At 42.4% G+C, this 1,123,825-nt stretch overlaps 4 protein-coding genes across 10 annotated transcripts; 2 read left to right on the top strand and 2 right to left on the bottom strand.

Annotated features, from left to right (window-relative positions):
* Positions 1-55,577: 55,577 nt before the first annotated feature.
* Positions 55,578-127,639, bottom strand: LOC126235957 (transcription factor E2F5-like). The gene is made up of 9 exons (XM_049944929.1): positions 127,412-127,639; positions 126,013-126,122; positions 117,462-117,573; positions 104,401-104,562; positions 84,418-84,546; positions 83,212-83,421; positions 82,669-82,825; positions 64,432-64,485; positions 55,578-56,059 (listed from the first exon to the last, which is right to left on the bottom strand). The coding sequence occupies exons 1-9, from the start codon at positions 127,517-127,519 to the stop codon at positions 55,944-55,946; spliced, it is 1,158 nt and encodes a 385-aa protein (XP_049800886.1). The 5' UTR covers positions 127,520-127,639; the 3' UTR covers positions 55,578-55,943.
* Positions 127,640-224,402: 96,763 nt separating this feature from the next.
* LOC126251580 (solute carrier family 35 member F6) lies at positions 224,403-226,665 on the top strand. Its single transcript, XM_049952115.1, has one exon. It carries the CDS (start codon positions 224,622-224,624, stop codon positions 225,774-225,776), a length of 1,155 nt encoding a protein of 384 aa, XP_049808072.1. The 5' UTR covers positions 224,403-224,621; the 3' UTR covers positions 225,777-226,665.
* A 92,153-nt stretch (positions 226,666-318,818) lies between these two features.
* On the top strand, positions 318,819-332,827 carry LOC126251570 (mpv17-like protein). Of its 2 annotated transcripts, none has more exons than XM_049952102.1 (4): positions 318,819-319,096; positions 319,214-319,526; positions 329,785-329,916; positions 331,943-332,827. In XM_049952102.1, the coding sequence occupies exons 2-4, from the start codon at positions 319,269-319,271 to the stop codon at positions 332,108-332,110; spliced, it is 558 nt and encodes a 185-aa protein (XP_049808059.1). In that variant the 5' UTR covers positions 318,819-319,096; positions 319,214-319,268; the 3' UTR covers positions 332,111-332,827. The 2 variants fall into 2 exon arrangements, with proteins under 2 accessions (XP_049808059.1, XP_049808051.1); XM_049952094.1 differs by having other exon boundaries at positions 318,819-319,170; positions 319,252-319,526.
* An 18,347-nt stretch (positions 332,828-351,174) lies between these two features.
* Positions 351,175-839,176, bottom strand: LOC126251534 (thymocyte selection-associated high mobility group box protein TOX-like). 6 transcript variants are annotated; one of them, XM_049952058.1, is made up of 13 exons: positions 838,834-839,176; positions 594,164-594,212; positions 490,526-490,597; positions 422,257-422,463; positions 403,552-403,658; positions 403,193-403,424; positions 394,430-394,545; positions 387,321-387,456; positions 377,102-377,182; positions 372,147-372,431; positions 370,388-370,468; positions 358,582-358,793; positions 351,175-354,055 (listed from the first exon to the last, which is right to left on the bottom strand). In XM_049952058.1, the coding sequence occupies exons 3-13, from the start codon at positions 490,535-490,537 to the stop codon at positions 353,989-353,991; spliced, it is 1,536 nt and encodes a 511-aa protein (XP_049808015.1). In that variant the 5' UTR covers positions 490,538-490,597; positions 594,164-594,212; positions 838,834-839,176; the 3' UTR covers positions 351,175-353,988. The 6 variants fall into 6 exon arrangements, with proteins under 6 accessions (XP_049808015.1, XP_049808007.1, XP_049808000.1 ...); XM_049952050.1 differs by lacking the exon at positions 838,834-839,176 and adding an exon at positions 628,641-629,053; XM_049952043.1 differs by lacking the exon at positions 594,164-594,212.
* Between the last annotated feature and the right edge of the window lie 284,649 nt (positions 839,177-1,123,825).

The following is a 1,123,825-nucleotide window of genomic DNA, read 5'->3' as shown; positions in this document are numbered from 1 at the left end:
TCTATGCCTACAGATGCTAGAAACATAATTTTGTCTTTCCTTAACTACCTTGTAAGATAAGCCGTAGAGTCAGTATTGCCTTGCATATTCCTGTATTTCTCTGGAACCGAAGTTGGCTTCCACCAGTTTTCCATTCTTCTGTAATAAATGTGTGTTAGTAATTTGCAACTATGACTTACATTTGACAGGATGCTCTCTTACAAGGAGCACATGACAAAGACTGTGGGCAGAATGAGGACAAGAAACAACATCATCCGTAAATTGTGTGGCACCACTTAGGGCTCCACAGAAGATACGCTCTGCACATCGGCAGTTAGGCCTGTCCACTCAGTGGTAGAATACTGCGCTCCAGTATGGATTAATAGCCCGTACACAAACAGAATTGATGTGATACTAAATGGCACCATGCACATCATCAGTGGCACAATAAAATCTACCCCTACTGTATGGCTGCCAACCCTGAGCCAAATAACTCCACCACCAGGGATACGGCGAAAAAATGCTCTCTTCAAATAATACAGTAAGATAATTAATAACCCTTAGCTGCCCATATACAGGGTGTCCCAGCTATCTTGTCCACCCAAAATATCTCTGGAACAATAACAGCTATTGGAAAACGACTTTCACCGGTATCAATATAGGGCTGGGGCCCATGAGTGTACATATTTGGAAACATTCTAAAACGAAAGCATATGTGCTTTTTAACACAAACTTATGTTTTTTTTAAATGGACCTCCTATATTTTTTCTTCAGCAATCCATAGCATGACAAAGCACATACACAATGGCGTTGATTGCATCGCAATATTCCCATTACATCCCGAGATATTAAGACGTGAAGTTGACGCTTGAAACACCCGACATGCGCTGTTACCGCACGTCCTGAGGCTCAGCGTGAACCCCATGCTGCCCGTAATCGCGATGTAATTGACATGCGTAATCACACTTCCATACTTACAAAGAGGTCCGAAACGAATAATACGGTCTGCTGCCATCACTTCTCATAAGCACATGATGGTTTCCCTCTTGCACGTTTTATGTATCTACGTACACAATATGAACCAGTACCGATCGGTGTACACCCGTCAGGTTGTCTTATTTATCCTGGACACCCAAAATAAGGTTTATCTAATGTGTTATATGACCCATTGTGCCTGTCGCGCAGGGCCTGGCTCTGCCTGGTCAAGTGTCCAACATAGTTCCCACTACTGCCACAGTTACCACTTCGCCTTGTTTATGATTTGCGACCCACGCAAACTCCTGTACTCCACCACCCTCTGAGCATCCCATTTGTTGTTGCTTTGGCGTGCAGTACACCGCTTGCCAGTGTAGTCGTGCATCAGAGTAATCTAGTGATGGCACGGAGGTAGTACACATTGTGAATAAACGTTGTGTTGTGGAACTTATACTGTACAGTATAATGTACACACATGAAGATATGGTAGAAATGCTGCTGATCTATGGAGAATGTACGTTGACGGGAAATACGTTATGAGATTGCTTGTTTGTTGATAGTACTGTTAGCGAACATTATGATTATTAAATTAATATGTCTGTTTTCTATCCTACTCTACATACCTGTACTGTACCCTGTTGTAGGTGGACGAAATGCTGTTCAGGCAGAACGACTGTACAGAAGACGATTCCCTGACAAGCCATCGCCTTTGCGCCAGATGTTTGTTCGTCTCACATCTCGTCTACGTGAAACGGGAAGCTTAAATCCAAGACCTCGACATCGTCCTAGAACACGCACAGATGAACATGCTGAAGTTGCTGTGATCGCTACCATAGTTGTGAATCCTCAAATCAGCACACGTCAAATTGAACGTGAAGTTGGTGTGTCGAAATCAAGTGCACAGCGTATTCTTAAACGTCATAAATTTCATCCTTACCATATTCATTTACACCAGGATCTTCATGGAAATGACTTCCGCAATAGGGTAACATTTTGTCGGCGGGCTCAGCAAAAACTTCTGACTAATCCAAATTTTTTTGCAGATGTTCTCTTTACCGACAAGGCATCATTCTCCAACAAAGGAATTGTCAATATGAGGAATATGCATTATTGGTCCGCAGACAATCCAAAATGGCTCCATCAGGTAGAGCATCAACGTCCGTGGAAAGTTAATGTTTGGTGTGGGTTTATTGGAGATACCATTATCGGACCTTTCTTTATAAATGGCATCCAAAATGGCAGACAATACTCCAGATTTATACGACACAATCTTCCTGTTCTCTTGGACACAGTACCTCTGAACCGGAGAATGGTCATGTGGTATCAGCATGACGGATGCCCTGCACATAACGCCCTACGAGCACGACAACTTCTGAACCGTAAGTTCCCTGGTAGGTGGATTGGACGAGGTGGCCCAGTTAGGTGGCCTGCCCGATCTCCGGACCTTACACCGCTGGATTATTTTCTTTGGGGAGCAGTGAAGGATGCTGTTTACCAACATGAACTAACAACACCAGAGGACATGAATCAACACATTATTGATGCTTGTACAGCCATCAAAGAGGAAACAGTAGCACGAAGTAGGGCATCCTTCATCCGCAGAGTGACCCTATGTATGCAAGCCAATGGGCATCACTTTGAACATGAGATGTGAACGCTATGTTTAGTATGTAGTGCTGGTATCACAGTGGAAGTTTCTACAAAGGGCCATTTTACCCAGTGATGTTAGAAACATTTGTTTGCAACAATTTGTCATTTAACGCATTAGATAAACATAACATTGATAATTATGTGATAATAAAACTAATTGGTTAAACATGTTTACATTCATCTTCTATGTCCTACCTGAACTTCCCAAATCAAAACATTTTTACCTAAACAACGGTAAAACTTTTAGTCCACTTGCTCGTTTCACTAAAACCATCAACATGAATTTTACTATTATGAGTGAATGATTAACTGTCACTTGCGCTAGATCTACAGTAAAGTAAAGTTTTAACGTTGAACGGCATTACCTTTTTAGTAATGGATCAACGATAAGCGAAGTTAACTTTGTGACTAACGTTGCGGTACACAGATATGTTACAGAACCGCATCACCCCTAGCCTATGGGATAAATACCTGCTGGAATGTACGACGTTAATGCAGGATGGCAGTAGACCGTATTATTCATTTCGGACCTCTTGATAAGTATGGAAGTGTGATTACGCATGTCAATCACATCGCGACTACGGGCAGCATGGGGTTCACGCCTGAGCCTCAGGACGTGCGCTAACAGTGCATGTCGGGTGTTTCAGGCGTCAACTTCGCTTCTTAATATCTCGGGATGTAATGGGAATATTGCGATGCAATCAACGCTATTGTGTATGTGCTTTGTCATGCTATGGATTGCTGAAGAAAAAATATAGGAGGTCCATTTAAAAAAACATAAGTTTGTGTTAAAAAACACATATGCTTTCGTTTTAGAATGTTTCCAAATATGTACATTCATGGGCCCCAGCCCTACATTGATACCGGTGAAAGTCGTTTTCCAATAGCTGTTATTGTTCCAGAGATATTTTGGGTGGACAAGATAGCTGGGACACCATGTATAATGGTACAACTGATCTGGAGCACAGAAAACTTAAATCGAGAAGATCACCACTACTCACTACTAAAGAGATGACAACCCCCAACTTTGACATCCACAATCTCTGGAAACTACATTGGTGAGAACACTGCCCACCAAAATGCAAAGCTTCATGATAAATGAGAAGCTGCTCAGCTTCAATCAGTCACACAAAGTGTGGACAACTGTAAACTGCATGTGCACTGGCCACACAAGAAGTGCTGACATCCTCTACAAATGGGGAAGGATAGCAATTCCAAATAGCGACTGCACTGCTGAAAAACAAACAATCCAGCACATAGGAGAAGAATGACCAGTTCGAGCTTACAAGGGAACCTTCATTGGCTTCCTAGCTGCAACAGAGGAGGCTATTGATTATATTCAATGTCTGGCTGTCTATTTGTAATTAAATTGTATATAAAATTTGTAAGAATAGCTGTGTATGCCATACAATATATAAATAAATAAAATGACTTATTAAACTGACAGCTAGATAGTTTTCACAACTGTCAGCAACTGCTTTTTCTGGAATTGGAATTGTTACATCCTAAATGGAACAGAGCTGTCATATCTGGCTCTCCCAAGGCAGAATGTCGTCTACTCCTGAGGCATTGTTTCAGCTTAGGTCTTTCAGTGCTTTATATCAAATTCTTCCCACAGTATCATGTTTCCCACATCATCTGCATTTACATATATTTCCTTCAAGTTCATATTTCTTGTACAGCAATCTCAGCTTTCTCATATTTGCTTAGCACTGGTTTTCCATCTGAGGTCTTGATGTTCAAGTAGCCACTTCTCTTTTCTCCTAAGGCTTCTCTAATTTTCCTGTAGGTTGTATTTATCTTTCCACCAGTGAAATATGCTTCTAAATCTGTACATTTGTCTTCCATCCATTTCTACTTAGTCATTTTGTACTTCCAGTCAGTCTTATTTTGTAGACGTTTTTATTCCCTTTTGCCTGCTTTATTTTTATATTTTCTCCTTTCATCATAAAATCTTTGAAAATCATAAAATCTTTAAAATCAAAAACATCTAGTGGGTATGATGAAGTATCAACAAAGTTAATTAAAGAATGTGATTCTGAGTTAAGTAACATATTAAGCTATCTGTGTAACCAGTCATTTATCAGTGGAATATTTCCTGGATGGTTGAAATATGCTGAAGTTAAGCCACTGTTTAAGAAGGGAGATAAAGAAATAGCATCAAATTTCCGTCCAGTTTCACTTTTGCCAGCATTCTAAAAAATTTTAGAGAAAGTAATGTACAATCCGCTTTATAACCATCTTATCTCAAATAACATACTGTCGAAGTCACAATTCGGATTTCTAAAAGGTTTTGATATTGAGAAGGCTATCTATGTGCTTAATTCATTAGACAAAAAATTGCAGGCAACTGGTATATTTTGTGATCTGTCAAAGGTATTTTACTGTGTAAATCACAATATCCTTTTTAGTACATTAGAATATTATAGTGTAACAAGAAATGCTGCAAAATGATTCAAATCTTATATCTCTGGCAGGAAACAAAGGGTGTTATTAGGAAAGAGACATGTATCAAGCTATCAGGCATCATCCAAATGGGAACTAATTACGTGTGGGGTCCCACAAGGTTCCATTTTAGGGCCCTTACTTTTTCTTGTGTATATCAATGACCTTTCATCAGTAACATTACCAGAAACCAAGTTCGTTTTGTTTACCGATGATACAAACATTTCAATAAATAGCAAATCAAGTGTAGTCTTAGAAAGGTCAGCTAATAAAATATTTGTGGACATTAAGCACTGGTTCCTAGCCAATTCTTTGTCACTAAACTTTGAAAAAAACACACTACATACAGTTCAGAACTTGTAAGGGTTGTCTCACGAGTATATGCCTAACATACAATGACAAGCAGATAGAAGAAGTGGACAGTGTTAAATTCTTGGGATTACAGCTTGATAATAAATTCAACTGGGAGGAGCACACCACAGAACTGCTGAAGTGTCTTAACAAATCTCTATTTGCAATGCGAATTGTGTCAGACATAGGCGATATAAAAATGAAAAAGCCGGCATACTGTGCTTACTTTCATTCTATAATGTCATATGGGATTATTTTTTGGGACAATTCATCAAGCCAAGCTAAAGTTTTCCGGGCACAAAAACATGCAGTAAGTAAGAGTGGTGTGAACTCTAGAAAATCATGCAGAAGCCTGTTTAGGGAACTAGGGATACTAACTACTGCTTCCCAATATATTTATTCCTTAATGAAATTTGTCATTAAAAGTATATCACTTTATCAAACCAACAGTTCAATTCATGGAATCAATACTAGAAATAAGAATAATCTTCACAAGGATTTAAAGTCACTTAGTCTTGTACAAAAAGGTGTGTATTGTTCAGGAACACACATTTTCAGTAACTTGCCAGCAGCCATAAAAAGCTTAACAACCAATGAAATTCAGTTTAAGAGAAGCCTAAAGGATTTATTGGTGGCCAACTCCTTCTACTCCATTGATGAATTTCTCAGTAGAAACAATTGATTTGTGTGTATATATAAATATATATAAGCACAATATATCTTCTGCACAATTTCAGTGCAGTAATGTGTTCATTGTAAATAAGTGCTTGTGTGTGTGTGTGTGTGTGTGTGTGTGTGTGTGTGTGTGTGTGTGTGTGTGTGTGTAAGTACAATCTAACTTCTGCACCAGTTCAGTGCAGTAATGTGTTCATTGTAAATAAGTATTTAGTAGTTGTATTACACGTTTATTACCTTATAAATAAATAAAAAACTTTTTTATTTTAAATTCAGTGCATTAGTATTTGTAACATGATTCTTTCATATAGCGTTCATTAACAAATGATGACCATGCCACTTGGGACCTGTGGAATGGTACATTAGCTTATTTGTTTGAGTTGTAAATATTTGTCATGTATTGTTGTTTTTCTGACATGTTCTACATCCTGGCGGACCTCCTCACTACGGATCAATTGGAATGAAAGTAAATCTAATCTAAATTCAATATATCCTATGTTATCCAAGGATTTCTACTAGCCCTTGTCTTTTTACCTATTTGATTCTCTGCTACCTTCATTATTTCATCTTTCAAAGCTACCCACTTGTCTTCCCTGGTGTAGTCAATTGTTGCCCAATGCCCCCTATGAAACTCTCAACAACTTCTTCTGGCTCTTTCAAGTTATCCAGATCCCATTTTCTTAATTTCCTGCCTGTTTGCAATTTCTTGTTTTAATCTAGGGTTCATAAGCAATAAATTGTGGTCAGAGTCCACATCTACTCCTGGAAAAATCTTACAATTTAAAAACTCCCCCCCCCCCTCCCCTCCCCCAAAGACAATATGAATCCTTCTGGAGTCTCCAGGTCTCTCCCACACACCAAGTGTTAGCGATGATTAAATTATGTTCTGTGCAAAATTCTACCAGGTAACTTCCTCTTTCATTCCTTTACCCCAGCCAGTCAATAGTCACCTCCCCCGCCCCCCTACTATCAAATTCCAGTCCCCCATCAGAATTAAATTTTCATCTCCCTTGTATATCTGAATAATTTATTTTACCTCATCATACATTTCTTCAATCTCTTTATCATCCGCAGAACTAGTTGGCATATAAACTTGTGCTACTGTGGTAGGTATGGAATTTGTGACTATCTTGGCTAGGATAATGTGTTTTCTATACTGTTCACAGTAACTTCCTGTTTTCTTATTCATTATTAAACCCACTCTCTACTTACAATCCTGTGTTCACATGGACAGAAGTCGTGTTCCTCCCAACACTGAACTTCATAAATTACCACTATATCAAAATTCAACCTATCTGTTTCCAATGTTAAATTTTCTAACCCACCTACCAAATTAAAGGATCTAACATTCCACACTCTGATCCATAGAACACCAGTTTTGTTTACCCTGATGATGACATTCTCCTGAGTTGCCCCCACCTGTAGGTCCAAATGAGGAACTATTTTACCTGCAGAGTATTTTACCCAAGAGGATGCCATCATCATTTAATGATACAGTAGAGCTGCATGCCAAAGAGAAAAATTACAGCTGGAGTTACCTCTAGGTTCCAGCCATTCACAGCACCAGCACTGCGGGGCTGTTTTGGTCAGTGTTAAAAGGCCAGATCAGTCAATCATCCAGACTGTAGTACCTGCAACTACTGAAAGGCTGCTGCCCCTCTTCAGGAACCACACTTTTGTCTGGCCTCTCAACAGATACCTCTCCAATGTGGTTGTACTTATTGTAGCACTATCTGCATCATTGAGTCGTGCAAGCCACCCAACCGATGGCGAGCTCATGGCAGGGGGATCACAAAAATTTAACAGACAGATGTAGCTACGGGGAAGATAACTGCAAAGAAACCTTAGGTAACAGAAGAAGTACACTAGACACTTGCAGATCTGGCCATTCCTTTCACTATATGTTTGTCGAATTAGGGGAAGTGCCAGATTATTGAGAGTGTCTTGAGTATAGTGTGAACACACAGGGACTATACTTTATTAAATCCAAAGATACATTCATTTTAATAGAAAAATTAGTCCTCGAGTGTGTGCATATACAGTACTATCTTACACTATGAAATACAATCCCCATTTTTAGTTGTTGCAGGGATGATATGCAATGGCAGTGTGCTTTATCACACAATGGCTTTACAAGCATTACATCAGTACTGCACGTTTGTGATTGTTGAATAATGTACTCCAGGAAGATGTCTGCAGCTTCAGCACCAGGAGTGTGAGATATCCTCACATTCTCTCCTCCTGTGTCCTCTTCTTCATCACTTTCTTCATAACTTTTCTGTGAGCTTTTAATTATCTCTTCATCTGTTAAAGTTTGGTCATAAATAGTTGCTCATGCAACACTGTAATCAGCAGCAACGGCTTTCTGCGAAGAACCTCAGCCCAACTTATCTGTAATTTCGAGTTTCTGCTTGAGTTGTAGCATGAGATATTTCCTTTTAGAAGCCGAAGTACTGAACTGTAAAGGTAGCCACAATTTCAAACGTGTAGTGTTATTTAACATTGTAATTAACAGCATTGTTGCACATGAGAATTCATTATTGTATTCATCATTTCTGCTTGAACAACTAGAGGCTGGATATGGGCCGGATTACTGAGAGTCCAGACTACTGAGGGCTATATTAGTGAGAGTTTAGTGTACTTAAGTTTACCAACAGAAGATGGAACTACAAAAATTTTAAGGAAAAGAGATGAATACAGTGATATAGGTCCCTTAGGAATGAAATAAATACAAACAGCAGGGAAGCCAAGTCCGCAGAAAGAATGCGAAGAAACGGCAAAAGACATGGTGCTTGGCAGAACTGTTTCAGCATTAAAAAAAAAAGCTAAACCCCTTTGGTTAAATTAAAAGCAGAGGTGTAAACACTAAGAGTTCAAGAGGAATTCCAGTATTAAATGCAGATGAGATAGCAGGTAGGGGGAAAGGGTACACTGGAAGCTTCTACAAGATAAAGAACTATCTGATGACATGATAGGAAAGGAAATGGGATTCTGTGTTGGTGACGTAGGTGATCCAGTATTGAGAGTAAGAGTTTAACAGAGCTTTGGAAGATTTTCAATCAAGTAAGGCAGGATGTGCACACAACATTCCTTTGGAATTTTTGTACACAACATTCCTTTGGAATTTCTAAACTCATTGGAGGAAGTGGTATGCAAAGAATATTCAAGTTTGTTCATAAAATTTGTAAGTCTGGAGACAGACAGGGCAGATCACACAATTGTCATTACACCTCATGAATCTAAGTTGCTGACAAGAATAATATGCAGAAGAATAAAAAAGAAAATCAAGGATGTGTAAGATGATGGTCAGTTTGACTTTAGGGAAGATAAAGGCACCAGAGGAACAGTTCCATCATTGTACTTGATAATGGAAGCAAAACTTGTAGTATTTGTTAACCTAAAAAAAGCACCTGAAGAAGTAAAATGGAGTGAAATGTTCTAAATTCTCAGGAAAGTAGTTGTCAACTGTAGGAAAAGATGGGTGGGCCTAATAAACAATATGTAGAAGAACCAACAGAGGAAAAATAAGAATGGAAGACCAAGAATAAAGCACTCAGATACAAAAGGATATAAGATGGTGTTGTAATCTTTCGCCTGTATTGTTCAATGGTGCATCAAAGAAAGACTGACAAATGACATTGATATCCTCAGTGAAAGTGAAGAAGTATTACAAAACAGATACAAAGCAGGGCAGCATGAGTGGTCACAGATTTGTTTGACCATGAAGTGTCACAAAGCTGCTGAAAGAACTGAACTGCCAGAAGCTTGAAGATGAATGCAAACTATTCCCTGAAAATCTACTTAAAAGTTTCAAAAGAACTTCAAGTGTTTAATCTAGCAATGTATTACAATCTGCTACGCATCACTCCCTTAGAGGCCCGGAAGATGAGATCGGGCTAATTATAGCATGCACAGTGTTGTGTGTTGGCTCCTGTGGATGTCAGCACCGACACAGACAAAGGAGGAGAGAAGCTGAGATGGCCAGTACCAGGAACCCAAAATCATCTGTACAAAACACTTGAGTATTAAGTGATCACTTTATTTCTAAAAAGAAAGTAAGCAGAACTATGTGCAAATAATTTGACAGTCTATGACTACTTGCAGAAAGCAGGCCAAGTGTCGTCTTCCTATTTCTCTCAAAATCTGTGACCAAACTGGGGCTGACCAGCGATGGGTGGCTGGTTAAATCATCATTGACAGGGGGATGCTGAACTCTGTCTTCTTGGAGTGTGGCACTGCTCACTCTTTCCATTGGCACACCTTCTTGATGCTGTTTTGTGGTGCTGCGCTGGTCAGTGTGCAGCCAATGCTTTAGGACTGCACATGCAGACACATTTAAGCAATTATTCTTCCCACAATTCATAACTGAATGGAAAAGAAGAAAGTCCTAATAACTGATACAATTGGATGCTGTCTCTGACATGCAGTTCATAGTGGTTTGCAAAGCGGACATAAAAAGCAGACTAGCAAATGCAAAGAGGGCATTTGTGGAAAAAAGAAGTTTACTTGTATCACACATTGGCCTTAACGGAGAAAGAAAATTCTGAGAATGTACGTTTGGAGCACAGCATTATATTTAAGTGACTCGTACTGTGGGAAAACTGCTGTAGAAGATAATTGAAATGTTTACGATATTACACTAATGTTGAAAATTAGGTGGACTGAAAGAATAAGAAATTTTCGACAGAATTGTCTGGGATAGGAGTATGTGGAAAACATTGACAAGAAGAAAGGACAGGATGATAGTACAGCATTAAGACATCAAGGAATAACTCCCATGGACTTCAGGGAACTGTAGGAGAAAACAGAGATTGGAATGTATACAACAGTCGTGGTCGTGCAGTAGCGTTCTCGCTTCCCGCGCCTGGGTTCCCGGGTTCGATTCCCGGCGGGGTCAGGGATATTCTCTGCCTCGTGATGACTGGGTGTTGTGTGATGTCCTTAGGTTAGTTAGGTTTAAGTAGTTCTAAGTTCTAGGGGACTGATGACTATAGATGTTAAGTCCCATAGTGCTCAGAGCCTTTTTTTTTGTTGTTGTTGTATACAACAAATATTGTGACGATGTTGGGTGAAAGTGTCACTCTGATATAAGGAGATTAGCACAGGAGGGGAGTTTGTGGTGGGCCGCATAAAATCAGTCAAAAGTCTACTTCCACTCCCCCCCCCCCTCCCCCACCACCACCACCACCACCACAGAAAAAGGTACAAATATATTTGGTTACTTCTCACTCACCCTCACCCCCATCCCATAAAAGGTGTCAGTATTTACATGCACTTAAAAAAATCAATTCTGCAGTATTATTTTGTTTACACGAATAATGCGAAAATTATAAATCACCAGATGTTGGTTTAGTAACAAATGTGACTATCTACCTACTTTCACAGAGAGTTTCTACAGTAAAAAAATTAAAAAGAGACTACAATATACCATAAATAGTTATTTTGTTGTGTAGGATGTGAGCTAGTCACAATATCAAATTCATAATTTTAAATCTCACAGGCACTGTTTTGGCTCAGTTGCACTGTGTTCTGGCACACCACTTAAACTCAAAAGTTTTTCCACTGTAACCACAGGTAACTGTGAAACTCTTTTAAATAGAGTAAAGCCCTAGCACCCCAGAGCAGTCTGAGGACTTTAATATACTGTTAAACCTTAATAGACTGCAGGAAGTCAGCAGTGGTGCAGGATACTTTCTATCACACACTGTACAGCAGCTTGCAGGGTATGTGTGTAGATGTAGAAAATTATCAAAGATGAATTATTGTATAAATGAAATAAAATAGCTTCATACATGTTATCATAATTTTGTCATATCACTCTGAAATTAGAAATATCACATCCTTGGCTTCATACACATTTGGTACTAGCAGAAAAATAACTGGCAGGGTATTTAGTCATTAAGGGACAAGTATGTCTCTTCACATTTAAATTATATAATCGCCCCCCCCCCCCTCCCATGAACCATAGACCTTGCCGTTGGTGGGGACTGCTTGCGTGCCTCAGCGATACAGATAACCATACCGTAGGTGCAACCACAATGGACGGGTATCTGTTGAGAGGCCAGACAAACTTGTGGTTCCTGAAGAGGGGCAGCAGCCTTTTCAATACTTGCAGGGGCAACAGTCTGGATGATTGACTGATCTGACCTTGTAACACTAACCAAAATGGCCTAGCTGTGCTGGTACTGCGAACAGCTGCAACCAAGGGGAATCTACAGCAGTAATTTTTCCCGAGGGCATGCAGCTTTACTGTGTGGTTAAATGATGATGGCATCCTCTAGGCTAAAATATTCCGGAGGTAAAATACTCCCCCATGTCGTTATCAGGAGAAAGAAAACTGGCGTTCTACGGATCAGAGTGTGGAATGTCAGATCCCATAATTGGGCAGGTAGGTTAGAAAATTTAAAAAGGGAAATGGATACGTTAAAGTTAGATATAGTGGGAATTAGTGAAGTTCGGTGGCAGGAGGAACAGGACTTCTGGTCAGGTGACTACAGGGTTATAAACACAAAATCAAATAGGGGTAATACAGGAGTAGGTTTAATAATGAATAAAAAATAGGAGCATGGGTAAGCAACTACGGATAGCATAGTGAACACATTATTGTACCCAAGATAGGCACAAAGCCCACACCTACCACAGCAGTACAAGTTTATATGCTAACTAGCTCCGCAAATGATGAAGAGATTGATGTTATTCAGATAGTGAAGGGAGACGAAAATTTAATAGTCATGGGTGACTGGAACTCGATAGTAGGAAAAGGAAGAGAAAGAAACATAGTAGGTGAATATGGATTGGGGCTAAGAAATGAAAGATGAAGTCGCCTGGTAGAATTTTGCGCAGAGCATAACTTAATCATAGCTAACACTTGGTTCAAGAATCATGAAAGAAGCCTGGAGATACTAGAAGGTATCAGATAGATTCTATAATCGTAAGTCAGAGATTTAGGAACCAGGTTTTAAATTGTAAGACATTTCCAGGGGCAGATGTGGACTCTGACCACAATCTATTGGTTATGAACTGTACATTAAAACTGAATAAACTGCAAAAAGATGGGAATTTAAGGAGATGGGACCTGGATAAACTGACTAAACCAAAGGTTCTACAGATTTTCAGGGAGAGCATAAGGGAACAATTGACAGGAATGGGGGAAAGAAATACAGTAGAAGAAGAATGGATAGCTTTGAGAGATGAAGTAGTGAAGGCAGCAGAGGATCAAGTAGGTAAAAAGATGAGGGCTAGTAGAAATCCTTGGGTAACAGAAGAAATATTGAATTTAATTGATGAAAGGAGGAAATATAAAAATGCAGTAAATGGAACAGGCAAAAAGGAATACAAACATCTCAAAAATGAGATTGACAGGAAGTGCAAAATGGCTAAGCAGGAATGGCTAGAGGACAAATGTAAGGATGTAGAGGCTTATCTCACTAGGGGTAAGATAGAGACTGCCTGCAGGAAAATTATAGAGACCTTTGGAGAAAAGAGAACCACTTGTATGAATATCAAGAGTTCAGATGGAAATCCAGTTCTAACCAAAGAAGAGAAAGCAGAAAGATGGGAGTATATAGAGGGTCTATACAAGGGTGATGTACTTGAGGGCAATATTATGGAAATGGAAGAGGATGTAGATGAAGATGAAATGGGAGATAAGATACTGCGTGAAGAGTTTGACAGAGCACTGAAAGACCTGAGTCGAAACAAGGCCCGGGGAGTAGACAACGTTCCATTAGAACTACTGATGTCCTTGGGAGAGCCAGTCATGACAAAACTCTACCATCTGGTGAGCAAGATGTATGAGACAGGCGAAATACCCACAGACTTCAAGAAGAATATAATAATTCCAATCCCAAAGAAAGCAGGTGTTGACAGATGTGAAAATTACCGAACTATCAGTTTAATAAGTCACAGCTGCAAAATACTAAAGCGAATTCTTTACAGACGAATGGAAAAACTGGTAGAAGCGGACCTCGGGGAAGATCAGTTTGGATTCCGTAGAAATGTTGGAACACGTGAGGCAATACTAACCTTACGACTTATCTTAGAAGAAAGATTAAGAAAAGGCAAACCTACGTTTCTAGCATTTGTAGACTTAGAGAAAGCTTTTGACAACGTTAACTGGAATACTCTCTTTCAAATTCTGAAGGTGGCAGGGGTAAAATACAGGGAGCGAAAGGCTATTTACAATTTGTACAGAAACCAGATGGCAGTTATAAGAGTCGAGGGGCATGAAAGGGAAGCAGTGGTTGGGAAGGGAGTAAGACAGGGTTGTAGCCTATCCTCGATGTTATTCAATCTGTATATTGAGCAAGTGGTAAAGGAAACAAAAGAAAAATTCAGAGTAGGTATTAAAATCCATGGAGAAGAAATAAAAACTTTGAGGTTCACCGATGACATTGTAATTCTGTCAGAGATAGCAAAGGACTTGGAAGAGCAGTTGAACGGAATGAGCAGTGTCTTGAAAGGAGGATATAAGATGAACATCAACAAAATCAAAAGGAGGATAATGGAATGTAGTCTAATTAAATCAGGTGATGCTGAGGGAATTAGATTAGGAAATGAGACACTTAAAGTAGTAAAGGAGTTTTGCTATGTGGGGAGCAAAATAACTGATGATGGTTGAAGTAGAGATGATATAAAATGTAGACGGGCAATGATAAGGAAAGCGTTTCTGAAGAAGAGAAATTTGTTAACATTGAGTATAGATTTAAGTGTCAGGAAGTCGTTTCTGAAAGTATTTGTATGGAGTGTGGCCATGTATGGAAGTGAAACGTGGACAATAAATAGTTTGGATAAGAAGAGAATAGAAGCTTCCAAAATGTGCTGAAGATTAGATGGGTAGATCACATAACTAATGAGGAAGTATTGAATACAATTTGGGAGAAGAGGAGTTTGTGGTACAACTTGACTAGAAGAAGGACATGTTCTGAGGCATCAAGGGATCACTAATTTAGTGTTGAAGGGCAGCATGGAGGGTAAAAATCATAGAGGGAGACCAAGAGATGAATACACTTAGCAGATTCAGATGGATGTAGGTTGCAGTAGGTACTGGGAGAAGAAAAAGCTTCCACAGGATGGAGTAGCATGGAGACCTGCAACAAACCAGTCTCAGGACTGAAGACCACAACAACAACACAATGCCCCCCCTCCCTCCTATAATTCATAGTGCCTCTTCTTACATTTCTCTTCGACAAAGGTTTTTTCTTTAAGTGTTACATTATTCCTAGAGCATGGAAGATGGAAATTTACTCACAGTCATACTGGTGGGCCAGTCCAGTCATATAGATACAACAGTTTTTTTTTTTTTTTTTTTTTTTTAAGAAAACCATAATGCCTGACATGCACAACTTCTGGCCTTCTGCTAGCCCAGCAAGAGCATTTAGAATCTCTAGAACAGTTATAGAAATAATATATGAGAATATTTTGTCTCCTTTTCACACAATGCCAACAGTAATTTTGGTAAGGTGGCCTCTCTTAGTTACCGTTGTAAGCAACTTCCAGTTCATAGTACATTTTTTGTAAAAAGAACTAGTCTATTACTTCACAAAATTTGAGTTAAACTACTGCCTCATGAAGTTTGCTCAGCATAGATTTCATTAGTCTGTAGCTAGTCTATGCTAAAAAAACATTTCATATGCTGCAGAAAGCACACAACCAATTATACTTTGGAAAACAATACACACCATTATCACCTGGCAGATTTGGTGCCCTGTGGCTTTTTTATCAGTAGCAGCTGTAAAGGGAAGATTGACCTTTAATTAACTTGCTCATTCTTTAAGAGAATTAGTCTGAATGACAAAACAACTAACGTACCACTGCTAAACTACTGAAGAATTTCGTTATCAACACTCGTAACTGTCAAAAAGGTTAGTAACTTTCAGCAATGGGCAAATCTTCAAAAAACTCACGTTTGATGTCTTCTGTGCAGTGCATTATTCTCAGCCAGTTGCTGATTTCTTTCTTATGTGGTGATATTTACAATGCTGGGTGACATATCCCATTAATTTGAAATCAAGAAATCCAAGATAAAATACATTTCTGGTTTGAAGAAATGAAGGCAGTTTGTTCATTCCTTGTTGATATATTAATGTTGTGCGTGGAGTTTTCTACCGAGTTGCTGTTTTTGTTTAAGCACAATATTTCGATGAGTGACCCTTCTTCAGGTGCTGTGAGTTTTTCTATTATGTGTAATCACTACCTGGACTCCAAACAGACTGAGCTATTGTTGAGCTTGCACCACTATTTATAGCAGAGTTTGACTCCCTGTGCCCATGATGTCCTTTGATGCTCTTTTACTTTTGCAGAGCTCACAATGATACTGTGTGAAACCCAAGTTCTGTCACTATTTTCCAGTTCTGGTGGATATGGTGACTGGTGAGATCTTAGTAAATTGAGTGCCAGACCCCAAGCCTTGGTTAAATTAAATCCTTTGTCCCTGTTTATCAGCTTTTCTGGTATATTTGTACCCCTACATATCAGCTGACAAAATACCTGAAACACAATCTCAGCAACTATGTGGGGAAGTGTGAACAGCACATTCATAACTTCACTCACGTTGTATACCACCTCAGTCAATTGTAGCTCCAAGATATGGATATTATGGTCAGTTTCGATGTAGTCTCTCTCTTTACAAGAATCCCGTTATCTAATCATGAAAAGTTCAATGATTGTTTCATACAACTCCTTACGCGTGTTCTGGCATCAACTTATTACCTGTTCAACAGAAAATGTCGTGAACAAACTGATGGTGTGGTAGTAGGTAGACGTTATCACCTGTTGTAGTGAAACTGTACATGGAAGACATAGATGCAAAGGTAATAGAATCGGCCAAGTTGAAACCAACCCATTTCCATCGGTAAGTGGACGACACATTTGTGGTCATAGCATGGAGTGGAAAAACTTGTATAATTCCTAGAACAAGATTTTTGCATGACTATTGCTCAAAAAAATAAAAATAAAAAAACAGAACTATTTGTTTTGTAAATAAAAATCGCATTTCTTGCTGCAATTTATTTTATTTCTCCCACCCGTGTTTCGCCTCTTATGTTAAGGCATTAAAGCAAAAGGTGAAATGCATCTGGAAGAAATAATGAAAGCCTTAAAGTGAAAGGCAAAATGTGTCTGGGATAAATAAAATACATTGCAGCAAGAAAAGGCAGTTTTTATTTACAAAACAAATAATTCCTAGAACATTTAAACTCTATCTGTACTAATATGAAATTCATGATGGAACTTGTAAATGAGGGCCAACCACCTTTCCTCAGTGTGTTAATTAAGAGAAGAATGGATGGATCCCAGTGTTACAGTTTATATAGAAAACCTATGCACACTGACCTCTGTCTTCACGCCTCGAGCCATTGCTGTCCATCACAGAGAAATTTGTTGTTAAAGACTCTATTCATAGAGATTAAACACTTTCAGACAGGAGAGTCTGACCAGAGAATTAAGACACCTACAAATAGTGGTCCCAAGGAATGGGTACTCAGATGATCAAATTAAACAAGTGATGTAGTCAGAATCAAGAACACTTGAGAAAGAGGCAGAGACTGAGGAAGAAAAGCCAAAAATATTTATCTACCTTATGCTGGCCCAGATCGGTAGACTTCTTTGGAAAAATACCATCCAGTGCATTTCACCCCGCATCGACTAATATAAAAAATTTTCTTTGTAATGGTAAAAGTCTCTGAAAGCCAGGTATGTATAGCATTCCATGCAAATGTGACATGTATTATGTGGGGCAGACTGTCAGAATAGTCAAGGAGAGATGCAGGAAATACAGCACCAAACCTGACTGCAACAGCGAAGCAAATCATCTGTCACTGAGCACTTCCTTGAATATAATCATGAAACAAATATGATGAAGCCACTATTGTGGTGCAAATGACAAGTTTCTTGGATAATGTAATTAAGGAGTCTGTTAAAATAAAGATCTCAGAAAACAATGGAAATGCCAGGTTGGAAAATCAACAATATAAGGAAAAATATAGATTGTTACTGAATGTAAAGGTGATATGTTGAGTTGCAGACAGGCACAACAAAAGGACTGCTAACACATGTAGCCTGACTGCCATCTCCAATATTCTGGTCTGAGCTGTTGAGGATGGTGGTCATGTGTGCATGAGGTATGTTTACTTTGTGAATCAATGTGCATGTGTGTTTCCTTTTCTGAAGAAGTCTTTGACTGTGTAACTGTCTTTTCGTTGTGACTGTCTGCAACTCCACGTGTCGCCTTTACAGTGAGTAGCAATCTTATCTTTTTCCTTATATTGTAGATGTCAGAAAACCTAACAAACAGGGATGGAAGTTTAAACTGAAACAAGGCCTGGGTTCCCACTCTTAAATTACTAAGGTTTCACTGGCCGCAACATCCTTCAAGGCTGAAAAATGCAGAAAGAATTTGCGTTTCACACAATATCAGTGTGAGCTCTGAAAAACAAAAGAGCATCAAAGGATGTAGTGGACATCAGGAGTCAAACTTAGCTATAAGTAGTGGTGTGCAGGTACTTGTAATGCAGGTACATGTAACAGCAAAACTTGCAGCATCTGAAGAACATGGCTTGGTTGCTCGCCGAAATATTGTGTGTAAATGGAAACAAAAACTAGGCAGAATGTCTAAAAGCACATTAAACAACTGACACTGAAAAAGCTGGGAGATCACATCACCTGTCTCATGCAGACTGGATGACGGACTAGCAAATGGCCAAGTGAGGCTCACGGTCTAGCTCAGTGCCCATACTGAGTTACTTGTACCAAAATATTACAACTGTGAAGCAATAAGGTGGCCAGATTGATCCATTTTACAACAACATACTATAATCTATCACTACAAATTTTTGCAGCTTGTCCTGTAATTAACATAGGCAACCATTTGGTTATTACAAGTCCAGGATTAGGGAACCCAGAACCACTGACCAACACTGTCATAAACACATCAAAATATAGCACACCTGTCTGCCAGTATAGCTTTGGCAGTGACACACATATGTATGTCATGCTGCCCACTACTGTTTTTCTTTAAGGGGACTTCTCCACCATGTGGTAAGAAGAAGCCACTATTCCACTGTCTGAATAGTGTTTTGTTACATACTCTTTGATATTATGATTACTTTCTAGAATTCCTATGCCAGTCTTGGCTCATAAACAAATATCATAAAGTTGTAGGCCTACATGAATTTCTCTTTTGTTTTTATTTAAAAATTGCAGATATTGTAATTAGTACATCCATTCAAAAATTCACACTTCCAAGTGTTTAAAATAGCCTTCCTTGTAATTCGAATAACCAGAGATTTTTTTTCAGTTTGTGTTTCGGGCAACATAAAACCATACTCATTATGCCTCATTTGTCTCTGAAAATGGCAGGCCCACACCAATCAAAGCAAAAAAAAATATATTGTCCTGCACACAGAGAAAAATATTCTAGCCTGAGGCAGAATGTTACACTAACTCAGAATGTAGTTTACTGTGTGTCTTAAATGGTAGTATATGAGACAGGAAAAAAAGAGCTGTGTCAGTCTTTATCTTATGTGCACTGAGATGTCTGTCAACTAGTACTATGTGTGTGTTGTTGAGCTTTCCAGAACAGTACTCAGCAATGAAACAGACAAAGCATAAGGCAGAACAGAATGTGGACATAAAAGAAACCCAGTATTTACTGCATAACTTAGGCAGGATGTTATTTCTAGTTCAGAATTTGGTAGTAACTCTACAAGAGCTCGCTAATATTCAGCACTCTGTCAAAGGATTTGTGTTGTGGTATAGGTGCACTGCCATATGAAGAGGTTAAGTCAATGAACAGTGCTGACATTTTTAACCATTTATGATCTGGAGGAAACTGAGCGGAGTACTGTGTGATAAGAAGGTTAGCTGCAGAATGAAAGGAAAGCTTTACAAATCTGTGGTGAGGCTTGCGATGCTGTATAGCGCAGAAACTTGGCCAATTACAAAAGCCCGAGAGAAAAAGATGGAAGTGACAGAAATGAGAATGTTAAGGTGGATGAGTGGGGTGACACGAAAGGATAAACTAAAGAATGAGTACATCAGGGGAACAGTGAAAGTGGGGCCCATAGGGAAGAAGATCCAAGAAAGTAGGCTAAGATGGTATGGACATGTGCAGAGAAGAAGGGACTACTATGTGGGGAGAAGAATTGAAGACCTAGAAATCGAAGGACCAAGGAGAAGAGGAAGATCGAAACTGAGATGGAAGGACAAGGTTGCAGAGGACCTATGGGAGAAAGGATGGCTCAGAGAAGACACATTGGATGGACATTTATGGAAGAGAAGGATCCAGTAAAGCAACGCCTTCCCCACATGGCGTGGGAAAAGGCTGAGATGATGATGATGATGATGATGATGATGTGTTAATAACCCTCTATTTTTGAATGAACGCAAGTTGTCTCCTTTACATAATTTACGCTCTGAAGCGTAAGTAAACAGGTAAGTTGTGTAAGTGAAAGCCATTTTTAGATGAAGAATATCTGTTTCTACTAACGAGTTAACTATAACTTTGAATTAACAGCAATCCTGTAATTGCTGACACTAAATAAAATAAAAAAAAAAAAAAAAAAAAAAAAGAGAGAGAAAAACATTTTACTCAAGAGCTTTTCTTCTGTGCCTGTTAGCTTACTTTTTAGTTGCTTTGTTCAATTTTTAAATACACAGGTGGCGAACATTACGTTGTAAAACACTCAGGTAAAAATGCTACAGAAATATCAGTCCTCTTCAAATGCAGACAAATATTGACACACATTGACTCTTCTGTTATGATGTATTCTTACAAACACTAATTTAGCAAAGCAAAGAATTACAGAAAATTTTAATTGGTTGAAATTGTTTTTCATCTAGTAGCTATAATAGTGACATATTATGAAATCATAATTTAAAGGAAATTTTTATGGCAGAACCCAATATTTAATTACAATTTACAGTCTCATACCTCATGATGAATACTTTGATTTTAAGGTGTTTATATTAAGACCATAGTTTCTGCCAATGCTTTTAAAGATAAAACATATTTTCTGTGGAATCACACCTTTTAAAAATATGTGATGGCATTCAAATCACCATACAAATTGTTTGATTCTCAGTGCAAGAATTTAATGTGAACAGAAAACTGTACATCGGATTAAAATTAACAACAAATATGAAGTTTGTTAAAACTGCTTTTATGTCTAAAGTGCTGACAATCATATGATTAAATGAGAACTAAACAGAAGTTTTGCGTTTTCATCAGGAGTTACAATACGTAAAAATTCAGTAATTTTCAGAAACTTAGGTGACACTTTCAGTTCTTTTGTGTACAATTCAAACAAATTTTAAGCTTCCAGAATGAGATTTTCACTCTGCAGCGGAGTGTGCGCTGATATGAAACTTCCTGGCAGATTAAAACTGTGTGCCCGACCGAGACTCGAACTCGGGACCTTTGCCTTTCGCGGGCAAGTGCTCTACCAACTGAGCTACCGAAGCACGACTCACGCCCGGTACTCACAGTTTCATATCAGCGCACACTCCGCTGCAGAGTGAAAATCTCATTCTGGAAACATCCCCCAGGCTGTGGCTAAGCCATGTCTCCGCAATATCCTTTCTTTCAGGAGTGCTAGTTCTGCAAGGTTCGCAGGAGAGCTTCTGTAAAGTTTGGAAGGTAGGAGACGAGGTACTGGCAGAAGTAAAGCTGTGAGTACCGGGCGTGAGTCGTGCTTCGGTAGCTCAGTTGGTAGAGCACTTGCCCGCGAAAGGCAAAGGTCCCGAGTTCGAGTCTCGGTCGGGCACACAGTTTTAATCTGCCAGGAAGTTTCATATCAGCGCACACTCCGCTGCAGAGTGAAAATCTCATTCTGGAAACATCCCCCAGGCTGTGGCTAAGCCATGTCTCCGCAATATCCTTTCTTTCAGGAGTGCTAGTTCTGCAAGGTTCGCAGGAGAGCTTCTGTAAAGTTTGGAAGGTAGGAGACGAGGTACTGGCAGAAGTAAAGCTGTGAGTACCGGGCGTGAGTCGTGCTTCGGTAGCTCAGTTGGTAGAGCACTTGCCCGCGAAAGGCAAAGGTCCCGAGTTCGAGTCTCGGTCGGGCACACAGTTTTAATCTGCCAGGAAGTTTCAAATTTTAAGCTGTTAGAAAACACACTGCATGTATAAAATGAGCGGTCAAAGTATTCAGGCATTATATTCAGTCTTAAATGATAGAGAGTGTATTTATGCAAAACCCAGACCCAATAATTACCAGCAGTACCAATAATTACCATCTAGGACTGGAGGACTAAGCAAACGGAACAACTGTATAGAAGTGCTAAAGTAATACAACAAAACAGACATATAAAAATAATAATGGTACATTTCTTCATCCTTTGTATACAAGGGACATCACATATTTTGTTATATTCAGGCATAGGAAATTTAAAATTTGTACTTGAAGTTAACCTCCAGCAAACACTGAATGCTTACATGCCCAACATCATACACAATGTAACTGAAAAGTTGTTAAGGAAGAAAATAAGAATTTTTAACAACAGTTCAAATCATAACTATAGTACACATCCTCATAACACTTGCTGTAAATGGCAGTTCACCTGCACATTAACAATATTGATTTACTACTATATTGTTTTTAAGTTTTGTCTCACACCATATAAGCCATCCTTGAAATGATGGACTGAGGACAAATGTTGCTTCAGAGATGACATCAAAAACTATACTTTAGTATACATCTTTCTTTCCACAGAGGATTATCAGTTGTCACGCACCATCCTGACAGATTAGAAGTGTCTGTTAGGTTGCATAGAACTCCAACTGAATTTCAAAAGCTGAGGTAGGTACTGACAGACGGAAGAGGTGATGTGGGTAATGACACGTCTGAAAAGGCTGTGAAGTAAGATGTTGTATTGTATTGTATTGTATTTTTTATTGGTCCTGTTGTCTAAATAGCAGCTTATGCATAAGACATTGGACAAGTCAAGTTATAAATATACAGGCTGAAAGTCATTACAAGGCATACATATTTAAGGTTACAATAATACACTTTACACGTAAGTATTTATATAACACATTTCACAAATTTAAATATTCTTCAGTGGAGTAAAAGCAGTGATGCTGTAAATATGACTTTAGAGATTTTCCAAATGTATTGACCTCAGTGATAGCTTTTATGTTTTCAGGAAGTTTGTTATAAAGCTTAACTCCCATGTGAAAAGTACCTTTTTGGCACAGTGCTGTGCTGATTTGAGTCATATGTAAGTTTCTGTTTTGTCTGGTAAAGTGCTCATGTATATCACAGTTTTTTTGCAGTCTCCGGTCCTTGCCTATTACATTTAATTTAAAGAACAAAAGGGTTTCCATAATGTATACAAATGGTAATGGAGGAATACCAGATTTCTTAAACAGGGGTTTACAAGAGTCTCTAGGCTTGTACCCAAACAAGATTCTAATGGCCCTTTTTTGTAGTTTAAAAGTGCTGTTAGCTGTTTTAGAGTTTCCCCAGAAGGTGACCCCATATCTAAGACGAGAATGAAAGTACGCATGGTATGCATTTAATACTGTTTTCTCACTACAGCATGATTTTAATGAACAAAGAAGGTAACATGTTTTGCTCAGTTCTGCATTGAGATATCCAATATGCTTGAGGGAATATGGTATAGTTGTAGGTAAACAACTAGAATTCTCTCATATACAGATTTATTCTTACTTAGCGTCTACACAGATACAAGTCCGGAGGCTAACTGCCGTTAGCGTCCAACATCCTGCCCCCAAAGCCAACTCCTTAAAGATAGCACACTTGCGCACAGAACAAATATCGATATTTATGGCGCTCTACGCCACATAGGCCCCCCCGCCCAGTATGGAGTACGTCCCTGTGAATGGGGGGGGGGGGGGGGGGGGTGAGAAGTTAGGAAGGTAACGCACAGTTCTTCTGCGTCAGGCGAAAGCAGTCAACTGGTAGGAGACCCTGGGGTGAAACCCAGTACGTCGACGGAGAAGTCAGCAAGCGACGCCGGCGGCTGAAGACAATGTCCCGTCCTGGAGTGGAGGTGTAGCACTTCGTCAGCCGGCAGACGGAGAATCACCTTGCCAGAAGGCCTAACAAAGGCATGCAAATTGCCACATGCAGCACTTCTGCTCAATTTAAAGCGGCGCACCACACGAGATTCTGCACTTCCTCCCTCAGTATTGTCACACGCGAGTACCACACACACTGTATCGCCATCTACGACAACAGATAATTTATGTATGTCATCAGGGTGCACATGTGTTGTGAATTCTTGGATGGCACCTGTACGAGCAATGGTAGGCAGGCAGGGAGGTGTGGGAAAGCCATGGCAGGGGGAAGCATCTGCTAAGAGGGGGGTGGCAAGTGCACTGGACTGCGCAGGAGACAACCTCGGGCGATCAGCTGACAGACGAGGGAGCGTGACCGAAGGCAACGAGGAGCCAGCGTGGATTGAACGGCGTGACAAAGAGCTGTCACACGAAGATGGTAACACAATGTTAGAATCCGAGTGGTAGGCAGTTCGACTGCGAGGGCTGTGAGGAGTGAAGCCCCGGAAAGATTGGCCACTCGAATTAGATGAACGCGGAGAAGGAGCAGTGCTCGGCAGAGAAGCACGCTGTGGAGAATCAATACCCAAATGCTTGGTGTGGGAAGATGGATGGCCGCTCGAAGCAGGAGTGGGAGAAATAGGGGCAGAATCAGGGAGGTTCACCTGAGGCTCAATGAAAGCTGGTTTCACTCGGTTGAGTAAGACCGTGTTTACAGAGTCTTTTATGAGGAGATCCATGTTATTCTCAAAGCGTTTGACGACCTTGTAAGGACCTGTGTAGGGCGACTGAAGTGGGGCTTTGACTGAGTCGTCTCTGAGAAACACGTACTCACAAGAGTCTAGCGTGCGCGGTACGTACACGCGCGGAGGTGTATGAGCAGTTGGAGGTGGCAGCTGAATTTTGCTGCAGTGCAAGCGCACCCGCTCAAGAAGTGAAGGGAGTTCAGAGAGCCGTGGAAGTGGGGTCGGAGTGACTAATCCTCCAGGCAAAACCAGAGGTTGGCCATACACAAACTCGGCTACGGAACCCCTGAGGTCTTCCTTGAAAGTCGCACGAAGGCCAAGGAGCACGAAGGGCAGTGCCTCTGTCCATAGTGAGTCATGGCAACGCAGGGCAGACTTTAAGGTGCGATGCCATCGCTCGACAAGCCCATTGCTTTGGGGGTGGTATGCAGAAGTATGAATTTTGACTATACCACACATTTTACATAAGTCAGAGAAAACTGAAGACTCGAATTGTCGCCCCTGGTCAGTGGTGAGGTAAAGAGGTGAGCCAAATCTAGAGATCCACGAATCTAAGAATGCTCGACTTACTGTCTTGGAGGTAATGTTCGGAATAGGCACAGCCTCAGCCCACCGAGTCATCCTGTCAATAGCTGTAAACAAGTAACGGAAACCCTCGGAGGGGGGCAAAGGGCCTACAAGGTCGACATGAACATGGTGAAACCGGCCTGGCGGTTGGGCAAAACAGCCAAGGGGTGGAGAAGTGTGCCTGGAAACTTTGTTCTGTTGACACACCATGCATGCCCTTGCCCAAGACTGACAGTCACGGCGCATGTCTCTCCAGACAAACTGTTCAGTTACCAGACGGGTGGAAGCTTTGACACCGGGGTGTGCTCATGTGTGTAGTTTGTCAAAGACCTGGCGTTGAAGGGGCTTAGGAATGAATGGCCGCAATGTACCAGTCGATTCATCACACCACACTAAGTCAGATATGCCAGGGAAAGTAGAGCGTACCGGTTGGAGAGAGGAGCTGTGGTCTGAAATTAACTGTATGGTATCGCGGTCTGCCGATTGCAACCGAGGTAGGTCCGTTAAGTCAATTAGGGTTGTGACAGCACCAACACGCGAGAGAAAATCAGCGACCACATTGTCCGCTCCTCAGATGTAGCGAATGTTATTTGTAAATTGCAAGATGTAATCGATGTGACGAAAGCGTCGTGGGGGCGGATCAGCCGCAGGATTTTTTATGGCAGGAACCAACGGCTTGTGATCAGTGAGCACATAGAAATCTCGTCCCTCAACATCAGTTCTGAAGTGTCTTATGGCCTCGTAAACTGCAAGTAATTCTCTGTCGAATGCTGAGTATTTCTTCTGCGCGTTGTTTAGCTTTTTTGAGAAAAACTGCAGAGGGGTCGTAACATCGTTGTATGTCTGACTCAGTACTGCGCCGATAGCATTGTCACTAGCGTCAGTAGTGATAAACATTGTGGCATCCGCCCGTGAGTGAGCAATAGTGACAGCGGAGGCCAACAGCTGTTTGAGTTCATTAAATGCCTTGTCCATGTCTGGTGTCCATGGTACCTGGCGGGTGCCAGAAGTTTGTGGGCCAGCGAGAGCATCTGTGAGAGGAGCCTGCACCGCAGAAGCGGCTGGCAAATGTGTCCGGTAATAATTAACTGTTCCGAAGAACCTGCGTAATTCCCTATAGGTCTGAGGGTGTAGCATCTCGAGAACAGGCTTGATCTTGTCCTGTGGTGGTGTCAGACCGTCCGATGACACAACATAACTTAGGAATGTGACGGATGACTGGTGCAATTGAGTCTTTTTATTGTTCAGTTCAATACCAGCGGCTGCTAAAATATCCGTCATGACTTGAACACAATCTTCACTCTGTTTTAAAGTAGAAGCAAAAACCAATATGTCGTCCATGTATACGAAACAAAAGTCTAGATGGGATAAAGTTTGATTGATGAAACGCTGCCACGTTTGGGGGGCGTTTTTCAACCCAAACGTCATAAATTTGTATTGGAACAGCCTGAAGGGCTTGGTTATGGCAGTCTTTTCAATGTCCTCTGGAGCCATAGGAATCTGATGAAATGCATGCTTACAGTCCAAAACAGAGAAGTACTTCGCACCTGCGAGCGCATGATTGAAGTCTGCGATGTGTGGGACCGGATATTTATCAATGACGGTGTGGGCATTTAAACGCCTATAGTCTCCGACCATACGCCAAGTACCATCTTTCTTTTGGTCAAACAGGATAGGACTAGCCCAGCAACTGGAAGAAGGTTCAATTATTCCCTTTTGTAACAGATCGTCCAATTGTTCTTTTGCAATTTTCATAAATTCCGGCTTGAGGCGGCGTGGACGTTGCGATATGGGCGGCCCATCGGTTAGACGTAACCGATGAACTGTGCCGTTAGTGACTACTGCAATTCGTGGCACGGCACGACAGTCAGATGTCCGTGAAGCGGAGCAGGCAGTGGCGGACGGGCCAATCTGTGGCGCTGAGGGCACGGAACTACAGGTGTGCCACCCGCTCGTAGGCTGTGTAAAGGCCGCACACGTGTTAACATGGGCGAGGTTGGTACACTGGTTCTTGGTAGCGGGCCATGCCGCTACGAGTGCTGTAGGCACGAGTGGGCGTGGCCGGACAGCAGATGGCTGTAGTTCATTGCCACGAGCTTGGCAAGTTAATTGTCCATTCGGAACGCAAGGAGCATGAGCACTCGGGCATACCCTATCATTGCAAAAGGGGGTGCTGACACAGTTTACAGAGTTCACAACATTGTCGTTAACGTGCGCGGGCACGGGAACACCAGATTGGCACGGACTGACCTTGTCTGTAGCCGATGAGTCGTCTGCTTGTAGTGCCGCGAGGCATTGTTGTGTGGAGGCCAACTCGTGGTGTACGTAGCGGAGATGCAGCAGCATTTCCATACGTTCCATCCGCAACTTTGAAGACTTGGCGCACTCCACTAGCGACTTGTTTGTCCAAGATTGCAGCTCCAAGGATAGGTTTACACACTTCTTAGCACAGCACACATGTTTGGTGTTAGCCGAACTGTCACTCGGCGAAGCGAAAGGAATATGTTTGTTAAGGGCGGGATAAAACACAGTATTTTGCACAAAATCTAGTGACAACTGATATTGCTTGAGGAAATCAATTCTGAGAATAGGTTCTTCAATTGTTGACACTAGAAATGTCCACTCCAGCTTGCACTCGGGCGAAAATTTCACTGTATACAAAGTGGAACCCGAACACTGTAGGGTACACAAGTTCACTGCACGAAGTACTGTTTTGTGTGGTTGCACTTTATTGGTTGCTAGGCGAACCGGCAGCAAAGAGACGTCTGCGCCAGTGTCTACCAGAAAACATACACCTGATCGTAAATCGTGAACATAGACTCGACCACACTTACTGTTATTGTCCGAAACGGAGTGCAACATGGGATGGTGCCCGTTGTTTACATCGCAGGAGGTGGCATCATAGCCTACCTGCGGTTGGAGTTTGGGTAAGAACACGGTGACTGGCATTTGCGAGCTTGCTCCCCGAATCTCGCGTGGAAGAAACAGTAAGATTGGGCGGGCCTGTGCTCCTGTGGGTAGTTGCTAGGTGACGGAGTATGTGCCCCAGAGTCTTCCACAGAGGCCGATGCACTGTCGTTGCGAGGAGTTGAAGGTGCAGGCCGGGCGGCTAGTTTAACAAACTTGTTATTAGCAGCACCAGACAAGGGCGTGGCGTCAGAAAGCGTCTTAGTGCGGTCACGTCCAGAATGCAGTGCACGGAGCTCACGTGGCCTGGCGGAGTATGCTCTGTCGGCGGCGCATAAACGTTCATTTACTGGCCTATCTTCATATGCAGAGATTGCAGTCTGGACAGGCAAAGGCAGCTTTTCAGTCCAGATTTCTGTGAGCGTGTCATCAGGCATAACTTGCTCATCGACGAGAAGACGGATGCACCGCCACAGCTGGGACGGAGACCTGTTTCCAAGACGCTCTTCGTAGATGAGCTGTCGCACATTTTCTCTCCTGGTTTTAGAGACATGCTCCAGCATCGTCTGTTTCGCCAAGCATACTTCCCTGCTAGGGGGGGGTGCTTTGACCAGATCATAAATTAAATTGACGCGGTCATGAAGATGGTTCATGAGGCAGGCGAAGCGTGCGTCGTTGTCCAAAGCACAGACATTGAATGTTTGCTCAACCAGGTTAAACCAGAACTCCAGGTGAGCGGGTTTGAAGTCTGGTAATTTCGGCAGATTTGGCACTGCAGTCACTGCGGAGGTGCGCCTATTGCTTCGGACGGAAGTAGAGCATGCAGAAGATTGCGACTCCGAATTATAGGCGACCCGTAATGCGGGAATCGTGAAATTCACTTGACGCCGGGGGGTGGCTGAGAAGCGGCGGACGCTCTAAATATGTGAGGATCGTAGTCAAAGTGTGCATTCTCATTGACGTGGTAGCTCGGAGAGAAGCCACAAGTGCTTAAGTACGCCGGTGAATGTCCGTTATGCACACAGTATTCACTCGACCGTGGGTGGTGGGGCTGGTTGTAGATGTCGGAGTAATTACTGTCCAGCACAGAATTGTTGACTTGATTAGAAGCAACACAAGGATCCCAAACACGTCCACTAGGATGCACACTCGGTGTGATATTTGCTGTTTGGCGAGCATTGAACACCTGTTGACTAGCCGGCGCGGAAGGATACACACGTGGCGGGAACTGATTCGAGTTTGAATTTACTGCTGGATTTTCCAAAGTAGCAAAACCTTGCTCGACACCACGAACTGTATTGAATTGTGTGTTCGAGACAGGAGTAGGAATATTCCGACCAACACGCTGTGGAGAACACGTGGGAAGGTCCATGCTAACAAAGCCAGAGTCCACGACCGTTGGCGGTTGGAAGATACTGGCGGCACTCGATGAATTCTACTGCATGTTCTGGCTGAAGGATTCTGAAGATTCTTGCAGCGTGTCCACTACGACGGCAGGAGTGCTGGAGAGATGTTACTGGAATCCGGGCGGCGGTGAATGATGAAAGGCCATTGTCTGGAGCTGAACAAAGGCCCTCGCGGTCGCGGAGAAACCCGATGCGGTAGGCGCGTAAATAACCTTCGGGCGGTAACTTGGATGCATATTACACAAAACGGGGTCACCAGTGAGGGAATATGGTATAGTTGTAGGTAAACAACTAGAATTCTCTCATATACAGATTTATTCACACTTAGCGTCTACACAGATACAAGTCCGGAGGCTAACTGCCGTTAGCGTCCAACATCCTGCCCCCAAAGCCCTCTCCTCAAAGATAGCACACTTGCACACAGAACAAATATCGATATTTATGGCGCTCTACACCACATGCTTATTCCATCTGATGTTACTCTGGAGTCAAAGTCCTAAGAATTTGGTTTCAGTATTGTTACCAACTGGTTCGTCATTGATAGAAACTGATGGGATAAACATGTCCTTGTTAGGAACATTGTGGATTTTTAGAGCAATGGTTTTCTTACTGTTTATTACAAGCTGATTACTCTGTGCCCAGCTGCTAAGTTTTTTCGTGACTGTGTTTACTCTCTGCTGTAACAGTTCATCGTCGTCTCCTTTTAGTAGAATCGTGGTGTCATCTGCAAATATGATTGTTTTGTGTGCATCAACATTTAAGCTTAGATCATTTATGTACAGAAGAAACAGAAGGGGTCCCAATACTTACCCTTGGGGTACACCACATTTAATTTGTTTATCATCATATAAGTGATTAGATACAGTTTTTAGTTCAATATTTGTGTGCTTGATGCACACTGCCTGCATACGATTAGTCAGGAAGGAACTGATCCACTTGTTGGACAGACCTCGAATACCATATATTTCTAGCTTTGATAGCAGAATTTTTTGGTCCACCATGTCAAAGGCTTTTGACAAGTCAATAAAGACTCCTATTGTTTCCTGTTTTTTGTCCATCAGGTTTAGGATGGAACTGATGCACTCATAGACAGCAGTTGTTGTTGACCTCTTGTTTCTGAATCCATGTTGTTCATTACATAGGATGCTGTTTTTATTAATAAATTTCATAAGTTTCTCATACATAACTTTTTCCAGTACTTTAGAGATGCAGGAGGAAATTGTGATGGGTCTGTAGTTATTTACATTGTCTTTATCCCCTTTTTTATATACAGGAATAACTTTTGATGTTTTCAACACATCGGGGAAAGTGCCTGCCTGAAGTGAGCAGTTACATAAGTGTGTGAGTACTTCAATTAGTTTTGATGCGCTCTTCTTTAACATTGTTGCAGATATACCATCAGTACCTGCCGATTTGGAATTTTTTAGTCCTTTTATTTCTTTAGCTACTTCATCTTATGAAACAGAACTGATGTACATTGATCCTCTACATGCACTTATTTTATATTCATTTGCCTGGGTGCTCTTAAAGTTTGATTGTAACATATTATCAGCAACACCTGAGAAAAAGTTGTTAAATGTGTTGGCTACTTCTAAGGGGTTTGTTACTTTTTTATTTTTACGTGATAGTGCTATATTTTTGCAAGGTTGTCTGTATTCTCCACATTCTTTTTTTATAACACTCCACATAGCCTTTGATTTATTAGCTGAATTATAAATGATTTCATCATTATGGATTATTTTTGCTGCTTTTAATGCTTTTCTTAATATTTTGGAGTATTTTTTATAGTATGCGCATACTGCAGGTGAGGAATTTTTTGAGTTACATATTTCATGAAGTAGGCCTAGTCTTTTCTTCTGGCATGAAACTCTTATTCCCTTTGTGATCCAGCTGTTTGTTCTAGAGTTCCCCCGTATGGTTAATGTTTTCAGTGGGAATGCAAGTTCAAAGAAATGGGTTAATGTATCAATGAAAGTGTTGAATTTTTCATTTATATCGTTCATTTTGTACACTCCTAGCCATTTTTCTCTCTGTAATAAGTTGTTGAAGTAGTTTACATTATGCTGATTATAACTTCGATATGCTGTTCTGCAAAGACATGTTGTTAATAATACTGCCTTGTACTTTTATGCTTAATATTTGAGCAAGATGATCACTAAAACCTGCATTGAAAAATTTTAGTGAGGTGTTGTGTAAACTCTTCTTGACTAGAAACTGATCAAGAGCTGTTTGGCAAGTTTCTGATACTCGGGTAGCTGCTTTTACTTCAGCTTTTAAATTTTAGGACGTTGCAAGGTTCAAAATGGTCTCCCTATTTCCACTATTCGTGAGGAAGTCAATATTGAAGTCACCACAGATTATCAATTCACAATCCATTTTATTTACTTTATTTAGCAATGACTCCATTTTGTTTAAGAAAAGTTCAAAATTCCCGGATGGTGATCGGTAAACTGTAGCAATAACCAGGTTGAACTGAGTAATTTTTATAGCTGCAATTTCATAATCCTTTTCGACATTTGCCCTAGTTAGGTAAGGTAGTGTAATAAAATCTACATTATCCTTTGTGTAAATTGCTAGCCCACTCTGCTTGCTGTTTTTCCTGCAGTAGTAAGCAGCCAAGACAAATTTGTTTATTTTCGTATTATGGATTAATTCTGGGTTTAGCCAGTGCTCAGAAATGCATAACACTGAGCTATTATTAAGTTCATGTATTAATAGTATGTTAATTTCATCGATCTTATTACGCAGGGGTTGCACATTATGGTGATAAATTTTTAGTTGGAGCGTATTCACGATTTGGTAATTGGGAATCGTATTTACAGCATCACATACCTCTAGTTTAAATTAGGAACGTCAGCAGTGTTGTATTTTCGTTCTTCTTTCTTGTTTATTTTGTTTTCCTCGCTGTTGTTGGAAGGATGTTCAGGAAGCTGATAGATTGTTCTATCCCTTATAAGTCTGTCTTTAATTATTTCACTAACATGATCACAAACAAACCTTTTCCATTCATAGTTCAAATGCATTCCATGCTTCGTGTGCAGATTTCGATGCAGCTTGCTTATATCCAGTACATCGCACTTCGCGTATTGAGAACACAGTTTCCTTAATTTAGTGCTTGTTTTCCGAATTTCTTTGTTTACACACGAACTATAAATCAGATCATGCCTATGAAGAAGGGTGGCAACTACTGTGTTTCTGTATTTATTAGCTTGTAAAAAATTCTGCAGCGTTTCAACGCAAACCTCTGCTTCATTTTTTGCCACATCGTTTGAACCCATTATACAGACGATAAAGTCATTATATTGCATTAATTTCGTCTGAGAGTTAATGTCTGTAACATTTTTACATCCCGCTCCCGGTTTCACTACACTAGTCATTGCTATGTCACGATTTTTCTCACGGAGCATGCTGGATAGATTTCTGCCATGACTTTCTGTTAGCACTAGTACATTACTCTTTTTCACTGATGATCTGTGTTTGTTGTTGACATTATTTGAAAAAACGCTATTCATTTTCAGTTCACTGACTTTTTCAAGTTCACAATCATTTGGAGAGTCGTTATCACTGTCACTTGTTTGCAAAACGTGATATTTGTTTTTTTTTCGAAAATGTGACAGTTTTAGCAGACTTTGTTGTTCTTTTTGTAGTTGGAACACTATTTTTGTACGACACTTTTACCCACTCGGACGATATATTACTTTTGTCTTGCATCACTTCACTTAGTGTTGGCTTCGATCGTAGATCCCGATTTTCTTTCTTGAGTGAGTCAATATCGCTTCTTAAGGAACTGACTATGAATTGTAAGCTAGCAATTCGTTCTTTTAGCGTTGTAATTTCAGTGTTACAATTCTTACGAACTCCCTTTTTAACAGTTTAACTATAAGTATTTCTCAAGTTAGAATCACACACTTCTACACTCGCGGCCATCTTGAATCTGGTGTTCATCCACAAAATGGTTGTGAGGCTCTTTCACAACTGATCGAAATGGAGTAACAAATGTTTTAAGATACATGGCTTGAAATACTTTTTGGCATCAGTTTGTGTCATACATTTTGTAACCAATTTCCTTTTCATTGTGTGCAGTCAGTGTACATCTGCCACATAAGCTGCTTGGCCATTATTTCACTATGGATTGTTATGGTCTGTGTGCTACAGCACTAAATATTACAAGTGGGTTTGGAAAAAATGGACACAAACTAGAGTGTATAAAACGTATATTCATATCCTGACAAGCTTGCCAACTGAACATCAAAATGTAGACAGAGGTCTTTTCAATCACCATTTTCATTATGTTTCATATTTCATCCTACCATATAGGATTTATGAACCTTCCAGGGAAGATAATGCATCAGAGCAGACAACTATAAAAAAAATATGTTGTATAATATAACATTAAAATTTAAAACATAAGAACATCACTGGGGTATATGTTAAGTGACTTTTCTCTGGCAGATAATAATACTGTGTATTTTGTCAAACAAACAATTCAAATCAATCAATGAAAACCAATTACAACACCTTTGTGAGAGAAATGATCTCTTCGTCAATTCCACTCAGTACAGAGGCCCTTTTGGCCAATATCCGTGACTTTTTGGCCTCCATTTCTTTAATTTGCTGGATGATGGACCTTTCCCATGTAGCTCTTTCGACTTCATCTTCTTCGCGTTGCTTCTGCTTTAAAGCCTCACCATACCAATCTCAAGCATTGTGATAGTCCAGAGTCATTCTCTTGTTAACGTCAAACTTGAAGACACCACCAGCTGATTTCAGACCATCACATATTTGATGTATGGCTACCAATGAGTTGGTTTCTTGGTTGACTTGATAATACACTCTCTATTAATGGAAGAACCTTTCTCTGCAAAGGCTTGACCATAGCTCAGAATGAGAACCTTTTGAAGAAAGCTATACAAATACTGACAGATGGTATCATCAACTAATGAGCCTCCCCAAAAGTGATCGATTTTGTCTCAGTACTCCTGTAGTTTGCACAGAGATCCAAAAATACCTCCTTACCAAGAAGTTAGATGAATTATTTCTCAACTTTATCACAGTTCTTAGCACTTATCCAATTCTGTGAAGAGAATTTCTGCAAGTCATTCAACATTCTAGCCTTGCCAGTTGATGAGCTGCTATTTATCACAACTGGATCACATAAGCTTATGTATCTACAAATGCTGTACTTCAAAGGTGACTTTAGAAGGAGGTTTGAGCACATTTTGATCAGAGTGTCCCTACTCTCAGCCCCAAAGGTTAATATATCTTTGGTAGTCATGCTTACTTTTCTGAGCCCAGACTGTACAGCATGACCTAAGTTCATGTCTATTGCAGGAATAACATCAGCTTTATTTTCAATTTTTATGTCACACACTGATTTTGTGGCAGATAATACTTCAGCCTTAACAACTAAGGACATCATATCAGCAAGTAGAGATGACAAACCATTGAACTGCAATGGGCCATGGAGGCCACACATTGAAATTCCCTCAAACAGGATGAGATCTGCCCTGAAACAAAGCTAAAAAAAAAAAAAGACACCTTATCTGGCAGCAGAGGATCTTTGAGGTACTTCAACATTGTTTGCCACCTGTAAGTATCTGTTTTAATCTTTTATTTTGTACACGTAAGTCTTTAGAAAGGAGATGATGTTTACACCCCAGTCGGTGGCATCCTTGTTTTCCAGCCAGCGCACGGAGCAAAATTTTCTAGGAAGGGCGGATTTTCAGGTTTATTAAATCATTTGTAATCAGCTCTTCTTGCAGGTACATTCTTCAACAAATTATAAATCAATCTCAGAAAAGGTACAATGCCCCAGTTAGTCTTTAAGGCTACTGTCTTGAAACTCTGATAAATTGTATGAAGACCACAAGATCCCATATCAATAAAAGTTGATCGACTGTCTTCAGATCAAGACACGAATCCTTCAAGAATACCCAATTGGCATTGTCCAGCCATTGATACCAGAAGTATGTTGGTAAGATTAAGATAACAAGTTTCTATCTTAAAACCATCCAACATATCGGCAGCAGTGGTATGGCTTAAAAATGCAGATGCATTTCAACTTGTTTATTAACACACACAAACAGACCCAGCCTGCAGGCATGTTGGTGAGACTAGATCTGACAGGCAGAGCCTGCACTTTAGTGGTTTTGGCCACTCGCGGAATCTGCTCGTTTGGCCAGCTACTCGCGAGTCACAGACAGCATATTGATGAAATGAAGCTGTGGTGATCAGTCCATGCAACAGCTAACTTGTGCAAGTATTCTGAGGATCAATAATAGTGAGGATAGGTAGCAACTCATGGTAAAGATGATCGCTGAGCCACAGACATGCACTTGGTAAAGACAATCACACTCTCACAATTAAATTTTCGGCCATAGCCTTTGCCAGAAAACGAAAGCACATGCAATTTCACACAATCACTCAGACACAACGCGTGCTCACATGTCCTCCATCTCCAGCCACTGTGTCTACAGTCTCTGAGGATCAGATCCAAACAAACCATTCCTCACCCTTGCCTGCCTCTCGTCAGCAGCTGCTAGGCTAGCGGAAAGAAGTGATGGCAGCACTGAGGAGAGTGGTAGGAAGGGGAGAAGCAGTAGGAATGAGGGAGTAGGAAAGCAGCTGTGCCCAGCCAGCAATAATGCATGACACCTCAGTAAACAAACCATTGCATCTACTGAGGCAAAAATGAAGTTTTTCCAGTGTTTTTTTTTTTTCCTTTCTTTCCAAATTTCCCCACCACATTTGAAATTCCTTGATTTCCAGAACTTGTAGCAACTCTGATCGTTTGGTCTACCCAGATCTGTTTAAGGCAGAATTCACCCTGTTCAGTGGGGATTTTCTTTAACAATTTTCAGCTAATCCTGTTACTGAAAGGCACCTTTGAGAGATTATGAGCGAGTAACTGTAAGGACTTAGCATGTTTATACGGTGTAGTGATGCGAAAATTTTAGTATTAAATACTGGTGAAGGAATAGAGCCTTGTATCATTATAACATGCATTTCAAAGGGTACTTTTCATTGTGGAACACTGCTATGAGAAACAAGAAGTTACAGGGCAACATTTATTGAAATATATGAAGAAAATGTAAATTAATTGCAAACTATGGAATACACACACTTTATTCAACATGTAAATGTCACTACAGATACTCAGATTCAGATTACGACATGTTCGATATGCCTGCCATCGCTGACGATGTGATGCAGACGAATAGCGAAATTCTGCATGACTCACTGAAGCATCGGAACATCAGTGCTGTCGATGATCTCCTGAATGACTGTTTTCAGCTCTCCAATGGTTTTGGGGTTATTGCTGTACACCTTGACTTTAATATAGCCCCACAAAAAGGAGTCACATGTGTTCAGATCTGGATAATATGGCGGCCAATCGAGGCCCACGCCATGCCCGCTGGGTACACCAGAACCAGAATGTGGTCCCCAAAGTGCTCCTCCAGGACATCAAACACTCTCCTGCCTCGGTGGGATCAAGCTCTGTCTTGAATGAACTGCATATTGTTGAAATCAGCGTTACTTTGGATGATGGGAATGAAGTCATCTTCCAAAACCTTTGCGTACCATTTGGTTGTCACCGTGCCATCAAGGAATATCGCACCGTTTATTCCGTGACTGGACATTGCACATCATACAGTCACCCACTGAGGATGAAGAGACTTCTCGATAGCAAAATGCTGATTCTCAGTCCCCCACATGCACCAAATTTGCTTTTTGACAAACCCATCCAAATCAAAGTGGCCTTCGTTACTAAACCAAACCATAGTCACATCAAAGTTCTGTTTATAAATTCCGTGGACAATAGTGCTCGCTAAAAACAACTGCTGTTCCATGGCTCTGGGGCTTAAAGGCTGGTGGGTTTGAATTTTGAATTGGGAGAGGTGCCTTCAACAACAATTTGTCACAGTGTCTCCAGCGTTTCTCGATGTTTTCACCCTTTTTGGAAAATTCACATTGCCAATGCTGTCATCACGAACTTTACCTGTTCTCTCAAACTAGTGAATCAAATTATTAAATTTTAGCACACTTGGACCAGTTGTCTTCAGCTTGAACTTGGTCACAAACTTCCTTTGAGCCGCAGTTGGGCTGTTATTGCTCACATAATAGGCCTTCACAAATGCTATATGCTATATTGTAATATTTTTATGTGCAAATGGCTGACAAGAACAAGGTGTGTGTGCATGCGGATACTAATTCCCATCATGCTCCACGGCCAACCATGCAGTTTGAACGTCCTAACGCAAACCATTCAGAAGTTATGACGATTTTATTTCATATACTTTAATAATTGTCACCCTGTATTTTGTCAGAGCATATTGGTGGAGGACTGTGTGCTGATCTTGAGCTGTGTTCTTATACTGTGCAATGTTTCATAAAAACTGACCAACTCTGTGGCAACAGGCAAAAAGTTTACTATAGATGTGTTCTTGCAAAACAGGGGAAAAATCATGTGCGAGGTCTGACACAAAGAAAATGAGACTGGTAGTCCAGATCTATGTATTCAGCAAATATGTTTAATTAATAGTGGCTACCTTCACAGTAGGACATTTCTGCAGGTCATTTTTCACAGCCCCCCCCCCCCCCCCCACACACACACACACACCACCACCGCCACCACCACCATCAATAATAATGCAGGTGACCACACAACACAACATGGATACAGTGTCACACAAAATATTCTACTCCATTTCTTTCAGTTAACACACTGCACTGTCCTTTAACTTTTAACTACAAAGCAATTATTACTGTGGGTATCTTTAGATAACCCACGCATAAGCACAACAGGACATACTTTCACCTGCAAGGTAACAACTGCTGCGTATATTCAAATATACACATCTATCAATCAAAATGTGAATTTTGTTTGGTCTGCAAAATAATGAGTGGCTACAAATTATTTACAGTGGCAACATACAACATTGTTGCTGATTAAGACAAACCAGTAAGCACTCTCTTGCTTATTGTGTAACTTGAAGCACCCTTCCACTTTCCACCAAGCATTAAGGGAGGCTGACAAATGCCAGTCTTAGTAATTAATTCAAGCTTTCTGTGGTTTAGTTAAATCACCCCAGGTATATTCTAGGTTGGGTCTTCAAATACAGTGGTTAGCACATTGGACTTGCATTCAGGAGGATGACAGTTTAAATCTCCATCCGAACATCAAGATTTCGGCTTTTCATGATTTCCCACAATCACTTAAGGCAAATGCCAGCCAATTTCCTTCCCTAATCTGAGCTTGCGCTCCATCTCTAATAACTTCATTGTCAACAGGACGATAAGCACTTGAGCTTCCTCGAAATACTCCACAGCTGTTTCCTTCCCCCCATTTCCCAAATAAACTAGTGCTTTGTTTCAGTAACAATGCCAATGAGGTTGCCTTAAGTTAGTGAGGGAAATTGTGTAAAGCCAAAATCTCAGTATCCAGGTGGGAATTGAAACTGTTATCCTCTCGAATGCAAGTCCAGTGTGCTAACCATTGCACTGCTTTGCTTGATTTGTATTTAAAGACCTAACCTAGCATACAACTGCAGTGGTTTAACTAAATCACAGAAAACTTCAATTAGGTTGCTAAGACTGGCATTTGAATCAAACAACACAAATATGGCTCTAGTGCCCCAATATGATACCTCTCGTAATGGTGATGGAAAGTGAAGGGTACTTCAAGTTGCGTAGTAAGCAGTCAGTTAAACGTTTCCCTTGTAGTATATTTCTTAAATTTTGTGTGTGTTTTCCTGTTTAGAGGTTCAATCCATCATTTTTGTAAGGGCAGATTCATTCAGTCTGTAGTGCACTGGTTGCTCACTGAACAATCAGTTACATGGATCATTAATGCATTGGCATCTGCTGGTGACTCATCAGGAGGGTAGCAAGATGCATATCTGGGATTCGGTCTGCTTTTATAGTTTACTAGGATTGTGCGGATGCAGGAGAAGCTGGCCACATTTTGTGAACAGCTGAATGCATTTTTGGCTATGGTCAGTCACTTTCAGGCTGCTGCCTCAAGACATAGTAGTGGCAGAGAATCTAGCGTGTCACACAGGACACCTCAGATGTGACTTGCTTGACTTTGCTCCCCAGGCACCTCCTAGGATACCTGACGCGTTGGGACCTGCTCTCACTGCAGGGTGATTGGCAGGTGATAATGTGTTCGCATCATTTGAGGTGGAGGGCCAATGCAGAGACTGGCCGTCTAACCTCGCCCATCCACCTCGTAAGTGGATATGTGGCCCCTGCTTCAGCAGGCACAGATGGGGGAGGGGTTTACTGGTTATTGGGAGCTCCAACATCAGGTGTGTTATGGAGCACCCTAGACAGATGGCATTCAGTGCAGGAAAGAAAGCTAATCTGCACTTGGTGCATCTACTGGGGGCCTCATCTGAGATGTGGAGGCAGCCCTGCCTGCAGCTATCAAGCATGCAGGTTGCAGTCACCTGCAAGTTGTGGCTCATGTCGGCACCAACGACACCTGTTGAATGGGTTCTGAGGCCATCCTCAGTTCATATTGCTGGCTAGCAGAGGTGGGGAAGACTGCTGTCATTGCGTGCAGCGTGTAAGCAGAGCTCACAATTTGCAGCATTGTTCCCACAGTTGATCAAGGTTCTTTGGTTAGCAGGGGAGGGTTTCAACCAAAGGCTTCATTGACTTTGTGATGGCCTTGGCTGCATATTTCTAGAACCACGTTATTGGATGGGGATTTGTACCACTCTCCTTGTTAGGTCGGGGACACACTACATGAAGGAAACAGCTTCTCGGGTAACAGAGTATTTGTGGAATGCACATGAGGGTTTTTTAGGCTAGACAGTAGTTTGAGGTACTTTGATAAACACTCGCCACTCAGTAGGCAGCAAGGGGAGTCTGACTGCATTCAGAGTAAAGACAGTTTGACTGCCAAAATTTTATCAGTGAACTGTTGAAGTATTTGTAACAAAGTTCCCAAATTTTTTTGCCCTCCAGGAAAGCTCTCACATTCAAATTATTCTCGGGACCGAGAGCTGCCTGAGACCCAAAGTGGAAAGCTCTGAGATATTTAATGAGTTGTGAAATATATATTGGAAAGACAGATTAGAGGTCATGGGAGGGGGAGTATTCACTGCAGTTACCAAAAATATTTTCTCTACTGAGGTCGGAGAAGAGTGCGACAGTGAAGTCATCCGATCGCACATAACAGGTGTAGGTGAAACCAAGTTAATTGTTGGATGTTTTAACCGTCCACCTGGTTCTGCTGTGACAATTGCAGACACACTCAAAGAAAGTCTACAGTCAGTAGCATATAAATATCCAGATCGTGCAATACTACTTGGAGGCAACTTTAACTACCAAGTATAGACTGGGATGTCTATGGGTTCATTGTGGGGGGATAGACACTGTCGTGCGAAATGCTTTTGAACACATTTTCTGAACAGTCTTGAGCTGCTTGCTTAGCAGCCCACACATAATGGAAATATCTTGGACCTAGTAGCTACAGATAGGCCAGATATTAGTGACAATGTCAGTATAGAGACAGGGATTCACAATAATGATGTCATTATAGCAAACATGGTCACAAAAGTTAATAAATCAGTCAAGAAGGCTAAGAGGGTGGTGGTACTGCTAGATAGAGTGCAGACAAGCAGTCTTTAGCATCTCACCTAGAGAGTGAACTGACATTACTTAGTTCAAGTAAGATGGATGTGTATGGATTATGGGCAAAGTTCAAGCAGATTATAAATCGTGGTCTAGAGAGTTATGTGCCTAATAAGTTGATGAAGGATGGAAAAGACCAACCATGGTTTAATAATGAAATATGGAAGAGGCTGAGGGAGCAGAAGCTGTTGCCAATCTCAGATCAAAAGAGAACATACAAATGACAATGAGCAAAGGTTAATAGAGATTCATGTGTCTGTGAAAAGGTCTGTACGTGAAGCATACAACTATAAATGTCATACCTTAGCAAAAGATCGGACAAAGAACCCAAGAAAATACTGGTCCTATGTAAAATGCTAAGTGGGTCTAACACTTCAATTGTCCCTTGTTGAATAGTCTGGTAAGGTAGAAAACGAAAGCCAAAGTTTTAAATTTCGCGTTCAAGAAATCGATAACACAGGAGAATCTTACAAACGTACTGTCATTTGACCATTAGACAGATTCCCATATGGACGATATAGTAATAAGAATCCTTGGCATTGAGAGACAACTGAGAGTAAATAAGTCACCAGGTCTGGATGGAATCCCAATTTGATTTTACAAAGAGTACTCTACAGCACTGAACCATCACCTAGTTTGCATTTATGATTAATCTCTTGCCCAATGCAAAGTTCCAAGCAGCTGAAAAAAGCACAGGTGACTTCTGTCTATAAGAAGGGAAAAAAGGAACGGACATGCAAAATTACAGACCAATATCCGTAACATCAGTTTGCTGCAGACTGCTTCAACATATTCTCAGTTTGAATATAATAAATTTTCTTGAGACTGAGAAACTTATGTTCACCAATCTGCATGGCTTTAGAAAGCATCACTCACGCGAAACTCAGCTTGCCTTTTTCTTGTATGACGTACTGCGAACTATGGATGAATGGTGATGGACAGTTCCCATATTTCTACATTTCCAGAAACTATTGGACATGGTGACCCATGGCAGGCTGTTAACAAAAGTACAAATTTATGCAATAAGCTCACAGATATGCGAGTGGCTCGAAGACTTTTTAAGTATAGAACCCAGTATGTTGTCCTGGACAGTGAATGCTCATCAGAGACAAAGGCATCATCAGGAGTGCCTCAGGGAAGTGTGATAGGACTGCTGTCGTTTTATATATACGTAAATGATTTGGCAGACGCAGTGGGCAGCAATCTGTGGTTGTTTGCTGATGATGCTTTGGTGTCGAAGTTGAGTGACTGCAGGTAGATGCAAGATGACTTGGACAATATTTCTAGTTGGTGTGGTTAATGGCAACTAGCTATAAATATGGAAAAAAGTAGGTTAATGTGGATGAGTACGAAAAACAAACCTGTTTTGTTCAGATACAGCATTAGTAGTGTACTGCTTGATAAAGTCATGTCATTTAAATATCTGGGTGTAACATTCCAAAGTGACATGAAATGAAATGACTGTGGTAGGGAAGGTGAATGATTGACTTCAGGCTTTTGGGAGAATTTATCGAAGTGTGGTTCATCTGTAAAGGAGACTGCATATAGGACACTGATGTGACCTATTTTTTAATACTGTTCTAGTGGTTGGGATCCGTACCAGGTGAGATTGAAGGATGTTGGAATATTTCAGAGGCAAGCTGCTAGATTTGTCACTGGCAGGTTCAAACAATACTAAGTGTTGTGGGGATGCTTCGGGAAGTCAAATGAGAATCCCTAGAGGGGAAGCAACATCCTTTTTGAAGCTGAGTGCAGAATGATTCTACTGCTGCCAACATACACTGCACGTAAGGACCACAAAGATAAGATACGAGAAATTAGGACTGATATGGAGGCATAAAGACAGTAGTTTTTCCCTCACTCTATTTGTGAGTGGAACAAGAAAGGAAATACCTAGTAGCAGTAGAGGGTATCCTCCACCACACACCATATGGTGGCTTGCAGAGTTCCTATGTAGATGTAAATCTGAACTCTCCTTCTTTCAATAGTTCTACAACTCTGAAGCTATGAACTGACTTCCCACCATATAATTGATCCTTGTTATCCATTTGGCATTATATAAATTCTGTCTTTCTTTGTTCTTGCACATTTTTCTTTAGTCCCAGTCTAGGCTTGTGTTTGATGCTTACATTCTTTCAACTTTCTCTACTCTTATCTTGTGGCTTCTTCCTACTATTCACACTTACCTTTTGTTTACTGATAGCCTTCAATTTATAAATCTACTGTTTGAATCTTGGCACGTTAGACATTCACACATGGCAACTGTCTTTCACGAGCCATATTCCTCCACCTATACATTTTTCTTTTAATTTATTAAGTTCTGCACACTGAAAAACATTAGGTCAGATGTGCTGTTTAATTACTGCCAGTCCTGCTGCTGCATAAAAGAAAGCTGTTTATTTTTTCTTCATCTAGGCACTTTGAGGCTGTTCTGACATAATGTCAAAGCGATTAATGGTCCATATCAACCTCCATGTGATGCAGCTCTGCTCCACTTCTTAGAACTTCATTTTAACCCCCTTGGTGGGTACTTATTCATTTACATTTTTTTTTTTTCTTTTTGAAGCTCAACAGGTTGCACCCAAGATGGACATCTGTCAATGCTTGTCTTTCCCGTGCGCCATGCTAACAAACTGAATATAGACAAAGCTTTCCACATCATACAGTTGACTACATACGGAACATGAAATGCTGTAATACCAGGTGGTTATAATTAAACTTTCCCTATTTAACATGTTAGAACTCTGAAACTAATTACCATATGAGTACCAAACTTGACAGCATTAATGTCCAGAGTATGGGGTGCATGATTTCCATGCGTCACAGCACCACCATCCTGTTCCAACTACGGCCACCAGGTGCCGTGATCAGTCATTGCAATCCATAGTCTCTCACACCTGACCAGTCACAGTGCACTTATTAACATGTCAAGATGAGCTTGGACAAACAGAGCAAGGCATTACTGGTGAAGCTCTATTATCAAAACAACAGTAATGCTGTAGCTGCACTTTGAGAATATTGCTGGCTGAAAGAATTACGGAAGGGTCCTCTTTCTGCACCTGCTGTGAGGAGAATGAAGAAGTGGTTCGAATCAAATGGAGAACTGGGTGCTGCTCCAGGAAGAGACTGACAACCGGTTACACCACAAGTGGTTGGTGAAATCGCTATTGCTATGGCGAACAACACAGCACGCAATTCCCGATCGTCAGGTAGTGTGTGTGCAGTGTCACAAGTTGAACATCTTGTGGTCCACCGTACGGAAGGTGCTTCATACCATTCTCAAATGTTATCCATACAATATGCATATCATACAGCAGCTTACACCATAAGACACACAATGATGTGTTGACTTCACTCTCCACTTTTTTTAAGTTGCCGAGGGCTGGCCCTGGACCAGCCTATGGACAGAAGCAGCTCATTTTTCTCTGTCAGGTGAGGTGAACATGCAGAATTGCCAAGTGTGGGGATCTTTGCCTCAAGTCACTGTGTATTAAGTTCCTCTGTTTGGTGAACATGTCACTGAATGGTGTGGCTTCACAGCTACGTTCATCACTGGCCCATTCCTTTTCGAACAGGTTGGCGCTCAAGGACCGAAAATGTGTATTGTGACTGGCCAGCATTACTGTGATATGCTTCGCCAGCATGTCATACCCACCCTACAGGAGAGAGACTCATTGTAATAAGGAATTTTCATGCAAGATGGGGCCCTACAAAAACATGGCTCATCTGCTTCTACAAAACACATTTGGAAACAATCGAATTATCAACCAATCATTTCCAAATCACTCACTGTGATTTCTGGTTGTGGAGCTACCTAAAGGACAGGGTTTACCAAAGGAACATTCACACTTGTGCTGATCTGAAGTGACGCATATCAAAAGAGGTAGCCAGCATACCTACGGACATGCTTCGTTCTGCTGTGCACAATGTGATCCTGCGCTTTCGGACTCTTCTGGACAGTGATGGGCTCCGGATTGAGCTCCTTTTGTAGCAGTAATGGTACCAGTATGTAATGGTATGATGTACCGTAGCGGCACATTAAAATTATTTCAATTGAACTGATTCTATATTATTTCTCTTCACCATATCCTTGACATTAATGCTACCACCTTTGATCCTTGTATGGTAATTAGTTTACATGTTATATTGTGTTAAACAGGGAAAGTTTAATTATAACTATCCAGTATATGTGTACATTTAGTCTAATACTGAAGAGACCTACTCACTCATAAAAGTATGGCTTTATCATGTGTCTTTATACACACAATGTTAACAGTGTACTAGATAACATTTACCACAAGTTCCAAGTGCACATAATTAAAACAAATAGTAATGTAGGAATCATCATGACAGGTTACACCTTTAGATGCAGCAGTGGAGTCACACTACCAATTTGTTAATGGTATTTACTCCTGTCATTGCAGTGCTCTAAAAAATGGCACAAAGTGATGAGTTAAATGAGCTAGGCAGTGTGACCAAGTACTTACTCTTCTGCTTTCACCTCAACACCTCATGGTGGTTTGTAGAGTCAAAATGTAGCCGTAGATGGGAATGGTCCAATTCGACATGCTGAACAAACCATGCCCCAAATTTTTTTATACTTGAAAAATACACTGGAAAAAGGACTCCATCACAATAACAGCTGATAAGACACACTGCACACACGTGTGTGTAAAGTAGGTTGAAAACTGACAATTTCATAGCGTGCCAGGTGGCTGGAGAATTGTACACTCCTACCAGAGATGTAGTGGACTGCACATGTACAATGTGAAAGGCACATACCTTTTGACGGTGCATTGGTAAAAATAACACGATTCAGTGTGATCATAATTTGTACAGTGTATTTCAGTTTTTGTTGATAGTTTCTCTGAAACAATTGTCCCCAGTTACTGTTCACTCAAATTTGCCTCTCATTTAATAGTCATAATTACCAGTTCCTTTCATTGTAGCATAAACGTTAACAATGAAGATAAAACTGAAATAATATTCAATGTATTTAATGCTTACCGTTACACAGTGTGCTAACCTGGTTTTACTCTGTAAAATCTGATTGTTAACTGTATAAATGAAAGAGACTTACATGAAATAACATAAAAACCAAAAGAATCAATTATTGACAAAATTAATTGGATAGATGAAAAGTCTACTCACCGAGCAACGGCAGAACATAATGAAACTCTCAAACTCTGTGAAAGACTGATGGGCACAAAATCCCATTACCCCCTTAATATCAACATAAACCCCCCAAACTTGAATAAATAACTCGAACAAAAGTTCTTTAGGAGTTTTCTTGAGATATGAATCACGCAGAACTGCTCGTAAGAGATAATGCACCGTAACTGATTGAAATCTACGAGACTGGGCCCTCCGAATGAAGACTGATATGAACGTTAATGATTTCCGAGCCTTCTTCAACCCATTAAGAAGATTCAAGAAATCATACAGTATAGGAAGTCACAAAACAATGAAGTTTAGATCAAGTAAAAGTGTATAGGAGATGCCATTAATTCATATCTGCCATGAAGACGAAGCTTGCTGATATCCCAACATCTGCCGTGTAACACCCATCAGTCAGATTTCGCAGAACAACTGTGAGTAAACTGCCATTTATAATTAAGACGAGAAAGACAGTGTTGTGCAATCAATTAATACTACAACACATTAATATACAACAATGACAGTACAACTATGAGTGTATCCTTCCTTCTGCAGCTTTATATCTGTCTTTAGGGATCTCAAGTCATATTTTTTGGTTTTAACTAATAATTTTGTTAAGTTTTGTTGGTATTGGTATTAGCTGTGGTGTAGTAGTATTAATACAAGTAGTTGCTTTCTTAGTAGGCAGAGAATTTCAAGACCATTATTGTTAGTTCTTAAATAGTTCTACTGGTGTAACTGAACTTTGGTAACATAGACGTATACTTTTTTTTCAGTAACTGTAAAATTTTACCATGAGTGAAAAGTGTGGGCTCTGTCGTAGGTTTGCGAGTAGTGGGTTACGATGTGGGATTTGTTCAAAGTATTTTCATTGGGGGGGGGGGAGGGGGGGGGGAGAATGCAGTGGGGAAGCTAGTGGTCATTTTAGTGAGATCCTCTCCTGGGAATGCAGAATCTGTAATAGAAATAAGTTGACAGAGGAGCAGGAGCGTAAGATCTGTGCCCTTCAGGTGCAGTTATGATGCGCAAAGGAGGAACTAGATAGGTTGAGGCGGGTGAAGGGTTGGCAAGAAGGCAGCTAGGACGAGGAGGTATTCAGACAGTTTTACTTTGCATATATGCAATAGATATGACCAACTGTCAGAGTTGAGTGGAGAGGAGCCTCGTGTAGCTGTAGATGTAAGGAACTTGCAGCAGTCCTCAGCAATTAGGAGGCCTAGGTTAGTTGCGAAGTCTAGCAGAAAGAAGGTTCTGCTGTTAGGTAGTTCCCACGGTAGAGGTGTGGGCCAGCAGTTGCAGGAAGTGTTGGGGAGTGAGTACCAGGTCACCAGCATTGTGAACCCTAGTGCAGGGTTGGCTCAGGTGACTGAAGGCATAGGAGAGTTATGTAAGAATTTTCTGAAGGAGGATCAGGTAGGAATAGTGGGTGGAGCAGTGAACAGTCTCGATAGGGATGAGGAATATGATGTAGGTGGTGACTTGGTTAAGATAGCTACCCAAACTGGTGACACTAATGTGCATTTCGTGCAACTGTTTCAGCGTCATGATCGGCCTCACCTTAATGCGGCTGTTAGGCATGTTAATGTGGGGCTGGGGAGGGCACTGATGGCAGAGGGCATGGGTCACATCTCAGTGGTTCCAGTTGGGTCTATCAGTAGATCGGGTTTCACCAGGCATGGCCTGCACCTCAATAGGTATGGAAAGGGGATGCTGGCTAATCTTATAGGTGACAGTGTAGTGGGTGGTGGTGGTGTCACTCATGGAAAAATTCCTGTAGTAGTTGGTGTTAGAGCTGCACCTTTTTTAGACTGAAGTCAGCTGATAGGTATACCTGCTTAAAGGAAGTCCCTCTAATTAAGGGTTCACCTTCAGAGGATGTAATGTTTCCAAGTAGAGAAGGAATTAGCATATTTCATCAAAATATAAGAGGTATTAGAGATAAAGTTAGTGAACTGCTTATAGATGTCGACTCTGAAATTATTGGTATATCAGAGCACCACTTAAATAATTTGACAATTCAGAGGCTTTCTTTACCAGGCTACAGATTAGCTTGCTGTTTCTCAAGGAGTTCCTTGCGGGGTGGGGGAGTGGCTCTGTATGTAAAAAACAGTATTCTATTTGAGACCATAGACGTATCATGACACTGCACTGAACAGATATTTGAATGTTGCACAGGGGCAGTTGAATTTAGTGAAATTAAACTTCTAATTGTTGTTGTTTATAGGTCCCCTAACTCTGACTTCAGAGCATTTCTGCTCAAGCTAAGGAGGGTTCTTGATTCACTTTGTAGGAAGTACCAGAAACTAATTATATGTGGTGAGTTCAATATTAATTTTGTATATGATTGTGCAAGAAAAAGGATGTTGGTAGATCTCCTAAATTCATTTGATCTGATGCTGCAAACTGTTTTTTCCAACTAGGGTGCAGGGGAACAGTAGCACAGCCATATACAATATTTTTATTTATTCTTCATTACTAGATGGGCATTCTGTTAGTAAAAGTGTGAATGGCCTTTCAGACCATGATGCACAAATTTTAACACTAAAAGGCTTTTGTACTCAAACCAATGTCATATTTAATTACAAACTATGTAGGAAAGTTAATCCAACAGCAATAGAGAGTTTTTAAAACTTGTCGAGGAACAAGAGTGGCAGGATGTTTATAGTGCCGATAACATAGATGATAAATACAATACACTCCTTAACACATTTCTCATGCTCTTTGAGAGTTGCTTTCCATTAGAATATTGTAAACAAAGTACTAGCAGTAATGGGCAGCCCGGGTGGTTGACTAGTGGGATAAGGATATCATGTAGAACAAAGTGGGAATTCCAGAATGAGATTTTCACTCTGCAGCGGAGTGTGGGAATTATATCAAAATGTTAGAAGTAGTCACAATCGAGCTACAGTAGCCTATTACAAACAGTATTGTAAGGTGCTTAAAAATGTTATTAGGCAAAGAGTATGTGGTATGCAAATCGAATAGCTAATTTACAGGATAAAATTAAAACCATATGGTTAGTTGTGAAGGAAGCTTCTGGTCAGCAGCACAAGGTCAACAATATAAAGTCAGTTTGCAGTAAAAATAATTCTGTTACTAATAAATCAGATATATGTACAGTATTTAACAATCATTTTTTGAGCATTGCTGGCGAATTAAGTAAAAATTTAGTTTCTACAGGAAATCATACAACTTTCCTGGAAAATGCCTTTCTGAGACTGATGTCTGAAATACTCCTCTATGATACAGACAAGAGGTGAGATTGAGTCAATAATTAAATCACTGAAGACTAAGGACTCTCATGGTTATGATAGAGTGTCTAGCAGAATATTAAAGTACTGTGCTGCACGTGTTAGCCCTGTATTTAGCCATATTTGTAATTTTTCCTTTAGAAATTGTCAGTTTCCTGAGCGATTAAACAACTCAGTAGTTAAGCTGCTTTATAAAAAGGGGGAAGGGATGATGTAGATAATTTTAGACCTATTTCTATGCCATCAGTGTTTGCAAAAGTTATTGAAAAGGCTGTGTATGGCTCATGGCTCTGAGCACTATGGGACTTAACTGCTGAGGTCATTAGTCACTGTGTATGTAAGGATAATTGATCATTTTATATCATACGATTTGCTATCAAATGTACAGTTCTGCTTTAGAAGTTGTGTAACAACTGAAAATGCTATATTCTCTTTTCTCAGTGAGGTACTGGATGGGCTAAACAAAAAGTTTCGAATGCTTGGCGTATTTTTTCATTTAACTAAGGCATTTGATTGTGTTGATCACAAAATATTGCTCCAGAAGATGGACCATTATGGAATACGGGGAGTAACTCACAATTGGTTCACCTCTTACTTTAGCAACAGGCAGCAAAAGGTCATTATTCACAATATTGATAAAGGCTGTGATGTGGGATCTGAGTGCGATACTGTCAAGTGGGGGGTGCCCCAGGGATCAGTGTTGGGGCCACTCCTGTTCCTTATTTATATAAATGATATGCCCTCCAGTATTACGGGTAACTCTAAAATACTTCTGTTTGCTGATGACACTAGCTTGGTAATAAAGGATGTTGCGTACAACATTGGCTTGGTTTCAAATAGTGCAATACATGACCTCTGTTCATGGCTTGTAGAAAATAAACTAATGCTAAATCACAGTTAAGACTCATTTTTTACAGTTTCTAACACACAATTCAACAAAATCTGACGTTTTAATTTCACCGAACGGGCAAATGATTAGTGAAACTCAACAGTTCAAATTTCTAGGTGTTCAGATAGATAGTAAGCTGTCGTGGAAAGACATTCAGGATCTTGTTCAAAAACTTAATACTGCCATTTTTACTATTTAAACGGTATCAGAAGTGAGCAATACTTCGACATGAAAATTGGTCTACTTTGCTTATTTTCATTCGTTTATGTTGTAGGATATTTTTGGTTCAGAAACGGGCGGTTAGGGCACCTCTCACCGACCTCTGTTCACGAGTCTGGGTATTTTGACATTGGCCTCTCAATATGTATACTTCTTATTGTCGTTTCTTGTTACCAATATTAGTTTATTCCCAAGAATAAGCAGCTTTCACTTGGTTATTACTCGGCAGAAATCAAACCTGCGTTTGGATCGGACTTCCTTAATTCTAGTGCAAAAAGGTGTGCAGTAAACTGCTGCATCCATTTTCAATAAGCTGCCACTCGAGTTCAAAAATCTTAGCAGTAATCCACGCACTTTCAAATCGAAACTGAAGAGTTTCCTCATTTCTGATAGTGTTTACTGAACACTTTCGCTGCGGCTGACGCTTATAAGCGTCACAACAAGCCATGAGCCATCACTGTCGGATTACTCAGTCTAGTTGCAGGGTCTAAACTCAAAGCGTGTGAACTTTTGTTTTGTGTGGTCAGTTATCGAACGTATGTTGTTCGTAATGGCGGTTATTGAACAGACACCTGGACCTTCCAAAAAAAGTTAAATTGGCAGAAGAACAGTTACTTTGTGTACTAGACGACAGCGATTTTCTGTGCATTGAGGACGAGGCATACCACGGAGTTTGTCATTTAGAGGCTGCAGAAGAACTGCAGAGTGATGATAGCGTGGAAGCACGGCTTTCGAATCTGTTTCGTGACAGTTCCGAATCTGACGATACGGATCAAGACGATTGTGTGGAAATCGGCGACGAAAAAGAGCCCGACCTGACACACGGAGATAATCCAGGTGAGTCCTGGCATAAAGACCCACATAATAAGCAGTATCATTTTAACGCGAGAATGTCTCAAGTGTATTACCCGGGAAGAGATTTATCAATAGGTGAATCAATGAGTCTTTGGAGGGGAAGATTGTCATTTGGACAATACATAAAAAGCAAAAACGTAATAAATATGGCATTAAGATGTACATGCTCAACAATCCAGACGGTTTCATAAATAAGTGTGCTGTGTACACAGGATGAAGTGGAGATATGGGGGAAAAAGTCACGCTGAAAAGGTCGTTTGCATGTTGGTCACCACATTTACTTGGACAATTATTATAACAGGTTTTCTTTAGCTACAACTCTGTTGAACCTAAAAACCCTTTCCACAGGTACTCTGAAATTAAATAGGAAATATACCCCCAAAGACGAAGTATCGGCAAAACTTGGGAGAAAAAAGACAATTGCACGGAATTCTAATGGATTTATGATTGGAAAACTGAAGGATCGAAGAGAGGTTTCCTCCATTTCCACAGAACATCTAAATGTTATGGAGCAAGTTACGAATGCGCGCTAGCAAATAGTCACGAAACCTTTGCCTATTATTAGGTACAATGCGTGTATGTCTGGGACTGATAAACAAGATCAGATGTTATCGTATTATTTACATGAACGAAAGACTATCCGCTGGCCGAAAAAACTATTCCTTCATGTCATTGAGTTGCTAGTTTTCAATTCTCTATATCTGTACAACAAATACTCAGGAAATAAAATGACGTTGTACGATTACAGAATGAACATTATAAAGGGCTACCTTCCACCAATGGACGTTCCACGAAATGTAATCAAGAAACATCACAAACACACGTTGTGCAAAAGCGGGAAGATGCAAGTTATGAGGAAGCGTGTAAGAAGTGCGCGGAACAAGGCAAGCCTACTGATACACCATACGAGTGTACAACCTGCCCAGACAAATGTGGATACTGCTTGAACTGGTGTATAATTTCCCATGAGTAGCACAAACGCGATAATATCGGGGAAATTCTGATTATCAAAGACAACTTCTATTTCTTTTGACATTGCATGGTTTCTTTTTATGACGTGAAAGGTTAGAACTTATTTTCACGAGTACTCAGAAATAAGGTTTTGTGATAAGTCGACTTATTTCTTATTGCGTTGTAAAGCGTTCACTTCACTTCAGTTTTTTGCGAAAGAATTTGTTGTGCTAAATTTGTTTTAATGGCATCGCAATTGAAGTGATGGGGGACACAAGAGAAGCCTCCACGTAGGGTGTGTTTCGCTTACTAATTTCTACACATCAGGGCGTCTACGAAAGTGTAGACAGCTAATTCTCTCATACCAGGAGAAAAACATACTACTAAATTGACGACCTCTATCACAGTCAATCTTAAAAATGCGCATTTGAAGTAAATATATCAAATGAATCTAGTTTCCTTTTTGCTTCTTAAGAATTTGCGTTTTGGAATCCAAATTTTTTTCTGAATACAGTGGATTTGTTGCTTGTTTGAACTGTATTTTTTGTTACATTATCAACAAATTACGAACATTTGAATGACGCCTGTGACCCCTATAGGTGTCAGACAGCAGACTTTAAAACATGATCACAATACAATCGAAGCTGCTTTGAAGTAATACATCTAAGGTGGCATCATTAAGTCAGTACAGAACATGATCCTACAGATCTTGACGTCAGGCTGCAGCTCAGGTGTGCTTAGGAACATCGGCTCCGAGCGGTACCTGCCGCTTCAGTGTTACCAGCCCGCACTGGAGAGTTGCACGCCTGCACCGATGCCGCAGCGAAAGTGTTAAACTTATGGACTGACTTTAAGGTTCATGAACATTTATTTTTATCTGTTATTACTCTTATGTTGTAATTTCATGTACTGACGTGTTCCATGACCTTGGACATTTGCTCCTACGGAACTTGACGTGTAAATAAAAATTAAGGGGGGAAAAAACCCCTTTTGTGGCAAAAATATTTAATTGACCTCACAAAACCTGGAAGAAATAGCAAAGAATGATTTTTTTTTTTTTAAACATTTCATTTGAAACATTTCTTAACCTGTTGCAGACCTTATTTCATTGCTTTTGTTGGTCTTTTGGCCTGGACATAATATGTCTTTCATGACGACAATAGGACTGTTGCTATAATCAGATTCCTCCCAGAACAATCAATGGCACCTTTGATAAAGAGGTTTTTTAAACTGCAGAAAATATTTTTAAGGATACAGAGATTGTATAATTTCTGATAGTTCTGTGTCATTGAGGTTTATCAGGGAAACAGTATTCTTAAATTTGTCATTTCTGCATTGGCACATTTTCCAAAGTGCTCAAGTATGCTCATATGCAGCACAATAAGCAGAGCAATGGCCAAGACAGTTTCTTGTAACTTCAGTTCTGTCTAAATAAAACTTGCAAATTACTGTGACATGTTGGAAAGCATTAATTTTTTTTTCATCAGATGTGCTTGCTGCAAGGAAAATGTTTGTTTTCAGATACCGTATTTACAAGAATCTTGTGCCCACTTTTTTTTTACCACACAAAGTATGCACAAGATTCGATAGTGCATTAGATTTCAGTATGAACTTGAATTGTTCACTGGTATTTCTTACCTTATGTGATCTGAAATAGCAGAACATTTTTTAAACTCTAGCAAGAAAATATGGGTACAGTATCTATGAATTAAAGAAAGGAGGACGTAAATCAGCTACGAGGTTATAGAGCTAAAAGAGCTGGTACGTATTTCCAGATCTGAATTCTGTTCGCGGGTGTCAGAACAATATCCATTACTGCCAGGAGAGGAAATTTTCTTTAGTTAACAGTTCAAATAGAACATGAAGTTTTTGGTTTGTTTTTATTTGTTTGTTAAAATTTAGGTACTGTCAGTACATTACAATGTATTTTTGTACTTCTCAACTATGTTTCATTACTGTTGGCCTACTACAGTACTCCACATTGGGTTTGAATTAGGTAGTCACAAAATGGAAGGCAAGCAGAGAAGATTATCGTATGAAGGTAAGATTTTAATTTTTAAAATTGAGGTGCGCCTTACGTTTGATGGCGCATTAGATTCGCGTTTTGTCATGATAGCTATAGGGAATAAACAGAGAACTATATGTCATTACTAAAAACACACGTTATACAGAAATTATTATAAGAACTGGGCTACTGGAACTGTTATAAAATGATGTATGTGTGAGAAACATTTCAATAAATTACAGTCCTAGTGATGGAAGTCTGCAATTTAACATCCAACACTGACTAAATTTATTTTCCTCTGCTAGTCAGCTACTTAAGAATTACGTACGCCACTTAGCTGTTGATACGAACTGCCTCTTATTCAAAACAATGACACGCGACATTTTCTGTATGGCTTAGGTGCTTCAAATTCACGTGTGTCACTTAGATGTTAGCAATATGCTGCACTATACTCTTGTCAAGGCGTATCGATTGAGACAGGAAGGGCTGTACAAGCTGCTGTCATATGCATTTCTTCATGCGACAAAAATGAATAACTTAAACAATTTTTAAGAAATCTGTTCAGTGTTTCTTAGTAGCTAAAATTTTGATAGTACATTTCTGTAATTGCATTCTTCCTGCATAAAAAAATCTCAGGCTTGGTTTCAAAATATTAGATTGGACCATTTCCTTGTTAGACAACTGGAGAGTTACAAAAATATAAAAGCATGTTTCACATGTTTTAAACCTACCATGCACACCACTCCGTGCCAAAATAATATAGTGAATGATATAACGTCACAAATCACTTTCATTCATGTCACACGACATTCATTCATGTTATGCCTGACAACATACCTGTGTAAAATTAGGGTACAGGGTGTAAAGGTGAGTACTTTTCAGTGGTATGTTGCTTGATAAAGCTTTACTTCAGTGCATTACTTATTAGAAAACTATACTAAAACTTTGTACAATATACACAGGCTGCCACACAGTGCTTTATACATAACATACTTCTGACAAAAGTATATGTCACATAAATATTCACAAAAATTTAAAAACAAACTTTTCATAGCATGATCATTTGAGTGTTCACAAACAGCAAAAATAAAAAATATATTGTACAAGAAGAATACTTTTCTTACAACTGTTTCACACAACAAAGGAATGTATAAATATAAATTTATATTCACAATATGCCACTTAAGCATGGTGACATAACAGTCAATAACAGTTTCATAATGGAGTTGCAACTGCTTGTATGGAGGAACTATTCACATAGAAATCAATGGAACATCAAACAAGTCACAAACTCCTTCTGAATCACTGAGATTGAAGCAGTAGTCCTTATCACTTGGAGGAGGACTCAATCTCACAAAAGGCCCGAAAACTGTAAAATAAACAACTCACATTAGTGAGATGACATTTTTACACAGAAATGTTACATCAATTCTAAGGCTCAAAAAATCTTGTACCTTACTACAATGGATTTAACTTAAGTCTGACGGGACTTAAGACTTTAGCAATAATATTACAGACCTTTAACTGCCATATAAGAATAGTTGGCCACTGCAATATAGCTTTCCTAAAATTTAATAACTATACAATTAAACCATTTGTACTTCATACTCATAAATCCCCTATCGATGTAAATTATACTTCCAGTTTTTGAATGGTACACTTCTGATGAAGTTTTGGTAAAGTACATCTTAATGCTAAAGTAATAACCAGGAAACTATCACAATTACCTTACTCCAACACTACCCACAGATTGCTGCTTAGTTGTATTATCTACATAATTTTGATACTGGTTGTCAATGACAAGGCTCTAGTTCAACAAAATTAAACTTCAGAACAGAAGCAGCCTGTGAGACTGCTGAATTCTTGTTCACATGCTAGAACAGTCTGGCTCAATCCCTATAAGCAAATCCTCATAGAAGCAACTTAAAGAATGTTATTTCTGCATGTTCACTGTACATTGCAAAGCAGTGAGTAAAAAGCCTATCTATCAATGTCACTTTTAGCACTGGTCACTCAGTCACAGTCATAATTTTTCTCTGAATGTACCATCTAAAACCAAACCGATAGGAATGCTGTGGGCACTCAAAGCAACATCTTGTATAAATCTGTTGTTACATCAATAGCGTACTTCTTCCAAACCACAAAGAATCTTAAAACCTTGATCTGGTTCAGATTCATATCATCATCTTAATGATTTAGAACAGGCTAAGCGAATTTTATCAACAATCCGGTGACCTCACAACATTTCATCCCTTCTTTCCCGAGTTCATCCATATCTCAGCAAACAACCTTCCTGGATATCACTCATTCCACTGTTCATTTCTGATCCCCAACGATACCTTCAATTTGGCATCTACTACTACCCATTCCACAAACCCCCTCCAACGGCCACGTTAGCCATGGACACTGTATCTGTAGTCAATGAGAAATGTGCATTCTTTTTTGCACCTCCTTAAACCATATATTCTGCTGTCCAACTTCTCTATGCAGTATATTTCCAGCCACCAATCGCCAGCTCCATATACCAAATCCCTGGGAACCAGATGCACGACTTGTCCCAAGTAGCTGCCACCATCTATTCCAGCCTTGCCACTGATGTTTCCCAAACAGCCAAAGGCAACACGATCTGTAAAGCAGACATCTAACAACTTTCCTGTAAGCACAGCAGGAAATTCTTTACATATTTTACCACAAATAACTTATTCACCAGGACTGCTGGTCACTGTTACATGAACATCAGACCATAGTTTTGTGTAACATGCTTCCCTTCATAATCACTATCACTGCTGAAGTGTCTCCTCTTTATTCATTATGGCAATTATCTTTAAGAAAGCAGTACTAACATTATTGATACGGGCCAAAAAATTCGACAAAAGATATGCTGTTTTCGCAAAATGTCATAAAATTCAGCATTTTCCCATGAAAAATGTAAACCTGAGGATGACAGTTCACCACATTTCCAACTGATAGATACTTTATGCTGAAATTGGATTTTGACTGCCCTTATCCCCCGTTGCTAAGATTCGCATATAATCTTCATGTGACAATTCATTTCCCACATAATGAATTACGGTTCTTGATGTGACATCAAATGAAAATACCGCACTCCTGATGCCACGAGTAATGAGTATGATGGGCAAAAAATGTGGATCTCACGAGGAGCGTGCAAGGGATAAGTCCCTGCAGACGCACTATCCTCTGTGCCCGCGGTGGCTCAGATGGATAGAGCGTCTGCCATGTAAGCAGGAGATCCCGTGTTCGAGTCCCGGTCGGGGCACACATTTTCAACATGTTCCCAATGAAGTGTATCAATGCCTGCTTGCAGCTAGGGTGTCTATTTAATTATCATTTCACTTCTGATGAACTTGCCAGTAACAGTTTTAATCGTCGCCTTTACATTTCCAGACACTTTTGCACAACTAATTGTACCAAAAAATAATTCATTTTTAGAGATAATTGATGTGGTACTCCATCAAACTGTGTACTTACATAACACAAGTATAAATGCAAAAACAGCCAAACACAAGCACTTTAGTTTTTCAAACATGTAAATCAATATAGTGTCTGCTTGATTTGCTTCTATCAGCTGATCAGTGCACAGGATACTTGACACCAAGTAATCATCACAGCTGTCGCATATAACTGACAGCAGAAATTATATCAAGTTGTGTGAGTAATATGGTTGATAGATTTTTATGAAACCATGTTCACTGGTTTTGGGAACTCTGAACCACCTCTGAACCGAACTAAGAACTCTGGCCACAAAACTGATCAATCTGCCATCAGAAACTGAATTAACAAAAATGGTAAAAATAATACTAAAGCAAAATTCAAATAAATATTCTCAGTGATTTGTTTTACCACCAGAAACATGGGTCCTGAGCTGTGACAGGCCTACAGAAGCAAACTGAGCAGGTGCCATGTTGATTTACGTGTTTGTGATGCGAAGGTACCATATTTATACTTCTGACCTACAAAAATATTCTGTTTAATTAATGCATCATCACATTATTAAATGTTTCGAAACGGAATATTTCTGGAAAGATTAGTTGTGAAAAAATATTGGGAAATGTAATGTCAGATAAAACTATTACCTCTATTCTAAATTTAAAGATAATTGTGGGAAAAGGAATTTTTGGTAATGAAACAGGCAAGCTTTTAAAAAAGTGAATTAACAAATATTTCAGGCAAAGGTGAAGGAAACATCAACACACTGGATTGCACCTTCAAGGTAGGCTAACTCCTATAGTCACAGATACCCATTCAAGGCTGTGTTCACAGCCACATATTTCTTTTTAACAGCCATAGGATGATCAATGACAAACTCTTAATGCTGACCTGGCACAGAATATGTTGTGTAGTAATTTCTTCATAATTCAGTGGGAAAGCAACTTTGCCAGCAGGAAATGTAAATGCTGTCAAATGCCTCATGTTGTACACTCATGCTCATAAATTAAGGATAATGCTGATACATGGTGAAACAACACTGGTGGGCAGTTTGCGGTTTAAATAACCTCGGACTATGACCATGCGGTGCATTTGACCTGCGGTCGTCGCACAGTGGCGCTGGCAGCAGTCCACATACGCAGAGGTGTGTTGGTGCATGTCAGAGTACGGTGCAGTGAGGAAGCGTGTAGATGTGCCAATGGTGACTGTGTGTTGAAAATGGCTCAAAGAACACATGTTGATGACATTATGAGGGGTAGAATAATAGGGTGACTTAGAGGCTGGTTAAACACAGCAGGCCGAAGCGTGGGCCCTCCGTGTGCCACAAAGTGTTATCTCAAGAATATGGCAACGATTCCAGCAGACAGGAAACATGTCCAGGCGCTACAGTGTGAGACGTCCGGTGTACGACACCACAAGAAGACCAATATCTCAACATCAGTGCCTGCAGATGGCCACGGAGTACTGCAGGTAGCCTTCCTTGGGACCTCACCGCAGCCACTGGAACAGTTGTCTCCAGACACACAGACTACAGACAACTGAACAGACATGATTTACTCACCTGGAAACCTGCAAGGTGCATTCCACTGACCCCTGGTCACAGGAGAGCCCGTAAAGCCTGGTGTCAAGAACACAGTACATGGTCATTGGAACAGTGATCCCAGATTATGTACAGGGATGAGTCCAGGTATAGTCTGAACAGTGATTCTCGCTGGGTTTTCATCTGGCGTGAACCACGAACCAGATACCAACCCCTTAATGTCCTTGAAAGGGACCTGTATGGAGGTAGTGGTTTGATGGTGTGGGGTGGGATTATGACTGGTGCACTTACACCCCTGCATGTCTTTGACAGATGAACTGTAACAGGTCAGTTGTATCGGGACGTTATTTTGCACCAGTATGTCCGCCTTTTCAGGGGTGCAGTGGGTTCCACCTTCCTTCTAAAGGATGATAATGCATGGCCCCACTGAGCTGCCATCTTGGAGGCATACCTTGGAACGGCCTTCCTGTTCTCCAGACCTAAACCCCATCGAGCACGTCTGGGATGCTCTCGGTAGACGTATCGCTGCACGTCTTCAAACCCCTAGGACACTTCAGGAGCTCCAACGGGCACTGGTGCAAGAATGGGAGGCTATACCCCAGCAGCTGCTCGACCATCTGATCCAGAGTATGCCAACCCATTGTGCAGCCTGTGTACGCATGCATGGTGATCATATCCCATATTGATGTTGGGGTACATGCGCAGGAAACAGTGGCATTTTGTAGCACGTGTTTCGGGATGGTTTTCTCAACTTATCACCAATACCATGGACTTACAGATCTGTGTCGTGTGTGTTCCATATGTGCCTATGCTATTAGCGACAGTTTTGTGTAGTGCCACGTTGTATGGCACCACATTTCTGCAATTATCCTTCATTTATGAGCATGAATGTAGATGGCTGCTTCCACACTATAGTGATGTGTTGACTAATTGGTAGCATAATGTTTCCAGAGATAACAGTTTTGAGTAGAGAATGACCACTGAGATACTTTTTCTTTAATGGTTTATGTTTAATGGGTTCAATATATTTTTTCCTTCAATAATTTAAACCATCAATAACACCAATAAATAAAAATGTAACTGATAGGTATACTTTCAACATAAAAACTGGTCATAAAATAAAACCAATATTTCTTGTTCCCAATTATCAATAGTGACTTGGTGTCTTCACTGTAAACAATATCCCATAGTAGTCACCACCACCACCACCACCACCACCACCACACACAACACTATGTTATGAGAAAGATTATGACTTATTAAGGGAAACCCAACGCCGTAATGTCAAATCATTAAATTACTCTTGGCTTTTTGTAAGATGATGTATGATAGAGTTGCTGATTACCCTGTAACTTATTTATGAACTTACATACCAACTGGGACTGGACATCTTTTGTGTTTGAATACAGTCTTGATATATTCCCAAATAATTTTAGATATTATAAAATTAGGATACACCATACACTTAGTGTAACTAATTTCGTACTAGAAGGGAGAAATCAAAATTACACTGCTTTATACCAGAAAATAAACTTATTTTGATGAGGACACTAATTTGAGGTAATTCACACACTTTCTCACTTTGATCATTTATTTTGTTTCATCACTAAGAATGGCGACATTGTTCAGGTAGTTCCTGCACTTTTTTTATTTGCCGCTAAATCATAATGGTTACAGTTTTGATATAGGAAATTAAATATCACCACAAACAACAGCATTATCAGTTTCTGACGCATGGTTATTTTTCCAATCCAAATGCAACAAAATACAATACATTCAAATAATTTGTTGGAGAGTGAAATTCTATTTCCTTACAATGGCAGCTTAATATGAGAAATGGAGTATGTAGGGTTTCTATCTTTGAGGATGCATCAGAAGGTCTCATATTCACAGCAATTTTCAAAAGTTGAATAGAACTGGCCTTTACAATCAGGATATTTTATATTGACAAACTACCTACTGGCTTCTGTCTCGGGTTCTTCGGCAGACGTTCATCTAATGATTTTTCTGACGTTTCGCCAGCACGAGTGGCTGGCATTGTCAAAGCTTCACCCTCCATTGCTGGTGGTGAACTGCAGCCGAGCTCGCGGGCGCAGACTATATGTACCTGGTGCGCCAACGTCCGAGGGCTTCTCCGCAGTCATTTCCGGTGCGGTTCTCCTCTTGCTACCTGCGACGGTCGTTCGCTGCAGTACGGGAAGCCAGGATCCGTTTACCTTAAGGCTTTCCTCTTTCTTGTTCAAACTGTTCGCGTGTTTTTGTATTTCCACAGCTTCTCTGAACAAGCGAGTGTGATAGTGCTTCTCTACAGCCAGAACTTCCGTGTCGGCGAATTTTATTACGTGGTCGGTCTCATTCAGTGCGTGCTCTGCCACGGCTGATTTCTCCACCTGCCCCAACCTGCAATGTCGCTTATGCTCTTTGGTCCAGGTGTTAATGGATCGTCCAGTCATTCCGACAAACTTTTCCGCATGTGCAAGGAATACGGTATATTCCCGACATTGCAAGTGGGTCTCGGCGAAGGAGAAAAGAGATCCACTGGAAAATAATTGTGGGCCACATATTTGCAACGACGAGTTCTCTAATGAACACCTAATGAGAAAATCATCATGTGCTGTTACACTTTTTGAAAACTATGTTTAACACCAAAACTTCACTAAAAACTTACAGACTTTCCTTATGGTGAGGCTTTTAAACACATGCCAGCAAAAGAACAATTAACAGCCGAGAGGGGAGGGGGGGGGGGGGGAGAGAAAAGAAAATTCACACACAACAACGCTGTAATACTAAAACTGAATACCAGCCGGTCATTTTCAAGGTTTCACTTCAGTCCATCAGTCTTACGTTGTAGCCAACACTGCTTAATAAAATAATATAAACTCACAAACAAATGAGCACTGTCTGGTCATTGTGGCAAGACTTAATTGTAACTGTGCCTCACAGTAGCAGAGTAGCAGTACAGTGATGAGGGTAAGGAAGAGGCATGGGGTGGGGATGGGAGATAGAAGGATGGCATGCAGAAGGGGTAGTGCTGCTTGAGGGCGTGTGAAGGGCTGAGGTGGGGACAGGCTAGTATGTGTTAAAAGAAAATCATAACATATTCAGAAGAAACAGCCAAATATTTGTGACAACAAAGATGTAAGTTTCACAGCTGCCCTGTTAGGATGATGATTAAAAATGGTGGTACCACTGGGGGTCAGGCCAAACTAAAGAGGCATTAGAGATAAAAATCAATGTAAGCAGTTTCTTTTTGTTTATTTCTCATTGTATTATCAAAATATAGACTACCAATAAATGGCGTAAGTTTAGAATAGGTGTAATGGTAATGTTTTAGGCAGATACCCTAAGTCAACGAAAGTAATTTTGAATAGAACATGTTAAAAAATAAAGTTTTCTCAAGGAGCCTCTTAAAAAGAAAGGGGGTTCATCCTATAATCAGGGTCGTCTATACTCGGGTAGATACGGTATTTCCACAGGCTTTCATCATGGCAATTTCACTTAAAGTGCATAACATATTTTGATTCTGCTTATCCTACATGTACCATACCATTCCTTCCCCCCCCCCCCCCCCCCCTCTCTCTCAAATTGTGGACATGTTCATCTCTGCATCACCTTGGCACTTATTTTTTAATTAAGGAGGGGGCCACGTTGAACAACATCATTTATGGTAAGCGTATGAAACTACGAGGCAGCGATTTTGAATAATCAGAACTTGTTCCAATGAAGGCCAAAAAGAACAATTATCAATTCTGATAAATTTCATAACCATATTTTTATAATTTGTAACAACATAGGAAACAACTGTCCTTCACTACTTCGATTACCTGATGGCAATGAAGTGCCACAATCCTACTTGTCAGTTGTATATTGGAGCTACAAGTTTTGCCAGCCCGCAATATCTTTTCCAGTGTAAAATATCAGCACTGTCCCTCTAACACATACTGTCAATGTTTGCCTCACAAGGTCTGATGCTAAAATTACTCACCGACTTTATAAAGAAGGCACAGAAACAGCTTGCCAATCACCATCACGGGATACTAACATCCTTGATTGTATCAAAAGGAAAATTCACTTCAGGAAACTATAATTTAAGGCAAATTACTGACCAGTACTTACCTTCAACAGGAGACACAAATTAAAGTACAAGGAACTGTCCTAGCTTTTTGAACTACTAGTTACTGAATTTGGAGGAAAGACAGATGGGTTGGGGAAGGTTAAAATGGAAGGACTGGTCATTCAGACTGTAGGATAACTGTGTTTTAATTCACAATCCTCTAGAACAGTTCATCATTGATACTAATACTGCCAGTCCTCAATATCTGTATCAAAATAAACTGACAAGAAGCAAGCACGTTAAACAGATCTTTTGCATTATACCTTTTACAAAGCTACTAGGGTCACATGGAAAAGCAAGGAAAACTATTTGTATCTTTCAAAATTATTGGTTCCTTCCTCAGGAAAGTTAGAAAGGAGGGGTTGTCACTCAGATGGTACCTTCACCTATTGTGAGGGTGAAGATAGATTTCTCTCCTCATCCTCTCAACAGGTGGGTCCCTCTCATCCTGAAGTCTGAAAAACAAAGCCATCATTTCTTGCTTTGCAAACCTACCCCTCTCTTTACTCTAATGAAAGCTAAGAAGAGTTTTTTCACTTTCAAATGTGTCTATTAGCTTTACTGGAATTCTGCCTCCTGATGTAAGAACTGGTCAGTCATTGTCAATTATATTGGTTGTGAAGTAAACACGTTTACTTACGTTCTGATGATATCAGATCTTCAAGGAACTCTCCATCAAAACCCATTGGCATATCTGAAACAATGGAATACATTTACAAGCCTGAGAGAGAGAGAGAGAGAGAGAGAGAGAGAGAGAGAGAGAGAGAGAGAGAGAGAGGGGGGGGGGGATTTCTGAGAAAGTAATTTTTTATAAGATACACATATACTTCACAGGGAAAGTTGTGCTAAGTGACACTTTGGTTGTCAGGATCACTTAAAAGAGGTAGCCTCACCAGATATGATATGGGATCTTAGTTCAGCTAACCAAGAAAAGGTTAAGCTGTTCACATTCTGTTTTACTTCCAACAATCACTGTGCAGTCCATTTATGTTCTTGATTCATATAAAAACGATTAAAGATGTCAATGGGTTTTAAAAATGGCAATATTTATCTAACTGAAGAAAAACTCAATAACATGGATATTCATGGTAATAAAAGTCGCATCACTTAATAACAAATTATCCACAGGATGATACCTTTTTAGTTCGTTGTTTCATCTGGAATTATTTTCAGTGCAAAACAATGAAACTACATCCCTTAAAGTATACCACACATAAGGAGATTAGAAGCATAGAGAAGCCAGTTTGTCTGTATAAACAACTTGCTTTATTCACCACACATTGCCAAAGTTTCTCTAATACAAATGGAACAGAAAAACATCGTTTGTTGGATGCTACAAGTTTTAAACATAATCTAATGTAATGTTGAAACCAGAATAACTGTGAAGTCACAAATTTACTTACTAAACCATAATTTAGAATAAATATGTTGTTGGTAGAGTTACCACTAGACCAGCAGGATAGTGGGAAATTCAGAATGGAAAGAAAGATTTCCATATCGTCAAATCTAATGGTAAGGAGAGAGGGAAGATGGGGTAACATCCAACCTTCGGACAATGAATCACAAATATAGATTAATTAAGAATATGGAGGTATGCCAAATTAAATTAAGTAGCAAGAGAAGTAAGTTTATTCAGCTACAGACAAAGGGGCAATTACTGAACAAAGGTATATAGGCAAACAGCAAAATGTGTTTCATGCACTGAGAAGGCAAAAGAGAAACTAAATAAAAGTATTTGGAAATGTCTTCAAAGCATGTGAGAAGACAATGAAAATTTGAGGGTCGAAAAAAATGAGAACAGTATGACATGGAGGAAACAAAACCACGCTGGATGAACACCAGAATTAATCAGTTAAGATTACATTACCATTGTCTAGAGGTTAGTGTCCTAGTTACTGAAGTAGAGGCCCTAACTTTAATTCCTAGTAATGTATTAAATTTTTCTACATGCGAAATATCTGGAACAGGGTCCGCGCATCCTCACACAGCCAAACAACGATCTGCATTATGAAACTGTGCAGATCATAAAATTAAATAAAGGGTTTTCACACCATGCAGGGAGTCCCATAAGTGTTTTCTTCAGTCAAGATGGAAGATGGCACAATAGCTAACAAGACACAGGACATTCTACAAGAATATGGGTATTTCTTTAAATGTTTATATCATTCAAGATATTAATAAGAAACACAGCAGGTTAACAATAACAGTCTGGAAGTAAGACGAAATGAATAAAGCCATTTTGACGTATGAACAATGGAATGGCACTGGAAAATTGTAAGTGTTTAGTGGTAATACTTTAAACTGAAGGAAAAATAACACGAAACAAAAATTCTTTACAGAATCTTTGCAGAGTAAGACATTTCACCAAAATTGGAACAAAGTCTATAACTATGTTATTTCGCAAGAAAGGAGGTATGTCACAAAAAACTACAGACCTATCAGTATTCTCACTGTTATACACAAGATATTCACTAAAACTACCTCCAGCCACATAGGGGGAACTAGAAGGCAGAGGAACAGCAGAATTTAAAAGCTGATATAGCAAGTCAACAATGCCATTGCCACATTTATATCACCACTTGGCTCCATTCTGCCCTCTACCTCATACCATCCATCCTTTGTTGCCGTCGTGTGTTTTATCACCTCTTGTCCAGCCACATATTTCTCTACATTTCTCCACTTTTTCCTTCTTCCTTTTCTTATCTACACATATTACCAACTCAGCCCAGTGTGGTCAAAATTACCCACCTGGCTGCTGCAGTACACATTCCACCTGCATACAGCTATAAGATCATATCCCATGTACCTGCTGCCTCTCCTTGCCCAAACACCCTCTCACTACTTGCCAATCCTTCACCCCAATCGAGATGCAGTGCTGTCACAACATAACAGAGAGAGAGAGAGAGAGAGAGAGAGAGAGAGAGAGAGAGAGAGAGAGAGAGAGGGGGGGGGGGGGGGGGGGGGAGCTTTGTAGAACAAAATTGAAGGAATGAGCTAAAAGCCGGCAGAGTTCCCACTTGTTTATGTGCTGTTCAACATTTCAATGGCTTTACTATTTATCTTTATTTGTTATATTACTTACATTTCATCAGTGCTAATCATTTCCAATGTATCAGCTAACACAGCAACTGCAAAACTAGGCCTGAATATCGCTATACTAAGACTAACATGCTTCCTTAGAAAATTTTATTTTTAATGTGTTCTGATTAATCAATATTACAAACTGTTTTATTGATATACAGTGAAGATCTGGCTAAAAACGTTATCAAACCTCCCATAAACTTACGCCATTTATTGATTGTCCATATTTTGGTAATACAAGGAAGATTAAAATAAACCAAAAGAATTAATATACATTAATTTTTATTTACACTTTTTTTTTTTTTTTTTTTTTTTTTTTTTTGCATACGACATACGTAATCACTTTTTCATCATCTAAAATCCTACTGTCATTTCTTCCTTCATGGCACTCCTCCCATAATACGTCATGTTACCCATTCGTGGCATCATATATGCCAGCATTTTTAAAATCCTTTCACTATAATTCAATTGATATTACGTTCCAAGTAGCAAGGATCTATTGGCCCAGCATGAAGGCTCAGGATTTCTTTGGATTCCCTCCTGGAGTGAAGGAATGGTCTCCTTGAAGCCACTCGCTGCAAAGCAGTCACTGGTGAGCCTTGAAAGGGCTATTCGCAGTTATGAGGTCATAGGTCATGCCACCAGGAATTACCCAGTCTGTGTTGTTCTTTGACACCACAACCTTAACTTTCTAGGTGAGATGTTCCCTGAAAGAATCCACCATAAACATTTTCATCCTATTCAGTAAAGAGAATTTAATGACTCAAAACTTTTATTCTTGGTTATTTATTCATTTTTATTTGTATTATATGCTAGTTTTGTTAAACTAGATGTTCTTTCTCCCATTTTGTTTCCAACAACCTTCAAGCAATCTAAGCATCAGGTCAATATGGCACTGTGGGTCCACCTGGATGCAAACAATTGGCCCATAGTTACTTTGTTTTATGCAGAGACAGACCAACAGAACAGAAAGTTACAATGGAAGCACCAAATCATTTGCCACCCACCCATTTTCTCAATGCCTACAGAAATATCTTGCAGGCAGTTTGTCTTTTGGTATGGTTTTCCTGTGAAGAACAACATGGGGGCAGCTTCCATCTGCCAGCACACACACTATTACTGTTACTCTGGCATTTTCATTGCTGGAACTTCTTAAAGTAACATTTAACATCCTTAACACTATGTTGTTTGGTGACACCATGTTGTTTGGTGACACCACAGTGGTGTCGTGCGCGTAATATCGCTCAGTGGTTGGCGAACCCACAGTGGTATTGTGAGCATAGTATCGCGCAGTGGCCAACGACAGCACTTTAGTATCTTTTGCATTCTGTTGGTGTTTTGTTTGGGTAACAATAGTAACACACGTCAGCAAGTTTTTTGTTTTTATAATTAATTGTGCCCTTTCATCACGGCAGACAAAAGAGACGATACAATTATTTATGATGAATGCATGGACATCTTGTCTGATGTTCTGGATAACTTAACTGACTGGGAAGAAGACATTGGATATCAAAAAATGAAAGTGAAGCAGAAATCATTGGAAGATAGTGAAATAAGCCAAGAAGAATTCAGCAAACGCTACGGTTGCCAACTGATTTGGATGAATCCGATGAAGAAGACCTTGCACAGTGGTCAGACTGATTTACCGAGGACCAATAATAAATTTGAAGGGCTCCAGGTCCAAACGTATTTCCCAAAGATACACAGAGCATTGAGGGTATTGTAGAATTATATATTGGGCACAATCTATATGAATATATTAGCAACAAAATCAACAAGTACTATAGTCAACACTGCAATAGAAGGAAACTGGGACCCAAACTTATAAAATAGTTTGGGCTCGCTATCCTTATGATAATTGTAAAAATGCAAGGATCGATGATTACTGGTCAACGAATCTGTTGATACACACCAACATTTCGCAAAACCATGTCCCACAATCGATTCAGACGAAGATTATCATTTTTACATTTTTCTGACAACAACAATAAACCAAATAAAGCCGACTAGCCTTTCAAAGTACAATTCGTAATTTATTATTTTTCCAAAAAGTTTAAAGAACCTCTTAATCTAAGTCAAAACATCTAAATTGGTGAAGGAATGATACCGTGGCATGGATGATTAAATTTTAAAGTTTACAGTCCGTCGAAAATTACGAAACATGGCATACTCATTCGGATGTTGTGCGATTTGCACACGACTGCTGTATTTGATGTATTTCATACATATACTTTCGTATTACGCAAACATGCAGTACAAATGCCGATGCGAATCAAAGATCTTTCCAAAACGAGTTGTTTTTTGCTGGATTTCGTTTCCTAAAGTGCATTCTTGTGCTGAGTAGCCTTTAGCAAAAACAGTGATGGAACTATTGACACCTTCTTATGAAAAGTGGCATCACATCAATATGGATAATTATCAGAACAGTGTAGAACTCACAGAGAAGTTACTTGAAATGAAAATTCGAGTTTGTGGGACAATACGGCAAAAAAGAGGATTTCCGGAAAAATTAAAGTGTGCAAAAGTCAATGTGTTTGAAGCTTGTCATCAGCGGAAAGGTGAAGTACTTGCACAGGTATGGAGAGCTTAGAAAATTAAAACAATATGAATGATCTCTACAATACATAATGCCACTTTGATTGACACTCAAAGAAAATGTAGAAATACCAATTACTCAATAAAAAACCTGAAAGTGTATTACACTACAACAAATACATTAAAGAAGTGGATCAGGCAGACCAATGTTTGAGTTATTACCCTATACACAGAAAAACTATAAAATGGTCAAAAAAAGGTTTGCATGTACCTCTGTAATTTTGCCTTATTTAATGCATTCTGTACAGGGCAATATAAGAGTCTCTGAGTTCATCATTTTTTATTGAAAGTGTCCAGTTTGTTGATAAAAGATCATTCAGCTGCTTCTCAGCAAAACTTGGAGGTTGCCACTACATCGCATACGTCTCATGATCCAGTTGACAGACTTTCCTGTCACATAAAGCAACACAGACTTATACTTATTTCCTAAATGAATAAACAAAAACGAAGAAACTGCCATGTATGTTCTATATATATACAGGGTGAGTCACCTAACGTTACCGCTGGATATATTTCGTAAACCACATCAAATACTGACGAACTGATTCCACAGACCGAACGTGAGGAGAGGGGCTAGTGTAATTGTTTAATACAAACCATACAAAAATGCACGGAAGTATGTTTTTTAACACAAACCTACGTTTTTTTTAAATGGAACCACGTTAGTTTTGTTAGCACATCTGAACATATAAACAAATACATAATCAGTGCCGTTTGTTGCATTGTAAAATGTTAATTACATCCGGAGATATTGTAACCTAAAGTTGACGCTTGAAACCTCCGACGTTCAGTTGCGTGTTGTAACAAACACGGGCCACGGTCGGCGAGCAGCATCTGCAGGGACATGTTTACGATGACGACCATGTTTACGAGTGTGGCTGTAGTGCACTGTTGTGGTTTGGTCTAGCTGTCGCAGTGTCCGCATGTAGCGCTTGCTGCTATTGTTATTCTGCATTCGTCTCCGCACGCAGACCAACTGTAGTACACCGTGTTACCAGACGTCTGTGATAGTGTAGTGTTGTAGGAACTGTGACCATGGTGTATTCGAACTCTGAAAAGGCGGAGATGATACTCATCTATGGCGAGTGTCAACGAAATGCAGCTGAAGCCCGCAGGGTGTATGCAGAACGGTACCCGGACAGAGAGAATCCAACGTGCCGTACATTGCAAAACTCTACCGCCAACTGTATGCAAAAGGTATGGTCGTAGCACGCAAACGGGTCCATAACAGGCCCGTCACAGGTGACGCGGGTGCAGTTGGTGTGTTAGCTGCTGTTGCCATGAACCCACACATGAGTACACGGGACATTGCGAGAGCCGGTGGACTGAGTCAAAATAGTGTCATGCGCATACTGCATCGTCACCGCTTTCACCAGTTTCATGTGTCGCTACATCAGCAATTACATGGTGATGACTTTAATCATCGAGTGCAATTCTGTCAATGGGCATTAACAGAGAATGCGTTGCAGTTCTACCTGTTTACCGATGAAGCGGGTTTCACAAACCACGGGGCAGTGAATCTACGGAACATGCATTACTGGTCCGTGGACAATCCTCGCTGGCTCAGACAGGTAGAGCGACAGCGACTGTGGACTGTAAGTGTATGGTGAGGAATCATTGGCGACTACCTCATTGGTCCTCACTTCATTGCAGGGGCCCAAACAGCTGCAACATACATCGCGTTTCTACAGAATGATCTGCCAATGTTGCTCGAAGATGTCCCACTGGAAACGCGTCGACATATGTGGTATCAGCATGATGGTGCACCTGCACATCCCGCAATTAACACTAGGCTGACCCTTGCAGGGTGTCTACGTGGACAAGAAAAAAAAAAAAAAAATTCCCGGATTTCCCGGTTAAAAACACAATTTCTCCCGGATGAAATTACGAAGAAGAGACTAAATGCTGTAAACGAACGGTTATACCATTTCTATCGAGAATTGATTTTAAATTTTGTTGTACGAACAGTAATCAGTAGGACTTCTTAATAACGGATTCCAGTACAAGATGAAATTCTCGTTAGTATGCATGCACCCGGTTGCGAGTTAACAGATCTAAATACACATTTTGCCCACTGAGTTACGGGAATGAGCGAGCTCAGGCCGTTCTTCGTGACGTACGCGCCGCGGCCTGTCTTTCTTGTGGGCCTCGATCAGTGCATAATACATATTATGTATTCAACCACTAGCAGCATCATTGTTAAGTAGCACGACCATACAAAGACGAAAGGTTAATTGGTTAAAGTAATGTAAGTACACTATATCTTCACGAAAAGCTGAACTTTCACATATAATATTGGGCATTAACAATGTTTTGCTGCTTTTTCTCGAAGGGCGTGGTTAGGCAGGAACCTAAGAATGCTTCGGAAACTAAACTGCTGTATTTGATGTATTTCATACATATACTTTCGTATTACGCAAACATGCAGTACAAATGCCGATGCGAATCAAAGATCTTTCCAAAACGAGTTGTTTTTTGCTGGATTTCGTTTCCTAAAGTGCTCGAAAGTATAAAACCCCTAAACTTTCAATAAGCCGTTTTCCAATAACACTATTTAGTTTTTATTTCGTGATCATAGCTGCAGCGATTTAGGAGAACCATTACAAAGGGAAGTTTATACTTAGCTGTAGTCGGTGTCATGTTTTCTCGACGAGTGATGCATCAGCTTTTACATTGTTTTTATTCGAAACTCTGAATATACTGTACAACATTTAAACACCCACTGACGTAAGGCTGCAAGCACTCACAACAAGGTCTAGGGATCTTTGAGAGCATTCTGCGTTCTGCCTGACTGGGACTGGAGTGGCAATGAAGGATGGGACAGAATAGGAGTCACCATGGCGTCAGCTGGTCAATGCAAAGCGATCCAGTGACTGGATGAAGTGGGAAGAGAGATCGCTGCGAGCTGAGGAGGCGAGGTGAGATGACCAAGCCAGCAATCTATCACACGAAAGACGAGCCATCGCTTTCAGCAGCTAACATCATTACATGCCTGTTCAAAATCCCAATTCTGTGAAGCGCCGTAATAATACAGCCGCTGTTACCGTGATTAAATACAAATAAAACAATCGCCGTTTATACATTCAATGCCAAAAACTATAACTTGGTATATGTAAAGAGAAAAAAAACGTCTAGACAGTATTACAGGAAAATACTAGCTGGCAAATAAGTGGTAAAGAAAACATTACGTAAGTTGGTCAATAATTAAAGAAGAAAAGTTTGGAGCAAGAGTCTTGAAATACCAGTTTATTGAGCCGAGTAGCACGTTCTTCAGATGATCTTAGACTACCGTGTAGCTAGCACGTTTCGGGTTTTTTTGTGCTCTATCTTTGCAACAAACATTGGCAAATACAGAAGCAGTTACTAGAGCGCACTCCGCAACATCAAAGTTCTCCAGCCATCGGATCACGCAAATCTTCAAGGGCAAACGTTCTGATTCAATGGTCCAAATATACAGAGCTAGTCTGGATTGGAAATCCTTAAATAGGTTTTACAAGGCATGTACAAACTGAATTATCATCCAGAGTGTTTCCTTTACTGTGGACTTGATTAGCAGAAAAATATGGAGAAGGGGCTTGCAAGTACGTCAAAGAACAGCAAGAAAACATAACGTGAAGACAACAATAACAGCTGAACCGGGTTTATTACGTTTCTAGGTACGGAGGGATACATAAAAAGCGACATTATCAATGTACTGGAAGTCAAGTAAAACCATATTTTAAAATTAAGCGGGTAAATCATTCCTCTACAAGTAAATCAACATGTACACTGCTACAGAATCTAGACTTTAAATTAAAATCGGTATATGTACAACAGAAGGTCTACCAAGTCCTAAAGCACTTCGGAAATTTTACACGCAGTAGAGCGCCTCAGCTGTAAAATAACTGGGAGGCCAAGTCGTTCGTAACCGGCAGACTTCATAACTTAGTAATCGTGGATGGGAGACGAGAGCAAGCAGCCGAGAGAGAGAGAGAGAGAGAGAGAGAGAGAGAGAGAGAGAGAGAGAGAGAGAGGAGGAGGAGAAGCGTCATGGTAAGAAATAAGCTAGAACGAAAAGGTGGCGGTGCTTTCAGAACTTTGGTCGATGAGCGCGGGGGCCTTAAATATCTTTCGTCTTTATAATTGAGGTGCTGTTCTGTACATGTAAAATTAGCTAGAAACTTGCAACAGGTTACTGGAGTAAGACTGGTTGATTCGTCTTGTCATTCATAGTTTCTTAAAGGGTCAACAAACGCGGCGCTACTAATAATATCGTAATTAACTCCGATTGTTGCTTGGCAGAGACAGTGTTGTCAAACGTGCCTCATTCGATTTTCAAATCACACAGTCTGTCAGCAGTCAGTGTGCTCGGCTCACCTGCTGAATTCAGTTCTGCGCACGTGTGGGGCAAAATTTTATAAACTGACAAGGTAGGTAACACTCATTGTGTCATATTTCATTATGCATAATAATGAGGCGCAGCCTTATTTACATCCACCGTTGTTCTTTCTCCAATAAAGGTTGCCCACCAACAACCACTGCGACTGCGCCATGTCGATTGGTTTTCAAGATAGCTGGCTGTCAGATCCAGCATTCAAGGACTGGTTGGTGAAAGTACCAACAGACCTTTATAGTGCTAAATGCGGATTATGTCCAGGGACCCTCATTAACATCCGTACTATGGGAAGATCGGCTCTTACAAGTCACATGACAAAATCCAAGAAGCACGTCGCGAAAGCAGCTGCCATGAAAAGCACAGCAAGTTTGTACATATACACCCGACCAGCGGCGATCACTTCAACCCAGCAGACAGATTCTACTTCCACTACCACATCTGCAGATTCAGCTGGGTCAACAACAGTGGCGTTGGGCGCTGGAATTGTTGCGCCTCTGCAGAAGGATTTCACTGCAATGTCAAAACCCGTGGATAAACTGAGAGGAATTGATCGGATGGCAATAAAGGACGAAGTAACAAAGGTGGAAATACTGTGGTGTTTGGAGTGGATCGTTTCACACAAGTCACTGCGTAGTTCTGCGAACGACTTGTTGCTTTTCCCCGCAATGTTCCCCGACAGTGAAGTAGCCAAGAGCATGCGTTTACAAAAGGACAAAATCGGTTATATCGTGCAATATGGACTAGCTCCCTTCTTTGAGTCTGAAATTAAATCTGACCTCGTAAACGCATCAAGGATTGTTGTTTGTTTTGACGAATCCTTGTACAATCTTTTTAAGGATGTCCGTGCCAGAAGAGCTCTGTATATTTCGACAACGGAATCGGAACTATTTTCTTTAAAGTGTTGCACGATCCGATGGCTGGAGAATGTGGAAGTTGCTGAGCGAGCTCTAGTAATGCTTCCGTTTCTGCGAATATTTGTTGGAAAACTGGAAGAAAAAAACAAACCAAAATGTGCTAGCAACAGAGTAGTGAAGGATCACCTCAAGCACAAGCTACTTGGTCCGAAAATTGCCTTTTTCAAGACTCTTGCTGGAGACTTGACACCTTTCCTAAAGGATTTCCAATTCGATTGGCCACTAGCACCGTTCCTCCACTCTGCTTTGACAGAGATAATGGAGACAACGATGACACGATTTGTCCAGCCGACGAAGATCTCGCCGTCAGTTAATTTGAACAAAGAATCCAATCTTTTGGGTGTGAACCACGTCAAGATTGGGTTCACTGTCAAGAATGAATTCAGAAAGTGCAGGTCTCTCACAGCCCTTGAAATCGCTAAGTTCCGGAGCGAATGCAGAAGAGGAATGATCAAGCTTGTGTCAAAGTTGATGGAGAAATCTCCCTTACACTTTAGGTCGACAAAAGCTGTAAGCTGCTTTGATCCCACAATAGTGTGCAGGGAGGCTGGTCCCAAACGATTTCATTCCTTTGTACAGATTTTGGTGGAGAGCAATTGGATGAACGGTGTATGTGCCGATAAAGCAGAAGCGCAATACGCTTCTGTTGTAAAGAAGAACTGCAAAACAAAATTCGAAACATTCAACAAAAAGGAGCAACGGCTGGATGAGTTCTGGATGAAATGTCTCAAGAACCAGAATGCAACGTGCCACGAGCTGCAGTAGGCAATAGAAATCGCGCTCGTAGGTCAAGCAGCTGCGGAGTGAGGATTCTTGGTGAACAAAGAGTGCCTCTTCGAGAATATGAGGAAACAATCTGTAGTGAGCAGAAGACTGGTGTACGACGCCGTCAAGACACATGGCGAAGTCCAAGGAGTGCCTGTAACAAAGTCCCTTATACACTCTGTAAGAAACGAGATCGATATGCTGAAGACCTCAAAAATCGAAACAACGAGTCATCCAGGAAAAAGGATCATCTGACTAAAAGGAAGATTGTTGATGCAGAAATAAGACAGCTTAAAGAGAAGAAGGCAAAACTTGAGGGGACCATTCAAAATGCTCAGATAGAGTGACAATCTATTACAGAATGAATCAATGCTCTCGCACTCAGCTCCAAGTGAGTTATTCTCCAAGGTCAATTCCTAAATTACAGTATTTGTTGTTAAACATGGTACTTCCTTCTAAATTATTTGTTTTATTTGTTGTATTGTCTAATAATAATTAAAATGTTTCTTTAATAAAATGTTTTTAAAACAAATGAATATGATAGCGTTATTTATTTTAAACTCCTAACTCCCTCAGATGTTTAAATATACATTTCAAACAATAGCTTTCATGACTAAAAAATATTTGAAAAATAAACCTAATTTAAGAAATTAAGTATTAAAATAAAGACCGGAGCTAAAATTTAGCACCACGAAAATCCAAAAAGAAGGGACTGTACAAATGCACAAAATATTTTATGGAAAAAATCTCTTATTATTCTAAAACGAAAGACAGTAATTAAAGGTCTTTAACAATGATTAAACCACAAGCTTTTGTATTTAAATAAGAAATAATAAAATGAGAAAAAATGAGGAGTGGAAGAGGTAAAAGACATACTTGTCCTTATTGAAAGCAAATTTTAGAGCGGGGAATATAGTAGCTGCACTTGACACAGGTTTTCGCTCTAAAACTGGACTAATTTCGTACGAGAGCAAGGTACAGATGTCCCGCTACCTGTTGCGTGACTGGTGCTGCCTTCTGTTGTCCATTTATAGGATTAGTAGCGAACGTTAGAGCTATTGGGAGACGAAGATCCAATTCACCGGCAAAAAAGTAGAAAAGAAGCGAACTGGTATTGCTCTACATGCCAGAACACTTCATCTTTTCTATACTACACAGAAGTCGAAGTGCTCTGGCATGAAGAGACTTGTGACATTGCTCAGTAACATATTATTCACTTGTTTTGAAGGTCAATTATACTTTTTGCCATCGATTGCATAATTTTTTATCTATGAAAGAACAACATTAAATATGAAAACTAACTTGAAGCTCGGTCTTTTTTTAACGTGTGTTACACATTAAGTCATATCAAATACAAATGTGCGGTAAATTTTAAATAGTGGCATAAATGACTTATCTTCTGTGCCCGAAATTTTTCAAATGGCTGATCCTCAAGTGTTACCGGTACATTTTGAATGAGAGTTATAACGCCCTGCGATTTAAGAAATTCACTGCACACACTCACACGTAACATACATCATCTTGCGTGGAAATTTACTTTCAAAGTAACGCTTCTCAAGTCACTATTCGTAATATTTTCCAGTGATCTGTTAGAAATGTAAACAATTGCGAAGCAAGCACATTGAATGCACGTTAGTTGTTACGGACGTAGTGCATAATCTTTGACCTAAAGCCTTTGACACTTTTCGGTGTCGGCAAACTGGTCTGTGCATTGTGTAAATTACTCATATTCTACGCAACTAAACTTTTATTTTGGTGTTATTCTCTGATTAATGTTTCATTGCTGCAGTATTATTCAGCAGTAGTGGGCTAAAGTTCTTTGTCAGCGTATCAGATCTTACACCTCAAACCTACAAAAATTTAACTGAAATCTAAAAGAATGAAAAATCCCAGAATTCTAAAAAATTTCCGGGTTTTTCCCGGATCTCCCGGGCCGTATACACCCTGCCTTGACAGGATGTTCGACGGGCGTTTCATAGGACGTGGAGGACGCATGAATTGGCCAGCCCGTTCTCCTGATCTTACACCTCTGGACTTCTTTCTGTGGGGTACGTTAAAGGAGAATGTGTACCGTGATGTGCCTACAACCCCAGAGGATATGAAACAATGTATTGTGGCAGCCTGCGGCGACATTACACCAGATGTACTGCGGCGTGTATAACATTCATTACGCCAGAGATTGCAACTGTGTGCAGCAAATGATGGCCACCACATTGAACATCTATTGGCCTGACATGTCAGGGCACACTCTATTCCACTCCGTAATTGAAAACGGAAACCACGTGTGTACGTGTATCTCACCCCTCATGGTAATGTACATGTGCGTCAGTGAAAATGACCAATAAATAGGTGTTAGCATGTGGACGTAATGTGCTGTTCCACTCTCTTCTGTACCTAAGGTCCATCACCGTTCCCTTTGGATCCCTACGTAATTCGGTGCTCTCCGATACACACGATCGAACAGCGGAGGAGTGGTACTCAAGCGTCATCTTTAGGTTACAATATCTCCGGAGGTAATTAACATTTTACAATTCAACAAATGGCACTGATTACGTATTTGTTTATATGTTCAGATGTGCTAACAAAACTAACAGGGTTCCATTAAAAAAACGTAGGTTTGTGTTAAAAAACATACTTCCGTGCATTTTTTTATGGTTTGTATTAAACAATTACACTAGCCCCTCTCCTCACGTTCGGTCTGTGGAATCGGTTCGTCAGTATTTGATGTGATTTATGAAATACATCCAGCAGTAATGTTAGGTGACTCACCCTAGTGCAAGTCTTGTGGAGTTGCTTTATGTCTTGGAGACTGTTTTGCTGCATATCATATGAAAGAGAAATACCAAGTACCAAAGAATGCAAATAAACAAATATATAAAACAAACAAATTTTGTATTTATTTACGTATGTATATCTTTGAAATTTCATGAAAGTAGGGGAACAGGGCTGTGAACTTATGAGAACTAACAATGAGATTAGTAAAACATAATTTAAAATCTCTCAATGTCACAAATAGCTGGCGATAAGCCAAGTAATCCGAATTAGCGCTGCCAGCGCCAAGTGAATGAATTTGTACGAGACATGCGGACGGCAAAGTGTTAACACAGAAAATAGTAAAAATAAACAGGCATATGATTGGTGATGCCCATATGGCCTAGCAAATAGTATTGCTGTTTTCTTAGAGTGAACATACATGACACTGATATGCACATAGCTTTTCATCAAATGCCATGAGAAGGCTCTAAGGAAGCAGTTTCACTGAATAACTTAAATCCCACCCTCTTCATCAACTTCAAGCACCAGACCATGCTTGCTTTGAATTCTGCAACACATACAGTGCCTTCATTTGAATAATTTATCAAGTATTCTGGAGACTTCATTGTGTTTCTCTTGTATATACTGAAAACCAACTGCTCCAACTAATGAAACCTTCCCTGCTTGGGTCCCCTGAAAGGCTGGTATGTAGAAATGGAATTCTTTAATTTATTCTTAATCTGATGAACATTCACTTCTGCAACACCAAGTTTTCTTCTTACTGCATGGTTCTTTGTGGCCTTTGCTTCATGAATCACCATCAACTTAAACTTATCATAATACTGTCAACATTAACCAATTGTAAACTGAGAAATCTTAGATCCATGTTTATCAACAGAATCACAGCTGTGATTTGCATCCATTATAAACCACTAAAATTTATTGTTTTTTTACAGCCCTGACAATCTAAGCAAATTGAATGATAATTTTGTGTTGTCCTTTCTGTTCCCTACTGCTGAATCCACAGAAATTTATCACTTTGCATTAACAGTGCACTTCATCATTGGCAGCCTTTAAAATCAACAGTGTTGTGAAGCAGTGGCACCTTTAGTCCCAATGTTGAAGCTGGCTGTCCATTTGTGGTGTTATACTTTGAACATTCTATGCAAACAGTTGTAATCAATTTGTCTCCTGTAGACATTTATACTATTGATGTCCCCCTGTAAGGTCAGTTCAATTCAGACTATAATTGGATTCGGGCATACTGCAGTTTAAGTGTGGTAGATGTTCATAAAATACAAAGTATGTGGCATGCATTCCCATGGTTGACAAAAAGACGAAATCTGCTGCTCAGTTACCACTGCCTCCCTTATTCGTCCTAGTACTCGGCCAAGCTAGTGCCTTTCAAAATGCCTGTGCCTGGACTACGTGAGGGAGGTGGTGGGTGGGTGTATGAAACGGGTCTTGCACCTGGGCCGACCACAAGGAACAACCCATAGGGTGCCGACTGGGAATAAAATTGGAATAAGAATGGTCACTGATATTTTATAGGTTGGGTGGGCAATGAAACACTACTCTGGGGGATGTAGACCGGATTTTGGGATGATACCCCTCATTTCAGTGCATCACGCAATGTAGTTGAAGCCCTGGAGGAGGATGTGGTTGAACTTTTCAAGGGTAGGTTGATACTGGGTGATCACAGGAGTACTGGTTAATGGCCAGTTAACCGGTTTACCGGTGTCAGAGGAGCAGATAGCATGGGTACTTACTGGATAGTACACAGTCTGTAAGCAAAGGCTCTGGTAAGTTGCCATAAGATGGTGCCATGTGCGTACCCATGGCAGTACCACAGATTTGTTTGTACATATGGCCTTTGAAGTAATAACATAATTATGGTAACGAGACTAATAAAGAAGAGGTGCAGCAGGGGTGTATTTAGCCAGACTAAGATGAAGTCCCAGGGAAGTTCTGGATTCCAAGTCATATGGAAAAGATGGACAGTGGCTTAAGGGATGGTGAGTGGATGACGACTGAAAACATGCAGCAGAAATATGGATGCGTATACCTGAAGGTCATAATAAATGGGAAAATCTACAGGCAGTCATCATCCTGCAGTGGACATCTATCAGCTGATGAACATTAAAGGAACTCGTGGTAAGGACAATGTTAACCACCCACATTTTGTGGTACTTCATGTAAGCAATGATGGCATTATTGAAAAAGTGACACTTTAATTAACCAGTTGATTAGTGTGAAAACAACAGTATCGGTATTGCTCCCACTGGAGGTTATGCCCCTGCCTCCCTTGACCTATGACATGACCACGACAGTTATAAGAGGACTGGAAGCTTCCTTATGAAACTGTAAGTTGGAGCAACTTGGTATTTTCATATATACAGAGGACATACTGTAAATCAAAGCAGGGACTGTTGGATTCTTAGCTAAGCCCCAAGTTTGTAGCCCACTATTCATCACACAGATACATCGCAACAGTGTTTCAAATTACACCTACACATACATCACTAACTAAAATACAAAATGATTCTGTTGTCCTAAATGCACTGAAATCTCGCTCTGCGACTAACTGATGGTTGAAATTAACTTTCCTAGTCAATTAAAACTGTGTCATTTGTGGACTAACACACAATATCTACCTCCAATCAACTTAATGAGATGCTGCCAATGACAATCCCTAAAAGCTTCTTAGACTGTGATGCAAATCAAACAACAGACAGAATTTTTGAACACCACAGTGTGCTACAGACTTTCACTGCTGGGTACATCAACTAAACCTGCAAAGACACAGCAAATACAAACTCGCTCAGATCACATTCCTAGATACAGCACACCCTTTTTACTATGTACAAAGGTGATTGTTTTGGCTTACATACAACAGATGCTTTATGTTTCCATTAAAAAAGTTTTCATCATGTTACGTGGTTATGTAGAAATGTATGAAAAGAGTAGTAACTTTGTGGCAGGCAGTGATGGTCTTCAGCCTTAACAATCAGAGAATTAAAATGTCTAGATGCATTCCCAACCAAATTACTGGCACACTATAAAATAGTCTCAAGCTGTTGCAGATACAACCTGGAGAGAGTTACTCTCAAGCAGAGTCTGGTCATGAATAACGATGATTGAAAATGGTTTCTTTCACTTTTGAATACAGAAAAATCAGAATAGGGAAGGCCTACAAGAGAAATGCAAAAGTGTATGTATCAGGCATTCTTCAGGACAGACCTACATTTTAATGAATTTGTGGACCGGTGTATTACGATAAAGAAGGCAATCAAGGTTTTTCTTTTACTGGAATTTCTATATTCTTTTGAGAAGCTTATGACATTATACCAGCCTGGTGTTAGTATACTGCCTTCTTAAAGTGGGTTTGTTGTACTGCCTCCACGCCTTGCAAGTTGGACAAACACTTTGCAGATCTAGACACATGGCCACTGCTTTTGTCACAAAAACAAAATGGTACAGCTTTGTTGGGTACTATTATGACATTAAATATTGGTAAATGGAAAGGTCATGTGGCTAGGGCCTCCCATTGGGTAGACCGTTCACCTGGTGCAAGTCTTTCGAGTTAACGCCACTTCGGTGACTTGCGTGTCGATGGGGATGAAATGATAATGATAAGGACAACACAACACTTGGTCCATGAGCAGAGAAAATCTCCAACCCAGCCGGGAATTGAACCCGGGCCGTTAGGCATGAGACACTGTCGTGCTGACCACTCAGCTACAAGGGGCAGACATTTAATATTGGTGGTGAACTAGCACAATCCATTTGTTGCCAGTTTATAACTGCAAATTCTGGTTGTCCTTTCCATTGTTGGATTCTTCAAACCTTTTTAATATGATGGTTCTCAGTCAGTTGTTCTATTTTTGAGTCTTCCCCATCTATGGTCAATACAAAATGTCTAGTTCCATAATGGTATTGCAATGACAATATCAGAGATTGCAAAAGAGGTGTCTTAACTGTTGCCCTTAGCATAAAATCTGAAAATGGTATATAAATAGAATCAGTTTCAATGAAACACAATGTTGGCTTTTGCAGAGTACAAATGTATACTGTCTTACACAATATTCAATCTTAAATCCATGCGACATCCTGTGACACATTAATAATAAAAACAATTCATCATCTGAAATCAACAGTGCAGAGATAAAGCATTAACAGATATGTGTAAGATGGACAGTCTCTAAGAAAATTACTTTCTTTGCAACTACTCTCCCATGACAACGAGGCAAATAGAAAGATAAAAAATAGGGCATGTCGAAAGAGTGTTGAACCACTCAAAGTTTCCCTATATCTACGGGTCTGCAAAAACATTAAATTTACCGTGAAGTAGTATCACTACAATAATGTAATTGAAGCAGTTTTTGAGCCTCACCAGTGCCATCACCAGATACAACATCACTGAGAATGATATCAGGCTCCAACAATTCCATATCCAATTCTACGTCTAGGTCTAGTTTTGGGTGTTTGGGTGGTCGCCCTGGACCTCTACGACGTTTAGGGCTTGATGGTGACTGAGATACTTGTTCCTCCTGTAAATTAGTTATGCATATTTAAATACCACAGATAACTTAATTCTTTGTCTTATGTAACTAAAAAATTAAGTTTACAAACACAAGTTACTTTGAAAAATAAAATTATAGAAAAAGCAAAAGCATTGAGAACTGTCAAGAGCAAGGAGAGGTAGCAATAGAACAAATTTTTGAATATTTCAAATAAACAGAGCCCTGAGTAAGTTATTCAGAATTAAAGGCACAAGGCACATGTATTATTTCAGATGCACAGCAGTTCACATCCCATTCAATATGGTTTATAAAAGACTGTTCAAAGAGACTAAAATGATTGGTTCTATGTAGTTGAACATACATTTGTAAGTCTACGTAGTTATTTATTACACTTTAGAGAAAATTATAATTACCTGTGTAGTGGCTGCCTGCCTAACAGGAACTTTGGCCATTGTTGTTGGCAATGTGCCCTTCTGCGGTGAACTGCGCAATCTTGTTGTACGAGAAGCAAGAGCAGTACCAGCTAATGTTTCTGGTGGTGCTTTCATAGCTGCTTTGTATGCTTCTAACTTTTCACGGGCATCTGTCAATACCTGCTCTTCAGTCATTGTCCCACTGGTGCCCTAATTGTTAAAAATTTAACAAACTCTTGAAACACATCTGACATGAACTAGTGATACAAAAACTTATCTAAGAGCCAATTTGGCAATTCGATACTGGAATGGAAAAATGACAAAAAATATCCTGAGTAAGACTAGAAACAAAAATGAAGTAATTGAAATGTCATAAGGATGATCATTACATAAAACACACAGCCAACTACAAGTTTCAGAAGAAGGGAAATGTTTCAGAGGCAGCTGCCAGTCCTTTCTCATCCAGCATTTTTCAAAATTTTTTAGTTAGCATTTTCCTCGTCCACCTAGTAAGTTATACCATACATGTTTGAAGAAAGAAAAATCTGAGTAATTGTTATAGATACTTTTCAACAAAGTCAAACCAAATGAAAACACAGTTCTATTAAAATCCACAGTATTTTATCAATATGCTGTAAGCTAACAATACTGTATAAATCCTGAGTGTCCAAAGGGTGGGATAGATTAGAATTCTAATTAGTATCACAACAAAAGTGTAAATATGACAATTGACCAAGCATGGAACAGGGCATGGGCATTTACACCCCACTCCCCTCCCCCCTTGCACAACAAAGAAGCCCAAAAACCATTCTCCATATGAAATTGATTGCATGAGCACAACAATCTTTGATTCCACACAGCGTAAAGATACTGCACCCTTACTTTAAAATTCCTGTGCCCCATATTATGCAAATATCCTAATAAAGCTAATAGTTATAGGGACCTCATCCCATTTTAAGTTTTTAAGTAATAAGAAACTACTGTACATGCAATCTTTGTAAACACCAGTAACAAGTAGGCTTTTTCCAATCTCAATTTAATTGAGGACGCTTGTTAGTATAAAAATTTAAATTACTTCTAACATTCCATCCTGGATTTTCCATTAATTCATTAAATTACTTCTAAACTAGTTATACTGACTCAATGAGCTATACTAACAGCTCCTGTTATTACTTGCACGTATATCGTTCACAGCCACAAGGTTACCTGTTCCACATTGTCCATGCTTTCTTCTTTAATGTTCGGCTCCTCAATCTTCCTGTCAACCAGAAGAACCGATATAGGTCCTATAGAAGATTTAAGGTGTATTTGATATACGGGTTTACCAAGTGGATCCTGCAAAAGATTGCAATGTTTCCTCTTTAAATTTCTCTCATTGGGCCATTCCGTGCCAAGTGGTCTAATATTGAGAAATGTTCGTAAATGACCATCATGTATTTTGATGAAATTTTGTATGAACATTCACACATGTTCTCAATGAAAACTGGTAAAATTTCAGTTTCAGAAATTCAATACTTTCGGAGGTACAGTCACTTGTTTAAGACCATAGCACAGCTTTCTATAGTGCGTCCTTGAATTTTCAGCAACTTTGAGATGAGATATCTCTGTAAGTATTTGCATGAAAGAAACAAAACTTGGCCATCTTATACAACTTTTAGCGCTCTTTAAAGTAAAATATTAAGAAAAGGATATCTGAGCAATTTTCATATAGATAATTTGAAGCAAAGTTGGGCAAAAAAATAGCTGTTTAAAAAAAATGCGAACTTTAGTTTTTTATATCTCCAAAAGTAATTGTGGGATGTACATGAAACTTTGCACACCATAACTCACCAATCCAAGGTCTTAGGATATAAAATGTCATTCTCCTATTGCTTTCCATTATTTCACAAATCTAGGATAAAGTTGATTTTTCAAAAAGTGCTAAAATGGGTATTTTTAGTCAAATTTTTCAAAAAGTGATTTCTCCAAACTCTTCTAAACTATGGTCATTAGAAAGAGCATATTCTAAACTATCTAGAAAAGTGGATTTGGTTTTGCAATGCAAGCATATAAGGCCCTAAATAGTAGCATCATCAAAGAGGCGCACTGGAAGTTTGAACACAATTTTTCTGGCACTCAAATTATACCTGAAACCTTTTATTATGCCTAATAAATGTTTATGAATGCCTTGAATAATTGAAATAAAGGGATCTGGTAAATAGGCAATGAGACTGTCAGAAAAACTTGAAAACTACGAGAAGTAGCCCTTCTGCTTTTATTGTGTAAGTGTTCATCTGCATAAAACTCTTCCCATTTGTAGTAAATTTTCTAATCAAATTGCAGAGATTTTAATACCTAGGTGTTGTAACCTGTGAATTTTCATCTTAAAGTTATTAGGGAATCATGTGAAATTGGTTGGTTAAACATCTAAGAGTTTTAATTTTATATTTAATCACACTTAAATGTAGCCTACCATCTTGGTAAATATGTAACCACTAGTTTCACAGAGAAAATTCACAAGATTCACTGTTTATAGAATATATAATGGCAACAATTACTTTAACAATCAGATTGTTTCATTATTGTGGGCCTTGTTTGAACAATCAGTATTTCAGTGGTGTGTTTGCAGCATAGTGGGTGGGTTCTCTCGACAGTGTGGCTTGCTAAGTGATTCGTAAGACCATCAAAGTTTGTAATCTAATTTACAAAAAATTGGTTTTGACTGTGTCTTTTATAGCATGTATCTCTTATCAGATTTTTTTCATTGGTATTATACATTGTGTATAATTTCATTCAGTAGCAATTTGTCTGAAATTTAAGCAGATTATAATTTGCACTTAGAGGCGAAATACATAATTTAGTTACTGATTAGGGATGGATGCAGAAGGGAACAGCATACCTTCCTGCTCAATTGGGCAAGGAGATAGTGGAACAAAGTGTCATTTCACTTTCCTTGCCAAAAAAGCTGCTTTTTGTTTGCTGATTTTAGTGATGAGGAAAACGAGTTGTTGGTCCGACATTCTGAAGCAAAGCTGGACAATACCTCTCAAGTTTGCCTACACCATGAAGCCCTGTTATTGACACAATACGAGAGGTTACAAAAAAAATGCTTCAATCCCTTTGGGAAGGTGAATCATAATGTTAAGGCAGGAATTCGCACTCTTGATACTGAAACAGCTAATAAGGCTTCTTCTATGTTGAAGCAGCAGCTTGTTAATAACATAAAGACAGGTCAGAAAATTTGTCCGGCTTGCAGGACTACCTTAAATAAACACGTGGACTAAGCTTTATCAGCCTCATCATCACATTCTGATGAGGACTTTACACCAAAAGAAGAATTAAATAGTAGCTTATTGTCTATGGGTATTTCACCCCTGAAGAGAACAGTAAGCTACAGAAATAAGCCCCAATATGTGAAGAAAAAAATTCAAAAGGCTCAAAATGTGATTAAAAACAGAATTGTAAATGCAAAAACAGAATTGTAAATGCAATAGGAGTAAACCGACAAATTGAAGATGCTAGTGAAATTAAGCAATGTGGAAACTGTGCCGACTATGCACATTTGCTGACTGAACTGAAAGCCAAGATGAAGAATGCAATTCATAAAGAACAGAGGCAAATTTTAACCGTGGCACCTGTAAGTTGGACAGTCAAACAGCAGCTCAGTTCGGCGTGTCCAAAAGAATGGTGAAGAATGCTCGGAAGCTTAAGGCAGAGAAGGGCATTCTGGCACTTCCCGAAAATAGGCAAAGCAGGAAATTATCAGCAGACATTGCTAGTAGAGTGCGAAATTTTTTTGAAGATGATGAGTATAGTAGGGTGTACCCTGGAAAAGAAGATAGTATTTCAGTTAGATTTTTAGATAGAAAGACATTCATGCAGAAAAGATTGTTACTTTGCAATTTACGGGAAATGTATGTTATCTATAAGAATATAAATGGTCCAGAAATAGGGTTCTCAAAGTTTTGTGAACTTAGACCCAAATGTAACAGTAGGATCAGCTGGAATGCATGGAGTTTGCATCTGTGCAATTCACCAAAATGTTAAGCTTATGCTTAACGGAGCTGGTATACGTGAAAATTATAAGGAGATTCTCAGCAAGGCAGTTTGAACTCTAAACAGTGCATGCTACATCGCTGTGAAAGGTGTCCTGGGCCCGAAGCTATAGCATCTGAAATTGCCAGCTATTTCCTAGGTCATGAGCCACAGGAAGTTATTGTGTTTAAGCAATGGATACATACCGATCGGGCCACACTGGACATGAAGCAAATGGTAGTGGATGAATTTATTGAAGATGTAAAAAATAAAATATGGAGTCTGTCATGCCATCATAACATTGCCAAGCACCAAAGCTTGCATCTTAAAGGCCTTAAATGTCATCTGAAAGACGAAGACCTTGTTGTCCTAATGGATTTTTCAGAAAATTATTCTTTTATCATTCAGGATGCTGTGCAAGGCTTCCACTGGGACAATAGTCAAGCAACAATTCACCCATTTGCTATCTACTTTCGTCAAAATGAGAAAGTAGAATCTTTAAGTTTTTGCATTATCAGTGATTGTTTGCGGCATGACACTATTACAGTTCACGTTTTTATCAAGGAGCTCATCAAAAATATAAAAGCACGGTTTGCACAGATATCCCACATTCATTATTTCACAGATATCCCACATTCATTATTTCAGTGATGGCTCCAGTGCTCAATATAAAAATTTTAAGAATTTCCTAAATTTGTGCTATCATAAGACTGATTTTGGAATGACAACCGAATGAAATTTTTTTGCTACTAGTCACAGGAAATCACCTTGTGATGGGATTGGAGGTACAACAAAGCGATAAGCACCAAGAGCAAGCTTGCAATGGCCACTTAATGGACAAATTCTTACTCTCCTAGATCTGTTTCACTTCTGCTCTGAAAACATTAATGGAATTAAAATTGTTTTCGTCAATTAAAATTGTTTTCGTCAGTAAAGATGAAATTGAAAAAGAAAAAGAAAAAGAAGAAAAAAAAAATGTCACAAGAAGAGAGGTTTAAACTTGGACAAACTGTAGCAGGCACTAGAGAAAATCATCACTTTGTACCTATTGATGAAACAACAATTCAGGTCATCAGAGTTTCAAATGATTGTTCATCTTTTCTAGCTAAAATGGGTCACAGTAATGGAGGAGTCATATTAATGTCTGCTCTCCAGCCAGGACAATATGTTGCATGCATCTATGAAAATGTGTGGTGGATTGTGAATATCTGGTGCTGGGTTCCAGAACACCACATTATTCAGTTATTTCAGCTCCATCAGTAAATTCGTCTGGCCGGCAATACACCATTCCTCTCGATATTCATCAGAAAATTAATGTAGCATATCAAAAATTGAAATAGGTTAGAGGAAATAATCTAAGGAACCCAAGAGTGCCTTCTAATTTTACACAGGGCACTTAAATAATTTTACTATCAGGCTTGGGAACCTGTGTAAAGAAACCCTTATCAGGCTTGGGATCCTGTGGTAAAGAAACCGACCCGTGGCTGTTGTTGCTAAGCTACCGGGCGTGGCCCCTATGGCAATGGGAATGCTGGTTTTCTCAGGTGAAATGAACCTAGCAGTGGTTAAGCCACCATGGACCATAGCAACTCATTTATACACTTCTTTTCCATCAGTAAGCTGGTGTTGTTCATTAAACAGGCAACTAATAGTTCGATGATTATGCAAATAAATTTTATGATTTACATTCATTATTAATAATACTTGTGTGTGTGTGTGTGTGTGTGTGTGTGTGTGTGTGTGTGTGTGTGTGTGTGTGTGTGAGAGAGAGAGAGAGAGAGGGGGGGGGGGAGGTGACAATTAAGAAATAACATTGTTTCTATTTTTATTCTTTTGCTATTCATCAGGACTTCTTATTTCACTTATCCCAGACATTAATAAACATGTATAAGGCAAAATAAAAGATTTCGGGTATAATTTGAGTGCCAGAAAAATTGTGTTCAAACTTCCAGTGCGCCTCTTTGATGATGCTACTTTTTAGGGCCTTATATACTTGCATTGCAAAACCAAATCCACTTTTCTAGATAGATTAGAATATGCTCTTTCTAATGACCATAGTTTAGAAGAGTTTGGAGAAAAACACTTTTTTGAAAAATTTGACTAAAAATACTCATTTTTAGCACTTTTTGAAAAATCATCAACTTTACCCCAGATTTGTGAAATAATGGAAAGCAATAGGAGAATGACATTTTATATTCTAAGATCTAGGGTTGGTGAGTTATGGTGTGCAGAGTTTCATGTACATCCCACAATTACTTTTGGAGATATAAAAAACTAAAGTTCGCATTTTTTTTTAAACAGCTATTTTTTTGCCCAACTTTGCTTGAAATTATCTATATGAAAATTGCTCAGATATCCTTTTCTTAATATTTTACTTTAAAGAGCACTAAAAGTTGTATAAGATGGCCAAGTTTTGTTTCTTTCATGCAAATACTTACAGAGATATCTCATCTCAAAGTTGCCGAAAATTCAAGGACGCACTATAGAGAGCTGTGCTATGGTCTTAAACTAGTGACTGTACCTCCGAAAGTATTGAATTTCTGAAACTGAAATTTTACCAGTGTTCATTGAGAACATGTGTGAATGTTCATACAAAATTTCATCAATATCCAAGAGGGTCATGTGGGAGCCTCTAGACCACTTGGCATGGAATGACCCTATTACATCAAATAAGTTACAATAGAAGAAATGGGTAGGAAAAGGAGAGGGAAAATTCAGAGGAAGTGGTGATTACAAAAGAAATATTGCATTACAGAATACTGAAAAGTCAATGCAGAACACCTGGGCAATTTCATCTCTAGTCATACAGGTCAAGAGTGAATGCGTCACACTACTATTTCAAAGTTTTCTAAAAAAAAAAATTGTGTGTGTGTTGAAGTTCCACATGATACCTCTCCAAAACTACAATATTTCGGTTTTCTGATGATTTCTTGAAACACTACAGACCTAAGTGAGAGTATTTGTGAAAATGTTTTAATGAAAGGGAAAATTGGAAAACTGTAATAAAGAAACCAAATATGATTAATACATATATACTTCTGAGGCTTCTCCCCCCCCCCTTTTTTTTTTGGAAAAATAAAGTATGAAAATTTGTAACTTTCAGCAAACTTCAAAATTATGTTTTAAAAATATGAACAGTCAAAGGATGTCAACTGCCTTGAGAAATGATGAAGTGGAAGGACTGCTAACTGTCAGCTATGATAATTAATGTATGAAATTCTTAAACTGTCAAAATTTATGATTATTTAGAAACCATTTTCTCCAAAAGCCCCACCCTAAACTTTCTAAAAATTTCATGGTATGTTAGTTGATCATTGTACTTCGGGGATGTACAATCCGAGCAGTCAATACTTGCCTGTACAAAACTTGAGAATTTTTTTTACATATATCCAGCTCTATTCTCAAGGTCAAAAAGTCACGGACACTTAAAATATTTAAATTGATTGCCGATATTAAATAAATGTCATCCAAAACTGGTATTTCTGAATCAAAATAATTACTTTACAACATTATAAGGGAGTGGGAAAACAATCCATAATTTTATTAAAAAGCATTTTATAACAAAAATGAGATAGAATACTTATACCCATTTTTCTTTTTATGATATTATTCAAAAAATTATTATTGTCTTCTGTCATGATTTTACTTCATGACTCCATAAATTAAAATTGCCTACAATGTAACAATCAACACTTCACTGTTGAAGAATTCATCTGTTTTTCTCTCTTCTTTATCTGCTTCTCACTGAACTTTTATAGCCAAGCTGAAGTTGCACGCGGATAAGGATGATCCAGCAAGAGCAGTACTTGGGAAATGGGAACTGCACACTGATCTTTTGATGATGGCCATTTGAAAGCATTAGCAGGCCCATGAGGTATCATGGAGGAGACAGTTATATCTCGCAGCTCATGAGAGACACTTATCTGTCCCACGCACAACTGATAGTCACACACACACAAGAAATGAAAAGTCTTCTAATGTAAACTGTGGTCACTGCATTTCATGCACAATAATAGACTGCATTTCAAGGAGAGCCATTCTTGCAATGTGTGTGCTACTTCGGGATGCAACCCAGTAGTGACTTGACTGAATTCCTACCATAGGCTTCATAGCAGACCACTCTTCTCTTTTTTACACGGAATTCCCTTAAGGTATTTTCATTTAGAATTAAGAGTTTCATATTTGTTACCAAGGTTGATATGGTGTGTACAAATCCAGGAGCACCTCTTATACACTGAAGAACCAAAGAAACTGCTACACCTGCCTAATATCGTGTAGGGGCCCCGCAAGCACGCAGAAGTGCTGCAACACGACGTGGCATAAACTCGACTAATGTCTGAAGTAGTGATGGAAGGAATTGATTCTATGAATCCTGTAGCGCTGTCCATAAATCCACAAGAGTACAAGGGGGTGGAGATCTCTTCTGAATAGCGCATGTTGCAAGGCATCCCAGATATGCTCAATAATGTTCATGTTTAGGGAGTTGGGTGGCCAGTGGAAGAGTTTAAACTCAGAAGAGTGTTCTTGGAGCCACTCTAGCAATTCTGGACATGGGGGGTGGGTGGGGAGGGGGGGGGGGGTGCACTGTCCTGATGGAATTGCCCGAGTCCATCATAATGCACAATGGACAAGAATGGGTGCAGGTGATCAAACAGGATGGTTACGTATGTGTCACATGTCAAAATCGTATCTAGAAGCATCAGGGGTCCCACATCACTCCAACTGCACACACCCCACACCTTTACAGAGCCTCCACTAGCTTGAACAGCCCCCTGCTGACATGCAGGATCCATGGATTCATGAGGTTGTCTCCTTACCCGTAAACATCCATCCACTCGATGGTATTTGAAACAAGACTCGTCCGACCAGTCAACATGTTTCCAGTCATCAACAGTCCAATGTCTGTGTTGACAGTTCCAGCGAGGTGTAAAACTTTGTGTCGTGTAGTCATCAAGTGTACACGAGTGCACCTTTGGCTCCGAGAGCCCATACTGATGATGTTTTGTTCAGCAACTTGGGGAAGGGTTGCACTTGTCACGTTGAAAGATTCTCTTCAGTTGTCATTGGTCCCATTCTTTGTAGGATCTTTCTTGGGCCGCAGCGATGTCGGAGATTTGATGTTTTACGGGATTCCTAATATTCACAGCACACTCTTGACTTGATTGTATGGGAAAATCCCCACTTCATAGCTGCCTTAGAGATGCTGTGTCCCACTGCTTGTGCACAGACTTTAATACCACAGTCAAACTCACTCAACTTGATAGCTTGCCATTGTAGCAGCAGTAACCAATCTAACAACTGCGCCAGACACTTGATGTCTTTTACAGGCACTGCCAACCGCAGCACTGTATTCCGCCTGTTTACATTGTATTTCAATATGCATGCCTATACCAGTGTAGCATCAACAGCTTCATGCTGGAGATTAAACCTTTTTGCAAGATGTTTACAGAGAACTGTTACCCCATCACATTCACTTTTTCCATGAACTGTTGCTGAAAATATCCATTTATCTGTCTAATTCCTGTACTACAGTATTGACCAAGCTCAAAGCTGCAAGCAGTTTTTAAAATGAAATGCTGCACCGTCAGTCACATACACGTGCTTAGGAAATGCTTGGCCTCTAGCTGCTATGTCATCAATTATCAATACTGACAGCATAGCGTGCATGTGCACTCTCATGAATGAGATAATCACCGACAACAGCAAAACAGAGCGATGTTCTAAGGAAGTGTGCAACATGTGTGAATATTGATACCTGTGATGTGTGCCAATGGTAACTTTGAATTTTCTTCTGCAAGGCAACAGACCAAAATGAAGAACTGATGTCAGTATTCTGGGATGCAGCCTCTTTTCTTCTGCTATGACCTGTCTCTGAATTCTACAGATATGATGGTGAGCTATTCCTTTCAGGAGCTAATGCCTAACCTCTGTAACAAACTTCTCTGGCTCTAGTGTCTTCTTCACCAACTCTCCACCCTCCCACAATACATAGGTTACATTGTTGTCAGTATCCTGAAGGTGTAATGCTTCTTCAATAGTCATCACTTCAGCACCAGGACACACTGCACACTCCTGCAACCAGCATTTATCTTGTGGCTCTTGACATACACACAAAAGCATCACATCCATCTCCGTGTACTTCTTTCCGTAACACTGCTTATGGCGAAACAAACAAGTTTCAAATTAGTGCAGTAAATACTGTGCACAAGTTCCATCACTGGCTGGCATTTTACCCATTTTGAACGTAAGGAGTACAATTTTGTGAGACCAGTTAATTCGGGTTCTCCTGTTTCTTTAGGAGATGCTTCTCTTATTGATCTCCTATATCTTTTACCTTTTTAACTTTTTCACCACTTTCACTAACACAGATAACATCAGCCTGGTTAGGACTTTGCCTGCTGCAATGTTTGCCATCACTTAGGTAATATTCCAGAGTAACGGTAAGCATACCATCTTGCAACAGATGCCCACAGTAAAATCTGGGCATGCCCAAATACCTTTGTAATTTTTTATTTTACGAGCTTTTGAAATCAAATAATGTAGGTAGTGGGTATGTATTTCTGTATCTGCTGCTTAGAATAGCTGATATCAGTGCCAGGAACTGTACCTTCTCAGTAATGGTGGCTGCTGAGATAGTAGTATTTAGGTTTTGAAACCACACATCACGTTTCGTGCACATATCAATATCTTCAGGTTCAGTACCATGTTCATCTATATTACACAATTCACAAAGTTTTGAAGATATTGCTTGTGTAAAAATTGTTTCAATTTCTTACCTTTTCTTTGCATACTGTTTTCTTCTTGGGCTTCTTACCATTCCTGAACGTTCATGGGGGGATATAGTAGGGGCTACAGCAGAAATGCTAATGTTCAATGCATCAACAACTTCGCACCCAGGAATATGAACATCTGCACTGTCTTCTCCAGTTTCACATTCAGATGATGGTGATCGTTCAGATGGGTTGTCAATAAATTTCTTCTTGTAGTGACTGTAGCAATTCCTGCACAATGGATACTGTTACTTGAAGACCATGATATTTCTGCAATACTTCTGACAGATTTCCAACAACTGAAGTTTTTTTTCACTTTTCTTAAACACCACCTTCTTGCATCTTTTTTATAGTCCACACACCTCACTCTTTGACTACTGTATTTCCTCACTGACGTATCAAACAAAAAGTTCAACCCAAACACAAATCTTGATGCAGAATGGTTTATGTGCAAGTTCTTACTCGTTTGTTACAAACAGAAGAGCACTGGAAACAGTGTTGCCAAATGCATATTTTAAACTAGAAATTCAGTAATGTGAAATATGCAGAACATTGAAAAACTTTTTCCAGTTTACTCAGAAAAATATTGCCCATACACAGAAAAATATCGCCCAGTGTGTTCTGACATGACATATGAATCAAACAATATTTTGTTTAATTCTCAAAACTTTTTGAGTAAATAACTTGTAAAAATGCAATTTTTTTACATTTTTGGTAATGAATATTTACATAATACAGATAGCTGGAGCCGAGAAGATACTGTTTATAATTACAACAGTAGTATCTGGTATATGTTCTGTGACTTCCCAAACTAAAAAAAAAGTGGAAAAATTAACTTAAATTTTTAAGTTAAAGGAAGCCCATAAGTGTGCGGGTGTATACTGAATTTCAACACACTAAGATGGAGCTTTAATGCAAAACATCTGCCAGGTCTCTAGAACGTTTGGTTTATTAGTTATATATTTTTGTTATCTACTGTTTTAAGAGTTATTTACAAAACATGCATTTTTCAAAGGACTGTACCATTTACAGAAATGAAGATAAAACAAAAATACTTTATTTCTGAACACTTATGATATAGAGGTCCAATAGATATTTATTCCAGAGAAATTCATGACCATGAGTTGACATGATCTGTGTTATTTGAGATGAATTCACCCAACTGACATAATGACAGTACCTGTGCCTTATGTTTATTGTCCTGGAAAGTGTGATACCCTTCTGCTAAGTACGATATTACTGCAATCCCTAGTGTCCAATTCCGACAACACAGTGAGAACACTACAATTGTAAAGTGCACATTATGAGATGCAAATCCAACAGAGGTGCAGTAACAAACCATGACACTCTCCAGAAGCGAACCCACTATTTGTGGCTGCCTCTTAGGCCACATGCTATGTCAGTGACAGATGTGGCCAACAACTTCAGACAACAAAACATGAAAACTGGTATAGCTATGGAAGTGGCCTAGGTTGGTGGTGTCCAGCTCGCTGCTTGTCATCCGCTACAACAGGCAACGTCTGAGTTCAAATGTTTTTGAATCTTGTTGCTGCAGCACGAGTGATAGTGACAGCGCCAACTACAGCTAGGAGTCTTCTCTGCAAAGCACTGAAGCGGACTTGGCGGCTGCTATGAAATACTTATCATTCAATTTGGCTGCTATGAAATACTTATCATTCAATTTAAAAACTATCAGCTGAAAAAATTTGATTCTTTCGCAACTTACAGCTTGATATCTTTGTTTGATAAACAACTGAATTTCTTTATGTTATTCGTCACAGTTATTGTGCTGCAGGAAACTGAGTAAATGACTGCACAGAATTTGCAGATGCAAGAAATGCACTGTGTAGACTTTGCATATAGTTCAATTTAGGTCACAAATTTCTGCAAATGGAATGTAGTCAACATATCAAAATTTTACTTAAAGTTGGGAACAGAATGATACCTCTCTCATTTCTCAAGATTTTGGATGGTATATGTGGTGGATGGGTCACACATGGTGTATGGAATTCCATTCCTGTGCATCACAAGTCAGGTGGTCCTAAAAACAGTCAAATTTCATGAATAGTTCATACTGAAACGAGTTTTTTTTTTTTAAAATGGCAGCACACAAAGGGGATGTATTTAGTCATATGATTAAGACTAAATGTTTCGGTCAAACGTCTGAGTGGATCAAAAACAAGACCACACACACGCGGTAATTAAGGAAAACTTAATTTGACATTTGAGAAAAAAAAGTTAAGTATTTTACGAACAGCTACTGCTAGCTATGTAGATGAACTGTCAAACAGTTCACCTCTTCAAGGCCTATCCATTTTGTGAATAGAAAGATCATTAGTTTGAGGTGTAACTGTCAAGAAAAGCTTTCTTCAAATCAAGTACTACATTTAGGACAGTTTGAGAACAGATGACTTTAGAAGGCAAATGATATGTCAATAAAACAATGCTTCCTGAATAATACTTGAAAATGAAACAAATTGACCAAAGGTTTTGTGTAATGGTTTGTCTGATAGGAAAAGCCTCCCAGTGCTGGGATCAACTTTTTGAAATCACCTACATGGTTGTGTAGGTGAAGATCCCAGCTATCACACACAGCAGCCATTTGCCCTGGTGGGCCCCCATTTCTAAGCAACTGACAAGAAAATTTGTTATTTTGCTTGATGCTAAGTAGTGTTACAAAAGTAGTAATACATAGACTGGTTGCTGCTGTAATGGATAGGTCAACATCTTCACATGCAGAAGGTTGTGGGTTTTAATCCCACCATGTGCATTAATTTTGTTATATTTTAAAATCTTTACTGAAATGACTTTGATCATTATTTTTTTTTCATTGACACATTTTAACCACCATATGATTTTTACTTTTTTTTCATTTTTTCTTTGTATCAATTATTTTTACACTCAGAATTTATGTGAACGCAGATTTAATTGTATTATCTATTATAATATTCAATTATTTGAAAATGCTGAACAATTGGTTAAAAAACAAAAGATGAAATAATTATTTATATTGACTGTGCAGTGGTGTGAAAAATGTATTTTTCATTACAACACGTGCACTTTTTGGCATGGTAATCATCATACAAGCACACAGCCTAATTAAATGACATAAGGAATAAAAAGTTATTAAAATTCAAACAAAATAAGGAATAGAAATAATTAATGCAATAACATGGCTGAAAAAACGGGATGATAAAATGGAAGAAATTAAATCAAAATTAATACATATAATCATTCAAATAACATGAACAACAATTTTAAGCAGAACAGGCATCATATGAAGAAAAATGGAAGCAAATGAAGAAGTTGATATGATGATCAAAATGATGTAACATAGGAATAGAAAATTAAAAATACATTTAAACCAATTAAATGAATAAAAACAGTGATCAAAGTCATTTCAATAAAATGATAATTAAATCTAAACACTCACCTGCTGACAGGTGGTGTTGATATACATCTGAGCTCAGATGGATAGTGTGTCTGCCATGTAAGCAGCAGATCCCGGGTTCGAGTGCTGGTCGGGGCACACATTTTCAGCTGTCCCCATTGATGTATATCAACAACACCTGTCAGCAGCTAAGGGTTTCGATTTAATCATCACTTCATTGTAGAGAAGCTGCACAGTCATCAATGGTATCTGTTCTTTCGGGAACATACCATCTCATGCCATCTTCATACATTTCAATAAAGATTTAAAAATAAAATTTAAAGCACCTGCCACGTTTCAAACCCAGACGTGCATGCGATTGCACCATGCAACCAGTCTATCTAATACTACTTCGACGATACAGAGAGTCAAGCAAAATTACAATTCCCTCCCCCAATCAATTCTCGCAAGCAAGGGCCAACTTGAGTGTGTGTGTCTAGGTGTTAGTGTTTTATTAGGAAATTAATGTGTGTTCAATGTTTTATTAGGCATTTAATGTGTCAGAGTACTTTGGCACGACAATCTCAGTAGCTGTCTCAGATTGTTTGCTGACGATGCTGTCATTTACCGTCTTGTAAAGTCATCAAATGACCAAAACGAATTGTAAAATGATTTATGTAAGATATCTGCATGGTGCGAAAAGTGGCAATTGACTCTGAATAAAGAAAATTGTGAAGTTATTCACATGAGTACTAAAAGAAATCTGCTAAATTTCGATTATGCGGTAAGTCACACAAATTTGAAGGCGGTAAATTCAACTAAATACTTAGGGATTACAATTACAAATACCCTAAATTGGAATGATCACATAGGTAATGTTGCGGGTAGAGCAAACCAAAGACTGCGATTCATTGACAGAACACTTAGAAGGTGCAACAGGTCTACTAAAGAGACTGTTTACACCACACTTGTCCGCCCTATTCTGGAGTATTGCTGTGTGGTGTGGGATCCACAACAGATGGACTGACGGATGACATCGAAAAAGTACAAAGAAGGGCAGCTCGTTTTGTATTATTGCGAAGTAGGGGAGATAGTGCCACAGACATGATACGTGAATTGGAGTGGCAATCATTAAAACAAAGGCGTTTTTCATTGAATGGGATCTTCTCGTGAAATTTCAATCACCAGTTTTCTCCTCCGATTGCGAAAACATTTTGTTGGCACCCATCTATATAGGGAGAAATGATCATCACGATAAAATAAGTGAAATCTGGGCTCACACAGAAAAATTTAAGTGCTCGTTTTTCTCGCGTACCGTTCGAGAGCGGAACGGTAGTGAGATAGCTTGAAGGTGGTTCACTGAACCCTCTGACAGGCACTTTATTGTGAATAGCAGAGTAATCATGTAGATGTAGAGGCTGAGACCTTACAATGTATACTTTGCGATGCCATGTAAAGAGTGTAGATACAACTTAGTACATCTAAAAGGTGACGCGACTGTAACTGTGTCAGTTAAAATTAAGAAATTGCCGGGTCCGAACCCGTGACCCAGAAGACTTCAGATTACTAGTCAAAGATACTACCACTGAGCCATATACATCTCCATAATAGCAACAGTCATTCTTCTGTATTTTCGATCATCATTCTACGTACTTATCAGCTGCTGAAAGTTCTGGTCCACATAAGAAAAAACATATCTAATTCAAAGATGATATAGTCGAATGTATACAAGCTCACGCTCATACATTTGAAGAAATTGGCTGGCGATCTTTGTAGCAGATGATATAAAAGATGAAATTCACCATAAAGATTAATCCCTTTGTAATCTTAATACATGTTGCTCCTTTTGCCTTAAGTTTGTAAGTAAAGTTAATTTTGTCGCCTTATTTTGAAGCTACAACATACTGCAGATTAAGGGCACCATTTTTTTTTTAAGAAACTGTCTGGCTCCAGAGATCTCATAGCTGGGGTCAGTTGCTCATATGCACGACACCAGACAATGCAGCCCCATGCTGCTACTTGTATCAGGAATGTTGTGCATCCAGCTGTCACACAGCAACCTTATTTTAATGAAAGAGCTTTGTAATAACTGTGCATGATTTTTACAAGCATTAGCTTTTGTGTGACCAGAGTTTCTAGTGAAAATTAACTGCTGAGTCATCTGTTTTCAGTAGTGTAATTTATTTCTGTTTCAATTGCTTGAAAATTTTTATTACATTAGGGAAAAATGAGAACTTTGTAGAACAGATTTTAGTGTTTGTTTATTCTTCTCCTTTATAATCTAGTGTACATCCTAATTTCAGTAATACAACTGTCAAGTAATTTTCTCTGTTGATGAGGTCCGTTTGTTGTTTCTCAATTACTCTGGACTGCTTTGTAGTTTTGGGATGTTATACATGTTGTTACACAATAAGATCGGATATGGACCGTGCTTCTTGTGTGCAGACACAAGGAGAATTGGCTGCTGTCTATTAGCAGCTGGAAGCTGTGTTGGCCAGTCGACAGGCTTCACACTACTGTTCAAAGCTGTAGTAACACCTGGGCACCAACTATCAGACCTGTGACACCTTCGAAGGCATTGGTGTCCAGTTGCTGTGTCTTCTGATACACCAAATCTGAACAGCCTCTCTCCGCTCTATGAGTTGGTGGTGGGTTCGCATATCTCTGGGTGGAGGATGAAGGTGGGAACTGACTGCATGGCTGGCTCCTTAACCCATAGGAATAGGTATGAGGTGCCACCCAGTTCTGATAACACATCTGAGCCAGCAGGGGATGCCTCTCCTGGTGGGCCAGTGGCCAATTTTCCTGCACAATAAGGACAACTGCAGAGGATGGGTTTGGCTGTCATTGGGAGTTCCAATATAGGCAGGTGATGGAGCCAGTGAGGGAAATAGCAGACAGGTTGTAAAAGAATGCCTTTGTACACTCTTTATGTTAGCTGGGTGGTCTCATAAAAGATGTGGACAAGGTTGTCGGCAGCTATCAAGGATGCTATGTTCAACCAACTGCCATTTGGGTTCTGAACTATACTCAGTTCCTTTCAGCAGATGGCTGATTTCGTGAAGGCAGCTAGCATTGCACAAGGGGGTGCAAGCTAAGCTCACTATTTATACCATCATACCCAACACAGATTGGGTTCCTCTGTTTGCAACACAGTGGAAAGTCTAAAAAATATAGGCTCAAACGATTCTGTGACGATATCTGATACCAGTATATCAACCTGTGTACTCGGGTGGAGTAGCTTGGGTCCAGATCAGTTCTGTTGTGATCATATTGTAATGGTACAGTAGCAAATGTAAAAATGCAGCATTTGTTTGATGCGCTCAATGCTGTGAAAATGACTGTTTTTCACGTTTCTACGATACTTATCTACCTCTGTGGTATAAAACAATGGGCATAGTCCAAATAAAGAGGATTTGGACTTTCATTTTTGCCTTAAAAATTAAATTGCTATGTTTTCTTAATTTAAACAACTTTTATGAACAGTCCTTCATAAAATATTGATAATTATGAATTTATATTTGAAATGGGAACAGGAATTTTGCGTCCAATATGTAATTAGAAACAAGAAGTCATTCATTATTCATAAAAATGATTATGAGTTTTATAATTACAAGATGTAGGTATTCCAAATTGAACGAGGGGGGTGGGGGGGAAGATACTGGAGAGATCTGAACCAATGCACGAGTAAACATTTTGTTTACATCCCATTCCACTACTGACCGCACTACAAACTATGTTGTTTTGTCACTCAACAGCATTGTATACAAGACTGGAAAAACTTCAAAGCCGATTATCTTCGTAAATTTATGAAAAACATTAAGAACAGCCTATTTCTCGGCACTTTTTAACAGTGTTCCACATGCGCGTTTCACTCCGAAACAGCAAGCAGCCTCAGCCATTTTTATACTGTGCATTAACAGCATGACAATCTAGAGCACAACGCTGCAGAGGCTGTGACTGTACACGATTTTTGAAATGAAAACTACGTTGCCAAAGCGTTACTAAGAAAAACGTTGATGACCGTTAATACATTTGAAATCTTAAAAGTTTCATTTAACATAACTTAGTAATAAGATATCTACTACTTCCAAGAGCATAACACCACCAGTGTACATGTGCTACGGCTTCTGACCAATCATCGTGTTTGTGTTTGTTTACATCAGGTTTATTCTTATGATGAATGGATTATAGCTTAGTGGAATCTGTGCGGTGTGTACATTTTTGTGGAATCTGTGTGGTGTGTACATTTATTTATTTATTTATCATTTCTTTTTTTCCAAGGAGTCTGCCCTTGGGATCAATGATGAACTGCAGAAATCCAAGATACACAAATCACATTCTCAGAGAATGCTCATCCCTGCAGATCAGAAGTACATCTCTTGTAGGTTCTGCCACTGTAGTTCATTGAGCATGGTAATAACATTCTTGCAAGGAGCAAACAATCCCGTGACTAAACAAGCTACTCTTTGTTGGATCTTGCCTGTCTTCTACTAAACCAATACACTTCTTTCATAGATGAATTAATTTCCTTCGGATTCTTCCTATGAATCTCAGTATGGTATCCGATTTTCTTACTATTTGTTTTATGTGGTCATGCCAGTTAAGATCGCTCAAAATGTTGCTACCTTCTTATAGACCACTACATCACCTGCAAACAGCCTTACGGAGCTTCTGAAGTTGTCAACTATGTCATTTATTTATATTAAAAACTGCAAATGTCCTATACCACACTTCATTGAGGTGCTCCCGAAATTACCTCTATGTCTATTGATTTCATTGCATTAAGAGTGACGTGTTGAGTTCTTTCAGCAAGGAAGATTTGAATCCAGTTACAAATCTTCTCTGATATTCAGTAAGCTCCTTTTCTTCTCCCCACTAAACGGCAGTGCAGGACTGTGTCAAATGTCTTTCTGAAGACGACAGAGCGTCCACACGAGTGCCGTGGATCTCATGGAGGAACAGAGCAAGCAGAGGGCTGTAGGTTCTCTGTTTGCGGAATTTATATTGATTTTTACAGAGATTTTCACTCTCCAAAAATGTTGTAGTACATGGGAATAAAATAAGATCCACAATTCTGTGATAGACTGACATCACACTATAATTATGAGTGTCTGTCCTTCAATCCTTCTTGAAAACACGAATTACCTGCACATTTTACCAGTTGCTGGGTACCCTTCATTGCTATAGCATCCTACGATGAACTGCTGCTAGAAGGGGAGCACGATTTACGCATAATCTCTGTTTAATCTCACAAGCACCTTATCTGTTCCAGATGCCTTTCCACTATTACAATTGCTCTTCTATTCTGTGAGGGCTTATCTCAATCTCTGCCATTTCGGCATATTTACGATTATTGAATGGACGGACTGTATTATTATTTAGCACATAGAAACAGTTTTGGAACACTACATTCAGTATTTAGGCTCTCTGCCATCTCCTGTTTTGCAGTCAGTATGGTCAGTGACTGACAAAGATGATTCTAATCATTCACAGATTTTATGCAAGACCAAAACCTCTCAAAGCTTTTAATCAGATTGGTTGGCAAAATTTTACTTTCACATTCATTGAAAATTTCTCTTTTTGTTCTCCTTACCCCCATTTTCACTTCTTTCAGCTTTCCTTTGTCATCTAGGTTTCGGCTTCTCTTAAATTTGTGATGAAGCTCTCTTTGTATAAGTAGCAGTTTTCTAACAAGGCTATTAAACCAAAGTGGACAATTCCCATCCCTTAAAGCCTTGCTTGGAACATAATTGTGTAAGTTGCTGACGATGCTTTTGAATTTTATCCATTTTTGTTCCACCTTCATTGTCAGCACTGGATATTTGACGTCGCGTACTCATATACTTAGCAAATTGTATCCAATCCCTCTGCTAAGTAAAAAAAAAAATCCTTTTTTAAGAATCCTTACAAAACCTGCTGTCACTGATTCTATCCAAGCTTTATGATCACAGATTCCCTCTCTACATTAACCGATTCAAAAAGTTCAGGTCTGTTGTTAGGAAATCTAAGGCATTATCCTCACAAACAGAAAATATGAAAACAGTCATGTTATACGCCAACTTTGCTGCAACTTCATGAAACCAGCAAAGAGCAGAGATGACCACCCAATGGCAGAGTACTGCTGAGAATAGCATATTCAACTACAAATGTTGCTTTGCAACCTCTGACAAATGTACCACTCCTCCATACAGCATCTCAATATCTGCTAGTTCCCATTCCACATCCATTTCCACCCTGTCCCTGTGGATTCGATTCTTCCTCCGACTCTTTTCAGTCTATCTTGAGCTATACCACTCCCACACTGCTCTTATCGGTGCTCTCCCTCTTCCAATATTCTACCTTGCCCAACATTCCCAAAAAATATTAGAATAATACTCCACTTTACTGTGTGTCATATGCAGCTTCCCCAGTCTGCAGCTTGGGAAGCTCAATGGTGCCACAGTCATAACCTATGTCCTTATTCCCATTCCCTCCCCCATCCATTACACCCTCACCTCACTTCCTTATGCTCCCCCTTAACTTTCTCTTCTCTCAGACATTCCTCCCAATAACACCTTACCTCAATTACGCTGCGGAATCCAGATAATGTAGTCATATGTGCCAATATATATTTCATCTATTCTCTTACTTTCAAGGCAGGACACAGTCAAAGCTAAGTGGCAATTTCAATCTTGTTCATGAATCCACTGAAGTCTCACTTATATGGTGAGTGGTTATCTTTAAATTATTACTTCCATTAATTGTGTAACGTCAAGAAGTTTCCAGTATGATGTAAAAGTATTACCAACGGATTTCAAGGTATAACAAACAGGCTAAAGAACTGAATCATGCTCTTTCTGCCAAAATATTTCATGGTTAGCATTTCTGTGCCTCTACTGTGAACACCTACATATATGTTGCTAAACAATACATTAACTCCACTACTGCCTTACATGCAAAGAGACAAGTTATTTCTTAATTTCAATGTACAGTTCTGAAACCAATATATGTACCACAAATTGGAAGTACTATATTAAATCACAGTTTACTCACTTTATCATTTCCAGGCGGCACAGCAAGCTCTGATCCATTGGGTGCCTGAATGGCAAGCATTGTGTCGTTGTCAAAACAACTGCAGATGTCAGCATGAGTTACATACGACAGACGACAATTTTCCACATCATCTGTGATGTTCCTAATACTCTGCTGCACCCACTGAAACAATTTAAATGTTTTATTCTAAAAGTTAGTCAACATTCAGTAAATGTTGTCATAAATAATACTCTTTACGATATTGTACCTCCTGATTTCCACATTTCAAAAGTAATACTTATATTGGAATTCTGCCTTATATAAGGAACTATAGCATCATCCATTACATAAAATTTAGATACAAATTATTACAATGTTGCTGTTGGGAAGCCCTCAAATTTGTGCAATGTGGCGTACGCGAAATTAAGACAACTATCCTGGGAATGGGGGCAGGAACATGGAAGGAGGATTGGTTGGTCAGTTTAAAAGAGGGAAGACGGGACCAAACCGCTTGGTTATCGGTCCCAAGTTCCAAATAAAACAATGCCACACGGGGAGAATAAAACAAACGAGACAAACGAGACATACAACACAAAACGGAAAGAAGGGAAAAACCACAAGAATGAAGAAAAGGTAAGAAACACTAATATGAACAAAAGAGGACAAGTAAACAACAGAGACACGCAAGAAACAGTTAAAAGAGAGTAAAATAAGAAAGCAGATTACAGTGGCTGGCCAACCACGAGAATAAAATGACACAGAGGGACAAAGGACATGTGCAAAAACTTAGATCAAATGATAAAACCCACCCTCACGAATAAAACATGGAACTAAAGTTGCTGTTGTGGCACTGTTGCCCAATACCAAAGTTAAAAGCCCGCCACAGAGCGGCTAAAAGTGGGCAGTCCAGCAAGAGATGAACGACCATCATTTGTGGGCCACAGCAACACCGAGATGGGTCCTCGAAACAGAGGAGGTAACCATGCGTTCGCCATTTTGTATGGCCAACGCGGAACCGGCAGAGAACAACTGAATCCCTGCGAGGGGCCCACATGGAAGACTTTCACACATTTGTAGTCTCCTTAATGACACGGAGTTTGCTGTGCGTACTGTTATGCCATTCCCTCTCCCAAAGCCAAAAACCCCTGCGGCGTAACACAGAACGCAGCTCAAGTTCAGAGAATCCCATCTCCATAAGCGTTTCCTACATAGCCTGTTAGGCCAGCCTGTCGGCAATTTCGTTACCTGGGATTCCGACATGACCTGGAGTCCAGACAAACACCACTGAACGACTGGACCATTCCAGGGCCTAGATGGACTACTGGATGGTCGCTACCAAAGGATGACGAGGGTAGCATTGGTTGATAGCTTGAAGGCTACTCAAGGAGTCAGTACACAGAAGAAATGACTCCCCAGGGCATGAACGGATGTGCTCAAGAGCACGAGATACAGCCACAAGCTCTGCAGTGAATACACTGCAGCCACTGGGCAATGAATGCTGTTCAACATGTCCTCCATGGAGATACGCGGAGCTGACATGACCATCAACCATCGAGCCGTTGCTGTAAACCACTTAATGGTCCTGGTATATGGCAAGAATCGACAGGAAGTGGCAGAGGAGAGCCGCAGGTTTAACTGAGTCCTTAGGGCCAAGTGATAGGTCCAGGCAAAGCCGCGGCCTGGTTGTACACCATGGAGGTGTATGTGAATTGATATCAAGTATAGGTGGTAAAGGCAAGTTCTCCAGTTCAGAAAGAAGGGATCTGACACAAACTGCAATTGTAAGCCCTTAACTGGGCCGCTGATGCGGGGAATGAACCGATACGGGTGGGAAAAGTAGACAGTAATTTGGATGCGGAGGAGAACTACGAACGTGTGCAACACAACTGGCAAGCAGTTGTGCATGTCTAACCTTCAATGGAGGGACCCCAGCCTCTACCAGGACACTGGTCACCGGACTCGTCCTAAAAGCTTCTGTCACTAGTCTCGCCACAGTGGTTCGCTGGGTCGAGTAAACCCAACGCTGAGGGTGCCGCCGAACCGTAACCCACTCTCCCATAGTCAAGGCGAGATTGAACAAGGGCTCTGTAGAGCTACAGCGGTGTAGAGCGATCTGCACCCCAACTGGTGTTGCTCAGGCAATGGAGGGCATTGTGGTGCTGCCAGCAGTTCCGCTTAAGCTGATGAAGGTGAGGAAGCCACGTCAATCGGGTTTAAAAAACCAGCACTAAGAATCAATATGCCTCCACTACAGTGAGTGGATCGCCATTAAGGCAAAGTTCTGGTTCTGGATGAACGGTACGACGCCGACAGAAGTGCATTACACATGACTTTGCAGCCGAAAACTGGATACCGTGGGCTAGAGCCCATGACTGCGCCTTGTGGATGGTTCTATGTACGCACCACTCAGCAACACCAGTACTGGAGCAGCAGTCCAAAATTCAGAAGTCATCCGCATACAGTGAAGGTGAGACCGATGGCCCTACAGCTGCTGCTAGACTGTTAATGGTGACTAAAAATAGAGATACACTCAATACAGAGCCCTGCGGGACCCTATTCTCCTGGATATGGCGGGAACTATGGGAGGCACCAACTTGGACACGGAAAGTACCAAGAGACAGGAAATTTTGGATAAAAATCGGGAGCGGGCCATGGAGACCCCACTCGTGTAATGTGGAAAGGATATGCTGTCGCCAGGTCGTGTCATATGCCTTTCGTAAATCAAAAAAGATGGCAACCAGGTGTTGGTATCTGGAAAAGGTTGTTCGGATGGCAGACTCGAGGGACTCAAGATTATCAGTGATAAGAGTGACCCTGGTGGAAACCGCCCTACCATGGAGCCAGTAGATCACGTGACTCCAGGACCCAACCTAACCGCCAACACACCACACGGTCTAGCAACTTACAAAAAACGTTGGTGAGGCTGATGGGCCGTTAGCTATCCAGATCAAGTGGGTTTTTGCCAGGTTAGGGCTCTGGTACGATGGTGCTCTCCCGCCATTGTGATGGAAAGACACCATCGCACCAGATCCGGCTGCAGATGATAAAGAGATGTCACTTGCAGTCGGACGAGAGATGTTTAAGCTGTGTCGGGGCAATGTGCAGGGCACTAAGGAACTCCCATTCTGTAAATGGGGTGTTACGGGGTTCACTGTAGCGTGCAGTGAACGAGAGGACTTTCCACCCATCCGCCGTTTGAGAATGCGAAACGCTGGGGGGTAATAATCCGATGCAGATGCTTGAGCAGATGCTCAGCGAAGTGCTCGGCAATTGTGTTTACGTCGGTAGATAACAAACCATCGATGGTAACGCCAGGGACACCTGTTGGGGTCTGGTACCCAAAAACACATCTGAACTTCATCCAGACTTAAAGTGATGTATGGCACCCAATAGTCAAGACATACCTCTCCCAACACTCCTGTTTCCGCCTTTTGATAAGCTGGCGAACGTGGGCATGGAGCCGTTTAAAGGCTATTAAGTGCTTTAGGGAAGGGTGCTACTTATGTGGCTGTGGAGCGTGCCAACACTCTATAATTGCCTCAGCGACTTCAGGCAACCACCAAGGAACAGACTTTCACTGAGGGCACCCCAAAGATCAAGGGATTGCATTTTCTGCCGCAGAAACGATAGTTGTAATTACCTGCTCACCACCGATGGCACCATGTGGGGGAGATTTAACGGTGACAGCAGATGTGAAGGCTTCCCAGTCTGCCTTGTTAAAAGCCCATTTGGGTAGGTGTCCATGGGCATGACGTCGCAGGAGTAACAGGAAGATGAGGAAATGGTCACTACCACACAGGTCGTCATGTGTTCTCCAGTGGATAGATGCGAGAAGCCCTGAGCTATAAAGTGATAAATCAATGGGCGAGTAATTACCATTAGCCACACTGAAATGTGTGGCGGCCCCAGTATTTAAGAGGCAGAGGTCGAACAGAGACAGTAAAGTTTCGACATCTCTGCCTCGGCCAGTAAGCAAGGTGCCACCCCACAAGGGGTTAAGAGTGTTAAAATCTCCCAAAAGTAGGAAAGGTTTAGGGAGTTGATCAACCAGTGCAGCCAATGCAAGTCAGGGGTACTGCACCATCTGGAGGAAGATATACATTGCAGACAGTTATTTCCTGCGTTATCTGTATCCTGACAGCCACAGCTTCAAGAGGGGTTTAAAGGGCCACAGGCTCACTACACACCAAGTTCAGGACGTAGATGCTAACTCCATCTTACACCATTATATTCGCTATGGTTCTTGTAATATCCCCTGTAGCCACAAAGGGCAGGGGTCCACATTGCTGGGAACCAGGTTTCGTTGAGGGCAACGCAGAGAGCAGGTAACTGTTGTAGCTCAGCCAGGTGGTGGAAAAAACCGCTGTAATTCCACTCGAGGATAATGTGATCGTGAGGCTGGAAAAGCACGAAACATTCAATGAGGCAGTTTACGCCTCAGGGTCACCTGCCGCCACCAACTTTTTTTCCTGAGCAGTCTACATCCATTGTGTCTGGGGATCCGCTGAGATCTAGGTCCTCAGCGGACACCAGAATCTCCACCCCATCCTCAGACACAGAGCTTGTAGGTAGCAGTGGTGTGGGTGCCATCGCAATTCCCTTGGTCTTGGGGGTCATCTTTTTGGGTTCCTCTCACTGCTCCTTGGGTTTCTCTGGCTGGGAGGGCTTCACTAATTCAGTCACCGGGACTGAGGATGATCATGAAGCCCTACGACCAGCTGCTTTTGGGCTTTTCAGCCACCCACTAGCAGAAACCTGGGAAGGGACCCCTTCCTAGTGAGAGGAGCTGAAGAAGACATACACTTCTCCAACTGAGAAGTGGGGACTGGTGTCCCCGTTGGTTGGGGGGGGGGGGGGGGCAGTGCTCCCGAGGCAGGTGGTGCAGGAGCAACAGGGAGGGAAGTGCCCCCACTGGAAGCAGGACAGTACTGCTGGATTGAAGAGTGTCCTGAAGAGACAACTATCACCTGTGCACTTTATGAATTCTGTACTTCTAGTGCCTTAACAACTCTCATATAAAAATCCATTTAGTGAGTGCATTGGAGCTAATGTATGACATGGGTGTTACTGCAGGTGGTCCTATCTTCAGTGGGATGGGATATAACAGTGACAACTAGAACTTTCTGCACAGAGAGGATATGCACAGGACAGGCCTGCACCTCATTTATCTGATGCATGTGGATGTAGGGGTGGCAAAAGACTGGGTTTAGTTACTTCATAGATTGGGCAAGTTGCATGTTGTTGTGACGATAACTGGTTTGTGGGGTGCTCAACTGTGCGGTCATCAGCACCCGTACAAAGTCCCACTTTTTACACAGTCCATTTTCTTTTCACAATCCAATCTAGTCATGCTCACAAATGACGATTATGAAATGATGAGGACAACACAAACATCCAGTACCCGGGCAGAGAAAATCCCCAACTTGGCCGGGAATCAAACCTGAGACTCCATCATCCAGAGGCAGCAAAGCTAGCCCCTAGACCACAAGCTGTGGACACAAGCTGCATGTGTCATATCTGTGCACTATGAATGAAAGTGCAAGTCTGAAAGCCAAAATACACTGCTGAACTTTTTATTGGCACTTCTACCTAATGTTCAGCACCTCTTTTACATGGATTCTCCAGACAGCATGTTTCTTTTCAGCAGTGAAGCAAAGGAAAACAGTTGTCTAGAATAGTTATTAAAACAGATACAATAATAACAATAATAGTAGTGGTACATCAACACATTAGCCTGGATTCTATAACATGTCCTTTGCGTTTGACAGTAACCTGTATATGACAGCTGACTGCACCATGAAAATATTAACAGGATATTTACTCATAAGTAAAAAGAAAGAACTTAATAGGAACAAGACAGACCATAACATGGGTAGTAAACACCTACCAAACCCATACTTGCATTAAATGGATAACATTGAGTCATATGTGGATGAGCATTATTATAGATCAGCACATCTCTTATTGTGCCTGGTGGTCTATCAGTAAAGTGCATGCCTGCAAACTGAAAGGTTGTGGGGTTGAATCCCAGTGCACCACAGATTTTTCAGTCTGCCTTTTAGCCCAATATTCAACTCTCAATGATATGGAGGTTCAAGAGAAATGACATGTGGTCCAGATTCCACCTTAAACTGTAGGTTCCCTTTCCCTAATTTGATAACTGGAGAAGGTTAGGTACATCTAATCCCCCAAAGAGGCAATAACTGGAAAACTGGCACCAAGCCACTGACACAAAAGAAATATATATAGTACAACATTTGCACAGAGTACCTCGTGCTTCTTGTCCTGATCAGCCTAGCACAATTTCCACAAAAAAAAAGTCAGAATTGAACTTTGAACAAGAAGTCAATGAGCAGAATATCCTTCAAGCCATTAACACCATTAATATCTAGTGCACAGACACAGTGCTTGAATTTAGTCTTACATGGAAACCAACGGTACGGCCGCTGACTATTCTGCTTGGTTTGTGAAATAAAATGTGTACCCTGTTTCATCGCCTATGACTGTCCTATCACGAACCAAGCACTGCCATTACGGAACTACTGCAGAAATGTCAGTGCAAGCACCATATATTTGGATGTGTGTTTATGTGTCAGATTCTTGGCATCCATCTGGCATATAACTTCTGGAAAAGATTCTCCATGCAATTCTGGAGTAAATATATATCACAATGTCTGCTGTGTCCCATAATTTTAAAGCAATGATTCTCTATAATATGATGTGTATCTGCTCATTCATGAGCGACAGTTGCCCACTGGGTTTTGCATTATCTAAATTTTGACAAGCTTCAGAAAGCTGCCTAGTTGCTGATGAGAAAGTCCAAATAGTACTATGCTGTGTGTCCAAGAATAATATCACAGTCATAACTTTGTAATTGGCAGGAGGATGAATTAGTGTCACTATAATGGTAATACAATGACAGAAAGCACTAACTGTGCAATTGTATATAAACAGTTTCTTACACAAAGGAAGTTATTTTTTGGTGGTGCGGGAAACTGTTCCTGAGTAACTTAAACAGAGTGGTCAGGTTGTCTCTACTCAATTCCATAGTCTCTTATACGTTGGGTAAAATCAACAAACCTTGGAAAAGAACACCACAGGAAAGATGAAATTCAGATGCACGACATTAAAAATATTCTCACTTGCAGTAACTTATTTTCATACTGGTTTTAATCTATTTTACATACTGCAAAGAGTAATTTAAATCCATACACTCAAGGAAAAACATCTTTCACACACAATGTGGCCAATGATGATTCAACAGCACGGTCATCAGCCCCCTTATGAAGGTTTCAGCATGCCATTCGCTTGGGGCAGAAGGGGGCTAAGGAGGCTGTCCCCACAGGTGGAGGTGTGCTTACAGAACATGAAAGTCCACTCGGCAATTATAAAAAACTACCGTCATGATGCACAAAACTTTTATCCTAAAAACCAATTAATAAAAATTCCAAACTGCCAGGGCAACTCACCCATCCAGAGCACCAACACTTTAGGGATGAGGTGCAGCAGTTCACAATATTTCAAAATCCGTGTTAACACTGGTGTCGGTATCAGTTAGGATCGTGGGCAGATCTCCAGCAAAACTGTGGGTTGCCCTAATGCCTATTTAGTCACATCGAAATGAAAGTGGCACACCACAAACATCACAGAGTGGTAAATCGTACTGCCAGAGGAGGCAACCAAGCATTACTGGGCAATGTTCAATGCACAGTCTGGTGAGCAGCGCTTCCTTCCATTGGTGTGGCTGGCACAAAGTCCACCATACCCGTGTGGTCAATTTGAGTGACCGCAGTTTGTTGTTCGCCACTTCCAACCATTTGGTTTCCCAATGATGCATGCTGCTTCAGCTGTGGCATATCCCAGTATACCAACATGTCCAGGCACCTAGCAAAAGAGCACCTCCTTGCACCAGTGTTGGATCTGCTGTAAGGTGTCATGGATGATATGAATCAACAAGTCCACTGTTTACATTTGGTAGCTCAGCTGTATTGCAATGAGTCTGAGCAGACAAGAAATTTCACACTGTGAAGCCTCTGAACCTACTCCAGTGCTATCATTATGGCATGTAACTCCACATCATACTTTGCAAAGTGCTCGAGAAGGCATACATGGAAAACCCTTTCAGCAAAAATAGTTGCTGCTGCTGTTGCTGCTGATGGCAGGTTGTTGTTGCTGTTGTTGGTTTAAAGGGCTTAAACTAGTTGGTTATCAAGCCCTAAATTTAAACAAAAATTATGTAAAAAGATATGAAACAAGAAAAGGAGAACTGCCAGTTCCAAATGTCAGAAATGTATGTGATACTAACTTTAGCCAGATAGTTAAAAGTGAGATAAAACCCAGGCAGCTAAAACCTGTAGGTGGTCACCGAAGTATACACCATGAGGCGTGACCACAGTAGAACTAAAATGGGGCAAGAAACTAAAAAGGGATAAGAAAATGCAGACTGAATGGACTAGAGAGCTAGTCACCAGAAACAGTTAGATATATAAAATGCATACATAAAAATTTTTAAATGCACAACAGCAGGGAGAAAGTAGCCTGAGGCTACGTAGATGTGTCTAATTTGGATAGTGGTGGAAAACTTAACTAAGCCATCATCAGAATGGTGGGATCAACATTCTTCTTAGTCGTGAAAGAGATCCATCCAAATCATAAGATTGGGTAAATACTTTACGTGGTGCATAATCTGTCCACTGTGATTTTCTGGACATAATATTACAGAAGATTTATTTTTGTACCCATGCAGCACATTCAGTATGGCCCCATGGCCTCAGGTCAATCTGCAGCTCAAGCATCTCTCTCTTCATCCAGAGATACATCCATGGCGACCTCAGTGACAGTGATCTCTTTCCTAATCACTCTCTCTTTCTCAACCAATGGAACATGCACCACACTGGACACTTCAAAAAGCCACTGGTATGCTTTCACCTCCAAAGCAACTTTTGAAACCAGTCAAGATAAGGATATCTAAGGAGGTTCTGAGTGGGAACTATATGAACACAGACAAGAGGTAGCAGCTGGAGGTCCTTGCATAGAGTCAATTGTATACCAGCTGTGCATAGGTTGCCAAGAATTAGTTGCTGGCGGGACACGAGCTTCCTCCAGGAAGCTGTCTACAGAGCTCTTACAAGAGGTTCCGGTTCCCAACCACACACCACTGTGGTGGACCAGATCTAACATGCTCAACACTGGTGGTTCTGCCAACCCACAGGCAACACATCCTTAGTCCAATCAGAATAAAATCAAAGCAGATGTATCAGTGACTTTAAAATGAATTTCTTGCAAGCAGATGCAGAAAGGCCTCTCCTGGGTCAGGAGCTGCATTTCTTCCAAATGCGATTGGCGTCCCAATTGTTGCCCTTGTCCTCCTCCCTCAGCGACGGTGATTTACCCGAGAGATCAGAGGGAATGTAAGACAGTGCCCTACTTTCCAGTTTCTCCATGTGGACATCTATATCCTCAACAGCAAAATCACAATCAAAAAGGGAGAGCACTCACTGATCTGACAGTTTAGTAGCCACTTTCTTCTATTTCAAGCTACTTTTTCCTTACTTATAGGAGCTGTTGGCTGTATAGGTAGAGGAGATGGCTTAGTAGGCCTCTGATCATGTGCAGTGGTATGTGACAACTTCCAAGACCATTGCTGACAGACTTCTGAAAGGATTTGGGGTCAAGTCTGGTGTTTCTTCCATAGGTAGTGCATGTACTTGTACTGTGGAACCTCACATAATGAGCATAATTCGTTCCAGAAGCTTGCTCATAATGCGAAACACTCATTAAGTGGAACAATTTATCCCATATCAATTAATGTAAAATACGATAACATATTCCGGGCAGAAAAAGTACTAAAAGTTTTATCTAATTCATGCCATTTATTAAAATAAATTATAGATATGAGTATTGTGTACTTTATTATTCACAATACATAACTAATTCTTTTTTACCAGGAATCTATCTATAGTTATTTGTTTCTGCTGATGCTTCAACACTTGGCAAAATGCAACAGAGTACTGTCATCAAGTAAATTTTTAATGTGCAAGGCCACTGCTTTATTGGGATGATTTTAAATGTATGATGCAACCGATTCCCAGGTTTTCACCATTTCACTTATTGCGCCAGAAGATTGCTGCTTTTCTGTACTGCTTCTCCTCTTCTGAAGAACTCCTCTGAGGAACTTCCTGCTGTGAAACACACTGCAACTCCGCAAGCTCTTCAGAGGTCATTTACTGGCCGTTATCTTCCACAAGCTCATCAACTTCATTGTTACCCACTTCTAGTCCCATGCATTTGTCCAAAGACCAAATCTCGTTGACTATAGGCTCCACAGGAACTGACTCAAATGCCTCAGAATCACATTTGACAACGCACTCTGGCCAAAGCTTCTTACAAGCAGAAGTTAGAGTTCTCTTGGTGAACCCTTCCCAAGCCCTTTTTGATCATCTTGATGCAGGCAATAATGGTGAAGTGACATTTCCAGAGTGAATTGGTAGCTTCAGTCACCTCAAAGCAAAGCTTCAGTAAACTCAGTTTAGAGCTTCTTAAAGTTAGAAATAATCTGCTGGTCTACAGGCTGGAGAAGTAGAGTGGTGTTGGGAGGCAGAAATCCGATCTTGATGAATTTATGTTCTTTAGTATCCTTTTCCAGAATAGACTAGTCTCTTCACAATTAAAAACCTGTTATGGCAGATAACCCGCAGAATCTACAAGCATCTTGAAGTTGCTGATGAAGTTCTCTGCTGCCTTTGTGTTGGAACTGGCTGCTTTGCTGTGCCTCACAATGCTGTGGATGCCGGTTCTTCCCTTGAACTTCTCAAACCACCCATGGCTTCCGCTGAACACATCTTTGGTCATCTATGATCCAGGTGTCTTCTTACCGAAGTTGGCGAAAATCATACTCGACTTTTCACAAATGATGTTCTCGTTAATAGCATCACCTTCCAATCGCTTTTCATTTATCCATATAAGAAGCAACCTTTTGACAGCTTCCAGAATATGAAACTACTGTTTAGATACTCTTGTCACTCCCTTTGACACATCTCTCCCCTTAATCTTGTCCTTGTTCTTGAGGATAATGCAAATAGTTAACGTAGACCGATTGTCTGTGCATCCTAAATCAGCAACACTCACACCACATTCGCGTTTTTCAATGATTTTATGTTTCATTTGTAAGTAATTTTCTTTCTCTTACGGTCATCATCTTGAGGCTTTATCTTCAGGGACACTTCTATGAAGGTTATTAAAATATGCACACAAAAAACACTGTGAGAACAGAAGATTAGAAAAATGTGTGCTCACAAGTTGCACAAAGATCGTGGCAGAAAGAGCACTAAATCCAGACTGCAGTATATTCTAAAGACATTGCTCATATGTTGCTGCCAACAATGAAAGGTGTTCATATTGTTGAATATTTCCCCCACCACACACTAACAGCTAGTGACACTACACTAAATTGTCGTCACTCATTACATGAAACATCGGTCGTTAAGTGAGTTACTTTTTTTACAGTTCTTTTGCTCGTTATGCAAATTTTGCATTATTGGCAGTGCTCATTAAGTGAGATTCCACTGTACTTTAATCTATAGTCCAGGTTTGTGTGGAAGCAACCAACTTAGCAATTCGCTTCTTAGCTTCACCACAGTGTATACATTTCTTAACTTTCAACTCCAGAATTATCCATTCCTTATTATAAACCCCACACTTCCTGCTTCATACTGGATGAACCTCTGAGCACTTGATACATTTTAGAGGAAATGTACAAGACTTGCCTGGTTGTAAGCAGTGCCTCCACAATTGATTTCCACTCTTAGCCCTACCATTATATGCCTTGGTATGATCAAATGTTTGGCATTTAGAACATCACTTTGGGTTGGGAAAAGACAGATAGAACCTGCAAGAATACATTCAAATAATTCTGGAATATTGAAGGTTAGAATAAATGATGCAGATTTCTTCCAAATGTGTCAACTATCCCAATATTGTTCTGCACCTCTGTGACACTCATGTTTTAAATTCATCTACTTGCTTAGGGTCCATATTCATTACATGGGAGCAGCCTTTATGGAAATTAAAGGAGTTACGCTATTCAGTGACAACACGGTAGTCACCTTAGGTCTTACACCTCAGATGTTTAGGTTCAGGTACATGTTGTGATGGGCCAGTTTCAACTAAAAGTGTACCTTTACGAAGTCATTTAACACTTTGTAAGCACCCAAAAATAAACTTCAACCCATTGCGAATATAGAGAGAGATCTTCTCGGTGACTCCAGAAGCCTTTAGGGAAACAAATATCAACCCAGGCAAAGCCTCTCGTGCCCGAGTATGTCTTGTACAACCAGGCGGCAGGGGTGCGGGGTGGGGAGGGATGGGGGAGGGTGTGGGTTGCCCCAGACAATGCCTGCTAGAGTGTTTTACAACTGTCAATCACCTCATTAGCATATAACAAACCTTGTTATTGAGTTTTTGTTTATAGGTGTGTACCTTCCTTGCGGCCCATGCAGTGAAGCCAATGCCCTTGTTCTCTAAAACTCCCAATGTTCCACTTCCACACCTAATGATCGTCCCTAGAGGACAGGAAGAGTTTGCAGTTGAAAATGCCTGGAAGCACTGGCCAGTCTCCAATTTGGGAAACTAGGGCCACCATGCCCATACCCTACGAGGAAAAAGCAGCTCTCCTTTCCTTATATTGTGGGACACACTTTGTCAGGCCCTTCTGCTGAGGCCTGTCCGGGTTGAGTGATCCTCCCAGCAGCTATGCTGCAACCAGCATAGCCTTCAGCATCATTGAGGCATGCAAACCCACTCACCCAGCACTGGAGGTGCCTATGATAAGCCAGTGTCTCCTGGAAGGGGCAAAGTGGTGAAGTATACACAAAAAAATGTGAGTAAATAAAAGTAATCATTTACAAATTAAAATGTTTTAATTGGATATTGAAATAGTAGCATATGACAAAATGTGAAACAACTAAATACCATCCGGTAGGATGAGCTGTCATCTAACATGTAAAAAATAAACCTTTTTTGTTACCACTTGGCAAAATATCTTTCCTCACATAATCCAATCACAGCCAGTTTCTTTAACGTACCTGCTTGTGTGTGTCAAGCTTCTGTTCATGTTCATCCAGCATTGCAATTTCTTTCTTCAATACTGACAGCCGTTCAGCTGTTTCCTGTGTGTTGCAGCCAGGACCAGCACCCCTATTGATAAAGCAAGCACAACATTTGAACACACATTTGTCTTCATATACAATAATGATAGATAATTACATGTGAAAGTTCATAACACCCAACTGCTGAATTTCAATGTGCAAAGCCACATGGATAACATCGATGAAGTATTGTGGATGTACCGCTAATATGCATTGGCTCAAATGACAGGCTACTGCAGGAAACAAGCACCACTACACTAGCAACCTGCCATGATGCAAGAGAAAACTGAATTCGAAAAATTTCACACTAGTGACACACTATACATCATTACTCGATTTCATCACGAACAGGTTCATAGATACATTATGAAAATGTAATCACAGTGGCCAAAGGTGAGTAAATTGCAATCTAAAAAGCTCGTTTATCTCTCACTACAAGTAAAAGGACAGAAAGTAATTGCACATGCTCTTGGTACGTATTGTGAATTCATCATTGATGGCTGTGTGTGCTATTTGGTTTCCTGTAATACCAAATAGAGTATTACTTGCTTTCCTAAATGGGAAGGACTGGGAATTTTATTAATGGTTAGTGGATGGAGTACTGTGCAGCAGTTCAGTCTGGTGTAGTGAGCAGTTTCTGCGACCAAATAAACAAACCAATGCCTTAACACCAGATGTGCGGCTGGGTCACTTGTGACCTCACTACTTAATTCTTTCGTTTGCCACTCTTTTGCATTATTGCCTAGAGCGCTGAATTTCTGAGAGTTTTTGTGAAACAAGGCAATTAGTGATTATATTTACTTTTACATTTTATGGGGAAACTTTAAAAGAGAAACATGAAGATTCACTTACAACTGAGGACATATCAGTTCTGGCCTCTGCTGCAGCTGCTATAACCATTTCATTTTTCGTGTAGCTTTATGCTTATTGTTTGGTCAACGATCACAAAACTGTCTGCCTAATGACATTGCAGTTTTCCAGCACGGGAGGAGTGGGAGAGCAGTTTGAAACAAATCTGTGTGTGTATGCAAGTACTGCGCAGCCAGTCCTTTGTCTCTTGAAATATGGTTTCAGTAGTGCATTCTAACTGTGTAAATAGTGCTTGCAATATACAAATCTATTATAGCCAAATGTCTACGAACAGAAGAGAACATTATAAATGCACTAAATGATATTTTGGATCACGAATCTGAGGGAGAGCTGCTGGAGTCTTAATCTGAGTAACAATTAACACCGTCTGCAACACCAGATTTTTTTTTAAATCAGAAGATGATGATACTACTCAGGATGTTCTTCACTACTGAATATTGATGAAGGTATGTATGCTTGTGTGTTTGTTTTTGTAATAATTCTTGTTTATGTATGTTTTGTTTTAGGGTGCGAAACAATAGGGCCATATGTGCCCAAGTTAACACTATAGAACAAGACACAGATGAGGTAAAAATAACTATATACCAATCCCAATTGACATAAGAGAAGGCAAATAAGAACAGGGACGTGGAAATTAGGCTACAAGACACCATACAGAAACAAAGGTCCAAAACTAAAAATTAACTGGTCTTCGCCATACTGCTGTGACGGATAAAAAGTAAAACGCAGTCAACAGCCTGCAGGTGTTATTTGGGTCATTCCATGTCAAGTCACCCAGGCCTTGACACCAACCATGTCAGATTTTGACGAAAATTGGTACAATTACTTCTTTTATCAAGTTTTTAGATTTGGCGTTGTTTCAGCAGTCGGAAATCATAACTTAAACGTGTCCTCACAACTAAAAAATTTGTATATTAAAGAAGAATACTCAAGATATCAGTATGAAATTTTGGAATAAGTTTGTGTATTATATCTAAATGTTAAAAAAAATTACCATAAAGATATATTAAAATCTTCCAAATGAAAAAATTTACAAGGTTTTTTATTTATTATTATTTTTTTAGCTAACGGATGTTTAGTTTTACAAAAACTGCAATATCTAGAGTCTCAGACCTGATAGAAAGCTCAAATTTGTTTTAAAATAGTCTTAATTGTATACTCCATTAGATAAAAGAAAAATTATGTTGGCTTTTTAACCTGTTTAATAGTTATCTAATTTTTAAAATATTATTATTATATTTTAAAAGTAAAAAGTACCAAGTGACTTAGACACCGAAAATAAGTTTTTGTCTTCTTGGAGTAACAATGTACGCTTGGATTTTGTTTTGTTACTCCTGTGTTTTGAAGTAAAAAATTATTACAGTGTTAAATAGTGCTTGGATAGTATTTTATTAAGTTTATTCGAACTTTCAGTAAGTACTGTTACTTAGTTTACAGAGATTCTTTTCCAATATCCTATAAAAGTAACCAGAACAGTAATCAGACCAAAAGTGAAATCAGTATGTCAGATATTCAAACCTGTACCATAGGGTTACTTAAAAAATCTGACTGTTTCCAAACAACCTACACACCTTAAAAAAGTTACAACCGGTATCTGAATTGAGTGAGGAAGAAAAAGATTTGATCCACTTACAATCTGGAATTAATCTGTGTGAATTTAAGAATATACGTTCACACCACAGCTACTATTTTTTAAATGTTTTTGAAAAGTATCAAACAACATGTGTAGACCCATTAAAAAACACAAAAAGCCCATCAAAAAATCGTTGAGAAGTGTAGGCTTGGATCTTTCTAAACAATTACTGACAAAAAATATTAGCATAAAACCTGGACAAAAGCTTTGCTCAACATGCTGTAACTTTTGTGAGGGACAATTAAGAGTTGAAGTCAATGAAAGTGAAACAGATGATGAAGTCATGGTTGAATTAGAATCATTGGAATCCAGAAATGAATCCCTCGTACAAACAAACATTGCTCTTGATAATTTAGGTTTAACACCGATAAAGCTTCATGGCTTGTCAGAACAAAGTAAAGGGTCTTATTTTAAAAGGAAGGTTAGCAGTATTGGGGGGGGGGGGGGAGGGGGGGGGAAAGGAAGGCGGTTTCAAAAGCATTAAAATATGATGCACCAAGTTCTGATGATGACGAAGAAGATACAAGTGTGGTTGAGAAAGGATTTTGATGTAATGATTTCTCTTATGAAAGAGAAGATTTCATCTGTTGGGAGGACTAGAAAAATCCAGATTCTGACCTTGACTCCAGATTCTTGGAGTCGAAATAAAGTGACGAAAGAATTTAATGTGAGTGAGTACATGGTGCGACAAGCTAGAAAGCTAAAATCTGAAAAGGGTATTTTGGAAACTCCTGGTACAAAAAAAGGTAAAACTCTTTTTGAAAATACAGTAAGACTTGTAACAGATTTTTATGAAAAGGGTGAAAGTTCCAGAGTGCTACCTGGAACAAAAGACAAAGTAAGTGTTAAAAAAAAAATGTGTACATGCAAAAAAGACTCATTTTGTGTAACTTGAGAGAACTCTATTATTCTTTCAAATGGGAGAATCCCGATGTAGAAGTAGGATTTTCAAAATTTTGTTTCTTGAGACCTAAATGGTGTATCCTTGCTGGTGCTGCAGGCACACACACTGTATGTGTATGCAGTATCCACCAGAATGTTAAACTATTACTGGATGCTGTGAAAATTGAAGAATCTTATGAAGACCTAATTAAGATGCTTGTGTGCAACACGGAAAACCAAAACTGCATGCTACATCATTGCGACAGCTGTCCTGCAAATACTGCACTAACTGAGTACTTAACTGAAAAACTAAGTGAAGATTATGATTTAGAAGAAGAAATTGTAATCAGTCAGTGGGTTAACACAGACAGGGCAGAAATGATCAAACAGTCTATCAGTGTTGAAGACTACATTTCTTTATTGGTTAGGTCATTGGAAAAGCTCACCCCGCACTCTACAGCAAAATCCCAATCAGCAGCCTTTAAAAGATTGAAAGAAGACCCACCACCCAAAACAGCAATTATTGTGATGGATTTCAGTGAAAATTATTCCTTTGTTATACAAAATGAGATCCAAAGTTACCACTGGAATAGAGGTGGTTTGTACTCTACACCCAGTTGGGAGTTTTTCTAAGAAATGAGGAAAACAATATTTTTGTTTCCAACCACTGTTTTATTAGTGATGACCAAGAACATGACACTGGTTTTGTTAACTTTGTACAAAAAGAAATTACAAAGTGGCTGTCATTACATCATACTGACATTGACTCAGTTCACTACTTTACAGATGGTTGTGCTGGGCAGTACGAAAATAGAAAAAGTTTTAAAAATTTGACTGGACACTTGAGAGACTTTAATTTGAAGGCCCAACATTCTTTTTTTGCAACAAGTCATGGGAAGTCAATTTGTGATGGCCTAGGAGGAACTATTAAAAGAAGGAAAGCCAATCTACAGCTTTCAGATGAAGAACAAATAATGACAGCAATCTATGTGTACAAGTTTTGTGAAAAAATATTGAAAACATTCATTTTCACTTTATTGACAAAAAAGAAGCTGATTTGCTACGGTTAAAACTAGAAAAATGTTTTTCAGCAACCCGAACCATTCCTGGAACAAGAAGTTTTCATAACTTCAAACCACTTCCAACAAACAACCTTGAAATTAGAAGGACTACAGATAGTGTAAAACCATCCTTAGTCTTTTCTTTCCATTATTCTTCTGATTGGGTTCGTGTTGAACCATCCATAAATAGCTATGTGGCTGCAAATTATGATGGTAACTGGTACTTTGGACTGGTAAAATCAATATTCAATGATGAGGAAGATGCAGAAATTCTATTTCTACATCCTTGAGGACCAGCTGCATCATTTTATTGGCCTGAAAGAGAAGATTCTTGCATAGTGCATTTGGAGCACAGTCTGTGTAGTACACACACCTCAATCAAGCGGCACTGGAAGAATGTATTACTTCAAAAAAGACTGTATCAAAAGAACTGAAAGCTCTTGGATGAAATGGAAAAACAGTTTGAATCAGCATTAATGTTTATTAAAAAGACAAAATTGCTCAAAAAATTCAATGTTTCAAGCAATCAGTTGGGTTATACATAAGTGCCGTATGTACACTATCTTTGTACATAATTCTAATGTAATCTACTATAATTAATAAACATGTTAAAAAGCCATCATTATTTTTGTTTTATCAAGTAGCCTATATGTTTAAGAGTAAATTAAAACAAATTTGAGCATTCTATCAGGTCTGAGACTCTAGATATTGCAATTCTTATAAAACAAAACACCCAGGGCGGGGGAAATATATATATATATATATATATATCATAGAAAATATTAATATATTTTAATAGTATCATTTTTATCTTCAAATACGTATAATAAATAAACTTGCTGCAAAAATGCATGATGTTATCTAAAAGAGTTTTTAAGATAAGCAATTTTAAAGTTTCGAATACAAATTAAATTTACCATTTCCGAAGGTTCGGAAAATGCAAAACATAAAAACTTTAAAAATTTATTAAAAAAACTATAAGAGATACAGCAAAAAAAATTGTAGGTGTTGTCAGGATGGTATTAGAACCATTTGAGCCAAATTTCATGAAAATCTAAGGAGGTGGGTGTCAAATTTATCTTTTACTGGGTGATTTGATATGGAATGACCCATTTGCTAAAACAATTGATAACAAGACGGCAAACCCAAGTTGGAACGTAAACTGTTAAAAAACGGGCATTCTGTCAGGAAATAGCAGACAGTTAAAACTTGGACGTAATGGGTACAAATTGGTGGGGGAGCGGCACTTATCAAGTGACAATGGCTAAAAAGGCAGTGTTCAATATGCAACCAAGTTAGAATGACCTCCTCCCGCATCGAAGGCAAAGAGCAGGTCATCCAAGCCACTGGGACAGGCTTAATTAGCCGAAGTTTATTCCCATGAAGGGAGGACCAATGGTGATGCCAAAGGGACACCACCTCCTGACAAATGCAACACAGATCATCTGAGGGAATACAGGAACTAGTGGGATGGGGTACGATGACTGGAGCCTTGACAGCAGCCTTGTTTCCTGGCAGACCAACTTGACCAGGGACCCACAGAAACATCACAGTGGCTCCACCAACAGTGAGCAAGCGACAGTTTTGCTGGACCCGCTGCACTAAGGTACAGCGCACATAGACTCCGAAAGGCGCAGAGTGAGACTGAGCAGATGTCATAACTGAAAAGTCTGTGTTGCTGGATGTACTAAGTGGCCTTATACGGGGCAAAGAGCTCGGCTGTAAATATCAAGCAATGTTCCAGAAGCCGATATCAAAAGACGTGGACACCAATGACGAAGGCAAACCTGTCACCATGGTCAGTCCAAGCGCCATCAGTGTACACAAAGGTACTTTTGTAAAATTCCATGCGAAGATCGTGAAACTGAAGGCACTAGAGTGAGGCTGGAGAAGTGTTCTTAGGAAGCAAATCAAGGCCAAGGTTAACATGGGCTGCTCCACGAAGTCAAGGTGGTGAAGGGCTCACATCCACCGGGAAAGTTGCAGGTAGTGTGAAGTTAAGCTGCCAGAGCAAGTGCCGAAAGTGGACTCCAGGAGGTAACAGAGACTCACTGGCGATCAAAGGAATCGCCAAAGAAGGAGGCATAGGATGAGTGGCCATGCATGGCAGACAATCTGCATGCATACCTGCTGAGGAGAAAGTCACCGCAGGACGACAGTGATAGTTCACAAGTAAACTTTACTGTTTACAATATAATTGCTGCGATACAGAAGTAATGTTTTTGTATCACTTTTGTACTTTGTTTCAACACCTGTCTGTCTATCTGAGACATATTCTCACCGTTATACAAACGCATAGGCTAAATCTTTTTGTTATGTTAGAAATAAGCGAGTGGATCAGTACAGGTTCATTATAAACATGGCGATACATTTCTCATAAGAAAACATTACAGGTGACTGCTTAGTACCTGATATGCGAGTGGACCATAGGGTGTCATATGCTACTAAAACTATCTCCTGTTAAATTCTGACAGAGTTCCAGATTGGAGTAAATGAAAAGTTGATGTAATCTTAAAATTTCTTTCGCTTAGTGTGTTCACTGAAATTTTACTTTTGTAAACTGTCTATGTATCATCTTAATAATCTGTTTTCACAAATAAAATTAAAATAAAAGCATAGTGTAGCTCTGTCTGAACACACTGATGCAAGTTCCATATTTATAAAGTGAGTATTCTGCAAGTCTGAATGAGTTGAATGGAATGTGTGTGTTCCGTGTGGGACGTAGCAACCCTCCTCCACACTTCCACATGCTTCTGCCAAACTGTTAATCCTACAGTAATTTGTAACACGTATAGTGTCTTGCACAAGATAAGTGTGAAATTTTCTCCAGATAACGCTTAGTCATACTAGGATTTTACACTAAACACATTTGAAAAATCAACAATGGACACAGAATTACAGCAAATGTCACATTTTGCCTGAAAATTATCCTACATGTTATCCTGCCAAGATCAATTAAAATTTTTATATAACTCAAAGCAGAAGAAGCTGAATATAAATTTATGGTTTAAGGACTTAATTATTTTTTAAAAAATTTTAAGATATAATCACCACCACCACCCCGAGTTATCTATTATCATCAGTTTTGTTTTAACATTTCCCTCTCACATGTGCAGTACATTTGGTTTTTTTTTTTTTTTCTTAAGCAGTTTGTATCATACCTGATCTGTGCATTTAATACAAAATACTCATTCCCCAGAAACCATAATGTCCACTGGCAGTCACTTAAACATGACAAGAAGTTTGCCACATTTAAAATCATCTCGCTTGCAGTCCATGAGGTTCTCACTATTAGGAAAACGTAGAAGGCATAAGGCACACTGGTTAAAGTGCGGTATTGGATCCCCCTCCCCAAACTTGTTGTGGTGACAAGACTGATCAGCAGTAAAGCTCGATGACTAGGTTAGGTCGAATAGTGACAAATTGCTTAGAGGTGGCAAAGCCAATGAATACGAATGCCAAATATAGGTTGTGGTAACAAACTGACTAGTAGCGAAGCCTAATTTTTACATCCATGTCATATTGAGAACTGCAACAGAGATAAAACACACAGCTTTTACTGGCCCATGTGGCTTCCACAGCACTAGTAACTTCAGTTTCAAAACAATAAAGTAGTCACAGAGATGAGAAGAACTTGCTACGAGTACAACAAAACATAACAAACTGATCCATCAAAGTGGCATTCAGCAAACAGTGCAAAGTAATTTAAGTACGCTGCCCACAATCTGTGCTTACCTCAAATTACATCAATTTTCCAAATGGTTGGCAATCATGTGACAGAAATTTTAATATACTCGAAAAGTTAACACTGTGGCAGAAAAAGCATCTGATAGAGCACTAGGACAGTTGCACACACATTTTGAAAATGTTCATACAATAACTACATATTTGGGGAGGAAATGAGGGAATACTGGAAAAATAGGAAACAACAACAAAGGAAGAAGAGGAACTGAAGTTCTTAATAATGTGATCCTAGTTGGTCAATACAATTGTAAAAAATCACCTACATATCTAAGTTATGAAAATAAAAGACAAGTCTTACTTCCACTGAATGCTGTTCTTGCTTTTCTTCTCAATGAGACCAATGCCCTCAAGAACATTTGTGATGTCATATATCCTCCTCTTCTGCCTCACAGCCAATATATCTGCTGCCTAGAATAAACATATGACAAAAATCACACTCCAACAATCTTTTGACTAAATAGGTAGATCATTAAGTCAATAAATAGTGCAACTATGATGTAACAAGATGCTGCTTACGCAAATCTTTTATCTGAAGTACAATGTGTGTAGTCACAGCAACTAGTAAATAGAAGTCTAATTCCTTTGAAGAGTGGCTAGGCAATCAAATGTCAAACAAATCGAAAGTCCTTGAATCTACAGATGGCCCTAGGATTTTTTTCTGTAATTTACTGTTTCTTCCATCTCAACTCATGTATATGGAAAACACCAACCTGTACTTAAGGTTCAAAACCCATGATAAATTCATGTTGATGACTGATTTTCCTTTTGTTACTCTACAAATTTCAACATTTGTCTAAATTAATAAGTGAAATTAGTAGTCTTCTAAACAGATAGCAACTGGTACATATTTATATTATTAGTTAATCAAACAAATGAACATTTGGACTAATGTTTACAATGACTAAACTAGGTTTCAAAAGCTTACACAATGTGTGTGTAAATTACACACACATTTACAGCATAGGGAAATTAGAATATTGTTGGTAATTTGTGAACTTCATGCCCCTAAAAAGGTCTTTGGTATTACAACACACAATCACATCCAAGTAGCAAGCAGGCTACCACACAAAGCAAACTGCAAAATTTCCCTGTTGTGATTGGTGGTGTGTATCACACAGCTATTGATCACAAACACAAAAACTCGAAAGACAGGATACTATACCGTCAACATAGTTGCAAGACTAGAAAATGATTACGGTAAACAGACTGGTTATGTTACTACTGAATCACCACAAGAAAAACAGCTCGTGCACATAGAATTCCGTCAGTTGCTTGCTACTCCTCAATGCAAATCTCAAACATTAGAGGGCAAGTTCCCGTTTCCCTTCTGCCAAAAAACTTATACATACTGAAGTAACATACATACTAGTTTCCCAATAGTGATTACTCAAACAAAACCTTATATACAACGAAACATAAACAGAAAGAGATCTACCCATGTCTCGATCATTAAGAAAGGACAGTATTATACATATTCATGACTCTTATATATATATACATGCCCCAGCTACTGGCGAAAATAAATTAGGTCGGTATTTATCTCTAGGAATTTAAATTGTTAAAATGGAGAAAAAAGAACTCCAGCCCCGGTTTTCGTTCACTGTCAGTTTCACAGTGGGCCACTGTTTACAGGGATAACCTACACACCTCAAACAATTAGGAAGAGCAAGTATATATTACAGTCATCACATACTTACAACTTTCAAATCAAGGACACCATCCCTCGCCTGTTGCAACAGTGAGACGAATCTTGTGGTTAGTAAACCCAATGATTTTTCAAACCTACTTTGTTGTATGTCTGCCATCCCTCACAACCGTTGTCAATATTCAAACAAACGAATATATTTGAACTTCGTACGGATACAAACACAAAACCAAAGACACTAGCATACGTACTGACAGTTATTATCTTTCAAATGGAAGTCGACATTCCTAACTATCCGTGTGGATACGTCAGACCAAAGAGGTAAAACAGTCTATCTCTTTGCAAAACGCAGCGGATAATGAATTTGTCAGATAATATTGCAGCGATAATCTGGGTCCATAATTAGCAAAAAGAGTCAGTTTGATCTAATTCCGATCGCAACAATCTGTCTCGTTTCTGTTACGACCAGCGATTGCAGCGCGCCAAACGGCCAGATCACTTCTGAATACGAAATCGGATGAGTGGTAACACTAGCGTTTATACTGATATGTAACATAGTTTTGCCAGTAGGGAGTGTATAGAGTACCATAAAAACGATAATAATTAAAAAAGTGACACCACATTTGTATTCTTTAGTTTCCCGATTCACTGGGGGACACGAAATAGTGCATTACAGGACAGTTTATTTACGATTCTCTTGAAACGCTCGGACATTTACTGAATAATATCGTTTTCTTTTAACAACAAAACACTGCTACTAAACTCCAGAAGACCTAATCTTTTACAGGAAGATGTCATACATCTAGCCAACAAAGCAGAGTTTTGTTCGCTATACTTACAGCCAAATCAGTGAATGTGGTATATAGGAAACCTGTATGAAAAGTAATACCTTCACTACTTTAAGTATAAAAAAAGCCGCCACAACTGTAGCTGTAGGGAAGACCACACAGAAGTGACAATAAATCGTCAAAAGCAATAAAACTGTTTCCCAACGCAGGAGAAACCAATTGTATGGCTGTTACTAAACGTGAGCACTAACAGCAATAATCTTCAATACATCCATCTTTGAAAAAAAATAATTACATTTACAAAAATACTCATATATTAGGAAGTCGAGTGAATTGTAAAAAGGGGCGAATCATTCGACTCTATAAAAAAAATTTACATGTCAAGGAAATTGTCTATTATAATAAAAACAGACAACAACAGAAACATGTATGCTTCTCATACATGAAATGTGTCTACGTTCTTTTCCTTTCAACGGAATAAGCTGTAAAAATAGAAGTATTCGCAAGTATTTCTTCATGAATGAGTTCTAGCTTACGTCACTGAAGAATAGAATAGAATAGAATATTTATTTACCTTTCAGTATGTTTCCCATACAATTGGCATCATCAGTGTGTTCAATACATTTTTTTAAAATTACAATAATTATTATTGTACATAGTTGTGCCTGTGCAGGGCAAGCAGATATGCATGCTAAAGTAATATTGATAATACAACAATTATTCATTTATAATAGTAATAATAATTCCCGTGGAGGACCGGGAAAAGAATAGGACTCTGGTATGTTCTGCCAGTCGTAAAAGGCGACGAAAAGAGCAAACCACTAATAGGGCTAACCCCCCTTTTAGGGGGTTCAGAACAGAACTAAAGAAGCCTCGGACAAGCGCTGTCATGGTCGGGGACGATGCTTGAACCCTATGCCCCCCTACAATGGTAACGACACTGCTAGCCAACTGGAAAATGATTTAAATCCAAATAGAGGAGTTTTGCAGGATATGCTTCCTGCAACCACCCTAGAAGGAAAACAAAGACAGAGGATGAGATGGTCAGATGAAGTTAACCAACACCTCATGTTATGTTATTACCAAGCAACAAACCTAGGAACCAACACAACTGGATACAGATCACAAGTATACACAACATTTATTACCAGATAACCAGAATTAAAATTTTTAACAGAACAACGACTAACTGATCAGATCCGTGTAATAATCAAAAATAACAGGATACCCCAGTCAGAATTAGAAAACATCAAACAACAAGTACAAAAAATACTGGAACAAAATAATGTGTAATCAGAAGAAGAAGAAGAAAATACAGTAATGGACACCCCAGAGCAAACAAACAAAGAACAGCATGCATCAATTAAACAATAAGAGGAAAACGAAATCTTAATACAGCCACCAGAACAAGCACAAAAAGAACAAGAAGTGACACACATGTTAGATATAGAAGAAAAATTTCAGCTGACATTTATAGAATACAAAGACACAAATATAGACATTAGACCATTCTTGCATAGAGCACCAAATAACCTACAAGTCGAAACAACAATAACAACTATCAACACAATCATACACAACAAAATAAATGAAAATACAACTATGGAAGAGTTACAACTACTCGTTGGTATAGGAGCACTCACTACACTAAATATACGCACTAGGAAGAGATCAGAACCAAACAACACACAGAAGAAACCCACAAAACCAGCATGGCAACACTGGCTACAGATGAGAATAGAAAAACTGAGAAAAACTGAGAAAAAACAGCTAGCACAAATTATAAGAAATGAAATATCAGACAAAAAACGAAAAAGGTTAGGTAAAATCTCACACCAAGAAGCGATAGAGCAATTAGATGAAAAGAAGCAGAAGTTACAAGCATTGGCCAAACGACTTAGAAGATACAAAAAAGTGAAAATAGAAGGAAACAAAACCAAACATTTAACACAAACCAAAAGAAATTTTACCAGACAATAGATAACACACACATTAAAATAGACAATCCACCAAATATAACAGACATTGAACACTTCTGGAGCAACAAATGGTCAAACCCGGTACAACATAACAGACATGCACGGTAGATACAAGGAGAAACAGGCACATACAAAATGATGCCACAAATGCCTGAAGTGTTAATTTTGCAACATGAAGTCACCTGAGCAATTAATTCTACGCACAATTGGAAAGCCCCTGGAAAAGATAAAATAGCAAATTTCTGGCTAAAGAAGTTCACCTCAACACATTCACATCTAACTAAACTATTTAACAGTTACATTGCAGACCCATACACATTCCCTGATACACTTACACAAGGAATAACTTATCTGAAACCTAAAGATCAAGCAGACACAGCAAACCCAACTAAATATCGCCCCATAACATGCCTACCAACAATATACATAATATTAACTTCAGTCATGACACATACAACACAGAACAAAATTATAAGTGAAGAACAAAAAGGCTTTTGCAAAGGAGCACGAGGATGTAAAGAGCAACTGATAATAGATGCAGAGGTGACATATCAAGCTAAAACTAAACAAAGGTCGCTACACTATGCATACATTGATTACCAAAAAGCTTTTGATAGTGTACCCCACTCATGGTTACTACAAATATTGGAAATATACAACGTAGATCCTAAATTGATACAGTTCCTAAACATAGTAATGAAAAATTGGAAAACCACACTTAATATCCAAACAAATTCAAATAATATAACATCACAGCCAATACAGATTAAGCGTGGAATATACCAAGGAGACTCATTAAGTCCTTTCTGGTTCTGCCTTGCTCTGAACCCACTATCCAACATCCTAAATAATACAAATTATGGATACAATATTACTGGAACATACCCACACAAAATCACACATTTGCTATACATTGATGATCTAAAATTACTGGCAGCAACAAAATAACAACTCAATCAATTACTAAAGATAACAGAAGTATTCAGCAATGATATAAATATGGCTTTGGAACAGATAAATGTAAGAAAAATAGCACAGTCAAGGGAAAACACACTAAACAAGAGGATTACATATTGGATAACCACAGCGACTGCATAAAAGCGATGGAAAAAACAGATACCTATAAATTTCTAGGATACAGACAAAAAAATAGGAATAGATAATACAAATATTAAAGAAGAACTAAAAGAAAAATATAGACAAAGACTAACAAAAATACTGAAAACAGAAATGACAGCAAGAAACAAGACAAAAGCTATAAATACTTATGCTATACCAATATTGACCTATTCATTTGGAGTAGTGAAATGGAGTAACACAGAACTGAAGCACTCAATACACTTACATGATCACAATGCCACAAATATAGAATACATCCCATACATTCAGCAACAGAAAGATTCATATTAAGCAGAAAGGAAGGAGGAAGGGGATTTATAGACATAAAAAACCTACATTATGGACAGGTAGACAATTTAAGAAAATTCTTTATAGAACGAGCAGAAACTAGCAAAATACACAATGCAATCACTCATATAAATACATCGGCTACACCATTGCAATTTCGTAACCACTTTTACAAGCCTTTAAATCACATAACATCAACAGATACGAAGAAAGTAAATTGGAAAAAGAAAACACTACATGGCAAGCACCCGTATCATCTAACACAGCCACACATTGATCAAGACGCATCCAACACATGGCTAAGAAAAGGCAATATATACAGTGAGATGGAAGGATTCATGATTGCAATACAGGATCAAACAATAAACACCAGATATTACAGCAAGCATATTATTAAAGATCCCAATACCACAACAGATAAATGCAGACTTGCAAACAACAAATAGAAACAGTAGATCACATCACAAGCGGATGTACAATATTAGCAAATACAGAATACCCCAGAAGACATGACAATGTAGCAAATATAATACATCAACAACTTTCCATACAACATAAACTAATAAAACAACACGTTCCCACATACAAGTATGCACCACAAAATGTACTGGAGAATGATGAATACAAATTATACTGGAACAGAACCATTATAACAGATAAAACAACACCACATAACAAACCTGACATCATACTCGCCAATAAAAGGAAGCAATTAACACAACTAATCGAAATATCCATACCCAATACAACAAATATTTAGAAGAAAACAGGAGAAAAAATTGAAAAATACATCCAACTGGCTGAGGAAGTCAAGGACATGTGGCATCAGGATAAAATTGAGATTATACCAATTATACTATCAACTACAGGAGTCATACCACACAATATTCACCAGTACATCAACGCAATACAGCTACATCCAAACGTATATATAACTACAGAAATCTGTAATTATTGATACATGTTCAATTACCCAAAAGTTCCTAAATGCAATGTAACATATACCATAGAGTTAAAAGGAAGTCACAATTGATCAAGGTCTGCGTCACTTTTCATTTTTAACCAGACATAACGTCTGAGAAAGAAAGGATAGTAATAATAATAATAAATATAACAGTTAAATATACAATAGTATCAAGATATATTTATGGTACATCTTATGTATCCATATACCCTCCGCCACGCACTGTATGGTGGATTGCGGAGTATGTATGTAGATACAGATCTAAAAAGTCTTTGTTGGTACATTACTGTAACAAACATGTAGGTATAATTCATATGGCAGTTTTTTGTTTCATGAAGCATATCTCTTTTGTGTCACTGTTTAGAAACTCATCAAATGAGTAATATGGCGTACATTTGAGCCACACTTCTATTCTTTGCTTAAAGTTATTCATCGGTAGTTCGCTCACAGCCTTTGAGAGTTTGTTATAAAATTTCAAGCTAAGGTGTTTATGTCAGCCTTATGTATGGTAGGTCTATGTTACTATTGTTTCAAGTATTATGAACATGCACTTCAGATCTTAAATTAAAGTTCTTTACGTTCTCTTTAGCATATATTAAACAATTATAAATGTATATACTAGGTACTGTCATTATCTTTAGTTCTTTAAAATGATTTTTTTAACTTTGTCTTGGTGCTAGTCCTAAAATGCACCTGACTGCTTTCTTCTGCCACTTGAAGATGGTACTTGAACCCTCTGAATTACCCCAAAGAAGTACCCCGTATTGCAGTTGTGAATGGAAAAAAGCAAAGTATGTGGAGATTAGTAGATTTTTACTGATAACATGTCTCAGCTTGTGTAATAGAAAGAGAGTTCGAGCAAGTTTGCCACATAGATAATTTGTGTGTCTGTACTACGTAAGTTTTTGATCTGTATGTAAACCTAGTAACTTGACATTTTTTGTATTCTGTTCGAATGGTTTCAGGGTGAAGTAAATTTCTTCAGTTTTCAGTTTTTTATTGATAAAAGGTTGGCTCTGCACCAGTCACTGTTCATTTCAGTTACTACTTTGTTGTATTCTATGACATCTTGCATATTTTCTCCATCTGTTATTAGTGTCATATCATCAGCATACAGTACATCGTTGCATGGCAAATAATTTGAGAAGTCATTGATGTAAACAATTAACAGGAAAGGGCCAAGCACTGAGCCTTGTGGAATTCCTCTCTTTACTTTCATGGGTGTTGACTTCTGATAGTTTGTTTTTACTAATTGTACCCTACTTCTTAAGTATGATTGAAAAAATAGGAATGGTTTATCTACAATAGCATAATGTTCTAGTTTTTTATCATTATTTCATGTGTGACTGAGTCGAAGCCTTTTGTTAAATCTAACAGTGTAGCACAAGTGAGTTTCTTGTTTTCATATCCTTCATATATATTAGTAAGGAGGCATTCAACTGCTTTGGTTTTCGATCATTCAGACTGAAAGCCAAACTGGTGTGATTTGGCTGTTTTTAGGTGTATTCCACTGTAATTCATGGCTCTTGGTAACTTACTAATGCACGGAACGCAAAAATATAACAACTGTTCCATTAATTAAGAAGAAAATAATTAAAAACAAACATTATCCTTATGACATATACGACTGTCTACTTTCTCACCTCTCAGAGTGTTAGTGTCGCTTTAGCTGACAAATGGTAACAACTTTCCCACCAGAGAGGGTCGTGACTGTATTTATTAGACTGGTTGCATGGAGTGCGACGAATGGTTAGTATAGTTAGTGGCATGCTGAGGGTCATCAATTCCAATCTGACCACCAGCAATTATTTATCATTCGTTATTTATCAGGTCTGGAAGGTTCTCGAAATGTCTTATATGTTTGTACATTCTGGAATACACTATGTTTTTAAAAGCGGCTGTACTCTCCTTCCAGGAGTCCAGGCTGGGTGTTGGGATGCATAATAAACGTTCTTTCAGTGCTAATTATTGATGGATTTCACTTTGGATGTGAATTTGAGTGTAATTATGACATGACATCGTTAGTTACTTAGTTAAACAGGTAGTTACATGTTCCATGGAACATTTTGCATGATAAATCGTAATGATCTGGAACAATTCGTTTCAAATTCACATCACAAATTAATCTGTATGTAAGGTTATGTTCTGAACGTTTCAAAAAGTAAGATATACAGATGTGAGTAAGTTAAGTCCTACCCACCACCTTTTACACATTGCATTAACAAAACGTTTTCTATAGAGCAGAAGAAATTGTCGAGGAACAACTTTCTCAGTTTGTTTTCAGATTTTACTTTGCTGTCTGTCAGACATTTTATATCACTGGGTAAGTGATCAAAAAGTTTTGTTGCAGCGTTGTGTACTTCATTTTGTGCCAAAGGCAACCTTAATGTGGAATAACGAATATCATTTTTCCTTCTGCTGCTGTAAATACATGTATGAATGTCATTCTTCCTTTTCAGCTGTAGTGGAGGTACAAATATACTGTGAAGCAGTAGTCAGAATTCCCAACATATGTCTGCAAGATGATTGTTGGTAAGCACCACATATTATTCTTACAACACATGTTTGCGCAATGAAGACTTTCTTTCTTAAGGATGAGTTACCCCAGAACATTATTCCATATGAAATTATTGACTGGAAATAAGTCAACTTACTGATTTGTCTCTCACCAAGATTTACGATGATTTTAAGTACAAATGTGGCTGAACTAAGTTGTTTCATAAGTTCCAAAACGTGTTTTTTTTTTCAATTTAAAATTCATCAATATGGAAACCCAAGAATTTTGAAACTTTCACTCTTATTTATTGTTTCCTGACCATGTGTTACACATATCAACAGTGTAATATCTGTAGATGTGCAGAACCGAATATGTTGAGTCCTAAAATTTACGGTGGAACCATTCGCAGAAAACCAGTCAACAATATGATTTTCAATCTATCCCATCCTACTTCAAGATTAAACAGTGAACAGCCGGATGTTAGTGTACAACTGGCACAATATTTCGGCAAGCGACCAGGTTGCCATCATCAGGTACTCTGATGAACTGACCGCCAGGCTTTCATCTTCTCTCTCCCTCCAGGTGTTCCGAATACAGTCTGCATCCAGGCGTGGAGCGTCCAGCATCTGTTCCGTTTGCGGTCCGCTCGCAGGAGCGCGTGCCGGCGGCGTCTTCTTAATATCTCTGCCTGTTCTTGAAGTCAGTTCGTGGTGGGATGCCTTATTTCTCCTTTTAATCAGTTTCAAAACGGATTCCCAGGCCTTAGTAAGGATGTTACCACTATCTCGATTGATCAGTGCTTCCTGTATTCGAATCTCGATAGATTCTTTAATGTCACGGTCCCAATATTTGGACGTATGTCTCAGAATCTTGGTCTGGTCGTAATTCATTCTGTGTAATTCCGAGAGGCAATGTTCAGCAACAGCCGACTTGTTAGGCTGTTGCAGTCTGGTGTGCCATTGATGTTCTTGGCAATGATCTTCGATAGTAAGCACCATTTGGCCTATGTAAGTCATGCTACATTCGCAGGGGATCTGGTAGATTCTGGATTTCTGTAGTCCTAGATCGTTCATGACATTACCAATCAGTGCCTGTGTCTTAACTGGTGGGTGGAAGACGGTCTTCACTCGATGTTTTTCAAGAATTCGACCTAGTTTTTCCGATAAAGCGCCACAGAACGGAATAAATACTATTCCCCCATCCTGCTGAGGTTCCTCTTCTGTTTCCTTCGGTTGTATAGTCGCTGTGGGACATACAGCTCTCCGAATGTCCTTCTCTGTGTAGCTATTTTTCCGGAAAACCGACCTCAAATGTTGAAGTTCTTGGTTGAGGCTCTTATTGTCAGAGAGGGTACAGGCCTTTTAAGGACGCCATTCCTCTGTGCTGGATGTTGGTAGCAGTTCGCATGTAGGTAAATATCGGTGTGCGTCTTCTTATGGTACACGCTGTGGCCCAATGTGCTGTCTGCTCTTCTTTTAACCAAGATACCCAGGAAGGGGAGCACTCCATCCACCTCGACTTGTGAGGTAAACTTGATGTTCTGGTGTATGGAATTGAGATGTATGAGGAAATCATTCAGCTTGTCTCTATCATGTGTCCATGTGACAAAGGTGTCATCAACATAGCGGAAGAAACAGGTAGGTTTCCACTGCGCTGAATCCAGGGCTTCCTCCTCGAAATGTTATATGAACAAGTTGCCAACGTCTAGCGAAGGTGGACTTCTAATGGCTACTCCTTCCGTATCCACCGTCGAAAAGGAAGTGTGTCGACGTCAGGACATGCCTAAAAAGGTTGGTCGTCTCAGTGTCAAATCTGATCAATAAGATCCAAGGATTCCTGCAAAGGCACCCTCATGAAAAGAGAGACAACATCGAAACTCACAGGGATGTCCGAATCACGAAGTCTCAAGTTGTTAAGACGCCCTGAAAAATCCATTGAGTTGCGAATATGATGTGAAAATTTTCCGGCGTAAGGGCTAAGTATATCCTTCAGGTATTTTGCAATCAAATGTAAAGGTACTCCCTCTTTGTGTGCCTTCGGGAGCCTGTAAAGTCTCGGTTTAACACATGCTCTCTGTCGCAGCTTCTTCACAAAATCGTCTGATAAGCCAGATTCTTTGAGGAGAGCCATAGTCTTCCTCTCCACTCTTTTGGTAGGACCAATGTTGATCTTCCAATATGCGCTGTCTTCTAGTAAGCCCCACACCTATTGTCTGTGGCTGCATCACGCTGCTCTGCATGCTGCGCCTTCTTGTAGCATGAAGAATCTTGAAGTGATGTTTAACAGCGTAATCCCATGGACTGAGTACACAATGTTAACTTTTATTCTCGTTGCACTTCCGCACATCTCATTCCTGCTTGACACCGATGCTACTTTCATTGTAATTGAAAATTTGATTTTGAGGCATCAATTATTATAGTTCAACTAAAGTTTAAACCAGTTGAAACACCGTTAAAAGCCTACTTACCACTGTTCTTATGGAGTTCTCTTGTCATTAACAGTTCACATGAATCACAGTCCTTGCACAGTTCGCTGGGCCGGACGCGGTGGTCTAGCGGTTCTAGGCGCTCAGTCCGGAACCGCGCGGCTGCTACGGTCGCAGGTTCGAATCCTGCCTCGGGCATGGATGTGTGTGGTGTCCTTAGGTTAGTTAGGTTTAACTAGTTCTAAGTTCTAGGGGACTAATGACCTCAGAAGTTGAGTCCCATAGTGCTCAGAGCCATTTGAACCATTTAGTTCGCTGGTCAGTTACAGATCACTGTTCTAGCTAATAAAATCTAGCCTCATAATTCCATAGCACTTCGACTTCAAATATTAGCCCAACCAGGGATGCCAAGTATGCAAAGTTGAAAAAGAGAGGCAGGGAGAGAGAGTGTGCTATACATGCGTATAATAAACCCCTTCCTCGACAATTTCTCTCCTTCATTCCTCCTCTGTGTTATCACACATAGCGTGTCGCTGATCTCATTTGTACTAAGGTTGCAGTACATGCAAGGTGCCTATTTGCTTCCACTGCCCTGAGTCGAATCAAAATTTCTAATTAATGTTCACCAACCTGCAGTCTTCTATAGTTGTTGTCCCCTGCACAGGAAACACCATGTAGGTCGTGAATCCATTATCTTGAGGCTGCAAGAAACTTAGTGAGCAATTGATATTATGTGTATAATTAAATTTCCAATTAATTTGTTTATACGAATGCCACTCGCTTTTTATTGGCTGAACACTAGAAACAGCACAATTACATTCCACTTTAGAGTCACAAATAATTTCCATTCTTCAAAGAAATAATGAACAGAATATTTCTGTAATTACTGTCACACTGTTCTCAGCTATATGTCCATATAACCATACATTGCTAGTAAAGTCTTAACCTTATGCCAACCGCAGCAGACAAAATGTCTGTCCTCCAAGACTGCCGAACAGCTATCACATTTACAAACTAGACACTGAACATGAAGCCTTAACTGATACTGTGACAGACGACATGTCTGTCCTCTGACACTGTTGAACCACCTCTGGTCTTACAGCGGAGACAGATGCAGCAACAGGGAAGTAACTGCATTTGTCATTTGCGACCATAGCGAATTTTATTATATGATCTGTGTGCTTTAATAGTTCAGTTTCTTGTGTTTCTGTATGTAAATTTAATATCTAATAGCCACAGTTGTGGCGTTTTCGTTAGCGTCGGAAAGTAAACCAATTTTGTGACATATTAAAGGTTCCTAATCAGGGGCAAATTATTTAGTTTCACCTGAGTGCTTCGGTAGATAGATTTTTGAATATCAACGTATTACTAGACACAATTCGTGCGTTTTCGTCTGGGTCTACAGTAGAGTTACGCAGCACGTGCCGATAGTCCGTTTATCTGCATAGTTTAGTTTTCCATGGCCTTTAGCATGGGCAGGGACTGCGATTGTTGTGTGCGGATGCGAGTTGAGTTGGTGACACTTCGATCTCAGCTTCAGACTGTGATGGTTTCGGTTACACAGCTTGAGGCTGCAGTGGATGGGCACCACTGTTGTGGGCCAGCCGTGGGGATAAAACGGACGTCCAGCAGGTCAGAGTCCTCCGATCGGTCCTCACCAGTGGCCAACCCAGTTACTGTTCGCACTGAGGCTGACCCCTCACCTGTGGTCGAGTGGGAGGTCGCCCTGGGGCGAAGCAAGTGGCGAAAGACTTCCCAGACGGCCGCACGTAAGGCCTCCCCGGTTTGTCTGACAAACAAGTTCCAGGTGCTGTCTGTGGCTGACACTGTCGCTGAGCCAGATGCTGTCGCCTGTCCTGTTTCAGAGGAAACCAGTCAGACTGCAAGATCCGGGCAATAGCAGAGGGTGGGATTATTGGTAGTTGGCAGCTCCAATGTTAGGTGCGTTATGGGGCCGCTTAGGAACTTGGCTGACAAGAAGCGTAATAAATCCAACTGCAGGTGGTTGCTGCTGCGGTACCAATGATGTGTGTCACTTTGGGTCAGAAGAGATTCTCTCTGGTTTCGAGTGGCTAACAGAAGTGGTAAAGGCTGCCAGTCTTGAGTGCAAGATGAAAGCAGAGCTGACCATTAGCAGCATAGTCTACAGGACCGATTGCGGACCTCTGGTACAGAGACGAGTGGAGGGTCCGAATCAGAGGCTCAGACGGTTCTGCGACCGTGTAGACTGCAGATTCCTTGATTTGCGCCAAAGGGTGATTGGGTTTTCGGGTTCCGCTGAATAGGTCAGGTGTCCACTATACGCAGGAGGTGGCTACGCGGGTAGCAGGGGCTGTGTGGCGTGGACTGGGCGGATTTTTAGGTTGGAGGGTCTCAGGAAAACAAAAGAAGGGTTTCAGTCACAAAGGGTGCAGACAGAACACAGGAAGAACGTAGATACAGGAACCATTGGTATAACAGTTGTAAATTGTCGTAGCTGTGTTGGGAAAGTACCAGAGTTACAAGCGCTAATAGAAAGCACTGATGCTCAAATCGTTATAGGCACTAAAAGCTGTCTAAAGCCGGATATAAGCTCAGCCGAAATTTTTGCGAAGAACCTAACGGTGTTCCGAAAGGCTAAGCTAAACACGGTTGGCAGTGGGGTGTTTGTTGCTGTCAGAAGTAGTTTAACTTGTCACGAAATTGAAGTAGATACTTCCTGTGAGTTAATATTGGCAGAGGTCATTATTGGCAACCGGAGTAAAATAATAATTGGATCCTTTTGCTGACCTCCCAATTCAGGTGATACAGTTGCTGAAAGGTTCAAAGAAAACTTGAGTCTGATTTCAAACACGTACCCGACTCATACGATAATAGTTGGTGGTGACTTTAATTTACCTTCGATATGTTCGCAAAAATACATGTTTAATTCCGGAGGTATGCATAAAATATCATCCGAAATTGTGCTAAACGCATTCTCTGAAAATTACTTAGAGCAATTAGTTCATGAGCCCACGCGAATAGGGAAAACACACTTGACCTCTTAGCAAAAAATAATCCTGAGTTAATAACGAGCATCAAACCCGATTCAGGGATTAGTGAACATAGGGTTGTCGTAGCGAGACTGAATACTGCAATCCCCAAATCCTCGAAAAAAAAAGCGAAAAATATACCTATTCAAAAAAACAGATAAAAATTCACTTGACGCCTTCCTGAGAGACAATCTCCACTCATTCCAAATTAATAATATAAGTGTAGACCAGATGTGGTTTAAATTCAAAAAATAGTATCGGCAGCAATTGAGAGAGGCTCGAAATTTAGCGCGGATATCAATGCGAGATGCCTATAACAGCTTCCACAACGACACTTTGTCTTGAAACTTGGCAGAAAATCCAAAGAGGTTCTGGTCGTACCTGTATGTGAAATATGTTAGCGGCAAGAAACAATAAATGCCTTCTCTGCACGATAGCAATGGAGATACTATCGAAGACAGTGCTACCAAAGCAGAGTTACTAAACACAGCCTTCCGAAATGCCTTCACAAAAGAAGACGAAATAAATATTCCAGAATTCGAATCGAGAACAGCTGCCAACATGAGTAACGTAGTACAGGTAAATATCCTCGGAGTAGTGAAGCAGCTTAAATCACTTAATAAAAGCAAGTTTTCTGGTCCAGACCGTATACCAATTAGGTTCCTTTTGGAGTATGCTGATGCATTAGCTCCATACTTAACAATCATATACAACCGTTCGCTCGACGAAAGATCCGTACCCAAACACTGGAAAGATTGCACAGGCGACACCGATGTTCAAGAAAGGTAGTAGGAGTAATCCACTAAATTACGAGCCCATATCGTTAACGTCGATATGCAGCAGGATTTTAGAACATATATTGTGTTCGAACATTATGAATTACCTCGAAGAAAACGGTCTATTGACACACAACTATCTCTTTATTCACATGAAGTGTTGAGTGCTGTTGACAAGGGATTTCAGATCGATTCCGTATTTCTGGATTTCCAGAAGGTTTTTGACACAGTACCACACAAGCGGCTCGTAGTGAAATTGCGTGCTTATGGAATATCGTCTCAGTTATGTGACTGGATTTGTGATTTCCTGTCAGAGAGGTCACAGTTCGTAGTAATTTACGGAAAGTCATCGAGTAAAACAGAAGTGATTTCAGGCGTTCCCCAAGGTAGTGTTATAGGCCCTTTGCTGTTCCTTATCAATATAAACGATTTGGGGGACAATCTGAGCAGCCGTCTTCGGTTGTTTGCAGATGACGCTGTCGTTTATCGACTAACAAAATCATCAAAAGATCAAAACAAACTGCAAAACGATTTAGAAAAGATATCTGAATGGTGCGAAAAGTGGCAGTTGACCCTAAATAACGAAAAGTGTGAAGTCATCCACATGAGTATTAAAAGGAACTCGTTAAACTTGTCGCGAAATTGAAGTAGATACTTCCTGTGCGTTAATATGGGAAGAGGTCATTATTGGCAACCGGAATAAAATGATAATTGGATCCTTTTACTGACCCAATTCAGATGATACAGTTGCTGATAAATCAGTCTAATCTAAAAACCATAAATTCAACTAAATACCTAGGTATTGCAATTACGGACAACTTAAATTGGAAGGAACACATAGAAAATGTTGTGGGGAAGGCTAACCGTAGACTGCGTTTTATTGGCAGGACACTTAGAAAATGTAACAGACCTACTAAGGAGACTGCTTACACTACGCTTGTCCGTCCTCTTTCAGAACACTGCTGCGCGGTGTGGGATCCTTACCAGATAGGGCTGACGGAATACATCGAAAAAGTTCATAGAAAGGCAGCACGTTTTGTATCATCGAGAAATATGGGAGAGAGTATCACAGAAATGATACAGGATTTGGGCTCGAAGTCGTTAAAAGAAAGGCGTTTTTCGTTGTGACGGAATCTCCTCACGAAATTCCAATCACCAAATTTCTCCTCCGAATGCGAAAATATTTTGTTGACACCAACCTACATAGGAAGGAACGATCACCATAATAAAATAAAGGAAATCAGAGCTCGTACGGAAAGATATAGGTGTTCATTCTTTCCGCGCGCTATACGAGATTGGAATAATGGAGAATTGTGAAGGTGGTTCGATGTACCCTCTGCCAGGCACTTAAATGTGATTTACAGAGTATCCATGTAGTTGTAGATGTAGATGTCATCCAAGTTAGGTGTGATCCGAAGATCGTTGAAGTGCTTCGTCTGCCTTTTCGTTCTGCAGTTGTTTATTACTGTGCTGGTTATTGATTCTTGTGAAATAATGGAATTATAGCACGCTGTTGAGAGATGCTTTAATCTGACGTCAAGTAAATATTTTGTTTAGTTTGTCAATTATTAATACCGAGCGAGGTGGCGCAGTGGTTAGCACATTGGACTCGCATTCGGGAGGACGACGTGTGTTCAATCCCGCGTCCGACCATTCTGATTTATGTTTTTCGTGAATTCCTTAAATCGCTCCAGGCAGATGCCGGGATGGTTCCTTTGAAAGGGCACGGCCGATTTCTTTCCCCGTTCTTCCCCAATACAATCAGACTGATGACCCCGTTGTTTGGTCTCCTCCCCCAAACAACCCAACCCCCAAATATTAATAACTGAAGATTGTCATGCGCAACTTCCGAACGCAGCAGCCAATCGCGGAGAAGTCTCACATTTATGCTGTCTTTCTCACGATACCCACACGGAATAACCCGTCCGTCAGCGGTACCACACAGCACATTACATCATCTTGCCGCTGCTGCCTTCTCAACTGCTCTAAGAAGAGCTTCTTGTACCTGAATAGGATGGCTGCAAAATTAGAAATATTACAACAGCAGTGGTCTAATCTCGAAATCTGGTAAAACTACATTATGAGACAGGTAGTAGAAATCGACCGGATCACTGTGTAGTTCAACTTAGAAATTTTCAAGAATCACAGAATTGGACTTTGCATCAGAGCATCGCTTGTGATTTTTGCGAGGTTATCGAGTTTTTGTAAGCAAAAGTTTGTAATATGGTGCTGAATTTTTATTCAAATGGGGAGATATAGACTTGGTCATATTCACAGTATGGGGATAAAAACTGAAGTTATGCTTCTTGTGATCCTTGAACACCTCGCGAATCAGAATGACCTTATGTTTAAGGATAGCATGGCTTCTACATTATATGAAAACTAGCGATGGCGAAATGATACAATATTATGCATTAAGCTCTCGTCCGTAACTACATTACACACTTAATGCGTTAAGAACTCTACACTCGCTAGGTGTTTTCTAAACAATTTGTGTAAGGGTAGTAGAAGTGATCCACGAAACTACCATCTAGTATCCTTGACATCGATTTGTTTCAGAATCCTATAACACATTCTGAGTTCAAACATAATGAGGTATCTCGAGCACAATGACCTCCTCCATGCCAACCAGCATGGTTTCCGAAAACATCTATCATGTAAAACCCAAGTCGCACTTTTCTCACATGACATACTGAAACCTTTGAATCTAGGCAACCAGATAGGTGCAGTATTTCTTGATTTCCGAAGCGCATTTGAGTCAGTATCACACCTACGCTTATTGTCAAAAGTACAGTCACATTGGGTATCAAGTAAAATTTGTCACTGGATTGAGGACTTTCTGGCAGGGGGGATGCAGCGTGTTATCTTGGAGGGAGAGTCATCGTCTGATGTAGAAGGAACTTTGGGTGTGCACCAGGGAAGTGTGGTGGGATCCTTGCTGTTCATGTTGTATATTAATGACCTTGCAGACAAAATTAATAGTAATACTAGGCTTTATGATGTTGGTGCATTTATCTATAATGAAGTATTATCTGAAAGAAGCTGCATAAATAATCTTGATAAGATTTCAAAGTGGTGCTAAGATTGGTAACTTGATTTAAATGTCCAGAATTGTAAAAATGTGCACTCCAGAAAACGAAAAAACATAGTGTCCTATGAGTATAATATCAGTGAGTCACTGTTGGTATCAGCCGACTCATACAAATACCTGGGTGTAACATTTTGTAGGGATGTGAAATGGGATGATCACACAGGTTCAGTAGTGGGTAAAGCATGTAGTAGTATTCAGTTTATTGGTAGAACACTGGGGAAGTACAATAGTCAACGAAGGAATTGCTAACAAAGCACTCATGTGACCAGTTCTACAATACTGCTCTGGCGTGTGGGACCTGTACCATTTAGGACTAACAGAGGTTATGGAACGTATACAGAGGAGGGTAGCAGGAATGGTCACGGGTTTGTTTAATCCTTGGGAAAGTGTCACAGAGGTACTAAAGGGACTGAAGTGGAAAACTCTTGAAGACAGGCGTAAACTATCCTAAGAAAGTCTATTAACAAAGTTCCAAGAACCAGATTTAGATGATGACTCTAGGAATATACTAAAATAGCCTACATATAGCTCACATAAAAATTATGAGTATAAGATTACAACGATCAGTGCAAGCACAGAAGCACTCAGACAATCATTCTTCTCCTGCTCCATAAGTGAATGGAACACAAAGAAATCCTAATAACTGGTACAATGAGTCATACCCTCAGCCTTGTACCCCATTGGGATTTGCAGAGTATTGATGTAGGTGTAGTAGATGTAATCGAAACTTGACATAATATGATTAAGCTGCTGCTTTTTACAATTAATGAGAATTACATTGGACAGTCTAGCAAATCATACTGTGCCATGTGCATTTAAAAGTTGTGTTACCTCAGCTGTAGGAAAGATACCACAAACCAAATACAATAATCTGCAGACCTCATGGATCAGCTGGAAAGGTGTGATAACCAAATTTTCTTAGGATATTAGCAGTGATTGCATTATCTACCAGTGTCCAAAGGCAGAGATGGTGTACAGTTGCCTGGTTTTTTAAGTAAGTTCTTAAGGTGCTTAACTGCTAGTTGTGAAGAGTAGTTTATAAACACAAGCCAGGCTGCGATGCATTTATCTGTGCAGACTGGTAATGGTGAGATGTCTTGATCTCCGTAGCCAGCTACTTATGAATACCTGCAACGACATAATTCTGTTTCATCCGTTTCAATGTGAGCTGAGACGAATTGACTCCCTAATTGAGCAAACATCTACACCAAGCTATCTTTCTATGAGGTAGATGGCTCAGTTTGACTGCTGCATTTGCTGTAGTCATTTTAATGTTTGCTGGAAAGTCTTTCATGGTGAACAATAACGATGAATAATTTAACACAATATGTCTGGTGTAGCCACCAGAAAAGTAATTGAAACTTTCTGGCAGATTAAAACTGTGTGCCAGACAGAGACTCGGACTCAGAACCTTTGCCTTTCGCAGGCAAGTGCTGTACCGATTGAGCTATCCAAACACGACTCACAACCCAACATCACAGCTTCAATTCTGCCAGCACCTCGTCTTCTACCATTCAAACTTCACAGAAGCTCTCCTGCGGACCTAGCAGAATTAGGACTCCTGGAAGAAAGGATAGTGCAGAGACATGGCCACAGCTTGGTGGATGTTTCCAGAATGACATTGTCACTCTGCAGCGGGATGTTCACTGAGTGTGTTCCAGAAAAATAGATGTTTTGCGCATATTTTTTAGTAACAGTAAAAATTAGTAACGGGCTCTCGCTAATTCTTGGCCCAGTCTGAAATTCCTTTCTTGCAATGAACATTGTTCACATTTCATGTAGAGTAACAGTTCACTGGCTCTTCAGTGATCTGTAGATCGCCAACGCAAATCCACTGTGAAAGAGTCACAAATTTATTGAGAGAAGAGATTCAGCTATCATATTGTTACTTTGCAATCGAAATCAAATCCAAATCCGAAACTATGGTCGCCAGTGATATATAACACTTAGCACTGGAGGTACATATATTATGGACTCTCGTGTACAGACAGAACAGTAGTGTAACCTGGATGGGCAATGCTGATATTTATACAGATATCTAATATACAAGAAGATGCAAACGTAATAAACATCAGAAATTTTGGGGAACCTTTCAGGGCTGATAAATACTAAATTACAAATAATTCTGGGTGGTCATTTTGGAACTAGCAGCTCACAGAACACAAGCAAGTGGTGTTAACCATTAGGCCACACTGCACAGCTCATGGCTTTGCACCCTATCCTGGATGAATAGTGACTCACTGTTTCAGAAGTTGTCAGTGGAACCGATTACAGCACCATGCATCCCTGCAGATCTTGTCGATGGTCCTGTGTATGGCAGTGTTGGTAGATCCTCGCATTCTAGTTGTATTGTCTCGTCCTCTTCACTATGATGAGAGTCAAAGTTTTGCGATTGTCGAGCAGGTCTTCAATTTCCTTGAATGAGATGCCCCCATCATCTCAACTATGTAGTAGGACTTCATTCTGAGGACATGAATGATGTCTATGTGCTTTTGTCTTCTTGATGAAGAGTCATAATCCATGACTTCGTATGTGGTGTCTGACAAGTACTGAAGGATACAATACGGCTCAAAGAATCACTTTACTAACTCTTCCAATGATCCCACTTCCTGCACAGGCATAATATCCCAAGTCTTCCAGGCTGCATCTGAGGGGTTGGTGCTTCTAGTTACAGTGCTCTTGGTCCTTCTCATGGGTGTCTAGGGTCTATATGCAAGGCAGCTGTTTTGCTTCTTCAGTCCTGGTGATTTTTATTTCATGTGGTCATTCTCGGTATCATCTGGCTGCAACAGGAACAGTGTGTTCATTGTCATTTCAACCTCATGACTGTGGAGTAAGGACGATACTAATCCGGTAGTGTCTTACATCACTGTGTTGCATGCGAATGTCAAGACAGATAGTATTGTATCCCAGTCTCTCTGTTCAACATTACTGTATGTTGACAGCATATCTGCCAATCTTTTATTAAATCATTCTGTGAAGCTATTCATCTGTGGATGCAGGGCAGTTGTCTTCCTGTGGATAATGTCATAATGTGAAATTACCTGTAATACTAGTCTTGGCTGGAAACCCTTTCCATAGCAAGATATAATCACTCTGGGTGTTCCATGATTCAAAATGTCTTCTGCAAGAAACATTATAATTTCCAGAGCTTTGGCAATCAATATAGCTCTGGCAATAGTGTAGTGGATGAGGTAGTAAATGCAGACCATTATCCATCGCCTTGGTTGATTTCAGGAACCTCCCCAAGAGGCCGATTCCATTCTGGTGCAATAGCACTGCTACAAGGGTAATTGGTACCAGATGGAATGGAGGTAATTGAGGCAAGTGTTTCTCTCACTAGTATTCATTACAGTGGCTCACACAGTGTCTAAAAGAACGGTAGGGACCTGGTCAGTGGCACTTGTATTTGATTCTGTTTAGAGTCTTCATGAATCCTAGGTGACCAAATGTTGGAGCTACATAAAAAACTTCAGTAGCAGGCTGTAGATGAACTGGGATGACAAGCAACCATGGATCGCAATTCCTCTCCTAGAATGTTCTGCTTATTAACTGGATTTCTCCTTTAGTTGGTTCCTTATTCTTAAAGACTTCTATTTCTCATAAGCGCTATATCTTCTCTCTGTTCAACAGTAATGTCAGTTAATGCAGTGATAACTAAGATTTCGTGCACACTGCTGTGTTCCATTAAAAAGTTCCTTGGAAGGTACACTATGTGATCAAAAGTATCCGGACACCTGGCTGAAAATGTTCGTGGTGCCCTCCATAGGTAATGCTGGAATTCAGTATCGTGTTGGCCCACGCTTAGCCTTGATGACAGCTTCCATTCTTGCAGGCATCGTTCAATCAGGTGCTGGAAGGTATCTTTGGGAATGGCAGCCCATTCTGCAAGGAGTGCTGCACTGAGGAGAGGTATCCATGTCGGTCGATGAAGCCTGGCACGAAGTCGGCGTTCCAAAACATCCCGAAGGCTCAAATGGCTCTGAGCACTATGGGACTCAACTGCTGAGGTCATTAGTCCCCTAGAACTTAGAACTAGTTAAACCTAACTAACCTAAGGACATCACACCCATCCATGCCCGAGGCAGGATTCGAACCTGCGACCGTAGCGGTCTCGCGGTTCCAGACTGCAGCGCCAGAACCGCGCGGCCACTTCGGCCGGCTCCCGAAGGTGTTCTATAGGATTCAGGTCAGGACTCTGTGCAGAATAGATCATCATAGGGATGTTATTGTCGTGTAACCACTCCGCGACAGGCCGTACATTATGAAGAGGCGCTCGATCGTATTGAAAGATGCAGTCGCCATCCCCGAATTTCTCTTCAACAGTGGGAAGCAAGAAAGCGCTTAAAACATCATTGCAGGCCTGTGCTGTGATAGTGATAGGTAAAACAAGGGGTGCAAGCCCCCTTGATGAAAAACACGACCACACCACACCATAACACCACCATCTCCGAATTTTACTGTTGGAACTACACACACTGGCAGATGACGTTCACCGGGCATTCACCATACCCACACTCTACCATCGGATCGCCACATTGTGTACCGTGATTCGTCACTCCACACAACATTTTTCACTGTTCAGTAGTTCAATGTTAACGCTCCTTAGACCAAGCGAGGCGTCGTTTGGCATTTACCGGCGTGATTTGTGGCTGAAGCCTCCTTGGTTTTCCTCTATTTCCTTATCCAGTTGTTCTTTGATTCTATTGTGTAAAATCTTGGAAAAAATCTTGTAGGTACAGCCCAAGAGCGAGATTCCTCTATAGTTGCCTGGATCGCTTTTGTCTCCTTTCTTACAGCTTGGGTTAATTTTAGCTGTGGTCCATTCTTCTGGGAACTTTGCTGTTGCCCAAATTTTCTGAAATAAAATCCAAGTTTTCTCACATTCCACCTAACTGTCGTAGTTCTTGTAGTGGACCCTGATGTAGTTTGTAATTTCTGTGTGATGGTCTGGATAGATGTCTGATATTACACAGTATGACCCTCTTCAACTACCAGCGGTCGCTGTCAGTCAACAGATGAGGTCGGCCTGTACGCTTTTGAGCTGTATGTGTCCGTTCACCTTTCCACTCAGGGGTCGGAAGTAGTGGACCTAGGGATGTTTAGGAGTGTGGAATTCTCGCGTACAGACGTATGACACAAGTGACAGACACCCAATCATCTCACCACGTTCGAAGGACGTGAGTTCTGCAGAGCCCCCTATTCTGTTCTCTGACGGCGTCTAATGATTACTGAGGTCGCTGATATGGAGTACCTGGCAGTAGGTGGCAGCACAATGCTCCTAATATGAAAAACGTATGTTTTTGGGGGTGTCCGGTTACTTTTGATCACATAGAGTAGTTGGCATCTTAGCGTTTGCATCTGCCTTTGTGTACCACTCAGGCACTGTATTCCTGAATCCTCAGTGCTGATCTTCCCACTTGATCCACTGGATCCTTCAGGTTAATCAGCCAGCATAGAAATAGTGGTCTGACACAGAAACCAGTGGTTCACCAAATAAAATCTCAACTTGCTGACAGTCCAGACAACTGTAAGGCGCTCTTTCTCAATTGTAGAGCAGTTCCTCTCGAATTTGGAGAGTACTCTGGAAGCATAAGCTATCAACTTTTCAGCACATTCGTGAATTTGTACTAGAACTGCACCCATTGTATAAACACTAGCAATGGTGTGAAGTTTTGTCTCGACATTCTCACCATCGTGTGTTAGGACTGGAGGAAATGTCAGCATCTCCTTAAGAAGAAGGAAAGATTTTCTCGAAACTCATTCCAGGAAAACTTCACATCTCCCTGCAGTGGTTCTTGCAAGGGGTGTGCCTTGCTACAGAGGTCCTTTATGAATCGCCAGTAGCATAAAGACATTCCAGGAAAACTTCTCACATTACAAATGTGCCGAAGAGTCGAAACATCTGTGACTGCTCTTATTTTCTCTGGATCTAGATGGACTCCATCGCCATTCACTAGGTGCCCCAAGATTTTTGTTTCTTGGACGGCAAACAGCCACTTTCTCAGATCCAGGCAGAGGCTTGCAGTCTGAATACAATTCAACACAGCTGTCAGGTAGCTTGGCTGTCAGGTAGCTTGGCTGTCAGGTAGCTTAGAGGTCCTTCAAATGTCTTTAAAAAAGACAACATCATTCTTTGGAGGTGTCAAAGCAAGTTTCCATGATACGTTCAAAAGTGCCTGGAGCATCACATAGTCCAAACAGTGTAACTTTGAATTCATAGAGACAATCAGGATTTATGAAGGTAGTCTTTTCCCAGTCAGACTCGTCAATCTCGATTTGCTAGTAGCTTGTCTTCTTGTCGATAGTTGAGGAATACTTTGCTCCTTTCAAGCAGTCTATGGTGTCATCAATCCATGGTAATGGGTAGAAATCATTCTTCACGATATCGTTCAGTCATCTTAAATCGCTACAAAAATGCAAGCCTGAAAACTATGGAGCTCTGTTCTTTCACAGTCTATGATTGCTTGTGATGCCTGTAGGAAATTCCATCTGAGAATAACATTATGAATGATAAATTCGAAGTGCTGACTTCTGTCACTGATAGTTAGCCTTGCAATAAACGTTCCTGACGGTTTCTTCCACTAGAACCACAGGAGAGGACCATGGAGTCTCTGAAGCTGCAGTGATTTCAACTTCCAGCATCGTCTCCATTTCCTCCTGGCTTATTCGTCGCTCAGACGGCGACATCATATAAAAGAACTGGTTAATTTGTGGACGATCTCCAGTATTGATATGATTTTTTGGCATGGACTACTTGTTTTGTCTTTTCTCAGTTCCACATTTGGAAGCACCAGAAAACTCGCGCAGAAAGGCTACAATCATCGACATTGTTTTCCCATTAAGCCAGATCATATAAGCAGTTCAGTAGCAGCTTCCTCTTCTGGATACCTCTGGTGGAAGCAGAGCTTAATTGTTTATCAATGGCACTACGTTTCCCTTCTTGTTGGACTGCTTCACTTGACCCTATGCACTTACCTGTCAGGACGAGTTATGGCCACTATTGATAATTAGTGATCCAAAATGCTGCTTGACCACCTACAATGCTTATAACCATCACTGGCATGTAGATTTTGTTCGTGAGCCTGAGTAGGTCTCTACAATCAACAAAAGCTTTACGCTTTAACTGATCATCTAGACTGACAACTGGAACTCACCTTTTAATGATGGCGGGGTAACAGTGTTTTCAATAGCAAACAACTTCCTGGAGCCATCTTTGTTATATGTGCAAGTTGAAATAGTTTCGTCAGTATGGAGCTCTGTTCTTCCACAGTTCATGATTGCTTGTGTTACCCGCAAGATATCCCACATGGAAATAACATTATGACTAAATTCTGATCAAACGAACAAATTCTAGGGGCTATCTTATGTCATTGATAGTTATTCTTGCAATAAATGTCCCTGTCGATTTGATGTATTTCCCATTTGCGACTTTCAGCACAATCACTTTTGTGTAACTGAATCGTTTGCAGTCGATTGGTGTCAATAGAACTGTCATGGTCCAAGCTGTCCACAGTGAAATAATACCTCTGTGTTGTCCTCTGTCCTCCAAATGTCTCCTCTGCTGCAGGGTGTTGCACTTGGCAGTGGAGTTGATTGTACTGCATTGGTCTGGTGCTGGATTGTCGTTTCGTGGTCGTGAAATAAGTCTGTATTTGGCCACTACTTATGAGTAGTGACAGAGATTTGTGCTAAGGATCAATACACATATTCATAAATACTCTCTATTACCTCCTGGCATCTGTGCTCTACATTAATGGCTGCTATATCTTCCTTACTTGGCCTGATAGTCCTGGCTCCCATGACAAGATGTATCTCTTCTCTTACAACCTGGAGTATGAGAGAGGCGAGGTCATGGAGTCTTCAATAACTCCCATAGGGATCAGTCATACCTCTTATGTCCAGATCTTTCTCTGTTGCGTTTCCTTGACGTGCTGGCACCGCTTGAATTCCTCTGTTGATGTGACATCATTCACCAGAAGAGTTTAGTAGATCTCTCCTGTAACCCCTAGACTAGACTGGAGGTGACTGGTCAGTTTTCTTTGTTCAGGTAGGTTAATCAGCACTACATTCGTAAAAATATCGTGTGATACATTTCTTATGTTCTGTTGGCTAGGATACGACTTGCGACTTGTAATTAGGTATAAGTTTCCTTCATTTCCAAATGATGTTGCTGCAGGAGTCCTGTATACAGAGGCAGGATGTTTCAGGTGCAGTGGGTATTGTTCTAATATTATTGTTACCCATCCTTATGTTGCTTCCAGCAGCAGCTGTTGAATTGTAGATTGGCAGAAGGCTAGTCACCTATACTTCAGTTACACACTTACAGCTTGCTGTTCTATCACTATAACGCATCCTTCCCCTGATTGGCTACTGGCTAGACTAGTTGGAACAACTATCAAGTGCTACACTAACAGCGAAATTATCCTCTCCACTTCCAGCCGTTATTTGCTTGTAGATTGGCAGGAGGCTAATCCGCTTTATTTCAGTGATTGCTTGATGTCCTGTTACTACACTCCTGGAAATGGAAAAAAGAACACATTGACACCGGTGTGTCAGACCCACCATACTTGCTCCGGACACTGCGAGAGGGCTGTATAAGCAATGATCACACGCACGGCACAGCGGACACACCAGGAACCGCGGTGTTGGCCGTCGAATGGCGCTAGCTGCGCAGCATTTGTGCACCGCCGCCGTCAGTGTCAGCCAGTTTGCCGTGCATACGGAGCTCCATCGCAGTCTTTAACACTGGTAGCATGCCGCGACAGCGTGTGCGTGAACCGTATGTGCAGTTGACGGACTTTGAGCGAGGGCGTATAGTGGGCATGCGGGAGGCCGGGTGGACGTACCGCCGAATTGCTCAACACGTGGGGCGTGAGGTCTCCACAGTACATCGATGTTGTCGCCAGTGGTCGGCGGAAGGTGCACGTGCCCGTCGACCTGGGACCGGACCGCAGCGACGCACGGATGCACGCCAAGACCGTAGGATCCTACGCAGTGCCGTAGGGGACCGCACCGCCACTTCCCAGCAAATTAGGGACACTGTTGCTCCTGGGGTATCGGCGAGGACCATTCGCAACCGTCTCCATGAAGCTGGGCTACGGTCCCGCACACCGTTAGGCCGTCTTCCGCTCACGCCCCAACATCGTGCAGCCCGCCTCCAGTGGTGTCGCGACAGGCGTGAATGGAGGGACGAATGGAGACGTGTCGTCTTCAGCGATGAGAGTCGCTTCTGCCTTGGTGCCAATGATGGTCGTATGCGTGTTTGGCGCCGTGCAGGTGAGCGCCACAATCAGGACTGCATACGACCGAGGCACACAGGGCCAACACCCGGCATCATGGTGTGGGGAGCGATCTCCTACACTGGCCGTACACCACTGGTGATCGTTGAGGGGGACACTGAATAGTGCACGGTACATCCAAACCGTCATCGAACCCATCGTTCTACCATTCCTAGACTGGCAAGGGAACTTGCTGTTCCAACAGGACAGTGCACGTCCGCATGTATCCCGTGCCACCCAACGTGCTCTAGAAGGTGTAAGTCAACTACCCTGGCCAGCAAGATCTCCGGATCTGTCCCCCATTGAGCATGTTTGGGACTGGATGAAGCGTCATCTCACGCGGTCCGCACGTCCAGCACGAACGCTGGTCCAACTGAGGCGCCAGGTGGAAATGGCATGGCAAGCCGTTCCACAGGACTACATCCAGCATCTCTACGATCGTCTCCATGGGAGAATAGCAGCCTGCATTGCTGCGAAAGGTGGATATACACTGTACTAGTGCCGACATTGTGCATGCTCTGTTGCCTGTGTCTATGTGCCTGTGGTTCTGTCAGTGTGATCATGTGATGTATCTGACCCCAGGAATGTGTCAATAAAGTTTCCCCTTCCTGGGACAATGAATTCACGGTGTTCTTATTTCAATTTCCAGGAGTGTATTATCATCACCCATCCTTCCCATGAAGGTCTATTAGCTAGACTGGCAGGATCGACTCTCCAGTGTTACACTAGTAGCGAAAGCATCCACTACACATCTAGCAGTTATTGAAAGAACTGGATGGCGCTACACTCTAGTGATCGATGAATGACAACTCAAACTGTTTATTTAAGCAATGTTCCACTCTGCATACAAAATAATAAAAACTTATGTCCATCCTACCCAGCAACGCAGCACAGACTGAGTCCTTTTGCCATTGATTTCCAGATATGGGAGGGGAGGGGTGGGGAGGGGAGGGGAGGAGAGGGGAGGGGGGCAAGGCCAACAGCGCCCTCTGGTGATGGTTTTGTAAACTTGGTCATTTGGTCTCCGAACCTCAAAGTGAACACATAAATTTGATATTCCTGGCAATAAATTTGAATTTCCCACCAAAAGTCAATTTCCCACCATTCCCCAGATGTGGGGAAGGGGAGGGGAGGGTGGGTAGGAGAGGGGGAAGGGGGGAAAGGGAACCATATGTGGGCTAGGGAAAACTCATTACACCATGTCCCTGAATTTATGCAACCTTAACAAAGTGGGCGATACTGGCTTTGTCCCACTACTTCTACCACCATCTGCATGCCATGGAGAAACAGGGTGAGCTGAGTTAATGTGATAGGACCGTGTTTTGACCATTTGATGGAAATGAGGAAATGCTGTCGTAGCTTCACCAACTGTGTAGGCCTACATTGTGTAAGGCCAACGCCAATTGAAGCTTCCTCCTGCAACTCGAGGTAGTGGAAAAGACAGAACAGGTAGTTATGGTTGTGCGTCTTATTGGGAAAATAAGGAAGTCTTCACATCATATGGGAACTGGACGAAGGACGAGGATTTTGCTACTGCAATGCAGTGCATTTCCAAACTACATACAGGTACTGCAGTATGAAGAAGATCTGCGTCCCTCTCGTTGCATTCATGCTTGTTACACAAACATTCTCTCTATCCTTGTTATTTTGTACCAATAGAGTAGAACTATGAACTATAAAAGCTCTGCTAACGTCAACCGGTGGAGAACTCAATAAGATATTACTACGTCTCTTTCTTCGAATATATCGAAAACAAATAACGTCTGCGTGCTGACATCGAGAATATGTGGCCGTCCTATTAAATGTACAGATATTGGTCCATTGGCACCGGTGGCCAATGATCAAAGTCACTTGTGCTGACCAACGTGAAGTTTCGTCGCCCATACCGTATGATGACCATATCCCACAGACTGACAACCACAAGAGAGGGTTCCTGTGTTGTTTTTCATAAACAATTTGGTACATTGTTTTTTGCTGTAACACATACAAGCAGGGTATGACTACAGATGTGCACTCCAGCACACAGTTTGTTTTTCCCACCACGACTAAAAGGTCTGTTTAGGTGATAAACCGACATTAACACATTTTGATCCATTGGCTCTCACAGAAAGCTGGACATCGCATTGTGTAAACTATGCTGCTCTCACAAGACACAAGATACCTGAAATGAAAGACAGAGGTGGTATTTGTTATTGAAAATATTGGTGGGAACATCGCCACATATGGAAATTGAAAGAGTCTGTGGAATTGTGGAGCCTTTCCTAACAGCTGTCTGAAGATGATGACCTCTACATTTAATTTCACCTTCCACAGTGACAGGGTAGCAAATGTCTCGTGATCCGTTTTTTGAAGAGACCCTGTGCTTTGATTCCTCATATTAATTGTGCGTATTGCATATAGGTAGCCTATATGATCATTGCTTTGGTGTCCTAGGTGGCAGTCATTCTGTCCTCCATATCTTTGGACACTGCGTCTTTCATTTTTACGAATTACAGTGTATAACCACATGTGGAACAAAAAGGTATTCTGCAGAACTTAAACCCATAGAGCACAGGTAGTACGTATAGTACGTACCATCAGTTGTCAATCCCACCGGTGGAGGAATGGAATTATTTTCATACACCCGGCGAGTACGTAAGTACCCTCGTCCCTCCCCATTTCTGTTGTACACTCCTGGAAATGGAAAAAAGAACACATTGACACCGGTGTGTCAGACCCACCATACTTGCTCCGGCCACTGCGAGAGGGCTGTACAAGCAATGATCACACGCACGGCACAGCGGACACACCAGGAACCGCGGTGTTGGCCGTCGAATGGCGCTAGCTGCGCAGCATTTGTGCACCGCCGCCGTCAGTGTCAGCCACTTTGCCGTGGCATACGGAGCTCCATCGCAGTCTTTAACACTGGTAGCATGCCGCGACAGCGTGGACGTGAACCGTATGTGCAGTTGACGGACTTTGAGCGAGGGCGTATAGTGGGCATGCGAGAGGCCGGGTGGACGTACCGCCGAATTGCTCAACACGTGGGGCGTGAGGTCTCCACAGTACATCGATGTTGTCGCCAGTGGTCGGCGGAAGGTGCACGTGCCCGTCGACCCGGGACCGGACCGCAGCGACGCACGGATGCACGCCAAGACCGTAGGATCCTACGCAGTGCCGTAGGGGACCGCACCGCCACTTCCCAGCAAATTAGGGACACTGTCGCTCCTGGGGTATCGGCGAGGACCATTCGCAACCGTCTCCATGAAGCTGGGCTACGGTCCCGCACACCGTTAGGCCGTCTTCCGCTCACGCCCCAACATCGTGCAGCCCGCCTCCAGTGGTGTCGCGACAGGCGTGAATGGAGGGACGAATGGAGACGTGTCGTCTTTAGCGATGAGAGTCGCTTCTGCCTTGGTGCCAATGATGGTCGTATGCGTGTTTGGCGCCGTGCAGGTGAGCGCCACAATCAGGACTGCATACGACCGAGGCACACAGGGCCAACACCCGGCATCATGGTGTGGGGAGCGATCTCCTACACTGGCCGTACACCACTGGTGATCGTCGAGGGGACACTGAACAGTGCACGGTACATCCAAACCGTCATCGAACCCATCGTTCTACCATTCCTAGACCGGCAAGGGAACTTACTGTTCCAACAGGACAATGCACGTCCGCATGTATCCCGTGCCACCCAACGTGCTCTAGAAGGTGTAAGTCAACTACCCTGGCCAGCAAGATCTCCGGATCTGTCCCCCATTGAGCATGTTTGGGACTGGATGAAGCGTCGTCTCCCGCGGTCTGCACGTCCAGCACGAACGCTGGTCCAACTGAGGCGCCAGGTGGAAATGGCATGGCAAGCCGTTCCACAGGACTACATCCAGCATCTCTACGATCGTCTCCATGGGAGAATAGCAGCCTGCATTGCTGCGAAAGGTGGATATACACTGTACTAGTGCCGACATTGTGCATGCTCTGTTGCCTGTGTCTATGTGCCTGTGGTTCTGTCAGTGTGATCATGTGATGTATCTGACCCCAGGAATGTGTCAATAAAGTTTCCCCTTCCTGGGACAATGAATTCACGGTGTTCTTATTTCAATTTCCAGGAGTGTATTTTCATCAGTTTTACGTACCTTCCATCAATTTTCATAATTTTACCAAGTTTTCCATAATTTCAACGCATGTTACTCAATTACTCTCGACGAGTTGTCACGTCAACAAAATGTCTCATTGTGTCGACCTCGTGATGCTACGAACCAATGACCTTGCAGCATGGTTCTCAGTCTCTGTATCGTTACTAAACAACCCCTCTATTACTTTGCGAGGGTCATATGCGTGTGGAAATAACGAGAAACTTGTTACACAGCCTGCACCACGTCACACAAGTATTGGTTCTTAGTGTAAGAAATACCTATCAGCAGTGAGGAGATGCAAAAGCTATGTTCCTTAGCCGATACACTTTATAAATTCGGTAAGATTTTATTACGATTTGCCGTTTCCCCCTACGTGTATGGAGTCACAAAGTATTCTCGCATTCGAGGGATAAAGTCGGAGATTCAAAGCTCTAGCACTCAGTTCTCTATTTCGAAACGAGCTACCTCTTCGCTGAACCTATCGGCTAAGAACTCTAAGCAAAACTCTGGATAGCCTTTCTCTGTACATCTCGTAAACTGACCAGAAGTGGAAGGGTACTATACCCACTTCATTCGTCGCCTCATAAAGGAACAGAACGAGCTGAGTTCCACGTAATCAATACACTTGGATATTTTGCTTTCGGAAAGTATAACACCTGTTTCAAACTTGTACTGATCGGCGCAAATGATATAAACCGGTATTCTAGTTCCAATATTATAACTGCCTTTCTGCGAAGACTGTTCCGTACCATTCTCAATCACATCACCTGTCCAGTTACACACGATGTCTCTAGACGCTTGCATGCTGAGAAGTTTAGCACTCCTTATTGGTGGAAGGTAGATATAAGCCTGGAACATTTGAGAGTGTTGTGGCCACATAACAGACAGTTAAGAAGAAGAAGCAGAAACGTTTGAGTTATGCATGATGGAGTTCCAGACGGAAGGAGTTTGATATATTTTACATAGCTCTCTTGCGTTATGATTCTGTAGAATTGTTATAGTGTTTGTATTAGCGGGAGAGCGGGGAAATACCGTGCACGTAAGCCATTTTTCAAATATTTCGTATTTTTCGAACTCAATTGCAATGCTGAACACCTTTTTTTGGGCAAGAAATCAATGCCCTACACGCTTATGGCTTCATAATTGCTATATTAAATCGATTTATGTTCCTACAGCCGTTTTACAAAAGTGTTACGTTACACGGAATTACCCCGAGGGGTGGGGTAATACCGCGCAATATATCTTATGATACAGCATAGCACATAAAATGACAAAAACTCTGTAAAAATAAATCAAATTAAGAAATTCGAAATTCAGAATGTATTTAGAACTGAAAAACAAATTTTACAACTTATTAAAGTTTCTAAAGACAGAAAATCCTTTTACTGGTAAAACAAAATATTGGACTATGGTGTCAACTTGTCTCTGAACACATTTATCCCCTGTTTTAATGGCAGTAGTCGCAAATATAGTTTTCAGCTGTGTCACGTGCACTACACTCTGAATGAACCCATCCACTGCAAATCACACATCGAAACCACAGCTCCCTGTTTTTCTCAAACTCGCAAAGAATGCAGAGTCGTCGCCCCTAAAAGTTCCATTCTTGCTCGTAGGCCTAACTAGTTTCTCCGAAAGGGTCAACATCATCCATCTCATCGTCACTACAAAGTTTGTGCACTGGTAGGTCCAAATCATGATCCGATGAAGAATCAAAAGAAAAATTCTGTCGACATTTCTTTGTTTCAAATTTTTGAGGTATTGTCTTTGAAGCAAACTTTCTGAACTTGCTTTTCCCCTTAGGCTTTAGCACTGATTTTCTTTCTCTGTTTATTAATTTTGCTTTTTTGCTCTCTGCTGCTTTTCTTCCAAATATATAGTTCATGAAAATACCAAAAGAAATTACCATATGGGGCAACACCGTTCTCCACGGGGCAATAACGTGCATCGGGCACGGTATAGCCGCAAAACAACATGACTCGCCATTGTAAATTCTAACGCAACAATCACGAAATTTAACGTCTAACATTTGATGTTTAAAAGAAGATCAAGAAATGCGTAATTAAACAGAGCTACTTTAAATATTGTTGCTATTAACATATTTCGCTCACCTCTAGACTTATTATCTTCAGATTTTATAAGAAAACAGTCGAAATCAGTTGAAACCGATTGTCGAAGACGTCTGCGCCGTTGAACGATATAGACCCCTCTGTATCTGATTATAGTTACTTCCGCTATGTGGTAGCACCATGCAGCGCTCTCTGAGAAACTGGATAAAGCGGTGCACGGTATTACCCCGTTGTACGGCATTGCGCCGCTCTCCCCTACATACCAAGAACGAATGACTGTAAAACCTCTAATGCGTAGCAATGGCGCTTGATACGTGAAATTATGTGCCATGCTGCACTAACTCTGTGGACAGAACACATTCTCTTCCATACACACAACATTTGTCAAGCAAATCTACATACAGGGATTATAGTATCTCACAAATCCGTCACCTATTGCAGTTACGAAACTGACGACTCGATTTACGTCCAAGATGTGGCAGAGAAATGGAGTTCTACACACACATCTTCATTCATCTGGAAGGGGGTGTTGAAATAGGTTTTCATCGATGAACATGATTCATCACATATGCATTGTGGTATGGAGAGGTTTTCTGTTAACGATTGCGAGTAGATACCGCCCTAAGTCACACGCAGAACAAGCAACTGTATATGAGACGATCACAAGTTACACACACAACCCCGAGAGAACAGTGGAAAAAATGATTAAATGCGTGATAAATGACCTGCAGCAACATCTCCCTCTCTCTATAATGCATTATCAGTCTACCATTAAATCATACCTCGTTACAACCCCCGTCAACGGATCACTCCATCTACTTTTTTTCATTCTTTAATGTAGATCCATGTCAGTTTAGAGGCAGATGGTTCTTTTTTTCAGGAAAGCATCAAAGACAGCAGTCAACTTGCGTGTGTCACTATTACCTCAATAGACATACAGCAAAATGTTGTTAATAACCATACAGCAGCTGTTCTGTAAAGTATTTGTTAGTTGACGCCACATGGTTGTGATTGGTGGAGAGTACAGAGAAGCTCATTGTAAATACTGACTGTCAGGGTTTAAAACATCTAAACAGTCTTGCACAGGGTCAAACAAACGATATATTCTGTAGATGTACTGTGTATTGTAGTCAGCCCAGCTGGTAATACAACACTCTTTAGATAAGGACGCTTTATAAAAATCTATAAGATGGTTCCCGATAACTTTAAGGTCACATGTGAGCATGTGATGCGACATGTATAAATTTATTCCTCTACATTTGGTGGTCACTCACTTCAGACAATCTATTCCAGGCGCCTACGCGTTTTCCACCAAAAATATTTGTTTCCCTATTTCCTGGTGCTTCCATGTCAACTTTTTCTCGTATTCTTGCTGTCGCATACTCGTTCCCATGTACAAGAACTTTCCTGCACCAAGCAGAAACATGAAAGTTCTCCCTCATACCCCCTCAATTTCTCCCCGCATTTTGGCATGTTCTCCTTCAATTTACACGTATTTTCTACCAATTTTCGTAATTTTATCGATTTTATGCCACTTCTGTCCATGCGATCATGACATGTCTTTTCGCCACGTATTTTAAAGTTGCTTGTAAATGTGGCACAGTTGTCAACACCTAGCGCAAATTCACTATTTTTCTGTATGTATGTGTGCCTGTATCGGTTTCAGTTGGAGGCCCCCAGACAATACTCTGAACCTACCGCTGGTGAATCCACTTTCAAACACCGCCCCGGACATACAGCGAGTGGATTCACCTTCCAACTGTATCCCGGCTGTAACGTGTCGTGGATCCACCTCCGAACTATATCCCAGCCATAACGCGTGGCAAATCCACTTTAGAACACTATCCCGGTCGCAACGCGTGGTGGATCCATCTCCGAACGCTATTCCCGGCCATAAGGAATGGTGGAGCCATCTTCGAACACCATCCCGAGTGTAAAGCTTTGTGGATTCACCGTCGATCTCTATACCTAACGTAACATATGGTGGATCCACCTACGAGCTGTATCATGATCCAGTCCCGAACCTACCCTGTGCCATGGGGGCCCCACGTGAAACCGATACAGGCAAAATATTTTAGGGAAAATATTTAAAAGTACCGAGGAAAATAGATTGAGACAGCTAGTACTCCACTTTTCAGTCAAAGTTTTTTAAACAGGAACATATCCACCTTTTTTGTGCTCCACTAGAATTTTTCCGCTAGTTCCCTTCTTTCCCCTGCAACAGTAGTGGATGTCATTCATATGAAAAGAACTTTATGGGCCAGTAAAATTTTGATAGTTTACGTACATGAAACTGAAATAACACAAAACTAATTTTTCACCTCAGACCACATTTTACGTGCACACAAATTTTGCCTGTGCTTCAGTACTACAATATGGGGTTCCCAGAACTCTTCTGTTGATAACGGAGACACTTAACAATATGTTTCACTTTATAAGCTACGTTTTCGCCGACCACCGAAAAATACGTGCGCATTTTAGTTGAACAAGTAGGATAACTTTCACCTCTGTGTCTCGCAAACGGGTAAAGACATCAAGAAAAGTTACAAAGTTGTTCGAGATCTGGATCATATAAATATCGTAAAAATTTCAGGATTTACTGTGTATAGCCGCCTTGGAATCCGCGGTTCGGTTTTGGTACGAATAAATGGTAATAAAACCCTTTTGGGGGGATTTCTACGAAACCGCCCATGAACTAATAAAGATGTTTGAAAACAAGTAGACGGAACTTCTAGAAAATGGTTCAAATGGCTCTGAGCACTATGGGACTTAACATCTATGGTCATCAGTCCCCTAGAACTTAGAACTACTTAAACCTAACTAACCTAAGGACAGCACACAACACCCAGCCATCACGAGGCAGAGAAAATCCCTGTCCCTGCCGGGAATCGAACCCGGGAACCCGGGCGTGGGAAGCGAGAACGCTACCGCACGACCACGAGATGGGAACTTCTAGACAAATGTGTAGAGAATATACAGTTAAAATTTGGGCAATTTTCTGTGGTTATTTTTCAGATTTCGCCTCAAAGGATTTAACGTGCGTATTTTACCTGTAGAAGTAGGGCAGCTTTGAACATCTATATCTCGGAAACAGGCAGTGGCGTAGCGTGAGGGGAGACTTTGAGACTTATCTCCCCTGTATTCGTGCTTAAAAAAGTTGCAAATTAATTCATAACAAAAATATAAACAACTTTCTACTAAGAGCGCTAAATGTGCGAAGACATCGTAGCCCGCGCCGCCGCACCCTCAATATTGGTGTATCTGCCTGCTTGAGACTCGACTGCTTTAGTGCTTTCAGTCTCTGCCTCCCCTCCCTTACCTGGCTGCGTGCGCCTGAGCTTTCTCGGCTCCCCTCCACATCCCCTCTTCCACGAAGGCCGGTGAGCTGCACTTGCTGGCAGGTATCGAGACTAGTCTCCGCCGCTTCTATGCCGGCTTTTAACACGGAAGTGAACAGTCGCGCGGTTTGTGTTCATAGTCATTCTTGTGTGATTTTAGTGCATATTTTCGTTGTGTCGCCAACATAGTGAGCCAGCAACTGAACCCCTTACAGAATTTTTTTATTAAAAACGCCTTTTTCTACATTAACGTACGAAAAAAAGTGCGAATTGAAGGACAAACGACCTAGTCCTATACTCAGTGTAGTTTTGAAGGCAAACAAAAACTCACTTTTCAGACAGCCTGGTACGAAAAGTATGCTTGGCTGACTGCAAATGCAGTTAATAACAGACTATATTGTTATCTATGTCTTCTGTTAGCTGGTGAAAAGGAATGATGCAATGAGGGTATTTGTACAATAAAGAACTTTGAAAGGAATGCACAAAAGCATAAGATATCGAAACGTCACCTGCAGAACAAAGAATCATTTCAGTTGTTGGGCAAAAGTGGAATTGAGCACGCCCTTTCTGAAGCCGCCCGTCTGACAGCAATAAAATACAACGAACAAGTTACATCCAACAGAAGAGTATTGGCTCGTCTTATTCAGGCAACTGTATTTCTTTGTGAACAGGAACTAGCCTTTCATGGCCATCGAGAAGACGAATCTTCCAGCAACAAAGGTAACTATATGGAATTGTTGGATTTACTAGCTCAAGGAGAGCAGTTAATCCGAGACCGTCTGTCATCATCTTCAACCTTTAAAAGAACACCCCCAGATGTACAGAATGATGTAATAGAAATGATAACTCTGGCAGTTAATGAGAAAATAAAATCTGAAATTCTGAACTGCAATTTCATTTCGATTCAGGCTGATGAAACATTAGACGTGTCATGCAAGAGTCAAATGAGTATAATATTCAGATACTGTATTGCAGACAAAATGGAGGAAAGATTCGTTGGATTTTACGATGTTTCTTGACATAAAACTGTTGAAGGTTTGTCAAACATTATTCATGCAGTACTGAAAGAATCGAATATGGAAGGAAAAGTGGTTAGTCAAACATATGACTGCACTTCAGTAATGGCGGGCAGAGAAAGAGGGCTACAACAATTGGGGAAGCAGTTCTGTCCCTTTGAGATGTTTATTCATTGTTACGCACACCAACTGAATTTGGTACAGTTATATGCCTCCAAAATCATACGACAAGTACGCATGTCTGTAAGTGCACTCGTTTTTCAGCAGATCATCAAAACGAACTGTATTGCTAACTGAGAAAGGATTTGAACTGCCACATGCAGGCAACACTCGCTGGAACTTTCGTTCCAGGGCAGTTTCAACAACATCTAGTCGTTTCTCAGGGCTATATAGTGTTTTTAATTATATATTTAATGATACAGGCTCTCAGTGGGACCTATAATCTTTGAGCTGTGCTGTGGGAATGAGACGACGAATATATGATCCTACGTTTGTTTACTTGCTTTGCTTCTACCGAGGGTGTTTTGTTTATTTTGATCATCTCTTTAATGTTCTTCAGTCAAAATCTGTCAGTATAACTGCTTGCCACGACGGAATAAGAACTGTTTTGAAAAACTTACGACAATTAAGAACGGAAACATTCGTTGATGAATGCATTAAATGCAGCTTGTGTTTGAATGGCAACTTATCATTCTGTGACAGTCAAAAGACATCTCTCAGGGCACTAAAGTGCGCGTCATATATCTTGGCGGCCGAGTTTAGGTTCGTTCTGCGCATCTGACGTCAAAACATACTGTCAGCCAATGAACAGAGAACGACGTTGCCAGATCTCGACTGTAGTACAGAGCACGGACGAGTGTCTTCAGTTTTAGAAACGTTCAGTCATAAATAAAGTAATAGAACAAAAGCAATGTCTTGATAGCAGACTTTGTTTTTTGAAAGTTTGGAAAAACCATTCTTTATGCCAATTGCTTCATTTTCTATTAATTAATTAAACCAAACAAGCAATAAGACTCTTAATTCAGGCGATAGCAAGGAAAGGTGTTTGTATCAATTTCACGAACCGCTTTTTCGCAATAAAGAACAGCGGTAATTGTTTATTTCCTATTGTACTTCGACGAAGTGCGAGTAATTCATAGGCATACCAACAGTGTTTGTCAGAATTTTGCGTGACGTGTTACAGTCCTTATGAAGAAATATTGTAGGACGAGCTGCATTAGCGTGATGGTTAAGGCGTTGGATTAGAAGGCGATAGGTAACGAGTTCAAACCTTGTGCAACGCTAAATATTTTTTTTATTTTAAAACAATATCGAAGTGTCTTACTTCACGAATTTAATCGTTTGAATGCAGTTTTTTGAAATTTCTAGTGCTTTGTCTCTTCATTAACCCTTTCGCTGCTGCAGTCACGTGCTCCCCGCATTCCGCGCTGTGCGCGATTTTGTCATCACTGCACTGCTCGCCTGTGCAGACACATGGTGTTTCCACTGCTTTGACACACTTATCATTCGATTTCACAAAAACTATTTGGCCCAAAAATTAGATTTTTACACATCTTCTTGACTGATACCTTCCCCCCATAAATGACTTAATTTTGTTTCGATGTTCAACCCAGTTATTGTGCAGCATTAAATGTAGTAAACCATTGCACGAAATTTTGAAGAGTTTGCAGAGGTAAAAGTCCATAGCGTATACTTTCCGTATGGTCGATTTTAGTTGTCACAATGTTGAGAATGAAATGTGGACAAGGCACCTAAATTTCAAATAAAATTTACTGTATAACAATATCTCATTTAATTTAAGTACCACATAGGTGTCGTATGTAATATTGAGAAATATTCCGTCTTTCGCGACTGTAATAAAAGTTTTATTTACACCGGGCGCGTTTGGCTTTATTTTAAAGCACTTCAGTCAGTCAAAGGAAGTGGGGGGGGGGGGGGGGGGGGAAGGTATCAGTCAAGAAGATGTGTAAAAATCTAATTTTTGGGCCAAATAGTTGTTGTGGAATCGAATGATAAGTGTGTCAAAGCAGTCGGAAACACCATGTGTCAGCACAGGCGATCAGTGCAGTGACAAAATCGCGCACAGCGCGGAATGCGAGGAGCACGTCTCTGTAGCAGCGAAAGGGTTAATGCGGCCGTGGTGGCTTTACTTCATACACTGCGCGCTCCCCCCTTAAAGGTAAGCTTGCGAACTATACTGTACTATGGCGCTGTTTCTCTTGGCGCGTGCGTCGTGTGCAGCTGGCAACGCAGCAATCTCCCGCGTCTGGGCGGGCATGCGCGAGCCGCCAAGATAAAAGAATTCAACTATAACTTACGAGATACTGGATTTGCAAATTGTTCACATGGAAAGAAGGTTTCAAGTCTTTCCCCAAATTCAGTTTGTTAAACTTTTCAACGAAAACTGTTTCCGACCTATTAAAAAGAATTCCCAAAGTTGAAACTGCTTCAATTATTAGAACAGTACCCTTTTTTCAAACAAGAACAACTTGAAAATGAACTGTGTAACATATAGGCTGTTGAGAAAAAACACTTATCTCCAAGAATCCTCTTAAAGTACATTGTCAACAATGATTTAGACTCCGTTTGTGAAGAAACAACGAAGTTCCTGCGTTTGATTTTGACCCTACCCCGCAACTACAGCAAGCAGTGAAGGAACCATGAGTACTCTTAAACGAGTGAAGAATTATTTAAGGAATTCAATGCCCAACATCCGGCTGTCGTGTTTGAGCACATTAGCAATAGAAAAGACTCTACTTGGAGAGCTATCCAGTGATCAGATCTTTGTAGACCGAGTTATAGACTTATTCGTGGAAAGAAAAGACAGGCGCTTTGCGCTTGTGTACAAGAAAATATAAGTGCTTCTTCTCTTGCTGCTGGAGTACTAGAAATTTTTCATCATTTCTTGAACAAGTTAGTTATTATTATTAGTGGCGGTGATAGTGTTAGTAGTAGTAGTAGTAGTAGTTATTGTTGTTGTCTTATTTGATGCATTTTGTTTCATTTGTTTAAATTATTGTTTATTGTACTATTTTGTCTCTTTATAATAAATGCAGTCTCCCCAACCTTTACAGCCACGCTACGCCACTGGAAACGGGTGAAGATAATTGAATATACAAATGGTCGCTAGCCCAAGAACTATCCAGAACATTGAACCATACCTTTTTTTATCACCAACAGAACCCGAGATGTGAGCCCTGGAAGGAACCCACTTTTTAAAGGCGGCGTTTTAGAATACGAATACAGTATATTATGTAGCTCATGCTGTTGCATGCGTACCGATTGTCGCATTCATCGCGTTGTGCATTTTCAACTTTTATAACTACTTTAAAGTTATTGTCAGGAACGAGACATACATTCACGCACTTGGAACCGTTAGCAATCACATTGTATGCGTTGGCGAATAACAGTACTCTTGGGTGACTTGGAGGTTGTAGCTGTGCTACGGCATAGTCTAATGACATCAAGTCTGAAAGGTCGGGAAGACATCCTTTGGACAATAACTGCTACTGCCACTGTGGTTCAGGCGGGAACATCTGAGTGTGCTCGTCCAGCACTGGATCAGGCACTCGTTGGTGCTGTTACAGAGACAATGCAACTGCATAGTTGAACGACATTCAGGAAGACAGCCTGTGTAGAACGGCTGCCGCTGTCACGTGTGCACCACCTGCGTGTTCTCGTCCGCTACAGTAATAGTAACAAAACTGTAAGTTCAACTACGTGCACACACATAAAAACAATAACAATAATTAGACATGGACTGGCAACATACATACCAATGGCCTTCTTCTTCTCAGCCAATCACCGCTACCGCTGTTTCTGGCGACGCTTCATGGCGGACAGCAAATTATTGTAAGGCTCTCAATCATTTATACCATTTCTGCTACCTGTGACTATTAACATACTCTGATGGTAAATGTTGTACAATTTTTGTTGAGGTTCGTTTACTGGATTTGCAGTTTGACACGTCACTGGCCAGTTACATATTAGTTAACCACTTAATTGGTTTCCAGCTTAAATGAAATGTACTTATTATAGTTAGATAATTATTTTTGTTACTTCTGAGCTGTACTTCACTCATTACTTTTCAAAAAAATTGCTTCAGGCACGGTAATATGATACCCCTACAATTATTGTATACTTGCCACTGGACACTAAACAATTATGTGCATTTCACATTCCATTGTTCTGAAATAATTTGATTCTCAGCTGTAAATGGTGTAGAGAAAGCTTACAGTTTGTGGTATTGGACAGTATAATATTTATGTTACCTGCTTACATTTACAGCTTTTTCTTGACGAGTTTCACTTAGTAACACGCCTTCATTAAGGTGTAACCACACCAGACGGTAGCTTAAAATCACTCACTATGGATAATAGAAAACTAGAGCAGAACTACATGAGCAACTGTTCACGGCATGAAAACTTGGTTTCAGTAAATTTTTGGGTAACATGTGTGATAAAAGTGGTTTTTGAGATGGATAATGACATATAATATTGTCAATACATAGTGACCAAACGTGTTATCAATAAGACTCATCAATTTGGAAATTCGCTTTTGAAATACGTGACTTTGTGATCCATTTAATGTAGAAATGAATTCCAGTTGATATAATTAAACATTTAACAAAAACATTGCAGAAAAAAACTCTTCAGTATTTATGTAGTCAGTTTAGTATATTAGCAACCTTGTAAGTCATCAGTTATGTATCATTAAATGTCAGATTATTCAATCTGCGTGGAACAATTTCAGTTATATGTTGATAAAATATTACATATAACACAGTGTCATATACAGGGTGGCGCACAATAAGTCACCTGATTTGTTTCATGAATAACACATTTGTTATTGACAATCTTTGCAATTTATTGATTTATAAGTAAAGAATACAGGTTGGAAATACAACCTAATGAATCATATATTAAATATGACTTCCAATTTGGTTTATGTCGTCTTCAAGCCGCACATGTACATTTGTGACGACTCTTTGACACAAATCTTCTGGAATGGCGCAGCATAACTCCACAATAATGGCACTAACTTGCAATGCAAATTCGGGTTTTCCGTGGTACACCGTCTCTTTAAGGATCCCCCAAAGGAAGAAGCCACATGGGTTAATGGCCAGGCTGTGGGGCAGCCACATTTCTCCTCCAGCACAACGCTGTGGAAATCTGTTTGACAATACTCTTTCGTGTAGGAAATCAAGCACAACGTTGGCACTATGAGGGCATGCTCCATCCTGCATGAACAGTTGTGTCTGCAGTGGAAGATATGAAGCCATGAGTTGAAAGAACTGGTTTCGCAGCATGTGTAAATAGCGTTCACTGGTTACTGTAGTATCGAAGAATAAAGGACCAATGATAGCATGGCTTGATATCGTGACCCTCACGCACACTTTCCTTCGTGTGTATTATTTGCGGAGCTTCACATGCCCAGAACCAAACGTTCTGTTTGTTCACAACACCGTTAATGTAAAAATAAGCTTCGTCAGAAAACCATGTGTTGTGTAGCACTGCCTCTTGGTCTTGCTCGATTCCCCACCTTGCAAACTGCAGTCTCTACTCCCTATCTCTCGTACTAAGCTTATGCACCACAGTCATCTTGTATGGATACAAGCGAAGATCGGATGGAATAATTCTTTGTACAGATCGGCGTGAAATTCCTAAGTCAGCACTGGCTCTTCTTGTTGATTTACTTGGACTACAAGTCAATGTCACTCGAACTGCCTCAATGTTTTGCAGCGAACGTGCAGTACGTGTATGTGGCCGCTGACACTCCAAGGCAGATCCAGTACCTTCAAAGTTTTGATGTAATCTGCGTATTGTCTGTGGGCTGGGAGCCCACCATGTGCCGAAATAAGCACGAAACGTTCTCTGTGTCAATGTAATGCTGTTCATCGCCACAAACAGTAATACAATCTTCGTCTTTTATGCAACAGTCAACCGTCCTTTGTCTGCCATCATGGCGGACTCACAACAGAAGCAATGAACTCACAGTGACATCTGGCGTAATGTCCATGAACTGCACGAAGCTGAGCGCACAATTTGAAAGCTATTGCTCAAATAGTATACTTGTAGTATCAAAATTCAATCAGGTGATTTTTTGTGCGCTCCTCTCTGCAGCCATGCTCAAGGTAAGCTGATGTCTAATATGAAACTAAAATGAGGAAATTTTTCAGGTACTTCACAGCTCTGGTAGAAAAATCCCCAGGACCAGAAAGGTGCCTGACAACTCAGTGCTAGAAATCAACATGGCTGAGATCATAAACTTTTATGATGGAGTAGTAATGTAAGTCAGGTCGATTACATTTTTAGCTTTTATTGTCCAGTAAGTACTAATTGATGTACTAAAACTTTTTTTTCTTAAGTGGATAGCTTGCCATGTACATCAAATAGTGAAGGCCCTGATATCACAACTGATGTAAGTAAAAAATTCACTTTAGGTAATGCTCATAACCCTCTACACAAATAAGTTTATTCCACCTTGCCAATACAGAGATTAAATCTTAACTTCCCAGCATCATTTTTACTGATAACGGTAGCCATTAATCAAATTAAACTAACTCAAACGGTGCTCTTGCACACTAATGCCATTTTTCATCACAGAATCTGGGTGTGGTGATAGTAAATGATAGTAAATGAGGCCCCTAGTACTCTAGAGGCTTCTAGTGCCTATTCCAGTACACCGAAAAGTGTGAAGAAAAAGAGTGACAGTAGTCCATTACTAAATACAGTACAGAAGAACTTGAATTCAAAATTAAGAGAAAAGGCATCAGATCCATCACCACATGATGCTCTGGGATGCTTCATTATGTAAGAATTGAACAGAATAACAAATTCAACAATTATGAGGGACACAAAACATAAAATAGTGAAAATTATAATGGATGCCCAAATATATACAACACAGTGTCATATAGTTACTGGTTTGTCCTCTCTGCAGCCATGCTCAAAGCAACCTGAATTGTATAAATTTGTATTTATTAGTTTGAAAGTACATTGATATTAAAAAACTGAAGTTCTTCATTGACTTGCACTGTCAAGGGATAAGACCACTCGTATTAAAATATTCACACTATCTGTCCTGGGCTACCTTTGATCCCCTCGCAGTTCTGTTTCTATTCTGTTGGTGTATGCTACTCTACATAGCACCTGCACAATGTCCTTGCTTGACATATATGTCCTGTCTGCTTCGTTAATCATAAAATTATGTAAAATGCAAATTATTAATTCCACTTTTTCTACAACAAGTTTAATAGCTGTCAGTAAAATTCAGAAACAGTTGCCCAGAATACTAATGGCATTTTTAACAACTCTTCTAACCCTTGATAACCTGTAATTGAAAACCTTTTTCTGAGATTCATTACAGTCTTTGTATGACTTCATGACATATGACTGGAGTCTGAACGCATCATCTGCCACAATAACATATGGAACAGATCTGTTGCTGTTTTTGGCACCTTTTCTTCTGGAACTTGCAACCAATTTTCCCTTAGTGCAGAGCTTATTTTACTTCGCTGAAAGACTCCTCCATCACTTACTCGCTCATTGCACCCAATGTCAATAAGAGAAAACCGATACTTAGCATCATCACCTGCTAGTAATACAATGCTATTAAATTTCTTGAAATTATAGTAAAGTGTGCCAGCTGATCTCGGTGCAACAAATGTATGTTTCCCATCCATTGCACCTGTAAATAAAACAAAGATCTTAGCAACATAGATGATTTGTCAATTACATTTAAGTAGACTTGCTTTGCAGACAGTTATAATAAACTACACAAAATGCAAATTCCATGATTAAGTAAGATACCTAAGCAATTTGGAAACTGCCACAGTTCGTCAAACATGTCGACAATCACTTGGCATTCTCTTTCTGTTGTTGGACCCTATGGAACAATCGCAGCAGTGAAAAATGGACGACATTATTTTCACAGTAATGATTGAGGATAATGGTTTTGGTGGGATGTTACGTCAACTACAGGTATAAAGGACACATTTACCTTCAAATATTTATATTTCAGTACATTCCAAATTGCTGTGCATACTTGAATGATAACGTGTGAAATACTTGGCACAGATATTCTGTGCAAGAATGCCAAACTCTTGTAACTTTCCCTTTTGTTAAGAATCTGAGAGTAACAGCAAGCCGGAAAATTTTTTTTTTATTGATTCACACATCATGTTCTTTAGGTCCCATACTGAACGAGTCAAGTCATATATAAGGGGCAGAAGTAATATGTACTGGCTGCTTCTATATACTATACTGGCAACAAAATGTTGACTAGCACTAATCTACTCAGTTATGGTAATTACTTCTAGATTACATATGTATGTTACAATGAAACACCTATTTTGAAAAAGTCAACTACTTAACTACTCAGCTGCTGCTCTATAATACCTCACAGAAACCAGTATAAGCTGTCTATGTACATGCAAAATAAGGTTGCACCTAATACAAACATTACAGTCATGCAGAATTTACATTCTTGGGTCCCAGTACTCTAGCATCTTAGAGTGGCTAATGAGGCATTAGTTTACTTTTATTTAAATATATTGAATTTTCAGTTTTCTGCTGGATGTCCACTTGTAACTTGTTAGATGCTACGACATCAGAATGTAAAACTCCACTCTGAACGCTAGAGAAGTGTACATTTTATATGCAAATTTTTACTTTTAGTATTGTGGCTGTGAATTACTGAGTTCAAAGTAAGTACTATTAGGGAGTTTATACTGACGTTTAAGATTCCCTAGGGCCTTGAAACTTCAGCAAGACGTTCACTTATCAATTTTTTATTATAGTAATCCACCATGCAGGTACAATCTCAGTTGATTATCCATCTAATGCCCAGGAACTTAACATTTGGAGTCTTATAAATTGAATGCCCTATTAAACACTACTTCTGGCACCTATTAAGTCATTTTGGTATGTTTGTAACTGACATAAAGGTTTAGGATGCTGGTTATGAACTAGCTGTAGGCCTTTTTCATTATTCTGCTGGCTGTCTTCAATATCGATACCTTTGGACATTTTATCAGTACAGTAATGCTATCAGCAAACATTACAGTTTTTGAAGTCACACATTCCTCATAAATCGTTTATGTAGACCAAGAACAGGTGTCAGTCAAGCACTAAACCTATCAGCACAGTATATTTGTATTTCCCCACTGTGAATTTATTCTTATTTCCATTTTATTTACTAAAGCAAGCCTCCATTTACCGTTTTTAAGATATGACTGTCAGTACATGGGGGAGACCTCTAATGCCATAATGTTTTACTTTCACTAGCAGAATTTTATGATCTGTACAATCAAAGGCCTTTACAAGATCACAAAAAATGCCTATTAGATTTTTTTATTTAGTTTTACAAGAATTTCGTTTATGAGCTCATATATTGCATTCTCAGCAGAGAAATCTTTACAAAAGCCAAACTGATCTGTTACAAGGTTATTCTGAAGACTTATTTACATTAATGGTTGCAGAATGAATAGCTTTGTATATACAAATTATGTACCAATATTACAATTAGGAGTAATCAGATATTCAAATCAGGAATGCAATGTAAATTATCACTCAAAACCCACTGTATACATCAATGTGCAAAGTTTTCTGTCTGAGGTGATATATGGAAAACTTAACTGCTGCAGCACATGCAGGATGTAAGGCATTTGAATTACAAATGAGTGGGCCAAAATGCAAATCTACCAATGCTAAATTACTGTAATTTTTCTACATAATCAATAAATAATGTAGATAAAAGAACTCTTCAGCAGCTTAATGATATATTGGGAATGGAACATAAACATTCAGTTTGGTCTTAGTAAATGTTCTACAAAGGTTAATATGTGTAACTGGTATCTATTCAAATAACCTTTTTCCGTTATGTTTATGGTGCCACTGATTTTACCCTACTGATGAACGAAACTCAGTTGATATTCTCAGAATCTGAATGACAGATCACTTGCAGTATTCTTGAAGAAATCGGCACAAAGTAAATACAAGCAGTACACATACAACAATTGTAATCCTAACTATATGGTATAGTGCAGTATATATGATCTTACCTTCGACTAGGAGAAATTGATTGCCCCATGACGGTATCTTTGTGATGAATGCTGCCACTGAAGAATGACACCAATTTGTCATAACATAATTTATTCATGCGTACAAAATTGCTGAATTAATTGGGATCCTCTGGTTCCAGTTCGCCCATCAGCATGCTGTAAATACCACTCCCGTCTTCATGTCTTCGCAGTCAATGTCATGCCCAACGAACTCTTTTTCTGCCTCTTCTATCCTTCTTTCACTTTTCCATTGCAGCGATTGCTACAGTCGCTGCAGAGATTCCTATCAGATTCATATCCATTTCTGTGTTTTCAGAACACTAAACAAGTATATAGTTGTGCACAGTTAAATGCATATCATAACTTCACAGAACGCACCGAATGCGTGTTGTGTGAACGCGCCGAATGTAAATGCACCTCCATAAATTAGTTGGTACCTTCAGAATTGAGACACGACAATCAGCAACGAGATACAAACAGCTTCGAAATGCGCGACAGATACGGCTACCAGACTACACAGTAGACAGCACGAACCCGTGCGATTTTGCCGGCCGACGTTGTTAACGAAAACGACCATTCGAAAAAAGTGTATCCGAGTGCTGCCAGGGGCGCTGTAGTAGACACGATCACCGTGAGTAGACGAGTGGCACAAGGAAGTCGTTCGTGTAAAATGGGCTTAACGCTGCGAACTCGCCGCGAGGACGTGGCGAGAGAATTGCGCTCGTCAATTATTGCTGCATCGCAGGGATTTTCGCCGATCATCGCGAAGCAGCGCAGCTGCTGTCAGCCTGCCATAGATGCACATGACTCGGACGGGAAATTGTTCATTGAAAGAGTGAAAAAAATACCCTAAAATGTGAAAGAAATCTCGCAATGAGCATCAGAATAGCATTAAGAAGAAAGTTGTGTGTAAAGTTTTATGCGAGTTTTACTGCGAAACGGGAGAAATGATATAGGTAAGCATTATTATTAAACTATTTTGTGTCTGTATTCTAGAAGCAGCGTTTTTGCTCGCTCGTGGTCATTTAAAGTTAAAATAGCGGTAAGCAACAAACGTATTGTTCCCTGCCGAGACCCCTTTTATCGGAATGTACAAACTTCAGTTAACATTATCAGTTTAAAATAATTGCACACTTTAATAGTGAAATAAATTGAATAGTCTCTCACATTTGGAAATAAATTGGTTGAGCATTGACTGACATTGTTACGACCAGACAGAGATCGTTGTACTTCGCCAGCATTGTCTATAAAGTAATGACCGAAGTAATTTCTTCTGTTCTTAAGTAAACGTCTTCCTTGGGTTTCCGAGCGAGGTGGCGCAGTGTTTAGCACACTGGACTCGCATTCGGTAGGACGACGGTTCAATCCCGCGTCTGACCATCCTGATTTAGGTTTTCCGTGATTTCCCTAAATCACTTCAGGCAAATGCCTGCATGGTTCTTTTGAAGGGCACTGCCGCCTTCCTCCCCCATCTTTCCCTAATCCAATGAAGCCGATGGCTTCGCCGTTCAGGCTCTTCCATCAGATCAACCCAACCTCATTGGGTTGATGGGATGTCTTTGTCCAGGTGACAGGGTATGATTTCCACATCCCCCAGCATTTTTCAGCCACCTTTTTACAGTGAAGTTCGGTATGCACTCTTTGTCCAACGCTTCTCACACAGCTTCACAAACTTTTCTTACTGTTTTACACAGTATTTTCTGGCCTGTTCTGTATCGATAAAGCAGATCATTTAGAGTGCAGCCACTGCCCAGATTACTGAAATGACAGACAGTTGATGTTAAGGCTGCCGTTTTTCTGTTCATTGGGTCAAACGACTGTACATTCATTCGAAAATAAAAAATCAACTTTCAGATCCTATTAAATGTACAAACTCTGTTACGAAAACTTCTTTCAGCAACAGTGAACTAACCACTGAGTGAGTAAAAAACTTGGCTTGCGTTTCTTAATGTATTCATAAACGAAATAAGCAAACACTGCCTATTTCTTCTCCCTACGTACTTAGTGGTTGACTCCCAATTTAATACTATTGCGCTATTATCGCTGCGATGCCGCCATGTTTGCACTGAAACGATTTCTGATGCTGCGATCTCGCTACGAGCTCGCGCAACTGTTACTGGCTCGTGTGCATCAAGCATTAGGCGATTCTGTGATACTTCACACAAGACTTGAGCTGATGAACCAGGAAAGATGCGATGCTAGATTGGTGTCAGTTGTGATGTTGCATAGGAGTTCAAGTAATTGTGTGTCCTGTAGTTGTGTCTTGACCAGCTGAGAGTGTGTTGATCTGTGAGAAATAGACTGCGATGAGGTTGTCTGCGCCGTCAAGATGTTGGACTTCGCTAGAAAATCGTGCAGTATAACCTAGATGTCGAAATCGCTGCAGACAGCTGTCTTTTGATAGACTGCAGACGATGTCCGCTAAGTATAGTTGGTAAGTGTATACGCGACCATGATGGTAAATGGTCTGCCTTCAATATCATATTTGAAATGGCGCACCGCTTCATACACTGTGAACAATTCCCTAATGTATGCCGACCACTGGCACTGAGACTTGGTCAGTTTCTCAGAGAAAAGTTGTAGAGGTTGCTGTACGCCTGCTATCATCTGCCAAAGCACCATGCTGATAAACAGAATCACTTGAGCCGGAAGTTATCGACAGAGGGACAATGTGAAGTAGGTGTGCCAAAGTCGTGGTCTGAGAGAAACTGTCTTTAATCTGGTCAAGTGTTCATTGCATCTGCGGAGTCATTACAAGGTCTCATTTGCTGGATGTATAGTTCCCACCAGAGCGTTTGTTAATGGGGTCTGAATGGCAGTTGCATCAGGCAAGTGCCAACAACAAAAGTTGGCCTTTCTGAGAAATTGGCATAATTCATGGCAGTTTTGTGGCCACACAGCTGGCAGATGAGTTCCATTCATTGTTCAGTAGACTATATAAATCACTGCTAATGGAATTACCTTGAAAGCTTACTCAGGGTTTCTGCAGCTGATACTTGTTGTCATTGATTAAAACATCAAAATGTTTCCATTTGAGGTGTTCCTTATGTTCGTATGGAGAAGAGCGAAAGGCTAAGATATCGTCAAGGTATGTGTAGCAGAAGGCGAACTTGAAGAGAATAGTGTCTATGAATCTCTTCCAATTCAGCACCTGATATTTCAGGCCATAGTGCATGTACATAAATTCATAAAGACTAAATGGAGATTGCTATTTTAGGTATGTCTTCTTTGTCCATAGGAATCTGGAAATAAGCCTCTCTACAAATCTAAAACACTGAACTCAAGGGCAGCCACTAAGATATGAGTGAAATCTCGAACGTTCAGGATCCAATAGCTGTCCAGAATCATACAGGGTTGTTCTGGGTTGTTTGAGGGGGGGGGGGGGAGGAGACCAGACAGCGAGATCATCGGTCTCATTGGATAGCAAAGGATGGGGAAGGAAGTCGTTTATGCCCTTTCAGAGGAACTATCGCGGCATTTGCCTGGAGGGATTTAGGTAAATCCTGGAAAACCTAAATCAGAATGGCCAGACGCGGGGGATTGATCCATCGTCCTCCCGAATGCGAGTCCAGTGTGCTAGCCACTGCACCACCTCACTCGGTAATCATACAGGCATTGAGACCCCAGTGATTGCTGCACAATTTGTACGAGCCATCCTCTTTTGGGACGAGATGGATGGGTGAAGCTCAGGGACTATTGGATTGTCTGAAGATTCCAGCTTGTAATAATTCGTCTGTAGCTGACTTAGTTGCAAGAAGTATAGAAGCTGTCCATCGTGCTTTGTGATGAATTAGGAGGGGGGCGCAGGGGGAGGCCAGCAATGTATTAATCTTATGTACAAATGTGCAGTTCTGTGTCATGCAGCACTTTTTTTTTTGAAACTTCAAATGTGAGTTCTGAGGGGTGGGAGGGGACGGGCACTGTGAGAAAAATTAACTGTTATGAACTTTGTCAGTGATGATATAGCTGTTGCAGGCTCCCTCGATGATGTGTGTGTGTCTGTTCTTGGCGCCTCAGCGCTCATTTGTAGTGCCGATGTTGAAATTATGTGACTGCTAACTTGTGAGTTGTTGCAGGTAAGAACTTGCAGCGTTAAGCTTGTCTGTAGTCAAACAAATTTTGCCATACAGGTCATGATTCTCTTTATGTAAGCTGAGCATCTCTCGACTGAAGTCATCATAATGCTGGGTGATCGGTCGTAATTCCAACTCCAACTCCTGGCAGTCTTGGAGCATCTTTCGGCAGTTATCATGTGGACTGTTGGAGTGAGATGGCTCCAGATCAATATCCATCAAAGACGGTTGTGCATATGGCAGTTATGAGCTGGTGATGCCAGTGGCAGATTATCTACTGCTGTGGTGTAGGAGAGTTCCCCATCCCAAGACGGGCAAAGATGGAAATGTTGGAGGAAATCTGCTGCCAGTAAAGATCCTCTGATGTTGGTGACTAAAACCTGCCATGGGAACATGTCCTTCTCCCTGAGGTCCACAGTTCAAGAGTTTGTGCTGTAAATTGTGATGGAGAAACCATTTACAGCACAAAGTGGGACTGTCGATATAGACGGCACCATCAGTGATTCCTCATGGAGACTGGTGCTCACTTCTGACACTATGTCAGTTAGAAAGTATTGGTTGTTGTAGATCTAGCATGTAGAGTCTTGCACCACCATGCATAACTGAGACGAAACTAGATTGTCCATATGTCTTGTTTGTAAGTGATTTGTATTTGTGCCACTATCTGCGGCACCTGTTGTGGACCACCTGTCTTGTTTGGGTGAAAACAATGTGCCGCACAGTTGCACACTTTGCTGCTGAAGCGTGCATGGAACCAGCATAGGTGCCTGCCCAATCAAGAAATGTTGTCACCCTTAGGCGTGATATTATCGATTGGCCAGAGGTCTCTGCTCTCACAGCAGTTGCATGTGACATCAACCATGACAGCGTCCATGCTTGCTTGGGGTAGATTGGCTGCCTGTGGCTTCATGCTGCAGCGTGATCGCTGATAGGGTTGGAGATGGTAATAGTTGTCCTAGAAATCCATGTATTGTCAGTGTTGCAAGATGGCTAGAAGATCATCAGTCAAATTTAGTTTTCGTTCTGTCATTCTATCGTTGTGCAAAATGCACTCGATGATATCAAATCACATTGCCAGTTGTTCCAGGCAAAAGGGTAGTACTTTCGGGTGGGTTCCAAGTTGAGTAAAAGTTCCACAGAAATTCTGGCATGGATGCAGTGGCATGGAAGGTCAGAGACCAACAGGGCATGAGCTCCCCTGATCCAAACGTAACACTGAAAAAATTACCATTAGAGGTGTTGTCACATGGCCGAGTCAGCAGGGTTCTGCATGATGTCACAGGCGGGCTCAGCATGAATGTACGTGAGTGGCGGAATAAATTTGGATGGCACGTCACGGTGTCTCACTGTGACAGTAGAATAGCCAGTGTCTTGTTTTACAGTCGTTACCAAAATCACCCAGAAAGTCAACAGTCACTGCGCTTTTTCATATACAAATAGCGTCATTGTTGCTACCAGTAGCACAGGCAAGTGTTACTTTCGCATTTCGCAGAAAACATAAATTATAGCTGTCGATTTGTAGCTCTAAACGAAACATGAGGAAAGTCATTCTCTTGCACTTGGATTCACCAGAAGTGCATATGCATGATGGCTCCATTGTTGGTGCATAGGGTATGAAACGAGGTGTGCTGAGCAATCTGTTGTAGGTGTTTATGTTCGTCTAAGGTCACCAAAATGGAGAGGAAACAGATAGGGATACTCGACGCATAATAATTCAGGCAGCAAGTGCAGATAATGTACACTTTATTTGCGAATACCACTGTACACGTGAGTGTGAATGAGCACACAACTGTTGTTAAAAACTAACTGCCAGCCAAAGATATTGCTGTGGATGAGCTCTGTTCTGCTGGCCAAAGAGTTTGTTAAGATAATCGGTGGTTGAGTTGTCACAAGGAAATATGGGTCAAACCCAAACAGCCAAACATAATCAAAGAAATCTTAACAAGCACAACCTCAAAAGTGAAGTTCATGGAAGAAGTCTCCCAGCACTTTGAAATCACGACACGTCTGAGACAAGGTGACTGACTATAACCACTACCATTCAATTGTTCTTGAAAAGATCGTGATAATTTGGAAATCAGAACTTGAAAATGAAGAAATAAGCCCCATCTGCTTAGGAAGAAATTTGGAAGGAATTAAAAACAATTGCCTGGCCTTTCCAGACGACCTCATGATACTCATGGAAAGCCCAGAGGAAATGACCACACTGATCAACCTACTAGGATGAATCACTAGCAGAACAAGGCTGAGGATCTTGACAGGAAAGATCAAATTAATATCGATGACACACATGAACCAAAATTCCTAGAAGCAGAAATAGACCATATAATGACAGTAAAGTAATTCAAGTACTGGGATGAAACCATACAAGAAAACGGACTAGAAAAAGCTGTGATAGGCGAGCAGTTCTCAAGAATGAGGGTAGACATTATGCACTAACTAAAAACTTTTATCACAAAAAGCGCATCTCCTGGAATGCCAAACTAAGACACTACAATACTGTGATCGAAACAGAATGACAGTAATTCAGTGAACGTCTCTCAATGAACTACAAACTAGGGAAGTGAGAGATCCTGGAAGGGAAAATCAAATAAAAAATCATGGATGCAATCCAGACTGAGGCCAGCAGAAACTTCAGAGCAACTCAAAAGTCTGCCAGAATATGAAGAGAATCTCAGTGGTCATTAGCAAAAGGAGAAAACAAATATTTAATTATTTCTGAAATTAGGAGACCATCACAAAATGGATTAAAGAAGCTATGAAAAACCTTGAAAGATCCATCATACTAGAATGAGACATATTTTCAAGCAGAGTATAAAATTCGAGATGGTTCCAACTCGAAATAAGAACTTACTACAAGGATGGGAAAAAATGGAAGATCAAAAGCAACATCCTAGTGACTGTGTGAAGGAGTAAGGGAAACAGGGGAAACTCCAGGTAAAGAGGACAATTTGAAGTTGCGAAGACTTCTGGCATAAGAAGTCACCTCCATTCTGCCATCAGCCTTCTCAAAGAGGGCAGAGGAGCGGACAGACGTTCAGAGCACTGTCTTGTCCTTGGGGTGGGAAACAGCCCATAAAGGCGCAAGAATCAGCAATGATCAACGACATGAGGATGCACAAGACAATGAAAACCACTGCATTAAAAACATATAACGTGTATTCACAGGGCATATGGCCTGTAATTGAAAAAGTGTCATGATGATCTCTCCATTGGCAAAAGATTCCAGAATAATCCCATATTTGGATCTCCAGGAGGGGACTGCCAAGATGTAGGTCACCACGAGAAAAAGATTGAATAATCAGTGAAAGGATAACGTTCTGCGAGTTGGGGCGTGGAATGTCAGAAGCTTGAATGTGGTAGGGAAGCTAGAAAATCTGAAATGGGAAATGCAAATGCTCAATCTAGATATGGTACGGGTCAGTGAACTGAAGTGGAAAGAAGACAAGGGTTTCTGATTAGATGAGTATAGGGTAATATCAACAGCGGCAGAAAATGGTATAATGGGATCGGAATTCGTTATGAATAGGAAGGTGGGGCAGCGAGTATGTTACTCTGAACAGTTCAGTGATAGGGTTGTTCTTCTCAGAATAGATAGCAAACCAACACTGACAACGATAGTTCAGGTATACATTCCCATGTCACAAGCTGAAGATGAAGAGATAGAGAACGTATATGAGGATATTGAAAAGGTAATACAGTACATAAAGGGAGATGAAATTCTAATAGTCATGGGGGACTGGAATGGAGTTGTAGGGGAAGGAGTAGAAGAAAAGGTTACAGAATAACATGGGCTTGGGACAAGGAATGAGAGAGGAGGAAGACTAATTGAGTTCTGTAATAAATTTCGGCTAGTAATAGCGAATACTCTGTTCAGGAATCACAAGAGGAAAAGGCCAGGTGATAACAGGAAGATTTCATTTAGATTACATCATGGTCAGATAGAGATTCCGAAATCAGATACTGGATTGTAAGGAATACCCAGAAGCAGATAGACTCAGATCACAATATAGTAGTGGTGAAGAGTAGGCTGAAGTTTAAGACATTAGTTAGGAAGAATCAATATGCAAAGAAGTGAGATATGGAAGTGGTAAGGAATGACGAGATACTCTTGAAGTTCTCTAAGGGTACAGATACAGCAATAAGGAATAGCTCAGTAGGCAGTACAGTTAAAGAGGAATGGATTCTCTAAAAAGGGCCTTCACAGAAATTGCAAAGAAAAAAAATAGATACAAAGAAGATAACTGCGAGGAAATCGTGGGTAACAGAAGAAATACTTCAGATGATCGATGAAAGGAGAAAGTTCCGGGATACTCAGGAATACAGAAATAAAAGTCTCTGAGGAATGAAATAAATAGGAAGTGCAGGGAAGCTAAGGCGAAATGGCTGCATGAAAAATGTGAAGAAATCGAAAAAGAAAGGGTTGTCGGACATTAAAAGCAAGGGAATTCCGCTGTTAAATATGGAGGAGAGAGCATATAGATGGAAAGAATACACTGAAAGCCTCTATGAAAAGGAAGATTTATCTGATGTGATAGAAGAAAGAACATGAGTCGATTTAGAAGAGACATGGGATTCAGGATTAGAATCAGAATTTAAAAGAACTTTGGAGGACTTAAGATCAAATAAGGCAGAAGGGATACATAACATTCCATCAGAATTTCTAAAATCATTGGGGGAAGTGGCAACAAAACGCCTATTCTCGTTGGTGCATAGAATGTATGAGTCTGGCGACATATCATCTGACTTTTGGAAAAATATCATCCACACAATTCCAAAGACTGCAAGAGCTGACAAGTGCGAGAATTATCGCACAATCAGCTTAACAGCTTATGCGTCCAAGTTGGTGACAAGAATAATATAATGGAAAAGAAAATTGAGGATGTGTTAGATGACGATCAGTTTGGCATTGGAAAGGGTAAAGGCATGAGAGAGGCAATTCTGACACTATAGTTGATAATGAAAGCAATACAAAAAAAAAAAAATCAAGCCACGTTCATAGGATTTGTTGACCCGGAAAAAGCGTTCGATGATGTAAAATGGTGCAAGATGCTCGAAATTCTGAGAAAAACAGAGGTAAACTATAGGGAGGGATGGGTTATATACAATGTGTACAAGAGCCACAAGGGAATAACAAGAGTGGACGACCAAGAACGAAGAGCTCAGATTAAAAAAGCTGTAAGGCAGGGATATAGTCTTTCACCTCTGCTGTTCAATCTGTACATCAAAGAAGCAATGAGGGAAATAAAAGAAAGGTTCTGGAGTGGAATTAAAATTCAAGGTGAAAGGGTATCAATGATACGATTCGCTGATGACATTGCTGTCCTGAGTGAAAGTGAAGAAGAATTACATGATCTGCAAAATGAAATGAACGATCTAATGAGCACAGAATATGGATTGAGAGTAAATCGTAGAAAGACGAAAGTAATGAGAAGTAGCAGAAATGAGAACAGCGAGAAACTTAACATCAGCGTTGATGGTCACAAAGCAGATGAAGTTAGGAATTCTGCTACCTAGGTAGTAAAATAACCAATGATGGGTGAAGCAAGTAAGATATCAAAAGCAGTCTAGCAACGGCATTCCTGGCCAAGAGAAGTCTACTAGTATCAAACATAGGCCATAATTTGAAGTAGAAATTTCTGGGTATGTACGTCTGGAGTACAGCATTGTATGCTAGTGAAACATGGACAGTGGGAAAACCAGAACAGAAGAGAATCGAAGTATTTGAGATGTGCTACAGATGGATATTGAAAATTGGGTGGACTGATAAGGTACGGAATGAGGAGGTATTGTGCAGAATCGGTGAGGAAAGGAATATGTGGAAAACATTGATAAAGAAAAGGGACAGGATGAGAGGACGTCTCTTAAGACATCAGGGAATGACTTCCATGGTAATTTAGGGAAATGTAGTGGGCAAAAATTGTAGAGGAAGACAGAGATTGAAATACATACAGCAAATAATTGAGGGCGCAGGTTGCAAGTGCTACTCTGAGATGAAGAGGTTGGCATAGGAGAGGAATTCGTGGCAGGCTGCATCAAACCAGTCTGACAACTGATGACCTGAAAAAAAGGCAGCAGAGATAGGCAAAAAAGTTTTTTTAGCCCCTGACACGCAGGCTGCCCTGCATTGCCAGATGAGGTACTTGTGTGTGTTGTCCTGCAGTGGCAGCCTGTATGGTAGGGACAAGAAACAGTTTTGAATCTCCTGATGTATGGTCTGCCCTGAACGACAGGCTTTTTGTGGAGGGTGATGTCGACTTGCTTCATTGAACTGTTGTGCAGGGGCTGCAAATGCGGATGATCACAGTTGGGGACATGGTTGAGATGGACTGTGAAGGGAGTGGACAGATCGAGAAGGGAAGGATGAGAAGGACAGGGGGAGAAGGAGCATGAGGGGATGGACAGAAAGTATGGGCAGAGAGACAGTGGGTGAGGAGGAGATGGATTAGACAGTGGGGCAAGGAGGAGGTGGACAGAAAGAGGGGAGGAAAGAATAGATGGGCTGAGAGGAGGGGGAGAAGAAAACTGGCAGGGAGGAGGTGAGGACGAGGTGGGCAGAGAATAGGGTGAGAAGGAGAATGGTAGATAGTGTGTGAGGAGTTGATGGACAGAGAGGAAGGAAGGAGGCAATGGACAAAGAAGGGAGGAAAAGATATATGCATTATATGTGACATTATATAGGCATTAAAGTAGGTGCATTATATATGACATACATATACATATTGTAATATGTAGGCTAAATATTTTACTATATTAAGTTGTCTTGTGCTATATTACAAGTACATAATCTGTACACAATATAATTAAATGAGATCAAATAAAAATCAATCAATCAGTTCAGCAACAATAATGTAGAGTAGTGAGGTATGGGCTTGTGATGCGAAAATTATTCTAAACTGTTACTTCCCAGTGAACAACAGACAAATAAATATTGGTAATTACTGGGACTAGTAAATATGCGAAATCAAACATAGAATCAAGGAATCAAGCTAGAGTGGAAGGCGTAATTGCAACTGCAGTGCAAATGGAATGTAGATGGATAAGATGGAATTCAAAAGTTTTGCAGTAGATTCCAACAGATAAGAGAAATATGGACTGAGAACGTAATGGGAGATGTGTAGATGACGTCACATAGTATGCAAGTGTAATGTGGGTGCATTTGGCTGACTAATATCAAGAAAGTCTTAGAGGAAGCTTTTACCCAACAGGAGATAAAAAATGGCGGATGATAACGACTATCCATGGACTGCAAACTGTTTCTAAGTAGGAAGAAGTCTGATTACTTATGATCTCCACTTTGTAATATGTCATTCGCCTTGATGAGCAATAAATCCACATCCTTTGGTGCAGATGCACATTTACATTCGACCTCCATTGCGAATCTAAACTTAGTGACCATAGAGGATGATGATGTTTGGTTTGTGGGGCGCTCAACTGCCTGTACAAATTCCCAGCCTTTGCTCAGTCCAAACTCGCCACTTCAATGAATGATGATGAACTGATGAGGACAACACAAACATGCAGTCAACTCCGGGCAGATGTAAATTCTTGACCCCGCCGGGAATCGAACCCGGGACCCCGTGCTCGGGAAGCGAGAACACGAGTGCGAGCACAGAGGATATGGATGGGAACTGCAGATAGGTGGCACTAAGTGGCAGTGTGAGTCAGCCGGGGAGCATGCCGAGATACTCGGCGCATTTGCGATAAACACAGTGATTAAAGCAACTGACTATTAAACAAGAAATCCCCCTTTCGAGTCCCGGTCCAATACAAATTTTCACTCATCGCCATAGATTTCACACAAAGTTTGGATGCAGTTGATATCATTAGTTCCTTCCCCTTCCTTTCCTTCCTCCCCCTTCAATTTACATACTTGTTTTAACTGCATAAAACTAATGTTTATCTTTAAATGAAGTTGGTTAAAAGCAAGTATTAAATGTTTGCACCACGTCTAAGTGCAGCAGAGATGTATTAAGGGATAAATTATGTTCTGCAGGTGTAACAGGGTGTAGGGGGCAAGGGATGTGTGGTACAAGCGTGGTAGAAGATAGTTGACCAGATTGTGGTCATGCACTTCCCTCCTGTATAGGTCTGCAAACCAAAGAGCAAGCAGGTGACTCCCCAGTCTGTCTACCCTACTACATCAAGAAAAGCAACTACAGGCTGTTTCACAATGCTACACCTCGCCCCCTCAGTGTGCATTCGGAATCACTTGTGATGTAGTGCCCGGACACAAAGTGCATTAACACTGCATTGAATGCAGATACGAGATACTACTAATACTACTCAAATGATACACATGGACAGAATCTACATAGATCTCTGCACACTGTTCTACAGTGCTAGAGAGGAAATTTATTCTTAATCATCCTGTATGGTAGCTGTAGTGTTCTTCTGAGTAAGGCAACTTCCACCACCACAAGCACTACTCACTTCTCAGTTTACAGGTAGACTATGCCTCCTCAACATTTCTTAAACCATTCTCTTAGGTGAGTAAGCAAAATAACTGCACTGAGCTTGTGTTTGTATACACTGATGAGTCAAAACATTATGACCATCTGCTTGATAGCTTTTCTGCCCGTCTTTGGAAGAAAATACATAACTGATTCTACGTTTCAGAGATGCGACAGTTTGTTGGTAGGTTAGTGGAGGTCTGTAGCGATAGATGTCTAAGCACAAGTCATGTAATTCGCGCAAATAACGGGCCGCTGATTTGCGTACGCCGTGATGGCGCCCGACAGCGACCCATATGGGTTCCATAGGACTTACATCAGGCGAATTTGATCGCCGAGACATCAACATGAGTTCACTAGAATGCTCCTCGAACCACTATAGCACGGTTCAGGCTCCGAGACACGGACAAGTACAATGCTCAAAGATGACATCGCCTTCGGGGAAGATTCAAGTATGAAGGAATGGAGGTGGTCCGCAGCTGCCAACGTCAAATGTAAGCGCAGGAGAATGTCTCCCATAGCATAATACTGCTCCCACCAGCCTGTGTCTGTGGCGTGCTGCACGTTTCGAGATGCCAGTCACCTCGATGACGGCGTTTGTGGAGACGACCATCGATCTAATTTAGTTAAAAAAAACTGAAGAGCCGACACCTTTCCATTGATCGACGACCTAATCCCGATGGTCCCATCTACATTTACATCACACTCCGCAAGCCACTCAATGGTGTGTGGCGGAGGGTATTTTCGGTACCACTATCTGATCCCTCCAACCCTGTTCCACTCGCGAATAGTGCGTGGGAAGAATGATTGTCGGTAAGCCTCTGTATTGGCTCTAATTTCTCTAATTTTCTCCTCTTGGTCAATATGCGAGATGTATGTGGGGGGAAGTAACATGCTGTCCGACTCCTTCTGAAAATTGCTGTCCTGAAATTTCAGTAGTAAATCTCTCCGTGATGCGCAACGCCTCTCTCGTAACGCCTGCCAGTGGAGTTTGTTTTACCGTCTCCGCAACGCTCTCTCGCCAGCTAAACGATCCCCTGACGAGACGCGCCGCTCTTCGTTGGATCTTCTCTATCTCACCTACCAGTTCTACCTGATAGGATCCCAGATAAATGAACAATACTGAAGAATCGGGCGAGAAAGCACCTCATAAGCCACTTCTTTCGTGGATAAGTTACATTTCCTTAAAATTCTTCTGATGAATCTGGTGTCTGTTTTTCCCACTATCTGTTATATATCGTCATTCCACTTAAGATCGCTCTGAATAGTTAGGCCTAGATATTTTACGGCAGACCCTGTCTCTGGCTGTTTGTCATCAATAGTGTAGCTGTACAGTAGTGAATTTCTTTTTCTGTGTATGCGCAATATGTTACTTTTATTTACGTTCAGGGTCGACTGCAAGAGCCTGCACCATTCATTGACTCTCTGCAGATCGTTCTGCAAATTCGTACTATTTTCTAGCGTTGCTACTTTGGTATAAACAACTGTATCGTCTGCGAATAGCCTTAAAGAGTATCCGACGCTTTCTACTAGATCATTTGTATGTATTGTAAACAGCAACGGTCCTATCACACTTCCCTGTGGTACTCCGGATATTACCTTTACATCTGTCGATTTAGTTCCGTTAAGAGCGACGTACTGAGCTCTATCTACAAGAAAGTCTTGAATCCAATCGCAGGTCTACTCCGATACCCCGTAAGCTCATTTTTTTTTTTTTTTCATTAAAGGCAGTGCGGGATGGTGTCAAGTGCCTTACTGAAATCAAGGAACACGGCATCAACCTGAGTCCCGTTGTCCACTGCGCTGTAGATCTCATGGAGGAACAGAGCGAGCTGAGTTTCGCAGTATCTCTATTTGAGGAATCCATGTTCATTTTTATAGAGGAGATGTTCATTTTCCAAAAACGTCATAATTCTTGAACATAAACCATGTTACATAATTCTACAACAGATTGACGTCAACGACATAGGTCTATAATTGTGTGGATCTGTCTTACGGCCTTTCTTAAAAACGGCAATGACCTGCGCTTTTCTCCAGTCGTTCGATACCTATCGTTGCTCAAGCGATCTACGATAAATTACTGCTAGAAGAGGAACAAATTCTTTCGCATAATCTTTATAGAAACTTATAGGTATTTCATCTGGTCCTGAAACCTTTCCGCTACTAAGCGATTGTAGCTGCTTTAAAATTCCGCGATCGGTTATCTCCATATCTGCCTTTTCGATATTCGTACGACGATAGAAACGAGGGACAGTGTTAACGATATTCTGCGGTGAAACAACTTCGGAAGACCGAATTCATTATTTCGGGCTTCTCTCTGTTATCTTCCGTTTCGGTGCCGGTGTGGTCGCTGAGAGAATGAAAATAGACGATTTTGGCCCACTTACGGGTTTTACATATGACCAAAGTCCCTTAGGGTTCTTACTTTCAAAATCATTGAACGCTTCTGTCATTGCTCTCCTTACGCTCATTTTCGCTTCGTTCAGCTTTTGTTTGTCAGCCAGGTTTTTAATTCTCTTGAATCTGAGATGAAGGGCTCTTTGTTTACGAGGCGCTTTTCTAACACGGATGTTAAACTGTGATGGACCTTTACCATCCCTTGAAACCTTGCTCATAACATACTTGTCTTTGAATTTTTTCCATTTGTTCTCCTCATCTTCGTCCTCATCACCGAATATTTATTACTGACTGCTGTGTATTCTGAAATTTGTATCCTGTCACCCTTGCTGAGCAAATATATCTTCCTACCTTTCTTAACATTCCTTGTAGGACCTGTCACAGCCTTATGATCACTGGTACCTTCCTCTACGTTAACTGATTCGATAAATTCTGGTCTATTTGTTGCCAGGAGGTTTAAGACGTTACCCTCACGAGTTGGTTCTCTAACAATCTGCTCAAAGTAATTTTCGCTCAAGACATCCAGAACAATGCCACAAGATTCCCTATCTCTGGCACCAGTTTTGATGGCATAACACTCCTAGTCTATTTCTGGCAAGTTGAAGTCACCCCTTATTACAACGGCATGATCAGAAAAATTACTAATGATACTCAGCAAGTTCTACCTGAAGCGCTCTACAACTTCAGATACTGATCCAGTTGGCCTATAAAAGCATTCGATCACCATTTTTGACCGTTCTTTGATACTCAACGTCTCCCAGATTAATTCATATTCGGAATCCGTGATAACCTCGCTAGATTTAATCGAATTTTTAACTGCAATAAACACCCCGCCACCATTGGCGACTAACCTCTCCTTACGAAAAGCGTTCCAATCCGAACTTAGGATTTCGTTGTCATTGATTACAGCTTTTTGTTCCCAATACTATCTGTGCATTATAACCTTCAGTAAGCGATTCTAATTCTGGGACCTTTCCTTGGATGCTCCTGCAGTTTACCAAAATAATATTAATCTTTTCTATCTCTGATCTGCGAGGACCAAGATTCTCTGAGGTCGCTGTGGCTGATTTAATGGGCTAATCGTCTTTGATCCCAAGGGAAGGGTTCTCTAACCTAAAAAAGCCCCATGTGCATGCCACACGTACTCCGTTGTCCTAGCAGCCGTTTCCTGTGTGCATAGTGTTGTGTCTAGCTCATCCAGCATAGACACAATGAGGTAGCTAGGTGCACGCTAAACTAACGCAGACGGGCTTGAAGTTCTGGAACATGAGACTTATTAATGAATAAGAAGAAAAGTACGTAGATGTTACTTAACTTTTATTCTCTTGTTGGAATACATCTCTCTTGAAAATTAGTACGCTATAAGCACTGATACAAATGGCGCCTTGCTAGGTAGTAGCTATGGACTAAGCTGAAGGCTATTCTATCTGTCTCTCGGCAAATGAGAGGAAAGCTTCGTACGTCTGGTCGCAAGCTATGTCGTCCGTACAACTGGGCGAGGTCTAGTCCGTGTCTTGTGACCTGCCATGTGGTGGCGCTAGGATTGCGATTACACAGTGGCGACACGCGGGTCCGACATGTACTACAGGACCGCGGCCGATTTAAGTTACCACCTAGCAAGTGTGGTGTCTGGCGGTGACACCACACATAGCATGCCTGACCCATTAAGGGGAACCCTACAATTCTGCACCCGATAGCTGAGGTCGAGAAATTCGCATCCGATACCATCGCAGAGTCGTGTAAGCCTCTGGTTTAGACCTCCCACTCTACTCCAAACATGAGGACCGCGATGCTACAAATAGACAGCTTAGCTCTACCCCACGTGCGTTGCTAGTTGCCTTCACCAAATCAGCCAGCGGCAGAAGGGAGCCGAGAATGGCCTCAGAAACCAAGTGGCAGGCGTTATTTGTGCCAATATGTGCCATTACATGTAGCCAGTTGTACCCAGTATACTCTACAGCCGCCAGCAAGGCCTCCTCTACATTATGAATGAGACCTCCTAGCAAACATACTAAATGCACACTGGAATTTTTTCCCGCCTTGCCTGATGTCTCCATGAGGGGCTCCATCATCCGCCTAACATCGGAGCTCCCAATGACTAGCATACCCATCTTCTGCACTTGTCCGGACGGGGCACGAAAATCGACCTCTGGCTCAACAGGAGAGGCATACCGTATTGGCTCGGAGTTATAAACAGCACTGGGTAGCATCTCGTACCTGTTGCTAAGACATAGGGAGCCAGCCACACAGCCTGCTCCCTCTTTTGCCTTCCGCCCAGTGACACGCTAACCCACCACTGTCTGCCACCCACTCTGAAGTGAGGACAGACCGATCAGATGTTGCATATCAGAAGCTGCAGCAACGTCCGGATCACCATGGGATTCCAGTGGCACCAAAGGTGTCGCAGATCTCGTAACTGGCGCCCCAACGTCACCGCAACTTTGAGCATTTGCTAGGAGGTTGTTGACAGTAGCCAACGCAGCAACCAGCTCTCCTTGTATTCGCTCACAACAAGCACACTCCCTAACCGTATCATACTGTGTATAAAATAGATATGTCTCTAATGGCGCTACTGAGTTTGAAATGGAAATGGAAATGAGTGTTTGGCGTCATTGGCCAGAAGGCCCCTGGCAGGGCAAGTCCGGCTGCCTTGGTGCAGGTCTTATTACATTCGACGCCACATTGGGCGACCTGCGCGCTGGATGGGGATGAAATGATGGTGAAGACAACACCCAGTCCCTGAGAGGAGAAAATCTCCGACCCAGCTGGGAATCGAACCCGAGGCCATAGGACGGCAATCCGTCATGCTGAACACTCAGATATTGGGGCGGACAGTTTGAAAATATATCAAAGAAGAATACAGTAACTCTAAAAGTTGCTGTGCAGATTTCTCGCTGTACTCTGAGATCGCAAGTTATTAAACAGAAATAAATTTCTTTACTGAAGTTGATGTGTTTACAGAAATCTTGCAGTGCTCCATGTTCAACAATGTACAATGAATGGTGTGCTCCAAAACATTTGTGAATGCACCAGCATTGTGCTCTTTTTGCAAAGATGATGCAGATCACCATCTATCGTACTTTCCTAGTTTACAGAGCAGAAAAGCCTCCGAACCCCACAGTCTGAGAAGAATCGTAGTCGTCCAACCATTTAGCGCCTAGTGGTATTTTCACTGTCCTTCTGTCTCTTTCCAGTGACGCTCTCGACAGCAGCACATGAACATGCGACCACCTTCGCCGATTTCGAGATACTCGGTCACAGGATCTGCATAATAATGAGCTGCCCTTTGTCGAAGTCTCTTATCTCAATGTATTTCTCCATTTTCAACCCATATTTTCACTAGAGTGATCCCTCATCTGTGTCTGCTCCTCTTACATGCTTTTGTTACCATATCACATGTCCGCAATGCCAGCACGCAACATCCAACGTGGCGGTGGGCAGTGGTCATAATGTTTTGTCTTATCAATGTGGTAGAGCTATTTCCGTATATTAAGTGAGTATTCTCACTTATTTGCAGTTGCTAAAGGAGATATTATACAAAAAACATCTGGAGCAGTCAACTGCCTACCAAACTGAGGAGCCTCTCTGACTGTCTACCACACTGAAGAGCCTGCCCAAAGTGTAACATGCTGTCAGCATACATTCCACCATGGCGATTTCATTGTTTCGACTATCACTGTCTGGAATACTTTACACAGCATGAGGGGTATCAAATGCAACATCTGAAGAGACCCAGAGGCTTAAATTGGCTCCCTCTGCAACAGAAGGTGGTCACCTAGATGTTATAAAACTTCACATATTTTAGCATAAGTTAATCAATGCATTACAGGAGGTTATTATTCTAAACTTGAATGTGGTCAGCCCTATTCCATCAGACATATTCACACCCATCTTGGAAGATACAATGTGGTTGTATGGCAGCTGGCTCCACTCAGTGCAGCCCACTCTTACAAGTGCCAGCAGTTCATTTTCCCACATCACACACTGAAAGCTTTGGATAAAGGCTGTCAGGTAGAAGCAGTATTTCTTGATTTCTTAAAAAAACACTTACTGTCAAAAGTTCGATCATATGGGATGTTAAGCGAAATTTGCGACTGGAATGAGGACTTTTTGTTAGAGAGTATGCACCATATTGTCTAGGATGGAAAGTCATCGTCTCAGATGCAGAGGAGTATTGGGTTAAAGCAGTTATGGCCCCACTCTGCAATGTTGCCACATGTATCCAAGATGGCGGATTTTGGTGGGATGTTTGAATTTTGGCACGCCCCCCCCCCTGCCCTAGAAGAATGGCGGGAAGTTCAAATTCCAGCAGGATAATGCATCACACCCCGGATATCTCTATTAAGCAAAGAAAACCACAGGAAGATAGGTCACATGGGCTACCTCCACTAACATAAGTCACCCGACAACCACTTCCTCCTATGAACTGGCGCTAAGTTTGAATTTTGGCAGTAAACATAGGTCACTTGGGCTTTCACTGCTAATCTAAGAAAATGGCGCGAATGAAAGGACACTTGTACTAACCTCATCACCTGACCGCCACCTCCTCCTAAGGATTCCTGGGAAATGGACTTGGAGGTAAGTCTTTATTTAAACAATTTCATGCAGGTGTGTTCGCCACAAGGCCTGGACTCCAACTAACTTAGTACACATCGCCACCACCGGAGGGCGCCCTCATCTGTGACGGAATCCAAGATGGCGGCATCCAGTGTATTCACCACGAGATCCGGACTCCAGGTGACTTAGTACATATTGCCACCACCAGAGGGCGCTACTGTGACGTCAGATGATGACAGAAGTACCATAATCGAAGATGGCAGCATACATTTTGTTCGCCACGTGACCTAGTACATATCGCCACCACCAGAGGGTGCTACCGTGACGTCAGGTGGTGACGCAAGTACCGTAATCCAAGATGGCGGCATACATTTTGTTCGCCACATGCTCTAGTACACATTGCCACCACTAGAGGGCACTACCATGACGTCAGGTGATGACGCAAGTACCATTATCCAAGATGGAGGCAAACAGTGTATTCACCACATGGTCTGGACCTAGTACCCAGCACCAGCACTAGAGGGCGCTGTCCTGACGTCAGATGATGACATTCTGGAGTGTGGGAAATGGCGGGAACCAATAGGAACCCCTAATCGAGTCACAAGTTCGACGTCAGCCAGTAGGTTGGAAGTATCTCGTGACGTCATTGTAGGAGATATAGGTGAGGCTCAGCAGCTCCGGGGCTTCAGTCTTCTTCAGTCAGTCAGAAGAAGAAGAAGAAGAAGAAGAACCACGAAGCGTCAACAGCAATTGCTCTCCAGCACAGTCATGCAGAACAGGATTAAACGGAAAATTAAGTATCCCATATCACATTATTCTCTCTGGTTACCCTTATTACTATTATTATTATTCAAAATTTTCACGTCTTGGCCCATATCTAATGCTACCTCGTCTTTGTTCAACAAGGTCAAGCACCAACATGCCTAGCTCTGCTGACACATCCAGACCTGTAGCAACCTCGCCTGCCATCTCGTTGAGACCTACAGCAACAGCCTCCAGTGCACCTGGACCAGTAGCAACCACATGGGATCCGGTAGCGCACATAGCCCACTTATTGGATCAGGACAAAGAGTTGCTGCTGTCCATCCCACTCATTGATTTATGTGATGAGGACATGCGATCTGCCCCTGACACATCGAATGCTGTCGCTGGTGGTGTTAAACTACAAGATGGAGGTCAGTACTGGTCGCCAACATATGACCCATCCCAGCAGAATATCCCTGTGGTAGCGCACCCACAGAGTGCAGATACTGTGAATAAGAGGAAGGTGTCGAGTGCACCTACGCTTTTTACCTTCGTGTACAATTTAATTACCAGTGGATCGAAACGTGTGAACATTGCTACAGAAGCGCATCATGTATGGGATTTGCATGTCAGAATGGAGATTGAAAATGTATCCAAATGTGTTAAAGTGCCAATTTCCCAGTTCGACTGGGATTTAATATGCGGTGCAGAGCGCTACATAAATCAACAGACGACTACCGAATATTATCCAACTCATTCTCCCCCAGACATTCGCCTTACTGGTGTGACACTTTCTATTACAACAGTGTATGATGACTGTGCATTATGTGTGAAATCCCTACATTATGAAGTTATACGATCTGGACTCTGCCATACGTCTTGCACTGGACAGACTGAATCGTTGGTGGCCTAACATAGACTCTGCATATAATGATGTTGTAAACTCCCTACATGTGCATAGTATACATGTTGACGATCTTAAGCAACACCTTTGTTCGCACATGAACCCTAAACCCAAAGACAAACAGATCAAATGTCCGTGTGAAAAACCTCAGTACGGTGAGTCATCTATTGGCTTGAGTGAGATACGAGCTGAATTTATTGCTTGCCAAAAAGCTTTATTTGCTAAATACTGTACAGGTGCGAAGAAGAAGAAGATACATACAGATTGTAATGATAGTCCTGAAATACTACACCCCATATATGATTTTTAAATAGCTAATGATATTTAGTCTCAAACAGTGTTTATGTTTTATTTCATACCTCTCTCATTATAATCAATGTATTAAAATTATTGTTTTCCAATGCTATACTAGTTACTGTTTTCTCTGTGTAGTCAATATAGCTCAGTCGGTTAAGAGATGGAACTATAGTGGCTACACATACTATTATTATCCTTTCAAGTGTACTTTTCTATATATAGGTCAAATACTTGTCTGTACCTGGCACAATTAGTATCATAGCAGACTGGGTGAAGCACCCTCGCCACAAGGACTTTGTTGTCGGTGACTGGTCCTGTGAAGATGTAAATGAAGACCTGAAGAAGAAGAACAAGAAGAATGGAATTCTCCTTCCTGATAATATACGATAAATTATTGTAGACCCATCCAATTGTGGGAAGACCAATGTCCTCATGACTCCGCTGACACATGTAGATGGGGTCCGATTTGAACATGTTTGTGTATTCCCAAAAACACTCTTTCAACCCAAGTATCAGCTATTGCAAGAGATATTGCGCGGTGTAGATGGTGCTGCACACACGGCATTCAGTGAAAGTGGTGATATCCCTCTACCTGAAAAAGCAAAGCCAAACTCAGTCTTCATATTTGACGATGTTGCCGTGGAAAACCAAGACCAAATTTGAAAATATTTCTATTTCGGTCGTCACAGGGGCGGTAATGTATTTTATTTAAGTCAAACATATTCCAGAATCCCCAAACAGCTGATTAGGGATAACACAAACCTCATTATAGCCTTCAAAGAAGACAACAAGAATTTAAAACACATTTACCAGACACATGTCGGAACGGATATGTCGTTCAATGACTTTGTAAAGATATGTGCAGATTGCTAGAATCATTCACAGTATGGATTTCTCGTTATTGATAAAACAAGAAAACTGGGCGACGGTAGCTACAGGCAAAACTTTCAAGAGTTTTTGCATATATAGCACAGTAAGAGAGGTTAGTACATCCGTCTACGCTACGCCATGGAAAAATTCGCTCGTATGTCTACCTCTCAACCCGTGAGGATGGGTGTACACAGACAGAACATTCGCCTGTACATGGATGTGAAAATTCAAGCATAAAGCTGCAGGTATGCGCAAGGAACTAGAGGCGTATAATAGACTCTTCTGAAAATGGTGAATGCGTTAAATGAGCTGGTTAATCAAGTCAGTAAGAACTTGCTATTCAGGGGAAAATAGATGTAGACTGCCGTGTTGTTGAGAATGGCGATCAGGATCATAGTAAGAGGGGGAAGAAAATAAGCGGATATATGAAGCATCACGCTGCAGAGATGTCTCATTAGTATACACCGAGATGTCGATGAAGCAGAAAGTGATTCAGGTGCGTAAAGCAGTTCGTGAGAAATTACGGCTGCAAACACTAAGAGAGACCTTTAAGCCGGTTACTGAAACTCTCCGACAGCTCTCAGCGAAAACAAAAATACACGATAACGAGGGTGTTGCCATTGATGAATTCATTATTCGTCACACCGCTGGTCAGATCGATGGAACATTCGGCGTTAGCAGGGGAAGACCGTACATGTTGGGTACGCATCCTATAACTGTAACTGAAGACACAATACAGATTGGTGATAAACGGTTTGAGAGAACACCCGGCTTAATGAATCTTATTTTCCTGAGACCTACCAAAAAACCTATAAATTATTCAGTTACTGGTAGGGAAGCGTACTGTGAAATACTGCACATGACTGGTGTACTCAAGATCACGAAAAGCCTGAGCAACAAGAAATATAAAGCCATTATAAAACCAATACTTGAAGGCGAAAACAAAAACTGCGGCAGCAGCGGTGATGGTATTGACATTGAAGATAAAGCAGTGAGCAATCGAATCCCTCAGCATATACAGGGTGTTTCAAAAAAGGCCGGTATATTTGAAACGGCAATAAAAACTAAACGAGCAACGATAGAAATACACCGTTTGTTGCAATATGCTTGGGACAACAGTACATTTTCAGGCGGACAGACTTTCGAAATTACAGTAGTTACAATTTTCAACAACAGATGGCGCTGCAAGTGATGTGAAAGATACAGAAGACAACGCAGTCTGTGGGTGCGCCATTCTGTACGTCGTCTTTCTGCTGTAAGCGTGTGCTGTTCACAACGTGCAAGTGTGCTGTAGACAACATGGTTTATTCCTTAGAACAGAGGATTGTTCTGGTGTTGGAATTCCACCGCCTAGAACACAGTGTTGTTGCAACAAGACGAAGTTTTCAACGGAGGTTTAATGTAACCAAAGGACCGAAAAGCGATACAATAAAGGATCTGTTTGAAAAATTTCAACGGACTGGGAATGTGACGGATGAACGTGCTGGAAAGGTAGGGCGACCGCGTACGGCAACCACAGAGGGCAACGCGCAGCTAGTGCAGCAGGTGATCCAACAGCGGTCTCGGGTTTCCGTTCGCCGTGTTGCAGCTGCGGTCCAAATGACGCCAACGTCCACGTATCGTCTCATGCGCCAGAGTTTACACCTCTATCCATACAAAATTCAAACGTGGCAACCCCTCAGTGCCGCTACCATTGCTGCACGAGAGACATTCGCTAACGATATAGTGCACAGGATTGATGACGGCGATATGCATGTGGGCAGCATTTGGTTTACTGACGAAGCTTATTTTTACCTGGACGGCTTCGTCAATAAACAGAACTGGCGCATATGGGGAACCGGAAAGCCCCATGTTGCAGTCCCACCGTTCCTGCATCCTCAAAAAGTACTGGTCTGGGCCGCCATTTCTTCCAAAGGAATCATTGGCCCATTTTTCAGATCCGAAACGATTACTGCAGCACGCTATCTGGACATTCTTCGTGAATTTGTGGCGGTACAAACTGCCTTAGACGACACTGCGAACACCTCGTGGTTTATGCAAGATGGTGCCCGGCCACATCGAACGGCCGACGTCTTTAATTTCCTGAATGAATATGTCGATGATCGTGTGATTGCTTTGGGCTATCCGAAACATACAGGAGGCGGCGTGGATTGGCCTCCCTATTCGCCAGACATGAACCCCTGTGGCTTCTTTCTGTGGGGACACTTGAAAGACCAGGTGTACCGCCAGAATCCAGAAACAATTGAACAGCTGAAGCAGTACATCTCATCTGCATGTGAAGCCATTCCGCCAGACACGTTGTCAAAGGTTTCGGGTAATTTCATTCAGAGACTACGCCATATTATTGCTACGCATGGTGGATATGTGGAAAATATCGTACTATAGAGGTTCCCAGACCGCAGCGCCATCTGTTGTTGAAAATTGTAACTACTGTAATTTCGAAAGTTTGTCTGCCTGAAAATGTACTGTTGTCCCAAGCATATTGCAACAAACGGTGTATTTCTATCGCTGCTCGTTTAGTTTTTATTGCCGTTTCAAATATACCGGTCATTTTTGAAACACCCTGTATATTATGACGACCCCAACGAACTAATAGATCGCCTACGGCTGCTCATGGCATCAGCTCATTCGAATGAGGTTTCGATAATCTCGGAGCTTAGAAAGAGAGGTATCATCGAATAAGTATGGAAACGGTAGTTCGAGAACTGCAAAAGCCAGCACGCAAAACATACCCTCCCAGGCATGTTGTGATTAAAGGGTTGGGTGACTTGTGGCAAGCTGACCTTATAGATATGAGGCAATATTCACATGAGAATAATGGTTTCAAATACATTTTAATGGTTATTGATACATACTCCAAATTTGTCTGGGCATCACCTGTCGCCGGCCGGGGTGGCCGAGCGGTTCTAGGCGCTACAGTCTGAAACCGCGCAACTGCTACGGTCGCAGGTTCGCCTGCCTCGGGCATGGATGTTTCTGATGTTCTTAGGTTAGTTAGGTTTAAGTAGTTCTAAGTTCTAGGGGACTGATGACCTCCGAAGTTAAGTCCCACAGTGCTCAGAGCCCCCCCCCCCCCCCCCCAATTACCTGTCAAAACAAAACCATGTCGAAATGTCGCTGATGTTTTTGAACGTTTGCTACAGACAGAAACGAATCGATGCCTAGACAACCTCCAAACCGGTCACGGTGGGTAGTTCTACAATAGGTATTTCAAGACAGTGATGCAGCGGTACGGAATACATCACTACTCGACATTCACTCACCTGAACGCGGGTAACGTGGAGCGCCTGAACCGAACAATAAAAGGTCGAATGCGGATTCGTTTTAATCTTCGCAGCTCATACAAATGGACACACATCCGCCCATAAATAATTGTTCAGTATAATCGAAACAAACATAGCACAATAAAAATGAGACCAATCGATGTTCGTGATAATGGACTCATGGATAAGGTGTACTATCGCATTAAGATGCTGGATCCACGCAAACAGAACTTTAATGTAGATGATTTGGTACGTATCTCAAAACACAAGACGGCATTTGAGAAATCATACCTACCGAACTGGTCAACTGAGAAATTAACAGTTTCAAAGGTGCAACGAACGAATCCTAGAACTTATATATTAAAGGATAGTAAAGGTGAAGAAATTGCAGGCTGCTTCTACACTGAGGAGATGCAGAAAAGCTCAGAACCGGATGTTTTTCTCGTGGAGAGAGTCATAAGACGTCGGGGAAATACAGCACTAGCCAAATGGCTTGGTTTTCCTACTACTCAAAGCAGTTGGATCGATTTGCTATATAATCGGCGTGCATTGTCCCCAACCACCACAGTAGCGTAACATGCGCGCTAGAAGACGCATTAGAGGAGGTGGAATTACACACCCCTGGGTACAACAACGGTGGACCTGGGACAAAGCTTCAGAAACGCTTGGCGCGAGGTGATAAGGGAGTTAATCTGCTCGACGAAGCATGTATGGAACACGACATTGCATACGCTGCAAATAAAGATCTATCAAGTCGTCACATTGCAGATAGGATTTTAGCTGATAATGCTAAGGCGATACAGCGAAGAAAGGATATTGGTATAGGTCAACGCATCACAGCTTTTGCAATTAATAAAATGCGTGGAAAAATCAAGTTGGGTTTAGAAGTGATGAATTTCAAGCGAGCTATGAATGCTGCACGTTGCGCACTAAACAAGGAGAACAAGAACAAGAAGGGTTGTTTGAAGAACTGTATCCTCACAGCGATGTGTGCAGCTAAAAACGTACTGAAGCAGAAAGATGCGGGAAGAAGAAGAAGAGGATCGGTTAAAGCACTTCGAGTTCTACCAGTACCCAAGACATCCGGTGGTTTTATTCCTTTTCTCATCCCAGCCCTCTCCGCGCTCTTGGCGGTAGGTTCCCTCGCCAGTGGTGCTCCAGCTATTGCTCAAACGGTCAAGAACGCGCAAAACTCCCAAGCACAGTTAGTTAAGAGGGGAGACGACGTAACCGCATGATGGAAGCCGCAGCCATTGGAAAAGGACTATACTTGAAATGGTACAGCAAAGAGCTTGGTCTATTCATAAATAAAAAAAGCCCATTAGCAGTCCTACCAGATCGACCACTCACAAATGCAGATCTTCTTAAGTTTGTTAGAGATAAATCAAGATACCATGATTCCGTGGGGTATTTATGCGGGATACATTATCGGAAACTATGTGGAAAACTGGTGAATGCAGTATTATGAATATAGATGTTGCTGGAGGCCCCATCACCCACTGGGTGTCATATGTTAAGAAAGATGCGGATACCGTCTACTATGTCGACTCATTTGGTGACCTGCAGCCACCAGAAGAATTACAACAATACATCACTCACAGAAGACATGTGCTCTACCATTATCGACGCTATCAGGACTTAAATACACACCTCCGTGGACATCTGTGCATAATGTTTCTCTTGACGTTCACAAAGAAGAAGCTCACTACTTAAGGAGGAGGTTTAAACATTCATTCATCAGTTGAGGTTTAGATGCAGCGTCGTAAACTTTGACGTTAAAAGGACGATCATCTGTATTGCATGCAAATTACTTCCCGCCAATTGATTTGAGCGTTGGTCAATAGAGTATTGCATTGATTGGACTGGAGACGTACAACAGCATCCCGAATATCACCGAGACTAACAATAAACTGCATCTGGATATTAATGGTGAAAAAGATATTGTGGAAATAGAACCGGGTGCATACGGTATCGACGATTTAAACAAAGTTTTAAAACAGTCTGGATAAGGTATTGAACTACGTGTAAACATCAATACTCTTAAATCTGAAGTAAGGACTGTAAATGCAACGATTGACTTCAACCAGAAAGGTTCAACAGGGCGCCTGCTGGGTTTCACAGAAGGACAGATTTTGAAGAAGGAGCCAAGTAAATTTTACAAGTCAGATCAGACAGTGGACATACTCCCCATCAGCACAATCTGTGGCGAGTGTAACATTGCAACGAACTCCTATCTCAACGATAGTCTGATTCACACTATTTACAGATTCTTCCCCTCAGTTGCAATAGGGTATAAGATTGTTGAGACCCATTCCAATACAATATACCTTCCAGTGACAGCTCAGACATTGGACTATTTGGAGCTGCGTATTGTTGACCAGAATAATCAACTTGTTGACTTTCGCGATGAGGAAATCATTGTACGATTACGCAATCCACAGCGTGCCACTTTGCTACCGAACAGCAAAGTGATAACACCTGTGAACTATGAGTTTCTTAAATCCGTCGGTCTGTAGCTGTGCAATGACGTCATCACTCAATATAACCAGCCCAGTAGAGTATGACGAGAGAATTATACATCAGGAATACTTCTCTCATAAACCTTACGCTTCAACCACGTTTAACAAAGCGCAGTGAAATCAGGATTGTCATCCAACACCAAGATGCACTCACTCTTCCATGCAAGAGTTTCATATATCTAGAGGGATCTTTCAGGAAAACTGATGGCAGCGATCTAGTGGGATCCAAGCCGACACATAATGCTTTAGCATTCCTGTTCCAAGAGAACCACTATGAACTCAATGGGTCTGAGATCGAGCATACACGTAATGTTGGCATAACATCAACACTTAAAACATACGTCTCGGCATCATCAGCAGATTTGCATAGTTTAGAAAATGCAGGATGGTTCATAGACAATCCAGAGGATAGAACAGTTGAAAAGCACAAGCGATTTACTGTACGCATACCTCTAATAATGCGTATGGGATACTTTGAGGACATGAGACAGATTATTATGAATACTAAACAAGAACTCCTTCTGGTGCGGAGTGCGACGGACAATAACTCATACATTCAAGGAGCTCAAGAGGAGAATATGATCACAATCAGCAAGATAATATGGAAAATGCCTCACATCAATGTATCCGACGAGGAGCATTTGAAGCTTTTAAAAGTCTTGAATTCAGGTACATTTCTGTCACTGACATTTCGCTCGTGCGAGATTTTCGAGTACCCAGTGTTACGGCCGGCGAGCAGACAAACATGGGCTATTAAAACCTCGAGCCAACTAGAGACATCTAGATTCATTACATTTGCGTTTCAGACTAATAGAAGAGGCAATATAGCAAATGATTCCACTATGTTTGATAACTGCAAGTTAACTAATGCCAAAGGCTACCTCAATTCAGAATTCTACCCATATAACAATCTACATCTGCAGTGGAATATAAATGTATACAGTCTAGCGTATGACATGTATGCAAGGTTTCGCCCTTCTTACTATGAAACTGCTGAAGGAGAGGGAGGGGGGTGTCTACTTGGCCCACGTAAGTTCAAAGATCTTTCACCGATCATCATAATAGACTGCTCGAAACAGAATGAGATAATTAAGTCTGAACCTACAGACGTTCGAATTGAATTTGAATCATCGACAAATTTCCCAGAACACACTGCTGCATATGCTTTAGTTCTACATTACCGCGTGATCAACTACTGTCCACTCATAGGTGTTGTGCAGCGAACTGTATAAATGAATTGGTACTGCTCCGCACCTAGAGAGTTTCATTATGACGTGTCACGGTGTGAACATCATTGCGAACGTTCAAGGCTTCTATGATGGAGAGCGTAGACAGTTCGTATTTATAGATATCGCATTTGTAGCGTACACAGAGAATTCTGGAATAATAGAGACATTCTCCGCAAACATTGCATCACCAAGACCTTTCAAGCAAGTGAGGTGCGCTAAGACAAGAAAGAGCGCATAGTGGTTAACACATTTCTACCATGGAATTCACAGGGATGATCCTGGCATACCCTATAAAGATATGGTGATTGTGCTTAAATTATTCGATCACACTGACACCAGCGTCTACATGAAGGGAAAGGACAAGATCTCATGGATGGGTCGAATATTTAAATTTGCTTCTATTCAAGACCTAGAATTCTACAGCTGTCCATCTATCCATTGACTCAAGAACATGTATCAAAAAAGTGCTGTGTGCCTGCTTATGAGAAAGTAAGATTATTTTTAAGTTGGTTCAGAAATAAATAATTTTTTTGTTCAATAACAAAACTTGTATGCTTTTTTTTCTTTTTGACACCTACGTCCCGTGCAAGTAAGTTTATCTATTATACTATCCTCGCCTCCATCTATGCATGCTTCCCACTGAAACTGTCTGTGCCACTTACCACAGCCTTTGTGCACTTTCACCTGGGGGAATAGCGCTACCTATGCTATTATTAGGTGCGTTTTCACATTCCTCGCATCTCACCTGCATGGAAGTCTCTGAAAATGTGTGCTCAAGGTGGTATGTCATGTAGCTGCGAGTGCAATGCGGATGTAACCGCCCATTGTACAGAAATACATTTATGATAGAATCGCAACCCTCGTTGAAATAGTGTTTGAAGCAACAGACCTTATAGACCTGCGCAGTGCATTGCGGATGTAACCGCCCATTGTACATAAAATACATTATCATAAATTCACAACTCTCATTGAAATAGTGTTTAAAGCAGGAGACATAGACATATGCTGCGCAATGTGGATGTTGCTGAATCAAAAGAATGATGATTGAGGGTTAAAATAAAAACATTCTCCATTTTTACAAAAAAATAAGTTAATTTATTACTAAACTCAGATTGAACACTGTTTGTGAAATATAAGTTTACAGATATGTGATTCAGATTTACATTATATCAGTTTATAGATAAGTGATTCACATCTAGAATTTTTTTTTTTAGAAATATCAACATTCTGCTGTTTACAGATACGTCATTCAGTTTTACATTATATCAGTTTACAGATACATGATTCAGATTTACATTATATCAGTTTACAACTAATGTAGAGGTACTACTACAAACTAATTACACTATCTTACAGGCTAAATACTATCACTAGTGAAGTTCCATCCGAAACAGAAAAGAATTTTAGGTAAAGGTGAACATATTTCTTTGAAGTGGGTGACTCTAAACATTTTCCACTGCCATAAGCAAGTGAACATATATTTCTGAAGTGGGTGGCTCTAAACATTTTCCACTACCACAAGCAAGTGAACATATATTTCTGAAGTGGGTAGCTCTAAACATTTTCCACTACCAGGAGCAAGTGAACATATATATAAAGAACTTAAGTGGGTGGAACTCACATACTTAAAACTAGTTCTGACTGGATGGCTAGTGGCAGGTGAAACTTACAAACTAAAATCTAATCTATAATCACTCACACACATGCACATATGAAGTGCAAAAACTTGGTTTTTTCCTTTTTCTTGGCTTATTAGCTACTAATAACGATGAAAAATATTTACATAGAGACTTTTTTTGTTGACAGTTTCATGAGTTTTTAATTTTTTTTGTTTTTATAATTTTTTTCCTTGGCAAATTAATTTGTACTAATGAATTTATATATTTACACAGACATACACTTATTTCCTACGCACAGGCTCTCACACCCATTCTCACACTCAGACATACACAGAAGCATGCAGACTGATACACACCAGACAACACACTCATACATTATTTACACTATGATAAAAGAGCCATACTATTCGATGCATAAACCCCCCATCACACCATTCACATGCTCATTCTCTCTCTCTCTATCTATCAAGTCCCCCACCTCTACTTTCGCTTCAAGTAAATAGTGTGAGTATGGGAGGGTTTCCATCTCCTCCTCACAAATGACTCTTTTATCGTCATGAGGATACAATCTAACTTTAGATTGCATCACAGTGTACACCTCATGACCCAGCGATCGAATCCTGGTGTGCCGAACTATGTGTGGAGGAGCGCCTTGAATGCTGCAACCATAGAGGCACTGCAAATAGTCTTCAACTGTAAGAGCTCAAGATGCAGCACGTCTAACACCCTTTGCCCACCTCTGGGTGCCCCCGTCTATTGTACGAAACACGTACATTTTGGACCTCAATCCCACAAACTCCACAATTGGTAAACAATTCGCCTCGTCTTTCATCAGACTGATAACACTCTTGTTGTTGGAAAAAATACTGTAAGGACTATTGGCCTCATATGAAGTAGTGTCGAATTCTTTACCGTTGCACCTAATTACTTCATATGGATCGCAGTTCGTGATCCAGTAGATAAAGCTGTCTGTATCCATATAAAGCAACTCTGGTTCTACAAAATGAGGTATCGCAAACTCTTAGTGAAAGCAGTACATGTAGAATTAGGAGATATCCAGTACGCACATCCCCAAATAAATAGGCTTCATAAACTCTACTGCAGTCTTCGACGTCTCCAAAGTAACAAAGTTTTCACTGAAGATGGTGGCACACTTAAAATTTGGCCTGGCGATACACTTTTTCACGCCATAACGCCCTTATCATTCGGTTATAATCAAAATATCGCGTTCATTTTCTTACATTCTGCATAGTTTACCCAAAAATGGAATTGTTCATTAATTTATAAAAATCTTTCTCAAAATCATTACCCATGACCGCCCTCTTTTCGGTATTTAGTTCAATATACTCCTTCAATTGCTTGAAGGAGTAGCCCGGGTGATTCTAACAAGCTTCATTCCTAATCTGAGACACTGCTGGAGGTTACAATAATGAATAATATATCTCTGCTTATCTCCAACAGTAGCTAACAGTTTAGGGATGGTGCTTTCTCCCGGAATTTGTTGCGCTGGGCATAACAGCATGTCGCTTGTCTCTCCATGCAGATTATTAGGATATGTGATGTCTGCCTCAAGCACATACCATACATCAGAATCGGCCGCAAGACCCATTATTTGTCCACATAATCCCTTCAATTCATTTTTGGGCATCCATCAATACGCATCAACTGGCAGTGGCTGCATCATGGTGTGCCCGTATAAGTTGTTCACATCTAAGTACATAATGTAACTCGAATCAAGGGATGTGTTAAACCCGACACCCATCCGCAAATTATTTCCTTTGGCATGCCTGTGAATGCATTGACAAAGTCCTCCACGGATCCCTTGCTCAAAAATAGAAGCATTGCAGCATCAGTCAAAAGTTTGATGCTGCGCCCCATTTTTTTGAGCATGGTGTCCCAGGACAACCCAGGTGTCGTGTAATACAAGGCAGGGTCCAGAGAGTACGTGGTCATAAATACACTCTGGAATGCACATCTGCGTCCATGTATAGTCTTCCATATTCTCCCAAATTGAGGATGTTGAATTCCCGCTAGCCATTCACGGCATGCTCAAAATCTTCTGTAGTTATGGCATCGCCTGTGAGAGTACTGGTAAATGTAGATATGTCAGGAAGCCTGGTTTCATTGAGTTTTGCCATAATATCGACATACTCATATGGGAAAACTCCTTTCCTAGTCGCAAATTGGAACTTTTCCTCATCGGGAAATGCAGATTTAGTGATATGCCTATCATTCTGAGGTAAAGTTTCAACGAGTTTCTGGAGTGAAGACTGCATAAAGCCTAAAGAATCAAGAAAGCGGAGCGTAATTTTTCGCGTCATTCGTTTTGAGAAAGAAATGTACTTCTCAACACTTTCAGGGAGGACACTAACCTGATCATTCTTCATACCAAAATTAGCCAAGTGCTCAACGAGAGAATAAGCGTCATACCCACTCAAATTATGAAAAAAGACTGGTATGTGTCTAGGTAACTTACACTTCAAATTGGATGCGTGTGAGCTGCACCGCAGAACTTAACCATAAGATGATAGTGGTCCCTACGAGGAGTTTCCACTTTTCTATCTAAGGTTACCCCAAAAATATGACAGTTAACTGCGTTTTCATAAAATTCGTCATCTTCCATTGATTTGGTCACGGGAATGTTGGTGCAGTAGACCTTATCTACTTCCAATGACAGTTTTTCAAGCTCACAGAGGAGCCAAACCGCAGGATTGTCCCCTGCATAAGACTGGTAGCGGTTAAGTTTAGAATCATATCCACATACAACTTAGAACTCTGCCGCTTAAGGTATGTGCTTTTGTGTGAAGTTTGTATGTGACACTAAGGGTATGCATCACAACGAGTAATAGGAGCAAGCAGGCATTCAAACGTGGCGTACACTGCAAAAGGACATCGCTGCTGATGGTGAGCATTTTGAAATTTAATTAAGTTATTTTCTTCTGTGGGCATAATCATATGTACCGGGTCCTTGGAAGCACAGTCTAATAGATGCATCACTGATAACTCTTCAGATGAAGAATAATTAAGACATCTTAAACAAATATCTTGTTTATGACCATGTTTATTTATTTTGGAGGAAAGGAGTCAGGACATGTCTTTGATCCATACATAGTGATAATTATCACCTTCAGAGAAGAGCAGCATGTTTACATGCAGCTCTCACTCACCTGCAAATTTTGAGAAATGGAGGGGGCTGACTACGGTGTACTTGTCTGCTCATCTGACTTGTCATTATTCTTCTTCTCCAGGCCATAAACGTGAACCAATATTCCGGTATTCTGCACCTCAAACATGTATGTCCTGGATCTTTATGGGGAATCTGTACCATCGAAGTTACAATATGTCTTAAATCACTGACTTTGTAACTGCTTGGACGCTCAGAATGATCCCTTCGATCATACTTTCTCTTGCAAGCCAAGATTGACCATGCAAAACAAGCCTAATCTTTTCTATTTTCAACATTAATGCATGCTTGCTTCTTCGTATTATCCTCAGGGAGTTTAATATAACTGGACCCTCCATTAACTGGATCACAGAAATGTATATGGATGTCGAGGTGTGGTATACAGCTGAGCACTTTAGTTGACCCGCGTACTTCCATCTCGGAAAATCGGGCCATAATGGCTGTCAAAGTGGATTCTCGATACCACTCAGCAATGGATGTGCTCCGAGAAATAACGCCATTATCACCCCATATATAGTGCAGAGTCGTAGTCTCTGCTTCACCTGGATGTTTAGGGTGGTGATTCAACTAGCAGCATAGCACTGCACTGCACTTAATGGCGTTAAATCTCGGATCGTCTAGGACTTTGAGGAGCTCGGTCTCCAAGACAGGGAGGCACACCTCTAAAAACCCGACAGGGTTGTGGTGTCTCCCTCCCAGATTCTCAATCCTCATGAAAGAGATGCGCCCCTCAAAAGCCCTAGCAACTGCTGAGTGTTTTAGGAGTGTCATTTTGCCATTATTCTGATGCACTTCACTATCAATATTAGGGGGGGGGGGAGAGCACTACCACTAGCCACAGGATAATCACTATTACTATTACTACTACAGCTAGGTGTCCAGTCAGTCGAAAATGGTACGTCATCTGTAGGGAGGGGTATACAGATGGGTACACGCACCTTTCGTTGGCGGCAGGGGTGAGCCCGGGGTGTGATGTTCCCATTACCGACCGGTGGGGTGGAAGACCAATGCATCTGTTTGTACCCTCCCCCTCACTTATCGACCTTAATGACAGTGAAAAATTAAACCGTGTGTACCTAATGGGAAATTTGGGAAAGCAATCGTCACCGAAGTTAATCTGTCGGTAAAGAGGGAGGAAAGGGTTACATCTAAATGAAAGGAAGAATGCAAATGAAACTGGTGGAAATTAATTTCGAAAAGGGGTAAAGTTAATAAAGAAAGTAAATGTGCGGCCGTTACGTCAACAATTAACTAGCGGTAATTAGATATTTGAGATTTGGGGGAAATCACGGTCGCCTGTCCTAAGGACAATTACTATAGTAACTGAAAAAGAAAGGTTATTACACATATAATTAGCACTAGAAGCGTGGCAACTGAAGGTTGACACGTGTAGTGTGAAAACTGAAAGTTTGTCAGAAGTAATAAATTTCGCTACACTCTGACTTAATTTAGCAAAAGAATTAATAAATCCGGAAAATCGAAAGTTAATTTAGTGACTGAAGTTAATAGTGAGCTTTCTTTCTGAAGCACATCGAAATCCAGCAGAATACGGTTAGTCTTGGACTACCTCAACAATCATTTCAAAAGCAACTTGACTCTACACAATTTAGAAACAAGAGATTTAACTTTGAACTTGAATTAAATGATTCTGAATAATTAACAATAATAAAATTTAGTACGTACCAAGCTGAGCTGCAGTCACAGGTAAGCTAAAATATGCTAACAAAACTCGCACTCTTAATTTGTGCTTGTGTAATCTAACTATTGTAGCCAGCTATGCTTTAACTGCACTTGGAAACTAAAGTAATGAAATGCAATGATAGTACTTTAATGCTGGCGTCTGAATTTCAACGACACTCGGTTTCATTTCGGAAAAGGAAGGGACCCTGCTTGGTAATGCAATTGGGACAATGAGCAACAAAGGTTCATGCTGAGTTGCTGTAATTTTGCGAGGCAAATGGAACAATTTGAAAAGCTGAGGTCTGCCATACAGTTCTGAAACTTTACGTGCTTTTAGTCTTCCTTGTTGGTTGATTGAAGGTTTGAAGCCGTCGATCGAGGAGGTGGAGACAGTCACTCATTGTCGGCCGTCGCTGTTGCAGAAGCTGGATGTTGGCGGGCCTTCTTCTCGACACGGTCACCAGGCGAAACAGGCTCTTGATGTGCGCCAGCTAATGCTTCCCGTCCGCGACACCATGTCAGAAACTATCATCGCGAGCCGAGCGCAATTACATGCTGCCAAACCCCGAAAGCGCGGCAACTCGCGGGAGCGTCACACAACACACCTGCTCCACTCGCTACTCCAGCCAGACCCCGACTGCCCTGCCCGCGCTCCACGCGGCAGAGTTAACACTACCAAAGATCCTACACACTTTGATTCTTCACACGACCTATCGATGTAATCGTTCGATAGCAGTTTTCCCTAGGCAAGACCCAACGTAAAAATACAAATAATATTTACGAAACAAACCAATTATACACCGACATAAATGCATACATATATATATATATATATATATATATATATATATATATATATATATATATATATATATATACAAATAGTAAAACAATTACAATATATAAAGGCACAGAAATGTCATATATTCAGGTAACAAATTAAGGAAAAAACTTACAGTACAACAGATGGAAATAGGAGAATATGCATTTCCGGCGTTACACGTGCCCCACATTGTCTGAGGATGTTCGTGTAACCTAAACAGACTCAGAAAATGTCCCAAAAAATAAACAGCGGAAATGCATATGCTCAAAACATCATCAAAATTTAGCATTCGTCTAATTAAGCATAAATCAATTTTTTAGACCATAAAAATTGAGTGGAGACAGTCCTAATCTTATTCCACTCTGTCATCTTGCACAAAATAAAACAGGTTGACGACATATTAAAATTCATAGAAAGCATAGAAAATGGTTTAGCTATTCCAAAACCATTAAAATTCGTAACACTATAAGAAATGGAATACTATTTGCAAAATTAATTAGAGTACATGGTCATAAAAACAGGTAGATCAAAATACGCAAATTAATTATTAATTACATAGAATACACATTTTATATAACCTTTTCATAATTATTAACTCGTCATGAGAGTCCACTTAACGCTAAACAAGAAAATAATATACAGTAGATCGACAAAAACATAAATATTGACAGCAGAATTCTTTCACATCAGCTGTCCGGGAAGAAAAACAACTCCGCCTTCCGTACTCGCAAGTACAAAGAATGCCGACAGCGGCACAAGAGCCGACAGCGACCCAAGAGCCGACAGCGGCTCCACCTTGCCAGTATTGTTGCGCCCGCCTGTGCGGCACGCTTGATCTCACTCGCCTGTGTAGCGGCATTTCCAGAACGTCCGTTTCACTGAATTCTTTAGGAAAACTCACTCCCGAGTAATCTCAAGGAGTCCCTTAATACTATCACAGTGGATAACTCAACACTGTCCATCATCACACGCATGTACTAGCCTGAAACTTAAAACAGCGTCTAAGTACATCGGCAATGACTAGTAAAACACACATTCATGAAATCTGACAGCTAGTTACAAAAGCATATTTACATTCCTTAATCTACTGTGACTCAGCTGAAAACTTAAACTAGCAGCTTGGATTTTTCAATTGGTTAAAACGTCTAATCAAAAATTAATTACTTGTTAATTACAAGTTCTTTAATGACCTCTAGGTCAGGCAACAGCATCGCAACATGGCACATCCTTAAATCTTACACTCTATATTACATCTGTACAAATTACCCATTCTGTGGTATTAATCAATCCTAGGTTGGTACAATTTCATGTCTACAATGTCCCGTATACCTAATAGTTTTCCAGAGCTTGGATACTCTAAGCAATAAGCATTTGTGTGAGGTATACCAATGACTTTATATGGTCCATTATAAACAAACTTAAATTTAGAAATTTCATGGTCTATCTCGCTCGATTTCTCGTGAGCTTTTACAAGAACTAAGTCTCCGATTGCAAACTTAGCAAAACGCGCTTTAGCGTCATGACAACGTGTGCGAGCGTCGGCTTTTAGCTTCATTACTTCTCGCAAACGATCTTTTTTCACACCAATACTAATGTCAATCCGTGGAGGGAATTTGATTACCTCTTCCATTTCACTTTCTACACTTTTGTCAATGCCGAGATTCCTCACGTTACGGCAGTTCAAATTCATTCCTACGTCAATAGCATCCGGCCAGTTAACAATGTGTATAGGCTGGTATTGCCTATGCACACCGTCTCCTGCCTCGTCAAAACTAACTACTATTGTTTTACCTTGTGACGTACATGTCAAAGTTTTGCTTTCGCAATTAATCACTGCACGGTACTTTAATAGCCAATCTAACCCGATAATTACTTCCGTAGTCAAGTCTGGCACGACGACAAACTCTTGTTCAAATCGTGCCCCACATATCTCGAAGTGGACAAAAATCTGTTTTGTGACCGGTTTACTGGCCTTCCCAGTAGCACCGATAATTTTCACTCCTGTTACTGGCATAACTACGATGCCAGGTCTGTCTTTCAGTAACTCGAATATTTTCCCAGATACAACACTCAATTCTGCACCGGTGTCAATCAACACGTTTAGTTGTAGGTCGTGCATATTAACAGACACTACTATCTGTCTACACTTGTCCTCGACTGTTTCTTTATTTTCCCACAGTAAATCCTCGTCTATATCCAGGTCATTCCAGAAAAAACCATCCGGCTTTGATCCCAAATCCGGCTTATCTGGCGGCTTTTTCAGCCTCTGTTCACATACAGTTTTAATTTCAACACGTTTGTCCTGAGGCTTAGTCTGTAGCTTCGCCTCCAATACCGAAACCTTTTCCTGTAACTCGTCACCTAGTGAGTGTTGCCCTGCTATCAATTCACTAATTGTCACCTTCGTTGATTCCTCTTTAGCCAGATTGATCTCATCCGCCAATCTACCTGGAGGAATGTGCCCAGTAGTTTCTGCAATTACTTCCGCTAGATCTGCGCAACCCACACTGCTATCGTCTGACCGTATAATGTCAGCTCTAACCTCATACACACTGTAATCTACGTGCTTTTCTACCAATCGTGTCCGGCTATCACTAAAATTTTCGCAGTCTTTCTCCTTAATACTCTCGCAATGTTGAAACTGGAGTTTTGCGTCGGATGGGTCGGCTACTTCTCCCACTATAACTTTCGGTAAAGTCTGCCGGTTAGGGCCAGAACTTTCCGTCACTACTTCAACAGCCAACTCCTGCGGGACGAAACACGACGAATCTTGCTCGTGCTCCCCATTAACATCAACTATTTCTAGTAAAGTCTGCCGGTTAGGGCCAGAACTTCCTATCACTTCACAAATACTATCTTCCTGTGGGACGAAACGCGGCAAATCCTGCCCGCGCTCCCCATAAACGCTTCTCCCATACAGACCCCTATAATCTCTTAGTTCGTCGTATAAGCGACCGAACTGCCTTAACCAGACCTCATCCCTCTCTCCATCCCCTCGCTCGATGACGGACGTTTTATCCGACATCTGATCTTCTCTCAACACTTGCGAATCATTCTTAAACTCAATCTCCAGTTCCGCTGTGGGTATTACAGCTACCACTTTGTAATCGATTTCCGGAACACTACTTAAATTGTTCTCACTGACAGTGAATGTACTTCCTACTGCCGTGTATACAGCTGATTTACTACCTGTGGGCGCACTCCTTTCTCCTAACACTGGCACACTCTCCCGCCGTTGATTATTCCACACGGAATTTTCATAACGACGACACCTGGGTTTTCTACTGTTATTGGGCCGCCAAAATTTCTCCACGCCCGGTCGGCCCCTCACCGGCGCGGCTAATGGTTTCCCTGTCTCGTCCCAGCAGATACGCTCCCCGGATGCTGCTGAGGCGGCTGATCACACACTCTGGCGTTATTACTATTCTGCGAAGCCCGTATCACGCTAGTATGATACTGTTTTCCGTCATTCCTGTTATTATTTGCAGTGTATCGATTGTCATTACGGCCCGAACCACTATTGTTATTGCTGCCAAGATTGCGGTATGCATTATTCCCATAGTTATGATTGTTGTGGTTGCTGTGGTACCCGTTGTTGTTACCACGGCCTCTACCAGTATCGCGATTATTGCGCCAATTGTCCTCGTCCTCAACTCTTTCCAGGAAATGATTGATTGTCCTGTAATTGCTTCCTACGTAGCGTTTTGTATCATCTGGAAGCTTCTTGTAGAGTTCCCAGACTATTTCGGATTCCGTGCGGCGATCACGCAAATATTCCAACTTGCGGATCCAGCCCTCACAAAACTCCTTCATCGAGCCGCGCGAATTCGCATCGAAAGGCCTCGATACGACAAATTCGCGCCAGACACTTTGCTGTTTTTGCTCTGACCAGTATTCAGCCAGAAACAAATTTTTAAACTCGTCAAAGGTCAGGTTCGTAATGTTGAGGTTTAAGCCCCAACGCTTGGCATCACCAGCCAACACATCAATAACCGCATTAATTTTTCTCTCATTAGTCCATGATCTGGGTAAAACTCTTTCACAGTTTTTAATGAAATCCGTCGCGTGTATACCGCCTTTTTTCAAGGGGTCGAACCGCTCCTCTTTCGTCAACAATTCCGAACTATGTGCACAGATTGGCACATAGCTCTGTTTTTATTCAAGTTTCTTTTCTAATTCCGACACTCTCGTAATCACTTGGCAAGTGGTTGTCGCAAGCGTTTCCACTTCCCTCTTTTTCTCTTCGCAGGTATTAGCCTGCTTCCTCACTTTGGTATCTACTTCGGATACTAAAACCTTTAAAGTTTCCACCTTCTGTTGATCGTCTTTTCTCACTAATTGAATTTGTTCCGTCACCTTATTCTCGATGATCGGAGCAACTGCGTCTCCTACACTTTTCTCGATTCTGCTAATTTCGGAATTAAAACGCGTATTTATGCTCGCAATTTCCGCCTGAACGCCTATCATTTCCTGTTTAAGATTACCGATTTCGGTATTAATCACAACAATATCTTCTTTGATTTTATCAACTTTTGTGTTAACAATTCCAACATTGTTGTTAACAACATTAATAGCTTTGTTCTGATTGTCTAGCTTCCTGTCAATTTTTTCAGACTGAGCTTTAATTTCTGCCGATTGAGTTTCTATCTTGCTAGACTGAGCCTTGATTTCGTTAATCAAAACATTCAATAAATCAGTTAAATTCCCGGAAACTACCGGTTTTACTTCCGTAGCGGCTTCCTCTTTAATTGTCCCCCCGTATTCGTCGTCAAGGGATTCCGATTTGATTTTCACTTCCGATTCCGAAACATTTTCTAATGTTTGGAATTCCATTTCTGCTCTTTGTTGCGTCTCGGCGGTCGCGTCTTTCATGCTAGCCGCCTGCCCCTGAACAATGAGTACCGCGGTGCGTGTTTCCCACTGTTCGACCGATTGTTCCGTACCCAAGTCTACCAAATTTAGGTAATTGTTGCCTTCACTCATTTTAATAATTTTCAATGTAAATAACAAATCTCAAATCTAATTAGGATTCCTCAGACTAATATTCTCGCTGACGTATCGACCATTTCGTAACCAGTACTTTGTTACGAGATTTGCACAATGCAAAATTCGTGTCCAGAACAACCTCAAATTTGAAGATTGTCCTGTCACGAGGTCGCCACGTGTAACCTCCTCCTCACTTATCGACCTTAATGACAGTGAAAAATTAAACCGCGTGTACCTAATGGGAAATTTGGGAAAGCAATCGTCACCGAAGTTAATCTGTCGGTAAAGAGGGAGGAAAGGGTTACATCTAAATGAAAGGAAGAATGCAAATGAAACTGGTGGAAATTAATTTTGAAAAGGGGTAAAGTTAATAAAGAAAGTAAATGTGCGGCCGTTACGTCAACAATTAACTAGCGGTAATTAGATATTTGAGATTTGGGGGAAATCACGGTCGCCTGTCCTAAGGACAATTACTATAGTAACTGAAAATGAAAGGTTATTACACATATAATTAGCACTAGAAGCGTGGCAACTGAAGGTTGACACGTGTAGTGTGAAAACTGAAAGTTTGTCAGAAGTAATAAATTTCGCTACACTCTGACTTAATTTAGCAAAAGAATTAATAAATCCGGAAAATCGAAAGTTAATTTAGTGACTGAAGTTAATAGTGAGCTTTCTTTCTGAAGCACATCGAAATCCAGCAGAATACGGTTAGCCTTGGACTACCTCAACAATCATTTCAAAAGCAACTTGACTCTATGCAATTTAGAAACAAGAGATTTAACTTTGAACTTGAATTAAATGATTCTGAATAATTAACAATAGTAAAATTTAATACGTACCAAGCTGAGCTGCAGTCACAGGTAAGCTAAAATATGCTAACAAAACTCGCACTCTTAATTTGTGCTTGTGTAATCTAACTATTGTAGCCAGCTATGCTTTAACTGCACTTGGAAACTAAAGTAATGAAATGCAATGATAGTACTTTAATGCTGGCGTCTGAATTTCAACGACACTCGGTTTCATTTCGGAAAAGGAAGGGACCCTGCTTGGTAATGCAATTGGGACAATGAGCAACAAAGGTTCATGCTGAGTTGCTGTAATTTTGCGAGGCAAATGGAACAATTTGAAAAGCTGAGGTCTGCCATACAGTTCTGAAACTTTACGTGCTTTTAGTCTTCCTTGTTGGTTGATTGAAGGTTTGAAGCCGTCGATCGAGGAGGTGGAGACAGTCACTCATTGTCGGCCGTCGCTGTTGCAGAAGCTGGATGTTGGCGGGCCTTCTTCTCGACACGGTCACCAGGCGAAACAGGCTCTTGATGTGCGCCAGCTAATGCTTCCCGTCCGCGACACCATGTCAGAAACTATCATCGCGAGCCGAGCGCAATTACATGCTGCCAAACCCCGAAAGCGCGGCAACTCGCGGGAGCGTCACACAACACACCTGCTCCACTCGCTACTCCAGCCAGACCCCGACTGCCCTGCCCGCGCTCCACGCGGCAGAGTTAACACTACCAAAGATCCTACACACTTTGATTCTTCACACGACCTATCGATGTAATCGTTCGATAGCAGTTTTCCCTAGGCAAGACCCAGCGTAAAAATACAAATAATATTTACGAAACAAACCAATTATACACCGACATAAATGCATATATATATATATATATATATATATATATATATATATATATATATATATATATATATAGTAAAACAATTACAATATATAAAGGCACAGAAATGTCATATATTCAGGTAACAAATTAAGGAAAAAACTTACAGTACAACAGATGGAAATAGGAGGATATGCATTTCCGGCGTTACATGTTGTTCTTCCACCAGCTGCGTTGCCCATGAGCACCGGAGGGTGTGCGGTGGTGCGGGGGTGGCACTGCGGCTGCTGCTGCTGCTGCCTCTCGCGCAGCTCTGATTGGGGCTACACACAGCCCAGCATGCCTCTGTGGTGTTGTGCTCACGATTCCCGGCCCCACAACCACCGCTCTAGGTATACGGCGCATGTTGTGTGATATACCTGTAACATAAATTTAAAAAATAACTTTAATGATCTAGATTTCAAAGAGTAGTAAATAATAAGGCTAAATAATGCTAATTATTTGCTGTAATGTTAAAGTTAAAAAATATTCACCTTCTCCACTCTGGCTCCATGGCTTGAGCAACTCATTGGCACATTCGATGAGGTCTCCCACCCGCTCAGGAATATTCACCTCCTCCTCTAAAAGGGGCATAATATCGCGCCTTTCAGGTTCTTGTTGTTGTTGTTCTGCAGCGACTGCCATCTCATGGACCCAGTGAGGGAGTTCACCCCCGCCTTGCACGCCATCCTCGGCATACCCCTCCCTATGCATGGAATCATCTAGAAAGAAAAGAAAAGAATATGTGTAAGAAAGCTCAATCTAGACACTTGGAAAACGACTATGTATATTATAGGAAATTATTTTATGTAAGAACTACATTTTTTCAAATTTACTTACATTCGCACTGTGCTTCAGTCCTGTCGACCTCTAGCTATTGGTCTAGGTCTGCTAACATCCTTGGGATGAATTCTAGAAAAATGGAAAAGACTGAGTATAATATCCAGTATGTAAAAAAATTTCTGTAGTGCGCGCACACACACACACACACACACACACACACACACACACACACACACACAATCAGTTAAAGGGTGCAGCAGTCTTTGGTCCAAAAAAAACATATATAGCACACACAAAAACTGTTTAAGGACACAGCTGTCTGGGTAGAATGCGGTCCAAGAACAGATATAACATAGAGACTTTGAACAAATAGACCTTTAACACACACACACAATCTGTTAAAGGATGCAGCAATCTGGGTAGAATGCGGTCCAAAAACGGATATACCATAGAGACAATGAACCAGAGACATTGAACACACAGATGCAGAATCCATTAAAGGGCACAGCATTCTTTATGGAGTGCGGTCCAAAACAGATATAACAAGCATATAATTAGCTAAAGGATGCAGCAGTCTATTGTCTGTGGCTTAAACGGATATTTGAACACTGAAAATGTACTTATCAGGTAATTGATCTTCATCTACTTGGAAGTGCTTGCTGCTGCTGATACTATCGCTGCTGCTGGTGAAGCCTGATTGCTTCATGATGCAACTGAAAATACCGTAAGGTTGAATGCACTGAACCAAGTACAGAAGCAGAGTCATGACGAATTGGGTTGTAGTTTGATTTGTATAGGTTCTACGACGTTGAATCATGCTACTAATGCAGTAGCCAAGAGGCATGCAGCATTCTAGGGGTTGGGGTGGGGGTGCTACGTCATGAATTAATGACATGGGAAAATCTCGAACTTCTCATTTGATCATTGAATATCGAAATGGTACATTCAGTTATGGACTATCATTAAAATTCGATTGGAATTAAGTACTTACGTAATTCATATGTTAGATGCGCGATGTGGGTGCCACATGTGTTCAGTTATATTCACTAGAATATTTCCAGAAGACTATCTGTGGCGCTAGTATGAATGTGTGGGCTAGAGGTTATGAAATCAGGACTCGCGTGTTCACGGGCTATACACGCGCCTCATACCCCGTTATAAGCGTGTGTGAGAGAAAGCATTGGAGCATCTCTCTCACTAAGCGCTTGACAACAGGGTGACGTGTGTTTCAAGAACTGCGAGGGACAGTCTTCAATTACGTAATGGGATCGTGCAGTGGATGTGTCCTAGACCACATGGCGAACAAAATGTATACAGCCATCTTGGATTATGGTACTTGCATCATCACCTGACGTCTTGGTAGCACCTTCTGGCGGTGGCGATAAGTACTGGGCCACGTGGTGAACAAAATGTATGCAGCCATCTTGGATCACGGTACTTGCGTCATCACCTGGCGTCACGGTAGCGCCCTCTGCCGGTGGCAATATATACTAAGTCAGTTGGAGTCCGGATCTCATGGTGAACACACTGAATGTCGCCATCATGGATTATGTCATAGATGAGGGCGCCCTCTGGTGGTGGCGATGTGTACTAAGTCAGTTGGAGTCGGACCCTCGTGGCGAACACGCCTGCATGAAATTTTTTAAATAAAAAATTATCTCCAAGTCCTCATCCCAGGAATCCTTAGGAGGAGACGGCGGTCGGGCGACTGAGGTTAGTGCAAGTGTCCCTTCTTTCACGCCATTTTCTTAGATTAGCACCGAAAGCCCAAGTGACCTTTGTTTACTGTCAAAACCCAAACTTGGCGCCAGTTCATAGGAGGAAGTGCCGGTCGGGTGACATAGGTTAGTGGAGGTAGCCCAAGTGACCTATCTTCCCGAGATTTTCTTTACTTAATAGAGATAAGTGGGTTGTGGTGCATTATCCTGCTGGAATTTGAACTTCCCACAATTTTTCTGGGGGAGGGGGCATGGCACTTCCCAACAAAAATTCAAACTTCCCGCCAAATTCCACCATCTTGAATAACGTCATCGCCGTCATCTTAGATGACGTCATGCACTGTTGCCAAGTCTACACGCCGCCATCTTGGATGACGACTTAGCAGCCATCTTGGATACATCTAGCAACAATGCAGAGTGGCCCCGTACGCAGGTTGCCCCAATACTTAGAGGTAACTCCAGGTGAGCTCCAGGGAGGTGTGTTGGAACCCTTCCTGTTCACATTGTTTATCAGACATGTAGCAGACAATATTAATAGTAACCTCATACTTTTTGCGGATGATGCAGTTATCTATAATGAATTACTATCTGAAAGAAGCTACACAAATACTCAGTCATTTCGAAGAAGTGCGAAGATTGGCAACTTGCTTTAAACGTTCAAAAATTTAAAACTGTGCACTTCACAAAACGAGAATGCATAGTATCCTAAGACTACAGTATCAATGAGTCATTGTTGGAGTCAGCCACCTCATACAAATACCTGGGTGTAACATTTTGTAGGGATATGAAATGGAATGACCACATAGGTTCAGTTGTGGCTAATGCAGGTGGCAGACTTCAGTTTCTTGGTAGAATACAGAGAACTTGCAATCAGTTTACTAAGGAGATTGCTTAAAAATCACTCATCTGATCGATTCTAGAATACTGCTCAAGTGTGTCGGACCTGTACCATGTAGGACTAGCAGCGGATATTGAATTTATCCAAAGAAGGGCAACACTAATGTCACAGGTTTGTTTGATCCATCGGAAAGTGTCACAGAGGTACTGAAGGAACTGAACTGGCAGATTCTTAAAGATAGACATAAACTATCCTGAGAAAGTTTACTAAGAAAGTTTCAAGAACTGGCTTTAAATGATGACTTTAGGAATGCACTACAACCCCTCTACAGTCTGCTCACATAGGGATCATGAGAATGAGATTAGAATAATTACTGCATGCATTCAGAGTCATTCAAACCATAATTCTTCCTGCACTCCATATGTGAACAGAACTGGAACTGGTAAAATAGGATGTACCCACTGGCGGATTTAAAAATTTTGTGCCCCTAGGCACACCATATTATATGCGCCCCCCCAAAAAAACATGTTTTAAATAATAAATATTACCTGATCACTTCACAATTTCCGTTTTGGGCGTCAGCACTGTGAGCTGTTTCCGTGCTCTGCTATTCGTTGTTCTGAAGGGTGCGTCAGCCATCTAGTCAACCTCAATCAAAATATGACATGTTTCCTAACAGTACTTGGTGTACGGCAGTGGATAAAACAAACTTAAAATTGCATTGTGTTAACACATTCTTCCGTCGAAATGGAAATGAGCATACGGCAATGTGGGCCTGGAGTCCCCCAGTAGGGAATTTCGGCCGCCGAGGGCAAGTACTTATTGCATTCGACGCCACATTGAAACTTGCGCGTTGGAGATGGGGATGAAATGATGATGAGGACAACACAACACCCAGTCCCCGAGTGGAGAAAATCTCCTACCCCAGCCGGGAGTCGAACCCGGGCCTCTTGGCATGGCGTTCCGTAGCGCTGTTATTTTTTTTTTTAGAAAGATGTTAAGTTTATTGCTCATAACATTCTACAATAGTACATAATTTTCAACTGGTTTCTAAAAGTAATAAAATATACTAAAATTACTTACACATTCCTTGACATTTTAGAAGAAACCCAAGCCTAGACCTGAATGTGATGTCCGTCATTTGATCGTATGTGTTTTACAAAGATCGGATTGTCTCTCGATTCTCCATGTTCTGAATCGCATCATCGAAAACTGGAGTTCACATGACAGTTCTTCTGAGGAAGTTAGCGTATGTATCATAGTAATTGTTGATGCGAAGTAGCTTGTGATGCTGGTCGGAGATGTCCTGCGCTCCTTTCGTTACTGGACAGTAGGTAGAATACCGCGTGTCCCTTCAACCAGTCGACGGCATTGTTCTTCGAGGCGGGGTATAGTTCTTCTTCCGGGTATAAAAGACACGTTGGCGTTATCAAATGCGGCGGTTTTCTCTGCATAGTTGCTAATTTTTTTTTCTGATTGACAACCATATGTTGTTTGCATTTCCACAGACAAATTGATGTTCATCTGTGTCAATCAGGTTGCAAATGATACAGAAAAGGGAATCAGCCAGATGAATGTAGTCTGGAGTTCGTTGGAAATTTTCTATTCACAAAATAATACCACAATTACCTCACTTTTGCTCAGGTAACGGGGGCGGACTTCTGCCGAAAGACAACAGACATGAACACAAGGAAAATCACTTTTCTTTTATGGTCTAAAAATTCGGCAGAGCGTGTAGGAGACAATGGATTTTTGTTATACATTTACTTTTGATGTGTTCTTTTACACGATACCGTTGAAAATGAAAATAAAAAAGTTGTGTTACGATCTAAAAATTGAAGCGAACGTCTCATACATGCGTTCAGAATTAAAATTAAATTGTCGTTTTACGATCTAATAACTTGAATGTGCAGCAGATAAAACAAACACGTTCGGTATTAATACGTGAATCTGTAGGAAAGCGCAAGATATGACAATGAAATAGAGATTTTTGTGCACAAACTAATAACGAAATAGAGACAAAAAAACACAGAACTGTATTTGCTGTTACATAATTTTACAGACTACTGTGGAAAAATCAAATTTGTTTTATAATCTAATAGTTGTGTAAAGCACTAGGGTCTGTGTAGCTAGATGCTGCATAATAAATATACACAATACCTTTACTCCATGTAAGAGCTGAACAGTTTTGCACTTCAGCTACTGCTCTCAACATAGCTCTTTCTAATGGTGGTAGCAGAGCTTTTACGTATTTATAGACAGAACTGAACTACATTATTTATTAACACTTTTTCATCTGTGCGTACTTTCTCATAACGTATATTTCCACGATAACTGTACATTTCAGCAGACGCCAGGAACACGCATCAGTTGTAATATACCATAGTCATTCGGGTATTGTTCAGTATTGTCGGGCGCCTTCGGTCAGGTCTGCACGTAAACGAGGTTTAGTCCCGCGTTAACATGCAATACGTAGTTTGTAAATCCAATAATGTGCTCTAAGTTATAATAAAAATCACATTATAATCTTAAATTTTTAAAACTAATATGAATAAATAAACAAACTCACCAGTCAGCAAAGTTTGCATCTGGCTTAGACGGCAGAAAATGCGTTGATCATATCTTCATAGTTCAGATGGTTATCAGTTAGGAAAAAGGATAAGGCGTTCAATCTCTCCTCAGACAACGTAGAACGTAGGTACGATATCAGTCTTGTAAGAGCCGACAACGTACGTTCTGCTGAACAATTTGTATGTGCCATACATAGAAATATTCTAAGAGTAATGTCAACATTCTGAACCACGGACTGTAACCCCTCTTTTCGTAAAAATTTACTCATTTCGACTGGTATGTCACTAATCTCTGTAGATTTCCAAAGTACCGCAAAATGTACTCTCTCACTAGGGAAGGAAGGCTCTAAGTCTGTGTCATATAAAACTTTGAGTTTGTTGCACATTCAGCCATTTCGTCAGGTTACTGTTCTTAAATTTACTGACAAGAGTGCTTGTTATTTCTTAATACTGCTCTACTGTGATTGAGCATGTGTCAAACGTATAATGTTTGTTCTTAATCCACTTCATTTAAAGATAAACATTAATTTTATACAGTTAAAACAATATTTTTTTAATAATCTGTCGTTTTTACATTCCATGTGAACCCATTAATAATGAATGGGACGTTTTTTGTAAGAAATTTAATGTAGTCTAATTTTGTATTAAGAAACACTTTTGCTAGTGGCCGTAGTTGTCGGATTATTCAAGAAATACATAAAACAATGACCTTTAAACGCCCCCCTCCCCCACCTCCGCCACCACTCCCTATACTCCCAGACGCTCACACCCCATTGTTCACGGTTTTTATAGGTACTACAAGTGTACTAATGTACACGAATTTGTGACTACACGGATTTTCCCGTAATTTTTCTTTGTTGACTGGACTATATGAGGAGGCGTTCATTATATATTCGCCAACGCGAATCGATATGATTCATGTCAACCGCTTTCTACGTGGCGCGACCAGGGTATGAAAGATTTCGGCGCTTTTCTTTTTCATTCAAACACGATTTCAACTTAATCCAATATCTACAGCTGAATAAAAGGGCGAAGCGTTTTTATTTTCACGCCAAAGTCATGAGATTACAATGTCCAGTTGGTGCCACTGTTACAGCTGATCTGAAGACGCTACGCTTTATCTGTGTTTATGTTACGGTCGATTCCCGTTACATGATAAGGAAGTACAGTGCTCATTGTGAGCGAATGAGTAATACTATTGTCTTGTGACTGTGATGTCAGTGGATGGGACAGGCATAGTGAATCGCTAGCGGAATCATTGTGAATTAAACTCTGAACGAATTACAATGGCCTGGACAAAATATCAAATTGTGCTTGCCGTCGTTCTGGTAGTCACCGGATCCATCAACACACTGACAACAAAGTGGGCTGATCGTATGACAGCGAAGGGCTCGGACGGCGTGGAAAGAAAATTCGATCACCCATTCGTGCAGTCATGTGCCATGTTCCTTGGTGAAATGTTATGTTTATTAGCCTTTGAAATTATTTCTTGCATTTATTATTCAAGAACTGAAAACGTCGAAGAACCGACAATTTTGAGAGGTCGAAGGGATTATAATCCATTTGTTCTTCTTCCACCAGCATTATGTGATATGGTAGCAACGTCAGTGATGTACATAGGACTCAATCTTACGAATGCATCATCCTTTCAGATGCTACGTGGTGCAGTGATAGTATTCGTTGGGATATTCTCCCGCATATTCCTACATCGCATATTGACTATCCGTGAGTGGATTGGAATACTATTTGTTATTCTTGGTTTGGTGGTTGTAAGTTTGTCAGACCTTGGCAGCGACTCGTCAGGTAGCACAGGTGGTACAACAAATGTCATATTAGGTGACGTTTTGATTATTGGTGCCCAGATTATAGCAGCAACACAAATGGTTTTGGAAGAAAAGTTTGTTTCTGGACTTGATATACCACCTATGCAAGCAGTTGGCTGGGAAGGAGTCTTCGGTTTGGTGATAATGGGCTTGCTTCAGATTCCATTTTATTACATTCACGTGCCACCGCCGTTTAGTGACAATGCTAGTTCTAGTTTAGAAGATGTACCAGATGCATTTGCACAGATGGCTGATAACAATCTTATACTTGTTGCTCTGTTAGGCACAGTTGTGAGCATTGCATTTTTCAACTTTGCTGGCATCAGCACAACTAAAGAAATATCTGCAACTACAAGAATGATTTTGGATAGTGTTAGAACACTTGTTATCTGGATTGGTTCAGTATCTTTTCGGTGGCAATCATTCCACTACCTGCAAGTAATTGGTTTCATTATTCTTCTTCTGGGGATGTGTCTTTACAACAACATACTTGTTCCTCAAGCATTTAACAAAATTAAAGCCATGATCTGTAGGAGACAGTCATCAAATGCTGACTTAGAAGATCCTCTTGTTTCTAATCAGCCAGCTGATGCACACGAAACTGGTGCAATCAATTGATACTGACACTGAAATTAATTTCAAATTTATTTCATATTTATGTATATTTATTTGTTTTCATATATATTTTTGTATAATGTTCTGATAGGCTTTACACCAAAGCTATGTCTTTTGTACACCCTGTGATAAATGGCATGCGCGTGTTAGTTGTTAATGTTTAGAAACAAGTTAGTGTTCAGTGACATTACTGAACTGTGAAACTGCAGAGAAGTAAAAGTCTGAAATTAATTGTTACAACTTAAAGTGAAGACCAGTGATGAAATGTGAATATGTGTACCTGGAATTTATTCATTTAAATGTCAAGAAAAAGTTGAGTGTTTTCAACACAGCTGTCTGCCAGCCACAGTGGGGAAAATTATATCAATTAAATTTTATTTGTAGTTTATTTCGTCAGTCCACAGGTTAACTGCTGATGCAGTCACATAGAGCTTTGTCACCAGATATATATATATATATATATATATATATATATATATATATATGACCTTGGTATAGTTCCCAATTTTTAACATCATATGTAAAAGTGCTTTTCTAAATCACGAAAGTAGTTAGCATTTTTGAAAAATCTTAAAACTCTCAAGGAGACAGTTTTATAGTAATACATAATTATTTTCCTGTTATTTATCATTTGTTATGATACTGTTTCATATAGCTGACTTTGTGTAGGATATTATGTTTCCATTGATTTGTTGCATAAGACTCTTGCTAAAACTTTCAGCTGTTCATAAAGTTATTATGTCAACATGGCATTTCCTAATTAGTAATTAACCATGTTTTACTGGTCTATTTTATATTAAAAGAAAACTGTTTGGAGTCATTTGATACTGGCTGCAGGGTTACTCGTGTGTGTGTGTGTGTGTGTGTGTGTGTGTGTGTGTGTGTGTGTGTGGTATTACATGTAATGATCTCCGGAGGAAAAAAAAGAAAGATTATGCTCTTAAGAAGTTCTTGCCGTCTATCCCTGTAGTTAATAATTGTTATATAACTTACTGCAGAGTTGTATGAATAATAATTATGCAAAAATGTTTATCCTTCTAAAGTATGGCTTAAATTTATTCTGCAGTGACAAATAGCTGCTTTTATGTCTATACTGGTCTCATGAAATAAAGTATTTTTTGTAATTGTTGTCTTTAAATCATCCTGTGCCAGGAAAGTGGACTGTAGAGAACCTCCTTCCTTTTATAAAGGTCAAACAGACATTCATAATTTGCCAGTGCATAACAATCGTTCCATCCAGACTACATGGGCAATATCTACAATCTATATTTTTTCTCCTATTAAATTTGAATTGTTTTTAAATGTTTGAAGTGTAAAAATTCAAGAATTTTGCCTACATGGATGTTTCTTTGGGCTTCAGGTGTTAATCATTCTTTAAACCAGATCATTTTAGTGTAATCACGTTGTTTCTGATAAATGTGTATGTTCTGCATAAGTTTGATCTTAGTATTAATAGTTTATTCAACCAAGGATCATTTTCAAATGTTATAGGACTGAACTGATTTAAAAAACCTAAATCATGATGGCCACACAGAACGTGAGCCTCCATCCTCTCAAGACTGAAATTAGCCTCCTAACAAATACAGTATCACATTCGGTTAAGTCTAACATACCATTGTCTTCTCTTTGTATGTTTCAAACAAGGTAGCTTAGTAAAGTGAAAAATAATTGTTGACTGTTCATTTAGTCTGTTCTTTTTACCATATGTGCCCCCCCCCCCGCCCCCCCCCCATACAAACACACTTGCAAATGACTTAAGGACCACAACAGTGCTGCCACAGCTCTGCTAAGTCTTCATGTCTTTTTTCTGCTGTCTGAAAAACTGAGTCAACATCGTCACATGTTGAGCGAGATTCTGAACTCTGAAAAATGACAAAAATCAGATTTGATTGTTATTTTGTGTATTTGGGTCTGTTGATTACGTACTGTACAAATATTGTACTAGTAATACAGTATAAGTCAAGTGAAATAATATAGTGTATATCAACTATGCTGCAATTACTGTACAGCATTCCATGTCATTTGTGATAAGTAACAAGCTGCCTACTTGCATGAATGGCCAGTGAGAAATTGTGGCAAGCCACCAACTTGACCATCCAATTGCCAAACTTGGTGCACACCACACCACAACACAAATGACTCCAACACCTACTTCACTAATTGGGCCATTTGGATACTCCCTTCCAGTACAAGTTTGTCTGAACTATACAGGTGGGAATTGCCCCTCCAATACAACTTTCACTCTTGCAGTCCCCCTGGTCTAAACCTCCACTACTCTGTTCCCACTGCCTGACCTTGCCTTTATCCTTCTGTCTTCTGTCCATACCACTCCTCTTTTGCACAAATTGTGCACTGCATTTTCCCACCACTCTTCCTCTCCTCCCCCATGTGGGCACACTCCCTCTCCTTCATTTTGATCCCTCTCCCTGCTCTCACTCCTCCCTTTCTCCCACTTCATTTTCACTTTTCTCTCCTTTTCCCCCTCCCAGAGCCCCTTATGGCCCTTCCTAGACCTCTTTTTGTTGTATCCTTTGTATTCTTTTCATCATGTTGTGCAGCCATGAAGTCATCTGTGCACGACCTGTCTCTTTCCCACTACGCCCTGCTTGCATCCTCCCCTAGCCCACTCCCACCATCTCCATCAGCTCACATAATTACTTCAAATGATAAAAGATTATCAATAAGTAATCTTACTGTGGCCACGGGGAAAAGCGCTATGGGAATGCTGTTTTCTGTTGGATGTTTGTGTGTTCCACGAATTGCTCTGCAATAGGAGAGTTACTGCCTTTCCCCCATTTTAGAGTATTACATGAATATACAGTACATTGCATACACAGGATGTGTCTTGATAATTGTCCGATGCATTTTCTCTGATGTTTCAGCAGATATTTGCGGTTTTGCTTTTGCAGTATGTAACTGGAATCGGCACAAACAAATACTGCTCGTCAAGTCTTTCATGCAATGCCTAACATCAATGGAAAATATCAGTTTCCCCTCACAAACAAAATTATTTTTAAAGTGGAATTTTACATGCCCATTCAACAGAGTAGTTTCAAATTAGTCTAGTGCAATATTTGTAGTATCTACATGTATTAACTGGGACAGTGAAAAACAAAGAGTAGCCATAACTCCAGCAGTGACAGCACTGCTTTGGTTGCGCTGGCTGCTACCAGTGTGCAGAAGCTCTGCCAAGTTGCTGCTGGTGTACTGATTACTCTTTGTGTTTCACTGTTCCCAGTAATATATATTGCTAAAACGAATAATACACTAGACTAATATGGGACCGCGTTATCAAATACACACACAACATTCCAATTTAAAAATTATTTTGTTTGTAATGGGAAACAGACCGATGCTGTCTGACAATGTTGGGTGTTGTATGAAAGGTGTGATGCTCAAGATTTGTTCGGGCTGACTCCAGCAACACACTGCAAAAACAGAATTGCCGATATCTGCAGAAACACGAGAGAAAATGCACCTGATGACTAAGAGGAGGGGCAGCCGGTATAATATTTTATGTATTTTCTAAGAACCATTGGTTGCTTATAAAATTGAAACCTGCAGTGTAAATAATAAAATTATTGAAAGTGCACTTTTCATCCTAATGACATACATAAATAAATAATTAATTTATGTTCAAATTCAAATACAAAATTTTGTCTGAGAGTCCATATTTTATCCTAATGGCATAAAGAAATTTACATTTTATCATCATAATTTGAATTAAAATACAAAATTTTGTCTTTTAAAAATATGTTTTTAACTAAGTGGTGTCATCTGCTGTTACACTAAAGGGTGCCTTATAACTTTAAGAATTCATTCATCTTATAAAACGTTTGTCCTACAAGCAATGTTTATAATTTCCTTTTGAATACGTGTACAGTATTAATTTCATTTTTCATATTGATGGGAAGCTTATTGTATAATTTTATGTCTGACTCAGTAACTCCCCTGAGTACTTTTGAGATAACTGCAGTGCCTTTGAGGAAATTTTTCACTTGTCCTGTGACTGTCAGAATTTTTATTAAATATTTCCCTGTTGTTGGCTACAAGCCTCATCAGTCATTGTATATATTGACATGTAATAGCAAATATCCTAAGAGACCCCTGCAAGATGTCTGTTAGAGACTCCATATATATTTATCTTGCTGCTCGTTTCTGAAGTTTGAGAGTTTTTGAACTCGTGCAACATTTCCCAGGAAGATTATACCACAGCAGAGTATAGAATGGAAATATGCAAAATGTGACTACAGCATTACTTCTATCTCAACAAAATGAGAAATGGCTCTTAGTCCAAAGCATGTTGAGCTAAGTTTTTTTTACCAGATGATCTATTTTGTTGTTACCATCGTAGCCAACTGTCTATCTGGATACCTATGAATTTCGTACGTGAGCTTTTATAAATTTTGTAATTGTTAATTTCCAGTTCAAGACTGGGAACTTGAAGCTTTTTATTTATTCTCTAAAACTGCATCCTATTAGTTTCTGAAAAATTTGAGGTTACACTATTTGCTGTGAACCATTTGTGTGCTTGGTTAGTGACTGTCAGGACTGTATCCTGTATTGTGGAGTTGGGGGCCATTGACGACAAGACTTGTATCATTAGCAAACATGAATGAGATTTTTTTTAAGTAATCTTATTCATAGTGCATACAATAACAAGCTTGTGTGTATGATTTTCATGTAAGAAATCTAACATTGTTACCATTTGTTATGTGACAGAGATGTTTTAGTTCTCATTTTTAATTAACCACTGCTTTAAGTTCTCAAAGTAATTTTTAATTTTCATTATGCATTATCTAAGATGTGTGCATTTTTACTGCCTTTTTAAAACAAATCTATTTTAGTTTTTCCATCTCCTTGAGCAAATTTTGATGCCTAATAAAAATTCTGTTTAGATTTCGTAGTTTGTATTTCCATGGTAAATGTTAAGTCCAAACTGGCTATTGTTTGACAATAGTGTCTGGAACTATGTGCGACTTAATTACTGATGATACATTACATGTTGGCACCGGCCTTATGTTCTTCAGTTGCTGTTAGATGATTTTTCTGGCTTTTGTCTGCATGAGTGACTGCCACTGTCAAAACTCATCCTGGTGAAACTTAAGAAAAATAGTCAAACATCGGCTAAAGAACTGAACACAGAAACCAGCAAATAATATATCTACATCTAAATCTGTACTCTGTGAACCACTGTGGATTGCATGGCAGACAGTACATCGCACTGTACTCGTTATTAGGGATTCTTCACATTTTAAGCATGGGAAAAATGACTGTTAAATACCTCTGTGTGTGTTTGTAATTAATGTAATCGTATCCTCACAATCCCTATGGGAGTGGTATGGAGTGGGTTGTAGTAGGTTAGCAAGTGTCTATGAAAGCCCCAGTAATTTAATACTTATTTAAGTTTACCCTGATTTTATGCACAGTGTAGTGGTAGATAAACTTAACTGAGGCAGTAAGGATACCCAATTTTCTAAATTTTCCCTTTCAGTGAGCTCTACTACAGCTTTTAGTTATTGTTCTTGTAACCATTTGCTGCAGTTTGTGAAAATTATGTCCATGTTTTGTTGTGTTTTATCCCCAGAAAAGAATCCCATACTATGAATTAAGTGTACATGGAAGTAATATGTGACCACAAGACACTGGCTGTTACACACTGATGATAGGACTAAGGCATAACAGGATGACGGCATTCTCTTTGGTAACTTTTCAGAAGGTGAGGTTGTAGTCCAAGAAACTCTTTCTGTTCCTCACGTTTCGTCCAGGACTGCTGGACATCCTCAGAGGTGCTCCTCTGCTGAGTCGTGCCGACTAACAAGTCGGAAGTCCGAGAGCGACATATATACTGAAGGAAAGGGGGGGGGGGGGGGCGTGGTCGAAGTAACACATGCTGAGCAGAGATAATCCTTGTCAGCGATAAAACTTAACTACCGATTGTTCTCAGAAATAAAATTGTCTAGCTATTCTGCGGGGCCACTACCCATATGTCGCTAAGTTTAATTGCCTCCTCTTTCCTATTAAAATTATCCTGATGCTTATAAATTTCAATGGTTTCTCTACATAGTCGTGTATAATAATTTGAAATTGTAGATCAAATTTCTGTTTCAGAAAACTTCACTTTGTGGTTTCCTGACTGAAGAGCATGCTCTGCTACAGCAGATTTCTCTATTTTTACTGGTCGACAAAGACTTTTGTGCTCTTTAGCCGTGTATTTACACTCCTCTTGGTAGTTCCAACATAAACTTTACCACATGTACACGGAATTTTGTATACACAGATGTCGACAGAGGACGTCATTTATCCTTCATGGATTGGAGTACTTGACTTAGTTTCTTTGTTGGTCTAAAGACTGCTCTGATGTCATGTTTCTGTAAAATCTTACCGGCGTGATCCATTACTTTTTTAATAAAAGGGAGAGAAACTGTATTTTTCTGTCGTTGTGGTTCATCCTTGTCCTTCGGTCTTTCGTTCCTTGGTTGTAACATTCTCTTTACCTCTTCCCCTCAGTAACCATTTTTCTCAAAGGCCTGCTTCAGATGTTTTATTTCAGCATCTATTAGTAGACTTAAGAAAAAGTTCAGAAAGTTACAAACTAATGTAGCAGCTACAGGCAATATAGTTATGCCTGATACTGTTGTTAACAAGTCGGAGAGATTGTTGTCTCAAGACGAGATTTCCGTCCTTGCAGAATGCAGAAGGAGGAAACTCCTGTCACAGCCCCCCCCCCCTTCCCTTCCAAGGTTGTCTCCAGGCCCTTGATGAAGATGATGAAGAAATTGATGAAATGTATGATGGGATAAAAGAAATTATTCAGCTAGTGAAGGGAGACGAAACTTTATAGTCATGGGTGACTGGAATTCAAGAGTAGGAAAAGGGAGAGAAGGAAACAGTATGTGATTATGGATTGGGGGTAAGAAATGAAAGAGGAAGCTGTCTGGTAGAATTTTGCACACAGCATAACTTAATCATAGTTAACACTTGGTTCAAGAATCATAAAAGAAGGTTGTACACATGGAAGAATCCTGGAGATACGAGAAGGTATCAGATAGATTATATAATGGTAAGACAGAGATTTAGGAACCAGGTTTTAAATTGAAGACATTTCCAGGGGCAGATGTGGACTCTGACAAGGTTGCAGTAAGTACTGGGAGATGAAGAAGCTTGCACAGGATAGAGCAGCGTCAAACCAGTCTCAGGACTGAAGACCACAACAACAATTTCACAAAAACAAAAAGAAAAAAGACTGTATTTACCAAAAAACGAATATATTTATCTTCCTTCCACAGATTCTAGTGTAATTGTTTCCAAGAATAAGGAATAGGGGAAAAATTGTGAATCATATTTTAATCTAAAAATTGGTACCAGACTTTTCTCTGGTATAGCTAAGCGTCCACCACTTTGACATGTAGAAGATACTATGATGCTGCAACTCCTTTGGTAGTAATTAATAATGGTGGTAATTAAGAATGGACTATTCTGTCACCCAATCCTGTAAATTATCTGAAACATGGGGCCACAAACACTGGTTAGTACTGAAAGGAATAAAGTTCTTAGAACATCAAGTCTGTGCACATTAACTACATATTAGCAACAACTGTCAATATTTTTTGCACAAATGTAAAGGTAAACATGTAAACAATGACTGAATAGTAGAACTACAAACACAGCCTGTCTGATAACTAAGAAATTTATACACAACAATCTTAAGTGTATTGTGTGCACACAGACCTAATTTATTTTAATGCCACTGTTTGCTGTGTTTACTTTGATCTGTAAGTTCTGCTACGTGATCAATTCATTATCTATACCACAGTATCCAATACGAACAATAACACAATGCTCTAAGCTTCCAGTTTCTCGTGAAAATATCTTACTTACCAACACAAAATCACACTTTCATTGTCATGATTACTCCATAAAATTTTCTTCCAAGAATAAGCAATGACAGATCTTAACATAGTCTAATATACCTGTGTGAACAAAGTAGTATGAACTGCACCTACTAGCATGTCTGAAGTGCTATCTAAAAATGTGTGCCAATACCAAATTGGGTTAATTGCTTTTTTTGCAAGCAGTTACTTTAATGTTAGGCTGCCTAAGAACATCTCTTGCCCAGACACAAATTCACAATGCCACTCAAAACCTCCTCCTGCACACAGTTCTTCTGGAGATGGAGATGGAGGGCTCTACACAGATGACACAGCCATGTACGAGGGTATTTCTAAAAGCAGAAGAAATGCTTGTTTCACCAGACCGTTTTATTTGAGATAATGAAACAAAATTAATTTTACAACATATTTTGACACCTTAGCTAGTTTCTTCATATTTGCTGTTCAAATTTAAACATTTGTCGTCATGCTCCATGAGCTTTCCTATGGCTCCTGTATACTGAGTTGCTGCAGAGTTATTGAAACAGTCACTAATGTCCTCTTTTAGTTTATTGTCATTTTTGTAATGCTTTCCAGCCAAGAAATATTTCAGTTTGAGAAAAATATGGTACTTTCTTGGGCCAGGTCTGTGTTATAAGGCAGATTTTCAAGGACTTCCCTCTTAGACTGCTGAAGCAAATTCTTCATCAACACAGCAGAATGTGGGTAAATGTTATCAATAATAAGCACAATGCCACATGTTGGCAGTCCACACTGTTTGTTTTGAATGGTAGGATGTGATTTCAATCCAAAACACTATGGCCATAACATATTTGGTCTTTAGCATTTGTATGCCTTTCTTTCATTTTGTTATGGATCATGAATGATGCCAATCCACTGACTGGCATTTTGTTTCTAGACTTTTATGCAAAACCTATGTCTTGTCACTAGTAACAATCTAGTTCAAAAACTCCTTGTCATCCTTGTTGTACAAAGCGTGAAAAGTGCAGTCTATTCATCATAATTTTTTTTGACATGTCAAAAAAATCAAGGAATCTACTTAGCACACAATTTTCTATAGCCCAAATCACCACTAACAATTCATAAAAGTTGAGGAAACCGCAAATTCAGCCCTGTCGATTTTTTTCCTCTATCATAGACTTTTGTTCATCAGTCACAACTGAAGGCCAGCCTGATCATTACTCACTGCAAACATACTCCACTTTTAAATATGATGCACCATTTTAGAATTGATGATTCGTCCATCACATTCTACAACCTGTGGTCAACTGCTTGCAAATTACAGTAGGGTGGACTACTTCCTTTGCATTCAGAAACTTTATTACACTACAAGTCTCACACTTGGTGGGATTGTTAATTTTGTTACACATTTCAAAATAGCACAAATAAACAGTAAACGACTTCTTAAACCCATTTTTAGTACCACACTGACGTCAACAATTATGGAGGCCTATGACACAGCCATAGGGGTGAAGGTGAGAATTGCATGGCTCATCAAATCAAAATGTTCTTTGCGTTCAGAATGACCCCTGTATACCAAGAGTATGAATGATTTGCATTTACATAGAAAGACTTCAGAAAGCCTGTGACAGAATGGGCAACAGAGTAGCAGCTGTTCTCTAACGCCACTAAAACACAGGCAGTCACCATCTACAGATAGCCTCTGTACTGTCCACCAAGCTGTAGCTGGTAAGCATGCAAGGCACTTCAGTTGTGTGACACTTGATAGGGGCCTCAGATGGTGCCAACAAACCATCGAGCTGTGAACAAAAGCACTGGATCGATCATGGTCCCTTTCATGCTGCTAAATCTCACGTTGACATTTCACCAAGGATGGGCACCATCCTCTAGGTACCCTACAGTCCTGTACCGGACTGCACAGCGGTAGTGTGGAGTAACACAACTGAGACATGGTTTCACACAGCACTGCTTCATTATGTAGTGGATGTTCCACTTCTGCAGAACAGATTCTGCCAGTCAGTGCATAATTTCTAAGCAAAATCAAGAAAGTAATCACCACAAACTAATATATATCCTAGGTATGACAGTACACAGGCCAATTTAGACGAGGTGGCCAGCCCTATTGCAGGAATAAGTGTGTGGTGTGATACCAAAACTGTTTAAGTGTGGCATTTGTTTCTTGACTGTTTGTTAAATAATTTTTAATCTCATCCACTCGTTCACCCAACCACTCACACACTTGAAAGTCACTCATATAGTTTTACGAACCATGGCATGAGTACAAACAACCAAGAAGTGGATAAAACAAATTTGAGTTAAGGCATAAATGACAGCACGGCCATAAAATGTGTAGTTATTATTTTGTTCATCTTTCTATATTTTAAGTTCATTGATTGTAGGAGAAACCCATCTTGGCAAGAACTACTTCCCAGAGGGACATGCAGAGGGCAAGGTGGAGTGGCTTGGCAGATTTCACCCAAACTTTGCATATAGTCTGTAAGCAATCATGTGCCTTCATTACAGTTAAGAGTAAAATTATTGTATGTGACCACATTAGAGTTTACGTGTTCATCCCAGCTATATTTTGGGTTAATTTGTTTTTGGCATTTATTACTGTCCTGGTATCAACCACATACAATATTTTATTATTTACTTATTGTACACTTATTAGACCCTTTGTGGATCATGTGAAGCTTCTACAGTTCTTCCTGTGGTTTTTCCACAAGACCATTTCTCACTCATCTGTCCACTTTGTACCAGTCTTTTTGGCTCTTGTCTCTGGCTGGACTTCCCACTTGTCTATTTTGCTTCGGTAGATGTTACGGTCTGCAGTGTCCTGAATGGTAAGTTGAGCAGCAGTAAGGTCTCTTCGTACTTGTTCGGACCATATCATACCTTTAAGGTTTTCAGTGGCTGTGAGTATCTGGCGGGTGAGTCTATACTCAGGAAGTCTGTAAATGTGTCCATAGAATTTAAGGTGTCTTTTTCTAATGTCAGCAGCAACATTTGAAATTTCCTCTGTGGTTTTGTTGGTTTGCTGTCTATATCCAGCTTTAGTTTTTCATGGTCCAAGGATTTTCCTAATGATCTTTCATTCTTCTTTTTGTAGTAGCATCTTGTCACGGAGTGACAAGGTTTCTGCTGCTTATAGCATCTCTGGTTTAATGACTGTGCTGTAGTGCCTGATTTTTGCATGCATGGACATGCACTTTTTGTTGTAAAGTTGCTGTGTTCGACCTAGGCTCTCTTTAGTTTCTGTGCTCGAGTTTCTTGAGATTTTCTTTTTAGTCCAGTGGGTTCCAAAATTTCCCCCAGGCATTTAAAATGTGGAACTCTGTTAAACCGTCCATATTTTGTGGTGAGAAGCCCTTAAGGTTTCCGGGTCATCTTTGTAGGACAGGAATTACAGAAAGGAAAGAAATGAATCTTTGAGAATAAAATGTTGTTATTTTGCAATCTACCATTTAATGTTGATTAGCTATGCAGTTCATTAGTACAAATTTTAGCAAAAGACAGGGAGCTGCCATTAATGGCACCATGTACAGGCAGTGGCGAATACATATGGGGAGCATGCGCCACCCCCGCAAGTCAGCCCGCACACTTGAGAGCTAATACCGATAGATAGCCACTTTGCTTGTATTGTTGAAGAGACGAAGGCAGTTATGGAAGAGTTAGACATGGAGACGAGTTTTCCTCGTCTTACAGGCAGACAATGACACGGGGAAAACTACAATCATAATGATGATGCTATGAAATATTGGAAAAGAACCATGTTATAACTGACATGAGAGAACGTTTTGCTGAAGAAAATATTTATCATTTAAAATTCAACTTACTTTTGCCCTCACAACTATTGAAACATGACGGTAATGATCTGGCACATAAACCAAATCACTGCTTAACTGGAACTACTGTTCTTTGAAGAAGAATCACTCTTTGTGGTTAAAAAGAGACTATTGGGACAGATTCTTCAATACAATCAAATGAGCATAAACACCCTTAATGATCGTGATTCTGTTATTCAAGCGTTGTCTATTTGTCATAGATCTGACTATCTTACTTTGCACATGCTGTCCAAACTATTTGCTTGTCTACCTGCATCTGTTGCTACAGTAGGAAGAAGTGTTTCAACATTGTGGCATACAAAGACGTAGCTGAAATGGACAATGAAGGAGGATCAACTTAATGGCGTGGCACTGTTGAACACTCATCATGACATTGATTGTCCCATTGACAATGTAATTAACCAATTTGCCAGAAAGAATAGGCACATAGCATTCATCATTTAAGGAAGAGAACCACAGTCATAACTTTCCTATATCATAAGATAGCATTGTCTTGTATGTGTGTATAATCAGTTTAAATAAAACTTTCTTAAACTTTGCATTTGACTTGATTTTTTTTTATTACGGTAAAAGTAAAGGTAGATCAAGATATGTTCAGTGCCCCCTCCTTGAGGTTTTTCTGTATACAACACTTTGCACAGGTTCTCTCTGCAGTACATCATAATCTAAGATTCTACTAAGAATCTAAATTTTTTAATGTTTTTAACATACACAGAACTGTTTAAGTAAATCTAACATGGGTTCTTTAATAGCAATCACACATCATGTTCTGTAAATATAATCATGAAATCCCTTCCCCTTTATGGATGTGAAACAAATCAAGTTAACACCCATAAACACAGTCACTGCAGACAATTTCTGTAAAGTATACTAACTACAAATTGTGATTAGTGTCAACCTAATCATACTCTGTGAATTACTCATAGTTTACTTTATGTACACATGCTATGAGGAAAACCAAGCTACCTTCCTCTTATGTTGCACAGCTACTGTTTTTATTTGATACAGAGCACTCATGTAACTTTACAGAAAACATCTTCAGCTATGTATATACTAGCAAAATAAAAACCCATTTAATACAAACATGTAAGTTAAGTGGTATTTACATCAGTGAGTGAAAATAATAAGTCACTAATAATGTATACTTTACAACTGTTTTTTGTATGGGAATTTTTTTGATTTCCAGCCTCATCTCTGCCACTAACCTATTACAGACGTTTGCACCGGAATATACATGGTCGAGTCACATTAATTTGACAGGTGGCAGCACTAGCAGTGGAGGGTGTATAAAGCATGCCTGGGGAATGTAGAAAACAGTGCAGTTGTGGTATTACAGAAATAGAGTGATTTATCTGACGTCCAAAAAGACACGATCATTGGCTTTTGGGCCAAGGGTGGAAGCATTTCCAAAACGGCTAGGTATGTAAACTGTTTGCGTGCTGCTGTGGTTGAAGTGTACCGTGCATGCCAAAATGGTACTATCCAAAACCAGCACCAAGGTAACTGTGATGCACCATGGTCTGTAGATGATGGATGAACAACAGCTGCAGAGATGTGTATGGGCAAATAGACGTGCAAACTACCCACATTGTCACCTCAGTGAATGTTCAGTGAACGTTGTTGTGTATGGCCTTCCACAGCAGGCATCTCGTTCACGCACCCAAGCTGACTACAGTTCATTGGCGATGAAGACTGAATTGACATGCCAATACCACAACTGCATGTCCACAGAATGGCAACAGGTGGCCTTTTCAGATGAATCAAGTTTTATGCTCCAGCGGACAGATGGTTGTCAGTGTTTACAGTGTGAAATGTCTGTAGGTAAACACCCTGTAACAATCGCTGGAAAGGTTATGATCTGGAGATAGTTTTCGTGGCATTCCCTGGGTGATTTCATCATTCTGGAAGGCACAATGGATCAAAACAAGTATGCACCTATCATTGGGGACCATGGCCACCCCTACATGCAATTTGTGTTTTCTCAGCACAATGACATCTACCAGCAGGACAAAGCAATTGTCCCACAGCTCACAGTATACATGAAAGGTTCAGAGATTACTAAGATGAGTTTACGGTACTCACCTGGCCACCAAACTCCCCAGATTTAAACCCAATTTAGAATCTGTGGGACCACCTTGACTACACTGTTTGTGCCATGGATCCTCACCTGGAAAACCTAGCACAGCTGGCCATGGCACTGGAGTCAGCATGGCTCTACATTGCTGTCTTACCTTCCAGAACCTCACTGACTCTCTTCCTGCATGCTTTGCAACAATCCACACTTCAAAAGGTAGTTATTCAGGCTTTTGATAAGTGATAGCATTAATGTGACTGGAATGTGTAAAACTCCATTCTGAATCCTAGATAGGGAAATGAAGCCAGTATGGAAATTACTTTTACTTCCAGTATTAAAACTGCAAAATTGCACAGCTCACCCTAAATTCATGCTGGATATTCATCACAAATAAGTTCAATGGACAAAAAATTAGTCACCCCCAGGAGACATCGCACTTATACTGTGTAACACTGCCTCTAATCTTGATAATGGGCTCAAGAGCATCCAAAAAGTTTCTTCAGGTATGCCATATCCTGCCAAAGCCACAAACTGGTGATAACATTTCTCAGGCTCATATTACTCTATGGATCTTTGCTAATATCTTTTATAAAAAAGTTTCGTAAAATCTTTGTTGGTGTACTGGGTTATTGTATCACATCTTTTATTAAAGTTAGTGCATAATTCTGCTTTTATATAAGATTTGTCAAAGAACTTCAGTACTGTAATGTGGGCCTTAGAGCTACCAAACAGCGGGGATGTTGACTGCTACATTTCATGTGCTGTCACAGACTTTCCTTTAGGATTAAGATTGGGTAAGATAGCAGGCCATTTGAAGTGAGTATGGTGGCTGAGTGCTTCTCAAACCAATGAGTGTACACAGTATCGTGGCTCATGTTCATGGTAACCTGATGACAGGGCCAAAGTCACAGTATGAATGAACCACCTCTGGCCTAACCACACCTTCCACACATTGTGGGTTAAATGCTTTTTTGAGCTTTCAGTGCACTCGAGGCTTTCCATCATTTGAGAACAGGCAAAATCGCAACTTGTCAGACTGCTGTACACACTTCCAGTCAGCAACTGTCCAGTTTGTGTAATTTGGCTCATTGAAAGTGCACGGCCTTTTGTGTCACTGTGAGCAGTGACAGTTAGCACGGTACCAAACTCCAAATGCTCACTGCATGCAGTTCCCTTCACAGTATTCATTCAGAAATTGGTCGAAAAGGACCTTTGTTCACTGACAGTGGCAATGATGGTATGGTCTGAAACCAACTGTCAGTGCCAAGGTATGACATCTGTCTCTGATCCCAGTGAGTTAAGATCTTTGCACAACCATTGTTCTTCTGCCGTGTTGCCTGGGTGTGAGTGGTGCAAAATTTCTTGTAAAAACACTGGACAGTCCGTGCTGATACAGGCAACTTCGTTTCCATGTCTCCCAATCAGTTAACATTAACTTTGCTTATGAGAAGGAAAGTTGCTACTCACCATTCATAATATTGTTACATTCCATCTGAGATTTTCCATTGATTGATTAACTTTACTTATTCCACCATATGAGAGACCGTTACACAGATACCATCTCATCACCATGACTTAAATCAGTAGTGGAGGATCCCATGACAACCTGGTACCAGTTCTGCACCACCTACAGTGCTCCAAAATTGTAAATGTGGTCTTTTAAGGGGGTGATTAACATGTTGTTCCTTGAGATTATCCTTAAATATACTGGCAAGTTAGTGTAGGAAATCCTTACAACTCTGTAAAGGCTTCTTCAAGATGTTCAAAGTTATTCTTACTGCATATGTCTGTAGAATAAATTAGTCTTTGAACAGCATGGTGGTACGCATTACAGAGCTTTGGTGTAGATATAATGAAACACAGCATATTGTGCTACTGTCGTATGACTGTGCAGATTGCTATTGTAGGACTACCTCAAATGGTGGGGGGTATGTATTTATGTCAGAGGAGATCTGATCACAATTAGTGTAGATAAACACATTGAATTGGTGACCACTGAAATTACAAAGTTAGGAATCTGTAAAAAGTTAACCTTTTTGTGTGTGTACTGCTCACCTAGTGGTACTGTGGAAACTTTCTTTAATAAATTAAGTGAAGCTCTGGAAATGTCTGTCTCGGTACCTGTGCGACCAGGGTATCAGATTGCTAAGCAAATGGGCCCAGGTTCAATTCCTGATTGGAGCAGAGATTTTCTCCACTCTGTGACCAAGTGTTGAGTTGTCGTTAAATTCTTATCTTCATAATTGACATTACACTCTGAAGTGGCGTATGGGCGCATCCCAAAAGCCAATTAAAAAAAAAAAAGACCGAAGTCCTGGAAAGAGTCTCAGTCCCCAAAACTGACATCATATCACATATAGACATGAATATTAACACAGATGTCGAGGATGACACTAGTAATAGCTTACTGAATATTTTCAACACTTTTGGCATAGCATGTACGGTAACAACTGCTACTAGGGCACCTAAAGTTCAGCATCGGTCTTACACCATGTATTTACAGATATCAACAGGAGATTTTGTAAAGTATTTATAATAGATCTTGGCCTTTCTGAACATTACTGTCAGATGCCCCAGCTCTCAGCTGATGTACTGGTACAACTACAGAGTGGCAAGTTGTTTGGTTATTTTTTCCTGTTTTTTCCTCATAGTATATTTATTAAATTTCATGCATGTTTCTCTATGTAAGAGGTTTAATCTCACATTTTTGTAAGTGTAAATTCATTCAGTCTGTACCAAAATAGTGCTCACTGAACAGCCAGCTACATAGCTCATTAACGCATCAGTGTCCATTGGCAACACATCAAGAGGGTAGCGAGTTGCATACCTAGAATTGTCTGATTTTATGATTCACTTCTTCAGTTAGTGTTGCTAGGATGTGTGATTGCCACGAGTGGAGGCAGGAGAGGCTGGCCGCAGCTGAATGTGCTTTTGGCTGCAGTCAGTCTCTTTCAGGCTGCTGCCTCGAGGTGTAGCGGTGGCCGAGTATCTGGCGCATCGCATGGGACACCTCAGGTGTTGCATGTTTTGCCCACGGGCTCTGCTTCCGGGGCACCTCCTAGTGCATCAGACACAGTGGAGCTACCCTCACAGCAGGGTGAGTGGCAGGTGGTAATGTGTTTGCATCACTCGAGGCAGAGGGCCAGTGTGGAGTGTGGAGACCGGTGGCCTGGCCTCACCCATTCACCCTGCAAGCTGACAGCCCCCCCCCCCCCCCTTCAGCAGTGTATGAGCACGCACACTGGGAGAGGGGTTTACTAGTTTTTGGGATCCGAGCAGCAGGCGATCATTGACCTAATGGTGGCAACTGACATATCACACAAAGACATGAACACATCGCACACAGTGCAACCTGCCAATACTAGCTTACCCTCGCTGTTGCCTCTGAGGTCTCCCACTCCGGTAATAGCACCGGAACCGGACACCCCAGAAGCCACACAAAACACGGAAGACGGACCATGGCAGCAGGTCGGTCCACGCCGCAAACAGACCACTTCTACACCAACAAGTCAATCTCTTCCTGGAAGGTGGTGAGTGGGACGGAGAGTGCGGCGGGAGCAGCCACATTGTCCGCCGCTTGAGCTGCCGCCCTGAGGCGAGTGAAAGGATGGAGCGGCCGGGAGGATCAGACATCTTCCCAGTGTAAACAATTATTTATTGTTGGTAGGAGGGGTCACAGACGGACCCACATGTTTCCACACCATGCTCTGCTGCTTCGATTACAATATGAAATTCAATATCCATGTTTCATCATCATGTGATCCTGAAAATTGTTACCCTCATTGGCATATTCTTACAGATGATTCAGTGAATCGATCATTCTCTTGCCTTTCATCATCCAGTTAAATTGCTTAGGCACCCACCGATATAAAACCTTCCAGTACCCTAAGGACCCACAAGCAACACTGAAACATTCCCATGCAAAATGTCAAGCTCTGGGGAAATGTTCTTGAAGTGCACACACTGATACACTTTCACCTTAGCATCTGACGGGAAATGTTAACTGTCAGTGACGAATGTAGCCCCGCTGATTGCTCATTGTCATGCAAGTCTTCATGGCCTTTTGCATACTAACTGATGTCCACCTCACACTTTGCAAAACAAGACACTTTTGCTCATATGTGGGCTGCATTTTACTGTGGATTTTGAAGGACTTTCATCCCTTGCTCCATAGAAAATGAATCGTATTTCATTGCTCATATGCCATGGACGTGAGAAGGACAACCACCATCTTCAACAATTGACAGGAGGGCCATGCCTTGGAACTACTGGCAATAAGGGTGGGTTGGTCAAAGAAAGGTCCACTGCTGGGAATGGATATTTTGACTTCACATTTACAGCTGTATTTTGGGTAAAAGGATAGAAGCAAATATTTTCTGGTTCACTCTAGTAGATGGATAACTGTGGGTGTTAAAAAGTCCTCCCAGACACTTAAATTTCACAGTCCTTTACAAAATCACTAAAGATTATAATGATTGGGCAGGATGTGATAAATGAGCACTGAGCATACAGAAACGAAAAAGTATGCACTTCAACATAAAGAAGGAACACAATTCTTTCAGTGCAGGTATTTTTCCAAAGTGCTTTAGCATGCACAAGAAAGGTAATGCAGAGAATATTGGAAATTACAGACCACCTTCACTACTATATACATTATTGAAGGTAATTTAATCAGTAATGAAGAATAGACTAATGAGTTACATGAATAAATATACCCTTTTTAATGAAGCACAGTTTGGTTTCTGAACTGGGAGAGATGCGATATTGGCTATTACAGAATTCACAAAAGTGGTACTTGAAGCTCTTGACACGGGCGATTTATCACAGGCATATTCTTAGACTTGTCCAAGGCTTTTGACTGTGTTAACCATAAAATACTACTACACAAGCTAGAAGCAATTTGTGTAAGAGGAACAGCAAGTGAGTGATTTCATCTCACACATCTTCTGCTGAAGGTGTAATGTTTGTGATTGGACAGTATGTAATAAATTAACATTGAACATAAAGAAAACAAACAATATGCTCATCAGCATGAAGCAGGAACACAATTCTGTCACATTAAGCATGGGTGATAAATTTATAAATTTTGTACAAGCACAAGATTTTCAGGGATCAATATTGAATGACCGACAACATGGAATGAACACATAAAGACACTGAAAAAAAGAATGTCATCTGCATATTTTGCTCTTAGGATTTGATCATCTGCTTGCACCAGCCAATGTCTTGTTGTGACATACTATTCTTACATTCACTCAGTCTTAGCTATGGGATTCTTTTCAGGGGATTGAAGGCACTAAAGATGTATACAGTTTCTAAACTGCAGAAAAGGACCTATGAATAATAACTAGAAATAGTAGTTGGGCACACTTTAAATAATTGCTTAAAAACTGGATATCCTTACTGTTCCAAGTGAGTACATCAACAAATCTATTGTGAATATCGAGGAAAACATCACAAAGCATTTCAGTAACAGCTCTATTCTTAATCATGGAACAAGAATCAATCTGGACTTACATTTACCAAAGAAAGACAAATAAACAAGCTCACAACAGTATTGGGTCAAAATATGCCAGACATTCTATTTACAGGTCAACACAATGAGAGGGTTGTAACTACAAAACTGAGTATTTTGACAATCTTAACCACATGCTGGTGCCACAGTTTATTAGCTGTCTGGATTCCTAGATTCTGTGTCTCATCCAATATTTGCCCAGTGATTTAGATGTTGGTACACATTTGTCATTTTTTACTTGTTTGCGGTGTTAAAGTGTACCTCTTATATAATGTACACTACAAAATTAACAATTACTTGAAGTACTCAAAAGCAGAGATTAACATAAATGAAGTAATAACTAAAATGCCTGTGTCGCATAGTAACATATCATAATGTTGTAATCCTATTTACAAGGAAGCCAAACATGAAAGATTGCTTGTATATAATATTAATGTCTCATCATTTATCCACATTCTGAATATCACTCAGCATTATGAGTGCTAATTAGGTTTCATGTACACGTAGAAGGGAAGACATGTTGTAGTAACAAAAGTGTTAGTGTTCAGAGACCAAATGAACAGCATATAATTATTCGTTTTTGTGTTTTTATGGTAACTGGTTCCAATGATATACAAACATAGTAAAATTGCATGTTAGATGTAACATTAGGCACTACATTTGTTAGAACAATGGTCTCAGATTTAGGAGGAATGAGACTAGTGCTCTGTCTGGCCACCCCGGTTTGGGTTTTCCGTGCTGCTTCTTAATCACTTCAGGTGAAAGCCAGGATGATTTCTCCAACAAGACCATGGTCAAACACTATCCTCTCCTCATTAAACATGTGTTCATAGTCATATGTCTGTATACATGACTTTTTCTATATTAAGCTAACGAGTGCTATATCATTGTAAAATCAACCTTGGATGAATAAATTACTAATACTCATTATATTTTTTTAAGCATAGCTGCAGTCTACATAGAAACTTGATAGGACTGGAAAGTAACAGCCAACCAGTTGCATGATAAAAGTTTATTAACCCTTTACCATAGTTTCAACAAATATAAATTTGTCTTCTTCTGAAGGAAAATGGTCCTGTTAAACAAATGACTACAAAATAGTTACAAATGCCAACTAGTGAAGGAACAAGAGTCCATAAACTATTTTACAAAAAGAAAAAAACTGATTTGTGCTGGCTGGTGTGGAGGTGTCTACGCATTTTGTTGGTTAATCCCCACTTAGGGAATGTTTGGTATTCTTAGGCTATTTTGAAGGGGTATCTGATGCACATTAGTTTGCAGGGAAGCATGTATGCATTTGTTGGTTAATCTCCACTCTTACTGGTATGGGATCTAAAGGATAAACATAAGTAAGGTCCATGTATCCCTAACTAAGCCATAATTGATGGAGGCTGTTTTAAATCCAACTATGCCATCTTTGATGGTGGCTGTTTTAAATGTAACAAAAATTTTACCCAAATTATCTTACTGTATGTATTCTTTAGGGATCCTGTACCACAATATTTCTTGGTATTTAGGTACTACTTAGTGAAATTGCTAATGGTCTGTTCGGACAGAGTTTAGTTTATTTAGTCAAATTAAGATATTTTTTGTAATCGTATGTATATAATCTCAAGGTTTTACAGGCAGTGTGTGTCTCTCTCCAGGGTGGTGGGAGGAGGATGGATGGTTGATTTGTGATGGAGAGGATGGACCATCACTAAAAGTCATGCATCCAGGACAAATTTTAAAGGCTGCATGAACAGAGCTGCAGCCATGCCAGCATTTCAACATAAGGGCACTGCTAGTGGGACTGATGCTACACCAGTGCCTCCCAGAGCCAATGTGGAGGCTGCTGTGAATTACAGAGAGATCGTGAAGTGCCACATAGAGAAGAACATTGACCAATACAAGGCAGAGTGGAACAGTCGAGCAGGAAGCATTAGTAGTTACATTGGGATAGCTGTTGGTTGGCTGATGACTGTGAAGCACAACATGTTGTTTGGTGGAAGAAAGTACGGCATACCCAGTGTGGTGTAAATAAAGCAGTCTTTGCTGTGCACTTACTGGAGTGGAGTATGGAAACTGAGGTTAGACTTGAGCTGCATGTGTGCACCTGTTTCTCATGCAGCACTCTGCAGGCCCTGGTGCAAGTTGTAAGTCTGCCTGTGACTTGGGCAGCATCATATTTACAGGAAGCAGAAGCCATAACTATACAGCCAACATATGCAATTGTTGTGTGTGAGTCTGACTGTATTCATTTACACTGCTGTTCAATGCTTACGAGACTGATTTTGAGCGGAGGCTTTGAAGTTGGATTGTAGATTTACATGGCAGTGCTCAGTGATTAAGTTGGTTTTGCCTTACCATAGCATATGTATTAAACTGAATTTAGCTCCAGGTCCCAATGGAATCCCTGTCAGATTCTATACTGAATTTGCAGCTGAGTTAGCCCCTTTTATAACTATAATCTATGGTAGATCCCTCGAACAAAAAAACATGCCCAGTTCTTGGAAAAAGGCTCAGGTCACACCTCTCTACAAGAAGGAGTAGAAGTTGTAACGGAACATATGAAAGGCTTTACTTTAATGAAGTATGCGATCCCTTCCAAATTCAACAAGTTTAATGAGTATTTATGATTATAGAAAAGTTATTGTGTATGTTAACAATGATTGCATAACATGTCTCCATAAACAGTCAACCCATTAAATTATACTGAATAACTGACCCACACAAAAGTTAATATCACTTGATCACTGATATAGCAAATGTCATCATGTAAAAACACTAAGTTCGTCTTAAATAATTAATATGAAGTACGAAAAATAGTGGCCAACTTAGGTATTTTGGATCTCCTTAAATAAAAATCACCCAGTGAAACCTATTTGTTCACTAGGAGCGTTTTCACTCAGTATTCACGTAATCAATCCTGTTTTAGACGAAAACCAATGTAGTTCTTAATAATTCATGTTACTTACTTATTTATGCAAATTAGAGAAGTCAATTGACAAACTTCTAAAAAACGGCCTTTTTGTAACAAAGAATTATTCTGTCAAGTCAACAAATCTGTCTGTCATTTTAATAACATGTTAAATTATGTCACTCGATGCAAATTAATAACTTTTCTGCACAAATTATGATAACAGATGTACATGTGACTTATAAACTATATCTCTTTTTAGTAGTTCTTTGACAATGTTATAAATACAAGCAGCGAGAAGGGTCGAAAACCAGTCGGAGGCAGTCAGGGGCAGTCGGAATGTCACTTTGGTGAAGTGTGTTTCTGTGTTATTGTTTGGCAAAACAAGGCAAAGAACATGTAAAGGAAGTACTACTTTGTGTTGTGTTATGGTCTTTGGTGGACAGTGGAATTAATATGGCCACTAAAGTAATAAATATTTGATGTTTACATACGTGTTGGTTTCGCTCGTTCTTTATCATCAAAAGCACATGAAAAACACGGGACCTCATGTTTTTTAACCCTAGACAACCAGATTTAGAGCCAGCATCAGCATCGAGACAAAGCAGCGATCCAGCAAGCAGCAGCGATTACTACAATACAATACATTGTAATGGCGCCAACCTAACATCAAGTGCTAACAAGCTCCGTAAATTGGAGTGAAATAGTGCGTTTACAGCAATTAGCGATATCAACGACGACCAGGTGGACCATTTACAAAAGTGGGGGCTCGTCCGGGATGTTTAAGTGCATCGATGATAGTAGTGCAGCGATAAATTTCGTAAGTGCTTAGCATTCCAAAAAAAAAAAAAAAAGTTTATTTGTGCAGTGTGTCAACAGTGAAAATATGTCAAAAATAAATAAATAAATTGTGTTTGTGCGACTACGAAAAACTATCATCACACCGCTCGGAAGATTAACGTCTGGATTATGTCAATGGATTTCATCAATCAAGACTTCAGCTTCAATAAAACCGAATATAAGTGAAGAAAGCCAACAAGAACACCGACCACGACATCATAGCATAGACATAAAGCAAGGTATTTTGTTGTTGTTGTCATTTAAAATAATTAATTGTTAACATGTCTCTACCTGAGAGTGATGAGATCGTAGGAAATGTAAAAATTGAACCAGGGGATGGTGAACAATTAAACTTAACAGAGTGGCTAGCACAGTTTGCAACTCAAATAAACTCGCAACTTAAACAATCAAGTGAACAAGTACGTTTGGAACTTAAACAATCAAGTGAACAAGTACGTTTGGATTTTAAACAATCAAGTAAAGAAAACACAGATAGACTGGATAAGTTAAGTTTGGATTTTGATCTATTAAGTACTCATCTCAATGAGAAGTGTGAGGAAATTAAAACTACCCTCAGTAGGGACACTAGAGAACAGTTGATACACTTCAGAAAAGAATTTCAAGTTAAAGTTGAAAGTTTGAATGAAAACATACAAGCTAACACAGACAGCATTGCTGTCATCTACAACAGAGTAGATGCTGAAGCTAAAAGATTAGATCAAAGAATAGACAAAACATCAGAAGACCTTAAACAAGAATACAACCTGTACACCACTAATGTAGATACAAAAGTAGAAAATATGCACACTAAATATTCACAATTGGAAGATGCATTGATGTCCAAACAAACGATTTACAATCAAAATACAATGTATGGGCACATGCAAGTGAAATGCTTTCCTGGTGAAAATCTGCACCCTATTGACTTTATTCACCAATGTAAGGATATGTTTGTTGTAGGAATGTCAGATAACCTAAAAATTAAGTTAGTAAAACGGTTTCTAGAAGGGGAGGCCCTATCCTGGCCAAATGAGAATAATGATTCTTGGAATACTTTTGAAGAGTTTGAAGCTAAATTTATTTGCAAATTTTGGTCACAATCCATACAAGCCAGATTAAAGTCAGAATTTCTAAATGGACCAGTGTATAGAGGGAAAGTAGGGGGAATGCAAAAATTTTGCAGAGATCAACTGAAAAAACTTGCTCATTTAAATAACTCTTTTGATATTATGACACAAATTGATGTTCAAAAAAGAAGATTACCAGAGAGACTGCAGTGGGAATTGGTCCATGGACCAGACGATTCAATGGAAGAGTTCCTGAAATTTGTAGATAGATTAGATAGGGCCTTGGAAAGAGAAAGTAACCAAAGTTTTGGCTCTGGCAACAACCAGTATGGGGGGTGGAACAGGAATGTAAATAGAGATTATTATGGGAGGAGAGACTTTGAAAATTCTGGAAATAATGCTCCAAATAGGGGAGATAGGAGATATGAAAATGATTTCAGAAACAATACACAGGAGGGAGGATGGAGGAGAGATAACAGGAATGATAGAAATAGGTATTGGGGAAGAGAACAAGAGAGAAGGGGGTTTCTTGAAACTAGTGAACAAAATGGTAACTACAAGCAGACAGACCGAGGGAACCAGCCGGGAAACGGTGGACAGTCCCACTAGATGTCCGTAGTTTTGGGGCTAGACAATATTATGACAGGACAACACATAACCGAAACTGGAAAAGGAGAGGATACAATGTAAAGAGTAATTACCATGAAAATACTGAAGTTGTTAGAATGAATAAATTAGAATTTAATAAAAGGTTTTGGGATACTATGAGTAAAAGTGATACAGTTAATAAAAACTGTGTTCAAGCACAGGTAGTTAGTGAAAGTGCAGAAGTTGAAGGTATTGCAGAGTTCCATAGTTGGGCTGAAAAGGATACTGGTGTGAATAACAAGTCAGACACACCACAAGTAGAATCTATTTTGGGGGGTTTATTTGATAAGAAGGGGGATGACGAAGTGATTAATGGAGCCAAAGACTCAATTGCTGAGATTCAGATACATAGGGGGGAAACTGCAGATGGGGTTGTTGTTGAGGAGGAGGAGGAGGAAGAAGTAATAGAGGGACATTTAAATAATGATCCTAAATCAAGTGATGTTATTGATGAGAGTGTGGAGGAAGAAATAAAAGTATTTGTAGAATTGAAAAGTGATGTGGTAAAGGTAAGTGATGTGACAAACATGGGTAATAATGAGGTTAATTTAAGTGAAATGCAGACTAGGGAATGTGTATCTGAGGACAAGCTATTGCCTATTGGGAACTATGAAACGCTAATCTATGAGAATGGTAATAATAATAATATTAAAGAAAATATAAATGGATGGAATGTAAATGTGTGTTTTCAGGAAAAAGGGGAAAATTTTTTAGAAGTTTTGTGGAACAACTATGGAAACTGTATAAACAAAGATGCCTTTTGGAAAGAATTAGCAAAGGTAAGTGCAACCTTGTATCCTACATGGTGGACAAGAATCCGTAGTGGACTTTATAAAAAATGGGGTGAAAACAATAATTTGTTGAGTGGCAACACAGTGTTAAGAGGAACAGATGAAAACAAAGGTTTATGTTTAAATGTCAATGCTTTGCAAACAGAGAGGGATGTGTCTAAGTGTAGGAAAGAGACATTAGACTTAGGAACTAAAGAAATTGAAAATGATGTATTATATGTTAAAGTAAACATTGACATTTGTCCATTTGAAATAAAAGAAAGCCCACATCCTAATGCGTATAGACTTATCTTTCCCAGATCAAGAAGGTTATTTGGATTAAGAAACATCACTGAATTGAAACCATATAAACATGATTAAGCACATTTCCCTGTTTGAATACAGTTACTTACCCATTTTCCGTAAAGCATGTTATCAGCGAAAGATTTTCACTGGGTGTGTCAAATAGCAACTACCACTACAGACCCTGGAAAAGTTCCAGATGTCTGAGACAATGTTTTTATATTTTTATTGTCACTATTGAATATTAAATATTGTGATATCTTCTTTACTTGCAATGGGCAAGAAGGTGACCAACATTTATTACTTTCTTTTTGTATTGTTGAATATGGGACAAACTTGCACCAAATATAAAAGACAATGTAAAAATTGTTGTGCAAGACCCATCATTTTGTTACTATTCTTTTCTTAGGCATAAGATTTGTGTACAATTTTCTACAACCAATCAGATGTTTACCAAGTTTGATGTTTGTGTTATGTTGTGACCAAATTAAGTGTGCAATTTTGGTATTAATATGTTCTTGTACTATCTTGACTATGTGTCTCAATGAGAGACAAGTTTTTAAATATTTTCTTTTTTTTTTAATGCATATTATATTCATACATGTGACTTCTCTAGTGTTTGTGTTTATATATCATGTCCATACTTATAATTATGTTCGTTTTCATTTCCTTTATGTGGCTCAAAATGAGCAGACCATTGCAAAATTTTCCTATGGACATCTGACCTGTCCATCTATGTAATTTATTTATGTTCCTTCTATTATCTTGATTAATCTGTGACTCAATGAGAACTGACTTTGAAATAATTTACATATATTTTTTATATATCTTAAAATCGCATGTGATATGATTGTGTCTGTTTTTGATCATTTTCCATGTGGCTCACTGGGAGCAAAGATTAACATTTTTTTTTACTTTCATATATTACTAAATATTTTTATGATGCTGTCATACTGAGAGTCATAACACAAAGTGCATTTGAAAACAACACAACTAAAATATTTGCAGGAAAAAGTCATTTTGAAACGGTGTAACGGTCGTTGTATACATACACATTATGCATAGTAATTGACACATTTGTCCTAGTCGGCTAATATCATTAACATTCTGTAAATGATATTACCCGAGGGGGGTATTGTAACGGAACATATGAAAGGCTTTACTTTAATGAAGTATGCGATCCCTTCCAAATTCAACAAGTTTAATGAGTATTTATGATTATAGAAAAGTTATTGTGTATGTTAACAATGATTGCATAACATGTCTCCATAAACAGTCAACCCATTAAATTATACTGAATAACTGACCCACACAAAAGCTAATATCACTTGATCACTGATACAGCAAATGTCATCATGTAAAAACACTAAGTTCGTCTTAAATAATTAATATGAAGTATGAAAAATAGTGGCCAACTTAGGTATTTTGGATCTCCTTAAATAAAAATCACCCAGTGAAACCTATTTGTTCACTAGGAGCGTTTTCACTCAGTATTCACGTAATCAATCCTGTTTTAGACGAAAACCAATGTAGTTCTTAATAATTCATGTTACTTACTTATTTATGCAAATTAGAGAAGTCAATTGACAAACTTCTAAAAAACGGCCTTTTTGTAACAAAGAATTATTCTGTCAAGTCAACAAATCTGTCTGTCATTTTAATAACATGTTAAATTATGTCACTCGATGCAAATTAATAACTTTTCTGCACAAATTATGATAACAGATGTACATGTGACTTATAAACTATATCTCTTTTTAGTAGTTCTTTGACAATGTTATAAATACAAGCAGCGAGAAGGGTCGAAAACCAGTCGGAGGCAGTCAGGGGCAGTCGGAATGTCACTTTGGTGAAGTGTGTTTCTGTGTTATTGTTTGGCAAAACAAGGCAAAGAACATGTAAAGGAAGTACTACTTTGTGTTGTGTTATGGTCTTTGGTGGACAGTGGAATTAATATGGCCACTAAAGTAATAAATATTTGATGTTTACATACGTGTTGGTTTCGCTCGTTCTTTATCATCAAAAGCACATGAAAAACACGGGACCTCATGTTTTTTAACCCTAGACAACCAGATTTAGAGCCAGCATCAGCATCGAGACAAAGCAGCGATCCAGCAAGCAGCAGCGATTACTACAATACAATACATTGTAATGGCGCCAACCTAACATCAAGTGCTAACAAGCTCCGTAAATTGGAGTGAAATAGTGCGTTTACAGCAATTAGCGATATCAACGACGACCAGGTGGACCATTTACAAAAGTGGGGGCTCGTCCGGGATGTTTAAGTGCATCGATGATAGTAGTGCAGCGATAAATTTCGTAAGTGCTTAGCATTCCAAAAAAAAAAAAAAAAGTTTATTTGTGCAGTGTGTCAACAGTGAAAATATGTCAAAAATAAATAAATAAATTGTGTTTGTGCGACTACGAAAAACTATCATCACACCGCTCAGAAGATTAACGTCTGGATTATGTCAATGGATTTCATCAATCAAGACTTCAGCTTCAATAAAACCGAATATAAGTGAAGAAAGCCAACAAGAACACCGACCACGACATCATAGCATAGACATAAAGCAAGGTATTTTGTTGTTGTTGTCATTTAAAATAATTAATTGTTAACATGTCTCTACCTGAGAGTGATGAGATCGTAGGAAATGTAAAAATTGAACCAGGGGATGGTGAACAATTAAACTTAACAGAGTGGCTAGCACAGTTTGCAACTCAAATAAACTCGCAACTTAAACAATCAAGTGAACAAGTACGTTTGGAACTTAAACAATCAAGTGAACAAGTACGTTTGGATTTTAAACAATCAAGTAAAGAAAACACAGATAGACTGGATAAGTTAAGTTTGGATTTTGATCTATTAAGTACTCATCTCAATGAGAAGTGTGAGGAAATTAAAACTACCCTCAGTAGGGACACTAGAGAACAGTTGATACACTTCAGAAAAGAATTTCAAGTTAAAGTTGAAAGTTTGAATGAAAACATACAAGCTAACACAGACAGCATTGCTGTCATCTACAACAGAGTAGATGCTGAAGCTAAAAGATTAGATCAAAGAATAGACAAAACATCAGAAGACCTTAAACAAGAATACAACCTGTACACCACTAATGTAGATACAAAAGTAGAAAATATGCACACTAAATATTCACAATTGGAAGATGCATTGATGTCCAAACAAACGATTTACAATCAAAATACAATGTATGGGCACATGCAAGTGAAATGCTTTCCTGGTGAAAATCTGCACCCTATTGACTTTATTCACCAATGTAAGGATATGTTTGTTGTAGGAATGTCAGATAACCTAAAAATTAAGTTAGTAAAACGGTTTCTAGAAGGGGAGGCCCTATCCTGGCCAAATGAGAATAATGATTCTTGGAATACTTTTGAAGAGTTTGAAGCTAAATTTATTTGCAAATTTTGGTCACAATCCATACAAGCCAGATTAAAGTCAGAATTTCTAAATGGACCAGTGTATAGAGGGAAAGTAGGGGGAATGCAAAAATTTTGCAGAGATCAACTGAAAAAACTTGCTCATTTAAATAACTCTTTTGATATTATGACACAAATTGATGTTCAAAAAAGAAGATTACCAGAGAGACTGCAGTGGGAATTGGTCCATGGACCAGACGATTCAATGGAAGAGTTCCTGAAATTTGTAGATAGATTAGATAGGGCCTTGGAAAGAGAAAGTAACCAAAGTTTTGGCTCTGGCAACAACCAGTATGGGGGGTGGAACAGGAATGTAAATAGAGATTATTATGGGAGGAGAGACTTTGAAAATTCTGGAAATAATGCTCCAAATAGGGGAGATAGGAGATATGAAAATGATTTCAGAAACAATACACAGGAGGGAGGATGGAGGAGAGATAACAGGAATGATAGAAATAGGTATTGGGGAAGAGAACAAGAGAGAAGGGGGTTTCTTGAAACTAGTGAACAAAATGGTAACTACAAGCAGACAGACCGAGGGAACCAGCCGGGAAACGGTGGACAGTCCCACTAGATGTCCGTAGTTTTGGGGCTAGACAATATTATGACAGGACAACACATAACCGAAACTGGAAAAGGAGAGGATACAATGTAAAGAGTAATTACCATGAAAATACTGAAGTTGTTAGAATGAATAAATTAGAATTTAATAAAAGGTTTTGGGATACTATGAGTAAAAGTGATACAGTTAATAAAAACTGTGTTCAAGCACAGGTAGTTAGTGAAAGTGCAGAAGTTGAAGGTATTGCAGAGTTCCATAGTTGGGCTGAAAAGGATACTGGTGTGAATAACAAGTCAGACACACCACAAGTAGAATCTATTTTGGGGGGTTTATTTGATAAGAAGGGGGATGACGAAGTGATTAATGGAGCCAAAGACTCAATTGCTGAGATTCAGATACATAGGGGGGAAACTGCAGATGGGGTTGTTGTTGAGGAGGAGGAGGAGGAAGAAGTAATAGAGGGACATTTAAATAATGATCCTAAATCAAGTGATGTTATTGATGAGAGTGTGGAGGAAGAAATAAAAGTATTTGTAGAATTGAAAAGTGATGTGGTAAAGGTAAGTGATGTGACAAACATGGGTAATAATGAGGTTAATTTAAGTGAAATGCAGACTAGGGAATGTGTATCTGAGGACAAGCTATTGCCTATTGGGAACTATGAAACGCTAATCTATGAGAATGGTAATAATAATAATATTAAAGAAAATATAAATGGATGGAATGTAAATGTGTGTTTTCAGGAAAAAGGGGAAAATTTTTTAGAAGTTTTGTGGAACAACTATGGAAACTGTATAAACAAAGATGCCTTTTGGAAAGAATTAGCAAAGGTAAGTGCAACCTTGTATCCTACATGGTGGACAAGAATCCGTAGTGGACTTTATAAAAAATGGGGTGAAAACAATAATTTGTTGAGTGGCAACACAGTGTTAAGAGGAACAGATGAAAACAAAGGTTTATGTTTAAATGTCAATGCTTTGCAAACAGAGAGGGATGTGTCTAAGTGTAGGAAAGAGACATTAGACTTAGGAACTAAAGAAATTGAAAATGATGTATTATATGTTAAAGTAAACATTGACATTTGTCCATTTGAAATAAAAGAAAGCCCACATCCTAATGCGTATAGACTTATCTTTCCCAGATCAAGAAGGTTATTTGGATTAAGAAACATCACTGAATTGAAACCATATAAACATGATTAAGCACATTTCCCTGTTTGAATACAGTTACTTACCCATTTTCCGTAAAGCATGTTATCAGCGAAAGATTTTCACTGGGTGTGTCAAATAGCAACTACCACTACAGACCCTGGAAAAGTTCCAGATGTCTGAGACAATGTTTTTATATTTTTATTGTCACTATTGAATATTAAATATTGTGATATCTTCTTTACTTGCAATGGGCAAGAAGGTGACCAACATTTATTACTTTCTTTTTGTATTGTTGAATATGGGACAAACTTGCACCAAATATAAAAGACAATGTAAAAATTGTTGTGCAAGACCCATCATTTTGTTACTATTCTTTTCTTAGGCATAAGATTTGTGTACAATTTTCTACAACCAATCAGATGTTTACCAAGTTTGATGTTTGTGTTATGTTGTGACCAAATTAAGTGTGCAATTTTGGTATTAATACACTCCTGGAAATTGAAATAAGAACACCGTGAATTCATTGTCCCAGGAAGGGGAAACTTTATTGACACATTCCTGGGGTCAGATACATCACATGATCACACTGACAGAACCACAGGCACATAGACACAGGCAACAGAGCATGCACAATGTCGGCACTAGTACAGTGTATATCCACCTTTCGCAGCAATGCAGGCTGCTATTCTCCCATGGAGACGATCGTAGAGATGCTGGATGTAGTCCTGTGGAACGGCTTGCCATGCCATTTCCACCTGGCGCCTCAGTTGGACCAGCGTTCGTGCTGGACGTGCAGACCGCGTGAGACGACGCTTCATCCAGTCCCAAACATGCTCAATGGGGGACAGATCCGGAGATCTTGCTGGCCAGGGTAGTTGACTTACACCTTCTAGAGCACGTTGGGTGGCACGGGATACATGCGGACGTGCATTGTCCTGTTGGAACAGCAAGTTCCCTTGCCGGTCTAGGAATGGTAGAACGATGGGTTCGATGACGGTTTGGATGTACCGTGCACTATTCAGTGTCCCCTCGACGATCACCAGTGGTGTACGGCCAGTGTAGGAGATCGCTCCCCACACCATGATGCCGGGTGTTGGCCCTGTGTGCCTCGGTCGTATGCAGTCCTGATTGTGGCGCTCACCTGCACGGCGCCAAACACGCATACGACCATCATTGGCACCAAGGCAGAAGCGACTCTCATCGCTGAAGACGACACGTCTCCATTCGTCCCTCCATTCACGCCTGTCGCGACACCACTGGAGTTCGGCTGCACGATGTTGGGGCGTGAGCGGAAGACGGCCTAACGATGTGCGGGACCGTAGCCCAGCTTCATGGAGACGGTTGCGAATGGTCCTCGTCGATACCCCAGGAGCAACAGTGTCCCTAATTTGCTGGGAAGTGGCGGTGCGGTCCCCTACGGCACTGCGTAGGATCCTACGGTCTTGGCGTGTATCCGTGCGTCGCTGCGGTCCGGTCCCAGGTCGACAGGCACGTGCACCTTCCGCCGACCACTGGCGACAACATCGATGTACTGTGGAGACCTCACGCCCCACGTGTTGAGCAATTCGGCGGTACGTCCACCCGGCCTCCCGCATGCCCACTATACGCCCTCGCTCAAAGTCCGTCAACTGCACATACGGTTCACGTCCACGCTGTCGCGGCATGCTACCAGTGTTAAAGACTGCGATGGAGCTCCGTATGCCACGGCAAACTGGCTGACACTGACGGCGGCGGTGCACAAATGCTGCGCAGCTAGCGCCATTCGACGGCCAACACCGCGGTTCCCGGTGTGTCCGCTGTGCCGTGCGTGTGATCATTGCTTGTACAGCCCTCTCGCAGTGTCCGGAGCAAATATGGTGGGTCTGACACACCTGTGTCAATGTGTTCTTTTTTCCATTTCCAGGAGTGTATGTTCTTGTACTATCTTGACTATGTGTCTCAATGAGAGACAAGTTTTTAAATATTTTCTTTTTTTTTTAATGCATATTATATTCATACATGTGACTTCTCTAGTGTTTGTGTTTATATATCATGTCCATACTTATAATTATGTTCGTTTTCATTTCCTTTATGTGGCTCAAAATGAGCAGACCATTGCAAAATTTTCCTATGGACATCTGACCTGTCCATCTATGTAATTTATTTATGTTCCTTCTATTATCTTGATTAATCTGTGACTCAATGAGAACTGACTTTGAAATAATTTACATATATTTTTTATATATCTTAAAATCGCATGTGATATGATTGTGTCTGTTTTTGATCATTTTCCATGTGGCTCACTGGGAGCAAAGATTAACATTTTTTTTTACTTTCATATATTACTAAATATTTTTATGATGCTGTCATACTGAGAGTCATAACACAAAGTGCATTTGAAAACAACACAACTAAAATATTTGCAGGAAAAAGTCATTTTGAAACGGTGTAACGGTCGTTGTATACATACACATTATGCATAGTAATTGACACATTTGTCCTAGTCGGCTAATATCATTAACATTCTGTAAATGATATTACCCGAGGGGGGTATTGTAACGGAACATATGAAAGGCTTTACTTTAATGAAGTATGCGATCCCTTCCAAATTCAACAAGTTTAATGAGTATTTATGATTATAGAAAAGTTATTGTGTATGTTAACAATGATTGCATAACATGTCTCCATAAACAGTCAACCCATTAAATTATACTGAATAACTGACCCACACAAAAGTTAATATCACTTGATCACTGATACAGCAAATGTCATCATGTAAAAACACTAAGTTCGTCTTAAATAATTAATATGAAGTACGAAAAATAGTGGCCAACTTAGGTATTTTGGATCTCCTTAAATAAAAATCACCCAGTGAAACCTATTTGTTCACTAGGAGCGTTTTCACTCAGTATTCACGTAATCAATCCTGTTTTAGACGAAAACCAATGTAGTTCTTAATAATTCATGTTACTTACTTATTTATGCAAATTAGAGAAGTCAATTGACAAACTTCTAAAAAACGGCCTTTTTGTAACAAAGAATTATTCTGTCAAGTCAACAAATCTGTCTGTCATTTTAATAACATGTTAAATTATGTCACTCGATGCAAATTAATAACTTTTCTGCACAAATTATGATAACAGATGTACATGTGACTTATAAACTATATCTCTTTTTAGTAGTTCTTTGACAATGTTATAAATACAAGCAGCGAGAAGGGTCGAAAACCAGTCGGAGGCAGTCAGGGGCAGTCGGAATGTCACTTTGGTGAAGTGTGTTTCTGTGTTATTGTTTGGCAAAACAAGGCAAAGAACATGTAAAGGAAGTACTACTTTGTGTTGTGTTATGGTCTTTGGTGGACAGTGGAATTAATATGGCCACTAAAGTAATAAATATTTGATGTTTACATACGTGTTGGTTTCGCTCGTTCTTTATCATCAAAAGCACATGAAAAACACGGGACCTCATGTTTTTTAACCCTAGACAACCAGATTTAGAGCCAGCATCAGCATCGAGACACAGCAGCGATCCAGCAAGCAGCAGCGATTACTACAATACAATACATTGTAATGGCGCCAACCTAACATCAAGTGCTAACAAGCTCCGTAAATTGGAGTGAAATAGTGCGTTTACAGCAATTAGCGATATCAACGACTTTGGCGGACCATTACAAAGTGATACACAAAACTACTGTCCAGTATCCTTGACAATAATGACGTATCTTGAACAGAATGATCTTCTCAATGCCAACCAGCTTGGATTTCGAAGACATTGATCATGTTAAACCCAGCTCACACTTTTCTCACATGACATACTGAATACTTTGGATCAAGGCAACCAGGTAGACGCAGCATTTCTTGATTTCTGAAAAGCATTTTACTCAGTACCATGCGTACATGTATTGTCAAAAGTGTCAAGTGAAATTTGTGAGTGGATTAAAGACTTTTTGGCAGGGAGGATACAGTATGTTATGTTGCATGGAGAGTCATCATCAGAAGTAGCTTCGGGTGTGCCCCAGGGAAGTGTGTTGGGATCCTTTTTGTTGTTCATATTGTATGTTAATGACCGTGCAGACAATATTAACAGTAAAACCAGACTTTTTGCAGATGATGCAGTTATCTATAATGAAGTGCTATCTGAAAGAAGCTGCATAAATAGTCTTTTAGATCTTGATAAGATTTTAACACAGTGCAGAGATTGGAAAATTGCTCTAAATGTTCAGAAATATAAAATTTTGCACTTCACAATATGAAGTAAAGTGGTATCCTATGACTGTAATATCAGTGAGTCATGTTTGGAATTGAGCAACTCATACAAATACCTGGGTGTAGCAGTTTGTAGGGATATGATATGGAAGATCAAATAGGTTCAGTCGTGGGTAAATCAGGTGGTAGAATTTGGTGTATTGGTAGAATACTGGGGAAGAGCAATCAGTCTACAAAGGAGATTGCTTACAAATCACATGTATGACTGGTTCTGTAATATTGCTCGTAAGTGTGTGGGACCCATACCAGATAGGACTAACAGGGGATATTGAATATATACAGAGAAGGGCAGCACGAATTGTCACAGGCTTGTTTAATCCAGGGGAGAGTGTCACAGAGATACTGTAGGAACTGAATTGGAAGACTCTTAAAGACAGATGTTCACTATCCTGAGAAATTCTGTTAGCAAAGTTTCAAGAACTGACATATTGCTCACATAGAGATCGTGAGGGTGAGATTAGAATAATTACTGCATGTACAGAGGCATCCAAACAAGCATTCTTACCGCATTCCATACGTGAATGGAACAGGAAGAAACCCTAATAACTGATACAGTGACAAGCACCTCACAGTGGTTTTCAGAGTATAGATTTAGATGTAGATATCTCAATAATAGACTGTTTGACATATGTGAGGCACAGTGGCAATTCTGATCAATTTGCAGTGTATAATTCATCAGGGCCTTGGGCTCTATTAGCTGATACTGAACTTCCTGTATATTCTATTTGCCAATTTTGTTTGGTTCTCTGCTTTAATTTGCATTCACTGTAATAATCTAAAATTATTTTCTGCTTTTAATATTTTACATATTACTGTTAACTGTATATTTTGTATAGTGGAAGTCGGTCCAGGTTTCTGCTTTTTATTTTTTTTTATTTTATAGTGTGAATTCACTATCTGATTTTAATATTTTTAATTATTACTGATTGTATTCTTTGTGTTTGCACAATCACCACGAATTTAAATTACTCACTGTTGTCTCTTGCATTTGGCTTCTGATAAGGTAGTGTTATCTTACCAATAAATTTGTGTTGTTGTTTTCAGTATCCAGGTAATTCATACCACGTTAGAAATATTTGAATGAAATTTTGCAAACTTAGATTTTATGTGGCTAGTAAATAAATGGCAAAATGCCAATGTCCACTCGCAGGTCAACCCAGTGCTACCACTTCCAGTACCACCATTACATAATGGATGCTAGAATGAACTTTCACTCAGCAAGCATCTACATTTACATGTACATCGACATTTACATCTACATCTATACTCTGCAAACCACCATAAGCTGCATGGCAGAGTGTACATCCCATTGTACCAGTTACTAGGGTTTCTTCCTGATCCATTCTCATATGGAGCATGGGAACAATGACTGTTTGAATGTCTGTGTGCATGCAGTAATTATTCTAGTCTTATCTTCATGATCCCTATGTGGACGATACATAGGGGGTTGCAGTATATTCCTAGAGTCATCATTTAAAGCTGGTTCTTGAATCTTTGTTGACAGACTTTCTTGAGATAGACATAAACTATCTTCAAGAGTCTGCCAGTTCAGTTTCTTCATTATCTCTGTGACACTTTCCCATGGATCAAACAAACCTCTGACCATTTGTGCTGCCCTTCTCTGTATACATTCAGTATCTTCTTCTGTTGGTCATATTTGGCACAGGTCCCACACACTTGAGCAATATTCTAAAACCAGTTGCATGAGTTATTTGTAAGCAATCTCCTTTGTAGATGATCACACTTTCTCAGTATTCTTCCAGTAACCCAAAGTCTAACATCTGCTTTATCCACAACTGAGCGTATAGTGATCATTCCACTTCATATCCCTACAAAGTGTTACACCCAGGTATTTGTATTAGTTGGCCAATAACAACAGTGACTCATTGATAATACAATCTTATGAAAATGTGCTTTTTCATTTTGTGAAGTGCACAATTTTACATTTTTGAAGATTTAAAGCATGTTGCCAATATTTGCAATACTCTGAAATTTTATGAAGATCTGAATGAATATTTATACAACTTCTTTCAGATAGAACTTCATTATAGATAACTGCATCAAATATACATCATGAACAGCAACACACTTCCCTGGAACACACCTGCAGTTACTTCTACATCTGATGATGACTCTCCATCCAAGATAACACGCTGCATCCTCCCTAACAAATTTCACTTGATACCCCATATGATTGTTCTTTTGACAATAAGCGTGGGTGTGGGACTAAGTCAAATGCTTTCTGGAAGTCAAGAATTACTGCATCTACCTGACTGCCTTGTTCTAAAGCTTTCAGTATGTTATGTGAGGAAAGTTCAAGTTGGGTTTCACTATCAATGTTTTTGGAATCCATGCTGGTTGGCATTGAGGAGGTCATACTGTTCAAAATACCTCATTATGTTTGAGCTCAGAATATGTGCTAAGATTCTACAACAAATCTGTGTCAAGTATACTGGAAGATAGTTCTGTAGAGCACTTCTACTTTAGTTCTGTAGAGCACTTCTACTGCCCTGCATTAATTTGAAATGTTCTGGCAGAACATTTTAAAGTTGCAGAATCTGGAAATTCTGAACTAAAATTGCAATTCTAACTGTATCAGAATACCCGATACTGTCATGCTATGTGTACGTGAAGTAATGTGAACACATAAGCATGCACTGTAATTCTCTAAATTCAATATACTGATGTGATTAGAATAAGTGGAACATAATTATGATAATGTATAATAAAAATGTGATAGTATATAACCACTACCAGAAAATGTGTACAACAAATGTTACAACTCGTTCCTACAAAATTCATACACAGAAACCTGATTGTAATTATTGTTCAGCTACCATTAAATATTGAAATTTAGGGTTCATGTCAAAATCAAATCTGTATTAAAACTTTATTAAGATTTCTAAATCAAAAATATTGTGGAAAGACATCTCATGAAATTTGGCTATGAAAACTATAATATTCTGGCATGTTAATTATTCTGAAAAGATTGTAACAGATTGGAAGTCTAAATTCTGTAACTTGTTTTAGAAAACCAATCCAATTTTAACTGCAGACTTCAAAATTACTGTTTGAAACAATGAACACTTTCATATTTCAATTGTTAAAACATATATAAAGACCAGTGACAACAGTCGTGGTATAGCTAGTATTGTCTCAGATTTTGTTGGGTCAGTGCTACATCATCTTTGCAGTGTAAATGTAGAAGTTAATAAGTACATTTTCATTGCACCCACATCATTTACTAGAAGTAGTTAATCTGATGTGTTGATTGTCACATTACAAAGATCCCAGACTTTCAGTACACCTGGTGTATAATGCAGCGAAGACATACACACCTCAGTTATGAACTTCAAGAAACATTAAGTTGAGTATCCATTTCTGGTAGCTGTGAAAGATGGTTATATTTTAACTTGAAACTTGTACCTTTGGCTTTGATGGGCAAATGCTCATATCGTCTGAGCTATCCAGGTACAATTCTGCCAGTAACTATTTTTCATATTAATGACTTACAATAACAACATAAGATAAGTGAGTAATGGGCTTCAGTGTACAGAAAATTTATATACACTGCCCAGGTGAAAGAAATCCATGCAAAACTAAAAAAATGTATATTTTATACAAATGTAATTATTGTAATTGGCCTACGGTTTGCATCAGGCACGGTGTGCTAAACAGGTAAGTATGGTAAGCTTCCTAAACAGTAGTTAATCAGTTTACATGTCAGCTGCCATAAAATGTTTAAAACTATTTCCATTCCCTTGGTGTTCTACAAATGTATACAACAGAGAAATTAACCCAGAATACGTAGAATACACTTCTACAATTGCAAGCATGTATAATTTTGCTGACACCAGATTTGGATAACTGAGGAATCAAGTAACATGGCATAACTGTGAAGCCCATAGAGATGACAATGTGCCATTCACCTGCAGATTGTCAACTTGCTGTTGAGTGAGAGTCTAGTGCAACCATGAGACAAAGAACGATTGGCAGTAGAGGACATGAAGCTGTGGTCAGTGAAGCAAACAGACCAACTACAGTGTTTCTTACACTAGTAACTGCCGTAGGATAAAATTTCTCTAACATATCTCAGAACTGAGGACTTGTGTTTTACACTCTTGTAGGAGAATCCCCAGTATATGGTACTTTTGGCGTACAAATCTCTGTAAGCCATTTTAACTTGTGGATATATCTCTCTCTCTCTCTCTCTCTCTCTCTCTCTCTCTCTCTCTCTCTGTCTCTCTCCCTCCCTCACTCACTCCCTCCCTCCCTATCCCCTTCCTTCCCTCCCTCACTATCTCCCTCCCTCCCCCCACCCTACATGTACATTTCACAGCCACTGTCGTCTTTGTACACCAAGACCAAACCACAGTGACCAAAGATCTAGGCTTTGAGAGGGAGTGGGGATAGTGATGGTACAGAAGTAACATGGTGTGCAGACAGGGAAGGAAGGCAGAGTAGGAATTGTGGAGGATGCTGTAGTAGTGCTGCCTGTGGGAGTGTGCAGGAATGGAGGGCTATTAGGTACAGCATCAGGAATTTGGTTCAGGGGGAGGGTGGGGGGAGGGAGAGGGAGAGAGAGAGAGAGAGAGAGAGAGAGAGAGAGAGAGAGGGAAAGATTTATGCTGGTGCAGTAGAGGAGAGGGAGGGATAGCAGGCATGTATGAGGCTTGAGAGTGAGCAGGGAAAGTGATAGAGGCAGGTGGTGGTGGGGGGGGATTAAAGAAAGTTGAGACCAGTGGGGATATGGTAATAAAGAACATGGTGTGGGGAGAGCTCCCATGTGTATGATTAATAAAAGTTGGTGTTGGCGGGAGAATACAGACGGCACGGACTGAAATGTATTGAAGTCAAGCACACTTTGTTAGATGGCAGGCTTGGTAAATTGGAGGTTTAGCCATCTCTTGGCCACTTTTTGACAGTGGTCATTCACACAGACAGCCTGCTTGTTTGTGGTTGTGTCCATGCAGAATAGCACTCAGCACTTGCAGCTAAGATGGCAGATCACATGGCTGCCTTCACAGGTGGTCCTACTTGTAGTAGAGTAGGATACCTCTGGCAGGACTGAAGTAGATGTTAGAGGGAGGATGTATAGGACAGGTCATTCATCTAGGACAATACAGGGATACAAACTGTGTAACTAGGGGTTGGAATAGGGACAGGTAAGGATATTGTGTGGATTGAGTGCATGATGAAATAACACTGTGAGATGGGGAGGAAATTTTGACAAGTGCTAGTCGAAACACTGGTGAAAAATGTGTCTCAGTCACTGCAGCCCTGGTTGGTGCTGAGTTGTGAGGAACATTACTTTTGAGTGTGTGGTGAATGATGGTAAATGACTGGCGAGACAATGTGCTGGAGATGGATTTTGCACAAGGTGGGGAGGGTAATGTCAGTCTGTGAAGATCTCAGCAAGAAGCTTGGCATATCTGGAGACAGTTTTACTTGTCACTTCAGATGTAATATTGCAGGTGTCCACTGCATGGAAGGGACTTCATACTGTGGCATGGATAGCTGACATTGAAATGGAGGTATTGTTGGTGGTTGGCATGTTTGATGTGGATGGAAACACTGATGGAGCAATTCTGCTGGTGGAGGCTGACTACGAGAAGGTGGCTTATTGGACCAAGGATGACCAGTTGAAGTGAATGGGTGAGATGTTGTTGAGATTCTGGAGGAATTTGGATAGGGTGTACTGACTCTCTGCCCAGATAGTGAATACATCACCCAGAACCACGTGAGAGGTTTCAGATTCTAGGTGGTTAGGAAGAATTCCTGTAGGTAATACTTGAAGAGGTTGGCATAGGATGGTTGTTATATTAGTGCCCATGGCTGTAGTGCAGATGTGTTTTTTGGTGATGTCTTCAAAGGATGAGTAATTGTGGTTGACGATATAGTGGGTAATGGTGACTAGGAAGAGGTTACAGGTTTGGAGTCAGTTGATCACCGGGAAAGGCAAGGCCGTGGGCTTTGGCGATGTTGGCATAGAGAGAGGGAGGAGGCATCAGGTGATGAGGAAGGCACCAAGTGCTAAAAAGACAGGAACTATGGAGAGTCAGTAGAGAAACTGGATATTGTCTTCCTTGTAGGAGAGCGGATTGGGGGTAATAGCCTGCAGATGTTGTTCCACAAGGGCAGAGATGGAGGCACAGTACCCAGCCACAATAGGATATCCTGGGTGGTTGGGCTTATGTATTTTAGGAAGCATGTAGAAGGTACGACTGTGGGGATGAGGAGGGAGATAGACTCAGGGGAGAGTTTCAAGATGAACCTAGAGATCTTAGGAGGAACTGGAGACACGGTGGATTTCTGGAAAGAGGTCACTGTGATAGAGCTTGTAGGTGGATGTGCATGATGGCTGGCATGCTCCCTCAGCCAAATAACCCCTGCAGTTCACAGCCACAGTAAAGGAACCTTTGTTGGCATATAGGCTTATAAGGTTGGGATCAGTTTTTAGCTGGTGGATTGAGATTTTTCTGAGGTTGTGAAGTTAGTTTTCATGTAGAGGGATTTGGTGAATGGTGATGAAGCAAGATTTGAGGTTCAGAAATTCTGAAAAGTTATCGAGGATGATTCAGGAGGAATGGGGAGGATTCAGGTAGATGGAGGAGGAAACTGAGTAAGGAAGGATTCAATAATGGTTTCACATTAGGCCTAACTGGTAGAGTTGGTGGCAAAAAAGCGTTTTTACTACAGGAATTGGGAGAAGGCGAGAAGGTCTTTAACAAGCCCAGGGTGATTGAATTTTGTTGGGGGGGGGAGGGGGAGGGGAAGAGGCTTTTTGAGGACAGGTTCGTAACTGTGTTACAGGTTTGTTTGGGCTTTAGGTTCTCTTAGCGTGGCAGGAGGGTGTTTTTGAAGGTGTGGTAGGTGCAGTAGGTCCACAAGGTAGCTTTTGCTGGCCATGAGGGGATGTGAATCAGGTTTTGTGAAGAATATTCTCTTTCAAATTCTAAAGATGGCAGGGGTAAAATACAGGGAGCAAAAGGCTATTTACAATTTGTACAGAAACCGGATGGCAGTTATAAGAGTCGAGGGGCATGAAAGGGAAGCAGTGCTTGGGAAGGGAGTGAGACAGGGTTGTAGCCTATCCCCGATGTTATTCAATCTGTATATTGAGAAAGCAGTAAAGGAAACAAAAGAAAAATTCGGAGTAGGTATTAAAGTCCATGGACAAGAAATAAAAAAGTTTGAGGCTCGCCGATGACATTGTAATTCTGTCAGAGACAGCAAAGCACTTGGCAGAGCAGTTGAACAGAATAGATAGTGTCATGAAAGAAGGATATAAGATGAACATCAACAAAAGCAAAACAAGGATAATGGAATGTAGTCAAATTAAGTCAGGTGATGCTGAGGGAATTAGGTTAGCAAAAGGGGCACTTAAAGTAATAAAGGAGTTTTGCTATTTGGGGAGCAAAATAACTGATGATGGTCGAAGTAGAGAGGATATAAAATGTAGACTGGCAATGGCAAAGAAAGTGTTTCTGAAGAAGAGACATTTGTTAACATCGAGTATAGATTTAAGTTTCAGGAAGTCGTTTCTCAAAGTATTTGTATGGAGTGTAGCCATGTATGGAAGTGAAACATGGAAGATAAATAGTTTGGACAAGAAGAGAATAGAAGCTTTTGAAATGTGGTGCTACAGAAGAATGCTGAAGATTAGATGGGTAGAGCACATAACTAATGAGGAGATGTTGAATACAATTGGGGAGAAGAGAAGTTTGTGGCATAACTTGACAAGAAGAAGGGATCGGTTGGTAGGACATGTTCTGAGGCATCAGGGGATCACAAATTTAGCATTGGAGGGCAGTGTGGAGGGCAAAAATCGTAGAGGGAGACCAAAAGATGGATACACTAAGCAGATTCAGAAGGATCAGTAGGTACTGGGAGATGAAGAAGCTTGCACAGGATAGAGTAGCATGGAGAGCTGCATCAAACCAGTCTCAGGAATGAAGACCACAACAACAACAACCTTGCACTGATGATGGATACCAGTAGTCCAAGATGGTAGCATGAGGTCATTTGATTGGACAGTTATTTGAAGTGGTATTGTGAACATTGCTCTTGTTCCCAGAGTGTGCAAGGTTTCATTCTGGAAGATGAGATACAGGAGTTTGGAACTGCTGACGAGGAGGTAGTGCAACAAAGCTTGGGCCTGAGTTAGGGCAGAATGGGTCAGAGGGCAGAATGGGTCAGAGTTAGAGATATCTCTTATCTCTACATTTACTAGCTCTACAACGCTGATTCCTTTGTGGCAGGAAGGGGAATTAATTAGGAACATAGCTACCCAGATTTGAACAATAAATGTTTTGATTTCTTTGGATCAAATTACATCACTTTTTTCAAGACACGAAAAGTAATTTTTCGTGTAACATATAAAAAAAAAGTGTCTGTATTAATTTAAATCAGTTAAACATAGAAATATACACTATGTGATCAAAAGTATCCGAACACCCCCAAAAACATAAGTTTTTCATATTAGTTTCATTGTGTTGCCACCTGCTGCCAGGTACTCTATATCAGCGATCTCAGTAGTCACCATAAGAGAACAGAATGGGGCACTGCACGGAACTTATGGACTTCGAGTGTGGTCAGATGATTGGGTGTCACTTGCATCATACACCTGTATGCAAGATTTCCATCCTCCTAGACATCCCTAGGTCCACTGTTTCCCATGTGATAGTGAAGAGGAAACATGAAGGGACATGTACAGCACAAAAGCATACAGGCCGACCTCGTCTGCTGACTGATAGAGACCGCCGATAATTGAAGAGGGCTGAAATGTGTAATAGACAGACATCTATCCAGACCACACAGGAATTCCAAACTGCATCAGGATCCACTACAAGTACTATGACAGTTAGGCGCGAGGTGATAAAACTTGGATTTCATGGTCGAGCGGGTGCTCATAAGCTACACATCATGCCGGTAAATGCCAAACAATGCCTCGTTTGGTGTAAGGAGCATAAACATTGCACAGCTGAACAATGGAAAAATTTGTGTTGAGTGATGAATCACAGTATACAATGTGGCAATCCGATGGCAGCGTATGTGTATGGCAAATGCTTCGTGAACGTCATCTGCCAGCGTGTGTAGCTCCAATAGTAAAATTCGGAGGCGGTGATGCTATGGTGTGGTCATGTTTTTCGTGGAGGGGCTTGCACCCCTAGTTGTTTTGTGTGGCACTATCACAGCACAGGCCTACATTGATGTTTTAAGCACCTTCTTGCTTCCCACTGTTGAAGAGCAAATTGGGGATGGCGACTGCATGTTTCAACACGTTTGAGAACCTGTTCATAATGCATGGCCTGTGGCAGAGTGGTTACATGACAACAACATCCCTGTAATGGACTGGCCTGCACAGATCCCTGACTTGAATCCTATAGAACACCTTTGGAATGTTTTTGAACGCTGACTTCATGTCAGGCCTCACCGTATGACATAGATACCTCTCCCCAGTCCAGCAATCCATATAGAATGGGCTGCCATTCCCCAAGAAACCTTCCAGCACCTGATTGAACATATACCTGCGAGAGTGGAAGGTGTCATCAAGGCTAAGGGAGAGGCAACACCATACTGAATTCCAGCATTACCGATGGAGGGCACCACTAACTTGTAGGTCATTTTCAGCCAATTGTCCGGATACTTTTGATCACATAGTGTATCTAGAATCTTTATATTGTTTAGTTTGATCTTGCTTAACACATTGTGGTTAAGTTAGTATCATAATATTTTCAAAAATGTAGCACTTGGGGCACAATGAGAAGTTGTGCAGGTGCAAATGGACAGTAGAAAGCAACAGTGTGATTGCAGTGTTTGGCTCAAATCCCCAATATCGCAATTTTTTGTATTACTCAGTGGATTTTCTATCAACATTGATGAGTTTCTGGATAGAAATAACCAACAGTTAAAATCAAGCACTCCACTCTTTATCCATGCATAACAATCAGAAAATCAGACACGTCAAGTGAAAACAAACATAGTTCAAAACATGATCCAAAGCTCACTGAATCTGAAGATAGATCTGTCCTCTTTCTAGAGTCAGTGGCAATCAATGGTCGCCACAGAGACCTCCTCCTCCCCCCCCCCCGCCCCCCCCCCCACCTAGGAGTGCGGAGTGGAAGTGGGTGTTGAATACAGAGGTGTTGTGTGCTACTTGATGGGTGTAGGTTGGTTATGCAAGGTAGCATTGACCACCCATGCCAGGGTTGGTTTGAATGGAAGGCATGGGTGAATCATTTCTCACAGACTCAGGGAGGTGCACGCTGGGTGAATTAGAGAAAGTATAATCTACTATCCAGTAAGGAGGGCGGACTGGTTGCCCCGACCATGTGAACTGGACCGGCACAGCTGGTGACAGTGTCAGAGGAGTGGCGAAGAGTGAGACACATATCTTGAGTATTCCATTGGCGCCGAGTGTCACTGTTATCCCCGCAGCATCCACCTCATCTGGAATGGGGACTGTGTGCATGATATTCATATGTGAAGAGTGTGTGTGTGTGTGTGTGTGTGTGTGTGTGTGTGTGTGTGTGTGTGTGGGCGCGCGTGCTTGGGTGAAGTGCCCCTCACATGAAGGACGAAAAGTCATCCATCTTGGAGCAGTAACAAAAGTCGTTGCTTGGACACTGAGAAGTGTTGACTGAAAACCAAATCTCTTCGATTTTAAGCATAGTGGGCGCTGTAGGAGTAGAGGGGGAAAATATTGTAGCTCAGGAGAAACAGTAGAACGCACTGGGGGAATAGCAGGAGACAGCACTTGCAATGATGTAATGTCAAACACAATGTGTTTTTGAACTGGCAGCATATTATCACACATAGAATCTGAGTGAGGCAAGGGAGGGGGACAGTTTGACCGTCTATGTGTTTCATGACCAATGACTGACAAGATGTATCTGAAACTATCAGACACAGGTAATGACCCAACAAGGTCTAGGTATATGTGTCAGAAACGGCCTCTAGGGACATCAAATTTGCCTAGTTGAGGCTGCGTATGTCTGCTCACTTGCTGCACTGACATGGCGCACAAGCACATGTCCACACATGGCAGTCCTTCTTCATGATTGGCCCCCCAAAGTGTTCCGTGATGAGACATGTATAGTCTTAGTGCCAGGGTGTAAAAGATTATGCAAAACAGCGAAAACCTGACAATGTAAAGCAGCTGGGACAATAGGACAACCAACGCCCATAGACATAGCACACCATAACAGCCTGAATGAGCACCTAGTTGCATAAAACTATCTGTAGGGACGTGAAAGAGTCCTGACGTAGATTCTGCAGCGATATCATTGTCCTGTAAGCAAGCCAGTTTGTCAAAATTAATACGAGATGAAACAGCACTGACACTTGACAGATAATCAGCCACCACATTTTCTGTTCCATGGGTACATTGGATATCTGTCGTGTTCTGACAGGTGAGATCCAGCTGCCAAAACCTGCATGAGGAAGGCTTACTGGTAAGATGCGAATAGTGTCTGCAAGGGGACCATGACCGATAAAAACTGTTACGTTCCTTCCTTCGATGTCTGTGAGGAAACATTTGATGGACTTGTACACAGCAAGACGTTCTCTGTCAAAAGCTGACCACTTACGTCGAGCCAGTTTTTGGAAAAAAAAGACAGAGCAGCTGAGCTGTGCCACCGTGTTGTCAAAGAACCGCACCTATTGCAAAATCACGTAAATCCACCATAATAGTGATGCGAGCATCTGGTGAGGGATTGGGCAAGAGTGACAGCACATTCAAGTGTTGTTTTGAGATCCCCAAAAGCTTTCATCATATCATCAGACCAATGTACCTGGTAATTACCAAAAATTTATTTGCCAGCTAATGCATTTGTAAGGGAGGCTTGGATAGCTGCCACCATCACCAGGTTGCGTCTGCAAAAACTTATGGTCCCCAAAAACCGGCGAATTCGTGAAAAGTCACAGGGAGTGGTAGACCACGAAAGCAGTGGATCCAGTATTTTGAAGGATATACACAGTGTACCCAAGAAAGATAACATGGGTGAGTCAAAGCTGTAATTTATCATGATTAATCTCTACTGCATTACATGCCAGCAAATCCTGTACCGTGGCTAGGTGTTGCTCAGATTCCTCGCCAGAGGAGGAGAAAATGAGAATGTCGTCCAGGTATGTGTTGCAGTAGGAGCAATCACAGAGAAGTGATTCGTTGAAACATTACCAAGTTTAGGACGCATTTTTGAGGCAGTAAGGCATGTCACAAAATTTGTAAAGGTCAAAGGGGGTGATTCAGGCTGTTTGGAATATGTCATTCTGTTCCATAGGCATTTGTAAATATGCATTGCAGCAGACTGAAACACTGAAAATGTGTGTTTCACTAAGTAGTTGGGTGAAGTCCTGAATATGTGGGATAGGATAATTGTCTATTATGGTCTTCACATTAAGGTGACGAGTCACTGCAGATGCACACTCTGCCATTATTCTCCGGAACTAAGTGAATGAGGGAAGACCAATCACTGTCTGATGGTCGAACAATGCCTGCCCACAGAAGTTGGGCAGAGACCGTCAGCCACAGAGCACTCAGATTGGAGATGAATGACAGAAGTGGCAAGACAGGTCGCCAGAGAAGAGCACTCGATGAGACATGTGTCAGTATCATTGGCCGGCTGATGGTGAAGTGGAGCTGAAGAAGTGACTGAGCATGTTATATGCATACCCAAAGTGTGGTACACTGAAGTAGTCGACAGGAGATCAGGCGACAGGCCTAAATGAATCAGGAAATCAATTCCAAGTACTAGATCTTAAACGTCGGCCGCACGGAAGGACCACATGAACAGTTCAAATGGTTCAAATAGCTCTGAGCACTACGGGTCATCAGTCCCCTAGAACTTAGAACTACTTAAACCTAACTAACCTATGGACATCATACACATCCACGCCCGAGGCAGGATTCGAACCTGCGACCGTAGCGGTCGCACAGTTCCAGACTGTAGCGCCTAGAACCACTCGGCCACCCCGGCCGGCACATGGACAGTTCACCGGAGATGAGTTTAATAGGTAACACGACCATGCGTTTGACGTGAAGTGTCGATTTGTTCGCCGCTCAAAGAAAAAGTTTGGTTTGTGTTACATCCACTACAGCGAATGAGAGTGGGACAACACTAATGTCAGCTCCTGTGCTGACAAGGAAATGACGAAGGGAGCATAAATCAAAGATGTAAAGGATTGAACAGAATCCGATGCCCGTAGGTGCCCCTCGTCATCTTCATGATCCGTCACGCCTACTGCAGCCCGCTTAAAGTACCTGGGAATGCACAGAGCAGTTGGCAGTAGTGGGTGGCGTTCCCAAAAGTTGTGCACAACCAGCAGAGTGGATATACGGGGTGGGCGCCGCATGTGAGTCAGTTGTGACCGCTACTCCTCCCATGGCAGCAAGAGAGGGGAGCTTAGGAGGGGCCTATGCTTGCTTGGCTGCAGTCCATGAACTTCGGCGAAAAGCAGCTGATGGTTCATGTTGCTGGCCACTAGGAGCCTGCAGTTCATTATGTTGCTCAAGGTGAACCTGTGCCCAACCTCTACCAACCGACAGAGGAAGTATAGACCCTAGTGTACCGACATCATTAGCAGACATTGCACTGCGTGAGGGAAGTAGGCGGCAATGTCGAATAATGGCGAAGTTTATCCTCACATGATGATGAGGCATGAGGAAGCAACTGTGGTTGTAATTCCTGTGGCAGTGTAAATAACCACAATGACTGGAGTGCAAAGTCCAGCATGACCTTGAAACGTCCCCTTTGAAAAATTATACATGACTGTGCTTAAACTAACACACTATATTTTTAGCGCAACACAATCTGACTTTCAAAAATCCCTACAAAAGAATGGCCCTGACTAACATTAACCTATACCTTTCACAAATCACTTACCTCACCAAAAATCTTCGTTACTCGAACTACTGCAATACAGCGAGCGTCACTACTGCCAGCTGAATAAAAGATTCAAACTACTGAAGGCACTAACTACTGATAGGCATAGTTAGCAAATGAAAGATTTTGATAGAGAACAAACAATGTATTTACCTTAATAGTGTTGAAAAATAATAAATATATAGCAGTTCATGACATCCAGTCTTACAAATTTCAAAACTCCACCATTTCTCTCCCCACATCCACCACTGCTGGCGGCTCACCTCCAACTGCGCAACGCTACGCGCTGTTCGCATCCAGCTGCCCAACACTACAATGGCAGACAACAATGCAAACTAGCCACAGACTGCACACAGCACAGCCAGTGATTTTCATACAGAGCGCTACGTAACGTTGCCAATAAGAAAACATAAACAGCCTACTTACATAGCCCCCACGCTCCCCACAAAAAATTTTATAAATTGTTTTGGGCAGTGGCCAATACAGATTTGAAAAAATTTTTCATACTCATAATAACAAAGAAATCAAATGCACACACTTATTGATACAATGTTGGTCAAAAGCTAAAATTTTCTCACAGTCCATAAAGACAGTCCTGATCATTCATCACAGTAAAATTGCAGTGTTTTTTTTTTTTCTCAAAGTCTGAGCAGTAAAAACAATGCACACGGAAGTAGAGGATTTCCATGCAGTCTTGAAGAAGTAGTGTTGTCCTTCCAACGGAAAGACAGTGCTGACTCTCGACATGCAGACAGGTAATGGGCCACAACAGAGCAAACCCACAGCAGAGTCATTCGACGTTTTGAAGAATATTGGTAGGTAGGTCATCACAGAGCAGACCCACTGTAGTCCTGGTAGAGATTACGGTATTGGTGGGCCACCAGAGGTGCAGACCCACTGCAGTCCTTGTAGAAATAATGGTATTGGTGGGTAATCAAAGATGCAGACCCACTGTAGTCCTTGTAGAGATGGCCAGCAGCCATCTGTTGTGACTGTGCAGGTGCACAATCACCATTGAAGAGTCTTGCGGATAATATAGCAAGTCCATAACCACCACTTGTGCAATCACAAAGGTTTTGGAATTGTCCTTAGAAGTCTTGCAGACAATATAGCAAGTCCATAAACCACCACTTGTGCACTGACAAAGTTTTTGGAATTGTCCTTAGAAGTCTTGCAGACAATATAGCAAGTCCATAAACCACCACTTGTTCACTCACGAAGTTTTTGGAATTGTCCTTAGAACCAGCAATGCTGTTAATCAGTCCCTTGCTGAATTATTAACACATGTGCAAACACTATCAGTCCCTACTTCTCACATATTGTCCATATACTATGACCAACAGAAACATGTGCAGTGAAAAGTAACTTACAAGTTACTTAATTTGATGAACTGGTGTCAATTACAATTTTATAACATAAGAATACAATAACAAAGGTACAAAATACATCATTAAAACATAATAATACAGATAACATTTGTAGTAATACAGGCTTTACAAAATAATAGAAATATACATATACACCAGTGTTACAGGAATTATGAAATAAGTAAATATATAAAATAATGAGAATAGTTTTCGAAACATTAATTTCACACATGAGCATTGAAACAGAACAGAATTAATAATGTCTAAACATCTTTATGAAGAAAATAACATAGTATTTGAAAAATTCTACAACATAAATCTTATTAGCTAAACACATAAAGACAGGAAAAACACAAATATACAAGAGTACACAAACACATAGGGGGATAACACAATGGAAAGGACAGGGTTCGTTTTCAGTGTAACATTTGGGACTGTAGTCCAACCCAAAACTTCATTCCGTAGATCTTTCGTCTTATTTCAACATTTGTTTTCACCAAAACATCCTATCCAAGCATGCTTTCTGTATTTATATGTTCACATATTTCTTACCTCATTATTTATTTTCCATTATATTACATCATTTATTTCCAAGAAAATCCTACCTAAACTTGTTGTCTCTAAACCCTACTTTTTTGTTCATACCCTCTTTCAAAATACTTTTTTGGCCAAACCATATTCTTATAGCTTCTCAATGCATTTTTTCCAATTCATCACAACTCGTTCTCTTATATAGCCTACCCCATCTTAAGCTAACTTAAATCTACTGAGCTCAGATGCTAAACTAAGGGACAAGGCAATGCAGCAGCACAAAACAATTAACACAAACAGCAATGATAAAAAATACAAAAGGCAAAGCAAGCAGCATAAATTAGCAAAGCAAATGCAATATTACAATTAATATAAGGCAATACGCAGCAAACAAGAAAAATAAATTCGTAGTAAAACTGGCTTAACAGAGTAATACAAAGTGAAATTTAGTAGCACTATGCCTGGCAAACAGCAGCAGAAAATGCAATAACTTATATCTAAACATGACAAAGCTCAAGAAGAAAAAAATATTACACTAAAGTAAACAATGCAGACAAGGGAAATGTATATTTACATCGTAATGTCTATGTAATTAAAGTGGTGCACCACAACTTATTCTACAAAATAAATTACCAAGTACTTGAAAAGAAAATTATGAATGCAGTTCCTGTGAAGGTAAATGTCTTTTTGTGCTCCCTCATTTTTTTGAAAAAAATTATTATTTACTCGATCTGTAGACAGAAAATATTTATATTAGTACATCTATAAAATTTTATTTTAACCAATGCTGAAGTGCAGCTAGAAACTAGATATTAAACAAAATGACTTAATAAATGCATAAAGCAAGCCATATGGCATTTCTCTCAACTAGCAAGACAATAGCCATGAAATGTTTCTCATCGTTTCATTAGGCATTTTAGTAAATATCATAAATTAAGAGCTCCACAGTATAATCATATGTTTTCACGTTTGAGCGTGTCGTATTTGTGATGCTTTCTACAAAGGAATGTCAATAGCGAGGATAATGGCCTCCCTTTTTTTCTCCACCTGTGCCTCTGAAAGGCACACACTAATGGCTTTTTTCCAGGCGACTGTCGCCCAGCTGGGTGCCCACGACGCATTACATGCAGGTGGTCACTTAACTTTCTTACCGAAATATTTACAACACCAGTTTGCACTACAGTGGCAGTCTCATATACAAAATTTCACGGGTTGAGAATTTGCGTTGCAAATGTGTAGATACAAAATCTTATGAATATAACAGTGTCCAAAAAATTTTCGCCGGAATTGTGATACATTGACGCATTTACACACATTTCATAACTCTTAAAGTACGATTCTTGGTTTCCAACATCCTTTTTCACAAGTCAGAGTCCCTAACCACTATTCATTACTCCTTACCTTATTACACATATAAATATTCCTCAACACTTCTTCAATATTTCATCATAACAGATACATAGCATAATTTAGCATAATCAAATTCCTCATATAGCATCAGCTTATTGATCATAAACATACCTCAACAGCATAATACACATTGTCATCGTAATAATAACATCCTAAAAACTCAGCCAAATCTCAAAAACGTCGCAGCTTTCTTCAATAATTTCAAAACCTAAAAAAAATTCTCTGCTCATGTCAAAAGTGTCATCTGCCTCAAACGTACTTTAAAAATCATGATCCCATACCAAATACATCATTCAGAGCTCTCATAGTATCACAATGGTTCCGAAAAAATAAGAACATTTCACCAAGTACAGACAAAATACAATTTCATAAGAGTGAAGTTATCCAACTGTGTAATTACGTAAACATCTGTCACTGACTAGTAAAAAAAATGTTTCTATCTCTTTTAAATGATCTGATAGCTGTGTAATTTATGTGTTAGAGAAATATGGTACCAATGTGTAAAGTTGTATAAGCAAATACCATATTAGCTAGGGCTCCTTGTGCTTGCCACACACATGGTACACAAAGTAAGCGTGTACCCCCCTGAGGATTACTGTAATTATACCCTCAGGTGTTACAAATTACAACAATGGAATGAAATGTATCATGGAAAACTTTCTTTGTAATTCAAAAATCTTGAAAAATAAATGGTTTAAGTAGAAAATTAATCACTCAAATGCGTGTCCTGTAGCGCTAAATGTGCGTCTTGCTGTAAGATAATCTCTGTGGAAGTGTCGTAGTTATTGTCCTCCGGAAAGCTACGTTCTGCAGAAGCCAATGTACTTACCTCATGATAAACAAAAGTGAAATGCTTTGCGTATAGATACCATAGTTATTACGTACCTTTCCGTGATCAAGAAAAGTACTATAATGTAACGTATTGTTATGCTACGAAAAAGGCTGTCTCATTGTAGCTATACCACAAAGGTTACTACTAAAACATGTTTTACTTTCCAGAATAATACAGAAAAACTGTGCAGATATAAAACAGATACACCGCAAAAGCAACATTGTAAATCGTCACTCATTAGTAGCGTCGTGATAAAATCGTGTAGCTGTCACATAAACTAACCACTGTGTCATCTGGTATCTCACAGAAAGTACTTTAAATCCAGAATGTATTTTCAAGTAAACCAAAATGTTGCATTAAAATCTCAACAGCAGTACCGGCACATGTTCTAAGTATGTCAGCCTTATAGTCGTTACGTAATCATGCAACTAACAAGCAAGAATGTACACACACAATAACACTGTGTCGTCTGTTCACTATAACAATGCATTCGTAATTACTGTCTAAATAAGTTCTCTTGGTTCTTGATTGGATATTGAACTTCAAACATTGTTGCATATTAACAGATTCTAAGTCTGACAAAGCATACTAGAAATGTGAAGTGAAAAGTTTTATGGCAAAGACAAAGTTAAAAAGCAGATTATCTTCCAATAAACGGTTTTACATGTGAAATGTGGTGCAAGCCTTTACTCTTACTACTATGCAGAGCTCCAGCTTCAACGGAATCATTGTGTGGTATATGTCGGTAAAGAATACTGGAATTTATCTCAAGGTTAGCATCTATGTTATTTTTCTCTGAGCCAGCTGGCGCACGCGGCTGCCTGCTGTGCGAGTCATTGTCTGTCTCTTTGTTGGCGTGCGTCGTTATTGGGATTTGGAGACCTAATTTCTACAAATTCACTCTGTTTGAATCCCGCCAGTTCTGATGCAATTCAGGTCTGTCGTTACGATCATATCGTCTGTCGTCATGTTGGTAGATTCCATAGTTTCTTTCTTGTCGGTCACATGGTGGAGAATTTCTCCCTGAATCGTAACTGCGCGCTGGACCGTTGCGTCTAAAGTTATTCTGTCTCCCTTGATAATTATTTTGGTTCCCAAATTGTCTGTTTCTCTGATTGTCTCTGTCATATTCATTACTACGGAAATGCGAACTTTCTCTGTAACTATTACTCTGCCAGTGGTTGTCATACGGGTGGTGTCTGTTTTGGTCACGATTTGTGTTGTGAGAATAGCCTCGTCGTGTCCGGTTATTATTTCTTTCATCGCGGAATTGCGACGGATGTGACCTGTAATTGTTGTATTCCTGTTTTCGCGTTCCGCGATTGTCAGTGTCAATTTCTAATTCTTGTAAGAGTCCCTGAAAAGCTTCAATGTCGTCTTTGCAACGTCCTGCCGAAATAATATGTCGTAAATGTTCAGGTAATTTGATTACGCAAATGCGGATGAGTTCTGAGGGGCTGTATGGGTTTGACAGGTACTGATTCTTGTGTAACATGTCTTCAAAATATTTCACAAGACTGGAGAATTCAGATTGTTCGAAATGTTTCATCATTATGATGCTATCTTTTACTCGGTCTTGTGTAGCTTGAGACCAATATGCTGAGAGGAAGGCATGATAAAATTCTCCTTCACTGTGACAATCGTGAATGACCGATCGCATTCTTACAGCTGGTTCATTCTCTAAGTAGCCACACATAAATTCTAATCTGTGCTGCAATGACCAGTTGGGAGGAAAACAATGAGAGAATTGATGAAGCCATGCTTGTGGATGAATGTCGTTATCAGAATTCTTAAATGTTTTGAATTTACGTGTAGTAATGAACAGCTTATAGTCAAAATCATCGTGTCGGCGAGTCGCACATCGCTCATTGTTACTTCGTTTCGGCGGTTCCATCTCAAAATCCAATGCGCTTTGCCAATTTCTTTCATAATTTCCGAAGTGTCCTATGTTATTATTTTGTGGTTGTTCCGTATTTCTATGTCCCTCTTCCCGTACTGGAGCGCGCGTGTCCTCTGAAATATGTAATTCTTGTATTACTTGTGCCAACTGACCTTGTACTTCACGGATTTCTCTTTTGTACTGTGTATTGATTTGATTTTTATTTTGTTTGAATTTTCTAATTTGTTCATACTCTTCAGTGTGAGTGAAGGCTACAGGTCTTGTGTCATTCAGATCTTCATCTACCTCTGTAGATAAGTTAGTGATCTGATCTGAAAGTTCGGCTACTTTATCCGTTAGTGAAATTATTTCCTCTGTGTGTTTTTCTGAACCAAGTTTCAGGGTGTCCATTTGTGTTGAAATCGTATCTACTGTGTCCTTTAAGTTTTCCTGAGTTTTTGCAAGCTGCGTAACCGAATCGGTAGATGCAAGTGAATCAATTTTAGCTTGTAAGGTCTCATGATTTTCATGAACAATAGCTTGCAGTTCTTTTATGGCTGCTTCGTGATTCTGTAATGCATTTTCATGTCGCGAAAAAATAGGTTGAAAATGCTCCCAAATCTGTGTTTTTACGTCATTACAGACTTTTTGACATTTCGATTCAATGTTATGTAACTCAGTAGTTAAATCTTCACGTGTTTGTTCAAGTGTGGTGTCTAACTTTTGAAGCTTTTGCTGTGTTTGTCTCTGATTTTGTTCCATTGTGTCTAACTGTTGCTGTGTTTGTCTCTGATTTTGTTCCATTGTGTCTAACTGTTGCTGTGTTTGTCTCTGATTTTGTTCCATTGTGTCTAACTTTTGAAGCTTTTGCTGTGTTTGTCTCTGATTTTGTTCCATTGTGTCTAACTGTTGCTGTGTTTGTCTCTGATTTTGTTCCATTGTGTCTAACTGTTGCTGTGTTTGTCGCTGATTTTGTTCCATTGTGTCTAACTTTTGAAGCTTTTGCTGTGTTTGTCTCTGATTTTGTTCCATTGTGTCTAACTTTTGAAGATTTTGTTCCATTGTGTCTGTGGTGTCACCGCTAGACACCACACTTGCTAGGTGGTAACTTAAATCGGCCGCGGTCCTGTAGTACATGTCGGACCCGCGTGTCGCCACTGTGTAATCGCAAACCTAGCGCCACCACATGGCAGGTCACAAGACACGGACATGACCTCGCCCCAGTTGTACGGACGACATAGCTTGCGACCAGACCTACCAAGTCTTCCTCTCATTTGCCGAGAGACTGATAGAATAGCCTTCAGCTTATTCCATAGCTACTACCTAGCAAGGCGCCATTTGTATCAGTGCTTATAGCTTACTACTATTCAAGAGATGTATTCCAACAAGAGAATAAAGTTAAGTATCTTATTCCAGCTACGTACTTTTCTTCTTATTCATTAATAAGTCTCATGTTCCAGTACTTCGCGCCCGTCTGCGTTAGTTTAGCGTGCACTTTCAGCCACTTCGATCTACAAGGTGTTGGCCCCGCTGCCGACACATCAGTGTCTAACTTTTGAAGATTTTGTTCCATTATGTCTAACTTTTGAAGCTTTTGTCCCATTTGTTGCATTAACTGTAATAACAATGCACTGGTGTCTGAAACATGTTCCTCAGTGCTATTCAGCAATGCATCTGAACCGGCAATATTCGCAGTTTGAAAAGCAGAAAATGTGTCTTTACTTATTTGAGAAAACGGTGAGGACGCAAAACCTGAATCTACAGTATTTGCAAGATTGTGTCCTGTCATTTCGGATTCCTGAGGCAAGCTGTTGCCGACCGATCGATCGATAATGCTTCCCTGTTCACTAATTGTTTCACTGTCTACACCATTGTTTGCAGCCCGCTCCATTTCCCTATGCACAATTACCAAATTACTACTTTGAACATTAGGTAATTCATTACTCGGTGGTGCTAACACACTGCTTTCGTCTTCACTGTCATTTCTCAGTTTACTTTGGAGCTTAGTATTACGTTTTTCACACGCCATTATTGTCACAAAATTTCACATGATAACACAGAAAAGCACAATTTGAAGAGCAAAAATAAGAGAACACATTAACATAGCACTGAAAATAATATCTCGTTAATTGCAAGTGCAGCTGCGAAATACTTGCTGCAAATCTACATGCATGCCACTACTGTTTTACTGTACAACAATGAAAAACTACAACTACGAAGGAAATTCTCTCTATAATTATGCGCTAGCAATAAACAAAATCTACACTAATTACACAAACTACAAGAAAAAATCAGAAGATTCCAGTGAGGTATCCTGGCAGGGTCGCCATATGAAACGTCCCCTTTGAAAAATTATACATGACTGTGCTTAAACTAACACACTATATTTTTTGCACAACGCAATCTGACTTTCAAAAATCCCTACAAAAGAATGGCCCTGACTAACATTAACCTATACCTTTCACAAATCACTTACCTCACCAAAAATCTTCGTTACTCAAACTACTGCAATACAGCGAGCGTCACTACTGCCAGCTAAATAAAAGATTCAAACTGAAGGCACTAACTACTGATAAGCATAGTTAGCAAATGAAAGATTTTGATAGAGAACAAACAATGTATTTACCTTAATAATGTTGAAAAATAATAAATATATAGCAGTTCATGACATCCAGTCTTACAAATTTCAAAACTCCGCCATTTCTCTCCCCACATCCACCACTGCTGGCGGCTCGCCTCCAACTGCGCAACGCTACGTGCTGTTCGCATCCAGCTGCCCAACACTACAATGGCAGACAACAATGCAAACTAGCCACAGACTGCACACAGCACAGCCAGTGATTTTCATACAGAGCGCTACGTAACGTTGCCAATAAGAAAACATAAACAGCCTACTTACAACCTGAGCACGGAGGTGTCGACACAGCTGGGAAAAGGTTCTATCACCTAGACTTTCAGTGTAAATGATGCCATGGATTGCATTTGCTGGTGTACGTGAAGGACGTTTGATGAGGAGTGCATAAGCGGAAATGTATTTATTACGCTCGGGTGAGGTAGCAACAAGTCACTAATAAAATCAGGGTGGTCATGCAAATGGTCCACCAAATGAAAAAAAAATTGTGAGTGCCGTCGCCTACGATTCCATGTATGTCCAACAATTTATCCACCAAGGTAAACCACATCACAGGGTTGTCCATTTGTATTGGCGGCAGCTTCCGAAAACAGCCTGGAGACAGAGCTTGTGGCAGAGTTGGTAGGTCGCGGACTATGTGACGGGAGAGGTAGCATCCACTGGCATCAACTGTGCAGAAATGACAGGCGCGATGTTCTGATGAAGGTCTGGTACTTGTATTGGCGCGACATGATGCCCAGCACTCACAGATCGTGTGGAGATGGGACCTGTATGAATGAATATGATTTTGCCACCGTCATTAGCACGACTATTCATTGATGACTCACTGTCCGTTACAGTGCTCAAACTGCCGCCATTTCGCCCAGATCAACTCAGTACCAGGCTCGCAATTGTTGAGAGCATCCTCGCCACATAAGGTATAGCAGGTGAGAAAATCGTCATGTTATTGTCACCTCGGTGAGCATGCAGATGTGATCAGTAATATTATTCTTTCACTCCCAGCTGATAATAAGTACCTTGCCACGTAATTTGCTCTTCTCCAGCGCCACTCCCAGATACCGCAGCAACAGTTACAAGAAGTTATGTACAACGATGAACGAACAACTGGAGGACAGGATGCTTTCAAGCTCTGGTGCCATTTACATGCACTATACTGTGTTCATCACAAAAACAAACCTAATGTAAACATTACACCATGTATTCTTCCACGTTTGCTTCAATATCATTGGAATTCGTTTCACGTGGATAGGAAGTCAAGCTGTGTCCTGTACAGTCAAGAACGATCAGAAGGATACGTTTCATGGTGTGTTACACGCACATAGAATGAGCGATAAAGTGGGACAACAGCTTTGCCGGCGCATTTAATTTGGGCAGCACTGGCCAGCCGGCTACTCCAACTAACCTGCAGTGATGTGAGCAGTTGCAGTTCAGACATAAAACGAGACGAGCGGAGAAACAATATAGCTTCGAATGTTGTTAATTTTTAAAGAGATCGAAAAATATTCGGCAAAGCACCAGCACTACAGCACGCTTCTTAGGTGACCAGACGGAAAGCATAAAATGCTATCGATCTTACCCAACATAGTATTCTAAATACAAACATAACATAAACAAAGGCTAATTTTTCTGAGCGAGCTATGTACGATGCAAAAGCATACTGCAGGGATTTCATCTTGTTGCTGAATACTGAAGCCACTGAAGATATTAATTAGAGCCAGTCGTTTGGTAATCTCTTAGCTCCTACCTTAACCGAATCCGAGAAATACGTTTCAGTTCTGGAACTGTCATCTGCTACGTTGGTAAAAAGTCGAGATCAACAACAGACACGACGAAACTACGCATTTTCGCGTTTTCTTTTGTGACATGCCGTTCTACATTCTGCCAGGTCTCGGCAGTGACAAGTGAAAAAGCTGGCAGCTTAAGGGTCTTGTTATTTCTCGCGACAAATCCATTAATTGGCTCCAAACCAGTTCTGTTGTGTTCACATTGTAATGGTACAGTGGCAAATGTAAAGATGCAGCGTTTATATAGTGTGCTCAATGCTGTGACAATGATTCTTTTTCATGTTTCTACGACACTCATCACTCTGGTTCGTGTGAGACTACATCTGTGGTATAGAACAATAGACACAGTCCAATTAAAGAATATTTGGTTTTTCATTTTTGTCCTAAAAATTGAACTGTTTACGAAGAAAAAAGTACGACCATTGCATAACTTCAACCAGCTATGAATTACACCAGCTTGTGACAGCCAGAGCGAGAGCACCAGCAGCAGCGAGTACTGTTTGTATAAAGCGTTTATTTTGCATTTTGTTTACGACCTTCCACTAAGGAAGGGATTCTATTTGTGTTTATCTGCTCTGCATAGAAACTAACAGTTCTTGATCGTTAGGAGAGAAATTTATTTTGTACTTATTTGCTGCGCTTAGCTCTTAAATAGTTTTTCTGGGAAAACCTAGCGTAGTTTTCGCGTCTCGTATTTCAGTGAGTGTTCCTTGATTATCAGAGTAGCTCATCAGAAGATTATCTTGGGAATTTGTCACCGTATAGAGTAGGGTAAACATAGTCATGTGTAGGGACTGTGGTTGTTGTGAGCGGACGCAAGGAGAATTGGCCACTCTTCGGGGGCAGGTGGAGGCTCTGTCTGTTAGGCTCATCGAGCTCGAGGCGCAGGCGTCGGCTCGTAGTGGCGTTGGGGCAACTGTGGTGAGACCTATGCCTACTTCGGTGGCCTTGGAATCACATGGAACCCCTGATGTCGCTGCGTCTTCCGGCAGTGAGCATCTTACCGGTCAGCCATCACTCCAGGGTGAATGGCGGACAGTGGTGGGCTCGCGTGTGCCTAGCCGAAAGGCGAAGGTGGGATCTGGCCGCGTGGCAGCTGCCTTACCCCTTTCCAACAGGTACGGGGTGCTTCCTAGTGGTGATGACATCGTTTCCGAGCCACCACAGGATGCCTCGCCTGTTGGGCCAGTGGCCGATTCTCCGGCAAGGTCCCGACAGTCACAGAGGGCGGGCCTATTAGTTATAGGGAGCTCCAACGTTAGGCGGGTTATGGAGCCCCTCAGGAAAATAGCGGGTAGGTCGGGGAAGAATGCCAGTGTGCACTCGGTGTGCTTGCCGGGGGGTCTCGTCCGTAATGTGGAGGAGGCCCTTCCGGCAGCTATTGAACGCACTGGGTGTGACCGGCTGCAGATAGTAGCACATGTCGGAACGAATGACGCCTGCCGCTTGGGTTCTGAGGCCATCCTTGGTTCCTTCCGGCGGCTGGCTGATTTGGTGAAGACAACCAGCATCGCACGCGGAGTGCAAGCTGAGCTTAATATCTGCAGCATAGTGCCCAGAGTCGATCGCGGTCCTCTGGTTTGGAGCCGTGTGGAGGGTCTAAACCAGAGGCTCAGACGACTCTGCGACTATAATGGTTGCAAATTCATCGACCTCCGTTATTGGGTGGAGAACTGTAGGGCCCCCCTAGACAGGTCAGGCGTGCACTACACACCGGAAGCAGCTACTAGGGTAGCAGAGTACGTGTGGCGTGCACACGGGGGTTTTTTAGGTTAGAGGGACCCCCCCTTGGGCGAAACGATAAAATACCTGACGGCTTACCAGAGAGAACATCAGCATCGTTGATAAAGAACGTCTGTCCTCAGAGACCAAAAACAGGAAAAGTTAACGTAATATTGGTAAACTGCAGGAGTATCCAGGGCAAGGTTCCTGAATTAGTATCGCTTATTGAAGGAAATAGTGCGCATATAGTATTAGGAACGGAAAGTTGGTTAAAACCGGAAGTGAACAGTAACGAAATCCTAGACACAGAATGGAATATATACCGCAAGGATAGGATAAACGCCAATGGTGGAGGAGTATTTATAGCAGTAAAGAATTCAATAATATCCAGTGAAGTTATTAGCGAATGCGAATGTGAAATAATCTGGGTTAAGTTAAGTATCAAAGGTGAGTCAGATATGATAGTCGGATGCTTCTATAGACCACCTGCATCAGCAACCGTAGTAGTTGAGCGCCTCAGAGAGAACCTGCAGAACGTCGTGAAGAAGTTTCGTGATCATACTATTGTAATAGGAGGAGACTTCAATCTACCAGGTATAGAATGGGATAGTCACACAATCAGAACTGGAGCCAGGGACAGAGACTCTTGTGACATTATCCTGACTGCCTTGTCCGAGAATTACTTCGAGCAGATAGTTAGAGAACCAACTCGTGAAGCTAACGTTTTAGACCTCATAGCAACAAATAGACCGGAACTTTTCGACTCCGTGAATGTAGAAGAGGGTATCAGTGATCATAAGTCAGTGGTTGCATCAATGACTACAAGTGTAATAAGAAATGCCAAGAAAGGAAGGAAAATATATTTGCTTAACAAGAGTGATAGGGCACAAATCGCAGAATATCTGAGTGACCACCATCAAACGTTCATTTCTGAGGAAGAGGATGTGGAACAAAAATGGAAAAAATTCAGAAACATCGTCCAGTGCGCCTTAGATAAGTTCGTACCGACTAAAGTCCAAAGCGAGGGGAAAGATCCACCGTGGTATAACAATCATGTACGAAAGGTACTACGGAAACAAAGAAAGCTTCATCATAGGTTTAAGAGTAGTCGAATCATAGCTGATAAGGAAAAGCTGAACGAAGCGAAAAAGAGCGTAAAGAGAGCAATGAGAGAAGCATTCAACGAATTCGAACATAAAACATTGGCAAACAATCTAAACAAGAACCCTAAAAAGTTTTGGTCATATGTAAAATCGGTAAGCGGATCTAAATCCCCTATTCAGTCACTCGTTGACCACGATGGCACCGAAACAGAGGACGACCGAAGAAAGGCAGAAATACTGAATTCAGTGTTCCGAAACTGTTTCACTGCGGAAAATCGTAACACGGTCCCTGACTTCAGCCGTCGCACGGACGCCAAAATGGAAAATATTGAAATAAACGATATCGGAATTGAAAAACAACTGCTATCACTTAGTAGCGGAAAAGCATCCGGACCAGACGAGATACCCGTAAGATTCTACAGTGATTATGCTAAAGAACTTGCCCCCTTTCTATCAGCAATTTATCGTAGATCTCTGGAAGAACGTAAAGTACCTAGCGACTGGAAGAAAGCGCAGGTCGTTCCCATTTTCAAGAAGGGTCATAAATCAGATGCGAATAATTATAGGCCTATTTCGCTTACGTCAATCTGTTGTAGAATAATGGAACATGTTTTATGTTCTCGTATTATGACGTTCTTAAATAATACAAATCTCCTTCATCATAACCAACATGGATTCCGCAAACAGAGATCATGTGAAACTCAGCTCGCCCTATTTGTCCAAGAAATTCACAGTGCCGTAGACACTGGCGAGCAGATTGATGCCGTATTCCTGGACTTCAGGAAGGCATTTGATACGGTTCCGCACTTACGTTTAGTGAAAAAAATACGAGCTTACGGAATATCGGACCAGGTTTGTGATTGGATTCAGGATTTCCTAGAAGAAAGAACACAACATGTCATTCTTAACGGTTCAAAATCTGCAGATGTAGAGGTAATTTCGGGAGTACCGCAAGGAAGCGTGATAGGACCTTTATTGTTTACAATATACATAAATGACTTAGTTGACAACATCGGTAGCTCCGTGAGGCTATTTGCAGATGACACGGTTGTCTACAAGAAAGTAGCAACATCAGAAGACTCGTACGTACTCCAGGAAGACCTGCAGAGGATTAATGAATGGTGCGACAGCTGGCAGCTTTCCCTAAACGTAGATAAATGTAATATAATGCGCATACATAGGGGCAGAAATCCATTCCAGTACGATTATGCCATAGGTGGTAAATCATTGGAAGCGGTAACGACCGTAAAATACTTAGGAGTTACTATCCGGAGCGATCTGAAGTGGAATGATCACATAAAACAAATAGTGGGAAAAGCAGGCGCCAGGTTGAGATTCATAGGAAGAATTCTAAGAAAATGTGACTCATCGACGAAAGAAGTAGCTTACAAAACGCTTGTTCGTCCGATTCTTGAGTATTGCTCATCAGTATGGGACCCTTACCAGGTTGGATTAATAGAAGAGATAGACATGATCCAGCGAAAAGCAGCGCGATTCGTCATGGGGACATTTAGTCAGCGCGAGAGCGTTACGGAGATGCTGAACAAGCTCCAGTGGCGGACACTTCAAGAAAGGCGTTACGCAATACGGAGAGGTTTATTATCGAAATTACGAGAGAGCACATTCCGGGAAGAGATGGGCAACATATTACTACCGCCCACATATATCTCGCGTAATGATCACAACGAAAAGATCCGAGAAATTAGAGCAAATACGGAGACTTACAAGCAGTCGTTCTTCCCACGCACAATTCGTGAATGGAACAGGGAAGGGGGGATCAGATAGTGGTACAATAAGTACCCTCCGCCACACACCGTAAGGTGGCTCGCGGAGTATAGATGTAGATGTAGATGTAGAATCAACAACGCTACCGATTCTGCTCTACATCTAGTGCGCATTTGTATCTCAACTGTGTCAAACATAGTGCCACGGAAAAGTGGAAAGCAGATTTTTCCTATAAATTTATGAAAAGCACCAAGAACAACAATTAGAGCACAATAGTAGCCTACAGAGACTGTGACTGTACACGATTTTTGAAATAAAGACTACATAGCTAAAGCACGATTAAGAAAACCGTTGATGGCTATTAACAAATTAGAATATCTTAAAATGTCATTTAAGGTAACTTAGTAATAAGATATCAAATAAATAAATAGGACCTACCTCGAAGAGCGTAGCAACACTAGTGTACGTGTGCTACGGTTTTTAGTCCAGTCATCACGTTTATTTGTTTAAATCAGCTTTATTCTTATGATGAACAGAGTATAGTGGATTTCAAACTGAAGCCAGACCACACACACAGAGTTGTCAGGCTCCCACCTGAAATTTAATTTGTGATGATTTCGCTTGAATATGAATTGCTGAATCACAAGTTGTAAAGTTACTGCCCCTGTCACAATGACAAATGTCCTCTCGTTATGAATGTCTTTCCTGTTTACTTTTGTGGCTACCTGACTATTGAACTCAAGTATTGGTAGCGTTACATAGAGATCACACTTTTTTTTAATGAAAATAGCCTGACCAAGTGCCTAATGAGAATACATGTCTCTTATACAGTGCAAATATTGAAGTTATTTAATTTTAGAATGATAAACGTCACTTTGAAGTAATAGCAGTATAAGTTAAATTACTTTGAATTATTGTTCCTTTTGCACATAACATGCTTCCGTATTAGTGCCTACATAGATCCAGTCTCGTTTAACAATTATGTTCGTTTCTCATTCACACAGAAGCAACCACTGGTATATTGCATTTCCATATTAATTAAACAGGCAATCACTAATCACGGAAGCCTCTTCATGTATGTCCTACTATCAGTGTTTCTCCACTACAATTACTGATTCTCAGACACGACACTGCATCAACCATTAATCTCTTAATTAAGCCCACATGCCTTTCCGCAAAAGGATTGTAATACTCCCTTTTTTCGAATCGACGTAACTCTTTTTAATAACTGATTCCAGTTCCTACCAAATTCTGCACGTTACTTATATGTGGTGCCTCAGCACTTGACTACTTCATATGGGAGCTCAATACCGACGTCCCCACAAACGCCAAGACAATGTTTAGCCATTAGCACTAGGACATTGTCATTATACAGCATGACAGTGCTCCCTCATAGAAGCGGCGTGTTCGAGTCAAAAGTTCCAGAAACCACCGATTAAGTACGGAATACACTATGCCGAACATACAAGACTTCATGCACTACTTTGCTGGCACCTCAGTTTTCAGTAGGCTGCAAGAAGGCGTACCTCCAGATACCAATAACTGCGGAAGACATTCACAAAAATGTGATTATCAAACCTTCCGGTTTATATGAATTTCTGTAAATGACAAACAGGCTCAAACTTGGCAGCAGCTTACTGACAGTGTTTTGTTCGAACTCCATTTTTGCTACGCCTACCAGGACGACATTCTCTTCTCCCCTACAAAAGAAATGTGAAAACTGCATCTTAAACAAGCTCGATGCGCTTTCTGCCAATGGTGTAATAATTAACGATGACAAATGCCAACTTTGGCATCCTTCTTGGGCATATCATCAATGCAGCCAGTATTCGACCTACAGCACAGTGAACTGACCTCATCTGCCAGCCGCCGCAACCACAGGACTTTCACGAGTTACGTCACTTCCTTGGGATGATAAATGTGCATCCTTGCCACCTCGTTCAGTCCGCAGCTCGTGGTCTCGCGGTAGCGTTCTCTCTTCTCGAGCACGGGGTCCCAGGTTCGATGCCTGGCGGGGTCAGGTATTTTCACCTGCCTCGAGATGTGAGTATTGTGTCGTCTTCATCATCATCGTTCATCCCAGTTACGGTCGGATGAAGACAATGGCAAACCACCTCCTCTAGGAGCTAGTCTACTACAGCAGTGCGGGTCTCGCGCATCGTCCCCTACGCTCCGTCAAGGAGTAGGGTCTTCATCATCACCTCCTTCATGCAGCCACCATTTAGGAGCCACTCACACAAGTTCTTGTGGGCAAGAATACTACCAGAAAACATAAGCTAGACTGGACCCCTCACCCACCTCTGAGTAAATAAAAGACTGTTTTCTACAAGCCATGACATCGGCACATCCACTTCCACATCCTCAACTCATGATTACTACTGACGTGAGCAACTACGATACTGGAGTGATTCTGCAACAAGAAGTGGCAGGCATACAGGACTGCTCTGCTTGTTTTGAGTAAACTGATAACTTCACAGAGCAATTGGTTGGCCTATCACCACGAACTACTGGCAGTTTGCGAAGCAGTTCATCATTTCAGTGACGAACTGGAGGGCACACCACGCTTCATCTGTACTGACCATTGAGCTTTAGCGGACTCGATTTGTAATCCTTTGAAGGATATGTGCCCTTCACAATCCCACCACTTCTGTTATATAGCGCATTTCATGACTGACATTAGACCTCTGCAAGGCCTGAAAAATATTGTTGTGTAGTACTTGTCATGCATCAACATCTTCTCTGCACTGATCGACTATGGTTAATTTGCAGAGGCACAGACGCAAGATCAACTACTCAAGGATTTGCTTCACAATGTCACGACTAACTTATGGCTGGAGCTTTGATCAGTTTCAGGTACAGAGAAACGTCTCTTGTGCGACGGTTTTCAAAATCGCACCGTCTCCTTGTACCCAAGTCACTGTGGAAATTCACCTACGAGCAGCTTTACAACTTGTCACACCCTGGCATCTGCCTGACGACACGACCAGTCATGGAATGCTTTGTGCGATCTAATGCAAAAGAGGATTGCAGAGAGTGGATACGTGTGTGCATAGCCTGTCAATGGAGAAAAGTGGATGTCACACACAGCCATCCCTTGGTTCGTTTGTGACATCAAAAGGATGCTTTGAACATGTACACCTCCACCTTGTAGCGCCACTGTCACTCTGATGTCTACTGACACATACTCTCGGTCCCTGACTGTGTCATACGGTGAGTGGAGGCGGTACCTCGTAGAGACGTCACGGCAGAATCGATAGCCAGAGCTTTTGTCGATACTTGGATCTCTCATTTCAGTTGCACGGCCTCTTTAGCCACTGATCAACGTCAGCTGTTTGAATAGATGTTTTTCAATGAATCCCTGCGGCGTTCATCAGTACTTTATCTCCACATACACCAACAAAACAATGGCCTTGTTGAACACTGGCATCATACTTTGAAAGCTGTCCTTGTGTGCCATAGGAGTTAGTGGACTGAGGCTGAGTAGTGTTGGGCGTTCGCACTACGCACAAGGACGACCATGATGACTCTCTGGCAGAGATCATATACGGTAAAGGACTCACTCTGCTAGCCGGCCGCGGTGGTCTAGCGGTTCTAGGCGCGCAGTCCGGAACCGCGCGACTGCTACGGTCGCAGGTTCGAATCCTGCCTCGGGCATGGATGTGTGTGATGTCCTTGGGTTAGTTAGGTTTAAGTAGTTCTAAGTTCTAGGGGACTGATGACCTCAGAAGTTAAGTCCCATAGTGCTCAGAGCCATTTGAACTCACTCTGCTGGCAGACTTCGTGCTCCAGGCACCTTCGATGTTGACTACATAGCTGCTCACCCTCATCAAACATGTCAAACAGCACACTGCACGCCTTCGGTTGCCCTCTCCGTAGCCGCACAGCACTCCGAGAACCTTCATCCACAGGCACTGGCCGAATATGACTTCGTCATGCTTCATGGCAATACGGTTCATACAGTACTCTAGCCACTGTACACAGCCCTCACAAGGTTCTAAAATGTAGGGCCCACATGTTTGACACCCTGCTTCATGTGAAGCCTACGGCAATCAGAAACAACCAGCATAAGCCAATGTGGGCCTTACTGCAACAACACTTTGATCGATCATGCACTACCTGCTTCGATCCACACAGACTTGCCCATGACTACGTATGTGGATGCCATGGCTGCCAATCCCTCCACATCGGACATCTTTGAAGTGTGCCTCAACGTCCAACACTATGTGCCAGCTGATCTATACATCAAACTAGTTGACAGTTTCCTGGTGGGCGAGAGGTAGCATGCCAAATGACAAACAGAACAGATTCATTACCTGTCAATTTGTCATGAAGTTACAACATACCTAATGACTTTCAAAATGGCTCAAATGGCTCTGAGCACTATGGGACTCAACTGCGGAGGTCATTAGTCCCCTAGAACTTAGAACTAGTTAAACCTAACTAACCTAAGGACATCACAAACATCCATGCCCGAGGCAGGATTCGAACCTGCGACCGTAGCGGTCTTGCGGTTCCAGACTGCAGCGCCTTTAACCGCACTGCCACTTCGGCCGGCCCCTAATGACTTTGTCCCAGCCAGTATCACGTCATGCCTATTGTCCGATGGTTTCCTCACTATAACAACTCCAACGCCGCCACTTCACCAGCCTAAGCCTGACGTCAGACATCTACAGTCATTCTCGTTATGTGGCCACTCCTGTCGGCCCCAAACCCCACCTACAAGTCTACCACTTCTCTGCCATGAACACGTGGGAGGTCTTCTTGCAACAATGGATCAAGGCTACTTTCTCCCCCAAGTGCTCTGCACTACCAGGGGTGGGGGCAAGGCAGCTCTGTGGGGATGCCACAAGACTTGTACAACTCTGGGCATCCATTACGTTCTCTCCAATTAAGGTGGGCTCATTTCGCTCTTTGGCTGCCAATCAGTGTACTGTGCTTTTGTATTCACACCTTATGGTACATAAAGAGCGTTGTAACCAACACCATGTCGTTATTAATTCTCATCCTTCTTATCTCATTCTCGGGTGAGATTTCACCAGTGACACAATTCAATTTGTTGTTGGTCTTCTGTGTTTGTGCTGTTTAATGTGAAACATGACCTCTGTAAGGGACAGAACTTGTTTCAAGAAACATCAAAACCGAAGATTACGTAGAGATATTATGATAAAGTTTACAACCATATATGACCGATGCAAAATGATTATGATGTTTCACTTACTACTGTTTGTCTTGCTCTTTCTGAAACTTCGATTAATTATAGAAGTGGTAAATACAAAGAATTGCAGTACACATTCAAATTCGGTCTAGATGAAACAAAACTGATAAGTACGTCTGATACTGTTGCTCTACCCTTCGTTGTGAGGACAAGGTCAGGATGGCGTTAGTTAACATCGCAGCTGAAAATCACTGCAATAAAAGTGTAGTTAAAAGTGGCAATACATGTAAAGATTGCAATAAAAAGATCAAAAAGGAATTGAGTGTAATGATTATCGACGTTGGTTCCATGAGAAATGCTCAAAAGCTTGTATAAAATTTGTAACGATCGACTTTACATGGTCATGCCAAACCTATATCGCAGAAATACATGTACGAGAAGAAATAATGAATGCCATTAGAGACAAAGACGAAGTAATAAAGCTGCTTCAGAATGATATCGATGCTTTAACTTGCAGACACAGGGCAGGCCAACGCAGTCTCGGGGACGACATGGTGCCTCTGATACATTAGCCTCGCGCCCTTCATAAGCAGATTTCTAATATTAAACTAAATTTCAGAACAAAAGTGTTTTTTATACACCCAGAGCTGTACTCATTATTTCCCTGAGCAAACATTAGCTATCAGTTGTTGTGAATTGGTGACAGAGTCACTAAAATCTCAACAAAACTTTGCCACAAACAATGAATCAAATAAGTTCGGCGTTTTTGAACATTATTGTTTGTGCTGATTGCTTCTTCCTGTGCAATGTTTTTCGTGCTGTCTAATATAACTTGGGAGTTTGTGAATGTACATTCAGTTACGACTCATGTGCACGATTATTCTTAATACAATGTGGCTAAAAGGCAAAAAAATTACAATTTTATCAGTGAAACTTCCTGGCAGATTAAAACTGTGTGCCGGACCGAGACTCGAACTCAGGACCTTTGCCTTTCGCGGGCAAGTGCTCTACCAACTGAGCTGCCCAAGCACAACTCACGCCCCCTCCTCACAGCTTTACATCCGCCAGTACCTCGTCTCCTACTTTCCAAACTTCACAGAAGCTCTCCTGCGAACCTTGCAGAACTAGCACTCCTGGAAGAAAGGATATTGCGGAGACATGACTTAGCCACAGCCTGGGGGATGTTTCCAGAATGAAATTTTCACTCTGCAGCGGAGTGTGCGCTGATATGATACTTCCTGGCAGATTAAAACTGTGTGTCGGACCGAGACTCGACCTCGGGACCCTTGCCTCTCGCGGGCATGAGGTAGAGCACAGTTTTAATCTGCCAGGAAGTTTCATATCAGCACACACTCTGCTGCAGAGTGAAAATCTCATTCTGTGATTTTAACAGTGTTGGGAGGAGCAGTATTATTTTGTCGGTTTCAGAGGGAGACCCGTGTTTTCAGTGTGTCACACAGACTTTAATAATGACTTTCCACCTTTCAGTGATGGGGAAGCAGTAAAAAAGCAGTGATGGCGTAACATCTCTGATTGGAGAAAAGCAACATCGCTGCCCCGAGAGGCAAGGAGAGCTAGTACGCTCTGTACGCTTATGTATATGTTGCTCAGTAATGCATAGTGTGAAAATCGTATCTCTGTAGTGTGTCTCTATTCTGCTACCCCATCGTACCTCTATAGTGTGTCACTATTCTGCTACCCCATTTCCCACAGCGATGACCCCAAATTTCCATGTCGCGCCACGATTTTGCTGTTAAGCCGAAAATCTGCAGCGTCGGTTAAGCCATCGAGAATGCTGGCGTTACAAACGGTACAAACTCACTGTTTCTTCACCAATGTCAACAACATCTCTGAACAAGCGTTTGTGAATTCCACGAACATTTCCTGAGCAAAATGGCTAAGTATCCACCAGTACTGCAGTGCCAAGCGACATAGCGACGATGCCTTCATTGTTCGCCACATCTTCGGACCAACCTTGCATCGCCGCTGATGTCAAGCAGCGGACTTTGCCACGACGAGATCTGTATTTACCGAATGACTGCACGATAAACATTCCAGATTTGTGTGTCTGTGATGCAGATGGTTGTTATCTTGCAAACGTCCCCATCTGTTGGCTCAGGGATCTAGACGTGGCTGCACGATCCGTTACAGCCATGCGGATTAGATGCCTGTCATCTCGACTGCTAGTGATACGAGGCCGTTGGGATCCAGCACCCACCGATTCCATATTCTGCTAACAGTCATTGGATCTCGGCCAACGCGAGCAGCAATGTCGCGATACAATAAACCGCAATCGCGATAGGCTACAATCCGACCTGTATCAAAGTCGGAAGCATCACAACAACGTTTCACCAGGCAACGCCGGTCGACTGATGTTTGTGTATGAGAAATCGGTTGGAAACTTCCCTCATGTCAGCACGTTGTAGGTGTCGCCACCGGCGCCAACCTTGTGTGAATGCTCTGAAAAGCTAATCATTTGGATATCACAGCATCTTCTTCCTGTCGGTTCAATTTCGCGTCTATAGCACGTCATTTTCGTGGTGTAGCAATTTTAATGGCCAGTAGGGTAAGTTTCTAAAATGTTTTGAGGTTAATTATAATTGTTAGCAAACTCGAAAACAGACCTAATTTACGATAAATGCAGAACATACGTAGGGCTACTCATCTTTAAGGGAAAACTAGATGTAACACAATATGCTAGTCAGAAAATCTGCTACAGTAACTTAACCACAAACGCCTATTTGCAACAAGTTGCGCGTAGATTTTACGAAAATCAATGGTAGCTTCCGAAAATTCTCAAAAACGCAAGTTGATATACAATGAAGTTCAGGGATGATGTATTCTTTGGCAGAGATGTGAACCACGAACGTTTATTTGCTACGAAATAATTTACGTATCCAAAACACTCGTACCAGTAACTTACGAAAATGTAATTTTGTAAGCGTCCGAAAATTCTCAGTATAATCTATTTCTCACGTAATTGAACGATGAAATAGGCCTACTGTTCTCAAAAATTTTAAAAGGGCACAATTATGTTCAAGCCTACAATTAACGACAATATTACGAGTTTATCGCGGCATGCAGGTATGTTCGAAATTTCAGAGTATATCACAATACAAACGGGTACTGATACAATCAATGAAAGATTACGCAGAAACACGCAAACAGTAAAATATGAGAATCGAGTACTTCAAATTGGGCCACGCGAAACTTTTACACGCGATCTCGCACAAAGGAAAACTCCGAAATCGGTTTTTATACAAAAATAAGCGTGCACTGGAGAGTTGTGTTTATTTATTAGAATGGTCTTTCATGGTTTCGTGCTTAAGTTTGTAAAAGTGCGGTCACTTCATGAACGTACTAGGGGAGAAGATATATTTAATGAGTTCTTGAAATTTGCGAAAGGTAGCAACTTTTCACTCTCTAAACTTGTTGACATCTAAAATTTCTTTCTTATGGTTGTATTGTCCACCAGGACGCTTTACATGCACAGTTTTTGAAGTGCACAGAATTCGAAAGTTGTTAACAAGTGCAATAAGTTACATTCGATCGTTTGCTACATGTCACCGATTCTTCAGAAATATATCAGATTCTGAGCATGGTGACATAAAACTCCATGCAAATGTAAGTTAGCTTAGTAGGGGCAAAGCTATGGAACGATTCTGCATTCTTCCGGATAAGATACGAGAGTTTCTGAGACCATCATGTGGACAATTTCGTCAAGATCCTGTCGGGATACCTTGACTCCTAGACTTAGTTTTCTTGGCAGATAAGCCTGACGCCCCAAAGTTAAGTGAACCAAACCTCCAATCTCAGTGGAAAAATCGTAATATTTCAGCCACAATAAGTATAGCAAATGCTTTGCAGATGAAACTAAAGTTATGAATTGCACATTTAAAAACAAATTCCATGTCGCACTTTGCAACTTTCAATTCAATTATAGAAACTGTAGATGTCGGTAAATGTGATTATTTAACTTGATCTTGAAATCCTAACCGTAGAATTTAGCAACAGGTTTAGCCACTTTCCATTACTTGAACCAGTGATTATATTTATCGACAATCCACTCGTGTCATTTGACGTTACTGAGCTTGGAAGAAGGACAAGTGAGATCTTCAGAAATTGTAATCTTGAGGGATTACAAATAGAAATTTTAAATCGTCAGGGCGATATACTTTTGAAACCAAGTTTTGCAACTTCAACCAGTTCTGGACTTTGAGGGACAGGAATTAGCGTTGCTTTGAAAACTTATTCTTGCTTTAGCTGGACAAATCTTTGCGAGATTATATTTTAATCTATAAACATCGTCAACCATATAAACCGATCCAGCCTGAAAGACTTACATCTACATGATGCATTAAGAACAGTTTGTTACTGCTGCGAACCGTATTTTTCTAAACTTACAGTGGACATGCAGTATCAAACTTCACATTAATTATGTAAGTTGTAAATACAAGCAATTTTAATTAAAATTCTTTGAAATAATCTTACAGAATAACTCATTTGTGGTAGTAGTAGTAACACTACAATAGTGTTACAGCTACTACAGTGGTGCAGATACTATCACACCACTGTATCTGCACCACTGTGCAATTGAGTTAAATGTACCCGAGCACACAAAAAAGTTGGATAGCACTGGACAGATACATTGTTCTCAATGAAAAATACACAGATTTATAAAAGCGATGGCATGGAAAACAGTGCCATCAGGTAAGCAAAAAGATGGCTCTGAGCACTATGGGACTTAACATCTATGGTCATCAGTCCCCTAGAACTTAGAACTACTTAAACCTAACTAACCTAAGGACATCACACAACACCCAGCCATCAGGTAAGCAATTTGAACACTATAAGAACGGACACGTAACAACTACCACCAAACAATGTCCATTGAAAATTCGCTCCTTGCTACGTTAAAGGGTACAGCAACCAAATACCAAATGAAAAAAGTGATAAAAGTCTGTTCATCAAGTAAGGAGATCGACGTAAAAGTGCGGCAGTTCCCGCAAAAATATAACGTAAAATTATTTAGCTACAGCTATGCACGGAACATTTAAAAAATAATGTCAATATATGCTAAGAACAATAAAAATATTTACCGCCAAGTAAAACCTGGGGTTAACTTCAACAAGCTGACTGTAAGCATAAACAAGGTAGACTCCTGTGGCAACGTTGACAGCGCAGTAAACGTGTCACTGCACAAAACACATCGCAGCTATCAGGCGAGGAAAATTAACGGGAACGGAAGGAGAAAGTGGGAAACGACGTGGAACGCGCGTTCCAGTGCAGCAACGAAAAATCGAGTGCACAAATTTCAGCAAGACAAACTATTTACGAGGGTAATCCCAAAAGTAAGATCACCTATTCCCCAGGTTAAAAGAACATTTGGCCGGAAAGCGATTCAGCTCCGACGACGAGGTGAAAGAAGAGTTTCATAACTTTCTGAACAGCATGGCGGCGAGCTGCTATGACATGGGCATACAAAAACTACCACAGAGTCTACAAAAATGCATCGACAGAAATGGTGATTATGTCGAAAAATAGCTAAATGTTCAAGCTGTAAACTGATGTAAACCATTGTAGAAATAAACAGGTCTATGTACTTATAAAAAAAGGAGACCTTACTTTTGGGATTACCCTCGTATTGTGATAAGCAAACTACTACATTTTATTTAACAGAAACAAAAACGGAAATATGAGATCTGAGTACAATTTAGATGCCACTTGGCCAGTGAAAGTTCTCTTTTTATCAATTCCGGTACAGGAACAAACACACATTTAAAGTTTGTAGATTTAAACACGTTTGAAAGTTCAGCGTAAACACTAAAAATTCGTCCATAGCCGAGACTGGAGGTAACGACAAATATACGTAAAGGGTTGACTGTGGCGAGGGGCTCCTACACAAGAAGGAAGATAAAACAGAGTGACAATTTAATGTTACAGTCCGCATAGGTGCTTGGCACTGACACGAAGTAGTACACCATGCAGGGCATTTAGGTGTATCACAGCATGTGGAATCAATGGCACCCAGAAATGGGAAGGCGTATCTCTAAAGCGACTTGGAAAAACTGAAGAGAAAATGGCACACGAACCATAAACCATATAATTTCAACTGGTCTTGGTCGGGAAGCTATGGCACTCGCAACCTATCTGCCCTAAGCAATGTGCAATGGCCACCCACCAGATTTGCCCTCGAACAATCATCGTACAAAGGCCCATGTGTACTCATTGAAAGCCCTGGTCCAGAACGAAAGCACTGGTTCACAAACGGAAGCACTGGTTCACAGATGGTAACACTGGTTCATAAACGATAGCACTGGTCCACAAACGAAAGAAGGAGCATTAGTGCGGATGCTGCTGCAACGATCCTTCATCACTAGCACAAGCTGAAAATTGCCTGCTTTGGAGAGCATTTAGGTGCTACTGCTGCTAAGGGAGTAGGGGAGAGTCGTCTGCTAGGGCAAACAGTGGGAATTTAGGAAAGCACCACACAAATCCCCACCCTTCATCTTGTGAGATGAACGTTAAGATAACAACGCCAAATGCAGCTCTGGGGAGTCGAACGGTAGTGTGGGTGTCACAACAGTGAGCATCAGTGGCAGTGGCATGAGGAGGTGACAGGTGAGATCTGAGGCGCCTCACAGCCAACGTGTTTACAAACGCAAAGTTGACTGTGGGGTGTGGTGGTGCACCGTATGATAGGAAAACACCTGGCTGCTGCCGGTGGCCAGGATGGTGCAGCAGTGATGATGGATTACAGTGCCAACGTGCTGTGCTTGGCAGTGGGTGCCTGTCCAAAACATATGATGGACAACCAGTAGGATGGCGTGCTGGTCTGCATAACTGGTGAGGTGTGACGTGGCTGGGGATGCAACTCGGGAAAGAAGGCGCTGAGAGAAGGAGCAACAGGCACAGGGGAGGTGTCAGGCAGCACGAGGAGCTGTGATGTGGTGCAGTCTCGCTGATTGTGGGCGGAGGGTGTGCAGTTGGACAGTGGTGTACTTACAGCTATGCACTGTGCACTCGACACATGTGATACGGCATGCACTGGACTGTGCACGTGCTGATGAGTACTGTTGTTGCTGTTTGCCCAATGCCCTGGTGAAGTGCTGATGTGGTGGGCAGTATGGCGTCGTCTCCAGAGTGCTGGAGGAGCATTGCCTGTGACTCCAGCTGGTGGCAGCAGTGAGATGTAAGGTTTGGCATCAAGTGCCGTGTGCTTGGTGTTAGGCTTCAAGAGTGAGAAGCAGGAGAGGGAGGGAAAGCGAAGGGGACTGAGGTGGCTGCGTCTGGAACCCACAGATGTCGGTTGTAGCCAGACCATACAGTCTTGAAGCTGGTGCGTGTTAGCTGGGATACAGGTAGTAGTGGGGAGAGGCAGTGGCTCGATAAGTCGCCTGATAGTGCGAGGAGCTGCGGCAGTGCACACCTCCAAGTTGGCCTTTTAGGCTGTACACAAATCTAGGAGGACCAGCTGCACGTAATGGCTGATTTTAAAGTACAATGGGAAACATTCCGCCATTCCTTTGGCTGCAAGATGGTAGCTGGTGGTAAAGTGAACGAGGGTGCTACAAGTATCTGATAGGGCTTCGAATGAACAGGAAGTGATTTGGAGCCAGCAGTACAAAACTATGTGGTGGGGCATCCGAAATGCAAAATCTAGGCATTGATGAAAGCTGCTGCAACCATTTCGGCCGAAATATCTGGAATATTCCAGCCAATGCATAAACTGGTCTGTCATTTTAAGAGATAGCGGCAGTTGTCTGAGTGTGGCAGGGTTCCAAAGTTGTCAATGTGAACGTGGGAGAAGTAGTGCTCAATAGGGAGAAAAGAGGCAATGAGTACATAAACATGATGGCGCACTTTAGCATGCTGGTACGAAATATAGACCTGGGCTCAAGTGCAACAATAGTGTTAGACACCAGATTAGAAAAAAATGTTCCTCAGGGAGGGCAGAGGATGCACGGATGCCGAGATGTGCCAGGCTGTGCAGGTGATCAAAAACTGTTTTGTGGAAGGAGGGGGCAAAGTAGGGACAGGAGTGGTCTTTGAAGTCGTCAGTGTGTATGAGGTTGAAAAGGATTTTTTTTGAATCATCAGTCTTCTGACTGGCTTGATGCAGCCTGCCACAAATTCCTGTTCTGTGCCAACCTCTTCACCTCAGAGTAACACTTGCAACCTATGTCCTCAATTATTTGATGGATATATTCCAGTATCTGTCTTTCTCTACAGTTTTTAACCTCTACAGTTCCGTCTAGCACCATGGAAGTTATTCCCTGACGTCTTAACACATGTCATACCACCCTGTCCATTCTCCTAGTCTGTGTTTTCCATACATTCCTTTCCCTCGCTGACTCTGTGGAGAACCTCCTTATTCCTTGGAATGGATATCACACCAAATGTGCACATTGGTGCCAGGGACCTGGTAGTGCTGGAGTGGGCACAGTGGACTGTGCTTTTTAGACTGGGCTTTTAGGAGAGCCTTGCAATCGAAGGGAGGGCTGAGGAAGCAGGAACAGTTGAGGCAGTCGGCAACAGTGTTACCGACATCTGCTATGTGGCGTGTATCAGTAGAAAACTGAGCCATGTACTCCTGCTGCAGAACATTCAAGGCAAATATGGGTGGCATCTGATCTGGATGTAGTTTCCCTAAAGCAGCTTAATACGCCGTTGAGCAGTAAGGCTGGGCCAGAAGGCAAGAAAGCAGCGCTCACAGTTGAAAACAAGCATAATCTTTTATTTAAATAAAAGTCAACGAGTTCTGACGTCAGTACAATAGCTTTTAAAGACGAGTTAGAAATTAAACAACTTGTCAAGTATTAACGAAGAAATGAGATTAGAAATTGACATCAGCAAAACATCTTTGAAACAATTAAGATACAGAGAAATTTGTCAAACATCAACGGGTATCTGGAGTTAACCAAGCTGTATATTAATAATCAAAACCTTAACATCTATAAAAAATTCAGTTGGCTTTTAAATATGATATCTTAAATGAGTGCAGGAAATTTGATAACAATTAACAGCAGCAATGCGTCGTCACATCCGTTGGTGAAATAAGATCAGCAACAGGAGACGTTACACATATACAATTTAGCCCCGCGACAGGCTGGATAAACCAATGGACACAGTGCGCAGTGTGAACTCGCCACCAATGAGTGTGCTGGTGGATGGTGCAGATCCTGTACAACGTAAACTACAGCAGTCTAAGAATTAACCTTAGAAAACTAGTAACAGTGCACTGATTTACAAAGGGAGGCACATGTTTCATTATGTTACCATTTAAGAGGCAAACATAAATAAATAAAACACAAACACTTGCCCAGTCAGCGAATATGGTAATAGTAACAAAGCACTTAACAGCTGGGTAGCACTCTGATTACAGGAATGAGAAAACCAATCCACTATTTTGGAATGGAAGAAAATTCAAACTTGCTGACGACTAACATGTTTTGCAGCCAAATACTAGCCACTAGCTCTTACTAACGTAAAATCCACTATTTCAGGCAGCTAAAAACCGAATCTAAGATCTCAAACTTGGTTTATCAAGCTGGCCATAACAACTAAAGTGGAAAAGTACATTCTCATTTTGGAAGAATTTACCATAGAAAATCTCAGGGGAGGGGGGGGGGAGGCGGGGGAGGTCAACTAACAACCCCATCAAAATGTATTACAAATACTTAACTAAAATGATTACAGTGAAAAGGCACTCTGATTAAATTAGACTCACCCCACTAAAATGCTTTATAAATGCTTAACTGCAATGATCACAATTAAAAGGCACTCTGAGTAACTTAGGTTTCACTTATTTAAAAGAAAGAACAACACACAGTTCAACCCTCAACATGGCCAACAGTAAGCCAATCAAAATACGACAAATTTAAATTGGCAGTTGTGAGTAACGTAACTTCACTGGCTCTGTAACAAAGACCACACAACATTCATATATTCCATAAAGAGCTGCGATTAACGTCTATAATGAAAAATAGTTGCTTCCTCTAAGGTAAATTTCAGTTCTTTCTGAGGGAACCTCCATAAACAGTAAACGCAGCATACCTTCTGGGAAGAAAAACTAGTCGCATCACGACTTCAGCAAAACAAGGCGCAGAGCCACAGAAAGAGTTTCACCAAAAGTATACAATGAGTTGGTAGTGAAGTGGAACTCAAAATCTCGACACATTTTGCAAATTTCCAGAGTGCCATCGCCACCATAGCCTTCCCAAAACACCGTTTTTGCGGGATGAGGTCCATGCTCCGCAAAAGCCGTTTACTATCGCCTCCAGCCAGTGGAGGTAAAACGGTCTCGTACCGTGCAAGAGCTCAAATTTGACCCGCAAATGCCAACTGCCAATCTTCGTGCCGGTCTTCTCCACCAAAGATCATGCCCCACTACCCTGATCTAGCGACCAATTGATCAATGCAAGAAGGACGGCTCAGCATGAATGAGACAAATCCCTCTCATAAGAAGTGATTAGTGAAGATGGCGCAAGGGCATCCCGCAACCAGGAAGTGAGTAGTAGACCAAACTATGTACCACCCCCATTTGCGTTATTGCTTATTCAAGATGGAGGATCCCAGATGGCGGCGATAGATATGGCAATGTCGCAATGACATCATAAAGGGAAGTTCAAATTTTGGCAGGTAACCCCATCCCTTCCCCCTCCCCCAGAAAAAAACGGGATGTTCAAATTCCAGCAGGACAATGCAACACACCACAGCTACCTCCACTAACCTAACCCCCTTCCTTCCTCCCATCCCCTCACCTCCCCCCCAGGAAATGGTCGGAGAAAAGGTCACTTAGGCTACCTCCACTAACCTCAGTCATCCAACCGCCACCTCTTCCTAGGAATTGGTGAGGAAAGGACTCAGCTTGTGTGGGATAGGATGGATATAAGTAATTATTTTCAGTCTTAATTTAAACAATTAGATGCAGTATCACCATCCAGTGTGTTCACCATGAGGTCTGGAGTCCAACTGACCTAGTACACAGTACTGCCATCAGAGGGCGCTGTTGTCCCTCCCGTGATGTAATCCAAGATGATGGTCCAGAGGGGAAAAATGGTGGGAAAAGGACTAAGCCTGTTCTGGGCTGCTGGAGAGAGGAAGAAGTGTACTTTATTTATTTTGGAACAATTTACTTAGGGATGGATTTGACATAGTATACTTATTACACTGATACAAAACACTCGCTCTGACATGCTTGAGGTCGCAGCAAATAGTCTACAGACTTGCAAACTACTCGTAATTAATGCAGCACACTGATGGTTCAAAAATGGTTCAAATGGCCCTGAGCACTATGGGACTTAACTCCTGAGGTCATCAGTCCCCTAGAACTTAGAACCACTTAAACCTAACTAACATAAGCACATCACACACATCCATGCCCGAGGCAGGATTCGAACCTGCGACCGTAGCGGTCGCGCGGTTCCAGACTGTAGTAGACTGATGTGCAGAGATGCAAACAACTCGTAAATTACCGAAGTCATGCAGTACACAGCATACAAACGTGCAAACTACTCGTAGATCATCGAAATAATGTTTGTGTAATGTTATGCAAACACGCTCACAACGCTTAAACAGCCGAAAATAATGCAGTACACTGATGTGCAGACACGCAAATTTTAAATTGTCAAACTAATGCTCTGCAAACACGCTTGCTAATTGTAAACTGTCGAAATAATGCAATGAACAGCCTACAGAACTGCAAACTACTCGTAACTCATCGACAGAATGCCATACACTTTTGTACACACAGGAAAACAACTCGTAAACTGTCGGAATAATGCAATCAATTTATTTAGGGAGGGATTTCACGTAGGTTATTTATTACATTGGCACAAGACACTAACCCTCGCATGCTTGAGGTCGCAGTAAATGGATTATAGACCTGCAAACTACTCCAAATCACCAAAATAATGAAGTAAACTGATGTGCAGAGACGCAAACAAATTCTAAATAGTCAAAATACTGCTCAGCAAACACGCTTGTTAATCGTCAACTGTCGAAATCATGCACTGCGCAGCCTGCACACCTGTTCGCAAAATAATTCAACAGACGCGAAAACAACTCATAAATTGCCAAAAGGTAATGCATTGTAACGCTATTCTAACATGCTCACAACACCCGAAAATAATGTAGTACACAAACACTCAGTCCACATAAAAAAGCAACATATCAGTGGACTGTTCCAATGTGCGAACGAACTTTGCAGGGCCAGCCGGACCCAAGCCAGCGCCGGAGCAGGAACCATTGCTGCCACCCACAGCAAGCAGGTGAAAGTCTGTCTACAGTTAGAGTTCTTCGAGTGTTATACTGAAGTCATAAGTCTGTGTAACTAAACGCCAAGTCACCCTCTGGACCGCAAGCACGTGTAAACCGTCGCTGGCGCGATCCCTCTCTCCACCTGCGGTCCAGCAAAGACCTAATTGCCGAGCGACTCACCCTCACAGACGCTGCAGAAATCCGTTCCATTGCTTTCCAGAGTAGCACAGGCTGCATTGTTCCTAGCGATCCTAATGGGACATGAGAGTTGCGTCTGGCTGTGCACGCATACACCAGCCAAGTGTGGCTGATGCATCGCCGTGAAATGCTAGCGTAGCTACACAGCATCGCAAGCACATCTAAAAGGTTCTCATTATTATACTGATGTCACATGGGTATGTAAAATAAGAGCCAATTCAACCTCCCGGAAATTGTATAGGGTCCCAGAAATAGTTAACGGTCCCTTCTTGTAGGAAGTTTCGTGATCTCCCTCAAAGCTCGTCTGCATCGAAAATTCCTGTCCTAACAGAATCTGTTTACGAAAAATAGCGCAGAATAACGTCGAATGCATTCCTCTTGGTGGTCCTAACGTGACACTCCGCCCATCTTGTGTTACCCTTCCCGGAAATCGATAAGTCCTGCTTTCAACATACGCAAACATTCTCACCATCATCTAGAGACTCCTATGTCTCAGCACATAGGATGTTTTGTGAATGAATTGAGCATTATGATTGGCTCCTACTGAATTTATCCTTCAAATTACTGATGCCGCCGGTGTGTAAGCACTGTCCACCTTTTCTTTTATTTCTGCAGACGAAATTTTCAGTGCCAAAAACCTATTTTGTACTGATGGCCCTACTGCACAGGCAATTTAACCCTGCAAAATGACCTACAGATCTTCAAATACGGAAAGACTCTTACTCAATTACACTGCTCTGGCAGTGAGGGCGGAAGCTTGAATATAAGAGCGTGAAACCGACCCTCAACCCGACAATACATCACTGCACACCATGTTGATGTAGTAAACATAAAGTTCGTATCCTGCACCATACAAAATCGCCTCTATTACATTATTCATATAGCTGTCAACACTCGTATATGTACCACAAAGACAGATAGCATGAGCACATGCACCATAGGTGTAATCCTCACTACACTAGATATTTCCCGCGAGGTAGAGCAGTCATCCACTCCCAACGTGTGACCAGAGAGCCCTCAGCGGACCGAAGGCACTCTCAGAATTGTTCTACAAATACGGAGTCATCTCCCCTCGGCACAAGAGTGTTAATATCGCTTGCACAATATAATTCTGAAGATATAGGCTGTAAATTATTGCTCTAGAAACCCGAAATTTATAGGAGGTGGAGTGTGCTGTAAACCACTGAGTAACTAGAAACTTATCCCGTTTGCGACGACCTTTACGTGAAAACTCGAAAAAAATAGAGGATACTGATATTTCAACTCGCGAATACCGACGTCAGTGGTATAGCAGATTCCAAATCATCCCTATAATTTACAAAGTCAGCTAAAGTGTGTTTCATGTGTAAAGAACCAGCAAACGTCTTTCATCTTCAACACACAGCACAATCGATGTTCTCTCAACCAAATAAAGATGGGAAATGCGAAGGAGCAGTCCATCAGACAATTTACTTGGGAGGGATAATGGTCCAGTGCAAACACACATCCATATTGAATCTTCTCAAATTTCCACGTGATCATGAAAGCTGTCCAACACACACTACATATTAGTTTGCTGTTCAACGGTCTAGAAGACGCCACAGTTGGTGTGTTATGGTGGCAGCAGTACAACATGACTTATAACATGCAACAACTAGTTTTCTGTGGGAAGCAATGGATCAGAGCACGTTAATGTCTGTTTAGAACTTGATACAGACATCGAAGTCGTGGCAGTGTACAAGGTGTTTTACAGCAGAAAAAACAATATTCCAAACTACGTCACAGGGTCACAGGGAGGGTTTCTTCGACTTATAGCATAGTTTGTGGGATACGGTCATCCTCCTACAATACAGGTGATGCAGCTTTACACTGGTCCATGCAATGGATCAGTAGCTGTATATTTAATAGGATTGTCACATGTACTCGATACTGGCATGCAGGTGGTATTTGTTTTCAATATATGGAAGGAGAGAGATGCGGTAGAAATCTTATCGAGTTCGCTATCGGATGAAGTTAGTGGAGCTTTTATAGTTTGTAATTTTCTCTGTTGGATGGTACAGAATAACGAAGATAGCTGTTGTGGTGATGGACATGAATGGGCCCTGAGGGACGTGGATATGCTTAGGACAGCAGTACTTGTATGTAGTTTGGGGACGCACAACAATGCAGTAGCAAAGTACTCGTCGGCCCCCCCCCCCTTCCCCAGTTCCTGTACTGCCTTTTTTACTACCTCGTGCTGCAGGAGTAGGCTTCTTTTGACGTTGACCTTAAACATCGTACACTGTTGGCAAAACTACGACAACATGTTCCCATTTCCACCAAATGGTCAAAACACGGTCCTATCACACTAACTCAGATCACACTTGTTTCTACACAGGTCGCAGAAGGTGGTAGATACAGCTCTCTCCGGCTTCTGCTCAGTTCCTACTTAAATTCGGATGATAACATTCGCAAACCTGCAGAAATGGTGGCAGCTGCAAGAAGCATAAGGACTACCTAAAATTTTACTATAGCTGACAGGGTCGAAAAACGTGACTCATTTCAAGATATGAGAGTGCCAGAAATATGATTCACTAGTGGCTGTAATCATTAAAGGACACTTTTCCATAGGATCCAATGCAGGTATGCGGTTGAAAGGAAAGATTTGATTCCAAATCCCAGACATCATTTCTATCAGAAAACATAGCACTAGAGATATGTAAAGCTAGTGTACATTTCATATAAATGGCGGATAAGTTTTGTGCTTGGGTCGGGAGTCGAACCCCATTTTGACTAACAGAGGGTCCTAGAAATGTTACTTTGGATTATCGAAGTTAGTACATGTCGTTTACCACTACATTAAAATGTTCAAGGGTCTTTAAATGATTCATTTTATTTTCCTCGTGTTTTCCCCAAGAGGCCCGAAAAAACGGAAATAACGTCCAGATATGCATAACGAAACATAAATTTGAAGAGAATGTTATCAACAAAACGTTGCCATGTTTGGGCTGTATTTGTCAAACTATAAGGCATGAACAAAAATTAGAAGAATGGGAACAGTGTTATTAATCGTTGTTTTGGGTATGTTCTCAGTTTTCAATGGAATTTGCATGAAATCTTTTTTAAAGTTTAGACCACTAAACAATAAATCATCTGCTAAGGTGTGATTAAAAATTTGGTTATTCGGTATAGAAGTAACTGTCAGGTACGGTGCAAGTACTGAGGGCCAAGTACTGTATGTGATGCTGTTCCTCCTTTGAGTGCTGCACGTAAGAATGCATGACATCAAATTCAATTCCTAGGGAAAATATTTTCGTATGCAGACTCTCGTTGCATAGTGAGAGCTTATTATTTTTCACATTTCATAACTCATTGTCGCCTTTTGTGTTTCTGATTCTTTACGCTGACAGTAGTTAAGCAGTTGTAGATGGCCGTCATATGTAAGGACTTAGGGAGCTGCTCTTGGAATAGCCACCTCTGGAACTGCCTATGAATGTGGTGGTGGACTGCCAATGATAGCTAGCAACAAATCTCCCTAACTTGATTGCCTGAGGACACTTCATGTTAGGTTGAGGGAGAGATGAAATCAACACAAAAACCTACAGCCAAGATCAGTTCTCAAACATCTGCAGCTAGAAATTACCATTTTGCAGTTCCAAAAGATATCATTTCAGAGTCATTTGTGGCAAGTAGTTGGTTGGTAGGTGTTGTAAGCTCTCTTTGTTCTTTCTCTCTTGGAGAATGAAAAGCCTGCCTTCTTGAAGAGGTGCCTACATGATGACCATAGGCAAACACCAATATTATTCTAACTGCCCCTTTTATAAGTGACGACTTACGCAGAAAATTATTCCATAATACATTATTGAATGGAAAATGCAAACTATGTCATGAGATTGATTCATTTATTTTCAAGTCTAGCAATTATGAACAGCAAATCTAGCTGAACATAATTGTTTGAGAGGTCAGTATTATGCTTCTTTCAGTTAAACTTTTCATTAGTATGTACACTCAAAAATTTGGAGCATTTTATCCTGTTTACTGGCTCCTGTTCTTGTGCTACATCAATTGTTGACATGTCTCTATTTGTTGTAAGAACTGGTTATAATTATTCCAAAAATTAATGTAGAGTCCATTTTCAGAGAGCTGCTTAATAATTATATGAAAAACATCGTCAACAATCTCCTATGTTGTCTTTCCTCTAATGGGGTTTATTATAACATGAGTATCATCAGTAAAATACACCGTTTCTGACTGTAAAGTGGAAGAAATTGAAGTGGACCTAAAGTTGAACCTCGTGCGACTCCCTTTGTGATTCCTCCCGAATCAAGAAAATTTTTTTCTCCTTTCAACATTGTTTCAATTATTCAACACAAATTTTTTCATTCTGTTTGTTACTTATGATTCAAACATGGCTCCCATCTGTACACAGCAATCACAGTTCCTATCCATTACCGCAGTCACTCCTGTTTGTAGCTCATAAAAATATACAACAAACGAATGGTTTACTCGCCTTCTTAGCAGCAGGAATACCAGATGCTTTGTCACTGATGGTCTATCCGACACTGAGCTACACTAACCAAAACAAACAAAAGCATGTACGATCCGAGGGTCGATAGCAATGGCTGTACAATACACTATACTCTTATTAAAATAAAAGCTTGTGCCTAGATGGCACTCGAACATGCATGAAATTAAACAAATAATCTAGTAACTACACAGGTTTTTGTAAATAAATAAGTCGCTCCTGCTGGAAGTTTGTAAAAATATACAACGGTATACTCGCCTTCTTTGCAGCAGGAACACGAGGTGCTTTGTCACTGACGGTCTATCTGACACTGAGCTACACTAACCAAAACAAACAAAAGCCTGTATGATACAAGAGTCGATAGCAATGGCAGTATGGTATGCTACACTGTTATTAAAATAAAAACTTGTACATAGTAAGCACTCGAAAACGCAAGAAATTACAAAAATAATATAGTAACTACCCAGGTTTCTGTAAATAAAGAAGTTTCTCCTGCTGGAAGATCGTAAAAATATACAATGAACGAATGGTGTACTCTCCTTCTTAGCAGCAGGAACATGTGGTGCTCTGTCACTGACAGTCTATTGGTTTTTCAAACATCAAACACACATTATGTAATTTTATATAACAAAGTGAAACTATGCAGCTTTAATAATTACAATTTTTTAAAATACTGTATATTTATAATTTATTTCTAGAATTAAAGATACAAATTACATTTTTTCCTTCCATAAGATACTGGGAGATTGAATAGTGGCAGTTTTTCATAAGGTAGGCTCTCACAGACTTTCTAAAGCTCTGTAGTTCAGGAAGAGATTTTATGTCTTGGTAAACTATTACACAGTTTTGTTCTTGCATGATATACACCTTTTTGTCATTATGTGGTGTTACAATGATTAACATGTATGTCACTGTCTGACCTGGTACTGTAATCACAGACACTTTTGTTTGAGGAAAAAAGTTTTCTTTTCTCAGTATACTTTTCCTGACGTGCATGACTACTTTCAGTATATAAATTCAGGGAAGTGGTAAGACCTTTAGATCTTTAAAGAAAGGTTTGCATGGTTTTCTACTGCTTACTTGTTTCATTATTACTATAATTGCCTTTTGTTTTCTGAAAACTGTTACAGCCAAGTGTACATTTGCCCAGAAAATGATACCGTACTTCAGTATTGAATGTACACAACCAAAGTATACAGCCCTAACTGTTCCTGCACTAGTATTGTTGTAAAGAATTCTTACTACATAGCTCATTTTTGCCATTTTTGAATTTAGGGATTTGATATGAGTGCTCCATGTAAGATTTTCCTGGATATGAGTCCCACGAAATTTAGTTTCATTGACAGCACTAATGTTTTGGTTATCTATACATATTATGGTTTGTACCGCATTTTTATTTTGATCTTTGTGGAAATTCATCAGCACCGTTTTTTGGGGACTAATTATTAGCCTGTTTCTGGGAAACCATTCAGATATTTCTTTTGTTATATCTTTTGCAGATGCAGTAAAATTTTGTTAATTATTCCCTTCAATCAATAGACTGGTGTCATCTTCGAACAGTACTTGTTCATAATCCCTACTGTATGATGGGAAATCATTCATGTACACTCCTGGAAATGGAAAAAAGAACACATTGACACCGGTGTGTCAGACCCACCATACTTGCTCCGGACACTGCGAGAGGGCTGTACAAGCAATGATCACACGCACGGCACAGCAGACACACCAGGAACTGCGGTGTTGGCCGTCGAATGGCGCTAGCTGCGCAGCATTTGTGCACCGCCGCCATCAGTGTCAGCCAGTTTGCCGTGGCATACGGAGCTCCATCGCAGTCTTTAACACTGGTAGCATGCCGCGACAGCGTGGACGTGAACCGTATGTGCAGTTGACAGACTTTGAGCGAGGGCGTATAGTGGGCATGCGGGAGGCCGGGTGGACGTACCGCCGAATTGCTCAACACGTGGGGCGTGAGGTCTCCACAGTACATCGATGTTGTCGCCAGTGGTCGGCGGAAGGTGCACGTGCCCGTCGACCTGGGACCGGACCGCAGCGACGCACGGATGCACGCCAAGACCGTAGGATCCTACGCAGTGCCGTAGGGGACCGCACCGCCACTTCCCAGCAAATTAGGGACACTGTTGCTCCTGGGGTATCGGCGAGGACCATTCGCAACCGTCTCCATGAAGCTGGGCTACGGTCCCGCACACCGTTAGGCCGTCTTCCGCTCACGCCCCAACATCGTGCAGCCCGCCTCCAGTGGTATCGCGACAGGCGTGAATGGAGGGACGAATGGAGACGTGTCGTCTTCAGCGATGAGAGTCGCTTCTGCCTTGGTGCCAATGATGGTCGTATGCGTGTTTGGCGCCGTGCAGGTGAGCGCCACAATCAGGACTGCATACGACCGAGGCACACAGGGCCAACACCCGGCATCATGGTGTGGGGAGCGATCTCCTACACTGGCCGTACACCACTGGTGATCGTCGAGGGGACACTGAATAGTGCACGGTACATCCAAACCGTCATCGAACCCATCGTTCTACCATTCCTAGACCGGCAAGGGAACTTGCTGTTCCAACAGGACAATGCACGTCCGCATGTATCCCGTGCCACCCAACGTGCTCTAGAAGGTGTAAGTCAACTACCCTGGCCAGCAAGATCTCCGGATCTGTCCCCCATTGAGCATGTTTGGGACTGGATGAAGCGTCGTCTCACGCGGTCTGCACGTCCAGCACGAACGCTGGTCCAACTGAGGCGCCAGGTGGAAATGGCATGGCAAGCCGTTCCACAGGACTACATCCAGCATCTCTACGATCGTCTCCATGGGAGAATAGCAGCCTGCATTGCTGCGAAAGGTGGATATACACTGTACTAGTGCCGACATTGTGCATGCTCTGTTGCCTGTGTCTATGTGCCTGTGGTTCTGTCAGTGTGATCATGTGATGTATCTGACCCCAGGAATGTGTCAATAAAGTTTCCCCTTCCTGGGACAATGAATTCACGGTGTTCTTATTTCAATTTCCAGGAGTGTATTTAAAAAAATGAAAGGGACCTATAATAGAGCCCTGTGGAACACCATGACCTAGTCCACACGGTTCTTCCATGTACTTAATTTCAGTCACCACAGAGTGATATTCCAAATATGATTTAATCCACTGATTTGTCACACCTCTCACAACATACCATTCGAACTACCTCAGGAGCACAGAATGATCAGCCACATCAAAAGCTTTTGTTAGTCCAAGAATAAATCTGAGATATTTCTGTGGTTGCCCTCTGCATTTCAGACATGGTTTATCAGATTAAAATTGGCTGTTTCAGTTGATTGCTGTGGTCTGATACCATGTTGAAATCCAGAAATAACATTATTCTTGTCGAAGAATGTATTTAGTTGTGAAGGGAACAGTTTTTCAATAATTTTCGAAAACCCTGACCGTAGAGACATAGGCCTATAGTTACCCATACATTGCTGACCACCTTTTTTATGTAGGGGTATTACTTTTGACAGTTTCAGTTACTGTGGGAAGACACCACATGATAAGGATGAATTGCGTATGTCTAATAAACGAGAGAGTATTTGTCTTGCTGTTATTTTTATAATATAATCTGGAATATCATCAATACCAGTTGAATAATTTCTCTTCAGGGCATTAACGGTATTTAGGAGCTCTTTGGGCCTATTGATTGAGGACCATGGATATATTATTGATTTCAATAGATGAAATTTCTTTCCATGTTGCATTAGGTGGATTACCAAATTTTTCCTTCACTAGTTTTTCAGCAACAGTTGTATAATAAGAATTCAAGTTGTTTGCAACTGTCCTATGGTCAGTGACATTATTTCCATCGTGTGATATCACAATATTTTTGTGAGTTGTCTTCTTCCATGTAAGATCCTTCACAGCTTTCCACATGGACTTAGTTTTATTGGTTGACTTCATGATATATTTATCATTTTACCTCTTTTATGACACATTTCAAAACTAGCTTTTTTTAAAATAAGTAAGAATTTCTGGACTGCTGTCAGCTTTGGGCTGCCGAAGAAGTTCCAACTTCCTTTTACAAGATACTCTAATGCCTGATGTAATCCAGTTTTTGAATCTATCTGTGCTTCTGGAAATCACTTTCCTTTGCGGAAAAGCTATGTCAAAGTTACACTTGAAAATGTTCAAAAAATTTTCCAATCTTTTCAGTGATAATAGAGGTATCATATACTTCTCTCCATGATTGTTTGCTGATTAGATACTGGAAGCATTCAATGTTTTTCTGAATATAAATCTTTTTATGGATTAAATTTTGTACATTAGTCGAAATGTGATTTACCGGTACAGTTAGTAATTGCGAGAAGTGATCGCTATAGCCGGTATCAAAGTTTTCTGATGTACACTTGTCCATGTTTATACATACCTGATTAAGGAATGTGACACTACTCTTTGTTACATGTGATGGAGAGCTAACAGTCAGACAAAGATTGAAGGATTTTATAATATTTAAGAACTTTTCACTGTGAGAGCTATCAGAAAGCCAATATTAAAATCTCCACACAGTACCACTGTTTTTCCAGTTGTCTTGAGTTTGCCTAAAGCAAGGTCCAGTTTATTTTTTTTTTTTAAACACATATATTGCTAACAGGAGATCTATACACATGTAAAATAATAGTTTTTTCAGACAGTAACTCAACAGCTGAGATTTCAAAGTCTTTTTAGCAACCAAGTTTCCAAACACAGAGACTATAAATCTACATTTTCTTTTACATATATATTAGATCCCCCATGTTTCGATTCCATTCTACGAAAGCAGTATGCAAGATTAAAATACAATATTTTTAAGTATTGAAAATACTCATTTTGTAACCAATACCCACAAAAACATAAACCTGAAACATCTTTCCATTCCCTATCGAGGAGTATATTTATTTCATCAACTTTGTTTGTTACTGACTTACATTCTGGTGTACAGTCTACTCCCCTAAAAAATGTCTTTCACCCTTCGCATCTTTCTTTATGATGTATTTGTCCAAAGTACTTTGGACTGCTTCTATACTATGGCTTTCGTGACTCAAATTAGCTAAATGACAGATTTCTTCAAATAAAAAAATTGTTTTCCACTGTGATTTAAATGAAGGTCATAGATCTGTCTAAAGTGCTAACATTTATTAAGTTCATATACAGAAATTTTTTGCATACTTCATCTCTTTGTTTACTCTTCCTATTAATTTATTTGCACATGACCAAGTAGGTAGGTCATATCTGGTAAGGTCTTATAATAATAATGATGTCGTGTGACAAGGGCCTCCCGTCGGGTAGACCGCTCGCCTGGTGCAAGTCTTTCGATTTGACGCCACTTCGGCGACTTGCGCGTCGATGGGAATGAAATGATGATGAATAGGACAATGGGACCAAACTGGTAAGGTCATCGGTCCCTAAGCTCACGCAATACTTAAGCTAACTTAAACTAATTTATGCTAAGGACAACACACCACCCATGTCCGAGGAGGACTCGAACCTTCGACGGTGTTAGCCGCGCGGACGCCCAAGACCACGCGCACCACTGTTTTTGCCACTTCTGCAATGCCTGCTTCTGGTTCGAGAAAGGTGTGGACACTTGCGTTAGACTGCGTATCTGCCACCTTTTCTGCTATCTGACATCCATGATTATCGGTAAAAATTAAGATTTTTCACTCTTTTTTGCACGCTTGAGGCCAGTCGACTGATTTTTCAATCACATTTCTTTGTTAACGATGTGACACGAGCGAAAAATTTACAGTAGACGGCTGCTGTTGTTTGTAATTGTTATGTGGGCTCATATGTTTTTGAGTGACATTGTTTGTAGAGTCATGTTTGTCATTATAACTGTTTTATGCACTTACTTTTATATTTCCAAGTTTTGTGCTGGTTTCCACAGTAGTTCTTCCTTTGTTTATATCATTGGTAGCCGATATTTGATTGAGGTTCACTCGATGCTCTGTTTGTTGAGTTTTACAATCAAGATGTTGCAGCTGTTTCTCCAATAATTTCACTGTAACATATGGATGTTACTGAATTTACATTTGCCACGGTTCTTTCACGAGATTTTGATCTTAGAATGACTTCGTTTGCGTTTTTTCGTTTAACTTCGCAGCAGCAACATTTTTCACGTTGAACAACGATTTTTTTTTTGCACTGAATACATAAAGACTCACTCTTTCTTTCATGTTTCTCGTGGGACTCGATTATCGTGTACCTATTTTTACCGCGATTTTACTTACTTGGTTTAAGATTAAGCCTATTATTATGCCACTACGCTAACATCTGACGTAAGTAAACACCAATTCTACACCTCCGCTGTCTAACAAATCAGATTAAAATGACAACAGATCCACCTATGGGCAGTTGCTAAACCTGATAAGCGATGGTGGGGGACAGCAAGGAAACAGGATGGTTTTAACTTCTTAACTTATGCGTAAGCTGGCATGACAGTGTGCAAGTTGGGTGTTTCTACATGGAAGTTGTCTTACGTAATGATGGTGGGGGTATGCACGTGTAAGAAATTCATGCCCGTGGAAATCTGGCTTAAATAATTACATCACTCGAAGAGCTGATAGCACGTGAAGAACCCTTTCAAGCTAATAAATAATGCACCTAGCCATCGACTAAACATGGGAGAAGTAGAGTTACATGACACACGACTGTAGGACTTTAAACCACAGGAAAGAAAACGGGGCAAACACTTCTAGAAAAGTCTTGTTATTCGTAATAATATTATCTTACGCAATCGATCAGTGAACACAGCAGTCGATACAGGTTCGATAATAGCTACCAAAGATATGTTAAAGTTGCGAGGTTTATCTTTCGCGCATTCGGTTGTACGCATTCTGCTGAAGGAAAAAAAAAAAAAAAAAAAAGTTTGATGCAATTGATTGCCGAAATATGTGTTTATGTGAAGAATTAAGTGCTACCGCAGCAATAAAGTTATGTTGTGAGTTCAGCGACAGGAAGACAACTGTACCTTTTGGGTATAATGATGTTGGGCATCGTTATAGCATTAGATAATCGATGCAGAAGTAGGCATACCTTACGCAAGTGGCCTTGTAATTTCATATTTTGCAATGGAAGTCAATTTCGGACCATGTGTAGGCCGAAGTACGGTTGAAGAGTACAGCAACGAGTAAGTGCTGGGAAAATGTATTTGTTGAATCAAGCTACATCGTAACAGCGAGCGAAATATTTCATCTTTTCACGGTTCGTAAAAGTCAAATTCGTAAAGTGTTATTTTTTTTCCTAGTTGGTGGCAGAATTCATGAAATCTGCAAATAATTGTAGGCTTTTGGAAGTGCAGCATGAATTCGTTCGTGGGAAAATTATCGACCATCTCTCGGAAGTATCCTCTTCTTCGTGGGATGGCTTCCTATGCTGTCATTTGGCCAGCATCATCATTGTGTCAGCAGACTATATCGGGCAAGGAACACTACGACTACATGCAGGTGCTTCGATATGGCTTGTTCGGAACTTTATTCGTGGCGCCTACCTTACATACTTGGATGAAACTGGCGGCAGAAATGTGGCCAAGCATGACTGTGAAATCTGCTATTGCAAAGGTAGTTTTTTTTATTACCTCAGTATAAAACAGTCCCTTTTGTGCCATTACATAACCAGTACTCACAACTAGGTACTAATGAAGTAGGTGTTTTACATAGTTGGGGATTGTATGTGTGGAAGTTTGTGTTGAAGCCCATGTTGGTAAGAAATATATTATTTGAAGAAGATTAATTCAGTTGTTGGTACCATGTCATAAGACCTACTTCCGGTAGTTACTCAGAGGCCAAAACCTTGAACGTTTCAAAGTTTTATTTGAAAGTGCCTCAGATTTAGGTTAAAGTGTGGTATTATGGCCTGCCCCCACCCCTGAAGTCCTTTTTTGTGATGCTCTGTTGCACAGCCTGAGGTCTAGGTTAGCCAAGAGGATGAAAATTTGGTCACAAGTTGGCAAAGCCAGCAAATGTGAAAACAGAATAGGGCCTATGTGGTTGTGGTGACAAATTGGCTGATGCTGAAGCCTTATATATAAGTATGTCCTCTACTGAAAAATACAAGAGTCCAATATGTAACTTGTACCCAGACTTGTAACTAAACTAAACAATCACAATCTGCAAACATAAATTTTCAGAGGAATGAATTACCCCCATTATGTAAGTATAATTGTGATATTCTGTATTAAATGAGTAAATGCATTGTTGCCCCCCTGAACTGGTATTAGCCTTTAAAAAATCGGGAATCAACTGCGTAAAATCATTGCCTTTATTATTTATTATTATTTCAAATCCCTGTACAAGTATTAGGAAATATATTTTCCGTGATTACCCTAAATTGCTTAAGGCAAATGTTAAGACGGTCCTTTGAAAGAGCCAGTTTTACTTCATACTTAAGCTGAGCTTCCAATCCGTCTCTAATTATCTCATTGTTGACCAGAGGTTAAGCGTTAATGTTCCTTCCTTCATATGAGCAAAAGCCGCTTGGAATAGTGTTAAATTGTGAAAGAAAGATGAAATCAAAGGGAAGGTGTCTTTTAGTGAAGTTTGAAAGGCAGGCTGAACTCCAGTTGCCAGATGAACTTGTAAGCCAGATGATAAAGTATTTGGAAAGGAGAAGGAAGTGCAGTGCTTAAATGTGCAAGAGGGTAGATACTGTAGCTTTGTGTCTGGAGCATGATAGTAATTCCTAGCTGTCATTCCAGAAGAGTCTTTGGCATATTTGCCTGCTACAAGGTCAGTGAGGAGCAATTAGAGCATTTTTATTACCTTTTTTCTAAGAGGTACTTGGTTTACCTATAACAGAACTGTCTTAATTTCCACAACACAACTCAGAAAATTGTTGGTAGCCTGGTGCTGTGACAAATTAGTCTTCTAAAGAAAGTGTCAGTAACTGAGCCTTCAAGACAAATTTTTAATAGACACAAGTGAGTGGAACATGGTGTGGGTTCCTGTTGTCATGTCCTAGATCATGAACCACGGGCAACATATGAGTGGCCAAGTAAGTAGGCCTGACAGTCGGGATACCAGTTACTTTGGAATAAGGCTGGGCATCTCGGACATATTCTGAGTCGTGGTCACCTTTGTGCTCGGACGGCAAAGACTACCAAATCCACCGGTTAGTCCCTCAACTGTTAAGGGGTAAAACTCAATGGGACCGGGGTCAAGTAAGGCTAGCAACCTGCTTCCCTGGTACTTTAAATATGATGCTGGCAACAATCAGAGCAAAATGCCTCGGACCTCTGGGGGTGACGCAGTCCCACCTCTAATTGACAAAACAGGGACTCCTAAGATAAGACTCGGCAAACAAATGGTAACGAGATGGGGGAGCTATTAATATCTATGGGGGCTACTCTGGGAAGAAGGTAGAGCTGGCAGAGGCTACAAATAAGATGGGGTTGGACGTTCTAGCTGTAACTGACATTCAGGTAAGGGGTGAGAAAGAAGAGGAAGTGGGAGAATACAAGGTCTACCCGTCAGGAGTCAAAGCAGGAATAGCAAAATGGGGTGTAGGACTTTACATCAGGAAATAAATGGAACCGAGCGTAGTTGCAATAAGGTATGTAAACGAACGACCTATGTGGATGGATTTGACAGTGTCTAGCAAGAAAATTAGGATAGTGTCAGTATATTCGCATTGTGAAGGGACAGATCAAGATAAGATGGATAGTTTTTATGACGCACTCAGTGATGTTGTTGTTAGAGTAAAGGACAGGGACAGTGTTCTGCTCATGGGTGATTTTAATGGAAATGGAAATCGAACAGAAGGGTATGAAAAGGTTATGGGTAGATTTGGAGAGGATATGGAAGCCAACAGGAACGGGAAACAACTCTTGGATTCTGTGCCAGTATGGGCTTAGTAATCACAAACTCCTTTTTTAGACATAAGAACATTCACCGGTATACTTGGGAAGGCAGGGGAACCAGATCTGTCATTGACTATATAATAACAGATCAGGAATTCAGGAAGGCTGCGAGGGACACATGTGTATTCAGGAGATTCTTCGATGACACTGATCTCTATTTAATCTGCAGTGAAATTGGTATTGTGAGGCCGAAAGTTCAGGTCAGGTCCATATGTAGGAGGATAAGAGTGGAGAAACTTCAGGATAAGGAAATCAGGCACAAGTACATAACAGTGATAGCAGAAAGGTACCAGTTAGTTGAATGTTGCCAATTACAGTCATTGGAAGTGGCTAAAGAATGTCTTGGAACAGTAGTGTGTAAAGATAGGATGAAGCAAACAGCTTGGTGGAATGACACAGTCAAGCCAGCCTGTAAAAGGAAAAAGAAGGCGTATAAAAAATGTCTACATACTAGAACTCAGGTAGACAGAGAAAGTTATGTTGAAGAAAGAAACAAAGCCAAACAGATAATTGCACCATCCAAGAAGAAATCTTGGGAATACTTTGGAAACAGGTTGGAGACTTTGGGTCAAGCTGCTGGAAAATAGTTCTGGAGTGTAATTCGCAGTCTTCGAAAGGGAGATAAGAAGGAAATGATAAGTATTTTAGACAGGTCAGGAAAACTGCTGGTGAATCCTGTTGATGCCTTGGGCAGATGGAGGGAATATTTTGAAGAGTTGCTCAATGTAGGTGAAAATACGACCAGTAATGTTTCAGATTTCGATGTACAATAGGATAGGAATGATGATGGAAATAGGATCACATTTGAGGAAGTGGAGAATGGTCAATAGATTGCAGTGCAATAAAGCGGCTGGGGTGGATGAAATTAAGTCGGAACTCATCAAATACAGTGGAATGTCAGGTCTTAAATGGCTACACAGGATAATTGAAATGGCGTGAGAGTCGGGACAGGTTCCATCAGACTGGACAAAAGCAGTAATCACACCAATCTTTAAACATGGAAACAGAAAAGATTGTAACAAGAATGGTCAATAGATTGCAGTGCAATAAAGCGGCTGGGGTGGATGAAATTAAGTCGGAACTCATCAAATACAGTGGAATGTCAGGTCTTAAATGGCTACACAGGATAATTGAAATGGCGTGAGAGTCGGGACAGGTTCCATCAGACTGGACAAAAGCAGTAATCACACCAATCTTTAAACATGGAAACAGAAAAGATTGTAACAACTACAGAGGTATCTCTTTAATCAGCGTTGTGGGTAAAATCTTCTCAGGCATTGTTGAAAGGACAGTGTGAGTATTAGTTGGGGACAAATTGGATGAAAATCAGTGTGAGTTTAGGCCTCTTAGAGATTGTCAGAACCAGATCTTTAGCTAACGGCAAATAATGGAGAAGTGTTATGAGTGGAACATGGAATTGTATCTATGCTTTATAGATCTAGAAAAGGCATATGACCAGATTCCTAGGAGGAAGTTATTGTCTGTTCTACAAGATTATGGAATAGGAGGCAAACTTTTGCAAGCAATTAAAGGTCTTTACATAGATAGTCAGGCAGCAGTTAGAGTTGACAGTAAATTGAGTTCATGGTTCAGAGTAGTTTCAGGGGTAAGACAAGGCTGCAACCTGTCTCCACTATTGTTTATATTATTAATGGATCATTTGTTGAAAACATTAGACTGACTGGGTGAGATTAAGGTATGTTAACACAAAATAAGCAGTCTCGTGTGTGCGGATGACTTAGTTGTGATGGCAGATTCGATTGAAAGTTTGGAAAGTAATATTTCAGAGCTAGATCAGAAATGTAAGGACTATGGTATGACGATTAGCATCTCCAAAATGAAAGTAATGGCAGTGGGAAAGAGATTTAAACGGATTGAGTGCCAAATAGGAGGAACAAAGTTAGAACAGGTGGACGGTTTAAAGTACTTAGGATGCATATTCTCACAGGATGGCAACACAGTGAAAAACCTGGAAGCGAGGTGTAGCAAAGCTAATGCAGTGAGCGCTCAGCTACGATCTACTCTCTTCTGCAAAAAGGAAGTCAGTACCAAGACTAAGTTATCTGTCCAGTGTTCAATCTTTCGACCAACTTTATTGCATGGGAGCAAAAGCTGGGTGGATTCAGGTTACCTTATCAATAAGGTTGAGGTTACGGATATGAAAGTAGCTAGGATGATTGCAGGTACTAGTAGATGGGAACAATGGTAGGAGGGTGTCCACAATGAGGAAATCAAAGAAAAACTGGGAATGAACTCTATAGATGTAGCAGTCAGGGCGAACAGGCTTAGATGGTGGGGTAATGTTACACGCATGGGAGAAGCAAAGGTTACCCAAGAGACTCATGGGTTCAGCAGTAGAGCGTAGAAGGAGCCGGGGAAGACCAAGGAGAAGGTACCTGGATTCGGTTAAGAATGATTTTGAAGTAATAGGCTTAACATCAGAAAAGGCACCAATGTTAGCACTGAATAGGGGATCATGGAGGAATTTTATAAGGGGGACTATGCTCCAGACTGAACGCTGAAAAGCGTAATCAGTCTTAAATGATGATGGTGATGATGAGACACAAGTGATCACTTTTACTGAATGAACTAGTGGATCAGTCCATATCAAATCAAACCAAGTTTGGTTAATTTTTGGACCTTGTTGTAATAGCATTTTGCTCATAAAATTCTACCCGTGACCAATAAATATGAACTACATATGTTTTAATTGCTGTTACTTTGATTTGTCAGTCCTCCTTTTGGGTTAAGTAACAGGTTTTGGCATTACAGTGATGTTCGATTCCACCCATCTCCTTTGAGCCAGGATATCATCAAGATGGGGGACACCTCTGCTTCATAATATGGCAAGTATAACATCACTGCAGACAAGCATGAATAAAAAGATGTGAGAATGTTTCACTCCTGCAATGAAACAAAACTAACGGGACAACCATGGGAAGTAGGGTTTTAAAATGTTATCCAAAAACATGAAACCCATAGGAATCTTACATTTCACTTGACCTATACAGTTCAAATGAAGTCCTCCCCACCCCATCCCCCCCCCCACCCCAAAAAGAAAGAAAGAAAAAGAAATACACATCCAGCTCCAAAACACTGTATCATAAAATTCCCTTCGCCTATATAGGTCAAAAGAGGACAATGATCCCAAAAGCCAACACACAAATCAAAAATCCAAAACCCCCAGATTTACTTGATTAAAATTAAAATACAAACAAAAAAACTATACACCAAAACAAACAAACCATACATGATGCATTTGCCAGCCACAATCACCGACAAATAGAACTAGGTTCGCCAGACACCCCTTCTATGCCCCTGAAGTGTGCTTACACACACACACACACACACACACAGTGAGAAAGAGAGAGAGCAAGGCAAAATTCTCCAAATAATTGCAACCCACTCAATATGATTCATGAACACAACACTCACAAAGAAAAAGACCAAACAAAAGATAAAACCATTCAAAACCAGTTCTCAAAAAACAAAATAACTCTCAAATATGACAGGATGAATATAATAAAAATAATACATAAGGAAGACAATCTCCCTGATTACCACCATAGATCTCTAACGAGGTCCCCCGTCAGGTAGATCACCAAATATTGTCTCGGTGACACCACCACGCAGTAGGCCCTGGTCGGAGAAACCATCATTCTAGTGAGCTTCATATGCTCACTACACATGACACCTCATGTAGTTAGCAGTCGTTCCAAAATGGTGTAAAAACGCCATCTGTAAACCCCACTCCCCCCCTCCCCCCCCCCCCGGAAAAAAAAATTTACATTTCTATCTATAAAAACACACAACACTAATCATAATTAACACACACTCATGTGCACCACCAAAACAATAAATCGACATAACTCCCTAAATCGACATAACTCCCTGGTGTGACAAGGCAGATTCTTCCAACCACAGCTTCACACAAGCATTACACAAAGTCAAATGATCAAATACTACACATAAAACAAACAACTTGAAAATGAACACCCACCATAAGAGTGTGCCGTGAAATAGCAACACGCCATATACAAACACGACCTGAGTCAAAAGCACAGCAGCATGATGACGTCCGCAGTGGTTACACTCTGGACTCGCATTCGGAAGGACGACGGTTCAATCCCGCGTCTGACCATCCTGATTTAAGTTTTCCGTGATTTCCCTAAATCACTCCAGGCAAATGCCGGGATGGTTCCTCTGAAAGGGCACGGCCGCCTTCCTTCCCAATCCTTCCCTAATCCGATAAGACCGATGACCACGCTGTCTGGTCTCCTTCCCCAAACCAATCAACCAATCATGATGACGTCACACAACACACTTATGTTGTGAGTCAAAGCAGACAGGTGGGATCGAACGCTTCCCTTAATATGGACGTTTCTCATCTTGACTACTGTAGCATTTGAAATGGCCATTGTAGGATGAAACTGATGGTGATCATATCATAAAATGTGATTGTGTGTAACATAATCAGAGCTAAATTATTTGGTTATCAATTACCAAACCCAACAACATGAGTTCACGAGAAAAATTAGATTTCTGTTTATGGCGTGTATTCTGCAGGCTTTGTAAACCTGTGCTAATATTTTTTTTGTTATAACATATACAAGATACAACTCTATCACATTTTCCCTATTTAATGTATTCAGATTGTTTAATCTATTGATGTATCTGCTATCTCTTATTGAACTTATTTTTCTTATAAAATACTTTGTAGTTTGTGTAAAGGTGAACAATATTAATAAAAGTGTAGTCTTGGTGTCTGCAGCTGTTTCAATGCATTCCAATGTAGGTAACAACTTGCATGTTGAATGATGGAAACTGAATAAGGCGATTTATGAATGGTTGTAAGTAGCCAGTCAGAGTGCCCATTCATAGTTTCCTTCGCTTCGCAAATAAAGCTACCTGCTATTTGTTGTAGGAAACTTCATGCAGAATGTAAATACTTTTGGGTTAAAGGAGTTCTCTCACAGAAAAACGAAAGCATTGAGTTGTTGATGGACACAAACAAAAGAAAGAAAACTTTATTTTGTTTTAATAGGTTAAAATTTAACATAGTTGGAGATTTCGGCAAAATTGGATGTAAGACCAACAAGTTGGTTGTTGCAATGACAAACATATATCACGTGCTGAGACTTGTTAACCTCATCAACTTACAAGGTAACTGTCACAGTCCAGTCTAGCCTAGGCCTCATGCTGCACTACAGATCAGTCTGTCAGCACATCTAGTTTTCTTCCATTCATACAGAAAACAAATGTGATCAGTTGGCTACCATATGCTATCACCCATTGACTAAGAACAATGTCAACGAATTACCAACATCAGCATGCAATGCAAGAGATGGGAATGCTGTAAGTGCACTCAAGCCAGTTTGATTTCATGTATACATACTTCTTGTCTACAGTTTAATGTTGTATATAGCCATAAAATATTATGTATACACTTCAGAATCACTTGTGGTATTATGTTTTTTCTTTTCTGAAAGAGAAGGGTTGCTGGAGACTGATGTGCCAGTGGAAATGATACTTTCCAGTTACTACAGTAGCATCTAGTGGAAACTGAAAATATTTAACTGCCCCAAGACTGTCAGTAATATTGAAAGTTTCACAGTGTATTGTGCAGTATGTTGATGAATCTAGTAAAATTAGATTGTATTTCGCAAACAGCTTAAGAGTGTATAGCCTCTGCCCAATATTGTATATCTTTGTCAGTCGGTCTCATATGGTAAACTGTTGATTTTGCATGATGCATTGTGAAGGGAAATGGCTTTGAAATCAGCAGAATACACCTTCATTTAAGAGTTGTTGGAAGCGTATAGGGGTTTTCCAGCCCTATGGTTTATCAAATGAAATGAGTATAGTAACTGGTAAAAGAAAACAGGTCAGTACAAACAATTATCAAAATAGAGAGAAATATACACGGAAGCAGGTAAGCTTTAATTAGTAAAGAAATGAAATTCATTTTGGACAAATTATAGGAAAGTGCTGGAAAGAATTAAGAATGCGTCAATAAGCAGAGCTGCTGCTGAAAAGTTACTTGAGACAACACTTTCATACTTTGATGCCATGAAGGACACACAAATTTTTATCGGAAATTAAATAAAAAATATGTGCATTAGGTTTTAAAATTGGATCCAAATAAGTATTGTGTAGATTTAATGACAATTATAGATGTAACCATTTCCAGTAGTAAATCGAGTGAATATCCATTCTCAGAAAGTTCCAATAATCGCTTGGCTCTCTAATCCTCGAGTCACGTAGTAAATTTTCATGTGCCAATCTTTCTCTCATCTTATATCTTTTCTTCATCCATCTATGCTTCCGCTTTTCCTGGTGAGCACAAAAACAGCCCAAGAGCCAAATAACAGCTAGTGGCTGTATCCTCGCATGTTTTGCACATTCTAGGCTTGACACCAATATTGTGAATATTAATGTGCTGTCTGGAGCCAACCATCAATATATTGCCCAATATTACTGCTAGTCTAGTGTTCGCATTAGTCTTAGTATGACCCCTTCCTCACCTTGAGCAACATAAAAGTTAGCCATAATTTATTAATGACAAATACAGAACTGTAATTTTGTGATGTGATGGTTAAATACTCGGTGAATTCATACATGGCTGAAGTGATAAGAAAAGCTCTTTCAGAAAAATCATTCACGATCTGATACAGGAACTGAATGCTCTTATGTTTGTTATAAGAATAACATCGACACTCCCTGTCACTGAGATGGGAAACTTGTTTACTTTGCACATTTTTATTCAGATATGTTGACCAATAAAACAACCTGTCAGCTTTGACTAGTGATGCTACCAATCAATATGGCAATATCGTAGAATCACACTATTGTACCTACAAAAGTTTTGGGGACCACAACAGGAACACAGGGCTTTTGGGTAGGGATTTTCTTGTTGTTGATACTTTAAAAAAACATCAAAAACTTTGAAATAGCCTACAAAATTCAGAAAACAACGGTTTTCACTGGGATCATAAATATAACTACAGAATGTGCAGTGTGTATACGAAAATACTTTATGGATATAATAGAGGGAAACATTCCACGTGGGAAAAATATATCTAAAAATACAGATGATGTGACTTACCGAACGAAAGTGCTGGCAGGTCGATAGACACACAAACATACACACGAAATTCAAGCTTTCGCAACAAACTGTTGCCTCATCAGGAAAGAGGGAAGGAGAGGGAAAGACGAAAGAATGTGGGTTTTAAGGGAGAGGGTAAGGAGTCATTCCAATCCCGGGAGCGGAAAGACTTACCTTAGGGGGAAAAAAGGACAGGTATACAGTCGCGCGCGCACACACACACACACATGTCCATCCGCACATACACAGACTTTATGGCACATTTATAGGCAGACCACTCGAACACACAACAAACTCTCATTCCACCCTATGTAGACTTATAGCTGTCTCAAGATAAGGGTTACTACAACCTCTATTTAGTGACAGTAGTGGCATCACTGGTCAAAGCAGAACAACTGTATCATCTTTTCACAGTTATGTCCAGTGGTAGCATAGGGTGGGAAAACTACTGTGCATTCACAAGTAATAATTTTAGATCAAAAAAGGGCAATGTTAGTCTGTAATTTATCACAGCCCATTTTTCAAACATCTCTGAATTATCTCTCTGCCATCCCTACAGATATGGTCCCTCATGGTCTTTGTGGCTGACAAAGACCCATTCAAAAGTAACTGCTACATTCATTCATTGTGGGACAAATAGTTTGCACTTGCAACATTCACATCCTGTGCCTGATGTATATCTGTGCGCACACAAGAGCAAGTCATCAGAGTAATAAATTCCCATTATATTCTACTATTTACTCAAGAGCACTGGGTTTGCCCCTAAAGTGAATGGTGCTGGTGAAAGTCATTCTATATACAAACAGCGACACATATTACTGACTTGACACTAAATATCTTGCTTTCTTTTTCACAGGCAGTAGTTGAACAGTTTTCTTATGGACCAGCTGCTTGTATTTGTTTCTTCTATGGTATGAGCCTTCTTGAAGGAAAATCAATGAAAGAAGCTGCATTTGAAGTTCAAACAAAATTTGTTCCAACATACAAGGTAAATTTCCAACAAAATGGTTTCACATTTGAGTTTCTATTGTTACTGATTAAGAGGGATTTTTTTTTCTGCAGATGCCAAAAAGAACACATATTGAAAGACAATGCTACACAGAATGACATGCTTCCTTTTTCTGTGTGCTTCATTTTAGTCTTCCCCTCCCCATATTGGTTACTGCAATTGAAGTACCACGAATTAATCGGCTAAAAGACTTTTAGTGTCAGGTTAGTTTTTCTGAAACAGATGGGAAACATCTGAAATAAATTTATTCAAGATTATTACATCACATACCATATTTGAATAGGAAGTATATCAGTTATGAATAACACATCTTGCACTATCATTAAGACATTACTGAAAACTCATACCATCTGCACTTAGTGTGAGATCCCTAATTTCCATCCTGTTAAAGAATAACTATAGAACGACATTAGGAAGTCATGGGTAGAGTACAAAATACAAACAATGACAGGAGTCATTGTTACAAACCACACCCAGTATAGCTGTGGCTTTAAACAGTATATTATCTCATTGACAAAATTTAACTCATGACTCAGCTTTTGGACAATGTCCTTCCTAGAGGCTTAAACACAGTGATAGCACTGTGCTGCAACCTCTGCTCAGTTGTCATGTGGGGTATGCACTAATCAGCTGGCTGCCACCAAACTGACCTAGAGCAAAGTTCACTTCCCAGACCACAAAATGTTCTACTTTAATGGTTGTTTCACATCCTGTGTCATCTGAATCTTCCCACCATCAAACAGCAAGTTCTCATTTGAGCAAATAAAGGAAACTGTTCTTACAACACACATTTATAGCCCACACCTCCCTGGCTTCCATATCTACTAGCTTCTGCCCTGCACATACTCCACAATTGACTCTAGGTCATTTGATCCATTCACTGTTTTCTCTGCACCTTTCCTTTTCCTCTCTTTAACCATACTTGCTCCTCCTCTATCATACTACTACGTTTGTGTACCACACTCGATTTTGCCTTCTGCAAAAGAGCCCTCACCTGTGCCACTTGCTATACTGTCCCCTTTTTACTTCCCTCCATAGCTATCACTCACACCCCCCTTCATTATTCATCTCACTCAACACAAACCTAGTCTGTTGTGCCTCAGATTTCTCCATGTGACATTAATGAAAGTACACAAAGTAAACAAACATTCTGACAGCAAGATTAGCACACACAGAACAAAACTTACTGAAACTAAGCTTGTTGGATTTCCAATAAAATTTCAATGTGTACAACTACAGAATTGCAAATTTGTCATCTGTATTTAAGTTCTTTGTGGTCTACTGGTAATGGAAGTTTGAATTCTGTAGTGCACTGACTTGAAAGAATGTGCATTTTTTTAATAGTTACTATTTTCAAGAAACTGAACAATAGTTTCAGTGAACTTTTCGGTTACCAGTCCTTAAGCAAAGCAGCCTCAAATAGAGGATGTTGTGCCTCTGGTTGGTGTGATAATTACTGCATCATAAGCAAAGAGAATTATTTATGAATTATAATCATGCAGTGGAACTTATTTCTGTGTAACAGAATTAGCAGTGAACTCAGTGTCAATGTTAATGGAACAGTGGCTGTAATTTTTACTCAGTCACTGAAGTACTGTTTTGAACTAGTCTTTGCTCACCATGAAAACCTCCTCCTTAATAACTACATGTGAAGTAAACATATTACTAATTAAACCACATTATGACATAGAATTTAATGTCATTGAAACATCGTATCGTGTGTTCGGTGAATTGATACATGGTATTTTCTGTGGAAAAGTTTTTTGGAACCTGATTTGGCCCTTACGACAAAATCTGTTAGAAGCTTGGACATTGAATGTTCCTTTTAGTAGACTAATTGGCATGTTTTTCAGCATATGTAGATTAGAGTGCCTTTTCTCTATAGTCATATGTGCATAATTCATTTGTCAGTTTTTTTTATCTCTGTTCAATAAACAAAAAATATATTATAATTGAATTTTCCTCGAGACATTATAGGGAAAAATATATTATGTCATGATTACAGTATGGAGTTCTCATCTGGCCTGTTGCTGCAACCATCAACTATACATTTGTGCCTGAAAGAAACAGAGTTCCTTTCATAAGTTTATGCAGTTTTCTTTGGACCAACTTCTTGGCATTCATGAAAGAATTGGAAGCGAAACGTCTTCTTCAACTGAAAAAACCACTTTAATGTTTTCTAGCCACAACAAAATAGTATTTATAATTATTATCAGCTTGTAATATATATGTGTATGAAACATTCCTGATAAATTTCTCATAAAACAAAAATAACATTGCAAGAGATTGCTGTTATATTGTTTTACCAGATAAAAAATTTCCAAATGGTGACAGGTAATTCTCTTTTTTTAACATCACTTAAAATACAAATAGCTAGTGATAGCTATTGTTTGTTTCTGTATGATGGAATTCATAAGCAGTTACATGTATGTTAGTAAGAAGAAAACTAAAATAGTGTGTATTTATTGGAGAAAAATTTACCTGAAGTTGGCTCTAACAATTTTTGAACTTAGTAAATAATTGCTTAAAACCCTAATTGTTAAATCCAGCAATATGTAGTGGTGACCACAGAATTATGTTCAGATATGTGATATTACTGTATTATTAATTTTATTACCAATTGTGTGTGTGTGTGTGTGTGTTTAATATCATGATTTAGAAATAAATCTGTAGTCACTACCTATATTTTAACAACATGGATTGTTGTCCCTTGGTATCAGTTTCATGTAGCACAGTTAATATGTTGTTTACAACTTGAATGAAGTCATACTGTTCCTTGCAATGCTGATATTGCCTGTTTTGAAGTATTCAAAGAAATCTCATTGAATAAGTGTCACCAGTATTAAAAAAATTTTGACATACATTAGCACAAATACATTTGTTGATTACAGTGACTGTAATTATTATTATTACCCATGGACTGCTATTTCCATCACTTCTACAATTACTGTAAATATATTCCAGTGATAACAGATTTTGCTGACAAATTTTGAGTATATCATAGCGGCACATTGCTGCAATAAGACTATTCATGGTTGCAGCAGGAAGCTCACTTAGGGATGACAACTGGAGAGACACATGTGTAGGGTAATACTTTTACACCTACGGCATTCAGTAAGCCATGTGTCATCTATATTGTGCCAGTAGTTCAACAACTTCGGAAGATCAGTTGTAACTGAGTTCAATTTAGTGACCCAAGGTGGCAGAGGCAGGGAGTGCCACCAGCTTTCTGGAACTATAGGCTTGTATGTGCTTCAGCAGCTTCTGCATTGTACAGTTTTGGAATGCCCTGTATCACAGGTATTTTAACCATCCAGGTAGTGAGAATGGTTTAAAAACTCGGGTGCAAAGAAGGGGTGTATAGCTATTGGGTTATAAGTCTTAAATGGACAACCTATGGGGAACTTGCCACACAACAGTTGTATAAGGCTTGTCCAGATAAGTGGGGCTCTGTCAGGATTAAGCATTATATTTCCAGCTGCTCATGGGAACACCGTGACATCCAATTCAACATGATAAATGGGAGGGCTGTACTGTTTAGGACAGGTAACACCCACTGAACGTGAAAGGGCTTAAGATAAGACAGCCAAGATGGGGTAATGGTTGCACTATGCCAAGCTAAACAGTTTGACAACAGAGGTATTGAATGAGCATCAAATTGTGATTTGAAGTGAACAATGCCCTTAAGTTCTAACAAGGTGTCATATGTGAATACATAATGCATTTGGATGTCAGAAAGAGGAAGAGTGGGAAGATGATGGCATGACAGAAGCCCAAATGTAATGGAGCAGGTAGGTGGTGAGTTAGGTAAGACAGTTGATTTTTTTGTGCATTGTTGCCTGAGTATGCAGCACTTGGCTTCATCTGCTTGAAGTTGAGATAATATCTCTAATGTTGCTCTGCTTAGTGTCAATATATTTTACACATCACCACAGCGTACAATGTACAGACAGCACGAGGATTGTGTGGCCAAGGTGCACATAAAGAGAACTGTTGTTCAGTTATTGTTCTACGTGAACTGCAAAGGGGAAAATGCTATTCTGGAAATCACTAAAGTTTTTATGCATGAAGAGAATACTCAGGAGAAAATTTGCAAAGATAATATCAGATTTTGAAGGCAAGGAAAATAAAAAAACTTACCAATAACACTGTTTGCTTTTAGAATGTATTGGGTTCAGGACATGCCGTAGAAGTGAGGCTTCTAATACATATCACACGTGTATGTTGTGTTTACAAGAAAAAATTTTCAAATTGTGAGGGGAGTGGTGTAATAATAGTAGTCATCTTCATAAATTATGCGTTCCACTCTTTGCCTCTGCCTCTCGACAACAGCCTACAAACAGTTACTGTTATAGTGTATGTTTCCTGTATCTGCTTCCCTATGACCTTATCAACCAAGTGAGTCTAGCCATAGTGCACAACTCCTCCACCTTTTTCTTCTTGGGGGGAGGGGGGGGGGGGGGGTAGTGTCTGCTGTCACATAATCCAAGGTCAACTTGTTGATTGCCTCTCGTTCGGTTAGTTTTGTTCGTTCGGTTAGTTTTGTTCGTTCGGTTAGTTTTATTTGAATGTGAATCAGACCATGTGCTTCAGCACTGGCTTCATGTTATCAGTTTTTCAGTATGCTCTCCATACCTGTCCCACACTGCTCTGTGGAAAATGGAGAGTGATCTACATTTCAGTGACCACTTCCTACTGTGGAAATATCCTCTAGATAGAGCAGTGCTGAAATAAACTCTCTATGATGGTGCACAATAAGGTAAACTGGACACTATAAACAGCTCGTTGTTACAACCAGTCATGGACTCTATTTCTACATTGTATCATGTGTACCAGAACTGATATTTGGTAGCAAATGAGTAATGAGTAATTCACTGCCGCAGGAAACATCATCTCCATGCCACAATTTCTTCCGGAAAACTTTTTCTGTTGGAATCCAATGAAAACGAAATGGAGAGCCTTCTCATTCTGTCCATGAACAAACCACTTTTTAAGTGTCTGATACTCCTTACTGCTATAGTATGTGTGTGTATGTTGCCTGATAGCACTTTTGTCAAAGATGGGGTGGAGAAAGAATTAGATGACAATAGTGTAGAAGTTGTAAATGGAAGCCATGTGGTAGAACAAAATCACTTGCATTGTGAAGCAGCCATGGAGATCACTGATGTTGTACTGTGTGCTGTGCAACAAAACACATTATTTTAGTAGTATGCACTCACTGTGCTATCCATCTTCATAGGTAAGTTAGTGGTGTGTTACACATGAGAACCTGTACAGTAATTTCCCTCTGATGAGTGATGAGTGGTATGCCAAAAGTTTTTAACAAAATCAATTATATGCGAACAAACCTCCACCTCTTAATATTATTTATTGTCCATCATGAGTTTTCAAATGATGAAAAGAAGTGATATGGAATGATCCAAATCTTAACAACAGAACAATGGGTATCGATTAAGGTTTACTCTTTCAGTTGAGCTGTTCTGTAGGGTGGCTCTCCTTGCTCTCTTCACATGGCAACATGTTTTTGCAAAATTCAACTAATATGAGATAATCATTATATATTTCAATGATTAGAATATTTCTTTGTGTAAAATAAAATTTTAATGTGGAGATCAGTATGGAAAAATTTATGAAATGGTGGCATCTGTTACCAGTGTGTACAACTGAAGGGTACTTTTCTGTGAGAAAATGGTCTGCTATGTATTCTTTTTGTCTTTGCTCATCAGAAATGTTCAAACCTAGAAGGCTCCTCTGCTATGAAGTGAGAGATATCCTATCGACACACAATCAAGTGTGCAGTGTGAAATATTTTCAACCTCCCTTTCTAATCAGCAGCCTGTAAGGCAATACAACCCTGACCCAGTTGGTAATGATCAGCAATGCACATAGGTTCAACAGCAAATTAGATAGTCACAGCAGCTTTGTTGGAGATAAGATAGTTGTATAATGCACCATTCAGCAAGTGCAATGAATACCCTGAAACCACCACAGCTAATTATAATGAAGTTAATCAACAGATTGAGCACAGCGCTGGTCTTTTTTTTCCCCTCCTCAAAGCGCTTGACCCAACTTCTTTCGAAATGACACATAGCACATTGATAAAGTTCACTCGCAGAGTAGGGGTAGCATTTTTGACTAGCAATCAAAACATCCTGGATTAGAACCCAGTCACTGCTTAAATTTTGAATGAAAATCATCAGCAATGGTGGCTGATGACTTCCAGCATAAATCTGTGCCCACACCAGCTGTGCCGTACATGAACACACAATGTAGATCAGGGCAGGATGTAGCAATGTGTTCATAGATGGGCAGCAGTGTTCCAGAGAATGCATGCACTAGCAATCAAAATGGAAAACTAGAAATACAATCAAAACTGAGTGCACAAGTAAGAACTATGATGCACTGAAACTGCGCAGAACTTGTTTGTTGTTGCACAGAGCAACTCAGTTTGATATCCATACTGGCCATGCCATGGTACACTGAATCTCTTTCTTTGGCTCTGTGCAGCACGGCCATGTGGGTGCGGCTTAGGAAGTCACCCTCATTCTGCCAGCCGTATCAGAGACGGGGGAGGACCAGACAGAGGTTCAGGGCACTATCTTTCCCTGTTGATAGGAAACTGCCCCTAAAAGACAGAAGAAGAATCAGCATTGATCAACGGCATGAGGATACAGAAGACAGTGGAAAACATTGCATTAAAGACATACAATGTGTTTCCATAGGACATGTGGCCTGTAATTGTAAAAAATGTCATGATGATGTCTTCTTCTGCAAAAGATTCCAGATTAGTCCACTGTTTGGATCTCTGGGAAGGGACTGCCGAGGGGGCGGTGACTATGAGGAAAAGATGGACTAACCAATGGAGAGAGAACATTCTGTGACTTGGAACATGAAATGTCAGAAGTTTGAAAGTAGTAGGAAAGCTAAAAGATCTGAAAAAGGAAATTCAAAGCCTCAATCTAGAATAGTGGGACTCAATGCAGTGAAATGGAGGGAAGATAAGGATTTCTGGTGAGACAGTTATAGGATAATATCAGCAGCAGCTGAAAATTATGTGACTGGAGGAGGACTCTTTAGGAATAGGAAATAGGGGAGAGTGTGAGCTACTGTGAACAGTTCTGTGAAAGGGTTGTTCTCATCAGGTTTGACAACAAACAAATGCCGACAGCAATCATTCAAGTATGCATGTCAATGTCAGAAGCAGAAGATGGAGACAGAGAGAGTGTGCTAACAATGAATAACCTGTCCAAGAATCAAGAGGACGAGGTATACTTGGATAAGACTCAGAGACATGGGAAGATTCTAGGTGGATTACATGAAGGTCACACACAGATTCCAAAACTAGATATTCAATTGTAAGGTGTGCTAAGGTGCCGATATAGTCCAGGTCACTATTTATCAATGATGAACAATAGACTGAATTTTAAGAGTCTGTACTCCATACAGCGAGAGAAGAGCTCTCGACAGTTGAAGTGGCCTTGGCGCACATGCTTTGCATCTCCACAACAGCCAATCAGAACATGAGATTTAGTTTATATTACCATAGAAATGCCCCTGTGTTGCTGTAGTGCTAGGCACCCCCTGCTTTGTCAGTGGTGCCAGTGCTTCGTTCAGGTTTATGAGTGTACATGTGCAGTCCACTTGACGTATATGTGCAAAATGGCTTCACACAGTGCAGTGAAGAGGACTTTTGCAAAAGGAACTAAGCTGAAAACTGCAAGCTTGCAAATTTATAAACAAATTGCATGTTTACTTTGAAAGTGATGATATAGTTAGTAAGGGACTGACAGAGCAGCAGAAGCATTGACCACAGTGAAGAGAGTCACAAATGATGAAGAGGCTACCAGTTAAGCTGGGAGCCCTGTTATTGTGACATCTGGAAAGACAAGGAGGAGATTGTGTTATGTGACCGAAACAGAGAACTTTGAAGAAAATGCAATCAGGCAACTACATACACATGCTAAAGCAAGGAGGAGTACATGGCACTTAAAAAGTTGATGGCATCACTGTTGGATGGTGGTTTGTTCATGGGCAGAATGACAAGTCTCTCCATTGTGTGTGTAAAAAAAAGTGCTGGGGGGGGGGGGGGGGGGGAGAAATTGACTTCCAATGGGAAAAGTTCAAAGGAAGGAAGGTACTAATAGAATGCTGAGACATTGTGGCATGAAGATGTTTTCTGCTTGAGTTGGTAGCAGTGAATCCGGAGAATATAATGTGGGTTGACGAAACATGGATCAACGTGCATTATGCATGATCCATCGTGTGAACAGAGGACACACACCAAGGAACTATGAGTGTGCCAACTGGTAAGGAAGGGTGACTAACTATTGGTCAAGCTGGCGCTCTGAATGGTTTTGTGCCTGGTGCTATGATGATGATTCAGTTTTTTTTTAAAACTGTTGATTACCACGGGGAAATGAATGCAGACACATTTAAAGGGTGGTTAATTTCTCGTTTGGTACCAAATGTCAGTTCTAGTGTTTTTGTAATGGATAATGTGCCATACCATTCTGCTCAATTTAATAAGGCACCAGTGGCTGCTGCAAGGAGAAGCAAAGTAGTCAGCTGTTTGAAAGATAGTAAAAGAGGCTTTGAACAAAAAATGCATTAAGCGTAACTGTTGGATTTGATGAAACTATACAAGCCACAGAAGGCGCAGTATGCAATTGATACATTAGCAGAGAACCATGGCCACGAAGTTGTATGTCTTCCACCATACCACTGCCATTACAATGCCAGCAAACTTGTCTGGGCTCAAATAAAAGCAGATGTCACAGGGCGAAATAAAATCTTTATGTTGTGAGACAAAGGTAAATGAGACTGTCGTACAAGTAACCACAGAAAATTGGAACTTTGTGAACCATGTATGGAAAGAGATTACAAGATCAAACACAGAAGGCATAAGAGAAGAACCCATAATTTCTCTATCAGGCAATGAGAACAGCAACAGTAAAGATACCAAGTCTAAAAGGTGTAAGACAGGGATGCAGCCTGTTCAGTTTCTACATGGAAGAAACAATTATGGAAATAAAAGAAAGGTTTAGGACTGGGATTAACATTCAGGGGCAAAGGATATTGATGATAAGATTAGCTTGTGACATTGCTATCCTCATTGAACGTGTAGAAGATTTACGGGATTCCTGGCCAGGAGAAGTCTACTGGTATCAAATGTAGGTCTTAATTTGAGGAAGAAATTCATGAAAATGTACATTTGGAGGACAGAATTCCATGGTAGTGAATTGTGGACAGTGGGAAAACTGAACAGAAAGGAATTGAAGCATTTGAGGTATAGTGCTTCAGAAGACTGCTGAAAATTAGGTGGGCTGATAAGGAAGGGAAAGAGGACATTATCCTCAAAATTGAGAAAGATGGGAACATATGGAAAACACTGACAAGAAGGGACAGGATGATAGGACGTGTTTAGTTTTCAGGGAATAACCTCCATGACACTAGAGACAGCTGTAGGTGTATAAAACTGTGGGGGAAGGCAGACTGGAATACAACCAACAAATAATTGAGGAGAACATGGGTGCAAATGGCTACTCTGTGATTAAGAGGTTAGCACAGGAGGATGATTCATGGTATGCCCCATCAAACCAGTCAGAAGACAAATTATCACAACACTCCCTCTCACTCACTCACTACCCCCCCCCCCCCCCAAAAAAAAAATGAAGAAAAAGGATGATTTTGCCTCTTTGTCCAAAAGTAGGGGGAACTCTCTCTCTCTTTTTCACACACACACACACACACACACAAATTGTGAAATGATAATTTTCTTCCTGGAGCCGTGATTTCTCTCTGATATGTGGACCTACTTTGAGGATGTACTAAACATGATCATTTGACCTCAGATACACAGTGGTATAAGCATGTCTTGTTTTTCTAGTCATTTTGTTGGGCATTTTCCTAGAGCCCTTCCATTGAAATTTTCAAGTATGAATCAATAGCAGCCCACTTTCAAAGCATTTTGCTTCTCTATCCTAGGATCAACACAAAACAAGCGAATCTCTTAGTGAGCCCTAACTGATTGTACAAAATTATTTGACACTGATAAAACCTTCTGGCATGATTCATATTCAGTAGGTCATTGTCATTTAATAGCGTAGATCTCAACTACAGGCCTATCTCAATCTCATGCTGCTTTTCTAAAGTTTTTGAAAAAATAATGTCCAAAAAAATGATGGACTTCATTGAAAAAAAAAAAAAAAGATTTACTAAGTTTAGCTCAACATGGGTTCAGAAGCAACAAATCTACTGAAACTGCAGTATATTATTGCATAAATACGCTTTTAGAACTGTTAGATAGAAAACAAGCCATAAAAGGCATATTTCTGGATCTGTCAAAGGCTTTTGACACTGTTGACCACAAAATATTACTGGAAAAATTAGAACACTACGGTATCATAGGAATTGCAAACAACTGGATTGCTACATTCCTAACCAATCAGATGCAGAGAGTCAGCATAAAGTATACTAATAGACAAAGCAACTCAATAACTGAAATACTATCAAGTAATAAAACTGTAAAGCAAGGTGTTCCACAGGGCTCAGTATTGGGACCCCTACTTTTCCTCCTTTATATTAATGACTTGAGACTGAATGTTGATGCACACAAAACAATAATATTTGCTGATGACACAACTGTACTCCTCAAAGGGGAGAATACAGAGGCTGTGCAAAAAGCTGTGAACTTGACTACTGATCAACTCAGCAACTGGGCAAAACTCAACAGATTAACTATCAACACCAAAAAGACAGCTTCCATGAACTTCCACACAACACAAAATGCAAATTCCTCTCAGCCATCTGTCACTATAAATAACCAGTCAATAGATACCGACACTGTTTTCAAATTCCTGGGTCTGTGGGTTCAAGATAACCTGAAATGGAATACACATACAGGAAAGGTAAATGCCAGGATCTGTACTGGCTGTTATGCATTGAGTGTACTGAAAACATGTGCTAGCCTGAAAACATTAACTAGTGCATACTACACTTACATACAAGCCCACCTAAAATATGGTGTAATATTCTGGGGAAATGCTCCAACTGCTCTGAGCACATTCTGAATCCAGAAGAGAGCAATGAGGATTATTACTGGGAGCAAACCCAGAGACTCCTACAAACCCATCTTCAGAAAGTTGGAAATCCTTACACTGCCTTGCCTCTACATTCTTGAGACTCTAAAATTCTTCAGAAAACACATAGTGCCAACTGACCCCAGAGTCGTAAAAAATAATAAAATACATGAACACAACACCAGGAAAAACGCAAACCTGCATGTTATACGTACAAACACTCAACTGTGTAAAAAGGGAGTTTTCCACATGGGCCTCCAACTGTTCAACAATCTTCCCACTAGTATTAAGTCCATCGAAGACAACATAAAATTTAGCAAAGCCGTGAAGTCATATTTGTTGTGTCACTGTTTTTACTCTGTAAATGAATACTTAGCACAGTAATCTTGCTGCTTGTGTTAAATTGAAAACATGTAGCAATATAATACATTAGGATACTATAGGCTTACATTAATATATGTTAACAATGTTAAATGATATTTTCCAACATCTGCAACACACTGTGTACCATCAGATCACGTGGAATAAATAAATAAATAAACAGTGAGTGTGTGAAGCACGTAGTGTGAGGATAGTATTATGGATAGGTTTTATAGCACTTTACCTGGGTATAAATGTACAGCAAATTGAGCGGGAAGAGGTCTGTCCAGGATGTGGATATTGGGAGTGTAATGAAGCGGCTCTTGGCATATAAGAATAATATGTTAGTGCGGGCTTCAGTTCACAGTAGGTCTTCAGGAAGGCACAGGTGTGGTAGAGAAGATAGGTGATGTATAATCCAAACCGTAATATTGTAGCTTTCTGAGATTTGTTCCAATGGCACAGGAAATTTGCTTTTGAACCATCGTGATGATGTGATTAGAAGAATTGAAGCCAGTGGTGTAACCGTGTTTTTGTGTAGCAGTTAAATATTTTTACATATATTTTACACAATGCAAATGCTGTGGAGTAAAAAGTGTTTCACCACAAAGTTATAACAGCTGTCAAAAATTCAAGTAATACAGTTTGTCAGAGAGCCGTTAAGTATGGAGATGATATTTGTGTCCTGTAAATCTAAGAAAGATATTTACATTGTGTGATGTGAGAGCTTAGTAGAGACCAATTTCTTAACTACTACTTCCTCTTCTTTTTTTTCTTTTTTTTTTGGGGGGGGGGGGGGGGGGGGGAGCTGGAGAATTGCCAAAACACCGTTTCCACATTGCGTTACATCCATGAATTGTAAATTACATTTTCTGTAATCTTTGTCATATAGATGTTCCGTGCAACTAAAGTTAGTTGTGTTTGGTATTTAAAATTCACTTTCCAAATTGTTGCCCAACATTTACTGGTGCTGTGACGTGGATGGGAAGTTTCAGAATAGTGGGGATGTTAAAGGCACATTGAGTGAGTATGTTCAGATTCTGAACGACTACATGGCTATGCACAAACGTGCCTCCAGGTAAGTCATTCATTGGGGCATTTCTTTTTATTTGTATTCATTGCTGAAATGTACTATGTTACTGCCTGTGTACAAGTAGTTGAAGTAATAGTTGAGTAGAATGTAGGAGGACAATTGGTTTTTTAGCAAGTGTAATGTAACCCTAGTGAGATGGTAAATACTGAAGCTTGGAGTGTACTGACACAGACATGGCATCAAATATTGAAACAGCAGACTGTCTCACCTAGCTAACAAACAAGGAATGTAGTGTTCCAACGTAACTCACTTTGTCAGCCACTAAATGTGTTAAATGACTCCACATAAGAGAGGCAGAACATGTTAGCTGTCATCTGCAGGAGGCTTTAGCTAATCTGAGAACCTTGGATAACACTGTTCAAGACTTATTCGATGACTTAATGTGTGAAGCCAATGTAGCAGTGCGTGAAGAATGTACAGACTCGGCAAAATGAGCGATCCTGAAGGTAAAACCCAATACTGATGGAAGAATTTCAGACATCATGGCCTTCAATATGGTTTTTGGGGGGTTTCTATACAGTCTTGTAACAGCGTATGAGAACCACAGATTAAGCTAAAGCCATTATCCAGTAACCTCAAGCATTGGACTCTCTTCTGGGAAGCTGCCCTGCATGTAACATCTGACTCCCCAGCAGCTGTCAACTTAACATTTATTGAATGTAACAAGCACTTCTGGGCACTATCGGTGCAACATAGAATCTTATGGTCAAGTCTTAGTTCGCCGGCCGCGGTGGTCTAGCGGTTCTAGGCGCTCAGTCCGGAGCCGCGCGACTGGTACGGTTGCAGGTTCGAATCCTGCCTCGGGCATGGATGTGTGTGATGTCCTTAGGTTAGTTAGGTTTAAGTAGTTCTAAGTTCTAGGGGACTGATGACCTGAGATGTTAAGTCCCATAGTGCTCAGAGCCATCAAGTCTTAGTTCCTAAAATACTTTACCAATGGACATGTCAGCACTGGATAATCCATACCAAAAGGGTAACATTCTGAAATTAATGAAATTCTTGTTGGAAGAGGTAGATGGGACACTGATGGCACAAAGCAATCGAGGGGAACTCACAGATTAACTAGCATTGTACTGTTTACGGTAGGCGTCAATGTTCACTCTAAGCTAGGACATACAGGCATACGTCAATATAGTAAGAAGCCTGCTGTGTATTTTGTGAGCAGCATGGATGCTGGCCACAAGATTACAAGGCAGTAAAGAATGTTCATGACCACCTCAAGATTTTGAGATCCAGTAATAGGTGCTTCATCTGTCTTAACCAAGGCCATGCAGCAGAAACTGCAGGAAGAAAGGGAAAGCATTATGTCTCTTTTTGGAAGAAAGGTAATCATAAGTCGGTCTGTATAAATTCATAACATTGTACTTTGTCAGTCACTCCTGCCTTTAGTCGGCCCACATGTCTGTAATAGGGCCTATCGGAGTAAGTAGACTCGTTTGTTGCATTCTAGATGGTGGCAGCCAATCTAGTTTTATCAGCAGATCATTGATTGATAACTTAACACTAGAAGTCATTGAAAATATCCACTATCAATGCATTTGAGTCTTTGTTCACTACATCACAATCTCATTATGAGCTGACCACACTCATGAGTCGACTTAAATTGCTTATGTTGAAGTAGGCAACAAACTCTCTGCATGTAGTTTCATTATCGAATCTGAAAGGACAACACAGAAACTTCGCATGTGTTGCAAGTTCACTGGAACACAGTAGACAACATGTTTTGTACAGATCAACAGCAAGTTATCGATACCATATCTCAGACCGTGGCCACCGAAAGAAGCTTACTCCAAGCATTTGCTAGTTTCTATGATCCTCTGGGCTTAGTAACCCCATTATCCATAATAGGAAAGATATTTATTTCAAGATACTTGGGCTAGGGTGGGATGAACTGCCTCAGTGTCTTGCCACTTGATAGCATACTTGGATCTCAGCTCTTTCAAAACTATCTCACACTTATGTAAAAATATGGATACAAGATTGCAAGACCACATTCACCAATGTCTTCTGTGATGCTTCAGAGAGAGCATATGGCACAGTCTTGTAAATCAGGTCAAGTGCTAATAACACTTTGATTAATGTGTATGGTAGTAAAAGCAGACTAGCACCTATAAAGTAGGTTACATTGCCATGACTGGATTTGTTGGCAGCACTAATAGAAACAAGAATTCTACCGTTGCTACTCCAAGACTACCAACTCAAATATGAGTATGGCAGCTCTTTGGGCAGACTCCATGTTGATTCTTGCTGGGATAAAAGGTAATCCTAACACTTGGAAAAACTTTGTGTGCAACAGAATAATGGAAATTTAAAATTATATCTCGCCATCCCAGTAGAAGCATTGTCCAGATAAGACAATCCTGCAGATCAACTTTCTAGAGGAACCATGCCTCAGACCTTACTTACAATGGACATGTGGTGGCATGGTGCACCTTGCCTATTGTAACAACAGTCTCTGGTCAGATCAACATTTTGCACAAGCCTGTTTTGCCAGGAACCAAAAACATTCACCAGGATTTCTCTTTGCTGAAATGCTGCAGCCATTAAAAGATGATGACAGATTTAGTTCTTACTGGAAACTACTAAGAGTCACAGTCCTAATTTTTCAATTTAAAAGAGTACTGATTAACAAGGTGAATTTTCATGGAGAATTTACTACAGAAGTAATCACAACAGCTTGATTCTATCAGATTAAGATTACACAACAACATTGTTTTTCAAGAAATCCAAGCTCTGAAGAAGAACACACCACTACCCACAGGATCAAAAATAGTGTCCCAACTCATTTTTAGATTAAGATTTTTTACATCTCAGTTTTCATTTACAAAATGCTAAGTTAATCACAGAAAAATGGCACCTGTTATTCTAGATGGAAACCATAATTTCACAATGATTTTAATCGTGCTTACACACATTCACGTGGAATTAGACTTGTATTTTCAGAGCTTCACACCTTCTTTTGGGTATTACGTGCCCACTGCATGATAAAGGAAATTATTGATTGCTGCCTCCCATGTAAAATAGCATGTGGTTTCACTGCTGAAGAAGCTCCACTGCCAGCCAACTGTGTAAGGCCACACAGATCCTTCCATGTAACCCTTTACATGCCAAAGTAGGAAATACCAGCACTAAATGCTGTGATTAGAACCATCCACCTAGAGCTAGTCTGCAGTGCTCAATGGATTGATCCTTATTGGCACTACAAAGATTTACTGGTTGGCACAATGTTCCACACACCAATTACAGTGACAACACTCACATGTTTCACACAGCCAATATAGAAATAATGGAACTGTGGTCAACAGTATTTGCTGATAAAACTGACCAATACTTTGTTCAACAAGGCATAACTTCGAAATTTATAGCTATGTGTGCTGCTTGGTGTGGAGGATCCTAAGAGAGAATGGGTAGCTCAATGAAAGTACATCTCAATAAAGTACTCAGATGGTTGACTATATAGATGAAGAACAACTACAAACATACTTGTAAATATTGAAGTCCCCCTGAACTTAAGACCCATTTCTCAAATTGAGGACAAAGTACTCATTTCAGCAGACTTCCTCACGGGGGAGCGGCTTACAGGGCCTGAGCCATTGACTGCAGCAGACTTGATGAAAGTTTAAATTCTGTCAAAACAGAGCAGATTATTTCTGGAAGTGCCGGAGTAAGGAGTACCTGAAGCTCTTGCATAATATTTACCAAGTTAAATGGGCAAACAGAGCAGTGGTGAGCATCCAAGTTGGTAATGTTGTACTCCTGCAAAAAGTTCTTCCACGGCACCTGTGAAAGAGGACAAGAGTACAGGAGCTGAAAGAAGGCAGAGATGGAATCTCACACATGGCCATCCTTGTGAGTATGGATGGATGCACATCACTAGACATGTCCAGCTCTACATACCTCTGGATGTAGATCTGGATGAGGACATGTAGAATCACTGAAACGATGCTTCCACTTTGCATTATACCTATCAATTGTCAATGACATGTTATATAATCTCTGTGATATAGATGCTCTGTGCAAATTAAGTTACTTGTGTCTGACATTTAAACTTCAGTTTCCCCAACAGGGGGCCGAATTACATTTTTTATGGAAATGAAAATAGAGCAACTGTTAACATTATGGGATAACGGAAATGCCGTGTGGCTAGGGCCACCCGTTGGGTAGACTGTTCGCCTGGTGCAAGTATTTCGAGTTGACGCCTCTTCGTCGACTTGTTTGTTGACTGGGATGAAATGATGATGATAAGAACAACACAACACCCAGTCCCAGAGTGGAGAAAATCTTTGGCCCAGCCAGGAATTGAACCTGAGCTGGTAGGTATAACATTCTGTCGTACTGACCACTCAGCTACCAGTGGTAGATACATTACGGGATGATGAGTATATAGTAGACTTGGCCTTTGTGATTGATACAATGAGTCACCCAACACATTAACTGCCATGCGGCTGGTGGCGGACAATGCAGGTGGCTCTGCTGTGCCAACGTCGGCCTCCTGGTAGTCAATGTGTTGAGTACCCTAAATACGTCACTAAAAGGAAATAGTCTGCAGATAATTAAAATATGTTATAAACTTAATTCATTTGCAGATTAAATTCATCTGTTAGAATGGAAACTCTGTGCAGGAAGCCTGTCATTCCTTGCATCTCCTCCATTACAGGAATTGCCTCCATATTTATCTTTCATGATTTACCAGCTATGCCATAGTGTAAGTTTCGAGTCCTGCATAACACAGAAAAATAAAAGTATTCAACACATTGTTGTCAGTTTAACTACAAAGTACACTTTTGAAAATCCAGTTACCAGTAACTGAATTTATTGTAGGTATTCATGTAATGACACACACAAACAGTTTACAAGATACAGAGAAATGCAGGTGTAACTGCCTGAATGTTTGCATCAACTTTTGGTGTGAACAACTTCCTTCCACCTCAAAAAGAATTTAAATATACATATACGTGTCACAAATTCATTATTACTGAGAGCAGCTTGGGCTCTGACACAAGTATTTCATGAGCTGTAAATATAAATAAATGTTGTATTTCATTAATGTAGTGAAATATTTTTTGCCTTAGTTTGTAATGACCTGTGTTTAGCAACAAAATATTGTTTAAGTATAGTCTCCTTAGTAATCAATATTGTTACAAGCATAACCATGACAGACCATAAGCAAATTCCGTTTGCCCATGGCATCAACGTGCATGCAAAAATGTACAGGCTATCCAGCTGGAACAGCCTGCTGTAGCTATCTAAATGAGTAAGCATGAGTGATGCACAACAATAGATTCCTTCTGCCTTTAACACTCACTTGGAGTCACTGCCTAGAAATTGCCATTGCAAATTTTCCTGATAAGCAAGTGTTTATAGCACCACTGTGTTCACCAGTGGTATAGTGTACTTTTCAGTCAGTATCATCTACCAGTAATTTGCAAAAATATTGCTGTAATACAGTGACAGATGTGGGCTCATACTATCCAATTTCAAAGAAGCAAATGCCCCATAGGTCCAAAAATAGTCATTAATAGACACACACTAAATGAAACTGCAAAAAGTTTCTTAGGGTCAGATTGTATAAAAAGTTAAAATAGTTTCAGTAAACCAATAAAGAAACTCAGTTTGTCAGCATTTTTTTCCTTACAACCATCCTCATTGCTCAGATGCAAAGTTAATTCTTTCAGTCCCAATAATATGAGAAAATATACAATTTTAAAATTAAGTCCTATCATCATAGTATGCAACAAATACAAGAAGAAACTGGCAACGAGTAAACAACAAATTTTTTTAAGGAGGTGGTTTCACTTAGGAACCACTAGGATATACAGTTTTTAACTACCTGACATTTCATATGGTGTGTTTTAAAGCAATTTCACATTTTCCCTACACTTAGTCCCACATCTTGAAACTTCCACGCATTAATATGCCTAAATCAAATTACAGTCGTAAATAACAAGCAAAAATGAACCTAATTTAATAAATTTGTATCTAATTTCAAAATTTATAAAAGTACATTCTGTCAAAACCACTAAAAAATAAATAAATATTAAAAAATCACAATCACATAGCAAAAACTCCACATTGACTGTTGCTTTGAATGATGTAAGTGACTGCTACAATCTACTACATGTGTATAAGTATCCAGTGTACTGCTAAATATCTCTGTCTTTTCAGTGTTTCACATAAAAGACACTGGTACTTCAAAACGACATTAATAAACTGGTGGTTTGAGGCAGAAACTGCCAATGCCAAAGTGTTAAGTGTATTGACTTATTTAGTATATTATATAATTGCATGGTGTCTGTTCTTTTGGACATGTCTGAAAGAACAGACACCACACATTCATATAACTCAGTCACCTCAATAGTCTATGAATTCACCCTCAGTATGAACGCACAATCACATTCGACCTCCTGCGGGGATCTCAGAGTAGTGAGAATGGAGGACATGGACAGGGACTGCAGATAGGTGAGAGTGTGGGTCAGCTGACGGGCGTACTGAAATAGTCTATGTAGCTTCGATAAATGGTGTGTATGGGTGGCACAGTGGTGCAACTACCTAGTAAGTGTCCCAGTCTGGCATACATTTTCATTCTGCACCGCTGATACTGCAGAAAGTCCCAATGTAGCGAATAGTGAGTTTCTTCCCTTTCCTATCCTTTTGTTTCTCCCACATCCTTCACCTTCTTAGTATATCTTCACCTATTGTTGCCTTACTGAAGTATTTTTTGGAGAAGTAGGACTTGAAGTAAATAGCATTTATTCAGCAGAAGCAAGCCATAAAAAATTATATAAAATAGATAATGGCACATATTACAGAAGCCTTTTTAAGGATCTTTGAATTCTTTGACTCACTTTCCAACACATTTACTACTTAACTGTGATCTTCACAATCAAAACATAAGACACAAAAATAACTGTTGTGTAAACTTTGCCTTCTTGTCTAGGCTTCAGAGTGGAGTTATGTATACTGATACAAAGATATTAAACAAACTCTATCTAACATAAAACAAGAAATTGGAAATACCTACCTGTTCAAAAGAAAATTAAAAAACTTATTAAGCACTTTTTCTACAAATTGTATGAATACGTAGATTCATGGATTGAAAATTTATGTTATCTACATGGCAAGTAAATGTTAACAAAGTTTGTGGCAACTAGTAACGTATATAATCCAAGACTCGATCATCTGAGATGTGGACGACCATTTTCTTTGAAAAATCCCAACTTAATCAAATATTTTAAGCTACTAACACAAGGCAAACAGCAACTATTTAATATAAATGAGAAGATAGCAGCTTTTTTTTTTTTTATCAAAATAGCAGCTATCTTCAAAATTTACTTCATTTAAATTCAGCTGGCATACACGCGAATAGGATTAAGCATTATTGTTAATTCATTATAAAGATTAAGTTTATGTGATTTGATTGTGGTATAGCTTTGACCTAATTCAGATCCCTGAACGTTCTTCTAGTTGATGGTACCATGAGTGAATGAAATAAAATGACACCTTTTAGTACCCTTTGCAATTTTTTGTTTGAATCTTGCCTCAGGCATGGATGTGTGTGATCTCCTTAGGTTAGTTAGGTTTAAGTAGTTCTAAGTCTAGGGGACTGATGACCTCAGATGTCAAGTTCCATAGTGCTCAGAGCCATTTGAGCCATTTTTTGAAATTTTTGGGCAGTGTAAATCATATTTGTTTGATTCACTTCACCTGCTGTTGTATACTTCTACTACTACTGTCTGCCTCAAAACTGACTGAGGAATATCAATGAATTGTTATATTATTTGCCATCTACAAACTTTCTTTTCTATGCTTCTAAATTCATACAATATGTGTTCTAATGCATAACACTATCAAATTAACTTGTGAGAGAATTCAACTGCTGTGTAAAAATGTACATTCTGTAAAAACTGCATTTTTTTAAAGTATTCATTCATTATGTGTTTCATTTGACATCTTCTGATGCATATGTTTGGAGTAACCATGCACAATGCAAGTAACAATGAGTTTCCATGTTCTCAGGATTCGACACTTTAGTAGTATGTACCGTTGTTGATCAGAGGTTTGGAGAAAGCTACCTAGTGATGAATGACTAATATATGCAGCTTGAGTGTGACTTTTCTTCCACTTATATTACCTACATCTGGTCACTTGCAGTGGCAAATACAGAATTACACACCTCAAAATTCTGTTCCATACCTATATAATTTTCAATCAAATTCATCTGTCTACAGAAGTACCAGCTTGGATATCCCAATGTACAAGATGAATTTAAACCTAATAAAAATTTCCACAATATTAAAAATTTGTAATGAGATATAACTGTTCATAATACTGGAATTTTAACTTGGGCCTATGTCTTATATACTCCAATTGAGCTGTCTGTGTATAATCCATTGGCTTTCAACTTCATCTTGCCACTGCTTGTATCTTCATTCCAAAATCTGCTGAGGATTTCCGAATTATACAGTACATTAATTTTCATTCAGGCATATGGGGATGGGGGATTTACCCCACAAATATTTTGCTGTTCGCACAGAAGAGTACAGAAATAATATCCCTGTCATCAACACAATGCTGGCATAATTGGAGTGGCACACTGTACTAGTTCTGTAATGACACAAGTGAGCTAAAGATGAGGGAACAAAATTCATTTCTGGCACTACGTGTATGAATGACAACAGGCCAACTTCAATCAGTACAAGTAATACATTATTTAAAACCACAGATAGATTGTTTATTTTTTATTTCTGTATGATTTATAATGCATTTTACAGTTACATCTAGTGGTCTGTGTGCAAGATACCACATCTACATACATGACCTTTACAGTGAAAGTTGCATTAGTTAAAGAAAATAATTTTCAACTTCATTAGGTCCACTATTTGGTCTACAGAAGTCAGAATTTAATATTCACATATACCAAGCTATGATTAAGGCTCGCTTAAAATGAGTGTTCATGATGCAAGGAATCAATGATGAGACTAGATCTAAATTTGCAGGATTTAAAAAATCCTTTGGAAAAATGTGAAGGACAGTTTACTAAATGAAGAAGTAAACTCTAAACTTAAAGCATTTAACACAAGTCTTGTAATTTTGAGGCACAATATTAAGGACTTATAAATACTAAAAATAAAGAAGAACCACTATATAGAAATAATGCATATTTAAATGGTACATAAATCATGTACACATCAATCCAATCGAGCCTTTCATGAGCAACCCAAACTGTGTATTTATTCAGAGATATAAAAAAATCACAAAACAGGTCTTAAAACAACATAGAAAAAGGAGACACAGTCAATAAGCCCAATTATCAACTATAATTTTTGCAACTCAACTTTCTGTACACTTTTTGTAATATAATATACAATTTATGTTTATTTTGTGACAACAGATGTAAAAATGTCTTAAACAAATGTCAACAATATTGCTAAGATGGAAAGCAAATATCACATGAAAGATTAAAACTGAAGTAAATCTCGGAATTGAAAGAGAAACAGTTTCTGTTCACTCTTACAAAGTTTCCAGTCTTATATGATTGCAACTTTGTGTTCCAGCTAACACAGTGTGGGGCATCAACTCCAAATGTTTGTTGCCACAGTGAAGTATTTCTGTTCACTTTGAAAACATACATGCTAGTAACAAAAACATCACAGTATATATCAAAACCAATTCATATCACTTGTATGAATATAAGTTCTCTTCTTTCTCAGCCAACTGTGTGTAGTATTTCAACACTTTTCACACTGAGACACAAATACGCCTTAATTGCAATTGAAATTGTCCTACAAATATTCATGGCATATTTTTTTCAAACATATGGTATTTATTCCACTCATTGGGTTTTACATCCTGCAACTTCTTCAACAATCAGTCTGTCTATTCATTCTCTCTGTCTCACTTCTAAACAAGAATATGCTTCAGATTAAGCACTTCTGCACAGATATCTGAGAATATTTTGTCTGTGAGATGTTATTGCCCCTAGAAACACAATTTATTTCAGATATAAGTTTCAGTTATAACCATTGAGCACTGATGCCAGTTTCCTGTTCTGGTTTCATCTAAAAGTAACTAAAATTTATACAGTGTGTCAATGCTATGACTTCACTGAAAGATATAGAAATCAACTAAACCATCATAATAACAAAACCTTTTGATTAAATCATGGTATGTTACTCTGGAACTCTTCATTTCATTACTTTTAAATTATCTATATAAAAACAAAACTATTATAAAAATACTGAGGAACAAAATAATTGACAAATATTTTTTCTGGTGGCTTAAAAATACAAAGACACATTTTAATATTTTAGATGACTTTTGTACTTATCTCTTCCTGTAGCTTACAACAATTATACTTTTTCATTTGGTACAGATATGCAAACATGAAATAACTGCTTTATATCCCTGATCCACTTTTTCTTTCGTCCAAATAATAAATAAGTACATCAATAACAAATATGCATGTGTTAACACCGATGTCAGATAAATTATATTCATTCCAATATCTGCAACAGTGATGCTATATTCCTGCACATTTTTTACAATCAAAATAGTTTCATTCCAAATGATTGTACATACTACTCTCAGCAAACTTTTGTCCACATTAAGTGTCCACACAAATGTACCTTTTTGCATTACTTTCAAGTACAAGATGCTGTTGCTACTGAGGAAAAGGAAATAATTTTACTTGCTACACTGCAGTTGAAAAGTTTCATTTCACTGCTTTTGGTGTAATATAAAAATAAGCCATCCATTGTTGTCATAATGATTATCACTTGATGCATGTGGCTGAGAAAAACACATACTAATCAAGGAACAGTTTTCATGGTGATTTGTTTCACCAGTCACTCCTATACTATTTATTCTATGTCATATTCAATTATATAATTATCATTATTAATAATATATAGACTCCAGGAAGTAACAGCAACATTCATTATGAGCAGGGATATACTATTTATGTCAGAAGGGCATTACAGGATATTACCACACTTAAGGGAATATTTTCTTAATTCCTAGTCATTTAAAAGAGCTCAAACATGCAACAAATGACAGTTGGCACCATCTGTCAATTAAAGTATACAGTTATTCAAGATATATATACCTTTTTTATTTTAAATTATAATACTCTCTTTCCTCGGAGTTAATGGTGCTAATCTAGAATCCGAAGAGTTTCTTTCCTTTTCCTTCTGTCAACTGTCACACTATCAGCTGATAAGGTACTCTATTCAAATATGGAAACACAAGTGTTCCAGATTACTTCACTTTAAGTATACCAAGTAGATTTATATACATATACACATACAAGTAATCTTCCGTATAACAAGGGCGATATTTTTAATAAACAACATCTGTATATGCTTCCTCCACACTGCACAGCTGAGAGGAATATCCACATTGTCAAGAGACTGTAATACTTTGAGTGGTTACAGTTTTGGATCTTCATTCAACTTTGCTGACTTCCACAATGTTCACTGTCATATATTGTGGTAAGCATTAGCTCATTTACAGTAAAGCACTCTATTTCACTGTAGAGAAACTTTGTGTTTGGCTTTGATTGGATGCCACCCATGAACTGAAAACATCCCTGAAAAGGGAACACAAATATATTTAGTGTGCTGAAAATGATCTTCATACAAATAAGTATTAGTAGGAAAATTAATATAGCATATTTTTACAATACAAATATTAAAACTTTCTTCCTGGTGACGAGCTTACTGAAATTAACAAATAATATTATTGGATGGATAAAAAAATCTACTCACCAACTGGTGGCAGAACACACAAATAGAAAAAGATTATAATTTGCAAGCTTTCAGAGCCAGTGGCTCCTTCCGGCAGAAGGGTTACAGGGGAAGGAAGAGGGGTGAATTAAAAGGACTGGAGAGGTCTAGGAAATGGGGTAGATTTTTACATTTTGGAAAAGTCACCCAGAACCACAGGTCAGGGGCACTGGATGAGATGAGAAGACTGATTCAACCGGTAAGTCTCCCCTGACCCACAGTTCTAGCTGACTCTTCCAAAATCTACCCCTTTTCCTACACCGCTTCAGTACTTTTCCTTCACCCCTCTTCCTTCCCCTTCAAAACTTCTGCCAGGAGAAGGAGCCACTGGCTCTGAAAGCTTGCATAATTATAACATTCTTGTATGTGTATGAACTGCCGCTGCTTGATGAGTAGATCTTTTACCCATACAATTACATTATGTTGTCAAAAATTGATTGTTTTCGTTGAAATAGACAAATGAATCATTCTATTTTAATATCATAAGGACCTGTTGTGCAACTCATCTCAAAAACACACTGACTGAAAAAAATCACAACTCACAAAAAATAATTAATGTAGAATAATAAAATTTTGGAAGTACATTTGGTCTAGGTAAATATTTAGATGATTAACATTGCAGGATCACAGGTTAATGTAAATGCGAGTAAGGTATTGCAAATGTGAAATGATGGTACATTAATAACTGTGTAATCACAAGACTGTTAAATGCAAGCATGCATGCATTGTGTTTTACAGGCGACACATGCCAATTTGTGGAATGGAGTTCCATGCCTTCTGCACTTGGTCAGTCAATACAGGGACAATTAATGCTGTTTATGCCTAATGCTGGAGTGGTCGTCCGGTGATGTCCCATAGGTGCTTGAATAGTGACAGATATGGTGAACAAGCAGGCAAAGGCAACGTGTTGACACACTGCAGAGCATGTTGGGTTACAACAGCAGTGTCTGGGCAAATATTATCTTGTTGGAAAACACCCCTGGTCATACGAAATCGTATCCCAGACTGTAACTCCAGGTGGAGGTCCAGTGTGTCTAGCACACAGACAAGGTTGGTTGCAGGTCATCAACTGACCTCCTTGTAACTAACACAGAGCCATCACTGGCACCGAGGCAGAACCAGCTTTCATCAGAAAACACAACAGACCACCACCCCATCCTTCAATGAGCTCTCACTTGACACCACTGAAGTTGCAAATGGCACTGGTTTGGGGTCAGTGGAATGCACACTGCAGGGTGTCTGGCTTGCAGCTGTCCTTGAGGTAATAGTTAGTTGTGTCACTGTGGTGCCAACTGCTGCTCAGACTACTGCTGCTGCAGGTGCTACACAATGCACCACAGCTGTATGCCGAACATGACAGTCTTTCCTCTCAGTAGTGCCATGTGACTGTGCGGTGCCCTATCTTCTTGCGACATTTTCATGACCAATGCTGCCAGCAATCGTGTATAGTGGTTACATTACTGCCAAGTCTTTCTGCAGTATTGCAGAAGGAACATCTAGCTTCTCATAGCCCTATTACATGACCTCATTCAAACTCAGTGAGGTGCCGATAATGGCATCTTTGTCACCTTAATAGCGTTCTTGACTTACATCAACTCATGACATCCAATCTCAAAGGTAACTAATGTTTATGACAGTTACAGCATGTATTTAAGCAAACCTGATTTGCATTCTGATAGTGATGCTAATAGTGCCACTCTTATGCAACTGGTGCAAAATTTGAAGAGACATCGCATTTCAGATGTAGAAACACGCCTAACACCTTCGTTTATGTCACAGAACTCCTTCTTGGTGTTCCATTTTTTTCTGTCAGTATATTTACAAAATATAATTACTGCTGCTCTAGATATGTATAGTTCTTCAAAAATATGTGGTCTTCTCTTCTCTGTAAAGTAAAATAACAGCCACACCTATGCAGTCATTAAGAATGAGGGGTACACTTCTGAATACACTGGCTCCCCATTTAACTTCAAGCAATAACAAGCAAAATCATAATATTCTCTCATAATGACAACACCCATTTGTTGTATTTGTACTGAAATACATTTTGATTTCAATATAATTATTAAAACAAAGCTTTCCTTTACATTCTTTGGCTACTAGAAACTCAATTCAGGAACAGGGCCCATTGCAGGACATGCCACTGCTCATGTCGGGTTGAATAGTGCTTCTAAATTTGTTGCAGATGAGTTGTGTCAGTGAGTTTTCTCTATGATCCAAACAATAAATTAGTTCTATGTTCCTAATTAATGGAAGGAGTAAATGTAACATCTCACCATACAGTTGAGGCATCCAAGGCCTGAAAGCTTAGAACATTTTAAATCTTATTTATATGGAAACTGACCCTCAATGGCTAGTTATAATTATATAGTGGGTTTTTACCTTTCTCCTTGGATTGTTTTTATCCTACCCAAGATTTTCCATTATCATATTTAGTTCCATGTGTACGACAGATTCCTGCCATCCTTTCCATATTTGTGTCTATGTTATGTGTTAAAAACAAACCCATTTTAGATTATCCATAGACAATGGAAAACATAATCATTTATGGTATAGTTGAGGCATTAAGGAGTACAGGCACACAGACAGGATTTGGATCTTGTAACTAAACTTTTGTACAATGCCCTCCTTCCAAGTTAAAAATGTACAGTCCAAAAAGTTTTGTTAGTTTTATGACTTTCCAGTATTGTATTTTATCATCAATACCACAGCTTCATTACAAGATGTTGGCTCCTTTTCATTTCACAAAAAACCTGCTACATTCCAAGTGGTGATCCATATTACATACTACATAAATGTCTACAGTAAAAACTCCATACAATTTTTTGGAAAATAAGGGCCAACCATGCAATTCCCTCCATCACATAGGGCAAAAGAAAAACCTGACTTTCATATGTCCTTTTAATAACATAAATATTATTTAGCTTTCTTAGCTGATATTGTCCACTGGAAGATATTACCACAAAATTAATTTGTCTCTTTTCATAATATATTCTTGCTGTCACAGTCTGTCTTGTTCTCATTGTCCTTTTAAAGCCCTTAATACAACAGCTGTGTTGACAAATGTATGGAGGCATATTCAAAAAATACTGAACTTCTAGTTATAAAAATACATTCATTAGAAAAGGCTTTATTTGCGCCTCTAGTTTCCATCTAATCTTCTTCATTTTTCCGTGTAATTGCCATTCACTTTTATGCACTTTTGCAAAACTGCAACAGTTTCTTCAACCTATCTAAATAGAAGTTCTTTTCCCAGGAACTGATCCAGCTGATAGTGGTGGTCTTGAGTTACTCACTGTCTTCAAACTGTTGTCCATCTAACTGTTGTTTCTAATGCAAGAAGAGTTAACATTTACTGAGTGAGAAGCTGGGACTACAGTGTAGCTGGTCAGTGTTCTCAATAAAAATGTTAAAACTGATCCTTGGTACAGGCAAGATGTGTTGATGCATATTTTCGGTACCCACCTTGCAATATGTGAGCCTTTCTATGACAACTGTGTAAATAGTGGAGTCTCCAACTTGAACAAATTCATCAGCCAGATCACCAATTATCAATGATCTATCAAATGGCCTCGTTTTGTACACTTGCGTGATTTCATCAGCCTGGATACCATTATCTACCTTTAACTTCACTCATTACTGTAGGTCCATGTAGTACTTGCAACTCCTGATGAGTTTGAGCAGATGTAAATCCTTTTACACACAAAAATTAAAATCATAGCACACGGTTTGCAGCTGACAGTAGTAACCACTTTCAAAGCCACTGTTGTTTGTTTCCACCCATACTCAAACAACTACTGAATTAAAACTATGACTTCTGTGATTTCTTTGTGCACCTTTCATTCTGAGTTGTCAACATTTAAATATTAGCAGATGGCCCTTACTTTTTGAAATGCCTCATACCATGGTAAAATCAAACAATGGAAAATGCAGGATGGAATAATGAAAACATTATGAAAAGGATAGATCACTACTCACTGTACTGTGGAGACACTCAGTTGCAGACGGTCATGACAAAAAGACTGCTGAACAAGTAAGCTTCTGGCCAAAAGGCTTCTTCTGAAATAGATGACACAGACACATGACCACCAACTCCGGCTGCAGAGGCCAGCCACAGACAGTGGTCATGTATACGAGTTGTATTTGCATTAATGTGTGTTGTCTACTTCAGAAGGAGGCCTTTTGGCCAAAAGCTTATTTGTTTAACAGTCTTTTTGTTGTGCCTGTCTGCGACTCAACATCTTGACTATGGTGTGTAGCAATTGACCCTTTTCATAATATTGTCACACTATTGTAAATTTACACTTCTGTTGATTAGGATTTTACATACCTGCAGTGGCTAACAACACACTCATTGCTGCAGTATTCATCCTCCCACTCAGAGTTGCTGATAGCAGGGTTGGGACACCCATGGCGGATGCAGGTGTTGGTGCCAGGGCGCAGCTGTGGTGCACCTACAGCTGGCTGCGGCGCTGGTGCAGGCACCGGAGGAGGACCCGCACCTGGCGGTGGGCTTGAAACAACGTGTTCACTGCGTTGGGGCTGGCATGTGCAAAGAGAAAATCCCAAAATGTTGGTTACTTAGACCCAACCATGGAACTACATTCTTTGTGCTTAGTCCTCATACTGTAGGATTCGCAATCACAACTAACTCAACACTATTTAGAGACAGTGTCTTAACTACCAAATACTAGAATAAGAAAACACTATGGCTGAAAGACACATGAATGATGGGATAAATGGAATTTCTAGCTCTTAGAATGATGTCATGGAAAGTTAAGAATTTGGAAGGTGAAAGTGTAATATATATTCTCATGCTAGAATATTGGGCTGAATTCAAAAGAAAACACAGAATGAAGGGCTGAATTCAAAAGAAAACACAGAATGAAGGGGATAGTTAAAGCATAAAAAAGAACAAGGGAAGTTTAGACCAGCTTCTATATAAGTAACCTGAAAATAGAATGACAAACAGAAGCTGTATAGGAGAATCCTGAAAAGTAAATTAGAATGAAGAAAATAATGTAAATTAGAGCAAAGAATGCACACGACAGTCAGCTTTCACCTTTCTAGTTTGTAAAAATCTGAAATGGGGATGGAGGACCCACAAACCCATGTAATGAAAGAAGTACCCAGGTGCATTCTGTCAGGTACCACACAATCCCTAGCAGCAGTTTGTACATTGTTGCTGGTGGTCTTGGTCGTAGTCATTATTATACAAAATACTGAACCAGATCTGCCGGTTAACAGATAAGATAACTGTGCACCTTCTTAATTTGCTCTCCCTTTGATTACACTGTTTCAATGGTGACAGATTCAGCAGAGACCATTGAACAGGTGTAAAGAACAAAAAGAACAACTACAGGAAAAGTAACAGTGTTAGACAAATGGCATACAAAGTGCAAAGTATGTACAGGAATCAATTGCGTAGGAAAAAATGCCATTCTGGGAAGTTTGGAAATGTTACCAGAGTCTGCTACTGCTTATTTTCTTTCAGCATTTGGTAGTTAAGACTATCTTCTGTCTAGCATAGTGTTAATATTTAGTCTTGGACTATTACAAATTTCACTGACAAAATACAGCTTAAACCCAAACATGCAAAGAGCCGCAGAATGGAATCCCATGTCCTCAACTAATCCAATTTCAAAATGCATAGAATTACAAGATAAACATTTTGGGTCTGAAACTTAAATTTTGAAGTAATGCCCATTGCTAAAAGAAAATTAATTTCAAAAGATATCTACCATCAATTTCCAAAGTTTCTATGTGTCTTTAACTTTTCCACAGTTACTGTGGAATGTGTGAAATGGCATCAATGAATGTATTACCAACAACAGAGAAACCACACCTTTGAAAACTATCTATTTTGGCTATATGGCCAACATGGAAATGATGAGCAGAATGCTCTGAACAAAATAAATGATTACTTTTCTCTCACTAAGTTTTGGTGTGACACCTTCTCTAAGGAGCTAAAACTACTGCAAAGCTTTTGATACAGCAATTTTCGATAGAAAGACATTTGAAATTAAAACACTATCAACAATGTTCCATTTGACATTAATAATTTAACTTTTGAAGATAGTGGAGAATCTTCCTCTAACTAAACATAATTGCCCAGATTCCATAATCACTGGCAACTATTACCAACTGCATTTATATTAAAATACTATTTAACTTTCTATGTGTGCCCAAAATAATTTTTTCATGCCAGTTTTACAGGATCACAATCACTGTTTGTATCTTTAATGTGCAGTCACAGAATGACGACTCAACAATACAGATGAGCAATTTTAGTACAGCTCAGTTCTTACTGCACCTTCATGACAACTCTCCCATGGGTCAAACAAACCTGTGACCATTCATATTGCCCTTTTTTTGCATCCATCCAATATCTCCTCTTAGTCCTGTTTGCTATGGCTCCCACATGCATGAGCATTATTTAGGATGGGTTGTGCAAGTGTACTGCATGCACTCCCCTTTGTAGACTAATTTCATTTCCCCAGTATTTTAACAATGAACCACTTTGCCTAGTACTGTGTCAACCATAGAAGTAGCATAGTCATTAGCAACTGCAGTCTGTTTCACTATGTTTATTTCCCGTTGCATGTTTTCTTGGTTCAACAGTATCTTAGTTACCCTATACAACAGTGACCTGTATGCTGTTTCCTTATGAACTTTTGGGTGACTTAAGGTTGCAGGTATTGTGGTGCTGGTCATTGTATTTTTCCTATAACTTTCAAATGTGCATGTTTTGTTGTGTCTTGTGATATTTATGTACAGAAAGATTGATGCTTTTGTCTCAGATATGTTCCAACACTGTACTAGGTAAAGTGAAGAAATACCCAGACACAAACCGCACCATAGGAAAAAAAGACAAAAACAAATGTATATCCAGCACCCCATATCACAGAAGATTGCAAATATTTTCAAAAACCTTAAAGTAAAATTTGGATTTTCTACATCTAATAAACAACAACAAAAACTATTACATAACAAAACGTGTAATCATAACCAATATTCAGAAAACGGAACATACAAAACAAATTGCCACGAATGCTCCAAGTTCTGATGTTGAGATTTCAACATCAGATATACAGAGCACATCGAAGCCTACAGACACGCATCAGCAATAGCCACACACATACACAACACACGTCACCCATTTGGAAATGGAGAGCAAAAATTAAATCCATAAAACGGATCTTTTAGAAGAAGTGGCAATATATTCACACTATAAAAAAAATGAAGATAAAATATTAAATGAAAAACTGGAAAATCAATCAGTGAACTTATTCCAGTGCTTCTATAGCACACTTAAATAAAAGTAGTGAAACAAAGAAATATGAACCACTGAAAAATATAAAAGCAAATGATGACAAAGATTTTTAAGATGAATCTTAAATGTGTACTGTGTACAGAAAAATATGTGTGATGTTTAATATGTGTAAGTTTCTGCACAAGTTGAGCACAAGGAGAGTTGAAGTAAAAGTTCTTTCAAGTTTTACGGTTAACTCTATATAGATTTCAATCATCAATTGAAACTTGCACTTGTCTTTTATATATTGCAGTAAAGACAGAACAATGCAGCACCTCACGCATGAAAAAATCATGAATAAATGGCAAAGCACACAGAAAATGCACTTGAAGATGTGATTTATTTCACAAAATGCATTGTGCAAAATATAAATAAAAGAAAATCATGACTGGTAGCACAAAAGTTACTTATTAAGAAAAACTACAGCCAGTTTCATGTCTTCTCTTGTCCATGTATGTTTGACACTTACATATGACTAGAATTTCTTCGGGTTTTGTGAAAGATCTTTTTATAATATTCTGCTACAGTAGTCATTAAAGGTCCCATGCATTACCCACTTCACAACCAAATGGATTTCATTCAGTGTTACTTTATCTATCGACTTATCTACAGGCTTATTTTACATCTATGCCAAATGAATTAGTTTACTGAAGGACATTCCATACGCAGACGAATTTTATCAATGCACAATGGGGAACAGGGAATGTTTTTGGACCTGATTAGAGTTCTGAAAGGGAGAAAAAGGCATGGTCTGGAGAGTAAATATCTGTGTAAGAGCAAAGGCAAAGGGTAAAAGACATTTTAATAATGTTATATGTGTATCTTGGCATATGTAATATCTGCTGTATCCTGCTACTAGGAGTGTGAGCGCATCGAGTGTAGTGCCACTGCATGTGTGTGCTTAAATCAACCGCCAGCTGTATTAGTGCGGGACAGCCACTAGAGGTCGCGTGTAGGAACCATACACACGGTATAGTATCTGGTGCGCCACCTACCAGCGACTCGCACATATATACGTACAGAGCAGCACTGACTCACACTCACTATGTTCTTTTAGTTTGTACCACTCACATCAACTGTCCTGTGTATAGCTTATGTTTCACCTTCTGTATGATTCCTTTGTCGTGTTACGTGCGGAGTCACGAGAGGCTTATTTCCGTTATTGTTCAGAAGCTTATAAATACTTGTATTGGTTTTTCGTATTATTTCGTTACTACAAGATTGCAATTGTTTAGTAACCAAATAACATGACCCAAGTAACACAAATATGGCTTTATTCGTAACCTCTGAACAATAATGGAAATAAGCCTCTTGTGACTCCACATGTAACACAACAACAGAATTATACAGAAGGCGAAACATAAGCTATACACAGGACAGGTGATGTGAGCAGTACAAATTAAAAGAACACACCTCAGTAATCGGCACAGTGGAGACCGTGCCGAACGCATGCTTCCTACAGGTGGCTTCTAGTGGCTAGTCCCACACTGATACAGTTTGCGGTTGATTTAAGTACACATGCACAGCAACATTATACTTGGCGGACTCACCTTACATGCGCTAGAAGCAGGATACAGCAATATGCAGTTGTACAATGCTCTTTCAAAAACAATCAGTTTTCAAGCTTCTGTGTACATAATTCTTTTTTCCCTTGCTTTTTTTCTTTACAAAGAACCCATCCCAAAGCCGTTCAAGTGTTCTTTGATCTATACTGTACAGAGTGCTGCTCGTTACCAGTTACAAATAAAAAACGATTTAAATTCCCTATGTAAATTTTCCCCATGTCTTGATCACAGAGAGTGTAAAGGCATGCATGAATCTGGGACTTCATCACATGTTCTAAATCATTTATACCAAGTACCAAGCCCCATCTTAATAATGATCATACTTCTACAATTATCATACTAATAATAATTTTAGTATTACTCTTCACTACGGCACACTCATGAGATTCAGAATATTTTTCTGAGAAATAGATGTAGAGTTCAATGACACAGAAAAACTTTCAGTGTATAGCTCACTGTTGCTTGCTAGCAACAGTGTGCTCAGATTTCCAATTGTGCAACTATATTTCAGTCTGCAGTAATCTGCATCAAAATGAAGCTTCTTGACTGAGTAGATGTCTTCAATTGGTATAGCATACTATCTTTATCATCAGCTGGGTACCAATGTTGAGAGTACTGAGAAGTTCTCAACTATTGACATGAACCTGAATACCAAAAATTGCATTAAAAGTCAATGGTTTCAATAATTAAAACCTGTTTATCATTTTAAGAAGCTGCTTGACAGAAATCCCTTCATGGATACTGACCACAAATAATAGTGCAAAATCACTTTTAGTTTTATCTTCAAGGGAATTCAAAATTAGCATTAAGAGAATACAATGATGTTCAATGAAAACAGATGAAAAGTTACCGAAATTGGATAATTTAGAACTGAGCAGTTTTCAGATGATATTAAATCCAAATGTTCTTTGTAACTGTAATATGTAATACAGAAGTATGTTGTTATAAAAGTTTCTCCAGTTTTCATGCCTATAAATGTCTTTTTGTACTCATCATTGCCCACAGAGTCATATATGTCAGATAAGGACATTTATAAAGGGTGAGTCACCTAACATTACCGCTCGATATATTTCGTAAACCACATCAAATACTGACGAATCGATTCCACAGACCGAACATGAGGAGAGGGGCTAGTGTAATTGGTTAATACAAACCATAAAAAAATGCACGGAAGTATGTTTTTTAACACAAACCTACGTTTTTTTTTAAGTGGAACCCCATTAGTTTTGTTAGCACATCTGAACATATAAACAAATATGTAATCAGTGCTGTTTGTTGCATTGTAAAATGTTAATTACATCCGGAGATATTGTAACCTAAAGTTGACGCTTGAGTACCATTCCTCCGCTGTTCGATCGTGTGTATCGGAGAGCACCGAATTACGTAGGGATCCAAAGGGAAAGGTGATGGACCTTTGGTACAGAAGAGACTGGAACAGCACATTACGTCCACATGCTAACACCTTTTTATTGGTCATTTTCACTGACGCACATGTACATTACCATGAGGGGTGAGGTACACGTACACACGTGGTTTCCGTTTTCAATTACGGAGTGGAATAGAGTGTGTCCCGACATGTCAGGCCAATAGATGTTGAATGTAGTGGCCATCATTTGCTGCACACAATTGCAATCTCTGGCGTAATGAATGTCATACACGCCGCAGTACATCTGGTGTAATGTCGCCGCAGGCTGCCACAATACGTTGTTTCATATCCTCTGGGGTTGTAGGCACATCACGGTACACATTCTCCTTTAACGTACCCCACAGAAAGAAGTCCAGAGGTGTAAGATCATGAGAACGGGCTGGCCAATTTATGCGTCCTCCACGTCCTATGAAACGCCCGTGACCCGTGTTTGTTACAAGCAACTGAATGTCGGAGGTTTCAAGCGTCAACTTTAGGTTACAATATCTCCGGATGTAATTAACATTTTACAATGCAACAAACGGCACTGATTACATATTTGTTTATATGTTCAGCTGTGCTAACAAAACTAACGTGGTTCCATTTAAAAAAATGTAGGTTTGTGTTAAAAAACATACTTCCGTGCATTTTTGTATGGTTTGTATTAAAGAATTACACTAGTCCCTCTCCTCACGTTCGGTCTGTGGAATCGGTTCGTCAGTATTTGATGTGGTTTACGAAATATATCCAGCGGTAACGTTAGGTGACTCACCCTGTATATTATTATGCTATGAGACCAGCAGTGTCTTTCTCTCACAACATAATATGAATGGGGTAAAGTGTAATACACAAAGTTAATTTGTCAGTAGATGGAAAAAGAGATATTTCCCGTGCCGAGAATGTATCTGCACACTGAAGTAAGTTACTGGAAGAATAATCTATTTTCCAAAAATAATATTTTAAAGCTAAATAAATATCTACCAAACAGTTAATCTAGGAAAAGGGCATAGCCTACTTAAAATACTTTCTATTTAGTTGCACCAATTCACATAATACTTGTCACTTCCCTTGTCAATACTAGTTCGAAATAAGAAACATACAGAAGTAATGCCATTAAAGCTTGCTTTTTAAGAAAAGTGGGGATCGTTTCATACTAGATCCCTGGAGATAATCTTGCAGAAAATTTACCCGTTTGCAAGATATTTGCCATGACTCATGAACCCACTGAACTAATAGATTACTTGGCAAAGCAGCTATTTGGAAAATTTTATACAGGTATATGCCCGAAATCAGTTGGTAAGTTTCCCCTCTCACTTTCAGTTTCCAGAAGAGTTTTTTCTATTGTTGGTAAAACTGAGGAGAAATCTAGGAAACTATAGAAGTATTTGTATTGCTCCAACTTTAAAGACGATGGTTAAAGTGCAAGATGTTCAATATTCTGAGAAAAATAGTAGTAAACTATACGGAAAGATGAACAATATGCAATACACACAAGAACCAATAGGGAACAATAATAATGGAAGACCAAAAAGCAAAGTGCTCATATTAAAAAAGTTTAAGACAGGGATACAGTTTTACACTCCTACCGTTCAATCTACACATCAAATAAGCAATGATGAAAATAAGAGAAAGGTTCTGAAGTGGGATTAAAATTTTCACCAACTGCGACATAATCGCGTATACAGTGATCCAATACTGTAAAATGCTTTTTTATTTCAGTCTCTGATCACAATATGAATTCTTTAGACGATGACCGGTTTCAGTCTGTAATGACCATCCTCAGGACATGGTGTAAAAAAGATATGAGGATGGTCATTACAAACTGAAACCGGTCATCGTCTACAGAATTCGTATTGTGATCAGACACTGAAATAAAAACGCATTTGGGATTAAAATTATGCTGAAACAATATCAATGATAAGACTTGGTGATGACATCACTACATTTATGAAAGTGAAGATGAACAACAGGACCTTTGAGTGGAATGAACTGAATATGGACTGAGGGTAAACTGAAAAAATATGTAAATAAAGAGTAATAGCAAAAATGAGATTTGCTTAAACTTCACAAGAAAATTGGAAACCACAAAACACATAAAGTTAAGGAATTCTGCTACCTTCAAGGCAAAATAAAGTACGGTGGATGAAGCAATGACATAAAAAGCAGGATAGCACAGGGAAAGTGGGCAATCCTGGCCAAAGAAAATCTACTAGCATCAAACACAGGCCCCAATCTGAGCAAGAAATTTCTCAGAATATACACTGAAGAACCAAAGAAACTGGTATACCTGCCCAATATCGTGTACGACCCCCACGAGCATACAAGAAGTGCCTCAACCTGGTGTGGTATGGATTTGAATAATGTCTGTAGTAGTGCTCGAGGGAACACACCATAAATCCTGCAGGGCTGTCCATAAATCCATAAGAGTATGAGGGGGTGAAGATCTCTTCTGAACAGCACATTGTAAGGCATCCCAGATATGCTCAATAACGTTCATGTCTGGCAAGTTTGGTGGGCAGTGGAAATGTTTAAACTCAGAAGCGTGTTCCTGGAACCACCCTGTAGCAATTCTGGATGTGTGGGGTGTCATTTTCCTGATGGAATTTCCCAAGTCTGTTGGAATGAAAAATGGACATGAGTGGATGCAGATGATCACACAGGATGCTTACAATGTGTCACCTGTCAGAGTTGTATCTAGATATACCAGGGGTCCCATATCACTCCAACTGCACACGCCCCACACCATTGCAGAGTCTCCACCAGCCTGAACAGTCCCCTGCTGACATGCAGGGTCCATGGACTCACGAAATTGTCTCCATACTCGTACATGTCCATCCGTTCGATACAATTTGAAATGAGACTTATCCCGGCAACACATATCCAGTCATCAACAGTCCTATGTTGGTGTTGACGGGCCCAGGCGAGGCATAAAGCTTTGTGTCATGCAGTCATCAAGGGTACATGAGTGAGCCTTTGGCTCCAAAAACCCATATTGATGATGTTTCATTGAATGGTTCGCATGCTGACAGTTGTTGATAGCCCAGCATTGAAATCTGCAGCAATTTGCAGAAGGATTGCACATATGTCACTTTGAATGATTCTCTTCAGTTGTTGTCAGTCCCGTTCTTGCAGGATCTTTTTCTGGCTGCGGAAATGTTCGGAGATTTGATGTTTTGCCGGATTCCTGACATTCACAGTACACTCATGAAATTGTCGTACGGAAAAATCCCCACTTCACCATTACCTCGGAGACGCTATGTTCCATTGCTCATGCGCTGACTATAACACCACATTTAAATTCACTTAAATCTTGATAACCTGCCATTGTAACAGCAGTAATCAATCCAACAACTGCACTAGACACTTATTGTCTTATATAGGCATTGCTGACCGCAGCGCTGTATTTTGCCTGTTTCCTTATCTCTGTATTTGAATATGCATGCCTATACCAGTTTCTTTGGCGCTTCAGTGTTTGTTTTCAGTACAGTATTGTATGGTAGTGAATCATGGACTGCAGCCAGGGCAAACCAGAACATAAGAATAGTGAGGAATTTGAGATGTGGTGCTGTAGAAGGATGTTAAAAATTAGGTGGACAGGTTAAGATAAGGAATGAGGAAGTTCTCCCAAGAAATACTGAAGAAAAGAACACATAAACAGTGGCATAAAGATGGGATATAGGACTTGTATTAAGATATGATGAAAGTAACTGCAGGGGAAAACAGAGACTGGAATACTTCCAGCAAATAATTGAGGATGTGGAGAGAGGAGAGGAGAGAGAATTTCATGATGGGCCACATCCTTCAAGTCAGAAGACTGACAGTCACTTAGCACAATTTTTGTCTCTCTCAATGACATTGAGAATGTGATGAACCTATGCCAAATTGTGGATTCCACTTTATGCTTTAGGAGCTCTGCAAATATCTGAATGAGATCATTAATAGGTTGTAAAAAGGAATGGCATATCTCCTTCAATAAGACAACACCCGGTACAACACTGTGATGGCCCAATCAGTTTTCTGACTGGTCTGATGTAGCCTGCCATAATTTCCTTTGTTCTTTCAATTTCTTCATCTCAGAGTAGCATTTGGATTTGCTGATATGATACAATTCATTAGTATAAACACGAGCAAATTGCATATTCTTCCATGCAGCTCAGATATTTTAATGGACTGCATTTCCAGTGCAGTGATGTAACAGCAAAACCCTTTGTTCAAATATAGAGTGATCCACACATATTATAAAAATGGATGTACATATGATTCACATATCCTCCTAAACTACTGGACCACATTCAACCAAACTTAGTACACATATCATTTAATGTCTGGAATGAGTCACTGTGGGGGTTAGAGTGACCTACTTATCAAAGAGGTGGGGGTGAAAAAGAACTGTATGTGAACACACAGATCTTACTCATCCAGTACTTGAGAAAGCATTTAGTGATTTGCAGCAAACTTTGCACATAACAACAAACCTTTGTGAAACTTTTTGTGGCTGACATCCATACAAAATACTTGAAGGGAAAAAGTTTATTGCTTACTACATGTTTGCTGGTCACACATTAAAACCATCACTACTAACGGTATTCCTGGCACATTTTGCAGACATTATTCACATACACCACTGAATGCACCAGCAAAATCATATCATTCTACAACACTCTGATCAGGCGATACAACATCATAAACATTGAGCAGCATGAAAACCAAACGGCAGAGCAAAAGTCATTAGAGATGCAGGTGACATATGGGTAAAAATAAGTATGAAGTATATTAAATACATGTGATGTGCACATGTAGGCAAAGTCACAGATAAAAAACTACTACTAAACCCCTTGTTCAATTTCAACCAAGCTTGTTTCACACACTACTTACTATCTGGAAAGAAATACTGTGGGAGGTAAGAATTAGCAATGTTCTACTGAGGTGTGGATGGTAACATGGAAAGAGAATGGGGGGAGGAAGAGATGGACAGACAGATAGGAAGGAGAAGGACATGGACACAGAAGTGAGGAGGAGGAGGAGGAGGAGGAGGAGGAGGAGGAGGACAGAGAGAGAGAGGGAGGGGGAAGGGGACAGAAATAGGAAAGAGGAGGAGGTGGACTGAGAGAGAGTGGAGGAAGAGACTGACAGAGAGAGTGCAGAGGAGGATATAAAGGTAGTTAGGAGGAGATAGATGGGGCCCGAAGAGATGGACTCAAGGGGAGGAAAGAGCAAATGGGCATAAGGATAAGGGGCAGATGGACAGAAAGAGTGGGGAGAAGCAGATGGACAGAGAGAAAGGGCAGAACAGCAGATAGACAAATAGAGAGGCAGGAGGCAACAGGAAGTGGAGTGTGGTAAAGGTGGACAGACAAAGGGGGGGGGGGGGAGAAGGAGATGGATAATAGAGAGGAAGGTGGAGGAGATGGGCAGAGAGTGAGGGGAGGAGAGGAGATGGGATAATAGAATTGGAATATATATATACCTGGGCAATGCAGGATACTCAGCTAGTTTTGCTTGAACCGAGAAAGATTACAAAGGGGCTTCTTATGTTCATATATGTATTTTGACATGTGGAAAAGATAAGGAAAGGTTCACCTTATTCACATTCATGAGAGATTAATACATAAGATGTGTTTCTGGCTCAAGCAGTCAAATTAGTGATTCTTGTAAACAATGATAAATGTGAAAGGGAGATATCATTGATTGAGATGAATAACTGCTTGTTTTGAACCATTCTGGTCTGTGTGATTAATTTTTGACTGGCTGCTTTATCTAGCTAATGCTGGTGACCTCTTTTTATGCAGTTGTGTCATCATCTTGCAACTTCTCATACAATTAACAAAAAGTAGCATTATACTCAGATCTTTACCTGCTGCATGTAACTGCTTTGTGGTACAGGAGCTGGCATATGGGGTTGAGGCATATGACTTCCCACATGACCCATCATGCCCTGTGAAAAGAATATTGAATCATCAGGTACACAATTCCCTTCTTTTGGTGATTTTAGTATATGGACTTTATTTACTTGCACAGACCAAGACAAGATATGAGATATAATTGTTGAGGTGCATTGCTCTACAGATTAAAAGCTCAGATTTTACGTATGTAAAAGCTGCCCTTGCCCCCCTTACAACATATAAAACATCTTTGAAACAACAGACATTCTGGTTATTTCAAAAAGTAATCAGTTCAATGAAAATTTACATGTAAAAACATAGGCCTACTCTGCAAACCACTGCTTGGTGGATGAACCATATGCCACGGTTCCTTCCTGTTCCAGTTGTGTATGGAATGTAGTGTACAGGTGCTGACAGATTGAGTACGGGAGTCCTTTATTTTCAATAAAAGAAAAGGGAAATTTTTTTTAATGTGTGAGCTATGGATGTCAATGGATCTTCACAAAGCCGTGCACAGGCCCTGGGTTGGCGACACATCAGATTTTTCCAGTATGTGCCGCTATCCCACGACTTGTTCACATGCTCGACGAACAAACAACCTTTCTGCTGACAGGGTGATGCTTAGGGAAGCGTCGCTTGCCTAGGCAGAGCTCCTACAGCAGCCAATCAGAAAGGTCCCGGAGAACATGTGTGAGTGCCCACGGCGCCGAGCTGCACGAATGAGGCGTGTGGATCGCTCTCTTTTACTGACAGGCCCCTGACGAGATCAGACGCATTGGCCAGTTGCCTCCGTGCACTTTTCGAGCCCTGGCTCAATCTGTTTGCACCTTAGGGCCGCTAAACTCACATAATGTACCCTGGTTAGGTCATCAGTAAATGTTTTCTCAATAAACGGGAGGCAGTTTGCCGACCGGAGTTGAAAAATTAACACTTGTTCTTTTTTAGACCCCACTTCCATCTCAGCCACATCCTGACATGCATAGTAGGAAAAATGATTGCTTTAATGCCTCAGTGCATACTGCAAGTTAGTCTAATCTCAATTCTGAGGCCTCCAGAGGAGTGATATGTAGGGAGCTGAAGTATTTTTATAGATTCTTCACTCTTGAAACTCCTACATGCTTGACTTTATAAGCAAGTTTTCAAGAAATAACTGACATATATCTTCAAGCGTATGGCAATTCAGATTTTTGAGCATTTTTGTGACACTCTTCATTAATTCAGAAAAACCCGTGGAAATTTGTGCTGCACTTCTGTGAAGACGTTCAATTTCCTCTCTTAGTCCTATATGGTACGGGTTTCATGTGATATTTTTCAACAAGATGAATTAACACCTAAACTGAAGATTCTATCTTTATGTCACCAGTTGAGACAAAGAGGCACCATAATAATCAAATGAGTTAGTAAATCTGATAATAGAACTTTAATAGTTTTTATGGGTAATGAGAGAAATTAAAAGAGAAAAAGGATAGTAATGGTGAAGTCTGGAAATGGCATTTAATTTTTCTCTGTCAATATGCAATAAAGGCAATACATAGTGCTCTCTCATTCCAAAAAGCACACTGGAAAGGTATGGAGGTCAACCTAAGATGCTTAAGTACAATCTGGAGACTTGAAAGTAGCATTTTAACGGGCTGACTTCTGCACAAAGGCTATTATGAACCTAAAGGTTCAACATTAGTAATAATTTTTTTAGCAGCATGTTCTGTGTGAATCATAATAAATATATCATACCTGTTGCTGCTGCTGTTGCGGGGGTGGCTGCTGGGCAGCACTCCTGTCAGGTATCATTGGTCCCAGCATTTGTGACTTTTTGTTCATGCCAGCCATCTGTTGTTGCTGCTGCTGCTGTTGCTGCTGTTGTTGTTGCTGCTGCTGCTGCTGTTGCTGCTGCTGCTGCTGCTGTGGAGGTGGTGCAGACATGGGAGGTGATGGTAATGCAGTAGGTGGCGAGTAACCACTATACCCCCCACCATATCCACCGTACCCTCCATACATATTCTCCGATTCACCAGCTCCCTAAAACAACAAATCAGTCACAATATGCAAATTTATAAATGCTTTGTAATACAAATAAATTCATTAATATGACAAATAATTATTTTACACTTATATCACTTAACAGGAAGGAATACATTTCATGAAAGAATGAATTGTAAAAGTGATTCTTTATGGGCTTGATCATTTTAAGTTATTATAGTTGTGTGCCTATATCTGTGACTATACCTGTCATATCTTAAGTACAAATGTCATTCAAGTGGTTATTACTTTTTTTGATATTTTTTATTTGATTTGACGCTAAGCTAATTCTGATGTCCTACTCAAACCACCAAGACAGATCCAAAGACACTGGATACACTGTTTCTCTGTGCTAAGACATTATATATGATAAAATTAAATCATATTTTAATGTAATTCGGCTGCTTTCCAACACATATCATCTGTCTTCATGTAGCTACTTCCGTGTAAGTTGACAACTACTACCTGCTTTGTGTTACTATCTAATTATTGTGCCACAACCCACAAAAACAGCTAACCTACTCTGGTTATACTTTTATCACACAGGAGCAATCAAAGTTGTTTTTATTAATATTTTACAGAACCTCAAGTTTTACAATGACAAGCTGCAAACTTTTTCTACCATTACAAATCATCACTTCCTTCCTTTGTGGGAATGTACAAACAGCTGTTGCAAAACTCTATGGCAATTAATTATCAACTTGTCCTTTATTAAATTTTATACTTCCTCTTTAAGACTGACTAATGGCTAGAGGACAAACGAAAGGCTGAACAAACATTCATAACAAGGCAGAAGGTAAATGCTGCCAAGATGAAAACTGAAGACTTTTGGAGAAAAGAGAAGTAGCCATACAAATATAAAGTGTGCAGGTGGCGAGGCAGTACTAAATAAAGAAGGGAAAGATGAAAGATGGAAGGAATATGTAGAAGGACTACACAAACAGAAATGAACTTATGGCAACATTGTAGCAAGAGAGGAGAAGGAGGTAGATGGAGATGAGATGGGAGATACAATACTGCAAGAAGAATTTGACAGAATGCTGAAATACCTTAGCTGAACAGGTCCCCTGGAGTAGATGACATTTCTTTAGAATTATTAAGGTGCTTGGTAGAGCCAGCCATGACAAAACTATTCTACTTGGTGTGCATGATATGAGAGACAGCCAAAATACCTTCAGAATGTAATAGTTTCAATTCCACAAAAGGCAGGAATATTACTGAATTATTAGTTTAATAAATAATGATTGCAAAATACAGACACATATTATTTACAAAAGAATGGAAAAACCGATAGAAGCCAACATCATGAAAGGTCAGTTAGGGTTCCAGACAAATGTAGTAACTCATGTGGCTATACTGATCCTACAACTTATCTTAGAAGATAAAGTTATGGAAAAGCAAACCTACATTTATAACATTTGTAAATTTAGAGAACACTTTTGACAATGTTGAGTGGAAAACACTCTTTGAAATTCTGAGATTGTACAGATTAAATACAGGGTGTGAAGGGTTATTTACAATTTGTACAGAAATAAGACAGCTGAAGGAATAAAAGGAATCAGAGGTTGAGAAGAGAGTAACACAAAGTTGTAGCCCCTCTCCTATGCTATTCAATATGTGCATTGAACAAGCAGTAAAGGAAACCAAGGAGAAATTAGAAAGGGAATTAAAGCTCAGGGAGAAGAAATAAAAACATTACCCAGGCTGTGGCTAAGCCATGTCTCCACAATATCCTTTCTTTCAGGAGTGCTAGTTCTGCAAGGTTCGCAGGAGAGCTTCTGTAAAGTTTGGAAGGTAGGAGACGAGGTACTGAAAGAAGTAAAGCTGTGAGTCGTGCTTGGGTAGCTCAGTTGGTAGAGCACTTGCCCGCGAAAGGCAAAGGTCCCGAGTTAGAGTCTCGGTCCGGCACGCAGTTTCAATCTGCCAGGAAGTTTCAAAACTTGGAGGTTTACCAATGGCGTGATTTGGTTAGAAGCAGTAAAGGACTAGGAAGTGCAATTGAATGGAGTGGACAGTGTCTTGAAAAGAGGGTACACGATGAACACCAACAATGGTAAAACAAGAGTACTGGAATGTAGATAATTAAATCAGACAATGCTGAAAGAATTAGATTAGTAAATGAAATGCTAAAAGAAGTAAATGAGTTTTGCTATTTGGGTAGCAAGACAACTGACAATGCCCAAGATAGGGAAGACATAAAATGCAGACTGGCTATAGAAAGAAAAGCATTTCTAAAAAGATGAACTTAAATCTAATATAAATTTTAATGTTATGAAGTATTTTCTGAAGATGTCTGTCTAGAGTGCAGCATTGTATGAAAGTAAACAAGGTTGATAAATAGTCAAGATAAGAAAAGAATAAAAGATTTTGGAAGATGCTGCAGGAGAATGCTGACGATTAAATGGATTGATTGTAGAACTAATGAGGACTAGTTGTAGTCTTCAGTCTGGAAACTGGTTTGATGCAGATCTCCACATTACTGTATCCTGTGCAAGCCTCTTCATCTCTAAGTAACTACTGCAACACACATCCTTTTGAACCTGCTTAGTGTATTAATTTTTTGGTCGCCCTCTGCAATTTTTAACTCCCCCCACTCGCGCCCACCAGATTTCCCTTTTGACACTAAATTGGTGATCCCTTGATGTCTCTGAATGTGTCCTATCAACAGATCCCTTCTTTAATTCAAGTTGTGCCACAAATTTCTTTTCTCCCCAGTTCTATTCCATACCTCCTAATTAGATACATGATCTACCCATTTAATCTTCAACATTTTTCTGTGACACTATATTTCCGAAGCTTTTATGCTCTTCTTGTATCATCTATATTTCACTTCTGTACTAGGCTACACTCCAGACAGAAACCTTCCAAAAAGACTTCCATTGCCAGTCTACATTTTATATCCTCTCTACTTCCGTTGTCATCAGTTATTTTACTGGCCAAATAGTGAAACTCATCTTACTTTTAGTGTCTTGTTTTCTAATGTCATTCCCTCAGTATTACCTGACTTATTCTGACTAAAACTGGGGAAAAAAAGAAACTTACGGCACAACCTGACTAAAAGAAGAAATGGGTTGATAGGACAAAATCGTGGGGCACCAAGAAAACATTATTTTAGTAATGGAAGGAAGTGGGGGCGGGGGTAGGGAGAGTGATAAAAATTGTAAAGGGAGAGCAAGACTTGACTATAGCACGCAGGTTCGAATGACTGTAGGCTGCAGTAGTCATGCCAATACGAAGAGGCCTGCACAAAGCAGATCAGCATAGAGAGGTCCATCAACCAGTCTTTGGACTGAATATGATGATGGGAACAGTGACAATGACGACAACAATGATAACACCACCACCACCACAAACGACAACAACTGATGCCTGTATTTGATTTTGTCAAAAACAAAATTGAAAAATAACCCCTCATTACAACCATGACTTCTCAGTGCATGTGCAACCAAGTTGTGAATGACAACTGTAACGACTTTGTTAATGTAATGAAATAAGCTGGAAGTCTACACACACATGCAATGTATAGCTTCATACTTAACAAAGTATGTACACATAAGTTCTTTGTACAAGCATAAGTGTGCATGTAAACACTGCAAAAGTATTCAGCAAGTAGAAATGATGGACGATGTTAACAGATTTCTGTCTGTATATTTTAGCCTGTCATGCTAGCACAGGCAGCAAAGCATACGTGTATTTGGGGCTTCCACAAATGTCTCAGTGACAAGTGAGAGTGAACCGACATAGTTATATGAAATGATCAGCGGTTCCAGAGAATCATTTGCTGTGGGCAAAGCAAAGGTGTTTGAGTTTAAAGCAACACACAAGTTGCTACAACATACTGAATGCAGTTACTGCCACAACAATGCAAAGAGATGGGATGCATACAAGTGACTGATTAAAAAATTGAGAGAAACACATCTGACAGCACATGGTGCTGCAGTCTGGGAAAGGGGAGGGGGGGAGGGGGGAAGGTACAGGGTACTCAACATTTGGGATCTGTGACAATGGCATGCACATGTAACAACTCTATGGTACGATCATATTTTCAATTTATTAAAGATCTGAGATACTCTATACATTTTATCTTGTAATCGAAATAAAATAGATGTAGAGACATGAAATGGTTATCGGCTTCTTGGGTGATGTAATACTGTCTCCCATATGCATTTTTTAACTACAGAAAAAGTAATGATAGAAGACACTCAGACAGTTATGCCTCTCAACATGATATAATTATTTTAAATTTGCTAAAAAATCTGACAAGAGAATATCCATTTCTTTCAACACATGGTGTTTTCTTTCTTTGTCTCTTCCTTCTTCAGCAGATGAGGGTACTCAAATTGAGCCGACTGCTGTGGTTTCACAACTAGGCACAGAAACTGTTCACACACATTTGCAGTGAAGCAACGGGGAATCTTAGTGTACTTGCGCAATAAACTTACATGCATTTGTGTGTGTAGCTAGGTTAAGAGGACATTTCTGTCATATGTTCCACTGCAGGGCCATAGTACAAAAAACATATCACTACCACTTCTTGGTCACAGTGCAGTGAAATACAATGCCACTGCTTTCTATCCAAAAAGTGTGACTTTAAAGAGGCATAACAAATTAAACTTTGCACCAGTTAAAGACTGTGGAAATCAAAATTTAGTAATTACAAACAGTCTCACCTTTGACACCAAGCTAGCCCGGTATGCTGCTAAGGCCTTAAGGTACTCTTTTTTTGCTGCCTCCGTTTTCTTCTTGTAAACCTGTGAACAATATCACACAATGCTATGTACATGCAGACAATAATTATGGAATACATCACAATTTACAATACACAACTGTAATAACATGATGATACATTTGAGAAACATGTCAAAGGTAATACAACAGGGAGGTGATACTGCCACTTAGTGGATGTTTTGGTTTTCTGATATTGCCTCATGCTGACTTTTACAGCTGATTAATCTCCATGTCATGGAAATACTGATAACAGCAATAATAAGCACTGCTAATTTTGCATATAAACTGTACAAATAACAATTCTGATAGAGGTACGTCCTTCAGTCAGACTATACACTAACTTTAAGAGACAGTTTTTTTTTTTTTTTTTTCGAAAGCTGACAATGTAACTATACTCCTCAAATATTTAGGATCTAGAACATGATCTTTCAGAAGGTAAATGAAATATTGTAACAGTATTATGGAAAGGATAGTTGCAACTAACTATGCAGCGGCAATGCTGAGTCACAGACAGGCACAACAGAAAGACTGTCACGAAGTGTTCTTTCAGCCAATAAGGCCTTTACTGAAAATAGACAAAACGCACACACACACACGCACACACACACACACACACACACACACACACACACACACACACACACACACACACACACACACACACACACACACACACACACACACACACACACACACACACACACACACACACACACACACACACACACACACACACACACACGGCCACAGTCTCTGCCAACTGAAATCAGACTTGAGTTTTTGTTGTGCCTATCTGCGACTCAGCATCTCCGATATATGGTGAGTAGCAACTATCCTTTTCATTCCATTATCAATTTTCTATTGTTTAAACACTGTAATAGGTTACTTTCTTTTGCAGTTTGTGAGATTTTTCTATTAGTATTTTATACTGCTCTCTTAACATATTAATTTTAGTTTTACTAATTTGTGTAATATAGCACCAAGTCATTAAGTTGCAAGGAAATCACTGGTGGTATTGATTGCCATCAACAATTTTGATTTGGTTACATTGCTCCAGTGGTGATAAGTGCATTTTATTTCACAATTTATGATGCTACATTTCAAGTTCTGCTTCTGTTGCTTGGAGGATATTTTTACTTTGAACACATTAGTTACTGAATTTAATTGTCTTGTTGTTGATATTATTATTATTATTATTATACACGTGTAGGCCACTCGTGGACCAGGTGAAGCACCAACTTGAGGTGCAATTTTCTCATGTGCCACACTTCTTTCATCTTATCACTGTTTTTTCTTCCTTTCATTCAGCCAATCTCGAATTTGTTACTTCATGGTTCACTCTCCACTTAAGCACTTTATGCTTGAAAGTTTGTCTGTCATGTATATCTGACTGTTATGCCTGCAGTTTTCCATAATGCTCTCCTCATCTTTTGATTTCTCTTTGAGGTTGTTTCTGTATGTCATTTGCCTGTATCATCTCCCAACGATACTTGAATTTATGAAATCTTTTTAGCTCAACATACTTCTTGATAACTTTCTTTGAGTGAGTTGACACTGTCCTCACATTGAGTTGGTAACATAAATCAGCCACTCTCTGACCATTCTTGCTAATGAATCTGTCCCCTGAGCATTGTTGTATCACTCCTCTGAATGTGAGTTTAAATCACCAAATAAAATTATAACATCCACTTTGGGGATTTTTATCATGGTTTTCTCCAGTTCGGCCTAGTACTTATTGACCCCTTCATCTCTCTTTTTACCTGTTTCACTGTTACACATGGTTGGATTGTTGTGGAAACTTCTTAGCACAACTAAGCCTCACTGTCATCAGTCTGTCATTTCTGTTACTGATCGGAGGAGCCCCTTATTGACTGCAATGGCCATTTCCAGGAGCAGTGTTCATTTGCCTGTTTTCTTGTCTGTTTTGTTCCTAAACAGTCTGTAGTTACTGAAGACTATAATGTTGTCATTTGTTACACTGGTTCCTTAAACAGCCTGTATCTGGATCTTTTGTTTGTCCAGCATCACGCATGTAGTTTCACTGGTCTGATTAGTATACTGGTGTTCAGTGTACCTACATATGTCTTCACTTTGGTGGAAAGTTTGCCAGAGGTCTCCGACTCTCTCTTTTTTTTGTGGTTAACCAAACTCCCCAGAATCCAATAGCCCAGTTGCAGTGCTATGTTGGGGCATCAGTGGATTGGTTACCACCTAGAGTATTGATAGTATTCCTCCCTCAATTTATGTGTACGCTTGGTTTGTTAGTCCAGCTTTTGCTGAGAAAATGGAGCTGGAGTGGTTAGTTCCAGAGCTTTGTTTGAAGCCACACCAACTAGATGAACAGATGCTAACCTTTAGTCGCTCATTATAATGTGCCACATTATTTTATTCTTTCATTCATGAAATGTATTAGTTTACATGAAAAAAATGCTGATGGTTCATCAGAGACCAGAGTGTCATCAGGAGTGCCGCAGTGAAGTGTGATAGAACCAGAACCACTGTTATATTCTGTATACATAAATGATCTGGTGAACAGAGTGGCAGCAATCTGCAGTTGTTTGCTGATGATGCCAGGGTGTACAGGAAGGTGCTGAGGTTGAGCGCCTGTGGTATGATATAAGATAGTTAGACAAAATTTCTAATTGGTGTGATGAATGGCAGTCAGCACTAAATATAGAAAAATGTAAGTTAATGCAAATGAGTAGAAAAAACAAACCCATAAAGTACAGCTGCAGCATTACTAGTGTCATCGTTTAAATATCTTGGTTTAACATTGCAAAGCAGTATGAGAATTTTGAGGAAGTGTGGTTCAACTGTAATAGCTCGGATTAAAGGAAGACATCGAAGAGGCGGACTGCTACATTTGTTACTGGTATGTTCGAACAACGTGAAAGTATTATGGAGATGTTTGGGGAGTGCAGCTGGAAATCCCTGATGTGAAGCTGTTGTTCTTTTAGAGGCACACTACTGGAAAAATTTTAGAAAACTGGCATTTGAAACTGACTGCTGAACATTCTACTGCAGCCAACATATATTTCGCATAATGACCACGAAGATAAGATACAACAAATTAAGGCTCATACAGATGCATATACAGAGTCATTTTTCCCTCGCTCTATTTGCGAGTGGTACAAGATAGGCCACGCACCATACAATGGCTTGCGGAGTATGTATGTAGATACAATAAGTAGTTATTTTCTCTTTAAACAAAGAAGTTTGATATTTTGTTTTTAAATTCGTTGCTACAATGTTTACATCATCGATACTGCGAATCGATGTTTACGTTCTCAAATTTTGATGATCATCGGACTCCCCTAGCCTAAAGTCATTACGACATGAAACGTGCGTTCAACAATGCCAACTACAGTGCTGTTCTACTTTATTATTTGATGGCTCTGTCAGCAGTGAACAGAGACAAAAAACTAATTGCTGGAAGTCTTGAGACTTCAACGGATTCAGACGCACGCAGTGCAGTGCTCAAGTAAAGGTGTGTAAAGTGGACTCGGTGAACAAACATGGTGGAAGCAGGCTTCAAAGCACCGTCTGCTATTTAATAACTGAACGTACTGCACAACAGGACCAATAGTATTGTACAGGCGGGGCAAAACTTTACGAAAAGTACACAACTGCTGAAAACAGCTTGCCGCATGGGATAAATTTGATCCTTTCTATTACACTACGGAAAGCACTGCGTGCATAGTCTGTTGTTTAATGGCTGATCGTCCAAAGCCAAATAAATATAACAGAATTTAATCTTGCGATTATCAGTATTCATTGTGCCATCGAAGTGCAATATAAATGGATAAGACACAGGTCAAGTTATAATCATTTCAGCAGAAAGTAAACAATATCTTAGCACACAAGTTGGTCTCTGCTCATATTACTGTTCATAATTTCCAGTGTACTCTAAGTATCGTGGCTGAAATTCCTTAGAGATTTTCCGAAGGAAAACTTTACTGAGATATTATCAGAGAAATTTTGAGATATTTTACAAATGTTTTATCTACTTCACCGAGATCGTCAATTTTCAGCAAACCCTTCGGACAATGATGTAAGTTTCTCCACAATTATTTTAATCCAGTCTCAATTTTAATGCGGAATAAGTCGTGCAAAGGAGTGTTCACATTTACCCCTAACTTTATCGGGGCCGTTATTTCCTTGCATACCGCACCAGTGAAAACTTCAAACTCTCTCTTACATTGCCATCTGAAAAAAAGGTGAGCTGAGATAGATAACTGTTCCTCATCCCATTGGAAATTTCTCTGTTCGCTATATTTCACATTCCTTCTTTCTCCTACCGCGGCATCCATGAATGTTTGATCTCACCCTTGCACTTTATCGCGGTGCTTTTGTTTTCTTCAAGACGCGGCGGAAGCATTCAACATACATCTATGCACTAGTAGTTCGTGGAAACATCTCGCTCCCTTAAAAAGTAACACTGCTGAAAAACGTGCGCCAAATCTTGTCGAGAATAAATCGGGGCTCTTACTGTAAAATATACGTCAAACAGGCAAATAATGGAAAAGCTGCTTTCTGGATATGTCATTGGCGTGTGTCACGATGACGTTAAGTTTTCTACAGCCCGTCATTCGCTTAGCACTGGATGAGTCACAACACTGCATCCCTTTCTTTCAAGAAAAGAATACTGCTCTTGTGCGACGCAGAGTTGCCATATCGAAGGTACGCGCAGCTGTGTTATGTTACACGATTCGAAAAGGTACCTAGCGTTGGTTTTATTCTCCGCTCGGATTCCTATGCACCACCAGACTTTTGATTTAGTCACCCCTCCTCTTGTTCACGTGTCCGCACCTCTTCACGTCTTTTGTCAAGTCCGCGAAAAAAATTTACAATGAGTGTCTCATTTTTGTTTATATGTCTGTTGTTTGGAAATAGTAGTTGTTGCAATGTGACGTTCTAGATAATCGGACCGGAGTTTGAACCATCCATCATCCCCAATGTCAGCCCATAACCTTACATTATTACGCCATCTCTCTCAGTCTTGTGAAATTCATGTGTGCCGAATAAATTCGATGCGAATCGTTTCACAACGCACAACGAGTGACGTTGTTTTATATATAAGCCTCCTGTATCTGTTCGAAGAATTCCCAGAGGTTTGATACCAGATCTACCTCTGTATTATTTAACATCATGTTCTGCGTTCGTCGATGATTCATTGTCTTGTTTCTGAACATCTTAACTGCTGCAAACGTCCCGCGTCGGGTTCTCTTTCTCCTATACTGAGAAGGGGTTGTTGCTCATAGATGGTAGTATACGCTTCAGCAAAGGTTTTTTTTATGTACTGTTATAGTTGATACATGATCTCCATTTTGCAGTTTATTCTCGAATGTTCTTGTGGAACTGATAAAGCAGTGCAACTTTAAGCAATTAACGATTGTTGTTTATAAGTGCTCTTATCAAAAACGGTTGTGTTTGCCATCGCTGTCAACTGTCAAAATATTGCATGAATTTCTTCTCTCCCAACAATTCCGCCAGACGTTCGTAACTTACGGACATTTTTGGTAAACACTGTGCTTCTTTATTTTATTCAAGGTAAGTACCCTCAGTTATATTAACAGTGGCTTCAATCGCAATGAAATTCTGAACTGCATTCCTACGACGATAAGCTCTTATAGACATTGCGTAAAATTCTGCCATTAGTCTCGAACGACAACGAAACACAAGCCAAAAAGGGGGAAGAGCCCTTCTCACTAAACGAATTCTTGTCTATTAGCCACCCATCGCCACAGAACGTCTGAGGGACGCGCAGAAGACTGGTACTCGTATACATCTAATACTAAAGATCATGTCAGGACGAGGTTATTTGAAGTGGAGCACAAGCTCAGATTGGAGAAAGGACTGCAAAGAAAACTGACCGTGTCCTTTGCAAAAGAACCGTCCTGGCATTTGCTCTGCGCGATTTGGGGGAACTAAGGGGAACCTAAATCTGGATGTTCGGCCGGGTGTACACAGCTTCGACCTCCCATTAATGTGATTACAATTCGCCGCCTCCCGTGGTATGCTGTTAAATGTATCCATATTACAAACGAATTGTATGCGGTCTGCGTACAGTTTCATAACATTTTAAAAAGGAAGCTCTTCCATTATTATTGTTGGATGTGAAAACTGGGCTCTAACTTCTGGCCTAATAGGGTAAACTGAATCATCTGAAATGAGGTTTCTCCGTTATGTAGCAGAATACTCGCCTCTATTATCAAATAATAATTACCTACCCATGGTTTGTGCTCATATTCAGGTTACCCAGTGTAACAAACAGCATTCTGTTGTACCTTTGCGGAATCATGGAAATGTCTACTTTTATTTCGTGTATGAATATTACATTTTAATTACAGTGGGGGCGATATACGCTGTAATATGTGATAAAAAGCGTGCTCTTTCGAGCATTTTTTGGTGAGTGTCAACTTTGAGGGGTCATAGAAGTCAGACCGTAATTAGGAAAAACATTTTCGTTGCATAGTTTCAAGATGCAGCCTTGTTCTATTTGCAGGCGAAATTTCCGTTATTTTCTGGTTAGTCGCTTCACCGCTATGTCAAACAAAACGCTGCCGTTGAGGTTACCGTTGTAGCTATTACGGCGTTGCTAAGCTTTAACTTTTGCTTGTTACACCGTGTGTGCCGTTACTAATGAACACTCCCCGTGTTTGTCAGTTAAGAGTTTGTGAAGCAACTGTGTTATTAGCCGCAACATATGCGAGGGTGTGGTAGAACGTAGTTCTCAAACCAAAGCGCTGCTGCTGTTGTTATGAGCAATAAGCGCTTATTCACCAGGAAGAAGGGCAACTTCGTACTAGTTTTCGAATACAGCATTACCGCTTTCAGTTGCCGTTGCGAGTAGAATGCAATAACATTGGAAATTCGAAGTGAACGCTCGATGTACAAGCAGCTCCGAATAAAAATGAACAATAAGATGTACATTTTAACAGTAAAAGTAAAATCATTTAGCTGGGATAAATTTTGCAGACAGAATTATGTATAAAATACGATATACCTTAATCGCTTTCGCTGTTGACTGAGGTCTCGTTGCCGCTATTGCAGTCGTCTACTTGGATCAGCAATGGTTGGTTGTCTTGCTATGTGGGCTCTTGCTATGTGATGACTCACTGCATTCATCCAGGCACTTTGTGGAACAGTTTCCAGAGTGGAGAGACACTACTGTAAAGTGTCACGTATCCTAAAATATTTGCTCTCCTTTGCTACCTTGTTCTTGATAAGCGCCCAGGGTAAGTTCAATGGCGATGGAATCGCAGTGGCCATAGGAAAGCAACAAAGTCTGAATTCCTTGTCCAGTGAGCGCAATAAACTTCCGAAAGGTATTCTTGTGACCTGGTGTGCGCAGTCGCGCGTGTCCTAGATGTCGTGCTTTAGTAAATTCCTCATACGATGTGGCACTTGATGGAAGCAACACATTATTGCTTTCCATCCATTCAGTAATAGATGGATTTCGTAATACTGAATTTATCATCATATGATATCGAACCTGATCTGTTGGTAATTTTTCGAATACGCCCGTAATTCACTCTGTAGTATCTGGCATTCATCTCAGAATGATAACTGCACCTCCTTGTTGCCATACACGAATCCATCTTCGTTCCCTATGTGGCATCTTAATTTTTTTTTTTTCCCTCCAGAAACGCGTGGTGTTTGAATTCCTCCTTTCCAGCCATTCCACTCTTGAACCCTTGCTCTGTGATAAAGGTATAGATTTCCTGATGCATAAGTCATTTTTCGTTCCTACCATTCAAACTTTCTGGAATAATTTGCACTACGCCAACGCTCATCAGTGTAATAAATAGTCCCCTAGTGTTTGGCAAGTGTCTTATTTCCCTCAAGAACTCGTTTCTTTTTCCTGTAACTCGCATATTTTCCATCCCATGCCAAATCTCCGAATGGAACCCAATGGTCTTTTTCACTCATACCAGGAAAGTCTTTCACTTCAGTCTTTAGCTTTTCCAATTCGGCAGCTACTTTTGGAAACTGCTTTGCCACACAGAAATAGTGGATTTTTTCTTGTGCCTCCGTCTGAAACGTGTTCAATGGAAACTTCTGTCGCCTGTCGGTACTCCTTTTTGGTGCTAACAAGACATGAAGTTTCTCTATATCCTCGCAAAACGCGCTTCATTGTACTTTCACTAATACCGGCACATTACTGGCTGTGATACGGGACTACTTCCATCCTGTTCTTTTTCGGCCTCAAAGTAATCAAGTGCACTGAAAGCCGGTGATAACCATGGAATTCCGACAACTCCGTCAAAGGTGCATGATTTCACCCAAGTGTAAGGCGACTATAAGTTCAATGGATGGACAGGTTGTACGATTGTTTCCTTCTGACGGTAAGCCACGACGTGAACAGTGCAACAGTGAATAACAAACTGTACATACTGTTCACAGTTCCGTAAACATGGCATGCGCGAGCACGCGGCCCATATTGACGCAAAAGTAGGTGATATTAGTGATTTATGTAATGATGATGTGGGGCGCTCAACTGCGCGGTTATCAAAGGCTCTGAGCACTATGGGACTTAACATCTATGGTCATCAGTCCCCTAGAACTTAGAACTACTTAAACATAAATAACCTAAGGACAGCACACAACACCCAGCCATCACGAGGCAGAGAAAATCCCTGACCCCGCCGGGAATCGAACCCGGCAACCCGGGCGTGGGAAGCGAGAACGCTATCGCACGACCACGAGATGCGGACGTAATTTATGTAGACTAATGTACATATAAAAATAACTGTGAAAGGCAACAATACATCCTTCATTTACACTTTTCGTCTTGAAAAAATACATATTACCATTAGGCGAAATGCGGCAATCTACATCCACCATTATTAGGACAAAAGGGCTAATCGGAAAGCAACGAAAATTCTTCTGTAAGTAGAGAGCTGTTCTCTTTAAACTTTGCAAAGGAACTTTTTTTTGCTCCTAATTACGACCCGAGTTCTACGACTCCTCAAAGTTAACTCTCACTAAAAAGCTCGAAAAAGCACACTTTCTCTTAAATATTACCGCATATTTTTCAAATAAAATGAAATATTCATACATCAAAGTAGATATTTCCACGATTACGGCAATGTGCAACACTTCGGTGATCGTCACGCGATGTGAGCAGAATATGAACTCAAAGTCAGGGATGAATCATTATGAAATGGATAACTGATATATAAAAATGTTGATATTAGCTGGGAAATAAATGTGGAGTGAAGTACAGATCCTATTAAGAAAAACAGAATCAACTGGAAGAATCACGTTTAATGCGTAGAAATAATAGAATCAACAACACTGCTTTGCAATATAATCACATACGAAAATAAAATACTGACCGCCCTTTAAAAAGATAGTGACAGTTTGGAGGCAGAATAGGGCAATAGTTCCAATCCACGACGATGCTGATGACTAAAAACGAAGTACACGTATTCTGGTTTAGTCACTTAAAAAAATGACTGAAATGTCGTAAATTTCAATTGGAGAAGCAATGAATTCAGCATGGCTGAAAATGGAGCATGATCTGTACATGAAATCTCGAAAACAGTGGCTATTGCTTCAATTAGGCAGAAAACGCAAATGGTAGTGACTAACAAGGAGTTGTAAATATAAAATGCAAGAGTTAGTGTAAAATGTAGAAATAACCAAAGAAAATTATTCAATGGATCAAGTGATTTATCTAAGATGATTTATTTCAATGTCTCGGTTTTTTCTTCGCTCTTGCAATGTAGCGAAGATCTTCCTTGGACCATCTACCAAGCACGTAACAACAGGTAGTTATGTAGACATACCGTATTGTGTTAAAGATCGGAAATCACTGCTTCAATATTTTTTTATCCTTCCACACCTTTCAATTATATTTGAATAATTTTGTTCTAGTGGCTGTCAACATACTACATCGCGGAATGACCAACGATACCTAATTATATCCCCCACCCATTATTGCTTCCCAACTGTATCCTTAGTAATCTCTCATAACAATTTTATTAAACACGCCGGCGTGCAGTGAAAAATTTTCAGGTGCATGACAGATCGGCAGCCGACGATGTTCCTCCTAGGCCGGTGCCTAGTAATTGATTATTAGTTGCTTCAATAGGGTTACTACGAAAATAAAGCTTACAGGAAAGTAAAATAGCGTGCAGTGCAGCTTGTACTCACGTTCTTATGCTCGGCGTCCAGAGCATCCCACATAGACGCCACAATCTTGGAGACCTCGCCGAAGCTGGCATTCGGGTTCTGTCCCTTGATAGCGGCTTGGGTGTCCCTGAAGAACAGCGCATACGCCGACACAGGCCTGTGAAGAAAACATGGCATCACTCCCGTATACATGCAAGCCGCGAAATATCTCTTCTACATCTACATCTACATTTATACTCCGCAAGCCACCCAACAGTGTGTGGCGGAGGGCACTTTATACGTGCCACTGTCATTACCTCCCTTTCCTGTTCCAGTCGCGTATGGTTCGCGGGAAGAATGACTGTCTGAAAGCCTCCGTGCGCGCTCTAATCACTCTAATTTTACATTCGTGATCTCCTCGGGAGATCAGAAACGCACCCTCTCGAAACCTGGCGAGCAAGCTACACCGCGATGCAGAGCGCCTCTCTTGCAGAGTCTGCCACTTGAGTTTGTTCAACATCTCCGTAACGCTATCACGTTTACCAAATAACCCTGTGACCAAACGCGCCGCTCTTCTTTGGATCTTCTCTATCTCCTCCGTCAACCCGATCTGGTACGGATCCCACACTGATGAGCAATACTCAAGTATAGGTCGAACGAGTGTTTTGTAAGCCACCTCCTTTGTTGATGGACTACATTTTCTAAGCACTCTCCCAATGAATCTCAACCTGGTACCCGCCTTACCAACAATTAATTTTATATGATCATTCCACTTCAAATCGTTCCGCACGCATACTCCCAGATATTTTACAGAAGTAACTGCCACCAGTGTTTTTTCCGCTATCATATAATCATACAATAAAGGATCCTTCTTTCTATGTATTCGCAATACATTACATTTGTCTATGTTAAGGGACAGTTGCCACTCCCTGCACCAAGTGCCTATCCGCTGCAGATCTTCCTGCATTTCGCTACAATTTTCTAATGCTGCAACTTCTCTGTATACTACAGCATCATCCGCGAAAAGCCGCATGGAACTTCCGACACTATCTACTAGGTCATTTATATATATTGTGAAAAGCAATGGTCCCATAACACTCCCCTGTGGCACGCCAGAGGTTACTTTAACGTCTGTAGACGTCTCTCCATTGATAACAACATGCTGTGTTCTGTTTGCTAAAAACTCTTCAATCAAGCCACACAGCTGGTCTGATATTCCGTAGGCTCTTACTTTGTTTATCAGGCGACAGTGCGGAACTGTATCGAACGCCTTCCGGAAGTCAAGAAAAATAGCATCTACCTGGGAGCCTGTATCTAATATTTTCTGGGTCTCATGAACAAATAAAGCGAGTTGGGTCTCACACGATCGCTGTTTCCGGAATCCATGTTGATTCCTACATAGTAGATTCTGGGTTTCCAAAAACGACATGATACTCGAGCAAAAAACATGTTCTAAAATTCTACAACAGATCGACGTCAGAGATATAGGTCTATAGTTTTGCGCATCTGCTCGACGACGCTTCTTGAAGACTGGGACTACCTGTGCACTTTTCCAATCATTTGGAACCTTCCGTTCCTCTAGAGACTTGCGGTACACGGCTGTTAGAAGGGGGGGCAAGTTCTTTCGCGTACTCTGTGTAGAATAGAATTGGTATCCCGTCAGGTCCAGTGGACTTTCCTCTGTTGCGTGATTCCAGTTGCTTTTCTATTCCTTGGACACTTATTTCGATGTCAGCCATTTTTTCGTTTGTGCGAGGATTTAGAGAAGGAACTGCAGTGCGGTCTTCCTCTGTGAAACAGCTTTGGAAAAAGGTGTTTAGTATTTCAGCTTTACGCGTGTCATCCTCTGTTTCAATGCCATCATCATCCCGGAGTGTCTGGATATACTGTTTCGAGCCACTTACTGATTTAACGTAAGACCAGAACTTCCTAGGATTTTCTGTCAAGTCGGTACACAGAATTTTACTTTCGAATTCACTGAACGCTTCACGCATAGCCCTCCTTACGCTAACTTTGACATCGTTTAGCTTCTGTTTGTCTGAAAGGTTTTGGCTGCGTTTAAACTTGGAGTGAAGCTCTCTTTGCTTTCGCAGTAGTTTCCTAACTTTGTTGTTGTACCACGGTGGGTTTTTCCCGTCCCTCACAGTTTTACTCGGCACGTACCTGTCTAAAACGCATTTTACGATTGCCTTGAACTTTTTCCATAAACACTCAACATTGTCAGTGTCGGAACAGATATTTTCGTTTTGATCTGTTAGGTAGTCTGAAATCTGCCTTCTATTACTCTTGCTAAACAGATAAACCTTCCTCCCTTTTTTTATATTCCTATTAACTTCCATATTCAGGGATGCTGCAACGGCCTTATGATCACTGATTCCCTGTTCTGCACATACAGAGTCGAGAAGTTCGGGTCTGTTTGTTATCAGTAGGTCCAAGATGTTATCTCCACGAGTCGGTTCTCTGTTTAATTGCTCGAGGTAATTTTCGGATAGTGCACTCGGTATAATGTCACTCGATGCTCTGTCCCTACCACCCGTCCTAAACATCTGAGTGTCCCAGTCTATATCTGGTAAATTGAAATCTCCACCTTAGACTATAACATGCTGAGAAAATTTATGTGAAATGTAAGCCAAATTTTCTCTCAGTTGCTCTGCCACTAATGCTGCTGAGTTGGGAGGTCGGTAAAAGGAGCCAATTATTAACCTAGCTCGGTTGTTGAGTGTAACCTCCACCCATAATAATTCACAGGAACTATCCACTTCTACTTTACTACAGGATAAACTACTACTAACAGCGACGAACACTCCACCACCAGTTGCATGCAATCTATCCTTTCTAAACACCGTCTGTACCTTTGTAAAAATTTCGGCAGAATTTATCTCTGGCTTCAGCCAGCTTTCTGTACGTATAACGATTTCAGCTTCGGTGCTTTCTATCAGCGCTTGATCTATCTACAACAGAACTGCACTCGGCGCATTACCGAAGGGGACGCCATTCGTGGATATCTTTTTAAGCCTTCGTTTAAAATGTATAAAGGAACCATTTCAAAAATTTTTCAATATGACAGGCTTCTAAGCCTACCGACAGATCCCAACTCGTATTATGTTTCGCACGGTATTCTGTCCTGTCGGTAGCAAAGATTAAACGGTAGCATCTTCTTCGAAGATTTATTATTATTGTTGTTATTATTAGTGCACAGTTTGCCCGAGAGCAGATTAGTGCTTCAGAAGAGTACATTTGGTGCCCTTCTATTATGGACTTGTGTTCTGCCTGGTTCGACAAATGCAAACAAGAAAGAAACACTCTTGAGGATGGGAGTCGTTCCAGGGACCCATTAATGCCCGCTATTGAAGAAAATTTCGATTTAGGGCGATGACTGAAGAGGACGCCCGTTGCATTTCATGGCGCAATCAGCCTGCTTTTGATACTGATTGTGCTGCCGTCTCTTAATAACTTGTATGAGGGCATCGACATCAGGAAACATTCTAGACAGCGAACAGCGCAATCTCTTATCCAGATACAGAAGGCTCGGCATTTGAAGTTTTGCAAACATGTGCTTGATAGGTTGGTTTAATTTTGGCAGGGCTCAAATCACATTCAGAATTCTCTTTGATTTGTGTGGTTTTTACCCGTTTGCCCCAGATGGAAGAGATAGCTTGTGCCTAGCTCATTATTATCGATGATACTTGTCTGTCGTGCCTGTGACGTTCAAATATGATTGGCACGACATTTATTTATTTTTATGTATTTACTTATTTTTTTACACGGGAACCATTTACCGAACAAAAGAATAACTTCTGCTATCGTTATGGCAGCTTCCGTATTTGCGTAGCAAACCATTCTTTGAGGGTCTTCCGCCGTTACTGGTGGATCCAGCTTTGGGAAGCAGCAACACCATCTGGTAGCCGTCGACGGTGCTATAGCCCACCTTCAGTTATACAGCGACACGCATTTCAAACTATTACATTGCAGGAGTTATAGGGGGAGTGCCAATCAACACTGAGGGCAAGGACTGACGGCAACCAATCGTGTCGTCTCTTACCTATACGTACGTACATTCATCCTTAACAACAAGCAGCCAAACGTGTGTTTATAAAAAAGGCACCTGCTTACAAAATGAAGTTTAGCGTTTGATATCCCGTCGACAACGATCTCATCAGAGAAAGGGCTCAGGCTCGAATTGTTCAAGGAAATGTGTCCGTTTTAAGGGAATTATCCCAGTAATTTTGAAAAAAAAACGTAAATTGCGAGGGCTATACGGAGATTTTAAGTGCCATCTTGTCGATTGCAAGTCCAGCCCCTTCCAATGTGGCATCTTGCTCGGTGCACCTACTTGCGGGGTGCTCAAAACACAATGATTCCTGCATCCAGACCTGATTGTATCCAATTTATATGACTGATCTTTTGCATAAAGCACCCGTGGGTATTGTTTTGAGCCTGTGTTAATGCCTTTGTCTACGAAGTGGCGCATACAATTTGAAAGAAATTATTTGGACGAAATGTGAGAGTTCGTTTCCAAAAATATCACACACCACCTTTTACAAGTTATGTATCATTTATGTAACATAACTAGTTTTCATAATAACCACAGATGATCTACCACAGTTGTATTACGCCTCCTGTAACGAATATTGTGACGGCAACTGCCCTTTGTAAACCTCAAATTGGTGCTTCTTCAAATTAACTAGTAGAATGCCCATTTTTCCGGCCCTACTTGGCATCAATGATCAATATCAGTTACCAAATTTTCGAGTGGTATATTTTAATTTGTGGAAGACTGTCCGGAAGTTAGTTATTTTTCTAGCCATCCACTGAATTTTAGCGTGCGCCACATGAGAGGTTAGCAATAAATCACGTGCCTAGAGCAGCAGCGGAAAAAAAAAAGATCTGTTAATTCACTAAGTGGTAAAATTTACACAGTTCATTTTACTTTCGGTTTTTATAAGCAGGAAACCGTTGAGAACGAAACACATACTTGTGATTTTGCAACGTCCATACTACCATCAATTAACGTATGTGTACTTACTCCTGGAACACTCTCCACGACAGGCGAACATCATGCAGCCATTGCAGGCTCAAAAAATTCTCTGGTTCATTAAACTAACAATGTGCGCAGAGATGGAATGAAAAAACTAGTGACTGCCATAGCAAACATGATGAACGACGTTACATTTCATACCTCAGTAAAATACGAAAACGCTGGCGTCAGACGCCATAAATATGAAATAAAAATTATTAACAGTCATATTTCAAAAACTCGAAAGAGGAGCCATCACTTACAGGTCGCTGCGTAGTTGAAAGACTGACGACGTTTATTTATAAGTTTGTGGATAACAAATGGCTTGAAGAGGAAGAAGATATTGGACACTCTCCGCCATTATCGACACGGTGAGTTATTTTCAGGAAGCGGGTACGACGTAATGAATAGGCCGGAGTCCCATCGAAGTTAAATGCCCTGTGATCAATACTGTTCCGTATCTGATGCATGACACACGGACAGGGACACGTCATTCTCGCAGCACGCACTGCTGTGGATTTTTTGATTCCTTACAGGGGTCGCTAGCGTCAATTACATATTGATGCTTCTCGGTGCAAGGCAATATACACAATTGTAGCAACTGTTATTCCATACCATTCTTTACACACACTGTAGCTTAATATAAAACGACGCAGAAACTTCTTGCGTGATGTCAGTTCCTGGCATCTCGAAAACTGCTCTCCAAACGCGCTATGAGTTGATTTCTATGTATGAAAATTGTTTCTTCAACATTTTTTTGTCGAATAACTGCCTATCGAACTGTTGCGAAGTAAAATGAAAGTGAGGTAAATGAAATGAATTTCAACTTCGTCCGAATAAGGGTGTCTTTATTACTGCACACAGCCGGCACCAGCTGTAAAACTTGTTAATAACTATGTCGTCAACATCACTAGCCAAACAAGCTGTATGTAAGAAACTACGTGCATAAGGCGCCTAGCTATCTCAACACTAAAAAAGAAACTTCCAGAGGGGTATGGTCCGGTCGTGGGGAAAGACGATAGAGTGAGTAGCTGAGGTAACAAAATAACGAATTGTGACTGAAAAAAATCTCAAAAAATGGCTCTGAGCACTATGGGACTTAACATCTATGGTCATCAGTCCCCTAGAACTTAGAACTACTTAAACCTAACTAACCTAAGGACATCACACAACACCCAGTCATCACGAGGCAGAGAAAATCCCTGACCCCGCCGAAAAAATCTCAACTCTTAAATCATGCCACCAAGAGACTGTTGCTTTCTTCAAACTATATCGAATTATTCTATTGACAGCTTTCCTTCCAAATAATTTTTTTGCGAAAATCTTATTACTTGCTTAAATGAAGCGAACAAACTAGACAAATATCAAACGCTAGTGAATGATCATATTTGTAAAGGTGAAACAACTGCTAGAACAGCAGAAAGGAGACAAGCAGGAGGCTTATCCATAGCAATACCGTTACGACTTTAAACAAAACTAAACGTAAAGAGAGCCGCGCGGGATTAGCCGAGCGGTCTTAGGCGCTGCAGTCATGGACTGTGCGGCTGGTCCTGGCGGAGGTTCGAGTCCTCCCTCGGGCATGGGTGTGTGTGTTTGTCCTTAGGATAATTTAGGTTAAGTAGTGTGTAAGCTTAGGGACTGATGACCTTAGCAGTTAAGTCCCATAAGATTTCACACATATTGATAAACGTAAAGACAGAATCACTGGCGCGAAGTAATGTGGCGGCAGGGAAAGCAGGTTGATGTACGTTGGCAGTCCAATTTCGTCGAGATTGAAATTGCGCCTAGTTATCAGTTTTTGCTTTTGGTTTTTATGAAGTTGTGTTATCAGGTAAATGTTCGTTACCATTCTGGAAGTTACTGCTGTGTAACTGAACGACTCATGAATCTAAGTTTCATGTGTCAGTCGTCAACGTTTGTCGCTCCACGTTTAGAGCCCAAGTTCACGTAACATTTACTTCCGTATAACAACGGAGGTATTTTTTATACCCCTATTATTTAATTTACCAGTCTTATTACATGTAACTGTCCACAAAGTATAGCAAATCACAGTGCTGGAATATATAAGAATTCTGCAGATATTATGAATGCAGCTAGTCATTTTGCAAAATCATGATCAGTGTTTAATACTTACTTCTGAGGTTCGTTTGGGTCCCTCTTCTTCTTCTTTTTCTGGACCTTGGGCTTCTTCGGGATCTTGGACATGCCATTGTCTGCTGGTTCGGGAGATGGTCGCTTCATTCCAGCCATCTGAAATAGATATCCAACATTTAAGGCAAGCTAAAAAAAAATTGTTGATGAGGTCTCGAACTGGGAGACCTGCTTTAGCGAGCAGTTCTTAATCTGCAGAAATGCGACAGCTTGAGAATTCGACACAGGAAACACAGACTATCACTTGCTACTTTTAATTTCTTCCTCAAAAAGAGGGCATTTCAACAAACTACCAGCAAGCTGTAGGTATTATTCCCTCAGCTAAATTGGAAGCTGTCTAATCCTTTAATGGCAATAATTGTGTAACAGCGCATTCAGTCAGTCAAGCAGCACTTCATCAACACATTAGCCAATGTACAGATTCATAATAAAAGTTTCACAAACTCTTTTTTTTTTTTTTTTTTTTTTTTTGGGCGGGGAGGGGGTGGGGGACAGCGGGGGTGCTTCTCCAGCTGCCTATCTTAGCGTATAGTTCCTGGTGGCTGAATATTATGCTCCAGTTCCCACATCAAAGTTGTAGCAATCCAGTTCATCAACACGTCTCTGGAGTGGTTAGACCGATCCAAACCACCTACAGAGCATGTGGGATACCATGCACCAGCTTCGGTATTTTCGATCGTTGCCTAAGAATCCTATTGCAAAAAAATATTTATATCGATGACTGTCGAAGATGGCTTTAAATAGATGTGTCGTTGGTAATTTTGGTTGAATGATTGAATTTCAATGAAAACGACAACTGCTCACAAGCCAGGCCATTCATTACTTATTCATTTCCCTGGACAGATTTTACAGCTGAATACTAGTGGTGACTTTAATGATAGCGAAAGGCAAATGATTAGATAGAGCGGATGGCTGTTGAAACAATACGCCTCTAAAACTTAAAGTCGCAAAAGTAGCTCAAAATCAAGTGTTCCCAATCGTTTGTATACGATTTTGTCACAATTATTATCGTTTAGATCATTTACAGACGTCAAATACATCATGAGAAACTTTCCTATGAAACGCGGTGATGACTTAGATGACAGCTGAAGCAAATGTAAAGCGCTATGATGGCTTAGATGACAGCTGAAGGAAATGTAATGGAAGTGCAGTAACGTGTGAAATGAACGCTTCATATGTTCGAACATCATGAAACGGCCGCAATCATAAGCATCACTGGGCTGAAAAATTGAATCTTCCCGTTACTGGCTACCATTAGTATTAGAATGCTTAATAACAGGGCTACGTTGGACCGGTCAGAAGCTCTGGCACATTTCAAGAGCTTTGCTTTGAACTTGCCGTATTATTATCGGCATCTGTTTGAAATAGAGTGTGTGTGTACAACATAGCAACGATAATAAAATGTTGAAGACTTCATTATTCCCTACAGTTTTCCTCCTTAACGTGCTGCGAAGCACGCGTATATTTTTTGTCAGTCGTTACCTATCTGTTATTCGCTGCAGATCACGTCAAAGACTATTGGCTTTCATTCTTACTAAATGCCTCTAATATTCCATAAAAGGTGACAAAATGGCTTCAAATGGCTCTGAGCACTATGGGACTCAACTGCTGTGGTCAGAAGTCCCCTAGAACTTAGAACTACTTAAACCTAACTAACCTAAGGACAGCACACAACACCCAGCCATCACGAGGCAGAGAAAATCCCTGACCCCGCCGGGAATCGAACCCGGGAACCCGGGCGTGGGAAGCGAGAACGCTACCGCACGACCACGAGATGCGGGCAAAGGTGACAAAAAAATTACTTCTGCATGCGCTGTAATCATTATAATAAAATGCAAACGGCAACACGACCCGTTGCGCTTGTGATACAACTATTCTAAACGATGATTCGTATAAATACATTCTCTGAAATTATCAATAACCCATAGCAACTAACTACTTAACAATGAAATTTATGAGTTGTCGCATTTCATCTATTAAGTTAGCTTCAGAATACGGCTGCTCAGAATTTGCTAAAATTAATGTTCTGTTCGTTTCAAAACTGGCGCTGAATAACGTGTTGGAACAGGAAAGGAAAGTTCATAGATTAGTACTTACACGTCCTGAAACTAAATATGTACTCACAGAACGATCAGATGAGCGAATTTGATCTTTTATCAAAACTTTTATTCGAAATCATAGAAGAAGACAACCGAGAAAATCTTCTAGTACCGCCATTATCACCGAGAATCGTTTTATTGACCTGCTATAATAATGTTGAGAGCTTCCAAAGATTCTATTAAGTGACGAAGAATTTGCTAGCAGTCCACTGACGAAATTTTGCCACAATTAGTGACAGTATGATAAAAGAATTTCGAGGAAAATGTATGTATACTAGCTTATTACGCTAGTCAGAAATGATGACTAGGTCGTCGTATCATACTGAGAAAGATACTTTCAATTACGGTACGTTTTTATCTTTAGATATTGCAGTGAAACTGATTTTTTGACTACTTCCATCAAACAATTGGTGCGCTTTTTCGATATGGCACTAAATACAAGCGGAAAGATTCATTACTTCTTCTCGTAATCGTTACATACGATGTACACAGACAGAACAGTTTAATGGCGCTGGTAAATACTTGCACGAACTGGCATTGCGAAAGCCTTATGTTAGCCATATTCCAGCAGTTCGTAATGTAAGCCTACAGAATACACCAGGAAATATATATTGTATCTTGTCTCATTGCAATTTTTGGGTCTAGCAATGAGCAATATTAGACTACTTACATGTGCAGTTAAACTGATCAATAAATTTCACTTTAGGGCAATAGCTACTTCCCTGACAAAATAAAACTTCGACCTGACTTCACAACCAGGAGCAGTAAAACGTGTTGCATGTGTAATGAATTACTTCAGAGCTCTTACTTTCATCTAGTTCACTATGTCCATGGGGAAGACTCTTAGTTTTACAACATAAATGCCAACAAAGTTCTGTTACAGTAACTTAAGCTATTAGGATTAAAATAATGTATCTACTCACACTTCAAACACATGAGAATGGCAGTTAATGGAACCAACTGCATGATGTTTATCCTTGCACATAGTGGAGGAAAAAAATGTTTGTAAATAAAGAACTCTTGACTACAACAGTTTTTAAGATTTTAACCAAAGCAAACTATGTTGTTGTTGTTGTTCCTATTGTTGTCTTCAGTCCAAAGACAGGTTTGATGAAGCTGCACAGGCTACTGTCTCCTGCACAAGCACCTTCATTTCTGAATAATTACTGCAACCCACACTTTCTGAACCTGCTTACTGCATTCATCTCTTGGTCTCATTCTACTCCAGTACTAAATTGGTGATGATCTGATGTCTCAGAAAGAGCCCTATCAACTAATCCCTTCTTTTATTCTCTTCTTCCCCATTCTATTCATTACCTTCTCACTGGCTAGATCTTCCCATCTAATCTTCACCATTCTTCTGCAGAACCATATTACAAAAGTTTCTTTTCTTGCCTGAACTGTTTACTATACATGTTTCATTTCCATACAAGACTAGTTAGTTAGTAAGAGTAAGTAAGTGAGTAAGTTAGATGTTCCATACACCATCTGACTGCTTCTTTTTGAGAAATGATATGGAACAAATCAGTTTACAGGATATGTATACATGGTTAGAGGTAACATTGATAAACCCTTTTTTTAGTTCTGCTTATGCAACAACATTTAAAAACAAGTTTTTTTCAGGATACCACATTTTAAATAAAAATTCATCCATGGGATAGGAATTGTCCAGCAGAAATGAGTTTGGGTTAGATTTAAAATTTGCTTTGCTACCTGTCACACATTTTGTTACAGGGCAAATGATCAAAGATTTTTGTTGCTGCCTACTGAACTCCTTTCTGAGCCATTGACAGCTGTATTAATACACAGTAAAGGTCATTTTTCCCTTTAGTGGACCTCACTGTTCTCAAATTGTAATGGATTATTTATGACAAATTTCATTAGCGAAAATACGCAATGTGAAGGCGCAATTAAAATGTTTAGCTCCGTGAAGAGGTAATTACACGACATCTGTGACTGACCACCACATATTATTCTTATTGCCCACTATTGTGTAATCAATACCTTGTTTTCAAGTGATGACTAACCCCAGAAAACTATTCCCTAAAATACTGACTGGACATGAACAAAATATGTCAGAAGGTTAAATTGTTTGGAAAATATCATTTACAGTCTCTTCTTTTACTTTCTCTCTAATGGGATTTAATATAAAGCTCCAGGCCAATACCTTCAAGAAGACTTCCTAGCACTTAAGTCTATATCTCTTCTTCAGAAATGCTGTTCTTGTGATTGACAGTCTACATTTTATATTAGCTCTACTTCGGTAATCATCCATTAATTTACTGCCCAAACAGCAAAGCTCATCTACTACTTTCCCACTTCAAGGCACTGTCTATTCCATTCAACTGCACTGTCAGTCTTTCTGAAATTTTTGTCAGAATTTGATATTAGTAAACCTCAGTTTTTATTTCTTCTCCCTCAACTTTAATTTCTCCTCCATATTTTGCTTTGGTTTCCCTTATTGTTTACTCAGTATACAGAGTTAATAACATCAGGGAAAGGCTACAACCCTGTCTCACACCCTTCTCAATTACTGCTACCCTTCCACACCCCTAGACTTATAATAGCCATCTGGTTTCTGTCAACAGCTTTCCCTAAGCCTACAAGTGCCTTTCCTTAGCTTACATTGTAAGAGAAAGAGTCAGTATTGTCTCACATTTTCGTACATTTCTTCAGGATAAAAATGGATCTTTCCCTGTTGTTCCATTCTCCTATAAAGATTGCGGATCTTTACCTGTTGTTCCATTCTCCTATAAAGATTGCAACTAGGATTTATTAAACTGTTCTCTTTGGAATTTGAATTATTACATTTTTCTTGAAGTCTGATAGCATCTCGGCAGTCTCGTACGTCTTGCATACCAGATGGAATAGTTTCGTCATGGCTGGCGTTCCCAAAGGACACCAATAGTTCTGACATCTATTCCAAGGGCCTAGTTTCAACTTAGGTCTTATACTGCCCTGCAAAATTCATCTCTCATGACATCTTCCCTTTCTATAATATTAACTTCAAGTTCATTTTCCCTGGTACATCCCCTCTAAATACACTTTCCACCTTTCTCTTTTTTGCTTGGTACTGGATTTTCATCCAAGCTCTTAATATTCATACAGCTGCATCTCTTTTCTCCAAAAGCCTCTTAATTTTTGCTGTTGGTGGTATCTGTCTTTCCCTTTGTGATGTATGCTTCTATACCATCACATTTGTCCTGTAGCCATTCCTGCTTAGCCATTTTACACTTCTTGCCAGTCTAATTGTTTAGACATTTGTACTCCCCTTTTTCCTGCTTCATTCCTGCATTTTTATATTTTGTCCTTACATCAATTAAATTCAGCAGCTCCTGTGACATCGAAGTCTTTCTACTATGCCTTTTTTTTTTTTTTTTTTTTTTATCTGCTTGATAGCCTCTGTTAATTAACATTTTGACTACTGCACTTGTAATGATGAATGTTCATCACCAGGGCAGGCCATTGTGTCACACATCAGGCCACTTACAGGCACATGGCATCAGGTGCTAAGACTCTGCTGTGGCAGGCAGCAACTTTGTAGTGGTCAGCATGTTAAAAACTGTGGATAAGCGTAATGTGGGGAACTTTTAACAGTACCACTGGAGAGGGTATGGCAAGCTAATAGAATCTTTATAATAGGCAGGACTGGTCTTCTTATGTGAAACAGAAGAACAAACTGACTACTACAGACCATGTGCTGACTATATGTTTTTGCATTCTACGCTGGATATTGTTACACACAATAAAGTCATTTTGTTGGAGAAGCATGCTTCAAGCAGCAGTATGTCCAGGAGCAGTAACTGATACTGAGGACCTTGATGTAATCCAACCCCCCCCCCCCTCCCAAAAAAAGTACTGTCACATTACAGTTGAGGTGACACGTTTTGAAAATAGTCTTGTTGATTTCATATAATATATGGAGAAGCTATACACTTTCCTTCTCATCTCATCTGGTAAGTCTCACCTGATCCGGAGTTGTGGGCATATTTCCAAATCTCCCAATCTTCTAAATTTCACCTATGCTTTTCATTCACCCATCTTCCTTCTCCTACAACCATTCAGCCAGAAGAACGAGCCACGAAAGCTTGCAAATTTAAATATCTCCATATGTATGTTCTCTTGCAGCCACTTGGTAAGCAGATTTTGTTATCTATCCAATTAGATTATATTTTCAAACACTTATTGTTTTTGTTGATATATTTGTACTAACAATATGGTATTGTAGCAGGTATACCAACACAGAAAACTTTTCAGTACATTGAGAAATAGAAGGGGGAACAAGGCAAACAGTCAATGGTGAATGTTTTATTGTTATTGTAAAGCTTAGGTACTGTAGACTGGAAGATTAAATGGATAGTGCTGAAGTGTTTGTGAATGAGATACCCAACAGCATAGTTACTGCTGCCTAGTTGCTAGATTTCAATTTACAGTCACAGTTTCAGATTGTACTAACAATTCTGCATTACCAATAAGTTTATAAACCTTAACGGGATAAAATTACATTTTTACAGTAATATTTTATTTCATGCTGACATCATCTGCTTCTGTCCTGATACCACATTCTGGGTAACTTACCTTTTTTCACTGTACTGAAAAAACAAGGAAGACATTATTTCTGAAATTTAATGCCATACGACCAACAGGTAGTATTAACTTTACTGTATATTACGGTTGTAGTTTTCTTTACTAACTTTTCTTGTTTCACAACTATTGTAGGTCCTAGAAGGTTCTTATGGAACAGATTGGGAAAGCCACTGTAAAATGTAAGTATAAACAGCATTTTTCTTATTCTGCTTCTGGACTAAATAATTACAGAAACAATATAAGTAAGTGCTTTACAGTCAAGTAAAAGACCTGCTGATGAGATGTCAGTATGCTGTAAAAACCTCAGTTATAGTAGTATAAAAATTGGGGAACATTTTCATCTTATTTGTAACTCAAATACCTGTGCCAGACTTAGATCGATTTAATATCATTGCTATACTGATTGTAACACCAAATAATATAATTAAGGCAGACCTACTGCCTGTGTGTCTTGGATTAGGAAATAGTTGCCATATTTCCCCTGGGAAACTTGCACAACACTACATGTATTGATTCTTTAGCTAGGCTAAAATTGTGGAAACTTTGTTTTAGTCTCAAAGGTATTTGAGATGTGTATGTTCATACAGGGAGTTTTGGTACGTAAGTTGTCTTGAGATTTCCATTGTACTTACTTGTAGTGGTAACATGCTACTGCTCTCTTGCGTACATTGATATCTGTAAGTTCACTGTTTTGATCTGGAATGCTAATATTCCATTTAATTTCTCAACTATAACATTACTTGCAAAATTAATATTTTGTTTTGGAAAGTTTGCTGTACCCATCATCAGAGGTCTGCAATGATACACAACATTCTACTCTGTTACTAACTTCACTCTGTTGCTCATAATTCTATTAACACTGGAAAAAATTTCGCTATGTGGTACGGGCTATGGGTCAGTGACAACGTTGTCATATTCTGTGCTCATTTTCTCTTAAAAGTGAATAATTTCTAAGTTGTTCATCTTTTTTAAACCATCATTCTTACGAGCACTGCACTTCAATGTTGATATATAAACTCCATTAGCTGCTGCATCTTGTGCAGAATCTGACCATAATAACCAATATTAATCAATGTCAATTTTAACAACCATCAGCTGTTTTTTTTTTTTTGACCTAATTTCACAGTTATACAGATATTACATATACAGTAGTGTGGTTTGGAGTCTAATTAAACTGTGTGTCTTCTTAGAACTAGCTGGATGCATCAGTTGAAAGGTCAGATGGAGGCAAGGATATACCATTCCACTAGGACCTTGCCTAGTAAAGCAATGCAGTGTTTGAAAGTTGAGAAGAGCTTTAACTTTATTAATGCAGTGACATGTGTAAGCAGTATCTTACTGATAGAAATTTCAATTAGACACAGATCATTGGTTAAAAATGAGTAAGTGGTTTAAGTACAGCACTTTGTGATCACAAACTAGGAAAATCAGGAATAAATTAACAAGGTTAGGCAGTACCACTGGTTTTTTTTCACTCACACACACACACACACACACACACACACATGAAATTCCTAGGTAAATAATAAAAGGAAAAACAGCTTTATTGAGCAAGCAAACCAAAAAATGCAACATGTAACATATGTAATGTTTAGCTTCTAGAACCACAGGTTCAGTTGTTATTTACGTAGGAGAATAGAAAGGTATACAGAATATGTAGACAAGTGGGAAAGGATGTCGGCAGAACACTTGTAATATATACCAAGAAATTGCCGTAAATGCCATACAGCATACCAAACACATGCCCTAAGTCACAGGAATTAACAGTTTTGCAAGAGTGACTCGAAATGAGATCTGTAATTAACATAGGGAAGACAGTATAGGTTGGGGAAAGCAGGAGTTGTGTAGAAGAATAGCATCAGAAGTTTTGAAAATAAAGTGTAGGTATAAATGATGATAATAGATATGCATTGTCTGTTGTAATTTGTGTATTATTGTGTATGTGCTGTTGAGTACCAAATGCAAGTTTTGAGGGTAACACGAAAAGTGAAACAGAGTTGATATGCCACAACAGAAAATTAGTGAGGTGGTTTGATGGCAGCAGCTGATCATTTACGAACCATTGCGGAGTGTGGGGTGCTGTCATCACTATCCTCGCTGGTTGTTGCATTCTCCTGGCCATGACTAGGGATGGAAGCACTTCCTGGTGCTGGAGGACTACCACCCTGCGGTGACCGACCATAACCCATTCCTGGGTTCAGCAACATTTGCGATTGCTGCTGCTGCTGTTGCATGAGCAGTGGATTTGGGCTTGCCATTGTGTATGTAGGTTGTGGACTGCTGTAAGATGAGCTAAATAACAAAGCAAAAATTACATCATTACGACTCTTTTTATCTGCAGATGTCAAAAATGTTAATGGTGCGGCCTTATAATACATTCCTATTATCAATGTTTTGAAGAAGTGGGACAGTATATTACCTGACACTCATTCCCATAGAATGTTCTGGAGGTCCAGAAAGGTACAGAGGTTGCTGGTACCCTGAAGGATCATTCATGACCATTTCAGGACTCTGACTTGGCAGCATCTAAAAAGACGAGAGAATCACTTCATTAGGAATATTTCAGAACATTTTTAAAATTTTGCGCCAGATCTGAATACAGCTACAAATGGAAACACACACACACACACACACACACACACACACACACACACACACAAATGGCTCTGAGCACTATGGGACTTAACTGCTGAGGTCATCAGGCCTCTACAACTTAGAACTACTTAAACCTAGCTAACCTAAGGACATCACATTCATCCATGCCCGAGGCAGGATTCCAACCTGCGACCGTAGCGGTCGTGCGGTTCCAGACAGTACTGCCTAGAACTGCTCGGCCACTCCGGCCGGCTCACCACACACACACACGAGAAAGAGAGAGAGAGAGAGAGAGAGAGAGAGAGAGAGAGAGGGGGGGGGGGGGGGACGAAGTTATCTTTCAAATTACAAGAAGAATGCTCATTTCAGCTGGTGAGCGACGTGTGAAAATTGGTATAAGTGACCTTGAATTTACCTCTCTCCGTTTAAATCCATGATTCTACGACACTTCAGGTTCGTTTCCCATTAATTTGTCCATATCTGCTATCACAGGCGCATATTTGTGTTTAACCAACAGCAAGATAACTCTTTACTACTTCTGATGAAAAATATACGTAAATAGGAACGAAAAGAAATCTTTGCACACTGATCCTGTCGAAGACGAGCGCGTGCCATTGAAATCTACCAGCGTTCCCGTTACAGCTTTCTATTCCCACTGACAGCGGCTACGGCTCAGTGCACTTGTAAATGCAGTGGGTAGAGACCACGTGCTTTGCCGCGTGATAAGCCGATGCGTCACAGGCCAGCCAATGAGAGTCGTGCGCACGCTTGCGTCATAACAAGCTCTCAGCTTTGAGAAGCAGTCCTTTTTGTAGCTCGCTCTTAGGCGTTTTACAGAATCCAGCGTTTCCTGTAAATCGCAAGCTTCTTGATATTGATCAGAGGAACTAAATGGAAAATAATACTCGCTCTAAGTTTCTTCATTTTGTGACAAAGTTTACGTAGAAGACTTGCGTACACGGAGATGGGAGAGAGTACTTACTTCAGCCAGCTCCGATGTTTTCGCCATCGCGCCCCGGTAGCAACTGGCTGCGTAAGAACTAGGGACAAGAGGAGAGCGCCGAGCGAGCGGGGCAGAAGGGAAGGGGCTCCAGGTATACAGCAGCGAGGGGCTGCCTGCAACAGGCGGCACCTGACACGCGCCATCTGCCGTCATTAGGTGGCCTGGGGGACGGTGTGCCGCAAACTGCCGAGGCGCAGGCCGATGCTCCTGGCTAAAGCTTCGCACGACCCGCAATCCACAGGCTGTTGGCTCTCGCCTTTCGAGAGATCGGCTACATTTTAACATCTTTGTAGAGATATAAGATTTATTAAGCTTTACATCTTTTCCGTGGTGTACCTCAGTAAGGCTGCATTCACAGTGCCTCCTTCAACGGGCGTCAGACGCCGTCGCAAGAGGTCGTCCGACAACATGGGCCAACAGCGTGTACGTGTACGATAATGATTGGAAGTAAATGTGATGAAAAAAACGTACGAGGGTGGTTTGATAAGTCTGGTAAATTTCCATGAACGAATGGAACATTCTTGTTGCACCTCCACGGTTGGTAAGCTAGAATATTCCAAGGATCGTATAAAGAATTCTCAATGTACAGCGTACAGTTCGTTGTTGACAGCCATCTGAATTGGTTAGTGTATCGACTGCGATTGAAAATGGAGGTAACCGAACTTCGTGCTGTTATTAAACATTTCCATTGAAGGGTTGGACAGCCCCATAAATCAAAACAGAATTGGATGAAGTTCACGCGGACCTTGCGCCATCATTGAAGACTATTTACTCTTGGATTAATGAATTTAAACGTGGTTAGACAGGCATCGAAACGAAACGCCCTACGGCCGTCCAATTGAGGTCACCACAAAGGAAACCATTGACCAAATCCATGATGTGGTATTGCAAGGCCGTCGAATAAAAAATCGAGAGATTGCTGAGACTGATTTCATCGCAACTGAGCGAGTGCATAATATCCTGCCCGGAGAATTTGCTATGAAAAACTCTTGAATGAAACCTGGAGCCATCATTACAAACCAGAGCCAAAACAGCAGTCAAAAAAATTGACAAAAAAAGACTCTTGAATGTGCATCGAAGAATGACTGTTTCGTCAGATAGTAAGGTGATGGCCACTATTTTTTGGGATTCCCAAGGAATAATCTTCATAGATTACTTGGTAAAAGGCAGAACTATAACTGGACCCTATTGCGCTTCTGTATTGGGGTCGTTTGAAATTTCCGTAGGCTGAAAGAAGACCAAGGCTGGCACGGAAAAAAGTGCTCTTGACAATGCACCACCACACCCATGAGCGATAACAATGGCGATAGTGCATGAATTGGTTCCTCATCCACCCTACCCACCTGAGTTAAACCCAAGTGACTTCTTTCTGTTCCCTACCTTGAAACTTTGGTAGTCAACTTGTATTTTGTAGAGTTTGACAGAACCTAGTTTTTTGATGGAATGAAAATGATGTAGGATCGCTACACCAAGTGTATATTCCTCAAAGGAGACTATGTCGAAAAGAAAGGAGAGGTGTTTACGGAACATTTTTTCTTGCATATTTACCGGACTTCACACACCACCCTCGGACCTTTGAGCTGATATTTTGTAAAACGCATGTTGTACTGTTTACTAACTGTTGTACTTGTGTACGCGTGTAAACCTGACAAAGTACTGAATAGTACAGAAAATGCATTCTATCTCGGAAACAATGCGAAAGAGAGCATTGTCCATACGAAGTTTATTGCTTCAAATGATCGTTCCTGTCATATCCCCGAATACTGATGATTGTTCCTGGGCCACCCTGTATAAAGGAAACCGCACGCACAGCACTTGTGTGACCCATTCTCGAGTATTGCGACAGTGTTTGGGATCTCCACCGAGTCATTTTAAAGGAAGATATCGAAGCAGTTCAGAGGCGTACGCTAGATTTGTTACTGATAGGTTCGATCCACGTGTGATGGAATTCCTGGAGGGAAGTCGTCGTTCTTTTAGGGTAACACTACTGACAAGGGAAACTCCCCATCGCATCCCCGTCGGATTCCTCGGTAAGAGAGCCTAATACACAGCCCGTCTAAACCTGAATACGGACCAAGCATGAAAACAGGCAGAAGGTGTGCTGTACTGGACTGTGCAAAAAAGCAAAATAGTAACAGCAAGCGGTCCAAGAACAAGAAGTAGTCAGAATATAGAGCAGCCAGGCAGAGAAATGGCATCGTGGTTAAGTAATTACGGTGTTGGACTGCTATGATGGCGAGCCGTGTTCAAATCTCCTACGTGTCTTTTTTTTTTCTTGTTGATCGCTTTATTCAGATTTGTGTCTGTGTGTGTCGTGGTGTTACGTCCGTTTGTAACAGCCAAGTGTAAGGTAGGGACCTATAATGACAGTTGATTCTGTACAACTAACCTGATAGCAGCCGAAAGGAAGTGGCTTTCGAATGAGAATCGCAAACGTTTGATGACAAGGCGACAAGTCAATCGAATCTTCCACCGAAAAACACGTCTGATGCGTTATACACGGCATTATTTCTAGTATGTGTGTCATATGAGAGGAATCTCTTGTCGACGCACCTATCCGATCTGTACGACTAATAAGTGAGTGAGATATGCCTACTTGCCCGATATAGCTGTTCGTATGAATGTGAATATGATCACTCCCAAGGAAATGATGAAAAGCTGCAACAAATGAACGCAAGGGGTTCGCAATCACACGATTTCTCTGTGCTCTTTTAAAACATATGTTTTTAAAGTTTTTGCAGTTGCCTTCTGTTTTGCAAGTCTTGACTCTTGAATACCTTTGTTGTGACATAGTTCACACCCGTTTATTTTTTTGTTTTCAATAGTGTGAGACGTCTATGTGATATCTCGCCTGCTCTCATTGTTCGTCACATTTACTTGCGACGGTAACGTATCCTTACGATATGGCTCATATTCTACAACCACTGTATAGTGTGACAACTGCCAAGACAACAGAAAGAGAACAATGACAGGCCGGGCGGTTCATAATGTTATGTGGGGAAAAAATGTGAATGGCACAAGGGAGTTTCGAACAGGGCTCGCGCGTTTGGCAGCCCAACACCATGACCACTTAACCCACGACACCGATGCTGTTGCACATTGGACTTTATTGCACTTCTTGTTCATGGACCGTTCACTGTTTCTAGTTTGCTTTCTTTTACAGTTCAGTACTTTCACGGGCTATCCACTGGGCCATCTTACCACTAAATCTGAGGGAGGTGCAATGGAAGGTTTCCTTTTGAGAAAGTTTACGAGGACCGATATTTGCGACTGACTGCAAAAGACTGCGCTGCCACCAACGTGCACGTCGTGAAAGGGCAGAAAAGACAAGATAAGAGAAATCAGGGCTTGCATGGCATATATAGGCAGTCGTTTTTTCCTCGCTCCGTTTATGAGTGGAAGTGGTACAGGAATGGGAACGACGGTTGGACAAAAATAAGGAAACTCCGCGAGAAGTGTATGCTTGTACATAAATGCAGATGGTGGCCAAGCCTGCAAGGTTGTATTTGACCACGAACGGCACTTGCGCAATGTCTTCGGTACGTAGCGAATCAGAATTGTGTTCTGCATAGTTGTGAGTGCATTATGTCGCAGGTAAGTGAATTCAAGCATGGGCAATTCGTTGGTGGGCATAAAGTGGGTGCTTCCGTAACCAAGGCAGCTGAAGTGTTTGCTGTTTCAAGAGGCGCCGTATCGAAGATTTATACCGCATATAGCGAAAGCCGGAAAACATCATCTACTAAGTCGCAACACGGAGGAAAATGTGTGTTGAGTTGTGAAAGACAATCAGGGAAGAGGATTGTGGCGAAAAATAACAGGACAACAGCTACAAAGAAAATTCCACAAGCAGGGAATTACAAGGCGAGCTGGGATTCCAAAAACACTCATTAGTGATGTAAATAGCGTAACAGGAAAACGTGGTGTCGCTGCTATAAAACATGGACCGTGGAGCAGCAGAAGAATATTATTTTTATCGGATGAGCCTTGTTTCACACTGTTCCCAGCTTCTGACCGAGTTTACGTCCCAGGAGTGAAACATGGCCGTGGCTCGGTGATGACTCGGGCAGCCATATTATTGTATTATATGGGACGCACTGTTATTCTACAATGTCACATTACTGCGGAGGATTAGGTGACCACACTGATTGATCAGATCTATCCCATGGTACAATTCTGTGTTCCAAGGTGACAGGGCCCCTGTCACAGCGTCCAGGACTGGTTTCGAGAGCACGAGGATGAATTATCGGTATCTCCCCTGGCCACCAGTCACTATATCTCAGTATTACTGAGCCTTTGTCTGGTCTGGAGAGAAGGGTGAGTGATCGCTGATCACTATCCACCTCCGTAATCGTTACCTGAACTTGCCAATATTTTGCACAAAGACTGGTAGCAGATTCCCTTAAAAACCGTACAGGACCTGTATTTACCCATTCCGAGACTACTGGAAGCCGCTTTGAATGCCATCGGGTTACCTACACTGTATTGGGTATGGTAATGTGTTGGTATTTTCATATCTTTGTCCAACCCCTCTATGTGTGTGGACGGATGCTTAATTGTCGTCTTTCTACCTTCAAGTTTAACGTCTCTTGTTATTAATTCCACAAATATTCTCCATGCAATATCTGAGAACAGTAGAAACAGTACAGAAGAATGTATTCCCTTGGTAGCTATGTTAACAAAGAGAACAAGCAGTCTACTTTCCAACGAAGGGACGTCGTTTTGGCATTCGTGTAACCAATTTGGCTTACCCAAATGTAAGATCTTTGTAGTTTTCCTAAATTTCCGGTGAAAATCGTTTGATTTTATGAGTAGGGTAAAAACTTCCCGTTTTTGCATTTAATGAGTAAAGATCGTGATACCTTGAGAAGCCTACTCTACTTCTTTGTGAGATTAAAAGTCGTTATAGTCCTCTTGCGGCACATCATATATTATTCGTACATCTACATCTCGACGTTTCACCATTTCTGCAAACGTGTTGGAAGTAATTTTGTAAACATTGACGGCAGTTTCCGCGTATTAAAATAAAATGCATAGGAACCTAAGATCGAAAATGTCTTCGTATTTTAATGAGTGATGGGAGATCATTTAACAAATTTCTCTAGTTAGAAAATCACAAGAAACGTTCAGACATCCTTGCAATTACTTCTACGTGCATTCGTCGGATCATGGCTGTCGCACATTAGCAAACACGTCCGAACGATGTCGAATTGTGTCGCACAGTTTGGTGTCGATCTTCTACATAAATCAATTGTTTTAGGTGGCCTCATAGGTAAACAAAAGGGCTGATACCGGGGAAAATGCACGCCATGGAACTGGTCCAACACTGTCTATCTATCAGTCATGGTAAATGTCACCCATGCATCTCGAATAGTGAGAGTGAACTGTGTTGCTTATTTGCTGTTGCACTACATGTAGCAAGTCCAGAAGAGTATTAGAAATAAGATCATTTGCAGGCAGTACCTGTAAGATGTGCTGGGAGATTGCATAGATTTATCACACCGTCAACAAAAATTCCAGCTCCCACATTAATCTTCAACTGGTTATGTATACCCTGAACTGTATCCTGAAGATTGTCACCCACTCGTGAAAGTTGTAGGGATACCTGTGCGTATTTAGAAGCAAGCAGTGAAATTTTGAACACTTGATATGAGTTTGTCACAGGAGAAATGTGTAACGTTTTCTTTCTTTAAAACAACTCAAAAACGAAGGCTTATCGAGCACATATTTGCAGCGACATTGTATCTTCTCGTAGTTTGAGGTATAAACCCCCCGCCCAGAAAAGTTTATAATTATCCCGTTTGCCGCCCTCCGTAGTGCCAGGTTCATGTCGTCAAGAAGTTATATTACAATTTATTATCTTAGAACTACGAGCGAGATAAGAATATAAATGAAATATAAAGTCAGATGAGCTAAGTAAATGATAATATCTACAAGATGACAAAAGTTTCATCGCTGGTGTGCTAGTTACGTGGCCAAGTAGCCACGAGCCAAATTAAGTAAATTAAAGAAAGTAATTTCTTGCGGAAATAGTTTGTGCTTCCGCGTTGTTTATGTTTCCGAACTAAAAAGTTGTTTTTTAGCACGTCTTAACTTTAAATAAAAAAACATAGCTTCACCCCTTTAATGTTTCCTACTGTCTGTGTAACTCAAGAGTATACGTTATTTTCTCCACGGAAAAATATTTTTGAATGTTTGGGGAACCAATGTTATAAAGCATTTAGAGTAGAATAGGGTCAGCAAAACTTCTTCAGTAGTTACGAATTACTCTTCGCCGTGTTTGGAGTGCTTCAGTCACTGAAATACGAACTGGCTGTAGGCGTTCGGTACTACTGTTCCCAATAACGTATTCTGCTGAAATGATAGTAACAATAAATTAGTTATCAGTCTGAAGGATGATGTACTTGGCAAGACCAAGCTGGAGATGTAAAGCCCTCACATTCCTCCTAACTGTGAACCATTTCGCTCTGCTGGGAGGGGGGCCAGCAGTTTTAACGCGGCGTTTGTGTGGAACTTAACTTTCTTCAGCAGTAGTAGGCAAGTGGTGTCCTATGCTCAGTGCTTCAGGCAAGCGGATATTCAACGAGAAAGGACGAGGCAATTTCTTATACTATTCGTGGGACATCAGTGACTATGCTCGAAAACACATAAAGTAATAATCTGGTGTCTTCTGCATTCATTGGATCCAAAGGAAATATTCAGGCAGGTTCATACATGGTGTGTGTGTGTGTGTGTGTGTGTGTGTGTGTGTGTGTTTGTAGGGGAGAAGCGAGAGGCTGAGAATTTATTTTACTAGGAGGTCTTATCCCGCAAAATAATACGCAGATGTCTTGAAATTCCCTTGTGAATTGTGGCCGTAAGTGTACAAACAATGCCACAAAATGAATCCGCTTTGTCAAACAGGAATGCGGTTTCAAACCGGTTCTGCCTTTTTTGCGAACTACCTACTCCTATGTTCCGGTCGCACAGCGTGGGAAACAACTGCATGCATGTAAGAGTGGACGATGTGAAGGCGTGACGGGGGAGGGGGGGGGGGGAGACACAGCCAGAGGATAAAATAAGTATGCAGGATCTTCACCGAGTAGTGCAAACGTCACTGGATGAACAAGAGTGGTCATCAGCATTGGAGTTCGTGAGTATCTTCCCCGATTACTGCGGGAGGAGGCAGAGTTGAGGAGTAAGGTAACAACTACAGCACGAAAGTTATTTTCTTGTATCAGTTTTGTGCAGTTTGTGGCACAGAAAGCAGAATCACCACTGCAGTGACAGAAAGCTCCTTACTAACAGACTATTCTCACAGCAGCAATTTTTGCGGCTAGCGGAGATACCGAGAAAACAAGCAAAGGACGACTGCATAGCTGTAACATTTGTGCATAAGATATATAGACGCGTACTGACAAATGTGAGTCAAAATGTGAAAGTTCTGAGCAAGAAAATGCACGGAGTTCAACGTTCTAAGTAAATAAATAATGACAGCAAGAAATGGACGGAAAGTCTATTGTGAAATACGACTAAAACAATTTTACTGAGATTACTTCATATGATGGCCGAAGATAAAGATCAAGGAACAAGTACTGACCAAGGAGTAGGAAAGAAAAGCGATGGAAATCAATTGGATTTCAATTCCGTGTGACAAAGAACTTTCTGAACTAACTGTTGCGAGCAGTTACGAAGAGTTTTACCGAACAAAGGTACGATTGAAACAAAAGTATTTGGGTTTTGTAGATTACGTGCTCGCTAACGCCGAAAATCGGGCATACTAATGTAGTAATTTAACTCATCTGTAGACCACTTTTGCAAGGATATTAATTACGTTATGGTATTATTACTTAAGAAGAACAAAATTAATGTGATTCATGTAAACAGGCATTTACTTACAGGTTTAGTTTGACAAGGATGGTAGTCGGAGTGTACGCAGGACAATGATGTATAATTCCAGAGCGGCGCATATTAGCTCAGTCAACGAAGATCAGAAAAGGTCGAAAACAGGAAAAAATTATGTGGCTGTAAATTTTTGTATAGTAGGAGGGAGTGTCATAAACAACGTACTAAAAATCCCGACCGGTGTGGTGTAAGTATGGGGGTAGTGACGGAGCGTTTGAAAGTCACTTTTTTGTGTTTTTATATAAATAACTCGAAAACTGCGGCTTCTAGCGAAAACATTTCCCAAAGCTAAGTTAAACTGCATTAACTTACCTGCAAAAAAGGTCCTATTCATTATTTCACTAGGATTAACAGTTTCCACGTTACAGGGAGTGGAAAAATCGCAGATTATTAAAAATAGTATTTTAATGGTATATAATTAATCTGTATTGTTAAGTGAAGTGGGTTAAGAACAAGTATTAAAAGTATGCAGCACATCTAAGTGCAGCAGATTGTATTAATAGATTGATAGATGAATTTTGTTCGTAATTCTGCAAACTGAAGACCCACTCCCTCTACCCCACTACGTCACAAGAAGTAGCTACAGGGTATTTCACAAAGTTATACTGAACACAGCTCACCTTATGAACCACTGGCGGCACAATGCGCAGACACTATACGGAATACATATACAGGGTGTTACAAAAAGGTACGGCCAAACTTTCAGGAAACATTCCTCACACACAAATAAAGAAAAGATGTTATGTGGACATGTGTCCGGAAACGCTTAATTTCCATGTTAGAGCTCATTTTAGTTTCGTCAGTATGTACTGTACTTCCTCGATTCTGACGATCAAATTGTAAATTTTCACAATCAACATGTGTGGGCTGACGAGAATCCGCATGCAATTGTGCAATCACGTCATCAACACAGATTTTCTGTGAACGTTGGGGCAGGCATTGTTGGTGATGTCTTGATTGGGCCCCATGTTCATCCACCTACGCTCAATGGAACACGTTATCATGACTTCATACAGGATACTCTACCTGTGCTGCTAGAACATGTGCCTTTACAAGTACGACACAACATGTGGTTCATGCACGATGGAGCTACTGCATATTTCAGTCGAAGTGTTCGTACGCTTCTCAACAACAGATTCGGTGACTGATGGATTGGTAGAGGCGGACCAATTCCATGGCCTCCACGCTCTCCTGACCTCAACCCTCTTGACTTTCATTTACGGGGGCGGGCATTTGAAAGCTCTTGTCTACGCAACCCCAGTACCAAATGTAGAGACTCTTCGTGCTCGTATTGTGGACGGCTGTGATACAATATGCCATTCTCCAGGGCTACATCAGCGCATCAGGGATTCCATGCGACGGAGGGTGGATGCATGTATCCTCGCTAACGGAGGACATTTTGAACATTTCCTGTAACAAAGTGTTTGGAGTCACGCTGGTACGTTCTGTTGCTGTGTGTTTCCATTCCATGATTAATGTGATTTGGAGAGAAGTAATAAAATGAGCTCTAACATGGAAAGTAAGCGTTTCCGGACACATGTCCACATAACATATTTTCTTTCTTTGTGTGTGAGGAATGTTTCCTGAAAGTTTGGCCGTACCTTTTTGTAACACCCTGTATAAGTTACTAATAATATTAAGGCAAGAAATGCCTACGGACAGAATCTACGTAAATCTCTGAACACTGTTTATACTGCTAGAGAGGAAACTGACTGATAGTTGTCCTATGCGGTGGTTGTAGCATTCTTCCGGGGAAAGGCGAGTTCCCGAACAAAGAGCACCACTCGCTTTTTAGTTTACAGACAGACTAAACCTCCCCAGCATTTCCTGTCCAGTTCTTTTATGTGAGTAGAAAAAATAATTTCAATGAGGTCTTGTTTAAATAATGTACCTATTTTGATTTTGCAGTTGTTAAGTGACTTTTATTTAAAACACTTTCCTATAAACAATTTATACGTGTGATGTTGTCAGTGACCTGTTAGTGTTGGTGGAAAAGGAATTGGATTGGTAATGTGGCACCTTGCTTCTGTTTATCGGTTCATTGACAGCCTATTGTAAATCAGTGTAACCGCGTTATAGTCGTCTGGCGGTGAATTAATGAATGACTAGAAAGTTACTGCATTTCTCTCACCATTAATTGCGTTTCTTGCAGACTGATCTCCTACATTAAGGAATTACTGATACATGTAGAGCAGGTTGCGCAGAATGGAGCCGCTAACCTCATAACAGCAGTATATCTTGTGAGGTATCTGTGAAGTGTCGTATGGAATGGGACTGATCAGGTACGAGTCTAGAACAGAAATCTGCTGTAAAGCATTGCTTGACTTAAGTTCAAATACGCTAAGTTTCATAACACCAAGGTGACGTAAATCTTTTGCAGCCAATTAAAGCCTCTGGGACTCTTTAGGTGCCGGTCGGTGTGGACGAGCGGTTCTAGGCGCTACAGTCTGGAACCGCAGGACCGCTACGGTCGCAGGTTCGAATCCTGCCTCGGGCATGGATGTGTGTGCTGTCCTTAGGTTAGTTAGGTTTAAGTAGTTCTAAGTTCTAGGGAACTGATGACCTCAGAAGTTATGTCCCATAGTGCTCAGAGCCATTTGAATCAGAAAATGCGGGTAAACAATAACACTAAATTCCAAGACTTTTTAAACGTATTATAATCCTATCGAGTCGAGTAATTTATTGTAAAATGGAATCAATCTTGATTCTGTGCAATACTTCAACCAGTGGTACTATTATTCCAAGTTTAATGGTTGTAATGTAGAAATCGTTTCTGCAGATTCACTCTAACGTGTTCTCGTTATTGTTTCGTCCTTCTAGTTATTAGTTTCTTCATGTTGTGACATTCGCTATAAAGAAACTCATTTAAAGAGATTTCAAAGAACATTTTTCGGCCTGTCTCTCCTTTTATTAATATTTTTCAAGAGCGTTTCCCCTCTCACACATTGTTTAATATTTCTATTGATTAATTTTACCATTTTTCCGGTTTAAAGAAGTTCAAATATGTACAGTCACCTTTCACAGGATTGAGTTTACTTTTGAAAATTTGTGAAAGCAAGGCCTGCACGTAACATTCTCTTAATATCATGCCCATGGCTCTCCTTGTAGTATATACTTCAGGTGTAAAGCTTGTGAGTAAGTCCTTCAGGTATAAAGCAATGTGTAAACTGGAGAAGAGCTAGTGCCAGTCGCGAAATAACACTGCCAGTGTTTCGAGACTTAGTACTTTGAGGGAGATTTTAAAAAGGTTATGCTACGTGTTTGGATCTTAATAATTGGCAAAGACAAATTTAAAACGTAAACTGAGTCATTCAAACTGATTTTTAATGAAATGGGGGCAATGGCTAGTGTAACTGATAATCAGTAGCGATCATCTTACTCTGAACAAATACGAGCAAAGAACGGATCAAAACGAAGATGGGGAAAAAATGTGGAATGGTTTATTCCAGAATTAAACTTTCACTCTTTTGCGAGGCGTGCGCTATTTTTGAACCTCTGATGCAGATTGAAACTGTGTATCGGACGGGGACACAAATTCATAAGTTCGTCTTTCGCGGGCACTGCTTTTACGCGACTGAGCCATCCGGGCGCAACTCATCATCCGCCCTCGTAATATTTGTTCTGCCTACTAACCATACTTCATGGAAGCACTCCTGCATACACTGATGGACTAGTACTCCTGGAAGAAAGGGTATCGCGCAGGAATACGTTAGCTAAATTTTGCTCATATTAAGCTGCTTTCGTGGTCTTGACAAGTTCTGTTAAGTATACGTTGTAGTCACTGGTACTTGTCACTCTTCACTAAACTTGCTGTTAGCAATAGGCCAGAAATGGACATCTATGCTTCCTGTAGAATAGGCTGCAGGAAGCGCTTCGTGATTCGAAGGGGAGCAGCATCTGTTTTACAGGCCATTTCAGCTACTCTCTGGATGGTTGCTACGGCCTTTGTTCTAAGTCGTTTCGGATGTCGCGCGCATAGTACTGTAACTGGAGACAACCGGCTAAAATTTCATTTCGGATAGAATTACTTAATGGGAGCGAGCAACCGTCTGGAAAAGTGTCGTAAATGGGCCACTCCGTAGTTTCAACACCGGGCCAATACTGCGTTGGAAAATTCATCAGACGACTCGCTTTACTGCAACGATTGATGAATGGTTGAAGCCTGGGTAGGAATGTGTACTCCATTTTACTCGAGTTTGCTGTCATCTGCTAATCACAGCTGTCGTCAACTAGTCAAATTTCAAGCAAGGAATCATTTTCAGAGGCATTATTAGAAAATACTATATTACGATCATTTAGACATGTTAATTATTTCTCCATATATATATTATTCTTATGTAATTGTTAGTTCTGAAACAACACTTTTACTACCCCAAAAAACCTTCGTCTTTTGCATCCTGAGTCCAGTTGTTTCAACTGCTTTTCTGTTACATGTATAAACTGGGAAAAATTGTTGGACCAGCCAAAATATCCACGTCAGCTTTACTTACGAAGTCATTCGTACTCTTTCATGTATGACACAGTGTAGACCCGTAACACTGTTTTTTCAGGATTAGCGATTTTATTTGAAGCTGGGTTTCATCACTATAATGTTTTCATTATTCGTCACTAGATCGTTTTTCTTTCGCTCTAATCGTGAAAATGAAGAGGTGCGAAAATAATTCGTACTATAATCAGCCTCACTGTGTATGGAAAAGTGTTTGTGTAGACGTAGTAGACACGGACATGCGCAAGGCGTAGATCATCCTTCGAAGGTGTCAGCGATAGCTTATAGGTTGCATGACAGAAGCCATATGAGAAAAGTTGATTCAGATTCGGCATGGATATGTCTTAAGTACGGCGATCACAATAGCTGATGTGGATAAGGCGTTATGCACAACACAAAACTGCCATTCTGGAATAAATACACTCATTCAGCTGACATGGCCTCTAGAATTTACATTTGAAGACTAGCTGGAGAAGTATCTCGACCGAGATACGTATCCTCTTACGTGTCAAGCAGGGAGAAATGCCACGTCGTGATGCACGGTAGGAAGAAAAAGGCACAAGTACAGCGCCATCGACCATTCAACGCGGGAAATTACTGAACAGCTGCGTGATGAAACACACTGCGCCTACTCGAAGTTGGCCCGCAAGGAGCGCGGCCCATTGATATTTAAATTAGAGTGTAAAACTGGGATTACGACTGAGGATCAGCTCTATTGGATCCAAGAGGCAGCGGCGCGGTTGTCAGGTCTCTGGCGTGCCCGTTCCCCCACTCACCGTGACAACTGCGCAGCTCCGCCAGATAGATCCCGCCGGCTAACAATGTGAGATGTCTCCCAGAGACTACCTGCGCTGTAAACAAATGTACGTCTCCGGCTTTCGTGCATCACTTCCATTTAGTTGGCCTGTACTTCGTATTTCTTCGAAAGTAAACTGAAGGAACATGTATCTCAAGCAACATCGCTAAAGCAGGCTTGGAGCACCCACTATCTGCTATCTCAGTATGCTCCTTTCTTTGATATTGTAACATATTTCATGGTAATGCCTACCCGCATTACATATTTCTTCGGTTGATCATCCATGGGCAGGTATTAAAGCATCTGATGTTGCATACGGTTTAGAATGGAATCCCGTTACTGGATGTAAAAGCTGAATTTGTTAATGTTATAAAAGAAAGATAATAAAAATGTAAGAACAAAATAATGTTTATGGCAAACTCCGCTAAACGTATCTCTAACAAACTGACTGAATAGTGCAGTGGAGAACGCGGGTGAACCATTGAGGAGCTGAGGATGACAAAACATAAATAATTTCATTATGTCAGGGGAGGTTGCAAAAGGGAAAGAAATAATACCGCTGCAGCGAGAAAAAACATTGTTATGGAAGTCCTTGCATTATGTGTTGATACTGAGTGATAAAAAACACAGGAAAATAATATGTACACAGAAGCTAATGCAGACGCAAAGACAAACAAGAAGATCGAAATATGAGAGGCAAAATTTGATTGAAAGTTATCCTGAAAAAGATATAAAAAGGGGAGAGATTTTGCTAAAAACACCGACATAATGAAATCCTGAGAGAGTATTAAATATCAAGTACAGATATAAAGAATTAGTATAATTTTAATGGAATATACATTCGCGGATACGCAAGTGCTCATTGAGACATACATTATGAGACTATACACTGAAGGGAATGAATGATGTGAATGAGTATTAGCCTCCTTGTTCGATATGATTACATTCCATTCGCCAATGTTGTGACGTGATGTATTACTGTGTTGACCTTAGCTCGTGTACTGGTCGTCTTAGTGAAGGGCGTATGATGAACCAGGCATGACATCTCTGGAAAACTAACTGCGACCGGATCATAAGATTCAACAGCATTGTGCACTTCGTCTAAGTATCTTCTCCCCTCCCCCTCCCCCTGCCATCGTGTCATCGGTGTACCGCGTGTACCTAATGTCATCGGTGTACCGCGTGTACCTAAATTCGAGCACAAATGTCACCAGGAGCTACTGTGGTTGTCAACGTGTGTAAATGACAAAGATCGTTGGCGACTAGCCCAACTTGTAACAACAGATGGATGGGCGGCGGCCATCACTTGCCATTTCAGTGTAAGGGCATCATCTCAGCAGCCATACAGTCTTCTCGTTATGGAGTTCAAAAGCCGTTCACCTACACACAGATTGATATGGCCACAGGACTACTTTCATTGAATGCTCTTATATAGACGAAGATAACAGCGCAGTTTGGTTTCCCCTCTTGGGGAATTATATCGTTTCATGAAATAAAAAACTTGGTAGGCTTACCATGGGTCCTCTCTGGTGTAATGTATACAGTAATTTGCTGACACATTATGCCCACCTGTTTGTTCACCAACAACATCCTGATGGAAGTCCGTATGTTGACACCATCATATGTTCGACTGGTACCAATACAGTTAGTGTCGAACAGGTAAGATATCCTTCGGTTAAAAGTGCACCGTCACATTGGTATGAGTCACTAACTGTCCCCAAAGTATATCAACGTCTTCGCACTAACGACGGCTGCTTCTTTCACACCCCGCGTTCGAGACCTAAGTGTTTCGCGGTAAACAAATGACTATTTTACAAACCACAAACTAAAAAATTTCGGTCGCTTTGCAAACATATGCACTGCATCATTGCTGCTGAAATACAAGTTAGATTTCACAGAAATTCATTTCTCCTGCATAATACACGCGTTGGAGAAGGCAGTATCAAACTAGTGCAAGTAGAATGCAGCCAGAACAATGCTGAAAGTATCAAAAGTTAAACATAACATTTTCTGGTGCGAGGTTGACTGACTTAGTGGACAGAGAAATTACTTCGAAATGGCCGCAACGAATTCTAAACGTCGTTCTCCTGCTATCGTACATTCGCTTGTGGTTTCTTTGCAAACAGATGTAGAGTAGAACTCATAACTCGGTTGTTCAGGATAAATTCAGAGACACAAAAGGGAATATAAGTCCGACCGTCAATCAGTTTGGCGTGGTATGACTTCCACTCTACTGCATTTGAAGCATGTGTTTACTGTTTGGCGTGGCCCTGCCACAATTTAGTAGCGCACTGTTCATCTTCTGGTGCTCAGTAGGCCAAGGAAGGAAGTTTAAGGTTTAAACTTGCGATGACAAAGAGATCATTAGAGATGAAGCACAATCTCGGATCGGACTAAGTTGGCGCAAGAGATACGCTGCAGTTTTTCTGAAGAGATGGTCCTGACATTCGCCTGAAGGGATTTATGCCGACGACAGTAAACTAGAATCAGAAGACTGGAGTAGGAATTTGAACTGTGCTCCACCGCATGTGAGCATTTTACTAACGATTGATATACCTCAGTTGGTTCCACACTCAGTATGTGTAGATTACAACGTACGACTTTATGCACATGCAACTGTACAGGGCTCAGGGATTATGACTTCACTTTCAGTTTGTTATGAAGAGAAATAGACCGCTGTTTTGTTGAAGAAATAATCTTACTAGTGACTAGAATAGATCAGCCTAATGTACAGGGTGTCCAGTTTCAAAACGCTGTAGAAAGAGAACCACTGCTCAGAATGACGTCAAATTTGAACAACATATTACAGACGCTGCGAAAAAATTGATCAATCGATGGCACTGTAAGCATCAGAAGGTGCAAACCAACAGATGCGCGCCACTTTGGGTCCGAGACATCCAATATGACTGTCTCCATGAACAGTCGCGCGCTACTGGTAAAGCTCTTGTACGAGGACGGTGACTGTGCACCAGTTGCCCTGCAGAAGTTCCGTACACTCAAGAGTATGGAAAAAGAGCCTGCAAAAAATTATTGCTTAATTCGAAAAGACAGCTCTTTTGAAGTACAGTGTGGCAGAGGGAGGAAAGCAGTTGATCCGACGTCTGTCGAAGATGTGGCCACAGCACTGCAGGAGGGGTCGAACGGTGGTTGCAGACATGCAGTGCACGAGGAAATACCGGAGCGTTGAACATGCCTTCGAGCACGGTGCGTAAAAACCTACGAAATATCCAGCCTTGCTATCTACACAAATGCACCCATGTTCTTGAGGAGTTGCTTCCAGCTGACTTTCCGGCAAGACAAATTTTTGATCCGGAATTGCCTGCTCGCATGGAAGTGGAAAATGAATGGCCCTGGAACCTTCTGTACACGAATCCCTTTTTCAGTTGCAAGGACATGTCAACACGCCGAATTGCAGAATATGGGCAACGGAAAATCCGAACGCAGATCAACCAGTGCCACTTTAATGTGCAAACTGGACTGTGTGGCGCGGATTGACGGCATCGTTTATCGTAGGGCTGTATTTTTTCGGGGAGATGAGCCCCGCATGTCCTGTTACCTGTACCATCACTGGTAAACGCTATGAGAGTCTTTTGCGCACTAACGTCATTCCAACCCTTCAACAAAGTGGATGTGTGGGTAGGATCATTTGTGTCCGAGATGGCGCTGCAACGCACATTGTAAGCCAGCGAAGCGGCTGCTGCAAAGGCACTCCGAAAATGACAGTATCATCAGTCGTTATTTCCCTACAGCCTCGCCGTTCGTTCGGGTAATTTTGCTGTTTATGCGGTTTTTGGCCCCAGGACAATTAAAAACCGATGTCATTTTGCTTTTTATGCTGTTTTCGGCCTCAGGACAATAGAAAATCGATTTTCCCTTCCGATGTGGTACGACTTTGCCGTGATATGCGACAACTGTTGACTGCCGAACTTGTGCAGTCGCACACATTGAATGGAACAAATGGTGCAATGTGGAACTCAAAACACAGCCGTCGTATAGCGATTCATCTGTCGTTTGTAGTCGATCCCATTAATGCTACGACGCTTACAGCGCCATTTATTGATAAAATTTTCGTTATTTTTTATTTTGTTCTATGACCTTCCCCCCCCCCCCCCCCCCTCGCCCCCTGTGTCAGTAATATGTTGTTCGAATTTGACGTCACTATGAGCAGTGGTTCTCTTTCTACAGCGTTTTGTAACTGGAACTTTAGTTATGGACACCATTTATTTCCAGTGTCTTAAAACTGGGCACAGCAGTATAGTTTCACTGTCTCCAAAACGGAAATTATACGCCTCTGCTTAATACAAAGTACATATCACCACTTGATGCGGCATTGACTTCCCTGTGCCGGGCTGTCGAGACTCACGTGCGGCTGCTGGTAGCTGCTCATGTGGTGCTGTTGTTGCTGCTGCTGCTGCGGCTGTTGTTGCTGTTGTTGCTGCGGCTGCTGCTGCTGCTGTTGTTGCTGCTGTTGCGGAGGCGGCTGCTGTTGCTGCTGCTGGCCGTGCTGCTGGTGTGGGTTGATGGGTGGGATGTCGAACTCCTCGTCCCCGAAGCTCGGAGTGTGAAAAGTCTGAAATCACAACCGTCCAGCTAATGACGATGTAATCCTTTACAAGGTTAAAATCCTACGACCCTAACTAACAACAGCCCAAATATTGCACTCACATATTCCAGTTTATAGATTAATGCCAACAAAGTTTCACTGTCTACAATCATCTTCGCAGACACGCAGTACTATAAAACTAAAAGTGGCCATACTGTGCCGCCCATTAGAAAGACTATCAGCACAGCGGGTACAAACACTGGGAGAGAACAACCGTCAATTCAAAGACTGGTTTGAAGAGCACAAAGCTTTACCTGGTATGACTATACCGGGGCTTGTATTCTTTTGTCTGTGAGCTATCTCGTTCGACTAACATAACACTCAATCGAGAGGTGTCGCGTAACATATTATTAAAAGCCATATCAGTAGTTGTGGTCACTAATGTATGTTAGTGGGATGGCGCTCTACACGTAAACACTTTGTATGAGTGTCGGCGATGGCAGGCATTTTCACCAGACTGTGAGGTAGCGTACAGGGTTGGCGTATCAACCTTTCTGAATGTGTTTCATTGGTAGAGCATGGGACATTACTGGAATAGTCATCTGCTAGGTGGGGAGATGGAGTTCATCTCTCCCCTTGATGGTACTCGAGAGGCGTTAGATCTTTGTCGGCTGTGATTTCAATCTCCCCATTGCTTTTATCTCCAGGAGAATCCATGATAACACAAAAAAACTACAAAAGCGCTCGTCACAGTCACAGTCACTGGACTCGCATTCGGGAGGACGACGGTTCAATCCCGCGTCCGGCCATCCTGATTTAGGTTTTCCGTGATTTCCCTAAATCGCTCCAGGCAAATGCCGGGATGGTTCCTTTGAAAGGGCACGGCCGACTTCCTTCCCCATCCTTCCCTAATCCGATGAGACCGATGACCTCGCTGTCTGGTCTCCTTCCCCAAACAACCCAACCCAACAGTCATCCAAAGGGGTCAGAGACTCGCTTAATAAACTCAGCCAAAGAAATATGAGAAACTCTAAGTTACGTAATATGTCAAATGAAAACCAATGAAAATGGACCACAGATTTAGCTTCGAACGAATAAAGAGATTCTACGTTATTTCCAAGGACATCTGCGACTCGAAAATCTAGCGATATAGAAATATGCAATATGTTAAACGCTTTTAACTTGACAATTAGTGAACATGAGAACAAGTTAGGTCCAGTAAAAGTTCTTGCAAATACAGGAGATATTTTATTTGGTTGGCGAAACGAGAAAATATAAAAATGTAGCAAATAAAGCAGTCAATAGGGAAAAGAGACATCTAAAAAGTGAGACTGACAGAATGACAAAAATGGCAGAGCAGGAACGGCTAGACGAGAAATTCGAATGTTTTGAGGCACGCTTGACAACGAGATGGATGACTACCGCGTATAGGAGCTTTAAAGTGACCTGTGGAGAAAAGATAAGTAGCTGCATGAATATCAAGAGGTCAGATGGCAAACCAGTTCTAAGCAAAGAGGTGATAACTGAAAGGTGGAAGGAATACGTAGAGGGGCTGTGCAAAGCAAATGAAAGGGATGACAATGTAATTAAACATGAAGAGGAAGTAGATAAAGGTGAGATTTGAGATATGATACTACGAAGAATTTGACGGAGAACGCAATCAAGACACTTGGAGTAGACGTCATTTCCTCAGAATTACTGAGATGTGTGAGACGCAGTCAAGAAAAAACTATTCCATTTGGTGTGCATTTGGTGTGCGGAATACCCTCAGGCTTCAAGAAGAACGTTATAATTAATATTACAAAGAGGGCTGGAGCTGACAAGTGTGAATATTACAGAACAATGCTGACCGTGCAGCTTACCGAAGTAGACAGACTGAATAAAGGCAAACACACATACTGTGTATGCGATTCAACGTAGTCGAAACAGAAGTCAGTGACATAATCACTGAAATACGGAGGTACTCGGGATAGGAAAGATTTACAGCCCCCTATTAGATTCCTTGTGTTGCTGTACGCATAGTCTAATTAAAACAAATATACCGATTTGATTATACGAGTAAATTCTCTAACTAACTTACTACAAATGATTGGGATTGGATAAATTTTTTCTAAGGCGCTGCAGTCATGGACTGTGCGGCTGGTCCCGGCGGAAGTTCGAGTCCTCCCTCGGGCATGGGTGTGTGTGTTTGTCCTTAGAATAATTTAGCTTAAGTAGTGTGTAAGCTTAGGGACTGATGACCTTAGCAGTTCAGTCCCATAAGACTTCACACATATTTGAACATTTATTGGATAAATTTGTCACTTGAAAATATGGATGTGAATATTTCATATCTTTTCCATATGACTGGATACTTTGCGAACAAGTACAAGGCGAAAAGTACAAAGGCGGAACAGTGAGAAGAGTAGGTGTAAGGGGGGAATCCTATTACGAATGTCTACAAAGACCTACAGTTTCCACCTAAAACGGGATACAGCCTTTACAGTTTCTTCTCTCCCTCTCCCGTCATATAGGTGAATATAATATCAGACGCCACACCAAATTTGATACGGGTCCGAGACGTACTGAGTCATTAAGCCATACACATATATCGCCACAAGTATCGTAGCGATTTTGTTTTGCATGTTGGTATTCAGGTTGCTACGGATTTATTTTCTGAACTGCTATTTTTTTATTTGTAATTCACTGTTGCTATTTGAGTTTCATATTATCATTTTGTCATTTGTAGATTGTGAGTGGAGCTATGGACGCTAGAAAATGCAATACTAATTGGAGAAATCGGAACGTTTCCGGCATATTTTACTGTTTGAGTTGAATAGGGGGTGACAGCAGGCGGAGGCAGCGAGAAACATTGGTGCCATGTATGAGGTTAATGACGCTGGCCAGAGTACGGCAAGAAAATGGCTTTCTCGTTTTAAGGAGGATCGTTTTCACACTGGTGACTCTCCACGTTCAGGAAGACCTTCAGGCTTTGATGAAGATCGTTTAAACACTTTAATCCGCAATGATCCGCTTCACTGTACTCGAGAACTGGCAAATGTGATGAACTGTGATCATTTCACCATCCTGCGACATTTGCATGCAATGGCGAAAGTTCAATAATCGGGTGTATGGGTTCGGCATGCTCTAAGCCAAAATCACAAGAACCAGAGGATGGCCATACGTACGTCTCTGCTTGCTCATCATCAATTGGCTCTTGAACAACATGGACCATTCCTATCCCGCATCGCTACTGGTGACGGAAAACGGTGTCTTTGTGGTAACATAAGGAAAAGAAGGAATGGCTGACCAGAACAAAGCAGCAACTACCCGAACAGAGATCTGCGCTCATCCCCAAAGGTTAATGTTATGCATCTGGTGGATCAGCGACGGTATGGTGTACTACAGATTGCTTCCCCGAGGTGTAATGTCAATAAGTGATACGTCTTGAGCCGGCCGTTGTGGCCAAGCAGTTCTAGATGCTTCAGTCCGGAACCGCTCGACTGCTACGGTCGCAGGTTCGAATCCTGCCTCGGGCATGGATGTGTGTGATGTCCTTAGGTTAGTTAGGTTTAAGTAGTTCTAAGTCTAGTGAACTGATGACCTCATATGCTAAGTCCCATAGTGCTCAGAGCCATTTTAGCCATTTGATTTGTCTTGCAGACGCAATCGAAGAACAACAATCAGGAAGACTGCGTGAATCTATGCTACTCCACGATAACGCCCTCTCTCATCTGTTAGACTGACAAAAAGAAACACTGTAGGCCCTACAGGAGCTCGGCTGGGAGGTCATTCCGCTCCCATCGTATTCACTTGATCTTGCGCCCCCAGATTTTCACCTTTTCCGCTCTCTATCAAACAACCTTCAACGAACTTCCTTTGTGGATGAAAATGCGTCCCGAACAAGACTCGCCGAGTTCTTCGCTTCAAAAGCGCATGATTTCCACAGTCGTGGAATCGGAAAGTTACATCAGAGTTGGCAGCTTGTTGTAAAGAATGAAGGAGAATATTTATTGACGTCTAAAGTCTCTGTTATGAGTGCCTGTTGCGTTTATTACACTTACGGAAAAACGCTATGAACTTATGCACCAACACTATGCATTGTCTTGTTGCAACTACTAAAAAGAAAAGGGAAAAGCTGTGTAACAACCGGACGTAAATACAGCTGTGAAGTGGCAAGGTAATGATGTTTCTTATGTCACAATGTGAAATGACTTTCAACCTCCCAAGTGATTTAGTTACAGCACTGCGGTATTGCGGTATCCGTCCGGCTACAGAAACATAGCAATTCAACATGGTGTCCTGACCAGGAAAAAAAGCACCGGCAGGGAACAAATTATGTGACTATGGCTTTCGGTGAAATTCAGGTTAAAATGCATAGAAGTCCAGCAATACTCATTTTTTGAACGTTGTAATGTACGACAGCCCCTGCGGAACATGACTTCAGAGATATTTTATATGTGATGTAAAGAAATTAGCAGAAAGCTCTCCTTGACTGACTATAAATATCACTTTTCATATTCTACAACTTGTTGGGTTATGAAACAGGCCCCATTCGCGACACTCGAGGAGACAGTCCCTGGCACATAAATATCTGAATTGCAATTTCTTTTCATCGCAAGCAATTTGCATCAACGTCTCCTCGCTAAATGCGCCTACTATTTATACGCATGCTCAGATAAAACAAGTCGTTAGCTACTGAATAGCCGCCATTCAGTTAATAGCTTGTCCGCGATGACAGCCAGCCAGAGACAAAGATGTGTTGCGGCCTTTTCTCCAGCGCAGCACGGCAGAGGCATTCTGCACGCCGCTACACGCGTCCCCGGCTCGTCAATACGGGGTAAAGCAGAAGCACCGTTAACAAAAGGAGCCCCCTGGCAGCCTAGCAGAAACAGACTCCATGTCGCTCCAAACTACTGAACTTAATTCAACCTAAAGCAGCCAGCAGGCGGGCATTATTCAGATTATCCACTTTCGCTGGTCGCAGAGAAATCCCAGCCATGTTCCGCAGCGAAATAAAATCTTCGCAATTCCGCCAAAATTGGGAACGGAAAAAAGGGCGCCACATAAGATACAATGGTAACACGTGTCATTCTGTTTTATCCTCACTGCTCCTTTTAACATTACGGAAGGCGATAGCCCGGCTTTACGTCCCTTTTTAGGGCCACCTCCCCTCCTTTTCTGGAGGAAAATCTCCCTTAAAACAGAAATAAGAGGGTGGTGCCGGCTCTATAGAAAACGAGAAAAAGTTTATATTGCCCATTCGTCTCGCAATTTCAATACTTCAGCTAACCCCCCCCCCCACCCCCCACCCCCTTTGGGCATCGATCGATTCCTTCCTCAGTACTAATTCACCGAAAGCAGGGCGCACAGAACAGTAAATTACGTATTGAATTGCAAACATTTGCCCTCGTCTAGTTTACGTTTACGAATGTTACTTCCGCTCGTGACTCTAGAACAGCTGAAAAGAAACGATAACGAAACTCGGAAACAGACGTCATTCCGGAAGGCGACATTTAGCTTGTGCCCTCCCACACCATAGCGTTTGCAGCACCTCTTTCTACGAAGCTGTCGAAAAATGAACACACCGGTATTCACGGCTTTTAAATGTATGGTTACTTTTTTGGCCATATTTTGCTAAACGAAATATTTGCAAATTCGGTTGAGAAATTATTACTGTAAAAGCACTTGTGAGAAAGATGTTGCGTTGAAGTGCACAGTCTATCTTTAAAATATGTATCACACATCCGTCGGAGGACTACTGATGTAAAAGTCCGAGGGCACACTGAAGGAGAACATAGTCAGATTGGTAACTTCATTTACCTCGAGCGAGGTGGTTCAGAGCTTGTAAAACAGGACTCTTATTCGGGAGCGACGTGTTTCCGTTCGGCCGTCATAATTTTGACTTTCCGCGGTTTCCCTGCGTCACTTGAGGGGAATTCTTGGGTGATTCCTTAAACATGACCAAAACGGATTTCCCGCCACGTCTTCCTTCAATCAGAGCGCGCGCGTTTGTGTGTGTGTGTGTGTGTGTGTGTGTGTGTGCGCGTCTTTAATAACCCCTACGTCAACAGGATGTTGAAATTTAACCTCTCTACCTTACTTTTCTTTCCCTTTTATTCCAGTTGGTCAGACTTCTCTCACAGCATCATGCGAACCAAGAAAGCCACAGCGTTACTGCTGTGTTTGACATCGGCCCAGGGCATGACGCTAGTCGTATGCAAACATTGCTGGAAACCTTAGCCGTCCTGGCTGTACAGAGACTAGGGGCACTGGAGGCGACAGGGATGGTGCTGACGTCTTTCAAAAAATCACCTCGTCTGCCGCATCAGGAGTGAAGGCGCTCCAGCACGTCACGCCACGTGTCCCTCCTACCGCGATTCCTGTTGTTGATTTTCCTGGCAGAGGAGAGGAAGAGAGCCATTTGTTAATATAGACGCGCAAGTGCTTCTGACTGAAAGTACACAGAGCTTGTCAAGAGCACATTCGAACCACACGTGAATCCATCATGTGGGGACCTCATACAATGGCAGCCCTAGTAGTCTATGCATACACGACGCGAGCTACGTATGCAGCATTTTTATCAACTCGCTGAAGGACATTGAGAGTCAGATGTTTCCGTGGAGCTCCCCAGAATACCAGGAATGCCAACTTCGCCTATCTAGTAACTATGGTCGGCGTGGAGATAGGAGCCGGGATCCAGTTGTAATTCTGTTTCCGTCACCGAGGAGGGATCTTATAGTAACTACCATGCCTCGACCGGCGGTTAATTTTCCAAAAAAACACTCCATTCCACAACGCACTGATACGCCAGTCTACAACGCACTGATTCGACTTAAGAGCAGTATGGAGCGAACTAGAGTGTAGAAAATTTCCTGCCTTTATCTGTTACCTGGCCCAAATTATACGCTCTCCACAAGAGCAACTATGGCTCCCACGAATCAGTTCAACGTACCAGTTAGATACACCTGTTGAGTTTATTATCGAGCTGTTACGTCAAACGAAACGTCCGACTATACTCCTTTAGTTTTATTTTACTTGTGATATATTGCCGTGTTCAAGTCAACCTTTGGACTGAGGAAAGCTTTACACTGATGTGACACAAGTCATGGGGTAGCGATATGCACATATAAAGATAGCGGTAGTGTCGTGTACACAAGGTATAAAAGGGCAGTGCACTGGCGAAGCTGTCATTTGTACCCAGGTGATTTATGCGAAATGGTTTTCCACGTGGTTATGGCCGCACGACAGGATTTAACAGACTTTGAACGCGGAATGATAGTTGGAGCTGGTTGCTTGGGACATTCCACTTCGGAAATAGTTACGAAATTAAATATTCCGAGACCCACAGTATCACGGGTGTGCCAAGAATACCAAATTTCGGGCATTACCTCTCACCACGGACAACGCAGTGGCCGAAGGCCTTCTCTTAACGACCGAGAGCAGCGGCGTTTGCTTCGAGTTGTCAGTGGTAATAGACAAGTAACATTGTGTGAAGTAACTGGGGCGTTCGGCGAACGCATCCCTTTGGACAGTGCGGCAAAATTACAACTGTAAACTCGCCTGGTCAGATGAGTACCTATTTCTGTTGGTAAGAGCTGATGATAGGGTTGACGTGTGGCGCAGACCCCATGAAGTCATGGACCCAAGTTAACAACAAGCCACTGAACCGATCATCAACTGAAAATTGTTATGGTCGGGTGCTTGGAGACCATTTGTAGTGACCTCGTGTTCCCAAACAATGATGAAATTTTTTATGAATGACAATGCGCTATGTCACCGGATCACAATTATTCGCGATTGGTTTGAAGAATATTCTGGACATTTCGAGCGAATGATTTGTTACCCAGATCGCCACATGAATCCCATCGAACATTTCTTGGACATAACCGAGAGATCAGTTCGTGCACAAAATCCTGGACGGCTATGCAGGCAGCGTGACTCAATATTTCTGTAGGGGACTTCCAATTATTTCTTGAGTCCCTGCCACGTCAAGTTGCATGGCTTTTGTCAAAAAAAATGGTTCAAATGGCTCTGAGCACTATGGGACTTAACATCTGTGGTCATCAGTCCCCTAGAACTTATAACTACTTAAACCTAACTAACCTAACCACACACATCCATGCCCGAGGCAGGATTCGAACCTGCGACCGTAGCGGTCACGCGGTTCCAGACTGAAGCGCCTAGAACCGCACGGCCACACCGGCCGGTTGGCTTTTGTCGCCTCAGTGTACATTATATATCGGGAGAATAAATATGTGTAAAACAGCATCGATTCAAAATCTTCCACAAATATTTATATAGTATCAAAATTTCTCTTACTTTACGGGCAAGTGATATACACTTTATTTTGCAAAAGAGGTAAAAAGTTTATTGTAAAGCATGGATAACTACAAGAGAATATACGAGAGTTATTTCATTGTTTGAACGCTGCCACCTTTTTATACCATTTTCTTTGAAAATTATTTCTCCATTCGCTATATTTAATAATATTTTCTCGACATTTCACTGTCTTTAGTGATCACACGATGTGTGTGCTGCCTCCCTCCCACCGCACATTCTTTATGCACGGTTAGCTTCGGTAACTAGCCCAGTCGCTCGCATAAACTTTCTCTACCCGACTTTATGTGCGTAGCTCTACAGACGTCACGCCCAAAAGTGTTTATCTCCATTGTCCGCACTAGGTCACCCGTTTTGTGATTATTTCTTGCAATGGAGTACTTTATCGAATTTAAGAGCAATATACTAAAAATACCAGTCTTAAGGCTATTGTTATTTATTGGTCTGGGACGGAAATTCGTCTTGGATACGTAGACAGATCTGTATTTACGGTGAGAAACATTATTTGCCAGCCCGTCTGAAGCGCAGGCGACCTGCAGCAATGGCTAGGAGAACATCCTTTCGAGTGGCATTAGAGTTTGGAGCAAGCACTAAGCGGGATTATAAGATTGTAGCTGTTCGTGGCACAAATATTTACGGAGGGGACCGGTGAGAGGGCTTGGAGATGATCATTAAAAGTTTTGGCAACAGTCAGTGATGAGTGAGCACCATTATTCCACAGCCCCGCCGACTCCTTTCAGCTGTTACAAACTCTTCGAGTTACGTGCCCGCGGAAGAGCGCCGCCGTGCATCAGCAGACGAGAGAAGCTTCCAGTGGGGGGTGAGGTAGTGAGGGAAACAGGGAGGAGCCCTTATGATGCGCGTGGCTTGGCGGTACGCTTAAGAGGGCGAAGAAGCTTCCCGCTGCCAGGAACAATTAAGCTTGCACAACGCTGAACGTACGAACTTACTATTTCAAAAAAGTCCTCAGCGTTATGTTATTCTTTCTGCCAGACTGCAGTAACAGCACATCTCAGACATTACAGGGATCTCTCCACATCATCTTTTTGTGGTCATGGCGTTCGGTATTTAAACTCCTCCAGGGAAATACAAAGTACTAAGAGTTGTGTACAATACAGGACTGATTTTGTTATAGCTAGTTTAATAAAGCATAAGAATTTCTTAGTTATTTGTTCCTTAGCGTTCTTGTTACCTTACGTAAGTCGTATCAGACGAATTGTTGAGTAAGCTTACGTTGTGTTCAGTTGTGAGGTAGCAGCCACTGTCCAGGCGACAAAAACAAAGCGGTCTTCAACTTGAATGTAAAGCTTTATTGAGACCGATATTACACTGTCAAATTTTCTTTGACGAAGTTTCTTTGTCGCATAAAATTCGATAGTGTAATAAGGAACTTTGTCAAAGTTAGGCCTCGGTCGAATTTTCTTCGATCAAATCTAACTCCTCACCTTAGATTTGATCAAAGAAGGCGTTCGTCCTCTGTTTACTGCATGGATAAATGTAACCATTTGGAGCGCTAGCATCACTGCAGCTGTCCGACATTTAATGTTTATCAACATGGCTTCGAAGTTTACATGCTGCGTCGCATATACAACGAAACTGATAGAAATGTACGAAGCAGATTGGGCACTGTATAACTTGCGGCATCCCGAATACAAAAACAAAACGAATTGAGGCGGGCATTAGCGTGAAATGCTGACAGAATGTACCCCCCGAGAATGTAAAGGAGAAAATCTAGAACGTTTGTAGGAATAAAATTATTTCTTAATGGTTACAGCGTATACTAAACATTTATTTGCCTTCAGATACACATCCTTCAGTGCTTTATAAATAGCTTCACGCGGTTCTGGTATTATTTTCGTCAAAGTACACTGCGTTATTCGAGTGCCACACTGTAAACTAGAATACCTTTCTCCTCTTGCAAGAAATCATGATTTTATGGTAATAAGTCTCTCTTTTGCAGATATAGCATTTGTGAGGTGAGTATTCTGCTTCGTAATATGAGGAGCCACTTTCTGAATCACGTATTGAAACGTACTCTCGTCATTTCTGGAACACATATTGAAACGTACTTTCGTCCTTTCACAAATAATTTTGTTACGGCCTTACGTGCTCTACTTGCAGCTCCCGTAACCGATTTTCTTGGATCCGACTTACACAGATGATTATCGGGTCGCCTTTAATTTCTCACACGCACAAGTAATGGGCAAAGTGAACGTCATATTAAGTCAAAAAGTACTAGCTCCGATTGGGAATGGATCCCTATATACTGACATTCATAGGCTGGCATTTATCGAGTATTTCATGACAATACACGACTTATTCTACAATGAGGAACCTAAGATCGTGAATTAAGGCAGATCATTCAGCTCGCGCTTCACTTACGCTAGCGATGTGTACATGATTCAACGTCAAACCTCGGTGAGAATGGGCCCACGTACAGAAGGAAAATGAAGATTAGGCTTTAACGTCCCGTCAACGATGTTGCAATTAGAGAATGAACATACATCTACATCTACGTGATTACTCTGCTATTCACAGTAAAGTGTCTGGCAGAGGGTTCAATGAACCACCTTCATGCTGTCTCTCTACCGTTCCACTCTCGAACGGCACGCGGGAAAAACGAGCACTTAAATTTATCTGTGCGAGCCCTGATTTCTCTTATTTTATCGATATGATCATTTCTCCCTATGTAGGTGGGTGTCAACAGAATGTTTTCGCAATCGGAGGAGAAAACTGGTGATTGAATAAGTTCGGATTAGGCGAGTAAGGCAAGAGGGAAAGCTTATTAGTGAAGCCATGTTTAGAAGAACAATTAAACGCTTTATAATCTTAGAAAGAAAGCAATAGCATGGTACTGAAGTCCGAATAGTTGCTTATTGCTTAGCTGCTGCACACGAATTGTCGACACGACATTGTTCGCTGTATCAGCAAGATTTATAATAACTGTGGGATGATGGATAGGCAATCTCAACAGCTTTTTCAATGAGAGATGATGCATAGATGATGATGGATACTCTTCAGTGACACAAAATTGCACTGGTTTCAAAATAAAAAAATAATATGTGCTGTTGCAATTGTGTCGACGAAGGAAAACAACTACTAGAAGTAACAGCAACACATAGAAGCGAATTGCTAGATGAAGAGCAAGAACTCAACTTTCACAAAGTTACATATTTTCCAAATAATAGTGTTGTCCTCAGTTCAATAAACAGTTTGAATAAATTGTGTCGCTGTGAATCGTGTGGAGCGACCGACCGCAATTGCCATTCGACCCCCCTCCGTCCGTGTATAAGTAGCCTCACAACAAATGTAGAAAAAGCTTGACAGCCAACCCTAAGATAAATTTCTTTCCCGTTAATGACTAGCAAGCGATGACGCTGCACAATAGAGATTTATTCATGATTAATCTCAGACTCAAAAAGAAAACCATGTCTAAAACAAGATTACAGCGAAGTATAGGAGGAGGAGGAGATTAGTGTTTAACGTCCCGTCGACAACGAGGTCATTAGAGACGGAGCGCAAGCTCGGGTGAGGGAAGGATGGGGAAGGAAATCGGCCGTGCCCTTTCAAAGGAACCATCCCGGCATGTGCCTGAAGCGATTTAGGGAAATCACGGAAAACCTAAATCAGGATGGCCGGAGACGGGATTGAACCGCCGTCCTCCCGAATGCGAGTCCAGTGTGCTAACCACTGCGCCACCTCGCTCAGTAGCGAAAGTATAATAATTGAGGATGTAGTTAATAGGACTATATAAAATATGTGCTGAATAACTGGAAGGAACTACGGAAGGAACTACGAGAAGACTGTTAACAACTCGTTTCCATGAAACTGATTCCGTGTTTAGATACTGTCAAAAATGTACTGCAGAAGGAGGGCGCAGAGAAAAAAAATCTTTTCTGTGATTTGTAGCAGGTTTTTAAGCACGTGATCTTATTCACAAGGATTGTAGTCGTAAGAAACATTTCCTGCCATCAGTTAAACACGTTTTTTTTTCACAGGGTAACTTTCTTTAACTTATATCTTAAGATAAGACGAACGCCAACAAAAATAAAACAAGGGTAATGTAATGTCGAATTCAGTCAGCCGATGGTGTGGGAATTAAATGGTTCAAATGGCTCTGAGCACTATGGGACTTAACTTCTGAGGTCATCAGTCCCCTAGAACTTACAACTACTTAAACCTAACTAACTTAAGGACATCACACACATCCATGCCCGAGGCAGGATTCGAACCTGCGACCGTAGCGGTCGCGCGGTCCAGACTGTAGCTCCTAGAACCACTCGGCCACTCCGGCCGGCCTGTGGTAATTAGATTAGGAGAAGAAACATCAGAACTAGTAGATGGTTTTGCTATGTGTGCAGCAACGCTTCAGATTTGAAGGAACTGACTGCTCTGAACTTGGGTGCGTTTTCCTAAATCCCCGTTATTCTCCAAGTAATGAGTCAAGTTGTTTCTCTGTCAGGACCTAAAGTACTTTTAAGTGAATCTTCTATGTTTTCAAGAAGTGTGAGATGCCACGGAAGTTGTCCAAGCCAGATTTGCCACCATTTTTGTAAAGAGGCTGTATCAGGGCTGATGTACAACCACACGACAGTTGTTCTACTTACCAAATCTTATGTAGGATCTCTTTTACGAGTAACTTTTTGATTTCTTTTTCACCTACATGCCTTTAGAGTTCAACAGTTATTGCGTTTTTGCCTAGTGCTGTGTTGCTCTTTAGGGACTGGATGATGCGCCTGATTTCTCCTGTCATGAGTGGGGATAATTGTGACACACTGAGTGCACAGACTGTTAGTAAACCAACAAGAATGGTAACACGTCAAATGAGTTTTCTGCCAGTTTCATGTATGAGACCTTGCGCCAGGTAAATACTAGGAACTGGCTTTTTACGCTGAAACTAGTTGTGTAACTAAGAAGAGGTCTTAATAAAGATTACAGCCTGTGGAAAAATTTGTCCTTCATTCAGCATCCTAGAGTCTTCTTTAGCGCTTCCGTGCCAGTGCGATTCACTACGATCTCAAGAACAATGACTTGTCCTAAATTCTTCGAGTATAAAATTTTATTTGCTTGCTCCACATCGAATTGTTAAATAATTTATCCTTATTCGTAGGCATCACACAGTCACAGTCATGTATATTAAGTAAAATTTTAACTAATAAATGTCGAGCTGCAGGTACAAAGAATGGATTAAAAACGTAGTTTCAGTGATCCAGCGCATGATGGAGATATTGTAACGCAGCACTGCATGCTTCGTCAGTCACGTTAAGTTTAAACGTTCGTTATTGATTCGTTCTCATCTGTCAGGTACCTGGCGGCCATGGATGGACTTACCTTCCAACTAACGGCGACAACTCTTGGGGTAGTGTACTATTTTATAGCCTGTGAGGATTGTCCTTCAGTGAACACAAGAAAGAGCACTGGACACGCATCACGAGTTATGGATAGCGAGACTCAGTTATTAGGAATGGCAGTGTCTCGAGCAAGCTATTCTGGGTCTGAGACACAACTTTCGTGCTTTGCAACGCAGTGCCTATGTAGCTGCGTAGTGTAATAGTGTTGATACACGTCGCAGAGAAACGACGACAGGCTGCTCCACATCAACAGCCTATGCGAACGTCGCCAAACGACGTTAACAGGTTAATGACCGGTCGGTCTCAATCGAAAGAGGACGTGCGGCGAGGTTTACGGATGGCTCGCTACCCTAACGTCACTAAAGCATGGCAGTTCATTTTATGCCAGCCTTCCAGTTGAAAGTTCCTACCTCCGTTCCTTAACTAACTGATGACATTGAAAGGGGTTAGTACGAGAGCAATACTATCTATAATCTGCAGTAGAGGGGCTGTACCGTTGTGCTGCTGTCCAATATTCTCATCAACTTATGTGTAGTATCGCAATCACTCTATCTACTGTCACTGTTCGAGGGATATGTATATATAGGGATTGCGATACTACACATAGCTTGATGAGAATATTGGACAGCAGCACAACGGTACAGCCCCTCTACTGCAGATTATAGATAGTATTGCTCTCGTACTAACCCCTTTCAATGTCATCAGTTAGTTAAGGAACGGAGGTAGGAACTTTCAACTGGAAGGCTGGCATAAAATGAACTGCCATGCGTTAGTGACGTTGGGGTAGCAAGCCGGCCGTAATCCCGGCCGCACATCCTCTTTCGATATATATATATCGAAAGAGGATGTGCGGCCGGGATTACGGCCGGCTTGCTACCCCAATATATATTAGTTCCGTACAAATTTAAGTATGTTTATGGATAAAAATAATAGTTCCAACCTCGTGTTGTTTCTGACAACTCGTTACATCGTTGAGAGGTGAAGGCTAGGTTAAAACGTCAACTGAAAAGATTCGATCCCGCGACCCTCTTGTTCCTGGCACGCGCTTTACCACTAGATCCCCAGGCCCTACATATATACAGGTAGTTTATTTATAAGTTTTGATGGGTGAGTTCGTGAGTATAATACTATGTGATATGTATGACCTTATCTGTTGACTCTATTAACTTAGAAGCTTAAATTTTTGACGGCACTAAGGAACCGTAGACCTTAGTATGTGACCTATATGTCAGTTCGATACCTGTACACATTCCTGAGGAAAAGGGGTCTTAACAGTCGGACAGACAGACAGACGGACAACTAAGTGATCCTATAAGTCGGTTCTAGGCGCTTCAGTCTGGAATCGCGCGACCACTACGGTCGCAGGTACGAATCCTGCCCCGGGCATGGAGGTGTGTGGTGTCCATATGTTAGTTAGGTTTAAGTATTTCTAAGTTCTAGGGGACTGATGACCTCAGATGTTAAGTCCCATAGTGCTCAGAGCCATTTATTTGATCCTATAAGTCAGGGGTTCCTAAGCTTTTTCTTTGACGGAACACTTTGAGAATCCTGATACTTTGATGGAACATCTTGTTTTATTCGGTGGTTTCTTCAATTTTAAATCATGACTAATAGTACTGAAATCATAATAAAATTAAAAATATGATTAGTATCGTCAAAATCTCGAAAAAAATCGCAATATATTATCAATAGTGTTTCACAGAACACTTACTCACTTTCCCTGGAAAACAAGCGTTCCGCGGAAAACAGTTTGGGAAACCGTGCTGTAAGGTTTCCGCTTTTACCGATTGAGGTACGGAACCTAAAAATGAAATATTTACATTATACCTAAAGAATACATGTCTTCTTAGAAACCGTATGACGCTGCAGTCGTCGTCCCTACCATGGATGTGGTGCAGGCATCTACTGTTCTCTTAAAAATTTCGGTGAGTTACAATTCCAGATGGATAAGCATACGTCTTCTGTAAGATAAAATTGCGTGAGCTCACACATGTACTACAGGATCACGAGGAGATTCTAGACGAACAATAGGTCAAAAGGTACACGATCTAAGATTGACGGACGCTGAAACAATAAGAATTTTTATCTCCGACGTTTGAGCAGGGAGTGTTTGAACCGTGAAAATATGACATGTTTATATCGGAGAGGAAGCCCGAAGCTCCGCTGTGATGCTGTCGAGGGTCAGAGACAGTAAACGAAAGTGGCAGCAGGCCTCTGGAGCGACGGGAAACAGCAAACGTAACGTCTGTTTTGCCATGTCTTTGAAGCATAGAAGACCTGACGCTGTCAGACTGCGGGAAACAGCCTGACAGTTGACAGTGCCCGTCCTCTGAAATGCGATACAGTCTGCTGACGTTTGGCGACCTCCATTTCCTCCACTGATAAAAAACCTGTTGTGTCGGCAGAACACAGATGAGTTTCTATAGGTTTTACAAATGCGGATGCGCACAGACTTTGCTTCTCTGTTACCTCTGCTTACTGACGCACAGTAGGACATTATGCTTACGCTGGGATCAAATGTCAAATAATAAATGCCATAGGAAGAAAGCGACGGAAACAGATAACAATGAGGTTACTGTGAACAATGTTTTTGTATCTGAAAGCGATTGCTTTTTCTTTAGAAAACAATTATAAACTTCCGGTTTTTACGCACATCATTACGTAGCTCGCTCGAAGCTAACTGGAAGAGTGATAGATAACCAAACATCGATAAAAATATCCAGCTTACAGATACTACGTATTATTGCCTGGAACGTTATCTTTCCACCTATTCGATGTTGTTCGTAACAGTGAAGACTCGTTAAGTTCTTCGCTAATGTGCAACTCAATCTTCTGTGGAACATTGATCACGTACTTAGTTTTGTGTTTACATCAAGAGCGGGTTGTCGTATTAAAAACATATTTCCTCGCGACGTGGCACAAATAGTGTACAAGGCAAGTGGGTACTAATTCATTAGGTTCCTATGTTATTCTGAGCAATTAACCTTCAGAAACAGGTTTAGTGCTTGTCTACCAGGGCATCAATAGCGAAAATAGGAAAACAGGCCTTATAAAGATGTTTTCAAAATCTGCTCCTCTGTAAAAATTGAATATAGAATTTAAAAGGTGGTCATTCTGAGCAGAAACGGCTGACCCGACACTGCAGATTCACAAGTATTTTTTACGGTGCTGTAATAAAAACAGTAATAGCTTGTAGACTCGCAACCATCATCAAGATGGTTTGCAACTATCAGACATTCTGATTTGTGCACGCTTCAGTGATTTTTTAAACGTTCGATGACTGAAAACATTTGAGATCTGTTCCACGTAAAAGAAAAAAAAAATCAACGAAAAAGTACAACTGCCTTAAAAGTATGAAAAATGATCACGTAGCCAAGTATTTATTTGAATAGGGAGATACTTATTGATCGCCGGATACAACTTCCATTCCGGTTAGTATATGAGGATCAACAAACATTCTCAAAAGAAAGGTAAAGATATTTATTTTCCCAAAAAACCAAAAGTATCTAATAACAGACACACACTGTAATAACAGAACAGCGAACGAAGTAACCAAAGCGTGAGCAGAGAAAGTAGTGTGGTATGACGTAGCCGGGCGATGTTCGTACTTCATCATGTGAATGGATGGCTCCGTTTCCTTTTGTTAGTAGATGGCATGGCCGAAAATTTATGACCTGACGCTGCGGGCGGAACAGGGTGATTGATTTGACAGCGCTCAGAAAACATTCTAATACGTGTTTCGAGGCTCAGCATTGATTGCAGGTGGGATGACCGCTCAAATGACCACGGAAATTTACAGGCAAAACAGCACTGTGGATCGTGCAATACTCACAATAGGCGAGGAGTGTTTGTCTCGTAGAATAATTCAGTGCTATGGTGAAAAAGAAAGGGAAAAAAACGAGGACACGAACAAATGTGAGAAACATTTACGTCTTTTTGTAAGACTACGAAAATGATTTCATAACTAACGCCACGGTCTACAATCCGCTAAAGTCTCTGCTGTTCCATTTGAACAGGGGTGCCCAACATTTCAGCTTACCTGGACAACACTGGAAGAAGACGAGTATTTTTGGGCTGCTTATAATATACATAACACTATTAACCGCTGAGAGAAAGCGAGGAGAGGGAGAGAGAGAGTGGGAGGGAGGGAGAGAGAGAGAGAAAATAGTGTCGTGTGTGGCTGGAGTTTCAGACTGTAAAAATTCAATTTATCATAACTTTACATAAAGGGAATTTTATGGAATTTTTTGTTTTTTACCGGTCGTGTGATAGACGCTCACATCTCGGCCACATGCGCCCATCGGAGCGCGGATTGGACACCCCTGCATTAAATGATAGGCCTATTTTAGCATTCTCTTCCAATGTTACTCTCCTGGTTTCTCTGAAGACGTTAATTTTCTCCGCATCTACGCTATTCACCTAACTTAAGAAAGTATGTTTCTATATTTAAAACATGCTTAAGAATTAGAAAATATTAATAAATATAAAAACAAGCACCATATGTTTTCCTGCAGTTTAAGACTTTACAGCTCTTACCACACGTAATGATTTCTTGGTACGTATTTTGTTTCTTGGTGCACTTAATGTACAGACTAGTCGTCAAACAACGAAAGAAATAACAATTTCCTTTTCAAGTGTCAACTTATAGGCCACATTTCAACTACTAGCGCATCTGTAAACGAGTGTAATTACTGTCCACATCCACACACTTAACTGCGTGAAGCAATCTCCGCGCATTGCAAATAATTTCACAAATAACGAAGAAAATTACATTTTTTATGTTTTACACTTTGATTCTGGACCTGGACATCGGCCAAATTCTGTGTGCATAATACAGCCTGAAATACTTCGGATCGTAGACCTGGCCGAAAGGGAAGTGGAATACTTGTAAGTACTAGAACGCTGCAGTTTATATTCGAAACAGGTTGCTTACAAAACGCACAAGTGTGTTGGATCCGTGTAAGGCTGAATTAAGACACAGTATGGAGCCACGAATCAGGACGGCGTTTCCCTCGGTGTATTTCACTCGTTGTCATTCTACCATATACATATCAATACACTGATTTTTAAGGTTGTGGTAGTTTTGAGTGTGCTCACTGAAAAATGAATATTTTGTTTTTACTTGTATTTGCGTGCTTTAGAGTACGCTGCGATTTCCAGGTAGATAGCTTTCGTAAAATCACTGTACCTGTAAGACCAATGTAATTATGTGGTCGGAATCACGCTTAAAGAACGCTGGGAACCACCAACAAAAAATAGGTAGTCGGGGGACGTTAAATGCCACAAATATCCACGACAGGACTAAAAGACGAAACCTCCCAGTCACGTCACCCGCCTTCTACGGCACGGCTGATTTGGCTGGCAGCCTATTTTTATTCTGAAACGTATAGCGATTATCGCGGTAGCCTTACTCCTAGTGGGCGGGGTTCAATAATAAGTGAAAGCCAAGAGTGCGAAAACTTCTAAACTGTAAAGAAACTCTTAAAGCGGATCAGGAGAATTTCTTTCTCCGCTATCAGCTTAAGAGTCACGTAACACGACGTTTTCGAATTCTGACCCTGTTGGCCGCAAGCTGGACGGCGGTAAAGCTGCGGAATCTGGAGTGCCGGGCACGTAGGCCGCTGACCAAACGCAGAGACGTGCGGACCAGCAGCGGCTAACAACGGCCTGCAAGGAATGCGCGCCGATTTCACTACATTTACGGACTACAACAGCCCATTGCGGTTGCCGAGACGTCTCGTCAGCAGATGTAACCTCGCTCTTTGCCGTGTACGCGACTGTCATTTTCCTTATGAGTGGAAAAAGGCGTAGAACTACAAGCGGTGAACAACACTTCGTATGGAACAAAGAAATCTCGTTGTGTTAGGAACTGGATAGCGGCGGCGACATAATTAATTCTTCAAAGAACGACAGGACATCTGTCATTTAGAACGGAGGACACCATTGGTGCTTCCCTGAAGAATAGAGAGCTGCGACAGTTGTTTGTGATTAGGACGTAACGGTTCATCGCTTGGTAGCTTATTGAGTAAATCCTGATTGACATCTCTATCATTAACACTTAGAGACAATAGACAGAACCTCTAACGAACAAGGGCTTTTTTGCGTCACAAAATAGGATTTCTCATTGGAAAACTACTTCACTTGTAGCTTTATACCATTGATTCTATACAATGTTCGTCATAATAAATCCGCTGAAATAAACCAGTTTAGCCTAAATAATACACTGCCGTAAAAAAAGCGAAGCACCCAGAAGACAACATGGTCGGATGTCAATGTAACTTCGTTCACGTACGCACAATCAACGAGTATGTGAATGAGTGTAGAGTTGCAGTTCTCTGTAACAAGTAGAACGGTCATCAGAGTGCATTAGTGCTTAGTTTTGTCACCAAATCCGGAAGGGTATATGTTGTTGTTGTGGTCTTCAGTCCTGAGACTGGTTTGATGCAGCTCTCCATGCTACTCTATCCAGTGCAAGCTTCTTCATCTCCCAGTGCCTACTGCAACCTACATCCTTCTGTATCTGTTTAGTGTATTCATCTCATGGTCTCCCTCTACGATTTTTACCCTCCACGCTGCCCTCCAATACTAAACTAGTGATCCCTCGATCTCTCAGAACATGTCCTACCAACCGATCCCTTCTTCTAGTCAAGTTGTGCCATAAACTTCTTTTCTCCCCAATCCTATTCAATACCTCCTCATTAGTTATATGATCTACCCATCTAATCTTCAGCATTAGCACCACATTTCGAAAGCTTCTATTCTCTACTTGTCCAATCTATTTATCGTCCATGTTTCACTTCCATGCATGGCTACACTCCATACAAATACTTTCAGAAACGACTTCCTGACACTTAAATCTATAGTCGATGTTAACAAATTTCTCTTCTTCAGAAACGCTTTCCTTGCCATTGCCAGTCTACATTTTATATCCTCTCTACTTTGATCATCATCATCAGTTATTTTGCTCCCCAAATAGCAGAACTCCTTTACTATTTTAAGTGTCTCATTTCCTAATCTAATTCCCTCAGCATCACCCGACTTAATTCTCAAGACACTGTCCATTCCGTTCAACTGCTCTTCCAAGTCTTTTTCTGTCTCTGACAGAATTACAATGTCATCGGCGAACCTCAAAGTTTTTATTTCTTCTCCATGGATTTTAATACCTACTCCGAATTTTTCTTTTGTTTCCTTTATTGCTTGCTCAATATACAGATTGAATAACATCGGGGAAAAGCTACAACCCTGTCTCATTCCCTTCCCAACCACTGCTTCCCTTTCATGTCCCTCGACTCAAATAACTGCCATCTGGTTTCTGTACAAATTGTAAATAGCCTTTCGCTCCCTGTATTTTACCCGTGCCACCTTCAGAATTTGAAAGAGAGTACTCCAGTCAACATTGTCAAAGGCTTTCTCTAAATCTGCAAATGCTAGAAAAGTAGGTTTGCCTTTAAGGGGCGATAACAGTGTCAGAAGTTGAGTGATCACTGAAGGACACGGAGATGCCGTGTACCTGTGTGAGGCAGCGTAATCAGTACGTGACAGAGTTTGAAAGGAGCCTCATTGTCGCTCTCATTTTAGTCTGCTGGTCGAGCCGAGACAATATCTAGATTTGTGGGGCATTCGGATGTGACAGTGTCCCGATGTTCGATTGCATAGAAACGTGAGGGTGGACATACTCGTCGTCAAGATTTCAGCCGACCGCTTCAGACCACCACAAACGAGGATCGCCGTATTTTGCGTCAAGCACATCTTAGTCCCTTCACGTCTGCGCCTGTCATCCGAAATCAGGTAATGGACTCCCTGCAACATTGTGTCATCCCGCACCATTGTTCGGAGAATAGCAGCAGCTGGTCTTTGGAATTACCGTCCCATATGTAGGCTGGCGTTAATATCGCAGCATAAACGGCTGCGTTGTGCCGTGACCGGGAAGCATACACTCCTGGAAATTGAAATAAGAACACCGTGAATTCATTGTCCCAGGAAGGGGAAACTTTATTGATACATTCCTGGGGTCAGATACATCACATGATCACACTGACAGAACCACACGCACATAGACACAGGCAACAGAGCATGCACAATGTCGGCACTAGTACAGTGTATATCCACCTTTCGCAGCAATGCAGGCTGCTATTCTCCCATGGAGACGATCGTAGAGATGCTGGATGTAGTCCTGTGGAACGGCTTGCCATGCCATTTCCACCTGGCGCCTCAGTTGGACCAGCGTTCGTGCTGGACGTGCAGACCGCGTGAGACGACGCTTCATCCAGTCCCAAACATGCTCAATGGGGGACAGATCCGGAGATCTTGCTGGCCAGGGTAGTTGACTTACACCTTCTAGAGCACGTTGGGTGGCACGGGATACATGCGGACGTGCATTGTCCTGTTGGAACAGCAAGTTCCCTTGCCGGTCTAGGAATGGTAGAACGATGGGTTCGATGACGGTTTGGATGTACCGTGCACTATTCAGTGTCCCCTCGACGATCACCAGTGGTGTACGGCCAGTGTACGAGATCGCTCCCCACACCATGATGCCGGGTGTTGGCCCTGTGTGCCTCGGTCGTATGCAGTCCTGATTGTGGCGCTCACCTGCACGGCGCCAAACACGCATACGACCATCATTGGCACCAAGGCAGAAGCGACTCTCATCGCTGAAGACGACACGTCCCTTCATTCACGCCTGTCGCGACACCACTGGAGGCGGGCTGCACGATGTTGGGGCGTGAGCGGAAGACGGCCTAACGGTGTGCGGGACCGTAGCCCAGCTTCATGGAGACGGTTGCGAATGGTCCTCGCCGATACCCCAGGAGCAACAGTGTCCCTAATTTGCTGGGAAGTGGCGGTGCGGTCCCCTACGGCACTGCGTAGGATCCTACGGTCTTGGCGTGCATCCGTGCGTCGCTGCGGTCCGGTCCCAGGTCGACGGGCACGTGCACCTTCCGCCGACCACTGGCGACAACATCGATGTACTGTGGAGACCTCACGCCCCACGTGTTGAGCAATTCGGCGGTACGTCCACCCGGCCTCCCGCATGCCCACTATACGCCCTCGCTCAAAGTCCGTCAACTGCACATACGGTTCACGTCCACGCTGTCGCGGCATGCTACCAGTGTTAAAGACTGCGATGGAGCTCCGTATGCCACGGCAAACTGGCTGACACTGACGGCGGCGGTGCACAAATGCTGCGCAGCTAGCGCCATTCGACGGCCAACACCGCGGTTCCTGGTGTGTCCGCTGTGCCGTGCGTGTGATCATTGCTTGTACAGCCCTCTCGCAGTGTCCGGAGCAACTATGGTGGGTCTGACACACCAGTGTCAATGTGTTCTTTTTTCCATTTCCAGGAGTGTAGAATGCTGGTGGACGGCATCGCATTGTGTTCAGCGACAAATCTCGGTCCTGCAGTCAGGGTGACCATCGTCGGTGAGTATGGCGGCGAGATGAGGAAATGTCTCATTCTACCAGTGTTCTGTGTTACTCCTGGCGCCGGCCGCGGTGGTCTCGCGGTTCTAGGCGCGCAGTCCGGAACCGTGCGACTGCTACGGTCGCAGGTTCGAATCCTGCCTCGGGCATGGCCGTGTGTGATGTCCTTAGGTTAGTTAGGTTTAAGTAGTTCTAAGTTCTAGGGGACTGATGACCACAGCAGTTGAGTCCCATAGTGCTCAGAGCCATTTGAACCATTTTTTTGTTACTCCTGGCGTCATTGTGTGGTGAGCTATCGGGTTTGACTTCAAGAAATAGCTGGTGGTGATTGTGACTCTGAAGCCGTGACGGTACGTTACGGACATCGTCCGTCCGTAAACGTTATATCTCACGCGTCCTTTATGTTACATCACATGTATCATGGTGCCATTTTTCCAACAACTCAATACTCGTGCAAACATGGCACGTGTCTCCATGAACTGTCTGCTTGATGTTGAGGTACTCCAGTGGCCAGCAAGGTCCCCAGATCTCTGCTCTGTAGAACGTATGTGGGACCAGCTCTGACATCAACTTCGGCCTAGTGCCGGTATCTAGGACATCAAGCACCAGTTGAAACAGGTGTGAGACAGCTTATCTCAGGAGAGGGTACAACGACTTTATGACACCCTCACCAACTGAATCAGTGCATGCATCTAGGCCAGAGGAGGTGCAACGTCAAACTGATAACAGGGCTCATACACCCCAGTTCTTTGTAAATTTGACTCGAGGCAGTGTACAAAGCACTTCGTTGTATTGTCTCTATGCATTACACAGTATCTCCAAAATACAAATAGTTTCATTCGTCATATTCCAAGTTTGAAGCTCGTCGTGACTGTACCACTTTCGCTTTTTTTTTTGTGCTTTTGATTGACACATAACAAATCCTCTACAGTTAAATGACCAAGAAACTTAGTTTAACAACTTCACTTATCCTCCCAGATAAAGTTTCTCCTAATGGTTCTGTGTAAGCTGTTTTTTGGTATCACTTCAGATGTTCTCTCGCCTTCCTTTGCGTCCCTTAACTGTGTTCGTGCCATTCGCACTTCAGCTTGGAAAATCTCTTGCTTGTAAAAGTATGTTGTATATGAGCAGTCGCTCTTCAGTTCACGTTAATAATACGTTATTTTTCGAGGTTGTCGTTGTCAAAAGAAATCACTCACTCATCGTTGAATCACACACGAGTAACTGTAAATATACACTTCACCCCGAAATATTCTTAAAAATATATCCAAAATCGGAACGTGAATGTAGCAAATAAACTGTTTCTCAGTCAGCTGCATCAAGAAAAATCTTTGAAACTTTATTGTGGTCTTGCTCGTATGTTCCCAATTATTACTGCATGCATTACTCACTCGCCCATGCCATTCCATTAAGCCGTGGGACTTCTCATTTTTTATTAACAATTTTTTACATAAAAAATCAAATTCAAACTAAAACATATAATACACTCTTTCTAACACTTACGGAGAAGGTTTCTGAAATCCTAAGTTCTGCACTGGTGTCAGATTACAGAATGAAAGTTCCGGGATTACAAATTCTCATGCCAGAGGAATAGGACCATGTTCTACAAGGCACTGTGAATTCAAATCAAATCCAAGTTTACTTGGAGTCTTGTACTTGTTTTTAATATGATTCACAGATGAGTGCTCTAGAATTGGCCACCGACCCAGAAAAATGATATATTAATTTGTGTATCTTTCTTTTCTTCGCTAAAGAATTTAGATACTTTACAACATTGACTGATATGTAATTTTACTGTGGACCAACCTGTTCGTGAAACACTCATTTCTGGTTATTATAATTACTGTCCTCATGAAATTACGGGCATTCGACTACTCTACGTCAGTTATGTTGTAGGGAGCCAACGACATGATCTCTTGGCTTCAGTTTTGTGCCCTTACAATTTTTCCTACTGAGCTTCAACATAGATCGAATATCTGTTCCCCTTCGTACCATTTCCTCGAGCTGGATAATCTGCAGTAATGGTGCTCAGCATTATGTCTGAAGAACGGCAAATATCTGACTTCGGATGGTCTGCAATTTTATTGTTTTCCAGACTGGGAGCTGAATTTTCTATTTTGTCATGAATGTGTGAACAACCTTCTTTACGTGTAACTGTTCAAATTAGATGAATGGATATGTGAGTATTCGGGGTACTGCTGTGTTTGTATAGTGATTGACAGGTGAAGAATGGAGTTAGTATATGTTGAAACTTAGCGTAATCCACTACGCTGGCATACAAACTGGTGATCAGTGACTGTACTGCACCTCTTTCCCCCTTGATGTACAGAGTCTGACGATGGAAAACTTCCGACAACAGTGTCCTAACCACATACTTCTCGTTCACGAGTCACGGATGTGGTGTCAGAATTGTAGCTGAAACTACAAATCACGGGAGAACGCGATAGCTGCTTCCAAATAACGCCTTTAACTTATCCTGTAAATTATCTTAATAATTTAATACAAAGTTTTAATGTTAGTCCTTCAGCGAGCCGTTCCTATCATTTATTATTGTACTACACATGCAGTAAACACATCGCGCCAGACTTTTATGGTTCCCCGATTTAACTACACTCCATCGGCGAGGATACTGGATAGGTACCGAGTCGCTGAAGCACATACTGTAGCTTAATATTTTCCAGACAACTGATCCTTCGATCCAGTTTTAAAGTCAGCGCTATTCTTGATTCAGAGTTTATTTCTGCGCTGCAGACGAACGTGCATCAAACTCGCTGGGGACCGAGCCAACGAACTCACGAATATCGTCGCGGGAGGATGTGTATAACCGGACTCGTTCCCACACGAAAGCGCACAATAAATACTATTCAGATAGACGTTAATACCGTCTCAATAAAGTCTAACGCAAATCGCACGAATTACGTTTGACATTACGATGTCAGTAACAGCAGCTGGCAGAAGAATGCCTTCACAGCAAATGGCGGCCATAACGCGAACGCTAAACAGAGTGAATATAGAAGCAAGTTTACGACTATAAGGAACATAAACTGGTTTCTGGATAAGGTCTTTAGCAAGTTGGCAACACTGGCGGGAATGTATGTTCGAATTGTATTATGCTCAGAAACGCAGTGTCTGCTTGGCTACCCAGAGCGCGTGTTCCTCCACAGCACAATTACGTCGTAAAATTGTTAACTGCCAGACAGTTTGCGCACCCGAGTCGTAACTACCTGTCGGGGATGTATACGTTCGGATGGCTACACTACAATGTTCATAGTTACTGGCAATTACGAGTGCTGATCACTTATTTGCACATAAAGCCCGACGTTACGTCGGTCTAGGGCATTCTTAACTATACTTTTGCTGCCGGAGGGGACGGGTGAGTGCCCTAGAGCAATCGAGACGAGTGGACCGCTTGCATGTTGCGATCGTTTCGACCTTGACCACTGGAATGGGACACAATCGTACAAATACAATAGTAACGAGAAAAAAATGATACGGTTGGAAGAACTTCCAAATTTGTCAGATTCGGATTGAAGACCGGACTAAGAATAATTATCTGCTTATTCCTATCAGATTACACATTCCCTCCGCAACAATAATGAAAAGGGACTAATTACCTGACGTTTTCAGGTTGCTGTTATGATACGCCATAAGAGCCACTGGCGTGGCCACTGAATTGTGGAAATAAAGTGGAATCTATCATAAAGGTACCCCGTTCAGACATTGGGGAGGGAAAGATTTTTGCTGTCTTAAGATGGCTTGGGATAAGAAGTATCGACATATAGTTGCTGATCACAGGTTGAGTGACCAAGTCTTCAGTTAAATTTCAAAGATCCCCGCATTATGTTACGGTGTGAGAGCACAATACGCTGTTGATGGTGCCCTACCTCTCGGAAGAAGAAATTAAGCTCGACTAAGCCCTTAGCAGTTTTCGAGCAGAGTAAGAAAACAGAGAGAGAACGAACATACGTTATTAATAGAGAAATGAATCAATGCATCAGTTGTCCCGGGCCTGCTGGGTGTACGTCGCCATCCGACGGACGGATCACCGTCAAGAATGTCCCTTACCCTCAACCCATTGGAGCGCTTGGATTATAAGCGAGTGGCGATTATGAAGTGTACGCTGCCGTGTAATACAAAACAGTGAAAAGCCTAGTCTGAATATGCCACACGCTCCCGTTTGTTGGATACTTTGTACACCGAACTTAAGTTTACAGCTCGTAAAGAGAGATTTCAGTTTGCATGTCGAAAACATCAAGGAAGTCGATGGATGTAATAACATAAAATGAGTGAGATATGAACTGTGAGCTGCGGTTTTCTGCGCTGTGACAGTGGACTGAATTGGTATAAATAATACCGAAGAAACACTTTAAGAAAAAGAAAAGGGCAAAGAGCAAGGGCTACAGTTTTACGACGGCGAATGTCCTAACAAGACGGTAAAAGTCGGCTTTCATCGAAAGTGCCTGAGGGAAACATTTCATAGTTACTTTCTCGTTGCAGATGTTGGCAGACGTTATTTCAAAATTCCGCTGTCAAGCACGTGTTTACGGTTTGCGACAGGTAGGAGATTGTATCACGTGGTAACGTTTTACAAACTTGTTTCTTTCCCCTTGATGGCAGACAACGGCATCGAAGAAAAACGCTAACCTGCTTCACCGCTGGCATTACTGACAAAAGCTTGAATAATAAAAGCAAAATATGAGCGCAGATGCATGAGGGCGTAACGGAATAGATTCAGACCTTTATGGTGGCAGTTAATTTAAGTTACAGCACCGGAAAGCGTAAATACAAGCGATAAAGTCCCACGCTGCAGTATGATTTCATGCACACACAAAATGAAACTCCGACGATCGATTCTGGCTCAACATTTCACACTGTGAAGCCTCTCTGTTGCTGCAGGTATAAGCATGCCCGTTTACGTCATCACAAAGGGCGCAAAATGACAAACGGTTAGACGCTTCAATGTGCTTCGTTTAACGGGTTGTGGCAGTCTTATTAAAAACACTTGAAACAGCGTGACGGAAGACAATAGGAAGATGCAACTTTCCACAAACTGCGCCGAACTTCTTCGTTAATGAAGTAAGAAGACATATTTATCTATTCTTTGTGCCTGATCGAATTTTTAGGTACTCGTTTATACTTCATATCGACTGTGGTTCACAGTTTTACACCAAGACAACAACTAAACAGAAATAATATATTGTAATGTTGTTTTGGCGTTTGTGATCCATTGCGCTGCCCTCTTACTTTGCTGCACAGTTTCTTAATGGAAGATATTTCTAAAATATGGCTCAATTCTTTTATTGTTCGTTTCTTTCTTCTCTTTAAATAGAGCTAGCTTTTAAGCACTGTTACTGACTGATATCGCAATTATGTCATTGAAAGTGCTAGAAAATCGAGAGACAGCCGCGCGGGATTAGCCGAGCGGTCTTAGGCGCTGCAGTCATGGTCTCGGCGGAAGTTCGAGTCCTCCCTCGGGCATGGGTGTGTGTGTTTGTCCTTAGGATAATTTAGGTTAATTAGTGTGTAAGCTTAGGGACTGATGACCTTAGCAGTTAAGCCCCATAAGATTTCACACACATTTGAACATTTTTTTTTAAATCAAGAGACAGGCATTTGGCTCACTTGGAACTTAAAACAACTATTATCCAAAACACTAACTAACTCTTGATTAAAGCATCACAACAGTTATTGAGAACGTATTTTCATGCAGATATACCAGTGGCGATTTGTGATAATTTGTAGTGGCTTATCTGGCGGACGCGATCTTCCGCAGATGCTTCCGCCTAATTTTCAATGCGAATCTCAAATATTCGTAAAGCCATCAAATTTTTCAGATTTCGGTGTTGTAGCCACATCAAGCATAAGTGAAAGTCATAGATAATAGATATGGTAAAAAGGTGCAAAAAATTTGAACAACGCGAATATCGTGCGACGAACACCAAGTTCGGTTCAAAGTCTCGTAGAACGTCCGGTAGCCTGTGAAAGCAGTATGCTTCCCAAGAGGCTTTCGAAGATGTTTACAGAAGATCGACTTAAAGCTCATGTCAAAGTTTCCTGTGGCTTTGGTCGAAATTATTCCAAATCCTGTGCTGTGGCGGGACAAGGAAGCACCCGCACTGCACGCTCCTGAAAAATGGCAATATTTCACTTAATGTCTGCCAAAGTGAAGGCATCTTCCACCTGACGGTTTATTTGAACTTCATATTGTTTTACACAAAACACGATGCTATTGTAAGCAGCACACTCCTACCTTCCTCCGACCATTGAACCACCTCCCAGCACTGTTTGATGTGGAACGCCACTCACGGTGCACACGCCCGAAGTACTATCAGAGATGAAAGGCACGATAAATAACAGAAAAAAAATCATAGAACCAAGATTCCCTAAACTTTCGATCGAAAACCTGTTCATCCATATGAGGGATTTTCTGGAGTTTTGATAGACTGATCTTCATTTCACATGGACAAATGTTGCGGGATGGAAAAAAAAATGGAAAAAGTTCCTTTCATTTCTCAGGCTCTTCTCTTTTGTCTGCCACCGTCCGTTGCCATCGTTCATTTGACATGTACATAGGCACATATCAGCATGCAGACTGAGACAGTAGCAACAGCATTCAGTATATGTGGCAACAGAGCTTTCCAAACGGTCTCAGAAGACAAATTTTACGGTCAGGCAGATAAAAACAAACAGTCGCGCAAAGGTGTTTAACGTAGCAAGGACGAACACTAATGTGTAATGTTGTATAGCTGTAAGAAATTACTTGTGAATGGGAAATAAGACTATAACATACAGTCAGAGCAGACGTTATGTCTATTTTCTTGTTACTGTACTCGAGCAGAACACTTCGTGTTTCGTTATTTTTGGCACTGCTAGGACGATATTCTTAGTAGTTGCAACGACAATGCAGCTTCGTCGCTCATCGTCTTATTCAGAAAGACTCTGAATGCAGGTTTATCCAATATAACACAAGTGAGCAAGATCAAAATGTAACAAAGTAAAATACTGCAGTAAATTCGGCTAGGCATTCTTGAGTCGAGTCAGCACAGCGACCTACAACCGTTCATCCGTTTAACAAAACGACAATTTCGTTGCAAAGTGACAAAGTGTTCCAGTCGTAGTAGTGCTCATACACGTTACACAGGCGGTTTAGCTGAATGGAGATTAATGACGGCAATGACATCAGCATCATTGCTCGGTAATTCTCCCGACGCAAGGGTACTGTACAATCCAGGCAGAACATCAGGGGTCCAACGCCGCAACGCTGGGCAGGTCGAAAGAGCGAGGTACGTTCTGCATAGATCATAATTGTGGTGCACAGCACGAAAATGGGAATTACCAGATTACATGAATTTTGCATAGTATCAATTGAAAGGGGGGGGGGCGCTCCATTTCATAGAAAATCTTATTTACTGGCTTGGTTACCGGCTTAGTGTTTAAAATTGTAAACAAGCAAACAAAATTGTGTAGATGAAGTTGTTATTACCCTTTTGCTTTTATCATCGCAAGCAGTGCACACAAAAGAAAAATTTTTACTGGTTTCGCGTTACAGTTCTCACAGATAAAGAGCATTTCTTGCATAGACAGTTCAGGGTTCACTGTATTTTCTGTCAAAGCTGTGGCGCATTTAGTATGACGACGTGTTGGATGCGACTACAGTTACTCCAGGAATATTTGTCTTTAGTAACCTTTGTAAGTATCCTTACAACCAACACAAAAGAGAAATATTTATGGAAAAGTAATTTGTATGGTCCGAATGCATTATGTTCAGTTATCTCTGATTATCTATCTAAAGAGTTCTCTCAGTGCCTTCCCAGAACTGTGATGAAGTCTGTAAACAAAAGTGATGCAGTTTTATATGTGATAAAGGGCAGTAACATTGGCGTTTCTACTGTCTCCACTCAGGAGTGCGTGATATCTTCAACTCATTTTTTAATATTTCCTTTTTATGCGAACGTTGTTCTAGAAAGAAACACCCATCAGCCATTTCAAAGAATGTAACTCACTCTCAGAAGTACTGGCCAGCGTCGGAATATAAATGACGCCCTGTACGTCAAGCGACTTTTTCCTGCAGGGATGGTTGCTCGCACGTTATCCAACAGCAGTGTTAGCCATGCTTACAAAACTATGCACAACATTCGTTGCGATTATACGTTGTATATCTGTCTGAGGAAGACGACACGGTAAAATACAGTCATACGCAATACACAATTCGAGATATAAACGTTCCAGATATATTACCGAGCTCTTAAACAAGAACACTGGCACGAGGCCTAAATCACACGGAAAAAGCACCGAACGTTACAAGAAAAACAACTATAATCTGAAGTTTACGAGACGCGTTGGTCGTCATGATATATCTCGACATCAGAGCGGACCCGACCGGCTGTCACACACACACACACACACACACACACACACACACACACACGCACAAGGTAATCCGGTCTACAATCCGACAATTCCATCCATGCTCGAAAGCCTTCCCTCGCGTTTATTTTATCGTGGGCCGATTCCTCGACACAGAAGCGTAGAAGTAAGGAGTCGGATATTAACTCTCAACAACCACTAGCGTACTGTTTAACTTTTGTTGCTAGTTCTTGCGATTACAACCAGTAATATAATATCTGAAGGTATAACGATACTACTCCATCATATCACTGATTTCGTCCGGCAGCTTATTCCAAATATTAACGAAAACTACCAGTCTGAACCCAAGCCTCGGACATTCAACCGGATGTGTGCGTCATGTTGACGCAATGGGTTGGGGTCGTAATTAGTCGCGATCGGCAAGTGCTACTGATCACTAATAACCGATGATGATAGCAAGATACGACGCTAAAGCACTGTTTCGATGCGCGTTCCTCTTTCGAACTGAACTCTTTCCTTACGTTGTGTCAACTCAGTGTCAGTGGGCGAACGGAGTACGGCAGACGTATTCATAAGCTCCGTCAGAAAATGCGTACGAGACCTGACACAAAACAAAATATGAGACTATAAAGTTGCAAATTTTTGTACTTACCAAATTTGTTCGGTTAGCAGTGGTCGCCTTCAAAGTAGACACATTAGTCTCACTTGTTGAAATATTCCGGGCTATTATGCCGTCGTCTGATAAATTTCTTGTTGAAACCCATGCTTTGGTCCCCATCTGTGGAGGACGTCTTCAAGGGGGATTGTACCTTTGTCAAAGATCCAGTGGACACCCTAGTTCGCTACTGACCTCCTTTTTCCAAAAAGTTACATCCCCCTTGAAGATGTTCTCTGCAGATAAGGAAGAAACTTTGGATTCAACAAGTAATTCATCTGACCGTGGCATAATAGCCTGGAATATTTTAGTATTTATGACATTAATGACCGTGAAAGTTTACACACTTAAGTCTAAATACGTCTGTATTCGTTCCTTCCAATACTCATAACATCTTCTTTCCTAAACAAAACAAAAAAAAGAAGAAAGGAGAATTAAGGTTGCATGTCCCGTCGATGACAAGGTTTTAGAGACAAAGGGCAACAGAAAAGAACGTCTCCTACGTTCTTTTCTAGGGGACCATCCCGACATTTGTCTGAACTGATTTATGAGAACCACGTGAAAGGTAAATCATGATACCCTGCTAGAAATATGAACCCCTTTTCCCCGCCGTTCAGTGCAGCTGAAAATACAGCACTGACTCGTAGAGCACTTTTCCTTTCAGCAGTTAATATTAGTGGAACAGTGTGGCCTGTAATACAACGAACTACCCACAAATTTGAAATTATTAATAGATAGCGACTCGCATAGCTTCGCACGGGTAGCACTAATTGTAAGTATCTACTACCGGACGACTTGTCTGGCGTAGCGGTAATAAATTATATAGACAAATCTTCCTCATGAATTGTTCTATATATTAGTGAAAATCACACCATAATCACTACTGTAGTTTTTGAGATTAATCTTCACATTACAGAGAGAAAAAGGCGGTAACGGACTTAATATGTACAGATCAAGCGGCGGCGTAACACAATAACTACTACGACGTGAAATGGAAACAGCACTATCAAGATACAAACACATTTTGGACGTGCATCTACGTGAAATGGAATTCTGCATCCCGTCAGTTCAAGTGAAGGTAGACAACAACATAAAGAGGACATTTTTGTGAAGGAGAAGAGTGATTGGCGCTATGAATCCCATACTGGTATTAGACTGATAACATCGTACGCTCCTCCTTATCCCTGTCCGTGACTAGGTATTCGAACTATCGATATTCTCTATCCAAGAACTGCATGAGGGATGAAACAGTGCCGTTAGAAATGATCTTTCAGTCTTTCACCTAAAACATTTCTACGCACACTATAACGAGGTAATAAATAACATGCCAGTCGGAAAAAGCCTAATTGCATAAAACTTCCTGCTGACTAGAAAACGGGAAGTTTGTTGTCTTTTTTATTTTTTTAAAAATTGTGACCAACTACCAATAACCCAGAATACACTAACTGTCACAATGGGGATACCCGACGATTGCTTTGTATGCATTCTTATCGCTAGGCTGTGGACTTACTCATTAATAATCGTTAGGGTTGAAACTAAGGCAGCGTACAACATACAACATAGACAACCCGAGAGTTCTGCTCGACGCAATTAGGAGCGTACAATGCTGCCCTCGCCCAAGGCAAATGTCGTGACATTTAACAGTGCCAGTTAATTGCTGTTTCCCGTCCTAAACGAGCTGACTCCGCTACGTTGTATCCTGAGAAAGAAGTCTCAGATTATTTTGTTTCACTGTTTTTTCGGGTTCTTATGGCACCATCGATTTGGTAGGTATTTGTACAATTATACTTTTACAAGGGGATTGCATTTTCTCACGCCTGTGACTAACGCCGCTGTACTGTATAAACAGGGGTTTCTGTTCTTTTATGTCATGTTTTAGACTAACTAATTAAAATATCTTTGCTCAGGAAGCATGGGCTAAGAGACTGGACTCATATTCAGAAGTAGCAGGGTTCAAATTCTTTTCAACGCTCCAGTTTCACGTATTCCGTGATTTCTGTATTAGCACTCGCGGTTGCCGAGAAGACTCTCTTAAACAGATAATGGTCCACTTCTTACCGCGCCCTAGCCCGACTAAGTAAGTGTTTTGTGTCTAATCATCACGTCACATTCTTTGCTCGGATATATATGTTTAATAATGCAATACTCTTGAAGCTTTAAGAGCCTGCTAAAGGTTTCATCGAAGCACTTTCACACAGTTTCTGTGCAGTTCCACTCTCAAATTGCGCGCGGGAAAAATGAAAACTTATATCTTCCAGTGCATGCTCTGATTTCTCTTATTTTATTACGATGGTCACATGTCCCTACGTTGTAGGTGTGCATCAACAAAATATTTACGCATTCGAGCCACTGGGCTCAATATTTGCTACTGCAGCAGTGTTTGTATAGTGATTGGTCTCCCTAACGAGCCTTATTGCTTTGGCACTTATTTAAAGGCTTTTTTTTCTTCTGCTGCCGACTTTCCATGTATTTCTTTATTCCGCCTTACCACTCTTCATTTCTTACATTTAGTGTTCAGTATTTTTAGCACATTTTGTCCCAGTCACTTTCAGATAATCATTTTTATCTTTTCTGCTGCTCACTTTTCATTGCATGAAGATATTTGTTTTGAAAATCTATTAATTAATTCTACGCCATAATTCGATAAGACGTTTTTTCAGGTTTTTCAGCCTGCTCTTCATGCCTTCGTCCTATTTTTGATTTAGTGTACAGTTATTAATGTTTTTGTAACTTGGTGTTTAATGTTTATCTGTGCTACGTCTCAAACAACACACATTTAATAGTTACCAGTGGATTTTTTACTTTCAGGCGGATGAATAATTTGGTATGCAACATTTAATGAACTTTTCTTTCACTTAGTTCCATCCCCTTCAACAGTCAACTTTAACAGCAGATACTGACGAACTGTGCATTTACCTTGTATTTTCGTAATATTCCCCTGTCTTTGTTGATTTTCCACTTTTATTGATACAGTCTGGATTTATTGATGGTATAAATAAATCAGCTGTCTCATAGTTTTCATCGTTATTCCGGAGATACAGCTCGTCTTTACGCCTTGAAGATCAGTTCCTAGGGCTACAAATGGCGTTACTAAACATAATAATTTAATCGTTTCTCATTCCCTTAAAGCCAGTCGTAGACCGAGCGATGTAGCACTGCCCTTAAAGACACTGGTCTCGCATTCCAGATTAGCGAGTTTCAGCTACCTGTCCAATCATCCTGATTTTGGCTTTCATAAATCACTCCAAGTGAATATCGCGATGTTATCTTTGAAAAGGCATGACCGATTTTCCTACCTGTCGTTGTCCTATCCGAGCTTGTACGCCATGTAATGATCTCATCATAGCGGGGACACTACACTCATAATTCTCTTCGTTTGCGAAACTCAGAAGGCTCAAGTACTCCTTCAGTTTTTATTTCTTTTCTTGCGTTAATTACTCCAGTCAGCAGTTCGGAGTTGCCAGACCTGAGTGATCTTTCTTCCCGTTAGCCTGAGGCTAATACATTTATGTTTATCATTACACACAGCGTGTGACTCTTGATCACGCCACAACAAAAAGTATTATGCGATCCAGTACCTTTTTTGAGGGTGCATTCTGTTAAACTAACGAATATACTATACAGAATGCTTGCCACTCAACGCTGTAATAGTTCCTGCCACATACGATCCAATCGCAAGACATGTTCCCTTGTCGTCCGTAGCACAACATTCTTCCTATCCCGTTCAGAGTGTTCAGGGATACGTTTGGACTTAATTTCTGCAAATCAGAGGCCGGCCGGAGTGGCCGTGTGGTTCTAGGCGCTACAGTCTGGAGCCGAGTGACCGCTACGGTCGTAGGTTCGAATCCTGCCTCGGGCATGGATGTGTGTGATGTCCTTAGGTTAGTTAGGTTTAATTAGATCTAAGTTCTGGGCGACTGATGACCTCAGAAGTTAAGTCGCATAGTGCTCAGAGCCATTTGAACCATTTTGCAAATCAGACTATGTCCTCAGTGCGCATAATGGTTCGACTCTCTGAATTTCATGCGCGAGTTTAACATGGGGCAAAGAAGGATGGGCAATTAGCGGAAGAAACAGTTCTGAGAAACCGGGAGAAAGCTTTGCACGATATGCAGAACCAACAGATGCGATGAGACTGCTGCATTCTGTCACGCAACTCGCGTACTAATTGCTGTATAATTGCAGCTCAACCGTATGGCAAGTTCGCAATGCTTGCGAACAGATTACTTGGATCGACTCGCTATCACAGCTAGCTCTGGTTTCCATACTACTATATTACGTACGGTACGCTCGTCTGTTATTTCTGAAGCGTATTTTGCGGTAACGGAACATAGGTAGTTTCGTGGGAACGATGTTTCGAGTTAAACGTCTTCTGTAATCACGTCTCAGCTTAACTTCAAACCGGCGTCCTGTGCTCGAATATAGCGCTTAGCTCTGATACAAAGTGGGCTCGCTGGTGTGTTCCACGATGATCTTAATTCCAACGTACGTAGCAGTTAAACTATTATTCAGGAATCTTGTTATGAGGTAATTTTAAAAGACGTTCGTCGATACTATCGTGATTATGAATTCTGCGACTGTCGCCGCTCTTGTAGGATATTAGAGCGTATACGACGTTTTACAAAGCACCATTCGTCTGTCTAACTCGGGACCTTTGCCATTCGCGGGAAAGTTGGTGGAGCATTTGCCCGCGAAAGGCAAAGATCTCGAGTTCGAGTCTCGGTCCGGCACACAGTTTTAATCTGTCAGGAAGCTTCATCATTCGAATTATTTATCGCATTCACTCAAGAGCAACTGCATTAAGAGACAACTGCCTATTTGGGTGTTGCACACACTGTCACCTTGATAACGGCGACGCATCCTTGATGATGCCGCAATATACCGGAAGCACTGGGGAGGCATTCTGATCCACGACTGCTTAACCGCCGCCAACAACGCATGCATCGGCCACGCACGATCTGGCGGTAATCAAACGCACGGTGTCGCGCGTCTCGTCCATCATGCACAAGATTGTCTCGCCGACAGCCGTACAAGATCTGGCGACACCTATTCACCCGACACACCAAACTAATCCACTCACCGTGGTGACAGAGGTGTTCTCCCCCCGAACACGGTACTTGTGCCTTATCCTGTCCAACTGGTCATGAGTGAATCATCTCTCCTCTAGTACGGTTAGTCTTTCATAATCTTGCAACACATACATCAGAAGGGTATGGTTGTTTCCACTTTGGAATTTGTCAAAAACTACCTAAGGTGTAAATACACGAGGGTAGATCCAAAAGTAATGCCTCCCGTGTCGTAAAAACTTTAGTAACGAACATATAACAGATGAATTAGTACAGGTCACAACCTGAACTTTACGCAGCACTACTTCCGTTCAGCATATTCACCATGCATTTGTACACATTTTCCATAGTTGAATCCACCATCAACGCCGGTTTCGCTTCTTGACCTATGTTCAAATGTGTGTGAAATCTTATGGGACTTAACTGCTAAGGTCATCTCATCAGTCCCTACGCTTACACACTACTTAAACTAAATTATGCTAAGGACAAACACACACACCCATGCCCGAGGGAGGACTCGAACCTCCGCCGGGATTCTTGACCTATGATTTAAGCTGTTTTAACCTCATCCACGAAGAAAGTGTGGACAGTCTGTTATTCTAAACAGAAATAACTCTCGTTGATATTACTTATTACATTTTCTAGTAATTTGTACCTCTTAGATACATACTTAACTTGGAATCTGAAGCATTCGCGGTAAATCAGTTGTGATACACGGATCAAGAGTTTAATCTTTTCTCAAACAGTTATATTTTTAGACGAGAATTAGGTATCGTTAACAGCGAAGCAGTTAACAACGTAGCTCGACTTACCCTGACCTTTAGAAAGAGAACAAAATTGCGTTCTTACATTAAGCGAATAGTAGGAAATGTTTCAAGATTACCGTTACTGCTTTAAAAATACCATTAGAAATAATGGATAGAAAAGACATCGAAGCTTGGAGTGGAGCTAAATCTTACACTGAGGAGTGAAGTTATGGTACCTGACTCGTATTCGGGACAACGGGGTAACCAATCCTTGTTCGGGCAAGGAGTTTTATGTTATCCGTAGGTTTAAACATGGCTGCGCTTCAGCAACTGCGCATGCAGGAGCTTCAGTGGATTAGAAATAACAGCCAACCAGTCGCAAAATACAGGTTTGTTAAATTTGACTATGGTTTTTGAAATCGTATTATTCAAAAGATGTACGTAAAACCGTATTACCTGTAGTCAATGTGGAAGTCATTGACTCTTCTAGTACATGTCATCCACTTAATCACCATTTACAATACACTATATAAAAGTAGTAGTCGTCTACTGTAGGGTTTTGTCTTAAAACTTCATAATTTTTTTTTAAAAATATCATGTATTTGACGCAGGATATAAAAACATACAGTATGCTACTTGAAACATTTGTATGAAACTGATATTGTTTGCCTAAGTTATCTAAGGTGAATACCGGGATTATTCTTTTGTAAAGGACGCGACATATTTGCTTCTCCATTAGTTTGCTGTCTGAGCATGTACTTCGTCTGTGATAACGTCGTCATCTTCCTTTCCCTCTGCGTACGGTCTAATTCGCCCAATATGCTGATATTTCACGTTATTTTTCTGCAGTGAACATACACAGTAAGTATCATATTTCGTACACTGCCTATGCCACTCTTGGTGTAGGGAGTTAATCATTTTTATAAAGATTACAAATTAAAATAGTTTGATGCTCGAATAAGACTAGAATCTTACCGTCGTACACTCGTCCAATTCCCGTTTCAGTGAGCTTGTGATAAAAAAAGAAGTACATTCCCGAAGTTTTTCTTTATAAAAAGTTTCAAAGTAAGCGTTTCGGCCCGTCCTTACTACGCAAAAATGTTTGGGTGGGAAGATGAGCCTGCCCGATGTCTTTTTCTTTCTCAAAAAGCCATGACCCATCCCAGCCTTGTTCGCCATGCCTGCCCTCTTAAATTCTTCCGAAACACCTAACACGCAACTCACTGCACGGCCCCATAAACCGTGAGAACCATCTTACTGCTGTAAAGGAAAGAATTGAAAGGCCCGAGCACAGTGCTTCTTATACTGGGCACTGTACGTCGTGTATTTTCGACAAAGCGATCTCACCGCGAAAACCTTCTTAGTAGGACACTAACAGTGCTATTATTTCGGTTGTATTTGGAGTTATTCTTCTCGTTGTGTGCTGATTTTCCTTTTTTCTTTCGTTCTTCTTCCATTTCCCGAGAAAGATGGCTGTTCACGGCAAATGATTTCGGTTATTCAGATGCTGTCGGCAGGAGTAAGCGCACAAATTGGTATCACGCAGTCACTTTATTTCCGCGGTTGTCATTCTGTGAAAAGAATGTGAATTTGTGCAGTGCAACGCGTTTCAGCAGGCTTTTTGTTTGTATCTTGCTTTGTAAGTCAGTAGTCTTCAGGCAACAGCAGCTGGACATCGAACGCGATGTTTCAACAACGCTTTCTTTTTCGAATCAGTGGCATAAAGTAACTCAATGACAATGTTATCTTTTTACTCCATGCAAACTCAGCTCCTCTGCATTGAGTAAAGTTTTGCGGACTCGCTGTATAGTTTACACGGGCTATACCTATCAGTCATAACAAATATTAGAATGAGTTCATGTTATCCGTTAAAAATCCTATCCAAACGGTAGTTGGAGCCAAGGGTATGTACATAAACCGTAAATGATCATATTCGTGAAATGAGAAAAGTGCCATTTCTTTATACACTGTACGCCGTGATAATCCTTACTGCGGTGCGTTTTTATTTAAGGCATTTCAATAAAATCCTAAAAGCATCAGAACTTTCGTTTGCTTACTTATCGCTGTATTCTGTTAAATATACTGTGTGTTTTTCCGTAGAAATGCAGAGGGCTCCCTTTATGAGCTGCCTCAGTTTGCAAACGGGTAATATTTCTCTTCTGTTTGTTTAAAGAGATTGTAGACGAACAAGTTGTTTTCAGCTAACGGTGTTTATGCATCGGGCATAGACGGCGCTGGTACATTTGGAGCCGTGTATTGCATCTTATTACGGACTGCGCCCGTAAATCATCAACTCCCATTCAAAGTTTAATCTCCAGATCAATATAATATCCAGAGTTTAGATTATATACGGGCCATTTCCCAGCAGCAGAGAGAGATAGAGCGGGAGCGCGTGGGAGTGGGACAGCGGAAAAATACTGGAATACGAGCACGAGAAAGAGAGGGGAAGCGGAACGGAGAATGGAGAATGGACAGAGAGAAACGTCAGCGCCACAGGCTGTTCCGCAAGTTGCACTCGCGCCGTACTGTGCCAAAAGCATGCGCTACAAGGCTACGGTACCACCGCACTACAACGCAGAAGATAACGCACTTCATTTTTGCAACATTTCACGTTGTTGGTCTTAGTAGCTGTTCAAGATGGATCTCGGTCAACACCTCCCGTTCTTTACAATTCAATACGGATGAATCCTCGAAAGTCCCAGAACAGACGTCATAGGTTCTGGTTCTCTCAAATGAGCGCAGATATCGAGACCCATGATATTTATCTATAACATCGTTACCAACTTTCGATCACAGTTTTAATAGTACAGTGGACCGCGATTCGTTCGACGTGACAATGTTCTCTTCTTCAGCTGAAATAATTTATTTTATACTGACTAATGACTGGCTCATACGTTTCTGTTGTGAAATCTGATTTAATTGCATTGCATGGTAACACTGACACTAACTAACTGAGCGGAATAGGAATATCAAAGGCAGCTGCTTCGAATTACACGTAACACATTGGTAATGTTTGCGAAATATCCGTCTGTTATCATCATAAGCAAAGGATATACATGTGAGTCGCTCTAATGTGGATAAATAACATTTACCACAGCAAAGAATAGTGAAAGATGAAAATTTTAAATAAATTTATTAATGACGTTACATTCTGTCGATAACTGTACCGTGTTCCTTCCTTTTTTAAAGAGTAGTTAAAAGTTTCGTACGGTTCTGCTCTGTGCTCTTTGCTTGCTACCTGAAGCTTCACTGGAGCGGGAAGTGTTAAAAGTTTATATAATCTGAAACTTGGCTGGAATTTTGCACCTGTTTTGAACATTAACTGAAATCTTTTCGTAGAGTTTGTTGTTCCAGGAGATCTAGCAACTCTGTTTTTACTTGACCCAAAATTAACAGTAGCTCACCTGGTTGTGTTTCTATTGATAAATGCCAAATTATTTTTCGCTCAAATAGTTTTTTTTAAATCCATGTCAAAGTTATCTATTGTATGTTGTCCTCCACATGTCGGTGTAATAACAACAGTAATTGTAGCGATACTCGTATGTAGTTTGAAAAATGTTATATATTTGCGTAAGGCGATTCTGTAACGAATATGCTATGTTAATGTCAGAATATCTTGACGTTAAGAAGTTTCTCCATTTGAATGAACCCAGTAATCGAGTATTTTACAAGTGATATTGGTGACGAGACAAAACGTTATGGAGATTACGGATGTAGTAATTCTGTGCCGACACCGATAAACAGTACATGCTAAAACCTTCTCAATTGCGTCCTATGCATTGCGTCCCATCCATGTCCGAGTGACAGCTGATCTTTGAACACGAACTTACTTCCTCCCGCCATACGAACTGTTGCAGATGCGTCGGCGGTGCCCTGTCTACAAGTACATGTACATCTACATCAACATGACTACTCTGTAGTATATATATTTAAGTGACTGACAGAGAGTTCATCGACTATTCAGACTATTTCTCTACCGTTCCACTCTCGAACACCGCGCGGGGGAAACGAATACTTAAATCTTTCCGTGCGAGCTCTGATTTCTCTTATTACGATGATAATTTCTCCCTATGGAGGTGGACGCCAACAAAACATTTTCGCATTCGGAGGAGAAAGTTGAGGATTCGTGAAAAGATCTGGCCTCAGCAAGAAACGCCTTCCTTTTAAGGACTGCCACCCTAACTCACGTATCCTATTTGTGACGCACTCCCTAATTTCGCTGCAATAGAAAACGAGTTCCCTTCTTCGGACTTCTTCGGTGTCCTTCGCCAGTCCTATCTGGTAAAGATCCCATACCGCACTGCAGTACTCCAGAAGAGGATGGAAAGCCGTAGTGTAATAGGACAGTTTATCTGTTGCATCTTAGTGTTGTGCCAATAAAACGCAGTATTTGGTTCGCCTCTCCCAAAACATTATCTATGTCTTCGATGCTGTTTAATATTTTCGTAATTGTAATCCCGACGTATTTAGATGAATTGACAGCCTTTTATCGTGTAACCAAAATTTAACGGATTCCTTTTATTACTCATATGGATGACCTCACACTTTTCGTTATTTAGGGTGTAATTACATTTTTTGAAATATACTGGTATCTTATCTAAATCATTTTCCCATTTGTTTTGATCTTTTGATGACTTTACTAGACCGTAAATGACAGCATCATCTGCAAAAAATGTAAGATAGGTTCTCAGATTGTCTCTTGAGTCGTTTACATATATTAAGAACAACAGAGGGCCTATAATACTTCCTTGGGGAACGCCAGATATCACTTATGTTATACTCGACGACTTTCTGTCAATTACTACGAAGAGTGAACTTTTGAAACAGGATTATTTTTATGATTGCTATGCATGCATAATTAAGACTTGTGTAAACAAGGGCATCTGAGACAGCGGACGTGGTTGCCGTTTTGCCTGGCCTTGTGTCGAGACGACAGGACTCAGCTTCGGCCGCCTAGCCCGCTGTTGTCTCTCTCAACCGGCTGTTTTTCCACGGACGCTGCGCGCCATTACACAGGAATGGAATGGCGTCTTTGTTCATTCATAACTCCATACAATTTATGTGCAGTGGTACAAATGAAGACAATACTATAAACTAGTTTTTCATCTCCCTGCAGTGGACCGCGTTGTCTTACGGTTCATGTCTCCTTGCTATAAATGCTCTTCCCGCCCCGCCCATCGTTTTCCTCCCACTAGGGTTCCAGTGGAAGTGGACTGTGTAGACAGCAACTGTTTTCTGTTCATCTCCTCAAACACACCTCCACAACAGTTCTTCGTACAGAGTCCTACGTATTTCCGAATTAAAGTACTTTACCATTAAAATACGCGGCGAGCATCAGTCGTTTAGGCTACCAAGCTACGAACAAAAGGGAATCTTTTAAATACATGAGGCGAAGGTCCACATTATGAACACAGTGCAACAACAAACAATTTCCACGTTGGGTATTCGCGTCGGTTGAATCCAAAGTTTATCGACTGTTAGTCCAAGCCGCCTTAAAGCACAAAGACGAGTGATGTGAATGGTTACACTCTTGTCTGTCCGACGACAGAGAGTAAGAGAAATGCTTCAAATCAATAACACGCAGAATGTCGAAAAAGACTACGCATATCTAGCGAGAACACGCCATGAGAACGCCAAGGGCCAACATTCAGGGTAGGAACTACGAATATTCTGTAGCTCTTTGTGTTTCATTTCCTCAGAGTCCGCAGAAAAGAAGCTAATAACTGCACGCATAGTAGCGCACAAGAAGTCATTCTCCCCACGATTCACATGCGAATGGAACGGCAAGAAACGGTAATGTAGAGTACAGTAAGAAGTACTCTCCACCACACAGCTGGTAGCTATTCCGGGAGTCGCTACGGTCGCAGGCTCGAATCCTGCCTCGGGCATGGATGTGTGTGACGTCCTAAGGTTAGTTGGGTTTACGTAGTTCTAAGTTGTAGAGGACTGATGACCTCAGAAGTTAAGTCCCATAGTGCTCAGAGCCATTTGAACCATTTTTTATTCCGGGAGTATACATGTTGTTGAAGACTAGGAAGAGGCGCCTGGGAAAACACTTTTCTAAAGTCTCTTAGACATTTTTAGCCCACGTCTCAAAATGCTCGTATCGTGAACGACTGGCAGCTCGTTCCTGGTGCCCGCCTGCCTAGCTGGGTGGTAACGTGCTCGCCTCCCATGCAAGCGGGCCCGGGTTCCATTCCCGGCCGGATTGGAGATTTTCTCCGCTCGGTGACTGGGTGTCGCAAGTCGCCCAACGTGGCGTCGACTGAAATAAGAATTGCACTTGGTGACTGAACTTCCCCGGATGGGGCCTCCCGGCCAACGGCGCCATACGCTCATTTAATTTCATTTCTTTCCTGGTAGGTTTAATCATCAAGGTGTTATCCAGACCTATCGTGAAACCCCAGACTGCTAATTTTACCTCCATACGAAAAATGTACTACTCTTCGCCCGGTTTTAAGCCGCAGGCGGTGCCCTGTAAATTTCATGCTTAACGGACGCATTTGATACACTAGAGGAGAAAGTAGGAAATCACCTTCGCATTCCCATATATCCAATCTTTTGCAATTGCCTGGCGTGTCACAGTTGCCCGATAAGAACGCGCTTAATTCAATACGTTGTAAAGTTGTAGTATATGGCGACTATTGTTACATGGCAATTGTGAATAGTACACCGCTTCTAGCAACAGTAAATAGGAGATGCAGTCAACTGGAATGAGACTTCTGTAAAATAGTAAAGTCCGACACGAATATAACTGCAAAACGTAAAAAAAGTGTTTCAACGATGAATTAAAATCACTTGACGGATGTATTAGTACCTTATGTGCCTGCAGAAGGAAAGATGCAGCATATCTACGAAAATAGCCCACATAGTTGTAAACACTCGGCTACCCATAAAACAAGTGCAGGAATAACAGTGTAAGAGGTACGCGGTGAAAGACTCGCAGGAGAGCGCGAGAGAACGCGCGGCACGACTTGCGGGCCTCTGTGTGCATTCCTCTCCTGTATATTACACTCGTTAAGTCATTGAAGCTCTCTCCCCTCTGGACTAAACAAAACTTAGTAATTACACCGTAATCACCAGCAAGATGAAAATAATGCTGTTTGAACCCAAATTACTCTTGTAACATCCTGGCATTAATCAAAGAAGATAAGCCAGCAACAACAGCAGCGCCAGCAGCAGCAGCAGGCACAACTCGAAACACCAGCGAGCGCTGCCGCGCTCCCGGTGCTGATGTACACACAAAGAAATTGATTAAGTCTTGGACGGTGCCTGTTCCCACCAATCAGATCCACTTGCTTGCTGCACGTGACGGAACAAACAGCCGCGCGAGTTGCATGCGGTGTTGGTAACATCTTGCAGTCACGCCAACTTTAGACACTGCCGTCCCAGATAGTGTATGAAGTCTTTCCAGTTTAGCATTTCAGTGTTACAGTATTTAGAAATTTGTCAGAATTATGATAGTATCTCCTTATAAGCTTGAGAGTAACTGTTCTTCCGATACAAATGTAACAAATAACGTGCTAATGTTCTCTAACATATTAAGCATTATACTTACTGTTATTTGCTGCCTACACTACAAGTTAAAAAGAAATAGGCAAATAAGAAGTACTCTCGGACTTATATTTACGAATTACATATGAGAAATGGCATCCATGTTATGTTATCGAGAGATGACACATGTTACCAAAAGCTCAAGGGAATTAATTACCGTATCCCTGCTCAACTGCAGCGATCATTTTTAAGTGGTATCTCAAACAGAAAAACAGCTCTTCTTCGTATACATAACTATGACAGCCAAGAAACAAAGCTTAATGCTGAGAATTGCTATCAGTGGGGGAATTAAACCTGCTGAAACAAGAGCTGTACACAGGCAGAATATTGTTCGTCATTATGAGTACAATGTTGGATATGATAACTCTTATCTCGATGAAGTACAGAAACTACAAGTGACACAAATCCGGCAACTGGAGGAAGACGCCTGATAAAATAAGGGCGTCTCACGGTATTTGTAGGGGGATCTCGAGCTGACAAACGCACTTTCCATATACCGTAAATACGAGGGTTGTCGATCGGTTGCGAAATTAAAACTACTGTGAAAATCCGGTGATGCTTTGCACAGACGTGTTGCGCTGTCTCCCGTCTATAGCGTCACGTCGAACTTTTCTGTTCTTAGTGCACAGTGAGCACGTAACGATGCCAAAGACAGTACTGTCCCCCGCCAAGTGTGAACTCCCTGCTGAGAGGTTTCGCCCGACTTCATGCAGCTCACGTAACGTAACTGTCAAGATTTTCCTTCTTCATGACAATTCTCGGCACAGTTAAAAGTGCAATGAAGAAGCTCATGCAGCATTAAAATGGGAGGTATTTAACCACCCACCATAGAGCCCGGACTTGGCTCACTGTGACTTGCATCTCTTCATTCACATGAACCACTGTCTATGAGGACAGCATTTTGGCACAGACAAGGAGCTGCAGACCAGCGTACGGATTTGGTGGAAAGCACAGGCGGCTGTCTTCCGTGTTGGAAAGTTGGTACCATGTTACAACAAACGTATAAGTCGAAGTGGCGACTACGCAGAGGAGTAACTGTAAGGTGTAGCAAACTGTTGCAAATGAAACATTTTTGATTTTCACTGTGGTTTCCATTTCGCGGCCTATCGGACGTAAACGACCGAGTACACATCTCGTGAAAGTGCTGGTAAGTTCATTGTTTTGAACCTCTTACCCGAGGCTCTACGAATAAAATCTTCCTGCTTCACGATCATGTGGCATCGACGTGTAGTGACCATTAAGAGAAATTATGACGAATAATCTCCTGCGAGCGGAAACTAGTGCAGGCGTTTTTCCATTTTGCGATATTTCGGTAATTGTAGTACAGTTAAATCCGCCGAAAGTTAATCTGTGGAATTCAACAACTGATTACAGCAAATATATGCCGGAATAAGAACTTCAGTTTTTCATGCTATAGCTACGGAACAGAACAACAACTCCAGCAATCATCACGGCACAAGTTCATGGAACATTGCACATAGCAGCAACGGTTGATATCAGTTTTCTTTCGAATATTAGGCGCATAAACGGAGGAAGGGGGTGCTTTTTTTACCGTTCCTTTCCACATTTAGACCAACGGCACTAAAAATTTCTGGAATGTTAGTGAATGTGCGTGCCTACGATCATGCCAAATCACATACATAGTAGAGGATGAAGGTGGCAGGATATTGCTGCGTCGTCAGTGTTTTGAATTGCAGCTATAAAATGAAAATAAAGGAAAAGGAGGATCGGGATTTAACGGCGCGTCGACACGAGGCCATTAGAGATGCTGAAGCTAGTACAGGGCAAGGGTGAGAAAGCGACCGTGTACCTTTCAAGTCGACCATTTCGGTATTTGTCTTAAGTGATTTCGGGGAACCACGGAAAACCAAAATTTGGGTGGCCAGATCGGCCTCATGATCAATTGTAATATTACCTTCGGCAGAATGCTTGGTTGGTGCTTGATGTTCTCACGGAGAAAATTATTATTAGCGTTACTGGCATCTCGTTAAATTCACGTCAAGTTTCACTGTCAGACGCAGAACTATTTTTTCATTTATCAAAGATCGATTTCGTAATCAAAAGTGCTAAAAATGATCCCGGTATTGAGAGAGCAATGGTATATAAATGAGAAGAGCCTGTGTCCATGACTTTGAAAATCTGCATTTGTCTTTCCCGACTCACACATCAAAAAAATGGGTCTGAGCACTATGGGACTTAACACCTATGGTCATCAGTCCCCTAGAACTTAGAACTACTTAAACCTAACTAACCTAAGGACATCACACTCACCCATCACTAAAATGGTACGATGTGTACAAAATAACCCTTTCATATATTTCTCTTCTGAACATAAGACAGCACATCTTTGTAGAAGTACGATCATAACTGAACCACTCTTACACGCCGGCCGAAGTGGCCGTGCGGTTAAAGGCGCTACAGTCTGGAACCGCAAGACCGCTACGGTCGCAGGTTCGAATCCTGCCTCGGGCATGGATGTTTGTGATGTCCTTAGGTTAGTTAGGTTTAACTAGTTCTAAGTTCTAGGGGACTAATGACCTCAGCAGTTGAGTCCCATAGTGCTCAGAGCCATTTGAACCACTCTTACACTACGATAAAATGTATGTTTTCATGGCATCACTGAAAGGAGATACCAGGGAGAGAAACAAGAGATTTAAATTTAACATCGGTGTGGTATGCCCAACAACATTCGAAATCGAAATTATGGATAAGTGATAACAGACTCTTATTTACAAAGGGAAACATCAGCAGAATTCATAACTGATTCCGTGGAGGGAGAGTATTGTTCCCCTCTCGAAACCTCCGAAAATCGGGACTAACTGGTTCAGATAGAGCTTCATGCTTTCAATACATCATTATAACAATGTAGTTTTGAGGTATTACTAGGTATGGACGAGGCAATTAAAAAATAAAGACCATCCTTTCCAAAAAAAATAAATCCTCTTTTCTAAAGAACAAAGCTTAAGCACTCACACGTAGATGGCAAACTTGTACGACAAAAATACTACTTAATATAAAACCGACAGTAATGTCGCAGTTGTTCTCATGCAAATTGGTCCTCTTCTGAAATTCAAGGAATGGCGCGAGGTCTGAACTTTTCATAAGGATGTGAGATAGTAGCCCACCTTGGTGCTTGAGAGATAGAGTCGCTTCGCAAAGGAATTAGAGTCCGGTATTGAGCATCCTGAGGGTTTAAAATATGCCGTTACTGTGTACACCTTTCAAGGGTTTCAACTCCTGTCATAGAGGGTTTTCACTGTTGACCGCCGTTTGTGAGTTGTTTTCTGTTCGAGATGGTACAGACGACTTCAAGTAACGAATTTCAAGCGAACGAGGACAGAGTTTTGCCGCTGTCGCGATGGCAGCACTTGGCTGGCCGGCAACGCGGGCTCCGTACTGCACGTAACGGCAGTGCCGTCAGCAGTGGCAGTGGAGAGGAAACCGGAACAGGGCGTGCTGTGTGTACAGCCTGGGAAAGTGGCACAGAGCTGCGGCTGCCTGTGTCAGCAGATACAAGCCGCGCGGATGAAATACGCGCGCCAGCCAGCGCTGACCGCCCGTGCGACACGCCACTACATCATGCCGCGCGCGGCACGGCGACATGCGGGCTGCGCTTCAAGACTACACAGTTGGACACACTGGCTGGCCAGGCCAGCTTTTTTGAAAATCACTTCTACCTATTGGCATCTTTACAGAAATTCTTACCGAAACTAACATTTCCTTGAATTGCTGCTGCCTTCACTCCCAAGTTCGATCTGATGCAGCTCCCCACGCTAGTCTGCCTTATGCAAGACTCTTCATCCCTTCCAAAGGAGTACATACTACATTTATCTAAATCTAAAAATGGTTCAAATGGCTCTGAGCACTATGGGACTCAACTGCTGTGGTCATAAGTCCCCTAGAACTTAGAACTACTTAAACCTAACTAACCTAAGGACATCACACACATCCATGCCCGAGGCAGGATTCGAACCTGCGACCGTAGCGGTCGTGCGGTTCCAGACTGTAGCGCCTTTAACCGCTCGGCCACTCCGGCCGGCTATCTAAATCTCTTTACAGTAATCATGCCTTGACCTCCCTCTACAGTTCTCACCCTACACAGCCCTCTCCATTATCAAACTGACTAATCATTGATGCCTCAGCATGTTTCTTATATGTCAGTCACTTGATTCAAGTAAAGTTGTGGCATTTTTACCTCCAATCCGATTTCAATTCATTATCCGATCTACCCATCCAAACTTCAAAAATCTTCTGTAGCCATTTCAAAAGCTTCTCTTCTTGTCTCCAATGTTTATCGTCCATGTTTCACTACTGTGCAAGGTTACGCTCTAGACAAATACCTTTTGAAAATACTTCCTAACATTTGCAGTTCGATGCAACTCTCAAAAATTGTCGCCAAAGTCGACTTTCAATTTTTTCGAACATCTTTAATACCCAAAAGTTGGCATGTAAGACCTGCTAGTACCGCGGGACGCAAAGCCCATTCTGTGACAATTTACGGGCCGAGAAGAAAAGAAACAAAATTAGTTCACATCTATTGTTTCACAAATATTCGCTTTATTTAATAAAATGATAGTTGCAACAGCGTAATCTCAAAAGAATTAACTTCTACAAGCCGCCCTTCTCCCTTCTGGTAAGGAATGAAAGATAAGGAAAAATAATTGCAAGAACGAACGGTGAGGGGCGGGACCGCATCAGAACAATGGTATGTACATCCCTGCCCAAAAGATTAACCATTTAAATTTGCAACAATAGCGCTTTTTGTGCGATATGTAATTAGAAACAAAATGTGCATTTTCCATAAAAATGACAAATACATACGTTTTTATTCGCGTATATTTAATGAATTTTATATTAAAGTGACGTAGGTACTGGAACTGAATGAAAAAAATCGAAAAAAATAATGACCGGAACGAGACTCGAACCAGCGACACAGCAATTACCTGTCTCGAGCGCTGCCAGTTTTTTCCATCTTTATGTACTTTTCGTTTTATGGAAATGCTTTTTGAACATGCACGTTTGTTTAAAAATTCCCCGGCCCCCTTATGACAGCCAAATAATCTACCACAGAGACACATTGGCTGTCGAAAAATCGATCTTACTGTGGATTATGTAATAAGTTCGAATAACTTCAAAGACGATTTTCTCGATAATTATTGAGAGCTGCATCGAACTCCTTTGGCATACTGATATTTGAGTTCTGAATTTCGTGTACCAAAATATATAAAAAATTACAAAATTCCGGTTGTTGTGTGATCTTGTTAACTCTTCCATACCCACCATCCGTATCACGATTACTATCTTGGAATGCCTACCTGCTATCCAATTAGACTATATTGCATCGTGTGATCTTAGGAAACCACAAATGAGTCTGCACGTTTCATGTAAGATAGTGTGTACTGGTTTAGTAGGACACGACCGATACGAAAAACTTTGCTGCTGAATAATATAACACCAACGTAGGATTTCTGAGTGTCTGAATCCGAGGTTTGCTGAAACTTGGTATTTGGTAAGTCAGAGTTGTGTGTAGACTATAGAAGTTATTTTGTTTACTTCAGGATAAGCCATATTCGCAAATCATAGAGAGAAGTGCAAAAGTAAACTTCTTCTCAAATAATATACATCTCATCAAAAATTAGTAGGGACCTCAGGAATTACATCAGAGATGAGTGAAAGTTCTGTGATAACAATAGTTCTAGGAGAAGGTCTGTATTGAGTACGACTGCGATCAGAATGGTTATCAGTGGGTGTGAGAAATGAAAGTTGTGAAATCTCGCCGACGTCGTTGCTTTACAGGAGCATCGGTCCTGTTGGGGAGCATCGGCCCTGTTGGGGGCGAAAGGGGAAAGCGGGCATGTTCAGGGAAGCATTCACATGAAGTGATTTTTAGGGAAGCACAGAAACCTGCATCCTGCGTCGTTCCGGGACGGGGAGGTGAACTGGCCTCGGATCGAATTCGCCCGGCGGATTAACGGCGAGGGTCGGTGTGGTACCCAGCCTAAATATAGTTTTTAAGCGGTTTTGCACATTCCACTATATGAATACCAGGCTGGTACCCACGTCCCACCTCAGTTACACGATTCGTGAACGTTTCGATGAACGTTTGCTCACTTCCACATGGCCGGCCGGTGTAGCCGAGCGGTTCGAATCCTGCCTCGGGCGTGGATGTGTGTGATGTCCTTAGGTTAGTTAGGTTTAAGTAGTTCTAAGTTCTAGGGGACTGATGACCTCAGATGTCAAGTCCCATAGTGCTCAGAGCCATTTGAACCACTTCCACATGAATAACACTACAGGCAGACACGGGGTACACACATTATGTCCTGTGGGGTAACAGCGTGGTGACAGGATGGTCATCCGGTCATCCCTTAAATTAGCCATGCCAAATCCGTTACTAACCATGCCTAACCTGCGCCGATGGGAGACAAAGACGCAAGAAAAAGAAGAAGAAGAAGAAAAAGAAGACGACTGAAACCTAAATCGGGACGAGAATTCGAATTTATCACCATAAACATTAAAATCCGATGAATTGATCCCCACTCTACCTCGTCCGGTTGAGAAACTTACTGCAGTAATGAATATTTATTGTATTCGCTGTTCCGTTATATTCGCGCAGGTTTTCGATGGTGGAATCAGATACAGTATTTTTTTCTGAGCATGTGACCTCATTTTTGTTGTTAACGGCGAATTAAAAATAACTTAAACACTTTCATCACCGTAGCGCATGAATTCTTTCCCATTTCTGACATCCAAGCATCGTATGCCGTGTCATGTGATAACTCGAGGGATAGGCCCCCCCCCCAAGTAGTACATTCCAAGTGTTCACCATCGCCTGGAACAGATGTCCAAACGTCAGATTTCATTACACAACACGATGCATCACATACGAAGAATTTTACCAATTTTTTGTTTTCGTATCCCTGTCCCTAAGACCATACAGTCACTGTATGAAGAAAATTCAGGCAATGCATCATTTCAAAGTGCAGTGAACCTGGAGACAGACATTCCAGTTGCGTGTGTTAGTAAGAACGAGGTACTCGAGGTACCGCACAGCGTACTGTTACACGTTCGGGGACACCGAACAGAGTTCCCTGAAGCTTTTAAAGAGAGCTGGTGAGTGACTCTCGTCTCTGATGACAGGAAGCAGACATCTTCTGCTGGCCGCAGAACAATCGTGAGGTCGCTGACTCGTCTAACGAGCAGGTCCGTACCCTTGAGAAACAGGCCGAGGAAGCATCGGCGCATTACAGTCAGTTCAGGCGCTATAAAAACGGAACCGCTGCAATCAAACACGCAGCACCTCAACTATTATTTTGCAGCTCATTTCATGCCAGCGAGACACGTGATTCCCATTTCAACGCAGCAAATGATAGTCCTAGAGACCATTATCCTCTAAGCAAGAAAAAGTGTGCGATTTACACGTAACATTGATGCGAAGTATGGATACACGAAAGAGTACAAATTGTATCTTGAGAAAATAACGAAGTAAGAACATCGGTGTGGTTCGCAGCAGAGGAACATCCCGTGGTTGTGTTTGTAGAGTTGTACACGTTTCATAGGTAAGCAAAGTCTTTACCGTTGCAGTGAATGTCCTAGACATGCGCTCAAACGGCAGTGAACGGTAACGAAGGAGCCACAAGCTCGAATCAGCCAAACGACACTCCAAAGACCATCGAGTGACAGAAGAACGATAGTCCACCACAGAAAAAGAGTGAGAAACATGGTGAACAGTGTGTGGATGGCGAAAACACAAATATGTGAATATAGAACAGTGATAAAAGTCGTAGTGCGACCTCCAGATCAGATGTGAGGAAACGCTGATCAGCAAATCGTAAGTAATTACATTTTTACAAAAAATCGCGAAGTGAACTGTTTGATAATCTATAACTAACAAAACTGTATCGTTATAGATCCCACTGATCATGCCTTAAAACAAGAGAAGGCGAAACGCGTATGGGATAAATAAAGTAACTAGCAGCAGGAAAAGGCAGTTTGATTTGCGAAACAAGTATTTATATGCTTGCTGCGGAGGATGGCCACACAAACAAACTTGTTAATACTAATTTGACTTCTCTTTTTTAAGTGCCTAGAACCTACTCAACTAACTAAAACAAAATCTTTAGGAAGCTTGGCTTACCCAGTCTGCCAGCGATATGTTTTGGTTTAACTATTGACATATATATGCAAAATATTTGACACGTACGTTACGTAACACTTATCCAACATACAAAATTAACTTTAATAGTATTTCTAGTGATCCAGTATGTGTTGAGAATTTGCGTCCAGCTGGATTACATGTATTGCATTAAAAGGTCAATATTTCCCCTCGACTCTTTGTTAAATGGTATTGGTAACAGAACGGAATTTTTCTTCCCGACAAGTAAAATACTGGAATAATCAATCGTCTTAGATAGGGGTCAGCAAATATACATAAACATCGCGAATGCAATGTTAGAGTTTTCGTACCAAGCGAATGTCATGCGCATGGGAATTGGAATTCTACGTTGACAAGTGTCCATGTATTACTGAAATGGCGAACTGAAAATTGTGTTTTTCTTTTCAAGTAAAGGAACCAGGCCGTAAAGAAATAAAACATTACTTTTCCGAAAGGAAAACAAACCACGCTTAGCTTTTGCGCAACTTTTTAGCGGGGAGAAGCGACATTTCATAGCGGTATCTACCAAATTCTCTCTTGATACAAGTTCACGTAAATATCCCATTGTTCAGCACAATATAATATTCATGTTTCTTTGTTCTCGTGGCCGTGTTTAATACAGCGTGTTATCGTGTTTCGTGTTTGCAGATGAAAGTTACAGCGTTTGTTGAGCGTAAAAATGCTTTTGATAATCATACCGGGCCATTTCCTGCCTATTTCATGTTCGTTACGCTGAACGCCTAACCAGCAGGTGTCCACAGCCGCAACGCACGTAACAGAATCGTTACCACGCAACAAATTAACTGCCTTTATACATTTAAAAAGAAAAAAGAAAACACGCGATGGTATTTGGTATCTTCTACATTCTGCAGAAAATACGGGTTCCATGAAGGCAGCATAAGCGATCCGCGGTGAAGCTGGAGATCGATTTCAAAATAGAATTCTTCAAGAGAAAATAAAAATTAAAGACTAAATTAACTGCTATGCATAAAACCAGTAGAGTATAGCTTTTAAATTATGCCAAAGGAATATCCCATAACTGTTTTGGCTTCGACACAGTAAGTGCGGGTGTACAATTGTTAATGAAGTAAATACTTCAACTGTCATCTTACGTGTAAATGGTGCTTGCAGGCCTTCAGTTAGGTATACACAACATGATCATGAAATCAGCAATTTCGAATTTAACATCACGTTATATTCTTAGATACCTAATGGAGGGCATTTAAACGGAAAGTGACAGTAGCTATGTTAGTGTATGTTTACGCTCATCATACAACGAAAACGGGCACAAAAATTTGTATCTGTGTATGGACCGATGTAGATCCTGCGCGAAAACGGTAAACTATTTTCATGTCAATTACAATCACTAAATCTTTGCAAACCATGGAATATTTTAAGCAGTATGCAATGGATACTTAAACTGTAAAATTCCGTCGATGACTGAAGTCTCAGGCATGCCAAATTCGTTTTATAAATTTTCTGTTGGAAACCAAAACACATGTTGCAAAAAGAACGATAGAAACTGTACCAAAATAGAAGGCCTCCCTTTATCTCTCGCACTCTCGCTCCATTTTCCTTAACCAAAGTGCATTAGTTTATATAAACTTACATATTTAGTCAAGTGTATACACTTTGTTACTGTGTACCTCGAAATTAAATAGTTTTGTCGGTCTGCGGAAATAATTTGTGAATTTATTTTAGTCTACATCTTCAGCTCTCTGGCAATGAAAAAAGTTGCAGATGCGCTGGGTACGTTAAGAATCACAGAACTTGGGTTTCTTGACAGGCGGTCACCTGTTATTTGCTTATCTTGAGTGGAAGGAATCATAAGGTCGTTCATAGGCCCTGTTTCTGTTCTGTTTCTGAGTTGCCGTAATTGTTCGCCTATATCATAAATTCGTATAAACATCTAATGGGAACCTTAGCACGAATGCATGAGCAGACTCTGAAATATTTCAAAGGAGTTTACCACAAACAGTGCTGATCCTTTGTGTTACAGAAGGCGAGACTCCAATAATATCGCTGTTGTTGTAGCGGTCCAACCATGATCTTGTTGCAGGAAAGCAACCAACCACAGAGAATTAGCTGAAATTATCCGTCATTTAGGAATTACGAGAAGTTTTTATCTGCGTATTTCACGTTTACATAGTGCCAGATTAGTTAGAATGAACACCAATAATACGAACTTATTATGTATACTTTTAAGAGGAAGTAGGATAAGTGTACTTCCATAGCAGCAATTTTGTTAATAGCCACCGTTTAGCTGATACCCGTGATAACGATCAGACTCCTGCCGCTTAACGCTTGGACCACGAGAGAGGTATATTATTCAGGTATGTGGAAGTCCCTGTTGCACAAAAATGTTCAGATGTGTATGACTTCCTAAGGGACCAAACAGCTGAGGTCATCGGTCCCTAGACTTACACACTACTCAGACCAACTTAATGCTAAGGACAACACTCACACCCACGCCCGAGGGAGGACTCGAACCTTTGGCGGGAGGGGCTTCTGTTGTACAAATCACGCCACAAATGACATGATCGGTACGCACTAATGTCACCCAGTAATCTTTTCCGTTCAGCGAGGTGCGAGGAACTGTTCACGGACTTAAATATGAACTTAGTGATGCACTAGTCGAAACATATTTTATACACTGAAACTTAGAACCATATCTATACGAGTAATTCCTCGCGTAGTTCATTACATATCGCATTTGCACGAGATATTATTTCGAAAGACATTCGCCATGTTCTACTGGCTGAGGAAATATATGAAAGGGAAACGATTTTTGATGGCGATAATAGCTCCTGTAGTCCTAAACGTAAAACCATTTGTGGCTGGCATGCTTACCTTCCTATCGCATAAAAAAAGAATGGTGCTTGATTTCCGATAAAGGGACACAGAAAATATTAGTTGAAGTTTTGATTTTTCGGTAAAAGTTCCGTGGACAGTATGATCAGGAAAGGAAACATTTTACTGATGACAGAAGCTCGTATCTCGAAGGAAGAAAATGCATACCACCCACGTTTTCAAGTTTTGTATTTCGTTGAATGACCCGCAGTGTTAAATTTATGGGGTTGCTCCAATATCGTATATGGTTCACGCCTCGTATAGAGAAAAACTCGCGTCATTCATCTTCGGATTAGTCACAACAAGACAAACATTAGCGTTAGAGACTATTTTAGCCCTCTCGACGCTGGCAGGAAACGACGGACGCATTGCATATCGGGCGTACACAGAGCTGACAAACTCCCATTTATTTTCGATTTGTAGAATAGAACTGCAGCAAGGCCCCTAGGGTAACACAGAGAAAGTGGCTTCCAGAACTGTCAACAACAGCGGACGTCTAATCCCTCGCCACGAAAATCCACTCTCCCGGGCGAGATGGCCGTTCAGCGAAGAAACAATGTGGAAATTACCGAATTAAGGCTTAATCTACATGCTAATGAAGTGGTGTTACAAAGTAATTAATTTTTTGTCAGCAATTAAAAATAGTATTTTAATGAATTTTAATGTGGTGGGGAGCACGCGCACGACGGGAAGTAGAAAACCGATAATTAAGAGAAACCAAGGATTGCCCGTCACACTCCCTAACTTCAGTCAAGCGCTGGCAGGCGATGTAGCATATCTGCCAAGTCATGTGGTGTTGAACCGAAATGCCGTGGCTCCGAAGGGTGAACTGCACAACAGGATCCCTCAAATAGTCAATGAGCACTGCTACGACACAACATTTCATTCCCGTCGTACATGCTTGCAAGATTAAGAGAATTTTGGGATTAACTGCTTTGTCATCTGCATCCACACTAACCTTCGTAAACGATTTTACAACATGTGAAAAGACCACTCTGTGCTATTAATGGTCAATTACTTCTCTAAAGAAGCGAAGGACAGTGTCTGTATGCCTCATGTCTTAACATGTCTTAAATTGTTCTTATCATCCTTAAGAGAAATGAGTTATGGAAACAATGGATCGTTTTACTGGTTCTTTAAGTACAGCATATGCAACAATCTTTCTGCAGAGTACATTTATTTTCTCCAACGATTTCCATATAAATATCTTGCTGATCCCTTCACTGACTAATTACAACTCTAGCAACATGAATTCGAATTCCTCCGACGGCTCAATCCGGCAAGGATCCCAGACACACTAAATTGCTCAGGCGTCTTGTATGGCTCTCCTTTCTACATACGCCTACTTTACCCAGAATTCTTTCAGTAAACGATGGTCTTCAGTTCCCTCTTCTAAAATTAATACTACGTGTTCGTTCCACTATATATCAGTTCGTCACGTTACGCCTAATATTTAGTCCATGTACCTGCATACGAGGCTTTGTCAATGTTTTCTTCGAATCTTATCGGCTTGTTTTCCCCTTCTGCTTACGGAAATTATCCACTTTTTATCTGCACTTAAGATAAGCTGCAAACCACGTGGAGCTCTGAAGTTGCCTTTTGTTACTCAACGGTTATACTTTTCTTCATGTAAACAATATGTGACTGTCCCTCACATAATCATAGAAATCGTTTACATACACACTTGACAAAACAAGTGAAATACCTACAAGACATGGTCAGATGTCAGTGAGATTTCGTACACGTGCACACAATCGGCGACAATGCAAATGACTGAAGTCTAAATTCTGTGTGACGGGTGCATTACTTTTGTTGGTGTTTCCTATCGTTACCGGGTCCAGTAGGGTGTTAAGGGACGACAACAGCGTCAGTTGTTGAGTGATCACTGGAGGGCGCGTAGATGACATGTAATAGTTTGAGGCAGCGTTATCAGCACCTGATAGAGTTTGAGACGGGCCTCATAGTGGGTCGCCATTTGGCCAACTGGTCGACTCGAACAGTATCCAGATTTTTGGGGCATTCGGATGTGACAATGGCCCGAGTGCATGGAAACGTGACGTCAGCCATCCTCGTCAAGGTTTCGGCTGACCACGTCCTACCACCAGAAGAGAGGATAGCCGTGTTTTGCACCGATCAAATCATAGCTCTTCACGTCTGCGCGTGTCACCCGAGAACATGTAATGGAGTGCCTGCAACATTTTGTATCATCCCGCACCACTGGTCAGAGTCTATCGGCAGTTGGACTGGGAAACTACAGTCCCGTGCGTAGTATACCGTTAACACCACAACACCAACGGCTGAGTTTGGATTTGTGCCGTGCCAGGGAAGCAGAGACTGCCGATGAAAGGCGCCGCACTGTACTCAGCAATAAATCGCGATTCTGCACTATCCGGGGTAGCCATCTCGGTGAGTATGGCGACGACATGGGGATAGGTCTCATTTTTCCAGTGTTCTGGAGAGGCAGATTGGTGTTACTCCTGGCGTCATGGAGTAACGACTCATCTGGTGAGACTTCAGGTCATAACTGGCAGTGAGGCAACTCTGACACCACGGCGGGACGTCGCGGAAATCCTACGTCCTCACATATTACCTCTCATGCAACAGTATTGTGACGCCATTTTTCAACAACTTAATTCTCGTCCACACATGGCACGTGCCACTGAACTGTCTGCGTGGGTACTCCCATGGCCAGCAGATCACTCACCGATAGAATATGTACGCAGTTGTGGGCTATGTTGCTTCAGGACAGGATACGGCGCCTTCATGCCACCCTTCCAAATCGAATCAGTGCATGCATCGAGGCGAGATGGAGTGCAACGTCATACTGATAAGTGGACTCATACTGCCAAGTTCTTTGTAAATTTGGCTTGATTTTGTAGTCACTGCAGTAACACCAAATATCTTCTCAAGTTGTGAAGTTTTATTTCGTTTCCTTCTCCCCTTCTGGGTTCTTCGTCTTTTTGTCAGATGGTGTAATTATTTTGATATCACGAGCCGTTCTATCAAATGTTCATCTGTGGGGTACTTCCTGTGTAACAGTGTTTTCTCACGAATACTTGCTCTTCATAATAAAGCACTGGACTCTTTTGGTATGACATTCCTCGGGTCGACCTCTCTTCCACTTGGGTATACCACCAGTTCGCAGTCTGTGTTTCATAGAGCCGAAGAGTTTCACAAGAGGCACAATTTAAAGAATAAAAATCTCCTTACCTGAAAGTAGGGAATGTGTAAAAGCTTAATGTGGGTTTGCAACTGTTATTAAAAGCGACGGATTTAGATGTCAGAGATTTCTTGCACAATATGTGACTTATAAAAAATTGGGAACGATTGCTGTGGACAACAGAGGAACGCTGAGTCTAGGAAAATAAATCTGACACGAATATCGTGTCTTCTGAGACATTAGCTCCCATATAACGAGAGACCTGTCTCATATAGGATGTATCTGGATATTTAAATTCCCCATAACGCAAACATAACAGACTCGCAAAATCTAAGACCAATTTCTTAATCAGCACGAAAATTCCTTTACGCTGAGATACTTTACACATCAGTTCTCAGCCGTTTTAAATGTCGTAAGAATCTGATTTATTTTACTTTGCTAAGATGCCTGACAGTTTTGTGTAAATATTAGTAGACTCAAGTATGGTTGCTACTACATTCATATACTTTCAGTCAAATTTAATGCAAAGGGAAACTCTTTTAACACTAATACAAATTAAAATAGCGTTAGTCTTCTGGCAGCTTAATTCCATCATTCAGTACATGATTCTATTCCGCATTTGTGACCTCATATCCCTTAAATTCATAGGGAAAGGGATGTCTTGAAATAGATTTTAATGGGACGTCAAACAGCTCTTAAGAGTGAACTGATATTGTGGTAGGCTGTCTACATATGCATCATCTTTTACGGGGCCGTGCTGAAAAATTCGGATGCATTACTTTTCAACACGCTCCCATATTTCTGTGAATGCCATCCAAATGTAGATGGACAATAGTACATGTCGTATGTTAGCTGTTACTGTGAAATTCTGACCATAGATCCTCAATACATGGCTTCTCCCCCCCCCCCCCTTTTTATTTGTCCCTTCCGCTACTGATCCGCTATCCACCTTAGATACAGTATCCTGCGTGCTTCTGTGCTTTTGCACATGCATGTTGGTGTCTCTTATTTTGCCATCGTCTTTCTTGCGCTGCACGTGCTTGACGAGTAGCAATACGATCTTCGAATGTTCTATAAGGTTGGGTTTACGAAATCTCACGAAATTGGAAGTTTCCCCCTCCAACATTCGCAGCTAACGATGTGGATGTGTTAAGAACCTTTTCTGATTTTTCTCTCCCTGTTCAGCCACCCCTATCTGGTAAGACCGCCAAAAAGATTTAAAATTTTATTAGCTTCTGTTTTCAGTGAGTAGTTAAAGTTTCTCAATAACCTCCCGTACAGTAGTGTTACTGATTCTGGTTTTCTGCAGAGTATTATGATATCTTCGTCAGTTTCTATACAAGCGATGGCATAAGATGTGGTCTTAGAACTGAACTCACAGTATCTGTTGATATCTAGTCTTGTCGTCAAAGTCATGGGAAACTGGAATTGTCAAGAAAACATCAAAAATCGACTTTTATCTTTGCATCTGTGAGATTTACCTCGTCCTTTATTACTGCTCCACCTCTACAGTTTTTCAGGTCTATTCGTGTAACAAATATGCGGCTGACCGAAGTTTCAACGAAATGTGACACATACTACGTTCTCACATTGCTTCCTAAGACTTAAGTTGTAAATGAATAAGCATCGTCCTTGGATAACGACAGTAAATATTAAACGGTTGAAAGTTATTAGTTTTTCAAAGAAAAGGTACTGTACATTTTTACCTTGTGGCTGAGCAGAGATTTCCATGGGACTTGATTTGGGAATTGCGTTACACACGAAGATTGTAAGTGCGGAGGGATAACTAAGAAACGTATCTGCTGGAAGGTCCAGGTAAGGAAGCCCACACTAAACCTTTAAATTTTTAGAGGAAGAGGCGAGGATGCTAATCCTGTTGCTTTACGGATGCTTCTAGCAGGATGCGAGAATAACAGCCTCGGACGTCACACGACAAGCTGCGAGCCGCTCCCTCAAAGCCAGCTTTTTATTTTTCGGCCCTGCACAAGGCGTCTGTAGGTTGGCCCGGACCAAAGGACAGATCTATTTTTCAGCCGGTTGCGGTGGACTGCAATATGAAATTTTGACGTTACAGAGGGGTCCCCCCTTTTCGGTTTTTTGCCTCCGTCGCTTTGATCTTCCAGGTCGGAGAACTGCGCAAAGAATGCAAACGTCTGCCAAGTGAAGTGTTGTTGATGGCGGGACATTTTCCGCAGAACAAAAAGAGCAGTGGCTAACAGTTGAGTGGAGCGCGGTTTGGGCTGGCGAGCTGAGGTACCACTGCCAATAATTGATTAGCGCCCAGAGCACGCACCACGGGCGACGCAACCTGCCGACTGTTGACGCTGTCACACCATGTGGAAAGCCAATATGGGAAACAAACTGTTTACTGGCGTTTATGCGTTTCACGGGCTCAGTTAGCTGAATCGCTGTGGCGTGTTTTCTTTCGCGGTGCTCTATTTGAGGAGCGGTCCCGCGTGCGTGTAACTCAATGTGCACACTTGCAGCGGAATACACTCCGTTCGGTGAACATCCTATCAAACGTCCCATTACGTATGTGCGAGGACGTCTCGTATCTGGGGCGAGTATATGAAAACAACGGACAACATCACAGTGCTTGTCATAACTGTGCAGCAAAGAAGCTTAATAACTGAGTATTTCGGATCACCAATCCATGTGCCGAAATTCATGAAATGATTAAATCAACTGTATACTCATTTATTATAAAATCTGAGCATTAGATCTGTTTGCAAATAAGTAATGGAAATTTCATATGAATAAAACTGTTTACAAAGCACACCTTAATAGTCGCAAGTTTTAAACGCGTAGGCGGTTTTGTATTGTCTTGCAGTTTGTTTGATCTGTTTGGCTAGCCTCAGATTAGTAACTGGTTAGTTCGATACTTTATATCGGGTTAGTTCTACGACTCTACCTAGCACTATATCGGGTTAGTTCTACGACTCTACCTAGCACTTTTTATGGGTTTCATATTTGATGGCATATACTGAACGTGAAACAAGAGAAGTTTCCCTGTGATTCTAGTATAGGTTCGCCATAACTGGTTGCAAGAATCGGCTCTCCAGAGCGGCCACGCTCAGCGACGCCAGCAATGTAACCTTTAAAGCGATCGCAGCTTTACTTACTGCTTTATATGCGATTAAATATGATGATCGACGCATTATTGCTTGCGATGGATCATAGAAATTTACGTCTAGCGACACTGCTTCACTGTCTGCTTTAGGAAATTTTTATTTTGAAAGTGGTATAATAAGCCCACCTTGCAGGGTCTGTGCTTTCGCAGATTTCTACGAGGATGTAAAATTCGTATTACATCTACTAGAGGACTATCGTGCACAAGAATTAGTTGTAAAATTCGTATTACATCTATTAGAGGACTATCATACACAAAAATTAGTTGTATGACGGAACAGTGACAATATAAATGGGTTTATGTTGTTGTTGTTGTTGTTGTGGTCTTCAGTCCTGAGACTGGTTTGATGCAGCTCTCCATGCTACTCTATCCTGTGCAAGCTTTTTCATCTCCCAGTACCTACTGCAACCTACATCCTTCTGAATCTGCTTAGTGTATTCATCTCTTGGTCTCCCTCTACGATTTTTACCCTCCACGCTGCCCTCCAATACTAAATTGGTGATCCCTTGATGCCTCAGAACATGTCCTACCAACCGATCCCTTCTTCTGGTCAAGTTGTGCCACAAACTTCTCTTCTCCCCAATCCTATTCAATACTTCCTCATTAGTTATGTGATCTACCCATCTAATCTTCAGCATTCTTCTGTAGCACCACATTTCGAAAGCTTCTATTCTCTTCTTGTCCAAACTATTTATCGTCCATGTTTCACTTCCATACATGGCTACACTCCATACAAATACTTTCAGAAATGACTTCCTGACACTTAAATCTACACTCGATGTTAACAAATTTCTCTTCTTCAGAAACGCTTTCCTTGCCATTGCCAGTCTACATTTTATATCCTCTCTACTTCGACCATCATCAGTTATTTTGCTCCCCAAATAGCAAAACTCCTTTACTACTTTAAGTGTCTCATTTCCTAATCTAATTCCCTCAGCATAACCCGACTTCATTAGACTACATTCCATTATCCTTGTTTTGCTTTTGTTGATGTTCATCTTATATCCTCCTTTCAAGACACTGTCCATTCCATTCAACTGCTCTTCCAAGTCCTTTGCTGTCTCTGACAGAATTACAATGTCATCGGCGAACCTCAAAGTTTTTATTTCTTCTCCATGAATTTTAATACCTACTCCGAATTTTTCTTTTGTTTCCTTTACTGCTTGCTCAATATACAGATTGAACAACATCGGGGAGAGGCTACAACCCTGTCTTACTCCCTTCCCAACCACTGCTTCCCTTTCATGCCCCTCGACTCTTATAACTGCCATCTGGTTTCTGTACAAATTGTAAATAGCCTTTCGCTCCCTGTATTTTACCCCTGCCACCTTTAGAATTTGAAAGAGAGTATTCCAGTCAACATTGTCAAAAGCTTTCTCTAAGTCTACAAATGCTAGAAACGTAGGTTTGCCTTTCCTTAATCTTTCTTCTAAGATAAGTCGTAAGGCCAGTATTGCCTCACGTGTTCCAATATTTCTACGGAATCCAAACTGATCTTCCCCGAGGTTGGCTTCTACTAGTGTTTCCATTCGTTTGTAAAGAATTCGTGTTAGTATTTTGCAGCTGTGACTTATTAAACTGATAGTTCGGTAATTTTCACATCTGTCAACACCTGCTTTCTTTGGGATTTGAATTATTATATTCTTCTTGAAGTCTGAGGGGCCGGCCGAAGTGGCCGTGCGGTTAAAGGCGCTGCAGTCTGGAACCGCAAGACCGCTACGGTCGCAGGTTCGAATCCTGCCTCGGGCATGGATGTTTGTGATGTTCTTAGGTTAGTTAGGTTTAACTAGTTCTAAGTTCTAGGGGACTAATGACCTCAGCAGTTGAGTCCCATAGTGCTCAGAGCCATTTGAACCATTTGAAGTCTGAGGGTATTTCGCCTGTTTCATACATCTTGCTCACCAGATGGTAGAGTTTTGTCAGGACTGGCTCTCCCAAGGCCGTCAGTAGTTCCAATGGAATGTTGTCTACTCCGGGGGCCTTGTTTCGACTCAGGTCTTTCAGTGCTCTGTCAAATTCTTCATGCAGTATCATATCTCCCATTTCATCTTCATCTACATCCTCTTCCATTTCCATAATATTGTCCTCAAGAACATCACCCTTGTATAGACCCTCTATATACTCCTTCCACCTTTCTGCTTTCCCTTCTTTGCTTAGAACTGGGTTTCCATCTGAGCTCTTGATATTCATACAAGTCATTCTCTTATCTCCAAAGGTCTCTTTAATTTTCCTGTAGGCAGTATCTATCTTACCCCTAGTGAGATAGGCCTCTACATCCTTACATTTGTCCTCTAGTCATCCCTGCTTAGCCATTTTGCACTTCCTGTCGATCTCATTTTTGAGACGTTTGTATTCATTTTTGCCTGCTTCATTTACTGCATTTTTATATTTTCTCCTTTCATCAATTAAATTCAATATTTCTTCTGTTACCCAAGGATTCCTATTGGCCCTCGTCTTTTTACCTACTTGATCCTCTGCTGCCTTCGCTACTTCATCCCTCAAAGCTACCCATTCTTCTTCTACTGTAGTTCTTTCCCCCATTCCTGTCAATTGTTCCCTTATGCTCTCCCTGAAACTCTCTACAACCTCTGGTTCTGTCAGTTTATCCAGGTCCCATCTCCTTAAATTCCCATCTTTTTGCAGTTTCCTCAGTTTTAATCTTCAGTTCATAACCAATAGATTGTGGTCAGAGTCCACATCTGCCCCTGGAAATGTCTTACAATTTAAAACCTGGTACCTAAATCTCTGTCTTACCATTATATAATCTATCTGATACCTTTTAGTATCTCCAGGGTTCTTCCATGTATACAACCTTCTTTCATGATTCTTAAACCAAGTGTTAGCTATGATTATGTTGTGCTCTGTGCAAAATTCTACCAGGCGGCTTCCTCTTTCATTTCTTAGCCCCAATCCATATTCACCTACTATGTTTCCTTCTCTCCCTTTTCCTACTGACGAATTCCAGTCACCCATGACTATTAAATTTTCGGCTCCCTTCGCAATCTGAATAATTTCTTTTATTTCATCATACATTTCTTCAATTTCTTCGTCATCTGCAGAGCTAGTTGGCATATAAATTTGTAATACTGTAGTAGGTGTGGGCTTCGTATCTATCTTGGCCACAATAATGCGTTCACTATGCTGTTTGTAGTAGCTTACCCGCATTCCTATTTTCCTATTCATTATTAAACCTACTCCTGCATTACCCCTATTTGATTTTGTGTTTATAACCCTGTAGTCACCTGACCACAAGTCTTGTTCCTCCTGCCACCGAACTTCACTAATTCCCACTATATCTAACTTCAACCTATCCATTTCCCTCTTTAAATTTTCTAACGTACCTGCCCGATTAAGGGATCTGACATTCCACGCTCCGATCCATAGAACGCCAGTTTTCTTTCTCCTGATAACGACATCCTCTTGAGTAGTCCCCGCCCGGAGATCCGAATGGGGGACTATTTTACCTCCGGAATATTTTACCCAAGAGGACGCCATCATCATTTAATCATACAGTAAAGCTGCATGCCCTCGGGAAAAATTACGGCTGTAGTTTCCCCTTGCTTTCAGCCGTTCGCAGTACCAGCACAGCAAGGCCGTTTTGGTTATTGTTACAAGGCCAGATCAGTCAATCATCCAGACTGTTGCCCTTGCAACTACTGAAAAGGCTGCTGCCCCTCTTCAGGAACCACACGTTTGTCTGGCCTCTCAACAGATACCCCTCCGTTGTGGTTGCACCTACGGTACGGCTATCTGTATCGCTGAGGCACGTAAGCCTCCCCACCAACGGCAAGGTCCATGGTTCATGGGGGGGGGGGGGGGTTATGTAATCCGGTTTATTGAAAGCAGTGTACAAATTTTTCACTTTGGCGTCTACTAAAAAATTTCGTACGTATTCACATTATGAGAAGCCACATCAGTTAAATATCAAGTTTGGCGAGTGAAACATAGTGGAGGTATGACAAACATGTATGCCACAAGACAGAAGAGATGTAGCATTCCGTTTTGCTAGAGCGCAGATCCCAATCGAATATGATGCTGTTACACAGAAGTGGAACGACCGTAGTACTATCAAAGGAACTGTACTGGCGCACGTCTACTGCTTTGAGTTTAACCTGTGGAGTAAACTGCTGCTGAGAATAACACAAATCAGTTAAAAAAAGGAAGTGAACAGCCCCGAAGACAATCTTAATTCTGGCGAAGTAAAGATTCTACTCAGACATTACTCCTTTAAGGAATGAAGTCTGATATGATATCTAGTGTAACTTAATCGACGATTACTTTATTATTATTCTAACGCTGTTCATTGCAGTCTACTGTCGTATTTATCTTCACAGTGCTAAACTGTTTCATTCATATTCTGAACATCTTCAGATCCACTGCACACTGCTCTGCAAAACTCAAGAACGAAATACATAGCGACGATGTACAAACACATCCTGAAGACGAACTCTGGGCACGTGCAGCGGATGATGACGCAGCTGGTAAGGTCAGTGAGAACTACTGGAAAAGTTTTTACGTCCAAACCTCGTCATATCACAAGGAGAGTAGCACAAAACAAAGTGAAAGAGCGAGAAGGCATAAGAAATGAAGGTAAAGTAGAGACAATAAGAGAATCATTTGAAAAGATTTTTTTTCCAGAAATGATTAACTTCATAATAAAGTATACCAGTGCAGAAGCATTGCGATAGAATTTACCCAAAACACAGACTTGAATTCATGGCATCTATAGGATCACTTATTATTATGAATAAGGAAAATGGCTCTGAGCACTATGGGACTTAACATCTGTGGTCATCAGTCCCCTAGAACTTAGAACTACTTAAACCTAACTAACCTAAGGACATCACACACATCCATGCCCGAGGCAGGATTCGAACCTGCGATCGTAGCGGTCACGCGGTTCCAAACTGAAGCGCCTAGAACCGCACGGCCACACCGGCCGGCCTATGAAGAAGGAGACCAATATTACGACACCTATTCTCGATTATGTTACTTGACAGTGACACATCACACGAACATTACTTTCGTCCTTAAGTTTTGCACACGAGTGTATTTGCAGGACAAGCTGTATTTGTTATATGCTGTGCACAGCCTCCATAAGTCACAAATGCCAGTAATGACCTGTAAAGAAGTTTAGCCACATTTCAGAGCTGATTTATAATAATTATACCAGCTGAATAGTTGAACATTATTTATCTCAAGAAATTGTTTTAATGTCTCCTTTCACTCCGACTGATACTTGTTAAGGTATTAAGCCCCAATATAACTTTACTTCCAATTTCTGGTACAATTACAGTGTAAATGTCAGAGTTTGCTTACCTGGTCCCCCATATAGCCGTTGTGATGAAATCCGTGAGATACGGAAAGAGACAGGTCCAAGTTGTCGTTTCTCTGAAAAAGAAGAAATATATTTTCGTAAGAATGGCAGTACTCTCAGGTCATGTGGACAAATTTAAACGATACCAAACTATAACAGAAATTTTGAACATACTGAAGATACAGGGCATTAGGGGTATCAGTATAGATATTTGCGTTGATGACTGAGGACAGTGTACTGAACAACATTTCATCAGCATTTACTTCATTTGCAGACTAATTATTACAGCTATTATGAGTAGAATGTTTTTCGATTAGTTAGTACCTCCAAGTATGGATGGCGCAAGCAATCCACCAACGTTTATCTTCCCCTGGGCAGTAGGTCAGATACTGAAGTTTGGACACTTGGACGCAAAGTGGATAGTGTATATTGACAGGCGTAGACCACTTCACAGTGCAGTTATGACCATGTAGAAAACATCAACTAATAAATTTTGGGTCATGTTTGCGGGAAAATCGACAGACATAGAGAAAAAGCAACTAACGCGCTGAAGTGGGAATATATTAAGGTACCAGTTGTCGCAATATCTGTATCTATACCCCTAACGCCCAGTGTAAAAGAATTTGATTTTTCATATATTCTACTTTGTCACACAACTGGCTGAATAAAAAGTTCTAACAGGAAGAAGTGCTTTTTAGTGCACAGAAAGAAAATTTTCCTAAACTGCAGTTCTCCTTGCTATACTGTGTGCTTAAAATACAATGTCTCCAACATACCTTTCGTGTACGGCCCTAAGAGGATAAGAAAGGTAACAACTTATAAGGAGGCACTTAACGCCATTTCCTCTATTATTGTTAGTTATGATGATCTGAATCATCCATTCATTAACACCGCAAAATCTAGGTGTATCAAGCAGATTTATAGGCCTGATACGTGTGTACCCAATCTAGCACCAGAATAGTCCGTCCACATTTGATGGGAACGTTTAATACGAAACCAAATGTACAGTAAAAAGAAAATTTTCAGTTTAATACTAAGCTTTCTTTTTAAGCTTGCTTTTCCTTCCATATATTCTGTTACTATTGTGAATGGCTGTGGTTACACACGGATATGTTGCAGTTGTGAAATCGTTCATGATCCAACGCTTTCTGACCGTCGCTAATACCGTTTATTCGATACAGAGAAACCAGACTGTAAAGTGCGGGACACTTTTCAGTACCTTCTCTCTCTCGTCACACTGTGTAACAAGCAATGAGAGCGGTGCTAATAAACCAGTCAATCAAGAGCATGCCTCCGCCATGGATACTGCCAATGAGTGCTATTAAAATTTCCATTTGCCGCATATGTATTATCGCCACAGCAGGCGGCGGAATAACTCGCGAAAGTTGGACAAACCTGGAAATAAACCTTACGCAGAGTTTTAATGGGAGTGTGGGGGTGCTCTTCGGTAACTAGCTGCGGTCCACCAAGATAATTCGGATCGCTCCAAGTCATTATAAGCCGAGCGCAGATAACGCGGGACCGCCTTGTTTTATGTGCGGGCCACTTTACGACTGGCGTGATAACACTGACACTTAACAAGCACAGCCACTGCCGAAACAATTTAACGGGCTGCAACCGGCGTAAAACAAATACCATTACATCCACCCGGCCACAACCCCTTTATGCCTGTCGCAAGTTCGGTAGCGACAACAGGAGATACATTTCTTCTCCGTAATGCACTTAGTGTGTTTCAAGGCGACTCAAGACGTGACACTTTATGGCGGAGTGGCATCGGCGGTATGACTGTTTCAGTAGGTACACCAGGAGATATATGGACATATAATCAACGTTAAACAAGATGGAAGTGAACTCTGTCGACAGATTTGATGGTGTACATTTTTTGAGTGGTTTTATATAAGGTATCCATAGTATCTGGCGAATTATTGTTTATATTGAGCGTTTTTACTTTGGCAGAATTCACACGTGGTGGGTATTTCTTCATATTGGATTATGCACCTCTGTTTCGTTTGACTGCTTGTCACCTTCAACTCAGGTTAATCTAGTAAAAATAAAATGACAGAGAGAGAGAGAGAGAGAGAGAGAGAGAGAGAGAGAGAGAGAGAGAGAGGAGGGGGGGGGGGGGGAGAAGAGGATCAAATATAGGTCAGTTGTCTACGAATTTTGTAATCTGAGATCTCTGGGTTTTCGTGTTTTTAACTGTTGAGGTACCTATTATTTTAACTAACGATGGAAACTAACGATGGAATAACGCTCTGCTGAGTGGCGCTTTACGAGTCCAATGGTGCTTTCACTGGTGTCTCATTATCGAAAAATGAAATGGACCTTAACTTGGTTCAATAACCTGTGATCAAGTGTACGCAGAGTTAGTCATTTATCGAACTTTACCTTGGCGCATGTAGATTCTTAATGACGAGAAACTAACAAATTACCCGTTCCAGCATAAGGCGTGATAGCTAATGCATGGTTCGATCAAATTTAATTTGTTATGGTTCTGTTCGATGTCGTCGATTACCATCGATGGACTACCTGTGCTTGAATGACTTGAGGAATATAGTTCACGAGAGTCCAGTCGACAGACTGACACGTGACACAGTCGCTGCCTATATAGATCCCTTCCTGAGCAACCTGTGCTTTTCTAACGACATTTAGTTGTATAATTTGCTGTGTTTTTGAAGACTGAGTATTTCATCTGCTTTAAAGAAAGATTACATATTTGTCATCCTCTGCCAACATACATGAATTTTTTTCTTGGAGTTTGCCTCATGATTGTAGATCTCTAATACGTTAATTGTAATACTGATGTGTTAGAAGCTGATTAGCAGATAATTAATATTTATTTGTTATGAATCAGTCCTATTTAAAATGGCTTGCGGGACATAATGCATGACTAAAACATCGAATTTTTATTATTTTGGTGTATGGTAATGCATAGCGAATGTTCCCTGAACGAAAATTCATCCCGAATGTACTTTAATAACTTTTAACTCTGTCCGCAGACTTCGCTTCTACCCTCTAGGACGATGCGTACACATTATGGGACGTAAACCCCAGGACTTACATGATAAGGTTTGATATCTTGTGCCTTTTCACTTGAATAAGAATGGGACCTAAATCCCCTAACCAGCCTACGTTTGTCTTTTTCATAGATACGGTGGGCAATAGAACTGTTGAATTCATTTCCAGATTCGCTAGCTTTTTATTTACCTGCCGTTTCGATATTTTGAGATTCTAATTATTTTACTGTTTTAATACAATGTTATCAATTTTAAGAACACAAGGTAGCGGTCGTTATATTTTAACAGTAATAACTGGTAACATTCAACCGTTTTATGCCCCACACACAACGCAACAATGCGTTTCTAAAAACGGTGCTCTCATTATCAGCTCATGATTTAAAACACGAAAAAGTTTACCACCGCATTTTCGACGTGCATAAAGTGAAATGGAATAACAAGTTACTTGAATGTGGCCTCCTATTACATTAATATCGTCGGCTTCTGTCCGTATTCGTCCCATCTCACACCTACCACCCAGCAATCCGTGTGTTCCTGATCAGCTGTGGGCTCCAACAGTGTCGAATTGGCGCTGCTCCAGGTGCTGGGAGTTGTGGCCTGACATGTCCGGAGCGCTTACACAGTCATGTCCGAGGTATTTCTGTGTAAACGCTTACACAGTGACACTTCGGACATGTCAGCACACAACTGCCAGACACCTGGAGAAGCACTAACTTGACACTCTTGGAGCTCAAAGGGATCGGTCTCTTTCTGTTAACATACGGATTTTTATTTCGATTTTGTTACTTCAGTTTCAGGCAATTTTCTCGCCTACTTAAGTCGTTGTCGGTAATCGGTGATATTTTTTTTGTCCACTATGCACACTGAAGTAGTGTCGACATTCATTACAAACTTCATAATTTACGGCCCGAACGTTCTAACTCTGTTTCTCAGCTCTATCCGCCCAATATTACTTAGTGCTCCCAAAAAAACTCAACTACAGATAAAAATTTTCAGTAGACCATTGACACAGACTCATATTATTTCATATACAAATCACTGACTGATGGTTTGTAGACCAAACATGATATGGAGGAGGCGAGAGATAACAATGCTACTCACTCTTAAGAACAGAACCAGTAGGGAATGTGTAATACATGAGAAGCAAGAGAGTTTTGCAGGACGGAAAGAGTGTCGATTCTGTTTCAATGTTTGATTTTACCATCGTACATACAGGTGGATCAGTCGACATGTTTTCCTCACGTATCAGATTTTCCTGTCTTCCTGTAATTGCTTCGGAAAGAGTTCATTACCAGTCGGGAACGGGCTTACCGCAACTTCGCGTAGAACCACTATATTAGAAGAGGATATGAGGCGATAAGTACTACCAAGTCCCTTTTGGTAGAAAGGTGACTGCTTTGCTTTATCAGTGTTTCCTGTCGTATTTTATCGCGCAGATCATTAGGCCGTTGAGGCAAAATACTGCATGTGTGCAAAATGTGAACAACGGCGTCAAGCAGAGGTATATAGTTGCAGAGAGGACGTTGCAAAGAAACAGTATCAAATTTTTAAAGTAATTGCGGCATTAGCATGTATGCATATTTCGCCCTCAGTTTGTTTCCTGCAGTTTTGACTTAACAGATACCTCATGCGCACAACCATAAATTTCTAGCCGAAAAGAAAATAGAGGAGTGCTCAGTTCGCAGTATTGACAGTGGCGTAAGATTCGACTAGGAAGTTACGAATCCTAGTGACGAAAGTAAACTGTATTGCCAAATCTAGCCGGACAAAATGGGGATAATTTGGTGAGCACAGTCTCCGATCTGGTGATCACACAGCGCGTCATCATAGATACGATACTTTGGATGCATACGTTAGCTACTTCTCGAGCAGATGCACTATGCGGTGCCACTGACTTTCTTTCATTCCATGCTCATCGTTGACAACACAAGCATAACTTTAAACTGCACAATCAAACGTTACTGTCGTCTATCTAACAAAATTTTGCTTCTAGTGCATGATTAGATAGGTGAATGAGGATAACGGCAAATCACTATTTCTCGGAGCTTGCTCAACATAACACAGCGGGATTTTCAGATTAACACGAATGCCCAGTGCGTATGGATACTTACATAATAAAGAAGCCTTACTTGTTGCAACTAAAGACCAACTTCGTGTACAAACTCTGTGTGTTTTCGACGGTGCAGCTGTTTCTATATTTTGCTAATTCCTGCATACCCATGGAATAGCTGAATTTGGGTTTAGTGGAAAAAAGGTCCAAAGGTAAAGCCTTGAACCAACTGTCTCTATGACACGTCAGTGCTGACTGTTCTCATGCTGAGGTTCCTCACGAAATGTTCGTTGTTGCCAGCTTCAAAAATGCTTCAAATGGCTCTGAGCACTATGGGACTCAACTTCTGAGGTCATTAGTCCCCTAGAACTTAGAACTACGTAAACCTAACTAACCTAAGGACATCACAAACATCCATGCCCGAGGCAGGATTAGAACCTGCGACCGTAGCGTTGCCAGCTTCAAATCAACATACCACTCTTCAGGTGTGTAGCTGTGTTGTATGAATAATTAACTGTAATGATTAGTTGTGACGTGTTCAACAACCAAGGGCGGCTATCGAGCTTATTCCCCCACTCCCCCTCTTCACCCCTAATTATTCCCTGATTTAATAAAACGTTGCAACCAACTTCCTCTCGATGTCAAACTTCCATTGATAGAAATTTCATCACCACAGTAATTTTAACTAGGTACCTATGGATTGAGCATCACAATTTTGCAGCTTTGATGGCAGAGACACAGTGCAGAAAAGCCACAGTCCTGTAAAGTCTTGGATCTGCAGTTATTATTCTTTATACAATCCAAACTCAGCGATATCACACGAAATGCTCACGCTCTCGTGAAGCTACTACTGACGGTGCTGAACACGGCGTGTCCTTTCTGGTGAAAAACAAGCACATCTTTTGCAGCACTTCCTTCTCCGATTCGGACATACAACGCTGGCGGCAGCAGATTGACGACTCTTGATTTCCGATGCGGCAAGAGTGGCGAAATTCTGGAGATGGACGGGTCGCGGAAACACGGGGAAATATCGCACGGCATTACATCAGTCACGGGCGCTCAGAATCGGCGGAGCGGCAAGGCGAGGCTAGCGTGCTATCCGTTATGACGGTAAATCCCGGCTGACGGCCGACTGACTCACGGCGCGCGGCCCGCCTGTCGCGGCACAGCGAGACGTGCAAATTTATTGGCTGCTGCTCGCGCAGAAGCGCCGCTGCCAGCCGCCCTTCCTCAGCGCGCAGCCTCAGCTGCAGTGCTCCGGCAGAAATCGCCGTCAAACGTGTGGACGCTGTCGCAGAAACGTTGCATTTGCGTTCGGGAACATGTCAGTGTAGTCCAAACCGGTAATGCTAGAACATTTAACACTGGGTTACATGTAAGTGTAAGGTCACGAGAAGTGGATATAGCAGCCGAATATTTTACGTAGTTGTCACACTTCTTGCAATTTTCAGACGCTGTCGGAGCAAATAGATGCCCGATTCCGAAATTACACCACATTAAAAATTCTGCACCCTGTTTGTGTCTCGGTCTCGAGTGGCAATAAAAGGAATAATCATGAACTACAAATTCTGTTTATTTCCTCATTTCATATGCGTATTAATTTTACATTTGGCACACTACATATAAGAAGAAATTTACAAGTGATGATTACCAAAGACTGAGACAGATTTTTTCACAGATGTCTTTTACTCCATTTCAGTGTTCACATGATCTTTTTCAACGTACGCCGTCTTACTTGATTGCAATTTTTACAGCGTGTCTGCCAGTCCTCGAACACATGGTCCAGGCCATTCTTTGTCAAGTCCTTGAGAACTGCCTCACTTCTCCTGAGAACTGCTTCAGAGTTCTCAACTCGAATGCCCCGAAGCTTTGCTTTTAGTGATGCAAGATCGGAGTTATAAGGCCGAGGAGATGCACAGGTAATGTTGAATTAAGCCGTAAACTGCGTGACTTGATTTGCGACGTGAGGCAGAGGCATTGTCATGATGAAGTCGCGTCGTGTAGTAAATCATTCCATACCAGTAAAAAAAAAATGGTCACCATCACTTCCACTGCAGAAGGAACAAGCTTCGCCTTTTTTGGTGTTGGAGAAACTGGCGATTTCCAAACTGTGCTGGCTCGTGTTCCTTCGAGATCAGAGTCACGCAGCCGTGACTCATCACCGGTGATAATCGATTTTAGAAACTCATCCCCTCGAACGCAGCACTTCACGGCTTGTCTCCACTCGCACTGCCTTTTGTTCAGGAGTTAACAGACGTAGCAATAACACGGGTCATATGGAGATGATTATGTATGATCGTAACGACACTGTCATAAGTAATCCTCAACACTTCACCGACGTGACGTAATGTTATCCGCCGATTCTCACGAATAATCATAGCAGCTATGTTGATGTTTACTTAAGTCACAGCAGAAGTCGAACCATCAGGCCTACCTTTCTTAACACGGACAAGTCGGCCTTCCTTGAAGACATTGAACCACCTAAACACCGTTGCACGGGGTAGTGTATCTTCACCACACGCTTGTTGCAGCTTTTCACAAGTATAAGTGGGTGTATGTTTTAAACGAACACAGAATTTTATTGCGCCATACTCCTCCTCTGGCGCCACCTCCACTGTTTGGCATGCAAAATGCAAAGAGCGTCTACGAAATAGACCATTACTACCAACCGATGCGAGAGTGCTATCGCCTTTGGACATTATACATGAAATCTTGTACCTTTTTAAACATTCATGTCACAGACAGGAAACTATCACCGAAGCTACAGGTAAAAACGAGTCTGTCTTTGTGGATCAGCTCTCGTAGATTAGATCTAATACGAAGGGTCGTAGTGTTTCGGTAAAATGCAGTCGTATCTGACGAGAAGGACGCAAATTCGAGCTCCACGCTGTATGTAGTTTACACGTGTCTTAGACCAGCAGTAAGCTCAAGTTTTCACGAGTAAACATGGGCCTAATAAAAGAATGAATTTTGTATAATAATGAATTAATTCGATAGACCTAACCCTTCCTTCTGAATCAAAAATTTTAAAACCGTCCTATCCCAGTCCACAAACGATATTTTGCCCGACTTTGAAGACTAACGTACATAGTGCAACCAGCTCGTAGGGCTATGAAGAACACGGCACTCGAATAGCTTGAATATCTTTCGGCTTTTAGTATCGGTCGCAGTGAGTGCATATTTCCACTTTTATGTTTGTTATTTACCAGTAACTAAAAAATGTAAACAGAGGGCCGGCCGCGGTGGTCTAGCGGTTCTAGGCGCTCAGTCCGGAACCGCGAGACTGTTACGGTCGCAGGTTCGAATCCTGCCTCGGGCATGGATGTGTGTGATGTCCTTAGGTTAGTTAGGTTTAAGTAGTTCTAAGTTCTAGGGGACTGATGACCACAGATGTTAAGTCCCATAGTGCTCAGTGCCATTTGTAAACAGAGCAAACTCAACAAACCAAATAATTCAATTCATATGATAGTGATAACCGCAATTTTTAAATACCTTCAGGGATAGGGCAGTAATTTTCAAAAAGCTTTCTTTTGATTATGTAAAAATCACTGAAAGGATAATGTATATGCCGTCTTCCGGAGTTTGCAAATGATCTTTCTATGCGTACAATAACCTAAAAGGTGTGAATTACGATTACACTAACTTAACGTGGTTTGTTTCGTTTTAAGCGCATTTTTCAAGGCTGTAACTACAGCATTTGAAGTAGACAAAGACTCGACTCTCTTACACGGTGTCAACGCTCGTCGCGAAGCATGAAAACTTGAAACAAAGGAATGGCATTGACCACAAAATATAATTGCCGTCGCATCGTTTCACGAGATTTTTTAACAAAATAAAGTGAACGTGGTTATAGCTACACGGTTATAATGTCATTCTTCATAAAACTACAAAAATGACAAAAATTTCATCAAATGTTACAGCAAAGGAGGATAATTAAAGTATCAACGCCGTTTTGAGCTAAACCGATAAATTCAAATGGCTCTGAGCACTATGGGACTTAACATCTAAGGTCATCAGTCCCCTAGAACTTAGAACTACTTAAACCTAACTAACCTAAGGACAGCACACAACACCCAGTCATCACGAGGCAGAGAAAATCCCTGACCCCGCCGGGAATCGAACCCGGGAACCCGGGCGTGGGAGCTAAACCGATACATGCATCCACTATACAGCACAATGAAGTTCTCTACAATTACTTTAGTTCATAAACAGTGATGTGGATGTAACTGCCCACGGAAGATAAATATAATCGCCAAGCAATTTAAGAATCACATTTAATAAATCTGCAGTTTTAACACATGTATACTCCGAAAAAAATGTTTAAACAGAACAACGTAATATAAAAAGTAGAATCTTCATGTCCATTATGGTTAATCAATCAAACCGAGCTATGTGGCGCTTCTAAAGCCTTCGATATAGGTTTCCTCAGATCGCCTAAGGGCACGCTGGGAGTTTGCTTTGAAAAAGACGTGTCAGAACTCCTTCCCAATCGTTGTCTGTCTGAGCCTGTTCTAAGTCTCTAATTACATCATCATCGACAGTACTTCAAACACTGATTTTTTTACTTATAAAGACTTCTTTCATCGTGTAACGTCTCGTCTCCTCTTTCCCATTTGTCTTGAGAGGATCAGTCGATTTTCAGTTTCCCAGTCGGCTCAGTACTTTTGCAACAACGCCGCACGGAGCAAAGCTTTCTAAACTTTCACCCGCAGGTGCTGCAGCGTCACTGTGGTTGGGGGGGGGGGGGGGGGCTTTCCTTCATAATTAGTATTTCGGTGGTTGCCAGAGCACATTTTTTAGCTCTCTGTCTGCATTTTATATTTGTGGGACTAATTTCTTTACTTCGTGACGACAATATTTTAGTAAAAAAAGTGAACATGAAACGTCGATGTCGAGGAGCACTTCCTTCCAAACTATAAACTATTCGGTTTTATAATAACCTATGTACATGTGTACTTCTTTTCTTGATCAAGATTCTGAAAAATGAGTCTTTCGCCAGTTGAAAGAACATAAATGTAATGCTGAGCACAACTTTCAATTCTGAAGGTATATCTGATTTTAGGAAAAAAATGCTACACGTGTCAGCATTGCGCATTTTGGCGCAGAGAGAAATGCAGCGATGCCGACGCAGAAATAGTAAGTTGTATCAGCGTGTGTCGGATAAATGAATGGCATACTTCGAAAAATAAACAAAATCACGCCTCGTACATACAGTCCACTTTGTGACGCTGGCTGCTGTTAAATGATATCAAAATATAGACTACGCAAAATTACTTTCTGAAACTTTCACATGTTGGTATAACGGTAAGTGATTTCGTTAGTATTCGCTCACGTACAGATCTGTCGCACCTCGTGCAGTCAGGCAATTTTTTTTTTTTTTTTACCCAGTCCCGCACACTTATTATATTTTACTGAAATGCTACGGGGTTTTAGTGAATAGCGCGTCTTGAGCGGCTGACGCGAAACGTCCGTTTGACAATGAGTGCGGCTGCAGCGGAAGAGCGTGTCAGAGCAGCGAGCAGGTAGCTCGCCAGCGGCAGGGGAGGCGCGCTGCGAAACCACGGCACAAGGACAACATTTTCGTTGGCGCAGCATAACACGACGCACGGAGAAGAGAAACAAACGGGCCACCGCCGGCCGTGGGGCGCTAATATCTAAGTGGGATCGTTAGCCGGGCCGAGCACACTTGCGAGTTGTCTCCCAAGTTACTGGCCCGGGATTTGGCCGCACTGCCTCCCCCAGCGATGCCAAGTTTATTTAATGCGCTTTGTAATCTAGATTAGCTGCTAGTCGCGTGGACAGAGGTTTAAAACTGCGACGGGCGGCAGCCAATCCCAGCGGCCAGGAGCGCAATATTGGGGGATTATTGCTATCATCGCGTAAACTTGCTTACCTTTAAGCTTAGGCATCGGCAGCGCGTATTTTATTGGCTGCTGGGAGCTACTGTTGGAGACAGTTTCGATCCCACCAGCAAGACATCACTCTCTCTCTCTCTCTCTCTCTCTCTCTCTCTCTCTCTCTCTCTATCTATCTACTCGTATCTATCTATCTATCTATCTATCTCTTGTGTGTCTGCGTGTTCGTGTGTGTCCATCCATGTGTAAGTTTTATACAACTGGGTACAAGGAATGATATGTTTTCGCTCTATAGATATTTCATAATACATTTGATCTATACAGCGCTTATGGTCCGAATGGTCTCTTTCGAGCTCTTGGCCAACAGGCTCGATTATCATATTGTTGGTTACTTGGTGCTGTTGGAGTATAGGGTTTTGATATGAAGTTGATCATCGATGCTGAACTGTAAAGAAAAGGATGCCAAGAGATCCATCCAACTGAATGAGGCTGATAGAAATACATCACTGTTTACGAAAACTGCAAAAGCCAGAAGGAATCGTCTGAATCACTCAAAATCCGACGATTTGTAGAATAAGAAGTGATTAATATTAACGTCCCCTCTTTTGTGTGACCATACAAGTCAGTGTTATGCCACGTTCAGACGGTACAGAGCCGTCAAACGAAGCGTAAAGGTGCAAGCAAGTGCCGGTATGCCTCGTAGACGTCAAACAGCGCAATATCACCACGTGAGTGAGTTCGAACGGGGCATAATGATTGGTCTCCTGCGACTGGGCCTGTCGTACCGTGACACTACGCATCGTGCACGCCACGCTACTACGACAGCGATGCGTTTGTGGAACCGTTGGATAGAAGAGTGTCCCACGCAGTGGCGAGTATGTACTGGACCACACAAAGTGAGTGTAGCGCGGGATGACTGCCGTATTGACCAAATAGTCGTAATCAACAGAACAGCTTCACACACAGTAATGGCTCGACGCTGGAGCAATGCAACGGATGTGGACTTGTGGTTCGACGCCTTATGATGAGAACTGGACTGGTGGTACGCATGTTATTGCATCAGCTTGTATTGACCACAAGCTACCAACGTCTCAGATGAAATTGCCACGTGAACGGCGTCAGTATCGTGCTGATGGCAAAATGTAGTGTTTGGGGTGATTACTGCTTAAACTTGTCGTTAAGTGATGGCCGCGTAGGTGTTCGAACGCTACCACGATGAATGCATTCCGGCAGACTGCGTTATTGAACAGCATAGCGGGCAAACGCCGACTGTGATGGCTTGGAGGGCCATTGTCTGTAACATGCGATCTTGCCTCCTACAATATGTGATCAGAAGTATCCGGACACATGGCGCCCTCCATCGGTAATGCTGGAATTGAATATGGTGTTGGCCCACCGTTAACCTTGATGACAGCTTCCACTCTCGCAGGCATACGTCAACCAGGTGCTGGACGGTTTCTTGGGGAATGGCAGCCCATTATTCACGGAGTGCTGCACTGAGGAGAGGTATCGATGTCGGTCGGTGAGGCCTGGCATGACGTCGGCGCTCCAAAACATCCCAAAGGTGTTCGTTCTTTGGGATTCAGGTCAGTCCATTACAGGGATGTCATTGTCGTGTAACTACTCCGCCACAGGCCGTGCAATATGAGCAGATGCTCGATCGTGTTGAAAGATGCAATTGCCATCCCCGAATTTCTCTTCAACAGTGGGAAGCAAGAAGGTGCTTAAAACATCACTGTGCTGTCACCTGCTGCCAGGAACTCCATATCAGCGACCTCAGTAGTCATTAGACATCGTGAGAGAGCAGAATGGGGAGCTCCGCGGAACTCACGGACTTCGAACGTGGTCAGGTGAATGCTCATCAATAGTGGGAAGCAAGAAGATGCTTAAAACATCAGTGTAGGCCTGTGCTGTGATAGTGCCACGCAGAACAACAAGGGGTGCAAGCCTCCTCCATGAAAAGCGCGACCGCACCACAATTCCACCGCCTCCGAATTTTACTGTTGGCACTACACACGCTGGCAGATAACGTTCACCGGGCATTCGCCATACTCACACCTTGCAGTCGGATCGCCAAATTGTGTACCGTGATTCGTCACTCCACAAAACGTTTTTCCACTGTTCAATCGTCCAATGTTAACGCTCCTTACACCAAGCGAGGCGTCGTTTGGCATTTAATGACGTGATGTGTGGATTATGAACAGCCGCTCGACCATGAAATCCAAGTTTTCTCACCTCCCGCCTAACTGTCATAACACTTGCAGTGGATCCTGATGCAGATTGGAATTCCCGTGTGATGGTCTGGATAGATGTCTGCCTATTACACTTTGCGACCCTCTTCAACTGTCAGTGGTCTCAAACAGTGGACTTAGGGATGTTTAGCAGTGTGGAAATCCCGCGTACAGACGTATGGCATAAGTGACACCTATCACCTGACCACGTTCGAAGTCCGTGAGTTCCGCAGAGCTCCCCATTCTGCTCTCTCACGATGTCTAATGACTACTGACGTCTCTGATATGGAGTACCTGGCAGTAGGTGGCAGCACAATGCACCAAATGTGAGAAACGTATGTTTTTGGGGGGCGTTCGGATGCTTTTGATCAGATAGTGTACGTATTGAGGGCAGTCTTCTGGACAGCAACCGTTAAATCAAGGAGGTTTTAGAGCCGGCGACACTGCTCTTCCTGCCACGCACATACGGCGAGTTATGTGCAATCTTTCCTGGAAGAATGTTGGGTATCACTGCTCCCCTGGCCTGAAAGCTCGCCTAATATGTCGCCCATCGCACATGTCCGCGACATGGTCGGTCGGCAGCTTGGTCGTTCCGGTCCTCCTGGAACCACTGCCTGTGCTTTGTTACACAGGCCTACAAACCGCTTGGTATTGTGCTCTCCAGCCGCATATCCAGGCCCTCTTTGATTCCACGCCACAACGTATAGAGGATCAGATTGCTGCATGTTGCGAATTCATACAATACTCACGGTCAAAGTGCACTGTACTGCAAGTCGAAGCATTTGTATCTTGAAAAAGTATAAGTTTATGTCTACTGTTGCAGTTTGCCTTCTCACAACCGTTTTTTTTTTTTTTACACCTCCTTCGGCATCAAACGTAACGACTGCGTGCCAGGGGTTGTCATGAGGATGGTACTGTGAACCGAAACCGGTAGCCAAAGGCAAAATAAACAAACTGCGACTGTAGACAAAAACACATAGTTTTCCAGTACTGTACTGATCGCTGTTCCACCGTCAATATGTCGGAATATGTCATTTGTGTGTTGTCTTTAACTTGTGGAATAAATTTCATTGTAACCCATGTCTCGTTCTCGCTGGCGCAATTTTGACAAACTTTATTAATTTTCCACTGGCAGAAGTAAAGCTGTGAGTACCGGGCGTGAGTCGTGCTTCGGTAGCTCAGATGGTAGAGCACTTGCCCGCGAAAGGCAAAGGTTCCGAGTTCGAGTCTCGGTCGGGCACACAGTTCTAATCTGCCATGAAGTTTTATTAATTTTGACAAACTTTATTGTATTACAGATTTTATATAGGCATATGCTCCAAAACAGTCATCCAGTGCCTCATGGAACCATATTACAACGTTCGAAGGAACTTATTTCGCTCACGAAGTTCGTATTATGTTATTCCTTGCACAGAAATAGTTAATACATTAACAGTAGCCATGAAAATGACTATAAGCAGGAATCCTTCGCAAGCTGCATTCTCGGATGGAATGATAAAAATATTCCTCTGCTTCCCACTCTATATTTTGTTGTTAGGCGTACATGTAGATCTGCATAGTCGGGGAAGAGTAGCAGCGTCGTGGAACTCTGGGAGAGTAGCAAAAGGAGCGCTGAAATGAAACGCAGTCTGTCCGCTTTCCCCGGTTGTCTCGCAGGATCAGTGCGGTGCATTTGCTGGTAAGTTGTGAGCGCCGGAGCGAGGTCGGGCTGCAGCAGATTGAGTTACGCCGTGGCGTCGGGGCACGACGCCCGTCGCAAGGACATATCAATATGCAGCTCGCCTAACAAGGGCAGCCCTTTTGTTGCACGCAATAATGGACCGCGTGGCATTACTCAATTGAATGTTGCTTTCAATTCGCGGCGGATATTTTAATCTCAGACGCAGTAAGGCTGGCCACAATAGGCCGCATTAACCGCATAAATCTGCTTCTCTCTTCTTCGTCGCTGTTGCATTGGCACCGACCAAGTGACTGCTTGTTAACTGGGCCGTCGTTTCGAGAGCCCTTCCGTATGTTAGCACTCAAATAAATAACCCACACTGTCCTTGTTAGTTACAGAAATGTCGTACACTGCCTCATCAGCGGCACGTACTCTTATCTGGAAACTAATGCGATAATTCTGAATAACGATACCGAGGCATGTTTAAATTATTACACTTTAACACGGCCCGTCCACAATGAATGCTTTTGTCTACAGTGAACACGTTGCTCACGGTGAAACAGACAAGGGTTGGAAATTTGGAATTTAGAATCTGTGTAAGCGCTAAGAGATTCGGGTTCAGTCCATAATATGGAGAGAAATGGACTCCTGTAAGCCAACAGCATCTGGTGGAAAAGAGGGCAAGTAAATGTCGACGATTTTCACGAGTTTAATTTTTTTAAAGGTATGAAATGTTATTCCTATATATTTTGGTCGACGGTTTTCGGTTGGCGATCTCTAGAAACAGCGTAATCATCATTTATTCCTTTTCTTTCCTTGCTATCACTTGGATTCTTGTAAGATGGGTCTGTCTGTACAATGGGAAAATAAGTCGCAGGGGGTTTCAAATTTTGGTTTTTGCATTTCTCTGGCACACAAGGAAAGTCGTCGGAATGTCTGAATCAGCACCGGTGAGGAGGTATTCGTACCACCCTCTGAATGCAATGAATGAACACTATTGGGGGAAAAGCGTAACATTATGGATAATGGTCAGGTTCCATAGTGGACACGTAACTTGTCCCAAAAAAACACTATTCTAAATTTTCTAGCATTTGCCGCAACCATTTTTATGACTCCAGAATGAGATTTTCACTCTGCAACGGAGTGGAAGGTAGGAGGCGAGGCACTGGCAGAAGTAAAGCTGTGAGGACGGGGCGTGAGTCGTGCTTTGGTAGTTCAGTTGGTAGAGCACTTGCCCGCGAAAGGCAAAGATCCCGAGTTTGAGTCTCGGTCCGGCACACAGTTTTAATCTGCCAGGAAGTTTCATTTTTATAACTGTGTACGAACCTAGCACTTATCTCCCGTTCTCTGTATTTCATTGGCAAACTTTTTTTCGATCTCGTAGGAGACGATAATTGTACAGTATACAACAGCGCTAGCGACCACAATCTTCGTGCGTTGCTGGCGTTCGACACGGGAGCGAAAGCAGAATTTGCTGTGCCTCGGTGGGATGTAAGCCACGTGTCTTCCCACCTGCTCCCTGACGCCCAGCGGCTGAGCCGCCAGGCGCGCTCTTTCCACGGGAGCACAATGTTAAAATTCCCGACAGAGGGGAATACCTCGCAGGAGAGCCGCGGCTGCCTCAATCGTGTGCACACTCACAAGGTTCGCAGAGTGCGTTAAGGTGTATTATTCATCCGGAATAAAGCTGGGAGGAGACGAGCTTCCCTCGGGTTCCGCAACCCCCCCAGCCGCTCCGATGCGATTATCGTGCCCGGAATCATCTCTTATTCAGATCGCAAATCGAACAGCACCCAGTCACCGCTAAGAGCCCATTCTTTTCTTCTATTGTCGCCAGCTCCTTTCTCGAGGATCGTATTTCTTTCACGTGCACTTGGCACAAAAGTACTGACACCGTGGCGGATGTATTTGCATGTCGCGTGGTTTCCTCGTAGTCTGTGTGAGTTTCAACGTCCATCCTATCATCATACAGTCTACCCGATACACAGCTACGTGGTTCTACTCCAAGACAGACGGGCTGCTAATTGTAGGTTATTTCCTACACGCCTTACCAAGTAGAATTAAAGGAGCAGATACACAAGATTCAAAGACGACGAGCGCGCTTCGTCACGGATTTGTTTGTTCAGAACGAGATCGTTACAACAAAAACATTTCCAACGGAAGACGGCTCTACACAGGCGATAGGCCCTCTTATGGTACTACTCTAAAAATTCCGAGAGAACTCTATCCAGTACGAATAAATAAATTACTATCTACAAATTACATCTCGCATAATGACCAAGAGGACAAAATTCGGGCCGGCCTCGGTGACCGAGCGGTTCTAGGCGCTTCAGTTCGGAACCGCGCGACTACTACGGTCGCAGGTTCGAATCCTGCCTCGGGCATGGATGTGTGTGACATCCTTAGCTTAGTTAGTTTTAATTAGTTCTAAGTTCTAGGGGACTAATGACCTGAGATGTTAAGTCCCATAGTGCTCAGAGCCATTTTTGAACAAAATTAGGAAACTTAGGGGCTATACAGAGATGTGTCGACAATCTTTCCTGCCGTGTACAATCTGCGAGTGGAGCAGGAATGTTATTCTCACATCCCCTACCTTGCAGGAAGAAATTGGGGACGTTAGCTGATATACGCTTGTCAAAAATGTTCAAATGTGTGTGAAATCTTATGGGACTTAACTGCTAAGGTCATCAGTCCTTAAGCTTATACACTACTTAACATAAATTATCCTAAGGACAAACACACACCCATGCCCGAGGGAGGACTCGAACCTCCGTCGGGACCAGCCGCACAGTCCATGACTGCAGCGCCCAGACCGCTCGGCTAATCCCGCGCGGCTATACGCTTGTCGTGGAGAATAATAAACAGGTTATTCTCTTAATTACGATATACATTTTGAGTGGCTGTATTTAATGTTGTTCATTAACCACTCTATATTTCGATTCAAGACTTCATCATCAAACATTCGAGGTGATCATCGACATACTGTGCAACCGCAAAAATGTAATTTCATAATCGTTGATCGTTGTCCTGTGACCTTTATTGGCAATATCAAGCCAACCGATGATTCCTGCTTAGTGACCTTGGACTAAGACGTGTCTGAGGAAAGAACGAGACAGACAGCAGTGCTAGCGATCTGGCAACGCTGTTGTGTTCTACTTCTGTAGACCGGTGTCTTCATCCCTACCAGATGCCCATCAGCTCCGCACAGGCATCAATTGATTTTTGAAAGCGACATCAATGAGACTGAGCGTTTGTTGTGTTGTACGAAAATGGGGCAGCGTAATTTAGAACAACCTTATACCATCAAGATTTGTTTGAAACTTGGGGAATCTGCGAGTGTGACCTCTGAAAATTTTAAACAGGCCTATGGGGAACATTCCTTATGAAGAAAACAAGCTTTTCGCTGGTACAAATCAGTTTCGGAAGGCAGAGAACAAGTTGAAAATGAACATCGCTCGAGGAGACCTGCAACTTCAAAAACCGACGAAAATGTCGAATGTGTGGGTGCTCTTGTGAGATTGTTCCTCCAGGACAGATTGTCAAAAAAGCGTTTTACAGAGCCGTCCTTGAAACCCCCCCCCCCCCCCCCATCCCCAGGTAAAGGATGAATCGAGTGTGACAGGACGTTGCAGATAAGCGGATGCTGTATCATGACAACGAATTTTTTACCTCAGAAGGCATTCCTGTTGTTCCACAGCCCCACAATTCACCTTTTTTTCTTCTTTAGAAATTGAAAAGGTCTTAAAATGACGCCATTTTGGGACTCTGGAGGGCACTCAAAAAATGTGACCGACGTGCTAAATGCTCTGCCAGTTGAAGCCTTTCAGCGCTGCACCAAGACTGGGAACAACGACTCCACCAGTGTAAAGCTACCGAAGGGAACTTCTTTGAAGGGTTGTTTGAAAAAAAAATATAAAAACTTTCCTGAAGTTTCCTTCCACGACTGCAAAGGACACTTCCCTGCAGTGCCTCTTCGCTTTGCATCTTCATTACGTTACTGTCTACCTACTCTTCTTTCTATTTGAAACTTCCAAAATTATAGTTCCACGAGTGACAGTCAATCTGCAGTAAGTATTCGAAGTGAACAGTTCGGATCCTTCTGTAAAATCATCACGATGCAGCAGCGATTGTAGATAATAGAGAGGAAATTGTTAAATCCGGCATTTAAGCCTCAAAGGATCTATCATTTATACACCGGCTAACATGAGGTACTTTTTCTCATGTGAGATTGCAGTTAAAAAATACATGTGGTGACAGGAAATTTGTAAAAGGTCATGCTGTCTTCTTTGGAGTGTTGAAGCGCAGTAAACCAATCGTTTCGTTGTATATGACATTCAAACGTAGTTATACCGAATTCAGTACTACAGTGCTTCACAAAGCTTGGGTCAGTATGAGGTGATGTACCCTTACCTCTTTCCTATGTATAATTTAGGTGTCTCACCCGTAACACAGTGTTATTGACTTTCGCGATCTATAGAAAACAAGGAATCCCGTAAACGGGACGGCCAAGAACGACCATGAGCAGTAAACACCCAAGTTCGTCATCGACGGAATGCTAGGCGTAAGTGCCATCCAACATAATAAAGTCTGTTAAAATGCGGCGACGACCTAAACCAGCAGATCCAGTAGAGTCGATGCGAGAAGGACATTGTCGAACAAAACCACAGAATCTGGAAAAACGCATCTATTTCGCGCCGCCTCTGTTCCTTCGCCCTCCTAACGAAAATACATATAAACAGTAATTTAAAATTCGATTTCGCGATCTGCAGATTTCCTAAACAAAACCGGCGGCGGCGGAACGCGCACCAGCGCGGCTCTGCCCGGCGCAGTCTTGCGCCCGATATTTGGGTACATTATTAATTACCGCCGCTTGGGCCGCACAATACCACTCGCACAAAGGGCGGCGATTCAATCGTATGGGGGATATATTATCCCGGCCTGTTTACTTTTAATCTGTATCTGTCCGTATCCCTCGAAGCACCCCCTGTTTTCCTGTTCCACACAGGCACACACACACGGAAAAAGGTTAATTAAAAAAACCGAATAAATCACTCTTGGTGTATACACAAAGGCTACAGCGTGTACAGTTGTGTTCATACGACGTGTGTGATAGCAGCAGGTTGTGTTCACAGTAAAGCCTCCCCCCCCCCCCCCCTTGCAGACTTTTTTGTGACTGGTTGCGGGGCGCTTCTGGTTGGCCGAAAAACGAGAGCATCCCTCACAAACGCGTACCGTAATTCAAAAACTCAGGTCTCGACGTATATTTCTTTTTGCTTTTTTTAATTTTTTTATTTTGCTTCACGCTTCCATAAGTTCAGTATTCATAATTCAATACTGTACGAAACGAAACTGCGATTAGTCAGTGAATATACATATTTAATGTAAACTGTTGGAATGCAAAGCTGGAAATAACGTTAACAGTGCAAAGCACATTCAGTACTACTTGCTCTTAAAGTAAGTGGATATTATGTACATTTGTAGAAATTGTTGATATCTCACGTTAATACTGAATTGTTTGATTTAAGCTCCTTGTTGGTGTTAATTTATTTTACCGGACTAGTTTCGGGCGTTCGCCCATTATCGGCGGTATCTGCACTACAAAAGACACACATTTATTAAAATACATCACGTACTGTGTATTAAGGTTTTGTGCGTATGTGGTTTTTCATATCATTGCTTTATACTTAATGTTTTGTATCCTATGCAAATGACGATATTTCACAACATTCGCACAATAATACGATAACCTGATTTTTATGTATATATTTGCAATCAGCATTACGTATTTTTTAAGAAAATATACTGAGTTCCATTACCAATTGCCGTACAGTCTGTATATTGTTCTTCTCAGCAGACTGAATATATAAGATGTTAAGCCGCTTCTGCGGTAGTTTTCGCACTTGCCGGTCCTTGCTATCTTCGGAATTGTGTGGATGATATTTTACCAAAAGTCTCATGGTGCGTCGCCAGTCTCATGGGTTCCAATTGACTCTAGTTTCTTGTTCTGTCAAGTTATCATATAAGCCCTCCCCCCTCTTACAGGGGAGAGGACTTGTACTCTTTCCACCTATCCGCTCTTTCCTCTGCGTTTAATAGTGGAGTTCCCACTGAACTCTTAACATTACCACTCGTGCTTTTAATTTCACCCAAGGTTGTTTTACCTATAAACTGAGTCAGTTGTTCTGACGATCATTTATTTTTCAATCGTTTCACAGTTTTCCTGCAGCCATTTCGCGTTAGCTACCCCGCACTTTTTATTCATTTCACTCCTACTTTCTTCAGAGTTACCTTGCCTGCACCTGTTCTCAACAAATATCTTGTTTGCCATTTTTAGAGACGTCAGCGCCTCTTCAGCTGAACTGCCTACTGTGAAATCTTTATCGCAATATCCACATCCTTAGTGAACTTCAAACGCAGTTCTGGTCCCGCTATGATTTACAGATGATGGTATCGCTACATTACATGATTTTTCTCGTCTTTTTTTCTTTTTTATGGAAGAAATATTTCTGATGCGAATAATGAAATACTGTCAACTGTGCGAAGGGCCCTTTGGGTAAGGTTCTAGTTCACAATCCAAGATGACAAATATTTGTGCATGCGACAAACGCCTCCCGGCACCGTTGTCAGTGGGGCGCTTTTAGCTCTGCACACTCCTCTCCTGCCGTAGGTGAACCTGTTCAGTAAACAGAAGGGATAATGTTCGCGCCTTCCATAGAAACAGGTGAAGTGAGGCACAGTGGCGTTCAAGCCAAGCTTCGAGTAGATTATTGCCTTACTTTGTATATCTTTAGTTTTCTTGTGTTCCACGTGTCAGCGCTGTAGAAATGTAATTGTTGCGAGTTTTTCCTTAAAACAAGCAATTACCTATCATCCCGTCCCATCGCATTCGGAAGTCACGAGTACCATCACAGCTCTAGTTCGGTTTCACCAGAGTGGCAAACGAATCAAAATATAAATATTTTTGAAAAACTAATTCATTACTCACACAATGAAATCGCATGTGGCGGTAAAATGTCTTGAGCGTAACTTCTCTAAGGTGCTAATGAGGCATAGCAATGCATCTCATCATTGACGTCGAAATACGCAGCTCGAAATGTCGGAAAAAGTAATTTCTACGTTTACACGTTTATTCCATTCCTCTTGAACAGTTTACTAAAGTAGAATATGCATACAATAACTGTTCGTGGAGTACGGATCTGACACATACCTGAAACAGCTTTTTTTCTGAGATTTAATTTCCATGCCGGCCGAGGTGGCCGAGCGGTTCTAGACGCTACAGTCTGGAACCGCGCGACCGCTACGGTCGTAGGTTCGAATCCTGCCCCGGGCATTGATGTGTGTGATGTCCTTAGGTTAGTTAGGTTTAAGTAGTTCTAAATGACTGATGGCCTCAGAAGTTAAGTCCCATAGTGCTCAGAGCCATTTGAACCATTTTTTTTAATTTCAAAAAAAGAAAAAAATGGTTCAAATGGCTCTGAGCACTATGGGACTTAACTTCTGAGGTCATCAGTCCCTTAGAACTTAGAACTACTTAAATCTGACTAACCTAACGACATCACACACATCCATGCCCGAGGCAGGATTCGAACCTGCGACCGTAGCGGTCACGCGGTTCCAGACTGAAGCGCCTAGAACCGCACGGCCACGCTGGCAGGCTTTAATTTCCATACTCTTGAAAATAAATAGATTCAACAATTCCATTTCCCACAGGCAATAAAATCTCTATGAAACTGAGGTAAAATCAGTCTCCGAAAGCTAAAAGTATCTTCTACTAGTTCTTAATTCTCTTACATTTATCTCCTAAATATATATCCACCTCCATCCCCCCCTTACTCCCCTGATACGCACCGACCACCTAACCACATGCCGTTCCCAACAGAACTATAGAAATGAACAACGATTTCTGCAGAGACAGTGAAAGCACCCGTGCGGGCGGTGCACAAGGCGAGGGCGTACCGCTTTCACACGCACGCCAAACAACGGCATTGTGCCGTTCGAGCAAAACGAGATCGAACTGTTTTTAACAAGCTCGGGAAATAGAGAGCGGCAGTCCCCGCTTCATCAAACAGAAGAATAAAGCACTTTCATGTGTGCCCTTCATCAGGCGCGCTGATCACGGCGCTATCGGGGAGCCAATCGCGTTAAATTCCGCGGCTCCCAGATGCCTGCGCCGTCGCTGACGCCCGCTCTTCCCACGTGTGCGCCTGTCGGGGTTGATCTTTTCGGTTCCCGCCCAGCGCTGACGTAAATGACGTAAATGACCCCAGGCTCCTCTCATTACCAATGTCTCGCGTAAAAGTATGTCTCCTAGGACAATTATTTTGAAGCATTGGTTTTCGTAATACGGATTATTTTCGAGTTACAACATTGTTACTATTTTAAAATATGCTTGAGAAAAACAAAGTGTCATTAAACCAGATCACTATCGGTAAAAGTATAGTAAGCTGATTAGTCATCTGCCCACACAGATGGAGATGAATTCAAACTGGGCGGTTAAAAAGGAGGAGTAATCAAGCAGTAGTAAGGATAGAAGTTGAAGCAATGACTGAAAATTTGTACTACAGCCAGCACCTGGACCCAGGTCTCCCGCTTCTTAGGCAGATGTGCCACCCATTACACCACCATAGCACTGTGGCTATCACCTTTTCCCAATGCCCTCCCTGACACAAATCTCAATTCACACCTTCAGCTCATTTTTCCCCTTCTTAAGTGGTCAATATTTCCGAGGTTCTCCGACTCTCCGACACTGGAATAGCACCCCAGCTCCCAACATAATGGGGAAATCCTGCCTGTACCCCAGGCATAAGTGATCTTTTGATTTGATGGAATTATATTTTCCTGGAGACATACGAGTCTCAACTTTATCTTAGATGAGGATATAAGCTAAAGCAATGAGTCTGGGACTTAAACCCGGATTGTGCTGCTTAGGTACAAAGCTGAGGTGCTATTCGAAAGTCGGTGAGCCTCGGCAGTACTGGCAATACTGACGATTTAAGACGGGGAACACTGGTTGAAGGTATGAATTGAAGTTTGTATTAGGACGGGCATTAAGCTAGGGCAGGCCGTACAGCTGTGGTAGCCACAATGCTACAGTGGTTGGCGGTGGCCGTGCGGTTCTGGCGCTGCAGTCCGGAACCGCGGGACTGCTACGGTCGCAGGTTCGAATCCTGCCTCGGGCATGGGTGTGTGTGATGTCCTTAGGTTAGTTAGGTTTAAGTAGTTCTAAGTTCTAGGGGACTTATGACCTAAGATGTTGAGTCCCATAGTGCTCAGAGCCATTTGAACCTTTTTTTTTTTTTTTTTTTTTTTTTTTTTTTTTTTTTTTTTTTACAGTGGTTGGCACATCCGCGTAGTAAGCAGGAGAGTCATTTCAAGTCACAGCTGCGACACAAATTCTACTTCAGTGATTCAGCTTCTATCCTTATCGAAGATAAACTTGAGACTCATGTGTCTCCAAGAAATCGTAATTCTATCACTAATAGTAAACAAAAAAACGAGTTATTACGCATTATATGGTATCTCGCTGAGACTTATCTTCTCTCTATTTCCGATGAGCGTGACTTCTTCTCTTGTTGCCACTAAACTCTAAAAGGTCTGAGTCAAATGGAGTATTTTGCCGTTCTGCAGTCAATCTGTCGGTAGTCAAGTCTAGAACTTCCCACAACCAGGTTCACACATCATATCGGAAACCAGCGTCGGAAAATAACCGGACTTCAGGGCAGGGGCTCTCCGAAGAGTTGCAACGATCAGGAATAAAATTGTCAACGCGCAAGTAACGCCGCCGCGTCATCAGTACAGTAATTGTGGACCCAGAGTCAGCTGTGACTAGGCTTGCCAACTGTCGACCCCAGCTAACTCTGGTTTCTCAATCAGTACCACCACAGTATCCGTGTTATCGAGATCAGTCTTTGCCATGACTGGTATTAAAAACAGTATACTACCAGTCTTCTGCACAAACTGTTATTTCTATTTCTGCAGGGCTCGGCTCATCTCTACTTCATCCTACGTCTAACTTCCCGCTGTAAGTGAAAGTAGAGCAGTAGTGACGCTAGTTCAGTTGAACAGTGAGGAAGGAATAGGCGTTACCTTTCTACTGAAATCAGTCATCTTTCTACTGAAATCAGTCTTGTGAGAAGCCAGTCATATCTTCATGTCTTCCTTTACATTAGCGTTCAGTTCAGAGTAGACGTCTGCGTAATTAAAGGTATAAATTAGCTGGAAACGCAGCATCGGCGAGTCGACGTGAGTCTATATTCTGCTCTTTCCGATTACACTTACATCGCTCGGTGATGTCTACTGGTCAGTGGTTACTTCAGCAACCTAAATTTGCAACTCGCTTGACTGCATCAGTTGACTGTCGTTTGATTTGCATTCTAAAGAAGTCAAATCCTGCGGTGTAAGAACTACAGCCTTGCGAGTTCGTATGTCATTGTGCAGCTTGTCCAGAAAAAATGCGGAACGAAGGAGCAGGACTTGAAACCTGAGGAGTGATGTGACGCATTAGGGCGCTATGGCTCAGTCCTCGCCGGCGCGGGAGGGAGACATCCATTCTCCGTGCGCGGTGAGCAATATACTGTAGAGGCAGAGAGAGGCAGCGCGGCTGCGAGGGGTGGCCCGGCCCATATGCACGCTCCAACCAATAGAGGCGGTACTCGGAGGAAGCGCAATCAATAGCGCGAGACACAGTCGCGAGTAGTCGCTGCGCCAGAAAGACGGCAGCCCGGCCCCTGCCGTGAAATGTCAGCGAGCATCCCAAAGGTCATAACGGCCCGCACGCGTCATCGCCGATCAGCAGGAATGCATCGTGACGCACGACCCGCTGATCGCTTCTGTTCCGTATGAGCGTGGTCACTTCTGGCAAACGGGGCGTGACTGACAAGCTGAAAGCGTCCACTCCGTTTCGCGTGCTTGAACCAGTTGTCAAAGTACTGCACCTACTGCCGTGTTCGTGCACTGTTGGGACAGTACTGATTAAACTACTGCCTGTATAATACTGAATCAGTACACAGCGAAATCTGGAGCTCTCCGGAAGGCAAGAAAGAGTTCATTGTCACTTTTGGGTCCTCTAGAATACGATCTCATTGTAACTAGAGGATGTCGACGTGGGAGAAATTTAAAATTAGGCCACATATAAATGTACTATCCAGAAAAGGACGTAGTTCAGTGGTATTAAACACTGACAAGTGATGGTTAACTGAAGCATGAGACCTCGCTAAATATCGTTCACAGACCGATGAACGATCCGCCACACCACCACAAGATGATTGCCCGTATAGATGGAGGCATTACTGGGGTCGTCAATATCGAAGTGAATTACGCTCTTCTTTACAACATCAGGAGGAGGTTTATTTAGAAGGCAACAATAAATTTAAAATTTAGCTTGTCGCCGAAGTTATCACCGTTAGAGGCAGAGCACTAGCTCAGGCGCTTCAGTCTGGAACCGCGCGACCGCTACGGTCGCAGGTTCGAATCCTGCCTCGGGCATGGATGTGTGTGACGTCCTTAGGTTACTTAGGTTTAAGTAGTTCTAAGTTCTAGCGGACTGATGACCTCAGATGTTAAGTTCCATAGTGCTCAGAGCCATTTTAACCATTTTGAACCACTAGCTCAGTTAGACCAGGATGGGAAGAAAATACGTCGGGGCCTTTTCTGAAGACGAGCATGACGTTCTCCTTAATCTATTTGGAAAAATCACAATCCTGTAACTTTCGAATGCAGCAATAGTAATGTGCTACTTGACAGAGTCGTATTGATTAAATATCTAGGCGTAACGTTGCAAAGCGATATGAAACGGAAAGAACACGGCATGTGGGTAGCCGGATAGGCTAATGCTCGGCTTCGGTTTATTGGGAGAATCGGTCTATTGGGAGAATTTGGGAAAGGTGTTTCATCTATAAAAGAGACGATGTATAGAAAGCTACTGAGACCCATTCTTGAGTACAGGTAGAGTGTTTGGGATCACCACCAGATCGTATCAAAGAAAGACATCCGCGCAATTGTTACAGTAACGCTTCGAGAACTGAAGTGGGAATCCCTGGATGGATGACGACACGCTCTTTTCGCGAGGCATTATTGCAGAAATTCAGGGAATCGTCATTTTTTCCCCCCTCTATTTTCGAGTGGAACAGGAAAGGAAATCACTAATAGTGGTACGAGGTACCCTCCACCATGTACCGTACAGTGGTTTGCGGATTACGTAAGTAGATGTAGATGGTAAACCTGCGTTGGAATGTGTGTTCATGTCATACCCACTTGTGTCACGTTGTGTGGTGAGATGTGTCTAATCAGTGGATAGTATGACTAATCATGCATTTGCTTATACTGATTCAACAACACCGTTCATGTTTAGGCGGTGGATGCTTACGATTTGTAACGACTGTCATCTCCAGGTAGCAAAGGAGATACATTAACCTATTTTCTAAGAATAATCAACTGCCTACAGTCACTACAGTTTCCTAGTTTCTTAACAGTTCATGTATGGTTAAATACGACATTTGGCAATATAATGGCATCCAAAATGGTGGGTAAACGTAGATTTTACGACACATATGTCGCAACCTAAATGACTATTAACATAAAGTTTAAGGACATAGGTGAACCGGTACAAATCATTCTCAGCAGCGTGTTTTAGTAATCAAACATGTCACACCTATATTTCTGTTCAAAGTGAATTTTGAACTTTCCCTACCGTGTCTGCATTCCCGCAGTCTGAAGTTACGGATTTTTATCGCTCTACAGCACAGAACGAATGTTACGAGAGAGTTATTTTTTTGGTTCCCGAATACGGTAATCCTTCTCGCAGAGGTATTACATAAAAGAATGTTCTAACATTCAGTATATCAAGAAGAATAAATTCCGTCAAGCGGCCCAATATCTCTCGAGGCGTGGCAGATTTACGCGACATTTCCGCAGTGCGATTCCGTTAAAAGATGACCGGCCGGCGAAACTTCAGTTAAGCGCTTTTTCCAGAGTCACTTCAGCGAGGGTCGCGTACATATTCTCTTCACAAAAGTAAGGGCTACTACTACATGACGCTTACGGCGACCGCAATCTCGTGCATGACGCGGCAACTCCACACAAAATTCATGCCCTCGTTTCGGCTCAATATATGCAAATGTCAGCAGCTATTTCGCAAGGTGACCTTTTTTTCTGGCATCTTTCATTCCCAAGTCGTGAGAGCAGGTCGAGTTGTTGCAGAACTTCGTTCTTTTCAGCCAGACATCCCATCATGCTGGGAGTGGGACAGAGGGAATCCCAGATGGGAATGTTTGAGAGGGGATTTCCAGTTACGGCATTCGCCTGTTGACCAACGGAGACTGTCCCAGACAAAAATTAAAATTTTGCGTATGTGTATGTACGTATGTACGCACGTATGTCTGTTCTGTGTTGTATGTTGGTTTTATCCGAAACACAGAGTTCTGTATACACGGTGAAACGCAGCGCACTGGTTGATAAAAACTCAATATGTGCGTGCACTGATGGCAGTTTTTTTCAAGCTCCTAGTCTGGGCACGATGATAGCCTGTCGATACTTAATTTTTTATGTGTGCGTGTATACGAGAACTAAGGCATCCTTATTGCAGCGGTTAAGAGTCTACAACGGCCCACGGCCTGAAGAAATTATATGACGTAAATTACATAGAGGCAGTTCTATTTTCACTCGTGTCATCATTTCATTTATGGTGCACTTGACACTGGTACTGTCTCTGAACATCAAACGACTGTATATGCTAACGAGCTATAACAATTTGGCAGTCTACAAGTGTCATGTTCAACTGCACTAATGTCGGCTTCTTTTTCTGATATGCTACGTCAGTACACAATAAAAATATTGATTACAAGGTTTGCTTGTCGAGAGATATTAGTTTGCATATTTCTTATTACATGGCAAAGAACGGAAGGACTACCCTAACGAAGCCTTGTGGTTGCCCCACACACACAAGGAGAGAGGGACAGACAGAGAGAAAGAGAGAGAGGAAGAGAGAGAGAGAGAGAGAGAGAGAGAGAGAGAGAACTTGCTGTAAGAGCAGGTTGAGCACGTTAGGGCACACTACCATTCTATATAAGGGAAATGCCTGTAGAAGTCAATGACCAACTCGACTGCGTCCTCTTCAAATGAACAGCCTCTGAATTCCTCTAAGGCGATTTAGGGAAATCAGGGAAAATTATATCTGGATAGTCGGACGGGAGTTTGAAGCAGGAACAGAGTCCATTGTATTATTACTGCACCATATCGTTCGCTGGATTTCAAAGACAGTGCTCCGCGAGGGTGTTGGTTGGTTGGTTGGTTTGGGGAAGGAGACCAGACAGCGTGGTCATTGGTCTCATCGGATTAGGGAAGGATGGGGAAGGAAGTCGGCCGTGCCCTTTAAGAGGAACCATCCCGGCATTTGCCTGGAGTGATTTAGGGAAATCACGGAAAACCTAAATCAGGATGGCCGGACTCGGGATTGAACCGGCGTCCTCCCGAATGCGAGTCCGCGAGGGTGTCAGCCATATCGTAGAGGAATGTGGTTTGCATACACTGAAGGACAGCTTCAGGGAAATAAATGTAGTGGACTCAGAGTACTGCGACTTGTTTATCGAACTTAGATAGTAATTTATAATCGTTAGAGAATTAACTTGTAACGTTATTGGAGCTTGTTGTTGCATAACGAATAGCCACTTGGTACACATTTTACCTCCCAGGCTGTGCGTTTGACACATTTTAGAGTTCCTCTCAACTAAAACTATAGTTCGACAGTTTTGGTATACCACATAAATGAAGTAGTGAATGGTAGCATTATCGGAAGCATTGGTAGAATTGGCAGGGAAGAAAAGTAAATTAATATATAAGAGAGAAAATGAGAACCGACTTCTCTTTGGATTTTATTGTTTGTTTGTTTTTATTACATATAATTAGAACCACACATTATTCAGTGTTAGTCCATTGTGTATTTTATATCCTTACAGAATATAAATTACATTTCATAAGTAATATAAATTAGATGATGGCGTGATTTTTGCGCCTTTATACGACCAAACCAATTACTTTTGGTGCGAGTAGAGTTTAGATGCGCAAACATAAAAAAATATATACAAGATTGATGTTGTTATTTTGTACTCAATAGAACGTTTTCCATCATGATCAAAGGCAAGAGTTTCCTATCATAGCTGATAAGTGTGAAAGTTGTTTCGCAATAACACACACGTACTCATATAAGCTTGATGAAGTATGAAGCGGTGTTTGATATGTCTTTGCATTTTTTTTTTTTTAATTTCACTTTTTGTCTGAGGAATTTGCGTTTTCTAGCGCTATATGAAAAATCTGTATTTCTTAAAATTTTTACCACAACACCTCTCTGTTTCATGTTACAAATCAGTAACTTTTGAATGAAACCTGAATTAAGCAACGGCAGTTTCAGTTTTGTTGTTAACACTGGTTATTATTAAGTAAGAGACAAGAGGATACGTATGTAGAACAAAAATGTTCAGTAGATTACCTGGTCCTTTATAAATCCTCACTCAGTTTCTAGACAGATCGCTGCGTGCAGCGTTTTAGGAGAGCCATGTGAGACACTGATTGGATACGTAAAGAAAGCTGTCGTTATGAGATAACGCCCGACTCGTATGCAACACAACCAGCGTACAGGTAATGCGGGTACAATCTTAACTCAGCAAAGCTACAAGGAAAACTACCGCAGTCTACTCTTACTTCCGGTAGCCTACGGCAGTTTTCAAAAATGGTTTAAATGGCTCTGAGCACTATGGGACTTAACATCTGAGGTCATCAGTCCCCTAGAACTTAGAACTACTTAAACCTAACTAACCTAAGGACATCACACACATCCATGCCCGAGGCAGGATTCGAACCTGCGACCGTAGCGGTCGCGCGGTTCCAGACAAGCGCCTAGAACCGCTCGGCAACTCCAGCCGGCTACGGCAGTTTTACATCTCTGTGTGGAATACATACTTGTTGCTGATGTAGGTGGCACTGTGCGTGCCGGTGAGAATGAGGAGTAGTGGTTTCTTGCGGGGGGGGGGGGGGGGGGGGGGCGTCGGCTCTACGCCCCACCGGACGGGACGTGGCGCCTGCCCGCGCTCGGGTCAAGCCGGCCGCAAGTGGCCGCCGCCTAGGTCAAGAAGCCGCGTGACACCGCGCGTGCACCCCAGTGCTCTCCGACCGCGCCTCCCAATCTAATTGCCGCCTGCTTGCCTTTCGCTGGCGCCACATCGTGTCGCGTGGCACAAACGCCCACGGACGGCCGATGACGCCGGTCGAGTATTAACCCGAGGTACGAATTAGTTGTCGTGGCACATCGGGGCCCCCAAAGAGGCTGCGGGAAAGCAACAGCGGGGGAGGAGAGCGGGAAAAAGAGGAGCTTCGGTGGCATCTGAATTTCAGATGAAATGTAAACCGCGGTGACGGATCAATAAAACATGAGGGACGGAATAAAGTGTCGTGGAAGGAGACGGACGTGATCAACAAGTACAAGCGCACGCGGCCCGCACGCGCTTAGCGCGCCCGTGCGCGGTGGCGCGTGCCACAGCCGCCGTCAAGGCCGCGGGCCAGCGTTCACTGCGCCAAACTGGCGTCCCTTATTCCTAACTAAGCTGCCTGATCTAAGGTGATACGTTCGATCTCCGGATGCGGACTCTGTCGAATCTCACCGGCAGAACTCCTGTAAATCCTCGTTCAATAAAGGTCTCCGCTCCTCTTCGCATTGTGTGCTGCACACGATATGGTGTAGTGAGTGCCAATGACAGGCTGCAAGGAGAGTAGTCGAATTCATAAACTGCGACTGCAGACGGGATACTTTTGAAGTGTCTTGCAAGTACTCTGGTACGAACATTTTTTATTAGTTTTTTCATGTCATTTATGACGGGCCGGTAGACGTGGCCGAGCGGTTCTAGGCGCTACAGTCTGGAACCGCGCGACCGCTACGGTCACAGGTTCGAATCCTGCCTCGGGCATGGATGTGTGTGATGTCCTTAGGTTAGTTAGGTTTAAGTAGTTCTAAGTTGTAGTGGACTGATGACCTCATATGTTGAGTCCCATAGTGCTCAGAGCTCAGAGCCATTTGAACCATTTATGGCGATACGAATGTAAAGACTACACAACACCCAGTCCCCGAGACTACACAACACCCAGTCCCCGAGCGGACACAAGCTCCGACACGGTCGGGAATCGAACCCAGGCCCCTCCGGTTAGCAATATGCCACGTTGACCATGCAGTTACCAAGGTGGACAAAGGCATGAACTTCATGCGTTTAAATGCGGTCTGCCCAAAGATACGATAGTGTTCTCTGTCGTGGGTGTTAGATAATGATATATTTTCTTTTATTTTGTTAGTCTACGATAGGTTTACCACCATTATGACAGTTGTTCTCAGTTTTTTCTTTTTTCGTTTTGGCTTTTTCCATCATTGCACTTTGTGTGACATGGCGTTCATCTGATCATTTGGCTCCAGTTATTCGTCTCCCATTTCGGAAAGTCCAGAACGTCACTACTGCTATTCTGATGATGCCTTGATTATGCGCGTGTATTTCCTCAAGGTGTTTTTTGCCGTTGATTTATCTTGTTTTCAGTTTCGAGTCAATTATGTTGAAGGTGCGATTCGCCCACCAGGAAACACTCATTTTTCTTACTCGGCCACAAAATAAATTCTGCAACTGCGCAATGTACTCGTATTCTTTTCTGTCTTTTAAGACATCTCTTATTTTGATTTTTAATGTAGTTCTTGTTTTGGTAATTAAGACACAGTAGATTGTGTAAAATCCTCCTCTCTTTTCTTTCTAATCTGCTAATAATAATAATATTTATTCATACTTTGATCATTTTGTACAATTATATGGATTCGTACAGGTAAACAGAACGTTTTCGGCCTCAGTCCCGTGACTTTACGACTGTGACTGCACGTTAAACTTGTAGCGCTTTCGACCACTTGTGCGGATGAATCGATCCCCTTCTGAGGAAAACCATTGTCGGAAACAGGGATGGAGGGGGAGGTTGACTGTATTTTAAATTATTGCACGGACAGTACTGTTCCAGACGAAAATATGCGCGACGAAGAATGTTAATGTCCATTTGAATGTGTAGACAGATTTACTTATGAGACGTTAGCTTTTAACGTGCGCTCAGAGCGCCAATCTGACTGCATCGCGCTTCGCTGTAGAATACGAGTATGTTCACATTCTCTGTGGGCATATACACACCATACATCTGGGGACAACTTACGACACAGAATCTTTCTTTTTTTGTTGTTTTTGTTTGTAAATGGTGATAAGTGCGCACTTTCGCAACTAAAATACCGTTAGAAAAACACTTTTCAAGGTAGCAAGAGGAGAACCGCACCGGAAATGACCGCGGAGAAGCCCTCGGACGTTGGCGCGCCAGGTACATATAGTCTGCGCCCGCGAGCTCGGCTCCAGTTCACCACCGGCAATGGAGGGTGAAGCTTTGACAATGCCAGCCACTCGTGCTGGCGAAACGTCAGAAAAATCATTAGATGAACGTCGGCCGAAGAACCCGAAACAGAAGCCAATAGGCAGTTTGTCACTTTTCAAGTGTTAGTGATGTTGCAGTAACGAGATGTCACACAACTTCACACCAAATTAACATATAATTCTTTTCAACTGCTTCATTTACCTCTTTTTCTTGGGCTCATGCAAAGTAGTTACACACATCACATTTCTCAGAACATACTATGATACATAAATTGTACGGGCATCCATCGCTGCACAGTTTTTCGTCTGGTTAACAGAACAAGCGTCAAGCAAAAGGAACAAGCCGATCTTTCGCCTTCCTGAGTACCATCCACTCCCATTAACACTCACTTCATGGTACTCATAAGCCCAACCAGCAGATCCTTTTACACTTGAAATAATAAGTCTTAGCTTCAGATCTATATTACCAACCGGCTAAAACGGTCATCCAGTCCCTATTGCACATTGCCTATCATGCAGTTTCCAGGGACATCAAAAATTTAACTTTCAGGGTGACCGAATTTAAAAATTTAAAAGGCAATTGTAAGCTACTCATTGAGAGGTAAAGATTTAATACTATAAGTCAGGTATTGAAGTTAGAAACTGTGTATATACATTGAGGCAGCATTAACTGAACGCACTCAAATTACCCAGATTGTATTCATCCAGCGTTTGATAATGAGAACATTTAAGCGTCTTCCAACAAACTTTAAACATGATTTCGAACCTTTTCTAAACTTTTCTCGCTTACTCATTTGTAAAGTAATCGGACGTCTGAAGCTGTTTTGTACATGACAGATCGATTCAGTAAAGAGCCGGGGGTGGGAGGGTTACTGAAAAGATAAATTAAATAAGCCGCCCCGTAAGCAAACAAGAAATTTTCTTCGTTGATTTGCAAGATCCACAATTTGGACTGTGCATTTTTCTGTCCCCTTTTGGGAAACTGCTCGACCAATCATGTGACTTGCTGAGCTACCATTTCCTAAGAAACGTCAGCAGGTTCCGGTTTACGTGGACAGCTTTCTCCTAGCACAGACAAGCTTCGGTAATTTTATCCAAATCACGAAACCAATCGATGCGGCCGCTACATAAGAGAAAGTACACCACACACTTTCTCCTTGTCATGTCAAAACTCCGTTTTCCATCTTGTGGGCCGCTAGTGGTAACACAAGTCAAATACTGATTCGAAATGATATTCATCACTCAAGGGATTACTATTTTCGTCCTGCACGATGGTTCTGAAAGAACTCAATGTATCTCGTCTTCTAGGAAGTGCTATTGTCTTGACCTGTCACTCGTATTGTCGTATTGTGGAGAGATCCTCCTTTAAGAATGTCAGCAGCGTCTCGACATACGACTATGTCCGCTTCTACAACCGCTTGTGTTACTCGCGTTAATCAAGCCCGGACAGAAAGTCTCCCTGCTTTTGTCCGCACATGACCGGCCTGTAGGCCTGTCACGGAAGTCGTTTCGTCCCATCTCATGCGGTGATTTAGTGCACCGTCCCCAGTGGTGATACAAACGCCTACCGGCTGGACACCTTGCGAGAAATTCAATGCCCCGAAGCAGTCACGTACTACGTCTGAATGACAATATCCACACTGGCTGGTAAGCAATATTTCATGGGAGTGTCCCCATGTATCATTTCAACATGACGCGTGCTAGAAAGAAAAAGAAAATATTTACTGTAACTGACTAGACCACATTTGATAAGTTGATCCTCTCCAGCTTGATGCAGACGGCTGTGCATTACTCTTCCTCAGCAAACTGCAAAGTGAAGGAAACAGAGGATAAAATAATTTCGCACTATATGATGCACTTGCCATCAAGACGGTACAGTTTCTCCTGTATTTCATACATCATGTGTTCATATCAGTCACAAGCCTTGAGAGTTGTTACAAAAGTGAGAACTGTAGGACTATAATGTATGCCAAGGAGAACTTAATGTGTAACGCTTCCAGTCATTTATAATCACGCGCCATTAAAGCCCTGGACAGACAGTAGATCTGGGAGATAAGTAAAAACTATAAATATTCAGTCGCTAGCCGGCCGCGGTGGTCTCGCGGTTCTAGGCGCGCAGTCCGGAACCGTGGGACTGCTACGGTCGCAGGTTCGAATCCTGCCTCGGGCATGGATGTGTGTGATGTCCTTAGGTTAGTTAGGTTTAAGTAGTTCTAAGTTCTAGGGGACTGATAACCACAGCAGTTGAGTCCCATAGTGCTCAGAGCCATTTGAACCATTTTTTTTTATTCAGTCGCTAACAAACTGTCAACTGTAAAAACAAATTGCTGCCAAGAAGACAATCCCATGGCTATACTTCGAGTTAGTTTTGTTTTCCCACATAGTATTTCTCCAATCGCAATCATACACATTCGCTATTGCAGCACTTGACTGCTGTAGGCGCATATTGTTTATGTACACAGTTCAAAATAGTGGTCTCCGCTCGAAACGCATCTCCTTTGTTTGCGGATGAAGCTGCTTTATTTTGGACTCATATACATATCAGTCTGAGTTTTTCAATACTCTGGTGTATTGCATTTGTTATTAGTCATGCGATGGAACGCTTCTAACACAATGGAGAAAAACACCTGAAAGACGCAAAGACACTGCCTACTATAGTCTTATCGTCTGTGCGGACTACGATTGAGACACTAGATTCTTCGTAGGAGACCCAACTGGTTCTGGCCTGATGTGGTTTTTTGGTGGGCTGTCAAACGATCTTATCTCCGACACGTTCACTTTGCTAAATGTAGAACCGAAATCCAATTAGTCTGCATAATTGCTGAAACTCACGACAGAACAGCGTATCATCATGGGGGAACATGCCTGTCGAAATATTGAACATTTTCGCGGTGATAATGTGATTTTCGATATAGATCTGGGGTTCCTAGACGGTGATATGCTTACAAATAAATGCACCTGATTGTCGAAGCTCACACGGTATATTACACCGAGAAACATTACCCAAGATACGCACGAAACTTTTCTTATTGTTTTGACAGATGCTGTAAAGGTTATAAACTTCATCAAGACAAGGGCTCTAAACTCACGGCTATGCACGCTAGTGTGTCAAGATATGGGAGGTAAAGTTAAAAGTTTGCTTCTTCGTTTTGAAGTATGATGGCGCTCTCGCGGCAATATTTTTAACCAAATATTTGAACAGGGGTCCCAGGTTTTTATGTTTCTCAATGACAAAACAAGCACATAAATATTTTTTCGTTGACTGTCAGTGGTTATCAAGATTGGTTTATTTAGCTGATAACGATGACAGGCTTTACATTTTGAACATGTGCCAAGGACGAGAATCAGTAACTTCTTAGCAGATAACAATACACCGTCTATCAAGAAGAAGTTGTCTCTTTTTAGTTCACAAGTACTGAACAATACTTTTCTCCCATTTCCCACTCTTACATCATTGTTGGAAGGCAATGAACTAGCTCCCACGGGGGATTTAGTTACAGATATTATTACATATTTAGAGACCCTTAAAAAAGTTGTGAAAAGTTCTTTTCCAAAGATTACGCAAAATACAGCTGCGCAAGAAATTTATTCTCATGAAAAGTACGGGCAAAAGTAATCTCGAAGGAACTTTCGTCGACATGACTATCGACATAGCGCGGAAGATGCTTTCAAAAAGAAAACGCTGCTTCCGGATGGGAACAACAAAAAGAATACACTTCTTTTGTCAGACAAGCTGTCACATTTTTGGAGGTGTTTGTTAATACTTATGTGTAAAAGTGGGTTTTATTAGTTGTTGGACATTAAAAATAAATACAGAAACACACTTTGCATTGAAGGTGACTTGAGAGTTAAGTTGAGCTCCATCGAGCCAGACTTTAAAGCTATAATTAAAGATAAACAGCAGCATGATTCCAATTGAAACATAGTAAATCTTCTTTCATTTGAATCGACATTTGAAAACAGGCTAATCACTGAGTCTGAAGTCTGACTTATCGTCATAGCCGCACGTTCTGACGCGTCTTGACGGCTCGCGCGGCTCCCCCCGTCAGTGGTTCGATTTCTCCCTCGGGAATGGGTGTGTGTCTTGAGCTTAGCGTAAGTTAGTTTAAGTTAGATTAAGTAGTGTGTAAGCTTAGGGACCGATGACCTCAGCAGTTTGGTCCCATAGGAATTCATACCCCGCTACGGTCGCAGGTTCGAATCCTGCCTCGGGCATGGATGTTTGTCATGTCCTTAGGTTAAGTTAGGTTTAACTAGTTCTAAGTTCTAGGGGACTAATGACCTCAGCAGTTGAGTCCCATAGTGCTCAGAGCCATTTTTTGAATTCATACCCATTTGAACTTATCATCAAAGTTTGTCTTGATTTTGAATTTTTCTTTTTGGTCTAATTTGTTACACCAGATATCATAACCGACTTAACTTAATTTGGCAATATTTGCTGCAGATAAGTACAATATGTGAACATGAATGACTCTGCAAGAAAGTGCTTCACCTTATTACTTGTGTGTGTCATATTTCTACAATATGTAGTTGTTCAACGGTACGACGCAAGAAGCATAAGTGTGTTGGCACCTCTGAGCAAGATGGCGAAAAGTAGCCCCCGTACCGTTATTCACCCCTACGGCAGATATAGCTCAACTTTCCGTGCCCCCCCCCCCCCCCCCCCCCTGCTATGCCTCGGATGGGTCAGAGCGCACGCAGACAGCTGTCGTGTCAACGCGGCTGGCACGAACCCGTCACGGTCCGATGTCCGCATCTCTCTGGAGGTCGTCGGCCTAGACGGCTGCTGGACATCGTGCTCCATTACAGAGAAGCTGTCGTTACATCACCCAACAAAAGGTCTGCCATTCCCAGCAGCTCAAATGCTCCTCCACAAGCACGTTTTCTGCTTTACATCTGGCGCTACATTAATTTGGTTTCGTTTTGCAGAGAAAAAAATCATGTTTACGTACATCTTTGGGGTAGCGACAGCCATCGGACAAATAATGAAGCTATTAATTCCCCGTACTACAAACGTGTCTGATCGGACAGTTTCATTTTCAGAATTAAATTAATATGCTTCCTCAAAGATCTCCTATCCTGCAACTAAATTTTGGGATGAACCTGCAGTGCGAAAGTCTGTCAGCAAGCTGTTACTATTGTTCAATAAAGCAGTGTTGCTTCTAGATATCAATAATCCTCCATACAGTAAAACACTCTCCCGCGAAATCCGAAATTTAGTCTGAACGTGCAACTGCTTTGCTTGGAGGTGGCATTCCAGTGTCTACGTCCAGCCTGTCTATCGGCTCACCCAGATTGTAATGAGAGGAGTCATGGCTTAACGTAGACCCGAATTACACCGTTATGTGACATTTTCTACAAAGCATTCTTAGAGTTGGAATCGTCCAAGGCGTCAGAAACAAAAAATCCGTGGCAAGCGAACATCTAGATTTGTAACTTTGAGCTACCAAGTCACACTACTATTGGCATGCTTCCCGCTTTTGACATCGTTCTTGTTTCTGAAAATGCACATAATATGTCTTTCTTATAAGCTACTGGAACACTGAGCCCTTACCAAATATCTTATTTCTGTTACAGTTTTCTTATTTTTGATCTGCACCAACATGTCACTTGCTCTTCTTTTCCGTTTCTAGATTAATCTCACTTTCGAAACTGCTTTCACGTCATGAGTGATATGAAATAGTTATTTGAAATAGTTGTTTATTCCATTAATTATTTAAAAAAATTGATTGGTTGCAGTTTCATGTATTTACATTGAATAAACAGTCACGGGTCCTTAAACATCCGTAATGCATAAACGTAATCATAACTATTTCCACAACTTCAGCTTTATCCGAATTTGCAAACGGCATTCAATTTTAGCTCCGATTTTATCTCTTCTTATTAAACATAAAATGTAAATTATGTTGTGGAACAACACGAAAAAGTGGGAAGCCAGAAGAACAATCACATTATACTTGCTCATCCTAGTTATATAGAGCTTGCTCAGAACGATAACTTCTTAGAAAGAGGGCGAAAAGTCGAATGACTGCACCGGAATGATAATCCTCGGTATGTTTTGAAGGTGACTTTCCACGCTCACTTGTCCACCCTGCGTAATCTTTCTTCACTCATGGTGCACAATATGCCAACTGTTCAAATTCAAGAACGAAGAGAACACAGATTGACGCTATTCACAGACGTATGCTAAGGTAACGTGGCTACAGAACGTGTATCAGATCGTGCAAATAGAAGTTCCATATCCAAAATAATCACAACACACAATCCAGGACACGTACAACAATCGTCATCAACAGATGGCAGTACATTCGGGATAGCGCAAGAGAAAAGTAACAGGTGAACCCAGAGACTTTTATTACTTACCTTACTAACAATTATAATACATCAGATAACATGCCTGATGCGGCAAGCGTCTGTTGCAACCGCTTTTCGGAGTGTAAAAGTAAACAGTTTTCTGAAATCGTGTGGATTTATTTATATTAGAACGGCACAGGCAATTTTTAACTACGACAAATGCCACAGCTCGTCCTAAGGAAGTGTTTTGTACAAATCATCTATGTCTTGATAGTTAAATTCATCTGATGATGGAAGTATAGCCCCCAAAGCACGTTGTGGAAAGATCAATAAATGCGACTGGTTACAGTAATTCGTATACTCAGTTAATATGTGTGCATCTTCGTGATCGTTCACCGCGCAAATATTACTCAAGCTGAGTAAGCGACCTTATCTTCTGATGTAAAAACACCGATCTTCATAGCCCGTTGACGAGTGGCAGAGAATGGCAGCGCACTTGCCAGCAAGCAGGTGCTGCTGCTGCGGTTTCCGGACAACAACGCGTGGGAATATTGCCGGGTTTCTTCCGGTGGACTTTCCATCCGCGTTTTGCCGACAGCGTGGAGCGGAACGAACGCCGAAACAACTGCGGTGCTGCACGCCCGCGGCTTTCTAATCCTTTTGCTGCGTGGCTCAGAGCAATTGTATACTGTGCCCTCCACCTCCGCCATTATCCTGCGGACATGCAGGTATGCTTTATCCAAGTGAATTATATTGCTATTGTTATCGTGGAAAAATGATGGCAGAAACAGACTACATGTGACAAGTATGTCACGATGATGTACGAGTGCCTCTTGGGTTTTCAGTCTGATATCGCTCTTTGGGAAGCAGCTATCTGAGGCACGTGAGAAAGGGATTACTTTGACCACGGGTTTGGTGAAATAATTAACAATCATTCGAGCAAAATGATAGCAACGACTGCATGCTGTTTAATTCAATGTGGTCGAACTGGGATCCGTTTGCAGGGACAAATCTATGTCATATGACTTATACAACGGATGCCTACATTCTATTTTTTTAAAGCAATTTTCGCATCACTTAATGAATTAGACAGCAGCAGCTGCAGCAGCTGCATCAGCTTGCTCGCGTGCTGCCACTCGTCCACTTGCTCAGAAGATCGATGTTTTTACATCAGGAAAAAAGGTCGCATAATCAGCTTGAGTAATATTTGGCCGATGAACCATCAATACGGTGCACACTTATCAATCGATATTACTAATTACCGTAACCAGTCTTATTTATTGATCTTTCCACTAACTAAATAATTTTTTCGCGGACCTTTCGCCTGTGGTGCTCTTCATTAATCACCAACTTTTAAACCGAGTGTTCACTTGGGAAAAATTAACATCGCATCGGAGATGAAGTGGTTAGAGACGGAGTTGACGGAGATTTTTCTGATTTCGACAGGTGAGTCCTTATTTTCAAAAACCTCTGTCTTATGATACGACATATCAGGGATCATTCTTCGCTTCTATCCGTACTGAGACAACATTGTTTGCACTGAGACGTCATGAAAAGTTATTCTCTACTGTGCTTTCTGAGCCATCTGAGTGAGATAGAGTACAGCCTTTTCCGAGTACTTCATGTCATCTTCATGTAGCAGTGATCCACTATCAGTCTTCTAGGAAAAAATTATCAAAAAACTGGTAGTCAATCTTCTTATTTCGATTGAAATGCCTGACTGACAGCTACAGGGATTTTGATAGAAGACGCAAACGTTCTTGACTGTGTACAGGTTAAACAAGGACACATGGAGGCCCTGACTTTTCCTCTGCGAACGTCACATTGGAAAATTTTCCTAGACATTCTGTGTAGTTCCTCAGTTGGAAATTTCCTTGGTGTTTCTGGTGTCTCACTGAGGAGCTATGAGAATTCAGAACCTATAAGAATCAAGCTAATTCTTTAAAAATATAGCTACTTACATTGTGGATGTGCTACAAATAATTTTTATACAAAATTAGCAAAATGGTTCAAATGGCTCTGAGCACTATGGGACTCAACATCTTAGGTCATAAGTCCCCTAGAACTTAGAACTACTTAAACCTAACTAACCTAAGGACATCACACACACCCATGCCCGAGGCAGGATTCGAACCTGCGACCGTAGCAGTCCCGCGGTTCCGGACTGCAGCGCCAGAACCGCTAGACCACCGCGGCCGGCACACAATTAGCACCCAAAAGCGACTGGTTACAGTACGGGGTCAGTAATAACTATTGTATTTATGAAAGTTACAACTAACTCACCTGCGTAACAAGAAGCTAAACTATTCCCAAATGATTCATTCGCCTCAGGATTTAACAGGAGAAATATCATGAAACATCGACATCAATTCACAATTAAGTGCGTAGCAGAGGGTTCATCGAACCACCTTCACGCTTGAAGGTGGTTCCATTCATTGACGGTTCCATTCTCTACCAGCGCGCGGGAAAAACGAGTAAGTAATTCAAACACTGAAGAAAAGAGAGAAGACATTCAAAAGCATCAACGGGTTGAGAATCTAATTTTCAGTATTAGAAGGCATGAGAAGTTAAAACGCCGTATATTTTTAAAATGACTGAATAATATAATATTACATAGGCCACATTCTACGGTTTATGGGACAGCTGTTGACAAATAAAAGCAACAAACACCTGAATGATTCAGTCAAAAATTTATTTCGTTCAGTACACATTTATCGTCTATGACATCTTTAATCAAATCTTTATTTACGAATAGTGCAAAACAAACAGCTTAGACGCTATGAAAACTGTCTGAGAAACGCACCCACAGCGCACAAGTGTATTCGAAATGCGCCGGACAATACGAGGGCAAAAGCGAGAAATGCTGTGAACCACATCTCTTAATGAAGGACTACGGTAAACTGTGACTAGAAAGACATTACGCAACAGCTCTCGTGATAACAATCATATATTATCGCCCAGAGTAAATATTTATTCGGCACACGGGGCAAATGAATCGCCAGTGTCGCTGTGTGCTCGCATAAGCTCGACAAACAGCGCAAGTTAACGTCAGGTGTGCGTCAGTCGCCAGCCAACATTACACAGCCGTACTCCAACATTAACGGATCGCTGTTTAATTTGGACTCTGCCGCGTAACGCACATTAATATTAACGCGCAGCAATATTGCTGAATATGTATGACATCGTTAGGTAGTGAACTTCAGACGCAATTCAGTAAATTAATATCAAACGGCTGAGGCATGCGCGCTTGCGCGGCGACCTGCATTTCACGTTTGTACTAGCTGTTACAAACCTCGGCGAAAAGTTTTGTTGACAAACAGAAACAGGTTAACGGTTGTTTCCAACACGTGTGTCTCTGAGTATTGTGGATACTGAATGAGGCTCAGAAAGTATCCTTGAACAGATAAATTATTCGTTTGACTATAGCTATGAGTGCATGTTTCAGAATTTATGTTCGGTTCCAAGTGAAGCAAGACTAGAAAAAAGGAGCCTCGTGATTACAACTTCATTTACGAATTATAGTATCATGAACAGGTTATTAGAAAGAAATCGTAATTTACAGTACTCCTTGTGACACGCAAGTTCTTTAGAATCTCTCAATATTTATAACATCAGACTGAGTTTAAACGAGCATGCAAGCCCCTTTAAAAGCAGAAAAATGGCTTCTCAGCGAGCAGTAGAGAGATACATGTTGGGGATTACTGGGAGAGATAGGAAAACAAATAAACCGACAGGGAACAAAGTGGAGTGGAAGTCGTAATTAGGACTGTAATGGAAATGAGATTGAGGTGGGAAGGTCATACCAGCCGAATGGATGACTGATGTATCAAGGAAGTACTTTACTGGATTCGAAGATATAAGAAAAACTTGAGAAGACAACCTGATGGAACTTGGGTAGATGATGACAGACAAGGCGGCAGCAAGATGCGTACAGCTGAAAAGTGTAATGCATGTATGATTGTGGACCATGATTTCATCCTACAGTGGGTGTCAAGTGGCCGATGATGATGTCACAGCAGATTGTTACCATGGGTAACATTCAGGTTTATTTCTTTGTATGCAATCCTACTGAAGAAATATGACAAGTACACAGCAGAAACTATATTTAATTAAGCATTCTGACAAAAGGTGGCCGCTTCTCATTTCTGTTACAATTTATGATTTATCATAACTTTCGTCTAATAATACAGTAATTATTTTTTCGGAACGTTTAAGCACACCACCTCACAGTGTTGCTGCAGTATGACTGTGGCTTCACACAAACTTTCAAATTTTCCTGTGAATTAACTAGATACATTTTTAACTTAAATTGAAATAAGTCTGGAAAAGAAGAAAAATAGACAATGACGGCCTGTCCACAGCATAGGTGAATTTCAGCGGACTCCTTGTGTTAGTATAGATGGTTGTAAGTCACCCTGCAGTTCTGGTTTGTAATATGACACTGGTACTGCAAATAAATGAAAAAATAACGAGATAATTCAACATATAATTCTTTTCTTCAGATGTGTCTCGATTTTAACACGCCGAAAAGACTTGTCGCCTTGACATTTGACTACATATTCATGTACCAGAACGTAATACAGTCGTTCTACTGTTGGCAATTAAAGGTGCGTACACAGACGTATAGGGAGTGATACTGTTTACTATCCTAAAACATGTTGGTAGTGATAAAGAAAAGAACGATGATTAGGCTGCAAATTATTGTACTGAATATGAAGAAACACGCTATCAGTTGTAGATCTTAATCCTAAAACGCAGTTTAATAATGACCCTAATTCTGAAGTGGTATAGTAACTAGGAAGCTGACTATAAAAATGAAAACTCTGGAACAGTACGGTACGGGGCCAGTTGTAGGACTAATTCTGAAACTTTTCCATTATATATAAAAAATTTTATGGTGTAGAATAGCCTCCGCTAATAACGTCACTGACGTATTTTGGTCTAGAAAGAGAAAAACACAGGATGCCGAATCAGGGAAAGCAAGAAATAAGCTGCCACGTTTCTACACTGCGTTTAGAAAAGAGACCATGCGGCATTACAAGTGGCAGTAAAGGGGAGTAGAACAAATGTTTTAGAGCGACATGATTTATCTGTAAAGTCGCCTTCGTCCTATGGAGGCAATAACAGTCAAGTTTATTGGTCGTATCGCCTCACGAGAAAGTATACTGTTTAATTAAGGGGATAAAGAAGATTCATAAAGATAATGGAGTGGGTCTTTCGTACGGCAGTCGCGTATTTAATACAAAGTTGACAGTGAATTACAGCGCTTTGTGATAAAGCTTACGGCTTTTTCTCTGCCATTCTTCTGGTTCTGCCAAGTAACGAGTGTCGTGTCCCTAGACTGGAGTGACTAAATTTAATTACTTTGCTGGACGACAGAATATAAAACTTGTATTGCATTAGCAGATGGCAATTCACAACTGATAAACGAAAACGATACAAAAGTAACTTGTAAATAGCGCTTTAAATAACTACCAGTATTTGCAAATCCAATCGCAACCCACTGACAGATACACGAAAAGGATCTTTAAGAATACTTCACTTCGTATCTAAGAATATGCAGCCATACAACTCCCACGCAGCATGTAGTTCTACAGGGGCGGAGGAGTTCCGTCGCAAAGCACTGCCAAGAAGAAAATTTCTGCTGTGTGGTGTTCTCTTCCTACGAAAGATCGATAGTGGGAACTGCGCAAACAGCATAAGTGGATGTCGGTGTATTCGCAGAGTTCACGGAATGCGAGCATGAGGACGAGGAGGAAGCGGGGAAGCGGAGGGGAGGGAGAAGGAAGGCGAGGGGCAGTAGAGTTGAGTGACGGCCAGAAACAGGGAGGGAAAGAGAGTCAAATGCAATATCCGTAGGCTTAGCGCGACATGCAAAACGCGCACGTAAGCCGTCCAGCGCTTCTATTGAATCCATTATCACAGAACAAGAACTTCGCTTTAACTTCTTACTGAACAGAGCAAAGAAAGGGATGCGTTTTACAGGTAACTTACTATGTTAAAGGCTCGAATTTTGTGTATCATTTGTATTCCCAGTCGATGCCAGGTGCGTTTCATACGGAAATACGAAAACAGACACAAAGTGTTAGCGCTCTGCACTATCTTCTTTGGCTGTAGTTAATGAACAAGACATTTCACAACATTTTTAAAGTCGTTACTCGCTGCACAGAGTAGGTAGGGCACTGCAATTATTTCATTTTTTATTATGGAAAAGTCACAAGAAGCGTCGCGTCCAAAGCCGGCATTCACTGCATAGAAGAGACAAATTTGGAACCATTCACTCCCTTTTTCCGGTTTAAGCCGAGGAGGATGAGACCGATAGTCCAGTGCTTCCCCAGGTTTTGCGAGCTACCGTACAATTTGTGACGGCACATAGTGTTCTAAAGTCATTTTTTTACCTTTCCAGTTCGATTCGCGCATCGCACTGAATGTCGGTATCGTACTGGAGAAGTCCAGATTTCTCTAAGTTTTCCGTCACGATCATTACGCGACCTGTAGTGCAATACATTTCTTGACTCGTACTGGAAGGAAGGCTCTTAAAATTTAGAAGGTACGGCTCTCCGTGATGACGTGTCACAATGGATTTCATTGATAAATGCTTTCACGCTCGTGCATTTTCTTAGCAAATATTAGACGAATCGCGTAGCTGTTTTTTGATTCTTTTCTATCTATCAGGGCAATAATGCGAATTCTTTAGGATCGGAGGGTCTAGCCAACATTTTCGATTGAAAATTAAGCACATTATGAACTACGTAGTGAGTCATGTTAAAACGCACATTTTAACGTTGTTTTAACATTCACGGCCTCGTATACATCATGAATGAAATCAGTGTATGTAATCAGTCTTAGAACACACAAGAACAATTTTGTACACAGGTACAGAAATAAAGAAACCAGTCACACTTTTGTACAAATTAAACGAGCGCGGAAGGCTAAAGTTTTCGAACATTGAGTTTTTGCTGTAGAGGACTGTGCCTTTCGAGGCAAATACTAGGCTTCTAAAACATCAAAAAGCTCCTACAATCCCACCCATTTGTTTACGTGATACGCTCATGTCAGTTACATGCACTGTTTACAAGAAAAAAGGTTAAAACAGAGTCTTTGAAAACTTTTAAAACAAGAAACAAACCATATGTCATATATTCGGAAGTGGTATTTTATCTTATAAATTTCTATTGTTCCGACCACCGTGCGTTAAAAGGCGGATACGTTACAATGGCAGTGTCAAACAGTGTGTGTGATATGCTGCATTCATACCGTTCTAACACATGAACTTAAAAAGTCTATCCACAGAAGTAAGTGCGCGTAGCATCTCCGGAGAAAATGGTGATTCTTATAAGCTATTTGAGGACCCTTCCCTATAATTAGTGCTGTCATGCTTATGTGGTAAATGTAGCACAATGTGTACGTTGCATTATAGTTAATAAGCAATTTATATGAATGAAACAGGAACTCACTTGCTCTTCGCCCACCTTAGAAAACCATTTTCCTACGCAGTGTGAATATAAATCGTGAGCAGCACGAGTATGTTTTTATATCATTAACAAGACTGCACTAACAAGACTGCATCACATATTTACTTTTGTCAATCAAATTGAATGTGACCTGATTTGACTTATCATCTTATTTGAGAACGCAACTGTAGATACTGTTTGCTAAGAAGGCGCTCTCAGATAAGGAATTCTGTACAGTATGAGGAACAATATTAAATGCACTGAAAAAAAAGTATTGAAAATAAGTTATTTCTGTTTACCTTTTCGATGCTAAAGTTGCATTGTCGTGCAGTATTTTATTAACTTTAGCAGTTTTTTTTTCTTTTTTTGTAAACTTAAGTGTGTGTAGAACAGAAAAACAATAGAAGCTACTATATGTGTGTAAGACGAGTAGTTCAATAGTTACATTAGTGCTAGACATGAAGTAGTGCATTCTAGCGGAAAATGCAAACTATTGTGTAAGATGACCAATTTTGAAGCTCTTTGCATAACTGGTTGCCCAACGTTAACAATGCAAGACGTAAAATACTGGTAGTTTTAAGTAGATGTAATCATAGCAACACATGAGCGCAAATGATTCACTGTGAATTAGTAATACTGAAACGTGTAACGTTATAAATTCAATAACAGTCTCAGATTAGTCTTTAAAGAGCATCGAGTAACTGTCGATGATAATTAGGATTGAAGATTGCAAATTGAAGAAAAGCATCAATAAAGTCACAGCTACTAAAACAAAAATAACTTATGAACCATAGACAGACTTGGAATTCCTTACAGTAGATCACAGTGACGAAAGATACTGGCCAATTTCGTATGGTCATTTTGAAAACGGAGCACGTTATTGAATCCTTCACTGGAAACATACTGTACAACCAGAAGGCGCACGAGGCTTACTGCAAGCCGGCGCGTGGTAGAGTGTGCGAGCAACCCTGCTGCCCTGTGGTCGTGTGGCTGCCACTGTCAGGAGGAAGGGTGGTGCGTGCATAGGGACTGTGTGTGTGTGTGTGTGTGTGTGTGTGTGTGTGTGAGAGAGAGAGAGAGAGAGAGAGTGAGAGAGAGGGAGGGGGGGGGGGAGGAGGTGCAATGGCAAACGGGAGAGTGAGGGAGGGGCCTGAATACGCTAGTCACCCAAGCAGCTAGCCGTCGTGTCGCAATACGTTACAATCGGGTGCCGCATCAAAAAGCTAATTGCAAAGCAAATGCTGCTGATTACAATAATAGTTTTGTGACTGGCACAATGGGTGTTTGTATGCCGGACGGCAACACTTGATGGTGGTGTAATTAACGACTCAGCTACATGGATGCCCTAAACAAACTGAAAGCCAATTTTAACGCGTGTATTCTTTGTCGAATACCCGCTCTGTTTTCAATACATAATTATTGATTTCTCATAAAGTATGGCCATTATGGAAGTTTTGAAATACGCCCGAATGAGCGGCGCGGGGATGATGCACAGCAGGAATTGATTACCCCTGCGTAATTGTAATCAACAAAACAGGTTCCGAATATTGCGTCGCAGTTAAAATAGTTAATATTTCGGTTTACGAACAAATACCGGCGTACTTCAAAGCGTCGCCATCGCAAAAAAAGATGTAATATCGGAGTTTGACTAACACGCGCGGAAATTAACCTGTTCGAACAAAGCACACTGTTAATGAGTTTTCATCGAAAGCAGCTTCAACAGAGAGAAACGAACTTACTAAAGTCGTGGAAATTTTAATGTCTCTCCGCTACGTCTATTTTTCACTTCGGTTTCACTGCAAGCTGAAAATGGTTGTCGCTCCTGGCCAACCGTGTGTGTGTGTGTGTGTGTGTGTGTGTGTGTGTGTGTGTGTGTATGTCAAAACACAGGAAACAATGTTCATACCAGTCACTTTCCCTGCGTATTCTCTCTGAGTTGCTAAAAGTACTAATTCTTTTTTGTTGTCGGCTGTCTTCGTTTTGGTTTGCACTGCCCTGTTAGTTTCTCTGTTACTTAGTTCTTTCACCTCTGCCAATGACGTTCACGTGAAAGATACTAAGTTACAACATGGTTCGGAATTTATGTTGAAGTAGATGAAGCCAATTCAAAGGTCGGAGGACGGAGATGGCGTACCCGCTCCAGTACAACCGCGCACTGCGTGTTCAGACCAACCTTCGAATTATAGACATTATACTTTACTTAGGTCCGTGCCATATTGTAAAAGAACTTCGTCAAAGAACTTTTATAGAAGACGTTTTATGAAACCTCTGGCGGTGTACACAGGTTCTTTCACGACATCTTTTATGAAAGCTAGTGCGCGGTCCTAGCTCTTAAATACCTTTTACGGTGTAATACGGGTCTCAGGAAATAACTAATCCGCCAACTCAAGAAATCAGTTTCAATGTGGTACGCAAAGATTTTTAGTTGGAAACTACGTACACCTGCACAAGACATTATACAAATTTATTTTATCTATTGCTGTACTGTGGCCGTATGGTGTAGTAGCTACCAAATGCCCTATTGCTGTACTGTGGCCGTATGGTGTAGTAGCTACCAAATGCCAAATAAAGAAAAAAGTTGTATGCACTTGTATGACACGTGGGCTGTGCAAAGAAAAGTTCGTACGTATGCGGGTGCGCGCTTGCGATGCATTAAGAGGCTTGGTACTTCTCACAGCAAGCACATATCTGAATACAAGGGCACGGCAGCAGGTGAACAGGTATCTGATGCCTTCGCTGGGAAACCAGTTCTCCTTTATACGGCACACAAAGCGATATATTCCTCGCCAATGACGTGGCCAATAGTTTAAGGCAAAGCCCTTCCGAGAATGACAGTGACTGTGCAAATAAACTTACACGGGTGGAGCCTCCTCTCTTGTTGGCGCTGGGATGAGACTGCCACGACTGACCAAACCGGTTTACCAACAAAAGGTCACGGAACGATTTTTACCTCCCCCTTCTCCCTCCCTCTCTCTCTCACGCTCTCTCTCTCTGCCCCTCCTCATCTCCTGCCTTCTCCGTTCTCGGCACGGGAACATGTGAGTGGACTTAGCTTCAGCAGACATGGGACCCAGCACTCACCCACTCATTCGTTCGTTGCTACACGAAACGTGCGCGTATGTGTTATCTGCCGTTGTGATACAAGATTAGGGCATGTACAAGATTGTCTTCCGCGAAAAGTTAATGTTAATCAATGCGATGTTGCAAGCAAATAATAAAGAGAACAAATAACTATAGATAAAGAAATTTCAAAAGAGGCTATAACTGGAATGTTCAGTTTTAACATCCGTCTATATACGGAAAGAAGAACAAAATAATTGTATCCTTGCATTTTATCTTTTTTGTTCCGTGTATCTAATGTGTTTCCGTAAATGTAGAAAGTTAGATACAAGCTTGGAACGCTGACCTGCTTTACTTGTCTCTGTACTGAACAATTGTATCGTAAAGTGCGAGAACAAGATTGAGTATTACCGATTTTCAAGAAACGACAGCAGAATATAATTTAAAACTACTTGAATGGATTGATGCGCGCCCAGTCAAAATTCACAGACTTAGATTGAAATGTTGTGTAATGTTCGACGGTTGGGTGATTCTTTCAATGTCGGATAAATAATCAGTTCCAATAGAAACGGGTGTGGCTTCTCTTCATGAGATTTTGCATGAAGATGAAAGTAGAATGCAGTAGGAAATTCACTATCATACTAATAAAATATGAAGCTGAACGTAGCGAGTAACTAATGTAGTATAAACAAGTCGCAGAGATATTTAGACTTGCGTGATAACGGGACAGAATATTTTGCTGAAGTTGGGAGAAATGTTTCCGCATTGTCCACTCTTATCTCGCATAAAAACAAGAAACTTTGACTTGGTTTTCGAACAGAATCAATAAACCAATGTTTGCTGATAGAAATAAATATGTTTCGGAATGACAATGATGGTCTTTCGGAAGTGCATAATTCAGTTTGCTTTTCATATTCTAGTTTGCTTTTCATATTCTATTTAATCATTCATGTGTAACGAGACAAACAATTCTCTAGGAAAAACCAATCACGGACTTGGTACTCAATAATCCTTTATTTATAGTCGTTTCCTATTCATGCTGGCTGCTGCCTAAATATTTTAGAACACAAATGTGGTGAGTTCTGACGGGCAAGTGTTCGGTATTATCAAAATAACTTGTCGTGCGAAGTGCTCACGTTTAAATCTGAAATCAGACACTAGTTCAGTGCGAATGTCAGATGAGACGCTCTCACGAAAAATATTCGTCCTTCAAAACCGTGTCAGCGCGAACATAAACTATGATTTATTCCTGAATAGTATGCGTTATTCACTCTCCGTGCAATTTTATGTTAGTGTGTTACGCTGGCTCGATGTATGTTTCATATTTCGCAGGTCAGTACTACTAACTGGCTGGATCGTAAGTCGGTAGATAAATGCTGTTGTAGTTTCTTTTACGGGTGCGCATTCAGATCAGCAGTAGCTTACGCTTCCAGGGTCGTGACAGTTGTTGCTCTCTTCAGTAACAGGAACTTGGCGAAGACGTTTACAAGGAGTTACTGGCGACTTAGAGCCGGTCCCTCCAACACCTGCGCACACACTCGGATCAAACCTGAACACCTGCGCCAACACGGCACTAAGCTACTCATCAAGAGTCTTCTCACCGTGCAACATCTGCTAGTGCCCAAGATTCATTTCGGATGGTGTCTCTCCTAATGAGATGTACTGAGGACGAATCTTATTCGTGCAACTGTAGACAAGCACAAAACAGTGGAGCACTTCTTATGCTAATCGTCTTACTTCGTTATTCTGAAGCTAATTGATAAATGGATACCAAGTAGATTTCCTATTGTTGCTTATTCAGTTTTGTAAAACAGACGGAAAATTTCGAAATGCGCTTCATTAATAATAACACCCGATGTGTAGGATTTCTTTCAGTCGTTCCCAAGTGCTGCAAAGTTAGACGCGTTACATGTAAATTCTTTTGTACTGTAGCCGAACTTTTCCTTCGAATGCTTCATCTTCCAAATATCTGTTAATTTATGAACACATCTATGTGGTATATCGGAATTTTAGCTCATTCATTACATCTTTATTTTACATTTGCAGTTCTTCGTGTTACATCGTTTATTATTTTTCTTTATTATTGTGTGCGAGTGACATGAAAAGCTCACTGCGTTGTGCCACTCACGCCCAGGTGATACTGTTTGATATTTTATGATTTTTTACACATCAAATTTTTTCATTAGTGAATTTATTACAGACGACAGCTGTCTTTTGTGTGGAGAACGTTTTTATTTCCCATGCGTCCAGTTATCACATGCTGTTTGAGAAAGTCATGCAGCCATAGTCCTCAAACTGGAAAATTTGTAAATTTATGGTAATGTCTTATGGGACCAAACTGCTGACGTCATCGGTCCCTAAGCTTACACACTATTTAATCTAATGTAAACTAACTTACGCTAAGGACGACACACACACCCATGCCCTAGGGAGGACCCGAACCTCCGACGGCGGCAGCCGCGCGGACCGTGGAAAGCGCCCTAAACCGCGCCTCTACCCCGTGCGGCCACAGTCCTCAGGCCGCTTATATTTAAAGTGGTTATGTTATGGTTCAAATGGCTCTGAGCACTATGGGACTTAACATCTTAGGTCATCAGTCCCCTAGAACTTAGAACTACTTAAACCTAACTAACCTAAGGACATCACACACATCCATGCCCGAGGCAGGATTCGAACCTGCGACCGTAGCAATCCCGCGGTTCCGGACTGCAGCGCTAGAACCGCACGACCACCGCGGCGTTATGTTATGGAAGGTTGAGTAAACTGTGCGGAAAATTAGTTAGAAGTCTTTGCAGAGGATCACAGACCTATAAAAAGGTTTTATTTCTAACAAGTGAGTGGAACTCTTGAGTGCTTCTACAGAGTGTCCCAAATTCTTTGGGTCAAAATTATACGGGCTGTATTCTGTGGCCCGCAGCTCGTGGTCGTGCGGTAGCGTTCTCGCTTCCCACGCCCGGGTTCCCGGGTTCGATTCCCGGCGGGGGTCAGGGATTTTCTCTGCCTCGTGGTGACTGGGTGTTGTGTGATGTCCTTAGGTTAGTTAGGTTTAAGTAGTTCTAAGTTCTAGGGGACTGATGACCATAGATGTTAAGTCCCATAGTGCTCAGAGCCATTTGAACCATTGTATTCTGTGGTACGAAACAGTGGTATCAAATGAGTATTTCAGGCGATACGAAGACTTGATTGAGGAACTGCTTATGTTTCATAACAAACAACTACCTGCCACTACCTAGGAAAACAATACAGAATTGTCTCTGACGTGCCACTTCAAGTCACGAATGACAGTCGCAGATGGAGGATTACGCGTTACAGGAACGTACAGACAAGAATTTAACGTATCGCACAGCAGGGTATAGTGCCCTGAAAGCCGAATGGCCAGAGCAAAGTTTCGCAACAATCGTCACTCTATTTGGAAGAAATTTATCCAAGTTCAAGGCACAGAGACTTAGCCAAGATTCTAGACAAATCTTAGGATATGACGTCGTTTAGTGTGGGAGAAAATTCGTGAGGAAGCACACGTCAACTGGCCCGAGAAATGCATACTTTGAAGAAAACAACTGAAGACTGCTAGTGGAGACGCAGTTATCCCTGTTGTAAACACCACCGTACAAGCAACGAGGCCAAATTTTGTTGCCAATGGAATTATGCTGTAATGCATGCAGTGGGATTATAGGCATCACTTTTGTACAGCTGCTAATATCGTAAGTCACTGCTGTCAAGTGTAAGTGTTTGTGTCAATTAGAAACTAAACATTCTATGCAAGAATGATTATTGGAATGCTGCAACCCAAAAAAAGCTATCCATTTTAGAGGAATGAGTTTCTCTGATGCGGGCATTGTCAAGACCGACAACTGTCTGCTCGATGAAAGCGTCAACTCTGACAGATGTCGCATTGGTGGGAAAAAATACTGTTAGCTGCTGACTGAAATTTATTACGTCAACAGTTAGTAAGACTCATCCATTACATATATTACGTTACCACTTCTGTAGCAAATTTATTTCGGTTTTCCGCACCCTATGAACGTCTTGCAGAACCAAGTGCTACCAACAGATTTGGGAGCTTACCGTTGTGATCTCAGTGCATTAAACTGTACTTTAAACGTCTGTAAAGATACATTCTACTCTCGTTCCCCATTTCTTAATTAAGGTGAACTCATTGAAAAAACGGCAAGTATGCCTTTCACAACGACAATACTACTACAATAGAGGAACGTAGTAGGAATGTGTCGCTTATATTTAAAGTAGTTATGTTATGGAATGTTCCCCGCCATATTACTGTACTAACAAAACAGTCTGAGGAAAATACAGAATTATTTTATTCTCTTGTGTCATATCTTCGCAGGCTACGTCGGAAATCCTTGCCTCTGTTGGGGTGTGCTGCGCAACAAATTTTACTCTCGGTTCGTTGTCTAATGCGATTCTCGTCCGTGTCTTCTTTGACTTGAAACAAGCACTAATGAGAGTGAATTTCCATTCCGTCAGAACTTTGGGGTAGTTTACATGCAGCGCCAGCGTACTCGCTGACACAGATCGTTATGTAAAGGATGCGGCCAGGCAGCTGAAGGACTAGGGCTGAGCGCTGACGTCTCACCCCTCCCCCGCCCTCTCCCCCTCCCCACCCCACCCACCCCCGCCGTCCCAACACGGATTTCAGCAATGTAGCTACCGTAAGTAGACTGGAAAACGCCATACGTGTAGAACAAATCTTGTGGAACTAGCTAGGTAGTTCTTCACCGGTTACTTTCACGTTTTTCAGGGAAACTTGCATCACTTATACAAATACATATCATACAAATCAGTCTCTAATGACTTCACACGCAGACAGGATGATAAACTCTAAACTGAATCGAGTACAACAAATGACTGAACATAAAAAAATCTAATGCCCCTTCTTTTTAATACGAATCGAACATAATTAATCACTTAACAACCCTATTGGATCACTATTTTGGGAAACGGTTTTATCTTCTTACTTTCATTTCAGTAGATGATTGAGAGTTCATTCTGGAAATGCAGTTCTTCAGATTTTAAGAAATATGATGAATAAGTTACATGATATGAACTTGACGAATAAAAAACGCTTTCAAAAAACCTAAACAGGAGGAAGACCAAGTTCTTGGAATAGAAATCAGCAGAAGATGGTTTCAAACCAATCAAGATACTGAACGCTTTCTTACCTAACAAAATAAGTGTATGGGAGAAGGGATTTTCTGTATCCGATAGTAAAAAGTGAATTAATTTCTAAGTATGTATGCGCCTAAGTACAAAATTTCCTTGTTACATGCAGTATTATTATTTTAAGATAGTTGTTATTTGTCGTTTCCCTCATTTTAAGATCACTTTGCTAGTTTTAAGACCTATTTCAACTCTTGAAAAGTATTACTCTCCCACAATACGAAATCGCTGTATTCTTTCCTATACTACTTAGCTTCTGCCAATGCTAAACAAAACATGCTTCGAAGACGCGCGCAGTGTTACTTTATGCCGCTTATGGCGTTATCTACGGAACGGACAGCGCTCTCGGACAACGATATGAAGAGAAATTAATAGCCTCTTTCCTTAACATATATACGAATTATGGAGCTCGATTTACTCGGATTGAGTACTGGAAGAGTCAATTCGTTTTGCTAAACTGTTCAAGCCCCACCGCAGCGGCCGGCCGGGGTGACCGAGCGGTTCTAGGCGCTACAGTTTGGAACCGGGCGACCCCTACGATCGCAGGTTCGTATCCTGCCTCGGGCAAGGATGTGTTAGATTTAAGTAGTTCTAAGTTCTAAGGGACTGATGGCCTCAGAAGTTAAGTCCCATAGTGCTCAGAGCCATTTTGAACGCACCGCAGGAAGTAATGTATTACGTTAACAAATTAGAAATAAGGCAATGCTTCGCTACTGCAAGAAGTCAAATTTTAAATAGAAAAAGGAATGAAAATACGTGAAGCGATAATGCACAGTAAATGACGTATAATTCAGGTGCTGCATTAAATAGTTTGTAAAAACACATCAGTTACTGTTCTTCCTATAGATCGTATGAAAATACATAATTTCTGTATTATGAAAGGGATCGTCTGAGTTGGCCTGTCAGAATGCCCAACAGACTGTATTTTCCAGATACGAAAAAGGACAAAGACAGATTCGTATTACAAGTCTGATTAATTAATTACGTCCAATTTACACAAGTGTCTTGTCATTCGAAGCAGACTAAATGAAATAAACAGCCTAATACCGTGTAGCGGAATAATCGAGTTGCCTCTGTATCTGGAATTATGTTCGCTGTAGTGAATACCCTGCTCCCCGTGTCAGCCGGCTTTGAAAAGCCTTTCAAGCTGGGAGAAATTGAAGAGAAGGGTTGGCCGGGCTAAAGCGCGCGTAATCCCCGCCAGGAAATTTGAAGCTCACACGCGCGCACACAGTCAAAATTTCCAATTTGCTAGATTCTGAAAGAGGATAATACAATTCTGTACAATTTCTCTTGGCTTTCTTTCTGCTGGTTTTGTCCCGTTTTAACTGTAAACAACGAAGGCGTGTGGCCGGATAGTGTCGTTCCCATTGTCTCGAGAAAGCATAGATCTGCTGCCTGAGTCGCACTGGCGCGCTAATAGTGAGGAACGTTCTTCATAAAAAGAATCACAGTACCGATCTGTAATTAAAACAGTGTGCAGTAAGTTACGCGACAACGAATTCCTTCGACCACCACCCAGAAGTTATCCGCTGATTTGGCTGAATGTTTTAGTGTAAGAATCCCATTTTTTCAGAGAGTTTAAAGCAAACTAATTTACTGCTTATGTGTCTACTGGAGTGTGATTAAAATGGTTTTATCAGATTATGAAAACTACTCATTATTCCCTCTGTGTATGATGACAATATTAGCCAACATTTTGACAAAATTTCACGAGCAATTCAACAGCCCATTGACAATTATCATACTACTGTATTCTGTAAATACCTGACCAATGCTTACTATTTATTTAGAATAAAAAGAATGCACAGACAACATATTTATGCTACAGCAAATTATAGAAAAACAAAAGGAGTCCAATAAAGAAACACGTATCCTTTTCGTCGATTACGTAAAGGCTTTTAATAAAGTTAATAGACGGCTATTGTGGGAAATTTTAATAAGAAGAGGTATACCAATACACGTTGTGAAAGAATCCAAATAATTTGGGATAATGAAGAAACAACAAAGGTTATTAATTTAGGAGTTCGACAAGGTTGCAGTGGAAGACCTGCAAAAAGATGCAAGGAACAGGTGTAGCTGCAACAAGCTGAGCGATAGCCTAATGCATGACAGAATAATAATAAGAAGAAAGATAAACTCATCAATATTAGATAATGTACAGTAAGAGAAGATACGCGACAAAAAATCTGCGTCACATCTGAGAAGTAAAGGCCGAGCCTTTGCATTTGTAGTTGACCCTTCCCGCATTAGCCGTCTAGCCGCATTTGTTTCGGGTACAGTTTTAACAAAAGTGAAATGAAGTAATATGAAAACATTCAAATTCAGCAAATAACATCTAACTCTTGAGTATACATTATAAATTTTATTTTATTACGGGTCCCAAGTCCATGATCTCATATCGCAACTGATGAGGAGCATCCAGTAAGGGTCCCTGCCTAGGGTTACTTGGTGAAACCTGGTCACCGGCCTCAAAGGCGGAAGAGGAAACTCAGATTCTCAACGGCAGAGAGAGCGGAAAAACTACCTCTGGGATTCGCAATCTTGGTTGTATTTTCTTGTGGCCCTTGGGCTGCTCCCTAGTCCCAAACTAACTTTAATCAATCATGGAAGATTGTGGTGTAAACTATTTTACCCCAGGTGGACAATCCACCGCGCGTCAGTACGTCAGCAGACATTCGGATCCTGGGGAGTCTGTAACTCTGCGCAAAGACAAGTCGGAGTGTCCTGGAACTTCATCCAAATTTCAAAATAAACAACCAACGTACTCAGCAACTTTTAACGTAAACTCATCGTTGAAGACTGGAAAATTAAAACATCTTACAGATACACTAAAGAACCACAACATACTCATGGCTGCCAATCAAGAAACGCGATACATGGATACAGGTACCTTCGACTCCTAATGTTTTAGAATTTACAAAGGGAGGGTGGGACCGAGAGTGATGAAAAATGTACCACATGTTGGAACAGCCTTTATAATCGACAAAAAAAATCTTGAACTCAATAGCTGACTTTGATTTCCCATCGCAAAGAGTCTCAGGTCTTACATTCACAAACACAAACAAAATCTACAGAATCATCAATGCCCAAGTCTCTATAAATGAAGATACCAAGACAAAGAAAAAGCGGAAGCCTTTTGGAATCAACTAGATGACATTATTCAGAAAATTCCGAATAAAAATATCATCATTCTTCTTGGAGACTTTAATGCACAGATTGGTAAAGAGAAACAACATAAGAAAATTATTGGAGATCATCCCGCCCACCAAAGAACAAACAGAAGTGGCACCAGGCTAATAGAACTTTGCCAAGGACGCCACCTAATTCTTAATTCTACAGCTTTCAAAAACTACCACGAAAACAAAAGACATGAACATCCCCAAATCCCGGCCTAGGGGAATTTCAAGTTGATCATGGTGGCAATCAAGAAAATTTGGAGCAAAGAAACATGAATGTTACAGTACTCAGGGGTACAAACTTGGATTCGGACCAACATCTCTCTAAAATTAAGTTCATAGTCATCCCAAAAAGGAAACGCAACATGAAGCAAATCAAGGGTCGAAAGTACAGCGCCGGAAAAGTACTGAAACCAGTTGAATTCACAAAAGCAACAGAAATGATTCAGACCCAACATAAAAATCTGGCAGTCGCTAGAATGTGATGCCCTCATTGAAATAAGAAAACTGGCTTGGCAAAACTGCCAATAACAGGAAAAAGAAGAAAGCAGATTAAATTTTATTTGAATTAGAATACTGTAAGATAAAGGTATAAAAAGGATTAAGAAGACTCATGAAAACAAAACTTTTCTCCAAATTGATGAAGAATTTACTAAAAACGATACAAGAAATTTTTACAGAACTCGTAAACAAAGGTTGTCAAGATACAAAACTCCCACCCTTTAATTTCCAGGTGTAAATGGGACCATTGCTCACAATAACACGGAAAATTGCAAGATACTAGCAGGCTACTTTGAGCAGCTCCTGAATTGTGATCCCATCCTCGAAAAATTAGAATTCATCACAAATAACAGTGAGAAGCCGGATTCACAACCACCAGCGACTGAAGAATTACAAAAGGTAATTACAGAACTAAAAACAACAAAGCGTTCGGAGAAAACCAAACAGTGGCCAAACTATGGAAAAAAGCTGACAAAAATGCAATTACATCCCTTCAATGTGTTTCCGATAAAATATTGAAAGAAGAAGAGATCCCCGCAGAATGGAGACCAGCTCTCATCTACCAATTTCACAAGAAAGGCTTATAGACAGACCCCAACAATTATAGAGGAATATCACTGCTGGATATAACATACAAGGATCTTTCTAAAGTCCTTTTGAACAGAGCAGAGCCGCAATTGGACCCGCAAGTCGGAAAATACCAGGGAGGGTTTTAAAAGGGCAGGTCATGCTCGGAACAAATAATAAACCTCAAAAAGATTATGACATACCAAAAATCAAAGGCAAAGACATATGTAATCTGCTTCATTGATTTAAAAAAAATGTGATTCGATTGACAGATAATCTCTATTAGAAATCCTGGAAGAAATGGGTTTGGATTAGAAAACAATTAATATCATAAAAGAGACCGTTACAAATACTTTTTCGAAAGTTAAATTCATAGATTAACTGTCAGCACGCTTGGAAATAAAACGAAGGTGCGATAGGGGGAAGTGCTCTCACCGTTGCTGTTCAGTTGTGCGCTTGTATTTGCAGATGATACGGCCCTGTTTGCCGAAACAATGGAAGAAGCACAGGAGCAAATCCTTGAATTAAAGAAACAAGCAGCTAAAATAGGTCTTCACATCTCGTTCGAAAAAACTAAGATCATGACAAACAACAAAGACTCACATAAACACCTCAAAGTCCAAGGACAAGAAATTGAAATACACTCCTGGAAATGGAAAAAAGAACACATTGACACCGGTGTGTCAGACCCACCATACTTGCTCCGGACACTGCGAGAGGGCTGTACAAGCAATGATGACACGCACGGCACAGCGGACACACCAGGAACCGCGGTGTTGGCCGTCGAATGGCGCTAGCTGCGCAGCATTTGTGCACCGCCGCCGTCAGTGTCAGCCAGTTTGCCGTGGCATACGGAGCTCCATCGCAGTCTTTAACACTGGTAGCATGCCGCGACAGCGTGGACGTGAACCGTATGTGCAGTTGACGGACTTTGAGCGAGGGCGTATAGTGGGCATGCGGGAGGCCGGGTGGACGTACCGCCGAATTGCTCAACACGTGGGGCGTGAGGTCTCCACAGTACATCGATGTTGTCGCCAGTGGTCGGCGGAAGGTGCACGTGCCCGTCGACCTGGGACCGGACCGCAGCGACGCACGGATGCACGCCAAGACCGTAGGATCCTACGCAGTGCCGTAGGGGACCGCACCGCCACTTCCCAGCAAATTAGGGACACTGTTTCTCCTGGGGTATCGGCGAGGAGCATTCGCAACCGTCTCCATGAAGCTGGGCTACGGCCCCGCACACCGTTAGGCCGTCTTCCGCTCACGCCCAAACATCGTGCAGCCCGCCTCCAATGGTGTCGCGACAGGCGTGAATGGAGGGACGAATGGAGACGTGTCGTCTTCAGCGATGAGAGTCGCTTCTGCCTTGGTGCCAATGATGGTCGTATGCGTGTTTGGCGCCGTGCAGGTGAGCGCCACAATCAGGACTGCATACGACCGAGGCACACAGGGCCAACACCCAGCATCATGGTGTGGGGAGCGATCTCCTACACTGGCCGTACACCACTGGTGATCGTCGAGGGGACACTGAATAGTGCACGGTACATCCAAACCGTCATCGAACCCATCGTTCTACCATTCCTAGACCGGAAAGGGAACTTGCTGTTCCAACAGGACAATGCACGTCCGCATGTATCCCGTGCCACCCAACGTTCTCTAGAAGGTGTAAGTCAACTACCCTGGCCAGCAAGATCTCCGGATCTGTCCCCCATTGAGCATGTTTGGGACTGGATGAAGCGTCGTCTCACGCGGTCTGCACGTCCAGCACGAACGCTGGTCCAACTGAGGCGCCAGGTGGAAATGGCATGGCAAGCCGTTCCACAGGACTACATCCAGCATCTCTACGATCGTCTCCATGGGAGAATAGCAGCCTGCATTGCTGCGAAAGGTGGATATACACTGTACTAGTGTCGCCATTGTGCATGCTCTGTTGCCTGTGTCTATGTGCCTGTGGTCCTGTCAGTGTGATCATGTGATGTATCTGACCCCAGGAATGTGTCAATAAAGTTTCCCCTTCTTGGGACAATGAATTCACGATGTTCTTATTTCAATTTCCAGGAGTGTAGTAATGAATTGGCCTTTCGACTAACAAAAGATACGTGCAACAAAGAACCACTCTCATAGGAGGTCGCAAATGATGACACAGTACATGACAGTGATTAAGCCAGAAGCACTGTATGCAGCAGAAACACTACACATGAACTTCAAAGGCCAAACTGAGAAACTTGAGACAAAGAAAAGAAAAATTCGAAAGAAAATCGTGGGACCAAAATTCCCAGATGATAAGATGGTGTACATAAAAAATGAAATACTCTACAAGAAAATCGAAAAACTTGCAGATACAATGCGAAAAAGGAAAACTCTTACAGTTTAACCAAACAAATCTTTGAGTTTTCCCGTAACCGCAAAACAAAATTTAAAGAAACTGAGAAAAACCTAGTACAACTAAAGATTTCGGAAAAATCACTAATTGATCGAACAGCTAAATTAATTACTAAGGATGAAAGTATAAGGTTCCAAGACAAATCTTCATAAAAACCCAAACGCTTCATCTCGGAAGAGGAGAGGAAAAGAACTACGGGCTCATGTTGCTAAATATAAATGCGAGGAACTAATACATTCGTTGCCTCTGCTTCTCTTCTTGCAACGTGCAGTTCTTGTTTTTCTTTTAAGTAGACATCTCCATGGCGCACACCTCTGTTGTAGCCCCCCGTGAATTGGATGAGTATCTCCGTGAAGCACTCGTGCTTTCTATGGATCTCGTGACGAACCGTGTTGTCATCCTTCGGATTAACTATATCCCCTCTATTAATCATACCGGTTAAGAATCCCAGACCAATGATCAGTACTAAAAATCCGTCGAACGAGGATTTTATGAGCTATATCCTTCGTGGGTGAGCTGCGATTACGTGCCTCGGTGACAAAGTGGGTAAATGTCAGAGGGCGTATCCAAAATTTCCGGATTCCGTCGTCGGACGGATCTAGGACAGTATTTTTTATACTTATCGTTTCTTTCACCGGTGGCAGTTATTTGCTAGCGGGTAAAACGACAAGATGCACCGTTATTCGGATACTTCAGTAGGTAGGTCAGCTCAGAGGTTGGGGGAATGAAACACCACCTTGAATAGGACTACGCCTAGAAAAGCACAGTGGTCTTCAGACCAGCCACCCTTCGGGTTGAGAACAGCTGTACCTTATCTAGAAGCCTTCCAGTGAAACAGTCTAACATTTACCGTTCCTACTATTAGTTTTATGTGGTAGTTTTACTTAAGGTCGCTCCGGAAGCATACTTTTGGATATTTTACGGTTGTTGTTTTTTTTTGTTTCAGTAACTGGTCGACAAAAGTGTAATCGAATGCCGGCCGGAGTGGCCGAGCGGTTCTAGGCGCGACAGTCTGGAACCGCGCGACCGTTACGGTCCCATGTTCGAATCCTGCCTGGGGCATGGATGTGTGTGATGTCCTTAGGTTGGTTAGGTTTAAGTAGTTCTAAGTTCTAGGGGACTGATAACCTAAGAAGTTAAGTCCCATAGTGCTCAGAGCCATTTGAACCATTTTTGTAATCGAATAATGATGGATCCCTCTTCCCACTATGCGCACTACGTTAATATGCTAGGGATCAACTATAAGTCTTCGCACAAATTCGTTCCACAGCACGTCTTGCTGCATTTTCCTGCGGTCTTCTGGCATTGCGATTTTCCGATAACAGCGTCATCCGAGCCTCACAGTGCTGCTGAAGTCTCATTAGCGAACGTAGAACATATGACGATTTCTCCCACATAACTAAGTGATAAGTTCTTCCTACTAGCAAGTTTTCAAACAAATTAGAAAACTGTTTTGATGTGCCTTAAGTTTTTTTAACGTCAGAGAGTATGTAACGAAACAAGTACATGGAATATAAAAATCATTTCTGTGGCTGAAATGAGAATGAACTCATCGTTCAGCAGATTCAGTTGCGAAGCACAGAGGAACACACGGTTATGCATGTTTGTTCTTGAATGTAAAATGTTAAAATAAATATACAGTATACAAAATTATACGCATTTAATTCTGTTCGTTTCCCAAACACATGCAACTACATTCGAAAACGGGAAGAGCAGAAGTAAGGAACATTCATATTAAATCAAGACAGAATGAGAGTTGCAGCGTAGATTAAACGCGGAGTTGGCATTGAAGATGTAACTGGAATAAAGGACTGAGCGCTGAGGGAGAGAGAGCAGTCTTTGATCATGTAAATGGGTCTAATCTCGGCGGAAAGGGTTTGTTTGTGCGCAAGGTAGAGAGGTGGGGAGCGGACGGGGCCAACAGACTCTGCTATAAGACTCAAAGAGGCAGCAAGTGGAGCGATGTAACTACATCCCGTGCTCGCTCTTCCTCCTTGCTGAGTGGACAGTTTCATTTTTAGAGGGAGGAAGACAGCTGCAGGGAAGTCGCCGACCAATTAAAGCAATCTTAATATTGACGCAATTTAAGTTCTTTTCAAAGGAATTAAACTTTTACCAAGTATGTTCAATGTCATTCCGAAAACTTCGGCCGGCGCTGGTCTTCACGTTTACGAAATGAGTGAATTTATTGTGGATCGAGAATAAAGTAATATGAAGCTGAGGCTTTGGGCAGAGAGAGAAAATAAAAACGATACGAGAAAGAGAGAGAGAGAGAGAGAGAGAGAGAGAGACGTATTCTCTCGATGAGACAAAGCAACACGGCGAACAAAAGATACTCATTGTGTATAGATGCTCTCCGAAAGGGAGCAGCTAGCTCTGATTAAAAATTACAACTTCAACTTCGGAAAGCACCTTACACATACATGAAAGTAACGGGTAAGCTTTAGGAACTCAATATTAACCATCAGAGGCATAGGAAAACTTGATATGAAATGATCAGACATTCAACGATGTAGCACAAACAGCGAAACTCGGGATCTGTATCGAAAACACTGCGTTCAGATTCCGGTTCCTTCATTCTAATACAGACATAGATTCCGTTCGTCACTACAGACTAGCGACATCGTGCTTCTTTCGACACTGCTCTTGTGAAAAGATTCGAGTAACGGTACAGCATTAAAAACAACGAAACTAACATAAAATAAGGAAACAAATAAAGTATGAAATTAATTCCTTAGAGACGATCGGAAGCGTTTCAGAACTGTTTTTCTAAATCAGTTTCAGCAAACACTGTCACGTGGTTGGATAACCGTCATACACGGCAGCTATCGAGCTTAGATTGAATTTAGTACTGTACAGATAACGCAGTCAGAAGTACGACGTTAATATCTTTGATCTGTAAAGATATTCTCATCAAATACGACGACCATTGTATTTCGTCGAAAACTGACATTTTGAGACCGTGGCTTCGTGCTAATTACAAATTGATTCTTACAGAGAAGATAACAGCAAGAAGCCCTCTCATGATGGACAAACTACGTTAAACAAACTATCACAAAAAATGCGAAACCCATCAGACAGCAAAGACGCGCAGTTAACACAAGGTACAGTAGAAAACAGCAGAAAATATGTTGCAATTTAGGGAGCATATCCTACAAAATAAGCAGTCTATTTAAAGACACTAAGATTAAGATAAGCTTCTGCACAAAAAGCAATCTTCAACAGATAGCAGTTCGCAACTTAAAGAACAATAACCTCTCCATACAAAAAATCAGGCATATACAAACTCTGGTAAAGTTGCCCTTTCCTAATACATAGGACAGATTGGGAGAGCTTTGAGGCTTGGTTTAGAGAGGATATAGATACCATGCGTTTTAAAAAATATCGAAATCCATATTTGCAATGCACCCAACTATCAACAATAAAAAGCATTGGAGGCCACATCCAAGTATTGCATCATGCTGAGGAAGGTAGCTTGAATTTCCTTGCAGAGATTGAAATGTATGTATATAAAAGCAAATCACCACAAAATCTCCTCAATGAACAGCCAATGCAGCCTTTCTTGAAAAACTTCGTTCACCTGTTTCCTGTTTAAAATAAACACTACTCCCTTTGACATTAAAAACATGCGGGCACCCCAGCATGAAATAGTGCATAAAACATAACATATTGCTTACTCATACAATACCTTCAACTAGCTGTCAAACTTTAATATAATTTCCACTGTTGTAATATTTATTTATATACACCTCTCCCTCATCATTTACTTTGCTTACACATAATGCCATTGCAGAAACAGTAACGGCGCTTGTTATGTAAACAAATAGCATTATAAAAAGCGGCTGGTTGCTATTATCTTCTCTGCAAGGATCAATCTGTAAGATGACCGTTGTTTTGTGGAACTTTTCACTAACACGCACAAAATTTTCGTTTACGAAATTATGGTTCTTCTCTCTTGTGTGGTGGATAGCGGCTACTTTTGTTGACTTTGACAGCATTCAAGTATTATTTCAAAAATCTTTTATCACTGATGGTAATTTTTAAAATGTGCTTCAGGAATTAGCACTCCATTAGGAAAGAGACTGAGATTGGCATCCATGAATAAAATGTGATATAGACGAGCTGTCAGAGGACGACAGCAAAGCTGCTCATCTAGCGTATGGCGGGAAGGGGGACTTACGAGCATGTTACACGAAATTATTTACAATTTCTTCGATTTGCTTTTGGAAAAAAAGGCATTACGGACATTGGCTGCAAATGGGCATTCAACGGGGAAGGTTGGAAATTTGTGCTGGACCGGGGTTAGAAAAAAATGGTTCAAATGGCTCTGAGCACTATGGGACTTAACTTCTAAGGTCATCAGTCCCCTAGAACTACTTAAACCTAACTAACCTAAGGACATCACACACATCCATGCCCGAGGCAGGATTCGAACCTGCGACCGTAGCGGTCGCGCGGTTCCAGACTGTAGCGCCCAGAACCGCTCGGCCACACCGGCCGGCCCCGGGGTTAGAACCCGGGTCTCCTGCTTCCTAGGCAGATACGCTAACCACTGCGCGATCTGGGAACAGTAGCCGTCGCAACTGCACTGACTACCCTAGCACGCCTCCTGTCAGACGCAAATTCTCAACCTATCCACACACTATGTACGTAGTGCCCCTTGCCCATTATCCTTATTGGATATAATGTAGCGAAAATTACTTATAACTGAAGCACGGGATACCACCCGTCTGCTTTCAGCCGTGACGTTATCATCATCATCATCATCATCATCATCATCATCATCATCATGGTAGCGGGACCGTAGAGACATATATAGTGTGTGTATGTGATGTCTGTTTATTATGGAGAGGACGGCCAATGATCTTTTCAGCGAGGATGCACACTAGGCTCGAAGTCTTAACGGGAGTCGGCGAAATGCCGCGAGTAATGAGGATAATGGGCAAGGATAGGCTGAGAATTCGGGCCTAACGAGAGGCGTGCTCTCGTGTAGTTGTGATGACTACCGTGTTCAAATGGTTCAAATGGCTCTGAGCACTATGGGACTTAGCTTCTGAGGTCATCAGTCCCCTAGAACTCAGGACTACTTAAACCTAACTAACCTAAGGACGTCACACAATCCATGCCCGAGGCAGGATTCGAATCTGTAACCGTAGCGGTCACGCGGTTGCAGACTGTAGCGCCTAGAAACGCTCGGCCACTCCGGCCGACGACTACCGTGTCCGGATGGCACAGTGGTCGGCGCATCTGTCTAGTAAGCAGGAAACCTAGGTTCGAATCCCGATGTGGCACAAAGTTTCAATCTTCCCCATTGATTTAAATAAATGCCCACTCGCAGCCAGTGTACGTAATTCCTTTGTATCTTCTCATGGTGGCTATTGGATCAAAATGGTGTCTGTTCTTTCCATAATGTCCGACAGAACAGGCACCACATATATAATTTTGCTTATGACCTACGATGTCCAGGGAAAAAAAGATTTTAGGTTGCTATAGTATTGAAAGCGTCGTAGTGAGGGAGTACTGGTGTTCGGTAGGAGAGTTGTTCATTTCCCCACACGGCCATCCTATATCAGGCTACCTTCCCCAGATTAATTCTCAAGATGCCAGGCCGCCTTCTTTAACAAGACAGCCAGTGATTCGCTCCCTCGTCGTTTTCCAATGGCACCAACGGCCTCTCTTTAATGAGCTCTATGTCGATGGGATGTTAAACTCCAAGTCGCCTCGTTCTTCTGTAAATGAAAGGGATTTCTTGTTACAAATCCGCGCGGTTAAATTAAGCATAAGGCTGCGAGCAAATAATTAATTCTAACGAGGAATCTGAAAACATTATAGGGTACACTCGCAGTACCTGCAGTGTTATTGTTAAAACTGCTGACGATATAGAAAGTTTACAGCGGCGATGCAAACACTTGGTCTGTAGCTCTTTGTGTGTTTATGCAAATGCAAAGTACAAGGTCTAACCGAGAGAGCAAACAAGGGCTGCTATTTGAGGAGCTGCTAGCGATGTGGAGCGTTAGGTGAGGCATGGCGTCGCCGCGTGTACGACCGACTACCACAGCGCCTTGTAGCACTCCCTGCCTGGCAATCGCTCGCTTATCTCGCGCACAAATAAACCTTTTCCCGTTGAGATTACGCTCTACTCGTATTTCCATTCCAGTTTACACGGACGTTCGTATTTTTGTCAAATGCTCGCGCAGATAAGGGGCACTATCTCAGATAAGCGAGTACAGCCCTATTTAGACAGTAGAAACACGATATTTAGCCTTTTCACCGTTACTAGCGGGCCGCTTTTAGCTTATATACGAGTTTCGCTGTAGGGAATGAAGTCTATAGTTTAGCATCGTGTCATTCGAACGGAGTGACACATCAATTGGTGAAAGATAGGGGAAGGGATAGACTGTAACTTGTAGAAGGGTTACTGAAGTCACGTGAAATGATTAAATAAGGCTACTGAAAACCCGAATCGTGGATGATTGGAGCGGGATTTGAACACCTTTGTTCGCTACCGTGAGTGCGGTGTCATATACAACGCCGCACTTTGCTCTGTTGTTTGACCGAAAAAAAAACAAAAAAAAAACCGAGTAAATTAATCTTTGAAACATCTTTCAGTTGCTGCAACAAGTTGCTGCTCAGGGTGTCCAGTAACCTGATAGTTACCTTAATCCGATTGCAAGTTATTTCTCAGCGTGCGTAGGACCACACAAAATAATGAGTGTCTTGAATGGTAATTGTATCCAGCGGAAAGACTAGCAACCGAGCTGGAATCCAAGTGGAAGCAGGGAACTGTCTATATGGAGTCAGGGAGTTGATTCTATTCGCGTTGTTGCTTTTCCGTGTAGACCCCGTTCGCGCCGAGTCTTATTGCCTGCGCAGCCTACAAAGACCATCTCCTGGTGATGCTCGCTGACGACTGATGCTTTTGTCTCAGTTCAGGTCTGCGCCAAACCAGTGCTGACGACTAAGCATTGGTATCACCATCTTCATTTAAACAGTGTAATGTTTATACGTTGGATTTGTCAAGAAAGACTTTTAAACATGTCGCAATAGCCTGGAAAATGTTAGTAACAGTTAAATTTCCAACTGTGAAAGTTAACAAGTACTGATTCGTGTAATTTTTATGTTGAGTACCACATTTAGTTTGTACTGGAACAATTTCCAACTGTGAAAGTTAACAAGTACTGATTCGTGTAATTTTTATGTTGAGTACCACATTTAGTTTGTACTGGAACTTGAACTTTCAAATGGCGAACCATCTCGTGCTCGTCTGCAGTTGTTCCGTTCACAGTTTAAGAACGATACTCAGACTTGCTAAGCTAAGTAGCATTTCTAGTTTAAGAAGCTGAAGTCCGTCCGGTTTTGGCACTCCTATTACGTTAAGAAAGCCCTTGGCGCAGAGTATCCCAATGGGTGAATCTTCGATGACAAATTACTTGGCACTTCATAAGAAAGCTAAAGGCCGTGGTACGTCCGGGAGTAGCTAATGACCTCATGCTTATTAAATTCCTTACAGATTTGTCTTGTGAAGTGACCCACTTTCTAACTCAAACTATGTCCACGTACAGGGAGGCAGGAGATGATTTAAGGAGCCTTCGTTACTTGGCGTTATTCACGTTTCTGATGTATGGTACAGTCTCTGTAAGCAGTATGCTGTTTAAAATATGGAAGTCTTCAAAGAACCGAGTGTACATATCAACGTATAACACGAACAACGCAGTGCCGTAAATGCCACAGAATAAGGTGGTTCAGTGCTTTCGGAGGTAGGTGGTTTCAAACGAGGCGAATTTCAGGGCGATTCCTTCGCAGAGGTAACAGCCTATACTCTCTCTCGTAGTTTACTGTTCGGACCTGTGCTCTCTCGTTAATGACGGATCTTTTTTAGGAGTGTGTATCAGTAGCTCCGTCATTCCATGCCGGGACGGAATGTATGGGGAAAATAAGATTGCCTGAATGCATACGATCAAGTACATGATCTCGCTTGCGTATTTGATAGTAATCCCTGTGCGATGTGCAAATGAGAGGAAGTCAGGAACCTGGATACTGCAAGAGTTCAAAGAACATGATCTAAATTGTTTTTATTGCTTGAGCCCTAGCTTGAAAGGCAGGATGGCTAGCCTGACCTTGATCGAATCCGTGAACAGCGTAAGCGACAGTTATCCTGGTATAAATCTAAGTTTTTGCTGGTTTCTTATACCAGTCTACTTCCGGGTAGCTCCCATCGCCGAAGCGCAATACAAAAACCGTTAAAACACGGGGGGATACACAATAAAATAGAATTTCCGGGACTATTGCCTTGAAAGGGCACGACCTGTTTTCTTATACATCATTTCCCAATCCGAGTTTGTGATCCTTCTGTAATGGCCTCATCGTGAGAGAAGCATTAATGATTTCAAAATTGTGTGTAGGCGAATGGCCATCAGATGCGGATCCAAAACATGGGTATAACGCCGGGAAAGACAGAGAGTTGCAACATGCTCGTAACTACTATGTGAGACCTAGGCCGCACGTCCATGCACCTGTCTGCCTCCAGAATACGAATTATTGCCTAAGAGCACGCAGCGTGTAGTTATTATTTCTAACACTCTCTCACGAAAGCGCCATGCTCATTTCGCATTTTATTCCTCCTCCGTGTTGCCAGTACGATCGTTAAAGCGTTTGTTTCCTTTTCTGTCACTTTCTTAACCACATACCGAAACAAGGACAGCGGTCGCTCGAACTCCGCAATAACAGTTTGAATTTGATTTGCTACAGCATAAACTACATAGTTCAGAAAATAAGGACGAAAGTTGCTGTTTCTCGTGAATGGCTCATCCGACTTGAGTACGGACAGTTCGTTGAGATTCACTCGCGAGGAACGCTTTGCTCCCCTGTCCCAGATAAGGCGGCAGTCCCATAAATCACGGCCCGCCATTACCTGTTACCCGGCAAAGATTTCCGCAAGAGGCCGCGAGATGCGGGAGATCGATGAACCCCCTTCCTGCCCGTACATGGCAAGATAGTATCTGTGCGAATGCATAACGCAAGGACAGAAACGGAGAGAAATGAACGTCATCAATAAGCGTCCGGCCGCTGAGGGCAGAATAAATTGCCGCCCAAGGCCGGCGCGACTTCTGCGTCTCAACTGTGCGTGCCCTGACACGTAACCCAGTGTGCACAGATATTCGACACTGCGACGCAGTGAGGGACACAAAACTTTATTTTGTAATCTCTACGTGTGAGTGACAGAATTTCCAGATACAAGAAGACACTTCGTGACGGAGGGTATCTTTGACATGTTGCACATATTAAAGTTTATTATTGTTACAGTAACCAACGGAATTTGGGAACAGCAATTACTATTGATATGTGTAATCAGTCAGAATTATGGCCGCGGGATCATTCCACAATTATTCACTTCAAGCAGTTCATTACATTATCTAAGTAGATATTTGCGAAATAAACAATGCCTTTCTTTCAGCGACTGCCGGTTTCCGTTCTCCAGCATTTGTGACAAAATTCCGCGATATATTCGAACCTGCGACTACATTGAATGTAAATACACTTAATATAAAAATGGTTAAAATGGCTCTGAGCACTATGGGACTTAACTTCTGAGGTAATCAGTCCCCTAGAACTAAGAACTACTTAAACCTAACTAACCTAAGGACACCACACACGTCCATGCACGAGGCAGGATTCGAACCTGCGACCGTAGCGGTCGCGCGGTTCCAGACTGAAGCGCCTAGAACCGCTCGGCCACACCGGCCGGCCTGGGATTTGTCCACCATTTGCTTTTATACGGACTGAACTCGACTGAGGACACTTTCAGTGAGGGGCTTGAGTGTCTAGCGGAATGAAAGCCCATTCTTACTCAACAGTCGAAGCCAGTGAAAGTAGTGATTTGGACACTGGAGAATGGAGTGAATTCGACGGCATTCCAAAGATGTTCCGTTGTGTTCAGGTCGGGACTCTGGCCAGGCCAGTCCATTTCAGGAATGTTGCTGTCCACAAACCATTGCGTCACAGGTGCTGCTTTACGGCAGGGTGCATTGTCATGCTGAAACAGTCGTCGTTTCTGAACAGTTCCTCCACCGTACGCAGTACACAATGCCGTAAAATGTGTTCTTTTCCTTCCGCATTTAGCATTTTCTTAAGCGCAAAAGGTGACCACACTCTGACATCGAAAAACACCCCCATACCGTAACACAACAAGTAACGTACTCCAGCCATTAGCCAAACCCAAACCATTCAGTCGAATTGCCGTAATTCATCACTCAAGTCAGTCATTTCGAGTCATCCATTGTGTAGCGGCGCCGCTCTTTATAGCACCTCAAGCGTCGCTTAGCATTGACTATACATATGTGTGACTTAAACGGAGCTGTGCGACCGCTGTACGCTGTTCTTCTGAACTCCCTACGCCTAGTCATTTTGCTAGCTGGCTAGCTAGCACTTTGGGACTCATGCCTCCGCACTGATCGTCGACCGCTGTCCATCAGTACATGTGGTTTGCCTGGTCTTGGTTATCTGTTGTTGTTCGTTCGCATTTCTACCTCACAACCAGACCACCAACAGTCGACTTAGGCAACTCAGGTGACATGTATTGACTATTCCGTTTTCGAAGTCATTAAGCTCTCATGACAGATCCATTCTGCTGACGACACTGTACGCCCCGCGTCCTCTTATGCTTGCGGATCCGGCTCTCGTGATATGTAATGATCAATCCTGCATTACGTAGGGATGTCCCGATATTTTTGATCAGACTGTGTGTTACACTTCCGGTCAGTGCTGCCATGAATCACTGCAACCTCACTTACAAGAGTCTAAAACACATGCATTCTTTGCCCTAGTCTTGAGTGGCTCGGCAGTACGCTGTGATTTTTCACTTGAGAAACAGCATAACATTAGTAGCCAAATCGCTGCAGTCATGGACTGTGCGGCTGGTCCCGGCGGAGGTTCGAGTCCTCCCTCGGGCATGGGTGTGTGTGTTTGTCTTTAGGATAATTTAGGTTAAGTAGTGTGTAAGCTTAGGGACTGATGACCATAGCAGTTAAGTCCCATATGATTTCACACACATCACATAAGTAGCCAAATGCGGAGAAAATCTTCAGCAGTTTTTCAGCTCTCTGACTAGAGTGCGGCATTCAGGCACAAGCTTTGTATTAAAAATGATCGGCCGGTTTCAAAGATATTTATCACTGTCAGTTTCCACTGCTGGACCTATGTTACGTGGTTGGAGGGCTGAAAGGTGAGAGGATGTAATAATGCACTGGAAATGGCTGCTCCTCGCTCGTGATTATATAGAGCGATTACTGATAGCTCTCCATTCATTGGCGCTGTACTACACTTCTAAGCATCTGGATGATGCGACATTTTCCACGACTAATTGTAGCCTGCCTCACCTACGCCTCTTCTGGAAGACCTTTCGCGAAGCTAATACTGAAAAACTGGGTAATATAAAATAATTTCAACGACAATAGCGTTTCTGACCACCGCCCGTGAAAGCACGAACTGAACAGTTAGTGTGCGGTACTTTATGTGCTCACCTCAGTTTCCTCTCCTGTCTTAATACGCAGTTTCCTTCTGTAAATCGGCTAGCACGGAATTTTTCCAAGACGTGAAATAAATCCAGTTATCTGTCGGAGAGCTGTGCGATTAAATTAATTTTTTTCATTTAATATGCCGTTTTATTAACTTCTGTATTGTAAGGAAATACAAAAGCGTCCGGTAAGAGTTTGTATATTAAAGTTTACAGCAGTTTACTCTATTGAAGCTCTTTTCTACTCAACAGTTTAGCTGCTGACGATAAAAATCCAATATTGAGCCCGTTGAAATATGTGAATATGTTTTGAAAACTTTGCACAAAGGAGAACCGGAATAATATGCTATCCCTTCCTCTGCTACGGAGCTGTTCGTTTATTAAAAGCTGGCGAAGGTAAAAAGATCTTAAAAAGAGAAGAGAAAACATTTGTAGACATTTTCTTTTGTACAGCCTTAACTGCTAACCTTAGAAACATCAAAGAACAAAACGTGTTTCGATTACAAACTTGCTACGAGTCTTAAGTAATTATTTCTGCCAACAACCTGGATAATTCTTTTCTTACTGTCAGAATTGCAGGCAACACGGTGGAGTGGTGTTTTCAAGCATTTTAACACTGTTATAGGAAGCAAGTAAAGTTTAAGGACTATTTTCGAAAAACCGATAACCTTCCTCTCGGAAGTATAGTCTCAGGTGTTCTTCTACGGTGATATTACGCGAGACACCTGAATAATTGAAGTTATTTTGCGTCCTATCCTAATGGCAGCCACCAAAATCTGCCTGTCAAAGATACTTATACAAACGTCGGGTTACATTACTGTATAGTTCAGTTGGTTGTCTTTCTTTTCGGTTTCGTTGTGTCTTAACTAACTTTTATTCTTATAAATCACAGTCTTTCTATATTTGTAGCCGTATAATTGGATAGGGGAACTGATGGAATGCAGGATACTGCCATGGCTTAGGACAAGATTCACATGAATATTAATGATCCGTAAAATAGCAAACAGTGTGCTAAGCTTCCAGTTCATTTCCGAATTATAGATTATTAACTATCAGAACACCTGAAAAAATTGTATTTGTTAACAGATGTGCTCTATGCAACATGCTGTCAGAATTTCATATTCGTTGTACACTAACTTCTGATTAAATACAAGAAATTTCTTACTGTTGTACATTTATTGTTCTGGATTGCTCAAACTGTTGTGCGGTGGAAGGGAGAGAAGTTCTGCTTGTTGAAAGAATTACCAGTTGTCTCATACACCATATTCACAGTTCTTATACAGTACTCTATACGGGTAAACGCTAAGCTGTTTTCACAACTCCACCTGAGATATGCAAAATGGATACGGTTAGTATATGGAAACGCTCGGACGTGGAACTACACCATTCACAAACGGATAGGGTTTAGGAAAACATCTACCTCCCAAGCATACGATTATCTGACGTGTCACAAAAGGAAGGAAAAGTGACCACTATTACAAATGCTTCAGGCATGACGTGCATATACTGATAAATACCAGGAGAAAAAAAAGAAGCATCTTTTTCTATGGAAGATACTGTTCTTATTAAAGGATAATTTAACCCGTTCTTTTACATGGATCTCTCGAATTCTTCAAAAATAGTCCCGCACTCTTTCAACCACCGGAAATTTGCGGTAATTTGATGGAAGTCATTTTCATAAACCTCACACTGGGACAATTGACCTGGTGAATAGTGTCCTTCTTGTAGCGATGTTCCCTTCACTTTGCATCCGGTGCGACTTCTTACTATGGTTACTTGATTCTTAGGCTCTCAGAAACCCATTACTTTTTTATCTTCGCGTCACTTATTTCAAGATAGTACGTCACAGTGGAATTATTTAAAATTTGAGGACATTGAATTATTGGCTGCATGTAATTACGACACACATCCTCAGATTAAAGAATACTCTCGTTATAAATAATGAAACAGCCAGAGTGATCGATTTTATATTGCCCTCGCCGGTACCGTTATTTACTTGTACGTGTTCCAGCAGACATGCTTAACAATGAGTGTCTTTTTTTCTAAGCTGCCTCGACAACTTTCTCTTTCGATAATCTAACAACAATCAGTTTTAGAATCTAGCCATAACGATGCTCTACAGTTACAGTCTCGAATTTAAGCGCTTGTTGCGCTAGTATTTATTTTTTTTAAATACAGTGACTGATTCCAAGGCGTTAAGTTGTCTCGATCTCTTCGCAGAACGTTTCTTACTCGTAGCCTACGGCAGCCGCAGTGAGACGCGACCGCTGGTGGCTGACGACTTTGTTGCACGACGCTTGAGGCCGGCTGTCCCTCCAGGGTCACGACCGTGCGCTGCAGCAAATGGCCACAATCCGTTCCACCTGGCCACTCCCACCAATTACGTTAATTTTCTAAATTGTTCCTCAGGCGTTATTTAAATTCCATTCGCCTGTTGTGTCTAGACAAGTTGAAATTAGGAGAAGGGAGACGAAAACAATAAAATATGCAAGTGTAGACAAACATACAGACAGCTGCACGTACTCACAAACAGAAACTTCTCCCCCTCCCCCCCCCCCTCCCACCAACCACACACACACATACGAGTACACACACGCGGAATGAGAAGAAAGAAAGACAGAGAGGAGTGTTTAAACGACAACTGGCCCTGAAGTACAAAAAGTCGGGAACTTACATAACGGCATCCCTATAATTTTTATTTGTTCTAGTACAGCCAACATCAACGAAAGGCCATAGTTAAGCCTGGAGAATAACAGTCCAGACCACGTCGTTTGAAGCAATATAATTGGTGAGCAAAGAAAAACTTGTAGCAGCAAATGCGTATGGACATAGTTTTATAGTTTTACATACCTACTATCTTCGATGTGAGACGATCACGTGGTATTGCGTAGCACAATATTTACCGGTTCTAATGCATGGTGTGTAGCAATCATTAACTTTCACTTTCGTACTAAATATTTCTCTGATAGTACATTATTATCTAAGTGGACACAGGAAACTGAAAAAAAGGTTCAGAGGTCTTCTGCCATGTAATGAGCCTGAATAATAGTTTACTGAGCCGTAGTAGCCCACAATCCCTGTTTACATGTTACTTAATGGTCACTTCATGCCAGCACTGCTATGTGTGCGCAGAATCGCTCCCAAGAATTGTTTTTATTCTGGGGATAATAAGATGCAGACCATATTGAGAGATGAGAATTACAGTAACGGTCAGCTATTCGGCTTCAAAATTAATTCTACACAGAAACACATGCCTATATGTTCTTCCAGACAGTTAAATATTTGCGTATTGAATATGTCGTTTGATGCAAGGTAAACTACCGTGCTTACTCGTTGCGACAAATCGTTAATCATGTTATAGATTGGTTAGTGTCGGGACACTATATGAATGTGTATGGACTGAAACATTTACTTCAGTAACAGTGTTAATATGAAACGAAATGTTGAACTGCAGCAAGATAGCACATTTATCGAATTGAACTAACATAAATATAAATACTGCAATTAAGAGAACTGTGTATTTTCGTATATAATAACGAAGTCTTTTTTGCGAGGTGTTTAATTAGGAATTGCAGATGTTTTGGTGAATAGTTAACAGTCCAAAGCAGGTGTTTTTCGATTTCGGAAAGAATGAGCTCAAAAGCTTCTATCATGGCATTCTGCTGATGCGATGAATGTCGTTTCGTTGTTGACACTGTTGTAATCACAAGTTGTGCGTGCACCTAAAGAGTCAGGACTAATTCGAATCTCATTACAAGATCCAGAAAATCCACGCCTACCGCAAATATTGTCGTATGTGATGCTGATGAGAGTTTCGTGAAAGTGTCTGCAGATTTCTGAAATCTAGAACATTGTTATGGTTCAAAGGGCTCTGAGCACTATGGGACTTAACTGCTGTGGTCATCAGTCCCCTAGAACTTAGAACTATTTAAACCTAACTAACCTAAGGACATCACACACATCCATTCCCGAGGCTGGATTCGAACCTGCGACCGTAGCGGTCATGCGGTTCCAAACTGTAGCGCCTAGAACCGCTCGGCCACTCCGCAACATTGTTATACAACTCAATTCAGCACTGTTTGTGAATCTAGTGTCAATTACGATAAAGACTTCCCGGGGTCTCATGCAGTGATATACAGCACGAGTTCAGGCACACTCATTTGAAAAACTCTGTTAAAGAAAGAAAATTCCATGTTTCCATTATTGCTTCAGCGTCTCTAAGACCGGACAGATTCGCATTCGGCGAGAGAAGTCGGCTGTGATGAGTTCGCAAGAAGGCTTTCGCGCACCGGGTCGATTTCGGAAGCTGCTCCGCGCTCTTTTATACCGGCGACTACATCCCCAGTAATCTTAGATCGCGATCGGGCTGAAATGGACGCTTTTGTCAGGGCAGTCGCGTTTGTCGCGAGTGAAACTGCTATCTGCGCCGAGCTCCAATACGTGTAAGCTCCGATGGAAACTTTGAACAACTCTTAAATGTTTGCACGCATGCGCGCACGGTAGACCACCGTCATCTGCGGCACAAAAGAGTGGCAGAACAATACTGCTGCCGGAAATCAATTATTATAAAGTGCGCGCTACGAATGAATGATATTGTTCGCCCCATATTGGCTTGTACAAAGTCCTCTTCACGAGCCCATTAAAACCGAGCTCGGAAAACAAGCACGAGGATTGGATATTAAACAGCCCCTTCCCTCCCCACTGGCCGGCTTCTGGCTCGATTCAATTCCGTAATTGTAATTCGTATTTCAATTACCACGAAACAATTGTAGCCGAAATGCGCGCCACTGAGGTACAGTATTTTATAATTGAATCCGAGTTCGTCCCCTGCTCACTCGGACTTAGGGAGGCAGCTCTTCAAATACGCGATAGTCGAGAGAGGAACGTGTAATGAAACTACACGGACTGATTATCCGCCGCTGGTATTGGCTCGCCGTGGTGCGTTATTTTCCTGCGTTTTTGTTTCCAAATCGACGGAACCTGCTGGTACCGGTACCGCGCTCGTGTGCTGTGCGCAGACGGCCGTACTCTCTCCCCGTACCTCCTGCACCCCGTTCTCTATTCGTAATTATACTCGCGTTTACGTCCGGAAAGGAAACGCGCAATGGTGTCACTGTGGTTCAGCCACAAAAACCGGTACGCTGATCGAGCGGTAAAACATTTGTCTCTCGAAGTTAAACATAATCCACGGAGACAACGTACCACCGTTCTGGTCAACTGAGACATAACGAGTACCATAACGAGTTCTTTTCCCATTTCTGTCATACTCGTTTCACCCACAAACGTTGAAGAGGTGCGGATACAACTGACACAAACAAGCAGAACGCCAATAAAATTGTAGAGGCAAAGGGAAGTAAAAATGTATGACGTATTTCTAGTCAAAAATGTTCAGATGTGTGTGAAACCTTTTGGGACTTAACTGCTAAGGTCATCAGTCCCTAAGCTTACACATTACTTAACCTAAATCATCCTAAGGACAAACACACATACCCATGCCCGAAGGAGGACTCGAGCCTCCGCCGGGACCAACTGCACAGTCCATGACTGCAGCGCTTCAGACCGCTCGGCTAATCCGGCGCGGCTATTTCTAGTCGCATTTTTATTTGAGTCATCACCACGGATCTCCTGTGCCAACCTCTTCATCTCAGAGCAGCACTTGCAACCTACGTCTTCAATTATTTGCTGGATGTGTTCTAATCTCTGTCTTCCTCTACAGTTTTTGTCCTCTACAAATCCTTCTAGTACCATGGAAGTCATTCCCTGATGTCTTAACAGATGTCCTATCATCCAGTCATCCAGTCCCTTCTGGTTGCCAGTTCTGGTTTTCCCACAGTCCATGTTTCAATGCTGTGCTCCAAACATACATTCTCAGACATTTCTTCATCAAATTAAGGTCCAAATTTGATACTAGTAGACCTCTCTTAGCCAGGAATGCCCTCTTTGCCAGCACTAGTCGGCTTTTGACGTCCACCTTATTCCGTCTGTCATTGGTTATTATACTGCATAGGTAGCAGAATTCCTTAACTTCGTCTACTTCGTGACCATCAATCCTGATGTTAAGTTTTTCGCTGTTCTCATTCCTGCCACTTCTCATAACTATCGTCTTTCTTCGATTTACTCTCAGTCCATATTCCGTGCTCATTAGACGGTTCATACCATTCAGCAGATCATGTAATTCTTCTTCACTTTCACTCAGGTTAGCAATGTCATCACCGAATCGTATTACTGATATCCTTTCACATTGAATTTTAATCCCACTCCCGAAACTTTCTTTTATTTCCATAATTGCTTCTTCGATGTTCAGATTGAACAGTAGGTGCGAAAGACTACATCCCTGTCTTACACCCTTTTTAATCCGAGCACTTCGTTCTTGGTCGTCCACTGTTATTATTCCCTCTTGGCTCTTGTACACATTGTATATTACCCGTCTTTCCCTATGGCTTACCACTATTTTTCTCAGAATTTCGAACATCTTGCACCGTTTTACATTGTCAAACGCTTTTTCCAGGCCAACAAAGCCTGTGAACGTGTCTTGATTTTTCTTTAGTCTTACCTCCATTATCAACCGCAACGTCAGAATTGCCTCTCTGGTGCCTTCGCCTTTCCTAAAGCCAAACCGATCGTCATGTAACACAGGCTCAATTTTCTTTTCAGTTCTTCTGTATGTTATTCTTTCTAGCAACTTGGATGCATCAGCAGTTACGCTAAGTATGCAATAATTCTCGCACTTGTCAGCTCTTGCAGTCTTCGGAAGTGTGTGGATGATATTTTTCTGAAAGTCAGATGGTATACCGCCAGGCTCATATATTCTACACACTACAGTGAATAGTCGTTTAGTTGCCACTTCCTCCAATGATTTTAGAAATTCTGATGGAATGTTATCTATCCCTTCCGCCTTATTTGAAGTCCTCCAAAGCTCTCTAAATCGACTCCTGTTTCTTCTTCTATTACATCAGCTAAATCGTCCCCCTCATAGAGGCTTTCAATGAACTCTTTCCACCTATTCGCTCTCTCCTATGCAGTTAACAGTGGAATTCCCGCTGCACCCGTAATGTTGCAACCTTTGCTTGTAATTTCACCGAATGTTGTTTTGACTTTCCTATATGCTGAGTCAGTCCTTCAACAATCACTTCTTTTTCGATTTCTTGCCGGCCGAAGTGGCCGTGCGGTTAAAGGCGCTGCAGTCTGGAACCGCAAGACCGCTACGGTCGCAGGTTCGAATCCTGCCTCGGGCATGGATGTTTGTGATGTCCTTAGGTTAGTTAGGTTTAAGTAGTTCTAAGTTCTAGGGGACTAATGACCTCAGCAGTTGAGTCCCATAGTGCTCAGAGCCATTTGAACCATTTTTTTTTTCGATTTCTTCGTATTTTTCCTGCAGCCATTTCGTCTTAGCTTCCCTGCACTTCCTATTTATTTCATTCCTCGGCGACTTGTATTTCTGTATTCCTGAATTTCCCAGAACGTTTTTGTCCTTTCTTCTTTAGTCTACATAAACATAAAAAAAGGAATCACAGCACTGTAAGGAGGATTGACTTCATATTTTTACACGATGCTCTGCTGAACATTTAGACGGAGAAGGAATTACAGAGGGGAGAAGGATACGTACGGAGCTACTGAACATGTAGACGGAAATGGACGGGGGAGGAAGAGATGTAGATAGAAAGAGGATGAAAGAATGGATGGGCGGAGAGAGCGGAGGGGGAGGGGGGGGGCAAGGAATTTAGGATGTATATTGCGGTTTGGAACCATTTAGCCCAGCAAAAAGGTCAGCATCTGACATCTGCGACAACGAAACTTTTGACTTAATGTCAACGCTTAGTTCCATAACAATAATTTTACGAGAATGATCGACAGTACATACCTCATGAGATGTGAAGAAATAGTGAGGAGTTCCGTGGACGATTGTGTCACATCGATCACAATACTTGTCATAGTGATTGATTACTGTGTTTGCTGGCCGGGAGAAGATAGCGGTGTATAAGTTGGGCAGATATGGGCGGGGCGTTCGGATGAATACGCCGCAGCATACGGGTTATGTGAATAAATCTTTAGAACCTATCCAGTCTCTCCCTGAGACAATACCTGCGCAAGCACAGCAGCAGCTAGTACGGGAAGCCAATATTTTCTATTTGTCGGCATATCATCTTTCCGTGCGTGTACCAATGGCTGCTTTCCCCAGACTTTCACCGAGTACCGTTACCTGGATTGAAGTAAGCTACCTACATACCTCTACAGAAGTAGCGAAGTTCTCATGCTGTTACACAGATAAATCACAACGATTCACTAAGTGAGGCACGTAAGGCTGTAGTCTCGATTTCGTAAAAGAGGATCTCCAAGTCCTCGAACGATTACTTTTATTTATGATTTCTTGTGACTGTCAACGGCCGTGCATTGAGGACACACCGGTTCCCATCAGCAGTTTAGCACCCTGCTCTTGGATGGGTGACAATCCGGGCCACCAAGCGCTGTTGACCAGCCGGGATGCACTCAGCATCACGACACCATTTGAAGAGCTACTTTACCGAACAATGGCCGCACCAGGTCACGAAAACTGACAACGGCCGGGAAAGCCTTTCACACAATCGTCTGAGGATGACACGGCGATCGGTCAGTACCGTTGGTCCTTCCGAGGACTGTACAGGCGGAGTTTTTCTTGTGATTCTTGAAATAACTTCAGATGTATGCCGGAAGTTTCGTTCAATAATGTCGTGGTTGTGTTTTCCTTGTCCTCGTCCATCTGATTTACTGCTATGTCTGTCTGCTGGGGGATGTAAGAGGGAGAGGAGAGGGGCGGGCTGCAGAAAGGAGGAGGAGCTGATGCTCTCTTGCGGATGTGTCTGAAGGTCAGGCAATACTGAAACACTACTTGAATGAATGCCACTATACCTGATTATCAGTACGAGATGTTGTCCTGTTTTGCACAGTAGTTACGTAGTAAAAGTCAAACGCGAAACATGATGAACCAAGGTTGTCAGCCAACAAAACACACAGTCTGTCAGTCGCTTCTTGCCAAATAAAGCTGTATATTACATTTACATTTCATAATAGCTGCTGCGTCGAAGTTGTACCAAAAGGAAAGGAATTCTGAACGTAATAAAGTGAAACCGCCCGATGTGAAACGTGGCCCTACTGAATCCTGTTCTGACTAAATATACGCATGTAGGACGAAACGGATGATTATTTATTCGGGAATTGTTAGCATGGCAACAGAGTTGTGAGTTCAGGGTGAGTCAAAACGAACATTACAACTTTGGAATGATATATAAATTTATTAAAATAACTTATAGAATCGGTAGATGTTTCATTTTGTAGCAAACAACCTCATGTTTCTCATAAAAGTGTCAAGTGTCATTTTGGTTCGATGTGTCTACCATTTGTGACACAGCAAACATCCCACTGGAAATCAATTTCTTCCCACACTCGTTGCAGCAAATCGGGCGTAACTTGTACAACGGCAGTGTAGATTCGATTTTTCAGGTCTGCTAAATTGTCTGGTAGGGGAGGAACATACACACGATCACCCCAGAGAAAGAAATTAAGTGGTGTCAACTTCGAGGTGGCATCAACACGTGGGCGATCTGGTGATTTATCATATTGCAGTGAATAATCCGTCTCAACAAAGTTCTTGTGTCAACAGTAAATTGCAGGTATGCTTTGAGGTTCTTTAGCATGTTCGGTGCCAAACAGTTGTTTAAAGAGTTCGTTTCATGAAACCAAAACAGACAGCGAGCACGCTCTGCACCACCAGTGGAAGTAGCTATTTTAACTGTGCACTGCGCTGCCCCCTCTCCACCCCTTGTGGAGGAATGGGGTTCTGTTGCACTACGTAAATAAAACTTGATGTTGTTTGCTACAAAATGACACATCTACTGATTCTGAAGTTATCTCAACAGATTTATGTATCATGCCAAATTTTCAAAGAACTTTTTGACTATCTTGTATAGGCAAATGTAGAGTAAAAGTTACTATAAGATGCGGTACACGTCAGTGAGAACGTCGGCAGCAGGAAGTGAACACAAAGACATTGCTACGGTGTATGAAACAGCGGAAAAATGTTTCCAACCATTCGGTAAACCGATGATCCACGGAAAGACCTAACAACACTGTGTTCCTGCCTACCCAAGAAACACTGTCAGCCAGCACACCCTCAGCTACAATACCCACTATGCCACAGAAGTACTTTGGGGTATAACAGGTAAATGATCAAGAAATTTGGTAAGTCAGTCGTCGTCATGTAAACGATCTAGGCTCCGTTTCCTAATGTCTTGTAAAATATGTTAGCTTCGTCATCCTTAATAATGTTTTATGTGTCTGAGTCATTACACAAAATAACAGAATGAGAGAGTTAGAGGGAGTTAAATAATGATAGAGAGGAACATAGAGAAGGGTAGAGTAGACAGACAGACAGACAGCAGAGAGAGAGAGAAATTGAGCAGTGCAGTGTTGGCGACCGCAGTAATGGCGGCCATTACCAGTCGTTATGGGATACTCACCGTGACGTAACGTTCGTGACTTCGTGCAACTGTCTGTCTTGGCACGAGAAATAGTTTCGCGAATAAAACTTGTATCACGACTGCCGCGATATAAGGCACACGATCACGCAGCAGTTTCTCAACACTGCGCAGTTTATTCCAGCAACGGAACCTCGTAAAAACGTTTTACAGACAGCGGACGAAAAAATAATGGGCGCGCCCGAACGGCAGTTTCACGACACGCTACAGACTACTGCAGTTGAGATAATACAACACTGTCACGGGCCCTAATCGACGATGAATGTCTTTCGAAACTGCGAAGCGGACGCGCGTGTTAGTGCTGATTACGAACTGCGAGCAACACGCAAAACTCCAGTTGGAAGAGTAAGAACGAAATAATCGTTACCATTATGAACAAATGTTGTTTATCATACAAGTCCCGCACTAGCTTTTCGAAATGTCAGTCGTCTGAATGAATAGTAGAGGTATTACTGGGTGAAGCTCGGTCCTTCATTTACCATAATTTCTAGTGAGGTTTTGTCACTTTGTCCACAACAGAAACGACTGTGCTCAATGAATGGCATGCATATTCACTTACTTTTATAATGCACTCTCCCTTGAAATTAGCAAAGAAGCTGCAATGTGTCTGCACAAGATAAGGCCCGGAAAACACGAAAGAACCATCTCGTGGGCGAAGATGTGCCGGTGGTGCCAAAGAACATTGCTGTAGTAGCACCGTTGTCCGCTGACGATGGTGATGTGTAGAGAAAAGTATCCTCGTTGAACGATCGCAACGGACTGCAGAAACAACTGAACTATATTTCCACATGGTGCGAAGAATAGCAGCTCTCTGTAAATCATAAATGTGTGATATTGCCTATAACAAAGAGAAAGAGCTCGGCGGAATCTGATAAATATACATAATTAGGGTTAACACTAAGAAGCAGTATGAAATGAGATGATCACGTAAAGTCCGTGTTTTAAAAGGCGAACGAAAGACTTAGAACTGCTGGAAGGATTCTGGGAAAATCAATGCGTCTGTACAGAAATTCGCATGCAAGACGCCAGTGCGCGATCAGTTCAGTTTTTCCAGTGATCGGGTTATCAATAAGGCATGACAGCAGATATCGAGTGAATTCAGAGATGCCCTGCTAGCAACGTAACAGGGTCTTACATCCTATAGGAAAGTGCAACAAAAATACCCGGAAAACTGAAATGCAAATCCTTTGAAGAAAGACGACGTAATTTTCGCGAAACCCTCTTCGGTAAATATAAAGAACGTGTGTCCGAAGAAGACTGTGACCATTGTGCTGCCACCATCGTATTCCTCGCTTAGAGGTCATGAGAAAAAGACAAGAGAGTTTAGGGTCCATACGGACACTTCCAGATAGCATGCGAATGGAATGCGAAAGAAGATCGGTAACATTGCTACGATGTACACTCCGTCATGCTCTGTACAGTGGCTTGCGAAGTATGCTGGGTGTATCATAATTAATGGCGTAAACGCGTACAGTTGAAAGTATACGATACTAGAAGCAAAAAAGTCTAGTAAACATGGGATCTAATGTGCATACCTGAAGGACTGTGGGCACCTCTTAATCTTCGATACTGTGAAACAAATCTCTTCTGCTGCAAGTTCATCGTTTTTCATATTTTAGACGGAGATAGTATGGACCAAAACAAGGATAAACTGACTTGTAAACATGGGATCAAAAGTGTATACTTTTAAGAGCTATGTGTACTTGTTCAGTAGAAGAGATGTGTTTCACAGTAGCGAAGATAAACAAGTGATGATAGCTCTACAGGTATGCACTTTTGACGCCATGTTTACTAGTCAGTTTTTTCTTGTTTTGGTCCATATTATCTGCCTCCAAAATATGAAAAACGAAGAACTTGCAGCAGAAGAGATTTGTTTCACAGTATCGAAGATTAAGAAGTGCCTACAGCCCTTCAGGTATGCACATTAGAGCCCATGTTTAGTAGACTTTTTTGCTTCTAAATGGGTCAAATGGCTCTGAGCACTATGGGACTTAACATCTGAGGTCATCAGTCCCCTAGAACTTAGAACTACTTAAACCTAACTAACCTAAGGACATCACACACATCCATGCCCGAGGCAGGATTCGAACCTGCGACCGTAGCGGTCGCCCGGTTCCACACTGAAGCGCCTAGAACCGCTCGGCCACACTGGCCGGCTTTTGCTTCTAGTATCGTTTATTTTCAACTGGATACATTTACGCCATTAATTATGATACACCTGTATACATAGATGTAGGTGTTGATGAAGTAGTAGGCGGAATTACAGATCTCTTGGTCTGTAGGTGACCGATTGTGGACAAATGATCAGCTGAAGCTGTATCCATGGCCATTAAACTCTACAGCCGCATGCGACACTATTTGCTCTTCAGTATATTTGAAATAGCGTAGGATCGCTTAGCGATGAAACCATCATGTTTTCTGACGCTGACAGTCGATAACGAATTTTCATGTAATACGATACACCATATCACGCACCCTCTTCCCCCTTTTGCACCGATATGACCTTACGAGTAGTATACTTCTCTCTCAGCTAACCAAGTCTTGTTATTGAATGGGTGCAGCAGCCATCCAGACGTGCGTTAGATGAAGAGCTACGAGGAGACGTGCAAGTATGGAGGATGATTTATTGCCGGAAGTACCCGCAAGCTGCAGACAGAAGCCGAGGGTGATATTTGCGGTGTAATGACAGTCAAGAAACAACAGAACAGACGTCGTAGTGGCATTTATGACGAGCGCTGCACGGGGAGCGGGAACGGAGGAAGCCTGCGAGAGGAGCAAGCTGCCGTCGCTCGAGAGCGACCGATAAATATGCGCAACACGGCTCGCGGGGACGCACACACACGCACACTTAGGAGGTGGTAGTTGTAGTTGCAGGTGGCCCTTCAGCTGTCACGGAGATAAAGCACTCGGGCCGGCGCTCAGTACCCGCGCTGGCGAGGAGCCCGACCGCGCGATAAGAACGGCCGACACTGCAACGGCATTAGGCAAGCTCCGCCGCTCAGATTTATCACCGAGATTGATTGCTATTACTCTTCCCGGGAGAGGAAGCTCTGCACTGTTTCTTTCTTCTCCGTACATATACGTACAAAAGAAAGAGAAAAAACGAACAGTTTCTTAACTTGAGTTACAGTCTCTGAGTCCAAAGATGGAAGCTGAACGAGTGCAGAATAGTATTATGGGCCGGATGAAAAGAAATTATAGCATGGTATTTGGTGCCGTAAACCTGCGTGTATTTGCGCTACGGAGGCAGTAAATCGCCAGTGGGACGAGATGGACGGACATCGTCTGCTGTTTTAATTTAAGCGTAACCAGTTCCATACCTGCACTGCCAACCTCTGACTGCCATTGCTCCCGAGAATGCACTTAGAGTGGCAGGTGTCACATGATATACCAACCGAGCACAACTGAGTGAGACTGAATCCCTAAGTCTATGATAGTCATCTTCAGTTGTCATTAACCTATTTCCCCGTATGTATCTGACATGAAATGACAGATGTGAAAATTACTAGCACTTGAGGGACGTGTCAATTAACATCGGCATACATCCGCCTTTGTAATAACACCTGCTGACGCTCTCTACAGCGCGGGTCGCCAATGTCAAACAGCATCCGCCCCGCGGACGACGTAGGGCACGACGACCACGACCACAGCCACAGGTGGCACCTGCAGTAACTGTGCTGGTCACTAACAACGACCTCAAATAGCATCTAACACAGAGCTTATTCATCATTACTGTTCGCTCTGTCTCTCGCTTGTGTCTAATGTTGCTTGGGATATTTCGTAACGATACACTTCGTGATCAAAATTACCCGGACACCTGGCTGAAAATTACTTACAAGTTCGTGGCGCCCTCCATCGGTAATACTGCAATTCAATGTGGTGTTGGCCCACCCTCAGCGTTGATGACAGCTTCCACTCCCGCAGGCATACGTTCAATCAGGTGCTGGAAGGTTTCTTGGGAAATAGCAGCCCATTCTTCACGAAGTGCTGCACCGAGGAGAGGTACCGATGTCAGTCGGTGAGACCTGGCACGAAGTCGATGTTCCAAAACATTCCACAGGCGTTCTGTAGGCTTCTGGTCAGGACTCTGTGCAGGTCAGTCCATTACAGGGATATTATAGTCGTGTAACCACTACGCCACAGGCCGTGCATTATGAACAGGTGCTCGATCGTGTTGAAACATGCAATCGCCATCCCTGAACTGCTCTTCAACAGTGGGAAGCAAGACGGTGCTTAAAACATCAATGTAGGCCTGTGCTGTGATAGTGCCATGCAAAACAATAAGGGGTGCAAGCCCCCTCCATGAAAAACACCCCACACCATAACACCACCGCCTCCGAATTTTACTGTTGGCACTACACACGCTGGGAGATGATGTTCACAGGGCATTTGCCGTACCCACACCCTGCCATCGGATCGCCACCTTGTGTACGGTGATCCGTCACTCCACACAACGTTTTTCCACTGTTCAATCGTCCAATGTTCACGCTCCTTATACCAAGCGAGGCGTCGTTTAGTTTACCTTCGTGATGTGTGGCTTATGAGCAGCAGCTCGACCATGAAATCCAAGTTTTCTCACTCCCGCTTAACTGTCATAGTTCTTGCAGTGGATCCTGATGCAGTTTGGAATTCCTATGTGATGGTCTGGATAGATGTCTGCCTATTACACATTACTACCCTCTTCAACTGTCGGCGGTCTTTGTCAGTGAACAGACGAGATCGCTGTACATGTCCCTTCACGTTCCGTTCACTAAAACATCGGAAACACTGGATCTAGGGATGTTGAGGAGTGTGGAAATCTTGTGTACAGGCGTATGACACAAGTGACACCCAATCATCTGACCACGTTCGAAGTCCGTGAGTTCCGCGGAGCACCCCATTTTGCTCTCTCACGGTGTCTAATGACTACTGAGGTCGCTGGTATGGAGTACCTAGCAATAGGTGGCAGCACAATGCACCTAACATGAAAAAGGTATGTTTAGGGGGGCGTCCGGATATTTTTGATCACATAGTGTAAGTCCTAGTATTTGATACCATGCGGCAAGTTACATGTGTTGGTGGAATATACCAGTAGCGGAGTTTATTACTAACACTGAAGCAGAACAGCGACTAACCAAACGGGTATGATTTCTGTCGAAGCCATCCGGCGGGATGGGTGGCGGGAATCCGTCTTATAGCTAGTTACAGGATGACTCAAAAGTCCGTTAACATTTGAAAATGCGCTATTTCACGGTACAACGTAGACAGAGAAGTAAAACTTGACGCACATGTCTGAAATGACACGGGCTTTTACTGAAACCAAAAACGAGTGCGAAAACTAGGCAACAGATGGCGCTGAGCAAATTGTCAATGTGATGGGTGCGAGGTACGCCGATATGTTACAGAATCGTATCATCCATAGGCTGGTTGCTGGTCCCTTGCTGAGAGGTACGACTTTTATGCAGGGTGGCTCTCAACACATTACTACACGTGTGAAAGATCTTTTGCGCACATCGTTTGGGCCGTGCTCAGGCGCCAGTTCCGTCACGCTTGGCCTCCCAGATCCCCTGTGCTGCTGCTTGTTGTGGTGTTACCTGAAGTTGCGAGTATAACGCGATCGTCCGACCTCATTAGGGATGCTAAAAAAACACCCGCCGGCAATTCCTCACCGTACCTACTGATTTGCTGTACAGTGCTGGTCACAACACAGGCCCTTGACTACAGGTATTGATTGGTGAATGACGCCGACATGTTAAGCATTTGTTATAAAGAACATCGTTTTTGCTAAAAATCAGTTGTTAAGCCAATTACTGCTTTTGTATCATATGAACATTCTGTGTACTTTATTTGGTTTCAGTAAAATCCCATGTCATTCCAAACATGTATGTCAATTTTTACCTTTGTACTTACATTATTCCGTGATGTATTGAATTTGGGTCAGCCTGTATATTCTGTTGAGTAACTCTGTTTTTATTTACCTACTCTGTTTTTAACTTTTAATTACGTAATATTTTCTATGTTTTTTTATGAATTTGTATTGATTGCGTAACATGTAAGTAAGTTATGAATAATGTCTGCGGACTTGTAGCTTAATGTTAAGAATTGAAATTAGTGCCCTATTTTCATTTGCCAGACTATGGATTGCTGCATGTACAGCAACATAAATAATGTTCATTTAACAACTGAACTGAAGACTCCGATGAAAGAAAAATAGATTGAAAAAATGGTTCAAATGGCTCTGAGCACTATGGGACTCAACTGCTGAGGTCATTAGTCCCCTAGAACTTAGAACTAGTTAAACCTAACTAACCTAAGGACATCACAAACATCCATGCCCGAGGCAGGATTCGAACCTGCGACCGTAGCGGTCTTGCGGTTCCAGACTGCAGCGCCTTTAACCGCACGGCCACTTCGGCCGGCAAAATAGATTGAAGACCAAGGTCTTTTCGGTATTGGTGCCTTTTCAGATCAAATGCTGACACAACTGGAGAAGGATGTGGAAGAACATCGGTTGCTTATGAGTGGAAATATTGCACAATTTACTGCACGATTTACGGAAACCACGAAATACGTAAACAGAATTGACGGACGAGGATTTGAACTACTCAGTTCGAAAAATGCACGCTTGCTTGAGGCGTAACTGTGTGGCAATTCTCGTCTGGTTCATCGTCTACGCCACTAATGCATATTACAAAAAAAAGTGAAAATCACTCATTCACAGGTTAACTGTAAGTAAACCTAGATGGGCCTCACAGAAGGTGCGCTGTGCTTGGTCTGGGAAGCAAATAATGCTTAATACGGGAGCGAAATAACTAGTACAAGTTATATGGAAACAACACAAACAGCAAATACAAGAAGACCACCCAGCTTGTTGCGAAGTCATTGCGAAGTTCTCATACCGAAACTCGAATGTATATACGAGGAATAGCTCACATTAAATAACAATTTCAGGTTCTGGAGGTATGAAGGTTGACTGTTGTGTTAAACGTTAGTCTCAGTGACGACAAGAAGCCACTTGCGACGGAAAAAGTCATTTTGACCAGGCGAGAATTTGAACACAGTTCAGACTGTATAAAAATACGGTATTTCGACTGTTTTATAATTCAGCTGCCGTCCCAGCTATCCTTGCTTGTGTCTCCAACTCGATTCCATCTGATAGAAGGGCCAATCGGCTGGTAGGCGAAGGACATACATTCACCTATCGACATAAGAAATTACTCGGTTACGGTACCATTAAGTTAAACGAGTGTTGCACACCAAATACAACATTGTCTGCGGAGAGTTGATCTGTTGTCTGAGTTTATTTTGCTAGCAGTGCGAAATTGATAGCCTTCCTAAGAACTTGCATATTGAAATGGTACAAGGGCATCTGCGACATTTACGTTACTCACGTCCCCCACAGCGGATGTTCATAAATCACCCGGTTTTTACATTCAGGCTGTGAGTTTTGTCTATCTGCCATAACTGCGAAGGTGAAAATTCAGTGGCAGTATATTCGATAGCGATGTTTTAAGTGTGTGATTTGTTACATTTCACCGAACGTTCCACATGCTAACAAAACTAACGAGAAATGATACTAATCTGCATTAAAAATGGTCTTTTCTTGTTTCCCTGCCTGTATTATTGGTTCAGAAATGTGTATGTCAACAAAGTATTCTATGAGTACATGAAGCAAGATATTTTTCTTCTAGGTTCAATTCAATTGGCTCTGAGCACTATGGGACTCAACTGCTGTGGTCATAAGTCCCTTAGAACTTAGAACTACTTAAACCTAACTTACCTAAGGACAGCACACAACACCCAGCCATCACGAGGCAGAGAAAATCCCTGACCCCGCCGGGAATCGAACCCGGGAACCCGGGCGTGGGAAGCGAGAACGCTACCGCACGACCACGAGATGCGGTCTTTCTTCTAGGGATGAAAACATCACAGACTTATAGTGATACGGAGACGCCCGAAACCCAATTAATTCCAAAGACGCATACAATTTAGGTTTTCTGTAAATACCTAATTCGTTGCTTCCTCGTCTCTTTGTGGATTATGTTTAAGGTGAGAAAAATGAAATATCCGAAAGAGGGAAACGATGGGAAGTTAAATTTTAACATTCCAACGTCAATGAGGCCATGATTCGGCTGCCAGAGATGGTCTCGGGCGTCGACATGTGTGATATTTCTCTAATTTTGGTTTGTAGAATGGAACTGTTTTAAAAATACGAGAAGTATACAGGCATGCAGCGAAGCTGTAATTAGATTAACACGTCATCGTTTGGGTCGTAAGTTTGCCAAGCGGCAGAGATTGTCCTTGCTCATCAGGGTGACAGAAATATGGAAAGCCACGTGTATGTTTCACTCATGTTTACACCGGCGGAGAAATGCTCCTGTCGGAGCACAAAAAATGCGATAGCTTGGAACGAGCTGTCTCAGTCCTCACTCCGCCTTCTTCACCAAAAATTTTGGCATGCACTCTTTTAAAAAAGAGTATTCTAAATCCTTTTACCCAGTCTCTCTTTGTAGTTAAGCCTCCATACTCAGCATATCTCTCTCACTGTCTATACATGTTTCTAAATTCCGGGGGGAGGGGGCGGTCCAACTTACGTTTCCCCCGTACCCACGTGTTTAAAATTTCAGTCCAAAATGAGCGCTACCCTATAAAGCCATCTCTCTTTCTCTTTTACTGCCACTGTCTCTCACTGACCATAAAAGTCTTCTTTGTTTTTGGCTACTTAGCCACCTTTTTTTATTGTCAGTTTCTCTCTCCCACAATCACCGTCTCCTCTCTCTTTTCTCTCCCACTGGTACTGTCTCTCCTCTGTCCTCTGAATGAGGCGTGAGGCGGCTGGTCCCCCACTGTTCTGTCAAGTCTTTTAAAGAGGAACATATTCGCATTTCTTGTGGTCCGACAGAAACATTTTGCCGCTGGTTCCCTTCTTTTCCCTGCCACAGCTGGGTGTCCTACGTATATAAAACTAATTCTATTTGTTATTAAATTTTGACCGCTTAATAATAAACTTTTACATATGTACACAACGAATAAGTACGCATAATATAAATTACTACATTTTTTCTGGATATTTTCTCATCTTTCACGATTCATTGAAGCGCCAGGCTGATGATTTTATCTTAAAAGAGTAAATATGTTATTAGAAAGATTTTACTGAATTCGCAGTTTTTCCAGTTTTACGTAATTTTTGGTAGTCCTTTTTAAGTTCTTTTCGGGCATGTTAAGGCCCTTTTTAGCCCATTTTTTGTCACTGCAGTACCACGTTCGGCATATTTACACAGACGTGAAGTGGCCATTATACAGAGGCAGCACGTCATCAAGTTTTATTGGCGAAAACGTTCTGACTAAAAACATACTTTGGTGACCTCAGAACCCTTGCCACATGGTCACTACGTCAGTTAAAACTACATTTAGGCCTCAGACCGGATATTACGTAAGTACGGTAAACTTGATCCTCTGTGTCTCGGTAACGGATACTGACACAAAAAAGAGTTTCAAGTTTCCCCGTAATATTATCTTAAGAACTTTCGGTAAGAATTTCGGAGATTTGCCTTAAACAGAAATTATAGAAGTGGTGATCCCCACAACTTTGGTACCCAAAATTCATGGTTTATCGGGTGTATCTTGATAATGGATACAGATTTCGGAAACGGGAAAATGACGTTTCTGGATGACTGTGTAAGGAACGTACAACTAAAATTTGAGCCATTTTCTGTGGTTAGTTGTTTAGAGAACTGCGGCCCACGATGCAAAAACGGCTAAAAACCGACTGTTGCGGTTTTCTGCATAAGTGGGGTAACTTTGAACCTCTGGATCTCATTAACGGACTATGATATCGAAAAAAAGTTCAGAAGTTCCACTAGAATATCGTCTTAAGAACATATGGTAAAAATATCGGCGATCAGCCATGAACAGGTATTATAGAAGTGGTCAACTCCATAACGGCTACTTTTCGTACACAAAAATCGTGGTTTATCAGGGTTTTCTCAGCAACCGCCTATGACAAACGGTGCTTTTATAAGCTACCTAAGGTCCACCCTGTGTTGTTGTTGTTGTTGTGATCTTCAGTCCTGAGACTGGTTTGATGCAGCTCTCTATGCTACTCTATCCTGTGCAAGCCTCTTCATCTCCCAGTACCTACTGCAACCTACATCCTTCTGAATCTGCTTAGTGTATTCATCTCTTGGTCTCCGATTTGTACCCTCCACGCTGCCCTCAAATACTAAATTGGTGATCCCTTGATGGCTCAGAACATGTCCTACCAACCGATCCCTTCTGGTCAAGTTGTGCCACAAACTTCTCTTCTCCCCAATCCTATTCAATACTTCCTCATTAGTTATGTGATCTACCCATCTAATCTTCAGCATTCTTCTGTAGCACAACATTTCGAAAGCTTCTATTCTCCACCCTGTACCACATCTACTTTCAAAGAACCAGTCGATCTACTCAACTTGCCTGGGCTGGGGGAAGTGCGCAACGATTAAATTTTGACCCAGTACTTTAGCATAGATACAGTATGACTGTTCTTCCGATAGGTATACAAATGGTCAGTAGGATTAGAGCTATCCGAATCACTTGACCCCTTATCTCACTAAATACAAGTACAAACATGCCATACGACAGGAAACCCTGGTATTTAGGACCAACAGCTATTTGCCCTACTCTTTAAGAAGAGTTGATGGTAATTGAAGTACATTTGATTCGAGTCTTGCTTAGTTTATTCTGTATGCTTATTATGAACGTGCTGTTCCGTGTCCCGGTGGCCACTATGCGTGATGACAACAGCCTAACCACAAAAGCTTTCGTCCGCAGTGGCGTACATGCCGACACTGTTTACATAACAATATTGCATCTTATGGGAACGGAAAGGAAGATTTAAAAGCCATATTTCTTGGATGAATATGCTACTATGTGGTGAGAAGACCACTGCTTGTTATTTTTCCTTCGACATTGCAGACAGTTTTTTGTTTCACGCGTTACCACTCGTCCATTCCAGAACGTGTTTCGCAATATTCCAACTCCTGTTTCACGAACTCATGAATTATAATAGGCAGAGGTAGAAGGTCAGGACTCGGTAATTATGAGTGTCAGACACGGCAACCAGCTACAGGGCTACCACCACAGGGCAGGCTATGGACGCGCTGTTTGACACTGCCTCTGAGGACTCTCACTCGCCAACAGGCAGCGTTGTGACAACTGGCCGGCGGCCGTCGGCGACGACGCGGCTGCTCTGCCGCAACAAGTCGCGACTACCGTTACGGTACTTACTGTACTCGCGGAAAGCGTCCAAGCCGGTTTTCTGCGGCACTGTGTGTCACGTTAACAAGCTCCGACAAGGCCTGGCTGCTGCCACGCAGCACCGCTGATAGGCGCTAGTTGCAAACGCCACATCCAAATTCTAGACTTCAGTAGCGCCTGGAAGATCGGTAAAAAGACAAACATTTTCGGTAAAGCTTACTGTTTCGAGAAAATGCCTCTTTTTGTCGCGGAAATGTCACTTAATTCGGTCACGCCAAGTTCACATTCGTTCTTGAACTGGGTCCGAAAATGTACAAAGGCCAGTCAAATGAAAATGAGAAAGAGACAACTGTCAGCTGTTTATTATTTGAAGAGTAATCGCCATAACTGTTAAAACATTTCCTTCATGCAAAAATGTTTGCGGTTGCTTACGGAATCCTGATTCTAGACAGGCGTGCACCTCTTTGTCCGAAGCAAATCGACGGCCACAAACGTCTTTCTTCAGGACGCCAAGAATATGGAAATCGCGTATGGAGGACGTGTAAGGCCTCCCCAGCGAAGCTTTTGCGGCGTAGGCAACATGTGGGCCCGCCTACATCCTACATACAGTCCCGATCACCCACCCTGCGATTTCCATAGTTTTGGAGCCCTGGAGAAAGACATTGGCCGTCGATTTGCTTCGGACGAAGAGGTTCACGCCTGGGTACAATCGTGGCTCCGTAGGCAACGGCAAACCTATATCCATGAAGGCACTGAACGCTTTGTCTCACAGTGAGAGAAATGTATTAACAGTTACGATGATTACTTTTGAAATAATAAACAGTTTACTTGATTTTTCAAAAAAATGGCTCAAATTGCTCTAAGCACTATGGGACTTAACTTCTAAGTCCCCTAGAACTTAGAACTATTTAAACCTAACTAACCTAAGGACATCACACACATCCATGCCAGAGGCAGGATTCGAACCTGCGACCGCAGCAGCAGCGCGGTTCCGGTCTGACGTGCCTAGAACCGCTCGGCCACACCGCCGGGTACTTGATTTTTCCCGTCTGTCTCGTTTTCATTTGATTGCCCCTTAAATGAATGAGAGTAAATGCGGAGTTGTAATCCTGGGAGCCCAATTACAAGAAACTCATTAATGCAAAACAGAAAGTATGGAACGTGACATGTTCGTCCTTAGGATAATTTAGATTAAATAGTGTGTAAGTTTAGGGACTGATGACCTTAGCAGTTAAGTCCCATAAGATTTCACACACATTTGAACATTTTTGAACAATAATTTTCAACTTCTCTATGTGAACAATTGTGCTCAACTGGGATAGAAACCAAGGTATAAAAGGGAACACGAAGATTGTCAACATCATAGATAAAATGAGAGAGAAATATCTACCTCTCGTACGACGGTGGAGGTCACGTGCAAATGCGAGTTGATGGTCACTTGTTGAAAAGAGAGAGAGAGACCCATCGCAGCAAAGGCCCTGGGAAAATCAACAGTGAGACAGAGAAGGATCACCGAGCGAGGTGGCGCAGTGGTTAGCACACTGGACTCGCATTTGGGAGGACGACGTTTCAAACGCGCGTCCGGTCGCCCTGATTTAGGTTTCCCGTGTTTTTCCTAAAGCGCTTCAGGCAAATGCCGGGAGCGTTCCTCTGAAAGGGCACGGCCGACTTCCTTCCCCATCCGTCCCTAAATCGATGGGACCGATGACCTCGCTGTTTGGTCCCCTCCCGCAAATCAACCCCAACCAACAGAGGATTGTCGAAGGGGTGGGGACTCCGAAGTCACATCTGACGTTACCTTCGGCAGGACGCCAGTAAACGCTTCTGACGTCTCGCCGACGGAAAGCATAGGTGTCAAGAAAATGAAGAAAAGCACTGTGACGCCGTCTGTACGTTAGGTGTTTGACGACCATATGTAAGACCCGAATTCGATCCTCGTACCACACAGATGTTTTCCTCAGTGGGAGGACCGGAAAGCGGTCCACCCAATCTCTTGTGGACAACAAAGCAGCTAGTTGGGGGTGTAACTGCTCCTGTGTCGGAAGCGGACATGAATGGCATAGATAGTGATATGCTCCAGTACTCCCATTCAGTTATGCCCCTCGAGAGGTTGACGGTCGGCGAACTAGCGTCCTATTGTTCTACGAAGAAGGGAGTTTAGTGTAACTGGCGGCATTCGAACAGACAATCAGACTAACGGAAAGCCAACGTCACGTTGCATTTCAAACGCTGCGTCCTCGAACGTTGCATCTACAAACGCTGCATTTTCGTCCCCATGTATTCCCATTAGTCTGGTAGGAAGGTGTATGCGTTTAAAATATCGTCACTGTCGAGGACATTAGAGACTTAAATGACAAGTTTAATCGATCGCGATTTCGTTAAATGAAACTTCCCTCTGTTTGCCTGAAGTAACTTATCACAGTTGCAGTCAACCGTAAGAAGAGTAGTCGGACAGATGTTAAAACCTGATCCTCCTGATCAGACGACCAGTATCAGCGTCAACTCAGTCGGATGGAATAGTCCAGTGGTCTACTAAGATATTATCTTATCTGTTTCATTTGCCTTTATTGTTAAATATTCTTACTTTGGTTGAAAGTTATTGTTATCACTTGCTGTATTTGTTATTATGATCAGAGCAACTGTATTGTTCGGTAATTAAATTCTTGGAATCATTTTCCCGCGAAAGGAAAAATATTACCAAAAGGAGAAAATGCATCAAAACTTTGTGAAACAACGAATTTTACAAAAAGTGTTAACATTTTATGGCCATACAGTACAAAGCTCTTCCCAATGGAATATCAGGCGGACGAATATTACCTACGCAGTTTCTCCTTTCTTCGTCAGATATTACATTTTAGAAAACAAAGAGGTGGGATAAAGGGCACATTCCGAATCTGTTGTCTTGGATATGACCTCAGTTGTCAAACGGTTGTGGACTTTGAGACCAAGGGAAAAAGTTCCTATTTTGCAATTAGACACAGAATATGATAGAGATGATGATAAAGAATATGATGATAGAGAATAAACGAAACGGGAGCTGCATCGTTCTCAGTGTAAAACTTCTCAAAGCATTCAGGCTTGTAGTGTGTGGAACATTAAGATGAGTTACCAACAAAATATTCTTATTATCAATATTTGTGTTTCCTGTGACAAATAAAAAATGATGTCTAGATTTTCGAAAATATTTGAAGGCCGCGATGTCACGACATTAACTTCGGCTGATGAAGTCTGAGAAGACTCGGCACGAGAAACGTGCAGGTATTCCGTCCATTAATGTAACTCATCACTGAGCTCCCGTCCCGAAATAATGTAGGTTCCTCAATGGTGTCAATTAACTCCAGAGAAACAAGTTCCGCATGCCACGGAGGAAGCATGACGACACAAAAACCCCATCTGGCAGCAGCGCTGAAGGGCAAGGGAAAGTAACGCTCGTGTCCCAGTTACACGGCAAAATCCGTTAACGGCGACGAGGGGCACGCGAAGGGATGCACGGCGACCTCGTCTCTAGCATGTGATTTTCCTTATCTGCACTGCATTCTCCAGAGTCTCGTCCACACACAACCGTTTATTTCCAGCCGCCGAAAATTTTAGCAAACTACAGTACAGTACACAGCTAAACATTTTAGATAAATACATGAAAATGGTGTAACCTTTCTGCTAAAACTGGTAAATGATTCAGGAAATTTGAACACGTTATTGCATTCTTGATAAGTATTTCCTTCTTAACCTCCCACTACTCTTTGACCTTTCCTCCTACAGAACTCATGAATATTTATTATGATGACTCAGGAGTCAGAGAGATCATAGAATCACAAAATCCAAAGTGCAATAAATTGGAGCCGTTCACTTTTTCAAGTTTCCAACAAATGTTTCGGCACGTAACTCGTGTCAAGCCATCATTGGCTAGCCTATAGGTAGCAACATGAGCAAAATTTCAACTAGTCATTAGTGTGGCAGTTGCTGGCAGTACTCGGCCAGTTCGAGGGGAGTGCAATATTAACACGGGGATGTGTTCTCAAACTGTTCATTCATGTATGTCACGTACGTACACTGAAGTGACAAAAGTCAGGGGAAACGATGTACACGTATACAGATGGTGGTAGTGTGTATCGCGTACACTAGGCATAAAAGGGCACTGGCGGAGCTGTCATTTGTAGCTAGGTAATTCATGTGAAAAGGTTTCAAACGTGATTATGGCCGCACCACAGGAACTAACAGACTTTGAACGCGGAATGGTAGTTGAAGCTAGACACGTGGGACATTCCATTTCGGAAATCGTTACGGAATTCAGTATCTAGAGCTCCACAGTGACAAGATCGTGTCGAGAATACCAAATTTCAGGCATTACCTCTCACCATGAACAACGCAGTGGCCGACGGCCTTCACTTAACGACCGAGAGCAGCGGCGTAGAGTTGTTAGTGCTAGCAGACAAGCAATACTGCTTGAAATAACCGAAGAAATCAATATGGGGCGTACGACGAACGTATCCGTTTTGGCAGGTCGGCGAAATTTGGCGGTAATGGGCTATGGCAGCAGACTACCAACGCGAGCGCCTTTGCTAACAGCGCAACATCGCCTGCACCGCCTCTCCTGGGCTCGTTGCCGTATCTCCGCAGCTCGTAGTCTAATGGCTAGCGCTGCTACCTCTGGATCACGGGTTCCCGAGTTCGATTCCGGGCCAGGTTGGGGATTTCCTATGCCCGGGGACTGGGTGTTTGTGTTATCCTCATCATTTCATCATCATCATCATCATCATCATTCGAGAAAGCGGCTAGATTGGATTGTGTAAAAATTGGACTGTGTAAAAACTGAGACGTTGTACGGGCGCATTTGAGCACCCCACAAACCAAACATCATCATCATCATCGTCGTCGTCGTCGTCATGACCGTATCGGTTGGATCCTATACGACTGGAAAACCGTAGCCAGATCAGATGAACCCCGATTTCAGTTGGTAGGAACTGATGGTAGACTTCGCGTATGGCGCAGATCCCACGAGTCCGTGTTTCAAATCGCTTTGCAGCCAACAAGATGTAGGTTTTCTGTAGTTTCTCAAAATTTCTTAAGATAAATGCTAGATTTGTTCTTTCGAAAAGTATACGGCCGATACCCTTTCCCAACCTAGCCTTGCACTCCGCATGTAATGACCTATCGTCGACGGGACATTCTTCCTACCTTCCTTTCATCTATTTCTCGCTTACATGAAGACGTGTTGTTTGCATACACATTACTTCCCAGATTAATTCCGTTGACTTTAAGGGCAAAAAGTACAGTAGAAAACTAAGATTTTGACAACTGATTGCAAAATATGTTTATCCACCGCGATAAATTTGCTAATGCAAACAATTGTAGGCTCCAGAATGTGATCTGGACCTCAGCGTATCGTTTTATGTGAATCCTCACTGCTAAGATAATAGACAGGGCCGATTGCTTGACCGACAAATTGGTCATAAGTAGCGTTGCACCATATGCTATCAGTGCATACATCAAGCAGTTTATGATAGTAGAATAGATTGCACTGGCCTTGCGTTTGTATTGTGTGCCTGGATGGATGGATGGATATGGTGTTATGGGCCATATTGTGCGCCTGTCATTGCAGAATTTCGCACACTTTGGCAGATAAAAAAAGCTTATGGTGAATACATAGGCACTGTTCTGCTGTTCCACACTTATTCAGTATACACGGCAAATACCTAAACTGTCAAGAATAAATGTGTCTCACAAAGCAAGAAGTAACGCTACGACAGACACCCTACAACTCAGAGACAAAGACGTGACAGTTCTCCTTCATCGTTGAGGAGAACACGAAGAGTCTACCTGCCATCCGTTAGGTCAGACAGTAGTAGATGACAATGAAGTTCGTCATCTGTCGAGAAGCTGTGTGTTACTAGATTTTAGTTGGATCTGTACGTGCTAATGTATCCGCAGATCGAGAGACAGGTAAAGAACCATAAAGAATGTGAATGCGATATTTGTGTTCAATGTTGGGGAAAATCAAGGAAAACGAAAGTCGAGAGAATCGGGCCGAACTCTTCGTCCCGTCTTCCCATCTATGACACTTTGTTTCATTGCACTACTTTAAAACGTATAATCTTGTTATCCTTGATCGATTTTGCATTTTTATCAGAATTGACCGACCTGTCGACATCGAGATAATCGGATCAGATACGGCTAGAGAGGGTGGGTTTAGAGGAACAGCAGTGAGCTTCTATCAGCTTTGCTGAACAGGGTTTTAGAATCCGCTCCTTCACAATATGACACTGGTAACTTAACCGGTACGCTACCATTATTTATGCAAATATGTAGTTGTGTAGGACTGTCATGCGATATGCGGTCACTATCCTGTAAATTCAACTTTTCCTCTTTTCTTCCCTTACTCAAAGAAAAAGAGAGGTGGTGGATCTGTATCCTCAAAGTGTTTACTACACTGCTCATGTTAAACCACGCTGTGCAGATTTAAAATTTGATGTGGATTTGTGATCTGATCTTTTTAAAAAATAAATGTGCCGGTAAAAATCACGGCACAGCGAGAGACTAGGGTCGGGACGACTGCCACTCTTCGTCTGCAACGACAACGCCATAAATCGCTGCCGTAATGCCTCGTTATTGCCGATAACTGTATGGTATTTCGAGGCATATTTAATTGGGCGATATAAAAACGTAATGATAAGAATCAGATTTAGTGCTCAAGCGCAACGGACTAGACACGATTCGGCCATTCGCATCTTTGTATATTACCCCGTAATTTCTTGGGATATTTAATGCGCTCTCAGGTATTACGTGTAATAGCGAACGGAGGCAGTCAGGTGAAAAGCTACGTGTGTGCTGTCCCCGGCGGCAGCCACGGCGGACCGCGGCGGGGGAGCTATTTTTAGCCGCGTAGACGCCGTCGCATTCCACGCGCGCCGCCATTAGTTTTGTTTATGCAGGGAGCTCCAGTTAGTCACGCACTGCTAACCACGATCATTGCACGAGTTGTTGAGCTGCGTTTTTCGTGTTTTGTTTAATTTTCCGTGATGCGCGTAACAACGCAGAAAAATTAATGGTTTACGCAGCCGACTAACACAGGCATCCAGCTGCGCATACTGCGAGTTTGAGGGCCGCAGCATTATTTGGAATAAAAAGGAAGGCACTAAAGAGAATGTGTTAAATTACGTGGTAACGCATCCTCCGTGAGAGTGACACTGCTAATAAGGGTCCTGTAGTACGATCAGCTCCTTGGGCATAGCTCCCGAGTACATTGTGTCCTAATAAATTAACTAGCTCATTAAACATCTCTTAACAACTAATCTTACAGACCGTCTGATGTTCATGGGACTAAATATTATGGAGGAGCAGTATATTTGCCATTAATGTCCCTGAATTGATCGGTGCCTTTTTTTTCTTCGCGGTTTAATATGCAATACGCATAGATGGTGCAGGGAATGGCAACTGAATCTCAATGTACACAAGTGTAATGTGCTGCGAATACATAGAAAGAAAGATCCCTTATCATTTAGCTACAATATAGCAGGTCACCAACTGGAAGCAGTTAATTCCATAAATTATCTGGGAGTACGCATTAGGAGTGATTTAAAATGGAATGATCATATAAAGTTGATCGTCGGTAAAGCAGATGCCAGACTGAGATTCATTGGAAGAATCATAAGAAAATGCAATCCGAAAACAAAGGAAGTAGGTTACAGTACGCTTGTTCGCCCACTGCTTGAATACTGCTCAGCAGTGTGGGATCCGTACCAGATAGGGTTGATAGAAGAGATAGAGAAGATCCAACGGAGAGCAGCGCGCTTCGTTACAGGATCATTTAGTAATCGCGAAAGCGTTACGGAGTTGACAGATACACTCCAGTGGAAGACTCTGCAGGAGAGACGCTCAGTAGCTCGGTACGGGCTTTTATTGAAGTTTCGAGAACATACCTTCACCGAGGAGTCAAACAGTATATTGCTCCCTCCTACGTATGTCTCGCGAAGAGACCATGAGGATAAAATCAGAGAGATTAGAGCCCACACAGAGGCATACCGACAATCCTTCTTTCCACGAACAATACGAGACTGGAATAGAAGGGAGAACCGATATTGGTACTCAAGGTACCCTCCGCCACACACCGTCAGGTGGCTTGCAGAGTATGGATGTAGATGTAGATGTCGTTAGAAACGAAGAACTATCTTAGCTGCACAAGACTGTACAAAATAGCTAGACGCGGCGTGGCTGGAATAATAATCCTAAAAATATCTTTACGTAGTACGAAAAACTGGGAAGACCTATCCATAAATGTCCCTGAATAGTGATCCAACATCAGACTAGTATAGCGTTTGTGACCTCAGTGTAATAAAAGATTACCTCCTTTTGCTACAAGTTCATCATTCTCTTTGCCGATGACTGGAAACAACAGCTTTCTGTATCGTCATAATCTATAAAATTGCGTATTGGGTTCAAGAATCACTTGCGGACTACAGAAGCGAGTGAGATCTTGGCAACGAAGGTAACGGGAACGTCCATAAATATATAAAGAACTAACGGAGGCAGAAAAAGGACATAATAGTACTTACCTTCAGCTAACAGGGAAGCTCACCGGCTGCTTTAAGGACTGCAACTCACCTGCAAAACCACAAAAATATGTCAGGCTAAACGGTAGCAGATGTGCAGAGGTACTTGGCTAATATTACTGTGACATAAAGAAATATGTCAGACGTAACAACACACATTTCGCGGTCACAATACTGTGCACCTACGTCCTCAGTCTATTTCAAAACCACTCCTTAGTGTCTATGGCGTAACGAAACAAGACACGTCGTACAGCACCTTGATTTTCAGCTACACAGTGAAACTGGGGTTATTTAATTTATATAAAAGCTTATAAATGTGTGATATCTATGTGACTAGCGTACGAGGGGTGAAGACTTTTCTCAGGGGCGGTTTACATGTCTCTCGCGGTTCGCACTACGCCCGTCTAAACGCATATCGCTCGATCATTCACGTCTTTCAGTTTATCTCCTCGAGCTCTTTCTGGTGAGATGAACAGTCACTGGTGTGATAAATCAATGCGACTACGTACTTGACACGAAGCCTATCTACCATCATGAGAAATCGAAAATTAAGCCTCAGGCAGAGGACATTCAGACGTTTTACTTAATTCTTTACGAATATTTCTATCTACTGCTTTCACTGGGCTCAGCTTATTTTTTAAGATTAACCACACGCACAGTCACTTAAGGTGACGTCAGCAGCTTCAAGAAAAGTCCTTGCCCAAAGAGAGAAGAGCCACGGGGAGCAAAAACTAATCAAGTGCGAACCCTACAAGGCAGGAGGGGAAAAGAAAGTTCAGTTTGCTCTTCCGGAACTGATGACGTGATTATTTAATACTTATTTCGTTTCATACAACTGTATTCGTCTTTCAGACCAAACGAATGGAGTGGCCACAAATAACAAACGATACGCCTTCCGTTGACAAGTCGAGCAGAATTTTAAAACTGCTTAAAAATTTACGCTTGAGGTGCGGATTCGTCCCCTCACAGCGACTCGACTTTCAATAAATAACTCCAACCCCTGTCAGTCGCGTAATTTTAGGGAAAGGCGAAGACAAAACCCTTCTTTGAAAGCACGGCGAGGACGAATGCAATCCAGGGAAAACAAGCGAGGCGAATAAGGAAGGAAAGGCGGTGGGAAGGGAGGGGGCAGGCAGTGAAAGAACAAGGGGAGCTCTGTAAGCAGCTGTAGGTCGGTAATGAATGTTCCACGCGCCGTTTCCCACCCTCTCTTTTTGCTCGTCACTTGAACCTCGTGGAGGGCTGAACTCGAAGCCGGCGCTGGGATTCTCAGTTTCCCGCTGGCTACGTCCCGTGAAAACCCCCTGTGCACTGAAGCGGGCCACTCTTGTTGCTCGGTTTGCGACACATTTCTGCTGTTTTTAGTTGCCAGTCTATCTTATGTAGCATAGACTTTATGTATCAACTATCATGCAACTCGAGGCTATAAGAGATTTAAATCAGCAGAGTAATTGCACATTCAAAAAATCTGTGGTTTCAACTTGTTATCGACTGAAGCTGCTCACAATAATTTTGCATACTATAAAACCAAATTTCGAAAACAGTGTACTGATCAATCTCGAGTACAGTACACAAAAGAAGACTAAGTTTGTGACACATGATGAAGAATTTAAATATGTTTTTTATTCACTACATATGCGGAACGTAAATGAGAAAAGCGATCGATCGGAAACGGTGAATGGTGGCACAATGAAGTATTCCTTGGAAGTTGAGAAAGAATCATGTGACCATCACATACATACTGGCGATTGTAGATGCAGGTGTCTCCTAATAAATGGTTATCAGCCGGCCGAAGTGGCCGTGCGGTTAAAGGCGCTGCAGTCTGGAACCGCAAGACCGCTACGGTCGCAGGTTCGACTCCTGCCTCGGGCATGGATGTTGGTGATGTCCTTAGGTTAGTTAGGTTTAACTAGTTCTAAGTTCTAGGGGACTAATGACCTCAGCAGTTGAGTCCCATAGTGCTCAGATCCATTTTTGAAATGGTTATCAGTCGAAGTGGCGATGTGTGATGTTCTTCTAGATTATTTATGTGCTCGTTACGAGCAAACAATGCACGTATTGTGTCGATTATGTGTAATAAGGCATACATAATTTTGGACACTAGCGTACCATATCGCGTTCGCGAAAGTGTAACTAAGAACAACACTGATCTATTATGGCTGTTTCCTGCCTAGCCCGTCTACAGTGTTGGCCATTTTTAAAGCTGATGTCCACTTGGAAATTAGCTTCTACATTATGGCCGAAAAATGTTTTGATCAGGTTGATGATGAAGGTGATTATGGTTTGATAATGGTTTTATGATGTAGATGATTACGAGTTTATAGAGGAGAGACTAATCGATCCCCTCATTCTAGGTGAATTCTGATGTTAACGACGAGGAGAAGGAGGGTAAACAGGGACCTTTTCCATTGTGAAATGCACTTCGATGACACGTTAGTGCAATGCATTACTTTCATTACGAAATTTACACATGTCCAAAACACAATACTCTTGACTTATGAAGGCTAGTTGTAAAGTCATTGAAATAGTGGCAGATCGTGTTGGTGCAAAGGATTTTGAATAGCCCGATGCAAGAAAATGGTTCGTTCAAAACAGATTAAATATGTTACGTGTGATACATGATAGTGAACGTACACTGACAACGCTGTCTGTGCTTAAATAAACCTGTGAAATAACCACCGAAACCAAAAAGTAACCTTGTCAACCACTTCACTAACCCAGAACAGGAAGTTTACTTTCAGGTTATAACTTTTTAAGGTAGTCGAGCATTTTTCGCAATCTGGAACTTCTGTTTATGCAGGATTATGATAACCTGAAGACCTGACAGAGCTAGTATGTTAAGACATAATACAGGGGCGCAATGCAAAACTGGCCTGGAAAAGAATTTCGTCAAGTTTAATATATACAACCCAATCAGGGACCATCTGCCCCACTTCCGTATGATGTAAACTGGCTAGCCTGTCTTAAGGTACATGAAATGTTTTCCAGTTCAGTTTTATTTTACCCACGCTGCAAATGCATAAGTGGCACCACTGTACAATATGTGCACACTGAGGGATTGTGGTGTTAGTGATTCATTTGTCACGGCCATTGGCGATCAGATGGCGCTCAGGAGCCCTGTCCGTGCGCCCTCTGTTGTGACTCTGCAGGCAGTAACTGTGCTGAATTTACGAGGTGAACAGTGTTTGTAACAATCATCCGAGGGCACAACCATTGCCCAGCAACGAGTATGTACTTCTGTTGAACATCTTCAGGCCCACGGGAAACTGGGTGGACGTATCGACGGACTATTGCACATGGACAATGTATCGATGATGTGTCGCTGCTTTCAGCAGTGGTTTGTGGAACGTTCCCACACTTGTAGACCATGTTCTGGACGTTGCGAAACCCGGTCTCAGCTTGCACTGCTGTGTCATCAGGTACCATTGGGAACTGTAAATTGCAGCAAGATTAAGATCAACTTGTGTCTCTGGTCGGGCAACCACAGACACTGCCAAGCGTGGCTATCCTGGTGTCGTGAAAGAGTTCAGAAGAGGGTGGAGTGGCGCTGTGACGTCTTCAGTGACGGAGAGGAGGTATATACGATCGATGGACGTACACTTGTAGGTCGCAGACCTGGTGAGCTGCCTATTCCAGAGTGCATTCGCCCACCACGCACAGATCCCATCCCAGGCTTCATGATGTGTGTGTGTGTGTGTGGGGGGGGGGGGGCTATCAGTTACAACTCGCGGTCACATTTGGTGTTTCTGCAGTGCAATGTAGACAGCGCCCGCTATATTGCACACGCTATTGTCCCCGTGCTGCTGCCATTCCTACGACATGTGATGTGCTTTATTAGCTGGACAATGCACGTTCACATACAGCTGCTGCGACGCAACTTGCTGTTCCTGGTATATAACAACTGATCTGGCCAGAAAGGTCACCATATATCTCGCTAATTAAACACGTATCGGACATGATGAAGCAGAAACTTACTCGTCCTCCAGGGCCTACAAGGAAAATTTCCCGATTGCAATAAAGGACGCAAGATGTTTGTCACAACCTACCCCATGATATCATTCCTTTATGATCGTTTACATGCGAGAATACACACTTGCGTAGTCACCAGGTGGGGGTACAGCTCTTAATGATGCGACTGTTTGGGCGCCCGTTACTGTGACTTGTTGAATCATTTGATCTAAATTTGTTATCATGTACTTCTACAATGATGAACTAATTGTCACCTCACTTGCCAGTAAAATGATCTTGTCCTTGAGGGTGTTGCATTTTTTTCCCTACGGTATATTATGATAACAAAAGTGAAGATTTGTAGCATGGTACACATATAAAATATTCACTCACGGATATGACATATAGTTGTGGTTTTAAACGTCACTGTTGTCAGCCTCTCAGGCTGTAAACTCACTGGCACTCTTGAGGTATTAATAACAACAACGTAGGGGGAGAAACAGCGCAGCGTTGTTTTATAATTTCTCCGTAATAACAGCTAAGCAAATGGTCTGCTTTACATGCTCACACATACACTCTTTGCTGAAGTACCGATTTGGGGGAGCCATACAAAACCTGAAGCAATATGGCCCGAGAGACATACGAAATTTGCTTCTACCAAAATACGAGTTCAGTGTCCAAACAACTGCCCCACTGAGCTCTGTAACAGCGAGGAAGGCAAGCTGAATTCCGAATAAAGACCCTGTCTTGCCGAATACCACAGAATGAAAACAGATACATCACACTCTTTTCGGTGCAGAGAGGTGTTACAGCTAGAAGGAAACACATGAGACACGGATACGAACGCCCCGTCCCATCCCCTTCGCCTCCGTCACTACACACACAAAGAGAGAGAGAGAGGCAGCAGGTTGATGCACGTGTCACACACTGTGGGATGAGCAGCGCGAAACAATGGCCGCCACCGCCACGGTAACGGTGCCATCGGCGATGGGGCGGAAATCAAGGCTCCGGTGGCTGCAATCTGGAACAATTTCCTCCCTGCCGTGCTAATGAGCGCGGCGCGGCGCGCGGGGCAGTATTGGAATTATCGCGGTTTTCTCGCAGCTCGCGAGGCGTTCGCCAGCTATCTGTCAATTTCCTGGCGCGAGCCGGCTCGCACAAGACGACGCGCAGCCGCGTCCTAATGCGCCAATTTGCTGACGCGTCGCTCTTCGCGGATTGCCGTTAATTCGCAATACCGCGCGCGGCTCAAACCTGACCCGCCTGCTGCAGAACTACCTCTTCCACAACATCCAATTGGTGGATTGTAACGCGCGCTATGAAATAGATCGACTATTATAAATTATATTTTCACATTAAATTGCTGGCTTGCATCCAGCTGACACACGTGAAAGTGTACGATAATGGAAGCAATAAAGATCCAGTAGACACGAGGCATTTTCGAGATAACTTCAAATGTGTGGAACGTTGCTGCCATTGACTTTATTGTGAAAATTGTCCTTAGCGCACATGTATTTGAAGTGTAAGACGTCAGTATGGTCCGGCGTGGACTTGTCGAGCAGAGCCTGTACCTTGGCGTTCAGGATTTCCTGGCCTCATTCCTCGCTTTTTCTGTCTGCAGTCATCTCAAAAGTGAAGTGTTGATATGTGTGAAGAACTGAAGCTGCGAATTGTCGAGATGATCTGGGGATCTTTTAAAGAATTCTTAACTCACTGCGGAAAGGAGTGTAATACTGCGTTGAAATTCGAATACGATAGGTGAAACACCTCCTCTAACAAGTACGAGTGTGCATTAAACTATACCGATTAACGAGCTGAAGTAGTTTTGTTTCTGTTGTTAACGTAATGCAGTGAGTAAAATTTGCGTCCAATTAAATCAGACTTAATTGATAAGTTTACATGTGAAACACATTTGTACTAACTAGCACACTATTTCATATTGTTGTGAGTGTCGGCTCGAACAAATCATTCGCAATTATCTAGCGAACGGCTCGTTTTCCGATACGTGTTTACTAGAACGTCTCCGCTTGTATAATTGCGTAGCTTCCGCGGTCAAAGTTAGACGACACCATATCGAGAGAACATTTATGTCGTATTCGCTTGTGTTATCATGCATCATCAGGCACCTCAGTTTTCGCTATTAATTATGACAGAATCTGTATGGTACACCCAGGGAAGAGGGAAAACAGAAGTCGTATAAAAAAAGAAACGGTGACGAGTAATGCAGGAACACAATAATATCCAATCAAAGTTAACAGTGAGTGATATCTTGCAGTTGGCATCGCGGTCTTTCAAAATAAAAGGAAGCATTTTTAACAGAATCCTAAAGCTCATGGAAATAGATATTCATTAACATAAATCTTGGTAATTTTTGCATTTAAAGACAAGAAAAAAGTTTTCGGACAGTAATCTAAATATGAGTTCAATGTCTTTCTGCTTAATTCTATTCTGCTCTGTATTATTTCTTGTAGAAGAAGCTGCACCGTGCCAACAGACTTAAGTTTCACAAGATACGGAAGAGACTCCCTCAAAATTCACAGCTCGATAGTAGCTGGTGTGCGACTTATCCACTAGAAAGGTCTTTGAATCATGCCCGAGTTGAAAGACCCTCCTTAATAGAGCGATTAACTAATCGAAAAATCTGCCGTGGAAGACTACAGTTCAAGCTATATAAAAGTTGCGAGATTATTTTCCATATTCGTGCGTTCTTTTCATAGGTTATACAGTTCAGACATCGTTCACCGTTACCTTACACATTTCTTTATGATCGTTTACATGCGAGAATACACCCCTGCGTTGTCACCAGGGGGGTACAGCCCTTTACCTAAATCGGTAAAACGGAACGCTTATAGAATCTCTCTGCCTGTGTACCTGTCCGAGTGTTAAAAACTCTTTTTTTCACGATTTGGTAGACGTATCAAGTTGAAATTCATGTCACATACTAAGATCTGCGGTCCCTTGGCGGGGTAAAAAATTGAACCTTCGAAGACTATGCAATCAAAAGATACAGTCACTTATGTCACACATTTCGATACTTGAAAAGTCGCTCATTTTGAGACTTACAGGCTACTTGACCTAGAATCATGAATTTTGGCAAGAAGCAAGGTTTGACAGTACTAATATAGAAGAAGACCAGAAAGTTGGTTATTTTTAATTATACCAAACGAAAAACGTATTTGTTTTGTCATATGTTATCCGACTTCAAACTTAAAATTAAAACATTCTCGGCCGGCCGGAGTGGCCGTGCGGTTCTAGGCGCTACAGTCTGGAACCGAGCGACCGCTACGGTCGCAGGTTCGAATCCTGCCTCGGGCATGGATGTGTGTGATGTTCTTAGGTTAGTTAGGTTTAATTAGTTCCAAGTTCTCAGAAGTTAAGTCGCATAGTGCTCAGAGCCATTTTGAACCAAAACATTCTCGAAGGTCTTGGAATTCCCGTGACCAATATCTTGCCTGTATCAATTTCGTAACAGGTAAAAATCAACATCGAAATTCTCGATTCCCAGAATGGATGAACTATCTATTACATCATTAAGTTTGTATGGAACCAGCGCAAGTCCTACCCGCGCCTGGCGAATTTCTTTATATTTTGGCGCCTTGCACTTGACAATGCTTTATCTCCGTCCTATACGGAAAGTGAAGATCGTGTTAGCTGACGAGTAGCACTCGACGGATAGAAAACTCGTAATAAGAGCCGGTGATATGAGATACCTGAATTTCTGGAAAAGACCTCAGCAACACCGCTGTGCAAGAAATACTTGTCCGCTTTCTACATCTACATCTACATTTATACTCCGCAAGCCACCCAACGGTGTGTGGCGGAGGGCACTTACGATCGACATATCACGAGTCGGCAGTGTTCACAAATCATGACTACAACGCGAAACATGTCGAGCAGAGGCGTAACCGCACGGTGTAGCGAGGAGGTGGGGGGGGGGGGGGGGGGAGGCATCACGAGAAGCGTGCGAGGTGGACGCCAGATGGGACCGGGCGCCGCGTGCACAGTGCTAATCGCCAACCTACCAGAAGCCGCGCGCCCCCTGCGCGTGCGCGCGCTCAGCTCACAAAGCAATCGGACAAATTTCGTCACACACCAAAACAGTTGGTCTCCGAACTACTACGAAACTGAACAGCGGCACTTATTTCTCCAAGGGTGGCATCTTCCAGTTGAGTAGAAGCCGCGAGATGTTTAAAGACTATAGCAACGAGTCATGATAGACGACGTCAGTAGCCGCGCGGGATTAGCCGAGCGGTCTTAGGCGCTGCAGTCATGGACTGTGCGGCTGGTCCCGGCGGAGGTTCGAATCCTCCCTCGGGCATGTGTGTGTGTGTGTGTTTGTCCTTAGAATACTTTAGGTTACGTAGTGTGTAAGCTTAGGGACTGATGACCTTAGCAGTTAAGTCCCGTAAGATTCCCACACATTTGAACGACGTCAGTAGTGCACAGCTACTACCATAAGGAGGCGGATCCTGGTGTAGCTGACGTGGTTAGTGTGTTAATTGAATACGTGTGTACGAAATGGCAGCCAGGCAATGTGGTTACTTCAAATAATAGCCTATACGTTACAGTATAATACTGTTCGTGCACTGTTTCTGACGAGTGTATGAGACACGTTAAAACTGTGTACTGCACCGGGATTCGAACCGGGACCTCTGTCTTTCGACAAGACGGCGCTACCAATCACGTGATGAGAGCACGCTTCACGGATCAACTTCAAATTTTTAGCTTCTCGGGAGGACGTTCCATTTCATAATTGGTAGCACACTGCTCGGAAAGGAAGAAATTAAGATTCGAATCTCAGTCTGCCCTGTTGTCTTGTAACATGTAATCGCCATAGCATTTACTCTGCAAAGCGTAAATGTTCTCGGTAATTTCCACTTCGACGAATTCAATCAAAGTTTTAAAAACTTAAACGTTCTGAGCCTAAAAATATTGCCTAAATCCCTTAAAAGGTATTTCCAGTGAGGTAAATTCAAAGTAAATCTCAACTATTTGCAAGCACGTCTGGTTATAACTGCGCCCTTCTCTGTCGATCGCTTCAACACTCATAGTCAGTGGTTCTGGAAAGCGCCCGTCCCTGTGTAGCACCAAGTGATCAGAGGCTACAGATCTGACTATTAGACTCATACAGAGTACAAGTTCGGATTGATTACGAGGCTGAAGAAAACCCCCATGTCGATTTTCAAGCAACTACTAGCACACTCGCCGTAGGAGATGTAGAGAACAGCGAAAAACTTCAGTCAGTAAGATCAGACGCCGACTAAAGCCCCGCTCCCAAATGCAGTTTCAGTAATCAGCCTGCGGACGTTGTAGCTCTATGATTATAGTGTTTTAAATTTCTCTGTCACAGACAACTCTGGAAACTTCACTTCAGGAACCACTGACAAACTGGAACGCGAGTTAACAAAACAATTTTTCAACCCCCATGTTTTAGTTGTGTGCTACATGTTAGCAATCCTCGTGACACACATTAAATCAATGTATAACTATGATGGATATAGGGGATGAGAATGTGTTACTTGGTAATATTATGTGTCGAGATTTGTCAGGAGGACTTCCTGATAGGTATTTTGTTAATTTCGTAAAAATTGTGTGTCAGGCTTCAACGGGTCAGTCTGTGACGAGAAACACGACTAAAAAGAAATAATGTTTCGTCAGTAACTGCAGTGGCTCTGTTCGCCAAGTCAGGAGAAAAAATTGGGAGTGACCTTGAATTGGGAACCATCCTCTTTTCTCCACGGGTTATTTATGGAAAGCAAGGCAATGCTGACCCAGCAAGGACTTCAACAGAGTTCCTTTCGAATGCTGATATGGTATCATTACGCTCCAATGCTTCACTTCTGGCGGTAAGTTTCACTATCGGCTCGTAACAAGGAATATCAGAAGCAATCACTCCTAACTAAATGTCGACGCGTGTATGTAATCTGGAAGAAAAGCTACGGTATTTATCAGACTACGTGCACTGCACGTAATGTACAGAGATTTTTAAACATAAATAAAGATTGTGGTAGAGATCGTTCACTTAGAATAGCACGTCGTGCATCGTCATGCGTTAGACTAGAGTTGTCCTCGATGGTGAGTGTTCATCGGAGGTGAGGGTATCATCTGGAGTGCCCCAGGGAAGTGTGGTAGGTCCGCTGTTGTTTTCTATCTACATAAATGATCTTGTGGATAGGGTGGATAGCAATGTGCGGCTGTTTCCTAATGATGCTGTGGTGTACGGAAGGTGTCGTCGTTGAGTGACTGTAGGAGGATACAAGATGACTTGGACAGGATTTGTGATTGGTGTACAGAATGGCAGCTAACTCTAAATATAGATAAATGTAAATTAATGCAGATGAATAGGAAAAAGAATCCTGTAATGTTTGAATACTCCATTAGTAGTGTAGCGCTTGACACAGTCAAATATTTGGGCGTAACATTTCAGAGCGATATGAAGTGGGGCAAGCATGTAATTGCAGTTGTGGGGAAGGCGGATAGTCGTCTTCGGTTCATTGGTAGAATTTTGGGAAGATGTTCATCTGTAAAGGAGACCGCTTATAAAACACTAATACGACCTATTCTTGAGTACTGCTCGAGCGTTTGGGATCCCTATCAGGTCGGATTGAGGGAGGACATAGAAGCAATTCAGAGGCGGGCTGCTAGATTTGTTACTGGTAGGTTTGATCATCACGCTTCAAGAACTCGGGTGGGAGTCTCTAGAGGAAAGGAGGCGTTCTTTTCGTGAATCGCCACTGAGGAAATTTAGAGAACCAGCGTTTGAGGCTGACTGCAGTACAGTTTTACTGCCGCCAACTTACATTTCGCGGAAAGACCACAAAGATAAGAGAGGTTAGGGCTCGTACAGAGGCATATAGGCAGTCATTTTTCCCTCGTTCTGTTTGGGAGTGGAACAGGGAGAGAAGATGCTAGTTGTGGTACGAGGTACCCTCCGCCACGCACCGTATGGTGGATTGCGGAGTATGTATGTAGATGTAGATGTAGAAGAATGCAGTGAGTGCCGTTAAGAATGTTACTGGTAAACAGCAGAGCTAGCGGAAGCAGAGGCAGAGGGTGAAGGAATAAAAGGAACAGGAGATGCGAGGAAAGTTGTTTATTTTGCGCGCAAGGTGGGCCGCGCATTGATCACGACTTAACACGACATGAGGCCTCCGCGCGAGGGAGTGGGAGCAGCAGCCGCTGGAGACGGCTCGGCTCGGCTCGCGTTCCTATTGATTTTATTGTCGACACACGGGGGAGGCGGCTCGCGGGCCTACCGCTCTGCCCGCGGGGACACCATTTTCATACCCGAGGCGAGGCGCAACAGTGTCCGGAATGCCGGCGCGCAAACACGGAAACTCACACAGCGGCCGCTCAACTCGCTCACTCATGAATATTTACGTCCACGGTGATGGAGCCGTGTCCTGCGACGAAATTAATCGCGAACCACAGCGTAAGAAGCTCATAAACAAATTTCAGTGCCATTTAGGCGCATCAGAGGGAGGAGTGGCGAGTCTGCTGCTTAGGATATCACACCTTGCGGAGTTATTTTCTTAGGCATATACCGTAACATGAACTGGAATTGTACGAATAAACGAAAATTACCGAAGTAGTTGTGTGCGTCGCAGCCTACAAGCAGTTATCGCGGAATCTAAAAACGTAGCAACTGTAGAACGTTCTTTACAGGAAATTAGCGTTTCTCATAGGGGGATTGGACGATTCTCCATACCACGCTTTTCACTGTGGTTTCCAAAAATACTTCCGCGTAGGCTTGCGCTAGATGTAGTGATCTGCGACTGTACAAACGTGTCGTTTTCTGTCATGATACTTTTCAATTCGACGACGTCGACGCCGATTTGAAAGACTAAAAAACGGAAACAAATCCTAATGGTCCATTGCACGGTACATAAGGCGGCGCAGACACAATCGCACCCTGCTGTTATTACTCGGCGAGACGAACTGGTTACCCGGCTCGAGCGAGAACTAACTTGATCACCTGATCACGCTACAGTTCAAAGTAACGAACATTGTTACCTCGCAGTGCCAGCGCGAAAGCTGATTGTGGAAAACATCTTCGCGGGAAGCCGTAACGACTCGTTTTTAACGTAATTGGTTCAAATGGCTCTGAGCACTATGGGACTTAACATCGGGGGTCATCAGTCCCCCAGAACTTAGAACTACTTAAACCTAACTAACCTAAGTGTGGTGTCACTGCCAGACACCACACTTGCTAGGTGGTAGCTTTTAAATCGGCCGCGGTCCGGTAGTATACGTCGGACCCGCGTATCGCCACTGTCAGTGATAGCAGACCGAGCGCCACCACACGGCAGGTCTAGAGAGACGTACTAGCACTCGCCCCAGTTGTACAGCCGACTTTGCCTGAGATGGATCACTGACAAATACGCTCTCATTTGCCGAGACGATAGTTAGCATAGCCTTCAGCTACGTTTGCTACGACCTAGCAAGGCGCCGTATTCAATTGATATTGAGATTCTATTAATGTATCATCAAGAGCGATGTTCTACAAATGTGGATTAAAGTTAAGTATTCCAGAAGCTACGTACTTTTCTTTATAGCATTCATTACGTATCCTGTTTCAGACCTCACGCCAGCCTGCGTGAGTTTAAGCGCGTGCCTTTCGGCTTCCTCTCATTGTGTCTAGGCTGTCTTGTCTAGACACAACACTAAGGACATCACACACATCCATGCCCGAGGCAGGATTCGAACCTGCGACGGCAGCGGTCGCGCGGTTCCAGACTGAAGCGCCTAGAACCGTTCGGCCACACCGGTCTGCCTAACGTAATTAGTGTTCCCGACAATATGAATGAGAAGGTTGTGATATTGCCGACAGGGAAGGTGACGGAAGCATGCAGACGAGCAGAAGTTAAACTGTTCCATACACGTGATTCATTATGTACGGACGAGAGAACATAATTGAAAAAAAAGAGCTAGAAAAAGAAAAAAAGGCGTTCGTATGGAAAAATGATGCTTCAGAATTAAAGGGGCCTGTGGCTCATTTCAGACGAACCGTGGATTCACAAACACTACACTCTGAAAATATGTAACGAAGTGACAGTGTGTGAGGCGTATTTCCAAACAGAAATGCCAGACAACCTTTCATTGTTATAAATAGTGAGTTTCGGTTCATCTTCACTATTCCTCAGTACTGATGGTCAAGGGGTAGCGTCTTTGATTAGTCATCAAAACGTCCTCAGTCCTGAGTTCGAAATCCGCCACCGCTTAATTTTTTTTTATTAATAATCAGCAGCATTGGCGGTCGAAGATTTCTGGCATAAGAAGTCACTCACATTCTGCCAAAAGCCTTTTCAAAGAGGGCGGCGGAACGGAAAGAGGTCCAGGGCACACTCTTGTCTTTCGGGTGGAAAACTGCTCCTAAAGGCAAAATAAACAGCAACGACCAACCGCATGAGGATCCAGAAGGCGATGGAAACCACTGCATTAAAGGCAAATAACGTGTATCCACAGGACACGTGGCCTCTAGTTGAAAAAGCGTCATGATGATCTCTCCATTGGCAAAAGATTCTTGAATAGTCCCCCATTCGAATCTCTGGGAGGGGACTGCCAAGGGGGAGATGCCATGAGAAAAAGATGGAATAACTGACGAAAGGATAGCGTTCTGTGAGTCGGGGCATAGAAGCCTGAACGTGGTAGGGAAGCTAGAAAATCTGAAAAGGGAAATGCAGAGGCTTAGTCCAGGTGTTGCAGATGTCAGTGAAATGGAAAGAAGACACGGATTTCTGGTCAGATGAATATAAAGTAATATCAATAACTGTAGAAAATGGTTTACTTGGAGTAGGGTTCGTTATGAAAAGGAAAGTAGGGCAGAGAATATGTTACTGTGAACAGTTCAGTGATAGGGTTGTTCTTATCAGAATCGACAGCAAACCACCAGAGACAACAATAGCTCAGGTATACATGCCGATGTGGCAAGCTGAAGATGAAGAAATAGAGAAAGCATATGTACTGGATTACAGTTGTAGGGGAAGGAATAGAAAATACAGTTACTGGAAAATATGGGCTTGGGACAAGGAATGAGAAAGGAGAAAGACTAATTGAGTACTGTAATAAACTTCAGCTAGCGAATACTCTGTCCAAGAATCACAAGAGGAGGAGGTATACTTGGAAAAGGTCGGGTGAAACGGGAAGATTTCAGGTAGATTACATCATGGTCGGACAGAGATTCCGAAATCACATATTTGACTGTAATGCGTATCCAGGAGCAGATATAGATTCAGATCAGAGTGTAGTAGTGATGAACAGTAGGCTGAAGTTGAAGAGTTTAGTCAGGAAGAACCAATAAGCAAACAAGTGGGATACGGAAGTACTAAGGAATGAAGAGGTACGCGCTTGAAGTTCTCTAACGCTATAGATACAGCAATAAGAAATTTCACATTAGGCAGTGCGGTTGAAGAGGAATGGACATCTCTAAAAAGAGAAACATAGGTGCAAAGAAGGCAACTGCGACGAAACCATGGGTAACAGAAGAAATATTTCAGTTGATGGATGAAAGAAGGAAGTACAAAAACGTCCAGAGAAATTCATGAATACAGAAATTCAAGTCGCTGAGGAATGAAATAAATAGGAAGTGCAGGGAAGCTAAGACGAAAAGGCTGCATGAAAAATGCGAAGAAATCGAAAAAGAAATTATTGTCGGAAGGACTGACTCAGGTAAGTCAAAATAACCTCCGGTGAAATTAAAAGCAAAGATGGTAACATTAAGAGTGCAACGGGAATTCCACTGTTCAATGCAGAGGAGAGAGCGGATAGGTGGAAAGAGTACATTGATGGCCTCTATGAGGCGGAATATTTGTCTGATGTGATAGAAGAAGAGACAAGAGTCGATTTAGAGGAGATAGGGGATCCAGTATTATAATCAGAATTTAAGAGAGCTTTTGAGGGCTTAAGATCAAATGAGGCAGAAGGGGTAGATAACATTCTATCAGAATTTCTAAAATCATTTGGGGAAGTGGCAACAAAACGACTATTCACATTGGTGTGTAGAATGTATGAGTCTGGCACCACACCATGTGATTTCGGAAAAAATCATCCACACTATTCCGTAAACTGCAAGAGCTGACAAATACGAGAATTATCGCACAATCAACCTAGCAACTCATACATCCAAGTTCCTGACAAGATAATACACAGAAGAATGGAAAAGAAAATTGAGGACGCGTTACATGACGATCGGTTCAGCTGTAGGAAAGATAAAGGCACCAGAGACGCAATTCTGACATTGCAATTGATAATTGAAACAAGAATACAGAAAAATCAAGACGGGTTCATAGGATTTGTCGACCTGGAAACAGGGCTCGACAATGTAAAATGGTGCAAGATGTTCGAAATTCTGGGAAAAGTAGGGTTAAGCTATAGAGAGAGACGGGTAATATGCAATATCTACAAGAACCAAGTGGAAATAATAAGAGTAGAAGACCAAGAACGAAGTGCTCGGATTAACTGTTCAATCCCTACGTCGAAGAAGCAATGATGGAAATAAAATAAAGGTTCAGGAGTGGAATTAAAATTCAAGGTGAAAGCATATCAATGATACGATTCCCTAATTACATTGCTGTCCTGAGAGAAAGTGAAGGAGAATTACAGGATGCGCTGAATGGAATGAACAGTCTAATGAGCACAGAACACGGATTGAGAGTGAATGAAAGGAAGACAGTAATGGGAAGTAGCAAAAATGCGAACAGCGAGAAGCTCAACATCAGTATCGATGGTCACGAAGCAGATGAAGTTAAGGAATTCTGCTACCTAGGCAGCAAAATGACCCGCGACAGACGGAGCAAGGAGGACATCAAAAGCAGACTAGCACTGGCAAAAAGGGCATTCCTGGTCCAGAGAAATCTACTAGTATTAAAAATTGACCTTAATTTGAAGAAGAAATTTCTGAGAATGGAAGTTTGGACCACAGCATTGTATGGTAGTGTAACATGGACTGGAAAAACTGGAACAGAAGAGAATCGAAGCATTTGAGATGTGGTGCTACAGACGAATGTTGAAACTTAGCTGGACTGATACGGTAAGGAATGAGGAGGTTCTGCCCAGAATCGGAAAGGAATAGGTGAAAAACACTGACAAGGAGAAGGGAAAAGGTGATAGGACATCTGTTAAGACATCAGGCAATGACTTCCCTGGCACTAGATGGAGCTGTGAGAGCAAAAACTGTAGAGGAAGACAGAGATTGGAATACATCCAGAAAATAATTGAGGACGTAGGTTGCAAGTGCTGCTCTGAGATGAAGAGATTGGGACGGGAGAGGAATTCGTGGCGGGCAGCTTCCAACCAGTCAGAAGACTGGTGACTCACAAAAAAATTCCTCAGTGACAATAACAGGAATACTTCGAACTATCATGTACAAATCGACAGAAAAAAAAATTAAAAACGCGTAGAGATAAAGAGAGTCGAAATTTTAGCATTAATTAAGGATTCACTAACCTTTTCCTCTTTATACCATTGACAAAATTTTTACTAGAAAATCGTTCCCTTTTACTACCGTCGTACGATCTAGACCCAAAATCCCACAAACCTGGTCTGAAATCGTGCAAAAAATAAGATCTGTAGTGATAATACGCTCTGTAATCTTTACTTCCAACTGTTACGCAACTTTGACAGTCGTTGTGAAAGATTTTGATCCTATGAATTGGTATTAATCTACCAGCAGAATAAATGGTAGTCACTAAGCGAATAATATGGCCATCATTTTTATTTTAAAATTTCACAAGGACCTGTGGAACACAATTGGATCCTGGATAACGCATTTTTATCGCCTAAGAGGTCTATGTGACAAAGGCTAAGCGCTTTCGTGTTTGAAAGCATTGCAATTTTCTCACAAACAAGTTTGTTATTCTAACATTACGTAATAAGTGATAGTACTTACGAGTTGAAGCTGAGAACTGTGAGTGCCATTTCATGCTACAAGAGAGGTATTGAGCAGTAAAGGGATAAACACTAAAAACATATGCACTGCGTACGTACCAAGAACAGTCACACAACGTATCATTTCCAACCATGTACATCGTGCGAAGCGACCGTGGAGATGAAATCATAACAAACTGCAGTTCTTAACGAGGCTTCCAGAGAGTCGTTCAGTCAGCGCACATTCGAAACTAACTGCGGAAAGCTTAATACCGTTTACACGTAACGACTGTTGCTGAAGATGTACTTCTCTTCCGTACAAGAAATAGAGCTTCCATTACGGTCGAGATAATACATAATGGCCTCTTATTTTAGCCTGTTGCGTTAATACGAAAACAGCCAAAAATACTTCATTATTCTTTATTTATACACGGCTAAACCAATATTCGTAGGAAGGCACTGGAAAACGTTGTTGCTTATGAGGGAGTCATTGCCTAGATACAGAATATGTCAAACACTCTATGTTAATGTCAAGTAGAAAATGGTGAAAATTAATCTATAGGAAATTCGCCAGTAATGCATGCATGTCAATTCTCAAGTCGTGTCCATTTATTCACATTGCACTGTATTATTAGCGGCGTACATAATTCAGTATTTCCATTTGCCTCGTGATATGCTCACACAAAACGTCCCAGACAGATGATCAATAACTCAACGGAAACAAAAATGTAAATTTCTTTTTTTTATTTGTGAATTACGGCGGACGTTTCTGATGGATGGACATCAAAAATACACAACGCTCTCGCTACGCTACATGATGTTACGTGAAAGGCCTGTGAAATGTGCGAGATGTTAACAGGCTGGTCACGACGGAATATACAAGGCTGCGACGTGAAACATACGGCTAGTTATGACAATAGGATATAGGCAAAAACTCGGCTTACGGATGGCTTCCTCCATAATAGCTCCTCTAGGCGGAATATAAAATGAAGCCGTGGAAAAAGTTTTGTCGAAACACGTGTCTCAGGGGGCAGCAATCTGGCAATGTATTACGCTGCTGAAGTGTAACGCAGCTTTCCTGGAATGGGCCGGGCAGCATGTCACGCTTTTTGTGCCACGGTAGGACTCTTACGACCTCATCCGCTCTCAGAAGAAGAAACATGGCTACGCACGCCAAGATCCTCTAACAACGGGCCAACACAAGAGTTACCGTAGAGCCCGCATCACTTATGTCTGTGACCAGCGAGTGCTACCACTAAAGGGAGGGGGACGTGGACAGAGGAATATCGTCTTGTTTTCATTTTTACATAGATAATAAAGATTGACGAATAGATACCTACTGAAATGAAAGGGTCCGCACAACACTGCTAAAAGGACGTACGGCGCATAAGCAGTCCAGCATCGTGAGTATCTGCAGAAAAACGCTACCGAATGTTCGAAAATGTTGCAGTAGGCTTATAACGATTTTCTTCCGCAGTCTACTGCATTTCTTTGGTTCGTACACATTAAAGGAAACTCTGTTTCTTCATCAGAACATGCGATTTGTTTCGGTTGGCGCCGCGAATCGCCACTTCCTGCTGTTACTTCAAGAGAAGATCGTTGAACGATGTCGAATACAGGCGAGATTTACGCCAGTGCCATCACCACTTAACTTGAGTGCACAACATCCCGACGTCATTACTGGTGTCTTCGCTGTTATGATCCAGAAACGAAACTGTGTGAAAGCCATCTGGTTCGCCGAGATCACCGGGCTGTGGGATGGGCTTATTCTCATTCAGCTACAGTGCAAATGTTTATCAATATCTGCACTTTACAAATGTTATCAGATTCTTTAATTTATCATTTTTTGAGGTCTTGTGTGAACGAAAATGAACTGAGCCCTTTCTGTATATGGAGTTAGATCGCGCAGAGGGTAAGACAAAAAACCTACTGGGGAGAAGTGATTGGGTAATTGCCCCTTCCTTGACCAATCCGAGCTTCTGTTTCGTCTGAAAACGGCATCGTCGTTCTTGGTATAGTAACTCCTAGCTTGTCTTCTTTCCTTGAATAAATTTTCGTGTTATCCAATATCTGAAAACACTAAACAAGTGCATCATCCTCCACACAGCCTTGTTCTTATGTTACGTGTGACTTTTCTTTTCGGTCTGTTCATATCGAAGCAATGCTGTAATCGCATCTGTAAGCGGTACTTATTACTTGTGTTCGCAGCACATAGAGCTTGTGCCGTGTCGAAGAGCACGGTTCTCTCTCACCGGCTCCAGAGTATAATTTTGAACGGAGTGTCGTGCTGAAGCCGCGAGAGGACTAACGGCACGGGCACTTGATTGTCAGGAGTGCCATTGTGGCCGAGCTGGTAGAAGCACGGATGGCGGAAATTCAGAAAGCTGCAGCAAGTGCAATCAGCAACATCAGCTGGAGTCCAGCGCCGTTGCCAGGGGGGAAGCGGTGGACAAGCCTGCGGTGCGCCGCCAGGGGCCGGATTGGCGTGGCGGTCGAGGTGTCCGTAACGGCGGTGTGGACCTGAGGGGGTTGGAAGGGATAAGGCAGTCAATCGCTGCACAGAGACGAGTGAGCGAGTTGGGGCAGGCGAGAGCGAGGGCCTCGAGAAACTGGTGCGTTGCGGTACATCACTGCGGCTTGCGCGAGGCCTACGAGAAAGACAGACCGCGGCTCGTACGTCACAGCACGTCACACTGCAGGTCTTACGAGTGCCAGCATCCGTTTCCCGGGGAGGGGGAGTGAGTAACTATTTCAGACGAGTTTAATAATTCTTAACTGCGCTTTTAAATGAATGCATGCGAGCTGTCGATTGCACTCGACAAATGTACGACTTTTAGTGGATACCTTTCCACTGACATATTGATTTCCCGTAGGCCCTGCTCGGAGCTGAGCGTTCGCGAAGTATGGCGGATAGAGGGACTACTAGGATGTCACAGGTTCGCTGCTGGGCCCCATATTTCTCATGCGCCCCGACTTGCGCTATGTATGGCCGTTTCTTGGACACGACAGCATGATGGACAGCGATCACAGAGGAGGTGGGGAAGGGTCTTCTGCACTCAAGAGGAGCACTGTCTGAATGCTTTTACAGTTCACGTTTGCCTGCTGACGGTTCTGCAGTTTTCACAGTGAACTATGTCGCATACGAGTGGTGTATTTGCTATGCACAAATTCTGCATAGAAGTCCATGTTTGTCGTGTGACAAGTCGTCGTCGTCGTCGTCTTCGTCTCGTCTTGATGTCACACAGGAATGCGCGCTATGAGCGAGAGCAGTTCTACTTGTTAACTACATGCTGTGAGTGTGATTAATTATTTTAATCCTAAAGTGTTTTTCTTAAACTATGCCGTGAGCGTGACTGCTTGGAATTCTCCTTGTTACTTGTTCTACGGGAATAATCAGTTGTTCCTGTTACTGTATGAGAATCTACTCAGAGTTATGCGTAGGCTGTTTGATAGATGGTAGAAACGGTTGGTTTAGTCCGCAGAACTCCAAGACGTCTACACTATCTGATCAAATGTATGCGGGCACTTATTACTGGGCATTAATGTGGACTGTGTCCACCCGTCGCCTTTATGATGGCTTGAACTCTGCTGGGGACAATTTCAATATTGTCTGAATGTCTGTGATGGAATGGCAGGCCTTTTTTCCGCAAGAGCCCAAACCAGTAAAGGTAGTAATGGACACTGGGGTCTGGAGGGAAGTCTATGTTCTAACTCGTCGCAAAACAGTTCCACTGGATACAGTTAGGGACTCTTGGCAGACCAGTTCATTCGTTATGTTGTTGTCCACAAACCACTGCCTCACAGGTTCTGTTTATGACAGGGTAGTTATATCCTTCTGCATTTAGCGTTCTCTTAAGTGCAATTACGGGTCTACACCCTAACCACGAAAAATACCCCATACCGTAACACCACTTCATCCGTCATTGAGCTAGCATGTCTGCTGGTAGCACTGTGGAATTCACGAGTGCTGTGAAGCGATTTTTTACAATCACCCTCCGCAAGCTCGACGGTCTCTGTCCGACAGTACAGGAGACCTGCATGGTCTTGGCTTGACTGTGGTTGTTCCTTCGCGTTTCCACTTCACAGTCGCAAAAGCAACAGTTGACTTGTGCAACTTTAGAAAAGTTAAATGTCCCTAAGGGATTTGCAACTCTGGTGACATCTAATGACGAATGCACGTTCCAGTCACTGACCTCTTTTGAACAACCTATTCTGTTGTTATTACTGTTCTTTACTGACAGCACAGTACTTCCCGCTTTCTTTTATACTGATGGCTCCGTATCTCGTGACGCCTAGTAGTCTATTACGCATTACACACCGGTATCCGGATACTCGTGATCAAGTGTACTTCGAGGAAGACTTCGAGATTTTGCACCGCGCCTCAATTACTTCTCGATAGAAGCAAACATGCCGCCTTCTTATAGGGTAACTTCTATATGTGTTGTCGCTTTGAGACCCCAGCAGTAGCGAGGTAATTAGAGGCAAATATTAACTCATTTGTACAACTAATAAATAAGGGCTCGGATATGCTGCTGAAAGCTCTTGAATGTTCATTAGATTTAATTAAGCATTTTATTTGAATACAATTTGCAAACACCCGATCGAAAAAGAATAAATCATCATAAATCTCGCTTGTACCGAGTAATAACCATCACTTTTTTATATTATATATAGCCATCAAGGTGTTCTACAGGAAACCAGAAAATGTACTAATCACGTAATATGCACTAATGTTTACAGCCATTACGTTATATCAAAGATAGATACTGCAGTGCCGCCTGATTCGAGCAGTCGAAGAGTTTGTTCCAGATTCTTACCACAATCTTCGGTCATGTCAACTCGGCATTCAGATGGCCAGTAGAGTGTACAAACAATAATATTACCCACCTGTTTTCCTGCACCGAGTGTATTGCTGCAGCTACAAAGCAAGTAATGGATGTAATTTCTAATGCCCCACAACAGTTGTGAAATCCAACACTAGCTTTCCAGTGAGGCAGCGCTCTCCAAGGGCCCAAGGACGCTTTTTACGAAGTGACACTAGCCTTTGATGGCTTTCCTGGTGCTAGAACTACAGGGACGCTCAGTTTGGATACGCAACTGTACTCTTGGGGGGGGGGGGGGATAAAAAAAGTTCTCTCTCTCTCTCTCTCGCAGCGCGCGCGCGCGCACACACACACACACACACACACACACACACACGGTTAATTTAACGCTTTATCGGTGGCGGAATGCAACCGGGTTGCATTGCGTTTATCATTGGTGTATACTAATGCTATAGGAAGAAAATTTTTTATTTGAATACAATTTGCAAACACCCGATCGAAAAAGAATAAATCATCATAAATCTCGCTTGTACCGAGTAATAACCATCACTTTTTTATATTATATATAGCCATCAAGGTGTTCTACAGGAAACCAGAAAATGTACTAATCACGTAATATGCACTAATGTTTACAGCCATTACGTTATATCAAAGATAGATACTGCAGTGCCGCCTGATTCGAGCAGTCGAAGAGTTTGTTCCAGATTCTTACCACAATCTTCGGTCATGTCAACTCGGCATTCAGATGGCCAGTAGAGTGTACAAACAATAATATTACCCACCTGTTTTCCTGCACCGAATGTATTGCTGCAGCTACAAAGCAAGTAATGGATGTAATTTCTAATGCCCCACAACAGTTGTGAAATCCAACACTAGCTTTCCAGTGAGGCAGCGCTCTCCAAGGGCCCAAGGACGCTTTTTACGAAGTGACACTAGCCTTTGATGGCTTTCCTGGTGCTAGAACTACAGGGACGCTCAGTTTGGATACGCAACTGTACTCTTGGGGGGGGGGGATAAAAAAAGTTCTCTCTCTCTCTCTCTCGCAGCGCGCGCGCGCACACACACACACACACACACACACACACACACACACACACACACACACACGGTTAATTTAACGCTTTGTCGGTGGCGGAATGCAACCGGGTTGCATTGCGTTTATCATTGGTGTATACTAATGCTATAGGAAGAAAATAATCATAGAATTTTTAAAAAAAATTACAGTAAAATTTTTCATCAATTCATAATTAGAATCATATGGTTTTTTCCATTGTTGTATGTTTCAAACTTAGAACTTTACTTACTTTAATTTTCATTTTAAGAGAATTTTTTTTCTTTTTGTTTTTTGAATCAGTGGCAAATTGCCTGCTTTTTAATGGTAGCAGTAAACATTTAAAAGCGAAACGGTTGATTCAAGGAGCGTTAGAAGAAATCATCGATGTAAAATCGATACATTTTCGGTACGTTGCCAGGGAACTGATAAACATGGTTTAAATGGCAACAAAGTCTACTTTTTGTGTGTCAGGTACGTAAGTGTACCTAAATCACCGCAGTTGGTCTTCGCGAAGATAACAATAAGCAGATATGTGTGAAAGGGCGACATCCCAAATACACAGTCAACCGCGACAGTAAGATGTATTTTGCGTCTGTACGCGATGAGAGGTACTCTGGCTGACCGAGATACGGGAAGGGGGCCACCGTGTTGTCTCAGCTTTCACCTCGACAGATCCTGAAGGATTCGGGCGAAGCACGGCGGAGATGATGCACGCGGATCCTTCTATAAACGTGCGGGAGATACTAGACGCTATTATGATTACATCAAAACAGCGATATTGTATTTGTGACGATTCGTTACATCATGTACCTGTGAGTATTGACAAACTTTATTCGTCACTGCATGTTCCTCTTCGATTGTACCGGCCACATTTTTTCTTCCCAGGCGCTCAAACTGCGAATAGCAGAGGTTCTGTTGTTTACGCGAAACATGAGAGGTCTTGAAAGGACTACAGGGCTTTCATGAAGACGGAAGAAAATTTTAAATTGAATTATTACACCAAAAAATATCTGAGGTACGTAGTAAGCGTTAGCGTCTGCAGGCCATACCGCGCGATTCCAATAATCACGTCAAGTATGATATATATAAATGACTCCATTCAAATGGTTCAAATGGCTCTGAGCGCTATGGGACTTAACATCTGAGGTCATCAGTCCCCTAGAACTTAGAACTACTTAAACCTAACTAACCTAAGGACATCACACACATCCATGCCCGAGGCAGGATTCGAACCTGCGACCGTAGCGGTCGCGCGGTTCCAGACTGAAGCGCCTAGAACCGCTCGGCCACACCGGCCGGCAGACTCCATTCACTCAGCTCAAGAGTCTTATGATCGTTTGGGAAATACCGAATCGTACACGGTCCTATCACATTAATGTGACTACCGCCGACGTTCGATGTCATCGTCCAATAACCACTCACAGGCAGCAGATGATAGCATTAGCACTGGAGGGCATTAAAGAGTGTCGGGGGACACAGAAAACAATGCACTCGTTCCCATAATGCGGAAACGTACGTCCAAGTCCAAGTACATCATTGGATTTCGGGCCAAGGATGGAAGCATTTCCAAAACGGTTAAGTTTGTAAAATGTTCGCGTTCCGCCGTGGTTAAAAATATACCGTGCATGGGAAAAGCGCGCTTTCGGAGAGTGGTGACAAGGTAAGTGTGGTGCACCACGGACAATAGATGACAAGGGTGAACGACTTCGGAGATGTGCAAGCGTGAATAGACCTGCAACTGTTGAGCAACTGATGGCCTAGATGAACCAAGGCGCTAACAACAGTGTCTTGTCAAGGGCCGTTCAGCGAACATTGCTGTGTATGGGCCTGTTGGAACAGGCGTCTGGTTCGTGCACCCATGCTGACTTCAGTTCGTCGCCGGCGAAGGTTGTAATTTGCACGGCAGTACAGCAACTGGACGTCCACTGTGTGGTGACAGGCGGCCTTTGCAGATGAATAACGTTTTGTGTTCCAACAGACAGATGACCGTTAGCGTGTTACTAAGTGAAACGTCTGAAAGCAAACACCCTGCAACAATCGTCGGAAGCGTCCAGTCCGGGGAAGGGAGCTTTATGGTCTGGGGAATGTTTTCGTGGCATTCCCTGGATGATCTTGTCATTCTGGAAGGCACAGTGGACCAACACACTTACGCATCTCTCCTTGGAGACCATGTTCACCGCTACAAGCATTTGTTTTTCTTCGACACGATGGCGTCTACCAGCAGACAAGGCAGCGTGTCACACAGCTCGCTGTGCATGTGCTAGGTTCGAAGAACACCAGGATGAGTTTACCGTACCTCCTGGCCACCAAACTCACCGGATTAAAGCCCAATCGAGAATCCGCGGGACCATCTCAGTAGGGCTGTTCGCGCCATGGACCCTCAGCCGAGCAACCTAGCGCAGCTGGCCACGGCAGAGGAGCCGTCATAGCTCCTCACCCCTTTCGGTACCTTCCAGAACCTCACTGACTTTCTTCCAGCATGTCTCACAGCTGTCCGTCCTGCAAACAGACTTTTGTCTGGTGGTCATATTAAAATGACTGGACAGTGTAACGTCCTTAGAGTTGTTGCTGGTTACACGTGGATCTTACGCGAAGTAAGAGCTTTTCCCTTAGCTGTCATGTTTAAATAACGTGATGAATCATCGGCCCTGATAATCTGATATAGGTCGACGCCATGTCTCATGGGCAAAGTCAATGTTCACCTGTAGACCTCATTGACTGACAGCCCTGGCTACAACAATCCTTTATTATAAAAAAAAGAGAGGATTTGGAAAATAACCGTCAGTAAAATTGATTCACCAGGTTTCCACAAATGTTATCTCAGTTTTACTCTTTGATTTTTGGAATTTATATGTCTTAACCAGACATATACAACGCAGTTGCTAAGAACATCGAACACATTAGCAGACAATGACATTTTCAGTACTGTTCTTGTGTAAATAAATTATCCGCAAAATGTTTACGTTCTGTGCTTACCAGATCCGCCACGGTGGCTCAGTGAAAAAGAGGCAGGTCACGGGTTCGATGGCCGCTCACTTCGAGGATTTCAGTGTGTCACTTATCACTTCTTTCACTCGTGGCAACGTTTCTTAATGTGAAAAATGCAGAGCTAGACCGTGGTTCAGACTCTGTGTTAAACTGTAGGTCTCACTATAAATGGCTGGGTAAGTCAGTTCAAAGATCGGAGGAAGGCAAATGCACGCCGTCTCCAACAGATGCGTGCCTGGTAAAGCGGCATTCAAACTAATCGCCCGGGATTGAGGACACGTTTTATCAAGTAACGTTTCTGAACTCAATATTTCTAATGAAACCACAGGTAACCTGCGTTACGTCACTTCATTTTATAACCGTCGTTTCCGGTTTCGCTTTTAAACTAACTCATTGCTGAGAAGCAATGTTTGTATTCCTTAACGGAGTGCATGCTGGAATGGCATTTATGAGAAGTTAAAACTGTGTGCCATACGGAAATTGATCCCTTCCTTTCGCTGATCCAGTTGCGCCATTTAGAGCACGCCGAACAGTCCAACTCAAAACATTAACGAGCCATTTTGTACAGTTCGTCTGCCGTACCTCCCAGATATCAAAGATTTTATTTTGTTTTTCTACAGGTACAACACAACTGGGAGAAAGGAAAAAGCAAATGACATTTAGAGATGAATTGCCCTATCATAAATATAAATTAACAGCTTGAAAATAATTATAGGAATTCCAGCTTGAATTTCAAAACTCGTGCTAAAGTACTGTGTACAGACAACGACCGCTTGGAATGTTACATATATAGCTGGAACCCAGACGTAAGAGACTGTCCACTATGTGGTCATATCACGTACGCTGCACCATAGTACCAAGTTTGAAATGCTAATTTGATTTCCCATAATTACTCTGAACTTATTCATTCATGTTCGCCGATATGTGAAACGTTGAACTCCCAAATCTCACATTTGTCAGGAGAATCAAAAACCAATGTATCTCGTTTTCTACGTAATTTATTACTACTCAAAAAATTGAGAAGGTATTCTGATGCCACAGAATTATGTTGTACACCTCACCATTGCAAAAACTAGTGCGGGAAATAAATAATTTATTAAGAACGCATTAAGTGTCATACAATAAAGAAATACTCTACTCTACTCCGTCCGAACAGACCTTGGAAGGCCCAACGTTACCGACCGGCCGCCGTGTCATCCTCAGCCCACAGACGTCACTGGATGCGGGATGTGGACGGCCGTGTGGTCAGCACACCGCTCTCGCGGCCGTATGTCAGTTTACGAGACCGGAGCCGCTACTTCTCAGTCAAGTAGCTCCTCAGTTTGCCTCACAAGTAGTACAGTAATACAGCAGTAATATATCAATTTCTAGAACTACAGCCAACAGAAATCATTTCTCATTAGTTTTAACAACATTAAATTCATGAAAAAACATCCCACAAAAAAAAATTCAAATGTGTGTGAATTGCTAAGGGATCAAACTGCTGAGATCATCGTTCCCTAGACTTACACACTACTTAAACTAACTTATGCTAAGAACAACACACAGCCGGCCGCGGTGGTCTCGCGGTTCTAGGCGCGCAGTCCGGAACCGTGCGACTGCTACGGTCGCAGGTTCGAATCCTGCCTCGGGCATGGATGTGTGTGATGTCCTTAGGTTAGGTAGGTTTAAGTAGTTCTAAGTTCTAGGGGACTGATGACCACAGCAGTTGAGTCCCATAGTGCTCAGAGCCATTTGAACCATTTGAACCAACAACACACACACCCATGCCCGACGGAGGGCTCGAACCTCCGGCGGGTGGGGCCCCGGAATCTGTGACATGGCTCCTCAAAACGCGCGGCCACTCTTCGCGGCAAACATTCCACAGTTTTTAGTTCTGTTTCTTTCACAACTCCATTCTTGGTATCAAATGTTGTAAATAATAATGTAGAACTCTTTGTGCTGTTCAAGGCTGGTCTTTCAGATGAAGAACGGCGTGGCGTACATCTGCCATGGTATTTTATCTTTTGATTACATTGACGTATTTCAGCTCCTCTGTTTCAGAGCTACCTGAGATTGTGAGCAAGAGACACTTTCATCATTTAACATTTGGAGATCTTACACCGATGCGTTGACAACAATGTTTCAGCGGCATCTTTAACATCAAATAAGGCAGTTTTATGCATTGGAATTACATGCAATGGGTTCGTAACATAACCGACAGATATGAGGAAATCACTGCTTGCCACAAAGACGATGCACCTTTTAGCAATGAATCTTCGGGACGTTTTCTCCGTGATTTGAAACTTTGAACAAATCTAGGGACATGTAACAGAGGACGGAGAACACAACAGTCCTGAAAATTCTTTATTTTTCTCTGCTCCGACATATGTTAACGTCGCGTCTCTCGACGCCACTTTATAATCATAGTCAGGAACAGGATGAATAGAGCGATGACGTCGGATGTTTCGCAATCGTAACAAGATTGGCCGCAACGAATTAGGGGCGAAGGCCGAACGGAAGGCGAGAGGAGGCGAGCCCGGCCGTGAATCACTGGAGGCGAAGAGTCCTCCCGCTGCGCTGTTTACCCTGCCGCAACTGTAAAGAGCCACTTTTAGCGTCGCAGGAGCGTACAAGTTCTCATCAAACTACATACAAGATTATATTATGGAACCGGATGTGGTACAGCCGGGGCCATGCGGCGCGCGGCCGAGGCGGTGCGGGTCCCTCCACGGCTCTGTACCGCACTGCTGCAGCTCTCTTCGCCGCGACTGTACCGCCGTAAACTGGAGGTCACGTGAAAACGAGTTCCTCGGGATGAGTACTATTTTGAATACACAATAAAACGTGTTACCGATACACACAGTGGGTCTGTGTTACACGTTCTAACCCCGTGTATGTTAATCCTCCACACGGGCATTTCCCCGGGCCATATTTCGACGCAGCTGACTTTAATATGCGCCACGTTAAATGAAGAACGGAGATGTGAAGGAGAATGAATTACGACTAAGCGCGCTGGCTTCATAATTACGAAAACCGTCAGCTACGCGAAAAAGATTTAGGGTAATTAAGAAACAAACTAATGATCCCCGCTGCGGTTATGGTCGTAAATCAGGGTGGCCGATGTGCCGTATCGGAGGAGGCTCATCAAGAGATTTAACAGCACGCTTTCCTGGGCAAGTAGACTCCTGAGTCGATTGCGACAAGCACCCGCACCCGCAGAGAGAGGTTAGCACAGAGGATTCGCATTCGGGAGGATGGCGGTTCGAATCCGCTTTAGACCATCCCGATTTAGGTTTTCCGTGATTTCGCTACGGTCGCAGGTTCGAATCCTGCCTCGGGCATGGATGTTTGTGATGTCCTTAGGTTAGTTAGGTTTAACTAGTTCTAAGTTCTAGGGGACTAATGACCTCAGCAGTTGAGTCCCATAGTGCTCAGAGCCATTTTTTTTTTCCACGCCGATTTTCTTCCCCATCCTTGAAACAATCCGAGCTTGTACTCCGTCTTTATTGACCTCGTTGTAGACAGAACATTAAACCCTACCCTGGGCCAGCAACATAGGCATTGGAAGACACCAAAAGAGATGACGTGAAGCTGGTGGTTGGAACACGATCGTATCAGGGCTCACAGTCGAAGGCAATGGACACATATGGAAGAGGCTTATATCCAGCTATGAATTGATATAGGCCGAAGAAGAAGGAGGACAAGAACAAGAACAAGAAGAAGAAAAAGAACATTCTAACTGAACTGAAATTAATTTGGCTGTTATATTTCTAATTTGTTATATTTCTCTGAGGCTTCAACACGGCACATGCGTTTCGAAACAATGAAGTTGTTACGTTATTGGACGTGCCAGTGCAATTTAAAAAGCCTGCCATAGCGTATTTCGGTTGCTGCAGTTTCGTATGCATGCCACCACCTTAAATGAATCCATGACGGTCTTTTCTTCTTCTTTTGGAATGCGTAGATGCCCTCCCTGGAAGTGGTGGAATTATAAATGGAACCAAGGCTTAATTTTTATGTGATAGTTGGGTGTCGAGAGTGTGGTAGGGGAAGGATCAGCGGCAGAAGTTCCGATGCGTAATCACAAACGTTACAGTGAACTGCTCTTTAACCTAAATCTTTCCCGTATTAGGGTTTGAAACTTGCTCCTAGCAGTAACAAGTCCACTATTCCACAATCGATCCACTTGTCTCGTTTAAACATGTTAATTCTTTTGACGGCAAAGTAGTAGGCCTACAAAACCTCATTTGTGCTTTATTGAGAAGTGAGAGTGAAACGTCGTGGAAGGTACAGCGGCGTCGCAGTATCGAAATCATGGGGCTCCGAAGCAGACTGCAGTGAAAATTGGAACTTTTGTTTAGACAACGTCCCTGCGGATTTGTCGTTACTTGGTACATGAATCTTAAAGAGATTTGTTGTCTTTACGCTATGTGGTTCACGTCAGAATCTCTCATCTACGAACAGGCTGCAAAAAAGCAAACAGATAAAGCAACCAAAATGAACGGAAAACAGCGCTGTCAAACTGACAAGCGTCCGTTTGTATCAAGCACAAGGTCACGAAAACACGCCTTTTCATTCTAACTGCATTAGTCACCAGCGTCCTGTGCACAGTCAAGGTTTACGGATGAAATGAACCTCGAAATGAATGTGTTTCAAAGAAATAGGTGTTTCACCATAGTCAGTCAGTCTCTCTCTCTCTCTCTCTCTCTCTCTCTCTCTCTCTCTCTCTCTCTCTCTCTCTCTCACACACACGGTTAGAGCACTCGTATCATCTGCCTCTTGGCTGGGTTAAAAATCAATCATACATTTCTCTGATTCTCTTCGAGATTCAGAAAGGTATCTATATGCACGAAATGCTCTATCGCTGCAAGAGAGAGAAAACAAAATGTGCAGCAGTGAGAAATAATATCAATTTTATTTGGGCAATCGGCGGTAGAGGATATGCCCTAAAACATTTTACTTCCGAAAGGTTGAGTGATACTTTTTGTAACAGTGACTGCGAAAATGTATTCAAAATACGAGCTAGCTAAATTACTACACTTCGATATTTTTTCTAGTCTCTGCTTGTTTTTATTCAGGGGGGTACAGTATCACTCAGAAGTTTTCGTGTTTCGTGTTTGTAATTCGCCGCCTCTTGACAGTTACTGACGACAATGAAGCTTTTCCCAATATGGGAACTTCTCGAAAGAAGCGAACGGCAACTTTCCTAACATTTACCTAAACAGGGCGAGTTTTCGTAATGTGAGAATTTATGAAGCACGATATTACGTCTTGTTTAAAACGAAATTAAGGCCAGAATTAAATTATCTATAATCAAGAGAGCTATGCAACAAAATTAATAACGGTGAAAGTTGAGAGCTGTAAGTTGCAAAGTAACGGTAAAACTTGGCGGAAGCGAGTTTCTCGTCGCAGAGCCGCGCGGTGGGGGACATGGCGGAGGTGGCGGGGGCAGATCTGAGCCCGTCGCAGCTGACAACCACCTGCCCCAGCCCACATTCACACAAATGCACGATGGAACGACGGTCCTCGCAAGAGCCTTAGAGAGGGCAGCCAATGCCACTGGTAACATATCGTACTCAAAGTGATCCTCCGGGATGGATAGTCACTGTGACCTGAATTGTTACGGCTATGTCTTCGTATACTGTGTAAGAAGCCGTACAGGGTATATAATTCTCTCTGTGAAAAGGCCTTTACTACTATGTAGAATAAGAGGTCGGACAGTTCGTGCACGTTTAGTTAGAGAATGTAGCAACAGTTGCCATGTTATGAAACTGCATTAACCGGCACAGTATCTGCTTTGACGACCTACGTTAATCAAGTCAGCAGTGGAAACGTAACCCTCACCATAACGATTGGCGAACACTGACGAGGGCTGCTGAAAATTGCAGTGGAAATAACGTAACAAAAACAGCAGCCGACAGCTTTAAAAAGATGCTTCGCAAAACAATTCGGCGACAAAGCTATAAAATTTAACAGCTGCAGCAGACCAGCCACGTCCAAAATCCTCAATATTCGAAATGAAGCTTCCAGCGAAGTAAATGGTGCATGGTCATCAAAAAACTGTCGTACATAATGGAACAAAAATAGTGTGGTACGAATAGATTTTTCATACCGTTTCAGGGAGTAAAATGGGTTACAGTTTATGAAATTTTGAAGTCCGAAATGCTCGGTTCTTGCGTTGAATAACGAACGCGTAAATGTCATGAACTGAGGGAGAAAATCATGTTTTGTATTAGAAATTGTTATTTTCAAACGACGAGTTATTACTAAGAGGGTTTCAATAGTACCATGCTGCAATAAATAAAGTTCAGAGATTTCCCTGGCTGATCCAATATCCAAAAGCTGAATGGTAATGATGCACCACTGTGTTTTAGAGACGACGTGAAGGTAAGGCTGTCCTCCTCTTTTGACACATTATTCCCTACAATGGTACCAATTTGCGTGTAAGATCACTCCAGGTTCACGTTATTCTTTCATCTTTGTTTCTTTAGCAATTCTGGAGGCAGAGTCTGGGAAGTTATGCAGTGAAGTTATGCAGGTTGATTTCCTTACTTCAACTGGCCAAAAATAACTGGAAGATTCTTTGCTGTCTCTAATATTGAACCACTGAAACAGTGCCCCTTGAAAAAAACTGAAACCCTTGCAACGGGTTGGAGCAACCGGGTTTAATGGAACATACCACCATGTAGCTGATCGACAAAGATATGGAAAGAACATATTACCACCATGCCTTTTACGGTGTAAGAAAAGCGTGGCCACAAAAAACAGCTTCCTGCCGTCTCGGAATGGATAAATACAGATCCTGTATGGTTTTACGGAAAACCTTACACCACTCTTCCTGCAAAATAATACTAGTTCAGGTGATGACGCACCCTTCTCTCCAAAGCAGACCACAAACGCTCAATAATACTGAGATCTGGTAACTGTGGTAGCAAGGGGAGATGCGAAAATTCATCCTCGTGCTCACAAAACCAGATCTCATAACGGTGGTCACGGAAGCAGATCTCGACGATGCAAGGTGTGTGAACAAAGGCACTATCGCCTTGGAACACAGCATCACCATTGGCGAACAAAAGTTGTACTGTGGGATGTATCTGATCAGCCAAAATGGTCACGTAATCCTTAGCAGTAAAGCGACCTCGGCGAGCACCCGTGGAGGACATGGAGTACCACGATATGGCTGCCCAAATCATCACTTAACTCCTGCCATGTTTCGCTCTTGGGACGTAAACTCGGTCAGAGGATTGGACGAAACGAGACTCATCCGACCAAATGACTTTTTTTCCATTGTTCCATAGTCCAAGTTTGATGACATTGGCACCATTTTCTCCTGTTACGAGCATCTGCATCACTGACGAATGGTTCTGAAATTCCAGCACGCCCTGCAGTTCCCTGCTTATGGAGCTCCCTTCGTGGCGTTTTGGTGTTAGCAGGGTTCGCGAGTGCGACATTCGGTTCTGCAGCGACTTTTGCAGCTGTCGTCCTCTTATTTTTCGTCAGAATCCTCTTCAATGGAGGTTTGTTTAACGATCACCCAATACGTACTTTCGTCAGCCGTGTGACTTGCCGGATGATGTTTTTCCGCTTTCCCTGTGTAGGATATAAATATTTGATGTGGCGCCTATTGAAACACCAAACACTTCGGCTAACTTGGTTACACAAACACATGCCGTAGGAGTACCAACCATTTGCAAACATTCGAATTCACTTAACACCGACATAACGCAGTCACAACTACACAGAACGTTGTTCTGACCAGGACTGACACTTGCCACGTATTGAGGGTATTGCACAGGTGCCGTTCGTGGTCAAATACAACATCGCAACCTACAGGCTTGGCTAGCACCAACCATTTCTCGCAGTTTTTTCATGTCCAACGCCTGTATACCCAACTTCGACAAATGATTAGAAATTACAGTTTGCAGTGTCGAGCCCTGAAATCCGGTCTCTCATGCGTTGTGCTTCTTTATTATTCGGGTATGGGTATTGTAATTTACACTTATTTCAGTATGTGAGATTGGCACCGCTGTGCCAACAATTATTTTACAGACACAGGATGAGTCTCGCAGAAACCGGTGCTGCAGTGGTCCTACCCACATTTAGAAGCGATGTTGGGAGGAAAGGGCAGCTGCTGTTGTAATATTCTTGTCAACGTCTTGGCACCAGATGGCTCTGAAATAAACATCGCTTTACGGCTGGGCGCTGAGTAAAAGAGTGCTGTCGCAACGGCGCCCGCAGCCAAACACCACGTGATAACTTTTTACGTGTCTACTCTTCTGTCCATATTCAACGTTTCCGTTTCAGAACATTTTATTTATCTTTTTTTATGCACTGCGGCACTCATTTTGCTTCTCTCCCTTCTTGTGTCAATCAACTTCTTTTTTATTCCATTCGCACTTTCCTTGTTTGGGTATTCTCCAAGTTGTAGTTGATCTACTAACTTCTTTCGAGGTTGTTACGAAAGAAAATACCGTGACTTTCGCTCTTCTCACAACTTGAAATTGTCACATTCTGATACTGATATGTTCCCAAGAGCCTACCTGTATCTTTGACTCATTCGTAATATTATGTACATCACCTCTTTCTTCAAGGTCCCCTATCCAGTGATGTCTAACCCCCTCATTTGCACTCGACAATACTAACACTGCTTCTCATCCGACCCTAATGAACGCACACGCAGAATATGTTAAGTTTTGGCTTGTAAATTTCCCATGCCACACAAGAAATTTTTTTCGATTGTTTATTTTTTGTCAGTCTCGGCATTTATAAAATCCAAAATCTTATATCTAATGCAAGAGCAGAGAAATATAATAAAACTCACCTCCAGCTGAATCACCTGCGACGAAGGCGAAAACCACACAAATTATGAAAATCACTCTTTCCACTTAACCTGTTCTTTTGTCAAGAATCCGAAAGACACTTCATTTCACAAATTAACAGACCGCGAATTAACTGTTATGTACTCTAGCAGAAGAAAGCCAGATGAGATGAAGTATATGCAAACCCGTCTGTTTACTTGTGTGTGTTTGTTTTGTTAGCGCTGTGTGTGTTTACAGGCTCTAGAAACAGTGTTCACTTGTCAACTATCAGGCGACTTCGTTATACCGTAGTTCGCAGATATCGTACACAGTTGTTTATCCACAAGTGCAACGTATTCCGTGCCGAGGAAGGTGTGAGTTAAACGTTGAAACATGTGTGCAGCGAAAGGACGCGACTCCATCACGTGTTTCGCGAGCTGGCCGCGGGCGTCCTGCTGGCGCTGGACGGTGCGCGCGGCGGCCATGTTGGCAGTAGAGGGCGACACGTGTCGGGCAGCGGCGGCGGCGTCCGTCCGCCGGAGCGCATTTTAAATTCTCGTGTTAACACGGATGGCTTTATTAACGCGCTTTTACAACGCCGCGTTAAAAATTAAATTGAATGCGATATTTAATTAGCACAGTAATCAAAAGTGATGCTCAGTCTAGATGAAAAAGTTTGTCGCTTTAGCTGAAAACACAATATAGCGTTATGGCGTGCTTCTCAATTAACAACCAAAGGCACACGCTGTTTGCGAATCAAAAGCTCCACTGCTGACCCTCGGCGGTAGATGCTACCTGAGTGCTGCCGCTGTTTTGACCTTCCTCCGCCGAAAATTATAATTATTTGAAGCAGCACGTCTTCTGTAATACCACGTTTTGCGGCAAAGTACACACCAAGTAGAGCAGCAAAAGCAGATCAGAAACTTCTCCCCTTTGTCTGCCCTATCTACAGTGGCGGCGCTCACACTCTGGTAAACCTCTGAAGCTATCAGAAATGTCATACTTAGGCAAGCCGACGGCACCATACTACTTACACTTTTCTTACTGAATTCTACATCCACACTCAGGTTTGTATCAGTAGACGTCGGCGTTGTCTCATACGCAACTAAGTCATACCGTTCTTTGTGTCATTTCTGAAATTCCTAAAAGCATCGAGGTACAGCAACTAGCATATACTGAGGAAGAAACAGTTTCATATGATTATTTTGTGATGGTTTACTGCAATAACAGATGGATTCTGTCCGTTACGAGAGCTTGTTAAAATTTGAGTGCCCAGGTAAGACACATGCCCATACCTTCGATTCTACCTTGTGAAATGATTTCTGCTCTTATGTTGGTATGAGGGGACTTCTGAAAGTTAGTCCTAATAATGACAGACCAAGTAGTCTCTATTGAATGCTGCATCACACTTCAGGCACATATACAAAACATTATTTTTCAACATAGTCACAAATGTGTGTTCTACCAATCGTTAAATTCTTCGACGAAATTTCTCCTTGATCACGGAACAATTCGAAAACGTCACAAATGTGTGTTCTACCAATCGTTAAATTCTTCGACGAAATTTCTCCTTGATCACGGAACAATTCGAAAACCGCGGTGTGAACGTCCTAAACGATGGAAAACTTCTTTCCTCCAGACGTTCTTTCAGGTTGTCGAAAAGGTGGAAATCGCGTGGTGCAAGATCTGTTCTTCCCGATTTATCACCATCCACGTCTGTGCGGCCTTAATCAAATTGTTGGCACCATATCACTACGGCTAGACACGACATTGCATGTGGTCCATATACCATCAGAATTTCACGGTGAATCTGTGTGCAATTCAGACACTCACAAGAATCTTACTCTCTCCCTTATCTCATTGGAGTGTGTTTCAAGTTGCCGCACCTTTGGAGTCGCACAGTGTAATGCACTTGGCATCCACATTGCAGGAGAACTGTCTGTAGGAAATCCTGAACATGTCCTGTTTTCTGACAATGCGCCGCTCATGTTGCACAATGGACTTAGTGTTTTCCTTGTACATCGTCTCGTTCATGATTACATACCTGTATCAGAGCTCTTGAAAAGCCGATAATGCAGAAACAGACAACTTTCCATCTGCTTCTGGACAGGGTAATAGTTCCAGCAGGACCCAGCAACGTATCACGAGACGCCTTTCTTCGTTGATCGTGAAATCATCGTTTTGACTTCACAAGCTTTTGACAGACTGAACTTTAAATGACGGAAGGAAGGAAGGACATAAGATTAAACATCATGTCGACGGTAAGATCATTAGACATGGACTGATGTACGCACTGTAATACAGTTCAGTTCCTCTTTCAGTAATAGGTCACATTTTCCCCATACTGTTTCAGAAAGGTTGTTCGGAAATAAACCTATTTCAACTCGATATTTTGAGGACAGGAGTTTGGAGAACAGCAACTAATTTGCTTTTATTCAAGAGACCCGTTCAAGAGCAATGCGGAACCACTTGGAAGTGATGACATAAGGCGTGAATAGGAGCCGATACCAAATCGTGACTTGGGTTCAGTCTGGGCGTGGTATCATCTTTTAGATGAATGCATTACTGCTTTTCCTGGAAACACAAATATCTCCTGCCACAAATTGCCTCATGATCATTTGTACACGAAAGGGAAAATACTTTGGTCAGGGCCTGGGCTGTGTTAGGGATTTTGTTCTACACTAGCCAACCAGGACGTAGTGGCCGTGTCACTACCGAGGTAACGAGCTACAGTGAACTATGTAACAAATTTTAGGGATGAAGAGACTCGGGAAATTTTCTTAATTCAAACGAGTTCGACAAACGATATACGTATTTTGATTGCCCAGTTGCGAGCAATGATATCAAGGAAACGGGGTAGCTGTTCGGTCCTACACATGTTGCCATCGCTAGTATCTGTCGAAAATTAGCGAACTCTGAGGATACTGTTAGTGGGTGACACAGCTTTAACGTCCATGTCACATCCAAGAATGTGCATGTAGGAAGAACAAGTGACCTGTAAAACGTGATTGGTGACAATCTGAGGAACCGCATTTGTCTTTGAAGGCACCATTCGTTACATATTGCTAAAAAAAAAGGTTCCCAGCGACCAATCAATGCGTCACAACTTCTTTAATCAACGAAATATTTATTTACCGACATGCCCCAGCTTCGCACTGTTATCACAAAGCATCTGGGCGGGATGATTTGATTTGGTGTAGCGATTATGAATTATATACACAAGCGTTCATCGTGAATCAATCTACCTATCAGTGACAACTGTATAAAAACCCCTACATTCGTTCCTGAGATTAGCTTTCACATAAAGACAGAAAAAACGTGACGGGGGACTTCAATTTAGTGACACGTGTAGGTGAAATAGCCACGAGAACACAACGCTTCGGGTTACATCACGTCTGTGCCCGTGTCGGAAGATACCTTGAAGGGGAAAGTCAGTTCGTCGAATGCGCCGCGGCACTTGTGCGACCCAGACCAGTGTTGGCAGTATTGCGCTGCAGAAGATATGGTTCAAATGGGTCTAAGTGCTATGGGACTTAAGATCTGAGGTCATCAGTCCCCTAGACTTAGAACTACTTAAACCTAACTAACCTAAGGACATCACACTCATCCATGCCCGAGGCAGGATTCGAACCTGCGACCGTAGCAGCAGCACGGTTCCGCACTGAAGTGCCTAGAACCACTCGGCCACAGCGGGCGGCGTGCTGCAGAAGACTTGTGGTTCTTGTAAGCCAACGTGAGGCTTACAAAGATTTGTCAAGTGCCACTTCTGATTAATTGCATTCACCCATGGCTTACGTTCTTCAAATAGCATAGCATCTTCCAGATGCACGGATGTTCTCTTTACAAGGTCACAATAGTATTACAGTGATTCGAGGACAGAAATAATTATTTTCCGTTGACATTCTATCCCCAAATTCAGCATATAACAAACTTATCGAGCGCATCTGAGGTGTCATAGAGCGCCGGCTTAGAGCTCCTGCTGTTAATGCACCGGATCTGAGTGAGCAGAACATGAACGTTAGATGCAAACATCTACCAGCGACCATGTACCGCGGAATTGTGAAATCCTTGCCTCGACGAATTGTGACTGTGGACTATTGCGTTATTAGAGAGGTCGCCAGAGCAATCTGTTTCATCAGCGATTATACGAACCGCGTATTTCACTCAACTAAATTCACACGTTGCCACTTAATGGCAAATTGTTTATACCGAAAGACAGTGAGCGCGTCACATATACTAACAACGAGCGAAATAGTGCAGTGTTGTGTACGTCAGTGCTAATCTGCTTGAATCGAATGCAAATACCAGTTCGCCCTATCTGCCTTACATCTTCTTTGTTTCCCATACAGCCCTACAAGCTAATATTGGGGTGTTTCCATTAGCGTGTGTTTGCGGTTTTAAGGGCGCTCAACGACGAAGTTATCAGCGTCCAATGTTTCCATTAACATGCCCTATCAGTTCCTTTTCCAACCATGAAATTGGGCTCCACCTTCCGCTCTAATTATCGCCTCTAATGAAACGAAAAAATCGCCGGAAGGTAGTACCTCGGACACAGGTCTAGTTGTTTAAACATGTAGAGTCTTTAGTATTTGCTTTGAGTATGAAATGATATTTTAGTACATTGTTAAATGTCATATTAATCATAATTTAAATATAGATTGACAGCTATTGCATCAGACCTCATTAAGGTGGACAGTTTATGAAATTGACCGAAAATGTCAATTTTCATTTTATATTTTAATTTATTAGTAGAATTCAAAGACAATATGTTCCGGAAGTCTCAACGATGAAATCGCATCCAAAGTTCCTGAAAAATAACGAAATATGCGACGCGTCCTTCTGCCACGCTCACTTTTAGGAGCAACACTTCAATACTAGCTCGGTCAATAACGACTCTGTGGATTACTTGAAGCAGACTTGCAAGGGATACATCTAGAAGGCTGCATTGGACACAATCAGAAGAGAATGGGTTCATATTGAAGAAATGTATCAGCGACACGAAGGGCAAAAAGTTGGAAGATGGAAAGGGTATTGGTGGACACAATCGACTCACAAAGAAGACGATAGATGCTATTCAGATGTATTAGGCAAGGCTGTCAGACAGAACCTATCCATGGTAAGTGACATGAAAAGTGCAGTATGGGCTACATTTATCCATGTGGTGTCAGGAGAGGAACATCCCATTCATCATCTGTGCCACATTAGCTGGAGTAAATAACTACAGACTTAGAGACTTAAGAACGCCTACATTCACAAGGAAATTGTATCCTGGATGTTGTCAAACTCATGTACAGGTTTCTGGCCGATCTTGAACTTCTAAAAAACCCAGAATCCAAATGAGTCTCTAAATTCACTCATATGGAACGATGCCCCAAAACCACATTTTCATGTGCTACAGTTGTCAGAATTGCAACTTATGATGCAGTTCTTATATTTAATGATGGGAACGTAGGGAGGATGAAGGTATTAGAGAGTGTGGACTTTAATGTATAGAATTTAACTCCAGACGTCTTGAGAAAAATAGATTTACGGCGCTTCTTTGCAACTGAAAACTCAGTTGAAGACTTGGTAAAGGAAAGAAGGCAGGAAACAAGAAATCAGACGAGAAGCCTCCTAGGGAAAGGGGTCATCGAGAACAGATCTGAGGCCTTCTGAAGACCTGATGTAAGAAAAAACATTAGGTTGAACTTTCTGAAAATTATATTTCTTAAATTTTATGTATCTTTTTCTCGGGATATGAAGGTTCGAATTACGAAATTTTCTCGACTTATTTCTTCTATAAACGCAATAAATGTTGTCTCAAAATAAATTTTGGAATTCTGCGTGTAAGCTGGGCAAAGTGCTTGGAATTTTGCATCAGTTTTATATTATACTTATAAAATGTATTTTAAAAAATCATTAGAATTCTGCTATTCGGTATGTTCAAAAAACCTCATGAGAAAAGCTTAATATATGCAAAGAGATTAAGCAAAGAAAATTTTGTAGAAATCTCTTGAATACTTCCTGAGACAAAGGTGCATATATTACTTTTTGAAAATAAAGTTTTTAAATTCCACAAAAAAGTTAAATAACACTAATCTAAGGAACTCAACAGTAAATGTGTTAATTTCATGTAAAGCATTGTACAATATCTCAGCTCCATATCTTCAAAATTGTGAATATTTTGCACATTTTAAATAATGTGTTTTTCGTGAACGTCCCTCCCTGAACACCACACTGTGTCCCGGTCGTCTCTTGCATGTCGTAATGCATTTCAGTACTTTGTTATTGAAATACTAAGCTCCGCCTCTAGAGCTCTTCTGTCGCATCGCAGCGGTTTGAAGATCATCTTCGACCGTTAACTTGCACATTAATTGCACAGAGAGTCATGTTGGGGTTTTCTCAGTTAATTCATGCTGACGTATTTCCGTGATTCTCCAACCCCTCCCTTGATTTTACCCGGTAACAACTATGTCGACGTTGCATTCATCTATAGATTCACCTCCATTAGATTACGTCACCTGTTTAGAACCATAGACATTGGAAGATGAAAGATCCCTGCCCCCGTGGTGGTATCCAAGAATGTTGAAACTGCCTCGCTAAGAACATAAAACGAAAGAAATTTTCAGTGAAGATGATAGCAATGTTACCACGTAATGTGGCGAAATGCGGACGTCATCAGCGTAGCGGGTAGACGACTATGCGCAGCAAGAGCGTGCGCTAAATAAGCGAAACGCCGTGACAGTATCTCTAGGAATATTAGCTTTGCGGCGGTGCAGTTTGTTGCGAGATGCGTGAAGAACTTGCGGCTAGCATTTGCCGTTTCTAGCAAAAAGAAAGACTCTGGGGGGAATTGCACGGTGAATTGGACGGTATCTCAATTTCACCGCACATTAGCCGTTTCCCTCTCGCAGGAAGATAACCGAAAAGTCTGTGGAGAGAACCCACGGCGAGACGCACGGATTCGAAACGCACCGTCCTCCTCAGCCTCGTAAGACAGAAACGTAAAGGGGGCAGATTGCTGTTCGCCAGATATACCAAGTATTCTGGGGCGAACGTGGTCCCACGGCCGGCCGGGCCTGTTGCTGTTTATCGTTGAGTGGCGTGACGTCATTGTGTGGATATTGAGTCGTGACTCGTCTGAATTACGAGCACTCCGCGACCCAGTTCCGGCGTGCAACCTATAATTATTCCCCTCCCCCTCCCTGCGAATGCTCCTCGCGGGAGGCGAAGGATAATGGAACCAAGTGCACTAGCTGGATCACATGAGCGCAGTGACACAGAAGAAAAGCAACACATGTTCTCGTCGCTCACAGCCTAATCAAAAGTAAGCTAAAATGACATCCACAGTGATTGTTCGTAATTTTAGTTAGTTTGTGTTAAAACGCTGTTATAATTTTAACAGGAAAGACATCTCTGTACATATCATGAATGCTAAAAGAGTGAAATAAATGGTAGTAGATCCGCCGTAAGTTGCATTAAGTAGTATTTTTTGTTATTTCTTGATGGTGACTAGTTTCGGACACCTACGTCCATTTTCAAACCATCCGTATCATTAGAGTGACAATACAGGCGAAAGCCTTTGTACAGCCTATGCACTGGAGTTTTTGTACATAGGATTCCGCCTGTATTGCCACACTTCGACACGGATGGTTTGAAAACACACATAGATATCCGGAACTAGTCACCATCAAGAAATAACAAAAAATAAAAATACTACTTAATGCAACTTACGACGGAGTTACAACCATTTATTTCAGTTATGAAACAAGTCGCGGGCCCATTTTTCACCTGTAGCATGCTGCAAGTTCGTTCGCTAAACGCGTGAGTTTGAAAGTAGGTCTGAAAATGAATGACAGAAAAACAAAAAATGTGTACTGTCAACACATCGAAATCAAATACAGCAAATTAACAATGAAATCAGAGAATTAGAGTACGAGATTTCTATTTTTAGTGTAGTTGAATATAACGACGAAACTGTCAGGAAAAATGACGAACAGAATAGGAAAAAAAGGTCCCTGAGACACTTTTGCTAAATAAAACAGGAATTTCAAAGCGAAGATCTCGATGCGTCTGAAGCCAAAGTGTACGAGTATTACCAGTTTTGACTCATGTCTGTAGAACATGAAATTTTACGCCGAAATACATTCAAAAATGAGGGTTTCTCAGCGAACAATGCCAAGGTGCATGTTGGGAGTCACTACGAGAGACTGGAAGACAAATTTTTCAGGGAACAAACTGAAGTGAATGACGTAGGCGTGGCTGTGCTGAAAACTGGGCATCCGGTGGTGGTGGTGGTGGTGGTTAGTGTTTAACGTCCCGTCGACAACGAGGTCATTAGAGACGGAGCGCAAGCTCGGGTTAGGGAAGGATTGAGAAGGAAATCGGCCGTGCCCTTTCAAAGGAACCATCTCGGCATTTGCCTGAAACGATTTAGGGAAATCACGGAAAACCTAAATCAGGATGGCCGGAGACGGGATTGAACCGTCGTCCTCCCGAATGCGAGTCCAGTGTGCTAACCACTGCGCCACCTCGCTCGGTCGGTTGGACATCCGAATGGACGGTAGATAGACCAATAAAGTGAAGTACGCGTTTAACGTCTGTCTACCTCAGTCTCATTAAAAATAAAGAACTAGCTTTCTAATGACTTACATAATTGCATGGTGAAACAATTAAGTAAGCATGACGCCATTTGTCTAAAAAAAGTATGATAAACCTCAATCTGGTTCTGAATGGGGATTCGAAGCTTACTTCGCCCGAATGCGGCTCCAGTTTCTTACCACAGCCCCACTTCACACGCAGGTTAGTGAAATGAACTGTTCGTATGGCACTGCTGGCCGGGAGTCCGAACCTGGGGACGTTTGGCCGCCAAGTAGCAAACCCTGTCAATTGACACCAAATAAGGTGAATTGTGTGTCGATGATGATGAAATGATAATGAGGACAACACTACCCCTTGTCCCCAAGCATGACAGTCAGACTCGCTGACCATTCAGTTGAGGGGGTGGACTTTTAATTAGTGAATGGTAGTGAGAGAACTGTACGCCCTGTTCGAAATCGCGACAGTTAGTGCCCGCGATATGAACTTTTCAGAGAAAACATGAGTTTCGAACATTTCACGAAAATATTGTGGCAACTATTAAACCAAGTTATGCGGAACCTATATCGTATTAGAAAATATTTTCTGGTACATGATGCTGGTTTCTCATTGAACCAAGAAACAGGCAAAAGATTTTGAGAGAGAGTTAGAGAAAGTATTTATGTAGTCGATGCTATACAGGTCTTCAATAACTATACCTACTCGATTTTGTAAATCATGTAAGTGTTATGATTATATTTCACCTTCACCTCTAGTACAAAAGGTAGCAGTTTTCCGTAATTTGAAGCTCCTTGCAGATACGGGATTAAATAGAGAGAGATGTATCACAGCGATACTCAACTTTGTCCCGCATTCAGAATCGCATAAAGCATATTTTATGATCGTTTTGCTTATTCGGAGACGGCATTTTTGGTTGGGAGAACAGCCCGAATTCATTTGTTCTGCGCCTCTTAGAAACACTAGAGAAAACTGAACAGAAACGGGGCGTGCAGCAGACTACGGAAACACGGCGCAGAACGGCCGTGACGACTGAAATACGAAGGAAACAGATATAAATACCGGGCCGTTCTGCCTCCAGCGCTAAACAACAGCACCCAGACGCAAAAATAAAGAGTGTGCCACTGATCCTGCTCGCCTTTAGTATGAACAGCTAGGCAGAGAGCTGTTCAAAGGATGCAGAAGTACCGTAGACTAGATATTGTGAAGGACGCCACATTAGCTGCCAACTCAGGTCGCCGTGGTAAAGTGTGACACTGTCTGTCCCCGTTTGAGCGTGACAGGTCATCGGCATTTAGTTTCATTTCTAGCTTACATGCTTTTCCATTTTTGTGTACTGAAAGTAGTTGCATCATCCATTTTTTAAAGCTGCGTTGCTCTGCGTATAAAAAGCATTACGCAATATAAACAGCACAGTGATTCAGTATACAACCACGTCATACAGTGGAGTACGTTAGATACTTTGGGAAAGATGCTAACTGCACGTTTTTCCTATGCTACCGATGACATCATGACGCAATAACACATACGGCGACAGCTGTGCGTGGAAGATCGCTGATACGAAACAAAACTGAGTATTGTATACAAAGCATAAATTCCGTGTGGCAGACGTATTACGGTCAAGCCACGTTGCAGTTTAGAGAGGTACAAGCGATGTAGAGCCCAGACAGCCGGTACTGTGGGCATACATGAAACGACCGGCTAATACCTGAATCGTAATGTATTTATTCGGAATGGCAGCTGATTTAAAACCAGTTTATTCTTCAGCGTTATTAATACGCAAGTACTGGTAGTGTGTCTCCATTTAATCTACGATTTCAGTTTGGCGGACGTCATTTGGGGATTAGCCGAGCGGTCTTGGGCGCTGCAGTCAAGGAGTGTGCGGCTGGTCCCGGCGAAGGTTCGAGTCCTCCCTCGGGCATCGGTGTGTGTGTTTGTCCTTAGGATAATTTAGGTTAATTAGTGTGTAAGCTTAGGGACTGATGACCTTAGCTGTTAAGTCCCATAAGATTTCACACACATTTTTTGAACATCATTTGGTGACAAGAAAAGACTAAATTACGTTTTCGAAACCTAAGAGTTGTCTGAGAGATAAACTCAAATAATTAATTCCCTTTGTGATCTGCTGAGGAAAAAGGTTGTTGGATAAGTTATTTGATTCAGATTATCCTGCAGTATTGACCTTAAGCGTAGTCATTGTTCTTGGAATACTTCACATCCACCAACAGGTTTACTTAACGTTAAGCGCAACGTAATGCCAAAGGTTACTGGCGGTGTAGCCAACGATCTGCCCATTTCTGCATAACTACTGCAGCCTGCATCTATTTGAACCTGCTTACTGTTTTCACGTCTTTTTGTCAACTTATGCCACAAATTTCTTTTCTCCACAATTGTAATCAATCTATCAAATCTTCAGCATTCTCCTGTAACACTATGTAATCAACTTCTCTTCTTGTACGAACTGTTTATACTGTAGTACACCTTTCACTTCTGTACACGGCTACACTCCTGACAAATACCTTCAGGAAAGACTAACTATCGCTTAACTTTATATTATATATCCCAGAATTGCTTTTCTTGCCATTGCCAGCCTGAATGATATAGCCTCTCCACTACAGCCATCGTCAGTTATTTTCCTACCCAAAACTCATCTACTATTATAAGTGTCTCATTTCTTAATCTAATTCCCTTAACATCACCCCATGTAATTCGACTGCCCTCGTTTTAGTTTGTTGATTTTCACCTTATAACCTCTTATGCTTTCAAGACACTGTCCATTCCGTTCAACAGCTCTTCTAAACCCTTTGCTGTTTCTGATAATTACAATGTCATCGGCAAACATCAAAGTTTTAATTTCTTGTTCTTCAACTGTAGTTTTCTCTCCAAAAGTTTCATTGGTTTCCTCTACTGCTTGCTAGATTGCATAATATCGACAGTAGGCTACAACCTTGTCCCTCTCTCTTCTGTGAACTCTTATAACTGCTGTCTGGTTACTGTACAGTTTGTAGGTAACCTTTCGATCGTTGTATTTTGGCCTTTCTACCTACCGAATTTCAGCGAGTGCGTTTTCAACATTGTCAAAAGCTTTCTCTAAATCTACGAATGCTGTAAAAGTAGGTTTGACTTTCTTCAACATAAATGGTTCAAATGGCTCTGAGCACTATGGGACTCAACTGCTGAGGTCATTAGTCCCCTAGAACTTAGAACTAGTTAAACCTAACTAACCTAAGGACATCACAAACATCCATGCCCGAGGCAGGATTCGAACCTGCGACCGTAGCGGTCTTGCGGTTCCAGACTGCAGCGCCTTTAACCGCACGGCCACTTCGGCCGGCTTTTCTTCAACATATCTTCTAAGACAAGTGTAGGGTTATTATTCCCGGAACTCGAACTGACCTTCCTCGAAGTCGGTATCGATCAATTTTACGATACTGCAGTGCCTGTGCACTGGAACAGGCAGCGCGGCGACTGCAGTGGTCTTGAAATACATGAAATGTATTCGCAGTTGTGAATATGGATAACCGTCAGCTGCATAATGGAATGACGGTAATGAAAATTTTTACCAGACCGGGACTCGAACCCGGATCTCCCGCTTATCGCGAGTGGTCCCTTACAAACAGGCTATCCGAGCACGTTTCACGGCGACACCCGAACTTCCATATGTCGTTAACAATGTGTCTACAAGCTGCACTCGTGCATCCATTATGTATATTCTTGTACAGGGAAGACATTTCATTTGAACTTACTCCAGTACCTGTTTTGTTGACAAATACAGTGTAATACATTTCAAAACAACACAGGCACTACAATATCCTATTTATCCGCCGACACCGGACAAGCGACTTTCAAGTGAAATGTCGCCCCTGCACAGGAATATACACGGTGTTTATAAATGAATATCGGGGTTTTAACGCTTTATAATATTTATTACATTAAACTTACAGTTATAAATGATATGTCGAATGAAAGAGCAACTCAGACTGTTTTACCAAGAACTTTGTGTGTTGTATGTTAACTGGATACCTAGAAACGACGGAGGGGCTCCGTCCCCGCCGCAGCCGCAGTGGTCCACAATCTCACAACGACTAACGCAGTCCACTTCACCCGTCCGTCGCCCCACACCGAACCCAGGGTTATTGTGCGGTTCGGCCCCCAGTGGACCCCCCCCCCCCCCCCCCCCCCCGATAGGGAACGTCTCACACCAGACGAGTGTAACCCCTATGTTTGCGTGGTAGCGTAATGGTGGTGTACGCGTACGTGGAGAACTTGTTTGCGCAACAATCGCCGACACAGTGTAGCAGAGGCGGAATAAGGGGAACCAGCCCGCATTCGCAAAACCATCCACAGATTGACCGGCTCACCGGACCTCGACACAAGTCCGCCGGACTGATTCGTGCCGGGGACCAGGCGCTCTTTCCAACTCCGGAAAGCCGTGCGTTAGACCGCTCGGCTAACCGGGCGGGCACCAAGAACGTTACAAATGTTCAATGTGAGCACCATTTGTCACACCGCACACACAACAAGTCTATAGCCGAGTTCTTCCCAAATGCAAGGGGCCCAATAACAGGGCTTGCTTTGCATGGCCTCCACGTTCACCTGACCTAACGCCATACGATTTTTTCCTTTGGGGCTTCATCAAGGGTCGTGTGTACGTGCCTCCGCTACCAGCAGACCTCTCTCAATTAAGAAACCGGATTGAAGCAGCTGTTGCTACAATTACCGAAGAAACAGTTATCAACGTTTGGGAAGAACTCGGCTATAAACTTGATGTGTGCCGTGTGACAAATGGTGCTTACATTGAACATTTATAAGGTTCTTGGTAAAACTATTTCCGTTGCTCTTTCATTTGACATATCATTTATAACTGTAAGTTTAATATAATAAATATTATAAAGCGTTAAAACCCCGATATTCATTTATAAACACCCTGTACATAATGGATGTACGGGTACAGGTTGTAGACACATGGTTGACGACGTATGGAAGATCGGGTCCCGCCCTGAAGCGTGCTCGGATAACCTGTTTGTAAGGGACCAATCGCGATAAGCGGGAGATCCGGGTTCGAGTCCCGGTCTGGCACAATTTTCCAAGTCGTCATTCCATCATACAGCGAATGGTTGTCTACATTCACAACTGGCAATACATTTCATGTATATCAATGAGTTTTCCTTCTTCTGTACATAACTCGTTGTCATAATTTTGTGCAATGCGTTACTGACCGACGTTATCAGACATTGGTGCCCACTGTTGTCTAAGTGACCATCGACTTCCATTGCCAGCGTAAGAAGAAATTCGAGCTTAGCGGAAGCAGGCAAGATTAGTTTGTTGTACGTAGAAGCGTGAGGACTGTAACTTCATTTTGCGATGGCTTGACCAGTGCAGGGGCGGTGCGCACAGTGGGGAGGGCAGGGGGCGTGTGTGCAGCAGAGCGTCCCAGTACGCAGGGGCGCGGCGCGCACTGGCTCGAACGGTCATCAAACACGACGGGACGGCTGCACAGGTAATGAGGTTTCCTTTATCGGTGACGGCGGCGTGTGTGCTCGCCGCTGGCGCGTTATCCCACATCACACTGAGCGTGAAACGCCCCGCTGTTATAGTCTGTTTGCGAAATCTCCACGGCGATCCCATTGCATCGATCTCGCCGTTTGTGCCATGCAATTCCAGCCAGCTTTGTTCTGATGAAATGTCTCCCGCCATCGATCGCTTATTGCAACACGATAGGTTAACCTCGTTTCCAACGAATTAATCTCCGGTAGATCCTGAGAAACTCGGTTTCTCGCCCTACACGTTTATCTACTACGCTATGAGGCCTGTGAGAAAGTAATGAGACTGACAACACTGCGAGCGATCTGGCAATGCTGTGTTGTTCTGCTTGTGGAGAGCAGTGTATTCATCCCTTCTCGACGCCCAGTCCGAGTTTCATCTCCGTACAGCCATCATCTGATTTCTGAGAGCGCCGTCACTGAAGTTGTGTTTTTGTTGTGTATTACAAAAATTGAACAGCGGAGTTTAGGGTAAACCATATGCCGTCAAGTTTTGTGTTAAACTTGGTGAATCCGCGCGAGTGACCTTTGAAAAGTTGAAGCATGTATATGGGGAATATTCCTTATCAGGTGCACAAGTTATTCGCTGGCGCATTTTTTTAAAGGCAGAGTTCACCTTGAAAGGTGAAACCTCGCTCAGGGAGAGATTCAACTTCAAACACCGACGAAAAATGTCGAATGTGTAGGTGCTCCTGTGAATTCAGACCAACGTTCAACAACAAGGACTATCGGTGATCTGTTAAACACCTTCTTGAAAGGGTTACTAATGACCACCATTGGTTCTTTCGTGTGATCACAGGTAATGATTCCTGGATTTTTGAGTACAATCTTGAGACAAAGCGCCAAAGTGAGGAGTGGCACACTGAGACATGAGTTCGAATGAGCAAATCAAAGGTCAAAACAATGCTGATTTGCTTTTTTGACAGCAGGAATGTCGCACATAAACAATTTGTTCATCTACGACACATTGTCAACCAAGTATTTTAGAAGTAAGACCTCGAAAAGTTCATGAAAAGCGTCAATTGAGTGAGACCGGACACTGCACACAAATGGATGCTGCATCATGGCAACGCCCTATGTCACATGACGACTTCCTTCACCGAATTTTTGGCCTCAAAAGGCATTCCTGTTATTCCACAGAGCCCCTGATCTCTTTTCCCAAAATTGCAAATCGTCTGAAAAGGACGTCATTTCTGAACTCTGGAGGACATTCAAAAGCATGTGACCGACATGTTGAAGGCCCTTCCAGCTGAAGCCTTTCAGCGCTGCCACCAAAACTGGTAACAACTACTCCGCAGGTGTATGGCTGCCGAAGGGAACGATTTTGAAGGGGAAAATTTGTTGTTTGAAACAAATGAAAACTTTGGTCAGTCTCATTACTTTTCTCACACACCCCTTATTTTGCCTAGGAGACCATAAAAAGAACTTGTAGGATGAAAACATCGAGGAACAGGTAGATTTCAAAAGACGCATAGTGTGTCGAAACCGAAAACTATTCTGCAGTAAAACTCCCCGGGAAATTAAAACCGTGGCTCGGACCAGTTCTAGAACCCGGATTTATCCTTTCGTGGACAACGCTATTACTAAATGAACTGCCTGAACACACCTCATCACCCGACTCTTAGCTTCTTTCTGTTTTCAGACTCCACAGATGCTCTTCTGTGTAACTTGCTAGACGATGGAGAATGGTCTAGCTACAATTTACAGGCAAAATGAATCATTAACACTCTGCAATAAAGTGTACCCCGTAATGAATCCACTTGACACATGAAAACTTTTTGGCAGTCAGGCATTCTTACCTTCTCTCGTCACATTTGCATGCAATGATGGGAAAAAGGAAGAGTGTTCTGACAGCCTGAATCTTCGAGTCGAGCTCTGAACGGTCTGCTTCTACTGCACAGCTAGTAAGATGTTAGCTGCGACAGGTAGGGGTTCGATTTCGATCCACATCTAGCACAACAAATCCGAGTCGTCAGCCAGTTTCATTACGATTACAATCCACAGTAGACTGGACTATATATATATATATATATATATATATATATATATATATATATATATATATACGCCGGCCGAAGTGGCCGTGCGGTTAAAGGCGCTGGAGTCTGGAACCGCCAGACCGCTACGGTCGCAGGTTCGAATCCTGCCTCGGGCATGGATGTTTGTGATGTCCTTAGGTTAGTTAGGTTTAACTAGTTCTAAGTTCTAGGGGACTAATGACCTCAGCAGTTGAGTCCCATAGTGCTCAGAGCCATTTGAACCATTTATATATATATATATATATATATATATATATATATATATATATACGACAGTATTCAGTGTCAGTATACTTACATTGTATGTTTTGATTCGATTGGCGGTAAAAAAGGAAAATAGTACGAACTTTCCCGTGTGACGTGTGGACCCGCTTTGGGTGCTTCTACCGTCAAACAGCGAAATGTGTCTTGCTTGTTTTGATCTACCAAAGAAGCAGAGACTCTGCATACATACGAGGAAACCCAGAAGATTTAAAAAAAATAATAAGAGAAAACCTTCTGTTCATGCTGTTTTTCTTAGAAACAAATTACGTAATCCTTCTCTTAGCTCAAGTCGTCGATTAGTCTTCGACCTCAAGGTACGTCTGAAGGCTGTGGACGTTTTAACAGCCACAGTTCTAGTGAAAACTGGCCTTGGCTTCCTGGGCATGAGAACTCTCGCACCAAGTCCGATACAATTTAATGTCCCTTTCGAACGACGGTGCGATGTGCTACGTTTTATAACGTAAGTGTTGCCGCATTTGAAAACCACGGGGAGCAGGCCGGAGTGGCCGAGCGGTTCTAGGCACTACAGTCTGGAACCGCACGATCGCTACGGTCGCAGGTTCGAATCCTGCCTCGGGCATGGATGTGTGTGATGTTCTTAGGTTAGTTAGGTTTAAGTAGTTCTAAGTTCTAGGGGACTGATGACCTCAGGTGTTAAGTCCCATAGTGCTCAGAGCCATTCCTTGCATGAGACAAACACACCAATAAAAGACGTAAAAATACTCGAGAAGCAAAGGACATAAAGATGCAAAGGGCCGAATAATAGTCTGTAAAGGCAATGTGATATAATTAAAATCATTTTCTGTGAATAGCGGTGGTAGAGTAACAAACCTTTGAATAGAATTTTTTTGTCATTAATTTTTATGAGAGTTAATTTTCTTTGTAACACGAGTGTCTTGTAATTTGGTAATTTGAGTGCCTTTTTGTAATATGAGTGGCCACGTTTTGACAGCAAGAGAAATGTGGCGTGAAGCCGGAGAAAACGGTAAGACCAGCAGGAGCACAGAGAGTAGGTCGGGCGCTGGTGGGGACGACGCCGACCCGGGAGCTCTAAGTGGCGCAACGGTAAGCAACGCGAATGTAAATGAAACGCTGGCCGGCCAGCAGCTCATAATACGTGCGACACAGATTACGGCCTCTCGGGAGGAAAGAAAGAAAGCAAGCACACGGTTAAAACAAACTGCTGATGGGAGGAAAGCGCCCGGCCGCACTGCCGCTGAAGAAAACGCATTTAGAATGCACGTCGGGCATACATAATTCCCGAGCCAGTAAATACACTGCTGGGAGGCATAAATTATGAGGCCCTCCCACCTGTTATGTTCTTAAATATGGCTAGAAGAAAACATCTTAAAGTACGCCATAAATCAACAAAATGGATACAACTTACGTTTCGGGAATTAGTGAAGCTCTTACGCGCCTCCAGTTTAAAATAACCAGCGGCTTTCTTTAGAAAAATAAAATAGTGACTGGAGTATGGTTTATTGAGCTCTAGGTGAAAAAGACCAGCTTCGCTTGGTCTTTATTTTTATTGCGATTTATATATCTGCCCATTTGATACTGAAGTATCATCCATCAGATGAGGTTCTCTGTTTTCTCTGGTTCTTCCGAGTCCAGCCATATCAGTGCCTTTGTTAACATATTTGCAAACATTTTGTAAATGTCGTGTGGCTAGGGCCTCCCGTCGGGTAGACCGTCCGCCGGGTGCACGTCATTCTAGTTGCCGCCACTTCGGCGACCTGCGCTTCGATGGGGATGAAATGACGATGATTAGGACAACACAATACCCAGTCCCTGAGCGGAGAAAATCCCTGACCCAGCCGGGAATCAAACCCGGGCCCTTAGGACTGACATTCTGTTGCACTGAACACTCAGCTACCGGGGACGCACTGCAAACATATTCATCTCACTGAGTTGCAGAGCTCTACATTTGTGTATGCTTGAAATATTCAGGAGAAAAATGGTCTGTGTAGCACCACCCATTGATTACCCACTTCTATCGCCTGGGTGCCTCGTATTCGTATTTTGGCAGTGAAACCACCATGTTCAAAAGACCGTCTTTCGTATTTACGATACCCATCTTCTCCTGTTTGTGTCTCATTTAAATATGTTCTTAGATATGTTCTTGTATACTTGGCTTCACTCATAAATGGTGATTTCGTATTTAACCTTCCACATGGGCCATGTATCATGTTTTTCACTATTTGGCACATTCTAGAACCTCCCGGATGGTTCTCTCGAACATTCTAGCAGGAACATTCTATCCAGCCTTGGCCACTACTCTACTCGATTCCTAGCTGCTACATCGACTTCTCATCAGTAATCCATTGGTGCGATGCCATCTTTTGACACCAATATCTTCGAACCCAACCCCTACAGTTCCAAACCGAAACCTCCGTGGATGGAGGGCTAGCATGCAATAAAAACCTCATTGGGCTGGTGGAGTGGATTACCGAGTTATGTATATTAGCTTAATTAACGCACGATTTTTATCATTACATACGTTAATGTTGTTAAACGTCCTGAAGAAACCCACCATGAATGGGACAGAAACGTTACACTGCTGTGTTGAGGTAATACTCCGTTACGCTGAGGAAAATTTTCACGGTGCACAGTGGGAATACCTCGTAACCACACACTGGTTTACGTAATAGCAAATGCTGTTTTGCCCAGTTTCATCATATACAGAGAACTAGTCATCCATGACGCAAAGACGAAAGCACATGATGCTTGAAATAGCCTACCCCTTGTATAACAACTCTGATGAGCCGCGGTGCAGTGCCAATGACCGTAATTGGTGTGAACGAAGTGTTGTTACAGGTAATTGCAAAAAATGTTGTAGTCGCTATTCACACACAGTCTTGCCCTCTCAAAGAGCGCCGAAATGAATGTCAAGCTTGACGTTACGCAGCACCCTCTGAAATGCATTCTTTCTGCCCTGTTCAGAACCTTAGAATATGTAGTCCACGACCAACTAACAAACTACCTAACTACAAACAACGTACTAGTCGAATGCCAATCAGGCTTCCATAAACATCTGTCTTAATAAAGGTAACAGATGCCATGCATGAACAAGAGGTGACTATCGTGTGCTTCTTAGACTCCAGCAGAGCCTTTGACACTGTCGACTTCGACATTTTACTTGCCAAACTTAGCAGCCTAATTTTCTCGCAAAGTGTAGTGGTTTCGCTCATGCCTGACGTCCCACCAGCAGTGCGTCATGTTCGTCACCATAAAGTCACAGTGGAAGTCGGTAGTATCAGGGTTTCGGTATTAGGTCCTATACCGGTACTCTTTTCACCGTATGTCAATAATGTGTCATCAATTTTGTCCTAATGCAAATATCACATGTACGCCAATGATATCCAGCTGTATCTAAGTGCAAAAACAATATCTCCTCAACACCGACGTATGTGCACTGTCAACAAAGGCGCAAGATACAGGGTTAAAGCTCATCCCACCCAAAACCCAACCGACACTGGTTGGTCCTTCTAGTCTCATTAGCCCGAAATATCACGAATCCCTAACATCTTTAACGCTAAATGGGACAAATGTCAACTTCTGTCACTCAGAAAAGAGTCTAGGATCTACAAACGATGAAAATCGAAATTGCACTGAGCACGCTACTGTAATGTGTAAAAAGGCGCCAGCGTCCCTCCATGCCCTACAAAACTGTAAATAGCTCTTTCCTCTTGACCTGAAAAATAACCTTGTACAAATACTTATACTTCCAATTATTGATCACAGCGAAGTTATCCGGCAAGCTCACGGCGCCTGAAACTGGTCATAAATGCCTCTGTTCGTTATGTCTGTGATGTTCGAATCTTTGATCGTATATCACCATCATATAAACAGCTATCTTGGCCGCGTGCCGACAATCACAACGATTTCCGTACCCCCTGTTTCCTCTACTGTCTTATAAACGTACTGGTCCCTCATGTCTCAAAAATGGTTCAAATGGCTCTGAGCACTATGGGACTTAACATCTGAGGTCATCAGTCCCCTAGAACTTAGAACTACTCAAACCTAATTAACCTAAGGACATCACACACAGCCATGCCCGGGGCAGGATTCGAACCTGCGATCGTAGCGGTCGCGCGGTTTCAGACTGAAGCGCCTAGAACCGCTCGGCCACACCGGCCGGCCCTCATGTCTCTCCTGGACCTTAACGCTCTTGTCTGAAAAACACGGCGGAAGTACCCGTGCCATCAGAGCAAATTTCTTTCTGTCCCATTCCATCGTTCAGCCACTTTTCGAAGCCCTTCCAAATAGGAGGAACCCGACTCTGAAATAACCCCCTGCATTATATTAGAGAACTGATTAACCTCTCCAGCTTCAAAAGACAGTTAATTTCACACCTACTAAAGCAACAACAATGATTACTGTAGCCCCTTGGGCACTCGTTACCCCTGTACTTCCTTCTTTGCTACCAGATCTTCTCAAGCTGATGCAACCACCTTAAATTTCCTTTCCCCAGAAGTCGTTATTTCAGAAAACGTTTATTTTGTACACCCACAAATTCTTTTTGTATCCACCACTCTCAGTATTGTAATTATTTTTGTTATCGCTGCCGGCCGCGGTGGTCTCGCGGTTCTAGGCGCGCAGTCCGGAACCGTGCGACTGCTACGGTCGCAGGTTCGAATCCTGCCTCGGGCATGGATGTGTGTGATGGCCTTAGGTTAGTTAGGTTTAAGTAGTTCTAAGTTCTAGGGGACTTATGACCAAAGCAGTTGAGTCCCATAGTGCTCAGAGCCATTTGAACCATTTTTTTTTTGTTATCACTATTATTGGCAGCAGAAGCAATATTAGAAGTATTATTAACTTTATTAGTTCACAGTCAGTATTATTTATTCACATTGTCACTATAGGTACTCAAATCGTTATAATACCACAGGTATCTGTCATATTAAAATTGTTTCCTGGGTAACAGTGATGCAAAAAAGGTGCTGTATGTGTCAAACCGTGGTCCGATGTAAGTGAGTGCCTGATAACGCTAGTCAGATCAAGAGAAACAAATAAATTAACTGTACCCAGTTATCTAACGAATAGATCTGCTCGTGTCCTCTTACTGGGGAAACCGGCAATATAATCCAGACTACTAAGGCACACGTGAAATATTGGGACTTTTTCGACTTTGGCACCAAATTAGACATCGGATCATGCTGCTCAGCTTTCTCGGTAGAAACTGGCTTTCAACAAGGAAACAAAGTATGATTTTCCTACTTTAGCTATAAGTACAACTGCGTGAACACTATCCAGTGCCTTGAGACACAAGGGTAATTTATGCTATCGTAGTAAAGAACGTCCTTCAACAGTACATATAATTTGTCTGTCGCCATGTGCAAACAGGCAAGTGCGTAACAGTACACGATGGTCCCTTATTCTTTGATCGGGTAGTAGAACTCAGGTCAAGTAATCATTTAAGGATTCCAGACTGGGGTGTTAGCGGTGGTCTCCCGTTAAATGGTTGGGATGAAACACACGTGGAAACAGCGACAGACCGGACCTGCGGCTCATTTAATTCGATCCGACCGTCCGGAGTGACGACTGTGGGCCGTCTGTCAGTGCCCCCCCCCCCCCCCGCTCCAATAAAAGCGGTAATTAGCGCGTCTCCGCGGGCCGGTAACGAACTGCTGACGAAGGAGAGCGGCTCGGAGCCGAGACCGCCGCCATTGTTAGCGAGCGCCGGTGCTAAATTACGGCCCCTATAAACGTGATTCATGCTGTTTTTATCTGGACAAAAATTATAATTGTGTTCCCACGGAATTAACTTCTAAAGATGCTACAAAATAAATCTTGCGGGCCCACACGATGATGAAGGCTAATAAACGTTTCCTAATATAAATCACACAGCTTTGTCTGTGTCAATGCTTCGAAGCAAACGTTGTACGGGAAATGGATTACAACGCATAGCTATCGGTTTCGTAACGACATCGGCAGTTGCGTGTTTCAGTAATGAAGATATTGAACGGTTCTGCATGAAGATAAACAGCCTGATTAATAATTCTTTTGTCAAGATAATACCTCTAATAGCGGTACAACATCAGTTATTAATCTCGCGATGCATAATATAAGAACTATGAACAAGCTGTACAGTAAAACGTATGAAATATGCAAAGCGTTCACCGTCAGGAACGGGTATTTTCTGTCTGCTAAAGAAAGCTAAGAGCGATAGTTTTTTCGGATACTTCCATGAAGTGTGTGACTCTGCCTTTCAGGACTTCGTGAGTGAGGCTGCTGATGAGACCTCTCTCATCAGTAACTTAATACGTTACAGTTAGATAAGAAATAAATTACTTGTATAGTTATGTAATACTGGCAGTTGCATCGTGGTGATTTCCGCCCTATGTAGGTCGGTGTCAACAAAATATTTTCGCATTCGGAGGAGAAAGTTGGTGATTGGAATTTCGTGAGAAGATTCCGTCGCAACGAAAAACGCCTTTCTTTTAATGATTTCCAGCTCAAATCCTGTATCATTTCTGTGACACTCTCTCTCATATTTCGCGATAATACAAAACGTGCTGCCTTTCTTTGAAATTTTTCGATGTACTCCGTCAGTCTTACCTGGTAAGGATCACACACCGCGCAGCAGTATTCTAAAAGAGGACGGACAAGGGTAGTGTAGGCAGTCTCCTTAGTAGGTCTGTTATATTTTCTAAGTGTCCTGCGAATAAAACGCAGCCTTTGGTTAGCCTTCCCCCACAACATTTTCTGTGTGTTCTTTCCAATTTAAGTTATTCGTAATTGCAATACCTAGGTGTTTAGTTGAATTTACGGCTTTTAGATTAGACTGATTTATCGTGTAACCGAATCTTCCCTCTTAATTTTTAAACTATTCTGTTCTGTTACCAGTCAATGAAAAACCAGCGTTTGTTGGAGGTTGGAGGAGGTCGAGTGATGCACACTTTTCCCTTTGTGGTTTAGAGGGCTTATGTGGCTTCCCACCAGTGTTAAAATAGATTTTCAGTGGGGTCACAAATTTTATTTTCGTCCATTCCCCTCCACGACTGTAAGAGCCTTGTGGTATGACGTGTATCGCCTAATAAATAGGTCAAGTAAGACAGTTTGCCTTGCAGTGTCCCCATATTACGTTTAATATACTGTATTCATCTTCTATGTACATTAAATAATCAGTTGCATTTTTATCTAGTCTTGTACATTTTTTATGCCAGTTATTGGGAAATCCCCTTTCCCAATTCGACTACGCCGAAAAGAGTTCAGGGCCACTCAGAATTGCGGAGGCCTCTAGGCGGGCAGCAGGCGGCATCCCTGGCAGAAGTCTTAATTATACATCAAACGGCTGCAGTGGCGATCTGTGGCGGCGCACCGCAGCGGCCGCTACCGGCCACGGGTCGAGAAGCCGCGCCTGCCACGCGGGCGTTCCCACGAGGCAGCTTATCAGCGTGCCCGTTGCCTGGATCGCCTTATATAAGACTCCGGCCGGACCTTTTTTTGGTTTTATGTGCGTCGCGCGAGCATTCAGTCTACGTGAATGCAGCCAGGGAACTCATTTCACGTCTGCGATGATGTTAAGCCGAATACCGCAGCGTCACAATTCACGGCATTGTTGTCCGTGTAACTGCCTCTGGGAACTGGTTTACGACTTCTGGAAGAGCGCGCAGCACAGTATGTGCAGCTAGAGTCAACTGGAACTTCACAGTGCTCGCGTGTACGATACACCGAGTCTGAATTTAAGTGTATAGGTACCAGGTGTAAATCACGGAGGGGAGGATATCAGGTGTAAATGATATCGTTAACAGCAGCAGCTGCTTTAGGATTTACACAAAAGGACCAGTTTGCAATGCTGCTTCCACACTAGCTTCTGTGAAACAAGCAACAAGTTACTTGTTGCGTTACTAGCTTTGATCTCTCTCTTGGCAATGTACATTTCTGTTTTCAGTAGCTTTACTCAATATATGAACTGTCCGTATTAATAGTAAACAAAAGGATAATAGCAAATGCAAGAGGAACTGTTTGATGATGAAATGTAGCTATTATCACAACATAAGACTAATGCATTGCCAGCTTTTCTCAAAACACAAAAAAACAAAACAAAAAAGAATAACACCTTCTTGTTCTTAAGAAATTCTTCCAAAATATTTCTCATCCATGCTCTGTCCTATCCCGTTGATAAAATGACGTTTATACTTTTTGTGTATAATGTGAGAAACTGGTTGGAATGTGTGTTGCCGTTTTGAAATGAATCGACGCATAATTTAAGTTTTACCTGCCACAGCTGGCCGGGATGGCAGACCGGTTCTAGGCGCTACAGTCTGGAACCGCGCGACCACTACGGTCGCAGGTTCGAATCCTGCCTGGGGCATGGATGTGTGTGATGTCCTTAGGTTAGTTAGGTTTAAGTAGTTCTATGTTCTACGGGACTGATGACCTCAGAAGTTAAGTCCCATAGTGCTCAGAGACATTTACCTGCCACACAAACAGTTCTTAACTCAGTCTGTACAACTGGAAGTTGAAGTGTATAAGTGTGGGTGGCCGGACGGGGATTTGAGCCGTCTTCCTCTCCGCTATGAGTCCAGTGTCTTGCCACTGCGTCTCCTTGCTCGTTGCTGTGACCGAAGATAATGCGTAATACGTGGTTCACATGTGTTTCAGCCATGTATTATTATCTGTATTTTACAATAATATCGAGCACGTAAATTGGACCAAGTGTATTTCCGGCACAATGACGGGTAAAAAGCCATTAATATCTAGTAGGTAGAATTTTGCTCCACTGTCATATATTTCCACTCTGGATTGCTCATCACTACAATTGCCACAGGAACGAGAGAGGTACTTTAAACAAGACACGGTGGAGCAAACTGTTACTTGATGTATAATTACCACTCTTGTTGCCCTAAATCAAAATAGTGAATGACTGAAGATACGTTAGGTATGCTTAGTATTTGAGGAGGAAAGGGGATACCTCAGTAGGTTATTGTAAGTAGTAATTTGGGAGGGAAATACCGCGTAAATATGTGATCTGTTGTTAATGGTTTCATAGATACAACTAGTTCAATCGGCAAGGAGTAAGTAAGATGTGTTTATATTGAATTAACAATAGTTAGATGTTTTGCTTCATAGTCAGTTCAGCTTCACAACACGTGTTAAAAAATTTGAAAGTAATTTTTAGTTCGTATGGACATATGCTGTATCGCTGGTCGCAGCAAGTACTTCATCGTTCCTTAAAGTGCGAAAAAGTATTTACTTAACGGCAATTCCTCTCTTATTAGCACTTATTGTCTGTAGACATCGGTTTTCAACCAAAGTTGCAAACAAAAATATTTTAGTGAAGAAAGTTCAGGTACTCGTCGTGTCCATGCTACAACGCTGCCGCGACAAATGTAACGCCCAGGCTAGGATGCATTGTAATGTCCTATGCGTTGTTACAAACGTGCAGTGGATCGATTTCAGAAGGTACCGAAAATAGGAGCTATAGTCACATATAGCTCCCCTCCCCACGCCTGCCCCAGAATACTCACCACTTAACGGATATCCATTTCCACCCTAAATACCTTCATTTGAAAAGCAATATTCTAATGACTTCACAATGAACTGGGCATTGGTGCTGAACATACATCGTTATACTAATGGAAAAACTAGGGTTTGTCGGATTTTTTAAATTTCTTTATTTTTGTTTAGCAATGCGACAGGTAAAGTACGATTTTACGAATGGAATCGAAAAAATATGTGACAATGTTCCGAACCAGTGTTCATTTAGTCAGTATTTTCATGACACACCCCGTGTACAGAGCACGTATTTTTATTCTTTTGACAAACTTCTAGCATGGTAGGAAACTCAATGTACTAAGTGGAAACCGCAAAGAATCGGTAAAAACTAAAATTCGATAAAATGCCTGTTGATCCCGCGCGGCTAACTAGGAGACGAGCCAAATTTGCAGCGTGGCGCGCCAAACTAAAACAGTGACAAGCGCCGAAGTGGAATTTGGAAGTGAGTTTAGGCGTAATCCCCTTTAAATGAGAGCAGGGCCGTTCTTTTGTGCTGGCTGGCTAATTAAAAGTGCGCAGTTTCCCCGCAGAGTTTCCCGTGAGGGGCGCGTTCCGTCCTGTTCCCTGGGCGCGCCTTATCCTATCTTAGGGCGCCCACGTACACATACAGACACACATAATACAGTCGCCCTCATCTACTCCGCCCAAGATTGCTTTCAGAGAAAGCTGTCATTTCTCCTCTGCGGGGGAAATAAAACTGACAGGGGAAAAACAACGACGAGAGGGGGGAAAAAACCAGAGACGGGCAATAAATTGAAGCGATGTTCCGGGGCCGCTGTGGCTGGATGGAGGGAGGAAGAAGGTGCACGCAGGCGCCCAGCGCCTAGGCCGGAGGAAAGTGCGAGTACTGCGTGGCGTGGTGGGGCGTGGGCGTATCTGTAAAAATATAAAAAACGCAGACAAACTGCTGTATAACAGGTTTAAGGATGGTCGCACTCTTTCATTTCTGCTGAGTTATCTGTATAGCGAAGAGGCAGTGACGGAATATGAAGTCTAAATCAAGAATAAGAGTACAGCTGAATAGGCGCCAGTCCTAAGGTTTGCTGAAGAATTTGTATTTCTGGGTGGAAGTGATGTTAAATGGTTGAATCGTGTACATAGCACATAATTCAGATCGTTAACAGGTAAAACTAGATTACATGGGCTGAATGACTGCAAACATTAACGTTCAACAAAGGTCATGAAAAATAGCTGAAACAAAAATAACAACCGCCTAAACGTTAAAACTACGAAAGCTGCAATAGAAAAGATGAGATTATAGTGGTTTCCAAGAAGTAATGGTATATGAGATAATCGAAGGGGGATAAGTCGCAAAGGGAAGGCTGGTACACACAAAGGAAGTTTCCTTCAATATGTGAAACATATTATTAGGCAAAACTGGGTTGACTTTGAGTGATAATATTGTGGAACAGTTCTCTTGGAGCAGGCTACTTTGTAGAAGTAAGATATGGGCATTTGGCAACTAATAAAGGTGGATCCAAGAGAATTTGAAACATAATTCTAAAAGGGAGTGTCAAAAATAACAAAGAACGAAATGACGAGCTAGGATACGATTCCTTCGCTTACAAATCCACCATTATGGCAACTTATCTATCGTTTACTTGATCATTACTAGATCAGCTCTCCCATAGGAGAGACAGAATAGAAAGAAAAAACTATCCCTTCATTTTGCATTACCCCGGACTTGCTAACATTGCTTAAGTACGTAGTACTAGCGTTATTATGCCATTTAAAATGGAATAAATACGAATAATTACTTGCAGAGAGGGTGAACTAAAAAATGAAATTTATGGAACTGGTTGTAATAAAGTGCAGCAAGTTTGCATAACAGGGTCATTTAGAAGACTCGTGGGATCTATAATTGAGTACTGGAATTATAATCTAAACATGCTGAAGGAAGAGCTGCAAAGCATTCTCAGAGAATAATTGGCTCCCAAAGTGTTGCGGAAATGTCTCGATGCTAAATGGGAACCAATGAAGGAAATACGGTACTTCTCTCGGTAAAGACTGCTGGGTGAACTCTTATTTCAGACATGCAGTAAAACAATCCTTCTGCATCAGTTGTATACTCTGAATAATGACAAGGATCAGACAAAACAGATGACTGGTGTACGGAGGCGTGCAGGCAGTTCGCTCACTCCATACGCGAAAGGACGAAGCCACTATCTATTAGCTGAATGGCGCACGCGTGGGACGAAAAGAAGCTAACGGAGTAGATAGGTGCAGAGAAAGTGAGCGAGCTTAGGGTAAAAGGGGACGGAAGGGGAGGGAGAATTTGAGGAAGGAATTGCTGTTATCTTTGCTGACGTGCACTCGTGACATCTGCTGGGATAATAAAGAAAAATGCATCGCGAGACAGTTGGTCAGATTCTCTTTCAACGCAGGGAACAGCCTGTGGCGTTTTGTCGCTGCAACTGATAGCAGGCGCCGCACTCACTCATTGGTGGTGATCGAACCAACGGTGTGTTTTTGATAAGCAGATGCTACAGTTGTCACCAGCTTCCTAATGGTTTTCCTCGAGTGGCACTGCCTTGCGTCATTGCGCTGACCCTTGCCACGCACGCTCTGTGCTAACGGCGGACTGGTAGCTGCGACTGCTGTGCATAATTAAAACGCCACCGCACAACGATACTGTTATCCTTTATGAATACGAAACGCTGTATTCAAAGTCGCGTGAACACGAGAGCCTTTCAGGATCGCCGTTCTAGAATTCAGTGGCTCAGACACATTACGAGAAACTCATTATCAACTCTAATTAAAGCCGGGCCTCATTGCTACTCTGTTTGTTCTTCCGCAGAATAAACACCGCAAGTTTTCAATATTTGTTTATTTACTTCTCTCGAACTTCTTGAAGTATTGTTCTAAGGAAACTTCACGGTGGAAGTTTTTATCGAAGTTAAAATATACATTCATATAATTGCTTTACATTCTTCCCAGAAATAGGGCTTCAGCAGAAAGTACAAAGTTTATATTAGAAAGTTTAAAAACGACAGATGACATTGAATATTTAATTACACGATGAAGGAGCGGAATATTAGGGCGAAGAGTTCCCGCAGAGACGTTACACTGAAACATAGCTTTTGGAAGTACTTAACGCATGCGCGTTCCCCGGGTGGAGCGATAGCCTAACGAGAATGTGAAATTTTACAGTACAACGTACTTTTACGTCGACGCAAAAGTTTGTAATAAATTCTAGAACAAAATCTAGGTAAGCAAATGACATCTTTTTACTGAAAAATTATCGCATGAAGTAACTGATAAAACCCCTGTTATTAGTTTGCCATACACTTCTGCTTAACCATTTCAGAGGGTGCAAAGGGAAACGGAGTGCTTCCATTACTTTACCAGCTTTATATGGTAGTTTTGTTCGTCCGGAAACCTCTGTAGATTACTATAAATTAAACAACTCTTTTTCTGCATGTTGATGCAAGTGTACTTGTGGGCAAACCACGTATCAGTCTCTTTTTCTTGTGTTAACTACTATTCAAAATGCATGTTCCAAAGACCACTACACAAAAATTATTCCGAACATTTGTACTCTAAAACCAGGCATAGCCATTACTCTATTTTTTTTTAAAAAAATGGCTATTGTCTGTCACTCTCAATGTCATTGTAGCTCTGTCATTGTCAGTTTCATTAATAAGTATCTCACTGACAACAGTGATTGTCTTCCGAGGATGTTTCTCTTTGGACTGTAGTATGCTTTTGTTCTGTTAGATGATCATTACATGTAACACAATCACAATAAAAATGAGTAAGATATCCTAGACAGTATATATTTTTGTACTCTTCATTTAATATGACAATATCTCGTAAAATGGAACCACAAAACGTTCTTATACGGAAATGTTAAGGAAAATTTTTGATTTGTAACTGTTGACTGTAGACATCCTTTGAGCCACAGATTATTTCCAAGAGCGCATATGAATTGTGCAGTCGTTAAAGTTAAAACGAAATGGCCGAGTATCTAAGCACAGAGATTTTTCAGTCATGGGTATCCTTAGATTTGCGCACACCTGTGTAAGTATATATGCGCATTTGGAACTGAGAGAAAAAGTACAAATCTGTCTTACACGAAGCGGGTTGCACGAAGGCCTGTGTTATTGTAGTTAGTTTCCCGTTTTTGGGTGTCATAAATGTCAGCAATCGAATACGGTAATATAAGAGAGTGGCAAAGTGGGCAAAAAAAACGCAGAAAACAAAAACACAGCTAAATAGGGCGTAACGGAATGGCGTCGCAATAGTAAACAAGCGAGGGCGGAATTAACGTGACGCTGAAACTGGACGCATGATTAGTATTTCGTGTCTGAGTTAGCAAATTTCAATGATAAACTAAGCTAAAGCCCGCCATCTGTGTCCCATTTAGCATTCAAAGTACACATATTTACAACTTTCCTGCAATTACATATCTGCAATTAACAATGGCGTGCGCTAGCCAGCGAGCCAGAAGCAAGCATTTAATGCCGCGACAGCAGTAATTACAACGGTATTAGCAATTCTCCGCGTCCCCCGTTTCGGCGATTAACGAGATGTAAATATTTTAATTATGAGCGGTTCTAATTCACTGGACGCACGTTAAAGCCGCTGTGGAAACCCGTCGCGCGTTGAGAACTCCTTCACGTTTCCCATTAGACGGGCAGGTTTCGGTGCAGTAAAAGAAAGTGTGCTTTCCTCCGCATCTGGCCTGTTTCGCCGCTCCGCGCAGCCGTATTTCTCAACTATAAAAGGAAACAACGGATTCGTAAATCAGCGTGCTGTCTTAGATGGCAGCGCAGGCCGTTCGCGGAGCTACCCTACAGGGACAAGGCGGTGAGACACGCCCACAGGAATGCTGTCTCCATTTACATGCGTCCTCCCCCTGTACAGAAAACGCACTCGGCCAACCGCTAAACATTCAAAACCACCGTTTTGGAAGACTAAGTAGGAAGCAAACGTAATGGGGCACACCTGTCGTAAGGAAATTAAAAATATTACAGTAATTATTAGGCCATTGTTTGACGTCTGAATACTGACTGACATAACTCATATCGCTTTAAACAGAATTTTAAAAAATCTAAACAATACAAGTATTCGCACATATGCAGTCACTACAATTTCATGTTTTTGAGGAACCTTTTTTACTCGATTTCTCATTTCATTTTATGAAAAATGTATTTCCTCTCTTTATTATTACGTCTTCGGAGTCTAGTCAGCCGCTCGTAGTCACGCGGTAGCGTTCTCGCTTGCCGAGCGCGGTGTCCCGGGTTCGATTCCCGGTCGCGTCAGGGATTTTCACTTGCCCCGAGATGACTGGTTGTTTGTGTGTCGTCTTCATCATGATCATACATCCCTATCCCGGCCGGAGTGGCCGAGCGGTTCTAGGCGCTAAAGTCTGGAACCGCTACGGTCGCAGGTTCGAATCCTGCCTCGGGCATGGATGTGCGTGATGTCCTTAGGTTAGTTAGGTTTGCGTAGTTCTAAGTTCCAGGGGACTGATGACCTCGGAAGTTAAGTCCCGTAGTGCTCAGGGCCATTTGAACCATCCCCATTACGGTCAGAGGAAGGCAACGGCAAACCACCTCCATTAGGACGTTGCCTATTACCACGGTGCGGGGCTCCCGCATCTACGCTCTGTCAAGAAGCATGGGACTTCATTTCCATTTGGGGTTTACATGGAGCACTTTCATAGAAACGGAGAAAGATATTACTAGAATTCTTGTAATCACTATCGATGTGCACCTTCAAGATGTTCAGTTTTCTGTTGTTCCTTCCTGTGATTTTCATCATTAACTACCTGTCACAGTAAGAAGTGCACTGAAATGAGACCATGAAAACATACTGAGATTTGAGTACTGGTAAGGACAAATGCGTAGTCGTACTGTGGTTCGGAGGCCCAATTAAACTATAGGTGCATCTAGAGCTGGCTTGGTGAGTCAGGTTATAGGTAAGAGGAAGACAAGGTAATACTGTCCCCAAACGGGTCGTGCCTAATAAATAATTGCTGTGCTGAAACCAACCTTTGCGATGAGAACAGATTTAGTTGGTTCAAATGGCTCTGAGCACTATGGGACTTAACATCTGAGGTCATCAGTCCCCTATAACTACTTAAACCTAACTAACCTAAGGACATCACGCACATCCATGCCCGAGGCAGGATTCGAACCTGCGACCGTAGCGTCGCGCGGTTCCAGACTGAAGCGCCTAGAACCGCTCGGTCACACTGGCCGTCGACCAGCTTTAGTATACGCCATCCTCCGTGTGTTTGACTGTGACGTCAACATATGGTCCCTTCGTGGGAACGAAGTGGTATTCTTCCGGAAGCAGAATTAAAATTAATAGAAATGATCATATTAGTGTGTGCGATTCAGTACTAATGTATATCAGGTCTGATCGCTTAACACTAGTGATTCTACCAAAACACGTTGGACTGACTGAATACCTGCGTAGCAGAACAATTAAAAAAAAGAGAGAGAAAACACCGACTGCTCTTCACTGTCATTACAATCACTCCCAGTTTCATTGTTCCAATAGTGCTGCCAACAATAGCAAACCCCCCTAGCATCGAAAACAGAAAAATTATTTTAGCCATTATTGTTGGAAACACATCAACTTCCATAATTTTGTAAAGACATCATTTCCGCCACGCACATCCAATTATTTTTCCACCCATAGTACGAGCAGTTTCCAACAAAGAACTGAGTAACTTGCCTTGAGCAATAGATCTCACATTGGTTAGAATGATGAGAGAGGGGGAAGGAGGTGGTGCTTTTTGTGAAGTTATCAATAGACAGTCCTTTATCATAGTAAGGAACGTTTCCGTACTGTATGATCGACAGTTTCAAATAAAAATAGTAATGAAATGAAATATTGCATCACAGATTCCACAACGTATAGTGGTTTTGTTTCCTCACTAATCACAAACAAATGCTGCCGGGCGGAGCAGACCTGGCACGCTCCAGGTAATGCGAGACGTGCAGTGCGTGGGATTAGCCACCAACCGCTCATTTCGCAGCTGCTGCGCGTCGCCCATCACCGCAAGCGCAAGAAGCTCTTTACAGATATCCGCATTAAAAGTCCGGCTAACAGCTAAAAACGACAAACACTCGGATAAAAATTTCGATTTGCGTGCCTAAATTAATTATTATTCTAATGTAATCCGCATCGCAAGAGCTCGCCACGAGAAGTGAGCACAGCCGCCTACATATCGAATTTAATCAGTATTTTTAATAATACCGCGTACATAATGTTTTATGTTTAAACAAATGAAACTGAGATAAAAGCTTTGTTTTATTCATACAGAAAGTACCGCACCGCGAGTGCGTCGCTCGCTCAGATAAAAGCGGGGATTTGCCGCTGCCGGCACAGTTTGAGCGGTACGTTTATAATGGACGGAGTTCCTTTATGCGATAAGTAACGCAGCAGGAATCACTTGCTTTTTGGGGATAAGCTGGTCGCTCTGATACTGCACGCGCCCGGTTAATGCTGGGATGCTCCTATTCAGCCGAAGATTACGGGAAGTGACTCTTGAAAGGAAAAAAGGGGGAGGGGAAAAAAGGAGAGAAAGAGAGGGAAAGGTGCGGACACGGGACCCGTAGCAGACAGAGACAGCTTGCAGCATCGCCGTGGCAGCCTGATGGTGGACGATAACAGATCGCGAAAAACTAGGCGCGCAGGTGTGTGTAGCGCCATTTAATTAGTGAAGGCTAAAGCCAGTGGGCACACACACACACACACACACACACACACACACACACACACATACGGCAGATAACGCGTCAGCAGAAATAAATTTCCCATGCGCGCGTACGCGTCTCTTCCGAGGGCAAAACGAGCGTGAAAGTCGGTTTAATCAGATATGGATGCCGCACGACTCATTAACCGTGAACTGTAGTAACTTTCAATCAGATTGGTCAACACCATAAACACAAGATAATGCAAACGTTTATGGCGCCATACATAACGGCGAGGTAACGACAGGCGGCGCTTCAGCGCGCCCGTCCGGCCGGAAGATAACAATTAACAGCCGAATGCCCGCTGACAGCACAAGCGATGGGAAATTTTGTGCCCGCCTCCACACAACCCACTGCACGCGGGATCTGGCGTCTCTCAGCTGTACCGCATACCACTACCGAGCTACTCTGATTCGCGTATAGATAATGGCATTTCAAAGTTATTTCATTTGGAATTTTGTGAAAAAAAAGGATACACACATTTCCTTTTCTTCCGGCTCCCGTCCTGAATGTATTGAAAACGGAATGTTTTTTACGTTTCTCTACATTCAAACAACATTGAGTAGTGTAGTAACATCACAGAGCTGCGTTTTAACTCCGTTACGTCCTCTGTTGTACCACTTTTGGGTTATTTTGTAGAAATTACGAAATACTTTCTGGCCTTCACTGGCCCAAGTCGCCGGTCAGAGTGGCCGAGCGGTTCTAGGCGCTTCAGTCTGGAACCGCGCGACCGCTACGGTCGCAGTTTCGAATCCTGCCTCGGGCATGGATGTGTGTGACGTCCTTAGGTTAGTTAGGTTTAATTAGTTCTAAGTTCTAGGAGACTGATGACCTCCGCTGTTAAGTCCCATAGTGCTCAGAGCCATTTGAACCATTTGACCCAAGTCACGACTGCGCCTAGAAGTAACAATTTCTGTCTCGGATGTGCGAAACGTAGAATGACAAGTTGGCTGTACGTTTTAGAATCAGATTTTAACCATATTGTTCACGTTAGATTTCTCATTGATTCTAGGACGTTACTGTGGTAGCTGTGTCAAAACTCAGTGTGTGTGTGTGAAAAAATAAAAATGAATTTCTGCTACGGATTTCAAACTAATATTTCTATGGTCCTCTGGAACGTTCTGTTTGAGCTGGCTCACAAGATGGGGGAAAAGGAGAACGTATATCAACTACCTCAAACAGGTCGTTTTTTGTAGGTAGTGTCGACAGATTTTCTTGTGCGAGCCACCGTGGCGTGCGCTTCGTCAGTGCTTTGGCTGCCCATCGTTCTGCGATGAGTGACTCCGGGCTAGGCGGACTGTAGGTATTGGATACGGAACTCGTGTGCCAACTGGGCAAACTGCAGGCATATTCGTGAGTCTGAGCCGCTCATTCCTGAAATATCGACTCCTTCCCAGTCCTCTGTCGAGTCCCCACATCGCACTAAACACACGTCACACTACATACACACACTCGCGGTACGGTGACGGGGAAAAATGAAAAGGACAAAAGGCGCAAGGAACAATATGCGTCCTCGCAACTGATGCTACTGCTACACTTGCCGGCGAGAAATGTATTCCCAAAACGACAGCTTCTTCTGTGCCTTTAGCGGAAGGCGCCATTAACCATCCATTACGTGACGAAAGTAGAATGGAGGCAAACGTTCCAACTTCTCATCGGTACCAAACCTTCTCTGACGATGACAACAATCCTTCGTATCACCTAAATAAAAATCATCTTGGTCACTCGACATCACACGTTCGTGCGAAAGGCCTCATATTACTGCGACAGCGGTCTATAGTAAAAAATTAGCTCGACACCGTAAGGGTCATCAAACGTTCCATGGTAGGCTCTCTCACGACAAAAAAGCCGGCAAAGGAAACACATCTTTCCAGTTCACTGAAGAACAGGACTGTCACTGTCTCTGGACCTTACTGAAAAAAGAGAATCTTCCACTGTGTACCCAGGAACTCAACCCGGTGACGCAACGCTGAGTTGTTATCCAGAAAATACTAGTTCCCATGGATCCTAAAGTTATTAAGGAATGCCTGGTGACCCTACTCTTCCCAGTCGGCAAAGTTGTGCAAATGTCGCAACCTGGGGACCATGATTCCGAGAAGAAACTCCTCCTAAAGTGTATCATCATCCTGGAGAACACTGAGGCAGGTAGACAGATCTACAATCTTCCAGCTCTGCTTCTCCTCGTGGTGTCAGTGGAAACTTACAGGCCTCCCAGCGGTCCGACCTAGTACCACAATTGCCAGCAGTTCTTTCAGGGATCCAGAAACTGCAACCTACCCCCAAAATGTATTAAATGTGGGAAAACTCACTGAACAGCCTACTACATGAAAACCCTATATGTTTTGTCGAGTTGCTCAGACAGCAAGGGCGAACAACTACAGGAAGTGTCCGGTTTATCAGGTGATGTTACGTTTTAACAAAAACAGAAAGTCAAAAGCAAGAAATATTTGTTATTCTGGTTATTTACAAAGAACAAGTTAACACTGAAACAGTTTGTTTGAAATTTTCTGAACGCGTTTGGCGGCACAATGTATCATAGAAAATGTAAGCTACTATTTTTCGGATTCAGTTGGTCAAAACTAGTCTACTTGCCTTGTTAACAGTTCGTGATAACCGACTGCCCACGCAAACACCAGATTAGTGACGATCGTCAGTGATTAATTAACAAATTGGCATTTGCGTGTCGCGTTCCCGGGCTGCCGGAACAAAGAGCAGTTTGGAAGTCTCGGTCGGGTAATGCATTCAGGCGCATGCGCCTGTTAGCGTGTCGCCGCATCGTCGCCACACATTAGCGCAGCTACCCTTCTCGCATCTTTCATTAGACATTAAAACGGACCCTCCAGCACCCGTCGCTGTTACATTCGACTTTCATTAAAATCTTACAGCGCTGAAGAGAACTGCTTAGTATCCGGTCAACTGAAATCTGTCAGAAACGTCGTTGTGGTGGTTCTTTCCGCGGGCATGCCGTTAGATTTCCTCATGAAGAAGCGATTGCGGTGCTCACTAGCGACAGAGGAACCATGTGTTTGTTTTATAACGACGCCCTTCCCAGAACGAAAGCACGTTGATCACGTTATTTTCGAGTGTCACTTGCCTTTTGTTAACTTGTCGCGACTTTCTTTTCTCGTATCGCAAACCTTGTCGGTATGAATTTTGTATCTTGAGCATAAAATAAATGGTCCTCGAGCAACGCTAAGTGAATTCTGAGCCACTTCAACAAAATTAATTTCTTTTGTAATTTCTGACCGCTCTTGTTGCTAGAATTCGTCCGAGTTTGTAATTAAAGCGGCAAACAGAAGAAAGCGGAAGTTCTTGGATTTAATTAAGATTTCCGTCGATTAATTTAAATTTGCGTTTTTGTTGATAGCTGTCGTGTACTTTTTGATTCGCTAAAAGAAAGTTAAGATGAAGGACTCGCAAACGGCAGCAAATGACAAGTTTCATTATACGAGTAATGCAATTTCTGGGCTGCCTTTTCTTACTTCAGTGACAGTTTCCCTAAAGCTTGTCTCCACACCTCACCTCGATTTGCAGACAGATATTTGCCGTGCTGTCGCTCCACTTGACTACCTGTCAGAGCTGCAAGGAAACCGTACGTCATTAAAATAGCTGCGTGGCGTTATTTAATCGGATTTCGGAATTCAAACAGCATGTGCTACTGACTTTACCATCAAAATGCTGTCACCTCCAGTTCTACGTGGAATTCCATTCCATACAGCTACTAAAATCGAGTCCGATAGTAGTGTTGAGTACCGCTCAGTGTACGTTATTATTCGCTATTACTCCGTTGCGACGAAAAATAATGAGAAATACTAGACACCAAGAAATAATCCCAATGATCAAAAATTAAATAAAAACGGTTATAAATTTAAAAAAAGGTAGTTATCACTGAATTTCACGTATGAAGAAACTAGCCTGCACAGTCGGGTGTACGAGTACTTTGAGCTTGCTCTTCGGTATATGAAGTTCTATATCGCTAATAAGGCTTGACTTCGAATTCAGTACACTTACACCAAAAAAATTAATATCCAGTTGGACGCATCTTGTAAATTACTTTAACCAATCAGCATAGACAATATTCTTTTTCCTCTGACGCGTGATACCGAGTGCCTCGTGAATACAACTGTCTATAATAGAATCGGCGTATAAGTGTTGTTTGGAAGCCTGTTATTATGAGTTTTGAAAGTGAAGATATTCAGCTGCGTATCACAAATGAGAACGCGTCGCCCCTCACAAAGGACATAACAGCATTTATTCCTCTCTTTTGGTGATAAACAACTATGCTAAACAGACATTTCAAACAAATATTGTACGGATAGTAAATAGTACTGATGACCTAATGCGAATGAGATGACGAGTTACAGTTGGTTCATGAAGTCATATGTTACAAGAATGCCGGCCGCGGTGGCCGAGCGGTTCTAGGCTCTTCAGTCCGGAACAGCGCGACTGCTACGGTCGCAGGTTCGAATCCTGCCTCGGGCATGGATGTGTGTGATGTCCTTAGGTTAGTTAGGTTTAAGTAGTTCTAAGTTCTAGGGGACTGATGACCTCAGATATTAAGCCCCATAGTGCTCAGAGCCATTTGAACCATTTATTACAAGAATGAAAATATTTCGTTAGGTACATGTATTGACATACAGACTTACAACCTGTGGCTGTTCCACGAACAGATGTTATTATTTCCTGTGTATTTCCGTTGCCATTAAAATGGGAAGTGCTCTGAATCATATCCTAAATATGAATCTCGCAACAAAGTGCAATGTTCCACGTCCAGAGGAAACGGTGTTAGTAGTCGTATTTGCTCTTTGGTCATTCTGTATCATGTTTTTTGCGGGTCCCCCATTTATTACTCCAGAATAATACCGAGACTGTTTCTTCAAATAAGCCAGCACATGTTTAGATCTGGACAAGTTTTGTCCGTCTCGGAAGACTGCTTTCGTCTGAATACTGTAGGTCTGATTTGGCAAAGAACCAGCACTAAAGGATACACGTTGTAATCCAACAGGCTCGTCTGTCGTAGTATTGGATTTACTCCAGGAGTTTCGAGAACAGTATTCAGTGGCCCTCTAATTTCAAGAGATTGCGCAAACCATACGGTAGCAGATAACTCTAAGGAAAAGTGGAACCAGAAGAGGAAAGTTAATTGGACATATCTTAAGGCAGTGAGAAATAGTTCATATTGTACTGGAAAGACCTGTAGAGGACAACAACAACAGGAGGGACAAAAGAGATTAGAAGTTGCAAGAAAAATTATGAAAAATGTCATGGGCAACTGATGTAAAGAGACCTTAGGCTTATCACCAGTTAGGAAGAAGTGGATGATAGTATAAAACTATTGGAAAAATTGAGGAAAGGAAGGAGAAAATACAGTACATAAGCACACTATAATCGCTAATAAGGAAGCTGTTGAGTTCTCAGACACCTCGATATTTAAGTTATCGTTCAGGACACCCTTCAGGTCCCCCTCCCGCGAAGCGCTCCATTCAGAATATGGGACCACGTAGTATATTTTGAACAAAAAAGAGCGGTATAGATTTGTTGTTTTCGCGCGAGACACTATTACGTTCGTCAAATAGTAGTTAACAATATGTCCGCACGCCCCATTCACTGTTTTCCCACTGTCCACACGATACTGAAAAGGATTGTGCTCGGCAGCAATAAATTAAGCAGCTGATAGCACAGAACCTATCTCTGAAGTTGTTTGTACAGTAACTGCCAGCGTACTCGGACTGGAACGGATGGAAAGGAAATCAGCCTTATTGTGGGCAAAGGACTCTGTGCGGCATTCGTTGAGGTAATTTTGATGAACCACAGAAAAACTAAGCCTTGGTTGCCAGTCAGGAATTTAAATTCTCTCCTCCGAAAAGTGAATCCAGTGCATTAACCACTACACCACCTCGCTTGGGCTAAAGGACAACAACTGTATATAAACAAAAGGCTTATTGACGTTCTGCAATAGTCGTTTGTATGACCGTTATGAGATACTCTCACAAACTGAGCTCTCTCAATAGCTCATCATAGCTCCAGCGACGACTACGAACGCCGCTGTCATAAATTTTCGCGTTTTAAATTCTTACTTGACAAGATGTTTTTGATCTGTTAGCGCCTGGCATAAATAAAGAATTTGAAGATAGGGCAGAAAGAGATAGCAGAAACTCTGCGCGTCTTTATAAATCTTTGCGAAGGTATTGCAACATCGATGGAATGTGATTCTGAAGAACGTGATGAAAAATTAGCATCTACCTTTATCAAACCCACCAATTCGACAGTGCTGCATTCGAAAGGCGAACCGACAAACATGTCTTATCACTAACTCAGAGGATCTGTGGAACATCGTATGTGTATTACACATTTATTTCCAGTTACTACTGGACAGAATTAATTTGAAGATGAAATTCATTAATTACTATCGGAATTTGTGCCTATGTCGTTTGCTAATCGAACTCTGACAAGTATGTTCCACAGGTAGTTTCTCTGCTATCTACATCTATTTCTACATGATTGTCCACAGTTCATTATTAAGTACCTAGCAGAGGGTTCATCGAAGCACCTTTAAGTTTATACTCTATAGTTTCATTCTCGAACAGCGCGCGGGAGAAACGAACACTTAAATCTTTCCGTGCGAGTTCTAATTTTTCTTATTTTGTTATGATGGTTATTTCTCCCTAAGTAGGTGGGTGCCAACAGTATATTATCACACTCTGAGGAGAAAGTTGCCGATTGAAATTTCATGAGAAGGCCCTGCCGCAGCGAAAAACGCCTTTGTTTTAAAGACTGCAGTCCCAATTCGTGTACCATATCCGTGGCACTCTCTTCCTTATTTCACGAAAATACAAAACGAGACTCCCTTCTTGGAGCTTTCTCGATGCCCTCTCTCAATCCTATCTGATGCGGGTGCCATACCGCACAGTAGTACCCCAGAAGAGGGCAAGGAAACGTAATGTAAGCAGTCTCTTTAGAAAACCTTTTACATTTTCTAAGCGTTCTACCAATAAATTACAATCTTTGGTCTGCCGTCCCCACAACATTATATATGTGACCGTCCCAATTTACGTTATTCGTAATTGTAATCCCTAAGTATTTAACTGAGTTTACAAGCTTTACATTTGCGTGATTTATCGTGTAACTGAAATTTAGCGGATTCTTTGTAGTGCTCGTCTGGATGACTTCACACTTTCCATGATTTCGAGTGAGATGTTGAGGTCTTGAATCGCGGTCTGCAAAGTGTGCCTATGGCTCAATTGGAGGAGCAGCGCCTGCGAAAGGCAGAGATTTGAGTCAGAGTCCGGCGGCGAGATTTAACTTTTACGAAGACTAAGGCGTAATTGGAACACCTTCGACCTTTTCATACATTCCAACTACACATAACGCAACGCGGTTATAGTTTCATTAAGATTTAGTGCTTTCCTGTCTGATGCACACTATGCTAGACTGTCTTGTGTAATGTTAGAAAACATTCAGTGAGAAATAATCACTGAAAGCGGAAACTTAAACGTAGCATTTTGGATGAGCGTAATTGAGCAGGTGGGAGGTGTTGAAGGGAGAGAACTAAATCCACGGGAAGCCCCGACTCGCAGCCTGCATCGCCGCAAAGATACACTGTTAGTCCAAGTCCAATTACTGCCGCCGCTGAGCAATCGGAGTTGGCGAGCAGGGAGGACGAGTTGGTCCAGCGTCGATGAGCGGAATTGGACGTGGCAATAGCAAGTTGTTCAGCCTTACCTCGCAGTGGTAACAGCTTGTCAGAGGAATGGGGGGGGGGGGGAGAGAAGGGGGGGGGGAATCCCGCTACGTGACGATGTAATCGATACTCAGGAGGCGGCTTTGTCCGGCGACCACTTGGTGACGGCGCGCCACGGCTCGGTGAGGCCCGCCGAGAGGGCCGGAGAGGCTGAACGCGGTCGGCCGTAATATCTTCCTGCAGATACCGCGGCCCATTTCCGGCGCGCATACCGCCGGCGATTACCGCCGGAAGGCTCGGACACCAGGGCTGCTGGGCCGGCACCAGCATCCAGTTCCTCAGTCGCCAGGCGAGGCAGTTTTAATGGATAGCGGACATAGCTCGAGCGGAGAAATACATCTGATGCGCAGCCTTTGGTACTAAGTGATGCAAGCACGTATTAAACATTCGTAGATAATTAATTTAGAGAGAACCGCTTCAGGTATACTAATATCTATTCAAACCACGACCGGTTTCGAGAGTTTCAAATCCCTCCACACAGTAGTGGCTGGCGTTCGCGGTTGCTTGGCGGCGGACGGTTTCCGGCAACATGCAATGATTAGAATTCTTACACTGACTGGCTCTATCGTATGTTACGTATTACCAGATACACCTGAAGACGGCATTTTAAAATCTCGAAACCGGTCGGGGTTTGAATAAATATTAGTACAATCTAACTGGATCTCTCTGAATTAATTATCACGCCTCTCAGTTGCGGATCTCCTACTACCAAATCTTAGGCATTTGTAGATACTGAAATTTTCTTCAAATGATTGTTAAAGGTGAACAACTGTTTTCAATGCCCGTTAATAATTCTTGACCACTATTTCATTCTTTTCCATTCTGCTGTTCCTTGTTTCCAAGTGACTTTCACCATTATATTACAAATACTCATTTTTATTGGCTTGGACAGAAAAATATTTGTGGGAGGTCGATGTAAACTGTCATCCTAAGCGTAATTATATAAAGATAGTATATTCACGCACATAAAAGATATACACTAATAAAATCGGATGGTTCTTTCGAAAACAAAATCGTTGCTGTTCTATGTGTAAGTCAAGATTCACTCCAAGTTTCTATCTTCATTCTTGTAGAAGATAGACTTTTAAAAAACATTCAACAACCAAGATCGCGCAAATATTTCTTTATTTAAAACAACCGGTATCTACAGTCTTTGTTGTCATCTTCAGGTCTTAAAGAAGTCTTTTTGTTATTAACCTGTTCATTTTACGTTGGACCTCGCGCCAAGTTGTCATGTGGATAAAAATCAGCACATTGTAAAAGGTTTGTCATAATTAAAATATTTAAAAGCATTAAGCACCTGGTGCATGTTGCCATGTCGATGTATATATCGCTCACAGATGCTTTTTACGTGGCAAAAAACACAGCACACAGTAGCACATCTGGTTACATAAGCTGCCCATTTTCAAAACAATGAAAAATCCACCTTCAACAGCTTGTAAGGTACAACTTAAGAACTGAAGATGAAGCACTGTCTGTCGAAACCGTCGTTTTAAATAAAGAAATATTTATGCCATCTTGGGTGTTGAATGTTTTTAGCAAGTAAAACAGATCGCTTCGGTCTTTTCAAAATGAGAACATCCAAATCCTGTGAAATCGGATGAATCTTTTTGAAACACTCTATGTACACGGATCAGCCAGAACGTTATATCCACCGATCTACTATCGATATATATCCGTCTAGGCGATATCAGCGTCACTTGGCGAGGAATGACTGCTAGTCAGACACACGCACGGTGCATGTGGTACCAATGAGCGTGCTGTCCGTGGCTAGAATGGGGGAGGAGGGCTATGTGTCTGAGTTTGATCGACGGCAGATTCAGAAGGCACGGAGGCTCGGCACGAGCATTTCGGAAACTGCATGACTTGTCGGGTGTTCGAGGAGTCCTGTAGTGAGCGTCTTCATCGAGTGGTGAAACCAAAGTGAAACCACACAAGACAGGCGGAGCTAACATCAAATTTTAATCTGAGAACACAGTGCACCTAACATTCTTTACGATGGGCTTCCGCAGTCGATGATCCATGCATGTGCCAGTGTTAACACCACCACTTCGGCAAGTACGACTGAAATGGGCACGTGACCATCGGCACTGGACGTTGGCGCACTGACAGAAGGTTGCACGGTCTGGCGAATCCCGATACTTTCTTCGTCATACAAATGGAAAAGCGCGAATCCGTCGTCTTCCAGGGGAACAGCAAATTGTCACATCGTAGGGCGAGACGGAGAAAAGCTGGCGGTGGCTCCATTATGCTCTGGGGAACATTCACCTGGGCAAGCATGGGTCCAGTGGAGCTCGTACAAGACATCATGACGGCCAAGGAGTATCGTACACTGATTACAGATCATGTACACCCCTTCACGATGTTCTTGGTTCCCGAGGGCAGTGGCATTTTTCAACAAGATAATGGACCATCTCACAAGGCCAGGAGTGTGATGGAGTGGTGCGAGGAGCACAGTGGCGAGTTCCAATTGATGTGGCAGCCCCCCAACTTGCCAGATCTGAACCAGATCGAACACATCTAGTATGTGATTGAACATGACGTCATAGATTATCCTCCCCCTCTCCGGAATTTACGGGAATTTGGTGGCTTATGTGTGCAGACGTGGTGCTAAATCCGTCCAGCGACTTGCCGAGGCCTCATTGCTTCCATGTCACGACGTGTCGCCGCTGTTATCCGTGCCATAGGTGGACATACCGACCATTAGGTAGGTGGTCATAATGTTCTGGCTGATCAGTGTATACCTCTGATAATAAGAAACTTCATGCACTACCTGTACACTCCTTCCTGCTCACATACTGCTTCTCTATTTGTAAATGGTGAGCAAGACCAGTGACAAAACTTTGTGAAATACGATAGATAAATGTTTCGGTATAAGGAAACTTAAACCTGTCCACCTCAGAGTGATCGCATGCCATCCACTCTTCTGAGAGAGAAAGTAGTTTCCCGACTTGTCTCGCTGAAGTCCACGCAGTGAAAAAAAAAAAAAAAACTAGAACAAAATTTCCATAATAAGATGGAAAAACTTGAAGTGAAACGAGTTTCTTACATGTCTTAGCAACAAGCACAATGTAGAACTAACTTCCTCAGAAAACATAAACCAGATAGGTATTTAGCGGTCGTAAGGATGCAGTGGGAAAGCTATCTTCGCAGATGGAGGAAATTTTTAGGAGGCTCTAATATTCTCAGTCTTAAAGGTGACGATATCTGTCATTAAGCTGGCATCCTAAGGTAACTCCTAAAAGGGAGCCACATGCTGTATCGTTGTTTGGCCGAGCTCTAATTTAGGCTAATCGTAAGTGACTGCATAATTGTTACGTAACCGATGGCTTGCTGCTTCTCACGAACAGTAAACCCGAAGCTGAAAGACTCCGTGTCTAATGAACCTGGCATCGGCGCGACGCAACACACAAACGTGTTACTGCCGTCCGTGTTCTTTGGACGGTTATCGTTCATTTCGGACGAAGTCGTTTTACGAATACATGGATTGGAGAAACGCAGAGAACAGCGTGAGAATTTACTACAGCGCGTCAAGGACTGTTCTAAGCACTTGTTTTGCATAACGACTGGTTGTTGGTATGCAGCAGCCTTGGTAAGAAGTGTCGCATTATGCAGCAAAGAGAAATCTTCTGAAGGAACAGTATTCAGATTTCCAAAGCCGGCATGCCGTGTTGCCTGTGTCAAGATTTTCTGGCAAACAAAGGCGATGCCTTACGTACCGACTCTTAATCTCACAGGTCACAGTCATTTGTCAGGTTATGAGGTTCACTTAGCAATTAGGATCCTTCATGTAGACCTGCCGTTGGAAAACGATTGCGGATTATCAGTTAACAAAACAATTTCAAGATTGTAGTTCATTAACAGTACGTTACGACTATGGATAATTAGCGTAGACTCAAAACCATAGCATCGAAACTCGCCCACTGAGCAGAACGTGAAGCGGACTGTGTTATACTGTCAGTTCATTGCTGCAACTTCCGCATGAAATCTCGAAGCTTCTAACCTCAAATCACTGGAGAAAAGCAGTGTGTGTTCGGATTCCACGTAGACTTTAATTTTTCCTACAGCCAGATACTAAGAAGTCAGTCCACAGGTCGTAGCAAGACACAGGTATAACACTTAGTACGAGGCGTATTCCGGAAGCAAGGTCCGATTAGGCGCGACGTGGAAACCACTGTGAAAATTCGATGGAACTTTGCATAGATGTGTAGGGCAGTGTCTTTATTGTGCCTGTCGATCGCTTCACGTCGCTCTTTTCAGTTCTGAGCGCAAATGGATCACGTAGAAATGCCTAAAACAATAGTGTCTCCGCCAAGTATTTGGATCTGGTGAGAGATTTCGCATGAAGCTAGGCAGCCTACATAACATAAATGTCATGCGTTCCTTCCTTGAAGAAAACTTTCAGCTGCATTTTGCAGAGGCAATGAAGATGCCCCAGCAGCGTTTTCGATGGGAAGTGTTTGATCACCCACAATACAGCCCTTAATTGGCTCCCTCCGTTGTTCATTTCTGCTTACATGAACCGCTGGCTACGAAGACAACATTTTGTCACAAACAACGAAAGACAGACCAGCGAAGAGAACTGGCAGAAAGCACAGGCGGCTGCTTGCTGCGACGAGGGTACTTGAACATTTGTACAACGTCACAACAAATGTCTAAGTTGGAGCGGCGACTATTTAGAGCGGTAGCTGGAAGGTGTGGCTAACTCTTGCGAATAAAAAAATTTTTATTTTCACTGTGGTTTTCATTTCGCGACCGATGGAACCTTACTTTCCGAACAGCCCTCGTACATTGGTCAGTGCGTCAACGGCTATTTGACTGCTGTTTTGCTTTTGTAATATATTAGGTTATTTACAGAACATATCTAGCTGTATGTACATCGACGGCCCGAATCTGAGATGAGAAACTGGTTAACATCGTTGATATTGGCACCTGAAAATGTAAAGTAAATTCTTCGCTGCGCGGATGTACAGCATCCAACGTCAGGGCGTCACTTGAGAAGCTAAATAGAAGAACTTGAGCGAAGCGGTGCTATCTCGAGAACGGGTACTGAGAAATTTTAGGCAATAATAATAACCCAGTACAGCCCAACGTGATTTTCAGCGATGAACAGTGAACAGTCTCCCCCGTGTCTTCAGAAGCTAGCAGCAAAGGACGAAGAGAGAAATGAGGCCGGTGTAGTAATCAGAATCATTTTCTAGAGGGCAGCTCCCAGTAGCAGCAGCAGCAGCAGCAAGCTTTCGTCGCAACGGCAGCCCGCCCGCTTAGGCGTGTTCTCGGACAGCCTACACTGGGATCAGCCAGGAGCGCGCCTACTCGACGCGTCGCTGATCGCCGAACCTCGCAGGCTGCGGGCCCGCGCACACCCAGCCAGCCACTTGTAGTAATCTGAGACGCCAGAGAGCCTTAATTAGATTGGATCCGGCTTCTCTTCGCCCCTCCCATGTTTATTCCAATTATGCAAATCCCATCATTCCAAAACTTAGCGAGTGTGCCAGGAAGGCGAAGCAAGCTTCCTCTTTTACGCAGACAGAATCCTATCTTGTATGTAAATTTAATTTTAGCGCAAATGAAATTGATGTAGTCGAGTGTTTATAACTAATTATCCGGCGAAGTGCGGTTAAAGGCGCTGCAGTCTGGAACCGCAAGACCGCTACGGTCGCAGGTTCGAATCCTGCCTCGGGCATGGATGTTTGTGATGTCCTTAGGTTAGTTAGGTTTAACTAGTTCTAAGTTCTAGGGGACTAATGACCTCAGCAGTTGAGTCCCATAGTGCTCAGAGCCATTTGAACCATTTTTTATCCGGCGAAGTTTGGAGAACAATTTATTCTGACAGTTTTCTCTCCCGGGTGACGAACCGGCTCGGCTTTCCATTACTGCTGGAACTCAACTATCGATCTGCCAGAGCTGCATTCAAACTCCGTTGGCTCTCAGCATAGTCCTGGTTTCATTCTATCACACTTACCCGAAAAGATGCGCACAAACTATATCTGAATGTGATGAACAAAAGTCGTATACCTGATATGGGATTCGACATTATGTCGTTTTTAATTTCTCGTTAGATGCTCGTGTGAAAGTGTCTTACCCATTTTAGTAGGAATGTCACCAATCGCGTGGGAGAACGATCGACCAAGGCTAATGATGTTACTGCTTTCGCTTTCCGTATCAAGTTGACTATAACTTCCGATAACTTATTAGATAGTAGCTTTTGTCTCTTTTCGTTCCGATCTTTTTTGTTCTAAGTACAAAATACATATAAGCCTTGTTGCATATAAAGAACCAAGTATCATTTCACTGTCATTCTCGACACTTGGCAGGGAAGCTGCATTAACAAACAAGCAACCTCTCCAGTCTTTTCAACTTTAACCAGGTTTTATCAAATGTGTACTTTCAAAATAGAAGTCTCGTCATTATCAACGAAAAATATTACAGTTTTTTACACCGTAGTTTTACTTGAAACTAGGGCACTTTATTATTGTCTTGCCTATCATATAATTAAGACACACGCCTAATATTTTAAAATGTTTATGCGGTATACTAGAAATTTCCCCTTGCGTATTATCGTATCACACTCTACTGATAGTGGGAATGTTGAAGACCAAAACCAATTCTCAATGGTCATGGTCACGGAATGTAACTGGTGCAGATTTATTTTCCTGGATGGCTATGTGGGAATGCCAAGGCATGAGACGTAACCGAGTATCTACGCAATGCAACTGCAATGGACAATTGCTCTCGGTATAACGCCCCCTTCACAGTATATTTCTTTTTTATCGTCTTGTCACTTCCCACAACTTGTTAAAGATTTTGCATGTTCAACACTGATTAGCGAACTGTGAGGACATACTCTGAAATACACACGTTCTGTTTGCTGTGTCAGAACTCTGTTGTACAACTCCCGCCGTTTCCTGGGAATGATGAGTCAGTCAGTTGCGAGGAGCTCACGGATACACTTTAGCAAATACACCAAGTTTTAACGTTCCGTACCTGCTACTTGTACTGGTGGACGTAACTGATCTCTTTTGGATTTAGAGCCTTTCACTTATTGTACGACAGTATAGTGCTGTTCAAGGCCTTCTTCTTCCCGATGAAGGTGCAATTATCTCACTACAGTTACACAGTAGGAAGCACGTTGGAATGAATACGTGCAAGAGACCAAGCTAGCTGGAAAACAAAGGAAGTTTCTCCTCATCCAAGTGCTTTGTAATTCCACAGATCCCACGATATAACGGAACACCGTTTCCGGGCTCCGTTTGAATCTGTATACAACGAAACTGTGGGAGAGAATCACGCTTTGTGTCCTCGCGTGCGAGAAGGGCTGCCACGCCATCAGTACTTTAAGTACCAATACGACCACTCGGGGCGTTGTATTCGGCCCGCACTGACTGAGCTTTACATCTACGTCTATATGACCATTCTGTAATTCACAATTAAGTGTCTGGCAGATGATTCATCGAATAACTTTAAAGCTATTTCCATATCTTTCCGCCGGCCGAGGTGGCCGAGCAATTCTAGGCGCTACAGTCTGGAACCGCGCGACCGCTACGGTCGCAGGTTCGAATCCTGCCTCGGGAATGGATGTGTGTCATGTCCTTAGGTTAGTTAGGTTTAAGTAGTTCTAAGTTTTAGGGGACTGATGACCGCAAAAGTTAAGTCCCATAGTGCTCAGAGCCATTTGAGCCATATCTTTCCAGTCTCGAACAGCAGAGACAACGAGGTAAGAAGAAAACATGAAACATGTTTTCCGAGCTATTCTCTGCATTCCTTTTTGCGATTAGCGATGGAAAGTGGACATAACCCAACTACTTAGAAGGCTACACGAGAAATCTGGCCCTTCGTAAAAATTCACCGCTGCAGAAGAGAGAACGATGAAGAAGAAACGAAAGAGGTTGTCCAAATTTAATGTAACACAAAAAATGTTATCTGAAAATTTTTCTTTTCCTGCTTATTAATTAACAAATAAAAGAGAAATTTGTGAAATCCGGTTGCATTTGTTGGTAACGGTTGGGTAATGTTTGTCCACAGTAGGAAGAGGGTATTTGAAATGCAGATATCAGAATCGTGCGGTGATTCGTATTTGCATCGTCAGTTTTGCTATTCAGAGGTTTCGTTCAACATCGAATGGCTTCCAGCACTCTGAGCTTACACTTCGTTGGCATTTGGAAGTATTTACATAAAACCTTGAGAACACTACAATATCGTAGTATTGTTTTGGGAAATATAGATGCTGCTAAAAGAAAACAAATGCCACAGACCTCGAAAATTAGTTTTTTCTGTTTAAAGAATCATGCTGCATCACTTATAACAATATACTCGTATTGCTTGCAAGCGTAGTTTATAGTGAGCCGAGGAGATGCAGTCCACTGAAGCCCCAAATCAGTCAATGTGTCAGACGGCTCGGCATGGTTTCCCACCAACTAACAGCTCTGAAAAGTCACCTGCGGACCCCCAGGCAAATGTTGCTTGTGATAGGAGCACTATGTTAAATGACATTTGCTGCAAGTAAGAGAGACAGCACAGAACTGAAAAGCGCAGGCAATGCGGCCATTATGACAGGTCCGTCACGTGCCGATACACACGAAACGGTGGGACTGCGCAGCCGGCAAACAGCGGAAGAAAAACGAGGGCTGCGAATTCGGGAGCAGCGGCGGCCGTGTTCCGGTGTTGCGGAACTGAAGCCGGTCGCTCACTTTCGCCGCTTTCTCCGGCTGCGCCACGCTAAACAACGTTTTCTGCCAGTCAGCGTACCATCGCGAAACAAAACGTCCACAGGCTGCGGCTCCGGGATTAGCGCTTGGCCACTGGTACAACAGGAGCGCAACTTTATCAAGCGGTGGGCGTACTTCCCGTGATGGCTCCGCAACGAGTACAGCCTGTGCGGCTCATGATACCGGTCTTTGTCACAGAACGACGTAACACACGAGCTACGGCAGAAGCCTCGCTTTTGCTCTCGTTTAGCAAACGCCTTAGTGTGTAATGAATGGTATTGCACCATAGCCATATTACTTTTGTTCGTTTCACATCTTCAGAATACGTACACGATCATTATATCTCAGTCCGTAAATAAGTCATGATTGATAAATCTGCTCACTTTTCAGAATAAAAACAGTATCGGATGCGAAATTATTTACACTACTGGCCATTAAAATTGCTACACCAAGAAGAAATGCAGATGATAAACGGGTATTCATTGGACTAATATATTATACTAGAACTGACATGTGATTACATTTTCACGCAATTTGGGTGCATAGATCCTGAGAAATCAGTACCCAGAACAACCACCTCTGGCCGTAATAACGGCCTTGATACGCCTGGGCATTGAGTCAAACACAGCTTGGATGGCGTGTAAACGTACAGCTGCCCATGCAGCTTCAACACGATACCACAGTTCATCAAGAGCAGTCACTGGCGTATTGTGGCAAGCCAGTTGCTCGGCCACTATTGACCAGACGTTTTCAGTTGGTGAGAGATCTGGAGAATGTGCTGGCCAGGGCAGCAGTCGAACATTTTCTGTATCCAGAAAGGCCCGCACAGGACCTGCAACATGCGGTCGTGCATTATCCTGCTGAAATGTACGGTTTCGCAGGGGTCGAATGAAGGGTAGAGCTACGGGTCGTAACACATCTGAAACGTAACGTCCACTGTTCAAAGTTCCGTCAATGTGAACAAGAGGTGACCGAGACGTGTAACAAATGGCACCCCATACCATCACGCCGGGTGATACGCCAGTATGGCGATGACGAATACACGCTTCCAATGTTCGTTCACCGCGATGTCGCCAAACACGTATGCGATCATCATGATGCAGTAAATAGAACCTGGATTCATCCAAAAAAATGACGTTTTGTCATTCGTGCACCCAGGTTCCTCGTTGAGTACACCATCGCAGGCGCTCCTGTTTGTGATGCAGCGTCAAGGGCAACCGCAGCCATGGTCTCCGAGCTGATAGTCCATGCTGCTGCAAACGTCGTCGAGGTGTTCGTGCAGACGGTTGTTGTCTTGGAAACGTTTCGATCTGTTGTCTCAGGGATCGATACGTGGCTGCACGATCCGTTACAGCCATGCGGATAAGATGCCTGTCATCTCGACTGGTAGTGATACGAGGCCGTAGGGATCCAGCACGGCGTTCCGTATTACCCTCCTGAACCCACTGATTCCGTATTCTGCTAACAGTCATTGGATCTCGACCAACGCGAGCAGCAATGTCGCGATACGATAAACCACAATCGCGATAGGCTACAATCCGACCTTTATCAAAGTCGGAAACGTGATGGTACGGGTTTCTCCTCCTTACACGAGGCATCACAACAACGTTTCACCAGGCAACGTCCCTCCGGCCGAAGTGGCCGTGCGGTTAAAGGCGCTGCAGTCTGGAACCGCGAGACCGCTACGGTCGCAGGTTCGAATCCTGCCTCGGGCATGGATGTTTGTGATGTCCTTAGGTTAGTTAGGTTTAACTAGTTCTAAGTTCTAGGGGACTAATGACCTCAGCAGTCGAGTCCCATAGTGCTCAGAGCCATTTTGAACCAGGCAACGCCGGTCAACTGCTGTTTGTGTATGAGAAATCGGTTGGAAACTTTCCTCATGTCAGCACGTTGTAGGTGTCGCCACCGGCGCCAACCTTGTGTGAATGCTCTCAAAGGTAATCATTTGCATATCACAGCATCTTCTTCCTGTCGGTTGAATTCGCATCTGTAGCACGTCATCTTCGTGGTGTAGCAATTTTAATGGTCAGTAGTGTAATATCAAACGACGCGTTTCACGCCGTTGGGGCATAATCATATTGTGTAAAAGTAGTTGGATATAAACCCATCTGTCATCAAGCCATATCAAATGGAAAACTGACGCAACAGTAACTGGATATGTAATCCATCCGTCATAAAGCCACACATAAAGATCACACCAACGGACTCGATCATAGTAGTACAAAATAGGGCCATGCTTACAAAATATATGAGCCGCATGCAGCACAACGTGCTTTTGGCGGGCTCACAAATAGTGTATTGTGCTGTACTGATTTGTGTGCACACCAAAGGGACATTATGCTGGGTGCGGGTCACATCGCATTTATTTTGTAAGCGTGGCTCCTATTTTGTACTGCTATGGTGGAGTCAGTTGGTGTGATCAAGGTCGCCTTGCATTTGATATGTTTTTATGGCGGATGGATTACATATCCATTGTTACTGTTCCATTTTATATAGCTTGATGACGGACGGGTTACTGTTGTGTCCATTTTCCGTTTTATATGGGGTAATGACGGATGGGTTTTATATCCAGCCCCTTTTACGCATTCTGATGGTGCACCAAAAGGGTGAAACGCATCATTTGATATTAAATAATTTCGCAAACGAGACTGTTTTTATTCCGAAAAGTGAGCAGATTTACCTATCAATCATGACTTGCACCGAGAATGCTGCACTGTTATGGTGGTGGGGCGAGTACCGGAGTGGTGTCGGCGACTGCCCCGGCGGCGCGGCGGCCAGCGCGGTGTTTTAGTGCGGGTGTGAGCGCGCGCCGGCCACGCACGTTAGCCGGCCATTGTGGGAGCCGTGAAGCGCGCCCGCGAGGCGCGGCCCGCCCTAACCGATTCCGCACGCGGCTCGCCACTCTATGGCGGCCGGCCGTTTTACGAGGCCGGACACAACTTGTAGCGTAATGAGTGCGGTTATGGTTAATGAACGGCACCGCCGCCGGACCGCGACGCCTCCCCGTAAACGGCCGGATCTGCTAAAACGGCTCTCTCGCTCTGTCCGGGACCGAAAATAATTCCTCCTTATTGCCCGCGCGCCAGCAGCCGTCCGTCCGCTCCTCGTCCTCTTCTTCTTCTGCATAACGGCATGAATATGCAACGCCTACAGCACCGCCGAGTGCAAAGTTTTCCGTAAATTACCGGACAAATTAACTTATTATTCGGTGAATGGGACACGGCACGGTTGGAAGAGGGGAGCGGCTTGCTCCCATGCTCGGAGGAGCGGAGTTCAGACTGTTCTAAGATGCGGACTAATGAACCAGTCCTAAGATGCAGGCTAATGCACGAGTAACTGTATGTAACCTTGACTATGCCTCGAGTCAGTCCAATGGGTATGATTAAAACGCGCTGCAAAAGTTATGAAAAGAAAGCCGGAATACCCTGGTGGCAAAAGTCGTGGAATACCTCCTGATATCATGTCGGACCTCCTCCTGCCCGGCGTAGTGCTGCAACTCGATACGGCGTGGAATCAACAAGTCACTGGAAGCCCCCCGTAGATATTGTGAGCCATGCTGGCTCCATAAGCGTCCATAATTGCGAAAGTGTTGCCGGTGCAGGACTCTGTGCACGAAATGACCTCTCGGTTATGTCCCACAAATGTTCGATAGGTTTCGCGTCGGACAATTTGGATGGCCAAATCATTCGCTGGAACTGTCCAGAAATTTCTTGACGACTCATTGTCACCCATTAAAATTCCATCTTTGTTTGGAAACATGAAGTCCCCGAATGGCTGCAGATGGTCTCCAAGTAGCAGAAAATAACTATTTCCAGTCAAGGATCGGGTCAGTTGGACCAGAGGACCCGTCATTTCCATGTAAACACAGCCCACACCATTATGGAGCCACCACCAGCTTGCACAGTGCCTTGCTGAAAACTTGGGCCCACCGAGCGAGGTGGCGCAGTCGTTAGCACACTGGACTCCCATTCGGGAGGACGACGGTTCAAACCCGCGTCCCGCCATCCTGCTTTAGGGTTTCCAAGATTTCTCTAAACCGTTTCAGGCAAATGACGGGGTGGCTACTTTAAAAGGGCACGGCTGACTTGCTTTACTAATCCGATGGGACCGACGATCTCGCTGTTTGATCCCTCACCCAAATCAACCCACCAACAACCTAGGCCCAAGGCTTCGTGGCATCTGCGCCACATATGAAACCTACCATCAGGTCTTATTTATTGAAATCGGGTCTCATCTGACGAGGCCACGGTTTTCCAGTCTTCTTGGGTCCAACTGATATTGTCACGAGCCCAGGAGAAGCGCTGCAGGCGATATGGTGCTGTTAGCAAACGCACTCGCCTCGGTCGTCTGCTGCCATAGCCCATTAATGCCAAATTTCGTCGCACTCCCCTAAAAGATATGTTCATTTACGTCCAACGTTGTTTTCTCTAGTTATTTCACGCAGTGTTGCTTGTCTGTTAGCACTGATAAATCTACGCAAACGCCCTTGCTCTAGGTCGTTAACTGAAGGCCGTCGGCCACTGCGTTGTCCATGGTAAGAGTTAATGCCTGAAATTTAGTGTTCTCGGGACAGTCTGGACACTGTGGATTTCAGAATATTGAATTCCCTAACGGTTTCCGAAATGGCATGTCCCATGCATCTAGCTTCTACTACTATTCCGCATTCAAAGTCTGTTAATTTCCGTCGCGCGTCTGTAATCACCTCGTGAACCTTTTCACATAATTCACCTGAGTACAAATGACAGATCTGCCAATTTCACTGCCCTTTTATACCTTACGTACGCGATACTACCGCCATCTACATAGGTGCATATCGCTACCCCATGACTTTTGTCACCTAAGTGCGTTATACTTAAAATGTTGAAGTTGGACAAATGGGTTCAAATGGCTCTGAGCACTATGGGACTTAACATCTATGGTCATCAGTCCCCTAGAACTTAGAACTACTTAAACCTAACTAACCTAAGGACATCACACAACACCCAGGAAGTTGGACATAAAGCGCAAATAATTGTGGACACTGAATAATTAATTATCTTAATTACATTCGCCGTGTAATTTAGGGTATTCGATACTTGTCAATTTTTGAAGTTTCAGAAGGCAGATGATTAAATACAAAAAATAAACCGATGTAACTGGAGAGCATGTGTATGTGGAGATCACTGTTAAAAGTAGACAGTTGTATATGAAGATGACTTCTGGTTCACGAATCGAGTGGAGCCAGCAGCTGTCTCCGAGCCACTGCTCTGAATCTAAACACCGTTTACACCAAATCATAACGCCAGAAATCGCCATAATTTGCAGATAATTACCAAGCCGTCAAAGAAGATATTACCTGTTATTAATTCTTTTGTAGAGGGATAGGACTGCCACAAAACGTAAAAAAGGGCTCTTCAACTTCAGTCGATAAAACTATCGCTACCAGTAAGACTGGTTTGAAGATGAACATTAAGCGGAGTGAGTACTAGACCGATGGAACGGGACATGTAAATAATTTGGAGGTAGATAGAAAAGAAAATATAGGTATGCAACCAGCAAAATACCTTGAGGTATTATTTAATAAACAGGGCACAATTAATGATGATATCACTGGCAGGATTAATAAAGGACTAGCTGTAACAAGGGCAATAAACTCTATTCTGTGGAACAAAAAGACAACAAGAACAACGAAGAAGAGAATGTATAGGCCCATAGTTCAGATTGTGGTTTTGTATAGGGCAGAAGCCAAGGACGTTAGGAAAGAAAATAAACTGCTTTCCACTGAGCTGGATTATAGACGAAGCTCAGACTGTACTAGGGCGAATAGGATAAAAAATGACATAATCCGACAAATAATGAAAATGGATAGAGATATCTGTGGCGTCTTCGATCGATAATACCTGATGTGGTCTGGCTATGTGAACAGGATGACCAACGACAGATATCAAATAGGATGTTACGACGGAAGAACAGTATTCGCCGACTTCGCAAGTGAGAGCGTAATGTGCAGGAGGCAATGGAAGCAGGGAATATGAACACTGAGGGAAGTCAGGACATAAGATGACAGAGACAGAGGGCGGAACAGTGATGCCAGGCGATAGATAATCCGCAAGAAGAAGAAGAAGAAGGATATGAATGTATGATTTTCTGTTATTTCAAACTGCAGACATTCACCAACGACCTAACTACTCAAGTACTTTTATCAGATATTTAGTAATGGAGAGCGCACGCTCGTCTGAAAATGTCTTTTAATCGCTAATTAGCCGCACATACAGTGCACAATGTAGGCAACTTCATTTTATTGTTTAGGACAGTTTTGTTTTGACTGTTGCCGAGCGATTAACTGAAAACTACTTGAAAACCAACTGCGAAATGCAACGGTCCTCGAGAAGATAGTGCACCCGATATCGGCTGTTTCGGCGTACTTTTGCGGAAGAAATTAATTAGCCACACAACAGAATGACGCAAATGTCACAAAGACATTTCCAAGACGCAAGACCACCTTCTAGTCTTCTTCTTGTGATAGCACACATATAGTAAACTGCTCTCTCGTTGATCTCATGGAATAGCGTGCATTATTTCAGTCATAACGACACGTCAGTCGCATGGCTATTTGTGAATTGTGCAGCATGCAAGAACTCAAAAGACGATGAGAAAATGCTAAGAGGAATAAATGGTATCGCTTTAAAAGTGGATTGCATACGTTATCCATCAAAGGAAACCTGCTAACCTCGTTACTGACGTCAGAGATAATTTCAAACGCATATACAACGGCTTCCAATTAGAGACGGCTGTACGTCCGCGCGTAATTGATTGCTGCATTAATAAGCACGCAGGTAAGAAACTTCGGGCATGAAGGGAAAGATGGACGGGTCGTTACGTAAAGTAAACCGAGGCGCGCTGGCAGTTTGCAGTTTCCTCGCTGACGACCAGTCAGTACCCGGAACGTTAACCAATTCCCATACATCTTCTTCTGATGCGTCTGGCGCCATTCCACATGACCACCAACTGACGAACGGTATCCTCGACTTTCGGCCCACAGCCTGCAGTGTCGCCTGCGAGTGCAGTATGAAGACATTACGACTGTTCCTCGGAGAGGGATAGTCGATACACCTGGGATAAGCTGCTACTCTGGGAAAAGAAGTGAACGTTTATCCCGTCGCAATCACGACGACCTGCGACGAAGAAGTGTTTCACAATGAGCCAGTGGAAAGAGAGATAAGGCAGCCAATTATGGCTGAGAGCTAAAAACCGGTCTGACCGCAAATAAACCAACTTACCTACCGACAAGTCGGACAGCGGAGAAAAAGAAATTAATCCTCGGATGCGCAGCCGTTTTTGCCCTATGACTCTAACTGCGAACCATAATAGTTAAATATCAGTATCAACGTTTCCTGCGGCAAAGGTCAATAACTGTGAAATACATGGAGACTAAGTTAAAAAGGAAGACTCGCGACGACTGATCTTCAATACGGGACAAAAACAAGGTATTTGAGAAGGGTACAGCAGCCTACCTGCTACTGAGAGAAAAGAATTCCTTATATAGTCCTGACGGCGAGTCGTAAAGAGCAATTACAGTTTGAAGAAAATTACTCCGCAGTAATTTCCGCTTGTCAGTGAGCATGCCCAGCACGTCAACCCTAACTAGCGCTCCGAGACCCTCCTGAAACAAAAAGACAACTCCAGGAGAACTCTGAGAAAGTTACAACGCATCGAGTTGTAAGCCCATCTCACTCACGACGGGCCGAAGATTGAAACATGAAAGGAACTGCGTCCAATCAATGTTACCTGTTTCATGTCAGTGTACATTTATTCACACGAATTCGTTTTCGAATTCTCCATACATCTACGTATGGAGTTTTCATAATTACAGGAAATTTCACCCGTCCAGCTTGATAGTTGCAGTAGTCCTTATTTTGTGAATCAACCGAACAAAACGATTAAACGTTACTGTTCTGAATGAGCATAGGCAGAAGTAGTTTAGTTGGGAAAAAATTCGGTTGCTCTTAAGCGTAGCTGAATTATGTAAGAAAGGGAAGCAATAGATATATCAGACAAGGAGTGGCTTCAACGTGTAACCACTTTTGACCGTATCCGCTAACAGAAAAAAACAGTGTTAACAGAGTTTGTTTAGACACTGTAATAAGAGCGGATAAAGCGAATTTTACCCAAAATTGCATAGTGGTTTGTCACAGTAATTAAAAACGCGAGTAGAGAAAGTATACTATTCCATTATATGTTACGCTGTCTATGCCTGTGCAAAATTCCGGTCTAATGCGTTATAAAAGAAATACGTAAGTATTGGGGAAACACATTACGAATCACGTCCTTTCTTCGTGCCAAGCATATATTTCATATTGTGATGACTGGGTGTTGTGTGATGTCCTTAGGTTAGTTAGGTTTAAGTAGTTCTAAGTTCTAGGGGACTGATGACCATAGATGTTAAGTATCATAGTGCTCAGAGCCATTTTTTATATTTCATATTACTTTGTTTTATCGTTCCGTTCCAGCGAAGCATGAATCTCACCTCAAGTTAAACCCTGCCGCACCCGCCGCTACCCCTACCAAGAGCTGTTTGTGAGCAGTAATTCACGAGTAATAAGATTCAATATAACACAAGAGTTTTTTAATAATCTACCGCAGCAAAATGTTGATAGAAAACCTGAAAACATGATTCTTTTGCGGCGCTCATCTGCTGTAATGTGGAAGATTTTGGGCAGAGAACAGTTTTCGAGAAAAGACCGAACTTTGTATACAGAGGAGAACGTTGCAAGAAACTCGTAAAAAAGACTACTGTTTCACAACTTCGGCAGCATAAAACGTGCAAGAGGCACTGAGTAAGAGTTCTCACGAAACTGTATCCGATGACGTAGGAAAATAAGAACTAGACCACAGCAGTGACATCAACGTTTCGCAGAACATTTGCTTGTCTCGTGATGCAAATCACTTCTGCGGCTGTTACATGAACGTGGTCAGACAAAAACGTGTATCCGACCAGTAACTGAGGTTACGAATTTTTTACTTGCTACAGGATCCAAAGCCAAAAGGTATTTTTTGGATGACAACAATTTGCGGTTGGAATCGTTTAACTCGTATTTTGTATCGTCATTACAGTTTCAGCTAAGCAGTAATTTTGTAGTGAGAATAGTGTAACCGATCAAACGAAAGTATTTTGAGCAACAGTTTAATAGTTCATCGCGTCGTAAATTTTTAAAATGTATTGGATTGACTGCACTTTAAAAATTCGACGCCAAGTGTTACGTGAACAGCGTCGCGTAGAATAGCACATAGCAGACGCAAGAGCGTGTTGTACTGTGTACAGCGAAACCTCGTGGCCGGTTCGAATCCATATACTGGAAGAAATTTTCACCACTAGTAAATGGCGGGCAAGGCGAGGAGAGTCACTGGCTTAGAACTCGCGATCCCCGGGCTGTGCACTGCAGTCTCTCAAGACAAAATACACTGGAGATGGTGATCCGTCCGTCTGACGGGAACTGAAGCCCGGCAATCTTCTTGGAGCTATTCGAGAGGAATAGAGTACTGGCTGGCACCAGATCTCAGCTGCTCCCTTCACTCATCACGGTACAACACAAACATGACACCACTATACACATACCCATTACAGTCACCTACACTCATCCGATACACCCAAAATACAAGAAGTAACCCCGCGAAAAAGGACGCATGGATGTGGGGCAAGAAACTTCTTTCCCATTAGGCTGTCTTCTTACTAACAATGCTATACAGCTTTCTCCCTTTCTTTACTAGAAGTCTCCTGCTGCGAGACCGGTTCTGCCAATCGGCGTGTGCATTCCAGGCGAATCGTGACCGACGCAGCAACAGATCGAACCGTGTGCTAGGAACTAGAGTGCTCAGACTACACACGAATAGATATTGTCTCTCGTCGCCATATGTAAAAATTTCGAAATAGTAAAACTTTTAAAAGCAGGAAAATCATTACGTTAGGTGTCCTTCATTTTTTGTATGCTTGTCTTTATATAGTTTGTTTGCAAGTGAAAAATAAATACCCTGTAAAATCGTAGCAAGTTCCTAAAACACTGAGAGATGGCTGCATGGTCTTCAGACCAAAAACTAAGAGAGAAATGAAAGGATTTGGATTAGGGAGTTTAAGGGGGGCGTGATCTTGAGTGAAAATTAAAAAGAAATTCCATCTCCTAAGTGGGGATGTGTTTGTTATTTCTTTGCTCTCGGTGTTCAGGGAGCACAGAAGCCTTTTCATTCCCAGCATGGGTATCGAACATAGTGGTAAGCAAAGTCTAGCAGCTGTTATCAGAATCCATCTTCGAGTCGCACTGCCTGCTTCAACATTAGGTCAAATGTATTTGTGTGAAATTATTTTGAGGATTATCTTCTCGTGTGGGTCGGCCGCGGTGGTCGAACGGTTCTAGGCGCTTCATTCCGGAACCGCGCGACTGCTACGGTCGCTGGTTCGAATCCTACCTCGGGCATGGATGTGTGTGATGTCCTTAGGTTAGTTAGGTTTAAGTAGTTCTGAGTTCTAGGGGACTGATGACCTCAGATGTTAAGTCCCATAGTGCTCAGAGCCATTTGAAACACTTTTCTTGTGTGGATACATGAATAGACAACACACAAAGAGTACTGCTTTTAGGAACGCAACACAAAGTATTTATATCATGGAACATATACGCAACCATTGGAGTGTATGCTATTTTTAATAAATGTGATCCGGCGACATTGCAAGATACAACGTTTCAAAACGCGCCGCAATCAGTGCAGGTACACACTTCAGTTTGTCGGGTTATAGTGGCAAGTGAATGTAATAGAACTTGTCAACAAAAATATGCCGATGTTTCAAGTAAACGGGAAAAATGGTTCGGTAAAACGAGTGCTAGTGTTCAACTATTCTATGCTCTCAGTCTTTCCGAAAGTGTCTTGGCTTACTACTCCCACGCCGATGATCCACTGCGAACTCGGAGTTTACTTACGCACGGACACAGTGTGCTGTCGACTGGCGCCCCGCGGTGGCACTACTTTGACAGTGAAACAGGGGAGATCGCGGCGTGCGTTTTACACTTGCTCGCAATAGGAAGCCTCGAGCCCATCGGGCTGTTAGCGTAGCAGGTACTGTGGACAGGACGCGGCCATCGCAATAACGGCAACAGGCGTGTGTGCGTGCCCGCTTGTGTGTGTGTGTGTGTGTGTGTGTGTGTGTGTGTGTGTGTGTGTGCGCGCGCCTCCTGATTGACGAGCTGATATTACGGCTTTGTCCCCCGAACGCAATTTGTAACGGAGCACTTAGGGCCATCGAGTACGAGCCCGTCTGTCCGCTCCCCGACTCTCGAACCCTCCTCCTCCTCCTCTACCCCCGACACTCATCCTCCTGTACCGCGAGCTTACTATTGACAAGGCGCGCCAGCCAATCCCATGCCGTCCCTCTGAGCGACCACTCTGTTCCGAAAATCTTTTCAGCATTCGTCAGTAATTCGTCCGCATGACGCAGTCAGCCACCCCATTGTGGCCGGGGTGAGCGCGGCTCGTCCTTGTAATGGGAAGTGCCCCTCTATAGATACTACATATGACGACACACCGCTCATCCGTTTATTTGCCTGTTGGCGTCGCAGGAACATGGCCGAGCGTTAGCTTCATAGCTTTTATTGTCAACAGAAGTCAGTGATTTTTCCGTGTCCACTACGCACTGCCAGCGGAGTTTCTTTTTGACGCAATCACTCACTTCGGAGCCAGTATTGCTTTGTGCGGCGTAAAATCCTCTTTAAATTCTGCTCAACAGTTTCGATATTTTGTATGAAACACATTTTCGTATATACTAACAGAGTATATATATATATAGTCTTTCATAGAACGACTGAGCCCGGCGGAGCAGGTAGTAGCCAATACACTGAACTCGTGGAGTGGCTCTCAGATCTCCGTGTGGACCTCTCGGTTGAGGTTTTATGTAATTTTAGAATAACAAGTATCAGGAGGGTTCCCTCAGGAAGGACGTGGTCCACATGCTGACTAAATCCGAACAGTTGAGTTCTCCCTCCCTTCTCTTATACCAAGTTTAAGTGGGTACTCGTGTTGCAGTGATTTTATTCGATGATGGCTGAAGTGGATGTCTGGGGGCTCGGTTCCCGGTGACCTGTTTGTTTAGTGGTAAAGAGAGCTGCAGCAGTGTTCTTTCAGTTTCTTGAGGTCAAGTGACAAGCGGCGACCATGACACGCAAGCCACCGTACCGTCGTCGAATTTGAAGGCTTGCACCAGGCTGAAAGCACAGGAAGATAACAAATTCTTGTGGCCATTTGTACCTTCTAGACAAAAAGGTGTGCCAAGGTTAATTTAATCGCAGATCTATTTTTCGCAAACTACACGAACAAAAAGTTACAGTTTCTGTAAGTATGGAATGTATCATAAAGTTTTAAATAAGCAAATTTGCACCCGAGATCGATGATAACGCCACTATAATACTGCCAGTTCAAATTGTTCAAATGGCTCTGAGCACTATGGGACTTAACATCTGAGGTCATCAGTCCCCTAGAACTACTTAAACCTAACTAACCTAAGGACATCACACATATCCATGCCCGAGGCAGGACTCGAACCTGCGACCGAATACTGCCAGTGTGAATTTTAAATTCTGAACTACGATTTTGTACAACAGTGAAGTGAAATTACTAAGACAACAGTGCAATGGTGTACTCGTAAAAATAAGTACTGTAAGAGTGCTGAATAACATGCCACTTCATAGCTGCTGCGTGATCCGCAGGATATCATATTGTTACTCTTCAGCAGAGTACGCGCTACGGTGAACGTTTGTGACAAATGGAAGCTGTTTCGGCTGGGTCTCAGTTACGGTAAACACTTTCGCCGTCAATGCACTACCAATAACACTATCGGAGCACGTCTCACGGAGCGTATCAAAGCCTCATTCTGCCACGATCTTCGTTAATGAAAAGTAAACAATGTTCATAGTCAACTTAGACCTTGTCTCTCCTTCATACACAATTTCAGATTTTAAACAATTTTATACATCCCTAGGCACCTTTTTTTATTCGTTCAGAGAGTACTGTATAAATGCCTCGCATCTAGCCACAGTAAGAAACCAAGTTCCTTCTACGGGCCAGAAAACCGTCTAAGTTCAACAGATGTGTGATGTGTCTTCTCGCATTACCGCCTCCGATGACCTCGATGTTCAAAGTAAGTTCATCTCTTACTTTCCTTTCCTTCTTTCGTTCTCAGTTTCCGCTCGGTGATTCGGGGACATATTTCGTTGCCTTAACTTACTCTGAATAACAATTAGACTGCAGTACATATGTGGTACTCTGAACTGTAGACACACTTTGGTAATGCTGAAGTGCGATTTTCAGTGTGAATTTAGCATCGAAAGAACACATGAGCGTTTTTGGTCTCGTAGTTCACGAGATCAGAGTGTTATCTCTGTCCACAGCTACTTTCCTCGGTGCAGTGTACTACAATCATTGCATCTTCTATTTGTTTAGGCTCGAGGTGATAGCGGGAAATCCTCCAGAAGACTATTTCATTGCGTGCGATGATTGCCACACTTTTTGCTTCCGGATCTCAGGAAATTGAAATTTCCTCGTAGTTGTGAAGGCTGAGGTATTTATGAAGAAGGAAATTCCATCTCGGGGCTAATGAGAACAATGAGATTGCTGGCGAGCTCCGAAAGGGGCGCGGCTAATAGCGACTTCCGCCCCGACCTTCTCGATGCAGACCAGAGTGCTCCGCCTCGCTGCTGCGACCGATACGGGAGGTTTTTGCCGTGGAGAGTGCGGGGGGCTGTAGCCCTACCCCACGTACAGTGCTGCTCCCCTACTGTGCGTGGCGCAGGCGCCGCCTCGGTTGACAAACAAGCTACTGCCGTGTGGCAATCTTTTCACTCTGGAGCAAACTAAAATTTACTAATAAGTATTGTGATGTAGTGGAAAAATTACCCAGGATTTTCCCAGAAGGACTACAGACTCGCACGTCTGAATCACACTTGCACTGACGAAATGAAATTACGACTGAAATTTCCATGTGGTAGCTTGTAGGATATGTATCAATATTTGGGTACCATGCACAACGTGACTCACGTTATTTCGACCATTGTGGCCTAATGTTTACAAACCACTATCTGGTAAGAGAGTAACCTTTTCTTTTATTTTTATCAGAAGCGTTTCACTTGTTCGTACCAAATTACTATCAATATTGTTTGAGATTCTTTTGTATTAAAAAAAAAAAAAAACCAAAGTTTCCAGTCAATTCTCTTAACCAAATCGTTGCGACCAATGGCTGCTGAACATACCTTTACAAAGTAATTGTGTTTCAGATGTTTATTCAAAATCGCCTCTTTCTTAAAAAAAAAGTTAGGCATCACCAGTACGAACAAATGATATTATGATGAATTAAACTTTTATTTTCTATATTCCGGCTGAAGACCTGTTTTAACAACCCATTGTCGAGAGTTTTCTATTGATAATAAAGAATAATATGAAATAATCTATAAATGAAGAGAAATATCGTACCGATATAATTTTAAAATTTTCAACGTTATCAAATCTTTCCAAGAAAAAGGTTTTATGCAACGGAACGCGAAGTGACGTTGTTTTCCTCTCCCCTGTGGGTTTGTTGGCTCCAAGAGACAACCATGGAGATCAATCCTTAGTTGACGTTTGACAGTAACACTTCCGATCACTTTAATGTTATGTATCGTCAAAATCTCCCGTTACACAGTGGTTCGGAAATTCATGTTAGACTATGGGTTCTCCCATAAGCAGCTACTTGAGCCGTTCTCAAGTCGGAGGAAGGCAAGGGCGTACCACTCTAGCTGGCAACTTGCTAAGCGAAGCACTGAGATCTTTAAACGAAGCTTCGACTTCATTTACATTTACTTTAGTTTGGTTGAATTTTTCTCTCTATCTCTCAGAGCAGTAATAATAATTTTTTGTCTTCTGTCATGCATCAGGCCTTTCTCAACCTGTTGTTGGTCCATCCGTCATGTTTTACCTTGTGGAATATATTGCCACAAATGTAGTGGTAATTTTGACTCCTCCATTCGTTACTGATGGGATATCCACTTTTATCTGTTTTCTTCAACCTTTTCATTTATATAAAATACGTCCAGTTCCTTCCTAATATCTATGGTTGTTTTGTAATCTAAATTTGTGTATCCCACTTTGTTCTTGAGGAATTTTATTTCCTTGGCCTGAAATCGTATTTTATTTTTTTCTTTGATTACTCAAGATTCACTCCTGTACAGCAATGTTATTCTGCAATTTAAGATTAGGAAATTCAACTTCTCAATTTTGTCTCTTTGGTCTAGATCTCCTCCGTGCGGTAACATGGTCCCTAAAAATAAAATCTGTCTGCTTGCCCTCTGATTTTGTCTTCTGTTACTATTATTGTTCTTACTGATTCTCTCTCACAGAAAGCCATGGCTTTTGTTTTTTACACTGATCTCGACATGTTATATATCTGACATATTTTGTGCAGTTATAGGCAGCTCTTTGTTGTTAATCTTCATAGTTCGAGATTAAAATTTAAATAATCTATATATAGTATCGACATTGTATAACACCTTTGGTTAAAATCGTGTATGTAACTCTGTAGTTTCATTTCCCATTGTCGTATATTTTATCAAGGCATAAATTAAAGAGCAGTGACGAAAGACTGCAACCTTCTTATAATGGCCCACATGACTGACACATGGGAAGGGAACGCCTGCCATCTTCTTAAAGCTTATTGTATGAATAATAAGCATCTCAGGTTATACTAGTCCTTAACCTTTCTTGTGTTACAACTTCGTATTTAGCTTTTCTCGAGCTTATTGTGCAGTTGTCTGCACGTGATGTGTAATGAGACATCGTAGAAAATCCCAAGGGTGTACTCAGTTCGCGTGTTAGGAACACCTCTTTCTAGTTTAATTTCTCGTCTTCTTCCTTTTTAAGTCACATTCAGAACTGCTGAGTCATATAAGTGCAGCAATTGACTTGAGATATTTGGAAATAATACACTGTCTTACAGCCGACCGAGCGAGGTGGCGCAGTGGTTAGTACACTTGACTTGCATTCGGGAGGACGACGGTTCAGTCACGCGCCCGGCCATCCTGACTTAGGTTTTCCGTGATTTCCCGAAATAGCTCCAGGCAAATGCCGAGATGGTACCTTTGAAAGGGCACGGCCGACTTCCTTCCCCGTCATTCCCTAATCCGATGAGGCCGATGACCCCGCAGTTTAGTCTCTTCCCCCCAAATAACCCAACCCTTTTACAGACGAACTCTCAGTAATCGTAACAAATACAAGGACCGTCACAACTAACTGTATTCACTCTATATAGTCTGTGCGTGATCTTTGATACGTAGTCTCAAACAAAGAAACATCACAATTGCTCAACCTACAATAAACGTAATGCATTTTCACCCGTAAAATTAAAATGTCAGGGTTTCGAATATGTCACTTTATTACACTGAATTAACAATAAAGCTTCGAAGCTCGTTCTTAACGTTTCCCAAATCACTAGGAACAAAACATTTCGATACGAACAGCCTGATAGAAATAAGCCCTTGTCGCTATAATGGAAGAGTGTGCCAGGAAAATCACCGGTTGTGTTAATCATGAAGATCGCCGTAGTGATAAATTACACCGCGACAGCTTTCGAAACATGTGATGAAGTATCGATGAAATAACACAGAACTGACACCGCAGCACCAAGGGGAAAAGAATAATTATGATAACCGCAGAAAACATACTTGTTGTATTACATCTGCGCGACACATATCTTTCCACGACGGAAATTCGATGCGATTCGGTCTTTGCGTTCTCCATTTTATCCCCACACAAGCGCTCGATGCATAATTTATATATACTTTCGAAATAATTGGAAGTACTTAGTAACTATTCTCAGTAACAACTCGTATCATTAAAGAAATAACAGGAAAATAGCCCTTGCGGCAAGAAAAAAAGGAGACTAACTACAGAAAGTTTCATTTATCTGACAAAATTACGTCTTTCAGATCATTACTCGAGGGGAATTGAGCGAAACAAGTTGCCCAACGGGCCGTAATAAGTCAGCAGTAATTCTGTCCCGGCCATTAAAAATAATGCGAGGCAGCTTGGAATTACAGTACTTGCACAAAGCGCGTGGCCGGAGGTTCGCTCTGAAATCGCAGCCGGCAGATCGTAACTCGGCACAGACACGTCCACAAACACTACACTGCCACAGTACACTACAACACTGTTACTGCGGGCAAGTGTGTAATTACAGGTAGCCACGGAAATGAAAAAAGGGAAACATATTAAAGTTTGTTGTAGTGTTTGCGTTATAATTTCGTGGCGTACCCTCTGTGTAAGGGTGTCTTTGCGACAGAACGAATTATGGTGTAGCTTACCGCTGAATGTTCGTGAGCTCAGCTTCTATAGACAGTTTATAACTCGCCATGGTTTCTCCCTGACACACTTTGACGGAATGCTGATGTCAGCCACAGAGTCAGAATCTGAACATTCGTTTTAAGTTTCTGTGCCCACATGTACAACCAAGTGAGGTGGTACAGAGATGAAACACTAGACCAGATCGTTTTTCGGGAGAGAGAATGAGCGAAATTACTGTCTCACAAAGTTCATCTGATCTTGCGTCACAATCAGCAGGACGTTATTATTTCACTACCGTTTCCTGAGTATAGAATCTTTCCCTTAAGAATAGAATCTCTGTGAAGAATCTTAGAATGCTAGTAAAAGCATATCGTCAATAACAACGGCTCTACACAACGTTGTTGAGGAGACATACCTAGTGTTCACTTTCTATACACTACTGGCCATTAAAATTGCTACACCACGAAGACGACGTCCTACAGACGCGAAATTTAACCGACAGGAAGAAGATGCTGTGATATGCAAATGATTACTTTTTCAGAGCATTCACACAAGGATGGCGCCGGTGGCGACACATACAACGTGCTGACATGAGAGAAGTTTCCAACCGATTTCTCATACACAAACACCAGTTGACCGGCGTTGCCTGGTGAAGCATTGTTGTGATGCCTCGTGTAAGGAGGAGAAATACGTCCCATCACGTTTCCGACTTTGATAAAGGTCGGATTGTAGCCTATCGCGATTGCGGTTTATAGTATCGCGACTTTGCTGCTCGCGTTGGTCGAGATTCAATGACTGTTAGCATCAGTGGGTTCAGGAGGGTAATACGGAACGCCGTGCTGGATCCCAACGGCCTCGTATCACTAGCAGTCGAGATGACAGGCATCCTATCCGCATGGCTGTAACGGATCGTGCAGCCGCGTTTGAGTCAACAGATGGGGACGTTTGCAAGACAACAACCATCTGCACGAACAGTTCGACAATGTTTTCAGCAGCATGGACTATCAGCTCTGAGACCATGGCTGCAATTACCCTTGACGCTGCATCACACACAGGAGCGCTTGCGATGGTGTACTCAACGACGAACCTGGGTGCACGAATGGCAAAACGTCATTTTTTTTCGGATGAATCCAGGTTCTGTTTACAGCATCATGATGGTCGCATCTGTTTTTGGCGACATCGCGGTGAACGCACATTGGAAGCGTGTATTCGTCATCGCCATATTGGCGTATCACGCGGCGTGATGGTGTGGGGTGCCATTTGTTACACGTCTCGGTCACCTCTTGTTCGCATTGACAGCACTTTGAACAGTAGACGTTACATTTCAGATGTGTTACGACCCGTGGCTCCACCCTTCATTCGATCCCTGCGAAACCGTACATTTCAGCAGGCTAATGCACGACTGCATATTTACGGTCCTGTACGGGCCTTTCTGAATACAGAAAATGTTCGACTGCTGCCCTGACCAGCACATTCTCCAGGTCTCTCACCAACTGAAAACGTCTGGTCAATGGTGGCCGAGCAACTGGCTCGTCACAATACGCCAGTGACTACTCTTGATGAACTGTGGTATCGTGTTGAAGCTACATGGGCAGCTGTACCTGTACACGCCACCCAAGCTCTGTTTGACGCAATGCTCAGGCGTATCAAGGCCGTTATTCTGATTTCTCAGAATCTATGCACCAAAATTGCGTGAAAATGTAATCACATGTCAGTGCTAGTATAATATATTTGCCCAATGAATACCCATTTATCATCTGCATTTCTTCTTGGTGTAGAAATTTTAATGGCCAGTAGTGTAGGAAAATGATGTAACCTCCAACGCTCGAGCGCTAATACACTTTCATATTTAAATGCATATGAAGAATTCACGAGCTTTAGTTTATTGGGACAATGAAGGGTAGGGTGGAGTGTAGCGTTCGCCTGCGACATATGGCTGCTACGTGGGGAACCGATCGCACACATTTACGGAATCTGAGACGGCGGGCAGGTGTAGGGAACAAGGCGTGGGGCCGGTGGTATCTACTGCGACACACCACAGCGCGCTCCGCAAATAAAGCCACTTTATTGCCCCACCGGGAGATAACTAAAGCTCCTTATCAAAAGATATATTTCAAATCTCGTGGAACTCCGTTGGATCGGGCAAAATTGTCCGCAAGAAAAAGCAGGTGTGCGCGTTTCTAGTTCATATTTATAAGATGACTGTAATCCGATCTTTTAAGTACTGAGTTACTGCGCCGCTTGCATTCCGCAAACAATTTATGTACTGTGACTCATTTGCATATTCCATTCTGCAGCTATAATAAACTCCGCCACTATCCGCTTTATGGGCATTCCAACAAAGCAATTCAAACTTAACGAATTCGCGTTATTAAGCGTTATTTACACCGCATAGCCGTAAAAGGTCCACTACACAAAGAACCTCGCGTGATGCCAGGGCGAAGACACGAAACACAGGTTCGGACTTTTGTTCAGACGAAAGGCTAGCACCTGGGAGCGCGGAACGGGCCTCTTGTTTCCTGATGCAACCGCTGTAGATCATCGAACCACGAGTTACGTGTTACGTTTACTTTCAACTCACGCTGTAATCTGTTACATTGGAATTTCACAGCTGACGACGAGAGCGAAACGAACGCGATTACAATTCGTAACAGTCACGGATCGCAGGGACACATCGCAGATACGGACAATTGGCGTTTGGCGCGATTTCCTAGTTGCAGGTGGAACTTTCTCGGCGAAGTGCTCCATCCGTGGCGACTCCTACTACAGCTGAAAAAGTGGACAGATAAATAGCATTGTCCGTGAACCATATTAAATGATATGATTTCCCAGTGCCGTGCTTGAGAAACAAACTCACTATGACTGGCATGTTACGATCAGAGGTTTGTGTTTACTACAAGAAAGCCCATGATTTAATCCTAGTTGTGAGAGGCTTTCCCAATCTAAGAGTACTGCATACCTAACATTGTCCTCGAAGTGGCGGTCCAGAGATGTATAAAATCGTCCTCTCGGCAGAATCAATCAGGTGTAACTTTTTAGGAGAGATCATGTCGGAATTTTCCAGAAGTTACAAAGGTATTTCATTTCAAATATCCCCGAAATTTAGTTTGGTATTTTGACTGCTACGAAGATACTTACTGACAAGTTTGCTGAGCAAAGGTGGTGACGTCTTGTTGACAAGATTTACAGAAGACCTGGATAACAAATGTAGTTGAACCAATTGTTTGTAAGACCTAAATACAAGTTCAGATACAAATTTTTAAATGGAAGACGTAAATTCCAAACCGTCATTTGGTACTAGAATATTAATATCGTCCATTGGCGGAAGTTCGTTGTGTTAGCCATATAATTCTTTAAGTGTCGAAGTGATGCCATATGTGTAGAACGTTAACGCATTAATGAAGCTGGGGTATAGTAGTCCATCTTCTACGCTCTAAGTATGCTACATGCAAAAAGGTACTCTATTAATTACGACTTACGTCCTATCATTCACTAATTATCGCAGTATAAACGCGACAGCATGAACGCACTTTTCATTCTTTGCAGTAATACAGTACAATGCGACTTATTACTAAACGTTACAGTGCAGCTGTATGGTGCAGTAATGCAATGGGCTGTGTTTATTACGCAATATCTTCGGTGTTTCAGAAGATCTATAAGAAGCCAAAAAGTGTACGACTTAAATCTACAAGCTGTGTCGTTGCCTTGAGTGTCGAATGTGCGGACACTTGTTCAACCTGCTGGCCAGCCTACGAACGAAACGTAAGTGGACCAGGATACTGTTACGTACACAACAGAAGTGGTGGAGGGCAGCATCACGAGTCACTGGAAGTTCGGAAAATTGACAGGGAGCCAGGACTTCTAACTATATCTCTCGAAGGAAACTTAGTTTTGAGGTGTCCTCTAGAAGCTGACAATCACCTGCGTCCATTCACAGGCAAATTTCCTGAGGTGAGGGGAGAATATATATCTATCTGACATTGCAGCAATTTCATACGGTACAGAAATCCAGTATTCCGCTCACCACATCCACAATCACCATAAACTGTATTTCGAATACTATTCGAGAGCTGATTATCTGTTTCAGCGCGAATAGTATAGGATATCGCTCACATGTCAGAGCGTCGGGCTGCAGCACATAATGCTCAGTTTTTGTGAAAAATGTCTGCACTCTACAAGAATTGCATTTCATCAACACAGTTTATGTCTACATTTTTTGGTGATACTTCCAGCCATCCACTTATTGCAAGTACAGCAAAATAACCTACAGTATTTTTTTGAACGTGAGCTTTGTGTTTCAAAATTTAGGCTAAAGGTATATAAATTATTACTACGCAACGCTCGCCCAGCAACGAGAGCCACCTTTAAGCGCAACAGTGATTTGAAAAACTTTTTTTGTGCTCCCAATCGTCGCGTCAATTCGTCGAAAGATACACTTTAATATTTCATTGCGAAGATTGCCAGTTTCTCTTGTAACCAACTGTAACGACAAGCGCCAACTGTTCGCTTGATGACTTTTACCTTGAGCGTATTGGCTGTGTGCTCATATCATATTTCATCGTAGACTACACAAATGAGTCTGTTTACCGAAGTATAGAAAAATATGAAATTTTTGGGAAGGCAATAAATCACCACAAAGGAGGAAGGAACAGTTTCCAGAGTGCCAGACTCGCAGAATCAAGAAGGAAAATTCCTGAATTCTAAGTACAGGCTCCTTAATGGAGAAGAGACGAAGAGAAAGACTTCGAGCCATACTGGAGATGAAAGCTGTGAATGGTTCAGTTTAGACGTATGAGCCGAAAGGTAGGGAATGAGAAAGCAGTTCTAGCCTAGACAGGCACCATGCGATACATCCAGAACTGCGTGGTTGTAGTCGGCGAAGGGACAGGGAAATACGTGAGTTGGAGGAGATGGCGTAGTATCTGTCTCTCGAGTTCGGAACTATCAGAACCGAGGGTCTAATTACGCCATTTAGCCCTGACTCAACAATATTTATGACAGAGACATCTTTAAAAGTTGCGGAATGCTGATTCATTGAATTATCTTGCTTGAATTGCGGCGGAGGGCTTAGGTACTCTTTCGTTTGTGCCCTGATGCCGTAATCCATAATAATCAGAAAAATTGTCTCTTTTGATTCGTGAAGCAAATAGCTGTCGTGTCTGTGACCGGCAACGATACGTCTTAGGGAAAGCTCATTGACCAGATTTTTTTTTTTTGTTACTTCAGAATTTGTTTTATCCTTCCGAGAGTCTCTTTAGTTTCCACTCTAATGCTATCCACATACGAGTATTGTCATTTACACCTTAAATGGGTCACGAGGAGTTCTGTGCCCCCGATAAAACTTCCGGTTTTTAGCTCTGAACAAGAGTAATCTTGTAGCATTGCCGTCAAGGGATCTACATTGTAACAGATCCTTCCTCTCCTTCCCCATCCCGTCAATCATAATGCTGAAACTCACATGTTTCACATCGAATAATGTTTCCAAGTTCGGCACCAGTGATGCAGACGAGCGCTTGTACTCATAGTATTGACGGGACGAGAGCACAAGGAAATCCCCACAGGCAGTGGAAGCGAGGCCATCGTCTGGTACCAGCCATTAGAAATATCCCCCCTCCTCCTCCACCCTCTGGTGGCCACACTCGCCCCTCTGAGCGCGCCTAATTGTTTGCCGCTAACAATACAAATGAATCACTCTACTTCTCTACGTCATGCGGCGTTGCCACTTGCCGCGGGCACGAAACACCGCAATAATGAACACTTTTATGGCCTCCATTATCCCCACAAACTGTCTTAGCCTAATTACTGACAATTTGGAGAAAACAAAGCGCTGCTGAGCAGTGCATCAGCGCTGATAGTTCTGACCTTCATTCAAATTGACCTCAAGTGGCCGAACGACGGCGCTCGGTGCACGTTATTAGCGGACATCGGACGCCGTCCGCATGGAAAGGAGTTTCCATCGCCACAAATAATACGCTCGTTCTAACCGCCGAGTATACTCTACCACCCGTTAGTTTTTTGAATATTTATTCGAAGATACGATTTTGGTTTCCGTTGACGCATCGTAGCATCTTATTTGCATTTACCGGCCGCTCAAGTGAAGGAGTTGCTGTCTGATTATGAGTCAAAGGAAATGAAGCATTTGGCTCTGCAAATTATCCTGAACATGGCGTCTTCAAAAAGATTGTTTTGCAATATTTTGATTGAGTCGGTCTGTTTCAGTGCTCATCCTGAGCATCAGTTTCAGTGCAAATACGTTAACATTCCGAGGCAGTGTACGTAGCGCATAAACTGGCTAATAGATTAACAGGTCCTATGTGGTTATTGATGTGTTTAAGCGCAGTGAGTAGCACCCATCTGTCGTATAGATAACCGATCACTCCCTCGTTCGTAGTGTAAAATCGACTTAACATCTTTAAATGAAATACTGTCAGAAATCATAATACACGAAACAAATGTGACGCGATATTATCGAAAACAGGGAACACCTTCCAGTGTAAAGAAAATAATACTATCCGAGATGGGAACGAACGGTGAACTGAATAAAGGACTAACTCGAGATAGTGGTAAAAGCTGTGGTAACTTAGATCCCACAAGCTACTGCAAGCGTACCGGAGATTCACTGAGTTCAAAGGCAACACGGCGAACCCTGAGTACGTTTTCTGATTTACCGAAATCATTTCCCAAAAATACTGCAATAATTTCCTTTGCATCTTCTTCTCTCACTAGTGTATAATTTATAATATATCCATTAATTTCAATCATTTTCTGAATTTCGGTACTGATTGTCAGCTGCGGATTCATCGCGTTGGACAAAAATATGGAAACACTGCCAGAAATGCACGCTTGAACATAGATGCAGTCGCTAGCCCAGCCTACAGGTGCCGGTGTTGTATTTGATCACGAACAGCACCTGTTCAGGTGTCAGAACAGTGTTCTCTGCAGTTGCGATAGCATTACTTCGGAGCTAAGTGAGCAAATTGTTGGTGCTCTTGTGGTGAGTGGCTCTCACAACCGAAGGAGACGAAGTGTTTCAAGAGGTATCGTGTCGAAGATTTATACAGCAGGCAGGGAAACTGGAAAATATCATCCGCTAAATCGCATCGCGGACGGAAGTGTGTGTGTTGATTGATGGTGACGATAGCTGCAAATGTCACCGCAGAACTAAATGTCGCACTCCCGAAACCTGTCAGCAGAAAAATAACACGAAATGAACTCTATAAGGAGGGAACTGCAGGGCGGGCTGGAATTTCAAAGTTACATATCAGTGAGGCAAATGCCCGCAACAGGAAAACGTGGTGCCGAAGCCGTAAAACCTGGGTTTTGGAGCAATGGTAGAAAGTAATTTGCCAGGTTCAAATGGTTCAAATGGCTCTGAGCACTATTGGGCTTAACATCTGAGGTCATAAGTCCCCTAGAACTTAGAACTACTTAAAGCTAACTAACCTAAGGACATGACACACATCCATGCCCAAGGCAGGATTCGAACCCGCGACCGTAGCGGTCGCGCGGTAATTTGGCAGGATGTCTTGCTTCACAGTGTATCCAACTTCAGGCTAAGTTTACATCCCGATATGAAACATAGCGGAGATTCTGTGATGATTTGGGCCGCCATATCGTGGTATTCCATGGGCCCCATGGTTACTGTGGAAGCTTGCATTACTGCCAAGGATTGTGTGAGCGTTTTGGCTGTTCAGATCCACACCACGGTACAATGTTTGTTCGGGAAAGGCGATGCTGTGTTCCAAGGCGTCAGGGCCTCTGTTCACACAGCTAGCATCGTATAGGACGGGTTATCGGACCGCCACCACAGGCACAAGATCTTAGTATTATTGAGAATTTGTGGTGTACTTTTGAGAGGAGGGTGCGTGACCTCTATCACCTGCATCAACGTTACCTTAACTTGACACTATTTTACTGGAACAAGGATGTAATATTCCCTTGAAAACCATACAGGACCTGTATTTATCCATTCCGAGACGAATGGAAATTGCTTTGAATGCCAGCGGGTTTCCTACATCGTAGTAGAGATGGTATTGTAGTGTGTTCTTGGTATTTCCATATTTTTGTCCAATCCTAGTATGTTTTCTGAGCTAACACACGTAATACTGGAAAGTGGTACCAAATGAAATGCGCCTGAAGATGCTTTCACTACACCTGTAAACGAGTCGTTCAGGGAACAAGCCCTCCGCATTTCGTTACAGGAAGTATTATATCGAGCTTAAGTGATTTGTTTGCAACCTCTACTGCTCTACAATTCACAAGTAAGTGCCTGGCAGAGGGTTCATCGAACCGTCTTCAAGCTGTTTCTATATCGTTCCACTGTCGAACAGCGGTGGGGAAAAACGAATACTTAAATCTTACTGTGCTATCTCTGTTTTATCTTATTTTATTATAATGTATATTTCTCCCTATGTAGGTGGGCGCCAAAAAGTAATTTCGCATTCGGAGTAGAAAGTTTGTGATTGAAATTTCATGAGAAGAAGCTACCGCAACGACAGACGCCTTAATTTTAATATCTACTGCACCTATTTGTGCATCGTATACATGACCCTCTATTTCTCGATAACAGAAAACGAGCAGCCCTTCTTTGGACTTTTTCGATGTCCTCCGTCAACCCTAACTGTTGCGGACCCCACACCGCACAGCAGTACTTCAGATGAGGGCTGACAAGCGTCGTGTAGGCAGTCCCTGTAGTAGATCTGTTGTATTTTCAAAGTGTTCTGCCAATAAACGCAGTCTTTGGTTTGCTTTCCTTACAACGTGCCGGCCGGAGTGGCCGTGCGATTCTAGGCGCTACAGTCTGGAACCGAGCGACCGCTACGGTCGCAGGTTCGAATCCTGCCTCGGGCATGAATGTGTGTGATGTCCTTAGGCTAGTTAGGTTTAATTAGTTCTAAGTTCTAGGCGATTGATGACCTCAGAAGTTAAATCGCATAGTGCTCAGAGCCATTTGAACCATTTGAACCTTACAACGTCATCTGTGTAATCGTACCAATTTAAGTCATTCATAACTGTAATCCCTAAGTATTTAGTTGAATAGTCAGCCTTTAGATTTGTGTGCCGAATTCATTTTAGTACTCTTGTCGATGACTTCACGCTTCAGAATTTAGAGTCAACTGCTACTTTTCGCACCATACAGATATATTGTTTTGTGTTGTCTAAATCCTCAAGATCCTTTTGCTCAGAGAGATCGAGGCTGTTAACGAATTAATTTATTTAAAATCCAACTAATCGCAGCATAGTTGCGAGTGATGGAAACTATACAGACCACGCTCTATCATTTGCTTGACAGATACCTTGTACCCTGCGACTTGCAAGGCAATAGGCACTTGGGTCACAAACAAAACGTAATGAGTTCCTGTTTGTAATTTTTTCGCAAGTACGAGAACTTTGAACAATTTGGAAGAGGCGGGTCGCGGTCTGAGAGGCCGCCCGTCGACGCCGTAGGCGGCGTCACTGTTGGGCGCCGAGACGAACGCGCGGCTGCGCGGGAAGGGGTCTCGGATCGATGCCGCGCGGGCCCACACGGCGATCGCAGCCCGCCAAACGAGCCGGCCACAGCCACCCGAGTGACGCCTGTTGCCAGCGCAAACAGCCCGCCGCGGGCGCCCGCCGCGGCCACAGCGCCGTACTACGCCTGCGGTACACTGCCTCCCCCTCTACCCAGACTCTGTACCCGCCATCGCCCATCTAACGCCTAAATTAATCCTTTCTCTTTTACCACTAATCGTTCTCCTGTTTGCTACGACATCAATAAATACTAATCTTACCTGCGTTTCCGCTATACTTGCATTTAAAGGTAACTGTCTTATTTATTAAAATAATTATACGAGGGCTGTTCGGAAAGCAAGGAACGATCGATCGCCAAATGGAAGTCACAGTGAAAATCAAAACTGTTTTATTTGCAGCAGTAAGTTACACTTTCCAGATGCTTCTCTACATAGTCACCGCTCCAACTTACGCATCTGTCGTAGCCAGGTACCAACTTTGCAATATCCTCCTGTGTTTCCCGACAATTTTCTATGCTGGACTGTAGCTCGGTATGTCTTCCAAAATGTTGTCTTCGTAGCCAGTGGTTCAAAAATGGTTCAAATGGCTCTGAGCACTATGGGACTCAACATCTTAGGTCATAAGTCCCCTAGAACTTAGAACTACTTAAACCTAACTAACCTAAGGACATCACACACACCCATGCCCGAGGCAGGATTCGAACCTGCGACCGTAGCAGTCCCGCGGTTCCGGACTGCAGCGCCAGAACCGCTAGAAAAGGCCAGTGGTTCATTTGAGCAGAGATGAAAATCAGAGGGAGCCAAGTTCGCCGGCCAGGGTGGCCGAGCGGTTCTAGGCGCTACAGTCTGGAACCCAATTTTAATGTGAAAAACATGTGGGCTCTGTTTCAGTCGCAATAGCCTGAAGTGAAAGCTATGTGTTGGTATTACTGGAAAATCTTTAATAAAAATTTCAATTTGATATTTTCTCTTTTATATCTGCGAAGAATTAAGTGCGAAAAGAAGTCCCTTAAATAACACTGCGAAGCGTAGCGTGTGGCCGCAGCCGAACTACTAGTTCACAAAAGAAGAACTGAAAAGTTCCACAAGACAATTGACGTGTGCAGAGATTCAAACGATGTCGCCGGCGTTTGCGTTGATTGCATGCAAAATCTAATGCTTCCTGTTATCCCCGTTCAAGACACATTCTGTTTGCGTTAGCTTACTCACAATGCCTTCAATATACATGATTTAAACTCTGGGAATGCTGTATTCTACACATATGATGAAACAATAGCTAAAAAGAGCCTTAATGAAGTTTGCTCGCTTATCTTCAGTTATATAAATGAATATGTTGCCAAAAATATCCAGTAGTTCCGTATTTTCTTTGACGGCTGCGCTGGCCAAAACAAAAATAATTGTGTAATCCGACTCATGTTGACATTGATAGCCGAAGGAAGATTTGATTCAATCCATCAATATTTCCCCATCAGAGGGCGCAACTTCCTGCCTCGTGACATGACTAAGAGAGCTTTCACGGTACACACGATGAATAAAGAAGAAATTCGTGACTTCAAATCACGGTAGTAGCGCATTACCAGAAGAATGTAGTGCCTGTGGAATGACAAGGAAGGAAAATTCATCGAGAAAGAAACTTGCTTTTATTCAATTTCAGACTTCATTGCGTTTACGTACAGCAAACTTACTGTTGGCGTTGTGAAACTCGAACGTTCATTGGTGCGTTTCAGGAACGTACCTTCAGACTTGCAGATGGAGAGCAAATTCCAGAGTTGTCATAACAACCAGCTTTCCCATCTGCAGTGCTAACGATAAGGAAAAAAAAGGGAACCTTACCTATCTCATTCTGAAGAAATTCAGCGATTTTACAATAATTTATACTCCCAGCCCACGTATGCGGATAAGAAACGAGACCGATGTAATACTGTCGTGAAATATGTACTGTTAGTAATGGTCTTTACATGAAATTGCTTAATTCACTTAAATATATTTACATTTGTTTCAGAAACCCCTTCATGTCCTACACATTTAACAATGTATGTCTCCGTAGTTAATATTAAATGAATATTCTGGAAAATATGTACGCCCAATTTAGTTAACAAGGATTAAAACTGGGTCACATTGTCAGTCTGCGTGAAGAATTGTCTACTTTTTTCCTTCTCCTGAAAAAATCACTTGTATTGGACATGAGAGATTTCTGCAATAAACGGTTCAGTTTTAGTATAACAAAACAAAAGCTTGTCGTTTCCACTTTTTCGCGTGTAGCTGTCATTTACCCTGATGTGACAAAAGTAATAGGATGCCGACATGCTCACATACAGATGGTGGTAGTATCGCGTACACACGGTATAAAAGGGCAGTGCATTGTCGGAGTGTCATTCGTGCTCAGGTGATTCACGTGAAAAGTTTCCGACGCGATTATGGCCACACGACGGGAATTAACAGACTTTTAGTAGTAGTTTGACCTAGACGCATGGGACATTCCATGTCGGCAATCGTTATGGAATTCCATGTTCCGAGATCGACAATGTCAAGAGTGTGCCGAAAACGCCAAATTTCAGGCATTGTCGCTCACCACGGACACGCAGTGGCCGACGGCCTTCATTTAACGACCGACAGCTGCGACGTTTGCGTAGAGTTGTCAGTGCTATCAGACAAGCAACACTTCATGGAACAATCACAGAAATCAGTATGGGACGTAAGACAGACGTATGCTATGGCAGCAGACGACCGTTGTAAGTGCCTTTGTTAAAAGCACCACATCGCATGCAGCCCCTCCCCTGGGCTCGTGAGCATATGGTTAAATCCTAGACGACTAGAAACCATGGCGTGGTCAGATGTGGAGCCGCGTGACCGCTATGGTCGCAGGTTCGAATCCTGCCTCGGGCATGGATGTGTGTGATGTCCTTAGGTTAGTTAGGTTTACGTAGTTCTAAGTTCTGGGGGACTGATGACCTCAGAAGTTAAGTCCCATAGTGCTCAGAGCCATTTCAACCTGGTCAGATGAGTCCTGATCTCAGTTGGTAAAAGCGCATGGGAGGGCTCGAGTGTGGCACAGACCACACGAAACTATGGACCCAGGTTGTGAACAAGGCCACTGTGCCAGCTGGTGTTGTCTCTGTAATGCTGTGGGTTGTGTTTACATGGAATGGACTGGGTCCTCTGCCCAACTAAATCGATCATTGACTGTAAATTGTTATGTTTGGCTGTTTGGACACCGTTTGTAGCAATCCACGGACTTCATGTTCGTAAGCAACGATGCATCATGTCTCCAATGTCTCCACTCCACAGTTGTTCACGACTGGTTGGAAGAACATTCTGGACACTTGGAGCGAATCGAATGATTTGGCCACCCAGATCTCCGGACATAAATCCCATCGAACATTTATATGACATAATCTCGAGGTCAGTTCGTGCACAAACTTCTGCACCGGCAGACTTTCACAATTAGGGACGGCTACAAAGGCAGCATGGCACAATATTCCTGAGGGGACTTCCAACGACTTGTTGGTTGCAAGCCACGTCGAGTTGCTGCACTAAGCGGGACGAAAGGAGTACCGACACGATGTGACTTTTGTCACCTCACTGTAATGCAGTACCTAGAAACCAGACTGTAGCCGTGTATTTTAACAGTAGCAGAAAACGCGAAATGACCTATGATGTTTCCTAGAACTTGCTTAACGAGAAGAGGGAACAGAGGTCAGACCGTCCGCGTGTGTCGTGCTGCGCAAAGCCGGCAAGTGAGAAGGCTCTGAGGCAGCTGCTGGGGTAATCAGTAAGCTGTGGATCCAAACAGTCTCTGGCGGCTGAGCAGTGGGTGCTCGTCGGCCGCGGCTAATCTGATGCGTGCGCGCGCAGTGAGAGTTACTTTGTAATTACGGCTGGTGGCAGCACGCGTGCTGCGCAGCGCGCACACAGCTTCGCGACCTGACGATCGTCTCTCCCTCCAGCGGCTTGACAGACACCTGTATGCCCTCGTCAGCAAAGGCCACAGTCTGTTTGGCAAACGTCCGTACAGCAGAAACGGTACGTCATCTCGATTAAGCCTGGAATCGTGCTACGTACCAGCACAGGCAGCCTCCTGTTACGTCCATTATTCCGTTTCATATCGTTAGAGCCCTCTCTTCGAGCTCTTATGGCTCTACCGCATAGCGAATATTTCTGTGTCGTCCTCGTCTTCTATTTCATTGCATAAGTGACTATCACATTTTCGTGTAAAAGGGGACAACAGTTACGGTAACTTTTACGAGAAAATTTAGGATTGAGGCGGGGATTGTAACGTACGAACAAAATGAAAAGTGCAAACACTATGTTTTTGTTGTCTTTTATAGCCCACAGTTTCTAATGTTCATTTGTTTCTGCATCCCCAAGTCCTGATAATCTAGTTAGGTACGACACACCAATTTATTCGTATAATAGAACCACATGGAGAGCTCGAAACGAGGGGACAATCATTATTAACTGGATGATGATGTCGCCTATCCATTGGCTTCCATTGACAATTATATTCCCATTCTTGCGTCCCAGTCACGTTTTTATCGACTTAATGTAGGGCGTTTTGTTTTAAATTCATGTTCATTCCCTCCTCTTTGTTTCTTACTACGTCTTTCGTTTCACCATCTTCCCTTGCTACTTATCATATCCATTAATCTCATTTCAGCGTCCGGCCCTGGTAGCTGCGTGGTCAGCCCGACGGAATGTCATACGTAACGGCACGGGTTCAATTCCCGGCTGGGTCGGAGTTTTTCTCCGCTCAGGGACTGTGTCCTTATCATCATCATTTCATCCCCATCGACACGCAAGTCGCCGAAGTGGCGTCAACTCGAAAGACTTGCACTAGACGAACGGTCTAACCGACGGGAGGCATTTCCATCTCATTTCAGTACTTGACTAGTTTGGTAACTGCACATACCATATACGAGGGCTAATCTTAAAGTAAGGAACGATTGGTCGCGAAATGAAAATCACAGTGAAAATCAAAATTGTTTCATTTACAACAGTTAGCTACACCTCCAGCTGCTTCTCTAGATTTTCGGCGGTCCGACTTGGATAACTGTCTTAGCGTTGTACCATCTTCCCAGTACCTTCTTCATAGAAGGCAGCCTCCTGCTTCCGGCAATTTTCTACGCTGGACTGCAGCTCTTTCTCTCTGCCAAAATATTATCTTCATAGCCAGCGGTTCATTTGGGCAGAGATAAAAATCAGAGGGAACCAACTCCTGGCTGTATGGTGAGTGATCAAACATTTCCCATCGAAAACGCTGCAAGGGCGTCCACATTGCTCCTGCAGTATGAGGCTGTGCACTATCATGCAGACGGAACTGCATGATAGTTACGTTATGTTGAGCTGCAGAAATCCCGCGAAATTTCTCGGTAGGCACCCTATTTGTTGGGATACTCTATTTCTAGCTCTCTAATAACCTTCGTACATGCCAATCCTCCTTCCTTCCTTTTAAATTTTAATGGCATTACTGCTCTAATGTGCAATACATCCTCCGCACATTGAATTCTTACTTCCTAAGAGCGAGATGGAGGTGGGATGATGATAATGAGATAAATATTTTTAGAAAGTTCCTTGTCATTCTAGAACCATTTTTAAATCTTACACCCAAACTGATATACGATAATTGGAAATATCTTGATTTGTTTTCAGAAATTAACTGAACGGTCTCCAAAAATCAGCAAGTGGTTAGCTAAAACTCAGTTATCTTCCTTTAAGTCACGCCAGTATCTATTACAATACATTTCTTACACGGTATAAAAAAGTGCAGTTACGGAAGGGCATTTTCATTGTACGGCGCTGAATATTGTCGACAGTTGGGATCGAGTCCACGACTGCTTGCGCTTTCGCATTAGTCCGTGACAAGTCCGCGCTGGAAAGCAGAGTGCTGATTCCACGCGCGACTGTTGGTCGATGGCGCGTCTGCCTTCAGCTGTGGATAATTTGCTACGACGTGCTACGTTTGAACTACAATGGGCGAGTTATATCCGGGCTTAGCGGTGGCCAGCAATCCTCTAATGACTAGGATAGCCGGCCGAAACTAGGATCACTCGGCTCGCGACTTGTTGATGGGCCGATTGATTGCATGGCTTTGGGCGTGCATTCGTGTGTGTGCTGCGCGGTCCTTGTCTTCCCTGCAAACGTCACAGTACCCAGTGAATACTGCACTCCGGTAAGCACACTGCAGGATCAGTGAGTGCTGTGACCGTTAATTAACACATTACACCCCTCTACATGGACGCCTGATTTTGCCGAAAGAAGTGTGGAAAAGTTGTTTCTTTCTTTACATTTTGTTTTCGAAGTTTTTGTTAACTTAATCTGCGAGCTAAATATGACACTTTTTGTGTAATATTGTACTGTTATACAATGTTCATTCTACGGACTCTTTTAGGCACAATCAAAGTTTCCTCTCCCATTACATTGTGCGAGGACATTTGGAAGAGAAGGAACGTGATGGTACGCCTTGAGAAGGTTCAAAAATGGTTCAAATGGCTCTGAGCACTATGGGACTTAACTTCAGAGGTCATAGTCCCCTAGAACTTAGAACTACTTAAACCTAACCTAAGGACATCACACACATCCATGCCCGAGGCAGGATTCGAACCTGCGACCGTAGCGGTCGCGTGGTTCCAGACTGTAGCGCCTAGAACCGCTCGGCCACCCCGGCCGGCCCTTGAGAAGGTTCCGAAACGTATCGCAAACTACTTGAAGAAAATACCGTGAAGTATCTACCGATTCCATTCGCTATCCACAGACAGATGTTATTTCAATGGTGAGCTATTCGGTGACAACGCGTTGCGCATCATAATCTGTGTTACTTGCACGTAGCGTCAAATGAAGCACCAACTTAAGGAGCTTTTCACACTTTCTTGGATGTGATTGGGTTATGTGTTCGTGAAATGACACAGTTAAATGTTTAATAGGGACTGCAGAAATTTCTGAACGTAGGTGACCAGCGATCACGATTGTGGGGAGTAACAAAATTGCTGGCAGCATGCCGTAGAATATCTTGTCTTCTCTTGTTATGTTTTAGCGAACAGTGACACCACAGCGGTCTGTGTAAGAAATTCTGCATTCGCTGTATCTTCTCCTTCCTCCTTCCCATTCTTGAACAGCTCGAGAGTCTCAATACAACAGGATAGCACTCATCCAAATACAAGGGGCGCCAAATGAAAACGAAACAGATGGGAAAAAGCAAGTGAACGTTTATTATTTCACAAGTAGTCGCCATAACTGCAAATACAATTTTCTCACTATGAGAGAAGACGATCGATGCCTCCATGGAAAAATGTTTGCGGTTGCCTATTGAAACAGGATGTACATCGCTTCACTCGAAGCAAATCGATGGTCACGAATGTCTTTCTTCGGGCCTCGAAAAATATGGAAATCGCACGAGGAGAGATCAGGACTGTATGGAGGATGTATAAGGGCTTCACAGTGAAACTCCTGTAGCGTGATCAAAACAACCACGGCAACCTGTGGGCGGAAATTATCCTGCAATAGAATGATGCCGTCCGTCACCATTCCTAGGTGTTTGGACACGATGGCGCGCTTGAATTTTTGAAAAGTGTCCACGTACCTCTGTTCGTTAATTGTGGTGCGTGTTCCAGAAGGTCGATGAGTATCAGGTTCTTAAAGTCAAAGAAAAAGGCCATCATGACTTATCCGGAGCTGGCGTGCCCGTTGTTTCCACTACGGTATGAATGTTTCGCTGGGAAGCCCTCACACATTCTCCGTATAGTCTCTATGTCTCCCTATGCGATTTCCATATTTTTGGAGCCCTGAAGAAAGACATGCATGCATTGATTTTCTTCGGAAGAAGAGATGCACGCCTGGGTACATTCGAGGTTCCGTAGGGACCGCAAACATTTTTCCATAAAGGCACTGAACGCCTTGTCTCACAGCGGTATAAATATATCAACAGTTACGGCGATCGCATATGAAATAATAAACGATTTACTTACCTTTTTCCATCAGCCTAGTTTTCATTTAACTGCCCCTTATATAACTTGAATGTGAAGTGGATACTATTTAAGATTTATCGGCTACGTAACGTCTTTGAGACCAAACAAAGGGGCAGCGTAGACCAATGCTTAATGCGAATGATTTCGAGAGAAGTTGCAACAGCTATGTCGTGATCTCAGTAATGATTTCACGAGGAATACCTATGACGCAGTTTTCGTTCTTATCGCCGCGTTTCGTCATGATAGATACGTTGCGACAAATATTAATCGCATCGAAAATTTTATGTTCTTCTGCTGGGAATAGAAGATGAAGTCTGGTATTGCAACGGGTAACTACATACTTACGTAAAGATATATTTTGCATCATCATTCACAGGGTGATCAATCTTGCTCGGCGACAGCAAAAGTGAACACTGTAAATAATTTCACATAAATCAGTCAACACGCTAATTAGCGACTCTCAACATGTGTCACAACATACGAAATGAGAGACACGTTTATTTTATATGTAACCACGTGTGAGTGTAGTTAGTTTTCTTGAAGGTCGACCTAGTTCAGCGAAGTCGTAAAAAAGCGCACGCAAACGTACACACAATTTCTCTTGAGTACTTCACACTTAAATAGCACTGCCACAGATATCAATACTTTAAGATATTTGTAAAACACAGCCCCGGCTGCTGTTAATACATGCTTTAACTGCCACTCTCAGGTGAACTGTACCTCAGCGTAACACAGACATACATTAGAAAAAGTACTTACAATATGAACGAATGCAGCCAGTAGTGAAAAGTTAAAGCTCTTCTTATGAGCAGCCAAGGAGATGGTTTATTTATATCTGAAAGCAGAGACACCAAATTTCTTAAATGGAATTTCCGATGCATTTTGTAGATTGTTGTAAAAAGGGAGCAAAACTCATGAGGAGCGAATTTATTTACTTTATTATAATTGTTGTTGTTGTTCTGGTCTTCAGTCCTGAGACTGGTTTGATGCAGCTCCCCATGCTACTCTATCCTCTGCAAGTTTCTTCATCTCCCAGTATCTACTGCAACCTACATCCTTCTGAATCTGCTTAGTGTATTCATCTCTTGGTCTCCGATTTTTACCCTCCACGCTGCCCTCCAATACTAAATTGATGATCCCTTGATGCCTCAGAACATGTCCGACCAACCGATCCCTTCTTCTGGTCAAGTTGTGCCACAAACTTCTCTTCTCCCCAAACCTATTCAATACTTCCTCATTAGTTATGTGATCTACCCATCTAATCTTCAGCATTCTTCTGTAGCGCCACATTTCGAAAGCTTCTATTCTCTTCTTGTCCAAACTATTTATCGTCCATGTTTCACTTCCATACATGGCTACACTCCATACAAATACTTTGAGAAATGACTTCCTGACACTTAAATCTATATTCGATGTTAACAAATTTCTCTTCTTCAGAAACGCTTTCCTTGCCATTGCCAGTCTACATTTTATATCCTCTCTACTTCGACCATCATCAGTTATTTTGCTCCCCAAATAGCAAAACGCCTTTACTACTTTAAGTGTCTCATTTCCTAATCTAATTCACTCAGCATCACTCGACTTAATTCGACTACATTCCATTATCCTCGTTTTGCTTTTGTTGATGTTCATCTTGTATCCTCCTTTAAAGGCACTATCCATTCCGTTCAACTGCTCTTCCAAGTCCTTTGCTGTCTCTGACAGAATTACAATGTCATCGGCGAACCTCAAAGTTTTCATTTCTTCTCCATGGATTTTAATACCTACTCCGAACTTTTCTTTGGTTTCCTTTACTGCTTGCTCAATATACAGATTGAATAACATCGGGGAGAGGCTACAACCCTGTCTCACTCCCTTCCCAACCACTGCTTCCCTTTCATGTCCCTCGACTCTTATAATTGCCATCTGGTTTCTGTACAAATTGTAAATAGCCTTTCGCTCCCTGTATTTTACCCCTGCCACCTTCAGAATTTGAAAGAGAGTATTCCAGTCAACATTGTCAAAAGCTTTCTCTAGAAACGTAGGTTTGCCCTTCCTTAATCTAGCCTCTAAGATAAGTCGTAGGGTCAGTATTGCCTCACGTGTTCCAACATTTCTACGGAATCCAAACTGATCTTCCCCGAGGTCGGCTTCTACTAGTTTTTCCATTCGTCTGTAAATAATTCGCATTAGTATTTTGCAGCTGTGACTTATTAAATTGATAGTTCGGTAATTTTCGCATCTGTCAACACCTGCTTTCTTTGGGATTGGAATTATTATATTCTTCTTGAAGTCTGAGGTTATTTCGCCTGTCTCATACATCTTGCTCACCAGACTTTGTCAGGACTGGCTCTTCCAAGGCCGTCAGTAGTTCCAATGGAATGTTGTCTACTCCGGGGGCCTCTTGTTTCGACTCAGGTCTTTCAGTGCTCTGTCAAACTCTTCACGCAGTATCGTATCTCCCATTTCATCTTCATCTACATCTTCTTCCATTTCCATAATATTGTCCTCAAGTACATCGCCCTTGTAAAGACCCTCTATATACTCCTTCCACCTTTCTGCTTTCCCTTCTTTGCTTAGAACTGGGTTCCATCTGAGCTCTTGATGTTCATACAAGTAGTTCTCTTATCTCCAAAGGTCTCTTTAATTTTCCTGTAGGCAGTATCTATCTTACCCCTCATGATATAAGCCTCTACATCCTTACATTTGTCCTCTAGCCATCCCTGCTTAGCCATTTTGCACTTCCTGTCGATCTCATTTTTGAGACGTTTGTATTCCTTTTTGCCTGCTTCATTTACTGCATTTTTATATTTTCTCCTTTCATCAATTAAATTCAATATTTCTTCTGTTACCCAAGGATTTTTACTAGCCCTCGTCTTTTTACCTACTTGATCCTCTGCTGCCTTCACTACTTCATCCCTCAAAGCTACCCATTCTTCTTATACTATATTTCTTTCCCCCATTCCTGTCAATTGTTCCCTTATGCTCTCCCTGAAACTCTGTACAACCTCTGGTTCTTTCAGTTTATCCAGGTCCCATCTTTTTAAATTCCCACCTTTTTGCAGTTTCTTCAGTTTTAATCTACAGGCCATAGCCAATAGATTGTGGTCAGAGTCAACATCTGCCCCTGGAAATGTCTTACAATTTAAAACCTGGTTCCTAAATATCTCTGTCTTACCATTATATAATCTATCTGAAACCTGTCAGTATCTCCAGACTTCTTCCATGTATACAACCTTCTTTTATGATTCTAATTATATTATTTAATATCGCTTTTCAAACGGACAGGAGACATGAAATGACGTTTTAATAAAGACTGAGCTTTAATTTTCTGCTGTTTTGTCCACTTTTAGAGTATCGCATTAAGAATCCGCATACATCAGACAGAGGTCTCGTTCTTGACGTGCCTAAGTTGCTCGTTGACCCTGACCGCAAATTGGGTCAGTTCCCAGGCACGTTGAAATCATGACTGAAATATTGGCTTGACTGGAAAAGTGATAAACATTCATTGCACTCATTGAAGAAAAAATATAGGAAATAATTTCACTGTAACGAAATATCGCAGTGAGAAAACACTGCAACCACCCACAATTTCGTCATTTTCTCATTGTTATGTTCTTACACTATCGCGGAGTTCTAACGTACATCACGGGTAAGATAACACTGACGGAAAAAAGTCGCAACACCAAGAAGGAGTTATGCGACATAAACGGAAGTTCGTAGTCGCGTTTCTACTTCTGAAAGATGATGTCTATTCAAATTTCGCGTCAGTCGCATAAGAGTGGCCCTAGTTGCGCCACTTTGAGGATGCAGATCAAGTTTTCTTTAAATACATGCGGTAACGAACGTGAGCGTTAGTTACCTTTGAGATTGGACGTGGTAAGTTGATGTTAGTCAAGAATGCCAAAGGCGACAAAGGCGCCATTATCAACAACTAACTGAGTTTGAACAAGGTCGTGTAATAGTGCTACGAGAAGCTGGATGTTCCTACTGTGATACAGCAGCAAGGCTTGGCAGAAATGTAGCGAGGGACGACCACTCTCAAACCATCGGCGTTTACGACTTCAGTGATGTCAAGCGAGAGCTCATTGGAGGGCAGCATGGAGGTCTGTCGTGTTTTCCGATGAAAGCTTTTTCTGCCACGTTGCCAGTGATGGCCGTGTTTTGGTGAGAAAGAGGCCAGGTGAGGGCCTGCAACCAATCTGTCCACGTGCTGTACACACCTGGAGATATCATCTGAGTTCCCAGAATCAGATTTTCACTCTGCAGCGGAGTGTGCGCTGATTTGAAACCTCCTGGCAGATTAAAACTGTGTGCCGGACCGAGACTCGAAATCGGGACCTTTGCCTTTCGCCGGCAAGTGCTCTACCAAGTTTGGAAGGTTGGAGACGAGGCACTGGCAGAATTGAAGGGTCGTGAGTCGTGCTTGGGTAGCTCAGATGGTAGAGCACTTGCCCGCGAAAGGCAAAGATCCCGAGTTCGAGTCTCGGTCAGGCACGCAGTTTCAATCTGCCAGGAAGTACCATCTGAGTTGCGATTTCGTATGACAGCAGGAGCACTCTCTGACTGCCTGACTGCAAATTTGTACGTCAATCTGGTTTTCGACGTGTTGTGCTGTCATTCACAAACAGCATTACAAGGGGTGCTTTCCAGCAGGATAACACCCTCCCAGATACCGCTGTTGTAACCCAATATGTTCAACAGACTGTCGACATATAGTCTTGGCCTGCGCGATCACCATATCTGTTTTCAGTCGAGCACACAAAGGACACCATCCGATGACAACTCCACCGTCATCCGCAAACGGCATTGACCGTCCGTATATTGACCGTCCAGTTGCAACAGGCATGGAACTCCCACAAACTGACATCCGGCTCCTGTACATTACAGTGTGTGCACGTTTACGTGCTTGCATTCAACGTTCTGGCGGTTACACTTGTTATTAATGTGCCAGCATTTCACATTTGCAATGGCTTACCTCGCGGTTTCGTTAACTTGCGATCTTGCAATGTTAATCACTTGAGTATGTTACCTAGACAAATGTATTCCAGAAATTTCACAACTGTGCTTTAACTATTTTTTGGTGTTGCGATTTTTTTTCCATCTGTGTAATACTTAGTAATGCGTCAGCAGGCGCTGTAGACTGCGTTACACGAAGCACTGCGTTCAGAACCCCGAAACGCTGCGGACGTGTGTGGTAGAGCTGGCTCCTGGCGCGAGGTAAACACAGAGAGCAGTGACAGCAGAAAGCCACAGGTTAGGCGGCACTAAGAAGGCGGCGCAGCGTCGCGCTTCCCGCCGATGCGGCGGCCCTCATATTAATTAGCCGGTGGGAGGGGAGGGTGACACCACAGCCGCCCTTGCCCCCGACGGACCGCTCACTGCTCGGCAATTACTCGCTGGCCCCCACCACCGCCGCAGCGGCCACGCGCCACGCCGCCCACAGATTACCCGACACCTGTAAAAGCAGTCCCCACCGCCTGAAGCCACCGCAACGGAACCTCGGCAATTTTTCCAAGGCACGTGCGCGGCTATTCTTACCCGCTGCAAGAATCCGGGTTTCCGTTTTTCGTTGCGACGATTTAGCCAACATTGCTAAGCCAACTGAACGGAGGAAACGGTTTCTGCTTCTCCCTACACAACTTCCTGAATCGTTTCTGGATTACGTCCGCGTGTGACGCCTATCGGACTCTCGTACCATGGAGTCCCGTTATACACTGAAGTGACAAAAGTCATGCGACACCCCCTGATGTCGTGTCGGACATCCTTTTGCCCGTCGTAGTGTAGCAATTTGACGTGGCATGGAGTCAAGAAGTCGTTGGAAGTCCTCTTAGAAAAACCGAGCCATGCTGCCTCTATAGCCGTCCATAATTGCGAAAGTGTTGCCGATTTTGTGCAGGAACTGACCTCTCGGTTACGTCCCATAAATATTTGATGGGATTCACGTCGGGCGATCTGTGTGTCCAGATCATTCGCTCGAAGTGTCGAGAATGTTCTTCAAGCCAACCACGAACAATTGTGGCCCGGTGATATGGTGCATTGTTATGAATAAAAATTCCTTCGCAATTGGCTGCAAGTGGTCTTCAAGTAGCCGAACATAACTGTTCCAGTCAATGATCGGTTCACTTGGAGCCACTCCGTTATGGACCCACCACCAGCTTTCAAAGTGCTTTGTTGACGACTTGGGTCCATAGCTTCGTGGGATCTGTGCCACACTCGAATCCTACCATCAACTCTTACCAACTGACATCGAGACTTATTTTACTAGGCCACGGTTTTCCAGTAGTTTAGGGTCAGCCGATGTGGTCACGAGCCCAAGAAAGGCGATGTCGTGCTGTTAGCAAAGGCACTCACGTCGGTCATCTGTTGCCACAGCCCATTAACGCCAAGTTTCGACGCAGTGTCCTAACGGATACGTTCGTCGTACGTTCCACATCGATTTCTGCGGTTATTTCATGCTGTGTTGCTTGCCTGTTAGCTCTGACAACTCTAGGCAAACGCCGCTTTTGTCGGTCGTTAAGTGAAGGCCGTCGACCACTGCGTTGTCCGTGGTGAGAGGTAATGCCTGAAATTTGGCATTCTCGGCACACTCTTGGCACTGTGGATCTCGGAATATTGATCCCCTAACGATTTTCGAAATGGAATTTCCCACGCGTTTAGCTCCAATTGCTATTCTGCGTTCAGAGTTTGTTAATTCGTGTTGTGCGGTCGTAATGACGTCGGAAACTTTTTCACATGAATCATCTGAGTACAAATGACAGCTTCGCCGATACACTGCCCTTTTATACTGTGCGTATACGATAACGATACTACCGCCATCTGTATATGCGCCTATCCCTATCCCATGATCTTTGTCACCTCAGTGTACTCGCCTGTAGTTCGCAAGAAACTCATGAAAACAGTTATGTGTTTATCGACCTTCACGATTGTTGGTCGACTTCGCAGCAGCATGCTCTGTGCTATTGAGCTTCATACATCCCGCCGTCTTTAGCCCCGGCTGTGTCTACCAAGTGGACGCTTTCCTTCTCGCCTTCCCTTCGCCACAGCTTTGACCAGAATGGGAACCACATTCATTCTCCATCCAAGCCTACTCGCTTTTGTCTTCTGGCCAACACGTCAGCACTGTTTCTGCAGCCGTTCATATCTCGCTTTGAGCGTAACATGATTTTCAATTTTTTTTTGCTCTAGTTCCTCGCCGTCTATTTTTTAGGTCCTCAACGACGTACATCCGCCACTGAAACTGTCACGGAGGTTTTCGCTATCTTATGCTCTTCAGTCCCGATATCTCCAGGTTTTATTTTCTTCTTGGGCGCGGACGCAGCTGAACCTTTTCTGGCCTGTTGTATCATGTGCGATACATGTCGCACTCACCACAGCTCAGGTTTTTGTCCTACTGCCGACGCCACGAGGTGGCAGCAGTGATTGCAAACTTCGGATTCTCCAAGTGCACAGAATGTCTCGGCAAAATGAAGACAACGACACATCTTTCTCTAATTACAAGTGTTGTCACATGCGCTAATAACTAATTGAAGCTGTACTGGCATTCTTCGGGTAATAGCTAACTATTCGTTAATGTTATAGCGGAGTTATAAGCTTTAAACTTTTGAGTACCACATATGATACCTCGGAACTCGATGGCGACTTTGTTTACGTCAGTGGAAATCGTCATAAAAAATCGTTCTGATGGCTCTAAGCACTATGGGACTTAACATCTGAGGTCATCAGTCCCCTAGAACTTAGAACTACTTAAAACTAACTAACCTAAGGACATCACACACATCCATGCCCGAGGCAGGATTCGAACCTGCGACCGTAGCAGCAGCGCGGTTCCGGACTGAAGCGCCTAGAACCTCTCGGCCACAAGGCCGGCATGTCGTCGTCGTCCCCCCTCTCTTCCCCCAGGTAAAAAGGTCAAACTGCTGGGCAGAAGGCTGCAGGGGCTTACCTTTGTACAGTGTGGCGAGTGCAAAGTGTTCCTTTGCTTCACTACTGACACGGATTGCTCTAAAACTTTTCATAAAAAATAAAATAAGGGCAAGTAATGATACCTTAATCTTGATCCATGTGGTAATATAAAGAAGAGCAACAATACATAGGAAAATTTAACTATGATAATTTTGTTTACATATTTTGAATTATTTACCTACAGGTGTTAAAAGTTTTGATACCAACTGTATATTTTGGTCTACCGTGGAATCTGCAGCAAATATGAGGAATATGTAATGTATATGACTGGCTTTTTTTTTCTTTTTTTTAAATAAAGCAACATGAAGCTGCACAGTTGTGTGTATAATCTTTCTACTTAAGTTCTGAGGTGTCATATATGATACTATCTACACAAAATTCACTAAAGTTTCAAAAAAAAATTTTGGAGGTCATTCATTGTCAACTAGCATTAATGCAATAGTAGGTCACTTTCATTTTCCATATGTGCTCTGGACTGAAGAGGTTTTTGGTTTTTCCGGAAATAGTCCGTGAGATCATACACTGTCTCAAACTGAAATAAGCCCATAACTTGCACAAAAGAAAATTAAACAAACGTACACGACCATATTTTTACCACTGTAGTGTTTACTGCAAAAAGGTAACATCTAGCTACAACCCAATAGTAGCAAAAGAGCAGCTAAGGCAGTTATTTTGTCGCTAACACAATATAAAACATATTTGTACACTCAAAAGTTTGCGGCGGTTCATCGAATTTTACACCTGAATACTTACTTTTTTTTGCTGAACGGTTTAGCATTGTATCACTAGCTAAAACATTTTATCGTAAATATTAGCTTAATTTTGACGGACGCTGGAGCAGGCTCTAGCTTTAGGCTTCCATTCGCGGCTGCCGACGTTGCCGTTTACGTGATGCCAAATGACGTTATGATGAGAGAGCACCATTGAACACAGCTTGCAATATTCTACGTCTTAGAACCAGTGGATTCCCCGTCATTACCAAACATGAGCCAGAAGTTTTTGAAGTACCAGTGCACAAGGCTTAAGTAGGTGCTGAAAATCGCTGCCGTTGTGATTATTAAAACTTCCTGGATAATCACGTTTTGCTATTTATCCACGTCCTCTAAATCACAGTTTTCGATGTCGATGCTGAAATTACCTCTTATGGCAGTGATGGTAGATGCGAAGCGCAATGTGAAATGTTCGCTACTTGAAGAACAGTTTCTACGTTTTTATGATGAAAGGAAACACCATCTGGAGTACTATTTTATTTGTTGGTGATCCACACCGTTTTCGTTATATCAACGGTGCTCGTGGTTCTTCAAAGATACCATGTCTACAATTACGAAATGATAACAGTACCAGCAACAGCAGTATAGGCTTAAACCACGTTTTTGAAGAAAAACATGAAAGATTAGTTACTAGCAAGTAGTTGCAAATACTTTGAGTATTCATACACACAAGTAGTTACACACATGTGCTAGGAACAAGTAACGCCTGTTTATTGTTACAGACTATATTCTTCTAACAAGCCTAAGGATTTCAATCAGAAATTTGCATGTATCGACTAAAGTTACATCATTTCACCAGATGCAGAAACTCATCGGCGTCTCTAAACCAAATGCTTAAAATTAACACAGGCAAAAAACAGGATCCAACACGTAGAAGTGTGTTGCTATCATGCGAAACTCTGTTGCATTAATCTCGTCAGTTACATTGCAAAATTTACAGCAATTGAGTAATAAAGCGTTTTTGCGGCAGTACGATTTTTTTTCGCTTTTCACTATTATTCACAGCAGCATTAGCGCGATTACATTTAATGCCAAGTGCGATACAAACATTACGAGCGCGCTTCAGAATCAATGGTACACACAATAAACGGGGCGCGCACCTGGTTGATGAATAACCCGCGACCGGCGACACACCAATAAATACAGGATTAATGCCCTCCCGACTCGCACAAATGACGGGGCAGAATAAAAGTGTAATAAACAGGGGGATGAAGATGATAAAATATCAGACTTGAGCCAGCCAACAGATGTGCCAACCGTGACGTCAGTGGCAATAAGAGCGCGCCTCCCTCCCCCACCCCACCCCATTTCAGTCCGCCGCCATCGCCGGCGGCCGTTCGATCTGTTGAGCTGAATAGCCCCCTCCCACCCCTCATTGATCTGCCAGCATTGTTATTTTAAAGTTCCTCTTTTGTTTTGCGTCACACATAAAAGGATGGGGAAGGGGAACAAGAGGAGGAGGAGGAGAAGGAGGAGGATGAGGAGATGGAGGAGCGGCGCCAGAGTGGGTGCCAGTGGAGGCGGGTGAGCGGGAAGGGGTGGGGGTGGGGGGAGGGAGAGAAAGATGGCTTCGTGGAGAGGTAGGGGAATAGCAATAATAGCATTGCTTTTGGTCCCGAAACTTTGGCTATAAATTACTAACATACATAACTCCATTTCTTTGAAGAGAAACGGCAAAGAAGATTTCTCGTGTGTGCGAAGAGACGAGGAGGAGCGAGACCGGGACGAAAGGCTCGCCGAAAGCGCAGAGGAAAGGAGAACGGCGAAAACAGTCGAACAGATTCCACGGGGCGCCCGCCGGGCGAAATTTTCGACAACTCCGTTCGCTAGCGCGTGGGCGCAGTTACGGCGAGTTGATTTCCCATTTGGAGAAGTCTGCGAATGGGGCCACAAACTTGTTGTCTGTCGGCAGTTAGTGCAGCTTACTGCGCGCGACGTAGCACACTTAACACACACACACACACACACACACACACACACACACTCTATCATCATCCTACTTCACGACAACATTGTAGTTTCCTCGGCAGATGTAGCGTCTTCGTTTCTTGCCGAGAATCAAACTTTGGGGCACAAGAATAGTTGTGGTTTGAGGGACCATATATATTCTTGAGTTTTAGCATTATCTGAAATTTTTGCCATATACATCCAACTAAGTAAAAGTGATAAACGAAATATTATACAACGTTGTTTCAGCACAGTATAGCACTTGAGACAGTAGAAGCTAGGTTTCTACGACAATGCAGGAGCATTAGATACTATCCTACACACGATCGGCTTCAGAAAAAGTCGGGAGATTGAAATTTAACGCACTGCCGAAGATGAGTCTGTCAGAGGAAGAGCACCGTTTCGAATTGGATACAGAAAGGGAAGGAATTCGCGTTGAGTAATTTAGCAAACATTAAATATCTGGTTGGCCGGATGGGATTTGAACCAGCTACTTCTAAATCTTGGTCCAACTCTTAAACTACTGTACAATCGCACTTGTTTCGTTACATTCTTCGTGGTTTGCGATAACAGTGGTGCTAAAGGTGAAAATTTAGACACGTCGCTTGGAGTAATTAAAATACAATCAAATACAATAATTCTGTTTAAGCATGCAAGTATTGATGTAAAGGAAGAAATATGACGGTTAATCATCCTGTTAACATAGCGATTCTTAGCGACGACGGACCCCAACCTTCGGGTGGGCAAGGATTGCGCAGAAAGCCAACGGAATAATCACATTATTCGCTTGAAGCAATTAAGGCAAACCACGGGCAAACGAAAGCTGTATCACCGAACTGCAACTTGAACCAGTACCCTTCCGAAAGCGACTTCAGTGTATTAACCACCAAGTTTTCCAAAAACTGAATGAAAAGTACGTTTGTTCTACTTGATGAATTGACATAAGGAAGATAAGGTCTGTGAAGGCACCTAAAGACGCTGTAATATGAATCTTAGCTCGGTATGGTAACAGCATATTGTACGTCAAATGGCACTACGCCTAGTAAAACTAATGTTCAAAGCAACAAACGTGTTGTACTTTAAAGAATACTTCGTAGAGATCTGGCTTTATCCAGTTGAGTAATGTTCACGTTGAAGACGGTAGCGCTGATGTCTACCAGAATGCGTTAACAAAGAGCAAGAGAACCGCGAGCTATAGGGCGTGACTTGGCCCTGCAAAAGCCCTCTCATGTACGGCGCGACCCCTGCGCACGCGTTCTCCCCACCGCTAATAAACTACGAGGGGAACACGGAAGTACGCAAGAGGAGACAAGAAAAAACTTTTGTAGTGTACAAACGAACTTACTGCGGACGACGCAGACTCCATCAGAACATTGCGAGAGATGTGCCAAGCGGCTGTCCTTCGGCAGGCAGAAATATCGTTAGGCCGTGACTCAGCTTCCACGACTCCGAAGGGGGAACAACTGGGAAAATACAATCAGCTCTTGGAATTAAATCGTACTTTGTTAGATTGTCATAATGGAATCCGTCGGCTGTTTCATGTAGTTCGAATACTCAAATGTGCTGCAGCGGAAATAAAAGCAGATATGCAAATTGCTCTCTAGTATAACATCGTTATTTGTTGCAACTGTCAAAGATTTGATCTGGAAGGAGTCACAATCGTTCCTTCGGAACTACATACAATAAACAAAAAAAGGTTAACGTTAACAATTGCGCCCATTAGGCTAAGAACTTGTGATTCATTGCAAACACTGAACTCGCATATAAACTGGTTGGTAACATTAAATGTTTTCTGCAACTCGTATGAATTGCGGCCGTTGTAATATTTGCAAATATCGCACATCAAGCATGTATATCCTTCTCTACTGTTACTAGTGAAAAGCCTTTAATCACATGAATAAAGATGTTATTGTGCCAAGACTGATCCACATCTATTTTAAGTTCTTTGGCACTCTTCCCTGTAATATCTTCAAGCTCGCGGACTGAAGCGGACAGTGCCATGAAACCTAAACGCACGGGCAACATTTTTGACGAGTGGAAAGGATACTGGTTGGCCGCAACGACACCAAAGTGAATTTAAATATTACGTTACTGTCCTATGCATGATGCCGTTGGAAGTGGTATGCCCTTGGTATACTCAAGGTAAAACGCTGCCACCTTTTCTAGGTGACGTACAGCTTAACGCGGAGAGTGATTATTGGTAAAACTTAACATTTTTGACATGTCCAGGGGTATTTCCCGGGACGAAAGACACGTTAAGTGCTATAAAATATATTGATACATTGTGAAGTATAATTCTATTGTCATGAGTTGGACATAATGAAAGTTCGTCATATTGCACATTCTCGTGTTAGACGTCTTCCAGTATGGTAATGAATAATATCGTTTAAGGTCTCGTTCAGACCACCATACAGAGTGAGTCAGAACTTTACTGACTAACCTTTATTTTTTGATAAGTATTGTCTTTGCTATAAGAAACTGTTGGTGTCCAGTGCCTCGTTACAGACTATTCGTAACATTGGTTCTACATTTACATAGCTACTCTGCAAACCACCACCGTACGGTGCCTGGCGGAGAGCACCCTGTACCACTTCTTGTCATTTTCCCTCCTGGTCCACTCGCAAATAGAGCTAGGGAAAAACGACTGCCTGTACGCCTCCGTATGAGGCCTAATTTCTCGTCTCTTATCTTCTTGGTCCTTACGCGCGATGTATGTTGGCGACAGTAGAATCGTTTGGCAGCCAGCTCCAAATGCCGGTTCTCTAAATTTTCTTACGAGTGTTCCTCGAAAAGAACGTCGCCTTACCTCCAGGGATTCCCATTTGAGTTCCCGAAGCATCTCTGTAACATTTAAATTTTTTTCGAACCTACTGGTAACATACCTAGCAGACCGCCTCTGAATTGCTTCGAGGCCTTCCTTTAATCCGACCTGGTACGGATCCCAAACACTCGAGCAGTACTCAAGAGTAGGTCGTACCATCGTTCTGTATGCGGTCTCCTTTATAGGTAAACCACTCTTTCCTAAAATTCTCCCAAAAACACCGAAGTCGACAGTTTGTCTTGCCTATCACAGTTTTCACATGCTCGTTCCGCCTCATATAGCTTTGCGACGTTACGGCCAAATGTTGAAACGAGTTGACTGTGTCAAGCAGGGCACTAGTAATACTGTATCCGAACACAACAGGTTTGTTCTTCCTACCCGTCCACATTAACTTACATTTTTCCACATTTATGGCTAGCTGTTATTCATCACACCAAGTGGAAATTTTTGTCTGTGTCGTATCTTCCTACAGTTGTTAATAAACCTAGTTACCGATGTGATAGCCTTCCACTGAGAATCTCCGCGCACCGTAATGTGGAGTAAGTCGTGTTTCAAAATAAAACTGTTCTAGTTTTCCAATGTTCTTGCTGCTGACAGCATAGTTAAATACCCGATTGCCGTCAGACATAAGTTACGTAACGTTCAGTGCAGCCTCGGATTTCGTTTCCGGCGTTGATAATTGTACGTAAGCGGTGATACAGGGTGGATGTGTTGATGTATCATGGAGGTCGACAATTTGAACAGCTCCTGAAAAAAAACTAACAGTTTCGTTTTTTGATGTACAAAAACAGAGTTGTATAATTCTCTGCCTGTTTCTTTCCATTATTTGTATCTGTAGAATTTACCAATATCAGAGTACAAGTCTAGTAGCGAAGAGAATTCAACATTGTTGTCAGAGGGAAAGCATACTTAACAAATACGACACACATTCCGTACTTAAACATATTTGTGGTGGTGTGTAGGTACGCAGAATGCAGCCACGAAGGTTGTTGCAGTAACAAACTGAACGATTTACGCTGTAACAAAACATGGGAAACTACAGGATCCTTGTATCAAACCACTACGCAAACCATTCTGGTGAATCTTTGAAAGTTAGTCGGTAGAGTTTGGACTCACCCTATGCAGCGCACACATGTATGAACTCATTTTACGCGGAATTCATACTCAAGTGTTCATTCGCTGGCGTCAGTATTCCGTTTACTTTTCGGTTTGGCGACAGTCCTGTAAACCTCACTACCTGCAGCACTTCGAATACAATTTTCTATAGCTTTAGCATCTGTCTGACGTCCTTCTACACGTTCTACGTTCTCATACGACGTTGTTAACTTCCTGTGAGAATTACACGCAATGAACTGGCAGAATATCGATCAATACGTGACAACGAATTTTCGTCACCACTGCTTTTTTTCATCTCTCTACAGACCGATCACTGTCTCTCATTTGAGCATCGCACTTCCGTTTCTGCGGGTTGTCGGCATGTGACGATTATCTAGAACGAACGGACTTTTCACAGCAATAGTCCTTCGATCAACTAGTATTTGAAACTCGTCGGACACAAGATTAAGAATATATGTGCACTGGCAAGATAGGCACTTTTTTACCTATTGTACACGTACCTCCGGTACAAAGATTTGTGGTTTTTTTGAACTTCTCCCGCTGCTCTGCAGAGGTGGAGTTGCGTATCTTACAGCTCGAGAGAACTGACACGTACGAGGAGTATCTAGAGCACAAGTAATTACATTTGCGGAAATCACTGGCCACCTTGTGACGTACCGACGGCGGGTGGTGCACCTGTGAGGCCGTTGCCGACCAGGTTAGCAGCCGTGGACCCACACCCGCACAACACCAGGCGCACATGCTTTGTACCTCCCGACAGACAGTCGTTTGAAATTAAACGCCGCGAGACGGCAGCACTTGATTAAATTTGCGCAGAGTCTCATTCGGAGCACTGGTATCGGCCCACGTACGGATGTTAATGAAATGTGTTATTGCTGACGCTTCAGTGAACACGCAATCAGGTCTGGAGAGCTTGCCATCGTATCGCTTCCTCTAGTGGTAAAGCTGCAGCCTCCGCGGTTCGCGAAACGCCGCCATTGACTACACCACCGAGCCCAAAGACAGATGCCCTTCGTTCCCTTTCACACAGCCCACAGCTCGACTGTTTTTCAAATACCTTTCTTACTATTGAGCTTAGAACACGATTCTTTTACTAAACTTCCTGGCTGAACACAAGCACATACGCTAACAAACTATGACACTGAAACCCAGTGAGCGGGATGATGCTGAACTAGGTTTTGGTAATATTTTTTTCTGACACAGAAACAACGTATTTATTATAAAGTAGATTATGGAAATATGAAATTGGAGAGAACGGAAATTATGCTGTAGTGGAAGGAGTTATTTGTTGTTTTAAAACTGGCGTGTTCGGTTCTGTGTCAAGAGGATTCACTACCAAGCTAAGTGCGACAAAAGGATGAATACAAATCTTTATTTCCCTTAGGGTATGTAAATATGCGTCGGTATCACTGTGACCTGAAAAAAACTCTCGATTTCCATACCTCTGAACAGCAAGAAGTCAATCACAATTTTTGGTTCTGTGCGATACAACTCTTCAACGTTTGAGTCATCTAGCTTAGCTATACATAAACACACACATTATGTACAACACCATTGTAAGAGCACAGCGAGAACAGAGAGTATGAACTAACGGGACAGAATACATGAACAATAATACAAAACACGGTTGGTAACTGTAAATTATTTTCCAACAAAAAGATGAAACGTGGTAATTTAAAACGTCGTTTATGTCCATGTATTTCATTCGAGCTTTCATATTAAATCGGTAAAATTTATAACTCGCGAGGAGAACGTTATTAGAGTCACAATTCCATTAATATTTTAAATTTAAATTAGATATCATAAAAAGGGGACATCGTAAATTTTACGCTTTTTTTAAGTACAGTGTAAAATAAGCCTGGCGTGTAAATCAAAACCGTGAAGTCTAGGGCATACGTCCACGTAACGAATGGAGCAATAATAACCCTCAAATAACAAGTGCGTGTTGAAAATATGCATATAGTCAGTAGCGCGGACCCGGGCGCATTTAATGTAAATAACGCAGACTCGGCGCGGCCGGCACAACACAAAGCGTCGTAAAAAAAGACAATCCGGGAGATTTCGTGGCTGTGCTGGCGGGGGAAACGCGCCGCATAAAGTCAAATGTGCCGACATTTTTATCCGTTTACTTGCGTATCCCGTTCCACTGTTCCACTGGGAATTACGGGCACCATTTGGAAGTAACTTCATTACGCAGGCGGTGGTAGCAAAATGTATTGTGTGCAGAGGTTACGTCTGGTTAATATGATGAGATACCAAGCAGGAACTTGATCTGAAATTTACAAAGTCAGTGCAGTTGCATGAACACGTTTTTCGTACAATTCAGTAGCATTGCCTTTGATCCTTACTGTATAAAGAGGAAAAATTATATAAATGTATGCTTTGGTAGGTTCATGTAACGGATGAGGCACACTTAAACACGTGAGATGGATAACTTTTTCTTTGTACTTGAGGGAACTGAATAGCGGACGTGAACACAGACAGACCGCCCATAGACTTTTCACCAGTTGTCGCATGGGGACCGGAAGAATAAGACAAGAGAGATTAGTGTGCTTACAAAAAGATACAAACTATAATATCCTTCCGCTGCATACGCGAACGGCATAGGACAGTTTGGGGCTAACCTTACTGCGAAGTAACTTCCGCCGCGCATTCCAAAAGGTTTGTGGGATGTGTCAGAGTGTTACCAAAGGCCAAGTACGTTGAAAACTGGTTTTCAGCAAATTTCTGTCTCAAAAGAAGCGTTGTGAATCGAGAAGAGCATATTGTTTAGACCTTGGGAGACTCACAGGCAATTGATACTGTGACGAGGTTAAACTTACACCCAGGACGTTAAAGATCAGGTGTCTGCAACCGAAATAACGGACGGATTATGTATTTTTTTTTGGGGGGGGGGGGTTTCTAGATAGGAATCCGACAGTAAAAATGGTTATATTTCGTTATTAAAAATCACGAATATACCGTATAAAGGCTGAAACGATGCATCGCGCTATGACAGTGCGCGAGTCCAAATAGGTCCCTGATGTTCCACCACCAGAATACTATCTACTCGTATTTGACGTTAGGGAGAATGTTGCTCCGACAATTATGACCAGTCTCACAGCAGGAGTGAACTGGTTCGCTATTGTGCTGACCATAGATACTTTGTATAATATAGAATCTTAGGAGGGTGTATATTGTAGTTGCTCTGAAGCAGACATAATCATGAGTATATCACACCACTGTATTGCTTTCCCTCTCAACATTTATTTACAAATAAGTTGCAAAGCAGCAGATAATGTATTTCTCTTACAAGCTCTTTGTGAGTAGCTTGACAAAGAAGAAAATTCAGAGTATAACACTAAATTTGGTTGGAGACGATGCGTTATCTCAGAATGAACAACGGCGGGGAGAAGAAATTAGCCTCGACTATTTTGGAAAATACATTTCTTTGCAATAAATGGGAGAAGCTACGGAAAACCTAAATCACTTAGCATAAGTGTAGTTTCGTAAAAGTATTTCTCATTGGTTTGTTAGGATGTTTAATATGTGTCTGTAATTTTATTGCTATCAGTTATGCCAAAAGAAATTTTAAAGAAATAGCTACAAATAAAGAGGGGAAAAATCCGGTTATATAACAACGCGACAGTATTTCAACAGGTATACGGCCCTTATTATCCTAAGTGAACGAGAACTACTTTGCCATAATAGAAATAATGACTGATATGTTCTCTGTTTAGCATGCAGTTTTGCAAGCTTCGTGGTAATAGTATGACTTTGTCCTGTACGACGCATTACAACATACGAAACCATTCAATTTCCAACAAATTGTTGGTTATAGGAGTATCAGTAAAAAAGAGAAAATAGCGTGAGCGAAACATTTTCTGGTACATGGATATATTCCACGATGAAATGGCGGGTTTTCAAAACACGTTGCGAATGAACAGAGAGGTCATGTGATAGTAGTAGTTGCTATTGTCCCCTGTGTATTAATTTCCATTTCTCGTCAGAGTCCTGAATCCCATATTGACAGATCCATTCTAACACAGAAACAGGGGCAGCAAGAGGCAAGCCTGGCTCTATCTATGTAAAAGTATTGCTGCTACCGTACTGAACCAGTAGAGAGAGACGTTTATTTGTGGAGTATAAATCAGACAGTGCAATGCAGCAACCGAGACACGCAAGCTCTTCGCAAGACTCGACACTACAAGACGTGAAACTTACCAGCAAGAACTGCGGCACTTACAAGCCGCAGAGATAGCCGAGCTAACCCAATCTCTGGCGTTTCACTTTCTAATTTCCCTACATGTAGCGCAAAGCGGAGAAAGTTCCGTGTTACTGTGGAAAAACGACCAAGAAATATGGCTCGGCGGATCGGATTAAATTTTCCGTGACTCACCACAATAACCGTTCCCCTGACAGGCTATATCGTTCCACTTACTGCGGCCATGTAATTTCGTTTCCTACATTCCCGTCCGGCGGAGCAATTGACCTGAATTACTCACGAAACTGTACGAGGACATTTATTTTCTTGTCAAGTGAACAGCGGGATCAGGAAGTCTCTCCCTACAATAAGTCACAAATTCTTTGGAGACGAATCGATTTGTGGAATTCGCCAAAGAATTTGGAGCATCGATGTCGTAACTTGCTAAGATAAGAAAGAAACTTGCCTGCACTACTTTGGACCTTTCTGATCACTTACCTGTTGCAGCAACCCCATAACAAAAAATGTAGTAAGACTAATACCACTTATGGAGAATTATATTTAAGCGGAGAAAGAGATTTAATACAGAAGCTAGCTAGAAATAGTGTTATAAGCACAAAAGCGACGATAGTACTCAATTAAAAACAGTTGATTATTTGAGTATGTATGCTCGTTTTATTTACCTGAATAGTAGTTGGGTAGATGTAGTTAGCAGTTGTCAGTCATGAAAGGAATATTTTAGTGTTCAAATGGCTCTGAGGACTATGGGACTTAACATCTGTGGTCATCAGTCCCCTAGAACTTAGAACTACTTAAACCTAACTAACCTAAGGACATCACACACATCCATGCCCGAGGCAGGATTCGAACCTGCGACCGTAGCAGTCGCGCGGTTGGAATATTTTAGTGTTATCCAGATTTAATTTATTACTACCTAGTTAGGAAATTAGAATTCTCCATTCAAAAATTCCGTCTCACTTGTTCCATTTTCGTACACTTTGATGCTCGTGATGACAAGTATAGTGTATCGTACTACCAGCTGCGTTATTCGAAATTTAGACGTTTCTTTACAAATCTTGTGAAATATATAAGATAACTAAATCTTAAGACACCCACAATATAGCTGTAAAAATATAAACGACTTACTATATGCTGAAAGCAATCCCTCTTAATTTAAAAGATACAATATAGGGTAAAACTTTTGAAATACCGTGATGATTTGGACCTAATTTTCAGATGGACATTTCGACATACTGCAGTAAATTTGTATTTATCTGTGATAAAGATCAAGTTGTCATCTACCAAAAGTGCTTTACTAAGCATCTTTCCGCTGTTGCCTTCTCCTGATGTTTGAACTGACATAACTAGTTTAGGGGATCTAGTTTAATACGTCATTTTTAACTTTCACAAAGTCGCCACAGGTGAAAGAACTGATAACGGATGTGGTAATACTGACCAGAAGTCGAATCTGTGTGACCTTTAGATCCATAATCTGGCACTTTACCACTGAGGCACCGAAACGCACTACTTAGCTATTACAATATTTAGATATTAAGTTATGTTCACAATAGCCATCTCAAATGCGTACACCAGAACAGTGTTGCAATGTTGCTAAGCTCAACATATGGAAATAATCTTCGAATGTGATTGTGGATGACAGTGATTGGAATACATATTCAACTTTGAGAGGATGCTTTCCTCATCCTCATGTGCTCATCTTCAGTAAGAGAAGGACAACAAAAATATCGGCATGAGGACGCGGCATTGAGCACTCGAAAGGTTGTTGTTGTTGTGGTCTTCAGTCCTGAGACTGGTTTGATGCAGCTCTCCATGCTACTCTATCCTGTGCAAGCTTCTTCATCTCCCAGTACCTACTGCAACCTACATCCTTCTGAATCTGCTTAGTGTATTGATCTCTTGGTCTCCCTACTCGAAAGGTATCGTGGTGAAATAAGCATTTACTTTTCCTTTCATTTGTCATCCAGAACTTTTTTCGTATGCTTTTCTTAATCAATAGGATTCATAACGAACAGTGGTTCACATTATGTAAAATGAATCTATTTCCCTAAATCGCTTTTGCTGAAATTGAAATATGAGATAAGATATACAGCGAATAGAAAACACATATAACATGTTTTGCATGGATTTTTCTTGGTAAACGAATGAAATTATATTCATTATTTAAATATTGACATTTAAGTTGATTCCCGTTTTCCATCCTCTTTCACAACTCTGTACTACGTGAGCCGAAAAATGTCGAGTGTGTGTTTACAGCAGTCTTATTTGTGGAAGGCATAGTAGCAACATTCCTAACGAGTTGGGTGGAAGTGGGCAGGGAAAAGGTAACAAAGTAGAACATGTCGCCGGTCGAAATGTGAGCTCATAAACAACGCAAACGTGATGGAGTGGCAGCCCCTTAACGTCTGCCCTCATCTTTTTGTTGGCGCCGGACACCGGGGGCACTTAACATGCCACGGTACAGCACTGCTCCAAGAGCTAGCCCCAGCGAGCGCTAGTGATCCGACGTCGCGCCGTTGGTTCGGTCAGGCTGCTTCAGGCACACTTCTGTGGCAAGTGCTGTGCAGGCTTTCGACAACGATATGATTTCGGTAGTCGCAACCTCAAACGCAAGACTCTATTTAAAGCCTATGTTCCAGAACCGCATTCCACGGAGTCTTATGAACGAATTAAAATTAGACTTTGGTGGTCCGTCAACGTCGATGCAATTACAGACAGGGAACTAGCTCGGTAGCTGCCTCCCTAGCATGGTCACTGGCATGAATACGAACACAATGGCCCTCGACCCGTGCACAGCAGTTTCGAAACCTGGTGTCATTAGAAATATTCATCATTATTTCACGGCAAGGGGAACCGGCCGAAGTGGCCGAGCGCTTTTAGGCGCTACAGTCTGGAACCGCGCGACCGCTGCGGTCGCAGGTTCGAATCCTGCCACGGGCATGGATGTGTGTGATGTCCTTAGGTTAGTTAGGTTTAAGTAGTTCTAAGTTCTAGGGGAATGATGACCTCAGAAGTTAAGTCCCATAGTGCTCAGAGCCATTTGAACCATTTGAACGGTAAGGGGAGGTGAAGTGTGTGATTTCTGATCACCAGACTATGTGTCACTGCCCTGTCTTAAATCCTTGTCCGGTACCTTAACCCTTGCACCACCTTGCTCGGCGTGGATCCTAATGTTTGCGATATCACAGGTGCGCTGTGTAATAAACTGAAGACAGTCTTTAATTAGTTACGTGTCTGAATAAAGGTAAAATGATCAAAATTTATTTCTTTCACAGCTGGGAAACTATTCCATGGAAGCATGAAAGTCTGTATTGATTATTAAGGCTATAGGACGCATATGGAAAATGTAGAGCTCTCTTATGGGCACCGCGTGAGTGCGGTTTTACGATGAAGTTGCGTCCACAACGTATGTTAAAGTAAATGGTCGTTCGGATGAGTATTCGAGTGTTTTGTGACCTAAGTACCGCAATGGATGGCACGTTTTAATCAAAATGTAACCGAGGACTGAGTGGAAGTGTAACCCTCAGTCTGTCCCCGTTGATAGACTCGTGTGCTCTTCTCACTTTCCAAACTGAATTTTTATGAAATTACTCTCAATTTTGTGTATGTTAAAGGATAACGGAGATAGTACTGCCCACTTCAGAGAAAGATGATGATTGCAGGGGATCCTTTACGCCCCTGGAAAGAAATAAGTTTGTTTTTACAAACAGACTACATATAGCAACCCATCTCAAATTTGATGATAAAATTTGTTGCTAACTTCTCTCCTGCAGCAATTGTTGACTTCTTAGATAAATCAAGGGCAGATTAGATAGATTGATAAACGCGTTCGAAATAGCTCAATAGTTACTGCTTTCAGTAAATTCCCTTGTGAAAAATATATTTCCAATGATCGGAATATACTTAATTATTGGTTCTGGAAATGTCTTGAACAATGGAATGCAGTACTGGAACATTCATTTTTATATTTACCTACAAAAGTTTTCATTTGTTTCGGATTTAGTAGTAGTAGTAGCAGCAGCAGTACCATCCCCATGTCCATACTGTGACGTCAGGAAGAGCATCCGGCCACAAAGATAATAATAAAATAAAATTTGTCAAATCCTGAAAGAGCGATCTCCGTAGCGGGCAGGGTAAACGCTAAGGAAAAGAAAGTATCCTCACGGCGATAACAGTCTTATTTTTGTCCAGGTTGCAAATCTGGAAAAAAAGAAAACAATAACGTGTCGGAAAATTAATCCCCAGCATAACTCACATTGGAAACCCTGTTAACAGAGAAGCACCATTTCCGATCGGCAGAAATTAAGTGTATACTCATATATCTGATGATCATAAGTTTTCCTGCGTCATTGCTGACAAGAGTGAAACCTGGCGAGCAACGTTGCGTACGCAGGCTGTTCCCACAGCTATTGGCCAAGGTCGCCCGGAAATTCCTCTGGTTGCGTGGGCGACTGGGCGTCCACCGGAAGACAGGTGTGTGGAGAGCTGGTCCGCTCCCAGCCGAGAGCCTCGCGGGCTGCCAGCTCTCACACGCCGCTCGCCAGGTTCCCAGACCAAGCCAATCGGTCGCTTAATGTTCCTTCTCTGTCCTGTAACCTGTCCACTCTCTGTTTCCCATAGTTGGATCTCCACGAAAAGTATTTAACCTTAGTCCGGGACAAAGAAAACTCCATTTTTATTTTACAAGTTTATTCCGGAAGTTGTCTCTGCCTGAAAGGATCGTTGGAAAGCTTCTTCCAGGACAGCGCACTGCTATTCCATCGCACTTGGTGTTATATCCTGGCTGCATACAAAGTGAGACGATCTTTAATCTTCTTTACCCTCGAGAGCGTTCAGAGGGGAGTAATGAGAGTGACGAACCTTCGATTTCCTCATCGGTGACCAAGAAACTATGTAGGGACCTATCACATTTGCTGATTGTGACTGACAGTCGTTGTGCAGCTACTATTTTCTTATAGTCAACAGTTCCAATTGCTTGCATAGAGTGCCATCACTGACGAACTGGAGTACTTCTCACGTCCATAATTCCCTGACTGCCGAAAAAAGAAAAAAATGTAACCAATATATTCTTATAGTCTTTCTGCGAACCAGTCGCGCTTCCATTTTGACAACTGGGCTTCAATTTCTGGATCTTACCGATCCACCTACTTGAGGATACTACGATTAACCGCGTTCTACAGGAAAGCACGATATTCACTGTTGGGCGACTGTACTGACTGAGTAAGCGACGCTCCACATGCAGCAGAACTTCGGATGGTTCCTGACGTGATTAGAGATGCGACAAAGCCGTAAAAAATGACACGTGACGAAAAGAAGTATTTTTTCGACATGAAGGAATGTAGTGTACTGTGAAGCTCCATTCAGATCGAATGAACACCAGAAGAAGGAAATGACAGAAATGGACGACTACAAACTACGTTACTTCGAAAAATCGTAGAAGACATTAGTCAGTTTTCGGAGACGCAGGACGTTTAGCTTAGAGGTAGAAGAATAATCTCCATCAAAATGTAGCGTTATGTGGCAACAGACTGAGAGTTTCACGTTACAACGCGTTCACAAGAAAACCTCTTGCGCGCAACAAGATTAAAGGATAAATTTTCCAAAACACCGTAGCTGTCTCCCGTTCCGACGTTTGAGTTTGAAATTTGACTCAAAGGTGCCCACAACATCCCTCTGTAATGATGGAAAGGATGGCACCCTGCGATGCCATCCTGGGGCTCTGGTACGCTTCACATAGCTCAGTGTCTACACATAACGAAACAAGGCCGCAGCTCTGATGTTCATGTGAGCTGTAAGGTGAGGTAACGAAATCACATTGGCACCGTATTTCACCATAATTCTGCCCAACGCCACCGTAGATATGTCACACGATGACCCTCTCACCTCCATTTCACCCCTTCTTTTGACGTCTCTGTGATGCAGGTCAGAACTGCTACACCCAACGTTGAAATCACGCGCTTTTTTTATGAGTGGCCTAGGAAAAGATTTCAGACGCATCACCGCTCGGAATCGACACAAAAAGGGCCTCTGTGGGTGGCATGAGGAGCGTCTTTCCCTGTGTCGTTGATTTCCACAAACAACAGTTCGCAGTGGACGAGCAACATGAAGATGTTCTTGTCAACCTTTGATGCTGCTGACACCCTCAGACGTTCGAACCCCTTTCTAATGACATTATGGGGCTTCAACCCCAATGAACGTGATCGCATCCCCTTGGAGCGCTGTGCGACTGCTATTTTTGCTCTCGCGTATAGATTGGAACCACTGTGGACTGTTCAAACAATTAAACGAAATTTGAACGTGATCCAAAGCAGCAAAGGGTACTTACGCTTTTTCATTCCTCCGTTTCCCGTCCTCCTGTGGCGTGATCACGCGGGAGTGCAACATGAACATGTGCCTGAATAAAATGGATAGGGATCTGTAAGACTCCCCAATTCGGCGACAGAATCGGTGCTATCCACGTAGCTTTGTTGCGGACATTGCAAATGTACCTGTAAAGACACTTTGACACCATTTCAGCGATGCTGCTGCTCTTGTGCCATAAGGTAGGCGAACCCCAACCCTGGGGTATCGAAGGGACTGCCTAGCCCTCAGGCGTTAGAGCAGCCGCCTGGCTGATTTGATTTCGAAATTTCTGAAGTTACAATTATAACTTGCTCAACAAAGCTTCGTGGGTGGTACCGAGGGGTTGCCGAACTGGGAGGGGGGGGGGGAGAGTTAGAGGCACCTTTTGTCGTTTCATTCATGCACATGTTAATGCTACACTCCCGCATGATCACGCCACAGGAAGGTGAGAAACAGTAGGGTTGAGAAAGCAAAAGAACCCTTTGGTGCTACGGGTCACGTTCAAATTTCCTCGAATGGTTTTCAAGAGTCCCTAATGGATCCAACCTCTACACAAAGCAAAAACTGCGGTCGTGAAACACTCCAAAGGGATGAGATTATGACTTATGGGGATACAGCGCCACACTATCCTTAGAGAAGGGTTGAAACGTCCGAGGGTGTCGGTAAAATCAAAGGTTCTCAATATATCTCCCTGTTGCTCAGCGCACTGCGAACTGTTATCTTCGACCGCGAAATGTGTGGGCATTAACACCCTATGGAAAGGCGTGATTTCATTGGCATTCTTTACACCATCCCCTGAGGCCCTTCCGTTTCGATCCTGCGAGGTGGTGTGTCTGCAATGTTTTCCTAGCCACCCATAAGAAAAGCGCGCGATTTCAACGCTGGGTGCCGGTTCTGATCTCCATTGCAGAGACGTCAAAAGAAGAGAGGCTGTGACGACGTTCTCATCGTGCGACACGCCCACGGTGGCGTTGCGAAGAATTGCAGTGAAATTTGGTGCCAATGTGACATTATTAACCTAACTTACAGCTCACATTAACTTCTGAGCTTTAGCCTTTTTTCCGCATGTGTCGACACAGGGGACTGATGACCTCAGATGTTAAGTCCCATAGTGCTCAGAGCCATTTGAACCAACCAGGGACGTGACGAGCTCAGTAACGGTCCCATCCTCCCATGCAATCGAATTTAATTAGATTACGTCCTAAGCACTACCAACAAAACAACGAGCGAGTCTTTTCCAGTTTGTGTGGCTAAGTATCGTAGTAGGCAACAGTTCCAGAATTTCGTCCCAGAGTCACAAGATTCATGTGGCAGTGTATTATTATCTGATTTTTTGACAGATGACTGCTGCTCAAGGCTCTACATTTTCTCTTACCAACTCAGAAGTTCAGTTTCATGATATCAGTGACGTGGTACGTAATTCTTCTCCTATATGAGATACACGCGTATTGTACCAACAACTTTCATATGTCGTCCAGGAATGTCGGCTGAGTGAAATAGTCTAAGGAACATATGAAGCTTTTTTGCGCTGCTGTAAATTGATTTTTTACCGACGTGTACGATGTGTAATACAGCCGTTGAAAAGTTTAAAAAGAAGACTTAATCAGCTACGCATTAACTTCAGCTGTGAACGGCTTCCCTCGACCAACGAAACAGCAGATTACCAAAACAACTGAAGAACGAAATAATAATTGACAAAACTCGTACTGGTTGATATATTACCGTTCAGAATCTACTGTTCTGTTGAAGCGCCCGTTATAAATGTTGCCTGCCACGGTCTCAGGTTAACTTAAAAGCAAAAAGTGATTAAATTTCGCTCAGGCTTTTGCGAAAAGATCACCACGATCTCCAGCGTTTTCAATAAACCTTCCAGTCAAGTAGATATAAGAATTCAGTAGAATCTCGAAAACTTAGCTATTTGGTGAATGTACGTCACAAGCCTTGCGTAGGTGAACAACTTCTCTGTTGAATCATTTAATGTGCCACAACTCTACTGCCACGGATCAATAAATAAATATATGCATGCTTAGTAAATTGAGATAAAATTACTGATGAGTGTCCGAGAACATTTTTTAAATAAATGTTACTACATTACGTCAAAGTTCTTCAGTAATCTTCGAAAATTTGATAAAAGAGTGACAGTTTGCCTTAAATTGGACACGCTTTCGGGTCACGTTCTCGTTCAGCAAAGTATGTCTTTGTTTCGTCACAATGCCTGTGTCTCGGTGGATAGCTATTTGTGTATCTCTTTCGCGTCTCTCTCTCCTCCTCTTACTCTCCGTCCATATGAGCATAGGAAATGCCCCATGAAGACTTCCTATTGTGTGACTGTCTAATGGCTAAATGACGGATGAACTACGCCATCTTACTCCTCAATTGATAATGATGTCTATAATTCTGAACAATGGGGCAATAAATAATCATTGTGATTCACTGTTGTCCTGCAGGCAACAGATGTTCCTTACTTACAGTATCCTTTCCGCTTCTTCACAGGCGCTGCGATACTTTTAACATTTTCAAGCTGTATGGGGCGAAATAACTAGATTTTATCAAGCAAGACGTGTACCACAGATACTCATGGAGCATCACGGGTACGACGATTGAAAAAAATACGAAGAAAGAAAATAACTTTTGGCGTGATGGATATTATAGTAACGAAAGTGCTTTTTGATGATAATCTGACTGGCATCTCGTGCTATCTCGAACCATTTGACATGTCACTTTTAGGGATGAGGACGTTAAAGGAACGCCTTTTGAAATCAGCCATACCAACTTCTAACCTGTCGCTGAGTGCCGTAAAGAGTGGCAACTGGAATCAAAAAAAGAAATGTGCGAAGTCACGGTGCGCGAGAGAAAAAAAAACAGGAAGCTGTCAAACAAGAGTGAGAGGTGCTGGAAAGAATAAAAATGGTGACGTTGGAGTCTGACCCACGTAAGTTTGTTAGCAGTGAGGTTGAGTTCATCGGTGGGGGGAAGGGAGAGAGAAAACGCGAACAAGAAACGGGAATGTGCAGACGAAATTCTCGTCACAGCTACTTTTACGCATTATCAACAAGGGTGATGTCGCGTCATCAAATTGCGTTATAGCTGCAGATTCAAGGAACATTTCATTTTCGCGACTGTTTCTCTGTTATATCAAAGTAGTGCTCTGTTAATTGTTGAGACCAAGGATTTACGCATTCTCCAACTGAGATGACGCTTGAATAACGGTCGTCGGTCTTGTTTTCGTTCTTTTATATTTCTGTGACAACCGGCTTGCCAGGGAACTGACTTTTAAGAGCGCTGCCAAGGTTATAAAAATCAAGGCTTTTAAGCAAATTGAGTGCGTGAGTAAACTGACCTTCACGAATGGAGCCTGTCAACTGTTCTCTTTGTTTTCCTAGCATAAGCGCGTGCAATCAAAATTTTTCATGCAGTATTTATTATCTGTGGTAGGGACTAAGAAAAAGAATTGTGCACATGTTAGCAATGAGCGGAAGTCCTTGAAAGGAAAAACCTACAGAATACCAGACCAGTTGTGATATCTGTATGTAAAACACCTCTTTGTGTTACCGAGAAAATTCTTTCAATTCTTGTTAAATGTTCTACGCCAAAGCGCACACCTATGTTACTAATATATCAAAGTCATTTCGTTGGAAGTCTGATAAGAAGAACAAATAAGTTACCTACAAAATGATAGCACATACAAAATTTCTGCTTTAAAATCCGATTATAAAGGTTCATCAATAGAGACACTTTCTTTATATCGGTATGTTTCAAAGCCCTTCATATTCGACTGTAGGGCTCTACCAAGTTTATTATTCACGTTTATTCAGCTTTTACAATGTGATATTGTCATGCAGCTCATTTAAATCGCCTCGGAATTTATTTAGAATTCTGAAAGTATTAAGTTTCATGAAATATTTGTTTATATCCGTTGCTACCTCAAATACTGTTTTCTGCGCGCTGAGTTCGACTTATGTTTGCAACAAACATCAAGTTGAAATTACTATTGACAGCTGACATTCACACACCGTGGAAGAAAAGCCACCGTTGTGTCGTGTCATACGGAAAGCTTGTTAAGAGGTGTGCACTCCTGTCTATCAATGTTGCTTTACCTTGGAGTCCTCTTCGTCAAGAATGCGATTCCGCCCAGTCACGTATCACATGTAACCAAGTAGCTTGCTGGCTCGCGGTAATGCGCCAGTGAAACGGCGTGCATTTCCATTAGGCACGGTTGATTCCGGAGAGGCTATTTTCGGAAGAAGGAAGCAGTTGCCCTCCGCTAGGTGGCTGGTATAACGAAAAACTGGCGCCGACTGGTTCTCCGGACCGCTTGACAGCCTCATCCAGAGGCTGGGGGCGGCGCGCAGCGCGAGCCCTCTACCGGGAGCCGACGGAACCAGGCCGCCTCTGCCGCTGCCCCAGTATTCCTTCGCTCCGAGAGACACAATAAGTTCTTTGTTCCGCAACGAACGCAGCAGCGGTGACGCAGTCCCTAGCTGAGCTTATCGCTTCGTGTGCCTATCTGCTACAAATCCGGATAATTCTGAGCAACCAACGCTGCCATCCCTGCTCCTCCAACGTGCTTGTTACAACACGAGGGAGAGAGAGAGAGAGAGAGAGAGAGAGAGAGAGAGAGAGAGAGAGCTTATCACCATCTTACTGCAGGTGACACCTGGTGCTCGTTCCCCAAACACACACAGTTCTTCGTTAAACGATTAGAAAGTGAGGATACAGCATTTGCCCTTTACGGGAGATTATCAAGACCGAATGCTGTTGTTGATTAGTTATTGCTGACAATCTCGACATCAAAAATTCCTTTCGTATTCAAGCCATGACCTGAAATCGAGTATCAGTGACATTCATGGGACCGTTACATACATTCACGTTTTATAGTGTTCGTAGCACTCCGTGTCACTAGTAACCTGTCGTGTTTAGTTTGGGACAACTGTAGAAAGGCAATGAACGATTAGAACCTTTGACTGTGGTGTTACAGGAAAATGATAATAAGTTGGATTGCCCGAACTAGGAATAAAGACGTCCTGCAACAAGTCAGTGACAAAAATGCCTTGTGTTTCCTACTTACCTGGTACGTCGTATTTCGCCTTTCAGGTTGCTTCTCCTTCAGAGCTGGTTCTGTACTGATTCGTATTACGTATGTCATTCAATTGCTGGATACATGCCGAAATCTTGGAAGCCTTTGCTTTGCAGGTAATAATTAGAGTAGCAGTTTGCCTTACACATATCCCATTTAAACGTTCAGAGACAGCTGGGCGTCTTTCGAAAACGTTTATTCCACAGAACGTACTTCTGAGCGACATAAGCTACTTCTATTGAAATAAATAGGAAAAGAAGAAGACATGAGACGAAAACCGTCGCAGTGCATACTATACAATTATACGTAGTAATAAATAGCTACTACTCCATAAAAATATTGATTCAGTTGTATTATTTTAATGCAAAAGATACCAGACCAAGGAGAAACACCCAAGCAGAGTCGCCCGCGCAACTGGAAACTTTGTAAACGCTAGCGCCAACGTATTCCTTACTATCAGGCATTGAAATTCTCTGCTACTATAGTTACATTTTTCAAAACGAAGATTTGTGTAACCTCACTTTCGATGAAAAGAAAGATTTTATTGATAGAGGCTCGCACAGATCATCTTAAAACTCTAATGACGAAAATGTCGGTGTAGAAATGTTATAACTACAGATTTAGCTTCACCATCTGCGGTGGCTATTTGGAAAACAGTCTTCGCTCTGTTTGTACAGTGCGACACTCTGGAAAGACCTATGCCGTATTTACGACGCAATTCTATAGCCTTCATCTTTCCTGTGTACGCCAGAGAATTATACATTTTGCATCTGCTGTTTCTTAATATCACGTAGTACTGTATTTTCTGCGTTTAGGAGTACGCTGTGCACGTGCAACGTAAACCGTCCGAAAATAGGAAGGAAGAAAACTGGAAGCATTTGAAATTTGTTGCTACAGGAGAATGTTAGAAACCAAGCTGACATAAAGTCGGTCTAAAGAGAGGAATAGACAAGGAAAGAAGGATATGGGAAGCCCTTACCAGAAAAAGAAAACAAGGTGATAAAGAATACCTTATCATCGACGGCGTGGTCGTTTAAGGCGGGCGGGGCAAATTGTTCAGCGGGGAAAGATTGTGCCTATTCATGGGAACCAGGTCGACCTTAGTCATAAATGATTCACAGAAAGCTCAGGAAATCTATGGCTGTATGGTCTAACGGGTATTTGAACCCCGATCATCCTGAATATAATTCGAGCGTCTTATCCAATGCGTCACCTCGCCCGGTCTTCAACAGATAAGGGACAGATTAGTATCGGTGCTAAGACACCCAGGTATAGTTATATTTGAGGTGGAAGTGCTACAGGACATGTAATTGCGATGACAGAAAAAATTCAGGTTTTATACAAGATTATCGATACACCCGTGTCTAGTGGTTGTGCTAAGAGACCAAAATTAAGCATTATATGTTCCGAAATTAGTCTGCCGACTGCTTCGGATGTCTTTTGGAGAGCTCGATGGTAGTAAGGTCGGGCAAGAACCCGTAAGTACAGTGAAACTGACAGAAAAGCCTACCCACTTTTCTCAGTATTACTAGAAGAAGGACCACTGCTCTGTGGAGAAAATAGAACTTCAAAGACTAAGGGAACTACCCGCAATAGAAAAGTTTGCAGGTTTGGTGTCATGGGTATAGTACTCTTATCAGCACAGCACAGCAACAGATGCGAGATGCCATCAAAACGGTCTGGAGGCTGATAGCTTTAGAATAACAAAAATACACTTAGTAGGTCCATCTTTATACAGATGGTTGCGGGACCTCGGCCGTTCAGTACAGAATGTCAAATCAAAACGCCTTTCAGCCGTCTAAATTTCTAAATTGTTATTTATTGGATCAATAACAATTTGGAAATTTAGACGGCTGAAAGGTGTTTTGATTTGACATTCTGGAAAAAAGACGCTGAGGTGACGGAGTCATGGTATAGCGATGTGCGCATATACAGGTGGCGATAATATCGTATACACAAGGTACAAAAGAGCAGTGCATTGGCGGAGCTGTCATTTGAGCTCGGGTGATTCATTTGAAAAGGTTTCTGATGTGATTATGGCAGCGTATTAATAGACTTTGAACGCAGAATGGCAGTTGGAGCTAGACGCATGGGACATTCCATTTCGGAACTCGTTAGGGAATTTAATATTCCGAGATCCACAGTGTCAAGAGTGTGCCGAGAATACTGAATTTCAGGCATTACCTCTCATCACCTATAACACAGTGGCCGACGGCCTTCACTTAACTATCTAGAGCAGCGGCACTTGCACAGAGTTGTCAGTAGAAACAGACAGGCAACACTGCGTGGAATAACCACAGAAATCAATGTCGGACGTATGACGAACTTATCCGTTAGGACAGTGCAGCAGATGTCCGACGCGAGTGCCTTTGCTAACAGCACGACATCGCCTGCAACGTTTCTCCTGGGCTCGTGACAGTATCCGGTGGACTCTAGACGATTGAAAACCCGTGGCCTGGTCGGATGAGATACGACTTCAGTTGGTAAGAGCTGATGGTAGGGTTAGAGTGTGGCGGAATTGCAACGAAGCCATGGACCCAAGTTGTCAATAAGGCACTGCGCAAACTGGTGGCGACTCCGTAATGGTGTGGACTGGATGTACATGGAATGGACTGGGTCCTCTGGATGCTCGACTACCTTGACGCCATTTGCATCCATTCATGGACGTCGTGTTCCCAAACATCAATGGAATCTTTATACATGACAGTGCGCCATGTCGCAGGGCCACAATTGTTCGCAATTGGTTGAAAGAACACTGTGGACAATGCGAGGGAGTGATTTTGCCAGTCAGATCGCCCGACATGAATCCCATCGAACATTTGTGGGGCATAATCTACAAGTCAGTTCGTGCACAAAGTCTTGCACCGGCAACACTTGCGCAATTATGGTTATAGAGGCAGGAGTGCAGAGGACTTCCAACGACTTGTTGAGTCTATGTCGAGTTGCTGCACTGCGCCAGGAAAAGGAGGTCCGACACGATACTAGGAGGTATCCCATGAATTGTGTCACATCAGTGTATTTAATCCTCACAATTTCTTGGTTTCTCTGCGGGTTTCCTGCAGGATTCCTTTATTTCCGGAGAACTAAAATTGCGAAAAAAATCTGAGGGCCTCTTATGGTGTTATTTTATGACAGTTGTAGTGACATCAGCTACTCATGTACTTGATATCCCGCGACTCTGTTGTCTTGCACAGAGGAGGGGGTTAAAGGGGGCTGTCAGGAATACATTGCGCTGAGGAATGAAAGGGAAAGTGTGGGACATGGGCTGTGTGCAGATAGGAGTAGCTCATACACAAGGGAAAGGATGTTCTGCGGACGTAACGCGTGGCCATTACGACACAGACGCAGAAATGAGAACGCAACGGACACGGGCGATCCGCCGGGGAGGCGCCAAGTGCAGCAGGGCACGGCGACCCTCGCGTGTGCCTGGCCAGCAGATGGCGCCCGCTATTGTCAAACTGTGCTCGGCCGTGAACTTCCTGACCCGCCGATCTCAAGGCCGCGGGCCAGCTCACGGGCAGACTTAATACCGCAGTCATCGACTGCGCCCTCCCGGCAGCCTGCTCGCCTCCCCGCGCCCTGTTGTCAGTGCCGCTGAGCGAGCACCGGCTGCGTGATTATTCCCTGTGAGCGGCGGGCGGAATTTGCAGCCCGGTACATTTGTTGTCGCTGGCGGCGCTGTTTCCGGACCCACCCCGCATCCCCGCACGTCATTAACACTCTTGTGTAGCTTTGTTGTGCACGAGACGCGCTTACAGATCAAAGGCCGTCACACGAAAATGAGGGAAAGCGGCATAAATTTGCTGCGTGGAAAAATATACACGTCGAACAAAATTCGGCCAAACGTTACAGTAGTGATTAATTGCCGCGTGTCGTGCGAGTGCACAAAAGGCAGCAAATTTAACTGAAAAATGTCAAACGCAATACGCCGGAGCGACTCTCCGCTCGTGGGGTAACTACGTTGGTACTGTGCGACTGTAGGACGTCCGTACTCACCGCCACAGCTCCGCAGGCCGGCACGCTTCTGTCACCTACCTGCAACACACAGATGCAAGCACTCGTCAGTTACCAGTAGTCAACATGAAAGGCGCCGCCTTAAAATAAACACAAAAACGATGCACTATACGCTAAAGACGCTGCTGGAAAAAAAAATTAGTACACCCATTTAGAGGTTCCCAGTTTCACTCTAAATTCATTGTTGCAACAGTGCATATGCAGTACACGAAATGCTTACATTTACAAATCAATAGCAGAAGTCGTTCTGAGGTACTAAGTATCGATTGGTGTTGAAACATCCATATGTGTGGGAATAGACCTGGTATGCGTTATTCCAAGCCTGCTCGAGCTGTTCACGTAGCTCTGTAAGAGTTGTTGGTAGATGAGTCGGACGAGTCACTTCTCACCTCATGGTATTCCACACGTGCTCTATTGGAAACATGTCTAAAGATCGTGCTGACCAGGAAGTTGCTGCACGTCTTGCTCGGCACGTTGAGTTTCATGGGCAGTGTGTGGACGAGCATTATCCTGTTGGAACAACACATCACCTTCCTGTTGTAAGAATGGCAAAACAAAGGGCGTAACAAAATTTTACACGTACCGAGCGCTGGTTAGTATCCCCTACAGAAGCACCAAAGGAGAAAGAGAGTTGCCGCTTATAGCACCCTGGTCTTGGGTGCGGTACTGTGTCTTGGACGAATGCACTCTACGAGACGGCACTCACCGGGTCTACGACGTGCGCGCAAACTACCATTACATGCGTGGGCTAGCCGTTCCATCTTCTAAGTGATCCTCTGACGACACCAGTCGTGCCGTGCACGTCGACGCAGTGTCGTGCGTTGAAGATGGGCTAGAGGTGTCCGTGCCCATAGTCCCACTGCTAATAACCGGTTCGTGGACTCACGAGCCCTTTTATCTGTGCAGTGGTAACTGTACGATCTGCCACTGCTGCCCTTACAATACGACGAACCTGGCGGATATCTGTGCTGCGTACTTTTCACTTTGCCAGTGTTGAGAGAAGCGATAATTGACAGGCAAAAAATTTTATGACTGACTGGGGGTCGAGCTCCGGACCTCCGGATTAACTGTCGAAAATTGTCATATAGACGATATCAACTTCTGATACATCTGAAAACTGTATTCCAAACACATCCCCGATTATTTACATGATTTATAAAACGGATTCCACGAGGAAGCTGCTCCTTCCCCCTTGACATCGTTGTTGATAGTTATAATGTAAGACTGTTTTTATTACAATTATTTATTTTCTTCGTGCGAAACATTTATTTTTTAAATATTAGCTACTATATCTGTGCAAGTTTTACATTTATAAAATAAAGTATAAGTTTTGTGAATGGATCATCGTCAATCAAAAGGCGACGATAATTTTTACATAACTTAAATGAGTGAAAAGGATTTCACATAGCTTCTGACTCTTAATGCAATGCAGGACGTAAGGGATAAACTAGTTGATAAAATGAGCATGTTTTGCACCTACAGAATTGACGGAAAGTTCTTCGAACATAAAAGAAAACTTCGCATAATTGAAGTTGCTGCATTTGTTGATGTGCTATGCAATACGCATTCGTAGCTACTACAAAGAAGTACACGTACTTTCAAACTGACCTCCTAGCTACTGCCCAAGGAACTCTCATAAACACCATGCTAACGAGCCGCACATCGCCAACTTCAAGTGCTTTCACTCATCGTTTTGGCTGGAACGCTTCGAAACGGTCAGCAACAGGAAACATTCATAGACAGTTCCAGCATACCGCAAATAAAACTCTGCGCTATGTGGACCTGGATAGTGCCACGCAGTCGACCGATGAAACTTGGCGATATCAGGCGCCGCTGACGTACGCGTGGCGTAACACTTACGTGAAAGCTCCAACTAATTTCTGGGTCATGCAAAGCGCAGAACCTCCGCTGGGATTCGGTGCACGGGCAAATAACTGTTGTTCCCACCTTATAACTACCCAGGAGCGATTTTCAAGCAACCTGAATAAATCTCAGTTAGGAACCTATGAGAGAAACTGGAGTGAGTGTCAAATGTTTTTTAGCTGTATGAAAATTGCTTCCACACAATAACTGTAGTTTCCAGTGTAATTTTTAAAACACGAAACGCGTATCCAGCATATCGTCCTAAGGTCTTTTCTCCACAGTGGTGCACGTCGTTCAACATAAATTAATTTTAAGTGCTCTGTGCGTCGCATGTGTTTTAGGATATGTTGTCTGAAGGTTCACTGCCAATTTCTAAACGCGCTACATGTTTTCCAAAGAACATGCCAAGACTGAAGCAGAAAACCTAACATTGGACCAGTAATGCCTACCTTAGTTGCAATTATTGTGTTACCTCTTTACTCAGAAATAATTTCAAAAGTGTCGCTTATTTTCAAGTGTCATGCATCAAAATATCATGCATACAACAGGCTCCCTTCATGTATAATATGACAATTTTCGTATCTAAATACACTGGTTAATTGTATATCCTAACTTCACGATATCATAACATTCACGGAAACTTTTGTCTTAACAGCTGTTGCCGTGTTTCGACTTACCCTGCTTATAATCAGAGAAATGTAATGTGTATAAATGGTTGTGTAAAGGTCTGCCATTACCTTCGAGATATCCCAGATAATTCTCTCTGTAGGAAACGCGAGAACCTCTTGAGCAGGTAAGGCGACGTCAGAAGTAACAAGTAGCAAGGAAGGGCAGCCTCTAAAAGCGAGAGCGGGCTTGAGTGCGTGCGTCACACGCGCCCAGTTGCCTTAGCATCTTGTGGGCCATGACTCACGGACTCAAGTGTGAAACATTCTCTGGTGGCGCTCTACTGACTCGGCTTCACTTCCATTTAGCGCTCCGAAGACCACTTTTTATCCCATGTCACTGATAAGGCTACCGGGCGTACACATTTCATCCCCTGTTTCAGCCTTTTATGAGAAATTTAATCGAAACTGACTAGGCATTTTTGTTTAGTTTCTGCTTCTCTTAATCTGTGGTCGCTGGCGGTGTTATCAGAAACGATATGGTAACCCAGTTTAACTAAAATGGCTACACCATGGGCCGTACTAAAGGAACTACTGTTATTTCTAAGACGTCAACCAAGATGGTCAGACCGCAACTGGTGCGAAATACGAATGTTTTTTTCGTTAAATCAGTTAAGGTGAAGGCTGTGCTCTTTCCTTGGTCACGGCCACACTCGGTTTTCTAATCAGTAATTGTCCAAGTAGCCAGTAACGAGTTCGATGGGAACAGGGCGTTAAACGCCATCTCTTCCCACTTCGGTGAAACAAGACTACAGTATCTTGCTGTCAAGAAATGGTTCAAATGGCTCTGAGCACTATGGGACTTAACTTCTGAGGTCATCAGTCCCCTAGAACCAGTGTGCGATTTGCAGGGGGGGATGGGGGGGGATTTCCCCCCCTCAGCATCAGACCATCCCCTCCTCCGGTTTTAGTTTATGCATCCCAACCTGGGATGTAAAACTTTACATATAATTTAAATTTGTGGAGCCGAACACTGAAAGTTTTTAATAAGTCTTACTATTAATACTATTCATATGTTTCAGTTTTCTATCATCAGAATAAGTACAGTTTTTCACAAATGTGCCTCTACTTTTTGAATTCCCCTCGTATACCTGTATGTAGATGATTTTGTAAATAAGCTTTACCTATAATGTACTTTTAAAGATATAACAAGGGATGGCTTTTCTGATAGTGCATACGCGTGAATAGTGAGTTTCGGCAGTAACATCTATTTATTAATAGCTGTTTAACCATGCGTAACGCCACGGTCCAAGCTAGTAACATATATAATTCTACTAACCCCCTAAGACATCCCCCCCACTGGTAAAAGCACAAGTCGCACCCTGCCTAGAACTTAGAACTACTTAAACCTAACTAACCTAAGGACATCACACACATCCATGCCCGAGGCAGGATTCGAACCTGCGACCTTTGCGGTTGCGAGGTTCCAGACTGAAGCGCCTAGAACCTCTCGGCCACTCCCGCCGGCTATCTTGCTGTCATTTATGAATGTTTCTGCATAAGGGAACATATCTCTCTCTCTCTCTCTCTCTCTCTCTCTCTCTCACTCGTTCCTAGCATTCATGCTGTCATATGCTGTCCGCTGTTTCCATAAAAGTTCATTTAATTGTGACTTTTGTGGCCAAATGCTCTTTTTCTCAGCATATTCGTCAGTTAACCGAAGAAAAGGAAGTGTCGTGTGCATCATCTACGAAGGCTATGTGGAAAGTACTACTTCTGTATATAGTCGCCGCTCCGACTTAGACATCTGTTGTCGTGTTGTACCAACTTTCCAGTACCCTCGTCATAGAAGGCAGCCTACTGTACTTTCTGACGATTTTCTGCGCTGGACTGCAGCTCGTTGTGTGTGCAAAAATGTTGTCTTCATAGCCAGCGGTTCATCTGAGCAGAGATGGAAGTGAGAGGAAGCCAAGTCGGGGTTGGATGGGTGGTGATCAAACACTTCCCATAGAAAACGCTGCAGGCTGAGAACTGTCATGACAATTGCGTTATGTGGAGTTGTATGAAATTAGGCGAAATCTCTCGACAGTCACTCATTCTACGCTCGGAAATGAGAAGAGCGAAGTGACGCTATCTACGGGCATAGTGTGACCCCGCCGATCACCTCTGTGCAAAGCGTCAGTCGGATATGTACTGTGGTTTCTATTTCGCGACCTATCGTTCCTTACCTTCCGAACAGCCCTCGTATCTGTGAATCGTGTAAAATTTGCTGTGAGTGTCATTGTTAAACTCTTCGCGTATGGTATTCCCGAGGCGAAGATATGAGACAGCCCAACATTTGCCCAAATGAGCGTGAAAAACCAACCAGAAACCACGCTCATGATCGCCGATGTAACAGACCATCACTCGTTACCGATTCAAATCTGGCTCACTACTTTCTCTTGTTAGCTCCTGTAAAAAATAAAATAAAATAAAATAAAATAAAGGCTCTGAGCACTATGGGACTCAACATCTTAGGTCATCAGTCTCCTAGAACTTAGAGCTACTTAAACCTAACTAACCTAAGGACATCACACACATCCATGCCCGAGGCAGGATTCGAACCTGCGACCGTAGCGGCCGCGCGGTTCCAGACTGTAGCGCTTAGCACCGCTCGGCCACTCAGGCCGGCAGCTCTTGTCAGTTTTTTTCCCACTTGACGTACCTATATTCTTAATTATGTAACTTACGACGTGTGAAGTAGCATCGTCGGCCTTCTTAGCAGTTTTGTGAAAATACACGACTGCACTGATGTCAACACAGCAAGTGCCGGCCGGAGTGGCCGTGCGGTTCTAGGCGCTACAGTCTGGAGCCGAGCGACCGCTACGATCGCAGGTTCGAATCCTGCCTCGGGCATGGATGTGTGTAATGTCCTTAGGTTAGTTAGGTTTAATTAGTTCTAAGTTCTAGGCGACTGATGATCAGAAGTTAAGTCGCATAGTGCTCAGAGCCATTTGAACCAGCCAACACAGCAAGTGAAATGAATTGAGAGAACAACGGTTTCAAGCAGCAGAAATTAGACATGCTTCTACTCAGTATTCTGCCACTTTTAAAAATAAATTTGATAATGGAAATGTGATAACTAAAGATTCAGGGCGCTCGGCAAGTCGTCGGTAGCTTTCGGGGAAAAGGGATTCGGCAAATAAATTTTCTGCCCGTTCCTAATGTTCACTAGAACAACACCGTTCTTCCGATACACATGGCTGACATCACCTGAGACGGCTCTTAGCACAACTGACAGGCTAGTCTTGTCGAGGTGCTAAACGATCCGCTCTCGCCGTGCGCTCTGCCAGTGGCAGCGCGGCCCGGCGCCGGGCGGGGTGTCGGTGCGTACAGTTTCCGGCCGGGCCACGGCCAGCAGCACCTGTTGGCGCCGCCAAACAAAGATAATTAATGAGGCGCGGCCGGCCAGTTTTCTACGGTTGTCAAACACCTGCTGCGCACTTTGCCGCGCCCCGCCCCGCCTTCCCACCTAGTCCTTAATTACTACGCTTCTTTCGCGGCTCGTAAACTGGAGCACATCAAGCGCCCTCCTCATACACGCTGGTTGCTCTGGACTAACGCTTATGGAAGAATTACCGGTTCGCTGCAACAAGCGGAGCATAGCTGCTGGTTTACGTTTATGTACTTTTCGGATTGTAGCTCCACCGATAACAACGTCATTACTGAAGACGGAGCAGCTGCTCAATCTGGGCCGTAAGCAGGAGAGAAAGTAAGGGAAAGAAGAATCAAGACAGATAGTGATGATGAGCCGGCGGAACATTTCCGTAGATGATTAATATTGCTCCTAGATCACGAGGATATGAAGAAAATTAAAAAAAGAAAAGTAAATAAATCAGCAACTCTAGGATCACACTGAAGTTTCCCTCTAGAAATTTACAAAAGAGGTAGGACATCACATAGAAACCAGCATGCTGGATGTTCGTACATAGAATTATGAAAATCGCAATAATTCGCTTATTGAGTCAGTAGCACGAGGGCCCTGGCCGGGGAGGGATTGGGGGAGGGGGGGATGTCTTCGAAACCATCCCTGCATTCACCTAAAATAATTTGGAGTAACCACCGAAAACTTTAACAGGATTTAAACCCTCCACGCCAAGTACAAGCCAGCCATTTCAACCACAGTGCCACGTTGCTCTTGCCCCATGTGCGGGCACTACGTGGGGCATGTAGAAATGGTTTGCCGTTGCCAGAGGTAACCTATTTCACAGCCATGTCCATTTACGCCTGCGTCTCAGTCAGACTTCAAACCTGGAGATTCATTATTCCGTCGGTCCTACGACTTTTCTTTCATTCATCGTTTTTTCCCCACAAAATAACAAAAAGGAGAGCAAATGGTCGTTCATGTTACTTGACACTTTACACCTCAGACGGTTGACAATTCAGCTGCTTTTATTCTTGCTTGACCCAACCTGTTTGATGTATTGTCCATTGCCGTATCTGTGGTCAAGGATTCTCGTTGGACCTTATATTGGGCTTTAACTGCCAGAAAAGTCATGTTTCACCACGAAAAACAAGATAGATTCACTTGTGTTTAGGTGTAATGCCGGATTGTCGATATTCTGGAGACATACTTAACCGATATCTGCGTGTCGTCTGTCGCACTGTGCGGTGACTTGTTCGTTCTATGTCGATTTTGAATTTCGAAACTATTAATAAGTTCATATTCCATCCCCGGCATAACATCAGGACTATAGAGGCGGCGGCTTGTTACTGGCACATTTCATGGTATTGGTGTGTGCGAAAACATACCAACGTCCAAATGAACAGCTATTTGAATACAGTCGAAGCGTTACTGAAGTACACCTACTCGCTTACTTGAAGCACCATTATGCGATTTAAATACGCTGCAACGCAATAGTTCGGTGAAAGCTCATCGTCAGAAAAACCCGGCATGCTGTGTCCATCGAAAGAAAGAGCTGACTCCGCGTCGAGAAATCTTAAACGCGCCATTCCATTACGTAAGGTCTTTTAAATTCTAATTCCTATAAGGTTTTTCTTCAAGCACCGAAGAGAAAGTTAGCGGCAGAAAAGAATGGAAGAAAAATGGATTGCCTGCAATCTGCGTCGTGAAACGTATGATTTCTCTTTCCCTTGACCTCATTCCAGACTGTCGTCATTCGAGCTCCTGAAGTATGTACCAATTCTCTTGGAGAGAAGTGGGTGATCTGTTACTTCTGCACGTGAAAACTATTGGAAAAATATCTAGAGGGAGTACGGCCTCAGGGCTGGAATTTCCTGATTCAAGAGAAGCGGCACAGGCAGTTATTTGACATTCTCTTAGAGTAGAGGTACGGGAGAGAACGAAAGATTACGTTCGCTATTAACTGACTCTGCGTATGTAGCGCTCCTAGAGAACAAGCTCTGTGAGAATATCCAACAGAAACAAACTGGAAATGTCAAAGTTCAGCGAAATCTGTCGTACTGAAGACTGTCAGCAATCTTTTTGAGACCATTTACTTTATTCTTTGCGTGGCTGAGCAGATTGTCCGCAGTCACTTATTTTCAAATTGAAAGGATAACAAAATGAATTTCCTTGTCATTTAATCATTACTTTCGAAATGAACGATCATCAACATGCCATTTAATTTGATATGAAACGGCAATTCGCTGAGGCGCCATCTATAGATGCTGTGATATGAAAAAAATGTGTGTAACTGGAGACTGAGGTCCAGAATGCTAAATAATAACTCACTTCATTCAAGAGGAACTAAGGAGTATGTAAGGCCAAAAGACCGCTGGGTAGCAAATTATGTTACTAATAATAAGATTTATAATTTATTGATTTTTAATGGCCCGATTGAGTTTTGTGAATATGGATACAGTTTTAATCTAAATTTTGTTTTAGAAAATCCCCGCGTACAGAAAATACGAGTAGTTAAGCTGATAAAAAAATCACCGTAGAAAATACATGTTACGTTATTCACAGATGAATATGTAAGCAGTCCAATGAATTATGGCACTGAGTCAATAAATCATAAAATAAAACAGTGGCTAGTCAGTATTACGTAAAACAAATCCTATAACAAAGTAGTTTAATTAAAAGAACGCTATCAAATGTAATAAGTGAAAACTCAAAACAAACTAGAAAATTTAAATGACATGAGTATTTTAGAAAATTTCTGGGTATGTCCATTACAGCCGTGGCAACAACTATTATTAGGCTATTTAGTGAATTATTAAACGTTACTTTTGCAAAAGTTTTCATCACATTTGCGCAATGTCAAAGTAGTGAAAAATCGTTGCGGGAAGAAAAATTATCCGGATGATCGAAAACCCGGAAACAAAAGAAAGCCTCGTGAAAGACAGCGACATTTAGATACTATTCTTAAATGAATTACCGAATTGTGACTGAGGACTGTTATTACGCTAATGGTAGCGGCGAGCCTTTCTGAGTTGAAGCCAACAACACACATTGCAAATGCAGAACAATTGCGTTCAGCGCATCGCGCAGTGGTTGAAAGCGACAGAAGAGAGCAGCGTAATTCATAATTGGGAGTAGCACGGATTTCCTATTTGGCGCGCGTGACGCGGGAATCCAGAATGGTTCACGGCCAACGGACAGTCGGCAGGGCTTACACAATGTATTTTCCGCGCTTTAGTGATCGGTTAACACTTAACGCCGGCCAGCTATAAGGCAGGATTACGCATCCAAATGAATTAAAGCACGCGCGTTCCATTTCCTACGCACTGGTATTGGAACGGGACGCCGCGGCTGATGAACGGAGTGCTGGCGCAACGCGAAAGCCACTTTCTGCAGCAACCAGAAAAACCGGACGGAGGCGTGCTCTGCTGCCGCCGGCACTACTGGACACCTGGCGTTGCGTTGACGTCGATACGAGGTACCCGCGGCCTTGCGCGCCAACGAATCTGGTGAGCATTACCGCATGCTGAGGAAAGCGCACCGTTTGCCTGTCTCCTGATGCCACTTACAAGATTGTTTTAGCTCTCCTACCAAATTGCACGTCGGTCCAACCTCGTATCACCAGTGACAAGGGGAATTTTCTCGACTGAGTGTAGAATACTTTGCACATGTCTAATGAGGTAAGCGAAGACTTATGTGATGTACCCTAGCATACTGCTCCTGTTTTAAGAATGTCCTTGAACCGTTGAGCAATCGACAGCTCGAGCCACGTGTCCTGAAACACGGTCCTTGGCGTGAAGGGCGCGTGGCACGTTTACCGCGAGTGGCGTCGAGGCCGTTTTTCCGGAAAATTTGTGTTAAGTTCCTATGGGACCAAACTGCTGAGGTCATCGGTCCCTAGACTTACACACTACTTAATCTAAAACTAACTTACACTAAGGACAACACACACACACACACACACACACACACACACACACACACACACACGTGTCCGATGAAGGACTCGAACCGCCGACAGGGGAGCCGTGACAATGCGCCTGAGACCTCGCGGCTACCCCGCGCAGCGGGTTTTCGGGGTGGGGCAGCACGAACAGCGCGAGTCTGCCGGTTAACGGGCAGGCTGTTTCTTCTACCATCCGTGCGACTTCCAAGTTTGTCTGGCTGAGCATCTTCGGGACAGGAGGGTCGTGCGCCGGAAACGGGGGTGAACCCATTATTCCTTTAGCCGACCAGATCTGGAGGCGGGCAGTGCGTCGTCGTCATCCACATCTCTCCTGGCAGCCCCACGTTTTCCACTTTTTGTCACCGCACAGTGGCTTTGTATGCTCGGTGAGCTACTTTTAGTTCTTTGCGTCGGTGCCGAAATCACGCGGCATTCGTAAAGACTGATCTTGCTCCCCGCTGTGAGCATGATAATTGTGCCTATTTCGCCTCCTGCTCGTGTTTGTGACTCGCTGCTTCAATATTGGACTCAGTTCAGCCTCCTGTTGTTGTTGCGGTTCCCTGTTCTGTATCTGGCCAGGTGATTTGAGGAGCGTCACTCGTATGAAAACATAATAGCTTCAATTTGGTAATTGTCATAGAGCTCTGATTTGATTGTGTGTTTTAAATTATTGAGGTTTCGGACTGCTTGAGAGTACGTAAGTTTTCTTTACGTTCAGTGTGTCATTATTAGTGACTTTTTTTTGGTACGTTGTGCAGTAAATCGTCAAGTCTCTTTGTTTGGTTATTTGGAACCTACAAGCTCAGGCGTCTTACGGGGCTTGCCCTTAGTAACTTTGGGGCTGTTCGTCCAGAACACACTGCCCGCTGCGTCGTCGTTTCATATCATGTAGCTTTAATTTTTTTTTGTTTACTTCTAATGAACTCCTTTTTGGAAAACCTGAATTATTTGTCGTATTTTAGTCAAATACATTCTAAATAAGTTTATTGGCTGCCTGTTTTGAAGGCTGTTTCCTATCGTGTTATACTTGCTATATAACACTGTTATTTTGGTCATTCTTGAGTTTTGCACTTTGCACTTTTTGACTTTGAGAGATTGTTTTATCGATTATCAGTAATTGCGTTTAAGTTTTTTTTATCTAATTGGTTGGTTTTGTCTTAATACATCAAGGTCTTGTTGACCTAATCGGTAAAGTTATTTTTCCTGAGGAGTGTTAATGAAAATATAGACACAAATAATGTTCAATCCTTATTTTGTCCTGTTCTTTCATTCCCGGGCAACCTTACACCAGTAGCTCGTACCAGTTCTTTAAAACTCGAAGAGGTAAAAGAGATAATAATTTCGCTTGCCTTCTTTCCACAGCGAAGTAGGTTCGCTTCCGTGGCTGCGAGACCGGCTTATCTGAGTGGCATATGAAATGCTTGGATTTGATCTTTGGCATCAGCAAGGATTAATCTCTGACAGGAGGAGAGAACGGTTTCCTTCCGGCGACGTGAATGCGGCTAATGAGCTGTTTCCAGAAGTTGCGGCTCCTGTACGAAACGCCAGAATCAAGAACCAGGTGACACAAGTGTTAGTCATGTACTCCTCCGGTACTGCTTCCCTTTGACGCCCTTACAAACAGTATTTAGGATTCGGCAGTACTGCGTGCTTAGGACGTAAGCGCCGCAGAGTTCATCAAGTCTGTTTTCCTCTCTCTCTCTCTCTCTCTCTCTCTCTCTCTCTCTCTCTCTCTCTCCTCCCCCCGCCTCTCTCTCTCTCTCTCTCTACCACGTTAGCAGAAATTCTGCCCAGTATATAACGATAGCCCTCTTTCCTTGTATAATTATAGTAGAAAATAATAAACCATGAGAAACTGCGCCACTAGCTGCACGCTCATTCGTCATCGTTGCAAAGAATCTGCAAAACTGCATTAGTATCCAGAACGCTTTCAATGAAATTGCATCAGCACCGTTGCCACACAATACCTGGAGAAAGTAGCTCCACGCAGTGGAATGTGAAACCGCATACACTCTGCAGAAGAACATGTGGGAAAGACAGTAGCAGCCTAATGCTAGGTAAAAAGTGCAAATAACTAGAGAAATACTATAAACACCGCACTAACTCACAGAAGTCAATGTATCGCTGTAATGTGTCCATGATCTTTCACGGACGTTAACTACTGAAATGAATCTTTTTTAGTGTCTGCCATCGTCGAGAATGCTCGTAATTAACAAACACGTGAGTGTCCCAATGTGTTCGTGTTGTTACTGATTATGACGTGGATGGATGGATGAATTGGGCGTTGCGTGGATAGACTCTTACAGTTCCACCACGTATGTACATCGAAAGCATATACTAACTTAGGTAGGTGTTTGAAAGAGCCAGTCACGATTTTCGTTAAAGAACCACACCATCATTTTCATTTAGGGAAACTTATATAAGGATGATCGCTCGATTTAGAAGTCCAGTTTTATCGAAACAGACACACAGTAACGCCTAAAACCGCCCCAACCAACATAACTAATATTCTGTATCTCCTTTAAAATGTACCTGAAAATTGTAGCAGGACCCAAAAATCGAGACTTATTCGCTACTGTGTCTCCTAATTAACCGGAATATTTCTGACGACGATTCTTTTTTATGTCAACGCATTTCTTCTCCACCGTATCTTTTTGTAGCGGCATCCAAAGATTTCTCGATATGCCTTTCCGTGAATGACGATCTTTTTAAAGAGGTCAAAGGTACATATCCGTCGTAACAAATAATAACATTATAATAATAATAAAGATGAAAAAGTTTGTATACAGGCCGTATGCCGTCCTCATAGTGGTGGTTTCACCAGTAGCAAGGAAATACTTGCTGCCACAGAAGATGGTTCAGATGGAAAAATAAAATGGTACGAATGGCTCTGAGCACTTTGGGACTTAACTTCTGAGGTCATCAGTCCCCTAGAACTGAGAACTACTTAAACCTAACTAACCTAAGGACATCACACAAATCCATGCCCGAGGCAGGATTCGAACCTGCAACCGTAGCGGTCGCGCTGTTCCAGACTTTAGCGCCTAGAACCGCTCGGCCGTTCAGATTGAAGAAACATTTGTAAAACTGTATTTATTCAGTTGAACACAAATCAAAATCATTAATATAATATGAGGTGCATTCAACAAGAAACGAACTAGAGAATGTAAAATGAAAGAAGCTGGAAAAATCGTAGTTCCATTGCCCACGGAAGAAGATGCGGTCCCCATCAGAGCGCTGTGGCCCCAACTCGCCGCTAGAGCGACATGGGCGCACACTCACCTGACGGCAGAGCGAACTCGTGCACGTGTCGACCGTCCGCTGCACTCAGTCGTGCTGAAAACGGTGAAATGCAGGCTTCAAAAGAAGAGCAAAGGTTTGTAGTGCTTTTTCTGACAGGGAAAGGAGTGTGGGGAAAGGACAGTCATCAAAGAATGGCACATGTGTACGAAGGGAGCAGAAAGACCGTTGCAGGGGTCAAGGCGTGGCACAATTAATTCAAGGAGGGACAGATGTCGGTGGCCGATGACGCGCGATTTGAAATCCACATCGCATTACAGACAGATACCACTGTCCAGCACGTTATTGAGGATCGGCGTGTTACAATGGCAGCCATTGCCCCAGGGATTTGCATTGAACGTCGGAACTGCAACGGTTGGTCAGTGCTTTCCGTACACTTGTGCCATACTTCGATGAATTTCCGTTCCTTGCACTCCTTTTGCTGCACGGGAATGCATAACACTCCTATGCTCTTCTTTTGAAGTCTCCATTTCCTTGTTTTCAGCACTACTGGGTCCAGTGGACGGTCAACGTGTGCGTGTGCCCTCTCTCTTGTCACATGGACTTGCGCCAATGCCCTCTGGCGGCGAGTTGTCGGCCTCAGCGCTCTTACAGTGTCCACATCTTCCGTAGGCAGTGGCATGATGACCTCTTCAGCGGTTTTCATATTGCAACCCCCAGCCCGTTTCTTCTTCAATGTGCCTTATATTACTACTAACTCAGGATCGACAACTCAACAGCATTTTAGATTCTGGTCAAGTTTAACTAACGATCTTATGCTGAGCCCAGCAGTTTCGTTATTTGCAATGCACAAGCAGCCATCGCGGTTTCATTTCACAGCGATAACACCAGTTCGAAAAATCGTAGGAAGAAAATGGCAAACCCGTTGCATCAGTATTTGATAGACGGCTCCTCGATGGTATGATGCTGTCACAAAAACTGAAGTGAAGCAGGACGGTCGACACATAAAACATCCACGTTCTTTTTGCGTACAAACAACGACGTGTCTGTCTCCAATCGGAAACAAGGCCCCCTTATCACTACTGAGCCTCGGCGTTTCTGCGGCAGCGGAACAAGCGCGCACTGGGCTCCGCTAAAAAGCTGAAGGCCGAACGTAATGCCGCGACTGCGTCATCAGCTCATCTCGTGAAAACAAACATTTGCGCATTATAAATGCCAGACGTCAGTGCTCGGCGTAAAATGTTTACAAAGCTTTCCTTTCGGAGGCCGAAGCTGTTTGTGAAACATCTATTTGTACTGAGGAATACTTTATAAACGTCTCTGAAATTAATCGGTCAGCATTTGTTCGGCACAAAGGCTGTTTGGAGAGCGAGACGTTATTTCAGGCTTTGTCTATTTGTGACAGTTAAAAGAAAAACGCCATTCGTCTGTCCAGTTTGAATAGGTTTACACACGGATTTCAGGTAAGCAACGGCAACTTTCCTGCCTACTGGGCACATTTACAAGTCTGTTTCGCGACATCGTTGAGGAGAGTTTTATCTTCCATTATCTTCAGTACACCTTGTAAAAGAGCCAGGAAAGCATTTTACGTACAGTACTTACGTTTACATTACGCATAAGTTACTGTCCGTTCCCTATAATGACAAAAATGGATCAAATGGCTCTGAGCACCATGGGACTTAACATCTGAGGTCATCAGTCCCCTAGAACTTGGAACTAGTTCAACCTAACTAACCTAAGGACATCACACACATCCATGCCCGAGGCAGGATTCGAACCAGCGACCGTAGCGGCGAACTGGTAAAAAACCATGGCTGAATGCGTTTTTTTTTGCCTTAAATATTTTATTTCAATAGTTCGCTACTACTAGACTCGCACGTTTGTATGAAATTAGCTTGATTTTGCAGTACAGCCCGTTATACCGTTGTAAGAATTTCGCGTGTGAATAAGACAGGTACCGTTTCGCTCTGGTTAACGACTATAGTACAGGCCAGATTTACGTTGTTAATAAAATAATTATTTCTAGCATGCCCCAATATTATGGAATATAGTAGTTGCCTTGCATATAGTCGCGGTATTCCTTACAGACCTGTCATGTGAACAAAAGCTCTATTTGGCATCGCTTGCAAATGAAAGGAGCACAATTTCATGTAAGTGCAGATCAAATAAAAGCGAAAGCAACAGAAAATAACGCGCAAACACCGGAAAAACATGTTTTATCAGAACACGAAACCTCTGTACGCTAATGTTGTAGTCGGAGTCTCGCTGCCCGCGCCGGGACAGCGTCTCTATCCGGAGTAGAAGACGACACGAATATACATAAACCGTGCAGCGCAGCCGCACTGCTTGGCTGTTATTAAAAGCGCAGAAGTCTTCATAAACGGCGACTGAATGCAGAAGCCCTTCTCGAGCAAGTAATGGCGCGGAAGACGTTTGAATGCCCTGTCCGCTCTTTGTGCACGTTTCGTGGAACACACCCTCCCGCCCACCGCGTCTCCCACCGCACTCCTGTCGTGTTTGGGAGCAAGGCAAAATGTTCCTGGAACTGATGGGGGTCTACCATTATTCACGTGCTTCTCCTGACACAATGCATCGGTGGTATCTTCAGCAACGCCTGTCGATAGCAGCAAGACGGTTTACTGAAACCTGTCAGTATTTAGAACAAATGAAAATACTGTTTTTCAGTGGCACGCTTATTAATGAAACATACGTGTTGCTAAATGGAAAGGAAACATCATGAACAGTTCTGTAACATGTTCTTCTTTAGGCTTTGGAAGTACACTACTGGCCATTGAAATTGCTACACGACGAAGATGACTTGCTACAGACGCGAAATTTAACCGACAGGAAGAAGATGCTGTGATATGCAAATGATTAGCTATTCAGAGCATTCACACAAGGTTGGCGCCGGTGGCGACACCTACAACGTGCTGACATGAGGAAAGTTTCTAACCGATTTCTCATACACAAACAGCAGTTGACCGGCGTTGCCTGGTGAAACGTTGTTGTGATGCCTCGTGTAAGGAGGAGAAATGCGTCTCATCACGTTTCCGACTTTGATAAAGGTCGGATTGTAGCCTATCGCGATTGCGGTTTATCGTATCGCGACATTGCTGCTCTCGTTGGTCGAGATCCAATGACTGTTAGCATAATACGGAATCGGTGAATTCTGGAGGGTAATACGGAACGCCGTGCTGGATCCCAACGGCCTCGTATCACTAGCAGTCGAGATGACAGGCATCTTATCCACATGGCTGTAACGGATCGTGCAGCCACGTCTCGATCCCTGAGTCAACAGATGGGGACGTTTGCAAGACAACCATCTGCACGAACAGTTCGACGACGTTTGCAGCAGCATGGACTATCAGCTCGGATACCATGGCTGCGGTTACCCTTGACGCTGCATCACAGACAGGAGCGCCTGAGATGGTATACTCAACGACGAACCAGGGTGCACGAATGGCAAAACGTCATTTTCTCGGATGAATCCAGGTTCTGTTTACAGCATCGTGATGTTCGCATCCGTGTTTGGCGTCATCGCGGTGAACGCACATTGGAAGCGTGTATTCGTCATCGCCATACTGGCTTATCACCCGGCGTGATGGTATGGGATGGCATTGGTTACACGTCTCGGTCACCTCTTGTTCACATTGACGGCACTTTGGACAGTGGACGTTACATTTCAGGTGTGTTATGACCCGTGGCTCTACACTTCATCCGATCCCTGCGAAACCCTACATTTCAGCAGGATAATGCACGACCGCATGTTACAGATCCTGTACGGGCCTTTCTGGATACAGAAAATGTTCGACTGCTGCCCTGGCCAGCACATTCTCCAGATCTCTCACCAATTGAAAACGTTTGGTCAGTGGTGGCCGAGCAAGTGGCTCGTCACAATACGCCAGTCACTACTCTTGATGAACTGTGGTATCGTGTTGAAGATGCATGGGCAGCTGTACCTGTACACGCCATCCAAGCTGTGTTTGACTCAATGCCCAGGCGTATCAAGGTCGTTATTACGGCCAGAGGTGGTTGTTGTGGGTACTGATTTCTCAGGATCTATGCACCCAAATGCGTAAAAATGTAATCACATGTCAGTTCTAATATAATATATTTGTCCAATGAATACCCATTTATCATCTGCATTTCTTCTTGGTGTAGCAATTTTAATGGCCAGTAGTTTAGACAAGATGGCTAAATCTACATCCAGTACAGTTTTGTTTCTCGGTGTCAGGACCTACCGTTTACATTTTCAGCGCCACAGGGTGGCCTGTATGCAGAGCACATGCAGTTGCTAACTCAGCTAAACGCTTCAAGCTGCACAGGTGTGGTTTCGAAGCTGGCAGTCTAGTTGACAATCATTATGTTTAGAAGAGGAAGACAAAAATTATAATATAAACAAGAAAGTAGACAACAGAGTCACGTCCTTAGCTAACGAAATAAACTCTTTTGCGTTGAAACCATGGGCTCCACAAACATTTATTGGAATATCTTATTCATTTTATTCTAGTTATTTGGACGCTATACAGCAGCATATCACGATATGGGCCGTTAACATCTGCTGGTCCTTTACTCTCTTTTATGAAGAAGAATCAGGAGGTGTATCAAGTTACAAGGCATAAATTTCTGAAAGATACGGAATTCAGCGCGAATGGCTGAGGAGTGGGAATACGTGGTCAACCTCTGATCGCTATAGAGTGGTAGTTTTCAAACTGTGTGTCGCGGCTCCCGGGAGCGTCGCGGTTTTACAGTAAATGGGTCGCAGTGGTTTCATAAAAATAATAATCAGATTCATTTACTTTCTGAGCAAAGGAGCAATATGTGCATTAGTAGCTACATCTGGTGGGCTGGCAAGTGTAGGTGTTGTTACTATGGGAGCGTGGTAGAAGGCAATCTAGTATTGTGAAAGAAACAGAGGATGATAAAGACGCACTCTACGTTTTTCTTTCTTTTCACGCACTTTTAGAAGAGTGAAGAATTGAGTCTGTGTTTGTGGATCACTTAACTGAACTCAGTGAATGCTTTCTGAAGTACTGTTCACAAGAAGCTGATCAACATAATTGGATGAAAGATGCTTTGGGTAGAGAACTTCAAAAGAAAAGTACCACTGACGAAGAAGAGCACGACTAAACATTGAAGTCGAAGCTAGTTTTATCACTGCTTGAGTTCTGGAGGTTGGTGAAGCAGGAGTCTTACTTAAGTGAGGTAAGTTTTTCAGCATTGACCGTCGTCAATATGAATATAGATTGCGAATGAATGTGAAGAAATAGATGCGAGCAGCAATTTCCAATCTGTTACCGAGATTTGAGTAATTGATGATGAAGTAACAATCTCATCCTCCCCACTGATTTCGTTATAAGAATAAGAAGTAATAGCATTGAAAGTTGATTAAAATGTGCTATATCTACAGTTAATGAAGAAATAACTACTCTCACCCATTTTTTCGAAATTTACTTTATTTACCCCAGATGTCATGTTCGAAAGGAGCTGCAGATGTTAATATTCAGGTCAAGGGCATTTGGATCCAAAAAGCTTAAAAACCACTGGTATAACGAAAAAGCATTCCTGATTTGTACTCGCAAGTGAGTTGTGGAGCAACACATCAATATAACGAATTGGGATGATATGAGAAAGTGAGTAAGGGCAATTAACATGCAAGCGCTTTGCCATAATGACTTTTTAATGGATTAACTTCAGATTGGTTCTTCCCGAAGGAAGACTACTACAGAGAAGTACCATCGAAGTGAGTTGTTAATTTGGAGCTGGTCACTCTTCTGCAAAAACGCGTGGAGGTACATTGCGAGAGAGATCAGTTACGTAATTTTTCTTCCTCGCTCCCTTCTCCTACACCTGTTCTTCATAATGAGCGACTGCTATTGAGAAGCTCCTATCGTCTCTCGCAATGTTCAAACTGTTATCCTAAATCACCTTTGTGCGGTTTGGAGATACATGGCATTCGTTTTGAGGCAAGTCTGTCGTGTTCTGGAAAACCTGCCTTTCTTGGAACTGAAATTAATATATGCTTCTTGAGGCTGAGGGTATTTCCGTCTCATTTATCTTACAACTAGCTATAATTGTTCCGTTATGGCTGACTCTCGAGTCCCAAGGATCTCAGTAATTCTGAGGGTCTGCCGCCTACTCCAGGGGTCTTGTTTCTGGTTAGATCTTTCAGTGATCGGCCAAATTCCTCTCGCAGTAACACATCTCACATCTCATCTTCACGTGCTTCCTCTTCTCTTTCCATAAAATTGTCCTCAAGTTTGTTTCACTAGTATAGACCCTCTGTATAGTCCTTCCATCTTTCAACTTGTTCCTGTTTTGAAAGTCTCTTCGGGTTTGCTGCCGGATCCTGTTTGCCTAATACTGATACGCTATCTGAGCTTGGGAAATTCATAAAGCTGCTTCTTTTGTTCTCAAGTCTCTTTAATTTTCCTATAGTGACGTCCACCTTTCACTTTATCATGCGTGTTTCTACAGCCTCGCGTTTGTCCTCTAGCCATTCCTGCTTAGTCATTTTTGCATATTGTGTCAATTTCATTCTTTAGATGTCTGTATTCCGTTTTGCCTGTTACATTTTCTGCAGGTATGTATTTGTTCATGTGTTTGTGTTTATTTTTCCAAAGGAATATGCTTTTCTTCAATACATAATAATGAAATACCCTGCGTGCATATCAGCGCACTAAACTGTTTATATTATAATTTGCACGGCGAATGGATAACTAACTTAAACGTGTAACTTCTCTCTGTGGCTGCCTTTTTAATAAAAAGATACCTAGCGAGAACAAAAACAAGTTTCAGTGGGTACGAAAGGAGTGTACTGATATAACGGGGAACTTGAAAAAGCCTGGGAACATGCCAGTTTTTCCGGTAGGTTAATCTGCGGATGGGCTACAACCAAATGCAAAGCTGAAATTTGTAAAGTGTCTCGGCGGTAGCCAAAAGTCACTCGTCAGCTACAAAGGGAAAAAGCGTAATTGCGCTTCCTGGAAGAAAAACTGAAATTTAATTACCAAGTCGTCTTTCCGTGTTAGAAGTAGACAGTCCCTTTTTTATGAAGTACAATATTACGCATGCGTGGAAATTTTCTGTCAGGAACACAATACGACCTGTCTTCAAAGGTTATTGTAGCTGCGGGCATCGCGACTTCCGCCCCCCCCCTCCCCCACCCCCCAGTGCAATTCTGAGAACGGATGTAACGCTATCTCTCCTTAATGGCTCTCTCTTTGAAAAATTACTTCCCGCAGTGGGTCGCCGCAGGTGTGTGTCTATCTGCGTAAACATCACTGTAAACACGCACCAGTCCCCTGCCCCACCACGGCAATCATTACACAAGCTGAGATACGGCCCTGAGTGGGAAAAGATGACGGCCCAGTCTGTAGTACAAGAACGCTGACTCTGTTCACCACAAGTGGTAATCATGCAATCAACAGTGACCGTTCCAAGCCTTCGATGACGCAGAAATATCGTTTTGGAGACGACAGTAGCGATTAACAGCTCCTCAACAGCGATGCTATTATCGGAGGAGTGTTACTTGTAAGCGTAAATATCGCCCAGTGCTGCGGGAAAGCGAACGGGACTCCCACCTATTATTCAGTCAGTACGTTGCCACCAACATTCCCATCGTTGTCAGTTACATGTTCAACCTGCTTCGATGATAACAATGCTGTTACTACAAAATCTCCATTCCTTAACGACTCAATGGGAAAGGCTATTTTTATTCAGTACAGGCGAAGTTCTCGACTGTTACTGGATTTTGTCTGCCACATCCTGATTTGTTACTGCCAGCAACACTTTGTTTGTTTCAAGTCATTCTGTAATTCTTAGCCGGCCGGGGTGGCCGTGCGGTTCTAGGCGCTACAGTCTGGAACCGAGCGACCGCTACGGTCGCAGGTTCGAATCCTGCCTCGGGCATGGATGTGTGTGATGTCCTTAAGGATAGTTAGGTTTAATTAGTTCTAAGTTCTAGGTGACTGATGACCTCAGAAGTTAAGTCGCATAGTGCTCAGACCATTTGAACCATTTTTGTAATTCTTACTCAGTGTTTAAGTTTTTCCAGAAATTATTTCTTCGGCTCCTTTTTTTAGGTGTATAGGAGTCTGTTATCTCCAACATGACTTACTTTAATGGAAAGTATTTTCCTTTCACTGTAGTTCTAAACACTTTGTAAATAATGTCATTGAATGTATAGTAGTATGAGAAAGAAAATCGGCTACGATTTGAAGAAATAACAATCTATGAGGCGTAAAGGTGACGTCTGTTGAACTGATGGTACTAAGAGCTCCACTGCGATTCAAAGTACCTCGCCAGTCAGTTTCATAATATACTGGTGTTACCCTAATAATATTCGTATCATTTTTGGAATCAATGTATTGAAGTGGATCATGTAACGCCTCACAACAAAATGTCCCGCGTTAATAGGAATTCTTCCGTAGCGTTCTGTAAATCTTGCTCTGAGTGTGTCTTGACATCAGATTGGTCTGCTCATATTCATCATCTCCTCTATAGAATCATTTGTTGTAAACCTTCGTTCCTGTCCTGTTTAGTTGTAAATACTGTTGGTTCCTGTACAGTCTCACCCACAACGTACGGTTATCGTCCTGACCTGCCGATGGAAGCACCAACATGTACCCAGGCAGTCTCTGCAACTACTACAACAGTGAATCCTTTCGCATTCCTTGTCTGTCTCCAAATGGGCTGCAGTCTTCACAGTATACGTAAAATGCCTTTCCAATCACCTTTGGAAACGCTATATAGGTTATCTTTTGTGACCTCCTGTGTATATCACTTGCAGATAACACACGGAAGGTTTTCATGTTTAGCTAATATTTAGACTGTGTGGAGACTACTGTGGATAACGCAGAAAAACATGAAGGTCGCGGCACGCTGGTATGACACTGATTAGTTTGACTGCTACAGCCCGTGTGGGCAGATGTCTTGAGTATAATGTTCCTGACTGCACATTATTTGCATAGTAATGGAAATGTAGGGAAGCTGCATGGACCCCAAACACTTAGCTGCAGAGAGGATTGCAGAAGGGAGAAGAGATTTAACGGCAGAACCGGAAAGGACGACCACATGTAAAATTCAGTGCCGTCAACACGTGTAACCAGAGCATCATCTGCACTGGATAGAAATTTGTGTCACACTCCTACCACCAAACTGTGCCTGATTTGGCTTTGAAAAATTGCTCTGTATATTCACTTCTGCATGCTGTCTTCCCCTCACACAAAACCATCGCGTCTGTCCGCGATTGGAATGTCTTACCCAAAATGAGTGGATACAGGAAGAGCGGTGTAATGTTCTATTGACGGATGAGTTGTGGTTTAGCCTAGAGACTGATTCTTTTCGTTTGCTACACCTCTTGGGATACGTTACACCTCTGACGTTATTGTGGAAAGGGACGACGTGGCAGTGCCAGCATTCTTGCCTGGGGCGCAGTTCAAAAATGTTCAAACGTATATGAGTTTCTACGGGACCAAACTGCTGAGGTCATTGGTCCCTAGACTTACACCCTACTTAAACTAAATTATGCTAAGAATAACACACACACCCATGCCCGAGGCGGGAGGGGCAGCGGATGGGGCGGCATGACGTCGGTTTTTCTGGCACCTATGTTCTGTAGGGATCCACTGTCCAACAGTTTCTACCTTTCGCATGGAGCATGTGAACCAGGGTTTCAATTGAAGGGTGATTACGCCTTAATCGCGAAGCAGCGCGGTGGAGAGTGCCTGCAGCATCTCTAGGCTAGATTGAGGTCGTTTCCTGCTCTTGATAGCGGCTGAACTCGCATGGGACGCTGAAGGCTTACGACTGCTGCAGTTCGGTTCATTGCTGGCCACCAGATGTCTCTGTTTAGCAGTGGGAGGCGTTACCTTAAGCTGTTGTATCTTCCGAGGGGTACGCGGAGATACCACGCCACATATTGACGTTACGTCGCCCACCAGTGAGGGTTGCGGTATGTATCTCTCATGACCGATATCTTGCATAAGTACATTGGCATCCGTAGGGGGGGGGGGGGTCTTGCTGCACCCTTCCCCACTGGAGTCTGGAGTGCAGAGTTTTTTTATGTATTAGGGATTTCTCTTCCACTTCTAGAAGTGCTGTCCCGTGATTCCAATGAACCTCTCGTTTAGCCAATATGCCAGTTCAAATGGTTCAAATGGCTCTGAGCACTATGCGACTTAACTTCTGAGGTCATGAGTCGCCTAGAACTTAGAACTAATTAAACCTAACTAACCTAAGGACATCACACACATCCATGCCCGAGGCAGGATTCGAACCTGCGACCGTAGCGGTCACGCGGTTCCAGACTGAAGCGCCTTTAACCGCACGGCCACACCGGCCGGCCAATATGCCAGTTAATAATGAAAAAATGTACTTTGAAGATAATTATGAAACCACGCTTACCTTATAACTAACAAAACACTTTACCTATGACAAATATTATGCGGATAACATTCAATCATCTGGGATGTAACAAGCTTTTGTGTAAGATATAAAATTTTGTTCTTATCGTATGACGTCTCTAAACTGCCCAACTCATTTATATAACAAATGACAATTTTAGAGCTCTGCCTCTTCCCCGGACGCCCAACTTTTCCCAGTGTTGCCAGAACAGCTTTTAGTATGCACGCTATTGCTGTAACTCATGTCAGTACATGTATCTCGATCATTTATTTAAAGAAGAGCGTTACAGCTTTTAAAAAGTCCTTGTTCATAACATAAAAGACCACATTAGAAAATCGGTTCGTTATATTTTATTCGTAGCCGCATGCGCTTACAGTAAGAGAAATGTAAGAGCCTTCGACGGAGGGCAGGTAAGGCTTTGCTGTGCGGCCGACGGACGATTCAGATGATGTTTTCAACACAGGGACACAATGCCGTCATAAAGGCGCGTGTTTATGGCGCGCCATGGCACCCCAGCACCGCGCCCGGCTCTCTAAATTACGCACCCTGCCCGACAGCGAATGGCCCACTATTTCACTCGACAATAAGTGTGTGAGGAAAATCTCGCCTCGTTAAACTGCCTCAAAAATATGCCGAAGCGGCCACTTTCAGCGTCGCCGACGGCACCGAAACCCACGTCCGGCACGCCCCTGCTCACAATGTGTCAGAGTAGACTGCGCAGACGCAACCAGGCCGTCCGAGGAATACACACCGTTCCTGCGACGAGAGCTGGTGGCCACGATTTCAGTGACTGAGTCCATTCTGCCCGTGTAAGTTGCTTTCAGCTGTGAGGGTTCGTCGGCCGTGATGCCTCATTCTTCGCTGTCCTCAAGATCTGGTATTCTCCGATTACTCTTCGCGATAGCTCAGATTACAAAAGTGTTGCATGAATGGCGTGAACAGGCTACACGAATCAAACCAAACGAGAAGGTAAAAGGAAAACTATGGTTTAAATTCGCGTAAATGGGGTCATTACTGCAAATGTGGCACACGAGCCAGGGAAACGATGGGGAAGGAAACCAGATGCGTCCTTTCCAAAGACACCATCCTGGTACTCGCTTTTAGCAATTAAGGAAAGCACAAAAATGTTAAATATGGCAGGTCTGGATGACAATTTTACCGATGTCCGTCCAAATGTGAGCCCCGTGTCTTACCATTCCGACATCTCACTGCGTAATTGCGAAACGACACTTGCGTGAACGCTCTCGTGTGCCAAGCCACTCTGAGCTCCTGAATGATCGGCGTATGTACACAATCTTGACGCGATCCCTTCACATTTTTTATCGTTAGATCTTCGATACCTTTCCCCGTTTATGAGTGGAGTTTCCACAGATGTGAGAAACGCTAAAGGAATTTGCCATGCGCGCCACTATTAACAAATTCAGTTTGTGGATAGGTTTTTTTTTTTCCTTTTTGCAGTCCAGCTGCTGGGGTACATTTCAGTAAAAGTGCCTCATACGTGAACAAATATACACATTTATTACAATGTTTGATCGAAATTAATTATTCGACGAACAAACCGGGTCATATGCTGGTTAACTAGTGCGTGTGGGATCTGTCTTAAATTATTCGGTTTAATACTGTGAATTCTCGACCCCACATTGTTCACGTGTATATGTACACCGTCTCGTGCTCTCCGGTGATCAGAGAGCACGGCTTAAAAACACTTAGGTGAGGCGAAGAGACACCGTACTACAGTGAGAAAAAAATAACTTTACATTTGTTATCCTAAGCAGCTCCTATCCTACAGTTCGACTGCTGTCTGTGATATAACTTCTGGAATATTCTCTGCACGTATAATCGTATTCAAACACATTCTGAGGATTATTATGAATTTATTTAGTTTTTATGTGACAAATATAAAGTCTGTATAACAATAAGAACATGCTATGTACAACGCACTCCAGAAGCTGCATACACATTGCATTGATAATAATTCCGTCTAGATATGTGCTTATTAAGCAACAAAATTTAACTGCACTTGACGTATTCCATCAGCGAACGTAATATTCATCTCAGTTATATGCCCTAGGAAAATTGACTGCTATGTAGATTAAACGTTTACTGCAGAATAAATTGCGCCTTAAAAGTCACTTAATGATTGCTCCTGCTTTTCACATTGTTTATCTGAACAATACATCAAATTAAAGTTGATTTGTGAAAGATGCGATGTACTTCGTGAGATACTGCACAGTCCACGAAAATCGTATGCAACGAAGACGTATAATGATATGTTGTGACCTGCAGATAACAGGCCAAATCAACTTCATGCACTCCTCTTAAGATGGATTGTTCCACGTCACATATATGCCTTCTTACTAAGTCAACTGATGGTAAAGGGCGGCACATTTACATTTATTGATGCATAGCGTTCCGTCAAGCGCCGGCACGGCGGGAAAGGACATCAGAGCAGAGAGGCCTGTGCAGGCGACGCTGACCAACCAACCCCTCTTTCTCGGACCACACCGAGGCAGGAGCGGCCTCTACAGGGAGAGAAGCGGCGCGCCGCCTAGCCCCAGTCGCAAGTTGAAGTCTAGCCGATCTACGAACGCTACAACAGCGACTTAGGAAATTTATTGTTTTGCTTGTACTGGAATTTTATATACTGAAGGGCATTGATTATTTGCATGTCACCATTTGTTTGCGACACACCTTCGTGAATATGCGAAGTTAATGATTGTCGTTTATCTTACTGTAATAAACTTCATTAATACGATTTGCTTGAATTGTTGACTAGCGATGCGAGAAAGCAGGCTTGCTAGGCACCCCATATTAGACGAGTGAGCGGAATACAAAACATAAACTACATATTTCAACCCTAAACCCACCTTCAGATGGCTGCATGTGTGTTATTTTTCCGGAGTGGAAAGTATGTTAAGCATCTCGTACTTCTTATCTAAATACATGTCAGAAGGCGTATGCTATTTGCGAAAATGGTTTGAAATAATATGAACGGAGGCACATAAAGAAAAAGAGAAAAGAAAGATCAGCGTCGACAAATGTAAAATTTTCAACTAAATTTCAAGAAGTGTTGTTGTAGAAGTAACCTAGTACAAGTACTTTCTGTAATAGGGTTTCTGCCACAATGTTAACAAATACCACAGGAGTATGCACCGTGGGAGAACGCTTTCGTGGATGCTCTTAGAAGTAAGTAACATGGGATATTGCTTTTCCGTGACCTGAATTACTGCAGAGAGTCCATCCGAGTCCCACAGTGGGCGGAGAAAAAGGAAGAAAAATTCCGGCGCGTACAACGTACTGGGAAAGGCAGGACAGCCAGACACGACTTCACCATTATATGTTAACCGCGCGGCTACAAGGAGCAAAATAACCGACATAATTTATCCGAGATTTATCATTGGAGAGTGTTTGTTTTCCAGGGGACAATAAGGCGACTGCCGGCAGCTGACACGAGGATGTATGGGCGTGTCCGCCCCTGTAAACGGATCGCGCCCAAACCTGTTCCCGTCGCGACGCCCCCTGCAATTAAAGCAACACACTTGCTGACGCTGCGCCTCTCAATTAAAATGATTTGCCATTTTGTTAACCACCTGCCTGCGTGCAGGTCTGGTGGGCGCCGAGGAGCGCGGATGCAACTAACGGCTCTCATACATGGGATATTATTTATGGCAAGCTAGAGCACATAGCGGCTGTCTTTTCAACGCCCCGTTCGGCAGTATTTTACGTTTCAAACAGTTTGCAAAATCGTAATTTCTGTTTTATTTCTCTACTGTGTCTTAGTGCTAATGTCGATCTCGTGTGCCACAATAATGAGTTTTCTGACACAGATGGCACTCGATGTTTTCCTCTCAGCAGATTCTGTGTCTGCTCCGCTGCAGTTGACTCCACATAACTAATGGCTTTCTACAAAAGTCTCCACCGGGAGAGAGAAATGTACGTTTATAGCACAGCCTTGTATGGGAGTGAGGCCACAAGAAATGAAAAAATTCGAAGTGTTTGAAACGTTGTGCCATATAGGTATGTTGAAAATTAGGAGGCTCTCTGCAGAACAGCTGAGGGTAGGAATATGTAGAAACCACTGACAGGAGTAAAGGACAGAATGACTGCACATGCATTAAAACATCAGAGAATAGCGCGGTACTAGCTGGAGCAGTAGAGGGTAAAATATATATGGGAACACAGAGAATGGAATATATCCAGGAAAGAATAAAGGATGTTGGAAATAATTGGTAAGTGCTACTATGAGATCAAGAGGTTGGGACAGGAGACGAAGATATGGTGGACAGCATCAAACCAGTCAAAAGACTGATGACACGAAACAAGGGTTTTAAAATTATTCTCACTTGAGTTGCCACCTATCCAAAAGCCATATCGAACGAAATGGAATGGACGTCCACCAAACCTTCATTGTAGAGTGCATCTACAAAAATATGAGTACGCGTACTTCTCCAGCCAGACTGTCTGGTCCGTTCTGTTAACAGCTGTACATCAGTGATTGTTCCAGTTTTTTTCACTTTCTTCATCATATTTCGATTTGTACAGTTGTGAAAAATCTATTGAGACATGGTAGATGTCTTGTAAATAAAAACTTTAAGAACGTACGTTAGCGGAAAATCAACGGTTGCCTTCCCTTTTTACGTTTTAGTGTCTCCTGCTGAGAGATCTGTTTTGCCCGTTAATGAGGTCGTAATGCTTGTTAAATGCACAATTTTTAAGTAACGCATGTATCATATATTAGCGGATTGAAGCCATAATGGAGGGAGGACATGAGATATTGGTTGAAATAACTTTAGATCCAAGTACTCATGGCAGCGAGTTAAATGTGGCACACTTTGCAATGATTTTAGCTTCTGAGGCAGGCGGAACACAATCACTGCTCTTGCCACAGACAAGGCACGGTGAGTTATAACGTTTTACTGAAAAAGCTTGCCTACCGTGGCTCGACCTACTCCCTCATTAGCCGCTTTCTGCCAGCTGGTGAAAGCGATCGTATCCGGCTATAGCCATACAGTCGCAGGCTTCTGTAAGTAGCTCTTGTGTTACGCGACAGCGTGCGCGTTTGCCTCTCGGATGGTGTGACAGACAGTCTCCTCAGTGCGCTGAGGCAGTCAGCGGAATATCTGCTATCACACAGTCCTGTTCCAGTTCGCGCCGAGTGTTTGAAGAGACGTTTCCAATTCCCGATTCTTTCCGTTTTAATAATGTCTTTGGCTTTTCTTCGTTAACGAAGCAACTTCCACTGCGAGCACCACAATCAAAACATCGAATAAGGTGAAATCGAATGTGAGACTATCTAGCTGTATGTAATAATGGATAACTGTCTACACTGCTCTCATTTGTCATTTTATACTCCGAGTTGAGAACAGTGCCTCACTGTATGACTCCTTGTGAGGTATACTGCAGTGATTTGTTGTGCTGCTACGGGTAAATATATAACTAAAAGAAACTCATAGACTGAAACCTGTACCGACGAAAATCCCACTCCTCTAGGCGCCCACCAGCACGACTGCTGAATCAAACGGACTACCATACAGTTTATTCGGCTACCCAACCGCAGGGACGTTTAGACCTAGGATACTCGTCCATAGCACCGTGTCACCCGAGGAGCGGGTGCGCACAGCAGGACTGACTGATATGAATTTTCTCCCAGGTATTCCCAGAGTGAGGTTTCTTCCCGCATCGTCAAGGAAATAAAATAATCATATGGCGTTGTTATGTGAAGACACTTGGCAGTTCATCAGTCGCCAAATTGGAGAGAATCGCTATCGCTCTCGTCGTTGGCACCTCTCCTTCGCGAGATGCGCATATGTCCTTGCCCAAAATAGAGCACTTTGCGAGGTCGCGTTAGGCAGGGGGGGGGGGTGATTTTGTGTTCAGTTATAATGAAGGAAGCGGCGGAAGAGTGAAATTAGTTTGCCGGCGGATACTTATTCTGTCACAACGTAGCAAGTATGCTGGGGGACCTCAGGTCTCCACCAGTCAGGCAACTTACTCTCTCTTACTGATATACTGAGAAGATGTATGGTATACATGGTGAGTCACTAACTATTGCCTCCAAGAATAACACCGAAAGTATGATAGGAGCTGCAAAGTTTGTGGGACAAAAGTTGCATGGGACAATGTTGGTTTTTTGTTGCTAGGTGGGGTGGCTTCAGGGATATGAAGGTCAACTTTGTTTTTTTAAATGGGGTGCTATGGTTTGGTACTTATTTTCTGATAGCGGCTATCGAAACCTATCCAGTGATGTGCAACAGTAAGATCTTTGGAGGTCAATGAAGGTCACAAAGGTGGCATGAACATCCTTTTACAGAAGATATTCGAAGTGATTACCATTGGTATCAATGCAGCGCTGCAATCTTCTTATCATGGATTGAGTGGTATTCCTTATCACTTCGACACTTACCAAACCACATGCTCTGACAATTCTCTCTCGCATATCTTCAGGTTTAGTTGGAAAGTATAATGTCTTTTACGAATCCCCACAAGAAGAAATCCAGAGGCGTCAAGTCTGGCGAACGAGCCGGCCACGACACATCTACTCCGCATCCAATCCAACGATTTGGGAATTGTCTCTGCAACTCATTTCTAGCCATCAGCAAAAAATGTGTTGGACACCCATAGTGTTGATACCACATTCTGTTCCTTGTTCCTAAAGTTATTTCTTCCAATAACAGACCTAATGTTTCTTGCAGGAATGTTGTGTACTTCCTACCATTAAGATTTCCTTCGATTATATTAGGGCCTATAATTCTGTCCTCCAGAATCCCACACCATACATTTCACAGGCCACGGTTTTTGGCATGCAACTTGCCGCAGCCTACATGGATTTTCAGTTGCCCAATAATGCATGTTATGCAAATTAACATTCCCATGGTTCGTGAACGGAGCCTCGTCAGTAAATAAAATCAAATTAATAAATGTGTCATCCCTCTGAATCTGAAGTTGAGCCCATCAGCAGAATTCAGTGCGACGCATACAATGTGCACCAGTTAATTCTTGGTGGAGACTGATATGGTAGGGATGATATTTATGGCGATGTAGAACACGAACAACACTTCTCTGGCTCATACCAGATTTCCTTGCGATTTGACGCGAACTAACACAAGGATCTCGAGCCACAGTGGCAAGAGTACCAATTTCCGTTTCCTCGTTAGTAAATTTCCTTTGCCGGATATGTTTCCGATGCGCTAAGGATCCATTTGTTCTCAATTCATCATACACATATTTAAATATACGACATGTAGGGTGAGTACTTTGAGGATATCTTTCAGAGTATAATTCTCTAGCTCTCACTGAATTTCGTTGGTATTCTCTGTAAATGAGAAGCATATCGACTTGTTTTTCGAAGGAATACATTATTCACATTCGCTTGATTCGACGATACTAATCTTACCGTTCCTATTAGTGTTGTATTACGAAACCGTCGAATGGTGTTTACATGCCAATGGCACGTTAGATGGATACGCCGCATTCGGCGACTATTTAGTACTTGCACGATATACGAAAGAAAATTGTCACACAGCATGTGCTTCGATAAGTGCCGAAGTGATAAGGAATACCACTCAATCCAAGATAAGAAGATTGCAGCACTGCATTGATACCGATGACCATCACTTCGAACACATTCTACAAATGGACGTTCATGCCACCTTTGTGACCTTCGTTGACCTTCAAACACAGTACTGTTACACATCATTGGATTCGTCTCAATAGTCGCTATCAGAAAATAAGTTCCAAACTATAGCATCCCATTAAAAAAAAAAACAAAGTTGACCTTCATATCTCCGACGCGACCCCACCTAGCAACAAAAAACCAGTGTCATTTTATGGCCCCCGTTGTCCCATGCAACTTTTGTCCTACAAACTTTTCAGCTCCTATCATACTTTCGGAGTTATTCTAGGGGGCAATAGTTATTAGCTCATCCTGTATAATTCAAGAAAATGATGTACAGTCTTGTGATCAAAAACTGTACGTCTCCTCCCTCCACCACTTTCCATTTGTCAACCACATTCTTATTATGAACATTTCATATCGCTAGGATTGGAACAGGTTACTGCCTAGTTATTTTTACGCATGACACCACTACTTAAAGTCCTCGGGCATATTCTTGGTTGTCTAATCAACTGGGCTTCATGTGTAAACTTAGAACCATGAAATTCTTGTCAGCAGTATCGCTCCGGCTCATTCTTGTTTTGTAAATTACTTTTCAAAGAATTTCTGTCTAGTTTATTCTACATGCGATTGTTTATAACAATCTGTAGTCAGGCAGTGACTCGCGGTTCTTATGCAAATGCCTTTGCTTACTCATATGCAAGAATTAACACTGAAGTGCAGTGTGCAAATACATTTCTGCGTAAATTTAATGCTTAATCTGAGGGTAGGTGACAGGATTCTTCGTAAATGCGGAAGATCTGTATCGATAACGCTACGCATTCAAGGGATCTCTACTACGTGTCTTCTAATGGATTTCACTTCTCGAGCGACTGATGTCTGATTCTACCAACACGCTAGGGGAATGTCTATTATTATCTTCTTATCCTATACGGCTTGCTGATACAGTTTACTAGTCTGTCACTAAATGGCACGGTAAAATTTTTTGGCAGTTGGTACCCGTGCCACTCCGTAATATTACGAAGCTGAGCCCTATGTAAGGGGGACGTCAACGATACACCGAATACTGACACGTTGCTTAGCACGTTTCGAACGCGCTAGTCCTTCATTGACTTCCGTGTCTTAAAGTGAGCCCACTTGTTGGCACAGCTGATGCCACAGGTATGGTATCACGGATAAGCTTCTTTGTTCTACCGGAGAAGTGTGTCTCTGTTACGTAAATGACTCACCTGAGGAGGTGCGATTACATAGTTGATTTTCTGCAGCCTTGTGTATGTGCTTGTTCTCGTTTGGCGATCACAGCTCTTGGCGTACTGTTTACTTTTAATCTGACCATGTCGCTCCAGATGTGAGACAAATAACTTGAATTGTAAGTTTTCACAATTGACAGAACATGTATTGTGACGTCGAAGTGTGGACGAATTACTCTGCACACAAACGTGTTGTGCTGCATAAACATCTTATCAAAGACGGAGACTGATTGGACGAGGTAGTCGCAAGGCATCAACTTGGAATTTGTTCAGTCTTTCGCCAGTAGTACTCTATATAATACCGTAAATTCTAAATCAGGATGGCTGTACGACGACCGAATCTACCTGTTTCGGAAGTTTGTAGTACCCTGGCCACTTTGGTGTCCTGGTCGGTATCCGAAACTGTAGTTCTTAAGCGTTTGAGTGTTGCACATTAACTTATGTCTTTAACGCCGTCCAACATTTAATTTTTAGTGAAGCAGTTGCTCACCCAGCAGCTGCTCTGTCTGTAGGTGTGTTTTGTAGGAAATAGTTTGTGCAAGTTATTTATGCATCTCTCTCTGGCTTGGCACTTGGTAAAAGTAACAGCCGTGAATGTGGGCTTCACGTGAAATCCTTTACGTACAGATTAAAAATATACAAGATTTTATTTCGCATAATCAGTACAAAATTTCGCTTCTTTACTTGATAAGTATCGCATCTAACGTAATATCACGTTGATTGCAGTCTCGTTAGCCACCGTAAATATCTCGTGTAGATCTTATCGAGAATATAATTGCAGCACGTATTCTTTGTCAACGATCTTTTTAGTGTCGCTCTCAGCAGAGCTCGTGATAAAACTCATATAACCATCGTCAAAATTAAATCCATGACATACCTGTGAGTCATAAACGTAAATGAACTCAAACACACATTATAATCATGTAAGGAATGTTCAAATTAACTGCTTTTGCTACTCATGTGTATGAGCCAAATAAGTTCTTCCGTCTCTGCTGATATCGATAGAAACTACTGGACAGTGACTTTGGATAAGAAAACAAGTTGAATATAAAATGGAGCCGGCCGAAGTGGCCGTGCGGTTAAAGGCGCTGCAGTCTGGAACCGCAAGACCGCTACGGTCGCAGGTTCGAATCCTGCCTCGGGCATGGATGTTTGTGATGTCCTTAGGTTAGTTAGGTTTAACTAGTTCTAAGTTCTAGGGGACTAATGACCTCAGCAGTTGAGTCCCATAGTGCTCAGAACCATTTTTTATAAAATGGAAAAACAATACGATTCCGACTGATATGTGACAAACGAGTTCACGAATTTACGATGTTGTCATCAGTGGCTGACTGATAGTAGGATTCTTTATCGTGATGGTGTATTCTTGAATGCATCAATAAATGACACATGGTATTATGTAAGCTCGGGTTTTATTCGCCAGAGAGCTATACATATTCTTCCACCAAACGTGATTATATCCTCCGCAAAACATCTATATTTGTAGAAAATATCAAGTTGCAGAGTTGCTAACACTACACGGTAAACTACTGGTCCCATTATAACTTCTGGATGGATGAAAGTTGCCAGTTAACGAGGAGAGATATGAAAAAAACAAATGGATGAGTGATTTTTCCGGGCAAGGTGGAGTGTTTGTTAATCAGCTTAATCGTCACCATTTTTTTGTATGAACGTATTGTCTTCCTGTTCCTTGATCCATACCATTCATCTGTAGCTAAGATCTTATAATTCGCTTTCCGTTGCATGCCTTCTTGCTCATACTGATTATCTTAACAGTGTGGACACAAGCTGTACAGAGTACGTGCAGAATTTTTATTTCTGGAAGTTTTTACTGTCTCAACAGCAACGCCGATGATTCTGACGGTAGCAAATGTTTAACTTCTCAGCCACCATCGACAGCAGGTTGAAGCGAACAAGGGGCTTTCTAGTGTGTTCTTGTAAGGCTACTGAACCCAATTTTCCACGCTGGTACAGCGCGGTCACAGTTCCGTGAAACGGCAACCGGATTCCTGCTGAATCTATTAACAATGCACACAAAAAGTTTTAATAGGAAGCTTAAGGGAAGAGTTTAACCACTGTGACGTTACAGCGAACTGTCTCTCTCAACTTTAATAGTTTCCGCCGAAGCCTCCCGTCCTCCGCATAGTCCAATATTTCCAGAACATTTCTCTCGCCAGCGACGCTATGCTGCCACACTCAGCTGAAGACTAGAGAACTGAGAAATCGGTGCCCGTAGAACAATGTGTGTACGTTGCAATGAGAAGAAAACATTCTAACAGTGTCGCCAAATACAAAAGCCAAATACGTGACTCAACTGTTCGTTTGCACTTTTCGAAGAGAGGTTTCAATATTGTGATACAACGATGTGAAAATTTGAAATCTGACCTTTGGACGATAATGCGAGGAGTATCACGTGTTCAAGGTTTTGTCGACGTTCGACTCTCTGAGAAGCACCATTTCACTTTTTTAGTCGTTTTTGTTTAATGGGAATTAGGCCGTGGTCCAAGGCATGTTTCTCTGCCTAATGTTTCGTCCTTCAATGATGGCTACAACGACCCAGAGAGCAGTGACAGTTTCAAAGAAGCTTAGCGAGCATTAACATCCATCGCCAATGCAGTAGACGCGATAACTGCTAAGAACTATCCAGCAAGTCAAGATGGCTCCATGCTCTCTGAATTTTATAAAGAAGTTTCCATATGTGCCTACCATGCGACAATAAACTATTAATAAGTTTGTATAGAATATGGAGACTGACAACTCAGAACAGTGTTGCCTTTGAAGCCACGGAATAGAATGAGCACGGCCTGCCTTGGTACTACCATTAAATGAACTACAGGGCCTCGGAAACCTTTAGTTCGATCAGATGAGTTGTTGACAGAGTTCGACTTCTGCCAGTGAACAACAAGCCAAGCTTCCTCGTTGTCGGAAAGGCAGCTCCTGGCAAATGTGCAGTGTTTCTTCGCGATACGGATTGGGTCTACTGATCTTACTGGGTGTATCAGCAGTCAGTATCCGCTATGGAAAACTCCTTGGAAATTATTTTCATCACATAAATAGCGTACCAGGAAGATAATATGATTTTCCAGCACGATGGTGCAGCCTTTTTTTGCGGGAAAGGGCACACTTATTCTTACGAATTATCGGGGGAGTGTAAAAAATTAACTGGTAATCTAGTTTTGCTGGTATCGGCTAGGTGAACTGTAATGGAATGTTGTATACAAATCTGTTCGTACTCCAATACAAGTAGCATAATGGTGTGAGCTACCTTCGAAACTGCATGGTATGAGACTGCACCAACAGACGATAATGTCCACTTGCACAACGGACTTAATAAGCACCGCAGCAAATGCATTGAGGGAGCTATTCACAGCCTGTACCTAGGTGACGGGTGCTTGCGGCGCGTTATCAGCCAGTTACACACAGTGGTCGTCGGACAGCCCACTCGTGACAACTCATCTTCACTGCTGGTTTTTCTGCTCCCCATATAGTGCATACCACATCTGCAAAGTGGATTATAACTTGACAAGTAGGCAGTGATTTGTAATTCACGTAGAATTCTTATGCACGACAACTGTTTTAACACATCGTATCGCCGTAGTACACAGTTCGAACCAATTACTTCGTAAACAAGTGACTAAACAAAGGATTAACAGACCTGATTCTATCGAACATCGACAGAGTGCGTTCGAGAAGTGGAGTCTAACAACTTTTGCTATCGATTGGACGTTCCCACTGCCTCCTCGAGACACACAACATAGAAAGCTCGCTCTGTTGCACATAAATATCTATTCGATGTTGTGTTAGCTTGGATTCGTGGTACTTTTAAGTATTTTCTGTTTTAATTTCTTTTGGCAATTCATCTGAATGGTGCTAATAATAACACCGATTCCTGAATAGTATGTGAAATTGGAGAGACATTGTATCACGCCTTCTCTGAAATTTGGGATTAATAGAAAGGACGGCGGACGGCGGAGTACGGCCTCTACTCCAGTGCCCTAACAGGCGGCTTTCTAGGCCATAACGACGTCATCCAGTTTTGAAAGTGTCCACATCGTGCTGTTAGAGGATAAAAAAGCCTGAGCGGGTAAAAGATCCACTGGTCACTTGTGGGTCGTTCCATGGGTACGGGAGTAACAACTGTACAATTTACATTGAAGTATTACCATGAAAATAAAAAATTAAAAAAATTATAACAAGCAGATACACCCGAATATAACACTATATACAGCGAAGTTTGATGAAGCGAGCTGTGTTGATTTGCCGCTAAGCAAAGTAACGGAAAATGTTAAACTTCACTTTTCATGGAATGGCCATTGTTCAGCACATGGCACGTCGAATTACAGTATATCACGTGCCGAAGGAGGACACCAATCAGTACTAAACAATTGTTCACTGGGTGTTGCCCTGTTCACCTGCATCCCCAAGAAGTTATTTTCTTGCAGTTCGGAAATGAGTCACGCTTCGTTTCCTGTATGTCAGAACAGTGCTTTGCGGTTGAAGCCTGACTCACAATAGGTGACGTGTTAGGTTACGTCAGTAGACGGCACGTAGCGCTGAGGGACCCATCTGTGAACCTCTGTTCCCACGGTGAGGTACCGGCATGTTCCAGGAGAGGCAAAGACAGAGAGGCAGCGGCGGTACGAGAACGTCCTCGCCGAGCCGTAGATCGCGCCGTCCATTTCCCTCTACGCTGGGCCCTGCGAAATGAACCGCTCTCTTTTATTTCCGAATGTCGGCACCCGCTGCCGGCGCTAATGCGCCTATTAAAATTCATTGTCTGTTCCGCTGCAAGTGTATGAAGTGAAAATATATTGGCGAGCCGTGCTCGGAATAAACATGACGCGGAAGTCGTACATCCGGCTTGCAATGAGGCGACAGTGCAGCTCGGCGAGAACTCACCCCCTGTGCAGGCGCTCGCGCCCGTCCACCCCGGTGCTTGCCCGCATACTGCGCTCTTCATCAGTCGTACACGCTAGACACCGCGCTCCAAGGAGTCAACTGATTCCGTATACGGTTCCCTTTTCTGCGGTTACAGTTACAATTTTCCTTATTGTGTTTAAGCAACATCGGTTGCAGTCACAAGTAAAGTTGCAGTAAATCATCTGTGACCATCAACTTTTGCGTCTAATATTGCGGTATGTTGATTTTTTTTTAAATTTTGAACCTTCTAATTACAACTGAATGACACACAATTTTCGTTCGATACCGCGTTACGCCTTTATTGTTTGCAACGCATGTGCAGTGGCAGTTTACGTGTATCTTGTTCTACATGTTGTGTCTTTGTTCCATTTTTAGCGTTGTTCAAAATGGTTCAAATGGCTCTGAGCACTATGCGACTTAACTTCTAAGGTCATCAGTCCCCTAGAACTTAGAACTACTTAAACCTAACTAACCTAAGGACATCACACACATCCATGCCCGAGGCAGGATTCAAACCTGCGACCGTAGCGGTCGCGCGGTTTCAGACTGTAGCACCTAGAACCGCTCGGCCACCCCGGCCGGCTTTAGCGTTGTTATTCTTCTTATAACTGCCATTTGAAAATCTGCTTTTCAGGCTTCACAAAAAATGTTCAAATGTGTGTAAAATCTTATGGGACTTAACTGCTAAGGTCATCAGTCCGTAAGCTTACACATTACTTAACCTAAAATATCGTAAGGACAAACACACACACCCATGCCCGAGGGAGGACTCGAACCTCCGCGGGACCAGCCGCACAGTCTGTGACTGCAGCGTCCTAGAGCGCTTTTTTTTCCTTTTTAATTCTCATTTTGCTCGTTTTCGTTCGTTGTATGTGCTCGGGGCGGACGTCGCAAGACACCCGTTTCAGTTCGTCGTTGATCCATTAACTCAGTTTTTTTTATTACAGAGGGTAGCTAACCCTCTGACCGAACACGCTAAGTTACCGTGCCGGCTAGACCGCTCGGCTAATCCCGCGCGGCCAGGCTTCACAGCATTAGGGACTGAACACTTGTTTTAATGCTATACAGCAAACAAATTTACAAATGGCAATTATAGAAAGAAGAACAGTGTCAAAAATGGAACAAAATCGCACAACATGCAGAACAATATCCACGGAATCTGCCACTGAGGGTGCCTTGCAAACAATAAAGGCTAAATGCGTAAGGCACGAAAATTATGTTTCATTCAGTTGTAATTAGAGGGTCAAAAAAAAAAAAGGCACACCGTAACATCTATGACCTCTGCCGTTATTAAAAGCCTGTTGACAGATGGAAGTATTGGAGTAGAAATATTTCATGTTGAAGATCTTTCTTCTCTCAGGCTTTTCTTCTTCCCTCCTCCGTCTCTCTTCGTCTCATTTTCACTCTTATTTTTTGTGCTTTAATCAACTCTCCACGCTTCTGTCGCAATGTGCCTAGCGAATTCATGGGAGAACCCTTGTTCATCAAACGTGTGCTTCTAACAGTATCTAAGAATACTATTGGAACTCTCTATCTGCACGGTTTGTATCTTCTGGTACCCCATTTACCTCTACATCTATAGTCTGCAAAATACTGCGAAGTGCAAATTTCCCGCCTATCTGGTATTGACAGTATAACGTGTAAGACGGCACATTTTGTACCTATTTTGTGTGTGACATACCGCTGGAGACCTTATACTCGTAATTAACTTGTGCATAAACTATAAATTATGACTTCCATTGAATAAAATTTGGAGTAGTAAAATTTACAATGGTTTAGTAACAATGTAGAATTCCCTCTCCTTTAATGTTATACGGTTAAGATTTTCTTCCGCTTACTTTCGCACATGGAGAACAGTAAAAATTATTTGTTAAATGCCTCTGTGCGCGCTATAATTAATCTTTTTTGGTAGTCAAATCTTTAGAACCTATGCGAAAGAATAGACATACCATTAAGTTACAAACCTACTGTATTCCTTCTAGTAGAAATTTTCCACTGTAATTGTGTCCTTTATTGATCCATACAAGGTAGAAATAATGCGATCTGTTCATTTTGTATTGTGCGGAAAATTTGGATCCAGGTCTCTTAAGGCTTTAGATATGAATACAGAAATCATCGACAAACGCGACGTCACTTCTTTCGCGTATTATACTTAAGAGTGTATATTCATATTATCTGACATAATTAGTGGCATTAATACATCTTCATATACATCACCATCCCTTGTGTTTCAGTGGGTAATTAACACAACTCTCATGATATTCTAACTCTCGTGTTCTGTGGAATCCTCCTGAAATGCTATGAATTTGTGCTTTCCCCAAAATCTCTTCCGGCAGAAGCAGAGATGGTTACTTTAACGAACCAGCAATTTACTCCTTATTTGTCTACTTCGTCTTTGATGATATGAATGTTAATGAAATTTTAAATCATTTGTGTACTTGCAGATATCCCGGTACAGAGCGTTTTCGAAGAGAAGAACATTAATATCTCTTCCGGCATAGATCCTTTTCGAAGGCAAGAAAAGAACATACATAATTCTGAAGAAAATTTTACGTCATTTTCTACATGCAGAAAGGACCGTAGAGTCTGTTTTTAATTCAGCGGTGAACGCTAACTCATCAAAGTAATTGGATCATAACTTTTGCAGTATTTTTTGCATTGTGTATGTATTCCATTTTTCCATCAGCAGTATACAAGTCTATACCGAAAAGAAAAAAAGAATTTACAAGTCTATTTACGTTCGCCAGAACAATCGTCCATCGGTTTACTTCACACCGTAGGAAGAGCTGCCAAGCTTCACCTACTGTAATCTGCCAGCACTTACTCGACAGCTGAAATTATCGAATGATGCACAACATACAGGGGGCGCTCACAAGGGTCTCCGATGGAGCCGAGTTCATATGAACGCTGTTCGTATTACTGTAGCGATGAGGTAATGCATCTGAATGAAAACCAATAGTCTCGTCGTTTCTGATACACTTTCATTAATCTCATCGGACGACCTGCGCTTCTTTCAAGTAATAGGTATGACGTTTTTACTGCATAAAGTTTGTCAGCTAATTAGCAGTAATTCTTGTCGACAGGGCAAACCAATTTCTTCCATCAACGCTAAGCCCGCTCCGTTGCGCGCGCATGTACGGAGTGGTGCGTTTATCGGGTTAACTTGATCACTCTCGCCTTTCGTAACATGTTACTAAGGACGATCGGAGAGTTTATACAAGCCATTAATAAGTTTCGAATTAACGGCAGTCCAAACACTCATTATCGTCACATCGTTACTTGGGGAACTGCACCGACAACACAGAAAGTAACAGACGCTCGTGGAGTATCGGATTACGCTTAGTCAAACGAACATCAGCGCGCAGGTGAAAGGAGAGAGCTGGGTTCACACTATTTACAACGGCACTCTCAAAGGAAATTAATGGCGCCCCAGGCATGCCGACACCATTGAAGGCAGAAACACACTGCGCCGGCTGCCTTTATCTGCTTCACAAAGTCCAGGCTTCAACGGACATTAGCCGCAACATTTTTCCTGTCCGCAGTGTAAAAACGCTGAAAAAAAAGTGGAAATCGTCTAGTACATTAAGGTTAAGTTTCGGAAAAGAAACGGCGGGTAAACTTATAAAACGCAGAAGGTTCCTTTGCGGCGAGTTTGGAAAATGTAGTCCTTGTCTGCTACAAAAACAAGCATGAGAACGGCACTTTCTCTCTCACGTCAGCAGGCAATGGAAAGAGGATGACTGTGACCCAACTCGAAATTCTGTACGCTTACCACGGATGTCTGTCTTTTAGACCTATACAGATAAAAATTAATTACTGAAATAAACGGTAATCAATGTTTATGGGAACTTGTCACAAATACGAGGGGCGTTCAGTAGGTAACGGGACACATTTCTTTCTCGTCCAATTTCTGTTGAAAAAAATTAGGAATTTATTGTGGGACATAGTGGAATTGGTTCAAAATGGTTCAAATGGATCTGAGCACTATGGGACTTAACTGCTGTGGTCATCAGTCCCCTAGAAATTAGAACTACTTAAACCTAACTAACCTAAGGACATCACACACATCCATGCCCGAGGCAGGATTCGAACCTGCGGCCGGAGCGGTCGCGCGGTTCCAGACTGTACCGCCTAGAACCGCTCGGCCACTCCGGCCAGCCATAGTGTAATATTCCCGCTTCAGCCCCTGTTGTATCACGAATTTCCGATAGGTGGCGGCGCTGTACGTAGTCTTCAAAATGGCTCTGTAATGGAGGTGCCTTCCAAGCAGAGCGCTGTCATTGAGTTTCTTTTAGCGGAAAGCCGGCCGAGGTAGCCGAGCGGTTCTAGGCGCTTCAGTCTGGAACCACGCCGCTGCTGCGGGCATGGATGTGTGTGATATCATTAGGTTTAAGTAGTTCTAAGTCTAGGGGACTGATGACCTCCGATGTTAAATCCCATAGTGCCTAAGGACATTTGCACCATTTTTTTTAGAGGAAAACCAAAACTTTGCAGTTATTCATGGGCATTTGCAGAACGTCTATGGCGACCTGGCAGTGAACAAAAGCACGGTGAGTCGTTGGTCGAGGCGTCCGTCACAATTGCTACAAGGTCGCGCGAACCTGCCCGATCTCCCCCGTGCCGGCCGCCCGCACACATCTGTGACTCCTGCAGTTTAAGAAACGACATCAGCGTGTTCGTTGCTACAAAAATGCAAACGAACTTCTCCTTCTCTACGACAGCGCAAGGCCTCACACAAATCTGCGCAGTCGAGAGGAGCTTACAAAAGGTCATTGAACTTTCTTCCGACTTCCATTTGTTTGGCCCAATGAAAGATGCACTCCGCGGGAAGCATGGGGATGTTATTGATGCAGTAAGACATTGGCTTCGACGTCGACGAGTAGAGATATGGAATGCGAGTATGCATATTATCCCGGTAAGGTGACGTAAGATCGTGGCATTGGACAGAGATTATATTGAAAAATAGGGTTTTGTAACTAAAAGAGTTGGAAATAATATGGTGTATTGGAATCCTGAATAAAGCCATCGTGCCTTCACAAAATACGTGTGCTGCATTAGTTATTGATTGCCCCTTGTATGTAACAGTGATCGTCTGAACGGATAACACGTGTCTTGCAGTTGTCTAGTCAGGCTAATTTCTCAGTCATAAGTGGCAATAATCTGGCAGTGACCGTTGAAACGGTTCAGCGCCCTGTAGTATTACATATTTGTACTAGAAGCCTATAGCCTTTCGTTTTGAAAATTATTTTCTCGCCTGGTTTTCAGTATTATACAGTTTACATTAACAAATGTTTCGCTACAGAGTCAGACTTCATTATTTCTAATTTCTTCCCGCGAATTTCCGCGCTTCGCTTCAAGCTGTGAAGTTAACACTTTTGTGCGGCGGAAACGCCTGAAATCGGGTAAGGCTAATTGTGAAATTGTTTAAATAAACAAGCGAAGACATTGACACTAAACAGTCAAAAAACAATAGACCGAATGTGGTAGTCTTATAGTTAATGACAAACTTCAGTAGCAGGTGACTGGATGATTCAAGCTGTGAGCGCATGACAGTATCTTGGTAAACACCGGTGACTGATAGGTTTTATCAAAATGTCGGCCACTGAAACTGGTAGTTGTGAATGATACTCCTCGCTGTCAACAAGCAAAGATGTCGTCGGGAGGCAAAATCTAGTGCACGGCATATCTGGAAAAAATACGGGTCGCTGCTCATTGCGAAGACCATTTGATTCAAATGGTTCAAATGGCTCTGGGCACTAGGGGACTTAACTGCTGTGGTCATCAGTCCTCTAGAACTTACAACTACTAAAACCTAACTAACCTAAGGACATCACATACATCCATGCCCGAGGCAGGATTCGAACCTGCGACCGTAGCGGGCGCGCGGTTCCAGACTGTAGCGCCTAGAACCGCTCGGCCACACGGGCCGGCGAAGACCATTTCTCCAATGATTATGTGCCGCACGACCTTGAGGGCTCAGACTCAAGGAATGCACACACAGATGTGCCTCTTGTCCAGCCGAGATTGTGCTGCCGCATTTGCACACTAGATAGCTGTCTGTAAGTGATGGCATTTTACATTTGTAGGTTATTCATCTTAATACGAAGGGTTCTTGTTTACGCGTTTATAGCTGCCGAAGGAGCTGGTGAACTGGCTAAGGCGATGGACTAGTATCGATAGAGGTAAGGGTCGTATTGCCGTACAGCCATTCTTACTTACGGTTCCTTAAATCACTGTAGGCGAAAGCCTTGATAGTTTATTCACCTAGGTCACGAACGTCTTTCTTCCCGTGTCATTTTTTTTATTAACGGGGCTTATTAATGTAGGATTAATGCAAGAAAAGAATACTGGTCATATATTCGAGTACTTGACTTTGCCCGCACCTTGTTTGCTGAAATTAAGAGGAATGACTTCTCTCTGTCTCCTTTATGAGAAAAAGAAAGCCTCATTTGACGGGCAAGTTTTCTTTGAGTGTGGATATTTTCGTCCTGCTTAAGTATCTAGGGGCAACGGCCTTGCCGCAGTGGCTACACCGGTTCCCGTGAGATCACCGAAGTTAAGCGCTGTCGGGCGTGGCCGGCGCTTGGATGGGTCACCATCCCGCCGCCACGTGCTGTTGCCATTTTTCGGGGTGCACTCAGCCTCGTGATGCCAATTGAGGAGCTACTCGACCGATTAGTAGCGGCTTCGGTCAAAGAATACCGTCCTAACGGTCGGGAGTGCGGTGTGCTGACCACACGCCCCTCCTTATCCGCATCCTCCTCGGAAGATGACACGGCGGCCGGACGGTCCCGGAAGGGCCACTTGTGGCCTAAAGACGGAGCTTTTTTTTTTTTTTTAAGTCTCTAGTGCGAATATCCCGGAGTTCCGGTAACGAAGCACACCCGTCGTCAGGACACGCAAGACGGAGAGTTTCAATAGCAACTAATTGAAGAGTGCGGCCAGGTGCCTTCCCGAGGCGCCGGTCAGCGGGAAGAGCAGGCGACCAGTTGTGCTGCTCGCGTGGCAAGTGGGTTATCCAGCAAACAGGTTAGTCCGCGGCCAGCCGGGTCGCCGACGAAAGGGAACGTGCCCGCTAACTGTATCCGCAACCTGCGGCGCCCCAGCCGGAAAAATAAACGCTCAGCACCCACTCCGCTACACCTGCAACTGTTCAGCTCGCACGCTGGGCCCTACAAGGCGCCAGGGGAGCTCGCAGCTCTGCCTTCTTCATTTCTGAAGCTGACGACACAAATACACAGTTTATCTAAAATGCGTCTGATTTTCACATTACAGGAAAATTTTAGACGTTTACTTATCTGTACTTTTGCCCTTTTCCTGTCTTGGTTCAGTCTCTTCATTTCGGTTTATTTCTATAGCAACTTTTTTCTTCACAAAGTCTTTCAAATTAAACATCTGTCTATTCATTCGCTCCTTAACCTGTACGTGCATGCCGTAAGTCTTGCTGGACTATTTATCACCATTTTATGTTACCTCTCCGATATCTTCTTCCCGCCCATATCCGTTTTCAGTAGGTATTTTTGTTTGTACAAATGATCTTAAACGTCGTCCGTTTCGCTTGAACGTAGTCGCCATGGGTTTTCAAGCTTTGCGACTGTCACTGTCATTTCCGAATGATAACGCGCTTGTATTAAAAATTTTCAAGGATTTACTGGGGATCCTACCGACATCTGCGTGAATTACATAGGAGGTAAACACATCTACACTCCTGTACGTGCCAAAATCAGAAGTTTCATAAGACAATTTTATTATAAGTGAACAAATAAGACTGTACTTCCTGCAGTCGTCGAATTCGTACGCAAGTTAGTCCATGTTTCCTGGGTTGTTAGAAGCTGCACTAAATTTAATGGTTGACGAAAAAAATATTTTGCTCCTAAAAGTGACGAGTCTACATGAAACCTTGTTATATCGGATTTTTTCTACGCTTCAAAGATCAAAAATGTGTAATTTATTTGAAATATAATTTATTATATTTGCATGATGTCGTTGGGTTTAATTGGGTTCCATAGGTGCTGCTGGTCTTACGATGGAACATCTGAGTAAGGACAAGCTGAGACTGGCAGATAAGAAACGCAAATGGAGACATTACTTCCGATGTCCAAAACTGCGAAGATAAATGTACGTCCTGTATGGCCAGAAAGGAGATGCTTGGTCCGGGTGTGTTTTAAACAGTTAGGTCATCCGTAAGTTACATTTATCTCGATACACAGATGTAAAGTCAACACATATATGTGCATGTGATGATGACATTGCTTTTATCAGTGGAAGACCAGTACCATTAGAGAATCCGGTGGGTGAATTAAAGCAGCAGCACGATTAACAGGACTTGTGATTAATCAATCTTAAAATAAAATACATGCACATCTCAAGAATGGTAGGCTTTAAACGGTGGATTACAATTTTGAGTGCACATATAGACTGATTCACATACTGGGCGATTCGTTTTATGCAAGTCACACTACATCTGTATCAGGAACGATATCCAGACAGCTGATAGCCACGTAAGCGATAAAAGTTCCATCTCAGAGCTTTGGGACTGTTAGCTTTGGGACTGTTAGCAAACGAAATAACACTGTAAAAAATACAATGTGGATCGGCCATGAGTTACACAATATTTTTGGACCAAGATATCGCCATACTTATCTAAATGTCTCCGCCGATCCCTCTTCGTGTAATTAGCGGTATAGCCATACAGGTTTTGGATGTCTCTGTAAGTTTATTGCTTTTATATTACTTAATCTTTTGTAAATGGTTGAGATGTTGTATACCGGAAGGTTGTTGCTCCCACGCTTCCCATTTTGATATATCCTGATATTTCGTTGTTTCCGATAGTGAAACAGAACTATAAACTGATTAAACTTACAGAGACATATAAAATCTGTATGAGTACACAGTTAATTACTTAGAGAAAAATTGGAGACACTTGGATAAGTATGACAGAAGTAAGGTATATCTTGGTCCAAAAATACCGTGCAACTCATGGCCAATGCTTACTTGTAATTTTTACAGTAAGATTCTGTTTACTAACAGTCGCCTAAAACTCTGTGAGGGAACTTATATCGATAACGTGGCTCTCACCTGTCTGGATTCCGTTCGTGATAAAGACATAGTGCGGGGTTGCCTAAAATGGATCAGCAGGGACAGCTGTATCACCCTTTATAATTAGGAAACTTTGATTCTCATACCAGTAAGATAAATTCTGAATTCAGTAACATTAAGGCGCACTTGTGGGAAAATTGTCAGCCAATCTGTTTCATCAGCATCTCATGACGAAAAAAATATGTAGGGTGACACTTCGACGTCGCCTGCAGAAAGTACAGACAGCCTGCAGACGAGGATTTCTTTTTCTTTTTTTGCCTACAGTTAAGAAGTACGTTTTTTTGGTTATTCGAACGATCTTCAGAAATTCGCATGCAGCAGATTAATTTCGAATTACTTCTAGAAGAGATATAAGTCAAATTGACAAAGCAGACTCGAGATACGGTGCTGAATAGGACGACCAACACTGGATTACGACACCATAAGAAGAAGAATACGACGACCTTTCAGCGATGGCTGTCAATGTCAGAAGCTCGTCCCTGTCTGTCTAAGCAGCAGGTAGCTAGCCATCAGTCGTTTCTTCATTCAGATAAAGGCAGTTAACGTCCTGACAATAAAATGATTAAGCCACATAAAGTTTTTGCGTTCCTTCCACAAACAAAACTCCCTGCGGTTGATATCTGCTCAGGAATTAGAGGTATAATCTGTAGATAGAACCATACTTTTCCTGAATTAGTAGAAAAACTTATTAAGGAACGCAGCTTATATTCGAAGTTTCCTCCTTCGGAGATTCCTTTCGGTTTCGTGGTCCACGAATCTATGACTGTTGCTACTCGCTTTCTGATCGTTGAATTGGTCGAAACAGATGAATTACAGTAGCCCAAGAATATTTACAGTTGCAAAGGCAGCCTCGAGAGTGTTTTGAAGCGCCACGTAACATCGAGGAACGGTACTCAGGACAAAAAGAAGCAATAATAAGAGTAAAGTAACGGGAGCGCTCTGCGAGTAAGGTCGACCGGCTACTCGTCACGCGACCTTCCTCGTCATTAGCGCGGTGTCGTCATGTAGGAAAATTCTAAAAGACACAACCCTATAAGTTTAGCAGTAACGTAGAGGCTGGTCTAAGATTATGACTCGTATAAATCGTGAGGTAGGAACTGTCGCGTGAAATGTCCAGTGTTGATGCGTCAGCCTGTCGTTCAACACAAATTAATATTAATACTAAATAACATTATTAGGGTTTAATGCTTAGTCAGCAACTCGACCAACATAGATGAAGTAATTATACAGGTATGCGAAGATCGGGAAATGAAGCACCCCTTAAGATTTTCATCAAGTATTCTGACATTCGCTCTTAATGATTTAGGAAAACCACGGAAACCCTAATCGAGAACGCCGTGATCAGCATATGAACCCGGTTCCTTACGAATGCGAGTGCTACTTCTCACCAGAACGCAACGTTACTCCGTTTTTAGGAACGGTAAAAATTATATGGACTATTTCCGTGCAACCAAAGTTTTCAGTATCTAAGGTGATACAGACCTGCAAGAAAATAGTAATACTCCGACAAAACCGAAAGATTTTCAAAATAGCAGCAGATTTTTTCGTGTTACATTGCGCTGTGTTAACTCCGACGGAATAATCAACATTGGTATTAATCTCCAATAACAGTCTGCACGAGTACTCTGGAGCTGACAATGCTTTACGACACAGAAAGTACAATGGAAGTAAAAAGATGTCATTTTCCATGGGAAAAGAGCGAGAGACTTAGGAATTTTAAAGGAATACCGGCAAAATTACAACACTAGGGAGGAAGCCTATCTTGGAAGAAGAAGGAAAAAAAAAACACAAAAAAACGAAACGCTTCTGGTGAGAACGAAAGGGAGACGAGTTAGGGGATTCATTATTTACACTTCCGAGGAGCGATGGTGACACTTCATCGAAAACTTGGTTTCGTAATGTTGCAAGTTCTTCCGTCATTCGTGTTTCTGCAGAAACCTCTGTTAACCAGAAGACCACTGAACGCCGCCACAAAGCGACCGTCGTTACATTTTATTACACTGCCAGTTTTACAGCGCTTTTAGCAAAGCGAACATGATTGCCTTGTCCTAACAGTACGGTCCATTACAGTCTTTTTCCCACCGTCGCTTACGACCGTTTTAGGCTGGCCATGCAGAACGGGATCAGTACTATTCCCCCAACGAGTCTAAAAATTACTGTAGTTCTGGGAACGGACTCAAGAGCTGCTGGCCCCTCTACATCCCACGTGAATAGCTGGGGTATCTTCCAACACACCACTCCGCCTAATGCACGCTATTTATACCCGATGTAAGCTTCTATATAGTGCACTTTTCAGTTATACATAACAAGCAGGCGTGCTTCTTTTCTTTCCTATTCTTTGTTTCTCCCCTGTGCGCGGAACAGAAACTCGTTCATTAGGCATGCCACGAGCTACTTGTCCGGCCGGAGTTTATAGGCGGGCGCTGTTACATGAAAATAAAGACGGCTGTGTCCGGTAGATCGGGAACAGAACAAGCCGGTCGCACATCCCCCCCCCCCCCCCCACACACACACACTTCTCCTATCACGTTAGTGGCGGCAGGTGTCTGCCGGCTATCGCCGTCTCATTACTGCGCCCACATAGCTTACCGCGACGCTGTAATTAAGTCACGCTTGTCACCGCGCTTGCTCTACTTCTTGTTAGACCGCTAAGGTTTGCGGCCCTTCTCAAATACTACTTTACTTTCAGATACAAAGTGTTGCGAATGAGCACATTTCACTGCGCAAACACGATACTGCTGAAACTGTATCGTACTGAAAACCTAATGTACTGAGCGTTGCTGCCAAGAATATGATGAGATTATAATCCCCATTCATTATAATTTTAACGACACACCGCTGACAGAATGCATATTACACGAGATTTCTATTTTCTCGAAAGATAACTAATGTGTGACTTTTATAGCTTTGACATGAAAATCTAGTAACGATCTAGGTGCCGATATGTCAAAAACTAAACGACATAAATCTCTGTTGAGACTCTGTGTGTGTGTGTGTGTCCCGCGTAGAACCGCTGGGACACTCCGGCCGGCTACGTTTTACAGTTGAACGTAACGGTACGGTACTTAATCTGAAGAATTTCACTCTACGTCACACGGCCCAGATGAATGTGGTATACTTTTTTGTACTTCCAACTTACCGCACATCCTACAACTATTCACATATACAAAGTACTGCCATAAGTAAGATGTATGAATGATTCTTAGTACTTGTAGAGGAACGAACATGAAATCTTTGCAGCACTAACTTAACGAGCAAACGACACTGACTTTTGGAGCTGTGAAACAGTTACAAGAAAAAAATCTCTTTTTCAGTCATACATCTGCATCTCTTTCGGAAACCGTTACACAGCAAGATGAAGAACAGGTTTATAGGACACCACGTTATAGTCAGTAATTCACTGTTACCGTTGACAGATCCAACAGGAGACGTCCACAACTTAAGCGTTTTATTTGGTGACCCAAACGAAAAAGTACTGAAAACTGTGGAAACCAGCAGAATGATACGACAGAAAACTCGAAAACAGAGAAATGGCGAAGGTTTTTGCTCCCTACAATTAAAGATCAAATAGTGACAGCGTGGTACACCACGTTATAGTCAGTAATTCACTGTTACCGTTGACAGATCCAACAGGAGACGTCCACAACTTAAGCGTTTTATTTGGTGACCCAAACGAAAAAGTACTGAAAACTGTGGAAACCAGCAGAATGATACGACAGAAAACTCGAAAACAGAGAAATGGCGAAGGTTTTTGCTCCCTACAATTAAAGATCAAATAGTGACAGCGTGGTACACCACGTTATAGTCAGTAATTCACTGTTACCGTTGACAGATCCAACAGGAGACGTCCACAACTTAAGCGTTTTATTTGGTGACCCAAACGAAAAAGTACTGAAAACTGTGGAAACCAGCAGAATGATACGACAGAAAACTCGAAAACAGAGAAATGGCGAAGGTTTTTGCTCCCTACAATTAAAGATCAAATAGTGACAGCGTGGTACACCACGTTATAGTCAGTAATTCACTGTTACCGTTGACAGATCCAACAGGAGACGTCCACAACTTAAGCGTTTTATTTGGTGACCCAAACGAAAAAGTACTGAAAACTGTGGAAACCAGCAGAATGATACGACAGAAAACTCGAAAACAGAGAAATGGCGAAGGTTTTTGCTCCCTACAATTAAAGATCAAATAGTGACAGCGTGGTTAAATGTCGCTGCTTCCGCCTTTCTAAAATGGTTCGCTCACATTATCTACAATCCATAAGTAGCTTAATGATAGCAATAAAGGTTAACGAGGCTCGGTGTCGTTAGGGAAATGGCTCAAAGATTTGAGCGTTTTAAGCGAGTAAGAGTGCGGCCCAAGTAGGCCGGCCTTATAGCGGAGGTATGGGGACCTGTTTGTCACGTCCACCTCGCTGAGTTACACTACACCGCCGCAACAGTGTCGCTTTCTGCTCTCCCTTTCTTCTTATTACATACCGGCTCCAACTTTCCCTTCCGTATTCCTCTCAGGTTTTCGCGGCGGCTTAACACGTGCAGAAGCCTCGTGGGGGCTTATCGTCAGGATAAAACGTCCCTGAAAGCGAACAGAAGCTGTGCCAACAGCTGCCTCTCTGATACAGATAGCTCCAGAAAGAAGGTCCTATATTTTTCGCAAGATTTGTGTTAACAGTGAATGCGCGACATTTATTTGCTCTTTGAGAAGTAAGCTCTACTTAATGATCTTCCTCTGACGGTGATGTGCTTACGCAAGGAAAAAAAATCGTCTTGATTCGAGAAATTTGTTATACTCCATCGCGACAAACCCCAAACTTGAGAAACATATCGTGAAGCTTTGCGAAAAATCTCAGAGCCTAACAAGTACTTAAAAGCAGTGCATTGCGTAACTGTGAAAGAATAATGGAAACAGTTTAAATAGACTACAATTACTTTGAATGGAGTTTCTTTTGATAGTGTAATAAAAAAAATCTTGAAACAAACGAGGACTTTTCCTTTAGGATGGTAGTGATACAACTGTTAAAATTTATCACACAGTCCACCTGAAAGTCACCAAGATCTTCCGTTTTCGTGTAGCCGCAACTACTTAAAGACCGGCAATGGCCTGCCCAGTAATATCTTTCCACCTACTATTATCAAGAACTTGGCACAGTAATTGAAATACCGAACGATTAGTCAGTTACCTAAGTTTAATATTATGCAGTAAAAATGAAGTGAGCATATAGCATCGTTGGCCGGGAGGTCCCATTCGGGGAAGTTCGGCCGCCAAGTGCGAGTCTTATTTCAGTCGACGCCACACTGGGCGACTTGCGTAGCAGTGATGAGGATGAAATGATGACAACAACACAACACCCAGAAAATCTCCGACCCGGCCTGGAATCGAACCTGGGCCCTCTGCTTGGGAGGCAAGCACGTTACCACTCAGCTAAGCAGGCAAACGTATCATGCAATATTTATGCCTTTTACCAAATGCGTCATTCTGTCAGACTGAGAAATGCATTTATGTGATCGGGTTAATTCCACAAAATGAAGTCTTGTTATGGCCAGAAATATAGGAAGTTTCCTTAAGTGAGTCGTATTTCGACCCACTTTGCAGCAATAAGCGTCCGTAATTTTTTATTTTTGACTTCCCATTTCTGGCGTCTGGTGGAAACTAGGGCGCGTGTGCAGCGTCTAAGAGCGCCAGAACTGGGGCTGGGAAAGAATCGACCCGGCATGCAGCGTGGTTCTGAAAAAACGAGGAGCAGCTTGAATCAGGATGACGGGGCAGTATGTCACGATACCTTCTTACGACCAAGAGTCCCGTCTCCTACCTCTCCGGAGGCCCGAGGTATGCCACTTGGCAAAAAAAAATTCCTAAACACATTACTGTCAGAGACGCAAGCTCTGAGTTCTGTAACTCCGAGATAAAATTTGTATTGATAGTCGCTCTTTCTTGCCAACGTGAGCGTCCGACAAAAATTCTTTTCCGCGTTTGGTGTGTATCACACAATCGATGAATCACCAAGAGACGACGGGAAGCCGATTGGAGAAGACAGAGCAATAGCGGCATTTTCAGGACTAGAAAAACAAATGTAACTCCAATTTTAGTCACAATGTCATGAGGAATTCTTGCTTTATCGGTATGTGAACGATATTTAATCATGCTCTGAGAGTAATCTCATGTCAGAGAAAGAACACGAAACTCCCAGGGCAATGGAAGTGAGGGAAGGAGAGGGAAGTAGAGGGGAGGGTTACAGCTAAATGCGCCGTCGTAGATAGAGAGGTTGCTACACACGCAGAGTGTTGCAGTGTAGTTGGACAAATATACGGGAAACAATCGATTGTAATGTCGCTGATGAAAACGTCACGCCGGCCGGTGTGGCCAAGCGGTTAAAGGCGCTACAGTCTGGAACCGCGTGACCGCTACGGTCGCAGATTCGAATCCTGCCTCGGGCATGGATGTGTGTGATGTCCTTAGGTTAGTTAGGTTTAAGTAGTTCTAAGTTCTAGGGGACTGATGACCACAGCAGTTATGTCCCATAGTGCTCAGAGCCATTTGAACCATTTTTGAAAACGTCACGGCTGTCACAAAAAGTGGTGCAGAAAATCTACCGTACATTCGATCAAGGTGGGAGTAGGAGAATTTACTTTATGTAAAATGTAAGTCTAGTGTCTTGGGCCACTGCACTATCTAGGTCAGTCCCTAACTAATCCCTGTTTCCATAGGCCAATGCAAATGTGTATCTGTGTAGGACAAGTTTTGAATCTGTATACTTTGTTATGCGACCAATGTAGGTTAAAAGGATGCTATTTTTTCTGCCAATATAGTAAAGAAAGATGCATGTTGGGCCTGTAAGGACGGACAGCAAAATAAGCAAATGGATAAGAGAATAGATTGGAGTTAACGACGTGGAAGTGAGTGTTACTCAGATGGGATTGGCGTATAGCAAGACGAAGTGATGGGAGGCAGAGAAGGGATGGCGGTTGTCACTGAAACAACCGGTTTTCGGTTACACCGGTTTTTTTCCATCTCCATTTTAACCGGACTGATAAAACCACTTAAACTAACAGACTTCTGAAATAACCGATTTTCGGTTTTTTAATGCTATTATTTCATGAATAAATGTACACAACGAACGAAGACTGAAAAACTTCTAGTGTTGCATACTACAAAAATTTCACCAATACTCTGTTATAGATTCTAGATTTTTAAATCTCTGCTCAAAAATAATGTTGTAGTAGAGGATCATACCACTATTTGGGCGATAGGAATAGTCAGTGCCTACTGGTGAAAACTGAGGCTGGAGAACTCAATTTTTCGTGTTAAGTTTCCGTTTCCAAAGCCTAAAAGCATATAACGTCATTGCAAATACAGGCAGCGGATCAGCTATTTTCTAATGTTATTGCAGACTATGAATGATTTGCTAAGTTTTTAATTATTGTACCAATAACCTCCTTTCGTTGTTATTTCTTAGGAGTGACAGACAAATAATAAACTTTTGTGTGGAATTTGGCTCTGGTTCAAATGGCTCTGAGTACTATGGGACTTAACATCGGAGGTCATCAGTCCCCTAGAACTTAGAACTACTTAAACCTAACTAACCTAAGGACATCACACACATCCATGCCCGAGCAGGATTCGTAGCAGTCGCGCAGTTCCGGACAGAAGCGGCTAGAACCGCTCGGCCACCGCGGCCGGCGTGTGGAATTTTTTGCATTTTTTTTCTTTAATTATTTCGGATGAAAAATGCATGTTTTAGTCAATTATATATCTGTACTTCTTAACGGGAATTTGAATACAACCGATTCTTTTATTGAGGAAATCAAAAATGATATTTCAAATGAATAACTTAAGTAATACGCAGAATATAGCAGATATACGACAATAGTTAAAATTCGAATAATGAATTAATGATTGGCCAATATTTATTCTCCAATCTATTCATAAATCTTTATCTGTAAGTTGACTCATTTCGTCAGAAACCATATGATTCAAAGACGTTAGCAATCTTTCAGAAGCCACGGAACTTCCTACCAAACTCGTTTTTAGAAACAGTTATATTTGAAAAACACAAATTTTTGTTTCACTCCTATGGCACACTGACAAATACCTGTTATAACTGAGACCAAACAAATACCAAAAGATATCGGTCATTTAGAATTAATATACTGATATCGGCTTGAATCGGTCTTTTTCCGCATACCTAAGGCAGATTAATGAATTTCCTTGAAGAATCTTCGTAATGAAGAAAGACCTAGAGGGTGACCAAATGGAAGGTGGAAACGCGGAGGACAAAATCGGAGGCGAAAAGATGAAGCTTATAATGTGTGGAGAATTCTGGAAGAGGCTTATAACAGACAGTGGATCGGAAACGGGTGGTGATGGAAATATATTGTTGATAAATTTGGTATGTTGCATTACAGTGTGAAGTTTTCGGTTGGTGGGTTTAACGTCGCATCGGCTGAGGTACTCTAATAAGGTAATTCGTGAACAGAGATAATAGCGTCAACGACGGCACGGTGTAGGGTGCAGCAAGCAGTTAATACGTTCGTGATACAGTGCGAGCGGACAGCTCGTGCAAAGCTCTGGGAGCAGTGACGTGGAAGAACGGATGGCAGTGTGTGCCGGGTGGGTGGCAGATTCAGTGGTGCCGGACAGAACACGTGCTGCTGGAGTGTATCGAGCGTGCGATACATGTGCCGCGTTACAGCCGGCTCGGCGCCGGGAACTGGTGACCCCGCAGGAGACCGGCTCAGCGCTGATGGAGGCGTGATGGCAGTCTTCGGGCAGTGATTGCCATCTTCCAGCATCTAAAGCGAGACTTCAGTGTATCACGCTCTAAGGCATAACTCGCTAGATTTTAATTGCCGTGGGACAATGTTCTGGGTTTTGCTACAGCAGGCTACTGCTTGTCTCGAAATAGCGAAAAGTTTGAAAAGTCTGAATCCCAGAGTCTGTAAGGCATTAAGCCGTACTTGACAATGAGGCTGGAAACATAAGATCATAACACGAAAATAGTGACTTACATGAAACAAATTCAACGAGTGGGAAATCTAGAGCTTGCACGAAAAGTGTATGTTTTTTTGTGTATGTGAGAGAGAAAGTGCTAGATATTCAGTGCCTTTCGTTCACTGTGTTTATCGATCGAAGCGCATTAATTCAGCTATTTCTGCATTTAAGTCGAGAGACTTTTATTTCATATGGGCATGTGTTTTTTAAGAAAATGCAGTTATTGCAAAGATCTTCTAATGCTTTAGGTAGACTAACATATCCTGAAAGTTTCTGATTAGTTAATGAGAAGATGTGATTTATAATTACAGAGGATGATGGCCTAAGTAGAAAGAATATAAAATGCAGACTGGCATTAGCAAGAAAAGCGTTTTTGGAAAAGAGAAATTTGTTAACGTCGAATATAATTTGAAGTGTTAGGAAGTCTTTTCTCAAGGTGTCCGTCTGCAGTGTAGTCTTGTACGAAAGTGGAACGTCGACGATAAACAGTTTAAACCACAAGAGAATAATAGCTTCAGAAATTTGGTGCTACAGCAAAAAGTATAACATTAGATAGCTGCAGTAGATTAGGATATGTTTTTATAGAGCAAGTATGCATTTTCATACTTAAAGCGCACAAATGTACATGTATGTCGTTGTACTTTTCATTGTGGTCTATTTTAATGTTTCAAGATGTAGACAATCTGTTAGTGTATTTACGTTTTCCCATATTCTGCTACAGATCTGAAGAAGGTCATTGTGGACCGAAACCTGTAGTCTGATCACAAATAATTTGTGATCATAAACTTAAGTAAAGGAAGTTTATTAGATAGATAGGATAACCAATGATGAGGTAATGGGCAGAATGGGAGAGGAAAGAACTTTATCGAAAACTTGACTAAAAGGAGGCACCGGTTCCTAAGGTCACATCGTGCGGCATTAAAGAATCGTCGGTTTTGTAATGGAGCGAAGTGCGTGTGTGTGTGTGTGTGCGTGTGCGTGTGTTTGTGTGTGTGTTTGAGTTGATGAAGTCAATACTGATACACGTCATGCTGTTTTCCTCAGGAATTAGATTGGCATCTATTCGAATGGAAATGGCTGTTTTCAGCACAACGTCCCGTCTTAAGTTGTGTATCCAAGTGCAGTTGCAATGAGGAGTAGAAACAAGAACGCCTTCTTACTTCCATTAAAAGTGCATTCGAGGTCAGAGTCTGATTTCGGGACTTTTAAAGAAAAATGTAGAGCTATGATTGTCAGCTCTGTATGTTCCACTCACGTCCCACGAGTCGTGGGTGGTGAGGCTGGAGGCTAGAGGCCCCCAGCTGCGGACTGAAAGGCAATAGCAGGCAGGCGTGATTAGCAGGTGCTGCTCTGCCGGCTGGGATTACACGCACAAAAAACGCACCTCTCGCTCTGTCCTCGCAACACTCGTCTCGAAACATCTGCAGTACCTACTTCTCACTTTCGCCCCATATTTCAGTACCCTTGACAGAAAAGATTCTGGTTTTTTCACTACACTTCTCGGATCTAAGTATGAAACCTTACAATAATTATTAGCGGAGAAATGCGCATTGCCCAGGTATTTATTTTCAGCTGTGCGTCCACGCCCGTACCACGCAGGGTTTAGCTAGTGCTTAATGCTTATGACGTCATATCTCCTGAACTTTATATCGCACAGTGATATAATTTTAAGGTACATTCAACCGCACATATGGATAATGTGTGCAAAATGTGTTGCGAATGGAGTCAGTGTCAACGAAGTAATAAATTTATGCGTCATGCACGATGCAGCAATTTCTCACGCATCTCACTGTATATGACGTCATATCTACTGAAATATGTCTCGTACAATGGTATAATACGGTAGGTACATTCAGCGGCATACGTGGATACGGCCAGCGAAATATATTGTGAATATAGTTAGTAGCAAAGAAATAATAAATTGAAACGCCATGCGTGATGCGGCAGTTTTTCACGCACCTAATTTTTTGTGACGTCATGTGTTTTGAACTATATGTCTTACAGTGATACAATCTTGCAATTACCCTCGTTGGTATATGTTCATACTTTCTGTAAAATGTGTCGTGAATACAGTTAGCAGTAAAGAAGTAATACATTGTACGTCATGCCTCATGTGGTACTTTTAACGCATGATCAGTGAAAATGTAGTATCGATAAACATTTTTTCTTTCATAATTTTGTAGGGTTCGTCAGAGAGAAAAAATTTCGTAAAGGTCGCTAAGTGATCTCATTTCTGAAATACTGGGTGAATAAAGTCTGGGAATTTACCGCATCGCGGACTGAGCTTCTTTTTCAGCCCCAAGCCCACCCCTTTGATATGCAGGTGGTTCTTATCCCCACAGCGACTGTTGCTTGACAGTGAGGTACAAGTGAGGTTTAGGAGGAAAAGTGAATGGATTTCGTCCGATAAAACGAGCAATGAATAGAGAAGCATTTTATCGACAAAAACAGATCGGCTACATGATATTCCGTGCGCCTCTGGAGACAGGAACCCCTCCTAACGTAGGTTTATTACATAACATTACCAGTCCATCTGTTAAGTTTTTTATGCGCCTCTCTTTTGAATGAGAAGTATAAAAATTATTGAATATATCTATTCTATTTCGACGGAGAAGGAATCAAAAATGTGCATGACACACATTTGGTAGGGCGTTACAAAGGAAGAATTGCAACTTTGTCAGAAGTACGCCAAGGGCAAAAGGCTGAGTATATTACTGTCCTTTGATAGGATAAACATAGAACTGTAAGCAATATGCTAATATGATAATGGAATTGCATTGGTCAAGGGAAGGGGAAAAACATGGCGTGTACTAAAGTTAATGAAAAGATAAAAGAAACACTGTTGAAAAACAACAAAATTGGAAGCTACTTGACTAAGGGTTTATAGCCATTGGTATTATTATTTCCTTTTTCCTACGCTTACTCTTTCTTATGATCTTTACTCTCTTCTTCCATCGCACTCGGCCTCTTGAGCTCACAAACGAGTATATGTTCAGATGTGAAAGTGCGGTAACAAAGAAAAAAGTTTATCACAGATTACGTTCTCACCATTGTTGGCTTTGAATGAAAATAAAATAGCAGGAGACACAGCTAAAACTAGAGGCGAAGTCAACTCGTAAACGCGCGGGACGGTCACAGTCTCGTTCTTTTTGTGTGACCTCATGGCAAGGCCCAGGTCGTAGTTACCTGTGGAGTTGCATTTGACTCATCATTTGGTCTTATTTATTTCACTCAGCACCTGTGAGCAACTGAACAGGAGCTTCTTTTCTTGAAATTTGTTAATGTTATTATTCTCTCCTTTCCGAATTCACTATATTTCCACGGGTCATAGTCACATCAAACACTCTGCTAGATGCTAAGAAAGAATGGAAGAGAGCCAGTGTTCTTCACTTCCAGGTAATACTAAAGTGGAAATAACTGGAAACCAGAGAAAGCAGCATCTGTGTGCGGCGAAGATTGGTCGCGCAGCAAGCAGAATCTCATGTCGAACCAGTGAAATGTATCAGTGGCACTGTGAGGAACAGCAAAAATAAGTTCGAATTCGGCTGGTGCAAAGGGGAGCCAGAGGACACTGGATCCTCCTCCCAATTCATCCACCCTACTCCCCACTCCCAAGCCAGTCCTCTCATTTGAAGGAGAAGGGATCTTCGATTACCAGGAATTCAATTCCGCCCGTACTGTCAATATCCAACTCGACAAAGTTCGGGAAATGTGTAGCGATCGCTGAAGACGACCCCGCGCAAAAGGAAATCAAAGAAGAGCCCTCCAATAATTTTATCCTCGGACATTTTCCTCCAATAACAGGGCAATAAAACGTTCCATTATTTTGTAGAGTCGGGCGGGTTAATATCATTAGGGCTATTTTCATCCGTCAGATATTCTGCGCAGGTTTCCTGGTACGCCTCCGCTCTTCCGTAAGAAACTGGCGAATAAACGTGTCTTTCACATTGCTACATTCTCGCAGAAATAAATATCGGCAAGTAAGAAACTGTAGTTTTTCAAGAAAGACTCGTTCATAAAAGCAAAAATCACTATTTCTCCTTAGTTTTCCGTGCAATTGTGCAGCAGGAAGATAGAGTATGATACAGTGCTAGTGAATATGGCGTTGCTCGTGTACGTGTAAGCTATTTAAAAGGCTTGATGTAATATCAGATTTCTCAGATTAAAGTTAATTGCATGAAGCAGTTGTGTACTAACAAAAATAAAGATTAACTGTACGCGTAGGGAAAGAAATGTACAGGATGAAAGCTCTGTTACTATCAAATCAACAACTATTCCTATTGCATTAGGAAAGGAACAAACCGAAGACTGAGGTTTTTTTTTTTTTTTCTTTTTCTTCAGCAAGTGTTACATATGGATAATCAGTCATTAGGCAGAACATTGTGGTTCTTTACCGTGTTTGATCGTATTAGACGTTCATCATCACTATCTTCCTCCTCTAGCCTGAGACTCAACGTTCCTAACAAGTGAAGGTGAGCTTACAATTTTTGAGATTTTAACTGTGGAATAAGGCAGAATTCACACATGCAGAGCAATGACAGAGGTGAAAGTCACTGTAATGGTAATAAAAAACTGGAAGCCAACCAATGATCAATCTTGAATTTTCGATTGGTTATTTACTTATCCCTTCGCCAGTAACTACGCCTACCCGTAGGCACAATTGATAAGCAACTAGCTAAATATCGAATTTATGCAACAATCGGTCGTGACAGCACGTGGACAGTTGGGATCGGAACTCTTTTTAGGGCTCTAGAATCTTTTAGATCAACATACTACAGTAGTCAGTATAGCACTGGTCGTGAATCTGTAGCAGTATGTGTGCAAAGATCGTTCTACCTTTGCTTAAATTATCAGAGCGAGTCTACATCTCCAGATATTTTAATATTTCACACTATTTTAATATTTCGCACTATGTTAATATTTCACACAATGCATTCCTCTCTGAGAGATACAAGAGGCCAAATCAGAATGTATCACGTAGAATAAAAATTTGTTGTCTTTTAGTCCATCCCTCTACAAGGTAGTTAGAAACAGTCTGATAAGCTTGTAAGAGTGTTTCAGGATAGGTTGTGCTGAGAAATAATTGTTAAGAAAAAAAGTTGCGCCGTTTCCGAGTTAATTAGCGTTGAAGTTGGGCAATCAGGCTGTTGCACGCACAAATTCAAGCGGCCCGCCAGAGACGGTGTGCCCAGACGTGCTCTTCGTTTGATTTCCTCAAGCGGAACAAGAGAATGATACAAAAATTTGACATGGGATGGTAACAAGGATCGAAACCGAGGCACAGGCTGCACAGTACCGTGCGCTACGAGAACAATAACTAACACTATAGTCCGATCCACAAACAATGGGGGTTTGCACAGGTGGAGAAAAGAACTTGATCGCACTGTTGCCAGTTCCCAAGCGACAGTTGCGGTTCGCGAGTACACATGCTTTGCGCCTGGTGTAAGTGTGTGTCCCGTGAATTATGTCTCTCTCCTGCTTGTGTAGAATTTATCGTTCACTGCCACCATCAGTCGTGATAACTCGCAAGAAATGGAACAAAAATTCGCTAAATAACTCGCTACGGTCGCATTTACCTGTTCGCATTGCATACAACATTCACAGCAGAGCGCTCAGGACACTACCGAACGCTCATGACGTTGGCTGTCGGAGAATGCGCGACGTGGGTGCGCAGAACAAGCCTAAACTCGATGGCCATCGTTCGTGACTCCAGATATAGTAGTATCTGTCCGACCGTTTGAATTTGGGCGTGCAACGGCCTGATTGACTAACTTCAATGCTAATAAACTCGGAAACGACGCAACGTATCTAATTTTTTTAACGATTATGTATCAGCACTTTCTACCCTGAAACATCCTTACAGCTTTTCAGACTACTTCTGACCTCCGTGTTTAGAAGAAACACATTCAAAACGAGTCACTAAGGCATTACAGAAATTGTACATACAGTAGCTGTCAAATGTCTACAGTAATATATCTATAATTCTCACATTTCGCTTGTACCCTAGTACAGCTTTTGACGTAAAAGCAGAGCAGCAGGTTTTGTTCAACTGCCATAATATATTTCAACGCTCGACGTGCAGAAAGCGCAAACGACTGCGTAGTTGACTTCCCGAAAGCGCAAGTCCATCATTAAACCACCAGAAGGTTCCAATTACAGTGTTGCTTGTATAGCTACAAAAATGTGTGAAGTAGGGTGTACACTATATTTGCAGCAGAGCTGCTGACAAGAGGCCATGCGAGAAAGTACTAACGAACAGAATGGAAGTAGGAGTACGCGTCGTGTTCCCAGCACACGGCGCGGCGCTGCAAGCACGTCGCAGCACTGTGATTCCGACGTGGCCTCCTTTCTCCGGCCGTACAGTACACGTCGACACAGTTCATGAATACACATAAAAAACAAACAGGAACTCGCCGCTACATCTACAGCTGCCCCATCGTGGCGGATAACTGTACATCAGAAACGGTACAAGTCAATTTCCACGTCATTGGTGAATCATTTCAGCATTACGGATGCGAATCTTCAGGGAACATTGCAATGTGTCCTGAATATCATTCGCTCTGATTCACAATTTCCCAAGTAAGATAAAAGAGATTGAACATAGTATGTTGCCTCCCACAAAGAGGTCGATTTACAAGTCTTTTACTCGTAGTTACCCTGTACTTCGAAACAAGACCGATATTTTACAGCATGGAAAGCAGCAGTTCACAGCAGCAACACCTGATTGCGCATAGCAACAAACCTTTGAAAATTGTCTCCGATGTGCTGATCATACCGTTTTTAAATTCTACCAATTTATGACGGATGCGGAACGATAGTATCGGGATTTTCCTGATGGTTGTCTCCTTATGATATTTAAGGTTTTCCGGACATAGTAAAATGATAGTGCAGGTCTTGAAGGTTGGATCCTTTAAGTTTTGTGATATTTCAAAGAACCACCTGCCGATTATTACCGGTGATAATTTCCACATCATCACATGAAGATGAAGAACATATGGTTCCCCAAAATATCTCGAAGTCCAGCAACACCACCTGCAAAAAGCTTGAGAGCCTGACCAATATTTTACGGTTAGTCTGCAACGTGCCCTCAAATCAGAATTCGCATTAAACGTCGTTGGTTTCTCGTTGAGTACTGCTATACCTAGAAGGCGAATCGTTACTTAAAATTTTAAGAGCCTTCGTAAGAAATTACTCTTGCAGTTCCAATAGCATTTTCGCGAGAAAAGATGATTTCTTGAACGTACACGGTCTTCTCAGGGTCATTTTTAATTTTTATGTCGCTCTTTAATCGATTTCAGTATCATCGGTACCACTGTATACGAGGAAGGCCCAGAAAGGATGGTAAATATGCAGGAATATGACAGGAACGATAACTTGTAGAAAAAAAAACTACTAAAAATGAGCTCTAAAATGCACATCTTAAGAGCTATGAGCACTTGTTCATCTTCGCTAGTGTGAAACACATCTCTTCTACTGGACGAGCACTCATAGCTCTTAAGGTATGCGTGTTAGCGCCCATGTTTACTGGACACTTCTATCTTGTTTTGGTCCATACTACCTCCTCCCAAAATATGGAAGGCAAAGAGCTTGCAGTAAAAGAGTTTTGTTTCACGGTATCGAAAATGTTGTGCTCATCGCTCCTTACGGTACAGATGTTGGAGCTCATGTTTAATAGACTTTTTGCTTCGAATGATTGTTCCCATTATATCCCTGAATACTGACCATTCTAACCTGGGACAAGCTGCGTAAGTAAATGCTTAAAATACGACAGTACGTTACGTCCGATTTCTTCTGTTAAGTCCATCTCGCGTTTAATTTTACGAGTACTTAAGTCCAGTTTCTTGAAAAGAACGTTTTTCTTATTACTCACTAGTAAAATATACAAAAATTCTTTGATGCGCCTATATTTTTTCCTAGTCTTTAAGCTTTTTGTCATTGTGCCACCCAGGAATGTAACACTGACTAAAGAACACAATGTAAGAACAAGGAGAGCGTTGAAGTTTTCCTTATTCCTACAATTTTTTACGTGCTGAGAGTGCCAACAGAAGCATTTCGACAGCAAACTGAAAGTGGGCAAGTGCATTCATTATTATCTAAGACAATTTGGACGTGCAATCTGCCTGTCGGGCAGTTCAATGATTGTGTGCTCGCTGTTTTCACTGCCATCCACAGCTGTGGAACATTGTACGGTGAGATAGTTTCCAAATACTCCTAAAGTGCCCCAATGGGTAGGGCTGTGAATATTCAAAATACTGAGAGTCAAGAAACTTAGTACGACTGTTCTCTAGTTTGTGAAAGGTGAGAGCTTGGTGCGAATACGAATACAAGTTGGCAATGAGACAGAGGTACCATGATGTCTAAGACGCAGAGCATGCCTTCTGAGGGAGATGGTTCGTCATATCTATTCTTATTGTAATAGTATCTTAAAATATCTAAAACAAGTATTTAAAAATGCATTGGCTTCACACGGAACGACAGCCAAGAACATCTTTCCCGTCGCTATAGCGAATGGCTGGCTGGTTTTGAGAAGTAAGAGATCGTTGTAGGTTTGATTTACAAAAAGCTGAATATCTCCGGTGAGAAATCGTTAAAAAGTATTGGGCCTTCGCTTATTCATTATCCTGTTCGGATTACGCCAGGGTGTACATTGTGAAATGTGCCTAGTCTTTAACGGGCACAGTATAAATAATATTACGGGCACAGTACTAATAACCACAACCATAGATGGAAGCATAACAGACCAAAGACAGTATTGGCTAGGAACTAAACATCTATGGTCAATAGCACGCTAACACGACAGTACTGGCGAGCCCCTGCAACACAGCTACTACTGGTAACCCCAGATGTCCGACCCGCCGAAAAACAGGCAACCGCAGGGAAACCGTACTGTACACAGCACGCAAACCAACCACACACACCCCCTACACTGTCTGTGAGCCGATCTATGTCCGATCGCCTACTAATGTACAACGACCTTGAACTGTTGCAGCAACTGCAGCAAGCCCCGCAACGAGCTCCAGCAACGACAAAGGTAACGATGCACGATACCTCGCACTAACATAACCACACCTTGAATGCACTGTCGCAGATAGCAAGCCGCTACTGCCCTTACTACCCGTCCTACTGTCGCAGAGGTTTTTTTTCCCTTGGCGCTTTCCTTGGCACTTTTTTTTCCTCTGCCCTTACAACCGATACCCTTCGATCGCTCTCGTCCACTTTCTATCTCCTGATGGACCATGTTAATGAGTAATCTTACCCAGACGCATAGATTGTCACAGCCCGCATCCTGTGACTCCTGATTCAAAGACTAACATGTTATACGGAGGTGACAGTAGAACTTTTGGTTTGGTCACCACGTTGGTGTGGGCGTGGAGAGGCCCCATCCAAAATAAAAAGTACTAATAATATAGTGCGTAGAAACTGTGCTCAGCGTTCCGGAACGGCGTCACTCTTTTTCTCGGGGTAACAACAGTCGCAAGAAAGATCAGCACCTTGCGCAACGGTTTTCTTTTGGACGTTTCATTACGTTTGCACGCACGGCGTCTCCGCTGCGGTGAAACGCTTTCGCGCGCATTGCGAGTGCCGAAGCGTTGTGAAATAGTCCGCTGCGCGGCCGCGAGCCAGCGCGCTGCCGGGACGAAGGAACAGCCCCGCCCGCGTCAGCCAGCGTCCGCAACTTGTCGTCCCCACACCCCCCGGCGCCACTGTTTGAACAAATTTCTGTGCTGAACATGGTTATGTTAATGGAGTCATGAATATTCCGATGCCCGGGTGGACAGTTAATTCTCAGTACAATCCGCTCTGAAGTTGGTGGCGCACGGCGCTTGTTAAACACCTGACAAACGCAGCCCACAGCGCGGCAGTAAAACTTGATGACGCATTAGTGCCTGCCGCATCAGTAGCAGCGGCTCGGCGCCGGATCTGCCTGTACGCCCGTGTCGCAACGAAGTGCGCGCCGCGGCTCGTCCGCGCTGCAGGGCCGTGTTCCTTTTCCCCGCTGCCTACCGTCCACAAACTGTTTACGAGGCACTAACCGCCGCTGTCTTTAGCTGCTATTACTGCTTCGTGAGTCTGCGGTGCAATTCCTCTTCATTGTAGTATGCGCTCGCTGCCCCTCGAGGTACAGTAGCTAGTGGTGAAATAAATTAGTATTACTAGTGCTCCTCTAAAGCAGCGGCGTGCCGTGAAACGCCGTGAATGAGGCTTCTACTTATCAGCTACAAGAAATGTAGTAGGAGAAATCCACTAAATTAGAGTCCCATATCATTAGCGGCGATGTGCAGCAGGATTTTGTAACATATATTGTGTTCGAACATTATGAATTACATCGAACAGAACGGTCTATTGACACACAGTCAACACGGATTTAGAAAACATCTTTCTTGTGAAACACAAATAGCTCCTTACTCACACGAAATGTTGAATGCTATCGACAAGGGATTTCAGATTGATTCCATATTTCAAGACTTCCAGAAGGCTTTTGACGCTGTACCACACAAACGGCTTGTAGTGAAATTGCGTGCTTATGGAATATCGTATCCGTTATGCGACTGGATTCGTGATTTCCTGTCGGAGTCCTGTAGTAATTGACAGAAAGTGATAAAGTAAAACACAAGTGATCCCAAGGTACTGTTACTGGCCCTCTGCTGTTCCTTATCTATATGAACGATTTAGGAGATACCATCTGCGCAGCCGCATTAAGATGTTTGCACATGGCGCTGTCGTTTATCGCCTAGTACAGTCATCAGCAGATCAAAACCAATTCAGATAAGATATCTGTATGGTGCCAAAATCGGCAATTAGTCCTAAATAACAAAAAGTGTGAGGTCATCCACATGAGTGCTAAAAATAATCCGTTAAACCTCGGTTACACGATAAATCAATCAGATCTAAAGACCGTACATTCAACTAAATACATAGGAATTGCAATTACGAACAACTTAAATTGGAGAGAACACATGTTATGGGGATGGCAAACCAAAGTATGCGTTTTATTGGCGGAACACATGGAAGACGCAGCAAATCCCCTAAAGAGAGTGCCCACACTACGCTTGTCCGCCCTCTTCTGGAGGACTGCTGCGCGGTCTGGCATCCTTACCAGACAGGATTAACGGAGTACATCGAGAAAGTTCAAAGAAGAGCAGCACGTTTTGTATTATCGAGAAATAGGGGAGAGAGTATCACGGACATGATACAGGGTTTGGAGCGGAAATCATTAAAACAAAGCCGTTTTCCGTTGCGGCGGTATGGTCTCAAGAAATTTCAATCACCAACTTTCTCCTACGAATGGGAAAATATTTTTTGATACCGACCTACATAGGAGGAAACGATCATCAGCAATAACATAAGAGAAATCAGAGCTCGCACGGAAAAATGCAGCTATTCGTTTTTTCCGCGCGCTGTTCGAGAGTGGAAAAAAGAGAATTATTGTGAAAGTAGTTCGATGAACCCTCTGCCAGACAGAGTAGCCATGTAGATGTAGATGCAAATGGGATAGTCGATGAAATTGAAGTGGAACAAAGCTGAGAGAATTTTGTAACTGGCGTAGCGTTAGAAGAACTTCTAAATACGTCTGGCATCCTTGTGAACAAAAAATATGATAATTACTGAAGCAGCGATATAAACTTACAATGTGTTGCAATGTGGTAGAACTAGCACACTTCGGTTAATGATATACTGTCCTGTGACTGACTGCGCTGGGAACGGCACAGTGTTCTGTGGCAATGAACTAACACACATTGGCTTCGATCCACTGGTAGGACATGAAAAAACTGCTGTTTATCTACGACAGAAGCTGCCGACTAAACACTTGGGCGAAGTGTATCGTAGTACTGCTCCAGTGTGTTGGAGCTGTCAGGCTGAATTTGTGGGCGTTATCGGGGGCGGGTGGGTGGGATGTTGCGACAAAGACGGTGCGGATGGTCCCAAATTTGTCTAATTTGAGAGTCATCATAAAAGCAGGGTCACGGTTCGTCTGGAAAGCCTGGAATTCTCAGGGAATTGCAATTTACCTGGAAAAATCATGGAAATCTCAGGAGTTTTCAGGAACTGAATAAAATCTCAGGGAATTCTGTGTTTTTAACCTAGCACTGAAACTGAATCTTATTGAGTTTCATAAATCACAAATTTTCAAGTACTTCTTATTTCAAAATGTGTTAATTATAGGAATATTATTCCATATAAATTATCGGTGTTTTAAGACTGCAGTTAAAGTACTGCTTATGGTTGTTATATAGCTCAGGTAGGAGGAAAGAAAAGTCACTATTGCGGTAAGCTGCGCCCCCTCCCCCCTCCCTCTCCACACTTGCCATTAATTTCCAGTAATTTATCAGGAGCTTCTTGACGCCATCTTCGTCCTCACACTTACCTAATAACCGACGTAAACCTATTTAAAAAAATTCCAAGGACTGACTTTCAGACATGATTCTACGAATATTCTTTTGTGTTAGGTGTTTCACTCCGTAAGAACGACGAAGATAAGGTCAATTTAATCTCAGCGTTCACAGATGCATACGAGCAATTACTGTTTTTCCATCCTCTGTCACTCCCTTAACGATGACTCGTAGAGTGTAGTCCATATGGGACGCACCAGACTGTCCGAAAAGTTTTCGCTGCAAGCTTCGTATACATACTGCTGGAGGGGCATTACGTGGCCAGGAACATAAAAATTAAATAAATACTAAATGATATAAAATTTGATATTTGGGACAAATGGTAATAAATGTAAAAACCTCTAGCGTATCACCAAAGTGTCAGTTCTATTCTTACGTTTCAACGAATTTATCGGCAGACGTCAGCGGTCTTGCTACTCAGAGTAGCAACAAAGTCTTGTTCTCTAGTTCTGATTGGCAGACAGTGCTGTCTGAAACTGATCCAACTCTGATGCTGATCTCTTCTGCGATTATGCGCAATTCTGGAAAACGTCGTAAAACAGCAACCGTTGCCCACACTATCGAGTAAGATTAAAGTACACGACATATTAGCTGGTACAGAAGGTGAATTGAATCCTTCAACCGATGGCGACGGGACGAAAATACATTCATCGATGTTGTATTGGCTACTCGTCTGAGAACTAGAGATTCCAAACAAGTGGAAACTCAGTCAGGTACAGGTCACTCGTATACGGGAAAGCAGTACGCATTGTGATGAAACCGATGGCAGTAATTACAAGTTTCATGTTATTAAGTAAAAAGGATGTCTGTGCGATTGCATTGCATACAGAAAGGTTTGTAAACTTGTCCTTCCACTTACGGACTTGCCGTGAGTGGAAAACTGTAGTCTGTCACGCAGTACCGTTGCACAAAATGAAAGTACGGCTGCTACTCCTGAACGAGGTCAAATGCATTGCTTTTCTATAACACCTGCGACTCAGCCTTTATCCGTGCGATTTCTCCATCGTTCCTTCTTTCTGGTTAGCTTCGTCTCAGCCTCGGTCTAACGCACTACTCCTTTCTGCCGTGTCCGGAGCGAACAGATCTCCAGTATTATTATCTACTGTAAGTTTCTAAAATTCTACCCACTTCTCATTCTGCTACAGTTTATGTCTTTAGCTTCATACATTGCATCACAGAAAGAATTAATCTCAAAACTAGAGGTGTAGAGGTTCCAAGACGAGCAGAGATATTTATTCTTCCTTAGTCTCGCATAAAGACCGCGGCTGTGAAATTATATTCGGAATCATAAGGTTTCGCTTAACATTCCCGAATGGCATAGAAAAGGAGCAAATGCCACTAGTACACTACGTGCCTCACGCCTCACATCGTACGATTGCTTGCGGAGTACAGATTCATTCCGTTGTCGTGCGAACCACTATGAGTATTATTAGACTATTATTGTCGTTAACGCTGTTACAGTCATCTGTAAATGTAGTTCTGCCAACAACTGGGCTCTGAACAGACTTATAGATTATGTTTCTAATGATTAGGGTAGGCGTCCTATCGGAATTACTCGCTCCTGCGATGGAACAAAAACGGCATAGCCGCGGCTGAGCCAGCCTGCCTGCAGTTATTTAGCACGCGCGCGTTTCGACACAGTTGCGTCACACGAAAGAAAGTCGTGTTGCGCATCGGCTGCGTAGGGCCAAAGAATGCTGGAGTCGTGGAGACATAGAGTGAAACAAAAACGAAGGAGGAAGTCGTTAATCTATTTTGCAGTCGCCAGGTGCGCAAGACCACGGATGCAAAGCTCACTCATTACTTCTTCCACATCTGACAATGAGTGTGAAGAATTCCGAACTGCTCCGTGGATCAGTCAGTTCAAACGTTTGAGGAAGGCAACGGCATACGACATCCAACTGGACCATGTCTGCTAAAGCACTGTGGTGTTCAAACCAACCTTCGCGTTAGCTATAGCTTTACCTTTAACTGGTACAGAGATTTCAAATAGGACGTCCCGTTGACGTGCAAGGGACTGTGACAGGGGCAGGTGGCATCGCTTAGGTGGAACGGAGTATACGAGCACCAGTGTCCGAGAAGAGGCAAAGTGTTTTGGTGACGTACTCGCGTGGCTGCGGTCCCCCCTACTCCAACTGCTCCGCCTGTGCTCAACCGGAACACAATCAAGGCCGTGCGCCGGCGGCTGCTGGTATGTGGACCGTTAGCGCGCCACGGCGCTGCTCTGATGTCACGTCTGCCTTTCGCAATCCCGGCCACTTCCCGGGAACATCCTTGTCTCTGACAAAGAATAAATAAACGATGGCCGGGCTGAGATTTACGGCGAGACGGCATTGCCATCAGCAGCACAAGGGCGACATTTCAGTGGACCTGTTCCTGAGTAATAGTTCCAGAAGAGAAGTTTTGTTGCCCCGTTTACGTAGAATTAAAACAGCTACAATCCACATAAGTCTGCTCCCAACACTACGTTAATAATACTCTTAAGAACTAAGGAAGATTTCAGTCTGATTTTCTATTGATGTAGAGCTCATTAGAGGCGAGTGAGAGGACGACATAAGTCTCTTTGAAGGGGACTATTCTGGCATTCCCCTCAGATGATTTAGAAAAAAAAAGGAAACAAAAACACAAACGAAACGACTGTGACTGGGTGTATACTCGAAACCCTTCTCTCGAATATGAGTCACCGAGTCATATTACCATCACAATGACCTCGTGCTGAGTCTCGGCAAAATGATGGAGGTGATGTGCTGTCGAAACGAATCGTTAATCATCCGGACAGTGGTCTAACTTTTCGTCCGGTTCAAGGACGAAAGATAGAGCACGTGACTTGAATCCTACGAACATAAGTAATGGAAGGTATTATACTTACAACAACAAGAAAAAGCTCTTTATGGGCTCTTGCTCAATTTAATTTTAATGGCTGGCTCATCTGTCGAGTGAGCAATCAAATGCGTTAACCTTCCATGATAATTAATCGCGTCAAAGAAGCTACTGGTTTTCTTGTATACTGTTTTCTAATCAATATTCCGATTTTTATTTTTTATTGGTCGTTTGCTTGTAACTGTGTGTCTAGGAGAGTGGAGGTCATGTTTATGGAATTACTACGTATCATTTATTACAGCGAACGTTCTCGATTACTTTATTAATTTCTCACACACTCATCCCGCATTAGTTCGACATGTACGCTAAATATCTCGCCGTCGCGAGGCCAGTTTAATTCAACATCATCATCGATGAGTAAGTGAGCTCATTGATCATCACCTCAAACACTGGTTTGACAGTAATAGTATAGAGATGACTGTAATAATATTCTTGGGATCTGAAGACAACTTTACTCCTCCACTTAGGTGGGAGACTTGTTATTAAGCTTGAGATCAGTCCTAATGTGCGGAATACCAATATTTATATACTGGTTTGTAGCGTCGGTGCAAATACGTGTGAGAGAAATACTGAAAATGCCTGAGTTTTGAATGTCATAAATTTGGATGCTGCTGTGGACCTTAATTGCCGGGTCCAGGAATCCAGCAAATGCTTCTGTCGGACCATCCTAAACAGTATTTTTGCGAGCTCGTCATATCACTTCTCTCGTAGCTATGAGAGATACTGAAACTCAGTTCTGTATGAGTTAGTGTATCTAACGCAATGTGCTCTGTCCAGATTTTTTTTGTGTGTAAAATGGTAATTATTGCGGTGAAGCACGTTGGAATTTCAATATCCCTAAAGCAATACAGAAGCATATTTCCTTCAAATAGATCGCCCGCGTTGTACAAGTCTTTGGGAAAATCTGAAAATTTCCTTACCCTCGCCTGTTAACAGTAAACTAACAAAGAAACAACATAGAAATAGATGTGCCCTAAAACGCAGCGGTAACTTACTTCGTAAGAAGATTTTACTCAAATGCTGTAACATCTCTGTGACCAGTATACTATTTTTCTGGCACAGTCGGACTGTTACATGAAGTACGATGAATAGGATCGGTCACTCACATATCGTAATCACAAAAAGAAAAAAGGAGTATCAGAATTTTTCTCGAGTTTTAACTCTCCTATTAGGTGTGATGGGAGAAATTTGAAAAGGATGTGGTACCATAAACAAGTCTTACCACTGTCCGGCTTTTAGTGACAGACATCGTGCGTAGTGCGGTAATTCAGAACTATATGAATTTATCGATGTTTAAGTTCAGTAGCTTTATAACACATGACACGAAGTATAGGGAAAGGTCATAGCATTTCCTAATTCAAATACAATAGTGCTATAAAGCGCTTATTGGGTGACGGGATGCATTCTTTGTCAACTAGGAATTGAAAAACTGAAGGAACATGGCTGGTATGAAACGAAGGGCAGGGACAGAAGGCGAAGGCCCACGTGGAGCGCCCGGTGCGGCCGAACCTTGACACACTCCGGGTGGCTGGTTCGCTTCCGTGAGAGGCCCGGCAGCCGGCAGCACGTGCTATGTGCTTCAGCCGGGAAAGCGACGCCTGCGCTTCCCCAACGCCACGGCCTCGTCTCTCGCACACGTTCACTAGTACACTTTCAGCAGCGCCACTTATACCCTAGCGTTAAGCTTCATTTCGAGTATGTTCCAGCAAAAGGCGTCAGGTAACAACTGACTGCATCAAGCGAAGGAACTTCAAAGCTAACTCACAAATCTACCTGAAGATGAAAACAAATAACTGTTTTAATTTTTACACTGCAGTCGTATTTGGAGCTGGTACGGTTAAAATTATCTCCCGACATTCAGTTTTTCCACGATTTCATTACTTCACTTCAAGGGAATACCTAGATAGCTCCACCAGAAATGCCTCGACATGTTTCTCTCCCATCATTGCCTAAGTGAGATGTCTCCGTCTCTAATGACATCGATGCCGACGGAAGTTACACGGTAACCATTTAGGCATATTTTCTCGCCCGAAATTACTACGTGAGCCTCGAATGTTATACGGCCTGGTGTACATATCGCTTGCTGTCGTATATTCTTTGCACAACAAAGGCCTTGATGCGCGATATCAAACACACAGTTCACCTAAATTTTAGTTAATTAATATTTAATTTCGTGCTGTTACTCTCAAACACGTTTCGGCACCTCTTTCCCTTCATCAGTGCTTACCCATTAATTTTCTGAAGACTGTAATTTAAACCATAATAACTGACGTGATATAAGCGTAAATTAGGCTTACATTATTACGACTGCGAGGTAGTCGTGTCTCGATTAATTACATGCGGTGGCAGTTGTATCAGCGACAATATATTCGATATGATGGCAATTTCCACCGAATAAATGGATGCAAACAGATAATGGAGAGGAAGCGCGAAACATGTTCGCTTTGGAAGTTTACATTTATTGTTCCAGTGGATTGAACAATGTAACAAATATTAATTTTTGTAGTTATTAGTTTGCAAACACGAAATAATAAAGTTACAGCATACACAAGATTATTATCTCGTACAAATATGTCGCTTTAAACGCATCAGGTTGAAAAAAATTACGTATGGATAAACATGTACGTACAAACTGCATGTCACATATCCAGATAAACCTCTGTCCTAAAAGAAATTTATGAGTAACGAATTCGAAACATGAAAACTAAGCTGTGTTTACATAATAGAAACCTGTATGTCAATATCATTATTCCAGCATTTGAAGGATGGTGTACAAGAAAAATACGGAGTAAGCTCTTTCCCGCTTAGGAGTCTTGGTCCATACCATCGTGGTATACGCAGTCAGTATGACTGGTAGATGTGATACACGTTGCTGACATTACGTAAAGGACAAGAATCGTTCGAGCTACAACTTCCACTTTTCAATGCAGATAATACTGTTTCGACATGCTGCATTACAATAAAATATTTTATGGCCTACTCATTCCGTTTTCTGTACATTACGCTACTTTAGATTTATAACACTTATTATTTTAACTTCTCTACACATTGACGAATGTACTTATGCCGATATCTTTTTCTGGCAAAAAAAAACCGCACGCTTTAGAAGAAGAAAGTATGTGATTTTATGCTGGACGACGAGAGCAGTGATAAGTTATGAAATTTAAAAAGTACAGCCAATCATAGTGCAGTATATTTTGTTGCATTGTAGTTCTTAACATTCCTGAATAGAAAAGACGATTAACTGCAGAAGCAGCTGCTGGTGAATGATGATAAAAAGAAAGCTAATAGTCTTGCTATCTAATAACATTGGTGTTTTGGAAATATTAGTAACTTTATGTACACTGAGCTGATCTGCAGTATTATGAAATAGTTTCCTCATTTTTAAGTCAATATTACAATCGGAGGCTGAGTTGTTGTTCATATCGACGTCATTTTAATTAGCCGTACTTACCGCATGATGGTGGCCAAGTTCCCACGTCCCACATTTTTCTTCAAAAAATGTAAATCAATCACGACTTCAACAATAGGCAGTATGGAGAATTTTTTAAAGTAAAGCTGTCATCAGCATGTGGGTTAGTACGAATTCCAAAGTTTGTTTTATTAGGCGTGATCGTAATAGAGACAATATGCCTTGCCTTTCTCCGATCGCCAACATTATCTTAGTTATCCAGATATGCAGGGCACTACAACGTAGGATGGTATCTGAAAAGTAGTGCAGTTTTTTTTTTTGGTCAAGCAGTTTATAGAGGTGGAAGCCTTTTTCAACACTGGAAAAAAAATACGACCAACCATTGTTTGAAGTCCCTGAATTACACCTTACCCCCCCCCCCTTCCCTCCCTCTCTCCCTTCCCCAAAGCCGCCAAGGCACCCGCACCTCATTTCATTTAAGGATCTACAATATTGAGTTTCACATCTCGTCACTAAAGATATTTCGTCCAGAAATCCTAAGTTTAGTCCGCAGCTCGTGGTCGTGCGGTAGCGTTCTCGCTTCCCACGCCCGGGTTCCCGGGTTCGATTCCCGGCGGGGTCAGGGATTTTCTCTGCCTCGTGATGACTGGGTGTTGTGTGATGATGTCCTTAGGTTAGTTAGGTTTAAGTAGTTCTAAGTTCTAGGGGGGCTGATGACCATAGCTGTTAAGTCCCATAGTGCTCAGAGCCAAATCCTAACTTTACACCATGTCCAGGCCAACCTATGCTTATTTCATACCATACGTCTCACATTATAGTGGCCCTAAAACACCACGTATTTATGCAAAGTCAAACTTTAGTCCACGACGGTCACGTCTAATTCCCGAAACTGGGCATTAATTGTCCGATAACAGTTCTGAATTGTGAATAATGGTATTTCTGCGGGCAATAATAGACGGTTATAATGAATCACTTCGGAACGAGGGTAGAAGAAACTCGCAGACCTATCTCCGTGTTTGAACAAAAGACAAGGCATGTCTGTCACCATCAGAATGCAACCAGCATAAAAAAGGCGGCATTTACACAATGGGACACGACGTGTTACACAAGCTCCGTTTCAGTACGTACAATGGCTTGCGCCACGGCCGCACGTATTATTCTGCGTGAAAATAACGAGCAGCGCGAGTGCGGTACACGGCGCCTGGGAGGAGAAGGGCCGACGGCGGCGACGGAAATTTCCTCGGGCAATTTAAGGAGGCGGTGCCGGTGGCGTTGGCGGCGCCCGCGTGGGCTGCTAACAGGTGGAAGCCAGGGCTTCCTATCAAAACAAACACGCCCCGCCCCGGCCGTGGAATGCAGCGGGCACGGCGCCGCCACCGCCACTGCCACCGCACAGCCGGGGGCGGTCGCTGCCCCTTCTCCCTTCGCCCTTGCCGCCGCCCCCCCCCCCCCCCCATCCACGCTCCGCCACTCCCTTTGGCTGGCTATTGGGGGTCTACTCGGTGACCTTTCTTCCAGACAACTGCTTCATTCGCTGCACTTACTGCCACTTCCTGTGCGCACCGTAGGAACGTAGCACAAGAACTTTTTAGGATTACTGACAACAAGACGTACTGTCATACGATCACTCTGTTCGTTAAGTGCCTGACTTTTCTGCATAACTTTATACTCCGCAAGGTACTTCGTAGACCGCGGCGTCACTTGTCTTCCACTGTCTACTCACGAAGCAGGGAAAACGACTGTTCAATGGTTCAGGTGGCTCTGAGCACTATGGGACTTATCATCTGACGTCATCAGTCCCCTAGAACTCAGAACTACTTAAACCTAACTAACCTAAGGACATCACACACATCCATGCCTGAGGCAGGATTCGAACCTGCGACCGTAGCGGTCGCGCGGTTCCAGACTGAAGCGCCTAGAACCGTTCGGCCACATTGGACTGTGTACGTCTCTCAGTATGCGACCTTTCTGATGGTAGGCGGCAGGAATAGTTTTACAGTCTACCTCGAATACTGGTTCTATATATTTCACCAAAAATCCATCGCAGAAGGAATGTAGTCTTTATCTTATCAGGCGTATGAGCGTCTCCCTTAGCAGTCTCACAGTGAATGAGCAGGCTGCATATCTACCAACAAGAATCTGAATTCCTCCGTTTTCCTGCGACAACCCAATCTAGCGTTGAGTCCGAATCCCTGGAACAGTTTTCAAGAATACATATATCTCAGAATTGAATTGCACGCCGTCTTATTATCAGGTGCCCAGCTCTGCCTTTTAAATTATCCCAATAAAGAAAAGTCTATTCTCCCTCCCTACATCAGAATAGCAAATGAAGGTGCGGTGTTCAAATCTGTTCTCGTCATGCTTTATTCTGTTTCACTGGTGGGTTATTGTCAGGCTTCCTCGCTGAACTTTAGATTCTCTTTGACTGCTCAAGTGAAATGATTTGCCTGTTTGAGGAAAAGTGAAAAGTACTTCCAGTAAGACTATATCAGACGAAGAAGTATTGTATTGCATCAGGCTTTGAGATGATGAATATTTCACTTAAAATGAGACGACAAGAACTGCAACAATTCCATTTGCTACCATTTAATTATATGGTAACTAATACTATACCAACTTCAAAGGATCGCCGTGGTCCCGTGGTTCGGTCCGCAGCTCGTGGTCGTGCGGTAGCGTTCTCGCTTCCCGCGCCCGGGTTCCCGGGTTCGATTCCCGGCGGGGTCAGGGATTTTCTCTGCCTCATGATGACTGGGTGTTGTGTGATGTCCTTAGGTTAGTTAGGTTTAAGTAGTTCTAAGTTCTAGGGGACTGATGACCATAGATGTTAAGTCCCATAGTGCTCAGAGCCATTTGAACCAACTTCAATCTCCATTTTCTCATTCCAAATTATGCATATATTTACAAACTAACTTTTGATGTTTTGTGTATGACCGATCGTTGATGCCACTTGTAATGATCAGTTCGTGCCATGGCCTGTGAAAACGATGTAAAAAACAATCTCGTGATTAGAGAGGAGATTATATTTAAAATAATCAAGTGTATATTCTTCTTTATTTAATGACTTGACGCACTAGCGTTCGAGTATTCATGAATATTTAAGCATTTGTTTTTGCAGTATTACGATTAAGATGCTCAGGGCGCGATTTGTAACTGGCTGACTCTGTTCTATATTAACTCTGGTATTTTAATTATTTGTACACCAGCACATGTGTTGCAACAAACTCTCACAGCGCTTTAGTAGTAATCAGGAGAGACAATGTTCAGATCGCCATCAGATGACGGCGAAGTGTGTGCGACTACGGTGCGAGTGCAGTTTCTTCAACGAAGTGAAAGCTTATAACACCATTGTCCTTGTTTAGCTTGAGGTTCAACTCTCATTACCTCTAAGACTACGGAACCGTAAACTCTAAGCAGGAATCTCTTGATAATTTAAAAACTTTCGCGATGATAATGATCTCACATTTTCAAAAGTAGTAGTAGAATTACAAAGTTTCAGCATGCTGGAATAATTGCTGGTCAGCAACTTCTGTTAATCAGTACAGTTAAATTAGTAAAATTGTCAGTGCCACGATGACTCAGTTGATTGGTTCTGAAAACGGCTTTTTGCCGAAGAATAGGTTGATTTTCTTACTAACGAAAATTTAATGGCTGAAGACATGTATCGTTTTTTGCAGAACTTTTCCCGTTTAGTACGACGGATTTCGCTATAACCCGGGAGAACGGATAAGGCGGCATTTTCTATAGAAAGACTACTCTTTTAACAGTTCTAATTTTAAGGAAAACTTAGGATCATAAAAGAGGCGGTGCTGAAATCCGATATTGTCTTAAATAGCAAAGGCAGTACGAAATGGGAAAAAAAGTCTAGCATATAAACTACGCCTGATGAAATAAGTGTTCTCTAAATTAGGGCTATGAATTTCCATACTTAAAAATTTTTCCAGAGATGTTGAAAGTCTTAAAGAGTTGTTTTACAAGCACAGTTTACAAGAAACGATGTGGAATGTAATCAATTGTTCTTGTCGAAAAAGAACAGCCCTCTCTGTTATTTGCGGGGCGTTTCACGGACGTTTCCTGAATGGGTAATAATGTCCTTACAAGAAGGTACAACTCTTCCTCCAAGTCCTAACTAGGTAGGGGAAGATACAGATAAGGTAGAAAGAAAAACTAAGCGAATCATTAGTGGTTTGGTTATTGACAACCAAAGTGTATCAGTAGAACATTGTAAGGCAGAAGGGAAATCCTTCATTAGAAAGTTAAGTGTCAAAATTATGACAACCCACTTTTCGAGGGGTAACAAGAAACGTATAAGTAATTTCCAGGTAAGTGTTTTGTAATGGCTACAGCGGTGAAATTCGAGAAATTCGATGTCGTACACAGACATACGGACAGTTGTTCCTTCGTGTAAGATGAAGGAAAGCGGTTATTGAAAGTATAATATTCACCACACGTCGCAAACGGAGATGTAGGTGCAAGTATGCGGTAAAAAAATGTACCTCCGCTCCGGACACCTGGGAGTTACCACACAAGAACGAAAATTAACAACACAGAACATGCTTTCACTTCCCTGTCTCCACACGACACAAGCCACACAAACACTGTAGTTCCACATTTCATGTTATCCAGCAGCACACCCTCCACTGCGAGTTCCGATGGCACCGCGAAGAGATACCAGAATAACGAGGCAGAATTCAGCGAAGGGACGATACGCATCTACACGGAAATGCACTCGCTTCTAATCTAGAAAGCGAGATGGTTTCTATGTATACACGTATACAGAAAGGAAATTACATTAAAACAGTGACGCGCAGAACAATTCGTGCGGAGATTAACATCAGTTATCAGAGGAGGTTAGCTTCACAAATCGACCGTGCAGAGGACGCAGCGAGGCCGAAAGATGAGATAGGCGCCAACAAGTTCCTGCACCACACACGAAGGAAACACACTCAGCGACGCAGCAGCTGCAACACACTCACACACACACACACACAGTACCAAACGCCGCCGTTACACAACAGTAAAGGGGGAGAGGGGGGGGGGGGGGGGGACAGCACAGAGCACACCATACGCGCGCACAAAGAGTGCTCAGCCGGGGTACTCGCCGCAGCAGCCTATACTTAACTCGGTGCTTTACGGTGCGCCACGACGCGAGATCCATCGCGTACTTCTCAGCCGTCCATTACGGCCGTCCAGATAAGGCTGGGACGAATTTAATGCCGAGTCGAATAAAATCTGATTATACTGTCATGAATCGTCTTTCCCTAGTTTATCAGAGACCTTCCACAGGCAATTACAGTCACATCGTATACTTCTATTATACAATTTTGTGTCATTAGAATTGCAAATTGTTCCATTTCGGAGCTGAAATCCTTCTCGTTTCGCTCTGGCGGCTGCGCAAGCAAATGAGCACTCTGGAAAGAACACTGGAACGTGTTTCGTAGCATGTAAATTGCGAACAAACATTAATAATAAATGAAGACGCTTTTATGTAAGCGGCGAGACAAACGCGGCGTTTTATCTCGTGGCAGAAATGCGTGACATAGCCGTGCGTTATCTGGGGGCCGCCTGTGACCTACTTGACACAACGCGATGTTCGAGATAGTTTGGTTCTCCTCGTGCGGATATAGCGTGCCCACGGCGTGCGCATTATTGCTACCTGTGATCGCTCCGGGCCGCTTGCCCTGTCTTTCTTCAGTAAACAGACTGCCTGCTTACGGAATGAGTGAGATGAAGTGCCACAGTCCTGAGGATTTCTCGGCGGACGGAGAAGCTCAGCACATCAGTCGTTAAAAACTGTTCGAAACCACCTTAACTCTAGAAAACTAAAAAGGGAGAAAATGTTACATTGCTACTAAACCATCGTAAATTGTGCTTCTTCAAATTTATTCAGCGGAAGTCATAATCTATAGACAATGCCTCAGTCATTGACAATATTTAGACGTCCGTTACATACCAAATTAAGTGCAAAACATCCTGTTTTATATCCGACTGTAATCGTAAATTTTACAACGGTTTAGTAATCTAGATTTAACATCGAGCGCAGTCAGGAAAGCACAGCTCTGTCGTTATGATAACAGTTCAATGGAGTTAGAAGGGCACTTGTAGGTAGGAGAAGACAAATGAAACATAACGCACCTAAAGGAAGGTAACTACGTCTCTGGTGATACCCACATCAGTCGGACAGGTAACAGTAATTACTCGAAACGATAGAAGATCAAAAAGCAATGAAAATCTCACACAGAGGTAAGCAAACTGCGGTCCGTCATCCGATTCCCGATGAGGTGCAACTTTCACGTTCCTGTGGTAAATGACAATAGAAAACGTACGAATAAGAGCCCAGGTTTATGACATTCTCGCGCATACAGTGTTATAGAGATACCCAGAAATACTGACGGCAGTCTTCGCAATAGGGCCGGCCGGTGTGGCCGTGCGGTTAAAGGCGCTTCAGTCTGGAACCGCGTGACCGCTACGGTCGCAGGTTCGAATCCTGCCTCGGGCATGGATGTGTGTGATGTCCTTAGGTTAGTTAGGTTTAATTAGTTCTAAGTTCTAGGCGACTGATGACCTCAGAAGTTAAGTCGCATAGTGCTCAGAGCCATTTTCGCAATAGGGTGCAGTGCGATGCCGACAGCCCTGCTTGCCACTTAGCAAGAAACTGAGGTTAGAGATGAGCCGTAAACTTATTTGTGTCTTTTGCAAGCACTGAAGACAACAACATATGCGTATAGTACAGGGGCTACTTTCCTTTATCCGTTTTGCTTTTAGCGGACAAGGAGGAGCTCGGAACATAACATATTGCATCTAATCTAACAGTTTCACTGCCCAAAGGATTATAGAATAAAAGAGTAGAAATAAAAGTAATTTATTGCGTTGAAGACACAGGAAAAGTCCCACTATAAAATGTATCTTCTCACTCCTAGTGTTGTAGCGCCTGAAATGTTCTGCTAGAACTAAAATTGTAAAACGTGTGAGCATAGAAGCGCCTATTACACGGTTCACGGCGCAGCCAACATTCCCTGAGAATCACTTCCTATAGTGGCAGATTTAGTGTGTTACGACACCCTCACATTAACACCGGTAGATACAAAACGACAATCTCCGAAAAGAAATCGTTCTTAAAGCATCCAGTCAAAAGATCGTTACAGACGATGAGCAAAGCTGTGAAAAATTAAACTGTTAACATCTGATAAGAATTTTTCTAAGAATAGTTAATTCCTTCCTAATTGCAGACTCTGTCTTCATGCAGGTATTTGCTTTTGAAGCACCCGCCTGTTGATTACTGTAGCACGCATGTTATTAACGCAGCTTAGCGCGACGAAGACTTCTTGCGTGGTGGGAGATGTGTAACTATTCATTGCACCCACCAGATAGTGCAGCGACGCTTCCTACACGCAGCTGATTACTGGAAGTGTATCACGAAATTTTAACTCGGTTATAATGAATAGTCTGTGTTAATATCAACTGGCTCGAGTTATACAGGTATTAAACAAGGTGGTAGTCACAGTGAATAAGACCTTCATTCTTACGGGTGAACAGGGACTAGGCTACTAAGTCCGCCCATATATTAGAAGAAAAAAAAACCTTAGACAATGCGAATTATATTCAGGAAGCGCAGGTCTTCTCGAACACAGGTGGTTGAGTTATTTTAATCAGTGTGCAACACACACACTATCCAGGAAACATCCAGGAAACGTGTATGACTTCTTCCTTACTGGTTCCTGACTGGAGATCTTACATTTATAAAGTATCTCACGTCTATTATTATAACTGTTTAACATTAAGTGCGAGCACATTGTTTATGGCTACTAACGTGAGGCTTAGATGGAAATAATGGATTAGCATTTCCAATGAAAACCCGGAAGAGCACCAGGATCTGATCCCACTTCATTTGACACAATCTGTGAACACGGTGGCGCCAATGACCTACAGCGAGAAACGAGTTCGGATTGATAGTCGACTCGCTCTTACACCTTTTTATTTCTGTACGGTGAAAATACGGGACAAAGGAGAAATGCGGACGGCAGAGCAGTGACGAAACGAAGCGCTGGGAAATGCCGTTAGTCGCTGTCGTTCTGCCCACCGGCGGGGATTAATTCCCCAGCACCGGGCATCAGGCGACTATCGGGGGACTCGGCTTGTCGTTGGCTAGCACTCGTATTCCGTACACCGGTCGTGTGGGGAAAGTCCACCACCCTAATTTTCCGTATGGGCAAACTCGACGACACTTCCGGAGCCCCAAAATTCTAATTACTAAAACTGTTCACTGCTCTTATTAATTTATTAAATTACCTTTTAATGATGAACAACGATAATAAGGTTGTAGTTCAAGACGTATTCAGCAGATTGAAATTGAAGGCTAAATGTTGAAGCAAGTATACCTGAATGCTCCTTCGGCCGAGCAGCTTACTACTCAGCATTCAATAATTGCTCATGCGTATCACAGAGCTTTTCACTGTTTCAAAATATGAAAAACGGCTTTACATTTAGTGGTTCAAATGTCTCTGAGCACTATGGGACTTAACATCTGAGGTCATCAGCCCCCTAGAACTTAGTACTACTTAAACCTAACTAACCTAAGGACATCACACAACACCCAGTCATCAAGAGGCAGAGAAAATCCCTGACCCCGACGGGAATCGAACCCGGGAACCCGGGCGTGGGAAGCGAGAACGCTACTTAATATTATTAGCAATAAAAGAATAGAAATTTTAAGCTGATTGCCGACCATTGTGGCCGAGCGGTTCTAGGCGCTACAGTCTGGAAACGCGCGACCGCTACGGTCGCAGGTTCGAATCCTGCCTCGGGCATGGATGTGTGTGATGTCCTTAGTTTAGTTAGGTTTAAGTAGTTCTAGGGGACTGATGACCTCAGATGTTAAGTCCCATAGTGCTCAGAGACATTTGAACCCTTTTTTAAGCTGATTGTTACTTTTTTTTAAAAAAAAGGTAGATAGCGGCAATCGTCTCAAAAGTTGGACTCATGGTCACAGTGGGAATAGTGCTGTTTGAAGTGTCATGCTGTTATGTTCCCCGGATATAGTCAAGTACTGAACAGAGCACCCACAATTTTCTCCGGAAAGTTCACACCACTTAACGCTCTTAATATTCACAGGATGTTCGCATAATGTCACCCTACCGTTTTCTTATAGACTTACATGCGTTATTTTTGGAAAAAGAAGAAAATGCTTTCTCTCTTATAGTCGACAACGTCGTTACATATTCTCAAGTATCTTCAAGATGGAGGATGCTTGCAATAAAGAATGTTATTAATATCGAGAAATTTATTCACGTATGATAAACATTTCTGTCAGTTTGAATTGTAAACTCCATTCTGAAAAATTTAACCACTGCAAAACTTTTTGTCCACACAGCAAAGTCGCGTTTCGAAAACCTACAACCGGTGTAGACGTGTTTCGAGGAAAGTAATTTAAGATTTTACACGTCACCAAATGTGAAGTACTATCAGTTACCACTCGCCTTTACCGGAGAGAAAAATACTGTCTGGCATTAAGTGTGGCCCACAGATTAATCTCGCACGTTGGAACGACACTGGCGTCATTAACCGGAAAGGTGACATGTCGCCGGAGATCGCCGATCAGCCGCATAGCTCCGCAGCGGCTAGCCGCACTTTACAGCGGCGAGCGGATTGTTATGGATATTAAAACTGTCATATTATTAATATTAATGCATTAATAACATTATTTTACTTCCTCGCGAGGTAATGAATGTATTTTATTCTTCCCCTCCTCCTCCGCCGCCGTCTTCTCACTTTTTGTTCGCGCTACTTGAGAAGTGATACATAATTCATGAGCTGAATAATTCAGCAGGAAAAAAACAAATTCGAGAGTAAGCGGAGAAGTGAAGTAAGTGGGGCAGGCGGCTGTGCCGCGCTCCAGCGCACAGTCGGCGCCACGCGTCACACCGCGCCGAGCGCGCTCGGCCGTGCGCCGCGCGCTCTGTCACAGCCGTGCCCGCTGCCCGCTCCTAATGCACCGTCCTGTCAGTCCGGACTGCACTGCACCGATACGGACCACTACTCGACGCCGATAACACAGATACGGTCGTCGGTATGAGACTGACCCATGTCATTCATACACGCAAAAAAAAAGGTAGCGGAAAGAGTGAGCAAACCCGCTCTTTTCTTCTGTTATTCGTCATTCGTTAACTTTACACAGCTCCTTCTAGTTGCGGACAGCATCAGTCAATAGATTTATTTTGCGCATTTCATATGTTTCAATACATTATAGTGAGCTCTTTTAATTATTGTAAATAATCACCTAATTAAACTAAAGATCAGGATAAGAGCGCCGATACGACTGCTGACAGCCCATTCGCACGTGAAAAAGCGAAGTAACCAGTAATGATGAAGGAAAAGGAAAAAAGAAATCAGGTCTTAGGTGCACTATTACTTTTTTCACTCGAAATGATATTCTATAAAGGGAAAAATTAAAGAAACAAAATGGTTCAAATGGCTCTGAGCACTATGGGACTTAACATCTTAGGTCATCAGTCCCCTAGAACTCAGAACTACTTAAACCTAACTGACCTAAGGACATCACACACATCCATGCCCGAGGCAAGATTCGAACCTGTGACCGTAGCGGTCGCGCGGTTCCAGACTGAAGCGCCTAGAACCGCTCGGCCACTTCGGCCGGCCATTAAAGAAACCCACAACGGTTTAGATAAAATTCTCAGTAGTTTGCAGCTAGACTAAAATTAAATAAAATACAAAATAACGTTCCCAAGTCAGAGAAAAAAAGTGCGCTGTTGCTGTATAGCAGTAGTGTCCAACCCGCGGGCCGCATAGAGCCCAAACCAATTATCAGCGCTGTCCACTAAGTGAGCATCTGTCACACGATCGGGAAAAAATCCATAAAATTTCGTTTATCTAAAGTTATGATAAACTGCATATTTTCAATTTGAAACGGCCACCGCCGGCCAGAGTGGCCGAGCGGTTCTAGGCGCTACAATCTGTAACCGCGCGACCGCTACGGTCGCAGGTTCGAATCCTGCCTCGGGCATGGATGTGTGTGATGTCCTTAGGTTAGTTTGGTTTAAGTAGTTCTATGTTCTAGGGGACTGGTGACCTCAGATGTTAAGTCCCATAGTGCTCAGAGCCATTTTTTTTTAAACGCCCACCACACGATGCTGTTCTGTCATTGATTCGTTTCTCTTCTTCTTTTCCAACGATTATTGTTAGTGAGCAGTAAATTGTATGCTGCCCAAAAATGTCCTCATCGAATGTGGCGCAGATAAGTTAAAATTGGGCACCCCTTCTCTGCTACGTTATGGATGTGGCTTCTATCGCTGCGGAATGTAACAAACACGTAAAATTATTCATAGATAGACCTTTTCAGAAACTTCGAATTAATGCCACTTTTTCGGGAAAGTGCAACGCAAACGCATAAAAATTTGACATCTTCATCTAATAATTCTAGAGGGAATGATCGAAAGAATCTAGAGATGTGCGTAAAATTTTATGAAGTCTTAAAAGGGAGCTGCTGAAAAAAAAGTCAACATCCTTTTCACAAAAGGGTTGTAAGATGAACTGGAGAACCAGTGTACGGCATAAGAAGTATTGTTCTTACGAAAACTGATAGGCTCTTGCTTCATGCGCGAGTGAATCGTAAGTGGGAGTGACAAATATATTGGTAGTAATATAATAGTTCCAAGTGCCAGTCGGTACGCATAATGCATTGGTTTTTGGTGCGTATACGAAAATATGCTGCCCAATAAGTTGGAGTCGGTAATTTCAGGCAAGTTTTAGCCTCCAACAGTTGTTCAGTTTCCCGATTGATCGCAAGATGGCGTAAGCAGCACCTTCTGGAATTCTCGGAACGGAAACAGCGAGCACTGAAGCGGGTATGGCTCCCTCGTGACAAACTGTATCCGGCGGAGCAGAATTGTGGTTCACAGTCCTATTAGCTGTGAAACAACCTGATACTGGCAACTGTAGTTATTTATCCAAAATGCAACTTGCGTTTCCGACGATAATTTTCCCAGCATCGCTGCCCGTATCCTGTCTCATGTCACACGGAGGTAGGAATTGCCTTATTGTCACGTATTTTGCGGTATCGGTCGTCACGCAGTTCATAAATAAACATGGCCAAATATTACTTCCAGAATGATAAGAATTATTTTTCTAAGGAAAGCAGTTTATCAAAGACTGCTATTGTTTCTAGCAAACTGGTTCGTAAAGCAAGTGATTCCCTCGAAGTGGCTGTTGAAATCAATAACTTTGCAGTCTTAGCGATACTGCGGTATCTCAAATACAGATCAGCAATTAATACGAAAGCTGTCTTAACCGAATGAAAGATTTAACTGTTTTCTGTGCTCATTTCAGAATCGTTTACAAAGGAAGCCTTTATTTCAGTAGTAATGAGCGAATAAAAATAGTGCCACTCTGATGAGTGTGGTAAAACCTAGGCTGTCCTGAATACAGTTTTTTGTGACTGCCCCGAATTAGCCCAGGCAAGTTACAGCAGCTAACTTCCTCGCTACTGATGCCTACGTCGTAGATGATGCGCCCATTCTCATAAACCTGCAAGATATTACTCCCTCACAATTTCAAAACGATTGCGAAAGAATGGGCGCGCAGACCAGACAAAGATATAGTTTCGCTGTGAGTGTAGTCCCCCACCCGTGACCACCGCCCTCTGCCGGTCATTTCGCACGACGGTCGTTGCCAATTTACCAGCCTGTCGGCCTCCTCTCACGGCGCAGAGTATTGGGTCTTATTTTCGTGGCAGGCGCACCCGACGAACCAAAGCGCGGCAGGTCTGCCGTGAAGTAACGAGTCCCGACAGGTGCGCTCTCGGGGGTCGTTATTCCCATCCCCTCTTATCATACGGCTGCTGCTGCACACCAAACAAAAGCCTGCACAGTTTTCGGCACGCCCTGATGTCGAAACGAAATTGTACGCCCTGATTTTTGTCCGCAAAATTCTAAATAGCAATAGTAATTCAGAATGTTTTCAGAACACCCACGAACGGAGTTCTGTTCGCAGCTCTGTATATAGCAAGTGTGAGCCGTTAATAAGACGACTAGATTTCGCGCAGATGTAGAATGCTAACGAGCGCTAGAGGAAATGAAGGCATTGGATACCGAACACCCTTTAGCTCGCTATCATAAATTTTAGGTTGGGAAGAGATGATGGTATGGAGACTTCAGCGCTGTTGTGGAAACAGAGTAACTTACGAATTGTGCGGTTACGTTCCTTTCTCTGAAATGATGCAATCGGCTACTTCATTTGTGGCACACGCTGTAACGAAATGGCGGAGATATGTGGTGAAATGAATCTTTCATTGGTCAGAGGGTCGCGACCGGTTGGTTCAATCTGAAGAATAATATCTGCGAAAGACAAGTGTCCGGCTTGCAACCTTGGGTCGTTACATCGTTTTAACGTTATCACCAGCTTCAAATTCCCGAGGCCAGCACGTGCCGTTATGAGTACGGCCAGCACATATAATTTTAAATCCTTTTTAATGGACAGTTTAAAAAAAATGATACTGAGAAAATATCGGGAAAGAAAGAACGAAGATTAGAATATAACGTCCCGTCAATGACTATGTCAGTAGCGACGAGGCACAACACATGTCATGATGGGGGAAGAAATTAGCCATGTCCCACTTCAAGGAACCATCCCAGCATTCGTCTTAAACGATTTAGGGAAGCCACGGAAAATCTACATTTAGATTAGAAATTTCAAACCTCAGTCTTCCTAAAGGTCCAGTGTCTTAACCGCTGTTCCACCGTGCTGGGTTAAAGGTCACCACAGAGTCTAAAGATTTTACTGGTTACATAACACTTTTCGAGTCAGAACAAGACAAGAATGAGAAAGCCCACTTTAGCTGAGTTTCCTTCCACCCCTCTCCCGCCTCTATGGACTAGCGAACAGATACATGATGTAGAAAGAAACTTAACATGCAATGTTGACAGACAAGTAGATAGCGCTGTAGATGTGGCGATAAGTTGGTCTTTATTTCATCCGGTACAAATGGCTAGACAACTGGGCTCTTTGGGATGATTCGAATCAGATTGCTCTCTGCCTGCTGATCGATACAAGAACTACCGGTGTGCAGAAATGTACACAGCCGCCGCTGTGTGGCCTCTGCGACAAAGTGCTCTGTGTCCGCTATCAACTGATTACTAAAACTTACAATTAGTCCCTGGAGCTACATAAAATTAAATTACCTTTGTCTACGAGACGAGATCGAGCAATAAGACGCTAATGAGAGGCGACCGTAATCGGACTTTACTGCAACAGATAAAGAACAATTACGGCCCCGGAGCCAATGGGCGGGCGGACGCCGGCACACAGCCGCAGTTACGACAATCAAAACACATTCCGCTGAGTTATTGCTGACAAACGTATCATTACCCCGGTGATTGCAGAATAGTGATTACGGTGAGATTCGGCCATCAGCGAGATTGAGATAGTGGGCATAATTTGGGAGCGCGCGCGTTGCCCGTCCGAGCTGTAGCTGTCATGCGGCGGACGGCCCACGCAGGCTTCTACAGCACTCTCCAAACAGCAGAAATGCCCGACCGAGAAAGCTTAGAGCGCTCCCTGCCCGTCCGATATGCGACGGAATTATGGGCGAAGACGAAAAAACGCTGCTCTGAAGCGTTATCTGTTGCAATAGCCTGTTCAGACTCCAGCGATGTAACGAGGGGGAAAAAAGGAGTACTGTTCACTCTCCTGTGCACAGAAAAGGAGCACTTTCGGCGTTCAGAGCCGCTGCGGAACTCGTCCTCAGCCACACCCAGCTTCCAACTACGGCGGCCGTAATGTACTGCCGCGCGTCTTGCCACTCTTAACAGTTCGGAGTTCGTTGAGATAAGAACCTTAAGATAGACGTCACTTACAAAAGTTACGAAAAATTCTGCACCACCGTTGAGTGCTGCGTCTTTACCGTTAGTAGAAGGTACAACCACTAGTGTCCAGAAGCAGTGCAGGCACGAAGAGGTGATTTCAAGGTACCGGCGAGCTCCGTTGCTGACTGTCGCAATCACACGCGGAAAAGCTAGGCGTAAATTTGGGCGCATTCCGTGCGGCACCGCACGCGCAGAGAAGCACTTCCCGTTCCGACATCGCCCCTCCGCCCCTCTCTGCCGTCCACCCTCTCCTCCGGCAGCGACACCCTCTCATATCGTAAATTACGGGCGCACCATACCGCCTTTATATGGCGTCAGCTACATGGGACACGCAGTTTCATCTTCGGAGACGGCATATCCGACGCGCTGAAACTCATTAATCTCCTGGCCGTAAAGTAAGACCGGTATCAGTGGCGCGAGAAGAGTAGAAGCTCTGAAAAGAGCTCTAGACTAGGGGGCTACCGCTTTATAATTCCGTTTCGCAAGGTAAAATATCGTGACATTATTTCGTGGCAGCCGACTGAACGCGACGTGCGCGCTATACTACATTATGCATACGCGAACACTGCCCACTGCATTTATAAGGCCGAGCCACGACACGGACACCGTTTGAACATAGCATACGCATTGTTAACCACCGTGCTCACCTTGTTTGGAGGCAGCGATGAGAAATATCGCGCGCTTACTGGAACGCGACGACTATTAAGGCGAAGCAACAGCAAGTGCTCGAACGTTCTGAAACTCGTATAGCCATTGATTTCTGAACGAAAACGATACTCTGATAGAATGCGGCATACCGAAAACCGGTAGTTCAATGCTGATGAGGCAAGTTGGTCTCGCACTGGCAACAAGGTATGACTTTGCGATTCGAAACCGTGAGCAACGGGAGCGCGGCAAGGAGCAGCGGGGCAGTCTTTCTCGGCAAATAGTGTTCCGCCTGGCGGGTAATTACTTTTTAATACAAACAACCCTCTTGCGCGGGGCGTCCAGGAGGCGGGCGGCGGGGGTCACTGAACTGGCCGCCTCCCCAACAGGTGTTGACTAATCACAAAGTTCTCTTATTCCGATCCCCTAACTTTATCTCCATGTCTTCCCGAGCTATTAACGCACAAGGCAATGTTCTCTCCAACAGGGAAACAAAATGGTAGTTTGCGAGCAACTGAGCAGTACTTACCAAACGGAGACGCTAATACGTCACATAGTTGTAAAAACGGGTACTCATCTATCGAACCAACTATAACTTACATTTTACAAGACATCTGACGAGAAGAGGAGGAGATTTAATTCTGCTGTCCGTCAGTTTTCATTTCGCTATGAAACCATCCCGATACTCGCCTCAAGTGATTTGAAGGATATTAAATTACAGTGGTAAAATTGGTTTACGAATTGCGGTTCTACCAAACGCGTGTATAATACATTTAATCGCTGGATAGTTTCACGCGATAGATGCGTCGACAGAACTTTACACTGTCTTCAGACATGAGATCTGGATTACTCACGTGATGAGATTAACAGTATCACTTGTCAAGTAAATAAAGAAATAAAAAGAAACAGGCTGGACGCTCTCAGGACTATACTCATTTAATGCCAAGACTGTAATAACAGGCAAAATCCGAACAATCATATTTCGAGCCCGCTAAGTCTCGAATGAACGATAAATTAAAGGAAAGTGTCTACTTCACCATCACACTCGAAACGCAGATTAGAGAAAGAACGTATATTTCAGGCTGTTCATTCGGGATAACGATTTGATTTTTACACGTAATAGTTTGGGAAGCGATCTGGGGTTTTCGACAGCGCAGCGAACGATGATCTCAAAGGTGTTTGCTGCCTTGTTACTGTGCAAAGAAATGCTATTGTCCATTTGAATGTAAACCCATAAATATGTTATATATCAATTACGCCGTACAATCTCATAAATCACAAGAGTATAACATCACCCTCGGGAAAGGGGCTAGTGTAGGGCGCTGCACTGTTGCGACACTCGTCTAATCACCGCACGCTCATTGTAATACTCTCGGAGGCACAGGGCACTTTGTAGACGATAAACGGGTTGTTTCACACGGTACAGAGTAGAAGCGTCTCCTAGCGCACTGGCATCGTAGACACACACACGCGAGGCAGCGAGATGCGGCGGCGGCCGCACACACACCCACCCACGCACGCACCGGGCGGACTGCGCGCGAGATTCAACCTGGCACGGCACGCACTCACCTTGTACAGGTACTGATCGAACATCCGACAGACGTCTACATCGGTGCCCATGCAGTAGCTAGCCTCCATAGCCTGGCAGGGCCCCCAGGGACGCTGTACGTGGTACAGCGACAGCGCCGGCTGTTCCACGCTGGCTTCTGTTCGGGTTCCTCTCGCCCGCGGCGCGCTTCCTCTCCTCCTCCTCCTCTGCTCTGCTGCCGGGAGCGGTGTAGCCGCGCGGCGGTCGGGCGCGGCTGAGCACTACAGCTGCTGCGGGCGGCGCTGGGCCAGGTGGGCTGGCAAGGTAGGCAGGCGGCTCAGCGGTGGACCGACTCGCGGGCCTCGACGTGTTGGCGCGGGCACGTTGCACTACGGAGTAGTTGTCGGGAGGGCCGCCGGCGCGCCGGTTAGCGCTCGGGGGCCCGTGCCGCCCCCACCACGCGGCCCGCCGCCCCCACCACGGCGCCCGCGGCCGCGCTCCGCGGAGGGGAGAGGGCCCTCTCCCCACCCGCGAGGGGCGCCTTCCCCTCCGCAGAGATGCGCACAACCGGCCCCGACTCGTACCCGTCCCGCGCCGATTTCAATCTCCGTATCAACAAAAAAGGTCGTAATAATCCCGAGCAGACATATTTTTAAACCCCGTTTCTTTTTTTTTCCCCGCCCGTGTATACAGAGAAACAAAAAGGGGGAGTGAGGCATCTGTTTTAATACTATCATTTTCCAATCACAATTTTTTGAACTCGATTAACAAAATGGGTTTGAAAAATGATTTACACAACCGAGTTCATCAAAAATTCCATTTAAATTCTAATTAATTTTCTCTGAGTAAATATATTTATGAGATTCATTTCAGAACATGGACTAATTTAGTTAAAATACATTCTGACGTAGTGTTTATACTGGAAGCGGCCGCGCGTACGCACGCGCACGCGCGCGCGCGCGGGCGCACAAGCCGGAGAGCAAACAGCATTAAAAGCGAGGCGGCCACACGTGTGTGTGTGTGTGTGTGTGTGTGTGTGTGTGTGTGTGAGCCAGCATCGTGTGTGCTGCTCGGGCGGTCGCCTCGGTGGGTCCGTCATCGATTGCGGCGGAGAGCGCGCGAGACGGATCTGGCATTTAATGCTAGCGATTAATTTGCGCGTGAGGCGGCGGCGGCGGCGGCAGTCTTGGCCGACCCGGCCCGCACGCGTGGCGCTCCCGCGGCCGCGAACCGCGAATCGATGCGGCGTGCCGAGCTCGCGTCACGGGGGACTGTTTGGCCGCATCGGCATCACGCGCGCTCTGTGCCGCTAATCCGCCGCATCCTCTGGGAACTGCCGCTCACACCCACTACTGTCCCGCACCGGGAGGCAACAGACTGTCCATTCTCGTACACCCGCTCCTGGCTCTTCTCAAGCAACCTACACCTCGCATTCCGACAAGTAGCTCCGCAGTGACAGATACAGAAACTTTCTATAAGAGTAGTGTCTATCTTATGTCTCTTCTTGTTGAGCACTAAAATCATCGAAACAAAAATCACTTAACGAGATGAAAAAGTATATTTTTCGAATGTCAGAACCAATGTATTGATTAATTGTCCACCCTGACGTTAGAAATACACTGACAGAAAAAAAAAATCGCAACACAAAGAAGCAGTTGGACGGCCTAGACGAAAGTTGGTTAGCGTGCTTCTACATCTGAAAGATGATGTCTATCCAAGTGTCACGCCAGTCGCATAAGAGCTGTGCTAGTAGCGCTACTAGGGCGATACAATGGCGTTAAATACACGCTCCAACGATCGTGAGCGTTAGTTACCTTTGAGACTGGACGTCGTGAGTTGAAGTTAGTCAAGAATGCCTTTAGGATACAGGGTACTTATAAATTGTGGAAAAATCGAATTTTTTATGACTTTATTAAATTTTATAGTCTTCCCTGATTACATTGATATATACATTATACGGTTTCAAATGAAAAATGACCTATAAATACCGAATTGTAAACTTTGTCATATACGTCGCCACGCTCCCTTTATTTCTGTTACAGAAACCATTATTGTTTCGAAAAGAACTGTGAACTTTCTGTTTCCAGCGATGATACGTATGATACATTGTATACGTTGGTAACGACGGCCGGTGTGGCCGAGCGGTTCTAGGCGCTACAGTCTGGAACCGCGCGACCACTGAGGTCGCAGATTCGAATCCTGCCTCGGGTATGGATGTGTGTGATGTCCTTAGATTAGTTAGGTTTAAGTATTCTAAGTTCTAGGGGACTGATGACCTCGGAATTTAAGTCCCATAGCGCTCAGAGCTATTTGAACCAACCATACGTTGGTAACAAAAATGTGTGTGAAGTCTTATGGGACTTAACCGTTGGTAACAGTGCAGGGTTCTAGTCTCCTGTAAATGATTATCTTTGCTATTATTTACTTTTGTTTCGCTGAAGCAGTTTATTCATGTGTTACTGAATGTTTGTTGCCCAAGTGCTATATATATTTGTGGAAGTACATATCCTTTAGTATGCAATAAATACGAACTATGCCACGCATCAAGAAATTCAATAAAAGGAAATTTCGTGGTAACCAGTTCACAAACAACGCAAGCCACACTGTTCAAAGTAACCTATGTGTCAGTCCTTCAGGGCCGGCCGCGGTGGTCTCGCGGTTCTAGGCGCGCAGTCCGGAACCGCGCGACTGCTACGGTCGCAGGTTCGAATCCTGCATCGGCCATGGATGTGTGTGTTGTCCTTACGTTAGTTAGATTTAAGTAGTTCTAAGATCTAGGGGACTGATGACCACAGCTGTTAAGTCCCATAGTGCTCAGAGCCATTTGAACCAATCAGTCCTTCAGGGAAGAAACTTCCACGTTGCACGCCTCCTGGTGATTCAAATTTTTGTGTTGACAATGACGATGTTTGTAGTGGATTTGTTGTTGTTGATGTGGGGATCTTATCTTCTTTGATAAAGGAAGTGGCGAAATGTAAACAATGTGATGGTGTAGGCTGTCTGGAAATAACTGAACAACAAAGTAGCAGCAAGGGTTTAGCGTCAAAATTACTTGTTCTGTGTAGATCCTGCAATAAATCTATCTCGAAAATGACTTTGAACATTGTGCATAATTTATATGATGACAATTGGAAGTTAGTGTATGCAATGTGTGCAATATGAAAGGAAAAAAGGCTGCTCAAACGTTTTGTGGTTTGATGAAACTTCCTCCTCCTCCCAGTAGGTTCAGCAAGTACATGTGGCTTGACGGTTGTGTCTAAAGCATCTATGAAACGTGCAGTAGAAGAAACTGTAAATATTAGTGGAACCAGGGACATTGCTGTTGCACTTGATGGGACATGGCAACGTCGAGGACACTGTTCCTTGAATGGTGTTGTAAGTGCTACTTCTCTGGAGAATGCAAAAGTTGTTGATGTTGAGTGCTTATCTAAGTACTGCCATACCTGCCATGGAAACACTGAAGGACCTATTGAACATCAGTGTTCTAAGAATTATGATGGTTACAGTGGACGTATAGAGTGTGATGGAGCTCTAAAAATATTTCAAAGGTCGGTGCCCGTTTATAACGTTAGATATACAGGGTTAGCCAGTGAAGCGGGCAGATTGGAAATGGCCTTGACAGCTGGAATGTGAGTGGTGGGGGTAATGGTGGCCGGCTCCGTTCTACCTGCATGTCTCGCCATTTAGTTGCGATGGATCGTTGGACAGGTGAACATCGTGGCTACACAGTTAAAGCGTATTATACGAATGGTGAGAGTTTGGTGAAAACGCGACTTGCTTTTCGACGCCATTTCAACATACCGCGCAACAGGCCTGTTCCCTCAGATAAAGCAATTCGTTCATGGATAAACAACCTAGAACAAACTGGATCAATGTCTAAAACACGAAGTGGGAGTACAAAAACCGAACCCCTCAAAACATCGCTGCTGTTCAACGGGCAATGCTCAGAAGTCCACGCCGATCTGCCAAACAACATGCTCTATGTCTTGGAATACGTAACACTTCAGTGAGAAGGATTCTTTGTCAAGATTTACATTTTCACCCATACAAAATACAGATTGTGCAATCTCTCAAACCAAGTGACTATCAGAAACGATTACAATTTTGTGAGGAACTAGTCAGAAGACTTGAAGAAAATGATGACCAAGTAAATCACTTGTGGATGAGTGATGAGGCGCATTTCCACCTCTCTGGTTTTGTTAATAAACAAAACTTAAGATACTGGTCGGAGGAAAACCCTGGCGCACTTCATGAAACGCCTCTTCATGCTCAAAAAGTGACGGTTTGGTGCGCAATGTCGTCAAGAGAAATCATAGGCCCATTTTTCTTCCAGGATATCAATGGAAGTCCTGTGACTGTTAACTCTGTGCGTTACATTGCAATGATCCAGAACTTTCTTACGCCGGAAGTCGCACGTTTTCCAGTGAATGAACACACAATGTTCTAACAAGATGGGGCAACAAGCCACACTGCAAGAGCTGCCATGAACGCTGTGAATGCTTTGTTTCCAGGCGTCGTCATTACCTGAAGCGGGGATATCCCTTGGCCCCCTCGCTCTCCTGATTTGACAACCTGCGACTTTTTTCTGTGGGGTTACTTAAAAACAAGAGTTTTTCAGAACGATCCTCCCAGAACTATCCCAGCCCTAAAACAACGAATTGAAGGAATACCAGTCAATATGCTGCAAAATGTAATGGGAAACTTCCAGGCCTGGCTGCAGAAGTGTGTAGATTCCAATGGAGGACATTTGGCAGATGTTATATTCAAAAAATAATGTTTTCACTTATTGTACAGTAAATGGCTACCTTTGTACTTTATATTTATAACCATTAAATTAAAAAAATAAATTTTGTTAAGGAATTAGTTACTTATTTAAATCTTCCCGTTTCACTGACTAACCCTGTACTAAGTACCTAGGCGATGGGGACTCTAAAGCTTTCAATAAAATTAATGAGTTCAACGTTTATGGTGATGCCTTGGTAACAAAACTGGAGTGTTGTGGGCATGTGCAATAGAGGATGGGTGCTAGATTGAGGAAGCTATGAAGAGAAATGAAGGGAAGTTGCCATCTGATGGAAAATCTCTTTCTGGCCGAGGCAGATTGTCAGAAACTGAAATAGATCTTCTTCAGGGTTATTATGGACTGGCCATTAGACGAACTGCACCTCTGAATGATGTTACAGCAATGACAAAAGCTGTATGGGCCACCTACTTTTATAAGTTGTCCACAGATGACCACCCTGTTAACAGACTTTGCCCTAAAGGAGCAGATTCTTGGTGTGGTTACCAAAAAGCAAAAAGACAGTGGTCAAATAAACCATCATAACCATTCTCTTCCTGAGCCTGTTATGAATGAAATAAAACCCATTTTTAGAGATGTGAGTGACCCTGTTTTGCTTAGTAAATGTCTTCATGGGGGCACTCAGAACACAAATGAAAGTTTCAACCATTGCATACCCAAGACTAAACACATTAAAAGTTGGTGTAATAGATGCAGTGATATGTTTCAATGATGTAGTGCAGGAAGGTTGGAAGCCCTGAGAAATTTAGACATAAAATGTGGCTCTAATATAGAAGATCAATTTCTTGCATGTGACAGACAACGGGTGCATGAAGCTGAAAGATTCGCTCTTCAAGTTACCAAAGAAGCAAGAAGTGCTAAAAGAAATGCCAAGAAGAAGCTTAGAGATGAATAGATGCTGCAGGATGAAGACTGTGCTTCGGGAATGTTCTGAGGCACAGTTTAATTGGACTCATATTTTCATTCACCATTTCCCGCAAGTTGTACTTTTCAGAACTCAGGTACAAATATTTCCTAAAGTATATAAAGTATTGCTCTAATTTTTTCTGTAACTTGCAATAGTCCATACTTATGTAGCAGACCTAAGCTTTATTGCAGAATCAACTAAATTATAGAAAAAATAACATTGTTATAAGGAAAAAAATTACAATAATTAAAATGTAAGATGTGATATTTTTTTATCCTTATAATATACATAATAGGTGGAATTAAATAGGTCTAGTACCTCAGCCGTCATGTTATGCATATCTGGTAAAAATTTGGTCTCTTTCAAATGTATAACGTTGGATTGAATGGTACCTCAATTTAAGGAAGCATTTTTGGAAAAAAAATGGCATCAGTTTCTTTGTAAGTTTTACAATGTCCCCTTTGAACAATTATACAAGACTATGCTTAAACTGACACAATCTGACTTTCAAAAATCCCTACAAAAGAATGGCCCTGACTAACATTAACCTATACCTTTCACAAATCACTTACCTCACCAAAAATCTTCGTTACTCGAACTACTGCAATACAGTGAGCGCCACTACTGCCAGCTAAATAAAAGATTCAAACTACTGAAGGCACTAACTACTGATAGGCATAGTTAGCAAATGAAAGATTTTGATAGAGAACAAACAATGTATTTACCTTAATAGTCATAATATATATAGCACCTCATGATATCCAGTATTACAAATTTCAAAACTCCGCCATCTCTCTCCCCACATCCACCACTGCTGGCGGCTCACCTCCAACTGCGCAGCGCTACGCGCTGTTCACATCCAGCTGCCGGTGCCCAACACTACAATGGCAGACAACAATGCAAACTAGCCACAGATTGCACACAACACAGCCAGTGATTTTCATACAGAGCGCTACGTAACGTTGCCAATAAGAAAACAAACAGCCTACTTACATAGCCCCCATGCTTCCCACAAAAAAATTTACAAATTGTTTTGGGCACTGGCCAATACATATTTGTTAAAAAATTTTTCACAATTACAGTAACAGAGAAATCAAATGCACACACTTATTGATACAATGTTGGTCAAATGCTAAAATTTTCTCACAGTCCATAAAGACAGTTCTGATCATTCATCACAGTAAAATTGCAGTGTTTTTCTCAAAGTCTGAGCAGTAAAAGAAAATACACATGGAAGTAGTGGATTTCCATGCAGTCTTGAAGAAGTAGTGTTGTCCTTCCAACAGAAAGACAATGCTGACTCTTGACATGCTGACAGGTAATGGGCCACAACAGAGCAAACCCACCGCAGAGTCAGTCGAAGTTTTGAAGAATATTGGTAGGTAGGACATCACAGAGCAGACCCACTGTAGTCCTGATAGAGATTACGGTACTGGTGGGCCACCAGAGGTGCAGACCCACTGTAGTCCTGGTAGAGATTGTGGTATTGGTGGGCCACCAGAGGTGCAGACCCACTGCAGTCCTTGTAGAAATAATGGTACTGGTGGGTCATCAAAGATGCAGACCCACTGTAGTCCTTGTAGAGATGGCCAGCAGCCATCTGTTGTGACTGTGCAGGTGCACAATCACCATTGAAGAGTCTTGCGGATAATATAGCAAGTCTATAACCACCACTTGTGCACTCGCAATTTTTTTGGAATTGTCCTTAGAACCAGCAATGCTGTTAATCAGTCCCTTGCTGAATTATTAACACACGTGCAAACACTAACAGTCCCTACTTCTCACATATTGTCCATATACTATGACCAACAGAAACGTGTGCAATGAAATGTGACTTACAAGTTAATAATATGATGAACTGGTGTCAATTACAATTTTATAACATAAGAATACAATTACAAAGGTACGAAATACATCATTAAAGAACATAACAATACAGATAACATTTGTAGTACAGGCTTTACAAAAGAATAGGAATAAACATATACATCAGTGTTACAGGAATTATGACATAAGTACATACATAAAAGATCAGAATAACTTTTGAAACATCAACTTCACATATGAGCAACAAAACAGAACAGATAAATAATGTCTAAACATATTTACAAAGTAAATAACATATTATAAATGCAAATGATATTTGAGGTTAACAGTATTCCTCATCATAGTGAATGTAGCTTAGTACTAGAAAAATTCTACAACATAAGTCTTATCAGATAAACACATAAAGACAGGAAGTACACAAGGGTACACAAACACATAGGGGGATAACACAATGGAAAGGACAGGGTTCGTTTTCAGTGTAACATTTGGTACTGCAGTATTTTGCGAACAAAACCTTTTTTGTTGTTGGAGATCTCCCTTCGTTCATCATTATTCCCAAAAAGTCCTATCTATACCTGCTGTCTGTACTTTTTTCGTATAACTTCTCAATGCATTTCTTCCAATTCATCGCAACTCATTCTCTTATATAGTCTACCCCCTCTTAAACTAACTTAAATCTACTGAGCTCAGATGCTAAACTAAGGGACGAGGCAATGCAGCAGCATAAAACAATTAATACAAACAGCAATGAAAAAAAATGGAAATTGTCAAAGCAAGCTGCAGTAAATCTAAATTACCAAGCAATGCAACATTACAACTAATATGAGCCAATGTGCATCAACAAGAAAAATAAATCAGTAGTAAAACTAGATTAACAGAGTAATACAAAGTGAAATTTAATAGCACTATGCCTGGCAAGCAGCAGCAGCAAATGCAATAACTTATACCTAAACATGACAAAGCTCAAGCAGAAAAAATAGTACACTAGTGACAAAAACGCAGATAAGTGAAATGTCTGTTCACATCTTAATATCTATGTCATTAAAGTGGTGCACCACAACTTATTCTACAAAATAAATTACCAAGTACTTGAAAAGAAAATTATGAATGCAGCTCCTGTGAAGGTTAAAGTCTTTTTGTGCTCCCTCATTTTTTTGGAAAAAATTATTATTTACTCGATCTGTAGACAGAAAATATTTATATTAGTACATCTATAAATTTTATTTTAACCAATGCTGCAGTGCAGCTAGAAACTAGATATTAAACAAAATGAGTTAATAAATACATAAAGCAAGCCATATGGCATTTCTCTCAACCAGCAAGACAATAGCCGTGAAATGTTTCTCATCGTTTCATTAGGCATTTTAGTAAATATCATAAATTAAGAGCTCCACAGCATAATCATATGTTTTCAAGTTTGAGCGTGTCGTATTTGCGATGCTTTCTACAAAGGAATGTCAATAGCGAGGATAATGGCCTCCCTTTTTTTTCTACCTGTGCCTCTGAAAAGGCACACACTAATGGCTTTTTCTCCAAGCGTCTGACACAGCTGGGTGCCCACGACGCATTACATGCAGGTGGTCACTTAACTTTCTTACGGAAATATTTACGACAGCAGTTTCCACTACAGTGACAGTCTCATATAAAAATATTTCACAGGTCAAGAATTTGCGTTACAAATCTGTAGAAACAAAATGCTATTGATATAAGTGTCCAAAAAATTTTCGTCGGCATTGTAATACATTCACGCATTTACATACATTTCATAACTCTTAAAGTACGATTCTTGGTTTCCAACAACCTTTTTCACAAACCAGAGTCCCTAAACACTACTCATTATTCCTTACCTTATTCGTCGAAACTTCTTCAATATTTCATCATAACAGATACGTAGCATAATCAAATAACTCATATAGCATCAGCTTATTGATCATAAACATACCACAACAGCATAATACACATAGTCATCGTAATAATGACATCGTAACACCTCAGTCAACTCTCAAAATCACCGTAGCTTCCTCCAATAATTAAAAAAATTCTCTGCTCATGTCAAAAGTGTCATCTGCCTCAAACATACTTTAAAAATCGTGATCCCATACCAAATATATCATTCAAAGTTCTCATAATATCACAATGGGTCTGAAAAAATATGAACAGTTCACAAAGTAAAGTATAGACAAAATACAATTTTGTAAGTGTGAAGTTATACAACGGTGTAATTACGTAAACATCTGTCACTGATGTAGTAAAAAAAAAATGTTTGTCTCTCAGTTAAATGATCAGATAGCTGTGTAATTTATGTATTAGAGAAATATGGTACCGATGTGTAAAGTTGTATAAGCAAATACCAAGTTAGCTAGGACTCCTTGTGCTTGCCAAACACATGGTACACAAAGTAAACGTGTACCCCCCTGAGGATTAATGTAATTATACCCTCAGGTGTTACAGATTACAGCAATGGAATGAAATGCATCACGGAAAACCTTTGTATCATTGTACTTCAAATATCTTTAAAAATAAATGATGTAAGTGCAAAATTAATCACTCAAATACGTGTCCTGTAGCGCTAAATGTGCGTCTTGTTGCAACATAATCTCTGTGGAAGTGTCGTAGTTATCTTCCTCCGAAAGCTAAGTTCTGCATAAGTCAATGTACTTACCTCATGATAAACAAAAGTGAAATGCTTTGCGTATAGATATCTTAGTTATTACGCTTATTGCCATGATGAAGAAAGTACTGTGCTGTAACGTATTGTTGTGCTACGGAAGAGGCTGTCTCCTTGTAGCTATAGCACAAAAGTTACTACTAAAACATGTTTTACTTTACAGAAGAATTCAGAAAAACTGTGCAGATATAAAACAGATACACCGCAAAAGCAACATTGTAAATTGTGTCACACATTAGTAGCGTCGTGATATAATTGTGTAGCTGTCAAAGAAACCAAATGCTAAGTCATCTTTAATCCCACAGAAAGTACTTCAAATAAAGAATGTCTTTTCAAGTAAACCAAAATGTTGCATTAAAATCTCATTAGCAGTACAAGTTCTAAAAAGTATGTAAGCCTGATAGTCGTTACGTAATCGTACAACTTGTTGCAAGAATGTACAACACCGTGTCGTCTGTTCACTATAACAATGCATTCGTAATTACTGTCTAAATAAGTTGCCCAGGTTCTTGACTGGATATTTAACTTCAAGCATTGTTGCATGGTAACAGTTTCTTAAGACTGACAAAGCATACTAGAAATGTGAAGTGAAAAGTTTTATGGCAAAGACAAAGTTAAAAAGCAGATTATCTTTCAATAAACGGTTTTACATGTGAAATGTGGTGTAAACCTTTACTCTTCCTAGTAAGCAGTGTTTCAACTTCGATGCAATTATCATGTGGTATACGTCGGTAAAGAATACTGGAATTTTTCTCAAGGTTAGCGTCTATGTAATTTTTCCCTGAGCCAGCCGGGGCACGCGGCTGCCTGCGGTGCGAGTCATTGTCTGTTCCTTTGTTGGCGCGCGTCGTTATTGGGATTAGGAGACCTTACTTCTATAAATTCACCTTGTTGAGAGAGCCCTGCTCTGTTTGAATCCCGCCAGTTCTGATGCCATTCAGGTCTGTCGTTACGATCATATCGTCTGTCGTCATGTCGGTAGATTCCATAGTTTCTTTCTTGTCGGTCACATGGTGGAGAATTTCTCCCTGAATCGTAACTGCGCGCTGGACCGTAGCGTCTAAAGTTATTCTGTCTCCCCTGATAATATTTATTTTGGTTCCCATATTGTCTGTTCCTCTGATTATCTCTGTGATAGTCATTACTGCGGAGAGGTGATCTTTCCCTGTAATTATTACTCTGCCAGTGGTTGTCATAGGTGTGGTGTCTGTTTTGGTCACGATTTACGTTGTAAGAATAGCCTTTTCGCGTTCCGCGATTGTCAGTGTCAATTTCTAATTCTTGTAAGAGTCCCTGAAAAGCTTCAATGTCGTCTTTGCAACGTCCTGCCAAAATAATATGTCTTAAATGTTCAGGAAATTTCATTAAGCAAATGCGGATGAGTTCTGAAGGGCTGTATGGGTTTGAAAGATATTGATTCTTATGCAACATGTCTTCAAAATATTTGACAAGATTGGAAAATTCAGATTGTTCAAACTGTTTCATCATCATGATGCTATGTTTTACTCGGTCTTGTGTAGCTTGAGACCAATATGCTGAGAGGAAGGCATGATAAAAATATCCTTCACTGTGACAATCGTGAATGACCGATCGCATTCTTACAGCTGGTTCATTCTCCAAGTAGCCACACATAAATTCTAACCTGTGCTCCAATGACCAGTTGGGAGGAAAACAATGAGAGAATTGATGGAGCCACGCTTGTGGATGAATGTCGTTGGCAGAATTCTTAAACGTTTTGAATTTACGTGTAGTAATGAACAGCTTATAGTCAAAATCATCGTGTCGGCGAGTAGCATATCGGTCATTGTTACGTCGTGTCGGCGGTTCCATCTCAAAATTCGGTGTACCTTGCCAATTTCTTTCATAATTTCCGAAATGCCCTGTGTTATTATTGTGTGGCTTTTCCGTATTTCTAAGTTCCTCTTCCCGTGTTGGAGCGCGAGTGTCCTCTGAAATATGAAATTTTTGTATTACTTGTGCCAACTGATCTTGTACTTCCCAGATTTCTCTTTTGTATTGCGTATTAATTTGATTATGATTTTCTTTGAATTTCTTAATTTGTTCATACTCTTCTGTGTCAGTGATGGCTGCAGGTCTTGTGTCATTCAGATCATCATCTACCTTTGCAGATAAGTTAATGAAATGATCCGAAAGTTCGGCTACTTTCTCCGATAGTGTACTTATTTCCTCAGTGTGTTTTTTTGAACCAAGTTTGAGTGTCCATTTGTGTTGAAATCGTATCTACTGCGTCCTTTAAGTTTTCTTGAGTTTTTGCAAGTTGAGTAACCGAATCGGTAGATGCAACTGAATCAATTTTAGCTTGCAAGGTGTCGTGATTTTCATGAACAATAGTTTGCAGTTCTTTTATGGCTGCTTCGTGATTCTGTACTGCATTTTCATGACGCGAAAAAATAGGTTGGAAATGCTCACAAATTTGTGTTTTTACGTCATTACAGACTTTTTGACATTTCGATTCGATGTTATGTAACTCAGTAGTTAAATCTTCACGTGTTTGTTCAATCGTGGTGTCTAACTTTTGAAGATTTTGTTCCATTGTGTCTAACTTTTTAAGATTTTGTTCCATTGAGTCTAACTTTTGAAGATTTTGTTCCATTGTGTCTAACTGTTGCTGTGTTTGTCTCTGGTGTTGGTCCATTGTGTCTAACTTTTGAAGCCTTTGTCCCATTTGTTGCATTAACTGTAATAACAGTGCACTGGTGTCTGAAACATGTTCCTCAGTGCTTTTCGGCAGTGAATTTGCACCGGCAACATTCACATTTTGACAAGCAGAAAATGTGTCTTGACCTATTTGAGAAAACGGTGAGGACCCAAAATCTGAATCTACAGTATTTGCGAAACTGTGTCCTGTCATTTCGGATTCCTGAGGCGAGCTGTTGCCGACCGATCGATCGATAATGCTTCCCTGTTCACTACCTGTTTCACTGTCTACATCATTATTTGCCGCCCGCTCCATTTCCCTATGCACAGTTACCAAATTACTACTTCGAATGTCTGTTAATTCATTACACAGTGGTGCTGATAAGCTACGCTCGTCTTCACTGTCATTTCTCAGTTTACTTTGGAGCCTAGTGTTACGTTTTTCACACGCCATTATTGTCACAATATTTCACACGATAACACAGAAAAGCACAATTTGAAGAGCAAAAATAAGAGAACACATTAACACAGCACTGAAAATAATATGTAGTTAATTGCAAGCGCAGCTGCGAAATACTTGGTGCAAATCTACATGCATGCCACAACTGTTTTACTGTACAACAATGAAAGACTGCAACTACAAAGGAGATTCTGTCTACAATTACGCGCTAGCAATAACAATAGCTACACTAATTACACAAACTACAAGAAAAAAATCAGAAGATTCAAGTGAGGTATCCTCGGCTAAGGGTCGACATATACAACGTCCCCTTTGAACAATTATACAAGACTATGCTTAAACTGACACACAATATTTTTAGCAGCAGCATGCTGGCGTTCACACCGGCTATTAATGTACCAGCATTTCTCATTTGCAATGGCTTATTTCGACCTTACATTAACCTGTGATATTGCAATGTTAATCACTTAAATATGTTACCTAGATAAATGTATTACCAAAATTTAATTACTCTACATTAATTTTCTTTTGGTATTACGATTTCTTTCCGCCAGAGTATGTACCTTTGCGTTTCCTTACCTTATGTTTTCTTTATATGTATTCTTTACGTGTTTTTAATACTGAAGAACAAGAGATAGACACAGATTTTCTCCACGCAGGGACTGGGTGTTTGTATTGTCATAATTTCATCTCATTTTCATCCACGCGCAAGTCAGCGAAGTGTCATCAGATAGGCGGACCTGCATTAGGCGACTGAATTGCCCCAGACTGGGTTGTCCCGGATAATAATGCTAGGATCATTTCACTTCATTTATTTATGTACTGTCTATGCTAAGAGTTACTCTACAGCAAGCACGTGAATTGCTTTTATTTTGCAACCAGTTTCGGTCTTTCAGACCATCCTTAAACACTCCAACATACACACCTACAAAATAGACTTAATTCACCAATATCTCAAGAACTATAACAAAAATAGCTAACACAACGTTAGTTATATTTAAACACATTTATATGATGATTGCCAAACATGTTCATTAAGCCAATCTGCACCTAAAGTTCTCCAAAATCCCATGACAGCATCTGTGTCAACAGTGGTTAAAATGTCATGATAATAATCTGTGTAAAAATTTCTTTAAAATCCCGTAGGATTCTAAAGCATATCGAAATCAAAATGTGAACATGCGTACATTGATCAAGTAAGCCGAGCTTTCATTGTAATAGCAAAAACAGTGTTCGGGAATAACGTGTGCACCTAAATGATACTAGTGATGGTGACAAGAAAAAACCACATGGGACTGTTGAGACTGACGGTGCAAGGGCAACTTTACTTACTTATTTATTTTGTAGAGTCCGTGTTGAGTTGAAGCTACATGATCATGCAAGAACTCATCACAAATAATTCTGGGAATAACTGAAGAATAAGTGTGTAGTCTAAACCAGATGGACACACTGTTCTTGTACATTTATAGTGTCAATTACAACGTAACCCATACTAAACTGGCCACATAGCTTTGTAACAACACATGACGAAAATGCAAGCAAACCTAAGGGTGTTTAGGGTCAGTGTAACGCACGCTGCAAGGCGTCTGGCTCGGAGCTGTCCTTGAAGTAACTGATTTGTAATAGTTCGTTGTGTCACTATGGTGTTAAGGCCGCCCAGCTAGCCGTGAGGTCTAACACACTACTTCCCGAGCAGGAAGGCGTGCCGGTCCCCGGCATTAATCCGTCCGGCGTATTAGTGTCGAGGTCCGGCGTGCCGGCCAGCCTGTGGATGGTTTTTAAGGCGGTTTTCCATCTGCCTCGGCGAATGCTGGCTGGTTCCCCTTATTCCGCCCCAGTTACACTATGTCGGCGATTGCCGCGCAAACACTGCCTCCACGTACGCGTACAACATAATTACTCTACCACGCAAACATTGGAGTACACTGGTCTGGAATGAGACGTTCTCGTGGAGGGGGGGGGGGGGGGGAGGGGAGGCACTGGGGGCCGAACCGCACAATAACCCTAGGTTCGGTGTGGGGCGGCGGTGGGGTGAGTGGACTGCTGTAGCCTGTTGCGAGGTTGTGTACCACTGAAGCCTACTACGGGGACGAAGCCTCTCCATCGTTTCTAGGTCCCCAGTTCAATAGATACATACATACATAAATACACTATGGTGTTAACTGCCTCTCAGATTGCTGCTACAGATGCAGTACGATGCGGCAGAGCCTCCCCCCCGTCTTCTCTCGGCCTTGCATTCTCATGACCACTGCTGACAGCAACCACGTACTGTGGCTACATTACTACCAAGTCTGCCTGCATTATCTCAGAAATAACATCCAGCATCTCGTAGCCCTATTACACGACCTCGTTCAGACTCAGTGAAGCGTTGATTACGCCGTCTTTGTCGTCTTAAAGACATTCTTGACTAACATCAGCTCCCCACGTGAGATCTCAAAAGTAACTATGCTCACGACCGTTAGAGCGTATATTTAAAGCAAGCCTGATTTACATCCGCATAGTGGCCCTGCTAGTGCCACTCCTACGCTGTAGGTGCAAAATTTTAATAGATATCACTTTTCAGATGTAGAAACACGCCTACGAACTTTCATTTATGTCGCGTAATTCCTTCTTTGTGTTGCGATTTTTTTCCGACGGTGTCGATACCTAAAAGCAACGACAAATAATTTCAAAACTATGACTGATTTTTCTCCATGAGCTCTTCAATTCTCGCGCCATGTTCTCAAGTTTCAGTCATACGCCTCAATGTCACACGATTCGCTCGTTTTGAGGAAACTATGCGTGACCGCTGTAACAATGGAGAAGTATAGCGGTGCAGAACGTGCTAAGTGTTGCTTGTGGTACCAGGAGACGCAGTCACCAATAATTACGGAACTCCAAGCCAGGCAAGGACTATAAAAGCGCGGTGTGATCGGTTTGTGGAAACAGGTTGTGTCTCACATCCAGACGCAGGTCAGTCTCGTCTACGGCTAGCAGGACACGTTGTGGAAACCGTTATTGGGGGGGGGGGGGGGGGGGTATGCACGTAGTCCAAGAAAGTCCACAAGGAGAGCAGTCTGGAGCTGACTGTTCCTCAGCCTGATGCCACAATTTTAAGAGGGCAGAGATTTATTCATTTTACATCAAGCTGAGGCCTTTGCACGTTACTACCTAGAGGTCACATCGTACCTATCTCGCACGGTTCCTGTTTGGAGTCGACAAGGTGGGACCATAGCTTGGCCATTGAGATCTCCTAGTCTGACACCCTTAGACTTTTGTCTGAAGGAATATCTTAAAGGCAACGTGTACATCTCACCTTTTTCTACAGCTATCGACGTGATTCGCAAAGGCATCGTTGGTGCGCTGTATGTGGTAGATGCTGGGAGGCTCTCGCGCATTCGGGAAGAAATTTCGTACAGATGGGATATCTGCTCCGTGATGAGAGGAAGCCTCACGGAACATTTGTAGAAAAAAAATGTTATGTCAGTTTCACAACTGAAGATAAATTATTTCAATGTAGTAAATCTCTTGCGTTATTTAATGTTACTTTTAAACAAGCAATTTTAAATCGCTATGTGTATATAAATGACCATTCGTAGAAATCATTGAACCTGATCTATGATAAAAAAAATCGTATATCTTAAAGTAATGCAATACACGTAAAACTGTGTCTGAAATTTTAGCCTCAGAACTGACTATAGCAAATGGTGCAATGTAACTACGAGTATTACTGAAATAATTCATTTCTCTTTAATCTGATTTGAAGTGTGTCCTTGATTTATTGTATAGAGAAATAAATTTTGTGTTAACAGCGGCAAATTAACTGTTCCTTTTGACAACACTATGTGAATGCCATTGTATCACGTAAAGTAACCTCAGATGTTTTGCATTACAAAATCTACACTATTATAAGTTCCTTACAGAGCAATATTATTTGGAATTACGTTCAGTGCACATTCAAATATATCTTTCAAAACAACAATAGAATTATCATTATCACTGTCCACATTATTCGTATTTCTTTTTGTGTACGCAAAAATTGTATCTGGCTCTTTGTCTTTCAGTTCGACCTGTTAGCGTTCGGCCGGCCGTTATGGCCGAGCGATTCTAGGCGCTTCAGTCCGGAACAGGGCTGCTGCTACGGTAGCAGGTTCGAATCCTGCCTCGAGCATGGATTTGTGGTTATTTAGGTTTTAGTAGTTCTAAATCTAGTGAACTGATGACCTCAGATGTTAAGTCCCATAGTGCTCAGAGTCATTTGAACCATTTTTTGCTAGCGTTCTTCGCATATCCTAAAACAAACATAGTTCCCATGTAATAAGCGAAATCGTAGCTATTTAGAATGAGCGAACTGAGAATTATGAACTTGATTCAAATTTTGTGGTAAAGGCGATAAGTGAACACAGAGTGAGTTGTTTACTCTTGGAAATAAGCGCAAAAACGACGCCAATAAGCGTCATGTACAGCCTGTGTTGTCCCCGAAGGCTCCGTTTCTAGGAACATTTGTTTTTCACTGCTGACAACAGTAACGATCTAGCATTTGTGGCATTACAGCTGCCCGGTATGCGTGTATTACTGCAAATTAACCGCCTGCAACATTTAAACACGAACGTCCACAGAATGAGATTTCACGAAACATTGTTACTTTAGTGCAAGGGTGTCCAACCGTTTAGCTTACCTGGGTCGCATTGGAAGAAGATGAGTATTTTTGGGCCTCACCTAATATACTTAATACTAACAGTAAAAAAAAGAAGGGTCAAAGTATACAGTTACAGCACTTAAGTAATTTAAAATTTACTAATTCATGGTTCTTTAATCTAAAAAAGCAAGAAGGACCTGGCGGTCGGTAGCTGTATGCAGGATGCAGATGTGATGATTTTGTATGGTGCAGGATATGTAATATGGCATAGTGGTACAATTGTTCGTTTTGGTATAGTATGTTTGGGGATCGGTTTTACGCCGAAAAATTTAAGCTCTCCTCTACTGTAGCAGAGCAGTGTAATTGACTAAGTGTTTTTGGCAAAAGTTTCTATGTTTCATAATCTGAAGACCACTTCTGTAGAGCTTAACTGGCAATGCAATATGACTGCTGTATGTTTTTTTCTTTTCAGAGCTGTACAAAAAGAGTTTTGCCCTGGAATTATCATAATTTGTCGATCTGTAGAAAGAGACAGACAGTGCTTCTACACAAGGAGCAGCATTTTGGAGGGTCGTGTGACTAGGGCGTCCCGTCAGGTAGACCGTTCGCCGGGTGCAAGTCTTTTGATTTGACGCCACTTCGGCGACTTGCGCGTCGATGGAAATGAAATGATGATGATTAGGACAACACAACACCCAGTCCCTGAGCGGAGAAAATCTCCGACCCAGCCGGGAATCGAACCCGGGCCCTTAGGATTGACATTCTGTCGCGCTGACCACTTTTTTTTTATTATTTTTTTTATAAGCCGTACAGTCCATGACTGCAGCGCCTAAGACCGCTTTTTTTCTTTTTTTTATTTTTTTATTTTTTTATTTATTTTCTTTTTTTTTGCCTTTCGCGGGCAAGTGCTCTACCATCCTTTTTTTTTCGCTTACTAACCCAACGCCTTTTTATATTTTTTTTATTTATTTTTTTAAGGCGTCTTTCAGTTACAACAAACCAAATTAGAAAATTACAGCCGTAGCAACAACAGAACAAGAGTTTCTTCTAAACTATGAAAAAGAATTTGAAACAAATAGTGTGATGGTAGATAATAACGAAAGAAAAATGTAACCAAATCCCTCACGCCATTCCATGTGCATGGCCCCTCGGCGTACAGATTCCATGTTCCAAATTGGTACAACATTTCGCGGCGTGTGGAGCCCCACGTCGGCGGTCATCCTCTGCCCGGTACTCCCCAACTGTGAGGGGGGTTGTCGAAGACACTGCGCAAATAGTTCGCAAATAGCTGTCGGTATCGGGGTGTACACTCAAGTGTGCTATGACTGTCCTGGAGAAATTGCCAGTAATCAAGCACCATCTTCTCATCATCGCGAAAGAGGTAGTATATGGACATGCCTTTAAACCATGTGAGAGCGTGAGTCTTCGCAGGTGGGAAATAAGTATCCTCTGGACAAAGGAGGAGCCGTGGCTCAATTGTGCGAGGCGCGATACGTAGGTAGCAGGCGAGGATCTTCTGCACTAGCAGCCATACCTCTAACGCCGATCCACATGTTAAACGGTGTTCGTCAGTATCCACGAGGTGGCAACGTGGGCAAAGGGGGGAATCCGTCATCCCAATAGCGTGCAGACGTTGTCGTGTTACAAACTTCCCGTTCACCACCTGGTACCACGCGGCTCGTACCCGCGTGGGGAGGAACGGCTTCTGGACCGCTCTCCACACTGCCGGCCATAGGGTCGTAGGGCTCTTCCTCTCAATCACATTCCGAGGTATGGACCTTAGCAGCAGTCTGTAAACGTCTCTCGCCTTGGGAGTGCGAGTGTTGGGAAGGTCTGGGTGCACGTAACTATATTCAAGAATAAATGCCGAGAGGTGCGAGAGTGAAGGTGTAATGTGCGCTACCGTGACAGGTGGCAGAAGAGACGCCGGCAGCAATTCCTCTAACAGACGTCCCGTAAGGGAAGCATCTTTGTGGGTCCACAATTTCATCATTGTGCACAAGTATAACGCTGTAGCTCTTGCTCGTACATTTATAAGTCCCAGTCCGCCATCACGCGGAGGAAGGGTGAGTGTTTCGTAGCGGACTTTGAATAGGTGTCCGGCGGTAAGGTAATATCCAAACGCTGCTTGCAATCTGTGTGCCATCGCTGTCGATATCGGTAGGACCTGGGCCATGTGGATCATCTTAGTCACCACGTGAAGGTTGAGGTATTCCACACGCTGTAGGAGGTCCATCCGTCGAAGTAAGTTCCGGCGAACTTCTGTGCGTATGGCCTGTAGTAATCGTGCATAGTTCATTGCAGCCGTGCGGCGCACATCCTGTGTAAATGTTATGCCCAAGAACCGGATCTTGTTAACTAGTGGGAGTGGGGCTAAAGCGTCCTCCTGTAGACCTCTCCCAATCGGCATCGCTGCCGACTTGGCCACATTCATGAGGCTGCCCGCTGCCAATCCATAGCGATTGATCCATTGTAACACCGATCGTACCTCGTCACCAGATCGGACAAGTAATAGGAGGTCATCAGCATATATCCTGCAGTGAAAGGTGTGATCCCTCAATGACATTCCAGAGAGCCTGTTTTTCAACCCTCCGACAAGTGGTTCGAGTGCGATCGCGTAAAGGATCATGGAGAGTGGGCATCCTTGGCGAACTGACCGTCGGATCGGAAAGGGACCCGCAATCCGTCCATTCACCAGTACACGGGATGCAGCTCCACGGAAAAGGCGTTGAAAGATGTCGAGAAAGTCAGGTGGGAAGCCCATGCGGGCCATAACGGACAGAAGGAACTTGTGGTGAACTCTGTCAAAGGAGTGGTCGAAATCAATGGTGATCAGAGCAGCTCGAAGGCGACAGCATGTGGCGATGGCTATTAAATCCCTGCATTCGCTGGTTGCCGTTTGCATGTTGGTCACTCCGCCCTGTGTCGTTTGCTCCATTGAGAGGAGTAGGGGCAGAACCTGCTTTATGCGGCTGGCGAGTAGTCGGGCGAAGATTGTATAGTCCGAGTTGAGCATTGTAATGGGCCTGTAGTCCTCGACCGTCCGACCTCTGGAAGGCTTGTGTATCGGTATAAGGAGACCTTCCACGAATGCAGGTGGCACGTGGGAACCGGGGGTCATCAGTTCTTGGTACATGCTGATCCATCGGGGCATCATGAGATCGCGGAAAGTCCGATAAAACTCGAGCGGCAGTCCGTCTGGCCCGGGAGATTTGTTGAGTGCTCCCTTGTTAAGCGCGTCCTCGATGTCGTCCCGTGTAATTCCACCTAACAGCGTCACCGCTGCTGCATTGTCGAGGGTGTGCGACACGTGCTGCAGTATGTCGTGATCGTGCGCTTCCTCTTCCTCTGTATTCACCTCGTCGTAAAACTGGCGATAGTGATCTGCAAAGGCTTCTGTAACCGCGGCCTGAGTCAGTACGACCCTACCACCTGGCAATACGAGGTCCGTGATCAGCTGCTGTCGGCGTCGGCGGCTGTCGAGCACGATGTGATGCATAGACGGGTTTTCTCCTTCCGCTCGGTCGTGACGTCGCGATCGCACGACGACCCCCTCCAAACGTTTCCTCGTAAGAGACAATATTTGACCTTTAATTCGGCGGCTTTCCATTTGTCGGTTTGGAGATGGTGGTTGGCCGTCGAGTTCGCGAAGCATCGTGTAATAGAAGTCCAATGTATGACGATGCCAAGCTGCGATATCTTTACCGAATTGAGTTAGCACACGCCGAAACGCTGGTTTTGTACAGTCCACCCACCATGCCAGAGTCGAAGGATATCGGGGAAGACGACGTTCGCAATCCAGCCATGTTTTGGCGATAATTCGACGGCATTCCGGGTCTTGAAGATGTGCCACATTCAGCTTCCAGGGTCCTCGGCTGCGCCATATTCGCTGCTGTTGTAGAGTGAGTGTGCATATGAAAGCGCTATGATCGGAGAAGGCAAGCGGCCAACGTTCGGCGTCCAATACTCCCGGCGCGAGAGCTCGTGAGACATAAATGCGGTCTAGGCGACTGGCCGAGTGACTAGTAAGGTATGTCGGCCCGGGACGGTCGCCGTGCACTGTCTCCCACGTGTCAGTGAGAAGCAGATCACGAACCAGGAGCCGAAGTTCTTGACAAGTCGAGAAGTGTGGGACTTGGTCTTTGGGGTGGAGCACACAGTTAAAGTCGCCGCCGAAGATATATTGATCGTAGCGGCTGATAAAGAGGGGGGCGATATCCTCCGAGTAGAACAGCGATCGTTCGCGGCGTTGGTCAGTTCCTGATGGAGCGTAGATGTTAATGATGCGTGTGCCCAGTGCTGTGATCGCCAGCCCCCTTCCTGACGGAAGGTAAGTCACTTCTTCGATGGCAATTCCGTCGCGCACTAGTATTGCCGTACCGCTGCCATTCCGGTCCGCCGGTGACATATGTGTCACGTAACCGTAGAAAACGGGGAGGGCCGCTATATACACTTCTTGCAACAGGGCAATGTCAACATCCGAAGAACTAAGCATCTCACGCAGCAACTGGATCTTCACTGCCGTTCGTATCGTGTTTAGGTTGAGCGTGGCGATACGATATGCTTGTTGCCGAACCGCAGGTGTTAAGTTATCCATTAAGACTGGAATTGCCTATGGCGCTTCTGACTCTATTGACACCTCCGCATCCCCACAAACCGCACCTGCCGTCCTTTCTAGAGAGCCGGCGCCAATGGCGTGGGCCCTGTTGGCGTAACTTGCATGGTTCCGTCGTCGTCGTGGTCATCCGCCCACGTCGGGGAACTCAATGCAAGATCTGCTTCCCTAGCGTCCTCAGGACTCGGCATGGGTGCTTGCACTCCAGAAGGTGGTGGGCAGCATCTGTCCTGCATATCGGCATCCGATGTTGCCACTGTAGGTATATGTGGTTTGTCCTCAGTTCCGTTCGGTGGTGCCACACTGCAGCAAATGGCGGCTGGCTCTGTGGTAGCGTCGTCATTGAAGGTGGAGTCTTCGTCCTCTGGAGGCTGCGTCGCATCCCGTTCGGAAGTTGCTCTACGCCTCCGCTTCCGTCGCTTCGGGGAGCGTTGCTTCCTGGAGTGTCCTTCTGTGTCAGACGACGGCAAAGATTCCCGACGTTCCGGCACAAAGGCAGCTGTAGGCACAATAAGCGAGTCTACGGCCATGTTGTTATCCGTCGACGGGGCGCGGCATCGGAATTGAATCCGTAGCTTGTGGAACGGGTGTGTCGTCATCGCCCTGTATTGGAGGATGGAGCCGCGACCCAGCAGTGGATGTCGGCTGTCGTGGTGAAGTGGTAGCTGTCGTGAGGGCTGCTGCATAAGTCACGGGAAGCAGCGTCGGCTGCGATGGCGGGTCTGCGTCAGCCGGCGGTAGTTGCGTGATTCGACGTTGGAGACATTCTGATCTAAGGTGTCCCTCCTTCCCACAACCAGAGCAGGTCTTTGGTTGCCCATCGTAGATGACGATGGCACGGCAGCCACCGATAGTCAGATATGAAGGTACATGTCTTTTCAGTTCTATTCGGACCTGGCGGACTCCATTCAGTACAGGATATGTCTGGAATTGCGTCCATTTTTCCGCAATATGATCATGGACCGTGCCGTAGGGGCGCAGCGCTGTCACGACGTCCTCCGCCAGTAATTCGAAAGGAAGTTCGAAAATTCTGATCGTGCGAAGTCCCATGCCAGAATAATCGACGTGTACAGTCCCCACATTGCCATCAGCATGGCAGAAACGGAGGCCCTGTTTCGTGTCCCGAAGGATCCGTTCACATGTTGCGTCGTTGATGATCTTGACATATACGATACTACTCACAATGGACAAGTGAATGCCGAGAATGTCGGTCGCCGGAATTTTAACTTCTTCTCGTAGAAATCGTTCGACTTCGAGTGCTTTGGGCCGTGCAAATTCGTTGCGGAACGTAAATTTGAGCGTCGATTTTCTGTATTGGTGCGCCATGGTGATCTATATGCTGAGTACGGCACGCGCGAAACGGCCGAGTACGATGTAAACAACACAAGCGCTCGCTCCGCGGCAGGAACACAAACAGCGCGTCCTCACCGCAGCACAGCCAAAGGCCAACCTCCACTCAGCTACCGGGGGCGGACATTTTGGAGGGTAAATTCAGTAAGAACCAACCAGGATGCACTATTCACAAAAGTTGCATGACATCAGAGAGTCACAAGGCATGTTTTGTGGGAGGCATTGGATATACTCTATAGACTGGTTCGAACCAGACAGGGGGAGAACAAGGCGTCTACAGAAAGTTCCGTGACATCAGAGTGTCACGTGATGTCTTCTTTGTTCGAGTGTTCAGGGAAAAGTCCAAGCATACCAGCCTCCTGTGGTTTGGGGAGGTGGGATTTTGTCCTCTACCTGCCATTGTGGCTTTAGAGTAGCTCCAGACCAGCCGCTGTAGGACATCGAAAATTTATCGAAAATTCTCGACTGTAGGAATTCTAGGAGAATCTTTTAAACATTCGATCTACTGTGCATCTGTATTATTATTATTATTATTATTTTTGCAATCTGTTGTGGGTTTCAAAATGCCATGAACTGTTAGATATGTAATTGTCCTGATTTTCCTCTTTGTGTGTGGACACCATTGTGGGTTTCACATTGTAGAACTGTGCTTTGAAATGTGAGGAAAGTAAAAAATAAGTGCCTTAACATCTTTGACTCCAGCAGCGAAAATAAACTAAGCCCACACAGTGTTTCAGAAAAGTGAAGAACGCCACAGTAGCTGTAAGATGCAGATTTTTTTTTTCTCTCTGACAGTGCCTCCAAACATGTAGCTGAAACTCGAAAGTTAGGGTTGACTGTACGATACTTTCAAGCTCCTTCTGGTGGCGGTATTGTAGACTAGGGCAGTTCATCTTCAAACTTTGAGGCGAACACACACACACACACACACACACACACACACACACACATGCGATCGGAACAATTGGGAGCAGGGGTGGCAGAAAGTGGTGATGGGGTTTGGTGAAGTGTAGAGGACAATTCATCTGCAGGATAACACCACCAAGTGCACATTCACCACCAAAATAAATAAAGTTCACTATCCTAACCTTCCCCCTCCAGCAGCTGGACAGAGACTGACCGTTTCCCTCCATTTCCAGTGGTAGGGTGGTGTTGGTTGGGTGTGTAATGTCATAGGAGGGGGGGGGGGAGGTGTGGAGGGAGTTAGGTTAGTGGAGGCGCCCCCGTTACCAATTTCCCGCCAAAATTGAATTTCTCGCCATGATGTCAGTGTGCGTTACGGCCGCCATCTTGTTTCTGCCTTCTTGGATAAATCTGACAACAATGCAAGCTGTCCCAGAAACTGCTTAGCCCCACTACTGATGCATGCATAATCAAAATATGATCTCTTATTTTAACTATACGCTATGCGATTTTCCCTCTTTATTTTTTGTGGATTCTGCATCTTGATAAAGTTTCGGCAGAAATTACCAAAAATGATGCTGGATGGAGCAAGAAAAGGAAGGATCATGTTGATGATGAGGTCATTAGAGTTGGAACACTAGCTGAGTTCCTTCTCGAAACAAGCATCGCGACATTCGGCTTAATCGACTTAGGGAAAGCAAAGGCAACCGAAATTAGGATGGTCGCCTGACGTTTTTCAATTCCACGCCTCCTAAATACGAGTCATCTGTGCTAGCCACTGCTGTCCTCGCTCATCTGGAAAGAGAAACTCTCATCTCAAGCTGTTCATTAGAGAAACTACGAGCAGTGGTGCACCTGAGGGCAAATTTCTCCAGAAGCGCTTACATCTGTGGCTTACTGACACAGAGTCAGAGACGGAATTGGCAGAGGCACTGTAATTTAACAATTATCATTAATTAGCCCAAGTAAAATTGTTTTCAGTCAATAAATCTGTCCCAGTTACGGGCGCCACTGCAGCTGTGAGGGCGGGTTGTACGTTGTGTTGGGGTAGCTCAGTCGATAGGGCACTCGCCAGCGAGAGGTCTCAGATTCGAGTCCTGGTGCTGCACAGAGTTTTAAACGTCTGGGAGGTTTCAGATCAGCGTACATTCAGCAGCTGAGTCAAAATTCATTCTGGAATAAATCTGTCCCCTTTTGAACTAACCATACATATAACCATGGGAGTGATCCAGTATGAAAAATCGTCAGTGTCTAGTGTCCCTAAATAGGTGTTAATAGTTTCGTTTGTACCTCTTTATCTGAGGAATGTGGAAGCAGTGAAGAACAGGTGATTATCGATACACAGAGAATAAAAAGCGGTCTATGCCCTGGCATCTTTGAAATAATGTTTCTGGTAAGTGTGACTGCTGTTTAATGACGTGCTCTGTAGCTGCATTTACGACAAGTAGTTTCCGTTTTATGTGCTGTAAACCTGCTGCAACTGCAGTTAACAGTGGTGTCTTATTTCTTTAATTGCTCAGAATAAAAGATACATAACAATACATTTAGATCCACGCAATGTTCAAAGTATCCATCTTCGGATTCCCATTTTCTTCTATTGCTCTAATCCACCATTTCTGTTCTAAATGTTCCGTATCTCTTCATCGTGTGCTCTATATGGGTGAAACTAGGATAGTTCGTATCAGTATTTACAAAGATAATATGAGAGATGGACATCATGCTAAACAGAGTGATGAGCAAAAAAATCTCAGGATCTAATGTTCTTTCTACAACGAGATCATTAGGGAAAGAGCATGTGACCGGGCCAAGTATTTCTTTCTGGTTTGATTGTAATTATTATTTGTCTTTCCCCACGATGTCGTTTCAGCATTTAGTTTCTCCAGCTTCTCAGTACCGAGTTTATGTCTGCTTGACGGTATCGGTATATTTTTTCAGTATTTTTCTTTCTAACGTCTACAACAACTTTTTTATTGGTAGACTTCTAGACACTTCCCCCCGTTAAGGCTGTTGCCAACAGTTAAATATTGTGTTGCAAGGTATGTGTCAGATACATTCGGATAAGATTTGCGTACCTATTCCACACAACAAAACTAAGAAACAAGCTGTGTAAATACTTCAATAAATTCTCTTTTTACAAGCTACTGTTTAAAGAACATGTATGTGATGTTATCGATAAAAGTTTATCTTCTGTTGAATCTTTCTAAATAGGGTAGAGAATGTGCCCCCAGGCATAAAACAAAATTAAGTGATTTAAGTATAGTGGGGTTCCAGAACGTTTATGTCACAGTGTTCGAGACCTACTGACCGATGTCTTCCATGACAGGTGGAGCAGGGTGAACCATTTGCAGTACATACGTGTTCGCACTACATCAGTTGTTTGTATCTTTTGTCTGTGGGTGCACTGGAAACAGTTAGTTCACCCTTGGATTGTACATTCGTGTGCAGAACCGCTTTATCAACATATCCTGGTCTTCAGTGGACACTTTTGACAACAGCTGGGACGTAACAGTACAAAATCCGACCAGTACACGCAAGTTCTGAAGCAAAATGAGGTCATATCTACTGCCCTCTTTGTGGACGATTACAAATAGATAATGTGCTGTTGTACAATGAAAACAATTTGGGTACAGTCCGTTATAGCGACACTAAATGTGAAAAGCTTTTAGTGAAGTGAGAATAAAGACGCATTAGATCTACATTTATACAAGAAAAACGATAAAATTAACAACTAATGTTATCTCATTTACTTAGAATTGTTGTTGTTGTGGTCTTCAGTCCAGAGACTGGTTTGATGCAGCTCTCCTTGTTACTCTATCCTGTGCAAGCTTCTTCATCTCCCGGTACCTACTGCAACCTACATCCTTCTGAATCTGTTTAGTGTATTCATCTCTTGGTCTCCCTCTACGATTTTTACCCTACACGCTGCCCTCCAGTACTAAATTGGTGATCCCTTGATGACTTAGAACATGTCCTACCAACCGACCCCTTCTTCTAGTCAAGTTGTGCCACAAACTTCTCTTCTCCCCAATCCTATTCAATACCTCCTCATTAGTTGTATGATCTACCCATCTAATCTTCAGCATTCTTCTGTAGCACCACATTTCGAAAGCTTCTATTCTCTTCTTGTCCAAACTAGTTACCGTCCATGTTTCACTTCCATATAAGGCTACGCTCCGTATGAATACTTTCTGAAACGACTTCCTGACACTTAAATCTATACCCGATGTTAATAAATTTCTCTTCTTCAGAAACACTTTCCTTGCCATTGCCAGTCTACATTTGATATCCTCTCTACTTCGACCATCGTCAGTTATTTTGCTCCCCAACTTAGAATTAGATATCGGAAAAGCAGAATAGATTGAAGAATATGTTGCGAGCATTGCAAAGATGGTACATTATGGAATGAAAGTTAGAATCCACGAAATACAAATATCAGGAGGGGGGCCAAAGGAACCTACTCCTAAAAAAAAGAACGGAGGCTACTTTGGAAAAGACTAAATCACATTGTAAAAAAAGTGCATTATAACTGTTAGTATCAGGTCAAGGAATATTCCTTCCATGTTTTCTGGTAGCTTTCTCTCAGAGTTTGCACATTTTCTTACGTTTTCTGTGATATGTATTACTCGAAATCAAACACATAAACTTTTCAAAACGGGAAAGTATCCCTCTACAAGGTTAACTCAGTGATGAGTGAAGGGAAAAAAAGTATCAGCTGAAAATGGCCCACAGGCCTGCTAGTGTAGTAAAACGAAACAAGAAGGTTTGTAACTGAAGGCGATGTTCATCGTAATACCTGTATAACAGAAAAACAGGTCATTTCTAAACATTTATTTAGTATATTTTACTTTGTTCGATGTGATTTATTGTTTTATAATCTGCACTGACTAGATATTATTTGTGAAATTACACCATCGGTCTTATTTGTCTTTGTTTCTTTCATTGTTTCATTTTTCCGTGATCATACTATAATGTAGTCGAGGAGAGAACAGTCTATGGATTTTATTTCGAAATTGTTAGTGGCTGATACAAGGAAAGTTCCTGCTCCCACGGTCTCCGAGATATATATCAGGAGAGTCTGCATCAGTGAACAAAAAATGCATAGATATGGGATATAAGTACAATATCTGTTCATTTAATTGATAACAAAGAAGACATATTTACCTTATATGAAATGGCTTACTTAATATATAGCGTGATTTCGTAATGGTGTTACGAACTTTCGGGGATGATGGAGAATGATAAATGTATCAATGTGAGATGAGGAACCTTAGTCCGGAAACGACCGAATCTGAAGGTATAAGCAAAAATCTACCCATATTCCGCCTTAGCTTCGCACAGTATTCAAATTAAGGTTAAAAAATGGCTCTGAGCACTATGGGACTTAACTTCTAAGGTCATCAGTCCCCTAGAACTTAGAACTACTTAAACCTAACTAACCTAAGGACATCACACACATCCATGCCCGAGGCAGGATTCGAACCTGCGACCGTAGCGGTCGCGCGGTTCCAGACTGTAGCGCCTAGAACCGTTCAAATTAAGGACCTCAGCTTACGAATCCTGTTCGTAAGGTACAGAATTCCCGCTGAATGCTCTCCAATGCTATCAGATAATGTCCCCTGTTGATGGACTAGTAACGGTTCTGGTAACTTGATGTCAGACAGACCGAAAATCCTGAGCCTGCGGTACAGTAGTAATGAATTTCATTTATCTGCACAAGTTTCAGAAGCAGCTACATTGACAACTGTTGTTGAAAAATGGCGTTCTCTAGTGTCAATGCAAGCATGGCATCATCGCTGTCGTACCAGCTCTAATATGTGAGTTTTGAACAGTGTCGCAGAGAGCGAAAATTCTTGCTTAGAGATCCTCTTCAGTCTCGACAGGCGTCTCGTACACAAGACATTTCACACGGTCCTACAAGAAGAAATCAAGTGGGGTGAGATCAGATGAACATGCTGGCCACGGAAAAGGATCTCTTCTGCCTTCTTTCCAGGGAATGTCTGATCCAGGCGTTCACGATCCCTCAGTCCAAAGTGAGGTGGAGGTCCATCATGTTGAAACCACATCCATTGTGGAATAAGTGGAATATGTTCCAGGAGCCTAGGTATTATGTCTCTGGTAAACACTGTGTACACTGGTGCAGTTACGTGGGGAGGAAGAAAAAACGGACCTGACTATGCCTGCCCGCACGTTGACCGATAATGTGTGTTGGAGGCTCTTGTCAGCTGCAGCGTGAGGGTTCTCATCCACCCAAACACGACTACTGCGACTGTTTAATACCGGTACATGTATTCCACTGCCAGAGGATCAGAAAGATTCTTGTTTATAACTTACGACTCTGTCGTTTCCGGACCAGGGTCCCTTACCTCAGATTACTTTTACCCTTTTCCATAATCCCCGAAAGTCTGTAACATCATCACGGAATCACGCTGTATGTGGCAAATGTGGACAGCCAAATAACTTTCTTAGGTACTGAGCGTTTGTAGTGTGTAGTTAGAAAGGGGAAAATCTGGACATTAATGACCATCACATCAAGCTCTATCAAAAATCATTCTGCAGTTTTTATGGAAAGTGTGACGCTTGTTCGAGAGAAATTAGTTGAACAGTACTAAGGAGAATATTCAGAAGTCAGATTTTTCTCTGCTCATAAAGTTAAAGTGAGACTAACATTTGGCTATTGTGGGGCAGTACTGTTTTGAATTCTTCGAATCCACAGCAAATGTAAAACAAAACTAAAACTCGCAGAAATGACTCATCTCAGAGGAGTTCGTCAAGTACCAAGTGAAACTAATAAGCGAAGACACTGCAAGGCAGGTAATACAGGATTGATCCAGTAATCTATACAGAGCAGTAGAAAGTCGGTTTTAGTGGCCACAGCATATATTAAGAATGGAAGGATACAGATGGTTGAAACAGGTTTATGATATTAAACTTCCGAAGTCGGGGAAGAGGATGTCTATAACAATCTTTAAAATAGGAGATTGGAATTAAGGAGGATGAAAAATAACGGGGGAGAAATTTATCAGAATGTGGCGAAAGATGTCAAAATATAAAGAGAGAACCTAGAGTAACAGCAACGGGTTCATGCGAGATCCTCTCTTTCTCTCGGATCTTACCGACAGACTGCCTACTACGTTGACTTGACTGCAGCCGCATTCTCTGACGTTAACGCAGAGGACGCCGCGTGCCCCACCGGCTGTCGAATTCGGCTCGCGATTGATTGCCCTCTCCCGCTGTCGACTCGGCGCGCGAGTATATTTAGACGGCGGCGCGACTCCCAGTTTGCTGCCTCATTGCTGACACCCCATCCTGCATTACGTATGACGCTCTTAGGCTTAAAATAACTCCTCTTCACAAGCAGGCAGCCGTCTCCCGTCTACAGCATGAGATGGACTCCTTACTACTTTGGGCAGGAGGAATGCCTGGAATCCTGTGGCCAGTGACAGGACAATACACAGCTAGGAACTACTCCTGTATAAGTTAGGAGATAAGTAGAATATCGGAAAAAAGCAAGAGAGAGAAAAGAATTATTAAACCAAAGAATGGTAGTGTGAAGCACGTTTCAAAAGTAGGGGTGGCTAGTAAACATAAGCAAAGAAAGAAAAGTAGGTACTCCATCCACCCCCAGAAAACCACCATCTTTCTCTGAGCAGTTCTAGTAGCACGAAATAAACTTTTCTAAACAATCTGCACAGAAATACGCCTTCCAGAATTTCAGCCATCCCCTTCACCTCACATTTGCAACACTTTACCATCTTCAAACCACACAGTAGAAACAATTTCTTGAGTTGGAGGAAGAAATGATTCCTTCGTATGGCGTCAGAGCTGTACGGAGGAATGTTTATTGTAGTGAAGCAAGACAATTCCCGGTTGCTTTCCGCCTTAAGCTCTCCCTTTTGAATTTTACATGTGTTACTGCTTATTTATTTATTCAGTGACAGAACTTTTTAGAGAGACAGCTTATAACAGATCGCGTGTCATCTATGTCCCCTGCTAATCTTTTCCTTGCCACTCTTAGTAACCTGCTGTATTTTCACAAGTAAGCTGGTTCTTCAGTACCTGCTCAAAATTCAGCATAATTTTGACAAGTTCAGCTACTGTTCTACACATAGTATGTTAACTAAAACCAATATCTATTAGTAATGTTTCTCCTCTTAATACATAAGATTCATACACACATAGAAGCACTCATCAATTCCTCCAGGCCTAAATTTAATGAAACGAATTTCTGGCGTAATTGACCTAGGGGATATCATGATCAATGGACATAAGAAATAGAATTCAAGTTAAAATCTGTCTCTAATATTAATTGTAAGTTAACAACCCTTGTCATTTGAAACAGTAAAATCGTGTCCACAGCCTGTAAATACACTCCTGGAAATTGAAATAAGAACACCGTGAATTCATTGTCCCAGGAAGGGGAAACTTCATTGACACATTCCTGGGGTCAGATACATCACATGATCACACTGACAGAAACACAGGCACATAGACACAGGCAACAGAGCATGCACAATGTCGGCACTAGTACAGTGTATATCCACCTTTCGCAGCAATGCAGGCTGCTGTTCTCCCATGGAGACGATCGTAGAGATGCTGGATGTAGTCCTGTGGAACGGCTTGCCATGCCATTTCCACCTGGCGCCTCAGTTGGACCAGCGTTCGTGCTGGACGTGCAGACCGCGTGAGTCGACGCTTCATCCAGTCCCAAACATGCTCAATGGGGGACAGATCCGGTGATCTTGCTGGCCAGGGTAGTTGACTTACACCTTCTAGAGCACGTTGGGTGGCACGGGATACATGCGGCCGTGCATTGTCCTGTTGGAACAGCAAGTTCCCTTGCCGGTCTAGGAATGGTAGAACGATGGGTTCGATGACGGTTTGGATGTACCGTGCACTATTCAGTGTCCCCTCGACGATCACCAGTGGTGTACGGCCAGTGTAGGAGATCGCTCCCCACACCATGATGCCGGGTGTTGGCCCTGTGTGCCTCGGTCGTATGCAGTCCTGATTGTGGCGCTCACCTGCACGGCGCCAAACACGCATACGACCATCATTGGCACCAAGGCAGAAGCGACTCTCATCGCTGAAGACGACACGTCTCCATTCGTCCCTCCATTCACGCCTGTCGCGACACCACTGGAGGCGGGCTGCACGATGTTGGGGCGTGAGCGGAAGACGGCCTAACGGTGTGCGGGACCGTAGCCCAGCTTCATGGAGACGGTTGCGAATGGTCCTCGCCGATACCCCAGGAGCAACAGTGTCCCTAATTTGCTGGGAAGTGGCGGTGCGGTCCCCTACGGCACTGCGTAGGATCCTACGGTCTTGGCGTGCATCCGTGCGTCGCTGCGGTCCGGTCCCAGGTCGACGGGCACGTGCACCTTCCGCCGACCACTGGCGACAACATCGATGTACTGTGGAGACCTCACGCCCCACGTGTTGAGCAATTCGGCGGTACGTCCACCCGGCCTCCCGCATGCCCACTATACGCCCTCGCTCAAAGTCCGTCAACTGCACATACGGTTCACGTCCACGCTGTCGCGGCATGCTACCAGTGTTAAAGACTGCGATGGAGCTCCGTATGCCACGGCAAACTGGCTGACACTGACGGCGGCGGTGCACAAATGCTGCGCAGCTAGCGCCATTCGACGGCCAACACCGCGGTTCCTGGTGTGTCCGCTGTGCCGTGCGTGTGATCATTGCTTGTACAGCCCTCTCGCAGTGTCCGGAGCAAGTATGGTGGGTCTGACACACCGGTGTCAATATGTTCTTTTTTCCATTTCCAGGAGTGTATCTGATGCTACAGCACCACATGTCACTATTATGTGATGTGTGGTATGATGATCTGGATTTTGTCCGCATGTATTTATGGATTATGGCGTGTGGCCAGATATTGCAAGATGAGTCCGATATTTCCACAATTTTAAATGTTATGTACACACTTTGATTTCACACACGTGCTTTAAAATGAGGCAAAGTCGGAACTGAAATGAAGGACATTGGTACACAGCTTACAATGGCCCATGTTTCCATTTGTGAAAAAAATTTGAAACTGTCTATTGATCATATATACCACCCCGTCAGAATTCCTTCAAACCACGTGGATCTCCGGGGACGGGGGTTTCGTTTTGAGGATCTCTGCGTTAAAGACTGACGCAAGGAGGAAAATCAATGTTGTAACATGGGTTATTCGAAGTATATACGAAGCAGGAAAAAAAGCAAATGTGATCCAATAAATGACACGACTGGGTACTGACATACTACGTAGAGTAGAAACATGGTCGCCTCAAAGTGGAGTTCGTTCTACTCTTTTATTCTGGGTATCAGGATCGGAACCGTAGAAGGGGACTGGGCGTTATAGGCTCAGAGCGCATTTTCAAGACGGTTACAGATTTTGTTCCATATGCCAATAGAGTTGCCTTGTTGAAGCGCAGTGCTAAATCACTGAAATCTAAACATCATTCAAATTTATTCATCAACTGCAGATAAAAATGAGGTGGAAGTACAGTCTTACTCTGACAAAATCGAGAAAGTACATACTCTCACAAAACGCACGAAATTAACATAATAACGGGAGACTTCAAGGCCAATCTGAGAAAAGCCCGACAGGACCTATTCCTTTAGGAGCACGAAATGAGAGTTATGATCGCCTACTACAAGAAGAAAACTTGAAAATCGTTAATACTTGGCTCAAATTACCAGCTCGACGACTGTATACATGGATATCTCCAGCACACACCAAGAAAACATAGTTCTGAACCATACAGACTATATTTTAATCAACAAGCGTTTTGGAATTTCAGTCATAAGAGTATCCACTTATCCTGGACCAGATATACCATCTGAACATACACCAATTGTAGCTTCTCTAAGAAGAAAACTCGTAAGAAATGTCAACAAATGAAGATAGCTTATGAAAAAATCAAGCAACCTGAACCGAGAAGTAGTGGTCATGAATATTAGTAGTGACAACAATGAAACCTCTGTTTGATCAAGAAAACTTTCCAGAGTATGGGACGAGATGAAAAACATTGTGATAACCACTGCTCAAAATAAAATACGATGATTTAAAATTGTTGTTGTTGTTGTGGTCTTCAGTCCTGAGACTGGTTTGATGCAGCTCTCCATGCTACTCTATCCTGTGCAAGCTTCTTCATCTCCCAGTACCTACTGCAACCTACATCCTTCTGAATCTGCTTAGTGTATTCATCTCTTGGTCTCCATCTACGATTTTTACCCTCCACGCTGCCCTCCAGTACTAAATTGGTGATCCCTTGATGCCTCAGAACATGTCCCACCAACCGATCCCTTCTTCTAGTCAAGTTGTGCCACAAACTCCTCTTCTCCCCAATTCTATTCAATACCTTATCATTAGTTATGTGATCTACCCATCTAATCTTCAGCATTCTTCTGTAGCACCACATTTCGAAAGCTTCTATTCTCTTCTTGTCTAAACTATTTATCGTCCATGTTTCGCTTCCATACATGGCTACACTCCATACAAATACTTTCTGAAACGACTTCCTGACACTTAGATCAATACTCGATATTGACAAATTTCTCTTCTTCACAAACGCTTTCCTTGCCATTGCCAGTCTACATTTTATATCCTCTCTACTTCGACCATCATCAGTTATTTTGCTCCCCAAATAGCAAAACTCCTTTACTACTTTAAGTGTCTCATTTCCTAATCTAATTCCCTCAGCATCACCCGACTTAATTCGACTGCATTCCATTATCCTCGTTTTGCTTTTGTTGATGTTCATCTTATACCCACCTTTCAAGACACTGTCCATTCCGTTCAACTGCTCTTCCAAGTCCTTTGCTGTCTCTGACAGAATTACAATGTCATCGGAAAACCTCAAAGTTTTTATTTCTTCTCCATGGATTTTAATACCTACTCCGAACTTTTGTTTGGTTTCCTTTACTGCTTGCTCAATATACAGATTGAATAACATCGGGGAGAGGCTACAACCCTGTCTCACTCCCTTCCCAACCACTGCTTCCCTTTCATGTCCCTCGACTCTTATAACTGCCATCTGATTCCTGTACAAATTGTAAATAGCATTTCGCTCCCTGTATTTTACCCCTGCCACCTTCAGAATTTGAAAGAGAGTATTCCAGTCAACATTGTCAAAAGCTTTCTCTAAGTCTACAAATGCTAGAAACGTAGATTTGTCTTTCCTTAATCTTTCTTCTAAGATAAGTCGTAGGGTCGGTATTGCCTCACGTGTTCCAACATTTCTACGGAATCCAAACTGATCTTCCCCGAGGTCGGCTTCTACCAGTTTTTCTATTCGTCTGTAAAGAATTCGCGTTAGTATTTTGCAGCTGTGACTTATTAGACTGATAGTTCGGTAATTTTCACATCTGTCAACACCTGCTTTCTTTGGGATTGGAATTATTATATTCTTCTTGAAGTCGGAGGGAATTTCGCCTGTATCATACATCTTGCTCACCAGATGGTAGAGTTTTGTCAGGACTGGCTCTCCCGAGGCTGTCAGTAGTTCTAATGGAATGTTGTCTACTCCCGGGGCCTTGTTTCCACTTTGGTCTTTCAGTGCTCTGTCAAACTCTTCGCGCAGTATCATATCTCCCATTTCATCTTCATCTACCTCCTCTCCCATTTCCATACTATTGTCCTCAAGAACATCGCCCCTGTATAGACCCTCTATATACTCCTTCCATCTTTCTGCTTTCCCTTCTTTGCTTAGAACTGGGTTTCCATCTGAGCTCTTGACATTATTGCAAGTTGTTCTCTTTTCTCCAAAGGTCTCCTTAATTTTCCTGTAAGCAGTATCTGTCTTACCCCTCGTAAGATAAGCCTCTACACCCTTACATTTGTCCTCTAGCCATCCCTGCTTAGCCATTTTGCACTTCGTGTCGATCTCATTTCTGAGTCGTTTGTATTCCTTTTTGCCTGCTTCACTTCCTGCATTTTTGTATTTTCTCCTTTCATCAATTAAATTCAGTATCTCTTCTGTTAACCAAGAATTTCTACTAGCCCTCGTCTATTTACCTACTTGTTCCTCTGCTGCCTTCACTATTTCATTCCTCAAAGCTATCCATTCTTCTTCTACTGTATTTCTTTCCCCCAATCCTGTCAATTGTTCCCTTATGCTCTCCCTGAAACTCTGCACAACCTCTGGTTCTTTCAGTTTATCCAGGTCCCATCTCCTTAAATTCCCACCTTTTTGCAGTTTCTTCAGTTTTAATCTACAGTTCATAACCAATAGATTGTGGTCAGAGTCCATATCTGCCCCGGGAAATGTCTTACGATTTAAAACCTGGTTCCTAAATCTCTGTCTTACCATTATATAATCTATCTGATACCTTTTAGTATCTCCAGGGTTCTTCGATGTATACAACCTTCTTTCATGATTCTTGAACCAAGTGTTAGCTATGATTAAGTTGTGCTCTGCGCAAAATTCTACCAGGCGAATTCCTCTTTCATTTCTTAGCCCCAATCCATATTCACCTACTATGTTTCCTTCTCTCCCTTTTCCTACTCTCGAATTCCAGTCATCCATGACTATTAAATTTTCGTCTCCCTTCACTACCTGAATAATTTCTTTTGTCTTATCATAAATTTCATCAATTTGTTCGTCATCTGCAAAGCTAGTTGGCATATAAACTTGTACTACTGTAGTAGGCATGGGCTTCGTGTCTATCTTGGCCACAATAATGCGTTCACTATGCTGTTTGTAGTAGCTTAACGGTACTCCTATTTTTTTTTATTCATGATTACACCTACTCGTGTATTACTCCTATTTGATTTTGTATTTATAACCCTGTATTCACCTGACCAAAAGTCTTGTTCCTCCTGCCACCGAACTTCACTAATTCCCTCTATATCTAACTTTAACCTATCCATTTCCCTTTTTAAATTTTCCAACCTACCTGCCCGATTAAGGGATCTGACTTTCCACGCTCCGATCCGTAGAACGCCAGTTTTCTTTCTCCTGATATCGATGTTCTCCTGAGTTGTCCCCGCCCGGAGATCCGAATGGGGGCCTATTTTACCTCCGGAATATTTTACCCAAGAGGACGCCATCATCATTTAACCATACAGTAAAGCTGCATGCCCTCGGGAGAAATTACGGCTGTAGTTTCCCCTTGCTTTCAGCCGTTCGCAGTACCACAACAGCAAGGCCGTTTTGGTTAGTGTTACAGGGCCAGATCAGTCAATCATCCAGACTGTTGCCCCTGCAACTACTGAAAAGGCTGCTGCCCCTCTTCAGGAACCACACGTTTGTCTGGTTTCTCAACAGATACCCCTCCGTTGTGGTTGCACCTACGGTACGGCTATCTGTATAATTGAGGCACGCAAGCCTCCCCACCAACGGCAAGGTCCATGGCTCCATTTAAAATTAGACCTCGATAAAAGAAACTGATAACTGATTTTCTTTCATTGATGAATGAACGTCGAAATCATATAGCGCAGACAAGTCTAACTAATGAATATAATATTCAGAAACTTGTAAGATCAGGGATTAGAGCTGCAAAAAATTAATTATTACACCACGAATGTAAAGAAATTGAAAGATTACAAGCTTCACATGATGATTTGAACTTACATAAAAAGCCAAAAGAAACCGCTGGATATACAGAACAAAAATGCCGCCCTGATGATTAACAAACGTAATCAAATAATTAATGATGCTGCGGAGAAGAAAGAGAGATGACAAGGCTACATTAGGAACTTCCTTTCAGATGATAAACCATATGTTTAGATTTCTAGGAACGATAATCTAACAGGTCCTCCACTTATGAAAGAAGAAATCTAACAAGCCATACGAAACTTAAAAACCAATAAAGTAGCAGTACCTGAGAAACTTGCAGCGAAACTCACTAAACGTCTTGATGAAGAAGGTATGAGTCTTGCAGAAGCTTCTTAACATAATTTAGTACACAAATAATTCCCCTGTCCAGTGTCTATTATCCACTTTCATTCCCTCGCCAGAAAAGAAGAATGCAAGAAAATGCGAAGATCATAGACTCGTTGGTCTTACGATCCATTCCGTGAAAATGTTTCTGAAAGTCATCCGTCGAACGTTATGTAAAAAATGGGAGCAGTTCGACGGTAAGACACAATTTGGGTTTAGGAAAGGTTTTGGTAAAAGAGAAACAATACTGGCACCATAAGTTCCTGTTCAAAACTGCTTTCGTCAGGATAAAAATGGAGGCAATTTGTTTTATTGACTATGAAAGAACCTTCGATAGAGTAAAAATGATAAACTTACGGAAACTCTGAAAAGAATGGATATAGATCAGAAAGATATGTGCTGCGTAGAAAATTTGTTTTGTACTCAGACAGCACAGGTTGTTTGATAATGAGGTCAGCGACTTGCTTAATATCTGTAGAGGAATCCGACAACGATGCATTCTGTCATACATGTTATTCAAGTTGTACTTGGAGAGTATTTTTCAGAAAGCACTTGGTGGTGTAGAAAGAAGCACAAAGGTAAACGGAAACTTCATCAACAACGTTCACTGTCCGATTATACAGTATTGATTGCCAATAGCTTAGGTGATCTTCAACAACTCGTCAACATAGCAGGAGATTACCAGCAATAATCAAGATCTGAATTATTAACACCAAAAATACGATTTGCATGATTGCCACACGACAGGCCGATTCCTTTACAAATGCAAATCTAACAACGTTCACTGGGCCAATTATACAGTATTGATTGCCAATAACTTAAATCATCTTCCACAACTCGTCATCATAGCAGGAGATTATCAGCAATAATCAAGGTCTGAATATTTAACAGCAAAAAGACGATTTGCATGATTGCCACACGAAAGCCCTACTCCTTTACGAGTGCAAATCTACGATTCAATGACTCCTTAATACAAAGAGTAGACAAGTTCAAGTATTTTTGATTGTAACTCTGTGAAGACTGGAGAATAGCCATAGAGATGCAATGCTGCACAGAGAACGCCCCGTAAGGCCTTCATAAAATTTTAAGAAAATTCTCACAAGTACAGATCTAGACCTAAACCTTGGAGTTCGATTGTAAGATGCTACATCTATACATCTGGTGTGTACTTCTATATCGATCTGAAGGTTGGACGCTAAATATACCAGCATCAAGAAAAACAGAGGCCTTTGAAATGTAGATTTACTACAGAATGCTAGAATACCGTGGACAGCAAGAGTAACTAACACTGAAGTGTTGCCACTAATGCGCAAACAGAGAGAAATGTTAACAGTGTTTCAAAGAAGAAAAGATGCATACCTGGGGCACATACATTAAGGTCACGAGAGTCATGATATAGCGACATGCATGTGTACCGATGGCGGTAGTATCGCTTACACAAGGTCTAAAATTGTGGTCAGTGCATTTGCGGAGCTGTCATTTGTACTCAGGTGATCCACATGAAAAGGTGTCCGCCGCGATTATGGCCGCACTAAGGGAATTAACAGGCTTTGAACGCGGAATGGTAATTGGAGATAGACGCATGGTACATTTCATTTCAAAAACCGTTAGGGAATTCAGTATTTCCGAAATCCACAGTGTCAGGAGTGGGCCGAGACTGTAAAATTTCAGGCATTACCTCTCACCACGGCCAACGCCTTGCCTTCACTTAACTGTCAATAGCAACGGCGTTTGTGTAGAATTGTCAGTGCTAACAGGCAAGCTGTGAGACGTACGACGAACATATCCGTTACGACTGTGTGACGAATTTTGGCCTTAATGGGATGGCAGCAAACAACCGACGCCATTGCGTTTGTTGACAGCACATTAAAATTGCTACACCACGAAGATGATGTGCTACAGACGCGAAATTTAACCGACAGGAAGAAGATGCTGTGATATGCAAATGATTAGCTTTTCAGAGCATTCACACAAGGTTGGCGCCGGTGGCGACACCTATAACGTGCTGACATGAGGAAAGTTTCCAACCGATTTCTCATACACAAACACCAGTTGACCGGCGTTGCCTGGTGAAGCATTGTTCTGATGCCTCGTGTAAGGAGGAGAAATGCGTACCATCACGTTTCCGACTTTGATAAAGGTCGGATTGTAGCCTATCGCGATTGCGGTTTATCGTATCGCGACATTGCTGCTCGAGATCCAATGACTGTTAGCAGAATAGGTGGGATCAGGGAGGTAATACGGAACGCCGTGCTGGATCCTAACGACCTCGTATCACTAGCAGTCGAGATGACCGGCATGTTATCAGCATGGCTGCAACGGATCGTGCAGCCACGTCTCGATCCCTGAGTCAACAGATGGGGACTTTGCAAGACAACAACCGTCTGCACGAACAGTTCGACGTCGTTTGCAGCAGCATGGACTATCAGCTCGGAGACCATGGCTGCGGTTACCCTTGATGCTGCATCACAGACAGGAGCGCCTGCGATGGTGTACTCAACGACGAACCTGGGTGCACGAATGGCACAACGTCTTTTTTTCGGATGTATCCAAGTTCTATTTACAGCATCATGATGGTCGCATCCGTCTTTGGCGACATCGCGGTGAACGCACCCTGGAAGCGTGTATTCGTCATCGCCATACTGACGTTTCACCCGGCGTGATGGTATTGGGTGCCATTGGTTACACGTCTCGGTCACCTCTTGTTCGCATTGACGGCATTTTGAACAGTGAACGTTACATTTCAGATGTGTTACGACCCGTGGCTCTACCCTTCATTCGATCCCTGCGAAACCCTACATTTCAGCAGGATAATGCACGACCACGGGCCTTTCTGGATACAGAAAATGTTCGACTGCTGCCCTGGCCGGCACATTCTCCAGATCTCTCACCAATTGGAAACGTCTGGTGAATGGTGGTCGAGCAACTGGCTCGTCACAATACGCCAGCCACTACTCTTGATGAACTGTGCTATCGTGTTGAAGCTGCATGGGCAGCTGTACCTGTACACGCCATCCAAGCGCTGACTTAATGCCCAGGCGTATCAAGGCAGTTATTACGGCCAGAGGTGGTTGTTCTGAGTACTGATTTCTCAGGATCTATGCATCCAAATTGCGTGAAAATGTAATCACATGTCAGTTCTAGTTAATATATTTGTCCAATGAGTATCCGTTTATCATCTGCATTTTTTCATGGTGTAGCAATTTTAATGGCCAGTAGTGTAGCTTTCTTTTCTGAGAGCACTCGCGATGTACTGAGATTGTTTCATCGTTCTATTAAAAAAAGGTGGTTAGGATTACCTCATTGACTCATTAGTTCATAGTTCAATAAAACACCAACAAAACTAAATATCATTTATCTTCGTCATCATAAATATAGAAGTGTTCAAAGAAAATTCGTTTAGTTAGGCGCTAATGTTGATGGTGGCTAGTTTACTAGCTAATATCTGATTGCACTCAGGGTTGGTATAGGATCTGTTACGTCGGGAAACAATACATTTGGCCACTCAGACTTTCAGCGACAGTGTGCTCCCATCTATAGCAATCAAACTCTTTTTGTTTTAATTACTCCACTGTGAAATCAGTCAAAATGGGATGGGTACCAGCGGACGAGTCTACAGCAGACGTTGTCGAATCGTCGACACAGTCAGGCCCACACCCATTGCGCTGCTACTGCGTTGAGCTAGCTCTGTGGACGAAGCTGTTGTACGAAGCGATGCGACTATTGAACAACGTGCGGCTCATTACGATCCGTTTTCACATTCCCAGGATCAGTTCACGGTCACCGCTGCATACGACTCTCTGTGCACTGATCCATTCTCACATCGCTGTCGTCGCAGCGCAACTTTTATTGTATGACGAACTCATTTCCTATGAGTAGAACAGGACCATTCCGTCCTGCTTGAACTCACTCACGTATTGATATATCGATCTCTGTCGTCGGCGAGGCATATTAGCATTGGCTCTCGTGGTTACACTTCGTTCGATGACTCTCCATTGGATGAGATTTTTATGACAGTGACCTTTCCAATACCAGAAAAGAGAACGCTGATCAGTCTACACGCTCTCCTCCTCTCTGCAACCTCAGTCAGTTATTGTTGGTACACTGATCAACACGTCCTCTGAGTTTCGTCCCGCCATTGCTCGGTGATGCAATTTTCTCCAACTACAGCCTCTACATCAGGCTTTACCCCATTCCGTTCGGAAACGAAGACGAATGCCAAGAGTAGAGTGTAAAAGATATGAACCAAACCACCAACAATGGGATATATTTATTCATCTGTTGACGATCGCAACAGCTATGTCGAATTACCTGCTTCGTATGAGTTTCGCTTCTACTTTTTATATTTTTAGAAATCGTGTTAAGTTGTGACTTTTTTTTTTTTTTTGCATTTCGTAATAACAAAGTGGCATTCCTCGTTGTATCATAACGCTGGTTGTCATCGCAACGAAAAGACTATGAGTTGTAGGGATGGATTGGTTGGTTCTGAGCACTACGGGACTTAACATCTGTGGTCATCAGTCCCCTAGAACTTAGAACTACTTAAACCTAACTAACCTAAGGACATCACACACATCCATGCCCGAGGCAGGATTCGAACCTGCGACCGTAGCAGTCGCGCGGTTCCGGACTGCGCGCCAAGAACCGCTAGACCACCGCGGCCGGCAGGGATGGATTCGGCCGCTGCATTATTGATAGTATAAAAAAAATCCTTGGTAGCAGTCCATGGTTTACAGTGTTGTGGTTAGCGGCTTTATGCGTCCCTTTACTACATTATGGTTTTTGTTCATATTCCATCTGTGTGAAAAGTTACAGAACATGACATTAAACTTAATTATTTGTTTCTCTGTGCTGTGAAGGTTTGGTCTCATGTGGTAGCTGGGAGTATTCTAGCGTAAATCCGTAGGAATATTTATCGAGCATTGAGAGTTGTCAATAGATGAAAGGCGTCTTTTCAGTTTTGGGGTCAAAGTGGGCGAGTCATCATTCAAAACGTAGTTACTGAAGTCACAGGATATTATCGTCTATTTGTCTCTATTATTCTACTCTGAATAGTCCCAGCCTGGGCAGTAGTAATGTTGTACCGATCAAAATTTATTTCATTTCATGGCACATATAAATTTGGCCAAGGGCAAGCAGGTAATTGTCATATCGATTGTACGTAATGGATCTCTCGAAGATGCTGTGGTTACCAGATTCATGCGGTCCTCGTCCACATCTGCGTCTACAAGACTACTCTGCGATTCACATTTAAACGTCTGGGAGAGGATTCATCGAACCACTTGAACACTATTTCTCTACCGTTCCACTCATGAACAGCGCGCTGGAAAAACGAACACTTAAATCTTTACGTGCGAGCTCTGATTTCTTTCATTTCATTACGATAGTCATTTCTCCCCTGTGCATCAACAAAATATTTTCACAGACCTCGCCACAACGAATATTGCTTCTCTTTTAATGATTTCCACCCCACCTGGCGTATCATATCCGTGACACTCTCCCCTATTTCTCAGTAACACGAGACGAGCTGCCATACTTTGAACTTTTTCGATATGCTCCGTCAATCCTATCTGGTAAGGATCCCATGCCGCGTAAAAATACTCTAGCAAAGGACGAACAAGCGTAGTGTATGCTCTCTCTTTTGTGGGTTTGTTGCAGCTTCTAAATTATCTGCTAATAAAAGTCAGCCCTTAGTCCACCTTCTCCATAACGTCATGTATGTGATCGTTTCAGTTTAAGTTGTTCATAATTGTAATTACTAGGTGTTTAGCTGAATTGCCGAACTTTAGATTTATGTGGTTCATAATGGATTCATTTTAGTGGTTATGTCGATGACTTTACACATTTCATTATTTAGGGTCAGTTGTCACTTTTCGCACCATACAGATATTTTGTCTAAATCATTTTGCAATTGGTTTTGATCTGCTGATGACTTTGCTAGAGACGAATGACGGAATCATCCTCAAACAATCTTAGAGGGCTATTCAGATTGTCTCCTAAATCATTTATATACACTCCTGGAAATTGAAATAAGAACACCGTGAATTCATTGTCCCAGGAAGGGGAAACTTCATTGACACATTCCTGGGGTCAGATACATCACATGATCACACTGACAGAACCACAGGCACATAGACACAGGCAACAGAGCATGCACAATGTCGGCACTAGTACAGTGTATATCCACCTTTCGCAGCAATGCAGGCTGCTATTCTCCCATGGAGACGATCGTAGAGATGCTGGATGTAGTCCTGTGGAACGGCTTGCCATGCCATTTCCACCTGGCGCCTCAGTTGGACCAGCGTTCGTGCCGGACGTGCAGACCGCGTGAGACGACGCTTCATCCAGTCCCAAACATGCTCAATGGGGGACAGATCCGGAGATCTTGCTGGCCAGGGTAGTTGACTTACACCTTCTAGAGCACGTTGGGTGGCACGGGATACATGCGGACGTGCATTGTCCTGTTGGAACAGCAAGTTCCCTTGCCGGTCTAGGAATGGTAGAACGATGGGTTCGATGACGGTTTGGATGTACCGTGCACTATTCAGTGTCCCCTCGACGATCACCAGTGGTGTACGGCCAGTGTAGGAGATCGCTCCCCACACCATGATGCCGGGTGTTGGCCCTGTGTGCCTCGGTCGTATGCAGTCCTGATTGTGGCGCTCACCTGCACGGCGCCAAACACGCATACGACCATCATTGGCACCAAGGCAGAAGCGACTCTCATCGCTGAAGACGACACGTCTCCATTCGTCCCTCCATTCACGCCTGTCGCGACACCACTGGAGGCGGGCTGCACGATGTTGGGGCGTGAGCGGAAGACGGCCTAACGGTGTGCGGGACCGTAGCCCAGCTTCATGGAGACGGTTGCGAATGGTCCTCGCCGATACCCCAGGAGCAACAGTGTCCCTAATTTGCTGGGAAGTGGCGGTGCGGTCCCCTACGGCACTGCGTAGGATCCTACGGTCTTGGCGTGCATCCGTGCGTCGCTGCGGTCCGGTCCCAGGTCGACGGGCACGTGCACCTTCCGCCGACCACTGGCGACAACATCGATGTACTGTGGAGACCTCACGCCCCACGTGTTGAGCAATTCGGCGGTACGTCCACCCGGCCTCCCGCATGCCCACTATACGCCCTCGCTCAAAGTCCGTCAACTGCACATACGGTTCACGTCCACGCTGTCGCGGCATGCTACCAGTGTTAAAGACTGCGATGGAGCTCCGTATGCCACGGCAAACTGGCTGACACTGACGGCGGCGGTGCACAAATGCTGCGCAGCTAGCGCCATTCGACGGCCAACACCGCGGTTCCTGGTGTGTCCGCTGTGCCGTGCGTGTGATCATTGCTTGTACAGCCCTCTCGCAGTGTCCGGAGCAAGTATGGTGGGTCTGACACACCGGTGTCAATGTGTTCTTTTTTCCATTTCCGGGAGTGTAGATTAGAAACAGCAGAGAACCTATATCACTTCCTTGGGGAAGCTTTTTACTCGATAAATTTCCGTTGGTCACTACGAACTGTGACCTTTCTGACAGGAAACAAGAATCCAGCCCGTAATTGAGACGATACTCCATAGGCATTTGATTGAAGCCACTTGTGAGGAACGGTATCAAAAGCCTTTTGGAAATGTAGAAATGTGGAATCAATTTGAGATCCCCTATCGACAGTAGTCATTACTTCATGAGAATAAAGAGCTAGTTGTGTTTCACGAGAACGACGTTTTCTGTATGCTTGCCGACTATGTATCAACATATCGTTTTCTTCGAAGTAATTCATCAAGTTCTAAGACATATGTTCCAAAACCTTACTGCAAATCGACGTCAGTGATACATATTTCCTTTCTTGAGATTTGGTGTGGCCTTTGCAACTTTCCAATGTTTGGGTACGGATCTTTTGTCGAGCGAGCGCTTGTAAATGAATGCTAAGCATGGAGCTATTATATCAGCATACCCTGGAAGGAACCTAGCTGGTATACAATCTGGACGGAAAGACTTGCCTTTATTAAATGATATGAGTTGCTTCGCTACATTGATGATATCTACTTTACTACGTTACACTGCTACACGTCCACTGCGTACACTACTACGCTCTGGTATTTCACTCTCCAGTTTTTGCAGAAATTCCGATTCTTTGAAAAGTTATTGAGAATGGAAGTGTAAGCTTTAACTGTTTGTACCTCTTTGCTACTGCAGAGCCATTAACCTTTGCTATAAGCTCGATGATTTATTCTACTGCGAATCTTATCTCGTAGTTGTTGATATCGAGGGAAAATGGAGTTGCGATTATGGAGTTATGTAAGGGATACGTAAGAGTAGGCTGGTATCGTACATGGATTTGCTGTTTCATATGTGCGTAGCCATGTCGCCACGCGCTGTGCCAACTATGTGGGGCGTTCATTTGGGTTTGCTCCTAGGTGTGATCGCCCTATTGATCTATCCTTGGGGTAGTTCTTTCTTATACTATTATTGCTACTACTACTACTGCTGTTGCTGCTGCTACTGTTAATAATAGTAGCACTGTTATTGTTAATAGCAGCAGTAGTAGTTATTATTGTTTTGGATTTGGATGTATTACATCAACCGATGTATCCTGAAGTATAGGTACACATTTTCAGTGGTTGCCGGACTTGTGACCGTGTGAGTGGAGAGCACAAGTAACTTTTATATTTAGAAGTGTCTGCGTAATAGGTCTGTTAGGACTAATTGTGTATGTATTTCTCTACTATACCTTAGGCTGCACAGTGCTTCAGTCATCGGAAAGTGACATACGCCCGGGAAAGCGATGTGCTGACCACATGCCCCTCCATCTCCGCATCCAGTGACGCCTATGAGCTGAGGATGACACGGTGGCTAGTCGGTACCGTTAGGCCTTCATGGCCTGTTGGAGAGGAGTTTAGTTTTAGTTTCAGAACAAGTATGTGATTCTATTGGGCGCCATATACTGAAGATAACAACGTATTGAATCAGAATTTGTTGCTACAATGCAAAGTTTAAGACTGGTGGCTACACAATTCTTCTCTAGTTTGTACCAACTTCCCCGTGAATTGTGTAACGCTAAGAAACGGGAATTCATTCAGTAGATACGTGAGCAGTCTATTAATTTATCTGTTAGATTGTTATCAACAGTATGGATCGTCCGGCGTAAAATGTAGCACGAAATTGTAATATACATATAGCTTTTTGTCTTTAAAAGATATGTAATTCCGTCAGACTATTGGCTACTGGCTTCCATCTATTCTCACTTTGTTGCTGTCGGGAGAGACATTTAAGATATGCTATTTTAGATTACTCGAATACGTCACATTACAATTGCTGTGGTGTGTAATTTGCCAACATGCTTGTACAGACTTTCGATAAACGTAATACATGGCCCGGAATTTTTTCTGCTTCGTTTGTCGTTATTAATACTGTGTATATGTACCTTTCGTACGTTGGCAGGGAGAGGAAGGAGATTTCAGCAACTTATGAAATTGTTTTTCCCTGTTGTGTCAACATCTACAAGAGATTCCGCGTTAGGTTCTGTACAAAGACCTTTACTTTGTTTTATGCCTGTTACGCTTTTATTTAACAATGTGTGGCCACTGCTTCTTGACTATTTAGTTACTTTATTTTCTCAACTTCCAGGGTACCACGCGAGCCAAAGCTATTCGGGTATGGAACGAGTCACTACATGCATTATCGTGTACGATATTGCCATATGTAAACACATGAAGCTAGCCCGTAGCAAATAATTTAATTATGTCACACCAAACTTTGATTAGGGCCAGACATGCTCACATTCATTTTATTTGCTTTACCCATGTTGAAAGTTGCTGTTTCAGAACCTAAACCAGATGATAATGACTTGTTGTCGAAATTTCGAGTGTGGCATTTATAATAAATATGTGCATTCAATGGCTAAAATGCTGTCGTTCAAAAAATTCAGCGAGACCGTGAACTCAATTCAAGTGCAATTATGAATCATTACGTAGTTCACAGAATACTCGTGAAAATTACAGGTAAAGAAGAAAAACAATACAACAAAATATTTGCGATATAATTAATAGCCATTACAGGGAAAGGCTATAAACGACTACGAGATACTCCTGTTCAGAATAAAAGGAGTGTGCAGTTAATAAGCCCTTCTACGTGGTTTTGAAAATTTGTGGTTTTTCAATCAATCTTCAGATATGCTAAAGGGCTATTGAAAATGGAAGCTGCAGAATAGTTCACCTCTTTCTATGCAGTTATTAAAGAAGAGTTATCCAATGGAAAATCGTTTCTTTGTACGGTATTCAATGAGTGCAAGCTGCATCATCTATTGTGTGAGTATTATTAACCACGAAACTTACGAAGCGTATGTACAGGAATAGCAGTGTTAGGATTCCGATACGCTTGAACAACCACCTACGCGAAGTTCGCATCTGTCGCTATGGATCGAACTAAACGGCCTTTTATAACAGTATTCTTTGTGACTACGCAAAGTTGCCCTCAGACATAATTACATAGGAGGTAACATAGTGAAAATAAGCAAAGTAAACATGCTCTCGCGTTTAAAGGACAATAGGAGTGCATATCGTTTTTTCTACTTACGATTTATTGGATTGACGTCATATTCTGTTTGTTGTTATGTTGATTGCATGTGACGCTTTTGACGCATCTAGTGCGTCTGCCCTTTTGGTTATAACTGAGGTTTTGACGTTGCCGATGCTAAAGCTCGTGCTGGTAGAGCTGCTGTTGTTATTACTGCAGAATCTGTTGCGCTGGTTGCAGCCAGCTGTTCTGTAGCGGATCGGAGAACACGCTTCTTCCCGTGCCAGGTGGTACGGACATGCATTTCGCTAGCAGATGCATTTGTCACACGGAAGTGCCACAGGTGACTACGTGACGCGCACTTTTACCACGGCTGGCTGCACCACGAAATACAACCGCACTCTATGGACTCTCGATTTTAGATTCTCAGGGTGAGCTACCGACAATTAATAAGGACCTAGGATTGGGGAACTGGATGCTGAAAGACATACCTCAATATTGTACAATGAGAAAAATTAAAAACTAAACGCCGGGGAGAACGAAAATATACTGTCTAACGAAAAAAAGTTGAAGGACTCAATTCGGGAAGTGGACACAAAATGAAACTTCGCAGGTTGAGAGGGTATTTGATGTCACTGCAGTAATTACAAAATCGAACCAAATTTACAAAGAACTTGGCAATCTGAGCTCACTTATCAGTACGACGTTGCACCTACTCTGGCCTAGATGATGCACTGATTCGTTTGCGAAGAGTATCCTCTGCTGAGGCATGCTGACCCACAGCTGTTGTAACTCGTCCGTGATATTCTGGATTCTGGCAAAAGGTGGAGTTAACATCCGAGATGATCTCCCACATGTTCTATCAGGGATAGATCTGGGAATCTTGCTGGCCACGGAAGTACCTCGTCATCAAGCAAACAGTTCGTAGAGACACATGGTACGTGTGGACGAACAGTGTTCCGTTGAAAAATGGCACCATGATGCTGTCGCATGGTAGCTGACACATGAAGACACTGTCGTGTCCGGCACAGGTCCTAATACCAGCTTTGGACGAAGGCGTGGCCTGAGTGACGCAATGAGGACATTGACGACAGTGTCGATTGAGGTCTACTAAGTTTTATTTAATGGAGTGAGAGGGAGAAAGCCCCCTAAGATGCTTAACATAGATGATTTCTGAACGGAGAGGAGAAGTTGTTGGCCTCGTAGGAAGCGAAAACAGTTAAGAATTCAGTTTAAAAACAATTTATTTCCAAGTAGTTCAGTCTTATTCGAAGTGTCATTTTATGGTGAGCTGAGGCCCACCTATAGTACTGCTTCTTCCACTTCCTTGTTATTACTGTCGTGGCCCCTGCACTGGCCGTTTGTATACTGTTTTTTTTTTTTAATAGACTTTTGTACGAATTTTTCCGTGTGGATGCTTTTCCTGACTCTTTCGAAAGCCTTCCTAAATGTTCTTCCAGAACCTTCGCGATCATTCTGCAGTGTGTTAACTGTGTGACGGCTGAGTTGTGAGGGGATTGCGGGGAGAGGAGGAAGCAAGCATTGGTTGGCGAGGGGAGAGGAGCCGTTGGGAGGGGGGACAAGGCACGCCTACCAGTTGCAGTGCTGGCACTACAAATTGCGCGTTATGCTTACACGAAAGCAGACGAAAGGCATGGAAGTAAAACTCGCTTTAAATGTTGTTCGTAAACGAAACTGAAATCGTCATGTACATTGTAATAATTACTCTATATACATAAATGAATGTATGTATGTCTGCCCTGCCGGCCGAAGTGGCCGTGCGGTTAAAGGCGCTGCAGTGTGGAACCGCAAGACCGCTACGGTCGCAGGTTCGAATCCTGCCTCGGGCATGGATGTTTGTGATGTCCTTAGGTTAGTTAGGTTTAACTAGTTCTAAGTTCTAGGGGACTAATGACCTCAGAAGTTGAGTCCCATAGTGCTCAGAGCCATTTTTTTTATGTCTGCCCTCTGTGCGTTTTGAATTTGGAAATGTACTATAATATGAATGTGCTTCGAAATAATACATTAACCAGTGGTGTTTCCATACAAAGCAATACGGTAGCAAGGAAAAATGAAATATAAGGTAATTCGGACGAAATAGGGGGCTCCTTCAAAGTGATCGCGAACAAAATATCTGAAATGCAAACTCACCTTTTCTTGCTAGGCGTTTGTGGTGATACGCCAGGATGATTCTTGGAAAACTGTTTGAATCTTCCAATGCTACGCATGCTTTGTCCTGTGTATGTAGCAGCTCTCAATGAAGATTTGTAAATGGGGTGAAGCAATTTTTTCTGCTCCCTTTCCCTTTCGCAGCATTCAATTACACGCAATATAATTTTGCGAGCATCGCTACGTAATACTGGTTTCCTTCTAACCGTAGGCCTACCGGTAGGGGTTGTTGGCGACTCCGGAGATGGGCCAGCAACTGCCTCTTCACTCATTTTGATAATGTTTAGCACAACTGCACAATAAAAACACGCAGAACAGTACAGCGCAAAACAGTAACGAAGCAGACGACAATGGCTACCTTGTACAACACAGTCAGCTACGTAATGTTGGCAGCAGTCGAAACTGCGTGCCTACCGAAGCCTCCCGACGTTTACCGACTTCTACCGATTCAGGACTATGGAGAGGTCTGCCATCCAAAACTTTACACACTGTAGCTATATGGCAGCATCGCCTTGGTGGCCGAGGGTGTTGTCTTCGCCTAGCCAATAAATCTATCTTCATACGTAGTATTGATCCACTTTCTGACGCCCGCCTGACACCGCACATCGTTCGTTGTCTTAAATAGATCTCATAAAAAAAATTTCTCCTTTCCTTGCAGCCGTCGCGCTTCTTAAATTAATAAAATGTTGTAGTCGTGACAACACAGGTTGTCCGTGACGTACTGTTGTGCCGTCAGAGCCCTCTCAATTACTACCAACAGTGATCTGAATTCATACCCCTTGGCTCACCACACCATTACGCAAGGAGCAACACCGCTGTGCCTCTCCAAAACATTGGAAGGATGGGACCTCTCCACAGCTCGTCGCAATATCTCCTTCGATGGTCATCCGGGATAGTGCAGAACCGTGATTCGTCGCTGAACGCAGTGCGACGCCATTCACCAGCAGTCCATGCTTCCCGGACACGGCACCTCTCCAAACGCAGCCGTTTTTGTGTTGCAGTGTTAACGGCAACCGGTAATTGGCTGGTCCACCTGCTAGTACTCTCGGATCAATGGCGTAGGATGACACACAGTGTTGCAAGGAGTCCAGTACTTGTTCCCGGATGGCATCCTTAGATGTGAAGGCTTTACGATGGGCTTGGTGCATTAAACAGTGATCCTCCGTTACGATGATCAGACGACGTCGACCGTAATCTTGACGACGAGGATTACTGATCTCACTTTCCCGTGTGGTACAACGTCGTTCCACTGTCACATCCCAATGCCCCGCAAATCTGGATGTTGCACGATTTGACCAGCCGGCCAAATGAAGAGCCGCATTGAAGCCCCTTGTAGACTTGTGGCGCCGCAACTAGTGCGCGATCACCCATTTGTCTATTAACAGCTTTACTTCAGAATGTATGCGGGCTGCAATGTAAGCCGGTAGAGTATTATACGGTCAGTAACGGACGAGTTGTGTCCTGCAGACTGACGTCACGACCATCTGTTGCAGCTGTGCGTGTGAAAGCAGTTGAGTAGCGCTGGCAGGCCACTTACATTATACGAAACTAAAAATATTAATAACTAATAAAGGAATAACCTGAGGAACGTCACATTTGATGTACAACCTTCTGTTGTGAAAACAAACAATATGTCAAAGTCTGAGATCAAAAATAGTTGTATTTTGGAAGTTATAAAATTCCAAAAAAAAGAAAAAACGTAATTTTTTGACAGTAAAGAATTTAAATAAATACAGTGATGTAATAGTTCACCTTCAGTGACTATGTACGATGATCTGATAACACTTTCAGTGTTCATATATAAATTTGGAAAGTTTTTAGTTTCAGAAAAACTCTGTGACTTTTCTATAATAATAATTTCAAGAATTCTAAGTAAATATGTGTATTGCGTGTTAGGGTGCGTGTGAATGAGAATGCATGCGTGAGAGAATGTGGGACGTTCGGCATTATTAAAAATCATTCATGTAATTCTCTACAAGAACTGGCAAGTGTTCCAACTCTGTAACGTGGGAACGAATCCACTAGTGGTTCCCCTACTAGTGAATGTCGGATGTCCAAGTACGTATGCTTATGTATAAGACAGCCAGAACATTCGCGACTACATAATAAATTTCCAGATGTAGAGTAAAGCTTATAGTTCATTTTGTTTTGTTTATTTAATTAGAGAGTTTTGTTTTACTTAATTTGATGACGTCAATGAGCCTAGAGAAGTGGTTGGTGCTTGCTAGATTTTGGCGCGAGCCGCGCCCTAGAAGTGAGTTCTCATTGGTCGTAAGTGCTGACAGCCAATGAGAAGCGAGACGGTTGGCCGCCTAGCGAGGAGATATAGTTTTGAGTGTGGGAGAGTGAGAGTGGAGTCGCGAGCTGGCTTTGATTGGAGGCGGTTATGCTGGATGTGACTTTTCGCATTATGTGTAAGATGAAGTCTTGGGATGACTTCCGCATCATGGTCCAGTGTTCATGGTATCTGGTAGTGACCAGAAACTGTTTTTGAAAACTTTAGAGTGTTGTGATAATTCGTTCCGACGAAAATCGCGAGTGAACTTTGAATTATATAGCGTGGCGGTACTGAGTATATTCTTACTGAGTATTTTATAGCGAGCATAAACTTTAACTAAAGGCAACCACTGAATATCGTGTGCAGAAGTAATTGGCCGATCATTGACTGTGTTATAAGTAATTGGTTTCGGAATTTGGGAAGGTAAAAGTTCTGGCTGTTTAAGGTATGGTGATAACTGTGAGCAGAAACTTTAGTAATTTTCGTAAATGTGGGCTGATGATCTTGCTTAACGGCAATAAAGATCTATTGAAGGTTTAAATTTGAACTTCATGTTTAAAGTACGAGTGACATCCCCTTTCCGAATCATTTCTTTAAAGTACATAGACAATTTTCAGCAAATTTTACTTATAGCTGCCTCCGGCGTGTAGCTATGAGGTTACATACAGTTTCCTCAACACTGCTTTTCTGTGATCTCGTTAGTAGCTGCAGTCAGGAGTTTACGTGCGAAGATCTACCGCTGTAAAGAGGTAGGTGAACAAAAATTATAAAAGAAATTGCATTGCAGCAGCAACGTATAATCCGTTGCAATTGGTGCATCGCACGCACGCACGAAAAAAAAAAAAAATCCGTCGCAGACTGTCTCTGGAGCTGATAATGCTAACTCATACGAGTATGCGGCACCTCCGTGTCCTTTACAGTGATCACTCAGATCTGACGCTATTCACGTCCGTTATATACCCTACAAGGCCTGTAAACAACACTAATCACGGACACACTAATGCACTGTGGTGGCATTTCTACCTCTCACAGAGAATTGCTACTCTAATCAATTAAAATGCATCCGATTGTGTGATCGTGTACGAAGTTAAGTTGACATCCGACCACCTCCTCTGGGTGCTTCAGATCTTTTGTCAGGCATGCAGATTACGTATATTACGTCATAAAATATATCTGGAAAGCTACCTGAAAATACAGAAGTTCAGTTGTGGATCGGTCCGTTCACATCTACATACATACTGCGAAAGACTGTACGGTGCAAGGCGGATGGTACTTTGTACCAGTGCTAATCGTTCCATTTCTTGTTCCACTAGTGAGGGAAAACTGACTTTGTACGAGCCCTAATCGCCCTTTCGTCCTCACGTCCTTACGCGAGACCAGTGTTGGAGGAAACATAATCGTCTGTCTGAAATGGTGCTTCTCTATACGTGGACAGAAACTAAGTCCCCAACCCACAAGTGACCACCTGAAAAGTTTCGCCATACATTTTTATCCCCGTCATTCTGTGATATCGTCAACATTCCACAGCCGTCCTTATTATTTAGTGATTACTAAGTTATACGCTTTGTTTGTCTTTATAGCACATTTTGTTTTAGAAAGCATAACTGGAGTTACTGTGCGACTCGTTTCATTACATTACAGGCGATCATTCTTCACTGACAAAGGAATGGACCAGTTCGACGTGTCCGCACCTAACCTCAAATTTTTCTCACAACAGATTATACCAAAAGAAATGCACTGCCAGAATTTTGACTGCTAAAGCACACTGCAAGTATTTTTAAAAAAAGTATTGAAAGTACTCATTCTTGCTGCACGAACAACCGCTTATGAGGCTCGTATAGCCATTCCTGCTTCGTGCACGAATCGGCGAATACGCAGATGAAGTGACACGAGAACGTAGCGCTAAGCAGTGCGAAGTCCAAAGTGCTCACACGCGACTTTTAAGCACTTAGAGCATAATAAAAATGTCTTAAATAATTAATTTTTTGAATAAAGTGAGATCGACACCTAAACTACAGCTAATGTAATTGTTACACAAGTGATTACAAAATTAAGCCACTGTATGATGTTACATTATAAACGAGTTCCATCAATCGCGTCTTAAGTTTGTTGACATTAAATATTTTATATTAGTTCTTGTGACAGTTTTTGAATTATGTGTATTTTGCTTACAATACAACAGTTCCGTGTTTATTCCCTGTAGTTGTCGCAATAATGAGAAGTGTCTATTGGATGACGAAAACAACATTTTCCTTACATTCGCCACAGCTGATAAAAGAAAAATTAATGCATTCAGGCACTGCACTATAATTATTAATTTTATTCATACGGAATTGGGATGAAGTAAGAAATGGTCGTGGCCTTTCTGCATATAGTGCAGCGTACCACGTATTCTTGATCAAATTCGTAAAACGTACACTGGACTCGCATTCGGGAGGACGACGGTTCAATCCCGCGTCCGGCCATCCTGATTTAGGTTTTCCGTGATTTCCCTAAATCACTCCAGGCAAATGCCGGGATGGTTCCTCTGAAAGGGCACGGCCGACTTCTTCCCCATCCTTCCCTGCTCCGATGAGACCGATGACCACGCTGTCTGGTCTCCTTCCCCAAACCAACCAACCAACCGTAAAACGTGATACCGGTAATGCAAACTAACAATGTACAAATGACTGACGTTTAGCAGCAGTATCGGAAATTATATTTGTCCAAGAACTTAGCAAAAAATGCTTGCATTTTGAAAGCATATCTTTACAAATAGGCGGAATCACGCTATTAGTTCCGAGTGAAATCCGAATTATATTAACAGTCCTTTCGTTGTTCTAATGATAGAAGTGTCGTTAAATCCAGACCAAGAGTTCAACAAAAACAATGAATTAATTTCTGTAACTGGTAAGATGATGTTTCAGCTGTAGCATCGAAAATTATTCTCTCCCATTTTTCCAGATTTTGCTACGTCGATTACTAGAGTTTTGCAACTAAACAGTCCGTTATTTTTACTTTTGGTTTGCGAAGACATCCAAAGCTGTGGAAACATTAATTCATTGATACTTTTCACTGAAATTGCAGTATACGGATGTGTCGTAGCATTCATCGACTGCACAAGCGACTCTTGTCTTCTGTTTTTAGCTCGAAATGGTAAAGTGCTGTTTTCCCGTAGATCTTGAACGAAGCCTGACTGATTGCCTTTATACACAGCTTTTTGAGGGATAACAAAAAGCTTAGTCTTCAGTGTAGTTACGAATTTCGCCACAGTATTACCTATTAACAACATCTGTACACGTTTACTTGTAAACTTCGTCATTTTGCGACTTCCTTTTTCGTATAATTTCCTGAATCTATCTAATCAGAGGGCATAGTCTGGCAGATCACCCTCAATAACCGTGAACTGACTATCGTGAACAGTTCTGAGTCTTTAGAATGGTTCTTCTTTCACACTTTCGAGAGTTTCGTTTTCGCGCGTATTGCGTATTTTGCACTTGGTGTACATTTTTCTGCCATTTATACAATTTGCGTTCAGATTTTATGAAACGAAACCGGCTGTGCACACTGCTTAAGGTTAAGAGCTTTCGCTGTACTTCGTTTAACCAAAAGAATTACAGCCTTTACTTTATGACTGAAAGCTATTAGTGTACATGTTTCCTTTGGTATTGGAAGGCATTGTATTTTTGTTCTGTACTTTAATTAGCAGAACAGTCATCGCTCGAACCACAATTCTCGGCATCATAAGATTTATTTCCTGTTTCTTCTAACGTTTACACAATTTCCAACGAAATGTCGACATCAATCGAATGAATTTCCAAGAAATTAACTAATCAATAACATGTCTTTAGGTCTCCAGAAGAATTAGGTGATTTGGATTGTATACCTCGTTCTTCAAATTTCATCTTTAATGAGAAACTTTGGAACCTGCGGAGACACAGATACTAAAAGCAAGCATATACGAAGAAAAAACGAAGAAAATTAATTAAGTTTCATTTCCATTGAAGCACTTACGATACTGCAAAAGAAACTGCTAATTGGAAATTTGGAAATTGTGGTAAGTTCCTATGGGACCAAACTCCTGAGGTCATCGGTCCCTAGGCTTCCACACTACTTAATCTAACTTAAATTAATTTATGCTAAGGACAAAACACATACCCATGCCCGAGGGAGGATTCCAACCTCCAACGGGGAGAGGGGGGAGCCGCGCGAATCGTGGTAATGCCCAAGGCCGCGCGGCTACCGCGTGCGGCGAACTACTAATTATAATGGGTATTAAATAAGTTGTGAATTCTAGTGAGTAGTAACTATGAACAATTGTGACAAATAAACTATTAACGAAAACTGAAATTCGGTTTACAAATTGAGATCGCTTCCTGCCGTGTTATCTGTTTACCGATGTGCCGACAACCAAAGATATGCGCCTGCCCTGTTGCGCAAGTGCTGTCTGCTACTAGTGCGGTAATGGTGCACAATTCTCCAGCCTCCTGGCGAGCTAAGAATTTGGTAACCTTCAGCATTTTAAAAAAATACTTGCAGTGTGTCTTAGCAGCTGCGCCCCCATTTTGTCTGGCGGCATAGTTGTTACGAAACATCCCACTTATTTTTATTTTGGTTCAGGTCAGAATTCTGAGAGAGAATCAGTAAGTAGGACGACGTGAACTGAATCCTCTCCCTCTCAGCGAACTCTGTAGTGTAAACGAACGTTCTTTGATGTTAATACGCACAGTTGTGAACTGTTAGACGGCAGTAAGCGCCCATAATACCATGCACCCCTTTGGCGTCACACAGGTTTGCATAGCAACGAGAAGAGACCATACCCATCTCCATTAGGAGGAGACCCCTCTTCCTTATTTGCAAATTCGCCGCAGGCACTGCTCAGGCCGGTGGATGCCCGTTGTCAGACGTTCTCCAAATCCACATACTTCCATTCCAACTAAGCGAGATACAGCGTGATTCATTGTTACACAAAACATCTTTTATTTTCCCACGGTCCTCTGACGACAGTGGTGGAGTCTGGTGTGTGATTTATAACCGGTTGATAGCTGCCGAGAAAGGCCACGGTAGCTGGAGGAACGTACCTCGTATAGATAGTCACGATGAAAGTGGTAGCTAACGACACAACTTCACCGTCTGTGTTAGGATGACGATGGAACGTAGGCTATTTCCCAGAACGATCGGTTAAGCGGTAGGCATTACGTGGGGATGAAAATGTGTAAAAATTTGGCAACATTTGGAATAGAGCGCCGTCCTAGTTCCTGGCCAGCCTTCCAATTCTGGTTCCTCCCAGTCATCTCGAACGAATATTGGGATGATTCCTTCCAACAGCCTTCGGTCGATTTGCTGCATTTTCAACCTTCTACAGTTTTCTTTCTTTGTTCCGTTACATTCCCACTTGACTGGGAAGCAGTTAATATGGGCATGAAACAAGATCCTGTTGACTTATTGCGCCAAATTCATCCAGTCGTTTGATGGTGTCAGAAGTCTTTGTGCTAAACAGAACAGTCCACAGTGTTCTATTGAGGTACTTTTTGTAACTACGGAAGAAAGGAAGGAAGATTAGGGTTTAACGTCACATCGACAACGAGATCATTAAAAACTGAATACAAGCTCAGATTGTGTGTTGGTCGGGGAACGAAATCGGCTGTGCACTTTCAAATCAAACAACCCGGCATTTTCCTGGATCAATTTAGGGGTACCACAGATAGCCTAAACCGGGAGGATCGGACGGGGATTCTAACTGTCGTCCTCCCGAATGCGAGTCCAGTGTGCAACAGCGGATCTGCACTCTTTTGCAGACTGAAGGTTCAATCTTCAATGAATCGCCACGATTCGGCAATCTATTCTCTGATATAGTTTCTCCCGGAAGGCAAAGTGTAGCTGAATAGGGACTGAGCTTCCGTGAAGCTGGAAAAGGAAGTAAAGAGGTGCTGGCAGTTTGAAACTTTGAATGAGAAAGTGATGCATGCTGGAATGCCTCTGTTGTGTTGGCTGCAAAAGACGAAGATCCGGATTCAAATCTCGGTCCCTAAATAGCGAACCCGTTTTGAAGTGATCGTCTGCGTGATACGTACAATAGTATGACTTCGGGGTGACGATATTGACAACACACTTTGTTAATCACTGAAATTGAATAAAAGTATACGCATAGATCTTTTTGCCCGGAACCTCCCCCCCCCTTTTTTTTTCTAGAACAGACAAGATATCAAGATATATTCTCAATAAATAGCAAAGTGAAATATTATTTCTGTTTTTCTTATAACAGAACTGATGCGTTTTACAGCCGTTATTCTGGATGTTTCACGACATGAATATCCAATTGACGATTATGGAGAGTTCAGTACACAAGTGACACCCACACACAAATACTCACACACTCACACACACACACACACACACACACACACACACTTTGGAGAGAGAGGAAGAGAGAGTGAGAATTATATCTAAAGAGGGCGTTTCAGTGATACAGAAAGCATTAATAACGTGAAAAGTACACACTCTTGGTTTTATGGGCAAAATGCTATGTTATTGTCCTCTGCAGACGGTCAATTACCAACATATTGCTACTTACAAAGAATTACTGTGGAATGATTTCTAGCAATCAGTCACCATTTAGAAATTAAATTTATTTTTCAATATTTATTTTATTTTCATTTATTTAATTTATATTTTGCTATCAATACTCATATCATCTTCTCTCTTCTTCCAACAGAGGCTGTGGATCTTGGCGACTTGCATATCACACCCTATATGATCCAGTTGTAACACGATATACAAACTGTGTTTTCGACGCATTCTGCTAAGATTTCCGTAGCTACACGCATAAGAAGAGAGGTCAAGATGCGAGAAGGAAGAGCAAAAATCGGGTCTCCCATTTGTTTTAGCCAATAAACCTACAAGTGCATGTTCTGTAGAACGGCATGAAAACATCGGAAACCAGAAAAGAGTAATAAAATAAATAAAAAACGAAAAGAGTGAATGGTTACTGCAAATCCTTACTCAGTAATACATTTCGAAGCCATGACATTTCACAATCCGTTACGGAAATAATCACACCCAAAAATTATCTGCATTATCACGACCGAGATAAAAAGAAAAAGGGATGGTGTAACTGTTGTACACACAATCATTTCATGTTTACCTTACCACAACAGAGTCGAAACTGTTGGTACAGAAAGAAAACGGTAAACCCCAAAGAGTGAGTGACAGCAGCGATTGAGGGAAGACTTGCAGTGTGACATGAAAGGGGAAGGAAATACGGCTGTGACAGTAAACTGTTATTTCCTGAGGAATTGTAATTGGTTAAAGTTACATATGTAACATTTCGATAGTCTTACCTAAACATTGATGAAGTGTCCAGCAGTTGGTGATGTATTTCTTCTGCAACTGTTTCATTGAATCTGCTTCCTAGAGGTGTTGTGTTAACTGAAAACGAGTAACAAGTAGACGATGTACTATCGGTTTAGGGCAATTTTTTGTCATTCTTTCAAGCTCCAAGCTTTGTCGCTGTTTCCGAAGATGATTTTGCGGAACGTGGGAACTTCTCGCCCAAGGGCGACACAGGTAGTCAAAAGGAATGAGACGGTATAGAGCAGCAATCTGAACAAGTGAATGTTGCTAGTAAGGCTGGTAATGCTGGTGGGGAGGGAGGGATGGCCGAAGGAGCGGGCACGGAGGCACTGTGTATCAATCCGCAGTGGAGTGGGGACGAACGAGTATAGCACGTGCTGACAAGGAGACCGTACGAACTTCTCCTCACAAATTTGATTCCTTTTCGTTAGGTACATAGGCCACGACTAGAACTTCAGCATATCACACCCCGGCCAGAATAGTGACAACTCAAAAAGGCAATACTTGAGAAAAATTCTCTACTGATCAGCCAGAACATTGTGACCACCGATCTAATAGCCGGTATGTTCACGTTGGGACAGATAACAGCGACGACGCTCCGTGGCATGGACGCAATGAGGAGTTGGTAGTCCCTGGAGGGAGCTGACACCACATCTGCACACACAAGTCACCTCATTCAAGTAAATTTCGGTGCCTGGGGCGATGAGCTCTGACGACACGTTCAGTCACATCTAAGATCTGGCGAGCTAGGGGATGAAGGGGCGGCAGCACATCAACTTGCCACTATGTTTTTCGAACCACTTCATCACTCTCCTGGCCTAGTGACATTGCGCATTATCTTGTTGAAAAGTGCCACTGTCGTCGGGAAATACCATCGTTATGGAGGGATATACGTGGTCTGCAACCAGTGTACGATACTCCTTCGCCGTAATGGTGCCTAGCACGAGCTCCATTGGACCCGTGGATGTGCACGTGAATGTTTGCCGTAGGTTTATTTAATTAATTAACTGTTTGCAGTCGAGCCACCATACGTTAGACAGTTGACAATTTTTACGTACTGTTTATAATTTTGTGTATAGTGCAAACGTCCTTTTACATTGTGAATTTAATTTCAGAACCTTAACTCTTTGTATGTATTTCACAAGAATCTTGTCAAATGTCAGTTGACTCATGATGAATTGTTATTAAATAAAACTATTTGTTTGGGAATGATGAATGACGCATCAAGCTGGGCCACCCTTCCACGTTTTTTTCCTTAAATTAATCCAGATACTTGTTCGTGGCCTCAGTATGTTGGTTATGAAAAGGTAAGCGGTCGAAGTTCACTGTTATGATGAATTGAGGGAAGGAAGAGATTAAAAAAATTCATTTGTTAATTCTTTGTCGTCGGTCAGAAGGTAAGCCGGATTTCTCGTTTCGTGTAACTATTTTCCCTCTTCATTTGTCCATGTCGTAGTATCGCAGCCTGACAGCGATGTAACAAGTTGGTGCACTGGCTCCGGCGCTTCTTCGACGATGGCCTATGCAGACACGAGTAATTATTAGGTGGAATTGCAGCTAAAGCAACGTAGCGGATTCTTTAGAAGAAGAACCAACGTTGTCTAGGAAAAGACTAAAATTGCTAAGCGTATGAAGATAAGCGGTAGGAATTACGAATAGGACGTTGGGTGTGAACCAAGCTCCAATAAATACAACTCATGGGTGTATTCAGCATTATACACTGCTTGACAATTGGTAAGCAACAGAGACATTGTTGGGCAGGAATAATCACCGGCAGTGATGGACCACATGGAACACATTACATACGTAATAGAGGTGAAGTGGTAAATTTATAACGAAAAATGGTACAGATTTCGTCACATGGGAAAGCAGCGTAAAGACATATCAACTTTCATGTTTGTCTCAGGTCAGACTCCCAACATAAACGTCGATATCGGACTCTCAGTAAGGAATATGCCTTCCTCGTGCCCTAATGCTCGAGTACCTGTTATTCATGATGGCTACCAGACTGTTGAGGAATTCTTGGGGGATATTGTGCTACCCCTCTCTCAAGGCGGTTTTCAGTTCTTGCGCGGTTCGGCGAGAGGGTGTTCGTTGAGAAACACGTCTGCCAACAGCATCCCAGAAATGTTTTATAGGGTTAAGGTCAGATGAGTATGCTGGCTATTCGATACGTTCAAGTATCTTCACTTCCCAGTGTGTTCGACACCTCAGTGGCCATGTGTGGGTGGTCAGTTCGTCCATAAACAGAAAGTCGGGGCCTATCACACAGCTAAGCAGACGGACATATTCCAGAATAGTCTCCCTACAGTATCGCTGTGCTGTAACGGTACCTCACGCAAAGAAATGCAGCGGTGTTTGGCCATTGTGCATAATGCCTGCCCACATCATAACGCCCGGGCCATACCGATGACATTTATGAAAATAGTATGGTGTGTAACGTGTTCCTCTCTCTCCATATCAACTGATGATCAGAATCACTTGCAAAAATGAAGCGGGGTTCGTTGGAGAACAGCATTCTGGACCACTGTCGCTAACCCCGACCAACATGCTTCCTCCTCCAAACTCTTTCTCAGTGATGGCGTGGTTGAAGTGGGATGGACTTAACAGGTTTCCGAGTACACAAGCTAGCGTGATTTAATTGCCATGAACTGGTACTAGCAGAGAGACGTATACTGGCAGCGGTTGCAGGATGTGCAGGGATCCGCCTACGAGTGATGTGTCTCTTCATTTACACCTATAGGGCTGTGTATCGATCCTCTTGCGATGTGGTGGGTGATAGATCTACGACCACTGGCATGCTTTCGCGTAGCGATTCCACCTTCAGTGGCCACTTTTGCACACAACCATTACTGTAGACGCAGCAGCGACAGTTTGACCAGCTTCGAGCCATTCAACTGCGCAAACACGATCGTAAGCACTCAAATGATGTCATGCAGTCAAGTTACCATACCAAGCGAAATCTCGTACTAATCGGTTCCACAACAACTTCAGCCAAACTCCGTACTACATGAATTGTGAAATGCATACAGAACATTCGTGTACGGGCTTCGATGCAGTTAACACTTCCCGCTCTCTACATTTCCTCTTACTATCATTGGTCGAGTGTTCCGTAGCAACTGTCAGTTGTTTCGTAACAGCTGTTAGTTGTTCTGTAGCAATTGGCAGTTGTTCCTCAGTAAGTGTCAGTTGGTCCTTAGCAGTTGTCAAGCAGCCTACTTTTCGAGCAGGAACTAGCAACGGCCAAAAATTTCAAACATGTGTTAAGGAGGAAGAAGGAAGGAAGTAAGATAATCCAGTACCACGCCGCCTCTTAGAGTAGGAACCCCTTAGAGCGTGATGGCAGTATCAAAGCGCCCTCTATTGCTCCCCTGCAGTACTCGTAGGAGTCGGATTCCGTTCGGCAGACAGTAGACGGGTTCGCTGGCTGGCTATTCTTTATTCTTTTGTGGGCCCCTGCTCACTTGATCCACTCCCCTCGCCGGTGTCTCCCCCGGAGGCTCTTGATAGCAGCCCTTCCTCTTTCCTCCCCCTCCCGGCGGACTATTCCACCCTCCTCGCAGCACTGCCGTATCTCAACAGCAGTCGCGCCCCCGCTAAGCGCCCCTTCCCTTCTAATAATATACATTCATGGCCGTGGCTTCCATTAACTGGCTGTTGCTAATTCCAGCTTTACTCTCTCCCGGCTCAGTTACAGTGCAATTTGATGTTTTCATTTCACTACTCCTCCCATCGACATTTGAGGCTTACACAGAAATGAAATGGCAGGCGTTTTGGGAGAGCCACTATCTAAATTACTAGAGCTTTATGTTCTTTTCTGTGTCCACTGTTCTGTGTTTTATGTCACGTCATGTCTGGCTGATGAATTACTAAAAAGACATCATCTGAATTTTATTTTCAGAACATATTCGTGACCTATTCTCGCTCTAATAATTCCGTTGTCCATAAAAAAAGGAGTCTGTCTTTGTGAAACGTATATAGAAAAATAGAAATTACAGAAACACAATGCGCTGATACTGCCCACTGAAATATCATATTCAGACCGCCTTATGTTAACATGAAGTTATCGTATAATATTTCGAATTCTAAACTAAACAGTACGAAATAGCAGACTGAATTTCACAGATGGATTATTCATAAGTGTTAAGTAGAGGCATCTGTTACAATGAATAACATATTTTGTGCGTATCAAAGGTATAGTGTCCTAAACAACTCAGAACAGTCAGGGTCCAAGTAAGCCAAACATTTGTCTCAACTCATTCCTGAGTGAGAAAGATGACAATGCTAAAAAGACATTTTCTCAATAGAACTACAAAATACTGAACTGAAAGTGGCAATCGGCTTTCCTTGAGTTCATTGGAGACAATTTCCTTTAATGGGAAGAAAACATAATATATCTTGAAGTTCCATAATTGAGATGACAAGGACACCCTTTACGGCTAATAAGACCGTGTGTAGCATGTAAAATATTGATTGTTGATTTTGGGAAAGAAAAGATGTGTGTTCTGATGAATCATCTTGCACATTACTAACTGTTGCAAACAATCCAAAGAATGTTACTCATTGCTTTGCCTGGTTGAGGTTGTGTGTGACACAAAGCAGGAAAAATGCTCGTTACAAAGGCAGTCGGGAATAATGCTTAGCTTTCCAACATATTTTCAGAATATGCAACTCCGATGTTCTATCGATTCGTAAATTCTGAGGTAGTCTGACTCGTCCGTTGTACATTATCGTCGCTAAGCTACAGATCAAACAAGCAATGGATCCGATTACAGTGACCAGCGAGTACAACAGCACTTTGAAGAAGCGTATGTTGCATTATTGCCTGTCGAGGTATTTTGTCTTCATGTGTCCTAGGGCCACCCCTTAAAAAGACACTCTGTCGATTGTGTGCAGATGATGACGTTTTCTGTGAGGTAAAAATGTCGCTAATTCCCAGTTAGATCTCGACAAAATATTAACCTCACGCAAAGACTGACATTTAAGTCAATGCAGGGAAGTACAAAGTTGTGTACCTCACGATATATAAAAACGTGATATCCTTCGACTAGAGGATTAACAAGTCAGTTACAATGTGTGAAGACATGAAATCCTTTCTTCCTCACTCTGGGAAACTACGATCACAACCATAGGTGGAAGCACAAGCGGCCAAAGACACTACTAACTAGGACATAGCCACCTATGGTAAACTAACATACACTAACAAGCGACAAACGTCGGCAAGCCCCTGCATATCAGCAACACTGACTGGTAATTACCAGCTGCTATTAGAGCCGACTAACAGGCCACAGCAGGGAAACCGACGAGCTCGCCCACTGACGCACAAACAATTCGCCAACATCACCCTACACTGCGCATCCGATATATGACCTATCGGACACAAAAACGATAATAAACCTAACTGTTCCAGGTTGCTGACGTTGAACGAGAGTTCTACACCGGCACCCAGCGGCAGCCGCCGAACAACAGCACCGCACAACGTCAAAGGTATCGACACGCATGATACCCACTACTAACAAAGCCTACCCTTGCATGACCTATCGCAGGCAGCAAGACATCCGCTACTGCTCTTGCCACCCGACCAAACTATCGCAGAGGTTTTTTTCCCTTGGCTCTTGCCTTGGCATCTTTTTTCCGCTGCCCTTCAAACCACTTCCCTTCGTTCGACTTCGACCCAATCTATCTCCAGATGAGCGCGTGTTAATGGTTAACCTTAACCAGACGTACGCAAACATCGCAGCACTCACATCCTGCGACACCTCACTTTAGTGAATACTAACCCTTATGCAGAGATGGCAGTAGACCTTTTGAACTGGCCATCATGCCAGTGTGGGCGTGGAGGGCTCCACCTCTATTTAAAAAATGAAAATGAAGTAGGACGATCACAACGACTCAGTTGTACATAGAGCAAATAACAGATTAAGATTACACTGGTCAACACTCATTTTCTTGCCAAGGATATTTGAGTGGCTTTAGGATGGGTTAGTGGTGCTGAGGACGAATATAGCAGCCATTTATGCAGTTTGGCTCTAGTTTTTGAGCAAATGCATGATTTATTCAAAAAATTAGAAAAAATTGCTAATACTGAACTCGAGCACTACAAACTACAATGAAAAAAGAAAATAATCTTTATAAATAGCTTCTATGAAAACTTGATAGGCATTTGTCCACGTATAAAACATAATTGAAAAGTTTCTCTATAAGTATATCATTTTCCGTCCATGACGAACCGCTTCCTGCACGCTTTCCTTTTATAGGTCTCTTCAGAACAGTCACGTTGCAGATTCCAGCAATAATCTGCCATCATATGCCTGTCCCATCTTCCTTTATATCTTTCCTCTATTCCTTTCATATCTTAATGGAACCGCTCTCCTTGTTCCTCACTGAAATCACCTAGATTACGAGGAAATCGATCCAAGTGGCTGTGAAGGAAGTGCAATTTTATGCTCATGTTAGCTTCTAAGTTTTGAAAGTTAGTGAGCATGTTTTTGACCAGTTCCTCGTAATTGGGAGCTTTATGATTGCCCAAAAAACATTTTACAACAGCGACAAAACTGTTCCAGGCCGATGCTTCAGTGACAGTCATGACACTTGTAAAATTGGTATCGTTGATGAGCCTGCGAATTTGAGGACCATCAAATATTCCTGCCTTAAGTTTTTCACTACTGAGTCCAGGGAACGTATTGCAGATGTATGTGAAGCAATTACCATTTCTGTCTAAAGCTTTGGTGAATTGCTTCATTAGTCCTAACTTAATATGTAATGGTGGAAGAACAATCTTGTCCCTACTAACCAGAGGTTCATTAATGATGTTTGCTTCACCAACAGCCATATGTTCCCTTGGAGGCCATGTTTTCTGCTTCCAATGTTCGTGCTTTGCCCTACTATCCCACATGCAGATAAAACATGGGTGCTTTGTGTATCCACTTTGTTGTCCGAGCAAGAGGTTCACCATTTTCAAATCAACACAAATCAACCACTGGTGCTGCATATACTGAATTTTCTGTAGAACCATCTTGATGTTAGCATATGCTTCACAAAGTTTTGTTGAGTGGGCAATTGGAATAGATGCGTAACGATTGCCATTGTGTAGGAGAACACATTTTAAACTTCTAGTGGAACTGTCTATCAAGAGACGCCAGTCCTCTGGTCTATATTCCGGCAGCCCCAATTCAAGTAAAAGTCCAGGTATATTGCTGCAATACACTATAACCTCTTCTTGGTTTAAGTATGGAAGAAGGTTTTCTTCTCTCGTCCGGTAAGCTGTTATTTTAACACTTGGATGAAGACAGTTCTTTTCCTTAAGCCTGGATGCTAAGAGTTCTGATGCTTGCTTTGAAAGATTGAGTTCTCGTATCAAGTCACTGAGCTCCTTCTGGTCGAACTGCTGGGGTTGTGTCTCACGTCCTTCGTATTCCGCACCACTACTTGTACATTCCTCGCCGTGCACATCGTCATCTGACGATGTTAGCGTGGGTAATGTTGTGAAGGTTGGTACAGGAACATCGTTGCTGTGCACCACCGGTCTTCTTGCTGACTCCAAATCGGGATATTCCCACTTTCGTTTTTTGAACCTATTAAAACCTTTCACATTAACAATGCAAAAATAGCAATCATCTGTATGGTTCTTCTGCTCTCGCCATACCATAGGCACTCCGAAGTTTAAGCTTTTCCTTTTTCGTTTTGTCCACTGCCGTAAGCACTCCACACAGCATTTACAAACTTTATGGGGTGCCCACGCCTTGTCTTGATCTCCAAGTTTAATTCCGAAATATGCCAGATACGCTTCCTTCACAAAAGGAGTGATATTCTTCCTGTTCTTTTGAAGAACGTATTCACCACAAATGTAGCAGAACTCATCTGGATGGTTCACGCAAAGACGGCTTGAAGAACTCATGTTTTCCTAAAACAAAATTGCACAAATACTACATATTATGCAGAACTTTCTTGTATTTGCATGTCAATCACATCCAACAAACATCATTAATTGTTTTGTGTGAAATGAATACTCACCTCTTATTTGCTACGTCACGATGAAAAGGTTCTATCTCCTTGAAGCTGCACTGCACATGTGTGTGACTTTCGACCATCGCCATTTTTCTTGTTTACACTGAACGCTACCTATCGGCTGTTGCGGGTATTACCTCGGCCAACAAATGAATGTCGAGTACCGCCGAATTCAAATCTGCACAACCCTCAATATCTTCAACACACGCACCGCACAACAGGACTGAACACATGCTGACAGTGTGATGTTTGCATGATGTAATCCTCAACCACACAGATGCACTCCCTGAGCACAATTGTTTAATAAAGATAGTACAATATCACTAATTAAAAAACAGGTAGCAAATACATTACACCATATATGGACCCTGCAGTCGATATTATCCACATGAAACTCTCATTTCCACAAATAACCTATATCTCAAAAACCAGAGCCAATTTGGAAAAAGTACAAATATACTCGGAATGAGTATCATAACAATATCCCATTTTCGTTCAAACTTCCCTGGCAACGAAAAAAAAAAATTATTTTGTAGAGCTGTGTTATCGGTAAGATACAGCAACTCTGCAGATTGTCTGCAAAAGAGATTGTGTACAGAACACTTGTATGGCCCACACTTGAATACTGTTCGGATGTATTTGACACAAGCTTATGTAACGCACGAGAGAGTGTAACGAGATACCGAAAATTCTAAAATGGAAGATACTCGAAGAAAGACCCAGTATATCCCGCGAGAACCTGGTTAGAAAACATCGAAAAGCATTTTCCATCCGCAAATCCCTCAACTGTGTGTAATTAGTTCATATCATTTGTTTCCCAAGTATTTTTTTTTATTTAACAAATATAATTACAACTATGTATTTTTACAGAAACATTAGTTACACAATTTAATTTGAAACATGACGCTCCACAGATTTCATGCTTTGATGTTTGGCTCAGTTTTTGTCATGGACAAGCGCAAAATTGACACTTCTTATTTTGTGATTTGTTAATGTTCATTAAGGAAAAATGCTGTTCACATATATAAGATGAGCAAAAAAGTCTAGCGCATTTTAATGTATTATCTACCAATAAGTTATAATTGTTTCATCGACCCAACTATAGAAATAACAAATTTGTTTCACCGAATTTAATTGACAGTGCCTCATCGTTTAGCACGTCGATGAGTTCCAGCTTAACTGTTTCTAGTGCATTTTCAGGGCGGGACTGAAAGATGAGTGAAAAAAAAAATCACAAGAACAAAACGGTAAGGGGCGGTCCGCCATCAAATCAAAGGCGATCTGTGCATCGCTGCTGTAGAGGTTGTTTAGATAACATTGGCCAAATAACAGAGAATCAAGACACATAGGAGAAGGACATTAATTGCCAGTGGGCGTTGATTTAAATCGATGGGGACAGTTGAAAATTTGTGCTGGACCGGAATTCGAAGCCGGGTTTCCTGCTTCTTAGGCAGATCTGCAGCCGGACGCAGTGGCCGTCGCATCTGCACGAACTACCCCAGCACGCCTTCCATCAGACCAAAATTCTCAACTTAACCCACACACTACTGATGCAGTGCTCCTTGCCCATTATCCTCGTTACTCGCGGCATTTCGCCGAGTTCCTTTCAGAGTTCGAGCTTGGCTCACATCTGCATTGAAGTGATTAGATGGTCGTCATCACCTTAATTATATATGTGGTGTCTGTTCTTTCGGATGTCAGTAGTGTGTGGATAAGACATGTCCAAAAGAACAGACACCACATATAAAATAACAGAGAGCTCGCAGAGGCGTACAGGCAGTCATTCTTCCCACTCTCGATCTGTGAATGTGCTGAAGGAAATCTTAATATACGCTGCAATGAAAAGGAACCATCTGCCAGGGCTTTCATGGTGATTCTCAGAGTGTAAATGTGGATGGAGATGGAAAAAACTTTATAAAATGATCAGCGTTTGTGAAAAGCCGGCAAACATCAACGACAGTGGGCAGTGATTTATTTATATATACCGATTAGATTAGGGGCTTCAGGTCTTCTCTTAAGTCGAACTATAGTCGAACTAGCTCAAATACGTAGCTGTGGGGAAGTTAGATACCGCAATGAGGTTTGCACCTACGGAGAAGGTCATTTACAAAAAAATTCTCGATGGACTAATTAATGAACATTCTTCATCAGTGTAGGACCCGAAGTATTGATTGAAAATAGATCCCTCGCGGATATAATTACAGGTTTGACACAAATGTTCCGGCCATTTGATTACGTTGTGGAGAAAAGCCTTTTTATCGCTACAGGTAAGACAGGAAGTAGCACGTCTCTCGCCTCCTGACCGACAGCTGTACAGAAGAAGATGAACGAGATGGATAGTAACGTAACAAATGGCGCCACGAAGCTAGGAAAGCCAACCAATGTAACGGGAACTTGCTTGGAGGTAGAAGAGAGGAGATACGGGTCCCTTACCTAGTTTAACAGAATATACGAGGGTAGTTCGATAAGTATGGTAGAAAAGCAAGAAGAAATGTTTGTTTCGCAAACAGACCACCTTACTACTCAAAGTAGTCTCCGTGAGAGGAATACACTTCATCCAGCTATCCACCATCTTTCTTATCCCGTCGGAAAAATAGGTTCCGTCAAATTCGTTGGCTGCGACTAGCACTTCGTCATTTGAAATTTTCTTCCCATCAAGCCAAAGTTCCAAGTTAGCGAGCAGAAATAAGTGGTTTAGGACTAAGTCTGGTGAATAAGGAGGATGAAGAACCAGTTCAAAGCGAAATACATGCACTTTCCCCATTTTAATCGCTGATGTGTGGTATGGTACATTATCCTAGTGAAGGAGGCCATTTTGCTTGCTAAACTTGGTCTTTTTTCAATTAACTCAAGTTTCAAACGGTCCAAAAATGAGACATCATAGGGTTCAGTAATGTTCCTGCCTTTTTCCAAGTAATCTATGAGAATGATTCCTTTGGAATTCCAAAAAACAGTGGCCGTCACCTTACCAGCTGACAAAATGGTCCTTGCCTTCTTCGGTGCACTCTCATCAGCCATTGCGCATTCTTTTGACTGCCGTTTTGACTCTAATGTGTAATAGTGGATCCAGGTTTCATCAAAAGTCACGGATCGGCACAAAAGGTCTTGCGGATTGCGGTTAAACTTCGTCAGACATTCTGTTGAAATGTTGTGCCGGATACACTTTTGGTCAACTGTGAGCAACCGCGGCACCCACCTCGTACACAGCTTCTCCATAACAAATTCTCCGTGCAGGATACTCTGTGCTTGTTCAGTTGAGATGCCTATAGTCTCAGCAGTCTCACGAATTTTTATTCGGCGGCCTTGCATTACCGTATCACGCATTTTGTGAGTGGTTTCCTTTGTGGTGACCTCCATTGGACGTCGGTGCGCGCTTCGTCTTCGGTGCTTGACCGATCACGTTCAAATTCATTATCTCAAAAGTAAATGATCTTCAATGATGGTGTAGAGTCCGCGTCAACTTCATCCAATTCTGTTTTGATTTGTTCGGCAGCCTAAACCTTCAAATGAAAACGTTTAATAACAGCACGGGACTCACTGTTCACTGTTGAAATTCCTTCTATGATCCTTGGAATAGTCAAGCCTACCAGCCATGAAGGCGCAACAGAAATGCTTCATTCTTTTATGAAACTTTAGTAGACTAACCAAACCACAAAAAATTCGCATAGCGAAGATTCAAAAAAGATGCGAGCGATTCCTTACTGGTTTGTTTAGTCAGTGTGAGAGCGCCGAAGACCAGATTACTTGTCGATATCATGTTCAGACGCTCAATTAGGAGATAGCTCTTTCGAGTGCCAGAGGTGGAAGAAATTATCACCAGTCGTATTCGGCTGGGGAGATGCTGTCGTAGAGTTCCAGATCATCAGACTTCGTGCCGATGTCCTGGGTCAAATTCGAAAATTCTCAGAATTGTCTCATGGTGTGAGGGCGTGTGACACCGTCGATAATCCCTCTGCCGGATGAGTACGTCGAGTTCGGTAACCATACTGGAGCTGCGGGAAGAGGAGTGGGTTATATGATGCCAACAGGTCTCCCCCCCCTCCCTTCCCTCTTGCCTACAACGCCTTCTTTCTCTGTGGTTACGGTGAAACTACTCGAAAAATCCACATTTACTCATCACAATCACCTACACTCAACAACACAACTTCTTTTGCCTGTACTAATTAGTGGTTACCAGCCAACATTTCCATACGACATTTTCCTTCAGAGCACAACAGAAGCTGTTAACAAATTCAAAGGTGAGACGTTACAAGGACGACGCTGAGCCCCGCTGAGAGTCTTTTGTAAAAATGTAAAACTTCCGAGAGTGTGGGTTCCAATAGGAGTCAAGAGAAATATACATCCTTCAAGTTGCATCCCGTGTAATGAAGAAGAGAGTGAAATTAAAGAATTTCGGGCTTATAGAGAGGTATGGCGGCAATCGTTTTCCTTGCAGACCATTCGTGAATGCAACAGGAAAGGGGAGGGGGACGATTTTGATATATCATGTACACACCACCACACCGTGTACGGTAGATGTCAGGAGATAGAGCCTGGGAACGAGTATATTACACTGCAAGTCATATGGTTAGAGTTGGAGGACTGGCTAGTCTCTATCAGACAGGTGTTCAAAGAAGACAGGAGGCAGGAATCACACGTAGTTCGAGGGAACTTTTCGGCAGCTAGTACAGTTAAGATGCCAGAGGAGGTCCGCAGCTCGTGGTCGTGCGGTAGCGTTCTCGCTTCCGGCGCCCGGGTTCCCGGGTTCGATTCCCGGCGGGGTCAGTGATTTTCTCTGCCTCGTGATGACTGGGTGTTGTGTGATGTCCTTAGGTTAGTTAGGTTTAAGTAGTTCTAAGTTCTAGGGGACTGATGACCATAGATGTTAAGTCCCACAGTGCTCAGAGCCATTTTGAACCATGCCAGAGGACGGCTCACCAAATGTCCTGGACCGCATAAACCTGCTGTCAAATGAAGTTACATGATTTCGTACTGCACTCATAAGCTTCACGAAGCTATTCCACGTTTGTTGTCTTTCTATACTGGGCTCCAATTTTAGAAGTCACGACAAAATTTTGAATTTTGCACTACGCATAGAAAGCAAGATAACTGGAAAGAGCAAGGTAAGTGGGAGTCAGTAAAGTGGTTGAAATACTGTCAGTGAGTTTGTCTTCTGTCGCAGAACTAAGGGAGCTGACGATGGGATTCTGCTTCCAACAGAAGATAGAGGAAATAAGGTTACAGTGGTCGACAAACTACGGCCCGCGGGCCGCATGCGGCTGTAATCGTATATTCGAGCGGCCCTCGGTGCTTAGCGGTGGTTTATGAGAGTATGCTTCTAGTAACTGACAACCGAAATAAAAAACGCCAACTAACGTGAAGAGCTTCTTAAGAGTGTAGTTTTCCTGCTCACTAACAAACAAAAATACGTATAGAGACAGTAATATTTTAAGAAGTGCTTAATTTTAATTGACGTTGCTGAATTCGGTCGTGAGCTAACTAAAGTTGCTACTTATCTTAGAGGCAGACGAGTAATTAGCGCGCCCCCTGCAGCGAAAGAGAAGTGAGAGGGTACATATTTTTTGTTTGTCTTCCACTACTGGCGGCTCACGGGCCAACGCGACTCGTTTCGATCATCTGCTACGGTATAAATTTTACACGGGAGGAACATAGATTCGTGAATACGTGTTACAAAGATGGTCATCAAATACGCTACATGTTTGTAGCAAGGAATATGAAATCAAATTAAGGCTGATGTAATATAGCGCAATTTGTAAAAGGTTAACGACATTGAAAACATTTACTAAATATCCATGATCCTGTATCATACTGCGTAATGCATTTAAATATGTATACGAATACTGTTATTAATCAATTAACTATCCGCTCATACAGACAACACAGCAGCGTTACTTAATCAGGCAAATGCAGCGTCAAAACTGTGGCGTCGCTGAGGGTGGCAGCAATCTGAAGGAAAGACAGTCGACACGAAGTCTTCCGAATGGTGCCGGCTTCTAACGATCAGTACTTGGTGGCCGGGGCCAACTTCTGTCGCCCATACTATAGCTAGTCTATTGAGGGCTCTAACTTACTAATTTACGTAAATAACCAGTAAGATTGGTTCATATGTTGTCCGAGGTGCAGCTCCACAATGTCAGTATTGGCTCTTGAGCAAAAATATTTCACGATCCGTGGTTTAGAGTATCGTCAACGACGAGGTAAGTTAGAAGCGAGGTGGTAACTTGGTTGTACAAGTCTGAGGTCCGAACTAGCGTAATCTTGTTGAAGAAAGCTTGCTTACAAGCGCCTCCTGTGATGAATGGAAGCAGCGTAAACTATAAATCAGAATGGCTTGCTGGAGATTAGAACTCCAGATTTATCAAAGACGTGGACGATGTCTTAATCTCGGTACTACCTCGCTATTCAGCCTCCCGTACCTGAGCTTCTGTGCAAGCTAATAAATGTGTTCAAATGTGTGTGAAATCTTATGGGACTTAACCGCTAAGGTCATCAGTCCCCAAACTTACACACTACTTAAGCTAAATTATCCTAAGGACAAACACACACACCCATGCCCTAGGGAGGACTCGAACCTCCGCCGGGATCAGCCGCACAGTCCATGGCTGCTACAAGCTAACAGTCAGGAGGCAGCCACCAGATGCAGACCGAGTATTACAGGATGAACCAAGTTTATTTTCGGAGTCTAACTGATGGTTTCTGCACATCGTACTTTGAAACACCTTTTATCGCGAGGCACGAAGTGGTCAAAAGAGCAAAGTTGTTTCTCTGGGAAGTGAGAACATGCAGTCCAAGTGCAGGTTCCTTCTTGGCAGACGTTAAGTTTTCTTACAGCGAAACGCAGTGTCGAGTTAGGCAACGACCTGAACAAGGAGTCAGTTTGCCGCTTCTCTCAGTGAGCACTCTGTTTCACAGAGTTGACTTAATGCCGGCCTTCCGAGCAGCTGGGCATCAGTTAGAGCTCTGCTGGCGGCGCTCCAGCACAGCCTGCCAAACAGATCCATCCTGCCGCTCCCTCTGTCCAAACTGATAATAAATACTACAACCTGCTGGCACGCCGCTCCAGACGGCACGCGTATTAATAGGCGAGCACTCACATGGACATGAACCGATGCGTGCCTAACGGGCACACCACCCGTAACAGTGTCGGCACTCTCTCTCCACTTCATCATCGCACTTACGTACCGTGTTTGTTATCGGGTGTAGTTTCTTCGTTGTGACCAACATGCATTGTGAATGCATGGTCGTTTGATCGAAAATCTAAGCACTTCCCGTAATGTTGGAAAATCGTACGTTGACGTGCGCGTGTTACAACCATCGCAGTATTAACACAAGGTGTGCTGCTTGCAAGATAAAATAGTTAAAGGCCGCTGATTTGAATTTGGTATGAGGTGTCATTTTGTTATTGCTTCTTATTTTTAATAGTCTTCAGCCAAACGATTATGAGCTTAAAACAAGCGTTTTTTTACTCACCACTTTGCTCCGAGTACAGAACTAAATGCGATTTGACTCAGGTATATGGAATATTTTTCAGCAGTAGCTCTTGTACCTTACTGAACTTAATATTTTTTCTGTTAGAGGTTTATCGTAAATAACCAATAAATATTTAATTCTTGGTTTTCTGAAATCATAGCATAGTGTTTGCATCATAGCTGACACCTCAACACTATCTGCCTATGTTTAGAGATTGAATGTTACGTGAATGAGCCTCATACTAATATAGCAGACACATAATCAGAGGATTGAGACCACCCACGTCATAGCGTGCTCGGCCACTTTTGTCACGCTAAGTAGATGCAGTTCATTGAAGCTGATTCGTGGCCTTTGCAGTATTATCACTAGACACCTATACGCAGGTAACGCGATTCCTATGGTTTTTCTAGATAGTCGCATGTGAATTCTCGGTTGGAGTTAACTGTCATCCCAGATGCATCCAGTGGATTATTATCCAGTGTACAGGGCAGCCAGAACTTCAACTGGAATCCATCAACATGCATATGAAAACACTGTAACGTATTATAGACTATGTGGCATAGATGACTGTATTCCTAAAGAATGCCTCACCTCGAGGGCAAGATATCGTATCTGAAAAGGTAGTCGACGTGTTTCATGGTACCTTCTGTGATAATTACGGATTCAAGGGGGTCTCAGGCTAATGTTCGTCAGAGCATAGTGAACTGCCGGAAAAAAAATTAATACACCTGGAAAGACGGTGTCGATTTTGATCCAATGACGGCACTCACCACCTGGGGGATAGTAGATGTGTTGATAATAGTTTCAACGCCTCGTCCGTCCACAGATGGCTACTAGAGCGTCATCACTGTGAGGAATTTAATAGGGAATGCTCACAGCCACAAGGCTCAGTGTGGTGCAGCGCGTGTGAAGCAAGCAGGCAACCATGCCACGGATACGCACTCCTGCTTCTTACAGCCAACTGAGCGTGTTTGGAAGGGGTCAAATTATGGCTTCCGAGCGGCGCAATGGCCCTTTCGGAGAACTGCAGCCAAGCTGGGCGTGCTGAGTCAGCTGTGCAACGATGCTGGTATCAGATCGTTTGTTGTAGGTTAAAAATTACTGAGAAAGGAAAGGAAGACTTTAATCTTCGTCATCCTAGTAAGAAGCGAAGGAACTTCGTTCAACAATGCTGAAGAGGCTGTTGGAGGTTTCGAGTGCAATAAGTGTCAATAAGGAGCGTTGGAGCAGCATGTCAGCGCAGGCTTAAAACAAAATCAGGTCAGGAAGGAAGAGGATCAAAGACATGTTTTTTATTTAGGAGAACTTATCACAGGCATCAGCGGTTCACTTTCAGAATCGCACACACCGAGTTTTCGAAGAAGATTGATGATTTATTCCTGACTTATTCTAATGATCTCATTTTTGGATGACCCTTCTCTCTGTATGCGATTGCATGCCGAGACACAAATAAGACACGCCTTGCATGCAAACAAGAGGCGGGAGGAGAAGCCAGAAGAAGACGAGGCAAAACGTGTAGCGTTTCTGCCGTTTGCTGGACCGCCAACAGCCAAGATCGCAAGAACATTAAAGAAGCACGAAATAACGACCATCTTTCGCGCACCGAAAAAAGTCAAAGATATACTTGGCTCAACCAAAGACCAGCTGGGATTGCAGACACCGGGCATTTACAGTACTGAGTACGAATGTGGGATGGAATATATCGGGCAGACACAACGGTGTATCTGAGCACATCAGGAACGTACGACTTGGACAGACAAACAAGTCCGCGGTAGCAGAACATAGCATTATCGAGGGACGCACCTTCGAATTCGAAAAAACGAAGAAGCTGTGCAGCGCCAACGGTTTCTGGGACACAATCTTCAAAGTGGCCTAGGCGATACGTCTGCACAACAATTTAGTAAACAGGGAAAGCAGTTTTCAGCTCAGTGCAGCATGGAATCCCACAACTGACAAAACGCTCCGATCTGAAAGCAGCGGCGTCCGCAGACAGATTGGATAGCCACCGGGTCTCGACGCCGGGCCGCACCGCGGCCTCCCCCACCGCCACCGACGCGGTACCCGCTTCCGGAGGAACATGATTGGCCGGCCTGCAGAAGCGGACGACGGCCAAGCAGCTATATTGATATGCAGAACACAGCATCCCCAACACGTCATCCCTGGACTCGCTGAGTGGCAGTGAAGGGTTGAGTATCGCTCCTCTTGCTAGTGCACTCTCAGCCATAGGCTCCCGTTTCCACAGGTGTACAACCAGGAGTGTTTTCCGGCTCTGTTTTTATTAAATCACTGACGGGCACTTGCACCGATGTCTCGCAGCTTAGCAAAACGGCACTTGGGAAGTTTTGCATGGCGTCACCTGACAGCAGAATTGTCGTGTCTTCTCGTCGAGGTGGTATGTCGAGCTTGGGTGGTGCCTTGGGGTCGCGGCAGTCTCTTTCCACTGACGACACGAGGCGCGTTTTCTTGTTGCCGCCGGCCGTTTCGAGCGTTTCGGCTGCCACAGAGTTAGTCTCGGCCTCCCCCCCCCCCCCCCCCCCAAGAATAGGGAAAAAGTAGGCCAGGACCTGGAAGCAGGCCACGGAACCACAGAAGGGTTTTCCGCTGCCTCCGTTCAGAATTCCGCGTCTGCCATCGTTCTCCTAGGGTCGGCAATGCAACCGGAAAACCCAGCGGTGACAACAAAAGTTGCAAGTGACAATCACCTGGCAGCAACCCCTCTTTCCGCTCCAGACATGGCAAACACACGCAAATCACAAACAAACAATTACATTGTCAGTATTTGCGATCCCCTCCCTCCCTCCCCTCTCCTTAGCCCGCTCTTGCTTGCCAACGCCCGAAATCGCCTCGCCGAACACATCTTCGACCTAAGTGGCAAGCAGAAGTCCCGCCAACTGACCAAAATCATTCCCAAACCCGCAACTGCTACTCAACCCCCTACCCGATCGCAGTTCCTCAAATCCCCCCCACTCAAGTCTACCTCGTCCAAACAGCGGCGTGTAAGGAAGGACAGGAAGGAGAAGCACTCCAAGGGAAAGAAACACACCACCACCCCCACCTCAACCACTCCACCACCCTGTGAGGAACCTGCGCCCCCGACAGCACCTGCCGTCGCCCTGGACCAGGAAACAACTGCACTGGAAGGGAACCACGTAACCGGGCAGGACTCGGATGGTTTCAGGCTGGCGAAGAAAACCTTTCGCCAGCCGAGGCTTCCGGTGGCTCGGGGAGTGGAACCCACCCCGAACAGGTTTCAGGCGGTGGCTGATGTGCCAGAGACATCACATGACACAACACAAACACAAAACCATGTCACCCACCACCTCCCTCCGATTGTCGCAGAGTTTACCCACAACTATGAGGAACTCTTCAAGATGCTAAAAACAGAAATCAGGGGTGGCAGTTTCCAGGCAAAACCTGCTGGTGGTGATAAAATCAACTTGAACACTACACCACAATCAAAACACTTCTTAACAACAAAAACATACCCCACTACTACACATTCCCCACATTGTGATAAGAGACCTCCCGAGACGACTGTCCCTGCAGGCGATCAAAACAGACTTGACTGGCCAGGGGTACGTCGTCAAGATGGTCCAGCAGATGGGCAACATAGGAAGCAAATGTCCCCTGTACCAGGTCACACTGCCAGACATACCGCAAAGCAAAAAGGAAATAAAGACGATCGTGTCTGTCCCTGTGACCACTGAACCACTGCACCGCAAAAACAAGATGGTGCAGTGCTTCAGGTGTCAGGCCTTAATCATATTGCAGCACACTGCACTATGGCAGTAAGGTGCAGAAAATGCGCCGAGGCCCATGACACAAGGACATGCACACTAAAACACACGGACCCACAAATAAGGTGCGCGCTGAGTGGTAAAAACCACACAGCGGGTTATCAAGGTGGTGAGGTCCACAAAAGACAGACTCAGCAGGCAAAGGGCGCCAAGGCCGCCCTCCATACACACAAACAAAACTCAACCAACCCATTCAGCCACACAAGGAAACAAAACATGACAATCCACAGGGACAAGGCCTGGGTAAAACCAAGACCGGACACACCAAGGGAAACAAATGCGGAAGTGGTTTCTCCTTCGATAAGACATGGAAATGTAGCCCCATCACCATAACACCAGACACCATCATAAGAACAACATTGGGAATCACACAGCAACAATGACCACGTCCACCATGACAGACAAAGCTCTAGGGAACCCCACACACAGCCCACACCCTCGCATCAGGTGTTAGGCATTATGGTGCAGACCATAAACCTCGTCATGGAAATGATGAAGGAATTCAAGGAGGCCCAGAGGCAGAACACACAGATCCTCGTTGCCCTTCAGGCAGCAGACCAGCAGCCGCTCCCCTCTGCAACTTTCTCAGTAGTTTCAAAACCCCATCATGGATAGACGACTAAAAAAAAAATGGTTCAAATGGCTCTGAGCACTATGGGACTCAACTGCTGTGGTCATAAATCCCCTAGAACTTAGAACTACTTAAACCTAACTAACCTAAGGACAGCACACAACACCCAGCCATCACGAGGCAGAGAAAATCCCTGACCCCGCCGGGAATCGAACCCGGGCGTGGGAAGCGAGAACGCTACCGCACGACCACGAGATGCGGGCACTATGGGACTCAACTGCTGTGGTCATAAGTCCCCTAGAACTTAGAACTACTTAAACCTAACTAACCTAAGGACAGCACACAACACCCAGCCATCACGAGGCAGAGAAAATCCCTGACCCCGCCGGGAATCGAACCCGGGAACCCGGGCGTGGGAAGCGAGAACGCTACCGCACGACCACGAGATGCGGGCAGACGACTAAACATCCAAGGCTTGAACAATGTGCATATTTAACGCAGACGGCATTGTTAATCAAGAGGTCGAGTTCAGAGAACTCACGAAGTTACCCATCGACAAATGCATGATGGGGAAACCCACCTAAAACAGGGAACAACAGCGACAGTTCCCAACTACGTTAGCTACCGTAAAGACAGGCCAACCCAAGGCGGAAGAATGGCCATATACATAAAAAGAGGGATCCCCCCACCACCAGGTATTCTTACCAGCTACCAACAAAATCGAAGCAGTGGCGGTGGAAGTAACCACTGCCATCGGACCCCTAACAATTGTTGCAATTTACCGACGCCCAGAAGACCAGATAAATGAGGGAGACATAGCTGCTCTAGGGCAAATTGAAGGCAAACTCATAATAGTGGGCACCTTCAATGCCAAACACCCTGATTGGAATTCTAGAGTAACCTCCAGAGCAGGCGCCAAACTGCAACAACTAGCTCGTATCCACCACTTAGAAACATGGGGTCTGGCCGTGCCCACACGTTTTCCAAAAAATGGAGGCAGGAACGACGTGTTAGACATAGCTCTCGATAGGAGAATCGCAGGGTTTTGGCCCCAAGGACAATCAACAGAATGTCCTCCGACCACAATCCAGTGATTACTGAGGTCGATGGGGGAGAATGGGTAGCACTCCCACGGTACCAGATGTCTTACAAACGTGCAGACTGAGAGCGATATCGAGAAACTGCGGCCTCTGATATCGCTCGCGCGCCGCCACCTACTGCCGAAACAGTTGAACAAGCGCTACAAGACTTAACAGGCAACATGTTGCAGGCAGCGGAAGAGCCCAACCCTCCACAAAGGGATGGCCTGCCGCTGCAAATACAGCTCCCGGAACACTTTCTAGCTCAAATTCGACATAAGAACAGAATGGCAAAAGAGTGGAAAATCACCAGAAATCAGGCCACCAGGAAGCTGCTCAATCGGCTACAGAGAAAACTGAAGGTAGTGCTCAATGAGCACAGAAACCAGCAATGGCAAAACCGCCTCACAGCTCTCAAAGTAGACGATCATACACTATGGCAAGCAACCAAACAGTTCACAAAAAGACGCGCTATGATGCCGCCACAGCATGGCGAGTGGGGTCTGGTCTACAGCCATGCTGAGAAGGCCAACGCCCTCGCCGACTCCTTCGAGAAGCAATTTAAAGCGCCAGAACCTTAGGATGAAGAGCATGAAGAGGTAGTCAGTCGTCAATTGGCTGTCTTCCTCAATGCTGAGGAGGACCCAGAGGACAAACCCATACTTTTTGCCCCCAAGGACATGGCAAAAGTAATTAGGTCCTTCCCTACAAAAAAGGCGCCAGGACACAACAGTGTCACCAATCAGCTAGTCAATAATCTCCCACCCACAGCGATCACACACCTCGCGAACGTCCTCAACGAGATTACTCGATCCCGCAAGTTCCCAGCTTGTAAACATGTGGAAGTGGTCGCGATACACAAACCAGGGAAAGATCCTCTATTCCCACAGCACCACGGGCCGATTAGCCTCTTGCCAACTCTCAGCAAGATCTATGAGCACCTACTGCTAAGACCCGTACAAGAACATATTACCAGAGAGCAACTTCTGCCGGATTTCCAATTCGGAATATGGCAGAACCACTCTGCCCCACAACAGGTTATGAGAGTGGTTGAAGCAGCCACAGAGGGCTTCAACCACAGAGGCTACTGCAGGATTGTGCTACTAGACGTAGCCAAAGCCTTTGACTCAGTATGCATAGAGGGCTACTCTACAAGTTGTACACACTAGGGTTTCCCGGGAGTGTAGTTAAGCTGATCAAAAGCTATCTCACAAATAGAACTTTCTCCGTCAAAGTAGAAACCGCCACCTCCACCAAAAGCCGTATTCGTGCTGGGATGCCACAGGGATTGGTCCTGGGCCCAGTTTTGTACAGTCTGTACACTGCGAACACATCAACGGCCACCCTGGTGCACATTGCACAGTACGCGGACGACACAGCCTTCTACACGAGAAATGCGAACAAGGACCTGGTCATTCATAGGCTACAAAGGCTTTTAGACGACACAGAAACTTGGGCCCGTCGCTGGCGCAAAATCACCATCAACTCTGAAAAAGACGCAGGCAATGCTGATAACCAGGAGGCTCGGAAGGCGTGAACCTCCTCAATATCCCCCCCTCCACCTTCACCTAAATGGAACTCAACTCCCCAGGTGCAGCACCGCCAAGTACCTTGGCGTAACCTTGGACTCTCGTCTTACATGGAAACCCCACATAGACGAGTTCCACAGGAAGATCTGCGCCAGAATGTCCATCCTACACCCAGTCCTGAACTGAACCAGCGCCCTTCCCTGCCCAGTAGGACTAAATGTGTACCAGGCCCTGATCCGGCCAGTAATGAAATATGCGTGCCCTGTCTGGGGATACACGGCAAAGCAGCACCAGGACAAACCAGAGTCTCCAGAACTGCACCCTCAGGAGGGCATTGCATTTACCTCTTGGATTCCCCATAGATGATCTGCACACCACAGCCGAAATCCCACTCCTGAGAGAGTGTTTCCAAGATCTGGCAAGTGCCTTCTATGATGGTTATTCCAGATCAGGAAACGCCCTCATCCACTCCCTAGGTCGGTATGACATGTCCCACGACAAGCACAAGCGCCCCATGATGATTTTCAACGATTAAGTCGAAGAGAAAATCCCAATATCCAATCCCTAATCCTGTTCCTTCCCATATAACACCAATCATCTCGCCAACCTCAGGCAAGTACCAGACACAAACAGAACAATCATCACATTTCAGGGACACCAAAAAACTACAGATATAATCACCCACACGTACACAGGGGAGTAAAAACCGAAAGGCTACAAAATCCCCCTCACTTCCCCAAAGAGGGGAAAGTAACAGATGAGAGCAGCAGCAGCATCCCGACGCTCGCTGAGTGTCAGTGAAGGGTTGAGTATCGCTCCTCTTGCTAGTGCACTCTCAGCCATAGGCTCCCGTTTCCACAGGTGTACAACCAGGAGTGTTTTCCGGCTCTGTTTTTATTAAATCACTGACGGGCACTTGCACCGATGTCTCGCAGCTTATCAAAGCGGCACTTGGGAAGTTTTGCATGGCGTCGCCTGACAGCAGAATTGTCGTGTCTTCTCGTCGAGGTGGTATGTCGAGCTTGGGTGGTGCCTTGGGGTCGCGGCAGTCTCTTTCCGCTGACGACACGAGGCGCGTTTTCTTGTTGCCGCCGGCCGTTTCGAGCGTTTCGCCTGCCACAGAGTTAGTCTCGGCCTCCCCCCCCCCCCCCCCCACCAAGAATAGGGAAAAAGTAGGCCAGGACCTGGAAGCAGGCCACGGAACCACAGAAGGGTTTTCCGCTGCCTCCGTTCAGAATTCCGCGTCTGCCATCGTTCTCCTAGGGTCGGCAATGCAACTGGGAAAACCCAACGGTGACAACAAAAGTTGCAAGTGACAATCACCTGGCAGCAACCCCTCTTTCCGCTCCAGACATGGCAAACACACGCAAATCACAAACAAACAATTACATTGTCAGTATTTGCGATCCCCTCCCTCCCTCCCCTCTCCTTAGCCCGCTCCTGCTTGCCAACGCCAGAAATTGCCTCGCTGAACACATCTTCGACCTAAATGACAAGCAGAAGTCCCATCAACCGACCAAAATCTTTCCCAAACCCGCAACTGCTACTCAACCCCCTACCCGATCTCTGTTCCTCAAATCCCCCCCCCCCCCCCCCGCTCAAGTCCACCTCATCCAAACAGCGGCGTGTAAAGAAGGACTGCAAGGACAAGCACCATAGAGCAAGAAACGCTCCATTACCACAACCATAACCACTCCCTCACCCTCTTAGGAGCCTGCGCCCCCGACAGCACCTGTAGTCGCCCTGGTAGGGAACCAGGAAACTGTCGCCCTGCAAGGGAACCACGTAACTGAGCAGAATTTGGACGGTTTCGTGCTGGCGAAGAATACCTTTCGCCAGCCGCGGCTTCCGGCGGTCCAGGGAGTGGAACCCACCCAGAACAGGTTCCAGGCGGTGGCTGATGAGCCAGAAACAACACAAAACAACACAAAAGAAACACAAACACAGAAACAAGTCACCCACCAACTCCTACCGATTGTCGCTGAGTTTCCTCTGAATTACGAGGAACTCTTCGAGCTGCTAAAATCGGAAATTGGGGGAGACAGCTTTAAGGCAAAACCTGCTGGTGGTGACAAAATAAAAATAACACTTAACGCATTGGAGCACTAGAACACAACCAAAACACTTCTCACAAACAAAAACATACCCCACTACACATTCCCCACAACAAAGACACGAAACAAGAACATTGTGATAAGAGACCTCCCAAGATGACTGTCCTCCCAGACAATCAAAACAGACTTGACTGCCCAGCAGTACGTCGTCAAGGCTGTCCAGCAGATGGGCAAAGTTGAAAGCAAGTGGCCCCTATACCAGGTGACACTTCCAGATATCCTCCAAAACAAGAGGAAAATAAAAATGGTCTTGGCGGTGCCTGTCACCACTGAGCCGTTGTGCCGTAAAAACAAGACGGTGCAGTGACTCAGGTGTCAGGGCCTAAACCATATCGCCGCACGTTGCACCATGGCGATAAGATGCAGCAAGTGCGCCGAAGCCCACGACATGAGGTCTTGCACACTAAAACACAAGGACCCAGAAATAAGGTGCGCGCTGTGTGGCAAAAAATACACAGTGGGCTACCAAGGTTGTGATGTCCACAAACGACACGCACAGCAGGTAAAGGGCGCAAAGTGCGCCCCCCACACACACAGACGAAACACCTCCACCCAAAACTGCCACACAAAGAAACAATACACAGCAACACATCAGACAAGGCTTGGATAAAACTAAGACCGGATAAACCGAGGGCAACATACGCGGAAGTGGTTACTCCTTCGTAAGGTCATGAAAACGTAGCTCTATCACACACACAAGAACAACACTGGGAAACACACAGCAACAACGACCAGGTCCACCAAGACAGAGAAGGCTTTAGGGAATCCCACACACAGCCCACACCCTCGGATCAGATGTTAGGCATTATGGTGCAGACCATGAACCTCGTCATGGAAATGTTGAAGGAATTCAGGGAGGCCCAGAAGCAGGACACCTAGATCATTGTCGCCCTTCAGGCAGCAGTCCAGCAGCCGCTCCCCTCTGCGACTTCCTCAGTAGTTTCAAAACCCCGGTGCATAATGGCGGAAACCCACCTAAAACCGGGAATAAAAGCGACAGTTCCCAACTACGTTAGCTACGGCAAAGACAGACCAACCCAAGATGGAGGAGTGGCCATTTACATAAAAAGAGGGATCCTCCACCACCAGGTATTCCTACCAGCTACCAATAAAATCGAAGCCGTGGCGGTGGAAGTAACCACTGCCACAGGACCCCTGACAATCGTTGCAATCTACAGACTCCCACAAGACTAGATAGATGAGGAAGACCTAGCTGCTTAGGGCAAATTGAAGGCAAACTCATAATAGGAGGTGACTTCAGTGCCAAACACCCAGATTGGAACCAACATGGGGTCCAGTCGAGCCCACACACTTTCCAAAAAATGGAGGTAGGCCCGACGTGTTAGACATAGCCCTCACTAGGAGAATCGCAGTGTTTGTGGCCGCAAGGACAGTCAACATAATGTCCTCCGACGACAACCCAGTTATTCTAGAGATCGATGTGGGAGAATGGGTAGCACTCCCACGGTACCAGACGTCTTACAAACGAACAAACTGGGAGCGATATCGAGAAACTGCCGCCTCTGATTTCGCTCGCGCGCCGCCACCTACTGCCGAAACAGTAGAACAAGCGCTACAAGATCTAACAGGTTCCATCTTGCAAGCAGCAGAAGAGGCCACGCCTTCGGAAAGGGACGGGCCAGCCCCGCAAATACAGCTCCCGGAACATTTGCTAGCTCAAATTCGACATAAGAACAGAGTGGCAAAAGAGTGGAAAATCACCAGAGATCAGGCCACCAGGAGGCTGCTCAATCGTCTACAGAGAGAGCTGAAGGTCGCACTCAATGAACACAGAAACCAGCAATGGAAAAAACGCCTCACAATTCTCAGAATAGATGATCACACACTTTGGCAACCAACCAAGCAATTCACCGAAAGACGCGCTAGGATGCCGCCACTGCATGGCGAGTGGGGTCTGGCCTACAGCCACGCTGGAAAGGCCAACGCCATCGCCGACTCCTTCAAGAAGCAATTTCAAGCGGCAGAACCCAAGGATGGAGAGCATGAGGAGGTGGTCCGTCGTCAGCTAGCTGTCTTCCTCAGCGCTGAGGAGGACCCAGAGGACGAACCCATACTTGTTGCCCCCGAGGACGTGGCAAAAGTAATTAGGTCTCTCCCCGCCAAAAAGGCGCCAGGACACAACAGTGTCACCAATCAGTTAGTTATAAACCTCCCGCCTTCGGCGATCACACTCCTCGCGAAAGTCTTCAACGAGATTACTCGTTCCCGTGAGTTCCCGTTGGAAACACGCGGAAGTGGTCGCGATACACAAACCAGGGAAAGACCTTCTATTCCCGCAGCACTACAGGCCGATTAGCCTCTTGCCAACTCTTATCGAGATCTATGAGCGCCTCCTGCTAAAACCTATACAGGAACATATTACCAGAGAGCAACTTCTGCCGGACTTCCGATTCGGATTCCGGCAGAACCACTCTGCACCACAACAGATCATGAGAGTGGTTGAAGCAGCTATGGAAGGCTTCAACCACAGAGGCTACTGCGGGATAGTGCTCCTAGACGTTGCCATACCGTTCGACTCCGTATGGCATAGAGGGCTATTCTACAAGTTATACACACAAGGGTTCCCTGGGAGCATAGTTAAGCAGATCAAAAGCTATCTCACGAATAGGACCTTCTCTGTCAAAGAAGAAACCGACACCTCCACCAAAAGGCGTATTCGTGCTGGGGTGCCACAGGGATCGGTCCTGGGGCCAGTTTTGTACAGTCTGTACACTGCGGACACTCCAACGGCCCCCCTGGTGCACAATGCACAGTCAGTACGCTGACGATACCGCCTTTTACACTCGTAATGCGAATAAGGACCTGGTCATTCGTAGGATGCAGAGAATTTCAGATGACACAGAAACCTGGGCGTTCGCTGGCGCATTGCCATTAATTCTGAAAAGACGCAGGCAGTGCTGATAACCAGGAGGCTTGGAAGGCGCGGACCTCCTCAACACCCCTCCCTTCCACCTTCACCTAAACGGAACCCAACTCCCCTGGCGCAGAACCGCCAAGTATCTTGGTGTAACCTTGGACTCTCGTCTTACGTGGAAACCCCACATAGACGAGGTCCACAGGAAGGTCTGTGCCAGAATGTCCATCCTATACCCAATCCTTAACCAGTTCCCTTCCCTGCTCTGTGGGTGTGAACGTATATCAGGTCCTTATATGGCCAGTAATGGAGTATGCATGCCCTGTCTGGGGATACGCGGCGAATCAGCACCTGGACAAACTCCAGAGGTTGCAGAACCGCGCCCTCAGGAGGGCACTGCACCTACCCCTACTGACGATCTGCACGCCGGTGCTGAAATCCCACTCCTAAAAGAGCGCTTCCAAGATTTGGCAACGGCCTTCTATGAAAGCTCTTCCAGGTCAGGAAGCGTCCTCATCCACTCCCTAGGTCTGTATGTCATTTCCCGTGACAAGCACAAACGCCCAATGACGATCTTCGAAGACTTAGTCGAAGAGAAAATCCCCACACCCAATTCCTGATCCTCTTCCCCCCCCCCCCCTCTCCCGATATCAATCATCTCGCCAACCCCAGCAAGTACCAGACACACACATAACAATCATCATATCACACAGAACCAAAATCACAGAAATATACACACACACAAGTACCAAGTGGAGTAAAACCCGCAAGGCTACAAACTCCCCAAAACACTTCCGCAAAGAGGGAAAAGTAACAGATGAGAGCAGCAGCAGCATCCCGGCACTTCACCAGAAGATGATGGGTACGAAACTCACTGAAACGTTGCGACAAGACGACGCCACCACTCAGCTGATAGGCCGAGAACAACTCACCTTCTCTCTGTTTCTCCTCCTCCGCTTCCTCCTGTAGTTTTCCTTTCACAAGAGCCTCAACTCCTCATTAACTACTTCTGGACTCCTTAGCACGAGTCCTAACGCATTGCCAGTTTAGTACGTAGATTCTTTCCACGCATATAGTTAATATTGTAATATTCCTTAATTTCGTATCTTTCCCACTCAAATGTTATAATATTCCTTAATTTCAAACTTTATGCGCCGAAAGAGATGGAAAATATATCGTGTCGGCTGGGATATTGGAGAAAGAACATTATCTCATGATGAACTGGGAGAATGAATCGTCCACGATTTTATCGAAGGAAACATCCCAGTATTCTTCTGAAATGCTTAGACAAAATACTGGAAACCTACTTCGGTATGACCAAAAGGGGATTTGACTCATTCTTGTCTTGAGTTCAAGACATTTTTAATGACCTAGAAGTCAACGACAAGCTGGATTCTAGCTTTGCTTCTTTCTTTGGGACACCATACTGTCTTACTCAGTTCTTTCATGTTCGTCTACAACCCCACAACTTCCAGTTTCTTACCTCCTCTGTATCCATTATAATATCGTGCTCAAAAGTATCCGAACGATGTTATTTTAGTTCGGCCTCATTTGCATGCAGCCACGTAATCTAACTTCAGAACTTTTAACATTGTAGCGTGTCAGAAATCGTGAATAATTTAATGATTATAAAGAATCCGCTCGATTGCAAATAGAAATCGGATGTTGACCAAGGTTTCGGCGCGGATAACCACTCCTTCTTCGGAACACACTAAAACTACCAACTGCCTAAAGAGGCATGCTCCAATATTATTACAGAACGCCCAATATAATAATATTGGACCATGTCTCTTTATGCAGTTTGTAGTTTTAGTGTGTTCCGAAGAAGGCGTAGTTATCCGCGCCGAAACTTAGGTCAACATCAGGTTTCTATTTGCAATCGAGGCGGATTCCTTATAATCATTAATCTAACTTCCTTGCAGGGCCTCTAATCTCTTCTCGGTACAGCGGTTTGATTAAACAGAATGGTTACAGAACCACAAGAGACCGCTAGAGAACACAGCTCTGTATGGAAATCAGTGCAGATGGAAATTAATACCGCGATACTGCAAATATCAGAAAACACGTTATTATAGAAGAGACCGACTACAACGCTTGTAGCCGGCCGAGGTGGCCGAGCGGTTCTAGGCGCTACAGTTTGGAACCGCACGACCGCTACGGCCGCAGGTTCGAATCCTGCCTCGGGCATGGATGTGTGTGATGTCCTTAGGTTAGTTAGGTTTAAATAGGCCTAAGTTCTAGGGGACTGATGACCTCAGAAGTTAAGTCCCATAGTGCTCAGAGCCATTTCTGAACAACGCTTGTGAATTCAAATTTGTTACAATACGTGACATTTCAAATGAAATGAGATGACGAATAAATGTGTGCTGGCCCGAGACCCAGGACTGCTACCAGTAACTATTGTCCCTGTTAACTAATCACGAAAGATCTTAAATATTGTAAGCCCAATGAAATGCCAGATATCGAATTTTTTCGCCAGTAGCAAGATGATCGAAGCTGAAATGACGAGAGCAAACAGTTTTGCCTCGCCGGGATTCGAATCTTGTACCTATAGCTGTTCTGTCCTAACGACGAACATACATTAAATATCGGTTTATTTAATCATTAACGTGATGTGCTCATGTTTGAACTAGAAATATCATGACGAAAATTTCTGTGACAGACAGGGAGTCGAATTGGTGTCTATAGTTATTGTTTTCAGTGCGCGAAGAGACATTAAAATCACAATCGTTTTTCACCAGTAGTCTATAGCGCACGTTCTACAGCTTAAATGGCAAGATGCTTTTCTTTTCAAGACAAGCATTCACACCGAAACTCGCACTTTTCTTGGAGACATTGAAGGGTTTGGAATTTCGGGAAAACAACGAAATGATGGAAAGGGTCAAATCACACAAGACGGGAAATCTAAGTTCGAATCACAATCCAGCACCAATATTTCCAACATCTGAAGTTAAAACACAATAAAAATAAGTGCCCTGTGATGTTGCATGACGACTGCTTCATTAAATTAAATCAAATTTCTGGTGGAAGAAAGCATACTGGTGACAGAGTTTCTGCCAGTAGTGACTTACGTCTTTGTCATGGTTCAGCCTAAACTCATTATTCTCCACTTTTGTTCTCTGGGGCCCGCAATGCGAAATATGTCTTTTAATGACATGATTATTATGAATTATAGCCAGCTACACTGCTGTGTAAGTTGATTATATTTTATTTCAATCACGATGAGCCCATTTCGGCATATTGCCATCGTTAGGTGCTCTGTAAATACATAAATAAGCGATGGTCTTAATATAATGGTCTTGTAACTATGATCTGAAACGCTATAACATATCTTTAGGTGTTTTATCTTGCATGTAACATCGTTGCTGTCATGTCCTGTCTGTTTTGGAATTATTGCTTTCTCCCAGGTGTACATTGGAGATGTATATCGGATATTACTGACAGTTTGGATGACAGTAAGTCAGCGATATTACATGTTTACATAGTTACCATTATAAATAAGTGATGTGTGAAATTCAGTTGCCTTTATTATTTTTTATATATGTTTGTTCCTACTTATGTCTTTACCTAAAGTTTGTTTTAGTTTTATTTGAGATTTTTATTTTACGTTTTTAATTTTTCCTAATAATTCCTGTTGTCTATGATACATGTTGGTGTTCTGTCTGTTTTATACTACTCATGTTGTTATCGCTGTTACTATGGATATGTGTTACTTAGAATCTCTGATTTTGTTATTTTATCGATTTTCATGATTTACAATAATAAAGTTTTCAACACATTTTTGCGATTTAGGTCGGTTTGTGCGTTCAGTAAATTTGTTGGGTTGCTGTATGTTAGTTACCGATTCCATCTATTCGAAAGTTCATCACTTGGATCTTCATGGTTAAGTTTTGTCTACTGGGTTCTGCAATCAATCTTATTAGATGTGTCAGAAAAACAATGAGATTGATTTTTTATCTAACTAAGTTATTATTTTTTGAAACAACAATATTGTATTTTGTCTCCTGAAAGTAGTTCCCTTCGGCTGATATACACTGGCAGATTAGTTGTTCTCATTCTTGACAGCAGCGCTGAAGGGCTTCAACTGGTAGGGCCTTTAACATGTGGATCACATACTTTTGAATGCTCTCGTGAGTCACAGATTGACGTCCTTCTAAGACTTTTTCAATTCTGAAAAAATAAAACACAAAGACTCAGATCAGTTGACTAGGGGGGCTGTGGAACAACGGGAGTGCCTTTTGAGGTGAAAAGTTTCGTGATGGAAGTGACCTTGTGACATGGGGCGTTGTCATTATGCACCATCCACTAATGTGCAACGTCCAACCTCACTCGATTCACCTTCTTCCTAAGCCTTCAAAGGCAATTTCTGCAAAATACTTGGTTGACAGTTTGTCCTGGAGCAACAAGTTCTTTATGCACAATATCCCTGTATGATTTTGATGTGCTCATTCGAGCTTTTTTTTGGTCGGGAAGATGTCTCAGTTTGCCACTCCTCACTTTGCCGCTTTATCTCAGGACCGTACTCAAAAATCCAGGTTTCATCATTTGGCCGGCCGAAGTGGCCGCGCGGTTCTGGCGCTGCAGTCTGGAGCCGCGAGACCGCTACGGTCGCAGGTTCGAATCCTGCCTCGGGCATGGATGTGTGTGATGTCCTTAGGTTAGTTAGGTTTAACTAGTTCTAAGTTCTAGGGGACTAATGACCTCAGCAGTTGAGTCCCATAGTGCTCAGAGCCATTTGAACCATTTGAACCATCACTTGTAATTACAGGACTGGTCATTACAATCCTTTCAAGATGATCAACGCACACATTTATTCGACTGTTATTCTGCTCAGTTGTGAGGTTTCTGGGCACCATTTTGGCACAAACCTTTCGCATGTGTAACATCCATCAAAATTTGATATAAGTTGAAAGTGTTGAAGTTTAACCGATGACCCATCGACCTTATTGTTAAACGACGGTCTGGTGTCACCAGAGCACGCATATGTTCGACGTTTTTATCGGTTTTTGAAGTTGAAGATCTCCCTGAGCGATCTTCATCTTCAACGTGTTCTCGGCCTTCCAAAAATGATTTGTGCCAGCAAAACATTTGTGCTGTTGATAAGGAATGTTTCCCATAGCGCTGTTTCAACTTTTCAAAGGTTACACTCGCGGGTTCCCCAAGTTCCGCATAAAACTTCACCGCACAACGTTGAGCTAAATTCTGTTCTTCCAGTTTCATAACACACGACAAAAACACAACTTCCCTGTCGGTGTTCTCAACAATCACTCGAATGCTGAACTGAGCTGCAACACGGATTGAGCATCTTGAAGGGATGAACACACCGGTCTACACAAGTAGAACAACACAGCGTTGTCAGATCCCTCACAGTGTTGTCAGTCTCATTACTCTTCTCACACACTTCGTAACTCTGGCGGTAGCTCTCTCCATCATTTCTGTAACTAAGTACTGTTCAAGGTAAAAAAAAAAAATGCAATGCTGCTCTGACCTGCATTCCTTCTATTCTTGCCCTCGACGTATCGCAATGTGAGAACAGGGACGGATATCACCTTTCCTCCCTCTTCAGAAGGCTGCCGCCACTAGCAAACCATTTCACAAAAAAAGACAGCATTTTTACTCTCACATGGTTTATTCATTACATTCCTATACATATGCATTCATATAAACTAAAGAAACTGTATTGAATTTCAGCCTCCAGTTGCATAAGCAGAGAAACTTTACCTAGGTTTCGGCTATAATAATGTAGACGTCTACAGAAATGTCACAATATAAAATTAAATTAAAACGTGCCAGATACTGGCCTTCTCAATCATAGAATGTTGGTGCTACAGTACATAATCATAAGACTGCGTCACTTCTGTTAATGTTTTGCCGATAGGTCACACCAACATGCCAGACCTGTGGGCCGCGGACGCTGAGTTGTAACTGGGCGCCGCGGGCAGCGGCGCAGCGAGCTCAGCTGGTGGTCGCGACATAAAACCAGTAAATGTTAACTGAGATTATTATGGAAAATAGCTTATTACAATAGTTCGGACTATTAATGGCATTAAAACCTACCACAAAGACAAGAAATTTATACCCGTGGCCCATAATTATTTCATCTGGTACTGAAAACTTCAAAATTCAGTTGTCAACCGCTACTTGTGCGACTGTCGCTGTCTGCTGGTTAAGCATCGCAACCATGTCCACAAACCAAGAAAAGTGATATATAACTGATAATATGAATTGGTTTCCTGCTGGCATATGATTGTACGGTCCTAATACATCAACCCCAAGCATTTTGAATGGATTTGATGGTTCTGGTATCCTCTGCGGTGGTACTCAGTTATAAATCACGTCAGCTCGCTGTATGCACTATACATAATTCCTTATGTATTGATCCACATACACTTCCCTTCCTCTGTGTCAGTATTTCTTGATCATCTCCAGTTTGCACTCTACATTCACCATGACCGGATAACAAGTGAGCATGTTCTTCCTTTAAAATCTTATTTTTAAAGATTGCTGGTACTACTGCCTGCAGCCCAGCTTTATTCCCTTGTGCAATGGTCCAGCATATGTGCTGATCTGCGATTGTGTTCTGTATTGTTTGTAATCACTGTCAGCACTCTGCACTGCCTGGCTCTCAGCAAGACCATGACCCAGAACTTCCAGCATTCGTATCTTCCTGCTTACCGCACCAGTATTCTTTACTGGTAACCACTATATGTGACCATTTAGCATGTACTACAAATGCCATCTATTGGCATGACAGATAACTTTGTAGCAGACCCGCCAGGTTAGCCGAGAGCACTAATGCGCTGCTTTCTGGACTCGGGTAGGCGCGTCAGCCCCGTTTCGAATCTGGCCGGCGGATTACCGGCGGCGGCCGGTGTGTCGGCCAGCCTGGATGTGGTTTTTAGGCGGTTTTCCACATCCCGTTAGGTGAATACCGGGCTGGTCCCCACGTTCCGCCTCAGTTACATGACTCGCAGACATTTGACCACTTTCGCACTATTCCATGGATTACATTAGATGCAGACAGCTGGGGTACACTAATTCTGTCCTGGGGGGTACGGGGTGGCGGCAGGAAGGGCATCCTGCCACCCCTTAAAACTAACCTGCCAAATCCTTTCCTAACCATGCTGACCCTGCGATTCTGCAGGACAAGTCACCAGCAAAAGAAAGAAAGAAAGATAACTTTGTAGCAGATGTCACCTATATGTCAACTCTCTGCCAGCAGCGTGGTGCTGAGCGTCAAGCTTGTGAGAATCATGTTTGCCACTAGCTTGCATGAACGATATGAGGATTTTAGCTATGTGCTTTTTTATAATTTGTGTGTATTTTACCAACTCTGTACATTTTATCGACTGGACTTTCATCAAGATGTATAAACATGGAGAGTGTGGTTTATGCTTTGACTTCATGTAATGTAACATTGCAGTTTTATAACAAGTTCCATAATGTTCATGGAATTTTGTATATTTTATATATCCATCATGTGAATTGTAGTCTCTCTTCACCCCATTATTATCAATGTTTTCCCCTTAGATCAGATGATGGCAGCATAAGGCTGTCGAAACTGGTCATCTTGGAACAATAACAGTGCATACACTGTGATTGTAGTGTATAAAGTGTCATTTTCAACCATACCGATGGTGCCACAGCATAGCTTGTGTACCTTACAAAATCTGCTTCTCTTCCAATGAGTATTTCTTTTTTGCTGCATTCAGCTGTCCAAACATGTAGGCTACAGAATGTTCTTCGTTGTTAATCTCCTGGCTTAAAATACATCCTAAAGCATGATTAGATGTGTTACATGGAAGGATAAACTCCATCTGAAAATCTGGAAATACTAGAACTGGTCTTTACTTAGCAACAGTGTGAGGGCTGTGCTATGTCAGCAAACCCTTTCACAAATTTTTTGTAGTAATTTGAGATCCGCAAAAATGATTGCAGTTCCTTAACCCTTTCATGGATAAAATTCATTTTTTACAGATTTTTAAAATATTAAGGTGATAACAGTTTCTTTTCAGTCCCATTATTATATTTTCACCACCAAAATATTTTTTAAGTTCTCCATTTTTTCACAACAGGAAAGTGGGACACACATGTCCCATGAACCAACGCAAGATACCTTTTCTGCTGACTGACTGATTTTGTAATTTTATTTTTTTAGCCATAAACAGGATTTTGCAGAGAATAAAATAACTACAAATTATACATGCATGTAATCTCTAAGAACGACTAGAGCTAGTGCAAAAAATATTCATTACATTTCAGTTTTCATGATACATGATCAATACTTACAAAACTTTACATGCCATGAAACTTAGAAAAACATGGTGTGGCACAGAGTGGTACACCACAAGCAGTGCAAACAACTTTTGTTCTCTTCTCTTTAGAGTTTGTGCTGCAGAATCTGCATCGCTTCCTAGTGCCACTATCTTGCGGTACATGTTTGCCTACGTTCACGAGCCGGACGTCATCTGGCACACTAGAGACTCCTCTCTTTGTTGGGAAGAAAGTGGGCATTGATCCCCTCTTTTTCCTGGATGAATACCCATTAATCAATTGTCTTGCTAATCTTTACAAATAATGTCTGCTGGGACACATGTGTCCCACTAATTTTATTTCGATTATAAGATAGTACAGTCGCTGAGAAATACATTCCACACTGTATTTGTACTAAAAATGATTATTAAGTTAATAATAAGATGAATTACTTACTTCAGACATCGCTGGAAAGTGAGAAATGATGAAAACTGAAGAATGACACAAATAAGTTGCGATGCAGCGGCCATATATACACGCCAGTCAACAAAAGTAGTCACCGCTTCTCTATTGCCTTTGCAGTGCAGTCCCGATTTTTTTCTTAGGTTCAGTACAGTCGTCCGTAGATGGCAGCACCGTGCAGAGCTGGGTAACATATATCCCGACACTCGAACTCAACCACGAAAGGGTTAATCGACTTATTGACTGGGAACTCTCATACAGCTTGTGCTAACCTTGGGTCTGTTCTTTTTCCGTCGTTGCTAATTGCACGGCTTAAATATCTTACTTCTTCATGTAAAATGACACTTCTTTGTGCTCAGCATTGGACATGCAGCCCTCAGTCTCTTAAATCATTTCTTTAAACGTTACCTAAGCTGCTCCATGTCATTTGAGAGTACAATGATATTGTCTAAGTAAACTAGATGCTGACACAGTTTCAGACCTCTCAACATACAGTCTAAAAATCTGTGAAACGTTGCAGGTGCTATTTTCATTCCAAAATGCAATCTTTCGAACTAATGGCCTCCTTGGTACTGAAAACACGGTCTTCAACTGGTCATTGAGAACAACCTCCAAATGATGGCAACCACTCCCCAAATCCATGGTCGAAAAATGCCGACATTTTCCCAGTTATCAATGGTATTAGTAATGTTGGGTATGGGGTAATGCATTGATTATGGTCTAGTTTTCATAGAAGAACCCATAGTGTCTAGAACCATCCAAAGACTTTTTTGGTATGACTGCAGTTCCTGTGGCCTGTGGACTCGTTTACTCTTCTGTTATTACATCACCTAGGAATGTGGTAAGGTTTCCGACACACCAGTGCTTCATGTCATTTTGGTATATGGTGTTGAGTCAGGGGCATTGCTGGCAATGAACTCCAATATGTGGAATTTCTAAACTCGTTATCAACATCCTATTCCTTAACTTCACTTTCTCAGTGCCAAATTCTCTATATTTATGGGTACCATTTTGTCACACTAATGCTCTTGTATGCATACAACAGTTCTCTTAATAAAATAACATGCTGGATCCAGTATATCAATCACCTCCAGAGGCTCCACAACACATAACTTATTCACAGGTAGATCTGGCTCCACACTCAGCCAAAGCGACAGTCATGTGAATCAAGCCTTAGTCCAGTTGTACTCTGTTCAGCTGGGTTGTCCAATATGCTAGATGCATCTTGTGACAGTTCTATATTGGGAACAACATCCCTCACTGGAAAGTCATTCCACTAAGCTCTACTGTGCATTGCCTCAATTTTAGCACAATTTTGATACAAAAAGATTAACCTAAAGATCATTCTGTAGCCCTCGCTTACATGCAGTACTACCTCCACAAACTGCGCAAATCGAACAGCACCGATACGAAAATCTGTGTCCACTGACTTGAACGGTCTCACATCGTTTTCCTTGATCCCACATAACCTGTAACATGTCAGGTTACAATGCCTTTGACCGAATAAGTCTTTGGTGGTAACCAACACATGCATTCCTGTGTCCAACAAAATCTCGTACTGTTCACTTCTTACAGCATCTATGAGTATTACAGTGCACTCCACCTCTGCATATCCATTTATTTCATCTACTTTTAATGGAATACCGTTAGGTGGACTTCACGTTTCTTCTTGCATTTAATGGATGCTTACCATCTCCTCGTTCACCTCTATGTCCGTTATCAAAATTATGCAGCTGATATCTTCCATTTCCTCTATTTCCCTGTTGCTGGGGACACTGCCTCTGTAAACGCTCCTTCTGTCCACTTCTTTTACACTTAATGTTTCCAGAAAATACCCCATGTCTGTCTTGTAGTCCTGTTCATATATCAGTTTCTTTGCATTCCGTCACTAACCTAACAGCAGAATACAGATCCTTTGGTGAACCTGTAAGCTCTCTTCTTGACATGTCCAACAGCAATTGCCTCAGAAAAGCATTTAGTGCCCTCTGGTCAGCTTCTTGCAACAAAACTGCATATATGCATCACTCTACCCTAACTCGTATGTGTGTTCATTATGTTTTCTTATTCTGTCTGTGAAATCTTCCCCTGTTTCCACATACCTCTTCAAAATAGTACTCACCTGCTCCTGAAAATATTTTGCGCCATTCTTTTTTTTCTTTTTCGCAAAAGTCCCTTCTCCAACTGTTCAAAGCTTCCTAATATTCTTTAATAGTTCTCTACACTGCACATATGTTTCCACTTTTCCCACTATCCGCAGTTTTGCTATCAACAACAGTTGTCTCTCACTTTAACCACCCATCTCCGCTGACATGTAAAGGTCCTCTAAGAACGACTGCACATCCTCAGAAGACTTCCCAGAAAATGGAACTATCAGTCCTGCAGCCGCTGGATCCACCTTGTGCCTTGGTACCTGAAGCAATGCTGACTGTTCATCCCTAGCTGTCAACTGCCTATATACGTAGCTGTGTATTACTCTCTGTCAGCTGCACTGTCTTTTCCATGATATCTGTACTGCTTCCGGCTCTGAAAGACCTTTCGTTTCTCACTCTGCCATTGCGACACTTTTACTCTGTTTTATATTGTACACAATAATACAAAAATAAATTACAGCTCCAAAAGATCACTAGAAATTAGTCTTTATGTCATATCATAAGCCACTTAAACTCCCTGCACCGCATTGCAATATGAGTGTATTGACGTCATGTACAACAATGTCAAGGTATTGACTGTGTACATGGTGCAGTATGGCCTTGTAATGTACAGGCACCTTACGAAAAATAATACTGCTCTCTCCATTTACCCTTAAACTCAGATAAAGTCAGCTCCTCTGGCGTGAGCAAGGTAACCTGCAAGTTACAATGACAGTCACACCTTGCTTTCATGTATGTGACAGCCTTCAAAACAACCAAATGTTTCATTACTCACTGCATCACGTTGGCGCCATAGGTCGTGATCCAGGCTGTGTGTTGCATGAAGATGATACCGCAAATTCTAACATGAAACTATAGCGCCCACCAGGTGGAGTGGCTATGAGCTAGGATGGTGTGTGTAGGTGGTGCAGTGAGGTGGGATCCCAGGAGGCTCCACAATAAGGCAGCTCCAAATGCAATAAATTCTTTTATTGATGTATTGGCTGTGCTTGCTACATCAGGACATTGACTGGCTGGGCACTGAATTGTGGTGGGATCTCTACCTGCATGCTCCATAACACTGACGTGCTACCACAGTGTGCCAGCGGCCTCTTTATATAAGCCAGTCAAACGGTTCACGCCAGTGTGGTGTCCTCGATTATGGCGTATCTGCTACAGTCCCTGGCAATACCTGACTGTGTCATGGCATGGGATGACCATCATGCTGAGATGCACATTTGGCAATGATGGTAGACGGCTGGAGAATACTGGGAGCGACCCACTGCCCCTGGTCAGAAGTCGACCATGCTGCTGGAGATGACCTGCTGTGGCTCACTGCTTTGTGGGACCAAGTCAGGGAAGGGACTTAGCATATGGAGTTTCTGCCCTGCTGTGGCCTCCAATCGATGACTTCTACTGGCAGATCTATGTGGAATCCTCATCAGGCACCACCGCATTGCGCTGGTTGGGCTGTGAGACTAGGATAATTATATTAAAAAAACGACCAGTACTTATAATTTGCAGCAGTGCACTTGTGCATATGTGCGCCACTAACAGCCATGTATCCTAAAACACCACTGCCACTGTCAGTGTGGAAATTTGCCTCGCCCCATGTTGTGTTCGGCTGAGTTCGCTGTTTCAGCAGGCTAACCTGGCTCGTAACATTGCGCTCGATCTTGAATTATTACAGAGACAGCATGCAGCGCTTGCCTGTTGTCAGTGCTGCTGCAATACAGCGCTCAGACTCACAATACGCCATACATGGTCATTGCGCCGCACCTTATTAAGAGTTTAGGAGTCAATGTTAAGCACAAATAAACCACATTCATGCAGTATGTGACTGTTATTCTTCAACGCAAGTCAATATACTGACATAATTGTTAATTATATAGTAGTAGATAAACAACTACTGCAACAAAAAAATCATAATTTCAGTAAGTTTGTTGGAAAACTAGCTGTTCTACTGGTAAGTATGTTCCTACCATCATATTTTCGATTTTCATGATTTCCCAACATCGCTAAAGGCAGACGCCCGTGTGGTTCCTTTGGAAAGGCATGGCTGATATCCTTCCTTACCCTTCCCCATTCCGAACTTGGATGTATTGATAACATTGGAACTCATACCACTCCAATCCTCGATGCACTCCATGGCTGGGGTTGGTACACTCTGGCATACACGCACATCCAAGGCTGAGGCTGCAGTCATGGCGATAGTTTTCACCGACTTCTGAACGTTGACACTGGCACCGCGCTTCGTGTGGACGTCAGGACATGAGCACATGTGATGTGCAAGTGTTTCATCGACCTCTGACCTCTAGCCATGACAACTTATTACTATGGACTGGATTGTGGTTTAAGTCTGTTTTGTGTTTAGTGCTTCTCAATACATCGCTGTGGACTCTGTCTTGCATGTGTATTTGTTGTTGTCTTTGCTTCTACCCTATCACATGGCAGACCCTTTCCTCCTTCCTTCTTTGTTCTGGTGTAGTGAAGAGAACCAATCAACTTAGGAATTGTATAGCACTTTAAAAAAGAAAATACACTTAGCGACCTGTAATGGTCGAGGGTATATGTGAGGGTATAAATTCACATCGAAATTTGAAATTCCAACTGTCATTTCATAAGTCACTGCTTCCAGTTGTGACGTCAAGTAACAATAGGTTTGGATGATCCAATGAAATGTCTTGTCAAAAACGTGACACTGTTGTTTATGCATGCAAACTACTGTGCAGTGTCGATCTCTTTTTCTTCGAGTAGTTTTAAACATTGTGAAGTTAATTGTTCAAATGCTGTGTTAACGATTTAATTAATATTTCTCGCAGCACATCTTCTGAAGCAACATTTGTGACATTTTCAAGATGTGATATTCCACACCAGATTTAATAACTCATGAAGCAGTTCATGGAAAGCACCACAAGGAAGTGTGCCAGGAAGGCTGGGGCAGTATAGAGCCCATGCTAGTTCCTATGTCATCAGCAAAGCAAACAACAGCGCTCTCTCTCTCTCTCTCTCTCTCTCTCTCTCTCTCTCTCACACACACACACACACACACACACACACACACACTTTGTACGCAATGATCTTTCTTTTCAAAGTGTATTTCGAGTCAGTCTACTATTAGTATTGAGACATCTTCATTTTGTGTGTGTGTGTGAAATAGCTTCCGTGTCTGCCTTATATTCCCTGCATCACGATCATAGGACCGGAAATTACTCATTTATTCAATATAGTAGTATTACAGGATCGACTCCCAATCAGGTATTTACTTTGGAAGGAAGGTATCTTGCGAGGTGCCGGGGCTAGTAGTGTATTTATCACTAAATTCTACTAGAATCCACATGTGTAAATCATGCTCTAAGCCCCCCCTATTCTAACTCCGACTTTTGCTGTTGCACAAGGATAAAACAAATACGCGAACTGACTCTAATCAACCCTGCTAGTGGAGTAGAAGAGAGTTTGGCACCTGCAATAATTTAATTTGATAAATGAGTTAAATAAACAAAGGTTTCATTAGCATAGTGAGGAATGATAGGGTTGCTCTATTGATTAACAGAAAGAAAGTTCTGTCCAAAATAACAATATGATTTATTAAGATTAAACGCAGAATAGTAAAAGAGACACAGGAAATATAAAACATCAAATTGGCTAAAATTGGAGATTCATACAAACACAGTAAAGGTGAAGTTGTCCCTAACTTAGATCGTGAGGTTTAAGACGAAGTGGTATGTGGAGCCAATTCCTTTCCACTCAAATCTCAAGAGAGACACACAGCTAACCCAATAGTAATTGCTGCTACTCGAAACTGAACAAAGTTAGAAAAGGATGAACAGGCGCGCTCTGCTGAGCTCTGATTATCACCTAGGAAAATCCCTATCTGCCGGTGCTGCGGACGTACATTACCAACAGTCTTCTTATCTCCCAGAACACGATCTGGCGTACCGCAGGCGAGGGCTGGTTGCTCCGACGTCCTCGACCGAAAGGCGACTGCCGACTACCCAGAGCACCCGTACAGGCCGAACACCGAACATTCCCGCCCCCACGACAGTGGCCGTGGTTACGTTCCAATCAGCCACTCGAAAACCGGCGGAAATTCCACTCCATTGCCGGAGCACTACCATTCCACCAATGGAGATTCTTGGCGCCAATTTCTGTGCTGATTTTGCAGAAAGTGCGGGAATTTTCCCGCCACAACTGCGTGGGTACACAAGTCATTCCCACGCCTCGCTGGTAGCCCGCCAGAAAGTGTTTTCGCAAAGTTTCTCTGAAGTAACGGAACCTCTAGCCCAGCCGCTACTTCACACCCCAGCGGGCGTGTCTCTTGACAATGTCGGCATCTGAAAAGCATTCACTCGACTGCCTCACACACGTCGGCTTAACTCTCTCCAGTTCCACCGAGCCCGCCTGTCACCGGCCCACCCGGGTGACGAGAGACGCTGCGTGGGAAGTACGCGTGTTAAGGAAAAGCAACCCTCCACCGCATGCAACTAGAGAGGAGAATCGTAAGATAGAAATATGAGAGGGGGCTCATGCCACCTCTCATTGCCCCTACGCCATTTTAGATTGTAATTGGTGAGCGGTTGTCTCACTTAGGAGCAAGGTAGTGAGTCAATCGCCCAAGAACAATCTTACAAAGTGACTCCACATACCGCACTCTATAAAAAAGATCATTGCAACTGAAAAATGCAACTCATAGAGGGAGGATTATTTATGATGTAGCCAACTTCACCTTCTTAATATGGAACACTAACACTCACATCACACATCCATACCCAGGGAGCCCCTTCCAAACACCGATTCACGCAGACATTCACGCTCTAAACATGGCCCGGGCATCTGAGCCAAATATGGAGCAGTTTATTCTTTACAATCAGAGTTGGAGTGCTCCGCAATTAAATGCCCAAGATGTTACAACAATTTTAATCATTAAACTAACCTGACCTCACTCACACATGATAATATTTAAGTTAACAATCTCTTTGTGAGTTTTCAGGATCTAGTTACAACCTCCGATTCATTCTGTCTCCCTGCAGCAAGAATAACCTTTACAAAATGTTCCCTGAACTGATGGTCCATTCACAATGACAGTGGTGGTATCTGCTTCAGTTTATGGGGACTTCAGGCACACTGTTAGCATACACACAACAATAAACACAAAATACAAAAAAAACATGATGTGGAGAACAATACAGTAATCTGTAATAAGAATTACAGTGTAAAACACAAACGCATACAAGGTATAACATACATTACAGAAACAACATAAGAGAAAGAAATTTAAGAAAAACAAAAAAAAACAAGGTTCATGGGGCATCAAATTGTGCGTGCACATTGCACAAAGTTCACGACTGTGCTGAGAATGAGGCACTAAATCACATTGTTAGAAATATCCGTGGCACTTCACTGATTCCACTGTACTGACATCACATAAGGCTAAACGTCGGTTGTAGTTGCTACGTTGTGGCAACAGCAATAGGGAGTTCTGGAGTGTCTGCAGTACGCTGTTGAGATTGTAGTCAGACCCACGCATATGATCACGGCCGTATGGTAGGAAGACACAGTGATAGGCTCTCCTCACGTCGATTAATTGTCTCTGAGGTCTACTCGTTGGGATACATCACTAGTCTAGGTCTCTTCTCTCGCTGGACAGAACTTTATGTTTCCCAATATTGCAGTTCGACGAGGGATGATGGCACGTGGAGTGACTCCACAAGTGTGTGAGGTCATCCATACAGGATCGAACTAGGAGCGACTATTGTTAAAAACTGCTCTCTAATAGAGAGGAGAAGTAAGACATGAGACCATACATTTGTTAGTGTGGCACGATACTGCTTTGTGTATGCAGATCGGCCAATGCTAGTGAGTTGTAAAAACCCAAACAGGTGAGTATAGAGCGTCCCTTTCTGTCCTGAGGCACATGAGGCGCAGGTTCTGACACGATATGTGATGTTCTTCGTGTACTCACGACAACGTGGTCTGCCGCAGGGAATCCCTCCAAGCGGCTGCCGCGTCCGGAGAGCTAGCAGGCTGTCGCGTGTCAGGGTCAACGGCCAGCCCCACTTTCGCTTGTGGCGGGGCGAGGGTCCCGTGTAATCCCTCAGGTAAGCAGCCGGGTGACTGTCAGCGTGTAGGACGGGACGCTCGCCCTCTAGCAGGTAGCTGAAGACCTCTTGTTTTTGCGCTGGCTGGCCTCTGCATTGCCACGTTCCTCGTCATCTGTACAATTCTTACAAAAGTCTTATGCCTAACTTTTTCCCATGACCTTCTATGTTATAATAAATTTACCTAATGAAACATTGATGGTCTGTCATTTCAGACACTCTTATTTTACTTTTATAGTTATTAATCTATGGCAATCATTATAACATCTAATCTAGACATGGAAATAATTTATTTTGATATACGTGTAGAGACCGATCTCAGTAAGTACATGGTGTGTGATAACTGATGCTTTGTAATGGATGAACAACTAAATGTGCGGGCCCGCACTAATATTACTATTAATTATATAGATCGACAGTAGACATGCTTCAAGAATTAACTACCATATCCCAACGATCTACATTCTACGTCTTTTAATTAAATTATGTTGTTATGCAGGTCTAAGTTTTACTGTGCTATAAAGAACATGCAACTACGCTACTTTCGCTCGCCCGTCGTCCCTCCATCTCGGGTCTGTGGTTTGGTGACCTGAAAAATAGCAACTCAACAGGCGCGCGCCACACTTGTGGTAGAAAACCCCCACAATATTAATCTAGTTATTGTTAAATCCTACAGTTTAACTTATCCTAGTATCGTACTTTCCCTTTTATTTATTTATTTATTTATTTTATTTTATTTATTTATTTATTTATTTATTTATTTATTTATTTTTTTTTTTTACCTTATACAATACCCTTACATAGTTCCTGTTACGCTGAGATGTCTTGCTGCTCGCCGCTATTGACGACAGTGATGTGCGCGCCGTACGACATGACCTCCGAGTTTTCATTACGCCTCACTGAAACTCCAGAGACTGGGTTAGCCATGGCTATACACGACAATAAATTTATAGTTGCAACTTCCTTCTCTATGTGAAGCGGTTTTCGCGATCGAAGTACACCTTTCCAGAAGCAATGTAATATGACTAAGCCAGGACTGGTTCCTGTTGAGGATTCAGACACCCAACACACGCCAGCTACACAGTATGTCACGAATATCCAAGTACAATTTCTTGGTGATTCATCTGTGACAAAAACGAGCAGCACGCTAAATCCCCAACCAGCACATTAGCATGGTAGGCTTTTATGCCCTCATTTCTCTCGTCTAGGGCACCATTAGAGTCAAATGCTCACAGGTTCACCCCGACTTGCAAGACAACGATACCGGCGCAGCTCTGCAAAAACTATACTGCCCATATTCACCCTCGAAATCGCGCAATATACCACAATCGTGCAGTGCACTGACGCGTGCCTGCAAGCATTGGTATGAACGTCTCACGAACTGGTTGTGGCCGCTATGGAGCGTATCACGACCTCTCAGAACGCTTCTAAGAGCACGTTCTTGTATGCGCCCGTTTGTGCGACGTCTCGTCACTCATCCTTATCCCTTAACATGGACACCAGATAGGAAAGGACAAAAACATTGCTCATGAAAAGGTAGTGTCTCCTACTCCATCGACATTGGAGATCGCAAACATAAACAAAAAGAGGATAGCAGCAGTAAATTCTTATGCAAGACAACGCAGCGTGTTAATACTTTAGCAATCTTAATCTATTAATGTAACGATTATTGTTCCCCGAACAAAGGTTCATATATTTGCCTATTCTACTATGTACATTTCTTACACTACTACTATTCTACGAACTCCTTTATGTGAGATATGTGGTGGAGTCCTATGGACTTCTTTCCTTTCAGCGTCTCCAATTCATAAGCATTGTGGTGAGCTGCTCTCCTTATACGGTACGGGCCGTTGTAAACAGAATAGAATTTTTGGCATTTCATTTTTTGTTTGTTCGAAAGTCGGAAAGACTTAACGAGCACCTTTTGTCCAACTTGGAAGTGTCGTAGACGAGCTCCCCTGTCGGCACGTCTCTTCCTGACCTCTGCTGCAGCCCGTATCCTCTTGAGAGCCAAATCCACTATGGCTTGGTGCTGCGTTCGCGCCCTTGGTGGGAAGTTTACGACCTTGGTTATCAAGTCCTTAGGAATCCAGTTTTTTAGTACTGTAATGGGTGCCAATTTTGTTATCCCATGGGGTGCCTCATTGATCACCTCCTGGAAGTCTTTAAGGAAAACGTCCCATGTCGTGTGCTGTTTGTTACAGTACAACCGGCACAAGTTTCCGAGTTCTTTAATAACCCGTTCTGCAGCATTCGAGCTCGGATGGTGTGAAGATATAAAAATGGGATCAATTTTACATCGACGCAACGTCTCCTTCCATGTTTTTGACTTAAACTGTGGCCCGTTATCAGAAATGATTCTACTCACATGACCAACCTGTGGTAGGAAATCCCGGATGAGGGCTCGTGATACAGTTCGTCCTGTCGCCCTCTTCAGTGGCGTAAAGGTAACGTATTTGGACGTTAGTTCAACAAACACTAATACGTAAGTATATCCTCTTCTTGTTCTTGGCAAAGGTCCCATCAAATCTGTTGCTGCTAATTGTCTTAATTTGGTCGGTACGATTGGGTATAATGGTGCCTGCATGCTCACAGTGGTGTGCTTAGCCTTTTGGCAGTCTTTACACACCGACAGTACCCTCCGAATTCGACGCTCCATGTTTCGAAAGTAACACATGGTCCTTAGCTTGAGATTGCACTTGCGTGGTCCGAAGTGTCCATAGCTAAGGTGAGTATGCCATATAACCTTGTTTATTAGGTGTTCAGGGATGCATACCCCCCATTCAGTGTCATTGGTATAATTTCGGTGGAAAATTATGCCTTTACGCAAGAGGTAGAACTGCCTGATGGTGGCGTGTCTTCTGTCTATCCATTTCTGCTTCAATAACACTAGGGCAGGGTCCTTGTCTTGCTCCTTCTTGATGTCTTGCATACTACAGGTAATAAAATTCTCAAAGGCTACTTTCTGCATATAGTAAAGGCAGTAGTGATTTTCCTCCAGATCTTCTTCCATGTTGTGCTCAAATCCGATCGGTGACCGTGATAAGGCGTCTGCAATGATGTTCTGACTGCCGGGGATATATTCTATCGAAAAATTGTACTGCTGTAGATACGATGCCCACCTAATGAGCCGCCTGTGATTAAGCTTTGCAGTCATCAAGAACTCGAGTGCCTTGTGGTCTGTGTAGACCCTCGTCTTGCGACCAAACAGAAGGTATCTGAATTTTTCAAACGCCCATACAATAGCCAGCGCCTCTAACTCGGTTACTGAGTAATTCCTCTCACTCTTGGCTAGTACTCTGCTAGCAAACGCAATTGTCTTCCACACCCTGTTTCCTTCGTGTACATAGTCTTGGAACACCATGACACCCAGACCGGAGTATGAACTGTCCGTTACTATGCAAAGCTCTTCTGCTAAATTAGGGTGTGATAGGATGGGTGCTTGTAATAATGCGAATTTTAATGCTTTCCATTCGGATTCGGCCGCCTCATCCCATTCCCAAGGAATCTTCTTTCCTGTAAGTTGATGCAACCGAGGACTGCTCTGAGTTTTGACATGTATAAAGCGGTTGTAAAAATTTATGATCCCCAAGAACCCCCTTAACTGCTTCTTTGTCGTAGGAATGGGAAACTTTTCAATCGCTTCGATCTTTTCGGGATTTGGCGCAATGCCCTCACCCGTGATGATATGTCCTAGAAATTTCACAGAGGACGTCCCAAAATTCGATTTTTCGATATTGATAGTCACTCCGTATTCCTTGAATGTCGCTAGGAGTTCACCGAGGACCGCATTGTGCTCTCCCCAAGATTTCTCCGCGATCAGCAAATCGTCCACATAGCTGGTGACATGACGTTTCAAATTATCGCTTAGTATGCCGTCCAGCCCCCGAATGAATGCGGCAGATGAAACGTTCAAACCAAATGGTAGACGACGAAACCGGTAACATCTTCCAAATGCTAAAAAGGCTGTGTACTGTCTGCAATTTGGATGGAGCTCGATCTGCCAGAAACTCGATTTTAGATCAACTGATGAGAAGATTGATATTCCATGGAAGTTTTGTAAGAGTTCCTCTAATCGTTCCGGTCTGTCTGTTTCGGGTTCTATTATGGTATTAATTTGTCGCGAGTCCAAGACTAAACGAATACTACCATCTGCCTTCTCGACTACTCTTAACGGGTTATTATAGGCTGAAGCCGTAGGTTCTATTATTCCTTCACTCAGCATTCGCGTAATTTCAGCTGCTACTTTCTGTCGATATGCCAAGGGGATTGGATAGGGTGGCACACGAAACTGGTTGTGCGGACGTACACGAAATTCATATTGGAAGTTCTTTATTGATCCTGTCTTGGGAAGGAAGACCTCCGCATGTTCTACTAGTAATTTATGAAGTTCTTTGCGGTGTTCGCCCCTTATATTCTTTATTGCTTCCACTTTTTCTCCTATTTTCTCCTTTATTTCTCCCATTATTCCGACTTCATTCTCATCCGTGTCCTCTCCCCTATCCGCAACGTCGTCCTGTTCTTCCTTTCTGTCTTTCAGACACGCATAGTTTATCCGAACACAGTTAGACGGTAGTTGAGCTGGGATCAGCTGATCGTCGAACTTAATGTGGACGGGATTCCCTTTCCTCAAAACCACTTCACCTCGTCCTAGATCAACTATCGCTTCATGTTCATTTAGGAAGTCCGTTCCTATTATCATGTCGATCGCCAGATTTGGCACGATCCAGAAGTTAGACTCTATTTTGTGTCCTTGGCAGGAGAATTCCAGTCTTGTTTGTTGGGTGACCTCCGTACATTTACCCGCTAATGCCCCTTTTATTTTGGTTTTCTTAACCGATAGGACAGGCCAGTCCATCTCCTGAGAGCACCTCTTGTATGCTGCCTCAGATATTGCTGTTATGTAGCTTCCACTATCTATTATCGCATTCAGACTCTTTTCAGCTATTGCTACTGTGATAAGAGGCTGCCGATCATGTCGAGGAGTTGCTTTATGTTCCTCGAGCAGGATTTCTGATAAATCTTCGTAATGTATCATCCGTAGTTGGCCAGGTCCGAGATTACGTGCGAAATTCCGGCGGCCTGTGTTCGCACTAGTCTGGCGTCAATCCCTAGTTAGGCTCCCCCTCCTCTGACGTGCATTAGGATTTGCGGGTCTGGTTTCAATCTCCTGGTTCCACCGTTGTCCTTGGTTTCGCTCTCTCCAATTACGGTCGCTTTGCCGTTCGTTATTCCTTCTATCCCAGATTCCTTGTCTAGATTGACCCTGCTCCCTGACGTTCTGGTTTCCGTGTCTTTGGTTTCCATAACCTTGAATAGCGTAACCTTGACTTCCGTAACCCTGGTTTCCTAACTGACCAGTGCGATTATGCAATCTGCTGTCGTCTTCTGTTCCTGGCCGGTGGTATTTGTTACTTTGCCCCTTCTTCCTGTCCTTTGCGTCTTGTTTATCAAAGACTACTTCGAGTTCGCGCAATAGAATCTTGAATGCTTCTATGTCAGCTCCACACTTGCCGACAAGTGTCTGTTGGTACCTAACTGGCAATTTGGAAAAGCAAAATTTAATGATTTCTCCGTTACTATATGGACTATCTAAAAATTGATTCTTCTTGAGTAAATCATCAAGAAATTTGGTTGCGCTCCTATGCCCGGACACTTCCAGTTCAGGACAAAATATTATTTCCTCTTTAATCCTATCTTGCGTTTCCTTTGACCAGTAGGTCCGCAGGAATGCACCAACAAATTCCTGATAAGTCCGACACGTCACTGCCACACCCCGCATCTTTTCCGCGGCTTGGCCTTCGATGTGTCCACACATGAATTCTAATTTTGCCTGGGTTGGCCATGATGCCGGTAATGAATTTGTAAACTGCATCACCCAGCTCTTCGGATGCATCGACCCTCCATTTTCTTTGAACTTCTGGAATTTCAGTATCGACAGGAAGTGATTGTGATCAAAATCCTGTCTGATCCTCGCACTGGTGTTGTCACTCGTTTCCGATACTTGCACGTCTGCTGAGTGTCCTGTTCTATCTTGCTGATAACTGTGATGTGCAACCTCTGTATCACAGTGGAAGTGGCACTCAGAATTCACTCTCCTAAGTGGGCTATAATTATTGGAGCTATTACTTGCTGTTTCTGCGTGTGCATTGTTAGTTCCGCACTCTGTCACTGGGCTAGAGCACGGCGGGCTTTTCCTCGGAGACACAATTCTGTGTACTCCATCGTGGGTATCCGAACGCGCAGTGCTCGTGTGCCCGTTTTGCTCTAGTTTTGCTATCCGACTCTCTACTTCTTCCATTCGTTTCGTGGAGTTCGCAACCGCGATATTACCTTGAGTTTTTAAGAATGCTAGGGATTTTGAGTGGGATTGTGTTGTACGTCGCAAGCGCCCTGCGAGTTTAGAAGTTGCTTCCGCGACTTTCATTGCCCCTGTTGCTGCAGTTTTGGCAAGGCCTGCTACTTTTTGTGCTACCGTTGACATTTGTTTTGCTTCTCCACATTCTTTCTTTATTGTTAATAATTCCCCACGAATTTCCCCTATATGCGAAATTATTGCCTCCGTGTCCTTCTTACGCTGTTCGTCAGCTTCTTCCTTCTCCTTCTTACGTTGTTTCTCCTCTTCTTCCTTCTCCTTCTTACGTTGTTTCTCCTCTTCTTCCTTCTCCTTCTTACGTTGTTTCTCCTCTTCTTCCTTCTCCTTCTTACGCTGTTCGTCAGCTTCTTCCTTCTCCTTCTTACGTTGTTTCTCCTCTTCTTCCTTCTCCCTCTTACGCTGTTCGTCAGCTTCTTCCTTCTCCTTCTTACGTTGTTTCTCCTCTTCTTCTTTCATTGATCGTAGGAAGCTCAGTATTGGGTTTACGTCATCTTCTTGATCCTCTTCAAACATGGGCGATGTAACTCTGGACACCTGGGCGCTAGAGCTCTGACGTGACCGAGCTGGCCTCTGTCTGCACTCGTTCGTTTGACTATAAACTTTTGCTACCGTCTCGACCTGTGTGCCTGTCTCTGTTTCATCCTCTACTTCACTATCATAATCACGGCCGCAACGCTGCTCTGAGATCGCGTCCAAATCACCTTCCTCATCAATGCCCCTGGCGTCCTGTCCTGCTAAAAATGTGCCCATCTCATCTCCGAACCTATTCCCGTCAGTAAACTGCCCCTTATCCATTATGCTATCCTCTTTTGTTTTAGCTTCGCCCGATAATAGTCGTGCCTTACTTCTCGTTATCATTCATAAAAACAAATTCATCTAAAATGCACAATAAAATTAATCTACTCCATTATTTTTTACACATAAACATAAAATTTCAACAACGCTGTTCCAACGCTGTAATCACAAACACAATTTGATGTGGTACAGAAACCGCACACAAATCCGACAAAGTGCGATGCGGTACAGACACCACATCAGCGAAACACAAAAAAAACAATGAACAAAAAATATATACACTGAAAACAAAACTGTAGTCATGCGCCGCTACTTAAAACTAAACGCGGAACTACCAAAAAAAACTTGGGTATTAATCATTAAAAAAAATAGAGAGAAAAAAAATTGAATGTTCCTACTAAGAATCCTGTTTGTTTATCAGAGATTCACAGGAAAGATCCGAGGCCAAGGGTCGCCATATTATGCGAGGTGCCGGGGCTAGTAGTGTATTTATCACTAAATTCTACTAGAATCCACATGTGTAAATCATGCTCTAAGCCCCCCCTATTCTAACTCCGACTTTTGCTGTTGCACAAGGATAAAACAAATACGCGAACTGACTCTAATCAACCCTGCTAGTGGAGTAGAAGAGAGTTTGGCACCTGCAATAATTTAATTTGATAAATGAGTTAAATAAACAAAGGTTTCATTAGCATAGTGAGGAATGATAGGGTTGCTCTATTGATTAACAGAAAGAAAGTTCTGTCCAAAATAACAATATGATTTATTAAGATTAAACGCAGAATAGTAAAAGAGACACAGGAAATATAAAACATCAAATTGGCTAAAATTGGAGATTCATACAAACACAGTAAAGGTGAAGTTGTCCCTAACTTAGATCGTGAGGTTTAAGACGAAGTGGTATGTGGAGCCAATTCCTTTCCACTCAAATCTCAAGAGAGACACACAGCTAACCCAATAGTAATTGCTGCTACTCGAAACTGAACAAAGTTAGAAAAGGATGAACAGGCGCGCTCTGCTGAGCTCTGATTATCACCTAGGAAAATCCCTATCTGCCGGTGCTGCGGACGTACATTACCAACAGTCTTCTTATCTCCCAGAACACGATCTGGCGTACCGCAGGCGAGGGCTGGTTGCTCCGACGTCCTCGACCGAAAGGCGACTGCCGACTACCCAGAGCACCCGTACAGGCCGAACACCGAACATTCCCGCCCCCACGACAGTGGCCGTGGTTACGTTCCAATCAGCCACTCGAAAACCGGCGGAAATTCCACTCCATTGCCGGAGCACTACCATTCCACCAATGGAGATTCTTGGCGCCAATTTCTGTGCTGATTTTGCAGAAAGTGCGGGAATTTTCCCGCCACAACTGCGTGGGTACACAAGTCATTCCCACGCCTCGCTGGTAGCCCGCCAGAAAGTGTTTTCGCAAAGTTTCTCTGAAGTAACGGAACCTCTAGCCCAGCCGCTACTTCACACCCCAGCGGGCGTGTCTCTTGACAATGTCGGCATCTGAAAAGCATTCACTCGACTGCCTCACACACGTCGGCTTAACTCTCTCCAGTTCCACCGAGCCCGCCTGTCACCGGCCCACCCGGGTGACGAGAGACGCTGCGTGGGAAGTACGCGTGTTAAGGAAAAGCAACCCTCCACCGCATGCAACTAGAGAGGAGAATCGTAAGATAGAAATATGAGAGGGGGCTCATGCCACCTCTCAATCTCTCACATACACCAGTATCAGACACGTTGGTTCACTCATACAGACCACTTGAGACAGCAGCCAACAGCCAATAGCGGTGCGGCGATCACGCTGGCGTTTCCCACATCTCTCCAGTGCGCCCTGACTCTGGGCAGCCTGTGCATGTGATGAGATGCAAGAAACATTTTCAGATATGTTTAAGCGGTCTGTGATAGTGTAAAAACGTGTTTCCTTAAGTGATTGAAATTAAAATGTATCACAAGTGTTTAAATATTCCATACATCACCTAGCATCCTGTAAATTGCATAAGTAAACAATATTCCACACACTGTCTAAATTGTTTAAACAATACTCTATACACTGCAATCGATTTCCCAGCAAATTCTTTACACAAATAATAAACTATATTCCATACACAGCCTTCCATCCCATGAATTGTTTAAATGAACAATATTACACACATCCTCTAAATTCCTTAAACCATTTTCCATACACTGCAATTGAGCTCCCAACAAATTTTTTAAAAAATAAATAAACTATATTGTCTAAATTTTTTGAACAATATCCCATACACTGCAATCGATTTCCCTCCGAACAGCCAATGAACTGAGTCTTTTTCCCGCCAGTTTCCACATGGGGGAGGGTAGGGGAGGGGGATGGTGGGTCCCAGAGGGGAACTAATTAAGTGATCGATTTAATTAATTGTTCAATTGATATCAAAAGTGGTTGTATCAGTGAGGGAGGTTCCGTGATGGTTGGGGGAGAGGGAAAGGGAGGGGGATGGGTGGGGAAACAATGGGTTAAGGACCTGTCAATCCAGAGGAAGAATTATCCTGAGGGGTCATAATGCACTTAGCAGAACAATAGGTTAAGTACCTGTCAATCAAAAGAGAACAATAGTTGTGCCGCTGAATGTATACTTACCCCTGATAGGCAACCTGCACGAAAGAACTGTGCCAAAACTGTCTTTCCCCAACTACTCTCCATCATTCTGTCATCTACAGAAAAAGGTAACTGAGTAAATCAATAATAAATCAGTATTACAGTCGGTAACAATAGCCTTGTTCATCTGAGTCCCTAATGAGTTCTTGTGCATAATGATGTGCACAGGGTCTAAGTTCCAATACCTTAAAAATCTGTTAATAGTAGCCCCTTCTAAAGCAGTTCATGTGTATCAGCTTAGTGTCTTCACAGTTTTTAGCGAGTGTAATTTCTAAATCAGTTTTTCCTTCTCAAATAGATGGTCAGTTAACAAACTATTGACCAACATAAGTTATACATAATTAGGTCTCAGCAGAAATAAAGGTCATCTTCGTCTCGGTCGTAAACGGTTGCTGTTATTGAATCTCAGCAGCGTGTCACAGAAATCAACAATCAGAATTCTCTCTAGAAAACTAACTTGTGGTCCGTGTTACGCAAGGCAAACACAAAAAAGAAATTACAGACTGCAAAGAAGTAACTTAAAGTAAACAGTTCGGGTTGTAAATGTATGAAATATCGACGACCATATGCAGGCAAGCTCAAGAGTATTTTGGGCTGCTTGAAGTGGATCTTCTTCGGTGCTGCACACAGGGCAGCAGAGCAACTAGTCCATACTTCGCGCTACTCTGCAGTCTCAGTTCGCAGTGGCGGCTGCATATCCGGATTTTTGGAGACTGCCGCTGGATCTTTCAACTCCAGAATGTCGGCGACTGCTTCACTTGTTTTGCAACCAGGAGGGATTTTTTCAGGTGGGTGAGGCCAACGAGGATGGTTTGCTAACTATGATATCCTCATTTCCGTTCTAGCACTGTATAGAATCGCTTGCAAGATGTTGCTGATTTTTAGAAAGCTTTTCCTCGGCCAATAATACCTTGACGGCTTGTATATAATCGTATAATGGAGGATTAGTCTTGGGCACCAAGTTTGTTCTTTCCAACTGTCAGAAATTTTAAGACGGATGTCTTGGGGGAGCTGTACACGTGACACCTTAGCAATTTGTGTAGGCCGCAGACATCAACTATTGAGTCTTCATGTCTCGTTCAGTGTTCTGTCGACCTCTTTGGCACGGGAAGACCTCTACCAGTTAGGTGGCATACGTTTTCTGCCACGGAGTAGCAGACTGATAATTCTGTTATTCACAAGGTTCATGGTTGTGAGCCCCATGTACTGTTAAGAAATAACAAGTGTATAAAGAAAGTGAAAGAAATTAAGTAAGGCAGATGCAAGACTTGAAATACCGGTGGCTTCTGTCGTGTCGAATGTTTATAATAAAGAGAAAGCATGGCCCCTATTTATGATTCGCTACATATGCGTCACATACTCATACAGCTAGTTTTGTCTAGTGGCTTCATATTGAAGCAGAACGATGTGCGATAGCGGTGCTGTTAATTGTGTCGCCTTGGCTGCAATTCTGTCGAGGGCCGCGGTAGTTTCATCTGTGTTTAAAAACGGCGGGCTGCGTGCGTGCGTGCGTGCGGGCGGGCGGCAACTGCTACGTAAGCCGCATGTTAATTTTATGTTTCAGGTTGCAGATAATGATAATGACTTCCAGGAAACACATAAAGTGGCTCGCATTTACGTCGCGTTGCTAAAATATAAACCCTTCAGACTCATATCTGTCGGGAGAAAAGCACGGCAGTTCTTTTAAAGTGATTTTACTGGTGTCTACTTTCACAGTATTTTCCGTGTAATATAAAGTAATTTGCTACTGTTACGTGAGTATTACGTGACTGAGTCTTCGCAATTGCACGTTAACATATTGTTGGGTTGCGATTGTGCCTCTAGAATAATTTCTACTCTTCTAACAACGCTTATAGCTCATTATAAGAAGGTCGTTGGTACTAGTTTCCATATCCTCTTTTAAAACATTAAATATTTCTTTCTGATTATTTACTGAAGTGTGTAACGACTAGAATTGAAAATTAGTTGTATTCCCTTTCTGCCTTTATAAATGGACTTTCTGGATGACATTTTAGAAAAAAAACTCCTTTAGTGCTGCTGCAACTACATTGAAAAATGCACTGAATCTTACATTAGAGTCTTTTTTCCTATACGCTTCACTCGTGTCTACCAGTTGTCTGTGACTCTTCAATTATCGTATCCTGCTGCTATTAATCAGCCTGACTGATTCGCATGGATACTTCTCAGAGCTTTGGGATACTATGTTACTCATTTTCATTAGTTATCCGTCATGGACAAATAGTGTAATAACAATGGCGTGTTTTTTTTTAACGGGAAACTCTGCAAGAGTTAGTTATCAGTCAGAGGCCTATGACCTTGGTGTTCAAGAGTTTGAAAATTGCCGGCCGAAGTGGCCGTGCGGTTAAAGGCGCTGCAGTCTGGAACCGCAAGACCGCTACGGTCGCAGGTTCGAATCCTGCCTCGGGCATGGATGTTTGTGATGTCCTTAGGTTAGTTAGGTTTAACTAGTTCTAAGTTCTAGGGGACTAATGACCTCAGCAGTTGAGTCCCATAGTGCTCAGAACCATTTGAACCAAGTTTGAAAATTCGCCCCTGAAAACGGATTGTAACAACAAAATTTCATTTCCTGCTCATTTTCTCTGGCATGGTATAATAGTGTTTTAACAACGGGTTAATTTTTTTTTCACTGTGGAATCGTTCTACGAAATAATTATCAATCACAAGCGTGCTATCCTGTAAACGAATTTGAAAATTCCTGATGAAATCTGGCTTTGAGGGACTTACCTACATTTCCAGTTCATTTTCTCAGTCGTACTATTTTATTTAATGTACATCGAAATCTCCAGGAAATATTAACCACTTCTTGTCTGACTGACAGTTCAGTAATGAATTTAATTTTCTCATAAATAGCTGAGCGATTCCCAGTATGGATAAGTACACAGTTACAGTTACAAGATATTTATTGTTTGGTAACAACGCGCAAGAACGGTTTCTAAGTTCTAGAGGACTGATGACCTCAGAAGTTAAGTCCCATAGTGCTCAGAGCCGTTTTTTAAGCCCACTTGCACCGGGGAAGAAATGAATATGACTGTTCCAATTTCAATAGTGGCAACTACTTATTTACAACTTATACAAAATAGATACATGTTTCAGAGTTTTGCTGTCCTTCAGAGTAGTAACCAGCATTGAGAATAAACCGTTGCCAACGATGTGGAAGCAGTAGGATACACTTAGCGGCGACAATTCTGTTCATACGATATCGTATTTATCTGCTGATACCGGGCAAGCGACCTCCATGTAAAACGTTTGACCCGTGCGGGAATATACATAACGGATGTACGAACAAACGTCGTAGACGCGTGGTTGACGACAATTGGGAGTTTGTGTCTGGCCGTGAGTCGTGCACGGATAGCCAAATGGTGCAGCCGCCACGGTAGCTCAGCATGTTCGGTCAGAGGGTTAACTGCCCTCTGTAATAAAATGACTGAGTTAGTGGATCAACAACGAACTTGTGTGTGTGTGTGTGTGTGTGTGTGTGTGTGTGTGTGTGTGTATGTGTGTGTGTGTGTGTGTGTGTTAATTCTTAAGGGACCAAACTGCAGAGGTCATCGGTCCCTAGACTTACACACTACTTAAACTAACTTATACTAAGGACAACACACACACCCATGCCCGAGGGAGGACTCGAACCGCCGGCGGGAGGGGCCGCGTAAACGAACTTTTAGCAAGCGTCATCGGACGTCCGTCCATAACAAATACAACGAGCTATCACGAAGAAAATGAGATAAAAAAAAAATAAATAAAAATAATAAAGGTACGACCGCTCGCGATAAGCGGGAAATCCGGGTTCGACTCCCGGTCCGGCACAAATTTTCATTGTCGTCATTCCATTCTACAGCTCATGGTTATCCTTATTGTCAATTTCGGGTACATTTAACGCATTCTGTTGATAGTTGGAGTGCAGCAATCTATTGCACGACGAATCGCTGTAACGGTTCTGAAACGAATGCCATAAAGAGCTTCCTTCAATTTAGGAATCAAGTTGAAATCACCACGGCTTAAGTCCGGGAGGTGAGGTGGGTGGTACAGCACATCCCAGCCCCGTCGATCGAAAGAATCAGTCACACCTTGCGCCATAAGCGCCTGAGCATTGTCCTGCAAAGTGACCGGGTTCCCGGGTTCGATTCCCGGCGGGGTCAGGGATTTTCTCTGCCTCGTGATGGCTGGGTGTTGTGTGCTGTCCTTAGGTTCGTTAGGTTTAAGTAGTTCTAAGTTCTAGGGGACTGATGACCATAGATGTTAAGTCCCATAGTGCTCAGAGCCATTTGAACCATTTTTTGCAAAGTGACGGACTGGGCTTGCAGAATGCGTCGCCGCCTTTTTCTCTACTCCGGACGGAGGCAATGACCACGTGGCCGATGGACGGCAGCGCGAAATATAATCGGAAACTGCGGCCTAACACCCTGTGTGGCGCGGATGGAGCGTCGCAGAGCGACTTGTAGCAAAGACAACGACACCGGAGCCGCGGTAAGCTGCTTACGGCGGTTGCTGCCAACGGGCCCTCCTTCACGCGGCGCGCCACGCCGCTGCGAGTCGACGGCCTGGCTCACGCTCCAAGTATATAATACTGTAAACACCAACACCGCTGACGTCTAGCCGGCAAATGTCCTGTACCTCCTCCAGCTGCTGCACGCCGAGCTACCACTCACGATATGAAGTCACGGGGAGCTCTCAGTTACATAGTGTCCAGAAGTTCAGTATAATCGAGAAATTAGGAAAGTGGGAAGTTGCAACCTTATGAATAGAGGTGATGGCTTTTGTTTAAATTCTGCAATTTATCAAATAGCAGAGGGACGGAGTTTATGCTACCTTACTCGTTGATTATTAATTTCACTATCGATAACCTCTGACGTAGGTCAACTTTGTTTTGTGATGGCGCTGCCATGACAGTGGGGGTGCGTGTGTGCGCATCACGGAGTTTCCCTGAAAACCGAGGTTTTAAATACGCTAGCACAGTACTTATTTTCTGCAGTTTTGCCTTCAAAATAGCCGGGTGTGCTCATGCCGAAATGTCGGCGGTTGTTGACGACGTCACCCGGCTGCATTCCCGTGGAAAATGGAAATGAGCGTACGGCATTGTGGGCCGGGAGTTCCCCATTTCGGCCACCGAAGTCAAATACCTATTGCTTTCAACGCCACATTGGGCGACTTGTAATGTATTGCGAATACATAGAAAGAAGGATCCTTTATTGTATGATTATATGATAGCGGAAGAAACACTGGTAGCAGTTACTTCTGTAAAATATCTGGGAGTATGCGTGCGGAACGATTTGAAGTGGAGTGATCATATAAAATTAATTGTTGGTAAGGCGGGTACCAGGTTGAGATTCACTGGGAGAGTCCTTAGAAAATGTAGTCCACCAACAAAAGAGGTGGCTTACAAAACACTTGTTCGACCTGTACTTGAGTATTGCTCATCAGTGTGGGATCCGTACCAGGTCGGGCTGGCGGAGGAGATAGAGAAGATCCAAAGAAGAGCGGCGCGTTTCGTCACAGGGTTATTTGGTAAGCATGATATCGTTACGGAGATCTTTAGCAAACTCAAGTGGCAGACTCTTCAAGAAAGGCGCTCTGCATCGCGGTGTAGCTTGCTGTCCAGGTTTCGAGAGGGTGCGTTTCTGAATGAGGTATCGAATATATTGCTTCCCCCTACTTATACCTCCCGAGAAGATCACGAATGTAAAATTAGAGAGATTCGAGCGCGCACGGAGGCTTTCCGGCAGTCGTTCTTCCCGCGAACCATGCGCGGCTGGAACAGGAAAGGGAGGTAATGACACTGGCACGTAAAGTGCCCTCCGCCACACACCGTTGGGTGGCTTAAGGAGTATAAATGTAGATGTAGATGTAGATGTAGACTTGCGCGTCGGAGATAGGGATGAAGTGATGATGGGGACAACACAACACCCAGTCCCTGAACGGAGAAAAATCTCCTGCTCGAGCCGGGGATCGAACCGGGGCCCCTTCGTGTGGCATTCCGCCACGCTAACCACTTTTTTTTTGTGCGACGATGTGCTGTTTTATATTATATTTTTGTGGGGTACCTAACAAAAAGAAATAAAACAAAATCATAGCGATCCCTACGGGGCACCGCCACTTGTGTCCCTGCCAAACAAACCACACAGCTAACGGGGGCGGACTGCATTCCCGTCAGTTACTTGAATACCTACTGCATGGATCGGGCAATGAGGCAGCTCCGAAAAAGGAAGTAGTGAATATTTGAATTTAATGTCCCGTTGACAACGAGGTCATTACAGACGCACAGCTTCTCGATATGGATAAGGAAACTGGCCCTGTCGTTTTCGTTTCCCCTTAAATGATACAGGGAAATTACGGAATATCTAAATCAACATGGCCAGACGGTGGATGTAATACACCGAACTCTCGAATGCCAATCCATTGTCTTAAACAGTATACCACCTTGTTCTGTAGCGATAATCTATCGGAACTTCATGAAACTACACTCCTGGAAATGGAAAAAAGAACACATTGACACCGGTGTGTCAGACCCACCATACTTGCTCCGGACACTGCGAGAGGGCTGTACAAGCAATGATCACACGCACGGCACAGCGGACACACCAGGAACCGCGGTGTTGGCCGTCGAATGGCGCTAGCTGCGCAGCATTTGTGCACCGCCGCCGTCAGTGTCAGCCAGTTTGCCGTGGCATACGGAGCTCCATCGCAGTCTTTAACACTGGTAGCATGCCGCGACAGCGTGGACGTGAACCGTATGTGCAGTTGACGGACTTTGAGCGAGGGCGTATAGTGGGCATGCGGGAGGCCGGGTGGACGTACCGCCGAATTGCTCAACACGTGGGGCGTGAGGTCTCCACAGTACATCGATGTTGTCGCCAGTGGTCGGCGGAAGGTGCACGTGCCCGTCGACCTGGGACCGGACCGCAGCGACGCACGGATGCACGCCAAGACCGTAGGATCCTACGCAGTTCCGTAGGGGACCGCACCGCCACTTCCCAGCAAATTAGGGACACTGTTGCTCCTGGGGTATCGGCGAGGACCATTCGCAACCGTCTCCATGAAGCTGGGCTACGGTCCCGCACACCGTTAGGCCGTCTTCCGCTCACGCCCCAACATCGTGCAGCCCGCCTCCAGTGGTGTCGCGACAGGCGTGAATGGAGGGACGAATGGAGACGTGTCGTCTTCAGCGATGAGAGTCGCTTCTGCCTTGGTGCCAATGATGGTCGTATGCGTGTTTGGCGCCGTGCAGGTGAGCGCCACAATCAGGACAGCATACGACCGAGGCACACAGGGCCAACACCCGGCATCATGGTGTGGGGAGCGATCTCCTACACTGGCCGTACACCACTGGTGATCGTCGAGGGGACACTGAATAGTGCACGGTACATCCAAACCGTCATCGAACCCATCGTTCTACCATTCCTAGACCGGCAAGGGAACTTGCTGTTCCAACAGGACAATGCACGTCCGCATGTATCCCGTGCCACCCAACGTGCTCTAGAAGGTGTAAGTCAACTACCCTGGCCAGCAAGATCTCCGGATCTGTCCCCCATTGAGCATGTTTGGGACTGGATGAAGCGTCGTCTCACGCGGTCTGCACGTCCAGCACGAACGCTGGTCCAACTGAGGCGCCAGGTGGAAATGGCATGGCAAGCCGTTCCACAGGACTACATCCAGCATCTCTACGATCGTCTCCATGGGAGAATAGCAGCCTGCATTGCTGCGAAAGGTGGATATACACTGTACTAATGACGACATTGTGCATGCTCTGTTGCCTGTGTCTATGTGCCTGTGGTTCTGTCAGTGTGATCATGTGATGTATCTGACCCCAGGAATGTGTCAATGAAGTTTCCCGTTCCTGGGACAATGAATTCACGGTGTTCTTATTTCAATTTCCAGGAGTGTATAACGGCCGAAGCGGGAACATTCCACGATGTTCCACAACAAGTTACACATTTTTCCAACTGAAACTGGCCGAGGTAAAAAATGGGTTGCATTACTAATTGAACACCCCTCGTAGCTAGTTACTAGTCCCCCAGCCCCCACCCGCCACTGACATCAACAGTAGAGCCGAACTAAAGTTTAGAACGAAAAGGAAACTTCTTCCATCACATTAATTTTTAAAATGGCGAAAGATCAATAATATTTAGTTTTTATAAGTGTTTTATTTAACCACAAACTAATGAGTCAAAGAGTGAATTGCTACTGCTTATTGCTAACAACCTTTTATTACCCAGTTCTCAGTGCATCGCGAGTGCAACCTGAAACTCCTTCAGAGAAAAGAAAGCTAACCATGCGCGTCAGGGGTAGACACTTTTTACAAAACGTACTTCATCTGTGCCACTCCTCTCCTCAGCAACACTTCTTCACCCATACCCTGCGACCATATTTAAAATCAACCGTGTTAAAATGTTTTCGCTGTACTTACTGGTTGTAAATCATTTTGATTGCTGGACTCATTACTTCTGCACTGGCGGAAACTATAAAATTTGAGGCTGCAATTTTTTTGCGTGTGATCACTGCAACTAATACTAGTAGTAAAATAATAATAATAATAATAATAATTATAATTATAATTATAATAATTATAATAATAATAATAATAATAATAATAATAATTATTATTATTATTATATTATATACGCACCACAACATTGTAGTAACGACTGCATTGTAACTGTATTGTGCTGCCAATTAGTACATTTATGGCACCAAGTGAATAATGGAGCGATTTCTGTTCCTTTGAAAAACCATAGTTGGGCACAAGATCTTCAATCCGTTAATCCTTAATTAACGAAGTTAACTGTTCGAGTAACGGATTAACTTTTAAGTTAATTTTTAAAAACTTTATCGGACTCTTTAACTTTCGTTGAGTGCGTTAATCGTTAATTAAGTACCTACTATTTATGACAAAAATGACACCGAGCCGCCCGCTGAAATCATCTTCTGACAAGTTTGGGTCATGTAGGTGTGCGGCTACGTCGGGGTGCGCGCAGTTGATGCGAACAATCGAGTGCGATCTTCTAACGGATTGACTGTGGAAAGTAGATCGTAGAATCGGATTCTAGCTTTGAAACTGGGCGCATTTAAATAATTACACTGATTTTGCATCAATATCAGCAGAACAAATACTTTTCGATGGTAAATTTCCTAAAAAATCAACCATTAGGGCTCACACTTCGGACTGTAACAATTTGAAACAACACATGAGGAGAGCACATGAATCACAATTTGTACATCTTGAAGAAACAGTGAAGACCCAGAAAAGAATCTTGGGCATTCAAATATTTACAACGGAGCCACTAGCAGTAACCCGTTTAAAACAATACGATAGAGAAGCACTGTAGAGTTCGCATTGCAGCAATTGCCAGAGGTGTGCCTCAAGCTAGTGTGGATAAGCTCACAGTAAACTTTGTCGTTACGAACATGATACCTATACACGTTGCCGAACCGAAGTTATTCGAGAAGCTGACAAAAACTTTAAACTCCAACAAAAGTTCAGTTTCGAGGAGAACATTGAGTAAACGCAACGCTGATTAGCATACTCGAATACGGCAACATCTTATTAAGGGAAATATTCACCGAGAATCAGATACAACCTTATTGTCCTGCATTTTCATTACCCCGTGATTTAATGTTGACAACTAAATAATTATTAAAGTAAATGATTAAACCGTTTTTTATCTTCGATGTTCTACCTAAACTTCCTCAACCAAAACAATCTTTATGTAAGCTACGGTAATGCGTTTAATTAATTTTCTCATTTCACTACTCTCGCAACGTAAAGTTTATTATTACAGGTTAACGACTGACTTTAACTTCCGATAAATATCCTGTAAAGTAACGTTTTAACGTTTAACGAAATTAACGTTTTTGGCAACGGATTAACGATTAGCGAAATTAATTTTTAATTAACGTTGCTCAGCTATGATTTAAACCTATGTGAAGTATGTCTCTCAAGTTTGCTGTCATACGCGGTTGGTACGAAGTACGATATATGTGGACTGTTTGAGGAAGATGTTGATACTGTACGTTTCACAAGCAGTATTTTCTGGCTCATAGTGTCACTTGAAAAAATATATATAATTTTTGCTAAATTAGGTATTGTTCAGTACAATCTTATGAAATAGTGATAATGGCTATGATCTTTTAAGAATAATTTAGTATGATGGTTGAACTAAGACTGAACTGTCCTGTTTTTACCCCTTAGAATACTACATTTTACCCCTCAGTGAGTAATTACTCCGAAGTTGGCACGAGAGCCTTATATGGAGGAAATTTTCCTCAGATGTTGGAAATAAATGCGAATTAAAACAGTATTCTACATATCACCAAAAGACTGTAGAGAATTCTGAAACTTTACCACAACCCGCAGAAACTGCAAAGCATTTTATTTACAACGACCTTCATGACAAATGCCTCAAAATTCTAAGTACATATGTGCTAGAGTCATTCATCTAATATTTGACTTGGCGTAATTAGGCTCGCAATATATTTTGTCAAAGTTTCATTTCTTTTATTCAAGTTTCAAGTTACAGCCAGTTCGGAGAATGTGATGCAGAGGGCAGAAGACGTTAAAGCGAAATTCATGGGAATATTCGTGTCCAGGACATAAAAAGGAAAGTCTGTGAAGTTTTTCTTCCACATGAAAGTCGTCAACGTGGAGAGAAAGTTTGTTCCGCCGGTCCGCAACGACAATGGAACCCAGATCGAGAGTAAGGCAGGAAACGGGAGTTCCTAAACTCTTGATTTAGAAGTTCCGCTCGACCGGTGAAACATTCAGCATCGGCGTATTTCTGTGTGATAGGACAAACAGTATGAAGATTTTCTGCTTTTTGAACACAGTTAATTATTCTGATACATAAATGCTTTAATACTATTCTAAGTAAAGGAGGCAATTCTAAAGTTCTCTAGAAAAATGTTGAAAAAGTTTACGCTTATTCCGTATCGACTTTCTAAGAGATACTATTATATACTATGAAGAATAAAAATACGGTGTGCAGAATTAAGAAGCTGCATTCACTACGTAAACCCAGATAAAGTCTACATCTATATCTATAGTCTGCAAACCAATGTGAAATGTATCGTAGGGAGTACTTAGCATGGTACGGCACGTTAGACTTTCTTCCCGTTCCAAACGTGTATGCAGCGCGCGAAGAATAACTTCTTAAATGCCTCTATTGGTTCTGACTGCATCTCCACAGTTCCTCCGATTTGTAGGGGCGAAAGAACATCTATAGATTGTTCACTTAATACTGGCGCCAGAAATGTACGTAGGTTTTCACGGGATAATATGCGTCTATCTGCAAGAGTATGTCAATCCAGGCTTTCAACATTTCCGGGAGCTCTCCCCCGGATCAAACAACCTTGTGACCTTCCGTGCCATCGTTTTTTTTACCCATTCAGAATCCTGTGTTAGCCCTGTTTGGTATGAATCACACACCCATGATCAATATTCTAGGATGGGATGCATAACTGATTTGCAGGCTATCTCCTTTTTAAAGCCGATTGCATTTTCCGGACATCCTGCCAATGAACCGAAGTCTGCCATCTGTCCTACCTACGACTGAGCATTTGTGATCCCTACTAATTGTTACATCCAGGTATTTTATGTGTTGTCTAATTGTGGCTCATTGATATTGCAGTCATAGGATACTACGCTTTTTCATTTTTTAAAGTAAATAATTTTATATTTCTGAAAATTTAAAGCAAGTTACCAATCGTTGCAACATTTTTAAATCCAGTCCAGATCTGACTGAATATTACTGCAGCTATTCCAGACACTCATTAATTAGTACATCATCTGCGAAAGTCTGAGACTACTTTTAATATTGTCTGCAGGGCCATTGATATACAACTTGAAAAACCAGGGCCCCAACACACTTATTTGGAGCACGCCTCAAGTTATTTTTACTTCTGTCGATGACTCTCCATCGTAGGTAACATGATGCGTCTTCCCTACCAAGAAATCCTCAGACTTCAAGAAGAATATAATAATTCCAATCCCAAAGAAAGCAGGTGTTGACAGGTGTTCAAAAATGGTTCAAATGGCTCTGAGCACTATGGGACTCAACTGCTGAGGTCATTAGTCCCCTAGAACTTAGAACTAGTTAAACCTAACTAACCTAAGGACATCACAAACACCCATGCCCGAGGCAGGATTCGAACCTGCGACCGTAGCGGTCTTGCGGTTCCAGACTGCAGCGCCTTTAACCGCACGGCCACTTCGGCCGGCGTGTTGACAGGTGTAAAAATTACCGAACTGTCATTGTAATAAGCCACGACTGCAAAATACTAACACGAATTCCTTACAGACGAATGGAAAAACTGATAGAAGCCGACCTCGGGGAAGATTAGTTTGGATTTCGTACAAATGTTGGAACACGTGAGGCAATACTGACCCTACGACGTATCTTAGAAAATAGATTAAGGAAAGGTAAACCTACATTTCTAGCATTTGTAGACATAGAGAAAGTTTTTGATAATGTTGACTGGAATGCTCTCCTTCACATTCTGAAGGTGGCAGGGGTAAAATACAGGGAGCGAAAGGCTATTTACAATTTGTACAGAAACCAGATGGCAGTTATAAGAGTCGAGGGCCATGAAAGGGAAGCAGTGGTTGGGAAGGGAGTGAGACAGAATTGTAGCCTATCCCCGATACTATTCAATCTGTATATTGAGCAAGCGGTAAAGGAAACAAAATAAAAATTCAGAGTAGGGATTAAAATCCATGGAGAAGAAATAAAAACTCTGAGGTTCGCCGATGACATTGTAATTCAGTCAGAGACAGCAAAGGACCTGGAAGAGCAGCTGAACGGAATGGACAATGTCTTGAAAGGAGGATATAAGATGAACACCAACAAAAGAAAAACGAGGAAAATGGAATGTAGTCGAATTAAATCGGGTGATGCTGAGGGAATTAGATTAGAAATGAGACGTTAAAAGTAGTAAATGAGTTTTGCTATTTGGGGAGCAAAATAACTGATGATGGTCGAAGTAGATAGGAATAAAATGTGGACTGGCAATGGCAAGGAAAGCGTTTCTGAAGAATAGAAATTTGTTAACATCGAGTATAGATTTAAGTGCCAGGAAGACGTTTCTGAAAGTATTTGTATGGAGTGTAGCCATGTATGGAAGTGAAATGTGGACGATAAATAGTTTAGACTAGAAGAGAATAGAAGCTTTCGAAATGTGGTGCTACAGAAGAATGCTGAAGATCAGATGGGTAGATCACATAACTAATGAGGAGGTATTGAATAGAATTGAGGAGAAGAGAAATTTGTGGCACAACTTGACTAGATGAAGGGATCGGTTGGTAGGACATATTCTGAGGCGTCAAGGGATCACCATTTCAGTATTCGAGGACAGCTTGGAGGGTAAAAATCGTAGAGGGAGAACAAGAGGTGAATACACTAAACAGATTCAGAAGGATGTAGGGCGCAGTAGGTACTGGGAGATGAAGAAGCTTGCACAGGATATAGTAGCATGGAAATCTGCATCAAACTAGTCTCTGGACTGAAGACCACAACAACAACAATCGTAAGTATGGTTTGATACTCCACATAATTGTTCTTTTGCTAATAATAATTGCTGTGGTACCGAGTGAAAGACTTTTTTCGAATCAACAAATAATGTAGCCACCCGATTACCTTGACTCATGATAATCAAATGTCATGTGAAAAAAGCGCAAGCTGGGTTTCATGCAACCAATGTTTTCGGAATCCATGCAGGTTTCCATGGGCAGGGTGATTCGGTCCGAGAAATTTCATTATGTTTGAATGCAGTCTGATCTAATATGCTCATAACATTGCTACGGATGGAAATCTCGTCGATGAAAAACTGTCTGGTACCTGAATGAAAAGATCGGTGTGTCCTGATTCTTTGGTCCGTTCTTAGTTCCTTAGGATTATCAGCGGAACCGAGATAAACTTGGTTAATCTGAATTTTGGACGCTGAAGTACAAAGTGCTGCCATATAAGAAAGCGCCTGTGACAAAACTGTCTCCAATGTATTCCTGGGCGGACAGATCTGAATTATAGTTTGTATCCTCTAATCATAGGAAAATGGGACACAAGAGACCAAATTTAAAGCGTAAAATGATACCTATTGAACACTGAAACTGTCATATCATTCGAATTATCGACCCGACTGGAACGATTTTACCAATGAGAAAAATGATAAAAGTTTGCATCTGAATATTTCATTTAGAGAATATTTATCTATTCGAAGAAAGCACAAATCGGATAACTTGTATCGGAATATTAATACAATGTTTTCCCTAGTGGCAGTGCAATGTTTTTCCTCGACATCACAAACCTCATATATGACAAACAGATCAGTTTTGTAAGTGCTACTAACAGTAAACAGTACTAATGAAAAACTGTTCCTGGATTACAATAGGAAGAAAGATATTCAGGAATGGTATTGTTGTTTCAGTTAACAATGCAAGACTTTTAGCAAACTGTCTAAAGGTACTTCGTGTGATTGAGTATGTATGCTCCATCGGCACTCAGCTGCTGAGTAGGCATGAGCTGTCGCGCAGATTGTGGATCACGGGAAGCAATAGTAACGGCACTGTGACATAAATTTCAGTGGTTAAGATAGCTCGTAAAAATACTGATCGCCGGCCGGAGTGGCCGTGCGGTTCTGGGCGCTACAGTCTGGAGCCGAGCGACCGCTATGGTAGCAGGTTCGAATCCTGCCTCGGGCATGGATGTGTGTGATGTCCTTAGGTTAGTTAGGTTTAATTAGTTCTAAGTTCTAGGCGACTGATGACCTCAGAAGTTAAGTCGCATAGTGCTCAGAGCCATTTGACCCCAAAGATGCTGATCGCAGTCTCAGATGAGGTGGTTAAAATGTGAATGAAGCACTAGTGTTTGTACAGGCAGCAGTTATGGAATTAGAGGGCTGCAAAGAGCTGTTTGATGGAGTGTCCCCAAGATCAGCACAGCAGCGTAAACTTAAAGCTAGAATAATGGATTATCAGAATAGACTGCAGGATTTAGTTGAAGTTAGTACACGACAAGAGCAGGTGCACTATAGCGAGCGGTTGAAACAGCAACCGGATGATTTCAGGGAGTGGGTAAATGGATGTGTGGTGGAAGTGTGCTGGGCCCGTAGCCCGGATGTCCATGGATCGGAACCACACTCTGCTACCTGTCTTCTCCTGCAACTCAGTAAAAAGTGTTTCGGGAATGGACAGCTAGGGTTTTTTCTGTTGATAACAGGCAGTACTGACTCAAAATGTCTTTATTACTTTCCCTTCTTTCTTAATTATATATCTTCAGAATTGCAATTCCAAAATGACTCTGTCACGCCTATCAGAGCGCTTGGCGCAGAAGCAAATGAAAACAGAAACAACATCGCTCTGTAACAGAAACCTGAATGACTAATATGCTAGGTTTCAAGGACTATCTGTTTCTACCAACATAATTAGCTGGCAGATAGTGCTCTTAGTATGCTAGTAATAAAATAATAAATTGATCATGCTCATAAGCTGCGCCCGCATCTCGTGGTCGTGCGGTAGCGTTCTCGCTTCCCACGCCCGGGTTCCCGGGTTCGATTCCCGGCGGGGTCGGGGATTTTCTCTGCCTCGTGATGGCTGGGTGTTGTGTGCTGTCCTTAGGTTAGTTAGGTTTAAGTAGTTCTAAGTTCTAGGGGACTTATGACCCCAGCCGTTGAGTCCCATAGTGCTCAGAGCCAGCCTCATAAGCTGCCTAAATTACATAAACGTTATAAAATCCTTTAAAGCTCATTATTGAGTGAGTTTTAAAATTAATAAAACTAAATAAAATGTTTTATAATAATAATAAAAATGTAACAACACGCTTATAATTCAGTAACCGGTGACGCTACATCCAGACACAGTACTTACAGCCAATAAATTTTTGGTTTGGCAGCATACTCCCTTATGACACTTAGCAAAACTTTAAAAAAGTGAAGACTAGGTACTAACGTTAACTATGGAGGTTGCCACAATTCATGGGGTTGCAGGGATAACAAGGTTAGTTACACACATACCACCAATCACCAAGTTAGCAGTGCCAGTTTCTAAGACTGACAGGATGGTGGCTACTCATTCAGCTACACCCAAACTACCGTCCATATAGAGTTCTCTTTGAGTCTGTCTAGTCTGAATGACTATTATGCCACTTAAACTAAGGCATAAGCCCCTATAAGGTGACTTATGATTAATGGGTGCTAAACCTTTTATGCCAGAACTAGCCATAGCTTAATTTAGATCCTAGTTCTTGGCCATTGTTAGTCTTTTCACTATGTAGGCACCAGCCAAATTAACGCAAGGTATCCATGACTTACGGAGGTTCTTCGCCCGCAGGCAGGGAAGTAAACTTAGTTTGTAACTGGTTTTATTACTCATAGATTAAAATACATGCCAGCTACCTATGCGTAGCCCTCTAAAAGGAGATTGAACACTTAATTGTGTTTGCGATGCGTTACTAGAACAGACAACAACAGCAATAACAACAACACTCAAATTTCAGCATGGCTATGTTTGAACAGAGAGGGTTCAGTACGTGAACTAAAAGCAACTAAGGCAACTATTACTAGTTCTCCTCAGTCGTTTATAATGAAAGCACTGCGCTAATGTGACACAGACTAATCAGACATATTAGGTACGCCAAAACAGCATACATTCAGGACCGTTAAAGGAGAATGAGGCCGATCAGTCAATAATATCAGCTATCAGTGCAACTCAGAATTCGCTCGGATTCTATTCCGTCGCAGCATACATCATATGCCCATACAAACAAGACAGCTTGACCTTGAGACGAATTAACTTTACGTGGCGGTACCGAGTTTAACTCAACCACACAGCAGAGAACCAACACTTAAAACAATAAAATCCAACAGACTTATGAATCACGTGCTCTCGATATCGACGGCGTATAGGCTTCGCTGTACGTCACTCCATTGTCTACATAAATATTTCGCTTCTCGTATATCGAAATCAGTACAAATTCTGTCTCAATCCGTCGACTCTAACCTCTAACAATACCGCAGACAGGACAGGATATTAGATCAGCAACTACAGCTCGTATACTCCGCAACAGTGTCATGCACACAGCAGACGTCAACGCCTCCTAAGTAGCAACAAAACGTTCAATTTGAAACACTCAAGCAGGAGAAAATCCAGTTTCGAAACCCATGATGCTTTGCTCCGGAACACACATTACACCATACGCAAAACTACGCGTCGTTGGCCTTCCGTTCAGTACCACAGGAAACATCGTCTAAATAGTCGCCATCAACCTCTGAGCCAAAATACTCTAAGCACATCCGCCTATTAGGAAGATACCAGACGGTGCATCGCATCATTCTGCTTCCACCAACAGCGCTGCAAGTTTCCGCCAGTGCAAACTGATTAGGATCAGTACCTTGCTGCAGATAATTCTCGAATCGGGGTGCTATAGTCTATTCACCGAGAGCTCTAACGAAACACGAACAGTTTCACGTGACTGACCACCACCCGGTCCAGTGAAAGCAGGGGTGTCGAAAATCCTTCGTGTACGCTGTGCAATTGTCCGACCGAGGCCAACGAGAAAGACAGGCGGCCGCGCGTACGTCACGACGGTAGGCCTTCGCCCACTCAACTCAGCAGACAAATTATAATTTTATATAAAGATAGTAACTGTTCTCGAAAGAACAGATACCATTGGTGACCGAGCAGCTTCTCTAGAATAATAATTAATTGAAACCCTCAGCTCCCGACAGGTGTTGTAGATATATCTCGATGGGGACAGAATGTGTGCCTCGAGCGGGACTCGAACACGGGATCTCCTGCTTACATGGCAGACGCTCTATCCATCTGAACCACCGAGGACACAGATGAATAGCGCGACTGCAGGGACTCATCCCTTGCACGCTTCCCGTGAGACCCACATTCGCAACTGTCCACAATCTACATACGTAATGTTCCTAATAGATATTTTCCCATCCACTCATTACTCGCGCCCACTAAGGTGACGATTCCCGTAAGAGTTCGGGCAACCTGAGCGCATTCGCACCGACGAAGGTCAATGGCCGGGTAGCCATTTAACTATTTATGAAGATAGTGACTGTTCTCGAAAGAACAGATACCATTGTTGACCGTGCAGCTTCTGTAGGACGGTTTTCCCTTTTTTAGCCATTTCATGTACTGCGTATTTGTTGTGTGCCACTCAGTTTTCTTTAACGATTTCTTGTGGTTCTCTCCTAAACATACTGTCTTCAAAAGCGATATTTATAGATTTTAGCCGTTCTGATGTATCTTGTCTATTGGAATTCGCTTTAGGAACTTTTTCTGTTCGACGAGAATGGTACAGCGCATTATCAAGGACAATAAATGTGTTATCCTGAGGCCGAAGAAGAACATCTTTAAACCACTTCTCGAACGTCTCGGCGCACGTCTTCCTATGATAATCCCCACTCTTCTTGAATTCGAAAATCCAGAAACAGCCTTCGACGAAACCTGCTTTGCCCCACAGTGTGTGCGATAGGCGTTTACCTTTATTCGGAGGGCCCTTGTTTCCCGTCGATAATCCGGACAGAAAAGCTTGTTTAGAGGATTTTATGGCGTTATCTACGCAGACGTTACTTCGGGTGTATTATGCACTCAACCATGTCTCGTCCAAATAGTAAATCGGTGTTCCTCTATCTTTCAACAATGCCGCCTCCATAAAATGATGTCGTCCTTGTCTATTAGCGTGCTATCGCGTCCACGCCGAACATATTTAAAATTCATTTCTTTTAATAATTTATGAAGCGTTGTTCTCCGAGAATTGCCCAAATCTGGATCTTCTTTCACGACAGCAAACACTTCGTCAGTTGCTGGCAATTCATTACGAAAAAAAGAAAAATCATGTACTTTTCTTCTTATCGCATTTCTGTCGAAGTCATCAACAGTTTCCGAAAGATTCTGTCGTGACTTTCCTTTCTTCGGGGACTTCAAAGAGTGTGTAGCTTTGTACTCACGTATCACACGACACACTGAAGAACGACCAACACCTGTAGATGCAGCTGTTCTCAAAGCAATATCAATCGCTGATTGCTCTGGATACAAGAGCTCCGTTTTCTACACATTAAGAACCACGTGTTTCTCTGCAGAACTTTAATGACTTATTTTTTGATCACTTTTTGGGTGGACTCAAAAGTGACATGCCGACCTCGCTCGCTGTACCCGTGGAGGATGACATAATGAGTTCATTCGTACGTGGTACTAATGGGAGAAAAATAATAGCTATTGCGTGGACACAGAAACAACGAATGCTGAATGTGATCTCGGGCACTGATACTTACTCTAATAATAACTTTACTATGAGATTCTAAGATCACACACTAACGACTTATACTCGCAACGGACGCGGCCACACTGAGCGAGCGCTCCCTGTACTGCTCACCTCGACAGCAGAGCTGTGGTCAGACGCCTTGTTGTACACACAGTTTCGGTGAATCGAGTATAGGTACAGTGGTTGTCTCATTGAGAATTGCAGAATTCGCATGGCAGAGTCGGTTTAGATTGGTTGAGAATTTTAAGACAGAATTTATCATCGGCTCCCATGTTATCGCCAAAGTAGGGTTAATTCCAAATTAATCTGATAATTATTTGGAATTCATGTTTAACTGCGGCAACCATTTCTAGTTTTGTCAGCATCGGATTAGCGCGGACGTAATGGGGAGGTAGAGTCAGGTTCCGGTCCCACAATACCAAGGCGGTAGCTAACAGATAAGAGAAGAACTGCAACATCTATCGACTGAAGACCGAGGGAGGATTCAGATGCTCTGTGAGAAATTTCCTGTCGTGCTGACTGAATATTTGAGCCTTATATTTATGATTAAGTGTAAGACTTAAGTGAAGGATTCGACACTTGTTAGAAAACTCCGTATAGACGTCCCCACCAGGGATGAGGTAACTAAAGTAAGTGGTGGAAAAGATGATTGAAGACGGCGTCATATGAGCGTCATCATCAGCCTCAGTATTTTCCATTGAAAAGCTGTAAGGCGGAGTTTGCCCACTTGTTGAAAAACGCGAACTACACTCCTGGAAATGGAAAAAAGAACACATTGACACCGGTGTGTCAGACCCACCATACTTGCTCCGGACACTGCGAGAGGGCTGTACAAGCAATTATCACACGCACGGCACAGCGGACACACCAGGAACCGCGGTGTTGGCCGTCGAATGGCGCTAGCTGCGCAGCATTTGTGCACCGCCGCCGTCAGTGTCAGCCAGTTTGCCGTGGCATACGGAGCTCCATCGCAGTCTTTAACACTGGTAGCATGCCGCGACAGCGTGGACGTGAACCGTATGTGCAGTTGACGGACTTTGAGCGAGGGCGTATAGTGGGCATGCGGGAGGCCGGGTGGACGTACCGCCGAATTGCTCAACACGTGGGGCGTGAGGTCTCCACAGTACATCGATGTTGTCGCCAGTGGTCGGCGGAAGGTGCACGTGCCCGTCGACCTGGGACCGGACCGCAGCGACGCACGGATGCACGCCAAGACCGTAGGATCCTACGCAGTGCCGTAGGGGACCGCACCGCCACTTCCCAGCAAATTAGGGACACTGTTGCTCCTGGGGTATCGGCGAGGACCATTCGCAACCGTCTCCATGAAGCTGGGCTACGGTCCCGCACACCGTTAGGCCGTCTTCCGCTCACGCCCCAACATCGTGCAGCCTGCCTCCAGTGGTGTCGCGACAGGCGTGAATGGAGGGACGAATGGAGACGTGTCGTCTTCAGCGATGAGAGTCGCTTCTGCCTTGGTGCCAATGATGGTCGTATGCGTGTTTGGCGCCGTGCAGGTGAGCGCCACAATCAGGACTGCATACGACCGAGGCACACAGGGCCAACACCCGGCATCATGGTGTGGGGAGCGATCTCCTACACTGGCCGTACACCAGTGGTGATCGTCGAGGGGACACTGAATAGTGCACGGTACATCCAAACCGTCATCGAACCCATCGTTCTACCATTCTTAGACCGGCAAGGGAACTTGCTGTTCCAACAGGACAATGCACGTCCGCATGTATCCCGTGCCACCCAACGTGCTCTAGAAGGTGTAAGTCAACTACCCTGGCCAGCAAGATCTCCGGATCTGTCCCCCATTGAGCATGTTTGGGACTGGATGAAGCGTCGTCTCACGCGGTCTGCACGTCCAGCACGAACGCTGGTCCAACTGAGGTGCCAGGTGGAAATGGCATGGCAAGCCGTTCCACAGGACTACATGCAGCATCTCTACGATCGTCTCCATGGGAGAATAGTAGCCTGCATTGCTGCGAAAGGTGGATATACACTGTACTAGTGCCGACATTGTGCATGCTCTGTTGCCTGTGTCTATGTGCCTGTGGTTCTGTCAGTGTGATCATGTGATGTATCTGACCCTAGGAATGTGTCAATAAAGTTTCCCCTTCCTGGGACAATGAATTCACGGTGTTCTTATTTCAATTTCCAGGAGTGTATATAAATAGATTACTCTGCGTTCAGTTCCTCCGCTTGATCTATACTCGTGTTTTGCTTGGTTCACAGGGGCTAGAGTATGAACAAGGTTAGATGAGAACCAAACATACTGTCAGATACCGTTGTATGATACATCTAAACCGTTGACAGCCTTGAGGCCAGATTGGAATTTATTCAAATTTAATAGTGTCCCGTTCGGCTGTGTTGTCTCAGCTACTCGATAAGATTTTTGGTGGGATTAAGTTTGACTTTGTGTACCAGTACCTGGGTTACCTGGTAGAGTACAGTAACTCCATTGAAGAACATTTGAAGCAGTCAGATGAAGTCTTTGAAAGCTTGCGAATGGCGGGGATAACAAAAATGGTTCAAATGGCTCTGAGCACTATGGGACTTAACTTCTGAGGTCATCAGTCCCATAGGACTTAGAACTACTTAAACCTAACTAACCTAAGGACATCACACACATCCATGCCCGAGGCAGGATTCGGACCTATGGCCGTACCGGTCGCGCGGTTCCAGACTGTAGCGCCTAGAAACGGGGATAACAGTTACTCCGGAAAAGGTTAAGTTTGCTCGTCCTTCTTTGCGGTTTCTGAATGCAGTTTCCACCGACGGGCTGACCACCGAGCCAGAAAGAATAAAATAGATAATGAATTTTCACGCACCCACTGTTGTAAAGGAAGTAGCACGATTCGTCGTCATGTTTTTTTTTTTTTTTTTCTTCGAAACTTCATCACAGTGTTTGTGCCGAGAGCAGCCTCTCTCAATCAGCTGAGAAAAAAGGGCATGAATTACGAGTAGACGGAAACGCAAGAAGCCGCCTTCATAGGCCTGAAGGATGCCTTGACTTCCGCTCCTGTGTTAGCATTACCTGACATCGAAAGAACATTTGTCGTCCAAACTGATGCGTCACGATCTGGGGAGGGCGCAGTGCTCCTTCAGCAATATGAGGAGGGTTGTGACGTGTTACCTTTCGCTTCACGAACGTTAAACCATTTAGCAATTTACGAGCCGCAGACGATGATCCGTGCATGTTCTCTTCTTGATCTAAAGACATAAATTGCTATAACTACCAGTACATGCGTATATTGCCTAAGAAAGTTAGGTATCTGCTGAAGAGATTTAACATTTCATGATTTATCCCGTTTATTGCCCTATGAGGAAATACACGCATTGCGGTAAGGACCAGCTCGGCATATACACCACAGTGTGCACACAAGTGAATTGACGGCAGTGTTATGTTGTGGGAAACAGTCACCTATGCCTTCTTGAAAACTGTGATTGTCACAGAAGATACCATGGATGATGCCAGTTTTATTATTATCAACCAGTTGTACCTCTTCGTGGCCAATGTTTTTTCCACCATGTCAGACATTTTCTTCAGACATTCTTCCTGTCCACCAGGATTTTAGGAGAACGATGGGAAATCCATTTGGAGCTGTACCTTCCATAATCGCTGGATAACAGTCCTGTGGAACACAATTAACGTAAGTGTCGTTGAAGGCGGGAGAGATCAGTCGTTAGAGAGGAAATCAGCTGCACATACCCGAAGACACTATCTCGAATTAAGGAAACTAAGAAAAACATAAGACAAAATAGGCATCTGGGGACTGAAACTCCTCTCCTCCCGAATATGAGTTCATGTCTTGTTGTTGTTGTGGTCTTCAGTCCTGAGATTGGTTTGATGCAGCTCTCCATGCTACTCTATCCTGTGCAAGCTTCTTCATATCCCAGTACCTACTGCAACCTACATCTTTCTGAATCTGCTTAGTGTATTGATCTCTTGGTCTCCCACTACGATTTTTACCCTCCACGCTGCCCTCCAATGCTAAATTTGTGATCCCTTGATGCCTCAAAACATGTCCTACCAACCGATCCCTTCTTCTAGTCAAGTTGTGCCACAAACTTCTCTTCTCCCCAATCCTATTCAATACCTCCTCATTAGTTATGTGATCTACCCACCTTATCTTCAGCATTCTTCTGTAGCACCACATTTCGAAAGCTTCTATTCTCTTCTTGTCCTAACTGGTTATCGTCCATGTTTCACTTCCATACATGGCTACACTCCATACAAATACTTCCAGAAACGACTTCCTGACACTTAAATCTATACTCGATGTTAACAAATTTCTCTTCTTCAGAAACGATTTCCTTGCCATTGCCAGTCTACATTTTATATCCTCTCTACTTCGACCATCATCAGTTATTTTACTCCCTAAATAGCAAAACTCCTTTACTACTTTAAGTGTCTCATTTCCTAATCGAATCCCCTCAGCATCACCAGATTTAATTTGACTTTTGTTGATGTTCATCTTATATCCTCCTTTCAAGACACTGTCCATTCCGTTCAACTGCTCTTCCAAGTCCTTTGCTGTCTCTGACAGAATTACAATGTCATCGGCGAACCTCAAAGTTTTTACTTCTTCTCCATGAATTTTAATACCTACTCCGAATTTTTCTTTTGTTTCCTTTACTGCTTGCTCAATATACAGATTGAATAACATCGGGGAGAGGCTACAACCCTGTCTCACTCCTTTCCCAACCACTGCTTCCCTTTCATGCCCCTCGACTCTTATAACTGCCATCTGGTTTCTGTACAAATTGTAAATAGCCTTTCGCTCATTGTATTTTACCCCTGTCACCTTCAGAATTTGAAAGAGAGTATTCCAGTTAACGTTGTCAAAAGCTTTCTCTAAGTCTCTAAGTTCATGTCTTAACTTAAAGGATTCCATCAGGCCATAACTCAATTCCTCTTCGTAATCTACGGAAACTGCATTATTTGCATGTCGGTAGTTGGTCCCATCTACGTACAGTCAAACAATAATAGGAACAATCGAATGTAAACAATCGACTCAGTAGGTTGTTGAAAAGCAATGGATACATTCGATTGTAGTTGTATGTGTCGGTTGAATGATTCATTCATTGTTTTGACTGAAACCAGTTTATGGGCGCAACCGAATGAAAAAACTCGGTTCCATTGGTTTTAGTTTTACGTATCGGTTGGATTATTCATTTATTCTTTGACTTATTCGTTAATTGATTCCTTTCAAGTGAAACAAATCCGTGGCAGCAATCGAATGAGAACAGTTGACTCAGTCGCCTGATCCCGTGCACGTTCAGTTATGACGGAAACATTCCATCGTTTTGGAATTATTGTTGACTGCATTTTTTATCACCTGTCCTCACTGCTATTGTCGTTCCGATATCTGCTTTTTATTGAAAGCCAATAAATAGCTATTAGTTCAGTTTTTCGTATCTTTTTATGAACAGGCGTTTACTTAATAATGAACTTTGAATCTGGATTAAAATGACGAAACGCTCAGTCGTGTGGGAATGGAACATCATATGACTGGATAAGAAGTGATCCTTAAGATAAATCAGCGCGACGTAAAGTATCTACGAGGATTATTCGCATTCTGGACCTGTATTAAGTAAAGAAATTCAAAGAAAGTTAAAGACTGATGACAAATACTTATCGGGAAAAAAGTGCCAATGATTTAAGAAGCCAAACAAGTAAAAAGCTGTGTCTCAGATGCTTTCTGTTCACGTCATCTCATCATTTACTGAAAGAGAAATATCAGTAATGGATACAAACCAGCGGGACTGGAGAGACAGAGCGTCAATAAATTTAAATTAAAAAGTATCTATTCATTTATTTAAAGATAAATTTATAATGTAGCACAACTTTTTAACCTTTTAAAACTAAGCAAAAATCCATATTTAATGACAGAAGTATTTAAGTAAATAAATATAAAAATTCTGAAATTACTTTATTTTTACAAATATAGTTTTATTCAGCTCTCCTTGAAATAAGAACGTTATTTCGTTCTAAAAATATTGGCAGGCCTAGCAATCATTCCTGTGTAACCGAAAATGCTGAAAATTCGTGTAAGTGAAAGCTCTTAGTGAGAAAGTTCATGTAAGTGACGCAAGCGTCGATGGTTGTGTCAGTCGATTCTCTCATACGGAGTGAAACCACTCAAACACAGAGAGAGAATGGAAAAGATTCATATAGCCAACGTGGCCGCACAGCTAGGTTCATTCGGTTGTCTTATTCGAATGAAAAAACCGACTGAACAATAGACTGGCCATTCAGTTGCCAAAACCTGTTTGGTTGTTCCGTCGCTACAGCGACATACCGACGCTAGCATCGTTACCACGACGAAATGCAGATGTTTGCGTGGCAAATATGAGCAAGACGACATCAGGTCGGTGGTCATATAGTTTTAGATGTTGACAGGTATTGTTTAAGCAAAATGTTCACAAAAATAACATCTTTTTGCAATTCCACGTCAGATAACGCCCTAGCTGTGCTTGTTATCAGTGCCTGCATTAGCGTTTTTGGTGTCAAATGTATTTGCATCCCCTCTCCCTCATGTTAGCCACCGTACCAACAAAGCAACATTAGACTGACTGGCCATTGGCTATTGTGTGGAACCACAGGGTCACATTTGCTTTAATTTTTATTCCATGTTGAGGCCGCTAGTAGGACTCGAAACCCCAATTTAAATTTGGTTTCCGACAAAACAGAAGTAAAGCTATCGTCAAGCTGAAGGTTGGTTTGAAAACCACAGCACCTTACAGTGCTCTATAGTTCTTTCAGAGTCTGTTTCCTTATACCATGTGACTTTACTGTCACATATAATTATGCCGCTATGTGGTGGTTACTTTAGAGGGAATAGCGAAACTGTATGCTTGGAAAGATATCCACATTTGGATGACATGTCTCCGGAAATATTTCTGTTGCCTCTTTTGTTGTCAGAAGGCAATCTAATGAGTTAGATGAAAAGCGCCTCCTTTGGAGATAAGAACAGTTTTCGTGGAAGTCGGGTAGTGACCCACTCCACGGCTTTGGAAAGTCTGGCTGGTGACTAGACCCCTGTGGTCAGTAAATGCCGAGGATGTTCTACAGCCCCCAGAGAATAATTGAGCATGACATTTTTGCCTTTTTGCGTGAACATCAAAGAGCAAGACACCGTGGCACCGTGAAACCAGTGTGGGAGAGTCCATTGTGTTCGCTCTAGAATTTTCGTTCAGCCAATAGAACTGCGTCGCTGAATGTAGTGTTGATGGCACGTAGACTGACCAATCGTGAAGAAACTACTTCGGGTCAGTCCCAGCTTCGTGTTTAAAAACGTGCATCTCATTGGCAAAGGGAGGGGAGTTACATTTACTTTCCCCTGCTTTTTCATGAATTTAGCAACAGTTCTCGCCTGTCACATTGGCAACAGCGTAGAGGCGTCCATTCCATGTAGAGTTTTTTATAATAGGGTTGGGAAGGAGCAAGTAATTTGGGGGACTCAGTGAGCGGCCACCATCTGAAGAGGTAGTTTGGAGGTATCGCGTCCTGGCGGCCGTCTGATACTGATCGTCACACTTTGCTGGCCTTGAGGAAATGTGAGTCCGCGGTCCGCGGTAGCTCAGTCTATATTCTTGTGTGTTTCTAATAAATATCTTGTGTCACCTTTTGATTTATTGTAAACTGTAATTTTGGGTTGTTTTACTTTGAATCTGCAAGCTGCACAGGTACTGATCTAGGTGTTTTATTCTCCATGCAGTCTTCCTGGCAAACTTTGGTACCTCCCACAGTGTTAGCGTCATTATTGGTCAGTTTAATGGAATATTCAGGTAACTTTTATCTCTGTCCATTTGTTGTTAATTTTTGAAGCATACTCCTGCTATACGCAGATTTCACTTAAATTTTAAGATCCCTTAACTTATCCTACAACTTTTCCCGTTAAAAATAAGTATAACTTGTTGTATACCCAGCTGGTTAACTTCACTGTGTCTGTGTTGTTCTTGTGCACAGTCGCCAAGCACAATGATAAATTACTTATTATTTTGTGAAGGCAACGAGCACTTCACTCTCTCGTCTTGTGTTGCTACGTTTTGGTTTTATTAGTTAGTGAGAACTGAGTCCACTTCCTGTTGAAGCATAAGTTATTCGTGGACTAGCATTAATTCACAATTTAACCACCTGACTTAAGAACTATCGGCCGTATGGCATACGGTGGTTTTTTTACTCTCGTGAAGAATATGGATGTGGGAAGCCCACACACCAACCACTTGTGCACCATCACCGGCATATTCTACTCGCATCACTAGAAATTGGGATTGTGAGAGAGTGTTGCTTTTCTCGCGATAAGAGTACTGCTATTTTATGTTGATCAGGAGGAAAAACCACTAAGAACGTAAGTAGACAGAAAATCAAAATTTTTGAAATGCTCAAGATTTCCATTCAAAAGTTTGCACTCCCTAAATTTTCACGGCCTAGGCGGCTGCGTAGTTCTCCTATACTGTAGAGCCGTCTCTGCGCATTATTGTTTAATGGATTGACATGAGAGAAGCCGATGGATAGCTGCAGCCATAGCACGCAACCTACTCTATACGCTTCTCAGTAGACTGCAAATGAAATTACCCGTTTTATTTCCTTTTTTTGGGGGGGAAAGACTACGTTGCAAGCCCTGTAGAACGTGGGAAAAAAAAGATAAGATGAATCTTGAGCTGCGTTGTGAGACTTGCTCGGATGGTTCTTCGAACAGGACACGGCCATAAAGAGAAATATCCGAATTCAGCCTTCGAACCCGAGTGCTGTTAAAACTTGTAAGAGTACAATACGATGTGTAGCCCTGTAAGAGAAAACACATTTGATCCTAGTAAGTTCTCACTGCTAGATCTAGTGCTTATTTATTAGCAGATCATGAACGTTGAGAGAAACTCATACAAAATTATGGTGCCTATCGAAACAAAGCAGATGATTCTATGATTGGTACTGTGACAGGTGATGAAGTTAATAGCATCATTATAGAACCGAAAAACGACAGCGGAGTGTTAAAAAGCCATTAATGTGAGACGACAATGGCCAGATGCTTCATGTTCAAGCATTCTAGGTGTGGCAAGAATGTAGTAGGTCTATCAGCTGCCTCACTAACATTAGCCGACAGATTCACCTATAGTGTCGGCAGTAGCGGAAACTAACGTGGTCATGTGACTGTGTACTGTCACGTTACAGTTCAAAGCAATCTGCTTTGCTAATTTACAGTGTGAACGTGGAAAGTGATCCAAGTGAGACGGGACAGCTTGCTACTGACGTCATCAACCTTAATGATGATGATGTGGAGGAGAGAGAAGTGACAGTGCCACCAGAGGAGGTGCCGGAACGTAGTGGCTAGATACTGGCTGGAGTTGTGTGAAGTCAGTGGCGGTGGAAACTATAGCAGTAGGAACAAGGTGCCGGCGGTAGCGGAATTCAAGTATCAGCTGTAAAGAAGTATAAGTCTCTTAAAGAAATGCCGCATTGACAGTTCTGAAAAATATGCTATTTGACTGCATTTCTGCGATGATATGAAAAATTCATCATTCTTAAACCTTAGGGTCAAATTATACAGACGGTAAAACATCCCAAATTAAGTACTTTGAGATTAGGAACTAATGGTCCAAAATGAATATTTAGCTTCTTATTGACGTAAAGAAGTTAAACTCATAGCAAATGTTCAATCTTACGATCGCCAGAATCGGTAGACGCGCTACAATACATATAATCCTTTGCTGCCCTCTCTCAGATACCCCTTTTCCTGTTCCACCACTACTTACCACACTGTTTCCTTCGAACTATTCACAGGTGCTTATGAATGAATCTTCTCCCACGCAATCGAACACCTCCCCAAATTCCATTTTGTGACAAGCATGAACGACGCAGACACGATTCTGTCCACGGCGATAAAGCTCTTCCTGTTACGACGAAAACTTTATCTAGTGTTGTCGTGGAATGCATTCTGCTTGAGCTAGCAGTAACTGCATGTCTGCAAGATTCTGTAACGAATAACGCTTCGTCTTGGACAATCAGTCATGAACTGTAAATAGTGGTAAACTCTATTCTGGGCACATAAGAGAAGACTGCGTGTTGTTTTGATAGGTATCACTGCCAACATCGATGCAGCAGCCAGTTGTTGGTTTTACAATGACGTGTCTCTCATATGATGATCATTCAAAACATTGTACCGCCTGAAATATTCTTTTTCGAACGTTGATTGCTAATCTCAAATTATTTAGTTAATGATTTTCTTCCGCCTGCACAGTCCTGACCCTAAATTTTTGACACATCCTGTGCAATGGAATACCACTCCAGCCTAAATTTCTGTGCTTTTTTTCGCTCTTAGAAAAAATTATACCATAATTTATATGGTGTTGCGGGCACGTGACGCGGTAAGGAAAGTATATAAATGGAGTAGAGACGAGGGGGGAACCATTCTAGCAACGATATGGGCCGCAAACTGGGAAATCTACTTTAACAAAGGGCAGACTGTTGTAGTCTTGGTTGGAAACGAGCATCGGGAAAACGGCGAAGCTGGTCGGCTGTTCGCTTGCTGCTGTCGTGAGCGTGTCAGTGAAACCACGAATAGATGACAAGATGTTGGACGTTCACATCTCTTCACAGAACGTCGAGATAAGAAAGTTGGCCGCACTGTAAAGCGAGATAGGCGCCGATTTGTGGCAGATCTGAAGATTTGATGTTTCTGAGCGCACCGTTCAGCGCACGATGTTAAACATGGGGCTGCGGTATAAGTAATCGAAGGCATCATGACAACTGTGGACTACATGAACGTTATTGTGGACCAGTTATATCGCTATATGTCTGATGTCTTCCCCGTCGGCGATGACATGTTTTATCATGGGTAACTGCCCATTTCATAGGGCGAGAATCGTACTACAATCGTGTTTGGAGGATGATGGTGAACTCACGTTGACGATCACCAAATTCGCCTGATCTGAACCCTGAGAAACACATTTGAGACGCTATATGGCGCCAGCTCCGTGCCCGCAAACATCTGGCCCCTAGTGTGGGGGAACTGCATGCCTTGTGCCTAGACCTCCCCACAAACCTACCAAGAATTTGTCGAAAACGTGTCATGCGAAATCGCTGCTGTATTACATTCCTCAGCTGGACCAATACGATATTAAGAAGGTGGTCATAGTGTTTCGGTTCCTCGGTTTATTTAGTTATAGGAACTCCTGGTAAAACGTTTTTGCTGTGTTTGCCTCTCTTGTTTCCGGACGTAAACCCGACGTTGCTGCTACCCAGGTTAGATCCTCATTTATTTTCGTCAGATGACAGTATTCATGTTGCTCTGTTTTGTGACGTTACCTTGCATTGTGTAATTTCCAGTTCTATTTCCCAGCTGTCTAGTCGTCTCGTACTTCAATTTCCAGTGGTTCAATGGGGATATGGTATTGCTTCAGTTGCCACTCCTAACTTTTCCTTGCTACCCATTTGCGGCTATAATTACAATACGGGGTGTTCAAAAAGTCTCTCCGCAGTGCCGTATGATTGCTCGCCTGCCTCGGTTTTTCAGCGAAGCAATAAACGCACAACGATACTGCAGTGATATTCTGTACCCATTCATAGGAGAACCTGTGTTAAGTGAAATACTGAACGGTTATTTTTAACAAGATGGCGCACCCGCGCAAAAGCTCGCGTTTCAATGTCACTGCTTGCTGATGTTTTTGGTGATCGCATAATTTCACAGGGACTTGACCTCCACGATCGCTTACCTAATACCACCTGACTTTTTCTTCTGGGGTGCAGCAAAAGCAACTGTCTATAAAAGAGCGTCCAAAATACATCGTTGAATAGAAAACTGCAATATCCACTTCCACTGCTTCTGTTACAGAAGAAATGTTACAGCTTGTGTTTGGAAACAGGATCGGACGAATTGAACTGTGTATTCAGCAACAGGAGGGACACTTTTCATTTAATGTGAAAATTTCGGTATATTCACTGCGGCATACGGCATGGGCGGCTAACAATCATACGGCACTGCGGAGAGACTTTTTGAACACCCCGTATAATCAGGACGCTGAGGTGACAAAAGTCGTGGGATAGCGACATGCACATTATAGGGATTTCGGTTGTACCGCGTACACATGGTATTAAAGGTCAGTGCATTGGCGGAGCTGTCATTTGTGCTCAGGTGGCTCATGTGAAAAGGTTCCCGACGCGATTATGGCCGCACGACGGAAATTAACAGACTCTGAACGCCGAATGGTAATCGGAGCTAGGCGCATGGGACAGTCAATTTCGGAAACCGTTAAGAAAATCAGTATTCCAACATCCACAGTGCAGGAGTGTGCCGAGAATCCAAATTTCAGGCACTCTCTCTCACCATGAACAACGCAGTGGCTTACAACCTTCACTTAACGGCCGAGAGCAGCGGCGTTTGGGTAGAGTTGTCATTTCTAACAGAAAAGCAACACTGTGTGAAATAACCAGAGAAAGACATGTGGGACACTCGACGAACGTATCCGTTAGGACACTGCGCCGATATTTGGCGTAAGTGGGCTATGGCACCAGGTGATTAACACGAGTACGTTTGCTAACAGCACTACATTGGCTGCAGCGCCTCTCCCCTCGTGACCATATCATTTGGACTCTAGACGACTGGAAAACCGTAGTCTCCTCAGATGAGCCCGGATTTCAGTCCGTAAGAGCTGATGGTAGGGTTCGAGTGTGACGCAGATGCCACCAAGCCATGGGCCCAAGTTACCAACTCGGCCCTGTGCAAGCTGGTGGTTACTCCATAAAATGGTGCGTGCTGTGTTTACGTGGAATGGACTGGGTCCTCTGGTCCAACTGAACCGGTCATTGACTGTAAATGGTTATGTTCGGCTGCGTGGAACCCATTTGCAGCTGTTCATGGAATGGATGACAATCCTCCATGTCACCGGACACATTTGTTCGCGATTTGTTTGGAGAACATTCTGGGCAATTAAAGTGAATGATTTGGCCACCCAGATCGTCCGGGATGAATCCCATCCGAAATTTACGACACATAATCGAGAGATCGCTTAGTGCACAAAATCCTGGACCGACAACACATTCGCAGTTAGAGACGGCTATACAGGAAGAGTGGCGCAGTATTTCTGCAGGGGACTTCCGATGATTTGTTGAGTCCGTGCCACGTGGAGTTGCAGCACTACGCCGGTAAAATGGAGGTGCGACACGATATAAGGAGACTTTTGCTACTTCAGTGCATAAGACCATTGCAATACGATGATGGACGGCGATTCAGTGCATGGGAATTCTGAAGCTTACCGAAGAATAATCAAACTGCGTGTTAACAAATGGAAAATTAATACATACGACCTAGATTGATATCACGTGCCATGTTTACATTGTTACTAAAATTAAGTGTTTGGAGAACTGTTGCTGCAGTGTCGTACATGCAACGTAGGTGTGCCTAAAACGGGCCAGTCAGCTAGCGCGGCCGTTACTACGTTGTGAGGAGTCTGTTGCCTGCGACCGCCTGGCAGTCTCGTGGTGTTGTGTGTGCTGCGGTGGCGGGCCGGAGGAGCGGTGCGGTGCGGTGACCTCTCTCGCAACAGTGGCATGGCGCACAAAGAACATTGTGCCGGCCCGGCGAGGTTTTCCCACGCCGCACTGCGCCAGGTGCGTGCTCTGGAGGCGAGTGCGTCACACCAGGGGCACTCCTCCTCAGATCTGGCCACACGGAAAAATTGCTACTTCTACTGTACTTCTGTAGTTAGTAGTACCAAAAGACTGCGCGTGTCTGGACAGCTGATGCACCATTATGGCGTATACTGCCCTCTAGACACAACTGAGGTGAGGTGTTTGTAGGACTTAAAACTGGTGCACACAGGCAGGTGAGGGAATAATAAAGTCGTTAAATTAGTATTTCTTTCTTGGTCTTCAAATCTTCACCGAACTACCCTTTCCTTATTTTGGCCTAACTCTAAGAGATATTGCTATTCGTATCCAACTAAAATGGTGCTATGTTTCTACCAATCTCAATAGGGCGCGATGTTAAACTAACGCTTCTCCATTTCGCTTTCAGGTAGAAGAAAAAGGGCTTTCAGTTGAAGATCATACTGGATGATACCGTTATGATACAAACTTTCGGGGATGACGGAGAAGAGTAAACGTATCAATTTGAGGTAAGAGATTCTGGTCCAGAAACGACCGACTCGAAGGCTATTAGCCCTTCTGATACACTATGTGCCCGCATCTCGTGGTCGTGCGGTAGCGTTCTCGCTTCCCACGCCCGGGTTCCCGGGTTCGATTCCCGGCGGGGTCAGGGATTTTCTCTGCCTCGTGATGGCTGGGTGTTGTGTGCTGTCCTTAGGTTAGTTAGGTTTAAGTAGTTCTAAGTTCTAGGGGACTTATGACCACAGCAGTTGAGTCCCATAGTGCTCAGAGCCATTTGAACCATTTGATACATTATGTGATCAAAATATCCGGACACCTGGCTGAAAATGACTTACAAGTTCGTAGCGCCCTCCATCGGTAATGCTGGAATTCAGTATGGTGTTGGCCCACCCTTTGCCTTGATGAGAGCTTCCACTCCCGCAGGCATACGTTCAATCAGGAGCTGGAAGGTTTCTTGGGGAATGGCAGCCCATTCCTAACTGAGTAGAGATATCGATGTCAGTCGGTGAGGCCTGGCACGAAGTCGGCGTTCCAAAACATCTCAAAGGTGTTCTATGGGATTCAGGTAAGGACTCTGTGCAGCCCCGTCCATTACAGGGATGTTATTGGCGTGTTACCACTCCGCCACAGACCGTGCATTATGCACAGGTACTCGATGGTGTTCATAGATCCAGTCGCCATCCCCGAATTGCTCTTCAACAGTGGGAAGCAAGAAGGTGCTTAAAACATCAGTGTAGGCCTGTGCTGTGATTGTGCCACGCAAAACAACAAGGAGTGCAAGCCTCCTCCACGAAAAACACGACCACACCATAACGCCGCAGCCTCCGAATTTTACTGTTGGCTTGCAGATGACGTTCACTGGGCATTCGCCATACACGCACCCTGCCATGGGATCGCCACATTGTGTACCATGACTCGTGACTCCCCACAGCGTTTTTCCACAGTTCAGTCGTCCAGTGTTTACGCTCCTTACACCAAGCCAGACGTCGTTTGGCATTTACTGGCGTGATGTGTGGTTTATGAGCAGTCGCTCGACCATGAAATCCAAGTTTTCTCACATTCCACCTGACTGTCATAGTACTCGCAGTTTGGAATTCCTGTGTGATGGTCTGGATAGATGTCTGCCTATTACACAATACGACCGTCTTCAAATGTCGGCGGTCTCTGTCAGTCAACAGAAAAGGTCGGCCTGTACGATTTTATGCTGTACGTGTCCCTTCACGTTTCCATTTCACTATCACAACGGAAACAGTGGACCCAGGTATGTTTAGGAGTGTAGAAATATGGCGTACAGACGTATGACACAAGTGACAGCCAGTCACCTGACCACGTTCGAAATCGGTGAGTTCCGCGGAGCGCCCCATTCTGCTCTCTCACGATGTCTAATGACTACTGAGGTCGCTGATGTGACGTACCTGGCAGTAGGTGGCAGCACAATGCACCTAATTTGGAAAGCGTATGGTTTTGGGGGTGACTTGATACTTTTGATCACATAGTGTACTTCCGTTCAGAAAGATGTAGGTTGCAGTAGTTATTCAGAGATGAAGAAGCTTGCACAGGATAGAGTAGCATGGAGAGCTGCATCAAACCAGTCTCAGGACTGAAGACCACAACAACAACAGTGTACTTCCGACAATGGAGTAGGTATACTGGTACTGTTGTTGCTAAGATTATAGGGCAGGCAACTTTCATAGGTGGTAGTATGGACCAGATCAAGAGGAAATGTCCAGTAAATATCGGCTCTAATGGCTCTGAGCACTATGGGACTTCACATCTATGGTCATCAGTCCACTAGAACTTAGAACTACTTAAACCTAACTAACCTAAGGACAGCACACAACACCCAGTCATCACGAGGCAGAGAAAATCCCTGACCCCGCCGGGAATCGAACCCGGGAACCCGGGCGTGGGGGCGAGAATGCTACCGCACGACTACGAGCTGCGGACTATCGGCTCTAAAATACACTCCTGGAAATTGAAATAAGAACACCGTGAATTCATTGTCCCAGGAAGGGGAAACTTTATTGACACATTCCTGGGGTCAGATACATCACATGATCACACTGACAGAACCACAGGCACATAGACACAGGCAACAGAGCATGCACAATGTCGGCACTAGTACAGTGTATATCCACCTTTCGCAGCAATGCAGGCTGCTATTCTCCCATGGAGACGATCGTAGAGATGCTGGATGTAGTCCTGTGGAACGGCTTGCCATGCCATTTCCACCTGGCGCCTCAGTTGGACCAGCGTTCGTGCTGGACGTGCAGACCGCGTGAGACGACGCTTCATCCAGTCCCAAACATGCTCAATGGGGGACAGATCCGGAGATCTTGCTGGCCAGGGTAGTTGACTTACACCTTCTAGAGCACGTTGGGTGGCACGGGATACATGCGGACGTGCATTGTCCTGTTGGAACAGCAAGTTCCCTTGCCGGTCTAGGAATGGTAGAACGATGGATTCGATGACGGTTTGGATGTACCGTGCACTATTCAGTGTCCCCTCGACGATCACCAGTGGTGTACGGCCAGTGTAGGTGATCGCTCCCCACACCATGATGCCGGGTGTTGGCCCTGTGTGCCTCGGTCGTATGCAGTCCTGATTGTGGCGCTCACCTGCACGGCGCCAAACACGCATACGACCATCATTGGCACCAAGGCAGAAGCGACTCTCATCGCTGAAGACGACACGTCTCCATTCGTCCCTCCATTCACGCCTGTCGCGACACCACTGGAGGCGGGCTGCACGATGTTGGGGCGTGAGCGGAAGACGGCCTAACAGTGTGCGGGACCGTAGCCCAGCTTCATGGAGACGGTTGCGAATGGTCCTCGCCGATACCCCAGGAGCAACAGTGTCCCTAATTTGCTGGGAAGTGGCGGTGCGGTCCCCTACGGCACTGCGTAGGATCCTACGGTCTTGGCGTGCATCCGTGCGTCGCTGCGGTCCGGTCCCAGGTCGACGGGCACGTGCACCTTCCGCCGACCACTGGCGACAACATCGATGTACTGTGGAGACCTCACGCCCCACGTGTTGAGCAATTCGGCGGTACGTCCACCCGGCCTCCCGCATGCCCACTATACGCCCTCGCTCAAAGTCCGTCAACTGCACATACGGTTCACGTCCACGCTGTCGCGGCATGCTACCAGTGTTAAAGACTGCGATGGAGCTCCGTATGCCACGGCAAACTGGCTGACACTGACGGCGGCGGTGCACAAATGCTGCGCAGCTAGCGCCATTCGACGGCCAACACCGCGGTTCCTGGTGTGTCCGCTGTGCCGTGCGTGTGATCATTGCTTGTACAGCCCTCTCGCAGTGTCCGGAGCAAGTATGGTGGGTCTGACACACCGGTGTCAATGTGTTCTTTTTTCCATTTCCAGGAGTGTACATATACGTATACGTTAAGAGGTACGAGCATTTGTTCATTTTACTACTGTGAAACACATCTCTCCTACTAAGCAAGTGTCCATTGCTCTTAAGGTATGCAAATTAGAGCCCATATGTACTAGACATTTTTTATTGTTTATGAAACCAAAGCGTTTGCAGTAAAATAGCCATGTTTCACGGTATCGAAGAAGAACGAGTGCTCGTAGCTTTTGAGGTATGTATCTTAAGAGCCCTTGTTTGCTAGACGTCGTTTTCTTGTTTTGATCCGTACTACCACCTCTGAAAGTTACTTACTGTCTTACCAACAACAGTCCCGGTACGTGTATTCCACTGTCAGAGGTATCAGAACGATTTTCGCTTATAACTTTCGACTAGATTGTTTCTTGTACCTCAAATTGATAAGTTTACCCATCTCCATCATCCCTGAAAGTTTGTAACATCATCATGGAATCAATCCAGTGATGCATTGGAGGCTACGCGATGTATTGTGCGTGAGTGCAGAAATTAACAAGCGTTGTCTTATTGAGCTCTTCGTTTACAGAACTACCAACAGTTTGCAAGACGCGTATGCCACATGAAAAACATTCTTCGCATTTAATATCTCACTAGAGAAAAAACATTTATCAAGGATACAGAAAATATTTCACTCTCTTCTGTATTATCCCCCACCTCAGACACAAACACACACACTCATAAACATTCATCCACTACCATTACCAAATCGACAATTTTTTGACGCCTCAGGATGTGATCTGTCAATTGATCCCTTCTTTTAGTCAATTTGTACCATAAAATTCTTTCTTCGCCAGTTCGATTCCGTATCTCCTCATCAGTTACGCGATCTACCCATCTAATTATTAGGATATTAAAAGTTTGTATTCTCTTCTTGTCTGAATTGCCAAACCTCCACGTTTCACTTTTGCTCACGGCTACACTCCAGAAAAAATACCTTCAGAAAAGACTTCCTAACAAATTTTAATGCGATGTTAACAATACCTCTTTTCCACATACCGAGCGAAGTGGCGCAGTGGCTAGCACATTTAGTATGCATTCGGGATTACGAACGGTTCAAATCCTTGTCCGGCCATCGTGATTTAGGTTTGCCGTGATCTCCCTAAATCGCTCCAGGCAAATGCTGGGATAATTCCTTTCCAAAGGGCACGGTCTGTTTCCTTCTCCATCCTTTCGCAATCAGAGCTTGTTCTCTGTCAATAAAAACCGCGCTATCGAAGGGACGTTAAACTCTAATTTTCCTCTTTTTCAGATATGCTTTTCTAGCTATCACCAGTCTGCGTTTTATATTTTCCCTTGTTTGTCCATCATCAATTACTTTGTTGCCCAATGTAACGGGATAACACAGCGACAAGACAACTGCCACGTGTTCTTGCGAAGGCAGATTCACCCATGGTCTTGTCATCTTTATCTGATGTTAGAGACGTTATTGACCATTCTTGTTTTAATTTTCCATTTTTAACTGAAGCAGCACAAATATCTGACTGCCTGGAACAGTTAGACTCGAATTTTGGATGACGTATTCCGACAATATATATTCATATATTCGTTCTGTACAGAGGAGTAAATTGGTGACTCCACTATTCGAGCCAGGCAATGAACAAATTTCTAACATTACTGTACATAAATACGCTTTCTACAAATGTCATAACTATATACAGCAAACTAGTACTGAGAATGCTAAAGAAATGTTGTGTTCTTCAGTCAGTTGTTTCCATTACTTAAAACGAATTTTTGTTTGTGTGCTCTAGGCACAGTGGATTGAAAGGCCTGGGGTTCGGTCCCCAGTCAGGTCTACGATTTTTATGTGTCACTAATCACTTTTTACACCACTGAAATGTTTGTTTATCTTAAGAATGTGGAGTTGTACAGTGGTTCGCAGTCCACGTTAAGCTTAAGGTCGCCTATAACTGGATGGGTAGGTCGACTCAACGGTCGGAGGAAGGCAAGGGGATGCCACTTCCAATACGAGAATGCTTAGCAAAGCAATGTGATATTCAAACTAACCTTCAGCTTAATGAGAACTTCGTCCTAGTTACATTTTGGGTTCAATACATCGATTGAAAATAAAAAGTTTACGAGCCGAAGGCAGAAAGAAGGCTAGAGAGATATTTCTTGTCGATATCGCGTTCATCAGAGAAGGAGTACTAGCTCAGATTAAGACGGACGGAGTGAAAATATGGTCGTGTACTTTTTGGAGAAACTATCACAACACTCACTTGAAGTAGAAACTATAAATCAGGACGGGTGGGCAGGTATGTGAGTCCTCTTCTTCGAGTTCAGTAACTTAACTGCTGCTCCACGTCGCTCGGTAATGTGTATCAAGTGGGATGAAAGGCGGGTAAACCATATGAAACATCATTTGAAATAAATAAAACATCGCAATTTTGTCGCAGGAAAACAGTTTAGACTAGAATATAGAAATTATTTGAAATGAGTGTGTCAGTTTTCTACACTACACCTCTTAACGAGAGAGACGAATGTAGTGTGTTCGAGAGTTGTCGCCTTCTAGAATGCAGATGTCACCTACTGCATCAGCGATAGCAGACCTTAGTTGAAACGGAGTCACTGTCGTATTCTCCTCGTACGGCGTAACGCCAAATATCCGTCATCAACGTTCGCCGGAAAACTTGTCTGCCCTTAGCTGCACCTTGTTGCAGATTATAAATTGTTGACAGTTTCTGAACAACAGAAGAACGGTCTTTGAAGCACTCGTCGACCTGCCTGCGTTTACTCTGCCTCCAAGCTGGCAATAGCTCTCCAACGAAAAACGTGCTGCAGATAATGCATTGATGCCATCCGCCCAAATGCCTATCCCAATTGCCTGCTTCCACAGTCACATAACCAATTGCAGTCTTACTGCGTGACAGCTTGTGCAACATTATTATGGAGAGAACATAGTGAATGTGTGTGAATTCCTAAGAAACCAAATTGCTGAGGTCATCGGTCCCAGACTTACACACTACATCAACTAACTTGTGCTAAGAACAACACAAGCACCCATGCCCGAGGGAGGACTCGAGTCTCCGGCGGGAGGGCAGCGCAGTCCGTGACATGGTGCCCTACACCCCGCGACCACTTTTAGTCGGAGACGTACTGTCTAGTCGCTTTGAACAAGAGAACGGTGTCCCTCAAGGTAGTGTTTTAAGTGTGACGGTCTTTGCTATTGCTATTAACAGTATTACGTCTGTTGTGAAAAGTCCTGTGCAGTGTTCCTTGTTTGTGGACGATTTCTCTGTATTTTGCTCTTCTTCAAGCCTTGCAACGACGACTCGTCAATTGCAACTCACTCTGCGACGTTTGGATGAATGGGCACAGAAGAGTGGTTTTAAGTTTTCAACTGATAAGTCGGTGTGTGTTCTTTTTAACCGTTCTCGTTCCATTTTTGACTTGCCTGAGTTGAGGATGAGGGACACCGTTCTGAATTTTAAAGACACGGTGAAGTTTCTGGGCCTCACTTTTGATTCTAAGCTTACGTGGCTGCCACACATTAAGGAACTGAAAAAACGGTCTCTTAAGGCGCTGTCTATTTTAAAATGTCTTAGTCACCACACATGGGGAGCAGACAGGACTTGTCTGCTCCGGTTTTACAGAGCCTTCGTGCGGTCCCGGCTTGATTATGGATGCACGTTGTATGGGTCTGCAAGACCCACTTATTTGAAGCTGTTGGATTTGGTGCACCATGAGGGGATTCGGTTGGCCACTGGGGCGTTCAGAACCAGCCCCATACAGAGCCTCTGTGCAGAGGCAGGTGAACCGCCACTTCACCTCCGGCGGCGTCTACTAATGGTGCGCCAGGCCTATCAAACATTATCCACACCATACACACCTGCATACCACACTGTTGCTCGGCCTCCACTGGAAAGGCTTTTTCGCAACCGGCAACGAGCAACAAGGCCCTATGGGATTCGTGCACAGGATTGCCTTTTGGAGATGGGTGTGGCCGGTTTTAATGTTTCACGTCGAAGTTGGAGCAGATATCCACCTTGGCTCCTCCAGAGGCCTACACTGATTTTAGATTTGTCAAATTTTAAGAAAGACAGTACATCAGATTTTACTTTCAAATCTTTGTTTTTTAACATTTTAGACAGGCATCATGATTTTACAGTAGTCTACACTGATGGATCCCAACAGGGGGATTTTCTTGGCTGCTCAGTCGTGTTCCCCGACCGTGTCATCAGGATTCGCCTTCCCCAGGAATACACTGTTTTTTCCGCAGAACTTCACGCGGTCCTGAAGGCATTGGAGCAGATACGGTTTACTCAGGGCAAACACTTCCTAATTTGCTCTGACTCACTGAGCGCATTACAGTCACTGCAGAACCTGTACCCAGCGGAGAAGTTGGAACAGCTGATTTACGACCAACTGTACATCCTCCGACAGGGCAAGCAAGTGTCCTTTTGCTGGGTGCCAGGGCATGTGGGCATACGGGGAAATGAACAAGCTGACAGAGCTGCCAAGGACGCCTGCAGGTTACCGGATGTGACACAATGTTCTATTCCTTTGCAAGGTGTCGTTTCTGTGCTGCGGCGGAAGTATATGCAATTGTGGGAGGAGGAATGGCTGGCGGTGAGGGAAAATAAGCTGCGGTTGGTGAAACCCACCATCCAGCCGTGGTGTTCCTCCTGCCGGTCACCTAGGCGTGACGAAGTGACCCTTACACGTCTTCGCATAGGGCACTGTCCTCTTACGCATGCCTTCTTACTACGGCGAGAGGAACCCCCTCTGTGTGATGCCTGTGGCGTACGAATCACTGTACGCCACGTTTTAGTTGAGTGTGATTTATATCGTTTTGTCAGGGCGGAAGTTAATATTAGTGGGGATCTGCCCTCGATTTTAGCCAATGACGAGGCGAGTGTCAAGAAAGTTTTAAGGTACTGTGATGTTTCTGGGCTTCAGCCAAAAATTTTAGGTTGGAATTTTTAGTGTGTTGCCGAGTGGCTTACCACTTCTTTTTTATTCTTGTAATAGGCCAGTTCCAAACATGTGCTATGTCTTTCATTTTACCCCTTCCCCTCCGTTCTCTTGCAGTTCTCATTATGTGCTGCTTTCCTCTTTGCTACTGTTGACGTGCAAACTGCCTCTGTAGACCTTCACCTATAATTTGAATCCTATTTTTGCACTTGCTGCATTTTAGTGACACTCGTCCGTTGTTGTTTCCGTTCGGGCGCTAAAGACTACACTGTTGAGCGCCCATAACACCATATCCATCCATCCATCCCGCGACCACTTCGCACGGCTTTAGAAGTGCAAGCGTTGTAAGTCCACGAAGTCATCTACATCTACACGGATACGCTGCAAATCACACTTAAGTGCCTGGCAGAGGGTTCATCGAACCACCTTCACAACAATTCCCCATTATTCCATTCTCGAAGAGCTCTCGGAAAAAGCGAACACCTATACCTCTCCGTGCGAGTATTTCTCTTATTTTATTATGATGTTGGCTTCTCCCTATGTACATCGGCGTCAACAAAATATTTTTGCATTCGGAGGAGAAAGTTGCTGATTGAAATTTCGTGAGAAGATTCCGCCGCAACGAAAAACGCCTTTTTATTTTAATGGCGTCCATCCCTAATCCTGTATCATTTCCGTGACACTGTCTCTCCTATTTCGCTATAATACAAAACGTGCCGCTCTTCTTTGAACTTTCCTGATATACTACATTAATCCTATCTGGTAAGGATGCCAGACCGCGCAGCAGTACTCCAAAAGAGGACGGACAAGCGTAGTGTAGGCAGTCTCTTTAGTAGATCTGTTACATTTTCTAAGTGTTCTGTCAATAAAACCTAGTCTTTGGTTTGCCTTCGCCACAACATTTTCTATGTGTTCTTTCCAATTTAAATTGTTCGTGAATTGTAATTCCTAGGTATTTAGTAGAATTTTTGGCCTTTAGATTAGGCTGATTTATCGTTTAACCGAAGCTTAACGGATTCCTTTTAGCACTTTTTTGGATGACCTCACACTTTTCATTAATTAGGGTCAATAGCCAATTGTCGCACCTTTCAGATGTCTTTTCTATCATTTCGAAATTTGTTTCGATCTTCTGATAAGTTTATTAGGCGACACACAACAGCTTCGTTTGCAAACAGCATAATACCGCTGGTCAGATTATCTCCTAAATCGTTTATATAGATAAGGAACAGCAGAGGGCCTATAACACTACCTTGAAGAATGCCAGATCACTTCCGTTTTACTCGATGACTTTTCGTCAGTTACTACGAACTGTGACCTCTCTGACAGGAAATCACAAAGCCAGTCACATAACTGAGACAATATTCCATAGCACGCAATTTCACTACAAGCCGCTTGCATGGTACAGCGTCAAAAGACTTTTGGAAATCTAGAAATACGGAATCAATTTGAAATACACTCCTGGAAATGGAAAAAAGAACACATTGACACCGGTGTGTCAGACCCACCATACTTGCTCCGGACACTGCGAGAGGGCTATACAAGCAATGATCACACGCACGGCACAGCGGACACACCAGGAACCGCGGTGTTGGCCGTCGAATGGCGCTAGCTGCGCAGCATTTGTGCACCGCCGCCGTCAGTGTCAGCCAGTTTGCCGTGGCATACGGAGCTCCATCGCAGTCTTTAACACTGGTAGCATGCCGCGACAGCGTGGACGTGAACCGTATGTGCAGTTGACGGACTTTGAGCGAGGGCGTATAGTGGGCATGCGGGAGGCCGGGTGGACGTACCGCCGAATTGCTCAACACGTGGGGCGTGAGGTCTCCACAGTACATCGATGTTGTCGCCAGTGGTCGGCGGAAGGTGCACGTGCCCGTCGACCTGGGACCGGACCGCAGCGACGCACGGATGCACGCCAAGACCGTAGGATCCTACGCAGTGCCGTAGGGGACCGCACCGCCACTTCCCAGCAAATTAGGGACACTGTTGCTCCTGGGGTATCGGCGAGGACCATTCGCAACCGTCTCCATGAAGCTGGGCTACGGTCCCGCTCACGCCCCAACATCGTGCAGCCCGCCTCCAGTGGTGTCGCGACAGGCGTGAATGGAGGGACGAATGGAGACGTGTCGTCTTCAGCGATATGAGTCGCTTCTGCCTTGGTGCCAATGATGGTCGTATGCGTGTTTGGCGCCGTGCAGGTGAGCGCCACAATCAGGACTGCATACGACCGAGGCACACAGGGCCAACACCCGGCATCATGGTGTGGGGAGCGATCTCCTACACTGGCCGTACACCACTGGTGATCGTCGAGGGGACACTGAATAGTGCACGGTACATCCAAACCGTCATCGAACCCATCGTTCTACCATTCCTAGACCGGCAAGGGAACGTGCTGTTCCAACAGGACAATGCACGTCCGCATGTATCCCGTGCCACCCAACGTGCTCTAGAAGGTGTAAGTCAACTACCCTGGCCAGCAAGATCTCCGGATCTGTCCCCCATTGTGCATGTTTGGGACTGGATGAAGCGTCGTCTCACGCGGTCTGCACGTCCAGCACGAACGCTGGTCCAACTGAGGCGCCAGGTGGAAATGGCATGGCAAGCCGTTCCACAGGACTACATCCAGCATCTCTACGATCGTCTCCATGGGAGAATAGCAGCTTGCATTGCTGCGAAAGGTGGATATACACTGTACTAGTGCCGACATTGTGCATGCTCTGTTGCCTGTGTCTATGTGCCTGTGGTTCTGTCAGTGTGATCATGTGATGTATCTGACCCCAGGAATGTGTCAATAAAGTTTCCCCTTCCTGGGACAATGAATTCACGGTGTTCTTATTTCAATTTCCAGGAGTGTACCATGTTAATAGCAATCAACAGTCAACACTTCGTGTGTGTAAAGAGCTAGTTGTATTTCACAAGAACGGTAGTTTCTAAATACGTGTTTACGGTGTGTCAATAGACCGCTCTATTCGAGGTAATTCATAATGTTCGAACACAATATATGTTCCAGAATCCTGCTGCATGTCTACATTAATGATATCGGCCTGTAATTTAGTGGATTACTCCTACTACCTGTTTTCAATATTGATGTGACCTGTGCAACTTTCCAGTCTTTGGGTACGGATCTTTCGTGGAGCGAGTGATTGCATATTATTGTTAAGCATGGAGCTATTGCATCAGCATACTCTGAAAGGAACATAACTGGTATACAATCCGGACCAGAAGACTTAAGTCATTTAAGTTGCTTCACTACTCCGAGAATATCTGTTTCTAAGTTCCTCATGTTGGCAGCTGTTCTTGATTCGAATTCAGGAATATTTACTTCGTCTTCTTTTGTCAAGGTATTTCGGAAGGCTGTGTTTAGCAACTCTGCTCTGGCAACACTGTCGTCTATAGTATTTCCATTGCTGTCGTGTAGAGAAGGCACTGACTGTGTCTTTCCGCTAACATAGGCTACTTTACATACGACACGAATCTCTTGCGATTTTCTGCATGGTTTCGAGATATAATTTCTTTGTGGAAACTATTATAATCATCTCGCATTTATGTCCGCGCTAAATTTCGAGCTTCTGTAAAATATAACCGGTCTTGGAGACTTTCTTTCGTTTTAATTTGCCATGCTTTTTTCGTTGTTTCTGCAACAGTGTTCTGACCAGTTTTGTCTACCAAGGAGGATCAGTTACGTCGTTTATTAATTGATTTGGTATAAATCTCTCAATTGATGTCGATACTACTTCTTTGAATTCAAGCCACGTCTGGTGTACACTTACATTGTTAATTTGGAAGGAGTGGAGATTACCTCTAAGGAAGGCGTCTAGTGAATTTCTATGTGATTTTTTGGATAGGTACGTTTTTCGTCTATTTTTGTAGGATTCAGGGGCTATAATATTCAATTTCGCTACGACGACCCTGTGTTCATTAATCCCTTTATCCGTTTTGATGTTGTTATTAGCTCAGGATTATTTGTTGGTAAGAGGTCAAGTATTTTCACAACCGTTTACCCTTCGCGTGGGCTCATGAATTAACTGCTCGAAATAATTTTCAGAGAATGCGTTTAGCACAATTTCGGATGATGTTTTATGCGTACCTCGTATTTAAACATGTATTTTCGCCAACATATCGAGGGTAAATTAAAATCACTACCAACTATGAGTCGGGTACGTGTTTGAAATTAGACTCAAGTGTTCTTTGAACCTTTCAGCAGTTGTATCATGTGAGTTGGGAGGTCGGTAAAAGAATCCAATTATTATTTTATTCCGGTTGCCAAGAATGACCTCTGCCCATACTAACTCTCAGGAAATATCTGCTTCAATTTTGCTACAAGATACGCCACCGCCAACTGTGTTTAGCTTATCCTTTCGCAATACCGTTAGGTACTTCGCAAACATTTTCGCTGAACTTTTCTCCGGCCTTACCCAGCTTTCAGTGCGTATAACGATTTGAGCATGAGTGTTTGCTATTAGCTCTTGGAGCTCTGGTTCTTTCCGAACATCGCTACGACAATTTACGACTGTTATACCGATGATTGCTGTATCTACGTTCTTCCTATATTCGACCTGCGCCCTTTGAAACTGAAGCCCTTTTTGTCGCTAACGACATTCGTCTTTTACCCACTTGCTGGTTACTTTGTGATTTGGTTACTATGTGTAATAACGGGCAGAGGCATAGCTGGTACTAAACTCAGGGGCCAGAAGGACCTGTTTTACTTGCACGAGGCCGATTGTGTTATCAGCCACACATGAGTAAGCACTTGCGACTGATAAGCAGGAGCACTAGCAATCACGTGAGCGCATGACACAGCACAAGGGGAGGCGTTTGTCGCTGACGTGTGTTCGTTTGAACTCGGCAGCCATCTGTCGTGTCATATCTTCGACGTGAGGCAAACTTTACTTTTTATTTCATACATTTTACCCCCTGTAAAAAATACTACTTACACTAGCGACCATACTGCAGTTCTCAGACGAAAACTTGTTTGATGTCTACTCTCGTTAAAAGAAACAAAGACTGTTGTTGTACGGCGGTAACGATTGATATTTCACTACTCTCTTACCAAGTTAGGTGACAAAACATTTACCTCTGTAGAAGGCGACTTGTTTGTAACACTGGTGCCAATTAATACTAAGCGATTATCTTTGTCACTACTTAAATTTTATTTTCGTAAATCATAAAACGATTTCGAGCTTTAGCTTATCGTATGTCAAGTATTCAGCATATGCTAGACTGCGTTGTGATATACTTAAATTGCTCCATGCTGTGTGAATACTGTAGTTTGCTTGCTGCTGACGCAAGACATCAGATTTCTATTGCCAGCGAGTTCATGTAATTTTTTCAGTCTTATGAATGCATCACACAGTACCACAGGGCCACATGAGCAGGAATGTGGACTGATATGTAAGCCGCTGAAGTGGCATCGCGCCCATTGGTTTACTGACCATGAATCACACCAGTTTGTCGTCACAATAGGCCTATGACGTAAATTACGCAATCACAACGCCCCTGATCCTTGACGATTTGTATGTTGCTGTTCCATTGTGTTCCTCGAACAGCAGTCAGTATTTTCTATCACTGGTTGACGTCCACGATGTCCTCGTCAAGAAATTCGCTGGTATACGTTTCACTTCGTTAGTGCTACTGTGTCTTAAGTGCTCTAATGGAGGGCAGCAGCATTAAGGTAAAACAACACTAACATGGTGCGTAAGTACAACTTGTGTTGTTGTTTGCGTCTGACAAATTTTTGTTGAAAAGGTGTAAAATAAATTCGGCTTGTAATAGTTTACGTTCTTATTAACTCAAAATGGTTCAAATGGCTCTGAGCACTATGGGACTCAACTGCTGAGGTCATTAGTCCCCTAGAACTTAGAACTAGTTAAACCTAACTAACCTAAGGACATCACAAACATCCATGCCCGAGGCAGGATTCGAACCTGCGACCGTAGCGGTCTTGCGGTTCCAGACTGCAGCGCCTTTAACCGCACGGCCACTTCGGCCGGCTCTTATTAACTATTTAGTCGAAATGTATTGACCATTTCAAAATCACGCGCCAGTTGGAATCACTCTTAAGCCTCAATTCGCCGCTGTGATTAAAAGCTCTAGTTTAGCTATAGTAGAAACATTTTTTTAATATTTTTTTTCATGGGACAGAACACAGAGAGAACTACCTTCGGTAAACCTTACCGTTAAAAGTAAAAAAATGGTTCAAATGGCTCTGAGCACTATGGGACTTAACATCTATGGTCATCAGTCCCCTAGAACTTAGAACTACGTAAACCCAACTAACCTAAGGACATCACACAACACCCATTCATCACGAGGCAGAGAAAATCCCTGACCCCGCCGGGAATCGAACCCGGGAACCCGGGCGCGGGAAGCGAGAACGCTACCGCCGTTAAAAGTAACTGGTTGTTGATGCTCTTTAACGTTATCAAGCCTTTTGAATGTCACTGCTTCGGCAACAATCCTTCAGTTACACGACTTGGCTGCATCTAATTCCTAACAAACTTGAACAAAGTTATGTCGAAGATCTAGGATTTAAAAACACCATCGATTATTGAAAATCTCACTATGAACCATAGAGTACACTAAATACAAGCATTCGAATGTATGATTCGAAGGTTCTTGCAGCACTCAACTAATGAAAGAAGACATTTACACTGAACGCCCTTACGGATGGTTAGTGGTGTCAGAGCGAGAAATTACGAGCAACATACATTGTAAGTAGGCTGTTTAGGTTTTTTTATTGGTAACGCCACCTCAGTATGAAAATCACCGGCTGTGCCGTGTGCAGTCTGTGGCTGCTTTGCATTGTTGTAATACTCAACCATTGTAGTGTTAGGCAGCTGGCTGTGAACAGCGCGTAGCGTTGGGCAGTTGGAGGTGAGCCGCCAGCAGTGGTGGATGTGGGGAGAGAGATGGCGGAGTTTTGTAATTTGTCATGATATCAAGGTAAATACATTGTTTGTTCTCTATTAATATCTTTCATTTGCTAACTATCCCTATCAGTAGTTAGTGCCTTCCATAGTTTGAATCTTTTATTTAGCTGGCAGTAGTGGCGCTTGCTGTATTGCAGTAGTGGGAGTAACCAAGATTTTTGTGAGGTAAGTGATTTCTGAAAAGTACAGGTTAATGTTAGTCAGGGCCATTCTCTTGTAGAGAATTTTGAAAGTCAGATTGCGTTGCGTTAACAAAATATTGTGTGTGGAAAGTCAGATTGCGTTGCGCTATAAATATTGTGTGTCAGGTTAAGGACAGTAGTGTATATTGTTCAAAAGGGGACGTTTCAACATGATGACTTTACCGTGCTCGAAAATGAATAGAAGCTAAGGCCAACGACCGTTCTACATGTTGTTATTCCCACGTTACAAGCTGATGACTTTAAAATACGAATAATACATGATCAAGTAGCGGAGTTGATAAATGATGCAAAATGGGATGGAAATTAGAGTTCTCTAAAACTGACCTGCTATCTATCTTAGGAGTCAGCAAAGAAGGTTTAGTTCTTTGAGAATACGGAACTGAAGAAATAATCAACGAGAAAAACGCTTTTAGAATTCTGCGACCGGTTCCAAGTGATTAAAGGGACCGCCGTGTTAAAAAATTACAGGTGAAAGTGGCACAGTTAAAGACGACCAGGGGATATTTCATTAACAATTTACTTAAACACCCACGTAGTACTGCGTAGCACGCTCTAGTCATGAGCGAACGATGTTTAAATCGACGTTTGCAGTTCTTACGAGAACTTTGCAAATGTACCATCTGTAAACGGAAACGAGTTGCCTAGTCGGGTGAATGACTTGACTTGTTGCATCATTTCGAATTCATATCGCGGCATCTTGTGGGTACTGCGTAATAAAATTGACCAACTGAGAGTGATATTGCCGGTTTGTGCAATATATTGAAGGAGACTGCAGAGCTTTAAAAATATTGGCGCTCGCTCAATATATTCCGCAAATAAGGTACCGTGTAAGGCTAATATTGCGCAATACAGGCCAGTTCCTGCTAAGACTTCGTGATTTCAGCACCACCAAATGAATATGAATACGTTAGGTTAGACAGATGAAAGGAATCATCTGTTGAAGTGAATTCAGGCGAGTTGTTTGATTGTAATTTAATACTTATTCAGTAATTAGCAGTAGAAACAATCGACAAAAATGTTTAAGTCGAGAAAATTAGCACTGCGACTCCCTATTTTTTCGTTTAAAAGGTTTGAATTATGTAACAGCACACTCGTCTACCCACCTACCTCTACAGTTACTGTTTTCATATATAGATTCCAGCATTGTGGAAACTGAAATTCGACGAGTGTATGAATGTTGTCGTTGTTTTGGTCTTCAATCCGAAGACTACTTTGATGCAGCTCTTCATGCTACTCTATCCATAGCAAGCCCATTCGTTTCCAATAACTACTGCACCTACATCCTTCTGAATCTGCTTATTGTATTCATCTCTTGGTCTCCCTTACGATTTTTACCCCCCCCCCCCCCCCCCACGCTTCCCTTCAATAATAAATTGGTGATCCCTTCTTTTGAAATGTTTAATCTATGTTAGATTTCTGAAAGCAGTTCGTAATCCATCAACCCTAATAAACTCATTATGAGTATTTACAGATGCCAGCAACTCTATACTAAATGTGCCCTTGTAATTGTTATAATCTGATCCAGAATGGGGTGGTTTCGCGATCTGTACATATTTCCCATCAGTTACTCCAAGACAGTGAGGGAAATTCCAGGGGTCATTGAACCATTGCACCGCACACTTCTATTCAGTGACGTCGTACGCATCTGAAAATAAAAGTTGTAGCTAGTGCTTCTCAGCAATCATTTGAAATGCTTATTATAGCAATATTGCTGGGTAATGACCATCCTTTACTGGGTAAATTGATACGTTAGTTGAATTCTGCTTTACTGTCAGTTTAACAGTTCTTTGGTAACGCTTGTGCTGATCCATGCAGTGTCTAAATATTAGAATAATGTGTGTAGTATTTGTCGCTGTGACATATATCAAATAGTTCATTACGTTAGTATTATTCTTTCAGGAATCGGAAACTTCTTAAGTGGAGAAACCATTGGAAAAAGAAGAGGCTGCAAGTGATGTTTCAGCACAAGTTACAAGTAATGCTTTACTGAACCATAGGGTGCAAGCGACTGCGACGACGAGGACTGCATTGCACAACATGGGCCCATGAATTCCAGAAAATGTACCAAATGCAGCTAACATTAACAAAGAAATTTATAAATGACACAGCGTTTGAAGGATTAATGGGCACGTTGCGCAGACAATAGGTGGTTGTAAATGGTTCAAAGTCTTCAACAAATATGTTTTCACTAACAAATTTGTCAACTGCTTTGAATGATTCAAGCATTCCACACATTGTACAGCAAGGTGCTACTCTGTGATTTGGAATTTTTCCTCTGGAGTTTTCCTAATGCCACTCGTTATTTTGTATTACAGTTTCAAATTTTATAATTTCTAATAGTGGAATCATTAAATAATTACAATAAACTTCATTGTAATATAAATAACTCTGAATAAATTCGTTATCTGAATCTTCCCACAAAAACTAATTACTGTATTTTCCGTTTAGGGTATGTAACTTTGCTATTACGGGCACTTCAGTTACCTAGATGTATATTATCAACAAGATGGAAACAGCGTCGAAGCTTTCCACTGCAGTAGAATTGCTAGTAGTGGGAGAGGTGAGCGTTGAAAATTCGAGGTCTTCAAAAGTGTTTCGGGCCCGACAACCTCTATGTCGAGCGTCGTTTAGCCATAGGCGCACCAAAGCGTTTCCAGTGCTAGGTAACTTAATGTGATGGATAATCTTCCCGGACTGCGTCAGCAGTCATTGTCCAGCGAGGTGCCTCCTTTACGGTGTCACAGGGCACTCCCATCTCACAGACGTACTACAGGAGTACTCAGGGAGGAATGATGACTAACAGATTACATGTGTAACGTATTGTATAAGTGCATTGTGATTGCGACTGACACCTAGCAATTTGGTCATCGTTTCGTTTATTCATTGTTGTCTAACAGTTTGTGTGAGGCATTCAGGTTCAGATTTACTGCCGGTTTCGGTAACTGACAAAAGGCCGGGAGAGCGGTGTGCTGACTACGTGCCTCTCCATATCCGCATCCCGTGAGGGCTGTGGGCTGCGGCTGACACGGCGGCCTGTCGGTGCCGTTAGGCCTTCAAGGCCTGTTCGGGAGGAGTTTTAGTTTTTTTAAGTTTAAATTCCCCCCATGAACCATGGACCTTGCCGTTGGTGGGGAGGCTTGCGTGTCTCAGCGATACAGATGGCCGTACCGTAGGTGCAACCACAACGGAGGGGTATCTGTTGAGAGGCCAGACAAACATGTGGTTCCTGAAGAGGGGCAGCAGCCTTTTCAGTAGTTGCAGGGGCAACAGTCTGGATGATTGACTGATCTGGCCTTGTAACATTAACCAAAACGGCCTTGCTGTGCTGGTACTGCGAACGGCTGAAAGCAAGGGGAAACTACAGCCGTAATTTTTCCCGAGGACATGCAGCTTTACTGTATGATTAAATGATGATGGCGTCCTCTTGGGTAAAATATTCCGGAGGTAAAATAGTCCCCCATTCGGATCTCCGGGCGGGGACTAGTCAAGAGGACGTCGTTATCAGGAGAAAGAAAACTGGCGTTCTACGGATCGGAGCGTGGAATGTCAGATCCCTTAATCGGGCAGGTATGTTAGAAAATTTAAAAAGGGAAATGGATAGGTTAAAGTTAGATATAGTGGGAATTAGTGACGTTCGGTGGCAGGAGGAACAAGACTTTTGGTCAGGTGATTACAGGGTTATAAATACAAAATCAAATAGGGGTAATGCAGGAGTAGGTTTAATAATGAATAAAAAAATAGGAGTGCGGGTTAGCTACTACAAACAGCATAGTGAACGCATTATTGTGGCCAAGATAGACACAAAGCCCATGCCTACTACAGTAGTACAAGTTTATATGCCAACTAGCTCTGCAGATGATGAAGAAATTGATGAAATGTATGACGAGATAAAAGAAATTATTCAGGTAGTGAAGGGAGACGAAAATTTAATAGTCATGGGCGACTGGAATTCGTCCGTAGGAAAAGGGAGAGAAGGAAACATAGTAGGTGAATATGGATTGGGGGGAAGAAATGAAAGAGGAAGCCGCCTTGTAGAATTTTGCACAGAGCATAACTTAATCATAGCTAACACTTGGTTCAAGAATCATAAAAGAAGGTTGTATACCTGGAAGAATCCTGGAGATACTAAAAGGTATCAGATAGATTATATAATGGTAAGACAGAGATTTAGGAACCAGGTTTTAAATTGTAAGACATTTCCAGGGGCAGATGTGGATTCTGACCACAATCTATTGGTTATGACCTGCAGATTGAAACTGAAGAAACTGCAAAAAGGCGGGAATTTAAGGAGATGGGACCTGGATAAACTGAAAGAACCAGAGGTTGTAGAGAGTTTCAGGGAGAGCATAAGGGGACAATTGACAGGAATGGGGGAAAGAAATACAGTAGAAGAAGAATGGGTAGCTCTGAGGGATGAAGTAGTGAAGGCAGCAGAGGATCAAGTAGGTAAAAAGACGAGGGCTAATAGAAATCCTTGGGTAACAGAAGAAATATTGAATTTAATTGATGAAAGGAGAAAATATAAAAATGCAGTAAATGAAGCAGGCAAAAATGAATACAAACGTCTCAAAAATGAGATCGACAGGAAGTGCAAAATGGCTAAGCAGGGATGGCTAGAGGACAAATGTAAGGATGTAGAGGCCTATCTCACTAGGGGTAAGATAGATACTGCCTACAGGAAAATTAAAGAGACCTTTGGAGAGAAGAGAACCACTTGTATGAATATCAAGAGCTCAGATGGAAACCCAGTTCTAAGCAAAGAAGGGAAGGCAAAAAAGGTGGAAGGAGTATATAGAGGGTTTATACAAGGGCGATGTACTTGAGGACAATATTATGCAAATGGAAGAGGATGTAGATGAAGATGAAATGGGAGATAAGATACTGCGTGAAGAGTTTGACAGAGCACTGAAAGACCTGAGTCGAAACAAGGCCCCGGGAGTAGACAACATTCCATTAGAACTACTGATGGCCTTGGGAGAGCCAGTCATGACAAAACTCTACCATCTGGTGAGCAAGATGTATGAGACAGGCGAAATACCCACAGACTTCAAGAAGAATATAATAATTCCAATCCCAAAGAAAGCAGTTGTTGACAGATGTGAAAATTACCGAACTATCAGTTTAATAAGTCACAGCTGCAAAATACTAACGCGAATTCTTTACAGACGAATGGAAAAACTGGTAGAAGCGGACCTCGGGGAAGATCAGTTTGGATTCCGTAGAAATGTTGGAACACGTGAGGCAATACTAACCTTACGACTTATCTTAGAAGAAAGATTAAGGAAAGGCAAACCTACGTTTCTAGCATTTGTAGACTTAGAGAAAGCTTTTGACAACGTTAACTGGAATACTCTCTTTCAAAGTCTGAAGGTGGCAGGGGTAAAATACAGGAAGCGAAAGGCTATTTACAATTTGTACAGAAACCAGATGGCAGTTATAAGAGTCGAGGGGCATGAAAGGGAAGCAGTGGTTGGGAAAGGAGTGAGACAGGGTTGTAGCCTCTCCCCGATGTTATTCAATCTGTATATTGAGCAAGCAGTAAAGGAAACAAAAGAAACATTCGGAGTAGGTATTAAAATTCATGGAGAAGAAGTAAAAACTTTGAGGTTCGCCGATGACATTGTAATTCTGTCTGAGACAGCAAAGGACTTGGAAGAGCAGTTGAACGGAATGGACAGTGTCTTGAAAGGAGGATATAAGATGAACATCAACAAAAGCAAAACGAGGATAATGGAATGTAGTCAAATTAAATCGGGTATGCTGAGGGGATTAGATTAGGAAATGAGACACTTAAAGTAGTAAAGGAGTTTTGCTATTTAGGGAGTAAAATAACTGATGATGGTCGAAGTAGAGAGGATATAAAATGTAGACTGGCAATGGCAAGGAAAGCGTTTGTGAAGAAGAGAAATTTGTTAACATCGAGTATAGATTTAAGTGTCAGGAAGTCGTTTCTGAAAGTATTTGTATGGAGTGTAGCCATGTATGGAAGTGAAACATGGACGATAACCAGTTTGGACAAGAAGAGAATAGAAGCTTTCGAAATGTGGTGCTACAGAAGAATGCTGAAGATCAGGTGGGTAGATCACGTAACTAATGAGGAGGTATTGAATAGGATTGGGGAGATGAGAAGTTTGTGGCACAACTTGACTAGACGAAGGGTTCAGTTGGTAGGACATGTTTTGAGGCATCAAGGGATCACAAATTTAGCATTGGAGGGCAGCGTGGAGGGTAAAAATCGTAGAGGGAGACCAAGAGATGAATACACTAAGCAGATTCAGAAGGATGTAGGTTGCAGTAGGTACTGGGAGATGAAGAAGCTTGCACAGGATAGAGTAGCATGGAGAGCTGCATCAAACCAGTCTCAGGACTGAAGACCACAACAACAACAACAAGTTTAAATTTAGTTCAAACATTTAATATCAAGATAACCCGTCATATTAAACCTTTAACATCTGTCTGCCTCTGTCAACTCGTACACCCATTGAGTAGGAATATCTACGGAGGGAGCATGCATATTGCGCATTTTGCCGCCATCAAACCGAAAGTCACTGTTAGTATGATATGACGCTGTTGTTTATATTTTGCTCTAAGAGTAGATCTTTAATATTAGACGTATATCCATGTTTTTACACATCTATTTATTAGTAATAGTAACGATCGTTAGTTGATGCTCTAAATATATCAAATGAGGAGAAGTTACTTTTCATAGCTAAATACCACAAAGTCTAGTTATAGTCATAACACTAGAAAGAGATACTTAATGTGTTGAAAATAGTGAGACCATTGTAATAAAAGTTAATATTGTATAGCTAATTTATACACTGAAGAGCCAAAGAAACTGGTACACCTGCCTAAAATCGTGAAGGGTCTTCGCGAGCACGCTGAATTGCTGCAACACGACTTGGCATGAACTCGACCAATGTCTGAAGTAGTGCTGGAGGGAACTGACTCCGTGAATCCTGCAGGGCTGTCCACAAATCCGTAAGAGTACGACGGGGTGGAGATCTCTTCTGAACAACACTTGCAAGGCATCCCAGATATGCTCAATAAAGTTACTGTCTGGGGTGTTTGGTGGCCAGTGAAAGTGTTTAAACTCAGAAGGATGTCCCTGGAGCCACTCTGTAGCAATTCTGGACGTTTCGGGTGTCGCATTGTCCTGCTGGAATTGCCCAAATCCGTGGGAATGCACAATGGACGTGAATGGATGTAGGTGATCAGACAGGATGCTTACGTACGTGTCACCTGTCAAGAGTCGTATCTAAACGTATGGGGGATCCCATATCACTCCAATTACACACGCCCCACACCATTACAGAGCCTCCACCAGCTTGAACAGTCCCTGCTGATATGTACGGTCCATGGATTCATGATGTTGCCTCCAAACCCGTACACGTCCATCCGCTCGATAGAATTTGAAACGAGACTCGTGCAACGAGGCAACATCATTCCAGTCATCAACAGTCCAGTTTCGGTGTTGACGGACCCAGACAAGGCGTCAAGATGTGTTTTGTGCAGTCATCAAGGGTACACGAGTGGGCCTTCGGTTCCAAACGCCCATATCGATGGTGTTTCGTTGAATGGTTCACACGCTGACACTTGTTAATGGCCCAGCATTGAAATCTGCAGCAATTTGCGGAAGGCTTGCACTTCTGTCACGCTGAACGATTCTCTTCAGTCGTCGTTGGTCCCGTTCTGCAGGATCTATTTCCGAGCCCAGCGATGTCTGAGATTTAATGTTTTACCTGATTCCTCATATTATGGTACACTCGTGAAATGGTCGTACGGGAAAATCGCCACTTCATCGCTACCTCGGAGATGCTGTGTCCCACCGCTCGTGCGCCGACTACAAAATGTTCAAACGCCCTTAAATCTTCATAACCTACCATTATAGCAGCAATAACCGATCTAACATCTGCGCCAGACACTTGATGTCTTATATAGGCGTTGCCAGCAACCAAGTGAAGTGCCCAGATCGGAAGGAGGAAACGAAGCGAGCCGGCCGTGGTGGCCGTGCGGTTCTAGGCGCTGCAGTTCGGAACCGCGGGACTGCTACGGTCGCAGGTTCGAATCCTGCCTCGGGCATGGATGTGTGTGATGTCCTTAGGTTAGTTAGGTTTAAGTAGTTCTAAGTTCTAGGGGACTGATGACCTAAGATGTTAAGTCCCATAGTGCTCAGAGCCATTTGAACCATTTGAAACGAAGCGAAACTTCACGGGTTAAGTCGATGTGTGATGTTATTTCAGTGATTACAGAATCGAGCCAGATTTACAAATAATTTGGTAGTGTGAGCCCACTTACCAGTATGGATTTGTACCCCCACTGGCCTGGATGTATGCTCAAATTCGATCGGTAAGGGTGTCATAAAGCCGTTGTATTCTTTCTTGAGGCAATCTGGCCCACAGCTAAAAAAATGGCTCTGAGCACTATAGGACTTAACTTCCGAGGTCATCAGTCCCCTAGAACTTAGAACTACTTAAACCTAACTAACCTAAGGACATCACACACATGCTTGGCCGAGGCAGGATTCGAACCTGCGACCGTAGCGGTCGCGCGGTTCGAGACTGTAGCGTCTAGAACCGCTCGGCCACTTCGGCCGGCTGGCCCACAACTGTTGTATCCTGGATACTTGACCTGGGCGGCGTTGAGGTCTCAACTGGCCCCAATTTTTTTCTGCCAGGTACATATTTGGGGATCTTGCTCGTCACGGGAGTACCTCAATATCACTCAGACAGTTCATAGAGACATGTGCCGTGTGTGGAAGAGCATTGTCCTGCTGAAAAATGGCACCACGGTAGTATAGCATGAGAGGTAATATTTGAGGATTCAGGACGTCCTTGCCGTGACCGTTGTGCCGTCAGAGGTCCCTCAATCGCAACAAGATACGACCTGAACTCTTTTTTGACGGGTCCACGTAGCGTGACGCCAGAAGTAACACATTTGTGCTTGTCCCAAACATCGGAAGGATGGGATCTCTCCCCAGATCGCCACTATACTCGCCGTCGATGATTATCCGGCGTAGTACAGAACCGATTTTCATCGCTGAATACAATGCAGTGCCATTCATCAGGAGTCCATGCATCTCAGTCACGGGACAACCCCAAACGCAGCCGTTTGTGTTGTGGTATCAACAATAGCCTACGCATGGAACTGTAATTCCCTAGTCCTGTTGCTGCTAATCTCTGATCAACGGTGCGGAATGACAGAATCCTGCTGTGAGTCCGTTCCTTGTCGTCGGATGGCAGGCACATGCGAAGGGAATGCGACGTTCTTTGTGCACAATACGGCGATCCTCCCTTTTGGCAATCAGAGTTGGTTGACCGGAACCTTGAGGAGTGTGCATGACCTCACGTTCCCATACTATCCAGTATAGGGCCACAGTCGCATACGAATGCCCCCAAATCTGGATACTCCATGATTCGACCAGCCGGCCATATGAAGGCTTCTTTCAAGCTCTGTCATGTATTGTTGACGCTGTCTCTCACTGGTACGCATTTCTCCATGTCCTTCACAATGATCGCTCAACATCTGACCCGTTCACGCCCTTTATGTACTCTGTCAGGCCTGGTAACAACACTAAACACGAACAACACTAATGACATATTCCACACTCACGAGAAGCATCTGAATTTTGGGTCTATGGAACGAAAACTGAATCTAATCCAATCTCTAATCATGGCCGTTCTGCCTGTCACAGACAATTGCAAGTCTACACTGAGGTGACAGAAATCATGGGATACCTCCTAATACTGTGCCGGACCTCCTTCCTCCTGGCGTAGTGCAGAAACTGGACGTGGCACAGACTCAACAAGTTGCCCCCTGCAGAAATACTGAGCCATGCTGCCTCTATAGCGTTCATAATTGCGAAAGTGTTGGTGGTGTAGGATTTTGTGCACGAACTGACCTCTCGTAAATATATGATGAGATTCATCTTGAATGATTTGGATGGCTAAATCACTCGCTCGAATTTTCCAGAATGTTCTTCAAACCAGTCGCGAACAGTTGTGGCCTAGTGACAGGCCGCATTGTCATCCATAAAAATTCAGCCGTTGTTTGTGAACTCCATGCATGGCTGCAAATGGTCTCCAGGTAGCCGCACATAACCATTTCCACTCAATGATCGGTTCAATTAGACCAGAAGACCCAGTCCGTTCCGTATAAACACAGTCACACCATTATGGAACCACCACTAGCTTGCACAGTGTCTTGTCGATAAGTTGGGTCTTCGTGGAGTTCGCGCCACACTCGAACCCTACCATCAGCTCTTACCAACTGAAATAGGATCTCATCTGATCAGGCCACGGTTTTCCAGTCATCAAGGGTCCAACTGATATGGTCACGAGCCCAGGAAAAGCGCTGCGGGCGATGTCGCGCTATTAGCAAAGGCACTCGCCACCGTCGTCTGCTGCCATAGGCCATTAATGCCAAATTTCGCCGCACTGTCCTAACGGATATGTTCGTCGTACATCGCACGTTGATTTCTGCAGTTATGTCGCGCAATCTTGCTTGTCTGTAGCACTGACAACTGTACGCAAACTCAGCTGCTCTCGATTGTTAAGTGAAGACCGTCGGCCACTTCGTTGCCCGTGGTGAGAGGTAATGCTTGAAATTTGGTATTCTCGGCACACTCATGGCAATTTTGAATTCCCTTACGAATTCCGAAATGGAATGTCCCATGTGTCTAGCTCCGACTACCATTCCGCGTTCGAAGTCTGTTAATTTCCGTCGTGTGGCCATAACCACGTCGGAAACTTTTCACGTGAATCACCTGAGCACGAATGACAGCTCCGCCAATGCACTGCCCTTTTATACCACGTGTACGCGATACTACCGCCATATCTGCAGGTGCATCTCGCTATCAAAAATCGCTTCAAATGGCTCTGAGCACTATGGGACTTAACTTCTGAGGTCATCAGTCCGCTAGAACTTAGAACCTAACTAACCTAAGGACATCACACACATCCATGCCCGAGGCAGGAATCGAACCTGCGACCGTAGCGGTCGCGCGGTTCCAGACTGTAGCGCCTAGAACCGCTAGGCCACTCCCCCTCAGCGTACACCTCTCTTCCAGTACCTCTACTTCCTGGAAACTTCTTAAATAACTTTTCTGTTCCTTAACTAGGAGTTAAAATGAAATATGATATATAGAGAAACATATTCGTTCGAAATATTGGATGCATGAAACTTACAGCTAGAGATATCTTGTAAAAAGATGATACAATGAGTTGAAAGTTGTGCTTCGTCAATATTTGCAGAGTATTTCACACACACGTCTGTTCGTTTTGTCTCGGCGAAGTTGTAGATCAATGGACATTCAACCCAAACTGATTAATGCTTTGCGTTCCATACTAATCTGTCATGGGATTTTTGAAAAACAACCATAACCATGTAAAACATTGCAATAGTTCAGGAATCCGACAGCAATGCTCGTCGAATGTTCCCATAAAATTTATGCAAATAAATGGAAAGCTATCTGGTAGCAAACAGTTAAATCAGATTTTATTACTTTAATTTATTTCGTTGAAACCTTCTTGATCGCTGCCTAAGATTTCATTTTACCATGGAGCACAAACAGGGGTTTTGCTGAGTGGAAATATTCCATAAAACACAGCATATAAAACACTGCATTAACATAAAGAGACAAGAACGGATCCTGAAACTTGTGCCGGCTGAGGCTGTTGTCTCTGAAACATTGAATTGTAACTAGTTACTTTTACATTCACTTACAGACGCACAATAGGTTACGGAAAAGTAAAGAACCGAAGAAAGGCAGCCCACGTTATTTATGACGAGCTGTCGACAAGCCACGACCTCCAGACCGGCGGTATAGTCTCTGCCAGGGGTGAAACCTGCTTGTTAACATTTTCTGCAAACTCGACACAACCGGAATGCGGAGAAACCTCTTCGCCATAGGATGAAGGGTACGGCCCACGTCTGAACGGAAAAGGCGTGCAACATACACGAGAAATTTTCTTTTGTTTCTGTACCAAATGACCTGGTTGTTTGAATTTTGTTTCTTCCTCAGATATCGGGATATCGAAGGGAAGAAGAGAAACTGATGGTGTCTCTATTCTGCAGAGGTGACACTGAATAATGAAATTCGAACTACCAATTTATTACATAAAATGAAAAACTAACCTCTAACAAAACTACCGTCATTACTATCGCACAAGCCAGTGGTAGATGCTGCTTTTTCTGAAAAGAAATTGGTTCTCAGACACCGCACTCATTCTAAATTTAAAAGAGCTCCAGCATGGATAGTCAACCACTCTCTGCAGAGAAATGATTTGGTTTAGTTCCAGTAAGTGTATTTATATGTGTGTTACAGTCATGTTGCTGTTTTTGTTTCATTTGGCAATAACAAATCTCCAACTTGAATACGAGGTATCGCCAATCGTAAACAAACGGAAAACGTTGGGCACATTGTACTATATTAAGCCTAAAAAAAGTTCATCATTTCCAGAACATGATTAGTTTGTAAGAATATTCGATACAGCCTCCACAGATCCCTTCCAAGTCATCATGATGATTTATATATTTCACGTAACGAGTTCTAAAACAGACTGCCAGGTACTGAAAATAAGTAATTCTGTGTTGAATATTTAATATTGACACGAGGGAACCTCCAATAACAGAAAGGAAGAAGCCTTGCCTATATACACATATAAAAAAGTTTTGCATTACCTCGGTTCTGAGAGTTCCGGAACCTGTAGAGAAAATTGGAATAGAGATCAACATAAACATCATTTCCGCCCTTTGTATTGCTCATGAGAACAACACACTGCATGTTGTACCACCATACAGCGAGACCTTCAGAGGTGGTGGCCCAGATTGCTATACACACCGGTACCTCTAATACCCAGTGGTACGTCCTCTTGCATTGTTACAAGCCTGTATTCGCTGTGGCATACAATCCACAAGTTCATCAAGGCACTCTTGGCCAAGATTGTCCCACTCCTCAACGGCGATTCGGCGTAGATCCCTCAGATCCTCAACGGCGATTCGGCGTAGATCGTTCAGAGTGGTTGGTGAGTCACGTCGTCCATAAACAGCCCTTTTCAGTCTATCCCAGACATGTTCAACGGCTCATGTCTGGAGAACATGATGGCCACTCTAATCGAGTGATGTCGTTATCCCGAAGGAAGTCATCCACAAGATGTGCACAATGGGGGCGCGAATTGTCGTCCATGAAGACGAATGGCTCGCCAATATGCTGCCGATATGGTTGCATTATCGGTCGGAGAATGGCATTTACGTATCGTACAGACGTTACGGTGCTTTCCATGGTCACCAGCGGCGTACGTCGGCCCCACATAATGCCATTCCAAAACAGCACGGAACCTCCACTTTGCTGCCCTCGGTGGACAGTCTGTATAAGGTGTTCAGCCTGACCAGGTTGCCTCCAAACACGTCTCTGACGATTGTCTAGTTGAAGGCAAATCCGACACTCATCGGTGAAGAGAACGTGATACCAATCCTGAGCGGTCTATTCGGCATGTTGTTGGGCCCATCCGTACCGTGCTGCATTATCTCTTGGTTGCAAAGATGGACTTCGCCATGGACATTGGGAGTGAAGTTGCGCATCGTTCAGCCTATTTCCCACAGTTTCAGTCGTAACACGACGTCCTGTGAGTGCACGAAAAGCGTTATTCAACATGGTGGCGTTGCTGTTAGGGTTCCTCCGAGCCATAATCCGAACGTAGTGGTCATCCATTGGAGTAGTAGCCCTTGGGCGGCCTGAGCGAGGCATGTCATCGACAGTTCCTGTCTGTCTATATCTCCTCTATATCGAAACAACGTGCTTTAGTTCACTCCGAGACGCCTGGACATTTCCCTTGTTGAGAGCCCTTCCTGGCACAAAGTAACAATGCGGACGCGATCGAACCGCGGTATTGACCGTCTAGGCATGGTTGAACTGCAGACAACTTCCTTCCTGATGGAATGACTGGAACTAATGGGCACTGCACATGCATGGTTGTTTTTCATCTTTCGGCGGGTTTAGTGACATTTCTGAACAGTCAAAGGGACTGTGTCTGTGATACAATATCCACAGTCAACGTCATCTTCAGGAATTCTGGGAACTGGGCTGATGCAAAACTTCTTTTGATGTGTATATAAAGTCTCTACTCTTGGCCGGTTTCATAAAGGGTACGGACCGTTCCGTATCAATATGAAAAAAGAAAGGTGAGATACGATATAGTCTGTCTGGTCAAAAGTATCCGGACACCGCTATGTAATACAGGGTCTATTTCTAGATGTCACGAGAGGCGGACGCACCAATATAAAAGGAGGCATGGAGTATTGTGAGTAGAGCAACAGAAGCATCAGAATGGATCGGTCAGAAGAGCTCAGTAGTTTCGAACACTGACTAGTGATTGGATGTCACCTGAGTAACAGGTCCATCAGGGACATTTCAGCCCTTCCAGAACTGTCCAAGTCGACTGTTGGACATGTGACTGTGATGGGGAAACGCGAAGGAATTACCACAGCTAAACCAAGATCAGACAGAACTCAAGTACCGAAGGACAGGGCCGTTGAGCATTGCGGAAGGTCGTTGGAAAAAATGTCATGAAATCAGATCTCCAAAGTGCTGCCAGCAGTTCAGTTAGCACAATGATTTTGCGAAGGGATTTAAAGAGAACGGGGTACAATGCTCGAGCAACTCCTCATAAGCTCTACATTTCTTAGTCAATGTTAGGTGTCGCTTGAGGTGGTGTAAACGCCTCTGGATAGCGGAGTGGTGAATCACACTATACTCTGTGGCTATCTGATGGAAGGGTCTGGGTTTGGCGAATGTCTGCCGTTAAGTTTAGTGCCAACAACAGTAAAGTACGAGGAGGTGGTGCTATGGTATGGAAGTTGTTTTCATGGTTAGCCGTGCGGTTCTGGGCGCTGCAGTCTGGAGCCGAGCGACCGCTCTGGTCGCAGGTTCGAATCCTGCCTCGGGCATGGATGTGTGTGATGTCTTTAGGTTAGTTAGGTTTAATTAGTTCTAAGTTCTAGGCGACTGATGACCTCAGAAGTTAAGTCGCATAGTGCTCAGAGCCATTTGTTTTCATGGTTAGACTGTCCCCATGTTGATCTTAAGAAAACGCTAAATGCGGAATGACATGAATGTATTTTACGGTATTGTGTATTGCATACAGTAGACGAACAGCTAGGAAATGAAGATTGATTGAATCTTCACGACATTATACCCTGTCATAAGGCAGCATCCGTGAGGCATGGTGCGTGGACAATCAGGTTCCTGTTATGGACTGGCCTAACCCATATTCCGATCTGAACCCAGTGGAGTACCTTTGGGATGAGTTAGAACGGCTTTGCTCCAGACCATAGCGTCCAACGTCACTACCTTCTCTGATTTTAACTCTTAAGGAAGAATGGGCTGCGACATCTCTGCAAACATAGAGACGCCTTATTGAAAGCTACCACCAGAGTTCAAGGAGTCATATAGCGTATGGGTAGACAAAACCCACAACAGGTATCCGGATATTTTTGAGCAGACAGTGTATGAGCTGTAGTATTCAGGAAGCAGCAGAAAACAAATTGTTGGAACGTCTTATAAGGGAGCAAATTGTGGCAAAAGATGACCGCCAGCATCTACATCACTGAAATCATAGGCATTAAGGGTCTGCCGATTATTGTTTACGAAATGACTGCTACATTATCCGCAGTAAAACAGAAGTCGTGTCTCAGCTTTTAAACATACCGTAATTATAATAAATATTAGCTTGAGTGTTGAGATCTGAATAAAAATAAAGGCTATGGACAAACTATGGGACGCATTTATGTCTGTAACATCAGCGTTGCTGATACCAGCAATTTTCGTGTCACACACACATTTGCAAGTTGATCGAAACCATTTACCCTTATTCTTCTTACTTAGTTTTACAGTGTGATGTGAACTAATGCCCAAATGAAGTTTACTCAACTTGACAGTAACCACATAGGCCCACTCTCTTCTATCTGCGACTGAATTGTTAGTAATAAATTAGTTATGAAATGCAGGTGTTTGGAGATAATTAAGGTAAAATGGGAACTGTAATGAAATTAGTCAGTATTACTTCCGTTCTCACGAGGTATGCGCAAACTGAACTAAACTCCCCCTGAACAGGCCATGAAGGCCCAACGTTACCGACCGGCCACCGTGTCATCCTCGGCCCAAGGGCGTCACTGGATACGGATATGGAGGGGCATGTGGTCAGCACACCACTCTACCGGACTTAGGTTGGTTTACGAGACCGGAGCCGGTACTTCTCAGTCATGTAGCTAACGAGAAATACTGCAAATCCAAAATTAATAAAAAAGTTAACTTCTAGAATATTTAAGGGACCAAACTAAAGGTAACGAACCAGGTGCAATTCTTTGATAAATAATTTGGAAAATGAAAAGAGATCGTTATCTTGTGGTAAGTGTTTGACGACTTACAAAGACGGATTTCAGTAGAAAGAAAACCGACATATTGGGTATTTCTGTAAAGAAACGCAAATGCGATTAAAGAAATTCCCATTTGACACCACAGCTAGTTCATGACCGAGAGTGGCAAGTTATGTTACTGACGTAAAATGTCGTAGAATTTTTTACCTTTTCGCCGCGTTCGCGATTTTTATTTTTATTTTAATTTTATTTTTTATATGATACTTCCTTCACCAGTATTCTCTTGCAACCATGCGATGGTTTGCCGATTCCATGTCTGAAGAACACTTCTAGATAAGGTCGAAGAGGGCTTCAAACTAAGTTTGAAAAGAATCTTCATTATTTAGGGATTTCCTACGGAGATTGTTGATTAGGGAACAAAAAGAAGTGCAAACCTGGCGGTGCAAGATTGTAGAAAATGGGGGATTTGTAATCACCTTGCATCTCGCTTCAGTATTGATTTCTGGAGTCGAAATTTCAATAAATTTGACCATTTATTGTTTGATGGATTGCAAGTTAAGATAGCATCTTCGCTGCTGAAGAAATTTGCTGCAGAAATTGTTGGTATGAGTCCGCAGAATCTGTAAATATGAGAGGTATGAAGTTCCTGGATGACTGGTTTTGTCATGTTACCGACAGGTAGTAGTGCATCAGCATTCGATTTGGTATCCGTCCATCAGAAATAGCTTTCTATGTCTTAGCGTCTCTATACAATTAAAAAGGCGTGGTAAGCATTTGTTTTTGATATTAGATTTTCTGTAGATTATAACTTAGATCTTTATCAAGTCTGCAAAATTCAAGGCGTCATTATAAGACCGAGAATCTAAATCACAAAAGACGAAGTACAAACAGTTCGCAATCTCCTAGCAACGTTATGTCATGGCGTCACAAATAAGCGCTACATAATTAAGCATAATATTTATTGATACAGATCTGTCAGCGACGTACGGCAACTACCCTCTTAAATGGTCTAAAAGCACGACATAACCGATACGATAAGGTTTTTAATCAGGCCCCGCCCAACATGTAAGTCTGAAATCCTCGCTTGTGTCCAAATGCATACATGTGCAAGATCAGTTACAACTCCTACCATACTGGTTGTTGTTGTGTTTTTTATTTTTAAGTGTTTTGTAGGCATAAGGAATACCAACAGCCGTAACTTTTATGGCATATTAATATACTTTATAAAAGTACGGCTATTGGTTTTCCTTATTTCTACAAGTTTATGACCAGTCGCAGTCTCACGTCCATCATCTACTCGGTCCAGTCACATTAATGTGACCACCGCCTATTGTTCGACGCCAACGTGCAATAACCATTAACAGACGGCAGGTGGCAGCACGAGCAGTGGAGGGTATATAAAGCGTGTTGCGGAGACGCTGAAAACAGTGCAGTCGTAGTCGGTATGCGGAATCAGAGCGATCAATCTGACGTCCAAAAGGTCATGATCATTGGCTTTCAGGCCAAGAGCGGAAGAATTATCGAAACGGCTAAGTCTGTAAACTGTTCGCGTGCCGCCGTGGTTAAGGTATACCGTGCATGGCAAAATGGCACTATCTAAAACCGGCGCCGAGACAGCTGTGGTGCACCACGGACCATAGGTGACAGGGGTGAACGATGGCTGCAGAGATATGTACCGATGAGTAGACGTGCAACTGTTGAGAAACTGACTGCCCAGATAAACCAAGGGGCTACCAACAGCGTCTCTTTAACGACCATTCAGCGAACGTTATTTCATCCCCATCGACGCGCAAGTCGCCGAAGTGGTGTCAAATCGAAAGACTTGCACCCGGCGAACGGTCTACCCGACGGGAGGCCCTAGTCGCATGACATATTGGAGCGTATGGATCTCCGCAGCAGGCGCCTGGTTCGTGCACACATGCCGACTGATGTTCGTCGGCGACTTTGGCTGGAGTTTGTACGCCAGTACCGCAACTGGACACCTACTGAGCGGTGACAGGTAGCCTCTTCAAATGGATCCGTTTTGTGCTCCATCAGACAGATGGCCGTTGGCGTGTACGGTGAAACGTCTGAAAGCAAAGGGCCGGATGAGGGAGCGATATGGTCTGGGGAATGTTTTCGTGGCATTTGAAGGGTGATCGTATCATACTGGAAGGCGCAGTGGATCAACACAAATATGCATCTACTAGGGTTGGAACTTTAATAGTGGCAACTATTTATTTACTGCTCGTACAAAATAGATACGCGTTTCAACGTTTTACTGACCTTCAAAGTAGTTACCAGCATTGTGTATAACCCGTTGCCAATGATGTGGAAGTCGCAGGATACACTTAGCAGTGCCAGTTGTGTTGACAGTTCGAGCGGCACGGTCTGTAGCCCGACGAATTTGTAGCAGTTCTGAAGCGAATGCCGTGAAGTGTTTCCTTCAGTTTAGAAATGGAATTGAACTTAGGAGGGCTTAGGTCAGGGGAGTGCAGTAGGTGGTGTAGCACTTATCAGCCCCATCAGTCAAGCAAATCAGTAACAGCTTGCACTGTACGCGCTTGAGCATTGCCCTGCAAAATGATGGTCAGGTCCTGCTGAAAGTGTCATCACTTCTGTCTCTAAGCTGGTCGTAGGTTGTGTTCCAAAAATGAACAGCACAGAGACAGAAGTGATGACACTTTCAGCAGGACCTGACCATCATTTTCAGGATATACGTGGAGTTGGGACAGGGAATCTCTTTTCAGCAGACCAAGGAAAACTAGGTCGTGAGCACTGGTCTCTGCAATATGTCAGCCTCAAATAGCTCACAGCTAAGCAGATCTCTCGAAGTGTCTCAGTTTAAAGTCCAGAAGACCAACGTCAATAGGGGTGTCATGACTCGCCGGACGCACTAAGGTGAGTACCCGAGACGTAAAAGTATATAATTCTTGAGTGATCGTCAATATAGTGCGCCTAACGTGTATGACAGTGTAAGGACGGCCCAGTCCGTCGAGGAAACATGGATTCGTCAAAATCTCGTTTGGCTACTTAAAGATATGACTCTTCCATAAAAAGCTACCGGACAACTGCTTCAGTTTCCTTGCTATCGTGGAGGAAAGCGGAAAAAATTGTGCGTCGTAATATGTCTTGCACAACACATCATATCCAAGATCCACACCTGCAGAAAGGTTAGAGACAGTCGTTTATGTTCCAGTATTGCCCTCTAGATCCCTCAACATTGTCAGTAACCGATTTCCCCTTGAGAGTCGTCATTTGGAGCGGACAACAGTCAGGAATAATTCCCAATGATGGTTCACGTGATTACTACTCCATCAAAACCCCGTAAGTTAAGAAGTTACATTCGTCCTCGTTAATTCACACTCCAGAGCCGCGGCAATAATCATCGATGATCGCCTTCAGCACAGATATCTCTGCACGTCGATAGAGTAAACCCATCATATCATGAGCATACGCACGAACAGCGAGGGTCCTTCCAGAAAGCGTCCATCTCCGAAATTGGGAGGCAACCTACCGAAGCAGTGGCTCCAGAGATAAGACAAAGACGTCGAGAACGGGATCCCCTGTGGCTCTACCCGACGCATTGTAATCGGAGGCGTCAGCTGCCCATTGGCAACTACCGAAGCCACAATTCCCATGAACAAGTCCAGTAACAACCACGACCCTCAACTGTCAACCCGATCTTCTCCAAAATCCTGAGCAGGAATTAATGATTTACACGACCGAAAGCCTTATCAAAATCCAAAAAGGCAATAGCATAATGAATAGAGACAACGGCAGAAACCGAAATCACATCATAGTATTCGGACACAGGAGTAAGAGGAGAGCGACGAGGAAGACAACTATGACACTCACCAAGGACTATCCCTAGCAAGTCAGACATCCAGCTATTTACCGCCCTCACGACTCTCATGTAATCAAAATTCAGTAACGTGAGAATAGGAAAATTGTCAACAGTATGACTACCACTACCAGGATGGCCGGCCAGGGTGGCCGAGCGGTTCTAGGCGCTTCAGTCTGGAACCGCGCGACCGCTACGGTCGCAGGTTCGAATCCTGCCTCTGGCATGGATGTGTGTGATGTCCTTAGGTTAGTTAGGTTTCACTAGTTCTAAGTTCTAGGGGACTAATGACCTCAGATGTTGAGTCCCATAGTGCTCAGAACCATTTGAACCATTTTTGAACTACCAGGATGTTCAGATATTACAGCAGGTTTCGCCACGTTGAATGGAGGAGGCACAACTACCTCCCTCCCCTCCTCTTATCACTTCGTTCAACATGGAAGTAAATGTAATGCCCAAGAGATGCCAAAATCGCACATAAAATTCCTTGGGGAGTCCATCCATAGTTGGCGATTTGTGAGAAGGAGAAAACAAGATCATGTACGTCACCTGGCTGGAAGGCCGTCTAGAATTCGGAGTTCTGTTCGGGTCTGAACGGCCTACGTAGGGTCGAAGGGAGAGTCGGTGCGTGTATCCACGTCATAAAGATTCACATAGTACCTATGTAAGGGCTGAATTACGTCAACTTGCGCAGTCAGCTGTTGTAAGAGAAGTAATGAAAGAGCGGAGACGGTAATCTTGATGCTGAAGCAGGTGGTGCAACGAAATCAGATCCTGCGCCACTAGTGGTCATGGTTTCGATGTCACCCACAACCTTTCCATCCGTCACGTTTGAACTGTATCAACTTCGCTTCAATGCACTGTATATCTGCAATTCGTAGGGCAAAGCGATCCACACCGTCACCCAAGTCGCGCAAGAGAGAATAATAAAATTCACGAGTTCAAAGATTCGATTTATTTAGGACAATCCTCCATCCCAGAGTGGTAGGGTACCCTCCAGTGGACCGAAGACAACGTTGCTACAGATGGTGTGTCACATCACCGAGAGAAGGGTCTGCCATGTGAGCGACATTTAACGTCCACGAGAAGCGGAACAGTTTCATCGGTTGCTGGTCAAGCTGAAGTAGCGGCGAAGGCACAGTGACCAGAAAAACTAACAAGGATAACTTCGTCTGCGTGAATGCAATCGCGCGTCCAATCCGAGAAATAGAATCAGTCAATCCTGATACTAGAAGTCGCAGTAAAATGTGTAAAGCCGGCCGCGGTGGTCTAGCGGTTCTAAGCGCTCAGTCAGGAACCGCGCGACTGCTACGGTCGCAGGTTCGAATCCTGCCTCGGGCATGGATGTGTGTGATGTCCTTAGGTTAGTTAGGTTTAAGTAGTTCTAAGTTCTAGGGGACTTATGACCACAGATGTTGAGTCCCATAGTGCTCAGAGCCAGAGCCAAAATGTGTAAATTTGTCCAACGTCGAATGTTTACACTCTCAAACAACTTTCAAGTTGCGTCGAACGTATCAACACGTTAATTCAGACAATAATTAAAATTGGCAGATTGAACAACAGGACGCAGAACACAGTTACAATTACCACCCAACAATAGACTCCGAGGGCTCCTATGTAAAAGATAAATAATATCCTCTTTATAAAAAAGTGGATGTTCCACTGTGAGACTACCACCAGACGAAGCATATAAGACAGACTGAAGAACTTCTACCTCAGTAATCGGAGTGGCTTTCGGAAAGAATAAGGCAGTCCCAGTCGAAACTTCGGGGCCACATTAAAAACAGTTCGAAATCCAGGGAGAATAAAACTGCTAAATAGAACTTATCGTAGGAACACGATATCGGCACAGGAGTCATACAAAGGGTGTTCGGAAAATCCCGTCACAAATGTCTAGGAATCAAGAGGGAAGTGAGTACATAATATTTTTAGTAGCAGCCCATATCCGGAAACGTACCGTTTCCGTTCTACGACGTTTTCAGTTCACATGTGTAATGTGTCCACATATGCTGAGGGAAAAATATCATAGCTGCTTGTTCTGGTACGCAATAGGGTAGACAGGACGATGTGTACTACGTCAGACGGTCAAGGGATGTCACTTAACGTCTGCCTTTCAGCATGATGTTACACCACCTCACTTCTCTCGTGCGCTTCGGAGACATCTCACCAGACGATATTGTGAAAGATGGCTGGGCCGAGGTGGTCGAACCACGTGGCATCCGCGATCGCCGCATTTAACGGCCGTGGACTATTTTTTGTGAGGTCGTATGGAAAGTTTAATAAACGAGACTCCTGTAGAGACAGGGGAAGATCTGGTGGCACGAGTTCTGGCCGTCGCACCAGAAATTGAAGAGGTAACAGTTGGGATGGAGGGTGTGTATCAGTAAATACTTTGTAGGTACAATGTCAGTAACGACATTGGTGGTCGGCACATCGAACCGCTGTTGTAATGCATCAGGACTGTTCAATATGTACAGTAGGCAGGGTTCTTTTTTGTTTTGCAATAATGTAAACACGTAATGTTTAAGTGTTAATACAAAAAAATGTGCTTAAATGATAAAAAATAGATGATTCGTTAAATTACCTTTCGAATTTGAAACGTCCCCTTTGAACAATTATACATGACTGTGCTTAAACTGACACAATATTTTTAGCGCAACGCAATCTGACTCTCAATAATCCCTACAAAAGAATGGCCCTGACTAACATTAACCTATACCTTTCACAAATCACTTACCTCACAAAAATCTTCGTTACTCGAACTACTGCAATACAGCGAGCGCCACTACTGTCAGCTAAATAAAAGATTCAAACTACGGAAGGCACTAACTACTGATAGGCATAGTTAGCAAATGAAAGATTTTAATAGAGAACAAACAATGTATTTACCTTAATTGTTGTTGTTGTGGTCTTCAGTCCTGAGACTGGTTTGCTGCAGCTCTCCATGCTACTCTATCCTGTGCAAGCTTCTTCATCTCCCAGTACCTACTGCAACCTACATCCTTCTGAATCTGCTTAGTGTATTCATCTCTTGGTCTCCCCCTACGATTTTTACCCTACACGCTGCCCTCCAATACTAAATTGGTGATCCCTTGATGCCTCAGAACATGTCCCACCAACCGATCCATTCTTCTGGTCAAGTTGTGCCACAAACTCCTCTTCTCCCCAATCCTATTCAGTACCTCCTCATTAGTTATGTGATCTACCCATCTAATCTTCAGCATTCTTCTGTAGCACCACATTTCGAAAGCTTCTATTCTCTTCTTGTCCAAACTATTTACCGTCCATGTTTCACTTCCATACATGGCTACACTCCATACAAATACTTTCAGAAATGACTTCCTGACACTTAAATCTATACTCGATGTTAACAAATTTCTCTTCTTCAGAAACGCCTTCCTTGCCATTGCCAGTCTACATTTTATATCTTCTCTACTTCGACCATCATCGGTTATTTTGCTCCCCAAATTGCAAAACTCCTTTACTACTTTAAGTGTCTCATTTCCTAATTTAATACCCTCAACATCACCCGACTTAATTCGACTACATTCCATTATCCTCGTTTTGCTTTTGTTGATGTTCATCTTATATCCTCCCTTCAAGACACCATCCATTCCGTTCAACTGCTCTTCCAAGTCCTTTGCTGTCTCTGACAGAATTACAATGTCATCGGCGAACCTCAAAGTTTTTATTTCTTCTCCGTGGATTTTAATACTTACTCCGAATTTTTCTTTTGTTTCCTTTACTGCTTGCTCAATAAACAGATTGAATAACATCGGGGAGAGGCTACAACCCTGTCTTACTCCCTTCCCAACCGCTGCTTCCCTTTCATGTCCCTCGACTCTTATAACTGCCATCTGGTTTCTGTACAAATTGTAAACAGCCTTTCGCTCTCTGTATTTTACCCCTGCCACCTTTAGAATTTGAAAGAGAGTATTCCAGTCAACATTGTCAAAAGCTTTCTCTAAGTCTACAAATGCTAGAAACGTAGGTTTGCCTTTCCTTAATCTTTCTTCTAAGATAAGTCGTAAGGTCAGTATTGCCTCACGTGTTCCAGTATTTCTACGGAATCCAAACTGATCTTCCCCGAGGCCGGCTTCTACTAGTTTTTCCATTTGTCTGTAAAGAATTCGTGTTAGTATTTTGCAGCTGTGGCTTATTAAACTGATTGTCCGGTAATTTTCACATCTGTCAACACCTGCTTTCTTTGGGATTGGAATTATTATATTCTTCTTGAAGTCTGAGGGTATTTCACCTGTTTCATACATCTTGCTCACCAGATGGTAGAGTTTTGTGAGGACTGGCTCTCCAAAGGCCGTCAGTAGTTCCAATGGAATGTTGTCTACTCCGGGGGCCTTGTTTCGACTCAGGTCTTTCAGTGCTCTGTCAAACTCTTCACGCAGTATCGTATCTCCCATTTCATCTTCATCTACATCCTCTTCCATTTCCATAATATTGTCCTCAAGTACATCGCCCTTGTATAGACCCTCTATATACTCCTTCCACCTTTCTGCTTTCCCTTCTTTGCTTAGAACTGTGTTTCCATTTGAGCTCTTCATGTTCATACAAGTGGTTCTCTTCTCTCTCTATTTACCTTAATAGTGTTGAAAAATCATAATATACATAGCAGTTCATGACAACCAGTCTTACAAATTTCAAAACTCCGCCATCTCTCTCCCCACATCCACCACTGCTGGCGGCTCACCTCCAACTGCGCAACGCTACGCGCTGTTCACATCCAGCTGCCGCTGCCCAACACTACAATGGCAGACAACAATGCAAACTAGCCACATATTGCACACAGCACAGCCAGTGATTTTCATACAGAGCGCTACGTAACGTTGCCAATAAGAAAACATAAACAGCCTACTTACATAGCCCCCATGCTCTCCACAAAAAATTTTACAAATCGTTTTGGGCAGTGGTCAATAATGATTTGATAAAATTTTTCACAATTACAGTAAGAAAGATATCAAATGCATACACTTATTAATACAATGTTGGTCAAAAGCTAAAATTTTCTCACGGTCCATAAAGACAGTCCTGATCGTTCATCACAGTAAAATAGCAGTGTTTTTCTCAATGTCTGAGCAGTAAAAGACAATGCACACGGAAGTAGTGGATTTCCATGCAGTCTTGAAGAAGTAGTGTTGTCCTTCCAACGGAAAGAGAGTGCCGACTCTTGACATGCTGACAGATAAAGGGCCACAAGAGAGCAAACCCACAGCAGAGTCAGTCGAAATTTTGAAGAGTATTGGTTGGTAGATCATCACAGAGCAGACACACTGTAGTCCTGGTAGAGATTATGGTATTGATGGGCCACCAGAGGTGCAGACCCAGTGCAGTCCTGGTAGAGATTACAGTATTGGTGGGCCACCAGAGGTGCAGACCCACTGTAGTCCTTGTAGAGACGACCAGCAGCCATCTGTTGCAACTGTGCAGGTGCACAATCACCATCGAAGAGTCTTGCGGACAATATAGCAAGTCCATAAACCACCACTTGTGCACTCACAAAGTTTTTTTTCTAATTGTCCTTAGAACCAGCAATGCTGTTAACGAGTCCCTTGCTGAATTATTAACACACGTGCAAACACTGTCAGTCCCTACTTCTCACATATTGTCCATATACTATGATCAACAGAAACGTGTGCAGTGAAATGTAACTTACCAGTTACTTAATTTGATGAACTGGTGTCAATTACAATTTTATAACATAAGAATACAATAACAAAGGTACAAAATACATCATTAAAGAACATAACAATACAGATAACATTTGTAGTAATATGGGCTTTACAAAAGAATAGAAATAACATATACATCAGTGTCACAGGAATTATGACATAAGTACATACATGAAAGATCAGAATAAATAATGTCTAAACATCTTTACAAAGTAAATAACATATTATAAATGCAAATTATATTTGAGGATAACAGTATTCCTCATCATAGTGAATGTAGCTTAGTACTAGAAAAATTCTACAACATAAGTCTTATGAGATAAACACATAAAGACAGGAAGTACACAAATACACAAGGGTACACAAAAACATAGTGGGATAACACAAGGAAAGAACAGGGTTTGTTTTACTGCAGTATTTTGCAAACAAAACTTTCTTTACTAATCGGAGATCTCCCTTCGTTCTTCATTATTTCCAAAAAGTCCTATCTATACCTGCTTTCTGTACTTTTTTTGTAAAACTTCTCAGTGCATTTCTTCCAATTCATCATAGTGAGTTTCTTATATAGTCTACCCCCTCTTAAGCTAACTTAAATCTACTGAGCTCAGATATATATACTAAGGGACGAGGCAATGCAGCAGCACAAAACAATTAACACAAACATCAATGACAAAAAATTCAAATTGGCAAAGCAATTGAAATATTACAACTAATATAAGGCACTGTGCAGCAAACAAGAAAAATAAATGCGTAGTAAAACTAGCTTAACAGCGTAATACAAAGTCAAATTCAGTAACATTATGCCTGTCAAACAGCTGCAGCAAATGCAATAACTTATATCTAAACACGACAAAGCTCAAGCAGAAAAAAATATTACACTAAAGACAACAATGCAGACAAGGGAAATGTATATTCACATCTTAATGTCTATGTAATTAAAGTGGTGCACCACAACTTATTCTACAGAAGAAATTACCAAGTACTTGGAAAGAAAATTCTGTATGCAATTCCTGTGAAGGGAAATGTTTTTTTTGTGCTCCTTCGTTTTTTTTTTTAATTCCATCATAAAGTTACTATTTACTGGATCTGTATGCATAAAATATTTATATTAGTACATCTATTAAATTTTACTTTAACCAATGCTGCAGTGCAGCTAGAAACTAGATATTAAACAAATTGAGTAAATAAAAACATAAAGCAAGCCATATGGCATTTCTCTCAACTAGCAAGACAATAGCTGTGAAATGTTTCTCATCGTTTCATTAGGCATTTTAGGAAATATCATAAATTAAGAGCTCCACAGTATAATCATATGTTTTCAAGTTTGAAGGTGTCGTATTTACGATGCTTTTTACAAAGGAATGTCAATAGCGAGGATAATGGCCTCGCTTTTTTTTTCTACCTGTGCCTCTGAAAAGGCACATACTAATGGCTTTTTCTCCAGGCGTCTGACACAGCTGGGTGCCCACGACGCATTACGTGCAGGTGGTCACTTAAATTTCTTATGGAAATATTTACGACAGCAGTTTCCACTACAGTGGCAGTCTCATACAAAATTTCACGGCTCGAGAATTTGCGTTGCAAATGTGTAGAAACAAAATCCTATGAATATAACAGTGTCCAAAAAATTTTCAGTGGCATTGTGATACATTCACAGATGTACACACATTTCATAATTCTAAAGTACGATTCTTGGTTTCCAACATCCTTTTCCACAAATCAGAGTCCCTAACCACTACTCATTATTCTTTACCTTGTTACACATATCAATATTCGTCGACACTTCTTCAATATTTCATCATAATAAATATGTAGCATAATCAAATTCCTCATATAGCATCAGCTTATTGATCATAAACATACCGCAACAGCATAATACACATCGTCATCATAACATCATAAACCCTCAGCCAAATCTCAAAATCGTCGTAGCTTCCTCCAATAATTTCAAAACCTAAAAAAATTCTCTGCTCATGTCAAAAGTTTCATCTACCTCAAACATACTTTAAAAATCATGATCCCTTACCAAATACATCATTCTAAGCTCTCATAGTATCACAACGGTTCTGTAAAAATATGAAGAGTTCACAAAGTACAGACAAAATACAATTTCATAAGTGTGAAATTATCCAACTGTGTAATTGCGTAAACATGTGTCACTGACATCAAAAAAATTGTTTCTCTGTTAAATAATCAGATAGCTGTGTAATTCTGTGTTGGAGAAATATGGTACCGATGTGTAAAGTTGTATAAGCAAATACCATATTAGCTAGGGCTCCTTGTGCTTGCCAAACACATGGTACGCAAAGTAGGCGTGTACACCCCTGAGGATTAATGTAATTATACCCTCAGGAGTTACAGATTACAGCAATGGAATGAAATGTATCATGGAAAACTTTCTTTGTAATTCAAAAATCTTGAAAAATAAATGGCTTAAGTACAAAATTAATCTCTCAAATGCGTGTCCTGTAGCGCTAAATGTGCGTCTTGCTGTAAGATAATCTCTGTGGAAGAGTCGTAGTTATCGTCCTCCGAAAGCTAAGTTCTGCAGAAGTCAATGTACTTACCTCATGATAAACACAAGTTAGATGCTTTGCGTATAGATATCGTAGTTATTATGCTTATTGCCGTGATGAAGAAAGTACTATAATGTAACGTATTGTTGTGCTACGAAAAAGGTTGTCTCATTGTAGCTATACCACAAAAGTTACTACTAAAACATGTTTTACTTTCCAGAAGAATTCAGAAAACCTGTGCAGATATAAAACAGATACACCGCAAAAGCAACATTGTAAATTGTCACTCATTAGTAGTGTCGTGATAAAATCGTGTAGCTGTCACATAAACTAACCACTGTGTCATCTGGTATCTCACAGAAAGTACTTTAAATCCAGAATGTATTTTCAAGTAAACCAAAATGTTGCATGAAAATCTCATTAGCAGTGCCGGTATATGTTCTAAGTATGTGAGCCTTATAGTCGTTAAGTGATCGTGCAACTAACAAGCAAGACTGTACACACACAATAACACTGTGTCGTCTGTTCACTATAACAATGCATTCGTAATTACTGTCTAAATAAGTTCTCTTGATTCTTGATTGGATATTGAACTTCAAACATTGTTGCATATTAACAGATTCTAAGTCTGACAAAGCATACTAGAAATGTGAAGTGAAAAGTTTTATGGCAAAGACAAAGTTAAAAAGCAGTTTATCTTTCAATAAACGGTTTTACATGTGAAATGTGGTGCAAGCCTTTACTCTTAGTACTATGCAGAGCTCCAGCTTCAACAGAATCATCGTGTGGTATATGTCGGTAAAGAATACTGGAATTTTTCTCAAGGTTAGCATCTATGTTATTTTTCTCTGAGCCAGCTGGCGCACGCGGCTGCCTGCTGTGCGAGTCATTGTCTGTCTCTTTGTTGGCGCGCGTCGTTATTGGGATTTGGAGACCTAACTTCTACAAATTCACCTTGTCGAGAGGACCCTGCTCTGTTTGAATCCCGCCAGTTCTGATGCAATTCAGGTCTGTCATTACGATCATATCGTCTGTCGTCATGTCGGTAGATTCCATAGTTTCTTTCTTGTCGGTCACGTGGTGAAGAATTTCTCCCTGAATGGTAACTGCGCGCTGGACCGTTGCGTCTAAAGTTATTCTGTCTCCCTTGATAATTATTTTGGTTCCCAAATTGTCTGTTTCTCTGATTGTCTCTGTCATATTCATTACTACGAAAATGCGAACTTTCTCTGTAACTACACTCCTGGAAATGGAAAAAAGAACACATTGACACCGGTGTGTCAGACCCACCATACTTGCTCCGGACACTGCGAGAGGGCTGTACAAGCGATGATCACACGCACGGCACAGTGGACACACCAGGAACCGCGGTGTTGGCCGTTGAATGGCGCTAGCTGCGCAGCATTTGTGCACCGCCGCCGTCAGTGTCAGCCAGTTTGCCGTGGCATACGGAGCTCCATCGCAGTCTTTAACACTGGTAGCATGCCGCGACAGCGTGGACGTGAACCGTATGTGCAGTTGACGGACTTTGAGCGAGGGCGTATAGTGGGCATGCTGGAGGCCGGGTGGACGTACCGCCGAATTGCTCAACACGTGGGGCGTGAGGTCTCCACAGTACATCGATGTTGTCGCCAGTGGTCGGCGGAAGGTGCACGTGCCCGTCGACCTGGGACCGGACCGCAGCGACGCACGGATGCACGCCAAGACCGTAGGATCCTACGCAGTGCCGTAGGAGACCGCACCGCCACTTCCCAGCAAATTAGGGACACTGTTGCTCCTGGGGTATCGGCGAGGACCATTCGCAACCGTCTCCATGAAGCTGGGCTACGGTCCCGCACACCGTTAGGCCGTCTTCCGCTCACGCCCCAACATCGTGCAGCCCGCCTCCAGTGGTGTCGCGACAGGCGTGAATGGAGGGACGAATGGAGACGTGTCGTCTTCAGCGATGAGAGTCGCTTCTGCCTTGGTGCCAATGATGGTCGTATGCGTGTTTGGCGCCGTGCAGGTGAGCGCCACAATCAGGACTGCATACGACCGAGGCACACAGGGCCAACACCCGGCATCATGGTGTGGGGAGCGATCTCCTACACTGGCCGTACACCACTGGTGATCGTCGAGGGGACACTGAATAGTGCACGGTACATCCAAACCGTCATCGAACCCATCGTTCTACCATTCCTAGACCGGCAAGGGAACTTGCTGTTCCAACAGGACAATGCACGTCCGCATGTATCCCGTGCCACCCAACGTGCTCTAGAAGGTGTAAGTCAACTACCCTGGCCAGCAAGATCTCCGGATCTGTCCCCCATTGAGCATGTTTGGGACTGGATGAAGCGTCGTCTCACGCGGTCTGCACGTCCAGCACGAACGCTGGTCCAACTGAGGCGCCAGGTGGAAATGGCATGGCAAGCCGTTCCACAGGACTACATCCAGGTCCGCAGCTCGTGGTCGTGCGGTAGCGTTCTCGCTTCCCACGCCCGGGTTTCCGGGTTCGATTCCCGGCGGGGTCGGGGATTTTCTCTGCCTCGTGATGACTGGGTGTTGTGTGATGTCCTTAGGTTAGTTAGGTTTAAGTAGTTCTAAGTTCTAGGGGACTGATGACCATAGATGTTAAGTCCCATAGTGCTCAGAGCCATTTGAACCACTACATCCAGCATCTCTACGATCGTCTCCATGGGAGAACAGCAGCCTGCATTGCTGCGAAAGGTGGATATACACTGTACTAGTGCCGACATTGTGCATGCTCTGTTGCCTGTGTCTATGTGCCTGTGGTTCTGTCAGTGTGATCATGTGATGTATCTGACCACAGGAATGTGTCAATAAAGTTTCCCCTTCCTGGGACAATGAATTCATGGTGTTCTTATTTCCATTTCCAGGAGTGTATTACTCTGCCAGTGGTTGTCATATGGGTGGTGTCTGTTTTGGTCACGATTTGTGTTGTGAGAATAGCCTCGTCGTGTCCAGTTATTATTTCTTTCATCGCGGAATTGCGACGGATGTGACCTGTAATTGTTGTGATCCTGTTTTCGCGTTCCGCAATTGTCAGTGTCAATTTATAATTCTTGTAAGAGTCCCTGAAAAGCTTCAATGTCGTCTTTGCAACGTCCTGCCGAAATAATATGTCGTAAATGTTCAGGTAATTTGATTAAGCAAATGCGGATGAGTTCTGAGGGGCTATATGGGTTTGACAGGTACTGGTTCTTGTGCATCATGTCTTCAAAATATTTCACAAGACTGGAGAATTCAGATTGTTCGAAATGTTTCATCATTATGATGCTATGTTTTACTCGGTCTTGTGTAGCTTGAGACCAGTATGCTGAGAGGAAGGCATGGTAAAACTCTCCTTCACTGTGGCAATCGTGAATGACCGGTCGCATCCTTACAGCTGGTTCATTCTCTAAATAGCCACACATAAATTCTAATCTGCGCTCTAATGACCAGTTGGGAGGAAAACAATGAGAGAATTGATGGAGCCACGCTTGTGGATGAATGTCGTTGCCAGAATTCTTAAACGTTTTGAATTTACGTGTAGTAATGAACAGCTTATAGTCAAAATCATCATGTCGGCGAGTCGCATGTCAGTCATTGTTACGTCGTGTCGGCGGTTCAATCTCAAAATTCGGTGCACATTGCCAATTTCTTTCATAAATTCCGAAGTGTCCTGTGTTATTATTTTGTGGTTGTTCCGTATTTCTAAGTCCCTCTTCCCGTATTGGGGCCCGAGTGTCCTCTGAAATACGTAATTCTTGTATTACCTGTGTCAGCTGATCTTGTACTTCCCGGATTTCTCTTTTGTACTGTGTATTGATTTGACTTTGATTTTGTTTGAATTTCCTAATTTGTTCGCACTCTTCTGTGTCATTAAAGACTACCGGTTTTGTGTCATTCAGATTATCATCTACCTTCGTAGATAAATTATTTAGCTGATCCGAAAGTTCAACTACTTTCTCTGATAATGAACTAATTTCCTCCATGTGTCTTTCTGAACCAATTTTCAGAGTATCTACTGTGTCCTTTAAGTTTTCCTGAGTTTTTGCAAGTTGCGTAACCAAATCGGTAGATGCAACTGAGTCAATTTTAGCTTGCAAGGTCTCATGATTTTCATGAACAATAGTTTGCAGTTCTTTTATGGATGCTTCGTGATTCTGTAATGCATTTTCATGCCGCGAAAAAATAGGTTGAAAATGCTCACAAATTTGTGTTTTTACGTCATTACAGACTTTTTGACATTTCGATTCAATGTTATGTAACTCAGTAGTTAAATCTTCACGTGTTTGTTCAAGCGTGGTGTCTACCTTTTGAAGATTTTGTTCCATTGCATCTAACTGTTGCTGTGTTTGTCTCTGGTGTTGTTCCATTGTGACTAACTTTTGAAGATTTTGTTCCATTGTGTCCAACTTTTGAAGCTTTTGTCCCATTTGTTGCATTAATTGTAATAACAATGCACTGGTGTCTGAAACATGTTCCTCAGTGCTTTTCGGCAGTGAATTTGCACCGGCAACATTCACATTTTGCCAAGCGGAAAATGTGTCTTGACTCATTTGAGAAAACGATGAGAACCCAAAAGCTGAGTCTACAGTATTTGCAATATTGTGTTCTGTTATTCCCGATTCCTGAGGCGAGCTGTTGCCGACCGATCGATCGATAATGCTTCCCTGTTCACTAATTGTTTCACTGTCTACACCATTATTTGACGCCCGCTCCATTTCCCTATGCACAGTTACCAAATTACAACTTTGAATATTAGTTAATTCATTACATGGTGGCGCTAACACACTGTTTTCGTCTTCACTGTCATTTCTCACTTTACTTTGGAGCCTAGTATTACGTTTTTCACACGCCATTATTGTTACAATATTTCACACGACAACACAGAAAAGCACAATTTGAAGACCAAAAATAATAGAACACATTAACATAGTACTGAAAATAATATCTAGTTAATTGCAGCTGCGAAATACTTGATGCAAATCTACATGCGTGCCACACCTGTTTTACTGTACAACAATGAAAGACTGCAACTACAAAGGAAATTCTCTCTATAATTACGTGCTAGCAATAAACAAAAGCTACACTAATTACACAAACTACAATAAAAAATCAGCAGATTCCAGTGAGGTATCCTCGGCTAAGGGTCGACATATGAAACGTCCCCTTTGAACAATTATACATGACTGTGCTTAAACTGACACAATATTTTTAGCGCAACGCAATCTGACTCTCAATAATCCCTACAAAAGAATGGCCCTGACTAACATTAACCTATACCTTTCACAAATCACTTACCTCACAAAAATCTTCGTTACTCGAACTACTGCAATACAGCGAGCGCCACTACTGCCAGCTAAATAAAAGATTCAAACTACGGAAGGCACTAACTACTGATAGGCATAGTTAGCAAATGAAAGATTTTAATAGAGAACAAACAATGTATTTACCTTAAAAGTGTTGAAAAATCATAATATACATAGCAGTTCATGACATCCAGTCTTACAAATTTCAAAACTCCGCCATCTCTCTCCCCACATCCACCACTGCTGGCGGCTCACCTCCAACTGCGCAACGCTACGCGCTGTTCACATCCAGCTGCCGCTGCCCAACACTACAATGGCAGACAACAATGCAAACTAGCCACATACTGCACACAGCACAGCCAGTGATTTTCATACAGAGCGCTACGTAACGTTGCCAATAAGAAAACATTAACAGCCTACTTACAAATTGTAACCTAATAATCTACTGTGTTACGCCTACTTGAGTTCCTGAAGAAAAATGGGACGATTTAAACATTTGAATTGAAACCGTCGTAGAACTGAAAAGGTATTTCAGACACGGGTTCCTATTCAAAATATTATATTCTTATTCCCATAAACAAGTCTTAGAAATTTGTAACCGGAATTTCCAAACACCGTGTATAAACTGACGAAGCGAAAGCTAGGCGCAGCTCTGATTCCATTCGGTTAGCATTTAATGTGACAAATGTATACGCTTGAGCCATCAGTCAAAAGAAAAAAAAATATATTAATTGCAACGGAGCAACGTGACTATTGCATCAGTCACCCGTCATAGTCCATCGAGGAGTCCAACGACGAATCCCAGAGGAGAGGCTAGTACCAGCGCCAACTGAATTGTTTTGCTTGTTGTGCCTGCCGCTGGACTTTCGGCTGGACACGTTGCTTACTCCGGCTGCGTGGCGCAACAACCACCGCAGTCGCCGGCGTAGTCGCACTCTGTACAGCTTCCATAGCAGTATATCACATTCCAGGGTCTGAAGGGTGCCCCACAGAAAGGTCACTGTGCAAGGTATGCTGACTCTCTGAATGAGGACAAAAGTAATCTATCTCAGAGACAGCGGAAGACAACACTGGGGTAACAATTTCCGCAATGGGAGTCGCAACAGGTGCCAAGTCACGATCCCCAACGCCGAGAGCTGACAGCGGTACAGGAGGGCATTGTTCTTATTACCGAGTGTACTTTTGCCACGCGGGATTACCCGAGCGGTCTCAGGCGCTGCAGTCATGGACTGTGTGACTGATCCCGGCGGAGGTTCGAGTCCTCCTTCGGGCATGGGTGTGTGTTTGTCCTTAGGATAATTTAGGTTATGTAGTGTGTAAGCTTAGGGACTAATGACCTTAGCAGTTAAGTCCCATAAGATTTCACACACACAGTTTTTTTCGAGTGTACTTTTCGTGGAGGTTGGGAAGGAGATGACTACGATACACACTAGCTGCGGGCCGGCGCCATAGGAGACACTCCTGCAGCAGCAGGAATACCAGAGACTGCATCCCCAATCCCACCTCGCCAGAGATATGTGGAAGCATATTTGTTGTAGGAGTAACAGACAAACACGGCTCAGGGCGAGTTGGGGCAGGAGAAGGCGCAACTAAATAATAATCATCCTGAGAGCGGCGCCGCTTGTTATGAATCGGCTGCATCGCCGTCCAAGCACTGGTAGGCACGAGGCGGAAAAATCACCCGCAGTAATAGTGCAAACTGTCAGATGATTACCAGATATGAGGGAAGATTTTTCAAACGAGACCGTGAAACCAAAACTCTCCGCGGGCAGTTTTGTCGAAGATGGCCACTTCAGTTACACAGAAAACAAATCCCCACCTCTCCGCTGTACGTAATATGAATACAATATCTACAAACTTGCAAATGAGACAATGTTCTTCTTGATTTGCATTTCCGCTGAACGTTTGCCATTATAACATTGAAGCCTGTGTTGACCTGACCAGCGTTGACGGCGAATGCCTGTCATTTCACCATATTGCGCCAAAACTTCCTTGAGATAAATATTCTTCACGTCTGGAGGAATAATTAATATTCGAACATCGGTATACTCAATGTCCGCATTCGCAAGGTGCACCGTACTAATCGAACCATCTGTACGTCGGGAGGAAACCTAATTACCATGCTTTAACAGAAACTTGGATGCTGATAGGGTATCAACGAGTATCAAAAAGAACACATAATTCTCACGGTCAAAATAGGCGGTATGCACGTGGTCTGAGGTAACATGAAAAGTATCAACTAACCAATCATAGGTTTCCAAAGATTAGGGCTGCGCGTTAGGCGTCTTCTTATCAAATGAAAAACTCACAGTACCCTTGCGTGAAACACTATTGGATGCCATGAGAAACAACAGGAGCGGACTAGGCCGCGGTCACACACACACACACACACACACACACACACACACACACACACACACACAACGAAGGAAGAGATGAGACAAACGATGATGTCTCACATACAAAGCCAGAAACACCACTGAAGTGGCCGGCCGTTGTGGTCGAGCGGTTCTAGGTGCTACAGTCCGGAAGCGCACTGCTGCTACAGTCGCAGGTTCGAATCCTGCCTCGGGCATGGATGTGTGTGATGTCCTTAGGTTAGTTAGGTTTAAGTAGTTCTAAGTTCTAGAGGACTGATGACCTCAGATGTTAAGTCCCATAGTGCTCAGAGCCATTTTTAACCACTGAAGTTATGAAGTCCCAAACACTTGCGACGCTGCGGCTGATCGGATGAGTAAACGACTGTCTGCTCACTCGATCCTCAGGGCGGAAGTGCTCCTAGACCCTAGCCGAGATGAGGGTAAGACTGCAGAAATGCTTAACTGGGAATAACTATACGATTGAGTCAGATAGGACAGCTAGATTTTGGCAACTGCGGATGGCACTACGGATCAAACAATGTTATAGAAGACTGGTGGATCATCACGCCTGATCCTATAATCAAAACAGGGTTCACTCGTGCAGAAAGCAACAGTAGGACTGAGAGAGTGAAAAGCTAATGGGAGAAACGGAGACTTGACGAATAAATCACGAGTGACCCCGCTGACCGGACGCAAGTAAAACAATAGTTTTCCAGTGGAGCGGGAGGAAAGAGGTCGTAAGTATTCAAGGGGTCAAAGTTATTACAGTGCACAAGACAATTAAAGGGTCACTTTTTCGTAACCCCACAACTTTCTCGCATTGCGGCACGTAAGTCTGAAATTTGACTCAATAGTGTCTATAGCCTTCCTCTGTAATGGTGAAAAGGCGTGGCGCCCTGCAACATCACCGTCGTGATCAGCAACGCCTCAAAAAGCAAGGCGCCAGCGCATTCGAGAAATAGGCTTTGTTCAAATGGCTCTGAGCACTATGGGACTCAACTGCTGTGGTCATTAGTCCCCTAGATCTTAGAACTACTTAAACCTAACTAACCTAAGGACATCACACACATCCATGCCCGAGGCAGGATTCGAACCTGCGACCGTAGCAGTCGCACGGTTCCGGACTGCGCGCCTAGAACCGCGAGACCACCGCGGCCGGCCGAGAAATAGGCCAGATCTCAGTAGTTCATGTGACGTGCAAGGTAAATTAATAATGTCATATTAGCCCCAAATTACACCACATTTCTGCCCAACGCTACCGTGGACGAATCACACGATGTGAAGATCATCACTACCCCCTCTACCCAAATTTCGGTTTGATGGTAATGTAAGACTCTTTGACATCTCCTTCTTCTTGCTGAATTTTATCCCTGTATCTTCACGGGGTCGGTATGTTAAATTGAATTTGGCAGTGTTTGTGGTAAGAGAGTGGTCGGATGCATTCCCCCTCGTCACCTTCTCTACGCGGGACAGAGTCTGCGTACCCCATCTGACCGTGTCTAGTGTTATCCCATGCGAAAGTGTGCGAACGTTTTCTAAATGTTTGCGAATCGTGTAAGTGAGGCGGAACGTGGATGGTATTCACCTGGTCCGGTGTGGGAAACCGTGCCGGCGTGCCTCACCGAATCCCGGAACCGGCGTGCAAACTACGCGGCCGTCTGAAAGGGGTTCAACTCCCTTGATTCAAAACCGAAAACAATAATGCCATGGTACACGAACGTAAAAAACGGCCAGAGAAAATAGGTGTATAACGGGAAGACGCGCAAAATGAAACATCTTTAGACGACCAGTAGGGACGTTTGGCACTTTCCAAGACGAGGAATGAACGACTTGGGGCAAACAATAGGTGAACACCGTACTAGACACGATAAAAAGATGTGGCGTAAATGAAGAAAGAAAAACTGAGTGCTGTTACAATGTATGTAAGCTTATCGTAGAAGGTAGATAGCCGTGCAACGAAATAAATACACTACTGGCCATTAAAATTCCTACACCACGAAGACGACGTGGTACAGACGCGAAATTTAACCGACAGGAAGAAGATGCTGTGATATGCAAATGATTAGCTTTTCAGAGCATTCACACAAGGTTGGCGCCGCTGACAACACCTACTACGTGCTGACATGAGGAAAGTTTGCAACCGATTTCTCATACACAAACAACAGTTGACCGGCGTTGCCTGGAGAAACGTTGTTGTGATGCCTCGCGTAAGGAGGAGAAATGCGTACCATAACGTTTCCACTTTGATAAATGTCGGATTGTAGCCTATCGCGATTGCGGTTTTTCGTATCACGACATTGTTGCTCGCGTTGGTCGAGATCCAATGACTGTTAGCAGAATATGGAATGGGTGGGTTCAGGAGGGTAATACGGAACGCCGTGCTGGATCCCAACGGCCTCGTATCACTAGCAGTCGAGGTGACAGGCATCGCCGGCCGAAGTGGCCGTGCGGTTCTAGGCGCTGCAGTCTGGAACCGCGGGACCGTTACGGTCGCAGGTTCGAATCCTGCCTCGGGCATGGATGTGTGTGATGTCCTTAGGTTAGATAGGTTTAACTAGTTCTAAGTTCTAGGGGACTAATGACCTCAGCAGTTGAGTCCCATAGTGCTCAGATTCATTTTTTTTTTTTTTTGACAGGCATCTTATCCGAATGGCTGTAACGGATCGTGCAGCCACGTCTCAATCCCTGAGTCAACAGATGGGGACGTTTGCAAGACAACAACCATTTCTACGAACAGTTCGACGATGTTTGCAGCAGCATGGACTATCAGCTCGGAGACCATGGCTGCGGTTACCCTTGACGCTGCATCACAGACAGGAGCGTCTGGGATGGTGTACTCAACGACGAACCTGGGTACACGAATGGCAAAACGTCATTTTTTCGCGTGAATCCAGCGTCATGATGGTCGCATCCGTGATTGGCGACATCGCGGTGAACGCACATTGGAAGCGTGTATTCGTCATCGCCATACTGGCGTATCACCCGGCGTGATGCTATGGAGTGCCATTGGTTACACGTCTCGGTCACCTCTTGTTCGCATTGACGGCACTTTGAACAGTGGACGTTACATTTCAGATGTGTTACGGCCCGTGGCTCTCCCTTCATTCGATCCCTGCGAAACCCTACATTTCAGCAGGATAATGCACGACCGCATGTTGCAGGTCCTGTACGGGCCTTTCTGGATACAGAAAATGTTCGACTGCTGCCCTGGCCAGCACATTCTCCAGATCTCTCACCAATTGAAAACGTCTGGTCAATGGTGGCCGAGCAACTAGCTCGTCACAATACGCCAGTCACTACTCTTGATGAACTGTGGTATCGTGTTGAAGCTTCATGGGCAGCTGTACCTGTACATGCCATCGGAGCTCTGTTTGACTCAATGCTCAGGCGTATCATGGCCGTTATTACGGCGAGAGGTGGTTGTTCTAGGTACTGATTTCTTAGGATCTATGCACCCAAATTGCGTGAAAATGTAATCACATGTCAGTTGTAGTATAATATATTTGTCCAATGAATACCCGTTTAATATGTGCATTTCTTCTTGGTGTAGCAATTTTAATGGCCAGTAGTGTAGAAAAAGCTGTGTTTCACGTAAGAGTGTACACCACTAAAAAGACAACAGGAACTGGAGGTTAGGTTAGGTTAGGTTGTGTAGGTAAAATTGATTGGCAAGAAAAGTAGCAAGGTGAATCAAGCTCATATTTAATAGTGGTATACACATGAAATTACAATCATTGCATAAAACTGGCGTTCCTTATGATATTGCATTTAATAGTTAAAATTTGCGGCTAAATTGAGAGGCCAACTTTCGAGGAACAGTAGACAGTAGGATATTTATCTATAGCGACGCGAGAACGGAAACGTCGTGTCCGACACGAAGGCAGGTCTAGAGTGGTGCCCAGCTGGCAACAGCGTGGAAGAGAAGGCTATTGCGTATGCGGGTTGGCAGCCAATCTGATCCCATGACTCACGTCTCGCTACATCCCGCGGACTCGGACAGCTATTTGTGCATAGCTGGAACCCGCGCCACCGCCCGGCATCTGTCTCCGCAGGCACAGCCAGTAAGAACAATCCTAACAGGGAAACACGGAGGACAAAGCCTTTTACCGGGAATGGAATGCGGTACTCCGACCAGGACTTGTCTATAGCGAGGCAACTTGCCGGGGCACTCGCCTTTCGCGCGTTTTCTTTCTTACGACAGCTCACGGTAATTATAATGGTGCCGGTTCAACCACCGTGACAGATCGAAGCGTAATGGATAGTTGAGACAATTTTGTTAATATTCGGAGCAACAGACACGCCAAATACCATCTCAGTTAGAGAAATTAAAGTAACTGCAACCACGTAACGAATTTCACAACCATGATCAGAAACGAAATTTGTGTGCTTTGTGCATCTAATTTATGTACAAACATTTAGTTTCTCGATGTTTCTTGCATCGTAAATTTGTAGCCTGGATAAATTTCTGAGGAAGCACTTATTCGTAAAATGTATGCGAGACAGGCAAAATAGGGAAGGCATGGGAAAAGTAAGTACGAGAACTTAAAAAACGAGGACTCTCGTCAGCAAGACGTTAACATTTCTACAATGTATATCGTCCCCTTCGTTACTGCTTGAAATTGGAATTTTTCAGTAGGTTTATATATTCGTATCTTTAATGTGTATCTTGCGCGCTCTTGGAACTGAATACTCGTGGTATATTCTTTAAGTATCACAAAACGTAACACCACTCTGTATTGTTTTCAACATGTTCGTTGGTGAACGGTCTGAACAGGGTTGATCACTGACGAAGAGATTTACCTGCAAAGCCACGGCCGCTTTGAATGCTGACCGATTCCTCGATATGACGTGTCAAAATGAATCATCATATCACATTGGAATTTTGAGCTCAGTTCCTGTCCTTGCAGAAAATGAAAATGAATTAACGATGGGTCTGCCTTTTTGGAAGTACACAAATTATTTTTTTGCTTTAACAGCGAAACATGTTTCACCACTGTAGTAGCATCCTCAGTGAGGTTTTTCTTTCACTTTTATTTCACATTTTACACTGAGATGACAAAAGGCGTGGGACAGAGATATGTATGTTTGCAGATGGTGGCAGTATCGCGTAAATAATTGCATTGGCGGAGATATCGTTTGTGATCAGGTGACTCGGGTGATACGGTTTCCGATGTGGTTATGGCCTCACGGCGGGAATTCACAGACTTCGAACGCGGAATGGTAGTCTCGTTAGCGACTTCAATATCCCGAGATCTACGGTGTGAAGAGTGTGCCGAGAATACCAAATTTCAGGCATTATCTCTCGCCAGGGGCAAAGTAGTAGCCGCCGGCATTCACTTAGTGACCTAGAACAGCGGCGTTTGCGTAGAGTTGTCAGTGCTAACAGACAAGCAACACTGCGTGAAATAACCGCAGAAATCAATGTGGGACGTATCCGTTAGGGTGCTGCGGCGATATTTGCCATTAATGGGCTATAGCAGCAGGCGACAGTCGCGAGTGCATCTCCTAACAGCGCCTTTCATGGGCTCGTGACCCTGTCAGTTCGACCCTAGATGACTCGAAAACCGTAGCCTGGTCAGATGAGATCCGATTTCAGTCGGTAAGAGCTGATGGTGGGGTTCGAGTGTGGCGCAGACCCCACGAAGCCATGGAGCCACTACGTCCAAGGGCACTGTGCGAGCTGGTGGTCGCTAGATAATGGTGTCGACTGTGTTAATGGTCTGGGGCCTCTGGTCCAACTGAACCGATCATTGACTGGAAATAGTTGTGTGCGGCCACTTGGATACCATAAAGACTTCCATGGAGACCATGGAATTTGTATGGATGACAGGGCGCCATGTCACTGGGCCACAAGTGTTGCACTAGACTTAAGAACATCCTGGATAATTCGATCGCCCACCTTGATTCCCCTCGATCATTTTGGGGACATAATCGAGAGGTCAGTTCGTGCAGAGATCCTGTACCGGCAACACTTTCGCAGTTACGGATGGCTGCAGGGGCAGCATAACTCGATATTCCTGCAGGGGACTTCCAGCGACTTGTTGAGTTTATGCCACATCGAGTTGCTGCATTACGACAGGCAAAGTGAGGTCCGACACCATATTAAGAGGCATCCCATGACTTTTGTCACCTCAGTGTGTATGTGTCGTAGCTGCCAATGTAAACTGAACGTGACAGACTGGGGTAAAACATATTTGGGTTGTAAGGTGGCAGAATAAATGAAGGTCAGATTCACACATTACATGAGAGCTTCATTCATTGCAGAGGGAAGGTGAATATGATACCTAACTTAATTCGGCGGTTATGAGCAAATTTGCCTATTAGTATGTAATGCAGAACAGGGATGACACCCAATCGACAGTAATTAACACACTGTTCCTATAATGTATGTCCGAACAGAAGGTGAAACAAGCAGCGAGAGGTGTTTTAGTTTGGAATTCAGAGGGACGACCCAGAGGCAAGGCCGTGCTACACAGAGTACCACAGAAACCACTTAAAGGGGTGTCCCAGGTGGAAACTCAACGACCGACCAGGTGACTCAGACGGGAAGAGCGAGTATAACGGTCCATCTGAGGCAGGACAGGAAAGAAAGCTTTTAGGAAACTGCGTTTCGGAATTCCAGATGGATACGAAACAAGCCCAGTGACGCATTTTCGCCCATGTGTCCAGTGAGTGGTACACACATGAGAGAGTCAATGTCCACATTTAGGCGTCTGGAATGGGCACAAAACGTCCGATAGGCGGAAACGCGTTAGGAAGGAGAAAAGAGCCGAAGTTTTGACGCAATTTAATGGTAGGGACCTTGCGATTGGTAGATCCACAAAATAAGAGGAACACTCCTATTGGTCGAAAAAAGCCGTGACGTGAAGAACGAAAGAACCCAGGTGGGGGAGACAGTTCGGCTATGAGTAAGACAAGACAGAAATTTTCGTGGACTCTTCTGTAACTGGCATCAAGTGCAGAACGGAGCGCATAACACTCTGCACGATGCAGAGAAGTAATTTGTGTGAACACAGCGGCTGATATCCAGCTAGAAATTAGCTGTAGCATCGTTTAGCTCCAAATCTGGAGGAACGAATCAGCCAATTAGTTAATTGTTCTTGCGAGAACTTAGAGGGCATTATAATATGCACGCTGCTCCAACCATGCGCGTGTATATCGCCATGTTCTAAGACTAGGGATGAGTACATGTTCTCTCGCATAACAAGAAACTTAGGGAAAGTTTCTGCTGGAAAATTCAGCAAAGGTGTAATTAGTCTTATAGGAATTTCAGCTGAAGAGAGCGGCCTAGCAGATGACAGCTAATCACAGCTTAAGGTAAGTACCGCGTGCGGAGACATGAACTTGTTGGTTCACCAGCTTGCGTCCACTGTAAACTCGAGCGACCTCGGGTAATGCTTTGCTCAATTTGTCACGTAACTAACCATTCACCGTAGACTTGATTGTCATCCTAATAACAGTACCGACCTTTGAACTGGAATCGGACGACTTTCGTAGTACTGACCAATATCATAACGAAAGTCTAGGAACAATTTTGTAAAGAAACCGCCGGCCGAAGTGGCCGTGCGGTTCTGGGCGCTGCAGTCTGGATCCGCGAGACCACTACGGTCGCAGGTTCGAATCCTGCCTAGGGCATTTATGTGTGATGTCCTTAGGTTAGTTAGGTTTAACTAGTTCTAAGTTCTAGGGGACTAATGACCGCAGAAGTTGAGTCCCATAGTGCTCAGAGCCATTTTGTAAAGAAACTTCTAGTTTAATATTGTCGTGTTTAGGAAAATTTAACCTTCTGAGAGTTAAAATTTAATATTGTTGTGTTTAGGATTATTTGACCTTTTGATGTTAACGAGATGCATTATCCTGACAACTGCTTTTTTTTTGTCACAATGAAAACTGTGTAAAAGCGTATATTTTTGGGCTAATGGCTCTGAGCACTATGGGACTCAACTGCTGAGGTCATTAGTCCCCTAGAACTTAGAACTAGTTAAACCTAACTAACCTAAGGACATCACACACATCCATGCCCGAGGCAGGATTCGAACCTGCGACCGTAGCGGTCTCGCGGTTCCAGACTGCAGCGCCAGAACCGCGCGGCCACTTCGGCCGGCTTTGGGCTAATATTGCGACATTAAACATGTCATTTCAACTGACATAGTTGTCTTAAATCCTAGAATAAGTAAACCAAAAATATTGCACCTTACAGTGTGTTAAAGCAAAACAGTAATTTGTGTACTTGCAAAAAGACGGACCCGTGCTTAATTCGTTAGACTCATCATATACCCAGATCCTTCAGTTTTCCCTTCTAAATTGTTCTGAAGAGAACGAAACGTTTCCGTGGTGAACGAGTACACCTGAATCCAATGTAAGGAATACCCTGCGTGGCAAAAAAAGTGAAGCACCCAGATGACATGGCCGGATTTCAATGTAACTTCGTACTCGTTCACACTGTGTGGGGTCCACTTGTACGTGGATCCCGATTTTGTAATATAATTCATGAAAAATGACTGAAACGGTTGTCATACGTAGAAGAGACTGTATCTTTGACACCACTGTACCAAAGGTGTTACCAGAGTGATAGAATCGATCGTAAGTAGGAGCGCGTGTAGCGCAGTGGCAGTTGCCTTTGTACTCTGTTCTAGGTAGGATGTAAGATTTAAAGTTCGTGGCTAGCTGTGAGAATTTAATTATTGGTCTATCGACACAGCATAATACAGTTTTTGTAAAATGAAGTGATGAATGATATCGTTTGTGCTGACACACAGCCGGTAAATGTTGGTCGTAGTTATTTCAATAAAAGTGTGAAGTGTGTATTATTGATTTGTGAGGCTGCAAGATTATCAAGAACTGAAGTGATACTGATCGTTAAGAAATATTTATCACTGTCCGTCGCAATTATAGAAGAGTAATGAATTTATACTGTAACTCAAAGGGAAAGCAACGGGAAGAAATTTGTAATGTAATGAAATTTTGTATATGTAGTTTTAATTGTGCAGCAACGCGACCTGTGGATTTGGCTGAATTTTACAATACTGTCCCTCGAACTAGGAACCAACGATTTTCCATCAGATTTAATGTATAGGTTGATTAGGTATATCCGATTTGCAATATCTTGTGTGTTTTGTAATCTTGATACGAGAAGTTTAATTTTGAAGTCTATTTTGTCAAACGATGTCAGACTTTTTCTCATGTAACAATCGAAGTGTTTTTAATTGCGACAGTAAGTGAGAATTGTAGGACAGTCGAGAAGTTTACTGGTTTTGAAGTTAATGTAAAATGTTTCATATCAGATTTTGTGAAGATGAAACTTTATCTTGAATACAATTTTCAGACTGAAGCATTCGATCTTAGCATATGCCCTTATCAGTACCTGATCCTCTTCCATGGCGTGTTTATTTAAATCAAATGAATACTTTCTAAAAGAAATCATTTTTCAATCAGAAACAAAAAATTAATGTGCCAGAATCAGAAAGGTATTAATGTTTGTAACAGTTTCAGTGTGGGCAGCATTGCACAGTACTGAACCAATGTCCAGAATTTTCACTCAATATTTGCAAGGTTATTCATTTATCACTCAAGCTACTGATATTATTTGTACGAAGGTATTTTACGGCCGGCATTGCACTTCTCTGTGCCAAGACTGAATTTTTCCTATGCCTCTGTGGAGAGATCAGAATACCAAGATTACATCCGTTGGAACTCTAGAGCCGAGGAAAATTTATTTCATTGTTTATTTGCACAGAGGATTTTGCCAGTTTATTGTACAGGGACATAGAACTCGATGCTCACGAGAGTGGGTAAAGTTCAGTGGGATTGACTTCATTATGGGCATTGGGTATTGGTTTTCCAGATTGAGTTGTTTTAAATTTTTTGGATTACAGTAAAACTGATTAAGCACACCATTTGTTAGAAAACAAATCACGCAGCAAATTTGCATAACACAAACATTACGCATTTCATATTCATTGGCAAACAGACTCATAATTTTTTAAAGACCATTACGCTTGTATAAAGAACGCCACAGCACCATCGGTGGGTATGTAAATTTGTTACATCTCCAATTGTCTGTGACAAGTAGAACGGTCATCAAAGTGCGTTAGCGTTATTACCAGGCCTGGTAGGGTGTACAAGGAGAGTGAAGAGCACCGTATGTTGAGTGACCACTGTGAAGGACACACACACTTGTGTGAGATAACGTTATCACCACCTGACGGAGTTTGAGAGAGACCTCAGTGTGGGTCTCCGTTTGGACGTCTGTAGAATCGAGCATTGCCTTCGTTTATGGGGCATTCAGGTGTGACAGTGATATCTGCGTGATACTGACAATGAGGTAAACCCGTGGTCAGCACAACCCCTACATCTGCCCCCATACAACTCTTGTGGGGCCAGCTCATACGTCAACTTAGTAGCCGTGTCTACATGCAGGAAACCGAGGATCAGTTGACAACAGTTGTGAGACATTTTGCCTCGGAAGAGGTATACAACGGCTTTATGACACCCCTCCCATCCAAATCAGTGCATGGATCCAGACCATAGGGGTGCTGCGTCATAGTGATAAGTTAGCTTTCACTGTCGAGTTTTTAGTAAATTTGACTCGATTCATTTCGTCGTCCCCCTTCTTCAGTATTTTTTGGTCAGGCATTGGATGCACTGTTTTTATTCCTGTAAGAAGTTCTTTCTCCACTCATTCTCCCCCCCCCCCCCCAAACCATTCTTCTACACTCTTAAGAGAGTCTCATTTAATTACATGGCGTATAAAGTAAACTAATTGTTTTACAGTGACCCCATGCTTCGACTATGTAGTAGGTACTCAGGTTTTCTACACCAGAAAAACTCTAAATGTGGGCTATAATTACCCATAATGATGTTTAAAACCGTGTTTGCTTTTACATAAATCTTTCTTAGAATTGTTTTTCGCCCTGAACAAACACAGTTTCCTCTTTTTTCAGCGAAGTTTCTCATTCATCAGTTGGTTCCTTTTTCTTTGCATCGGATAACTGGTAAAAGTTGCATGATAAGCCACATGGTCTTAGAATGAAAACAGTGACAACTATTTTCTGTTTTAAGATATAGACAAGCACTGTATAGCAAGCACATCCAAAGCAAGTATGTTACTCTTATCGTTTGCTATTCTTTTCATATCTTTTGCATTTCTTCCGTTGTTAATGCCCACGAAATAATTTCTCTTGGGCGTCCTCTTGATTTTTTTCCCTAATACTTCTCCTTCAGGTACAGTTATGAGAAGTGCATTGCTTCCAAATATACGTATTATCAATTGCAGCATCCTCCATTCTGTTCCCTGTATCAGGCTTGTGCCCACTTTACTTCCCGTAGTAATTGTACCTTGCAGCTAACAAAACTGCTTTATCTGATTAAGTTCAGCGACATCCACGTTGACCATTTTAATATTTTTTAAAATAATTGTTACTGTTTTAGTTTTATTCTTACTTACTTTTAATCATATAATATTTTGAATCTCGAACTATCGCTATGTCTTTAGTATATCTGATAATGAATATCTTCTAACTGGCTAATTATTTCATTTTTCTTCTACTTCATAAAAAAATGTGTGTGAAATTTTATGGGATTTAACTGCTAACGTCATCAGTCCCTAAGCTTACACACTACTTAACCTAAATTATCCTAAGGACAAACACACACGCCCACCCCCGAGGGAGGACTCGAACCTCCGCCGGGACCAGTCACACAGTCCATGACTGCAGCGCCTAAGACCGCTCGGCTAATCCCGAGCGGCTCTACTTCATAGTTTGTTTCGTTTCTGAAATGTGTATAATACCTATCCAGTAAACGAAGACGTTAACCAACAGCAGTGACTTAATTTAATCAGGCTGCCGGTTTGCTAATATAATGATAGAAAATGCTTACAAAGGACAAGATTTTCATTGTTCACCTTGAATACGCAGTTGTTCTCACTGTCGCAAGACAATACGGGTAATCTGAGAAGTGTGAGCATAGATACGAAATACTGTCGACTAATTGACGGGACTCTCCCTCGCCTAGAAGCGAATTACGAGCAGTTCTCTGTTACCAGCGAGTCTTGTCTCTGAAGCTACTTATTTGATAGCCTGGCGCTGTTGCTTTCCACCCATTATTAACGCCCATCGCTGTCTCTGAAATATCGATAACATGCTTCGGTAGACAATGAGTATGTACCCTACATACAATTTTCCACTGTTTATCTTTAAAAAACCAAGCGTCGCAGTCCACACGTTGAATAATGTTTATCGTAATTAAATCTGTACGCTGTGTAACAAGTACCCCTTCATTAAGCGCCTATCACGTCCGAGCTGTCCGTTTCTCTACTCCGACTATCGCCCTGCCATTAAATGTAATTTTACGACGTAAATGAGCGAAGCAATTCATTTCCTTTTTCTCGCTGCCAGTTTACTGGGCACCACATTTGCTGCGCATCTTTTTTATAGGCATGCACTATAATTTAGCTAGTCCGTACAATGTGATTTCCCTGCCACTTACTACTTAGTACAAAACTGATACCAAGGAACAGGCGTCAATTTGCACGCTGTTCTTTACTTCCGAAGCAGACTTTTTCTTTTTGAAGAGCCGTCAGATGGCTGAGAACGTAAGTTCTAAGAACTTGAACAAAAGTATGGTTTACTAGTGATCTAAACGAAAAAAGACGCTTAAAACAAACACAAAATGAGGTGGTCGTCACTTATTTCTTGTGTTCTCACACCTTCGTGACATTTCAGTGCACGGTAGTGGATCTCATCATAAGAACAAAACTAAAAGGCTTTAAACATGGCTGCGTAGTCAGTGACCGTTTACAAATTAAAGTTAAAGTAATTACAGCCCTCGGTCGCAAAAATTAAGTCTTTTGAACTGAGCAGGCCGCTGTGGGCGAGCGGTTCTAGGCGCTTCAATCCGGAACCGCGCTGCTGCTACGGTCGCAGGTTCAAATCCTGCCTCGGGCATGGATGTGTGTGATGTCATTAGGTTAGTTAGGTTTAAGTCTCGGGGACTGATGACCTCAGATGTTAAGTCCCATAGTGCTTAGAGCCATTTGAACCATCTTTTGACCTGGTTTCGACACTTGTATGAGTGCCTTCATGAGAAATTAAATATTCAAATTTGGGTGTTTGAACATTTAATTCTCATGAAGGCACTCATAGAAGTGTGGAAACCAGGTCAAAAGACTTAATTTTTGCGACCGAGAGCTGTAATTGCTTTAACTTTAAAACTAGAGGGGCTTCCAGATGGAAACAGAACCTGAATCACTGATGACAGACGTAAAATAATTCAGTGATTTACATGCAAACAGGATGAGGCGACCCTGTAAGGGGGAAAGTAGAGGCGATTGAAGATATTGAATATCACTAGCGAGAGAGAACATATCATTGAAAGTTAAAGCGTAATCAGTTTCGCTAAATGCCACTGTCTCTCGAGCATTATTTCATCTATACTGATTTGAAGCAATCTTGGTTTTCTAACAGGTCTCATAGGTCTTAAATACAATCAAAAATTGGCGTCATTCTGTACAGATTCACGGATTATCGCTCAGTACAGTACTCTGCAGCATTGCTAGAAACGGAGACTTGAGTCTCCAGAAATTTTAAACCATCTCTGACCACCTTTGTCTTATAGTACTGATTTTGAGGAAATATATCACATTATAGAATAAGTTTACTCCATTACTGGTTTTCTAACCAAATTATCGATAATAAATGCACTCGTTCAAGTAAGTAGCTCACTAAAAAAGAAAAAAAGTTAATTATTTCATCGAACACAATACTTGAGAACAACAAAAGCAACATTACGTGTTGACTTTTATGCTAAAATGTGTGTATGTATGTGACCTACAATGCTTATGTAAACAAATAAACAACCGCGAAGTTACACTAGTTTACGCCATAGAGTACTAAGAGGTTGATGCTTTGGTGGAAGAACCTACATTAGTAGCAGACATCGGGAGAAATGTGTCACTAAAAACACGTTACGGTCTGGCTGGAGCCCTCGTAATAAGCACTTATTGGATCATCGTTCGCAGCTTCCGGTGAAAACTACTAAGACAGTTGTGGAAATACTGGACAGAAATAAAAATGCAGATGATGGTTGATGAGATCGTTATAGCAAGCAGAAGCCTACTAATACCAGTATTGCTGGTCCCTGCATTGACCAGAACGAGGTGGAATCTTCAGGGGCCTGAAGATGGCGTAGAAAATCGCCGAAACTGGTAGCTAAATAAAATAAGTTTGGAAATTAGACGGCTGAAAGGTGTTTGATTTGACATCCTGTATCGAACAGCCAAGTCGCACAACCATCTCTGAAAAGATGGACAAACAGAGTAATAAAAATTAATCTTCAGCGGCCGATCACCTGAAAATATACCTTTATGGGTAAATTGCTCTTTTATTTCTTAAAAAGCAAGTTTTACTTTACACTTACATCTACACATGTACTCGGAAAACCACTATGAAGTGCATGGCTGAGAGTACGTCCAAGAGTACAAGATATTAGGACATTTTCCCATTCCATTCATGCTCGGAGCGCTGGGAGAATGATTGGTTCAACTGGCTCTGAGCACTATGGGACTTAACATCAGTGGTCATCAGTCCCCTAGAACTTAGAACTACTTAAACCTAACTAACCGAAGGACATTACATACATCCATGCCCGAGGCAGGATTCGAACCTGTGACCGTATCGGACGCGCGGTTCCAGACTGTAGCGCCTAGAACCGCTCGGCCACCACGGCCGGCGAAGAATGATTGCTTAAAACCTTCTGTGCGCGCTGCAATTGCTCTAATCTTGTCTTTGCGATCCTATTGGAGCGATATGTGGGATGCTGTAGTATATTCGTAGATTCATGCCACTGGGTCTAGAAACTTTCTAAGTTGAGTTTCTCGGTATAGCTGCGCCTATCTTCGAGCGTCTGTCAGTTCAGTTCTTTGAGCATGTTCCTGAAACTTTGCCACGACTCAAACAAACCTGTGACCATTCGTGCTGACTTTCTTCATGTCCTGCTAGTCCTGTTTGTTATGGGTCCCATGAGCGTCAGCAATATTCTGGAAAGGGTCGCACGACAATTTTGTCCGCAATCTCCTTTATAGACTGATTGCATTTCTCTAGTGTTCTGCCAATGAGCCGCAGTCTACCACCTGCTACATCTACGACTGAGACAGTGTGATCGTTCCGTGTCGCGTCCCTACAAATTGCCGTACCCAGGCATTTGTATAATTTGATCGATTCCAGCTGTGACTCATTGATGCTATAGTCATAGGATACTATGTCTTTTCATTTCTTAATATTTCAAGGGAGTTGACAATTTCTGTACCACTGTGAAACCTTATCAAGTTATGACTTGTTCTTCATTATACACTCATGCTCATAAATTAAGGATAATGCTGATACATGGTGAAACAACGCTCTGCTGGGCGGTTTGCGTGCTTAAATCACCTCGGGGTATGACCATGCGGTGCATTGGACCTGCGGTCGCCGCATGGTGGCGCTGCTAACAGTCCACATACGGAGAGGTGTGTTGGTGCATGTCAGACTATGGTGCAGCGAGTAGGTGTGTAGACGTTTTCAGACATGCCAATGGTGAATGAGTGTTGAAAATGACTCAAAGAACAGATATTGGTGACGTCATGAGGGATAGAATACTAGGAAGACTGGAGGCTGGTCAAACACAGCAGTTCGTAGCACGGGCCCTCCGTGTGCCACAAAGTGTGACCTCAAGATTATGGCAACGATTCCAGCAGACAGGAAACGTGTCCAGTCGCTACAGTACCGGACGTCCACAGCGTACAACACCACAAGAAGACCGATATCTCACCATCAGTGCCCGCAGACGGCTACGGAGTACTGCAGGCAGCCTTGCTCAGGACCTTACCGCAGCCACTGGAACAGTTGTCTCCAGACACACAGTCTACAGACGACTGAACAGTCATCGTTTATATGCCTGGAGACCTCAAGGTGCATTCCACTGACCCCTGGTCACAGGAGAGCCCGTAAAGCTTGGTGTCAAGAACACAGTACATGATCATTGGAACAGTGGTCCCAGGTTATGTTCACAGACGACTCCAGGTATAGTCTGAACAGTGATTGTCGCCGGGTTTTCATCTGGCGTGAACCAGGAACCAGATACCAACCCCTTAATGTCTTTGAAAGGGACCTGTATGAGGGTCGTGGTTTGGTGGTGTGGGGTGGGATTATGACTGGTGCATGTACACCCCTGCATGTCTTTGACAGAGGATCTGTAAGAGGACAGGTGTATCGGGACGTCATTTTGCACCAGTATGTCCTCCTTTTCAGGGGTGCAGTGGGTCCCACCTTGCTTCTGATGGATGATAACGCACGGCACCACCGAACTGCCATCGTGGAGGAGTACCTTGAAATAGAAGATATCAGGCGAATGGAGTGGCCTACCTGTTCTCCAGACCTAAACCCCATCAAGCACGTCTGGATGATAACGCATGGCACCACCGACCTGCCATCGTGGAGGAGTACCTTGAAACAGAAGATATCAGGCGAATGGAGTGGCCTACCTGTTCTCCAGACCTAAACCCCATCAAGCACGTCTGGGATGCTCTCGGTCGACGTATCGCTACACGTCTTCACACCCCTAGGACACTTCAGGAGCTCCGACAGGCGCTGGTTCAAGAATCGAAGTCTATACCCCAACAGCTGCTCGATCACCTGATCCAGAGTATGCCAACCCGTTATGCGGCCTGTGTACGTGTGCATGGTGATCATATCCCATATTGATGTCGGGGTACATGCGCAGGAAACAATGGCGTTTTGTAGCACATGTGTTTCGGGATGGTTTTCTCAACTTATCACCAATACCGTGGACTTACAGATCTGTGTCGTGTGTGTTCCCTATGTGCCTATGCTATTAGCGCCAGCTTTTGTGTAGTGCCACGTTGTGTGGCACCACATTCTGCAATTATCCTTAATTTATGAGCATGAGTGTAGATTATGGCACCATCTGCGAAAAGTCTGAGGTTATAATTTCTACTGACGGCAGGGTCATTAACATAGATTATGACCAGCAAGGGCCCAGCCCAACGTACTTTCCTGGGGCCAACGTGCAGTTACTACATCTGTCGATGGCCCCCTATCAAAGGTAAGATGATGTGTTGTTGTAAGGATAAGCGGCATGGATGTTAACTAGAGGTATGCAAAGTGGCCCCGCTGATTTGACATGATTAAATCGTTCCCGTATAAAATAATGAATCGGGAACCCGTTTTCAACTAAATTAAACAAGAATCACAATCAACTCAGTTTACTAGGCTAAAGTGCATGATATATGATCTGACGAACGTCGTCAATGCTAACCTACACTCCTGGAAATTGAAATAAGAACACCGTGAATTCATTGTCCCAGGAAGGGGAAACTTTATTGACACATTCCTGGGGTCAGTACATCACATGATCACACTGACAGAACCACAGGCACATAGACACAGGCAACAGAGCATGCACAATGTCGGCACTAGTACAGTGTATATCCACCTTTCGCAGCAATGCAGGCTGCTATTCTCCCATGGAGACGATCGTAGAGATGCTGGATGTAGTCCTGTGGAACGGCATGCCATGCCATTTCCACCTGGCGCCTCAGTTGGACCAGCGTTCGTGCTGGACATGCAGACCGCGTGAGATGACGCTTCATCCAGTCCCAAACATGCTCAATGGGGGACAGATCCGGAGATCTTGCTGGCCAGGGTAGTTGACTTACACTTTCTAGAGCACGTTGGGTGGCACGGGATACATGCGGACGTGCATTGTCCTGTTGGAACAGCAAGTTCCCTTGCCGGTCTAGGAATGGTAGAACGATGGGTTCGATGACGGTTTGGATGTACCGTGCACTATTCAGTGTCCCCTCGACGATCACCAGTGGTGTACGGCCAGTGTAGGAGATCGCTCCCCACACCATGATGCCGGGTGTTGGCCCTGTGTGCCTCGGTCGTATGCAGTCCTGATTGTGGCGCTCACCTGCACGGCGCCAAACACGCATACGACCATCATTGGCACCAAGGCAGAAGCGACTCTCATCGCTGAAGACGACACGTCTCCATTCGTCCCTCCATTCACGCCTGTCGCGACACCACTGGAGGCGGGCTGCACGATGTTGGGGCGTGAGCGGAAGACGGCCTAACGGTGTGCGGGACCGTAGCCCAGCTTCATGGAGACGGTTGCGAATGGTCCTCGCCGATACCCCAGGAGCAACAGTGTCCCTAATTTGCTGGGAAGTGGCGGTGCGGTCCCCTACGGCACTGCGTAGGATCCTACGGTCTTGGCGTGCATCCGTGCGTCGCTGCGGTCCGGTCCCAGGTCGACGGGCACGTGCACCTTCCGCCGACCACTGGCGACAACATCGATGTACTGTGGAGACCTCACGCCCCACGTGTTGAGCAATTCGGCGGTACGTCCACCCGGCCTCCCGCATGCCCACCATACGCCCTCGCTCAAAGTCCGTCAACTGCACATACGGTTCACGTCCACGTTGTCGCGGCATGCTACCAGTGTTAAAGACTGCGATGGAGCTCCGTATGCCACGGCAAACTGGCTGACACTGACGGCGGGGGTGCACAAATGCTGCGCAGCTAGCGCCATTCGACGGCCAACACCGCGGTTCCTGGTGTGTCCGCTGTGCCGTGCGTGTGATCATTGCTTGTACAGCCCTCTCGCAGTGTCCGGAGCAAGTATGGTGGGTCTGACACACCGGTGTCAATGTGTTCTTTTTTCCATTTCCAGGAGTGTAATACCCTTGCGAGTCTGGTTAAGGGATATGAGGTCTGTTTCTTATAACCGTGTTTTAGTATAAAACAATTGTATTCGCGAAATCGTGCCGTGATTGCCCGAAGGTTAGTATTAACAGGCCGATATCGCTATAGAAGGGCATGCGTTTGCGTGTGAGGCAGGAGTTGAAAGAATATTGATCGCAAAAACTGCAAGGAAGTCTTGAGAATGAAGCCTGAAATTACTGAAACTCGGTAGAAATGACTTGACTGTCTCTACAGTTCGTCTCGCGGTCGCGCCTAGTTGTCATCGTGTTAATCTGCAGGTGGAGACTGAAGTGGCTGCGAAATTGCTTTCGTACCAGGAACTTGCCTCTGCGGCTATGTTCAAATCAACCGGAAAAATTTCTAAGCCCCCAGCTCGTCTGCTCAAAGAGGCGCCTGGTACAGAGACGCCCGGCTGACGAGATGCGGAGAATTCAGGTGAGGGAGAACCTTGGCGGAGAAGTGGTTGTGTGCCGTCTGCATTGTAGAAGGAGCACTCGTGTATCCGCGTTATCCGTCGCCACATCAGTTTGATTGGTTTAAGTATGATTATTCCGAATGCCGATAACTAGAAAGGTGTCTTGAAAGAAGCTGGTTCCCTTCCCTGACTCTTCAGGCAATTAAACAGTAACACGCTCCCTAATACTTGATTCTGAAAAACTGTATTCCTCTCTTTCTCTCTCTGTCTATGGCCAACGAGGTTGGACCTCTGCATCATAGTTGTTTTCCTATCTCTAGTTTGTAAATTATTTATGTTAGCCAGTCGTTGCGGCTCTTACATTGTGTTAAACATTTTTGTATGCCAGTGCCTGAGCTAGGTGGGAGCATCGCACTCCCTCAAAGGTGTGACAACTGCCCTGGTCCTCACTCCACTGTCAGATGTTATCTATAGCGGCGGTTCTGTTTACAAACGCATTCTTCCAGGTCTCTGTAAAAAAAAATGACGAATCTCCTTCTTCCATCCGCAGTTTGTTAAAAACAGGCTCTGCCGTGTCCTGGCACTACATTGTGAACCTCGGTGTCCAGCGTCCAGGGCCGACTACCTTGAAGCACTGGCTGGTCTGATCACATGGCATTGACCTCCGACGCTGCCAGCGACTTCTGTGAATTCTCCAGGTGTGTCCCCCACCCCCTCCCTCCCCCTCTTTCCAGCTAATATGGTCTGCTGTGCATCTACTCGCTTGTGTCCCAGTACAATATGCTTTGATAGTGTGAGAATGTAATCTAAATTAATTAAGCACTGGCAATTACTGACAGTGATACACATTTCGTTTATCGATGAGGATTAATTACTCCAATTTCATTGGTCTTTCTAATTCTGATCCAGTTATGGGACAGTTTTGGAAACAAAACGGTCATGTAACCAAGTAATCCTCAGTCTTGTCACATGATTGTACTTTCGGTAATAAGCGTATATGTGGTACTGAGTCGAAATACCTTTTGCAAGCCAAGAAACAATGCATCTGTTCGACTGCCAAATTTGCAGTAAAACAAGAATTAAATTGGGACATTACTTCTCGATCTTGAGGATTGCAAATAAACACTCTCTTTGTTCTTTATATGTGTAGTCTTTTATCTCCTACCATGCAGGTGATAATAAAACTGTAGGCAAATGCAGATGTTTTGTACATTAATCCACGACACGTATAACACCTACATTTTCCTTTGTAAAGGAACATTTGATAACAGAACTAAATATTTCTGCTTTTGCTTTGCTTTTCTGACCCCAGTTTTAGTTCCTGTCTCCTGTCCGGATATTAACTTCGGTGCCACTAACATCATTTACATACAACAGCAATTTCTTCTGATTTTATAAAAACTCTTCTCGTAATATTCTGCTGCCGAAGTCACTGAAGGCTTCACATAATGACCTCTTGACGGCCAAACGCGTTTCATTCAGCATCTTTCTATCTATAAGCTTATGATTTTTTTATTCCTATTATTCAGTAGTCTCTCTTTCCTTAGAAGTTTCTATAGTGACTGTATAGTATGGAGGGTCATTCCCATTATGAATTGTTCTACCAGACAGGGTAGATGGGTGTGAAAACACATGTGGGGCAACAGCATACATCAGGTTTTTCTGGACCCTAAAGAAGAAGTTCACCATTCTCCCACCAGGCAGCGCACATGTCATCATCGCTTCAGTCCTAATCTGGAGCTTCATGGCAGTAGGACGCTTACACCTCGAGAAAATGCAGTAAGTCACTTTTGTATGTTCTCAAAGTAAAATTAGCATAGTTTTGACTGCTTGTTAGGTGAACGTAAGTATATTTAAAAATTAGATAAACTCGGGACCAGAACTGGTGGCTATAAGTTTCCAGTATCCTTCTTGATCTCCACGACTTCAGTTGCATGTGTTATCTGTAGATACCTGAAGAAGAAAAATGTTGGAATAAGGTAAAAGCTTGCAGGTCTAATGGGGTAGAAGTTCGCAGGATGTACTTCTACCGCATCAAGAAATTATTTATGAACTTTTACCTCATAACTTGCAGTTTGACTTATGTAGTCCCTTCCAGTGTATTCAAGCGTTTTTTGTTCATGCTTATTTACCTTAGATGCCTCATTATTCGCTGTAGAGAACTTGAATTAATTTTTCTTTTCTCTGTGTTTCTTTTTCGTTGGGTACTGTTTTTTTCAAATATATCTATCTCTCAAACACACTTCCACATTGGTGTTTTTTGTTTCCAGAAACTGACTGAGAAATCAGCTCGACACCCATTAACACAGCTGCTCTACCATCAAGCTCTTGGCCATATTGAAAGTGGGAGCTCAAGGTGGCAAGCATCCAAAGCTACTGGGTCTTCAGTACCTCCCTTAAGAAAATTTCTTAAAAACTGCCAAAAGTCTAACATGTGTGAGACTGGTTCTGATCTATCTTCGTACCGCAGTTGCGCAAGGATGCTCTGGGAGTGTTTTAGGAATTTGGTGTTCAACCTACGGCCTGTAAGGAAGGAAGATACCATCTCACGCATGCAGTGTTCAGAAGAGTGCAGCAGTACGGACAGTGATTTAATCAGACAATGATCTCAATGTCGGTTCCACTGCACTCCCTGTAAAGGAAACGTAATCACTAACAGAAATTAGTGTATGGTCTCAGGCGTAACTATATATTCGCAAAAATGAAAACCTTAGGTTTTCGTTACTAAGGTTTATTTTTACTCTAATAATGTCTTCATGACATAGCAATATTAGCAAAATTACGTACAGGATGGTAAAATATTGATACTGGGTGTGAATCTTCAGGTTTTGGCGGCGCAAAGACTGTTCCATTAAGTTTCGGGTGTGCAGCCGCAAGAAATCTCCTTCTTCTAATATTTCGGCTGTATAACGTTCAGTCATCTTCAGAGTGAGCCGCGAGACTGCGGCTTACTCTGAAGATGGCTGAACGTTATACAGCCGAAATATTAGAAGAAGAAGGAGATTTCTTGCGGCTGGACACCCGAAACTTAATGGAACATTGATACTGGGTGTTCACAACTGTGAAGCGAAATTCCTAACTATTATAAGGTTCGGATTGGGGAGAAGAGACGTTTGTGCCCTAAGTTGACTAGAAGAAGGGATTGGTTGGTAGGACATGTTCTGAGGCATCAAGGGATCACCAATTTGGTACTGGAGGGCAGCGTGGAGGGTAAAAATCGTAGGGGGAGACCAAGAGATGAATACACCAAGCAGATGCAGAAGGATGTAGGTTGCAGCAGGTACTGGGAGATGAAGAAGCTTGCTCAAAATAGAGTGGCATGGAGAGTTGCATCAAACCAGTCTCAGGACTGAAGACCACAACAACAACAACACATAAGGTTCGTTAACGGTAAGATGGTTAATGACCATGTCTGGGGGTCGATAAAAATATAAACAAATTAAATACAGTTGGGGCCAGAGGTATCAATTACTCCAAAATGCACAATGAAAATACCCAAAATTTAATGGAGGTCAGTAAAGAGCAATAAAAAAAAAGTACACAATTAAAACAATTCAACAAATCCATAATATAAAGAACTATACAGTGGCTGATCAGTCCTTTTCGTTAGATCGGATATCTCACGTTTCTGCATCAATTAAGCCCTACAAATATGAATATGTTCAACTACAGGTCATGGTTGCATGTACGAAAAAAATAGGAGAGACAGAGACAACCACAGTCCTGAGTGTCAATTGAATATCACTTGCTGGCGTAGCACAAGCACGTGTGTTTATCTTCCGTCGGCGGCGTCAGTGGCGGCTGTCGGCGTGAGCTGTGAACCTGAGAATCTATTCTAAATCTCTCTTGACGGTTAAACACCAGTTTGATACATTTCCTACATTTTCAGTGAAGCCGAGACTTCTAGTTGTTCCCTATATAAATTAATTGGCATGGTACACATTATTTATCTGGAATACCGCATACGTCATTGTCCTCAAATCGCTTGCAAGCATTAACTGTCAGTGCTTAGTGCGATTCTCTGTACTAGGAGACTTTGCAGTTTAACTCATTATGAGTTAAGAGGAGCCAGTGAACAAGTGTTTACATAATGTAATGGTCTCAGCATGGCGCGAGTCGCCTTGTTCAAACACTCGATGATTTTCTGCAAGAGAAGAAGCGAATTGCCCTGTCTGCAATTTGCCTATATCAAAGCTGATGGCCACGCATTTTCTTTCTGGCCAGTCAGAGCGTTCGTACTTGTTATAACTCCACCCACTAGAGTTTTTGTAGCCTATCACAGGCATCGTTTCTTTTGTAGGGCAGAGTTTAACTACTGCTACGTAATACTGAGATAAACAGATTTTTATTTCGTGTGAGTTTTAACACAGGTGGCTACAGTGAGTCACCAGTGTTTTGAGTTGAGTTCCTCTGGACTTTTTATCTTCCATCTTCAGCCGTGTTCCTGTAGAAAGGCTTTGTGAAGCGGCGTCGTTAAAAGCAGCGACAAGGGGTGGCTTTTGCCGATGGCCTACGCAGTGGCTCTGGCATCTCATTCTGTCCGTTGGGTCTCCCACTGTGAGGTATCAGCCGAATGCGAGATGGCCGTGCCGTCGTAAAATTCTCCTTCCCTCAGAACTGCTTATGGTAGCTCGGGTCGGGGAAATTACTTGCGCCGGCCGCGGTGGTCTAGCGGTTCTAGGCGCTCAGTCCGGAACCGCGCGACTACTACGGTCGCAGGTTCGAATCCTGCCTCGGGCATGGATGTGTGTGATGTGCTTAGGTTAGTTAGGTTTAAGTAGTTCTCAGTTCTAGGGGACTGATGACCACAGATGTTAAGTCCCATAGTGCTCAGAGCCATTTGAACCAAAATTACTTGCGTGCAATTACTAGTGTGAGTGTTAGTGGTTTATATTCACGAAATGCTGGCTTATTTATTAGATCTGCATAACAATAAAATTCATGCATTTTCACGTAGCTATGTTATGTGACATATTGATTTAACCGGAATTGTTTCAGGAATTGAATGAAAGATGTGTTATTTGTTTGACGCCTTACAAAGGTGGTGGGCACCTAGGCATAACCACAAAAACTTTTTCATTGGATGAAGAACAAGCAATTGTGCAGCACTGTTTCAGATCATTACCACTTTTTGAATTCGCCGAAAAACAGTGTTCATAATTTGTTTTTCTGTATTTATTTGTAATTTTTTCTATTTTCTTCAGTCCACAATGTGCACTCTTGCCCCAGATCTGTGTATTCTTACCTCACAGCACGGGGTAGGGGTATGCAAAATTATTTTTTAAGAAAATTTCTATTACTCCTCTAATAATAATTGGACGACAATGAAACTTATACACAATGTTACCAAGATGTCAAACTAGGTGTTGTATGCATAATAGTAATAATATTGCTGCAAGCTTTTTTGGTATTTAGTAAAACCAGAAATGGGTAACTTTGCCCCCACCTATTCTATATATCCAGCGCATGATCATCTGTTTTTCTTTTAGCTCGAGCCATAGTTCCTCTACATGATCGTGTCCTGAACTAAAATGTTTCAAGTTACTAATTAAGATATTGAAGTACTGCTTCTTTGAATAATTTGCATGTCACATCCACCATTAACAAAACTGTGATTATTGCAGTGGATTGCTGGATGATTCATTTTCTGTTTAGAAAAAGTGTTGCTGATTTTTTAATGTATTTTTGGAGAAATTATTTTTTTTTGTTCCACTCCTACTTGTTGCATAGCTTCGGTATCTAGACTACCAGTGAAGTAGTCGCTGCTGTGGAGAAAATACATTATTGATATCACTTCACACAATCACACCTGGCGAGCTTCACTTCAGTTTCGCAAGAGATGTATCTGAACAAATCATACACCTCAGTAGGATTTAGTAGATATTCGACCATCATGATAATGTAGACTGAAACGAATTTCCTCTGAAAAAAGAAAGGCGAATCCACCCAGTACCATCTCGTACCTTACTATCTGCATTAGCGGAGGCATACTGGAATAGCACTGTGCTGCAGCAGATGCAGTTGCATCATGTGTTTTGAGGACCTAGACTCGACCAGAGGCAGCCATGATATCACTGCCATCGTTTTCGACTAACCTTTGGGATTATCTTGCAGGACATTCTCTTATATGCTGATTATAGTTCAGAGGACATTACCTAATAAACATCTTCCTAAGTTAGCATAAAATACCAAGGAACATGTTCACATTTGCGCCCTTGGTAAATTTTGTTTTGTGGGCATTAGGCTGTTCTTCAGGACTCATTTCTCTGCGTAACATTATACAGACTCAGATAATGGTTACAAACAACAAGCTCAGCAGGCTAACAGGAAGTTTCCAGAAAGACCTTTTCTTACCATAATGATATGCCTTCCTTCCGATAAACAGTCATTGGGGGCTGAATTGTACACAGTAACTACACCAGTGACTGGATCAAGTGATACGCAAATAGAATCATTGGTATCTGAGTCTTTAAATTTTGATGATGTTCCCAGCATTAGGCAACGTTATCCGTAGATCAATGCCCATCAAACAATATTCACAAACGACGTAAATACAAGTCATGATAACCTACTTTACTTATCAGCCCTGTTACGAAACCAGATAACGCTCTTTTCTCAAAGTCACTGATAAGGGTTCCCATGTCAGGTTGCACACTGAGGTGATTTAAATTCAAGATCACACACTCTTCTGTCCACTGTGGAATAATTGGCAACTGATCAAGTTTATCCATGAGAACCCACTTCCATCGCCCTCCCATACCCCCTGGACCAATACGAAGGCTGGACCAATAGGAAAGGAGATCTCCCCACCTTCCCATTTGTTATATTATCAATCCAGTTGCCCAAACCCAACCCCCCCTCCTCGTTGGAAATCTGGTAATCGTAGTGAGAGAATGATTAAGTGCCAGCAGCAGCAGCAGGGATCAACCAGCACCGCCAGGCACAAGAGGAATAGGATTTTTAGATTTGAAAATAAGTTATCTAACAATATTTTGATTATTATTAGCATTATATATATATATATTCGATTATAATTATGATTTGTTATTGTTCCAGCAGCGCAACGTGGCCCTGATCCAGTAGTACTGTAGTACTGGAACTGCTGCACGAGGACACCCACATACTACTGCCCACACTACCACAGCAGCAGCCTGCAGACGAGCGTCCTGCCTTGTTGGACCAGGTGTCGTTCAACTATAGCGTAACGCCACAGCCACAACAGCTACCTTCGTTCAACTATACTGTTGAAACCGGCACAACCATTTCAGGCAGCTGCCGCCATTGGAGCTGCAACAGCTCACAGAATCACAGGCAAATCGCCCGGCATGAGTGCTACTCCTTGCCAGCACATATAACGTCGCAGCGTGTAGATCTAAACGAATAAATGTGGATAGTGACTTCGCTGTGGTTATAGAAGTTGAAAAAGAGCAATTCCTCGGTACCAGAGTTCAGTATCCGTGGCAAGAATGAGAATATTTGTGTAATATGGTGGGCTGTGTAAAGACTACAATGATGGACGTTTATGATGCTTCCCAGTAGTTGTAGTGTTAGTAATTGACATGTGTGATGAGGCCATGTTAGAATTAACTTGTTACAGGTACGAAACGAGGGATAGTATACTTTCAGCAATCTAGTTTTGGCTACTTTTCAGGGCCACCCGACGACCCACTATCCCGATGTGCACGTAGATTATCACAAATAGGAAAATTCTTAGGATTTTCGGTAGGTCAGCGAGTAAGACAAGCAAATATTCTGGTAGAAAATCTTTAATAATTTCTGTATATGAATTGACACACTGAAAGCAACCCTTTCTTTATTTTTATTTGGTGTAGTTTTAATAATTTACATTTATAATTTACATCGACGTTGGAATCTTCTAATTCTGTCTCCATCCAGTAATTTGACAGATACAAAGGAGGTATATTCTCGACTTCCAATATGTATCTAATATTTTTCCTGTAAAACGTCTGTTTTATGGTTTTAATAATTAATTCCCTTCCTTCCTGCAAAACTTCTAGCGTTTGGGAGTTTAATTTTACCTCTTATTTACTGCATAAAACTGTCGTTATGACACTCCACATCTTCCTGACTATACGCAACCAACCCTTCTGCTGTACTATCTTGTGGAATTCTCTATCGAATACAGTGTAACCATCCTTTGTAAGAAGATACAGGTGGGAGTGGAGTTCTATAAACAGATTTTTTTGTGTTTTCTTTAACGTAGTAAATTTTGCTAGAATACAGCAGTTTCAGCAAGGACTCCAACATTTAGCCACTTACCAATACTCTTTAAAAGTGTGTACAGATATTTTATATTCCCCACTTGTAGCCAGGTTTCTCCATACACTGTGTTTAAAGCAAGGTATATGCCTTTCTCGCACTTCAGAAATGGCTTCACCTTTTGCAACTGCAGTCTATATTTGTCCTATGTGGCATCTGTCTTCGCCATATGCTCCAGTTTCCGTTTCTTGGCTTCGATATCTTCCATCTCAGTTTTCTTTCTTGTACACACAACACATCAACTGCATATAAACGCGCGGTTTCTTTAATGGGGAATGGCTTAATTCTGTGCAATACATACAGGGTGATCAGAAAATGTGTGAAATGCTTGTAGGGATGTTACAGGGCAGGTTGTACTGAGACATAAATGTTAACAAAAGAAATTCGATACGTTGCTCCGTTTCCGAGTTATTTAGCATAGAATGTAGCCAATCGGGGCGTTGCGCGCTCGCATTCAAGCGGCCTGCCAGGGGCGGTGTTGCCCAACGCGTGCTTTGACTCGTTAGCTGAAACTTGAATTTACGGGCGCGACGATCTGATTGGCTAACCTCAATGCTAAATAACTCGGAAACGGCGCAATGTATCGAATTTTTTCCTTAACATTCATGCCTCAGTACAACCTGCCCTGCAACATCCCTACAAGCGTTTCAGACATTTTCTGACCACCCTGTATAATCTCTTTCTTAGGACTTGTGGAATAACATTGTTCGAGGGTACCAGTCCTAAGTCAACGATACCCATGTCTGACGGTATTGTGTAGAACATTGACCTGTCTTGAGAGAAATATGTTTCCCCTGCTTTAATATAACATTTCTGTGTAATGCTTACATCGTATTTATTGGACTCTGCCCTTTCGAAGGAATCATCCCGGCATTTGCCTTAAGCGACTTAGGGAAGCCACGGGAAACTTAAATCAGGTTGGCCGGAACGCGGGTTTGAACCGTCGTCGTCCTGAATCCGAGTCCAGTGTGCTAACCACTGCGCCACCTCGCTCGGTGCTGCTCCTTTGAGACAGTGCTCCTTTCACTTGATCCACACTATGCTGCTGAGGACATCGTGGTAGTAAAAGATTCCCTGGAACTAACTGAGAAAACGAGACACCTATGTCGTACCCTTCATCACCAGACGCTGTCCTTTTGACTCGGTAGGCAATAATCTATAGCATTTTCAAAAGATTCGTCCTGCTCTAGACCAGAACTTATAATGCCGATAGTGCGTGTCTGGAATGCTACTCAAGAACATGCCACGGGAGAAACTTTTATCTTGAGTAGAGTTTCGGTATTACTCCGTTTGCTCAGTCATTCAGTGTAAAGATTTTGGCATGTCCGTTGTGCTTATTACCAACACATGTGCTCAACAAACATATTTCTATACCATTTTACTGAAACTGTCTTTCGGATATATATATATATATATATATATATATATATATATATATATATATATATATATATATATATATATATGCACACTGGAGTGTGTTTCAGTTTATTGTAGTAACAAGCCAGCACTCCAGCTCTTTGCATTAATTGAACGCCTTAAGTCTAAACTAACCATTTATAAATTAACTGTCGCACAGATTCAAGTATCAATGTACATTTTATGATGTTAGACTATGTTTAACTGTGTGGAGGGCGCCTCAACAGGTGCGTGATCCTTGTATCAGAATTGGAGTCATAAAGGTCGCGCTTTAAAACTCTCATATTCAATGCCAGTTTTACACCTGGTGTCAAAATACAATTTTAGCCACAGGTTTGGAAACTTTCAGCCCACGACAAAAATTTCACATCTGAAAAGCAGTCAAAATACACCAGATGTATTATTTAGAACTGCGTTATCGTGTTGGAATATACAATTCCAAGGGATGCTCCAGGAACGGAATGAAATACAGTTCCACAGTTTTCCGTACATATCACTAGACTGCAAACCTTCATACTGTCACCTGCCCTCATGTCTAGTTCTAGACAGTCAGTGGATGCAGTGCCATTCGCCTTTGTATGTGGACGCGGTTGTCTTCGTACTCTTTTCGGCGGCACTCTGTTAGTGGCTGTGCTAACGATTCCCTACATATGACACTGAGATGTTCAAATGTGGTTCAAATGGCTCTGAGCACTATGGGACTCAACTGCTGTGGTCATAAGTCCCCTAGAACTTAGAACTAGTTAAACCTAACTAACCTAAGGACGACACACACATCCATGCCCGAGGCAGGATTCGAACCTGCGACCGGAGCGGTTGCTCGGTTCCAGACTGTAGCGCCTAGAACCCCACGGCCACTCCGGCCGGCCACACTGAGATGTTAATTTTAACAAAAAAATGGTTCAAATGGCTCTGAGCACTATGGGACTCAACTGCTGTGGTCATAAGTCCCCTAGAACTTAGAACTACTTAAACCTAACTAACCTAAGGACATCACACACATCCATGCCCGAGGCAGGATTCGAACCTGCGACCGTAGCAGTCGCACGGGTCCGGACTGCGCGCCTAGAACCGCGAGACCACCGCGGCCGGCTGTTAATTTTAACCACCGTAAGAGAATCTGAGATGGTAAATCCTGTTTTGCAAGACATCCTCATATCTTACTGATCGAGATGACATTCCTTTGCTGATACCTCAAGCTTCTGTACCGTGAGCAACGACAATCAGCGACTCTTACTCATACCGTCGGCTGATCTGTCGACACTGCCATCTGGTCCGCTAGCACAGTCGTACAGGGTACAAGGAGAGTTCCATGTAGTCCACTGGTCTCCAAAACAAGACAACTGGAGCTTGTTTCGAACTCGGCTTGTCGTTCCGAACATTGGTTAAGCAACTTCTGCACTTTGGCGACTGCAGAACTCACGGTAATAATCCGCATACCATGTATCCTCATTGTTTAGACCGTAATTGTTCGTGGAATACGGACGATCCTGGTGACCCATCTACTCCTATTCAAACAAACGTCAGAGGAAATGTAGTGTGCCACAGAACCCCGAGAACGACCGCTGTCAGTCGCTACGGCTAAATCTACGGCATCTAGAAAGCTACATTAACTTGTTGTACCGTTCGGTTCTTAGTATTATGTGAAAATGTTATATTTGGTCTTACAATTTAATTGCCCCTCCTTTTGTTACAGGGGAACATTTTAAAGCCTTGGATTTTCATCAGAGGAGTTGTCGAAGTTCACCAGATGTTAGAGCTGAAAAATTTTTAGATTCGAAGACAGTTCTGTTTAGATCACATTGAGATTGCTGTAACAAGAGAGTAATACGTTTTTGACAAACACTGCTCTAGATATCTCAAACTGACATTTAATTTCTATCGAGTAACCCCCGTTATCATAATTTTATCACAGATACCCTATCAGTATCGGTTGTTAAGTAGTTGACGAGGCGGATGTTCGTAATTTACGTTACATAACAAATACTACGTCTTTTTATGTTTAGATCCTGACCTTACTCTTTACATTGTACTGAACATGGGGCAATTTAATTGCCCCTCCATTTGTTACAGGGGAACATTTCAAAGCCTTGGATTTTCATCAGAGGAGTTGTCGAAGTTCACCAGATGTTAGAGCTGAAAAATTTTTAGATTCGAAGACAGTTCTGTTTAGATCACATTGAGATTGCTGTAACAAGAGAGTAATACGTTTTTGACAAACACTGTTCTAGATATCTCAAACTGACATTTAATGTCTGTCGAGTAATCCCCGTTATCATAATTTTATCACAGATACCCTATCAGTATCGGTTGTTAAGTAGTTGACGAGGCGGATGTTCGTAATTTACGTTACATAACAAATACTACGTCTTTTTATGTTTAGATCCTGACCTTACTCTTTACATTGTACTGAACATGGGCAGTCAGCTACTGAAGACCTTTTAGCAATGTAGCAGTTCCACAGGGTTATGACCGTATCGGATACCAGTTCTATATTCCAGTTAATATCTTCTTTGAATACATTTTCAGAACTTAGACAATGAGGTGAGAGCTGATGGGAGCACACACAGATTTTAAATATCTGCTAATTCGTATTAATAACCTTTCACAACTGTCTGCTGTTGGCAGCAAAGATTTTTGGCTAAGCGAATGTTCCAAGTGGTCTAATAATGTTATCATCGTGTCTGCCAAAAGCCGTGTTGTAGTAATAAGTATGTCTCCCAGAGAAGCACATAACTAATGGCCCATATCGCTGAAGTCAGTATGTCATACGTTCAAGGCACACATTTCATGCTATCTTCTTGAATACTGAAACTCTCGTGTGCAGGAATCGACATGGATTTCACAAACAGCGACCTTGTGAAACTCAGCTCACACTGTCCCTCTGTGAGATCTATAAGGCAGTGAACAGTGGAGCACAGATAGATGCTTTTATACCTGGAAGGCGTTCGATACTGCTTCATACTGTCAGGTAGAGAGTGCAAAACGTCAATACAAACATCAGGACTCTGGCTATGTTTCCCCTAGGTGATGCAATACATGTAGCCATTTGAGATGAAATATTCATATAATCTATGTCAAAGCATATTATTAGATCCAAGGAGCCTCCCTTGGTACCACACATTGATCTTACGGAAAGCTAAGAAGTGTGTGTGTGTATGAGAAAGTACATCTCTGCTCATATTATCACTGGAACTATGTGATCTTGCCTTTATCTTTAATTGATCACATGCAGTGTACCTCTGAATAGTTGTTGGGTATGTGTCACCTGTACGGCGCATACGCATAATCCATTTTGACATGAAATATTCATATAATCTATGCCGCAAAATATTATGAGTCCAAAGGCCTCCCTTGACTCTACACATTGATCTTGGCAAAAACATCAGATTGCAAGGAAGAGCGGTTGCACCCATAGCGATATTAAGCCAACTAAACTGAAGTGTCAAAGAAACTGGTATAGACATGCATATTCAAATACAGAGATACGTAAACTGGTAGAATACGACGCTGCGGTCGGCAACGCCTTTATGAGACGACAAGTTTCTGGCGCAGTTGTTAGATCGATTACTGCTGCTTCAATGGCATGGTACCAAGATTTAAGTGAGTTTGAATGCGGTGTTACTGTCGGCGCACGAGCGATGGGACACAGCATTTCCGAAGTAGCGAGGAAGTGCGGAATGTCCCGTACGACCATTTCACGAGTCTACCGTGAATACCAGGAATCCGGTGAAACATCAAATCTCCGACACTGCTGCGGCCGAAAAAAGACCCTGCAAGAACGGGACCAACGACCATTGAAGAGAATTGTTCAATGCAACCGGAGTGCAACCCTTCAGCAAATTGCTGCAGATTTCAGTGCTGGGTCATCAAAAAGCGTCAGCGTGCGAACCATTCAACCATTCAACGAAACATCATCGATATGGGCTTTCGGAGCCGATGGCCCATTTATGTACCCTTGATGACTGCACGACACAAAGGTTTACGCCACGCCTGGGCCCGTCAGCACGAACATCAGACTGTTGATGACTGGAAACATGTTGCCTGGTCGGACGAGTCTCGTTTCAGGTTGTATGAAGCGGATGGACATGTACGGGTATGGGGACAACCTCATGAATCGATGGACCCTGCATGTCAGCAGGGGATTATTCAAGCTGGTGAGGCTCTGCAGTGGTGTCGAGTGTGTGCAGTTGGAGTGATATAGGGCCCCTGATACGTCTAGACACGACTCTGACATGTGACACGTACGAAAGCATACTGTCTGATCACCTGCATCCATTCATGTGCATTGTGCATTCCGACGGACTTGGGCAATTCTAGGAGCACAATGCGGCTCCCTACACGTCCAGAATTGGTACTGAGCGGCTCCACGAACACTCTTCTGAGTTTAAACACTTCCGCTGGCCACCAAACTCCCCAGACATGAATAGTATTATGCATATCTGGGATGCCTTGCAACGTGCTGTTCAGAAGAGACTGCCAACCCCTGATACTCTTACGGATTTATGGACAGCCCTGCAAGATTCATATCAATATCCTCCAGCACTACCTCAGACATAAGCTGCATCCATGCCAAGTCGTGTTGCTGCACTTTTGCATGCTCGCTGTGGCCCTACCTGATATTAAGCAGGTGTACCAGTTTCTTTGGCTCTTCGGTGTATATATAGACTTACTTATTAAGACTTGGATTATTTACAGGTGAGCCGTCCGCTGCTAGCTTGTAGCAAATCATTTCTATGCTGCATCTTCTACCTCTTTGGATGGTTGGATTGTGCTGCTGAAATATGCTGTTAGAGGCTTTCTTGTGCAGAGAGCAGGAGGCTATTTGGGGTGCGTGCGTGCTGCCGGTTGAGTTGCAGCGCCGGGGTTGTGTGGCGTCTCCCCGTGAGGTGCCGCGATTGACGTGGACAGTTGGGACAGGGGCCGGAGAAGTCGGCTGGGGTGTGTTCAGTGCATTTTGATCACAATATCCATACATCAACATGATATCGACCTTTTCCGCAATTGGTAAACGGTCCATTTTAACACGGGTAGTGTATCACGAAGCAACTACCGTCCGCACTGGCGGAATGTTACATGATACCACGTACTTATACGTTTGTGACTATTACAGCGCCATCTATCACAAAGCGAAAAAAGTGGTCCATCTAAAACATTCATATTTCTTTACGTACTACACCAATATGTAATAAACAATGGGGGTTCCTATTTTAAAAAAAAACGCAGTTGATATCCGTTTGACCTACGGCGCCATCTGGTTTCCCCCTTCAAGCTAGACAAGTTTCGTTCTTTGTAGTTTTTTGTTTGATGCTTATTTCGTGAGATATTTAGCCCTGTCACTATCAATTGACCACCCTGTATAATTAAAATTAACAATTTTTTGATTTTTTCCTTTATTTGTACTGCGAAACGTTGCTTACCAAATTTCATAATTCTAGGTCCACGGGATGTACCCTATAGGTCTTGACGACTGAATTTGCGAATACCAAAATGTGTGACGTAAATGGCCCTATCTTTTACATTGTCTTAGAAACTTCAATATTTTCCACCGCCAAGAAACTATAGGCGTTAGTATGTGAGATAAATTTCAGCTTGATACGTCTAATCGTTCCTGAGAAGTAGGTTTTTAACAGTTGGACAGACAGACAGGCAACAAAGCGATCCTATAAGGATTTAGTTTTCACCGACCGGGGAATGGAATCCTAAAAAAAATAATGTTTCTCTAGCTTTATATGTACATGCAGATAAGCAGTATGATAAAAGTTTTCGATTGCCTCAATAATAGAGCGGTGTACTGATAAGCGGTTTTTAGCGGCAATAATCTGTATGAGGCGGGAAACCTGTGTGTGCTGTGGAAAAGTGAAAGGCGCGCAGCAAAGGCGCACTGAGACATTGCTCTATTCAGGATCAACGGGACGAGTACGAGACGGGCTCGTAATGAAGCTGCGGCCCCCATTCTGCAAACTGCTGCGACACCGTGTCTGGCGGCAAACCGGCCGAACCTGCGAGAGGGAGGGGGGGGGGGGGCGGAGGCGGCTCACAAGTCCAGCATCGTGGAAAATCCTCGGCCTCATCAACACCTGCTGCCCGGCCCGGCATTTATGGTTAATCAACTGAAATTCTCCTGCCTCGTATATTCCACAACGTTTGGTGCTGCTGGTACCAGACTGGAATTTCAGTGTCTGCACAGAAACAAGGCAGCTATGTCGATGTAAGACGAGAAAATTGCGTCTCTCCGCATTGGTAGCTGTGTGGCATTGTAAGACTTTGCAGAAGATTGAAAGCGGCAAGCGAGCATTCCAAAGCATTTCTGAACACAGAAGAACTTTTTAGCACGGTTATGATAAGTGGAGTCGTGAGCTTGTGACTTTTTCATCCAGTATGGCTTTCACCTATAGTAGTGCGTCGTGAAAGTGAAAAAAAATTACATTCCTCTGCGGTTTGCGTTCCAAAATATTGTGTAGCACATGCCGTATAGGCACTAGCGTTATCCTAATGGTAGCCTGGGTCCTGTGAATTGTCAATATACGGTGGGACGACTGGACCAACGCGAACCACATGTCATAGTCACCCGTATGAATAACCAGAGGTTTTCAGCAAAATTTCTGGCCTGGATCATGAATGGCAGTCCAGAACCACGATGGGCTTTTCCGCCACCACAGTCATTGTTTCAAAGCGAAGGATGGTTCAGGAGTTCATAAAGATCCTCCTCCGTTCCTCGCAAAATGTAGTATATTCGTATAGATGTAGTATATTCGTATAGATATCAATTACCCAATTTATGTTAACCTACAGAGAATAAAAGAGCAAGAAAACTAAGGGTCTCGAAAATGGCAAGGAATAGTAGAAAATTACAGGCTATGTTTAATGCACGATACTTTCCAGTTGCTTGCCCATGTGGATGGGACTGAGTCCTGACGGGGTGCACAGAACATGCCAGTCTGGGGCGCTATTCTGCATCTTTCGACCGCCCTGCCGGATCGGATCGGTAGGCGAGCGCGCCGATCGACGTTGTTGTCGAAGGAGTGCCCCTGCATCATTCTGTAAGCATTTCGGAAGCGATGCCGAACGGTTCTAGCGAACTGAGATGCTGTTGTCAGTTCTCCTCGCGCCAACTAGCCAAATGCAATTTGCCGCAGATCCGTCTGTGCGCACTGCAGCGCGAACCCCGAGCGGTTAGCTGCCAACACAGGCACACTATTCTTCACAGTACCGACAAGTGTGTCTAGAGTACTATCGTTCAAATTTCGCTGACCACGTGATCCATGCATGCATAATAACGATAGGATATTTGACTGCGTTCTGGAAACTGTCATAAATGTCATATTGTGGCATTTTATTCTCATTCACATCGACGTCTTGTTTCGGATTTTACGTTTCGGAATATAAGTTAGAAATGGAGTGTAGTACCATATTGTACAAAAGCATCTATAAAATCGCCCCAAATTTCGTCATTTTTTCTGTTTTCAGTCGTTCCTTAGTTGCTTCAAAATTCATGGAGGTATGTTTCGTCTATGCAATTAATTGAAGGTGTTTTGGTTATTGACATACGCGTTTCGCTTCTTTTATTTTCAGAGATGCCTCAGAAATAAAATAAGCGAAACGCATATGGCAACAAACAAACTGCCTTAAATTAGTTGCATAGACGGAACATACCTCTATAATCCGAAAAATTGTTTAAGAGAGTGTCATTGAATAAGAAGGTGCATGCAATGTGGTTATAACGCGATCCCAGAGATCCAAGTGAAGAAGAGCCTACTTTCCTATAACAATATTAGAGAAGGAAAATTGCCACTCACCATATAGCGCAGATGCTGAGTCGCGATGGACACAACAAAAAGATTCACACAATTATAGCTTTCAGCCATTAAGGCCTTTGTCAGCAATAGACACTAAACATCGTTTGATTTTTGCCTGACTACTTTTCTATATGACACATCACCGATTTGGTTCTTAAAAACAAAATTTAAGAAACGCCTTTCCGATAGCGTGTGCAGATATTGAAGTTCGTCGTAGTTTATAATATGCAGCTGATGAATCAAAATGGTTCACATATCGTGAAATACTCCAAAAATATTATGGCAGGGATCTACATCTCCGTCTACTATTGTTAAGTATTCGATAGCAGATGAATACTTGTGACAAGCAAAAGTATAAAGACGATTGCCGCTAGTTTCATTCGCAGTAATTTAAGTTGTGCTCTTAGAGTCCTGTCTGACCCCACACTCGGAAATCGCTACGTATTCAGAAAAAATGGTGAATTATTTGTGACGAGAAAAAATATAAATGTCACTGTCAGTTGTTTCACGCACAGCAATTTCACCTTCATTTCTTAAACATACGGAAGTCACGAAATCGAAGATACTCATTACTGAGAAAGCGCGCTCTTACGCGTAAACAACAACAAATATGAAACTTCCTGGCAGATTAAAACTTTGTGCCAGAACGAGACTCAAACTCGGGACCTTTGACTTGCGCGGACAAGTGCTCCACCATCTGAGCTACGCAAGGACGACTCACGCCCCGTCCTTACAGCTTTACTTCCGGCAGTAACTCGTCTCCTGCTTTCCAAACTTCACAGAAGCTCTCCTGTGAACCTTGCAGAACTAGCACTTCTGGAAAAAAGGATATGCGGAGACATGGCTTAGCCACAGCCTGGGGGATGTTTCTAGAATGAGATTTTCACTCTGCAGCGAAGTGTGCGCTGATATGAAACTTCCTGGCAGATTAAAACTGTGTGCCAGACCGAGACTCGAACTCGGAGCCCTTGGCTTTCGTGGGTAAGTGGTCTACCATCTGAGCTACCCAAGCACAACTCACGCCTCGTCCTCACTGCTTTACTTCCGATAGTACCTCGTCTCCTACTTTCCAAACTTCACAGAATATCATTCTGGAAACAACGAATATCCCAGAAAAATACTTCACTTTCACGATTAACGAAGTCTCAGAATGTGTTACAAAAACGAAGAGGAAAAAAATTGCAGATCTACGACCTTTGGCACTGCACTTCGATACCTTACCCGCTTGGCTACAACTCTCTTGCATCCAGTGCTTTACTCCGCGTAATTCCAGTTGAGAGAGATGCAGGCTAACTTCGTTGCCGAATTATGCGGGCGTAAGCCGAAAATGCTTGAAATGTTGGAAGGTCTCCTCTATCCGGCTTCACAAAATTCCTTTCCATTGTCACTTAAGAGTTTTAAACGGGATTCGATAATTAATAGGCAAACCACTTGCGTGAAAATGTACTCGAAGTCACTAGTAATTTCAGCTAACACTCATATATGTAAGCAGAACCGAGATTTTGAAATTTAATGATTTTTAAACTCTTAATTACGTAAAAATAACAATATTTTGTTTGACTAAGCCATGTCTCCGTAATATCCTTTCTTTCAGGAGTCCTAGTTCTGCAAGGTTCGCAGGAGAGCTTCTGTAAAGTTTGGAAGGCAGGAGACGAGGTACTGGCAGAAGTAAAGCTGTGAGGGCGGGGCGTGAGTCGTGCTTCGGTAGCTCAGATGGCAACAGTCTGCGTACGGCAGGGCAGCAGTGCGCACCGCACTCGGCCGTCCACGCCGCTGCGCGCGCGGAGTGTTTTGTTTACTTCCTCGTCACCGCGCTTCTCAGTCAAATGGTTCAAATGGCTCTGAGCACTATGCGACTTAACTTCTGAGGTCATCAGTCGCCGAGAACTTAGAACTAATTAAACCTAACTAACCTAAGGACATCACACACATCCATGCCCGAGGCAGGATTCGAACCTGCGACCGTAGCGGTCGCCCGGCTCCAGACTGTAGCGCCTAGAACCGTACGACCACTCCGGCCGGCGCGCTTCTCAGTCGAACAAGCTCTAATGGCCAACTCTTACAGGAAGAACACTCTTAAGTTCACCTTCTCAAATGAATACGCACGACCCAAAGCACTGGCCGTCGAACGCTTCCTACGCGAAGACGTGAAGATCCCCCGTGACGAACTCATCGGCATACACCTATCGATAATTAGCAGCGTCGTTTATGTTAAGATGACTTCCGACGCTGCCTGCAACGAGATTATTCAAAGGACACGACATGGACTAAAATTTCGACACTCCGACGGAAACGTCGGGCCCGTGGATGTCGACCGTGCAGGACTTGGCCTTCGGACGATCCGTGTATTCGAACTGCCTTTCGAGGTGAATGAAGATGAAGTCATCGCGGCGCTAAGCCCGTTCGGAAAAGTCCAGAGCCACGTAGCCGAGACATGGGCACAGTTTACGACGTATCCGGTGCTTAATGGTGTGAGACAAGTCCGAATCGATCTCAAACGGCACGTTCCATCGTACATTTCTATCGGCGGCTGCCGTGCGGTGGTCATTTACGACGGACAACCTCGAACATGTTCCGGTTGTGGCAAAGAAGGCCACGTTCGTAATGAATGCCTGCAACGCCGCATCACACAACTAAGGCACGACGACACGAACACCGACAGAACCACAACCACCCTTCCAGTCACCTATGCGGCGACACTGCACGTCCAGCCCTTACAAGACGCCGTTCAAGAGCGTCTCTCTGGTCCGATACACCCGGAGACGTCGCAGCACTTTGACACCGGCGATGCCGCCCGTGAACATGTCCAACAGCCGGACACGCCCACGCTAGAAGATCACAAGGATACCAACGAGACTGTTCTGGAGAATGACGACCGCATCATAACACCCGCGGCTTTTGTACCGGAAAGACGTGAATCTCTTCCTTCCTCAGACACCGAAACTCATTGCCGAAAGCGGAAGTCACCCAAACGACGAAAAAAACGCCGCAAGACATCAGAATCGACCATTGAGCCCCCTCCGCAGGACGAAGAGATGGCACATCACTCTGACGGAGAACACGATAACACTTTCTCCTCTGCCACGGAGACGCGTCATCCACAAGACGGTGAATCGTCCAACAGAGATCGTGCGCAAGTCCCGCGCCCAGAAGCCATGGAACATAGCAATCCTGTTGTCACCGACGCAATTGAGCCGACTCGGCCAGCGCGGCCACATCTCGCCGATGTCAAACCTGTCGGACATTTTTCATGGGCGGATGACACGGATTTCCCACCTCCATCTGATGCGGAAATGAGATCTGTTCCTCCGTTAGACCAACACTAAAATGGGGGACGTTTCTACGGCGACTCCTGCGACTTCTATGGACTTCACGCATCCACCACGACAATCTTCACCAGCCACGAACCTATCGGCAGCATGGATCTCCCATCAGGCGTACCGAATAGCTACTATCAATACTAATAATATCGGCTCCCACGTTAAACTTCAACTGCTCCGTGACACGCTAAGAGCAGCGGACATCGACATCGCCATGTTACAAGAACTGAGGACAGCAACTTGGACTGGGTGTCATGGATATGAGAGGTACGCCGCCCCCGCAGCTATGGAACACACAGGCGCAGCCATCCTACTACGAGAAGGGATTGCAGTTTCCGATGTCACATACCTCCCAACGGCGCGAGGGGTGGCCATAACAGTTGAAGGACTCAAAATCATAAATCTCTACGCCTCATCGGGCACTCATAAACGGAGGGATCGCTCCCAGTTCTACGCAGAAGATATCACGCCTTTATTCCTCGGCCGATACGATCATCTCATCGTAGGTGGAGATTTCAACTGCGTTCTCGAGCGCACAGACCAATACCCCCCATTTCACCACATGTCCGGAACCTCGCTTCCTCGTCCGCCGCCTTCGTCTCCTCGATACTTGGCGAATGGTACACGGCGACCGCCCGGGGTATACACACATCACGAGCCACTCCGCCAGCCGACTTGATAGAATATACATCTCTGACGCCCTGAAATCCGTTCTCCTCGACGCAGAACGTTGGCCGTCTGCCTTTTCGGATCATGACATCTACATCTGTACCATGAACCTACGTCGACAGTCTATATGGCGCAGTGCAGGACCTTGGAAACTCAATGTCACGCTACTGCGGGACCCTGAATGTCGACAACAGGTCACCGACACGTGGCACACCTGTGTTCAACGCATTATGCGTTACGAGACCACACTGCAGTGGTGGTTGCTGTGCGCCAAACCGGCCATCCGACGCACATTGACACACTATGGCAGAGCCAAAGCCAGGTGGAATCACCACACAACTAGTTTCTACTATAGCGCTCTTCGTTAACTCATGGATCATTCTCCATCCCCGGATCGTCTAAAAGAAGCTCAACGCTTCAAGGCAAAGATTTTAACCTTGACCAGATGCCGTCTAGAGGGAGCTATTGTACGAGCACGCAGCCAAGATAGGATTAACGGTGAAAAACCTTCTATGCATCATATCGTTCAAAATGTTCGTCGACGCCGACAGGCTTTAATGACAACTTTAGACTTACCTGATGGACGACGGCTGACTTCGCAAGCTACCATTGCGGATGCATTCACAACGCACTATAGACTTTTCTATCAAGAAGTACCTGCCGGTGCAGAGGCCATTCCTGAGGTTGCCCAGGAGACACTTGGTACTCTAAATGCAGCAGCTGCAACCCTCCTCCCTCCTGACTTCTGAAGTGACCACCGACGACGTCCAAGGCGCTGTGGCCAAAGGGTCTCTGAATCGATCTCCCGGCCCGGTTGGTTTACCTCTCGAATTTTACAGAACCTTCCAAGATTTGATGTTGCCACGATGGAGGGTCATGTACTGGGAACTTTTGTCCGGTGCGCTGAACCCGCCACCAATGTTCATGGAAGGCTTACTTGTACCAGTCCCGAAACACGCAGGAGGAACACGACTTGACAGTTATCGGCCAATCACGTTACTCAATTCCGACTTCAAGATTTTCACATGCCTTCTAGCAGTGCGACTCAAACATGTCTTACGAGACATTGTTTCCCACGAACAAACATCCTTAGGCGGCGATCGTAATATACAGACAGCCCTCAGTGAATATCGAGATGTGATCGCTGTGGTATCAGATAGATTATATAATGGTAAGACAGAGATTTAGGAACCAGGTTTTAAATTGTAAGACATTTCCAGGGGCAGATGTGGACTCTGACCACAATCTATTGGTTATGACCTGTAGATTAAAACTGAAGAAACTGCAAAAAGGTGGGAATTTAAGGAGATGGGACCTGGATAAACTGAAAGAACCAGAGGTTGTACAGAGTTTCAGGGAGGGAATAAGGGAACACGTGACAGGAATGGGGGAAATAAATACAGTAGAAGAAGAATGGGTAGCTTTGAGGGATGAAGTAGTGAAGGCAGCAGAGGATCAAGTAGGTAAAAAGATGAGGGCTAGTAGAAATCCTTGGGTAACAGAAGAAATATTGAATTTAATTGATGAAAGGAGAAAATATAAAAATGCAGTAAATGAAGCAGGCAAAAAGGAATACAAACGTCTCAAAAATTAGATCGACAGGAAGTGCAAAATGGCTAAGCAGGGATGGCTAGAGGACAAATGTAAGGATGTAGAGGCTTATCTCACTAGGGGTAAGATAGATACTGTCTAAATGAAAATTAAAGAGACCTTTGGAGATAAGAGAACCACTTGTATGAACATCAAGAGCTCAGATGGAAACCCAGTTCTAAGCAAAGAAGGGAAAGCAGAAAGGTGGAAGGAGTATATAGAGGGTCTACACAGGGGCGATGTTCTTGAGACAGTATTATGGAAATGGAAGAGAAGGTAGATGAAGATGAAATGGGAGATATGATTCTGCGTGAAGAGTTTGACAGAGCACTGAAAGACCTGAGTCGAAACAAGGCCCCCAGAGTAGACAACATTCCATCGGAACTACTGACGGCCTTGGGAGAGCCAGTCCTGACAAAACTCTACCATCTGGTGAGCAAGATGTATGAAACAGGCGAAATACCCTCAGACTTCAAGAAGAATATAATAATTCCAATCCCACAGAAAGTAGGTGTTGACAGATGTGAGAATTACCGAACAATCAGTTTAATAAGCCACAGCTGCAAAATACTAACACGAATTCTTTACAGACGAATGGAAAAACTAGTAGAAGCCGACCTCGGGGAAGATCAGTTTGGATTCCGTAGAAATACTGGAACACGTAAGGCAACACTGATCTTACGACTTATCTTAGAAGAAAGATTAAGGAAAGGCAAACCTACGTTTCTAGCATTTGTAGACTTAGAGAAAGCTTTTGACAATGTTGACTGGAATACTCTCTTTCAAATCCTGAAGGTGGCAGGGGTAAAATACAGGGAGCGAAAGGCTATTTACAATTTGTACAGAAACCAGATGGCAGTTATAAGAGTCGAGGGACATGAAAGGGAAGCAGTGGTTGGGAAGGGAGTAAGACAGGTTTGTAGCCTCTCCCCGATGTTATTCAATCTGTATATTGAGCAAGCAGTAAAGGAAACCAAATAAAAGTTCGGAGTAGGTATTAAAATCCATGGAGAAGAAATAAAAACTTTGAAGTTCGCCGATGACATTGTAATTCTGTCAGAGACAGCAAAGGACTTGGAAGAGCAGTTGAACGGAATGGACAGTGTCTTGAAAGGTGGGTATAAGATGAACATCAACAAAAGCAAAACGAGGATAATGGAATGCAGTCGAATTAAGTCGGGTGAGGCTGAGGGAATTAGATTAGGAAATGAGACACTTAAAGTAGTAAAGGAGTTTTGCTATTTGGGGAGCAAAATAACTGATGATGGTCGAAGTAGAGAGGATATAAAATGTAGACTGGCAATGGCAAGGAAAGCGTTTCTGAAAAAGAGAAATTTGTTAACATCGAGTATAGATTTAAGTGTCAGGAAGTCGTTTCTGAAAGTATTTGTATGGAGTGTAGCCATGTATGGAAGTGAAACATGGACGGTAAATAGTTTGGGCAAGAAGAGAATAGAAGCTTTCGAAATGTGGTGCTACAGAAGAATGCTGAAGATTAGATGGGTAGATCACATAACTAATGAGGAGGTACTGAGTAGGATTGGGGAGAAGAGGAGTTTGTGGCACAACTTGACCAGAAGAAGGGATCGGTTGGTAGGACATGTTCTGAGGCATCAAGGGATCACCAATTTAGTATTAGAGGGCAGCGTGGAGGGTAAAAATCGTAGGGGGAGACCAAGAGATGAATACACTAAGCAGATTCAGAAGGATGTAGGTTGCAGTAGGTACTGGGAGATGAAGAAGCTTGCACAGGATAGAGTAGCATGGAGAGCTGCATCAAACCAGTCTCAGGACTGAAGACCACAACAACAACAACAACAATCGCTGTGGCAACACACTCGCGACTGCCAGGCGCTTTAATCTCCATCGACTTCAAACAAGCGTTTGACCACGTCAATCATGCATTCCTCAACGCAGTGATGGACCGAATGGCAATTCCCCCGACGTTCACGCAAGTGATTATGCGGCTCGTTCGTGGAGCAACGTCCAGACTTCTCGTCAACGGCAGACTTAACAGAACCTATACGGATTGAACGCTCCGTACGGCAGGGTTGCCCTTTGTCGACGGTGCTTCATGCCATTGCGATGGAACCACTCATTTGCGGATTACGGCGACGTTTGACAGGTATTCCACTCCGGGATCATATGTTCCGTTGCCGAGCTTACGCGGACGACTTGGCCATCGTCGTACGTTCAGCGGCCGACGTACAAGCTGCGATTCAGTGGATCACCCGTTACAGTGCAGGGGCAGGGAGCGCTATGAACGTGGCAAAATCATGCGCCATGAAGATCGGCCGCGGCCTTCCCGCAGACAGCGTAGTCCCATTTCAACTGGTGGACACACTTCGTTGTCTCGGATTGGTGTACACGCGAGAGATCAATTTTCGGGCGCTACTGCAACGCATCCGGGCCAACGTACAAAATCACATACTACGCCCGCTGAATATGTGCCAGAGAGTCACCTTCGTCAATACCCATCTGGCAGCCCGGATACCCCATATAGCGCAGATTCTACCCATCACTGCGACAATGGCGGCCAGATTACAGGCGGCTTTCGGCTATTTTATTTGTTCTGGACACATCTTCAAAGTCCAGTATGAAGCTCTCACCTTACCGAAGCGGGACGGTGGCCTCGATCTGGTTAATGTGAGAGCCAGGACTACGGCACTTTACACCAATACTATGCTCCGGTTATGGAAAAGCCAAAATGCTAGTTTTACTGGAATGTTGACCACTGAGCTCGCACCTGTTTCGAGACGCCCACCGACGTCTCTGGCACACATCCCACCTCCGATGTCACATATCGGCCGTTTCTTTTTGAAGTATAGCTACATATGCACCGAGCTCCCCAGGACCAGGAAGACGACCACCCGCGACATCTATAACATAACGTTTCTCCTACCATGATGATATATCCTGACTCGACCTACTTTCCATCGGCTAAGTGGCACGCCATCACATGGATCAGTGGCATGGCTGTCCACTACCTCTTCCGGGACGACATCATCGATCCGGCGGACTTTTGGACACGCCTCCAAGTACATCACCACACCCTTCGCCGACATCGACACTATCGGGCCACTTTCGCGAACTATTTACAGCGTATTTTCACCAACCCGCCTCAAAGCTGGAATCTCAACGAACTGTGCCAGCCAAGACTGGACGATCCCACGTTCCCCTTTAATGGTCAATGATAGAATGCATTTTGTTCTGATGGCGCGCCAAAGTGGAGGATGGCGCGGAAAGTATTTCTATTTTATTTCACTTCTCTTTTCTCCTCTTCTAAGTTTTTTTTTCCTTACACATGTAACAAAAAAAATCAATAAATAAAAAAAAGAACGCCGTTGCGGAAATATAGCTACCTTTTATGTTTTACTTTTCAAAGGATATTGTGTTATTTTATGAAGAATGTCGTCTTTTATTTTCATACACAAGAGGTTTTTATTTGTTTTCTCCTTACCTGCAACTTAAAAAAAGAAAAAGACTAAAAAAGAAAAAAGTAAAAAAAAAATCAAATAAAAAAAGAAAACAAAAAAACAAAAAAAGATGGTAGAGCACTTGCCCGAGAAAAAAAAAGTTGGTAGAGCACTTGCCCGCGAAAGGCAAAGGTCCCGAGTTCGAGTCTCGGCCCGGCACACAGTTTTAATCTGCCAGGAAGTTTCAAAGGAACTGAATTTTTACGGCAGTTATAGCTTTGTATGTCAGGTTCATTATGAAATGCCATTCATTTCGCTTATACTCATAGTTTTTGTGGTATTTCGAATATAACACACTGTCTGGAATTTGAAAAGTTTGCAATGAATTTGCGTTTGGTTCATATTAGATCAAATATTGCTGCTTATGAATTTTTTACTAAAACTAAATTTTTCTTTAGACTTGGAAGCACATCTCTACCTATCATCAGTCTCGAGAAACTTTATGCTACGTGACGCGCTCATTTGCGATCGCGTGCGCCAGCTATAATGGTGGAATGAAATACTCATAACATCCCTCATATCTCACAAAAAGTCTGAGATATCGCAAAGAGATTTTGGTAAATGATAGCACGCAACGAACGAATTTAGTCATGTGGTAAACAGGAACTTTCTTATCCACAGCGATTTACGAGTAACTGCAGACTTTTGCAATGGAATGATGCAGTTTTTTAAGAGTCATCGATAGCCAGTGAAACGTGAATTTGTATGGCTTTGTAACAAGATAATTGAAGAAATTACACTTTTGTGCTTATACCGGGCATGTGCATTTTCATAAGCTTTGGACCTGATTTGTCCTTATTCCTCGTTTAATAAACCGCTGTTTCAATATTATAACTCAGCTGCAGCAACATTAGGATGCCAGCGAGGTGACGGTATGTAAACTCCACTTTGTTTTGCCAGAAGAACCAAATTTTAATATGGCAATAAGGGAAATGTAAGTGATATTCGACATTCGCCACTGATGAAGGAGTGCTATTTCGCTTTCAGCAAGTGTCTGTTGCTACTAGTAAAGGTGGTGCACCAATAACCACATCGAAAAGCTTACACAGCTGTACCGTGAAGCACTTTGTTTGTGAAAACTGACACATTAACAGTGCACAAACAAAAATGTAAAACACAGTATAATTAAGAGATGGCTGAAACATTAATGCCGGACCGTTTGGCCGAGCAGTTCTAGGCGCTTCAATCTGGAATCGCGCCACCGCTACGGTCGCAGTTTCGAATCCTGCCTCGGGCATGGATGTGTGTGATGTCCTTAGGTTAGTTAGGATTAAGTAGTTCTAAGTTCAAGGGGACTGATGACCTCAGCTGTTAAGTCCCATAGCGCTCAGAGCCATTTGAACCAAGCCACCGGCCTGTATGCAGATCCGAAAGACTAGATCCGACGGACGGGGACTGCACGTTAGTGGGAAACGGCGGAACTCACATCGGCGAGCCAGATGCATCAGAGATACAGCACTTGCGGAATTTGGCCGCGCTTCTGGCCCGTCGCGGAAATCAGCTCGTGTGTGGCCAATTCTAGTCACCCCTCACGTAAGGGTGCGAGTTTTAAATGTGCCGGTACTGTCTGTATCCTGCTTATGTTAAGAATGAAATGAGAGATGATCATATCTAGACTGAATGCTTCCCAATGAAAAAAGTCTTTAGATAAATTATAATATAGACTACTGCAGCGGTTCAAAAGAAATGTGACACGACCCATTGTGAAGGAGTATTAAGGGGGGTAGGACGTGAAACGGGCCGACTTGGAGCAGAAGAGGCACCACAAGACATTTTAATTTGCACTGTCTATACTTTTACAAATAAATTCATAAAACTTTGTTAGCATGACCAGGAAGGATTCACGATTCACACTCATAGCAGAGGAAGTTCAAAAACATAACAAAACAATTTTTTTTACATGTGATATTTCATCATTTTTTTCACTTGGTATTAGCTCATTTGTTGCTGTAGGTACACTTTTCTTCATAAGTAAGAGAGATTCTTCGATGAATTTTGCACAGCATACAAACCATACTTACAGGTGTATGAAACTCTAGAATTTCCCAAATCTGTTAAAAACTGTGGTAAAAATTGAGATAATCAACTATAAAATTCGAGTTTTCTCTAAACACGAAGTTTAAAACGTTACAGCCCATTCATTTTTCCATAGATTAAATAAATTCTAGAGTTTCATACATCTGTAAGCTGTGCAAAATTCATCGAAGAATCTCTCTTACTTATGAAGAAAAGTGTACCTATAGCAACAAATACAGTAAGCGAAAAAAATCATGAAATTTCACATTTAAAAAATATTATTTTTTCGTATTTTTGAACTTCCACTGCTATGAGTGTGAATCCTGAATCCTTCCTGGTCATGCTGACAAAGTTTTATGAAATTATTTGTAAAAGTATAGACAGTGCAAATTAAAATGTCCTGTGGTACCTCTCCTTCTCGAAGTCGGCCCGTTTGACGTCCTACGCCTCTTAATGTGCAGCTGTTTTCCAACCATAAGCTGTGGCCTTGCGCTATGACTAATTGCGTCAAAATCGATCAAATCAGTGGCAGTGAATGAACAGTTTATTTGTGGCGTGTTTTTTCTCTACCCCGGAAGGCAAAAACTAAGGAACTACGGTGCAGTCGTACGTAAAACGACTTGTTTCGAGCTGTGAAAGGCATGAATGCAGATGATTGTTGATTCAAAGTGTTCTTGCTTTGAAGACGACAGCCTCTAACTGACAATATTAGGCAACAACGCAAATTTATGGCATGAATCCCATTTATTTTGTGACAAGAATGTGTCAGTAGTTAACTGTTCTGCTACTACTACTGACTGGATCGATATTGACGGAACCTGGAATAGCATAAAAATACTATCTGAGATTGAGGAACTGTCGAGCACTAATACACAACAAGAAATTGTTCCTCAGTAATGGAAGCAGTCTCAGTTCTTTTGTGTCCAATTAGTAGTCAATCATAGATCACGTTTCCTAGCTAGGTAAAAGCATGAAAATTCGAAAACCGTTTCTTTTTACAGACCTGACCGTACCAGAGAGACGGAAGACATAATTTTATTCCAACAGCGATTGTTGATTGCTCCTACAGTCACACTGGTGGGGGAGGGGGAGGGCGGTGTTGAAGGTTTCTGACACGATACTTGAGCCACAAATTCTCTGAAATGGCAGCCAGCCTTCCGAAATCCCGTTCTTCAACCACATTCATTGTCTCGTGGCTCGAAAATGACACTATGTTTACATCATAACCGCAAGCCACCTTACGGTGAGTGGCCGAGAGCACTTTATATTCCGGTGCCACTTTTCCCATTTCTTGTTCCAGTCGCGAATGGTGTGCGGGATGAACGATTATTGGTAGGACGTGGGCTCTAATCTCTTTGATGGTCATCTTACATACGTGAGAGGAATCAATACAGGGTGATTCCGTGATGCTGTTACAAACTTTCAGGGATGGTGGAGAATGGTAAGTGAATCAGTATGAAATAACGGACCCTGATCTGGAAGCGACCGAAGGGGAAGTTATAAGCGGATATCGTTTTGATATCTGTGACAGTGGAATACATGTACCGGTACTGTTGTTGCTAAGCTTGTACAGTAGGCGACTTTCAGAAGTTTTAGTGTGGATGAAAACAAGAAAAGTCTCGTAAACATGGGCTCTAATGCGCATACCTTCAGAGCTATGAGCACTAGTCCATTTTCGATACTGTGAAACACATCTCTGCTACTGGAAACTCTTTGGTTTCCGTATTTTTGGAGGAGATAGTGTGGGCAAATACCAGAAAAAAATCTTCGTAAATATGGGTTCTAAAATGCAGACCATAAGAGCTTGGGCATTCTTCAGTAGAAGAAATGTGTTTTACAGTAGCGAAGGTGGGAAAGTGCTCATAACTCTTAAGGTATGCATTTTAGAGTCAATATTTGCTGGACATATTTTTTCTTGTTGTTGTCCATAGTACCTCCTTCAAAAATATGGAAACCAAAGAGCTTGAGTAGAAGAAATGTGCTTCACAGTATCGAAAATCAAGAGTGCTAATAGCTCTTATGATATGTATTTTAAAGCCAATGTTAACTAGATTTTTTTCTTGTTTTGGTCCATACTAACACCTCAGAAAGTTGCCTACGCTATAGTCTTGGCAACAACAGTGCCGGTACATGTATTCCACTGTCAGAGGTATCATAACGCTTTTAGCTTTTAACTTTCAACTCGGTAGTTTATAGATCTGGATGTCTTACCGCAAATTGATATATTTATTCTTCCCCATAATTCCTGAAAGTTTTTAACATCACGAAATCACCCTGTATATTGATTGATTCCTGTAGGAAAGTATGTGATTTTAGCAGTACACTACATCGTGAAACACAACGCCGTTCTTCTTTGGATCTTTTAAACCCAGATGGACTAGCAATATTCGAGAATTGATCGAGGGATGGTTTTGTAAACTATCTCCTTCGTGAGTGGACTACAATAATAATAATAATATGTGTGAAATCTTGTGGGACTTAACTGCTAAGGTCATCAGTCCCTAAGCTTACACACTACTTAACCTAAATTATCGTAAGGACAAACACACATAGCCATGCCCGAGGGAGGACTCGAACCTCCGCCGGGACCAGCCTCACAGTCCATGGCTGCAGCGCCTAAGACCGCTCGGCTAATCCCTCGCGACGAGTGGACTACACTTTCTGAGAATTCTTCTAATGAGTCGAAGTCGAGTATCTGCTTCCCTTACGATTAACTTTGTGTGAACACTCCATTGTAAATGGACCAGTACGCATTCTCCCAGATATTTAATGCATGCTACTGTTTTGGTGATTGTTTGGCAATCATCAAGTAACGGATCTTTCAAAAATGGTTCAAATGGCTCTGAGCACTATGGGACTTAACATCTGAGGTCATCAGTCCCATAGAGTTGGAACTACTTAAACCTAAGGACATGACACATATCCATGCCCGAGGCAGGATTCGAACATCCAAACGTAGCAGTCAGCCGGGTGGCCGAGCGGTTGTAGGCGCTACAGTCTGGAACCGCGCGACCGCAACGGTCGAAGGTTCGAATCCTGCCTCGGGCATGGATGTGTGTGATGTCCTTAGGTTAGTTAGGTTTAAGTAGTTCTAAGTTCTAGGGGACTGATGACCTCAGATGTTAAGTCCCACAGTGCTCAGAGCCATTTGAACCATTTGCAAACGTAGCAGCAACGCGGTTCCGGACTGAAGCGACTTGAGCCGCTCGGCCAAAGCGGCCGGCACGGATCTTTCCACCAATTTCTTTGCAGTACATTTTGTTTATTTATATTAAGGATTAACTGCCAAATCTTGGACCAAGTGTCGATCCTCTGCATGTCTTCTGCATTTCGCTATAATTTTATAGCGTTGCTACTTTTCTATGTACAATAGCGTCATCCGTGAACAGCCTCCGTCGCTATCCACAAAGTCATTTACATATATTGTTAACAGTAATGGTACTGTAACACTTCCTTAGGATATGCCCGAAGTTACTTTTGCATTTGAAGACTTTTTTCTGCTAAGAATTATTGACAGTGTTCTGTTTGTTGCCTACGCACTCTTGAATTCAGTCACAAAGGTTGACTAGTTCTATTTGGTTCATTAGGCGATATCGCGGAACTGTGTCGAACGCCTTCTGAAGGTCAAGGCACATGGCAGCAACCTGGGTGTCCGCCCCTGGTAGCTGGGTGGTCAGTGAGACGGAATGTCATACCTAACGGCCCGGGTTCGATTTCCGGCTGGATCGGAGATTTTCTCCGCTCAGGTACTGGGTGTTGTGTTCTCCTTATCGTCATCATTTCATCCCCATCGACACGCAAGTCGCCGCGGTGACGTCAACTCTAAAGACTTGCACCAGGCGAACAGTCTACCCGACGGGAGGCCCTAGCCCCACGGCACTTTATCAACCTGGGTGCCGATATCTACCGCTTTTAGGGTCACCTGGTCGAACAGAGCTAGCTTGATGTTATAAGGATGGTCGTTTGTGGATTCCATGTTGAATTCTACGGAGGAGATTTTCGGTCTCCAAGATCCAGTCACGCAGTCATAATGTAATTGTTCTTTCCACCTATTTATTTGCAGTACATGTTTTTTGTTCATATTAAGGATTAACGGCCAGACCTTGCACAAAGCGTCGATCTTTGCATGCCTTTCGCATTTCGCTGTAAGCGAGCGTAAAACTTGTTCTAAAATTCTGCGCAGCAAGCGTGGGCTGACGCCTTCTAGACGTTGCTGCCAGTTTGTACAGCCCCTACAAAACGGAAGTACTCGCCTAACTTCTCTCTTCGTATAATGGAACAACCCTAAGCAATGGTCTCTGTCATACGTACGTTGCTGTGTAACTCTGCAGTGTGCCCCCCCGCAGCGTGCCCTGTGTTACGTGGCTGTGGAACACACTTTGGGTGGCGAAACCTCCTCGGATATGAGAAACTTTTATCTTATCAGTACACATAGTTTTCAACATCCTTCTATGGCACCACATCTCAGATGCTTCGATTCTCTTTTTTCAGTTTTCCCACAGTCCTTGATTCATTGCCATACAATGCTGCGCTCGAAAAGGACATTTTCAGACATCTGTTACTCAGATTAAGGCTAATATCTGATACTAGGAAACTTCTCTCGGACAGGAATGCCATCTTTGCTCATGCTAGTCTGCGTTTTATGTCCTCCTTGCTTTGTCCGAAACGTGTTATTTTGCTTTCAACGTAGCAGAATTTCTTAATTTCGTCTACTTCGTTGTCACGTATTTTGTTGTTAGAGTATGCCGCTAACCTCATTTCTGCTACTCCTCATTGGTTTCGTCTTTCTTCGGTTTACTTTAAATCCGTATTCTGTACTTATTCGATATTCATTCCATTCACACATCCTGTAATTCTTCTTCACTTCAACTGAGGATATTAATGTCATCATTGAATCTTGTCATTGATATCCTTCCATCCTGAATGTTAATCCCACTCTGGAAACTTTCTTTTATTTCAGTCATTGCTTCTTTGATGTATAGTTTGAGTAACAGGGGCGAAAGACTGAATCCCTGTTATAAGACAATGTCTTGGTGGTATCTTGTATTAGACGATGCCGCCTTACATCTCTCCACTTCAAGGACCTAATAATATATTTTCTTTAGTTGGTAATTTTGGGAAGGAGACAACGACCACGGATTCGATTGAGAACAATTATTAGAGAATCGCAGACTTTACGGTTTATTACTCATTTCAGATAATTTAACTAATTCCAGTTTTAGCAACGTCCAGTATGGCCCAATGCAACAATAATCGCTTCACACTGAACTTGAAGACCGTTAGAACTCGGCACTGATAATCGAAAACACGTCAGCGAGCACGGCCGCTCAATGACATACTCTATAATAGCGTTGAAACTAACCGCTAAACTTACGACAAATGTCGCAAAATATAACAAATATATCGATGTGGAAAGATACATGATCCTCTCACTGTCTTACCCCATTTTTAATCCGAACAATTCGTTCTTGTCCTCCCATTCTTATCGTTCCTCCTTGGTTCTTGTACATGCAGTATATAACTCCTCTTTTCCTATATCTTACTCCTAATTTTCTCAGAATTTCGAATATTTGCACCAGTTTATACTGCCGAACGCTTTCCCAGATCGACAAATGCTATGACCCTGTCTAGATTTTTTCTTAAGTCTTGCTTCTCTTAACACTCACGATGTCAAAACTGCTTCTCTGGCGCCCTTATCTTTCCGAAAGCCAAACTGATCGTCATTTCACAGATCCTCTACTTTCTTATCCGTTCTTACGTATGTTATGATTGTCAGCAACTTGGATGTATGAGCCGTTAAGCTGGTTGTGTGATAGTTCTCGCATTTATTTGCCCTTGCTACCCAGGGTACGATTTGTGCTTTTACCAGTGGGGGGGGGGGGGGGGGATGTCTTAGGGGGTTAGTAGAATTATATATGTTACTAGCTTGGACCGTGGCGTTACGCATGGTTAAACAGCTATTTATGGATAGATGTTAATGCCGAAACTCACTATTCACGAGTATGCACTATCTTTAAAAGTACATTATAGGTAAAGCTTATTTACAAAGTCAACTACATACAGGTGTACGAGGGGAATTCAAAAAGTAGAGGCACATTTGTGAAAAGCTGTACTTATTCTGATGATAGAAAACTGAAACATTAATAGTATTAATAGTAAGACTTATAACTTTCAGTGTTCGGCTCCACAAATTTAAATTACATGTAAAGTTTTACTTGGGAAATAAACATCCCAGGTTGGGATGCATAAACTAAAACCAGAGGAGGGGATGGTCTGATGCAGAGGGGGGGAAATCCCTCCCATCCCCCCCTGCAAATCGCACACTGTTGCTACCATCGGTATTGTGCGGATGGTGTTTTTCCGAAAGTCTGACGATAATTCTCCAGAGTCAGATACTTCTCACAAACATGAATAGCCGCATGATTGCCACGTTCACCCAATGCTTTCAGAAATTCGGAAGTAATGTTGTGTATAATTCCTGCCTTATTCGATTGCAAAACTTCCAAAGCTCTATTAAACTCTGGCTCTAATACTGAATCCCGTATGTCTCCCACACAGACTTTCATTTCTTTCTCATTCACGTCACCAGACAAGCCGTTTCCTTGTAGAGGCATACAATGTACGCTTTCCACTCTCCTCTGGACTTAAGAGCGGAATTCCCAATGCGTTCTTAATGTTGACGCCCATGCTTTTAACGTCACAGAAAGTCGCTTTGCCTATTCTATATGCTGAATTAATCCTTCCGACCACGATTTATTTTTCGATTTCTTCATAGTTTTCTTGGAGCCATTTCGGCTTGACTTCCTCACATTTGCTATTTATTTCATACCTAAGTGACATATTTCTGTATTCCTCAACTTCCTTGAACATTTTTGTACTTCCATCTTTCATCGTTCAGTTAAACATATCTTCTGTTACCCAATGTTTCCTCGTAGTTACCTTCCTTGTGCGTGTGTTTGTATGTGCAGCTTCTGACAATGCCCTTCTTTTTAGAGGCATCCATTCTTTTGAACTAACTGGCTACTGTGGAGCTCATTATCGCATTATCTACAGGCTGTATCAAAATTAATAGCGTAAATGCATACATTTGAAAGGAACGATAGCACAAGCAAGAAAGTCTCGATAAGTAGGCTTCTAAAAAACATGACTTAAGAGCTACAAGGTCTTCATCTTTGATACTGTGAAACAAATCTACTGCAAGCTCTTTGTTTTCTATATTTTGAGAGCTAGTAGTGCGGACCAAAACAAGAAAAAAGACCAGTACACATGGTCTCTAAAGCGCATACCTTAAGAGATCTATGAGCAGTTGTTCATCTTCGCTACTGTGAAACATTTCATCTGGTGGACAAGTGCTCATAGATCTCGAGGTAAGCACTTTTGATCCCATGTTGACTGTTTTTTTCGCCCTTGCTTTGATCTATATTACCCCCTCCCAAAACATGGAAAGCAAAGAGCTTGCAGTAGAAGAGATTTGTTTCACACTGTCGAAGATGAAGAAATGCTCACAGTTCTTAACCCTCTACTACATACTGTTACCATTTGGAAACAGACTGTAAATTAACGTACAGTGTCAAGGAAACCACTCGTACAAGCAGGATGTTGCCGTCTGGCAACACAGGCAGTCTGGCTTCATCGAGCTAGACTGTTTAGCGCCATTAAGAAGACAGAGAGAGTTAAAATTCGGTAATCTTTGCTGAAGGTCGAGTGTACGTAAACACAAGCAAAAGCAGCCGAAAGAATGAGTTACTTTTGCCTCTGAGACCACATCTAATTACATTTGTAAGGCACGTAAAATGTTTTTAGTGAGAGGACAGATTATGTTTCCATGCTCTTCAACTCAACGATTAATAATTAATCAATATTTTCGCAAGGAAACAAAACTAAAATGTTGAATAAATCAAAATTTCTATGTTAAACCTGTTACTTAGTATTTTGTGTATCAGACATTAGCACAAGATATTTTTTCATTGAAATTGGTTCCCTAAAAAATGGATATGCAATAGAGGGTTAAGGTATGCGTTTTAGAACCCTCTTTACTGATACCTTTTTTTGCTTCTGGTATAGTGTACTTCAAACACATCTCATCATTCCTCAGTATTTCAGTATTCCACGTCTTTCCACAGTGATTCTTCCGGAAGAGTGTCTTAAACTTCAGCCTACTCTTCATCATCACTAACTTGTGATACGATTCTGTATCTGCTCCTGAGTACGACTAATAATTCAATATCTCATTCCGGAATATCTGTTTGATCATGATGCAATTCGGCTGGAGTCTTCCAGTATCTTCCGGTCTTTTCCAATTAAACCTCTTGCTATTTTTGGGCAGCGTATTCGCTGTTAATAGCCGGAATTTATGGCAGAACTCAATTAGTCTCATATGAGTGTGGTGACGTTATCAGTTGCTTCGTTACGAGTTTCCTTGGGCTCAAGATGATTGTGAAAATAAAAGGGACTCCATTATTTAAAAGTAAAAAGATGTGTTGCATTTCTGTATTAAAGAAATCGCATCGTTTCGTGATGCTTACTTTTTAGTGTAGAGGGCTAACTTGTGCTGAGGAAAAACAGAGGTACTGAATACGAAAATATGCGGCGCAACAAATAAAAGTGATTCAGATAAAGATAGAGAGACGGGCTGGCCCCGCGCCACAGATTGTATCCAGGAAGCGGGCACATTTGTCACGCTGTTGCAGTGGTCTTTCTTTCGTCGCAGAGGCATAACAAATTTTCAGCCAACTGATCCAGCGAAGATAAGACAAACACTTTTGAAAATAAAAGAAATTAAGCCATACTAACGCTAGCAGTGGGCATAGAAAACGTGAATGATTTACGTTACGTACATCGACGACAGTAAAGAGAAGACACAAGCAGAAAATCTACACTAAGTCATTACCAACACAACAGCTTTAGAAAATAAGTCACGAGATAACATCACAGCGATTGTAGCTTCAGAATAACGGACCGCCGGGCTTAAATAGACAACGCAGAGCACTGGTTGACAGAACTGCGAATGCACATTTTGTTACAAAGCGCTTTGAGATTTTATCGAACACACTGCAGATGTGTCATCGAAAAGTCTCATATAAGCAGCCTAATCTTTGCAAAAAGGAAAAAAAAAACTCTGCAATTTCCAGAAAACCTAGTAACAGATTTGGCAGTTGGTGATGAAATTCTACCTACATAATTTGGAATCGTCCGTAACTCATCCAGCAACGAAATTAGTTTAAAGCTGAAGCTGTAACGAGTCTTGCATAGCACTCAATAAGTAGCTACTGTTGTTTGTTTTTATGGAAATGTATTCCGTCTTTGCAACTAAATAAAAGGAAGTAATTCTTGAGTTTCTCCCGGCGTATTTGATAATCAAAATATCCACGGGTGTACTGCCGGTGTACAGTGTCCGTTGGACACTGTAGACCGGCAGTACACCCTTGGATATTTTGATTATTAAATAAAAGGAAGTTTGTTTTGTGCCATAGGTAGTTCGCTTGTTTCGCTTATGAAGCATCTTCAGTGGCTTGTAACACATGTTTATTTTACGTATATAATAACTACAATGTATATTAATTAAAATATGTTACAACATTGTGTATTTTCTTGTTATTCTCTTGTTTTTAGCTGACAAACAAGTTTTGCGGCACAAGTGACGTGAGATTAAATTACCATTTGTTGTTACTTACGATTTCTGATTTTATTAATTCATGTATGTCGTCCTGGAGTTATATTCAGCTTATCTGCAGACTCCAGACTGCCGATTTTCGGCGTTTCTTCCAACAAATTTATTTGAATACTTCACTATACTTTTCACTGCGATTTGCCTTTGTGTTTACAGTTTGTAGTGTTGCCAATTGTTGTCACTCTGTGCTCATCATCCGTATTTTGTTCGTGGAGTAGAGTTTATATAGAGTTTCATATTTGTTCTTTTATGTACGTGCGTGTGTTGTTGTGTGTGGATGTAATATACTGCGAAGGATTCTCTCTCTCTCTCTCTCTCTCTCTCTCCCTGTGTGTGTGTGTGTGTGTGTGTGTGTGTGTGTGTGCGTGCATGCGTGCGAAGAGAGAGAGAAGTTTAACACATGCTCATACATTAGACACAAGGAAATGTCAAACATATATACACCACACCACAAAGAAAAGACACACAGCTACAATATTGGCAACACTACACTAGGCGCTTCAGTCTGAACCGCACGAACGCTACGGTCGCAGGTTCGAATCCTGCCTCGGGCATGGATGTGTATGACGTCCTTAGGTTAGTTAGGTTTAAGTAGTTCTACGTTCTAGGGGACTGATGACCTCAGAAGTTGAGTCCCATAGTGCTCAGAGCCATTTGAACCACTACACTGTAAACCCACACAATCAACACACAGTGAAAAGTGTAGTAAATTATTCAGATAAATGCGTTCGAAAAAATGACGAAAATCGGGCTTCTGGAGTATACAGACCAGCTAAATACAAATCTGGGACGACACACATGAATTAAATGACATCACAAATCGTAACTAACACCAAATGGTAATTTAATCTCACGAAACTTGTGCTGGAAAACTTGTCTCTCACTTAAAACACAATAGAATATATAATGTAGCAACGTATTTGTAGTTAACGTGTATCGTAATCTTTATACAAATAAAAAAAACATGTACTCCAGGCCACTGAAGATGCTTCACAAATAAAAGATGCGAAACGCCCATGGAACGAAACAAACTGCCTTTCATTTAGTTACAAAGACGGAATAGATCGCCGTCAGTATAAAGCAATTAAGGAACGACGGAAAGTTATTTCTTTAATAGTGAGTTTTTGGTGCTGCCGTACACGTTTTCTTGTTTAATACAAAATTATACTTCAACAAAATACTGCCTTTCTTGATTAAATAGAAGACTTAATGAAATGCTCACTTTTCATTCCGTGGAATAATACACTATGGTCGTGCCTCGTGGTCTGCCGTCAGAGGAAGGTGTTCTGTGTGCATGCGCAGCACGATATGTAAGGATACAGATATCGATCCGGTAGTTGACGGATCGAATTTACCCTTCTTGCTAAGCGCAGCGGCAGCGCTGAGGGGGAGGCCCCATAGTTTGGAAAGGACATATTGGCGCCTGGAGATGGTTTGGCGCGAAGGAGTGAGTCAGTCTAGCCTGAACAAGCCTGTAGGACAGGTCCCGTGTGTTCGCGTTCCCGTAATCACGCATGAACCTGAAGGACTTCTGTAGAAAGATTATAGACCAGTAGTCGTCAAACTGCGGCCTGCAGCCGCGTGCGGCTCGAATCAAGTATTCATATGGCACAAACTTTGATATGGAAGTAACATATGATTCGTGAATGCGCATTACAGAGACGGTCATTTTCAACTGCGATACTTATTTGTAGCCAGGATCATTAAATAAATGAAGACTGTTGTAGTACAATGCAATGAGAAGAAGAAAACTCGCATTTAAATCATGTATCGAATTTTTACGGATATGAAAGTAGCTGGGATGATTGCAGGTACTAGTAGATGGGAACAATGGCAGGAGGGTGTCCACAATGAGGAAATCAAAGAAAAACTGGGAATGAACTCTATAGATGTAGCAGTCAGGGCGAACAGGCTTAGATGGTGGGGTCATGTTACACGCATGGGAGAAGCAAGGTTTCCCAAGAGACTCATGGGTTCAGCAGTAGAGGGTAGGAGGAGTCGGGGCAGACCAAGGAGAAGGTACGTGGATTCGGTTAAGAATGATTTTGAAGTAATAGGTTTAACATCAGAAGAAGCACCAATATTAGCACTGAATAGGGGATCATGGAGGAATTTTATAAGGGGGGCTATGCTCCAGACTGAACGCTGAAAGGCATAATCAGTCTTAAATGATGATGATGATGATGATCGAATTTTTCTATGGCGTCTCATATTCAATAGTTCCCTTAAACATAAGTACAAATTCTGTTATCAAGGTCATTCGCATGCATAGTAAAGCCAGCAGCACTAAAGCACACAACTATAATGTCAACTGTTAGATCACTGTTGTTGGCAAAAAACGGTCAACGCGAAGTTTTCCGAATGGTACCGGCTTATAACGATCAGTACTGACAACCAGGTCTAGCGGTACATTCGGACGCGATAGAGAAGCTCACTACCATCACATCCGACCATCAGAGAGTGATACACGAGGTTCAAGGAATCCGGAAGGATCGTGAAGAGGGCGAGTTCTGGGCATCCGAGCATGAACAACCGTGATGCACAGGATCTACCACAACGTTAATGACATGCTAGGCCGGACATGGGAGGAATTGGAATATCGCTTAGAGATCTCGCGTGCTCTGGAAGTCGCACACAATATGCCGCAAAGCGCACCTTTCTATCAACCACCATTTCTAAAATATATGTGATCAAATTTGTAAACATCATTTTGGAATACTCTACAGGTGGGGGGGGGGGGGGGGGGGGCAGTGCTCTTACTATAGCTAGTCTGTTGGGCGCTCATTACTTACTATATATACATCACAAATTAATATTGAGATCAGTACATATGAGGCCCCACGTGCTGTTCCACAAAGTCAGTATTGGTTCTTGAGCAGAGACGTTTGACAACCACTGTACAGTGAGACGCGTCACAGGCATCACGCGAGTAGGACGCTTATGTGTGTCAGTAAAGTGGTCCTGGTTAAAATAATAATTTTGAAGCTCAGGATTAATTTTGGGAAGTTGTTATATAATTAAATGGCGATTGAAAAGTAAGGAACGGCAATGGTAAACTCATACCAGCTCATGACAGATGAGTGACTGTAATTTAGGGTGAGTGCTCTCTGAATAATTGGCGACGTGGTACTTGAATTTGGAACGGAATAAATTAACTATATCGTACAAAAGTGTTCATATATTCCAAACTCTTCATTAGTATTAAAATATTTTGGAAGGGATCGAATTATAGAATAGCGCGCGAGAATAGATAAGTCATGCGTTGTAGGCTCGCAGTCAGAAATTCAGTTACGGCTGCATGTCCCTTAGGAGTACGTTGGTCCTTGTGACATTACAGCCTTTATCACTGCGATTTTTAACATGTAAAAGTTTTTTTTTGTATTCGCGTCAGTATGTGCGAACTTTTAACATATACCAATGAATGTTGTAACCAGATATCTTTGCCGCGCTCCTGAAAAGCGCAGAATATCACGATAGCTATAAACTGTTATACGCTGCTATCGATCAGTAAAAAAAAAACTATGCACTTATGTTTCAAAATAACAATTGCCAATTTTTACTTCTGCAGGGAGCCGCGCCGCTCTCTAGCTGTTCTGTGAATGTGTTGCGAGTCGGACGCAAAAGTATTGTGCTCCATACTGATATAATCATTTTATTGTAACTTTAAGAGTTTAAGTGATTAAAAAATATATGTAGCCACAAACAAGCGAGAATGTATATCATGAAAATTCGCTCCACCGCCACAATGGGTGGCCATGTTAATGTAAGTTTCCGTTTCATAATATAATACTTGAAGCCTTGAAGTTTATTTAATTTCAAAGAAAATCTCTCAACCTTATTTTCATTATTTATACTTGTGATAATCTATCCTGTTTAAAAGATTTATGCAGCTTATGATCCAGCGTGTGTTCTGTCGGAACAGGAGGCTGTCGTGACGACATCGTTATAGTATTTATTCCAAGTTTTTTCAGTTCCGTTTATATGTTCGTACAAATCCAATTAGTTGGTCCCTTAGGTTTCTTTCATGTAACTTCCGTCTGTTTTCTCCGCGCGATCTTCCTCCGAAAAAAAAATTTCTGTTCTTTTTTTTAGTAATTTTCGATATCGCGAATGAGAAAAGACAGCCGCCTCCTGCTCCGAACGGAACACCACGACTTTTCTAACGTCGGAGAGTACTGCACGAATTTTCCGCTTAAAGGTAATAGAATTTCTTAAAGCTGGATCAATTACACATGTTGCTGCTGTTCTCCGACAAATCTGGTGTGATTAATGGTAATTTATTCTGTCACGACAAAAAGAACCAATTTTATTTTTACCAAAGCAACAAAGCTTTCAATTAAATTACAAAAAAAAAAAAAATACCAGATCCTCCAAAACGGGCTACTTTTGACTGTTCGATGCATAATTTGCCAACCGGGCAATCTATAGCAAGTACATTGAAGAGCCAAAGGAACTGGTACACCTACGAGTACGCAGGAGTGCCGCAGCACGACATGGCACGGACTTCACAAATGTTTGAAGCAGTGCTGGACGGAACTGACACCATGAATCCTGAGGGCTGTCCATAAATGGTTCAAATGGCTCTGAGCACTATGGGACTTAACTTCTGAGGTCCTCAGTGGCCTAGAACTTAGAACTACTTAAACGGAACTAAATTAAGGACATCACACACATCCATGCCCGAGGCAGGATTCGAACCTGCGACCGTAGCGGTCGCGCGGTTACAGACTGTAGCGCCTAGAACCACTCGGCAACCCCGGCCGGCGGCTGTCCATAAATCCGTAAGAGTACGAAGGGGTGGAGATCCCTTCTGAATAGCACGTTGCAAGGACATCCCAGATGTACTAAATAATCTTCATGTCTGAGGAGTTTTGTAGTCAACGGAAGTGTTTAAACTCAGAAGAGTGTACTTGGAGCCGTTCTGTAGCAATTGTGGACATGTGGGTGTCACATTGTCCTGCTGGAATTGCCCAAGTCCGTCGGAATGCACAATGGATATGAATGGATGCAGTTGATCAGACAGGATGCTTACGTGTGTGTCACCTGTCAGAGTCGTATGTAGCCATGTCAGCGGCCCCACGTAACTCCACCCGCACACGCTCCACACCATTACAGAGCCTCCACCAGCTTGAACAGTCCGCTGCTGACAAGCAGGGTCCTCGGATTCATTAGGTTGTCTCCATACTCGTACACGTCCATCCCCTCGATAAAATTTGAAACGAGATTCGTCCGGCCAGACAACATGTTTCCAGTCATCAACAGTCCAAAGTCGGTGTTGACGGGCCCAGTGGGGACGTAAAGCTTTGTGTCGCGCAGTCATCAAGGGTACACGAGTGGGCCTTCGGCTCCGAAAGCCCATATCGATGATGTTTCGTTGAATAGTTCGCACGCTGACCCTTGTTGATGGCCCTGAAATCTGCAGCAATTTGCGGAAGGACTTCCGTCACGTTGAATGATTCTCTTCAGTCGTCGTTGGTCCTATTCTTGCAGGATTTTTTTCCGACCGCAGCGATGTCGGAGATTTGATGTTCTACAGGATTCCTGATATTCACAGTACACTCGTGAAATGATCGTACGGGAAAGTCCCCACTTCATCGCTACCTCGGAGATGCTGTGTCCCATCGCTCCTACGCCGACTATAACACCACGTTCAAACTCTTGATAACCTGCCATTGTTGCAGCAGTAACCGACCTAATAACTGCACCAGACATTCGTTGTCTTTTACAGGTTTGCCACCCGCAGCGCCATATTGTGACCGTTTACATATCTCTGTATATGAATACGCATACCAGTTTCTTTGGCGTTTCTGTATAATAATCAACTATAAAACAAAAAGTAACTCGGAGGGGGTCTTACAGAGTAGGGAAACCAATCTTTATGGCATCTCTAAACGGAACTAAGTGCTTACATCAAGCGTGCATGCCCGGGATTCCCCGATTTGAAACAAGTGCTTTGCAAGTGTTAGATTTCATTTGGAGAGTTCTCTGCCGCGCCGATCGAAGTCACTGCGTGTCAATGGGTTAGTCGTGGTATTCTGTTAAGCTATATGCCGACGAGTCGAAACATGTGTGCTAGCAAGAAGTTGATCGTTTCTGGAAAGAAGCTAAGGCGAAGTTCACAGAGAAGAATTCTCTTAGTGGTCAAGAGATTGAAAAGCTACGTAATCGTACAGTACAAAGGAAGGTGTAACAATGTTGTCTTTCATTCGCAGAGTAAGTGAAGATTTAGTGACATTAAATGTACATACACTCCTGGAAATTGAAATAAGAACACCGTGAATTCATTGTCCCAGGAAGGGGAAACTTTATTGACACATTCCTGGGGTCAGATACATCACATGATCACACTGACAGAACTACAGGCACATAGACACAGGCAACAGAGCATGCACAATGTCGGCACTAGTACAGTGTATATCCACCTTTCGCAGCAATGCAGGCTGCTATTCTCCCATGGAGACGATCGTAGAGATGCTGGATGTAGTCCTGTGGAACGGCTTGCCATGCCATTTCCACCTGGCGCCTCAGTTGGACCAGCGTTCGTGCTGGACGTGCAGACCGCGTGAGACGACGCTTCATCCAGTCCCAAACATGCTCAATGGGGAACAGATCCGGAGATCTTGCTGGCCAGGGTAGTTGACTTACACCTTCTAGAGCACGTTGGGTGGCACGGGATACATGCGGACGTGCATTGTCCTGTTGGAACAGCAAGTTCCCTTGCTGGTCTAGGAATGGTAGAACGATGGGTTCGATGACGGTTTGGATGTACCGTGCACTATTCAGTGGCCCTCGACGATCACCAGTGGTGCACGGCCAGTGTAGGAGATCGCTCCCCACACCATGATGCCGGGTGTTGGCCCTGTGTGCCTCGGTCGTATGCAGTCCTGATTGTGGCGCTCACCTGCACGGCGCCAAACACGCATACGACCATCATTGGCACCAAGGCAGAAGCGACTCTCATCGCTGAAGACGACACGTCTCCATTCGTCCCTCCATTCACGCCTGTCGCGACACCACTGGAGGCGGGCTGCACGATGTTGGGGCGTGAGCGGAAGACGGCCTAACGGTGTGCGGGACCGTAGCCCAGCTTCATGGAGACGGTTGCGAATGGTCCTCGCCGATACCCCAGGAGCAACAGTGTCCCTAATTTGCTGGGAAGTGGCGGTGCGGTCCCCTATGGCACTGCGTAGGATCCTGCGGTCTTGGCGTGCATCCGTGCGTCGCTGCGGTCCGGTCCCAGGTCGACGGGCACGTGCACCTTCCGCCGACCACTGGCGACAACATCGATGTACTGTGGAGACCTCACGCCCCACGTGTTGAGCAATTCGGCGGTACGTCCACCCGGCCTCCCGCATGCCCACTATACGCCCTCGCTCAAAGTCCGTCAACTGCACATACGGTTCACGTCCACGCTGTCGCGGCATGCTACCAGAGTTAAAGACTGCGATGGAGCTCCGTATGCCACGGCAAACTGGCTGACACTGACGGCGGCGGTGCACAAATGCTGCGCAGCTAGCGCCATTCGACGGCCAACACCGCGGTTCCTGGTGTGTCCGCTGTGCCGTGCGTGTGATCATTGCTTGTACAGCCCTCTCGCAGTGTCCGGAGCAAGTATGGAGGGTCTGACACACCGGTGTCAATGTGTACTTTTTTCCATTTCCAGGAGTGTATAATGTGTCGATAAAAGGTTAGTTTTTCAGGGATCGGTCAGAACGATTAATACTATTTCCCTGGAGCCTTTTTGTCCGTCTGTTTCTGTCGGTCCGTCCGTCGTAACACTATTCAGGATTTCCATGTTTCAAGTTAGTGTTTTTAATCACACGTTAAAGACACTGTTTAAGGAAAACCTCTCACATAGCTAATGGGCGTCCCCTGATATACCTGCGCGCTTATATTACGTAGACAGACTATGACACTGAATAAAAAATTTCTGTGTGCATGGTTCGAGTCCACATCGTAGATTTTTCGTGAAAACGTCGGGATCATAACAAGTGTTTCTTATTACTATGTAATTTAACTATCAGTGTCTTCAGTTCAACGCTTTCATAGAGTTGTATTAGGGTTACACAATAGAAAAATCAGAGGTTTGGTCTGTCGCTGGCCACTTCAGGGCAATGGGCGTAATCAGTTTGCGCTTTGTCTTCATTTTCTTTTCGACACCGCTGTAGCACTCACATTCGCTGGGAACAGGACTTTTAGGTTTTTTCGATTCCTTTCGACACCAGCGTTCCTCCGAGTTTCGTTTTATGCAGTTCCGAGCATATTTACGAGTCAAATGAAATACATCTTTCGTTGTTTTGTGAACTTCAATGTAACACCGCTTTTTACTTATATTCCGGCGAATATTTTAATTGTCTCGTTTTCGTTCCTAGTAGCGCTCTTGGCAGTGACATGTGAATCAATGTTCTAGCTAAAACCTTTTCCGAGCTGCATCAGTATATAGCTCTACACAAAGCTAATTCGTGCAATTACGCGCATGCGCCTGTACTGTACGTTGACGTCAGAGGCAGGACAAGTACTGCGCGACAAACAGATACAGACATTATTTATCCCTTCCGGGCTCAATCATTATACAGTATACGCATTAGTAGTATCGTAGTTATTAGCGATTCAAATCTGAAAGTATTTTGTCACACAAGAAAGTTCTACCGACGAGCAAATAGATGTATTCACATCAAAAATTAAAAGTAAAGCCTTTTATGGGGGAAACTACAGTTTAATCTGAATTTAGAAACACGGAGCAACTTCACATTTTTCATATTGGCAAGATCACTGCCATTATTACAAGAAGCGATCTTTGGATTTGTTTTCCGGTACCCACGAATAAATCACACAAGGCGATATAGAAACATGTAATGGACGACAATGTAAAGAAACAGAGGTCCACAGCAGCAGATGGCAACAAGTAGCCCCTAGGGGCGCTATTCTGAGGCCACTCTGCGTTGTTGTCAGATTTCCCTCCCTGCTCCTCGCCCTATGACATCATGCATTGTTGCCAAATTTCCATCTCCCCACTCCCATGACCTCACTGACCAAACGTCCTATGTATAAAATTGTAAGGAGTTAAAAAAGTGGCGGTAAACTGAAAATAACCCAGTTGTTCTAAGTGTAAAATGGAGGGAAATTTTAAAAAATCCAAGATGGTGGACCTAACTCAGTTGTCCTAAGCATAAAATCGAAGATGGTGGACCTCACGCCAGTCTCCACGATACAAGAATTCAAGATAGTGGACCTGGGCATACAAGACCAGATAGCTTGATTGCCAGATCACTTACTGTAAGTGTAAAATCCAAGACACGAGGCCAGCCTGTGTGACGTTAGTATCCAAAATCGAAGTTGGCAGACAGGGTCAAATGATGCCATGCTGCATGGCTGCCATGTCGCTTGTTGTAAGTACAGAATCCAATATGGTGAATTTGTGGATGTGGGACCAGACTGCATAATTTCCAGATCACTTAAGCTAAGTGGGGAGTCGATGATGGCTATCCAAATGGCTACTTTGGTTTCTGCTGATGTCACAGTGCAGCTGATAATGCCGTAAATGTAAATGTCGTGTGACTATGTCCTCCCGTGGGGCAGACCGTTCGCGTGCAAGTCTTTCGATTTGACGCCACTTCGGCGACTTGCGCGTTGATGGGGATGAAATGATGATGATTAGGACAACACTGTCAAACGTAGTCGTTTTGTAGGTCTCGATGTGATAGCGTGAGGAGGCAAAATATTCCACAGACTTACCGACCTCAAAATCTTTGAACATGGTACACTCACTGGTCAACGATATTGTGGCACTGCACTGTTTCGACATGCGCGTCTTTCCTGTGGTGCATTCGACTCTGACTTAATTCTTATGGATAAAAAAGGACAGTCGCATCGAGCAGCGTATTTGGAGGAGCTGTTGGAACGAGAGAATATTCGGCGAATGGACTGGTCTGCCCGCCCTCTCGACTTAAATCGTATCGAGGGGGCGTGGGACGCTTTTGCAGACGTAGTGCAGCGCGTTCACCTGTACGATCTTCCAGCAGTCGTCAACCACGCTGATGCAGGAATGGAGCTCCTGTCTCAAGAACTCCTTACCTACCCTATGGCCAGCATGGGAGCACGATGCAGACCAAACGTTGTTGTCAGTGGTGATCACGCACCCTAAATAACCATGTCCCGCCTTTTGTAATGTCCAGGGGACCATCATGCATCGCGGCGACTTAAGTGTAATGTCTTTGAATATATGTGTCTTTTCACTTCGTCTCACCGCCCATTTCTTTCAGTTACCTTCTCTGCTGTATTGTAGCAGTTCGTTCTATGTATGGTCCGAGTTTCATCGAGATGTATGGTGCTTGACAGTGGCACATCATGCGAAAGTAACTTTCTTCCTTAAGCTCTACACACGAGTGTACGCCGCTGTGACGTGAATCTCAGCTTGCGGAAGCTTTGCAACGATGTCGCCTACAACTAATTCTTGACGGATGCGCTCTCAGAATTCATGCTGCTCTGTGGTGAAGGCCACTTCTGTCTCTTTGTGGGTGGCCAACGAATCAGTACATCCAGCTCAACAAATCTAGACACATACTCCACAGATTACGGCGCCGTGCATGGTGGAGGATAATGCATACCAAGAAAACAGCGGTTTCTGTCCTAGTCCATTCGCGTATTGAACGAGACAAAAAGGGGTGTCCACATGTCTCTGTGCGCACACTGATCTCTCTTATCTTATTCTCATGATCCCTGCACGAGGAAGTCTGTGGTGGCAGCAGACCCTACCTTGAATACAGGTTCTCTAAATTTACGGAGAATTGCGTCGCCATTCTTCCACGTAGGCTCCCCGTGTATCTCTGTTACACTTTAAGTGTACGTTACGCCGACGTACTACGAACCCAGTAGCGAGTTGCTGAATTTGTCATGCTTTCTTAATAAGGGCTCTAAACGCTCGTATAGTATTCTAGAATTACTCGCACTAGGGCCTTGCATGCGATTTCCCTTACAGACGCACTGCATTTTTCCAGAAGCATCCAGCAAATCAAAAACTTCCATCCGCCTTCCCTAACACTCATTCTACATATTCTTCCAATTTTCGTAGTATTATCCCTTCATTAATAGAGCTTGACGTGCCCACGATGTTCATCATTCATCTTATGATTGGATTACATCGAGTTTTTCTCTTTGTTATAGACATTATGTCGCCTTTATCCACATTTAAAGGGAGGTATCATTGATTGCAGCAAGTGAAAGTTTTGGATCATTCCTCTTTCATTTCACGTATTTCACTGACCGGTACCATTTTATACTAGTTTCAGTAGTTTCGTGCGTTTGCTAGTTGCTAGTGCGCTCTTTTCTTCGTGGACCGATTCATAATAAGGCAAAATAAAATCTTGGATGTCGACAGCTCTTCTACATTCGAAAGAGAGAGAAAAAAAAATGCGGCGTTTTCGTCATCTACCGCGAAGGCATTTTCAACATCTGTATGCTTCCATTCAAGCATCTTCTGTCATGATGGAAAAACGAATAAAACTCTTAGCTAAAGCCATTTTGGCATCATTCAGACTTCCTGAAATGGTTGCCAAAAAACAGAAAGCCAGTAACATCGTCGAAGAGCTTATGTTACTGGCGTATAAAGAAACTGTTGCTACTAAGTTGGGAGCGGGAGCAGTCGAACAGATTTCAAAAGTACACCTGTCAAATGATACTGTACATCGGCGCATTGTCGTCATGTAAGTTGATATTCAAAGCAATGTTATAAAAACCTAACAAACATGCAGTTTGCATTTTAGTTACATTAAAGCACTGAAATTTTTAGAAAAGCTCAGTTGTTATCTTTTGTTAGATTTTTTTCTGATCAGACATTATTGAACAACACCTGTTTTGTCGAGAACTGGAAACACCAACCCCCAAAGCTGTTACAATTGCTGCCGTCCCAAGTTTCTTTCAAGATAACGGACTCAAGTGGACGGATTGCATTTCTATATGTATCGATGGCGTTGCTGCAATGACAGGAAATATAAAAGAGTTTCTTTTTTGCGGAATAGAAACCCATCAGAAATAAATACTTATTGCTTTTTACATAGAGGCTTTCATTGTAAAGACTATGCATGCAAATCGTTTGGGTGACGTCATTCAAACTGTTGTTTCAATGATCAACTGTTTAAAAACTCGTCCTCTAAAACCGCAAAAAATCGGGCCCAGATCACTAATGATAGAAACCTGAAGTTTTAAGGGTGTGGATCTTACACTGTAGGCGTAGTTTAAGAAGGGATTGTCCGAAATTCCACTGCAAAGGGGCTGAAATGGGGAATGAAAGGCGTGTTTAAAGTATGTCTCTATTAAGGCGATTTGAAGTTAGAACTATGAAAAGTGGTATTTGGTTTCTCAGTCAGAAAATAAAAAAATACGTGTTTCACCGTTCTTGGATATTCAACCACTAAGGAAGTAAAAGAGTGGGTGAAAGTTTTTTTGAAAATAAATAATTACTAAGGGATTTTAAGGTTACATGTATGACAACTGGTATCTGACTTCTCGGTTAAAAAAATACATGCTTCAATGTATCTGGAAATTCAACTCCCAAGGGAGTGCAATGGGGGACGAAAATTGGTAAGGAAATATTTTGTTACAATAAAAAAATTTAAAGCTATATTTTTGAAAATGGTTATTTCGCTCCTCTGTTAGATATAAAGAAATATTTATTGGGGGATGAAAGTTGCAATTGAAGTATCTCCGCAATTACGCAAAAGACGCGATTAACAATATCTTTGAACCCCAGCTACCAGAATCGCTTTGTGGTAAGAAGTACATACCGAGAAGACCATGCTTAAATGTCCTTAATTAGCGTGAAAAGCTTAGGAAGTGTTGCAATTTGTGAAGGACATAAAATTCGATTAAATAAAAAAAAACTTTGCACGCCATACAGTCTAAGCGAGCGAAGCAGCGGACGCTAAGCTTGTGATAATAATAATTTTGATTACTATGAATGCCTGGAAAACCTCATTTGATATGCTCAGCTGGAGTACCTTTTCGAGATTTTTAACAAACTTAATGCTTTGAACTCGAGTATGCACGGACGGAATGGAACGATTATATCATCAAACGATAAAATGAGCGTATTTTCAAAAAAGCTCGCCCTTGGAATCTCCGCCAAAGTAGATAACAATCTAATTGTTTTTTCCAGCTGCGGCTACCGCATCAAGTGGGTTGAATACAGAAGAAAACAATCAGACAAAGAAAGTCATAAAAGGGTAGCTATCTGAGTTAGACAAAATGTCATCCAAATACTATCCCTCGATCTCGTCTACTGGTTGAAAGTGGCTTATCGCACCTGACGAAAAAATCTTATCCAAAGCAGAATTAAACAGCTCCGAAAATAGCTTATCGAAATGTCACCGAATACAGTCTTGAGATCGAAATTTAAAGGAAATACTCCCGATGCTTTTTGGATCTTAATGAAAAGTGAATAACCAGATATCAGGACTAAAGTAATATCTCTTTTACTGTCCTTCTCAACGTCCTACTTGTGCGAGTCTGGATTTTCTGCACTGAAGAATATAAAATGTGACTATGGGTATCGTGTTCTTGATGTGGACGGCGAGCTGCGAGTGCACCTGTGAAGAGTTGTTAACGCATAGATCTGCTTTACGAAAATCGCTAGGGACAAGTATCTCACCATTTTAAAGTTTCATGTCTTTTTGTATTTCTGTTGTTAATGTTTGTTTTTTACGTATCTGCTTAAGAATCTTAAGTTTCTTTTATGTTCGTATGTTTCTATTCGAAAGCCTTACATAGTTGTTTTGTGAGAATTGTATCTCATAGACATCCCAAAATAACAAAATATGTATTCTGTCTACTTTATGTGTTTACTATTTTTTATGTTCCTGCTTCAGAATTATAAGTTTCTTTTATTGCATGCTTTATATTTAAAGTCATGTACTCCTATTCAAGAGTAAATTTCCATCTCATAGCCGTTCCACAGCAAAAATGTGTTGTATCTACTTTATATGTTTGCTTTTTTGCATCGAGAAAAAGTCACATCTAGGAGAGTCGTGTAAGTTTTAAACGTATTTTGGTGTGTCCCAAACGAAAAATGGTTGTTTATCCCTTGGAGATGAAATTGTAAGTATGCAGAACAAAAGTTAATGCTGTGACCGAAGTGCTGTGTCGCCTAATTGATGCCTTAGAAGACGTAAGATGGCCTCCCTAATCAGTGAACGTTGAGTATAGTATCAGTGATCATAATGCTGTGATAGCGTATATGACAATGCGTCTGACAAAGAATGTTAAGAAAGATAGGAAGATATTTTTTCTTAGCAAGAGTGACAGGATACAAATTTCAGATTATCTGAGCAATCAGCAACAAATATTCGGTGATGATGACGAAGACGTGGAAAAGGAATGGAAAAACTTCAAAGGAATCGTGCAGTATGCCCTAGACAAGTAAGTTCTGAGTAAGGTCTTAAAGGATAGGAAAGACCCACCATAGTTTAACAGTCGTGTTAGAAAACTGATAGGCAAACAAAGAGAACTTCATCTCAGATTCAAGAGAAGTGAAAATCTAGTTAACAAACAGAAGCTGAACGAAGCGAAAATGAGCGTAAGGAGATCAATGAGAGGAGGAGGAGGAGGAGGAGGAGGAGGAGGATATTAGTGTTTAACGTCCCGTCGACAACGAGGTCATTAGAGACGGGTCAATGAGAGAAGCGTTCATAGACTTTGGAAGTAAAACATTGTCAGTCGATCTGAACAAAAACCCTAAGAGGTTGTGGTCCCATGTAAAATCAGTAAGTGGGTCAAAATCATCTATCACTCACTAAGTGACAATAAGGCACAGAAACGGAAGATGACAGAGATAAAGCCGAAATACTGAATCGGTCTATCGAAATTGTTTCACCGCGGAAGACTGCAACTTGTTACCGCCTTTGAATCGTCGTACGAACGTCGAAATGGCAGAAACCGAGACAACCGATAGCGGGATGTAAAAACAACTACAATCGTTTATAGTAGCGAAAAGGCATCAGGACCAGGTGAGAAACTTACAAAATTCTACAAAGAATATGCGAAAGAACTTGCTCTCCTTCTAGCAGTTATTTATCGTAGATCGCTTGAGCAACGAAGAGTACCTAGCGACTGGAAGAAAGCGCAGGTCATTCCCGTTTTTAAGAAGGGCCGTAGGACAGATGCACACAATCATAGACCTATACGTTGTAGTCAGACTGTTGTAGAATTACGGAACGTTTTTTATGCTCAAGAATTATGACGGTCTTGGAGAAGGAAAATCTCCTCTATAAAAATCAACATGTGTTCCGCAGAGATCCTGCGAAACTCAGCTCGCTCTGTTCCTGCATGACATCCACAGCGGGTGGACAACGGCGCTCAGGTTGATACTGTATTCCTTGGCTTCAGGAAGGGATTTTATATCGTCCCGCATTGCCGTTTAGTGAAAAAAAATACGAGCTTATCGAGCATCGGAGCAGATTTGCGACTGGATTCAACACTTCCTTGCAGACAGAACTCAACATGTAGCTCAATCAAAATCGACAGATGTAAAGGTAATTTCCGGAGAAAGCGTCGGATGCTCTCTAAGCGTCTGATGTTCTCTACCGCTGATCGCAGATGATGTGGTTGGCTATACCAAAGTAGCAACGCCAGAAGAAGGTAACGATTTGCAGAATGATCTCCAGATAATTGATGAATGGTACAGGCTCTGGCAGTTAACACTTAATGTAAATAAATGTAACACATTGCTCGTTCGTAAGAAAAGAAATCTACTACTGTATAGCTACACTATTGATGACAAACAGCTGGAAACAGTATCTGCCATAATACACTCCTGGAAATTGAAATAAGAACACCGTGAATTCATTGTCCCAGGAAGGGGAAACTTTATTGACACATTCCTGGGGTCAGATACATCACATGATCACACTGACAGAACCACAGGCACATAGACACAGGCAACAGAGCATGCACAATGTCGGCACTAGTACAGTGTATATCCACCTTTCGCAGCAATGCAGGCTGCTATTCTCCCATGGAGACGATCGTAGAGATGCTGGATGTAGTCCTGTGGAACGGCTTGCCATGCCATTTCCACCTGGCGCCTCAGTTGGACCAGCGTTCGTGCTGGACGTGCAGACCGCGTGAGACGACGCTTCATCCAGTCCCAAACATGCTCAGTGGGGGACAGATCCGGAGATCTTGCTGGCCAGGGTAGTTGACTTACACCTTCTAGAGCACGTTGGGTGGCACGGGATACATGCGGACGTGCATTGTCCTGTTGGAACAGCAAGTTCCCTTGCCGGTCTAGGAATGGTAGAACGATGGGTTCGATGACGGTTTGGATGTACCGTGCACTATTCAGTGTCCCCTCGACGATCACCAGTGGTGTACGGCCAGTGTAGGAGATCGCTCCCCACACCATGATGCCGTGTGTTGGCCCTGTGTGCCTCGGTCGTATGCAGTCCTGATTGTGGCGCTCACCTGCACGGCGCCAAACACGCATACGACCATCATTGGCACCAAGGCAGAAGCGACTCTCATCGCTGAAGACGACACGTCTCCATTCGTCCCTCCATTCACGCCTGTCGCGACACCACTGGAGGCGGGCTGCACGATGTTGGGGCGTGAGCGGAAGACGGCCTAACGGTGTGCGGGACCGTAGCCCAGCTTCATTGAGACGGTTGCGAATGGTCCTCGCCGATACCCCAGGAGCAACAGTGTCCCTAATTTGCTGGGAAGTGGCGGTGCGGTCCCCTACGGCACTGCGTAGGATCCTACGGTCTTGGCGTGCATCCGTGCGTCGCTGCGGTCCGGTCCCAGGTCGACGGGCACGTGCACCTTCCGCCGACCACTGGCGACAACATCGATGTACTGTGGAGACCTCACGCCCCACGTGTTGAGCAATTCGGCGGTACGTCCACCCGGCCTCCCGCGTGCCCACTATACGCCCTCGCTCAAAGTCCGTCAACTGCACATACGGTTCACGTCCACGCTGTCGCGGCATGCTACCAGTGTTAAAGACTGCGATGGAGCTCCGTATGCCACGGCAAACTGGCTGACACTGACGGCGGCGGTGCACAAATGCTGCGCAGCTAGCGCCATTCGACGGCCAACACCGCGGTTCCTGGTGTGTCCGCTGTGCCGTGCGTGTGATCATTGCTTGTACAGCCCTCTCGCAGTGTCCGGAGCAAGTATGGAGGGTCTGACACACCGGTGTCAATGTGTTCTTTTCTTTCCATTTCCAGGAGTGTATATCTAGGAGTAACTAACCAGAGCGACCTAAAGTGGAGTGACCACATAAAACCAACAGTGGGAAAAACAGATACTAGACTCAGATTCATAGGAAGAATGAAACGTAACTCATCCACGAAGAAAGTGGCCTACAAGGCGCTAGTTCGAGCGATTCTTGAGTATTGTTCATCTATCTGGGATCCTTAGCAGGTAGGACAGAAGAGGAAATAGAGAAGATCCTACGAAGAGCGGCATGTTTCGTCACGGGATCGTTTAGTCGGCTCGAGAACTTTACAGAAATGCTCGACAATCTCTAAAGGCATACGTTACAAGAGAGGCCTTGCGCATCACGGACAGATTTGCTATTGAAATGTCGAGAGAGCACTTTCCAGGAAGAGTCGGACAACTTATTACTTCCTCCCACAAACATCTCTCGTAATGGCCATGAGGAGAAAATTCGAGAAATTAGAACCATAGAGAGGCTTGCCGACAATCATTCTTCCCGCGCGCCGTCCGTTAGTGGAACAGGGTTGGAGGGCTAAGTTAGTGGTACAAAAAGTACACTCCGCCACACACCATTAGGTGGCTTACGGAGTATGATGTAGATGTACATCTTCTCCAACCTACTAAATGAATATCTACTTAAAAATAGGTTTTACGAGGGTCACTCCACTATTTTTGCACACTATTTTTGTAAAAATACAGTTTTCATTCTGCATGTGTGAAAGTTTTACAGTGTGTAGATACATCCTTCCCGCTTGTTTTCAAACTTAGTTCAACATCTTCCCGTGAGTGGTGCCGTCACAGCATGTCTTCAAGATGGCTGCTACACTTGACGTTCGTCAGAAGCAACGTGCTGTCGTAGAATTCCTGTGCTGTGAAAACGAGACAGTGGCAAACACCCACAAGAGGTTGAAAAAGGTGTATGGAGATGCTGCTGTCGATCGCAGTACAGTTAGTCGGTGGGCAAGCAGGTTACGCGATGAAAGCGGGCACGGCAATATTGAGGATTGTCCTCACAGCGGCCGGCCTCGTACTGCACACACTCCAGACACTGTGCAGAGAGTTAACGAATTGGTGACTACTGACAGACGCACCACAGTGAACGAATTGTCTCGCTACGTTGGGATAGGGGAAGGAAGTGTTTGCAGAATACTGAAAGTGTTGGCGTTAAAAAAGCTTTGTGCCAAGTAGGTTCCCAGGATGTTGACAATGGCTCACAAAGAAACAAGAAAACCAACAAAAAAAAAAAAACACTGAAACACCCGCCTTACAGTCCAGACCTGACTCCATGTGACTATCATCTCTTCGTGGAACAAGGTTTGAAGATGATGGCTCCCTTGTGCACGCTGACAGGTTGCTCCAGAATTTTACGGTGCGGGTATACAGGCGCTGGTTCCAAGATGGCGTAAGGCCAGTTGAGAGGCATGGAAATTATGTGGAGAAATGAAAATATTGTTCCTAAAGGATGTATCTGCACACTGTAAAAAACTGAAACATGTAGAATAAAAGATGGATTTTTTTAAAAAAATAGTGTGCATTTCATTTGGAGTGACCCTCGTACATCACACAGTTCAGTCTGTACAACCATTTAAAACAGACCACACGGTGGATAAGTTTGTCTCGCACTGATCAGTAGTTAAGACCTCCCGTAGTTTTGTATTTTCATTCTGGTACGTCCCGTATCCTAGCTACGCCACTCATTGACACGTCACATGCTCTACTGGCTATTCACTACCTGCTTTAAACAGATAAACTGATCATGATTAAGAGAACTATCAGTGAATTTGCTCTGGCAGGCCACACTCGTGTTGGCATTTCTACACATTTTATGTTATCATCTCTCTTGGTATAAGACGGGTACTGTACTACAATATCAAACGCTTGTGTTGGTGCAAAGCATTCTGAAAATGAGAGGTACATTTGAAAAGAATTTCTCCGAGTGTATTTGAAATGTGGAGAGGAGCATAATCTGCTTGGAGGTGCTTCGAAGCAACCAGTACTCTTTGTAAACATGTTACTTCACATCATGATAACGCCAGAACATTTTTTGTTCGGTCATGTGACGGAAGATACCGACTTCAGCTGAAAATATTTGGAAACTGCCCAACTCTCGATCGTGCTTGGTGGTCGTTAGCAAACACTTTCGTTCGTCATATATAGGCGGGATGACGGCATAGCGGTCTTTACCACAAACCACGGGACTTTTGTTGTCTCTGGGAGAGCGACTACAAGTAAAATACCGTAATTGATTGAACATTTTTTACGTCAATGTAATTCACGCAAAACATACGAAATGTTATTGCCTAGTTTCCAAGAACAGGTTCAATGAAAGATTCAAGCTTAAACTTGAACGCAAGATAACATCGTAATTACTGTGATCACTGACGCATCTTGCAATGTAGAGATAATATGGCCTGAAGCTGAAACTCTACGCAAAAGGTCAGAGGTTATTTAGAGACAATTACAAACTTGTTAAATCCTACTGACGGGGGGAGCCTTTATACTCAGGAACCATCATTTATAATACAGGACCATTCACGTGGATGACTGTGAGAACTATAGTCCGATTAAAATTGTCTGATAGTTGACGTCTGTCACTCGCCCTACAGTGTTGCCACATCCGCTGCCAGCTACCGCTCGGTTACAGGCGGCACACAAACACGGCAGGTCACTTCACAAATGCTGTTAAATGTGTAACGCGGGGTAATGTCGGAAGCGCCCGCCGCGAGGTATAGCGGAAATGCGAGATCCTCTATCGACAGTTGATTTTAAGTGACCAATGACTGAACTGCGACAGACGATCCGCTTCGTAGCTCTGAATTTAAGCTCATGTGCTAAGGTAACCACAACCTCGTGATATGCAATGTGTCTGTGGCAGAACTATAATCACAATCGATTTGCTCACGGCGATTAAAGCTAACCTCTACGAGCAAACTCAAGGCAGAAAAAATTCAATTTCGGAGCTAAAAGCAAACTGTTATTTTTCGCTATCATTTATTACCTGAAACTATCCTCACACTGGCTACACGAGCTGCTGCGTTACCCACGGATGACCAGTCCTGGTTGGTACTTGCTTATGGATTATAGGCGACACAGACAGATTACAGACGAAAAAAGAATAATTGAAAGAAAAGTAAGGGCAAGGGCAAATAACAAAATCAATACAATAATGAAAATGACGTGGCAAGGAATTTCATATAAAAATACATTTGAACCAATTAACTGAATAAAAATAATTATCTAACTCCTTTGCTTGGGTTTGAAAACAGAAAACTTCGCTACTTTTGACGAGATTCGAACCTACGAGCTTTCGCATGTCATGGTTATACATTAACCATTGCACTACACTACAACAGCGATTAACACTAGTTGTATGTGTGCCTGTACTGACCCTGTCATAATGATATCTTTTATAAATGTTTTGCAATTTGTTTTGATGTTCTTATGAGTTTATTAGTCGATAAACGACAGTGTTATCTGCAAACAACGTTTAGACCAACAAAGCAAATAAGTCAAGTACTCCGATCTGTGAAGGATAAATGCCCTCCTCTGTCGACATGTGATGTATACAAAATTCCGTGTACGTGTGATAAAGTTCATATAGGAACTGCCAATAGTAGCGTAAATAGGCGGCTAAAGGAGCACAAAAGTCTTAGCTGACTAGGAAAAATAGAGAAATCTGCTGTAGCAGAGCGTACTATTCAGTAAGGAAACCACGAAGTGAAGTTTTCTGAAGCAGAAATTTTATCTACAACGTAAATTGTTATCGACGACTATGTAAAGAAGCCATTGAAATTTGTAAGTATCAGGATAATTTTAATAGGAAAGTGGAGGCAGGGAAACTTAGCGACATATGGACAATAACTCTGCAGAATCACTAGACGGTTTTATCTTTGAAAAGACGACAATCCATTGTTAAGTTTTAACGCTGACAAGGATTATCTCTGCTCATCAGGTGTTATTTTGACCACGCCCCCTTTCCTACAGTATTTATGTCGCTCTCGGACGTCCGATCGGTCAGTCGGCATGGACCGCCGGAGGAGCGCCTCTGAGGATGTCCAGTGCAGTCCTGGACGAAACGTCAGGAACAGAAGAGTTTCTTGGACCACCTCACATCCCAAAAGGTTTACCAGCAGCTAGAAAAAATAATAGTTCCAGTTTCTGCCACCAGGGGAAAATATGGCACTGTAAACAGTCAGAATGTGTTGTGTGTGAAAGAAATGAGGCTCAACGATCAAAGCCATGATAACGGTGGTTGTGGCACGTTTCTTAGCATACGATCGCAAATTCCAACATGTGTTCTGTATGGTCTCTCGACAGCAAAATGCAGCATCCGTAACACGGCATGGTCGACAGTTGCTCACACCGTATACAGTGTAATCAGAGCGATATGTCATTGTATGCTATCCTTCAGATAAGGAAGAGTCCAGAGACATACCTGATAGCTACTATCTTTCAGATATAACCACAACCAGAAGTCGTATGGATTTAGTTCGGGGAATGTGGAAGGCCACACATCTTGAAATTGTGTACAGATGATGCGGTCGTTACCGAAGGGTTCTCTAAGCAAATCTTCACCTGGCGAAGGACGAGTGGTGCCGCCCCATCTTGCTTGAAAAAGTTGTGTGGACACAGTTGCGTTCTGCAAAGCTGTACATTCCCGGCACTATCCAGAGTAAAATGTGAATTGTCCGTAAAACGAATATTCCCCGATGACATATCATCAATTTTCATGCGTGCCAGACAACCAAGGACAAATTCGCATCGTTGTAGGTTATCTGTGGGCTTCGTTTGGTGCACATTCTGAATCTTGTAGGGATACAAGTGTAAAATGCGCCGCAAAATCTTTTGAAATGTTGACGAGGGGAGAGAGAATACCAGTGACACAGCTCGAGCACTGGCTGTAGAATTTGAGACATGTACTGCACGGTCGGCTATAGCTACAGCAACTTCATCAGTTGCCATGAGAATCGGCCACATCTCTCTCCCTGCTGCACCAGCCAATTCATCTGTTTCTTGGTCATATTATTTAGCGCATTTCTTGACATGGTGGCTTTTTGCAGCTACTTCTGTCGCCGATATTTCCGCCATACAGTGCTTCTGTTGCTGCCGCTCTGAAAAAATAACTTTAGCAGCAGTGCACGGTCTTTCTTCTCAATCGACATTGAGTTACACACGGAAAACTTCAACATTCTTAACTCTTAATACTAACAGTCACTTTACAAAAGGAATCTACGCGCGTCACTAAGTAACAAACAGTACACTGACGTCAGAACAGGAAACATTTCACATTCTGACTGCTTACAGCGCCATATTTTCACCTGGAGGCAGAAAGTGGAACTATTACTTTTTTCAGCGTATTCCCCCGAGCACACAGAGTAATGAACATACCTACGATGTTTCAGCGTCCTGCAGTGTGAGCAGTCCCCGCTGTAGCACTCGGAATACCATCACTTTAGTTACAACCTCCCGGTATGTAGTTTAAAATGATGACACATCAACTACCATAAATTCAGTTATAACCTCACAGTATGTAGCTGAAAATGATAATGACAGATCAACTGCCATTTTGGAGACAGCAGGGTATTCACTGCTTATTGACAACAAAAATGTATCCAAAAGCACTTCGAAAAATTTTGATTTCAGCATTCTGTCTGCTTTCAAATCTGTCAGTTCCTCCTGTAATCCAAACCTAAACTACTCGGAAGATTTTTGGAATCCACAAATGGTTCACGAATCGACTCAAAAATGTCGCTCAATTGTTTTTTATTCTTTAATTTTGCTGCAGCCATACTAAATGTTCTTTAATTAAGTGCATCGACACCTCATTACCATCACTAAGGGGATATACAGCAGGGAACATCTCACACGACACGTTTTCAATTGTCTGTATCCACAAATTTAACTTATTAACAAATTATTGTATATTATGCACACTGATCAGAATATTTTCGTTTCTACAATAATTTTTCTGTTTAGTTCATTAAGTGTACGAAAACATTCCAACTTAGATACCCACTCACTAACTGCAAATAAATCCGCGTGCTCATGCCCCTCAGTAGTCAAAAATACAGGTAACCTCATCCCCGTCCATTAGTTGCACTAAGACACTACACAAACGTATGATAAAAATTAGATTGTCGTCATGCTTAGGCCCTGCCAATCACTAAGGTAACGATTTAGATCCAGAAGAAACGTGTCGGTTGTTTTTCAACATTGTGGTTTTGGATGAGATTGTACTACAAACCAACTCAAAACTGCAAGTCTTAAGGAATAAATTAAAGAATCCTTCCTCCTCCAGTTACAAACACACAGACTGAAATTGAGGCCTTGAGTGGTTTGATGGTTCTTGTTCCATTTTCAAGTATGGACGCGAAAAATTGGAATCACGTTTTGCAATTAACTGTACCCGACATCCCACTTTTCATCCAACCATGTCTCTAACACGATGTGAAGTTTTACTCGTGGCTTTCAGATTTGATGTTGTATCTATTCGCAAACAAAGGAAAAGAGATGATCGTGCAGCAGCTGTGTCCAACATTTTCAACATCTTTATTTCTGTCAAAAGGCATACTCCATTGGAGCTCATGCTTGTATTGATTGATTGAATGAGGGGAAGGGGTTTATGCGATTAAACGGCGAGATCATCAGTCCCTCATGCTTGTTTAACCCCATTTAGAAGTAGATGCCAATTCAGAATAGATATGCTCAAGAAACCTGCTAAATATGGGATAAACGTCATGTGTCTTACAGATGCACATTCATCGTAAGTATAGAAGTTTATATTTACGTAGGGAAATATAGCGATAAAGCAACACTATCAGAAGAAGAGAAAATGTTCCAAAAGCCGACTTAGTCTCCGATTCCTCTTTCCAAATGTATGTATGGAACTGTGTGAGAAGCTGCTAAAAACAAGCTGACATATGTTGGAATAAAATCCAACAAACGAGAACTTTCGTAAGAGCTCCTTCCGACCCAAAGAAAGAAGTGGGCTCCAGTGTTTATGGTACGAGTAAAGGACTTACACTATTGTCTTTTGTTCCAAAAAAGTCTAAGGCAGATATAATGCTTTCTTCAATGCACCAATTTTTGTATTTCGATGAAAAAAAAAAGCAACAAATCAGAAATGATTAATTTCTATAGTGCTACGAAATCATGGCGCAGACACTCTGGATATGAAGTTCAGCAACTATACATCCAACCGGCGAACGAGGAGGTGGCCACTGACAATATTTACTTTATAATATCAGTGAACTGTGTAAATACCTGTGTTACATATTTCGATAATGGTACAACGTCAAGATTTGAGTCCATGAAAGGCATATGAATGATCTTAATCAGAAGACATAAACAGATTCCAAACTTACCGGATGAACTTCGGAAAACTGTTTCAAATACTGTGGGCGAAGTGCGCTGCCTGATACGCTCCCTGTCCTTTTAACTGATGACACTGCCATGGAAGGCTTAGTTTTGCGTTTTATTCGGGAAGGGTTTTTTTATCATTCAATCTGTTTGTTATGTTCGTTTGTGTTGATTCCGGCCTTTGGCCTTCGGTTTTAGACTGAGTTTTTAATATGTTTCTCGGTGGTTAGCTTTTCCTTTTTTTCTCTATGGTCGGCCAACCACCGTCACACTCTGTGTGATTTTAATTTGTTTTGTCTGATCTCTGTCTGAGTCTTTCTTGTCCTGTGTCGTCTGCCGTCTTTTCTGTTGTTCGTTTTTTATTCTCTGTGGGTGATTTTAGTTTTTTGGAAAAAAGGGACCGATGACCGTAGCAGTCTGGTCCCTTTAACCCCCACAAACCAACACACTTTGGGTGAAGAGTAGCGAGATGGTGATTCAACAAAAAGAGAAAGAAGTGACAAGCTAGAAACGAGAAAAAATTGTCATTACTGTCCCTACACATTGGACAGAATGACGGCATGCAAGTGCGTGAAATGTGATAAACCCCGTTGCTTACAGTGTTCCATGAAAATATGAGCAGAAAGTTTGTATTTTTTTTCTTTACTTCCATACGTATCAATGTATCTGAGAAAACACGTCAACTTTACAAACTGTTTTATTGGAATCACTAATATTTAATTTTTTGAAATTTGCAAAAGGATAGTCAAGTTAATAAACTATTTCACGAAGAAAAGATATAATGTTTGCATATTGTAACCCAAATTATGATTTACACACAATAAAAACATTAGCATGAATATTTCATCACGCGTTTAAACTGTTATTTAGTTACGTATTCATTAAAGTGGACATAAATTGCAAAATTTGTTAATCTTACTCTCCCATACGGATGTTACCATTAGCGCACATTTTTTACTTGTTACCAACTAAAGGGTAAGATAAATAATTATAACTATACTGCCTTTAAACTGCTTTCATTTTTCTCCGGTTCGATGATTTCACTACTTGCACTCGAGGACTGACTACCCCATAAGGTGAACTCTTCCATATCGAAAAAAGTTTATAGCACTTTAATAGAAAATACTGGCGTTGGAGACTTATTCGCACTAATGCAGAGCACAGCTGTGATAAAACTGAACTAAAATTCTCAAACAACGTAAAGTCCAGAATGGAGCTGAAATACTATATTGTTGTCGCACAATGTGTGGGCCCTTTGGCGGCGAACGAAAAAGGCCATAAAGTTTACGAAGCCGTTGCAAACTCGAACAAATCTCAAAGCAAGACATTAAAAACAAAAAGAGAGGGACGTTTTTGCTAATCCCTGGAATTTTAGGAAAAAGCACGTAGGCCTACAGCCAGACGCACACAAAAGATGCGGTGTTACAAAGCAATCTCACCCTAATGGCACGGCCGGTGTAGTTGTACGGGCGAAAATGCAATTAACTTAAGATAAGTGAAGTATAACAACAACAACAACAGCAAGTAAATTATATTTAATTTCTTTAAAAACGTAAGACTTCGCCCCATATCTAAAATCGAAATTCATTAATTTCTTACAATAATACGTAAAAGTTGGCGTCGCGCCCTTCACTTTCTGTCGCAGCACACCTGTTGCGGAACACTGGCTTAGAAAAAATGGCTCTGAGCACTATGGGACTCAACTGCTGCGGTCATTAGTCCCCTAGAACTTAGAACTAGTTAAACCTAACTAACCTAAGGACATCACAAACATCCATGCCCGAGGCAGGATTCGAACCTGCGACCGTAGCGGTCTTGCGGTTCCAGACTGCAGCGCCTTTAACCGCACGGCCACTTCGGCCGGCACTGGCTTAGAGAACCTGACTTATTGCCATCTTCGGGTTGTCTTGGTCAGTCATTAAGACCGCTTCAGGATGGCAACAACTCACCTTCCCGATACTGCAAAATCTTAATCATACCAATCGGCTGAATGCCCTAGTACTAAAATGTAGACTTTCACGGCCGGAAATATCATGTCCATTATAATTATCCGGGCTGTTATGCCGTGGTCGGTTGATGAATTTTGTCCCAATTCCCAACGTTTCGTCTCCAACTACGGGAGACATCTTCAAGGGGGTCCGTAGGTCGATGGAAGGTCCAACACACCCACTGGCTCGCTACTGACTGTCAGTAGCGAGCCAGTGGGTGTGTTGGACCTTCCATCGACCTACGGGCCCCCTTGAAGATGTCTCCCGTAGTTGGAGACGAAACGTTGGGAATTGGGACAAAATTCATCAACCGACCACGGCATAACAGCCCGGATAATTATAATGGACATGAATGCCCTAGAACAGTTCAGGGAGAAGCGTGGTGAAGTTATTCGCGCATATTCGTACAATATGTGCGTCTCGCAGAGGCATGAAAATTCGGGGAGTGAACGCTGCGCTTTGCGTAAGCCCGTCTGTTTTCGTCTGCTATTATTGGATTTCAGGTGCTACTATTTATGGAAGGAAATAATTATACGGCTCAGTTGTTAATAACTGCCATATTGTTACTTTTTCGCATCTGATAAATGTCTTCTCATAGTTTCCTCATTCGTTTGACGCACTTCCCAACAACCAATCGCAAACACCTTGCGATACCGCCAACTATCTTCGCAGTACGTCGTAAAATACCAATCGAGGACCAGCTCCTCCAATGGGAAAGTTACAATTTGCATATTATTTCAATTTCCTTGATTTTAGATTTACTGGCTCACCTCGGCTTATATAAACAATATTTTACTGTACTGCCTTCGATAAAGTATTTCAAATACACTGATACCAGAGAACTTTCCTTAAGCCCTGTTTTACTCAATATTACTACCTGTTTTTAACACTGACGCTCCGGTCTTGAGGAGGAACACATCTTTTACGGTAGCAGTAATTAATGAGCTTAAGAAGAATGTACGAAGAAGTTTCAGACACGAAGGTAATCGAAT

Source organism: Schistocerca nitens, chromosome 1, assembly GCF_023898315.1.
Source record: "Schistocerca nitens isolate TAMUIC-IGC-003100 chromosome 1, iqSchNite1.1, whole genome shotgun sequence".
NCBI lineage: Eukaryota > Metazoa > Arthropoda > Insecta > Orthoptera > Acrididae > Schistocerca > Schistocerca nitens.
Note: the sequence above shows the minus strand (reverse complement) of the source record. Positions and strands in the feature narration are given on the sequence as shown.

Coding starts and splice junctions, on each gene's coding strand:
- LOC126235957 (XM_049944929.1), bottom strand. CDS start 127,519: ATGGCAGACATACAACAAAGTAGGTTTGAAAAATCATTGGGTTTACTA. Junction 83,422..84,417: donor GCATGGACAATGTGGAACAG/GTAACCTTGTGG, acceptor TTTAACAATTAG/GGCACCAGTGGGACAATGAC. Junction 82,826..83,211: donor GGCAGGCAGCCACTACACAG/GTAATTATAATT, acceptor ACTAATTTACAG/GAGGAACAAGTATCTCAGTC.
- LOC126251580 (XM_049952115.1), top strand. CDS start 224,622: ATGGCCTGGACAAAATATCAAATTGTGCTTGCCGTCGTTCTGGTAGTC.
- LOC126251570 (XM_049952102.1), top strand. CDS start 319,269: ATGAATTCGTTCGTGGGAAAATTATCGACCATCTCTCGGAAGTATCCT. Junction 319,527..329,784: donor TGAAATCTGCTATTGCAAAG/GTAGTTTTTTTT, acceptor TCTTTTTCACAG/GCAGTAGTTGAACAGTTTTC. Junction 329,917..331,942: donor AATTTGTTCCAACATACAAG/GTAAATTTCCAA, acceptor TCATGATTACAG/TATGGAGTTCTCATCTGGCC.
- LOC126251534 (XM_049952043.1), bottom strand. CDS start 838,902: ATGGAGGCTAGCTACTGCATGGGCACCGATGTAGACGTCTGTCGGATG. Junction 490,598..838,833: donor TCGATCAGTACCTGTACAAG/GTGAGTGCGTGC, acceptor CTTCTTTTTCAG/AGAAACGACAACTTGGACCT. Junction 422,464..490,525: donor ACGGCTATATGGGGGACCAG/GTAAGCAAACTC, acceptor TTGTGATTTCAG/ACTTTTCACACTCCGAGCTT.